Below are 1,153,433 nucleotides of genomic sequence, written 5' to 3' on the forward strand. Positions count from 1 at the left end.
GTGTGTTTGGTTATTGTCACATCACATAGCTCTTGCTGCAATATTGCTTTATTCAGATAAAGCCATGTTAGGTTTTTTTAAAAGATAATCAGTGGATAGAAATGTCCATCTTCTAGGTGTGAGCAATGATATTACCACCAATGAGGTCTGTAAATCTTAGAATTGTCTGGCCTTCCTCAATGATGCAATATGGTTGATTAAAAATACAATTAAAGTCAGACAATAGCTTGTGGGTTAAAAAATGAAACAATCAGAAAAACCATCACCTCGCACTGATTTTTATGGAGCATATTTTCACTTGGGTGTGCTGCTGCCACAGTATTTCAACATTTAAAGAACACTTCAAATTGTTTATTGAGCTGGTATGTGATATGCCATCCAAACCACGAGGGCTAATATCATAAATCACCCAGATGCAATTTGCATAAAGAAGAGCGCCAAATCAGGCATTAACATACCAGAAAAGTTCCAGATGATCAGTGTGTCTCCAGCTATGTCAACATGATCCTAAATTATTATTTTTTAATAATAAGAATGAAGACACTAATTTGTCTGTCTTCAGCTGCTGTTGGTATTTGATTTGCTGAATCTTGTTTAGGAGACCCTGGGTCAAATCCTGCACTTGTGCCTGAAGGCCTGCTTAGCCAGACGCAGTAGAGATGCCATCTGATACAACCAGTTGAAAAGGAATCCTGACAGTGCAGTGGAGAAATCCACATAGCAGGCTGAAGTAGGTGTAGGCTGAAGCTACAATGTGCCCTTTTAACTCCTTTCAGCTGGCCCACATTGTTCAGTGGTAACAATGCTAGTATACATATGTGCTTCTGTAATAGTGTGCACTCAACAGCTTTGGAGCTAACCATGCTCTGTCTAAACTTAATGGGGGAAGATATTTATATATCCATCACCAGGGTATCTCCTTCCACAAGCCACCATTTTATTCCAGCCTCCCAGGCTATGAGAAACATCTCAGCACATGAGCCAGCAATATTGGTTAATGCACTCTTGAGTTCCGTGTCTGCTAAATCCAGAATTTACAGCAATGTTTGTGGAGGTACAAATTACCTTTCCTCTGTTGGGTCCATAGGGCCACCAATGGCAGGAATTAGCCCTGCAGAGAGACAATGAATAAACAAGATGAGAATGGTGAAGATCAGTTCTAAACAATTTCTTTTATTGAAAATATGTAATAAGAGTTAAACATCAAGAAACTGAATTCAGGGCCACATAAGCCAGAATCAGGCTACAGGTGAAAATTACATAAAGAAAATAGGTTAAGGAATTTGAGGTTTTGTACTAATATTGAAATAACTTTTCCTTTAATTGTGCTTATATCCTGGTTGAGCTATGCAGTCGCTTGATCATGTGTACAGTTACTACTATCCTCTGTGCACACTGTGTATTGTGTATTTGTGAGTGTGTGTATTATGTATGTATACTGGGAGTAAAAGTGTCTTTAAACCAACTTTCCACTATGTTCTTCCCTCTCTCTTCCCTCTCCAATTCTGGATCTAGCTAGGGACCAAGCTGACCCTCAGTGAAAATCATCGTACCTACTTCCCCTTCTTTTTCCCCCACTGACAATTGCTGCTGTATTTTGCACTGGCTGGCCCCTTAGGGGCCATTATGCCAGTGAAAATTGTTGAAGCACCACATGTAATAGTGTCAGACACCCTACTACTCATGCATGGCCCCTATGCTGGAAAGGAAGGGTGTAGTGCAGAGCCCACTATGCTGTATCAGTATTACCTGGAGATTCTCCTAGGCCCGGGACAAATCTGGCTGCTTTGCTATGCAAAGGAGCTAGAAACTGCTCCAGCAATCTGGCCCTGTATGTGTGTGTATTAATCCTTGGACTGTATGCTTTTCAGGTCAGGGGCATTGTCCTCCTATAGGTTTATACAAGAGACAAGGTGGGTGAGGTAATAGATTGTACTAGACCATTTTCTGTTGGTGGAAGGAACAAGCTTTCAAGCTTCACAGAGATTTTCAGGTCTGGAGAAAGAAACCAGAGTGTCCAAACTAAATAGAAGGTGGGGCAGATTGTTACACATAACACACATGCTGTAGAGAACACTTAAAATGAAGAAGGCAATTAACACCTCTTCAGTCAGGACAGTGGAAGATTAGTGGGCAACAGGGTGTTATAAAAACTGGGCCATAGAACCAGTGTCTCTAGTAAGTCCATGGTTTTCAGTGTTCAGCAGAGTTATGAATTTAAATTCCCAGGCTTGTCTTTTGAAAGGGTTATGCAGATTTCCTTTAAGGATGTGGACTGAGAGGTTAGATTTTGAGTGATCGCTTTGTGAAAAGTGCTCGCGTATGGGTGATATAGTGTTTTTGTCTTATCATTTTTCTGTGAGTTCATTTGAGAGTTTAGTAATTTATCTGGCTTAACCCAAATAGTCGTCGTCAGAGCATTTGATGCACTGGATGAGGTATGCCACATGTTGTGATAGGCACGTGTAGGACTCATAAATCTTGAAAGGTGTGTTGATCATCATAGCAGTGGACATACAGGTTTTGCATCTGTTATTCTGGCAGGGTCTGGTGCCACTTTGAGTTGGTGTGTCCTGGTCAGTGGAGAGCTTGCTTCTGATGTTGATGTTGAGGGGCGGGATGAGGGGGTTAAAGGCCAGAAGTTAATATTTTGTTTACATATGGCAATAGCCTATCCAGTGTCATCACACCCGTTCCACTCTTACCACTGTTATTCCATCACATCACATCATAGAGTATCTCCCGTGCAACAACCAAGGGTTCCAAAAATCCAAAAGGTTAAGAAAACAGCGTGTGAGTAGATTCAAGGGAAAAAACAGGAAACTTTCTACATAAGGATTGAAACCATTCCTTCCTTGACTCAATATTGCACCATTTTTGGTTTTAATCTATAGGCCGTCATTTGTTATTATTGCCCTCCACTCTAGTCCAATATTGCTATGATGAAAGTACTGTGGCCAGCTGAAATGAATATCTTTTCCATTTTCAAATAACAAATTTGTTCTCGGTGTATAGTAATTTTAAAGGCAATCACTTTGATATGATTTTTGAAGAACACAAAGACTGAATGTTAATGTTTTCATTTCAGAAATAGAAGCACATTCATGAAAACAAAAACCTCTTAGCTGGCAAGCAATGCATGATGCTTTTGAAAACAAGTTGAACATATCAGTGTGGAACAGAAATTATAAAGACTAAAGCAGGAAAGTTTGCTGATAGATTGTAGTTGCAATATGTTGTTGAAATTCTTTTTGGAATTACAGATATGCTGAAGCAATGTATCAAAAATAAAAATAAAGTGACTTTTCTCTAAATATTTTGATAAAAGCACAAACTTTCTATCATATAGAATATTATTTTCCATCATGTTTCTAGGCTTGGAGAGCAAAATATGAAGGTTTAATTCCATTTTATTCCACTGTTTAGTATTCCCACTGAACTATCTGACAAACATTTACCAGATAAATGAACTAGTGGACTTGCTTACTATTTTCTTTAAAGCAAAACTATTTTTCAGTTAAGTAAAAATAACATATTAAACTATGGTGGAAGCATATAAACTTAATCTCATCTTGGAAGGAGGCAGTGGTGAGGAGAGAGGGAAATAATCCCTCTCTTTAAACTTCTAGGATGAAACTCTGGCTCCATGAAGTCAATGGGAATTTTGCCATTGTCTTCACTGGGGCAGGAGTGCATCCTAGAGCAAATCTACTAATAAGAATACAACACCTTCAGGAATTTCACTGGGAAATGATGGAAAGAAATAATGTGTGCTCTCCCTTTCCATATATCTTCTTTTGTGCTGTGAATGCATTTCCCATTTTTCTTATCATTCACGTTATCAGACAAATAATCGCAGAACACATAATGAGTGTGGAACGCTCTGGCCTGCTCTATGCCTTACTATGCTGGCCTAAAGCTTCTACACTGAAGATTCACAGTGATTTTAAAGTACCTTTGATCATGAAGAAACCATTAATAATTTTATAAATGGCTCCCTCCTCTCCGCAAGAGAACAATACGTTCTCTATGTGCTGTAAACATATTTGTTTGCAGTCCTTTTGTATCATCGATTTAAAGGTTAAAAAAGCTATTTTTCTGAAAAGCAGGAAAAAGTGCACTAACAATAAACCTATTTGCTGGCTGCTTATTTTAAGTTAGATACATGGTAGTTTTATATATTCTATTCACAATATAAAAATAGGTTTTATGGGTTCAGTCCTGCAAGCACAATTCCCATTGCAATTTAAAAATGAACAGGAGTTTTGTCTGCACAAGAAATGCAGAATCTGGCCCTTTTTTGGGAACACTATTGCATGAAGTCATTTGTAGCTAACCTTTGATGCGTAATAAGAATTATATGCAAAAAGAAAAGGAGTACTTGTGGCACCTTAGAGACTAACAAGTTTATTAGAGCATAAGCTTTCGTGAGCTACAGCTCACTTCATCGGATCTGTAGCTCACGAAAGCTTATGCTCTAATAAATTTGTTAGTCTCTAAGGTGCCACAAGTACTCCTTTTCTTTTTGCGAATACAGACTAACACGGCTGCTACTCTGAAACCTGTCATTATGCAAGAATTATATGGTAACTATAATGGTTTCTAATGATCTGTAGGTAGCACTGAATAGGTGATATTCTCTTTTGTGTTCTCTCTAGTTGTCAGGTCATAGTACATCTGAAAACTAGTCTTTATCTGCTGGAGTTTCTTAGTTGCAGGGGGTTTTTTCTGCATAGCATTCTATACAAGATACTGAAAAACAAACATTAACTAATTTATCCTGAAATTAGTAAGCTACATGGCAAACTCAAAGCTCAACCATGCTATAATATTGTATCTTTCTTTGAAGCATCTAATACTGGCTGCTTCCAGGGATAAGATACAAGACCACATTAGAACAGTCGTAATATCTGGTATGGCAAGTCCTGTCTGATTCTGATGTCCTTTGGAACTATGCTGTCAGGAAGCAGGGAGATAGGGGTGATTTTTGGGAACAGGTCAGGCCAAGAAGCACTGTACTCATACACATTCCCCTGCCACCTCTGAAACTCCTGATATTCTCCAGGTTTAGGGATAGAACCCACAGCTTATTTCAGGGGGCACAATTCCTAGCTGGCCAATGGAATAATCTAGAAGAAATTCCATGAAGAGAACCTCCAGGAGACTTCCTCTCTTATCCCTTTTTGTAGTGTACAGGAATGGGGTAGTATCTCTTCAAATAGCCTGTAAGCCATCTTATGAGACTCCCTGTCTATTATTGCTGAAGCCACCGGAACTTGACAGAACAGTAGTTTATATGCATAGCTAGGCCTTGTGTGTTCGCATATAGGTAGTAAACATGGTTATTTGGAATCCGACTGTCTATGTGGTGTCTTCATATTCTCAGAATTGTGCAGAAAGCAAAGACAAAACAATTGTTTTAAAGGGATTCTACCCAATTCCTATACACTGTACCTTCAGATGGACTTTACTGCAGGAGAGGGTGATCTGGCCCTTTGTGAGTCTTTATTCATTTATTCATTCATTATTTTTTATTCTTTATTCATTTATCCCTGGCTGTAGTAACTCTTGCAAGTCCCTAACAAGGAGCTTGTTGGAAAGTATTTAACTTCAACCAGACTTTAAGGCAAAGCCCTGTCTACCTATTTTTGGAAGAATTTCAATCCATTCTAAATCTCTGAGATAACATGATGTAACTAATTGCCATAGGTGTGTTTATTTCATCTACAAAACAGCAGCTTAATACAATAGACCTCTGTTAAGGAGGAGACTCTGATTATGGTGCATACTGTAGGCTGCACAGTCATAGTTGGCGTCCCTTGTGAGGGCCAAAATATAAAGATTTTTATGGGCTGATTCAAACAGTAATTCATGATTTTAGGCTAAACATTATATTAATAAGATTTTGCACTTCTAGTATGCCTTTCAGCTGAGGATTTCAAAGTTCTATACAAATACATTGGTCCAAATTCTGTCTCCGGCCAGCACTGAAAGTTGAGAGTATGCTGACATCTGAATACTGTGCTCCAAGAATCTTGCTCCCAGGATGGGATTCCGCCAGGAATCCTAAACAGGAGCAGCTTGCTTCCTTGGACAGCATATGCCACAGATCCAGCTTGTGCACTAGCAGGCTATAGGCTGGACCCCCTCCTTGGCTAGCAGACTACACCTTCTTCAAGTGCATGTATTTGTGTGGTACTCAGATCTCTCCTGACACCTCCTTGAGAATAAGCCCAGAGAGTCTGCCCTGTTATCTGGATGGGGAAGAGGCTTCCCTTCCTTGAACACCAACAGACAGTAATTTAAAATAAAGGTACATTTCATATCCATCCAAGATAGTTCCAAACCTAATGAATCTTTCCAACCCTTATTTCTATTATTATATCCCTGTACTTACCTTGTCAGTGAGAGATAGAAAAGTATCACTTCTCCCGCCAATGAAATTTAGTAGCTTATTAACATCATACAGTAACACTGCATTACAGTTTAGGACAGGGAATGAAGATGTCTGCATCCAGGTGAAACTTCAAGATCTTTAATGACTACAGATACTACCTCTCTCAGCACAGAATTTCTTAATGTAGTGCTGAGTCATTGGTTCAGGACCAACTCTCTGGGCTACCTATTAAATCAAGCCCATCCCATTTTGCAGTACATGCTATTTATTGGTGTTCCATGTAAATCTTCCATCCAAGAACAGATTCAGCTCAACTGTGTATAGATTGAGAGATCTGACAGTATCACAGCATAAGGTGAAATGGCAGCATTTAGATATGGAACACTACTAAGTGGCCTTTAGACCACATTTATATGCTTGCAACATCTTCAATAACATACATGCTTCTGTAGAGACCCAAAAGGTGGTAGTGTACAGCATAGTATTAATTTACAATAAAATGTATAGATAAAACAATATATAGTTTACTTATACCTCCACCCTGGAAGTACTAATACATGTGTTTAAGTTTAATCAGTGAGTTGTCCCATTGATCTCAATGTGTAAAGTTAAATATGTGCATAAGTCATTGCAGGATTAGGGCCCTAGACTGTAAACTATATAGGGCATGGCCTGTCTTCTTATTGTGTGTCCTGGGGTTAGCACAATGGAGCCTCCAATGCCTCCAGATGCTAAAACAATATAAGTAATAATATTTGTACCTACACTTGTACAAGTTCGCATTGCAAGCTGTTATGGCTAAGTGCATTTTACATTACTTATTTTGGATTAACAAGAGAAAGCAGTAGTTCGATATTTGTGATGGCTCAAACATATATACATATTAGACCAACATACCTTAAAATTTCCCTGAATATTCTTCTCCAACAAGCACATCTGTCCTTTCTGCTGCTCCTCACAGTAGGAGAGACATCCTCTCTCCTGTGGGCCATGCAAAATAATAATAATTGATATGTAAAAGTTCCATTTAAAAGGAACTATCAGAATTCATAGGCTACAAAAGCAATTATCCATCCTTCCTTACCTGCTCTACCCTCTTTTCTATTGTTCTGCCCCATGCCATAGACCCAACACTTCAAAACACACCCACTGAAGTAATCTTACTTCCTTGAGTAATTCCATTGAAATCAAATGGCTACTCATGTGAGTAAGGGTTGCAGGATAAGGGCCTTTCAATTGTAATCCCTTTGAGGGGTTCCTGTGATTCTGCTCTCATTAGCAGTGATGTAAATACAGAATGATTTCACTGGAGTTATCCCAAATATGCATCAGTATAACGGAAGCAAAATGTGGCTAATTGTTTCTTTTATGTGGCTGTAAATTAAATAGACAGCTATGGGGTACATAGATAATAAGAATTATGCAAATTATTTGATTAGTCATGCCAATAAATAGCTTACCTCACAAGAACCTATTAATATTGTATGCAGAATAAAGTAGTGGCATTCTCAGTAAAGGTTTTAATGGACCATGGAGACTGAACTCTCTTCTCACCATAGATCAGAAATGAGCCACATTGGTGGGATGGGGTGGCGGAGTGTTCCCTGACATTATCCCTGCTGTACTTGTCCTGGAGACAAGGAAAGGATTTCAGTTTCCAGGACTTTTGTTTTTTTATGAGCACTAAAATGTATAAAGAAAACAAAGAGGATGTGATAAGTGGATCAACTTTGTGGGAAAGATTGTTCTCAGCTTAATTTAAGCCTGACGGAACAACATGTACCTTTAAATGTGGCAGATAGACAGAAAATCAAGGAAAAGCAAGGAGTGCTGAGGGAGAATTCTGCTCTAGGTGGCAATGTATCTTCCATAGAGCCATGCTGTGGGAAGTCAGATTTCCAGAAAATTCTGCTTTGAAACAGGAATTTTTGTTTATTAGTAGCAGGCGGAAGTATAGTACAGTATAACCCAAACGTAGAATCTAGAGAGGAGGAAAGTCAGTACAAGTGGCAAACAAATACATTTTTTACAGATTACCAAGCAGCTTTTGTAACATGGTTTTTGTATATACCTAGCATGATGGGGCCATGATCAGATTTGGAGCCTTGAATACTACTGTAATACAATAAATAATGATAAACATGGTGCCTTAATTTTAAGGATTCTAGTAACAAACTTTCAATACCGAAGCCCCTTTTGAGAAGGACCTATAATATGATTTTTAAACAATTATTTCACACAGTTAAAAATCCTGTTTATTTTTATTGCAAATCACTGCATGATTTTTAAATTTTCCAGCATTACCACTGTAGAAATCAGACCCATATTTCCTAAATGGCAATGAAACTAATTCTTTGTTTGACATGAGAGACTCTAATCCTTATATTCATGCAAAGGTTGGCAGAACAATGTGCTTTTCTCTGTTGGATTTCAGTGTGTATTGGGAACAACTGAGATTTCAAACTTAGATTTATTTATTCCAGACATTTTCTTAAATATAATCATTCAATAGAAAACAAATAAAGATGAGATAAGAAAAAATTCAGTTAAATTCTCTCTGAGAAACATTTCTTTCAGCTATCTGCAATAATTTGTTTACATACAGTCAAGGTGACTTCATGGTATTCATTTAGCTGTGAACACACTTTACTAAGAGCTATATGTTACACTCAGCCTGCTTGCTGATCGTCCATTGATTCGAATGAAAATTTCTTTTATGGTTTGAGAGTAATAAATGGCCGTTAAGTGCTTATTACTAAGATATTTAAACTAATTGTTTTGGTATGCAACCAGGGGGTCCAATACTGCAACTTGCCTGACATCCTGTTCCCGTGGGTACTCCCACTGAAGTCAAAGGGAGGGAGTATTACTCAAGTGAGTTAGGGTTGCAGGATAAGTCCCAAATTTGAATAAAAGAAAATAATCCATTTGTAGTTATGAGAGGACAGTTTGGATGAGAATCTTAACAATTGTGTTTCTAAAGTCTGAGCAAAGTGAAACAAATGTTTTCAACAGGGAGGGAATTCATTGGGGGAGAATACTCCTGCACATGCCATTTCCTTTCTTCTATTGTCTCACTTTGATTTTACAATAGTATTTTTTTCAGAGTGACTGTTTGTCTCTTCTGGTCATCTTATTCATAATATTTCTTCCTCCGGATCCTTTCTGTTTCCTTCATACAAGTATGTGATTTGCAACTGTGCTTTACCAACCTTAGTTGTTTGACCAGTTGTCAAGGTTCCTTCCCCACTCTGAACTCTAGGGTACAGATGTGGGGACCTGCATGAAAACCTCCTAAGATTACTTTTACCAGCTTAGGTTAAAAGTTCCCCAAGGTACAAACTATTTTACCTTTTGACCTTGGACTTTCACTGCCACCACCAAACGTCTAACCGGGTTTTTTATTAGGAAAGAGCCGTTTGGAAATGTCTTTCCCCCAAAAATCCTTACCAAAACCTTACACCCCCCTTCCTGGGGAAGGTTTGGTAAAAAAAACCTCACCAATTTGCATAGGTGACCACAGACCCAAACCCTTGGATCTTAAGAACAATGATAAAACATTCAGTTTCTTAAAAGAAGAATTTTTAATAGAAGAAAAGGTAAAAAGAATCACCTCTGTAAAATCAGGATGGTAAATACCTTTCAGGGTAATTAGATTCAAAACATAGAGAATCCCTCTAGACAAAACCTTAAGTTACAAAAAGACACAAAAACAGAAATATCCATTCTATTCAGCACATCTTATTTTCTCAGCCATTTAAAGGAATCCTAATCTAACGCATATCTAGCTAGATTACTTACTAAATTCTAAGACTCCATTCCTGTTCTGTCCCCGGCAAAAGCCTCACCCAGACAGACCCAGACCCTTTGTTTCTCCCTCCCTCCAGCTTTGAAAGTATCTTGTCTCCTCATTGGTCATTGTGGTCAGGTGCCAGCGAGGTTATCCTAGCTTCTTAACCCTTTACAGGTGAAAGGGTTTTTCCTCTGGCCAGAGGGATTTTAAAGGTGTTTACCCTTCCCTTTATATTTATGACACGCCCCCAAAATCACAGATAGGGTGAAACGCTGGCTGGGATTTCTTCCTGAAGCTCTAGGAAAAAACAGTTAAATATACTACCAAGTATATAAAGACTAATAATATTTTCCACATCTCAAGGACTATTTTAACCAGTTGATTCTGGGAAACTTTCACGGGAGAGTGTATCAGCCACTTTGTTAGAAGCTCCTGAGATGTGTTGGACGTCGAAGTCAAAATCTTGGAGAGCTAAACTCAACCGAATAAGTTTTGTTATTTCCCGTGGCGGTATGAAGACATTGTAGCGCAGCATGGTTGGTTTGCAGGTAGAAATGCCATCCTCAAACATATGGGCATAGCTTTTCCAGAGCGTAGACAATGGCATAACATTCTCTTTCAGTGACTGACCAGTTGCTTTCCCTCTCAGACAGCTTTTTGCTGAGAAACACTATAGGGTGGAATTCTTGATCCGGTCCTTTCTACATTAAAAATGCTCCCACACCACGCTTGGACGCATCTGTGGTTACTAGAAACGGTTTGTCAAAGTCTGGGGCCCTTAGTACAGGGTCAGACATGAGTGTCGCTTTAAGCTGGTTAAAGGCCTTCTGACACTTTCCGGTCCACTGAACGGCATTTGGCTGTTTCTTTTTGGTTAGGTCTGTCAGTGGGGTGGCGATTTGGCTGTATTGCGGTACAAATTATCTGTAATAACCGGCCAAGCCTAAGAAGGATTGAACCTGTTTCTTTGACTTTGGGATAGGCCACTTTTGGATAGCATCCACTTTGGCCTGTAGGGGGTTGATGGTTCCTTGACCCACCTGGTGTCCAAGGTAAGTCACTCTGTTTAGGCCTATTTGACATTTCTTAGCCTTAACAGTTAGTCCTGCCTCCCTTATGCGCTCAAAGACTTTTTGTAGATGTTCCAGGTGTTCTGCCCAGGAATCCGAAAATATGGCCACATCGCCAAGGTAGGCGACTGCATATTCTCCTAATCCCGCTAGGAGACCATCTACAAATCTTTGGAAGGTGGCGGGTGCATTCCACAGCCCGAAAGGGAGTACATTAAATTCATACAGCCCGACATGGGTGGTGAAGGCTGACCTTTCCGTGGCGGATTCATCTAGTGGTACCTGCCAATACCCCTTGGTTAAGTCGAAGGTAGAGATGAACTGGGCCCGTCCCAGTTTCTCTAATAGTTCATCTGTGTGTGGCATTGGATAGTTGTCTGGGCGAGTTACATTTTTGTGTGGACTACCATAAGCTAAATGCTGTATCTCCCCATCTGGTTTGGGAACTAGAACCACTGGAGATGCCCATGCACTGCCAGAGGGGGGATTACATCCATCTGTAACATATCCTGGATCTCCCGTTCTATAGCAGTTTTAGCTTGAGGAGACACCCGGTAAGGTTGGACTTTAATTGGGTGAGCATTACCTGTGTCAACAGAGTGGTATGCCCGTTCAGTCAGTCCTGGGGTGGCTGAGAACGTCGACAAGTAGCTAGGGCACAGCTCCTTGATCTACTGTCACTGCATATGCCCGAGGGTCATGGAGAGGTTCACCTCTTCCACGCCACCAGCACTTTTCCCTTCGTAGTAGACACCTTCAGGCCACTCAGCATCATCTCCTCCCTGGGCTGTAAACTGACAAACCTTTAATTCTCTGGAATAAAAGGGCTTTAGAGAATTAATATGGTATACCTTAGGCTTTCAGTTGGAGGTGGAGAATGTTATGAGATAATTAACATCTCCCAGTCAGTCCTGGCCGTGAATGGCCCTTCCCGCGATGCTTCCATTGTATGGGCCTGGAGCACCTTTAAGACCATAACCTGGTCTCCTACTTTGAAGGAATGCTCTCTGGCATGTTTATCATACCAGGCTTTTTGCTCTTTTTGAGCATCCTATAGGTTTTCTTTAGCAAGGGCTAGAGAGGTTCAGAGGGTGTTTTGTAGGTTGGTTACAAAGTCCAGAATGTTAGTTCCTGGAGAAGGTGTAAATCCCTCCCATTGCTGCTTCACCAACTGTAATGGCCCCTTAACCTCGCGGCCATATACAAGTTCAAATGGTGAAAACCCTAAACTAGGATGTGGTACCGCTCTGTAGGCAAAGAGCAACTGCTGCAGCACTAGGTCCCAATCATTGGAGTGCTCATTTACAAATTTACGTATCTTGGCCCCCAAAGTTCCATTAAATTTCTCCACCATGCCATTTGTTTGATGGTGGTAAGGAGTGGCAACCAAGTGATTTACCCCATGAGCTTCCCAAAGGCTTTCCATAGTTCCTGCCAGGAAATTAGTTCCTGCATCTGTGAGGATGTCAGAGGGCCAACCTACCCTGGCAAAAATATCTGCTAGTGCCTGGCACACGGCTTTTAGCCCTGGTGTTGCTGAGAGCTAATGCTAAGGCCATCGGGTGGCAAAATCCATGAAAGTCAGTATGTACTACTTTCCTCTGGGTTTCTTTTTTGGAAAAGGACCCAGAATATCCACAGCTACTCACTGAAATGGAACTTCAATGATGGGGAGTGGCTGAAGAGGGGCTTTGACCTGGTCTTGGGGTTTTCCCACTCTTTGGCATACCTCACAAGACCAGACATAGGTAGAAACATCCTTGCCCATTCCCTCCCAGTGGAATGACCTCTCCAGTCGGTCTTTGGTCCTTTTCACCCCAGCATGGCCACTAGGATGATCGTGGACTAAGCTCAAGAGCTTGACCCAGGACTTAGTTGGAACTACCAACTGTCTCTGAGGATGCCAGTCTTCCTGGTGTCCACCAGAGTTTCCTTGTATAAAAATCATCTTTCTACAACAAACCTGGATCGATTAGAAGAGCTGAGAGGCGGTGGGTTGCTCTGTGGCACCATCCAAGCTCTCTGGAGGCTTTCATCTACTTCCTGTTCAGGCCGGAACTGTTCCCTTGATGCTGGAGACATCAGTTCCTCATTGGATTGTGGACCTATGCTTGGTCCCTCTGGAAGCAAAGTAGGTGATGGGACTGTTTCCATTGACTGTGAACCGCTCTCCGCTGGTGCACTTTGTTGGAGTTCAGGCTCCGGCTGAGCCTCTTGTGTAGGATATTGGCTGCTGCCGGTTCAGGTTCGGTGGGGCCCTCTGGGGTTGGGGTTGCAAGTACTGGATTCAGTACTGGCCAGGAGGGATTTTAAAGGTGTTTACCCTTCCCTTTATATTTATGACACCAGTGCTTGATTATTTTTTAAAAAACTTTTTGTTTTCATTGCAATGATGTCTCCTGGGGTTTTAAGTTTAATGAGTACCTCTTTTTCCCCTGAGAATTGTCTGGCTGACAAAACTGGTTATTACCTGCATGACCTTCTTCCCAAAAACATGCACTCATGCTTCTGTCTTTAGGCAGAGTTTGGCTGACTTGTTGCATTCACATTAGGGAAGTAACCAGGGAATTCCATCCCACTTTTTCTAAGAATGAAGGGGGACATCACAAGATTGAGTTGACCCTGTATATGTAACACAACATTCCACCACAAAAATGCAGCCTCCAACAGTAGGTAGTGCCCAGAGGAAATAACTTGTTGGTCGACCTGAAAAGATTCATAGGATCATATCAGCTGAAAGGTTTTGTCAGACTCGGAAGTAGAATCACTGGAAGAAAATAAGAAAAGCTGTTGTAACACTATATTTCTAACTGGAATTATTCAGGGGGCTAAGTTGTGACTTGGACTACCTTCTCCTTGTACCCTGGGGCAGCCTGCCTGGATCCTGAGTCCAAAGCTCACCCCAGAGCAGATAGCTGGGAATTGGTTACAGTCATCGCTCTCTGGCTCGCACAGCTTTGGCTATATTGGTGCCAGGGCACAAGGGGTGTGGTCATAATTTGCTGCTGTTATACATCATCCGCAAATTACCACTCACTTCCTTCACCTCCAGAACACACCAACAGAAGTGGAATCATGACTCAGAAGTCTGAGTCGTAGTGTCCCAAGGCTACTCCTGGAGTGATGCAATTTATGCCCCAACCCTTTCAGGGCTGTGCCTAAAGGCTCCATCTAAGCCAGGAAGTACTGGCAGTTTCTAAACTTAAAAGTATTCAGTTAAGTGCAAAGATTTTAGAACTCAAGCAAAATAAGTTATTTAAACTTTTCCTAATCTAAGAAGCTTTGAGTTCAGTTTGATTTGAATTTTGAGCAGAGATTTGCTTATATTGTTTGAACCATTTCAGCATTCTTTCCTGGAAAAACAAACAAACAAAACCTACTTCATAAGAAACAAAGTAACAGGATCCTCCACAAAAAGGCCACATTGCTTTTGCCATCTTCTGAAACTTTTCAGCTGAGAACCATTGGAGATCCTGCCACATCATTGCTTTTGGGGAAAGGATGTCTCAGGATCCAGAGGAAAACTCCCTAGAGTGTAGGGACCCCGTGGAGAGCATACCTCAGGCTCTTCATCTTAGCCCCTCCTCCCTAAGCATCGCTCACCTCAAAATATTGAAGATGTTCATTGGATGCACCTGTCCCTCCATCTGAGCTGCAGGGTGAAAGTTAACATTCAAACCACCAGCACTAAGTCCTAGGGTATTTTCAGGTACGATTTATATGTTGCTGCTAGGGAATGATACTGTTCACCTCTGAGCTCTTTTTCAGCTGGCTTTTCTTCCCCTTCCAAATGACTGATCCTCCCAAATATTCATGGGATTACAATAACATAGCGTTCAGATGGAGGGGCATAAACCTATATTGGAGAAGAGGAGAATGTTGCAGTTTTGGTTCCAATCCCATCATCCTTCCCCAACCTTGCATTCTGTGCCCATTGGCCATATTTGGCCTATATTTGGGTTACTTTCATCTCCTTAACGCCTAAATGTGTGGGTGGGGAGAGAGAGAGGGTCCATGAGAAATGCAACAAGGGTCCATATTAATATTTCATCATCTCTGTCCTACTCTCCCAATCTTTACAGCTCGCCATAAAAAAAAGAACTGCTGCTGAGAAACAGCAATTATTATGACCAGTTACTCTGTGGATCAAAAATCTTGAATGTGATTTTTCCCTAAAGACACATGAATACAAATCAAGAACCTACCTATCTTTACTAATTGTCAGGATATAGAGACATGTGGACATTAATGAATAATGGAATTGCCTGGCAATGCCACAGGTCAAGAAAATAGAAGACATTTATGCCTAATGTTGACTGAACACAGGCATGCCCATTTAATTGAAACTATTGTTCAAATGTTGGCCTATGCCAGATGCATACAACACCATCATAATTCATATATGGTCAAGGCTGAGACATAGAGTACAGTATTTTATTATATACTATATATCTGTAGGTTTAATGAGATGCAAGAGCAAGGATAGCAAAGAAATAGCTTATTGGCCCTCTCTGTTGGCCATTGAGAGAGCAGTAGTTGTATCAGCACTTATTTGCATCTCACGTAATGTGTTCTGATTGGCTAACAGAAAGGGTTGTGATAGTCATACTCCCGGGACATCAAGAATGGCCTTAGGGTAAAGAGACAGTGAAGTTGGGAATTTCCATAAAAGACCTCATGCTAAGAAAAAATACTAGGTTATGCCCTTGACTCTACAGGACGAGAGCGTGTTGACATCCTATGTTTGCTATGTATGCTAATATTTCTATAAATACCACTGGAAATGTTTTCCAAATCTGAGAAAACATGAATTGTGTTAATATGTTTAAAATAAAATAGGAATTGAAATCCATATAGTTTACATGAACAAAAGTCTCGATTTGGAAGAGTGGCTTCAACAATAGTTTAAATGCTGCTAAAGTACAAAAGGAAGGTCTGAGGTATAATGTATGGCCATAGACCATTCAAACTAAAATTCAGTTATGCTTACTATTCTGAACAATATCCCAAAAACAAACTTGATGATGTGCACCAGAGTGCTTTTACCTTTTATGCCAGATAGCAAATTTGACATCACTAATTACATGCAGGTTGGGATTTTAGTTAAATGGCTTGGATTGACCTATCCAATATTAAATTATATTATGACATTCTGATGTAGAAAATGACTGCAAACTTGTTCTAACTAGGATTATATCAATAAAATACTCACATTTCACATGTTTTCTCGTAGTCATAATAAAACAAAATGTTTGGTTCCTTACCTACTACGTTTACATTTGTTCTTTCATATATTGCCAGGCTACTGGTGTGCAAACACAGATGTAAATATATACTGGCAGATGGGTGATTGTTTGAATTCATACAATAGTACTTAGTCATTTGGACAGAGTTCCAGTTCTGATCTTGCATGTATCCTATTGTAGACTCAATGATTTATGTTCCAAAATGCAACCTCATAACAAAGAGGGCTCAATTAATCACTTCCAATTTTCTCTTTATTTAAGTCTTTACTCTTACTTACGTTTTGTTGCACCACTGTATTTTAATATGTTTTAGATTTCTTGGATTACGCCTAGAAAAACACCCATCAGTTCACAAACACACATTTTACAAGTCCTGAAGGTCTATACAGATTCTTTAGCTTAGGAAAGAGGTAATGATCTGCTCCCATATTCCTGGTCACCTCAGAAGTCTCAATGAAGATACTGGGATTTTATCAGGCACAAGAAATTCAGAGTAGTGTTCAATATATGCTGTAAAACCATTTGAACACTACATAGCTAGAGAACGAATGACTCGGCCCTTAGGATTCTGAGAACAGGGATATCACTTTCATATATGTAGGAAGTGTGTGTATAAATATATATTTTTCCTATGTATGTGTGTTCATATGAATCATAAAAATAGTTAATGTTCCATAATATAAAATTGCATTGAGCTTTCCAGTGAAACCCTGATTTGGCCACAGCTCTACATTCTTCAAAAGAAAATCCTTTTGTTTGAACTTCTTGTTCATTAATGATTTGCTAAGGTTTGGGATCTATACCCAGATGCTAAAGAAGAGGTGCACCTCCATTCTAAAGCAGTTTGCGAGCTGGGCATCCAGGTTCTGATGAAATGCTTAAGTTCCAAAGAGATATTATAGTTGTGCCAAGAAACTGAAGAGGTGTGGGAAATGCCCCACAGTTCTAAAGTAGTATGGAGCTGTGCACCAGTATTCTGAAGAAGGTGTCAGAAACACACCCCATTCTAAAGGAGTGTGCGTGCTGAGCATCCAGGTTCCCAAGAAGCACAACAGTTGTGCCAAAGTTCTGAAGAAGTGTGGAAAATGTTCATAGTTTTAAAGTGGCATGAGAGCTGGGTTCGAGATTTCAAAGAAGTATGAATTCCAAAGAATCATAGTCTCTGGATCCCATAGTTCCAAAGAAAAGTGATAGCTGCCCCAGATCTCTGGCAAACACAAAAGTATACCAAGGTGACTTGCACGTCTCCCCTCACATCCTGGGTCAATGCCTTCACTACAGTGGAACAGCTAACTACTACATGTCCTTCTGTGGAACTCATCTAGCCTGCAAGGAATCTGGAAGGTATAATATACACCTTCTAGCCCTGCCTAGCCTTTAAGTGAGTTTTGAAGCCACTAGATTCATTGAGCCTGGAACAAGAACTCTCCTCTGCCCCAATCCTCAAAACACCAGGATAATCATATCATGCAATGAATCTGGACTAATGTAATAAATACAAATGAGCCTTGCAAGGATACCTTAAAGTCTTTAGTAAAACATAATGGATGTTAGGGACACTTTGTCTCCATAGACTTAATGAAGTATGCAGACTTCTTAAAGTCCATAGCAAAACAGCCAGAAAGAAAAGTTTTAAAAAGTCTATAGGTGTCAGTTTGAAGAAATTCTAGTACCATTCTACCATGTAAAACACCATAAATCTAAGTTATAATGTACATTTATATCCTGTAATTAGTCAAAAATATATGTAGATAATTGAGGTACTAGAATTTTTTTCTTGATAACTTTATCAAAACACTAAAGAAATCTCTAGACTAATGACTTTATGCTAGAGTTACATTTTTGGAAGTATCAATAACCTTTTAGGGAAAAAATACACACAAGAACATTGTCGTTTTAACAACCAAACATTAGAAAGGCAGGAACTGTAAATTCAGTTCAGAATTTGATAGTATAAAAACACACAGTTAAGGTACTCCAGACAACCTTATCTCGCTTTTACTAACATCTTGGGGCGGGCGAAGGGTGATTAGAGCAAGGTTAATTTTTAAAATTATTTTATTTTATTAAATAAATATTTGACCTTTTTTGTTACTTTTAAGTTACTGTGCCTTTGGGGAGGTGTTGTTTTTTTTGTTAACCTTTACTCCATCTTAAAGTACTGGTGTGTATGGCAGTACTTATATATACATTTTCTCACTCACACACACAAAATATATTTACAATACAATATGTGCAGAAGAGTTGAAGTTTAAATGCAAGTTTTGTTCAATAAAACATAATATTAGCTAGTTCATATGTTGGATTGTGTTGTAAATGCTATGTGGTATTAGAAGATCAAACTTTTACATAATCCAGCTATACTATTCAGGAAGGCATCTACTGACTGCAGTGTTAATTTGCATGAGTGAGGATTGCAGCCTCAAGCCTTTGTTTACTTTCACTCTTCAGTCCCTCAGTTCTCTGTGAGGTGCTTGTCACTCACGTCTTATGTACCTCAAAATTGCAAGCATTTCCACAGCCCATTGAAGTCAATGGAAATCTTTCTATTGAGTCCAGGAAGCTTTGAATCAGGCCTGAAGCTTCTAGTAGTTCTACTTATAGGAAATCAGAGGTAAATATTGATATTTTAACACTGAGTAGCTTTTATCACAACACTAAAGATGCTTTGACTGATACATATTTTGGGTTTTATGCAGGTTCAATGTGAGTAGATCACATTGGGTTTTGAGGTTTTGTAAAATCTATTGCAGTATATATTTCCATGTTGATATTTATCACAGGCTATAAGGTTCTGTGATGACCTTTATCACAGTATGTGTTTCTGTAGTGCGAGCTGTGATGATAAGTATGTTCAAATTGGTTAAAAGGATATATAGAGGTTTTTAGCCAACCTTTAATTCCACTGTGGAATTCACCTCTACAGAATATTATTGTGGCAAATAATTCCTTACAGCTGAGCCAAATCTGAAATAGTACATTTGAATTTAACTGAAGGTTTGCAATTTCACATTCAGCTAAGAATTCGTGAACTCAAAAAACCCAAAGAACTTCTTTGCCTGTATAACTTGTATTAAAGTTATACAAGGGTCTTTTATCAACCCAGTTAAGTACCAGACTCCCTTTTTGCAGCCCCAATTTGCACCCACAAAATGAATTAATGACACAAGTACTTTGTCATTAACTACCTGACTTGCCCCTTTCTGAAAATGTACCTCACAGTTGAAGTATAGGTTGAATAAATTCAGAGAAGAGGAAAAACGAAATTTGTAATATGTTGCAGAATTTTATTTGCAGTGAAATGTCTCCTCACTCATCCCTATAGTTCACAGTATTGCCAACCTCAAATATTCAAAAATCATGAGGCAGGCTTGCCAAAAATCATAAGATTATGTAAAAATAATAGATTTGGTGTTCTTTTTATTTGCCTTCTGCTTTTTGAGCCTTTAGGCTGCACCGGGATCACATTTTTGAAGCTTTCTCCACAGCCACAAGGGCTAGAAACTTACTTTTTCTTTAAGAATGAAGGCTGAAATTATCACATATCCACTTGACTCCATGAACAGGGGCTTTAATGAAAACAATAATTATCATGAGACCTCATGACAAAATAGTGAGAACTGGCAACACTGCTTTCACTTCTGTTTAAAGGCTAGTTACTTTCCAGAAGGCTCTTAAACACAACACTACAGTGATCGAGTTGCAGTTCTCACAGGAGAAACACCAAAAAAATTTCACATTTTTAAGTTGAGGAAAAAAATGGAGACTTCTGAAGTGTATCAGGGCCATTGCAGGCAGGAAAGGAAAACAAACAGGCACAGGAGCTCTGGGCAGCTCTTCCTCTTGAAAATAGTTGGAGGGTCAAATCTTCCAGTCCTTAAACAGTTAACTCCTACTGTCATCAGTGCCTCAAATCATAGATATTAACATGCTCAGTAACTATAGACTCATAGACTTTAAGGTCAGAAGGGACCATTTAATCATCTAGTCTGACCTCCTGCACAATGAAGGCCACAGAATCTCACCCACCCACTCCTGCAATAAACCTCTCATCTATGTCTGAGCTATTGAAGTCCTCAAATCATGGTTAAAATATAATTAAATCTCTGAGCCATCTTATCCAGGGCTATACATTTTATACACATTGGCTCAGGGATTATGTTTTCTGGCATATTCAGAACAGTGCTGAGCACATAGATGGTGCCTGGTGAATAATACAAATCATGACAATAATCATTGACTTTATGGACTCTATGGATGCAATTTCTGTTCTTTGCTCTGGAATTGGCCTCAGTACAGCTGAAACCCTAAGAAATTGAGACATAAACACATCTGATACTCATACAACACTTTCTCACTCCTGTCTTTACTCAAAGTCCAAAAAAAATTATAAAACAAAATGGTAAAATGTAAAATTTCACAGCACCCATTACTCTACAACCCAGCATAGCACAGGACCTGCCACTCCTTGGAGGTTTAGAGCTTTCCTCTCATCTGACTCTCATTCTCCTTCTTTCTTCATCCTTCCTGAACTCCGTGCTGCTTTTCATGGTGTCAACCATGACATCCTTCCTAACCGCTTTGGGACTATTTGCTGGAGTCTCAGAGAACTGGCCTTCTTGGTTTTGCTCCCATCTATCAGAGTCCTTTTTTTTTTTTTGCAGCAGAGAGAGAGGCTGGTTCCGTGGATAGGGAGCTACCCTAAGAAACTTGGGTTCTACTCCCACCATGGACTTCCTTTATGACCTCAGGCCAGTGCCTTAGGGACAGAGTTTCAAAGGTTTTTAGGCACCCAAAGATGCAGGTAGGCATCTAGTGGGGTTTAAAAAGCACCTAACCTTCTAGGCACTTTTGAAAATCTCACTAGGTGCCTAAACACCTTTGAAAATCTGGTGTTTAGTTTTTCTGTGCCCAGTGCCTAAGCTGTACAATGGGGATAACAACACTGCTCTACCTCACAGAGGGGCTGTGAAGATAAATAGGTTAGACATTGAGGCACTCAGATACTATGGTGATGTGGCCACATAAGTACCACAGGTAGAGTGGGAACTTTATCTATACCACTGCAATCCTTTCCCTTGGTTTTGGCCCCTTCTTTTCACCTATCTCCCTCACAGCTCCCTCTTTTCTGAATGTAACCTGGGCTATATTTCTTCTGAGTCCCCTGTGTTCTGTCTTCAACACCCTCCCCCCCCCCCCCGCCAAAGCGCCTTGCAAAGGGGTTCCTGTGTTATAGGCTCATCTAATGACTTCTAGATCCTTAATTTAATTACCAACTCTTTCTTATCTTAATCACCCTGCCCCTTTTTGTAAACAAAATATGGACTCCCTGCCCCAGGGGCACAAGCTGGGAGCAGCACCTCTCCTCTGCAGAACTCCCATGTCGCACTCGGGCGGTGCTGCAGTTAAGAGCTCTGCCTGGGGCTAGGATGTGCACTGCGAGCAGAGCTCCTGTATGAAACTGCTCCCCCAAAATGGTGACTTCTGAGTTTTAGGCAAAAATATGGAGTCTCTTGAACCAAAATAGAAATAAAAATTCTACTGTGCAAGGGGAAAAGGGCATGCAACCTCCACTCCACTGCTAATGCCATTTTATTTTTAACTAAAATGTATTCAAGTCCCTATGGGGCTGAGACGAGACCATTAGTAAACAAATCTTGAGTTTTAATAAGCACTGTAGAAAGCAATTTAGGTAATTATCCAGAAGGGAGCTGGAAAGAGCGGAGGGCGCAGTCAGGGTAGCAGGAGATAAGGCTGAGAGGGGAGGAACAACAAAGGGTGGGAACAGAGAAGGAAGGCGGGGCAGAGAAAGGCAAGAACTGCTTATGTTTCAGATGGAGTACATTAGGAGGAACTAAGACAGGGATGAAAGAGTTTAGACCAACCTGTTTCTTTTTTTTTTAAGCATTTCATGGGGTGGAATTTCTGCCAGAAGATCTTGGTGAGGCTCTGAATAAGACTGCAATGAGAGTGAATGAGAAATATTCCTCTCTACCTGCTGAGGAGAAGGGGATTCACATTATCAACATCCGAGCTATTGAAGACATCGGATACGTCCAGCACGAAAGTATAGTGAGTAGAGCAGTTATTAGATGGTACTTATCTTCTGGGATTTTGTACCCTGGCTTATCACCCTGGAATCCAAGTGCCTTCATTCTCTGCACCATCACTCCTCTGCAAAAATATATAAATGTTAAAAATATATATTTGGGGATTTGGATAGTGTGAGTTCTGCACTATTCCTTGTCAGATGTGAACAGTTACCAGCAACCACAATACAGGCAACTTTAAAGGGTTTGTGTTGACTCATATATAGGAGGAAGGGAGTGGGAGAGATTGAGGGATCCTAATTTGAGCTAAATCATATAAAGGGCTTAGGGTGACCAGATGTCCTGATTTTATAGGGACAGTTCCAATATCTGGGGCTTTTTCTTACTTAGGCTCCTAATACTTCCCACCCCCGTCCCTGCTATCTGGTCACTTGCTATCTGGTCACCCCAAAAGGGCTGCTTATTCCCAGATTAAACAAACCAGCAAACAAGGCAATAGCAGCTTTTTGAATCTGTGTGCTGTATCAAAGAGAGCCCTTAAATGTCTAAAAATATGCACCCAAAAGCTACACATCTGCTTGCACTGATAACATTACACCAATATCCTACAGTATAGACAACCTTCCTGTTGTCTGAATGGATTTTCACTGTCATTTGTTATGCCTTCATTAAATTTTTTTAATTAAAATGTTTGTACCTTAAATACCTCTTCAGTAATTTCTAAATGTTGTAATGTAGATGCCCAGGTCATTAGGAATCAGTAATGTCACATACATGTAAAAGGTCAGAATGTGTATAGGTGTGTTGATACCATTGCTATCCCTCTGATCAATATTGTCTCATTGTTTCCTTGAACTCCCTTGTCCATCTGTATCCATTTGTTGTCTCTTGTCTTAGATTGTAAACTCTTTATAGCAGGATCTGTCTTTTTTTTTTTCTCCTGTTTGTACAGCATGTAGTACAATCGGGTTGTGGTCCCTGATTGGGGTTCGTAGGCACTATGGTTATACAAATTAATAATAATAGAGGAGGGAATAGAGGTTGAGAAGGACCAAAACACAAATGTTAAATGATCAAGGAAAATGTACGAAAATAGAATATTACCTTCCACAATGGAGAAAGAATATTTAATTGGAATTGACTTGGGAGTGAAGAATAGAGCATGAACAGCCTCTTAAGTGCGGGGATTTAAAACTAAAATGCCCTTTTAGTGGGTTTACCTTTAGATTGAGTAGTTTGATCCTCTTTTGGTGTAAATCAGCATAGCTCTGCTTATTTCAATGTAGCTACTCTGATTTACATCAAATGAGGATATGGCCTACCAATATCTTCTCAACCTTAATCCAAGATTAATGCAGTTATTGGTTTGGGAATTTCCTTAGCATTTTAATGGCATTATAGCAAGAAATTCCTGTTATACTTGCCATGGGGAACTGTGTATTCTCCCCCAAGTACATAAATGATATTATAGATTACAGGAGTGTAGCCGCTTGGTTAATAGAATGGCACCAATATTTCTTCCAAGCTGTACTTGCAAGCTTCTTAAAATGTTTCCGCCTTGCCAGTTCAGATGTGGTCTTCATGATATCCTCATACTTTAGTAATTTTATTGAGGCCAAGTCTAAAGACTCCTTAAAGTCCTTAACCGATCAGGTTTTACCACAGTGTAAGTAGGACTCAGGGATGGGGCAGGGCCAGGGGAGGAGGGAAGAAAGGGAGGGAGAGGAGGACACGTTCTCAGCAGGAATCTGTACAGAGCTGAGAATCCAAATGTCTGTGATATATTAACCCAGAGTTGTTTTTATGAGCTGTGGAGTGGGATGTGTTAGTCTCTGTGTTTCTCTATCCCAGTGATTTTAGCAGTTTCTAAGATCAATTAGATTCTGTGCTGGGCTTAGAAAATGAAATGAGATATGAGCTGCTTAAATACTTGGTTGAATCCTTTCAGTGTTTATAGTCTCTATAGAAGATCATGTGGGAATGAAAGCTGTGCAAATGTGAGTCCATTTGGGACTGAGAGAGGAAGGAGCCATATTTTGTTGTACCCTAGAGCATTGGCACATTTCCCTGCTTTTTTGGATCCTCAGTAGTTCCCATTCTGTTTCTGAATCTTGGTGCTGTTCCCATGCTTGTTTGGAGCACTGGTGCAGTTCTTAAACCTTAGCAAATTACTAGTGAATGACTCCAAAATTAAACCATCTGTACTGTCCAATCCAAACATATGCGCTAGAGCTCACCAAACACTTTGGAATAAAATACATTTTAAGTAAGTTGACCATGCTGCTTGGGGGAAATAACCATACAACATTCTTTTTTTTTTCCAAAAAGTGAACAACATCTGTTTTTATTAAGGTGAAAATTTCCATTAGAATTATTCTCTAAAGAGTGTATGTGTGTGTGTGTGTGTGTGAGTGAAGAGAGAGAGAGAGAGAGCTGGTAGCAACCTTAATTATGGAAAGACTCCAATCTCTCCAGATTTAAAAACAAACATTTGAAATACAAATGGAGTTTGCAAAGGAAGATCCCAATTGAGAAAAGTGCTGCTGGTCCTCATCATCCAGTGGGCCAGATTCTTTAATGCAATCTGTCCCCTTTCTGCTGGCTAAAAGGGACCGGAAAGCAAATAAAGCTTCTATGCCATCCTTTGCCACTTCTATTACAGAAGGTGTTCTGGGGGTAGAGAAAGGTGTGACCATAGTGCACTGCTCTCGGAGGATCTCCAGATGATAGGTGGCCCCTTGGGTGCAGGCCATAAACAACTGGCACACTAGTTCTAATCTGCTGTAGCCATCTGCTTGATCCAATGCAGAACTGGCCACAGAACCTGGGAGGTGAAAATGGCTTCTTTGTGACTTCCACAGTCTAGCCCATTTATTTCAATAAGAATTGAGGACACTCAGCACTTTTCAGAATTGGCCCACTGATAGATACTGAGCACCCCAGAAAGTCCCATTCACTTTGTGGAAATAGTAGGTGCTCATAGGATCAGGCCCTAACTTTTACCTTTTAGACCAGCCTGCAGAAAGAGATGTACTTGGGCCACACTCATCAAGACCAAAGAAGCCCTAAATATGTGGAAGGTGCTTCTGGTGAAGGATCAGAGGAAGAGGGGATGATGCATCTTTAAATCAGCCTATCCATTCCAACAAAAATTGACCTTTTAGCAGAATTTACATATTTTTCAGGCATCCTGAAGGATTTTGTTTTAATCTGGTCCTAAGAACTTAATATTGAGTCTAAAGTAGGCTGCAATGAATTGCACTCTGAATGTTGTTATGAGCATGGTCAAACCTTGTAATACTTTGAATTAAAACCTCACTAATAGGTATGTTCAATTATCATCCTTCAATTAACATAACTTTAAAGATAAGCCCCTCACCTAAGACAAAAGGAATATGTGAACCCACCTAGGAGCTTTTGCTGAGTGTTGTTGTAGGTCCAGTGTGGGTGGAAGGAAGGAGAGAAGGCTGAACAGACAGAAATAGGGAGAGACAGAAGCCTGGTTTACACTTAGTTAGGTCAACATAGCTGAGCGCTGGTAGGTATCCTGACCTAATCCCGGGTGTAGGCACAACTAGGTCAGTGGAAGAATGCTTCCATTGACCTAGCTACTGTGGCTCAAGGTGGTGGACTTTCTACAGCAACAGAGAAACCACTTCTCATCACTGTTGACTCATCTAAACTACAGCAGTATAGTGGCACAGCAATGGTGATGTAGCTATGCAACTGTAGCATCTATAATGTAGAAATGGTCTAACAGACATAGGGAGAGCCAAAAGGAGCGGCTGAAATCCAGGTATCTGACCCTGGAAGAAACCTGAAAGAGGTTTTTCAATCAGGGATGCAGGCTAAAGAGAGTGTTCTTGGTGCTTGTGCTTGATGCTTGCTTGGTCCTGCTATTTGATTCCTTTTGCATTTAGAGAGACAGGTCTTTTGTAAATAAACAAAACTGCATCAAAGAAACATCTGTTACCAATTTCTGCTCCCAACTGGGACATCCCAGGGCCCCAAACTTTGACTAGCCACTCGGGTGATAAATGGTAACAATATGTAGCTCTCTTCATTTGAAGATATCAAACCTGGCCTCTTTGTGAACACAATTGTGTTCCCCCAAATGCTTGCATCCACTGTTTTATGTACCAAGCAAACTGCAGATGCACATATTGCAGTTGGACATTGAACTTTTTGATTTGCAACTGTTGGCCAATTGCTACCATTTGCACCATCAATTTATTACAGGGGAAAGTATTTCTTGCCTTAAAATTCTGCCTGCTAAATTAAAAGCCATAAAATGTACAAGGGCTCTGAACCTTTGTAGTGTCACTGCTGCCATTAATATTTACTGTGGAAACAAGTAAAATCTATTGGCCCATTTCTGCCATTGTTGTTATGTGTGCACATCCAAAGGCAGAATTTGGCATTGTATGAGAAACGCACTATATGAGAGAGCTGTATAAATAGTGTTATGTATTAATATTTTATTAATATTAATCTTTTTGTATTTACCCTGTCAAGTCTAGAATTAATAAAGAAATGATTGATTTAGGGTTCTGGAGTTTCAGTCTCAAAAATGGAGTTTCTAGCATCTCATAACACCAGTGGAAATAGGTTTTAATTTGCAGTGAATTATTCCAGTCTGGAGTACATATCTTTGTTACCATCAAATTGCAATGAGACGTGGGCTGTACACGAGAGAAAAATTAAACTAAGCAAGGACTGAACCCAGTTCTCTGTCTACTATCCACTTGCATTTTTGGCTCTGCTATATAGCCAGCTGGCTCCTGTTAGTCTCTATCTAAGCTGATCTCTTTTTCAGATGATGCAAACTTGTAGCCATAGATAAGAGAAGTGAAAAATGTTTGCACATGAAATTAATCTGTTTATCAGAATTAAAACACAGATGTCTTTGGTGAAGGACAGATGATCTTACTGGTGATTAGCCTACAAAGGGGGAAAATCAAACCCACCAAGTAGCTCACTTATGAACTAGTGTGCTGGCAATTAGATTAAATCCCAGTCATTTTATCTATTAATTTCTGACCAATAAAACTCCAACTGGTCGATCAACAGAATTGCAGGTGTTAACTTGCAAAATCTTTCACTAAGTGGCACAGGAGGCTGTCCTCAAACTCTCATGTGTTTGAAGATAAGACGTTCTCTGCTCTGTACAAGGAGAAACAATGTGAATGTGGGTTGTTTTTTTTTAATGTTTGGTTTGTTTGGTGTCCATGTCTGCAAGTGTACTGATTACTCTTCTTCCTCCCCACATTGTTCACAGTTATTAAATTCGCTGTGTCGGGATCCAGATGCCAACTGCAAACGTGGACTCTATTTTCGAGATGGCAAGAGGAAAGTGGACTACATCTTGGTTTACCATTATAAGAAGTCCTCAGTCAGTAAGACGCTCACTAGGCGAATTCATCACAATGACTCAAGTGCCCGAAGCATCAAACAGGATCATCAGCTTCCTGGGAAGGGCGGGCACCTTGACGTGGGAGAAAGTGAGCCCCACATGGACTATCACGAAGATGACAAGCGATTCCGCAGAGAGGAGTATGAAGGCAATCTCATGGAGGCGGGTCTGGAATTGGAAAGAGATGAAGATGTAAATAAACTTTTGAACTCTTTTACCTTAATAAGATAAGTAAGCGCCAAATACTGAGAAATATCAAGCAGTTCCTGAGAACCTGAAACCCCTGTTGACTCTAGTGGGAGTTACAGATGCTCATGGCCTCCCAGTATTTGGCCCTTATTTTTTGTAGCACCCTCAACTCCCTTTCATACCAGTCATCTCAGCAACTCACTGGGTCTGCCCATAATGTAGTTGATCTCCCAGTATATAAAAGACAGTTTCTGAATTAAGTGTTAACTTTTTCAAATTCATATTTTAATTTCTCAAGAAAAAAACATGTGATGCAGGCTTCTCACGGCATTTTCATCATCCAGGAATTGAAGTACTCTGAGTATTTAGTGAAGAATAAAACTGGAGCATTTTTAGAACTGTCTTATCTGATATTTTCCAGACAGATACCCATATTTCTCTGGAAAATATCTGATACGAGTATACAAGTGTACTATGCTTCTAGAGCTTAACTGCCTGAAGTCTGCACTAAACTAAAATAGGTATCAACAGCCCCAAAGAGCCTGATATGGCAGCTGAGATCAGTAATGAATAAACCCTAGTAGTTGTGAGAAAAGAACATATTACCTCAATTTTTGTCTTAGCATAATAGGATATAAGTTTTCCTTCTTAATAAATATAATATAACACAAACCGATAGCACATTTTGAAACCACTGGGAAAATGTTACTCAATATGCTCAGTAGCAATATTCAGATTCTCTCAGCTATTCATATTCTATATAATGTCCATAGCATTAATCAACTTCATGGCCTAAACAAACAAATATACTGTGAACACATTCAGGACAGTAGCATATTTAGCTTCTCATGGTGTGGAGGAGCTGAAATGAATGGAATCCCCTTGGTTGTTCACACACTCTCCTCTCACTTAGTCCACACAAGGCCCTCCATGCAGACACTACAGGTTCTACGGGTTTGGGTGGGAGGGTGACCAGACAGTGGCATGGAGAAGTTCTTATGTAGCATTGTCCCAAGACAAACCAGTTGAGAAATTCCCATGGAAATGAATTCTGACCCTGTTAATATTAAGCACCACATCCCAGGACCTGTCTCTTATTGTCTATGATACCCCTCCCATCCAGCCCCTGAGAGATAGTGGAGGATGTGAAGGAACAAGGTGGCAGAGAGGCATGGTTCCTGAGAGAGTCCTACTTTTGGGGAAAGGGAGAAGCCAGGGGAGTACCACAGAAGGGCCAGCCATCAGTGAATGCCCTGGACATCTTTGCAGATGGCCAGATGTGTGTAAGTTTTCTCAGCGGATTTCAGGATATCCATATATTTTGGAGAGCCCTTTCTCCTACTCAAGGCCTGCAGACCCTGCCTTCTCTCCCTCAGGAACTCAAACATCTGCAGTATTTCCCTCTAATTATACCCCTCTTATGGGTTTGTCCTGGCCATAGCTTTCTCCCTCCTGTTGGAGCGAAACTGAGGACAAAAGTGGAGTGGAGGAGGAGAGAAGGTATAAAAGAGGTGACCAATGTCAATTCAAGAAGTTAATCATTACAGTATTTAATACATCTCAGAGTTAGACTTCTGCATACTGCGGGCTTTTAAAATAGCAAATACATTAATACAGACATCGGGGGAAAAATTTTGTGGAATTACTAAAAGTGATCTTTAACTCATCTACATAGTACTCTTCATAATTAGCCTCCTTGTTAAAATATGTAGAATTTTTTAAAAATCTGTAATTTAAGAGACTTTTTGAAAGTTCTTAAGATGGATCCACATCAAACCCTGAGATCTGAACATCCCTGAACTTTTTGGACTGTTCAAAATCGAGATGTGAATTTGACGTACCCCATAGATTGAACAACTCTATTGGTGTGTTTAAAATATTGACCTAGATCTGAAGTGTCTCATTTTAGGACTATCTCTTGAAAGTTCATGTTATGGTGTATCCTTTATTATAACAGAAGTTACTGACACTTTAATATTACAGCTAAAACTGATCCTGAAAAAAAACCTCCAGCTTCAAACACCCCTTGAACTTTGGTCAACATCTAAACTGCATCTAAATTCTGTGGGTTTGGCCCACTTGTAATTCCAATCTGTTTTTAAAAAGAGCTATTTACACTGAAATTGTCACATTTCAGTTTAGCGTCCAAAGGAATGAAATCTGTTCATGGGGGCCTTGTGTAAATAGTCTAGATTAAGTGCATGGATTTCAGATGTTATTTCATCCTTCCACTATAATTAGAGATCAGTGATGCTGTACATAACTCCTTTCACCTGCACAGCAAAAACAATGTGTTCTATTAAAAGACTGACTATGTAAAATGATTGGGGGGTGTATGTGATCTGCTGCCAGTGTGATTAGCAGAGATAGCCATGGTCAGATCCATTTCAAAGGAAGCAACTACGTTTTAATTAACTGATCCAGCCAATATGCCTGAAGTTGCAGAGGGAGAAGGTAAACATTTTGTAAATTTTATTTGCAATATCTAAAAGCTGGGTCTTAAATCTGTGATCTGCACATTAAAAATCCTCAATATGTCCATTAAATATTCATGAATGTATAGATAGGACAAACCCTGGAAAAGCGAAATGAGTTTCCATTTCAGGTTCTATATTCCCAAATGTAAGTAACAAGAGCCTTCCATCTAATTTGCAAACTATCATAGTAGATTGGCAGTCATCTTGTGCCAAGTCATGCAGATTAAAATAGTTTACACGGCAGGGTGTCCCTACCTATGACATGTAGTACTACTTTAAATAATGTTGAAGGTCTTTGAGTTCAAACTAGGACATCATGCATAGCCATCCTGAGGGACACTGTCCACTCAATACAAGATCAAAACAGAAAAGAAATGTACAGAGATGAGAGCCACAGGGATCTACATCAACTTTCATGTTCAAAGCTTGAATATAATGCAAAAGGCTTGCAGACACTTGCTTGAGTCTGAAGGGCATTATTGGGAGAGCCATGAAGTTGCACTGCAGATCTTTAATATTAGTAAAAGTGAGCATTTGTTATAGGGAAGGCATATATTAAATTGCTTAAACTCTCTTCCGTGGAGTTAACGCATAAATGTTTTTGAAGCTATGACACATCGGAGGATGGCAACTATTTATGTCCCCAGAGTAATGTATTTCCAGAAAGCAGGTGCAGAATATTACAGGCTGAAACAAGCTTTTATACTTGCATAAGCAAGTATAGCAGCGAGAATGGAAAGATAAAGCCAAAAAGATTGAAGTCTTTTGCTGTTTAAAGCTATACCTCCATTTAAATTGAATAGCCTATTGATCTGATAACTGATGGGAGCCATTCACTCGAATGCTTTGAAATGGTAAGGGGAGAAAACCACTATCACAATATAATGTATATTTAAATACATGTGCATCTGACAAGGGCCTGAAGGATCGTGGATGGCTGTAAGTGCCGGAAAATCTCTACCGCATATGCGTGAGGATGACAAGCACAGGAATCGGACAAGGCGCTCTTCTTTTGCTAGTTGCCCACCTTCCTAGGATTCCCCTTTTAATGGCAGGATGGCATCTAGACAATACTCTATTCTGGGGGCAAGGAGGAGGAAGGCTTTTTTTCTCATGCATATTTCTCCAGCACTTCCACTTCACACAGAACAAAAAGGTCCAGTGCTGTCATCTGTTGTCTTTGTGAGTATATGCTATCGAAAGCATGGAATCACCCCAGGTTCTTCCTTGCTTTCAGTGTTACAAGCGAGGTGGTTATGCTTTTGAAGATTTCTGTTCTTCAGATACAGAACCTGTACTACTGGCTTTAAAATTCTCTGCAGACTTACTTGCCTTTGCACGTAGATAACACAGCAGTTCATATGAAAGCTCCTCAGTTTATGTGCAGGCCAGAGATAAGGCAAGTAGGTACTTCAACTCCATGGCTCTTACATCACACAATACAAAAATATCTGAAGGTCCAAACATTACTTTATAAACTTGGCTGCCAAAGGAAGGCAGAAAATAGATGGAAGCAATTCCTGTGATCTATATGTGTTCGTGAGCTCCATGGCTTCCTCTTAATGCCAACTGCTGATTTTGAAGGCTAGCCTCAAATCAAACGTCGCTAGTCTGCTCTTGTGAAGTGCATTGGCATGCCCTATCTGTTCCTCTTTACAATTACATACTGCACTCAACACATGCAGCTCAGAAGAAGTAAGCATGAACTCTCTCAGCAGCTGCGTCATTACTGGGGGTAGTGAGGAACACACCACCAAGAGCAAATGTGTCTGTTGAAAATAACTTTTATAATAGAAAAGAAGAATGAACCACAATTCTGCACGATTCAGCAGGGACAGTCAACCCCATCCCTGTATGCTAGCTTTTGGAGGGCCGGGGGGGGGGGGGCAGGATTGTCATAGGAACCATTACACCAAATCTCTGCCTCTTCATATAGTCAGCTATGCTGGCTTTAGGACAGCTTCATGTCAGCCATGCACTACAAAGTGGCCCTAATGCAGGGAAGAATCTGGACCAATGTATAAAGAAATTGGATATTTTCCTATAAATCTTTCTGTAGTATTAATGTAAAAGTTTACCATTTAAGCTCAGATGCAGATAAAGTATTTTTGCCTCTTAGACGGCTGTCATTCTGATCCTTAGAGGTTCTGAGCATATGCTGTGAGATGCTGCTGTCTATCCTCAACTCCATTTACATCAATCCATTTAACACCTTTCACAAATCTCAAATCAAAGCTCAAATCTCACAGGTTCAGGCTCTTTTGGGTATGTCTACAACCCTCCCAACCTGAGCCCAAACATCTACATCACAGTTAAACAGTGCCTTAGCCTGAGCCCTGAAAGCCCAAGTCAGCTGACATGGGCCAGCTATGAATTTTTAATTGCAGCGTAGACATACTCTTGTCTAATTCAAAAGTGAGTGACTGGGTATATTTTCCTTGTCCAAAGGAAATACCCTTTATTTTCCAAGCAACTCTTACTTTCTCACTTTAAAATAAGATAATTATTCTACCTTGGGATAATTATTTTGTTGGAGGACAATGGTGTTTCATGTTTGTGGTTTGAGCACCTTGTGGACAGTAAATCAGAAGATTTATTCAATGATAGTATTGTAACTATTCAGAAGCAGTTGTTCCCCAGTTTTGTTCTAAACAGATTAGATTTATAATGTTGTCTGTTGGAAGCTACTTGATTCCTCAATATGTATGAAACTGGAAGAAAAATAGCATCTTATTCTATTTCATCTGAATTATTGTCTCTTTCTTCCTTTTTTAGACTAAAATACATGGGGTTGGATTTGTAAAAATACATGCACCTTGGAATGTTTTGTGCCGGGAGGCAGAATTTCTGAAACTCAAGATGCCCACAAAAAAGGTTCGTGATAATTTTCTTTTTCTCCAAGAGTCACACTTCCACATACACACACAATTTACACACAGTTACATAGGGCTTTTCATCCTCACAGCACTTTACAAGCATTAACTAATCCTTACAACAATTTTGCGAGGGAGATAAGTATTCCTATTTGCCTCTTACACATAAGGAAATTTGAGGAGGAATGCCTAATTAGCTTGCCTAACCCCACAGAAAGAATCATGTTCATAACTGGGAACAGAAATCAAGAATTCCTAGCTCCTGGTCCTATTCTTCACATGATACAAATGAGTTTGTACAGTATTTCATACCTTCAGTACATTTGAAATGATAGATTGCAGCTGATAATGGACTCTTAAATATACATTACAGGGGATGCTTATTTTTTCTTACTCCAGCAAAGCCCCAATCCTGAAAAAACATGTGGGAGTAGCATTTTGCATGCAAATAGTTCCATTGAGCTCAGAGACTAGTCATGTGCATAAAGTTAATCATGCATGTAAGTGTTTGCAGGGTCTGGAACTAAATTAGCTTAGAATAAATTACCCTTCTGAATATTTGGAATATCGTTATAAAAGTGATAGTGTATTTTCTCCAGAGAACAAATTTAAATAATCTTTGATATGTAGCTGTACCTATTCACTGAACATAACTTAGAGGTGGATTAATATTTAATGATATCCTAAGTGCTGGTTCCAGACACTGCAAAGAAAGAAGTCTCTAATGGAACAAGAGACAACCTCAAAGCCCAAAGTAATTTATTGTAAGTAAAACTAAATTTAAACTTTTGGTTTAAATATTGTATTAGTAGCATCCTAGTCCATTTATCGCTTTGTTTACTTTAATTATGTTTCCTCTTTTGTTAAGGCCATTAAGCTCCTTGGAGCAATTGTATTATATAGGAAAGGGCATTTTTGTCAAGAGAGTGAGTGAGAGGTTTCTAAGCTTTCAGGCACAGTCCAGTTATTCCCTGTACCTAGCAGAAATGAGGAATGAATTTTCACTTGGCTACATCTAGAAATGAGCTCAAACCAAACTCCTTCATCTAGACACCTCAAGTAATTTGTATCTAGCTTTAGAGCAGAACTTTGTGGCTCAGGCTGTGACGTTTATTCTTTTCTTTTTTTATCTTTTAATACAATTCCTGTATAACTTTGGCACTTGTTTGGTACCATAGGCCCAAATTGTCCTTACTGCACTGGTGAAAACTAGTTCCACTGTGGTTCCATTACATGGAAGAGGTGGGATGCCAAAAGCCCATGATGCAGGGCATTCACATGCAAGCTTCCTTGTATACCATGGAGGTCAAAAGTGTGCTCCTGATGTGATTACACTCATCAGTTCTTGGGAGAAAGGAATCCATTGCTATGTGGATCTTCCAGTCCTTGGTCTCACCCCACAGAGTGGCTTACAAGGGCCACAGAAGTTACTTCAACCTTTAAGCTGCTATAGTGGCCACAGAGTAGCTCTATGGTTTTAGCTCTGTGAAGCGGTCCAGCCTTATCCTTTGGAATGAATAAGGGGTAGGATTTGACTCTTAGGGAACGATTGGACTCTGAGTTTGCCTCAATTTGCCCCCTTCACGACCCGTCCATCTGTTTCTCAACCTTTTAAAGAAGGTAGAGCAATAGCACACTGTTCCTGCTTAGTGTATTTGAGTGTACTTATTTAAAGATGGTTTTATTCCTTATACTTCAGAATCTTTTATGAATAATTTGAGAGCAATACAGTATTAATTGTTCATTTTCCTTCTTCTCAGGTGTATCAGATAAATCAAGCCCATGGTCTTTTGAAAAAAATTAATTCTGTAATTCAAAAAATAACAGAACCTATCCAGCCAAAAGTAGCAGAACTCAAACCACAGACAGTGAAACGCCTCTCTTACCCCTTTTCCCGGGAGAAACAACACTTGTAAGTGAAAGCTTCATTTAAATTAACTGTTTGCATCAACACTTGAGACACAGGCGTGAATAGGTTAATAGAAAAATGTGCATAACTGATAGCCTCCTTAATAGTATATGGGCAGGTAATACATGTATTGTGTACCATCTACAAGGAGAGGGTCTGATTTTGGTAGTTTTGCCATTGATTTCAATAGGAACAGGTTTGGGCCCATTATAAGATCTCAAGAATAATTTAAATTGTGTATACATGCATATCAGGAAAAATGGAAAAAGCAGAGGCTGGGCACAGCATCTTCACCACACAGACATATATTTTTACCTTTTAGTAAAAATTTTACACAGACGATGAAAGAGTGCTGTGCAGTACAATGGTATCAGGCAGAATATGGTTGCATGTAAATGACATGTTGGCAGAGTATGTCACCTTTGATATGTGCCCAGATTTGTAGAAATTGACCTGATATGTGAATTTATAGTATGAGGAATGTTCATCCAATAAAACAATCAGATGCCCGAGTATCACAAAGGATCAGATTTAGCAACTTGCACTCGGGTTTAGAAGGATCTTACACATGTCTTGTCTCACTTTTTTTCTTTCAATTAAACTACTTTTAGAATAATTATGGAATAAAGGAGGCAAAATATGGCCCAGCGTGATTAACAAAATTACTCTTGGCTAGATTAAAAAAATCACTGGGTAAAATGCTAGGTCAGTGTTATGCATAAAGTCAGAATAGATGATCATAACGGTCCGTTTTGGCCTTAAAATATATGAATCTATAAAACCAATGAAACATGTTGCCAAATCCCCTAAACTGGGGAGTTTGGGATGGGCATTTCTTTTAGAAGGGATATTAGATTAGATTCATTTTATGTTTATTCATTGACAATAACATTCATTACAAGCAGTAAACTTTACTGCTCAGCGGTATCCCCAGGATAAATGAAAAGAGGTCACCAAGTGTAGAAAATTATAGGCAGCTTTTTACCTAATGAGCAATCTTTTTTTCTCCTTTCTAATGTTTTAACAGATTTGATTTGTCTGACAAAGAGTCCTTTTTTGACAGCAAAACTAGAAGCACAATAGTAAGTATTGTATTTTAAAATCATTTACAGCAGGGATATTCCCATCATGATGTGGGTTTCAAGTGCTCCTTTGCTAGTTTTAATCCAAACTCCCAGTACCAAATGCCACTAATTGTCAATGACAGAAATTGTTTAAATAACAAAATTAAGCGTTTCCAGCGCACAGTTCTAGTGTGGCTGCTGAATACTGTTTGGGATTAACAGTATGCCTTCTTTTGCACAGTAACTCAGTTTTGATTCTATTAGGCTTTGTTTACACTTATGGTGGTGTGAAGAGTACAGGCACTATACATGTAGAAACATACCGCTGTGAAAGGCAGGGGGTATCCACACTTCTCACTGCAGTGCGTAGCTACATGTGGCAGTGAAAGACTGTAGCATTGGGGAGGCTTTCCACACAGCTTTCCACCTGCCGGAGCCTTTCACTGCAACTGGGAAAGTCTCTGGCAGCAGGCAGGCAGCAGGACACAACATTGCTAAAAATAGCAGCGTAAACATGGGAGGTGCTGTTTGGGCATGTAGAGAGCAGCGTAGGCTATATTCACTGGGGGTTCAGGCATTTTGGGCACTCTACTCTACTCTGCTCACCTAAGCTGTGCCTCACCGTTTACACTGCTCTTTATACACATGCTCATTTGGCGTGCAGTGTCTGTACTTTACACTCTACCAAATGTGTAGACATACCCTTAGAGTCTCAATAATTCTGGGACACAGCATAGACTTGAACTCAGATCTGGATGCCTTTCCTGGTTCCGCTCACTACAGGTCTGCTCAGTAACATTGGGCAAGTCACTTTCCCTTCCTATGCCTATATTCCCACATTTGTAAAGTGAGGCTCCTGACCTCCTTTGTAAAGTGCTTTGAGATTTACTGATGAAAAACACTATCTAAGAGCTAGATATTACTGGTACTGGTGGATATTTTTAAAGCAGCATTGGGCTATGGAGCAGGATTAACATCTCCTAACTTTTAAAATAATATCTGTATTTAACAACAACAAAAATTACATTAAACCAAGCTTAATAGGAACAGAAGTCACTGAATTTCAATCGGAGTTGTTGTTCGAATGACCATTCCCCCTTATTATGTTAACTTGTGACATTCACTTCTATGGTGCACTTTAGTCAGTGCTAGGGTAGATTGTCAGAACTCTAATAATATTTAGCAGGTGTATAGAATCTTTCATCCACAGAGTTCTTTACAAAGGAAGTCAGTCACCATTTTACAGATGGTGAAACTGAAGCATTTGGGAGTGAAGTGACTTGCCCAAAGGTACACAGTGAGTTGGTTCAGAGCCAGGAATAGAATACAGATTCTGCCTCCACATCTGGTGTTCTATTCACTAGACACACTCCCTCGTATACTGCTTGTACAGTATTTTATAAATTTGCCCTAATTTACACCCCTACAACTCCATTGCAGGACTTAATGCTCTGTGTGTAGGAGAAGTGCCATAGAGAGACAAGGTGAGTGAGGTAATACCATTTATTGGACAAACTTCTATTTGTGAGAAAGACCAGCTTTCAAGCTTACCCAGAGCTTACACAGAGCTCTTCTGAAGAGCTGCTATTATTATTTAATTGTTTTGTGCCACAGATGTGCAATGCAAATAAAGACATAGTCCCTGCCCCCAGAGCATTTACAATCTAAGGACTAGATTGTGCCTTAGGCATGTCAGAGGTGATGAAGTCTAGTGGATAGGGTACTGGATGTGGAGTCAGGAAACCTAGGTTGTATTACAGGCTCTGTTCCTGACCTATGACATCATCATGAGCAGGTAATTTTACCTTTCTGTGTCTGTGTTTCCTCCTGTCTTTTGTCTGTCTTGTCCATTTAGTTTGTAAACTCTTTTGGGCAGGGTGTCTCTTGCCATGTTTTCACAATGGAGTGCTGGTATTCTTTAAGGTCCTTAGGCACTACAATAATACAGATAATAATAATGGGGTCCCAATCTCATCTGAGACCCCTCAGTGCAAATAATAATAGAGGAATGATTCCTCTGGGGCTCCTCTAACTTCATGCCCAATTGTTTCCTTGCTCATCTGCTGTATAGACCCTGAGCATCCCGAGACACTATGGTTCAGGTAGCCCTTACACAGATATATGATGTTGGCTGTGTTGGGGGTGGGGGGTAGTCACAATAAAGCCCTAAATTAAGAAAAGAGCAAAGGGAGGAGATGAGAGGTTTGGGCAGGGAACAAGGAAGAAGACAATATGATCAGGCAGTCCCTTGAGAAGCTAATGCATGTGTCTCAATAAAAGTTATGTTTGTTGACAGAACTATAGTTTACAACATATAATCATTAATAAACATATGAGACAATTGAATTGATTTCTGTAACAACCCTTCAGCTCAACCAAGTTGCCATATGTGAGAACGAGAGCAAGAGCTCAACCAAGTTAAGAAATAGTAATATTTAAGGGAGATAAGGTGGGTGAGGTAATAACTTTCATTGGACCAGCTTCTGTTGGTGAAAGAGACAAGCTTTCAAACTCCATGAACCAAAAAGCTTGTCTGATTCACTAACAGAAGTTGGTCCAATAAAAGTTATTACCTCACCCACATTTTATCTCTTGTATCCTGTGACCAACACTGCAAACAGTAAGATTTAAGGCAGAATGACAGACGGGAAGAAGGTTGGCCTAGTGGATAGGGAACTTGATTGGGCTTAGGCAAGTCACTTAGTCTACTCTGTGTCTCAGTTCTCCATCTGTAAATGAGGATAATATTTTCTTACCTCACTTCAATGTTGCAAGGATAAAATCCATCCACGATTATGAGGCACTCATATTCTGTGGTGATGAGTCATATATGTACCTCATAAGATAAAAGCAAAGACATCCAAAATTAACCCTTTGAATGTTTATATGAATAGGCATATAATTTACAATGCCAGAGTATACTTGGGCATCCTTAGCATGTATATTCTTCACTAAATAGACCTCAAAGATTCTTTTGGCTCCATCAAGGTCTGTGTGGTAGAGTCCTTCATTATTGCACTTCTGAAACTGGTGCACTCTCTCAAAGCAATAATTTATAGATGTGGCTGCATTAGAAAGTTATCAACATTAATTGGCCCTCTAGAATATCTTTAAGAAGAGCAACAGCACCCTTGGTTATCACCAGCCTTGAAAGAAGCGAGGAATGTCCCATATATCCACCTGCCCACTCAGTTCAAGAGGGAAAGGAAATTGCATGATGGTGCCCTAGGCTGGGACAGAGTAGAGGAGATAAAGCAGGCCAGCAACCTGAAGAAACCACTTTGAGACCAGACAGGGCAAAGGGAAGTAGGGTGCTCTCCCTCACAGGGTTCATTTATTATTTCATTCATTTTTAATTATAAAAGAATTTCCCCTAGCCTCCCTCCAGCCCAATATTTGCTTCATTGCACGAGAGCACATCTCTTTACTGAAACTACAGGGGTGATTATTCAGCCACTCAAGCTGACTGGTGGAACATATAAACATGTTCGACAATAAATTAAATAATAAATAAATGCTATTTTTGGCACTGAAGTCATAATGCCTAGGAAATTTTAGTGTCAAGTTATTTTATTATGTAACTCAGTGATTGACAAAATGGTGAGTACTTGGAGCTTTGCCTAGATCTAATGGGCCAGATCCCCAGGTAGTAAAATATTCACAGTTCCATTTTAGTCAATGAAGCTATGTCAATTTCCACCAGCTGAGGATCTAGCGCTATATGCCAGTTTAGCAACATACAAGATGCTTGTAGGAAAAGGTCTTTAATCTGGGATCTATGTGTTTCCTATGGCACCTATGAATAGCATCACTATCGTAGTGAACAGTTAAATCTAACCCACTTCCCCTCAAACAAATAAAAATCGCAAATCTTACTAACTGGCAGTTTAGTCATCAAGCTTTTTTCCCCCTTTCTACAGATACTGTATATGAAAATAATCACATTCTTTAAAACATAATAATATCAAGCTTTTAATAGAGAACATTGATTTACTAGCTGTGATCAACAGTTCAATTGTGCCAATAACTTTTATTTGGGTTGTACTCTGAAAAAGATTTGTTTGCACAGAACATGTTGATATCCACTGGCAGTATCTCAAGTAACTCTTTCTTTTCTTCCATCTTGCAAATATAGGTTTATGAAATATTGAAAAGAACAACATGTACCAAAGCCAAGTACAGCATGGGTAAGGAACTTTACGTAGGTTTGAGATCAGCAAAATTTTCACGTGTCACAAATGTTTGCAAATTGCAACTGAAAGGATGGTTTGTTCTTTTGTTTTGTTTTTATCCTCCATATTTTAATTTAAGTTCATTTAGTTTAGTTATTGTGTTTATGATTTATGTTTAGTCAGGAACATTTTTCATCTGTAAAGATATAGATTCATTGCTGTAAACCAATTTTATGGTCAGATCTTTAAGCAAATTGTAAAGCAAGATTAATATTTTCAGGCACAAAGAGGTCATTCACAAAGGGACTGAATGGCAGTATAAAACACTAAGATACGGCCCAAGAACTAATAATGTGTGCTCATTTCTTGATCACTAGGGGTTCAATTCTATCCACATTAAAGTCAATGAGAGTATTGCCATGGACTTCAGCAGCTTAAGGATCACAGGCTAGATCCAGCCACATAAATCCAGTCTGTTTCAATAGTCACCTAAAATTGTTATCATTTGATATCTCTTTAAGGGCTTGTGTGAAATGGTCTCAGTTGACAAGTCTTCAAAACTCTCCCATAATTGGCACTTATTGGCATTCTTCATTAACTCAGCAGAGAGGCCATGTATGGGAGTGGGCATGGGGACTAGATTAATCCCTCATCACTAGAAGTAGACGTAGTCTCTCCAGTTCAGTGACAAAGTGGAGGACACTACTGCTGCCAATGAATGTGGGATTTTAGCCTTCAGAACTGATCCAACTGTTAAATTCACTAAACAGGAAGAAATAAAAATCAGGTCACCCTAATAAAGACCTGCTGACCTTGTATCCCCTCTTCAGCTGTTTTATGGTCTCTTTAACACTGATTATGATATGCACGGATCCACTAAACTATGGCACTGAAGTGAATAAATAGCTCATAATAAATCAAATCATGTGTGGCAAAAACTAAATTTCCTCTAGTCCAGTCATCTTCACCTGATATCCCATGGAAGACAAAAATCAAATGCAAAAACTGGCAACTGTTAAAACATTCATTTGTCCACAGGTAGTTAAATACAAGTATGGAAACTTGAATTACAGGTAGCTCTGACCAAATATTGACAAAAATGCTGTTAAGAAATCCATCTAATAATGGAGGGATGATTAAGCCAGAAGTGCTTTGTATACACTGATTCTGCAATTTAAGACATAACCTACAGTGTATAGGTGGTGAATCCTTATGTACCTTAAGATTACTTTGGGTGCAACCAGGCACTGTTCCTGTAACGTGGAAAATTCAAATGCAGGAGTGGCCTCTTTTTCTCAAAGCTCCTGTTGTATCGGTTTCACAGCGAAATAACAAACTTGCACAGTGGCAGGGGGAAAGTCCCACAGCTCAATGTGAAATTTTTTCCTAGAGTTGGCTGCTTTCTTGCTTTACTGGTCAGAAACAGGAACCACATTAACAGTTACTTGAATGAGGAAAAAGACGTTATGTTTTTGGATCCCCCTGCTTCTTTCGCCTTCACCACACGTGGGCATGGAAAAACCACACACCGTGCATGATATAAAGAGGTGATTGGGCCACGTAATCAGTGGTTGTAAATCAGTGTGGTTCCACCTTGCATGTTCAGTCATTATATAATCAAAGAAAGTTTTGGCACAGATTTGAACAAATATGAGTAACACTGGGATATTTTGGAAGTGCTTTCCTCTGAACTTTGCTGCCAAGTAGAAATAACAAAGCTGCCCAGTGAACACTCTAGTATTTTGTTGCTTATTAGTGCATACTTGTGAAACTGCGAATTGTAGTCCAAAACTTTTCATGTCCTTATGTAATAGGTAGGGTGCTCAAATCTTCAGCAGTGCAATCACTAGAGCTGCACTTTACCAGCCTGCTACCTATTTCTAACTGAAGTTAGTATGAAACCTGCAGGTAATTCTTACTGCTTGATAACTGTGCAGTCTTGGTAGAATTTTTTTTTTAAAGCATGGCCTTGAAAGGTGCTGAGCACCTCTTGAGGGTTGAGGATACTCAGCAACTCCTCCAGCAGTCACTTAATGCCTTGTAGGATCAGGGCCTCAATGAGCTTGTAAAAATGCCCACAGTACCAAAAAACACACCCTTCATTGGTTCATGCTCTTAGGGTATATCTACATTGAAGAGCTTTCAGAGTAGCAGCCGTGTTAGTCTGTATTCGCAAAAAGAAAAGGAGTACTTGTGGCACCTTAGAGACTAACAAATTTATTAGAGCATAAGCTTTCATGAGCTACAGCTCACTTCATCGGATGAAGTGAGCTGTAGCTCACGAAAGCTTATGCTCTAATAAATTTGTTAGTCTCTAAGGTGCCACAAGTACTCCTTTTCTTTTTACATTGAAGAGCATATCTATGTCCATGGTAAGGGGGTTTGGGCATGTGTCAGAGGCCATGCCCACATGATAGTGTAGACCAGTGGTTCTCAAACTTATTTGATCAGGCCCCCTTCTTTGTGTCTGTAGTTGTTTATTTCCCCCTGCCCCCAAGCAAATATACTACCACCCAGCACTGAAGGCAGAGCAGAGAGTAGTGGCTGCTGGCTGGTCACCCAGCTCTGAAGGCAGCGCTGTGCCAGCAGCAGTACGGAAGAAAGAGAGACCATCTGAAAAATAACATTCATCAATATCACTTTTCACATTGGACTTAGTGCACCATTGCTACCCTTACTTCTGTGCTGCTGCTGCCACCTTGGGGCTGACAGCCAGAGCCCCGCCACCTCCAGGTGATGGATGGCGGTGGGGGAGAAGGAGAGCCGAGCCTATGTGGTATGGCTTCAGCTGTACCCTTTATCCGTGCCTTCCGGGCGTGCACAGTCCTTCTACATGAGTCCCAGCCACCCGGGGCTGACAGCCAAAGCTCTTAAAAAAAAAACACCACAGTTCGTGCCTCCGTTGGCACATTCCCATGCTTTCCTTGGGAGACCTACCCCATTGTTTGAGAACCACTGGTGTAGACATACCCTATATTTCTCTACCTCCAGACCCATGCTGTTATGTCAGTGAGGGATCAATAAACAATTGTCTAGCTAGAACACATAACAATATGTCAGGTTTTTTGTTTTCTCTTTGTAATATTCTTAAACTCTTATTATACACATTAGCCCAGTTTTGATCTGGTGATAATCAACTTAGCTCTGTTACAATCAATGGAACAATGTCAATTTACTCCAACTGAGGATGTGATCTTAAAAGTCATCATTCAAGATTAGGTAGCAGAGTCACCAAACATATCTTCACTGGGTAACGAGATCCATTCAAAGACTTGTAGAAACTCCATATTTGGCAGTTAATGGCATATTAATGCCAACAGCTATAATAAAACTTACAGTATCTTGAAATTATATACCATAGCTGCCAAGGATCTGTGTCCTGCTAAGCAGTCTTTGGAATTCTGTAGCAAGATGAGATTTCTAAGTGTATTCTTCTCCCCATTGCACAATTCTAATCATATGTATAATGTCTCCTGTTACGTCCTCACTTCTCTTAATTAATCCCAAAGTTAAAGAATGAGATCACTCTCCACAAGGCAGAGAATAAACTCCACAGAGCTCCCCCACCCCACACACATTATAGATGCAGCATTAACTGCTTTAAGGCTCATGCATGTAACTAATAGACAAATGTGTAAACAGGGACAGGAGAGGGAAGAAAAATGGAAGCTACACTTTTAAATAAAAGATGGAAATGTGGTAAATATGGTAAGTATTATGCCAAGGCCTTTGCAAAGGCTTTCCCTACAACTTTGCTAATCAATCTGAAAAACTTTGAGTGTATGATGAGTGCCTACGTATTAGGGTTGCCAACTTTGTATTTCAAAAATAAGGGACTGTTTTCTTAGCACCCCTTCCCCGCCCCTCCTCCTCATAGTAGTAGTAGTAATACTAATAATTAGCAGTACTCACCTACATTTGCCTTGGGTATTTCTTGCTGTTTTTTGCAGCACTCAGAAACTCCCGACCTTCTTGTACAAAGATTTAAAAACAAGGGATGTCCCTTGTAATAAGGAACTGTTGGCAACCCTAGTATGTATGTTCCCTTACACAATCAATCCAGCCATATTCTTCTTATGATCCAGCCTTTTGCTTTAAAATCTGCAGCCTTGCTCTTCAAATCAGACTGACTTTTCAGAGAATGTCATTTATTGTTATGATTGGTTTCAAGTCATTGTCTCCTAATTCTTCATTCTCAAACATATGACTTCCTCTTACTCTCTGCAGTTTTCCATTTTTTAAAATGAATCCTGCTTAATGATCTGTATGAATGAAAATGAAACTATATGGAGAGGAATTAGATGACAGAAGATTTATTAGCTAACCAATGAGTGCTATTTTGAGGGAATTCTTCAGAAACGTTGGATGTTAACTTGAGATTGTCCAAATTTAAAATTGTACATTGCTATTATGCCTTTGTCTTTCAAGGAATCACCAGTCTGCTTGCCAATGGAGTTTACAGTGCTGCATATCCTTTGCATGATGTAAGTGATCTTGGAATATATTTTACATTTTTACAATCTGACACCAAAATATCCTTAGTGAGTTATGTATTAATGACATCATCCCAAACATCTTTAGTGGTTCACAAGCTTAATTTCCTGCTCCGCTTTTATAATGAGTTTCCACAACTTGTACAGTCTTAACCTGTCAGCTGTGTTGGCTTTTAATAATACCTGCCAAGTTAGTTCCCTTGGTCATCAAAAATGCTACTTTAATATAAAGTTAGTGGAGTTATTAATGTGTCTTGGCAAATTAAATACTTTTGCTACTTTTTGACCTTCGGCTCCCAAGAACTCTGGCACTATGGTGAGGAAATGTATTAATATCTGTACTCCAAGTGGCTAATTTTCTGGTCTAAATCCCCTGGCATCCCCCTATAGCAAATGTCAGTGATTGTATGTATAATGTATAATGGGTTGCCATTGGGGAAGAGTCCAAATACTTTAATGTACAGTGCCAGTAGAGGCTGGTAGGATCAGACAGTAAGGAAATTTATATGGAGTCTTTTACCACAGGTGTACTGGTGTGGATCTGTATCGGGGTGGTAATGACCCGAAGATTTCATCCTCTGACTTGATGGTCTTATAAAATGAGTTGGGGATCACTATCCATGCCAAAGTGGACTGATGGGTACACCACAGTTAGCATTAATTGACACCCTTACCGAAGAGACTGAGAAGTGGCTGGTGTTCAAACATTTACAGATAGTCCCTTCCTATAGAGGCTTCATGAATGTCTATAAAGCAGTGTTTGATGCCCCTGCTGCACCTGTTCTGTGAGCGTATAAAGGATCGTGATGTAAAGCTGAAGTAACACAGTGGTGGTCATACTCCTCTCACTTGCAGGGGGTTTAAAACTAATGAAACTTCATTGACTTGAATGGGTTTATCACTGGTTTACATTAGTGTGAATGAGATCAGAATCCGGCCTTTTGTCTATCTGGCATTTATCACAAGCATCTGCTATAGAGATACCATTTAGCATTCAAAAAAGATTAAATAAATTCTAGTTCATGTACATGCTAATGCTCTGCTGTGCTTTATTAGACAGGTAGACAGCTACTGATAGCCACTGATATGTATATTTTATTTGTTCCATAATTGTATTCCTTGTCATATTTAGAAATGACCCCAAATCAAAGCCCCAGATTTAATCATCCCTGAGCTTTGGGACAATTTGGATATGGGTCAGCCTTCTAAGCTGGTCTCCTCTTTTTATAATGGATGAACTAAACCCCAAATATCACTCAAATGTGGGCCTATCCCTAATCACGTTCTTCCCTTAACATTTTTAGGTTGCCTTTATTACTTATTCATTCCTTTTTACCCTGTGACCGACTTTATTACTTTTTCTTCATGTGCTCGATGACAGAAGACAAAGTGTGCCATGAGAAATGACCCCATATAATACAGCATTATTTTACAAATTGCCTTTCTGTTTTTGATGCATTACGTGAGTGGGATACATGGTATGTGAGCCGCATAAAAGTTCTGGGTGTGACTTGTTGGATGATGCCATTTTTCTTTCTTTAAAGGGTGACTACGAAGGTGAAAATGTTGAGCTCAATGACAGAAAAGTAAGTTGATATATGCAATTCAGCAAGTTCTCAAGAGTGTTAGCCTCACAAGTCACCTGTCGGGAATTGGACATTTGCCAAGATTTCCCAGAAAATATCGTGGAAAGGCAATCAGTGCCATATAGCGGAAATATTTCTAAATGTTAATTTTACTCCAACATGGATGTGTATAAATTACCCCATGTAATAATGGTGCATTTCACATCATCATAGGAAAAATGTCAGCATTTACATTCTAATGTCTCTTAAGGTTGCTGTGACATTAAGTATAATCTGGACTGATGGACAGCTGTGTCCCCTCAGTTCTCCAACCTGGGGTGCCTTTTACACTGCTTTGCTGTGAGAGCAACCACTCCTGGCCTGCTCAGACATACATATGTAAATCACTCCCAGCTATACTGCATGAGTGCTATGCCCGAGTAAGGGGATCAGAATCTGACCCTGCGGAAAATAATCTCAAAAGTAACCATTTTGATACTTAGAATTTATTGGGCAAAAAAATATTACCTGGTTTCAAACAAGGTTTTGCTGTCATGTAACTAAGTTAAGGGAAAATTTTTATTCTTTAAGTCCCAGCCTATGCTAAGGAGTGCTACAGTTCATCTCCCAAATGGGCCCTACTGGCAGTATTGGATCTCACTTTAGTTCCTGTTTAGCCAAGTTCATGACTTAGAGGATGTTGTTACTCTCCTGATGCAGGGTATTTCAGACTGACTGTGTTTCAAGACACCGTCTTAAGAGATAGATAGATATAATTTCATCAGACCTTTTGTTTTCCATTTTTAAATATATAATATTTGTATAGAAAAAACAAGAAAGTGGGAATGAGGAGGAAGGTTATAAGATAGGTTTAATAAACTATGGGAGGACAATTGCACAAGATAATATTTGGTACATATATAGTGTTCTGTAAGTATAATCAACTTAATTTTCATAATGCTTCCAAGAAGAGGGGTTTGCATTTTGCAGACAGAAAAACTGAGACAAAAAGCTTAAGGCCAAAGTTTTCAAAAGAGGACACAAAGTTTGGGGCCCTCAGTTATTGGGTTTCTAAACTTGAGTCTGCTTGGGGCTGACTTTCAGAACTGGTGCTTACCCACAGCTCCAAATGAAGTCAGTGGGAAGTGCAGACAAAATCAGACAAAAGGCATCTCAGACCGGGCAACCAAAATCAGAGGCCAATGAGGCTTTTGGTTTTATTTATTTAATTGTATTTTTTTTCATGGTAGACTTGTAAGCTGCTGAGATGTCAGGTTTCACCACATCATGATTCAAATAAGCTAATGACTTCAGGAAACATCAGCCTGTTGTTAGCTATTCTTATATGAACAAAATATCTGAAATTGGTTTATCTGCACCTAAGGTTAATTAATTTAGAACTCTTTGTGTCTAAGACATATGAGTTAAAAGCCTTTTATTTAATTAATTATTTAACAGTTAGGCAATGCTAGTTTTTATGATTTAATTATTTTGCTTCTATGAATCAGTTTAAATAAAACTCTAAAGAAAAATATCACACTCTTTGGTTTTGTAAATAGGCCAGTGTTCACATCCCCATTCTCAGCTCCACATCAGCTATTTAATATTCCACTTACTGTTTTTTAATAGTTAATTCAGAGAGAGGGTTTGACTTTAAGCCCAGCTTTAGGTAAAAGTGATGCATACACTGCACCACGCAGGTGGATAGCCATGGCTGGCATTGACACACAGAGGCACACCTCCAAATTAAATCCTGACCAGCTATCCATGTGCTGTAGGTTAGGTTAGTAATTTGCTGTTGGCCTATACCCCCATTCCAGGCAGAAGTAGGGATGATGGGGTACAGGCTATGCCCATAGCCATGCCCAGTCACCTACCACATGCTCTGGTAGTGGGAAATAAGTGAGCATGCAGCTCACTTGCTTGCTTCCTCATGTCTAGAACTAAGGTGCAAGTAACCTGTGATAATAGGTGAAATGCTAAATTGGTTAAAATTAAACTAGAAACAAAGTGAAAAAAGATGCAGTTAGCAGCAACTTTTAAATGAATCCTGTTATTTCAGAATATGAATGTACTTGCTGATTAAATTAATCTGATTCTGATTCTTTGTGCTACATTTGATGTGTTTTGGGTTTTTTCTTACCAAAGATTACAGTTAAAGAAACATATTGATAGCAACCAACTCATGCATTTAAATTTTAGAGGTTTTACCATTGTCAAATGATTGAATGAAGACAGTGGTGACAATTAGAACAAAGAGATCTATTCATTGCTATTGCTTGTATGGATTTATCATTGTTATATTGTTTATATTAATATATCAAACTAAAGAAAAAAACTAAATAGAGAGATTATCATTGTACTGGAATTCGCAGGTAGATCATAGGAATCTAGGGCTTTATTTTTCCTGGTTCTGTGTGAAGAATTTTCACAGAAATCAATGAGATTTTTGTACCAAAACTAATATTCTGTGGCAAGATATAAAATGTGCTGAATGGCAAGAAGGATGTCAAATAGCCAGTTTAATAAGTCCTTGTTCTCTCTTCAGAATGGGACTGGGTCAGGAAGAATCAAATCTCAGAAGTGTAGTCTTGTTTACAATGTAAATTATGTAATAAATTGAGTGCTTTCAGATGAATCTAGTTTTGTGAGTATTTAATTTCATTTTGTGAGCCATTAATGGTGACCTTTATTTTCTTTGGCCCAAATCCTGACTGAAAGTAATGAGTGAAGATCATTGTGTTCTTCTTTAGATCTTAAATGCAGTTTCTTGGACACTTCAGTACATTTCCTCTCTACAGATGCAAAATATTAGTGCAGCAACCGCAAACTAGTTTATTCCAGTTTGGTATCTGTGTGTGTGTGTCTCTCTCTCTCTCTAATAATTCCAAGAACAACCATCCTTCACATCCACATCCATTCTGCTAAAGACTTGACTGATGTATGACTTGCAACAAATCATAAAATCCCCCTTACATCTATCCATTAGTCCTGTTGTTGGAGAGCTTTTAATGCAGTAGAATTCATCATTGTAGCATGCAATGTGCCAAACCATCAAACTTGTTTTTCATACTCAATGCAGATGCATGTATTGGTCGATTGAGGTACGTGCAACCACAAGAAGAGTGACACCAGAGCACAACACGAACTGTGCAGTAATTTGGAACAAAAAGAGAAACAGCTCATTTACGTGATGCCTGATTTTAGCTTTCATTTGTGATTTATTTTATAGCTCCTGTGTGAGGAATGGGCAAGCTATGGAGTCTTTTATAAATACCAGCCAATTGACCTAGTGAGGTAAGGAGAATTCTAAATGTCCTGTTTCCAGGCAGAATTTTAGAAGTTTCATAAAGTTTTATGCAGTGTGATAGAATCATTAGATCTTCATAAACACAGATCCTGGAGCCCTTCCCCTACCTTTCACCAGACTGCCCTCATAAAGTTCACAGATACAGATACAGAGCCTGATTCTCTCCCTGGATTCTACTGGTTTCCCAGACTGGGGATCCCTGGCAGTGGAAAGTCCTCCCTGGGGGATGATAAAGAAAGACACAAACCTTCTATAGGCTTGGAGCCCTTGATGCAGCTCAGAGAGAGAGAGAGGGGGGCAGAACTTGCTAGAGATGGGTCAAGGCCGGGGCACCCAGAATATGTGCTGATTCCCTGGCTAGAATATAAAGCTACCTTCCCTCTTTAGCAGGGGTGGCAGGTTTGCATAATTTTTGGTGGTGCCCAGAACAGGTCCAAGTCCCCACACACACACCTGTCTTGTAAGCCGATATATATATTTAAAAATAATGTAAAAATGTGAGGCCTCTGGCATGGGGCTGGTAAAGAGGGGTTTGGGGTGTGGGAGGGGCTCAGGCAGAGAGTTGGGATGCAGGGGTGAGGGCTGTGGGGTGGGGCTGGGGATGAGGGGTTCACAATGCAGGAGGGGACTCAGGGATGGGGCAGAGGGTTAGGGTGCAGGGAGATGAGGGCTCTGGCTGGGGCTGGGAATGAGGGGTTTGGGGTGTGGGAGGGGCTCAGGGCTAGGGCAGAGGGTTGGGGTGCGGGGCGGTGAGGGCTCTGGGATTGGACAGGGCTGGGGATAAGGAGTTTAGGGTGCAGGCAGGCTGCCCCAGGGCTGGGGCCAGAGAGGAGGACTCCCCACAGCCCTCTCTCTGCCAGCAACAGTGAGCTCCAAGGGAGAGGCCTCCCCTCCCACCAGGCAGCACACTCACCTTGCACCACTGACACTGCTCGTGGTCCTAGGGCCCCTCTCAGGTCCAGGAAGCCCCCTTGCCTGCCCTCCAGTGGGCTGGGAGGGTTGCCATCACATGTGCACCTCCTCCCCTGCTGCTGCCCCTCACTGTAGCCTCACTGGGGGTAGGGAATGGGACAGCCCCTTGCCCAGTGTGGGGCAGGAGCAGTGACTGCAGGCAGGGGGAGCCCCTGTGTTGGTGGAGAGTCCCGCTGGAAAAGGGAAGGGTCCGAAGTGGAAGGGAAGGGCAGGGGCAGAGTCAGCCTTCCCTGGCACTAGCGGATGGGGGCATTAGGACCCTCCAGCAACAGTTGATGCCGGGAACCAGCGGAGCCCAGCACAGCGTGGAGTTGCAGGGGGCAGCCACCCACTTGAGATAGGGACACTCTGGGGCCCGGGGGAGAAACATGGGGGCAGAAAGTGGGGGCCAAGGGACATTCAGGGGAGACACGTGGGGGCAGCAGGCTGGGCTGGGGGAGGGACCTCGCCCCAAATATTGGTGGAGCCAGGCACTGAATATTGCTGGAGTCCGGGCACTCCGGGCCCATATAACTTGCCGCCCCTGCTCCATAGAGGCACTGTGACAGGGCAGGATATTGATAATACCTAGACATTTCTGCTTAGTTATTACAGTGACTATAGACCATTAGACAGACCGACAAAGCTCGAAAACCAGAAAGTAATGGGTCCAGATGAGAAACAGACATTTAGTTTAGTTACATCAGCCCTTTCAAGTGACTTAAACCAGAAGATGCATTTGAGTTTGCAGTTAAGTTTAAATTAAAGTTCCAATGGGAACAGGGATAAGGCTTTCTTTTCCTAAATTCCCACTTCACACTCTTTTGGGTTGACTACGCATTCCCAATACATTCAAAAGCCCTGCTTACCACAATGGGAATTTAAGGTGCACAAAAGAATACAAGATTTTGATCTTTTTTTTCTTTTTACTGAGGATGAGTTTTGTTTGTCATTGTTGAGATTCAGAGTCCATGGAGTAATTTCAATAAAGAAAAGGGAAAAATTCTTGTTTAGGAAGATTTGATCATGGTAAATCTAAATATATCTGTTTAGACACGCAGAAGAGCAAAAGAGTTTGGCTAGTAGGGATAACTGACTTTCTTGGTTCCTCCATCACTGGATTCATTCCAAGGGGCATGCAAAAAGGAATCCTCCTAGGGGAAATGCATTCCAGCTAGTCAAGAGTTTACTTTCCCCTTCAAGCTTAATACTACTGTGATTCATAATTTTAGCCATGGTATATTTTAAGCTATAGTAAACATTTCATTGTTTTTTTTCCCCTCAATGTATTTCAGAAAATACTTTGGAGAGAAGATTGGACTGTATTTTGCCTGGCTGGGAGTTTATACTCAAATGCTCATTCCTGCTTCCATTGTAGGGGTTATTGTGTTTCTATACGGCTGTGCAACGGTGGATGAGAATATACCAAGGTAAAAAAAATATGCAAATGCTCACTTTTATTTCTTTACACATCCAAACAGCATTCAGAATCCAGGCTGTTATATATGTATGACACCAATCGTTTATTCAAGCTTTATGTTGGTGCTGAGTTGTAGGGTTGGAGCAGAGAAATCTTCAATCCTACCTGGGACCAGGCCATGAGTTGGAATATTGGCCACAGCCCTTTTGCATCACTTATGCAGTGTGATAGAATCATGAGATCTTCAAAAACACAGATCCTGGAGCCCTTCCCCTAGCTTCCACCAGACTGCCCTTATAAAGTTCATTCGTATCATTCATGGCATAGAGAGAATTCATACTGAATAGAGTTCAAAAATGTTCCTGAGGCTGGAAAACAAGACTTACAATGTGAGGCTTAAGGAGCTCAATCTATTCAGTTTATCAAAGAGAAGTTTGGGAGGTAACTTGATCATTGTGTACAGGTACTTAGATGTGGAAAAGATATCAGATGGTGGGAATTTTTATTCTTGATGACAAAGATATAACAAGATCCAATGGCTGGAAGTCAACTTTGAAATAAGATGCAATTTCCTAGCAGGGATGATGATTAAACTTTGAACTTCTTACCTGGGTGGTGGTGAACTCACCATCGTTGTTTGGAGTCTTCAAAATGAGATTAAATATCTTTCTAAAAGATATGCTTTAATTCAGCTTCTGGGAAAAATTCTGCGTGTGTGTGCAGGAAGTCACATGGGACATAGGATGGTCATAGTGGTCTCTTCTGGCATGAGAGTCCGTGAATCCTGATGTTTATTTGTTCCCTTCATGGGCCTTGGAGAGAACAGGAAGCTCTACATTACCCTCACCATGCTCAAAACACTTGCAGTTCTGCTTCAAGATAATGATTATGAACAAATATCATGCTTCAGGGATTCAGTCAGTCACCTGCAGGGGTCAGGAAGGATATTTTTCCCCAAAGCACAATTGGCCAGATGTATTTGGGGTGGGAGCAGGGGGCAGTCACCTTCCTCGGAAGAATCAGGCAGTGGCCACAGCTGGAGATAGGACACCAGACAGGGTGGACTAATACTCTGAAACAGCACAGAAAATCCTCTTTCTTAGAAGCTTGTCTGGTATATCTTGTTCACATGCACAAGATACAACTGATCTCCACATTGGGGTTGAAAAGGAATTTCCCTCCAAATCATATTGGCAGAGACCTAGCAGGTTTTCACCTTCCTTTGCAGCATGGAGCACGAATCACCTGCTAGGATCATCTGGGCAAATCTCAGCTAATCAATTCCCTTCCATTTCAGGGGCCTCAAGGTGTTGGTGGCACCTCAGTCTCTCCTGTTTTCTGCTTATGGCACACAACAATTTAAACCCAAGTAACTGGGCTCAGTATAAGATTAATAGGGTGAAATTTACTAGCCTGTGATGTAAAGGGCAGACTAGATGATCTAATAGTCCCATCTGGCCTTAAACTGTGTGAAATCTGTGAAAAGGTGCACAAGGTACATGGATTCACCCTGTGCAGCCAGTCTTTCTCCTTTGCACAATTCCAGCACAAGCCTTACCTCTCTGCATCAGGTTGAATTCCACACTTAGGCTGCAGTCATAAACACACAATGTGACTACTCAGATGTATAAAGTCAATCACATGTGTTTGCAGAATCAAGTGAATACATGTGTTCATATCAGATAATTTGGCAAAGTTTTAACATCAGTAAATTTTCTTATCTGTTGGAGTAAAGATACAATTAATTGTAAAATAGAATGTCCCTGCCAGCAGTTTAAGAATCTAGGCAGCCTGGTTCTGGAACAATTATAATTTAGAACTGCTGCATCGTAAAACTTCCATATGCCTGATCAGAAATAGTTCACATCAATCAGGCCATTGGAGATGAGAAAAGATTAGTTTTCTGGGCATTTGTTTTAGCTTGTCAGGTATATTGGAAATATCAGTGCTGTAGGATATGTAAAATAAATTAAGATAATTACATAATTTTGTATTGAACAACAGTTTTTCCTTCTGGTACTTGGCTGAAGCAACTAAAAATCCAAAATAAAATGCTACATATCTGTGAAAGTATAGTGTCATTAAGGCCTAGAGTTTGGCACACCAGGAAGCTACAACTCCCCATTCCTGGAATCAGCTCTACACCAGACTCTGTCTGATGGACTGCATTAATATATCCTGTCTGGCAATGGGTCCCAAGTGTCTATCTGCCAGCCTGCAATTGCCAGAACACAGTCAGCTTTGGCCACACCTCCTGCACGCCTCATCCATTTGAGCATTTTACATGTGATGGGTACTCTTCCACACCAGGGGAATCTCTGGGAGGGAACATTTGGCCTCCTTCTGTTCCCTTTTAATGCTGGAGCTCTCAAAGGGTTTGAAGCAGGTTTCAGGACTGAGCCCACAATATCCAATACTGGGCAAAAATGTTATGTTATCAGTATTCTACCACCTTAATAATCTAATAGTGAGTTATTATTATTTATTAATACAGTGCCATAGGTGTGCATGACAATGTATAAGTATTCACAGTATTCATTTAAGAGTTTGTTCTCCACAGTAGAAAGATAAAATATGTACAGAGCAAAATACATGTTCTCAGAAAGTAGATTCTGGAAAACAGCCGTGGGTAAAAAACAGATAGCATGTAGACAAAATAGAAGGTCACAGTTAAGCTTATGATGAATCAGCACTTGCTTAAGTTTTGAGTTTATATACACCTAAATCTCCAGAGATGTGACAAAATAATCATGTGGCCTGTTGATGAGGTATGTGCTAAAAATAATTTATTTTAGCTCACTTGTTGACAGCAACTTTTCTGTCCTTTTCATAATTGTAGATCAGATCATTATATAAATTAATCTTAAAAGAACATAAAAAAATTGTGTAACCAGAATACAGATGGCATGTCTGTTATAAAGTAGTGGAAAGCATCTACTATGAACAACAAAGACAACTCAAGAATACGTATGTCTAAACTAGGTAATCTGATCAAAATTATAAAATCCAGGTGCCGGATGTTTTTTAATTGTACTATTTAGTTATTTATTATACACTTTCAAAAAAGGCCTCTAATTTTACATTTCTAGTTTTGCTTCCATAATCTGTTTCATGTGCAAATGATAGAAATTTAGATATCAATCAGGAACAACGATATCTGTGTCCACAAATCATGTAGTTGGATCTCTAGGGCAGATTTTCTGGTCTGATAGGGTTGCTTTGCATCACTCCAACTGTTGACAAGCTTAGCAGCCAGCACAGACACTCCTCTGATATCCCCTTACCAGCCTCTAGCACAGGGTGGGTTTCTGTGTAGACGATGTAGTGGGCTCATCTTCCTGCCCCAGCTGCTAGAGTAATTGCTGGGAATCGTAGGCAGTCTTGCTTAAAGTAGAGCAATCCTCTTCCTGCTGTACTTTATGCTGGGCACTGGCACAGGTTGAAATCAATTTTGCCTTTCACCTCACCAGTCCTATCCCTTGCTTAGCACAGCAGGACTAGAGAATCTAGCCCCGAAACTCTATCACTTTCGCATGCTACTGATTGCACCTGCAATTGATTGTAGATGCAAAATTAGCATTTCAATTGAGGCACCTTAAAACATCTGGTGCTAAGATTCATGAATGTAGTAGTGGTCTAATGACAATTCCGAGATATTCTTTCTCATACCACACAGCAAACTTTAGACCAGACTGCCAGATAGTCTCTTTTCCCCATTAAATGGAGTGCAGGTCAAAGCAAAAAACATTGGATCAATTTCATTTAATGTGCCTCTTCTAACATTGTTGCCTTGATCTGAGGTCACATATTCCCAATAGTGTAGTTCCAGAGACAGAGCTAAGTGAGGAGGTTGTCTTGAGGACAGTAGAGAGGAAAAACAGTTTTGTGATTAAAGCACTGGAGATCGGAGTTCAGTTTCCAGATCTCCCACAGACTCTCTCTCTCTCTCTCTCTCTGCCTCAGTTCCCCATGTATCAAATGGGGTTAATACTTATTTTTCTCCTATCCTTTGTCGCCTTTATTTACACCGTAAGCACTTCAGAACAGGCTCTCTCTCATTTTGTGTTTATACAGTGAATAGCATAGGGCCTGATTCATTTCCTCTCGGTGTCAATGGAGAGACTTCTGTTGACCTGAATGGGAATTGGATCAGGCCTATAGTGGGACCCTGATGTCATTTGGGGCTTCTAGGACTGACCATAATACAAAATAAGTAACAATACTAAGAAGAGGTTGAGAAATGAGAAGAAATATGAAGGGAGCATTTGGCAGCCGAGCAGGTTGAATGTGCATTCAGTGACTGGGAACATATGCAGAGGACAAATGTCTTATCAGAAGAAATGACCTGTGCATGGCAGATGAAATGTATTAATCTTACTCTTTGCATTTACTTGTTGCTTTCCTCACAGTATGGAGATGTGTGATGAGAGAAACAACATCACCATGTGTCCTCTATGTGACAAAACATGCAGTTACTGGAAAATGAGCTCTGCCTGTGCCACTGCTCGAGCGAGTCACCTGTTTGACAACCCAGCAACTGTTTTCTTCTCTGTCTTTATGGCTCTGTGGGGTAAGAAATTGATGGCTTTGACGCGGGGTTTTTAATTCTCTTAAATACAGGAGGAAAACAAACAAACAAACAAAAGCTAAACCAGTATTTTTATGCTTGGGCAGTTAATTATGTCACGTTCCTCGTCACCCAGCCCCCTCCCCACTTTTTCCAATGAAACTGTCATCCCTACATTTATATTCTGGACTGAAGCTTAAAATTCAGGAGGTTGCCCAGATGAATATAAAATGAAATTGTTAAGCATATGGCATAAAACTGCTGCATGGCATGTCTAGATTTAATTAAGGGGATTGCGTAGCTTGCCAACAAAATCTAGTTACAGAGCCAGCTTCCAAATTAGAACATTGCTGAAGAGATGTATAGAGTATGTGGGGCAGAGAAGGGAAAGAGGAGCGTAATGGCCATTTTGTCTCAGAACAAAACATGGCTGAGTTTTGCTGTGCTCATAAGTGCAATTAAGTTTATCAGGGAACAGGCCTGGACTAGTGGTCTGCACAGAGGACCATGAACCTGAAGCTGCTGCGTTCTAATTATTTTTCGAATGCTGACTCCTCCTGAACTCTTGAGCAAGTTTTTCTGCTTCAGTTTCCACTTGTAAAATTGAGTTGTTAATATTAGCTGTCCCAGGGAAGTATTGTGAGAATGAATTAGATAAAGTTTGTAAAGTGGTTAGAAGCATTGTGTAAGTGCTAAACATTATTACTATTGTCTCAGCTAGATTCCCTACTGTGGACAGTAGCCTACATGGTATCAGAAAATCCCTACACAGGAGATTTCTGTTGAAGAGATTCAGTACTGAGGTAGCTCAAGGACTTATTCATTTAGGATAGAGAACTCAGTTAGTTAAGATAATTGCCACTGGTGGGAAGCACAAAGCTTTTAGCTGGTTCGGTGAACAGAGAGAACTCCAATTTCTTGCATTACTAATCTGGGAGGTTTCATGTAAGGCCCTCATGGCTATGGAACTGTCACACTGGCCCTGCGTGAGGGGGACTATCAGTTAAGTGACTAACCACATCCTCTGCAAGTCAGGGGGTTTCCATTAGGAGAGAGAGAGATAGATGGTCTGGAGCCACTTGTGTATAAACCTAATACATAGGAATCCTGCACTAGGGAGCACAGACAAAGGCTAGCTGCCATTCCAGCCCACAGGCTGCATTTGAGCCTAATAGCCTGCCTCCGCTTAGCTGGGGGTGGATTCATTCCTACCATCCACCACATTGAATAGCCACAACGTCACTAGTACGTCACTAAAAGCAGCACAAGGAGATCTTTGCCTATGCGGGCTTTTATGTATGAGTAGTGAGCTCCATTTTTGACACTGTATCTCATTTAGTTCTGGAAATACAACCCTAGTTTTCATTTACTGAGATATATAGGGAACCATTTTTTTTATTAGCAGTAATTTAAGATGAGGTTAGTGTATCCTTCAAAATAAAGTAAGAACTTTGTTTTCGTGGCCAAAATTTATAGAAGGTGCAATACCATCTGCTATGACTGAATATTCTGTTCAATGTAAGGTTGGAAGAGGAGTGGGTTCCTACTATATGATCCTGTTGAGAGTTGGGTTAAAATGCACACAGCAAACAAGTATAATAAGATAATCAGCAGGAAATCTGAAGAAGAGGTGCAGAATCTGTGGTGGTCAGTGATCTGTTATCTTGAACAGCATCTTGTCATGTTACATATATTGAGAAATGTGATACAACCCAGAGCAGCATGCCAACCCATGTCAGAGACTTTAAATAGTTTGATTCTGTCATGTGGGTAATCAAATATCTACTTGCTCTCTCTCTCTCTCTCTCTCTGCATTGACAGGTACTCCAATTGGTCTGCAGCCTACTCAAATGTATCATGACATGGAAGGTTGTCTGGTTCCATTCCTTAGCAGAGTATATTGGTCCCCTCTACCCATTTTTGGTGACTGAAGGGGCAATCTCTATCATTATGCAAAGTCAGAGTAAACAAACAACTTGGGGGTGTATCAGCAAAAAACCTCCCCTACAACTGCTTGTGTATTTGGATACTTGTATATCCTCCATCACCAGAGCATCTGAAAGCCTCACAGACATTTATGAATTTATTCTTTGGGGAAGAAAAGTATTGCTCTTATTTTATAATGAAGAACTGAGATATAAGGCTATCAAGGCCCCTCTTTTAAAAAAGTATTTAAGCATATGCCTAACTTAAATGCTTTGAATTTTTCCATTAACTTTAATAGTTCTACTTACATGCTTAAGTACCTCAAAGCAAGGCCTTAGGCCTGGATACATAAAGGTACGTTGGCACCTCTGTGTCATTTTTAGATGCCACCATGATCCACAAAACTCGTATGTATTTTAGAGTAAGGCTATGTCAACACTACTGCCTATGTCAGCAAAACTTATGTTGCTCAGGGGTATAATATTCCACCCCCCTGAGTGACATAAGTTATACTGACATAGGTTTTCATGTGCACAGCACTATGTCAGCAGGAGAAATTCTCCCACGAACATAGCTACCGCTACTCGCTGGAGTCAGGTTTTTATGCTGACAGGAAAGCTCTTTGTATGCCCGTCGGCATAAAGCGTCTTCACTGCATGCGCTGCAGGGGCACAGCTGTATCGGTTCAAGTGCACTGCTGCAGCATGCATTCTACACCTATGTTTCTGCCTCTGGGCATGCACCTTGCTGCCTCCCTCTAGGCTAGGGTTCCCAGCCATCCTGGATTGTCCTGGAGTCTCCAGGAATTAAAGAGTAATCTTTAATTCAAGATTATGTCCTGTGATGAAACCCCCAGCAATACGTCCAACCAAAATTGGCAACCCTACTCTAGGTACCCAGATGTTTATCTCTTACCCTAAACCCCAGAGCAATCCACACCCAGGGGAAGATAGGCATTCATTCATCTAACTTATGTGCTGGGCCTGATCCAGTCAGTGTGCTCAGAGGCTGCCACATAGCTCCACAGAAAACAAATGGGGGAAGGGTAAATTTCTTATATGCTTTAGCCCAGTGGTGAGGGTACTTACCTAGGAAGTGGGAAACCAAGGGTTCAAGTCCCCCCTCTGCCTGAGGGGAAGAAGGGATTTGACCAGGGATCTGCCACTTCTCTTAGAGTCCCAACCACTGGACTATGGGATACTCTGATGTGGGACTCCTTCACTTTTCTGTTGAAGTTGTTCCACTTTAAATACATAATTGAATAATTAATATTAATTGGGCTGGGGAAAAAGGGAGAATCACTGTGTATCCTAGTGGTAAGAGCACTCAGTGGTGAGGTGACAGATCCATTCTCCTCATCAGGCAGAGGAGAGTGGACTTGAACGTGGGGTCTCCCACACCCCAGGTGAATACCCTCATCACTGGACTCAGTGTTACAAGGGAGCTGTCCCCAACCCCCAGCTGTTTTGTATGGAGTTGGGCAGCCTCTTACCACACCTACTGGATCAGTCCCTGAAGACAAATTTGGCAGAGGAACCCTTATCTTCCCCCAGTTCATGTATCACAAGCAGAAATAGGCACCTCCCTTGGGGTTGGGCCTCAGGATACTCAGGATACAAATACTTTGCCTCAGTCTTTAATAAGGCTAAAGAGGATCTTAGGGATAATGATAGCATGACAAATGGGAATGAGGATATGGAGGTAGATATTACCATATCTAAAGTAGAAGCGAAACTCAAACAGCTTAATGGGACTAAATCGGGGGGCCCAGATAATCTTCATCCAAGAATATTAAAGGAATTGGTACCTGAAATTGCAAGCCCATTAGCAAGAATTTTTAATGAATCTCTAAACTCAGGAGTTGAACCGAATGATTGCAGAATTGCTAATATAGTTCCTATTTTTAAGAAAGGAAAAAAAAGTGATCTGAGTAACTGCAGGCCAGTTAGTTTGACATCTGTAGTATGCAAGGTCCTGGAAAAAATTTTGAAGGAGAAATTAGTTAAGGACATTGAAGTCAATGGTAAATGGGACAAAATACAACATGGTTTTACAAAAGGTAGATCGTGCCAAACCAACCTGATCTCCTTCTTTGAGAAAGTAACAGATTTTTTAGACAAAGGAAACTCAGTGGATCTAATTTACCTAGATTTCAGTAAGGCGTTTGATACCATGCCACATGGGAAATTATTAGTTAAATTGGAAAAGATGGGGATCAATATGAACATCAAAAGGTGGATAAGGAATTGGTTAAAGGGGAGTACAACGGGTCCTACTGAAAGGCGAACTGTCAGGCTGGAGGGAGTTTACCAGTGGAGTTCCTCAGGGATCAGTTTTGGAACCAATCTTATTTAATCTTTTTATTACTGACCTCAGCACAAAAAGTGGGAGTGTGCTAATAAAGTTTGCAGATGATACAAAGCTGGGAGGTATTGCCAATTCAGAGAAAGATCGGAATATTATACAGGAGGATCTGGATGACCTTGTAAACTCAGGACATATCAACTATCCCATTGGCTCCTGGCTAGGTTACTGGCTTTTGTGGATTGCATTCCTGGGCACCTATGTCTCCCCATTCATTGCACAGGAAGCCTAGGCACCTAACTCAGGCCTTGTGGACTGCGGTGTTGTTCCTGTGATTATCTGGGTGCCTGAGACCCTTTGTGGATGTGAACCTAAGTGACTTCCACAAAATCACACGGAAATCTCTGGAAGGGCTGGGAATGGAACTGTGATAACCTGAGCCACAGGATACAACCTTAACTACAAGATCATCCTTCCTCTCTCACTTGGCCAACCTGCCTGGCACCCACACAGTTGTTCCACATCTGCTACTGTTGCTACAACCTAATAACACACTGTGTTTCTCAAACACAGGGTTTTTCCCATACCATAGCCTTATGTTTTAGTGCCTTACTGGTCTTTCTCAGGCCACCTCCAACACACATGCGGTATTGCTATGGAGACAAGAGTTCATTCCTTAGGTATCAGAAAGGTGAAGATTTTGTCACAGTTATTTTTAGTAAAAGTCAGGGACAGGTCATGGGCAATAAACAAAAATTCACGGAAGCCCATGACCTGTCCCTGACTTTTACTAAAAATAACTGTGACAAAATGGGGCTGAGCCCAAGCCCTACTGTGGGAGAGAGCAGGAGGGTCCCTCTGCCGCCCATGGTGGCTGACAGCTTCGGATTTCCCCACCACCTGCAGCAGCTGAGAGCTGCATGGGTGCCTTCAGTGGCTCGAGCTCCAGGTGGCCTCCCCATCACCTGTGGCTGTTGCGAGTTGTAAGAGGCTCTCCATCACCTGCAGCGACTCAGAGATCTGGGGTTCCCCTGCTGCCCATGACAGCTAGGAGCTGCGGGGTCCCCGCTGCCCATGGCTTCTCGGAGCTCTGGGGCCAAGGGGTGAGAGCTCCAGGTCCTCCCCCCCACCTGTGGCGACTGAGAGCCCCTCCGCTGTGACTCAGAGCTCAGAGCTGCAGGGACCCCCTGTCACTGCAATACCTGGGAGCTGCGGATCCCCCCCTCTTAAATAAGCAGTCTGACATTGATTTTCTGTCCCCTAAAAATAAGGCCTGAATTTGTGTGGTATGAAACCTCATCCAGAATCCCTCAAAATCCATCTCAAATAACAATCTAGAAAGCAATCTACCAGAACCTTTGAGCTCAGTTTGTGTTTATGGGCACAGATGAGATTTGAAAATGCATGTCTGTTTGGCAGAAAGACATTCTTTCTTTGCTACTTCTTTGAACCTGCCGCACTCAGTTGGTGCTTCTCATATGAGTTAACAGATGGCTATGTTTCAGATGTAATATTTTCATTTTACATTTTTCTAAGTTGATGCTGTAAAATGATTTCTGGTAGCAGCATGACACAATGTGTCTTTCATTTTCTCACTGTACGTGGAAACTACAGACCACAGTGTAAGAACTCCCACGGACACAGAGAAGGGGCAGGGATTCAAGGATTATATCATAGACTGTTTTAAGATATAATTATGATGTTACCAATTTACAGGAAGCACAAGAATTATAAACGGGTTCAGTTGTAGGCTTTGTACATGAGAATTTCACTTGGAGGACTGATGAATGCTAAAAGCATAGCCTGATTCCAGTCACCCTTTTATCTGTATTAGTCTCTCTCTCTCTCCCCTCTCTGCCTCCAAGGTTTTACTGAATATCATGGTACATCTTGTTGAGCACATCTGTTAGTATTCACTGCAGAAGAATTCTTGTGGGGTTAGCCTTTCTCAATGGACTTGCTGCTTTCATAATTACTTATTTACTGAACTGTGCTGGTTTGTTCCCAGCATTAAAATGTATGTCCTCTGAGAACTTCCTCCACCTCAAAGGCACATACACTGATAAAGAGCAGGGTTATTTGCTACATCTCAAGAGTTGTTTTCATATTGCTCCTTTTTCCTGGGTCTAGCCTGTTAAAAACAAAATGACTGCTGCACAGTGGATCCCCTTACAATGGCCATTAAAAAGCTCCCTATTTGCAACACTTATCAGGTTTGGTCTACAAGCAGTTTTTGTATAACTATTTTGGTTAGGTTTCAGAGTAGCAGCCGTGTTAGTCTGTATTCGCAAAAAGAAAAGGAGTACTTGTAGCACCTTAGAGACTAACAAATATATTGGAGCATAAGCTTTCGTGAGCTACAACTCACTTCATCGGATGCATTTTGGTTAGGTGTGTGATCATTTATTGAAACAGTTATACTAATAAAACCTCTAGTGTGGACATATTTACATCAGTATAAAGGTGCCTTATACAATATAGCTTATTCTCCTTTATTTTACTTCCCTAATGGGAATAACCTATAAGTACCTTTATACCAATATAACTGTGTCCACACTTGGGGATGTGTGTGTGGTCAGGGGGGCGCGGGTCGTACCACTTTAACTATACCAGTATAGTTAGAGATCCGCAACTGTTATGTATGGACAAAACTAATACTGTTCAGCTTGCTAGGCAGCTAAATACAAATGATACCTGCTAATATCATTACAGAGACACAAAATATTAGTTACATTTGATTTGGGTACCTAACTCCCTGAGGTACCTTTGAAAATCCCAGCCTTAATTGTGCACTTAACTATTTATTACCAGGAACAAACAAAGGTTTTGTGGGTATATGAGCATTTCTTTTGGCTCCCAGAGTTAAAAGTTGGCTACCAGAGTTTGGCCTTTAGTATTTACTAAGTACTCCTACTGGAGAACTCAGAATTCTCACTAACATAAATTTCCATTTACAATTTAATTATAAATTATTTTTAAAAACAGCTCCTGAAATTAAACTGCCCTAATAACTAGCCACCTTCTGTCCAAACCTAATGGAAATTTTGGATGTACCAAATATGCAAAACCAGGCCCTTATGCATCATAGTTTTACTTATTAAGATCTTGTAGATATCAGGCCAATTCTGCTTTCAGTTGTTCTCAGTGGAGATCCTCTGGATTTACACCAGGGTAACTGAGAATAAATTTGACCCAACACACCTAAGCAGATACTTTAGACAAATTCTAACCCAGGACAATTTGATTTTGAAGACCTTATAAATGGTCCAAATAACTATGCTCTAACAAACTTTTTTTTTAATTTCCAGCTGCTACTTTTATGGAACACTGGAAGAGAAAACAGATGCGTCTCAACTACAGATGGGATCTGACTGGGTTTGAAGAAGAGGAGGTTAGTTTTTAAGTTGGTTTGGTTTGACTCCATTTCCTGGTTTTGTTTTGTTACATTTTAACTTCAATAGTTACACTGTAAATGGCGCCTTACTCTAAACTGTTAAGACTTTGCTTCATGGAATACTGCAAGATTTTTGCAGTAATTTCTTGGTGCAAAGGAAAATCCTGTATGTGAACTATTTCTGATTATTTATTGTGGGTATTGCTAGCACATCTTGTTAGCATGGAAGCATAATTGTATATCTATAACAACAACCCTCACACACATACACACACACACACACACACACCTTTTTTTAAAAAAGTTATGTTAGGTCATACCTAGTAATGCAGGCACGGAATATATAGCTCATACATAATTCCCTGACTCAAGAAAGGATATTAAAAGCAGAGAGACTTACTCGCCTCTTAGCTACTCTGCTATAAGTCAGGAATGGCTCTATCAAAGTTGATAAAGTTTACACCATAGTAAAGCCAACATGAAGAATCAGGTTCTGAAAATGGCATAATTTTTCCATTCAAGCCAATGGGAAAAGCTCCCATAAACTTTAATGGTGCAGGATCACATTTTAATCAGGAAAATTTTGTGGAAAATACTGCAGGTACATTGGTATGGAGCATTGTGTAAAAACACTAGGACACAAATTTGGAGGTTGTCTTTGCCATGTGTGCCAAAAGACATGTTTGGGATTGGTTAGAGATAGGAAGATCCAAGCAAAAGAGTACTAAATATATAATATATGCAAGAGTGCTAAATATTAATATATTTATGGAATAAAAGGAAAAGAGTCATTTTGAGTATCTGCATTTCAAAGCCCTTGATCCAAAGTCCATTGGAGACAGTTGTAGTTTATCAGTGACTTCAATATGTTTTGGATGAGCCCCTAGCTGCACAATTCATTTGAGCATCTTTGGCATACACAAAAAACCCATAGAAGATAAGGAGGACAGTTTAGATTTATTCCATCTCAGGTGTTTTGGGTTTTTTAGAAACAATATTTGGATTGTAAATTGGAATTGAAGGCAATGGGAGTTCTGAGTGGTAAATATTTTGGGCTTTATTCAGCCCAAAAAACCATTCAAAGCCATTACTCAGTGGCAGCTCCACTAACTTCCATGAGAGCTGGACTGGGCCCTATATCTTTGTAAAGTTCATTTCTTGGGATTTATGCCTGTAGTTCTTTTATTAAAAATATGACTGTCTGTGCAATCTAGATATAGTGATTATATTCACAAAAAATATTATTCAGTTATATGGGAGTGTATTTTAGGACACCTTTTATTAAACAGTGTGTCATGCTATCTGATGGGCCTGATATAATTATTCTACAAAAGCTTTTTTATTTTTAATTGACTTAGAAGAAAGTTTGGTTTCTAAGGTCCCAGTCCTGGTAAGTTTTCCATGCAGGCATATCCTGTGCCAATGCACACTGCAGGATTGGGGCCTGCTATTTTATTGGATGACAATATGAGGATGCTTTTTTCCTAGGTATTGTAAGACGACTATCCCTTTATTTTTGGTATCTAATTGTTAGCATACATGAAAGTGGAAAGGATTAACTGTATCTTTCCAACAGCTATCCCCTTTGTGGGTGGGTTCAGAGTTCTCTGCAGTAAAAACAATGTCTGACCAGAGACAGCAGCTGTTAATAAAGTATATTTTACTCTTCACTTAATATGCTCCCCTCTAGCTAATACAGCCCCTTGTTTAGCAGCACACTTATGCTCCTAACTTCCCATTGACTTCAATGGGACTTAAGCAGATGCTTAAATGCTTACTGAATCAGGATCTTAGATGGCATTCTAAAATACTAAAATATTTAATCTTCTGTAGGGTACATTTATTCAGTAAAATCTTTCATGCAGTAATGTTAGTATATCTTCAATATGAAAACAAGAGCAGACTGATTTTTCCTGGTTGTATCTATCCATCCACTTTATCTATCATGTTGTTGCATGTGATTTAAAAAAAAAAATTCAGTGCAATTTGCAACAGTTCAGTAATCATCTTTTTTGTTTGTTTTTTGTGTTTTGTTTTTTTTCTTTCTTTTCTGGTTTCCTGAAGGAGGCAGTCAAGGTTTGGAATTTTTTTAATTGCTCTACCTTTTTTATTACCTGTCTATCAGTGAAAGGTATCTTTTTGATTTCACCCACTTCTTTTTTCCAGGATCTAATTTCCTTAAAGCTCCCACTACAGTGATTCTTTCTTTCCTTTTTTCCAGTGGTTGGTCTTTTTTTTTTTCAAATCCATTCTATTTTTCCATCCAGTGCATTCTTGTGGGTACTTTTGGGTACTTCAGCTGTCTTGTTCCTTCTATTTCGGGTTATTTTCCTATATCACCTCTTTTCATTGTATGTGGCTAGTTTAATATGCAGTGTCTGTTGCATTGCAAAGATGTACCTTTCTAGGGATGTTGCTGTAGGTATGAATAAATTTAGTATCCAAACTTGGCCCATCTGAGGGCCTCATTGGCAACTTGCCAGTACCCCAAGAGCTGCACATATTTTGCCTAAATTATAGCAGATAACAGCTACCCTTCATGAAGCATGGTTCATAGAGATTATAGTTTGTAGAATGCAATGTTTCATCTTGATCCAAATGGCAATGTCTCACATCAAGATGGAACATCACATGTTGTGATCTGTAGTCTCTGCAAGCTGCGCTGTAAATCACAATGACCCAAGCTTGATCTGCACAGGGTTACACTTGATATATTCTGTAGAGCTTTTTTCTGTTTCCTAAACATGTATTCCAAGGAATAGAATTTAGAATGATATAGTACTTCAAAGATTTTAGCTACAATAGGCTATCAACATTACATTAGTGATATGTATAGTAAATTAGAATTCAGTATGAGAAACTGGAAATTAGTAGGAACTGGACTTGTCATTTGTTCATATATAGATGAACTAGGAAATCAATATAATTTCTTTACTATTAATTGTGACTTATTTCACAGGCTCATCCAAGAGCAGAATATGAAGCTAAAGTATTAGAAAAATCACTGAGGAAAGAATACATACATAAAAAGGTATGGTAAAATATTTATTTATTTAACCACATAAACTTCTTTGGTGAACAAATCCATTTTAAGATGACTTGACCAAGATTTTAGAAACAAAAATAAACATAAAGTTACTGTTGTATATCATGTGTAAGCTTTCAAACATTTCTTTAACCATTAATTATATTTGCAGTAGCACATACATTTCATATATATAAAGCTTGTACAACTCTAGAAATGACTTCAATGTTTGGGTATAAGATATACGTTAATAGAATTCTTCACCTGTCATTTGAATTCTTATTAGGCTATGGATAAAGTTTGAGAAATCTATAACTTAACCTGGTACCTTGCTGTATTATAAGTAACTAGAACTTCTCAGGAGAGATTCTCATGCCTTCCTAGCATCCATCATCATAACAACATGCTAATTGTTTGGATCAACAATTTACTTTTACTTGAGGTCCTTTACTTATTCCAATCAAAGTTTGGCTGAATAAGAATTGAGCAAAAACTGAATGCTGATTCATATCCTACTGCAGATTTTCCTACAGGAGAGGTATCTGGAAGAGGAAAACTCAGTAAGCGTCTCTGATGGATTTTCCTCCCTACTTTTCCATTGGGAAATTAAGATTTGCTTTCTCCTTCTTTGTGGAGGACTATTCACATTGGAATTGGAATCACTGGAATGGACTGTTCACAAATTTCAAAATGCCTCTAAAAGACAAATGTTCAGCCACTGGATTGGAATTTGGCTTTCTGCACTTAGGTCTTGAGATGTTTGGCTTTTAAAAATCCCATGGCATTTAATAAAATAAAATAGTTACTAAAATAATTAATAATAATTAATCAACATCCTGGCTGAATTCCAGCTTGGGCAATAACCTTCCACATTTCTAAATATAATCCCCCTGCCATCTCAGCTGAAAAAGGTATCCTTCACTTCCGGTCCCAACTTCTTTTGTTGTGTTGTGGTTAAACAGTTGCCACGTGTCACCCCAGAGGTGGCTGCATTTCAGTGGTGGATGAAGTGATACCTGTGAGTAGCTTGTACAGCATAGCAGACGTTTGGATTGTAAGACACATTGGGATCCTTCAAGATAGAAGATATTATGTAAATGCAAGCTATTATTATAGCCAGTTATCATATGACAGTTAGGTTACTTAGTGATGGACACTTTAGACAGACTGGACTGGAATTATTTTAAATTTGTCTGTTTTGTTTTTTTACATGCTTACATTTAGGTATAGTTTGGCCAATCTTAAACAATGGCATCAGCTGGTTCGAATATATTTTAGTTAGACTACAGCAAAAAATGTTCAAGCTTAACCTCTTTAATATTAAAAGGTTTTAATTTCAGTGTGGAATACCTTACATGCAGCATTACTTTAAAAAAAAAGAAGCTTTTTTTGTGATGAAGAAAGAAGATCTGATCTCAATATGTTGTTTTTATTTCCCCAGCAAAAGTGGAGGGCTTTCTACTTTTAATACTTTAGAAATACAGGTCTCACTCCTGTAAATTTCAGCCTAAAGTGCCAATGTATTAAAGCTCATAGTAAACATCCCTTCTGAGACCTCTTGGAAGCCAGTCAAACCATGAAAAAACAGATCTGAAATTCCTGATATTTCTCAAACCAAACCTCAAAATGGAAAAAAAAAATTCAGAAGAGAAGTCTTTCAGGCTTTCTTTGTGCATCATAAAGAAGAAGAAAAGAGCCTAATATTTTGTAAATTCTTTGCAAGTCACCTTTAAAAGTGGGATTTCTTCCAGATAGTGGGTGTTGATTTTTTGGTTTTATTTTTATTTTTTTAAATAAACCTGAAGCTGGAACACAAATCATTGAACAAACTAATGAAGTACTTGTTGCTAAATTGTACTGTGTATTTACTCAGCAGAGAGAGTGTGGATTAATTTAGCATTGTTAGTCAATGCTTTGTAACGTTGTATCGCATGGTCCTTTTTTTTCCCCTTTGATTGCCATCAGAAGCGTCGACATTTGCCAGAAGAGACAGCAAACAAATGGAGACAGAGAGTTAAGACAGTCATGGCTGGGGTGAAATTGGTACATTTCATTCAAATTTATGGAGAAACTCAAACTATGAGTAATTATGGAAGACACAAATTGATTGTTTTTCTCAACAACCTTTGGTTGTTGAACCTTTGTTTAATATTCACGTTCAGTTGTTATTTTCTCCTCTCTTCAGCACCCAGAAAGACACTGTGTTTATGTGTAGTGGGGATGACACTGCATGGCTAATCTTTGGGTTACCATATTGAATGGATGTTGCATTTTTGTAATGAAGCATGTGCCACATGTTTGACAGAGTTGCCTGCTGTTCTATTAGACAACATGCATGTAACCTTGAATGAGATATTGTTGTTCAGTACAATGTAGTGTCATCTTCTTTAATGTTACTTACCTTTGACATTTTCTTTCCGCTCTTAAGAAATCACTATCATTCCACAAACTTTACAAATGAAATCAGATCAGAGATGACTTTCTAAATGAGATTGTCATTCCCAGATAGATTGTATGATCAAAATTAATAGAGTGATCAAATATAGTAAGTGTGATCCTGCAGAGATTTTGCATGTGAGTAACTTATCTCATGAATGGTCTCACTGACATCAACATTATTCATGTGTGTAAAAGTTACTCATAGTTAGGTGTTCACAGGATTAAATCCATAGCAAAGCAAAATCAACCCTGGTAACACTGCACTAAGGGCCCAATCCTGAACAGCCTCCCCCATGTGAGCAATCTATATTGCAATGGGACAACCTATAAGATTAAGTATTCCTCATGTAAGTAAGGCTTGCAAGGACAGTCCTAATGGTGCTTTATTGAAAACATATTCTAACAAAAAAAGTTTAAATCTTTTCTGGGAAAGGAAAATAAAATATTTTACACTAGGAGAAATCTAATTTCACAGTGTAATAGTTTACTTAAGTGTGTTTCTCAAAAAAAGCTGTTCAGACTCATTTATACAATGCAAGATTTAGCACCAAATTGAAGCGAAATGTGCTGTAAGAAGTTTACCTGTATAAAATTGTATCTTTAAACACTGTGTCCTTCCACCTTCTAACTGGTTGCGTGTTTGATTGTTTTCCTGTGCCTTGGTGTTTTTGTTACAAGAACAAATAAAAGGGATATTTTTAGATGCTTCATTAAATTACAGGGTGGATTTTTTTTTCATATTTTAGACTGATAAAGAGAAATTGACATGGAAAGATCGTTTTCCAGCATATTTTACTAATTTTGTTGGCATTATCTTCATGGTAAGTATTTCCTAGCAAATATTTAAGATTCACCTTAGTGAGCCATTGTGAAATCCACCTTTTACAATGGGCACATCTTTATCTAGGAGAAAAAACTATTTGATCACTTTAAAGTTTAAATCATTTGAAAATCACTTTACTCAGGTAGAACTTGACTTTTGTTTTGCTTGTATGTCTTTCTTTCATAGTGTCCTTAATGAGGACTGGGAAACAAAAGATATATTTCTCTATAGAACTGTACACTTCCCATGCACTGCTTTGAAAGGGATGGTAATTTACCACACACAGTCTGCTTTGGAGAGTTTTGTCAGTCATGGGTTCTTTTGGATTACAGGTTCCAAACTGAGTATGTCTTCTCTTGCGTCTGAATCAGAGCAATCGAAGTTCACCCATTACATGCAACACAGGGTCTGTAACTCAGAAGATGGGCAGATATTGCTGTAGTTATTATGACTCAGATTGTCCCTTCTCATGGTAATACCTGCAGGACAGGTGGCTGGGGATCCCCATTCCAGAGTTCTTAACTAATTGTTCCGTGAAATTGTCTCCACAGAATGAGCCCTGGGGTCTCCAAATCTGGATACTCTAAGGGAGGCCAAGGGCATTCAAATGGAGACCATGTGCTTCCATGCCAGTTCTGATCCTGGTGGCTACCAACCACTCAGCTCCTTAGCAGCACAGCTCCAGTACAGCCTCGTTATCAGGGATTCCCTCTGGCCTTATCTGTCCTCTGCCTTAGTGTGTGTGTGTATGAGCAAGAGAAAAGTGACACTCTCAGTGGAAAAGATAATATAGGCTCTAGACTATATTATCTCTTCCTGGGAATCTCTGTGAGGATGAGGAAGGACAAAATTGTCCTAGGCCCTAGTCTATACTTGGCCTATCCAGTTGCTGCCCCCTATTCCAGTGTGTAGACCCATAGAATGGCCTCCGAGGGGGCAGAGATGCTACACAGGCAGCTGACCCCCCCACTTCTGCATTGGAGATAAAACAAAGAACTCATGGAGATGTTTGATTCTGGGAACAATGATCTAGGCCTACATGTAGAATAGCCCATAGTTCAGTGATTTAATTCTTTATTCCGAATGGGTGGGCCTGCACCATTTGGGATCAGAGGACAGAAATATGTTCCTGAAGTCCTCCTAAGGCCCAATCCTGAGAGGCTCTGAGTGCCTCCTGTGATTTCAATGGGAGCTAATCACTTCTCAGGAAAGTGCTCAGCATCTTACAGGATCATGTTCTTAATATACTCTTCCATTTAAGCAGGGCTTTTTCCCCAAATCTTTCAGGAGTCAACTATATTTTTCTGAGTTTTATTGTATACTTGAAATAATATGTAGTTGATCTACAGCACCATTACTTTTAGTTTAATCTTTGAACACTCACAAAATTGGAGGTCTCAAAGGGACATTCAGAAGTTTACGCACAAAAAAAAGCTAAGATGTATCACTCTCAGAAATATTCTCCTCTTCATATCTACAGGCCACATTCATTCCTGGATTTTCCTTTATAACAAGCCACTTACCACAAAGCCATTATGTTATGAACATCAATTAAAAGTGAAGTGCATCAATATTAATATAAACTATACCTCTAGCATTTGCATTTAGCTTCCTTTTTATTAAGTGCTAACACCATAATATAAAATTACTGTTATGATCAAAGTGCTAGGAACAGAGGATCTGTGCCAGAGCCAATTGAAGTCAATAAGAGTCCTTTCAGTGATATCAGTGGGATTGGGATTAGGCCCAGGGAGTAAATGGGAGGCATTTCAGAGTTCAGTCTGCTTGCTGATGAGTGACAGTCTGGTGTTTTATAACAGATAATGCCGTCTTTTATTCCCAGGTTGGACTGACATTTGCTATCGTGTTTGGAGTCATTATATACAGAATCTCCACTGCAGCAGCCTTAGCCCTCAGCTCAACTCCCTCTGGCCGGTCTAGTGTTAGGGTAACAGTCACTGCAACTGCAGTTATTATTAATCTGGTGGTGATCATCATCCTGGATGAAGTATATGGCTGCATAGCCAGGTGGCTAACCCAGATTGGTATGTATAAATCATTGTCAGTTCTATTAGATCAGTTATTTTATAAAATAAAAAAACTACTTATTTACATAGCATCATTTTCTAACTTCAGACAAATAAGCAAAAACAGGAAATTCAACCATAAGGCTGCAATTCTATCTCCTTAGCTTAAAGAAAAAACATCAAAGGGCACATGAAATTGGTTTTATTTTTAGCTGCTTTTTGTCTCTGCTGCTATTGCTCCAATTATGAGTGGGCAAAATGGATCCGGATAAATTAAAACTCTTGTGCCCAGTCATAACTTATTTTGAGGATGCAACTTATTTTGGGTCTTTCTAAGGTTTGGTTATATACAGATACTTTTTCTTTTCTTTTCTTTTCTTTTCTTTTCTTTTCTTTTCTTTTCTTTTCTTTTCTTTTCTTTTCTTTTCTTTTTCTACTTCCAATCATTATTTATTTAGCACAGAAAAATATAAAGACATAGAAAAAAGAAGTGCCAAAACACTGTAAAACTAATTTTCTTGTGCTATTTTCAGACAGGACCAGAAGCAGAAGGGCCAGAAATTTTATCCAATCTCATGTTTTATGCTAGATCCATACTAATTTTACAGACACAAGTAGTTTGGATATTCTCATTGCAAGTGAGATTCATGGGAGTTGTTATCAAATTGGGCCTACCGTTTGAGAAATACTGTAAAGTAGGTCACCAAATTACCTTTCTTTTTTCTCTAATCAATTTTCTTATCTTCCCCTGCCATAGCTGTTTGTTTAAATGTGCAGTTCTGCCATCAATACATGCAAGCAACTCCCATGGACTTCACTTGAGGACAGCCCTCCTGTTTTATTATGCTCTTTTGTTGTTGTTTTTTAAAAACCTCACATATATTAAGTAGATCAGAATAAGTTATCTGTGTGGCTTGTTTCTTTTCCCATTAGTCATTGCCTTCAGTGGGATCAGGTTTCTGCACCTCCATTTAAATATGTTCATACATCCTTAAGGGAATAGTTGTTTGGATTACATTAGGGAATTTTCCAAAGTCCCAACTTCATAAACCCTTAACACTTTCCAGTCCAGAAGTTTCCTTTATGTGTGTCTTGTTTACTTCAGAGGTCCCCAAAACAGACAAGAGTTTTGAAGAGCGGCTGATCTTCAAGGCCTTCCTTCTGAAATTTGTCAATGCCTACACTCCCATTTTCTATGTTGCTTTCTTCAAAGGCCGGTGAGTAACCTAGACATATAGTTTAAAATTTCAGCTGTTACTCTGAGATTATTTTTGTAGGGCCATGTTCTGGTTGAATCTCAGTGTGCAGCTAGTACTGGGAGTCTTACATACATCTAAAGATAGTGTGTGATCCATAGAATTTATCTGTCTCTCTCTCTCTCTCTCTCTCTCTCTCTCTCTCTCTCTTCTGGTGTTGTCCCCTTGCTTGACTTCCCACTTCTCTTTCTCATCTCCCCATGTTATCTCATTTTAACTAAAGTTCATTTATTTTTCTTTGTTAGATGTACTTTTAAAATAAGTTTGCAGATATGTGTCTGTAATACTTAGGATGTATCTAGAAAACTTGGTAAAAACTTTATAATTTAACTAATTTACCAATTAAATTTAAAAAATAAAATTAAAATATTCCAAACACAAGTACCTAAAATTGTCCTTTCTGAACTTTACTATGTGATGACAAATTATTAACTGATCCTAAAGTCCTTCTGCATGTGTAACTCTCATTCAAAGAATTAGCTATTTTATATGCAGGACTGCAGGATCAGATGTATAAAGAAGGTAGAATATAATTCTAACCATTGTTTTCAAACTATCCTAGATTTGTTGGACGTCCAGGAGATTATGTCTACATTTTTCATTCTTTCCGAATGGAAGAGGTAATTGCAATTTATCTTGTGCATATTCATCATTGATCAAGAAAATAACAGTGAATTCACGATCAAATGATTTGGCAAAAATGCTGACTTAATCTCCTTTCCTGGCTTTAGTGTGCCCCTGGTGGTTGCTTAATGGAATTGTGCATCCAGCTTAGTATTATCATGTTGGGCAAACAGCTGATTCAGAATAATCTCTTTGAGATTGGTATCCCGTAAGTAATATAGTTACCTTCATTTTATACTATACGTAAAGTACACTGCATATCAGCCTTTTATGATGCAAACATCTGGCTTCTTTTGGTTTATAGTCCTCATGCAAGAAATCTTTACAGCAAGACTATGCTTGCAATATAGCTGTGCCTTTGTACCCCATAGCATTTTCAAACTCCTTATGTATTTTTGTAACATGCAGACTTCTTTGAAAAGTGTTAAAGACTATTGATTTTATACTCTTTAAGCTAAGTTTGATGTTCAGTATTTGGTTCAGTTGTTATTAGATTTGAATATCAGTGAGTGCTGATCCCTAATTGCTTGTCTTTACCTTTGGCTTTTACACAGTTTTTGTACAGATTATGAAAATTGATGATATAAGGCTTTTTTGTGTCTATTAGTGTGAATTTAATTGTCATTCCTGAACCATCCAAACAGAGGGTGCTTTTTAAATGGGAAAAAACCTGCTAAGCTGATCATTTTTTTTTCTTCCAGAAAAATGAAGAAATTAATCAGATATATCAAATTAAAGCAACAACGCTCTTTAGATCATGAGGAGCATATGAAAAAAAAACAACGCTATGAAGTGGACTATAACTTGGAACCTTTTGCTGGGCTTACTCCAGAATACATGGAAATGAGTGAGTGAAGTGGAAAATAATTAAGTTTTAAACTGTAATGCATATAACTGTGGAGATGGTGAGTTGAGTTCTTTGAACTAGCAGATATGATTCATGTTACACTACTTTATAAAAATGTCCTCCGTAGCAGTGACTGAAACCCTGCTGGCTGTTACAGGTGACTAACTGGTTCATGTGGTATGGCATAATGGCCTGTGTTTGTGTATGTATACTACAGTCCTAGAGTGGCTAACCTAGAGAAGATAAAAGAGCCCTATAACAACAGCTGAAGTGGAAAAGGGCTGGCTTCTATCTCCCATACCATACGTTTGTGGTAATAGCTGACAGCCATGGTTCCAGATACCTCGATACAGTACTGAAATACCAGATGTTATCTGTTGATCTTTGTTACAGTTTAACACACAGTTTGAAATATACTATATTTATAGCACCATTTACATTTGGCTCCAAGAGACAAATTTTGCTCTCAGTTGCGCCCCTGTACACCAACGATAACTCCACTGAAGTTAGTAGAGTTAATTCTGGTTTAAGAGAGCATAAAATTTGGTCCTGTTTCCTGAATTCTGGGCTGAATCCTCACAGATACTCCAGCAATCTCACACAGATCACACACAAATTGTTGTTAGTAATTAGGGCTGTCGATTAATCCCAGTTAACTCATGCAATTAACTCAATTGCACTGTTAAATAATAGAATACCCACCAAAATGTATTAAATATTGTGGATGTTTTTCTGCATTTTCATAAATATTGTATTCTGTGTTGTAATTGAAATCAAAGTGTATACTATTTTTGCTTACAAATATTTGCACTGTAAAAATGATAAACAAAAGAAATTGTATTTTTCAGTTCACCTCATACAAGTACCATAATGTAGTCTCTTTGTCCTGAAAGTGTAACTTACAAATGTAGATTTTTTTGTTACATAACTGCAGTCAAAAACAAAACAATGTAAAACTTCAGAGCCTACAAGTCCATTCAGTCTTACTTATTGTTCAACCAATTGCTAAGACAAACAAGTTTGTTTACATTTAATGGAGATAATGCTGCCCTCTTCTTATTTATGTCACCAGAAAGTGAGAACAGGCATTTGCATGGCACTTTTGTAGCTGGCATTGCAAGGTATTTATGTTCCAGATATGCTAAACATTCGTATGCCCCTTCATGCTTCGGGCACCATTCCAGAGGACATGCTTCCATACTGATGATGCTCATTAAAAAAATAAGCATTAATTAAATTTCTGACTGAGCACCTTGGGGGAGAATTGCATGTCCCCTGCTCTGTTTTACCCGCATTCTGCCATATATTTCATGTTTATAGCAGTCTCGGATGATGACCGAACACATGTTGTTCATTTTAAGAACACTTTCACTGCAGATTTCACAAAATGCAAAGAAGGTATCAATGTGAGATTTCTAAAGATAACTACAGCACTTGACCCAAGGTTTAAGAATCTGAAGTGCTTTCCAAAATCTGAAAGGGACGAAGTGTGGAGCATGCTTTCAGAAGTCTTAAAAGAGCAACACTCCAATGAGAAAACTACAGAACCCAAACCATCAAAAAAGAAAATCAACCTTCTGCTGGTGGCATCTGACTCAGATAATGAAAATGAACATGTGTTGGTCCGCACTGCTTTGGATCGTTATCGAGCAGAACCCGTCATCAGCATGGACGCATGTCTTCTGAAATGGAGGTTGAAGCATGAAGGGACATGTGAATCTTTAGAGCATCTGGTACGTAAATCTCTTGCAACGGCGGCTACAACAGTGCCATGAGAACATCTGTTCTCACTTTCAGGTGACATTATAAAGAAGAAGCAGGTTGCATTATCTCTTGCAAATGTGAACAAACTTGATTGGCCGAATAAGAAGTGGGACTGAATAGACCTGCAGGCTCTAAAATTTTACATTGTTTTATTTTTGAAAGCAAGTTTTTTGCTACATAATTCTACATTTGTAAGTTCAACTTTCATGATAAAGAGATTGCACAACAGTATTTGTATTAGGTGAATTGAAAAATACTATTTTTACAGTACAAATACTTGTAATCAAAAATAAATTTTAAGTGAACACTGTACACTTTGTATTTTGTTGTAAATGAAATCAGTATATTTGAAAATGTAGAAAACATCCAAAAATATTTAAATAAATGGTATTCTATCATTGTTTAACAATTGTTTAGCCATTAATTTTTTAATCACTTGCCAGCCCTATTAGTAATTGATGAATTAGTACTTAATTTAAGCATAGAGTGTCAGCTTACTGCTGTTGAGGGAGCAGGGGACAGGTAGCTGTAATCCACCTTTCCATTCCCCTCATCCTGGAGGATGCTAAGGATGCTCTGCGTTATGCTGGTTGCTGCAGTCTCATAAGCACCATTCCAGGACTGATTGAAGTGTGGTACATTCCAGCCCCACTCCCAGCATGACTCCTCTCTGCCTCTGACATGCTTCCTATTCAGATGGGGAGCAGGTGGCCGAAAGCTTTGCACCACTGGCGCACTTTGCACCACTCAGGGGATTTAATTATGTCAAAAGAATTCCCAGCTGCCCCTTTAGGGCATCTTTGTGGTTGGTTTGTGCTGCCTCACCAGCACAAACTATCAGAACAGGGACTTATGGCTCTTTATGCTTGGATGAAGTACCAATTAATCAACTTCATATTGAAATTTATGTGAGGTATAACTAGCAAGTCTCTCTATGTTGATAGGGTTTGTAGAAACATTTAGGGGGGAAGCATTAATTTGTTGTAACACACCAAAGCACAGTTCATAATTACAGAGCACTCTCAGTAAAACATTTTCTCTTTTCAGTTATCCAGTTTGGATTTGTAACCTTGTTTGTTGCATCCTTCCCGCTGGCTCCTTTGTTTGCGTTGTTGAACAACATCATTGAAATACGTTTAGATGCAAAGAAATTTGTCACTGAGCTTAGAAGACCAGTTGCAGTCAGAGCAAAAGATATAGGTAAGTAGATTACCAAATAGCCTAGTCATGAGATAATGTTACTCCTTTTTTATTTATTGATTGATGGCAGGAATTTTTTTATGCTGAGTTGGGTTAATTAACAGGAAGATCTCTATAGTACAATTGAAAACATTAGAGTGTAACTTAGCTGTGAATTGTCATAACTTATCAAAGCTTTACTTTTAAAATATTAAAAGCAGTGTTTTAAATTCAGATTAATATTTTATTAAGTAAGGATAAAACATCTGAGGATCAGGAATGATCAATAAAACAATGAGATACAGTGCATGGTTTTCCACATCAATAGTTCTTCCTGGCCATGCAAGTTTTATTGCGGAAACAAGAGCTTCTGCATTAAAAACTCCAGTTCCTCAGCTGGGCAGGGGAGATACATAGGGGCAAAGGGGATACTGAGTTACTGTTGAAACATGTGGGAGTTATTTCAGCTGCTTCTTTCCTGGCCAGTATGAATTCTGGGACATTGGAGGCTAGAAACAGCAGTGGATCTGGCTGAAACCAGGTCCTACAGTTGCATAGAAGCACAGTACCAGGTCTGCTACCTGAGGGATCTCTTGACGGCAGAGGAGATGAGAGATGGATTTGCACCTGCAAGCTATTATCCCTCATTACCAGTTAATTGGGATACTGGAAATTCACAAACAGAAAACTCAATGAAAAGAATTATTCACATTATAGTATAAGTCAATCTGAGCAAAGAAAATCTACTGTTAATTACCATACAATGTGTTCCACAGTTCTGAGGCATTTCTGAATGCTCCCCATTGTGCCTAGGCATTGAAGGACACATGAAGGGTTGTTTTTGTGGTCTTTTCCCTTCCTTTTGTCAAATTGTTGCCATCACCATCACATCCTTTTTTCTGTAGTTTGTGTGAGTTCCCTGGCTTCTTCAGCAACTGCTGTGTTTTTAAAATGTCTGTTTATTGTAATTCAGTGCTATTGAGATATTTTAGGAGAATTTCAGATTAAAATGAGTTTCTGCCAAGGTTCCACAGGGCCAAAATATCACCTTGTCATGAAGAAAACCACATAAGGCTTGAGACAGGATTCAACAGACAGAAAGGAGGACCATGCATAATGAGAGGGGATGTTCTAGAATCTAGATAACAGAAATCCTATGCAATCACTGGCAGTGACCAGGGGCCTGCTTCTGCTCTCCACAGTCAGCTCTTCACCAAGCACAACTGGTACACAGTCCAAGATTTACCTTTAAACATGAGCAGAAGAAGGCCCTATATCTGATTCTGTTACAACTCTGCTGGAAAAACAGATGCATTTGTCTGCTCCCCTAGTTTTTCTGAAACACGAATTAAGTCACTGTTGCTAAAAAGAGATATACTAACAATGACCAGATTCAAAATAAATGATGAGAAAGATGGAGTTGACCATTTCTTTATTTATAGATGCTAGAACTAGGGGTACTGAGCGTGCTGCTGCACTACCTGACTTTAAGTGGTTTCTATCATATACATGATTTAAAGTTTGATTCAATGCCTCTCAGGAGCCTCGCTATACAATTTGTTCCAGCACCCCGTGCTTATTAGTTGCTCAGGGTTTATCTTAATTACATAGGATTCTCTAGTACTAGTCCCTGGAAACTTTATGTATGGTAAACACGCACCAAACCAGTAGATGTTAGACAAACTCATCTAAGGGCTACAGAAGCTCAAGTCCCAGCTGGAGTGCTGTTTTGTCATGGAACTGTGGCCTTATACATCTAAATACCAGAGTCATTGGCACAGATCAAACCTGGGAGATTCAGCACCAAAAACACAGGCCCCTATTACTAGAGCTAAAGGAGAACTCTTTTAGCTGTGATTAGTAACCAGAAGGTTGTTACAATTCTAGGGGGACAGTTGCTGGTTGGGTGTGTTATCATATACAGAAAGTCAGTGTGTTATACCAAGACACCACAGAATATAGGGAGAGACTGCGCAGTGGGACTGAGTGATCTTTGTGCATCGTCCTCCCAGCAAACCCCCATGATTGATACTAAGTTAATATGCTGTCAGTATATCTTTTGCATGCACAGCCTCCATACTGAAAAAACCATGCTCAGGGGACCTCAGATACGGTGAAGTGAGCAGCAAGGAGAAACCTTACCAGAGTGGCTTCATTAGAACCATGCTGCTGGTGAGGAGGGCAGAGGCAATGCAAAGAAATAAGGCATCCATGTGGAAAGCTGTAGTTTATGACAGATCCCTTAAGACTGGTACTCTCAACAGAGCAATATATTCTGCAAAGAAGGGATCTTCTGTTGAGATTCTAGTTCCCCATGTGTCATTTTTCCTCATTCCTACTGAAAATTATTTGGGCCCATTTGATCAAGCTTCATGATTTTTTTGCTTATATACCTGCTACTCTCTTCCATTTTGCAGTAACCTTGCCTTTCTCTCCCCCCTGCCCCCCTACCCAAAATAGTGGCTGGCTCAGGTCCTTTTAAAAATGAGGCAGGTGTCTAAATATGGATGTATGGAGCCACATTTTAGGCTCCTGTTGGTTTCTGTTGTATGAAATAGGGTTTGTTACAAACTGAAGACAATAAAACCCTAAATAAAGCTGTAGTGATGTGCAATCACGAGACGTGGCAAATACATGATATTTTCAGTTAACAATGATAAGTTTAACAATCTGAAAGCATTTACCACCATGTTTGTCTTTCCCATAGGAATCTGGTATAATATCCTCAGAGGTGTAGGAAAACTTGCTGTAATAATAAATGTAAGTAATTCTTTGTCAGTAAAATTTGAATGCAATGGGCCTGATTCTCCACTCCATTACACTGGTTTTCTTCTAACTAATCTCCACTGAAGTCAGTGGAGTCACGATTTAAAGAAGCTCATCGACTAGAGAATCAGGTCCAAGGTTTAGTTTTACATTGTCACAGTGTATCATATATTATTTATGCATTATTAAAACTTGCAAAATTAAAAGATTCAGTACTAGAGGCTAATTGGCAATAAAAGCCATAGTAAACTTAACCAGTGGTAGCCTTGGCGTCTTTTTCCAGACTATTTTTACTGCATCTGCTGACCTTAAACTAGCCTTGCTTCCTAGTGGTCTAGATATTTTGTAAGTATCTTTCCTTGACCACATTTTTAAACAAATGCTAATTAAAAAAACCTGTTCCCCTCTACACATATTGGGCCGATCTTCACCTGGTGCATGTCAGTTTAGCTTGACTGCATTCAGTTTACACCACCTGGGGATCTGACTCTTAATGATGTGTTCATATTAGGAAGATGTGATATGATCCATGTCTTTCGGACTCTGTGCAGCTATGGAAACTAATAAGAAAGTTTTCATTCACTTCAATGAATGCAGACTAGGCCCTTAGGAAAACATGCAAGACTACTTCAATGTGTCATACAATCAGACTGCTTTGGATCATTCGAGTCTTCAGAAAACGTTTATATTAGGGTTAAAACAGTAGAATAGCTTGACTTTTCTTTACATTTACACATTTTTCTGTGTGTGTGTATGTGTGTATGACATGTGGTACACAAACAAACACTATTTCATCTCACAGTCCCTTCACACCCAGCAAAAATTAGATCTGTGTCAAAGTTACAAACAAGGTGAAAAGAGGGTCTAGAAACAACAAGAGAGGAGACAATGCTGGACATGTGGCTCGTCTTGAATACCATGCATCTGTGGAGTCTCTGGTTTTCTCCCAGCCTTAAGTTCTAAGGATGTGATTTCCCCTTACATTATCTTATAAATAGATCTGGATGAAATCTTTCAACCAAAATTTTTTTCAGGAAAAAATGCAGATTTGGGTCAACTGAAACACTGTGCAAATTTGTATAGATTTTGTTGAATTGCTTTGGTCAAAAAGAAATAGCCTATAAAAAATTCTGAAAAAGTAAAAATGTTTTATTTCAACATTTCAAATTAAACATTTTTATTCAAAATGACTTTTTATTTTGAAAGTACCTTGAATTTCATTTTGTAAAAATTAAAAAAGAAAAAGAATCAAAATCAAAATGGAGCCTCTTGTTTTGAGTAGAACAAAACATTTTGTGTGACCCAAAATGATTTTTTTAACTTTTCTATTCACTAAAAGTTTTGAAAATTTTCATTTTCTGATCAACTCAAAATTATTGTTTTCTTGAATTTTCAGACTTGACAGAAAACTAAACAAATCTATTATTTGCACAGCTCTACTTTTAAGCTCCCTCTCTAGCTCCTGGACAGTTGTCACTGTGGAGTCTTCTTCCAACTGGAAGAAGAAGATGAGAGGCTACTCAGAGGCCTGTCCCACTCTTGAAGTGGTCCTCAGGATAGCAAAGAGCATATAGCCCATCACCCTCCCTCCAAGCAGGTTACCTCCACCATGCACCTCAGTAACTTGGGAAGTGATTTCTCACTGAAGACTGATCCAAAACCCATTGAAATCAATGGAAGGTCTTCCACTGACTTCAGAGGACTTTGGATCAAGCCCTTATTTCCAAGAAGGGAACTCTCAGAGGCAGCACCCAGAATTGTTGGCAGAGCTAGTTCCCAATCAGTCTTATATTTTGGTGTTCTGCCTTTAATTTCGCCTTTCTCATCTTTTCTGCTTCTCCTCTTTGCCTTAGAAAATCTTCCTATTCTCCCACATTCCTCTCTGCAATCTCTCTCTTCAGGCATTACCCACTGCTGTTCTCCTTACCTTAATCTATCTACTCTCTGTTTTCTATCATAGCATAAGTAAAACTTTTTGTACTGCACATACATGAGCTGCACACAAATTACAATCTTTCATGGTAGCAATAAATGAGAAAAGCCAAAGCTATGGAGAACACAACTAAATTGGCTGTCCTTGCATTCTGTATATCATGCTTATTTATAAAACCTGAGGAGAATAAGAAATTTTAGTGACTGTAAAAAGGCCATCTGGCCCAACATGCTTGCTGTTTTATCTTGATCTAGTTAAAAACCTCATTAAAATTAACAGATTTTTGCAAAGCAGAGGGCATTTCAAGAGTTGGTTGCAGCACATAAAAGTACATCCAGAGCAATCAATCAGAGCTTACACAATCCATCTGGGACCAGTTGTAATTAGAGCAGAGGGAAATAGCATGGTGTTTTGCTTTTTAGCAATGTTGCACAAGTTATTTTGTACAGTCATAGACTTAATATAATTAATAAACAACAGAAAAGCACAGTAAAATCTAAGACACCTTTAAGGTTGGAAACATTACTGGTATTTAAAAAGAAAAATACCTGCTATTTATTTATTCTAGTCATTTATCTAAGAATAGCAAAAGACCAAAACAAAAAAACAAACAAAAGTCTGCAAAGTCTAAGAAATCTAGAGTCTGGGTCTGATCATGGTTGATCAAGTTGTAGTGATCTTTAGCAGCTTTTGCTACAAGGAGATCTTGCTCCCTTTTTGTTGTGATCAGCTATTATATGATATGCAGGGCCAGCTGAAGCAAATCTGGGGTCTCTGCAAGGTCATTTGTTTGGAGCCCCCATCTTCAACGCCCAAAGCTCAGACTGCAATCTTCTCTTTCTGTCTACCCTAAACACAGAATGTGAGGGCTTGCGATAGGGGTTGAGAGGAAGCTGAAGTGGGAACAGAAAAAGTAGTGTGTCCAGGACTAGTACATGTGTTTGTGGAATTTGAGGAATAGCAGATAGAGGTTTTGTGCTACGTAAGGGTGATGGGGACCGAGTAATGAAAAAGGGGACAATATCTGGATTCCCCAGGGAGCTCAAGTTATTTACATAGAGATCTCAACCAACATAAAGCTACTTATACTTGACACCATGCAGCTCTGAAACTTGAGCAGCAAACATCACACTGATGAGGTTTCCATATCCTTAGCATCCCATGGGCTGCAGATTTAGACTTATTGTCTGAATCAGCCCACTGTATACCATTTCTTCGATTCATAAGCATTATGTGGGGAAGATGCACTTGAGTATATTATCCACTAAGAATTACCTGAATATTGCATTCATTCTTTACTTTTATGGCTTAGGCATTTGTGATCTCATTCACATCTGACTTCATTCCACGCCTCGTGTACCTGTATATGTACAGTGAGAATGGCACCATGCATGGCTTCGTGAACCATACGCTATCCTCTTTTAATGTCAGCGATTTTCAAGGAGGAACAGCTCCAAATGACCCAATGGAACTTGGCTACGAGGTTCAGATATGCAGGTACTCTCTTAAATGATAGCCATTTTAAGTTATTTTCCCTGTTGAATGGAGGTACTAGCTTCTTCGTGCATCTGGTGGGACTCATAGTTACACAATCACATCCCACCTGATTTAAGTCCTGTTGTAGTCTACTGGCAGCTCAGTCTTCTTTATCCAATAGAGAGAGCAGTTACCATTGAAATCTTTGCATATAGGTAAAGTTACCACAGCACTTGTAGCATATGCATTGCTTAGTTTGAGAAAATGAGTAAACATTAAATACTTGTCAGGGCATTTGCAAAGTGTTTATTGCTGACAAAGTATTTATCAACTATTTGGGTTAGAGGAGGGAACAAAAAAAAACAACCCCAAACTTCCAACATTGTATGGAACTCCCCTATCCAATTTCAGGATCTAGCATGATTGGTGAGTTTAAAAAGTCATAATCTCCTCCACTTTTAAAAAGTCATAACCCCCATCCTTCCTGCTCAGGATAGGGCAACACCACTTCTTAATCACCCAAAGCTGCTGGTGGGTCAGTGCAAGGCACTTCTCTCCTTTGCTTGGCCAAAAAGCCTCTGCATCACTTGAAGTCACTACAGAACTAGAGGGTGATACTGGTAATCATAGGAGGGTCTTCTGCAACATGCTTGTTCCAGGATGGCGCCATTTTACTGAGATGATCTTATGTTTCCATGATTCTATTTTTGAGGCTTGTAAAATATCACCACATCGTAATGTTGTGCTGTGACATGATGTTTTGATGCAGTCACTTCACAGCATACTGATGCTTTGGGGCAAGAAGATTACATTTTGCCAAGATGTCACAATTTTGCATCATGATTAGGCTTGGCAGGAATTGATTTAAATCGATAGATGTCGGTAAACATTGATTTCAACTGACGCACTAAAATAGACGGGGGAAAAAAATCCATCTGTTACAAATGGCTCAAATGCAGCCTCCCCCGTGCACCTTGTGTCTGCAAGGATTGGATGTCTCTGGCCCTGTAGTAGTGCAGAGAGCATCTGCAGCCTTGCTGTCGCAGGAGTGAGGGAATGGGGCCATGACGGAGAAGCTGCAGAGACTTGCTGTGGGGCCACTGATGCTGGATCCCTGCAGCACAAAGTGCAAGGAAGGCTATGGTCCTGGTGGGACAGAGCAGAGACCCCTGGCCAAGCTGCAAGGAGGAGGGCAAGCCTCTGGCCACCAGGAGGCCACCCTGCTGTTGAATGTCTCCTGCCTGGGGATGGAGACATTCACCAGAAAGGTGGCCTTCTCTGCGGCTGGGTGTTCATCTTCATCCTTCTCATTGCAGTCCTGGCCAGGGGTCTCTGCTCTGGCTGCAGCCTTCAGCACTCTATGTGCCTGCAGGAATCTGGTGTCATCGGCCCCACAACTACGCTGCAGCTCCACCATCACGACTCCTCTCTCTCACTCACCAGGCAGGAGTATAGGGGCCATTCCCAGGCAGAACTGTTCAGCAGCAGAGTGATCTTCCCTGCTGCTGGGGGCTCATCCTCCTCCTTGCAGTCCTGGCCAGGGTCTCTGCTTTGCTGGGCCAGCACTTTGCTGGGCCTCCCGTGCATCTTGTTCCCTAATGCCTTGGGCCCTTCTGCGATTGGGTCCTTGCAGCTCAGCTGTCAGTGCTGGGAACTCCCTGAAACATCACTGTCAGCACTTTCCCTAATTCCAATCACAACCTTGTCTTCCTTAGTTTCCCACAACTTTAAAAATAGAAGTTGTTTAAAATAATAATAGCTATTAATCAAAAATGAAAAAAAATAAAAATTGAAGTCTGCCAACCCTAATCATGATGTACGGATGCAATGACACTACTTCAAGATCTACCTATCATACTGTCCAGGTGATCCAGTAGTTCAAGCTGACAATAATGGCAACTTTGTCTACACTGTGGGCCCATTTTGCCATCCCTCCTGGTATAGCATTCCCATTGACTTCAGCACTGACAGAATAAAATCCTTGGTCTTAGACCCATCTAAAATTCTAATATACATGGAACTAGTGTGATCAAAACAAATGTTAAATATTATTTGCATTTTTGAAGGAAAATTCTTGCTGAATATTTCAGCTGGTCAAGAAATCTGGGTCAATGTTGAAATGCATTCTTTGCCTAGGCTAACTTAGATATGCATCAGCTTCAAAATGTTCTCAAAGCCTGCAGTTGGGGATCAAAGCCAAGAGCAGCAATGAGAGCAATTCAAACAGCAAAGATAAGGACAAAGATTGGAGACATTACAGAAAAAAAATACAGGATTTTGGTCTGTTTCTATTGGAAAATGACAGAAATTGACAAGAGAAAAAAGGGTGGATCATTCAGCGTTTTTCTTAATTTATGCTATTTACAACTGTCAACGAAATCAAAAGTTAATCTGTTAAAATGACTATTAAAATTAAAAATCACATTTACTGTGACATGAAAGTGAAAACCAGCTAGAATCAGCAAAGTTATCTACTCTTACCTACCTTTCCTTTCCTCTGTATCCCTGAGGTGATCTCTCTTGGGGGAGGAAATACCAGTTTGACTGAAATGTTTTCAGTGTAGAATTATGACTAGAAGGGAAGAATAGGCTTCATGGCCCAACACACAGCATTGTGTTTTCTTCTCTCCTTTCCCCATAAGTCCCTTTTTAATTCCCATTCCATCTTTTCTCTCACACTCCCTTTCTTCTTGTAAAATCACATTTCATAATATGGAGATATAATTCCTGCATAAATTTATAATACAATGGTGCTAATTTAAATTCTTCCATTTTTTGGTCAGGATACTTTTTAAAAACAAAATAAAATTGCTGTTGATATATCACAGATTCATAGAATATATAAACCAGTGCTATAGTGAAATTCTTCTTTCATATCAACTCAGCAAGAGCTTGACTCCAATCTTCTGTTTTTCCTATATGTGAAAATCTAAAAATTGGAGTTCTGATCCACCATATCAATTTGAGTTCAGTATTTTGCTCTTATAGCTGAACCTGAAACATAAAATACCTCCCAAACTTGGAAGAAGTTGAGATTGTGATTTGAATTTTGCAGCTCAGCCCCTCTTTACTCTGAGTTTATATTGTTCATACTGATCAGAAAGCATAAACATTTAAGAGTTGTCTTCTTCTAATCCACATACAATTTCAAGGCTGTGGCAGGCTGTTAGTTTTGTCTTGTTTGGCTGGATTTTTACACAGCCTTTCTGTAAGAGGGATTTGTATCAAGAAGATCTGAATTACTGTTTAATGCATATTCTGTACTAATCCCTAATTGTGTGAACATTTTAAAACAACATCCTTGATTTACTATGTCTTGTTTTACAGATACAAAGATTACCGAGAACCCCCATGGTCTGAAAACAAATATGAAATTTCAAAGGACTTCTGGGCTGTCCTAGCAGCAAGATTAGCATTTGTGATAGTTTTTCAGGTACTGTTTGATGTAAATTTTTTTCAGACTCCTAACAAGGAAAGAGAGATCACATATACATACATAAAAGTATTCCTTAACTAAATGAGATGAGAGTCCACTGGATATCATTTACCAGTCAGAGTTCCTCCCTGAGGGCACTGATCTTCACAACCTTCTCAAGCATGATGCAAAGCCACAGAACAGCCACAGGATGTATCCCCCACAGGGATGCACTGCTCCTTGCACCACATGCAGTGTATATAGACCAGTAACTTTAATGGGAGGTGAGGCACAAGGCCTGTGCATCACTTAGGTCCCATTTAAATCCTACAAGCAGGGATTAAGAAGGATTTAAGTGCAGACTTGGAATAGCCAATGTGCACTCTGTACACTTGCACAGGGACCCCAAAATACAGGGTGCTCTGCTCACCGGATTTGGATGGGTGGCATTGTGATGGGCCAAACTTGAGTGGCGCTCTGACCCCATGTGCCATGTAGAAATGCCACTCATTCAAATTTGGCCTAGCCACCTGCCCGTCTTGTCCTGTGAGCGGGAGGCAGGCGGTGGGATTGAAGAGAGTCACTGGGCAGCCAGAATCAGGAGGAGCCTCCCTAGCCCGGGACAGCAGCAGAGAGCTGAGCCAGGATGGGAGGAATGGGGGGCCCCAGGAAGATCCCAAAGCAGTGGGTGAGGGACTGGGGGTAAATTGTTGGTGGGCTATTGGGCAAGTGGGAAGAGATTCAGGGCTGTGGGGTGAGGGGTGGAGGCAAGTGGGGAATGTTAAGAAGCAGTGGAGTGAAATGTGCAGGCTGTGGAGGTAATGGGGGGCCAGGATGTGGGGCCTATGGCAACTGGAGCTGTGGTGTTGGGAGCTTCAGTGAGAGGGATGTATGTCAGGGCTGATAGGATACATGGGGTGGCTGTCAGGATAAGTGGGGACTGGGGAAGGGTTTCTGGGGTATATATTGGTTGGGAAGTGCATTCAGGCTTGGTGTGGTAGGTATGTATGGGTTGGATGCACTTGCTGTATGGCCCTCTATTCATGTCGTGCAGCTCTGGCAGAAGCTGGAGCAAAGCTCAAACAGTCACTCAAGCGGTTTGGTCCAGCCTCCCCTCTGTCATGACAGCAGATGAGGTGTGGCAGTCACTGGGCCTAATTTGAATGTAGGTCCCCAATTTCCATAGAGCACAGGGCCTCAAAATCCTCTAAACCAAGCCTGCTTAAGTGATACATAGACTGGTATGCTGGTCCTGAATGGATTTCATCTAGAGTCATTTCTGGAGCAGGCCAAAAAATGAATTTCTAGCAATGAGAAATGCCAAGATTTCAAAATTTGATTTCCTCTGAAACTGGGAGGAAAGTCAAAATCTCTGCATTTTTTGCTAAATGAAAATATTTTACATAATGGATTACATAAACATCAAAATTGAAGTAAACATTTTGACCTTATTGAAATGTTTTGATACTATTTCATCAACATTTTTGACAAAATGGTTATGTTCCCATGAAATGTTCTGTTTTGTCAAATCAGCATTTTGTAACAGTGAACTGTTCCATCAGAAAATTCTCAGCCTACTTAGTCATTTTTCATGCACTGTTAATGTCAAGCATAAACAGCCATATACCAACTACAGTATTTCCCTCTGTCTTCTCATTACTGTATATTTTCTGTATCAGTCAGGGAGACCTATTCCTGCCATTTTCCTCTGTCGCCTAATCTTTATGGGAAGGTGATGGTAAAGCTAAATAGCTGATACATGGAACTTTCAACATGCTTGTGAGGAAGAGAAAGGCCCAGCCTAAAATATTCTCCCTTCTGAACTACAACAAAAATCTAAATATCTATATCTATATCTATTCTTGTTTCATTTGACCTTGCTAACATTTTCTTAAAATCTATTTTTCAGAACTTGGTCATGTTTATGAGTGACTTTGTGGACTGGATTATCCCAGACATTCCCAAGGACATTAGTCAGCAGATTCATAAAGAGAAAGTTCTCATGGTGGAGGTGTTCATGAAAGAAGAACAGGGAAAGCTGCAAATGCTAGAAACCTGGAAAGACAAGGACATGAAAAAAGGTGAAAACTGTAACAATCACAGCCCCAAGCTCTCAAGGAGCCACAGCGGAAGCATGTCCTCCTGCCATTCATATCACATTGATGTATAGAAGAGGAGGGTAGTTTTGTTTTGTTGAGGCATTCCACTGATAAACAAGCCATCACGTAAAGGGCAAGACTTGATTTATGGACAACCAGGTGAATGTTTAAGTATGTGCAACCATTTTGCTCCCATCTTTGTGAGAAATGCACTTCTTACAAATATGGAAGGCCACATTCTATTTCTGATAGGATTTTTTTTTAAGTAATGCAGGGAATTTTTATATTTCATACTTAGATAACACTGTGGATGTTAGTGTGTGTTAACAAAATGTTGGTACTTAGAAATGTTCTCTGAGAATCTGACTTTAGCTTATTAATTAAGAAATAACCAAAGTCAATTTCAAATCATAATAATTTTAAATCTTTTTGGCAGTCCATCCCTGAAAGGCTTTGGGCAGATCTACAAAATATATGCAAAGTCAATTTTACAATGTGCTCTAGCGTTTCACTTAACAGGAGAAGAGAAACAATATAAACTTTATAAGGCATCTTCAGTTTCAAAAGATGCAGCTCAGCTCCCCTGGCAGACATAATCTCGATTTGAACGTGCAGATCCTAGGCAAACAAAATTCTCCTTGTCAGGAGTCTGAAAAGATTTACATCATACAGTATATAACTAGGCTAGATACAGTGAAGCTGGTGCACAGTAAATTACCCATTGGAAGATTTACCCCATCGACAGGGATAGGGTGGGGGAATTGCTTTTTTTTTTTTTTTTTTTTTAAAGCTGAGACTCCACAGGGACCCTGCTAGCAGTCTGCTGTGCACTAGAGTCTTCTATTTGGGCACTTCCCCACTGTGAAAAATAAGAAGATGAAGTCGGTGCAGAACACGTTAACCTTAATCCCAACTCTGTGCACCACTGACAGCTGTTCACTTACCCAAAAAGCTCATCAGGTGAAATATTCATGTTGGTGCAGGTGCTCCAGTGCCCTAGATTGTATTGTGGTCTTGTCATAGTCTACTAAGGGTTCTGAAGCAGTACCAGCACAATTTCACAGGATTTCCCAGCAGACAGAGCACTGTGGAGCATTTTCCAAAGTGTCCTGAATTATGAGCACATGTATAGCTACAGTAATTTACACTGCCCTGCCTAATATCTAGGCATCATTGTTACTGAAAGGATACACTGAATCCACCTTTCCCCACCAGCTCCTTCTCTACAGCCCACTCTCCTTTGCAATGAAGAGGAGGTCACAGCCATTTTGCTTGGCTACAGTCTCCCCAGCGTGGCAGATTTTCTGATACTAATAACATCTACCAGAGACTATGCCAGGAAGAGTAAGGGTAGATTCTGGATGAATATGCATCTTATTGTCTTTAATGGAAGTTTTGCCTACTCTGGAACTACAGGACCAGAATTTCAATTACAGGACTTTTATTTTGTCTTAAAATATGTTATCTTATATATAAACATTTCCTTAAAATAAATCTAAAATCCTTATCTGTAATGCATGTCTAGACCCCATCAGTGCAACTTTTCATGTACAGTAAATTTTTAGTTTAAGGTTTGTCTAGTGATAAACTGCACTTCCTAAGAATATTGGTGCAATGAACCTCATTTCTTTTAACATCTTCTCTTGTCCATTGCACTCATACTGAAAAAGCAAACTAAACAATACACTAAACCAAATAACTAAAATAAAAACAAAAGTTTTTCAGTCTGTCTACTGTATGGTTTGTTACAAAACCAAATGTCAAAAGACTTATAGTTCATGAAAATAAGTGGGGTGGGGATGGGGGGGGTGTCTATTTTTATTTTTATTTTGTTTGTCAAAGTAATGTAAAGATTTAAAATAGAACTTTAAAAATACCACACTTTGTTTTGTAATATTTATTGTTTTTACTATAAAGTATGTGATTACCTTCAGATATTTTTTCTGTAGTCTGTTCAAAAAGACACCAGAAGAGAAATTATGTGGAAAGAAGTGAATTATAATAACCAAATATTGTTAAAACTAATTTAAAATATTGATCCAACCAAAGATTTTTATTAATAAAGGGCTTATATTTTGTTAATGCTTGTTTCTCTAATATTTTGACTTGCAGGAATGTCACTATTTTTTTTAAATTATAATTTGACATGTTTTAGTAAATTAGGGCCAAATCCTGTCTGATTTATTCTCGCACAGAGTATGCCTGGTAGTACCTGTACGCAAAATCAGGCTCACTGACTGCAGCAGAGCCACTAGCATAAGTAGGACGAGCAGAGTTTTGTCCATACTTCTTATAGAAAATATATTCTTTATTTCATTCATTAATAACCTAAAAATTCTAGAAGGAAACCAATAAGTAGACACCTTTTATGAAGATAAATGTTCGGGAACTTCCTCTGAAGGAATTTCAACTGTAAATAATGTATCTAATATTCTTGGCTTAATACTGACATTCCTGTAAATAGCAAACTATACCCAAGTACATATTTGTCATAAATTTTATTATTTGCTGAAATCATAAGAGTAATTAATGGTTATACTTTCTTTTGTACAGTAAATTGTTTGAAATGAGATTTTGTATATAAATACTGTATTACTACTTAGATGACTATATACAAATCCTTTCATGGAAACCATTTTTTAAGAAAAGTAAATGCTTTAATTTTTTTGTTGAACATTTATTCAGAATAAATTGAAATATACAAGAGTTTCTCCTGTGGGACAGATTCCATACCCCCGTCATCGCCACAGACTGTGTGCAAACATGAATATTGTTGGACTTGAGAGATGTGGAAAATGAGTTGAATGCATAAATTGTAGTGATATTGTTACATGCAGTACTCTTTACACCAGTGGTGGGCAACCTGCAGCCCGCGGACCACACGCAGCCCATCAGGGTAATCCGCTGGCAGGCCGCAAGACAGTTTGTTTACATTGACCATCCACAGGCATGGCCACTCGCAGCTCCCTGAGTGGCCGCGGTTCACCGTTCTCGGCCAATGGGAGCAGCGGGCAGGGACATGCTGGCCGCGGTTTCCCACAGCTCCCATTGTCCGGGAATGGCAAGCTGCAGATGGTCGTGCCTGCGGACAGTCAATATAAACAAACTGTCTTGTGGCCCACCAGCAGATTACCCTGAGGGGCCGCAGGTTGCCCACCACTACTTTACACTGTGCTTTGTCTGTGTGAGCATTAGTGACAGGAGCTGAGAAATCTTTCTGCCATTTTATATGAACCTATCTGTTTATAGACGCTATTGTAAGCAGAGCTGGTGCTAGGCATAAGCAGACTAAGCAATTGCTTAGGGCCCTGAGCAGTTCAAGAGGGGCCTCTATTAATTATTAATATGTGTTGGAGGGGCAAAATACTCCTGCTTAGGGCCCCCAATGGACTAGCACTGGCACTGATTGTAAGTCCCTTGTGTGAGATGCTGACTGCCCTCATCTCCCATTGACTTCAGTCAGAGCTGAGGCTGCTCAGCACCTCAGAGTCTTCATTAGCATAGTTTTAATTGGATTCCTGGCAAGGATATGTGTCTGAATAGCAGGCAAAAATGTTATTGTATCAAAAAGTAAAACTAAAGCTGTAACACTGGCTCATTCTCTCAAAATCTCTCTTTGCTTAACCCACTTTAGACTGTGGAAGAGTGGAGAAGATGAAAGGGATAGACTGTGCAGATTATATTCTTATTGCAGTTGTCAGACCTGTTCAACTAACATGGTTAGATTTAAGCAATTTAATTTTTATGTCTGCCAACCTTTGGATTGGAGTTTCCAGTAGAGCAAAAAAGAAAGTTTTTTCACACCAGTCTTCCCTTTCAGCCCCCAAAATCTGCAATTCAGCTAACTTTGATTGGTGCACTTAGAATTTAATTAGAAAGTAGCGTGTCATGTTCTGAGATATTGGATATTGAAAAGTGTTCCTAGACTACACACAGACACTTTACATAGTTTATTCTTAGGAGTTTAATATAACATATAATATAACATTTAATATAACATATAAGGCCCCAATTCAGAGAAGCATTAAAACACACACTTAACTTGAAACATTAGTCAGACTTCTGAAGCCAAAGTGCAGTGTTTTATATTATTGTGCTTGGGCTGGTGTATTCTCCAAACAAAGGTAAGGCCTTAGTTTTGTATTAAAGATGTCTTATCAAGTCGCCTAAGAACAAACCTTAACAATAACCCATGTCAAATACAGTCCCAGTTCATGTTATTCAGGTAATAGATTTGGACCAGAGTGGGCAAATCTTGTAAGAAGCCGATAAGGCATTGATTAACTGGTGGTTGGCTTGACTCTGTCACTTCTGAAAGACTGATGACAAAGTAGGAGGTAGGTGTGCCATAGAGGTGAGAATTCAGTTAGTTATCTGATGTTAATGAAAGTTCTATTTATATTCTTGTTGCAAGTGGAGGCAAGTTTGTTGTTTCACCTTTCAGACAACAGTTTGATGAATTATTATGTTCATAAAAGATTGAACAGAAACACCAGCGAGCATTAATTCACAACCAGAGTGCTGGGAGTGAGGAAGAAATAATAGTACTAATTGCAAAGACCTGAATGTGATTCTCAGCTACAGTGTGGGCAAGAGTCCAGTGTGTGAAGATGGGTAGCACTTGAATCTCCCTCAGCTGGGTACTGCATTAACATGAAGGTGCCCTTGGTGAATCCATGCTGACTGTTTCTGATCACTTTCCTTTACTTTAAGTGCTTCAGAATTGATTCCTTGAGGACCTGCTCCATGATTTTTCCAGGGACTGAGGTGAGGCTGACTGGCCTGTAGTTCCCCGGATCCTCCTCCTTCCCTTTTTTAAAGATTGGCACTACATGAGCCTTTTTTCCAGTCATCCGGGACCTCCCGCGATCGCCATGAGTTTTCAAAGATAATGGCCAATGGCTCGGCAATCACATCCGCCAACTCCTTTAGCACCCTCTGATGCAGTGTATCCAGCTCCATGGACTTGTGCTCATCCAGCTTTTCTAAATAGTCCAGAACCACTTCTTTCTCCACAGAGGGCTGGTCACCTCCTCCCCATACTGTGCTGCCCAGTGCAGTAGTCTGGGAGCTGACCTTGTTCGTGAAGACAGAGGCAAAAAAAGCACTGAGTACATTAGCTTCTTCCACATCCTCTGTTACTACGTTGCCTCGCCCATTCAGTAAGGGGCCCACACTATCCTTGACCTTCTTGTTGCTAACATACCTGAAGAAACCCTTCTTGTTACTATTAACATCCCTTGCTAGCTGCACCTCCAAGTGTGATTTGGCCTTCCTGATTTCACTCCTGCATGCCTGAGCAATATTTTTATACTCCTCCCTGGTCATTTGTCCAATCTTCCACTTCTTGTAAGCTGCTTTTTTGTGTTTAAGATCAGCAAGGATTTCACTGTTAAGCCAAGCTGGTGGCCTGCCATATATACTATTCTTTCGACACATCGGGATGGTTTGTTCCTGCAACCTCAATAAGGATTCTTTAAAATACAGCCAGCTGTATCTGGGATCTGTTCTTAGCTCTACACTATTTTAACATTTTTATCAATGATCTGGAAGAAAACGTCTGATAAAGTTTGCTGATGACCCAAAGACTGGAAGAGTGGTAAGCAATGATAAGTTGGGCTCAAGCAAACAATGTGCATTATTAATATGGCACAAAGTTATACATCTAGGAACAAAGCATTTAGGCACTACTTAAGGATGCAGAACTCTATCCTGGGAAGCAGTGACTCTGAAAAGACATGGGGATCATGGTAGATAATCAGTGGAACATGCGCTCCCAGTGCGATGCTATGGCCAAAAGAAACAATGTGATCCTGGGATGTTTAAACAGAGAACTCTTGAGTAGAAGTAGGGAAGATATTTTACCTGTGTATTTGGCACTGGCATGACCACTACTGAAATACTGTGTTCATTGCTGGCATCCACAATTCAAGAAGGATATTGATAAATTGGAGAGATTTCAGAGAAGAGCTACAAGAACAATTAAAGGATTATAAAATGTGCCTTATAACGATGGACTCAAGAAGCTCAATCTATTTAGCTTAAAAAAGAAGGCTAGGGGATGATTTGATCACAGTCTGTAAGTACCTACCTGGGGAACAAAAAGTTGATAAGTTCTTCAGTCTAGCACACAAAGGTGTAACATGACTCAATGGCTGAAAGTTGAAGTTAGACAAAATCAGACTGAAATAAGGGGCAAATTTTTAACAGTGAGGGTAATTAACCAGAACAACATACACAGGGTTGTGATGGTGGATTCTCCATCATTGGCAATTTTAAAATCAAGACAGGATGGTTTTCTAAAAGATATGCTCTAGTTCAAATGACAATTAATAAAGAGAAGCTCTGTGGCCTCTTGTATAATGATACAAGAGGTCCATCTAGATGATCACAGTGATCCCTTTGGTCTTATCTATGAATTTAGATATCTTTGCATCAGGTCCTTAGCACACAGTTTATTAACTGGTTGGTTCAGGTTGCAACTAAAATCCATTTCCTCTATGTAATAATAATTCCTAAGATGTACTGCTTGTTGCTTGTATGGCCTAGCAGTTGCTCTCAAACTGTGACCCTGGAGTGGGTAGTGAGTGCCTTTTAATGAGGTCACCAGCACTGGTTTTAGATTTGCTGGGACCCAGGGCAGAAAGCTGATCCCTGCCACCCAGCTCTGAAGCCGAAGCCCAAGGGCTTCAGACCCTGGGGCTCAGACTTTAGCTTCAGCCCAAGATGTAGCCTAAGCCCAAGAGCTGCAGCCCCAGGTGGCAGGGTTGTAGAGTAACACAGGGCACTGGGGTCATGTATTAATTTTTGTTGTCAGAAGGGGATCACAGTGCAATGAAATTTGAAACCCTCTAGCTGCTAGCTATTAGCTACAGCCAAAAGGCACTAGTTGCAGCAGAGATGGGGAAGCGGTAAAGGAGTTGTTTTTGACAGTCCAATCCCAGAGCTCGTTCTATATTAGCTTAGTCCACAGCATCGCTTAGAAGTGCCTCAGGGAATCCTCAGGTAGCCAGCTAAGCTGTCTTTCTGTTCCTTTGCATGAAAAAAGCAGGGGTTGAGAATCTGGACCTTCTTCTTCAAAGCACCATTCAAACAAATAAACTCCTACCAATCTCTGGTATTGTGGACCCTATGAGTATCTGAACAGCTCAGACTCTTTAATATACTCTATGAGGTAAAGTAGTAGTATTATTCCCAGTTTACAGATAAAGAACAGAAATACAGAGAGAAGAGGGGATTTGCCCAAGGTTTCATAGGAAGTCTGTAGGAACAGAATGGAATCCAGGCTCATGCCCTATCCCCAGGCTTATGCCATAATAAAGGAAAATATTACTATTCTCACTTTACAGATAAGGAAACTGAGTCACTGAAACATGACTTATCCAAAACCACAGAGGGTTTAGAACTCAGAACCTCCTGCAAATCCAACAAGTCTCTAAACCACAAGTGCTCATGTGATTTATTTTACAGTTGCATATGAGTCCTGAGATGGTGCTTCTAATGTGTCCAATTCAGAAAAATAATCACTTGAAACTTCTGTTGTTGTTACGGAAGGAAGAGAGGGTAGTAAATATAATGAATTGAAAGATTTTTGCAGAGACTTGAAGGGAGAAAAAGATAAATGACATTTTGGATTAACCCCTCTAGAGTAGTCCGTAAAATAAATATATTTTTAAAAAGTCAGTAAGGCTAAAGTCTGGACAAGGAGCTAAAAATGTCATCTTTTTTTAATTGCTTGCACATAACATTTTAGTAGCTTTAAGGGAACTGCTCTGTGGTATTTCTCCCTTTGTGGATGCAGTGCTACAGCGTCAGTGTGAAATTATACTGAATTCAGACATTTCCTACGCACATATAGGACAGGATATAGTACTGCTCATGCTTACTGTAGCCTCCTGTGAAAAGCTAAAAGTGGATATAGAAACTATAAGTAATACAAGTAGTTCAGGTAAAGTGTGTTGCCAAACAGCCAAGTTGTCCTATATAAGTACTGAGTATTTTTGGCCCCAACATACCGGTATACATGTAAACACTAGAAAGATATTGACTGTAAAGCTCTCTGAAGCTTTCCAAACTGTTAAAATCTCGGATTATGAAAAGTGAAAGGCTGCATTTGCCTTGATTTGTTGCTATGGCGAAATGTAGCATCTGCAGGCAAGAACTGCTCTTTTTACCTTGAATCAACATTAAAGCTATGCAAAACCTGGGCCCAAAGAAATCACCAGAGGAAAATAAATTTCAGGCAAGAGAGTGATCTCACTAGCACTGTGAGATTCCTGCTTTGGCCATTCGGTAAACTACTTCCCCATGCAGCCATGGCATTCAATAGGGATGCCATTAGCCTCAACTTTCAAACAAAGGCTAAAGGCAATGCTGGTGGCTATTGCGAGATATGGTTCAACCCTTTCTCATGCAGGCTACTCACTGAAAGGATGCTGAGGTACAAGCCAGCTCACTAATAACTCATGATAAAGGTAGCTTCCAAGAACTCATGCTGAGGCTCACTGGAATGGAAGGACTCCAAAGAGCTCCCTGGAGAAGGTTTTTCTTTTTCTCAGGTCTAAAGAAGGGACAGAGCAATTCCCCTCGGCCTCAGGTATGGATTACCTCAATTACTGCATTCTCACTGGAGATTGTGCTCCTGCCAAAGATTCAGACTTCTAGTCTATTTATAGTAAAATCAAAGCAAGGGACTACTTTACCATTTAAAAACTCTATAGATGTCCAATTGAAATTATCAAGCTGTTCTAAATGCCCAAAAATGATATTGTTCCCAAGAGAAGTCTAAACATTTAGTTGCATAAAATAGTAATCTAGAAGAAAGGAAGCAGGCAATGGGAATGTATCCAAAGTCCTTCTTTGCTACTGAGTACTTGGCAGCCAAGAGTGAATATAAATTTAAAAGCAGGGGGATATAAATTATAGGAAACTAAGTGCCTGTGCAGGACAAATTGGCATGCACTACATTATACTGGTGATCAGGAAAGGAGCAATAGGAATTCTAGCAGTGGATATGAAAGAAAAGTGAAGCAACTACATGTCAGTGATGGTACCCTGTCTCCTCCATGAGATGAAAAAGCAGAAGTAAAGATGGTCCCAAACTGAACTTCTCCTAAGTCCCAGTATGATCAGATGGGAATTGGTTTGGACCCTTATAGGGAAGGGTCACATCTGCAGTCAAATTCTCCCAAATCCACAGGTGTTTAGCTCTGAGCTTTTGGTTCAGGTGCATCTCTAAATAGAGGGATGTAGCTCTAAAGTCAACAAAAGGACCTCTCTGTTGCTGTTTGGTTTAGCCAGGAGTAAGAAATATTAGCCAGTCACTATCAAGTGATTGAGCAGAGATGGACGGAAAGGCCCCTCTGCTCTAAAGGTCCTCCCTCAAAGTTACACAAAAATGGCAAAATAGAGTGAGAATGTGAGTGGGTATAGATGTGTACAAGCGCTCTCAGATTGCAAGCCACATTGCTGTAATTGTATGCATTCTGTATTTAAGGATGACGCTGTATAATTATCACAAAAAAGCATGAAGTGTTTGAACTATGTTGAAGTACAGTTGAGCATACTGGAGGTGTCTTTTAATTGTTATTGTTTGAATAAACTAAAAAATGTATATAAGGTGTATATATAAAAATTGTATAGATTTCATTGTATCCAATTCCCACACCTTCCATGTGGCGCTTGTCTTCCTAGATGATAAGCTTTTGAGTGCAAGGAACTTGTCCTTCATTTGTGTTTGTATGTTGTGACAAAACTCTGATCTTATCTCAGTGGGTCCTGAGCTTCCAAGCGGATTATGCTAGCTTCAGAGGCTCACTGTGACCCTCCACATAGTCCTTCTCTCTCTAGAGGCAAGAGTCACAGCCTACTGAGCCATTTTCATCATAAGCCAGCAAGGGAGGTGGGAAGAATCAACCCTCCCTTGCAAAGTCTCGGTTGTATCACAATCTCTGTGATTACTCGGGGAGACTGGGAGGGGAGGAGCCCGGGCCTGCCCTCTACTCCGGGCTTCAGCTCAGGGACCCTAATAGTAGCAGCTATTGGTAGCTGACTTTTGAAACAGGACAAGTATAATTCCCTGGGCCACTTCCACACAGCCCCCCACTTCCTCTACATCTACTTCACCCTTATCTCAGGGGATCCTTTCTTGTGCCTCACAGGGTTTGTACTGCCCAGTTTCTCCAGCAGCGCAGCTTCCTCCTACAGCTCCTGACACATGCTCCTAACTGACTAACTGGGAGGCTTTTAACTAGTTCCAGCCAGCCCTTGATTGGCTTCAGGTGCCCCAATCAACCTAGCTGTCTCCACTGCTTTCTAGAAGGATCTTAATTGGCCCCAGGTGTCTTAATTGACCTGAAGCAGCTGCCATTTGGTTACCATAGTAACAGGGATTTGTTTAGCCTGTGGCTAATATACCTGTTTCTCACTACTTTCCTATAGCCATCTGGCCTTTTCCTGTCACAATGTGTATTTGAATTCAACACTGCACTACGAACGCATCATGTATTGAATGGTTTGTTTAAAGAATAGAAAAACATACTGTATTTCAGAGGTAGCCTTTACTTTGAATGCCAAGGGTGGGGTTCTGTGACAGTGGATTTATTTTCTTACTCATTATTTCTGAATTCCTATGAGTAACTAGCCTAGTCATATCCTGTATCATTTATTGGCCGCATTGAATTATCCAGAATGTAAAAGGAAATGACTACTTGAAGAACACTGTTTGAGCAGGCAGGGCACCTCCCTTTCTAATCAGATTCCAAAAAATGTGTACCTTCCAACTGACTCGTACAGAAAAGGAAAGGACTGTTTGATTATGTTCTTTAATGGGAAAAGTAAAATGTACTTAGTCACACCTCTAATCAGTGACTATATTTAGATGAAACAATCCCAGATGTCTGCATTGGTACTTGTTCTTTAAGAAATAAATGCACCTTAGTTTGGTATTAAATTATGAGTCATTGTCTGTGCTCAATATTGTGACCACAATAGGCCTGATTCTGCTCTCACGAATATCACTATCAATCAAGAGTAATTCTCCTGAAGTAAATGGAGAAAACATCACTGGTGTAAAACTAGTGTGAGGTCCTATTCAGAATTACTTTCCATTTTCTTAGTGTGAAGCCAGCTTCATTCTTTCTCTTTGTTAAATGGAAGTTTTAGTAACTGATGGAGGGGAGGGGACCAGTTTTTATTTTCTAGTCTATGAGAGTACTGGGAAGTGAGTGCAGAAGCAGAATATTTGGGTGCTGACAGGAAAAAGCATATGTTACTTAACAGCACCCAGTTCAGCCAAATAAAGGCTGTAACATTGAAGGTTCCAAAGGGAACTCTGCTCAGTTGGAAGAGCTCACGGCTGAAATATTCACACTGGGAAAATCTTGTCCTTACTTTTGCAGCCACAGAGGCTTCTTTAGCAGAAGGTCTGCTGCTTTTCTGCTGAGCAAGGTTGGAGCAGGATTCCAGAGGCTGAAATCAGTGGGACTAGTCACAAGCTTGGGCTTGTGCAAAACGTGTTCCCAAGAGTGGGGCCTAAGTTGGTGCAAAAATTGACCCATTCTCTGGAAAATAATTCATGGTGATGCACTTTAAACCTCTTTTTTTATAACTGTCTATAAATTTGTATTTCCAACATAGGAAGAGACAACACACACACACACACAAACACACACACACTTCAGCTCTGTTAAGTATTTCCCTCCCCTGTTTTTATTGGGTTGGAAACTGAAAGGAAGATGGCAGGTAAGTAAGAGAATAAATGTATACAATATTTAGACACTAAGTGATAGCATGTTAGCTTTGGGGACTGGCAGTCAAGACTCCTATAGTATATTGCCAACTCTGCCACTGATTCACTATGTGATTCTAGACAAGTCATTTAGTCTCTCTGTTCCTCAGTTTCCCTCAAATTTATATGTGGCTTAATTAAAAAGTGTGGCTTTAGTGGACAGCAATGTAATGTTAAGCTAATGTGTGGATGTATCATAATAGTTATATGTATTATGCTTGAATAATGTCTGTTAATTACATTGTATGATAAACATTGATTATTTAAGGAAAAATCAAATATAAGAGGTTTTTAGCTAGGGAAAACTAAACAAAAGTTTAAAATTTACCTTTCCCCTAAAGGTAATTTAATTTAATTTAACTGATGCTAGCCTTCTCCTGCCAACAATAACACAACATAAATGTATCTACAGTTGGTTAGATTAACCCTCCCCTTGTTTCAATAGTAAATTCAGCCATTGGTAACAATTGATTTTTTTTTGTTGTTGTTGTTACTTGGCCAAATCTTTTAACTGTTTGCAAAGTATTTATGCCGAACTTCAGTTCCTTGGCTATACTTGTGTTTTTTTCCCCACAGAGAGCTATTTCAGAAGTCTATCTCTAATTTTCTCTCTTTTGAACCATAATAATTTTACATTTCCAAAAGCCCCTTTCATCCTGGACAATTCCCTTTTAGGATCCTGAAGCACTTTACAAACGGTATAGAAACAGCTTCCTCATCAAAATGCAGCCACCTGTGGAGTGGAAGGCAGCCACAACACTGCACACAGCACACTTGTAGAGAAAGGTAAGTTTTGACCAAAGACACAAGGGCAAACCACTTCATTAATTAAAAGTACCAGGGGAGCTTTAATATCCATGCAGAGCATTCATGATCTCACATACAAAAGACCCTCAAGATGGGAGTAGTGTAAGAACCTGGATATATAAGAAATTTCATGGAACTCAGCTTATCTATCTTAGAAGTACAAAGAAATGAGATATTATCCGGCTAAATTACTTTTCTTCTCCTTGTTCTTTTACGTCCCTCTGGATTGTTACTTTATTTCTCCTTAACTGCAATATTCTTCAGTATTTCTGTCTGAGATGCCCATAAGTTCCTTAAAAGAAAATGATACTTGATACCTATTTAGTTGAAAGTCAGATAGGTAACTTATCTCCAGTTTCAGAGTAGCAGCCGTGTTAATCTGTATTCGCAAAAAGAAAAGGAGTACTTGCGCACCTTAGAGACTAACAAATTTATTTGAGCATAAGGTCAAATAAATTTGTTAGTCTCCAAGGTGCCACAAGTACTCCTTTTCTTTTAACTTATCTCCATCATTCAAACCTATTTAAGCCTATTTAAATTGAAGACATCACCTGTAAGTTCCAGCTACCAACTGACTCTCTTGTTCAATTGCCAGTTTCAATTATGTTTTCCTCTTTTTTTCTGACCAGAGAAGTAAGACTGCTTTCTTTCACAGCCCCATTCTGGCTGGGATGTGTTTTGGTGGATCCATTCAGTTCCATAGGAAGAGGATGCCAGCAAAATGATTGATCACACCAGGCTGGAATGCAATGAATTTCAATATCACATCATTTTGGATGCCCCCCTTCTGCTTTCTATTTGCCAAGATAAAAACCACATGGCCCTTGCCAGTTTTCTCACTCTTATAACAGTCAGCCCAGCCATTCTTACAAAAGCCTCTTATCCACCTGTAAAGCAACAGCAGGAGGGAAGCAAGCTTTCTCAAGTCCCATCTGGTTTGAATCCAGCTTCTACCTCTGAAGCTGCCTGTTGACTTTCTCCTCACCCTACAGCTGGGGCACCAATTTTGATCTGGATAGTCAGGTCATATATGTGGTAGCAGCTCTTTTAAAGACATGTTCCTGAGCTCTCCTCTAATCTGTACAATCTCAGTCATGAGCCACTACTGATCCAGTGAGCACCATGCCCTCTTACCTCAGCTATTCAGGTATATGAGGGAGCAGGGCATCATGCTAAAGTATCAAATTGATTTTGACTTTCATCACATCAAAGGCAAGCAAAATAAATATGAACTGACAGACTTGTAGCTCAGAAACAAGGCAAGAGATGAAATATATACAGTGATACTGCAATATGTATTATATACTTCATACTTTGTACCCAGGGATTCCAGTCTTGGGAAGGGAAAGCAATCTCTATTAAAAGAGAGAGAGTGGTCTGATAAAGAAATCAGATCCCTTATTTTCCAAGCCTACCACAGGCACGTCATTGAGGAGAGGGGTGGAAGACATTGTTTATATGAGGCTGTTTGGCCAGTTTACATAGATGCATTGCCCTTAGACCCAGAGGATGCTGCTTGAGAGTAGTAGAGAAAGCACTATAATTACAACTGGATACAGCAGCTCCAATATGATGGCAATGAGCACTGATATCTACATTAGATTAGAGTAAGTAGACCATTGGTCCCACAGGAAGCATTGTGTGAATGTACTAGAATACAGAAAGAAATATATAGGAGACCAGACTATACGTGTCCCAGAATGAGGCAAACCCAGCCAGATGGGCCAAAGCTGGGCCACGCAAAGCACCTTCCAAAAGTGTAACACAAACCCACTTAGCAAAACCATTGTTGCTCAGGGGATTTCAAACACAGAGCTATATACATTACTTAAATATCATTATTGTACAATACACACAACTTGGTATACTGCTTTTAAAGCAACAACAAGGAAACAAATGCTGTACCTCTCAATAGACATCTAAGCTGTACCATCTACACCACGTTTACACACACAAAGTAACTGAAGCCAACTCATAGGGCAGAGAGCAAAATCCTTCACAGAATACATTTTGTATTCTTTAGTGGATGCCTAGATACCTTGGAGACTGGCACCTTATAGAAATCTAGAGAGCTGGAGTTCTTACTAATGCTGTTCTCGAAACTCTGCAGCACAGATCTGTTTAATGTTCTATAAAGCTTTGAGCACCCTCTATCTGTTCTTGTAAGATATTGCCCTTGAAATCTAGATATCATTTAATTATGTGACAGGATCACTCTCAGAGCTATATATCTGGGAAACTGTCACTGAAATCTGAAGTGGTCAAATGCATAGTTTTTGTTAAACTTTATTCTGCACATTGAAAAGGTTAAAATTTGTTGCCTACTGGCAGACATCTCCTTCACTCAACCCTGTGAATTGGCTTTAGAGGCAATAGGCTAAAGGAAAGCAAGCTGCATGGGTTTTTCAACTGTGCATGTATCAGACTAGCCTTAACAGATCAAATTCAGTCTTGGTAAAAATGGGTGCAACTCCATTGTGCCAAATTTCAGAGATGAGTCTAAGGAAATTAAACAGTGTTGATTTACACTATGTGTATAAAGCCCCTCAGTGTGTCAGTGATACCAATTTAGACTCCCTTACGCTCACATTTACATACTGAACTGCAATTACATCACTTCACGTATCAGCTCTGACTCTGGCCCTGAATTTATGGGTATCTAAAATAATTTGAGTTTAAGATGGTTTAATTTACATGCTGAGGGAGCTACCAAAAAGGTGTAAATTACTGTAACTTAGAGTTCCTTTGCATAGATTCAGCTCTGAATTTGACCCACTGACATCACCAAGCCTGAACTGAGTTCTATGTATTTTGTTTCACTAATGCAGTTTGATAGATTCATATTTTATTGCAGAATAAAAATATACACTAAGATGCCACATTCTGTACAATCAGACTTTATATTGTTTGTTACTAGGCCTTATGCCTGATAACTCTTTACATTCTGAACCTGAGTATTTCAAATTGCTGTGCCGTGAGTGGATCTTTCCTGGACCTCACTACACCAGCCCACAGTAACTCTGGTGTCTCATGCCTTTCATGCCTAAAGGCATCATCAGGACACAAGAAAGAAAATACTTAGACCTACTCTGTTCCTTAGAAAACAGGGAACGTAAGTGCCTGAAGTGAGTTCCATCACGTCCCACGTTATCAGTGTTGATAATTCTCTCCAGTATTAGCATATCCTCTCCATATGACACTGCTGCTGGTAATTCTCCCCTGCCTGCACCATTTGGAGCTCCCACAGAACCAGACCTTTAAGCAGGTCTGATATTCCAGCCAGTGGAGGGCAGTGGTGCTGCATATACATTAGCCATCTTATAACACCTGCCTGATAGGAAGTCCACCCATTTCTCCTGGATCAAAAAAGAAGAGAGGAGGCTGGTGAAGACACCAATGTTAACCCTGATTTTTGTGATTAGTTGGAGGTAGGGTCAGAGAAGGTGTCACATGTACCATGGGGATGACAGAATTTAAAGGGACTAATTGTTGGGGGGTGGGTTGTTCTTTTGGGATTTTTTACAATTTTTGCCAGAAAGTTAACTTGTAGAAAATGGCTTTTGGCCTCCTTAAAACTGGAGCATGAGGATGGAGATGTGGGAGACACAGACAATAACCTTTGAGTTTGTGTAGGTGAGACTGAAAATTCTCTGGAGCAGGGACTGTACCCTCTGTGTATGTAAAGTGCCTAGTAAACTGAAGGCTGTGGTGGAAATAATTAATAATGTGTGTGGTCTGGGGAAGAGTGAGAGAGCTCCTCCCCACCCCCAACACACACACACGCCAGAGTACAAGGGAGAACTTCAGGTTGGTTTACAAAGTTATGAGAAAAGTCCAGCGGTTGGTCCCTGTAAAGCCCATAAGTACAAGTTCCCCAGGGCTTAGCAGTGTCAGGGCTGAACTTAGGCTGGGAGCTTTTCTTAAAACTAAAAGCTTTTTCTGTATAAAAACAGGCTTGAAAATATTACTTTATTGCTGGGTTTGAAAATTTGTCCGATTTTCTTAACAATCATGGGGTATTCATAATTCTAGGCTTCACCTTTGAGGTCAGTGAAATTCTCAGGTCCCTCAGCTTTTAGAAGAGCCTGATACCAATTTGTTGCTGTGGATAGCAGTGTAACTCAGACAGCAGCTGCTGCTGCTCCCGCAGACGACCTGCAGCTGAGTTGACTTCTCCATTGAGCAGCCATTTTGACTTTTGGCCACAAGGAGAAGCATCTTAATAGCATGATGGACAAGGAATAAAGGACTCCTATGTTCTGATCCTGGCTGAGACACTGGGTCCCTTCGTGGCCTTTATCAACTCACTTCACCACTTAACTGCTGTGATTCATTCCCCTCTTGTAAAGAGAAAATAATAAATAGGCCTTGCAGAGTTATGTGCTGATTGATAGCTTGTAAAGCACTATGTAAATGCTAAACTTGACCAGAAGCCATAAAATCCTTGAGCAAATGGGGGCCTAGTTATCCCTAGACCCCCTGGCTTATTTAAACACTTACCATTCACAAATGTTTTCAAACTGCAGGAAACTATGCACAGATAACCAGCCAAGCAGCTAGACCTGCTTTTTCCTGCAGCAGGAGGCAGGTGGTGAACTGAATGTTTACGCCAAACACATACATTGTGCATAATTTAATATAAAATAACTCTGTTAACTTTATGTGTTCCTAACTGTGGGGGTAGTTTTCAAATAAGGTTTAATCTGCCCTCATATCTATTCTGAATTTGGTCACCTACTTTTCTGTGTCAGCAATATCCTAAACACTAATCTCTGCAGGAAACTATATGGAATAGGCACAATGTATTTAGCAATGAGCACCCTGACTTACTCCATAATTGCCTCATCCTAATTTATCTACCCCTACACTGAAAAATTCATGTACACTTCCAGGGGTCCAGTTTCAATATGATGTCATAGTTCAATCTCAGTTTAGGTGCTGAGAACTGAGCAAGGTGTGAAAATAGGCTTGTGATTCTCTTATGATTAGGGCTTACTATTGGATTAGTAAAAAGAATATGCTAACTTAATTCTTAATGTAAATCCACTGATTTTAAGGGAATTACACCAGGCATAAATTTGTCCCACTTTTTTAGTGTGAAATAAACCTTTATGCAGCTACCATAATAATTCACAGTAAAACTTCTGAATCCTTTCACGTTCTTTTCTATTTTTTGTATTTTTGAACATCAGTTTTTACTCTTGATACAATTCTTAAGGGGAAGGATTTGATTTTAAATATATACAGAATCCTTAACTGTGATAAGAAAAGGAGTACTTGTGGCACCTTAGAGACTAACAAATTTATTAGAGCATAAGCTTTCGTGAGCTACAGCTCACTTCATCGGATGCATTTGGTGGAAAAAACAGAGGAGAGATTTATATACACACACACAGAGAACATGAAACAATGGGTTTATCATACACACTGTAAGGAGAGTGATCACTCCTTTTCTTTTTGCGAATACAGACTAACACGGCTGCTACTCTGAAACCTGTGCTTAACTGTGATGTTTTACTTAACATATAATTGAATTGCTTTGCTTTTTCATAATAATTTAGAACCATTTTGACAGTTCTTCTGTTGATTTTAAGACTACAGATTTTGATGTATTTATTCAGTATTATGTGTGTACATGGCACTAGTATTCAGGGTATGTGTGTCTATATGGCAGGATAGATAGTTGTATGGTATTGCCACCTACTGTTCAAATGCAAAATAGAGCACTCCCGGAGGCTGAAATGTTTGCATCATTCATTCATGTGATTTCCGGTGACAGGCAGATCTCTGTGTAAAAGGAAAGCTGCCTTCAGCACAGTGAAGTTTTTGTTTATCGCGGCTAGGCTTTCAAGGCAACATAGATTAAACCAGGAAGTAAGTAGCAACTCCTATGAAATGAAGCATATCTTTACATATTGTTCATAACAGCAATTTGATTTCCAAGAGAAAGTATATTGAACTTTGTTCCAAACTTTGGAAAGCATAAGATTTTAATTACTGATAATGACAGTGCGTTGTGAAAGTGAAAGTAAGAAATGTTTGTAGAGAAATAGCTAACGTTAATTGCCTTTCAGGAAAGTAATCATGCCAAAGAGCTTTACTTTTATTTTTAAGAACTTGTATATTTAATAAAAGAAAGTTTTATCTTCAAATGAAAGGTGTTTCCTAGGCAAGCAGAAAGCAAACAACATGTGAGACTTCCTGTATGTTTTCTTACACACACAATATTTTTTTCTTGATATTCTTTCACAGGGCTTACCAAAATGGACCCATTTTTGTCTCTCCTGCATTCATTTTCCATGAGTTTATCTGACAGTGATCTCTCTTCCCTGAAATTTCTGTGCCTGGACAAAATTGGCAAAAGGAAGCTTGAGTCCGTCAAAACTGGTAGTGATCTCTTTCTCATCCTCCTTGAACAGCGGGAGATTGCAAGAGAGAAGGTAGATTTTCTCCAGCTCATGATCAAAACCATTAAAAGAGAAGATCTGATAATCCAACTACAAGAGTTCATAGAAGGTGGACAAGGTGATGTTGTCAACCATCTAGATGAGAAAGAAAAACGTAGGTGGACACATCTTATTTTTATTTTGCAAACTAACACAGTGGGAACCACTGATAAATGGTTTTTGTTTTAAGTAAGGTAGATGTGGAAATCTTTCAATCTAACCCCTAACACTATTGAATAGGAATACTTTGGAGCAGAGGTCTGCCTCGCTCTTTTAAAAAAAAAAGTGAATAATGTTTCAAATAGTTTTGTGGTGAAATTTACTCCTCTTCAAAAGGCCAGTAAATGGACTATGCATTATTTGAGTCTCACTTACTCTTAACAAGGATTTCCAAACTAGCACTATCTCTGGCTCTAGACTGCCACATGGAATTCCACACACTAGCTTCTGCACTGGCCACATGCAGGAGGATGAGGGAGTACATGCTGCAACCAGCTTTTCAGAAAGGGTAGCGCAGCTCCCCTGGCACTTATGGAGAAGTTTTGTCACTGTGTGACGCAAAGCTTCTGGAAACTCCATCAGGTCTGAGGTGTTTCTACATTGTCCTCAGCACATCCAGTGGCTTTCCTGCGACAATATGATCCTTAATATGGACCTATACAGTAAGAATCAATAGAGAAATGCACATTGTAAATTTCTCTTCATAAATCATTCATTTGCCATAAACTGGATTTTTCCATTTTGTTTATTTTTCAGGTCAGCAGAATGTAGCTTTTGAAGTTATATGTGATAACGTTGGGAAGAACTGGAAAATGCTAGTTCGAAGATTAGGAATTTCTGATACAAAAATTGAAAGAATTCTAACAGCCAGTCCTTACAACTTGCAAGAACAATTGATGCAGTCACTTCGAGAGTGGCAGAAAGAGAAGGGAAAGGAAGCTAAGGTTGCTGACTTAATAAAAGCCCTTCGGGATTGCAAAATGAACTTGGTAGCAGACAAAGTCGAACATGAACTTTTACAACGGGAGAACTAAAACTAAATGAAATCAATATAATATATATAAAATGCAACATTAAAACAGAGCTTAAATGAAAAGGGAGAGAATGCTGTCTAACTGTTAGAACAAGAGTCAGGATACTCCACCATTGATTTAGGAGCTTAAATTCACATTTAGAGACATAGACCAAGATTTTCAGAAAACACTTATGATTTTGGGTCCTTAATTTTTGGGTTCTCAATCTGAGACAATTTAAAGGGTTTTGATATTTCAGAAAATGCTGACTGCCTGCCCTTTGAGAATCCTTATTTTTTATCAAGTTAGGCATCCAAAATCATTAGTATCTTATGAAAATTCTGGCCTTAGCATCTGATTTGTAGATACTTAAATCTTGATGCCCACAGTCACATTTAGGCACTCAAGTGTGAAATTTTCTTTGCGTCCCACATCTGCCAAATAGGAATATTACTACGTACTTGTGGTACCTACCTCAAAGGAGTGTTGTGAAGCTTATTCATGTAATGCTTATAAAGAAGTTTATGCTCCTTGGATGAAATGCTTCTTCCTAAGTGTAAAATATAATTCTTAAATTCACAAAACTCAAGAAATTCAAAATTGCAATTCCTTCAGTACCCCTAACTTGGCCCACTATCCATATATGGTATTTTGCATGACTGCAGATGCTTTTAAAATTTGCTTTGAAATATGTACGCAGAGTGATTGATGTGGGAAACTGACTTCTATGCATTTCCAAATTTTTGAGATGGCTAAATAATTTTGTTGGTAATAAAAAAAACCCCAAACAGATACTAGCAATATGCTGCTGCCCTTTCTGCTGGATCTTGAGAGGTAAGGAATATGTTCTGAGTGGTGCTTCAAACGCTTCTTTTCCATGCAAGGGTGTTAAACACCATATAGAATTAGGATTTAAGATTGCAGTGCAAGGGGCCCAGCAGTTCTGGTGGCGTTTCCTCAGCTCAAAAATGCCTGTTTTCAGAATAAACTGCCTGAGACAAAGGGTTTATATTAAGTGGCTACCCTGCCACTGTAAAATACATAGAAAGACCTTGCCCTGTAGTTGTGTAGAAGGCCCTCCTTGTTCCTCCTGCAAAAGATTCTCCTCATTGTAACTGTACATCTGAGGATGCTGCTCACAGCCACCACCACAGCGACTCTGACAGCCGACCCTGTTAGTAGAACCCAAAGCACTGACCCCATTTGGATCATCCGCACAGTTTTCAATGGGGAAAGTAGAATTCAGTTGTCTGTGCTCTTAATAACATCAAATGTTAAGATAAAGAGATACAGAGTGAATAAAGAAAGCTTTTGTTTAGAAATGAAATGAGAAATGAAGTTACTGAAGAAAATATAATCCCATCACCTACCGTTTATCCAACCTGCTATGCAGGTGAGGATCAGTTCTTCACCACACGATGCTCTAACTGAAGGTGGCTCCAGGTCCAATATTCCTTTAATCAGCATTCTTCAGTTTTCCATCACGTCAGCTCCTTCAAACTGGGCCCTTACACTAACCCAAGATTGTGAAAACTGCACCTACTTTAAAACCTGCTTTCAGGCCTTCTCTGTCACCTATGTCTAGTGCCAGCATCTTGCATGAATTCCTCTGAAATCAATATTGATTTGACTTTGACTAGGACAGCTGGTAGCCTCAGAAACATAATGTAAAATTCATACCTAAAGGGAGAGGCTTCACTTCTTTGCTGAACCAGTCTCATTTTGTTTTGTGTAGCTAATAGCATACTGCTCTTTGTCAGGTTCACTGCACTCAGCACTAGTATGAAATTGACAAGAAGCCTGAAATTCAGTAGGAACCACAGCAGGTAGAAACAACACAAAACTGTCATGAGTGTCTCCATATGTTAAATTCAGCTGATATCTGAGCTTCAGAAATTGACAAGTTAACACATGATTACAATTACTAGAAAGGTTGAAGTAATGTGTACCTAGTACCTTCATACAACATTGTCATAAGGGCTTTTCTTTAGAAGCTGAACAATGAAAGATTGGCACACAGATATTTATGATCCTAATAAGCGAGAGACCAGTGTTTGCAAGCGTCTACATAGAAAGGAGTAAAGGGTGGTGCTCTGGCTTCCACATGTCTGCCTTTGTGCATATATAGTTTCAAGTAATTGAACTGTAATAGAACAATTGCTTGCTTTGCCTGTATCTCATACAGACTTCAGAAGAGTTTAGTTCTTAAGAACTAATGAATAAATAAACAAATTCTGAATTCAGTGCTGAATAAAATGCTAATCTTGAGCTGAATGACAAATTCAACAAATTTTACAGTGTTAAAATAATTATGGATTTTTTTTTTCATTATTCTTCCTGCTCTAAAGATAACACTGTTTCAAAATTTTCTGCCTATCATTCTCTATAGTCAGGGTTTTTTTGGTAATGTTGGCTGGATGAGCAGTTATGTTTACAGAAAATGCAAATGTAATTTTGTAGTGAAATAGCAAAACCTCTGCAACAACTGAAAGTTCAATGTCCCAAGCAATTTGTCCTCATTACTTTTTCCCCTTTATTCCCAATATTTAACATAACATATGGTATTTTGGATCACAGCAGATATACACATATATGATACAAAGATTACAAATATGGTACTTCTTTCATGTAATTAGAATATCTTCTTTTGAGAACTAACTGGAAAAGTTTTTACATGTGGCTGAGTCATATTTTTGAAGGAAGAAGCGTCTGACCCATACTATGGTTAAAACCAAATTTGCTCAAGAATTGGAACATAATAATACAAAATTTGTTGACTCTGTGAAATAAGGAAGCAATGGGGGTAGCAGGGGGAGTGGTAGGATGCACCAAATAGATCATGTTTGAATTTCTGCATGTAAGGTTGAAATTGTAAGATTTTATATAAAAAGAAAAGGAATACTTGTGGCACCTTAGAGACTAACAAATTTATTAGACATAAGCTTTCGTGAGCTACAGCTCACTTCATCGGATGCATTCATCGGAAGTGAGCTGTAGCTCACGAAAGCTTATGCTCTAATAAATTTGTTAGTCTCTAAGGTGCCACAAGTACTCCTTTTCTTTTTGCGAATACAGACTAACACGGCTGCTACTCTGAAACCTAAGATTTTATATGTGCATTTTACAAATGTTATTTCTTAAAACATCTTTCCTTTCATGAAAAAATGAATTTGGTATCTGTGTTGATAGGGGAGAAAAAAGTAAAAATGTGCAGTTGTCAATTATATATTTGCCTGATTTGACATAACATGAGAAAAGAAAAAATATGGGCGCTTTCATTCAAAGTTTAATTTTTCTTGAGTTCTCAATATCAAAAAGTTGTGATTAAAAATCCAAAATTCAACTTCTTATAGTCACATAAACTGTGAAGGAAACTGTGTCTAGTGATTACTATGGGGAACTAGAAGACCTCTCTTCTGTTCCAAATTCTGCCACTAGCCTCCTCTAAGCTTGGGGAGGAAAAAAAATTCCTTGGCCTCTAAATGCCTCAATTTCCCCAAATATAGAACAGGAGTAAAAAGAGTTCATTGTAGTTATCAGGAGCTCTGAGAACAAAGTATTGTCATTAATGCTCCCTCACCAACTCACAGATTATGAACATCAAAAGTTTAAATGAAAGACATGCAAAGCTAATCTCTACTTTAAATTCTGTGAATCCCTACATTATGTGGCTTATAAATGAAGGCATATTACAGTCTTTATAACCATTTAATATATAGTTTAAAGGGAGAGCATGAAGTTATATCCTTAAAATAATAAATAGCATGAAAACTCAAAAATGTTAGAAATATTTCCCCATTCTGTGTTTACTTTTTGTATTTCCCTTTTTGTACAATAAAATTAAACTAGATTTTTTTTAATATGCATTGCTAGTCAGTTTTGCTTCCTGGTTCTCATGCGCAATGATGCAATGCTTAGATTACAAAAAATGTCAGTGAATGCTTAAAGCCAAACAAAAGTCTCTTTTCAATTATACTTGTTAAATTGAATTAAAACATTTATATTGAATACTAAACCTTGTTTTTTAAAAGTGGCAATACTAAAACCTTCATTTCGGGTATTGGTTACTAATGTTCATTTTCATAGAATCAAACAATATAACATGTAAGACTTACTACTGTGTCTCTTGGAATTTCTTATAGTTACTACTGGGGCACAATTGCCACAGTATGGAGACGTGAATGTACCACATCATTCTGTAGTAGGCCAGAGTAATCTCAGAAAGGTTGTGCCTCCTCTGGAGAGTCTGAAACCAAATCCCTGCAAAAAGTGTTGCATGGGGAAGAGTTGTGACGTAAAAGAGTGCCCTAAAATTCTCTTTCTTTTTAAATCTGACCATGCAATGTTGAGTAAAGACTCAGGAGGCTTATTTGGCAGAAGAGAAGGCACAACACTTTCTAAAAAAAAAAAAAAAATGCATGAACACAGCTCAATTTGAGTCTGTTCAGGCTTCTGGAAACATCTGGGCATGCTCAGAAATTAAACAGCCCTTAGCATAGTCACTCCAGAACAAATGTTACACGATACCATTTGAAAATATAGATATATTTATATAGTGCATGTATTACTGTGATATGAATACCTGTGATGCCCATTCTGACAACTTCACACCTTATCCTTCCACCACCTTGTGAGGGCCAAATACTTCATGAGAATTACTAAAGCCTTACCTACTCAGACCCATGGTCTGCTAATGAGTTGTTTAAAAAAATATATCAAAATGAGCTACCAGGGCTAAGGATGCTGGGCACCTCTCCCACCTCTGATCTCAGGCAGAGTACTTCTGGGGGGCTCTTTCACCAAGTCACTGGAGAGGGGAGATAGTGGGGCTGTCATCTTCCTTGATCCCCTGTCCTCCCCCGCCCCCCCCTACACACTTGCCTTTGTGTTTTGGGATATGAATCATATATAATGTGTTTAAATGTAAAAACAAATGCATGTACCATTACTTTTTCGTAAATTAATTAAAGAACTTAAGTACTTATGCTATAGGGTCATAATTAAAATTCCTTGTATGCAAAGGGCTTAAGTGCAATGTTTGTTTTGCTTCCACGTTCTCTATCCCTGGAGCACATTTTATCTCATATTTCACTGCCCTGAAATACCAACATGCTAACTGCTGTATATAGTTCCCTCATTAACACAAGCAGCACATTGTGTGTTCACATGCTGAATCTTTCTGAGCTGTACCTTTCACCTCTGTCTTCTTAACTCATACTTTTCATGTCTTGAGTATTTTTAACTTCCATTTTTAAGTCTGGTTCATATTATTCTTTTATATTCTTGCCTTTTCCCTGCAGAGATCTTCTTTTACCCCCTGAAATAGGTTGATAAATTTCCATCATTAGGAGAGATTTTCTGAACTGCTCTCTTTGGTTTATTACTTATTTCCTGTAATAGTGTTTTTACTGCACATTTTAAAAGTACAATTATGAAATCACAGAAATGAATTCACTGCCTCTTCTGTGTACCATAGGAAAGTTAGATTTTTTTTACTGGGGGAAGGTGCTGTTTCCTTCCATGATGTTGAACTACAACTAGTAAAACTATAAGAGCTTTAAAAATGTGTTGCTACTTTCATAACCCCTTCATTGTTGGAGCAATTAGAGCTATATAAGGAGTCTGTATGTTGCAGTGGATTCTGAAAATAGTAGCTTTAAAGGAAAGGAAAGGAAATACATTATATTCTGCCAAGGTTTAGCCAATGAAGCTCAGATTTCTTTAACTTTATAAGGAAACACATATAGACATGCCTAACATGAAGACACACATACCCACTTGTATATAGGAACCTATACAAAGTTGCAGCCACTCTTTAGGCTCTGAAGAGAGTATACTGAAGTAGGCATCTATTTCATCAGCAGAATTATTTCTTTCATACTGGATTTTACCCATTCATCACTAAAATAGCTACAGCTTCACAAAAAAATCACAGTGTGGAGGTTTCTTTTCGCAACGCTCATGGTCATGCACAATTTTATTTTAATCTGTATGTTTAGTTAGTAATTTCAACATTTCCAGTGACATATAAATGACAGAGGCTGAAGTTGTTTAATTTTAGTGTATTTTCAAGCATACCATAGATTTTTTTTACTTTAACTGCAGAAACTCAATTACCATTAATATCATGTCCATTTCCCCCATCTTTCTAACATAAGAACGGCCATAATGGGTCACACCAAAGGTCTATCTAGCCCAGTATCCTGTCTTCTGACAGTGGCCAATGACAGGAGCCCCAGAGGGAATTGACAGAACAGATAATCATCAAGTGATCCATTTCCTGTCGCCCATTCCTGGCTAATAGTCATTGATGGATCTATCCGCCATGAATTTATCTAGATCTTTTTTGAACCCTCTTATAGTCTTGGCCTTCACAACATCCTCTGGCAAGGAGTTCCACAGGTTGACTGTGCAATGTGTGAAAAAATACTTCCTTTTGTTTTTTTTAAACGTGCTGACTATTAATTTCATTTGGTGGCCCCTAGTTCTTGTGTTATGAGAAGGAGTAAATAACACTTCCTTATTTACTTTCTGCATACCAGTCATGATTTTATACACCTCAATTATATCCCCCCTTAGTCATCTCTTTTCCAAGCTGAAAAGTCCCAGTTTTATTAATCTCTCCTCATATGGAAGCCATTCCATACCCCTAATCATTTCTGTTGCCTTTTTCTGAACCTTTTCCAATTCCAATATATCTTTTTTGAGATGGGGCGATGACATCTGCATGCAGTATTCAAGATGTAGGCATACCATGGATTTATATAGAGGCAATATGATATTTTCTGTCTTGTTATTTATCCCTTTCTTAATGATTCCCAACATTCTGTTCACTTTTTTGACTGCTGCTGCACATTGAATGTATGTTTTCAGAGAACTATCCACAATGACTCCAAGATCTCTTTCCTGAGTGGTAACAGCTAATTTAGACTCCATTTTATATGTATAGTTAAGATTATGTTTTCCAATGTGCTTCACTCTGCATTTATCAACATAGTTATAAGTTGGGGATGCATCAATTAGAAGTAACGGAAGAGGAGAAGGACCTTGGAGTATTGGTTGATCATAGGATGACTATGAGCTGCCAATGTGATATGGCTGTGAAAAAAGCTAATGCGGTTTTGGGATGCATCAGGAGAGGTATTTCCAGTAGGGATAAGGAGGTTTTAGTACCGTTATACAAGGCACTGGTGAGACCTCACCTAGAATACTGTGTGCAGTTCTGGTCTCCCATGTTTAAAAAGGATGAATTCAAACTGGAGCAGGTACAGAGACGGGCTTCTAGGATGATCCGAGGAATGGAAAACTTGTCTTATGAAAGGAGACTTAAGGAGCTTGGCTTGTTTAGCCTAACTAAAAGAAGGTTGAGGGGAGATACGATTGCTCTCTATAAGTATATCAGAGGGATAAATATAGGAGAGGGAGAGGAATTATTTAAGCTCAGCACCAATGTGGACACAAAAACAAATGGGTATAAACTGTCCACCAGGAAGTTTAGACTTGAAATCAGATGAAGGTTTTTAACCATCAGAGGAGTGAAGTTTTGGAATAACCTTCCAAGGGAAGCAGGGGGGGTAAAAGATCTATCTGGTTTTAAGATTCTACTCGATAAGTTTATGGAGGAGATGGTATGATGGGATAATGGGATTTTGGTAAGTAATTGATCTTTAAATATTCAGGGTAAATAGGCCAAATCCCCTGAGATGGGATATTAGATGGATGGGATCTGAGTTACTATAGAAAATTCTTTCCTGGGTATCTGGCTGGTGAATCTTGCCCATATGCTCAGGGTTTAGCTGATTGCCATATTTGGGGTCGGGAAGGAAATTTCCTCCAGGGCAGATTGGAGAGGCCCTGGAGGTTTTTCGCCTTCCTCTGTAGCATGGGGCATGGTTGACTTGAGGGAGGCTTCTCTGCTCCTTGAAGTCTTTGAACCATGATTTAAGGACTTCAATAGCTCAGACATGGGTGAGGTTTTTCATAGGAGTGGGTGGGTGAGATTCTGTGGCTTGCGCTGTGCAGGAGGTCAGACTAGATGATCAGAATGGTCCCTTCTGACCTTAGTATCTATGAATCTATGAAACATTGAATTTCATCTGCCATTTTGTTGCCCAGTCACCCAGTTTTGTGAAATCCTTTTGTAGCTCTGCAGTCCGCCTGGGACTTAACTATCTTGAATAGTTTTGTATCATCTGCAAATTTTGCCACCTCACTGTTTATCCCTTTTTCCAGATCATTTATGAGCACATTAAATAGGACTGGGCCCAGTACAGATCCCTGGGGGACACCACTATTTACCTCTCTCCATTCTGAAAACTGATCATTTATTCCTACCCTTTGTTTCCTATCTTTTAACCAGTTACCAATCCATGAGAGGACCTTCCCTCTTATCCCATGACTGCTTACTTTGCTTAAGAGCCTTTGTTGAGGGACCTGGTAAAGGCTTTCTGAAAATCTAAATACACTATATCCACTGGATCCCCTTTGCTGACCCTCTCAAAAAATTCTAGTAAATTGGAGAGACATGATTTCCCTTTACAAAAATCATGTTAACTATTCCACAACAAATTATGTCCATCTATGTGTTCTTTAAAAAGTTTCAAGCAAGCCTTTTCATATTACTTTCATATTACTTGTTTTCATATTACTTTTGTGCTAAGAAATAACCACTGTAAGTGAAAATTCGGTAAAATTGTTTTGCATGCTTTTTGTTGCTTTTTTAAACCCCTTTATTACAACTGAAGTCAATAAGACTAGTCATATGAGCAAAGTTTGCTGGCTATGGTCTCAGTACAACAGGTACTTCATATGTTGAGCTACTTTTTCAAAAGGGCTGTATCCACTGCTCTAGAACTATGGGTGTAATTTTGCACACACATATTTTGACATATAATTATATGTGACAAAGTTTTGTCTGTGTAAAAAGTGACATCTTGTGACAGGGTGCTATGAGCAGCACCCTGATCACTACATTGCTGTAGCCTGGGTGACAATCATTGGGCTAACAAGGTAATTGGGGGGGAGAATATAATGGGAGGAAACAAGGGCAACTCAAGAGGAGCTCAGAGGGTGAGTGTGGGCTGGGGAGGGCTTTAGAAAAGCCTACCTTTCTTGTAAGTCTGTATTACTATGTAAGAGGGAAATAAATACACACCTTGGTGTAAGATAAACAGCCCGGTGTGTGTTTGTGTTTGTGACTGTGAAACCATCTGAACTGGCTAGAAAGTGAGGTTCACAAGGTGGCAACACAGGTGCCCTGTGACATTTGTATACAAAAAAAGCATTTGTATATACAATTTGATAGCTGATTTTGTATACAGATCAAACTGATTTATCTGCAGACATTCAGTGTGGACATCTAAAGTTAGATCAAAAAAGAGTGCATGCAAACACTTGGTCAAAAAAATAATTGTCTCTATGTGTAGCCTCTTTAAGTGGTTTAGAAACTTTTCTTATTTTTGTTGTACGTGGTTCTATTCCAAAACTAAAATCATTTGTCTTATAGAATAATCACTCTGCTATTATTCAGGATCTAATAATTCTATTTGTTAAAGTAGGCACGTGTCTCCACTTTTAAAAAACAACTTCTCTTACCCCTTCCATCTATTAAACTAGACACAGCACTAACTATATCCAAACAATAAAATCAACCCCCTCAGTCACCCTTTTTATCTTCTTTTCTGAACAGTAGACTCATGGGCAAATGCCTTCTGTGGCATTATAGCATATATTGCTCAATTATAGCAACTTATAGAAACACTGGGAATTACAAGTGCTCAGTACCTTTTAGGAGTGGACCATACACACTAGATGATAGATCCTGGTCTCTTTACCCTGCTCCAGTGGCACAAAGTGAGCAGAACCAGTGTGGGGCAATTGTTAGCAGTCATACTCTATTAGCTTAGCTGGCTTCTTAATTACCACTGCATGGCAGCCACCTATGAAGGCGTACCTTGTGGGGGCTGGAGTGTACTGATTTCTGCCCATTCCAACTAGCAGAGCATTCTGTGAGAGCTGTTACAAGTTGGCAGAGTTTATAGCTGCCTTCAGGCTACTCTACACTGGCCAAAAAACAAAAAAAACAAAAACAGTCCTAGGATCAGGAAACTTCAACTGGGTCCTGACAGTCCTTCCTCATTGCTGTATCCAGTGGAGACTGGGCACAGCAGAGGGGTTGGGGCCTAGGAATTAAGAAACTTATTTCCAAGTCTTCTAAAAATGTTCCTAAAATATTGAGGGTGCACCAGTTTTTGCAGTCACATTCACTCATGAAAACTGGGAATTGTGTGTCAAGCTGCATGTTTGTGCATGCAATTACTAATTTATATGCACACAGATTAAAACTAATTAGAGCAAAAACTACGTAGTGTACAGTCTACCTACATTTGCAATGTTGTTATACATCACTTAGTCAATATTTATTTTGTATAATTTAGCTATGTTTTCAAGTAAAAACATCACTTTTAACAATAGAAAGCAAAATAGATTATATTTCCACTCAATAAATACATCTTTTTTAGAGAAAAATGTAAAAATCCCTCTTATCTCATTTTCCTGATAAACCAAAAATAGACAAGCAGTTACATTTACTGAGAAGCTTTGAAAACTTCCTGTGCCCCTGGGATTTATTTCAGTGCTCATAATAGACTTAAATCTAAAACACAATTTTGGTGTAAAGTAGGGCTGTCAAGCGATTAAAAAAATTAATTGCGATTAATCGTACTGTTAAACAACAATAGAATACCATTTTTATTTAAATATTTTTTGGATATTTTCTACATTTTCAAATATATTGATTTCAATTACAACATCAAATACAAAGTGTACAGTGCTCACTTTATATTTATGTTTGATTACAATATTTGCACTGTAAAAAGAAAAACAAATAGTATTTTTCAATTCACCTAATACAAGCACTGTAGTGCAATCTCTTTATCATGAAAGTTGAACTTATAAATGTAGAATTATGTACCAAAAAACCTGTTTTATTTTTGAATGCAATGTAAAATTTTAGAGCCTGCAAGTCTACTCAGTCCTACTTCTTGTTCAGCCAATCGCTCAGACAAACAAGTTTGGTTACACTTGCAGGAGATAATGCTACCTGCTTCTTGTTTACAATGTCACCTGAAAGTGAGAACAGGCGTTCTCATGGCACTATTATAGCCGGCATCCAAGATATTTACGTGCCAGATGCGTTAAAGAGTCATATGTCCCTTTATTGTTCAACCACCGTTCCAGGGGACACGTGTCCATGCTGATGATGGGTTCTGTGCAATAACAATCAAAAGCAGTTTTCTTTTTTGGTGGTTTGGGTTCTGTAGTTTCTGCATCAGAGTTTTGCTCATTTAAGACTTCTGAGAGCATGCTACACACCTCAGGCCTCTCAGATTTTGGAAGGTACTTCAGATTCTTAAACCTTGGGTCGAGTGCTGTCGCTATCTTTAGAAATCTCACATTGGTACCTTCTTTGCCTTTTGTCAAATCTGCTGTGAAAGTGTTCTTAAAATGAACAATATGTACTGGGTCATCATCTGAGATGATTATAACATGAAATATATGGCAGAATAAGGGTATAACAGAGCAGGGGACATACAATTCTCCCCCAAGGAGTTCAATCACAAATTTAATTAATACATTTTTTTTAAATGAGCATCAGCAGCATGAGGCATGTCCTCTGGAATGGTGGCCGAAGCATGAAGGGGTATGTTCATGTTTAACATATCTGGCACATAAATACCTTGCAATCCCAGCTACAAAAGTATCATGCAAATGCCTGTTCTCACTTTCAGGGGACACTGTAAATAAGAAGAGGGCAGCATTATTTCCTGTAAATGTAAACAAACGTGTTTGTCTTAGCGAATCGCTGAACAAGAAGTAGGACTGAGTGGCCTTGTAGGCACTGAAGTTTTACATTGTTTTGTTTTTGAGTCCAGTTATTTAACAAAAAACTCTACATTTGTAAATTGCACTTTCACAACAAAGAGATTGCAGTACAGTACTTGTATGAGGTGAATTGAAAAATACTATTTCTTTTATCATTTTTACAGTGCAAATATTTCGAATAAAAAATAATATACACTTTGATTTCACTTACAACACAGAATACAATATATATGAAAATGTAGAAAAACATCCAAAATATTGAATAAATTTTAATTGGTATTCTATTGTTTAACAGGATTGAGATTAATTGTGATTCATTTTTTAATCACGATTAATTTTTTTGAGTTAATCATGGAAGCTAACTGCAATTAGTCGACTGCCCTAGCGTAAACCCTAGGATATTGTTCTAGCTATATTTGGAGAGTTATCAGGTATATATTGCAACTATTTAAGGAGAAATAGGTCAATGACTGAAGCTGATGAATGTTGCCTTCATTTACAGTTCTATGTTTTGATTGGACAGAAAGTGGCCCTGTCCAGTTTAATGCAAGAGAATGATTTCATAGCCACCAGTTGAATTTAAAACACTCAGTTCTGAATGAAGAGTTCTTTAAAAAAAATAAATGGCAAGATAATCTATTTATAAACTATTTGCTTCTTTGGGGAAAAAGATTGCATTTATTTTCTGGGACCAGTTAAACATTACAGTTCCCAACACTGCAAACATTTACTTGCATGAGAAACCTGTTCTCATTTGACTAGACTATTTGAGTAAGAATTTGACACATCCCTGTATTTTGTTTCAAATTAACACAACATTAATAAACAAGAATGTAAGTCCTTAACTATGTAACCTAGACAGCTGCCAAGAGAGGTATTTTAATGTTTATTGTATGATCAACCCTTCACATATTGGCCATGATTTTCCATTTCTGTATTCTGTGCAGTTATTGTGTGGGGGATGGACAGAGGCGTCTTTAATCCACATTTGTGCTCCCCATATTTTTGGGGAAGCCTGTGGCCTCAACAACCAAAGAGCTGCCCATGATCCCTGTGGATAGCTAGACCACAGCATCCTCTGGCCATTACTCCCTCCCTCTCTCTAGAATCTCTGCAGAATGCCTCCTTTCTTCCCTGGCATCACTTACGAGAGGAGCTGGGAAGGGGGTTAAGTACAGAATCCTCAGGCCAGATGGGGAAATTCTCTGCTCTTGAGATATTCCCTAGGGACCATTTTAATCAGATTTTCAGTGAGTAGTGTAAAAGGGCAGATTGCAATGAAGAATTAAGCATAAGGTATAGATTCTCTTTATATACTTTTCATTATTCATGGGAATTAGTGATCACAAAAGGTCTCCAGGGCTGTCAATCCACAACAACTCTCCCGTAAGAGATTTAGATGGAATATTTATATAAGGTATGTATGTAAAAAATGTATTTTAGTATTAAATGTTCAGTGGTCATCCTTAAAAGACTTGGATTTGCTTTGCAAGTAAATAATATTACCACAGTATTCAGTTTCCCTAAACTTAGTATTCTTACTGTAGCATATGCTTATTATTGGCAATGCTGTAGTCAAGCAAAACTGGAAAGTTTAAATGAGACCACTGTACCTGACAATGACTGATAAAGATGATGCTGCCAAGCCTCCATCCACAAGGAGACTTACCAAAACCGCTCATGATCCAATGCTGCATCATAAGGAGTGTAAGCTGCTTTGTGTGGACTGAGCTCTTAGGCTAATAACTTGAGCTCCTGGGGAATCAAGACATCTTTCTTTCTAATGCAGCCTTGCCTGGGGCACATCACAGGTTTGCCTCTTTGTCCAGCTTAAAAGGAAAGAGGACACACCTTAATTTCCTTCCACAAACACATACCCCCATTTTGGACCCCCATGTCCCTTGTAAGAGCTGAACAACCTTACATCCATCATGCCACAGGATCTTAGGGCACCTCGAACACTGGCATTGCAATGAGGGCTATAGCTTTGCAGAGGGCTGTGAATTTGCTTGGATAAGACCTAATGTGTCAGATGATCAAGCCCTAGTTAAATCTAATGTATTCAAATTAGGCAGATAGCTGAGTTTGCTCACCAATCTTAAGTAGCAAACAGGGCTGCTACTAGAGTTGCCTCAATACCTGTGTGCAGGACAGAGAACATCCTGATTTGGAAATGTTATGCTAAGCACTACAGCAGCAGCAATGTCCTGTTTTTTCTAGTGAGAATAGGTTGGGGAATATTTCTAGTTTGTTTCAACAACATTTTTTGGTATCACAAAAGTGACATCATTGAAGGCTTACAAAACAAAACACAAATCATGCAACTGAAATGAACCACAGGAGCTCAAAAACCTTTCATTCATGCTCTCTATAGAGCTTTCTTCAAGTATTAACAAGTGGCCTTGAATACAGGATTTTTCTCCAGGATCCTGACCATGAACTGATATAGGTAAGATGTACTGTGTGTCTCCGCAGTTCAACTTCTGGGGTCAAGGACTTCTCTGCTGTAGGTTGCCAGCAACAATGCTGTACTTATTACATGTCCTTGTCTTTCCAGAATATGTGGTAAAGCATCCAAACTTTAATGTGGTGGTTTTATACTGCACAGAAAAGCTACTTCATCCCACTTGGCACTATAAAGGAAAGCAATTTCAAAGAATAGAGGACAATTACAGACCAATCCAGCAAAATGCCAAAAATTACTGTGAGGTGCTAAGTGAACTAAATTCCTGCTGATTTTGGCAGGAAGAACTCTGCATATCTCAGACTCAGACCCACAGTTTCTAGATATTAAAATAAAACAAAATTAGTGAAGGGCCTGAATCAACCCCCCAGCCTCATATATCTCTGATCACCAGAGTAGTGTGGAATCTGAATTTGGACTTGATGCAAATTTCACTGCTAACACCTCTCTATATATTGGATTGAATCATCCCTAGAACTAAGCACTTCATAACTTTGGGAACTCCAAAATCCAAATCCAGATTTGAATTTTGCAGTTCACACCTATCTCCAGAAACTACTAAATTGACACCCTAAATTCTGGTAGGTCTGAAAATTGACACGTTCCTTTAGAGAATAACATTGATAATCCAAAATTCCCTGTTGTTTGAAACAGGGTTAGGTCCCCCACATCTACTAGTTACATTGAAAATTCCTTTGATTAGCCCAAAAGTTAACTAGCTGAATTTATTCAAGGTTCCCCTTGGCGTGTGGTTAGTCAAACTTGTATCACACAGCTGATTACTGCTGCAAAAAGCAATGTTTGTACTTTGCTTGGAAGATGATATATATTGGAATCACACTTATGCTACTTATGCTAAAACAGCACAGTTTACTATGAGATTACAATGAAGAGTTTGAGACTAAAGTCAAATACCTCCTCCTGCTCTGATATATTCAAACATTTCTAAATAAAATTATTGTAAAACGATCTGCAAAAGCAAAACAATCCTGTAATGACTATTTATTATGCCAAGTCAATTCTAAGGACTATAGTTTGCCAGTATCTCCATATGGATCTATTTCCTTGTGGCAACCTCCAGGGGGAGCCCTACCTTTTGTTAACCCTCTGCATTCTATTTTTAGATAAACCTTAAGCACATAAGGTATAGCTCTGGGAGAGATTCTGTGCTGCCAAGAGGCTCAGTAGAGAATGTGCAGCCCAAGGGAAAGGGAGTAAAGATGGCTTTATAACTTCTTTACACTCTCCCAGTTCTAGAGCATTATAGGGACCAGCTGGTGTACCATGTAGTGTAAATTAGAGCAACCATAGGCTTCTGATTTACAGCAGCCCCCCAAAGCTTCCTAGGAGCTGTTCCTTAATACGAAGCTGCAAAGACTATCAAGTACTGATATGACCTCTTCTGCCTCCTAGCCCCATGCCCCCTGCAGGATGGCAGCATACGATCATTTATGATTGCTGTACACACTTGAGAAATTTTCATCACTGGCTGCAGGGCTTTTATGACCATTGTATGGCAATGGAGCTGCATGCATGGGCCACAGTGGAAGGGAGGTCATTCTATGTCCATTTTTAGCTCATGTGAATTCAGTGCTCATGAAAGATGTTGGACTGAAAGCTTTGGAAAACGAAGCCCTTTAGTTATTCATAAATAAGTCAACTCAAACAGCAGCAGTACAAATTTCCCCATGCTCTCCTGAATAACACTCTGTAGGTGGTAAAGGACAGGTCATTCTCTCTGCCCTTTTGGTCCTTTACTTCACTGATGAGAGAGCCAACTAGAGTGCTATTTGGTACCAATTTCAATGGTGGCTTTTGTGAGGATGGCATCTAGGTGCTGGTAATTGGATGGAGACCACCAAATTAATCTCACAGCAGTTAAATATTCCAAATATGAAATATACAAAATAGTGTTCTTTGTACATGAAGAAATATGAACCATTAAAAGAAAATGTTACTTCTGTGCACATAATAGAACCTCTTTTTGTCCCTTGAATAATATGCATATTGATTTGGGATGGGCTTTGAACTATATTTTGAATTAAAACAAGCTATATGCATTGCCTAAAGTAGGCAAAGGGGTGAGCATATTGCATTTCTATGTATGAGAATTTAATGGGTTTTTTTCTCTGTTTTGACAGCTTTACTTATGGCCCAACCTAGGAGTCTGTTCATAAGAAAATATTTATGCTGGCTCTTTTATGAGAGAGTAATGATGTCAATAATATGGCACAAGTCAAAATGTTTCATGTGAGCAGAGTTTAGAGGAACATGAATTTTAGCCCAGAAACAAACTGAGGGAAAGAAAATGTTTCCCCTTGCTTATTACTGCATCAGTAACTATAAACTGAGTCCCTTAATGATTCCTGACTGTTCCATCCTGACTGTTCCATCCACCAAACCCATCCTTCTATTCCCTTCATTACACACACACACACACACACACACACACAGGACTATTACTATCCATTTGCTAGGTCTTTACTGCTATCATCACATTATCGTCCAGTAAGATATTAGCTAATGATTAACTAGTTAATGTTTGTACAGTGCTAATTAAGTGTTAAGTATAATTATTATATAGCAGCAAGCAGTGCTGAGCCAGGTATCAGATCTTGTCCCACTCCCTCAAGACAATAGATATTTTGTCAGAAGGTGGGAGAGGGGACAATGTTTCCCATCTTTCTTGTCTCCAGAGATAGCTAGTTTATTAATCTTACAGTCAGCAGATGGATTTTATGTGGCTTTTATATAAGGAAACAAATGTCACCAGCTTTTGCTACACCTCCTTAAAAACTGTGAGATACCATCATATAGAAATGTGACACCTATTTGAAGAGCAAAAGACATGTCCATCAAGCATGAGACATCCATAATAGCAACAATTTTTTAACTCTCTCTGAGTATGACATCCTACAGTCCTTAGATGCCAAATCTGCCAGTGATGTCAACAAGAGCCATGCTTGCTTAAGGATGGCAAAATTGGGTCTAAAGTCCAATATAACAAAGTATACAAATGCAGTTTTATGATATTGTAGCGGGGTGGTCACCCGCTCAGGCCTTAAAAGGTTTAAAAACAGCCCAGGAGAGGGCTGTGGCTGGGAGCAAGCAGTTCCCAGGCTTATTGGGGGAAGCAGGCTCAGTTGTGGCCACGCCCCAGTCAGGCCTCAGCTGGCCCTTATAAGAGGGCAGGGGGCCAGGAGTAGAAAGTCTCTTTTAGCTGTGGAGGGAGATGGGCCTGGCTGCTGGGGAGCATACTAGGGTACCAAATGTGAAGCAGGGTGGAGGAAGGCCAGAGGAGCTGGGAGGCTCCAGACTGGAAAAGCCCCAGGTTGCAGGCCTGGCAGACAGCTTAAGACAGGATACTGGGATTGCAACAGGGGAGCTGATGAGTAGGCAGAAGCAGCAGGTCCAAACCCACCTTGCCTCTGATGATTGGCTTATACACTGCACTCTGCCCAGTGTGTGGGGGCTCAATGGTAACTGGCAGTAGCCAAAGACTGAGGTGAGGTGGGGATAGTGGGTGGGATGTTCCCTGGGGAGGGGAGACCCAGATGCTGTGGGGGTACTGCCAGGGGGCAGCACCCTGGGTAAAAGGGGCACTGCGGTCTGGGAGGGACACGGGGCAAGCAAGACACTGGCCTGCAGAGGGTGCACTGGAGGCTGGGGAGCTAATTCCCTTAGAGACCACCAGCAGGTGGTGCTGCAGAGGTGAGTCCTGCACCATGACAGGTACTCTGGAGAACACACTTCTAATTTGCAAAGAAGATTAACTAAATATAGACAAAACTATCTGACAGTAGAAATGCAGAGAGCTTGTAGTCCAAAATGAGGATGTGCAGTTATTATCCAAACATGCTTTCATTCATTTTGAATGCTAGCTGTTACTTCATAAGTGGATGCGTCCCTAGCAGGAGTTGGGAAGAGGCTATCCTGAAACCAATGACTGAGGAAGGAGTCAATTGGAGGCTTCAGTGAGTTTTTACCTTGGGAATTATTTTCTTAGATATATTACTGGCTTAAAATCAATTAAAAATAGAAATCTAGTTACTTGGCTATCTGGCTTGAAATTCAATTGTGTATTTGAAAGATTGGTGTCAAAAGGTAGGATTTTAGGTTTGTGGGGCACTGGGTAGTCTCTTTGGAATAGATACATTCTAAACAGTCAGATAACGGCTGCACAGAAGGTGCAACTATAGAATGTACCCATGTCAAGGTTCCTTCCCCCACTCAAATTTTAGTCTCTAAGGTGCCACAAGTACTCCTTTTCTTTTTGTGAATACAGACTAACACGGCTGCTACTCTGAAATCTGAACTCTAGGGTACAGATGTGGGGACCTGCATGAAAACCTCCTAAACTTACTTTTACCAGCTTAGGTTAAAACTTCCCCAAGGTGCAAACTATTTTACCCTTTGCCCTTGGACTTCCACTGCCACCACCAAATGTTTGATTGGGTTTACTGGGAAAACGTTGTTTGGAAACTTCTTTCCCCCAAAAATCCTCACCAAAACCTTGCACCCCCTGCCTGGGGAAGGCTTGATAAAAATCCTCACCAATTTGCATAGGTGATCACAGACCCAAACCCTTGGATCTTAAGAACAATGAAAAAAGCATTCAATTTCTTACAAGAAGAATTTTAATATAAGAAAAGGTAAAAAGAATCACCTCTGTAAAATCAGGATGGTAAATACCTTACAGGTAATTAGATTCAAAACATAGAGAAGCCCTCTAGGCAAAACCTTAAGTTTCAAAAGAGACACAAAGACAGGAATATCAATTCTATTCAGCACAGCTTAATTTTCTCAGCCATTTAAAGAAATCCTAATCTAACGCATATCTAGCTAGATTACTTATTAGGTTCTAAGACTCCATTCCTGTTCTGTCCCCAGCAAAAGCATCAGACAGACACAGACCCTTTGTTTCTCCCTCCTTCCAGCTTTGAAAGTATCTTGTCTCCTCATTGGTCATTGTGGTCAGGTGCCAGCAAGGTTATCCTAGCTTCTTAACCCTTTACAGGTGAAAGGGTTTTTCCTCTGGCCAGGAGGGATTTTAAAGGTGTTTACCCTTCCCTTTATTTTTATGACAACCCATAATGGCTGAAAGAATATATACTGGTATCTATCTTCTATGCCTTTGCATAGTTAATGAAATCCAACTTTGTGCCAATGGTCTGCACAAGGCTGTCCTCGTCATTTAAATCCTCCATGTGCATTATGCTGGTGTTGGACACATGGTTGGAGGAGCCATACAGGAGGTCCCTTTATTCCCTGGGTGCTGGGAGGGAGGCTCTGGTCAGGCCAATATAGAGGATGTCACTGATGGCAGGCCACAGGAGGAGCTACTGGATCTACTATTTATTTTTCTTATTTATTTAGACAAATAATAAAAAAATGCCCATGGAAGGCTCTAGGTACCATAATACATAAAATAATATAGTATTATTCCAACAGCATTACAATAATAATTTCAAACCAGAACTCTGCCAAACAGCCACCTGCATTAAAAAAAAATACATGGATCCAGTGGCACTAATCATTCATTCAAGTAGCAAGGGGAAAGGGGCCAGCCAGTATTCCAGCTCCTATGTGGGGGTGTGTGAGACCATTGTGGAGAGGGCTGTCCTGCAAGTCCTCTGGCTCTGGGTTGGGGAGTGATGGATTTTTACCTATTACAGCCCTTGCCGATTTCATCCACATTGTCTACTTATTCAGGTTTCATGAATGCAAAGTGAATTTCACTCACTATGAATAGCCCATTTTAAAATTATAGTACGACAGAGGCAATGTTCAATCAATGTAGTAAAAACATTACATAGAAGACCAAGTTACTGATTTGTAGCTGATACGTCCCCCCGTTTATTAGAGAAGTATATTTAAATTTCAAATTTAATACATGGAACTTCGGGGCATGTTTAATTTATGATGGAGGGTCAGGGCAAGTCCATACAGCAGCCAGCAGAAAAGGAATTTTAAAGAAAAGCTATCGTCAGTGGAAAATAAATGGAAAACATACAAGCAAACATTCAAAATCCCTACAACTTTAACAAACAGTACAGGTATTTTCTGCAAAAGAAAGAAGACATGCTTGCTGTTTCCTTCCCTTTTTTTTTTCCAAATTTATTTTGCATTGACTAGAGAACCATCCCCAAAGGCCTCATTTTGTTTCTCTGATAACAGTAGATCTACCCTTTTTAAAATTTCATTTGTCGTTCCTGAAGATTCTATTTCTGGTTCCAATTCTTTTAAGCTTGTATGTTGCTACTTGCAGCTACTATTTAGATGTTATAACCTCAGTCTTCACTGTTACATGGATGATCTCAAACATATTTATCTGACCTGTCAGATCCTGGAATAGCAGCCTTCTTCATGTCCAAATGCTCAAGGAAAAATTCAGATTTAAATAGTTTGGCTACACCTTAATATAGCCAAGATAGAATTCCTATTGTTTGTTACAAGACAATAGTGTTAGAGGTGAGCTTCCTTTGACAGCAGTTTAATGGGACATAGTTTGGCAGATACTGTAATTTCATTAGGAACTTTGGGATCATCTTGGAAGATGAACGTCATTTTTGGCCAAGTATATTGCTGTCACCACAAGTTGAATTTTTTCCATGCTTTTTAAAATTTTTATCATTACAGTGCTTATGATTTCCTGGCGTAGCTGTGTTCTCCTTGATGGCTTTGAACTATAGTAGCCATTTAATTTCAACAAATCAGAAATGTCCAGCCAAAATTTCTAGGCAAAAATTTTAAATTATGGAAGAAAAAAAGTGTCCACTGCATATGTACATGAATAATGGATTTCCTAGGAACAATTTTTGTAAAGCAGTATTTTCATGTGAACCGAAAACTTTCACCAAAAGGTTCTTTTGTCTGGGCTATATTATAGTGGAATTTAGTAAAAGAATCTACAGGTGTATGTTTCAATCCAATTCAGTTCTATATGATTTTAATAACTGCTGGATATAATTTCACACAAATGATGCTCCTATAATAAAGGGATATTATCAACTTCAAAGCTAGTCCTTTTAACTCCTTTTAAAAAAAAAAAAATAGTTTCAACTACAAAACCTGCCACTATAACAACACTGTCTGGTGTTTGGTGTGTGTGATTTTTTTTTTTTTTTTTTAAAGAAAAAAGTTTTTCTCTTCCCTGCTGTGGTGTGAAGAACCCACAACACATAATGCTGTTTATACAGAAAATGCTATCCAATGCACTTTAAACTAACTTTGCATCAGGTCCTAAGTCAATGGGGGGGGGCCTTCCACTGCAAAAATAGTGATTATTTCCCCTCATCCTCTTTAATTTATAGAAAGCTTAGGTCAGTGGTTCTCAACTCTGGCCCACCACTCGTTCAGGGAAAGCCTCTGGTGGGCTGGGCCGGTTTGTTTACCTGCCGCGTCCGCAGGTTTGGCCCGATCGCTGCTCCCACTGGAGGCAGTTTGCCGCTCCAGGCCTATGGGGGCTGCAGAAAGTGGCGTGGGGCAAGGGATGTGCTGGCCGCCCTTCTCGCAGCTCCCATTGGCCTGGAGCGGCAAACAGTGGCCATTGGGAGATGCGATCGGCCGAACCCGCAGACGCGGCAGGTAAACAAACTGGCCCGGCGTGCCGGGGCTTTCCCTGAACAAGCAGTGGACCAGAGTTGAGAACCACTGGTTTAGGCGTTACAACGGGTAAATAAATTTACAATCGGTCACAGAAATGTAATGTTTAGGTTGCTGGTGTCCTTTGAAGCAAAACCAAAGATGAAAGTAAGCCGGTATGGCGTACCGGCAAGAGGCGGTGCACTGTACCGGGGTGGATCGGCTTCCTCAGGCGCAATTTAAAGGGCCTGGGGCTCCCAGCAGCGGTTGGAGCCCCCAATCCTTTAAATTGCTGCCAGAGCCCTGATGCCGGAGCCCTGGGGTGGTGGCGATTTAAAGGGTCCTGGGCGGTAGCGGCAGCCGAGCCTTGGGCCCTTTAAATCGTCCCCGGAGCCCCGCTGCTGTTTCCCCAGGGCTCCGGGGACTATTTAAAGGGCCCGGAGTGGTAGTGGCAGCTGGAGCCCCGTCCCCAGAGCCTTGCTGTTGGAGCCCTGGGGAAGCGGCAGTGGGACTCTAGGGACAATTTAAAGGGTCCAGGGCTCTGGCTGTCGCTACTGCCCAGGGCCCTTTAAACCACTGCCAGAGCCCCCAGCTGCTGCTATTACCACGAGGAGGGGGAAGGAGGCACTTGCCGGTACAGGGTGGGCCGGGGCTGGCTCTGACCTCCCCCAACCCCGCCCCTTCTGCCCGAGGCCCTGCCCCTTCCGGGGCCCAGAGCCGGCCCCAGCCCAGTCCCATACTGGTAAGTCCCTAGACTTACTTTCACCCCTGAGCAAAACCAACATATGTAGCTTGTCTGAAATTTGTTTAACTACTATGGTTACAACTAATGCCTAAACTCGCTATAAAATGAGACTGATTAGAGAAAAGAAAAGTGTAATGTTGCTGGGCCCTGTTCAACAGCTACTGAGGTGGATACGTTTTGGTGGTGTGTGAAGATTATATGTCAATTTGTGGACTTGATCCTGCAAAATCCTCCAAAGTGATCCACAGTGGTGGAGCCTTATTTCCTCGGAGTCCTACTGAAGTCAACAGAACTCTACACAGGCGTAACATTTCATTTATGCAAATCCTTTTCACTTCAGCATGACTAACATACATGAAGTTAGTCTACATGTATAAGTATTAAAATAATAACTTACATTTCTACAACTCCTTTCATCCCAAAGGATTTTACAGCACTTTACAAATTTGGCCCAAATCTTGCAGTGAGCTCCATACAGGCTGACCCCTGCACCCCCTTGGTGCCTCATTGGTTTGAAGACTGAGTGGGCACAAGGCTTCGCTTCCACAGAGCTCACTTTAAGGTCAGTGCCCAAATCTGTAAAGTGCTTTGGTATCCTTTGAGATGAATGGAGGAATAGAAATACCAGTTTTTTGGGGTTTGATTTTTTTTAATTAATGGATTTTATTAGAGCAAGGGCCTCATCTACACTATTGACATCAGTACGAGTTTTGATTGACTTCAGTGCAGGCTTGCATTTCTCTTCATTCCACTGTTTTGGGCCCAAATCCTGCAAATCCTTACACAGGTTAACTTTAGTCCAATTAAAAGTAATAAATCAAAAATCAGCAATAATGACTGAATCCAAAGCAATAAATTATAGCTTGATAACACAACTGTTTATTTCTGTCTTCTTTCATGTTCATTTTGGTTTACTTCTGCTACTAACACGCTTTGCAATGTCTCCATTTGAGATGTTTTGTTAGTTATTCAAGAATCTTGGAGCTGTTTCTGAAATCCTACCCCTAGTCACTTCTTGTTTTATTATTATTCTCAATTATCATTGCTGTCACATGCTTGTGCATGCATCTGGCCCTTCCAAAATGTAAATTTTAATTAAATGAAGAAAATGCATGTGACAAAGTAAAGAAATGGATCATTCTTCACATCCACTGTACAATCTTACCTCCCTAATTTAAAATTGTTTAAATTTTTTAATTGTTTTTTCAAACTTCATGTTTTCAAAAGCTATTTGATTAACTTTTATTAAAATTAATTTCCTTGCTGATAGTCTAGTACATATTACTGAATTTTGGTGGATGCTTACTTTGAGTTAAATCAAAATTATTTATGTTAAAAATCTTCCCAGTTTGGAGATACCCCTCTCAATTATAAATCACAAAAGTAAATAATAAGACCTCAGTCCTGAACTGAGAATCACACAAGCAAACCCCGAGGCAGAGGGCCCTTTTACGTTCAGCAGGGCTGCACTTGGGACATCTTATACAGTTTTAATTTTAGGAATGGAGACTACGTTTTGAAAATATCGCAGGATTTTTAGCCATGCATGATTTCCCATAAAATAAAGGCTATAAGCTCATCCAATGCCTTTGAAACTTTAGCCACAAATTTCTTTGTTAAATTTTGGGGGAAAAATTGGAAAATAACAACATCTTTCATGCATATTAAGAGATCACCAGAAATCTGGGCTTTTTTTTTTTTTTTGCTCTAGCTAAATCAAATAAAATATATGATATTGATGTGTCCTTTTTTTGTTTTGTTTGTTTTCCCTTGGCTTATACCACATGCATCCAGCTCAAAAATGCAATTATTCTTTAGTGGACCTGATTTTGACTTTATTTATACTAGTGTATATATCAGGAGTAACTCCAGAAAAATCAATGGAGTTACATCAGTGCAGAGCTGATATAAATGAAAGATGAATAAGACCCTAGTTTCTGGAAATCTTGAATTCTATAGCCAAAGGGCTGACATACATTTGAATGCACTTATCTTTATAAATGGACACTACCATTAATTATTTCTGTCCTCTTATCTGTAGGTTACCCTCAGGCTTCTTCTCCTCTTATTCCTTCTCCCTAAACTGTGATCTTTCTACTACCTACCTCGAGATAGATACATCTTGTATAGCAAGGGCAGAGTCTATCAAATCTATCTATTAACAAAAGAATAATCAGTGCTGTTGGCAAAAAACAATCAAACCTATTCTCTCTACCCATTCAATTCAGCAGGCTATGACTTTGAAATGTGTACAAAACACATTTTCCTGATAAGTCAAAGTCATCTATACAAGACAAGGGGTAAATAAGGCACTTTAAGCTCAGCTCAGAGGGGAAAAAGCTATGCATGCAATCTTTGATTTCCCAATGGATGTTTTATGTAAGAGGGTGGCTTTGAGGCACAAAAAGAAAAATCTCAATACAACTGAACCACAATGAACTATGTGTGCAGCATTTGAATTTAAGGCATAGATACCATTATATACTGCCATGAAAGAACAGCCCTTTTTGTCTGTTCAGATTCTGATTGCATGCTCTATATTACAGCTGATGGGTTGGATTAAAACCTTACCTCTGGACTCTTACACTGAAACAGGAGTCTGTTCTCATTGGACAGCTGAACCCAATGACCTTATTGTGTAAAACTAGGTAGGACTATAAGAGGAAGAGGGTGGTAGGAGTTGCTCTTTTGCTGAGCTTGATAAACACTGAGATCTAATTTACCATGTGACTAAGAAAAGAAGGCTTTTTCCTCTTCCCATTTCCCAACTTCTCTTGTTTCAACTTGATTATGTGATTGTCTTGTGGTGAAACAGCTGAACAAGACATTTAACATGTGGGATTCATTGTGCTGATTACTTTATTTTCACTGACATAGAGAATGGCTCTATGTGGACATGACAAAAAGTATAACATCTTATTATTCATTGAGATACACCCAACTACCAAGACAACTTGCTGATCTTGTACAAAGAGAGGTGTAAAACTCCTTTGATTATAGGGAACTAAGGGGCCAAGGCTTTCTTCTCCTCATGCAATGCCTATTCTTTATGCTCTGGTTAAGTTTTTGGTATTTTTCTTGATATACTAGAGAGTGAATATGAACCCTAAATAATCTGTAAAATATACTCTTTGTAAAAACATGAAAATAACTAGGACTTGCATTGTTTTTATATCCAATATACATTATAGGTATTGTGTACAAACTTGATACAAAGGTTTCTAATTTTGGTCTTGATCCTGAAGTCTGCTGCAGGAGCAGATACTTATGCCTATGTGGAGTCCAACTTAGCTCTATGTGGTACAGCATGAGGGGCAGGGCTTCATGTGCATAGGTCTGATTGCAGGATCAGGGCCTAGGGTATTTCTACAGTGCACCTCTAACTGTTGTATTTAAGAGCTGCTGATACAAAAATCATGGCATATATGCTTCCCTCTACTCAATGTGTGAAAGAGAAGCAAATGGGATACCAAGGGCAGATACAACTCAAAAAACAGAAGAAGAAGATAAAGGAGTCAATTCTACATACTCCTCCTTTCCTAGAAGCCACTGCACCCATTAGTATCTGTGGGACAGGGAGAACGATGGAACTGGGGTCATCTGGAATTGCGGGGAAGCTGATAAACAAAGTAGACAGAATGCTCCCTTCCAACATCAATAGACTGCTAGAGAGAGTTAATGTTGCTAGAAGCAGAATTAATTCTCTTTTGCAGCTCTAGCCTTTTCCAACAGGGAAGGTAGTGTGAAGCCACAGAGGAGGAATCGGAGCAGTGTGGTTGACAAGGTGAAGCAGAGAAACTTTCTTGCAACATTTATTAATAAAATAAATTAATATTGGAAATAGAAAAAGGAGGAATTTAAAAGTAATTAATATAAATCAGAACCTAGAAATTGATAAGGAAAGCAAAGGGACGTAAGGAGAAATCTATGGCCTGCAGCATTAAAGACAATAAGGAGTTTAAGTACATTAGGAGCAAAAAAGAATCCTAACAATGATATTGGGACACTACTAGAAGGGAATGGTAAAATTAGAAATATTAAAGCAGAAAAGGCAGAAGTGTTCAGTAAATATTTCTGTTCCATATCTGGGGGAAAAACAGATGATGATGTTCTCTCCATTCAGCTAGCATCGCAAGAGAATGTGCAGCAACTAAAGTTAGACATGTTTAAATCAGAAGGTTTGGATAACTTGTACCCAAGAGTTTTAAAAAGCTGCTGAGGAGCTCGCTGAACCATTAATGCTGATGTTCAATAAGTCTTTGAACACTGTAGAAGTTCCAGTAGACTGGAAGAAAGCCAATGTTGTGCCAATATTTAAAAAGGATGACCTGGATAATTATAGATCTGTCAGTCCAATGTTGATCCTGGGCAAGAAAAGGGAGTGGCTGATATAGGACTCAATTAAAAAAGAATTAAAGGAGGGTAATACAATTAATGCCTATCAAGATGAGTTTATGGAAAATAAATCCTGTGAAACTAACTTAATATTTTTGATGTAATTACAAAGTTGGTTGATAAAGGAAATAGTGTTGATTATACTTGGATTTCTGTAAGATGTTGGAGTTGGAAGTGCAAAACATTTTAATTAAAAAATTAGAATATAAAATTAAGCTGCCACGTATTAAAAGTTGGATAACTAATAGGTCTCAAAGTGTAATTGTAAATGGGAAATCATCATCGAGCAGGTGTCTCTCAGGGATCGGTTCTTGGGCCTATGGGGTTAAACATTTTTATCAATGATGTGGAAGAAAACATCAGATTATCAGATCTGCAGATATTGTTTGCAGATGACACAAAAATTGAAGGAATGGTAAATAATGAAGAGGACACATCACTGATACTGGATTACTTGGTAAGCTGGGTGCAAGCAAACAATATGTTTTAGTATGGCTAAATGTAAATATATACCCTCGGAACAAAGACTGTAGGCCAGACTTACATGATGGGGGACTCTATCCTGGGAAGTAGTGACTCTGAAAAAGATTTTGGGGTTGTGATAGCTGATCAGCTGAACATGAGCTCCCAGTGCAATGCTGTAGCACATTGTGGCTAATGTAATGTAATTGAGGCTAATGTAATCCTTGGATGTGTAAACAGGGGAATCTCAAGTAGGAATAGTGAGTATTTTACCTCTGTATCTGGCACTAGGGTGACCACTGATGGAATGCTGTGTCTGGTTCGAGTCTCCACAATTCAAGAAGGATGTTTATAAATTGGAGAGGGTTCAGAGAACCACCATGACAATGATTAAAGGATTAGAAAACTTTTCTCACTGTGATAGACTCAAGAAGCAAGAGAAGGTGATAATCTATTGGGAACAAATATTTAATAATGTGCTCTTCAGGTTAGCAGAGAAAGGTGTAACAGGATCAGATGCCTGGAAGTGGAAGCTAGACAAATTTAGACAGGAACTAAGGTATACATTTTTTTTTAAACAGTGAGGGTAATTAATCATTGGAACAGGGGTGTGTTGATAGATTCTCCATCACTGGCAATTTTAAAATCAAGATTAGATGTTTTTCTAAAAGATTTAAGAATTATTTGGGAGAAGTTCTATGACCTGTGTGATACAGGAGGTCAGACGAGATGATCACATTGATTCCCTACTGGCCTTGTAATCTGTGGACCACTTCTTGTAGATGCTTGGACTCCAAGGAGGAATGAAATAGTTAACAATGTTGACATTTAAATTATCAGCATCTTCAGGTTTGTCTACCCAGCAACTAGACACCTTTGGCTGGCCTGTGCCAGTCAATGTGGGCTCATGGGGCTTGGGCTGTTGGGCTGTTTCATGGCAGTGTAGACTTCTGGGCTCAGAAAGTTTTGGCTCATGGGGCTTGGGCTGTTTCATGGTGGTGTAGACTTCTGGGCTCAGCCAGAAGCCTGAACTCTGGGATCCTCCCACCTTGTAGAGTCCTACACTAATCCTGAGCCAGGAAGTCTACACAGCAATGTAACAGCCCCACAGCCTGAGGCCTGCAAGTCCAAGTCAGCTGGCCTGGTCCACCACAGCAGGTGTCTAGTTGCTCTGGAGATATATCCTTTGAACCTCAGTCACATGAATTGGGCAGGTCATGCCCAATTGAACTATCGTTCCAGGCAGTCTGCAGTCACCTAGAGAACTCTGTTCATGTTTCTGAGGTTTTCTTCACAACTGTAACAGCTAGAGCCTTTGGGGCTTGTCTACACTAGAGAGTTGTCCCACTTTAACTGTTTTGGTATTGTCAAAGCAGTACACCCCCCACCCCCAGTGTACATGCACTAATGTAGGTATAAAGGTGCTTTATACCAGTATAGCTATTCCCATATAGGAAAGGGAATAAGTGCCATAAGTCACCTTTATATAGCAAGGCACAACTTCATCCACACTAGGGATTTTATTGATGTAACTATATTGATTAAAAATTACCCCCTTAACTGATATAGTGATATTGGTACAACTTTTAAGTGTAGGATGATCCTTATTATTTTAAATAAAAGCTAACAGTTTGGAGAACAAGGAGTAGCTGGGGGGTTGCTGGCGTGGGTTTTGGCAGCCAGGCCTATGTCCAGCAGCGAGCAGTACAGGGGACAGCAAGCGGGCCGTCTCAGGGCAGTGGCTCTAATGCCTAGCACAGGGGCTCTCAAACTAGGGGTTGCAACCCCTTCAAGGGGTTGTGAGGTTATTACATGGGGGGTTGCAAGCTATCACCTCCACCCCAAACCCCGTGTTCCCTCCAGCATTTATAATCTAAAATATATTAAAAGTGGTTTTAATTTATAACGGGGGGGGGGTTGCACTCAGAGGGTTGCTATGCGAAAGGGGCCACCAGTACAAACGTTTGAGAGCCTGCCATGCACGGTGGCTGGAGGGAAGAAATCCGCGTTTGTCCCTGTACTGCACGAACAGGGGACCTTTCCACATGCACAACACACACCTCAGTGTTGTTCACCTTCACTGCCCAGCCCGTCCCGTGGTGACTATGCCACCTCCGCCCTGAGCCCTCCCTACCACTGACTCTCTGGCTGATCAACCCTGCTCCTGCCCCAGCCGCGCAGGGCAGAGACACGTCAGTACTGAGCGCTCCAGGCCGGGCCGGGCTCCGCGAGGTGGGAGGAGGACGAGGAGAGTCTCGAACCGGCAGCTTCGCAGCGTGGCGGAGACCCGGAAAGGGGACAGCGACTCCGTGAGCCCCTGCCGCCGCGCGGTGCATTGTGGGACCCGCACTGATTTGGGCCCGAGCCGCGGAGGGCGCCGGGAAGAGCGGCGGCGGCTGAGGGAGCGCGAGGCAGCGGCGCTACTAGTGGCGGCGGGTGCGGGGCCCGGCCGGCCGGCCGCTCTGAGGGGAGTCTGCCCCCCCCAGGGCTGTGGAGACAGCGTTGGGCCCAGGCCGCCGCCGGGACACGGAGCGGCACCTACCCGGCCTCGGCCAGTCCCGCACCGGCCACCGTGGAGGTGGTGGCGGCGGCGGAGGACGGAGCCGGGCCGGACCGGACCAGGAGAGATCCCAGCGCCGGGACAACCTCTGCCCCAGAGAGCCAGGAGAGAGAACAGTCCCCGGCGGCCGGGCCCCTCTGCAACTCCGGCTCCCACCTCCGGGACCCGGGAAGCCCCAGCCCGACTCCTCGCTAAGGCTCCTGGGAGTCGAGACTACTCCAGCCGCTCAGGGGAGCGAGGCCTCCGGGAAAGGGGCCTTTCCCTAGGCCGGCGCTCCCCTGGGGCCTCCGGCAGGGGAAAAGCCGCCTTTCCGCTCCCTAATCCACCCTCGCAACTCCTGAGGGGTTGGAGCCTCTGGGGAGAGGAGAACAACCCCAACACCGCAGGGACCTCGGCTCCAAACCATCGATCTCTTCCCCCGGTTAGTCTCTGGGTCCTGGGACCCGCCTTCCCCACCTGTGACCCCCGCCTCTGGGATACCCTTTTGTTTAGTTTTAGAGAGGACTTTTTACTGGGCCGGATCAGGACATCTCGGCGCCGGAGCCTCTTCTGAAGAGTCATTGGTGTGAGGGTAAGTGGAGGGAACAATAACCCAAGTACAAATACCCCAACAGCCCCGCCCGATTTTCAAAACAGCATCCAGCAGCACCCACCCCTGGGATTATAAATGTGTGAGAGAAGACCCAGGAACCTGAGGGAAAGAAAGGATCCTACCGTTACTAAGAGAGGGGAAAAAAGAGAGAGCTTTTCCAAATTCCCCACGAGAAAAGCCACCCCCTCTTTTCTTTCTATTTTTACTCTTTTGAATATTGCCATTGTGACCTTAGAGGGATTTCTGAACCATGCACTGTTGAAGCTTGTTGCACCAGCAGGATAGAAGTGGCTTTGCCTTTGCACATGCTTCCCCCACCCGGGCTGTTGCAGGAACTGTGGGCCATCAGTAGACAGAAGGGAAGCTGAGACTGGTTTCTTTGCACCCATTCTTTTTTGCCTTGGGGACTTCACTGGCCGGTTGAAACCATTGCTGCTCCTACTGGACCTATACTTTGATCAGCAAGTATATTTATCCTTTTGTGTGGGGGGTTGTTCAGTAAATGGACATTGTACCCAAGGTGGATGGCTGCTCTACAGTCTGAAAGGTGTCTTGGGATCACACAAAGCTGCTAAAAGAACAGGAAAGATCTGGTGTTGCTGGAATTTTGGGGGCTGTTTTCAAGCCATTTTGTTTCTTCGAACAAGGTAAATAAATTAGTGGTGTTTAAAATAAAGGACCTCTGATGGTTTAACATGATATAATTTTTTTTAAATAGTGAGACAGTATCTCTGAAATGCATTGTAAAATCTTTCTTCCCAAGAATGAGATATCTTTGAATTAATTCTGAAATGTAAAGTTTATTCATCAGATTTGGAGACAAATAAACTTTTACTAATGTAGATCTTCAGATGAAGTATGAAGTCTGTTTTCATTATATAGTATTGAAAGCATGGGGGGAGTGTGTGATGTACTTTTTCAATCCCTATAAGAAAATTGATTGCTTCACTGCTTGTATGTGTTTGCAAATGGATTTTTATTCTTGTAAGCTTGTAAAGAAGGTTAAGGCACTCTCTGTCCCAAGAATTCCTGAAGGTCTTAGTGGCTCAGTGCTAATGCTGAATAACAATGCTTTCTCGTTTCCATTGCATTTAAATTTGAGGAACAGAAGTTTCTCCAAGTTCTGTTTCGAAATCATGATGGCTGAGCATTCAAAATGGGCTGTAGGGTTCTACTTAAATTGATGATTTTCCAAGTTTAAGCTCCTCTTGTAAGGTGGTGTTACTTTTTTCACCATTTATTAAGCATGATAGCACAAAAATACTCTCATATTTTTATTAAATTTCTTCAGTCTGTTTTTCTTTACAGGCATCTTTTACTATTGATATCTACAGTGATAGCCTATAATGTACTGCAGGCACGTGTTGAAGCCTTGTTGGTTTTTGTTTTAATACTATTACCTGAGAGGTTTAATGTCCTTTCACATCCTTAATTTGGTTTTAATTTCCCCTGGGCTAATCTGTCTGATTTTCCAATTGCTGTATCCTGATACAGAAATGTGCTACTGCTAATTTTCTTGCAACAAACTGCTACAGTAGAGATTGTATGGCCAGTATAACAAGCTCAAAGTACTGGCTCTCTGTCATGAATTAATCCAGTTGTCTTGATGTCAGAATAGAGTTTCACGAGTTTGGGGAAATCATATTTTGCTCTTTCCAAATAGCTGAGCAGTACAGTCGAAAATTGATTGGTTTAACTGTGTCATTTTTGTTGGCTGTGTGTGGCTTCAGTACTTTTTGAAGGTACTAGCAACAGTTTAAAAAGAAAAAAACATAAATCTCTTAGAAAATGAGGTCACAAGTAGTACTATAGAAATATAGCTTTGCAAGAAAATCACTAATATTTGTCAAAACTGAGTCTTCAATGAATTGGCTTATTGTACACTGCGCCTCTGTAATATTACATGACATAGCGGTAAACACCTAAGTTATGTAAGCCTCCAGTGTTGGTATCACTGGGGAAGCTAAATTGATGATGTATTGTGGATGCTAATTCTTCTTGGATAGGCAGGGTCCTTGTGCATATTGGTTTACCAACATTTTGTTTGGACTTGTACTCTTTGCACTTTTTGTTTACTATTAATAACTTTACATTGAATCTTTTATTTCAAGATGATGTGTGAGGTGATGCCAACCATCAGCGAGGCAGAGATTCCCTCAGGGGGAAATGGAGGCCATAGTTCAGGCTCTCCTTTACAGCCGGATGCTGATTCCCATTTTGAGCAGTTAATGGTATCCATGTTGGAGGAAAGGGATCGACTTCTGGACACACTACGAGAGACTCAAGAAACACTAGTATTGACCCAGGGCAAGCTACATGAAGTCAGTCATGAAAGAGATTCCTTGCAGAGACAGCTCAATACTGCACTTCCACAGGTATGGATGCTTCGAATGGCGGACATCTTTTAATAATCTTAGTGTTTGTTTTATTTTTTTATACTTTACAATATATGTGAATGAAATAAAATATTCCAGAGAGCACATATAGGTTGGTTGTTGGACGGAAAGTAGGCCTTTCTGGTGGCTTTTATTTAAGACCTAGAAATTCTGTATGTATCTTTTAAAATACATCTAACAAAAAGTTTGAAAGATTAGGTCTGATACTGTGTTAATGCGCACTGTTGTGCCATGGGGGAGCAGCAGTCTCAGAACACTGCAGAATTGACTTAGCTCAATAACTGCATTATGGGGTTGGGTTTGTTTTTTTGCCTTCCACTGAAGTATTAGCTGTTTGCCTCTCTAGGGGAGGCAAAATACCAAAGAATATGTATCATGTGTTGTGATGCATAGGCATTATAGTGTGGTCAGGAATGATGAGCAGTGTTTATGCACCTTGCTGCTTTTTTTTGGAACCCTGCTGCTCGGCTTTAGCTGCAACCCTACAATAACCAGAGTCAGCAGCAGGTCTGGCTCCGGAGGGGGGCACAGGGCTCCGCGTGCTGAGCACCGGCTTTGCACTTCCATTGGCTGGGAACCGGGCAAAGGGAGCTGGGGGGGTGCCTGTGGGTAAGAGCCACACGGGGCTGCTTGCGTGCCTCCGCCTAGGAGCTGGACCTGCTTCTGGCTGCTTCTGGGGTGCAGCGTGGTCCGCGGTGCCAGGACAGCCGCTGACCGGGAGCTGCCCAAGGTAAGCCCGTGCCCCAGTCCTCTGCTCCAGCCCTGATCCCCATCTCCCCCTCCCCCCTGAACCCAGAGCCCCTTCCTGAAACCCAAACCCCTCATCCCCAGCCCAATCCCAGAGCCTGCACCCAGAGCCCTGACTCCCTCCCGCACCCCAACTCTTCCCCCCAGCCCGGAGCCCCTCACAGACCCTGAAACCCTCATTTCCAGCCCCACCCCACAACCCTCATCCCTGCACCCCAACCCTCTGCCCCAGCTCTGAGCCCCTCCCACGCTCCAAATCCCTCATCCCCATTTTCTGCATCAACCATTTTCTTCAACTGGCTCACCAGAAAAAAAAAGTTTGAAAACCACTGCCCTAGTGAACCTATTATTTTTTTTCAGTAGTCCATATGGATACTTCCCCTTTCCATATGTTCAGGTAATATTTGTGTTATACAGTAGAATGAACTGGTGTTTATTTATGAACACTCCAGAGCTGTGTTTGTGTGAAAGAAGAGATGCAAGATTGCTGGGGTAACTGTATTTGTAGCAGTAATGCATTTTGTTGTTCACTAATCAAGGCATTGAATCTGTGATTGCGTCTGCATAGGTTCAGGGGGTCCACTTGTGCAGGTTCAATTGTAGGATCACAGTTCAGTCACTATTTGTCTACTTATATATGGTACTGTTGCTAAATTCATAAAATTGTCTTGTTGTTTGTGCTTTGAACACAGTATTGTTTAAAAAAACACAAACAAATCCTACTTCTCAGACATATACCAGAGATAGCTAATATTCTTCTAGTACAGTAGTCCCATCAGTTACTGAAAGGCCTGTGTTAGCTAATGGAATACTGTGACAAATATGTAGGCTACTAAAATAAAGGAAGAAATATAAAAATGGTTGTTCAGTGCTTTTTTTTTAACTAAGTTTGGATATGTTACCTATAGAACTCACTCTAACTGAAGTAGATTGACTGACTGATACGTAGTCTTGGTCAACTTCACTCTCTGTTGCCCAGAGCAATGCTTCCTTCGTAGGAGAACTGAGCTGCCCTTCCTCTTAACTTAACTGTAGACTGTAACCATCAAATGCATTCTAAACTAATGGGTGCACTTAATGTATGAACAGTGTACGGAAGCTTTTGTAACTTTGCCAACACTACTGGTGGCTCAGGTTAGTGCTATATTAGACTTTAAGTTAGGTGAACACACATTTGCCACAAAAGGGAAAAAATATAACTGGCATGCATAGCAACTTGTGCACAGGTGACAATCGCAGCATATGTTTTTTACACAAATTATAGATGTTGCTAAAACAAACTTCATGCTAAACAATATAGAAACATGATATTTATGGATATCAGCTCTATTATTAAAAGGCATGCTAACACATCCTATTTTTTGACTCAGCATCTTGCATGGTATAAAAACAATAGTGTTATGGCTTGGAATCATTTATCTTCTGTATTCATGGTAGTCTTGTTCAAAATTTCTTTATTCAAAAAATCAAGTTTATGTAAGTCAGGAATAAGAACTGCATTGTGCGTATACATCTTTGAGCTTCTAGTGGAATGCGGAGCCTGAATGACGAGAAAAGCTGCTTATGGTTTTGGTTTGGTTCTAAGTTTTATTATGGTAACAGTATGTAGTATTTTATTTTAATTAAGACCTTGATCCACAGTCTTTTCTGTGCCATTTTGATTTCCACATTTTAGCACTTTTGGGGGTGTAAATATTGATTGTGAATGTTTGCAAATTATATTCAAGTGAGAGTTCAGGTGCAGTTGTGGTAGTAAAAATATTCAGGTAACTATCTATATAAACATCTCTCTCAAACCATATAGTGAACATAAATAATCCATTTTTGGTTTAATCACATTCATTGGGAGAACATGAACAGATATGTCAAATGAGATTTTACAAAACAATGCTGAACATTTAATCTGAAGACAAACTTTTTAAGACCATAATTTACAGTGATTACTTATGTTGAAATGGCCAGGAATCAGTTGTCTCATCTTTTTATAATTATTGACATTTTTAGCAACAGTTGATTTTTTTTGTGTTGTCAAGGAGCATCCTAGATTTAAATAATCTAGAGTTTTGTATAGATTAGAAATAACATCTTTAATTGCTCTCAGATATGATGAACACAAATGTAATGTAGTCTCTGTGGGAAGTACTATTAGTTAAGTGACATGTTTTGCAGCAGCTGAAGTTTCCTAAGGATCTTTGGATATAACCCTATTTAGAGCTTGTGAAAACAATCCAGTCTTGAGGTGGCCCAGGCTGTACCTACTACTGTAGCAAGGTCTGCATTTGATAGCATACCTAATGGCTATCAAATTTAAAAACAAAAGCTTTCGGTCACAGCTGCGAGTTAGTTATCCAGAAGCAACAGGAATCTCATAAGACTTCCCGATTTCTGCAAATGTGTGCCAAAACAAGCAAACTCCCTAAATCAAGGTGGTAAAAATACACTGCTGATTCTTCCAATTGCTTCCCTCCATCAGCTAAACCTCATTGAAACCCAAGTCTCTTAGGCACTGGGTAGATTTGTTTACAGCTTCATTGATTGGGTTGAAGGAGCTGTGGGAATCAGAATACTGTCTGCATATTGAGAATCACTACTGTTCATAGTGCCTCACCAATTTTCCTAATGGTTCCCAGTTTTCCACGTAGAGCAGAAGGGTTGATGGAACATAGCCTTGCAGGACCGTGTTTCAGAGTGTCTTTGGGGGCAGATGAGCAGTTTCAGAACTACCTTCTGGGATCTCCGAGTAGACTTTGAGCTACTCCAGGCTCTGCTTGAGAATGTTCAGGACATCTGTATGTTACTTTAGTCTGTTTAGTTACTTTGGTTTGACTGCTCAGTTACCGTAATTTAAATACATTTGTGAAAATCCTAAAGGGTTTATTTTAGTTGTTTCTAAATGTGTGTGTGAGGGAATGAGAGCCCACTAATTTTAAAATCTTGAAAGATATGGTGATCAGAAACAATCTATTCACTATCTACTAAATACTTCTTTTGTTTAATAAATGTTAGTTTTAAATGCAAAACGTGTTGTGATTTTTGACAAACACATTTTAAGGTAGTTTTTAAACTTAAAATGCTGTATTTGTGCACGTTTAAGTGGACTTGCATTGCATCTGTATTGAGCATGATACAAATTACAATTAAAATATCTAGTAAAAAAGAATACATTATTCACCATTGTCTAATATTACAAAAAAGTAAAAAATAAGAATATGAATAATATATATAATTGCTTAATAGATAAAGTGTAACCTCTTGGTTAGCAAAAAGCAGAAAACTTAGTGTAAAGGCTATATTTAGATGCAAATCAACACATTTTAATTGTTGCCAACCAGTGAAAATCAGCCTTTCTTTCGGAAAGTAACTAAAAGTTACAAATGCAAAATACAATTAAAATCAATTATTTAATTCAGTGTTTCCTTCTTGCTTATTTAAATCATGATTAAAATTGGTGATTTTAAATCAATTCAGCCTGCATTTTTTACCTGGTAAAAGCCAGTAAAGTGAAAAAGCTGATTTTTAGCTAAGGCCATGCAAATACGTACAGTCCTGCTATACTGATACAGCTGCAGCGCATCTGGTGAAGGCGCTCTATGCCAAAGGGAGAGAGCTCTCCTGTCGGCATAAAAACCCCCCCTCTGCGAGCGAGATTATCCCGCTGACGTAGCGCTATGCACATGAGCACTTATGTTGGTGTAATTTACGTTGCTTGGGGGGTGGTTTATTCACACCCCTGAGTGACATAAGTTATGCTGACATAGGCTATAGTGTAGACCAGTGGTTTTCAACCTTTTTGGGGGGGACCCAGTTGAAGAAAATAGATGCCGGCAACCCAACAGAACTGGGGATGAGGGGTTTGGGGTGTGGGAGGGGCTCAGGGCTGGGGCAGAGGGTTGGGGTGCAGGGGTGAGGGCTGGGAATGAGGGGTTCAGGGTGTGGGAGGGGGCTCTGGGCTGGGGAAGGGGTTTGGGGTGCGGGAGGGGGTCAGGGCTCTGGGGTGGGGCCGGGGATGAGTTTGGGGTGCAGGAAGGGGTTCCAGGTTTGAGGGGGGACTCAGGGTTGGGGCGTGGGGTTGGGGCATTGACTTATCTCGGGTGGCTCCCAGTCAGCGGCACAGTCAGGGTGCAGAGGCAGGCTTCCCGCCTGTCCTGGCACCGCGGACCATGCTGCACCCCAGAAGCGGCCAGCAGCAGGTCCAGCTCTTAGGCAGACGCGTGCAAACGGGTCGCACAACTCTCACCTGCAGGCACCCCCAGTTACTATTGGCTGGTTTCCAGGGAGGGGGCAGTGTGCGGAGCCTCTGGCCCCCCCCGCCTAGAAGCCGGACCCGCTGCTGGCTGCTTCTGGGCACAGTGTCATGTCGGAGCAGGTAGACACTAGCCTGCCTTATCTGGGCAGCACTGCTGACAGGACTTCTAATGTCCCGGTCACTGGCGCTGACCGGAGCGACCCAGTCCTGACTCGAAGTTTGAAGAATACTGGTGTGGACAAAGCCTAAGTTCACAGAGAGTACACCTGTATAGCATTGCAGTCTTAATCAGAAAATGTTACGTTTTGGGGTGTGTGGAGATCACTGGTGTTAGTTTTTTAAAAATAAAAAATTCATAAATGCAACATAAAGCTTTTGCAGTTATAAGTTGTCAGGTAGGCAAATATTAATGTTCTTTCAGCAACGTTAATTTTGCTATGCTACACATCCTGAATGTGTTCGGGTGGACTGATTTAAATTACCTTGATTTAAATCATCAAGTGGAAAGCCTCTATTTAAATCTATTTTAATCAACTTTTCCATTTGAACTCCAGTTATTTTCTAAAGAAAGGTGCATTCTCATTAAAACATGTTGATTTGAACAGAGCCGTTACCCTAGATTTGTACATTCCTTTGCTACCTTGGAGGGTAAACTACATGTACACATTTATTCAAGCAATTACGTAGCTTAATATTTTCAGATTTTTATTAATTGTACCTTTTTTGTCAAAGTGGTGAATGATATCTTACTTATTAGATCGTTTACTTTTTGCTCGTGATTTGTGTGAACTTGTATTACGATGGTAATTAGAATTTAATTAAACACACAGAACAGCATATAAAATTTATTTTTATTAAACCAAACAACCTTAAATGTATAAACTTCTCTTCTCAAAGCACGTTTCATATTTCCAGTAAATAATTTAATAAAGGAACAGGGGATTACCTGTGAGTGAAGTAAACTGGTTGTGATGGTTCCAACTATTTTGTGATGATGATTTGTGAAGATCATCATCCAAATAGGTCATTTCAAATAACTCAAAACAGTCAACCACTGAATTCCGTCATTGAGCTTGGGGAGGAATTAGTTGGGATCCTCCTGCTCCCTTCAGTGACTCTCAGAATCATTGAAATGCAAGACTAGAAGGGACCTCGATAGGTCAGTCCCCTGCATTGAGGCGGGACTAAGGATTTGTTTACACTTGAAATGTCCAAATTTCTTGGTCAAAGTATATTCAAGATCCAGCCCCCCCCACCCGAGCCAGCTTCCCAATCACCTGCCAGCTCCCCGCCTGCCCTGTCCAGAGAGTAAGATGATCTTATTTCCCTAAATTGAAAATGGGATGCATGAGGCTGACCTAAGCCTCCTGGCGTGGCTGCTTCCCCTCCTGTCCCCAAACTTTCCTTCGTGCCCCCAGTTAAACCAAGTAGCAAATATGGGGCAGCGGGAGGGAGAGGAATGGGTGTGTGCTGGGATCTGGGCAGCAGAGTAGGGTGTGATTGAGTACTTTTGAGCTCAGAGACTGGAGGTGAAGCCATTGGAACATGATCCAGTTACCCTTTGGGCTCTGGGATAGCAGAGGGGCAGGAAGGAGGCTCTGGGTAGTGGAAAGGACCAAGGAGACTCGAGATAGTAGCCCTGAGATGAGAGGAGGCCAGGATGTGGCAGAAGCTGGTGACTGGAGGTGGACTGGGAATGGAAAGAGGCTGGTTGGGAGGTGGGGGAGAGGCCTGGAGAGGGCTCTGGGGACTGGCCCTGAAGGGGAAGGGGGCTCTGGGGACCATCCAGGGGTAGTGGGCTCTGGGGACTGATCGGGAGTGGGGGGCACAAGACAGGAGGGGTGTGTGTCAGGGGACAGGTTTGGACGGAAGGCTCTGGGGACTGCATGGAGCACAAGCATGGTTGAACATGGATTCAGCCCGTGCATGGAGGTGGCGTGTAGCTGTAGCTAGTCGGGGTGGAGGCACAAATGAAAAATTCTGGGGGGTCACATTCCTCTTCCCCCAATTTTTTTGGGATGTCCAGAAGCGAGGAGGCAGCACTCCTGCTGGCAGTGGCACTCTCCATGACTCTGCTGGGAGGGAGGAAGCAGCAGGGTGACTGACTGAGCTCCTCCTCCCCCAGCTACATGGGGCTGCTTCGCCTTCTCTGTTGCTGGAGTCCCACGCATTGCCTCTCGCTTGTAGATGGTCTGCAGAGTAGTCAGCACCCTACTCCAGCAGAAGGGAAGGCAAAGGGTCCCATGTAGGGGGCTGGGAGGAGTTCAACTAACTGCCATGCTGCTTCCTCAGTCCCTGTGCTATACAGGCACACTGAGAGCGCTGCTGCCAGGAGGAGTGCTGCTTCTTCGCTTCTGGGCATACCATCCAGAGCAATTTTTGGTTCGGGGGGAGACATGACCCGGCATGGCCCGCCCCTGTGTTGCCTCTGCCCCTGTGGTCCATTGAAAAGCGTCTGGCAGTCCATATTTGGACAGCAGTCTGTCTATTGATTACCCCCCTGCTACAGCATCATAGCTGCAGCACTTCAGCGTGGACACTACCTATGCCGACATTAGGGTTCTCCGGTCACCGTAGGTAATGCATCTCCCTGAGAGGAAGAAGCTGTTTAAGGTAAAATATAAAACAGATTTATTAACTGCAGAAAGACAGATTTTAGGTAATTCTAATTAGCAGACATAGAGATCAAAGTTGCTTACATAAGACCTAAAAATAAATTTGTAGTGTAAATTCTATAGACTAAGCAAGATTTGAATCGAGCAGTTTTTCACCCTAAAAGATATTACAGACAGCTCACAACATTTTTTTGTCTCCATTTTCCAAGTAGGCTGTAGGAATTGGGAAAATACTTAGTACTGCTTGGTATAATTTGAGGTCAAATATTTAGACAGCTGCACCCATTTTGTTTGTCTCATAGTAAAAAAGCTCATAAGGTAATAATTTGTAATTAACAATTATAAAGAACATTGTAATTGCTATTGGAATTTCTGATCATGGTGTTAAAGGTGATTGATTCACTTGCAGAAGAGTGACTGTCACACTTTCAGAATGAGCTCTTTGGAGGAGACTTCTAAACTCAAAGCCCTGATTGTCATTTACACTAACGCCTTGTCTGTATATAAAGCTTTTTTATTCAGTATAATCCAGGGGTTCTCAAACTGGGGGTTGGGACCCCTTAAGGGGTCGAGAGGTTATTACATGGAGTTGTGAGCAGTCAGCCTCCACCCCAAACCACGCTTTGCCTCCAGCATTTATAATTGTGTTAAATGTATAAAAAAAAAGTTTTTAATTTATAAGGGAGGGTTGCACTCAGAGGCTTTCTATATGAAAGGGGTCACCCAGTAAAAAAGTTTGAGAACCACTGGTATAATCTAAGGTTTCAAAAGGTTTCCCCTCCCACTCTCCTGCTGGTAATAGCTCATCTTAAGTGATCACTTTTCTTACTGTGTGTATGGTAACACCCATTGTTTCATGTTCTCTGTGTATATAAATCTCCCCACTGTATTTTCCACTGAATGCATCCGATGAAGTGAGCTGTAGCTCACGAAAGCTTATGCTCAAATAAATTTGTTAGTCTCTAAGGTGCCACAAGTACTCCTTTTTCTTTTTGAATTTATTAACGTTGACTTTCATCTGCCATTTTCTTACCCAGTACTCCTTTTCTTTTTGGTATAATCTAAGATATGAATTTAAATCAGTATAGTTATAACAATGGTTGACTTCAAAACTAAACTTTTTTTTTTAGCTTCTATAATAGATATTAAATTCTTAACTATTTTAAAGTAAGTATTAGTAATTTTGGGAGGAGAAGAATGCACTGGGGAAATTCTTGATATCTTTTTCTTAAATTCCTTTATTAGATAACTACCAAAATGTCATATACATATCTGTTGTTAAGATGTTTATCTTCATGTTTAGAACTGTGGCATATAACAAATGAGAAATCAAATTATAGGCTTAAGATGGCTAAGATTCTTTTATATTAGCCAGATTGGTTTAAAGCATATTTTTCAAAATTACTTTTAACAAATTCTTGAACTTCCCAGTGTTTGTTACAGTTCCCATAGCTATTAACCCTAGGGTACACTTACATTATAGATCAACAAAATGAGAGATTTTACTTTACTTTGCTCAGAGTGAATGCCAAGTTCTTAACTGGCAAATAAACTTGGATAACTAATATTACTCCCTGTATATAATATAGCATAAACATAAAATAAAAAATGTAAGCACCCATAATTTTAGTTCTCTCTCAGATGTTGGTAGACTTGTTACAGGTATATGTCCTTATTGAGCACTACCTGCATGAGCAAGTTTGGAATTATAAAACTATGCTGTTCATCACTTGGCAAAAAAATTATATATGAGAGCACTGAGGGCGGGGGAAAATTCTTGTTGACGCTTGCCTAACATGGTTAACCAACAGGCTTAGTTAACCTCCAGTAGATGTTCCCAAAACACTCCCCTTTAACACAGTTTGAAAAATTTACTTTATAACTGTTAGCCATAGCCCTAATTCTGCCAGCCAGAGGCAAAGATGAATGACTGTGTGGGTCAGGACAGTGCCTCAGCTGCTTCTCACAGCTTTCACAAACAGGAACATCATTCCATTGAAACTATTGTGCAGAATGTGTTGTGACCAGCATCTGTTCTTGCAAGAATATCTAGATTTGGTGTCAGTAAAATCTAGGTATTCAATACCCATGTAGTGACTAATTGTCTTTATAAACGTTGAATTGCAGATGCATCTTAACTGTATAGAAAGCCTAAAAATGTATTTAATACTAAAATGCCAGTTGGCAAGAATTCTACCATTATTTATTGATTTTGAATACGAAGTGTTTGGTAATTTACAAACAGAAACATACTTGTAAGTTCCGTTGGGCAAATTGCAATTCAGTAATGTTTGATTTCAGAGTATTTGGTCTTTCAGTACGCTTTGCTTTTGGTCAGTCCTGTAATGTGAGGTCCCAGCAGAAATGCTGAATCCTTATTAAATTTTCACAAATGTAAATATACTGTAACCAGAGCCGGGCTTAGAATTTTAGGGACAGGAACCATACATACCTTTCACCCTTGCCCCTCCACACAGACAGGCTCTCTCTTTTTCTCTATTATATCCCAGCATGTGTGGGATCCTAGAGGATCTCGGCCAGTTTTTTGTGGGGGAGAGGGAAGGAGTGGGGGAACGTTCTTAAGAAAACGTCTCAAAGATGTAATTGAAATTTAGATGGATTTGCCTCATACCTTGTCAAACTGGTGGCACAGGATTTTTCTTTTTTAATTAAACTAAAAGTGTATCCTTTGCCATAATGGTGGTGAGGGATGGGGAAAAAGTAGGTGTGGGAGTTTTTCTTCACTGACATGAGCTCCATAGATAGTTGTAGCTTTAGGCATCTCTGAGAAGTCCTGCAGTGTCAGTTGCCAATCAAAACATGACTGGAGGATGGTGAAGAAGATTCTGAATGTTCTTATTGTGAAATCCTGGAAAGATTCTTTAGTCTCGAAGAGTGTTAGACTTCAATAATTTAAGGTGGTAATAAGAAATGCGCCTGTGTTCATGTGTGACCCAATGCCACTAAAGAGTCAAATGCAGAGCATTATAACATTCCATTCCTATATTAACTACAAATATTCTTAGTTTGTATTTAATCTCCTGCAGTTTTGAGGAAAATTCTGTATTGGCTAAGACACCCACTAATGCTGTTTACCAGGTCACAATACCTGTGTGTAATTCAATTAGAAGTCATACACTGCAAAATCATGATTTATACTTTTTTTAGCAATTAAATTTAGTATTTGCTTTTAAAATAATTTTTTCTTTTTGTTCAGATTCAACAGGATGTTTCATAATAAGTCTTTGTGTGTACATTGGGCACACTTTTAGTGGAAATATGCTGTCCAGCCAAGAGCAGCTAAAGTAAAATATGTTTCATAATACAAGAAGTAACGATAGCAGCCATATGATGGAGGGATGATCGCTACGACCTGTTTATGAATAAATATTCAGGTATCACTTCAAGTTGAGAAGAGTGCTCTTGTTTGCGATATTCTTCTTGTTTGCTAGCTTTTGGCTGTAAGTTGCTACCAGCATTTGAAAGTATTACTTTAAGAAGGCTGTTCATTGAGGGAGAACAATCTGAATAAGCCATTTTCAATCGAGCTTCAAATTTTCATTTGTTCACACAGGATTAATACTGTTAAGAAATATTTATGTTGTACCCAAATATTGGACATAGTTTAACCTTTGATATCTTTTTGGATAAATGAAGCTTCTGCTGTACAGTATTGTCCATTCAGATGAGTATGAGGTCGTTGACCCTTTAGTCTGTCATTCTAGAAGATTTGAATTTGATTTGTTTTATAGGTGTAAAATAATGTAAGTTGTAGTGACTTTAGTGTGTGTATAGCATAGTAACTTAAAAATATTTGTGATTTAGTTGTGTTTGACATTAGAGGAAGTGTATAGAAACTATTTTCAGTCCTTTGCAATGTTTGCTTAAAGACAGAGGCTTGCCTTTTAATAAAAGAGCAGGATGAAAAAAAGCTTGTATCCATCATATGAATGGATGTATCAGTAAAAGAAATTTTAAGAATATTGGCAAGCCAGTATATTCTGTGGGCTTTCCTAGTCACATGAGGAAGGGTCTAGTTCTTCTCCGTCGATTTTTTTTTTTTTTTTTTACACTGCATATTAGAAGCAAGAGAGTTGAGTAATGTCTAGACATCCCCCCCCCATTCCCCTTTAAAGTGTGGGGAGATAGGAGGATTACAGTGAAGTGATTGTATTTATTCTATAACTTCTTTAGACCTATGCTCAAAATATTGTAGTTAAATTGAGCATTTCATAAAGATATACAAGAAGGAAAAACGTGAATTTCTAGAAAAACAAACTGCATCTTATGTGTCTTTATTAAATGCCTAAAAACTTCATTAATGCAGAATTAAGTTTGCCCAGTGATGACTCTCATGTCTGTCTTGAATGTAGAGAGTGGCTAAACATAAAACTCTGAAAACCAGGGAATGAAGCATTAAGGTAGTGCACACTTAAATCTTTGAAAACCAGGAAATAAAAAGTTAAGGCAAATGATGCCCCCCACAGTGCAACTGCAGCAGTGCCCCCTTGAAACTGGCAATAGCTACTGCAAATTGTTTAATAGGGCTAGTATGAAGCTAGCAAAGAAAGTGGTGGATTCTCCATTTCCTCAAGTCATGACTGGATGCCTTTGAGACTTTACTCAAACACAAGTCTCTAAAATCCATTAAAATCCCTTATAGTCTCTAAAATCCATTAATCTACAATAAGTAGATATGAGGAAGTACTAGGCAGGGGCAGGCAAACTTTTTGGCCTGAGGGCCACGTCTGGTTTCCAAAATTGTATGGAGGGCCGGTTAGGGGAGGCTGTGCCTCCTGAAACAGCCAGGCATAGCCCGGCCCTCACCCCCTATCCGACCCCCTTGCTTCTCGCCCCCTCATCCCCTGATGTCCCCCCCGGACCCCTGCCCCATCCCTCCCTCCCTGTCCCTTGACCACCCCGCCCCATGACTGCCTCCCACTGTCCCATCCAACCCCTCCTCTCTTTCCTGACTGCCCACCCCGGGACCCCTGCCCCATTTAACCACCCCTTCTCCCTGACCTCCCCCGGAACTTCTGCCCCTGACTGACCCCCTCTGCCCTATCAAACCCCCCGTTCCCTGCCCCCTGACCACCCTGACCCCTATTCACACCCCCGCCCCCTGACCACTCCCCTGCCCTCTATCCAACCCCCCCTGCTCCCTGCCCCCATACCATGCTGCCTGGAGCACCGGTGGCTGGTGGCCCTACAGCCGCGCCACCCAGAGCACCAGGACAGGCAGCCGTGCCACCCAGCTGGAGCCAGCCATGCCATTGTGCAGCACAGAGCACCGGGCCTAGCAAGGACTCGCAGCCCCACCGCCCAGAGCATTGTGCCAGTGGTGCAGTGAGCTGAGGTTGCAGGGGAGAGGGAATAGCAGGGGAGGGTCCGGGGCTGGCCTCCTGGGCCAGCTGCTCAGGGGCCGGGCAGGAGGGTCCCGTGGGCATGCCAGCTGTCTTCTTTGTTCAGTATAGCTGAGAAGTGATGCAGGGATTAGCTGGAGCAGTCTGGGAGAGCTGTGACTGATATGAAGAGAGGTGCATGTGTTCCTTGAGATTAAGTATGCCTCATTTCAATGATAAATTTTGAAGGATGTGTCAGTAGAGGAGCACAAGGGTATCTTCTTGCCATAAGGACTTTCACAGCCTGGTGGAAAACATGGCAGTGATCTCCAGAGTTTTGTGAATGGTAAGTGAAGGCAGTATCTCAGAAGGAATCCTCAGGGCAAAAGTGAAGAGGCTGTGGGTGGGGTTGTATGATGTAGGCACAGTGTTTAAGTATAGGTAGATCCTGTTTGCCACACCTTGCCTAAAGTTTTGCCTTAACAAAGAGAATATGTTAAACTTCTTTCTACAAATCTCAAGTGCTCTCTTCTCAAAGCGTTCTGTAGCATCTTTAAGAATAAAGCGCTAAGGCTGTGTCTCCCCTAGAGAGCTTACAGTGGCACAGTTATACTGATGCAGCTGCGCTACTGTAAGATCTCTAGTGTAGCCGCGCTATGCTAGTGGGAGAGAGCTCTTCCATCGCTATAATTAATCCATCCCCAACATGCAGTGGTAGCTATGTTGGTGGGAGAAGATCTCTCACCGTCATAGCACTGTCCACACCAGCGCTTATGTCGGTGTAACTTGTGTTGCTCTGGGGTGTTGTTTCACATCTGAGTGATATAAGTTATACTGACATAAGTGGTAGTGTAAACATAGCCTAATATTCATAGCTCAAAGAAAGAAGCGTTAAAGTTACATTGCAGGAGTGTCATTTAGCTTTTTTCTCCATATCTTGGTTTTCAGAGGCTTCAGTTTAGCCACACACTATTTTCTCGAATGTCTCAAGGCAACACTTAACTTTGTGTTAAAGTTTTGGGTAATTTAATTTCCTTGTTTTAAAAAAAAAAAAAAATTGTCAGCACCCAATGTACCACAACCCAGTTCTCCCTCTCTGTTGCTTCTGGCTTTTTGGCAGTGATTACCCAGCCACAGACTGCACTGGCCACATACAAGTCCATTTGCTGTGCCTGCATGATCTGCTTGTGTCCCATCTCTCTGTCTATCCAGCACAGTCTGGTTCTTGCTCTTGATTCAGCCTTCCCCACCATGGAAAAGTAGGCATCAGCACAGGATCTGCAGGTTTAGAAGCTGGGAAGATTGTGTAGGGTAGGGGTGGCCAATCTGTGGCTCCGGAGCCACATACGGCTTATCAGAAGTTAATATGCGGCTCCTTGTATAGGCACTGACTCCGGGGCTGGAGATACAGGTGCCAACTTTCTAATGTGCTGGGGCGGGGGAGGGGTGCTTACTGCTCAACTCCTGGCTCTGCCACAGGCCCTGACCCCACTCCACCCCTTCCCTCCCCTGAGCCTGCCATGCCCTTGCTCTGATCGGCTGCTGGTGGGCGGAAGGCACTGGGAGCTGATGGGGGAGCTGCTGACGTATTACTGTGGCTCTTTGGCAATGAACATTGGTAAATTCTGGCTCCTTCTTAGGCTCAGGTTGGCCACCCTGGTGTAGGGACTAATATAGAGTCAATGGAAATCTTGTGAAGTGGAGACAGACATGAGGGGGACATGTATGTTGGATGATTGAAGAGACAGGTGAAGCTATTCCAATATCCTCTGCTGCATAGCTCTGGCTCAGAATAATTAAAATAGCAATATATTAAAAGGGTTGCATTTTTAAAATGTTTGTAAGTTTCTTAATATTATTAGATCCATTCTCTGAGGATTAAAAATATAATTATTTTGAATGTCAGCTGAAAAATCAAAACTGGTTTGGTTTTTAAAAGATTGACAGTTTTAAAAAACATGTAAGCTGTTATCTAAATAGTTGCGTAAGCCAACAATTTGCTTGATTTTTATTCAGGTGTTCCAAGTTGTATTCAACTTTAGGCTGAGAAGTAAAACTTCAGAAGTTTTTGTGAAAGATAAGTGATGAAGATAGGTATTGGAATGAAAAATAACTTTTGTAATTGTGTTATAGTCCTGTTGGTCCCAAAGGTTAGATAATTTTTCACAATATTTATTTAAATCCTTTTTGTTGTTAAGAATTCTGTTTGAAGCTTTAAGTGGGGTGTATCAACCTCTTGGCTCATGTTAGTGGGTTTGACTGGTTTGTGACACAAGTAATTTACTACAACCTACTTGCTGCATTCCTATGTGCTTAATTATTGACTAATTTATCTTCAGTATTGAGAGATATCAAAACAGATTTTTATTTTAAATGTTTAAGGGAAAAAAACTAGTTTGATATCCGCATTCCATTCTGAACTCTTCTATTCAGCTTTTTTTAAAAAAAAAAATTTATTGTGCACATTTTAAAAATCCCTTGAGATTAAGAAAAAAATTGAAAGTAAACATGTTTCACTGTTTTCAGCTGTAGATAGAACTGCTCACAATGTAAAATTTTAATTTCAAAAAGAAAAAAGAGCCTACTCAGCTAATGATTGAAGTCAGATGTTTCCTTCCTCAAAAATTATCTATTTTGAAATGTATTCTGCCCCCTAGGATAACAGTATGTAGGTTTCTGTAAGTTTTTTTTCTGAGAAACGCACTTTGTTCTAATCACAATAGAAACTCACAAGATGAAATTGAAAAATAATGGCAAAAGTAGAGAGATTTACTGAAGTTCTCCCATCAGCAATAGTGGAAATACTAAATTTTTTCTCTTATAAAACCAGCAACATCATCATATGGAGGGAGTATTGTTTTATACCGGCATTGTAAAATTCTATTGGATAGTGCTAAATAGAGATGTGACTTTTTACACTAAAATGATAGCCTGAACAGCTATTTATGCAAATCTGGCATAAACTGCATTTTATCTTTTACCACTTTGTCATGTGTTTTTGAGTTTAGTCGTGCAGATAGGTATGTTTGTTGCATTACCCATGTTTATTCAGACTATAATCCTAGTATTCTCTTTAATGTGCAAGGTGCAAAAATCAGTTAACCTATATACTCTATTTGCATGTAGCTATACAGGCAGAACCAGACTTGTCAGTCACTGATAAGAGAGGGTGTGGCTAGCTATCCTGAATAGCCTGCCAGTTTTTCATTCTGCCTCCGACTATAAGAAGGTTTGGCAGACCTGTGGCTGCATAATAAAACCAACCAACCAACTTTGGCCACACAAAACAACCAACCAACTTTGGCCATACATTTGCCTTCTGTAGCTGTATTTCTGGTTCTTTCTCAACAATGGGATTTAATGGCCTGTCTGCTGCTTAGACACTATTGGTGCATCCCCCTCCTCTCCCACCCTTGTGGAGTACGGTATGGGGCGGGGGGGGGGGAATAAAAGACAAGAAAATGGGGAAAACACTGTCTGCTCTACCCCACTTGTGGAATACCTAGATGGGGATCTTTGCCTGTTTTGTGATCGGGATACCTGCATTTATCAGCAGTGCTAGACATGGCAGGGCGTATTCATGAAGTTCCTCCCCCAAGCTAGAAGCAACAAATCTGGACCCTGAGCAGTAGGAACCTGGAGCAGGTTTCAGACCCCTCTCCCTGCATGACAGGGGAAAAAGGGATACAAGAGGACTTCTCTATGGAACAGGACAAATCTTCCTAGATGGCAGTTTGCATTAGGGTTACCATCTTTCAAGTTCCGGAAAAGAGGACACTGCTGGAGAGCATGGAGGGAGCTGAAAAGGGGGGGTACAGTTTGTGGGAGTGCTGGAGGGGGTATATTTGCCTCACTCTTGAGGTGGGAGACAGTGTGGTGTGGCTCCCTGTCACAGTGGCAGGGCAGCTGGCCCAGGCCCGGGATGCAACACCAGCTGTCTGTCAGCACCTCTGTGTCTCTTCCCCTTCCCAGAAGCCCTGGGAGCCCAGCCTCCCCGAGCTTCCTGGCTCTGCGAAAGTTTGATACAAAATGCATTTGACTTTCTAAACAAAATTTTTGGAATTCCCATTCTTCAGGAAACTTCAACATTTCATTTATCTTTCTGTTCCAGACTCTCTTTTTTTGGCGGGTGGGCGGAGACTTGGAATTTCCTGTGGAATGAGAATTCCAGTTTCCAGACAACTCTAATAGTTATAACTCAGCTATTTGAAAGCTTCCTTTTTCTTCCCATGTTGTCATTTTAGTAATGGAATGAGGGAATGGTTGTGTGCTTTGTTTGGCTTTGATTTATTAATGAAGAACTTGTAAGGACATGTTTTGCTTTAGTAAGGTCTGCATATTGGCAGCATTAGAAGGTTTTAATTTATGTAGGCAACTTAGAATGAACAACATTTGAAATACATCTGTGTTTTTGATTGTGTATTCAATATCAGGTTTTCATTAAATGTATTAAACTGTCCCAATGAAGTTTTATCATTCTCCTGCTTGAAAATGGCAAAAAGAATTTAATTGTCATGCAACAAGAGTAAAGATGTTTTGCTTTTCCTATTTTGTTAGAGGACTCCTTTTTTTTTTCTCTCAAATGGAGCAGTCTTTTTTGATTGACTTAAAAAATCCATTTGAACTTCACTCTCAGTAGTAATCTGAATTGTTTTTCCACTGAATAGATTTTTGAAAAAAAATTTTTTTTAATTGAGAGGGAGGGTTGGTGATAGTCATGGATTGTATGTCATTGATGACAGTGGTACCACTATTTGTTTTTGTAGTGACTTTCAACAGTCTAATGTGTCAGGAGACCCAAGAGCATATGCCACAGGATTAGGCTACAGAAGTTATTTTTTGTATTTTCTTTCCAATTCCATGTATCTTTTGGATACAGTTTACAGAATGAAGCTTTGTCTACACTGCCAATTGAACGACAAAACTTTTGTCATTCACAGGTGCTTAAAAAAGGCCCTTCCCCACCCTGAAAGACACAAGTTTTGCTGCGGCAAGTGGCAATGTAAACGTTGGCAGTGTAAAAGTGGCAGAAGTGCTCTCCTGTCGACAAAGTGAACCCCGCTCACAAACAGTGTTTACACTGCCGGACGTGTCACTAAAAGGTGTGTTGTGTAGACAAAGCCTTGGGCTCTGAAACTTTTGTACATAAGCTTTGATTCTGTTTTAGTTGCACATGTTAACATTGTAGTAGTGATGTTTTAGGTAGAGCTGAGACATCCTTTCAAAGGAATTTGTTTTCAGGCATGTCTAGCTTAACTTAAAACAGCTTTGTATTAAAGCTTTAGACTTAGGGCTTGGCTACACTTGCAGATGTATAGCTTCGGGAGTTAAACCAGCCCTCGGAGACAGCAGCGGGGAAAGCGCTGCCGTGTGTTCACACTGTAAGCTGCAAGCGCAGTGGCATGACCATATTTGCGGCACTTGCAACGGCATTCGCAGCAGTGCATTGTGGACAGCTATCCCACAAAGCACCTCTTCCCATTCTGTACTGGCGCTGAGGCTTGGGGGAAGGGATCGCGTGGCATCCTGGGTCCTGTCCCAGTGCCCCAGGATGGATCTCTTCCGTATACGTTTGGTGCCATCTTTCAATGTTTTTTGTACTGCGCACTCTGTCTTCCCTTTTGGTCTGCGGGAATGGATCCCAAACTTCTTAAGAATATGCTGATGGGTCTCGCCAGCACATCACAAATTGCATTCAAGTTACTCCTTATGCTACAAAGTGACAGTGAGGAGTCCAACAATGATGTCAACATGCATAACGCATACGACATGAGATTACTTGTGGCATTCACGGACATGCTTACCGCCATAGAACGCCACTTTTGGGCTCGAGAAACAAGCACTAAGTGGTGGGATCACATTGTCCTGCAAGTCTGGGATGATGAGCAGTGGCTGCAGAACTTTCAGATGAGGAAAGCCACTTTTATGTGACTCTGTGCTGAGCTCACCTCCACCCTGTGGCACAAGGACATGAGATTGAGAGCTGCCCTGCTGGTGGAGAAGCATGTGGGGATTGTAATTTGGAAGCTGGCTACTCCAGACAGCTACCGATTGGTTGCTAATCAGTTCGGAGTGGACAAGTCTACTGTTAGAATTGTGTTGATGCAAGAGTGCAGGGCCATTAATCGCATCCTGCTCAGAAGAACTGTGACTCTGGGCAATGTGCGTGACACTGTGGATGGGTTTGCACAAATGGGTTTCCCTAACTGCGGAGGGGCCATAGATGGCACGCATATTCCAATTCTGGCATCAGACCACCTAGCTTCTGAGTACATAAATTGGAAGGGGTATTTCTCGATGGTTCTCCAGGCGCTTCTGGATCACCGTGGGCGTTTCATGGACATTAACGTAGGATGGTCTGGAAAGATGCATGATGCACTCATCCTTCGGAACACAGGCCTGTTCTGGAAGCTGGGACTTCCTTCCCGGACCAGAAGCTCACCGTAGGGGAAGTTGAAAAGCCCATTCTGATCATTTATCATTGTGAAAACGTACACAGGGAGCCTTAACAGCAGCAAGGAGCTGTTCAACAACAGGCAAAGTCAATGCAGAATGACTGTGGAGCATGCTTTTGGCCATTTTTGGCTGCTGGGGGCCCCTATACTCAACCCTGTCCCCATGTTTTCCACAGGATGGGTTCGTCCTGGAAGATATCTCGCTGCTGAGGGTGACCTGGGAAGCAAGGGAGTGTCTTCCGCAACAATGCGACTTCCGCCCTGGCCCTTATGTGGCTTGCCTGTGTGTAGCAATGGTCCCCCTGTCCCTCATGGCACAGTAGCACGGACTTGTTAGCCTTACTGGGACAAGGAGCACAGTAGCTCTGCCAAGGAACCTGCGCAAGTGGATTGCCCAGCTTCTGCATGAGACCTTCCGTGAGATCACTGAGGCCAATTACCACGATGTGAGAGAGCACATCAACGCCCTATTCCACATCTAGGCATGCATGCAGCCCTAACCCTTCTTTCTGTAACCTTCCTCACCCCAACAGCCGACACCCAACAACTCCCTTCTCAAAATAAAAGCCACTTACCGGGCACCTCTTCTGCTGTTGGTTCTTCTCCAAACACTGCGACTGGTTACCTTCCTCCTGGCTTGAAAACAGCTCCTGGCTGCATGCATCTAGGGATACCAGGCCGTTCTCTGTCGGGGACCCCCCCCTCCTCCTCAGCACCCTCGCTCCCACTTTCTGCCTCCTGCCTTGTTGTACTCTGGGCTGCCATGGCCTCAGAAGTGTCCATGGTGCTCTTCGGAGTGGAGGTGGGGTCGGCCCCAAATATCTCATCCAGCTCTTTGTAGAAACGGCAGGTCATGGGAGCAGCATTGGAGCGGCAGTTTGCCTCCTGCGCTTTGTGGTGGGCATTCCGCAGCTCCTTCACTTTAATCCTTCACTGCAGTGCGTCCTGGTCATGGCTTCTTTCTGTCATGGCCCTTGATATCTGCCTGTAGGTATCTTAATTCCTACAGCTGGAGCACAGTTGGGACTGGACAGCTTCCTCCCCCCAAACGCTGATGAGGTCCAGCACCTCACCATTGCTCCATACTGGGGATTGCCTGGTGCGTGAAAGCATGGTCACCTGGAAAGTGCGGCGAGCACTCCACACCTTCCTGAGCAAACAGGAAGGGGACTTTCAAAATTCCCAGAAAATTTAAAGGGCGGGTCTGACGGTTGGTCACTTGAGGGCAGGGCAGTAGAGTTCAAAGTGATGACCAGAGTGGCTAGAACAAGCATTGTAGGACACTTCCTGGAGGCTGATCAGAGAGCATTAATAGACCAGGTGTCCACACTGGCACCGTGGCGCTCCAGCTGGAGCGCGACAAGCTCCATGCTTCTCGTCGAGGTGGATTACCAGGGGTGCTCCAGCCACGGAGTCTGCGCGCTCTACGTACCTTGCCAGTGTGGACACTTCTGGAGTTAGGGCTCTTGGGGCTGATTTAATGCGCTCCAACTTGCAAGTGTAGACAAGGCCTTAGTGTATGTGTAGTCCTCAGTAAACAGTATATTTTGCTAGGCTTGAAAAGTTTTTAAGAAAAAAGGAAATAAAAACACAAATAATTGAAGTGACTTGACTAAGACCACACAAGAGATTATTCACATACTGAGGAGAATCCATGTCTCTTGACTCCCAGTCATGAGCCCTGTTTCCTGGAAAACATCACCCCTCTTCTAGCAGCACCATCCCCTTCCGGGATAAACTTTTTCCTTAGATGTGTTGAATAAAAATAATTGATTACAACTTTACTGAACTAGTTATTGTGGTAATAATTAATATAAATGGGTTGCACACCCTTTACGATACTGTTATTTGTTGTTTGCTTTATTCCAGGAGTTTGCAGCACTTACTAAAGAGCTTAATGTATGCAGGGAACAGCTCCTTGAAAGGGAAGAAGAAATTGCTGAACTGAAAGCAGAAAGAAATAATACAAGGGTTAGTTACTTGTCTGATCTCTGTTGATTATTGCCATCTGTGCCTGGCTTACCACCCAGAGCCGGTCTGTCCCTCTTTTTTGGCAGGCCCTTTAAATTTTTCTGTCTAGCTCCACCTGGAGTGGCTGCAATATTGTTTGTTTTAAAATGAAATTACCTCAAATACAAAACAAGTGTCTCTGCTGGGGTGCTGTCTTCTAGGTCTCACCAACTCAGTACTTGCTCCCCTGGGTTGGGAGGAGAGGTCAGCAAGCAAGAGTCCTTCCTGGATAATAACATCTGCTCTCACAGTGTGAACAGGGAGCTTTCTCTGCTATCCCCTACCTACCTGGGTTTTGTCTTGTTTGGTTCGATGATTGAGTGATTAGGAAACAGTGAGCTACAAATATCTATACTACAAAAGTCTTGGCTTCAGGCCTTTAAATAGTCTCTCCAAGACTGTCTTCCCCTGAGATCATTTCCTCTCTCCCCGTATCTGCCCCACTTCTCCCCAGGATCTTTGGTCTGTTGAGACTCTTGGAATGGGGAGACACTTGACTCTATCCCCCTCCAATTCCTCTTTTACTTAAAGGGACAGTAAACCCTATTAAACCATCATTAAGGAAAATATAATTAATTGGAGAATTGAACTTAATATTGAGATTCTCTTCAGACTGTGTATCATGCTCTTATACACCAACTTGAAACTCAAAGATCAAAATTTGTAAGTTCTTCTTTGAGTATTGTCCATATGGGTTCTCGGTGCTGGTACAATGGTACGTTATATAAGGAAGTGACAGTATAGCAGTGTCTTTTAGGGCTGTGAATGCACCCTGTGTATATTCCACCCAACAGCAGATAAAGGACTGCAGCTCCGACTGCAAGAGGGTTCCTTCATGATAAGGGATTCTGAATTAGCATAAGTCTCTAAAGTAGTGGAGTAGAAGTGCAGATCATGAAGATCCACACAGACAGCTTGCGCAACCATGGTTCGAGCAGTTGCTCCCCAATAACTTCTTATATTTCCTGTGTATAACCCAGTCCTGGTGATTAGAAAGCAGTTCCCAGACTTGAAACAGACAAGGACCTGAGACGTCTTATCTAAGCAAAGATTAAAGTGAGGCTTTCTCAAACCTGGCATCTTGCCTAGAGGCTAGGTCTGGGGATGAATGCTGGGTAAAAGGGTGAACAGTGGTCCATGTTGCATCTCTTCCATTTTATTAACTTTATACAAAGATATCACTGAAATGTTAAAGGCAAACAAATTAATATATTTAACATTGAACTTTGACACCTGGGTTGAAAGTTCTAAATCAAACCTAATATTTTAGAAAGTAAAGTCATTCTAGTCTGATGTTCAAAACAGGTAATAAACATCTTGTTCCTTATTTACTTTTTTGTTTTTATTTCAGCTGCTTTTAGAACATTTGGAATGTCTAGTCTCCAGACATGAGCGGTCCCTTAGAATGACTGTTGTAAAGCGACAGGCTCAGTCTCCAGCAGGAGTTTCTAGTGAAGTTGAAGTTCTCAAAGCACTAAAATCACTATTTGAGCATCACAAAGCCCTTGATGAAAAGGTAAAGAAGTGTGCCAACTAATCTCCTTTCCCCCCCTCCCCCGCCAAAGTGTGGAACTAATAACTTTTGCTCGGGCAGTTTTCAGAAGTTAGGTTCTTTGACTATGCCATATCTGCTTTAAGAAAATGTATACTAGTGTAACTATACTGATGCAGTTACATCAGTACAACCTTCTAATGTAGATGTGCTGTACTAAAGCAAAACCAGTGTAACTTAATATAGTAACATACCAATGTAAGCTGCATTAGTGTAAAAATCCCTGCTTTGTGCTCATGCAACATATCTACATTAGAGGTTTTCACACTTATTTTCTTGTATTACAGTAACACATAAAAGGCATCATTGACAAGGTACTATGCACACAAACTAGAAGACAATGGACAACAGATGGTCACAACAAATAGACAGTGGGAGCACAGAGTAACAATACTGAAGCTTATGCTCAGATAAATTTGTTAGTCTCTAAGGTGCCACAAGTCCTCCTTTTCTTAATGCTGACAGTTGTGGTTAGAGAAATAAGCAGCAGTCGCAGCATACCAGCTGTCTAACCATTGTCAAGTGTTTTGTAGTCGTCATGGCATAGGTGAGTTTTAAGGAGAATAGTTTAGTGTGGCTATGTGGCGTTTTGCAGGATGCTGTTCCCATGAAAAAGAAATGGCATGGGAGAAAACAAACATGTATGCTCTAAAATTTGACACAGGCAATCAAGGCTGGCATCACTGATGGAGAGAAAATAGAGATCAGTCTGATCTGAGGCCACAATGGACATTAAAAATGAAAACAAGTAGTTTGTACTTGATGCTGTGGGAAAGGGAAGCCAGTGAAATAATACAAACAAAATGATGGTGTGGTTGAAGCAACAAACCAGGAAGACCTTTTTTTCTCTTTCTTTTTTCCCCCCAGCAAGAGTTTCAATGAATTTAAGAGGACAGGGACAGGTAAGCTGACATTTATCAGTGTTGGAGGAGGAAATTAGGGATGTGAGAGACAGGAGAAAGGGAGATGTGATGGTTGTGGATGATGGTGACATTTTTTATAAATAGGGTTTGGGTATTCCATTCGGACTGGAGGAAAATGGCGGAAGGGAAGTTGCTGGGGGAGGAACTCAGAGAAGTGGTGATGATAGGGAAGGTTCAGGGAGGAGTTGGAGTCAGACAGAGTTGGGGTGGATGTTACCAGATGCAAACAGAAGAAGGCAAAAGAGGAAGCGGAGGTATGATTTGTGAGAGTAGGAGCGAGGAGGTGGTGGAATGGGACAGGAAGAACAGAAGAGTGAAAAGCTGATGGGAGTAACATAGGGAGAGGGTAGAATGGAAGGGGAGATGAAGTAGGGGGAGGGAGAGAAAAAGGGAGATAAATGCAATGCAGAGAAATGGTAAAGTTAGATGAGGGCAAAAAGTGTAGAGTGGTACCAATAATCAACAGTGCAGTGTGGTTACAAGGAATCTACTGATTCAGACTGTCTCTGTTCCTAATCACTAATACAAAATTGTATAAATAATCAAATGCTCAAGGGACAGTTACTTGCGTATGTAAATAGTTACATGAGAGAAATTAGTAGCAGTGTAGTGAGTGAGTCCGTACTTAAGGTGAACAATTACACCAGGCCTAGACAAGGCAGATCAAAGAAGCAGTTAAGTGAACTAGTGAGTGAGTGGGTCAGGAGGTGATGATGATTACCGGTTCAGTCAGTGCAGTCAACAGGGAAAGCAAAAACGTGTGAAGTTGTTACGCCTTTCTGTATGCTCTACTTGGTTGGAGTTTGAGTGTGCTGTTGCTGCTTGCTTCAAATGCAAGAGCAGCGAAGATAGGATGGTGGCTGTTCTTTGGCTGGGGGAGTCATGCTGCATCTGGGGAAGATTTAAAGAATAAAATCTCCAAGGAGTTTATTTGCACTGGTTTTACGCTTTTGTGTAAATTTTCTTAATGTAGAAAATTCATTCATTCATTCTACCCCTTCGTCTGCACATGCTTTTCATTCTTCATAGCCTCCCTTTCATACTTGCACCCCACTCTTCCTTTCCCTAGTCCACACATCCTTTCCCTTATATTGACAGCATATGTGTGTAATAGAAGAAAATGAAAAAAGAAGGAAGGATGGTGAAGTAGGACTAGAAAGGGAGGGACAGGGAAAATGGTCCTCTCTGCCCCCACCAACCCTGGATTTGTTACACAGGAGGAAGGTGGTTAAAGGGGGAGTCCTGGAGCTCCTCAGTTTACCTGTGCATTGGGCCTGCTACCATAGAGCTCAGCTGTGCAAATGGGCGCAGCTTAAGATAAACCCCACTCCCAACTAGCAGTTTGATTCCTAAATTTTGTGTCTAGTAAAATGCTTATTTTTTATAACTTGCAAATTCTATAAATTGAAATTATTAACTTCTCCTTAGATGATGATAACATTACAGGTGTTTGAGTGGTTCTTACAAGGGGGAGGTATATTTTTAAATACACAGAATTTAGTCTAGTTTTAAAAGGTGGCAGCAAATGGAGTTCATCTGCCCAATGGAGAGGTTCTGTCTTCTTGTTAGGTAAAGTGTCAGTCAAAAGTTTATCTTAAAATCTTAGTCAGTTTTCCAGAAGATCCTTTCTGTGATGCATGTTGAAACTTCAGAATTTGATGGTGTAAGTCATTGACACTGTGGAGCAATTAAATATACTGAAATGGGAAGCCATACCGCTAGACATATAACATTTTTGTCTTGTGTTCACAGTTGCTCAGTGCTAAGATAGCTGTAAGATTGTTATTGATGACTTTATTTTTCAGGTAAGGGAAAGATTACGAGTAGCACTTGAAAGATGTAGTTTATTGGAAGAAGAACTAGGTACTACGCATAAAGAGGTAGGTCCCTATAGTAAAATAAAATTTTGGGGGATGTTTGGGTGGAAGAATTCCATAGCATCAAATCAATATTCTTCCAAATATTAGTACATACAGATGATTCTAAGTTATTTACTAGTAGATTTTTGTTTAGTTAGATCCCAATTGGATGAGTTTGATTTCACCTTAGTTTTTGTTGATAGAAGTCTGTATAGGAACTATACATATGAGTTGATAATTCTGCTGTCTCACAGATAGAATTTTTTCTGGTTTAAGACCAATGGCTATAGCATAGCGGGCATGGAATGGGTTTTTAGCTGCCTGTACTACTACTTTGTCCATGCATACATACATCAGTCTCTTCTTTAAAGCATTAATAATCTTCTAAAGATTAAATCAGTAAAATTCATTACTCCAAGCTTACTCATTTGCTTCAAAGTGAGGTCATTGTATTATGTTAGCTATTGCTTATGTGATAAGTGAAATGCAAAGTGAAATGTGCTAGTTTTTTTACTTTTGTTTTTAGTTAATGATTCTGAAAGAGCAAAACAATCAGAAAAGAACACTAACTGATGGGGTGCTGGATATTAATCATGATCAGGAAAATACTCCAAGCACAAATGGGAAGGTAAGGTTGTTAACACTGATGGATTTTTTTTGTCGTGTATGGGTTGCAATATTTGTCCAGTCTTAAGTATATAATTAAAGCACAAGGTAATTATTACAACTTTATTATTGGATAGACTGCACAAACTAACTTTAATTAGCTTTGTTATATTGAAACAATATAATATATTTCAGAACTCCAAGTAGTGTGGAAACTTAAGGTGGTGTTTTTTTTTTTTAAATGTAATAGAGATCTTCTGATGGTTCTTCAAGCCACGATGAAGACCTTGCTAAAGTTATGGAACTCCAAGAAATTATAGACAAGCAGACCAATGAGCAAGGCCAAATGAAGGAACGTCTCACTGCTCTTTCTAGCAGAGTGACTGAGCTGGAAGAAGATCTTGACACAGCTAGAAAAGATTTAATAAAATCAGAAGAAATGAATACAAAGTTGCAAAGAGATGTACGAGAGGTGAGGAATGAACTGTGAAAGTCTCAGTAGTCCCAGCTAAGCCAGATGCTACGTGGGTGTACTAAGCTCTTTCCCTCTTATGGCGATAGGTGCTTAAGTCTGGGGTTCATGGAGATGCCACCTCATTTTAGCAGTCCATGGAGGGAATCCACCACCTGGATTTAGGTGCCTAAATCCTGGATTTAGGCACTTAAGTGCCTTTTTGGATCTGGCCTAACTGCTTAGCTCATTCCTCAGTGCTAATTTTCTTGACGTTATATTGTTCAATTGTGTATCCTCAAATTTGTGTTTCTATTAATTGTTTGCTAAAGGGATGGTTACTAATTGATTAGTAGAAGTATTGACAATCTTGTAGATGTCCTACGTTCTGCCCTCTGGGCTGGAAGAAATGTATCTTGCTAATTGTCAGCTAGGGTCTAGATTTAGATCAAGGAAAATTTGGTGTTGCATATATGTAGCTACCCCAGGGGGAAAAAAGATGTGGAATTTATCCAGGCTTGCTTCAGAATAGATGTTCTACCGAAAATTCATTAATACACAAATATGATAAACATTGTTTTAGCTGTAATCCTCTAAGAGCAAGCCTACTCTAAGAATAAGAATAAAATTTAAATACCCTAACTTTCGTCCATTCTTTTTTCCTTAAGATAACTATAACAAATTGTTTGAAAAATGCGTAATATCTACAGTATAAAACACTTCGTGTTTTCAAAGTACAGAACATAATCCTCAGTTTCTTTGATTTGTGGAACTCTGTGTAATAAGACCAGACCCACTGTTCTAAAGGTGATTTAAAGTGTACTTAAAAGAAGCTGGGAGATAACATTCAATGCTATTTTTAAAATAAATTTTAGTCTGGAAATGTAAGCAGTGCTGTACACTGTGCAAAAATAGACAATCTGGAAAAGATGTCAAAGCCTAACCCCAAATATTCAAACTTTAGTGTCTAAAGTTAGGCTCTTAAATCCATATCTAGCTACCCAAATAAAGATCCTGATTTTAAAGATACTGAGCTCCTGCAGACATCTGAACTTTAGTCGGATTTAGGAGTACACAAAACCTTTGAAAATAGGACACTTTTTAAAATTTAATGGCTGAATATGAGTTTAAGAGCTGAATTTAAGGCTCCAAGTTAAAAAAAAAAAACAAAAAAAAAAAAACAAACTTAAGTGCGTTAAGTTCAGTCTAACACACTATAAGGAAAACTACTGTAATATTGTAATAATTCTGAGGTAAATAACAATTAAGCATTCTGTAACTCACTACTTGACTCTATGCTAGTCCTTTTTTTATTTTAAAGTGAGTTTGTAATTTAATAACACAATTCTTCTAAGTAAATATTTCAACACCTTATACTTTCTCATTCCTACAGCATAATCAGTAATATGTTTGATAATCTGGGCTAAAACAGTATGATTGTATGAAACTGATTTAGCCCAGATTATTAAATAAATAATTCATAGCTTTTAGTGACTAAATGTAATTTCTTTTATTCTGACAAATGTTTCTCATAACATAGGCCATGGCCCAAAAGGAAGACATGGAAGAGAGAATTACAACTCTTGAAAAACGCTACCTCGCTGCACAGCGTGAAGCTACATCTGTGCATGACCTCAATGATAAACTTGAAAATGAAATTGCTAATAAAGACTCGATGCACCGACAGGTAATAATTTTAATTAAAATAAAATATTAAGAAAATTCTGTTGAATATATTCCTGATGAAGATGGTAATATTTAAACTATAGTAGTACCCAGTGTGTGCTAAGGCACTTACTTTTTATCTGAAGAAGATTATGAGCAGTCATACTTGAAAAATAAGTCTAATGTGCTATGGTTACCTATGAAAATCTGAGGTCAAAGTTAAGGTGGTATTTTAGATTGTTTTTTCTTTGAAGAATTAGAATTCCAATGTTATGTTGGAAATGAAAAGAATTTGTTGTGGAGGTGAGGAGTCTGTGTATCTGGGTATGATTGTTAGTGAAAAGTGTTAGTTAATGTTCACTTGGAGGATGTTGTAATTCTAACTGGAGACTTTCTCTAAATGGTTGTGTTGAAAAGAAATGTAGTTAAGAATTCTTAACTAATATAGTATTTTGTGTGGGAATTCCATGATTTGTTGTTTAGCAACAAATAATTAAACATTTTGACATATAAAGCTTATGGCAGAGAAGGTTGTGCTCTTGACAGATCTTGGGGAGGCACACTGGTGCTGTCCTTCTGCATATTTTTGTATGTGTGTGAATTATAGCTGCGTTGGAATTAGTGGAGTGTATTATGTTAAAACTTTGCCTATGATTTCCCACTTTTATCAATCCCCCTCTAAGCTCCTATACTTGTTAACCTACATCTCTGCCTCTGCTGGTTTTCTGGACTGCCCCATTCTTGATCCCTTTCTATATCTCTTCTTCATGTACTGCAGCTTGCTTCGTGCCCCTGGACTCCATGGCTTGCTGGAGTAACTTTAAGCTCCATTTTTATAAACTGTTTTAAAGTTTAACAGGACAGGAGAATGTGGGGTAGAGGTAAAAGGGAAGAGCTCCACTGCCCATCCCTTCTCAGCCCCACTGTTCAACCCCACTGATTAATCCTAATGCTTAGCTGTTTCCTCCTTTTCCTGTCTCCCCACAATGACTAGTCTGCATCTCTTATTTCTGGTGTAGAGCCGCTATGAATCTTTCATCCTTACTGCCTCTGTGCATGCATGCCTCTAACCCACTGGTCCCCAAACTTTTCACATCGTGCCCCTACTTAGCCCTGCCCTCTTCCTCCTCTCTCTCCCCTCCCCACCCCACTCAGGGAGCTGGGGCTGGAGCCACCGCCGGCTCCAGGGACTGAGCTGGAGGCGGGTCTGGGAGCAGAGCTGAGGCTGGAGCCAGAGGCTGGGAGTGGCGCTGCAGCCAGGCCAGTAGCCGGAGCCCAAAGCTGAGGGCAGACTGGGGCTCGGTGGTGCTTCCTTCCTGTCCCCTGTTGGGGCTGGCCTGGGCCCTGTCATGCCCCCCTGAATGTTTCTCAGTGTCCCCCTAGGGGGGCTCGCCCCACAGTTTGGGGAGCACTGCTCTAACCTAGACTGATCAAACCTATGGGAGGCAATGGATATCATACCAGGACTCCCTTTGAAACCTTAGCAGAGAGACAGCACAATAAGTTGAGCAGCTGGCTGATGGCTCTAGCTAGGGGTCTAGGAAGGGAAGCAGTTAGGTGAGTGGGGCTACCTGGAAGAGAGGACAGAATGAAGGAAAGTGGACTGCCTGGGGATTGAGAAAGTAGGTAGGGATCAGGGGCTTGAATACAGAAGAAGCAGTGAAGTGCCTAAGCTTTGAAGTTTTACTATCTTTGATAGGAACCATTTCTGATTTTGAATAAATTTGATCCATCTCTTTCCTTTGGCTTAGACAGAAACAGTTGCACCAAATAATGCTCATCACTTCCTTTATTTTATTGAAAAAAGAAAACTGATTTATACCTGAGATTTTTGTGTACAACTAAATTTAAATTAAACTTTTAAGGGTTATAAGCCGGTCACTTAGCTAGAGGGAACAGAAGGAAACATTGAGTCATTTTTAACCTTAACTTCTAAAATACTGATCGCATTTACTTTTAACTTTGCCAGAAAACTAAGTGTTAAATTTAGTGCTCATATGTCTAATTTTACTTAAATAGCAAAGGAATTTGATCTCCTCTATAACTACAAACCTCTGCATAACCTTAAAATTGGATCCATTAGCAGTGCCTTCATGATAGTGCGCATGCTGTGGCTGTGCTTATGAAGGAATTCAGTTTTTAGTGCAGTGAAATAGCACTTTTTTATTTGACAAACTTAATTTTAAAAGTTAGTTTGGGAAGCTGCTTTTCTCCTTTTTGTATTTGGAAACTACAATCAATGCTAGAAAATTGTTTTCCATTAGTCTAATAAAGGAAGCTGTACGTCTCTCTACTCCAGTATTTGATAAAAGAAGAGGGAGCTACCATGTTAGTTGTAAATGGTGACTCTTGCATTCTCGATCTTTAGAGTGAAGATAAGAACAGACAGTTGCAAGAACGACTGGAACTGGCTGAGCAAAAGTTGCAGCAGACTTTGAGAAAAGCTGAGACTTTGCCTGAGGTGGAGGCTGAACTGGCACAGAGAGTTGCAGCACTTTCAAAGGTGGGACAGTAAATCACTGCATTGTTAGTGTCTTTTCTGTGGTTGTTCCAACTATAACAATTCTGTTCTGAGTCTTTTTTCACTGATTTTTCCAAACAGAATCAGTAAAATGTTTTCTATGTTCTGTGCTTTCTGTTTATTCATTCTTCTAATTATCTAGAATATGTTCAAAATATTTAAATTCTAATGACTTCCTCTTTCTGTATTTCTATTATTGGGAGTTTGCTGTAGCAACTTTTGTAGCAGCTTTGTGTGTTGCATTGTGAAAAGTGTTTCCTTTCCCTTTGCTGTTTTGAATTACTATTTTTGTTACTTTAGTCCAGAAAGAATGTACGGGGAGTCATTTAATACAATCAGCAACTTATGACTTGGCAAGGAATAAGACAATTTCTTCCTTTTTTAAATTAAGGCCATGTCAGCACTGCTGCTATGCCACATTAGTGCCATCGTGTAAACACTTCCTACAGCAATAGAAGGGATTTTTCCATCGCTGTAGATAATCTAACTCTCTTACCAGCAGCAGGCAAATTAACAGAAGAATTCTTCTGTTGACCTAGCCGCATCGACACTGAAGGTTAGATGGGCATAGCTGTGGTGCTCAAGGGTGTGAATCTGTTGACCTAACTTTTAGGTATAGGCCAGGCCTAAGCAAGGATTGAGTTGAAGATTTTAAGTAATGGGCAGTCAAATTTCAGCTTGCATTATATGTCCTTAAATGGCTGCAGGGAGAATAGCGGCTTATAGTGTGAAGTAATAGTATGTCTAGTAGCTATAAATGGACTTCTTGAGTGTCTTTAAAGTCTGAGGTTTTTTTTAAATCTTTAAATATCCCTTTATTGGCTTTGTAGTCTGACCCTTTGTCTTCTGGGAACTCTGCTGCTAAAGAGGCTAAACTGTTGGAACTTGCCTCCAAGTTTAGGAAGGTAGCATTTGTACACCAGTCCTTGTTTCTGCTTGCCACTTTCTGCTTTTCATGATTACTAACATAGGCAATGGGGAAGAAGGTAGAGAGGAAATCCTGTGACGGGATTTATACATTATTGCATTGTTGGAAATATGAATGTAAATTTTCCTGGTGAGAAGTCATTTGTCAGCAGTGGTTGAACCATGGAATTCTGGTGTCGGAGGATTAATTGATCATCATTTAACCTAATGAGGATTCTTAGGTTCTGGTATTAAGCTGTTTTGCACTTCATATAGACAAAAATGGCAGTTTGCACGCAAAATTATGCTTTCTGCTAGCGCATCAGTTTTCAGTACATTCTTAAAGACTTAAACTAGTTCTAGTTTGTTTTCAAATTGACAGGCTGAGGAGAGACATGGCAACATTGAAGAACGGTTACGACAGATGGAAGCACAATTGGAGGAAAAGAATCAGGAATTGCAAAGGGTATTACAAAAATATTCTTTGGTATAGAAATCAACCTGAAAAGTAAAACTATGATCCCTTGCATGGTAGCCTGTGGTTGAGCTGGGCCTTCCCTTCTTCTATGTCCCACCTCTAATGTGGTGCTAAAAGTTGCAGCGAGGTTGGGGGATTTATGATGATTGCTAGTTGTCGCTCTTAATTAAAGTTAGTGAACTTGATTGTGAGCTTTGTTTCCAGCTGAAATTTGAAATAAAATGTTGAAAAGTACCAGTCTACCACACTTTATTCTAATTAGATCTTCCTTCTCACAAAAAACAAAACAAAACAAAACCCTTCTGTAGACCTACTGAGTCAGCTGGCCTTGGAGTTGGCTCTGCAGGCTTTGAAATCTACTTAGTCACTAGACTGTAAATTCAGACTTGGAAGCCTGTGAATCTAGTACTTCTGATTATCTGAAGGTTTTGGGTATCCCTGAAGGCCTTTGGATAATCAAGGTATCTGGATTAATTCTGAACCTTTGAGGAAAGTGTCTTTCATTGGAGAAAATAAGGAGTTTGGGTGTGGTGAGCCTTACAGTTTTAACAATCTGGAGATCTTTCTAAATGACACTTTTTTTTTTTTTTTTCAAATGTTTCGTAGGACAGATAACGTCAACAGCTTTGAATTAATCATACTTTTAATGCTTCCTAAATAACTTAGGCTAGACACAGAGAGAAGATGAATGAAGAACATAATAAACGTTTATCAGATACTGTTGATAAACTTCTGTCTGAATCCAATGAAAGACTTCAGCTTCATCTCAAGGAAAGGATGGCTGCTCTGGAAGATAAGGTAGAAAATAATTTAATGTGGTGATGAAAGTAGCTTAGAAGTTAATGAAATGTTTAGCAATATGCTTGTTACGCATTTTTACAAGACATATATAATTTAGTCTTGTAACTTTATTTGTTAAATATTGTTATCTTTTCCCATAAATAACTTCCATTTATAGACACTATCAGCATGACTTTTTGAAAATAGCTGATTCTTAGAAAACTAAGTCAGTTTATCAATAGAGTGCTTTCTATGTCCTAAACTTAATTCTTAGGGGATGGGGAGGGGGATTCCTTTAATATTTTTTTTAAAGGATTTTTATGCTTTCTATTGATGATTGGCGTTGTCCGTATAAACATGTTTGCTTTGGGTCATACAAGAAGTTCGTTGCAGAGTCAGGAACAGAACACAGATCTTGAGTCCCATTCTGCTCCTATATCTTTTGCCCCACTCCTCCTTTCCTGTCTAGTCCAACGTTTCCTGGATCATGGTGATGATCCTGTCAGCTAGAAAAATATCCTCTTTCCCTCACAGGAGAATGTCTACTTGACTATAAAAATGGTCACTGGACCAAGTTATCAGTTATTGCATGCTTCAGACCTCTGTCCAAGGTTCTGTTCTTTGCCCTCGTAATTCAGCTCCTCTTCCAGCTTGTGACATCTTGCAGCCTGAATGGACTTTCACTTATTGGCTTACTTTTATCTGTAGTACTTCAGAGATTCCTCTTTGAAGAAATACAGTGATTCCTCCCAGTAAGATGAAAGAATCCTTAAAGGAAAACTATGAAATTCCTTCTGTGGTAGCATTTTCTCCTTTTGTTCAATGATCATTTCAGTTTGCATTCTCCCATAGTGAAGATGTAGATTCGAGTCTTTTGTAATACAGTGCTCACCTGGGAAAACTTTTCAGTAAAAGTTAAATGGCCCTTTCTTTAAAGACTTCAACATGTTGGCATATATTTTATGATCCATCTGAACTTTCAGAGGCACTTGTTTTCGCTGTGACAAGCAAGTGGTCTCTTTCCAGCACCCCAGCTGAGTTTCTGACAATACTATTCCGGGACTCTAGAGGCAGATGACTTCTTTGCTACAATCCCAAGAGAGCTGGGCTTTTGCTTTCCTCTCTACTTTTGTTCTCAAAGGGAACTGAAGAAAATCAGGCATGACTGAATAAAGCTCTGTTGTGGGCCTGTTGGCTAATTTTGGGAGCTAATGAATTAAGTGCTTAAAGTTAGGCTCCCTAAATCTGAAATATTTGGCCTCTGGCTTTAACATAGTGAGGAAGCAAGATTCAAAGCACTGACCTACTTCCACCACCAGCGAATATATTTTATGCGCTGGGTCGTAGTGCCTATCTGCTTGACCTAACCATGATACAAAACCTCTTTCTGGAATAAGACTGTGAACTCTTTAAGTTTGAGATAATATTCATGAAGTAAAAAGAAATTTTTAGATATACTTCACTGTTAGTATTGATGCTCAGAAAGATACTGTTACTTTTCTGTATAAATGAATGATTAATAGGAAACCAACAAAAATAGTTGAATAGAATCTCATTTGTCTCTATCCAGGTCATTAAGCCTTTCTCCCCGGAATGTCCTATATTATAGCTTAGTGTTTCAAAACTGAATTAAGATGCAAACAATTAAAAACAAGAACTTTCAAGATAAGTGTGTAACAGGTTTGGGCAGGGGAGGAGAAAATGAGTCAAAAGGTTATAAACTTCCTAAAACAACTTCCCTTTTGCAGTGACAGTGCCATTTTCATTATTATTGTTTACTACAGTCACATACATAATTGGAGATCTTGTTCTTCAGCTGAAGGAAGCCGGATGCTTTGGCGGTGGTGATCTTTGTAGCTGACAGACAACTTTCGTAGTCTGAGTTGGGGAGTCAGTTTGAGCATGATTGTAGTAGCTAGTTATTGTATAAAATGTATATATTTATAGTACAGATATTGATAAACAGCCATATGATGACTATTGAAATCCCTGCACTCTTGCTAATGAGAACAATAAGAATACCGGAGTTTACAATACTATATAGCTGACAAATTACTGTATGGTGGTAACTGTACCACAATCCTGATTTGATTGTCTGAGAGTCATCTTTTTCATTAAAATTATATTTCTTTTACTTAGAATAACTTTGTCAAAAGGAAACTAGCAAACCGATAAAACCACTGTTTGTTAGTAGAGCCTTGCACAGATACAAAATTTGTATCTGCATCCAATCCTCAATCCACAAAAATGGTCCGCAGATTTGCAGGGCTCTAATTATTAGTAGTAATTGTTTAGTGTTTAGTGTTAACTTTTATCACTAGTAATTTAATCATATAGAGGAGCACAGATCCAGGAATCTGAATCTATTTTAATTATATTAAAAAAAACGAAACAGTGGTAGGCCCAACAAATAGTTTTCTTTAGTTAATTAAGTAGCTATGAGTTAAAAGAGGTACTGCAGTTATGCCTTATGTAATGGACCTTTGTAATAGCTTTTCTTAATCACCCTTCAAAAATTGAAAGATCTACAATGATTAACAGTAACCTAACTTGTGCAATAAATTTTATTTTAGAACTCTCTTCTTCGAGAAGTTGAAAATGCAAAGAAGCAAATAGAGGATCTTCAACATGAAAAGGTATTATACAGATACATTTTGATTTGAGAAACTAACTGTTCCATTGGGGCATAGCTGGAATATGATATAAACTATACTACAAAACTTTCTAGTTATAGCAGGTTGTGTAAAAATATTTAAACTTCCTTGGTTTTTTGCCTTGGTCTTGGTAATTTCTTGTGGCACAATTAGTACTGTTTATTGTAAAAAGTTGGTTGCCTCCTTTGGTTCAGAGGATTATTGTTGTGGCTTTTACAGGTGACTTAAGTTTTTCAGCAGAATTGTCTATTCAGTTTAGTTCAGGTAAGTACAAACTAGGTGAAAACAAGGGGGCTGTATTGATGATTTATCAGGATTCTGAAGGCCCTGTCTAACTTATATTTTTTGCATAGCTTATGCATTGAGCAGTAAAAACACAAATAAAACTTTTCAGTGGCAAGTGCGTTTTAATGTATATTTTATAACAGAGGCATCCAGTGTACATTTTGAGAAGCTTGCTACTGAACAATATTGTAAAACTTGTACACTACGGTTTTAAAAACTACTTCAAAGATTATGGAGTGGGAAAAGCGAAGCACCTATCATACTTGGCTGCTGTGTTGAGCTCTTGTTGGTCGGGGGAGGATTAAGCAGCTCAGAATCATCAGGAGCAGAGCACTTGTCACTAAAGGTGTTGAAGATGTTTTGGAGGAGAGGAGTGGGCTATACTTTCTGGGCATGGGGTCTCAGAATGCACAAAATTCCTTTAATCATCTGGCCATCCCACTTCTTTCTAAATAATGTTGGCACAACCTTTCATTAACTGTTTCCCAAAGTTGTGGTGATTCACATTGTGAGCAGCTATGGGAATGTCTGCTCTGACATCACAATACTTGTATGGCTTATTCAGCAATAGTATGTACTATGTGTCCTAAAATACTTTGCTGTGAAGTGAGTTTCAAGGTTGGCCAAGTTGCACAAGCTTTACATCAGTTACGCAGATTTAAAGAAACTAAGAGCTATAGGTTGTATTAGGATGGGCTTTGAATATCTGTGGCATGGGACAAGAGTTCTCAACCTGGGAATTGCCACTTGTCATTGGCTATATAAGTTCCTGATTTCACTCGTGTCAGTCTTCTGTTGAAGTGACTTATTCAATCATTCAGTTACTACTTACATATAAAATTCTGGGAAGCATGAGGAGATCCTAGTTGCGAGTGGCTGGATTTAAGGTCCTGTTTTGAACAGAGCTTCAGCCATCCTCAGGCTGTCTTTACTAATTCATTTTTCTTGTTTACTCTAATCAATGTTAGCCAGTCATTCACATGTGGATACATCTCTTATTCAGTTGTTTCAATAAAAAAAAAAAAATCGGCACTTACCTAGCATAATTGAATGAGGCATCTTAATTACCACAGTACTTCCAATACTGCTCTCTGGTGTTTGGTAGATCAGTAGTGGTGATTCAGTGATTACCACTGTTAACATGGCAGAAATCTTTGAAGGCCTGCTTCACTGAGGAGTAGTTTTGAAGGCAATCCGTTGCATGGAACGCATAATAGTGCAACTGAACTCTATGGGCCTGGAAGATGTATACTTTTTTTTCTTTTTTTTTTTTGTTAAATGAATGTAATGGCAGAGCTGTTGTATGTTTGTCTCCTGATTTGTTTTTCTTGTTCTATTCTTTGCAGGATCAACTGGTACTAAATATAGAAGCAGTGAGGGCTGAAAATGACCAAATGAGGATCAGAGCCACTTCTCTTCATCATAAGTACAAGCATTTAATGAGAATATTGTTTTGCTAGAGATTAAAATCAGCTTTGTTATATTTTGTTTTTCATTATAATTTTAAATATTTTTACTGAGCGTAGTAATGAATAATATTTCTATGACAAAGTTACAATACTACTTACAGTTTAAAAATTAAAACTGGAGGAGCAAGAATAGTCTTTTCCATACATCTAAGGATTTAATCTATGTTCACGTTTTAGCCGACCACATTTGGGTAGTGTACCAGATTTCAGATATCCGATGACACCATTATCTGTGGCTGACAGTCATACAGATCCCTATAGCACCTCATCGGTGTTAAGACGGCCCCAGAAAGGGCGTTTGGCAGCTCTACGTGATGAACCTTCAAAGGTAATGGTACATTATTACTTTGATAGCAAAATATGCTGGGATTCTTTTGATCTAATAGGCAATTGCAAGTTTGTAGGATAGAACTACATAGTATGTGACTGCTGCATAGTATAGTCTTGTTAAATAATGACACTAGAGTTTTTCGCACTTATAATATTTATTGTTTATCATAGTATTTTCCCAAAGTGAGCTACTTAGAAGTTTAAAAACTCTTCTTTTTTTTCTTTGAGGGATTGACTTTTTTTATTTTGTATACTAAAGTGTAGGTTTTTCTAGATTGTGCTTTTTTTGTATACACTAGATTTCCTGTTTCACAAAAATACATAATTACCCATACTTTTAATGTATGTTTTAATTGTTATTTAATAACTGAAAAAGTAGGGATTTTGATAGTGTTCATTGTTAAAAAGTGATAGAAAATATAATTTTGAAACTGAAATATATCATCTGAAACAACCCAAATCCAGATTTTAATTTGTGTGCACATTCAAAGATGTTGCAATTTCAATTTAATAATCTAGCACGCTATCCATCATTTGGCAAGCAATCTCTCTCTGTACCTTTAAATATTTCAATTTCAACAGGGCTCAGTTCCTAAATGTACTGAATTGTTCCTCAAACGTATGATGGAATTTGTATTAATATTGTTGGCAAACCTTTGCAATATTGCATTAGAGTTGGGTGGGATATGCGTAAGATTTCTGACTTGAACCATTACTATAAGTCTGCAGTTTTCTAAAGAATTGGCTTTGTTTTTACTGTTTTTTCTAAATATTGCTTTCTTGATGGATACCTATAGCATGTAAGTGAGAACTAGTTGACTTTGTTTTTATATCTTTTTAGCTTCTTGAAAGTAATTAAATAGTAAAGGTTTTATATTGTTTTTTCAATTAGATTGGGATTTCTGGTCTTCTTTTTTTTTTTTTTAAATAGGTTCAAACCCTTAATGAACAGGATTGGGAACGTGCACAACAAGCAAGTGTGTTGGCAAATGTAGCACAAGCATTCGAGAGTGATGTTGATGTCTCGGATGGTGAAGACGACAGAGAGACTATTTTCAGTTCAGTTGATCTTTTGTCACCTAGTGGTCAGGCTGATGCTCAGACTTTAGCCATGATGCTTCAAGAGCAATTGGATGCAATTAACAAAGAGATTAGGTATAGTTTATCTGTTAATTACAATTATGATAAAATAAGCTTCTTTCATAGCAGAAATTAAATATCTTTCATTGATTTGTGTGTGGTTATGAGTAAGCCACACAACCTCTGTTTTATTTGGAAAAAAAAATTAAAAAGTGGTTATGCTTGGCCAACTTTGTAAAATGCTTTTGACGCTGTATATATGGATGGACATTACCATATAAATGGCGGTGGCAGAAGCTGTTTCTGCTAATAGCAATTGAGTGCAAGTTCTTAATCATCATTTAAACTGCCATGTGATAAATAACTGGCTATTCTCCCATAAATTTTTCTGTAGTAACTACTACTATTGTAATATTCTACCAAGGGTGTTGGAGTGGATGATCTTCTGTACTGTGCAAGGTAAAATACTTAGGCACAATGGAGTAGCAATAGTAGAAAGGCTGGTTTCAGAGTAGCAGCCGCGTTAGTCTGTATCCGCAAAAACAAAAGGAGTACTTGTGGCACCTTAGAGGCTAACAAATTTATTTGAGCATAAGCTTTTGTGAGAGACAGCTCGCTTCATTGGATGCATCCGATGAAGTGAACTGTAGCTGACGAAAGCATCCGATGAAGTGAGCTGTAGCTCTCGAAAGCTTATGCTCAAATAAATTTATTAGTCTCTAAGGTGCCACAAATACTCAGTTTTTTTTTTTCTTTAAGTAGAAAGGCTGTAACTTCTTTGGATTTCCTTGTTTCTGTTGTTTTTAAATAGTATCTTCAGTTTTCATTTTAATTATAGTGTACTTACTAAATAATAGTTACCACATACTTTGGATATATAACACTTTCATATGAGATTCTTGAAGCATTTTACAAATAAGTTTCACAAAATTCTTGTGAAATAAGGAAGTGTTGACCTTTTTTTATAGATTGGTGTGATAACTTGCCCTTGCTTACAGAGGAAGTCTGGTGCTTTTGCCACAAGGCTAGCCTTCCCCTTAGACTATCTTTCAGTTTCTCAGTCCAAATGATATTTTTACAATATTACAGTATATTAAAACTCGTCCTTCTATACAACTCCCTGTGTTTGGATCCCTCTCCTTAATCTGTGCGTAAACACTCTTTTCAAGCTCTTCCTTTAAAATAAATTCTTCCGAAAGACCTACATATTATTCTGCATTGTGAAGTTTTATGTTCTGTCAAATTAGTAAAACACCTGAACTGCAATACTAACAAAACATCAATCACAGTATCTTTTGTCACCTCATATTTCCTATTCTTTTTATGTTATTGTCTGTCTGAATTGCAGCTATCTTGTCTTTCCTGTCTGTAGAGTTCTAGTTTTCTAGAGTCCTACAAATAATCACACAGAACTTAAAACTATTATTCAGCCAGCCCCATCACTTATCTGTGTAATTGAGTCTTGCATTGCTTTTGCAAATATACTTATTTTACAGTGAATTGCTCAACTTAAAAAAAAAAAATCACCTAGTCTTTAAACTTTTTTTTAGATTGATACAAGAAGAAAAGGAAAATACGGAGCAGCGAGCAGAGGAAATTGAAAGTCGAGTTGGTAGCGGGAGTCTAGATAACAATGGACGATTTCGGTCAATGAACTCCATTCCCCTTCCTTTTATTGGTGGGTCCCTCGCTGGTTCCTCTCCTCCTGGCAGTGGCCGTTCCACACCAAGGCGGATTCCACATAGTCCAGCTCGGGAAGTGGACAGACTAGGTATTATGACACTAGTAAGTATCAGATTTTTTTTTCTCTACAATAGAAAATATCTGCGTTCTAAATAATAACCCCAATAATCTCTGTCCTTTGAATCATTTTTCCTTATCGAATTTTTTTTACTTGTGTCCTTTCACCTCCAACATCAGGTTCAAATTGCTGGTCTTAACTTTCAAAAAGTCTCCAAAAGTTTGATCTCTCTTTGCTCTGCCCACATCCCTTACCTACCTTCTGTCTCCTCATCCTAGTCTTACCCTGTGCTGCTGCCTGTGCCTGGAAGAACTTGGCCTTTTTCTTCCAAATCCTGGTGCAACAGCCATTTACCCTCTTCTTTCTTAAGTCTATTCAAATCATACATGTTTTATTTCTGTATGTTGGTCGTAATCCACATTTCTATTGAATGCTCAACAAATAAATAATTTTATATAAATACGTGAAACCAATAATGTTAAAGGTTAATGATTAAGTGTTTACATTTTAAATGTACAGCTTTGAAGTGAACTGAAATAAATCTATTTGAGCTAGCAATTTATAGAGGAAATGTTTTAGGCAAGTTCTAATCTAAATATTTTCTTTGCAGAAATTGACTCAAAAATGAGTTTCACAGCTGTTTCCATGAAAAAATAGGTCAGAATATTTATTCCCAAGGCTTCCTCTCCCAATGCAGCATGACTTTTTTAAATCTAGTTTTAGTGAGCAAAAATAAGCTGCAAGTCCTGTAGCAGCTAGAAATCGTCATGAATTTTTTTGTTCAATAGTAACTGAAACTGTAATTGATTTAACTTTACAGACCAAATCACATGTGGTAGTATTTAGCTGAGTTATTGGCCTATTCTATAACTGAATAATTTTTTAAAGTATGGTAATATAAAGATCCTAAATGTCTGCCAGAACTACAGTAGTGGAGATACTGGATTTTTATTAATGTATATTGTGAATAATGGATTATTTTTACATTATTTTGTAGTTTCCTGATAAAAATCCACTTTATTTATGAACATCAGCTAACATTAAACCTGTTAGCTTGCATTAAGCCCATGTCATTGTATCAAATGCTGTCATAGAGATAGTACTGCTGCCTTGGTTCCCCCCACCCCTCTCCCAGATTTGTGAATGCAAGCTAGTTTAATCATGGTTTTAAAAATTCAGTGCTGTTACCTTTTTAGTTTCACTTAAAACTAGTGAATTAAAAGCTTGTAGCTGTCTTTAACAAGTACTGGCTGACACTATTTTTTTTTTCATTAGTGTTGATTTCTTGCAGTGGTGTCTTTTACTTTAGCCATCTCAAAATTAACTGGATATTGAGGTCTGGTTTAATCTGATTTTATTCGTTTTTCTCTTCTGTTCACCTGTTCCTATAATGATTAAGATTTTCTTTACAAGGAATGGATGATGTCCTTGGGTGGTATTTAAATAGCACCTTTAGACCCTGAATCCATGTATGTTTAATATTTGATGCACCTTTCAGGGTTATCTAATTTATTTTCTATTGATGGAAGTCTCAAGGGTAAATTGAGTCTATACTGTGATTTGATTAGCTTGTTCTTTGTTATCTGGCATGTTGGGGAGATAGGGGATGCCAGTAAGTCAAAAATTCTGGTTAACTAAGGAGGAGGGAGTTTGGGTGTAGGAGAGGGCTTGGGCCTGGGGGTTGGGGCACAAGAGGGGGTTCAGGCTCTGGGAGGGAGGGAGTTTGGGTGTGGGGTGCGGGAGGAGTTTTGGGGTGCCGGATCTGGGCAGCACTCACCTTAGTCTGCTCTTAGCAGAAGCGTAGCCAGGCAGCTCTGCAGGCTGCCTCCACCCGCAGCTCCATTGGCCACAGTCCTGGTCAATGGGAGCTGCGGAGCCAGCACTCGGGGTGGGGCAGGGGCAGCGCACGGAACCCCCGTGGCCGTTCTTTCATCTAGGAGCAGCAGGAACATGTCACCACTTGTGGGGAGCTACCTGAGATGAGCGCTGTCTGGATCCGGCATTCTACAACCCCTCCCGTGCCCCAACCCTCTGTCCCGAGCCGCCTCCTGCACCCGAAGTCCCTCCCAGAGCCCAAGTCCCATAGCCATTCCTGAAATGTCAGTTTCTAGAGCTTTCCTGTTGGTAAAGTGGCGGATAACACAGCTTTTACTGTAGTAACATTGATAAGTAAAACAGAAATATTTTAGTGAAGGTTGAGCAAATCTTTACACGTTTTCCTTGCTTGCTTACTTTTTGCATATTTTTAATCCAAGTAGATTTGGCAAGCCAGTCAATTGACCAGTCAAGTAATATCAATCGATGACCTTATAATTGACCACGGCCAGTATTCTCAAATATTCCAACAAGAGTACCCTGATGTATGCGGCAGCCTACTATTTTAATTGCATCATGGTGCTATTCTGCATTTTTAGTATTTAATTGAAATGTGTTCTGCGTTTTTTTGAATGAAAATAACTGATGTAATTTGTTTTTTGTAATTAGGCATAAGTATCTCCCCTATGCCTATTGGAGACGATAAAGTTTTACTTTTTTTTTCTTCCTGTTACTGTTCTAATATATTAGTACTCTAAAATATTTGTCAATTTTTGAATAAATTGTTAATATTTGACCGGTCAATTGACCGGTTATTTTTGGACCGAATGCCCAAACCTACCCTATCTTTTTAAACATTCTTTGTTTGTAATACAAAGTGCATTGAATTTTTGATACTCAAATTTTTTTTGAAAAGTCTTTTTTTAAAATACGTAGCCAAGTACAGTGTAAATCTGTTTCCTAAACTATATGAATGTAATTTTTTTACTAGTATCAGTCTGATATGTTTATGCTCTATGTACAACTTAAGTTAATGAACAATCTTTGATCTTTTGCTCTGCACACTGTTAAAGGTTGGGAATGTCTAAGAGGTGAGATTCAACAGATTTTGGTGAGGGTGGGGGAGAAGAAGTAGTGGTGATAGACTGGGCATATTCATTCCAACAACCTAAATGTAAGTTACCTCACAATACTGCTGTCAGAGTTCTGGATTTCATGATTAATACTGTAATGCATCTGCTTATATAAAGTGTAGAAAAGGGAACAAGATTCCAAACTGGTCAGAATGAAGAGTGTTTAAAATTCATAGGATCTAACTTAAACAACATAGAAACCTCAGTTCCTGCCTTGAGTACCTTTTGGTAATGTGATGAAGGGATCTCCATGCATCTGAAGAAGTGGGTTTTTTACCCACGAAAGCTTATGCCCAAATAAATCTGTTAGTCTTTAAGGACTCCTCATTATTTTTGTGAATACAAACTAACACAGCTACCCCCTGATACGTGTGATCAAGGGAAAGTCTTTGCCCAAGTATTCTCCTTGTTTAAAAAAATAAAACAAAATTCAATTTACTGGGTTTCTTGCTCAGAAGGTTTTTTTTTGTTTTCTTTTTTAATTTTGCCTTGTAGATGTGGGTGAAATATTGTTATCCTCTAAAACTACTATTTAAGTATCTACGGTATTTCCATTATAAAACTAGATTTTTCAACTATATGGTGGTCTAAATATTTTGTAGTTTTCTTCCATATATGTTCTTCTATATTGTCTTCTCCCTAATGTGTGTTTGTCTCTGCTAATGCTTTGAGTTTGTGCTACAGAGTTTGCAATAAATCTGGTTTCTCTTAATTTCTTTTCTTTGCATGCATCTGTCAGCCTAGTGATTTAAGGAAACACCGTAGAAAGGTAAACTCTTTAGCCACTTAGTTACGTTCTTTTGCTATGTCATTTACAATAAAGTATTAGTGCAAATGAGATCCGTTGCAAGAGTTGCATATTTGTGAATAATTGCAAATTATTTCATGTTCAGATTTAATCTCTTATTAAAAATAATATTAAATTAATGCTTTTTAATTATGGGAATAAAGCAAATGAAAAGGAAGATGATTTGCTTTAGAAGAAGAAATAGTAATTTAGTTTGAAACACTTTTACCCCAAGTAAAGGGTGTAGTATGTTATCCATTTTCAGTAGCCATTCCTCTGTCTCTGTAAAGGCATACTTGCATTGAATTTTGAAGATTACCAGCACACAATTAAATTACTTAGTTTGAATTTCTGATCCTCATCACACTTGAAGGAACTCCATATGTATTGACATATGAATTCCTGATTTCAAAAAGTTGTGATTAAATCTGGTAATCATCTAAGCCCATGAATCTAGAACACCCTTGTTTAAAACTCCTCATACTTGGAGTTAGAGCTTTACTGAAAGAACTAATAAGGGTCAGCTTTACTGAAAGAACTAATAATTGTAATATTAGCATGCATAGTTTTAGGGAGTTGTTTAAAAAGAATGTATACTTGATCTGAGCCTTACTTGCTGGATAGGGAGGCAATGAATTCTATACAAGATTGCCACGGTCCAATTTCCAGCAGAAATATTAATTCAACAACACTGGTCCTCTACAAAAGTAAGAGGAAGTTCAGAGAGAATGAAAGAGTAGAAATGATGGCCCCAGAATAAAAGAGCTGGGAGAACCTTATCATTGTCAAGTGAAAAAATAATAAATACATTTTCTTTTAATTCTTTGTACAGTATTAATGTAGGATTCATGCTAAAAACTAAACCCTAAAGTTTTCATTCTTTTTTTCCCGTAGTCTCCAGTTTCTGGAGAAGAAGTACGAGATGACAAGACCACAATAAAATGTGAAACATCACCACCATCTTCGCCTCGATCTCTGCATTTGGATAGAGTCCATAAAGGAGCCTTGCATACATTGAGCCACGAAGACATCAGGGACATAAGAAAGTGAGTAAGCAAGATGGCAGAAAATATGAGGGTAATATTCTGATAATGTAGCTAAGGTTCAGATTTTTAAAAAGCTGATTGACTACAAAGTTGTTGTTCAAATCATGCAAATTTTAAGAAATTGATTTTTAAAACTTCTGAAAAGTCAAAGTAAATAGAAAAGTCAGAATAACATGTCTGTTGATTTGCTAAAGTTAATCTGTATAAGCAGTCCCCTTAGCACATTCATTAATGGCAGCTGATTTTCTATGGGGAAGTTTTCAAGTCCTAGCAGTTTGCCTTTCTTTTTATCACTTTATGTAAAATGCATATAATAGAGAAGAAAGATAGATAAAAAGGAAGCTGGATTTTTAATATATTATGCAACTCATTTCCAGATCTGTGGCTTAAATTCAACCTATGATCATCTGAACTTGGTAGGGAATCTGACATCTAGTGGATTGTAATATGCATAACAATAAAAGATATACAAATAACCTGTAGTTGCTTGACATAGGTCAGTCACCCTAATAAGATACCTTAATAAGAAAAGGGGTAAAATGTTAAGATATTGAATGTTGTCCAGTGTTTTTATTTATGCTCCATTTGATCTTTTGATGCATCTTCTTGTGATGCTTTTCACATCTTTTGTAACGAAAAATGTTTAAAAACTGGAAATGAATTTGCTGAGGTAACTTGACAGTCTTAATCAGCTTCTACCAAAACCTCAAATTGCCATAAAAAATGTATTATGCTGAAAGTAGGGATTATTTTGTGTGTATTCTTTTACAAACTAAAAAGTGTTTTCTCTAAAGTTCTACAGGTTCTCAAGATGGGCAAGTAAGCAACCCCAGTAGCAGTAATAGTAGCCAGGATTCCCTTCACAAAGCCCCTAAAAAGAAGGGGATCAAATCTTCCATAGGTCGTTTGTTTGGTAAGAAAGAAAAGGGTCGACCTGGACAAACCAGCAAAGAATCATTGGGACAAGGTTGGTTTATCTTCTAACTTTTTGTGTATTATCAACAGTAGAAAAGGAAGGAAAGACTTAGGCCATATCTACACTTACTGGGGATCGATGCTACTGCGATGGATGCAACGGGGGTTGATTGAGCGTGTCTAGTGAAGACCTGCTAAATTGACCACAGAGCATCTCCCGTTGATGCAGCATGGTGTCATTCACGTAGCTGAAGTAGCGTAACTTAGGTCGACTTGCTGCGGTAGTGTAGACAAGGTCTTAGTCTCATGGTATACATTTTTAATGTGTTTTTCTAAGTAATATTTTAGATTGTTCGTTTTAGATTCTAGGTGCATGACACATGGAGTGCGGAGAGAATAAAGATATTCTGAAATGGTTGTTCATGTCTCGTATTGAAGTACTGTATGCTTTAGTGTCTGTCTGGGGGAAAAAAGGGCTATCTTTTTCAGTTCTTCTCCTTATCACATCTCATTAATAAAATGAGTTACCGATAGAAACATAATTGGACAATTACTGCTGATTAGTACATTAGAAAGTACTAATTACTTTGTTCAGGAATATGATATGCTCGTTTATACCAATAAATTCAAGGTAAAATAAAAAAAAAATGTCACTAATTACTTTTCTTTATTCCTTGTAGTTGGCTTGGCAGAAACGGACAATTCTTCTCAAGATGCCTTAGGACTCAGCAAACTTGGGGGACAGGCAGAAAAAAATAGAAAACTACAGAAAAAGTAAGTTATCAAATATGTAATTTAGGGGAAATGAATAATTTGTGTTTAAAGGAAAAATTCCAAAGATTATGCCTGATGCAGTATCAAACCTCATTAAGTTTTGCAGATTTATTTTTACATACATCTCTAATATACTGTATTTAAAAATGAGTTGTGGTCTTGGCAAACCTGATGTGATGGCATTTAGCACTGAAATCATTACTGTAAAAAATGATAAATGAATTTTGGAAAAGTAAAAATGGACTTATTAAAAAGGTGTCTTAAAACAGAGATGATCATTTTATATTCCTGTTCTTGAGGTTTATTCCTTGTGTAAATCATTGGCAAAAGTCCAACAAGTGTCTTTGGCTGCCAGCTGAGAGCCACACAGTGCAAGCCTCCCTTCTCGGAACATTAGGGATCCCTAGTGTGTCCAGCAGCTAGTTCTTTTTTACAGTTGGCTATGAAGCAGTTTCCTTTTTTTCATTTTGTCTGCTCACTAAATGTATTACTCAAGATTTTTCTGTTTCCTCTTGTCTTTTCTTATGGCTTTTGGCAGTTAGAAACAATTCATTTTTGCAGTTGGTGGCACATTTTGCCCCAGGTTGTTTGTTGTTGTTGTTGTTGTTTGTTTTTTGGTACATTTAGTTTGCTGAACACTTATCTGCTAGTCTTTGGATATATCTACACTTTGAGATCGATGTGTAATTTCCAGGGTAAGGAGACATACCCATGCTAGCTCTGTTTGCATAGCATGCTAAAAATAGAAGGGAGAAGCATGGCTGCCTTGAGTAGGATCTCCTCTGAGATGCTAGGTATGTATTGGGGCAGCTAGCCCATCCCACTGCTCTCGCCATCCTGGCTAAACTTCCGTTTTTAGATAATTTAGAGCTAATATAGATATGTCTCCTTGAGCTGGAGATTGCACATCCAGTTCAAAGTATAGATGTGCTCTTTTAAGTGACATATTTTAAAGAGCAGTAATTTTTTGCCTGTTTTTGGAATCTTTCCAATAAGTATTAAGGTGCAAACAAATTTCTGCTTTGTTTACCATTTAAAGATGTACTGCATCTTGTGTTGCCAAATGAACTGGGCAGCAGAGAGGTAGCAAAGTCCATGAGTGCAGAAGGCAGACGAGATCTTTCAAGGTAGTAATCTGTGACTTCATATTTAACTGGCAGAATAGAATACTATTGAAAACTTGAACAGGTAGGCAGAATTAGGATTTCATTGGGGCCTTCCCACTCACCCTCTTAATAAGATACTAGTTGGCTGTCATTATGTTGTGCATTATAAAAACAAGAACATATATTCTTTATGCATCTATAGTATTACTGTTTTTAATCCACCCAACTATAGTTTTTCTCTGTGTCCGAAACTAACCTAAATTGATTTGAGGTCAATTATGGATGTCTTGCTTCATCTTCAGGAAGATTAGGTAGTGAATGTGCAAGAAGCAAGCACATCAGAGTTTCCCTTTTAAATGACTCCTATAGTGCTGAAAATACGCTCTTAAATTCAGTAGCAAATAAAATAAATGTATGGTAAATTGGCAACATTATTATTCGAAAAACTTCAATATTGGTAATCTATTTTGACTGTAATGACACAATGAACTGTTGCTCCTGAACTTGCTGACACATGGAATCCCACCTTGTGACTAAGTTCTGTTCTAAAGATTTTGATAGTTTATGGAGTTTTCAGATATTACCTCTACTTTCTTGAAACAGAAATGTTAGCCTAGCTATATAACTGCAGCACCTATTACCATAGCTTTTTGTCTTTGCTCTTTTTTTTTTTTTTTTTTCCCCCTCCTGGAAAATGTTCTTGATGATTCTCAATGCCAGCTAAAAAATTCACATTTTGCAAAAATAAGATCCAGCAAAAACATTCACCTTCAATTCTGGCTGGCTTCCACCAACTCAAAAGCTACTTCTTGCAGGTGAAAAATAATGATTTTGCTTTGAAAATTAATATGTACTTGCTTCCTGGACTGCCTTTCAAAATTTTGTTACCATTGCTGGAAACTATATTCAGATTATTGGCTGTTATCCATTTACTGAGTTATTTTGAAAATATTTACCCGCATTTGCAAGTATGTTACAAGCATAATTTAACTAATCCTTTAAACGGCCCCATGATGTTTATCAGGTGTTACATATCCAGTTATAATTTACAAATGACAAATCATAATTGGAAATTGTGGCTTTCCCAAGATCAAAATATAGGATTTCATAATCTCCAATTCCCAGTCCTGTACATGTATGTGCTTACTGATTAATATGATGGGGTGTTAATAGTAAATTTCAAAATGCAAAGAGTATTACCAAAAAGGCACAGGTTGTCATAAAAGCCTTGTTATGCTGGTGGAAATATGTAGCAAAAATGTAAATTTTCTTTAATTTTACTGCCCCACAGGACAGTGTAGGACTCTTCAACCTGTATGAGTTGGGGTCTAACATAGGGTTGCCAGTTGTCCAGTTTTGGACTGGAACGCCTGGTCAAAAAGGGATCCTGGCAGCTCCGGTCAGCAGTGCTGTTAAAAATCTGATCAGCGAGGCTAAGGCAGATCCCTGTCTGCCCTGGCTCCGCGCAGCTTCCGGAAGTGGCCGGCATTTCCCTCCAGCTCGTAGGCGGATCTGTGGCCACGGGGGCTCTGCGCGCTGCCCCCACCCCAGGCGCTGGCTCCGCAGCTCCCATTTGCCGTGGTTGCGGAGCTGCCTGGCTGCATCTCCACTTAGAAGCTGGAGAAAAATGCCAGCTAATTCTGGGAGCCGCCTGAGATAAGTGCCACTCGAAGCCTGCACCCCAGCCTTGAGCTCCTTTCTGCACCCAAACTCCCTCCCAGAACCTACACTCCCTGCTGCACCGCCCCAGCCATGAGCCCCCACCCACACCCAAACTCCCTCCCTGAGCCCACACCCCAACCACCTACCCCAATCCTGAGCCCCTCCTGCACCCAAACTCCCTCCCAGAGCCCGCACCTCCTCCCACACTCTGAACTCCTTGGCCCCAGCCCAGCCCCCCTTTGTACACCCCAAACCCCTCATCCTTGGCCCTGCCCCAGAGCTCACACCTTCAGTTGAAGCTTCCCCTACATCCCAACCCTCAGCCTGGCATCCCCCCTTCACCCTGAACTCCTCATTTCTGGCCCCACCCTGGACCACATTCACCCAGCCCCACTCTCCTACACCCCAACCTCCTGCCCCAGCCCGGAGCCCCCCATATACCCTGCACCCCTTATTTCTGATCCCAACCCAGAGCCCACACCCCTAGCCAGAGCTCTGACCCCTTCCTGCACTCCAACCCTCTGCCCAACCCAGTGAAATTGAGCAAGTGGGGGAGAGCGAGGGAGGGGTGAGATGGAGTGACCGGGACGCTGGGTCTCAGGGAAGGAGCGGGGGGGCAAGGGTGTTCAGTTTTCTGCAGTCAGAAAGTTGGTAACCCTAATCTAGCATTTTTCAAATCACAGTACTATACTTTTATCAGTCCATTCCAAAAACGGAAAGAATTTTCTGTAGTATCTGGCTGGTGAATCTTGCCCATATGCTCAGGGTTTAGGTGATCGCCATATTTGGGGTCGGGAAGGAATTTTCCTCCAGGGCAGACTGGAGAGGCCCTGGAGGTTTTTCGCCTTCCTCTGTAGCATGGGGCAGGGTCACTTGAGGGAGGCTTCTCTGCTCCTTGAAGGCTTTAAACCACGATTTGAGGACTTCAATAGCTCAGACATAGGTGAGGTTTTTCGTAGGAGTGGGTGGGTGAGATTCTGTGGCCTGCGCTTTGCAGGAGGTCGGACTAGATGATCAGAATGGTCCCTTCTGACCTTAGTATCTATGAATCTATAAACTTGCCAAAGTGCACTGAACATAGGAAGCAAAAATATGTTAGAAATAACCAGAGAAGATCCATCGACACCTCAGTGGGAGTAATCATAAACATGAAAAGGATAATGTCAGAGCAAATGCTCAAGGCTAACCGTTCAGTTTCATATACACAGTGAAGAGTATCTGAGTGACTCAGTAAGATTCCATATGCTATATTGAAAATCAATATTCTGATAGCTTTTATAAAAAGGATTAAGAATTTCACACTTCTCTGAAACTTAATGTAAAAAGTAACTGTAGCAGCAGTGACTAAAAAGCTACTTTGTGCTTATTTTATGTATTACTTCATATCTTCTTTGTTTTGTTTTGTCTGTATACACAATCTCAAATGTGTTTGCAACAGGCATTGTTACCTTTTTATTTGAAGTCTCTATTAACAATCTTATGGTTAAAGAACTGAATTACAGTATTACATTATTTCATTCTGTTTGTTTCTATATTTGCATTACGAGTTCAGTTTAATTGTAGTTTTACATTTTTCCTTCATTGTTTTATTTCCTTATTATTTACCATTTGATGTGGTAGTGCAAAATCAGGGTAAGTTTATATTTAATTTATTAGGATTGTTGTGGATATGTGAGAAACTTGTTTGGAAACTTTCTTTGAGTTTAATGATGTATTAAAAGCCCTAATTGTTCAGCAGATTAAATGCATGTTTTTACAAGAGGTGACGTTTCTATATTAGGCAGTGAAATGTTCTGTTGAAGCATTTATAGTGAAAGCCTATTAACAGTATTTGTTAAGGCATTGACAAAAACAAAGCCGTTTATCTTACACTGCATGCTGTGAATGTACATAATGTGCATTTTGGTACTTCATTTAAATGATAAAATTATACAACCTTACTTACTATGATCTAACAATTTTAACTCTGTTTTGGAAAGCTGTTTAATAGTACTAAATTTTTCAGTGTTGCTGTAGCATTGCTGTAATTGTCCACTTGCAAGGTTAACTATTGTGCTTTATTCCATGAGATAACTTCATGCTTTTTCTTGCTTAACCTACATTGTTTTTGATTGTATTGCATGTGTCACCTCTCCATTCTGTGCACGACACCAGTCTTGTTACCCTTTTTAGCATCTTCACCACTACAGTGTTAATGCTTTTTCATACTGTACAAGTAACAAAATGATACAAGATTATTGGAAATTGATTCCTTGCATAGCCAATGGAATTTTGTCATTTCCTGGAATTTTTTATTTTGACCTCGCTCCCTAAAATTTGCAAACATATATGCAAAATTGAGTGTACACAGGTGATGGTACGTGGGTCATGAATTATGTGGGAGTAGGGAACAGGATGTATCCCTTAACTGTTCAATTCCAATTTTTTTTTAAAAAGATATAGAATTTCTTAACAATGTAAGTCGTTTTGGGCTATTAGCTGGACTTCATTAAAACATAATTTTAGCCTTGCCTTTTTTTTTGTTTGTTGGTTTTCTTTGCAAATAATTATTTTAAATAATCCATTTTTAAAACTAGGATTTTATCACAAAATAAGAAAATAACCTGTCAGTTTTAGGTGTTCATTTTCTGGATGAGTACTTGTTTTTTGCTTGCAAGATTATTCTTAACCTTATTGCTATCGTCTAGTTGGGACTTCAGGTTGAGCATTAATTCATTCACCTACAAAAAACTATAGGAGAAACAATAAAATCAATGATCTGTCTGTTGATCACGTACGACTGGCTGATTTCTCATAGTCTTGACACTTAGACATATATGAATAAAATATAAGACTTTTCTGTACCCTGACCGTAATATTACATTGCAGAGCTGTAGTTGTACTAAAGTAATCTTGTGGCTCTAGCATTCTAAGACTTCTGAATTTTGACAATTCCTTAAGCCGAGAATCATTCAATATTATTGGTCTAGAGGTGTGGACATGGTTCACATTTGATGAACACCTATTGACTTAAATGGAAAGAGATCATAAGTATGTAGCCAAGGATACAGTATCTTATTACTGCATATATATTTTTAATAGAATACTGTACCAGAGATAGAGTTGGATTAGTAAAGAAAGTTTTTGGTGACTGTTGTATTTAAAAAAATTGTGGAAATTTATTCATGAGAATAATTGGTCCAAATTTATAAGCTGGATGAACAATGGGGAAGAAGAAAAAGCAAAATTGAAATACGTTACAAAATTCATCAAATTAGCTAGCTCTAACTTTGGCTGTTTAAAAGTATACTGCCAGTGCACAAAATCATGCTGTCAGTCTAAATTTATTTTTTGTTGAATTTTTCACTCTTACGTTTAATTAAATATAACATTCAAATACTGTTCCCATGGTATAAATGCCACATAATGCAAATTCTCAAAAACATTTGCATGTTTACTTGGGTATAATTGTGACAAAAGCAGGTTTTGACCACCTTCTTTGGGACCTCTTCAACGGCCTTTGTAGTGTGTACAATAACTACATGCATACTGTAATGCAAATAGTTGGGATTGTACTGTCCATACTCTAGCCTTAGTCTTTTTTCATTACAAGCAGGCAAGTCCTGGTAGCTTAATGGACAAAACTGAACTTCAAAAGTTCTTGCATAAATTCCATCTGGTGCAGAATGCAGTTGCTTAGGATGTCTGAATTTATTTCCTTATTGTAGGTTTCAACAATATTGATTATAATTTCTTTAATTTAGAAGCCATTAAAGAGTTCCTGCCCAGTAATATTTTTATGCTGTGTATGTGTATTAGAATCCAAAAAGCCAAACATAATGTTAGTCCAAGTTCTTTTTTTCAGATCTATGAGGGAGACTGTATAAGCTTAATTCTCCCTTGGGAGGATGAGGTGGTATAAATAAGTGGGGAAGAGAGAGGTTGGGGAGTATGTCAGATATTTTATAGAAAATCTAGTGAAACTTTTTCAATTAGTGTTTACAGAGGGTTCCTGTGACAAAGCAATATGTTGTAATAGTTGTAAAGTATATTTATTCACTGAATAATAGCAAATTTGCTACATAAACAGTAAGTGGTGTCTGTTTTAACCAGTCTCTCACCAGCATAGATTGATGGTTTTCAACCTTTTCTACCAGATCTCCTTGAAATCCTCCTCCAAATTACATGGGACTCCCCTCTCATTTAGCAACATGGTAAGGGCAGGGTGAACACAACCATTTGGCGCATGTTTGCAACACCTGGCACAAAGCATTTTCTATTTCCAAAAAAGCAAGACTTAGCATTTCTGCTGTACTGAAATTTTACACTGATCATGCCATGCCGCATTTGCTATGGCCCTGTCCTCTTTTCAGGTATCTTAATGTCTATAAGATTGTTAAAAGAGAAAAGCTGGATGAAGGAAACAAAATACCAGTGTTAGATAAATGAAACAAATTAAATTACTATTTCAATATTACTTTCTCTTCATTTAATGACTGTTTCTATAATTTTAGACATGAATTGCTTGAGGAAGCTAGAAGGCAAGGTCTGCCTTTTGCACAATGGGATGGCCCTACAGTGGTGGTGTGGCTAGAAGTAAGTAATCCCATTTTAAAATGTAGGGTACCTATACAGGGGAGACTTGTACCATTTTTAGTAACTTGAAGATCTGAAGCAACATATATTTACATATATTACTGACATATTATTTTCTATTTGCCAGTTATGGGTAGGGATGCCGGCGTGGTATGTGGCTGCTTGCCGAGCAAATGTGAAAAGTGGGGCCATCATGTCTGCCTTGTCTGATACGGAAATACAGCGTGAAATTGGAATCAGTAATCCTCTGCACAGGTTGAAATTGAGGCTTGCCATTCAAGAGATCATGTCACTGACAAGTCCATCTGCCCCTCCTACATCAAGAACGGTAAGAAAAAAATTGGAAGTAACTTAAGCTAGTGAGAGGGATATTACTTCTGAAACAGCATCAAACATTTTTTCTCTGTTCTGTTAAATACAAAAATTTCTTCAGCAGATTCCAGAATTCTAATGTAATAATATTCTGAGTGGGAAATTTGAGTTTTTAAGAGAAATTTTCAGAAATGTACCAAAGTTTAAAAAGAGGAGACTTTTTTAGTTTCCAAAAAACTCGCGTGGAATAACTATCAATTAGCTTATAATAGCTCTTACTTTACTGCCAAAAACATTAATATTGTAAAGCGGACACTGTATGCTATTGAAGAAGTTGAGTGAAGATGTCTACTGATTTTTTTTGTTTAGGGAAAGATTAGCTAATTTTCATTTCAATACGACTGTCTATTTTAAATGATGGAAATATTAAGAATAAGTGTAATTTGCCAGGTATATATTGAATAATTTTTTGATTAAGGAATATAACATACATATATGTAACTGTTGTAAATTAAAGTAAGAGTTCATTTTAGAATTTGTAAAAGATTGATTAAGTTGCTATCAGAGAGAAATTAAGACAGCCGAACGGGTGATAGGAATTCTGAGCAATGGCAGCATCTCAGTATTATTGATCATTAAGGCTGCGAGTCTGTCATGGAGGTCATGAAATCCATGACCCCCTTGACTTCTGCAGTGGCTGGTGCTGGCTTAGGGGCTGCCCAATCCAGAAGCAGCAGTTTGGGTGTGTGGGAGGGGGCTGGGGTAGGAAGGTGTGTGTGTGGGGGAAGTGCACTTACCTTGGGGTGAGGGGCTCCCTGGCTCCCACTGATATTGCCCTATGGCTCCTAGGCAACAGAGGGGCCGGGGGCCTCTGTGCTGCCCAAGCCTGCAGCTCCCATTAGCTTCAGTTCCCAGCCAATGGGAGCTGCAGCAGCCTGCGCTTGTGGTGAGAGCAGCGTGCGGAGCTGGGTAGGGAACCCCTGCCAACCCCCCCTTGGCCCTCCCCTACAGCACCAGCAGGGGTCCCACTCCTGGGCCGCACACCGCCCCCCATTTTAGTCCCAGGTATTTTTAGTGAAAGTTATGAACAGATCATAGGCCGTGAATTTTTGTTTACTGCGCGTGACCTGTCCGTAACTTTTACTAAAAATACCCGTGACTAAAACGTAGCATTATTGATCATGAACTGTGACTATTGCCATGAGAAACTGTCTGTGAATTTTATGGGCTCCATGTGGGCAGAGTGGTCCACCTGCACGCAGTGGACCTCGCGGAACAACCAGTTCTAAAAGGGCTTCTAAATTTAACAACCGGTTCTAGCGAACCGGCTCCAGCTCACCATTGCCTACAGGTAGCCAGTGGCAGTAGTAGAGCTTGTAATTGGCACGTTGCATATACGCTCTGAATTTTGCTGGAAAACTGCCATGGTTTAAAATATTTGAGATACTTTTGCATAATTTAAAGTATTTCTATAATTGCATGAGACATTCCAGTAAAAGGAGAGGGTTGAATTGATATAATTGTATTCTGTCATGTACTATTACTAAGAGGCACTGACTCCTCTTGGAAAATATTAGAAAAAATCCTGGGTAAAGGATATTCTAGTGGTTTATTCTCATTCCTCTTTTTATGTTGCTAGAGATATTGTACAAAAACAAACTTGTTGTGGTTGCTGATTATTTGTTTGTTTAATCTGAAGTCAAAGAATTTTGATCATTATGCCATAATAGGATGAGTTCAGAAAGGAACAAGCAGCAGACAAAATATATTAATGTAAATGTTAGTAACTTAGGAGGAAAAAAAGGGGAAAAATTCTCCAGAAAATAAATCTGTATAGTTAGTTTTAAATATTATGGCTTTTTAAGTACTATATTTTTTCATACCTTTTCCATAATGTTTCGTAAAGTAGAATGTCTTTTCTATTAGTGAATGGGTTCTTTTGGTACTTCCTTACTTAGTGGGTTTATGCAGATGTGGAAAAATTTATTCTAATAATAAATAAAAACCATCTTCGTTTATATAACCAAAATCAGATTCTCAAATTATAATTATGCTAAATCTTACATAGGTCTCATCCTGCATTCATATTGCACCCAATGATCTATTTACTTAAATGGGAGTTGTATGGATCTTTGTCTGCATGATCATTCTGACTACCATGTAGGAAAATATTTCTGGAAATATTTGAGGCTTGAACAGAGATCAAGTGGCTATTGCAGAAACTGCTAATAAGTACTGGTAATCATTTTTAGCAAAATGCATATGACATTTAGTAGATTGGTATCACTCTTCATGAAAATAGCAACTTAAAAAAAATTCAAGAATACTTTCAAGTGTGCAGAATTTCAAAAATGTTTAATAAAATTAAAATTGCAGTTGTGTTAGAATGTTGTCCAGAAGTACATGTAACACACCAAAGGAGATGCCCATGTCAGTGCACCTTTATGCTACATTATCATTTTCAATAAATTTGTACTTCAGACTTTAGAAACCATTGCTTTTGCCCATGCCTGCTCCTTATATGTACCTATTGCTTTTATATTCTGCAACCTTTCCTCTTTGTTACTGCTTTCCTTTCATTGGATGTGATTGGTTCACTGTGGGGTCATATTAGACCACGGGAAATGTCTGGGTAACACATGAAGAAATGGAAAATCTTACAGCCACGCCACAAACGGTTAGTTACAGCACTGCACTTCTGTTCCTTATAGTGCTTTTCCCACTTTTTGATTGCTTGAATCATGTGCCTTTTAGTCTTTCAAAAGAATGAAAGTATTAAAAAAAAGCTCAAGTATTTGGATTATGGCTTCCTTTAGTTACTAACCCTATATGAAACTATAATTCACACCTTACTCTTTTTTTTTCCCCCTTGGGGACAAAAAAAATCAACAGTGATTCTTATTGAAGGCAGACTAACTGTGTTGTGTGTACAGCCAAATTAATTTATTTGCACATAAATTTCTTCTTTACAGAAAACCCAATCAGTACAAGCATTTTCCTATTTCCATTAAATTTTATATTGTTTTTAAATGCATGGTACTATCATTCTTTAGATTTTTAGCATGCCATAAAGATACGCATCTGCTCTACATCTTTAACTTTGCTCTTAATACTAAACTTATAAATACTAATATTTGTGTGTTCTTTTGCTTTTCTAACCACATAACATCAGGAAGATGAGGAGGGAAGCTGGGCTCAGGTTGGAGATTTTATGTAATTTATTATATAGTATATGTAAAGCAACACAATGCAATTAGAGCATGAATGATGATCTTTGTTTTCCTCTGAGAATGTTTTGATAATCTAAATTTGTAGATACTATTACTAACCTTATAAAATGGCAATGTGATTCTCAGACTGTATTTTTTAGTTCACTCAGTTTAAAATTTGCTGGCACATCATGAACAAATTTGAAAAAACACACATTTTGTTTAGAAGTTAAGACTGTCATAATACAGGGCACTGCACAAGGGTCTAAATAAAAAAATTTTTCTTTCCTCTTAATTTCCAAGGCTATTTAACATAACAGGAATATTCAAAAGCCCTGCTTATTGTTTTTTACTTAAACGATTTGTCCTCTGACATTATAACAAGTTAATGTGAAAACTGTTCTCTTAAACTGTGGTCTGTGACTTTTTGGACTGAGCAGCAGAACAGATCAAATGGTTAGAAAATTGGTTTAATACCAAATAACTCCGTATTGCATCTAAAACCTGGAGTGCTATGGAGATGCTGGCTCTGTGTCAGGCCAGTGGTTCAAAGAAAATATCTGCCTTTTATGGAAGACCCTACTGCAATCTCACCATTACCATGATCACTGGCCAACTTCTGTTATAGAGATGCTATGTCCAGGCACAGTGTGTTTTTTGTGTCACCAGTAGAGTCCTGCTTACACATTTGTTCAGCCTTAGAGCTGTAGGAAATCCCATTTGTAGCCTCAACTACTGTGATGGAGTCTGTCCAGATATGTATGTGTGTGTGTGTGTGTGTGTGTGTGTGTGTGAGAGAGAGAGAGAGAGAGAGAGAGAGAGAGAGAGAGAGAGAGAGAGAGTATAATATTATATAGAAAAAAGGATTAAAAAATAAAATAACTGAGGAGAGCTTCTTTAACCCAATATTTTTTGAACTCTACAACTTCGTTTCCTCTCTGGCCTCCAGCACAATCCTGTTATGGAAAGTGTAATTTCTTCTTCAAGTGCTTGCTCATGTCAGTTCCATCCTAGGTGTGCGTGCACACCATGTGCATAGGTGCTGGAGATTTTTCCCTTAGTGGTATCCTTAGGGCTGGCCTTAGTGCCCCCTGGAGCCTCATGCATATGCACTGGTATAAGGGGCACTGCTAGATCTGCACCCTCTCAGTTCCTTCTTCCCGCCAGTGACGGTTGCTTGGAACAGTCTTCTTGCTCTCACAAGGCTTCCCTAACAGAGGTCTGTATCAAGCAGAACATTTTTCTGCCTGTCTTCTTTCTGAAGCCTCACTGCACTGCTCCGGAACAGAGGCTTCACACATTAGACGTCAATGGCCTTCTATATCGAAGGGACTAAACTCTTCCGCAAGACTACACAGCTTTTTGTAGCGGACAAGATGGAAAGACTACCAGTGTCTTCCCAAAGAATCTCATCCTGGATAACCGCCTGCATCTGAGCAGGCGAAGATTCTCCTACAGCTATCATGACAGTTCATTCCACAAGAGCCCAGGCTTCATCAGCAGCGTTCCTCATGCATTTACCAATCTAGGACATCTGCCTGGCCATGATATGGTCGTCGGTTCATACCTTTCCGTCCCACTATGCCATCACCCAACAGGCCTGTCGCGATGCCATTTTCGGGAGAGCAGTGTTGCAGTCGGCATGTCTGTAAACTCCAAGCCCACCTCCAGGGATACTGTTTGTGAGTCACCTAGCATGGAATTGACATAACCAAGCACTCGAAGAAGAAAAAACTATTACTAACCTTCTGTAACTGTTGTTCTTTGAGATCTGTTGTTCATGTTCATTCCATGATCCGCCCACTACTCTGTCAGAGTTACTCTCTTAGTTCCTTCTTGCCAGTATGAAGCCAGTGGCACCCCTTATACTGATGCATGTGCGCAGGGCTCCAAGAGATGCTAGGGGCAGCCCTATGGCTAGCACTGAGGGGAAAAAACTCCAGTAACTGTACTCATGGTATGCGCATCCCTAGCATGGAATGGACATGAGCAACACATTTCGAAGAACAACAGTTATGCAAGGTTAGTAACTGTTTTATTAAAACCCCTTTAAACTACTTTTCCAGCTAGTTCATTGGCAGAGTAATTGTAATTCAAGCTCAAAGCTTAATGGGAATCAGACACCTAACTGCACTTTGAAAATCTCCCCCAGAGCTTGTCATTCAAAGACCAGGAGTCTTCTAAATAGGGAATAGCAGTTACAGCTATGAGCCCAGAAAAAGGTGTTTTTTTTCCACCAGTATCAAATCCCCAAAACTCCTGTTAATATTCAAAAGTGTGCAGTGAATTTGGCTGTCTGAATGGGGAGAGTATAGGAAAATAAAATACATTGCACCACTTCAGAAAAAAATTCAGTTTTTTTCATGAGACACGTGTGTTCAATATCTCATCAAAGTTGTGTTATGATGTATTGAAAGGGTCTGAATTTGAGCAACATGTAAAAAATCATCAAAATTTGATAGAAAAATTAATGGAAATTTTACTTATTCTGAACGTTTTTATATTCCTTTTTTTAAAAAAACCATCCTTTTCCAATGAAAAGATTAAATGTAAAGTGGCAAACTTCAGTTCAACACTTTCATTAGTGTATTTTTTCCAAGTAAAAAGTACCAGTTAAAAAATGGAAGGCAAGGCAACTTTTAAAAATATTTTTTGTTAATGTGAAGTTTAGGGAAAGAAATTGTTTAGTGTTTCTTTGCCTTTTGATATGAGTAAATCGCACTGAATAACTCTTACTTTTTAAAAACAGACTCTAGCATATGGTGATATGAACCACGAGTGGATTGGCAATGAGTGGCTCCCCAGTTTGGGGCTCCCTCAATACCGCAGCTACTTCATGGAATGTCTTGTTGATGCTAGAATGCTAGATCACTTGACTAAGAAAGATCTCCGTGGACAACTTAAAATGGTTGACAGTTTTCACAGGTAAATAAATTTAAAGAAGTCTTCATCATACTCTTGATTAAGTGTTCTAGCTTATCCCTAAATATGTTTTTCTTTTCCCAACAGAAACAGCTTTCAGTGTGGTATTATGTGTTTGCGAAAATTAAATTATGACCGAAAAGAACTGGAAAGAAGAAGAGAAGAAAGCCAGAATGAAATAAAAGGTTATCTATTTCTGTCTTGGCTTCACCTTAGATTTTAAAATCTTCCCAGTAAGATGCCTCAAAATTGCATTACTTTAATATTAAATCAATTACTTTAAATTGGAAAGGATTATTTCATGGTGTCGTAAAAGTGCCACATGGAAGCGACCTATTAGTAGGGTCCTGTGTAGTCTGCAATTCTGTAGCTACAGAATATGCCACAGAATCCACTGTAGAACAATCGCGCTCTGAAATGAGCTTTCATTTAATTTTTTTTAACCCTTATTGTTCTGAAGAAAATTTTCCATGTGTGAACCAAAGAAACTTTTTTATTTAAGAAGCCATCTCTGAGATGACAGTTTCCCCCATTTTTTCAGTAACTCTGAAGCCTACAGTTATCTGATAGTTTGCAAATATTAACCATTTTGTTACTCTGTGGTGTGTTCATGGTTTTTTTTATTAAAAACATCCAGTTAATCTGTGGATACTGAAGAGGGGATGGAGGTAGTGGGGAAGCAGGCGTAGGAATTCAAGTCCGCACCTTACCTCTTGCATTCTCAGGAAAGATCAAGTGCAGTAGTAAACTATAGGGAAAGTCACTGTTTTTAAAGAACTGAAATAACCTATCAAAATATAGAATTGCCCCTGCTCTCCAAGGATAGGAATGTCTAACCATTAAAGGGTTTTGTGGGATGGAAAGAGCTTCTCCACCCACATAAGTGCCAGGCTAAAGGTTCAGTTCATGCAGTCTGAGGAGCACAAGAACTGATCCATCCATACTGTCTCACAGGCAGGGAGGAGGGCAGGCTATATCCCCCACTACTTCACACCCACCCTAAAGCAGGACAGCGTAAACTGCAGTAAATGAAGAGATATGGCAATGAGCACTGTCTCCCTTTGCTCTGTGGAGCACAGGAAGGAATTCTGTGTTGTCAATAAAAACATCTGCTGCATATTGAAAATTTAGAGACCGCATAAAATGAATTGAATATCAAATTAAATAACCCAAATATTTTATACATATGGAAGTGACCTTATTTATATTGATACTTACTTATTTAAAGAGATTTCCTTTTCTGAACTCTGAGACTAGTTGGCTCCATATCACCCCTTGCTGTGTGGCCTGTGCCTAAATGACGCAACTGAGCCCTATGCCAATGCGATATAGAAGAAACAAGACTTGTAGTTATTTGTATAGACATTTTGTTACGCAGTTTTATATAGCATATTTGTTTTTCCTCTTTAGATGTTCTTGTATGGAGCAATGACAGAATGATCCACTGGGTACTGTCAATCGGTCTTAAAGAATATGCAAATAACCTTATAGAAAGTGGAGTTCATGGTGCACTTGTGGCCTTAGAGGAAACTTTTGATTTCAATGCATTCGCTCTATTATTACAAATACCTACTCAGAACACACAGGTAATGACTGTAATAACTTCATGTCTGCTGATTTTTTTCCCTAGCCATTTTAATAAACCATATGGTCATACAATCTAATTTTATGTAAGCAAGTAATTTTTAGTCAACTGTAGAAATTTTAAAAATTAAATGTTATCTATAGTGTGTCTTCTACTATAGACTTGGAAACATATCACAATAAAACTTAAAATTTTCCATAATCTCTACCATGTGTTCTAATTAATGTATTTGTGTTGAAACAGGTTTGTTTTCTCACAGCACATCTTCTCCTATAAATTGGCCTATCCTTTATTATCACTTATTTGTCTCTGGTAATACCCACAGTGTGCTAGGTGCTCTGTAACTACAAAGAAAAGGTGCTGTTTTCACTGTGAAGTCATTAATTTTTGCATCTGATATCATGGATTTTCATGACACAGATATAAGATTGACTGCACTGAAATCCCCCTTTAAATGTGTGATTGCAGCTTTGCAAGTACTAAATTTAATGCTGTATTACTGTGATAATAGAGTTGCCATATATTCATTTTATAATGTGTACATCGGAATATTTTTTTTAAATGTACTATAGATGCTTGTGGCTTGTTAGCCTTTCAAGACTGACTTTAATGTTTTAATTTTTAATTTAGGGTCGTGCTGTTTTGGAGAGGGAATTTAATAACCTTCTTGTTATGGGCACTGACAGGAGATTTGATGAAGTGAGTTTTGATTTATTGGTCTGTTTTAATTTGCATTAAGAAGAAGCCTGATCTCTGATCAACCTATTAAAATGAAGGAATTTGAATTGGATAGTCTCTCTTTAAACTATTATTATACAGAGAATGGTTTTTAAAAAGTGAAAGCCTTAACTTGAATTTTCTTACCTTTTGTGAGTTACCGTATGTATTTTGTGTGTGAGAGGCTCATATTTAGACAGAATTATTCTGAACTTCAAAGTGTGAGGTGCTCAGCAAATTTGTGTTGCCTATAACTTTAACCGTAGTTAGTGCCAGAGATTGCCTTTTTGTCTGAATCCGTGTCTCTTCCTAAAATATAAGAAAGTAACGGACTACTGACACTCACTTAATAAGGCATAGTAATATAGGTGTTGTGTAAGCACGTAGCTCTGCCAACGTACCTAGCCTTAATCTACAGCAATCCTTCTATTCTAATTCTGGTCCTCTTTTGAGCACACTACTAGTAGGCTGTTGGCTTTATAACTTGTAAAATGTAAACTAAAATAAAATTACCAAATTCTCCTATCCTTTGTATCCTTATCCAGCTTATGATCTGAATGCATTATTAAAGCAAGAACATCTTGGTTCTCAAGCAATGTAGGTGCAAATAGTGTGTTTATCATTACTGCTTACTACTCAAGTGGATTAGTAAATCTTACTGTATCATGATGCTGTAGTTATTTGTATTCAGAAGTGATGTTTAGTGTAACACCTGTATTTTCAGGTGCTTATAAAACATGGACATAGAGAAGAAGGTCACAGTTGTTAAATGAAAAGTTAGAAGTGATACTGTAATATTATGGAAGCTGGAAAATAAAATAAAAACAGCGATAAGATGAAAGACAAGTTTTTTTTATTCTTCAAGTGGCACCAGTGGGGGATTAAATATTCAAGAGCATGTGTTGATTTGAACTTCTGTGCTGCTGATGTAGCCAGATGTGCAGTGCAAAGTGCATCGCAGGCAGACTGTAGATTTGTTGCCTGCTGAGGTGAAGAAAGAACAAGTGTACTTTTTTATGATGGAACTTACTGTCCAGTGACAGAACTTATAAAGTGGTCTTATGAACATTTGAAACATCTCGGAGGAAATGGATTTCCGCAGCACATATGTAGCAATGTTTATTTAGCACTTTTTATCAAGAGAAATAGGATGTTGTTCTGATGACTTTCAATGCAGAGATGCATGACAATCACCAGAATGCTCTTCAGAGACCATGCATGACCTTAGAGGTAGGAGGAAAAAGTTACTTGCTCAGTGAGAGAGCTAGTCCCAGGAAAGCTACATCTATTATTGCTCACGTTGGTTTTTGGTATTCTTTTCTAGTGCTGTTTTTAGCAAGTGGGACCCATCTGATTTTCATCTAAATAGTTCAGCATCATTCTGTGTTACAAGAACTGCTTTTATCCAGTGCACAGCACTTTAGGTAGCTTATGACTTGCTATTTTTTTTACTGGAGAGGATAGTGAGAGTGGGTGAAACTGGAACTGCCTTCTTTACAAAGAACAATTTAAAGCAGAACTTCCTTCTTCTGAAGGCTGCACCCCATGCCACTCCTTTTTCACAAGTCCACCCAATCAGCTTTTGTTTTTTCTCCTCTTTTTAGTGCCCAGTTATCCAATCTATATAGATCTTTTTTTCCAAGAAATGTTTTTAAGCTGTTGCCTTTTCAGTTAGCAAGTGCATGTAAGCATGGCTTGCAGCCCATGCTATAAGGCAGTGCTTTTGTGAGATCAATTAAGTAGGATAGTATCTGTTCCATGCTTTGGATATGAAACTAATGGAAAGCTTCCCAAGTGTTGCAGTAGTGGTAATGACAGTTCAATAAGTGGCACTTTGTTTCAGTACTTAACTTATGCCTCCACATAGTGCATGGGGGATTGGTGCTGGAGGTGCCCATTTTCCAGAAGAGAGTTAAGACTTAGTCTTTCCATTTGCAGTTATTAAAGATATATGGTACTTTTTGAATGTAGTGACATTAAACCCTAGTTTCCCAGCCAGATTCCAGCTTGCATAGTAATATATTGTATAGTATTCATGCAGAATTCCCTACCAGAGACAGCTACATGTCACTAATAGCCTAGCGATCCTTTTTTAATCTTTCAGGCAGGCTGAGATCATTCATAATGAAAGCTTCCTGTAAATATTTTTAATGAAAGCTTCATGTAAATATTTTTCTTCCTCCTACTACTTAGAAGACATATTTAAAGTAAATTCCAGAAGACATATTAGGAAATTGAAGAATTCATTTTTTGAGATTTTTGTGGTGCAATTCTAAGGCTTTGTCTACACTGTATACATCTGGCAGCGTCATGCAGTATTCATGTAGCTGCATAGTGCAGCCAAAACCAGGCTGTGTCCATGCTGTGATGTGTAGCTACAAGTCCATGAAAGGCTTTCCCCCTTGCCTCTCCCTTGCTAGAGCCTTTCCCTTTCTTTGTTGTGGGGAAAGGTTCCAGAAATGGGGAGCTGCTGGAGTCTTTTCTGTGGCAAAGAAAGACTTGGCCATTGGAGGCAGCAGGAAAAGGATGAACCTTTCCCAGCTGCCTCCTCCTGCCAGAGCCTTCTCCTGGCTGGGGGAGTCTCTTCCTGCAGAGGGCAAAGGCTCCTGCAGCAGGACACTATAATATTAAAAATAGCAGTGTAGATGGGGAGGGGTGGCTTGGGTGAGTAGAAAGCATGTAGGGTATGTACTCACATACATACCCACACCCTTCAGGCACATCTTTACTCTGGTTGCCTAAGTTATGCCACACCAGATACACTGCTGTTTATACCTGTGCTGGGGGGCTATGCAGATATGTACTCTACATACCATCGAAAGAAGTCTGTAATGTAGATGTACTTAGGAGGTGGAAGAAGTACTTACAGTGGCCATAAGACACCCTTGTGCTCTCTGATCTAGTGCTGATCCAGGGTCCCTACCATAATTTAGACAACACCATAGGCGGACGGGGAATGGGGTGTCTAACTTGCTCCCCAAGCTGCACTGTAGGCTGCAGCACTGCCTAGTTGGAATCTCTGCCTTACTTTGTGTTGTGGCCCCTCCCTGACATGCCCCTTCTACCCTCAGCTTACCCTCTAAACTACGGCGTGCAAGGAGGGTTATTGGAAAGTACCTTTACTGCTATCTTCTATGGTGACTGTACCAGAAAATCTTCCCACAATATGAAAAGGAGCTTTTAGGGCACTTTTTTGCCACTCCAGCCTTTTTATGCAGCACAAGGGCCAGAGCAAATCGTGGGGGTCTTGCTTTAGGAATTGGTATTTGCATCCATTTAATTCTAAATCAAAAAGAAATTGAGCTAAATATTTTTAGATAAAAATAAATGTTCAAAACGTTTAACCAGATCACTTGTAGTGGATTGTGATAATAAATATAAACAATCCATGGATATATATGCACATAAACATACAAAGTTTTTTTTTCTACTGGATATTGTATTTCATGGGCAGGGCACCAGCTGTCTTGGTTAGTAGGTCCAGTGTCACTCTTGTGAATTAAGAAACACAATTTTTTAAGCTGTAGATGCACTACTAGAGAGTAGGGAGGAGGGGAAGAAATAGTTCAGTTTGAGGATGCGCTCTGTTCCACATAGCCCTATTAAAAGGTTCCAAATCACTTAAAAATGAAACAATACATAGGTTGGGAGGTACTGTAGTACAGTATTATTGTGGTTTTGTACTGTTTTTGTTCACTAGTCAATCCTTTCCTCTAATCTTTTGTGCGCTAGTGCTATATTTCAATATAGATATTCCAGCGAAAGTGGAATTTAAGAGGCCAAGGGGATTATTTAAAGTAATTTATACTTGGTCATTGATGTTCCCAAAATATGTGTTCTCTTGTCTTCTCTTATAACCCTACCATTTTCCTCTCACTACTAGATTATATGGCATTTGTGAATTATCTTAAATCCTAAATCACAAATATACCCTAATGTGCAGTTAAGTTAAAGATAGGCAGCCAGATCTTTTTTTCCAAGAAATACTAAGTATCTTGACTTGTATAGATGCTTGGAGTTGTGGGGAAAGGTATTGACCCTGCTATAATTTTAATTTATGGTAAATCCTGTTTTTAGAATTACTAATGATACTAATCAATCTGACAGGATGATGATAAAAGCTTTAGACGAGCACCTTCATGGAGAAAGAAGTTTAGACCAAAGGACATAAGAGGCTTAGCTGCTGGATCTGCAGAGACTCTTCCTGCAAACTTCAGAGTTACCGCCTCAATGTCTTCACCTTCTATGCAGCCAAAGAAGATGCAAATTGATGGTACAAAAACTGCTTTGCTCTTTTTAAGCATGAACTTTTTTGCTTGAGGTTGTAAGTTAATTAAGTAGCCAGAATATTTTAATTTTAATCTGCATAAAAGCATCTGGCTTGTGCATGTTTATATATGTAAAACTTTTTATTTTAAATATAAGTTTATTTTTGTAGTAACTTGTATGAGCTTTCTACCAGATATATGGTTCCTTTTCAGGTTTTTTTTCTCTAGGGAAAGACTATAAGGTCTTTTTATTTAGGAAATACTTTTTCTATATCTCTGACTATGGAAATAAGATGAGATTCCACTAACTATTTTACTGATATTTTCTTACCTTGTAAAAAGGGGACAATAGCTGTACATTTCTAATTAGTATTGAGAAGAGCACAAGTAAAGCTCAGTTGTAAGGCAGTGCAATAATGTCCATTGATAAGAAGTACTGGAAAACAAAAATAAAAGTAGGAAATTTCATCTAAAAAAAATCACAAAAAATCTTTGAGGCTATTTTTATACAGCATAATGTAGTAGTAAAAGGCACCGTTTTGTTTTTGCTTCATAAATCGCTTAATTATTAAATGCATTTGTAAGATAAATTGTTACAATACAGTTTTCCCACGGGTGTGGACTTTATTAAGAGCCATGTGTATGTGCTTGAGAGCAGAAATTGGTGAGATATAAAAAGGTAATCATATCGTCATTACAAATATAATTTTTGGTAGCATATGAGTAAGCTTTCTCTTTGATTTTTGGTTTTACAAAGCACAGATAAAAATCAGTGCTTGCCACATGGAAAGTGTTATTGGTGATGGAATGTACCAGGCAATTACAGTTTGAGAACATCCTTTGATCAAATTTGGACCAAAGGTCATTGGTAGTGTAGCTGTTTTGTTTGAACACTTTAACTAAATACACGAAGTTTAAGAAGAACCCCAATATATTACACAAATATTAAGAATGTTAGTGGGATGCTTAAAATTGTAAATATTACTCTCACTAGTGTAAAATATCCAGTCCAGGAGTTCTCTGCACCATATAATGTTTAACTTGATTTAAATGTAAAATATTAAATGTTCACATTCTAAAAATTCAAGTTTTCTTCTCCATGTGCAATCAGAAGCTGAGAGAAATCTTAGAAGAATATTAATAGTTGTACTTCTAGACATGATTCACTTCTGCCATTTACAGTGCCCTAGCTTGCATGAGTATTTTGGGAATTTTTTGTAAAGCTAAGCACTGAATCTGGAACTAGTAAATAGATGAAGTTAAGGTTATTTTAAATTCTGCTTTTCTAATTTATTTAACCTTAGTTGAGTGTGTACAATAGCTGTAATCACATTGCCGTGTGAATTTTTTTTTTTTTTTTTTTTTTTTGAAGACTAACTGCATGCTGTGTTCTGCATGTCTTCCTTCTATGATTGTTGAAACAGGCAATGTATCAGGAACACAAAGGCTGGATTCCACTACAGTAAGGACTTACTCCTGTTAAAGGCATCTGTTGGTGAGTAAAAAGGATAGGTATAGCAGGAAAATAGGCCACTTTGTAGAATATACATTTTAAAGTTTAAACCAAATCCAAAAACTATTAATATCTAAATTTTTAAAAAAAAAAAAAAAAAAAAAAAGGAAAACCAACCAGTTTAAAATATAAATACTACATTGAGAATTTTAAGGTAGTTCCTTCTAGCTAAGGCTGTCAACCTTTTACATAATATAATCCTAATTTTAAAGTTAATTTGCAAAGGAAAATAATTGGTCTTTTTTTTCTTTTTTGCTCCTTTATGATATATATTTTTAAAAGGCATGAAAGAGTTTTTCTGCAAAAAGTGTTGGATTTTTGGTCATCTTTACATTAGGAATTCAGGCCTTATCTACTTTGATTTTCCTCAAGGACTTCACAGGGTCATCTGGTAGTCCTAGCTGGATTATGACATCTCAAACATCAAGAAAGTGAAACCTAAATTGAGAGGGAGAAGTGAGTAGTTTTCATTCACAGTGGGCAGAGTACTGTTGCTCTAGTTTCAGGGGGAAAAGAGGTAATGGGAAAACTTAAGTAAGTGTATATAGGGGTCCAAAACTAGTGGGATGGGGATAATTGGAGTGGAGGAGCATGAGAGGGTGGAGAGGGAATAGCCAACTAGAGAAGGTTAAGGGAGTTTAGTATGGAGTGTCATGGTTCAAGGTTATCTGCACCTCTTACCCCTTCCTTGGCCTCTCAGTGCACTCCCTCGGGTGTGAAGCCTGTTGCCTTCATCTGTTCTTGGGTGGAATCCCACAATTCACCCACTCTTAGACCTGGCCCAGGACTCTTGTATGAACCAGGATTGCTCAGCAGACCTCACTAGGTTTGGCTACCTGTGGTGGCTCTTCGAGGAGTATCCCTGTTGGAGCTCCACTTTAGGCGATTGTGAGCCACAGTGCTTGTAATCGGAGATTTGTAGGAGCAGTGCCTGGTTGGGTTGCACATGCGCTTTCCCTGTCTTGCGTCGCTTCAGGCAGTTACATAGAACTGTGCGACCAACCCCTCCTCAGTTCCTCCTCTACCACCCTCTGCTTGAGATGGAGCACTTAGCAGTGCCTCTCTGCTTTAGAATAGTTACTGTACTTATTTAGTTAATAGTTTGTTGTTAGCTAGCTTTGTAATTCTCCTTCACTGTTTTTCTTCTTTTCTAAAAACAAAACCAAAACTTTTTTCTCTTATAGGAAATTAAGTTTGTTATTAAATACCCTTTTAGAATAGCTTAGTTACTCCACGTTTTCAAATGCTGGAAACACCCGTTACCTCCCATCCATTCAGAGACCGTCTGACCCCATTCCACCTAGCCTGGCAGATCATCACATCAGACAAATGGGTATTAGAGACTGGCTATTCCATCCCATTTACCTTCATTCCCCATACCCACCCTCCCTCCCAACCCTTTTCAGGGACCCCTCTCACAAACATCTATTGTGACAGGAGGTAAACCATCTCGTATGCCTAGGTGCAATAGAGCCACTACCAACACAACGCAGTGGGAGGGGATTCTACTCACATTTTCTAACCCAGAAAAAATCTGGAGGTTGGAGGTCTGTTCTCGATTTAAGAAGATTCAACAAATTCATGAAGACCCAGCACTTCAGGATGGTCGCGTTAGCAACCATAATTCCAGCACTAGAAAGAAGGGACTGGTTCTCAGCCCTTGACCTCCAGAACACACATTTTCATATAACAGTACATCCCTCACACAGGAGGTTTCTCAGGTTTTTCTAGGAATAAACCATTTTCAGTAGAAAGTACTGCCCTTTGGACTGTCCACTTCCCCACATGTATTTTCAAAAGTTCTCATGGTGGTGGCGGCTCATCTCCACAGACAAAGGGTCATAATATTCCCCTATTTGGATGATTGCTTATTCAAAGCAGTGACTCAACAAGGGGTAGTAAAGCTACTCAAAACACAGTAGCTCTTTTCACATGTATAGGCCTACAAATAAACGCACAGAAATCAATGTTCACACCTGTGCAGAGACTGCAGATAGTACCTCGACTATCCAGAGGCTACAGTTTTGCTACCCTGACACCGATTTACGACTTTACTAAATCTAAGCTCCACAACACTAGACATCTCATGATGCCAACCAAAGTTTAAAAAAAAAAAAAACAAAAAACCCTCTCTACATTTGTGGACCCAACCAAATGACATCTGCACAGAACCCTCCAACAATAATAATCAATACAGATGCTTCCCTACTAGGTTGGGGAGCACACTTGCACAATCATACAGTTCAAGTCCCATTGGAATCCATTCTACATATAAACTTACTGGAGCTGTGGGCAGTTCACAATGCATGTTCCCATTTCCTACCTATGATCAAGAACAGAACTATAAAGATCCTCACAGATAACGTTGCTTGCCTGTTTTATATAAATCGACAAGAAGGGGGAGGCATGGTCACAATCCCTGTGCACAGAAGCCATGCTATTATGGAATTGGTATATCAGTCACAACATCAACATCTCAGCTTCCTGCCTCCCAGGATGCCAAAACATCACAGCAGATGCATTAAGCAGAAGATTTTCCCAGGACCACAAGTGGGAAATGAACCCGGAGTATTACAGAATATATTCAAATGGGGGAGTTCCCAACTATAGACCTTTATTGTGACGATCCAAAATGCCAAGTGCCCGCACTTCTGCTCCAGAACAGGACTGGGATCCCGTTCCCTGGGTGATGCTTTTCTCATCAAATAGTATATACCTTTCCTCCATCCCCTCTTCTATCCTAGGTGATACACAAGATCAGGACACCAGAGTCCTCTTGAAAGCCTCCCTGTGGCTGACAAATTTGGCTTCCTTACCTCCTAAAGATGGCTGTGTGCCCACCCCACACACTTCCTCTTCTGCCTCATGTCCTCTCTCAGGATGCGGGCCAGGCCCTCCACCAAAACCTGGCAAGATTCCACTTCAAGGAAGTAAGGGACATTCTCTTAACAATTTCCATCCCACCATCAACCTCAGCCTGGACCAGGCCACACAAGAGATCCACTTCCTGGACACTGGTGCTAATAAGCGATGGTCTCATAAACACCAACCTATACTGGAAACCTACTGAGGCCTATGCTTACTTACATGCCTCCAGCTTTCATCCAGACCACACCACACAATCCATTGTCTACAGCCAAGCTCTACGATACAACCGCATTTGCTCCAACCCCTCAGACAGACAAACACCTACAGGATTTCTATCAAACATTCCTACAACTACAGTATCCACCTGCTGAAGTGAAGAAACATATTGACAGAGCCAGAAGAGTACCCAGAAGTTACCTACTACAGGACAGGCCCAACAAAGAAAATAACAGAATGCCACTAGCCATCACCTTCAGCCCTCAAAACCTCTCCAACGCATTATCAAGGATCTACAACCTATTCTGAAGGACAATCCATCACTCTCACAGATCTTGGGAGACAGGCCAGTCCTTGCTTACAGACAGTCCCCCAACCTGAAGCAAATACTCACCAGCAACCACAAAACAAAAACACTAACCCAGGAACTTATCCTTGCAACAAAGCCCACTGCCAACTGTGTCCACATATCTATTCAGGGGACGCCATCATAGGGGCTAATCACATCAACACTATCAGAGGCTCGTTCACCTGCGCATCTACCAATGTGATATATGCCATCATGTGCCAGCAATGCCCCTCTGCCACGTACATTGGCCAAACTGGACAGTCTACGTAAAAGAATAAATGGACACATATCAGATGTCAAGAATTATCACATTCAAAAACCAGTTGGAGAACACCTCAGTCTCTTTGGTCACTCGATTACAGACCTAAAAGGTGGCAATTCTTCAACAAAAAAACTTCAAAAACAGACTCCAACGAGAGACTGCTGAATTGGAATTAATTTGCAAAGTGGATACAATTAACTTAGGCTTGAATAGAGACTGGGAGTGGATGTGTCATTACACAAAGTAAAACTATTTCCCCTTGTTTGTTTCCCCTTCTACTGTTCTTGTAAAGTGCTGGAAATGGCCCACTTTGATTATCACGACAAAAGGTTTCCATCTCCCCCCCACCCCCCACCCCCCGCTGGTAATAGCTCACCTTTCCTGATCACTCTTGTTACAGTCTGTATGGTAACACCATTGTTTCAGGTTCTCTGTGTATATTAAATCTCCCCACTATATTTTCCACTGTATGCATCCAATGAAGTGAGCTGTAGCTCACGAAAGCTTATGCTTTAATAAACTTAGTCTCTAAGGTGCCACAAGTACTCCTTTTCTTTTTACGGATACAGACTAACACAGCTGCTACTCTGAAACCTCTCAAACAGTTGTTGTAGACCAACTATACAACATACATACCTGCACAAATAGAGACGATTCAATACATGGTGCCAAAATGGATAAATCATGGTGGTTTCCTCTCTTCTACTACTGGTACTGGACTATATATTGGAACTTAAACAAATCGGCTTCGCCATGAGGTCGATCAGAGTACACCTCACAGCCATCACTGTGTTCCACCACAAGGTGGATGAGTTCTCGATCTTTGCTCACCCAACCACCAAGCGTTTTCTCAAGGGCCTTCATAACATTTACTCAGAAATACAAGTCCCTACTCCTTCATGGGACCTCAATCTGGTGTTACAGGGCCTTACTGGACCCCCATTTGAATCTCTCGTGATCTGTTCACTACTCACCTTTCAATGAAAGTGGCTTTCCTCGTGACCATCACATCTGCCAGGTGAGTAGGGAATTTGGGAGCCCTTATGGCATCTCCTCCCCCATACACAATATTTTTCTTTGAGTGCTTGCTCATCTCAATTCCATTCTGTGTGTGCATGCATGCCTTTGTGCACACTCATCATTTTTGCCTTAGCGGTATCTGTAGGGTTGGCTGTGGCGCTCCGTTGAGTGCCGTGCTCATGTATCGGTATATCAGGTGCTGGCGACCCTATGCCCTCTGAGTTTCTTCTTACCGCCTGTGACGGTTGGTCGGAGTGTCTTGGCTTGCATTCCAAGAGTGTTAGCCATTCTTTCAGCCCATAGTTCTGTCTCCTTTTTAATTAGTTTTTTTAGGTACTTTGTTTGACCATTAAGTTAAGTGTTCGATAGTTTTAGTAGTTAGAGTCCTGGCTGGGACTTCGCTGCAGAGTGGGGCATGCCCCATTCCCCAGGCTTTAAGCCATGTTCATCGTGTACCCGGCCAATGCCCATTAGTGACCCAAACAATAACTGTTTGAAATGTCAGGGAGAATCACATAGAAAACACCAGTGCAAGATCTGCAAGAACTTTCACCCTGAAACTCAAAGGGAGTGGGATAATCACTTGAGGGCCCTCCTTGCGCTTCGTCTTGTTTTGGAGCCCTTCCGGTCAGACTCCATGCCTAGCACGTCAGCGCATAGCGCACTGCCAGCACCGGAACCCACCTGTCACCATGCCCCTTCCCCAGTGCCCAAGAAGCAGCTGAAGCCGAAGGGCCTATTGGTACCGCAGGATAAGGGGGCTTCGGGGAAAGGACCTGTGTTAGGCCACATGCCCACCCTGGAACTACATAGGGGAACTGCTGTGGCCAGATCCAGAGCCCAGCCAGGGATCCTGACCCCTCGTAGGGCTACCGGTGCCCAAGGCAGCCTTAGCGGCCAACAACCAAGTACAGTAACTCCTCACTTAAAGTCGTCTCGGTTAACGTTGTTGTTTCATTATGTTGCTGATCAATTAGAGAACATGCTCGTTTAAAGTTGCGCAATGTTCCCTTATCAGGTTGTTTGGCAGCTGATTGCTTTTTCCACCGCTTGCAGAAAGAGCGGCCCGTTGGAGCTAGCTGGTGGGGGCTTGGAACCAGGGTTGACCGGCAGCCTTTCTGTCAGCTCTCCGCTCCCCTAAGTTCCCTGTGCGGCAGCCGCCCAGCAGGCCATCAATTGCCGGGCAGTTCAGTTGTCCCTCCCCCCACTGCCATGTGCTGCTCCTGTCCTCTGCCTTGGAGCTGCTCCCGGGAACCTCCTGCTTGCTTTGCAGAGGTGGGAGGAAGAGGGGTGCTAATGTCAGGGTGTCCCCCCCCACAACTTTACCCCATTTCCACCGAGCAGTGGGGGGACACGACAGGACTCAGGATGGAGGAAGCTTGTTGGTAGCAGCTGCTGTCTCAACTTGTTAATCTACTGGCTGTAGCCCACGAAAGCTTATGCTCAAATTTGTTAGTCTCTAAGGTTCCACAAGTACTCCTGTTCTTTTTTGCGGATACAAACTAACATGGCTGCTACTCTGAAACCTGTCATTAAAAAGGCAATGTACTTAAAGTGGGGTCAGCGTACTTAAAGGGGCAATGCTCGTCTGTCTGTCTCTCAAACACATTGTGTGTGTGTCTCTCTCTCTCTGCCATGCTGTCTCCCCTCCCTCCATTCATGCTGCCCTGTAGAGTATGAAGCTACATTAACAACCGTGTGTTAACCCTTGAGGGCTCAGCCGAGTGCTAGTTCATTATTTAGCAGTAAGGCATTCACTGGGAAATATTCCACCCTCTGATTTGACCACTTCAACTAAGCTTCACAGTCATCATTCCTGTGTACAGTATTAAATTGTTTGCATAAAATTTATACGGTGTGTGTAATGTCTTTTGTCTGGTGAAAAAAATTTCCCTGGAACCTGGGCTGTCCCAGGAGATGCAGACTACTCTCTAAGATCTCCCATTTGAGGGAGCAGGGCTCTTTTTGGAGCTGACCAATGCATGGCTCCAGGTCCTTAAGACTCCCATGCCACCCTCTGGTCCTTGGGCTTGCACACCCCTCAACAGGCTAGAAAGCAATTCTGGCTGTTGCCTCGCTTATGGGGTGTCACCCAGCCCAGTTTCTACAGAAAGAAGGAGAAAGACAAGGGGTTTAAGCGACGTCACCCTTGGTCTTCCTGCTCCTCTGCCCAGCATGGCCCCTCTCGAGATCAGGGAAGCCAGAAGCAGACGATTTGAGGATGCGCCTGAGGACGGCGCTCCAGCCCCTGCCCAGGATCCACTCCCTGCTTTTTCCTCGACTGTCTACGCCCCTTCCAGTCAGCCTGGTCAAAGCTGACCTTGGACCGTTGGGTGCTCGACACAATTTCTTTGGGCTACACCCTGCAATTCATGGCCGACCCTCCCTCCCGCCCTGCTTCAGGGACCCTTCTCACGAGCAGCTACTGGTGCAAGAGGTACAGAATCTTCTGCACCTGGGGGTGCTGAAGGAGGTCCCTCCAGACAAGAGAGGGAAAGGGTTCTACTGCCGTTATTTCCTAAACCGAAAGCAAAAACCACTGGGGACCTATACACGCTCCACCAGAGCACTGTCTGCTTTGATATCCTTCCTCAACAATGTCCCCACTATGGACATCTGCAAAGCAGCAACCTGGGCGTCAGCCCATATGTTCACACAACATTATGCCATAGAGCAGCATTCATCATCAGATGCTCTATTCAGACTTATGGTTTTATCATCTGCCATGACTGTAATCCAAAGTCCATGCCTTCCACTTAACGGCACTGCTCTACAGTCACCTAAAGTGAAGCACCCACAGGGAGACTCCTCAAAGAAGAAGGTTACCCTGTTCAGTAACTGAGCTTCTTCGAGATGGTTGTCTCTGTGGGTGCTCCTCTACCCTCTCTCTTCTCCTGTACTTCAGAGTTTTCGCACTAGAGACTCTGCGGTAGAGAAGGAACTGGGGTTGGTCGCACGGCACTATGTAATCACCTGAGGTAGCATGAGATGGGGACAGTGCACGTGCGACCCAAACAGGCATTTCTACTACAAATCTTCAATTACAAGCGCAGGGGCACACAATCACCTAAAGTGGAGCAACCATAGGGACATCCATCTCTTAAGAACCTCAGTTACTGCACAGGGTGAGTGACATCTTCTTTCCTTTGGAAGCTGAGATCATGGAGAATACAGTGACCCAATGGAGCATTGTTTAACCTTACAGTAAGTAGGATCACAGGATAAGATAAAAGGATTTTTAACACAATAACAGGTCTGTATATACATCTATCTTACCTAAAGACTTAGGTTGACCTATCTTATTCCAGAGACCCCATCCTCTCAAAACTGGGCTTCAGTCTGCTTCCCAACAGGATCTGCCTACTCCTGTCCTTTTTATCCTTCCAAATAGTTTTGTTCCAGTTTTCCCACTTTGGGGGTTCCCCCCTTTATAAGCATGGACACTCCCCACTCTGTGCCATGCCAGACTGTTGAATTCATCATGGTCTTCAAAGTGAAAGATGCCTTTCATTGTCCTTAAGTTACAGTAAATGGAGCTGCCTGAAGCTATTGTTTCCTTTCCTGCATACATGCAGGTAACCTCATGTAATCCTGTATCAAACACAATAAGAAATAGATGGAATATATAATATTCATAAAGTATTACAGGTAGCATCAAATACTTCACATAGTGTGTGGGAAGATTTGAAGGGGGCACATGAGGGAACCAGAGGGATGGGGCTGTGACATGGGGGAACCTGAAAATGAACCAAATCAGGGTATGGGTGGGTAAAGATGGGGAAGCAGGTGGGGAGAATTTATGTAATAAATACTTATGTAAATGACTTAGTACATTCATATAATATGCAAAATAGGACAGTGCATCATATTTCATATCCTCTGGTTTTCCAAATTCACAGCCTTAATAGGTAGATGGGCAGAAGATGCCCTTTAACTGTACCTCAGAAGATCCTACAACAAAGTGGGAAGGAGCCCCTATATTAGGTTACATCATACACATCTCAAATCGATCTCTGTTACTTCTTAAAGAACAGGCAGAAATTCAGAAGTTGTCTGATTTAAGTCTGTCACTTGCAAGCAAAAATCATGTTTCTGTAGTGGTGCTTAAAATATTTTTGTCTATTTGTAGTTAAATTACTTTCAACGTTTGCTCTATGGGACTTGGTGCTGATAAGCTTTCATAGCAATCGGTCAGTATAGTATCAATTTCCTAGTATAGTTGGAGCTTCAAAGTCTGTTGCCTTTAGTATATAAAAGTATTCTAAAAGAGCTCTGTAGTATAAAATGCTGGGAAAGGAAGTTCCTGCAGGTGAAGGGCAATTTAACTGAGCTGGATCCATCCCTGTATAAATCAAGTAGATACTTTAAAAACATTTCTTTGTGAATGTTAAAGCTCTTAACTCTAATTGCCTTAATATTGTTGTTTTTTTAAATATATATATTACACAGTAAGAATCATCCAGAAAAAAAAAGTTTATCTCTTATTGGGAATTGAAGGTATTTGAGCTCTGGCCCTCAAGCTTCATATTGTAACTGAAACATATATTGGGACCAAATAGATTCATAGATACTAAGGTCAGAAGGGACCATTCTGATCATCTAGTCCGACCTCCTGCACAGCGCAGGCCACAAAACTCACCCACCCACTCCTGCGAAAAACCTCACTTATGTCTGAGCTACTGAAGTCCTCAAATCGTGGTTTAAAGCCTTCAAGGAGCAGAGAAGCCTCCCTCAAGTGACCCTGCCCCATGCTACAGAGGAAGGCGAAAAACCTCCAGGGCCTCTCCAGTCTGCCCTGGAGGAAAATTCCTTCCCGACCCCAAATATGGCGATCACCTAAACCCTGAGCATATGGGCAAGATTCACCAGCCAGATACTACAGAAAATTCTTTCCGTTTTTGGAATGGACTGATAAAAGTATAGTACTGTGATTTGAAGAATGCTAGATTAGGGTTACCAACTTTCTGACTGCAGAAAACTGAACACCCTTGCCCCCCCGCTCCTTCCCTGAGACCCAGCGTCCCGGTCACTCCATCTCACCCCTCCCTCGCTCTCCCCCACTTGCTCAATTTCACTGGGTTGGGCAGAGGGTTGGAGTGCAGGAAGGGGTCAGAGCTCTGGCTAGGGGTGTGGGCTCTGGGTTGGGATCAGAAATAAGGGGTGCAGGGTATATGGGGGGCTCCGGGCTGGGGCAGGAGGTTGGGGTGTAGGAGAGAACTCTATACTTCACAAAAGGGTAGTAATACATTAAATACATACCACAACAATGAGCTGTTTAACTGAGAAACTTGGAATGTAATGTATGTTTGGGTTTTTTTTAATAAATCTTGAGACATTGTATAACAGATTTCTTTTTTATTTTGCAGTTTACCCACACTATTTCTACCGGTGATATGCAGCATTTTGAACTCAAAGACCATATTTTAGAAATCAGTGGAATCTTTAATTTGTTAATACTTGTTAAATGGACACTTTGAGATATTTTATTACAGAGTTTTTAATTAGCAAACAAATTCATGAGTACCATAGAGAAAATATTTTAGAATTAAATGTTTCTTATATTTAAGTAAAGCTATGTGACTTCATTTATATAGTTACTTACCATTTCCATCTGTATTCAGTCTATAAATCAAATCCTTGCTGATTTTATCCTTAATTTTAGTTTTTCCAACTGAATGTACTGTAATGCTTGTAAGTATATGTCCCTATAAGCAATATAGGGCTTTTGTAAATTATGCAGTTATTGTAATTGTCATTGGGTTTTTAATAATGAAATTGAAGGTGAAAAGGATTTTCCTGTCTTTGTAAAAGTATCATGACACCAAGCAGTATATATTTTGTCTTTTGGAAATATTAGCTAGTTCTAAAAATGAAATAAACCAGCCTTTTTCAGATAAGCATTCAGATAAACGTTTTAGTAAGCAGGTCTAATAGATTATTTTTATTTCTGTTGATAGTTGTACCTTTTTTACAAAGAAAATTTTGTCAGATAGGGTGAATTTGTCTTCATTTAATGCTTTAGTACATTTTTAAAACGGGGGAACATTATAACACTATGGAACATGTTTTAGAATTGGTTAACTCCTTCATAACTTCCAGTCTGCTGTATTTGTATAGCATGTCTTTACAATGACTGAACATAAGCCATAAACTGAGAAATGTTTTCTCTCAGCCAAGGAAGAAAGACTTCATAATAGCTCCTGGTAGTAATCCACAGGCCACAAAAAGTGCTTTCCTCCCATATCCTTTTGATTAAAAACATTTGTGGAAAGGCACTGATGCAACTATTCTTAATGGACCAATCATGAAGCACTGCAGTCTAATGTAAAAAAAGAATAGTAAAAGATGAAGGCACAGTATGCTGAAGAATAAAGTAGTGCAACTTCTAATAAAAGCCTTATTTTTCTTAAGTCATCTTTTTGCATTCGTTTGTAAACTTGTTCTAAAAATTGTCCAGATTTTTTAAAATTTTTGATGGTTGTAGCCATTTCAGGCTTTGCGTAGAAAATGTATCATTGAATGGCACACTAAAAAGCCAGTAAGAAATCTGTTCAGATCATGGTGCATTATTTATTATGCAACAATATATATAGCATGTCTTTTTTTTTTTTCTTGTTTGGTTTCTTCTCTTTAGTTTACTTGTACAACTGAAATTCATTGTTACTGTTTTGTGTTTTTTTTCTAATAATCTTTTTTGTGTACTTCTGATTATGGAACGAAGTATGTACAGCCTAAGTACTCTGAACTATTTTTACCACAGTATTATTTATTGCTTTCTTTCAGTAAAGTTCTGAAGCATTTTTCCACTGCCAATAAAATGCTATTGAAAAAACTAAGATGTAATCATATGCAAAAGTGAACCTATTTTTTGTGGTGAATGCTGGAGAGTTGTCAATAAAGCATCTTAACAAATGATTGCTGCTATGTAGATCTCGCTTCAAATGAAGGCATGACTGATTCTTTCAGCAGATAACTGATGTTCACTATGGCTTCAATTAAATTTTGTGATGAGGGTCAAAGTTCACATTTGATCAGTTATATTCAATATAATATGGTGATTTTATTTAGGTCTCGCGATTAACAGCAGTTTTAATTGCACTGTTAAACAATAGAATACCAATTGAAATTAAATATTTTTGGATGTTTTTCTATATTTTCAAATATATTGATTTCAGTTACAACACACAATACAAGGTGTACGGTGTTCACTTTATTTTTATTACAAATATTTGCACTGTAAAAATGATAAAAGAAATCGTATTTTTCAGTTCACCCCATACAAGTACTGTAATGCAATCTCTTTATTGTGAAAGTGTAACTTACAAATGTAGATTTTTTTCTTACATAACTGCACTCAAAAACAAAACAATGTAAAATTTTAGAGCTTACAAGTCGGCCTAGTCCTACTTCTTATTCAGCCAATTTCGAAGACAGACAAGTTTGTTGGCACTATGGGAGATAATGCTGCCCACTTTTTATTTACAATGTCCCCTGAAAGTGAGAACAGGCTTTCACATCGCAGTTTTGTAGCCAGCATTGCAAGGTATTTACGTGCCAGATATGCTAAACATTCGTATGCCCCATCATGCTTCGGCCACCATTCCAGAGGACATGCTTCCATGCTGATGAAACTTGTTTAAAGAAAACGCATTAATTAAATGTTGACTGAACTTCTTGGGGGAGAATAGCATGTCTCGCTCTGTTTTACCTGCATTCTGCCTTGTATTTCATATTATAGCAGTCTCAGATGATGACCCAGCACATGTTCTTCATTTTAAGAACACTTTCACTGCAGATTTGACAAAACACAAAGAAGGTACCAATGTGAGGTTTCTAAAGATAGCTACAGCACTCAACCCAAGATTTAAGAATCTGAAGTGCCTTCCAAAATCTGAGAGGGATGAGATGTGGTGCTTTCAAAAGTCTTAAAAGAGCAGCACTCCAATGCCAAAACTACAGAACCCAAACCATCAAAAAAGAAAATCAACCTTCGGCTGGTGACATCTGACTCAGATGATGAAAGTGAACATGCGTCGGTCTGCACTGCTTTGGATCGTCATCGAGCAGAACCTGTCATCAGCATGGATGAATGTCCTCGGGAATGGTGGTTGAAGATGAAGGGACATATGAATCTTTAGCGTATCTGGCACATAAATATCTTGCGATGCCAACTACAACAGTGCCATGCAAACGTCTGTTCTCACTTTCAGGTAACATAAACAAGAAGCATGCAGCATTATCTCACTTAAATGTAAACTAACTTTTTGTCTGAGTGACTGGCTGAACAAGAAGTAGGACTGAGTGGACTTTTAGGCTCAAAGTTTTACATTGTTTTATTTTTGAATGCAATTTTTTATACATAATTCGACATTTGTAAGTTCAACTTTCGTGATAGAGATTGTACTACAGTACTTGTATGAGATGAAATGAAAAATACTATTTGTTTTTACAGCACAAATATTTGTAATAAAAATAAATATAAAGTGAGCACTGTACACTTTGTATTCTGTCGTGTAACTGAAATCAATATATTTTAAAATGTAGGAAATATCCAAAAATATTTAAATAAATGGTATTATATTTTTAATTGTGCAGTTAATCACAATTTTTTTTAATCGTTTGACAGCTCTAATTTTATTGTTTCAACTGATGTCTGGAAAGTAATTCAATAATGTTTAAGGTATATCCTTCCACTTTACATCTGAGTAAATTAAACACTCAGTGTCTTACTTTGCGTAGAGGAAAAAAAGGTTAATGTTGTTTTCATTAGTTTGAGTAAGTTCAAAGATTTCTGATCATTAGAAAGCAAACTGCCCATATTAATATATTATTCTCATAGTCTGAATTTTGAATATCTGAATGTTTAGAGGAAAATATATATTGCAGTGGTACAAGCATAAGCTAAGCCACTCTGAGACCCACACTTGGACTTGCACCAGTTTAAACCGGTTTTCAAATCAGTGCAGCTTGTGTATAGACAAAGCTTGTCTGTCTTTACCTTTCTGTAGTTCATTTTTCAGTGATGAGATGTTTCAAGTTGTCCTCCAGGTCAACAGCTTCATGTTCAATGTGATATGAGGAATGGAGAAATCTTGTGAGTGATGTTTTAAAATACAATCGCATAACACTTTGCAGTTTGCCTTTACTTGCATAAATGAGCTTCCCTTCAATCATTTTGTAGGTCAGCCTGGATACATTTCTAATTGCAGAGAATAATTTTCTCACTAGCAAGAGATTAAACTTAAAAAATAAAAATAAAAAAAAACCTCTCCCTCTCTCTTTGCCTGGCCTCCAGTTGAAAAGTTTGCTGTCCTAAAGCTGTAAAGATTTTTCAGCACTGAAATGAGGGATGTTGTCCATAGTTAAAAATGTCTATTAGAGCATCTTGGAAGTGGGGAAATACTGGGGAAGTCTCCCATAGAATGTGCTGAGAACATTTTTGAATGGGGTAGTCAAAATGACAAATGCTACTTTATGTAAAATGAGGAACAATTATGAATTGGTAGGGAAATTGAGTAGAAGGCCAAATAGAAAAGTGGTAATGCTACTGATTTTTTTTATTTTATTAACTTTTTAACAAATCTTTAATATAATTTTAATTAAAATTTGACCTTTTCTCTCTACCACCAAAGAAAAACATAACAGCAATATGTCATTCTTAACTTTATGTAGGACCTTCTTGAGTCTTAAAGTAGATAAATCTCAGCCTGAATTTTAAGTAAAATACACAAAACTTTTATTTAAATATATAGTCTATGTCATTATGCAAAGTGCCAAATGTATTCCAGATGCTTGCGCCACAGCAGCTACTGTAAAAATGAAAAGTTTGTGCATATGACCAAGGAGCAAGCACTTCATTAGGTGATTTAAGAAAAATGATGATAGTCAACTGGGAAAACTTTAAAGAAGTAATTTTTTGGAGATTTTAAGAGCAGGAACAGTCTCGCATACAGAAAACACAATTTACCTAGTTCAATCTCCTCTCCCTTCTTACCTTCTCCTATAGTTTATATTTATAAATAAAAACCCCTTTGAAAGAAGGGTGACAAGCATTTTTTACTACTGCTGGGCCTGTATGCTGTATAAATTTATTAGTCTGAAAGGTGTATGATCAGAGATCCCTGTTTAAAACACCTAATGAATTTATATGACAAAATAAACTTGGATTAAACTGAGGATCTCTCAAGGCATCGAGCTAGACTTGTGTAGCGCTGGGGAGGAGCTGGTGGTCGTGGTACATGTAGATACCAATGACATAGAGAAGGGTAGGAGAGACGTCCTTGAGGCCAAATTTAGGCTGCTGGGAAAGAGGCTGAAATCCAGGACCTTTATCGTGACATTCTCAGAAATGCTTCCAGTTTCACATGCAGGGCCAGGTAGGCAAGCAGAGCTTCAGAGTCTCAATGCATGGATGAGACGATGGTGTGGAGAGGAAGGGTTTAGATTTATTAGGAACTGGGGAAACTTTTGGGATAGGGAGAGTCCATACAGGAACCGATGGGCTCCACCTAAACCAAAGTGGATCCAGACTGCTGGCACTTGACATTAAAAAGGTTGCAGAGCAGTTTTTAAACTAAGATGGGGGGAAAGCTGATTGCTGCAGAGGAGCACATGGATTGCCAGCAGATCGAGGGCTGTAATCGTTCCCCTCTATTCAACACTGGTGAGGCCTCATCTGGAGTACTGTGTCCAGTTTTGGGCCCCACGCTACAAGAAGGATGTGGAAAAATTGGAGAGAGTCCAGCAGAGAGCAAAAAAAATGATTGTGTTCCCGTCCCCTGACTTCTAAGGAGAGGCTGAGGGAACTGGAATTGTTTAGTCTGCAGAAGAGAAGAATGAGGGAGGATGTGATAGCTGCTTTCAACTACCTGAAAGGGGGTTCTAAAGAAGATGGATCTAGACTGTTCTCAGTAGTAGCAGATGACAGAACAAGGAGTAATGGTCTCAAGTTGCAGTGGGGGAGGTTTAGGTTGGATATTAGGGAAAACTTTTTCACGAGGGGGGTGGTGAAACACTGGAATGCGTTACCTAGGGAGGTGGTGGAATCTCCTTCCTTAGAAGTTTTTAAGGTCAGGCTTGACAAAGCCCTGGCTAGGATGATTTAGTTGGGGATTGGTCCTGCTTTGAGCAGGGGGTTGGACTAAATGACCTTCTGAAGTCCTTTCCAACCCTGATATTCTATGATTGGACAGAGACTTCTCTTAGAGGAGAGTCTATTGACAGAGATTCTCTAGGTTTTAGTCAGGAGGAGAGGATGGAAGAGGATAAATGGCCAGATCAGATGAGAAACATTCACATAAAGAATCTGACACATCAGAAAAGGGCAGACAAACAGTGACAAGTTTTTAAAGTGCTTGTACAAAAATGCTAGAAGTCTAAATAATAAGATGGGTGAACTAGAGTGCCTCGTGTTAAAGGAGGATATTGATATAATAGGCATCACAGAAACCTGGTGGAGTGAGGACAATCAATGGGACACAATTGTTCCGGAGTACAAAATATATCGGAAGGACAGAACATGTGGTGCGGGAAGTGGAGGGGGAGTAGCACTATCTGTGAAAGAAAATGTAGAATCAAATGAAATAATCTTAAATGAATCCACATGTTCCACAGAATCTCTATGGATATAATTCCATGCTCTAATAAGAATATAACGGTAGGGATCTATTATCGATCACCTGACCAGGACAATGATTGTAATGATGAAATGCTAAGGGAGATTAGAGAGGCTCTGAAAGTAAAGAACTCAATAATAGTGGGGGATTTCAATTATCCCCCTATTGACTGGTACATGTTACCTCAGGACAAAATGCAGAGACAAAATTTCTCGATATTTTCAATGACTGCTTCTTGGAGCAGCTGGTACAGGAACCCACAAGGGGAGAGGCAACTCTCGATTTAGTCCTGAGTGGAGCGCAGGATCTGGTCCAAGAGGTAACTATAACAGGACTGCTTGGGAATAGTGACCATAATATAATAACATTTAACATTCCTGGGGTGGGAAGAACACCTCAACAGCCCAACACTGTGGCATTTAATTTCAAAAAGGGGAACTATGCAAAAATGAGGAGGTTAGTTAAACAGAAATTAAAAGGTACAGTGACTAGAGTGAAATCCCTGCAAGCTGCATGGACACTTTTCAAAGACACCATAATAGAGGCTCAACTTAAATGTATACCCCAAATTAAAAAACACAGTAAAAGAGCTAAAAAAGAATCACCGTGACTTAACAACCAGGTAAAAGAAGCAGTGAGAGATAAAAAGGCATCTTTTAAAAAGTGGAAGTCAAATCCTAGTGAGGTAAATAGAAAGGAGTGTAAACACTGCCAAATGAAGTGTAAAAATGTAATAAGAAAAGCCAAAAAGGAGCTTGAAGAACAGCTAGCCAAAAACTCAAAAGGTAATAAAATGTTTAAGTACATCAGAAGCAGGAAGCCTGCTAAACAACCAGTGGGCCCCCCGGGACAATCGAGATACAAAAGGAGCACTTAAAAGCCGATAAAGTCATCGCAGTGAAGCAAAGAATTCCTTTAGTTTCTGTCTTCACAGCTGAGATGTTAGGGAGAGTCCCAAACCTGAGCCATCTTTTGAAGGTGACAAAGCTGAGGAATTTTCACAGATTGAACAGGTTTCAGAGTAGCAGCGTGTACCTGCTTGTCACCATGGAAGGTTTTCCTCCTTTCCCCCCCCTGCTGTGGGTGATGGCTTATCTTAAGTGATCACTCTCCTTACAGTGTGTATGATAAACCCATTGTTTCATGTTCTCTGTGTGTGTGTATATAAATCTCTCCTCTGTTTTTTCCACCAAATGCATCCGATGAAGTGAGCTGTAGCTCACGAAAGCTTATGCTCTAATAAATTTGTTAGTCTCTAAGGTGCCACAAGTACTCCTTTTCTTTTCACAGATTGAAGTGTCACTACAGGAGGTTTTTGAATTAATTGAGAAACTTAACAGTAACAAGTCACTGGGACCAGATGGCATTCACCCAAGAGTTCTGAAAGAACTCAAATGTGAAATTGTGGAACTATTAACTATGGTTTATAACCTGTCCTTTAAATCAGCTTCTGTACCCAATGACTGGAAGATAGCTAATGTAATGCCAATATTTAAAAAGGGCTCTAGAAGTGATTCCGGCAATTACAGACTGGTAATTCTAACATCAATACTGGGCAAATTAGTTGAAACAATGGTAAAGAATAAAATTGTCAGACACAGAATAACTTTTGTTAGACAAAAGTCAAGATGATTTCTGTAAAGGGAAATCATGTCTTACTAATCGATTAGAGTTCTTTGAAGGGATCAACAAACATGTGGACAAGGGGGATCCAGTGGACATAGTGTACTTAGATTTCCAGAAAGGCTTTGACAAGGTCCCTCACCAAAGGCTCTTACGTAAATTAAGTTGTCATGGGATAAGAGAGACGATCCTTTCATGGTTTTAGAACTGGTTAAAAGACAGGGAACAAAGGGTAGTAATGGTAAATTTTCAGAATGGAAAGGGGAACTAGTGGTGTTCCCCAAGGGTCAGTCCTAGGACCAATCCTATTCAACTTATTCATAAATGATCTGGAGAAAGGGGTAAACCACAAGGTAGCTCAGTTTGCAGATGATACTAAACTGCTCAAGATAGTCAAGACCAAAGCAGACTGTGAGGAATTTCAAAATGATCTCACAAAACTAAATGATTGGGGATGAATGGCAAATGAAATTTAACGTGGATAAATGTAAAGCAATGCACATTGGAAAAATAACCCCAACTATACATACAATATGATGGGGGCTAATTTAGCTACAACTAATCAGGAGAAAGAGCTTGGAATCATTGTGGATAGTTCTCTGAAGATGTCCATGCCGTGTGCAGCGGCAGTCAAAAAAGCAAATGGGATGTTGGGAATCATTAAAAAAGGGATAGAGAATAAGACAGAGAATATCTTCTTGCCCTTATATAAATCTATGGTATGCCCACATCTTGAATACTGCATACAGATGTGGTCACCTCATCTCAAAAAAGATATACTGCATTAGAAAAGGGGCAACTAAAATGATTAGGGGTTTGGAACGGGTCCCCTAGGAGGAGAGATTAAAGAGGCTAGGACTTTTCAGCTTGAAAAAGAGGAGACTAAGGGGGGGATATGATAGAGGTATATAAAATCATGAGTGGTGTGGAGAAAGTGAATAAGGAAAAGTTATTTACTTGTTCCCATTATATAAGAACTAGGGGGCCACCAAATGAAATTAATGGGAAGCAGGTTTAAAACAAAAGGAAGTTCTTCACACAGCGCACAGTCAACCAGTGGGACTCCTTGCCTGAGAAGGTTGTGAAGGTTAGGAATATAACAGGGTTTAAAAGAGAACTGGATAAATTTATGGAAGCTAAGTCCATTAATGGCTGTTAGCCAGGATGGGTAAGGAATGGTGGCCCTAGCCTATGTCACAGGGTGGAGATGGATGGCAGGAGATAAATCATTACCTGTTCGGTTCACTCCCTCTGGGGCACTTGGCATTGGCCACTGTCAGTAGACAGGAATCATAGAATATCAGGGTTGGAAGGGACTTCAGGAGGTCATCTAGTCCAACCCCCTGCTCAAAGCAGGACCAATCCCCAACTAAATCATCCCAGGCAGGGCTTTGTCAAGCCTGACCTTCACCTCCAGGATACTGTGCTGGATGGAAGTCCATGGAAAGCACTTCAAATACCCCCCCCCCTTTTTTTAACCACCCATGTAATTGAAATTCACTTTCAAATATTGTTAGATTCATGTGGCACTCAGATTTGCAAGTCTAGTTCATTTGGAAAGAGAGACTTTTCTCTTTCTTCATTATTATTTGGCAGGGGGGATGTTTTACATTAGAAATTCAGTTCCTGTCTGCCTTCTGTTTTTTTTTCCTCAGACTATGGACTATAGCATGACTACATAATCACATCAAGCAAGTAAAATCACCATATTAATTGAGGTTGAGCAATTTTTGCTCATACTTTAAACCAGCAGCATTTGTTTAATTCAAACGGCCAATTGACCTGTCGGGGAAGGGAGACGGAAGAGGGGATTTTAATTGAAGTGCTTGCTGAATCTTTATTAAAGAGATGAAAAATCATATACACCATATACATCAGAGCTTTCCAACAAGTCCTTCCACCAAATCAGGAAGGACAGGATGTGACGTCTGAAAGTACTAAAAGTACCTACCGTCCTCCCCAAAAACTAACCCACCTTCTCTCCGGGGAAGAAGCAGAGAAAAAAAAAAGTCTATCAATCCGTTATTTTCCAGTACCGGTCCTCTATAAAGCAAGGTTTAAAATGGGAATAAAGTATTTTTAATGAGACATTTAGATTATCCATATTTAATGCCCCTTATTCAAATTAGAACAGCCCTGCCTCAAGGTAACTTTTTGATTTCATTGGGTCATTTGTTCGGTTAAATTCACGCTAACCAACATTGTTGCAATGGGGTGGGGGCCATACTCTGTAGAGCTATCACGTTTTATCCTTTGGCAAAAAAAAAAAAAACGTCCCCACTTTTTGCTTATTTCATTGTATTTTATAGCCGTTTAACAGGCGTCTTGCTGTTAGTGTTTTCTGTAGGTCTTCTGGCCACAGTATGGATCTAAGCGCTGCCCCGGAATTTGCAATCCTTCGAGGCTAGTACTTTCACGTGGCTCATTCAGGTTCTCCCGGTTTGAGAAGCCCGACTTGTTGAAATAAGCAATAAAAATGATGTTGAAAGGAACTCCACAGAGCAGCAGCAGGAAGGCGCAGCACCAGAGAAGTGCTTAGGATGCAGGGCTAATGGGCTCTGGGAAGCTGCCGGAGGGGCCGCGAGAGTGGGAAGCGCAATGGAGGTGGTCGCTTTCCCGGAGCAGCTCCGATCCCAGAAGCAACGATTCTTGCGTCGACGCAGGGACCTGGGAAGCGGCCGGGGAGGAGCCGACAGCGGCACTCGGGTAGCGCTGCTCGGGCCGCCGGCGGAACCCCAGCGAGCGGCCCCGGAGCTCGGCGCAGCCAGACCCCACCTCCTGACGTGCCAGGAAATGGGAGTCGGGGAGAAACGGAAATTGCCACAGCAGCCGAGCGAGGAAGCCGCAGCTGCAGAAGGTTTGCAGCCGGGAAGTGAGCTGGGAACAAAGTAAGTGGCATGGGCGCAATGCCCTGGGCAAAAAGCTGGGGATGAGGAGGAGGCATTTGCTTTCCCGTATTCTCCCCTTTCCCGCCGGGGGCCGCCTTCATCGCTGTGCCAGTCGCTTTGCTCTTCAAAGCGGTGGGTGGCAAAAGGAAGTCAGGCCACCCCCTTTGGGGGACACAACCGACCCGGGATTGGCTCAGCACGTCTCTCCCTTTTAGCCCCAGTAAAGCTAGCGGGAGCTACTCTTGGGCTTGCCTTGGCTTGAGTTGGGGGCCGGGGCTGGACGACTGTGGCTGCTGAAGGTGCTGGGGTTAGAGGAGCCTGCGCCCGAGTTGTACTTTCTCTTACGGGCTAATCCCCCCCCCCCCCGCGCTTTGATGACGGAGCTCCGGCTCTGGGTTGCGGTGTGAGCGGGGGGAGGCTTAGGGCGGGGGCAGGATACTGGCGGCCCCAGAGAGGTGTTAATGATTTGGTCTGCGGCACTCCCCCGTGATACGCACTGTACAGCTACCTGACTAACTTCCTTTGTTTTCTCTCTCCCCTGATCCCGTCCTCCTGAACTGTGGCTGTTTAACCACGGCCTTCAGCTATTCCCCCCCCCCCCCCGGACATGCCAGGGAGGGAGGGAGCGTGTGTGTGGGGGGGGGTGAACTGGGCAGTTTGAGCTTTTCCCTGGGTCTCTCTTTCTGAGATGGGGGAAAAAGAAAAGGAGGACTTGTGGCACCTTAGAGACTAACAAATTTATTAGAGCATAAGCTTTCGTGAGCTACAGCTCGCTTCGTCGGATGCATTTCTGATGAAGTGAGCTGTAGCTCTCAAAAGCTTATGCTCGGATAAATTTGTTAGTCTCTAAGGTGCCACAAGTCCTCCTTTTCTTTTTGCGAATACAGACTAACACGGCTGCTACTCTGAAACCTGAGATGGGGAAGTGGACTTCTCTGGGATACTGGCTGGGTGCAGCAGAGCTCTTCATTCTTTCCCTGGGTTTACCTGCTTGAGATTGGGGGCAAGGTTTCCACTCTGTGCCTGGGAGGCTTTTGGTAGCCATGTCCATGTTACTGTCTAAAAACCAGTCATCCCCTCCTGAATCTGTGATTAAATGCAGATGGGTGTGACTGATTCCAGGGCCTACAGCAGCTGTCTCTGTATAAGACTTCTGGAGAGAATGGGGTGTCTTTCTGTAATCAGACAAATGAGGAACAAAGCATCATTAGGTGCAGCTGATTCCTAAATCATTTTCCTTTTAAAAAAAAAAATCACTGTCATCTGGGAAAAAAAGAAAAGGAGGACTTGTGGCACCTTAGAGACTAACAAATTTATGGCTGCTACTCTGAAACCTGTCGTCTGGGATTAATTTTAAGTCTGTTTTTTAACATGGCTTCTGATGATGAAAGATTCTTCATGTGTCTCACTCATGGGTTATTTCTGTGTGTGTGAATCTCATTCATTCAAACTGTCAAAGCTTGATAGCCCTGCAGGCCTGACAGTCTTTCAGTGTCTATCCGGGGTAGAAAACTGCATCCAATGAAGTGAGCTGTAGCTCACGAAAGCTTATGCTCAAATAAATTTGTTAGTCTCTAAGGTGCCACAAGTATTCCTTTTCTTTTTTGGTTATATCCTGAATGAGACAGTAAATAATTAGTGCAATACGCTTCTTTTTCATTGGCTTTCTTGATGCTTTCCAGTAGGACTTCCACAATTGGGTACTGTGATGGATTTGGAGCTACTCAGTAATATTCATAGGTATTGGATGTTGATCTTGTTATTGGGATGCTTACTGTGTGACTATATTGGGTTAACTCAGTAAAGAGCTGTCTGAGGAAATAGGTAGGTAGAATACTGAATGAAGGTAGGCACTTCTCAGCAAACAGAACTTGTTACGGGACAGTGCCAAAACTGCTAGCTTTGATTATTTTTGTCTTCTCCAACCTACAAAACTGGTTTTGACCAGATGGATTGCGAACACCGATTAGAACAAAGAAGCTCTGACAGGATTGAAAAGGGACCCTTTCTCAAGGGAGGGCCAATAGTTAAACTGTTCTGGGTAACCAGACCAAGACACACAACTGCCCCTGGCTGTGTCTGGAGACTTCATGCCTTTCTAGGTTACCATCAGAGGGTGGTAAGCTGGATGTGCATCAACTGCCATTTTAAAATCCCGTTTTTCTTCTAAAGCTTTGGTCTGTTTTGAAGAAAGCTGTGTCATCACTGGTCAAAACTTCCAAGACACTCACTTGGGCCTGCAGGTTAATAATGGTGGATACACAGGCCTCAGTTCCCAGAGAGGTATGGGAGAATTGCAAAATTCCTCTTGAGATAGGCAAAGGCAGGAGGCCTAACATCTGAATGGGTACACTCAGAGATCACAAAGGGAAAAGAGGTGCAGTTAGCCCTTTCACTGTGACCGGTACCCATCCATTATTTTGACTCCAACAAGCCCCTCTAGATATAGCATTGCTGACAGAGTTAATTGACTTGCCCCTCCCTCTTGTTCAGGGAACCTGTTCTTAGCCCCTTGTGGGAGAATTGAATTCCTCTACCTCCAAATATGCTCTGTGGAAAACTCTGTGGCTGCTGATTCATCAACGTAATAAAGGACAGAAGTGGCCTGATAAATCAAAAGCATATATTTAGCATCTGTGTGTTTTGAACTGCAGTTCCCTTTTTCCAGAAATTTGACCATACGAGTCAGAGACTCCTGGATGCAGTACGGGTCGTTTCTCTGGAGTCTTTCTCTTGGAAAGAAATCTGCCAGAGCAGCAACTACTGAGTAAACCTATTATGGTGGGCTGCAAATTATGCCCAGTAGAAAATGAGAAAACGTACCTGATTTTAATTATTATTGCTATATCTTTATAGTTACCCTAACAGAACTCTGGTTGGGGGACGGAGGGGAGGAGGATGGACATTTGTTATAGTATAGTCTTGGACCAGGATTTTTTAAAATACTGTTTATAAAAAGTCCTTCAGCTTCCAGGTTTTTTTTATTACCACTTTTAACAAGGTTGAGGAGGAAACAAATGCATTCAGAGTTAGGCTTGAATATTGCTAAACTCAGAATTGATTGTAACTTGTAGGCTGCAGTGCAAACACTGAACAGTCATGTGGAGGATCAGTGCTTCAGTGGTGTGTGTTTAGGCTAGGAGAGCAAGAATTGGATCCTTGAAGGGACTTAAGCATTGTAACACTGAGCATCGCAGCACTTAACGTTTAGGTGCCCTGAAAATCCAGGAACAACACTGCGAGCCACAAAGCCAAGTTAGGCGCCTAAGCCCCCGACACAATGAAGGGGGAGAAATAGGCACCTAAAAATGTCATTCACAAAAGCCAGCGCGTTTGTTGGGGAGCTGCCTAAGATAGCCAATGGGAAATGCTGACCAGAGGGGTCAGTACTAAGCCTCACACTTCTCACAGAGATAAGTATCTAAGGCCAGGCTGCAGGGAGGGGCCTACCTGTACATGACAATCCACGAATGGATACCACCACCTGGAGTCAGATGGCTTAGGTGCCTAAGGTGTTTCTTGTGGCGAATGAGTTAGGCACCTGCCTCTCTTCCAGCAAAATGGCTTGAGGAGGAAGTGGTGTGGTGCTGATCTTTGAATGTTTAGCCTAGTGATTAGAGCACTCATCTTGGATGTTGGAGACCCAGGTTCATTTCCTGTTTCCCCCCTTCCCCACAGAGAGGGGGAGAGAATTTGAACTAGGGGCTCCCTCTGTCTCTCCTGTTGAAGCAGTTCCACTGTGGACAAATAATGAAAGAGTGGTTGGAGTATGGAGATTGGATCCAGACTCTCCCACCTCCCAGGTGAGCACCCTAACCACTGGACTACAGTGTTACTTGTATTCTTTCTCTATAGCTCAATGAGAACAATCATCACGAGAGACTGAGGGACCCCTACATCAGAATATCTCATAGTTCAGTGACTACCACATGTTCCTGAGAGGTAGGAGACCCCTGTTCATATACTTTCTCCTGCTCTGATAGCAAAAGCAGAATTGAACCTGGGTCTCCCACATCCCAGGGGAGTGCTCTAACCACTGGACTAAAAGTTATAAGGTCCTACTTAATTTTGAATGGAACCCAATCTGGCAGGCTCCCTCTGGACACACCTGTTGTAGTGGGCCCTTGCATACAACTTAGGTGGCCTGTCTTCCCTGGTTCATGAATTGGCCTAGGGGTTAGGTGGAAGATAGGTGACCAGATGCCTAGAGGTTGTGCACTGCTGCCTGAGGCAGAAATATAGGCATCAAGTAAATTTAGGTACCTATACAGTTCCGTGGGAGTTTTGTGGATTGCATGAACATAGGTGCCTAAAACAGGGACTTAGGTGCTTGAGTCTGGGGTTTAGGCACCAAAATACTTTTGTGGATCCCTCCCTAAGTGACTGACAGAAATGGAAGTATAGTGTAATCGCATGTAAAAGCATATACTTGGAACATTTATGTATATATTAATATATATATATATATAGCTGGCACTGCAGAAGCCCTCCTGTCGACAGCACTGTTTACACTTGGGGTTAGGTCAAGGTAACTACATCACTCGGGTGTAGGAAAATCCAACATAAGTTTGTAGTGTAGACCAAGCCTCAGTCTTTCTAGCAGAACAGAAGCAATTATGTTCCCTGTCCTAAGGCACTTACAATCAAACAACATCAGATAGTGCAGTCCAACACAAACACCAAGTGGAGGTTCAGTGTTAAAATGGTTGAGACTCAAAAATGTGTGTGGCTAAAAAAGTTGTTTTGAATGAAGTCTGGCAGATTTTAGAGGGGAGGGAATTTCTGGTATAAGGGGTGGCATGGAAGAAGGCACAAAGTTGAATGGGAGAATATATTAAAGATAAGGGCATAAATGCAGAAAACCTAGTATTTAAATTAAAAACCTTGAAAATATTGAATTTTAGAGAGTGAGTGGTTTAACTAATGTTTTGTCCTTAATTTTCATAGAAACTGGAGATGGGGAGGTATATAAGGTTATCATGCCTTTTTGTCTTCTCTGTTCCTATTCTTTTTAAGGCCTCCCTAGAGATTACTCCATAGTTTTCTACCTCAGGGCTGGTCTATGTTTACAGTGCTGCAGTGGTTTAGCTGCACCACTGTAGTGCTTAGTGAAGACACTACCTATGCCTAGATACTGAACCTCCCCGAGATGTGGTTGGTAGCTATGTCTAGAGCCCTGCTCGGATACACAAATGTGTATCCACATCCGATCCACAGATATCCACAGATAATTTTTGCGGATATCCGCATCCATGGATTTGCAGAACTCTACACTGGGGGCCGGGCTGAGGCTCCAAGGCGTCCTCCCTACAGGAGTCCGGTTGGGGAGAGCCACTTGGGCAGCTGTGGGGCACCCACACGGAGTCACTGACACTCCACGTGCCCTCGGCCAGGCGGGGACACGGCTGGGGCTGCTCTCATCATGGGCAGGTGAAGGGTCTGCCATAGCTCCCTGGCTGGGCTCTATACTGGCTCGGCAGGGAGGTGGGGGCAGACCTGTGGAGTTGCCCAGGGCAGGTAGCGGCTCCCCACAGCTGCCCGCCCAGCTCTTACCGTGGCCAGGCTGCAGTTCTGAGCCGTTTCCCATCCCTGGCCAGAGCCGAGTTGGGGAGAGCCGCGCGGGCAGCTGTGGGAAGCCACGGCAGACTTAAGGGGATTTTTTCCTTCTGCTTTATACTGAAACATTATGCAAACAGAGCAATAATATGTGTACGTATTTTTAATCAATGAATATCTTTAAAAAGTAGTATGTGTACTATTACTGCATGCAAGTGGACAAATGCCTTCTAAATCAAAATGGTATTGAAACATTTTAAATTGTTCAGATTGTTTTCATAATACTTGATATCTGAATCTCATTAATGTAAAACATGAAAGGAACCTACAGAATATAACATTTAGCAATTGCTGTGCTCATTGTTACTAAAGGCTAGAAAAAATATTGCTTTTAAGACATAAGTACACATATAGTATCTGAGTGTTAGTTTTTTTGTGAAGCAAACTTTAATGAGAAGACCCATTTGAACAGAGCTCATCAATGGTTTATCACGTTACTAATAAATGAAGTAGGCGCACACATGTTGACTCTTACCAGAAGAAACTTCCTCATTGTCTTTGGGTATGTCTGTACTACGAAATTAGGTCGAATTTATAGAAGTTGGTTTTGTAGAAAGCGTTTTTATACAGTCGAGTGTGTGTGTCCCCACACAAACGCTCTAAGTGCATGTAGTCGGCGGACTGCGTCCACAGTACTGAGGCAACTGTCAACTTCCGGAGCTTTGCACTGTGGGTAGCTATCCCACAGTTCCCGCAGTCTTCACCACCCATTTGAATTCTGGGTAGAAATCCCAGTGCCTTATGGGGCTAAAACATTGTCGCGGGTGGTTCTGGGTACATATTGTCAGGCCCCCGTTCCCTCCCTCCCTCCGTAAAAGCAAGGGCAGACAATCGTTTTGCGCCTTTTTTTCTTGAGTTACCTGTGCAGACGCCATACCACGGCAAGCATGGAACCCGCTCAGCTAACCGTCACCGTATGTCTCCTGGGTGCTGGCAGACGTGGTACTGCATTGCTACACAGCAGCAGTTTATTGCCTTTTGACAGCAGACAGTGCAGTATGACTGGTAGCCGTCGTCAACGTAGTCCTGGGTGCTCTTTTAACCGGGCGCCTGGGCAAACATGGGAATGACTCAGCCAGGTCATTTCCCTTGTTTCGTCTCATGGCAATTGAGTCCTATCGGCAGTGCACTGTCTTTTAATCTGCAGCCAGCAGAAGACGATGGCCAGCAGTCATACTGCGCCGTCTTCTGCCGAGCACCCAGGAGGTGACGATGGCTAGTGGTCGTACTGCACAGTCTGCTGCCAGCAAGATGTATAAAGATAGATGAAATGGCTCAAAACAAGAAATAGACCAGATTTGTTTTGTATTCATTTTCTCCTCCCTCCTTCCCTCCCTCCCTCTGTGAAATCAACGGCCTGCTAAACCCAGTTTTGAGTTCTATCCTTGAGGCGACCATTCAGTTTCTCGCAAAGCCACCCCCTTTGTTGATTTTAATTCCCTGTAAGCCATGTCGTCAGTCGCCCCTCCCTCCGTCAGGGCAGCAGCAGACAATCGTTCCATGCCTTTTTTCTGTGCAGACGCCATACCACGGCAAGCATGGAGCCTGCTCAGATCACTTTGGCAATTAGGAGCACATTAAACACCACACACATTATCCAGCAGCATATGCAGCACCAGAATCTGGCAAAGTGAAACCGGGTGAGTAGGCGACGTCAGCGTGGTTACGAGAGTGATGAGGACATGGACACAGACTTCTCTCAAAGCACGTGCCCTGGCAATGTGGTCATCATGGTGCTAATGGGACAGGCTCATGCAGTGGAACGCTGATTCTGGGCCCAGGAAACGAGCACAGACTGGTGGGACCGCATAGTGTTGCAGGTCTGGGACGATTCCCAGTGTCTGTGAAACTTTAGCATGCGTAAGGGCACTTTCATGGAACTTTGTGACTTGCTTTCCCCTGCCCTGAGGCGGAAGAATACCAAGATGAGAGCAGCCCTCACAGTTGAGAAGAGAGTGGCAATAGCCCTGTGGAAGCTTGCAACGCCAGACAGCTACCGGTCAATCGGGAATCAATTTGGAGTGGGGAAATCTACTATGGGGGCTGCTGTGATGCAAATAGCCAACGCAATCAAAGATCTGCTGATATCAAGGGTAGTGACCCTGGGAAACATGCAGGTCATAGTGGATGGCTTTGCTGCAATGGGATTCCTTAACTGTGATGGGGCCATAGACGGAACCCATATCCCTATCTTGACACCAGAACACCAAGCCAGTGAGTACATAAACTGCCAGGGGTACTTTTCAATAGTGCTGCAAGCACTGGTGGATCACAAGGGACGTTTCACCAACATCAACATGGGATGGCTGGGAAAGATACATGACGCTCGCATCTTCAGGAACTCTGGTCTGTTTCAAAAGCTGCAGGAAGGGACTTTCTTCCCAGATCAGAAAATAACAGTTGGGGATGTTGAAATGTCTATAGTTATCCTTGAGGACCCAGCCTACCTCTTAATGCCATGGCTCATGAAGCCATACATAGGCAGCCTGGAGAGTAGTCAGGAGCTGTTCAACTACAGGCTGAGCAAGTGCAGAATGGTGGTAGAATGTGCATTTGGACGTTTAAAAGCGCGCTGGAGCAGTTGCACCTCGGTGAAACCAATATTTCCACTGTTATTACTGCTTGCTGTGCACTCCACAATATCTGTGAGAGTAAGGGGAAGATGTTTATGGCAGGGTGGGAGGTTGAGGCAAATCGCCTGACTGTTGGTTACGCACAGCCAAACACCAGGGCGGTTAGAAAAGCACAGGAGGGTGCGGTGCGCATCAGAGAAGCTTTGAAAACCAGTTTCATGACTGGCCAGGCTATGGTGTGAAAGTTCTGTTTGTTTCTCCTTGATGAAAGCCCCCGCCCCTTGGTTCACTCTACTTCCCTGTAAGCTAACCATCCTCCCCACCTCCCTTCGATCACTGCTTGCAGAGGCAATAAAGTCATTGTTGCTTCACATTCATGAATTCTTCACACAAATTCATTAATTCATCACACAAATAGGGGGATAATTACCAAGGTAGCCCAGGAGGGGTGGTGGAGGAGGGAAGGACAAGGCCACACAGTACTTTAAAACTTATTGAATGCCAGCCTGCTGTTACTTGGGCAATCCTCTGGGGTGGAGTGGTTGGGTGGCTGGAGGCCTCCCCCCACCACGTTCTTGGACATCTGGGTGAGGAGGCTATGGAACTTGGGGAGGAGAGCAGTTGGTTACACAGGGGCTATAGCGGCGGTCTGTGTTCCTGCTGCCTTTCCTGCAGCTCAGCCGTACGCTGGAGCATATTAGTTTGATCCTCCAGCAGCCTCAGCATTGAATCCTGCCTCCTCTCATCATGCTGCCACCACCTTTCAGCTTCAGCCCTCTCTTCAGCCCGCCACCTCTCCTCCCGGTCATTTTGTGCTTTCCTGCACTCTGACATTGTCTGCCTCCATGCATTCTTCTGTGCTCTGTCAGTGTGGGAGGACAGCATGAGCTCAGAGAACATTTCATCGCGAGTGCGTTTTTTTCGCCATCTAATCTTCGCTAGCCTCTGGGAAGGAGAAGATCCTGTGATCCTTGAAACACATGCAGCTGATGGAGGGAAAAAAAAAGGGACAGTGGTATTTAAAAAGACACATTTTATAGAACAATGGGTACACTCTTTCGTGATAAACCTTGCTGTTAACATTACATACATAGCACATGTGCTTTCGTTACAAGGTCGCATTTTGCCTCCCCCCACCGCGTGGCTAACAGTGGGGAACATTTCTGTTCAGCCACAGGCAAACATCCCAGCAGGAACGGGCACCTCTGAATGTCCCCTTAAGAAAAGCACCCTATTTCAACCAAGTGACCATGAATGATATCTCTCTCCTGAGGATAATACAGAGAGATAAAGAACGGATGTTGTTTGAACGCCAGCAAACATACACTGCAATGCTTTGTTCTACAATGATTCCTGAGTACGTGCTGCTGGCCTGGAGTGGTAAAGTGTCCTACCATGGTGGATGGAATAAGGCTGCCCGCCCCAGAAACCTTTTGCAAAGGTTTTGGGAGTATATCCAGGAGAGCCACGAATGCCAGGGCAAATTAATCATTAAACATGCTGGCTTTTAAACCTTGTATAGTATTTTAAAAGGTACACTCACCAGACGTCCCTTCTCTGCCTGGTGGGTCCGGGAGGCAGCCTTGGGTGGATTTGGGGGGTATTGGCTCCAGGTTCAGGGTGAGAAACAGTTCCTGGCTGTCGGGAAAACCGGTTTCTCCACTTGTTTGCTGTGAGCCATCTACAACCTCATCATCATCATCTTCCTCATTCTCAAAACCTGCTTCCGTGTTGCCTCCATCTCCATTGAAGGAGTCAAATAACACGGCTTGGGTAGTGGTGGCTGAACCCCCTAAAATGGCATGCAGCTCATCATAGAAGCGGCATGTTTGGGGCTCTGACCCGGAGCGGCCGTTTGTCTCTCTGGTTTTCTGATAGGCTTGCCTCAGCTCCTTAAGTTTCACGCGGCACTGCTTCGGGTCCCTGTTATGGCCTCTGTCCTTCATGCCCTGGGAGATTTTCACAAATGTTTTGGCATTTCAAAAACTGGAACGTAGTTCTGATAGCACGGATTCTTCTCCCCATACAGCGATCAGATCCCATACCTCCCGTTCGGTCCATGCAGGAGCTCTTTTGCGATTCTGGGACTCCATCATGGTCCCTTCTGCTGATGAGCTCTGCATGGTCACCTGCAGCTTGCCACACTGGCCAAACAGGAAATTGAAATTCAAAAGTTCGTGGGCCTTTTCCTGTTTGCCTGGTCAGTGCATCTGAGATGAGATTGCTGTCCAGAGCGGTCTGGGATAGCTCCCGGAGGCCAATACCATCTAATTGCGCCCACAGCACCCCAAATTCGACCCAGCAAAACCGATTTCAGCGCTAATCCACTTGTCAGGGGTGGAAGTAAGGAAATCAATTTTAACAGCCCTTGAAGTCGAAAAAAGGGCTTCATCATGTGTTCGGGTACAGGGTTACATTGATTTAACGCTGCTAAATTCAACCTCAACGCCTAGTGTAGACCAGGGCTTTGAAAGAATGCCAGTTATTATTTCTGGCCTTTTTTTAAGCTCCCTGTGGTTTTTCTATTGGTGTTATCAGTATGGTTTGCAAATGCAACTGGACATCTGATATTATTAATAACCACATCTGCTGTAACTGCCAATATTACGAACGTTTTAAATAATTTACTTTTCTAATATATTCGGAATATTGGACTAGTCCTTAATCAACCCAGTCATAAAGTGAAATGAATTTAAATGTAACTCCAGTGTGACATTACTTCATTTGATGGTGTTTCAGATGTGGAAGGCTACTGCAGGTCACGCCATTTCAGTCAACCAGAGTGATGGAGCTGATGACTGGGAGACAGATCCTGATTTTGAGGTACAGTAACTCAAACGCTTAACGTTGTAGTTATGTTCCTGAAAAATGCAACTTTAAGCGAAACGATGTTAAGCGAATCCAATTTCCCCATAAGAATTAATGTAAGGGGGGTGGGAGGGTTAAGTTCCAGGGAAAAAATTTTCACCAGATAAAAGACTATATTATATATATGTATACACGGTATAAGTTTTAAACAAACAATTTAATACTGTACACAGCAATGATTGTGACGCTTGGTTAGAGTGACCAGACATCCCGATTTTTAGTTCTTTGTCCCGCGTCCCGTTATAGCGGCTTTGGCCACTCCAGCTGCTTTTTTTTTTTTTGGTTCCCCCGTGTGTTCCGATATTTTGTCCATATCATCTGGTCACCCTAAGCTTGGTTGAGATGGTGAAGTCAGAGGGTGGAAGAGGGTGGGATATTTCTTACAGGGAATGCCTTACTGCTAAATAATGATAGCACTCGGCTGAGCTCTCAAGAGTTAACACGTTGTTAATGTAGCCTCATACTCTACAAGGCAGCACAGATGGAGGGAGGGGAGACAGCATGGCAGAGAGGGAGAGATGCACATTGCCCCTTTAAGTACTCTGACCGCACTCTAAGTTCATTCCCTTTTAAACTAGATCAGGAAGTTGAGACAGCAGCTGCTGCCTACAAGCTCCCTGTCCTGAGCCCTGTCCTGCCCTGCCCTATGGAGATAGGGTAAGCAGGGTGCAGGAGTAGGGGAGGAACATTAGCATGCCCCCCCACCCCACCAGCAAGCAGGAGATTCCAGGGAGCAACTCCAAGGCAGAGGGCAGGAGCAGCACATGGCAGTGGGGGGAGGGACAACTGAACTGCCGGGCAATTGATAGCCTGCTGGGCGGCTGCCGCACAGGGAACTTAGGGGAGTGGGGAGCTGACAGGAAGGCTGCCGATCCACCCTGGTTCCAAGCCCTCACCAGCTAGCTCCAACAGGCTGCTCTTTCTGCAAGCAGTGGACAAAGCAGGCGGCTGCCAAGCAAGTTATAAGGGAGCATTGTGCAACTTTAAACAAGCATGTTCTCTAATTGATCAGCAACAAAACAATGTTAACCAGAACAACTTTAAGTGAGGAGTTATGTATGATTCTCAAACTTTATTATTTAAGCACTGATGATGCTATATGATGGTTCCTGCTCTGAAGAGCTATATCTAAGCAAGATGTGCAGAGTAGATGGAAAATATTTGGCAGCCTGTACGAGAGAATAAGTAGTATCCTTTTGTGTGCGTGTGATTGATTAAATTGCTTTATTTAGCTGGGCATTGAAGGAAAAAGAGAAGGGTTTAAATGAAGACTTTGTAATGATTTTGAACTGGGAGTATGTTCTATGCATTGGTGATGACAGAGAAGACAGGGAGGTGGTTGTAGTAGAAACAGGTGAATGTGGCAATGAGGTTGTTAACTAATCTTTCTTGTTTCAGTGGCATGAGAGAATCTTAAGGCCTTCAAAGTGCTGAAACTCTGAAATCTTGGGTTAAAGTATAATAGTTTTTAACTTATTACATGTCTTTGACAGAATGATGTGAGTGAGAAAGAACAGCGCTGGGGTGCTAAAACTGTGCAAGGATCTGGACATCAAGAACACATCAAGTAAACTAGCTCTTCTTCTTGATTCCTTTGTGACTGTTAATGTAGGCAATTTTTGATAAGTTCAGATCCTTAGTAACTTACATCCTGATGGATAAAATACAAGAGAGTCTATAGAGCATTGGTTACACAAATCCTTTCCAAAGTTGCTAGTCCTTTATGGCTCCCAGGATCTCTAGTTGTAAAATAAGATAAGAATTGATGTTACAGTGTTTTCTTCACTGGAAACATGATTCTTCTTGCCTCCTTTGTGACTGCAGGCACCTAAAAAAGTCTTGCTCTCTGTCTACAGGTTTTACAATTGCTCTTCGTAATATTCACAATTACACACTGATGCTCAGCTGTGAAAAGGTATATCACCATATGACGGACATTTTTGAGGCAGGTAGTACACATAGCTCCATTTCCTGGGGATAGATTTAGGCCCTATATTCCTAGAATTGGCTTAAAAAATTGTCAGCCTAACTTCTAAAAATTCTGGCATGCCAAAATATATTGTAACAATATTTTAGCCTCAATCAGAAAGGAAAATGCATGTGTCACAATGGACCATCAGCTCATGAGCTTGTTTAAATGGTAAGGTGCCTTTACAACCAAATTCTCAATCTCATACTTTTTAACAAGGCATGCTTGAAATTTTAGTCTCAAAACTGACTTCTGCTTTTGAAAGCTAAAGAGTGTTCTAGCTGTTCCTTCTATCATACATATTCATAGGGCACTAGTCACTGTAGTATGTAGGTGCCCATTGTTTGCTGAAGGAGTAAAAGGTCACAATTGCTGAAAATAGGAAATTACTGAAGTATATGACATTTTTAATAGTTAAATGGCCTACTTTGAGCAGAAAACATCTGCTCGATGTGCAGCAGTAGTGAAAAAAGCTAACAGTGTTTGGAGCCATTAGGAAAGGGATAGGTCGTAAGACAGAAAATATCATAACGCCACTATATAAATACATGCTATGCCCACACATTGAATACTGCATACAGTTCTGGTTGCCTCATCTCAGAAAACTGGAATTGGAAAAGGTACAGAGAAGAACAACAAAAGTGGGGTATGGAACAGCTTCCATGTGAGGAGAGAATAAAAAGACTGGGACCATTCATCTTGGCAAAGAGATGACTAAGGAAGGGCAGTATGACAGGGGTCTCTACAATCATGACTGGTGTGGAGAAAGTGAATTAGGAAGTGTTGTTTACCCCTTCACATAACACAAGAATCAGAGGTCACTCAATTAAATTAATAGGCAGCAGGTTTAAGAGAAACAAAAGGAAATACACCTTCATAAAATGCACAGACAGCTTGGGGAACTCATTGCCGGGGATGTTGTGAAGGCCAGAACTATAACTATTAGCTAAGATGATAAGCGATGCAACCTCATGGTCTGGGTGTCCTAAGCCTCTAACTGACTGAAGCTGGGAGTGGACAGCAGGGGGTGGATCACTTGATAATTGTCCTGTTCTGTTCATTCCCTTTGAAGCGTCTGGCACTGGCCACTGTTGGAAGACCAGATACAGGGCTAGATGGACTGTTGGTCTGACCCAGTACAGCCATTCTTGTGTAATTTAGGGATCAGTTTTACTCTCTGGAGTACATTGCTGATATTTACAGGCTAAATATACAGCAATTATGCTTCAGGCAGCTTTAAACTCATCTGAGAAGTGTCAAACACAGATCATTGGTTTTCCCCCTACATCCAGCCTCTTTTCCTATTTCCAGAGAGAGAGAGCTTGGCGGAGGGGAAAGGAAATCAACCTACTTTCAATTCCTCCTTGTTTTATATTAGAATAATGTCCAAAAGCCTCAACTGGAATTAGGACCCCATTGCAGTAGGTATTGTACAAATGCACTGGAAAAGATGGTCCCTGCTTACAGTCTGTTTTTTCCCCTCTCTCCTCCCACAAAAAAACCCCACATTAGGGGAGAACTAACAAGAAAGGGATGAGGAGGGGAAGAGAGAATGCTACAGTGATGAGGGTCATATAAATACCTAGATAGGGTAAACTAACAAAAATCATATTTGGTAATTAGGTAATCAACCGTTCAGGGTTAATATCAAATAGCAAACTACTCTTCCCTGTTCTAGCCCAACTGCAGGATGGTAGATCTTAAAATGAAGGGTTCTGGATTTTTTAGTTTTTAAAAACAGATTTCACAATGAAATGAATGTCAAAGTTTTTAAAACCAGACTTGAAGTGCTTGGTGTACGGAAGGGTTAAAAAAAATAAAATAATGAAATACATATAGTACACTTCCCAGCATTTATCTTCTAATCCTAAAGTTAAGATCAGGTTTTTGGGTGCAATATTAGCATATCAAGTAGAAAGTCTTGTCTCTGAGGAAGTCTTAATGTTAACCATATTTACAAAATTTATTATGTAACTTCCGGATTCTCTGTTTTAAAGCATTCACCAACTGAGAGAGAATGTGTTCCAAGAACACCAGAGCCTCAAGGAGAAAGAGCTTGAAACAGGACCAAAAGCTTCCCGTGGCTATGGAGGGAAGTTTGGTGTGGAACAAGACCGTATGGATAAAGTAAGTGTAAAATGTCTTCTCAGGAGATGTATTGCGGATGGGTCTGGTAATGCAAGCCTTACTCACCTAAGTAAATGCCATTGTAGTCAGTGGGATGGGATTATTTTTGTGAATTAGGTGTGTCTATATAAAAGTTTTGCTGATTTAATTATATCAGTACAGTAAAAGTTGCAAACTCCCTAATATATATGCAGTTATATCTGTATAAAAGTGTTCATACTGCTATAGATTATTCCAGTTTGGGAATCAAAATAACTTATGGCAGTATAAACCATCTTTATAACTGTGTTTGCTCTAGGGCTTTTGCTGATATAACTGTCAGCAAAATTATCACACCACTAACGCTAGTTATACTTGTAAAAACTTTCTGTAGATCTAGGCTCTGTGTGATCAGGTCCTGTGTCTCATTTTACTCAAGGGAGTTAATGAGTCATCTGTGAGTGACAAAGGGAAGCCTTTTTGAGAACTGATGCATTGGTTCTCCACACCTCCTCCTAGTCTTGTGATTTTTAGACCTGGTCTGCTTGCTCATGTCATGTGCTCATTAGTAAGGCTAAGATTTAGTCATGGGTAATTTTAGTAAAAATCATGGACTGGTCACAGGCAATAAACAAAAATTCATAGCCCTGTGGTCTTTCTCCTCCTGTAAATATGTAGGTTTCTAAAGATACTCTTCTAAATTAAGAAAGCACCTAGATACGAATAAATCCATTTTCTATTTCATTTGCTGCATCAATTCTTTGTGTACTTGAGACTGCCTAAGAATGAATAAATATATATATTTATATTTTCTTGAATTAAAAGCTAGCTCTCACTTCAAAAAAGCATGAAAAAATGAGCAGCGAGAAATAACCCAGATACCCAGAAAATGGCTTTGTGTTTTAGGCAGATTGCAACTATCATCTTTGAAATATAAACTATTGAGTCAATGTTTAAAACTGCTGTCAACATCAGTGGAAAGTATAAATACTAATGATCCTTAGGTTTTTTTTAAAATAACTGCATGCTTACTGATGGTATTAACATTAAAAGGTGCTGACCAGAAGTTGTTCTAGTTGCTCATCTGCCCCCATTAGTTATCCAACTTGTAATATTATTGCAGCACAATACTGTACTATAAGAAAATTAGAGCTAAAATATTGAGGCCTAAATAAGATTACATTTTAGTTTCTTGCTTAACTAACTTTGTGGGTACCTAGCAAGATGGCTTCCAAGATACTCGATTACCTGTTAAGCAAATCCAACAGATTTTGGTTTGTTTGTAGGCAGGGCCCTATTGTTTCACAGAAATTTGCTATATAACCCTCTGTACCCTTAAAACAGGCTAACACAAATCAATGGAGAACTGGGGTAAAAGAATTATTGGATTAAGTTATTAAGTGTACCTTGTGAACTCCAAGCTCTCTCATGCTGGCTACTTATACCTCCCCTCATCCATTTAGGATTCTAACTGAATGCATTAAATAAACAAATGCTAAGACTGCTTCTAAGTGGATGGGGTGAGGGGGAACAGAGTTAATAACAAATATTGCAGATACTGCTGTATTTGTAACACTTAACTTTTTGTAAAAGAACAAAATTTTAACTGTCTGGATGTCTGCCCCATCAGTATTCATGATGGTACAAACAGATCTTTAAAATGATACCATACAATACCATACAAATTATTTATCCTTTAAAAGATCAGTCCTTTCCTTTCCAAGAGCATCTACCTAGTTCTTCACTGCAGACGAAATCCTGTTTCCTTTTAACTCAATGGGAGCTTAACCATTGACCTCAGTGGGCCAGGATTTTGCCCTGAAGTCTAAATGTCATAAGTTTGATGTGGACCTAACTGATCACTTGCATAACTGCATGGGTCAGAGCTCCAGGATTAATTAAAATCTACCAGAGTACTGCTTCACCACAGGTTTCCAGGGGAGCCAGGTTTTTTTAAATCAATCTTTTGAATATTTTAAATATACAGAGATACATCTTTGAGTACTTGACACTTGGTATTTATGAAATAGGAAGAGATGCTTTCCATTCTGATGTGGTGCCATGGAAGAAGATAAAACTGATAGTGTACAGATTTAATTAGTTGAATTTGATAAAGCAGGAAGAAAAACATGTAGCTAAACATACAGCTTAAGACTTTCAAAACAGTGCAGTGGGATTTAGCCACCGATCTTCAACAAAGTTATTGAAAGATGTGTGAATAAATTATCTGCACTGCTTTGAACATTTTTTTTCCATCCCCTAAAAAAAACATTAATGTCACTGAAAACTGGCCACCACACGTTATCAACAAGCTACATGAAAGGGACATACTGGGTTGGTCAGAATTATAAAGAAGAGTCTAACCTACATATAAATCAGAGTTGACATGCAGAATTTGGCAACATCTTTATTATACTCAGATTAATACTTTCCACATTTAGTAAGTGGACAATTGCTTCAGAATATTATGTTCAGCAGAGCTTCACCTCTCTATGTTTTGAGAATATAATTCTTTGCAGCTGGAGGTACTTTCAAAACTCACCTTTTTGCTTAGCTAGCCAAGGCTTCTAGTGACCTTGTGCTCATTTAAAAAAGAGTCCAGTTTTTTGTTTTATGCCAGTATTGAACTGCTCATTTCACAAGGATTTCAACTTGGGACACTCCTGTTAGTGGCTCTCTGAATCAGCAGCAAACTTCCCAAAGCAAGGCTGATTGCAAAATGCAGTCTATTGGATTCTGGGATGGGCTGTGCATGTCTCATTTTTGTATTGTATTATCGGTCATCTTGACTCATGGAAGCAGCTTGGGTAAGTGTTAAGAAATGTATATGTGTTTCAATGATAACATGTTCCCGTACAATTTTCAGGCCAGTTGTTCGAACGCTTCTCTGGACTGAGTAGATGGTAGAAGTTTGAGCCCAGGTGACTCATTTTAATAAGATATTCGAGAATTCCAGTATGGAACTCCACCTAATATCTTCCTATTGAATGTCTTTTATCAGGGATGGTCAGTTGGGTTTAAAATTCCAGTGTACTCCATATATGGTTGCCAGAGATATTAAAGCAATACTGTTTTCTACTGAGAAAGATGCTGATTTGGGAATCAAGGTTTTTAGTATTTTTTGCGTATCCCAGTAGGCTGAGAATGAAAAATAAGCATTCCTCAATGGCCAAATGTTCAGTGCAGGTTGTTCTCAAAACCATCAAAAACTCAAGCACAAGTATTATATAGCTGCCAGGGTTCAGGTGATATAAGGATATGTTCACTTGAATCAAAAACAATTGTCTACCTGCCCCCCACTCATCTACAGATCCATGGGTACAGAGGGGCCTGATGCAGCGGAACCATTGCCATTCCACTGCATTGGACAATATGCTGTGAGCCAGAGCTAGAGATCTATGCCGCAAAACTCAGCTTCTCAATCTTTGGCAGAGACATGTGCAGCAGACCTTTCATTTGTGGAGAGGAGCTGTGGAAGGGATGTGGCAGCAGCTCCAGCCATTAGATTGGACTAATAATCACGGAGCCTTCTCGCTCAGCATAGGCACACTTGTTACGTTTTCCAGTGTCTGTCCAAATTATTCAGTTTGGACACGGAGTGCAGGGTTTGGGGGTTATACTAGTACTATATTAGTGCAAATTTGAAGCTTTATCAGTAGCTATAGTAAGATGCACTTTCTAGTGTGTAATTTCATACCATCTTGTCTTATTTGAAGATTGCTCGCGGCTCCTTTGTAATTCAATGTGACATAATTGTACTTTAAGATGTTATGCCTGGCTCATGTTCCAGTGACTGATTGGAACAGAAGGGAGGGGGAAAAAAACATTAAGCCATGAAATGGTCATGAAACGAGGCTTTGGAAAAGCTGTTGACTGATAAGAGATGTAATGTGCTTTGTACTGTCACTTGCCATTTTGTACTGTATAACAGTGATAACTTGAAAAGCAAATGGTGGGGAAGTGGTAAGAGTCATCTCTTTATTCTGATATAGACTTTGGGAAAGAAAGAACGTCTAGCAGCTTCCTGTAGCATACTTAACTAAAATATTCATGTAAATGATAGCCCTAGCCAGAAGTTGTTTATAGCCATAACTCTAGTTTTTTGTACCATAAAACAGAAATGTGCCAATGATCATGGGAACCACTTATATTAGTTTTAATGTTTACTCCAGTAATCAAATACCTTTCAACAATTAGCTGCCTACTTTTCTACTGCAATGGAAATTATTTTGATTTTACTACGGTGATCACCATTAGTCTTTTAGCAGATATCTGTTCTCTGTTTTGAAATTGTCTGCTTGCAAAGACAGGAATTTGTGATAACTGTGTGGTGTTTGTAAATAGAGTCGGATTACTTTCCTCTCTCTCTGGTTTAAAAAATTCCTTGCCAAAGTGTAATGAAGTGATTGTGCAATAAAGTGAAATAAGGATAGCGTTCCTAGAAACATATTTTGTTGTTCAAGTTGCATGGGGCTCAAATAGTAAACTACTGATCTGAGGCAGCTAATGACATTTGACTAGAATTAACATAGTATATGAGAGAGTACATTTTCTATCTGTGTAACTTTTGGATCAATGAATGGTGTTATCTTCCAGAACTGTCATTCCTGTTTTCCTAAATTAATGATTACTTTTTAGGTTATGAGAATTCTTGGTTTTTGTTTTTGTTTGTTTTTGTTTTTTAATTTAATACCACATCATAGCCTATATTAGAATAATTTTCTTGCTATCCAATGATAAATTTAATGTCTGGTGGATGTGAATGCTGCATTAAGTCTAGGCAGCCTTTGATGTTAGCCTTTTGCTTTAAACTTGCAGAATTCTACGAAGTTTCTTTTGTCCAATAAATATCTTGTGTTTAAGTTTGTAGTGATAATTTTCCTAATGTGTATGGTCGAGAGCTGCATACACCATTATCGCTCCTTGTATTTTATTGGAAGTGAGGGCTCCCTTGGATCATGGCAATAGGATTTGATTCAATATCTTTCCTTTTACCACCTCTGTAGTTTATAAATTTAATTTATAAATTCTGAGTAAAAAAACACACACACACCAAGTATACAGTCAGTGCTGTCAGACTCTTTCCTGGGATTTTGATCACTTTCTTTCCTAGGACTATATTGAGAACTTGGTTACACAATCCTACAGATTCTTATTCCTATGAGAAAACTTTACGTGGGTATTTTGTAGAATTGGACCCTTAACATGCATGGCTTTCACTGTGCAACTGCTACTGATGCTGACAAGTTGCATGTCTAAAGAGCCACATAAATTATAAACAGGCCTCTAGGTGGTGTACTCTCAAACCTTTTGTTTTTTGACTTACTAAGTGTAGTGTGTTACCATTTTTGTTAGATGCAGTAATCCATTTTTGGATTTCTAACTTCTTTCAGTCAGCTGTTGGCCATGAATATCAATCTAAGCTTTCTAAACACTGCTCCCAAGTGGACTCAGTAAGAGGTTTTGGAGGCAAGTTTGGAGTACAAATGGATAGAGTTGACCAGGTAAGTAATTTCCTACAGTACTGCAGTTACTTACAGCAGTTGCGTTCATCAGTTTATATAGGGTATTGGTTTTATCACGCTAAAAACTGCTACTGCTAGGTGTAAACATCACCGTCCCTCATTTTTAGCGCTGCACTCTGTGCATATCAGTAAATTGGCTTTGGATATTATGGATATTAATACTTTCTTAAGAAGCAAAAATTCTTCCCCACAATTAAGTTGGAGGATGGCCCGATTTCAAAGAAAAGATTAAAAAACTTGCCAGTTAGCCAGGCTACATATGTTTATGTGAACGGAAAGATGAACACTAGGTAGTGAAGGAATTTAGCATAGTTTGGGGTGCCTAGCAAACTGAACCACTAGGCTGACTATCAAAATGGGGAAACTTTCCAAGACTGGTACAATAACCTCCCTCTGAAAGTGGTGGAAGCTCCATTGTACTGAATCACTAAACCTGGCAAGACCCTAATGTACTTCAGGGAACAATCTGCTTTGGCAGTGGCTGAGAAAGATAGCTTAATGGATCTGTTCCTCTCTAATGTTTTGAGGATTTTGGCCCAGAAATCTAAATGGACACTTATGCTCCAGAACCAAGAGGCTTAGAGCATCACTTAAGCTCTGATTTCTTTTATGCAGAGTATTTTTCTGTTGAAGCAGACTATTGTGCTACTAATGTCGGCCTTTTTTTTAGAAATGCTTATAACTGTATTATTTCTCCTACAGTCTGCTGTGGGTTTTGAATACCAGGGGAAAACAGAGAAACATGCCTCTCAAAAAGGTAGAGTGTTGAGGTGAATGTGTGTGAATGTGACTCTACTATAATAGCTTGTATATGAAACTGTTGAGGAAACACTGTTTGTAAGGTGCCTAGCACAATGGGGCCTCAACCTGCATTGTCAGCTATCCAGTTATTCTGTGACCAAAATGATTACTACTTTCTTTAGTAAGTGGACTCAAAAAATACTCGGTTGGCCTTAACAAAATGAAATACTCTGTTTGTCTTCAAGGGTCTGACTTGTCCTTTGTTCCCCACCCCCAAAATATTTTAGACTGGGTTCCCTGGAGAGGTCACTGCTCCCTAGATTTCAGCCACCTGTCCCTGATGAAGATAAACCCCAAAGGGCAGCTTTAACTTATGGCAGTTCCCACAAGGACTATGTGCTAGTGGAGAATGGGGCATAGCAGAGCCTTGCTGTTCTGTGCCCCTTCCTTCTCCTTGCAGTGATGATCTTCACCCCAAGCCCTCTCCTGCCTACGTGACAGGAAGTGGAGGGGTAAGATCATACTAATCTTTTAAAAAATGCTAGAAATCAAAATAAAAGTATAGGCTTGCATTTAATCTCTTGCTGGTGGGAAGGGGATTTTAATATGGTTAATATTAATGGAATAAATGATTCCTGTGTTTTGGACAACTATCAATGAAAGAGCAGACTAAATCCTAGCGGAACCCATGAATGGTTCCACTAGCTTAATTCAAACACAAAATTACCTTAGGCAGAAGTTTTACAAATAGAGAACACTGACACATACATGTGATATCATGAGCCGTAATACTATGCTAAACTCTGCTTGTTGTGTTTGTACGTTTTATTTTGTGAGCTAGTAGCTATTTTGAAACTGAGATATTATGCTGGATTTCTGCATTGCAACATTGACTATGACACATGGTGAGTTCATTTGTTTGATTGTGCTTTGTTCTCTGGACTCAGATTACTCAAGTGGTTTTGGTGGTAAATATGGAGTGCAGGCCGACAGAGTAGACAAGAGTGCAGTGGGCTTCGATTACCAGGGTAAAACAGAGAAGCATGAATCTCAGAAAGGTTAGTCAACATACATGTTTTTGTTCTATTTTTGATGTGATGCAGGTGCATTTACCAGGAACAGTCTTGTAAAATATTTCATTTTGGTAAATATTGACAGTTTTTTTTGTATCATTATGTATACTAGATAAGTCATAAAGGTTACTGAAAACTTTGTCTTCTTGAAGGAGAACTTTAAACCATATACTTTAGTTTAACTAACACAAAGAGAGGTCAAGTTTCAATTATATTGTAACCAGAGCTGATCAACAACCTTTTTGCAAAAAAAAACTTCGGCAACTTAGAAATTTTTTGACCAATCTAATTTTAAAACCTTAAATGCTCAAGTACAGCTGTGAGGTATTTCTAACAAAATCACCTGATAGTTAAAATATAAATTTTACTAATATGAAGGTAACACTTAGGGATTTCTAGAGTTAATATAGTGTTGTTGTAGCTGGTCAAAAAAAGTTTGTTTGTTTGTTTGTTTGTTTGTTTGTTTGTTTGTTTGTTTGTTTGTTTAAAAAAAAGTTTCGAAATTTTTCAGGAAACAAAGGGACACCTATTTTTCTCAAAATCTTCCCATTTTCTGACCAGTGCTAAATAATGTATTTGCATCACATTATTACGTGAAGTAATAAAAAAGGCAACCATACTGCTCTTGATGTATCCTTAGAATTCCATTGTAATTTTACTGTTTCAATGCCTAGTTATAACTGAACTCTTTGAAAGATTAAAGTTGCTCACATCGTTCAGTGCTTTGGCTAGCTTTTACACTGCTGTTTTTGTTTTCTCCTGCTTAAGGGGAAAATGTTAGGTGATACATTCTGAAGAATTTAAAAATTAATATCGTGGATCTAAATTAGCCAGGGATGTCAGTATTCTTCTAATACATAATTTAAAACAAGTGGCTATGGTTAAAGCAGTCTTGTCTTAATAGTGTCTTATTACTGTACATTTGTAAATAAAACTGTGTTTACTCCTGTCTCAAGATTATTCCAGAGGCTTTGGTGGTAAATATGGAGTTGACAAGGACAAAGTGGACAAAAGTGCAGTTGGCTTTGAATATCAAGGCAAAACGGAGAAACACGAATCACAGAAAGGTTTTTATTAAACTTTATTAAATAAAAGTATGCATGGGTTGAGTCTAACACTCTTAAGTAAGGGTGAGAATTTCAAAGCTGGGAAGTATACTGTTAAAATATCAGCATTCTTGCCAGTGAGACTTTTTTTAAACTAGAAAGTATGTAATTGCAAAATCCATCCCCAATCTTGCAATCTGATACATATGGGAGGACTTTGATACGCATGTGGAGTTTCACAGACATCAATAGGACATGCTGGTCTTCAGATGCAGATCAGATTGCATGACTGGGACCTTTGTAACTAATAAACAGCAATAATAATAATATCTGGATAAAGAACCATATCATAATATGTTTTTTGGTAGTGTAGAGATGGTGTGCTGCATGCATCAGAATTGTCCTTCTCTTACCTGCCATGTAGCTATTCTGTGAACGTTGAGACGCTTACTACAGGGTAAATCAGAGTATAGTGTGGGTGGACTATTCTGCACTTTCTGACTTACATTAGTTTTTCGGATAGCTGTGTTTCCAATTCCCCACTGGGGAGATGACTTGGCAGGGGGAAATGGACCATGAAAATAATTCAGTACCATTAATGAAATACTATGGGATAAAGTCCCATCTATAATATCACTATTTTGTTCAAAATGTTATCTGTAACAATCACACTAATGGCTTGTGGAATTTTATATACATAGATTATGTAAAAGGATTTGGAGGCAAGTTTGGTGTACAGACAGACAGACAGGACAAATGTGCACTTGGCTGGGATCATCAAGAGAAAGTGCAACTGCACGAATCCCAGAAAGGTATATTTGAGTCAAACTTCTTAACTACACTTTTAACATACTTCTGGTTCATGTTATAGTTTATTTTCTCTGCAGCTCTGGTAAAACTGTTTCATAGTAACATTATAGTTGCTTCTCCATGTTTGAATTGTTACTGTGTTGCAGTTGGTGGAATGTCTTTACAACCCTTTAACAAATCATGACTGGTATTGAGAGCCACTGAAAATATTGATTCAGAGTGCCCGGAGATAGCTTGGATTCTTGATTTTTTTTTTCAGTGAAATTCTGGAAGCCAGCCTGTCAGAATTGACTCCTATCTTATGTAAACTGCCAGTTCATATACATGGACAAATCCTGCTCACTGTACTCCAACTATTTTCCTCTTCTTTGCCCTGTCTCCCCTCCCACACCTGCAGGAGGTAGAAACTCAGCATCAGAGATACTGACCTCTTCCTTCTCACCCAGATTTTCATGGCCTCCATGAAGATGGGAAGGTCTGCAGCCATAGTCTTTTCCATAGTGGATCAGTCTGTGCTGCCCCCATGCTGAAAGGGGATCTCATCTTCCCTTTGCCACTTCCTGTGGTATTTCCTGTGAGAAGGGATGATCTGTGCCCTCATCTTAGCACCCTATATCAAAATGGCTGTGCCAGAACAGCTATCAATGAATGGAACAGTTCTGAACACAGATTTTTTTTTCCCCTGCAGAGCAGTAGCAAGAATATTCCTTATTTTTGACGATGCCAAATAGGAGTAACTTTAGGATTTTTTCCTCCTGATCTGTATTCCTTTCGAGGCAGGGCTATAAAGTACAAACGGCGATGGTATCTGTGAAATAAACTTAATTTGCTCCTAAATGTTGTCCTACTCGCATATTTTTCTTTTGAGTACATATGAATACACACACAATCTGATCATGAACATATTTTAATATCCGAGTGCATGTTTACAGTATAAGCAGTTGTGCAGAGAAGTGTTGTCTGCAGTATAGGAAGAGCTGCAAAATATAGCTAAGAACATGGAATTGTCTCTCTGATATTCCTGTTAATATTAAGTGGATCTGGCCTCTTCCTAATCCCAAGTGGAATTGTTCACATTCTGAATATACGCTTAAAAATGAGTGTTCAGATTCTTCTAAAAGTACTCCTGATTCATGAGAATTACTGCTGACGGTTATGTTTTTTTAATGTTTCTAACTAAATTTATCTATTCCTTTTCCCCTCCCTTATTACATGTGGCTTTTTCAGATTATAAGAGTGGTTTTGGAGGGAAATTTGGTGTTCAAACAGAGGCAGGACCCATCTGCTGTGGGGTTTGAATACAAGGAGAAACTAGCGAAGCATGAGTCTCAACAAGGCACAGTGTCCAGTTGTAACTTTCCTAGTGCAGTCACTTCTAACACAGACTTAAATAGTCATGTAAAAAGACTGATGTGTGCCATAAGTAATCTAAAGAAGACATTCTCTTAAATTTCTATCCCCATGTTATCTAGCAACATCAGGCTATTTCCTTAAACATGATCTCATAACAAGCCTATATTAAGAATATGGGTTCATAAAATTCCAAATGCTGCAGCTAATAAAATAGAAACAGATTTCCAATATTTAGTTCATGGCTCTACACCAGCATTCGATCACACCAGCTTAAAAGTCCAAATGTAACCCTTTGCCTTAGTTGAAATACACCTCTACCCTGATATAACACGAATTTGGATATAACGCGGCAAAGCAGCACTCTGGGGAGCAGGGCTGCGCGCTCCAGTGGATCAGCATGTCAGCATGTCTACTGACACACTGCTCTGAGCGGTGGGTTAAGAGTGCCAGGCCGGGGCCAAGGGGTTGGATAAGGGGCAGAGGGTCTCAGGGGGGCAGTCAGGGGACAGGGAGTAGGGGGGGTTGGATGGTTCGGAGGTTCTGGGCTTTGGGGCGGTCAGGGGACGGGGGCGTTGGATAGAGCATAGGAGTCACGGGGGGCCTCTCGGGGTGGGGGTGTGGATAAGGGTCGGGGCAGTCAGGGGACAGGGAGCAGGGGGGGTTGGGTAGGGGGTGGGGTCCGGGGGTGATTAGGGATAGGCGCGTCTCTGGAGGGGGCAGTCGGGACAAGGAGCTGGGGAGCTTCTGTAGATAGATATGTTTATATATATTCTGATTTGCATCAAAAACAAGTTGCATTTTCTTTCGAATTCTGCATGTAGCTGCTTTTTGAAATGGCCATTTGCATTTAACGGACCTTAAAAAAGGGAAAAGATTAAACCTGCTTACTGTGACCTCTTTATTCTGTTTTTAGATTATTCAAAAGGGTTTGGTGGAAAGTATGGAGTACAGAAGGATCGAATGGATAAGGTAAATTGTTTGAAATGATCATGAATTCAGTAGTCTGGCTATTGGTTTAAAATTCCACCATTATTAGTGAGGCTGGATTTGAAGTGCTCTGATCTCTATACTTGTATCCTACTTAGGGAATTCTCCTCTCCAATTCTTTATGTTATATTGTGCCTTTCATCTGAGGATCTCAAAGCATTTTACAAAGGTGATTATTATCCCCATTATATACAGGGAGGAAATTAAAACACAGGACTTAAGTGATAGTGAAATTCCCACTCAGAGAGGAGCAGAATTAAAAAATATAACCCTGAAATCTAGCTGGCCAGTCTTCTCTTCTAACCACCAGACAGTACCTCATCTTACACCTTGTGAATGTCCTCTCAACTAATTAAAAATAGTTGCCTCTGTGTTTACCACATTTGTCCATTTATAATTTAAAGGGATGTTGCTATGTTTCATCATCCTGCTGCAGTAAATAGCACACCAAACTGTTTGAATAGTCATTTACCCACTTCACAAACTAAAAGTAGCTCTGTCTAATACACCCCAGATAGAATTTCATCAGAACCCACAACTCTAACTTTAGTCTTTTATGTAAACTTCCAAAAATATTGCTTTATTTCACAAGTTTAAAAGATGAAGGTCTGTATACAGATTTGCTTACCACACTAAATAAACTATCTGTTAACTTACAGAGGTATCAAAGCTTCAAACTCTTCTACTTTATCAATGTATTGTCTTACCCATGATTCCAAACATCAGGAAATCTTTAACTTAGGGAACTCTTTCATTTATTTAGTTATTTTTATTGCTTGATTTAAACATCTATCTCAAAACTACCTCTCTGTTTAGGGTTTGCTTTTAGTTATTTTTTATGTTTTAGGCTGGATGTTTTATCTTGGTAGAAACCCTTCTGTTATACAGACTGAAAGATTTTGTATTCAGAACAACAAGCATTCAGTAATTTCCCTGTCTCCTACTCTTATGACTCATCAATATATAAATGAGATTAATCAGTAATAAAATTAGTGTTAATAGGAATATAGTGTGACGTGTCTCTGAATGAAGGTTAACCCTAAATAGTTTGGTTTATTGAAAGAATTAATTCCCTTTTTCATGTTTTAGGCCCAAAAATGTAGTGGGCTTTAAAAATAATAATAATAATAAACCTTGGAGGTAGGAGTCCTGATTCAGAATGTTGCAGCAGAAGATCATGCAGGTGTGTGCTGCCTTGTTTACTGAATGAGCATGTGATGAGAGAACTGGTGCTGCTTTGTGTAGTAGTTGATACTTTCTCATTACTGGTAGAATGCATCAACTTTTGAAGATATTGAGAAACTGTCATCAACTTATCAGAAGACCAAGCCAGTAGAAGCTGGTAAGATTATATTCTTGATTACAGAATCCCTTTTTTTATGTTTCTCTCATGGGCTGTAGAAGGTGGGTCACCTTACTCTGGCACCCCTAAGGTTACTTCACCCCCTTTGGTACCAATGAATAAGAATCCAAGCTTTCTTTTTGTGACCTTGGCAGGTCAGTAGCACCCCCATATGCCTTATTTTACTCATTCACCATAGAGTCTCCTCTCTTGAGTGACAGGTAACACTCATTCCCCCACTCAGTATTAACATTTGAGTCCAAATTAGAGTTGCATTTAAACAATACATTGTTTCTTTGTGAGAGAGTAAAAACAGTACCAAGAACTAAAAAGCATCTCCTTGATTCTCTCACAGGCTGAGACTATGCTAAGCTTTTCTAGAATGGGCTAGAGAACTTAGGCTTTGTCTACATGAGAAAATTGTACTGATTAAATTAGTTTAGAAATGGACTTAATTAAATTCAGTGCAACATCTTGTGTAGATATTCTGTTTCAGTTTGAAAGTCATTTATATCAACGTAGGTTATGTTGACTAAGTTTGGTTTCTAAACTGACTTAAACCAGCACAACTTTCTCATCTAGACAGTGCCTTACAAAGATCAAAGGTAAGTAATGTTGATATTGCATGTCATTTCATGTTAGCTAATTGCTTTTCTCCTTCCCCCTCTCCAAATCTTCTGGAAGGCTGTCTAGGAGAGCCTTTCTTTCTCTCTAAAGAACGCACTTTCTTGCATAGAAATATTGGTCTGAATAAATATTGACTGGCTTTACTTAGCAATCTTATTTGCTTTCCACAAACACTGGGTTGAGTTAATTTTAGTTCTCAAAGTGCCACAAATACCATTACTCCTGAAGGAATTCTGCACCAAAAGTTTAAAAATTCGGCATACGATATTTTAAAATTCTACAAAATTCTGCACATTTTATTTGTCAAAATAACACAATATAACCACACCATTTTCAATTATTTGCTGACAAGTATTTTGAAATAAATTACAAAAATAATTGAAAATGATGTGATTATGTTGTTTTATTGTGTTATTTTGACAAATAAAATGTGCAGAATTTTTAATTTTTGGTGCAGAATTCCCTCAAGAGTACCAGGGTTCTATGTGGTGCAATCTGGATGCAGACAGCTTGGTGGGACACGTGTGTGTGTGTGTGTGTGTGTGTGTGTAATCTGGATGCACAGGAGCTTGGGGGGGGGGTCTGGGTGCAGGGGGAATGGGACTCCGCAGGGGAGTCCAGGTGAAAGTGGTTAGGGTACAGCGGGGCAGGGTCTGGGTGTGGGGGAATCAGTGGGAGATCTGGGTGCTGGGAGAGTGGGGATTGGTGGGGTGGGGGTCAAGGTGCAGCTGGTTGGGGCTTAGTGGGGTGAAGGTCTGGGAGTGGGGGGCTCCTGATGCAGGGAGTGAGGCTTGGGGGGATTTGGGGTGGGTTCGGGGGCAGGGGGGACCCTGATGCAAGGGGTGAGGCTGAGGAGCAATGGGGCCAGGAAGTGGCGGAGAAGGTCGCTTTATGGGAAGCCACTACCCCTGTCCACCCAACCCCTGTGCATCTGGACCCGCCAGCACCCAACCCCCCCCCACCCCGCCCATGGCACCTCACCCCTCCGCCCCGCACCCAGAACCTCCACCCCACAGAGCCTCACCCCCTGCACCCAACCCCCTCCTCCCACAGTGCAGAGCTTCCTGCAGTTGAGGGAGGTTTCTGGAGGTTCATTTGATCCAGCCCCAGCTGCTCGGTGAGGGGGCAGGGAGGAACTCAGTCTCCATTTCCCCCCCCCCCCCCCCCCCCCGTAGTGACTTACCTCTCCTGGGCTGCTTCAGGTGCCCAAATAGATGCACCTGCACTGCCAGGGAGGGGTGAATGAGCACTAGTGCAGCCTCGCTTTGCTCCCCCACAGAAACCATTTTTCTGTGGGGGGACACGTTACTGAGCAAGCACAGTGGTGCAGAATTCCCCAGGAATAATTAAATACACTCACACCAGAATTGTTTGCACAGCCACCTTGACAGCACTCCAAGTAGGGAACAAACAGAACATTGTGACTAAAGGGTCCAGTTGCACTAGGCAAAATTCACCCCTGTGCAGTGGGCCAGAACAAAGGCTTTGCACTGCCTGAGTCCTACTAAAGTCCTCAGAAGTCTCTGGGCCTGATCCTGAAAGCCTGTTGTGCACCTGGAACACCCATTAAATGAAAACAGAGGTGGTTTGCGGGACTGAGCCTTATGCTTTGAATGAATCTTGGAACAGGGAATATTTCTTTTCCTTCACATGTTAGGGGAGGGAGAAGAAAGGGCAGAGGAATGTGGTTAAGATGTATTTTGACTATTGGCAATGTAGCTGCTGAGATACCATGTCTGGGCTGTGTCTTCCTCCCTGTCTGTCTGCCAAGACTTTGAAGTATGACAAAAAGCTAAGTGCTGAACCAAGTTGTTGCAGAAGAAGGGCTTGTAGTAACTGAGCTTAAAGAATCTTAAGACCTGATACTTAGATGTAAACAGCTCTCCTAAAAAGCTTTAGTACTGATGCTACTATACTTCCGTGTCAGATCTCTTTAGTGAAATCTGCCTTTTTTTTTTTTTTAATCATTGTTAGCATATGTTTGGGGTGGCAAGGGAACAAATCGCACTTCAGCTCTCAAAAACGCATTGAATTTATACCAAGAGGATGTTGCTACCACAGTGTATGTCTGTTAATTGGCCAAAAGATACGAAGTTCTACACTCAACTCAGTGGCACTTGTTAGTATGTCTGTAATACAGTAACTTTGGAATGCCACATCCCAGGAATCTTAAGTTCCTCCTGCTACTACTTATATCAGGGGAGGGCAAACTACAGTCTGCGAGCCGGATCTGGCCCCTCAGGGCTTTCAGTCCGGCCCATGGGATTGCCAGCCTGTGGCACAGCGGGGCTCAGGCAGGCTGCCTGCCTGCCCTGCGCCACTCCCGGAAGCGGCCGACACCATGTCCCTGCAGCCCCTAGTGTAGTAGGGTGGGGGGCAGCGCGGCAGAGGTCTCCATGCGCTGCCCTCGCCTGCAGGCACTGCCCCCCGTGGCTCCCATTGGCTGGGAATGGGGAACCACAGTCAGTGGGAGCTTCGGGGGTGGTATCCGCAGATGAGGGCAGCATGCGGCAGAGCTGCTTTCCACCCCCAGGAACCGCTGCCGAACATGCTGGTCGCTTCCGGGAGCAGTGCGGGGCCAGGGCAGGCAGGAAGCCTGCCTTAGCCCCGCTGCGTACCGCTGCCACCGCGGAGCCACTCGAGGTAAGCAGCACCGGGCTGCACCCCGCACCCCTTCTGCACCCACTCCCCAACCTCCTACCCTGAGCCCTCTGCTGCACCCCAATCCCTTTCCCTGAGCCCCCTCCCACACCACTTTCTGTAACCCCTGCCCTGAGCCCCAACCCCCTGCCCTGAGCCTCCTGCTGCACCCCACCCCCTTGCCCTGAGCCCCTTCCTGCATACTACATCCCCTCCCACACCCCACACTCCTTCCCAAATCCCTGCCCCAGCCCTACATTCATGGCCCTGCATATAATTTCCCCACCCAGATGTGGCCCTTGGGCCAAAAAGTTTGCCCACCCCTGATCTGCATGTATCAGAGGCAGCAGCTCTACTTGCTGCGTGGGGAGAGTGTAGCCTGGACTCTAACAGAAATAAGAAAAGAGCCTAGCAGAAAGGATTTGGGGACAGGAAGCACAACGGTTCAGAGAAATGGGGCTGCACTGGTGAGGGGAGCAGGGGAGTGACCAGGTGGCAGGAGGAAGCCGTGACCTGGAAAGGACTTAGGGCCAGTGAGGAAGCAGGCACCTGGAGGTAGGAAGTGGAGCAGACTTGTCAATTTGGGGGAGCAGGAACCCACAATGGGATGGAGAGTAGGGGTGATGAGGAAAGCAGGAATTGGGTGGGTTCGCATGGAAGTGGGGACCCAGAGTCAGAGGAAATGGAGATGGGGAAGGAAAAATGGGGCCCTCAGAGAGGGGAATGGGTGAGATGGGGAAATGGGGACCTGACAGGGGTATGGTGGGGGAAATGATGACCTGGCAGGACCCTGAGCCCCTGCCTTGGTGGGTGAGAGAGGAATGGGATCCAATGGTATGAGGGAGTGGAACATGGGGGACACAGAGCCCCTGCCATGAGGTAAGGATAGGGGACTTGCAGGGATTCCCATCAATAGAGATGGATGGCACACGGAGCCCTTATGAAGTGTGTTTTCCCCCACTATGAAATCTGGCTGTAAACTGACTCCAGTATGGAGAGACCTTGCAGAGATTCTGTCCAAGTAGAACACTTTTTTTTTTTTTCTGGTTTTTAATTTTGATCTTAATTTTTTTTTTTAAATATTTGTAATGTTACAGTGAATAATAAAACAAGCAACATCCGAGCTAACTTTGAAAATCTAGCCAAGGAACAGGAACAGGAAGACAGAAGGAAAGCAGAAGCTGAGAGAGCGCAAAGAATGGCCCAGGAGAAACAAGAACAGGAGGAGGCGAGAAGGAAACTAGAAGTCAGTAAGCTTCAGAGCCCTTCTGGGCAAACTCTGGTGGTTTCTGAGTGTGGAGTAGGAGAGGAGAAGGGTATATCCTCTAGAAAACACGCTCCTTTCTTTCTCTTGCTAGACTTGGACATTTAAGTATCCTGGTGCTAGCACTTCATCTGGGAGCCAGGGCCCCTTTCTAGCAAACTGCACCTCCAGACACACAGCTGGACTCCCACAAGAGCTATAAAAGTAACTTCTGAGTAGCGAATGGAATCCTAGAACTGGAAATGGAGATAATGTTGCTTAACCTCGACATGCTTCATAGAACATAGTGATGCTGGAAATGTGAACGGTTTTTAATTTTGAATAACGAAGTTCTACTTAGTAATCATGACTGTCCCCTATTAATGAGACTAGATGGTTTGAGTGTTAGCAATAAATGTTCTTTCACATTGAGGTCACTGGCTGAAATCCAGGCAAGGTTGGTAGGTGCCATTCCTGGAAAATGAGTTGGTGATCTCAGTCTTGTCTCTTAGGGGACAGGGTGCCATGTTACACATATAACGATCCTTGTTAACAATTTCAACAGACACCAAGGATTGAATGGGTTTAGAGAATGAACTACCATCTCATCTCTGTGGGGTATTGTGCGTTAGGCTGAGGGAACCTTGCACAGTTTCCCATAGACTGAGGTCATCTGTCTCCAAGATGGTCAGTCCAGCCCTTCATAGATTTAAAACATCTAAAAATTAGTGTGTTACATTCTGTGTGGAAGAGAGATTTAAAATACCACAAAATAAATTCATTTATTATTACATAACCCAAGCTATGTCTAAACAAAGAAACATACAACTAGTATACATATAGTCAAATACAATAATAGCAGACAGGCTCATTAATTTACAGTTGAACAACTGATTTTTTGCAGCATAGGTTTCATAGGGCATGAATGCGAATTCTCCCACTCCTGTGTCTCCAATCAGAGGGTGATCTCTCCATCTAGACTGCTTCAGCTAATTACCTCACTGCTTTTGTTGGTTACATGAGATTTGTTTTGTTTTCCCTCTCATGCTCCTTTTACTTCTAGTTAGGACGGTGTTCAGGAAACTTTTCTTTAAATGCTGTGTTGAATCAGCCAGTTTCTATCGATTGTTAGTCTCAAATGCTGGAAGTTGCTTTCTCTTCCAAGCTTCATGTAGAGCAATTTATGGTGGCAGAAATCCAGCTCTGGGCTGCTTGGCAAGACCATATTTTAAGCATCTTAAATGTTATATGGAAAAGCAATTACAGTGTTGGCATCTAAACTACAGTCTGAGAAGAACATAGCCATTTTAAAGAACACATAATTCAATCTGTACTTAGATATTTGAGGCTGCTAACTTAAATTGAAGGTATCTAATGCTATCTTTAAACAGAGAATTTCACTTATTTTACACTTGTACCAATTTAATGTAGTATAATGCTTGGCACTTTTCCAGTGCTTTTCATCCAAAGAACATAAAGCCTTTTTCAAAGGTGGATGGATATCAGTGTCTCCACTTCATTTTTAGAGGTAAGGAAACCGAGGCACTCAGTTTAAATAGCTTACCCAAAATCACACGGTCAGTGGCAGAGCTAGGACTGGGAATCTGTGAAACCTTTCTTTTGGGTTACACTGCAAGAAGTCTATCTAATACTACAAAATATTATGTATTAAATAATAATTACAGAACTTAAAGATGAACTGTAAACAATTTTTTTTGCCATTATTTTGCTTCTTAGTAATGCATAAAGAACATCTCTAACTTTTCTCAACTTTTTTTTCTGCTTGCTTGCTTCATCTACACATCATACATTTCAGATCTTGGATTCCCTATTGCTATAGAACTGCCTGAGAAGACTCTCCAAGATACTAAAACCTGAGCAATTGCAAAGAAAGAGGAGACTTATTCACACTGGGACAGATTTTCATAAGAGCGCAGCACCAGTGTATTGAGTTCTTCAATCTGGGCCAATGTTCAAGACTCTTGTCCTTGTGTATTGGTTATACTTGTTTAACTCAGCCTCTTGACAAACAATGAGGAGCAAAGGTTTCTGTGTAAGCCTTTCAGCTGTGGGCTGGGATTTCTACAGAAGGTCTTACAGGGAAGACTGGGCTCGATAGCCCTAATTTTTTCTAAAAAATTGAAAAACACAGTATTTCCCTGTCTTTACCCTTCCTTTTTTTTTAATTGTGAAAAATGTCCTGTTTTTATCAGAAGGGAGCCATAAAAAGAAAAGATATAGGCTGTGTCTCTGCAAAGAGCACATACTTCTATTCTCAGAGTACTGCATACTCCTGAAAATGTCTGTTAAGTTAGTGAGAAGAATTAAACACAAGGCAGACATATTAATTTCTGTTGCTGAATGGCACAGGCAGTTACTCCTGAGTATTGCAGATAAAGAGACAAATACTAACTAGCTGGCAATGCCTAACTTTTTAAAATCATGCTAATGTTAACCTTTCTGTATTTTAATATCCTACCTCGGTCGAAAATTAACCCAAAAGATTCATGCATCCTTTTGCCTGAAGATTGCACCTGAATCCCGGACAATATAACATGCAGTGGACTGTGTGGATCTCCAAATTGTCGTATCCTGTGTAGCAGAATGCTGTGGTAGTGTTACTTTTATTTACACCATGTGGAAACCTTATGGAAGTTCAGGCCACGGCATTGTAGCAAATTTAATTCTGTCCTAGCTATTCAAAGCCTGTTGCCTTTGGTTAACTGGTTAACATGCCAGGAAAAGCTTAAAAGTTTGTTTCTCACCAAATTGACATGTCAATTTTATAACTAGAACATGTGGTATCAAGATCCCTACACTTGAATTAAAAATTAATTTGAAGCCTGGTTCATGGATTTTAAAATACTAATACAGATAACCTACAGATCCTATGCAAATATTCCAAAGAGCAGAATCAGGTGCTCACTTTACATTCTACACATAACCTACATAAATTACTCTTTTTCTTCTAATTCGCCCTATTTATTCATACACCTTATGGCCAGTCTAAACAAAACACACAGGTTTAATTATGCAATTAGTTAGATGCTGTGTTTTCAAGTAAAAAAAAACATCCTTTGTCACCAGTCCTTCTAGAGTTAAAGAGCATGCTGATCATTGCACCCACACTGCTGTTGCTTCACTATCCTGGAGTCACTGTTCAAAGTTATCCTGAATTTAATCACTTTTCTTTTTGATAAAGGAACAAGCGAAAGCCAAAAAACAAACTCCACCGCCATCTCCCACCCCACAGCCAGCTGATGAGAAGCTGCCCTCAAGCCCAGTTTATGAGGTTAGTTAAAATCACAATTAGTAGCTTGTCCTAAACACATCTCAGTAGTGAATAGGCTTTATATTTGTGGGTAACTTTTATGGCTTTGCTATAAAGTTACGATGTCCAGTAAAATGGTTAGCTGCCTTCTTGTAGGAAGTTCTATTTAATGGGTCATGGCGTTTTGGGGTTTTAAAGCTAGATGTGTCAATGTAGGGAGATGTATAGGTAGCCTTGTATCCATGAGATTTTTCTCTCCTGCTGAAATATTAATAAGGGGTTAATGTGGGAAATGGAGTTCTTACAACAATTAATGTTAGAGTTCAGCCTTAAAGGGTGAAATTGTAATAAAGTGAGAGATGTTTATTCTTCCTAGTATTAAAATGTGATTGTTTTTGTTGTAAATAAGAAAAATATAAATGCAACAAGCAAAAAAGTATCTAATTTTGAGAAATAGACTTGTCTTGTATCATAAACCACCATTTGTTAGCAATATAACAATATTTACACAATGGACTTGTTGACATTACAGACGCGCGTGTCTGCTTAGTTGTAATGCACTTGTTGTATTGGTATCTAGAGATTTAAAGGTATCGTGTCACTAGTTCCTGGAATCATAACAGTGATGGCAGACTAACTTGATATCTGTAGAATAGCTGAGCTGTTCTGTTGGATTCTAATCATTCTTAGGGTGACCTCAAGACAATCCTGCACAGGTACATATATTATTGAATATTGCCATTTTCAAAGGAAATGTTCTCTCTAGTTTGAATTCTAGTGCTGAATGCAGTACCTGGGAACTTCTCTCCTGCACTATTGACGTCATGCTTGAGGGGCTGCTTATGTGACCATGACAAGTTTCACCTTTGTTTTTCTAGGATGCAGCTTCATATGAGTCAGATGCAACCTACAAGAATTCCACTACAATATATTCAACTGTACATGAGCCGGAATCCAGCTACAAAGCTGAAGAGTCAGTCTACCAAGAAGCAGTCAGTCAGCGGGAGTCAGAATATGACCCAGAGACAGTCTATGAAGTGGCAGGGGCAGGAGACCTCTATCAAGCAGGTAGAGTGTTCTTATTTCTGAGCTGGTACCTTCAAATGGCAGGTAGTGAGTCAGTGAATAATTGTGCTAATATGTCCCTGACACTGGTTTGGGCAGCAACATAATCTAAGTTGTTAACATTTTAATTTTTAATTTAAATGTGCTGATATCAAATTAAAGGGGCAATATGGCAAAGAAGAACATTGACCTGCCTTTATAATGAGTGGGCCTTATTTCCAATGCTGAAAATAAATAAGATTCATGATTTAATGCTGAACTAACTATAATGCAAACTAATGACTGCTTTTAGCTGAAGTTTAGAGAGAGCCATCCTCTTGCTTCTACATATGTCATGTAACACAAATTGGCTTTGGAAAAAAATACAAAGTAAATAAATGTAAATAAATACATTTATTTATACCAATAAAATAAAAACCAGTAGGATCTTATTAAAGGGGAAAAGGCAAAATGCCACATTTATTGTGAATACAGAAAGAATCATAGTAAGCAGTTAGTTATAGCTCTAACATTCCATTCAATTTCATATTTACACACACACACACACACACACACACACACACACACACACACACACACACACACACACACACACACACACACACACACACACACACAGGTTCTGCAAGGTTGTTATAGTTACCAGCCTTACAGTTGCTCATGCCAAGCCACTGGCCAGGTGGCTTGGACATGAGGAGGGAGCAAGGCCTTGTCAGATGCTCATCTGATGCTCCTGGAAGTTGGTTTGCAGAATCAAAGTTCTCACTTTCTAGAGTCCATTTTTATAGGAATTTCTTCCTGTGCCAGTCTGTGGGAATTGCTTCATCATGCTGTTGCTGAATCAATCAGTAGATGGCACATTCCTTATGGCTCCATGCTGCCAGATGTTATCTTGTTCTTTGGTTCTCCCATCCTTGAGGCTGTTGGGTGGATTCCAGTCTGCCCTCCGGGGGTCCTCTGGTTATTTCCACTTGACGCTTTCTTCAGCCAATGGACACTGGATTCTTAGGCTGGAACCTCCCTGATCATTCAGTTATTATCCACACCAAGCATCCATCCACATACATCCTCTATCTCTATTTTAATCACATGAAGTGAGCTGTAGCTCACGAAAGCTTATGCTCTAATAAATTTGTTAGTCTCTAAGGTGCCACAAATACTCCTTTTCTTTTTATTTTAATCACAATTGTTAACGAAGCGAGATGAATACAACAAAAGGGCGGGGAGCCTCTGGGTGCTGTTTCTGTTGTTACAGAGTATTTCTTTGAGTCTCTCTCTGTGCGAGTAGTTGTTGTTACAAAGAATTGCTTTGAGAACAGACTCTGTCTTAGAATGTAGTAACACAATTAGCAGCTTGCAAGTTTCACACACAGAGGGAGAGAAACAGTACCAAAAACCAAGAGACTTCTTAATTAGTAATGTCCTGGAATTTAAAATATGGGGAATAAAACTCATTTGTGATTTTAATAAAGAACTACTTTAATATGATCCAGCATGAGCTTCAAATAAAGGCTTATTTTAGCCAGTGCTGGCCAGCCATCTTGAAAATCCTACTAACAAATAATTGCCTTTAGAATTAAACAACAGATGCATCTTTTAACCTTTGCAGTCTGGGACATTAAGCCTAGAAAGTTAAATCTGCTGGTCGGAAGAATAGAGATTGGAAGGGTGTGTTCCTGTTTAATCATGTAACTTTGGGGGGTGATATAAGGTGTGCAGGATGGTATTTTTTTCATCTTGTAAATGTATTTTTGTTTTTCTTAAAATTTCTTCATAAACTAATTCAAAGCTGCCTGTCTCTTACCCTCTCACCAAGGCCATGCGAGAATAAAATTTCTCTTCAAAGTTTGTCCCTGGATCTAGTCACATTTTATAGACCTTTTCCTGAACTAAAGCCATGGGGCTTCATTTCTACTCTCTCATGCTCCTTTCTATAATAGCCTCCCCATCCATCTCAATTTTTAATTTGTTATAAAAATATCAAGGAAACCAATCAAAACCTATGCCAATATTACCAAAATTGTGCCTCTTCTGGGTGCACACTCACACAGTTGGCTAGTTTTGTTTCCTTACTTCAGTCTGTGGTCCAAATTACAATGGAGATGTGGAAGATGGGTACCAGATTACACTTTTATAAATGAGGGCTCTATCTATACATAGTGTGGTTTTAGTTCTCTAATGTGTCTGTCTTTTCTAACACTCTTTAGAAGAAAATACTTATGATGAATATGAAAATGAACTTGGAATTACAGCCATTGCCCTTTACGATTATCAGGCTGGTAAGCACAGGTCTTGTTCTCTTTAATTTTGTAACCTATGAATAACTTTCTGTCTAGTGTAATATTAGCATAATGCATATCCTCCACCTCCAGAATACATTAAGCCCAGCTCTAGCAGTTAGATATTAAGTGACTGCCAGGCCTGAAGAGTAACATGAATATTATGGTTATAGAAAGTTTTCCTTGGTGTGATAGGTAGCAGTCACTATACAAGCATACCCAACTTATAATAGATAAGAATTGAATGTTCTCCTTTTAGGGTGAAAGCTGACACTATAAAACAAGTAAGAGGGAGTCTGTTGCTCAGAGAAATCTTTTGATTATCACATTTTCTATCCTGTTTTTAAATGTCCTTGTTTGGCACATTGGAGAGAGGAAGGTAGTTAACATTACTAAGGCTCCTCTGAGAATAACTCCCTTTTAAATCACTTAATGCTACTAAAAATACCATTACGTAGGAAAAAGCTGACCACAGTAGAACTTCATGTGAGAGTACTGAACTCATTGCCTCTTCCACTCTTTTCTCAGCGGGCGATGATGAGATTTCCTTCGATCCAGATGACATCATCACGAACATAGAAATGATTGATGACGGCTGGTGGAGGGGAGTGTGCAAAGGCAGATATGGGCTTTTCCCAGCCAATTATGTTGAGCTGAGGCAATAAAGAATATTGTCAACCAATTATGCCTTAATGCCATAGTCATTAAACCTGATTTAATACACTACAAATCATGATGCTTTTTTGAGGATGGAGGGGTATATACATATTGCTTTTATATTTAATACTTTGCTCATGCTTTTTAAAATGTTTATGCCACAGAATTTGCTAATATATTGTAACTCTTATGTTCCCTACCAAGGTCCCTGGTAACGGTTTTTATGTATTTTGAAATATTTTTCCTTATTTTTTGCCAAATTGGTGATTGTCATTAAATGCCATTTCAAGAACTATTAGCTGCCTGTCATAAGAATGCATGTTTCACTCATACCTGTAAGTGAACAGAATTACCTAGTGATTAAGTCTAGTTAGTCTTCTACTAAATGTTGTCAGCTAAAGATCATGGCTATGCAGGTAATTTGCATTTCCACTTAAGTAGGGGTACACCTGTATTTCCATATATAGTGTATGGATAAGGGAAGAGAAGGACTTGAGAGTTTACAGTTAATGACAACTATCTAACTTTGAATATTGGCCAATGGTTAGAAATGTATTGATGCTATGAAGGAAACAGTCCAGTTATTCATTATTTCATTTTAAAGTGAGGTCTCTTGGCTCTAACATGGACTTTCTCATGCTACTACTTTTGTCTTTTCCCGTATGGACATCTTAGCACTAGCTCTTGCTAATCGCTTCGTTCTCTCCCCCCTCCCAGAAAACCCTTTTAAAGTTGCTACAGAAGTGCTTGCAAAATTCCAGTGTGGACTCCTCCAGGGACATGCTTGGTCTTTTCAAGGAACCCCAAACCGGCATCCAAACCAGTACCCCCCTACCTACAGTAACAGTCTCACTGCTTTAAAGATTAAAAGGCAGTATAATGTTGCTATATTGCATTGTGTGTACAAATATATTTTTGCTCATACAATGAAACAGGCAGGCTTGCAGTTCAGTAAGACGGTTATAACCATATTTCAGTCAAGAAATGTTAATACAAATAGTATAAAACCATACCAGATAGTCTCCACTTCTGATCCACACAAAGACAACTGTCCTCTTTATATTTCAGCAGAAACTGCCAGTAACATTTGTCCCTAATGATGGAGTTAATCCTGTTTTTTGCCAAAATAGAAATTGAAGTTCTTGTCACTTTTAAAAATTGGTTTACTTCACCACAAGTTGGTGTCCCTACCAAAGATAGTAAGTTCCAGCTAATAATGCATATGTTAAATGTGTATATTGTCTGTATCCACCTTCTGATAAAAATGAGAATGGCAGGGTGGAACTGGCACATTTGGACCAATGGAGTACAGAAAATTTTTGTATAAAATGGCACAGTGTATCTAGGAAGAAGGTATCATGTGGAAACCAAGTCTTGGGACAATCTTTAATGAATGTCATGTATGTCATATGACTATATTTTTTTCTCTCCCATGGTTTCATTTCTTTGTCATATTGCATTAATAGATTGGGTTGGGTTTTATACGCAGTTTATTTTATCCAATTTTGCATAGAACACCACATAGGAGATATGATTTTTTGTAAATTAAATATTCAAATAAACTTTTTGAACCATTTTCATGGGATACTTTTGTATTTTAAAGCTGATGTTTCAAGAATGTTGAGGTTTCAGTTCAGAGATTCTCTTTGTTCACTCATCTGGTCACCTTCACCATATCTGCTTCCATGTCAATCAGACCCTTAACACCATGAATAATGAGCATTTCCTGTGGACACTGCTATGTAGTGCCCAGTTATTGCAGTGATAGGTACCTTTCTGAATGAGTGTCCGAGCAGCCCTCTGTTGAACTTTCTGAACACTTCCCTAACACGCAGATCCACTGGCTAGCCTCCTGTTCCTGCCCCCATGTGGAAACATTTAGATTTTAAAAAAGGGGGTTATGGGCCAGAGTTTCAAAAAGAGCTTAGCTCTCATTTAGGCACTTCAGTGAAGTGAGCTGATTCCCCCTGCCCAAAACAAACACATGCAGTATGCCACAGCTCCCACAGAAAATGAGAGGTGCAGAGAACAATGGGAGCTACAGGATACTACGGTCTTTGAAAATTTGACTCCTAACTGTATTTTGTGGGGGAGAAAAAAGCTGTACATAACTGGCTCCTAAGAAAACCAGCTGCTGCGTGGGTCATAAAACTTTACCTTCATAGCCCTGCTATTCAAGGTCCTGAAGCATTAGCTTCTCCACTATTTTTTTGATACAAAGCTAAAGCAAGTTGCATATCTGTGTTGTAGAAACTACCTTGGAAGAAGCTGGATGGGAGTAGGTTGTAGCTGTCCAAGGAGACAGCCAGGCCTTCTGGCATCTGGGTGGAAATTGTAGATGGCTTGGGATTTTGTGTCCAAAGAGGTAGCTGAGCCTTCTGGTACTGGGGAAGAAGATATGTGTTCTCCTTTTTTTCCCCCCTCCCTCATGTGGACAGGGTCATAGGTGACATAAAATTCTGGGGGTCAACTTGAATTGCAAGTTCCCCACCCCACTAACCCTTCACTAGCTAGTAACTAGGTACCCCCACTGCTCTTCCCTTCACTGTGAGACCTGGATCACCTGAAAATGAATAAGTATGCTAGGTGCATGTTGTTGAAAAAATGATCATAACTGGAAAGAGATCCTTGTTAACTGCTACTAGGGTTTGGCACTAATATCCACTTGAAATGAATGAGGCTGATACATATCTCAGAGCTTGTGGCTCTCTGCAGAAGCAGGAAGGTAACACTGCATTGCTTTACATTTAGTTCATACTTTGAAGGTTTTCTTTGTAACTCAAAGAAAAAATAAGTTCCTAACCCTTTAACTTAAATTCTGTTGCACATTTAGGGGAGGGGGCAATGGGACTCTGCAGCTAGGAACTTGCCCAATATAGGAGTCTCTGCATATAGCAGATATATTAATTTAAGCATTCTTGCTTTTAAAATAATTTGGACAGACACATAAGCAGCATTAAAGAATAAATATATATGACAATTACTTCAGACATTCAATAAGAGCTGATGCCTGGTGTGGAAATCTAGGCTTGCAGTGTCAAGGGTTACTTTTTATACCAGTGAAAGTATAATAGTTTAAGGGGGTTAGAGCTGAGATGCACCCGTGCGAGAGAAGCTTGCCTCCACAGATGGAGGAAATGAATTCACTGTGGGGAGGGAATGCAGTGGCTAAGAGCTGGCCTGCTTGGAAAAACAGGAGCAGTCTGTGGTTCTCAGCGAGCGAAGAATCAAACGGAGGGACTACAAGCAAAGAAGCCCTGTAAGTCGGCATTCTTGAATGTGTAGGAGTGTAGCTAGGAGTACAGGAAGAGGCCCTGGAAAGGCTACAGGGATTGAAAGCCCAGGCCAGTTGTGTAGGGTTCACAAAGCTGGGAATCCATAGAAGAGAATGGATGTGGGGTCCCCTTATGGTGCCACCCTGTAAGGGGGTGCAGTGACTCCTAGCCATTAAGGAGAGGACTGAGCGCTTATTTTCAACCAAGCAAGATGAGGCAGTGACCCATGCCAAGAAGGGGAGGATGAAGAGACTGAGCAGAGCCCAGGAGGGGCTAGAGCTTCACCCAGAGGCAGGGCAGAGGTAGAAAAGGAGACAGACCCTCAGAAAACATGGCTGTGCCCAGCTTAAGGCTGGGACAGAAGACTGGACTTTGGTACTCTGGAAGAGTCTGAATTGGCTGGAGGGCTGAGTTACCTCACCAACTGAACTGTGCTGAACGTGAGAAGAAACTGAGACCGCAGTTGGGCCTCGAGCCACACGAGGTAGGCTCCAGTTATGTGTAGAACAGAAACGGTGTCTGCAAGCTTTAGTCAGTGTTGGTTCTAAAAGCCCCTTTATGCATGATGGCAGTCATAGTGTGCCGCTGTGTGGGTAGGTGCCCCTGCAGCAGAGGACTCTCATGCTAACTGATCGACACTCTCTCAACAGTGGTAGAATTGATAAAGTGGGACGTAAAAATACATAAAGAAGAAAGCCCAAGTGTTTGGCTTACGTCCTCAGAAGTGACACATTGTTAGTCAAAAGGGAGGTAAAGAAGGATCCATCTAGCAGGAAATTGGGGAGATTATGTTACCGGGATGCTATCAATTTAAATCGTGCCTCAGCTTGATTTTGTGTTTTTTCAATCTGAATGTTAAAAGACAACTAAGATCATTGTAATTGAAAATTTAGGGAATATTTTTTTCTTGTTTTGTTTCATGCATTTGACAGCACTTTTCAGTGGTTAGTTCTAGGGCTTTCCCTGTGCAGTCAGTTTTCCCTTTTGTGTAAATTTTTCACAATCTACTCAGGAATTATTTTTTTTTAAACTAAAAATATAAATTTAAAATTTTAAAAACTGTCTGAGAGACTTCGGAACAAACATAGCATCTGAAACTACCATACTTCTAACTTTGGTAAGGAAACTTTGACTAAACTGCCAGTTGGCTGATATCTTCCGAGACTTCTAAAAAGGGTAGTAATTTGCATGAAGTAATTGGCCCCTTATTTACTTCCATTTAAAGGGGAAAACTATGGAGGGAAAAGCCCTGAAGGCAAAAATTAAATTATCCTCTGCAGAAACTTAATCTTACAGTTTTATATGCAATGTGTATATAACCTCAGTTTTAGGCATTTGACTATAAAAATAACTACTGCAATGCTGCTCTGTCTCCTGATCTAGAGAATGGAACTCACTCATGTAACTCCCTCTATAGTAAAAAGAAAAGGAGTACTTGTGGCACCTTAGAGACTAACAAATTTTATTTGAGCATAAGCTTTCGTGAGCTACAGCTCACTTTAAACCCACGTATTTCAAGCCACAAATATAAAATCTCCTGGGAGACTTTAACCTATCAGAATAACAGCAAGAAGGTGGGAGTGTGGAAAACATCAAACAATATGACTGGCAGTGAAATCATGAAAAAAAGGACTAATGACAAAGCTTTTTTTCCTATAAAATGTACTAGACATAATTGTAAATCTGACCACAGCAACTGTCATATGCTGGATCATCTAGAGCATGCAGAGCAAAGGAGAGGGTCATTAACACATGACCAATGAGTCATTTCACTATGATAGAGAGCTCAGGGTACATTTCATTTCATATAGTTAGCATTTACCCTTTTACTTAGAGACTAATGAGCATCATACAACTTTCAGACAAAAGTATAAATAATTTGAGTATAGTAAAATATGTACTAAGTAAAGGATATTTGAAGGATTATCCTTATCTGCAGTCTTATTTTATACTGAGAAGAAAAGTTTATTAAATTTAGGGGAGGATTTTGTGTGGGTGTGTGTATACATGTGTATAATCATGCATTATTAATGGTACTATTGGCCTCTCACATTATGTCACATTGGGCAAAATGTTTGTAGGATGGTTTACAAACAACAGTCATGACATTGCTTCTTGTCTTAGAGATTGAGGCAGTGATGGGCGAATGTTTTGTTGTTGCCATATAAGGAGGAAAACCCCCAAAGTCAGTCTAGGAAAGGAAAGGAGTAGTATCCTGAAAGTCTCCCAAATGCAGAATTCAAATTGATGACAATGTGGTCTATTGAGGGCCTTCTGAAGGAAAAGGGATGGTATTGCCTTGTATACTAAATATAGTATAATCATATTCAGCAAATCATAACTTTTCTATAGACGTTTTACATGACATGCTTTGTACAAGATTTGTTGCAGTTATATATATAACAAACAGTGGTAACAACAATGAGCTCCATGGTCATATTTTAATCAGATAATGTCATGCTAGTACTAAAATGTAATTGATGCACTTTGTCAACAGAAGTAGCACCATAATATGGCAAAGAGGAGGTAAAGACAGAGAGTAGTCAGATGCAGATAATGGGACTTTAGTCTTTAAACAATGGTTTCATGTGAGGGGAAGTGGAGAGGTTGTCTCAACTGTCCATACTCTTCTAGTATGGTTTCAGATAGAGGTATTGCTGTCCTGGGGATTTTGTATGTGTTCTGATGTATGAATTAAGACATTTTCCCCAAGAATTTGAATAGCTTTTTCCATACCACCCCGACTCAAACTATGCAATTGCTACTCAGTTGTGGAATGAAAACATTATCTGGACACCACCATGCCCTCAGCTAGGAGGCTGCTGCAAGATAGACTTTCCTTCTGCTCTAATGCTTCTCTACCACTGTAGGACTGGGAATTTCCAAGCCCAGTGCAAGTTCCAAGTTCAGTATTGTACCAATTTGTGCAACTTTACATAGATAAGTTGTCCCACTGGCATCAGTGGGATTATTCACCCATATAAAATTATCCATGTGTAAGTGACTTCATTGCTTTACTCTTGTCCCTATTCCACAGGTAATGGTTCTTTACTGTTGAACTCAGTGGCAGGTTCAAAATGAGAATTCTTTAGGGCTCACTTGGGTTCTAAGTTCATTTATTTTGCATTTTGAATAAATAACTTTCCTCAGAACATCTACTGTATATTCTTCACAATGTACTCCTAGCCTAACCTGGCCTTCCTGGGGTCAGAATGTGCAATGTGGGCCAAATTCAGAGCATGTGGCTCATGGTCATTAGTCTGAAAGCCATAATTGCAGGAGACTGGGGGCAACAATATGGCTGTTTCTTGCATGTTACCACTTATTAAATAAGAATACTTCTTAAATGGGTTGCAAGTATAAGAGATTAATTAAAAATTAAGCTATTTGGAGAATTAATGTTAAAGCCTAAAGCTGACAGAATGATATTGTCCTGCAAGAGTCTATGATAATACTGTAGATCTGTAAAACGAGTTATTAGAGTTCCCCAGGCTCAGCATAAATTGGTACATGAACAGTTTGTTAAGGTAGGCTACATTGTAAATGACTGTTTACTACTGAGTGAGATTGGGGACACTGTACTTATTAATGTGTGGGACTGTGCTGTCATCTGATTAGGTTCAAAGCTGCATTACACAAATCGGTGGTTACATTCATTTAACTTATTCACGATGAGTATGGTTGGCAGTGACTAGTATTGATTGAAAAATAAATTCTATTACTAAAGCCTTACTTTCAGATGGTGATAGCTTTGAGAAACATTAATCTTTTGGACTGAAATATTCCTGTAAGATTTATCCCAGGTGTAACATTGCAAGAAGCAGGGCCACAAAGTGCATCTAAACTAATATTTTTCTCAGAGAAGCTAAGATGAAACTGAGTGAACTGTCATCTGGTTTCCCTCTTATGCATGTTTTAGTTCAGACATGGTCCCCAAACTGCAGGGCGTGGAGACTGTTCAGGGAGGCACAGCGGGTAGGAAGGGGGTGACACCCAGTCCCACTCTTGGCCTCGGCCCTGCGCCCAGCCTGGGCTCCACTCCTCACTCTGGCCCCAGACGCGGCCCCAGTTGTGGCCCCATTATCCTGTCCACATCCCCTCTATCTCCTGAGTGCGGTCCCGGTCCTGGTTCCAAGGGGGAGGAAACACAGGGACTGGGATAAGGGCGTGCAACCCTGAAAAGTTTAGGGACCACTGTTTTAGTTTATGTAAACCTGCTAGATGAATGCCATTCTATCTAATATGGGAAAACTACTTGCTAGTCATTCAGCTTGTCAGAGACATCCTCTTTTCCCGCTCTGTGGTGAACTCTAGACTACCAGAAAAAAGAGAAACAAAGACTAGTAAAAGGACCAGTTATAAGGACAAACTCTTCCACACTCTTCTCAGTAAGTTTTAAAACCATCAACTCCCAACCCAAATAGGACCCGTGAGGATACAGAATGGGAAAAAAGGAACAAACCCACCCAAATTGCTAGTGAGTCATTTCCCTTATCATTTATTTATCCCCTGTTGTCTCCCATCCCGTGAAAAAATTCCAGACTACAGGCATAGGTAACAAGGTACTCATTCCTAAGCAGCAGCTTGGAAAACTTAAGGAGTTAAGTTTCCCTCTGCTGTCTTTGTCCACCTGGAAAATTGTAGCTCACGAAAGCTTATGCTCAAATAAATTTGTTAGTATGTAAGGTGCCACAAGTACTCCTTTTCTTATAGCTCCGAAGGAAGCAATGTTACAAGCAGATTATGAGAATCTTGCACAGATAGAAAGTAGGCAGTATTGCAGGGCAAGGGAGTATGCAGCATTAAGAGAAGGGGACAAAAAAGTTGGAAGGAAAACTAGCACTGAAGAGGGGAGTCAGATGCTACCTGACGACAAAGATATGACAAGTTTTTTTTAATTGAGCTGCATAGGGTCTAGCACTCATTATTTGGTGAGGGCAGTTGAAGTCCCAAGGTCCAGCAATTTCTTTTCTGGAGAGGTGGGAGAGATGCTGTCTGAGCCTATGACAGCAGTTTCTGGGAAGCTGAATTCATGTAATATAGACTGTCTTTCAGGGAGCTTACTGGGCTAAACCAGAAGGTCCAACGCTCATGTGAGAGTCACAAACCAGGGAGCCACGTTCACAATTGCTGGGACATGACAGAAAGCAAATAAAATAAGATCTAGCAGCAAGTGTGCCCTGTTAAAGGTTAGCAGCAGCAGCAGCTTCTGCTAACCAGAGCCACGTGCAGTAGAACCTCCCAGCCAGGAGCACGATGAAGGAGCCTAAAAGCCTGCACAGAGGCTAGTGGTACCTGTCAGCCAGTGTGCTTTCCCCTGGAACTCAGTGTTGGGGAGGGAGATCCTTTCTTTTTTCTGTCCTCTACTACTCAGGAAAGCAAAGCAGTAATTTTGGGTTCAGATGTTAAAATGAGCAGCAGTGCTATAGTTAATACTTGCTATTTACACTGATACATTTTATGTTTGAGTTAATGCCCCAATAACCCTCCACAGGTATTGTTTCAGGCACAATATCAGTGCATCAGTTTACCTTGATTTGAGGTTTTCAAGATTTTCTTCACAACCACAAGCAAAAACCTTTTGTTAAATGAAATCTTGGATGCTGAAGCATAGTTCTTCAGCCAAGGGTGGATTCTAGGGCAAACTGTACAGCTGTGAAATCTCAAACTAATGCCCTTGACCCATAACTGCTAGGGTCTTACCTCAAACTCGATGGCTTAGATCCATCCTGGGGTTCCTGTTCCACAGAGGTTTATTTTGAATTCTGGGTTCAGCTTGTGCATGAAAGTGTTCTTTGCTGTGTTCTGTTCTGTGGAATGTGCTATGGCCTCCTCAAACAAGAGAGGAAGTCACCACTAGGGTGCTCAAGGGGCGCACTTGGGGCAGGGGGAACACTCAAAAGTGCATCTTCTGAATGCAACATTAGCCTATGAAGATAAAGTACTAACAAACTCGCTCTTCATCTGGATAAACTACAGCTGCATCTGTTTTAGGCATTGAGAGCTATCTCCATAAAGGGCCCATAGGACTCAGTATTTTAACACCTAATCTTTAGGCAACCTACTGCCTAATTGAATCCACAGCCCTGAGTTAGGAGCCAAGATCCCTGTACTACACAAGGGGAGAGGATGGGATCTACAACAGCCAAAAAGCTGAGTGGGGAACCACCTAAAGTAGCCAGTAGGAAATGGTGAGGGGTGAGGCCCTAAATCCTACCCTTGAAAGGAGTTTGGTGCCTAACTCTGGGCTGGATAGAGGCACCTCCCCCTCCTCAGGATTCAAAGCCATGAACCCACTCCCTTTCAGCCTTCCTTTTTTTAAAAAAAAAAAAAAAAAAAGGTAGCAGTGCCACTTGGGGCTTTGAACTTGAATTTTGCACATCCTCAGGGAGTGCTCTAACCACTGGCTGAGCAGATAAGAAGGGCAGCAAACCACCCTCCTCGGTTTTGCATAAGGGCCATTCTGATAGATGTGGTTAAGGCAGCCTCAAGGTGTGTCTACTAGAGCAGGGCCTACAGGCAAGATAGGTAAGGAAAACCATACCGTGAATAGGTTTCATAGTAGCAGCCGTGTTAGTCTGTATTCGCAAAAAGAAAAGGAGTACTTGTGGCACCTTAGAGACTAACAAATTTATTAGAGCATAAGCTTTCTTGAGCTACAGCTCACTTCAGCAGATGCATTCAGCGGAGAATACCGTGGGGAGATTTATATAAACAGAGAACATGAAATAATAGGTGTTACACACTGTAACAAGAGAGTGATCACTTAAGGTGAGCTATTACCAGCAGGAGAGAGAGAGGGGAAAAAAAATAAACCTTTTGTAGTGATAATCAAGGCGGGCAATTTCCAGCAGTTGACAAGAACGAATCCCCTCACTGTTTCTCAGATGTTCTTGTCAACTGCTAGAAATGGCCCCCCTTGATTATCACTACAAAAGGTTTTTTTTTTTTTTTTTCTCTCTTTCCTGCTGGTAATAGTTCACCTTAAGTGATCACTCTGGTTACAGTGTGTATGGTTACACCCATTGTTTCATGTTCTCTGTGTATATAAATCTCCCCACTGTATTTTCTACTGAATGCATCCGATGAAGTGAGCTGTAGCTCACAAAAGATTATGCTCAAATAAATTTGTTAGTCTCTAAGGTGCCACAATTACTCCTTTTCTTCATACTGTGAATAGCACCAGAGCTGAGGCATCACATAAGGTGCTGGGTTCTCAGTGGTGCATGTCCACAGCAGAAATTCAAGCACTTTACCAGTACGAATGTAAGCATCAACAATGTCAGCAGGCAGCAGCTGAGCAGGGGTTTCTGTGATGAGTGGTAGCTAAATGGTGTAGTTAGGTACCTAAAGGTTCAGTTAAGCACCTAAATTCCCCTAATAACTCCAGCCCTTATTTGCTAAAGAAATACTAGATATATTCTTCAGCAAACACCACAAAAGACAGAGAGAGAAATAATAATAAAAAAATCCTGGATTTAGATTTTCCTCATCTAATTTAGTGACTAAGGGAACAAATAACACTTTTGCTTTTTTGAAGTCATGGGTATACTTATGCATCTAGGTCATCAGGCTACCAGACAGCACATAAATTGCTATTCTATTTCTAATATTACAACTTACTTATGTTTTGGCAGTTGTCTCTTCACTTTGAAGTTGTAAAAAGTTTATGGCAAAACTATTTTACAGATGGTCTTGATGACACTTTAAAGATTTCCTAATTCCTCTCCATAATAGTGTAGCAAATGTAAGAAACTATCTAAATCCAGAGATGATGGACTAGAAAGGTCATCATCCATGTGTCTAGCTCTGAACGTGCATTGCTCATCATCATAAAATCACAGGATTGGAAGGGACCTTGAGAGGTCATCTATTCCAGTCCCTGCACTTATGGCAGGACTAAGTATTACCTAGATCATCCCTGACTGGTGTTTGCTGAACCTGCTCTTAAAAGTCTACAACTTCTCTAGGCAATTTATGCTAGTGCTTGCCATCCTGACAGGAAGTTTTTCCTAATGTCCAAGCTAAACTGCCCTTGCTGCAATTTAAGCCCATTGCTTCTTGTCCTAGTTGCAGAGGTTAACAAGAACTATTTTTCTCGCTCCTCCTTGAAACAAACTTCTATGTACTTGAAAATTAGTGTGTCCTGTGACTGGATCCCTGGCAAGCAAGTAAGCAAGCGGAGAGCAGGGTACTGCTGTGTCCCATTAACTCTCCAGCCTGGGCTGTCTCTTACAATGCTTTGATAGTGACAAGCATCAAACTCTTCCAGACATGGTTATCACCCAGCCCAGTAGCATATGGAGTCCTCCCTCAACACATCTGGATTGCATGAGTGCTCCCTGAGCCACTCATGAATCGCACAGAAAGGCACCAGACAATTCCCCCCAGTTCCCGAGCCTTGCATCACATAACTGTAATGTCTTGCCCTGGTCAGAAGCCTGACCAGTGGCTGTATAAGTTTACCACCTTTCCACCCCTCCCTGTGTTGAGGATACACATGCTTATAAACTGAGCTGAGATTTTCCAAGCACTTCAACCAAAACATTGTTTTAAGTGAAATTAAATCTTTCTGTAATTGATAAATCTGTTTTAAAGTGATTATAAACAGTAGGCACGAAAAGTCAGAGATAGTTACCAAAAAAAAAAAAAGGTAAGCATACAGTCTAAATCTTAAACCTTTAAACAGTAGGCAGTATTGGGATCAAGCAGTTTTCTCACCTCACCGAATGTTACAGTTCTTAATACACAGGCTTACCCTTTTAAACCTGGGACCAGTCTCCTCAGTTGAAGTTTTTATCTTCCCAGTGTTCATATTGCTTCCAGCATAGATGGGAGAGGAGAAAGGCAAAAGCATGATGCCACTGTCTATCTTATATCCTCAATCAATGTGCCTGGAAAACATTAGTCCAGACATGTTCTGGTCGGCTTTTCTGAGTCACAGGGTTGAGCAATCCCTCATTATGTGCTGCATGTCTTACAGAATTGTAAATCCCTTGCTAACAACTCCTCAGCTGAATAATGGGTGTGGAGCACCACCCTTGTTGTTACTGGGGAACTAGCAGTTGAGCCTCTCAAACTTCCAACATATTTCAGTAACAACCATGCAGCAAAATCTCAACTTCATGCATACTAATGATATACATATTTGAATGGAACAATGGGTTGCAGTAGATCATGACTTTTCATATGATATCTTGCATGGCATGCTTTGTATGACATGTAATTAAACAGGGATGAATATGGGGATTTGCTTTAAGGTTCAGAGTACCACCTGTTCCCTCTGTCTTCCACACTAAACAAACCCATTTTTTTCAGTCTTCCCTCATATATCATGTTTTCTAGACCTTTAATCATTTTTTGTTGCTTTTCTCTGAACTTTCTCCACATCTTTCCTGAAATGTGGTGACCAGAACTGGACACAATACTCCAGTTGGGGCCTAATCAGCAAGGAATAGAGTGGAAGAATTACTTCTCATATCTTGCTTACAACACTCCTGGTAATACAGCCCAGGATGAGCTGGGTGTTGCAATAGTGTTGACTCATATTTAGCTTGTGATCCCACAGATCTCTTTCTGCAGTACTCCTTCCTAGGCAGCCATTTCCCATTTTGTATGTGTGCAGCTCATTGTTCCTTCCCAAGTGAAGTACTTTGTATTTTTCCCTATGGAATTTTATCCTATTTACTTTAGACCATTAGTCCAGCTCATTTTGAATTTTAATCCTATTCTCTAAAGCATTTGTACCCTCCACCCCCTCAGCTTGGTATCATCCGCAAACTTTATAAGTGTATTCTCTATGCCATTATCTAAATCACCGATGAAGATATTTAAGAGAACCAGCCCCAGAATAATGCCATCTGAGACATCATTCCCAGAAATTAAACTCCTGTGCTCATTGCAGAGTACTGAGCAAAACACTTCACCTTTCTGTGCTTCAATCTCTGCACCTGCAGCGAACACTTGCCAACATTTCTAGAGTGGTTAGATCTTCTCAGAGGAAAGGTGCCAAGTATTATTGTGTTGGTAAAGTATTACATTTGAATGAAAGAGAACAGGCAATATTTTTGGAATGTTGCTTATACACAGTGATTCCACCCCCTCCCTGCATAGAGGAAAGGTAGTTGATTACATTGTAAGAAGTCTGTTGTAACAAAACGGATAGTGGATAGGAGATGTGGCCTTACCAGAGTAATGGTAAGAAAGTATTATTTTAGCAAGATGCATTTAAATATATACCTCTAGTTTGTCTATTTAGAAATCTGACAAATTATTTTGAGGTGTGTTCTGATAAACTGGCAACAGCAAATAAGCACTATTTCTAATTCTATACTAGTCTCCTTTGCATCTGGAAGTCAACTCCCCTCACCCAGCTCATGTGAGAGAAGAAGTTAATCAGTTCTCTAACCTTCTGGTGATGGATCTGAGACTACTACTTTGACTTGTCATGAATTTATTTACATCAATATTAATTTAGAAATAGCCATGATGCGGTCACACCAAGTCTATAATTTTCTTCAGGCTCATCCTTAAAAGAGAACATCTCAGTGAAGAAAAAAAAAAGTTTTCAGAAGTTTGTTCAAGGGGAAGAGAATTAACTGAAGCCTGAGATCTGGCAGATATCCAATTTCTCACCTCAGTTCTTATATAAGGAAGTTTAAAATAGACACAATTTTAAGGTTATGGAAAGGCATGGTGGAAAAACTAGTTCTTTAAAATACTAATGTTATTAAGTACAGCTTGAGATTTCTCTACAGTGGCTGTTGTAGAATCTCTGAGGGTAAAAGGAGTATAGTAGGCTGCAGCATTTATGCCTGTACATTTTAATAAATATAGTGCTGTTCTCCAACTCGCAGATTAATTTCTAAACCTAACCAGGAAACTTCAAGTTAGAAATCCATGCTCACGCTTTTTAGAGTTTGGCTTGCATACACTGTGGGTTAAAAAAAATCCAACCACAGTTCTGTATCTACATTTTGGGAAATGACCACCAGCCATTACGATCTACTGAACTAGCTCCCCCACTCAAAACACCCTGAACTTTAGGGTATTTGCAATCTGGATTTGAAAATTCTGGCTTATCTTTAACATTTTAATGAAACTTTTTTAGAGGTCCAAGATTTTCAGTGTGGTAGGCAAAATCTATTTTCATCTTTTGTCACCCTAACAAAAACATGTCTACTGAAGTTGAAGGGGCAGTATAGAGATGCAATCTGAAAAAACATGTTGCAATTCCTTAAACACTGCTTATTTTCTGAAAAACTGTGACAATAATTCAGCCTTATTCTTTGACTTGTATAGTTGGCCCAACATGCAGTTGTCAAATTCACTTTGATGAATTTCTGTTGAAAAAACGCATATATTAATTATATTTTAAATCAAAATAAAGGTTTTAAAACATTCTGTGCCTATATAAAAATACAGCTGAAACCATGGCCCTCAAAGACCACTAGATGTCAGCATAAAACATTAACATAATTAAAAGCAAAAGCATATTTGTTCTAGTTATTGTATCTGTTACCTTGCAATCAAAATACAGTACACTTAACTAAATAATTACATTTTAAGTGTATGTTATAGTAATACATTTGTTAATGGAAATTAAACAATCTGATTTCAATTTTCTTTATTTTATTTAGTTTAACTTAAATGATTGTGATTCAGTCATATAGTCTCATGATCAAGAGAAGAATATCATCTAGATCTTAACATTTCAGTTTTTTTAACCATTTTTAGTTGTGCATTGATAGGGACTTCTCCGTTCAGAAAACAAGGCACTAACTATTTTATCAGCTACGACAATACATGGATGATAAAAATGTTCCTTTCCTCCAAGTACATCATTTGAATACAACATGGTTTATGCAGATCAGATTCAAAACATCCATGGCACACACTTTTTTTCCTTTGTGTGTTTTGAAGCATCATTGAGTTAGGATTTACGATAACCATACTGTTCCAGATTAGTCGCACTGGACAGTATTTTGTTGTGGTCTTGGACATAAAACTGTGAAGACTGTAAAATGCAGAAACATGTTACAGGAACAAGAGAAAAAAACACCAATATAATTTGGATAATAATATAAATTATTAGATATTCTGCTCTCAGAAAACTGGTTGTATAACCACCTTGATTCCCACATAGAATTAGCAGTTCCACAGCATGCTATAGTTGTGCATTACACAACTATTTTTTATGATTAATTTGATCATGTACTGACATGTATACTGACAAATACAAAGATACTCTGTATAATTGAATTATTAAAATACCTGAAATAAAACAAAGCTGTTGATATTAGAATAATATGTAGGAAAACAGGAAATAAATCCAAAAAAAGAAGAAGAAATAGATCATCATCCCAGGAAAAAAAGGAAGTATTAGATATGAAACAGAATGACTGCAGTTAAAATATTTATTTCAATCTCTAAAAAAAATTCTTCAAGTTACAATTAAAGATAGAAGAAGAATGTGGAGCCCAACTTATCCAAAGTAATATGAAGTCTGGCGGTAGTGTCTATCACAAGAGGTCTGAACTCTGGATAAGGACTGCTGCTGCTTTTTCTTCACTCTTTGTAATGCGGTTCTCTCCTACAAAAACCCTGTTAGAATTTCACCAGATTGCTAGGTAGGCCAACAATTTAACTGTCTTGCATGATCAGCTACACTTATTTGATAACACCAAAATAAAGACTGACCTCAAGTACAGAAAAATGATCAGCTGAAATCACTTCCAAGTCAAAAAAAAAAAAAAAGTTCCATCACTTAACAAAATTCTTTACTTTTCAAATCTTATATGTGAATCTGAAATTCAAAACCTATTTGGTTTCAGCATTAAAAACCTTTAACTAAAAGATAAACCAAAGCAAACTCCACCCCCCCTAATATTTGATAAACCTATTTTCTCTCTAGCTATATGCAGTTAAAGCATTTTATGCTGTTTCAATAACGTTACATTACATTGCAAGTTTGGCAACGTTTTAACAAAAATTCAGACAGCTTTCACTGTTTGCAATCAGAACCACAACCTTAGTGCAATATTATATTTATTTCTTACAGGAATTTTGGTTGCCATACAAGAGTATTAAGGATTGGGGAAAGTGCAAGTTACAGGAGCTTGATTTTTAATCAATTTGAAATAAGAGGAATTATAGCACAAAAATTACAGCAACATAGATAACGTGAACACAAATTGTTACACAAACTATATTGAGAAACATTAATATCTAGAAAAAAAAGAAAAAATGTAATGGAAAAATTATCAATATTTGTGGCTTACACACAATCATTGCCAGATCAACTGGGTAATGCTTGTTTAAGAACTCAGAAAATCACTATTTTTATTAACTTAAGTACCACAAATAATTAGCTTTTGTGATATGTAAATTCTGTAAATCAACAGTCACATCTAGTCATTTTATAATATATGAATTAAACTTAAAATGTTCCCAGACATTCAGGGAAAGGAGTCTGCAGTTATACACAATTTACATCTTGTGTGATTTTGGTATTGTATACACAAATATTACAGAAACTAGGCATGTAAATGCAATTTATTTAAATTACAGTATATAAACAAAAGTTGATCCTAAAACTTGGAATATCATAACATGTTTCATAGATCTCTAACATTTTCTTCTCCACTATCATAGTAGCGTGAAATAATAGGGCCATTCCCCCACCCCCACATTTCCAAAACTAATGAAAATACTAGGAGTTATATCTGTTACTATTGCTTTCTGTAGCAAAGTCATCGAACAGAGCTAGAGACCAATTCATCTTGGCAGAGGTGTATTTTATTGGTAAAAGTAGGTCCTTTCAGGCCCTGTTACCCTTTAGATCATAAGACACAATGTAAAAATAAACTATTTCATTAGCTCTTTAGTGTTTTTAATCTCTGTTCTACTAATTATACTGTACCTATTCTTTAAGTACCTGAAAAGATACATAAGCAAGAAACAACACTTGTTTAAGAAAGGGATTACCATCAGCTGTAATTTACTTGTGTATGTCAACACTCATTAAACCTAAATTCAACAATAAGATTGTGATTAAAAAGCAGCTTAAAAGTCATCTTCTACATTTTCTTTTACTACTGTATTATCTAATGCATTTTCTGGCACATATTATAGAGGTAATACCAACTGTAGTCAAAGAAACAAAAAGGAGCATGGCATTAGTGGTTTATTTACTGAATTCTGTAATATCACCAAATGGAAGACAATGATGGCTGAATTACCATTTTTACACTTTTTAAAGTATTTGATGGCCTTAAGGTGCCATTATTGAATATCTGAATGAAAATGTCATTCTCTGCAACAATAGCCATGTAACTATGGAAAAACTCAGTACTCTTGAAAGTAAAATGCCTCAATATTTGATTTTTATTACAAGGTTACTTGGAACTTTCAAATACAAATATAGACCTGCAAAGGTGTAATAACAGATGTTAAGTCAAAAGATTTGTTCCATAAAGGGGCAGGAGGTTGAATAGTTGCTTTGCTAATTGTGTAATCACTTTTGAAGAAGTATTCATCCTCCTTTGAAGAAGTTCTAGGAAAAATAGAAAATATAACACAGCTCTGCTGGTTCAGATGCATCCAAATGAGGTTGATTTAAAAAGGTCAAGACTTATTATTCCACAGAAATAGTATTAAACCACAAAAGTGTTTTTTTTTGTATTTTTTTTTTGTATTTTTTTTTTTTTTTAATAGTTTTTAACATTCTAGCACTGAAGTGGCACAAAGGCTGCCCAGTAGACCAGCCACTTATTTTCTTAAAATATTGTGCTTATAAACTATCTGTACAACTATTTAAACTTTCAGTAAAGAAAGGTATTTAAATTGCTAAACTTTATGTACTTGTTCTAGGGCTGTTGCAGACCTAATTAGACACTTGATTGTGAGAAGAAAAAAAAATTATAATTAGAGATAGGCTGGACCATAGCAAGGAAAAAAAAAATCAGGAACCTTCCAAAAGATGGGAGAACCTGATGGTATGGTAGGTTGAGAGTCTGGCTGTCCATACATGATGTGCCTACCTTGAACAGGTTGAATGTTCAGAAAGTAAGACCCACAAACTCCTACAGAAATTAACAGAGGTGTTAATTATAAAAGGGGTCAGATAGAGAAAATTGTTAACTTAAAAAAAAAAAAAATCAAATCTGCCAAAACTGTGTATCCCCAGGATACACAGAGAGTGCAGAATCAGTCAACGATCAACCCCAAAGTGCGCCAATTGTCTATAATGCTGATCAGGGCTTGATGGATCACTCTCTGGACCCTGCTACTAATAATTTCTGATTACAGTAAAGAAGTCACTAGAGAGTGATGGGAAGCTTTTTGCTCCTGCTTAGGCATTGACTATGCTTCTTCCACCAACAGCCCAACCCTGGCTAGCCAGGAAATGGAAGTGAGGAACCAAGTCCATAAATCTGGACCTCTCTGTTTTCCTGGCCCTTTGGAACACTTGCATTCTAGGACACCACATGTCCCCTCCCTTGTTAACATTTATCCTTTGAATATTTTTTAAACTGTAGATGATCACCTGCTGAAACATTTTTATTTCTACTAATAGGCCCTAATCCTGCTCCCAGTTAAGTCAGTGGCAACACTCTCACAAACTTCCATGGAAGCAATATCCTGTCTTCTATCCCAGTTTTTCAGAGTTGTTGAGCACTTGCAACTCAATGAATTAAGCAGGATCTGTGGGGGCTCAGCATGTTTGAAAAATCTGACTATAAAAGTCTAAAAGATGCACATGGACACAGTATAGCTAACACTCTTCACAACCGCATTTTAATCTGCTCAGATAGTCAATGTTAGGCCTCATTAGCAGTTTTCTGGCTGCCGAATGGGGGTGTCTGGTTCAAACTAGCCTCATTTCTTTGCATCTCAGAGAATTCTCTTCCAGTCTTTACATAGTTTCCACATTCTACTTATCAGGTCAGTACACCATGTTTAAAATCTGTTCCGCTACCTTGGAATTGTGCTAAATATAAACGCAGAAATAAAGAAATACCTAAGTAAAGCTGAACAGTTACCTTTGAACAAGAGAGTCTCCAACAGCACTATCAGCTTCACTGCCAACAAACCAAAGATCTACACTGGATCAAAATGACATTGTGAAAGAGGGGGTGAAATAATGCATCTGCTATTTATTGATTAAAAACCAGTAAAAAAAAAAAAAAGGTCAAGCATGTGAGGATCTATTTAAAAAAAGCCAAAAAGGGAAAAAAAAGTTGAGATTCCATGACAAGAGTGTCAAGAACAGATTACCCTGGATGGCAGGGGAAAGGTGTATATAAAATAAGGTATTTTCTGCTCAAAAATGAAATGCTTGTGGTTTTAAACCAAAAGAAAACTTACATGTTCTGGGTCCAGCTGAAGGGCATCATAAATGTATAGGTAATATTTCAAAGTTAACAATTATCTTTTGTCTCTACCTCCACCCCACACCTCCCCACCCCCACCTTTGAAATAAAATAGCCCCATTAATTTCATTTACTTGGGTTTAAGCTTGGGCACTAAACATACAGTCTGCATTACTGAGTACGAGCAGCTAAATTAAACCTTTTCTTCTTTTGCTAGCACTCACAGACAGCCAAGACATTTTGCGTATTTCAGTACCAGCCCATCTCTATTTATAACAGAAGTCTGAGAGGCAAGAGTAGCCATTTTTATCTGTCCAGTAGCTGTTTCAAAGCTCTTTCTATATTCATTCTGTGCCCAACTCTAGTCACTCCAAGGTCTATCAAGTCTTCCTTCTGAAGGTTTGGTAAATGGGTGCCATCTATTTCATTGTCCATGAAGGTCTCTTTATGTTCACCTAAGTTTAGACTTTCCAACCAATCTGCCACATCTGGTTTAGTCCACAGGTGGACAGGCTTAGTTGTAAAAGGCTTATTTGAGATTGGCTGTTGCAATATTGAGGGAGAAGGAGACCTGCTGCGACCTGTGTTCAAGCCAAATAAGTCCCCAGAAGGAGGCTGGCTGGGTAGGCTAAATACATCAGAGAGAGTTGGAGAAGGAGATGAAGCTGAAGCTGCAGGTGTCAGAGGAGCAGGCATGATGTCTTTGTTAATCTCTGTTGGTGAAACCACAGGGCTTGGAGCATGTCTCAGTCCTGATGTCCTACTATCATAGTCTGGGGACCTGCTCTGCAATGTGATGGGCTGGCTGGGTCCAGGCCGGACTGTAAAAGTGATGGTTGTACTTCGTGTACCTGAGACAGTACTCATTACTTCTGTGCTCCTGAAATTAAAAACAGAAAACATCCAGAAATGTCAGCAACTCAATGAAGGATTTTCCTTACCAACAAGAGAAAAAAGTGGCTTTGGAGTAACAAAAATGTAGTGGTTTTTTTTTTTTTTTTTGGACAGCTCTCACACATGAATGTACTTTTTGTAACAAGGTCAAGTTAAGGCACAAGCACCAAGAAGTTATCACAGTTCTTTCCAACAAAACAAACCCAACTATCTATGATCAATGGTAAGCCATATCATCATTATAAATTAAAATCTTGCCTATGAGACGTTTAAAAAAATCCAGAGAACATGATAAATTTACATTTTCTTCCCTTTCCACGGTCTCTATAAATTAATACAAAATTAAATGAGAAACTTTAATGTTACAAACACAAGGACTCTTCGGGTACGAGTTCTAGATATGTAACTAGGGCATGAAGTTCAGCTCTGAATATGAAATAGCCCTCAAATACTAGGAGTGGTTGGTTTTGGTTTGGTCCCCTCTTTAACTAAGTCAGTATTTAAATCTCACACAGTGAAATAGGGTAGCTAAAAAAATGCAGAGCTTAAACATGAATTTGAAACTTACTTGAAGCATTTTATTTACTTTGGCTTTGAACTTAAAAATATCAAATGGCGAGTTAATTTTAGTGCCTATTTTGATTCCTATTCATCTATATAAAAAGCTCCCTGAATCTCTTCAAATGATTCCTGCAGAGACCACCTCTTGGAGAGAAAGTTTAAGTGTTCACTAAAGCCTTTGCTGACATTGCCTAGTGAAGGTGCCAATAATTTATATGGATATGGATACAGGGGATTGGCATCACCAATCTTTTCGTGGAGATTATGACCTTTGTTTACATTTATGAAAACTACTGACCTGGGCAGCATTTGAACTACCTACCTACCTACCGGTAAAAAGCTCTTTATCCCTTTACAAATACCTTGGGCCATCCAGTCACTGTTTTTTGGAAAATTTGCTTCCAATATTTTTTGTCAACAAACAGGCAATCTATCGTAAGTGTGACAAGAGTACCAACCAACCAACAGCAAACCCAATTTATGTTTTAATAGTCAGTTCTTCTTTCCTCCAAGAATGTTGCCACTTTCGGTTTCCCTAATCAGATTTTTTTTCCCCCATGGCAAATGACTATCTGTTCCTCATGACGACAAACTTTCCAGTTATAATTAGATGATCAAAGTGGACATTTCGGGCCTTAAAAATCTATGAATTTATTTTCCTTTTTGTTAAAATGACAAATAAAATAGGTTTTCAGTTTTAATTTATTTGGCACAGCTCCAGTTACTGTGGGTCAAATTTTGTAAGATGCTGGGTGCCTTCAACTCCCTTTGACTAGAAGGAGAATTGAGGGTGCTCAGAGTTTTGACAGCTCAGTCACTTGAACAGCAAGCGTCTCATAAAAATATGGCCTGCCTATTTTTTTTTTTTTGTGAACGCAGAGATGTCCATTTGTGCCCTGGAAAATGATTTAAATGACATGTTAAGTAATGCAGTTCCAAATTTATACAATCTGTCTACCATTGAAATGGTTAAATTTCATCTGACTGTTTCATCAACTGGTATTCTACAGGCGTATTAATTTTGAGCCAATAGTTCATATAGATGTTCAAATACAAAACACCTGTACTAGCAGTATACACTATTTCAATTATATTCACTGTGATGACAGCTAAAGGTCAGATAAATCAGATTTATCTGAAAAGCTCAGAGTAACACAACATATCAATTCTTAGCAGGGCCTGATCCCACAAAGCCTTACCTTTTTTGAGTAATTTGTATGCACACAAGCAGTACTAGTTTCACACAAACCATTTCACAGGTTCAAAGGGAACAGGCAAAATCTATTAAGGCTTGCAGGGTCAGTCCTTTAGTTACTCCAAAAGTATAGTAGGAGCAATAGTTTCAGAATTTAGCTATTATTGCACAGTATTGTAATTTGACCAAGAAAGATAAAAATCTGCAAGGTTTTCAGTACCTTCTTATGAGTTTCTTGGATCCTAATGGCTCTCAGCACCTTGCAGCACTGGGCCCAAACAAACAGCACTAGCAGATTGTAAGATGTATATAGTAGGAAATAAATCAGTGAACCAAGAGAAGTAATTAACTTTACTAATTTTAACTTAGAACTAAGTGGCCACTCTCAAATTCCTCAATAAGGCTAGAAACCATTTGAAGACCATGGCAGTTTTGCTCTGAAAAAGAAGGATTGTATTCTATGGCCATGATTTACACAAACGGCCTAATCCACTAGCGTGTGAAAACCTCTCCATATGCCTCCACCTACTGTGTGTCTTTGATTTAACTTTCCTATACTATTATAAAAAAAACCAACACATTTTGATTATTAATCCATGTGCATCACAGTGGTGCCAAGGGACCAACTAAGAATGGGTCCCCATTGTGCTAGGCACCGATATTTTCCTGTTGCATAGCAGTGATATAACTGACAACATTGGGTTCCATCTCCATCTTCCACTTCAAAATGTATGGTCACTGCACATAAATTACTGCTGTAATGGACTCCAAGTATATATTTGTTCAGAAAATCATTATTACTGTACCTTTTACATGGAAACTGCATTATGCAGTATGCTCGTCATAAATATTTACACTATTTCTATGGCACAGTCTGATAGATGGGACAAATTTATTTTAGTTGATTAATGCAAGACATTAGCAGCTCTATCGCAAACAAACATACTGTAATTATAACATTTACACTTTTATAGCACCTTCATTCCAAGAAACCCAGAACACTGCGCTAACATTAATGAATTTAACTTTACAATTGCAAGCCTCCTCTGAGGTAGCTGTTAACATCATTGTACAGATGGGACAATAGATACAGGAGTTCTGTGACTCAACCAAGGTCACATAAGAAGTCTGTGGCACATCCAGAAATAGAACTCTCCTCCTTTCCTCATTCCTAGTCTTGTGCCTTAAATCACACAACCCTCCTTTGGCTGTCCTTACATGCCATGCCAATCATTGCATTAAAACATATGCTCTACAGAAATCTATATAGCTTCTTCAGCATACTCAGTGTCATAACATGATACCATCGTACATTTGTGTAAGGAACAAATTGAGTAACTCCCATTCTGCCTATGTTTTGTTATTCCTTTTCTATGGCAACTATTTTATTCTAGACTCTTTGAATCCATTTTCTTTCCTTTCATTTCTGTTTTTTAAAAAGTTATATATGAAAGACTACATATCAGTTCTCTACTGTTGTGTGGCTCATTGTTAAGACAGGGAGATCAGCAAAACAGTAGCCAATGGATTTATATATTCTAGCTGGTGAATATAAAGATGTGGGTGTTTGATCATATTACAGTAGTGATATGAATATTCTCCTGCCTAAAACCAAATTTCTTTATAAATTACAGACTGAACTCTCTCCCTCCCTTACTTGCATACTTGAAAAGGTAAAGAAATGATGATTATTTTTAATAAATCTATCCCTATTAAGAATCAGCAAATGATAATATTTTGGTATAGACATTCACTTGTGTGTGATTGCACTGGTTGCAACGCATATTACACTGTCTCATAAGTACTGTGTCACAATGGTGTATTTCCCAAGTGAAAAAGCAGTCCATGTGGCCTGCAAACAAGAAATCTTACTAGCTAATTCTGAATCATATTTGCATAATTTAAAATTAAAAATATAATGGTGTATTTAACAGATTCAGTGGCCGACTGCATGCTGCAGTGTATTCTAGATGGCTCCCTTGCGGGAAGGGGGAGAGGGGGAAAACAACAAAACTCTGCATTATGCACTCATCAGAGCTATTTTTATATAGTGACTTGCCTAAAGGCCTGCTGTCTATGACAAAGCTCTTCCACCGTCTTTTAGAAAAAAAAAGCCTTAGCGAAAGAAAGAGCCAATAATATATAAATAGCAATACAGTACAAAATAAGGTTATTCAAGCCCTAACTTGTGGAAACAAAAGTTTTCTTTAATCACAAATGTTTGTATTTTACTTCAGTTCAGCACAATAGACAAACCGAAAAGCTATTTGCCAGAATCTGTTTGCTAGAGCGATCAGAAGAGGCCCTTGGGTCCCATTGTGAGGTGGTTTATGAGAGGAAGGAAGTGAGGCAGGATCACGAATCCTGGTCCGGGGGCTGGTGAAGGTAAGGGACAGTGTGCGGGTTGGTAGGGCACAGAGTATTTTGTTGAGTAGTTAGTTTAGTGTTAGCTAGGAAGGATTGGGAAATGGTCTGTGAAGGGAAGTCTCTGTTCAGGGGATATGGTTTCAGTGGGAGCAAGCAGCGATTATTAGAGATTTGTGGATTTCTCAGAGTAAAAGTTTCAGTGGTAATGGAGAAAGCTCAGGAAGTCTCTGCAGTGGAGGAATGCTCTTTGTGGCTAGGGAAAGGGATTCAGATAGAAGGAAGAGTGGCTGCTTCAGCAGGAGTGGGCAGTTTTCACATGACTAACAGAAGATGGAAAAGTGGGAGCAGACTAGAAGTACGAAGGGGGAAAGGAATCACAGCTACAAGGGTAGAGGATGTAGTGGAGTTTGGGGAGCCTGGCTGTACCTCATGCATAAGTTATAAAATAGAAATTGATCATCTTTTATGTGGTTGTGATGTGTCTTTGCTTTAAACAAAATCAGATGCAACTTCATATTGTCAAAGTATGAACAAAACTGATCTGTGGCCAAATAACTAATTTATCACTGGGGTTTATTCAGTTGGTTCAATAATGAAGCAGACTCATGTGAAAATGGTAAAGCAAAGCACGAGGATACTATAAGGCTATGTGGCTGCGTGTGAAAAAGCTTCATCATCTGGGATCAACGTAGTGAGTGGGTTTTGCTGTTGGACTGTCCTGCGCTGTCCCAGGTGAATGATTGCTTTGGAGAAACTCTGTATGATCTGACAAATTTTGTGAATTAAAATATTGCAGCAACATTGGTAGTTAACTCATTTTGCAAACATAAAGAAGTCACCCACTAGTGAAGGGGGGGGGAAAAAGCTTTATCCAATAGAATAATAGTATGTAAATAACACACAAAACCCCCACAAACACACCAGCAAAGCTCTGAGCACACCACATATTTGAAAATCAGGCCACTTATTTAGGCACCTAAATATGGATTTAGGAACCCGTTTAAGAAACTTTGCTGAAATCTTTCTCCATGAAAAAGGTGGCTTTAATCTCAGTTTGAAATCAGATCCAGGTCTGTAAATCAGTGGTTTTAGAATGGCTACCATTTCTGGATTAGGATAAACTAATCCCAACTGCAGTTAGGAACAAAGTTAACACTAATAATGTGATAGCAATGAGTGAAAATTAAAGAAAATAGAAGGCACAACATAGAATACTCTATGCTTTTTGTCCTCACTTACTTTCACAGCACTTCAGCATGACCCTCTTCTGTTAACAGCAGTCATGGGAGCAAATAAAAATGACAAAATGGAATGACTAAAACATGCAAAACAACATACAAAAGTAAGAGATCCTGTGAAACTGGCTGAAAGACAATTAATGAGATGAACTGAAACTAATGGACACAATAGTAACCGAAAAAAATTCAATGGTTGTTTGTAAGTTTAGAATAGTCACAAGAAGATGATGGTGTTGAGTTAAAGCTGCAGTCACCTTATAAGCAAATGCACTGAAATTTACTATGCATAACTCGCTACTGAATTTAACTCTGCCTTACCTGGCTGCGATATAATTATGTCACTTTTCTAGGTAAATATTATAAAAAATTGAGACAGGTAAGAAAACATTTATAATAGCAAGTTCATTTACAAAAAATCATACCAACACTCTACCGTTTTTTTCTCCCTTCAGGGCTCAGTCCTGCAAGCTGCCTAAGCACATTTGACTCCCATTGTTTTCAATGCGAGTTGAAGGCACTTAGCACCACCACACAGAATCAGGCCCACTGCTAACATAAACAAACATCAAAACATTTAATGAAACAGAACCATATAAGAATTACATCCTGAATAAATAACCATTTCTGTCTAAAGCACTGTGATTTGGTAACAGTGGTGATAGTAAACTACAATAACTATCATTACTATTTATTCCTTATTAGCATGTTGAATCAGACTGGAGCAATTAAGGAAACTCATGGTGAATGATGCCCTTTTCACCTTCAGTTGTTCTGTTGCTTTTTTCTTTCGTTTCGGAGCCACTTGGTTTATTTGGTGTTAATCACACTGACATTATTCACTGGATCCTCCAGGTTGGATCATTATGTTGCTAAGCAACTACAGAGTACACAGTAATCTGTTAAAGTGGTTAAAAACCCCTGATTTATTCTCCTATTTTGCTTTATCAGATCCATATAGAAACCTGTAGGTTTTAAAATGAATTTATAGAACTGCTAACATTAGCTCCCAACATTATGGAAAAAATATAACTACTTCACTGCTACAGTGAAGATTTATTTTCCAAATAACTGCTAAGTTTTTTTTAATAGATGAACCTAAATCAAAATCCTGAGGCTGAATATATCCAGCTACTATTAAAACCTCTTTTTATATTGGGCTCAAATAGAACCCCCATGAATGACAAAGCCTAACCTTTTTGGGGAGAGCAAGGTGGAGAGGGGGAGGATGAAAAGGGAGGCAGTGAGAATCAGATATCCAGACTTGGGGTGTAAGAACTTAGGTAATGTAAGAAGATACATTAGACAGACTCTATATAACATTTTGCAATTAGGATTGGTCTCCAAAATTGCCTGAACTAGATGGTTGGCAGGAACTAGGGGTGGGGCTACAGGCCAGATTCAAACACAGATCAAATCCCCTCTCTAGTTAGTTATCTTTTCTTCTTTTTGCAGTGTAATTTAATCAAGTGCATCCTTTGGATTTCTCCTCATCTCTTTCTTCCTGCCTTTGCGCACAAATTAGGTAATTCAGTTGAGACACAAGTAGACTTTCTAGCTAAATGATTCTAAATATTAACATGTGTTCAGTGTCCCAGGGCCATCACAACAACACACAAGAATTATTAGCATAGCAAGGTATGAAGAAAAATGTCTTGGCTCTTTCTACTTGCTTAATAATTGAGGGTGAAATTCTGCTCATTACTGTACAACAACATCTCTGCAGTCCTCATTTACCAGAAAACACACAGAGGTCATATTTCATTATTCTCTTTGACTAACGCTCACAAATTATCTATAATTTAATGCATCTATGATACCTTAAAATTTTAATCAGCACCATGAAATGATACAATCACCATGACTGAGCTACAGTTATGACAGCTACAAAGCATCATATAATTGGAAGTAAGCCTTACAGTTCAAGCATCTGTTGCTCACTGTGCAGAAATCATTTTAGTAATGTTTAGGAATGCTACATAGGCTGTAATTTTGTACATTTCACATGAACAATGTATGTTTTAATTTCATCAGGCGTCTGGTGCCGAGTGTTGTGAACGTAACCCACGCTAACCTGTGAACAATGTTTGTATGTGTATCACTGCTTCTCTTTGGATAGGCCTACTAAAATGTTTATCAGTTTCCTTTGGCAGAGCTAATTGAGCTGTTCCTTTAATTCAATACAATTTCTGCATTTCTGAGGTAAGTTTCTTAGTTTTCTTTCTAATACTACTTTGCAGAGAGAAAGGCAGTAACCCCTCTATTTAGCTTGCCCAATGCTTTTGTATATTAAAAAGAATTCTAATGCCTTGAGGGCTTGAAAATTTGGCAGGAGGATAGTTCAAAGTATGTTGGAACTAAGCAAACAATTCTGTTTATCATGCACAAATAGAAAAAACAATCTTGAACTTATTCAGTCATAGTTGGGACAGAACTAAAAGCAGTGAAAAAATGTATTTCTGTCACTGAAGTCAGCATGTTTGACCGAATACACACAGGGTGAAACAGATCTGCTGAGTAAGGCAGTGATGCTTTTACACAGGCAGTTTCTGGAAAAGAACTACAAATTTAAAGTGGACAATTCTAGACATTAACACGCATACTAGGGCCAATTTCACGTTAATGCCAGGATGGAGAACTAGGCACTCTGTCCACTCCCATGAGTTTGCCATTAGCATCTCACGCCCTCTTCTCTTCCTCCTCTCCACCCCATCCAGGAATTTGTCATCCATTCTTGCCCCTAGGCAGAGCACAGAGGAACTTAAGCAGAAAAAAAGACGTAAAGGGTCCAATCCCTCCACTGCAGACATTGGCAAAGTTCTCAGACCTCACTGGGAGCAGATCAGGCCTGAAATGCAGAGTCCTGTGCATATTAAGCAGCAGAAAGCTTTCCTGATATTTCACTTTCATTTCTATTTCATCTTATTACTTCAGTTATATACTCTCCTGCTTCCCCCTTGTAAACACACTAAAGAATTCCTTTCACCATTGATTTTTACATCCTTTAAATAGTTGTAGACCATCTCTTGCCCCCATTTCCTCAATCTCTGCTTAGCTAATAAATAATTATTTAGCTCTTTTAAGTCTTTTCTCATACATCAATCATCCAGCTCCTCAACTCCCTTTTTTCTGCTTATCTTTAAATACTTCATGTGTGTGTACACCTTTCTGATACTGAATTAAACAAACAAAATCTTTTCCCTCCCCAAATATTCAAGAGGTATTCTACTAGAATTATAGAAAGAGTGAAATCCCTGTTTGGTGAGGTGATGCATCTTTATATACAAACCAACACTTTATAGGCCTTTTTTTTTTTTAAACTGTCATGTCACTTGTAAACACATGTCCGATTTGCTGTCTGCTATACAACCTAGGTCTTCCAGCATTACTCCTTCCCTGCATTCTCTATCTCAAATGTGTGTTTGGGATTATTTTTCCACAGAATAATTAGCTTGCTGTCAATTTGAATTAAATTTATTTCTGATTTTTAAAGGTATCCTTTGAATCAGGTCTCTGTACTCACTGGTGATCACAACTTAAAATTTCATTTGGTATGTGTGGTAAGAATTAGTGCAGGAGAGGAAAAGACCAAAGCTTTGAGGAAATAATATAATGTAACTGCTTCCCTCAGGGTTCCTGGTAGGCAAATATTTCTAGAGGTCTACCATCTATGAATACCCCTTTTTCTGCATGATGATTTTTTTTTAAAAAATATAATACTTTAGCAGCTCTTCAAAAACAGTTTGAAAGCTTCCCAGTCAATCTAATTTTGTCTTTCCCCAGAAAGAAATCTGTCCATTTATTTCTACATTTCATTCCAGCCCTCCCCCCCCCCCAGTAAATGCAACGCTTAATTTTGACTCATTAAAGAATTCAGTGAAATTAAGAGTTCTGATTATTTCAGAATAGGAAGGAATGGCAAAGCATATGCTAGTTATTTGTCACATAATATTTGGAAATAAACAGGAATGTTCAGTTCCACTGTAACCTGGAAAAGAACTCGTAAATATAACAGAATTAAATAAGATTAGGCATATAAAGCCAGGTATACTAGCTGTTTAATGTGACTTTAGACAAAGAAAAGCAAGAACTGCACACATTTTAAAAACAACCACCCTGTAGTCATGAAGGTAACAGAAAGAGACTATACAGTCTGGCATTGTCATCTGTGATTTGGCAACTTTCTGTTTTACGGGATTACCGAAGGCATCCTCAATTCAGTTTCTGCTCTACCTTTGGCAAAAGACCATCTACTTAAGCAACCAAGATACGTTGGTCAATTTGTACAAATTTCATTGAAATGGTCTTTTTTGTATTAAGGCCTCTCAAGTACATTAGACAACCCACCTTATGTTCTCTGTTTATGTCAAACACAACTGAAAGGCATTCCACTCCCCTGGAATTTTTTACCCATATCTTCAGCATAGGAATGCTGTATGATCCTTCATACCTTCCTTTATGGCCACCAGTTCAACAGCTTATATCCGGTGGGAAAGAACAAACTTTAACTACTATCCTCTGAAGCTTGAGATAATACTGAGAGATCATTTGGTATTAAAAAAAAAAAGCAGCCACTCTTTCTATAATGCCAAACATCTCCCTGATGTACCCAAAGAATGGGAGCCATGTTGTGTTTCTTCTTTTGGGGCTACTGCCTACTCAGCACAGTAATTCTTGGGGGGAACAATTTGGATAGTAACTTTAATATATAGTAGCATTACATTTTTGCACATATGCTCAAACAATAATGGATTTCCACATGGCAGATCATATCAAGCAATTAACAACACTGCAGACAAAGATGGGCTTGCAGGTCAGCAGCCACTCCTAAACTCTGCATAATGCCAAACCTCTCCATACCACAAAGAGGATACCATATTTTCTTAAAATATACAGATCAAGCCCAATTATTCAAATCTCTTGTAGGACAGTGGTAACATTCAGAAAATTGGAGTTAAAGATAAACAATTTTTTAACCCAAATCTAGGATTTAGAGGAATATATCCACTTTTCACATATGTGTGGCTTACCTATAGTTACTTTAGCAAAATATAAACACTTTTCCATTTACCTGCAGGCCTCTGCACATGCCTGTCATCAAGAGTTATTGTACCTCTATTCTTCCAGCTCATTTTTAATGACAATTTTTGTGTTCAGTGTAATGCAATAGAAATTTAAATGTGCAAGGATACAAGATATCCTGTGGGATCTCTTCAAAGGACTTTTGTATGTATTCTTTGGAAACCAATTCCATAAAAAATGCATGAGCTAGGCTGCAAAAGGAGGAGTGCTGATCTAGAAACTTTTCTAGCTCCCTGAAATTTTCTTTCACAGATTGTTCAGCAGACAAATATGTGCAATTGAAATATAAATAAAAAAACTGAAAATAGTAAATATACCAGGTGATTTACAAGGATATTGCATACAGGGCTTACTTAAATCAACAATTTAGTGGTAACAATATGATTTCAATAAAAAGCTTCATGAAATTGCTTTGTGGTTCATGTCTTGTCATACTGTAAGGATTAAGTTTAATATTGCTGATTAACTGAGTTATCTAACTAAATCAAATAATATGTTGAGTGTGTGAAAAAAGACAAATGAAAACTCAAATTTTATCAACCTCAATCAGTTATGGAATGGAATAAAATTTCAATATAATCATAATTGTTGAGTAAAACTGCAAGAACTCTGTTGTATAAATAGTATTGTAAAAGAAAAACCACACCAGTTCTTAAACATAAACCTAAATAATTCACATCAAAATAATGGATACTCTGTCTCTCAAAGGGATAGCAATTGAGAGAACTCTTGTCCAGTTGTAGGCAACCATCCTCGCTTCAGATCAGCTTCTCACATTAATTTTAGGTTTGCTCAGTTTCAACTGGCCATATATTTTATGAGGAGTTTTCTTTTAAAAACAAACAATACAATATATCCAATATTTTGACTACAGTCTCCATACAGTAGGTATCATACTCAACTTCAGTATTCATTTTGGGCATTCTCCTGCTCTCCTCTCTCAGTCAAAAATCGGTTTCAAGTCAATATGAATATGCATGTAGGAATGCAGATAGGGTAGTCTTGGTGCTTGTTTATACAGTGGGGCAATGCAAGCATTACTGGGTGTGATTTTTAAACAGTGTTAATGTGTTGTACATTAATTCAACTATGTAGACCCTAGTGGTACAGACTAAAAATTCCCTACTGTACCTTAACGTAGTACTGTTTTGAGCAGCACTAAATTAAAGGACTTAGGGATTAGGGAACTTTTAATGTGCATCTACAGAAGCTATGACCAATTAACGTGCAACTCATTAGTGCCTATTGCTGCTCCATGTACACAAGCCCTTGAAGTTAGTGTCCACAAAATGGAAACAACTAATTATAAACTTCCCGCTGGTTTCTGCTTCTTGCTTTTGCTGTTTACTGAGCCTTCCTCGAAAGGAACTTCCACAGAGACCTAAAATTTGTGTGTTAAAGGAGTGGCATTCTAGCAAAGGGATTTACAATGGAGCTAACTGTAGCTGGTAGCTAGGGGCAGCCTTACTGGCCAATGTGGTGGGTTTTTTTTAGAAGCCTCAGAAAGTGGGCTCATTTTTCCAATGAAAATGTACATTACTTTCATAAGTACTTATTATTTTATACTAGAAGTTAGCAGAATAAGCAGGGGGAAAATTGTCAATTATAAAGTATATTTATACCTTAGAGTGATCTTTAATGTTATCAAAATTCCTATGGTGGAGCCTGCTTATGTAAATTCTCAAAAGCATACCCTTGTTTAAGAAACAGAGTAATTACATCTTGAAAGAAATATAGACCTTTTTTAATTCTTTTAGTTTCATTTACCTTGTACTGAGACTTGCAGTTTTTGTTCCAGTAGGCGACTCCAACCCTTCCCCTGGCTTTAAGGATTTCTCTCTGTTCATTTGTTGTAATATTGAGTTCAATTCACTAATAACGTTAGCCTTTGGGCCTGAGAGAATTGGGCTTTTTACCTCAGTTACATCACCCCATAGCTTGGAGGTCCTTTGCTGTAAAACTTTAGCTGTACTGGGCTGTGCACTGATAGGAGGTGGGGGTGGAGCAGGTGGAGGGATAACAAAGCTATCTACAGTTTCTTCAATTAGAGCATCTTTGTAAAGTGCATTGCTTTTGTTGATTATGGGCTTCATTTTTGGCTTAGGAGGTACTGGGGGTTTGTCCACCAGAAACGTTTGCCCATCTGCATAGACTGTACAGGTATCCAAGTTCTCACCACCTTCAGAGGATAAAGTAGAGATGCTGGACACTGTTGAGATAGTGCTGGTTGTCTCTAAGTGATGGTCACTACTAGATCGACTGTCTACCTCCTCAATCCCAGAGTCAGTGACATGATCGAAACTTTCAGGGGGTGGCAGAAATGAGGCAGGCAAACAGTTTGAAAGACCCACTTGTTTTTTACTGTTTAAAGAATTCGTGGATTGGTTGGGGTTAAATGAAGCAGATGTAGGTGTTCCATTTTTTCTTTGCTTAAGTAAGTCCGTTAGAGCAGAACCTGGAGCTGAATGGTCATCGGGGATATCAAAACTGTTAGCAAATTCTAAGGGAGGAGGTAATGGCTCAGTAAAAATAAATTCTTCATCAATATCAATAGATGCTAAAGGGGGTGGAGGGATGCGAAATGGCAAAATAACAGGGTCATCAACAGAGCTAGCTGCTACAATAGTTTTGCAGGGAGATGCAGGTGGCTCAGGTGTAGCAGATACACTCAACCCACTTTCTGCTTCTTCACCTTCGTCTGGCATCTCCGATGGAGAATTGTCTGGATTCATTTCCATTTCAACTCTCTTCTCATCATCTTCAAGGGTGTCATCAGACTTTACTGCATCCACAGTATGAACCATTAGTAAACCAGCTGACTTCTGCTGTGAAGTATCCATAATATTTATCAGCATGTTTTTCTTTTCTTCAGGCTTCTTCTCTTTCCCCATATCTGTTTCATATTTGTTTTCAGTCTCCTGCCTTCTCAGTGGGCCACGTGTATTTTGCCTGGTAACAGCAGCAGTCACAGGAAATGTTGATTCAATATTAGATCTCAGCTTTGTATCAATATAAAGTGGTTTATTAAGGTCTGCTTTACCAGTTTCTCCTTTGGCTGGAGTTTGTTGCGTTTGTTCTTTCATGGCTCTATCTCTTGCAGAGAGCGCGAGTGCTAGAGGTGAGTTTGGATCTAATAGCTTTCCTGTGAGTGGGTGAACATAATTATCCGAACTGGACACATTAATGGTCTGAGTTGCAACCATATCGTTTTCAGTAACTTTTTTTATGGATGAAGAGTTTAATGTCCTTTCATCACTTTCATTGCTAGGTTCACTGCTATTAAAAAGATTTTCAGATTCTCTAGGTGCAGGAATGGGAGAAGGTGACATAAGTTGCCTAAAACTATCTTCATTACTAAACATGTCCTCATCAGTAAATTTAGATTGCCTCATACGAGGTATTGGGGGCATCAGGCCAACATCCTCATCTCCCAAATCTGTAGAAAGGAAGGCTGGAGAATTACGCCTAGCTTCTAATCTCTTTTCCCTGTCCCTCACTGCTCCAGCAATGGCCGCTGCAAATGGACTACTGACATTTAAATTATCATCAGGTCTGAGTTGTCCAGGCTGCTCTGAAGACTGAGGGTCAATCTCCATACTGCTTCCTTGGCTACTTTTCCCACTACTGCTGGTAGATGGTTCTTTCACAATAATTGTTGGAATTGGAATAGAACAGGTCTTTTCTGGACTATCCTCAACATTAGACTGTTTCACTAGCATTCCCTTCCGCCTTGCTGGTTTGGCTGGCACGTAAACTGCTTTGCTTGCTATTTTCCCAACTTCAGAATATGGGTTTTCTGGCATCTGACCCCTCTTGTTTCTGAAGTTTGCCTGCAACGCAGCATTCCTACTATACAAGTCCTCAGAATCTAGAGAATAACGGTCCAATTCTCTTCTGTAATACATCCCTTTGTCCCTCATTATTGTTCCCATATGTTCAGATCTACCTGAAGAAACTTTTGAACCTGAATTCTGATTAAATGCAGGTTTAATTGTTCCATAGCTTCTTGATGTTGGAGATTTGGGAGAGTTATAAAGGGAGAGAGAAGGAGGTGGTGGCGAAGGGGGTAGAGACTGTGGTGGAGGGGGGATATCTTCAGAAGTGTCTGGCATGGATAGACTTCTGGTAAATTTCAACATAGGAGGAGCCAAAAATTGACGTTCTTCTTCTGTTATTCCTAAGAAAATGAATAAGGGGAAAACTTTAAAAATTTGCAATGTACTTAAATCCAATGTTATATTATTTCCACTAAAGCTATGACCCTAAGGAAATGTCTACACAGCCCGCAGGAGCGAGCCTCCCAGCCCAGGTCAACAGGGCTAGCAGGGCTCATGCCATTGCACTAAAAATAGATGTGTAGACAGCATTTTGAAATTGTGGCTTGGGGTGGAGCGCAGGCTCTGAAGCCCACCCTTTCCCACCCTCTGTAAGCTTCAGAGTTAGAGCAACAACTTCAAAGCACTGTTTACACAGCTATTTTTTAAGAGTACTAGGATGAGCCCTGCTAGCCCAAGTTTGATGACCTGAGTAGGTAGGCTTGCTTCTGTGGGATGTATAGACATACCCGAAGATGCTACAGCATTTTTGCATGGCATGGAGCAGATCTGAAACAATAACACATGGCTGGCTTATTGATTCCTGCTCATGAAAAGTTCTCTAATTGTTGATTTTCCATAAAGCCACATGCTAGTATTAAAGAGGAGTGAAACAGCAACAAAACTGAACGGTTTCAGAGTAGCAGCCATGTTAGTCTGTATCCGCAAAACGAAAAGGAGTACTTATGGCACCTTAGAGTCTCTAAGGTGCAAAAAGTACTCCTTTTCTTAAACTGAACTGATTACTGAATGTAGGTAAATGCTTTTGTCTGATGTACCTTCGGAGCCAATATATTACTCTTCAAAAGAAAGTGAAAAGTATGAAAGAGACACAAAACTACTCAAAGCAACATTAAAGATTCTGTATGAGTGTGAGGTAATTGCATAGAAGGGAATTTTCTCTTAAATATATCAAGAAGGGAAGGAATTCTTATATAGAGAAACTGTGTTTCTGGCTATAGCAATCCAGAAACACACAAAGTAATGCTATGCTTACACAGCAAGTACAATATTAAAGCATTTCTGGGAATTTTGCCTGTATTGTTTTAGTAAAAGGAATATAGAAAACCATCAATATTACATAAAATGTGACATTTTAATTGTGGATAACATTTTTCAAATGCAATTAAGTGATATAGGAGCCTAAGTCCCCTTTTCAAAAGTGTTTTAGGCACTTAGGAACCTCCTAAGTCCCTTAGATGTTTTTAGAGAATGTTACCCTCTGTATCAGTGGTTCTTAACCTATTTACTATTGTGGGCCGCATATGCAGCTCTCTCTGTTATATGGGCCACATCCACACAGAATATACACTACCCTGACGGTGTCATATGTGCCACAGCTGTGTGCTGATTGAGCCATATGCAGCCCAGAGGTTCAGAACCACAGCTCTATGTAATAAAAGTAATTTATGATTTTACTCAAAGAGGATGGCATTTTGTATAAAAGGTGGCTATGCCATAAGACAATATCCGGAAACGTGTGTATTTTGCTGAACAGCTTTACACAAGCACAATGCTTATAATTTTTTCAGAAATACCATGAGTAAAGTAGATCAATTTTAACAGCAAACGCACCAAAAACTAAGTTTCTCCCCTCCCCCCAGTAAAGAAAAAGGATCATTTTGAATTTAAAAAGTGAGCTTATTTTATACATTTGACCAGTAGGATGCATATCACACCTTGCATAGCACATGATGGTATTTTCATGTCAATAAAAACATCTGGATGACTCTTAGCTATAGTTGATTTATGTCAATAGATCTTCCTCTATTCTTTTGCTTTGCACTTTCAAAATTCTGGTCTTCCTTGTTAAAGGCAACTTTCCATAGCCATTACAACCCCACAACACTTGTCGAAAGTGATCAAAGCAAAACATGGAAGTTGTACTAGTTTTCATGCAAACTGATTTGGTTTTTGAGCTTTGAATCAGAGCTAACTAATGACTCAATTAAGTTGAAGAAAAATGGAGTCAAAATGTTTTAAGCAAGAACAGAAGTTAACAAAAGGTGCCAAATGAATGCATGTGTAGAATTTACATGAGAAAAATTTTACCTATAGATTTTTGTCTTCTCATTGTACCCCGAGGTATACCTAGAAAAAGACCTTGAGGAGTCCCAGGTACAGTAGGTGGCATCACAGCAATACCCTGTCTATCGTACATAGACTACGAAACAAAACAAAAACGTTATGTACAAAAGGGCAATGTTAGAGAGAGACACCATGAGAAAAATAATTCATCTCCTGTTCCACGTACTACTTTGTTGTTCATCTTAAATAGTCAGTGGTCAAATAAAATTATCTATTCTTCTAGCACATTTTAACGGTAAATTTGAAGGTATCACAAGCAATCACATTTCTGTTTATTTCCCTCCTAAAAACATTGCCACAAACTCCACCGCTGTTCAAGTCACCCTGCACCTACATCTGTGTTCCAATATTTTGACATAGAAGAGAGACCTTAAATTTTCTAGATTTAGTGTGTTAAATACTCAGAGTTCTAAATCTGCTCATACAACGCAGACGAGTAGCCCCACTGATTTCAAATGAAATTATTTGTGACAGTCAGAATTTGGCCCTAAATTTATATTTTGATTTTATGAAGTTGAAGAGTTTTGACTAGGAAATTATGGTTGAATAGCATGGTTTAGCATGATCATCAGAAACAACAGAATAGGATCTCAGCACTTCAGAAACATTGTTTTTCTGGAAAGATCTAGTCTTCTTCAAGTGGTCTCACCACTGAATCAGAAATATTCAAGATCAAATAGACAGAATTAGTGACAGCAGTTTCCTGCCTAGGCTTATTCTGGGCCTAGATGCTTGTAGGGTATTCATTATAAGCAGAGTTGCCAATAGTTAAGGCTACCTGTTTATAACTGCCAACTTTAACCATTTGAGATGAACTTTCCTATGCTAGCTGTCTGACTCGTTCAGAAATTTTATTTTCTTTTTTTTAAAAGGAAGTTTCAGCTACTATGGTTCAGTTATTTTCAAGAACAAGGATAAGGGAAAATACATTGTTTTGCCCATGTTAAAAAAATGTTCAACTATATAATTAGAAATCTCCAGGTCCTCCATGCTTTGCAGAAGGGACTTGAAGTTTGGCAGGGGGACACCCTGGTGTCAGTGATGCACCTTTCTCTGTCTCTCTGAAACTCCACACAAATTTGGCCAAGTTCTCCAAACACTGTAGTCTGCAGATGCTCAGTAGAGACTTGTTAGAGCTTGGCAGTTACTGAACAGTCTCCCATATTTCGTGTGCACTGCCATGCTCCAGTCCAGGGGCTGAGAAGGACTTTCCCTGCAATTGCTTCTTACTGCTGCCTGGGCCCCACTGTGGTGCTGAATATGGAAAGTGGGAGCAGGAAAACTGTCCTGCATTCTTAACATTCCCCCTGCTTGCAGGCAGGCAAGTGATGAGAAGGAAGAAGCTGCTTGACTGGAATGCAGAGGGAGAGGAATGGGGAAGTGGTGTTACAGGAGCAAGGAGAGGAGGAGCCATGGGACTCCGGTGGGAGGGGGCAGGAGCAGGATGAGTTGGGTGAGTAGGACAAAGCAGGAAGGGGCAAGAAAGAGAGGTTAGGATTTTAAAAATATAATTATGCAATAAATTGACAATTAAAATGAGGAGGGAGCTGGGACAATTAAAAAAATAGAGATACATCAGGTGGCTGTTATCAAACAGTTGAAGGAGAGACAGAAAGCCATCTTATTTTCCCATCAGCATGAAATAAATGCAGATCAACAGAAGAAATTACTCCTTGTAAAATAGATTGTGGGCACATCTCAGAACATGGAATAATCAGTAGTCTTCCCCTTTTTCATTAGTGTTTAGCCCACTTCTAGGACATCCTTGATCCTCAAGGGGTAAAGCCCCTTAATTCTTCCCTCCTCTCTCAATGGGCCTGGGTTCTTTGCACTTGGTGCCTTCATCTGGCCTCCAGCCCGGTGCAAAACTAACAGACATTTGGCATTACAATGTATAGTTACAGGGAATCTAGGACCAAACAGACTATAAGGATACACAACATGTTATTCCTAGAAAAGATGGGGTAAATTGGGAATGGCCTCAAGTCCCAGCTGTCTCCAAGTGCAGGGAAGGCCTACTGGACTCAGCTGGCAGCTAGCCCTCCCAGGTGCAGCGGAGTCTTTGGGCTCATTCTCTTCTTTGTGGAGCTGGGTTCTCCAGATCAACCCCCCTAGTTTTAAGACATACAAAATGGCATATCCCTCTGCTGCAGAGAACAACTCCAGTACTGCTTGCCCTTTGGCGACTGTAACCTGACTCCTTTAAACTGGCTCTGGTAATCTGGGGAGATTTGGGGGACCACTTGTGGTCACCAAGCCCTTGAGGAGGAAGGATAAGGGGGTCTATTATTTTTGGGATCAGGACTGGGGCTATGTTAGCATGGCAGCCGAACACCTTCCCAAAAAATGATTGTCTGCAACTCACTAAAAGACACTGCTGCTTATCCTCAATCTGTACCCCCCGATCTTTCTAATAATGTACAGGTTGTCATCCAAGTGCCTCATAATGATTTGTGATTTTTATCGTCACAACACACTTTTGAGGTAGGGAAGTACTATTATCCCTATTTTACAGATGAGGAACTTAAGGAGAGAGATACTAGGGCTCAGATCCACAAAGATATTTCAGCACCTAACTCTCCTTGAGAATCTAGTCCTAAGTGACTTGCCTGAGGTCACATAAGAAGTCTTCGGCTGAGTCAGGAACTGAACCATGGTCTCTTAAGTCCCAGTCCAGTGCCCCATCCTTGCTACTTGTAGACGTCACAAACCTATTTATTTTCTACAATACTGCGGATATAATTCAGAACACCTGGGATTTCTTCCTTTGCAGCTGACAAGAGCGAAGCGTATGAATAAGGATTGGTGCTACTTCAGTGGGAAATAAATGTAGCTAGACAGTAAGGAAAAAAATATTTTTTCCTCATAAGACTTTACAACCAGTGGAAGCAAACTCAGATCTGAGGGTGTCTACATTTGGAACTGGAAGTGTAATTCCGAGATAAAGGAGAAGCTAACCCAAGCTAGCTCTGATCAAGCTAGTGCTCTAAAAATTGAGTGTGGCCACAGCTGAACAAGCATCCAGAAGCGCTAGCTGCCCCAAGTGTGTGCCTACCATCTCCGATGGGTATGTACTTGGGGCAGCTAGCACTCTATTTTTAGGGCATTAACTCAATCAGCGCTAGTGTAGGTGTCTTTTCTTGAGCTAATAATTACACGCACTAACTAGTTTTCCAGGATATAGCATTTCAGTCGTTAGTGCTTTTTATAGCATTGCTGCTGTCTCCTCCCCTTATAAATTACTCAACTTTATCTAGTCAAAACCAAAACAATCAATGTTGTTGGGAGTAAATAAACCCAGTAATGAGACAAGGGTTCATGTTAGGATTATTGTCAATGACGAAGCTTAGAATGGTGATAAAGAATAACCATAATGATTAACTACATTTATAAACCTCCCATTGCTGGTGTATACAAAACAGCATGGCAACTAGTGTGTATAAAAAGACTGGACTTACTAAAGCAGTACTAACTAGAACCACAGCTTCATAAGTGAAAGCAAGAATTTAGGAGTCACCACATACATTCATATCTGTAGCTGAAGAAAAGCATCTACTGGAAGGCCGCGGTTTAATCGTTGCCACTCTTGAGTCCACAGTTACATTGTCTGTAATTCTTGATGGCTTGGAAACTGGTACAATTTCATCCACTTTATCTGTAACATAAAAGTATTCACTAAAATAAATATAATTTGTCCAAAGACTGAAAATCTAAATATTGCAAGGTCAAAGGAAGAGTTTTACTTTTCAAAAAAATGCAAAGAAAAAGGGTGGCTTTTTTTTTTGGCATTTTAACAAGGCAATGCTTGAGCATCAAAAGTCGTGCAAGCCGAGCACTTATTTATTGCTGCTGCGTAACATGCATGCTTTAGTTTTAAGCCTGCATGCATTTAATGTTTACTTAGTGTGACTCGAAAAACAATCCTCTTCTTCAAACCTTCAAAATGTGAAGGGAGAATATCTATATAGAAACGGAAAGAAGACCTTTAGAGATAATGAACCCATAGAGCACTGTTTCATATAGCGATAAGCAGACAGTACTTAGTCACCAGAATTTCAGTGATATTTTGGACAACAACAAGTACTTCAAAAGTGCTCTTTATGTCTATTTTTCTTCTCTAGTAACTACTTTCTAATCTATTCATCATGTTAGTCTATTAGACAATATAACTTAGCTTTATTGGAAACTGCTCCATGTCTCTCTGTTTAATTAAACTTTAAATGTGCTTCATATTAGTTTTGGTTAAAACTATCATATATTTGTGGTCAGAAATGGGCCCAATAGGCAAAGTTCCAGTCTGGATCAATACTTTCCCAACGCTGGGGAACAGTGGTTCAGAACTGGGATTTTGATTTAGCATGCTATATAGTGATAGGAACCATCTGTGAACATGTGAGATCTCTCGAAGTTCAGGAATGTTTGTACCCAGGCCCATCTCCAGTTGGACTATAAATCAAATGCTACAGTAATACTATTTAATATATTTAACACTAATATAATGCCTTAAGTCCAAGGATCTCAAATCACTATGCAATCAACCATAGTCTTACAACTCCCTTATTATAGGTTAGGAAATTGAGGCACAGAGTAATTAAGTTACTTGCCTAAGGCCACTGAATGATTCAATCTCTGAACTTGGACTAGAATCCAAAACTTATACTCTAACCAATAGCCTTCCGCACTGCCCCTTTCACCCTATCTTTTGTTCCTGTGAACTCACAGACTGCAAACTGGCACTATATGTACTACTCCCAGGCTGGTAGTCATGCTAAGCTAGGATGGCATTTTTCTTTCTAATTTCTCTAAAGCAATAGGGCACCAGTCACACAACCTATATGTATTCTCAGAAATAATGTACTAGAACCAACTAGAAGTGATTCCTTAGCCTGGTAGCTCCTCTTGTCTTAGGCTTCCACAACTTAAAAATTTTTTTTTACAAGTATTAGTCAAGCCACACCTTACTTTTCAGGAGTTAAGTATGGTATGTCTTTGTATGGTATGGTAAGGTTTGATAATTTAGTGTAGGAGAAAATAAAACTAGTGCATTAGGTTATTACTGACTTAACAGCTAGAAGTTAGAAGTGGCACCACGGTGCAAAGTATCAGATTTGAGCTTGATCCCTCACTGGAAAAACAGCTACGCTCAGACTCTAGGAATGTGGTAAGGGACAGGAAGTAGGCAAGAGGAAGATAGATTTGTCTCTCCCTAACCAACAGCTCCAGCTGGTGCAGAAATGGAAGAATTACATTCAGCCTTCTCTGGTTGGGAAAACTGTTGTTTTGGGGGAGGAGACTTTTGGAGCACTGGGTGACAGGGAGACAGCAGGAGAGAAACAGCTGCTAGAATTATTAAGTTGAACATTGTAGGTGGTTGGCTTACTTGGAAGTGTTACTGTCTGCTTTCCACTGGAGTTAGTGTTACATTTTTTGTTTGCTTTATTTATTTTCATATAATAGACCATCCAGGGGGAGGAGAGAAAAAAAACGCTTAAAACCTTCACAAGCAAATAAAATAAACATTCCAAAAAATCACATTCCATATGGTCTTAACATAACTCAAACTGTGCACTTTTCAGAAGAAAATACCTGTAACCTTCTGATGGGCAAAAGGTATCAGAAAGCCATGGATTTAGCCTTAAGCATTTGAGCTACACAGAAAAAAATATGGCTAGATTGCAGAATCAAGTTTAGGGGTATCTACCATTGATTGCAACAAGGGCATGGGAATTTCATGTTACATCTCTCCAGCCCTTTATATGATCCCAGAAGACCTTGGACTTGGGAACACTAGTTCTTGGGATCCAGAAAGATGGGTGTTTTGGGGACTAAAGCCCTAGACACCCAAAATCTGTAAATAACAAATATACCATATAAAAACGTATTCCCTTTATTTTGAACAGACACATAACCATACACCTATTCAGACAACAAAAAAACTACAGGGAAAGAATGATGACGCTATGACAGACACTTGAAAAACATGGAAATATTCATTTAGGGGATGAAACATACATACTCTCCAACTGTACTGATTTTGCAAGACAATACTGGAAGTCAGATCTTAGTATTTGACCTGACCACAATATCAGTTTGTACAGATTTCCTAACAAAATCTGATATTGCTACCACATCAGCTTGTGGGGAACTTTATTCTTTGTGATTTTACAGCTTTAATGTTGTCAGCTCCTCAGTCCTTCTCACCCTATAGCTGCTCCCATTCAGATTGTATTTGGTTCCTTTCCAGGCATAGCTGAGAACAGCAGAAGCAAGTTGGAGTGGGGAGGAAGAAGTTGATATGATTAAATTGTTTTGCAAAAAAAGTCTTTTTAGGGGCATCTTGCACCTAGCAGTGGTTCTAACTGCAATACAGGCAGTGTTGCTAATGCTGCCCAACTTGTCCTTTTGCACTGCTGTCTTTGATCAGAGCACAAATGTAGAACAGTAAGATGACATTTTAAAACTAGAACAAAAATTTTGAAGCTTCCAAAGCAGCTAGGGTGTATGTGGGATGAAGTAAAAGTAAACCAAAATGGCAGCAGCTACATGGCGGGTCCTGCAGAATATACCAGAATCTTTATATATGGCCCCCACATTCCACCACACTTTTAAAGTGAGAGCACTATGTAAATAAATACATTTTCATTATAATATTAGATATGTGCTACCTAAACTGGCCTTTTCTTGACTTCTATGTAATTCCATTATAAACTCATCCAAAAGAAATAAAAAGTAGATATTTAGGACAAATTTTTCAAAGGGCTGTGCCCTTAAAATAGGTTGTTCATGTCCGCAGTAGTAGTGTGCAAACCATGTTTGTGCCAGTAATGCATTTTCAAAAGGCAGCACACTGGAACACTTTTTGTCAACTTTGCTAGTGGACTTCTCCTCCCCCATCTCCTTTTTTGTGTTTTGACATATTTTTGTAATATGTATTCTTGCACCACTAAGAGCGGCTCTCACATGATATTACTGGAAATGTATTTATTTATGAGGCTACCTATATAAACAATTTTAACAAAACAAAATTTAGAAGAGGCACAGATGGGGTGCAAATGAAATGCAGGTGCAAGAATTTACACCTGGCATGAGTGGTGTGTTGGCGGCATGGCCAAGAAAGTGGACCAAAATGGAATTCTTAAAGGGTGAGCGCCTGCATGCAGTTGGTCATAGGAGAAATATTTTGAACTAGAAAAATGTATCTGCAACATGCCTACACCAGGAGTCAGTCCACAACAGTGGCATTTCATCATTAACCCAGTCATTTAGCATTTAGCAGCCACAAGCAAAACAAACTGTTATGAGGAGCAGTTTGTGGCTAGTTTGTACAGTTGTAAAATGTTTCCTGCTCACATTTTGACCAACTTCAGTCTCAGAGAAGGGGAAAGGGAAGAGGAGTATCCACTGGCTCAGCAGCCCAAATGCATCCATAGGACAGGATTTTTAGGCCAAAGATTAACGTCCAACATTTGTCAGAGGAGAAATTCAGTATGCTTGACAATCAAACTCTCCTGAATTTTAATGAAAACTTACATGGGGATCTGGAGAGTCAAACACAGGTGCCATGCTACACCTGTGATAGTTACAGACACCACTGCTCAAGGGGCTCTTGATAACTGGAACCTTTCAGAGGACCACAGAGATATCACAAGTATAAGCCAGTCTGATGCCTCTGCATGCATGCAGCAATTTCTGAGTGCCACTGTATTAAATTTCCCCGAGAGAGGCAGCACCAACAGTCATAAAATAATTGTCTTCCAAAGTGCATTTTCTGTATGTCCTGCGTGCTACTGATCGCACCTATATTCTGCTCAGGGCACCCTCCCCTCAGGAAATTAGATGGCTTAGCAGGACGAGGAGGAGTTCCATTCTATCAGTGTGCAGGTCATTTGTGATGCAAAAGTTTAATCACAGAGGTAGTAGCACAGTTCCCAACAGCATGTCATGACTCTTACATTCTCAGGAGGTCTGGCTGCTGGTAAGTAGCATTGTTATGTTTAAATTAATATCTTTGATATTACTAGGGATGGTCTCCCCTCAATAATATATTTATTTGTTGAAGAAAATGGTACTTATCCCATAAAGACATGGCAAATGACTCCTGTTCCAAATTCCCTGACTCTCTCAGAGGAAAATTATAATGCTGCCCACCCATCAAGCCACCAGATGCATCGAAGAAGGAACTCTGAAAATGAGAGTCAGGTGCCTAGTGGCACATTACTGTACAGGCCCCACAATATACCATATAATCCTGGCAAGACTGCATATTACACAACATAGCCAAGAGATGTGGATTAGCTCCACCTGAAGGGCTAGAGATTGACCTTGTCAGACCCACAGAGGATAAGAATGATCAGGATCCAAAAAGGCACTTCCAGGCTAACCCCAACACCTCAGGCCAGCATGCCAGAAACACCAGGCAAAGACTGATTGAACACAGTTTCCGAGGCTAGTATTGCCAAGACCTGTATACTTACCACCAAGTCCATAATGCTTGCTCAGAGGGGATGGAGGTAATGGAGAAAAAAAACTCAAAAAACAGCTGCCTCAAGAAATGACTTGTATTTGTAAGAAAAGCAATGAATGCCTGGCACAGTGTAAAAAAATGCTCTCATGAGGCTAAAGTGAAAGAACAGAGGCAAATGTTCTTCAAATACCAGCAGCACACATTGTTAACAATGCAAATATAAACTACAAAACGTTAGACTAATCTAGTCAGCCAGAATACAATGTTAGCCAAAATGTAGAAATGGTTGAGTTCTGCCACTCATGGCCTTATGGCTAAGAATTAAAAGGACAGGCACATAAAAAATCCCTAAAAATCCTATTGTTATTGTGATTATTTTTTCTTCCCTCCCCCTTTTGCCTGGCGTGTAGGCATGGGCAACGAGGCCCTCTCAGTTATGGCTCTCTGCAGCCGGCCACTGCGACGAGGCACAGTGGCCTGTGGTTCTCGAGAGACACTTGTTCCTTGATCCCCTGGTAAATATACAGTGGAGGCTGCCACTGCATCCTCACCAGTCCATGTTGAGGCACTGGTTAACTCAACATGGGGGGTGGCTCTTTGGGAGATACGCGTTTCAAGGACCTGCGTCCTTGGCTGTTTGAGGAAAGCTAAAATCTCAGACAGGTAGTTATGGATGGCTCTTGTGGATGTAGCCACAATGCCTAGCTGCAGCTCCATGCGGCCCATGGACTGTGACATGAGACCCATGGACTGTGCATGCTCCCTCTTGATATTTTCCAGCAGCTGCACAATCCTACTGTTGGTTTCCATCAACAGCCTTTCCCCCTCTGTTAGGTGGGGCTGCCCTCTCCAACCCTGATCCCTAGGGACAGGCTGAACACCATGGTGCTCTTCATTCATTTCATCATTCCCCTCCTCCTCCTCAGGAGAGTCACTTTCAAACTGAGGAGTCCTACTGAGTGACTGATCCCCAGGAGACTGTATGTCCATTGTACACTCTGGAGTCCGCTCTGGTGTTTGAAATCCCTCAAAATCTTCCCCAACGTTGCTGTGCGTTTCAGATGACGACAATGGCCACTGCCAACTCTCTGTAGTTCTGGCTGGTGAATCTTCATCGGAAGCAGGCTCTGAAGATTCCTGTTCTTGTTCAGGCGTGGAGGGTGAGCTCGCTCTCTGACGTCTGGGTTGCCCCGAGCATCCAGGAACCTCCCCATCTTGTTCCCCAGTGACATCTGGCAATCAAATAGAGGAGCAACAACCACTGTATCTGAGGCCAGGAAGATGGAGGAATCTACATGCATTGGACAACACATAGAAAGAAGCCAATTGGGAAAACCACAGTGTTTGTGTTTGGGCAAACAGAAGGGCAGACTAAAGTTTAGTGGCTGAACTGGGTATGTGGCAGTTGAAGTTACTAACCACTTTATATACGTGCACATTGTCCTGCACCCATAACACACACAACTGTGCTGGATCCCACGGCATAACTACCAATACACCTCATTGTGATTGTGACAGAAAGCGTCAGTGAACCTCTCAAAAAGCTCACCTATGAATTGCAGTGGTGTCACAGTCAGAAATCCCTGAGATGAGCTCATGGTCAATTGTCCAATTGAGTCTCCTGTGGTGTCAGATGTGCTCCACCACTGGCCTGTGTGGTAGCCCTTTGCTGTTCTGAAGCACTGCTGGCTATCTTCTCTTTTGTCCGACGTTTCATATCACCCCTCCACCCCCAGTGTTTTGGGTCCTCCCCCCCGCAACCAATCATAGCTGTAGAGCAACTGTGGTTGCCAACAACATTTATCCTGTGAGCAATGGCCTCCCAAGCCTTATCTTTTCTGTATGCATTATTTTCTCAGTGCTTTCTCCAAACAGTATGTGACCCTATTTGAGAACATTGCTCACCAGGATTTTTTTTTGCCCCATGTAAGATAACCTTCATTTTGCTCTCTCCTGGCTGTGTCTTCCCTTGCCTGAGGACATTTGGTGGAAATGTGCAAGGGCTTCCCTGTGCACAATTTAATATGGAAGGAGGAGTGGTTAATTACGCTATTGAAGAGGACATTGCAAATGTGCTTAATATAAATCCACCCATATATAAAAATATACTCCCACCAACTGAAAATGACTAGACTTTTTGCCCGCACATCAATCAGCTCTCACTACAGTATGATCTAGTCAGCACCATTTCTGAATTGTTGACATTTGTGGCTGGAACCCTTTTTATGCTTGAAACAAATAAATAATGAGTATCACATGTTTTGGGGAGACAATTTAACTGTAAGAAATCTATGTGGGGCGGTTCAGCTAATACAATACAATAATTTAGCCCAAAGAGCCTGCATTTTTCACTCAGGCATGTGGAAGGACCACTGTAAAACTACCACATCTAAGTAACAACAGCTGCTGATCATCACTGACTAACTGGTTGCTCTGTAGTGTTGGTGCTAGGATGTGAGGAATGGTGATTCCATGTCAGATCTATGCCCTGGCACTTCAATCTAGGAAAATGTTGCTCTTTAAGGACTACATTCTGCTCTTTGATACACACCATGTGCTGCTCTTAAGAACTTCAGCTGGAGTTGTGCATTTGTGTCTGATGGGTGCTTTTGAGGTCAGGTTAATCATTTTTGTTAATGGGCTTATTGTTTGTTCAGGAGTTCCTGGGATGATTTTTATGTATATTTTTGTTCTTGGTTTTTAGGACCCCTTCTCAGAGACCCAAGGATCTATCCCTCTATCAGCATATTTATACACTGATCCCTGTCTGTCTAGATCATCATTAGGGTCCACATCACTCACTATCTGAATGCCTTGAGTAATATATTTATGTCAAGGGCTACTTATAGTTAATGATTTAATATAATTATTTAATGTGATTAATTTTTATGCTGGATTTAATTATTTGTGCATTTAATATATTCACTACTTTAAAGTATTCACATTCAAAGTATTCACATTTGGTCTGTGTCTGATTGGACTGTCCAGTTGCATGTTTTATGGAAAGTGAGGATGAGATCGTATTTGTAAAAAGGTATGAGCTCCTTATGGAAATGAATATTAGGGACAAGTTGTCATGCAATCATTGGCTGTTCCACTGCATGAAAATTTTGAAAGGGACTTTGACATTATCCCTCTGTAATACCTGCTGCCTTTGCAATTCTATTTTCCCTAAGACAGCCACAGCTGTTACCTTTGTTGCCAAGTATCTTTTAGCAGCTACAGTGTAGGAGCATGAAATTAATTCTCAACAATTCTCTAATAGAGTACACATACAAAAACAGGGGACTTCTTTTTACCACACAAAGCAAACACACATTCCAGCTAATTTGTATGGAATCAGAGAGATAAAGGGAATATATATTCCAGTTGTGCCATTGGTCATACAAAATGTGTCATTCTTTTGATACATCAGAAATTTCCCCATATTTGAATACTCCATTCTCCTGACAAGCACTTTGAACAGAGCCCTCCTAACGATGGTAAATAATAGAATGAGTCAAATATTTTTTTTTAAAAAAAAGAGCAAAAACTGAAAAAACTAATTTGTGAATATTTTTGTCAATATCACTTAATTTAGTTTGATGGGGGGCATTATTTTTGTTGTTTGCACATATTTGGGCGCCTGTCAGATATTTATGAAAGTGTCCGTGACCCTGGAAAGTTTCACAAATATTAGCACAAGTGGTTATTTCTCTAAAAACAGAATTATGAAAGTTTACAATTTGTCATTCTCCTACTTAAATATTTTCTGTCTTCAAGTCAGGGAGCTGAAACGGTATCATCTGGCATATCATCATCACACAAATGACAAACATCCTAAGCAAACAGTTTGTGAATAACTAATGGGCTGATGGATAGTTATTGAAACTATTGGCGAATACTTATGAATAATGAATACATTCACAGATATTGGGATAGGTTTACTAACTAGCCACTAATGAAAAAGGGACTAAATTCATAACTTATATTATTCATAACAAAGAATTCAACCAACTCAAATAACTATGTTTTTGTAAGCTTTATTAAATATTGGCATGGGTGCATCACAGGCATAGCCTTATACATACTTTCATTCACTGCAGGGCAATCATGGAAACTTTAGCTCAGGGTCAAGAGCTCACACCACAGTGTCGAAGGTATCAGTTTCTGCCCAAGAAATCCTTTCCTTGATGACTAAAGGTTGCCCTGATAAATTCAGACTGGAACTCGTTAATATAATGGCACCAGCTGCTATATTGGAACTGTGAAAGTGGTTGTGTCAGCTACCATAGTGGAAATGGAAAATTTGGTTTGCCTAGAAACTGTACTGCTCAGCTGGAGGAATGGATGGCCAAGTGGCTCACTGCCCTGACAACTGGTGACAGGAGGATTAAAACCAAAGTTAAACTGTTACCTAAACTAACTGCCTCAACCCTACCTTCTGGCAATGGGCTGACTCTTCACAAGCAACAGTAAATATGCCAGGTCATTGGTGCAACAGAGACCATAAATGTCTAACAAAATGTGAATCAACAAACCGATTCTGTTCTTAATTGGTTTAAACAACATTTCTCTCTTTTTAAAACAAGTTTTAAACATAGTGGGCACAAGCACCATGTTGTGGCTGCTCATGATGCAATGCCAATGGCAAAGGGAAATGTGAGGAACTGTCCAGACTCCTCCTGACCTCAATGATAATTTGCATCTAATCAAACAATTCCTGTACCCACATAAGCCAGCTTGGCAGCCTGCTTGTTCACAGCGGTACATAAGACTGCACAGATGAACACCTGGCTTACACTTCTTACAAAGTCATTTTATTTCCTGGCAGCATACAAATACCTTAAGGGGTGAAGCAACAAGTTTTGATGGTCTCATGAATTGTGGACTCATTCCACGTCCCTGATCCCACCTTGCCCTGACACAATGGTATTTTAACCACAGCCCAATTTGTCCAGTAGGCAAGTAAGAAAGGTGTGCGCACCTGATGAGTGGGGAAGATAAGGATCTGGGAGTTTAGGGTCCATTGCCCTTTTAAGTTTAAAGTTTGGTCACACAGTATGCACCTGTTTTCCAAAATCAAAATGGCCTTTTCAGATCTCTGGGGGATAGTTTCTGCTTCAGCCTACTGATGCTATTGCATTTATCAACAGACGTGACTATTTTTTTAAGCTGGCCTGTGCATAGTGACTAATGAGCCAGTATTAGAGGCCTCCCTCTCCTCTGTGTTGTCAAATGAGTCCTCTGTTTCTCTGGCGAAAGACAGATGTGGTAGCTTATGCAATGTTGTAACTTCTTCTGAGGGTCAGAGTGACACGTTTGTCATGTGTCTGTTCATGATTTTGTGTTTTCTCATTTCCTGCTCTGTATATAGCAAACTACATATTCTGGCTGCTGCAGGCAGGATATCTGCTAAATAGTGCCAAGAGGCAGGACTACACCAGGTTTCTGGAGGCATGGATAAGGTCATGGTGTTGGAGTACTGCTTTGTCACACTTGCATGGTATCAGTCCTTCCAGTTTGCCAGTAAACATATTTAGAACGCTGGAGATTGTTTACATTGTGTTTTCTGGTTTGTATTCCAAAGAGAACTGAAAGGCCTACCCAGCTGTAGGGATAGCAGGCCAAGAACAGAGCACAGGCTACACTGGGAATTGAACAGCAGACATACTCTAGGGACAGCAGAAATATTTAATTAATTTTTGTTCATCTGAGATAATTTGAGAGAGACTTAAGCCTGTGTTGTGCCTTACCTGCCACTTGGACTAGCAGTGGATCCCTCCCCTGAAGTGTGCTGCTCTTTAAGAATCCCTCCTTTTCAAATCCCACAATTTCTTTTTCACCTCTGCTACTGGATCGTTGCCATTTCCATTATCTTTAGTTTTCCCCACAAATGGAGTTGTTGGACTTGAGTTGTGGGGCAGCGTCTTCCTGCTGACAGGTAGGTGGAGATGTTCCTTGGGCACAACAAGTGTAGCCAGGAGCTCAACAACAGCTGTAAACAGTTGAGGAGCCTTCCTGGGACCTGCCACTGCTGCTCTGGACCTGGGCCTCTGCCTGTATCTGCATCATGCCTCCTGTTGCAGGTGCATTTTTCAAACTGCTTAGGTACCAAGGTGATAGGTGCCTTGTAAATACCTAAGATAGATACAGACAGAAACTGTGCCAGGCACAATCAATTATACAAAACTTAATGCAATGCCAATTGCATCTTCATAGTGTGGTTTCACCCACCTTTTCTAGCATCCACATTCAAAGATTTTGCATGTACATTTTTCTTTTGAAAACTGATGGCCATCCAGTGCACCCATCCCTCCCGCACTTTCACGCTTTTGAAAGCTTAGTCCTTTATTTATTATATTATAAGGCACACAAATTCTTGATTCACTGCCTGATCTAAATGCAAAATTGCAAATTTCATCTCATTTTCACTACTTTTACTAGCACAAACAATATATGCTTCCTTTTTTCTTGTCATGAATCTGCAAAAAGCACTTATTTATCTTTGTCAAATGGCAACGGGACAAATGTACCTTATTATCTACCTCCTCCCTTGGAACAACTAGATAGTACTGGAACCAAAGGTATACTCAGTTATGCACAGGTATTGGAATGCATGTGTATTTTTAAAATCTGTTTGTCAACTGTGTGCATTTATTTTTTGTCAAAAATTTAACAGCGTTTGTGCAGTTATTTTTGGTTTATGTAGAATTTTCATTGATTTTAGCATAGAGATCAGAATCAGAAGTGAGTACAAATTAGATAAGCGAACTACAGGGGGTCTAGGCCAACATTTACAAGCTTGCAAGCTTAAAATTAGGCATCTAATTAAGTAGATGGCTGGACCATGATGGGCTGAATACCTGCAATCTCATTGTATGCCCTGTAGATGTTCATCACCTCTGAAAAAGAAGGCCATTCACTTATGCAGGTGTCTAAAGATAGAGTTACATGACTAACTTTAGGCAGTCATGCTGGAAATTGTTAGCTTTCGTTATCTGTACAAGTATGACTGGGTGAACAAAAAATTAGCTCAAAAGAAGAACATTTAGCAAGGAAGACTGAAGACTGACAGCTCTTTAGTCCATGGGGTGATAACATAGAGATGGCCTCAACCAAAACCCTGGTTCTGAAATGCCACTCTGAAGGGTAAAATCCAGATCCAAATTTTCAATTTGGGATTCTCGCTTGTGATAAGAAAACAATATAAACAATCAAAATCTGCCAAATAAATGCTTTTTAAATAGAAGAATAAAATAATGCAAAGGTTTTAAAACACTGAATAGGTTAAGTGACTAGTCTATGTTAGATTCAAATGGCCTCTACAGTTTCCTTTTTAAAAAGATATCTGTGACAAAAAAATTATATATAATAAAATATTTGCAGTTTTCCATTCAAAGTTAGGCCAATGTTTATAGATAACATAATAATTTTAAATTGCTCCATGGTGGAGAATTTGCCACAGTGGACATATACATTTATCAGGAGCAAATATGGACCACCGACTTGCAAGATGCTCCACGTGGCCACAGGGCTCCACTCAAACAGCAGTTTGCAGGATCACACCCTAGTTATAATACCAGATTCAAACAAACATTTACCATGGTGAAAATACGATGAAGAAAATTTAACTTCAGTGGCTAGTAAAAGGAAAAAGTAATGCGGGCTTTTACAACATAGTTCCAAATAAGCTACAGTTTCTGAACAGCATGAAAGCAAAGACCAACCATTTAGAAAAAGTTTCCTTTTAAGAAAATTGGACAGAAGTACAACATGTTTGTTTTGAGATACCTCCATTATACTGGAAGACCAAGAAAAAAGATAAAATATCTAATAATAAATATTGAAACATAAAAACTGTTTGCTTGTAACAACAGATTAACTAAACATATAAATCATTCACCTTAATATCTATAAACATCAAAACATGATACATAAGAGTGTTTGGCATATATCTATTCACAATTAAGAGGAATCTAGGCTATTTTTCCAAGCAGGCTTTATATGTACTTTTATGACTCAGTATTTTCACCCCAGTGCATATAGATCATGTTTGCATATTATGAACATATCATACCCTTAAAAGATAATTCTAAGAGAGGCAGACACAGTCAAGCGCTATTTTTGGTATCTTAAATTTCTTATTATAGGCCCAATTTTCAAGCACCATCTCTTTAACAGTATGTCCAATATCCGAGAAGCACAAAGGCATTTAAAATGTGCCTAAAGCCTTAAAATTCAACCTACCTTACAAGGAGTTTCCTACCTTGCAAGAGGAATGGTCATTCTGTATCACTGGGTCCCTGTATTCAAAATAAAAACAAGAACAGAAAATAAAAACAAAAGACCATTCCCCATCCTGCAAGCCAGGTGGGATTTTAAGGACTGAGAACAGAAAACGGCATTTGAATGTCCTGTTTAAGAGACAGCATTTGAAAACTGGGCTCAATCGGGTAAAAAAAGAAAAAAAAATAAGACAGATAGAAAGAAAAGAAATTAAGTCATTTTTGCAATCTTTTATCCCGTGAGACATGTACTTTTCACACCAAGGAAAGAAAATCAAACCACCACGAGTTATCCAAAACATTTATTTTAAGCTTTATAAGAAGTTAATGAACATAGAATAGTGAACAATTGAAGAAAAAAGGGAAATGGCAAGAAAAAAAAGCTTTTTGGGTGAGATGCAGGAGATTGTTGTGCATCTCCCTGGTTCCTGAAAGAGAGAGAGAACATATTAAAAAAAATTGAAAACTTTTATATTTATGCAATTGTATCACACTGGAAACATTCCTACCTTTTTTTTTTTTTTTTACTACTCATAAAGAACCCATTGCTTTGAATGCAGTACTACATATTTAGCTGATGATGACTCATAAGAATTCTCTTCTCACAAATGCCAGAGCATTCCCATTCACATGGCCCCAAATACCACAAAAACATGTTTCCTTTGAACACTTACAATTTCTTTTCCAGCTTTTCCCGCACTGTTGTCTTATTTGGATGGTTATTTGAACTTCTTCAATTGCTGTTCTGTGGCAAAGAAAAACAACTAAGTACCTGTTATGAAAGGGCTTCATGTTTAGGAATAATCAGATTAATGCAGTTTAAAGTAATAAATAATAATAATAATAAATAATAATAATAATTAATAATACTGATTGCAACTGACAGCTGTATGTTTATGTGGAGACCTAAAAAACCTCATTTCTATTCACTACAGTCAACGTTTTCAAGAGTGACAATTTTACGTGCCCAACTTTAGACACAGACCCTGACTTTCAGAAGCGTCCTGCAATCACTGTTTATCTACTGACTTCAGATGAAATTGCCAAAGTTTGTTTCTGAAAAGTCAGACTCAAAGCATTTGGAGCTGGGCACCCAAAATTATGGCTATTTGAAAATGTAAGCTAAAGTCTTTTCTTTCCCCAATACTCTAACTCCAAATACTTTTCTATTTAATATTTTAAAATATCATAGCTATGGCAAATATGTGGGCCAGATTCTATTCTCTGCTACACTGGTGTGAATCCACAGTAAATTATCTGAAGTCTAAATAATCACTTTTAGCTACATCAGTATATATGAGAGCAGAATATCTATAATCACAAAAATAACAGAGGCATACAAGTTCTAAAATCTGTCCTCAAAAATCATTACTGCATATCCTTATAATGGTAATTCAAAAGATTTGTTATCATTACTTGTGACTACAATATCAATTAACACTTCCAATAAGTAACAAAAATATATTACTTACAAGAACATTTTACAGGTACTCTTCATTAAACCTGGAGCTGCAGTGCCATTTTTTTCTTATCTTTCCATGTAGTGTCTGGTGAAGGTCTGGAAAACCTTTTTCCTATTTACAATCAATGTTGGTAGTGGAAGTTATCAAGGGAGTTGCAGAAGGGGTGTTATTTCCATTTTATTTCTGCAGACAAATCTCGATCAGATATATTCCACCATATTGAAATTAAAAATGGTTTCTGAATCCAGGGCCTTCTGTGCATGATTTCTTCAAACAGGGTAACTTTTTTGTTTCAACCTTAATATAGCATTCACAAATTTATTTGCTCTGTGATTTCATTGTTTCAGATGCCATTAAGGTGTGCCACCTTTGAAACAACAGACAACAGTAATGGAATGGAGTATGAATGTTTGTTGGAGGACAGAGCCAATAATATTCATTTTGAATGCTATTAACTAATTTTTTCTCATAAATAAATACTATTACTTGATGCCAGATACCCGACAGACTTCTGTGCTGATGATTAATATACCTGCAAGATTGTACCAGCATGTAATCTGGCCAAAAGTAGGGAGAGTCCTACATCTACATTTATACTTTAAGCCCAATAAACAAAAATAGATGTTTTCTTTTTGAATTGGATACTAAAAGGATACCATCTAAAGCTTTCCAGCCATCACTAACCCAGTATTTTGTAATCCAAATTTATTTTCCTCTCATCTAATCCATACTTCGTTGTATTACTGTCTTTGGTAGGCTCAGCAAAAATGAATTATATCTGCGTTATCTCCATTTCTTAGTTTCTCTCTTGGCCTTTTAAATTTCTCTACTCCAGCTAAAACAGCTAATCCTTGCTTTTCTCTGCAGAGGCCCTAAAAAATCTGAAGTTGCTTGATAAATTCCTTGATAGAAAATCATGAGATCTTTGGACCTTTTTGGATGTAGAGCATGCATCATAATCAAAAACTTAACTAAAATTAAATAGTCAAAATACTAATTGAAGATAAATTAAAAGCAGCTTTTCACAAGACACATGAGTTCCACCTATTTATTTTTTAATGAATAGAGTTCAAGATTCTCAATTCCTTTAAATATAAATTTCAAATTTCCAACATTATTTGTATGACTACTGAAATAAATTATGGTGTGGAAAAACATATCACTTAGAGTTCAATGTCATTTGATTAGTGACTTGGAAAGATGACATTTTAGCTAATATTTTATTAATTTTTGTCATGAGGGCAATAAATGAAGTGCAATATTATGAAGATTTTCTTCTCCAAATAGCCAATTAAACAATTTTATTTACAAACATACCATAAGTTAAATAAATTCACTTTTACTTTAATTTGTTTCTCCTCTTTACTTATTTTTAATTTACTGCATGAAATTTTTATTTGATCTTCCCCAAGACTGATGGGGGCACCTGCACACACCCTAACTGTGGCTTTATAACATGATGCTGCAACATAAAAAGATTTGTTAGGTTACAGACTGCTATGTCTCACTCATTCACTAATTCTTTACCTACAAGCAACAAAAGAAAAAACGGAAAGGATTCTTACTTTAAAAAAAGTGTGTTTTGAAATCTGATGCTGTCCCTTTGTAGTGGGCAATTGTGTTGCGCAGAAAAACGTCAATGCAGCAGACTTAGTATTGTTGAAGTTTCAGTAGTCTGTGATATGATAACTCAAGTAGAAGCTAGAATAATGCCTAGGTAATTTTTTTTCTTTGAGGTTATATGATGAAGTTTTTATTACCTAACTGGAACTTTTATGTATGGATGTTAAATGGTATCCCCAATCTGAAGAGAAGTACCAACAGCCTATACCCTTCACCTCAACCAAACCGAAAACAAGCACACTCACAAAAAAGTCTCCTCCCGTCACCTATAACTAGAAAACATTAATTTTATCGAGTTATCCTACAAAAATGAATGTAAAAATTCTTGATAGCCATATAATGAAAATATATCTGTTGCTATAAAAATCTTATGTCAGAAAACCAATAACTGTTTATTCCTTTATATTCTGAAGAGACAGTTTCTAAGCAATCTTGCCTTGAGCAATAAATGTACCAGCAGTTGATCTTGCTAGCAGCAGAAAAGAGTTCCAACATAAGGAGAGATCAGGAAAGATTAAAAAAAGCAAAAAATGAAGAAAAAGAAAACAACTAATTTACTCTGTATTATCCTAACAAGATATAGAAGAAATAGTTCACTACTGAAGAGGCATGCTACCTACAAATAATCTTCTCTATCAGCAATCTTAACTTTCCTTCCACTGATTATAACTATACTGTAGTATCACACAGAGGCTCAGTCAGGATTGAGGCCCTCCCTTAGGCAAGGTGCTACGCAGACACGTAAAGACACAGTCCCTGCCCAAAAGAGCTTACAGTCTATGAAAGTAAGTGATATACAAAGGATGAGGAAAGGAGGATACAGCTAAACACAAATAAACTTGTATAAAGATATGTATATTTACATTTTGGTAAAATATTAAAGGTCAGTCTATCTGTCCCTCCACCTTTAAGTGGCCATCATTAAGTGGATGACTGCTGTATAGAAATCCCAGCAAATGTGGTCTCAAGGAGAGATTTAAATGAGAAGAGGATAGTGGCCTTATGGATCCATTCAGGGAGGGCATTCCATGCATACGGGACAGTGTGGAAGATGTTATATTAAAAACTGAAATTGTGCAGAGCAGCATTTCTCCAGGTCAGAGTTTAAGCTGTGTGTGAAGTCCCTATTTCCTGAGACAGTGTGGTTATGTGAGTAACATTTGGCCATTAGGAGGGCAAGTGAAATCACTCATGTAGGACTACACTGATATCATGTTACTTGCCACTGTTTCTCAGTGATTGCCAGTTAGCACAGTAACTCTGAGGAGAGGATATGGAAGGGTTTGGGAAAAAATCCGAGACAGAAGAAAAATGGGGGTAGATGGAGAAGAGAACACAAAGGAAGAAACGAGGGAAATATTTTCAAATGTGTTCTGCTGACTGAAAGTTAGTTCTTTATGTGTTTGCAAGTTATTAGCTAAACAACTAAAAACATATACAATATTTAATGTATGTTTGACACCATAAAATAAACTGGACCATATGCCAACATTTATAGTTATGCTATTATCTTTCACTATGGAAAGGTGAAAAACAGATTAAACAAGAGACAAAAATGCTTCCCCTTACCCTTCTTCTTCCGTACTGAAGCTTGGAAACAGAAAGGGAATGAATTGTAAATCAATTCTGAAGGTAAGCCCATTTTAAATGCTAAATTCTTGACTGATTTTTGAACAAAAACATTTTTCTGCTATTCTTAAGAGGTCAATCTCTCCCTGCTAACTGTGGATTGTGCATGTATTTTTCAAACCACTTTAAACAAACATCTTGGCATAGCCCAGTTTATCAGGGTTTATACTTTGACTATATAGAAAATTATTGAGTTATAAAACTTAGATACCTCGGCTATGCAGTGTGAGATTTATTTTTTAAAATTAAAAATAATCAATTTGGGCACTTTATGATATATAAATGGGCTATGAAAATAGGGCATCTAACATCATTGCAGTTCGGAAGTGGAATGAATTGTAGACACATTTTATATGCCATTAGTTAATACTTTGGATTAATTTCTTTATAGGGTAACAGCAACTGCCATTGGTTAGCAGTAGATGGGACACCCATGCACTATTATGGAGAACAGAGTAAAATATGTCAATACAAGCAGAAATAGAAGGGGTTTGGAGACAGGCAACAAAAGTGGCTCCACTTCCATATGGAGAGGTTGAAAAGATTAGGACTATTTAGTTTGGAGAGGAGACTAGAGAGGGGACAGGATAGAGATATACAGTATAATGAAAGATATAAAAGGAAGGGAATTCCTTTTTACCCTTTCTTGCTATACAATAACAAGGGAACATTCAATGAAATTAAAAGGCAACACATTTAAAACTGATAAAAGAAAATACATTTTTACATAGCATATAAGTAGTGGGAACTCTGCTACAAGACATCATTGAGACTGAGTTTACTAGATTTAGATGAACGGTGGATGTTGTCATTATTCACATATATAAATCTGTATAAATACATACACTCTCTCACATACTTCAGGACATAAACCAACCTCTGTTCAATTGGGATTAATAAGAACTTTTCTGTATGAGCATCTTATTTCATTATTGTCCACTATAAGGTTTTGTGTACCTCCTGTTTATAGCCACAGCTAGTGACAGTACATTAAACAAGGCAGACCACTGATTTTATCTAGAATGGCAGCCCCAATGTTCCTTGAACATTAATATCATGGAGATGATGACTGTAATCTTGTAGGCACAGAAGAATTTATGCAGTGCTATGCAGCCATTTAGGGGATAATGAACCTCCGGACTGAGTTTAAACAGTATTCTTTGGACCAAGAAAGTAGGTTGAAAATGGAACGTTTGTTTAGCCCCATCAGGATGGAAGTGTAGGGAAAGACATGCTTTAAAAAAAAGAAAGTGCAGGTAGCTTACTGATTCTCAAAATAGTTTCTGACTGGGATGCCAATAGCCATAAAGCCTCTACTGTATGGAGCTAATGAATACCGCTTGGGATAAGTAGGGCTAGGACTGAAGGATGCTCCACCTTTGGGTAGAGAACACCTCCAGCTACACAACAACATTTTGAGCCAGTTAGCACTGTTCTTTCCTGAAGTCGTTCCAGTCCTCCTTTGCTAGAAGGATAGTACGATTCCCCTGCTCACATACACATACTTGGGATTGCTGTCACTGAGCAAGTGCGACTATAAACAGCAGCGTATTGTAGTGGCAGTGGAGACACAGCTTAGCTGTGCTGAGTATGTACCTACAGGATTCAGGAGGGTTTGTACTTTGCACAGTTAAACCGTGGCTTCACTGCGGCTACCTGTGCTACCGCAGCAAATATTGCTATTTATACTTGTGCTTGCTTGAGAAGAGCTAGCACAAGCACATGTATGAGAACAGGGGAACTCACACCCCTATCTCATAGTGTAGACGTAGCCTACAATATGACAGAAGAACTGTAAAGAGGGAGAATTACAGGAATCTCCTCAGGCTTCGTAGTGACATGGAAGACTTTGGCAGTGGGTGGGTAGGAGAGCTGCTTAAAAAATATTTTGCTTATGGCAGATTTGCATGATAAACCAGAATGATTTAAAATTAAACAAAATTTTAACACTCTATGAAGAAAAAAGTCTCACATTTTAAGACCTGGAGGAAAAATATTGATAATTAACCGGTAATAAAAACTTACATTCAAAAAGGTTATGACAAAAAATAATCAAAGCTATGAAAATCTGAGATTTGTACCATCACCACACTAGCCTAAATTAATAGATGTTTTTGCTTGGTTGTAATGTGACCCACAATAGTTAGGGCCCTATTCAGTACCCCTTTCTTGGTCAGAACTTCCACTTAAAAACAGAGGGAGTTTTCATCTCTTAAGGGATGGATAGTGTCCTTCCTTCCACATAAGGTTAGTGCTTTCAAACGTATCACCTTTATTTTATTAATGTAGTTAATTATCTACAAGACTTGACTCCTTTCATCTGAATGAATGTTAATTAATGCCTAAAGTAAAATGATTATGAAACCTGTATTGTTAAACTCATGCAGGATCATAGTAAGGAAAGAAGAGACCTAAGAGATGATCAAGTCTATTACTCTGTAAGTGAGTGATATAGTTCCTTTATATAATATACATCAGATATTTATCCTAGCCAGATAGCTGTATTTAAACATACATTTATTTTGGTCTCTTGCAAATACTGTCAGATCATAACATATTTGATAGTCTAGGCTGCTGAAGTACCTCTTTTCTCCTGACCCAATAGGAAAAAAAATTCCTTTCTTCCTGTCAGAAATCCCAAGCAGTTATACAAATCTACAATATACACCCTATTGCTGGGACACCTACATTTACATCACTTAGAATTAGTGAGTCAAAGACTAAATGCTCATCACTTTTCATTGCTAAAAGTTAACGGAATATTCTATTAAGTTTGTGTTCAAACAGAAGAGTCAAAGTGATAATAATATATACACATTTTCAGATTAGAGAGTCTAAGTTGCAGTTGCAGGTGTACTGCTTTAACAACTGTCAACTTTTCAACAATGGCTGTCAACTTACCTTTATCCACTAATGAGAGGCCACAGAAATTTAAAATAAAACAATATTAGATGAACTGAAAGATTAAAAAGCAAGCTAATAAAATGTGATACAGCATTACTGTGCCAATCTTTGATGATGCATAAAAAAAGTATCAACATTCTCTTGCAGAGCAGTAAAGGCACACATTTAAAAAAAAAATCACCCATGCACATCATGCATATTTTGATCTCTCCAGAGATGCAGCATTCCTGAAACTTTTCTATATCACGTACTATACAGGGTGCAGTTTCTTTAAAATAATTTTAGGTTTTCTTTACATCTCCATTATCTCAGCATGCTTATTAAAAACACTTTCTTACCAAGCTCTTCAAGCTCTGAGGTCATTGACTTAGACCGCAAGGTCAACGCAGTGGTTGGAGCTCGCTTTGGAGGTGGTGGGGCTTTGCATTAAATAGAAGGATATACAGTATAAGTAAATATACATCTCCAAAGCATTGTATATTCACATATACACTTTTTTAGAGTCAGCCAAAGATCATCACATGGAATATACATTTTTATTAGATTTTAAAAATCTCTCTCCAATATATTCGTTATAGGAATATCAAATACATGTACACAGTAATTTCTTTGGGGGCAGGAAACAAAACATTCAGTATGCTTTGTGAAGGGCCAGGAGCTTTTCAGGAATTGCATTTTTAACCATTTCTGGCTTTCCTACTGGTTAGTCAAAAAAATCAGCAGGCTTATAATGATATACAGTAGAAATCTTTAAGCTAAATATTTATACACCTGTATTTTTTAAATGTACCTAACACATTGTGTATGGACACACACAAAAATAACTTTAAAAAGAGTCTACCTCACAATCATTTATGTCATCCTTTCAGGCAGTAGCCCAGGGACACAGATATACTTTACACTATGTCCTGAAGGTCAGCTCAGGCTCTGAGGAAAATGAATTCCAGCTTTCAGTAACCTCCACTGAAGATACATAAATCAGAGTGCACAAGCTAATCTCAGTGGTCATGATAAGAGAAGAGGTGGTTCCTCAGGTAGCTAGGAGCCAAGTCATGTAGGTCTTTAAAGATTAATGCAAATATCTGGTTTGTACATATATGCCAGTGCACAGTCTTTGGAACAGTGATGTAAAGTTAACACTGCTAGAGAAATAGTAGAGCATTAGATTTTTTGCACCATGTGTAGCTTCCAAGTGCTTTTCAAGGAGTGCTGCACTGTAGAACAAATTAAAATAACCCTCTCTGGAAGTCATAAAAGAGAGTCATATGTCAGAGAAACGGTCTTCCATCATGACAAATGTAGATAGGAAAACTGGGGACTTCTGGGGACACCAGGAGCAATCAAGGATCCTGAAGTATCCCAAACTATGAAGCACCTTAACAAAGAGTAGCAAACAAATCAGGGAGACAGACAAAATTCATGCCATACTCTCTAGGTACCCAAGCATCCCTCCATCCTATCTGAATTAAGGCTCATTCACTTTGCTGTTATCCAAGCTTCTGTCAGTTGAGACACTGGGAAAGTAAAGACATAGCATTGTCCAGACTCCATGATAAATATGCAGCTGTGTCATGAATATACTAATTGTACAACAGGCCAAACTGCCTCACAGTCTCCCACAGTGGCCTTGCAGATACACTGAACAAGAGGAATGAAAACAAATCTGTTGAGAAGTCTGTACAAGAGAGATGTTTAATCATCACCTGACCCTTTGTCCACCACCAGGAGGAGATCTTCAGTTACAGAGACCTGGATAGTCTCTGTACAATTCCCAAATCAAGACCATGGTTGATAGGGATCAAAGAAATCTGTGATCTCCAAGTGATTCGAGTGTTGCCTTGTCATCACTTTCTAAATAACCTTGCCCCCCCAAAAAGGGGATTATAAAGACGTTAATTTGTAAAAAGTCAACATCAAGAGAAAGTTCATTGAGTAGAGGACTACTGACTGCTTGGCTTGAGAAAAGCTAGCAACCTGTCCTTCCGTAGGGAAGTGTCAACATTCACAAATTTACAAGTTCCCCTTATTTATGGGAAGAAAACATAACCTATGTCAGTATAAAGAAATGCTAGGTATGTCTGGAACATGTAGCAGTAAGATAAAACAATTCTATCAATACCATTGTTAAAAATAAATGAAGAAAGTAGTTGGGTAAGGTTTATTTGGGCTCAGTATATCTTCTTTTTAGGTATTCTAATTTTTAAAAATCTAAATTCCCAGTGGATTATTAAAAAGCAAGGTAAACAGAGTGCAGTTCTTCAAAAGGCATGTCTTTGAACAGAAATGCATGTAGTAGGATTGGTATTCATTTGTTCAATCCCTCCCATTCAAAAGACTAGCATAGGCATGACTAAAGTCTGGCCCACAGAATTCAACAGTGTTGATGAAGTATGGGGGGAGAGCGATCTTTTATACATAGGATTACCTCAGGGAGACCTCGCTGTCAGGTCACGCTGATGAGTATGGAACATCCATATTAGGAACAAAGAAGTTTGTTTGTGTGTGTGTGTGTGTGTGTGTGTGTGTGTGTGTGTGTGTGTGTGTGTGTGTGTGTTGTATTGACGAGGAGGTCAGCAGCAATATTCTTTGATTAATACAAATTATTTGCATCCAGTGGCTCCTAACAAGTTGCTACTGCAGTTCCTGGTTGAACAAACTTTGGGTACACTTAACCAAGTGCAATTACAAAGTTATTTGGGGAGATTCAATACCAAAAAAATTAAGAATACAAAGAACTGTCACATTTCTTATGGGTATAGTCTAATTTCAGTGCATGGGTTGCCGCACATCAATCCCCATTAAAACTAAAGAGTTAAAATAAATTCATGATTTGTGTTAACTCTTTAGCTTTAATGGGAATAAATGGGGTGCTTTTAGGTGAAAAAGCTCCTATTTGGTACCAAGATACTACATTCTGAAAGTAATTTTGCTATGTTTGAAGTTACAAGTCATCCTAAAATATCTGCTCTCTTACTGAAGCAGAAGCTTCTCCCTTTTCCAGAGGTGGTAAGGGAGGTGAGCACAACACCCTTTCCTCTGCTATAAGCGGAGGGAGAGATACCCTTCTTCTTGGCTCGAATGGTGATAGCTCCCCATCCAGTTTCAATTTATTTTAACCAGTGGGCATCTTGAAATGTATTGCTTTCTTATTAACATGTCAAGCTAAATATTTTAATGCTTCATTTTCACAGATGCAGTATTTTCAAACACACTCAACATTAAAAATTCTCATGGGACTTTAATAGGAGCAGAATTAGATTCGGGCCCAAGCCCAAGCATGATTTAAAATCCCAGCCTTTTTGCCTATAGCTTTGAGTAAGGGACAGACACTTTTTTCATCTCCCCCAAATACTCTAACATGTTGAAAAGTCTTAATATAAATTCTTAAAAGCACATTGCAGAATGATCTAGGAAGCTGGACTTCAACAATGAACATGACAATAATGAACTATATCTTGTTCTGCACAGATATACCTATAAATGAAGTCTGGCTTTTTCTTCAGCAAATGTAAATAGCTTGTAGATTACACAGTAGACTGCTGTTGCATATTTAAGAAGAGGAATATATAATATATCAGTAACTAAAGTAATGTAAATAGTCTCCAGCCTACATCTTGTTTTCCTTAAGAGCAGTACCAGAAAAAATTCAGGCAGTAAAGAAAAAAAATGTACCTTTCTTTCTAGCTGTATCATCTGGATCAAGATTTCTGGTTACTGTGACAACCTTAAGAACTAGATGATTACCCCCTTGTCGAATCATATTCACCACCTGCCTGTGGCCAACTTTCACTACATTTTCATTGTTAACCTACAAGGGGAAAAAAAAAAAAAAAAAAAAAAAAAAAAAAAAAAAAGACAGACAGACCTTATTTTAGATAAGAATTAGGAAAAAAAATTCCCCGCATTTTAAAAATGGGGGGAGCAGCACAGGAAATTACAGAATTTCTATATTTTTAAATAAGGAAAACCCATTACAAAAATGGAAGTCAACTGACATTGCAATAGGAAAAATATAAACTAGATCTTAAAATATATGCATGATTCCTTTATTTCCACTGTTATCCATGAAATCAGAAGGAAGAGATTTGGGTTAGTTCAGAGTTAAATGTCACGTCACTTTTTTTTTTCCTCTACAAAGTACAAGGGGCAAAAATATTGATTTTCTTAAGTTGACTATACTTCTACATTACCTGCAAATATTTATGTCTACTGTTTTTTCTTTCATATGCCCAACAGGATATTTAAAGGGTTTTAATTTCTGTTCAGTCCAAGAAATAATTCAATTTCACCCTTTTGAAGAATTCTGATACTTAACATTTTATGCTCTTCTCTATTTGCTTTTCAGTGCTCTGCCCTTTCCCCAGCTCTGCGTGAGCCCAAAGTAACAAAAGCAATGACAGCAGGGCTAGCACAATCCAAAAGCATTCTCACAGAAAGGGAGAGAACAGTAAATTAGCAATTGTATAACCCTAACCCATTACAACAGCACATAGTCTGTGGACATGAGCTATAGTTCAGGCTCTGCCACTGTGTATGCGACCTTGGACAAGTCATTTTGCCTACTCTGTGCCTCAGTTTCTCTACTTGTAAAATAGAGGATATAGAATACTTATCTTTGGAAAGAACTTTGAGATCTTTGGATGAGAAGTGCAATATTAGTGTAAAATTATTATATTGTAAAACTATTGGTTCTCTGATATTGGAATAAACCTTTAAGATTTATATTTAAGTCACCGTGTTCTATGGCTAGCTGACTATACTGAGTGCCATTGATTGAGCCTGGAACTGTCATTAATGAAACTGTTCAAAAATTATTCAGAATGTCAAATGGCACAATAAATATTTTCACTGAGCTTAATAATTAATGAAGCAAGACATTTTACTTAACATCTTTTACGAAATCACCACCACAAAATACAATATACTACTGAACTACCACTCATGTGGCATCCAAGATGTTACGCATGGAGTCATGCATCAACATTGTAAATATTTTAACTGCAGAAAGTTGCTCTCCATCTGATATCCTTTAGTAACTTTGACCAATGTGATAGAACGTCTCAAACAATGGCACAACTTGAGTTCACTTCTACATATGGCCAAATGGTAATATGCTCTAGACACTATTTTCTTTTACTGTTGTCCATATCCACTGATTTCCCCCACCCCTTAAACTTGCCTAATACCAGATAGCAATTTTTATACTCCAAGACAAGATGCAATTGGAGTACTACACTATTTAAGTTAGTTCAGCTTGCTCATTAACTTGAAGGTGAGCAGTTGAACTCTTATTACTACTTACGTCAAGCAAGATAGGAAGAAACTACATGTTGCATAGGTGTTGGAAAGTATGTGTACTGAGAGCCCTTTCTGCCTCCTTTACCCTGCTGTTTGAGCAGTATTTAGATGATGAACTCAGTAAGGACCTACAAATCATTCAGGACATCACAAACATAGGAACTGCCTGACTGGATCAGATTTCAAGTCCTTCTAGTCCACTATCATCTCGTCAATAATGGCAAGCACCAGATGCTTTGAAAAAAGGGCAAGAACCCCACAGGTGGCAGATGTGCCTCCACCATTAGATATCATCTTTACTAGTTAGAGATCGATCTAAGATATGCGTACACCCTCTAAAATGTTATCGTTAAATATTCTATCCACCATGTTATCCACTTGAATTTTGCCAAGTTCTTGGACTCAATGACTTCTTGTGGCAATATGTTCACAAGCTAATTATGAATTTATCACCTTTTAATATAACTGAATAGCCCGTTGTTCTTGTGTTGTGAGACTGGAAAAATAGAAGTTTCTGATCTACCTCCTCTATACTATGCATCATTTTATGTACTTTTAACATGTCACCTCTTACTCGCCTCCTTTCTAAACTAACAATCCCAAACTTTTCAATGTCTTTTTCTTATGAGAGTGTTTTCATGCCCCTAAATTCTCTCACATTTCTCTGAATCTTCTCTAAGTCTGCAATATCTTTTTGGAGATGTGACCACCAGTTCTGCACACGGTATTCCAGATGAGGCTGCATCCCTAATTTATTTAGCTGGGTAGAAAAATAGGATCATCTTCCCTGGGTTCACCAAACAAGAACAAAACGCTGTTTTTTCCCACCATTTTGATTTATTTCTGTAGTACATAGTCCTGGAGTCTCCATATTGTCATTCTGTGTGGTTTTGTGCAACGTAAACAGTCTAGCTTGACTCATCTTAAAAATTAATGGCACCATCTTTAGTTTACATTAGCATTAGAAAAATGATGATGTTGACTTGAATCTCATGTGATCTCTTAATTGTTTCTAAGTTATAATGTTGACATAAAGCACCAAGATTATTTTTCCTGCTAATGGCAATTTCAGGCTGAGAAGATAGCCAGTAAGAGATCCTTAAAACAGAAACAGTTTACAGTATTCATCAGCAGATGGAGACAGGCAGATGTGGTAAATGAGGCAAAATTGCAGACTCCTCTATGCATGTACATTTTGTAATTATCATAAACAGATCGATATTCAAGTCCTAGTAGAATTTATACAGAAACAAATGCCAATTCTTAAATACACAAATCAGGATGGATAAAAATTGATAGTTTAAAAAAATCGGATTTATTAATTGCAGTTAAATACAGGCTTATTAAAACATTTAAAATTATATTTGAAATTGACAACCTATGTTAAGATTTAAGCTCGTTATAAAATATTAAAATACAAAATACAAAAATATTAAGCAGTATGTGTTTGCTGCCAAGTCCACAGGATTATGTTAATGCGAACTAGACACTTTTCAGTTCATGCTAGCAGGGTGTACACAGGGCAGTTAAAATCTAACACTTAAGTGCGTCTTGCAACTCAGACTCCTGTAATCTGCACTACAGAGCTGTGTAGACAAGCCCCAAATCCACCAAAGTTGAACCACATAATATAGAGTTGACATCCCTTGTGGAAGTATCATACCAAAATTTAGTCTTGTAACACTAAACTTTAGGAAGGATGATTTTAACAATGGCAATTAAGAACTCAGAACAACATACTTTTCAGAATTTGACAATGAACTAGACGCTAATTCAGGATCGACCACGTATTTACTAAGCCGGTCCTCTCTCTAGTGACCTCTGTATAAAACCTTTATATGATTTCATTACTTTATGTTTAAAACCCATCTTCCTTATATTAAATCATTAGAAATAACCAAAAGTTATGGTATTAAATGGGAAATCATGAATTTTGGGAACCTTGAAATTTTACTGGTGTGGGTAACAGTAACTTCATTACACTCCGAATAACTAATTAAATACCCATATGTGCAGAATTTCAACTCTACATAAAAATGAAAATTACATTAAACAATGCATTCAAAGAGAAGTTGGGACAAACCTGCATGTCAGTTGGGAATTAGGTTCTCACTTTTTATCCAGAATATAGATTCACAGAGTTTAAGGCCAGAAGGGATCATCAGATCATCTAATCAAGGGGTCGGCAACCTCTCAGAAGCGGTGTACTGAGTCTTCATTTATTCAATCTAATTTAAGGTTTCGCGTGCCAGTAATTCATTTTAACATTTTTAGAAGGTCTCTTTCTATAAGTCTATAATATATAACTAAATTATTGTTGTATGTAAAGTAAATAAGGCTTTTAAAATGTTTAAGAAGCTTCATTTAAAATTAAATTAAAATGCAGAGCCCCCCGGACCAGTGGCTAGGACCCGGGCAGTCTGAGTGCCACTGAAAATCAGCTCGCGTGCCGCCTTTGGCACGTGTGCCATAGGTTGCCTACCCCGATCTAATCTGACCTCCTGTATAACACAGGCTATTAACTTTCACCCAGTTACCCTTGTATTGAGCCCAGGATATTGTGTGTGACTAAAGCATAAGCTTTTAATGCCCCAAATGGGGCAATCTATGCCTTGCCACCTTCTTATCCCATTATAGACTTGCCTTGCTCTCCCTGATCAGTTTTTGATATCAACAGTGTCAAGATAATGGACTGCTCACCCTGTTTTAGTTCTCTAAGATCCAAGGCCCTATCTCAAGTTTCTAATCCAGGCATCACTAACTTTAAATGTGTGAAAAAAATGCCACCAAGAATGTAGCCTTACCAAGGATGCCTCCTGGCTGCATCAGCAACCCTGGTAAAGATTTGTAACAGATTCCTAAGAATCTGAATAGTGATGGGCCATTGGGGATCTTCCCTACAGCCTTTGGCTCAAGATCAGCTCTCTAACCACCTCATAATTAAAAGTGGGCCACAAGAAAGTGGGTAACCTTTTCTCCTTCTATAAGATGTCATGTCTGACAAAAGAACATAAATGGTCAATGATGCCAGCCTGAGATGTGCCAGTGACACCATTTAACACACACAAATATCAAACAAGCTTTAAAAAAAATTATTAAAGGAAAATATCTGACTTCATTTATACACAGGTGTTAAGAAGCATCCAAAAAAAATCTCATTTTTCCAAGCAAACTAAAAGATGAATAAACTCTCTGAAAGACTGAGCATCCATCACTACTAATCACAGGAAAGTTTAGCGCAAAATTCCCCATTCAAAGTTATTGTGATTTGGAAGACAAATAAAAAGGAGGCCCATTCCACATTGTCAAAAAACCCAAACCAACCAAAATAAAAAACCCCAAACCAAAACAGAAATACACTCCTGAATTTTTCAGACATTAAATGAAGTAAGATGCACGCCCTTTGATGAAAATATATTTCTTTTTGGTAAGAGGCCAGTCAGGGAACCATTGTATCAAAAGTTCCAAAGCAGTGGTCAACTTGGGTGCCCCTAATACTGTGTGTGCTCATACAGATGTCTTTTCACTTTACATGAGCAAAGGTAGGTGTAAATACACACACTGAAAATCCAGTCCTATAACATGGTGACTGGTGGGGTTCCCTCATTTTGGTGGTGGAGGGACAAGAGGGTCAAAACTGAATAGCTGTAATTGAGATGCTGGCTGCAGGTGGTTGTGTTTTTTTTTTTTTTTTTAAAGAGATGACTGAAGGAACATGACAAAAGCTGCTATAAAATTCCTTACAACTTCCTATCATCTGGTATTGGCTGATATAGATTCATAGATTCCAAGGTCAGAAGGGACCATTCTGATCATCTAGTCCGACCTCCTGCACAGCGCAGGCCACAGAATCTCACCCACCCACTCCTATGAAAAACCTCACCTATATCTGAGCTATTGAAGTCCATAAATCGTGGTTTAAAGACTTCAAGGAACAGAGAAGCCTCCCTCAAGTGACCCGTACTCCATGCTACAGAGGAAGGCGAAAAACCACCAGGGCCTCTCCAATCTGCCCTGGAGGAAAATTCCTTCCCGACCCCAAATATGGCAATCAGCTAAACCCTGAGCATATGGGCAAGATTCACCAGCCAGATACTACAGAAAATTCTTTCCTGGGTAACTCAGATCCCATCCATCTAATATCCCATCTCAGGGGATTAGGCCTATTTACCATGAATATTTAAAGATCAATTACTTACCAAAATCCCATTATCCCATCATACCATCTCCTCCATAAACTTATCGAGTAGAATCTTAAAGCCAGATAGATCTTTTGCCGCCACTGCTTCCCTTGGAAGGCTATTCCAAAACTTCACTCCTCTGATGGTTAAAAACCTTCGTCTGATTTCAAGTCTAAACTTCCTGGTGGCCAGTTTATACCCATTTGTTCTTGTGTCCACATTGGTGCTGAGCTGAAATAATTCCTCTCCCTCTCCTGTATTTATCCCTCTGATATATTTATAGAGAGCAATCATATCTCCCCTCAACCTTCTTTTAGTTAGGCTAAACAAGCCAAGCTCCTTAAGTCTCCTTTCATAAGACAAGTTTTCCATTCCTCGGATCATCCTAGTAGCCCTTCTCTGTACCTGCTCCAGTTTGAATTCATCCTTTTTGAACATGGGAGACCAGAACTGCACACAGTATTCTAGGTGAGGTCTCACCAGTGCCTTGTATAATGGTACTAAAACCTCCTTATTCCTATTGGAAATGCCTCTCCTGATGTATCCTAAAACCGCATTAGCTTTTTTCACAGCCATATCACATTGGCAGCTCATAGTCATCCTATGATCAACCAATACTCCAAGGTCCTTCTCCTCTTCTGTTACTTCTAAGTGATGCGTCCCCAACTTATAACTAAAATTCTTGTTATTAATCCCTAAATGCATAACCTTACACTTCTCACTATTAAATTTCATCCTATTACTATTACTCCAGTTTACAAGGTCATCCAGATCCTCCTGTATAATATCCCGATCCTTCTCCGAATTGGCAATACCTCCCAGCTTTGTATCATCTGCAAACTTTATTAGCACACTCCCACTTTTTGTGCCAAGGTCAGTAATAAAAAGATTAAATAAGGTTGGTCCCAAAACCGATCCCTGAGGAGCTCCACTGGTAACCTCCCTCCAGCCTGACAGTTCGCCTTTCAGTAGGACCCGTTGCAGTCTCCCCTTTAACCAATTCCTTATCCACCTTTTGATATTCATATTGATCTCCATCTTCTCCAATTTAACTAATAATTCCCCATGTGGCACGGTATCAAATGCCTTACTGAAATCTAGGTAAATTAGATCCACTGCATTTCCTTTATCTAAAAAATCTGTTACTTTTTCAAAAAGGAGATTAGGTTGGTTTGGCACGATCTACCTTTTGTAAAACCATGTTGTATTTTGTTCCATTTACCATTGACTTCAATGTCCTTAACTAATTTCTCCTTCAAAATTTTTTCCAGGACCTTGCATAGTACAGATGTCAAACTAACTGGCCTGTAGTTACCCGGATCACTTTTTTTCCCTTTCTTAAAAATAGGAACTATATTATCAATTCTCCAATCATTCGGTACTACTCCTGAGTTTACAGATTCATTAAAAATTCTTGCGAATGGGCTTGCAATTTCAGGTGCCAATTCCTTTAATATTCTTGGATGAAGATTATCTGGGTCCCCCGATTTAGTCCCATTAAGCTGTTTCAGTTTCGCTTCTACCTCCATATCCTCATTCCCTTTCGTCATGCTACCATAATCCCTAAGATCCTCTTTAGCCTTATTAAAGACTGAGGCAAAGTATTTGTTTAGATATTGGGCCATGCCTAGATTATCTTTAACCTCCACTCCATCCTCAGTGTTTAGTGGCCCCACTTCTTTAATAGTTTTCTTCTTATTTATATGGCTATAGAACCTTTTACTATTGGTTTTAATTTCCTTTGCAAGGTCCAACTCTTCTTGACTTTTAGCCTGTCTCACTTTATCCTTCCATGTTCTGACCTCAATAAGGTAGCTTTCCTTGCTGATCCCTCCCATCTTCCACTCCCTGTATGCTTTCTGCTTTCTGAGACATATTAATTTAGGGTATTAATTTAGCTACACCACTGGCATCTGGTGGGTTAACTCCTGAGTTCCTAAATATATTTTATGAAACAAAATGAATGTTTTACTTCCTAAGAAGCTCCCATTATTAAACAATTCAACAAGACAATTCCTCCATTACAGAACACAAGTATTTCTAATTAGAATCTATATGTTGCGTTTACTTTTTTTTTTAAAATGTGGAGTTATTTCTTTAAAAAAAGTCAAAGTCAGTACTGATTAGAATAACCCCCCTCAAATGTTTTCAGAAAAAAGTCAGAGTTACAATAAATCAACAGAATATTAATCAAACATATGCACACTTTACTATAAAAAGTGATAAATGGCACCATCTGTTGGCATATCATTATGTTCAATGATGTTATTTAACATTTGGAGCAGGAACACATTTATACAAGGCATATTTTTCCAAAAACTGTCTCAGATTCAATTTATAATTGAATGTGTACAATGGGTTTGTTAAAGAGGCACAGATACATGACATTAAAAAGCTGTAATAAAAATCTTGTTTCAACAAGAATAAAGATGTTGAAAGGAGGTATGAGGGTACTTTGCTTCTAGAAAGCGATGGAAGCATATTGTGTGGTTAAACCATAGGAGAACCAACCAACTGGTGTCTCACATCCATTAGCACCATCACCACCCTACTGGGGAGACCTTGTAGATTTTGGATTATAAAGAAAGGATAATTAATGACAAAACTCCATTGACTTCTGCAGGTACAAGTAATTTGGTGATGGTGCTTCTTTGCTTCTATATTAAAGCCTTTGCAATGAATAATCCCAGATGACTACTGCATCCCTCCAACTTGTTCTTTAAAATCTGACTGAATGTAATGGTTATAATCAATGAAGTACTTGAATATATATTTCACCTGTGCCAATTCCTTTAATGGCATAGATACTCTAGAAGAGTGGATTCAAATATGGATCTTGGTATTAAATGTAATTATATTATCTGAAATGTAACAAACATGTTTTTCTCTTGAAGTTTCACTTGTTTAAAAAAATCCTATATAAAAATGATTGTTTTCAAACTCAGTGTATTTGTTGGCTGTGGATTTTGTACAAAAAATTAAGCAACAGTCATGAGGCAAAGTACTTTTGGGTTTATTAAAGACAAACATTATTTTGAATTTGTATATATTAGTATCGATTTCAAATTTGCACAATCAACATGTGGGTTCTCCAGAGGAGAAGATGACGATTGGATATGAAAGCTTTGGCTATTAACAATGACTGACTACAATAATTGAAGAAGATGCAGATGATAGTTTGATGGAGTGCTGTAAAACACTGTTCAACAACAGCTGTAAAACCAGACATATACATTGCAACAAATTAACTTCACTAACAGAAAAGTAAAACCATGCATTTCCATAGGAATGTAATATGTATATGGCCATGTATCACCTACCATTAAGGCATCCATCCTACTGTATCATTTTGGGCATACCTCTGCTCTCAAGTACACAGTGAAAACTCAACCTAAACTTAAAATTTAGAAAAGAAAGGGATATGTACAGTGGTGCCTCTTACATTTGTAATTAGCTTTAGATAAGTAAAGTACTGGAGGGGAAATGGCGGATCAAAACACAAGATGGTGCTATGGAATAGCCACTCTATGATGGGTATGCTGATAGGTGAGTGCCTTAACCACTAGGCTATCCGATGTTCCCAGGTGGGTCTTTCTCAATCTTTCCTGTTGAAGCTGGTCCACTTTGTAGAACATTCTTGCGTAGTCACCGAGAGAGAGAGAGAAAATGACTTTAGAGTCTGGTGGTTCAGGCACTCACCTGGGAGATGGGAGAACCCAGGTGATATCCCCCAGCTACATGAATAATTCCTTTTATAAAGCAGAACACTTCAACAGGAAAGAGAATTCCAACCTATTGCCTGGTGGTTAGTGCACTCACTGGGGGGGGGGGAGATGTAGATTCAAGTCCCCCTCCAGAGAGAGGATTCAAACATGCATCTCCCACATCCCAGCCGAATGCCTTAACTACTGGGTATAAGTGGGCAACACCATCATTGCATTTTGTGAATATAGCGCTTCCTTTCCTTTCCTTTTTTAAAAATACCCAAAATGAAGTGTTCCATTCAACAGAAATAAATTTTTTCAGTTTGCCAAAATTTTTTTATTTTGGTTCAACTCAAACCAAATTAAAAAAAAAAATTATTCAGAACTGCTAGCTAACTGAAAAATCAGTAATTTGCACCGCTCTAGTAAGGACAACATTATGTAGGGCCTCCTAAGGGACAGCAGCCTGAATATGTGGCAATAAAAGGGGGAACCAATGGTCAGATTTTAGCCATGGCAGTGAGGCAGATTCTAATGACAACCACAAAAAGAATGAGCCAGTTATTTAATTTATAACCATCAGATGGAACAACTGCACACAACACCGAAAATTACCGCAATGCCTAAAAGCTGAATCTACTTCAGAAAGGAGGTCAAATATGGAATTGTCCCAGAGAATTCTATACAATCAATTTTTGTGGATTTAATATTAAACAACACACACACACGTTTTCCTTGCCCCAAATGTGGCTTTTTCATGCTATGTACTCTTTATGCTAAATGGGGAGATTTGATTATCGCTAAATATACATCATCCCACACAATATTATAGCATTAGAGCACCATTATTTTCCCCTTTCCAACAAGATTAGGTTATAAACAGACTTGCCAAGATCTGAATAGTGCTACTGGATTTACATGCGTATGTAGAGTTGGGAAGGAGAAAAAGTACAATGATAAAAAGATGTGGGCTTTTCATAAAACCATGTTTTAATGGATCTCCTGTAGGTGCGGATGTGGATTTTCTTGACACGGCCAGTAGGAATTCATTCCAAGGGGTATTGCTGCGATATAGGGAATTATTAAATGGGCTAGTAAAAAAATTCTTTATAAATTTATGTCAGCAGATGTATTAAATGGAAACATTCACCGTAGCAGCCTTCCTGTAGGAATGTGCAAAAGGAAAGACACCAGCAGAGAGATGGTTAAGGATTTCTTCACTTAAAAAAAAAATTCATTTAAGTTAATTCCCTCCATGCATCACAACAACAGCCTCATCTGCCAACAGATATATACACTTGCCTTCACCAGAAATTGATCCTTAACTTTTTCTGCTGAGAGAATGGCCAGAAAAAGAGATCAGCCATTTGCAAAAGCACTGATGTTAGCAGAGCTCAATCCTCCCTCTTATGGTGTTATCTGGCTACTACTGCCTAGAGTCAGACGTAAATGTAAACCTGCTGCAGTTCCCATATTTCCCAGCCCAAAATCATCAACCTATCTGAAACAGTGAAAAATAAAATTGTGGATTCACATAGGTCCACAAATACCTCCCTACACACTTTAAAATATTTTAGCACTTATGCACATACTTAAAACAGACTAAACACAAATATTACAATTTGAATCAGCAAAACAAATATCCCAACAATTACAATTGAGTTTGTAAGTGCAAACACTAACACTTGCGCATTCACGAAGACTACATGACCATGTACAGTTTCATGTATCTGTATGAAGGCTGGCTTCTGAAAATTCAACCTTATAAATGTAGAATGAGTACACTGCAAAATTCCATTGATTTTAATAGAGCTCTAAGTAACAACACATTAGTCTTATATGTACTTTTACAATGCAACAGCATTATTATAATATTCATGTCAAACAGAACATCTCAATCACTTATTGAGCAACTATTTGCTGTGATGGGGTCTGTTAGGAATATGCACTGCACAGTAGCTCCCAAGGGAAAGCGTGCAGCATTTCTGTTACACAAAATCACAGCCAGTTCTACCTCATGCTGAACCTCATACCAATGGGCTAGAAAATGTATGATGTCACTTGTGATAATGTTTTCATCAAGTGGTTATTTTCTCCATCTGTTTTTATAACTAAAAAATGGAAACTATATATAAAAGTCCACGTGGAAAGCCCTATCTGGTTATCTCTGACATCTGCCGACATAAAATGGGCAAATTAAGTGACTTGTCCAAGGTCACACAGGAAATCTATGGGAAGCTTCAAATTATCTTCGAGTCCCAGTCCAGTACTTTAATCACAAAACCATTTAAAAAGCAGAGATTGATTCTGGAGCCTAAGTTTAGAACTGGGTCAAATCTCTTTATGACGGGCAGAAGCAATACCTGACAAACTTTGAGGGGGTTCAAAATGTGGACTCAGATACATATTTGGTGGCTCAGACCCCTCCTCTGTGTTTAAAATATGACAATAAATCATGGAACTTTAATTAACAAAACATTCTGTTGTCAATATTGCAACTGTCTCTCTCAGTCAGAAGCCCCATGAAAGCACGCATACTGCAACAACAAGAGTAGAATCCATGGTTCTACAGCTCCTGTGTAGAGCAGATCCTAGCAGGCTCATGAATACTATGGCAAATAGACTAAAAATAAAATATTGATGTGGAGCTTTTTCTTTGGGGTAGGGAGGGGAATAGAAGGGGAAAGGCAAAGATTCCAAATCATATTAATGATTTAGATTTTTTTTTTGAAGTGTGTCACTTACCATCCATCCCAAGCCACTGTAAAAATTACCCCCTACAGTTTCCACTTAAGGAAAATTCTTTATGCCTTAGTTTAAATTCAGAATTTATACACTGCATACAAATCATTCAGGATCACACATACTAAAAGTCATGATTAGCAGTTCCATACATGCTGTTTACTTGAAATGACATTGTCAAGTATTTTTCAATTTATAAACAAACACTGGTGAGACATACAACTTGACATCTGAAAACTCAAACCTGAAATTTGTTTTCTCAGTATATTCCACAACATCTGGGAAAATAATACATTCAAAAATTCCAGGGAACACTATGAAGTCCATGGTTGGACTTATATACAAAGGTCAATGCAGAATGAATGTGGACATTGTGTTACCTATGTTGACCCTAACAGGCCTCCAGCAGCATCCCATAATTCCCAACACAAACTGCTCTGGTCACAACTGTGAACTCTACGCCCAAGGGTCATATAGACAAGCAGCCCCCCCCCTTGCCCTTTAAAACCCTGTGAATTTTTGAAATGCCTTTTCCTGCTCATTCAACTTGGTGAGCACATCTCTATCTGCTCTCCATTGCTGTGTGCAAATGCCCAGCTGACCATGCTGGCTACATACTCCAGACATGATCCTGCTTAGAATAGACAGGAGATATTGGATCTCCTGGGCCTGTGGGGAGAAGAGGCTATGCAGGCACAACTCTGAGCCAGTCAGTGTTTCTATGGCATCTACAAGCAGATTGATTGGGGGATGCAGGAGGAGTAGGACAGGGATCCGCAGCAGTGCCAGGGGAAAGCCAAGGAACTGCAGCAGGCATACCAGAAGGTGAATGCCGAGCCACAGACCTGCTGCTTTCATAAAGACTTACATGACACACTTCACTCCGCACACCACCCTCAATACCTTTCTGAGGAGCCAGAGTCACAAGCCTTTGCTGTGAACAAAGACGATGAAGTGGTGTAGGAGGAAGAGTATGGTGGATAGGTGACTGTGGGGGTCCATCTGTGCAGTGAGCCAGGACCTATTTTTGAGTCCAACCAGTTCCTGCAGTTGAGCACCGGTGAGCCTGAAGCCAGAGAAGTAACCTTGGGTAAGTGTGTAAACAAAATTTCCCATTACAGTGATGGTGACCCCAACTTATCAGGACACAGCTGTCGAATTTTCATTAATTTACTCATATCGGAAGAGGTAGCAGTACAACAGAGAAAGACAGCATTTCTGTCTGCATTTCACTACCCCTCTAGAGCTAGGCAAGGGGCCCATGTGGAGCAGTTCCTTTATGTACACTTGAACCCTTTGAATCCTCCTGAGAGATCTCAATGCAACTTCCACTGAGGTAAACTGCAATCCTCTGCCAAAGGTTTCGAAGGATGCCTGCCTTATTTCTTCCTCCATGGTAGGATAGAACACTTTCCCACCCCATTTGACAATGACTTTGTTAGGCACAAGCTATCAGCCTACAGGTGTGGGCGACTTTGGGATGCCAGCAGTAGCTGTGCTCTCTCTCTGCCTTTGTTATCCTCAGGAGTGAGATACCAGCTAAAACCGCCAACTGTCAAAATGGAGCCAGTATTCAATGCCAGTGTCCTATACTCAGTTTAATGCAACTGAGCAATTCCTTTCTCATGTCCCTCCTCGCTAGCAGGTCACACTCATCATGTCTTGAGTCAAGATTGGCACTGGGTATCAGGAACTCCAGAGTAGAAGTGCTAATAAGTATGTCTTGTTTAACATTTTAGGGAGAAAAGAGAAGTTGGGGGGGAGTTCTGAATCTTAAGTTTTCATTCCTATCATATGACAATACCATCTGTGTGTGTTATTTGTACCTGTGGCTGTCGTGGCCTCAACTCCAGTGGAATGACTAAGCCAAATAAGGAAGAGAAAAAAAAAAAAGAGGACACAGGAGGTCATATTCTGTGAGATCCTTCAAGCCAGTGCTGCAGCAGACTTTGAACAGAGTGCCTGGAAGATGAATATTGCAGACTTATGGAGAAGGATAGGAAAAGTTTCCACAATGTGATCGCCACTTGCTTCTCCACTATCAGTGCAGCTCTCGGTTTGGTGTTCCTGTGTTGGATGGCTAAGCCAAGCTTGGCAGAGAGTGGCCTTTCACATCCGAAAGGTCTGCAGCCACTGCTCATCATCCCAAACCTGCATTATGATGCACTCCCACCAGTCAGTGCTCATTTCTCGGGCCCCTAAATTGTCCTCCACCACCTTCAGCTGCTCAATGATTGCCACCAAAAACCTTGAATTGGTTCTCACTATATCCCACTGCAAACTGACCACCAGGAAATCATCATGTTCCCCATGGTTGTTCTTACAGCTCTGCAAATATCAGAGAATCATGTGTCCTGTGTTTGCAACTCTCATGACAATAGTGCAGAGCTGTCCAGGCTCCATGCCTCTGTCAGAGATGGCAGACAACAAGAAGTCTCACAAGTGGGTTTGTAGGAAATGAAAAAGGTGAAAAAATTATGGGATGGGGAATGCTGCACTATGGGAAGTTGACTTTTTGCTCCCAATCAACCCTGAAAGACTTATCTCAGCCCCACCATGCATTGTCAAAACTTTCCAATGATAGTATGCTTGATGGTGATGTGCTGCACACTGGGATACTTACCGATGGCGCACTGTACATTGACACAAGCACTCCTGGGGATTACACACAGTACTGATGCAAGGAGCTAAGTACACACGTGCACAAGCGCTATGCTAATTATGGTGCCTGTATGCTGACACAACTTGTGTCAGCAAAACTTTGTAGTGTAGACCTGACCTTATTTTGTTAGTTATTTTCATGCAGCCCTTAGGAAAGATTGATAAAGTGAATAAACTAGTGAATAAGTTAGATATTTTCCACTTGATGGAACATTTTATTTAAACATGTATGTATGTTGCATACATACACATACATTCATGTGTGTTGGAGTGAGATATATAATGGCCACTTTTTTAAAAAAAGAATCCTGTTCTTTGCGGTATGGATATTAGAATCTATCCTAATGAATATTAGGATTCACTTTGTGGTCTTTTATTCAGATCATTCTTGAGACCACTACCCACCCTTTTGGCACATGTAAATTTATAACAGCAGCACCAGATCCTGTTGAAATACTGAAAAAGGTTTAAGACACAAATGTATTTGAGGAGAGCCGAGAGGGATAAAGGGAGTTAGTTTCTACGTGTAACAGGGATCTTCTTTTGAAATTTCCTGGCTGGATTGCATAATTTTCCAAAGATCTCAGGATACATATTGAAAAGTGTATCAACCCTAATGGAAGAATGCAATAGAAAATGATACATTTTCTGTAATCTTCTTTTCACCATCCTTTAGAATGCAGTAGAGATTTTTCTTGATGCATAATTCTATGGGACAGTTGTACAAAACTTCAGAAAGCACCGTAAGGTCTCCAAATTGTTAGAGAAATGTCATCCCTATTAAATTCTCAATCCTAATTCCATAAGGAACCCAACAAAAATAGATAAATCAGTGTCTTAAGAATTACACTTGTGTGTACACTTGGAGATAGAATAATTTAGAAAATCCAGTATTGGACCTAGTTCCATCTTCAGTTTTTTCTGATTATCAGCACAAATCAGTAAGGGAGGAAACATACACAGACTAATACATTTTAGAAATCTCATCTTATTCAACGGTTGCTCTTAAATGATGTTAAAAGCAGCTTCTTCTCTGTGTTCAGTTTAGGAGAAAATGGGATCAATATTTTAGGACACATGGGCAATCAGAACAATAAAGTACCTCCTTGTCCAACATTTTCTTTAGGACTAAAGTTCTCTAAAGAATTTAGATTTTCTGTGTATTCAAATGAAAAAACGGTATTCCTTAGAAATCCATCTTTAGAGAACATGTAGTGGAAATACACCTAAGTCAACAGACTACTCTGCTTCCTGATTCCCCAGTGGGTTATTTTTTTGTCTCATAAAAAAAAGAATTCCCACGTAACACAAAACACCATTTTAATAGTATTGCTGTTGTGCAGCCAGGAGCAGAACCTGTTGTGTTACATTACTGGCCTGCCAAGTTGGAAGAAGGTACTTGTATGAACTATGACAGAGATGGAGGTTGCTGCCTGTCTACTGCTTGTGCCAGGGGCAGCTGCAAGACTCTTGGCATTTATTTTAGCCAGAGAGTAATTGGAAGCTGTGGTAAGTAAAGAAAACTATCATGAGATAGACACACTGAAGACCTAAGCTCCACTCAGTAACCTGGAGACATCCCCATTAAACTGAATTACTGTCTCCATTAAGTAGTACTCATTGCTATTATGAATCACTGGATTTAAGTCATGCTTCCTAGGATATGTCACAATTAAGCACATCTCAGGGTATGTCTACATTACGAAATTAGGTCGATTTTATAGAAGTTGATTTTTAGAAACCAATTTTTCCAGTCGATTGCTTATGTCCACACCAAGTGCATTAAATCGGCGGAATGCATCCTCACTACCATGGCTAGCATCAACTTACAGAGCGGTGCACTGTGGGTAGCTATCCCACAGTCTCTGCTGCCCATTGGAATACTGGGTTAAGTTCCCAATGCCTGATGGGGCAAAAACATCGTCGTGGGTGATTTTGGATACGTCGTCAGGTCCCCCTTCCTCCCTCCGTGAAAGCAACGGCAGACAATTGTTTCGTGCCTTTTTTCCTGGGTTACCCATGCAGGCGCTATACCACGGCAAGCATGGAGCCTGCTCAGCTCACCGTCACCGTATGTCTCCTGGGTGCTGCTGGCAGACGCGGTACTACATTGCTACACAGCAGCAGCTCCTTGCCTTCGCAGCAGATGGTGCAGTAGGACTGATCGGTTGTACGTCTCCAAGGTGCTCCTGGCAGACCTCGGTGAGGTCGATCGGGACACCTGGACAGACATGGCTATCCTCCTCTTAGAGCACCAAATGGGAGCCAGAGACTCCAGGTCATTCTCTTCTTTAAGTTTCATCTCATGGAGATTCAGTCCTGCCTGGAATATCATACGAGCTGGAGGCTTCTGCCTCAGGCTGCTCTCCCAGCCGGCAGCACTGCACGGTCGAGCCTACCCCTTGCTCCCATGGCTCATGAAGCCAGGACAGTAGTAAGGATTTCAACTATAGGCTGAGCAAGTGCAGAATGATGGTAGAATGTGCCTTTGGACGTTTAAAAACCTCTCTGGCTCTGTTTACTGACTAGGTCAGACCTCAGCGCAACCAACATTCTCATTCCCCCCGCGTTCTTGGGCATCTGGGTGAGGAGGCTATGGAACATGGGGAGGAGGATAGGTGGTTATACAGTGGATGCAGCGGGGGTCTGTGCTCGTTAGCTTTCCTGTAGCTCCAACAGACACCTCATCATGTCAGTTTGCTCCCCCATTAGTCTCAGCATCACCTCCTGCCTCCGCAATTCGCGCTCCCTTAATTCTTTCCTGGCCTCTGCCACTGAATGCCTCCATGCATTTTTTTTTGCCTTCTAATCTGCGATAACCTCAGGGACAGAGATGATAGGGGGAGCATAGAAACATAGAAACATTCTATGCTCTACGATTCTGGGGGGACTGCATGGTCACCTGTGCTGCTGAGTTTGCCACGCTGAACAAACAGGAAATGAAATTCAAAAGTTCCTGGGGGTTTTCCTGTGTACCTGGCTAGTGCATCAGAGTTCAAAGTGCTGTCCAGAGTGGTCACAATGGAGCACTCTGGGATAGCTCCCGGAGGCCAATACTGTCAACTTGCATCCGCACTACCCCAAATTCGACCCAGCAAGGTCGATTTTCGCGCTACTCCCCTTGTCATAGAGGAGTACAGAAGTCGATTTTAAGAGCCCTTTTGGTCGATGGAACGGGATTGGTTGTGTGGATGCAGTCATTTTTAAATCAACCTAACGCGGCTAAATTTGACCTAACCCTATAGTGTAGACCAGGCCTCAGTGGAATATACTATTATCAATGGAATTGTACCTTGGATGAATTTGGCCAATCATTTTCACATGGTAACTTGAGAGAAAGATTCCATATTTTTGTAAGATGTGAGAAAAAAATTCTATTGCTGTATAATCCATTACAGTATTTCATGGAAAATGACCAACAACCCCCTCCCCCAAAAAACCCAAAAGCCTCCAAAACACAACAGAACAAAACCCACCACCAGACATCAAATAGCTTTTTATTCCTGTGAACACTTCAAAATGGTACGGTGACTGATTGGTACAGTAAGAGCTGTGTTATGTGGCACTTTACAAACTGGAAAGCTCTAGAAACCAGCATTTTTGATAGGTTTGCCAGGTATCCAGATCCAGGCAGCAGTCACCTTGGTCGGCTCCCCGTAAGCGGCGACATGACCCTGCTGTTCTTAGGCAGAGGTGCAGCCAGGCAGCTCTGCGTGCTGTCCCCATCCCACCCAGAGCACTGGCTCAGCAGCTCCCATTGGCCAGGAACCGCAGCCAATGGGAGCTGCGGGGGCAGCGCCTGCAGACAGAGGCAGTCCGAAGAGCTGCCTGGCCACGCCTCCACCTAGGAGCAGCAGGGACATGTTCCTACTTGCGGGGAGCCACCCGAGGTGAGCGCTGCCCAGATCTGGCACCCCAAAACCCCTCCCTAACCCCAACCCCCTGCCTCAAGTCCCCTCCCGCACCCAAACTCTCTCCCTCCATTGGTAAGTATAACTCTTAGTTAACCGGAATATTTGATTAGCCAGCACCTCCTGTTCCCCCAACATGCCGGATAACAAAACTTTTACTGTATATGCCTGTACAAATCCGGATCAAAATTGTGAATTTTACTTGATACCGTAACCACTGTGTTGAAGTAGGTGTCTTATATTCTGAGCATGTAATCGACTGCAGAGAGCTGTCAAAAAGAGACCACGGCAGTTTATTGTGTACCTTCATGAATAGACAAACTCAAGAGTCATCAATGGCAACTGTCTTCCCAATTGAAGGGAACCCCACTGTCACAATGGTGTTGTTACAAAGAGTGGCCAGGCTGAAGGAAACTGGTTTTCCCTGTTTGGAGTCCAGGAGGGCAGCGATTTTCCAGCTAAATACCAGATTGGGACTCTAAAGCTGGTCGATCTCATGACAAAGTGGGCAAGATCAGCTCCAAGCTCTCTCGCTGTCACCAGCTGAACACTGTCAGGCAACAGAAGGATTGCAGGAGACGGAGGGGCATACTGACCTGACACATGGTCTGGGCATAAGGACTTACGAGAAGGGATGAGCATAGACTCAGGGGAGAAAGTATACCGGTTATTGCTGTTTTAAATCTGCACCTCTTGAATGCTGAGAGAGGAAGGACTTGTCTACATGTGAAAGTTATTCTGGAATAAAGCAGGTGTGAATTTAAAGTGGAATAGCTATTCCAGAATAATTCCATGTAAACAAGTCTTAAAAGTTACCTACCCCTCTGATGATTAAACGTTATTGTGGTTTTAGTAATTACCCTGCAATGCCGCTATTCCTTACTTTAACTCTAGCACCAAGTGACAGGTAAAGTATAAACCAGAGTATCCATAGAATCACACCATCTCAGAAATGTAGGGCTGGAAGAAACCCCCAGAGGTCATCTGGGCCAGCCCCTTTGCTGTGGCAGGATACCATATTCCTAGACTACTCTTAACAGGTGTTTGTCCAACCTGCTTTTAAATTATGAGGATTCTGCAACCTCCTAAGGAAGCCTATTCCAGATCCTAACTACCCTTTTTCCCCCCCTAATATCTAAGCTAAATCTCCCTTACTGCACATTAAGCCCATTATCTGTTGTCTTGAAAGCACATGGATTCCAAAGGCTGGGTCAGATTACAAGAGACAGGTAACTGTCCACTAGCAGGACAGCCAGGTCTGTAATATGCACATGTTAGGAAAAAAATTAGCACCTTATATCAATAAAACACACATTAAATGGCTTAACTGCCAAATGACAGATCTCAAGAAGTAGTAACCAACGTGGAATCCTCACTGAATTGGGGGTATTTCTGTTGGTGTACTGCAGTGATTAGTACTAGGCCCAATGCTATTCAACATTTTCAGCAATGATCTGGAACTATGTATAAAATTACTGCTGATGAACTTTGCAGATGACAACAGTTTGATAGAATGGTAAATAATTATGAGGACCACGCAGTCATACATAGTGATCTGGCTTGTTTGGTAAGATGGAGCCATTCAAATATCTAGGAATGAGGAATGCAAGCCATACCTACAGAATTCTGCATTCTGGAAAGCAGTGACTCTGAAAAGAATCTAAAGGTCACAGTGGACAAGTACTGAGAATTATCTCCCAGTGTGATGCAGTGGCAAAATGGGCAAATGTGATCCTTGAATGTGTAAATAGAGAAGTGGTGAGTACAAGTAGGGATGCGATATTCTTTCCAGAGCATTAGTGAGACGGATACTGTGTCCAGTGTCCAGGTATGGTGTCCACATTTTGAAACAGATGTTGGAAAAATTGAAGAGAATGCAAGAAAGAGCCACAAAAATAATTCAAGGACTGGAGAAAATGGCTTACAGTGAGATCTTAAAGAGCTCAATATGTTTAGTTTATCAAAAGGAAGACATAAGTGACTTGATTGCAGTGTACAAGTATCTTCAGGAAGAAAACGCACTGGATATTAAAGAGCTCTATTCCCACAGAGAAAGGCATAATAAGAATCCATGGCTGGAAGCTGAAGCCAGACAAATTCAAATTGTAAATAAGGCACAATTTTTTAACAGCGATTAACCATGATTAACAAAGTCCTAAGGGGAGGGGTGGATTTTTCATCTCTTGAGGTCTTCAAATCAGCATTCCAATCCAGAAAGATGTATCCTTTTGCTAAACACAAGTTATTGATACCTAATACAGGGGTAACTAGTTGAAATTTAAGGACCCGTGATATAGGTGGTCAGACAGTAGAAGATCTTATGGTTCTTTCTGACCTTAACATCTATGGGGTTTAAGAAGGCTATTATGAGAGTTCTCACCTGGCTACTGTTGTCAAGAAACCCATTTTGTTGGTATGCTCACTATAACACCATGTTTGCAGATTTATAAATTCTGTTGCTATTTTCAATTGTATCTAGAGACAAATGGCTTAAATCAGGTTAGCTCTTGAGTGGCTGAACAACATATTTTAGCTTATTTTGTTGTAGTACTTGATTGCTTTACTTGATATGTACTTGCTTGATGTATTTGAGCTGAGTTTTTACCTCAGGGAAGATCAGCCTTCTGTTAAGTTTGCTTTTGGTTTATGCAAAAATAATTATACAAAAAACACAGGAAAAATAATTAAATATTTTGGTATATTCAGATGCTCTTTTTTGGTAAATGCTCCAAATTTTTATTAAAATTTGAAGATGAGCACAGCAGAGAATCTGTATCTTAATGTTTACATTATAAATACAAAGCCTACAATTAAACTGTGCCTAGATTCTATGATGAAACACTATAAATACCAAACCTATACAGAAATATAAATAGCTATTTAGAGCTCACCTGTCTATGATAGCTAGAAGAATGCACGTTAATTTGTTACTGCTTAATCTCTGCCTTGATCTTTTTAGGGTCAGCGCATAGTCTAAGGTGTGTGGAAGAGTTGCTGATGTTGAGATGATTTGTTGGGAAGTACACTAAAATCTGGACCATTTTTGTAGGTAATAAGTTGTGTCGAAGACTTTCTGCTATGTAATAATACCTCTTGCACCTCCGTCGAATATGTTTGACCCAAGAAGGAGCCATGCTTTCAGGCGGAGAATAGCCGGGTCAGGATGTAGGATATGTCCTCTGTTCTAATAGAGGAGGTATGGAGAGACTGGAAGAGAGATTGGCAGGTACATCACGAGCTGTAGCAGGTAAGGGTACCATGTCTGTCTCTACCACGTAGGAGCGATCATAATGACATGTGGTCCATATCTTTTTATTTTCAGCAAGACTTTCGATAGTAGGAGAAAAGGAGGAAAGGCATAAAGAAGGTCTCTGTCCCAGAGAGGAGAAAAGCATTGCTTAGGGAGTGTTGTCTTATCCCTGCTCTGGAACAGTAGCATGGACATTTCTTGCTCATGTAAGTGGCGAACAAATCTGTGGTCAGCATTCCCCACTGACTGAATAGCTTGTGAAGTACTACTGGGTCTAGTTCCCACTCCATTCCACTTATTGGGAATTTGCGACAGAGACTGTCCACCATTGAGTTTTGTGTGCCTGAGAGGTAGGCTGCTGACAGTGTGATGTTGTAGGAGATACACCAGTTCCATAGTCTCATTGCGTCTGCACGGGGGTGGGGGGATGACCAAGCTCCCCCTTGTCAATTTATGTAGAACATGCAGGCTACATTATCCGTTAGGACTCTGTGTGATCGTTGGAACAGCAGGAGGAAGTGGCTGAAGGCATTCCTGGCTACCCTTAGCTTGAGGAGGTTCTTGTGAAGGGATCTCCATAGATGACATTTGCCTTGTGTCATAAGGCCATTTAGATGTGCACCCCACCCCATGAGTGATACGTCGGTGGTGAGAAGTAATGACAGGGGGTTTTGTGAGATGGCGATCCCTTTGCAAATGTTGGTTGGGTCTCTCCACCAGTCTAGGGAGATTTTGACCCTGGTGGGTAGTCACAGGGGTTTGTCTAGTCTGTCCCTGTTTGGTCTGTAAACTGATTTGAGTCACATCTGAAGGCACTGCATTTAAAACCTGGCATGTGGTTTTACCGCTGTAGCTGCTGCCATGTGCCCCAAGAGTTGTAGGCAGTGTCTGGCTGATACTTGTGGGCTCTTTTGAATGGTCTCTGTGAGCGTGGCCAGAAAGAGGAATCTGTGGTGAGGTAGGAGAGCTCTGGTCTTTAAAGAGTCAAGGTCAGTGCCTATGTATACCAGGCACTATACTGGAGTGAGCGTAGATTTCTGGACACTGATCAGTAGGCCCAGTTCTGTAAACAAATGAATTGCAGCTCTGGAGACTCAGTAAGCCTCTTGGAGAGGCCGGGTCTGAGGAGGCAATCGTCCAGATAAGGGTAAATCATGACCTCTTGGGAGCGTAAGAGAGTGGCCACCACTGAGAGAACCTTGGAAAATATTCTCAGGACCAGTGATAGCCCAAAGGGGAGCACCCGGTACTGATAGTGGTCTTGTCCCAGAGTAAATCTGTGAAATCATCTGAGTTGGTAAGACTGAGATATGAAAATAGGCATCCTGAAGGTCGAGGTGTGACAAAGTCAGACTGCTCTTAATGTTTCCTCTGAATACTGTAGGGGTGCCTCAGTTTCCCCTATGCATTTCATAAGTCTCTAGGTGGTGGAATAAGGGGGTGTAATTGTTGCAGAGCAAAGGGCCAGTGTACATAAATGGCCGACACTCTGTCTCCTGGTAACTGATGGCCTGGGCCCTTCCCCCTTGCAAGGTGATAGCTAAAAGGTTGGAAAACAAAGGAATCAGGTGACCTCCTGGCCCAGGAAAGGGGCAAAGCCCAGAGGAGGAGGGGCTGGAGAGTGAGTCAGTTTGGGGCTGGCTGGGGACATGGAGTGAAGTGCAGACATGGTTGTCTTGCTCACTGGCCCCCAAAATGGACCCGGCTGAGGGGTCCTATTCTCTCTACCTACAAGCTCTGTTTTAGACCAATGTTCCTGTCGTCTAATAAACCTCTGTTTTACTGGCTGACAGAGTCACGTCTGATTACGAAGTTGGGGTGCAGGACCCTCTGGCTTCCCCAGGAGCCCCGCCTGGGCGGACTCGCTGCGGGAAGCACACAGAGGAGCAGAGGATGCTGAATGCTTCGAGGTCAGACCCAGGAAGGTGGAAGCTGTGTGAGCTTCTTGCCCTGAAGACAGTCTGCTCACAGAGAGGAGAATTCACCAGAGTCCTGACTGGCTTCGTAGGGAGCAGTTCTAGAGCATTGCCGGGGACTCCATGACACGAGGGCTCAAAACCAGTCTCCCTGTTCCAATGCTGGAATGATCATTGCTAAATTGACCATCTTGAATTTTTGAGCCTTGACAAACTTGTTGAGAGCACTGAGGTCTAGTATGGATCTCCAACCTCCCTTCCTCTTGGGTATTAGGAAATAATGAGCAGAACCCTTTGCCTTATAGATGTTGAGGTACTGGTTCTATGGCTCCTAACTAGAGGAGACGAACTACTTGCTGTCATAGTAAACTCTCATGAGAAGGGTCTCTGAAGAGGGATGGGGAAGAGTGTTGTTGAGGGGGCAGGGAGGTAAAATGGAGAGAGTACCATTGTGAATTATCTGAGACCCATTAGCTCTGAGGTTATGTGCTTCCAGGTGCTGTGGAATGCTGCCAATCGGGAACCAAATGGGTGGGTGGCGGTGGTTAGTTGTAGCAGTTGTGGGGAGTGGTCTATCAGTACCTCAACTAACATGTCAAAATTGGTGTTTGGACATGGATGTCTGGGGTGAGGAAGATTGCGGACCAGATGGTTTATGTCTTGAAAATTTAGTTTGTATAAAGCCTGGTTAAGTGCTAAGTATTATTAAGAATTGGTATAAATCATGCCATACACAGATAGGTCTTTGCTCAGTCTGGATCTTGTTTTTAAAATATTTTCTTGACCCTCCGCTATGTTATAAAGTTTTGTATCCAAGTGAAAATTGTATCCAAGTGAAAATTGGTAGAATAATGACAAAATGATATGGGACTGAGACTCAGCAGAACTGTACGTTAAGCCCAGCTCTGACCTTTACTCACTGTGTGGCTTTGTGCAGATCATTTCAGCTCTGTGTTTCAGTTTATCCATCTTTAAAATAGGGAAAATATTGGTAACTCGCAGTGGTTTAGTTTGGCTCAATCTATAAATATATCAAAGTCGTTCACATTCAAACAGAAGTCACTGTATATTATAAAAGATCCAATTGCAGACAAAATTCTGATATCTTTACTTATCTTACTCCACAAGCAGAGCCACTGATTTGCATGGGTGTATTCATGGAATAAACACCTATTCAGTGTGGATTAGGATATCAGAATCTGGCTGGGACCTTGTTAATCTACACTCCTAAAAAACACAGAAAACTGGACTCTTTCCCCAAAGATTAAACAGTGGAAGCTCTAGTGAGCTCCCTCATATATTAACATTTCATTTTTACACAATGCTGTATACTAGTATATATAACTTAATGCAATATACTAGCAAATGCAATAAAATATCAATGGAAACAAACAATTGACAATATAAAGAACAAACCTTTTGGAACTTTTTTTAGTTGTTTTTGTTTGCTCTATTGTTAATTCACAAAATCTAATAATTCACAATGGGTCTTCTAGTCATTATTTCAAATTGACAAAGTTCTGTTGTACTTAATATTCATGCAGAATGGCCCTTTATCATCTCAAGTAACAGTACAGATGCTAGAGAATGAATTATTTTGGGTTACTAAACAACAGTATTAAAAGTATGAAGGAAACAATCCCCAAAACATGCGTGTCATAATGGGTAATGTTCACACCAAACTTTCCATTAGGTTGGATTTTATTTATAAATAATTAAATGTGGAATTTTAGTCTTGTGTGATGTGATGACTCATAGAACATGAGTGCTGGCCTTTAAAGTGGCCACAGCTACCCTATGACTTAATGCTTGTCCTGGGGCAACATCCTTGCAAGCAAAAATAAAATATACAGTCAAGCAACGTGTTTGCTTTATACATTGCTTCAAGTCTGTATGCTTGCAACACCTCACTTTCAAATATGGGTCTTAGGAGAGTTTCAAAATTTTACCCAAAATGCTCAGAATCCTCTGTGCTCCACTGTTTGCCAATGTCACAACTTGTCTTAATTTCTTATCATGGGAGAAGGGACAGTGGAATGTTGGGTCCTTGACCAAAAGAATATGGACACTATCCGAGGCATTTTTATTTGGAAAAAAAAGAAAGCCAAAGTTCTCTGTGTTCTGCCATACACACATCACACACCCCACAGATGGTCCTGCTTTATTAATCCCCTTACACTTATGAAGACACCATGACAAACAGTAGACTGACAGCAGTCTTTTTGTTGTGTGTTTGTATAGAGCCTAGCAAAATGAGGTTCTGGTCTCTGACTGGGATCCCTAGGCACTACTTCAATATAAATACATAATCATAATTTGGGATTTTCCAAATATACAGTCCCATTCCTGACTGCAAATAAATCAAGTAATTGGTATTTGTAGAGATCATTCCTTCCAATGCAATTCTACCAATAAGAATGTATTCCTTATAAAACAGATACAATTTTGTCCAGAGAAATAGAGGCAAATGCAGGCAAAAGGTCCAACTGAAACTAGGTGACCTACCCACTGGGCAAAACTGTAAATATCCAGGAGCAACAATTTTTGAACAATAGGCTTACAAAGAAAAACCTCAATCAGGTCATATATACCACCTCACATTCTGTCCAAAAGGCCAGATTTAAATATCGCCAAAACTTTGAAAAATTTCTAATCTCTACTAGAAAAACACCTTTTCTAAATCTATAAAGAGAATCTGGAGGAAAAAAAAAAGACACCCACGTAGGCTCAGCCTAACCTATTAGCTTCCAAGCCAGGAAAAGCTGTTGTACACCAAATCAAGCATCTTATCAAGCACAATCATAGACCAAGTGAGGTGGAAAAGGTTCAAGAGTAGTTTTGGCTTCATCAGTTCCTAAGCCATTGAAAAAACTCAGTGTTAAAGAGCAAGGATCACTAAAAGATATTACAAAAAGGATGAAAAATGAGATGTCCTGCTTGGGTTAAAGGGGGGGAGGAAGGGGGGGGGAGTTTGAAGAGATGGTCTTTCAATTAAAGGATGACTTCTGCTTCCCAAAGAAAGGCAGCTAAATCATCATGATGTCCATAGGAGGGGAGAAGATGTGGTTCCAGAATTCAGGGAGATGCGATGAGGGAGTATCTTGAATTCATATGAAAGCAGAAACTTGCAATTAAAGGGAGTGCCAGAGAGAGAGAGAGAGAGAGAGAGAGAGAGAGAGAGAACACACGGCTAGCAGTCCATCAAATCTTCTACATTAAACGACAATCATAGCACTTGAATCAAGGAGCACTATGTAAGAGCTTTTGTCCATTCTGACAGCTGTCAGTTGCAAGGATGACAAAGCTGGGCCATACCTTGACTTTCTCCAGATACGAGCACTGCTTCCACAGCTGTGTGCACCAGAAGGCGCTCTGACCTCACAATCCATGAGTACTTCGCTAAAACAAGTAATTGCCTTCTACCATTCTTTTTATGCAAATTAACAGTACTTCAACACGTCTGTGGGACATTATAAAGCTATTCTTTCCATACAGAGAATAAATAACTAGATGTTCTGAGAGAACTAGTCTGCTGATTTCAGTTCCCTCCCTCCCTCTCCTTACACTAACCACTAGGTTAACCACTAACTGTCACACACTTTGTTGCTTCTGTAGGCTAAACTCACTGCACATACAAGAGGCTCCTTGCATTCCTTTATTCCTACCCCCTCAAGCTTCCTATGTGCTCATCTCACCTCCTCCCCATTTCAAGGACTTCCTGCAACCCCATCCTCTGTACTGCCCAATCTGCTCAGGCAGTGTCCCTCATTCTCCCCCACCATATCACAGGCTCTGTGGGTCCCCTCATTCCCTCCTCCGCCATGTGCCAGAAGCTCCAGGTGTCCCCCCCACAATCGTTTCCTCCTATCCCTCCCCCAACACCAGGGGCTGTTATGCTGGGAGGTGTTAATGGTTACCCTCAACCAGTTCTTTGATATAAAAAATTACAGACCTGACGGAAGCTGACGGGTCTGCTATCCAGATGTCAGGGGCCCCGAGCGTTCCTGTAGTGGGATGGCTGCCCCACTCCATGTGGAAAAGGGCTAGAACAGGCCAGAGAGGCTGCACAGACCACCAGCCAATCAGCAAGGGCCTGTGGAGAGCCAATCAGGACAAAGGGAAAGGAAGCCAATCAGGACCGGGCTGGTGATGGGTGAGACACCATGTGCAGAGGGCGCTCCGCAGCTGACAAGAACTAATTCCCAGAGCAGCCAGCAGGAGGCACCAGCAGTGGTGAGTCCTGACCCCGTCACAGTCCCCCATTTCACCCTTCGGAGTTTTCTGACTTTCACCAAAAACTGATAGGGTTCGTCCATTAATGCTTGGAAAATTCCCTGACTGTTTGGAATTGATTGGATACAGCATTCAAAAGTTATTGTGTTACAGACCATCAACAGAGAAATGCCATCAAGTTGAGTGTAAGGCCTAGCTTCACTCAGCCACTTACCTCACACAACTTAATTTGTAGAGGGATAGGTTACTCCTGGCTCTTCCAGTTTAGAGAGATACATTTATAGTGTTTCTGTTCTGAAGATGCCAAAGCTCCAAAGAGCCTTTGCACTGCCTCCCATTGCCTAACTATGACACTGACAACTCTTCCCTTACTCTTTATGAGGAGTTCAGGTCCGCTACCCTTCCTTACACTTCCTCTTCCACATATCCATTTCCCCAGCAACAGATCTTTCTCCCGCTCGCCAAAGATATCAGGAAGCCTGAAAGTTTAAGTTTTCATAGTTGCTGAGTACGTGATGTGTCTCATTCACTATTCTTGCAATTTGTATTTAAAAAATAAACTAATTATGATTAGGGGATTTGGGACTGAAATTAATGTTGTCACAGGGAGACATTCTGGACAGATTTGTATTTAATTGAACATGCATATGCCACTTGTGTTCTGACATGCAAGCAGCTATCACATGTAATATATACACAGCTGCATAGTCATTCTGCTTGCTGCTGTAATAAGTATTAGTAATAAGCTGAAAATGAACTAGAACCCAGTGATTCAGTATTTAGCAGTATTTTTTTTTCTTTTTTAGCATAAAGTGATACCTTTCTCCTAAAAAAGTTCACATAATTCTCCCTTAAATTCTGATTGTCATGTCATCTATTGTTCTATCCATAGAGGACTTGATTCTGCAATTTTTACCCACATTAAATAGTACCTTAGTTCCACAAGTACCTTAGCTCACTGATTGCAGTGGATTCATGCTTGGGTAAGGATGGCAGAATCAGATCGGTGAAGTGTACACTCAGTTTCCCACATAAGAATAGGAAATTCCTTTTTAAAATATCAGTCTTATTTTATGGATTCACCTTTTACTGTAACAAAAATACAGGAATTTCAATTCATACCTTAAAATAACCCAAAGTTTATTTTGAACATGGCAACTTTATGAAAGAAAAACACAGCCATCCAGAACTGTGATGGATGAAGTCTCCTTTGTTTGATAGCAATAAGCAGTAAGACTCTTAGATCACTGCCTGGGACAATTATGGATGTCTGTGCAACCTATAAATTGAAATTGAAATAACAGATTTTGCTGAGTTACGTATTCATAAAATGTACTTGTGTATCCAGCAGTGAACAAGAAATAAAAGGCTACTGTGCATGATAGGAGCATCTAACAGAAATCTTCTCTCCTGGTTAATTTTGTTTCTATCCTGGTTAACTTTGTTTTCAGAGTGATCAAATCTAACCCAATGGAACTGAGGATAGTACACATTACTATCAAGAAATTATTTTTATTTTTATAGAATAGAGAAAAAAACAGCAAAACACACTTGCCCTGCCTATGGAGTAAACAAGAGTGAAAGCTTCCCAAATGTAAGATTTTGACATGTAGGTATCTATGAAATGTGTTTCAGAGTGGTAGCTTTGGTAGTCTATATCAGCAAAAACAATGAGGAGTACTTGTGGCACCTTAGAGATTAACAAATTTATTTGGGCATAAGCTTTTGTGGGCTAAACCCACTTCATATTCCTCGGGTTTTTTTAATGAAATGTGTGTTCAAGGAAGAAAACTATAATATACTGTACTATATAAAATATACTATTTTACTGGCTATGACCAATGACTTAGGAAATTTTATCCAGTCTCCTCCAATCTGATGTCAAATTTATCTTCTAACTTGTTGGAAACATTTTATATCTAAACATTCCTTAGAAGTAAATCAATTCTAGAAAAGTGGAGTAGTGCCACCTTGCTAGGTGTTTACTACACATCTCTCTCCCACAACAGAGATAACTATATTAAATTCTTTTAAAAATTAAGTATATTGGCACTTACTGTGCATCAAACTCAGTCTGAAATTGGAGTTGCACCATTTTGTGATTGCATATGCCACTTAAGATAGTGTTTCCCAGAGGGCTGCAGGAAGGGTCTAGTTGGGTCATGCATGCCCTGGCTGTATTTACCACCACCCCCACTTTCACTTCTCCTGGACAGTAGCATGGGGAGTGGGATCTAGGCAGCAATGCGAAGGAAGCGCCTTCAGGGCGCACACAGTTGGGACCAGCTGCTGATCATATCTGGGGAGCATGGAGGAAGCAGCCAGAGCCAGCAAGGGGATGGGCAGCAGGCTGGGGCTGCAGGAGGGGGCAGGGCTTGAAGAATTAGAGCAAGGAGACTGGGGGGGGGACAGCGCGCAAGCAGGTGCTTTGCAGACCAGGCTGGGCAAGGGAGGGGGCAGCAGGGGGCTGGAGGATTGAGATAGGGAGGAGGCAGGGGCCAGGGGACCCACCCACTTTAAATAGCACTCTGCAGCCCTGTATGACAGCTTCTAGAAAGTAAGCAACAGTATACAAGTAATGGTTGGTCCCCCCACCCCAAAAAAACAAAATGCAGTTTATAGGTCACCTTAGCAAAATGCTTGGGAACCAGAACTTAAGATGTTAAAAACCACTGAATGCAGTTAGTGGAAATATTTTGGCTATAATGTTTAAAACATGTGGGAAAACCTCTTGCCTCAAAGAAGTTGAAGGAGAAACTATCCCACTGACATAATGCTGTCTATGTGAGGCGTTAGGTTGGTATAACTACGTCGCTCATAGGTGTAGATTGTTAAAAAAAAAAAAAAAAAAAAAAAAAAAAACAATCATGAGCAACATAGTTCTACCAATATAGGTTGGTAGTGTTGATCTGGTCTCAGTGGCTGATATAGGAGCATAACTGACTGGCTCATAAAAGAATCATTACCCTTCTTAGCTAGAAAGGTAATGTCCTCAAGAACATATTGGGTCAGACCAATGGTCCATCTAGCCCAGTATCTTGTCTTCTGACAGTGGCCAATGCCAGGTGCTTCAGACGGAATGAACAGAACAGGCAATCATCAATGATCCATCTTGCCGCCCATTCCCAGCTTCTGGCAAACAGAAGCTAAGGACATTTCAGAGCATGATTTTGCATCCCTGCCCATCCTGGCTAATAGCCATTGATGGACCTAACCTCCATGAACTTATCTAGTTCTTTTTTGAACTCTATTATAGTCTTGGCCTTCACAACATCCTCTGGCAAAGAGATCTACAGGTTGACTGTGCAAAAAGAAATACTTCCTTTTGTTTGTTCTAAATCGGCTGCCTATTAATTTAATTTGGTGACCACTGGGTTATGTGAAGGATTAAACATTTCCTTATTCACTTTCTCCACACCAGTCATGATTTTATAGACCACTACCATATCCTCCCCAGTCATCTCTTTTCCAAGCTGAAAAGTCCCAGTTTTATTAATCTCTCCTCATATGGAAGCTATTCCATAAACCTAATCATTTTTGTTGCCCTTTTCTGTACATTTTCCAATTCCAACATATCTTTTTTGACATGGGGCAACCAGATCTGCACACAGTATTCAAGATGTGGGTGTACCATAGATTTATATATAGGCAAATATTTTCTGTCTTATTATCTATCCCTTTCCTAATGATTCCCAACATTCTGTTCGCTTTTTTGACTGCCGCTGCACACTGAGCAGATGTTTTCAGAGAACCATCCACAATGATTAAGATCTCTTTCTTGAGTTGTAACAGCTAATTTAGACGCCATCATTTCACATGTATAGTTGGGATTATGTTTTCAAATGTGCATTACTTTGCATTTATCAACAGTGAATTTCATCTGCCTTTTTGCTGCCCAGTCACCCAATTTAGTGAGATCCCTTTGTAACTTTTCACAGTCTGCTTTGAACTTAAATATCTTTAGTAGTTGAATGAATGTGAAACAGAAAATTGGAAGGATTGTTCAGGTTGCAAACAGAGACATGGATTAACCCTCTCCCTCTTGAAAACAGGATCTAGGTGCATTAACATTTCACTTCAATGCAGCATTGGGAAACTATCATGTATTTTACTTTCCTTGCTTGCATGCTTCCAAAACTGAATTACGTATGCCTGATTTTTTTAACATATATTATCACAGGATCATAGAAATAGAGGGCTAGAAGAGACTTCAAGAGGTCAAATAGTTCATTCTTGTGCACTGACACAGGACCAAATATATCTAGACCATCCCTGACAAGTGTTTGGCTAATCTACTCTTAAAAATCTGCAATGATGGGGATTCCACAACCTCCCTTAGAAACATATTCCAATACTTAACTATTCTTATAGTTAAATAGTTTTTCCTAATGTTTAACCAAAATATTCCTTGCTGCAGATTAAGTCAATTACTTCTCCTCCTACCTTCAGCTGACATGAAGAACAATTGATCACCATGCTCTTTAAATGAGCCTCTAAGATATCTGAAGAATGTTATAAGGTCCCCCCTTCGGTCGTCTTGTCTCATGACTAAACGTGCCCAAGCTTTTTAACCTGTCCTCATAAGTCAGGTTTTCTAAACCTTTTTTCATTTTTGTTGCTCTTCTCTGGACTCTCTCCAATGTGAGCCCACAAAGAGAGGACACAAATGAAACTGCTAAATTGCCAGGTAAGCAAACAGACTCAACCATACTCTGCTGTTTGGTCAAAAATGCAATTTGAGGAGTTCAAAAATAAAAAAACTACTGGCTTTTTGCTCTGGGTGGTAAATTTGGGAGCCCAGTATGTCATGACATTTCCGATTTGAAGCTGCATTCTGAAAGAGGGGTTAACATCTCTAAGTTCGACCGCTTGTCAAATATCCTCATATAGAAAGAATAAAGGGACAGAGCTGTCCTCCCTTCACAAAAAAATAAATGAACACAAGAAATCTGCAGCTCACATGGAGACTGAAAAAATTCAAGCAATGGCTAAAAAAGAAACTCTTCTTAATCTGAATGCCAAAAGTGAGAAGCAGCATTTGAAACTACTGCTCATGTATTCCAAACAGCCTACTACATTGCCAAAACAAACCAACCACTCAGTGACCACAAGAGCCTCATTGACCTATAGCAAATCAGCAGAATTGAAATGGGGCATTTGTTGCATAGAAGAACAGTTTGTGTAGACAATTAATCATATCTACTGAAATGAAAAAGAAAATGGTCAACAAAATCATCAACAATAAGTAAAAAATTACGGTACTTGTCATTAATCAACTACTCTTGCTGGAAACTTGACTCATCATTTTTTTGAAAGCCAGTATAGATGGAAATATGAGGCCACTTATGTTTCCTCTGGACTTGATTGAGCTGCAAAGTGCAAAAGCAGTAGCCATTAAAGGGGAAAGTTTAAAATGCTTGCTGGATCATGGGTTCATTAAAGAACTATTATTCAAAATGTTGATCTGTTTTTGTAGTGATGGCGCAAATGTGACATTATGAGTCAAAGCTGGTATTGGAAAACTACTACAAATGGATTTTCCTAACATGATATTATGGCATTGCCTCAACCATAGACTGGACTTGCTGTTGATGAAGCTTTAGAAGTCACCGGAGGTACAAATGACTAAGGCTTTTTTGGATGCATTATATTTGTTGTACAGTCAATCACCAAAAAACTCTCATGAACTGAGTGCTCATACCAATGAATTACATATTGTCCTAAAAAAAAAAAAGGCAAAGTGTTCAATTTAAGGTAGATGGTGTCAACTTGGAAAGCAGTCAGTGCAGTCTGGCAAACATACTCTGCTTTGGCAAAACACTTTGAGGAGGCCTCACAACTGGTTGAGAGTTGGAAGTGAACGTCTTAAATTTCAAGGACTACACTCAAAGCCGTGTTCTGTAAATTTTATTAGAAACCTTTCTTTAATGCTGGATGTGCTGAAAGAACTGAAGAACTTGTCTGAGATGTTACAAGAAAGAGAAATAACCATTCCAAAAGCAGACAACTTAATGAAAATATACATCAAGAGAATCAAAAGTCTAAAAAACAGACCCAGAAGTTCACTTTGAACAAGCCCAGAAGGCTGAACAATCCATGACGTTCAAAAACAACAAACTTAATGGTGCTGGAAAAAGCCCCAGAATCAACTCATCTCAATTAATTCAAGCAGTTGTTGACCACATGAGGAGGAAAAAACTATTCACAACTGCCTCAAACAAAGCTGATCAAAGCACATGAAGAAAGGGCTTCTGATTATTAGAAGTTAACAATTTGTTGGTTTTGAATCCAGAAAAATGGCAAGAGAATCCAGAGAATCCCCACTTTGGAGAAAAGGAAATAAGAGCATTGGCTGATCAACTGAGAATCAATCAACAGGAAACACACTTGGGATTTGTGGAATTCAAGCCTTCTGAAGGAAAACACATACCTGGAATGTTTAAAAAACTCGCCCTTGCAGTGGACACCCTTGCTGCAAGCAACACTGACTGCAAAAGAGGATTCAGTGTGATGAACAATATCATTACAGTGAAACGGACTGCACTTACCACTTTCCATGTAGTGGACTTGCTATTCATTTCACATATGGGACCTCCTTATACTCAGTGGAATCCGATGCCATGTGTGAAATCGTGGCTTGGAAAGGGCCGACCTGCAGCACATTCACCTCAAATCATGGCATTATGAGAACAGGGACAGCAGCGAGATCAGCTGTACAGGCCAATGCAGGAGTTTCTATAAGGTTAGTTCAGGCTTTTATTCCAATATTGAAATTTTATTCTAGAGTATTGGTAGCAGCTTTAAGGGTATGTCTACACAGCCAACGTTAAAGCCCTGCCATGGCACAGCCATTGTCAATACTGTCAAGCTACTATCAATACTCTAAAATAAAACTAGTAGACAGCTATGTATCGAAGTCATGCAAAGGGATCCATTAAGTTAAGTGTGTAGGAGTGGAGGTGGGAAGGGGGGTTGCGACATGACCGTACCCGTAAGAAATTTAAATTACTTTCACTCCTGAATTTCTTACATACAACACTCCTTTTAATACATCTCAGAATGATGTTAGCCTTTTTAGCAACTGCTTCAATTTAAGAAAAGGAGTACTTGTGGCACCTTAGAGACTAACAAATTTATTTGAGCATAAGCTTTCGTGAGCTACAGCTCACTTCATCGGATGCAAGGAAGTGAGCTGTAGCTCACGAAAGCTTATGCTCAAATAAATTTGTTAGTCTCTAAGGTGCACAAGTACTCCTTTTGTTTTTGCGAATACAGATTAACACGGCTGCTACTCTGAAACCTGTCATTATGCTTCACTTTGTGGACTCATATTCACTTTGTGTCCACTCTAACCCAGAGATCCTTTTCAGCAGTACAACAACTTAACCAGTCACTGCTCTCCATTCGGTACTTGTACATTTGATTTTTTTCTTCCGAAGTGAAATACTTAGCACTTGTCTTTATTGAATTTCATCTTGTTGATTTCCCAATTCTCCAATTTCTCAAAGTCGTTCTGAATTCTAATCCTGTCCTCCAAAGTGCTTGCAACCCTTCCCAGCTTGGCACCATCTGAAAATTTTATAAGCATAGATTCCACTCCATTATCCAAGTCACTAATGAAAACACTGAATAGCAGCGGGCCCAAGACAGACCCTCCCCAGTGGTCCCACTGTATTACGTTCCACATCCTCTTTAACAAACCATTGATAACTACTCCGAGTATGGTTTTTCAACTAGTTGTCCAGCCATCTTAGAGTAACTTTATCTAGAAAACATTTTTCTAGCTTGCTTATGAGGATGTCATTTTGGACTCTGTCAAAAGCCTTACTAAAATGCAGATATCACTTCTAAAGCTTTCCCCCATCCAGTAGGTCAGTAACCCTGTCAAAGAAGGAAATTCGGTTGGTTTGATGTGATTTGGTCTTGACAAATCCATGTTTGCTATTACTTATAACCCTATTATACTCGAGGTGCTTACTCACTGATTGTTTAATAATATGTTCCATTATATTTCCAGTTATCAAAGTTAGGCTGACTGATCTATAATTCCCTACTTCCTCTTTGCTCCTCTTATTAAAGATAGATACTATGTTTGCCCTTCTCCAGTTGTCTGGGACCTCACCGTCCTCTAGGAGTTCTCAAAGATAATTGCTAATGGCTCTAAGATTATTTTAGGTAGTTCCTTAAGTGTCCTAGGGGGAATTTCATCAGGCCCTGCTAACTTGAAGTCATCTAACTGTATAAATATTCTTTAACCTGTTCTATCCCTATTTTGGCTTGTGTTCCTTTTTGTTCTTAATATTAATTGTGTTAAGTATCTGGACACAATTTTTTTTTTGTGAAGTCTGAAGCAAAATAGGCATTAAACACCTCAGCCTTCTTGATGCCATCTGTTATTAGCTCTCTTTCTCCACTTAGTAGAGGACCTACACTTTTCTTAGTTTTTATGTTCTTCAGAGTCTCAGTTTAAATATCATCATGTTTGATTCATGCTCATGATCAAGAGATCACAAACTCCAGTATGAACGGGTCATCTACGAAGCCTTCTGACTTAAACAGTGTTACTCAATGTGGGCTGCGGAAAACATGCCAACTATTTTTTTTTTTTACTTTTGCTCTTCATACTACCATTATTTTTTAAACCAAGCATCACTTCTTTAAAAAGGCGCATTAGTTACTCTCACTTATGTTAGGCAGCCTGCCACTGAAGCAGCTTTGAGCTACCTCACTGCCCAGCATTCATATTGCTGGCCCCTAGGTTAGCAGAGCACCTAACCCGAAACACACAAAATTGGATTTAGGTATTTTCGTCTCACCCCAGGGTTATCATTTAATTTAACAAGAAAAGAAGATGAATTTTATTTGACGTAACTGCAGCCCATCTGGAGGCTTGCAGGAGATCTAACATGGCCCAGGGCTAGGATTTAAAACTGTATGACGACAACTACTAAAAAAAAAAAAATCCTCACTGAGCCGCATATAGTTTTAGAAATATTTCTCTTGTAGATGCCATTTACTGGCTAAACAATCTCCTGGTATTATAATCACCACATCTGTAAACTATAGTTACCCATTTTTACCTTTCCACTATCATAACAAGAAATATGTCTGAAAGAGACAAATAATAATCTAACTAACTGAGACAGGCATTTTGAGGAATTTCACTTATTTTTATTAGTGGCCAAAGCGAGTAAAACTGCTCTGCCTTTGTCTGGTCTTTTATATGTGAAAAAGGATGATTCATGCAAGTCTAAAATAAACAAACCATTTTAGAATGTGCCTTGACAATGGTAATTGTGTTATCTTTATAGTCCTATCACATTTGAAATTACTCTATTTCTAACATAGTAACATGCACCTATACAACATTCATAGTTGACAAACTGTTCTCTTTAGATTTTATCTTTAGTGGGTCATTTCTAATTTAACATTTACAATTCGATTTTTTTAAAATGAAGATAATCCATACTAGTCATATAAGGGGTCAACAATTTTAAAGATGCCAAATGGGTCAGATCATGCATCCATTCTGTATGACACCTCTGGGTAATGAAAAAATACTGGAAGAGCTTGGTTTTCCAATATGCCACTAACTGAAAAAATTGGTTGAGTGTTCACAAACAGAATGAAATGCAATTGAATGAAGCTGAACCAAGTAACCTCTCACTGTTATTCAGAAGAACCATTGCTATGGGATAAAGGAAGATAAAGAACATTTTTAGTAAATGAAAAGAAGATATAGTATGTGCTGTAGACTAATAGATCCAGCAGTTCATATTGAGCTAAATAAGGTCCCTGGTCTGTAAATATACACAACAAAATTCTATACCAAATTCCTCACCTCTCACACTGGACTAGTTCATAACCTGATCACAATTTCTGGACTGGTCCCTAACTTTAAATGGACTGAACCAACCATGGGCAAAGATGACGTTTTAAAAAGTGATATATGATCTTGGTATGTGAAACATTACTTGTACGTGGATTGTTTCGATATAAAAAGGAGACATTTGCATATTCTTATGAATCAAAATATATGATTGTTAGTTAAAAGCCAAAATATATATATTATACACACACTTACTTTACATATGAATTTTCTATGGTTTTACTACACTGGGAAAATCATCGATACAATACCTGTCCTTGCTCACTCCTATAATCTGGAAAAAGTTCACAACCAAATCTAAACATTTTAGTTTGGGCTCGATCTGTAGTTTTCACATTTTGGGCCCAAAATTCACATTTTAAATACTGCTAAGGCACCAAATATTAAGTTCTCACAGCTTGGTAGAAGGTGACAAAGTAAACAAAGTAAAAAAGAAAAAAATCCGTGAGTTAATGGGCCATGAATGGTGGACAGCAAAATGTTTCCTCTCCATGGAGGTACACTTGTCTCCTCAATCTGCAATCATCAACTTGAAAAGAAAGCTACAACTGAGAAGATGACTAGTCAGTCTGAGAATTCATTTTAGAGAACAGATATTGAGTAACTGGGTCCTACTGGCCTGAGGTATTTCCAGGTGCTCTGTAGGGGAAGTGTGTTCACTGATGATATCAATCTGACCAAGGGCTGGCTAAAAGCGAGTTGACTAAAAAAAAATTGGATGTCCCTGATGTTAATGTCAGCCACAAGAAGTTTTAAAAGTTTCAACTTAAATTTAAATGTTTCCACTAATAAAACCCCTTCTAGTGGCTGGGAAAGGAAAATTATTAGAAGTAGTCATTTAGAAGTAAAAAAAATAGCCACATAAAAAGGAAGCATGGCCACAAACCAAAGTTCTGGGGAAAAAAAGGGGGGGTGGGTCAGGAACATGAAGCCCCGCTATCCTTTAAAGCATTTTGAAGGTATGAGGGACCTCTGAATACAAAGTAAGCTAGCTGGGTGAGGAGGACTAAATGTCCTCAAACTTTTTTTTAAAAAAATGTATTTAAACCATAGAAAAGTTCAGGCAGGAGTTTTCAGACAATGCCAGCAAATCCCAGACTTCAAATTTTCAGTATGGCCAAAAAGGCATGGTTTTTAGAGCTAAATAAGACTTTCCATTTTTTTCATGTGGCTTTGATTCAAATTTAATTTGTATGTTGAACTAAATATTAAGTAAGTATGATAGTAAGGGCTTTTCTTATTTAGACAATACAGTGCCACACAGCTGTTTGGCTTAAAAACTGCTACATAGTCCACATCAGCATCCAGATTTTTTTTAAACCATTTATTTATTTATAACAGTGGCAGAATGGGGCAGAGAAGAGTTAGTGGAAGAAAAGGAAAATTGTCTACATGCTCAGCACTTATATGACATTTACTTACAAACCTCCTACAGGACAGTTACCATGCCCCTTTTTCCTCCCCGACACAGATTCACTGTTACTTCCCCGAATAGGTGGTTGGGATTAGATAGACACAGCTAGTGTGGGGTTCTCAACATCTTCCTCTAACACTTGCATGCCTCTTGGGCTATGTCTGCACTACCTGCCAGATAGGCGGGCAGCGATCGATCCAGCAGGGGTTGATTTATCGCGTCTAGTCTAAATCAACCCCCGAGTGCTCTCCTGTTGACTCCTGTACTCCAGCGCCGCGAGAGGTGTAGGCAGAGTCAACAGAGGAGCGGCAGTGGTCAGTTCACCGTAATGAAGACACCAGGGTGAGTAGTCTAAGTACATCGACTTCAGTTAAGTTGCGTAACTTAGATCAATTCTCCCCCACCCAGTGTAGACCAGGGCTTGGTGGTTCTTTCGCCTTACAAAAGTCTATTACTTTTTCCTGTTTCCATGGGAAAAAGTATGAACACATTCTTCTGGAGAATCCCATCAGTATGTGCCAAACACCAAGTCATCTTGCCTTTCTTGAGGGACAGTGCTTTACTCATTACTAAGGTGATGTGAGTCATAGCAGTAGCAATAGTTTATTATCATGCCTCTTTAACTCAGTCTTGGTTCACAGAAGCGGAGAGATTAAATAGTGTCAGTAACTCTCTCTTCTGTGCCTTTATCTATTATATTAAGTTCAAGAGGTTTGCTCCAGAATAGTCATCCATACGATGGATTGGGAAAAGGAGACTAAGAAGAAAAGGAGGACTTGTGACACCTTAGACTAACAAATTTATTTGAACATAAGCTTTCGTGAGCTACAGCCAGAATAAATGGACACAAATCAGAGGTCAAGAATTATAACATTTAAAAACCAGTAGGAGAACACTTCAATCTCTGGTCAGAAAACAAAAAGCTTGTTTATTTTAATTTAATTAAGAATAAAAAGTAGGATGACCATACAGGTTACCTATAGGGTGACCATACGGCCCATTTTGTCTGGGACAGTCTTTTTTAAGCCCTGTCCTGGCAGTCCTGACTTTTCTGGCAAAAGTGGGCATTTGTCCTGTTTGCTCTTGCTGAGTTGATCAGTTTGCAAGAACAAATGGGACAATTTTTCAGTTTCGACAAAAAAGTGAGGTTTGGAAGAACGTGTGTCAGGGGGCAAATGACGATGCCAGTCCCGTGTGGGAGGTAGGCAGGGCTCAGGTAGGGACAGGCAGGGTTTGGGTGAGCAGTGATGCCAGCCTCAGCCTTGCGCAGGGTGCAAGCAGGGCTTGGGCGACACAGAGATGCCAGCCCTAGCCCCATGCTGGGGGATGGGCCTTGGGTGAGCAACTCAGGCCAGTACCGTGCAGTGCACCATTTTTCCTTTGTGAAATATGGTCACCCTAACTTCCTACTCCCTCAAGAGTATACCATGTCCCCATATGGATAGGGCCTTGGCTATACTCCCCTATGCCTCAGCCAACAAACCATCCAGGTAGCCAGCTACATCACATGAAGGTGTGCACAGAAAGAAGGAGGCAGAACTTCCTCATGACTACTTTAATACTGACTAAACACTTCCCAATGTCTTGTCTCAGAGTCCCAGAGGTATGCTGAAAGGGCTGATTAATTCAGTTTTCCTCTGCTCCAGAAAATGGAGGGCAATGATTTTTTGAGTCCCGTATAGCTAACACAGGGGCCCCAAAATGAGTGTGCATGTGGGGTGGGGGGGGGGGGAAGAGAAGAAGGAAATAAAGGGCAATTTATTTTAGAAGATGCAGGGGAAAGGGGTAATTTAGTTGTGCGAGTAGGATATTAAGATACAGCATGAATCAGCAAAAGCTGCTACACTGTTTTCCTTTCAAACAAATCTTTTTGACAGAGGCTGCACAGCACATTTATGCACAACAGAAATGCTAACTATCTGGAGGCATCAGTTTAGTGGAAATAATATTAAGTCAGGTAGTAAGAAAAAGGTCCAGGATAAATAAATATCTAGAGAAATACATATGCATTTTTGCTCAAATTCAATGTGGTGAACTCTGCTTAAAACCCCTCCTTCCAATCAATAGCTTTATTAAGAGAGACAGATGAAACAGGGTGCACAGTATTTGACCTCCACAGCACAGTTACCGAGGTTCTCAGTACATAGAGATGTTTAACTGGCTCTATATGCTACTGTCAGGAGGACCCCAGTAATGAACCCTGGTCCACAGAGCCTTAGATGGCGACTCTAGCCTCCACACAATGATGGTACACTGATACATTACTCCTGACCACCCGTCTTAATGCTTAAGGTCAGCACCCCCTCAGCAGCAACGCCCCAGATCCTCAATTAGCTGGACAGACCGCATTCTCATTAGCTACCTGAACGATATAAAGATTCCCAACAGGAGAAGGAAGCTGTCTGAACAACAGATCATTGCCTGCTGGTAGCCTTGCCTTGTTACTTTCGCATAATCTTACCTTGCCACCCTACTGTCTTGTTTGACCCTGACCTTCTTCCTTGCCTGACCCTACTTCACTTTGCCCTGCCTTACCACCCTGCTGCCTCACCCAACCCTTATCTCCCTAACCCACTGATCGAGCCCCTTGGATTTTATCTCCCAGCTACTGATCCCTGCAACTAGTTCAACCATTGCTCTGGATTGCTTCTGATACCGTTTGACCTCCTGGGTACTAGGCATACGTGGCCACTGCTCTGGACTGCCTCTAGCCTGCTCCAGCCATCAGGAGTTACAGCTACATATAAAATATCAGCTTTTTATTTCAGCTGAATTAAACATTTTTACACAATTTATAGTTTAGGTAGAATGGCTTCTCTGTAGTGACCACATGCATCTTAGAATGTCTACATAGGAAAAAGTTACTAAGAATGATAAACAATATGATTGTTTCAATAAGAATGATCTGGATCACCCCAGCTACTAGAGTGGATAGCAACCCATAAACATTTAGGGAAGAAGAACAATATTTACTCACCCCAATTGGCCACAATTATCTTCATAAAAATATTCATGATGTTAATGACCAGCTTAATATATCAGTGCCTCTTTTGTCTCTAGCTTTCTGCTTTATTCTTCTTCTTCTCTGTCACTTTGCTTTTTGAGTCTCCTTTCCATTGCTCCAAGGAAGAGGTGTCAGAGAGCACTGAGCATTGCACGCTTTTAACATGCCCATGAATACAGTAGTATGATGCCTATTATCATAGGTATCGTGATAATGGGTGTTGTGTGGCTGTTTAAAGCTACTCTCTTCACCTTCATTATTTCAGAAATCCAATGAAATAGATTACTCCCAGGTCACAAGTATACCTGGAAATTGGCATCAATGGCAGCCCAGTCATGCTGCCACTGCCCATCGTACTGAAGTGCTAGGTTTTCCATTTTCAAGTGCAAACAGTTCTCAACACAAATGATTTATTTTAAATAAAAGAAAACAGTAAACCAAAAAGAAAAAAAAGTTGGAACTCCCTGAGAAAAGATATTCTCATACCTATTGTGCTACTTGTTGCTGCAATGTTGAGAATAAAATGGCTGACAGTGGCAAAGTTCTTAGGAATTTAGAAGTATAATACACAGAAGAGGGCAATACATTTCACTGCTACAGATGGGCTACAACTCAATCAACACGCAGTGCAAGGATAATGGGTCACAAAATAGTTCCTTATTGTTTCAATGCATCGTGCACTGGGAAGTGTTTGAAATGAAGCAAAATGTAACAATTCAATTTTTGAACCAAACTGTAGTTTATTCTGACTACAAGTTACACACACAGTTTTGCCTAGTGCAGTCCCGAGAGCCCAACCAGAACCAGTCTATAGCCTGAGCTGTTCCCTTCTTCCTTTGCCCAGGAACTCATATTAAAAGGAGAAAATCCTGTATCTCAGGGATCAGCAACCTTTGGCAGGCCGCCCGCCAGGGAAATCTGCTGGCGGGCTGGGACGGTTTGTTTACCTGCAGCGTCCGCAGGTTCAGCCAATTGCAGCTCCCATTGACTGCGGTTCGCCGCTCCAGGCCAGTGAGGGCTGTGGGAAGCAACGTGGGCCGAGGGATGTGCTGGCCACTCCCAGGTTGCCAATCTCTGCTAATTTTAAAACTCCCTATTTTGATACAGTTATGGACTCTGTGTGTGATACAGTAACACACCCAAGTTCTAAGTTACTAATAGGGTACAGAAGTTATTTTCATTCAAATCATTTGTTAAGTGGATGTTGCCTGCTGTGACCAAGGAATAGCTAAATCTTTTCACAGTTTGCCATCACTCACTGGGGCTGAACAGCAACAATATTATGAGATGTCTTACTCAAGTTTTTTTTTTTTTTTTAAACAGATTTTGAAAGAACACCCTCATTTTTCCTTGCTCCTAACAAGTACAATTTGCCACTGAATAGTTTATAGTAATAGAGTTTTTCATTCACCCAAGAAAGTGAACTTCCATTTTGAGGCAGTTGAATCACACCATCTAATAAACAGTCAAATCCTAAGATTTTTCTTCCAAATACCTCACACCTACCGGTAATAATTCACATCTCTTAGAATACGGGGTCTTTGCTAGAATACTTTCATACCAAATAGGTTCTGACTTATACAGCCCTAGAATCTGCACATGTATGCTAAGTTTAAACTGTTCAATTGGCACAGTCTACTCACGGGGATGTGGTCATTTGGGAAGTAGGTTGACATGTAAAAACTCTACCACTCCGATTGCTATGCCAGCTGTGATACTAAATAAAAGTGACAGGTTTCATAGTACTGATTTAGCCATATAGAGTGGAAATCTGTCAACTTCATGAAAAAAACTCAGATACAGACAGACATCTTCCTCTCCAAATGCAAACAGATGGACATCATACCGAAAGGACTGAAGGTAAAAAATCCATTACAATCTACATACCACACAGACTATGCTGACAGCTTGTGCCACACACTCTCAAAGAAACTGCAGAACCACCTGATCAACAACCTCTACAGCAAACAGGGAAAGATTAAGAATGAGCTCTCAAAACTGGATACTCTCATAAAGAACCAACCTTTCACACAAACTTCCTCGTGGCTGGACTATACAAAAACTAGACAAGCCATTTACAAAACACACGTTGCTTCTCTACAAAAGAAAAAGGACACTAAGCTATCTAAATTACTACATGCCACAAGGGGCCACAACAATGGTTCCCGTAACCCACCCAGCAATATTGTTAATCTATCCAACTATACTCTTAGCCCAGCAGAAGAATCTGTCCTATCTCGGGGCCTCTCCTTTTGCCCCTCCACCCCCACGAACATGATACAGTTCTGTGGTGACCTAGAATCCTATTTTCGACGTCTCCGACTCAAGGAATATTTCCAACAAACCTCTGACCAACATATTAACCCACAGAGACCTTCCTACCAACACTACAAAAAGAAGGATTCTGGGTGGACTCCTCCTGAAGGTCGAAACAGCAGCCTGGACTTCTACATAGAGTGCTTCCGCCGACGTGCACGAGCTGAAATTGTGGAAAAGCAGCATCGCTTACCCCATAACCTCAGCCATGCAGAACACAGTGCCATACACAGCCTCAGAAACAACTCTGACATCATAATCAAAAAGGCTGACAAAGGAGGTGCTGTCGTCATCATGAATAGGTCGGAGGATGAACAAGAGGCTACTAGGCAGCTCTCCAAAACCACTTTCTATAAGCCATTACCCTCTGATCCCACTGAGAGTTACCAAAAGAAACTACACCATTTGCTCAAGAAACTCCCTGAAAAAGCACAACAAATCCGCACAGACACACCCCTAGAACCCCGACCTGGGGTATTCTATCTGCTACCCAAGATCCGTCGGGAACAGTATCCCCGATAATGTCACGGCTAACCTGGTGGCTGAACTTTGTGACTTTGTCCTCACCCATAACTATTTCACATTTGGGGACAATGTATACCTTCAAATCAGCGGCACTGCGATGGGTACCCGCATGGCCCCACAGTATGCCAACATTTTTATGGCTGACTTAGAACAACGCTTCCTCAGCTCTCCTAATGCTGCTACTCTACTTGCGCTACATTGATGACATCTTCATCATCTGGACCCATGGAAAAGAAGCCCTTGAGGAATTCCACCATGATTTCAACAATTTCCATCCCACCATCAACCTCAGCCTGGACCAGTCCACACAAGAGATCCACTTCCTGGACACTACGGTGCTAATAAGCGATGGTCACATAACCACCACCCTATATCGGAAACCTACTGACCGCTATTCCTACCTACATGCCTCTAGCTTTCATCCAGATCATACCACTCGATCCATTGTCTACAGCCAAGCTCTATGATATAACCGCATTTGCTCCAACCCCTCAGACAGAGACAAACACCTACAAGATCTCTATCATGCATTCCTACAACTACAATACCCACCGGCTAAAGTGAAGAAACAGATTGACAGAGCCAGACGAGTACCCTGAAGTCACCTACTACAGGACAGGCCCAACAAAGAAAATAACAGAACGCCACTAGCCATCACCTTCAGCCCCCAACTAAAACCTCTCCAACGCATCATCAAGGATCTACAACCTATCCTGAAGGACGACCCATCACTCTCACAGATCTTGGGAGACAGGCCAGTCCTTGCTTACAGACAGCCCCCCAATCTGAAGCAAATACTCACCAGCAACCACGCAACAGAACCACTAACCCAGGAACCTATCCTTGCAACAAAGCCCGTTGCCAACTCTGTCCACATATCTATTCAGGGGATACCATCATAGGGCCTAATCACATCAGCCACACTATCAGAGGCTCGTTCACCTGCTCATCTACCAATGTGATATATGCCATCGTGTGCCAGCAATGCCCCTCTGCCATGTACATTGGCCAAACTGGACAGTCTCTACGTAAAAGAATGAATGGACACAAATCAGACGTCAAGAATTATAACATTCAAAAACCAGTTGGAGAACACTTCAATCTCTCTGGTCACTCGATTACAGACCTAAGTGTGGCTATCCTTCAACAAAAAAGCTTCAAAACCAGACTCCAACGAGAGACTGCTGAATTGGAATTACTTTGCAAACTGGATACAATTAACTTAGGCTTGAATAGAGACTGGGAATGGATGAGTCATTACACAAAGTAAAACTACTTCCCCATGTTATTTCTCCCCCCACCCCACCCCCCACTGTTCCTCAGATATTCTTGTTAGCTGCTGGAATTAGCCTACCTTGCTTGTCACCATGAAAGGTTTTCCTCCTTTCCCCCCCCTTCTGCTGGTGATGGCTTATCTTAAGTGATCACTCTCCTTATAGTGTGTGTGATAAAACCCATTGTTTCATGTTCTCTGTGTGTGTATATAAATCTCCCCTCTGTTTTTTCCAACAAATGCATCCGATGAAGTGAGCTGTAGCTCATGAAAGCTTATGCTCTAATAAATTTGTTAGTCTCTAAGGTGCCACAAGTACTCCTTTTCTTTTTAAATAAAAGTGATGACTCTTCAGGGGAGTAGAAGCAATGTTTAGCCTTTACTCAAATCTACATTATTCAGGATGATACATTGACAAAATGCATCAAATTTCATCCTCAAGTATTCCAAGCTTTAAATTTCTATAGTGAGCGGGGAGATTTGGGAAAGGTTCTAAGCAAATAGAAATTTCTTTCCTACCAAATTGCAAGCCCTAGCTCTGGCCAGCTGCTTTAACCAAGGAAACTGCTAGTAGTCAATGGTGGGACTCTTTAAAAGGGATTCTGTAAATAAAAAGGGACTCACTTATTTAAACATGCAAGACAGATGTGATCTGTACTCTTGATAGGATAAGCGCAAGAACAAAACTATTGCTTTGGCCTGGGAAGCACAGCATAGGCATTGGGGTTATTTATGAATCCCACACTAAATTATATTGCCATGGTATCAAGGTGGATAGAAAAGATTTGAAATTGAGGAAAAGAGAAACAAGTGAACATAATGCACAAGATATTAATCTCAAGTCTTTCTCCACAATGGGTAAAATTCACCCTAGCACTGGGAAACTGCACAAGTCCCTGTACTCCACATAAGCCCTTAAGGTAAAGTTTAGGTGGTACATATAGCCTCATGAAGTCCCTCTGTGCTGGAATAAATTCACTCAAGGTGCACATACAGTTCTCATTACTACTTTCAGCATGGATGGATACTGAAACAGGAAAAGGAGCAGCAAAGTTTGGATTTCACACAACTCCAGAAAATAGATGGGTTCAACCCTTCAGCCAGCCACCAATTTCTCACACAGAAACCATCCCAACTGCTGTTGTCTCTGTGTGTCTTAGTGCTTGCCCAAACATATGAAGAACCTCTGGTCAAGAGCTTTTGCTTGGACTGTGACTCAAGTGACCAATATATGGCCTTGGTTGTTTAGCAAAACAAAAGACCCTGCCTGAATTCAAGTGTCCACCACTCTCCCTAAAAAATAGTCCCAAGTTCTCAATTTTATTCCTCAAGTTTAATGCCATACATGAGCAATGACAGAGTGGGGTAGATGTTGTATATGTGTGGGGGAAGCAGAATGACACCGACGTTCACACCTTTAAATTTTAGTCCTGTACTGGGGGAAGTACAAGACAAGTGGCCCAGTGCTATGTCTTGAAGCGCTCTCTCTGCTCCCTCCCCCTTCACCTCTTAGAGCTACTCAACTGCTGAGCTGCAAAGCAGAGTGTCAGTTCAGCAGACTGCTGGCCAGGAAAGGAGATGCAGAGAAAAGGTTGCTTCCTTCCAGCATGTCAAGTAGGAAACTTCCAGCACATGAGAAAGAGGAACGAGAGGATCCCTAAGCCCCTCCCAAATCTCAAAGGAGAAGAGAAAGACAGTAGGGGGAGGGGTGTGTGCACACAAGGAACGTTCTCCCTTCTCTGTCCTCCCCACTTGGCTCCGTGCTTCAGGATCAAAATTTCTCCACTGAAAACAAGTATTGTCCTCAACAATTACCCCATTTTGGAACCAAGCAGTGAATCGTGCAGTGGCTGTTCCTGCCGCAGGGAGTCTTTTCTTCTTAAATATAACTTTACACATCAACAATAAATGTATGTTTCTTACCTTTACATTTTCCACTAAAAATATTTTAACGTTTTAAGAAGTTGCCTGGAAAGAGGCTGAGAGTGGCAGTGAGCTGTGCTGGTGAGGGAGTTATAAGAGTGCGCTCTCTCTCTCTCTCTCTCTCCATTTTCCCATACGCTGTAATCATATACAAATCATCACTAACACTGGAGAAGGCATTTATTCTGTAGAGGAAGGGTTCATGTGAATACTTCTTTTGAAATAAAAATATTGCCTATAGACTACCATATAAACTTAAACGACTTTCACACAAATGAATTCCAGGGTGCTGTGTCACATACACTAAAGCCGTATCATTCATATATTCTTTTGAACATAGGCAAAAAGATGACAGAAAAACTCAGGGGAAGCTGAAGTATAGAAAGATTTCTGCCTCTATATTCAAGTGTCTGTTCAGACTATGAGTTTCTGCCATTCTGTCCTCTTTCCAGCTGCTCCGGTGCTCCTCAGAGATTGGATACATGAGCAGCAAAGTGAATTAGATACAATGGAGCAGTAAAATCCCATGGGTCTCAGAAAAGGTTGTGGTTTCACCCCACAGCAGGATTTTTTTTTCACAGAAAGTTCTCTCCCCAGCCTATGACTTGTTAAATTGTGGAAGGAGACCACCACCAACTTTCATACTTCTCACTTCACTAATTGGTAGGGTAACCATATTTCCCAAAGGGAAAAAGGGACATCACGTAGGGCTGGCCCAAGCCCTCCCCACCTCCTGCAGGGCTGGCCCGAGCCACTCACCCAAGCCCCCCTCCCTGCGTGGGGGGCAGGCAGGGCTCGGTGAGCAGCAATGCACATACTAGATAGGGTGACCATATTTCCCACAGGCTGGGGCTGGTGTTGCTGCTCACCCGAGCCCTGCCCCCCCGCACAGGGCTGGCTGTTGCTGCTTGCCCTAGCCTTGCTTCCCCTCCCTGTGTGGGGCTGGCATCACTGCTTGCTCCCCACACATGTTCCTCCACACCCCACTTTTTTTTGACAAAAGTGGGCACTTGTCCGGTTTGCTCTTGCTAACTGATAAAGTTGGCAAGAGCAAATGGGACAAATGCCCACTTTTGCCAAAAAAGGAAGGACAGCCAGGACAGGTCTTAAAAAAGGGGCTGTACCGGCCAATAACCCCTGTCCCCTGCATTCCAACTCCAAACTCCTTTTCAAAATGTTTTCTGTAACTTTACCTCCCTCTATGCCCAGATGGGTAAAATTGTGCAACTGAAAACATTACGAAACTCTGTTTGGTGTTGAACAAATATGAGGTGATGAGCATTCTAATAAGTGCTCATCTAAACCTAAAAGGAAGGGAAGAGGTTGGAGTGAAAAGTTCTGACTGTTTTAAAGCAGCTTTTGATCTTTACAACATGATCTTTACTGATTGGCCTGTGGTGTCTATTGCTGTAGCATCTAGGTACTTAGGTTACGAGATAAAAAAAGCTCACTGAAAACTATCCACAATGGGCAACACTAAGGAAAATGTTGTGGCTACAGAAATCTTGGCAGAAATACAATTTGTGATTAATAAAAAGAAGTTTGTTAAACTCTGGCTCCGAAGGACCACCAATGAAGAAAAAACCCTCAGTTTCAGAAGCTGTCTCTCACTTTACCTTTAACTATCTGGCCCTACACACACAACCTGTCCTGGCATAGAAAACCCAACTGTCAGTCCTGGACAACTCAGCACAGGGAGCTATCAGCTAGAGCCTCCCAGCTGACATTTAATAATGTGACAGGGTGCAGGATGACTGGTGGTGTCTCAGATACAAGAATAAAAGATATTCAAAGCTTGGGAAGATCCCACACACTTTGAATACCACCGGCAAAGAAGAGGAAACCAGTGTTGAGACTGGCACACGTGTTTTGTTGAAAGTGGCTCGTCTCGTTGGGGAAAGAAGCAGCCCTGTTATGTGTAATGGCTGGATAGACTTCATAAGGCAGCCCTAAGCAGTTACATTAGTCTGTTCTGGAGGTGACAAAAGACTGGATGACTGCTGTGAGGTCCCAAATGAAGAGGAGTAGTTGCAATTTTCTGAGTAAGCACGGATGATGAAAGGCCCAACACGCTCTGCCACTCTCTGAGACTGCAGAATAGGATATGGATCCAATGGCATGCACTAGCTTTTGCATCTGAAGACCTGGATTGAAATCCTAGGTGAAACAGTATGCTCTCATTATAGCCTTCTGTGATCCAATTTCCTTGTGTGTTCCCCTCCACATCAGTAATCCAAGTTTTGATACATCTACTGAGTAATCATGTGATATTGTCACTCGTGTTTCTTCTCCCCTCACCCCCCAATACTCCCTCCTGTCTGTTTTTAACCCTTACTTGCAGTGTTAAATCAAATCAAGACTGATCTTTCTTCTGGACATGGCCCATTTTCTTTGTGAAAAGCCTAACACATATTTGGGGGCTGCGTAGCGGGGTGTGTTGAAAGAGTCCCTTAGGGCCAGTTGGGCGTCTACAAAGTTTTAAAAATCCCACTAGGTGCCTATCTGCATCTTTAGGTACCCTGAATACCTTTAAAAATCTGGCCCTGAACACATACAACCTGTTATGACTTGTGAACTAGTGAGTTGTGCTCGACAGGAAGGGGTCTGGAACAGCAAAGGTGCAGCAAGCTGCAGATAAAGGGGATATGGCAGAGCAGTGTAGAGGAAGCATGCAAAGCATGTCTGCATCATCATGCCTTCCTCAAAACCCCCAGTCAAATTCAGTTAGAAATTAAAATAATAATGAAAGGAAGTATAGCAATTTCTGTGCTTAGCAAAAGCAATTCTGCAGAGAAACAGTTTATCAAATAGTTTTCAAGAGACAAAATATCTGTGCTTGGCTCCTATGGTGCCAAGGGATGTGAAGAAAAAATAATGTTTCTTTTTTTTGGTTTATGTAAAAGTCTCAGAGCAAGTGATATTGTTGCAAAGGATGTGTGTGGGAGTTGCTGCCAGGATCTTTTTGTTTGGGATCAATTGGGTGCTTGCTGCTCTATAATATACAGAACTCAAACACTGCAGAAGCAAGTAAGCAAACTGTACCCAAAATATGGTAAATTTATTTATATTCCTATTTATTAACTAATGTTACAGTTGGGTATTTATTTCCCACTATATAGCAGAACATGCACAAGGAAGAAAAGGGGATTTAAAATGTGTTTTTTAAAAAGCTGTTCTCAACTCATGGTAGCTTTGGGGAAAAAAAGCTTCAAACATTCTGCTGTGATGCAGTTCAGGGCCATGAATGCATATTTTTTTTCTACTAAACCACTCTTTGCAGGCCATGGAGTAACAATGGATACTTTGGATAAAGGAACCTCATCGATTTTGTATGGTCTTGTAGCTGTCACACTATGTGAATGGGGTGCTGGTTTTAACAGCTGTATTATTTTCAGTCTCTTGAAGTCTTTTTGGGATTAATCATGAGGTAATTTTTATGCTAAAAATTACAACACCCAGACTTTTGTTTCCTCCTCTTTCGTGTTATAACTTAATCTGCTACATAGGGAATTCTCCATTTAACAAGTACAGGAGCTTCAAGGTCAGCGCTTAAGATCAACATTTTAAATCCAGGGTGCCTAGATGCAAGGAGCCCGATTTCCAAAGGCACTGAACAACCAGGGTCCCACTAAAGTCCAAAGGAGCAGCAAGTGCTTTGAAAAATCACGACACTTCTAATTTTACTAATTTGACTAGTTTTAGGCATTAAAGTTTGCAAATGTTGGCCCCAGCCATCATATTTGATTTAGTTTAGTGACAAAAGGTTTGAGATCAAAGTAAATTAGTAATAACCTGTTTACCATGTTCATTATTTTAAGAAAGGAAGCACCAGTCTAAAGAGAAATATAGGACAGAAGTTAATATTGCAAACAGCTATTGGAAACTTCCACAGTACTGAATATTTACCATTTTATAGTGGTGTTCTAGCCATGTTGATGCCAGGATCTGGAGACACACAAGGTGGGTGAGGCAATACCTTTTACTGAACCAACTTCTGTTGATGAAAGAGACAAGCTTTCGAGCTCCACAGACTTGTACCTGTGATGGCTGGTGTTTGATGGAAATGTTGCCCAGTGGTTAGAGGGTCGATTACCCTTTAATGCAGAAGGGAGTTGGTAGGGGGAGTCCAGGCCCTCCCACTCCACTAGCTCCTGGCCTGTGGCCCAGTGAGGGTTACCAAAGGCAAGGCACCCAAGAGTGCCTTACAGCTACCCTCCCAACCCCCACTCTATAGTCCAAGCTTTGCAGTCTGTAGCAAAGGTACTGAAAAAAAGGTATTAACAGAACCTTTAGTCTGGGCCTAGCAGATAGGCTCCTCTTTCCCCAGAGGAGCTGGCACAGTATCCCTTCTAAGGAGCTACCAGGGCCGGTCCTTCTCCCTGGCTTGTCAGTCCCTTTCTGAGCTGTCTGGCTTCCTTTTAAGTTCCACCTCCATCCGGGGCAAGCTCTGAAGGTGTGACTGGGCAGGGTCATCTGGGCCCAGAGTTGCTCTGTAACCCCCTCAGTCCTAGTGCAGAGTTTATAAAATCCCATCACAGTGCCCCTCAATAGGTATTGTACTCACCTTCCTGTTTGACATGCTGTACACTGCTCCTTTTTCAGCATGGTCTGACATACCTGCTAGCATATTTTGAAACTGTATTCTACTATACCACCTAAACTTCTGCCAGGAACAATGTCACTTCCGTACATAAACACTTGCGTGACCTCACTGATGAGAAAGTTCATTCACTCAGTGAGATCTACTCTAGTTCTGGTCAGCTAATCAATACAGAAGCAGAATACATGGCATACTGGAATGAAAAATACACCCTGCTGCTAAATGTACCCACAATTTCTTTTGGCCTTGACATTAATACTACTGCTAAGTTGCCCCATTCTGCATCAAATGATCCTGGTGAATTCACTATGGATGAAATCCACTGAACTGTAAAGTAGTTTAAGGAAAACAAGGCATCAGGAATCTGTGGCAGGAAGCTGTTAAAAAGCACTGGATCACCTATTGTTTTGTGGCTGCAGATGCTGTTCAATATCATCTGGAGAACAGAGCTGGTCCCATCTGATTGGCAAAAAGGCATTATTTTATGGCTTTGAAAATGTAAAGGCAGCAAGTGAGACTGTTGTAACTATTGCAGCATTACTCTTCTATTCATTCTGGGGAAAGTTTTTGCTTCTGTCATGCTAACCTGAGCCATGGATATCTTAAGGATCAAGAGAAGACTGCAACAAGCTGTCTTCATTCCTGGAGCAAATCTTCACCATATGCCCTTATCAAGAAGATTTCAAGCACCCCATTCACATTGCATTTGTGGATATCAAAGCTGCATTTGACTATGTTGATGGGGATTTGCTTTGGCCGATCTTGAAACTTGCAGGTCTTCCTGACAAGCTCTGTAAAATGCTCTGTCTCTTATATGATGACTTCTCAAGTTGTATTCTTGTAAATGGGAAAAGAACCACATTCTTCTGAATTAGGCCGGGTGTTCAACAATGATATGTTAACAAATTTATTTGAACATAAGCTTTCGTGAGCTGTAGCTCACGAAAGCTTATGCTCAAATAAATTTGTTGGTCTCTAAGGTGCCACAAGTACTCCTTTTCTTTTTGCAAATACAGACTAACACGGCTGCTACTCTGAAACGATATGTTGCTGCTCGAAAAATGTTCAGTGCTGTCATAGATGACATGCTTGATCAGACGCTACATAAATGCATTTTTAGGCATATGCCTTGATCAGAACCTTACCAATATAAATTTTGCTGATGACAAAGCGAATTGTTGAATCAATGGACAAGCTGGTGATGGCACTTAAAGCCCTGGAAAGCTCAGTCGCAAGAGTTGGTCTGAAAATTATTTGGAGTAAAATCAAAATTCTTCCAAGTTGGTGATTTTGAACACGTTACAAGCTCTAGCATCTTAGTGGACGACCACTCAGTCAAGACAGTCAGTGATTTCACTGACCTAAGCTTGAAGCCCGCACAGCAAAAATGTTGTCAGTAATGGGGTGCCTCCCCAAGAATGTCTTTTGCAAACTGAACACCCTGATAATTAGAAAGATGGAGATGAGACTACATAATAGTTTGGCGGTCAGTATTTTGATCTATGGGACTGAAAAATGGCTCCTTTCTATCAGATTGAAAAGTTTTTGTACAGCAGTCAGATGAACATCTTTGAATGTTTGAAAACATCACATGGTACAAATTCATACTGAACGAAGAATTCTGCTTCCTAACTAAACAGGTCTCACTCACTCAAACGGTCACTCAATGCTCTTTAAGTTGGGATGGTCATCTACTCCAAATGCCTACCAATTTCCCTGCAAGAATAATCTCTAACTTTGACCCAATGAAAGGATGATAATTTGAAGAGACCCTCCAGAAGACCTAAAACATGATGGTGGAATGGTGTGCCTGTACCTCACAGGCATCATACCCCATAGCACATCAGATTTGATTCAGGACAGAATATCATGAAGGTGCATAACATGTACAGATTTCTCTACAGTCCAAGTGACAGCATGAGAACAAATGCCCACGTCCCATTCTCCTGTTAGCTTTTTATTTTGCTTTGCCCTTTTACCACTTCTCCTTTATTTCCACTTTTGATTTTGTAGATCTTGACATATTACAATTTTTATATAGTAATATATGCGGGCAGCAATACCTATTAATTGTCCTTCTGTTAATCTTGTTCAAAACTTCAATTAAACAACAAATTGTGCAACTGAAAACATTACACAGCACTAATGAGAACTGGATCACAACAGCAGCTGGCAAAATAATCCTCTACAATCAAAACTTTCCGTTTAGCTTTCTGTTTGAAGTTAAAGCAAATATAACCATTTTGCTTTATTTTAACTTCAAACTGAAATTACCTGAGTTTGCATGACAGCTAAGAAAAGATTAAGCAGCATACAGTATCTGTGATTTGATTTAGTGGGTTTCTGAGAGTTATGTCAACTTTAGATAATCTGTAACCCATCAAATCAGAAACACAGATTCCCACTATATTCTCTCTCTTTTAATTCAAAAGGAACCATGTTGGTGCCAGTAAATTTTCCAAGAAATATGTATGACACGGGGGGGGGGGAAGGTATGTCCCAATATAGAAGTGTATTCTCAAAGAGGGGTGCAGCCTTTTGACAACATAGTTAATGAATTTTTTTTTAAACCACAGACTTAGAGCTAAAAGTTACAAATTCAAGTTAAATACTGTACAATTTGTAAAAAAGTGACACAAACCGGTTTCTGATGCAATGTACCAATTCCTTGTTCTGAAAGATCCATTGAATGGATGGAATGACATTACAATCATTCAATTATTTAAAGAATGAAAGCAGATTGCATGGTGTTCCAGGGATATAGGGACCAAAAATGTAGGGACTGATCCTGTACCACTGAAGTCAACTGGATTATGCCACTGTCTTCAACAGGAGCTATTACTCTTTAAAAATTACTCTTTGCATATCTTAGTGTTTATGGGATCAAAATACATTTTGAAGCAACAGTACCTGTTCCCCAAGGAGCATACAATCTGGTATAAACAGAACTATTGAGACACACAGTACAATGAGATGAATCTTAGGTGGTAGTAAAATCATGCAGAATAAATTTGTAAACATCTTTGTGGAAGAAATGGACTTGAAAGAGCAATGGGAGGTCATCTGGCGCATGAGACTAGGTCAGCATGGATGACGAAACAGATAACTGGAAGAGAATATGAGAGAGAGTAGCAGAAGGGAAAACTTGGGGGAGAGAGAACGAAGTGAGAGCCTTCAGGTACAGAACCTCCAAGGTATGCCAAGACACTTGACCTCTACAGGGAAGACAAGGTGAAGTCAACAAAGGGTTCTGAATAGTAGAGTAATATAGTATGAATTGCAGAAGAAAAGTGTGATTTTGGACACAGCATTTTCATAGAAAGATATTTGTGGGAAGAATATAAGGGAAATGAGGTTTTACAGATGTAAAGCAAGAACCAACAAGAGTAGGAGACAGTCAGGACTGCAAAAGAAAGAGCAGCTGAATAAGATATTGAGGTTGCAAGTGAATGTAATGGGAAGGACACCAAAATTTACAAAGGTGATGAAGAAAGGAAGGTATGGAAAGATATGGAGTTCACCTAGGTGAGAGAGGACAGAAAGATAAAAAAGGTAAAAACTTGACCAGAGGAATAGAGTTGTTTAGAGGAAAAGAAGCTAGGCATACCGTCAAGATTCCGCAGCTCAAAGCAATCTCTCTCTCTCTCTCACAGCAGATGTAGCGCATTGCAATACAAAATTTGTTTTCAAAGGATGTGACCCATAGGACGCAGGCTAAACTACATGATTCTTTGTAATTGCACCATACATATTTTAGATATCATTTAGAAAAATATAAAACCTAGCTGAATCACAACACTGTCAGAATAAAAAGTGTTTTTAATTGGAAGGCGATTCAACCACTAAAAATCTCTTTCTTGAAAATGACTCTTCAGCAAATGTTATAAACTAATTCTGACTGCCACCATAAACATTGATCTTTCTTTATACTCTAAACAAAGAAGCCAGAAAGGAACTGTGAAATGAGGCATAGCTGGATTGACAGTTCCCTAAAGTCCACTACTGTGCATGAAAGACAATACAAGCTGCATTAGTTTGTTAAATTGATTAAACAATGTTCTTATAGATTCATAGATACTAAGATCAGAAGGGACCATTCTGATCATCTAGTCCAACCTCCTGCACAGAGCAGGCCACAGAATCTCACCCACCCACTCCTACGAAAAACCTCACCTATGTCTGAGATACTGAAGTCCTCAAATTGTGGTTTAAAGACTTCAAGGAGCAGAGAAGCCTCCCTCAAGTGACCTGTACCCCATGCTACAGAGGAAGGTGAAAAACCTCCAGGGCCTCTCCAATCTGCCCTGGAGGAAAATTCCTTCCCGACCCCAAATATGGCGATCAGCTAAACCCTGAGCATATGGGCAAGATTCACCAGCCAGATACTTCAGAAAATTCTTTCCTGGGTAACTCAGATCCCATCCATCTAATATCCCATCTCAGGGGATTAGACCTATTTACCCTGAATATTTGAAGATCAATTACTTACCAAAATCCCATTATCCCATCATACCATCTCCTCCATAAACTTATCGAGTAGAATCTTAAAGCCAGATAGATCTTTTGCCGCCACTGCTTCCCTTGGAAGGCTATTCCAAAACTTCACTCCTCTGATGGTTAGAAACCTTCATCTGATTTCAAGTCTAAACTTCCTGGTGGCCAGTTTATACCCATTTGTTCTTGTGTCCACATTGGTGCTGAGCTGAAATAATTCCTCTCCCTCTCCTGTATTTATCCCTCTGATATATTTATAGAGAGCAATCATATCTCCCCTCAACCTTCTTTTAGTTAGGCTAAACAAGCCAAGCTCCTTAAGTCTCCTTTCATAAGACAAGTTTTCCATTCCTCGGATCATCCTAGTAGCCCTTCTCTGTACCTGCTCCAGTTTGAATTCATCCTTTTTGAACATGGGAGACCAGAACTGCACACAGTATTCTAGGTGAGGTCTCACCAGTGCCTTGTATAAAATGGTACTAAAACCTCCTTATCCCTACTGGAAATGCCTCTCCTGATGCATCCCAAAACCGCATTAGCTTTTTTCGCAGCCATATCACATTGGCAGCTCATAGTCATCCTATGATCAACCAATACTCCAAGGTCCTTCTCCTCTTCCGTTACTTCTAATTGATGCGTCCCCATCTTTATAACTAAAATTCTTGTTATTAATCCCTAAATGCATAACCTTACACTTCTCACTGTTAAATTTCATCCTATTACTATTACTCCAGTTTACAAGATCATCCAGATCCTCCTGTATAATATCCCGATCCTTCTCGGAATTGGCAATACCTCCCAGCTTTGTATCATCTGCAAAATTTATTAGCACACTCCCACTTTTTGTGCCAAGGTCAGTAATAAAAAGATTAAATAAGATTGGTCCCAAAACCGATCCCTGAGGAACTCCACTGGTAACCTCCCTCCAGCCTGACAGTTCGCCTTTCGGTAGGACCCGTTGCAGTCTCCCCTTTAACCAATTCCTTATCCACCTTTTGATGTTCATATTGATCCCCATCTTTTCCAATTTAACTAATAATTCCCCATGTGGCACGGTATAAAAAATGCCTTACTGAAATCTAGGTAAATTAGATCCACTGCATTTCCTTTATCTAAAAAATCTGTTACTTTTTCAAAAAAGGAGATTAGGTTGGTTTGGCACGATCTACCTTTTGTAAAACCATGTTGTATTTTGTCCCATTTACCATTGACTTCAATGTCCTTAACTAATTTCTCCTTCAAAATTTTTTCCAGGACCTTGCATAGTACAGATGTCAAACTAACTGGCCTGTAGTTACCCGGATCACTTTTTTTCCCTTTCTTAAAAATAGGAACTATGTTAGCAATTCTCCAATCATTCAGTACTACTCCTGAGTTTACAGATTCATTAAAAATTCTTGCTAATGGGCTTGCAATTTCAGGTGCCAATTCCTTTAATATTCTTGGATGAAGATTATCTGGGCCCCCCCGATTTAGTCCCATTAAGCTGTTTGAGTTTCGCTTCTACCTCAGATATGGTAATATCTACCTCCATATCCTCATTCCCATTTGTCATGCTACCATTATCCCTAAGTTCCTCTTTAGCTGTATTAAAGACTGAGGCAAAGTATTTGTTTAGATATTGGGCCATGCCTAGATTATCTTTAACCTCCACTCCATCCTCAGCGTTTAGCGGCCCCACTTCTTTCTTAGTTTTCTTCTTATTTATATGGCTATAGAACCTTTTAGTATTGGTTTTAATTCCCTTTGCAAGGTCCAACTCTACTCGACTTTTAGCCTGTCTCACTTTATCCCTACATGTTCTGACCTCAATAAGGTAGCTTTCCTTGCTGATCCCTCCCATCTTCCACTCCCTGTATGCTTTCTGCTTCTTCTTAATCACCTCTCTAAGATGCTTGCTCATCCAGCTTGGTCTACAACTCCTGCCTATGAATTTTTTCACCTTTTTTTGGGATACAGGCATCTGATAGCTTCTGCAGCTTTGATTTAAAGTAATCCCAGGCCTCCTCTACCTTTAGACCCATAAGTTCTTCAGTCCAATCCACTTCCCTAACTAATTTCCTTAATTTTTGAAAGTCAGCCCTTTTGAAATCAAAAACCTCTAGTTGCAGATTTATTTTTGTTAATCCTTCCATTCAGTTTGAACTGAATTAGCTCATGATCACTTGAGCCAAGATTATCCCCTACAACCATTTCTTCTATGAGGTCCTCGCTACTCACCAAAATTAAATCTATAATGGCATCCCCTCTAGTTGGTTCAGCAATTACTTGATGAAGGAATCCATCAGCTATCGCATCTAGGAAAATCTGAGCCCTATTATTATTACTAGCACTGGTCCTCCAGTCTATATCTGGGAAGTTAAAGTCTCCCATGATCACGCAGTTTCCATTAATATTTACTTTATTAAAAACATTAAAAAGGGCTCTATCCATATCCAAATTAGATAGGTCTATAGCACACCCCAAGCACTATCGTAGGAGAGGCTCTACTGGTTATCTTCCCCAATGTAATTTTTTCCCAGACGGACTCTGTCTTATCCATTGCATTGCTTCTTATTTCTTTACATTCTACCTCATCATTGATATACAATGCTACTCCACCACCTTTACCTTTATTTCTGTCTTTCCTAAACAGCACATACCCTTCAATACCTGTAGTCCAGTCATGACTACTATTCCACCATGTTTCTGTTATCCCTATAATATCTGGTTTCACTTCCTGCACCAGTAGCTCTAGTTCCTCCATTTTGTTACCTAGGCTCCTCGCATTGGTGTACAAACATCTTAATTTTTGCTGTTTGGCCTCGCTCACATTTTGTACTCTATTAGGCACAGTCATTCTACAGCCAGTATAACCTATTAGACTAGTATCCACACCGCCCTCGCTCCTTATATACATTCTCCTACCCACGGCTGTATCCTTTCTTACTTCGTCTTCTTCCCTCTCAATGCTAAAATCTGGCGTGGAGATTACCTGGATATCTCCCAACCATCTCCCCCAAATTCCTAGTTTACAAGCTGCATTAGTTTGTTAAATTGATTAAACAATGTTCTTGACTCAATATATTTAATTTAAAATTCCTCCTGAATCAGTGGTAACTTTTTTTTTTAAAATTAGTTTTAAAACTGGAACTCAATATTCCCCAACTAAATTCACTATGCAGAGCAATAAATCTCTTGCAGGACTATTGGAATTTTCAATATCATAATTGTCTGTTCATTTAATTTATTAATGTATGAACATTTTTGTTTTAATATACTACACAAGCTGCAATATATTGTAATGTCAAAAATGTTATCTTATCAAGTTCCAATATACAAAGCACAAGTATTAACAGCAAGTTAATCCATATATTAAAAAAAAAACAGATTTCCTAATCATGAGAGATGAAAAGGACTACTTTATAACTAGACTCTGAGACCATATCCATTTCCCTGGTGTCTGAGTACCTTCCAAACTTAAAAATAAAGACGACTAGCTTTGGCTAGGCAATTTTTTTTCTTCCTCAGCCAAGTTATAGGTGTTCTTTATTTTTTATTAGCATAAATAAAACTAAACATGTTATGGTGTTGTCATGTGGGATAGCAAGACCTAAGTAGTCAATTCTGCAAGTAGGAAGTAGTCTCTTTCTTTCAAGCACAGAACTTTAAAAATGTCTGCAACACACAGTGCTGTCACTTCATAGAGTGGTAAGTGCACACACTCTGGTGCCACTTGCTCCATTAGAGCTGCCTAGTCACGCCACACAATTTGTCATCATTCACGATTCTTTTAGACCTTAAGAGAAAATCGTATGTGGGTTTTGTTTGTTTGTTTTTAGTTAAAAGATAGCAATGAAATTGGCATCGGCTGAATGTCAGAATGTCAGTAAATATTTTAAATCTGCTTCAGTCTCAGAACACAATCACAAAGCATCTTATAAATCTTCATTTTCCCATGAAAGAGTATTTCAGCATCACTTCAAGTGCATCTTCTAAAAGTACCTGTAGGTGCTGGCTGAAAATGGCAGCTGCAAGCAACTGTGTATGACCATTTTTTGAATTTTAAAAGCATTTTTTCATCTGAAAAAGAAAACATCACTTTTGAACATGGGTCACATTTTAAGGTATTTAAATTTTAATTTTTATCAGGAAGGGGGAAAAGAAAAAAAAAGGCTTCCAAGCTTCAAAGGCTGCCAGCCATAGAGACTCCAGTCAGAGAAGATATTCCAAAATAGAAGATAAAATTTTCAGTTTCTGAAATCTGCAAAACCCTGCAGTTTGTCCCATATTGAGGAGTTATTTTCTAGCAATAGTGAACAAGTAGTGGTCCTCTCTGCCACCAAAATGAGAGTTCCAGCAGTTTTTGATAAAAACCCATCTCTCCAAAAATTTAAGCTATGTGTTTAGGGCTGCCAACTTTCTACTCTCACAAAACCAAACACCCTTGCCCTGCCTCTTCTCCGAGGCCCCATCCGCTCCTCACTCCATCCCCCTTCCCTCTGCTGCCTGCTCTCCCCACCCTCACTGACTTGGTCATTTTCACTGGGCTGGCTCAGGAGGTTGGGGTATGGGAGGGGGTAAGGGCTCCAACTGGGGGTGCAGGCTCTTGTGTGAGGCAGGGAATTTGGGGTGCAGGAGAGGGCTCCAGGGCTGGGGCTGAGGGGCTCAGAGTGTGAGAGGGGGCTTTGGGCCAAGGCGGGGGGTGAGGTGCAGGGGGGTGCTCCAGGCTGGGACCAAGGGAGGGCGGGAGGGAGATCAGGGCTGGGGCAAGGGGTTGGGGCGTGTGAGGGTGAGAGGTGCAGGCTCCGGGTGGCACTTACCTCAAGCAGCTCCCGGAACGTCCCCCTTCTGGCTCCTACATGTGGTTCCTGTCCAGTGGGAATTGCGGAGCCAGTGCTTGGGGCCAGGGCAGAGTGTATAGGGGCCAGAGGGGGGACAGGCAGCTGCTTCTGGGAGCTGCATGGAGCCACAGCAGGCAGGGAACTGCCTTAGCCCCACTGCGCCACCAACCTGACTTTTGATGGCCTGGTCAGTGGTGCTGACCGGAGCCGCCAGGGTCCCTTTTCAACTAGGCATTCTGGTCAAAAACCGGACACCTGGGAACCCTATATGTGCTGTTTATTATATACAGACTGCTGAAAAGTCTCAGAAGAACTTACATTTCCCTCCCAAAAATCCATAAAATTTCCACACAATGGGTTATAACAAGCTGAGTGACTTTTCTCAGAAATCAGACATTAGAAGGGCCACTAGCAGGTCGTGCAAGCCAGACCACACAGATATTCTGTGGCTAGTAGCTGTCTCTCCTCTGCTCCTTTCTGTCTGAAGGTAGGCTTCGGAATTCTTCAAAGCACCGACTCCCCATATTCCTTCTATAGGAGTATAATATAATATCCTTTTATTATATTCTCCTTATTCAAGCTCCTGACATTACAGTGGGGTACTTAAAATACTTCTCCCAATTTCAAAGTTTGAGATGTTTCCTATACATATAATGGGGATACAGGTAGAACTAATAAAAATGTTCAAGTAGTTAGAAACTTAGGGCATGCCAGTTTTATTGCTAACATTTCTAAATCTTGATATGAAATACGTATTAGTGTGTCATACTGTGATGTCCAAAGCAATGACAAGTGCTTCACTATCTTATCTGGCCCTGCTGGAAGTTTTCAACAAGTCCACTTTAGTTCAGCTTGTAAGACTTCGAAGGAAAAACCTTTGAGAAGGGCAGTCAATCATCTACTCACTGGTATTTTGTGTCAAAGACTAGTGCTTTGGCAGAGGATCAGACAGGCCTAAGAATTAGGGGAACCTGCTGAATATTTTTGCCATCAATCAGAAGGATTTTTTGGAAAAACAGTTACTGGATGTAGGTAAAAAGAAAAGGAGTACTTGTGGCAACTTAGAGACTAACAAATTTATTAGATGTATTTATTTATTTATTTATTGGATGTAGGTAATTTGCACAGGCTGGATTGTACCTCTTGAGCTAACATAACGCCTGCCAGCAAAAATATATTTAAAGTACATTACATCTTATCTGTTAGGTACTTGCAATCCACCTAATGCTATTATTAGATTTATACAAAAATCTTTTAGAGCTATATGTATTCAAAGAACAAGTATATTTGTACATGAGCTGCCAGTAATGATGTAATGACCTAGAGAAATCATCCAACTAATATCTAGTTTTAGTCACCATTTAAATAGAGGTTTGATTTTTAAAAAAAAGTATATAAAAATATAAATGACGTTCCCATCTCCCTTTCCTGCCTATGCCACAAAGGGGAAGCCTTCTTTGAGCGATAGCTCTTTGAGGCAGACTATGTCTCTCTATTTGTATAGCAACTATCACATAGGGCCCAGATTCTGACTGGGAGTCTTGAGAGCAGCAATATGGAGAAAAATTCTCTGGGGGACAGACTTTGTTGTTGTTGTTGGACTAGGCATCCTGCTCCATCAGTTTACACGTCCAAAAATAATCTTGTGTCTTCACTCAAATTCTTCTTCAAAAACCCTACACCTGACCAAAGTTGCAAAACACACAAACAGAATAATAATTCTGTTACTTTACAAATATGGCAAAAAGAGAAATTGTTGTATGCTGAGCTAAGATCAATGGTTGAGACTCTGAAAGCTGCACAAAGAATAATTTTCTCTGTCAAGACCCTTCTTCCCAGCTTGGTATCTTTAACTGCAAACTTTATAAGCGTACTCTCTCTGTCATTATCAATTCACTGTATGTTGGGTTTAGTTTTAAATGAAACTAAAAGCCTTAATCCCTTTTAGGTTTCAAATTGCCATCAGCTGTAAAATATTTTGCTGAATTTTTGCATTGCCAGCAGGATTTCTCTCAGGCTTAGGGCACTACGTTCTGGTCAAATGGCTCAACTACTCACCTATACAGAAAAAATGAACATTTTGCCACTTGGCTTACTCAGGTGTCTAATCCACACCACCAACCTGGAAAATGGGAAAGCAGTTTATGTCTCACATTTAAGAAATAAATATAATCATTCCCTTGGAATAGGAAGCTTCAGAATGGATTTCCAACATAAAACAAGCAACTTGTTTGAATTTCTGATAGACTGATTCTGAAAAGGATTCAGATTAAGTGAAAATTTCATGTCTTATAAACACCACAATTTGTCCATTTACTTCAAGCTTGTGTTGGAAAAAAGTAACATTTAATCTGAAAATTCACAGAGTTCTGAAGCATCTTTGGAAACAGAAGGTTTTAATCTTAAAAAGAAAAGGCAATGTTTATTGATCCTAAGTACACTCCTCCGCCCCCCCCATCCCCCAAAAATAAAGTTATGACTAAAATTGACACAAGTAGCTATAAAAAATCATTAAGGTCATCTGAAGATCCGAAATAAGAGAGAAACTTTGAATTCCTTTGTTGAGTGCCACAACATAAGGCTTCTTCCTGAGTGAGCGAATATATTCCAGGTAGGTGCAAAATAGCAGCTGTGATGTTACCTACATTGCCCTCAGTTAAATGGATGCATCTCTCACTGAAGTCGGTGGATAAATTGCCCTAAAAATGAGACTTAAGTCTGCACTGAATAGAAAACTACAGTGTGGCCTATTTCTTCGAATAAACCAGATTGTCTCGCTGAAGGTTATTTACTTTTTAATTTTTAATGGTGAATAATTGCTAACAACTTAGTACTGCGAATGAATGACACAAATTTACTATGATTATGTCAGCTAATTAAATAGACAGTTTATTTTATTGCTCCACACAGCTATGAGGTTCACACAGACATATCTGGGCTCAGGTCCCAGAGAGAATCTTGTGACTTAATAGAGGAAGGATGGTTTTGTGATTAGGATAGAGGAGAAATACTCAACAGACATGGATTCTATTACCAGCACCTCTTGGGAGATTTTTGACCAAGTCACTAAACGTTAGATTGTCGTCACCATTGTAGTACCGTATACCTCAAATAATCTCACTAGGTTAAGTATGACTACTTGAAAAATAAGGGTCTACTCAACATGAGTAAGTATGGCAGAATTTGGCCCTTATTCTCTCCGTGCCTCAGTTCCTGGTGACAGTACTTTCCTTCCTGGCAATAGTGTTTTTTTTTAAACTAAATCAATTTAAACTAGTAAGGTACTCCGATATTACTTGATGAGTGCAGAAGGAAAGCCTATATTTAAGTGAATTTATATAATTTATATTTATAACATTTTCATTTATATAAAATTATTTAGAGACTGGAAAAATGGAAGAGCTATTAAAGAAAAAGAACCACTTATTTTCCGACAGCTGGTGCACCCCCAGTCTGCCACCAAGTCTGCTTTGAAGGCCATTCACCATACCAAGCCTTATTAAAATTAATGATGTTACTGAATGCTGCATTCTTATAGATGATTCTGCAGATAATCTACTCTAAGAAAAGGAGGGCCAACTAGTCATAAGGAACATAGACATCAATTTACCATTTATCCATATTTAAACAAATATCTGCCAATGTGTCACCCATCAGAGAGAAGAGAGACAATAGCTGAGAAACACTTTTCAGTGCTCCTTTAATTTCAGTTATCGTCACGGCTCATTAAGTCAAGAGAACATCAGTTCATTTGCTTTTTATTTTACAGAACTAGGACATATACTACACTTTCCATATCAAGTGCACACAAATATTTTTCCACCATTCTAGTATTCTAGCATTCATGTATTCTAGTCAGAGAGAGTTAAAAGAAAATAATTTCTTAACATTTTAATAAAATGTTACTTTAGGCAAGTAGATCAGTACTGATCTTTATTATACAAGAAACAAGGAGAGCTAGTGGTGCCCAATGTCAAGAAATTCTAAGGATGAAACTGCTTCTACAAAAAGGATATTTGAAAGCTTGATAAAGTGTGATCATGGGACAAAAAAATTTACCAGTAACGCACAATTCTTGTCATGCATGCAACCAATTCAGTTCCTTACTGTGATGAATTTCCAATAATAGATTGGGTCAAATGCCTAACGTTAGGTCAACAAAGTGCAATGTGGTATAGTGAATATGTTAATGAACTATACTTAATTTTCTAAAGTAGGAGGGAAAAAAAGCCAGTATGAAAAGAACAGGAAAAGAATCAAGTCCCATGGAATAGAGAGAGGTAACTAAACATGGGAATTCACTCATTACATCATGTAATATGTACAAAATAGAATTAGGGTGAAATCCTGGCTCAGACTTCAATGGAGGTAGAATTCCAATCTTAACTTTTTCAAATGCAGCAAACAAATACTTTTATAAGCTCAGTAGGGCACAAATGTTATTCAACTACAGCACTATTAAAATTATGAGGAACTAAGATCATTTGGCCAAGGAAAGATGCTTTGTTTCATCACATACAACTGTGTATTCAGTGATGGGTTAATATTTTAAACACAGGATCCCACAAAAGTTCCCCTTTCAACCGGTGATAAACCCCATGCCACAGAGATGTATTCATTCAGACAGAAGGGAGAGAAGGAGGAACTGGGAAATAATTTTTCTGAAGATTTAACAAAGGACTTCCAGGACCTCTGCCCTTCTGAGCACCTTTAAGCACATCAATGGGCATGTTACACTTTTTCATGGGTATTAGATCTATGGTTTATATAGAAAAGGCTCATATAAAAAAAGGAGGGATACAGCTACAGGCATGAATGCAAAATGTGTGAGGAAGTGGGAACAGGTTCGTGTTCTCATTAACTGCAGTACAACAACCAAAAATAGTAAAATGGAAAAGATAATTGGGACAAAAAGCAGCAGCATTCAGCAAACAGGCTAAACTTCAATTAATTGGGAGCATTTATGGAAATTACTAGGACATTTTGCCGATGAGGATAAAGCAGCACGTGCACTAGTGGGATTTACTACATGCTTTTTAAGATGCCTTTAGAGGCCTGCAAATAGTTATTTTTTCAGCAATTTGAAATCTGTTCAACGAGATGCCAGGAATCCTGGCAGAAAATATTTCAAAAGGAGGCTAAGTAGGATATTCTGAGAGAGGGTTGGTTGTATATCTTCATTCAGGAATTGGCTGGGCACAGTATCTAAAAAAACCCCAACCCTTAATAGCTATTAGTAAACCCTTATTTGTCAGGATAATGCTTATTTCCTTATTTGTCAGGATAATGCTATGTTAAATTATTTAAAAGACTCATCACTATTTACCATGGATTACTTGTACATACAATATTCAAGTGCAATAATAACCTGACATGCAATTACTACGGCCTAAGTGCCTGATACAAAGCCCAATGATGTCAGTGGGAATGTTGAAAGCTAATTTCCGAAGGACAGTGACAAAATAGTGTCTCTACAATGAAAATGATAAGACTGTTCATGTGGTAGACACCCTTGTGACATTTGGGGGCTGAAGGAAAACAGAAGAACTTTCTACCGTCATTGTCTCCTTAAGCTTGGCTAAGGTATTGTTTTAGTATGGAAATGGTTAGCAAAAAAGGTAAGTTAAGGATCTTTCCCTAAAGTACCTGAATATGAACTCATGTCCCTCCTGATTATTGCTGTAGAAGTTGCAGGATTGTGCTGTGATATTCAGTATAAAATATGTGCCCAAGGGAAGGTTTCAAAAGGTCTAGAAATTCTTGAATAAAAGGTTCTTAAAAAGATATCCTGCAAGACATTGGGGTGAAATCTTGGCACTATTGAAGTCAGTGGCAAAACTCCCATCGACTTTAATGGGGCCAGGATTTCCCTCCAGGAGTATATTCTGTGCCAGATGCATTTCATTACAGAGTGGAAAACAAGTAGCCAGGGTCATGAATTACTACATAGTAGGAGGGAAGAGGAAACAGGCTAAATTTTAAAGCACAACAACTACACAAGTCACCTGATCCATTGAGGATTGCTACAAAAAAGATCTACATCATTAATAGAAGCATCTAGGCATTTTAACCTTATTCTGTATTCATTCAGGATCTTGTAGAATACTAGTCCCGGTAACACTATTCTTAAAATAGTTAACCACATGTCATTTACATGGAGAAGAGAAAGAAACAGAAGACTAACTCCTACCCGACTCACTTTCTTAACTCCCTACTCATTATGGATGAGCACAAGTTTCAGATCTCATCTCAGAGCAGAGACCAAAGGGTGGTTAAAGAATAACCAATACTTGTTTTGGGACTGGATTTAGGAATCCTTGGGTATTAAGGCAGGGTAGGATCATCAATTCCTTAGTTAGTGCAAGTAGTCCTCAGTATTAAAGAAGGGCTACCTTCTCTTCAACCCTGGGAGGCAAAACAAATAGAAGAGTTAGACTTCTCTTGAAGTTCCACAGCTACAGGGTGATTTAACTCCTGAAAAGCAGACACACATCTGGGGGAGAAGAAACATTGGTAGACATGACATACCACAGGCAGTGGCTGGACACACTGGAGCAGAATATTTTTTCAACTCTGAGTCTGTTAGGAGATCCTGTAAGAGAAAAGGAGAATACTCAGTTGAATCCTTGGGCAGTGTCAGTAAATACCCCCCTAGCAGGTTCAAACTGAAGTGGGAAGAAAGGGAATCTTCCTTTCACATGTATGTGTCTGAGAAACAGCTGCCGTGGAGAATATAACTAGCTGAGATAGACAGGCTCATAAGCTAAGACCAGCCTGGTTGGGATCTGTGCATGGTCGGACTTGACCACAATGTGCCAAGACGGACAAAATCCTTGGGGGTAGATGTTACACAGATGATGCTGAATGAGCAGGGGGATCAGGTACCAAATGATTTTATAAATACAACTCTTAAGATGATGAATTCTTACTGGAGCTGGTTGAAACAGTTATTGCAAAACAATTCATTACTTGGATATTACCCTTTTCCCTGTTCATCAATTGTTAGCGATGTGAACAAGTTCTTGCATAATTTTTCCCTTTTGCTTGCCCAGCTTTAATTCTCATCCTTTTTGGTGGCTTAGAGCAGAAGGAAGCCATAATTTAGGACTTTGCATTCTTTGCATAAGAAGTGGAATCACACCTCATCCTAATTACCACGTCCACCAGTGGAGCTGTTGGAGCAGAGTATCATTTCTGTGAAGATGAAGAAGATCCTTATGGCACAAGGAAGAAAATTTAATAGGGTACAGGGTCACTACCTGGTCCTCAATAAATCAATGAGTTAACTTGAGCTCCAGTTTTCCTCTCCTTGCACTGGTGCTCAGGGGAATGGCTATTTGTTAGCTGCTAAGGAGTGAGTGGGGGAGAATGCTATACAGAAGGTCTGAGTTTTCCATTTCCTTTTCTGTTTATATTAACTTATTTTCCTTTCTTGCCATATTCTCCCTTGATGAAAGAGTCTTGTTGATCCCTTCATATCATCTGCTTGGTCATTCTACAATCTTATTGGAACGAAGGAGAAGTATGCACAACAGCATGACCAGAAGGATTTAATGAAGGGAGATTGTCTGTACAAAGCAGCAGATGGGGCTGAAAACTTGAGTTTTCATTGTCTGGTAAACGGGGGAGAAACATCCTGAAATTCCCATTTAGATAGGATTGATTCAAGGGACGTCCCAGTCTGCAAATCTTTCTCCCGAAAATACAAAGGACAGTGGTGCTGAAAATAGCCTGGACCAAATCAAGTCTCAGAGTTAGCGTAACAAGGCAGTATCTTGAGGCAACCAGAAATGAGAAAGCAACTCGGGCCACAAGCCATGGAAGAATGCCTTGAAATCAGACTGCGAAATATTCCTCAAACACAACACAACTAGGGGAAGGTTTTACAAACACATCACAGAATCCATGAACACTGTATAAGCCTAATACTAGGAGTACAACCCTGATTAACAGAAACCCGTTTAACCAAAACGTTTTGTTGTGCGCCCCAGGGTTGTGCTGAGCTTTCCTGCCAAGCCCCTACTTGATAGCTTCATTGTGCTTAGGACATCCAGCAAATCCTTAATGCTCTCCTGGCCAACCAAACCTGGAACATTCACCTATCCAGAAAGCCAACTAGCATTCAAAAGTTTGCCAACAGCAAACTATCCACTGAGCAACAAGCTCAGAGGACCCAGGCTACACTAGAGCCAGCTGGATAGGGGTTAGCCATTTGGCATGGTCTAAAATCAGAGGCCTGAGCCCCAGGCTTAAAGTCAATGCTCCAGAGTTAACAGACAGCTTCAGTTTCCAATGGCTTAGCTTTTCTGAGCCCTCAGTTATCTGAAAAATTTGGTTACCCCAAGACCTTTGATAATTGAGCTACCTAAATCTGAAAGGGTAACAGCCTGGTAAGAAAACAGTTGTTCCAAAGAGAAGGACCCTCAGTTGACCCCCTCCCCCATCACCTAACCAACAAACAAGAACTGAGGGGACGGGCCCATTGTGCCCCATATTCACAAAGCTTCATTCTCTCACTTACACCATACACAGTCTCTGCACTGTGCTTCTTAGGTCTGGGTCCATGTAGCCCAGCATGGATCAACAAAAAAGGGGAAGCAATTGTTAATACTTCTATACAATACTGGAGATGAATCTTTACACAAATATAAAGACATGGTTCCTGCCCTTGGGAGCATATTATCCAAGTTAATTACTACGTGACAAGATGCTCTGCCTTTTGTCTTCCATCTTCCCTGCAAGAGGGAACTATATTCATGACAAGATGAAAATGCCTGTTCTTACAAGGGCAGTATCTTGTTAGTGCATTAGGTTGGTTGGTAGAGTAGATTTCTGGGTGTATAGAATTAGACAAGACATGACAGGGCTAAGGGAAATAATAGGAAAAATGCTCAGATGTGTTTGTTGAAGAAGAATTCTAACAGGATGACAGGAAGTGGAATTAGAACACATGGCCCAAACAGTGGAGCAGAGATGTATAGAACTTTGAAGGTGAAGTCAAGGAGATTGAACATGATGGCTAGGAGGGTAATATGCTTAGGAGAGAAAGAGGCATAATTAAGAGAAATTTAGGATAGGTTGTTGAAATGCTTGGATCACATCTCTCAAATGTCCCTGATCCCAAGGGATGTCACTGATTTTTGTTCTGAAGTTATTCAAGTCCCACAAGAAATTTGGTGTCTCCTGGTTTTTGTTGAAAGTTATTTATCAGAAATAAAGAATCATTAAACTATGGTGCCATTTATAAATGGTTTATAAACTTGTTAATAAGTATTATTATTTTGGTAAAGACATCACTAGCATAAGTCAGAAAGGGTTATAAGACTAGCAGAAGATGTTATAGATGTTTATAAGCAACCTGTTGGACTAACAATTGAACAAACCATGTACTAAAACCTCTACTAACCATTTATTAACACTTTATAAATGGATGCTTTCTTCTTCCACTCATTTGGGTGTTTGGCATACGTTGTGTACTACATTTGGATTTTTGCAGGTTGAAAGGTTGGATAGCAGAGTTAAATGTCCAGAGAGAAGGTGGATTATTATTCGTTTAGCACTGACAAATGTGCTTAGCAATGTACACTACAAAAATCCCTACCCAAAAGAGCTTACAATGAAGTGGTTTCTGTTTCATGAAGGAGAAATCTTGTCAGCAAAGAAGCCAGTCTCTTTCTGAAAAACCTTTTTATAAAAAATGCTTTATTACAAATGAAGTCTTGAAAGCAATTTTTTACTTTTTTAAAAAATATTTATTTTTGTTGCAATAAGCCGTGTAGGAATAACCCACATGCACAGACTTGTTGCACTTTAAGATAATTTTGTCATTGTAGTCCTAATCGGAGGAATAACTATGAAACATTAAAGGTAACTTTCCAAAAAAGAGGATTTGAGGCAGGTGTCCCTTCTAATAGAAAGAAAAAATAAGAGCCTGATACAGTATTAGCCTTTCAAGAGACAGAGAAAGAAATGGGATCTTGTTTTCCAACATAAAATGTATATATATTTTAACAGCTGATCTGTTGGACACAGTGCAATCTGCACTACAATCAAGTTGATTAAGAAGAGGTACACAGATTTTAATTTATTCTAGTCATCTCAGACAAAACTTTGTTATAAGCCACTTAAAATAACCAAGTCTACCACCACAAAACTGTAGTAGCTTACCGAAGGAGATTAAATAAGGTACTGTCAAGGTTCCTTCCCCAGTGTACAGATGTGGGGACCTGCATGAAAGACCCCCTAAGTTTATTCTTACCAGTTTAGGTTAAAAACTTCGCCAAGATACAAACTTTGCCTTGTCCTTGAACCGTATGCTGCCACCACCAAGCATTTTAAACAAAGAACAAGGAAAGAGACCACTTGTAGACTTCTTTCCCCCAAATATCCTCCACAAGCCCTACACCCCTTTTTTGGAGAAGGCTTGATAAGAATCCTCACCAATTGGTACAGGTGAACACAGACCCAAACCCTTGGATCTTAACAATGAAAAATCAATCAGGTTCTTAAAAGAAGAATTTTAATTAAAGAAAAGGTAAAAATCACCTCTGTAAAATCAGGAAGGTAAATACCTTACAGGGTAATCAGATTCAAAACATAGAGAATCCCTCTAGGCAAAAACCTTAAGTTACAAAAAGACACAAAAACAGGAATATACGTTCCATCAAGCACAGCTTATTTTACCAGCCATTAAACAAAAGGAAATTAACACATTTCTAGCTAGATTACTTACTAATTTAACAGGAGTTGTAAGGCTGAATTCCTGATCTGTTCCCAGCAAAAGCATCAGATAGTCAGACAGACAACCCTTTGTTCCGCCCCCCCCTCCAGATTTGAAAGCATCTTGTCCCCTCATTGGTCATTTTGGGTCAAGTGCCAGCGAGGTTACTCTAGCTTCTTAACCCTGTATACAGAAAGGTGGTTACCCTTCCCTTTATATTTATGACAGGTACAAAACAAGTTTTTCAACACTATAATGGCATATTGTTATTGTGCTCTGAACAGATGCAGTTATTTGATGCATCCCCTGGCAAGGATATACAAAATACTGCGATAAACTACTATAAGGTCACCTCATTATTAATACTTAGCATTTTGATTTATTTAGACTTAAAATAAAAAACATAAAAAAGTCTATCCAAGGCATTAAGAATCCTAAGAAATAATTAACAATTCAATACAATAAAATCCTAGCAACATTAAATTAATCATTTCAGCAGCAACTTAGCCAGACACCTACAGAAACTTCTTTCCAACCCTTTATTGTTAGAGGAAACACACACTCAGTCCTCTTCAAAAGCCCTGTCAACAGCTTTAAATCTTCAAAGTGCTGAGCAGACCACACATCCATGTGAAGTAGTGATATAGATGGAAAAAGACAGATGTTACATGATTTGTCCAAGCTATCACTACAGTGAGGCAGTGGCAGGACCAGTATTACAACTCAGGAGCTCCTGACATCTATGCGCTTGCTTAATCCACTACACCAGTCTGCAAGTGGGGCTGACAAGAAACAACCGTTCTAAAATTTGTCCTAGAACATTTGGTTTTAGGTTTAGTAAGTAAGAGAATTTGGAAGCTAGAAGGAAATTAAGAAGTAAAATAAAGAGAAGCAAGGCCACTCGTCAGGTCACTTGAAAGTCTAGAACAGACAGAAATCAGGTATCTTTCCAAAGTTACATTAATAATATTTAGCAAATGAAATTTCTGAATTTAAATGCAATAGCAAGGCTATGAAAGGATACCACTGACTTAAGAATTTTATTTTAAGAGAACAGATTTTTTTCCCCATTTACTAGTGAACTCTTTGGCTATTAAAACAAAAAGCATTTTTAAAATCCAATTTAACTTAAACTCTTTATGCTGCGTCCTTACTCTTGATTTCCCTCAGCTTGTGCAATGCAAAAAAATCAGTCTGGTCCTCCTTTTCTTACAGTTAATTCCACTTTCAGGTGCTGAAATGAAAGGAACCCACAACTGCTGCTGAATGTATGGTTTTTTTAACCCACAAAAACATTGTGCATTGTGGATTTTTTTTTAAAATAGTGGAAAAAATGTCCTAGCTTGACACATCAAAAAGGCAGTGCGTGTGTGGGGTGGTGGGGAGATGGCAACCACAATTTGGCAGCTGAGATTTGTGCATGGATTTAGATAAGTGGTGCTGGCACTATTTTCAGTGAAGGGACCTTGACATTAGAATTTACTTTAACAGAGCCCAAGTCTGCTGACCTTCAGTGCACTCTGCAATGATGAACTGGTTTTCCTAGACATTTGAGAAAGTGGTGGGTACTAAGAGCTCCATGTAAAAAGGGCTACATAAAGTTTTATTGGTCCTTCAGAACCCAGGATCTATGCTAAATGTTTTTGCATGGCATCTACTAGCACCTTAACTACACACACACACACCACTCCTGTAATAATGGGACTGAATGGGGTTTAATAGGAGTAGGAAATTATTAATCCTGAAGAGTTTGTGGGTAGAAGAGTCTACTGTTATTGTCTAGTCTAATTTTAAGTATAATCTTTTTATAATACATTGTTTTGTATGTATATCTGGAGAGCGTAGTGTTGGACCGTTGAAAAAAGTGCTTTTATTGAATTGTTAGCTCTCTGGAGCACATGAAGATAATGGGAAAAACATCATAATCAAAAAGGCTGACAAAGGAGGTGCTGTCGTCATCATGAATAGGTCGGAGTATGAACAAGAGGCTACTAGGCAGCTCTCCAACACCACTTTCTACAAGCCATTACCCTCTGATCCCACTGAGAGTTACCAAAAGAAACTACAGCATTTGCTCAAGAAACTCCCTGAAAAAGCACAAGAACAAATCCGCACAGACACACCCCTGGAGCCCCGACCTGGGGTATTCTATCTGCTACCCAAGATCCATAAACCTGGAAATCCTGGACGCCCCATCATCTCAGGCATTGGCACCCTGACAGCAGGATTGTCTGGCTATGTAGACTCCCTCCTCAGGCCCTTCGTTACCAGCACTCCCAGCTATCTTCGAGACACCACTGATTTCCTGAGGAAACTACAGTCCATTGGTGATCTTCCTAAAAACACCATCCTAGCCACTATGGATGTAGAAGCCCTCTACACCAACATTCCACACAAAGATGGACTACAAGCCGTCAGGAACAGTATCCCCGATACTGTCACGGCTAACCTGGTGGCTGAACTTTGTGACTTTGTCCTGACCCATAACTATTTCACATTTGGTGACAATGTATACCTTCAAATCAGCGGCACTGCGATGGGTACCCGCATGGCCCCACAGTATGCCAACATTTTTATGGCTGACTTAGAACAACGCTTCCTCAGCTCTCGTCCCCTAATGCCCCTACTCTACTTGCGCTACATTGATGACATCTTCATCATCTGGACCCATGGAAAAGAAGCTCTTGAGGAATTCCACCATGATTTCAACAATTTCCATCCCACCATCAACCTCAGCCTGGACCAGTCCACACAAGAGATCCACTTCCTGGACACTACGGTGCTAATAAGCGATGGTCACATAACCACCACCCTATATCGGAAACCTACTGACCACTATTCCTACCTACATGCCTCTAGCTTTCATCCAGATCATACCACTCGATCCATTGTCTACAGCCAAGCGCTACGATATAACCGCATTTGCTCCAACCCCTCAGACAGAGACAAAAACCTACAAGATCTCTATCATGCATTCCTACAACTACAATACCCACCTGCTGAAGTGAAGAAACAGATTGACAGAGCCAGAAGAGTACCCAGAAGTCACCTACTACAGGACAGGCCCAACAAAGAAAATAACAGAACGCCACTAGCCATCACCTTCAGCCCCCAACTAAAACCTCTCCAAGGCATCATCAAGGATCTACAACCTATCCTGAAGGACGACCCATCACTCTCACAGATCTTGGGAGACAGACCAGTCCTTGCTTACAGACAGCCCCCCAATCTGAAGCAAATACTCACCAGCAACCACACACCACACAACAGAACCACTAACCCAGGAACCTATCCTTGCAACAAAGCCCGTTGCCAACTCTGTCCACATATCTATTCAGGGGATACCATCATAGGGCCTAATCACATCAGCCACACTATCAGAGGCTCGTTCACCTGCGCATCTACCAATGTGATATATGCCATCATGTGCCAGCAATGCCCCTCTGCCATGTACATTGGCCAAACTGGACAGTCTCTACGTAAAAGAATGAATGGACACAAATCAGACGTCAAGAATTATAACATTCAAAAACCAGTTGGAGAACACTTCAATCTCTCTGGTCACTCGATCACAGACCTAAGAGTGGCTATACTTCAACAAAAAAGCTTCAAAAACAGACTCCACGAGAGACTGCTGAATTGGAATTAATTTGCAAACTGGATACAATTAACTTAGGCTTGAATAGAGACTGGGAATGGATGAGTCATTACACAAAGTAAAACTATTTCCCCATGGTATTTCTCCCTCCCACCCCACCCCCCACTGTTCCTCTGATATTCTTGTTAACTGCTGGAATTAGCCTACCTTGCTTGATACTCTGAAACCTACCTTGCTTGTCACCATGAAAGGTTTTCCTCCTTTCCCCCCCCTGCTGCTGGTGATGGCTTATCTTAAGTGATCACTCTCCTTACAGTGTGTATGATAAACCCATTGTTTCATGTTCTCTGTGTGTGTGTGTATATAAATCTCTCCTCTGTTTTTTCCACCAAATGCATCCGATGAAGTGAGCTGTAGCTCACGAAAGCTTATTCTCTAATAAATTTGTTAGTCTCTAAGGTGCCACCGGTACTCCTTTTCTTTTTGCGAATACAGACTAACATGTCTGCTACTCTGAAACCTGGGAAAAACAGGGTGACTGAGCGATGTAAAACCAATATGAGGGAGCACACTAGAGAAGCAGCAACAAGGGAGAAGAGTGTTATCTGGGGGTTCACATCAAAAGGTACATTTCAAAGGTATACTGGACTATAAAAGGAAGGACAATACACCCCTTTTTTATTCTTCACCGAGGAAGCAAAAAGGACTTTTTTTTTGTATTCATGAAAGCTGGAATCTGGCCCTATAGGCTAGTGATACTGGGAGCTTGTATTAGCTAAGAACTCACTTTAGATCAGGATTTTAGCTTGTTATAATTAAATTTAGACTCTAAGAAGCATTTACAACTTTTGTTATACAAGTAACTTCTTGTTCTTATTACCCTTGTTCATGATCTCTTAAATCTTTGCCTTTGTTAATAAACTTAGATTTGCTTTCACTATAACTCAAAGTGCTGTGTTGTTACATTGGAGATGATACTCAACTGAATCAAACAAGCTGGTGTGTGTATTCTAATCCATCAGAAGTAGTGAACCTGGTAATTACTGTGTCTAGTGACAGGAGCTGGACACTACAGGCTGACGCTTCAGAGGAGTTTGGGGACTGAGGTACACCAAATGTTTACCTGCAAGGCAAAGTAGGAATAGCAGAGCTCAGAGGAGAGTGCTTGAGTGGCTGACGGGCTGGCAGTGTCAGGGAGCTGATACCGAGCTACCACAAAGTGTGTGTGGGGGGTGTCACTGAGGTGTGCGTGTGTGTGTGGGGGGATGTAACACAGTGACTTGCAGTCCTGGAGAGCCTGAGAAAGTGTCAATTGTCTTAAAGTGGCACCTTTATTTTCCAAAATAGTGCATATGTGACTTTTATACAAGTAGCACTTCTTGGGCCGATGACCTTGCTGAGTTCAACTCAGAATTTGTTTTTCATTTAGAAACTATAAACAATGAACCTAAAGACGAATCAATTAGGATGATATATTGGCACCTGCCTTCTGAACACTACATTCTGATTTTCATGTGCAAGTGAGTTAGGGTAAAAGGCTTAGGTATGGACAATGTTATACAATATATTAAGTAACAAAAATTTCTGCATGATATACAATTGTACCGAGGCCAAATTATGTTCTATGAATTTTCTAATGTGAATGAGAGATGTATAAAATCAGTCTCCCATGATTGTTTCTCTGATAAATATGCACTGCATCTGAAAAACTTGCATTACCACCTTTCTTTAATACAAAGCCAAAAACATAGGTTATAAGCACAGAGGTCACCATAAAAAGATGGTAGCAGCATTTTATATTTCTAAGTTTAGTTAGAGTATTTTATACATTATTCAACATCAAAATAATATATAATGACATGATGCACTTTTATCCTGTAATGTATTTAGAATATTGAAACCTCAAGTGAATTAAAGTACCATGATTTAAATTAGCAAAAAAAAAGGGAAGAAAGGAACTAAGGTCATAATAAACATATCGGCAATCTCTATTGCACAGTTCAGCACGGGTTGTATGGTAGATAGTACACAATTAGTACCTCTTTGAAGTTTATGAAGACAAAGTTTATGCAAATGTACACATATAGGGAATAAAGCAGGCCAAGAAAAAAAACAATTCTCTGCCTCACTCATTTCTCTTTTAACAAAGGTTATCTGCTTTAAGTAGATAGGACAGTATTATTAAATAAGCGTGTTCGAACTATAAAAAAACAGATCTAGGGAAGACTAGACTATCCTTTAGCTAGTGATGATATAAGATCTCAAATCTGTCAGTTACAAAATATGTGAATGGAGGGGTAGGGGTGGGGGAGAAATGAAGCTGATGATATTAAAGGCCCTGATTCTGCAACTGGATCCACTGGTATGCTGAACAGGCCTCTGCATGGGACCAGGCTGTCTATGGTAGGTGACTTCATTTTGGGATAGAATCATAGAATTGTAGGACTGGAAGGGATCTCAAGAGTTCATCTAATCCAGTCCCCTGAACTCAGTGCAGGACTCAGTATTATCTAGACCACCCCTGGCAGGTGTTTGTCTAACCTGCTTTTAAAAACCTCCAATGAAGGAGATTCCACAACCTCCCTAGGCAATTTGTTCCAGGGCTTACCCACCCTGACAGGAAGTTTTTCCTAATGTCCAACCTAAACTGCTCTTGCTTCAATTTAAGCCCATTGCCTCTTGTCCTATCCTCAGTGGTTAACTAGAACAATTTTTTCTCCCTCCTTCTTGTAATAATCTTTTATGTACTTGAAAACTGTTATTGCCCCTTTAAGTCATCTCTTCTCCAGACCAAACAAACCCAATTTTTTAAAGATCTTCCTTCATAGGTCATGTTTTCTAGATCTTTAATCATTATTGATTTTCATTTTATTTACTTCAGACCACTTCTCCAGATTGTCCAGATCATTTTGAATTGTAATCCTATCCTGAAAAGCACTTGCAACCTGTCCCAGGTTTGTATCTGCAAACTTTATGCATGAATACACTTTTACTTATAATTATACAATGTATATGCATTCCTGTGTGTTCAGAGGGATTTTTTTTGCAATCCACCAATTTTTAAAATAAAAATACTCATGAAGCACAAATTCAGTTAGATTAGGTCTGGTTTAATAGCATGCAATAAATAGTACACTTGCCAACCCCCCCCCCACCCTATCCCATCCCACCATAAATGGAGTTTGCCATATCAGCAAAGCTTTTTTTTGGGGGGGGGGGGGCAGTTTCCATGCACATTTGGGAACCAAAATAATTAAGTATGTTTCTATTTAGGACCTGGTCTTCCAGTTCTCAGACAGAACTCTCACTGCATTTAGTGGGCCTTTTGCCTGGGAAGATGCATCATTCCTTTCCACATCAAGACTTGTCAGCAGAGTTTGGACCTGGCTCTTTAGAATGAAGAGCACAGGCCTTGCCAATGAGCTAAAGTACCTCCATTACTGGGTAGCTGTAGTAGGGTCTTATACTCTGTGGACTAGCCACAAAAGGGAGACACAGCACACTTAGCTAGCATGTCACACGAAGACTGTAGGACTGTGCCTCTAAGGCAAGTTCCTGCATTTATGAGGTAGTCTTAATAAGTACTGCCAGTCCTATGACTAGAAACTCAAAACTAAAAAAAAACCCAAAGCAAAACAAAACAAAAAAACATAGTCAAGAGTTGCCCCCTAATGACTTATTTAAAACAATTAAGTTTTTAACCCAGTCTAGTGAAGAAATAAGAAATGTTAAAATGGGTAAGATTAACTGCTTTTTTATATATTCAGCATCTCATTTACTTAAGAAGCAAAACAACATGAATGTATCATGCAATTTAAAATAATTCTAGCTCTTGCAATATTTTTTATATTCAGGCTATCTTAACACTGGGCTGTTTGATATTACAGCAAGTCACAAATCAGAATGAACCAGTATGATTTTGTAATACTTTTACATGCAGTGCATTTTGTTGCATGTATGAACTGAGATTAGGCTGAAGCACTAGCCACACTGAAGTTTGTTTTAACTTACACTTTATTGTACAATGCAGAACATGACTGTTTCCACCCCCTCCACAACAGGTAATAATTAACATTATTTTGTCCCTTTAAATAGTACATTAGAATTTGCATTAATGAAAATACATTTCAGATTTTTTTTTTACATGTTGGTATTTATTTAGCATCAAGACCAATTCAGGCATATCAGGACCCTGGCAGACTCTCCTGATAGAAGCTACCCTATATAATAATTACTTCTCCTATGAGCCACTTATTCAAACTGTAGGGACAGAGTGAGGTACTTACCAGTTGCCTGGGAGAAATCGGAAATTTCTAGTTTGGAGAGTGGGTGTTGGGCCTTAAAGAAGCAAATGAGTACATATAGCCTATCCTTCCATGCAAATATCCCCTTCTCCCATGGTTGGCCTTACCATTAGCCAAACTCAGGCGGCTGCCTCAGGTGCCACACTGGGAGGGGGGGGGAGGGGAGAGCGCCACTAGGACCCAGAATATAGAAAATTGTGTCTGCTGCTGGTATTGTATTCTCTCTGCTCTAGATGCACAGAAATGGTGGAGTGCTGTGCTCAAGGAAGGAAGGCACAAGAGACATAACAGGCAGGCAGGAGAAAAGGTGAGAGGGAATAACAGAAAGCAGCAGGAGCTGCAGGGAGAGAGACGAGGAGCCGCCTCTTATGTATCTCTCTAGCACCCCCAGGAGCTTAGATTGATTAACACCAGCTTCTCAGGGAGCTTCCTGATTTCTGCTGCTTTCCTGAACCCACTTGAGGAGAACAGGCAGTCAACTGAAATAGGAGGAGCCAGTTAGGCCTTTAAGAGGCTGATATCTTCCCTCCCTCAGGCCTTGCTACCAGTCTGCTTATTTGTCCCCTTCAATTGAGTGTTGAGAGCCATTATAGCTTGCACAGAACAGCAGTCATGAGTGAAAAAAGAAAACACCTCTCTGGGGCAAAATTCAGAAAAAGAAAGAAAGCAAAGGAAGCTTTTCTATCTAAGCAGGAAGGAGCTCTCTTGAGATATATAGGACACAAATGTTCACAGTGAGCCTTCCAGCCCCAGTGAGGATGAGAGTGGTGAGGAGATGCCTGATCTTCCAGTTAGTCAGAGTGCAGGTGACCTGGCAGCTACTGCAGCATCCATATCTCCATCTCAAATGGATGTAACCATGCACATTCCTGAAGAAAAGTTTAGATCAGAGAAGAGTGTGGTGGAGCGCAAGAAGCAGCTGCTGCTGAGTTTAGTTCCACAAGTCTAGATGATCCAGGACTGTGGACCCACTTGAGCAGTAGCCTGAGGGACTTCCTTGTACTGCACGGGCCACAGCAAGTGGAAAACTTCATGTTCCCCAAAGACAGACAATGAAAATAGAAGTTTCCATCCAACACATTGCTGGCGTGAAATCCCCAATGGTGACAAAGTGGAGAGGCCATGGCTTATGTACTCAAAACCCCAAAATGCTGCATACTGTTTTTGTTGCAAACTCTTCCAGTCTAATGTTGCAGCCATGTTGGGTTCTACAGGAACAAAGGACTGGAAAAATCTGGCTAGAAATCTGGCATGCCATGAGAAGGCAGCAAATCACCAGAGAGCATTCCATAGGTGGAAAGAGCTTGGGATGAGACTAAGGTTAAAGGCCACCATAAATGATCAGCATCAAGAGAAGACTGCCTCAGTCTCTTTACTGGCAAAATGTTATGAAAAGGCTCATTGTCATTGTGAGAACGCTTGCTACCCAAAACCTAGCACTGCCTGGCACTTCAGATCAGCTGTATGTGCCAAACAATGGAAACTTCCTTAAAATTGTGGAGCTGATGGCTGAGTCTGATGCTGTACTCCAGGAGCATCTAAGAAGAGTAACCACCCAAGAAATGTACACACACCTGTACCTTGGAATCACAGTTACTGGCAACAGAAGTCAAACAGACGATTGTGGCAGATCTGAAGTCAGCAAGTTATTATTCCGTTATTCTGGACTGCACACCTGACATCAGCCACACGGAACAAATGACTTTAATGGTGCATTTTGTAACAGAACCTAGTGAAAATGTCCCTGCAATGGTGACTGTCAGAGAGCATTTTCTAAAATTTATTGTCATTGATGATACTACAGGAGTTGGTATGACAAATGTGCTTCTTAGAAAACTGGAAGATACGGGAATTGCGGTAGCTGACACGAGAGGTCAGGGCTACGATAATGGTGCCAACATGAGAGGAAAGAACAGACGAGTGCAGACACAGATCTGAGAGTTAAACCCTAGAGCTTTTCTTGTTCCAGCAGTTCTCATTCACTGAAGTTGGTGGTCAGTGAGGCTGCTAAATTTTTTAATGTATTCAAAGCAATATATATTTTCCTCTGCATCAACGGCCAATTTTAAAGCTACATCTGGGAACATCCTCTCTGACACTGAAACCACTGAGTGCCACATGATGGGAAAGTCGAGTGGAGGCGATACAGCCTATCAAACATGAAACTGGGAAGATAGATGATGCCATAGTTGCCATTATGGAGGATAATGCTATGACAGGAACTGTTCGTGGGAGAACAGTGGCAGAGGGAAATGGAATCACCAGAAACATACATAACTTCAAATTTCTGTGTGGCTTAGTGTTGTGGCACAACATACTGTTTTGAAATAAATGTTGTAAGCAAGAGACTCCAAGTTGTTAACCATGATATATGTGGAGCAATGGAACAACTGGACAAAGCAAAGTCATACCTACAGTCTTACCGGTCAGAGAACGGATTTCAAAACATTTTGAAGAGCGCACAGAAGTTGGCAGAGGAACTTCACACTGAAACTATTTTCCCCACCCATTCAAGAATACAAGAGTCACTGAAGAAAATGACATTTTGATTACGAGACATGGGATAATCCCATAAGAGACCCCAAACAATTCAAAGCTGAATTCTTTATTTATTTATTCTCAAGGAATACAGCAGTATATTTGGGATGTTGTATAACATTCCCAAACTCCTCACTGTACCTGAAGACCTACACCAGCAATGCAGGGCACTAGCGACTGACACATGATGACATGCACGATATTGATGTGAATGATTTAGGTGATAAACAGAAAGCTCTTTCAAGATACATTTCAGCAGGATCAACTCCAAAGGCTGTTCTGGAATAATGTGCACAACTAAGAGGACCACCCTTTTTCCAAATGCTCTTATTGCTCTGCGCATACTTCTAACACTTCCTGTAACAGTTGCCAGTGAAAAACGTAGCTTCTCCAAGCTGAAGTTAATAAAAACTTATCTATGCTCCACAGTGACACAGGAGAGGCTGGTCTGCCTTGCAACTATCTCAGTTGAGCATGAGCTGGCTCAGACTGTGGAACTTCAGCAGGAAGCAGTTCAAATCTTTGCAAGCAAGAAGGCACAGAAAGCACCACTTTGATTATTCAAACAGATAAAAATGCCAGTGTTTACTATGCAGACAAGAAAAGTTAACTTTCAAATGCCTGAACAGCAAAATGTAAGTGTTACTTAAAATTTTTCAACAAGGCATTTTAAGTTGTTAGTTCTCCTTTATTGGGGTAGATAGCAGAGCAGTACCATGAGAGAAGTAGAACAGGAAGAAGGCAGAATTAAGACCTTTTGAAGTTTTGGCCCAAGCGAGGGGAGATGCGGGCGTCATTTGAGCTCCTTGCCTCAGGTGCCAAATTGTTGTGGGCCGGCCCTGCCTTCTCCTCATGTCTCACTGTGCGTCATTCATGACACTGAAGTCCTGCACACACTTTATCAGACCTAGAGGACTTCATTCAATTCTGCAAGGCTCAGCAGAACAGTCTAAACCAGATAGCAAGGAGTTGAGCAGGCATAGAACAGTGTGTCTCATCCTGTTAAGGTCCCTCCCAACCTGGTGCCTCTATAACCTTTTGAAACTAGCCCTTAAACATGTTAGAAAAAAACAATTTGATTAAGTTATATGCTTAAAATAAAAGTAAATTGTTGTCAATAGATTCCTCTTCAGCCAGAACACACACATTCCTCTATCTGCTTCATCTTTTGATTAATGCTGATCTGTTCCATCAGGGAAATTGATTGATGATGACTCTCTCCTCTTACAGTCTATCCTTAAATATAATTTTCTCTCTACAAAACCCCCTCACAGTTCATTATGAAGTAGGAGAAGACAAACATTCAAAACTCATTGCAAAAAATGAAACTTCTGTGGTGGAAAAAAATATCATGCTTTGGCTGCCAACCAGAGACCCCTAAGCCCTTTATGTGGACTTGCGCAGACGATCAGAGGAGAGTAGTAATTGAAAAGCTGTTCCCCCCCAGCACTGCTGCTGCTGCCACTTCCTAGCCTTCCTTGGGCTGACCAGAGGAGAGAGGAAGGAAGGAGAACATTTTAAGCATTTACATTTATTTACTTAGAATGAAGTCACTGATCCTTGGTGGTATTTTGTTTTGAAAAATTTGGCTTTGCATATCAGATACTGTCTGTAAGGTTGCTAAAAATCCTCCCTCAAATGCCATGGTGATGGGCACAGTATAAACATACTGAACAGTTTATTGTTTAGTGGGATGAGTAACTATTTTTTCTGCCCCACGTTTATAGGTTTCAGAGTGGCAGCAGTGTTAGTCTGTATTTGCAAAAAGAAAAAGGAGTACTTTTGGCACCTTAGAGACTAACAAATTTATTGGAGCATAAGCTTTCATGAGCTACAGCTAACTTCATCGGATGCATTCAGTGGAAAATACAGTGGGAAGATTTATATACACATACAGACAACATGAATCAATGGGTTTTATCATACACTGTAAGGAGAGTGAGCACTTAAGATGAGCTATTACCAGCAGGAAGTGGGGGGGGGGGGAGGAGGAAAACCTTTTGTGGGGATAATCTAGGTGGGCCATTTCCAACAGCTGAGAAGAACATCTGAGGAACAGTGGGGGATGGGGGAGGGTTGGGGGATAAACATGGGGAAATAGTTTTACTGTGTGTAATGACCCATCCACTCCCAGTCTCTATTCAAGCCTAAGTTAATTGTATCCACTTTGCAAATTAATTCCAATTCAGCAGTCTCTCGTTGGAGTCTGTTTTTGAAGTATTTTGTTGAAGGATAGCCACTCTCAGGTTTGTAATCGAGTGACCGGAGAGATTGAAGTGATCTCCGACTGGTTTTTGAATGTTAGAATTCTTGACGTCTGATTTGTGTCCATTTATACTTTTACGTAGAGACTGTCCAGTTTGACCAATGTACATGGCAGAGCAGCATTGCTGGCACATATCACATTGGTAGATGCGCAGGTGATTGAGCCTCTGGTAGCGTGGCTGATGTGATTAGGCCCTATGATGGTGTCTCCTGAATAGATATGTGGACAGAGTTGGCAACGGGCTTTGTTGCAAGGATAGGTTCCTGGGTTAGTGGTTCTGTTGTGTGGCATGTGGTTGCTGGTGAGGATTTGCTTCAGGTTGGGGGGCTGTCTGTAAGCAAGGACTGGCCTGACTCCCAAGATCTGTGAGAGTGATGGGTCATCCTTCAGGATAGGTTGTAGATCCTTGATGATGCCTTGGAGAGGTTTTAGTTGGGGGCTGAAGGTGATGGCTAGTGGTCTTCTGTTATTTTCTTTGTTGGGCCTGTCCTGTAGTAGGTAACTTCTGGGTACTCTTCTGGCTCTGTCAATCTGTTTCTTCACTTCAGCAGGTGGGTATTGTAGTTGCAAGAATGCATGATAGAGATCTTGTAGGTGTTTGTATCTGTCTGAGGGGTTGGAGCAAATGGGGTTATATCGTAGAGCTTGGCTGTAGACAATGGATCATGTGGTGTGATCTGGATGAAAGCTGGAAGTATGTAGGTAGGAATAGCGGTCAGTAGGTTTCCGGTATAGGGTGGTGTTTATGTGACCTTCGCTTATTAGCACTGTAGTGTCCAGGAAGTGGATCTCTTGTGTGGACTGGTCCAGGCTGCGGTTGATGGTGGGATGGAAATTGTTGAAATCCTGGTGGAATTCCTCAATGGCTTCTTTTCCATGGATCCAGATGATGAAGATGTCATCAATGTAGAGCAAGTAGAGTAAGGGCATTAGGGGACGAGAGCTGAGGAAGCGTTGTTCTAAGTCAGCCATAAAAATGTTGGCATACTATGGGGCCATGTGGGTACCCATCGCAGTGCCACTGATTTGAAGGTATACATTGTCCCTAAATGTGAAATAGTTATGGGTGAAGACAGTCACAAAGTTCAGCCAGCAGGTTAGCCGTGACGTTATCGGGGATACTGTTCCTGACGGCTTGTAGTCCATCTTTGTGTGGAATGTTGGTGTAGAGGGCTTCTACATCTATAGTGGCTAGGATGGTGTTTTTAGGAAGATCACCGATGGACTGTAGTTTCCTCAGGAAGTCAGTGTTGTCTTGAAGATAGCTGGGAGTGCTGGTAGCGTAGGGCCTGAGGAGGGAGTCTACATAGCCAGACAATCCTACTGTCAGGGTGCCAATGCCTGAGATGATGGGGTGGCCAGGCTTTCCAGGTTTATGGATCTTGGGTAGCAGATAGAATACCCCAGGTCGGGGTTCCAGGGGTGTGTCTGTGTGGATTTGTTCTTGTGCTTTTTCAGGGAGTTTCTTAAGCAAATGGTGTAGTTTCTTTTGGTAACCCTCAGTGGGATCAGAGAGTAATGGCTTGCAGAAAGTGGTGCTGGAGAGCTGCCTACTAGCCTCTTGTTCATACTCTGACCTATTCATGATGACGACAGCACCTCCTTTGTCAGCCTTTTTGATTATGATGTCAGAGTTGTTTCTGAGGCTGTGGATGGCATTGTGTTCTGCACGGCTGAGGGTATGGGGCAAGTGATGCTGCTTTTCCACAATTTCAGCTCGTGCACGTCGGCGGAAGCAGTCTATGTAGAAATCCAGGCTGCTGTTTCGACCTTCAGGAGGAGTCCACCCAGAATCCTTCTTTTTGTAGTGTTGGTAGGAAGGTCTCTGTGGGTTAGTATGTTGTTCAGAGGTGTGTTGGAAATATTCCTTGAATTGGAGACGTTGAAAATAGGATTCTAGGTCACCACAGAACTGTATCATGTTCGTGGGGGTGGAGGGGCAGAAGGAGAGGCCCCGAGATAGGACAGATTCTTCTGCTGGGCTTAGAGTATAGTTGGATAGATTAACAATATTGCTGGGTGGGTTAAGGGAACCACTGTTGTGGCCCCTTGTGGCATGTAGTACTTTAGATAGTTTAGTGTCCTTTTTCTTTTGTAGAGAAGCAAAGTGTGTGTTGTAAATGGCTTGTCTAGTTTTTGTAAAGTCCAGCCACGAGGAAGTTTGTGTGGAAGGTTGGTTCTTTATGAGAGTATCCAGTTTGAGATCTCATTCTTAATCTTTCCCTGTTTGCTGTGGAGGACGTTGATCAGGTGGTTCCGCAATTTCTTTGACAGTGTGTGGCACAAGCTGTCAGCATAGTCTGTGTGGTATGTAGATTGTAATGGATGTTTTACCTTCAGTTCTTTTGGTATGATGTCCATCTGTTTGCATTTGGAGAGGAAGATGATGTCTGTCTGTATCTGTACAAGTTTTTTCATGAAGTTGATAGATTTCCACTCCATACGGCTAAATTCTGTGCCTTGTACAACAACAGGTTGATCACCACCACAAAAGGTTTTCCTCCCCTCCCCCCGCCGGTAATAGCTCATCTTAAGTGCTCACTCTCCTTACAGCGTGCATGATAAAACCCATTGTTTCATGTTCTCTGTATATAAATCTCCCCACTGTATTTTCCACTGAATGCATTCGATGAAGTGAGTTGTAGCTCACAAAAGCTTATGCTCAAATAAATTTGTTAGTCTCTGAGGTGCCACAAGTACTCCTTTTCTTATTGTTAACATAGGATACGAAGATTTTCTTCTGTGAATGCAATTGTTATTCTTTTTCAGCAGGAACAGCCTCTTGGGGCAACTGAATGCTCCAAACTATGCCAACGGCCTCTAGACTTTTCTAATTTGAATGAGGAGACAGGTCCAGCACTGAATTAGCTAGGGATCAGGAAGTGAGCAAAAGAGGTACAAGACCCAGGCTGGGTCTTAGAACATCTCAGCCAAAAAAGAAAATCTAGATCCAGGTGTTTTAGATTGTGTACAGTCTGAATACTACTGATAATACTTATCTGATTAATACAACACAATCCCAATGACTTGTGTCATCTTTTTAGTCACAAAGGTGGGCAACGGGCCACAAATTGAATACTTCCTCTCCTTCCCTTTTCTAGATCCAAACAAGCTTTTGAAAAGAGATACTAAAGTCTATATCTTACTTCAATACAAGACTAAGCCTATAATAAGTCCTTTTACAAAGAGCCTATAAATTAAACAAGAAATCTTCTTAGATTGAGTATATTTAAATTTAAATTAAGAAAATGTGGAAAGACTTCAGTGTGAGTATTCTGCCCTGCGGTCCTTCCTAAATAAAACACAAAGGGACTTTTAGCTTTAAAAGTTTGACTCACTTCAACTGCTGCAGAGAGGAGAAAGGCAGTGTCTCTGAGGTAACCAGGATTCAACACGTTTATCTTAAATTACACCTGGAAATGAACGAGTGCCACTCAGAAACATCTGAGAAACCACAGAATAACCCAAATTTATTACACCAACAGTGATACCCTGGTGTAGTATGCTGACTTTCACATGATAAACTCTGAATATTGCCATATAAAGGAATTAGTTTATTGCTAACGACACTGGGGGTCTTCACTAAGTATGAATAGAGGATATCTAACATCCCCTGTGTGCATGGGTGTGATAGGCAATGAAGGTGGATTCTTTCTTTGTGACCATGTCCAAAAAAGCTGAAAATAGCTGTACCATAAACTTTAAAGACAAACACCACAACAAAAGCCAAATAACCTTCAACCATATAGCATTCCAACCAATACAAATTTCAGTGTTAAGTAGAATTACATTCAAAATATCTAGTAATGGTTTTTTACAGGTCAATAGCTTCTTTTTGTGGAAAGTTCTTTAAAGTTATACTTGGTGAGCCAAGTATTTAACATACTGTAACTGAAAAGTTTTAAGTATACTGTTGTTGATGTAACAGTGTAATGGACTGTTGCCAAGAATGGAAGCTGTATTCAATTAGCTTACAAACATATGTCTCAATGTGTTTAGAAGTGTGCGGGTGCCATTAAATCTGCTAAAATTGTTTTGCAGATGGAATCTGATTAGCGTGCATCTCTGTCACATAATTATGTCCAACAGTGGTAGAAACTATCCTTTTGGGTAAAAGAGAACTTAATTGAGATGGGCTGGATAGGGTGGATCACATGATGATTACCTGTTCCATTCATTCCCTCTGAAGCATCTGGCATTAGCCATTGTTGGCAGACAGGATACTGGGCTAGATGGACCATTGGTTTGATCCAGTATGGCCATTCTTATGTTCATGTTTGTACATACTTTTACAGTTCATTTCACAATTTAGAGTAAATTTGTAGGCTCTATTATAAACAGATGCAAAGTTGATAAAAAGTAGACTTGAACTCATGGTATAAATTTATATAAACTTTGCTTCTCACCTGTAATGTACAGTGGAGCACACTAACAGTACTATAGCAACAAGTCACCAGTTCCCTGATGGTATTGATCTAAGAGTTTAAAAAAAACACAACAACTTAAGAATAGAATGATTAAATTGCCAAAAAATATGTGCACATTAAAATTTGGTAGTATGCCTGAGCACCTGAGGGTATCAGATGTGGTACCTAGCTTTAAAAGTTCAAGAGGTGATCCTAGGCATTACAGCCCAGTATAACTTCAATAGCAGGAAAACTTGTTAAAACAATTAAAAATACATGTATAAAAGATATAAGTATATATGATATGATCAAGTAAACCAGCATGGCTGTAAAGGAAAATAATGAAACAAATAATTGGAGATAATTGTATTAAATGAGAATCACTTGACATAACATATTTGGACTCCCAAAAACCTTACGACAAATCCCTCATGAGGGGCTATGAAGGAAAGTTACAGGGCAAGAGGTAAAGTACTGTCATGGATTAGATACTATCTAAGACTCAAAACAAAAAGAAAGAGTAAGTTATCCATCTTCAGTATAGTAAAAAGTTTAACATTGTGGTGCTCCAAGGTTCCATAATGGGATTGGTGATGTTTAATATATTTATAGTGACCTGGAAAAGGGAATGAATAGCAAAGTAGCAAAATCCACAGATGACAAAAGATTATTAGTTAGTTAGTCAAGTAATGAAGGCTGTGGAATTTCAAACTGGACCTAAGCAAGGAAAGTGAATGGGCAGTCCTCTAGTAGATGAAATTCAATATGGACAACAGATGAAATTTTCAGAAGTGCGTAAGTGAGTGAGGAGTACAAGTTCCATTGAAAGTCAACTGATTTGTGCTCCCAAGTCAAGAAGGTATTTTTGAAAATCCCTGCAGGTCTTGCCTCGTATTTGTAAATTATAGCATGAACTATTTATACATATTACTGAATTCAAAATTCTAAATTCATTGGGAGCCACTTTGGGAAAGAGACTTGCTCATCATTACGCCCAACTCAAGACAAGCTTTTCTTAGAGTGCAGCGGTAGTCAAAAAGCCAAACAAAATGTTGGAATTAGAGTAGGTTTAATAAAAAGGCAAAACAATGTTATGCTTAGTATAATATGTAAAGGTAGTAAATTTATATGGTTGTTCAGAAGATCTAGATCGGGGTGGCCAAGCTTTTTTGGCCTGAGGGCAACATCTGGGAATAGAAATTGTATGGCGGGCCACGAATACTCTCAAAATTGGGGTTGGGGTGCAGGAGGGGATGAGGGCTCTGGCTGGGGGTCTGTGCTTCAGGGTGAGGCCAGAAATGAGTTCAGGGTATGGGAGGGGGCTTCAGGCTGAGGGGAGTAGGGTGGGGGGGGGAAATGAGGGCTCCAGCTGGGGTGGGGCTGGTGATGAGGAGTTTGGGGTGTAAGAGGGTACTCCAGGCTGGGACCGAGAGGTTCAGAGGACTGGAGGGGGATCAGGGCTGCGGCAGGAGGTTGGAGACTCTGGGCTTTGCTTACCTCAAGTGGCTCCAGGAAGCAGTGGAGTCCCCACTCCAGCTCCTACGTGGAGTCACAGCCAAGCAGCTCTGCACGCTGCCCCGTTTGCAGGCGCCACACCTTCAGCTCCCATTGGTTGCAGTTCTTGGCCAATGGGAGCTGCGGGGGGCGGCGCTTGGGGCGGGGGCAGCGTGCAGAGTGGAGCCCCCTGGCTTTCCGTACACATAGGAGCCAGAGTGGGGCCATACTGCTGCTTCCGCAAGCAGTGTGGATCGGGCCCCGACCCTGCTCCTCATCTGGAGCAGCAGAGTGGGGCCATGCTGCTGCTTCTGGGAGCCATGTGGAGCAGCCCCTGACCCTGCTCTCTGGCTGGAGTGGGGCGAGCCCCAGACCCCGCTCCCTGGCAGAAGCGGGAGGGCCAGCTTAAAACAGCTGGATCCAGCCTACAGGCTGTAGTTTGCCCACCCAGATCTAGATTATATATATAGATCTAGATCTGATTGCACATGTGCGTGTACACACACGCATGCGCGAAATATACATCTCATGCTTAATTATACAAGTCAATCATTGACATGTGTTAGGAACAAATTTCCACTGAATGCAATGGAGTTTATGGCATTTCCTCTGATACATTACATACTAGCTACTACTGGACACTGGCCAATAGTGAGACATCAAATCATGTTATGGATGGAAAAGCAGCGCTGCAAAATATATTAAAATAAAGATTTTTTTTGACAGTATTACTTTACACAAAATTAGGCCCTGATCCAATGCTCATTGAATAACATTTTTTTCCACCAACTTCAATGTATGTTAACTCAGACCTGTAGTGCTTGTATATTAAACAAAAACATTATTTCCAAAAAAAAGAGATAAGAAAAAGCTGAATCATATTGATTGGTTTTGTAATTACAATAGATACACATTTTCATGTCCAATTGGGACCCTAAATTATGTTTTGCAAAATCAAGAATTTACAAATTACATTAGAAACATCTTTAAAATTAAAATAATATATACTACTGTTCTACAGTACCTTTCTACTGAAATCTTGATTTTTTATTACTTTTATATCAAAAAGCTTTGTTAAAATGTATAGTATTAAGGATGCAAAGTCAAGCACACAAAAGTTAGGAAATGCCAGAATTAAGATTGCCTTTGTGCATCTGCATTATGACACAGTCTTTAACTATATGATCACATACTATTTTTTCCACAGGATCCCTGCCTTTTTCAGTGCAGAGTATTACCCTGCTTGGAGGATGAAGTAGGTAGTAAAGGTAGTTTGTGTAGCAAAGGAGGTTGTTGTCTGTAGGACCCCTGTTTATTTGTTATTGAAGTTGGAAAATGACAGGTTTTAGAGTAGCAGTCGTGTTAGTCTGTATTCGCAAAAAAAAAAGAAAAAAGGAGTACTTGTGGCACCTTAGAGACTAACAAATTTATTTGAGCATAAGCTTTCGTGAGCTACAGCTCACTTCATTGGTTGCATCCGATGAAGTGAGCTGTAGCTCACGAAAGCTTATGCTCAGATAAATTTGTTAGTCTGTAAGGTGCCACAAGTACTCCTTTTCTTTTTGCGAAGTTGGAAAGTGTGTAGTAAATCACAGAATCATAGGACCAAAAGGGACCTCGAGAGGTCATCTAGTCCTGTCCGCTGCACTCATGGCAGCACTAAGCATCATCTAGACCATCCCCGATAGGTATTTGTCTAACCTGCTCATAAATATCTCCAATGATGGAGATTCCACAATCTCCCTAGGCAATTTATTCCAGTGCTTAACCACTCTGACAGTTAGGCAGTTTTTCCTAATGTCCAACCTAAACCTCCCTTGCTGCAATCTTAGCTCATTCCTTCTTGTCCTATCCTCAGAAGTTAAGAAAAACAATTCTTCTCCCTCCTCCTTGTAACAACCTTTGAGGCAGGAGACTGCAGGAAGAGAAAAGAAACAGTTAAGGCAGTTGAATGCTGCCCCACAGAACTGGAATTCTGTCCCTGCCTCTGCCACAGGGCTCCTGTGTGATCATGGGCAAATCAATTAAAACCAGACTTATCAGTAAAAAGAAAAGGAATACTTGTGGCACCTTAGAGACTAACAAATTTATTAGACTTATCAGTGTCACTTACTGTGTGTTCCTCATTTTCTGGATGTCTGACTTGCGACTCTGGGGTCTGATTTGTAGAACAGCTGAGCACTCACAGCTGCAACTGAAGTCAATAGGAGTTGTGAACGTATAAAGTACTATATAATGCTAGGACTCTGAAAAATCAGCTCTTACACACCTAAAAGAGGGCACCCAAAATCAGTGTATACTTTTGACTTTAATCTCTGGTTCCTTAGTTCCCCATCTGTGAAATGGGTAAAATACCACCCCACCACCACATCACAGAGGTCTTGAAGATATATTAATGTCAGTGAAGCATTCAAATGAGTGCCATAAAAAGCCCATAAATTAGTAATTTCATCTTCACTGCAGGGTTTGAAAAGTGTGCAGTAAAGAAAGTATGGTGCTGCTCATTGAACAATGAGGGAAAAACAAAATATTGAATAGCTGCACATTAAATGAGTACTGTCCTTCCCATGCACTGAATGAGACACTGTTCCTGTGGAAAAAATTGTATTGTTCATGTAATTAAAGACTATCACAATTAAGGCGATGTTTTTGTCATGAATATTTTTAGTAAAAAAAAGTCAGGGACAGGTCACGGGCAAGAAACAAAAAATCATGGAAGCCATGACCTGTCCCTGACTTTTACTAACAACATCCCTGACAAAACAGGGAGGGAGGAGGGTCTAGTACCTTGCCCCTCCCCCGCCTGCAGCAGCTGGGAACTGCAGGGTCCCCTGCCACTGCTGGTTGGGGAGCTGTGGGGGCCCCCTTCCAGCAGCCGCTGAGGAGCTCTGGGGTCCCTCTACCATAGCCAGAGGCAGCTAGGAGCTGGGGAGGGAGGAGGGCCCCTCATGGTGACTGAGCAGCTGCAGGGGCCCGTCAGCAGCATTGGCTGGGGAGCTGTGGGGGCCCCCCACGGCTGCTGAGCAGCTCCAGTGTCCCTCTGCTGCCGGCAGCTGGGCAGCTCAGGGATCCTCGGCGGTGCCGGCAGCTGGTCAGTTGCAGAGGTCCCCCACAACCCGAGGAGGCTGGGCTGCTGCAGAGGTCCCCTGCTGCTGGCTTCTGCAGGTGTTACTGAGCATGTTCAGTTCATGTAAGCATGATCAGTACACCCTGAGTAGCACATTCAGATAGTTTTTCACAGTACAGGGCGGCTGGTCAGCTGTGGGGGCCCCCAATGTCACGGAGGTTGCTGGAAATCACAGATTCCGTGACAATCGTAACCTTAATCATAACGTGGTCACACAACGGGGCTGCATTAAGGTTACAAATGCAAGCGTAATTCTGACATTTCTCAACTTTTGAATGCTTGACTTCGCAAGCTTAACAATGGTCTTGGTGAGTCGCTATCTACGGGGAGATGGCACATGCACAGTCCAATCACAAATAGGAGCTGTGAGGGGATGGAGCATGCTCAGTCAGAATAGAGAGTTGACTTGGCAGATATTTAACTGATGAAATTAAAGAAGTCTCCACTAAACATGTATGAACTGTGATTTTTCAAAGGCTTATAACAGTCAAATTTGGGTAGATTTTCATTGGCATGGCAAGAAGCACCATGCTGACATAAAGGCCACCCCCTTGCCAAATTTCTAGTCTCTGCTCCCAAGCTTAGGGTTGGTAGATCTTTCTAAGAAAAGATTACCAGAATTTTTTAATATGGACAAAACATCATATTATTTCCTAGACTTATTCTTAGAAATGAGTGAATAGTTTAGCTGAAATCTTTCAAAAGCAATCAGCCTGAAGCAGACACATGGTACTAAAAAAAGTTCAGCCCAAATAGTTAGATTCTGGCAAACTTATAAGTGTCTAAAATCAGGGTCTTATAATATGATGTGTAGGCAAGCTTAACAATAGATAGTGATAATATCTTATTTTTTTAAAAGAAACATTCTAGTGCAGAGATGGTTACCCAACATTGTACCAATGCATTAGTGCATGAAAACGTCACTGTGAAATTTACTAGGAACCGTTTTCCTCATCCAAGCTGCACAAATGGCTTAAAAAGGGAGAGAGAGTTAGACAATTACATTCTTAATTAAATTACAAGTAGAATGCAACTACATTTATAGCAATCAAAAGTGTGTTTTTAGTGCCAAAGGTAAATAAAATATCTTTTAGGAACAAATGTAACTTGACTGAGTTTAAGGCCTCTCCTTCATCCACATACAAAGTAATAAATAGCACAACACCTTTTCAGAGTATATGTAGCATCTTGAATGGACACAGAACTTTACATGTTTGGTGTTTTCATTTTATCCCCATTTATGTAGCACTTATTACTCTATCATGGTTTAATTTGGAAAGATAACTGCATGGCTGCTCAAGCAGTAAATTTAAGAGTAAATGGATTCTTGGCTGCTGATGGCCCAGTTTCTGCTTGTTTCCATAGAAACCTGCGTAGGAATGGTAAAAATAACAACTTTTGAAATGCTACTTTAAAAATAAAGGAACCTTTCCCCTTAACTTCTTTACACTTGCTGAACCTCTGTTTCCATGCAAATGGGATCTGAGTGGCCCCCAGTTTAAAGTTGTTTCCTCCCTTTCTGATTCTGTTTCAACAAAAATACTGAACGGAGAATTCCCACTTAAAAGATGGTAGTTGCTGGCTAAAAGCTACACGTGCTGAATTACAAAGAGTTTGGGAACCCATTGCATCTGCAATACTTGGGGAAAACGGTAGTAGAAAAATGCCATATGGATTTTTTTTTTTTAACACCCTCCCCTCAATCACCCAGTGAGGGGCATAATGATCTCCAAGAGGACAAGCTAGCTAATGAATTTGGACATGTGCCAAATTGTACCTCTCATTCTTATCACTGTAAAGCACTAGGAGTACCTACACTAGAACATAATTGCCACTTAGAAACACTTAAGATGACAGGCCCTGAGGGTCTCAGGTTCACCACTGATTTTCCAGGTTCTCTGGTCCAACATCCCCCCCCCCCCCAGCTGAACACATACAGGACCCAACTTGGGGCTTAGATAGAAGTGTAGGAGGCACAGAAACTATTCCCAGGCTTTAACTTACCATGCTACAGACCCCTAGGTCTGGTGAGTCTCCAAAACATCATAATCATGATGTTCAGCTAATTCACCTTAAAGACCAGTGCGGGTTCATTGGAGCATATGAAGTTGTTTTCATTCATTCCTCCTCAACAGCTCCCCCTTCATGGTCATTTTCGTATCTCAAAATGTTTTATTCCTGTCCTCTGCTATTTAATGCATGTATGAGGACACAAGAGAAGATGGACTTCCAGTACCAGCAAAAAGCTTAGGACACCCAACTCCTCCGTTCTTGCACATGGACAGTCATTCAGCTGTCTGAGCATCAGGCAGATATAACCACCTATCTGAGAAGGCCTGGAGGAACAAGTATGAAGTACAAGGAGGGCAACAAGTATGCAACTCCACAGAAAAACCATGAGAATTGAACAAAACACCCTGAAGAGAAGGTTTAGGAAAAAATTGCATTTGTGAATTGAATATCAAGTAAATGCTGATTGCAATCACTGGGGAACCACAAGATGAGGCTTCTTTCATGAATTTACATGCCTCTGACTTTTCTGCCTCTATAAACAAATTAGATCTAGAAACACATTTTCCAGTAATTAAGTTTATAAAGTGGCTTGCATGAAAGATGCAATCAAATTGGCTGAAGGAGAATCCTGAACCGATTAAACTACCTCCCAATGAATGCTACCTTTGGGACTATAGTGCCTCTGAGACCAGATTACAAGACTAATACGCAGAATATGTTGGGTTTTTTTTTTTTAAAAGTCAATTCTCTATAGAATTTACCTAAAACAGAATGAATAAAAGCTTGAAAATTGCAACTAAAAGTATTAAAAAAGTTGGTTCTGCAGTTTTTCTTTTGTTTAATATTGAAGTTAATGTGAGCAGGTGAAAAAAAAATAATCAAAAACTACTCCCTGGAGTGTATTTTAGCCAATATGCTACCTGCAACTCTGGTCTGTTGAGAGACGGTATAATTTGCAACAACTTGTGTTTCAGCATACCAGGCGTGTACATATTGAGAAGTACATGCACACCTCGCATCTTAATTAAGGGGAAAAGAATTTGTAGAGAGCCGCCTTTGGGTATTTTTTGATTTACATAATGCCTTAGGTACCTTGCATTTAAAATGTATAAAGACAAAGGAATGAAGAGACATCAAAGGTTAAGGGGATAAGGTATAGGGAAAGAGAATAGTTAAGTGACAAAAACATAAGGACTAGATGACTTCCTGAGGTCCCTTCCAACCCTGATATTGTATGATTCTAAGGAAAGAAGTTAAAGCTGGAGGTGTCTTACAAATGAATTGATATGCTTCCATACAACCAAACTTGTACAATATTTTGTACTAAACAAAAACAGAAGTGTATATACTTATGAAGATACTCCCTGAGAAAGGTCATTAGAGTGACACTGTGTACTAGGGAAGGAAGAATCAAATAGAACTGGAGAATAGCACAAGGGCACTTACAAGGGAGAATACAGTCTTCATAGTCTGAAAGTATCTGGAGGCTGGTTATTTACTTTGCCCATTTGGTGTTTAGTGGAGAGAAGGTCCACAACTTATTTCTTGGGCCCCAGAAGGGAAGAGAAATGAAAATCTCCTATTCCCCCCCTCCGGCTGTGCAATTCTCGGTGTTGACCTCCCCAAGACCATGAGGAGAGAGGGAGAACAACTCTTTTGATGGCTTCCTCCCAAGAGGCTGGGAACAAAAGGCAGACAATTGGCCTGGGTAGGAAAGAGGAGGAGATTTTCTTCTGTTCTGGGGTGTTGGTGAGTATTATGCAAAGATGATGTCTGGATATTTCCTCCAAATATGATTCTCTCTCAATCTGAGACACCTAGGATATCTTCTACCAGAAACTCATATTCAGCCAATAATTCCACAAGAATCCAGAGAACCATGGAATAAATAGATAATATTAATTTTAAGGAAACAAACTAATAAGATCAGTACATCCAACGCATAAATTTATTAAAAGGTTGCTGTCTCTGGGCTGAAATGCAAACAAACTCCTAGCAGAAAATCTGCCTTTTCCATACAACTACCTATATTTAATATATAAAACTGAAAACAGTTGAGACAGATAAAAATACCCAATTAAAAAGTAAATATATAAATCTGTATAGTAATCTCCAGATTATACAAGGGAATGAATGTTTAGCACTAAGTTACAGATTGAACAGCAATTCTGTTTTCCAAAAATTTAGAATATTCTTTATTACACTGTATATAAAATGTACAAATAGCTAATTTATTCTGAATTCAGCATTTTGTTACAAAAAAATTAAAAGAATATACAATGACAATTGCTCAGAAATCCATACCATGTTTTTGTTCAGTGCTACTATGGAAAGGTTCTGATTAATTCATTAAAATATTAAATTAACAAGCAGAATGGAAGTCAAAATGGAAGATGTCTCGATTAATATAGCAAGTCAAAGGACATAAAACCTAGTATTGTATGTATTACTAAACAGGTCTGTGTGTAAATACCCATGTCACTGAAAAGTGATCCTAAGCAAATATTCATGGTGAAAAGTAGTGTGAATGGAAATGGTCTTTAACAAAACTTAAATCACTTTAGAATATATTCAGAATGCCCCTCAAATATGCAGGGTAAGGGGGAGAGGGCAAATCAACATGCACACTACCCAAGTGAAGTGGGACATTCATTTCACACCAAACCAATCTCCACACTAGCCAGTTATTTCAGCGCATCACTGCCAGATATTGGTTTAAGCTGGAAATTTCAGAGCTGAATCTAGACTTTGCCATCTATTGACATGGGAGGCTCAGATCCAGAGTTTTGATTCAGGTCCTTCCCTGGTTTGAAACTCATCTTGGCATTTTCAGTTTATTTTAAATCCTGCAACATATAGCTTCTCTATGAATTGTCACCTCACACTGTAAGGAAAGCCCCAACATGCACTGGGTTAATGATGTATATCAACAACAGAACTTGACTGGATCATGGAACTGGCCTGTTGGAGTTAAAATACAAGCCATTTTTTACAGGACTGTATAATCGGCATTGCTCACCTAATGAGGCGAGCAAAGACAGCTGTATAGAAATGACTTGGCAGATTTAGAAAGGCACACTATAAAAGGAGCAAAAACTTGGAAAAAAAGGGATTTGTGAGAAAAAAAAACTCTGCCTCTGGAAACAGGCAAAAGAAACCCAATTGGCAGGAGAAGACTCCAAGTCAAGAGTCTGGAAGAAGCATATTTAACATGAAAAGTTCTCTCTCTCTCTCACAGGCAGTGCTGCTTTCTGCTCTTTAAAGTTGTAGCGGAACCCAGTAACAATAATAAAATCAATCATTCTGTAACAAGTATTTTGAAAGCACTATTATAAACACTAATAATTATTCTTAACAGCCTCTACTGTGAAGTGGGTAAATATTTTTATTTTCTATTTTACAGATATTGGTAACAGAGACAGATTAAATGTCCACTTGGGATGGGGACAGACCTCCTAATACTTTAGGAACACAACTGATTCAGGAATACTGGGTTCTGACCCTCATTTTGTCATGGACTTTGTGTATCCTTGCACATAATAATGAACTTCTAAGTCTCAATTTTACAAGTTAGGGCAATAATAGTTGTGAGGCGCCACTAGACAATGTTTGTGTATTGCTACTGTGGAAGACTGGAACACCATCTGTCCCAGAACCACATTTAAGGTCACTTTGAAATATTGATAAATTGCAAATATGGACAAAGTATGGTCAGCACATCCTTTTACAATGGCGTGAAAACAGCAGAGAGTTTTAGTTCTTCCAAAGAAAGAGATAAACCTCTCCTTCTGAGGATGGTTAACTAACAAGCTAATAATCCATTCACCTTAATGCTTTAGTTTAATACAAGCATGGATAAGATCAAAGAAACATTATTCTAATCAATGCATAAGCAAAGATAGATTAGGCAGTGTCAACGTGTGAGGCCTGAAAAGTGTCTGGGTGGAGTTTGAAGATCTGATATTGTTACAGTTTTACTTTTTAGAATCTTGACAATAGCTGCATGAAATTTTTGTCTAGATCTCCTGCATGCTTGTTCACCTGTGCGATAATTAGAGGACAAATGGACATTCCCATCACAACCAGGGGGGAACCACAGTTGCTCTACTTCATGATGTGGAACCTTCCCTGAGGAGGAAATGGCAGGTTGAGGAGAGTTGAGGTTTGTGTGATTGCCTCACTGCTAGGGAGTGGAAAGAGAAAGAAAGGGGCCATGGAGCTGAGCCAGAGGCACAGGACCCGATCCATCTATGCAGATCTACAGCCTACAAAGTCCAGAGCCACCTGATTTCTCCTTCTGTTTGACAAAGGGGAGATCTCCATACAGAGAGTCCATAACACAGAAACCCAGGATACATGATGAAGACCAAATCTTGGGAAGATGTTAAAAAAGTAAAATTCTACCCTGGACCAAGAACATGCATGTGAAATTTCAGGTTTAGTTTTGACGGAGAACTCTAGCTCATTCAATAAATTTGGGCTTTATAATGGAAAATTAACTTCCACCTTGATTATAGAAAAGCTAGGCTCTGTAGTTGATAAGCACCCTCTTTAAAAAAGAAAATGAAAACTTAAAAAAAAATACACCAGTTCCAAAAAACAAATCAACAAACAAGTCAAAACACCACCTTCCAAAATGCCAGCCATAGACTATACTTATATTTTCCCTTTTGCTCTCGCATGAGGAGGAAAAAGGGAATTGAAGATTGCAAATGCCATTCTTCCATTCATGACACCATTCCTGCGCAATTCAAGATTACATGTGTGTCAATATGCCATAACCTAAACCATCTGAGAATATTTTTGCAGCCTTTCCTGATCAACCATACTCTTTGGTTATATTTTCAATTTCTTTAAACAGAAAGGTGTTGGGTTTTTTTTTAAAGCAACCCTCAGCAGCTATTTAAAGCTGCAGACATCAGCTCCAAACCAAGAGAAAATGTCAGCTTTTATTGTAGTTTGAGTCTGCACAAAATACACGTTACAAGGCTGTAATATACTTCACAGGAATGCAAAGCTGAATGTTCCATAAAGGTACACTACCAAAAAGTAAAACAAACAAAAACAAACAAAGACCAAAAATATTTACCTTCTATAGAGAGGCAAAAGAGGACGCTACCTGCTTTTTTCCACCTCATTTACAAACATGCTGTTGAAGCCTTTTGCATGTACTAGATTACATTATGGAGTTACTCTAAAATTTTGGAAAACAGGCCAGAACTTGCAAGGAATGACAGCTTAACATTCTTAGTAACTCCCCATAGCCAAATGCACAAATAAGTTCTTTAAAGATGCCTGGTCACCAGGGCCGGCCCACAACATTTTAGCACCTGAGGCAGGGAGCTCAAATGACACCCTCATTTCCCCTCACTTGAGCCAAAACATTGAAAGGTCTCAATTCTGCCTTCTTCCTGTTCTACTCCTCTCATGGTACTGCTCTGCTACCTACCCCAACAAAGGGGAACTAACAACTTAAAATGCCTTGTTCAAAAATTGTAAGTAACACTTAACTTTCAAATGCCTGAACAACAAATGGTTTCAGAGTAGCAGCCATGTTAGTCTGTATTCGCAAAAAGAAAAAGGAAAGTCCTCTTTTTTTTTTTTTTGAACAAACGTAACTTTTCTTGTCTGCATAGTAAACACTGGCATTTTTATCTGTTTGAATAATCAAAGTGGTGCTTTCTGTGCCTTCTTGCTTGCAAAGATTTGAACTGCTTCCTGCTGAAGTTCCACAGTCTGGGCCAGCTCATGCTCTACTGAGATGGTTGCAAGGCAGACCAGCCTCTCCTGTGTCATTGTGGAGCGTAGATGTGTTATTAACTTCAGCTTAGAGAAGCTGCGTTCTCCACTGGCAACTGTTACAGGAAGCGTTAGAAGTATACACAGAGCAACAAAAGAATTTGGAAAGAGGGTGGTCCTCTTAGTTGTGCACATATATTCCAGAACAGCCTTTGGAATTCATCCTGCTGAAATGTATCTTGAAAGGGCTTTCAGTTCATCACCTAAATCATTCACATCAATATTGAGCATGTCATCATGTGTCAGTCGTTAGTGCCCTGCATTGCTGGTGTAGGTCTTCTTCAGGTACAGTGAGGAGTTTGGGAATATTATACAACATCCCAAATATACTGCTGTATTCCTTGAGCTACATGAAACATTCTTCAACTGACTGTATTGCACAGTCTAGCACCTGGTTAAAGAATTCAGCTTTGAATTGTTTGGGGTCTCTTATGGGATTATCCCATGTCTCGTAATCAAAATGTCTTCTTTGGTCACTCTTGTATTCTTGAATGGGTGGGGAAAATAGCTTCCGTTGAAGTTCCTCGGCCAACAACGAAGCCACACAGAAATTTGAAGTTATGTATGTTTCTGGTGATTCCATTTCCCTCTGCCACTGTTCTCCCACGAACAGTTCCTGTCATAGCATTATCCTCCATAATGGCAACTATGGCAACATCTATCGTCCCAGTTTCATGTTTGATAGGCTGTATCGCCTCCACTCGACTTTCCCATCGTGTAGCACTCAGTAGTTTCAGTGTCAGAGAGGATGTTCCCAGATGTAGCTTCAAAATTTGTCATTGATGAGTTGATGCAGAGGAAAATACATATGTGCTTTGAATACATTAAAAAATTCAGCAGCCTCACTAGAAGCTGATGCTGCATCACTGACCACCAACTTCAGTGAATGAGAACTGCTGGAACAAGAAAAGCTCTAGGGTTTAACTCTCAGATCCATGTCTGCACTCGTCTGTTCTTTCCTCTCATGTTGGCACCATTATCATAGCCCTGACCTCTCATGTCAGCTACCACAATTCCCGTATCTTCCAGTTTTTTTAAGCAGCACATTTATCATACCAGCTCCTGTAGTATCATCAATGACAATAAATTCTAGAAAATGCTCTCTGACAGTCACCATTGCAGGGACATTTTCACTAGTTCTGATGTTGTTACAAAACGCACCACTAAAGTCATTTGTTCCATGTGGCTGATGTCAGGTGTGCAATCCAGAATAACATCTTGCTGACTTCAGATCTGCCACAATCTTCCATTTGACTTCTGTTGCCAGTAACAAGGTACAGGTGTGTGTACATTTCTTGGGTGGTGACTTAGATGCTCCTGGAATACAGCATCAGACTCAGCCATCAGCTCCACAATTTTAAGGAAGTTTCCATTGTTTGGCACATACAGCTGATCTGAAGTGCCAGGCAGTGTTAGGTTTTGGGTAGCAAGCATTCTCACAATGACAATGAGTCTTTTCAGAACATTTTGCCGGTAAAGCGACTCTGAGGCAGTCTTCTCCTGATGCTGATCATTTATGGTGGTTTTTAACTTTAGTCTCATCTCAAGCTCTTTCCACCTATGATTTGCTGCCTTCTCATGGCATGCCAGATTTCTAGCCAGATTTTTCCAGTCCTTTGTTCCTGTAGAACCCAACATGGCTGCAACATTAGACTGGAAGAGTTTGCAACAAAAACAGTATGCAGCATTTTGGGGTTTTGAGTACATAAGCCATGGCCTCTCCACTTTGTCACCATTGGGGATTTCACGCCAGCAATGTGTTGGATGGAAACTTCTATTTTCATTGTCTGTCTTTGGGGAACATGAAGTTTTCCACTTGCTGTGGCCCGTGCAGTACAAGGAAGTCCCTCAGGCTACTGCTCAAGTGGGTCCACAGTCCTGGATCATCTAGACTTATGGAACTAAACTCAGCAGCAACTGTTCCTTGCGCTCCACCACACTCTTCTCTGATCTAAACTTTTCTTCAGGAATGTGCATGGTTACATCCATTTGAGATGGAGATATGGATGCTGCAGTAGCTGCCAGGTCACCTGCACTCTGACTAACTGGAAGATCAGGCATCTCCTCACCACTCTCATCCTCACTGGGGCTGGAAGGCTCACTGTGAACATTTGTGTCCTATATATCTCAAGAGAGCTCCTTCCTGCTTAGATAGAAAAGCTTCCTTTGCTTTCTTTCTTTTTCTGAATTCTGCCCCAGAGAGGTGTTTTCTTCTTTCACTCATGACTGCTGTTCTGTGCAAGCTATAATGGCTCTCAACACTCAATTGAAGGGGACAAATAAGCAGACTGGTAGCAAGGCCTGAGGGAGGGAAGATATCAGCCTCTTAAGGGCCTAACTGGCTCCTCCTATTTCAGCTGACTGCCTGTTCTCAAGTGGGTTCAGGAAAGCAGCAGAAAACAGGAAGCTCCCTGAGAAGCTGGTGCTAATCAGTCTAGGCTCCTGGGGGTGCTAGAGAGGTACATAAGAGGCTCCTCCTCCTCTGTTTCCCTGCAGCTTCTGCTGCTTTCTGTTATTCCCTCTCACCTTTTCTCCTGCCTGCCTGTTATGTCTCTTGTGCCCTCCTTCCTCCAGCACAGCCCTCCACCATCTCTGTGCATCTAGAGCAGAGAGAATACATATGCACCAGCAGATGACAATTTTCTACACTCTGGGTCCCAGTGGCGTGCCCCCACCCAGTCTGGCACCTGATGTGGCTGCCTCAGTTCACCTCATGGTAAGGCCAGCCCTGCAGGTCACAAATGAACCAACTGTGGTCTACTCCAGTGTCTAAACATTGTCAATATTTCCCACTTTTAAGTTATATTTTTTAAAATATGAAAAAGAAGCTGTTTTAAAAATGCTTTTTGTTTCAATGACTTTCAGCCAGGCAAATATTTATAAAATATGTATTTGTTATCAAATTGAAACAGGGTGTACCAGCCTTAATATTTAGGAAGGAAAGCCTCCCGGGCCAGTGCTAACCCATTCTAGGCTTTCCTGGAACAATAGCTATAGAAAGTTCACTGAGGAAAAGGAATTGTTTTGGAAAAGCAGTCTGACATTTGTCAACAACTCAAGCTGCTGACTGGTTTTAGGCCACCAACCTGGAGTTCTCTACTTGGAGCAGGCCAGAACATTCCCTCACCCCAAGCAGTGAATACCAAGACTGGCTCTGGGTAGTTCTCAACTAGTTTTTCGGTCTGAGGACTTGTCTACATGGGAAAATTATTGGTGTAACTATACTACTATACTTATAGTGCTGTAATTATACTGGTTTAACTCCCCATGTTATAGGGGACCCATTTCCAGAATAATTGAGTGTCCACACAGAGAGTATATGCTGATCTATTTTCCCCACACAGACAGGCCCCAAGTTCCAAGGGAGCAGAGTTGCTAAGAAATATAATCTTTGTTGGCATGTTGTAAACCAAATCTAACCTAAGGCAAGGCATGTACCCAAATAAGGAAAGCCATATGGTTAGACTTGTTTTTAAGAATATCTAGGAGACTGGATTTTTATTTTTCACATGTACACATATTCATAAGCACTACTGCAGGTCAGGTTGGAAGAAAAATATTTTGAATCTGTCCTTATGGTCAGATTTCGTGGCCTTTATTTTCCATATGTGGAACCCAACAGATTTATTCTTTCAATTAATTAATTGTGCATATTTTATATAGTAGATGATTCTGTATGTAGGTATAGTAACTGATGTATGATTTAAGAGTTCATAAGTATGTTCTGTGGACCAGAGTTAAGGTTGTTTTAGGAATGTATAAAAAAAATAATTTTATACGTCATTCATATGATCATGTAACAACAATGGCATGGGTAATTACCTAATTGAATTACCTTAACTCAATTTTCACACTTTAATAACTGGAGGGTTTTAGATTATAACATTTTATGTTCTTTACAAGTGTTGTTTACTGTAGCAACCTTAACTGTAAATTAGGAACTTATGAGGGGATATTCATGTCTCATTTATGTTAAACGATTTAATAAGGGTCCCCAATATTTCATTTGGTGCAGTAACAGTGTTTTTCCAGGATATACAGAGTATATTTTAAAAAAAAAAGTATTTAAAAGGAGACGAAACACTGTTGCCATAGCTATAATTTCTGCAGTCTGCAACCACCTCCACTCCCCATCCTCCTACTCCTTCAAACTACTAGTATTCCCAACCTCTTGCTCTTTAGAAAGCCATATATTCAAATCCACCTGCACAACTGATTATGCATGTTCATAGGAGTTGAGCCAAAAGGGACTAATACTAAATACTTAGTATTAAAAAGACATGGCATACATTGGATCTCTTCACATTTAATAAGTCCAAAAATTTGAACTTGTTTATTTTGACTAAGAATTCCTTCAAAACCACCAGAGCCTGTTTTTGTTAAATATACAGTGCCATCTGCAAATAATAATTAATGTATTTAAAATACAACTGAAGATGTGTGTGGGGCAGTTTTTGTTTGTTTTAAAAGACCTATATGTAAAACCCAAGAATAAGTCATCTGGTGATCTGTGTGTATGGAATGCTACAAACTATTGGTAATGTTAGAAACAAACCATGGGCACTTTCTTCTACGGTTAAAAAGAACACACAAGAGCATGTTTTTATAGAAATATGTATTTCATAGCATGCTTCTTCAAAACCAACTACGGTTATCTATAGATGGTAGATGTTCAATAAGGTTGAATGAAAAAGATAAACTTCTGAATAATAAAATTAATTTAACTATCTCAAATAGTGGATTTGTGTGTGTTTATTCCCCCTTGATAACCAGAACCCAAACTGATTACAGTAAGAGGGGTGTATAGTCTACATGCTATTAATCAAAAAAGACAACACCCCAAAGTGGAACACACAACCTCTTATGCTAAAGGAGCTGATGCTGCCACTTCCAGAGTCCGTAAAGCTACTACCTTCCTGTCTGCTCTTCATGTCACTATAGATGACTGAGCAATGAGGTAAGGAGGTGCACATACTCTAGGTCTTCGTATGCCACATTGAGGAAAAAACAAACCTTGATCCGTAAAAGGAGAAAATTTTGATAAAGGTGATAGTAAATGCTACAGCTTAGTTTATAGTAGCATAGTCCTAAAAAGGAAACCCTACCCAACTCCTCTTCCCCCCTGACAAAAAAAGCAGCGTACATTTTGTACTGCCTAAATGCTATTTTACTCTGAAGAAAAAACAAGTCAATGAAACAGATAAAAGATCAATTTTTCTGCAAATAGCACTTTTGTATTTGATTTAAAAAGAAAAATATGAAGACAAAAGACTTGCAAACACATTTTTAATGTCTCATACTCTGAAGAATTTCTATATCTATATATCTTATCCCAACATTGTCAAGGCAGGGCCTACCAGTAAAATGAAAGGTACTAGTTACAGCTGATTTTTTTTAAACTTATTTTTTATTTGTGATATGCTACACGAGGCTCTTTTGTGCCACATCCCCACTTCTCTCAATTTCTCAGTATGTGAAATGTATCCAATAGTTATGGTGAGTAATCCATTTTGCTGCTTACTGATTTTGGGGACTATGTGGGAGAGTCACACTGCATGTGTAAATTACATTAAACAAATACTCATGTCAGAACAAGTCACTTGAAAGCAAGCAAGATCCTTAAAGATAGACTTCTCCTCTTGGCATAGACATGCAGCTCACAATAATATGAATGCAAGTTACTTACATGTAATATAAGGAAAACTCCCTTAAACGCCTACTTAACTATGCATGCAAGTATTCCCATTGAAGTCAATGGAACTACTGATGTGCATAAAATTAAGCAGGTACCTAAGTGTTTTCAGGATTGGGGCCTTACCATGTTTAAGCTCAGTCTTTTTCTGTGCAGTAGTATGCAGTCTGTAACCTTTTTCTTTGTGGTATAATAGTTTTATTTTTAAAATAATTAGAAGTTACAGATTCACAATTACTGGAATTTATACCAGAGACCGTGTGTCACTTGGAAAGGAAATATTTAAAATAATATATCTACACATTTTTTTAGTGAATGGCAATAACACCATAAAAAGTACTGAAAATCTCTCAGATGTGCTCTTTTTAGACATTAATACTTTAGAGACCCTGAGCTAACTCACTACAAAATTCACCAAAAGGCCTAATTCAACAACAAAAGATATATCCAGTTTCATGTCTACATATGTTAATAGAATAAATAAATAAAAACGCTTCTCAAAACCATTTACAAAAGAAAGAAAATATCTCCATTTCGTAGATGGGGAAACTAAGGCACAGTGAGATTAAGTGACTTGCCCAAGGACATATAGCAAGGCAGTACCAGAGACAGGGAGAACGAACATAGGTCTCTTGACTCCCAATCCTTTGCTTTAATGACTAAGTCATGACGACATATAAAATAAAAAAGCATGTTTAAAATGTTATGCATATTTTCAAACCTAAAAATGATATCAGTTCATATTAGAGGGGAAGTTCAATCCTTTTATTCCTATTAATCAGAGTTAATTTTTCTTAAATTTTCTTAGGCATTTTTGAAAATCCATCCATAAAGTATATGTAAAGTCATAAGCACATAGAATCTGATCTATAAAACACAGGAATTAATAGACACACAACTGTAAAGATAATATGTTCTCATCCCATTTAGAGCAAAGTGGAATTAAACCTCCAGACATGGTTTTCAGCACCAAAACAACAGTCAAGAGCGGCCCATATGATATACAGCTGGGTTTATGCAGAATTAAAAGGCACTGGCATAGGAAAGAAAACCATGGGCTGAGCTCAGCTGACATCTTTATATCAGGATCTAAAGTACTCCACAGGGGTCTGTTGTGGGTCCTGTACTCGTGTTATTTTCATTCACAACTTGGGTGATGGAGTAGATAGCATATTTATAAAATTTGCAGATGACACCAAGCAAGGAGGAATTGCAATCACTTAGGAGGACAGGATTAGAATTCAAAATGATCTTGAATAATTGGAGAATTGGTCTGAAATCGATAAGATGAAATTCAACAGAGACAAGCACGAAGTTCTACACTAGCACTTTTATCAGTCAGGGTGTGAACACAAGTTTCACAGACAAACACTGGTGTGGATAGTACTGTGTTGGTGGGAGACACTCTCCCACTGACATAGCTACCACTGCTTGCTGGGGTGGTTTAATTATGCTGGTGGAAGAGCTCTCTCCCGTTGGCATAGAGCAGCTACATGGGAGACTTTACAGTGGCTCAGTTGCAGTGGTACAGGTCGGTAGGGTAGACATTGCCTTAGAAAAGAAAAATCAAGTGCACAAATAAAAAATAGGGAATACCTTGCTAGGCAGCAGCACTACAGAAAAAGGATCTGGGGATTATAATGGATCACAAATTGAATATGAATCAACAATATGATACTGCTGCAAAAAAGCAAATATTCTGGGATGTATTAAAGTGTCATATATAAGACACAGGAGATAATTGTTCTGCTCTCCTTAGTACCGGTTGGGTGTCAGCTGGAGTGGTGTTTCTAGTTTTGGGCACCGCACTGTGAGAAAGATGTAGACAAACTGGAAAGCGTCCAGAGGAGAGCAACAAAAATGATAAAGGTTTAGAAAACATGACTTGTGTGAGTAAAAGCTGAAAGAATTAGACATGTTTAATCTAGAGAAGGTGGGACATAAGACTCTTCAAATATATAAAAGGTAGTTATAAAGAGGATGGTGATCAATTCTTCTCCATGCCCACAGAGTGTAGGACAAGTAGTAATATGTTTAGATTGCAGCAAGGGAGATTTAGGGTGCATCTGAGGAAAAAGTTTGTAACTATAAGGATAGTAACATATTGGAACAGAAAAGGAGTATTGAATGCATCCGATGAAGTTAGCTGTAGCTCACGAAAGTTTGCGCTCAAATAAATTGGTTAGTCTCTAAGGTGCCACAAGTACTCCTTTTCTTTTTGCGGATACAGACTAACACGGCTGCTACTCTGAAACCTGTCATATTGGAATAGGTTTCTTAGGAAGGGAGTGGAATCCTAATCACTGGAGGTTCTTAAGAACAGACTAGACAAACAGCTTTTGGGAATAGTCTAGAACAATATACTTAATTCTGCCTTAATGCAAGGGGATGGACTAGATCAGCGTTTCTCAAATGCGGCCACTGTGACCACATGCAGACACCAGAGACTTTTCTTGTGGTCAGCCTCCTGGGCTGGGGTGAGGGGAACAGCGACCACTCTCTGTTGCTCCTGGATGCCCCACCTTGGTATTGGTTGCTGGGGCCACCAGCAGGGGTTGGGCCCTGCCCCTCTCTGGAAGCACCTAAGGCACAATGCTGGATGAGCAGACACCCAGCGAGTTCTCCACCTTCTCAGGGCGGTGGCACTCAGGCTTTGAGTTCAGCCTAGGGGATGGCAGGCTCTGACCGTGGAGCTTTGGGCTCCATCTGTGCGGCAGCAGGCCCCAGGCTCTGGTGGCAGGGCTTCAAGCTCTAGCTCCCCACTGCCTCCATTGGCCCCCCCGTCATCCAGGGCTTAATTTGTCCCCAGGCTTGCCAGGGCTGAGTAAGACTGTGAAAAGTGATTAACAAACATACAAGTATCACTTTTCACTGCAGACTTAATAGCTAGCAATAAATAAATTACAGTGATTTGGACATGCATATTTATTTGTTTTTCCTAAAGCTAATTAAGTATTTTAGGAAAAAACTAAGAGCGCAGCCACCAGCAAGAGTTGGTGGCCGCACTCTGAGTCCACCAAAAATTTGACCTCTTCAGGTTCCTTTCAGCACTTCATATGATTCTATGATTCCAAGAATGAAACTATTATAATAGACTGAAAATAGTACAGTAAAACACCATTGTACCACTATCTGGGCAGGTTTTGGATTTATTCATAACTTAGATATTTGGTCATTATAATGAAATAATGGACAATTTTTTTCGTCAGCTGTTGTCAGGCTATTGTCATTTTTTAGTTGTCTTAAAATAGCTTGTCATTCACCCCCAGGATATTGCTACATTCAAATTAAAATAATGTGCTCAATATAGTATAAGCATCTTGCAAATTCTTTGATTGCTAAGGGCCTTCAATGACTTTATTTTTAGCAATTTCCACTCGAATTTGTGTTCACTGAGAGATTTAAAATATTTTAGTTGAAATCAACTTTTCTAAATGCGTTTACATAAAGAAAAGCTTTCAAAATATACAAACAAAATCACTGGGAGTTTTGCACCTACAGATGCTCAAATATAAAAAGCAGCTTCTTTCAAGTAACTTATCTCTTTTGTCCTTTAAAGATAAAGAAAGCTGTTCAAAAGATAAAATACAAAAATACTGATTTTTTAAAAATCAATGAGATTAAATAAAACAGTTAAATTCTTATTGTACTGAAATTGTATTCATGAGGCAGTTATAATATCACATTTATGTATTAACCTTTAGCATGTGCTTTCTCTCTGTTAAGCATAAAAGGGCGAAAAACACAAAGAAAGAAAAAAGTTGAATTTAAAGGGTTTTTTTGTTCACTACTCTTGGATGGCAGAATGAAAGGCCACCATATAAAATGTTTTTCCTCTACATACAGACCCTGATTCAACAACTTGCCATGTGCCTTTTGTGGATATTAAGCACCTCTTTGTTCTCTTAGAGATCAAGGTTTCCTCCACCTTGCACCTCTATTCTTTGTTTCAAGGAAAGGGCCTGAATTTGCAAGCCATTACAACCAAGCTCATCTTTACTATCAGGTATATGTATGGTTGTAGGGCTCATTCTGCAAGTGCTTACTCAACTGAATAGGCCCACTGAATTCAGTAAGTAAGGACTGCTCATGGGTAAGGATGTGTGCGATTGTGCTCTCCTGTCAAAATGTAAAATACTCTTATTTCAAAAAAGAGTATTCCAATAGCTTCATTATTCCAGTGCATTATTATTTTCCAGGCCAAATATTACCAACCCCCCCCCCCCCCCAAAAAAAGGTTGCTTTAGAAATAAATCACTTTTTAAATTTTTTTTTTAAACTTGTGCTTCGTTGGAAAACATATTTAGATATCCTGAGAAATATATTTCTATTATATTATTTCTAATATATTTATATTTCTTGCTTGAAAAGTTCCAACAGTGAGTATCAGCTGCGTTCTCACAATTATCCTATAAGATAACACCATGCTGTGGGTGTCCTTAAACCTCTGACTGCTAAATGCTGAGCCAAGAGGACAGGGGATAGATCATTAAATACATTGTCCAGTTTTGTTAATTCCCTCTGAAGCATCTGGCACCAGTCACTGTTGGAAGACAGGATACTGGGCTAGATGGACTGTTGGTCTGACTCAGTATAGTCATTCTTATGACAGAATATAGTCTTCTTTAATACAAGTACATATATTAAAAATTTAAAAATTTTGCCTCTTTATAGTCCTACTGAAGTCAATGGGAATGGTTGTATAGAGCGTAAGGCCGAGATCAAAACCCAAGGCCTAGGAGCCTAATTCTGTAACCCTTAGACCTGTAGGTAAATTGCATGATCTATCTTGGACTTATACATATGCTTATATTTATTGCACAGTGAGCAGATCTAACTGCAGTAGGCTCAGCTGAAATAATAGGACTCTTGCTTCAAGTTAAGCACATACTTAAGTGGTTTGCAGAATCAGGAACTCAGACTTAAATTTTGGGTATATAATGAAATGAAAAAAAAATCAGACTTATTTAAAACCACCATAATATGAAGCATTTCCATATTATATCAGGTTACTAATCATTACTCATATAAACTGACAAATATAGCTATACATTCATTGGTGGTAATATATCTTGCTAAATTGAGAAGACTCGAATACACTTTGATTCGCACCACTCCGTAATTTTGCTGTTGTACCCAAGTAAAAAAGTTACAATGGGTAAAAAGTGATGCATGTTTTCACTGCTCGGAAATAGTTGTAGGACTTCATGTGTTGCAACTAGAGGAACAGGCAGCAAATATTCTGATTTAGTGATGCAAGCATCAAAAACAAAATAAGACCAGCTATTTTTATTTTAATGTAATTGTGTTTTCTATATTGATTATACAAGTACAAGATGACTTTATAATCTGTTTATCTTACAATTGATGCTTTTACCAAGCTGATGTGGCTTTCAAATTAGGGAAATTAGGTTTGTATAAAGCAGTGTAAACATTTTTATTTTAATTTAGAGAAGTAAGTGGTTTGAGAAAAGCTGAAATAAGTGAATTTTGTTCTTTCTTTCAAAGGAGTGCACAGAAAAAAAAGTTATACATCTTTGGGCACAAAGGGAGTGGTTAATAGAAAATAAAAATGTTATTTCAATTATTTTAAATAGGGATACAGTTTGGGCTTCTCCAACCAACACTAGCTATTTTAATAAAAATAAATTTGTACTGACAATAAATGTTAGAGCCAGAAATCTGCTCTGTTTTAATTCACAGACTGATAATCTTCATCTATATTTGAAAACAAAATGAATGGAAATAATGGTGAGTCTTGTACTCATTTCATTTCTAAAAAGCTACCACTACTGAATTTATTTAGTGGGCCAAGTTCAGCTCCTACTTGCACCTTGTGGAAACCCATTGACTTTAATACATTTACATGGGGCATAAGCCAGCACAGAAGTTGGCTCAGCAAGTCTTTTTCTCCAAAGCTCTAGAATTATCTTTTTCTACTTTAGGTCATGGGCCAGTCAATAGTGGACTAGTTAGTTGTTCATAGTCAAAAGTTATTGAAAAGGTAAGAAAGGGAGAGTGCAAAATTATTGTCAGTCACATAAGACAGAGGGAGAATATTACACAAGATCGACGAAGACTGCATTTGCTCTCACTTAACACCTTGTAGCTTCCCATGATGCATACAGACATGAATTTCTACCTCGTTTGGATTCTTGCTACCTCCACTCTCCTAGTGTGCCATCAGGGAAGAAGCAGAGATCAGCTGTGGCATGATCAAGCTAACAGTCCCTTCAATTTAATCATCAGTGGAGGGCCCTCAGGTCTAGAACGCACTTCCCTCACTAGTCTACCAGAACCCAGCCAGTTGGTTATTCAGATACAGAATGGGGCTTTCCTCTTTCACACAGGCTTTTGCCGAACAGATTGTCTCCAGGGAGTGGCAAAATGTAATAGTAAAATGGTATTCCAGATTCTGAATCTAGTTGTTGGGTGCTTTTATAAATTACTTACATAAATAAAACAAAAAATATACTTGACTTAGCTAAGTCATGCAACTCAGTTCAAGCAGATAATAGAATACATGTGGACACAAGTTTGGACTCGTGAGGAAAAAATTCTCTTGAATGTTTATGGTATTAATGGGTGGATAATACTATTTCTCTCAGTATTTGTTGTGGTTTTACAGGTTTCTCTCTTCTTCTAAAGTAAAGCAGAATCCAACCAGTAAATTGATTTGGAACAGGAATTGGGTGCTTCCACTATTAACTCAGTAGTGATAAAGTTTCAAATTAATCAGTCTGATCTTTATTCAATAGCAACTTTGTAATAGTTTGACTACCTGGATATAATTGAAACTGTAATACATGATTAATATAATCCAAGACAGTTATTCTGAATTTCTGCAGTTTTTTTCACCTGGCTTTAGTATACATGATGTACACAACATATTAATACAGTAGGCAAAATGCTAGGATGGGATCTGAAGAGTGACATTAAAAAAAGCCCTAAAACACGGCATGCCACACAGGTACCAAGTCTTCAGCTATTACAGTTAGGCTTTAGACTTCAAAGGTCTAAACATTAGTCCTACACTGTTAAAGCCAACTAGAGTTTTGCCACTGAATTTAATGGTGTAGGATAGCACCCCATGATATATTTATATTTTTTATAAGAGCAATGTAACTTTTTAAAAACATCAGCACAAAGCAATATTCTCCTAAAAAGTTTTATCTGAAATTACTCTATGACATAGATCATATTAAGTACTGAAATAACCAAATATGCTTTATAAAGATTATCTATGCAGTTCACATTTTAACTGACATTGCATATCACAAAAAATGTGCCCTTTCAGAATCATATGCTCTTCAGTTTCCTGTGTCTTCATTTAATGCAACACCAAATTAACAATTTAAGTGAAAGCTGAATTTGGCAATCACTGCTAACACTGTAATTAAAGCCATGGCAGCAACCAGTAAAGGATTTTTTTTTTTTAAAATAGAAGGGTAATTTATTTCTAGAATTTTTTTTTTAATTTAAAAAAAACTAGTATATGCCTCTAGAGCTCATAGATAAACCAGCGACCTTAGAGATTATTTTAGGCACTACTGCACTGTCTTTAAACTTCGTTAAAAATGAAAGTTAGCTTTATAAGAGATGGAAAGAACTTTAGGTACACTGCAGGGGGAAGGGGGAGGGAATTCAATTTAAAAAAAAGGAAAAACCTTAGGTCCTCTGAGCAGCATATCATCTTACATTACTAATTAGTCTTAAGCAGTTTGTGTAATAAAACAAGGTAATCTAGATTTAACTACATTACATACAGCTCCAGTAAATAAAACGAACCTATGAGACGATTATGTAATGGTGAATTTTTTATTCAAGTGTGTTCTCCATTAAATCATTAATATATTGTGAATGTTGGTATCTTACAATTGCCTTGTCTACACAGGGACATCCAGGAAAATTAATCCGAATGAACTAAAATTGTGAATTTAAAGTGATTAGTTAAACCACATTAAATCTCTGGGTGGATGTTCTAATTCAGAATGAAAGTGGGCTTAATTCGCTTTAGCTTAATTCACTTTGGAAGTAAATTAAACTAAACTGAATTAAGGCCACTAATTCCAAATGAGGGTATTCGTGACATATGGTATCTCTAGTTGATTCCGATAAATTTTCCAGGATGTCTCCATGTAGCCAAAACACATAAGATATATTTATTATTATTAATAGGGAAATAAGAAGCTGCAGTGTGAGGTAATTAAACCTGTGTGAAACATTTTTAGGGAAAAAATTATATCAGCCTAGAATTGCCACAAAGGTTTTAGAACCTAGGCTACATTTCAGGGATTTGCATAGCAGCAAGCTCTCTCTGCCATTGTCCTCACAGCTGCCGTCCTCTTCTCTTCCCTTCTCCATCCTGTCCAGGTCCTCCCAGAGGAATGCAAGGATGTGCAACCTCCTCCGCTTGTCTTCAGTCAATCTTCTGTCCTCTTTACAGGATCTTCAGGTTGCACACAGTGACTGTTAATGGAGGGGCCGGAGGAGGCATAGGCTGCTTGCAACTTTTACATCCATTTCACTAGGGACCAGCAGGACAAGAAAACTATATTCGATACCTCAAACTGTACTGGTACTACCCTGTACCATGAGCCTGGCAACTAAGGTGCCCCATAAAGCATTCAGTTATACCCTGACGTTTCCCAAGCAACGTTGGGACATCTCGGGCCTCAAATTTCCTCTGCTGTTAGCAACAGATTGTAGACTCCAGTTCACCCAGACCATTTTCTAGGATTTTAGGGAAAAGCAGGTGCAGATGGCAACTATATCAAATAATCCTCCATCTCTCTTCATGGAAACAGAAAGCTATTGGAGTCACTTCTCACCTCTACCGATCCTGAGAAAGATCGATCACCTCTTCCATGAAGCGGAAAGCGGTGTGTATTGTGATGGGGCAAGGCCAGATGGCTATAGAAAAGTAGTGGGAGATAGATATATTAGCCCCAGGCTAAATAAATCCCTGATACCAGGATAAGTAAATGGCAGTTGCTCCAGGTCAATTAAGACACCTGGGGCCAATTAAGATCTTTCCAGAAGGCAGGGAAGATAGCTAGGTTGATTGGGACGCCTGAAGCCAATTAAGGGCTGGCTGAAACTAGTTAAAAGCCTCCCAGTTAGTCAGTTGGGTGCATGTCAGGAGCTGTAGGAGAAAGCTGTGCTGTTGGAGGAACTGAGCTGTACAAACCATTTCAGGTGCAAGGAAGGAGGCCCTCAGATAATGGTGAAGTTGCTGTGGGGAAGTGGCCCAGGGAATTCATAGATACAAAGGTCAGAAGGGACCATTCTGATCATCTAGTCCGATCTCCTGCACAACGCAGTCCACAGAATCTCACCCACCCACTCCTACAAAAAACCTCACCTATGTCTGAGCTATTGAAGTCCTCAAATTGTGGTTTAAAGACTTCAAGGAGCAAAGAAGCTTCCCTCAAGTGATCCATGCTCCATGCTACAGAGGAAGGTGAAAAACCTCCAGGGCCTCTTCCAATCTGCCCTGGAGGAAAATTCCTTCCCGACCCCAAATATGGCGATCAGCTAAACCCTGAGCATATGGACAAGATTCACCAGCCAGATACTTCAGAAAATTCTTTCCTGGGTAACTCAGATCCCATCCATCTAATATTCCATCTCAAGGGATTAGGCCTATTTACCATGAATATTTAAAGATCAATTAATTACCAAAATCCCATTATCCCATCATACCATCTCCTCCATAAACTTATCGAGTAGAATCTTAAAGCCAGATAGATCTTTTGCCCCCACTGCTTCCCTTGGAAGGCTATTCCAAAACTTCACTCCTCTGATGGTTAGAAACCGTCGTCTGATTTCAAGTCTAAACTTCCTGGTGGCCAGTTTATACCCATTTGTTCTTGTGTCCACATTGGTGCTGAGCTGAAATAATTCCTCTCCCTCTCCTGTATTTATCCCTCTGATATATTTATAGAGAGCAATCATATCTCCCCTCAACCTTCTTTTAGTTAGGCTAAACAAGCCAAGCTCCTTACATCTCCTTTCATAAGACAAGTTTTCCATTCCTCGGATCATCCTAGTAGCCCTTCTCTGTACCTGCTCCAGTTTGAATTCATCCTTTTTAAACATGGGAGACCAGAATTGCACACAGTATTCCAGGTGAGGTCTCACTAGTGCCTTGTATAACGGTACTAAAACCTCCTTATCCCTACTGGAAATACCTCTCCTGATGCATCCCAAAACCGCATTAGCTTTTTTCACAGCCATATCACATTGGCAGCTCATAGTCATCCTATGATCAACCAATACTCCAAGGTCCTTCTCCTCTTCCGTTGCTTCTAATTGATGCGTCCCCAGCTTATAACTAAAATTCTTGTTATTAATCCCTAAATGCATGACCTTACACGTCTCACTATTAAATTTCATCCTATTACTATTACTCCAGTTTACAAGGTCATCCAGATCCTCCTGTATGATATCCCGGTCCTTCTCTGAATTGGCAATACCTCCCAGCTTTGTATCATCTGCAAACTTTATTAGCACGCTCCCACTTTTTGTCTGAGGTCAATAATAAAAAGATTAAATAAGATTGGTCCCAAAACCGATCCCTGAGGAACTCCACTCCAGCCTAACAGTTCTCTTTTCAGTAGGACCCGTTGTAGTCTTCCCTTTAACCAATTCCTTATCCACCTTTTGATGTTCATATTGATCCCCATCTTTTCCAATTTAACTAACAATTCCCCATGTGGCACGGTATCAAATGCCTTACTGAAATCGAGGTAAATTAGTTCCACTGAGTTTCCTTTGTCTAAAAAATCTGTTACTTTCTCAAAGAAGGAGATCAGGTTGGTTTGGCACGATCTACCTTTTGTAAAACCATGTTGTATTTTGTCCCATTTACCATTGACTTCAATGTCCTTAACTAATTTCTTCTTCAAAATTTTTTCCAGGACCGTGCATACTACAGATGTCAAACTAATGGCCATATGTATTGTATGCATCCTATTTCCAAAAAGTCAGCTACCATAGCTGCTACTATTAGGGTCCATTAGCTGGAGCCCGGAGTTGAGGGTGGGCCCAGGCTCCTCCCTCCCCTCCCCGATTAACCACCGAGACTGGGAGACAACAGAGACTGTGCAAGGGAAGGTTGCTTCTCCTCACCTCCCTTGCTGGCTTATGATGAAAATGGCTCAGTAGGCTGCGGCCTGTAGAAAGAGAGGGCTACATGGAGAGTCACAGTGAGCCTCTGAGGCTAGCAAAATCTGCCAGGAAGCACGGGACCCACTGGAGACAAGGACAGAGCTTTGTCACAGTATGCTACAACTATCAAACAGTCCTCCAGAAAGACTTGAATGTATGGTGAGGGAGCCCCTGGGACCTATTGGGAAAAGTGTCACTTGTATTTTCAAAGTTTGTGGGAAACCAAAACCCCAAGCAAACTTTAAAACATTTTCAAAGGCTGTTAGCTATCACCCCTTTTTGGGTCTGCAAGGCCCATAGGAATTGCAATTGGCATATTTTGTTTATCTCATGGCAACTGTTCAGCAGAAAGGAGGCTGAACTTGATACTGTCTCAAGAATGGGTTAGCTCTAATGGACTGAGCTCAACAAGCGATGCTTAGGTCCCAGCTACTAATATAGTCAAAGGGCCAGTGTGCTTAGAGATGCAACTCTTTCAAAGCAAAGCAGAACAAGTTAGGGAGGTCAGTCCCAAGCAGATTCAACAGATCCTCCCCAACCCCCTTTCCCCTCAATTGTTGTTCCTGCTTTATCCTCATGTAGTAGCTTTTACTCCAGCTATAAGAAAGTGGGGCAAGCAGACGTGCAGCTATGCAGTTTTCAGCTTGCCAACCGGCTCACTACCTGGCTCCCAAACTTCTACTCCTATCTGATCGCTCCTCTGGCGAGCGGAGCAGGAGCCGTATTTTCTTAAATCCACTCCTGCTAAAAACTGTAAATACAGTATCTAAATCAGTTATCTAAATCTCAAATACAGACATTGTAGAGCTTTTTTTTTTTTTTTTTAAACATGGCACATTATGTCACCTAGAAGCTGGAACATGCACCTTTTACTTTCTCCTTTATAATTACAGTTAGAGAAGTCATTTAATTTATGACAAAAATGTTTCAGCAGGTTACTTAGATTGAGCTATTAAGAGCAGTAAAATGGTACTGTTGAAATAAATAATGGATCATCCATAAAACGAGCCATTTAGGTATTGGCTAATGGTGCAACTCAAATGGTCTTTTACTGTGGATTCTATATTTTAGCTTGGAACTTTGTTGGCACAAGACGAAATAGGGTGCATCTTGGCTAGTGGGGCTGGGAACATCAGAAACAAGAAAGGCAAATCTTATCCTTTCAGCACCCTCGCTGTCATCACCCAATGACCACCCACCTAACCAAGGTGAAAGAAGGAGGTAAGCAATTTAACTCAAAAGAAAGCAAATCTTTCCTGACTTCTCCCCCTCACCATACAACCCCAAGGCCTTGCCTATACATGGAGTTTTAGCACCTGTGGAAAGGTTTTGATATCACCGATTCAGAAGTACCAACAGTAAAACCAGTCAAAGCCACAGTGTAGACATGGCTCCGGTGCTCCCTCTCATGCACCAGTAGAACAATGTGATAAAATCTTTAGTGTAGGTATGGCCCAAGAGGAAACAGTACTAGTAAAAGAACAGTGCTCTCCCTCCTGGGAAAAGTCCCCTTATTTTCCTCTTTAAAATCACCTCACCTAGCCTCTGATTAGTTGGTGCCTTAGCCTGCTAAGGCTTTGCATATCTTGAGCTGCTTCCAATCCTCCTGCTACATAACAGGATTTAATTTTCCCAAATTTTAACTGTGAATTTTGGTCAATGCAAAGCTCATTATAAGATCATATGTGAAACAAATACAGGTCTGCCATCTACTTATAAAAGTCCACAAATTGACAATCATAACATATGGTTTAAATCAGGGGTTCTCAAACTGGGGGTTGTGACCCTTCAGAGGGTCACAAGGTTATCATGTGTGGGTGTGGGGGGTGTTGCAAGCCATCAGCCTCCATCCCCAAACCCTGCTTCTCCTCCAGCATTTATAATAGCGTTTAATATAAAAAATGTGGTTTTAGTTTATAAGGGGGGGCACATTCAGAGGCTTGCTGTGTTAAAGGGGCCACCAATGCAAAAGTTTGAGAACCACTGGTTTAAATGAAAGTATTAGATAATTTATTCCACAAAAGGGAAATTCAACTAAGTTGTTAGCTTTTATTTCTATAACATAATGTGTTTGGCAGTTTACAATTCCCTGGAATTTACAGTATAATGTCCCATTAAAGTCAACTGAAAGATTCCTTTGGCTTCAATAAGAGTTGGACTGGGTTCTAAAAGAAGCATAACATAGTGAGTGATAGCAAAGCACTGGATCTGGTGTATGGGAAGGACAAGAGCTACAACACTTAGATACGAGAGATACTTTTTTCATACATATCTTGTTAGCTCTTTTGTTTAGACTTCAAGGACTGCCTTTTCCTATACAGTTGGAGAGCGCCTACCACCTACTGGGTGCTACTGGAGTACAAAAAGTAAAATGATTTATGAATACAGCTTATATTTACTTTTGTATTTTTAAACAATACATTTAATGATTTGTAAGTATGACCAGAGAAGTGCTCAGCTAGGCCAAGTCAACACGGGAAGACAGTTTTTGTTTTAAAGAAAAAAACAAAAAAAAAACTACAAGAAGGGGAGTGAAACTCCTTGGCAGGCAGAATGAAAGAGGATATTCCAGCCATAAGAGTGGCATAAAAAATGGCATGGCATTGTTTGTAAGAGAAACAAGGGGAATGATGAGGCATGCTGACTGACAGATATTGCAGCCACATACAGTATCTCTGGTGACCATATTGTCTTAAGTTTATGTATCCCTCTGGGCCAGGGATTGTACACAATACCAGGAGGGACGGTTATCTCAGCTCCTCCAAAAACAGTGGGTGGTGGTGATGGTGAATCATTTAGGTTGTAAACACCCTCCAGAGAGGTACCATCCCCTGCATACACTGGTTCAAACTGGATTTTCCAGAGACCAATGGACAAATAAAAGGATTCTGGCACAAAAAGGTTATGTTTAAACTGACTTGGGGGCCTTCTTTCTGATCTAACAAACAGACAGGACCCTTTGTCCAAGGGCCCCAACCCTTGCACTATTAGGGCTCCAAAAACTGCTGGTGACCTCTGGTAAGCTTTTAGCAGGTGTAAAGGAAGTTTTATTGTTTTTATAGGTTTTATCTCTAATGTTTTAACCTTAAGAATAAATGTGCTTGCTTAGAAGGATGTGTGGGGTAACTTGTAACTGCTGGCAATACACTGTTCCTAGCTTTCAGAGAGAAAGCAAAGCACAGGTGCTGGCCTTTAGGCAGACTGGGTTGTTGGAGATATCCGTGAGTATGGCACAGGGCTGTGCAGTTTTAAACACACCAGTCAGGAGGGAGAGAGATGTGTGTCTGTGCCCCAGAGAGGTGATGCCTGCTATACAGAAACCTTGAGGGGGAACCCAAGTGCAGTTACCTTGAAACTGTGACACTGCATTTGCAGTGCAAGTGGGGAGAAGTGGAAGAGACTGGTGTCTTTTGGTCCATTTTGTACAGTGAATGAGTATCTATTTTCATGAATTACATTAAAATTTGCACCTGTGAGACCTGCAGTTGGGTTTCCAAGCACAGCAGTTTATTTGGAAATTTCAGCTAGCACTTACTTGCACTTAAAAGAATTTTCTCAATTAGCAATTTTTCCACAAATGAGGTATCTGCGTGGATGCTGACATAATGAGATATGGAAGTATGGATTCCAGCAATAGTTTTGCTCATCTACCAATTGTCCTAATGAAACAATCTGTAACTTTTTCACCTGAAGAAGGAATTAGCCAAAACTGAGTTTGTTGTAATAAGCGATTTTGAATTCTGTGGGAGACCTTGGGCTCTGTTTTCAGAACATAGAGATAATCTGAAAACTCAACAGCTAGCATTAAAAGCTGTAACAGCTGTCTCATTCTTTTTTTCCTCCTAAAGTCTTACATACTTGCTAGTGACACAGTGCAATGGTTGTTGCTAGGAGGCTGTTGCTCTGAGTTACAACTCAACTAGCAATGTAAAATAGCATTATGAGCACAGAATATTGGTTATATCTCTATTAAGGTGACTTACTTGTTGGCCAATGAATATATTTCCCCACACTTGCAGTTTAAATGATTTATTTATTTAGTGACATATTTTACACAGTATTTTATTCTTACCGATATATTTTCATGCATCATATTTAGTACGAAAGTTAGATTTAGATACACATTGTGATACTACACAGATAATTATCTGTACTGAATTTTACTCGGAATATATTTTACTATCATTTTTAAAGCACTTTATATTTTATGTACCACATTGCAAACTTCTATGACATACTGTCAGAAAGGAAAATATTCAATTTCCTCTTGCTTACATAATATCAAAACGATTTATAAGTAGCTATATCTTGTCCATATCAAGACTGCAACACAAAATAGTTTTGCTTCTTTCATACACTCTGCATGTCCTTTACACCAGGTAAAACATTTAAAAGGTTTAAATTGGTGGCACTCATACCCTACTTCAAAAAGTTAAATATTTCCAGATATGCCTCCTTGACGTTTTTGAAGCTTTCACACACACATCACAGAGATTATCAGTTCAAAGTCAGGCCTTGCAGTACAGCCATAGGAACATAAGAAGGGTCATACTAGGCCAGATCAATGGTCCATCTAACCCAGTATCCTGTCTTCCGATAGTGGCCAAATGCCAGGTACTTTGGAGGGAATGAATAGAGCAGGCAATCATCAAGTGATCCACCCAGTCATCCACTCCCAACTTCTGGTAATCAGAAGCTGGGGATACCTAGACTATGGGGTTGCATCCTGAACATCTTGGCTAAAAGCCATTGATGGGCATATCCTCCATGAACTTATCTAATTTTTTTGAACCCCACTACAGTTTTAGCCTTCTCAACATCCCAACAACAAGTTTTACAGATTGACTGGGTGTTGTGTGAAGTAGTACTTCCTTTTGTTTTAAATCTGTTGCTTATTAGTTTCATTGGGTGACCCCTGGTTCTTGCATTACGTGAAAGAGTAAGTAACACTTCCTTATTCACTTTCTCCACACCATTCACAAATTTTATAGACCTCTATCATATCCCCTCATTAGTTGTCTCTTCTCCAAGCTGAGAAGTCCCAGTCTTTTTAATCTCTCCTCATATAGAAGCTGCTCCATACCCTTAATCATTTTTGTTGCCCTTCTCTATACCTTTTCCAATTCTAATAAATCTTTTTTGAGAGGGGGTGACCAGAACTGCACACAGTATTCAAGGTGCGGGTGTACCATGGATTTATACAGATTTATATGGATTTATATATAAATTTATATATTTCTGTATTATCTATCCCTTTCCTAATGGTTCCTAACTTAGTTAGCTTTTTTCACTGCCATTGCACACTGAGCAGATGTTTTCAGAGACCTAATTACAATGACACCACAATCTCCTTCTTCAGTGGTAAAAGTGAACTTAGACCCGATCATTTTTTATTTATATTTTGGATTATGTTTTCCAATGTGCAATACTATGCATTTACCAACATTGAATTTCATCTGCTCTGTTTTGCGAGATCCCTTTGTTAATCTTCCCAGTCTGCTTTAGACTTAACTATGTTAAGTAATTTTGTATCATCTGCAAATTATGCCACCTCACTGTTTATCCCTTTTTCCAGATCATTATGAATATGTTGAACAGCACTGGTCCGAGTAACAGATTCTTGAGGGACACACACTGCTATTTACCTTTCTCCATGCTAAAAAGTGACCATTTGTTTCCGGTCTTTTAACCAGTTACTGATCCATGAGAGGAACTCCTTCTTATCCCATCGCTGCTTACTTTGCTTAAGAGCCTTTGGTAAGGGACCTAGTCAAAGGCTTTCTGAGAGTCCAAGTACACAATATGCATGGGATCACCCTTGTCCATATTTGTCGACACCCTCAAAGAATTCTAATAGATTGGTGAGCATGTTTCCCCTTTGTTGATTCTTTCCCAAGAAATCATGTTCATCTGTGTGTCTGATCATTCTGTTCTTTACTCCAGTTTCAACCAATTTACCTGGTATTGAAGTTGGGCTTACCAGCCTGTCATTGCCAGGATTGCCTATGAAGATTTTTTTATAATTTGGTATCTCATCAGTCATCCTCCAGTCATCTGCAGATCACAGATGCAGATTTAAATGATATGTTAAATACCAGAGGAGTTAGCGCTGCAATTTCATAAATGAGTTCCTTCAGAACATTTAGGTGGTAAGAAGGAACCAAGTGGCAGTTTCAGTATGACAGGTTAAGGGTTAAAAACCTGATGATGCATGATGAAGGGGGAATTGCTAGGGTTGCCAGCTTTCTACCCGCACAAAACCAAACACCCTTGCCCCATCCCTCCTCCGAAGCCCCACTTCTCGCTTACTCTATTTGCCCTACCTTCGCTTGTTCTCCCCACCCTCACTCAGTCGCTCATTTTCATGAGGCTGGCTCAGGGGGTTTGGGGTGCGGGAGGGAGTGAGGGCTTTGTCTGGGGGTGCAGGCTCTGGGATAAGATTAGAAATGAGGGTTCAAAGTGTAGGAGAGGGCTCCAGGCTGAGGCAGTGGTTTGGGATGCGAGAGGGGGTGAGGGCTCTGGCTGAGGATGTCAGGTTTGGGGTGCAGGAGGGGGCACTGGGCTGGGGGCTGGGATGCAGAAGGGGGTGAGGGCTCTGTCTGGGTGCAGACTCTGGGGTGGGGCTGGGGAGGAGGGGTTTGGAGGGCAAGAGGGGGCTCTGGGCTGGGGTGTGAGGGCTCTGGCTGGTGGTGCGGACTTTGGGGTGCAGGAGGGTACTCTGTGCTGGGTTTGAGGGGTTCAGACAGTGGGGGGGATCAGGGCTGGGGCTGAGGGTGGGGCATGGGGGGGAGGGTGTCGGGGTGCAAGCTCTGGCTGGCGCTTACCTCAAGAAGCTCCTGGAAGCAACGGCATATTCCCCCCTCCGGCTTCTACGCAGAGGTGTGGCCAGACGGCTCGGCATGCTGCCCTGTCTGCAGATGCCACCCCCACAGCTTCCACTGGCCATAGTTCCCAGCCAATGGGAGCTGCTGAGCCAGTGCTTGGGCAGGGGCAGCATGCAGAGCCCCCTGGTGCCCCTACACACTGGAGCCAGATGGGGGACATGCCGCTGCTTCTGGGAGCCACACAGAGCCACAGCAGGCAGAGAGCCTGCCTTAGCCCCGCTGATTGGACTTTTAACAGCTCGGTCAGCAGTGTGGACTGGAGCTGCCAGGGTCCCTTTTCGACCGGGCAAACCAGACACCTGGCAACCCTAGGCATTGCTACAGTTAAACAACAGAATTTGGTTTTACTTTCTTAATTAAAAAAAGAAACCTAAAACATTACTTACAAAAGTGTGTTATTCAGGTACCAAAGTCAAGCACTTCAGAGAAAAATTGCTAGAATTAAGACTGCCTTAATAAATACAGCATTTTAGAAACTTCATTTTCATAATTATAGTTTAAACAAGGCATCCCATGAAAGCTTATGCTCCAATATGTCTGTTAGTCTATAAGGTGCCACAGGACTCTTTGCTGCTTTTACAGATCCAGACTAATACTGCTACCCCCGATAGTTTAAACAGACAATATATTCTTCCATTTCAGGTTCTGAATATCCAACTTACAAAAACATTTGATAATTCTAAAAAATCATATTGAACAACTCTCCCATGAAGAATAAAGTGTTTAAACTACTATGGATTAATTTTTTTTTAACTGGGCATCTGAATACTGAATTTTTCCATTAAGCATCGGGAACACTTCTAAAACAGCAGCACAAATATGCTACATACTCAGTAGCTGAATCAGAAGATCTTAAGACAGATAAGCAAGGAAAAAAAGCATCCATCAGCTCTAATGCAAGTTCTTTTGCAGGATCTCCTCTCTCTCTCTCTCCCTCCCCTTTCAATTTTTTTTAAATATTTTGGAGCATAACCTAGGATTTTAACTTTGTGGACAGAGCAAAAATGATCTGTGACTCTAGTACACTTCTTTATTCGCTTTTTAGGTCATGCCTCAAACCTGTTTTAATTCTGGTAGTAATAACCAATGTTCTTTGCAGTTGCCACTACTTTGACAGCTGTTGAGTGAGTTGAGCGCCTCTCTAATCCATTGCTCAAATGGATATTTCTCAAAAAATAGAACAAATTACTATTAAGATTTTTGTTTTAATAATAAAAGCATTACATGGACATTTCCTCGGCCATCCTATTGATATTACAGTAGCATCTAGAAGCCCCAACTGAGACTAAGCCGCCCTGGTTTTTAGAAAGACATAGGTTTGTCTAGACTAGGAAAACTCTATAATAATGTAATCTAGTTGTTCGCTAAACCTGACCTAACCTTGATGACTTCTCATTTAAACAAATTCGTAAGAGACAGACAGTTCCCAACCGGAAAACCTTAAATTCTAAACAGACAAGATTGCAAAGGGTGGGAGAAAGGAAGTCTCATTATCCTCATTTTATGAATGGGGAACCTAAACACAGAGACTTCTTGTATGACCTTGGGCAAGTCATTAATCTATGGTAGAGTTGGGAGTTGAACCCAAATCTTCCAAGTCCCTTAACATCCTTTCTCTCTCTCAAAGTAGTCCTAGCCAGAGAATAACCATGGGAATAGGGGAATTGTAACAGAGATCATCCGATTGCAACTTTTCTTTTTCCACTCACTCAATTTGCACATAACAGCCTTTGCAGTACCCAATCTGTACCTTCAGATTATATATTTAAAATGCAATTTTAAAAGCAAACTCCTTCATTACAAGACAGTTTCTAGTGAACACAGGGAAAAGCAACAACAAAACCGAAACTAAACCTAATTCAAAAAAGCTATTGCATTCAAAGACACCATCACAGAACAATAACTGCAGATACCATGTAAACATATCAAACTTTATTGAACACCCTTGCTGTACTTCATTAAGAACCTATATGTATTGGAAGTCAAAACCAAAGCAGAAAGCATTCTTGATCTACATTAAAAAAGGAAACTTGCATATTAGGAGAAAAAAATACACCAAAGGGTGGCCGACTAGAAGGTCTTGTGAGGATAGGCACTTCAAACAATTGTCAAACACCTTATGAAATCAAACACTCCAACCATGGAGCCAGCTAGTAAGAGAAACAGACTGACAGAATCAGGGACAGTGAATAAAAAGAACAGGGTATCTAAGAAGCTACTTCCCAGTGCTAACTCAAATTACAGTAGAGTACAGTACTGGACTAAGTTCTAAGTACTATTTGTATCAACAGTATTTCCACTCCCCAAGTGTTCAAAAATCACGAGTCAAGAAAAAAAGAAAAAGATTTAAAAAAATGTTTTGAGTTCATTTATTTGCCTCCTGGCTTTTGGAGCTTTAGAGTTCACATTTTCAAACTTTGCTCTGCAACCATAAAGGCTATAATTTTTTTTTTTAAAATAAAAGCCAAGGTTCTTATATGGTAACAACTGCAGGACTTAGAGCAACAAATATTATGAGACTTGTGATAAATAGCAAGAGCTAGGGGTGACGCTGGCAGACCAGGCCATGCTAGAGTGTATTCAGGTCAACTCGCTTGTGTATTAGTATAAATCAAAGAAATGGTTAGATGAACAAGTGTGCATTGGGTGTTTAAATTTCATGAAAACTAATGGGACGTTATTTGCATTGTTTTCACTTATTTGTTCCTGTTATAATGTAATAGAAAACATTTACATTATGTATACCCCTGTAACTAAATCATCCATCAGAGAAATCTTGTGAAATGCTAATGAAGGACTTACGGACTTTAACAGAAAATGCTAATTTCAAAGCAAGTGGTCATTATGTATGATGGTTGGAGGTTAAAAAACTAAGTGCATTCCTCACTTACCGTCATCAAAGGAAAAGCCCAGTGGATAGAGACACTGTCAGCTGGCTTTCTGTGTTAAACTATAAATATGGATTTAAAGAAAGATCCATTATCTCTGGACTGTTGGGATCTTATGGGGAAGTGTACCAGATGCAAAATGGAGATCCTCAGAGACGATCTGGGTATCCTGAAAGACTTTTGGAAAACTGGCAATTACATGACTGCTACCTCTTGGAATTACAAACTCTGACTCACCTGTTAAAATATTTTACTTGCTTTAACTTCTCAATAGCTCACATTCCTTTTCTTATCTAATAAGCCTGTAGTTACTTTACTATAGAATTGGCTGCCAGTGTTGGTCTTAGGTGTAAGACCTGGAGTGGGGTGGGGTAAGTAACCAGTCTCTTGGGACTGGGATCAACCTGATGTGGTGTGATTTTTGGTTTAAGTCAGCATTATCATTACATTCAGTTTGTATTGGTGACAAGATAGGCTGGAGAGTCTAAGGGGACTATCTAACTCCATGATAAGACTGGTACAGTAATCTAGGAGTTCACATTTGTTACTGGCTTGGCAAAATGTAAATTATAGAACACACCACTAGCTTGGGGTGTCTGCCCGGTTTTCTGACAGTCTGCACTGGAGGTGTGCACTCACAGCGGTGAGCCACTCCAGACAGTGGGCAGTCATGACAGGATTCATATGCCACAGGTCAATAGGGCTTAAAGATCATAACCTGATAGTATTAAAAGTTTTAATTTGTTATTGAGAGTGTTAAGGGTTAAAGATTAGTTACAGTGAATCAGTCATATGAGGGTCTTGACACAAACGACCTTGAAAAATTACATAAAGAAAGGGGGTTATCCTTTAAGAAAGCCTCAGATCAGAAACTGCGAACTTTGCTCATAAACTTTGACCAAAGAGTGGGGCCCGAGCATTGCGATGCCCCAGATGCTGCAGCAGCAGAACTGGTTCAACTGAGGCTTCTGGAAGCCGAGAAAGAACAACAACATGAGCATGAAGTAAGGCTAGGGTACTCTGGGTCAAGGAGAAGAAAGAAACTGATGAAACTGAGGAGAGAGCCACTTGAGACAGTGCAACATTGGGAATGCTGGGAGTGACTAGCAGATGCATGGCAGCCCACTGTGCTAGTTATTTTAGATCAAGCATTTACCAAAGGTTTGAAAATGTTACTATGTTAAAAAAACTGAATTCCGATTTTCTTCAAAAGGAGCAAATGTAGTAGTTAATTTGGCTGTTTTCCTTCCCTTCACAACACACTACACTCTGTAAATCAAAGAACCCCCCCCACACACACTTTTTTGGGGGGATGGGGTAATAAAAGCAATGAATCAGAGGTGTGATGGCAAAAACAAACTAACTTTACGTGCAATATCTATATACTTTTTTTTTTTTTTTTAAAAAAGATAAATTATTTGAACATTTGCCATTACCAAGTCTCAGACTGTTTACGAGACATAAAACAAACAAAAACCCAGATTAGATATTCATCTGAACTGACATTATTCCAAGCATACCTGTTTTATTCATGATGTGGTTTTTGGATATCAAACCCATTTTTCTGCAATTATGTGAAAGAATACACCCCCTTCCCCTGTGTTTATAACTTGTACACTATTCTGCTGGACAGTATGTAATTAAAGTCATCCAACATTTTAGGAAGTTTAAATATAGAAAATAAAACACTATAATGTATGGTTTTCGGATCTATTCTATGGTTATAGATATTCACAAGACCAAAAAAAACCAAACCACTGAAGTCACTATATTCAGGAGCAACAGCTGTAAACTATCACAGATATGAGCACCTTAGCAGGTATATACAGCTGCAATTGAAGGGATCATTATGATCATCTAGTCTGATCTCCTGCACAATGCAGGCCACAGAATCTCACTCACGCCGTCCTGCGATTAAACTCGATAAGTTTATGAAGGAGATGGTATGATGGAATAACATGATTTTGGCAATTAATTGATCTTTAAATATTCATGGTAAATAGGCCCCATGGCCTTTGATGGGATGTTAGATGGGTTGGGATCCGAGTTACTACAGAGAATTCTTTCCTGGGTATCTGGCTGGTGAATCTTGCCCCTATGCTCAGAGTTCAGCTGATCACCATATTTGAGGTCAGGAAGGAATTTTCCTCCAGGGCAGATTGGAAGAAACCCTGGGGGTTTTTCACCTTCCTCTGTAGCATGGGGCACGGGTCACTTGCTGGAGGATTATCTGCACCCTGAAGTCTTTAAACCATGATTTGAGGACTTCAATAGCTCAGACATAGGTGAGAGGTTTATCGTAGGAGTGGGTGGGTGAGATTCTGTGACCTGCATTGTGCAGGAGGTCAGACTAGATGATCAGAATGGTCCCTTCTGACCTTAATATCTATGATATTCCAAGCCAGGAATTCTTTCCCCTGCTTCCCCTCCCACCCTACATGGACTGATGAAAAATAATCCCATACCATCCCTCTGTCACCTTATTTAGTGCATTTGTATATGTACAGGAAACAGCACAAATTTGTTTCCTCTGCCCAGCTCTCCTGTTCTCTTTTCAAGGAGTCTCATTCAAGGAGTTCCTGGTTGGTGGCTCATGAGTTTTTTTTTCCCCTGCTGGTGGCTTTGGACTCTTCCACCCATTTATTCTTCAACAAAACAATTTGTTTCTACATGTGTAGAAGCAGCAGCAGCAGCAGAGGAGAAGCCAGTACTAGGTGAAATAAAGCTCTCCCTGAACAACTTTCATGTGGTTGATAGGCCATACTTGGGCCTGCAAAAGCTCTTCTCTTATCTATCTTGTTGAACCCCTCTGGTAAGCCTCCATGGTCTCCCTCATACTCCAAGGGGCACATATGTCTACAATGAAATTTTGCCTGCTACATTAAGGGTTAGGGCATGCACAACTGAATGGAAGACAAGTGAGCATCAGATGGTACGGCTGAGATTTTTGTCTCCTGAAATGATACAATTGCCTTCCAAGCTTGGGAACAACTGTGCGCTTTTAACTAATGCCACAGATGTACTTCTCACATTAATACTAAAAAGATCTTCATACTAAACAAGGCATTTGTGATGTTACACCCCATATTCTTCATAGAAATATGGTCACGATGATATGAATATAGTACAAGATGTACGTTATGCAAGATGGGTCTTGCAAGATATCATTGGAAAGGTTATAATTTACTGAATATGTTTATCCAATGTGTATGCATGTATCATTTTTGTATTTGAAAGCTGAGAATATTGACCACGTCTCTGTATTTCAAATGTGCTACATTGGATGAAGCCAAACAATGTTAGTGACTTACTGAAGAAAGGCACACAAGCATAAGGATTACCCCAGGAACTGTGTGCAACAGAAACCTCTCAGAGATAGAGCTACACAATGGGAACTGTTTAACCCAGATCACAGCAAAAAAGCTTTCCAGCAATTGGGGCAGTGGGGGTGGATGGAGGAAGAGAGATAAAAGAGGAACAATGACAACATGTGGGGTTCTCACTCTCCCTACAACCACACACCTGAAAACAACTGAGGAACAAAGACTGAACTGTGGGAAGTGATGTTCCCAGGCTGAAAGGATTTTTAGCCTGTGTAAGAAAACCTGGGAAAGCCAAGGCAACTTCAGATACCTTCAGATACCAGCCTGTTTATCACTCAGGGTGAGAATTTGCTAATTTGTATCCTACCTATCTAGTGTGTTGAGCTTAGTTTACCTTAGTAAATAAACAAAAGCTGCAATTTGCTTTGTTCTGTTTGCTATCCCGTTAACCACTTAAAATCTACCTTTTGTAGTTAATAATTTTATTTTGTGGGATTATTAAACCCAGTTTGTGTAATTTCTAACTGGAGGGGGCAAGAAATCTGTACATCTCTTCACATTGAGGAAGAGGGCAGATTTTTATGAGCTTGCACTGTGCAGATTTGTCTATACAGTGCAAGACAGTATTATTTTGGGTTTATCTCCCAAAAGGGGTGTGCACGTGAGTACTGGGGAAGTCCTCTCACACAGAGCTGATTTTAGTCTGTGGCTGCAGCTGGGTGTGGCCCTACCTGCGCGCACTGCAAGAGGCCGGAGAGTGTAATTCAGCAAAACAAGTAGTAGGAACCCAGGCTGGTGGAGCAGCAGTGAAATCCCAGAAGGAGGATCCAACCCATCACACCATTATTCCAGTATTTTTGGATCTAAGTGTGGATTAAACATAAGCATATTAAAAAGCAGCAGAGGAGCTAGGTGCAAGTCAAATCCGCAACCAGACAAGGGCTGCTCACTAAGCTGCACTGACTCATCCCCCAGGCATGTTGCAGCAGCCTATCCTAGGGTAGACACCGGTCACATGACCCCAAGGCACAGGTATTGCACCCTCACTGCCAGAGCTGCGAGTAAGTCTGTGCAACAGCACCACTCAGCTAGGAACCTTTTGCTGCCTTGCAGCATTACAGACTTCCTTAATCCTTCCCCAGCCCTGTTCCTGACCTACCCCATCACTGCACCCACTTCCTGATCCCCAGACCCTTGGACTGATTCCAGCCCAGCTCTGACCTTTGTCCTCATCCTGACTCCAACTAAGATTCTGATTTGGCTTGTGTATGGACTCTAACCCTGGTTTTGACCTGTCCCCAGAATTGACTGTCAGCGCCGCTCTCAGCCCAGTCCCAACTATGTACAGCTTCAACCCAAGGCACTGGTTCCCAACCACTGCTTCAACCACCAGGCCTGACCACTTAGAGCCCAGACCCTGACTGCTTGCACGCACGCACACACAGCCCAGAACCTCAGGGCCCAGACAGAGCACTGGGATCTTGTGCCACAGGAGATTGCATCCCTACTCCAGAACCAGGTTGCCCAGCTGTAGTTGGAGAATGCCTCTCTCCAGATCCTTGGGCTCTTCCCATAGCAGCACCCCTGGAGTGTGGTCTGAAAACCCCCCTGCCAGAGAGGTTCAATGGCAACCACTACAAGTTTCAAGGGATTTATTAACTAGTGCTGCTTGCTGTTCTTGATGCAGCCATCCTTGCACTCAAACAATGAGGTGAAGGTGGCACTGATAACCAGTCTATTGTCTGGAGAAGCTCTAGAAGACTGTTTTGCCCCTCTTGGAAGGGCCCCACCCTTTGCCCAGTTCTGGATCAGAATCCTCCAGGATACAACTCTCAGACCACAGAGTAGAGGTACCAAAATGTCCTCTACCTACACTGCAGAAAAGATGGCCACTTCACCTTAAAGTTTCTCATAGATACTAAGGTCAGAAGGGACCATTCTGATCATCTAGTCTGACCTCCTGCACAGTGCAGGCCACAGAATCTCACCCACCCACTCCTATGAAAAACCTCACCCATGTCTGAGCTATTGAAGTCCTTAAATCATGGTTTAAAGACTTCAAGGAGCAGAGAAGCCTCCCTCAAGTCAACCATGCCCCATGCTACAGAGGAAGGCGAAAAACCTCCAGGGCCTCTCCAATCTGCCCTGGAGGAAAATTCCTTCCCGACCCCAAATATGGCAATCAGCTAAACCCTGAGCATATGGGCAAGATTCACCAGCCAGATACTTCAGAAAATTCTTTCCTGGGTTACTCAGATCCCATCCATCTAATATCCCATCTCAGGGGATTAGGCCTATTTACCCTGAATATTTAAAGATCAATTACTTACCAAAATCCCATTATCCCATCATACCATCTCCTCCATAAACTTATGAAGTAGAATCTTAAAACCAGATAGATCTTTTGCCCCCACTGCTTCCCTTGGAAGGCTATTCCAAAACTTCACTCCTCTGATGGTTAAAAACCTTCGTCTGATTTCAAGTCTAAACTTCCTGGTGGCCAGTTTATACCCATTTGTTCTTGTGTCCACATTGGTGCTGAGCTGAAATAATTCCTCTCCCTCTCCTGTATTTATCCCTCTGATATATTTATAGAGAGCAATCATATCTCCCCTCAACCTTCTTTTAGTTAGGCTAAACAAGCCAAGCTCCTTACGTCTCCTTTCATAAGACAAGTATTCCATTCCTCGGATCATCCTAGTAGCCCTTCTCTGTACCTGCTCCAGTTTGAATTCATCCTTTTTAAACATGGGAAACCAGAACTGCACACAGTATTCTAGGTGAGGTCTCACCAGTGCCTTGTATAATGGTACTAAAACCTCCTTATCCCTACTGGAAATACCTCTCCTGATGCATCCCAAAACCGCATTAGCTTTTTTCACAGCCATATCACATTGGCAGCTCATAGTCATCCTATGATCGACCAATACTCCAAGGTCCTTCTCCTCTTCCGTTACTTCTAATTGATGCGTCCCCATCTTTATAACTAAAATTCTTGTTATTAATCCCTAAATGCATAACCTTACACTTCTCACTATTAAATTTCATCCTATTACTATTACTCCAGTTTACAAGATCATCAAGATCCTCCTGTATAATATCCCGATCCTTCTCTGAATTGGCAATACCTCCCAGCTTTGTATCATCTGCAAACTTTATTAGCACACTCCCACTTTTTGTGCCAAGGTCAGTAATAAAAAGATTAAATAAGATTGGTCCCAAAACCGATCCCTGAGGAACTCCACTGGTAACCTCCCTCCAGCCTGACAGTTCGCCTTTCAGTAGGACCCGTTGCAGTCTCCCCTTTAACCAATTCCTTATCCACCTTTTGATGTTCATATTGATCCCCATCTTGTCCAATTTAACTAATAATTCCCCATGTGGCACGGTATCAAATGCCTTACTGAAATCTAGGTAAATTAGATCCACTGCATTTCCTTTATCTAAAAAATCTGTTACTTTTTCAAAAAAGGAGATTAGGTTGGTTTGGCACGATCTACCTTTTTTAAAACCATGTTGTATTTTGTCCCATTTACCATTGATTTCAATGTCCTTAACCAATTTCTCCTTCAAAATTTTTTCCAGGACCTTGCATACTACCGATGTACAAACTCCACAAAAACTCACTATGGTGCCAGGAAAACCACCCTATCCAGTCGTAGTAGAAGGATCACAACTGGACATAACCAGGAGAGCAAGTTCCCCAAACAGATTCCCTCTGAAGTCCATATGTACCTCTGCACTGGCGGAGCCCTCCCAACCACATCTGCAGATTCTCCTCCACCTCCAGGCCCCAGCAACACCCAAAGTAACCTGAATCTCACTAGTACTGATCAACTCCAGGGTGTCCAGCACCTTTATAGATTTGGCCTTTGCTCATGCCAGCCATTTGCCAATCTGGAGAAAGCTTGTCCCAGAGCAGGTAGAAACTATTGACACAGTATATTGTCCTCTGGGCCTGTTTCCTATGAGACAGCCCCTCTCCACCTCAAGATCTGGGACAACCAGCAAATTATGCAATTCAACTTGATCCTTTTGCTGCATTTTTGAATCATATTGGGCATTTCCTGGGTGGCATGGGAGGTATGGCTAAACTCCTGGTTCTGCCAGCTGTGGTGCCTAGTAAGGTCAAATGGGGGTGGGGGGGAAGAGACTAAATTGGCCCCTGGGAAAGCATCCTCCCTGCTTCGTACTATATCAGCATCAGGAGAGATGGGTTCTTTGTTTCTGACCAAGTATATGTCTGGCCAAATTACCACAAGGATATGTCTGATAAAAAGAATGCAAGATGTCCTACCCCCACATCAACCCTACATCTGCCCTATAGGCCTCCAGCAAGAGGCAAAGATCCCTGTTGTGCATATTTATCCTTTATCAGAACCCAAACTCAAAGCCCTAAAATTATTTGGATTAGAATCTGGCTAAGAACTTCCTCCAGCCCTCCAAGTCCCCAATTGGAGCCCCCATCCTGTTAGTTAAAAAAAGGACAGTGTACCTCTGTGTTGATCATCAGGCCTTCAGCAGTATTACTGTCAAGAACAAATACCCTCTCCTGCCGGTTAAAGAGCTTCTAGAATGGGATGGCATAGCAAAGGTCTTTACCAAGCTCAACTTGCACAGCACATACAATTTGGTCTGCATCTGAGAGGGCAATGAGTGGAAGACAGCCTTCCACACCACGTTTGGCCACCATGAGTACCTGGTTATGCCCTTGGGCCACTCCAGTGCCCTGGCTACATTCCAACATTTCATTAACAATATTTTCAAAGATGTCCTAGACCAGTTCATTGTGAAATACTTAAAGAACATCCTCATCTTTTCAGAGCACCAGAATCTGTATGACCAGCACATCCAAAAACTGCCGGAAAAAATGGCTAGTACACCAAACCGGAAAAACATGATTTCAATTGCACCACTGTCAATTCCTTGATTGTGTCATCTCACCTGATGGCATCAGTATGGATCCACAGAAAGTTTCCACCATTGTGAACTACACCTTACCAAAGGTCACCCATGATATGCAGTGCGTCCAGGGATTTGTGAATTTTTATTGGAGTTTCATCATGGTATTCTCCTGAGTAGTTGCCCAAATTATCCAACTCCTCTGTAAGAATTCCATGTAATGGGCTTTTGAGCAACTAAAGAAGGCCTTTGTCGCTGCACCTATATTGAGGTACCCAGACCTGTCCAAGCCTTTCGTTGTTAAGGGAGATGCTTCCAATTATGCAATTGAAGAGATATTGTCAGAGGTACAGGTGTCACTGAGCATTTTCCATCCACGTGCATTTTACTCCAGAAACCTAACTTCCATCGAATGCAACTATGAAATCTATGACGGAGCAGCTAGTCACCAAGGCTGCCTTTGAGGAGTGGCATCACTACTTGGAAGGCATGTTTTCTCCCATCTAGGTATTCATTGACCATAAAAACTGATCCTGCAATCCATGAAGGCCCACAACCACTCCCAGATCCAATGATCCCTGCTCTTCTCTCTTTTAGAGATCTCACTACGTTATTGGCCCAGAGGCTGCAATGGGAAGCCTGATGTGCTCTCCCAGAGTACCTTAATGGCAAAGAAGGATGATCAGCCCCCACCACCTTTCTGAAGCCCCGCCATTTCACCCATGTGCAAGAGAACACAGACCTGTTAGCCCTCGTGAAATCCTCTCTACCAAGTTACCAATTTGTAACTAAACAGATGTCGCCCAGTGCTAAGTCCAACTCAGGTATCTGTTAGAAATGATGTACTTCTGTTCAATGACCACATGTGCGCCCGAAGGCCAATCCTGCCTGGCAATTCTTTGACTGTTGCCATGACCCATCTCAGGCCAATCATTTTGGATGATATTTCTGGTTGCTCAGATTGCACACCTCCACGAGATATTACATCAAGTGACGTGAGGTATGTTGCCATACGAAGGTTCCCCACCCTAAGTCCCCTACCTACTCCTTCCTGACCCTCGGAATACATATCAATGGATTTTATTGTGGAGCTCCCTAACTCCCAGAACACTATATTCACAGTCAATGACCTCCTATCCAAGATCCCCACCACAGAAGTGACAGCCCTTTGCTTGGAACATGTTTTGAAGCTTCATGGGTTGCCCTCCAACATCACGTCAAATCACAGACCACAGTTTGACTCCCACTTTTCAGAGGAGCACTTTCACCCCTTAGACTTGAACTACATCTCTCCACAGCCTTTCATCCCCAAATGAATGGGCAGTCAGAATAGGCGAATCAAATTTTAGAACAGTAATGAAAAACTAAAATGTTTGTTTGCAAGCTATCAGCTTCTGACTTAAGTTTTGTCATAAGATTATGTGAAGTCCTGATCTCATCTAAAGTATTAAAAACCTCAACCTGAATTCATAGTGGATGGATTGCCTGTACCCTGGCTGACCATCTTGTCATGTCCAACTTTGACATTTTAATGTAATGCTACTAAGCTTTTTCAACACATCCTAATGACTAGTAGGAACAGAAAATGGTATAGAATCTTTGAACAATTCTGAAAAATAGAACTGGGAGTATAACCATTGCAGCAGCTTCGCCATCAAGTTTCAGTGAGTGGGCAATACACTGGACAAAAAAGATGCATACTAATTTACCTACTGAATTTGATTTTGAACACCTTTATATGCTGCAACTTTGCTAGCTTATTGTCATAGCTTTGCCCCCTGCAATCAGCCATATTTAAAAAAAACCAGACTTTTTTCAGCTTCTCTAAAATCTCCATAACACATCCCTCCTATTTTGGTACACACATCAATGAAATTACAAAGCTCTCAACAACCACTCTTTCTGTACAACATATCTTCTTACCTGAAGAGAACAAATGCCTCAGATGTTGTGTGGAGTGCAATCAAACATAAGAGATGTATTTAGCTTTTCTAATCCTGTCAAAAATAGCCTGCCATACTTTTTTGCAATCCTATTGCTAAATTTATTTTGAATTCAGTTTCATAAGTTTATCTTCATGGTACCATCCTTATTCGCTTCTGCATGATCTCACAACACATTTACTTGAATTGCTTGCAAGATATGTTAATCCATTACCCTTATGAGGACTGAACCTCTCAAAGCTAAACAACTTTGACCTAAGTACAGCAAAATATCCAAGAGATAACACAAAATATTGTGCCATATATCCTGCATCTGATAGCAGGTTTGAAAACCTTTGTTAATTGTCCAAACCATTTCCAACTATTGTGTAAGTTCCATCCAGTGAATGATTGCCTCCATGTGTTCCTTGTAACGTTCATGTTAGCTACTTACTCACTAAAGTGGAAAAAGTTTGTGAATCCAATTTTACAAAGGAAGATGAGGAATTTGGAAAAGTAAACAAGAGAAACAGAACAAGGAGGCAAGAGTTGACCTGTACATCAATCAAATTTCTGGCATAATTCCCCATTAAGAGTTTTGACAAAGAGCTGCAATTTTAATACCCGCTTCCCTTCACATTTGGAAGTAGCAGAACCATCCATAGATTGTTCACCAAGAAGATGGTTGAACTTTGGAGAGTTCAAGAAACTGTAAACCACTCACATGTTTCTTCTTTTCCACAGGCCTGCTGCAGCTTGCGCTTTTGAGCACTATTCTTGTGCTTCTTGGTATTCACGTTGGAAATCACAGTTGACTAAAAATTCACCTACCAAGCTCTTCACGAATGAATTGCTAGGTTTGGAATGACTGCAGTAGCAGATGAAAGATCTAACTAATGTCTCCATGAAACTCAGAGAAATCAAGTGAAAAATCATAATATCTCAAAATCAGAGCTATATCAGGGGAAACTAATAAGCCAGAGCTCAGGAATGCAGATGAGGTCAAGTGAAGGCGGCAGTTACAGAAAAGGCTAGGACCCCAGGGTAGGAGAAAAGAGCAAGAAGTAAACAGGGCCCTTTATGGGCTTCCGAGTGGACTGAGCCTGGTTCCTCTGGAACCATTTGAGCCCCCCTTTGCACAGCCTTGACCAGGCTGCAAAGCTCCAATTTAGATAAAAAGTAACCATTAGGTTTAAGATAAATATTATTACACATTTAAAATAAAGGTACTATCAAAACATAATAAAAACAGAAGCATTCAGGGTTTCCTGAATGCCAATTTAAGAGTAGTTTTTAAGCAGGATTTCAGGGAAGCCCATCTCTGCACAAAATGAAAATGATAAATTTGAGGATGGGTGGGGAGAGAATGACATCTTATTAATGTAAGCTAATATTGTGCAAATGGAATAGTACTCTGGCCAACTATTTTCCATCAGTTTCTTCTGGTAATTTCCTCCCCCTTTTGATATTTGAGGCACTTTTTATAGCAGTGTGATGATTGGTTTCATCTGATTTATGATTAGATGGTCACTTTAATTTTGGTATCATCCTGTATATGGCTATTGCCCCTATTTTTAGGTATTTAATTTGTCGTATATTAATTGAGCTCTCCAAGTTGATGGATTTGCACCATTCTGACAATCTGAAAGTCAGCTCATGTTTAAGAGGGGACAACAAATAAATTTGCCATGTACAGCTATCTGAACATTGACCTCAAGCTACTTTGAACAACCAGCAATTGTGCTGAACTGTACTAAATTCTCTTTACTGAAGATTGCCAACAGAGCATTGTGACCGTTTTGTTTATACCCGATTTGAACTCAAATCAATTACTCAATAATCAATTAGAATTTAAGAGACTTCCATCCTCCACTGTATAACAAGCCTAGTAATAAACTGTTAAGGAATATTTTAAATAGGATTAGTAAAGTCTGTTGACACAGTCATTAAAGTTCGAAACGGAAGCTGGCCTAAACACAGCTTTTATATATAACTCCCTAGAAGGCAAGTTAAGTTATAAATAGTGATTTGTTTAGCGGTTAAATTATAAACAGGATTACCATGCGAATTAACATGCAACTGTGATGATTAATTACTGACTGCAGAGAAAAGAGCAATTTAAAAAGTACTATTCCTGATTACAATATATTGTGCCAGTTGTCATACATAATCTATAAAATGTCATACTTTTCATATTCCCAGTTATTAAACACACAAAATTCATACATCCTGGAAGATTTAGGAGAATTTATGAGACATGAAAACGTATAGATAAGTTATTGGTTCAAATCTGGCCAAGATCGGTAGTGACGAGTACCATACAGTAGCCTATCTGAAATACACTTTTCCACCAAATGCATCCGATGAAGTGAGCTGTAGCTCACGAAAGCTTATGCTCTAATAAATTTGTTAGTCTCCAAGATGCCACAAGTACTCCTTTTCTTTTTGCGAATACAGACTAACGCGGCTGCTACTCTGAAACCTGAAATACACTGGTAACCTCAATCTAATTCCCAATGAACAATATCTGCCTTTTTTAAAAAAAAAAAATAAAAAAAACGAACAATTGGCACTCTTACTCAGTAGAAAAAATAAAAGTACAAAAACTGAAGACTGTGGCCTAGTGGACAGAGCACTGGACTGGGATACAGGAGATCTAGGTTCCAGCTCTGCCACTAGGGTGCAGGTGACCATGGGCAAGTCATTTCACCTCTGTGCCTCAGCTTTCCAATCTGTAAAATGGTACCTCCTTTGTAAAGCACTATGAAATCTACTGATAAAAAAGTGCTATTAGATATTATTAATGTACATAGTCACTGAACTACTTTTTGCCCAGAGATGGTCCTTTCCAAACAGTTTAGATACATTGGCAAGATCAATGCTTACATCACTGCAGCTTGTGTCACAACCCTTCTGTGAATAGGTAAAGTGCTTTAGGTTGGGATTTTCAGTGCTGTTGAAGTGTTTAGACATCTTTCATTAGTTATAAGAAAAAATTAAAATTAATGGAAAATGCATCTGATCCCCCTAGACAGGTTTGAAAATTCCAACCAGAGTCTTCTTGCCTCACATTTGGGCCAAACAAGAAAAGAAGATTAAATAAATGAAAATAACTTCTGGAGACAGGCTAAAATTCACCATGTCAGAAAAAAAGGGTTTAAGGAGACATTTCATGCTATATTAAAGACAACACCATGTATATCTACGAATGTGCTGGTTTAAGGACAGTGTTTCAGTTGTATTTGAATTGCCTAGTATTTGCCAATTTATAGAAGATCTTTAATTTTATATTTGACATTTTTGGAGGGTAAATGCACATAAGTGATTGCCTGACTCATTATCTTAAAAGGTGCTGACTTTAATTGATGTGGACATGGAAACAATAAGACATGCACACGACATTATACAGAAGTGTGGAGGCTGCAGATTTATTTAACAAATACCTAACTGAGGCAAATTACCCCAAACTACTCAGCAGGGCTATTTCCGTGCAGATCTCAAATAGGCACCAATGACCCCTGTTGCATGATTAACCAGATGAGGGTGAAGGCAGTTGCCCTAAGGCCTGCCAAAGGAGTCTGTCAAGATACCATAGTCCTGACCTCTCCTCACCAGAGGTAGAGGAGTCACAAGATGTGCCAAACATTGAGGTATGCCACCTCACCATGCCATGCAAGTGCCCAGGATAAATGCTAGAACAACCCACTGGGATTTAGAACTCCCAAATGAACCTTACTAAATTGGCAAACAACACTGGAACCTGAAGTTGCGACAATCGTAATTTAACTAACAACTTCTCTCCCTCCCCACAACTAGATCTCTTGGATGCAGTGGTCCCACACAACAGCTCGCTAATTTTGTCACTGAGAAAAAGCCTTTCTAGACCTATAACTGGTGATCAGCCATTCCTGTCAACCCAGGATGTCCAGGATACCAGATATAAAGATGGGAAGAGGGGGTTGAATCAATGCATCAGCAATGGCTCCCCATACCCTGGAAAATTTCCCATACTTTCCTTTCACCCTCCCAAAGAAGTCTGTAACACAGACCTGCATCACCTCCACTTCCTTCTGGCAGTAGTGGTGGGTGGGAGACGCCCAAGTACCCAGACATGCCACAAGTCACTCCCTATCCACACAATGAGGAAGGAGCAGGAAAAAGGGGGAAAACCAGTAATTCTCAACAGGGGAAGAGGAGGAAGGTGGAAAAAGGAATAATGCTTCCAGGACAATACTATTGCCTCCCCCTGAACAAAGAGGTCTACACAACTTCCAGTCTCACCAAAGCCCAAACTCTGATAGCAGAATGAGCATTTCTTAACATATTAAGCTATTTGAGGGATAGTTCTCAATTAATAGTGGGTTATAAGACTAAAACACCCGCTTAGAGACAGAGTCTAACTTGGATTTAAGGACACATTTCTATCTCCGACTAATATTTCTAGGACGTAGACCCATTACTCAGATGCTTTTTGTGAGTGATTCTATATAGAGAACATCCAAAAATATTTAGAACTCTCATAATAAACTTTCAGAAATACTTGCAACAAATATTTTGTACTCATTTAAAGAGCTGTTCTTGCATCTAGTAACTGAAATAAAGTCATAATGATCCACCTTTTAGTTAAAACTAAATGATCTGTTAAACTAACAGAGTTTTAAAAAGAAAAGGAGTACTTGTGGCACCTTAGAGAATAAGTTGTCATTTTGTCCTGTCACAACCATTACAGAAATAAGGAAGATGAGTGTAAATTTAAGACCCAGGACTGAATAACTTACTTTGTTAGAGGAATAGAACATGTTATAGAATAAATTAACTGAAGAAAGAGATTATGAGTGAGGCTTCACTTTCGTCAACAGTACAGACTTTAATTTCTGGAGAAATTAGGTATTACATTCCTATGTATTCATTAAAAAGCTTCCTGTGATCTTTTAGAATCTTATGCTACACAACTGCTTTAAAATAAGCTTATGACATGGGGATATAATAAGGACAATAGGTAATAAATCTCTAGGATGCTATTCCAGAACTTCAGATATTATGCCTTTTATGAATTTATGCTTCTGGGGCAAAACAGAGCTTGAACTTCACCTGTGTCTTGACATATACTCAAGATGTTAGCCTAAATCAATAATACATGAGAATTAGCTATGTGGTCTCTGATATGAATCAGTACTAGTCTCACTAATTGCAGCTCTAGGGGAAATATATATATATATATATATGCACATTTCTGAGCACTCTGATACCAGCTACTTTCCATGAGCCAAATGATATTGCAAATGCATGCTCCATATTAAGTTCTCTTATTGAGTTATTCTATCTATAATTGTCATACTACTTTGACTGAGAGTTCCTTGTTTCAGCAACCAGCTGTGATACTGGATTAAGAACTGACACTTTATCATTCAGAGCAGCCCATATCAGACTGTGTGTGTAGAAGCACATCCACCTTCCATGTCTCCAACCCCTGGTGCCTGTGGGCTACCACATTTGAGTCTAAGATCTAGCCACAAAAATCTAGCAAAGAAAGATGCATTTAGCTACCTGATCTTTTTCTGTTAGGCTTTTGTTTGATGGAATTTTTCAAGAACAAAACCTTAGACCTATGATAGACCTACGATCGCAATTACTTGCCAGATTCCTCTGCACAGGCTAGTCAGCCCTTACAGACCTTGGGTTCCAAATCAGCTCCAGCATCAAGAGAAAAGGGAACCTGCTAAAGGTTTGTCATAAAGGCTGTCTAGGAGTTCCAATTATCTCAAGGACACAAGGAGAAAGAAACAGCTATGAGACTGGATTGAGAACGTTAACAGGCAAAAAGAAGCAACTGACTATATAAGGGAAACATGGCAGCTGACATCATGAATTTGCTGTCAAAAACAAAACTGAAAAATGAGAGAAAATACTGTCTTCTGTAGTCTTTTTCATTTACAATAATCTTTGGTGTTACTTTAAGACTTGTAGGGAAAAACTTTTCAGACAGTAGGGTGGGATCTAAGCTCATGACCTTTAGTTTATTTTGCAGAATTTTCTTGATACATCTGTGGTTCTGGAAAGTAAAAAAAGGCAGAATCCCACATTCAGAGGGACAAAAGTTTTGGACATTTTCAGAAAAAAATGCACAGGTTGTTCACTGAGGAAGATGAATAGCATTTGTAATCCCTGTGAAAACAGTTTTTTCTTACCATAAACCTTGTCCTTCCAACAGTTATAACTCTGTCTCAACACCAGGAAAGAATGGTAAGTCATCAAGACTGATGAGCCAGATATTTTCTTTAAAACAATCTTGGATCAGGCCATCCAGTACTGGAATTAGGTCTTTAAAAGCTAAGAGGAGAAGAAGCTTCTCACGTATGATTTGAAAAAAAGAATTTGGTTCTACACTACAGTGGCAGGGTTTAAGCACTTCCATGGTCTAGTGTGGAAGCTAGATCCTTCCATTGACATACAACTGCTACGTAAGTGCCCTTATTCAGACTGAAATGATGAAGGTAGGAGAGAAGAAAGACTGCAACACAAGTTTGCTGTTGGTTCTGAATTGCATATGTACAATAGCATGGAAAATGACCTTTTCCTGTGAATCAATTTATTTATTGAGAACACATTAGAAATTAAATGCAAAAGAATCAGTAGTTAAATTAAAGCAGTATTTTGTCCGCAATATTGAACTCAAAAGTAAAAAGACTCCAAAAAGAGATGGTTGCTCCTACAACTTGTCCCCTGCAATTCTCCCTGTATCTGTTGTATTTTCTATCCCTCTTTCTCTTAAGAGTAATATTAATTAATGTTTATCAGCACACACAAGAGAGTAGATAGACTGTACAATGTGCATAGCAGGAAAATCTCAACGGTGCAAATTTCCTGACTTGAGTGACTACAGTCTTAACGTTACATTAATTCTAAGATTTTTATTCATTGAACACACTAGCATATTAACAAGCACTTTTCAGTAATAGGGAACTTACTAACCAAACTAGAAAGGAGAAATTAAAAATGTCTAGACCATGTTAATATATGTGAGCTAACTGCAAAGGTGCTTCAATATTTGGATATTGATTTCACAGATATTTGGAAGGTGATCATATTCCTTGCAAAATAACTTAATTTTTGGATCAAGACTCCTGTACGGCATGTTTTTCCAGATACCAAAGAACTTCATTTCTAAATTCTAGACAGTCTTTAAGCTTGCAAAAAGAGATAACTATGCATTCAATGCTTCACTACTGGAAGGCTTAGAATCCTTACATAGCCACAAAATCAATTGCCATTTTCAGAATAAGCAACATCACTGAGAAGACAGCTTACTAAACATAAAACATACTGCCAGCTGCATTATTCCCCAAGTATGGCGACAAGAGAAAGTCTTAACATAAAATCAGGTTTCAGAGTAGCAGCCGTGTTAGTCTGTGTTCGCAAAAAGAAAAGGAGTACTTGTGGCACTTTAGAGATTAACAAATTTATTAGAGCATAAGCTTTCGTGAGCTACAGCTCACTTCATCGAATGCATCCGATGAAGTGAGCTGTAGCTCACGAAAGCTTATGCTCTAATAAATTTGTTAGTCTCTAAGGTGCCACAAGTACTCCTTTTCTTTTAACATATAATGTTACCACCACCTGGGGGAAGGAGAAGAAACAACAACCCCCAAACCACATATTAATTACAGTTGTGCTTCATCAGTGATAGAATGTTGGCCAATGTGAGTTTTGTTCATTTACTACACCTTTGATTGATATAGCTTCACTGGCTTCCTTCCCCTACAATTCCGCAACTTTGCAGCGCCACCTCTTATCTATAGCATTTCTACGTACATCATATTTTAGAAAAAAATATAAAATGAGTGCTATTTTTTATTTCTCAACCCATAAAGCTAGGCTTCCATAGTACCATGAGACCAAAGGTACAGGACTCAAGGAAATTTTACAAAATATATTTTATAAACTTCTGAAGTTTACTTAAAATAGTTTTCCTATACATAGTAAGGTCACTATTTTAAGGTCTAGTCTCAGAACTTAACAACTTAAGCATTAAGTCATTTAAAAGAGGGGATTCATAGATTTCTAAAGTAACAGACTATTCATAGCTGTGACTTACAGTGATATATCCACATTTAAACTTCAAACACTGACTATCCATCCTACAATTTGATTTTTGAAAGGAAAATGTGACTAAAGGGCAAGAGAAATGGTTATTTATACACACAGAAATCTACAGTATAAGATAAAGATCTCAAACATACAAAAATCAATACCATAAATTGGTCAATGGATTTTGAAATTCTTGTCAGAATCTTATGCAGTTATACTTTTGGTTCTGTATGTATGCATGCATATAGGCTGGTTCTCCTAGGGCAAGGCCACTAGTACTACTTACTCCAGAAGCTGATTAAAATGTGCTTTTGGCTTGGTTGTACTTCCTGCATATCCTTGGGAGACTAAAGCAACATTAGTGACATTGGTGCATAGTGATTCTTTATTGGCAACTTTCATGGTGCTTGTGACTAATTATTCTTCTGGCACGGGTACAATATTTATAGGAGGACTAGATTGTAGTATCCTTATTCATAAAGAATAAATCCATAAAGAGCAACTCCTAGTGGTTTCAACTACTCTTAGAGTAAGGCAGTATTTAACTTGCGTAATATCACATCACAATCTGGCCCTTAAATTGCAAACACTCCAGGACAGGGGCCATCTCTTAAACTGTGTTAGCACAGTGCCCAACAGAACCAGGTGCAATCTTGACTGAAGCCTTTGGATGTTATAATAATTACTGACATTCGTTCAATCCCTTCTCTTCCCCAAGGAAGTACGTTTCCATATTTTACTTTATCATCAAGCAGGTATCTGTGATATCTCAGGTATTTCAAGTAAATACGAGTAATGTCTGAGGTACTTTGGGACTATCCAACTCCACAATACAGCAGAGTCTTTGCAGGATAAAGACAGTTACCATTGGTAATATATATATATCGATTTCCTGCATATCCTTGGGAGACCTTATTTAACTAAGTTTAAGTATCTTTGGGAGTCTGTTGTAGTAAATGCAAAATGCATGCATTTTTGTGGGCTGAAATTTCATGCAACCTCTCTAGGGAAAGATATGATGTGAAGCCTCGGAGTTCACAAGACTATACTGAAAGTGTGTCAGACAAGAACAGGCTTTTGGGAGTAAATCTGAAGTGGATTTTCGGGGAATACATAGGGAGAGGTTAATGCATATTCCCCCCACTTTCCCCAACAAGCCTTTTGAAGCTATGCCCTGAAAAGTGCATCACTATCTACCGATTACCTGTTCCCAGAGACTAGATCAAAGGCCCCAGCTACATAAAGAAACAGATGAACTGCCCAGCCTGCAGTATGGTTCAGATTCGGAGAAAGTTATGAACTTTAACTATGAAGAAAAGCCAGCTGTGGGTTTTGAAGGACTCACACCAACCAGAGCTTGAGGTGAGGTTGGGGTGACATTTGGTAAGCTTTTTAGCACATGTGTAGGATCTTTTATTGTTTTTAAATGTTTTCTCTGTAATGCTTTCACCTCAAGAATAAACGTGCTTGCTTCACAAAAGTTGTGCGGTAACTTGTGTTTGTGGGCAATTACACTGTTCATAGCCTCTAGAGAGAAAGCAAAGATGCTGGCCTGTTTAGGCAGTCTGGCTTGCTGAGAATATCAGAGTCAGCAGGGAACTTTGCAGCCTGAAAAAATCCTGGTCCCAAGGTCACCGAAGAGAGGTGATGGCTGGGAGCCAACAGCTTAAACTGGGTGCCCTGGTTGGGCCATGGAGGAGGAATACTTGCCCTGAACCTGTGATACCAGGTTCTAGCTATCATCTGTTCTGAAGCACACTGGTTGCTTGGATGTCATTCTGGGCAATGGTTTTTATGTTGGACAACAGCCAAATGATTTTGTCTGCCTTTCAGTTGTATTTTTAAGAGAGTTATTTGCTTAGGTTTGAATAACCGACCTTGTGGGAAGTCAAGTCCTTGTTCATCTACCCATTTGCACCTATGGTGAGGAAGCTAGTTCTTTTATTAATGTATTTTTAGGATCCAACAAAACTAGTGACTGATCTTTAGGGTCATAGTCAGTGAGCCTGAGTAGCTTTCTCATCTATCATGTTACTCTGTGGGTATTCTGTTGAGAATGTGAGATGTTCATACTAGTAAATCTAGACATGCAATGTGGAGTAGTGTCATTGCCTGCAGGTAAAGTGCTTTGTTTGCAGTACTTAGAGAAGGGTCTTAATCAGGTGACACTTTTCTGCAAGGTTTCCTTGCAAATCCAGTGGACTCTTATGAACAATAATTTCAACATTGGGTTTCATGCATCTTCTAACACCATATAATGTTTAATAAGCTCTGAGGTGTCAAGTTTGTCAGGGAAGAAGGCAAAAGCCTTCTCATTAACTGCAAAAACGCTCAGCATGGTCTGAGTCTGTTCAGGTTTGTAAAAGCCAAGATAAACAGTGGGTATTCCCAAAGGCTAACACCAACAAACAATCACTCCTATTTTATTCCTACAGTCACACCAATACCTGCTTGATACCAAAACCTACATGATTTAAAAGCAAGAGAGGCGTAAACGCAAAATTTTCACAGAAAGTTTCTTATGGATTGTGATCAAAGGGAAGGGGTGTAGAAATTTTTATTCCATCTAGCATCAGGAATGTTGTACTCACAAAGTGTGCTACTGAGGCACCAGAGTCGGAGAGAATGGTGTGACTAATTCGTAATCAGGGATTGCCTAAAACCTTCAACTGCTGGTCAAACTAGAACCCATTTCAGTTTTCTTTGAGCACAGACCTAGGAGACATTAGTGTCCGATCTATATGTTTGGGAAATTAAACTATTGCTACAAAATACTGCATACACAGAGGTTCTTGCTAGCCTTCCAGTACCAGATTACTTTTTCAGTGCGATATACTATGCATCCAGATAAGTCTCAAGACCATAAGAGGACATCCCTTTTTAGAAAATTTTCTAAGGGTTATCCTTTAAAAAAAAAAAAAAAAACAGGAGTACTTGTGGTACCTTAGAGACTAACAATTTTATTAAAGCATAAGCTTTTGTGGGCTACAGCCCACTTCATCAGATGCATAGAATGGAACATTATAGTAAGACTATATATATATATATATATATATATATATATATATATATATATACACACATATACACATATATATATATACACACACACACACATACATACATATACACACACACACGGTGGAAGTTGCTATACAAACTGTAAGAGGCTAATTAATTAGGATGAGCTATTATCAGCATGAGAAAAAAACTTTTGTAGTGATAATCAAGATGGCCCAATTAGACCGTTGACAAGAAGGTGTGAGGATACTTAATTTAGGGAAATAGATTCAATATGTGTAATGATCCAACTATTACACATTAGAAGTTATTCTTCTAATTTACCAGTTCAGGTAAGGATTACAGTACAGTAGATTGGTTTGTCCTGGTGAGCTACATACAAAGACTACACTGTCCAGGAATAGAACCCAGAATGCTCTACAATATGCACTGCCATTCTCTCAATATTCAAATGAAGGAGATCGCATCATAAAAAAAAGAAAGGCAGCGAAGTTGGCAATGACAGAACTTACTGCAAAGTATTGTTTTAGGGTGGACATTAGCCAGTCAGCTTTGAGTCTTTTAGTGGAACAAAGACAATGACAATGCAGAAATTTAACACAAGCCAGTATTAACCTTTTGCTTTACAAATTTTTTCATTTAAAACTTTTTTCTGGCTTACACACTTCCTATTTTCCAGTGTTAACCAGAGCACAAGTCAAGAAAATATTAAAGAAGGAATGCATTATACATCCTATAAAATAGCACACAATAATTCTACAGAATTCTCTTATTTTCTCCATTGCCCAAGCCATTTGAATTTGGCTATGTAAACAACATCTGTGCAAATAGAGATTAACTTTACAAGAAAAAAGGACAATGGATGTCCTGATAGAGGAGAGAAAAAAAAGTCTAAACACCACAAATTTCAGATACATCAAAAGTGTAAACTTTTGTGGTTAGAATTCTGAATGCAGGAACTCATAATATTTAGTAGAAAAGAAAAGACTGAATCAATCATCAGAATCTCTGATGCAAGGTTTATTTTAAAAATAGCCTTGAGCTACAACCCATAGACCACCTCTTTGTCTAAATCAAAGTCTCACACAGGGCACTGTAACCTGTCTTACTTTTACAGGAGCTCATTAATTAAAGATGCTGCCATACATGCTACCCTGAGTACTCTACTGTGGCTGCCACTAAATGCTTTGACGTGGCTGTTCAATGAAACTCTGATGTTTCTTTGGGGTCCTCTCAAAATGTAATCTTTGCGACAGGGCTAAAAAGAAGCTGCCCCACGTGCACCCTTCATGTGAAAAAAGAGCAACACTGTAAATATCACAGCTGTGAACGGTGCATAGAATTGGAGTGAAGGCACCTTCATTGACAACTTCATTCTCTCATTTTTCTGAGCAAAGACTCAAGTACACAAATGATATAACTGCTACTAATAACCCCATTTTCAGAGACTAAAAAACGAATGCAACAGAGAAAGTCAACAATAAAAATGGAAGGATAAACAGACTGAGGCCTATAATGAGCCACTTTATGTAAATCCTTCAGCATTTATGAAGCTATGCATTTCTTTTGGCTTTTTTGTGCAACAGGATAAAAAGTCATATCCAACTTCATACAGGGCTGAGATTATATACACTAAATTTGGGGTAATTCTATAATAGACCTCAATCTGACAGTTAAAGATCCATTGATCTAAAAACAGGGGTTTCCTAGATTATGATCACTTGTACTTAATTATAATTACTACATGTAAGTAGTCTATAATCCTAGCCAGTAATATTATGTACGTACACACACACACAGGGTGCTTTAAAAAGCCCATTTCCCAAAGTTGAAAATGATTAACAAAATTGACAAGAAGGAAATATATAAAACAGCATGAATGATTATTGGGAGCTGTTTAAAAATGTTCTACTAGATACTCAAGCCATTTCCACTATCAAAAAAGGCATCTTCTATTAAACTATCCTGGTTAAAAATGGAAATGAAAGGAACATCTCAAACAGGAAAAGGGGGAAGTTGATATCAATGACTATAAATTAACCATAATAATTACAAATAATTGATAAGAAAATGCAAACAACTCTATGGCCAGCATGATTAAGAACGAAAAGAAGGGATTTATAAAGAAAATAAATCTAGAAATAGAATAGGTCCGTTATTAGACAGCGATGAACTAAATGTTAGTACTAATGCAGAAAAACAGCAGTAGTGTTGTACAGTATAAAAATTTCTGTTCTGCATTTTGGAAAGAAGCTGGATAATGTAGTCACTACTCATTATCATAATAAAATACTTGCTATTCCAACAATAACTAGGCAGGATGTTAAACAGCAACAGCTAAGTTAAACATATTTAGATCTGAAGTACCAGACAACTTGCCCTCAAGAATTTTGTTTGTTTTTAAAGTTGATCAAGATGCTCTGTGAGCCACTAAGGTTGATTATTTAAGTAATCTTGGAATACTGGGAAAGTTCTGGAGGAATGGAAAGAAGCTAATATTGTGCCAATTTTTAAACTGTGTAAATGGAAGTTACAGGTAGTTATCAATTAGTTTGACTGACTCCAGGCAAAAATGACGGAAGGGCTGATACAGGATTCAATCAAAACATTGAAGGCTGCAGCATAATTAATGCCAGTCAACAAAGTCTTATGGAAAATAGATCTTGTTAAACTCGATATCGTTTGACAAGAAAGCGTTTGGTTGATAAAAGCAACTGCATTAATATGGTTAGACTTCTCTAAGCCATTTTTCTTAGTGCCATGTGACATGACTTTCTGAACATAAAATAAGCACTATTAAAAATATCTAAACAATGTAGCACATATTAAATAGACTAAACTGGCTGATTTAAAGATTTAAAAAAACAATTGTAAACATGGAATGATCATCACTGGAATATTTTTAGTGGTCCCTCACAGGGGTCTGCTCTTCGCCCAATCCTAATCAATATTTTTATCAATGATATGCAAGTAAAGCTGGCAGATGACACAGAAGTTGTTGGAGAGATAAATTATAAGGATAGGTTCATTCCATACAATGATCTAGATCACTTAAACAACCTATGGTTTAATACAGCAAAATGCAATGTATTTTCACAGAATGATTGACTGTATTTTAGAGGGGACTGTTACTGAGAGAGACTTAGGGTTCATGGTGGACAGCTAGCTGAACATGATCTTCCAATGCAGCATGATGGCTAAGAAAGCCAGCGTGATCCTTGGATGTATATGCAGGGGAATATAGAATAAGAGTAGGGAGAAATTATTACTACAGAATACAATACTAGAGAGACTGTTACTGGAATACTATGTCCAGTTCTCTTGTTCACACCTAAGAGGATACTGACAAATTGAAAAGGGTTCGGGGGGAAAAAAACATCTAAGAATGATTTAAGGTCTAATCTCTCTTACAGGGCGATACTAAAGAAATTCTATTTATGCTAGAGAAGGTGAAGAAGTGATTTGATCATGATCTGTAAGTACCTACATGGGCAAAGATCTTTGATAGTAGAAAGCTCTTTAATTTTGCAAACAAAGTCATAACAAGAGCCAATGGCTGAAAAGAGACAGACAAATTCAGACTAGAAGAGACAAAATTTTAACAAGGAAGATAATTAACCATTGGCACAGCCTACCTAGGGATGTGAAGGATTCTCTGTCACTTAGCTGCCTGACTCTTACTGATTTGAATGGAAGCTTGACACTTAACTTCCTTTGAGGATCTGGGCTCGAGTCTTTAAATTAACATTAGATTTTTTTAAGTAATGCCATAGGTCAGCCAGAAGTTTTGTGGACTTGAAATAGATGAAATTCTATGGCCAAAATGTTATATCGAATGTCAAGGTAGATGATTGTAATGGTCCCTGCTGCTTTAAAATCTAAAACTAAATGTTATGAAGTTTTTTGGGTGTGAACATAGGGCCTGAACCTACAAAAAGTCGCTCCTTCAAGTCGCTTCCTCCCACACATGAATGAATCCCCCTCAGTGCAGAGGGACAGCATAAGGCTTTCCCACCTCTTACATTCTCAAAATAAGGATTAAGTGGGATTTAAGACATTGTGTGGGCCCCTTGAACAAGGGTGAATTTCAACCATATCTGTGGAAGAAAGCTAGTCATACTAGTACCTTTTCAGGATTAGGTTTGTAAACAGTTCTTAAAGTACACACAGCAGTAAGTACTACCTGCATGCACACAAAATATTTAATTACTATTTTTCCTAATTTACACAAATCTGATATTCCAATGCAGATATTAAAAATGAAGCTTCACTATACTTTTCAGAAAATGAAGATATAAATTACACTCTCTAGGTTACAACAGTAAAAGCTTGCTAGTCAAATCAGTTTAATATTGCATTATTCTTGTATGCAGTTCTTATCTACCAAAGCTTAAACTGTAACATTAAAAAAAACAAAAGAACTTCTATTGCTAAACCTGTGATTCTAAAATCAACTCTGATTATACAGCTTTTAAAATTTGACCAAAATGATTACTACTTCTCTTTGTATCTACACTCAAAAGAATGGATATTCTGATCTAATGTAAATATTAAATGAAGCCATATACAATAAAAATAAAATGATTTGCTTCCATTTCATCCATACTTAAATCACTAATTTATACCAAATAAATCTTCAATTAACAACTGAAGAAAAAGGCAAGAATGTGCTACAGACTCTTAAGTACCAATTAGATTATTAAAAGGAGAAAGGATTCCTATTACGATCTCTTGGTCTAGAAACCACTGTTCCGTAAATCTAATATGGATTCCTTTCTGATGCATCAATTCAGAATTGTTGTTTTTTTTCCATATAGTTACCCACTGAAATATTCACTTAATTTTAAATCTTTCAATCAAACCTTGAATTTTGCTTTTTTCTTTTTATAACAATAAAACACTAGATTGTTAATTACCAACTTGGAATTCCAGTTAGGACTATAAACAATCAGTACTCCAATAACAACATTTCAATCTGCCTGAAAATACAAGTTTTTAACATCACTTAAAGAGGAACGAATAAAATCATTTTAGTAAAACATTCCAGACAGTTTCATTTTTATAGTAGGTATACTTTAGTTTGACGACATTGCCACTACCATGATGATGCAATATTAGATATATGTCACACACATGCACATACCCACACTAGTTCAAATATTAATTGTTTTGGGGAAGTTTAGTGGCTTGCACTAAAGTCAAACTAGGAAAAAAAAGTCAAACAGGAAGTCAAACTAGAGGACCACAGTGATTCATACTGGCCTTAAAAATCTATACTTCTATGCCAAACCTTTGCAAAGTTGGCAATGTAATTATGCATCGCTAAACTAGTTTTTAATAATACCCTAATTAAGAGTTCATGGGTTACATTTAAAAAAAAACATATGAGAGGCTATACCATAGATGTATTGATAAAGAACTATACCTTATAGAAATGAAAGGATCTATTTCTATTTGAAAATGAAGTTACTAAAACAACAATTGCCACACATTTTCCTAAAAGTTTCCAGTAGCAAAAATAAGCCTATAAATTCAGTATCCGAGAATCTTTGGATTAAGTATCAGTCAATAAAATAAGAAGCTGTTTCAAATGTAAAGGAAAATTCTTGATGTTAATTTTGCTAAAATAGGAGAGACTAACAGCCGTAAAAAAGAACTATTACACAAGCCAGATATGGGAATAAGGAAATAGCTTCCTAATGGTATCAGCATGAGTGAATTACACTAGATACTATATTCTGTGTTTCTATAGCATCTTCCATTAAGTATCTCAGAGCACTATACATTAAGAAAATTAAATCGTGAAACCCTCCTATGAAGCAGATATGGTGTGACCTATATTTTACACAGGGGAAACAAAGGTGGAGAGGTCAGGGTTAGGGGTCTTGGTCACCCAGCAAGTCAGTGAAAGGGTGAACAGAGAAATACCTTGTTCTGACTCTTTCTTGCAAACATATTGATTTACAATCCTCCAACATATATTATGAAAAAATTACTTTTATGTAGGTCTATAAATATTTATACAATTTAATCAATGTATAAGTGCTGTAAAAATCCAATTGCTCAATATAATGACACTCATCAAGTCAGCTTGATCACTGAGGTGGTTTACTTGTGGAACTATGACTTAGCTGTAAGTGCCATGGAAAATTATCCAGACATCATCTGGTGCCCTCATACATTAGTAATTTGCTCTATTCTTATTCATTTTTTCCACTTGGGCATGTACTACAGTGCAATAATGCATACAGATATCAAAAATGTAAGAATAATTGAAAGGACAAGTTACACAGTATTCCTCTAATTATAAAAGCCAAATGGGAAACAAATTCCCTATCTGATGGATTATCAATGCTAACAAGAGTTATGTGAAATCTAGAATACCCAAGTGCTTATTAATATGTATATTATAACCTCCAGCTCTTGCCTGTTCTCAATCTGAAAGGTCATTCTTGCGTTTTTCCATCAATTTTATTTGTGCTGTATCAGAAGAGGAAGCATGTATTCTTTTCATACCACTACATCGGTCAGAACAGGCTACAAACCAACTTCACTGCACTGAAGTATGGATTAAGGCACTCTCCCCCTTCAGGCAGTATTTAAAGGCATGCTTTAAGTGCTTTACTGAACTAGGGTCTAGAAGTTGATTTAACCCATTATGAAGCTTGTTAAGAAACAAAGTTATAGTTTTGTACAGTATTAATTATCCTACAGTTATTACACGTCTTCAAAATCTCCAAAGCAATTCTTTTAAGTCATTTTGTCAACCTGTTATCTCCCTTTTAGGAAGTTAACCATTGTTCACGATCAATCAAAGCTGCCTGTGAATAGCCCCTGTGAAAATTGACCACTTAGACAGAAAATTTAGTGCTGACACTTTTACAGATCTTCAAAAAACAAACAAACAAAAAAACCTCTAAATAGCAGGTTATCCTCCAAATGTTTAGCACTACCAGAATAAAAATCTTAAAAACAAACTAGCTAAAGACCCATCACACCAGTAATTCCCATTTTAAAGTATCTTTGCATGTTTAAGCATATAAATTGATATGTACTTACTACTGTAAATTAGATGTCAATGATCTGCTAGGTATCATAGTAGTTACATACCTCAAGTAAATACACAGTATATAAAATGTACTCAAAGCTCAGAGGGGCAGATACATTTATTGTATACACTGAAAAATCTATTCAGTCTATTCTTTCATGGATACATAGGAAGTTCTTGTGCATACATTTTAATTGCATGACCATGGGAGTTACAAACTTAAAATGTAAAAAGAAAAGGAGTACTTGTGGCACCTTAGAGACTAACAAAAATGTATTTATTTGTTAGTCTCTAAGGTGCCACAAGTACTCCTTTTCTTTTTGCGAATACAGACTAACACGGCTGCTACTCCGAAACTTAAATTGTCTTTACATTCAAGATAGAATAGAACTCTATATGTTTCATTTCATCTATGCAGAATTTGTTTTGCATTCCAACTTAAAATTCTGACAAATACAAATGCACCTCTGAGAGGGGAAAAATAGATAAATCAGCACAGAAACACTAAACATCAGAAGGAAAATCTGAACACTAACACACATATGTATATACTGTGTGAACAGTATTGTTTTTAGCTTGTAGATTCATGTTGCAAAACATCTCTGGAAACATAGCATGAACTGTGATGACAATATAGTAAGTTATGTTCTATTTGAAACAAAAGTTGTTACAGAAGCATCCTCCAAACTATCATGGTCTGTGTCACAGCAATAAATCAGTCAAAAAACAAAAACAAACCAAACCAACCAACCAACCACTCAGTACTACTTGCTACTGGTCTTTAACAATCCTCTGCTATCTGGCCGTATCTACCAAATATAAAATCTGGCATGGAGACTTTTTTGTGGATGCAATGAAAGGACATAATGTAGTTTACTTTTTGTATAAAATTAATTCAGACATCAATAAAATCTCTTTACTGTCTAGAAATTAATTTGAATTTAGAATATGTTGTCACCAATAATTTATACTGTGCTATTGAAGTATTTTCATTTATTCCCCACTGTTACCTGACACAAGATTGCAAAAATATAATATAAATGCTTAATATAAATGCCATAAAAATTAAGTTTAGCGACCCTTCAAAATATATTTTTTTAAAGTTACAGAATTAGTAGTCTATGCAAATTAGTAGTCTACCCCAAATCAGAAGTAGAATCAGCCACCAGGAGTTTCCCGCATGGCATATTTTCAAACTAAAACCAAAGCTCCACCCGAAACATTTAAATATCTGTGTTATTACTTTCCTAAAATGATGCATGAAACCAAAATACTATGGTTAATATAAAATATATTAGCAGCATCCTCTGCACTATTGGTCATAAGCATAATTTACAATTCAAGGTAAGTTTTTCAAAATAAAACATGGTATTCTCCCCCCCCATCAGAATTCACAATCAAATTCCATGTTTTCCTACCTCAATCAGGAAGTCTCCAGTTCTCAAGCCAGCTTGCCATGCTACTCCCCCTTCGTCCACAGATTCCAGGTACTGCAAAGCAGGAAATGCTGGAGTTGGGGTGAACTCTTCAATAGGTGTATCAGCTTTGAAAATAAATGTCATATTACAAATAAACACCACAATATTTGCAAGTAGAATTTTACTGAAAAAAAGACTATTTATCATTATGGATTTATGTAAAAAAGTACCAGGTGCTGAAAGTAAACTAGGCCTCTGCCGCACAAATACTCTAAATACAGGCAATCCCTTGGCCTTGGTACTCTACAGTTCCCCATTTTTGAGAAGAATATTCCCTTTTATTGCCACAAAGGGATCAAAATGTGCAATAATAGTTCAAATTTTGATAGTGAATGTCAAGGCCTTTTGGAAATGTAGTATATGTTAAAATGCCCATCTCATGCTCTGAAAGAGCTGACTACCATGGTTTATGATCTATAGCTGTAAGGAAAAGTCTTACCAACATTAAATGAAAATGTAAAAATCAAGCTAAGTTATTCTTTATATTTATATGTATCTCAAAACATGAACAGAAGAGATATCAGTTTCTATAGTAAGAGAAGGCACAGCACCCCTGGTAGCAGCCCTGTATCAGAAAAGATTTAGGATTAGTAAGGACACTGGATCTTTTACCTGAGGAACTCAGACTCTCAGAGAGAGCATGAGAGTGACTGAGAAATACTTGGGCTTCCACAAAGGGTGTAACCTCTGTTTGCTGCATAGACAACTCATGCCAGTTAATCAACAAACTGATAAAGACATTGGCTTTCCTGGGGGTCCCCACACACATGCATTTAACTAGGACGACAGAATAAATCCTTTTACTGGTATTAAAACAAAGAGATGGTTTTAATAATTTTAGTGAGGGAAGATAAAAAATGGTGTCCCCAGAATGAGGGTGTGTGGAATATCCTTCATGACCACATGTGGGCAAGCCTTGGAGCCAGGCAGGGCAAGGGAGAATCCACAGAAAAACTGAGGGGGAGCAAGAGATGGGACATACCATCAATATATTTTTTAAAACATAAAAGGAGTAAAATTTACTGTCATTGAATTTACTGAAGTTAAAAAGCAGAGCACTAAATGTAAGGCTTTAGTCTTAAGAATCCTCTTAAGGTAGATTGTACTCTAAGAAAAAGGTTAACATTTTAACATAGGAAGAAAAGCAATTTTTAGAACACACTACAGGCCATGCAACATATGTGCAGCTTCTGAAGATATAAAAAAAGGATCATATTTTCATACTAAAACTGTACCAATGTCACCTTGCACAAGGTCCACACCTATTTTAAGTAAAACCCTAACCTGCCTTTTCTATTTGCTATTCATAGACATAATTTTAATAGACTGACATTTGAAATACAGAAGGTAAGATTTTTTTTTCCCCATCAGAAGCAAGACACCTGTAGTTTAGCTTAGATAACAGAATAGGTATATGGCAAAATGTTGCAACCACCCTGGAAATAAAAATAAAACTAAAACTTTCTTCTCCAAGGAAGATTATAAATGAGACAGCTCTGTACAAAATCCAAACTGCTCAAACAGAAACCACTAAAATCCATCTGAGTGGCACAGCATACAGCAAACACTGTTGTCTAGCAACCAAGTGCACCAAGAATAATTCCTGTTTATTTAGAGGTGTGTATATATATATATATATAAATATATTTTTACACATGCACACAGACACACAGAAAAATACATACCTTTTGCCCCTCTGAGCACAAATCCAAATCCTTCATTGTCTTTTTTCTGCAGGATCACTGCCTTTTCTTCTATAATGCAGTCACTGTAGAGAGAATTCCGAGGATAGCGACCATTATTACATCCCTTCATCACCACTGTAGTAGCTGCTCCTCCAGTGTGCAGGTTCATCATCATCACAGCCAGTTAATCAAATAATATTGCAGTAACCAAACATGGGGGGGGAACAAACCAAACGAACAGCAAACAATGTGAGGAAAAGACAAAAGACAAAGCTTAATGGTAAAAGAGAACATGACAATGCAACTTAAAGGGAATGAAAAGGCAAAGAGAGGAGAGAAAGAGGAAGAAATCATGCATGGTGGTTTGTGTTCTATATGAATGACTGAATGAATGTGTGATCATGTCATCTGTGGGTTAATTAGGATTCTAAAAGAAAAGAAAGTAAGTGAGCTGAATGACAATATCATTAATAAACTCCTCAATCATGGATGTACCAGATGCATCTTCTGGTGAAGCCAAAATGAAACCAACCAGAAGAAAAATGAGGCAGCATTTTAAAATTTAAATTAGATCTGTTTTCTGTATTAGTGAGCTAAAAAGGCACAAATATAGTCAGAAAGCTATGCCTTGCATCAAAAGCCCTTTTTCAATCCTATTGAATGTTGCATGCTGCAAGAATCCCACATGATCATCTGACAACCTACAATGCTAACAACGTGCAGCTGCCTTGGCGTCATCAAGCACAAATCTCCACAGCATCAAGAATCTGCATAACTGAAATAGTAACAAGGCAAGTGCAATCATGAAAACAAATTTTAAAAAATATTTCCTATTCCTTGCAAAACAGATAAATGCTATAAAACAGGGAGATAGTGAAAAGGACTCCGTGCAGACAGTATTCACTTAAAGAAAATGTAGCTTTAAGATTCTTCATCACATTGTCAAAGAAAAAAGTAGACACTGGATGAAGAAAATGCAGATTTGCAAAATAAGCAAATAAAAACAGGCTTAGCTTGGATATTTTTTAAAATGTACAAGCCTAGCTACAAAGATTTAAGTGGCCTGAACTTTTTTCCTTCACCTTTCTTTCATCAGTACAAGGTAGTTAGACTTGGGTTAATAAGAAGTGAATACAAGGTAAGAAAACCAAACAATTTTAAGCACAGCTATCAAATACAGATACTACTGCCCATTAAAACCTGTATGGCACTTTCTAAATAAGGACAAGGTTAGAGGTTAAATAACTAACCACAAACAAAATGTACTACGAAACATAATGCTGCAGGGCTTAAAACTACACTATTAGTAAAGATGGAAGTAAATATGAACTAGGAGTGAATTTTAATTCTCACTGTTCCATACATGCAGATCAACTTCAAAAAGGAGATGCTTGAGAGAGAGACTTGAAACAGCACAATTGGCTGTTATTGCTCACCTATAGAATCCAGTCACTAAGGCTTCTTTTTCAGAGGAGAAGGAAGCATTCACTATTGCAAGAGAGTCAAACTGTTTTAATACTATTATAAAAAGAACCCAGAGAGGGATGAACTCTGATAAAGAAAAAATGGTTGGAACTGCATATTTAAAGCTCTGAACAGATATGTACGATTGCATCACGACACTTAGAGGGTAGGTCTACACCACCTGCCGGATCAGCGGGTAGTGATCGATATATCGGGGGTTGATTTATCACGTCTAGTCTAGACGTGATAATCAATCCCGGAGCGCTCTCCCATCGACTCCGGAACTCCAGCGCCACGAGAAGCACAAGCAGAGTTGACGGGGGAGCGACAGCAGTCAACTCACCGCCGTGAAGACATCACGGTAAGTCGATCTAGGTACGTCAACTTCAGCTACACTATTCTCATAGCTGAAGTTGCGTACCTTACATCGACTCCCCCCCAGTGCAGACCAGGGCTAAAATATCCAAAACTAACACCAATGGACACCTTTCAAACTCTAGCACATTCATATATTACAGACAGTTTCTTATAGCTCAGCTTCACTTTAGAAAAATCCATTTAACAAGCACTTCAGGTAGAATGATGATGAAGGTAAGTATCAGACGTGACATTTAGAACCCACCCTCTCTCCATTTTGGATTCCACCATCAATATTCCAGTGTCAAAGCAACTAGCTGAATTTCCCCAGTAGTAATGTTCTTTGCACTGTGGATATAGCTGTGTTGGTCCCAGGATATTAGAAATACAAGGTAGATGAAGTTAATTTCTTATTTGACCAACTTCTATTGGTGAAAGAGACAAACTTCTGAGATGCACTTCGGCTCTAGGAAAGTACTCAGAGTGTCATAGCTAAATACAAGGTGGAACAGGTTGTTTAGCATAAGTAGTTTACACATATTCTAAAGAGACCATTCAAGGCTAAGTAGCCTGTTAATACCTCTGCAGCCAGACAGCAAAAAAGTTGGGTTAATGAGTTACAGATTGTTGTAATAACCCATATTAAAGACACTGCATTATGGCTATTTACAATGATGTAAATCATGCTGTTACATTTTAAGAATACCCAAACAACAAGAAAGCAATGAAAAGATTTGCGAAAATGAATCCTGTACCCTGCAGGAAGGAGGGACTTGCCTTGACCTTATGGCTGTCAACTAGTGTCTCAGAATAGAAGTTAAAAGTGGGACAGTAGGCATAAATTGATGTTTTCACTGCTGCAGAGCCAGGAATCCAATAGTAGGCAGAATGAGCAAGGGAAGCTATCAATAGGGCAACAAGCTCATTTTTTCATTCCCCAAAACGACAAAATGTCTAAGCACAAATTGTTTCTAATATAGTTTCCTTAGTTTATTTTGTTCCAAAAGGATTCTTTTATCTAATATTATGCTGGGTGTATTCAATTTATACAGATCAAGACAAGCTAGAAGCCTGTTTGCAGTTTACATGGGTCTAGCAGACTAAATGGTGCCGATCCCATAACTAGGTCAAATTATCATGGATCAAGCCACCTTGGTAGCACTCCCTCAATCCTGAAGGTGGTGTGAATACTTATCTACAGGGTATTCGTATAAGGCCTTAACTACCAATGACGAGTAAGACACACACAGGGCTGGTCTCCAACAGATAAAAGGAACATTTTCCACAGGCTGTTTGAGTAGAAAATATGGCTCCACATGAGACCGAGTGGTCCCGGCTATGAGGAGGAGGAGGAGGAGGAGGAGGAGGATGACGACGACTATACAACAAACTCCAGAAGGTAAAAAATGTGAATTTAGGTTTGTCCTGTTTTGAATTGAAATTAAGGAACAGGCATTTAACAGAGGAGTTCACAGGGCAATGTTAGTTTTTCCACTATTAGATTATGGCTGTCAGGTTAGTAGTACTAAATCGATACGGGGTATTAGTTACCTTACCATTAGACTGGTTAAACCTGACATACAAGATGAAATGTAATTAGACCATATGTTATAGAGTGCCGGCCACTGCTTTATATAACATTTTTCCCCAAATGGGTGGTTTAACCTAGGCCCCTTTACTCCCCCATAACTGTTTGTCAGCCCCTAACTTTGAACTATTATCTGGCAGAAAGAAAAAAAAAAAAGGTTCCTAATTCTAAATCTGTTGGTGTTTGCTGGATTAGCAAAATGGACCACCACACCCCTGAAGGAAAAGTTATTATATAAAAACAAACATACTCCTTTACATGTACGTAATGCCTTTTAAACCTGAACCATTTTGTGAGGTACGCAAAAATTAGGGTCTCTTACAGACTGGGACACTGAGGAAGGGAGGTGAGATGTTTTGCCCAAAGCAACAGAGAGAAATGCAAGTGGCTGCTTTGTACACATTTAATCTCTCCCAGGGTAGAGAAAAGCTAGCTTTTATCCATTCTAGAGGAGCTCTCAGTGTAGGTTCCCAGTTTCCATTCTTTTTAATGGTCCATGTAGGCAGCTACATTTGAATTCTAATACTGCTTGAGTAATTCAAGGAATCCCAACTTGCAGCTCATTGATATGACTGAGATTCGAGGCAATTCCTACAGTATATTTTATTGCAAGATACAATGAAATTCCAGTGAAGTACAGGTTCTGCCACTGCCAGGATGGGTCAATCTGACTTACTATTTATAGGTATCTCCCTTACTGTAATGAGCTCAGGAATGAGAGGCTGATTCTAGTAATTAAGAACGTCAAGATTAATGAAGAGACAACATTTGATTGCTTGAATTTCCCTGGCCATTGATCATCCAGCTGTGCAATTCACTGTAGCAAAACGTAGAGATAGAATAATTCGTTGAGCGGCTATTAATTATTTTCAAGAGGCAAGAGTGCATTTGGCACTATACAGAGTAAGTGGGAAGATACACAAATGGTCCCTGTCCCAAAATGCTTACAATCCAAATAGAACCAGCATGATATTGTGTTACACTCAAACTTTTAGTAGTCTCTCTGCAGTACTTCCCATTCAGGGATCTCTGATTGTGCTGATGCTTACTTAAAAGTACATGCTGATACTAAATTCTGGTTATTTATTTTGAAAAATAATTATACGATAGGCATGAGAATGACAGAAGCTTGGGAAATAGAATCTCGGGTTGCAATTTATTCTTTAACCTCTCTACTGTGTAGTCTTTATATGTATACTGCCCTCCTGACCTTAAGTATTGGATATGTTTTAGCATTATTATTTTTATTTCTATGAAGCATGTTTTTATCATTTTGCAGAATATATGTATGGATGTTTTATGTATTTTTATTTCTTCTAGTACTACTTGCTTTTGCAAGGCAATTTCCATAAACCAAATAAAATCCAGCAAAAGCAAATTTTATTAAAATATAAAAGCATGACTAAGGTTTGTCTCCCCCCATGTACCAAACACTTCACACATGGTTTCAACAGAATAAAAGTCTACTCTTGCTAAAACCATTTCAGTTTGTCATTTCTGCAAGGAAGAAAGGGGGAGACAAATTCTAATTTATATTGAAGTCTTCCTTTCACGTAGGATAGCAGAAATCCTTTTGGTTGTTAAGAGCAAGATTTTTTTAGGTGGCATTAAGAAAATCTAACTTAAGGATCTTTAACAGTGATCAATTTTCTGTATGGACAGTTGCAAATATTACTTTTCAAGACATGATTCTACTGAAGGAAAACGTAACCTTTTATCAGGATAAAAATATTGGGACACATTCAAGAAACTGGACTGAAAACCCTCCTCAGACACCAGAATAAACATCCCTACCACCATTTACAGGAGTACTAGACAGTATAAGAAGTTGATAGTACACTAGTTGGACTGTCGGAGAACCATGGGATGAAGGGAAGAGACTTTTTTTTAAAAGCTGTCCTTTGGTCTCTGCAATGACTGTAGTTGTGGAATTCATGGATTTGCAAAATAGAAACAAAAGGAGAATATCAGCTTTCATCTAAAAAGTTTCTCTTTTTCCTTGCACAGATTAGTGATACTCGTGAAAAAACCAAAACCAATCATCTGTGTTCAGATTCTGCAATTGGTGATTGGGTGATGACCTAAACATTCCTCCACATACATGCAGTTTTTATGTAAAATGAGTCAATTTAAGTTGGGGGTGCCTCACAAAGAACCCTCTTGTGAATCCTCTCCAAAAAGTCTCAGGGCTTGCTTTGTGTTTACTGTGGAAACTTGACGGAGAAGAATCTGTTTTATTTGAGGATGGTAAAAATTAGTTTGAAGACCCCTCCCACAAGAGCTAAGGGAGACTTCATAAACTCATTTTCCAATAGCAACTATTTTCATTGGGTGATGAGTAAGGACTATCATCAAGAATGTAGTAGATAATCTGGCCTGGGAATTCTAAAGCTATCCCAACAAAATAATATATAGAAAACATGGAAAAAACACTGACAGTGGTCTCGACTTAAGAGTGATAAATACAGCTAGAAAGAGACTTTAATGTTAAAAGAAAGGATAACGGAGATGTGTGTATAGCCAGCCATTGGGTTTGATCCTGCCAGGTGCTTGTAGAGAACCTGCAACTTCCAGTGACCTTGTAAACTGGAGTAATAGAAACGGGATGAAATTTAAAGTGCAAAGTCATTCATCTGGGGACTAAGAATTTTTGCTATCAGCTGAAAACTTGCCACTTGGAAGTGATAGAGGAGGAGAAAGACCTGGGTGGATTGGGTGATCACAGGATGACTATAAGCCATCAATATGATGCGGGTGTGAAAAAGGCTAATGCAGGCCTAGGAGACAGCAGGTGAGGTATTTTCAGTAGAGACAGGGAAGTGTTAGTACAATTATACAAGGCACTGGTGAGACCTCATCTGGAATATTGTGAGCAATTCTGTTCTCCCATGTTTAAAAAAAGATGAATTCAAACTGGAACAGGTACAGAGAAGGGCTACTAGGGTGATATGAGGAATGGAAAACTTACCTTATGGGAAGACACTCGAAGTTTGAGAGGAAATATGATTGCTCTCTATAAATGCATCAAAGGATAAAGACTATGGAGGGAGAGGAGTTAAAGTTAAGCACTAATGTGGACACAAGAAAAAATGGCTATAAACTGGCCATCAACAAGTTTAGTCTCGAAATTACATTAAGGTTTCTAACCATCAGAGGAGTGAAGTTCCAGAACTGCCTTCCAAGGCGAGCAGCAAGGGGAAAAACCACTTAACTGGCTTCAGACTGAGCTTGGGGTCAGGAAAGAATTTCCCCCTGGATCAGATTGGCAGAGACCTTGGGGGGTTGGGGGAAGGCGGGTGGTTCACCTTCCTCTGCAGCATGGGGCACGGGTCATTTCCAGGTTTAAACTAATGTAAAGGATGAATTCTCTGTAACTTGAAGCCTTTAAACCATGATTTGAGGACTTCAGTAACTCAGCCAGAGGTTAGGGGTCTATTTCAGGAGTGGGCGACGTTCTGTGGCCTGCAACGTGTAGGAGGTCAGACTAGATCACCACAACGGTCTCTTCTGACCTTAAAGTCTATGAGTGATGCACCCCCATACCAGTGCCCCTTGTGTGATGTCCTGGCTAGCACTCTTTCAGCAGACACGCTTTCAGTAGATTTTTTTCTTAATTTTATTGAAAAAAAAAAAAAAAAAACTAACACCCAACTATTTCCCCCTTTCTGACCTCTTGGTTTACTGCACCTTTCCCCCCCCCCCCCCCGCTCCCACTTTTTTTTTTTTTTTTTAAAACTGCACCTTCCCTGATGACTTCCTTTCCCATGCCCCCAAAACGCCTTATGTTGATTAGAATAGAAAGGATGTCAATAGATATACAGAAACCACTTGTGTTTCTGTAACTGAGCTGTTTCCTGAACTAGTCAGCTGTAGAAGTAGTGTGTATGTTAGAGATAAGTAAGGTAGTAGTGAGAAACAGCAGAATGCTTTCAGATTGCTGCTCAGCGCTTTACCTATAGCAACATGCCCATCTTCTAGCCCTTTTGCCCCAAAAGTGTTTAATATTGCTGCTACCGTTAGTATATATTCACAGCTAGTCACCACAGCTTCTGAAAACTGTACAGATTAAGTACTACAATAAGATGTCCAAGGAATGTCTCCTCTTCTTCCATATAGGTATATACACCAAACTTTTGGACAAGTAGAGGAACCAAGAGGGATTAGCTGAAGATTTTGGATATTTGTCAAAAAAAAAAAAAAAAAAAAAAAAAAAAAACACACACACCCAAAACTTGCATTTTACTATAAATTACTAAATAGAACACACACATTAACAGCTTTTAAAAAACATTTGATGAACGTTGGTCAACAGGGGAGGTTGCGCTATTGTTTCCAACCTTATGGATTAGTAAATTTGCAAGAAAAATAAGATTAACCGTAGTGGTAAAAAGTGATCCTGTCTTTAAAGACTACATACTTTTACTAATTCATCTTTTAAAATACTGCAGGACAGCTCTCTCACTATAAAAGTTTTCTAAAGAGAAACTTAGACTCTCATTCATCTTTATGTCCCTCAAAGTCTAAAATATAAATTACACTGCTTTCCATAGAGACAAAGTAAATAAAATAAATATGCATCTCTTTCATTCTTGTAGTCATCTGTGTCATAAACTAAAGATTTATGTAATCCAGTTTGGGAGGGAGGACAGAGGAGGAGTTAATCAAATCTTTGTCACAAGAATAAATTACCAGAATTGTAATACCTTAACAACAACAACAACAAACCACCACCACCACCACCACCTGGAGTTGGTACATTCACATCTACTGAAGCCAGCCACCTACAAGAATTTGTTCAACTGTTCTTGCAGCCGAAATGGCTAACAGTTTGTGCCAGCCACTGAGGAAAATGATCAATGAAACCTTGTGACAAGGTCACCCTGGTATCCAACATGTTTGTGGCAAATGCAAAATTGGTGCCTGGAACATTCAAACACTGTCTGCCAGCGTACTTCAGATATGGTGCAGCTATTGAAGCTCAGGTTCTTCAGCTGCTTAGCAAAGGACAACTTTAGCCATTTCAAAGAAGCAGTGAAAATGAAGTTGAGGACTTTATTTCTTTTCTCAGATTGCCACAATGGGTTGCTCCAGTAAAAGCTGACTATTGTACTTTCACTTATTGTTCAGTGGGCACTGGAGAGTTGGCAGGTGAGTAATGAGCAACTCAGCAATGTCCAATTCTGTACTGGCTGTGGGCATCTTGCCATCATCACTGTGTATGGTCCCACCTACACCATGGCTAACAATGAAACTGAAGGTTTTACCAGCAACTGCAGGTAGTCTTTAATGAAAAGCTCAAGAAGATGAGACATCATGACCCAGGGCAATTTTAATGTACAAGTAAGAAAGTACAGTGGAGAACTTTGGTGCTGAGCAAAAGAACAAGGAATAGTGATTGCTGAAATTTGAAGCTATCAATGACATGGTGATCATGGGCTCGCTCTTCCTTTATCTGAAAATTCACAAGCAGATTTGCTATAGTCAAGTTGTTTTCACTAGACCTATGATCATGTTCTTGTCAGTAAGAGTAGGCAGACACCAGTCATTGATGTAGGAGTTTGCATATTTGCAGAACCTGACACGGACTCGTGGCTCCTGCTGACAAAAAGTGCACCTCTGACTTCAATGATAGCCAGTTAATGAGCTGAAGCTCTTATTAGAAATGAACTATCAAATGGCTTTCCATTCTGAACTTCTCAAAGTCACTGAAGAATTAGAGACTGCAGTCTCACTTCCTCGGTCATCGGTTGAGGAGTGGCATTATTTCAATACCTCAGTGCTGATAACTCCCAGCGTGGTACTGAACCCTTAGCCCTTCAAATATCAAACCATTGATCACACCAGTTTGAGCACATTTGTCAAGAGCAAAAGGAATAGCTGAATGAATTCAACATTGAAATGTTGTCTAGTCCCTAAACAAGCAAGAAAGAATTCTGGTGGTCAACATAGATAGCCATGTTAGTACAGGCAGCTGCCAGGCACAATTTCAGCAGCCTCCATTCAACTTTTCACTGATTGTGGAGAAAGGTGGCACCATTTTGCCCAGTAAAGAATTGGGATGGTGGCATTAGCCAGCCTGCAAGATCACTAGCATCAAAGGGAAGATCATTTTTAGATATTTCTCAATTGTCTGGTGCCTACTTTCCCTCTTCCCACTCTAGTATAAGTGTGAGTTCCGATAAAGCCACCTTCCTTCAAGCAACAAGAGATCTGGTTTGCCATCCATAAGTTGAAGTCTGGGAAGGCACCAGGAGTTTGTAATGATACCCCCAAATTGCTAAAGACAGTGACTACTATTTTTCCATAGTTGCATAGGCTGTGCTAGACCATCTGGCACACTAATATCATACCTGATGACTGGAGGGGCATTATTCTGTCTTTGTTCAAAATGGGCCACAAGGTCAAATGTAGCAACTATAAATGCATCACGTTGTCGTCACTCACAGGGGAAAAAAATCTTTTCAAGAATGCATCACTGATTCAAGATATTACCATGGAAGCAAAGGCCAGTCTAGTCAGTGCAGCTTTAGAACTTGGCCATTCCACTATTGACCAGATTTTTACCTCGAGACAGCTTTTCTGAGAAGATGGCGAATTTAATAAGCTGTGCATAGTACTTTTAAAATAGGTTTTCATCAGGCCTTTGGTTCAGTGTATCAAACAAACTTGTGGGATCATCTGATCAGGTGACTTGGCATCCCTGGGAAGATAGCGTTATTAATAGAAGAGCTCTCTCTACTGGGGAACAGAAAGTGGTGTTTGAATTAATGGTAGATATCCAGCACATTTTCCTATTTCCACAGGAGTTCAGCAAGGCTGTGTCACCACCATTGTTGCTCAGTATCAGCACTGACTGACTGACAAGCTTGAAGAGGCAGTTGCTGGTGGCATTGAGTTAAACACCATTTTACTTGGAAACCTCAAAATATACCAGTGACATTGCCTCAGTTTGGTAAATTACTGCAGTTGATGACTGATCTTACCAGGCAAAAGTTAGCATGTATTGATTTGGTTATCAATTCAGAAAAAGAAAAAAAAAAACCAACCAAACAAAAACTATTCCCTCCCCTCCCCCAGCCATTACCATTAAGCAGCCTCTATCTCTAGATTAGAACTACCACAATACAGTAGTGACCGGCCCAGATACAACATCAAGCAGGTGGCAATTCTCAGATACTTGGTGCTGACATATTTGAATGGAAGACAAATGCATCTTGTAATTTATTGTTCAGAGACTGTGCTTGAGTATGTTCAAAAGATATGGACACTTTCATAGCAGCTGCCATAATGTTATGGGTCCTTCAGTGGTGTCTCAGGAGAAGTCATTACGTCAAGCTTCCTACGCAGCTGTGAATCTAAAGAACCATGGTTATATCAATGTTATTGTATCACAGTGAAACGTGGGCACTGCAAAACACTAAACAATGGATGATTGACATTTTTGATTCTCATGGGCTTTGTCAACTGTTCTTGTCCTGCCACTTCATAAAGATCAGAAATGAGGATATTCTTAGACAACCCCAGCAACTGCCTCCATCAGCTCTGGTCCAGTTTCAGCAGTTTTTCTTATACAAGGAATTACAAAGTGCATTTACCAAAAGACAGCTGCTATACAGCTGACAATCAGATGGTTGCCAAAAGCTTTTGTGGCATAAGAAGAACACCAATGACAGATACAAACTGAACATCCAGCCAGACCATCTGAAAGATTAAGCTAGTGTCAATACTGGTGGCGCTCAATATGGAGAGGGGCAATATCTTTGTGATTTGCCTTGTTGATAAAGGAAGAATATCAGCTGAATTGGACATTACTAATTTTGGTTTCTCCTCTCCTCCCCCCAATTACCATTGTTTATAAACCTCACTAACCTATGGTAAAGCAATGCAATGTCCTCCAAAATAGAAAGGAAAGAAAAGTATGACAAAGTATTCTGATCTATCAACTTCCAAAAGATTTATTGCACATTAAAATTCCATTTTTATTTTTGTGACAAATATTCAACACAGGGCAAATTGAAGAAAATAATGTTGAAATTGTAATCCTATAGATATTCCCGATGTGAAAATTTATGCATATACTTAAAAATATATATATGGAAAAGGAGAAACCAGGACACAAATTTCCCTCTTCTTTCCACTGAAGAGTTGCTTCATTACATACAGTATCATTATTCATAGGGCTCTAGTATCAATTCCTCTGAGTTTGGAGTTTGAACTGAAATATTTCTATTAAATGCTATCAACATCAGTTTTGTGCCATACCTGAAGCACAGCTATGAACTAAGGATGCAGTATACAGGATGCCTATAGTACCTAATGTGATTGTTTTATTATACAGATCCTGATCCAGTGAAGAGTAGACGGAATCCATCACTTACTTACACACTTACCTGATCTACTTTTGATATTCGTATTTTTCCTACCTGAAAACAGCTGCCTTCATAACCACTATTGCTCTTGCCATTAAGCCATGAGGAAAGGGGAAGTTCTACTGAATCATCTTAACATACTAAAATAAGGATGATTATTAATATCTAGCTCTCATAGCATCAATAGATCTCAAAGCACTTTTACAAAGGAGGGCATTATCATTATTGCCATTTTATAGATAGTGTAACTGAGGCCCAGGAAAAAAACTACTTCCTCAAAGTTGCAGAGCAGAGCCAGGAATTGAACACGGATCTCCTGAGTCCCAGTCCAGTGTCCTATTCACTAGGTTAACTGGCATCAAAATTTTAATTTTTAAGAGATCACATTTTTATATTTTATGTATAAACACACAGTACAAAAGAGGTTAATCCATTATGCTTGAGCGGCCACAAAGAAAACTAAATCAAGGGGATTGTAACAGATAACTAAAAACCACCACATTGGGGTTGGTTTGGATTCTTATTAAACCCTTGTATCAGGAAACTTGGGGTGGAAAACTTCTAGGAACACATTCACACAATAAAAAGAAAAACGGGAAAACTCTGGTCTGGCATTGATGGAAAGCATGTGGATCTAACAGAAAAAATTATTCAAGCACTATATGAAAATATTGCTCCTGTAAGAATGATAAATGACAAATCAGTGTCACCTTGGGTTGTCTGTTGAGCCTGCTGTATAAGTTAGATATGCCAGGGATATAGTCTAATTTGCACTCCCCATTCATTAGACATTCTAGACAAGTTTCCACATTTTCGTTTCCTACATCATTATTTTGGTTTGCTTTCCTTATGGAGATTCCCACTTTTCTGTCCATGCCTAACCCCTACTCTATCCTTTATTTATAATTCAAATCTCCAAACACAGTGTGTGCATTTACTCATGGCGATCGCTTACCATGTGCGTCACCTACAGTTTTCATGTGTAACTTACAGCATTATAGCTAGCATGGGGTCTATTACAAACAAGCCCTTGAAGTGGTTTGCCTGACCAGTTTACTCCCAGAAATTTGTTAATGCCACACATAGCTGAACGATAAAGAACTTAAAAATGTAGTTGCTATTTCTTATTCCTAGTGAAAGGGATGCCAGCCCAGCAAAACAAAAAAAAAAAAAAAAAAGTTAAGATTGTTACCTTATTTAGACTAAAACATACATGCTTTGTATAATGTTTGCTGTTGAAATGTATTAGGTTTCACATTAAGAAAAATACACAAAGGAAACAGACACAGAGACCAATGCCAAAAATGTCAGCTAATTTTGGGTGCTTGGATTCATTGTATAGCCTCAAGTCTGATTGTAATTTCATTCTTTAATAGTCTCCAGTATGCCCCTCTGTACATTTATACTACAGATGTAGGGAAAAAAAAAAGATGCTGCCTGCAAATCACAGACTGGTCTTTTTACTTCCTATTTCAGCAGTTTCTCTGGATGCTCTCTACAATCATAAATGTAAAAAGCTCAGCCACAGTAGCATGTATGACAGTGTAAGCGGTACTGTGCTTTAGCAGCTGCAGACGTTGTTTATTAGAAAGCAAAAACATTTTCATTATTAACCAAAAAGTTTTATTTTCAAGTATTATACATACTGCATCTAGGGTGACCACCTTTTCAAAATGTGAAAACAAGACACATGCAGAAGCCCCATCCCGCTCTGTGGCCCCGACTCCTGCTTCTCTTCTTCCCCCAAGGCCCTTCCCCTTGGCCAGGCCAGAAGGCGGGGCCAGGCAGTGGTAAGAGCTGCCCAGGGAGCCCAGGCCACTGGGGGGAGCTCTGGACTCTCCATCTGCCCTGGGTTGGGTGCTGGGATACGCAAAAGCAGCCTCCAACTCGTGTCCCTGCCCCCGGGGGCACGCCGCCCACATCAGGTAGAGGGTCCACAGCTCCCGACAGTGGCTCAGACTCTCTGGGTGGCTCTTACTACAGTACTACTCTGGCTTCTGGCCTGGCCGGGGCAGGGCATTGGAGGGAAGAGGAGAACAGGAGGCAGGGCCTCATGCGGGGGGGGGCACCTCCCCCTTTCCCCGCCACTCTACCAGGAAGAGGCTGGCATTGCCCCTGAGCCTCAGGCATGCGCAGAGCGGCACTGCAGGGAATCTGGGACAAATGCTATCCCAGAGTCATTCCCCATCTTTTCTCTGCCAGTCAACCATGGCTGGCATCTGCAGAGTCAATGTGGCATCATGCTCCAAACTGATGCACTTTGCTCATGGCATGTGTGGAGACTGAAATTGATTAAGATCACACCAAGGGCACATAGTCCCATAAGAACCAAGTTGGGTCGCTGGGCTCAGTGGTCTTTCCTCTCTGTTGCACATCAAAAAGCAGCAGCTGGGATGAACATTCACAGTCCCCTGACATTTATTCAGTTCTGAAACTTTGCCTCTGTATTCCCCCATTTACTATGTTGCTATTGTTTGTTCGTTCAACATTGTCTCACCTCCCCACAACTCATACAAGTGCTACCTTTGAGTTGCCTACCTTCACTCTCCCTGTTCATTATAATTCTCACCCATCTTTCACGCCCCCTCATTTACCAACTCCCTTCTTACACACAGAATCCTTTCAACTCTCTAAACTTAACTCTGGGCGTCTTCCCACCAAAATAACCCAGAGCTTTTATAATAATAAAAGAAAGAAAAATAAAACAATTAAAGACAAGGAACTAACAGAATATATGCCTTATAACATTCTCTTCACTATGTTTGTATGCTTTGCCCCACCCATACACTGATTTGTCACTTTTTTATATTGTAAGCTTTCCCAAGTAAGGACTTTGTCTTTATAAGCATTGTGCTAGGCCCTGTACAAATGGTACTCCAATCTCCAAAGGGGCCTTGGAGTCCAGATTAAGTTATATTACAACCATAGAAGCAAGGGAGTAAAGCACTTCAGTTCAGAGATTTGTCATCTGGAGCAGCAGAGTAGAGATAATGTAAGACTGAAAAAGGAAAGACCTGGAAAGGGAAGCATGTATGAGAGTATCAGGTGATGTCTGGGGTGGGTTGGCTCTGCTTCCCAACAAATAGCTGGACATGAAGCAACTGGGAAAGCTAAAGTGGTGGTTATTATATATTTTTTTTTATTATTTTAACTGCTTAGCCATCTGGAAAAAGGTTCTTAGTTTAAAAAAAAGATTTGGAATGATTTTATTTTCTTATTTATCTAGAAATGTGTTTCATCTCTTGCTGAGAAAGTGATTGAGAAACCAATTTGGCTATTAAAAGCACTTGGTCTTTTTCAAAGGCAATTACTATTGAAACCACCATGATACATTATTTCATTTCACCAGAGAGTGCTGCCTCTCCTACTAGTACTATATCCTCCTTGCTCAGCTAGAGGGACAGATATGGCAAATGACTGGAGCACACAAGCTTTTATTTCCTGCTTCCTCAATGATACACAAAGTCTGCAGCAAGCAGGCCAGGTACCTTCTTAGCACAAGAAGAATGCCAAAAACAACGTTGTGAAGGACTACATAAAGTTACCTATATAAAACAAGTTGATAGCTATAAACCATCTTTCCTATGGTTATCATTATTGCTACAGAATAGAGGAAAACTTCACAAGTAGTCATCACAGATCTTAAATCTCGGCTACAATGGATAACATGAGAAAAAAAATGGCAAATTATCTTCTTACGATAAGCTAGTTAACAAATAGCACTGGATACTGCAAGTTGGGATTGATGCCCATTAGCAAAGTTGTAACTTACACAGGCTACCTACATTAAATCCAAATGTTATCAGTTGTAGAAGTCAGTTCTAGGAACTCAAATTTACCTCAAAATATTTAAAATAACCAAATAATGTAAAGTAATACGACTATATCAAGTTTCTACAGAATCACTAAATCAAAATATTAATTATCCTGTCATAAATTAAAGAATTTTATTTAGAAGTTTAGACCTTTCAGAGCCATTTTAAAAATTCAAGCTGTCTGAAGAGTTCCAGTTCTTTTAAATAATTTTATTACACAACTGTGTAAAAGCCACTTTAAGTAGTACTGAATGAAGATAAGATACACACATAAGCTTCAAGACATGAATAGTGACTTTGCAGCTCATGTTGAGGTCCCCAAAAGCGTGCTTCTAATCCCATGGAAAGGAATGGCAAAACTCCATTGGCTTCATTGGGAACAGCAATAGTCCTGAAAATGTTTAGACTATCTGAATCACCCAAGTCTGCAAGATTTAGATGGAAAGACCTTCCATAGGAATTCAGAGATCCCAAAATAATTGTTACCCTCTTAGCATAGGGACTCTGAAGTTCAAAGACCCATGGGTCGGTATAAGCAATTTTTGGATATTTATCTGATCCAAACCCAAATGCCAAAACTTTTGGATGTACACCCTTCGAACTAAGACAGTTTTCAGACAGCTTTAACATATGCTGTGAGCCCTGGACCAAATCATGATCTAGTCCTAGCCTCAAAATCACTGTGAGAATACAATGTACACAATATGTGAAACACCATATTTTTAGAACTAAATTTACATCTTTGAATTGATCAAATATGATATCTTCATATTATAGTTCAAATTATGGCATCTAATAATCCAAGAAATCACATTGTGACACACAGTTCCAAATAAAAATCACTAATTGTAGCCCACAAAATGCAGACCAAGGCATAATCCATCTTAATTCTACAGAAGCAAGGGAGAATCACTCAAGAACCCCCAAAGAGCTAATTCAGTAACATGACTGAAATGCCACCATTCTCTTACATTCAATGAAGGATGAGTGACAAATCACGTGACGCCTCTACCAACTTTTCAACCATCTGTGGAATGTATCGGTAATCTTCAGACAGGAGGATATTCTACAATGCAAAAGCATCTAAGGCTGCATTACTTGTAATCTAAACGTAAAGATAACTTTCCCTTTAAAAAAAAAAGACTAGTGTACTACAAATGAGCGAAACAATTCAGAACAAGCAGCCACACCTAACTAAACATTGAAGAACTGTCCCCTACCCCATGGCATTTTACATGCTCTAACATTTTTTCCTCCTCATTATAACTGCTGCTAACTACTTATTGTCCATGCTTTAGATGTACGTGTATGCATAATGGCTAAGTCTATCTTAATCATTACATTTCAGCACTAGCACACCAAAGGAAATTTTCTTCTGTATGAATAAATTCACATACACAAACTACAATCACAAGCAGCCTTGATGATAAAAAGTGCCTAACATCTGCCAAACCAAATTCAACTGAAAGAAGGTGGAAGAAATCCCCAACTATATCATGATCGTGAGATAACCCATCTCTCCCCACCAAGGAGACAACAGAATGTCTCAAACCCAATGCCTGCAACCAAGAATCGTTTTAAAAATACCTTCCAAAATATGCAACAAAAATATAAAATTGTCCCAGAAACAGAACAGATACACCTGAACTCAATTGTACTGCTTATATAGGTTACACTTAACATGAAAAATTCATAAAGAGGAATAGACATCATCTGACTGACAGATGTGACTAAAGATATTCCCAGAAAAGCATACTGCTGGCTAATTACGCTGCCAGCCTCTGCTTCACTATGCTCTAGACCTGGGGAACCCAGATGAGAGTGCAAAACCTCTAAGATACTGACAGTGCCAATGCAATCCTGCAAATCTTATTAATAACCACTGACTATATTGCCAGAGATAGGTGTACATACTAAGGATATGTCTACACTACTAAATTAGGTTGATTTTATAGAAGTCAATTTTTAGAAATCGATTTTATACAGTCAATTGTGTACATCCCCACTAAGTGCATCAAGTCAGCGGAGTGTGTCCTCAATACCGTGGCTAGCATAGACTCACGGAGGGGTGCACTGTGAGTAGCTATCCTACAGTTCCCGCAGTCTCCACTGCCCATTGGAATTCTGGGTTAAGCTCCCAATGCCTGATGGGGCAAAAACATTGTCGAGGGTGGTTTTGGGTATGTCATCAGTTGCCCCTCCCTCCCCCCATGAAAGCAATGGCAGACGATTGTTTTGCACCTTTTTTCCTGGGTTATCCGTGCAGATGCCATACCATGGCAAGCATGGAGCCCGCTCAGCTCACTGCTGCTGTTGTGAGCATTGTAAACACCTCACGCATTATCCTGGAGTATCTGCAGAACTGGGCTAAGAGAAGCCAGCATGAGGATGATTGCGATGAGGACATGGACACAGATGTTCCTGAAAGCATGGGCTGTGGTAATTGGGACATCATGGCGGCAGTGGGGCTGGTTGATACAGTGGAATGCCAATTCTGGGCCCGGCAAACAAGCACAGACTGGTGGGACCACATAGTGTTGCGGATATGGGATGATTCACAGTGGCTGCGAAACTTTCACATGCATAAGGCCACTTTCCTTGAACTTTGAGAGTTACTTTTCCCTGCCCTGAAGCGCAGGAATACCAAGATGTCAGGGCAGCTCTCAGTTCAGAAGCAAATGGCAATAGCCCTGTGGAAGCTTGCAATGCCTGACTGCTACTGGTCAGTCGGGAATCAATTTGGAGAGGGCAAGTCTACTGTGGGGACTGCTGTGATCCAAGTAGCCAATGCAATCACTGATGTTCCGTTATCAAGGGCAGTGATTCTGGGAAGTGTGCAGGTCAGACTGGATGGCTTTGCTGCAATGGGGTTCCTTAATTGTGGTGGGGCGATAGACAGTACGCATATCCCCATCTTGGCACTGTACCACCTTTCCAACCAGTACGTAAACCATAAGGAATACTTCTCAATGGTGCTGCAAGCACTGGTGGATCACATGGGATGTTTCACCAACATCAATGTGGGATGGCCGGAAAAGGTTCATGACGCTCGCTTCTTTAGGAACTCAGGGCTGTTCAAGCAGTTGCAAGAAGGGACTTACTTCCCATACCAGAAAATTACCATTGAGGATGTTGAAATGCCAATAGTTATCCAGCCTACCCCTTGCTCCCATGGCTCATGAAGCCATACACAGACGGCCTGGACAGAAGTAAGGAGCAGTTCAACTATAGGCTGAGCAAGTGCAGAATGGTGGTAGAATGTGGCTTTGGACTTTAAAAGCTTGCTGGCACTGTTTGCTGACTAGGTTAGACCTCCTCGCAACCAACATTCCCATTGTTATCGCAGCTGGCTTCATACTATCTGAGTGAGGGGGAGACATTTATGGTGGGGTGGGAGGTTGAGGCAAATTGCCTGGTGGCTGATTTTGAGCAGCCAGACACCAGGCAATTAGAAGAGCACAGCTAGGCCTGCTGCACATCAGAGGCTTTGAAAAACAGTTTCATGACTGGTCAGGCTACAGTGTGACAGCTGTTGTTTTTCTCCTTGCTGCAAACCCACCCCCTTTGTTGATTTTAATTCCCTGTAAGCCAACCACCCTCCCCTCTTTGATAACAGCTGGCAAAGGAAATAAAGTAACTATTGTTTCGAAACCATGCATTCTTTCTTTATTAATTAAAAAAAGGGAGATAACTGACAAGGTAGCCCAGGTGGGGTGGGGTGCGGGAGGAGGGAAGGACAAGGCCACATTGCTTATTGTAGCCATGCTACAAATCAAAAACTGTTTTAATCACAGCCTTCTGTTGCTTGGGCCATCCTCTGGAGTGGAGTGCCTGGAGTCTCCCCCCATGCGTTCTTGGGCATCTGGGTGAGGAGGAGGGCAGGTGGTTATACAATGGATGCAGCGGGGGTCTGTGCTCCTGTTGGCTTTCCTGCAGCTCTAACAGACGCTTCATCATGTCCGTTTGCTCTCCCATTAGCCTCAGCATCACCTCCTGTCTCTGCTCTTCACACTCACTAAATGCTTTCCTGGCCTCTGCCACTGAATGCCTCCATGCATTAACCTGTGCCCTATCAGTGTGGGAGGACTGCATGAGCTCGGAAAACATGTCATCGCGAGTGCATTTTTTTCACCTTCTAATCTGCGATAACCTCAGGGATGGAGGTGATAGGGGGAGCATAGAAACTTTTGCACCTGTGGGGAGATAAGAAGGTAGAGTAAAATTTAAGATGATACATGTCTGAGAACAAAAGGGAGACTCTTTCACAGTGAATCAAACAATTCACAGCAGACAGCACATGTACTTTAGGTACAAGGTCACATTTTGCCTTTTATATTGAGTACATGCCAGTATGTTGACACATCTCACACAGTTAGGCAACAGAATTCTGTTTCCAGGCAGCCATGGTAAGCCTTTTGGTACACGGGGTTGGCTTTTTATGCCTTCATAAGATGTTGGAATGGTTTCAAACTGCAGCGCCATCCTTTCCCATAGCAAGCAATGCTGGTTGGGTTTCACATTTAAAAGGAGGGGCTGCGGTTTTCAGGTGGATGTGCAGCACACACCTACCCACATCCCGCCACATGGCTATGATCCCTTCACCACTCCCCACGCCGCATGGCTATTGTCTGGGATGATCCCTTTTAGCCAAGTGCAAACAATCCAGCATGAACGGGATCCTTTTACTGTTCACTTACATAAAATCCCCTATTTCAACCAGGTAACCATGAATGATTTCATGAATGAGGCTAACACAGAAAGATAAAGACTGAATTTTGCTTGAATGCGACCAAAACCCAGGACCATTCGCTGACATGCTTTGTGCTGCAATGATTCCTGACTACTTGCTACTGGCTTGGCGTGGTAAAGTGTCCTACAGTGGAGGACGAAATAAGGCAGCCCTCCCCAGGAACCTTCTGTAAAGGCTTTCAGAGTACCTCCAGGAGAGCTTCATGGAGATATCCCTGGAGGATTCCCGCTCCATCCCCAGATTCGTTAACTGTACTGGCTGCAAATGTATCCCAATTCTTCAGGGCAAATCAAACATTAAACACTATTGCTTTTAAACCCTGTACTGTAGTTGCAAATGTGCACTCACCAGAGCTGCCTTCTCTGCCTTCAGGGTCCGGGATCCCGCCTTGGGAGGGTATCGGCTCCAGGGTGATGAAAAGGTCCTGGCTGCCAAAGGGAAAGGATTCACCGCCTGCCTGCTGCGCATTCTCCTCTTCATCCACAAAATCCTCCTCCCTGTTGCGCGAGACTCCCCCCTTGCAGGTGTCCACGGACAGTGGTGGGGTAGTGGTAAGGTTCCCCCCCCCTAGAATGCCATGCAGCTGATCATAGAAGCAGCATGTCTGGGGCTCTGACCCGGAGCGACCATTTGCCTCCTTTGTCTTTTGGTAGGCTTGCCTGAGCTCCTTGACTTTCATGCAGCACTGCTGTGTGTCCCTGTTGTAGCCTCTCTCCACCATGTCCAGTGCGATTTTGGCATAAATATTAGCATTTCTTCTTTTTGAAGAGAGTTTGGCCTGCACAGATTCTTCTCCCCATACAGATCCAGTGTCCCCCTTTTGGTCTATGCTGGAGCTCATTTGCAATTCTGGGGGGACTGTGTGGTCACTTGTGCTGCTGAGCTCACCATGCTGACCAAACAGGAAATGAAATTCTAAATTTCCCAGGGCTTTTACTGTGTACCTGGCTAGTGCATTGGAGTTCAAAGTGCTGTCCAGAGTGGTCACATTGGAGCACTCTGGGATAGCTCCTGGAGGCCCAAAAATTGCATCTGCACTACCCCAAATTCGACCTAGCAAGGTCAATTTTAGCGCTACTCCCCTCGCCAGGGAGAAATAGATTTTAAGAGCCCTTCAGGTCGACGGAAGAGGGTTGGTTGCGTAGACTCATTCATTTTAAAAATTGACCTAATGCGACTAAATTCGACCTAACCCCATAGTGTAGACCAGGACTAAGTGAACTTCTGACACAAGTTCCTCTTTAGGGCCATGCATGGAGGGATGCTGGATTCACCACATAAATGAAATTAAAATGCACGGTTGCCACACTGCAATCAAGGAGAATGCCCTTTCCAACTCCCTGTCCAGCATCAGTTATAGCCAGACCTCCCCCAAAGGCATCCATCCAGTTTAAGTATAATACAGATGGACAAGGACATGACAGAGTTGTGAAGCACCTGAGACAAGGCTACAGGGCTATATCTACCCTGTAATTAAACATCTGTGGTTGGCCCATGTCAGCTGACTCCGACTCATGGGACTCGGGCTAAGGGATTGTTTGATTGCAGAGTAGATGTTTTGGCTCTGGCTGCAGCAGGAGCTCTGGGACCCCGTGAGGGGGAAAGATCCCAGAGGCTGGGCTCCAGCCTGAGCCCAAGTATCTACACAGCAATTAAACAGCACCTTTGCCCGTGCCAGCTGACAGGGGCCATCTGTGGGTGTTTAACTGCAGCATAGACATACAAAATCAGCTTTGTCTCTTAGGGTAAATTGTTTTTCTTGTAGCACACACTTAAAGTATAAAGGATTACCCCATGTGTAGTCACTGAAAAGTCAGAGCTCAAGATCACTGAAAGAGATCCCTCAATCACTGTGGGATGTAATACAACATTAAAATAATCCCATAAGCATGGTAATCCAAGCTTCTGTATCATTTAAGAAACCTAAAATGCCAAGTGCTATGTATCATACATACAGAGTAAGGCACAGATGGTAGCATAACACTTCTGTTAGCCATCACTACAGCAGAGTGTGTGGGGTACACCTGCTTAACCTCACATGAAAAATCACTTGTTACATTTTACAAATCATTTAGATAGATTTGGATTGGTAAACATGGTGACATTATTCAGCATATATCCCCCTCCTCTTACAAACTATGAATCTGTAAGTGCATAATGGATACCTGACCTCTTCTTCACAGTTGAAAAGAGGTTTAATGAATCACAAAAATGTTTGCTTTACTAAAATTCACCTGTCTAAAATGAAAAATGTCACAGTCAGGATGTTTGGTTCAAATACATCAGCCTATTAATATGAATGTTTAAATCATGTACTAACTTTTGCTCAGTGTTTTTTGCTCTGGTTAAAAAAAGAGGAGGTGGGACTTCTTCAGTAGAGTATTCAGAAACTGAAAGGGACACATGTGAGAACAAAGTCACCTTTGAAAAAGAACGGAATTGGGAGAACAGAATACCACTAGTCCCACTACCTTTTCAGCAGCACATGCCTGCTGAGGGAGAGTAGGATAGGATCTTGGTGAATGAAAGTCTTAAAAAACCAACAAAAAAACACCTCCCCATCAGTCACTTAACTAGCTTCATTAGGAATTGCAAAATTATCCACTAACCTTCAGGACAGGGATTCTAAGAAAGTTGTGTGTCATCATATGTTGCTAGCAAATATTTTTAAAATACTTGCATGAAATTGTGTCTTCATTAAATTACAGCATTTCAGAATTTATGAACACACTGGTTTAGGCAGTACATATTTCTTGAAAAAAGTAATCCTAATTAGATAGTCAGGACAGGAGAGTGGAGAGCCCTCACACCAGGGGGAAAAAAAAAAAAAACATTTTCAATATGCCACCATTATTATCCCAATGCTATGGTAAAAGATAAGATTGAGTTTCTGTGCTGCAAGATCACCCGCCCTGCCAGAAGTTGGTCATGCTCATGGTGCGTGTGGGAGGGGAAACCCTGTTTAAAAACAAAACAAAAAAACAAACAAACAAACAAGATACTCAGCAGAAACAGCAAGTAAAAAAAAATCCCACAATTTACAGTTAAATTGATTTCTACTCAATGTTGCTTCAGATGGAAAATCACCCCTTAAAACTACTAAATATGAGAACCTATCGCATGACCCTCTTACCAGGGTCTGTGGTCCTGTAACCAGATAGTGTTCCATTTACACTGCAAAGATCATCATCAAATGCTCAATGCTGCAAAGCACCAAATCTTGAACTCTTACAGATTTCAGTGGCAGTTGGGAACACTTATAAAATAGGGCCTTAATTCTCCCTCTTTAGAGAGAGACTGCAACACTAAAGTAGATTCAGTTGCTCTGGCTGAGTTTTGAAGACCCAATTTCTACCTGAATAATATGTTAATATAATCCTATATTTACAAAAGATGTAAAGAGATTAATTTTTTTAAGCATAAAACAAACTTCTGTAATCCAAATATTGCTAGCGAAAAAGGAAGACCATCTTACCTTAAAGTATCAAAGCTGTCATATGATCCAACTGTGTAGTGTCTAAACAATTTCTTTGTTCTATCCGTTCGAGTTTCTGCATAAAGATGGAAGATACAAAAAACTTTAATACTTCTATAGTTACAGAAAGAAAAATAATCTAGTGCTCTTTTTATTTGTAATTTGAAAACAGATATTTTCTCTGTTTTATATTAATACAAATCACTAGAAGTACCTCAAAGTATGGTCTCAAGTGCTTCAGGTGAGAAAAATGTTAATTTTGCAAATGATAAAAATAGATATTACACATCACATACACACCCAGAGTACAAAATTAGCAGTAATTTTTCTTAGAGTGCATCACTAACAACAAATTCTCCTTACTCAGAAAGATCAGATGTTGCAAGTTATTTGACAAAGCTGTCCACATCATCACCTGGAAGCTCCTGAGAACCAATCAATCAATCTGATTTTCCCCCTAGATTGGGCTAAAAATATCAACCCCCTTTTTAGTTAGTTAGTTAGTAAGTAAAGAAAGCAAAATAGTAATTTTGGACCACAATCAGAACCATTTGAATAATTCATAACTAGCAGTAAGAAAATGGGGGCACAGGAAGAGATGCGTGTGCTCTCATCCATCATTGCCAAGCAAATCACACAAGACAACAACCACCACCACCAACATCGGTTTACATCTATACAAGGGATAACACTGTTGGAATACAAAAAGGTCTCAAAAAGGGATGAAGTATAGCAATATACCTGCCAAAAAGCCATTTGAAAAAGAAGTCAGCCATGTTACTGCTTGGGAGACACTTTTGTGAAAAATATATAAACCCTACAGACAGGAATGGCAGCATCAAGACCACAAACTCTTTTTTCAAATAAATCCCCCTTCCACTTTTCCAGACCCTATCATCATATTAACATTGGTTTAATGTTGATAAAAGTTTAAGTAAAGTTTTAAATTTAGCATCACATACAAAATAATGTGTAGTTGTTCTCTGAAGATGTGCAGCAACACCTATCAATAAAAAGGAGTTTTTAAAAAGTATATCAGGAACATCCTAACAATGGTATTGGTCCATTACTAGATGGAAATAGTAGAATCACCAATAATAATGCAGAAAAGATAAGTGTTCATTAAATATTTCTGTTCTCTATTTGGGAAAAAGATGAAACAGTCATATCTTATGATACCACTTTCTCAGGGGGATACTATACAGCAGCTCCTAAAGTCAGACATTTAAAAAAAAAAATCAGCAGGTCTGGATATCTTGCACTCCAGGGTTCTTAAAGAGCTGGCTTAGAAACTTGCTGGACCATTAATGTTGATGTTCAAAAAGTCTTGGGGCACTGCAGACGTTCCAAAAGACTAGGGAAAAAAAAAAAAAAGCTAATATTGTGTCAATATTTAAAAAGAGAGTAAATGGGATGACCAAGGTAATTATAGGCCTGTCATCGATCCTGGGCAAGATAATGGAGTGACTCAGACTCAACTCATAAAGACAGAAAGAAGGGTAATAATAATTAATGGCAATCAACATGGGTTTATGTCAGCCTAATTTGATACGTTTATGATATTACAAGTTTGATAGAAGTAATAGTGTTGATGTAATATAGTTAAACTTCTTACGGCATTTGACTTGGTACCACACAACATTTTGATTAAAAAAATTGAATATAAAATTAGCATTGCACACATTAAATGGATTAAAAACTGGCTGAATTATAGCTCTTCAAATATAATTGCAAATGGAGAATCAAGTGGGTGTGTTTGTAGTGGGGCCCTGGAGGGATCAATTCTTGGCTATTTAACACTATCATCTATGACCTGGAAGAAAACAAAATCACTAATAAAGTTTGCAGATGACACAAAAATTGAGGGAGTGGCACAAATAAAGAGAACAGGTCACTGACATAGAGGGATCTGGATCACTTGGTAAGCTGGACTCAAGCAAATATGCATTTTCATATGGCTAAATGAAAATGTACACACCAAGGAACAAAGAACATAGGCCATACTTACAGGATGGGGGACTCCATCCTGGGAAGCAGCGACTCTCAAAAAGGTTTGGGGATTGTCAAGGTTCCTTCCCACTCTGCACTCTAGGGTACAGATGTGGGGAGCCTACATGAAAGACCCCCTAAGCTTATTTTTACCAGCTTAGGTTAAAAACTTCCAAGGTACAAACTTTGCCTTGTCCTTGAACCGCATGCTGTCACCACCAAGCGTGTTAAACAAAGAACAGGAAAAGAATCCACTTGGAGACGTCTTCCCCCAAAATATCCCCCCCACTCCCTTTCCTGGAGAAGGCTTGATAAAAATCCTCACCAATTTGTACAGGTGAACACAGACCCAAACCCTTGGATCTTAAGAACAATGAAAAATCAATCAGGTTCCTAAAAGAAAAATTTTAAATTAAAGAAAAGGTAAAAATCACCTCTGTAAAATCAGGAAGGTAAATACCTTACAGGGTAATCAGATTCAAAACAGAGAATCCCTCTAAGCAAAACCTTAAGTTACAAAAAGACACAAAAACAGGAATATACATTCCATCCAGCACAGCTTATTTTACCAGCCATTAAACAAAAGGAAATCTAATGCATTTCTAGCTAGATTACTTACTAACAGGAGTTGTAAGGCTGCATTCCTGATCTGTTCCCAGCAAAAGCATCACACAGAGAGACAGACCCTTTGTTTCCCCCCTCTCCCGATTTGAAAGCATCTTGTCTCCTCATTGGTCAGGTGCCAGCGAGGTTAGCTTCTTAACCCTTTACAGGTGAAAGGTTTTGCCTCTGGCCAGGAGGGATTTTATAGCACTGTATACAGAAAGGTGGTTACCTTTCCCTTTATATTTATGACAGGGATTGTGGTGGACGATCAGCTGAACATGAGCTCCTAGGTTGACACTGTGGCTAAAAGTGCTAATGCCATCCTTGCATGCGTAAACAGGGGAATCTTGAGTAGGAGTAGAGAGATCATTTTATTTCTGTGTTTGGGACTGGTGTGACTGCTGTTTGAATACTGTGTCCAAAAGAGCGCCACAAGAATGATTAAGGGATTAAAAAACACGCCTTACAGAGATAAATCAAATAGATTGAGCTCTTTGAGTCTAACAAAGATGGTCAAGGAATGGATTTAATTACATCTATAAGTACCTGTGTGGGAAACAAATATTTAGTAATAAGTTCTTCAATCTAGCAGAGAAAGGTATACCATGATCCAGTGGCTAGAAGTTGAAGCTTGACAAATTCAAACTGGAAATAAAGCATACATTTTTAACAGAGAGGTTAATTTACCATTGGAATAATTTACCAAGGGTTGTGACCGATTCTACATCACTGACAATTTTTAAACAATCAAGATAAGATGTTTTTCTAAAGAGATATGACATAGCAATCATTTTCTGCAAGATCTCTGGCCTATGTTATACAGGACATGAAACTAGAGAATCAAAATGATCCCTTCTGGTCTTGGAATCTATGAATCGATCACCATTTTGGGATCTGAAATCACATGTGATCCAAAAGGAAATCTCATAGCTCAACGTTCTAAGTCAGGGATCCTGCAAAAGTATCAACAAGCCACACCTGCAGAAGAACTGCAGCAATCCCTAGTGCCTCCACAGTTAGTTTCTTTCTAACTGAATGCAAGTCATAAAATATTCAAAAACTACCAAAATATGTAATTAAGAAGTTAGGAGACTCATCTTTGTGGAGAGGTATTGGGTAAATGTTTATCTGTTGCCATATTTATTTTCAGAAAGAACAAAAATATCTGTATGTAGTTAATTTTTTTTTCCAAAATATTCACAACTCTTGGAAACTATATAACTTCCTAGGAGGTCTCCAAAATAAAACAAAATTTTAAATGATATAGAGAATGGGCAGCCTATTCTCCAGTCTCATGCAGAACAATGGTAGCTGTTTTTTAAACAATGAGAGATTTTTTTTTTAAAATGCGCTCAACTCAAGAGGGCTGGGTCATTTATTCCTGGATGCAAGGGCCACTGTGATCGTCCACAGCCAACCAGCATAACCTACCAAAAATCATGTCATGGAATGATTGTCAGGAAGACATTTTGAGATATCAGATTACAGAACAACTTTACAGTATTCAGCATGGTTGTTATCCCCAGAATACATTGGGGTAGTTGCCAATTCCAAATAAGCCAAATATCTTGGACATGAAACACTTTTGGGTGATTTCCAGTCACTACAGTTTGGTTTGGGAAAAACCCTCAGGTTTCCCTAAAGTTGTCCCTAAAACTACCACCAGATTAAAGTGATTTGATAATCTGTCACCCAAATTCAATACAAGACTTTCTGTATAACTTGAGACCACCAAGTCCTCAGTGCTCACTAAGGTTGCTTCATACAGCCCATAGTCCTGCAAGTTGACAACTAGATTATGTTTCCTTTTTAGGAAAGATTGTCCTTGATATTTGTGATCATTTATTGTACTTAGACTTGAGAAAACACTCTTTAGTCAGGTTTTATTTCTGTACCATATTAAAAATAGTCAAGGGCTAAACTTTGACCAAGCACCGTCAGCACTAATGCAGAAACTCCAATTCCTGGGAGCACTTACTAGGTGGATTAAGCTTTGATTTAAAAAAAAGCTTTTCAAATTCAAAAACTATCCTAAAAGCTAAACAAGTAAACCTATACACAGCTACCTCTGCATTTTGAAATGTAGCACACTTTTAAAAACAGAAAAAGGAATGAAATAGATTCTGTACACCGGTAGACCAGCTCACAAGTTATGTATGAAAAGTTGGCCATAAAGAGATATGAAAAGTTTCATATAAACAGATGGCCAGATTGTCCCCTTCCTGTGGAACGGTGACAGAGGAGAAAAACTCCATGGCTCTACAGTTCCAACAAATTGTTTTGTTGGGCCTCCCATGTCAACAGGAGTTGGTGGTTCATCAGATAACTCATAGATCTTACCAAAGCTATATGCATCACCCTCATCCCAACAGTCCTTTTACCTGCCTCTGAAACTGGAACCGACAGTGTAAAGACGACCTCACTGAAGAGACCTATATTCACTTTTCAGTGGGATTCACCACTGGTTTCTGTGCGAGAGTGGAGGATGCAAGTAATACACGTCAGGCTCAACCATGGCCCAAAAAGGTTAGCTGCATGGTCTGGGGATGGAGGTAGGGAGGAGAAGCCTTAAGGAAGACGCATTCCCCTTTCACAGAGGAAAAGCTGTGAGAGTAGCCTACAAAATAAACTGCCCAAAGCTATAAGGCTGGATTTGAAATAGCTACACAATATTCGAGTGTATTGGTAATAAGCTACAGGTGTGTACCATCTGAACAAGAGAAGACACTATTGTAAGGGATGTGTGATGTATATGTATTATGCATTTGTCCCCAAGTGTACTTGTTAGCTTATATAGTTGATGACTTGCAGTGACCTTCAAGACTTCCCCAAAGAACAACTTTGAAGTGACCCACCTATAACATGGCCTATGAGCAGATTTCTTTTGGAAATTGTACTGAACATCACAGAAAAAACACTAATTATATCAAAAGATAGTGAGACTTCACATGAAATCTACCCTTAGATCCCATTTACAATGGGTTACGAGCCTGTTTCAGAAACCAATTTGAGAGAATAAAAATCAGAAAACAGGACAAAAACAGAAAATTTCAGTGCTCTCAATACTGTTAGTTGAGTCTATTAAGGAGCCAGATGCTGCTGCTGCAGGAAACCGTTTTCTACAGCATGATATTGCAGTTCTATCAACATATCCAAAGCAGATGGGAGGAAATACGAAATGCAGTAAAACAGATTACATTGTTTAGCTACTCCAGTATGTGCAAACCAGCAGTCTATTGTTTTCATTTTTGTGCCTTCCAATAATGGATTCACAAGGAATACTGGATTTCTAGGGGAAACATTTAAATTTATTAGTCTCCCATCCCCGAGTCCAGGCACATGTTATGGACAAGGTGAACTCAATTTCCTGGGTGGATAAGTCAGCCCTGAAGTTCTGTGGCATCGTCCCCCCCTTACATATATCCCTGTTCACAATCCCGTCTACCCTATTAGCCAGCATCAACAAAACAACAGACCACAAAAGAGAGAAGGGTCAGGAAGCAGTCACCACAATAAATTGGAGGGCCCAAAAAACAGCTTCCTCTCCCTTCCCTACATTAATGAAAGGGATACAAAAAGCCTATAAATAGTTGAACAACAAACAATTGTTCTGGATTCAGGCCAGAATTTGGGGCAGAAATAGATTTAGTGGCACTGATGGATTACCCCATGCTGTCAATGGATGGAAGGCAGACATCCATTCTCATCCTCATGTACATCTCTGAAGCATTAAACACCACCAATCATGAGATAGTGCTGTCCACCTGAGAGGTGTTGCAGGAGTCCAGTGAACATGCTAAAATGATTCAAATCCTTCCTGGAGGGATTAGTCAAAAGGGAAGGGAAGAGATGGGATAGGAAACTAGACCCTTCAGTTGTAGAATCCCACAAGGATCAGTTCTCACCAATCCTACTTAACTATATGCAGGTGTAACCCACATACCTTCTGGGTGTGATGTTCTGTCCCATCTAGTGGCACTGAGACCATTTAGAGTAACGAGTCTGCTCTACAGCCTTAGCTAACGGCCATATGACTTTTAGCTCATGCAGTAGAGGCTCATGCACTAAACCTCCAGAAATCCCAGGTTCAATCCTTCCTGCCAATGACCAGGGTCTGTAGGTGTTACACAGGTATTAAGAGAACCACTAAGATGACGTGGAGTCAAGAGAGCACTATCCAGATGACATACTGTTCTACTTATCCTTCACCACATAAGAATACACTACTATAACCAAGATAGACCTTTGCTCCGAGGTGATCAGCTCATGGATGAACAGCAGCTGGTCCAAGCGGAATCTCAGCAATACAGAAATTATGTTTGTAGACAGAGGAAAGTTAAAAGGTTGTCTAAAGCTCCAGGATAAGGACAGTGGTCGACAACCTCATTCTTCAGGCACGTTAGAAACGTCCACTGCAAGAGTAAAAGCTCATCTGTGCAGGACGCAGAGCTTTCTTGGGGATTGGTCCCCGTCTGTGGAGCAAACTTCCACAAGAACAAAGAACCATCTAAAGCCTCCTCACCGTCCAGTGCAAGGTGCACTTCATCGATTGTTCCTTTCTCTAATACAAGTACTCAGAAGCATATACATATAAACAATAGAAACCTACCAAACCACAACACTGCACACATTCTTCACCTTGGGAAGGACATGAGAGGAAAAAAAACAAAAACAAAACCACGACAGATGTTATTCATGCCTTCTAATGCACTTCTGGAAGGCTCTCAGATAGTATGGTGATAAGGGAAGTGTAATAGCCTGTATGGAATAAAATAACATGACAAATTTATGCCTAGTCCATTGAAGCCCATAGAATTGTACCAAGAATCAGATCCTCATAATACAGGATTGATGTGGTACAAACTTAGATTAATTTAGCCCATATTTAGTAAAGGGGAGACTTTACTGCTCAAGAGAGATACCCCAGGTATGCTGCAGTATAAAGTCAAATAGTGTGATGTCACTATCATACAGGTTGAAAGAAATGAAGGTATTGTGACTATGTGTGGACTGAGAATTTTTTGGCCCACTTCCCACCCAATGAAAGGCAGTCCTTCAGCTGGGGATATATGAATGTGGTTTCCACATGGATCTCCCACTATGCTAGCCTGATCACTGGGCCAGAAGATTTGCTCCATAGATGCCCCACCTCCATACCAAGAAGATGCAGTCCTATTACTCACAGCAATGTTTGCCTAGGGAGCAAAGAATGATCTTATCCCTTAACTGGGATGTCCCTATGACACAGAGAGCAGCCAATGTCAGCCAAACTGGTCCTATTACACTAATTATATTTTAATAGATTTCTACATTTTAAATGGTTTTGGAGTATAAAAAAATAGTGAAAAACAACCATGCAGCAATTCCCTTTCTTTTCTTCCTCCTTCTCCTGTTAGCAGTGCATTTCAACAGCTGTGTGTTGGTTACCTAGGAAACTGCTGTGGGTTGATCATTGATTGGATATGTTGTCAGACTGCTTGCCAGAGTTGTGGGCAGAGTTTAGAGTGGCAGACATGTGCATGTGATGCATAAAGAAAGTAAATACTAGACAACTTCATTTCTTTCTTGTGATATTAGAGACAACCCAAAACATTAGATGCTTTATCCCCATTAATCAATGCGAGTTATTTGTAAAGTCAGGTTATATTACTAAACTATTTCATTTACGATTATAAGTGTCACCATGCTAGAGAGATTTTTAGGACTTTGGATTGTATGCTAACGAGCTAATTTATAGTAGGGGGAAATAGCTCTGCATGCTGTATGGAAGTGTTTCCCAAAAAACAAGCTAACACAGACATTTCAAATCGCCACTCATGGAGTTATAATCCTTCTTTGTTGGATTAGCTGGCCACAATAAATTCAATAGTTTAGTGCCGCCCCACTAAGCACATTTTCGCCCCTCATATGGGTATCTGGGATTTTTTTTTTTTTAAAAAAAAGGTATGATATGTAACCACAGACTTTCCATACTTTGGGCCAGGTTCTGGCCAGGTGCTGTGCATAGGTTTGTCAGAAATCAAGTATCTGGCAGAGATAGGGAGCAAAAGATATCCACCACGCACTCTCTGTTCCCACTGCCGGAATAAAACTTTTTTTGTGGAAAATCCATATACCATCCCAAAAGGAAGGACGGTAGAGGGTGGTTCTTCAAAGTCAGAGGATGTGGACTGCATTGTTGTTGTTTCTAGTCCAACAATGGACCCTGAACAACATGCAGGGGGCAGGAACAATCTATGCAGGGAGCACAGGATCTGTTCAGATATCAGCCATAATATGGATATTGATTTTGCAGCATGTACACGTTTATTTTGGGAACCTTGCCTACTTAAACCAAAATTTACCCTAGAGGCATATCACTCTTCATGGCACAACACAGTATTTTTTTTAATTTCCCACAAAATATGGACACATGCCTATCATTTTTCCCCCCTGCAGTAAGCATAAGAAACCCTCTTAGACCGAAAGAAAAAATGTTACCAATATAGGTATAATTCTGACAAACAGTGTTGCTCCTGCTACAGTGAACCTGAGAAGTAAAGATGGCTAGCAGATTTGATAAAGGCCAGAAGTCATGCCTCAGTTCTCTACCCAGTTGTAGCTTTTAAAGCTTTCGGCCAGGCTTACAGTGGAAACTTTTGCCAATGTAGCAATGTTGGTTAGGGGAGTGATTTTTGCAACATTTCTAAACTGACAAAAACCCCACTGTAGACATCCCATCATAAAAGTGTTTTTGCCTGCATAGCTTATTTTGCTTGGGGAACCAATACAAGCAAATGCATTTTTATGTCAATATAAGCTGTGGTTACACTAAGAGGATTATGCCAGTAAAACTATACCAGTAAAACTTTTAAGTGTAGGCTAAGCCTTAGAGGTTCACACCCAAGGCCTGAATTTGACCATCAATGCCGAATGGTCTGATCATGCATCTCTTCCACAATATCTTCAAAGCAACTAATCACGTAAGCATTGCAGGATGATGCCCTTCCAATATGTGGTCTTCAGAAGCAGGTCCAGAACTTCCCTTTGTCCTACACAGTATTCGGTGCAGTTTTGAAGCTAAAAAACAAACAAATTAGTTCTATAGGCAACTTTCATTGTGAGCAGAACCTGTCTAAGGTACAGAGACTAAGATGTACCCCCAAGTTATGCTATTTAGGAACCAAAACCTGCAGATAGGTACAATGCAAGGTGATGGCTAATATCAGAAGAAACAAGGATTATCTTGAGTACTTTTTTGTGCAAAGTTGAAGAAATAGCATTATGACCTCTTCTGGGGGGTAAGATTCACTATGATTAAAAAAATTTTGTTCCTGAGCTCTCACTATCTCTCGTTCGTATTCTTACCATCTCCTATTAGTAAACAAAATTAAAAGGTGGTCTTTGTTGACCACTGCAAAATCCTTTTAAGGATGAGAGAGAGAGAGAGAGAGAGAGAGAGAGAGAGAGAGAGAGAGAGAGAAAAAGACTTGCTTAATTCTAAATGGATTTTAAATTTTATTAAAATTTTAGAGTTCACCTCTCTTGGGCTCTCACAGCCTAAGACCAGTTCTTCTTTAGACAGAAAAAGAGGTGTTTTTTTTTGAAATAGGCACAAAATGCTTGAAATAAAAACTACTTCCTTGCAGTAGTGATTCCCTGGTTCTTCTGGAATTATGGATTTTAAATAAAAGACCGTTGGTAGTACAATTTTGCAGCCTAGATGGTGATTATTAGGACAAAGATTACTAGGATTATGAATTGGTTTAGTCACAGAAGATACTGAAAGGGATGATCAAATTTAGTGAATCATGGAGTTTGTTTGCAAAGGAAATCTTACACATACCATCTTATTACAAGGTAACATAAATTAGAGTTATGATAAGGGCATCATCAGCCTAGAACGATGGTAGAGAACAGTGGTTCAAAGTCTCTAGCCCATGGACCACCGGTGGTCTGCTGATCCCATAGTGTTAACTGAAAAAACTATCAGTGCACTTAACTTTCCTGCAAGTAGAGCTGGACGTGAACAAAATTTTCCTATCACATGAAGATTCCGTATTTCAAAAATTCCTCATTAGGACAAAAGCTTTCAAATTTTAGGTGTAAAACCAGAGACCACTCTCTCCCACATCCTCCCTAGAATAATCTGGAGGTTAAGAGATTCGCCTCATTTCTAGAGAGCGCGCCGAGACGGAGACTAACACATGGAATAGTCTGTTGGTTCACACTCTCACCTGGGATGTAGGAGACTCAGATTCAAGTCCCTGCTCTGAATTAGTGAGGGCCTAAACCACCAGGCTATTCTGTGGCTCAGTCTTGGTCTTTCCACAAAAATTCCATCCTGGACCTGAGCAACCTTCCCAATGAAAGCTTTGTCAAAACTGATAGGTTTCCATGAAAAGTTTTGTTTTTGACCAATTGATATTATCGACAAAAAACAGTTTACAAAATTTGCTCTAATTGGAAGAAAGCCAGAAGTAAATACTTGCTATAACAATTGCTTATATGGAAAAAATTAGGCATTAGCTTTTCTTCCAATAATGTTTTATGTTTTAAAAGAAAGATTACATAGTGAGACCATCAAATTAATGCTGTATGTAACAAGATTGACACCATGTTAACTCTGTTTCCACAGGTTTTGTTTTTTTCTGTGTTTTTGTTTTTATTGTTTTTTGGTTTTTTATTTAACGTCACCTGCATGCATTTACTTATGAAGAAATAAAAGCAAGTATGCAAACGTCAAAGATGGAACAAGTCTCTGGGATGGATGGTATTTCCTCACAAGGCCTTTCCCATTTTAGGCAAACTAGTATTGACTCATTTGCAAGCCACAAAAGGGACAGAAGGATTTGCTTTTGGGTGGCTCTGAACCATCTTATTTTGCTGAGCACTCACAGAGAGTGGCTGTTGGCAATTGCTCCTCTTTCCTGAGGGCTCCCTCCTGTGGGTTTCTGTATTCTGCCTTGTTAAGAGGGGCGATACATGCATGGAGGTCATTGGTTAGGCAGGAAGCATATGTTGTAGTATCCCCAGCAGGCTGGAGCCTCCACTGAGTCAGCTGGAAGAATCTATTATATTATCCATGTAAGGAGAGATTCAGACATGAATGAGCCCTAGCTGGCTTTAATTCAGCCTAGATAAGACTGAGGTGATGTTGGTTGGTTGTTTGGAGGAAGAAACTAGAAACATGACAAGGGTAATTTTGCTTCCTTTGACTGAAGATGTATTATAATCTTTTAGCCTTCAGGGTATGTTGCAGGCTCTCTTGTTCGTGAATGAATGCATTTTGGGTAGTGATTTATCTGGGATTCTAGGGATTATGTGGGGAGTTGATTCATTGGTATTATATCTATGTCATTGATGAGTAATTTAATTTGATCTAGAGGAAGTTATCAAGTCTGATTACTAATTTGGTATATTTTTAAAATGATGCTTGAAGGTGCCAAGAGCATTGGATGGGTGCTTTTATTATAGTTTGTAAAAATCAAAAGTAAATTTCAATAGCGAAACATCTCCCTGTTGAGTTCAAATCCTAAAGAAAGAGCCTTGAATCTCATCCTAATCCATAATCATGAGTTATTGTAATTTTATCAGACTTCCCATTATATCAACCAGTTCCAAAAGGGAAAAAAAACCAAAACAGGTCAAGTAGAAACAAAAATTATTCTCTCAAACATATCAAGAGCCTAATTCTGAGATTATCAGCACTCAACTCCCATCCTATTTACATGATCAGGCCCAAAATTAAAACATAATCCCAAATACATTTTGCTAAAGCTTTTTAAAAATTATGACAGTTGGATGAGCAATTTGAAACAATTTCAATTAGTTTTCACTCTCTGTTCTGAGCTGTCTGTCAATATATTGCAACATCCTCAAATGTATTCATTTTTCTAAGTTATGCAGTGAAGATGCATCTTGAACCCGGGAAGTCCCAAAGTAGGCTGCCAGTACTTTCACTGTGCTCTAGCAATTTCCACATGGGACATTACTACCAGAGAACCTGGTGTAATACAGATTTGCAGCATAGTTTGCTATGCAGTAACTTGCTGTGTAGACATGGAGTTAGAATATGTTGTTATTGTTAGAGTACCCACTGGTACGATGATTTGCTAGAACATCTGTAGACTGCAACACAATAAAGTGCAGACACAGTCAAGCAAAACTGATTTAAGAATAAATCCAAATAGTCACAAGATTTGTCATTACTTATAAGTTGGTTTTATTCCCTACAGTGAAATGCTGACTAAGGCTCTGAGCCTGCAAAATGCTTACACACGCCTAACTTCACTCACAAGTAGTTTTAGGACTACAATGGGATTTGCATGCTTAAATTAAGCACATGCATGTTTTCACAAGTGACTCCTTGAAGCCCCATTCCAGAATGTGAACAACTGGAGTAAAATGGAACTACTGATGAGAGTCAAGTTACTCACTTGGTCAAGTCTTTGCAGGATTCAAACTAGAACAACTTCCAGCATGTATTTATATTCTTATTCATTACACCCAACATCAGTCTCATTCAGTTAACTGAATGCTGTTTTTCTAATTGTTACTTCCAGTCTCAAAACTGGCTGCAGATGTTTTTTGTTTGTTTTTTTTTCCTCCAAGACACCAAAGCACAGCAGTGGGGATTCAGGCACCATGCCAGTTTAAGCCACATGAAATAAATAGAGTTAATATATTCCATCTCTGGAAAAGAGGAAGATGCCAGCTGCATCACTAAAACATTCCCAGCAAGTATGTTTAGGGAATGACACAGATGAGCACCACTTGCCCTATTCCAGCGAAAGATGTGAGGAGGAGGAGGAGAAGATTAAAGATAGATAAGAATGCTAGCAACAAACAATCCATCCTTCAAATACTGACCAGATATAATCATTCCAGCATCTGCTTATACATTTACTCCCTCCCTAACCAACACTTTAGTGGTACCATTTTTATAAAGACTGTTTACCAGAGGATATAATTCAGACATAAAAACCTGGCATGGAGTCTCGCTATAGGATTTTAAAAAAATATGACTATTGTACTTACAGTACCAGATACCAATTTTAGTTACACTGTTAATTCAGAGTAACGCCATTTGCTATTTATTTTGGGGATCTACAACATGTATGCTGAATTCTCACGTATCTATAACAGTATTTTTATTTAAAGTTTTTAAATATTTTTAATATAAAAGGATGACACCATCTATTGGGTATGAATGAGCATGGGATGATGCAAGGTTCCTCCTGGTCCTTTCACCTCACCCATCCTCCACCTGCCTCAAACAATACTTAGCAGAAAAATGGAACCTTACAAAAGCTTGGCAGCTGTGTCCACAGCAACTGATCAGTTCTAACTTTGAATTGCCCTGCTATTTCCCCACCAGATATGCCCTGGAATACATTGAGCATCAGATTGAGAAACCTTGAGAATATCTTAAATGATATGCTGGGTCAGCCGAGCAGAGAACTCATAGGTCCAGTGCTGAAGTGTACTGAAAAAGAAGAGAAGCTGGAGGTATGGAAAGTCTGTGTGGTACGAGAAGGAAGGAAGGAGATTAAGGTCACTTTAGAACCTAAAGCTTAATATCTCTTAAGGACAAGAATGTTTCTAAATTTGGATCACAAGCATCACTTTTATAGCCAGTACACCAAAATGCATTTTAGGATACCCTTAAAACAAAACAAAAAACCAAACTAACCAAGAAAAATGTCTATTTGAAAATGCTTATCAATACATTTAAAAATGGAAAGCTTAAACAACAGGATCTATATTTAAATAGAAAATTACAGGATACTGTCAAACAATGAAATTCAATTAACTCAAACTTAACCCAGTCTCGTGTCACCCTACATTTTTGTGCTCGTGTACTTTAAAAGTCCAAATTTCACTTTTGATGGTACTGTATATATCCATGTGCAACAATATTATAGGGAGATGAGTTCAGAGAGATTACAGACTGCAACAGAAAGCTGTACGACATTTTATTGCCATTTTCCCAGGATAACTTGTAATTTACATGGGGATTTTAATGTCAAGGTAATTAATTAATCTGAGATGCTATTTCATTTTAAACAGAATATCATTGTGCAAACTTGTATGAAATCAAAGACGTCTTATGGAAGAAATTCTGTTTCTTAAAGCAATCCATTCACCAATATAGTACAAAACCTACTGTCTACTGCACCTGTGATACTCTGCAAACTACACAAGGTACTGAGATGACCTACTTTATTTTGATGGGGGCAATTTATCCTAAAACATGTACAAATATGTATTACATGCTCTTGTACAGATAAATGAACACAAAGCCTGACTAACACTGAAATGTAAACTGATTTATGAGATTGTAGTGATCAGTTTAGAAAACTGGACTGGTATCAAGTTCAATGGAGAGATGCAACTGAGTTTGAAAGAAGTGACTAATTGAATAGATTTCTAAATTAACAAAGGTAGATAATTGCCTTCACATCCCTAAATTAGAACAACATTCATTATAAGGACAAGTTCCTTTTAAAATTCTATGACCAGTTATCCCAAATATAAAAAAAATTTAAAAAATGAAATTAAGCTTTCCATATATTTCCAAATCCTAGAGTAACGTATCTGGAATTGTACCTTTTCTTCTCAAACTATTTTCTAATTTCTCAATTATTCTTTAAAATGTGCTATAAATTGCAATATATTTTAGGTTTAAGAAATAGACTATAGGCTAGGCACTAATAAGAATGTATGAAATTATGAGCACAAATACAATACACCACATTATAGTTTAAAATAGAATCCATATTTTCCAAGCACTACTCCATATTGTAGTCTCATCTTTACATTTAAAAGCCACACAACGAGTTATTCATTTAAGTTACACAATACCTCCAAAATGAACTTTCTTCTTGAATCTTGAGTTCTCAGTCATAGTTTCTAACCTAGGTGTAACCATCTCACTAGAATGTGTTGTTCTTTTGCATCCCCATGACGAAACAATCCAGATAGTTACATTTCAAAATTTACTATTTCAGCTGTACACAAAAAGTTGCTCCAAAGTGCAAGATTAAAAGAGACAGAAAGAAACAGGAAGCTTCTAAATTTTTAATCCATAATGATGTTCACAGTAATTCTTACTCTTGTAAACAAGATTAATCAAAAAATCCAGCAGCAAGTAAAGAATCTGTTATTTTATACAAGTTGTAGGCTCAGAATCACAGCCCATATCCTCCTAATTCCACACTGTACCAACAGATTTTTTTTTTTCCTGGTGCAGGTTTCCATGGAAATGCATCAGTCACTAATCTAAATAAGTGCGGGTGAAGGACGCCTGAAAAGCTAGAGCAATTACGCATGCCATTAGAGAGGGAAAGAATATGATTCAACCCAGCTATTAGTAACATGGTACAGTTATCACGTCTATATTTTTGTTGTACTGCTCCAAAGAAAACTGTTTTACTGTTGCTGAAAGCCCACTCTTCTCTACTGCCTCTTCAAAAAAATCCATATTAAAAATACCTCAGGTAGTGAGTGTATGCTAAATTCAGACCATTTCAGACGCAAAACACAACAATAGTTAATTAGCATGCATTTGTTTTACCATGATTATTTAAGCATGAATCCTTCCCTCCATAACTAAAGCATATCATCTTTGACCAGCTATTCCTATAAGAAATGGGAAGTTGATGGTCTTTGTTCGCAAACTAAGAACCCATTTAAATATAAAAATCTGGGTTGCATAATGTGTTTCTACTGGATAGTTAATTATCACAATCAACAATGGGCAAGGGATTGTATCCTTGAACATAAAATCCACGCAATTCAGTACCCAGCATATTTATGTGGGAGAGACGCAGAGAACTCTTAGCCACAATGACCTTCTACAATCACTTCCTTAAGGCTCACTTCTGCTGTCATGCAGAAGCCAAATGACAATGGATGGACAGTTGGCATGCTGAGACCACTACATAGTACACAACCGTAATTTCTGTTGTCTTGTTCACTTCCTTCCATCCCCATTTGTTTCTCTTCCAGCTATTGCTTCCTGTCATATCCTAAGAAAGCTAGCAATTTGGGGCATGGGCTGCATTTTGTAGCACAATGTAGCCCTGGATAACAATGGGCTTCACCAGATGCTACTGCATGACAAAGTACAGTCAATTGCTTTGTCAGGAGGAGGAAACTATTAAAAAAAATATATAGATGGTAGCACCCCCTTATTAAGGTTGTCTGACTTTTCCCATTATAAGATCCAGTTTTCAGTTGCAAATAACTTTGTCAAACATTAAACCATTTGGGCTGAAATTTTCCAAGCTGGAGGTCTGCCTCAGACTAAATATATTTTTTTTTTGAAAGTTTCAGCCCCAGCTGTTCAGCCATTTCCGAGACCAAGGATAGGGGAAAAAAATTATTTTGCCCACGTTAACTTCTGGTGACCTTTTCTTTGAAAAGTTGCTATTCAATGTGCCCAGTAGAAATTTTAGATTTTAGCAGCTAAAACCTCTGAAGAGTCTATCCTCATTGAGCATGCACACCCTCTCACTCAGCTCATAACTCACAGTGCTGACCAGACTGCACATGCTCCATCTCCAAAAAACAACTTAGTATGCTTCACTCTAGCCCACGCTAGAGTTGCGAAACCTGACTTTCCCTGGAATCGCTGCTCCCATCACATGAAACCTTAATTCTGACATTTTAAACTTCCCCCCCCAAACTTGAGACCATTGTTAAATGTAGTTGTGTGCGTAATTATATTATATTGTGCTAACAGTGTTAGATGCTGTTCAGACAAGAATATAGTGGTTACAGAACAGGACTGGAAGTCAGAATGTGTGGGTTTTGTCCTGATTACATCACTAGCTTGATATGCGATTGTGGGGAAGTCACAACCATTGTGTGTCTGTTGCATTCACCTCACCATAAAAAAACAAACAAACAAAAAAAACCACCCCATACACCAAACACATCCAGTAAAATGTGATAATTCTTTTGTAAACACTTTGGATAAAGACCACTGTAAATGGGAGAGAAGTAAGATGTAAACTAACTCCTGCTCCCAAAAGCTTACAATCCATACAAATAATGGGGTAGATAGCAAAAAGTGAAGACTGAGTAAAGCTTAGCATGTCTTGCCAAAGTCGTGCATTTCCAGAGCCAGTTTTGATTAATTGTTGGATTTTTGTGCTGGTCCTTTCAGGGCTAATGGAGAGTATATTAAAAGTTTGAAGGCAACAATGTTTGCTTTCACTCCTTGTGCAAATACCAATTTTCAATCTGCCATTCCTTCAAAATTTTGCAATCCCAGGTCTTTCTGTATAGTCATATTTACCATTTTTGTGAACCACAATCACAACTACTAAGGGAAGAAGTATATTGAGAACACAGTAGATTCATGGAATAACTGCCTACAGTCAGATCATAGGTGACATTCAACATTTTTCTTTTCTCTGGACTATGCATGTGTTGGCATTGACTTCACGGGGTACAAGATCAGACCCAATTCCCTCTAATTCAGGTCTCCACAAAGCTTGATGTTTCTGTAACTCCCTTATTATTGATAATCCAATTGCCTTCCATAAGGATTCATTTTTTTTCAATTGTGTTAAATTATTTTGCCTCCATTCCCTAATTTTCCTAAATTTTAAAGTATGTGTCCTTATTGGAAGTCTCTTCCTGCTCCTCTCACCAATAAACCATGTCTAGTCACTCAAACTATGAGATAGTCTGATTGAATAAACTAAATAGCATCAGGGCAGGGCAGTCTTTGGACTGGAGATCGCCATGGAAAACCCTAGTGGTACAGTAGGTTGTTTTGTTGATTCACTAAGAAATATGTTGAAATAAATTATTAAATCTTAAGGATGATCCAGTTTATTGTTACCAGTACACCTGGATTAAATGCAACACAAAATGAACCTGACTGCTTTTGATCAATAAAGATACCACTGAACCTTCTGCAAGATTAGAGATGTATCAGTTTTGTATCCTGGCCAGATTACAAAAAATCAGTCCATATTTCAAGAGGATAATTTGCTTTTTTCTATCAAACTGCTGTGCACCATTAAACAACTGTCTCATTTCATCCAAAAAGCATAAGAAATGGTGAATGAATTGATCCAATAAAAATGGAAAAATCTGGAAAAAAGTAGAACAATTCCAGTTTATCTAATTTGGTACAGGGACAGTTGATGGATTCACCAGAAAAATACAGGTCACTGTGCAATGTGGTCTGTGCATCTGTGAGCATCTACTGGTTTTACATGTTGTCCAGTTTATGCCCTGAAAAAAGTAACATCTGAAAACCTTTGCAATTAAATTCAGCTAGTATATCTACAAAATGTACAAGATAGACCGTCTCATTTGCAAAGTATACCGAGGTCATCTGGCTGAAAGACAAAACAGGAAATGTACCCTCATCAGCTTCAGAATTTTGGAAGACTGCAAGTCAACTGGACTTCACTATTCAGATAAAAGTTAACATAAGCCCTTGACAATTTCTAAGTTCTCCTGGTTTTTTTGCGGACAGAGACTAACATGGCTGCTAATCTGAAACCTCTTATAAAGTTGATTTTTCCCCCCAAGCCCATTACTTTACACTACATTTTCCAAAGCAGCATCAATACTGGACATAGTCATAGAACTCCATACACTATTTCAGAGTCCAATGCTACAAAAGGGATTTTCAAAGGAAGATACTTATGACTCCTTAGAGCTCTAGCTCTTCCAGGATCATTGTTTTGTACAGTTACAGTAAAATCTGCTTCATGTCTCTCTCAGCAACCTGATCTAATACCTTGTTTCCTCTTCTCACTAACCATCCAACTCAGTGAAGATCAGTAAATTATTTTTCCCACAACAGTCAAATCCTCTTTGTAATCAACATACTTGTTCCCAGAATAAAGTTGCTCTTAAAATAGAATTTTCCATTTGCTAGCTCAGGCACTCAACAATCCAATATTTTTACATCTGCTAATTAAGTGCTAGCTATGCAAGAATATTTCATTTAACTCATTAGTAATATAAGGTCTAAAAATAATAGTGCTTATTGCAATAACAGTGAACAATTACAAGATTTGAGATTATAAAGTAAATTGAATCACAAGTTAGAGAACGTAACGTTTTCCACATCCATGGAGAGCCACCATTTTAGTCCAGTCAGAACGTTTATTTTAGATTAAACAAAAACCAAATAAGTACAAAAGTAAAGCCTCTAGGAGAAAGGATAGGGTATCTGTATGTGTGCATACGCCTGCCCTCTACTATTGTGTGTCCATTTAAATGCAGACTTAGTTTTCTGCGGACTTTTTAGAGATGAATATCACAGGACACACAATCACAACAGTTACATACATCACAGAGAACATACCAGAATGCTGGAAAACCCAAAGTTATATTTGTTATGACTCAATTAACTAATCACATTAATCAATCTTACAGTGTTTAGGAAGAACAATTAAGAGGCATAAGCCAAAGACTTCCTCCTATTCTCCGGAGGCATTATTGTGCCAAAGATTCCTGACTCACCTCCCTGGTAGAACATGGCATCGCCTCCTCCTTTAAATATCCAACTAAATATAGCTCTTCTAGCCCTCATTCATTTTTCCCCTCACATTTGATCCTACTCCATCCTCTCTTCCCACTTCATTTCTCTCTCTCCCCCTCCTTTTATCATTTCTCTATGCTATCCTATTGTCTGCTCACTATGTCTGTACCCCTTTACTTGTGGGCCATTCCTTCTATCCTCAGGCCAGTGCTAATTTCTCTATGCTTGGGAACTGGAAGATAGTGTCAAGAATCGATCCTAGCGTGCAAGTTATTCTTCCTGCCAGAACCCATCAGCTGCCTGAGCCAGGGCTGGGGTGCTGGGAGAAGAGAAGAATGAAGACCCCAAAAAAACACAGGGCAGATCCTCAGGTGGTGTAAGTTGTGATAGCACCTTACACTATTCATGGCTGCTCTAGGACCTCTCTTGCTTCTCCACTAAGTTTGAGTTAGGAGGACAGTAGAGATCGTTCCAAAGGCGTTACAGCAAGGCAGTGTGTCATTTTGGGTTGGACGGTCATTCTTCTATAGCACTTTTGTCTTGTATTGACATAGATCTCTGTTCTTAGAGCTGTGTAAGTCACACCGATATAACTAATGTGCGCTGAAGCCTTTTACTGCTAGTGTAAGTTACATACATAAAACATGGGTTGTACCTGTCATTGTGAACAGGTTACAGTATGAGTGTTTTGTTTGATATGTTGGAGTGTCATTCAGATTGCGAGCTTCACCAGTGAAGGTTCAGTTAGGGCTCTCATTTAGAGTCTATTGACCAAAACTAAGACTAGACTAAAGAATTCCTATGGCTAAATAGTTGGCCATGAATTATTTACAAATAGGAACATTTTACAGAATGCTTAGAGAGTTTAAGTGTTTAAGCTGTCTAATCAAATACTCGGGTGAACAAAGCTGACCTTGCTTATTTCCTTTGTGGTACATTAAAAAGTAATGTCTCCAAACATCCCAAAGTCATCATTCCTCAGATCAAGTTACCATTGTTTCATAGCTTTGCATATAGGAAATGCTTTTGTTGGTTGTTACCAGAGAAATCTTGCTAAAATCCTGAAATAAGTGTTAAAAGTCTCGTTCATCACATCCACATTCTTGTACAACTGACCACTAGGCAGTGAAATACTGAACTAACAGACAGACAATCTGAGATATCCATTCCCTACAATATCTAATCCTCACTTGTGAGAAATTGAAAAGCAATTAAATTTTCAGTTCATTTAATTAAGCTAAGAGCTTTTTTGCACTCTTAGTAAAAGAATAGTAAAGAAAATATTCTACGTAGCCTTAACACCAACAAAATTCCAATCACCATTAGATATCGCACCCACGTGTTTCAATGCTATCCCGAGTTAGGCAAGGATACCATCAGCAGCCTGAGCATCCTGGCCCAGCCTATCTGATAAATGGCTTCCGACACTGTACTTGGACCTGATCTGAGCTACCAGTAGCCATTTCATTGTTATATTAGTCTTTGGAGGTTTTTCTAGCTAAGTCATAGGGCTTTTGTTACATCTGTATGAAAACCCATTTTAGGTAAAACAGTTTGTAACTCGGTATACCATTCTGTTAGTCATGCCCAAGGAAAACGGCTCCCTCTGCCATAAGCCTGTAGAGCCAACATACTATCAGACATTGAGAAATAAAAGCTTGTGTGTCACTAAAATGAGTGATTTTAATTTTGAATAAAACATAGGAAGTGTATCAGTGGGGTAAAGACGGTCACAGGAGTAGAATGGCACTAAATCACCTTCAATACCATTTATCTGTCACAACAGCCACTAATTTGTTAGTTACATCATCCAAAAACGTTAAATGACTTCTCTTTAACTAATGAAGCCTTCAAAAGCCAGAAGAACCACCAGCATCAAAAACAAAATACATCTCAAATGCTGGAGGGAAATTATCTATGGCATTAGGCCATCTCTCGCTAGTGCTAGACTGTCTATAAATTTAAAGGTTTCAGAGTAGCAGCCGTGTTAGTCTGTATTCGCAAAAAGAAAAGGAGTACTTGTGGCACCTTAGACTAACAAATGTATTTGAGCATAAGCTTTTGTGAGCTACAGCTCACTTCATCGGATGCATCATTGGATGAAGTGAGCTGTAGCTCACGAAAGCTTATGCTCAAATACATTTGTTAGTCTCTCAGGTGCCACAAGTACTCCTTTTCTTTTTATAAATTTAAAGTTTCTAATGCTTTGTCAAAAATAGTTTTAACATTTCTAAAAATAAAAGGAAAAGGCCTTCCCAAAGTAAAGATTGTTTATATGGAATCTGAAATCTTTATAGTACATGATGCCCCTGGGTGCATCACTGGCAGATTGTATAGCTATACCATTAACTGTTACTCACGTCAATATGGGTCACGCAAACAATGTTTTATGGTACAAAAATGTGCTTTGCATTTTCAAATATGACAACTATAGGAATGCATGTAATAGATACTATTCAAATAGTACCCATGATAACATCTGTACCATTCTATTTGTGACATTCCATATATTTAGGATGAAGAATTGCCTGAAGTCACAAAAGTCAAGGTTTTACACAGTGATCATCATACATGAAGTCACTACTACCATTAGGAGGAATAAGAGGCAATTCAGATTAAAATAAATAAATAAAATTAACCTACCTTAGTGTGACCCAGGAACCTCTTAGCGCCAACTAGGCAAGGGGCACAGAGTGGATGCATAGGGGCTACAGGGATTTCCTGGGTCCTACATGTACATTCTAGTTCATCAGAAGAATGTCATGTGAGGTCTCAAGTAAGAGCCAGTGTCACAATAGTCATCAATATTGCAAAATGAACGTATGCATGTTGTGCAAGCAATTTTTTAAAAAAAAATTATGTTCTTAAATCTGTCTAGGAATAGATTACTACCAAAGCTGAAAAACATGTTCTCTGTCAGACAAAACATTTATCTGGCCGTTTACATGTAAATTAAGTACTCTATGTGATTCCTGAGGCAGAGAGTCCAGCCTTCCAGGTACGGCTTGGAAGGAGAGGAAGATACTGCACCTGGATTAAATGTTGGCTTCTCCCAAGCAGTAAAGGCAGTACTGGGGCTTGTCACTGACCCAGAACGAACACAGGCAGGAGGCACAGATCTTGGTCCCCGGCAACTTCAGCATAATCCAATACCGAGGTGTGGATGCTGGGGTGGAAAACCAGTGAAAACGGAGTCTCCAGAGTCTCTTAATTCCTAAAACTGCTACTAACACTAAAAACTACAACAAACAAAAAAAAGACTATGTACAATTCTAAAAAGTGTCCTGTCGTATCTCGCTGAGGCAAACAGCTCCAAATCGGATCATGCAGCAGTGAGAAGGAACTGAGGGTGTGGATAGGGCAGACCGACCTTGATTACTTCAGATGAAACCATGAGATGGAGCAAGGGCACATATGTGGACCAACAGACACTACTCCTTTCAAAATTCTCTGGCTCCAGATTCATGGCTTATCATAGTACCCTCAGTGGAATACTATAGGGACTATCACTCGAAGAATTCAGAATTAACTCTGAAATCTGATCCTTTAAAAATAAAAAGCATAATATTTTAGCTTGCATAAAAACATTTCATTTGATTGCTCTCTATGCATTGGAATAAGATTAAAGAGAATGAACCATTAACAGTTCTTAAATTGTGTAAATCTTTAGAATTCTTCTTTTGACCTTCAAAAGTGATCTAACTGGATGAACAACAATGTTTAAGTATGCATTGTAGGACCTGCAATGTAATGGATCATCACTCAAAATACCTTTTACGGGAATGTACTAGACAAATCTTTGACCAAGGTATGAAGACCTAAGATATGGAAGAGAAAACGCATGTAACTATTTTTAAGTGTGCCATTCTGATGTATCCTGAAGTTAGTTTTATAAGTGACAAGTTAACACAGAGTAAAACAAGACTTTAAAAACTGCCTTATGGTATGCGTGTCATATCTGAGATAGATGGTAGGGATGAGAGGAGTCGAGCTGGACTCACTATTCATACTGAATAGTTTAGACACAAATTCAACAATTCGACTCTGTATGCAGAGCTGGAGAAAAACGGATTTTGTGGTTCACTGGCAGTTCTGAAAAAAAAATTGTCCATCTCCAACTGAATCCAAAAACTGTGAAATAGATCTTGGTGAATTAAAAAAGTTTGGGTTGAATGATGTGTTTTGTTTGACCCAGAACATTCTGTTTCAGGTATTTTTAAAAGGCTACCTTCACAAAACAGCTGGGGGAGAAGGTGGTGGTTGTCTCTTTATAACTTTTAGCCCAGCTCTTAGGGTGCTCACCTGGGATGTATGTTATTCATAGCTGCAATCCATAGTCATTCATAATGACAATGAAGAGTCACTTGGCCAGGAAGAGAGAGAGTGAGGAAAAGAATGAAAATGACTATAGTCTCGTGATGAGACTTATTCAGGATGAGACAACCATTTTATATAAATAGTCATTGGACTTGAACTTGGAACAGCTTCAAAACAAGAGAAAGTTTGAGATCAGAATATCCCATAGCTCAGTGTTCTGGGCACCCTTCTGCAGTGTGCAAGACCCAAGTTCAAATCCTTTCTCCACATCAGACAAAGGGGAGCTAGGAATTAAAACTGGGTCTCTCGCATGCCAAGGGAGTGACTCAACTGCTTGAATAGAGGCTGTAAGGAGGGCACCCAAACGTCTCCCATTATGAGCATGGCATCTAACTCTTCTGCTCCCAAAAATTTGGCCAAAACTATGTGCGTCAAAATTGTAAATGGTTTCAAGTCAACCCAAAGTGCACTTTTCAGTCAATCAGCTATTCAACTGAAAAGTTTTGCCCAGCCCCACTTTTTTGTTCAGGAGTTTCTATTTGCAATTGCTCTAGAACTTTGCGACACCTTATTGCAGGTTTCGGCTCTATGTACTCCACAGAGAGCCGGACCCAAGTTTCATGGCAAGGTCCCTGGATTCTGTGGAACACAGTTGAAAATTCTGCAGCAGATTCAAAAAAACAAACAAAACAAAAAACCCAATGAAGTTTATATTGAATTTACAGATGAAAATATAATCACACAGAACATCCCTACAGTTATTTATACTGATATTAAACAATATTGTTGCAGGTGCTACAATTTCAGTTTTAATAGGCTACATTTTTCTTTCTGACCATGCCTAAACTGTCACATTGGCAGTTAAATCCAAAACTAACTAGTATGAAGAGACAATTCAAACCATTCAAGAGCTACAGTTTCAGTCTGTATGCTCACTCAGGAAGACAGCATCACATTTACACTCTGTTTTCAAGGTTCTGTCTGCAACATGAAAGATAAAAATGTAGTTTTTGTTCATTTGTTTTAGTTTTTTGTTCTAATGAAAAGATTGCCATACAATTTTGCTTCAGGATCAAATTCCACCACTCTGAAACGCATAGGGCCCTGCATACAAGTTGTATTTAGAACTATTCCCTGCCCATGTGCACAGTTGACTTATGTCAGATTCACAGATTCACAGTAAGGCCAGGAGGGACCACTGTGATCTTCTAATCTGACATCCTGTATAAAAATGCCACAGAGCTTCTACGAAACAATTCCTCGAGTAAGTGTTAGAAAAAACATCCAATCTTGATTTTTAAATTGCCAGTAGAGACTGCACTACAATCCTTGGTAAAAAGTGTTCCAATGGTTAATTACCTTAAGTGTTAAAAAGTTACACCCCATTTCCAAACTGAATTTGTCTAACTTCAGCTTCTAGCCATTAGATTGTGTCATCTCTTTCTCTGGTAGACTGAAGAGCCCATTATTAAATATATGTTTCCCATATACATACTTCTAGACTAATCAAGTCATCCCCTTAACCTTCTCTTTGTTAAAACTAAAATAAATTGGATTTCACCAATTTATCAACATGACTTTCTGCTTCCTGTTTGGAGGACTCCCCCCCATAAGTAGCTGAGGAGAAAGCAAATATTAATGACTGCCAGATTCACACGTGACATAGAATCATAAAGGTTAGAAGGGAGCACAAAGGAAAATCAACTCTAGCCCCCTGCCAAGATGCAGGATTTATTGGGTCAAACATCCAAGACCATCCAGCCTCCTTTTGAAAACTTCCAGTGAAGGAGCTTCCATGACCTCTCTAGGCAGTCTGTTCCATTGTCCTACTGTTCTTACATTTCGGAAGTTTTATGAACCTTTATATTGGCATGCATAAAGCTCACACTTTCTGCAACTATTCTTGTACCAAAAAAAACCCCCCAACCAACCAACCCACCCACCTACAAGTGTTTCGGGGGGGGGGAGAAAGGAGTGAAAAGTAATTCAAATAGAATGACTTTCATTCTAATGCATGTTGGCAAATACTTTGACAGTATTAGCCAAGCTCTAATGAAGATGCTTGGGACTGATCAGGAAGATAAAGGCAATTGTCTTCATGTTCATTAGCTTTCTCCTATACTTAAAAAGTGAAATCATTTTTATAGTTTGTGGGTTGTTTTTTTTTTTTTTTTTTTTTTTTTTTTTTTTTTTTTTAAAGAGAGACATAAGGCTATACCTTTATTGTAGGGCCAACTCACATTATCTACATTCAAGTTTATTCCTCGCAGGTTAGCCTAGCTCAGGTGCTAGTTGCCACACTACAAAATGAATGCTAGAAGTGCACAGAATGATTGGGTTAGTTGCTAACGATCACCCTGTGCTGTTAACTCAAATTTAAGCTTATACCCCCCGACAGGCCAGCAAACTTGAGTTAACTCCAGCGTGGTGGTGCTTTTAAGCATTTCAGTGCACTGAATAAGGGGCAACACTCAAATTAGCAGCGCAGTGAATTCAAGCCTAAAGAGATTTTAAAATGAGGTCTGATGAAACATAACTAATATTTCCTTAAGGTTGCTGGTCTAATCAGTCAGACTTCTATTCATATTCATTTTCAACGTTTGATTTGGTAGGAAAGTCTGGCCCAAAGATGTCCTCAAGGAACATGCAAAATATGCAACTGTTTGACATCAGCTGGATGTTGTACCACATTTATAATATCATATAGGCTATGCTGATAGGATTCCACTGTTTTAGTTGAACCTTGCAAGAATGGTAGTAGTCAAAATATGCCATGGTATTCTGCCACATCATTACAGCTTTCACCAGTGGGTGGTGTTGGAGAACTGTTTAAATTAATGGAGAATGAGTAATCTGTGTCAGCAAAAAAAAACATGCCAAAAAAAAGTGACCTGTATAAAATGCTTATTAAATGTTCTTGTGAGACAGACACATTAATTGCCATCATCTTGACATATGAAAGTTCACTCACTATCCTATTTGCAGTCTTCTCTGTATGGCAGTGAAACCGCAATGGGAACTTCGTTAAACAGAAATATGGCATAACATGCTATTTGGTGTTATGTGTAAGAATATTTTGAGACATCTAAGAGACTGTTTTTACAAAGTATGGTTTTCACCCTGGACACCATGTATTGAAAAAACAACAATAATTTGAGTAGAAGAGCACCTCTAACACTTTTTCTTTCATTGTGGAGCTGTGTATGTAGTTACCACACTTCCACTTGTGCAATAAAAGAGATCTGAATTCATAATCACTAAACAGCACTGACAAATGATGGGACAGTTCAACCTTCTTTATACAGTTCCCCCATAATGACCTTTTGGTCTTTTTAATAGGAATTCTTGATTAAGGAGCATCATTTTATGCTGCTATTTAGAGAACTCATTAAGCTTCTAGACATTCCCATGACTCTGTAGACACTATCCACTTTGGGATTCAGATACAGTCTGCTGCCTATCCAGATACTACAGGCCCATTGCCCAGAGTAAACAAAAAGTCTGAGTAAAATGTTCAGTCCTTCTGTAGCTGCAATATGCAGAAAAGTATCTACTTTATCCCTCAAAAATCATATTAACAGGGGATTCTTATTTCTTCCATTCTTTTCTTAAGATAGTACAGTATGATGTGTTTAACTAGCATTTTAGGGTTTTCCAGTTTGTGGTAGCTTTTAGTATTTCAAAAAAAAAAAAAAAAGTGTGCTTTCCTGAAATCCAATACCCTTAATACTGTTATATGCCACAAACTCATTCTTTGTTACTGTGCACTGAATTCTGGCAATTCATGGTCACTGGTTCTAAGGATCCTTCTTATCCTGAGACAGTCGCTCCCTAAATAGAGAATCAAGACACAGGAGCACACACATTGTATTTCGGGCGGTCCATCACTCTGAATAGCCACAAAAACCCTTATGGACTCAGAGCACCTGACAAATCCAAAAGAAAGGGCAGCCTGAATTTTGCTAGGATGAGAAAGAAATGGAGGTAGTTCAGGGCTCCATGGAGAAAGCAAAATTTACCAATTAGAGAAACAGCTATTCAGCAACATGAATTAGCATATATTGTAGGGGGTTTCAGAACATGTGCACACAGTATTTAAACTGCTTTGCTTTCCCTAATTTTGTTTTGCTATCCCTTTTTCAAGTGGATCTGGGGAGTCTGCGTGCTTCAGCTGAAGGGAGTGAGATGCCAAATCCAAATCTTTGTTGCTGGCTAGCATCTTGAAAATGCCGATTAAAAAGGAGTCCATCAGTAACAAATTTACATAATCTGGCACTATGAGAATTTCTGACATCTTCTCAACCCAATTGCCTAAAACAAAGTGGTGGGGGGTAGCAGTAGTAGCGCAAATATAGAACCAGAACTAAATTCTTCTATTGTCTCCCAAGCAGGGCAAAGAGAATATTTAGAGAAGACAATGATGAGAATAGTGGAGATGGTCATAAACCAGAAGCTTGTGGATTTATGGATCTCAAGTTTCATGAGCTGCAGCTGAAACCATCAGTGGTAGATAGGGCAAAGCACATGGGTAAGATGAGAAACATCAAATTTCAATGTAATACCTTATGGCTGATCCATATTTAACCCCATCCTGGTTCAGAAAAGTGTATATAATGAGCAATGAAAAATAATTTACTTTACATTGACAAACTGATAAATTTGAAACTGATATCTAGTAATTGAACCAAGACTGGCGATGCAAAGATTCTTGCAATGAGAACTGAAGCATTAATCCCTGTTAACCATCAAGCAACTGATTACTTACAAGCACCTTTCATTAAAGTCTATTTTATCCTCAGCCTCTTGGCTCAGTAAGTACTTTCCTAGTTACCAAAGCTGCTTTTTCCAGCTAGTTGCAGAGATCAGCTTTGCATAAGACGCATTTCTTCTAGTTCATCATAATGATGAAGGATGTTTTTCTTGGGGTTTTTTTGGGGGGTGGGGGGCCAAAAATAGAAGGGGAATTAATTCCATGTTGCCATTTTGGGTAGTCACCAACTGTAGATATACAATTTTCCTTTGAATCCTCTCTTTTATTAGGGAAAGAAGTGACAATCGTATGAGAATAATGAGTGATTAAGGGAGATGCAATTTATTATAATGTGATTTGCAGATAAATCTTGTGGATAGATCTAAGACAAAACAATAGAAGGCAAAAATGCTCATGCAGAGGATGATGAGTGAGTAGAAGGCATATCTGAACACATCTGGGAATAAGATTTAACCAAGAGAAATGTAAGGACTGAGCTCTTCAAAAAACAAAAAGCACCTATTTAAATGCCATTTTAAAAGAATCATCTGTCAAACACGCTAGTCAATGTAATCCTATAAAACATAACACTGCAAACAAATTGTAAGAGGAGAGAAAGATTAAAATGTTAAGAGGAGAAAAGGAAGGGAAAAGCAAAAACAGTTTGACAGCATAGAGGAAGACATGGTAAAAGGGAAAAACAAAAGAAAGAGGCAAGTAGAAAAGATTTAAACTGGAAAAGCCTCCATATTTTATAGCTTAACAGAAACTTGCCTAACACTCTCTAAGGAAGCTTTCATTTTGCAAGAAGGTTTTCCCTCACTACAAGGTCATTGAAGATTTTACATATAAATCAGGAAAACGCCAATTCTGTAATGGCTTTAATGTTTATCCTTCCTCCCCTTCCTCTCCCTCACACACTCAGTTTTGTGGTTAAATCAGTGTTAAGGTATTTGCTTTAGTTACCATTTCCTTTTCACATCACTAGTGTTAGCTTAACATTCAATGAAATCATACTTCTGTAACTTATTTTGTAATTTCAAAAGACCTCTGCTTTATTCTTTAGGACAGAGAAAAAGCCACACAGTTTTCTCCAAGAAAAGAGCTATAATGAGCATTTCTTAGCCAAAAAAGAACTAGCAGTTTCATGAATGCATAATTAGAGAGCTCATGAAATGGACTTCCCTACCCAGAAAGGCAGAGGAGTTAAATTAGTGGGAGGAGAGAAAAGGGCTCTTTTCAGTAATTTGTACTTTCCACTAAGCTGAAGAAGGTAGGAAAAAAACCAATATACCCTTCTTGGAGATTTTATAAATCAAGTCAATTTTTAAATTTATGCTTGCTTTGGATATCAGGAATGTCTGGATACTTTCAAGTGATTCAGGAAGACAGCCATCTTTCTGACCCATCCACTATCACTGCAATCAAATGAAATTCTAAAACAGAAAATCATACAATTTCTGTACTTGCTTGCTTTCTGGAAGCGTGTTTGTTACTATGTCTGGTTTGGAGAGGAACAGAGGTTAACAAAGCCTCCTTCCACCTCCATGTCAAAATTCTACATGGAATTCTTACAGTATGAGAGAGAGATTCATTTACATTACCACTACAATTCCAGCCACACACTCTCCTCATTCAAAGAGACAAGGTGCATGTGGAAATGAAAAACAGCAACTACTAGACTAAAGATTTTCTGCAAAGCTATCATTATCTTGGTCATTGCTGACACCCAGAAGTTGGAAGAGCCCATTTGAAAGAAATAAAGAAAGTAAACTAACATTTATATGGTATCCATAAACTATGAAATGCCTTTAATTACTACATTCATAATTAAAGACTCCCTGATTTTGCTGTCCAGACTGCAGAATAGAATAAGGTATCTTTATGGATACCATTCCAATTTCTTAAAAAAGATGCTGCAAACTTAAGCCTTCGTTTTTTTATATTTAATATCAGTTTTCAGGGAATATGGATGACTGAAGCAGATAATCAGAATGGCAATATCTGTATTCAGACTAAGGAGATGTCTCCATACAGGTGCAGAGGACTGAACATGGCCACTCCTGATAAGTAATCAGACATTCATGAAATAGAATTTGTACATCATACATTTTCATCTAGGTGCTGCAATGGCTAGGCAAGCAAGTAGCTAGCTTGACATAAAATTCTAGTTTTGTTTATATTGTAAATATTAATATTTGAAAGCTGCTAATTGCTTATAGGAATAATTGGCTCTGTCCTCTCCTTTGCTTCAGGGGTGTGTGTTTATTTATTTATTTTTTACACCTCCTCTGTTTGCAGCTTTTCTTAATTCAGATTGTAAAATCAGAGGCAGGAACGGTCTCTTACCGCAGCCCTAATCCTGCAGTCTGATCCATGCTGGTAGACCTCAATGGCTGTGCAATATCCCAATAAAGTCAATGGGACTCTGCCTGGGATCTGGGCCCCACACATAAATCAGCTGCATGTGGGGCCCTCGGGTGATGCAGAAGCCCATTGGCTTTATTAGGATACTGCACAGGCATTAACTTTCTACTTACCAGTGTGGATCAGTTTATGGGACTAGGGCCTGTGTGAGAACAGCACTCAGCCCAATGGGGGACTCAATCTGACTGGCAACCCAAGACAGATACTGTAATATTATTGTTGGTTATTAATAGATGCAATTGAAATTTTGGATTTTATTCTTGTGAAGAAAAAAAAATGTTTCTAATCTAGCTGTTCCCTTGATGCTCAAGTACTGTGCAAGCAGAATATGTCATACAATTATCATTCATGTGAAGTGTCTGAAGCACAGTCTTCAGTGACAAGTCTCCATAGAACAAAGCTGTAAGTGACATTGACACCGTTTAGGACACTTAAGCAATTAGGATAAAAATGTTAATCCTGTCTTCTACTGAATAAACATAGCAAAACAGAAAAGGTTTCATTTTAAAAAATTCAATACAGCAGTCAGGTAAAACTGTACATTTCCCATTACAAATACAGTAATAAGAACAATGTTAATACCACTTTTTGCATTTTTTTCTTTAAAAGGTACACACAGAACAGACAACAGTAAATACAAAGGGAGTTCAACTAGCCTGCAGGAAAAAAAGGAAGCAACCGTGGTACTTTGAATGGACAAAACCTGTTGAGTTTCAAAATGAATTTTAGTGCTATTGTGAAAGCTAGAAAGTTTAATCAATTTTTAGAAGTTAACACCTTTTAAAGGAGGATTCTCCTAAAGTTAATTGGCAAGTAATCTTGATTCTGAGCTAGATTCTTCACAACACTTCACTTAGTCCTACACCTGACAGATTGAATCTCCCTTGAACAAGAAAATCTTTAGGTGGTGTAATACCACAACAGTGGCTTCTATTTTCACTCTCTTCACAGCTGCCAGCTTGGGTGGCAAAGACTAGGGGCCAGGGTTCCCCCAATGCCCTAATAATCCCTGGTCATCTCAATGACTCCTTGGGGCTCTTGCAGCCTATGACAGGTTACTGCACTCCCCTAGACATCACACTAGCGCAGAGCAGCCCCAGCCTCTTGTGAGTGTGAAGAGAAACTTTTACAAGTGCTTCTCAGCCACAGCTAAAGGTGCTGGACCACTGTTTTATTTCAAAATTAGAATTCCCCAAAACGTAACACCTCATCCAGTAACATTAAAAATGTATCACTGTGGCTTTAAGTTATGTTTAACATTATGCAGAATGAGTTCTTCCATCCCTACTTGCCCCAACCATATACCCCAACCTGTGCTCCACTAATTGTGTGTGTATTAACTTGAATATTTAGAAATTTAGACTTTGTATACAGTTTGACCAAGGTTGTATAAAGTGGAGTCAGTATTTTTTTCCTATTGTATGCAGCATTGATAGTAGTTGAGATATTTTCACAACTAAAATATCTCATGAATGAAAACACATCTAATGTTTTCTCCTGGTCTTGAAACTGAAGGCATGATGGAGATTACATGTCCCCATCCTTACTTTATTGGCAGTACCTTAGATGAATAGTTAGTACAAATCAAATTCCATCATTTTCCTTGGAGGATCCATCATGTTATTTTGTATAAGCAGCACAGGAATGGACTCCATGGGTGCTTGTGGGCTCAAGTACCCACAGAAAAAAATATGGGGGTGTTCGGAACCCACCAGCCATAGTTTTGTACCTGAGGTCTGCTCACAGGGCATTCTCTAGCCCCAGACAAAGCTTGATAAGTTCTGTACAGCTAACAGCTTCTGCCCTTGGGGCAGGGAATTTGTTTATAAACAAACAGAGGCAGGGTGATTAAAACAAAAAAAGGCTTGTCATTAAATTAAGGGATTGTTAGATGATCCTGAAAGTATTGCCAGGCACTCCAGTTAAAATATAGGAAACAAAGGGTAGGAATAAATGGTCCATTTTCAGAATGAAGAGAAGTAAAAGGTGGTGTCCCCCACAGGTCTGTACTTGGACCAGTGCTGTTCAACGTAGTCATAAATGATCTGGAAAAAGGGGGCAAACAGTGAGGTGGCAGAATTTACATATACAAAGTTACTCAAGATAGTTAAGCCCAAAGCTGACTGCAAACTGTTACAAAGGGAATCTCACAAAAATGGGTGACTTGGCAACAAAATGGCAGATGAAATTCAATGTTAAATCAAAGTAATGCACATGGCAAAAGATAATCTCAATTATACATACAAAATGATGAGGGTCTTAATTAACCGTTACCCATCAAGAAAGAGATCTTGGAGTCATTTGCAGTACTCTGGAAACATGTATTGTAAATTTGTAAGAATCCTTGTCACTGTGCCTGAATCATCCTGAATTGTGGAACGCTCATTCTCCAGCTTCATAGAATCATAGGACTAGAAGGGAGTTCGAGAGGTCATCTAGTCCAGTCCCCTGCACTTATGGCAGGATTAAGTATTATCTAGATCATCCCTGACAGGTGTTTGTCTAACCTACTCGTAAAAATCTCCAATGATGGAGATTCCACAACCTCCCTAGGCAATTTCAATGCTTAGCCACCCTGACAGTTAGGAATTTTTTCCTAACGTCCAACCTAAACCTCCCTTGCTGCAATTTAAGCCCATTGCTTCTTGTCCTATCCTCAGAGGTTAAGAATAATAATTTTTCTCCCTTCTCCTTGTAACAGCCTTATATACTTGAAAACTGTTATGTCCCCTCTCAGTCGTCTCTTCTCCAGACTAAACAAATCAAATTTTTTTTCCCCAATCTTCCTTCATAGGTCATGTTTTCTAAACCTTTAATTGTTTTTGGTCACTTCTCTGGACTTTCTCCAAATTTGTCCTCATCTTTCCTGAAATGGGGCACCCAGAACTGGACACAATACTCCAGTTGAGGCCTAATCAGCGCAGAATAGAATGGAAGAATTACTTCTCACATCTTGCTTACAACACTCCTGCTAATACATCCCAGAATGATTTTTTTTTGTGAGAGCATTACACTCGACTCATTTAGCTTGTGGTCCACAATGACCCCCCCAGATCCCTTTCCATAATACTCCTTCCTAGGCAGTCATTTCCCATTTTGTATGTGTGCAACTGATCGTTCCTTCCTAAGTGGAGTACTTTACATTTGTCCTTACTGAATTTCATCTTACGTACACTTCAGACCATTTCTCCAGTTTATCCAGCTATTTTGAATTTTAATCCTATCCTCCAAAGTACTTGCAATACCTCCCAGTGTGCAAACTTTATAAGTGTACTCTCTATGCCATTATCTAAATCATTGATGAAGATATTGAACAGAACTGGACCCAGAACTAATCCCTGCAGGACCCCACTCATTATACCATTCCAGCACGATTGTTAACCCTGATAACTACTCTCTGGGAATGGTTTTCCAACCAGTTATGCACCCACCTTATAGTAGCTCCCTCTAGGTTGCATTTCCCTAGTTTTTTTTAATCAGAAGGTCATGTGATACAGTAGTAAAGCTTTTAATAAAAATCAAGCTATACCACATCTACCACTTCCCCTCCATCCACAAGTCTTGTTACCCTGTCAAAGAAAGCCATCAGGTTGGTTTGACAAGATTTGTTCTTGACAAATCCATGCTAACTGTACTTATCACTATTATCTTATAGATGTTTGCAAATTGATTGCTTAATTATTTGCTCCATTATCTTTCCATGTACAGAAGTTAAGCTGACAATTCTAATTCCCCGGGGTTGTCCTTATTTCCCTTTTTATAGACTGGAAAAAGGGCAAATATAGTACCAGTGTTCTGGAACCTCTCCTGCCCTACATGACTTTTCAAAGATAATTGCTAATGGCTCAGATATCTCCTCAGTCAGCTCCTTGAGTATTCTAGGATGTGTTTCATCAGGCTCTGGTGACTTGAAGACATCTAACTTGTCTAAGTAATTTTTAACTTCTTTTCTTATTTTAGCCTCAGATCCTACCTCATTTTTCACTGGCATTCACTATGTTAGATGTCCAATTGCTACTAACCTTTTTGGTGAAAGCCAAAACAAAGAAGTTATTAAGCACCTCTGTTTCCATATTTCTTGTTTCCCTCTCCCCCATTGAGTAGGCAAAAATTCTCTCCAGTCATCAATGGGATAGACTCAACTGAATAATGTAGCTGTCCTTTACATGCATCAAGACCATACCAGGGAACTAGATGTAAAGAAGATTGCTGACAGTTATCCAGAAAGCTACAATGAGACAAAATGTCTAAACTGGGATCTTAGTGAAGACTGCTTGTAGATGATTGCAATTATTTTAATATACTGTAGATCATGATAATGGAATTATGTAGTTCATAACAATTTAATGTTACTAAAATAGTAAAGATACCAATGATAGACACATTCAATAACTAGAATATGAAAAAGTTTACATAAATATGCTAAATAGCCCCCTCCAAACAAAAAACACCCCTCTTCAAAAGTGAGCACCTATGATAAGAAGTGAACAGAATATCTATTCATCTTTATTTTCTTTATGCGATTTAGGGGAGATTACTCAAATCAAGGGCCAAAGTTCTCCTTGCAGCTATTGTACAAGGGCTCAGACCTCATCATTAATTTTCATGTGACTATTTGAAAGGAGAATATGGCCCAAAGACTTAGATCAGCCATCTCACAGAATGCCAGGACAACTGAAGAAAGTAGAACAAAAAAACCCTATAGTAGAATCTCAGAGTTATGAACACCAGAGTTACGAACTGACTGGTCAACCCCACACCTTATTTGGAACCAGAAGTATGCAATCAGGCAGCAGAAGCGGGGGAAAAAAGCAACTTTATTAAGTCAGTGTTCAGTTGCAAACATTTTAACAAACCACCATAATGTTTTGTTCAGAGTTACAGACAACCTCCATTCCTGAAGTGTTTGTAACTCTAAGGTTCTACTGTATAAAAGGGAGACCTTGAAGAAGACTAGGCTGTTGATTACTGGGAATTTTACAAAAATAAAAAGGAGTACTTATGGCACCTTAGAGACTAACAAATTTATTTGAGCATAAGCTTTCGTGAGCTACAGCTCACTTCATCGGATGCATTTGGTGGAAGATACAGAGGGGAGATTGTGTGTGTGTGTGTGTGTGTGTGTGTGTGTGTGTGTGTGTGTGTGTCACACACAGAACATGAAACAATGGGTTTTATCATACACACTGCAAGGAGTGATCACTTAAGATAAGCCATCACCAGCAGCAGGGGGGTGGGGGGGGGAGAAGGAGGAAAACCTTTCATGGTGACAAGCAAGGTCGGCTATTTCCAGCAGTTAAGAACATCTGAGGAACAGTGGGGGGTGGGGTGGGGGGGAGAAATACCATGGGGAAATAGTTTTACTTTGTGTAATGACTCATCCACTCCCAGTCTCTATTCAAGCCTAAGTTAATTGTATCCAGTTTGCAAATGAATTCCAATTCAGCAGTCTCTCGTTGGAGTCTGTTTTTGAAGTTTTGTTGAAGGATAGCCACCCTCAGGTCTGTAATCGAGTGACCGGAGAGATTGAAGTGTTCTCAGACTGGTTTTTGAATGTTAGAATTCTTGACATCTGATTTGTGTCGATCCATTCTTTTACGTAGAGACTGTCCAGTTTGACCAATGTACATGGCAGAGGGGCATTGCTGGCACATATCCCATTGGTAGATGCACAGGTGAACGAGTCTCTGATAGCGTGGCTGATGTGATTAGGCCCTATGCTGGTGTCCCCTGCATAGATATGTGGACACAGTTGGCAACGGGCTTTGTTGCAAGGATAGGTTCCTGGGTTAGTGGTTCTGTCGTGTGGTTGCTGGTGCGGATTTGCTTCAGATTGGGGGGCTGTCTGTAAGCAAGGACTGGCCTGTCTCCCAAGATCTGTGAGAGTGATGGGTTGTCCTTCAGGATAGGTTGTAGATCCTTGATGCCCTGGAGAGGTTTTAGTTGGGGGCTGAAGGTGATGGCTAGTGGTCTTCTGTTAATTTTCTTTGTTGGGCCTGCCCTGTAGTAGGTGATTTCTGGGTACTCTTCTGGCTCTGTCAATCTGTTTCTTCACTTCAGCAGGTGGGTATTGTAGTTGTAGGAATGCATGATAGAGATCTTGTAGGCGTTTGTCTGAGGGGTTGGAGCAAATGTAATTATATCGTAGAGCTTGGCTGTAGACAATGGATCGTGTGGTATGATCTGGATGAAAGCTAGAGGTATGTAGGTAGGAATAGCGGTCAGTAGGTTTCCGATATAGGGTGGTGTTTATGTGACCATCGCTTATTAGCACCATAGTGTCCAGGAAGCGGATCTCTTGTGTGGACTGGTTCAGGCTCTCCGGTCACTCGATTACAGACCTGAGGGTGGCTATCCTTCGACAAAAAAGCTTCAAAAACAGACTCCAACGAGAGAGTGCTGAATTGGAATTAATTTGCAAACTGGATACAATTAATTTAGGCTTGAATAGAGACTAGGAATGGATGAGTCATTACACAAAGTAAAACTATTTCCCCATGGTATTTCTCCCCCCCACCCCACCCCCCACTGTTTCTCAGATGTTCTTATTAACTGCTGGAAATAGCCTACCTTGCTTGTCACCATGAAAGGTTTTCCTCCCCTCCCCCCCCCGCTGCTGGTGATGGCTTATCTTAAGTGATCACTCTCCTTACAGTGTGTATGATAAAACCCATTGTTTCATGTTCTCTCTGTGTGCGCACACACACACACACACACCTATATCAATCTCCCCTCTGTATTTTCCACCAAATGCATCCGATGAAGTGAGCTGTAGCTCACGGAAACTTATGCTCAAATAAATTTGTAAGTCTCTAAGGTGCCACAAGTACTCCTTTTCTTTTTGTGAATACAGACCTACATGGCTGCTACTCTGAAACCTGGGAATTTTAGCTACTTAAGCAGACATTGCTGAATGTACAGAAGCTAACAAGAATACAAAATTGCATTCTGAAGCAGTTTAGCAGCCTATACAAGCACAGATTGTTCTGGATTCAATGCTAGAAAATGAGTCAAGAATTAAATAAATAGGACACAAGAATACATTTAAAAGAAAAAATGTTGGCCCAAACCATCCCAACCAGTGGTAAATCCCTGAAAAGCTGTGCTGCTAATGACCAATCATGCTATAGATCAGGGGTGGGCAAACTTTTCGAAAAGAGGGCCACACCTGAGTGGGGAAATTGCATGCCTGGCCATGAATGTAGGGCTGGGGCAGGGGGTTGGTGTGGGAGAGGTGCAAGATGCAGCAGGGGGCTCAAGGCAGGGGATTGGGCTGTAGGAGGAGTTTGGGCTGTGGGCTCCGGCCCAGTGCCATTTACCTTATGGATGTTTCTAGAGATATATTTCCCCATGGAAATCTCTAGGTCCCAGGAGAATGAGCCATATGGAGCAGCTTCTCCACTTACATGCCCCAGATCTCAAGCTAATCCCATTTCAAAACAAAGGCCAAAACAAGCCAATCCCTAAAAGCCCCAACATTCTATATGACGAGATCCCCTGGACATGCAGTCTGGGACTGTGGTGGGCCTGCTGTGCACCCCCAACTCCCCCCACTTATGTCTTGCCCCTGCTTTCCCCCAACTTGCCAGGAGCCAATTTAAAAACAAAACAGTGACAAGATACAAGCCAAAAAACTAGCCAACAAGCAACTCACAAGCCAATTAAGCCAAAAACAAACCCAATATTTTTTTCTCCCTCTGTGTGTGTGTGTGTGTGTGTGTGTGTGTGTGTGTTTCATATCTCTGGTTTCATCCCAACAACAACAGCAGTTGCCAAAAACCGAACCAATGCTAATGGAGGCCATTTTTGGGTTTGGTTATGAATCGCCCGATTTCTGATCTCACCTTACCACTTAAAGCAGCTCAAAAGATGCTGATAATTGAAAACATCCATCCAAAACTTGTCAACCTTCCTCAGTCCATATTTCACTGCCATACAGTAGAGTTCATAAAACTATGGGTCTATAAAGCCACAGCCTCATAGTAAGGTTGATGTCCCAAAGTCTCCACAGCAGCAATTGAAGGGCTCAGAATGCAGCAGATAGATGAGGATCCACATCTTTCAGACATCCTCCAGCAATATCTAGGACACTAACTATTTGGCAATTGCCATGTACTCGTTATCCAACTGAGCAGATTAACATTGAGCTGGTTGTAATCTAGAGTTGAAGGCTGCTTAATAATGGCCCTGAATGATAAAACCAATATGTGCTGTTCCTTGCTCAACCAAATCAGCCATCAGCTGCAGCAATCCACCCAACTGAGCCAGCAAGGCAATGCTATTTGTGTATGGCAGTTTTCAAAAGCAAAACAGTATTAATGTCAGTGCCATGGACAGCTGCCTCTTGAAGCTTATCCATCAATCAATTATTGAACAATACTGGTGAGAGGATGCAGCCTTGCCAAATTCCCATGGAAACTGGAAATCCTGCCATACATCTACTATTAACTGGAACACAATTTCTCTTTCATTATAGTGGTCTGTAACACGGTCTTCCCAGGAACTCAGACTTGCCTCATCAGATCCCACAAGTTTGCTTGATGCACTGAATCAAAGGCCCAAGTGGCTTATTTAAAATTCAGCCATCTTCTAAAATAGCTGTGTGAAGGTAAAGATCTGATTGATAATGGAATGACCAGGTCTAAAGCTGCATTGAGTATCCTGGCCTTTGCTGTGAAGTACATCATTGATTAAAGACAAACATGGAAATGAAGATTTTGCCTGGGACAAAGGAATACACCTATAGTTGCTACATTCAAACTTACTGCCCTTTTTGAATGAAAGCAGACTAACACCCTTCTTCCAGTCATCGAGGATGCTATTACTGTGCCGAATGGGCTGAAAGAGCCTATGCAGCTGCAGTAAAACCAATACTCTCACCCATCTTCAGCAACTGAGAGATGATGTTACTAACCCCGATGCCTTCTCAGACTTCAGCGTATGGACCCTTTCGTGTTTGAAGGAAGGTGACACTACAGAACTTCCCATCTCACTTCAAGGTGAAGAGACACAGTACACAGTGGAAAACAGGGGAGCATCTTAAAAATAATCTTCCCATCGATACAATTGATCTTGCAGACTCTGCCATCCTGATTCTTTACTGGACAAACTGGTGCTACCTTCTGAGACACACCCAAATTCACAAAATTTAATAGAGGCTGTTACATTGTCTGGCTCACAACCATGAGTACCTACCTCAGGGCACTTTCTCAAAAGCTGGGCAGACACCCCAAACTGGTTGAATGTTCTATAATTAGATTTCACCAACCCAGGACAAAATGTGAAATCCCAAAGTACTACAATAGTCTTTTAATGAAGTCACAGACAGTCCCACTAGACACTGGACTATGTGATAAATGGTCATTTTTATACACACACATGGTTACATCCACTCCCAAGAGACCAGTCACTCACCCAGGTCAATTTACATCCTAGATCTCACACCGAAGAGAACGGTAGTAGCCAACTAAAGACTTATTAGCTAAGAAAAAGGAATGAGAAAATTACTGAGAGGGTTAAGCAAATAAAAATATATATACAGGTGAGTCACAGTCTATACTTTCAAATGGTAGCAGAGATGTAGTAATCTGCCAGTTTCCCAAAAAGTCTTTTAGGGCTACCCAGAATAACTCTGAGGATCTCCATCTCATTTGGTTATTCTGCCTTGTTGGAATCCAAGTAAAAATTCTTCATCTCTGGACTGCTTGTGTCCACACATATAGCTCATCACCACAGAAAAACAAGTTGACAGTTCAGCTACCCCTGTGCTTCTTTGATGACAGAGAGAGAGAGAAGCATAGTTAGGGGCTTTGCTCTCAGATCATCACACACAATGACCACTTGCTTTGAAATGCAAAAGAATTAGTATTTTCCTCTTAAAGGTTTCAGAGTAGCAGCCGTGTTAGTCTGTATTCGCAAAAAGAAAAGGAGTACTTGTGGCACCTTAGAGACTAACCAATTTATTAGAGCATAAGCTTTCGTGATGAGCTGTAGCTCACGAAAGCTTATGCTCTAATAAATTTGTTAGTCTCTAAGGTGCCACAAGTACTCCTTTTCTTTTTCCTCTTAAAGTTATTCATTTGGATTACAAGAGGCTTCTTTCTTGTTTGATGGGTTATTTAATTACAGTGGTGTATACAACATGTCTATGCACAAGTTCATGGGGCTCGATCTAATGCATTGGAGGGTGCTAAGAGAGTTGGCTGATGGGATTGTAGAGCCATGGCCATTATCTTTGAAAACTCGTGGCATCGGGGGAGTACCAGACGATTGAAAGAAAGAAAAAAAAAAAAAAAAAAAAAAAAGAGACAAATATAGTGCCCATCTTCCCTTTTTTAAAGAAGGAGAATCTAGGGAACTACGGACTGGTCAGCCTTACCTCAAGCAGTTTGTTTTGAAGCACTTGAGGAGAGGAAGAAGATTAGGAATAGTCAACATGGATTCACCAAGGGCAAGTCATGCTTGACCAACCTGATTGCCTTCTATGATGAGATAATTGGCTCTGTGGATATGGGGAAAGTGCTGGATGGGATTTATCTTGACTTAGCAAAGCTTTTGATACGACCTCCTATGATATTCTTGCCAGAATTTTTTTTTTTAAAGCATGGATTGGATGAATGGACTACAAGGTGGATAGAAAGCTAGCTAGACCATTGGGCTCAAGGGGCAGTGATCAACGGCTCGATGTCTAGTTGGCATCCGGTATAAAATGGAGTGCCCCAGGGGTCTGTCCTGAGGCTGGTTTTGTTCAACATCTTCATGAATTATCTGGACGATGGGATGGATTGCACCCTCAGCAAGTTTGCGGATGACATTAAATTGGCGGGAGAAGTAGATATGCTGGAGGGTAGGGATAGGGTACAGAGTAACCGAGATAAAATGGAGGATTGAGCTAAAAGAAATCTGATGAGGTTCAACAAGGACTAGTGCAGAGTCCTGTACTTAGGATGGAAGAATCCCATGCACTGCTACAGGCTGGGGACCAAGAACTGGTTAAGCGGCAGTTCTGCAGAAAAGGACCTGGGGATTACAGTGGATGAGAAGCTGGATATGAGTCAGTGTGCCCTTGTTGCCAAGAAGGCTAACGGCATATTGAGCTGCATTAGTAGGAGCATTGCCAGCAGATCAAGGGAAGTGGTTATTCCCCTCTCTTAAACACTGGTGAGGCCATATCTGGAGTATTGCATCCAAATTTTGGGCCCCCCCAATCACAGAAAGGATGTGGACAAATTGGAGAGAGTCCACCAGAGGACAATGGAAATGATGAGGAGAGGCTGAGGGACCTGGGCTTTAGTCTGCAGAAGAGAAGTGGGGGGGGGGGATTCGATAGCAGCCTTCAGCTACCTGAAGTGGAGTTCCAAAGAAGATGGAGCTAGGTTGTTCTCAGCGGTGGCAGATGACAGAACAAGGAGCAATGGTCTCAAGTTGCAGTGGGAGAGATCTAGGTTGGATATTAGGAAAAACTTTCACTAGGAGGGTGGTGAAGCACTGGAATGGGTTACCTAGGGAGGTGGTGGAATCTCCATCTTTAGATGTTTTAAGGTCCGACTTGACAAAGCCCTGGCTGGGATGATTTAGTTAGGGTTGTTCCTGCTTTGAACAGGTGGTTGGACAAGATGACCTGCTGAGGTCCCTTCCAACCCTAATCTTCTATGATTCTACAATTATTTGCTATTACATTATAACAGAGTACAGATAAAGTAAAAAACAGCTTGTGCAGCATCCCATTAGTTTTCATGAAGTTTAGACACCAAATACATTTAACATTCACTTGTGTATTAGACTAGATCAGTGTGAATTGACCTGGCTTCCATCTGTGAGTTTGTCAGTTCTCAACTGATGCTTATAGTTTGGCCAGAGTTGGTGTTTGGTTTACCAGCATCACAGAGGCTATGGAAAACATGCTTGCTGGGTGACTGTTCTGAAATGGGTACCTGAATTGACCCCCAAGTTCTTTATTTTGCTTAAAAATGACTTAACATCCCAAAGTCAAACCCATTCAGCCTTTTCTTTCCTCTTGAGAAATGTATCACTGAAGACCTGAATTGTAACCTCACTTTTTTCTTAGCTCCAACTACTGTAGTCTCATTTTTCTTATCGTTGTCAGTCTCTTCACTGATCCCTGGCTGACACTTGAAGGGCTGAGGCCACAGCAGAGGCGATCAGCAATCAGCCCCTTTTCTTCAGCTCCTGCAGGAAGCAGTACTGTGTAGCCAGCTCTATAACCTCAAAGGAGCACTGGTCCTGTTGAGTTCTGTACAGATAGGATGGCAGATAGAAAAAAACTGAGTGATGAAAAAAAAAAAAAAAAAAAAGAGTTCAGAGGTAGAGATTTTATTGAGTAAGTCAGTAAATGCAGCCTTCACAATGTAACTCAGTGTTTCTGCTTAACTATCCACCTCATCTCCACACTTGTCTTCAACTCACCACACATCGAGCACAGTTTCCTTCATAACATTTCTAAGATTCAACTTCTCTCTGCCCACAAAGTAAGAAACCTGGTTCAGATCTCAATCCTTGCCTCAATTACAATAAGTCACCTGTATCTGTCTAACCTCTACAACACACCTATTGCTTCCCAGTCTTTAAAGGCCATTATGGAAACACAGGCACCAATGTTTTGTTCCTTACCTATTTTCCCGTTTTAGTCCCTCCACTGGCTCCCCCTTGTCATCAAGTTCAAATTTCTTGCCATTTACTTCAGGGCATAGCAAACTTCACCCCCCTTACCTATTTGCCTTCATCTCTTATTGCATAACACCTCAACCCTGCTCCCTTTACTCCACCAGTAATGCCAGCCTAAAGGCCCCATTATTTCGCATCTCTGTGCTTTTTTCCACCTTATGGCTGGAACACTTTCCTGAGCTGGTCCACAAAGACACGGACCTCTCCTTGTTTAAATACCTCAAAAGACCCACACTTTGAGATGTTTACAACAAACTAAATCAACTATTAACTATCATTTCACCTATCTTATCAGTGAACTGCTCTGAAGGAAAAGGTTGATTGTGTCTTACATTAAGAAGTGAGGAAGAAAGCCAGAGGACTCAACGAATAATGACAAGTTAGAAATTGTTTTAAAAATAAGTGCATCTCTTATTAGTAATATATATTAACTTGAATACCTATCATTAAGGTGAAGATTGTGTCAGGTTTTTTTTTTTTTATTTTTTAAACTAAAAATGAGTCAGGTACAGGTCACGGGCAATAAAAAAAACAAAAAAAAAACCCAAACAAGTCATAGAAGCTTGTAACCTGTCCCTGACTTTTACTAAAAACAGCAAAATAGGGAGCAGGGGGTCCAGTATCTGCCACGGCTCGAAGGTGCAGGGGGCCCCCCCATCCCTTGCAGCATCCGAGAGCTCTGGAGCCCCCTGGGGCTGAAGCAGAAAATGTCACGTCTCTGGAAGTCATGGATTCCATGACTTTGTGATATAATCATAATCGATCTGATGACTGTTCTTTGGAGCAAGTGTGATGGGTTGGACCCCTTGGGAAGACACCTGATGGGCTGAGATACCACTGAATCTACTTGTACTACCAACATGAGCCCCCTTTAACGAGTCTTGTTGAGCCAGGCTCTTAAAACCTACACACTCACACCTGCAGATCAGCTCTGGGAAGACTCAGTTTAAGGGACTTGCTTGAGCACTCAGATGTCCATCTCCCTTGGAGTACAGACCCAAACACTATATTCGCCTCTTCTCTCAATGTGGAGGAGGGTATGCACGATTTCTCACTCCTCCCCCCCCCCCCAGTTAAAAATCACCCAAACTGGGTTCTATTATAAACCAAAAATAAATGTATCAACTATAACAGGTGTACTTCAAGTAGTTAAGGAGGTAGGAGACAGAAGAAGGCAGATTACTAAGGCTAAATCTACACCGCCAATTGAATGACAAAGCTTGTCATTCACAGGTGCTTAAAAAAAGCCCACTCGGAAGACAATGTTTTGCTGCAACAAGTAGCAGCGTACATGGCTCATTGGTAGGAGCGCTCTCCTGTCGACAACACGAACACCTCTTCCGGGGGTGGAAGTATTTTGTCAGCAAAAAGTGCTGACCAAACAGCATTTACACTGCCCGACTTTTAACGACACGGCCATGTTGCTAAAAGCTGTGTAATGTAGACAAAGCTTTAGAAAAATAAAAACAGAGCACGCAAACTAAGCTTAATACACTAAAGAAACTGTTTACATGCGAGTTCCTAAACGTGGTTCTAATAATCTTCTTCACAGGCCAGACATGCTTCCAGCCTGGACCCAGTTGTTTCCCTCTGTTCAGTCTTAGGGCTAGTCTACACTGGCAATGCTAAAGCACTGCCATGGCAGCGCTTTAATGTGCCTTGTGTGGTCACGGCGCAGTGCTGGAGGGGGTGGGGGGAAGGAGAGAGAGAGCGCGAGTGTGTGTGTGCACGCACTCTCCCAGTGCTTTTAAACACTCCCAGCCCCCCAAAAAAGCCACAAGCCACCACCTCAACAAAGGACTTAACGTCCAGTGCCAGGGCACTGTCTACACTGGCACTTTACAGTGCTGCAACTTGCTGTTCTCGAGGGGTGGGGGGGTGTCACACCCCTGAGCAATGAAGTTGCAGCACTGTTAATTGCCAGTGTAGACAAGCCCTTAGTTGTTTCCAGCAGTCATCCTGGGTGGGGTAGCAGGTAAGAACTGATGATGACCTGGATTGCCTCACTCCACACCCTTAAATAGGATTTGCATAAGGTGGGAGTCCTTTGTTTTCCTAATTTGACCCCCTGCCCTTACAGTGGAAAGTTACAAGAAGTCCCAGGTAATGTTTAAGTATCAGGTGACAAGACCACCTGACTCTGTAGGGCTCTTGTAGCCATTCTTCACAGGCTAAACCTGTGGGTCATAGGAAGACTAAGCTCTTTTACAGTCCATTGTCCTTGTTAATAGGCCATCCGCCCTGTCTGGCTTTTCCATTGTTGTACCTGAAGCGCTAGCAGTGGGCATCACCCAATAGCATAGTTGAAATACAGATACATAGTCAATATTCCTAATTTCAGACACAGAAATGATACATGCATGCAAATAGGATAATCGTATTCAGTAAATCGTAACCTTTCCAATGATCTCACATGAGCCATCTTGCATAAAGTACATCTCAGTTATGTCATTCATATCATAAGCACATTTTCATAAAGAATATGGAATGACATCACAGCAAGGACGAGTCTTGTGTTTGAAAAACTACTGACATTTTGAGCGCTACCACAGATAAACACAAGTTGTTAGAAGACTGTGCAGTGAATTGTGTTAGTCAAATAAATACACTAAATAATTTTAGAGAAACGATTACACAGTATTCTAAGAAAATAAATGAATTTTTGCTTTTTATGTGCATCTCTGCTGATTCAGCATTTTCAGAATTTAGCTGAAAATTCTGGGGATTTGTGATTATGTAAGCCATGACACTGGTTTGTGTGATTTATCTGTACAATCCTTGGCCTTGCAAATAGTAAGGTGAAGCAGAGCGTCCTGAGGGAAATTGTTAGTTTCAGGTAAGAAACTGGATGGAACCAGGGGGATTGACAGCAAAAGAAAAAAAAATAAATCGATGACAGAAGTAGACAGATAAAAGCAAATTTTAGCAGGATAAATACAAAATGTATTAGTTTAGGTTGGTTATTGTGATTTGTGCATGAGAATGTACCTATCCTATACTCCTAATTAAAAACACAGATAACTTGGTAACTTCATGCAGACTCCGTTTACAGAACAAGGGATAAAAGATAGGTGATTGGAGAAGACACGGGGAAGAAGAGTCAAATATAGCAGAAACAAGAGATTTGAAGAGTCACCCGTTTCAGAATGGTTTACCACTCTGGATAGTTAGCTCCTTAGGAAGGATTTGGTAGTTTCAATGAAGTGTGATAGGAAGGTTGTCCTCATCTGTAATTCAGCCTCAGCATGGATTCCTTATTCTGGTGCCTCTGCTTAGTCAGTCACAGTAATCTCTACCCTCCTCCCGCCCAACTGGATGCCCAGTCTCAGTTTCTCTTTCTTCCACCCCCAAATTTCTGCCAGCTTCCAGTCCCAGTCTACTGTCCCCATCCCACCTGGTTCAACTCTTGTCCCCTCTGCTTCCCCCTCCAGGCTAGGGCCCACTAGGGTGTCATTGAGAGTACAAGATGGACAGATTTCAATTGCAGGAAAAGTCCAGAGCTGCAATTGCAAGAAAAGTCCTGTTCTGCTCTTGGCTGGAGGTGCCCAGTATGGATGTAATCTTCAGTAAATTTATCTACAAAGCTCTAGCAAGTCTCTACTGAGAGTGTATGAACTGTGACTTCACATAGTCTTGTAAAATGGCCAACGTTTTGGTGTGGATTTTCACAAGCACAGGTAAGACAGACCACGTCATATGAAATCTCAATTCCTTCTCCAAGGTGTAGGGGCATTAGAACACTACAAAGGAAAGATCACTGAAAGAATTTAATGTGGGGGAAAAACTGCATTTCCCCCTCAGCCTCATTCTCTGAAATGACTGAACCATTTTAGCTGAACTTCCAAAATAATTCAGCCCGAGATAGACACCGAACACGGAGAATTTCAACCCAAACAGTTCTAGTTTGTCAAAGCAACTTAAAACAGGGTTTTATAATGGGACGTATTGGGCAACTTTAATACATGTGTATCTATAATACAAATGTGGTAGCCCCACCTATAATTTCATAGATTTCTTGTTCCATTCTGGAGAAGAGTTCAGGTAGCCGTTCACATTTATTTATTTCATTTTTCAGATGAAAGACTAATCTAACCAGGTGTAGACACCATAAAGTTTTACCAAGCAGGTGACTACAGTATATTGTTGCCCTAACTTTGTGTAGAAACCCCCCAGTGTAGAAGTATGGCTGGGGTTAATTAGGGTAATGGGCCCTAATTGAAAGGTATCCAAATGAAGAGTAAATGTGGCTGAGCTAAGCTGGAAACAAATTGCTTCATCATCCTGAGCATGTCACGTCAGAGAGAAATCATATAAATAGCTATGCTTTGTAAGCAGGAGCTTAAGTTTCCAGCTGTGAAAAGAGCAACTTGTGCATAATTACTGTTTAAAAAAAAACAAACCCTACTTTCTTTTCTGCTCTGATAAGAAAAGGACACTTAAAATCCCAGACACTGCACATTTTTTTTTCTCCCCTGTGAGGCAATGCAGAGCTGACCAACTGAAAGCTCTCTCAATGACAGACTATTTGGGGCAGCTTTAAAGACATGAAGCTAGTTTTAGAGTTCTGCCACTTGGCAAAACAGCATGAAATAAACCTTTTAGGAATATCATTACAGAATTATCACTTTGCAGTGCACAAATATCTGGTCTATGATGGTTCTAGGTTAGATCTAAATCTTGATGCTTTCTCTCTTCTGGGATGTACTCTGAATTCTCTTGGGATTTAAAAGATTGTGTGTTATGGGTCCCCCCCACCCAGCAGAAATTATAGTAGCTTTGCCAGGTGTAAAAACTACACAGTGCATTCAGTCTTAGGGTGGTATTATAAGTCCATGGAAGCGGCTGCTTAGCTGCACTTGTTTAGTATGTCTGCCATCCTAAATAGTGTATTTAAGGGTGCGGGTCTTGTATACTTCGGAAATTCTGTAATGTATTCTTAGTATTTTTTTTATTTAGCCTTGCAAATGTCTTTATGGCACTTTGTAAAATCCAGAGAGAGATGGTACTTGATGTTGAGAAACTTATAACTGAACTCAGATTAATGAGATAGGAAGAATGACTGCCACTATTTAAGGGAGACTGTGCAAATAACTGATCTCTTTTCCCCGCAACTCCCCGATTTTCTGGCACGTCTGGAAAAAAAAATTGTTTTTGATCAAGCAAAAACATATTGTTGGGCCTAAAGTGTTTCATTTTGATTTGAAGTGGGTTTTAACATATTAACATAACGTTTTAAAATAAAATTGAAGAAAATTTTAAAATGAGAATTTGGGATGTTTGTCATTGCCTGAGAGTTCATGATGCGGTTTATTCTGTAGTTTCTTTTTTGACAAGTTGTTTTCTGAAGGCCTCAATTTAGATCTGCTTTGATTTAGTCCTCCTTTATTTTTTGGTTTGCAGAAGAATGTGATTAGGATGCTGTAATTTGAGTATGTGGACCTTGTTTCATTTCTGTCCATTTAGGATTAAACTGTTCGAGTGATGTTCCTGTGGATGCTCCACATCTGGTGTTGGTGCATTCCTGCACCTTTGATCAGAGAATTTCATCAGCAGCGTTCATCCAGGTCGTGCATGCATAGTCCCCATCTCGCGGTGCCGTTGGCGCGTCAAGCGTGCACACAGCCCGACCTCAGTTCCTTTTCAACGATCCTTGACCTGAGACAGAGTTCTCCGCAGTGTCACAGAGTTAGCTTGTTTAGTGTTGAAATAGTTTTGAGTAGTTTAGTTCCTTAGTAGGTACTTACCCTCTCTTCCCCATTACTCTATCCCTTACATTTCCTGCCCTTATATTAGTTAGGGCTTACCCTTATGGTGAACCATAGTTATCCCTGTTATGCCTGGCTCACCCAGATTTAGGTACAACCTTTCATGTCAGGATGCCATGCCGGTGTCAAATGGCTGCTTTCACTGCATCTGCTGTCTGGGCGAGTCTCACATCGCTCAGAAATGTGCCCACTGCAGCAACCTAAAGACTTGCACTAGAAGCAACAGACTTATGTCTCAAGCTCATTCTCAAGGAAAGTTCCTGCGTCCAGCTTCAGACCCCAGCCAGCAGATTTCCTCTGGACAAGGGTGCCCAAAGAGCTCACCGTCATCACAGAGGAAGGCTCCTTCCTCAGAAGAGTCAATGAGGAAAAGAGCAGCGACTTTGCCTCAGACAGAGCCGACCAAAAAGAAATAGCTCTGACTCCGGTCTCTTTCCTCTGTACCAACCACACTGCTGCGTCCACCGACCACTTTAAGAAGTCTTGGAGGCCCAACTTAAATGGTTGGATATCCCCCAAACTGCCTCGGCTTCCAAAATAGCGCTCTCAATCAATAATGCGCTAATGGAGCCAGCCAAAACAGGTTGGCAGACTGACTGCCTGCCACCCACCTGTAAGAGGGCTGACAAAAGTTACATATCCTCAAAGTGTAGACTTCCTATTTTCCACCTGGCTCCAAATTCTCTTGTAGTTGACACCGTCAACGAGTTTGGTAGACAACAACAATACAGGTCGACACCTAATGACAAAGACTGCAAACAGCTAAACCTTTTAGGCTATCAAGTCTATTCCTCAGCAGCCCAGCAGTTCCTGGTTGCCAATTACATGGCCCTCTTAGCAAAATATGACCACAGCAACTATTCAAAATGTCAGGTTTCAGAGTAGCAGCCGTGTTAGTCTGTATTCGCAAAAAGGAAAGGAGTACTTGTGGCACCTTAGAGACCAACAAATTTGAGCATAAGCTTTCGTGAGCTACAGCCATTTACATTTAACTAGACAAGCCATTTACAAACAGATGAAGTGAGCTGTAGGTCACGAAAGCTTATGCTCAAATTTGTTAGCCTCTAAGGTGCCACAAGTACTCCTTTTTCTTTATTCAAAATATATGGACTTTATTAACGCTATCCCAGGACTTCATTAACTATGATAAAAGGGACCATTTAAATCCCTCATATCCTTAGATGTGGCTGATGCAGCAGCAATCTCTACGGCCACTGTGGTGGTCATGCGCCAGGCACCATGGCTCTCTTCTTTAGACTTCCGCAGGGAGAATCAGTCTTCTGTGGAGGACCTCCCATTCGACAGGCAGAAAACATTTGCCACGAAGACGGACTAAGTCCTCCATACCATGAAAGATTCCCGAGCGACACTCCATACACTGGGTATTTACAAGCCTGCAAACAGGAGAAGGCAAACCAGATATCGGCCTCACTAATGCAACAGATCTGCCCCATATGCCCCACATCAGCGCCAGTATGAGACAAAGGCCCAGAGATGCCGACCTCCTCAGCCACAATCATCCTCCAGGAAGCAGCAGTTCTTCAAGTGCTTGTTCACATTGATTCCAATCAGGTAGGGGTGTGTGTGCACGCACGCACGCGCACGCACGCACGCACAGTTGCCTGAAATTTTCCCCCCCCAGCAGCTCCCAATGGGTCAGCTGTAGAGTCCCCTGGAGTGGCGCCTTCATGGTGCTCAATACATGCCACCCCAGCCCCTCCTCAGTTCCTTCTTACCACCTGCGACTGTTGTCGGAACTGCGAGTGGCTTGCTTACAAGTTCTTCTCGCTTCCCTAGCTTTCTAGTGTAGTTTACCTTAGTAGTTCTAGTTTTATTAGTTACTAGTAGTTCTGTTAGGAGTGAAGGGTTTCCCCTCCATCCCAACCTTTCTTCTTGGGGACTTTGGGACATGCCTTGATCCCTTGGGCTCAAGCCCTGCAAGTCCTGTAATAAGCCCATACCAACAGGTATGGCTCACCAAGCCAATAGGTGCAGGATTTGCAAGGGTTTTTGACCAAGGACCAAAAAGGAGCGGGATTTCAGGTTGAAACCGCTCCTCATGGAGATGGCTCTTAAACCACGGCCTGCCTTGGCACAGCAGGAGTATGCCAGTATTGGTTACAGAATCAGCACTATGGAAAATCTCCGAGCACGGAGACTTGCGGCACTGCTGATTTCCCCCATGCCTAAGGCTGTGGGAACTGTGTGGCACCGGTCCTACGCTCTGGCACCACAAAAGAAGCACGCCAAGCAGGGAAGAGGTGGATCTCCTGTAAGACCCCCACCGTGTGGTCTCGGCAAATGGGGCACATCCCAGAGAGGAACACCCAGCCCCAAGACTCTTGGAGTCGTCTCCAGGAACTTCAGACACTCAAGGAGTACCATTGAGCCCAGAACCATTGGACTACACAGTCCACATGGTGGAGGAGGTGGGTCTGCCGTCCACTCCAGACACCTTTGAGGCCACGCGGGACCTCATTACAATGATGGCACCGAGGTCTCAGACTCTCTCTGACCAGTAAACGGCAATAACGAGGGCACTACCATCTCACGGCAAGCCAACAGTGATGTGCCAGCCTGTATTGCCAGGTCACCGATCCCTGGCACCAGAAAGGGGGTCGCTGCACTCAGACCCATTCTAGACCTGCGCAGGCTCAACAGGTTCATGGTGAAGCTGAAGTTCCACATGGTCTCCCTGAGCATTATTATTATTCCTTCCCTGGATCCAGGAGGCTGGTATGCTGCCCTTGACATGGCTATTCAGCTCACGCACAGATTTCTGCAGTTTGTAGCTAGCCACAAATGCTATCGGTTCACGGTCCTTCCCTTCGGTCTGTCAACAGCCCCTCCCCCCCGGCCCCCCAAGTGTATGTCAATCATAGCAGCCTTCCACCACAGGAGACAGGTGCATCCCTACCTTAATGATTGGTTACTTGTGGCACGCCAGGGAGCAGGTGGAGTCTCAAGTCCAACTAGTCGGAGCGACTTTCAAGAGGCTGGGTCTCCTGCTCATTGTGGACAAGTCAACCTTGTCACCAACTCAAAGAATAGAATTCATCAGTGCAGTGCTGGACTCTGTGCAGGAAAGGGCACTCCTGCCAGAGACCCGATTTCAGACCATGACAGACCTTATCCAAAGCCTCAGGTGGTAACCGACCACTACCGCGGGAGGATGCTGGAGTCTCCTCAGCCACATGGCAGCCTGTGCTTACCTGGTCTGGCGTGCCAGACTGAGGTTCAGACCACTTCAAGCATGGCTTGTGTCTGTATACCGCCCAGGGCGCAACAGCCTGGGATCTGTGGTCACAGTGCCAGACCAAGTACTAGAGTCCGTCCAGTGGTGGCTTGACCTCACACAGCCTGCAAGGGAGTCCCCTTAAACAGCTCCCAACCCACATTGTCCCTAGTAATGGACGTGTCAACTCTGGGTTGGGGGGGGCGCATCTGGGAGAGCTCCAGACATACCAATATCAGAGCTCAGAGCAGTATCGCTAGCAAGCTTCAAGGCTAGTGTGTGTAGGTAATGATGGACACCACAGCCATGTTTTACATCAACAAGCAAGGTGGAGACCACTCTCCCCTTCCCGCCCCCGGTGTGAGGAGGCTCTTCAGCTATGGGAGTTCTGCATAGCCCACTCAGAATGCCTCCTAGTGAACAATCTCCTAGGTGTGCTGAACAAACTAGCAGACCAAATCAGATGGTTTCACAATCATGAGTGGGCCAGCCATCTGAATGTCATGTATTCAATCTTCCAAAAGTGGGGGTTTCCCCAGGTTGATCTGTTTGGGCACCTCCTGTTGCTCCAGGTGGCAATGTTCTGTTCCTTTTCAGAAACACAGCCAGGGTTTGATCTTGGATGCATTCTGCTCCCCTGGGGAGACTGTGTCTCATGCCTCTCCACCATTCCCACTCGTACACAAAGTACTGCTGAAAATCCAGAGCTGTAGTAATTCTGCTGGCCCCGGTGTGGCCCCACCAGCATTGGTACACCACACTTCTGGAACTGTCAGTGGACCCTCCCATTGTGTTACCTCTCTACCCCAATCCGATTACGCAGGACCCCAGTCACCTTCACCACCCGGACCTCCAGTCCCTCTATCTGATGGCTTGGAATGTTAACGGCTAAACCCAATGGAGCTCCTGTACTCGGAACCAGTAAGAAAGGTCCTGCTCGTCAGCAGAAAACCATCCACCAGGGCCACTTATCTGGCCAAGTGTAAAAGGTTCACTTTCTGGTGTGTCCAACATCAAACTCCAGGCATCTATACCACTCAACCTAGAGTGCCTTCTTCACCCAACCAACAAGTCCTGGCAGCGTCATCCATCAAGTTACACCTTGCAGATATCTCAGCCTTCTATCTGGCCACGTCTGTATTCTCCATATTTGCTAACTCCGTGGTACGACGTTTCCTTAAGGGCTTGGAATGGCTATATCCTCAGGCTAGACAGCCTATTCCGACATAGGATCTTAACCTGGTCCTCTCCAGATTAATGGTGACTTATTCCCTTCTCTACCCGTCATGGAAGGTAGCCTTCCTGATCACCATCACGTCAGCCAGGAAGGCGTTGGAGTTAAAGGCCCTTACCTCTGACCCACCCTACACAGTCTTCCACAGGACAAAGTACAACTCTGACCTTACTTGGCCTTTCTCCTTAAGGTAGTTTCACAATTCCATACTAGCAAAGACATTTTTCTACGCGTCTTCTATCTCAAGCCACACAACAGTACCCAAGAGCAAAGGCAGCACTCATTGGATGTACGGGTGTTAGCATTCTACATTGAGCACACAAAGCCATTTAGGAGGTCGAATCAGCTGTTTGTGGCAGTGGCAGATCGCATGAAAGGACTCCGGGTCTCATCTCAAAGAATATCTTCCTGGGTCATGGCCTCTATCAGCACATGTTATGAGCTGGCCAAGGTCCCAGCCCCACTTCTTAAGGCTAGTTCCACAAGAGCACAGGCTGCATCAGCTGCATTTCTGGCCTAGGTCCTGATGCAGGAAATCTGCAGGGCTGCTACTTGGTCCTCAGGGCATATGTTCACCTCTCGTTATGCCATCACACAGCATGCTAGAGACGATACAGCTTTCAGCAGAGCGGCACTCCAATCAGCAATTCCTTGACTCCGACCCCACCTCCAGGGTAGAGCTTGGGAGTCACCTGATTGGAATAGACTTGAAGAACAAGCACTCGAAGAAAATATGGTTACAAGAAGGTGAGTAACTGGGAGATGTCATCTTTGAGATGTGGTGTTCATGTCCTTTCCAATACCCATCCTCCTTCTTACCCTTCTGTCAGAGTAGCTGGCAAGAAGGAACTGAGGAGGGGACAGGTCGGAAGGGTCCTATATTGGGTGTCATGAAGGCTCCACAGCTGACCTGAGGGGAGCTGCAGGGGGAAAAATTTGCAGCAACTGTGACCAACTTCATCTCTTTAGTAATGAACAGTCCACATATATTGGCATGCATCTATCTCCAGCTTTTTGGGCCACATGTCTGCAACCACCTTCTTGGTACGATATGCACATCTCCACATGCACTGGCTCAGAACCGTATACACATCACATAAACATGGCCTAAAAAGACATCTTATGATGCCACCCAGAGAGTCAGACTCTCTACATTGGTGGACACAACCCAACAATGTGTGCATGGGGATTCCTTTCACTCAGAATCCACCCTCCATGATACTCACAATTGATGCCTCCTTGTTAGGTTGGGGTGCCCATCTCCAACATTATACAATTCAGGGCAGGCGGGCTCCCTCATGTGATTGCACATAAACCTATTAAAATGCACATTGCGAACTGCACCTCCACTTCCTGCCATTGAACAAGAACATTTAAAGTAATGACCAACATTGCTTGCATGTTCTACATAAATCAACAGGGAGGAGCCTGATCCCTAGGCACTGAAGCCATGAAATTGTGGAATTGGTGCATCAGACAAAATATCTACATCTCAGCTTCTTACCTTCCAGGCTGTCAGAGTACTACAGTAGACACTCTGAGCAAGGATTTTTATTGTAATCATGAATGGGAACTAAACAATGTGGTCTTGCAGAACATATTCCAACAATGGTTCCATCCACCTCTCTGCAACATCGCAGAACTGCAAATAGTCGACAGTTTTGCTCAAGAGCAGGTCTGGGATCCCAGTCGTTAGGGGATGACTTCCATCCTAAAATGGGAAGTACCACTTCTATATACATTCCCACCAATACCTCTATCAAGGGTGATGCACAAAATACGTATTGAGAAGACGAAACTCTTGATAGCCCCAACATGGCCCAAACAGGGGTGCTGGAACAATTTTTATAGTGGGGGTACTGCGAGTCATTGAACCAAACTGTAAATTCTGTATATAATAAAAACCACTTCAAGTCAAGGAATGCTGCAGCACCCCTAGATTCAGCACCTATGGAGACAGATTTGGCACTCTTACCTGATGTGGATGTTGGTATGTGCACAATGCACTCCCCACTCTAGCTGGACTTTCTCTCATGGGACACCACACAGGTTCACCATCCGAACCTGAGGAGACTTCATCTGAAAGTGAAGCTCCTACGTGGTTCCATCATGACTAACAGTTGAAACACATATTACTAAACAATAGAAAAATAATCATGCGCAATACTTGCCTTCAAAAAAATGGAAGAGATTCTCCATATGGTGCCAAGGCAAACAAGTTCCCACAGTTTCTGCACTTCTGCCCTTGATAATGGACCACATCTTGGAATTAAAACAGTCTGGACTATCCATTAGTTTGATCAAAGTACATCTAGCAGTCTACTACTGTCTTCCACCACAAGATCAACAGGACATTGCTGTTTGTGCGCCCAATTACCAAACATTTCCTTATGGGCATTCAGAAAGTTTACCCCGAAGTACACGGATGCATGCCATCGTGGGACCTGACCAGGCCCCCATTTAAACCCTTAGCAACATGCTCTGACACATCTGTCAATGAAGGTGGCAATCTATTACATCGGCCCACCATGTGGGTAAGCTAGGAACTCTCATGGGCCACCCACCTTATGCCGTTTTCTTCAAGGGCAAGGTTACTCTAAGATCACATCCAAAATTTGTATCTAAAATATCTTCATCCTTCCACCAAAAATCAAGTAATCTATCTCCCAGCATTCTTTCCTAAACCTCATGGCAGTGCAGAGGACTACATACCCCGGACGTCAGACACGTATTAGCATTTTACCTCGACAGAACTAACCCTTTCAGAAAATCACCAAGGCTTTACATTTCCACCATGGAATATTCCAAAGGCTCCGTGGTCTGCACACAGGGACTATCAAAATGGATCTCAGGGTGCATTCACCTCTGCTACCAACAAAAAACCTGCAACCCCCATCTGGGATCTGCTATCAATCTTGCAGAATGAGTTCTATGTCAGTAGCCTTCCTAAACAATGTTCCAATCATAGATAGATATATGTAAAGCTGCCACCTGGGCATCTGAACACATTCTTAAACACTATGCGATTTCCCAGAACTCGGGCTCCAATGCACTGCTTGGACTAAGTGTTTATCCTCACTTACTTCTGCAACTCCAAAGCCCCTTCCATCCAACTTTAGGGACTGCTTTTCAGTCACCTAAAATGTAGCACCCACAAGGACATCACTTGAAGAGAAGGTTAGTCACCCTATGAAGTAATTGATTTTTCTTGGAAATGTGTGTTCCACTACCCACCCTCCTCCCCTCTACTTCAGAGTTCAAATCTGGATTACTACAGTAGAGAAGGAACTGAGGGGGTTCGATCATGCGTGCACTAGATGAGGTGCCATTGGCACCTCGAGATGGGGACTGCGCATGCACGACCTGGACAGACACTGCAGATGAAATTCTATCAAAGGCACAGGGATGCACCAACTCCAAAAGTGGAACCCCCCGAAGGGGACACATCTCAAAGAACCCCAGTTACTGCACAAGGTGAGTAACCTTTCTTTTTATCCCTTATTTTGGTATGATGTAAGACAATGCTATTATCACCTACGAATTACATATGCATGAAAAAAACAGAAGGCCAGAAAGGGACATTGGGTGATGCAAATTGCTCATGATGATTTCACGAGCCAAGAAGGGCATGAGCCAAATTCACAAGTTTTGGATTGAGACTCCCTTAGAACTTTGGGAATACAGGTAAGCTGTTAGTTGGTGACTATAGGCAGTATATGTGCCATTTTGAGAAGGTTTCCCAAAAGGGAGTGATCTTCTCATTGAAGTAGGTCAATAGTTCATTGTCACTGCTGGTGCTTGATACTGATGCAGGCTGTAGGCACTTGGGATTGATGAAATGGTTTACCACTTTCAAAAAGAAAATGGTTGCAGACTTCATAAAGCACACTGTCTGGGCCCTGGTCACCTTAAATGTATTCTACTATACAGCACTGTAGGTAACATCAGGGTCATTCAAAAATTTAAGTTAAGCATTGATATGCTGCACTGGTCATTAAGTGGAACTTAATACTGGCATAATGTGCTCTGTGTGATGTACCCTAAGCCAGTTTATTTCAGGATGGATCTTAAGTTCTTGTTTTTGACCTAACAAGCACTATGGTATAGTTTGGGACCTAGCTACTTCAGCAACTGCCTCTCCCCATTTGATAATGCCACAGCTGTGATCATTTGAGGAGCTTGAGATAAACACCAGTTTGATTACCAAAACGGGGACTAGTGGCAAAGCATTTCCAAGGAGATGTGTTAATATTTTTCCCCCCACGCCTTTCCCTTCCCTGACCACAGAGAGGAGGGCAAGTGAACATGTTTATTGACCTCCTGAGCAGAGTTTTCTTGGAACTTTGCCAAGTGAGTGGGCTGAAGGAGGTTTCATGTTAGTTGGTCTCAGTTTTGTTGCCTTGGAAGGCCTCGTCATTTTATCTGGAATGTTTATCATTATGCTTTTATATTTGTGCAGATACCTAGAGCTGTGCGGTCAACACATGTAAAGAAACATGAAAATAAAGCATTTACACAGGCACATCTACATTAACCTATAAGCCAACGATATCATCCCTACACAGAAAAGAGTATTAATGAACTCTAAAATATAGCTGATTATGTCCAAGTCTGACTGCAAGAACATGAATGTGCAATACTTCAAACAGTCTTTACTCCTCATATGTGCAATTAAGTTCAGGTAATTAAAACACTGCCTCCCCTACCCGAGAAGGGTAATCCCACAGAGGATAAGTTAATCAATCATGTTGCAATTCCTCTCCAGCCAACATTTTAGAAATACAATTACTGATTTTATTAAAAATGCAGTATGTAGAATTTTACTTTGAAATTTTTTAATTTCAATTTAATTCTTATACTTACACATGAAGACAGTGAACTGAAATGCTGTGGAATCGGTAGACTTTAGACATTACTGATTTTTTCCTTAAACTTCCGCTCCCAAACAATGTCATCTAGTGACCATCTACTGAACAGAACTGCATCACTGATTTTAACTGTTATAAAAGATGTTATAATATACAATACTTACTAGATTCTCCAAATCTTTATTTTTACATAGACAGGATACAAGTCTTTTGATTAACCTGTAGACTGGGACCAAGACCATCTGGTCTGAGTAGCTGTAGCTCTGTCACCAACTTCCTACGTGAACTTGTGTTAATCACTGTCTCTCTCTCAGATCCCCTAGCCACAAAAAGGAGATAATACTTCCCAAATATCTTATGAGATAGGAGCACAAATCCATAAAGACTTAAGGCTATTACAGGTATCTAGAGATGGAAGTTCTGTTTGCATTCCCAGCGTTGCAGGTATGGACCAGATCCCAAGATGTTCATATGGAGAATTTTGGTTACTGACAAATAGACAGCATTATTTTAAATATTATACAGAGCTATATGTATGATGCCTCTAGGCATGTGCACAGTATTTCACATAAAAACAGTAGGAACTTAAAGATTCTAAACCAAGAGATTTTTCACACAGACCCAACTTCGACACAGGCAAAAGTTAGAAAAAAGAACAAACAAACAAACAACCACGCAACCTTGCACCGTGTCCTAAAGAACCTAACAAATTTTATTTCTGTTAGTACTGTGGATTGGGTCAATTTCTAATTTAAGTGAATATATTAGCATCTCAGCAGCTGATCTTTCAACAAGATGCCCAAGCCCAATTCCATGAAGGACTTAAACACATACTGGAGCTTTGTTCTTGTAATCTTTAATGATTAGAATACTTGCCTTAGTTTTGAGAGACTCCACTTCAATTGCTGCCTTTGCATGATGAATACTTAGGTGCCTAAGTTCTTTATATAATATTAAAATCAAAACAAAACATATTGATCAACCCAATCTGAAGGTGTGGGGTTTTAAAAAGTTATTATTGCTTCATAGAAGATTTTAAATTTGATTTTTCATTCTGTTTTGGGATGGAAACATTTTTTAAAGCCTCAAAAACTTTCATGGGATGGTAAAACCATTCCCCACTCAGTTCTATGTAAAAATGTACATATAGGAGAGACCAGGGACAAGTTGAGTTTTCACAAGTATCAGAATTTCCTTTTGCCCCTATAAACAGCATAAGCATATTCAGCCATATAGAGAGGAAATGAATAGATCAAGGGAACATATATGTTTATGGTGCACTAGCATCTGCCCATGGAACTTTGAATTCCAGGCCACATGCAGTTTGCTTCATCATTTAAAAATACACAGAAGTGCTTTTTTCAAAAGAGAGAGAAAGGGGAAAAAAACCCCTCTAAGGTACAGATAAATGGCTTTACTGGTCTGCATTCAGCCAGTGATGTGCCATTATACTATCTTCCAAATACACTACAACGTATTTAAATAAAATAAAAGTCACTAGGCTAAATACTTCCCTTCCCTGTACTCCAACGCCTTTTTACAATAAAGCTTCTCTACTAGGCTGCATTTAAATTTAAAGTCTTCACTGTTTTATCAGACACTTACAGCAATATTTTTACTTTAAAAATGCTCCCAGTGACTGGTGTCAATCATGGTTTGCTGTTCTAACAGCACATTTGACTTGAATCTTTAAAAGTGAGTGTCTTTAAGTGTGTAAATAGCAACTAATTCACGTGTATGCATGTGAATCAAAACTAAATCCTCATATTTAAGTAAAAAATTAAATGAATATGTTTTCCCCATCAGATCTTCATAAATAATATCCCCACCACTGTTCTTAGTTTGATAATTTGTGCATTTAGGCTAAATTTGGCCCAATATACAACCCTGACCAGGTAATCCTTAAAATGCTAATAATACTGCTAGCATATGAAGACACTGGATTTTAAAGAAGAGTGATTATTCTTTAAAGAGGGTTTAATTCACAATCCCTTAAGGTTAGTAACCTTCATTAAAAAAGGTAATTAGCTGTTTAATAGGTCTGTTGAGTATGATATTTTGTGCACTTTAAAATACAGTTATTTAAAAATCAAACAAACCTGCAAACTTACAAACCTGCAATTCAAAATCAAAAACCCTCCACATTTTGCACTGTACTGCATCCAATTCCAAGAAGGATCAATTTTGGATAGGGACTGTTAAATATATCAACTGCAAAGGATAGGGAAGAAATGATGGGCTTGTCATTAATGCTTCCTATTAGGAGACCAGAATCTTTTTCCCAAATCTGTCACAAACTCATTATATGACTTCAGGCAAGTTATTTCGTCTCTCCATGCTGTACTCTCTCTTGCTATAAAATGGGGACCATATTTGCCTAATCCACAAGGGGGCAGGACCTGTTGAATTCCTTAATGAATTAAGAGTGTCATATGCAATGTGCTACACAAATACAGACTGTGCTATAAAAAAATTATTGTAACAGCAGGTTCTTATACTCTGCTATCTTCAAAGATTAAAAACAGTGTAAGAAATTGGTCCAAAGCAAAACTGGCCAGGCAAGATTCCAGCACAAGAGATTATATTTTTCTTTATTAACAATAAAAAAAACTTAATGAATTGGTTGACTAGGTCAACAGTAAGTATAGGGTGAGCATGGAGTTTCAGAAAGATAATATTTACTATTTTGGGGCACTTTGAACAGGTGCCTAGATACTATGTGACAAGGGCCACAAAATACCTAAATTGACATTGTCTTGAAGGTGAGAAAAGGAAAAAAAAAATCTATGCAACTATTCATACACTGCAGATATGATCTATAAAACTCAATTATTTAAGCACACTTTAGAAAATTAATGCTTTCATTTAAAGTGATCTAGAACATAACTAAATATCCACCCTGCTTTACACCTATGCTTCACAATTGACAGGAGAGCTTTTAGGTTTCTGGATTTCCAATAAAAGTAACTGAAGCAGGGCATCAGATGAAATAGTAGTCCAATTCAAGCTAAGGTATCTCAGTTCTAAGAGTTTAAAGGTCTTCTAAAAAACTACTACTCAGCAGTATTTATTTTCTTAGACTAAATGACAAGAGCCCCCATGCTGACATGTTACAGAATGATTCTATGATTTTACTAATTGTCAAGATCATTCAGTCATTCCATATATATCAGCCATCAGATGTCATTTTCTTTTCTGGTGAAGGAAAGGAATGGAATCTGTGGAGCTTGACGGAGTTAATATCCATTTAAAGTCATTAGAGTACATATTAAATCAGAAATATATTTTAATTGACATGCTCTTATAACTTTGTAGCAGTGACTTGCATTCTTGCTAAAGACTTTGCCATAAAAATAATAGAACTGAGTCTCATTCTGGAATAATAATTAGTATTCCAAGGTTTGTTTTTTTTAAAAAAAGTTTTGGAAGTAAGCTAGGATATTGCTCCTCTCTCTGTGAATTTAAACAACAAAAACCCCACAACTTCTTAGAAACAATAACCTGCATATGCAACTTCCAATAATACAAGAGTAAGAACAACTTATTTGGTCCTCAAATAAAAGCAACTCAGAGTTGTTTGTATTTGATGATTACCCCATTATACTTCCAAAACCACTAGAAAGTGGATCTGGTTTGTTAGCTTGAGCATAAAGTCAAACTTGAAAATCTGAAGATCCATGACCTTGGTGGGCTGTATACTGTACCTCAGTCTCATTCTGAGTTGCATATTGCAGTTACATATTGTGCTTAGATATGATTTTGTTCTAGTCTCATTTCTGAGAATTTTAAATTCCCATGTCTCAGTGAAGACAGGAATACAGGCAGGCTGTATTCGTATAACAGGTCCACTCCTGCATTTGAAAACAATTAAAGTTTTCCTGTGGGGAGCAGGATCAGACCCTTATTTATTAAATTTAAAATACAAAAGGAACATACATCATCTCCACAACATACTATAGGGAAGAGGCATAAATTCATTAAAATGCAGTATTTATCTTGTTTCCCCTTCCCATCCCAGAGTTATCCATGAGGTATATAAAATTTTACTTTCAAGAAACCTACATCTCTCAACTGTATATTTGGTAGTGTTGAATGGCTTTTGGTAAAAAGCCATGTCTAGTGACTGATAGATAAAGCCTTGATATAAGAATACTTATGCCTGATGCCACTCATTCCCTCTACTCAAAATGAATATCCTTTCCAAAATGACTTCCATCCACACCGACATCTGAAACAGAGAAAGCTATACTATTACACTTCAGAGCTTAAAAAAAAAAAGTAAAAAGACACGTTTGAAGTTCATACTATGAAGGGTGGGGAAGTGTAGTGGAATAAAATGTACCTGGCTAAAGCTAATCTCAAGGTTCAAACACACAATAGGTTGATTCTCCTTCTCTTGCTGGTAGCACCACCCATTATTATTGTTGCCCAGCTCATCCTATTGTAACATCCTGTTTTAAGTTGCTTATAGAAAAACTTTAAATTGTTTGGGCTTCAATTTTCCGCACTAGATGCATCTGCCTCAGGCTGAATTATTCTGGAAAATTTCAGTCAAAGTTGATCAGCCATTTCTGAGAACGAGGCTAGGGAAAAAATAATTCCCCCCATGTTAAGTTCTTGAAACATTTCCTTTGGAAAGCTTTAGCGACCCCTAAGGTTTGGGGAAGGGATTTGAAATTTGACAGGGAGTGGGATCTTTATGCCAAGGGTGTGCTTTTGCCATTCCCATGAAAATCCATCCATATTTGGCCAAGTTATAAGCCTTTGAAAAGAGTCACAGTTCATACTTGCTCAGTACAGACTTTAGCCGATAAAACCTCCAAAGATCCCATCCTAACTGAGCATGCTCCCTCCCCTTACTGTTTCTGCAAGCAACAGGACAGCTCATGACCAATCCCCACACAATGACTGAGCATGCTCTGTTACAGACGCAAAGCCGAAGTTTCCCTGTAATGGCTAATCCAGGGCCAGGATAGAACCCAACTCCTGAAATGAGAGCATGGAATTGTCTCTTCAGTGCTCTGAATGAAATAGCATGGATGAGGAAATAGTCTGATTCAAATTCAAAGTGGACAAAAAGCCAAACTAGAGGGGGCCTAATGAGAATGGGACTGTGAGGGCAGGTGGGAAAAGCAGAACTTAAATTTCTGCAGGACACCTGCCTCAAAGTATTATGTGATTATGGGTATGCATTATGACAATTTTTAAATGGGGCTGAATTAAGGTTGCATAGGCTACCTTGATTAAGTTTGGAGTGCTTGACTTTGCAACCATAACGGTGTTCTTTTAATGTGATTATATGTGTAATTTTATTTGTATTACGGTAACACATGGGTGTCCCAACAGAGGAAGACCTTCAGAGTTAAACTGGCAAAACAAAGGAAACATCATCATTCATTTAATAAACTTTGAAGTCCATTCTCAAATCAACTATTACAGAAGATCAGCTTCCCCCCCCCCCAACACCTTACTTACAAGTATGAAAGCTAAATGCCCTCCATTTTTATAAAAAACTTAAAAAAACCACACTCCAACACCTACCTGTAATGTATTAACATGAAGAGTAAACTGAAAGGCCTACATTTTTCAAGGGTGATTTGTGATTCTGAGTGCCTCACATTTTTGAGTGACCAAGCTGAGACACCTTAAAGGGACCCAATTTTGAGAGGGCAGGTGTCAATAACAATTTCTTGTAAAAAACTGAATCTCCCAGCAGCCTCCAGAACAGTTTGAACATTGCAATGTAAATAATATAAGAGAGCATGGTCTCTCTAATGAACTAACTTTAATTAGTATCAATAGAACTCAGGCGGGGAATACACTACTTAGCTTTGATGAATGACTAAGAAACATACAGACAAGACTCCCTGAATGTAAATCTATCCTTATAGAGTAGAAATCAAGATAGCTAACAGACACTTTTGTATTCAGCACGATGCTGATTTGTATCTCATATAAATAAGCAGCAGGGTAACTTGAAGACTATTCATCTTTAATAATGTACTTAACCAGTATTCATGAGATATGTATGCTTAATGATTCATCTTAAAGGCTTCTATAGTATTTGCATATTATTTTGTACGATGACAAACTAAGTAACCAAAAACAACTTAAAGATATAGAAGACTTTAAATACTACTGACCAATAGATTTTAACTATCAGTTTGGAACTAAAGGGTACTTGGTTTTGCCTTTTATGTCAATCAATCATACAGACCAGTCTGGAGTGACTGATAATCAGCTCTTTACTGGGTCTTTTTGTTGAAGTAATTCAAATTTAAGCAGATCACAGCAAAAAACTACCAAACCACCAAAATAACTCCAGCCCACACACACACTCTCCCCTCCCCCCAAAAAAAGCTGAACAAATTGAGGTCAGTCGCTGGTAAATGATATGATGTTCCTGTGTTTGTTTACAGTTCCTTTTGCAGTTTTTGTTTTAATTGCATCCCTTTAAGGCACTGTATTTCATGAAAATTAATGGTATAAGAAGAATCCGCACTGTCCAAATCAATGCAGCTGTATTCTTAACGGAATCACAACAGTTGTGCAACTAATGGCAGCATCTATTTCAAGATCAATTTAATCTGAAAAATTGAAGAATTTTGTGTTCCAAAGCAATTTCCCATGTTTAGTTTTTACGCACAATCCCAACGTTTACTTTAATTGTATTTTCTTGTAAAAAAAACAAAAAACAAAAAACAAATACCATATAGTCTAACAACACAATGATGCAGCTTTACTATTTAAAATAGTTTCTCTCTCTCTGCACAGGCGGACCCCTTCACAGAGCTCCAATGACCTATGCAGATCTAGTTACATGATTCAGGTCTAATATTCATATTAATTAATTCTCCAAACCAAAATTCGGGGGTGGGGGGAAGAGAATAGTGTAGTACGCCTCTAAAGTTACTATTTTTCTACTTCAGTGCGACAAGAGCTGTATGTTTAGACAATGGCAATTATATTCCAAAAAGACTACACAAAATGTTATCAGATATTTAACATATTTAACTACTAGCTTCCAAGACTTGTTCTAGGTTCTGAGTTATAGAAAAGCTAAGTAACTTTAAGCACAATTATATTGTCACTATAAATTAGCATTTGCACTTATTCATATTTCTCTCTAAGAATGATTTAGAGATAAACTTACCATTTTGAAAGAATCAGTGGAGTGTTTTGCATATAGAGCTACCTAGGTATTTAGTAGGATATATTTATTTTTTTAAGTTAACTACAATTACAAAACCTAAAATTTAAGCATATACATACAGAACAAGGGCAGTCACAGATATGCCTTTGTATACAAAGGCATAGGACTCAGAACATAGACAACCACCCTGGTTACTCTGTTTCTAAGATGTATCCCTTTTCTCACAATCATCATCATGGGTTGATTATTTTTCTCTTTTTAAGATTAGCTTCTTGGGACAGGAACGGTGTCTGGCTATACTGATATTGGTACAGCAGTTAGCAGTACTGAAATATAAATGAAGACAACAAAAACTTCTAAATAAGAACTTTTTGAAGTTTTAGTCTTCTTTCAGCGGAACATATGTGCACCAGTAACCTTCACAACACTAGGTGCACCAGTAATCTCCACCCCCCCACAGACAGCCCTCTCAGGACTGATCTGCATTAGAAACCCCAACAGTACCACTCCACTTTTTTAGAGAGACTCATACAGATTACTTGGGAAAATTAATACAGCCTGGGGAGAACCTGTATTCTAGGGTTTATACAGAGCCTCTGTTGAAATATCTCCACACCCCAACAGAGCTTCATGGTTTAAGGGTGGGCTGGATGGCTCAGTCTGAAAGGTTCAATCCCCACTCCCCCCCAAACCCACAAAAATCAGAGAGAAAACATAGAAAAGGAGCTTTAAGTTTTACTCCATCAGCTAGATGGAAAAAGGTGACCCACTTCTAGGTTTGCAACACATTTCTTAGGCCCTAGTCATTCACTTCCAGACAAAGTCATTCTTTTTATCATAAGGGGAAAATGAATCATTACACCACCAATTGAACATTTTCCCCACTGCAGTTTAAAATACAAGCTAAGCCCCTTAACTTGCTCTCTGTAAATGAAGCAAAAAATGAGATAAGAAATAAAAAAAAAAGTTTACCTGTTTGGTCCATCTTTCTTACTAGCAGAAAGCAGTTCTCTTACTCAAATCTTCTTTCAGACACCATGCCCTATGCAAAGGCTACTTATTCTCAGACTCTGCTAGTTTTCTAAATTGTTATAACTGTTTGACCTTTAAAGTGGTGAGTGAGGAATAAGAGTAATATATCTCTTCAGCATCCTTGTTTCACATTTTGTGGAAACCAGTTGTTCAAAATAAGGAAACAAAGACAAGGATGTTACTTTGCATACTAGCTTCTCTACTAATACTGGCTAGCTGTTTTATGGCTAACTGAAAACAGGTGAATAATTTAAAGCTTGGGTCTTATTAAGCATTAGGTGCCATTTTAAAACTGAATTAGAAGACAGTTCTCAACCAATTTAGTTTTAGTATTGACCAGAGAAGAGTGAGGTTCAGTGGAAGAGCTTGGAAAAAGCTGAAAAGCGTTAGAATAGATTGATTAATGGCAACAGAGTGATTAATGACTAGAACTGGCCCATATTTATTTGACATTAATTCATTTTGCTTTTTATTGTTAGATTTTTATTTCATAGCTATGGATCAGATCCATAAAGGTATTTAGGCTACTAACTTTCATAATGGGCTTATATGCCATTAAACTATGTTGCTGGGAAATCATGTAACTCTTGACATTAAATAAGTGTTTCAGACAAGTCTCAAGACCTTCAGGAACCAGCTAAATCCCTCTCCTACCAACCATAAGTTCCTTGTCTTAACAGGCTTTCTTTCTACACATTGCATTCTCATGCTAGCTTTTCTCCCAACCTGACCCCCATCCACAAAGGAACCTAGGTACCTAAACTCCAGATTTAGACATCTATTTCCCAGTTTTAGGCACCACTGGGACCCACAAAACCCCCACTCAGCTGCTGCATGCTAACCCTGTAGGTGGTTAAACTCAGATAGTGCCTAAATTTTTGCTGTAAAAGTTCCCTAGGCACCTGAATATCTGCCTCTGGGCATATGTACAACACTTCACTCTAGGCCTAAAGCACCAGCATGATCCTCAAATCAGGTGGTGGTACTGCCCCTCACTCATAACTTTTAGCCAAGCAGTTAGGGCATTGAGCTTGTATGTGGGTGAGCACCCTAACCACTGGGGTAAAATGTATAAGGTAGGCACTATCACTTTGACATTTCTTGCAAGAATGGCTTAGTCACCTAGCCCATCTGACTCCAAGAAAGGGATTCCAACCTGTGGGTCACAACCAGAGATGGGGGAGGGGAATTAGGACATACTCCTCTCATTGGCATCTCCCATTGGTTAGTTTAAGCAGATCCTCCAATAGCACACTGGCTTTTGTGGATCCCACTCTTAGGCACCTATCTTGCCCCATGCATTTTACTGGGAGCCTAGGCACCTAATTCAGCATTTTTGGATCCCATTGTTGTGCCACTGATTTTCTAGGCACCTAAAAGTTGGGTGTTAAAATGCCTAAGTCTCTTTGTGGATCTGAGCCCCGATCACATCAACAATTAACTAGAGCTGATCTCTGACATCTGAGAACACATTGTTTATATGTTTCAATCAGTAGGAAATTTTCAAATGCTGGCATCTCTATTCTTATTGTCTCTATCCAAACTTTTCTCGTTACAGCTTCCATCTTTATGCTTATTCACAATTTGCACCTTCTCTTTGGAGCAGCCACTTCACAGCAAGCCCTGTCTTCACAATCACATATGAAATCATTCCCTAAATCCGAGTGGTTCTTATGAAAAATAACTCCTAGCAACACTGTATCTCATGGCCATTTTATTCACTAGAAAGTAGTCATTCATGCCTTAGGCTACAGACTCTTCAGAGTGGTTTTCATTGAATCTTCCCTGCTGTAAAGTGCCTTGGCAGGAGATTTTATATATATATATATATATATATATATATATATATATAAATGAAAAGTACTGTTTTATCCAAAGGTCTCCAGGAGTATCACCCCTGTGCAGAGGGTCAGCACAATCCCTTACTTAATTTAGAGGGCTTAAATAGGATTTATGTATAGGCTTTGTGCTGGCCCTCTGAACAAGCATGCATTTCATGTATAGGGTTTTACACCTAAGAGTCAGAATGTATTTATTGGGTTAATAAATGATTGTCAAGTGCTAGATGGCCTGATGGCATTGAGATGCCAGGGGGGGAAAAGTTCTTTCTTGGGCTCTAACTGATTAGCCCAGGAGGGAAAGTTTTTCAGATTGAAAACAGAAGTTGATGTTTCATGTACCTTTCCTTTTTTTGTTTTGTTTTTGTTTTAATACTTTAATACATAAACACCAGGTCATATACAAAGTTATATCACAACAGTAGTATTTAATAGTGAAGCCAAACAAAGTAACAATAGAGAACAGAGAAAAGCATCATAAGGGTTGGCAAGACCCTTACAGTGATATAGTTAAGATTCCAAGCCTTATGTCTGCTTTATTATTTTGATTTTCATTAACAATTAAGTAGCTGAGGACTTGGCCCTGATCTGGCAAATACTCATGCCCATAAGTTTATGACCATAAGTTGAATGTTTGAAGCATTGGAACCTTACAATCTAATAAATAAAATAAAATATTTTAAACAAGTTATGTTGTTGCCAATAGCTGGCTGAGATTTAAGCTCTCATAAGGAGGATATAGCAATTGGCATTTTCACATTTTGTGCCAGCTGCTCACCAGGTTGCATCATCCTTATGTTTCCTGTCTTTGTAGGATGAGTTTTCTATTTTAGAGCAACAGGTGGTGGGTTTTTTTTAATGATAAACTGTTAATTTAGCTTTTCTTCTGGTATCTTTTCCTCTTCAGGTCCCAGTTCAGAACAATACTTAAGCATGTGCTAAGTCCCATTGACTTGAGGTTAGGGTTGTCCTTAGGGTTTAGAAATGTGTTTCAGTGCTTTGCTGAATTAGGGCTTCGGAGAGGACACATAATATTAAAGCACAGGGAGTTAGAAAATCTGAGTTTTATTTTTGGCCCTACTACTTCATCAGTGTGCGACTTTGAGCCTGGCTCTGCTACATGCTCAGCTCCATGCCTCAGTTTCTCCAGTTGTAACAATAACTTTTGCAAAGACCTCTGAGAAAATTGAGATGGAAGTTAAATACAAGATAAAAATACAAAATATTATCGTTACTAAAGAGCAGGCCTAGCAGATAAACATCACAAAAATATATCTGATATATATTTTCTGTCAAACTTAGAGAAAGACTTGGGAGCTGAGATAGGAATCTCCTTAAACAAATATATGCAGATAGAAATATCAGCTGCAACATAGTTCAGGGACTTGTCTTGCTGAAGGCCCAATTCCTCTTCAGGGTGAAGGAGACGTGTAGGTACTAACTGAATTACTTCTGGAAAAATAGTTCAGGAGTCTGGCTGGGATTTGGGACCCTGCTAAATCAGGATATGGATATGTGGGGGCCCCAAAGAGGGCTTAAAAAAGACAGTCATCCTTGTCATGTATTTGTTAAATGTGTACTGCTCATATAAGTTGCAGCCCCTTACCCCTTTCAATGTTAAATATCTAGCATGATTTCTCTATAACTACATTCCCATCATTCACAGTGACATGTGAGTCATTGGCATTCATTATGATGACACATTGAGTTGACTGTGACTATAAACAGCAAGACCAGAAATTGTAAAATATATTTTCATGATCAGTAAGACTAAATTCTAAATCAGCTTCTGAATGCATCTATTTATCCACCACTCAGGGAACAAGTTCGCTATGCAAATAGTCTGCAGATTATGTATTTACTCTATCTAGTGTGTATCATTTGCAACATTTATTAAAACACCTATTCTTCCTCTTAAATGAATCCTTGGTATGGGGGGAACTAATGTCAAAACCAAGGCTACGAAGTACCATGTTCAAGTTCTGTGTACTACATTATCAGACACACAAATGTGTCCAATAGCATAACAGTAAATTTATACACTGGTCATGTATTTTACATAACATCATAAAAATGAGCAGTTATATGACTGTATAATGCAACATTCAACTAGTTGGTACGCGAAAGAGAATAAAGTTCTACCTCTAGGGGTTTTCTGTTAATCTTTACTCCACAAACTGTAGATCTGTTTGTTTGTGTTTGTTTTTTAAATTACTACTTCACTCATTTTTACAAGAAATTATGTAAATATAATACAGAGGGAAGAATACACTATATTATGTTTGATAAACTGTTATTGTATTGAATAGGAAATTACCACTACTCCTTTTATTATTGCCAGGAGTTATATCAATAATTTCTAACCTAAAACACTGAAAATCTCTTAAATCTCCTCCTCTTTTTGGTTCCCTTGTTCTGCATAACATTTGATTAATGGGAGCTACAAGCATGAGCCGAGGTTGAATGGATTCAGTTATCTTTCCTGTAACTGATCTAATTATTTGTTGCAAATGAATGACCAGACAAATGTAACTCTGTTTTCTGTTGGTAAATTGTTCACAAAATCATTGTGATTTCTACAACCATATCTGGTATTTCCTGCATAGTTTATGTGTTGGCAAATTATACCCTTTGCATATTTGCCGTATATGATTCCATTCTCTGACAGGATTACTCTCTGGATTATTCTTTCTAAATAGGAGAAAAATGAATGACAAATATACTTGTTCATGTACAAATTCCCTTGTTCACACATACCAATAAGGCTAATCCTATTGTTCCTGATTCAAAGCCCAAGAAAGTCAATGGGAGTTGTTCAAATAACTTCAGTTTAATATGGATCAGACCCATAAACACAGCCAATTCCCCAAACTTCTGTGCAAACAAAATGCTGTTTATGTGAATGGTTATGGTCAAACTCAACAGCTTACTGAAATTCAAACAAATGTTCATGAATACCGTTTTGGAAATTTTCACTAAGCTCTAGTTTTTACTGAAGCACAAATAAGAACTTGTCCACAGCTTGAAAAATAAGACTATCAATTTTGATTTGATATTATTTTTGACTATTTAAGAATATATTCAAGCATACCATTTTAATAATTCTAGAAAACTAAATTTCAGAGGTAAAATTAGGCCTCAATCCTATAATGAAGTCCATGGAGCTCAGAGGGCAGAGCTCTACCTATATGACTTTCAGTTCAGAATGAGAGCCTTAACTGGTGTGTAAACAAATACCAAACATAATCTAAGTTTTTTTCATGACCCAAAATAAATTTGCTCATTTTCATAATATTGTTATTGTAACGCTGACAGACCCCGGTCGTCAGCGGGCAGGATTGAACAGGGGATCTCTGGCGCTTAGTGCATGAGCCTCTACCACTTGAGTTAAAAGCCAACTGGCTGTTAGCTAAGGCTGTAAAGCAAATTCATTTTATCTCTCTCTCTAAGTGGTCTCAGTGTCACTAGATGGGACACACCACCACACCCAAGAGGTGTGTGGGTTACACTATAATCAGTCATTGTCAACTAAAATATTCTCAACTAGTTCTCCTGACATTGATAGATCACTTACCCAGAAGGCAGAGCAAATATATTTTCTGCTGTCTTTGATTATAGGCAGTGTTGATGCAAAGGCCAAGGACAGATTCTCAAATCATTTTAAGATCTGAGGCTGCAGTCAAAAACCAGCAGAGTAGGAATGTCCAATCACTGCTATCCAGGCCCATTTTCTTATACCACTCTTTTAACTCTGCTGCTTCTGTGAGCAGATGCCCTAACACTTCTTTAAATTCACAAAGATTATGTCTCACAGAATTAGTCAGTATTTTGAAAGTGTTTTCTTTTAAATGCAGCCTCTACTGTTATCAAGCCTTTTATTTTGGATGACTCAGATGGCTGAAAGAACATAAAGAGACAAATGTTTTGCCTAGAATTAGAAAAACTCAGAAGAGAATGAGGCACAGATTTATGAACATGTCAAAGTAATCATCACTCTGGGATTTGTCCTGCTATACTCTAATAATGTATTCTACTAACCTTGTCCACTGAACTAACTAATTGCCTAAGAAGTGTTAGGCTACATAGCTTCAAGACACAGGATACCTAGTTCTTATAATTTAGTTAACAGTGGTTTATAAATAGAACGGTTTTAATAGAAGTTCTATTCCCATATAAATACCATATGAATAGGCATGTATATGAAAGTGAAATATGGTTAAGTAAATCATAAAAGGACAAATTCTGGAGCTTTTTCAAGATTAAAAACCACTACTAAGGCCAAATACTACTATAATTTTAAATAAAGGGTTCATGTAAAGACCGGTTAAGATCCAATTACAATGTCTTGTGAGAGATCTGTATTCATGAAAAAAGGAATTATTAGACTAGACAAATTTGAGAGATTGATATCAAAATAAATGTTCATCATCCTTTCCTAAATACTCCAAAATCTGAGAAGAGTGTCTGGCTATTATAGATGATGGAGTAAGTCAAATAATTAAAAAAAGAATACAGGCTAAAATTAGCATTTTTAAGTACTGAAGTGATATGGAGTAAAATTCCTGGTCTTACTGGGATCCAGGAAGTGGGCGGGCGAAGCCCGTCCACCACTAAAGGATCCCCCCCCAGCCTAAAAGGGGGATCCACAGGACCTAGATACGCAAAAAATTCCGGAGGACAACTAATAAAATAACAGGGACAGGAGTGCGGTCAAAGGGTCAAATGAAGGGAACCGGATGGGGACACTGAGCAGAGAACCCCGGACAACGCCCACTGCTCCTCAAAGGCGTCAAGGGAGTCAGAGGATGCCGCCCAGAGGAACTCTGCCCAGATACGTGAACGGACCGAGGATCGGAAATAGGTCCCACAGTCACAGGAAACTCCATCAGTCAACCTCCTCACTCTGGTTTTGTAGATGGCCATTTTAGCTATGGCCAGGAGGAGGTTGACCAGGAGATCCCGTGACTTTGTGGGGCCACGGATAGGGAGTGCATAAATGAGAAGGTGAGGGGAGAAGTGCAACCAAAAACGTAATAAAATATTGGTGAGGAGCCGGAATAGGGGCTGCAGCCTGGCACACTCCAGGTAGACATGTGCCAGGGTATCCATCATGCCGCAAAAGGGGCAGGTGTCTGGGATTGAAGTGAACCGCGCCAAGTACACACCCGTGCTCACGGCTCTGTGCAGGAGCCGCCAACTGACATCCCCGGCGGACCTTGGGACTAAGGTGGAATATAGGCTGGCCCACCAGGGCTCCTCACCCTCCAAAGGTGGCAGGAGTTCCTGCCATTTTGTATCGGGGCGGGACATGAGGGTGCGGGCGTGAAGGGTGTGGAGCACGAGCGTGTAGAGATGTTTTCTTGGCGCGGTTTGAAAACAGACCGGCTGCATCTCGTGCAGCCGGCTTCTAGTGAAGGGGTGAAGGGGGTCGGTTGGGTCCACGGGACAGGGGTCCAATTAAAAGGTCCGGCGGGCCTGGGGTAACGGGTGGGCGGGGCGTGCCCTCGTGCAGGACCCGGTCGAGATGAACCCGAGCAGCAGGCGGCAAAGCGGCCTTCACCTCCTGAAGTATGCGCCGGGGAGTACAAGGTCTGGAAAGCCCCATGCGCTGAGCGAGCGTCAGGGGATCCAGCAGGTCTCCCCAGTAATAGTCCAGGAGGTCTCCGACTCTTGTGACCTCTGCCAGGATCAACCTCTGGCGCACCGAGCGGGACTCTGCCACCTGCACACGGAGCTGGGGGTTGTGTAGCAGGGGCTCCGCGAGGAGATCTGCCTCCTCGGTGGCCGCCACGGACCTGCTTGTTGTAAAGAGTTTCCAGGTCCGGAGGAGGTCCTGGTAGAAGACCGGCAGCCCAGAGAGGTCTCGCAGAAGACCTCTCGGATGGAGATAAAGGAGCTGCCGGTCATATCGGAGCCCTCGGAAGCGGCGCAGAAAGGCGTGCGCCAGTATGCTCCACGCCGGACTACCTGCACCATAAAGGAGCCTCTGCAGGGCCTGGAGGCGGAAGGCATGGACCTGAGTAAGCAGACATTTCAGGCCCTGCCCTCCCTCCTCCAGTGGTAGATGGAGAACCCCTCCAGGGACCCAGTGCAGTCCTGACCAAAAGAACTCCAGAATTGATGTCCGGAGGTTGGCCAGGAAACCCAGGGCCGGCACCATGGTGTTGAGCCGGTACCAGAGCATGGACAGGACTAGTTGATTAAGCATTAGCGCTCTCCCTCGAAGGGAGAGGCACCGGAGTAGTCCTGTCCATTTCTGGAGCCGCTCTATCACCCCGCCCTCTAAATTCTGCCAGTTCTCTGGCGGAGAGGGATGCGTGGCGGAAAGGTAAATGCCCAGATAAAGCAGTGGACCCATGCTCCACCGGATGGCCTGAAGCCGCCAGTCCCCTACCACCAAGCCAGAGCTCTTGACCAAGTTGACCTGCACGGAGGAGGCTGCCGAATAGATGGCCTGGCAAGCCTCCACCCGCGCCAAGTCGCCCGGGTCCTGGACCACGAGGAGCACGTCATCAGTGTACGCCGACAGGACCAGCCGCAGCTCCGGCTCCCGCAGCACCAACCCTGTCAACCTTCTTCGGAGGAGACAGAGGAAGGGCTCGATCGCCAGAGCGTACAGCTGGCCTGAGAGGGGGCACCCTTCCGTACTCCTCGCCCAAAGCTGACCAGTTCGGTCAGGGTCCAGTTGAGCCTGATCAAACACTCTGTGGAGGCGTACAGTACCTCGAGAAAATTCACAAACCTGGGTCCGAAGCCAAACGCTTGCAGAATGCTCAGGAGATACCCGTGATCCACCCTGTCGAACGCCTTCTCCTGATCTAAGGACAGGAGGGCGAACGACAGACCATCCCTAACCATCCCGGTTACAATAGGTCCCGGAACAGTTAGAGGTTGTCGAAGATGCTACGGCCCGGGACGGTGTAGGTCTGGTCTGGGTGGACCACATCCGCCAGCACGGACCCTAGCCGCAGCGAGATGGCTTTTGCCACGACTTTGTAGTCTGTGCTGAGGAGCGAGACGGGACGCCAATTTCGTAAATCGCGGAGGTCCCCCTTCTTCGGCAATAAGGCCAGCACGGCTCGCCTGCACGAAAGATGGAGGACCCCGCTCTGCAAAGACTCGGCCCAGACGGTGACTAGGTCTGGGCCCAGGACGTCCCAGAACACGCGGTAGAACTCCACGGTCAGCCTGTCCATGCCCAGAGATTTATTGGTGGGCATGCGACGGAAGGCTTCCGAGAACTCGGCCAGATTGAGAGGCAGCTCTAGCCGTTCTCGGTCGCTCACGCTGACCGTCGGGAGCTCCTCCCAAAGCACTCTGCAAGCGTTAGGATCGGTCGGATCCAGGGAGAAAAGGCTTGCGTAGAAGGCTCTCGCCCTCCCGTACATCTCCACTGGATCCGTGAGGGTGGTGCCATCTTCTGCCAGTAGGCAGATGATATGTTTCTTAGCCCCCTCTTTTTCTCCAGGGCGTAGAAGAAGCGGGAGCCGCGATCCATCTCCTGAAGGAGACGGATGTGGGGTTGAACAAAGGCACCCCGGGCCCGATGGTCCTCAAGGGTCCGGAGCTCCTCCCGCTTCTCCCGGCATGCTCCGCAGAGGGGTGGATCCTCGGGGCTGGCGGCCAGACGCCTCTCCAGCTCTAAGACCTCCCGTTCCAACTGCTCTATCGCTGCATCCCTCCGTCGGCTGGCGCCCCGGGTGTAGTCACGGCAGAAGAGCCCGCGCGCACCTTCCCTAGGTCCCACCACCGCCACGCCGAGGGAAAGGCACGCCGCTGCCCTCGCCAGGCCAGCCAGAACTCCCGGAAGGACGCCACGAAGCCCGCATCCTCCAGCAAGCTGTTGTTAAAATGCCAATAGGCCAGCCCCGGCCTCTCCGCGCAGAGGAGGCTGTCACGGTGGCTATATGATGGTCAGAAAATGGGGCCGGCCGGATGCTGGAGGAGTGGGCTCGTGAAAGATGAAAGCGTGATAAATAAATGCGGTCCAACCGGGAGTGGCGCGACCGATGGGCCTCCACCCGGACAAAGGTGAACGTGGAAGTGTCATCCGGGTGGTGGTCGCGCCAGACGTCCACCAGGGAGTGGTGTTCGACTATCTCCTGGAGAACGGTGACGGTGGCCAGGCTCTGCTCGGTCCCCGAGCGGTCCCGCTCCTCAAGGGTGATGTTAAAGTTCCCTCCCAGGACCAGGCACTCCTGAGGATCCAAGGTGCCGAGGATGGCGGATGCCTGCTGATAGAATTGCAGCCGCTCCGGGCTCGCTGCTGGGGCATAGATGTTGACGAGGTTGACTACGAGCCCCCCCATGTGGACCGGGAGGTGCAGCAGGCGGCCCGGCACAGCCTCGGCGACCCCCAGCACCTCGGGCCGTAGTTCGGGGGAGAACAGGGTCGCCACTCGACCCGTACGAACTGTGAGATGGCTAAAGTAGACCCTGTCCCCCCAATCCAGCCGCCAGCTGTCTTCAGCGGTCGGATCTGTATGGGTCTCCTGCAGGAAAACCACAGAGTACCTCCCCTCCTGAAGGAAGGAGAGCACCTGGGACCTGCGGAGACCCATCCTACAGCCGTGGGTGTTCAATGTTGCAATGATAAAGGGTGCCATGAGGAGGGCTGGGGGGGATCCTCGCCGGCAGGGACGCTCGTGGCTCCTGGCGGGCCGCTCAGCAGTCCGTGACCCACCCCATAGGTGAGTAAGGAGTCACGAAAGAGGCGGACCCGCTGGTAGGCCAGGGCGCCCTGCCTCCCGGTCCTTTTACCCTCCCCCATGAGGGCCCTTGTGGCCCGGAGGATTTGATTAAAGTCCCCCCATCGCTGGAGGGCAAGCTGGACTTTGTTGCGGGAGCCACGGACGTCTTCTAGAAACTCCCGCAACTCCTCTCGCACTGCATGGGGGGCTGGGGTTATGGTCTGGTTACTACCCGACGGGGCCCTTGGTACAGCCCCGTGGACCACCAAGACGGGCAGACAGGGTGCGGACCCCCGACGGGGCTCCTGATGTGTTGACCTGAATGCTGGGGCGATAGGGGGTGGCAGAGGGAGGATAGCAGCCCCTGGTGGGTCGGGACGGGTAAACACAAAGGCCACTCCCTGGGAGTCATCTGTTGGAAAGGGGAAGGAGACAGTCCCAGGGGCGGCAATAACATCTCGGGAGGTGGACGGGATAAGGGCAGGGGCAGGGGTAGAGGTGAGAGTCTGAGCGGGGAGAGGGTTCTCACTGATGCCGGGCACAAGCTCTCTGGTGGATTTGGCAGCCACAGCATCAGGAGGTGGACTCTCTTCTGTAGGGCCTTCTCCCGGGAAGGAGGTCGAACGCTCCTCACCAGCAAGGGGTGCCCCTGGTGGCTCAGGTTCCAGCCATGTGGCACTGGCCGTTGCCTCAACAGGCTCGACGGCTCTCAGCGGGGTGCCCTCTGCAGCCGGTTTGATGGAGGAGTCCAGGGGCTCTTCGGAGGTGGGAGCAGAAGCAACGGTTAGGTGGAGGGAACATGGGGAAAGGGGGCTGGAGTGAAGTCGCCCAGATCGAGGCCCGCTGGCATAGGATCATCCTCCCCCTGGGTGACCGGGGTCAGACCCAGGACCTCGATCTCCTCATATATAGACAGGAAATTGTTTTGCACTACCCCGGGATTCTCCCCGCCGGCACCTGACGCGACGATTGCTTCGGGGCACACTGGGGTTTCAGATGGTGCCTTGGAGGTCTTGGAGGGGAGGTACTCCCGTGGAGGGGAGATACCGCCTTCCAGTGCTGTCATGTCTTCCCCAGCTGGCTCTGGTGGATGGAACACACCCGTGGGTAGAGCGGAAGGCTCGGCATCAGTGCCCCCCTTCCTGGTCTTCCGGGGGGCCTCCACGTCACATGGGAGGAGCGGAGCTCGAGCCTTCCGCTTGCCCTACTTCCCCTGGACTAGGGCCCAGCCCTCCATGGCATCATCTGGGGGCTGGCTAGCAGGGGTTGTGTCAGGGGGCAGAAGCGATGGCTGAGGGACTCGAGCGGGTAACGGTGGAGCAGCAAAAGGGAGGGAAGATTCCCCTTGGGGCAGGCCCTGTCCCATGCCCGGCAGTGTCCCTGCCGCACCCTCCTCCACAGGCCTCGCCAGATTGCAAGCAGCAGGGGCGGGGCTCTCCCACTCCTCTGGGCATAGTTGGGAAGGTGCCCCTTGGGCCCGAGCGGGAGCAATGGTGGACTGGGAAGGAGGAGGGGTGGTTTCAGGCGCCGGGCAGCCAGGGGCACCGGCGATGACGGGGCCGGTACCCTGTCAGGGCTCGGGGATCCCGGATGCCCCTCCTTGCTGGGCCAAGGGGCAGTCCCTCTGGACGTGCCCCATCGCCCGGCAGAGGTAGCACCGGGCCTCCCCCGTAGAATAATGCACCCGGTAATGGGCCCCATGGTAGGGGACGAGGAAGGACCCCTCCAGCGCCTCTCCATCACGCGCCGTCGGCGGCAGTTGAAGCTGCACTTGCCGGCGGAACGAGAGGACGTGACGGAGGGCGGGGTCTTTGCAGCCCAACGGGAGAGGGCTGATGACAGAGATAGGCTTCCCCAAGGTAGAAAGGGCGGGTAACAGGGCGGCACTGGGGAGAAAGGGAGGCACAGAGGTCAGGACCAGGTGGACGCCCAGGTCCTCTAGTAGCTCAAAGGGGACGAATACGCCCCCACCTACCAGGCCCGTCTCCACCGCCTCCTGGGCGGTGGCCTCCGATGTTAAGAAGAAGACGACATTGCCATACATTTTGGAGGCCGCCACAATGGCCGTGGGCCCCACCACCCTCGCCAACGCCCGCACATAGGTCTCCACGTGGGGCGAGGCGGGCACCAGGAGACAACGGACGCCATGCTTCCTGGTCATGGTGGGAAAGGGGCCCCGGCCGCTATAGATGGTAGTGGAGGCGGTGGGCAGGAGAGATGACGTAGCGGGAGGCGGGGGGGCTGCCGCCACCTGGGCGTATGCTCTGGGGGTCGGGGGAGGGACACCCGCAGAGGTGGTGGAGGGAACAGCAGGGAGGGACGCCCCAGCCGGCGGTGGGGCCGGGGCATTGGGGGCAGCCCCTGCCATGGAGGGCCTGGTCTTCTTAGCAGGGCCCTTCCCTTTCTTCTTCTCCTGGCCCTTCCCGCCGGCTGGGGGGGCTCCCAATCTGAGGGGGTTAGAGACGTGGCAGCAGCGGAGGTCACCCCGGTGCCCGTCGCTGCTGGTGCCCCAGGGGGGCGGTGGCAGATGGTTCGGTCACGAAGATAGAGGCTTGGGGGGGTAACAGAGGGGCAGGTGGGGGAGGAGTAGCTGGGGCTGCTGGAGGAGCCCCACCCATCTCATCCCCCTTCATCATGAGCAGGGAGGGAAGGAGAGACACCAAAAGGAGGAGGGGAGGGGGAAGCAGGTCGACCACTCCTCCCCGCTAGGCTGCAGGCAGGGGAGGAGGGCGCCAAAAGGGGTGGGCTGGACGGGGAGCAATCAGGGGTTAGGGGTCAGTCACCAACACAAGGTGGAATTCTGGTTCCTCTTAGTGCACTAGGGTAGGGGGGGATACAACATCATTCGGGGTGCAGTGAAAGGGGTTGAAACTAAAATGGGGAGTTGCACGAGCGCATGGGAGGGGGCATGGGCACACAGAGCAAGGGGCTAAGCGATCTGGAGGTAGAACAGGGAAACCAAGGGGCTAGCTTTAGAGGCTGGGGCGGGGAAACAAACAAAGGCTGCAGAAGGAAATGGGTGGGGCAGGCAAAGAAACTGAAGCTAGTAAGGAGGGCTGGGGCAAAAGAAGGGGCAAAGCTACAAGTGGCAAATAGGGCAGGTACTAAAGGGCAAAGCTGGGGGGTAGGCAGTCCGGGGGGGGGGCGCATGTGCCCACATGCACTTGCACAAATCTTTTTTAAGCTGGCTGCTGCTTCTGGCCCAAAGGGTGGAAATAGGGCGTGGCAAGCCAAGCAAGCAGCTGAGTCCAGAGGCAGGAGCGGAGGCAGATGGTATACAGTCAGTGGGAATGTTGGAGGGGGCAGCGGTGGTGGTAATAGTGGTAGGGGTTGGGGGGGACACACAGATGGATCGGGGGGCAGCTCCACGCCACACCCCCTGTGTCCCTACAAACACAGTCAAAACCCTCACCACAAGAGCACAGTTTGAAAATTACTCAGTCTTAGGGCCCCCCTCCACGGTGGTCTGCAAAGTCTCTAGGTGCTGCCCCACCGGCAGATGGTCCTCTTCTTCTCCTCCTCAGGGCTTCAGCAGCTCCAGGCAACAAACTCCACAGCAGCAGCAGCTCCAGGAACTCCAGGTGGTGGTCCAGGCAGGCAGGCAGAAAGGACCCCTCTCAGGTGGTGTGATGGTGGTGAGGGGCAGGGGAAGAGGTGAGAGTCTGGGTCGGGAGAGGGCTCTCACTGATGCCGGGCGTAAGCTCTCTGGTGGATTTGGCAGCCACGGCATCAGGAGGTGGACTTTCTTCCGTAGGGTCCTCTCCCGGAAAGGAGGTCGAATGCTCCTCACCAGCAAGGGGTGCCCCTGGTGGTTCAGGTTCCAGCCGCGTGGCACTGGCCGTCGCCACAACAGGCTCGGCGGCTCTCAGAGGGGTGCCTTCTGCAGCCGGATTGATGAAGGAGTCCAGGGGCTCCTCGAAGGTGGGAGCAGAAGCAACGGTTAGGCGGAGGGAATATGGGGAAAGGCGGGCTGGAGTGAAGTTGCCCAGATCGAGGCCCGCTGGCATAGGATCGTCCTCCCCCTGGGTGACCGGGGTCAGACCCAGGGCCTCGATCTCCTCATATATAGACGGGAAAGTGTTTTCCGCTATCCCGGGATTCTCCCCGCCGGCACCTGACGCGACGGTTACTTCGGGGCACACTGGGGTTTCAGATGGTGCCTTGGAGGTCTTGGAGGGGAGGTACTCCCGTGGAGGGGAGATACCGCCTTCCAGTGCTGTCATGTCTTCCCCAGCTGGCTCTGGTGGATGGAACACACCCGTGGGTAGAGCGGAAGGCTCGGCATCAGTGCCCCCCTTCCTGGTCTTCCGGGGGGCCTCCACGTCACATGGGAGGAGCGGAGCTCGAGCCTTCCGCTTGCCCTACTTCCCCTGGACTAGGGCCCAGCCCTCCATGGCATCATCTGGGGGCTGGCTAGCAGGGGTTGTGTCAGGGGGCAGAAGCGATGGCTGAGGGACTCGAGCGGGTAACGGTGGAGCAGCAAAAGGGAGGGAAGATTCCCCTTGGGGCAGGCCCTGTCCCATGCCCGGCAGTATCCCTGCCGCACCCTCCTCCACAGGCCTCGCCAGATTGCAAGCAGCAGGGGCGGGGCTCTCCCACTCCTCTGGGCATAGTTGGGAAGGTGCCCCTTGGGCCCGAGCGGGAGCAATGGTGGACTGGGAAGGAGGAGGGGTGGTTTCAGGCGCCGGGCAGCCAGGGGCACCGGCGATGACGGGGCCGGTACCCTGTCAGGGCTCGGGGATCCCGGATGCCCCTCCTTGCTGGGCCAAGGGGCAGTCCCTCTGGACGTGCCCCATCGCCCGGCAGAGGTAGCACCGGGCCTCCCCCGTAGAATAATGCACCCGGTAATGGGCCCCATGGTAGGGGACGAGGAAGGACCCCTCCAGCGCCTCTCCATCACGCGCCGTCGGCGGCAGTTGAAGCTGCACTTGCCGGCGGAACGAGAGGACGTGACGGAGGGCGGGGTCTTTGCAGCCCAACGGGAGAGGGCTGATGACAGAGATAGGCTTCCCCAAGGTAGAAAGGGCGGGTAACAGGGCGGCACTGGGGAGAAAGGGAGGCACAGAGGTCAGGACCAGGTGGACGCCCAGGTCCTCTAGTAGCTCAAAGGGGACGAATACGCCCCCACCTACCAGGCCCGTCTCCACCGCCTCCTGGGCGGTGGCCTCCGATGTTAAGAAGAAGACGACATTGCCATACATTTTGGAGGCCGCCACAATGGCCGTGGGCCCCACCACCCTCGCCAACGCCCGCACATAGGTCTCCACGTGGGGCGAGGCGGGCACCAGGAGACAACGGACGCCATGCTTCCTGGTCATGGTGGGAAAGGGGCCCCGGCCGCTATAGATGGTAGTGGAGGCGGTGGGCAGGAGAGATGACGTAGCGGGAGGCGGGGGGGCTGCCGCCACCTGGGCGTATGCTCTGGGGGTCGGGGGAGGGACACCCGCAGAGGTGGTGGAGGGAACAGCAGGGAGGGACGCCCCAGCCGGCGGTGGGGCCGGGGCATTGGGGGCAGCCCCTGCCATGGAGGGCCTGGTCTTCTTAGCAGGGCCCTTCCCTTTCTTCTTCTCCTGGCCCTTCCCGCCGGCTGGGGGGGCTCCCAATCTGAGGGGGTTAGAGACGTGGCAGCAGCGGAGGTCACCCCGGTGCCCGTCGCTGCTGGTGCCCCAGGGGGGCGGTGGCAGATGGTTCGGTCACGAAGATAGAGGCTTGGGGGGGTAACAGAGGGGCAGGTGGGGGAGGAGTAGCTGGGGCTGCTGGAGGAGCCCCACCCATCTCATCCCCCTTCATCATGAGCAGGGAGGGAAGGAGAGACACCAAAAGGAGGAGGGGAGGGGGAAGCAGGTCGACCACTCCTCCCCGCTAGGCTGCAGGCAGGGGAGGAGGGCGCCAAAAGGGGTGGGCTGGACGGGGAGCAATCAGGGGTTAGGGGTCAGTCACCAACACAAGGTGGAATTCTGGTTCCTCTTAGTGCACTAGGGTAGGGGGGATACAACATCATTCGGGGTGCAGTGAAAGGGGTTGAAACTAAAATGGGGAGTTGCACGAGCGCATGGGAGGGGGCATGGGCACACAGAGCAAGGGGCTAAGCGATCTGGAGGTAGAACAGGGAAACCAAGGGGCTAGCTTTAGAGGCTGGGGCGGGGAAACAAACAAAGGCTGCAGAAGGAAATGGGTGGGGCAGGCAAAGAAACTGAAGCTAGTAAGGAGGGCTGGGGCAAAAGAAGGGGCAAAGCTACAAGTGGCAAATAGGGCAGGTACTAAAGGGCAAAGCTGGGGGGTAGGCAGTCCGGGGGGGGGGGCGCATGTGCCCACATGCACTTGCACAAATCTTTTTTAAGCTGGCTGCTGCTTCTGGCCCAAAGGGTGGAAATAGGGCGTGGCAAGCCAAGCAAGCAGCTGAGTCCAGAGGCAGGAGCGGAGGCAGATGGTATACAGTCAGTGGGAATGTTGGAGGGGGCAGCGGTGGTGGTAATAGTGGTAGGGGTTGGGGGGGACACACAGATGGATCGGGGGGCAGCTCCACGCCACACCCCCTGTGTCCCTACAAACACAGTCAAAACCCTCACCACAAGAGCACAGTTTGAAAATTACTCAGTCTTAGGGCCCCCCTCCACGGTGGTCTGCAAAGTCTCTAGGTGCTGCCCCACCGGCAGATGGTCCTCTTCTTCTCCTCCTCAGGGCTTCAGCAGCTCCAGGCAACAAACTCCACAGCAGCAGCAGCTCCAGGAACTCCAGGTGGTGGTCCAGGCAGGCAGGCAGAAAGGACCCCTCTCAGGTGGTGTGATGGTGGTGAGGGGCAGGGGAAGAGGTGAGAGTCTGGGTCGGGAGAGGGCTCTCACTGATGCCGGGCGTAAGCTCTCTGGTGGATTTGGCAGCCACGGCATCAGGAGGTGGACTTTCTTCCGTAGGGTCCTCTCCCGGAAAGGAGGTCGAATGCTCCTCACCAGCAAGGGGTGCCCCTGGTGGTTCAGGTTCCAGCCGCGTGGCACTGGCCGTCGCCACAACAGGCTCGGCGGCTCTCAGAGGGGTGCCTTCTGCAGCCGGATTGATGAAGGAGTCCAGGGGCTCCTCGAAGGTGGGAGCAGAAGCAACGGTTAGGCGGAGGGAATATGGGGAAAGGCGGGCTGGAGTGAAGTTGCCCAGATCGAGGCCCGCTGGCATAGGATCGTCCTCCCCCTGGGTGACCGGGGTCAGACCCAGGGCCTCGATCTCCTCATATATAGACGGGAAAGTGTTTTCCGCTATCCCGGGATTCTCCCCGCCGGCACCTGACGCGACGGTTACTTCGGGGCACACTGGGGTTTCAGATGGTGCCTCGGGGGTCTTGGAGGGGAGGGACTCCCGTGGAGGGGAGATACCGCCTTCCAGTGCTGCCACATCTTCCCCAGCCGGCTCTGGTGGATGGAACACACCCGTGGGTAGAGTGGAAGGCTTGGCATCCGTGCCCCGCTTCCTGGTCTTCCGGGGGGCCTCCGCGTCACATGGGAGGAGCGGAGCTCGAGCCTTCTGCTTGCCCCACTTCCCCTGGACTAGGGCCCAGCCATCCATGGCATCATCCAGGGCCTGGCTAGCAGGGGTTGTGTCAGGGGGTAGAGGTGATGGCTCAGGGACTCGAGGGGGTAACGGTGGGGCAGCAAAAGGGAGGGAAGATTCCCCTTGGGGCGGGCCCTTCTCCCATGCTTGGCGGTGTCCCTGCTGCACCCTCCTCCACAGGCCCCGTTATATTGCAAACAGCGGGGGTGGGGTTCTCCCGCTCGTCTGGGCATAGTGGGGGAGGTGCCCCTTGGGCCTGAGCAGGAGCAATGGTGGACTGGGAAGGAGGAGGGGCGGTTTCGGGCGCCGGGCAGTCAGGGGCGTCAGCGATGACGGGGCCGGTGCCTTGCCGGGGCTTCGGGGGTCCTAGATGCCCCTCCTTCCCGGGCCAGGGGGCAGTCCCTCCGGACATTCCCCATCGCCCGGCAAAGGTAGCCTTCCCCGTGGAATAATGCACCCTGTAATGGGTCCCCTGGTAGGGGAGTAGGAAGGACCCCTCGAGTGCCTCTCCGTCGTGCGCCACCGGCGGCAGTTGAAGCTGCACTTGCCGGCGGAACGAGAGGACATGACGGAGGGCGGGGTCTTTGCAGCCCAACGGGAGAGGGCTGATGACAGAGATGGGCTTTCCCAAGGTAGATAGGGCAGGTAACAGGATGGCATTGGGGAGAAAGGGAGGGACAGAGGTCAGGACGAGGCGGACGCCCAGGTCCTCTAGCGGCTCTAAGGGGACGAACACACCCCCCACCGCCAGGCCCTTCTCCACCGCCTCCTGGGTGGCGGCCTCCGATGTTAAGAAGAAGACGACATTGCCATACATTTTGGAGGCCGCCACAATGGCCGTGGGCCCCATCACCCTCGCCAATGCCCGCATATAGGTCTCCACGTGGAGTGAGGTGGGCACCAGGAGGCAACGGACGCCGTGCTTCCTGGTCATGGTAGGAAAGGGTCCCGGCCACTAGAGATGGTAGCGGAGGCGGTGGGCTGGAGAAATGATGTAGCGGCAGGCGCGGGGGCTGCCGCCACCTGGGCGTATGCTCTGGGGGCCGGGGGAGGGACACCTGCAGAGCTGGTGGAGGGAACAGCGGAGAGGGGCGCCCCAGCTGGAGATGGGCCCGGGGCATTGGGGGCAGCCCCTGCCATGGAGGGCCTGGTCTTTTTAGCGGGGCCCTTCCCCTTCTTCTTCCCCTGGCCCTTCCCGCCGGCTGAGGGGACTCCCCCCAAATCTGAGGGGGTGATAGACGTGGCAGCATTGGAGGTCACCCCGGTGCCCGTCGCTCCTGGTGCCCCAGCGGGGGCGATGGCAGATGGTTCGGCAGCAGAGGTAGAAGCTTGGGGGGGGTGACAAAGGGGTAGGCGGGGGAAGGAGAGCTCGGGCTGCTGTAGGGATCCCACCCATCTCATCCCCCGCCATCATGAGCAAGGAGGAAAGGGGGACACCAAAAGGAGGAGGGGAGAGGGGAAGCAGGTCGACCACTCCTCCCCGCTAGGCTGCAGCCAGGGGAGGAGGGTGCCAAAAGGGGTGGGCTGGATGGGGGGGCAATCAGGGGTTAGGGGTCAGTCACCGACACAAGGTGGAATTCCGGCTCCTCTTGGTGCACTATGGGAGGGGGGGATACAACAACATTGGGGGTGCAGTGAAGAGGGTTGTAACTGAAATGGGGAATTGCACAAGCGCATGGGAGGGGGCATGGGCACACGGAGCGAGGGGCTAAGCGGTCTGGGGGTAGAACAGGGAAACCAGGGGCCTAGCTTTAGCGGCTGGGGCGGGGCAAACAAACAAAGGCTGCAGAAGGAAATGGGCGGGGCAGGCAAAGAAACTGAAGCTAGTAAGGGGGGCTGGGGCAAAAGAGGAGGCAAAGCAAGTGGCAAATGGGGCAGGTACTAAAGGGCAAAGCTGGGGGTAGGCAGTCCAGGGGGGGCACATGTGCCCACGTGCACTTGCACAAGTCTTTTTTCGCTGGCTGCTGCTTCTGGCCTAAAGGGTGGAAATAGGGCGTGGCAAGCCAAGCAAGGAGCTGAGTCCAGAGGCAGGAGCTGAGGCAGATGGTATACAGCCAGTGGGGGTGTTGGAGGGGGCAGCGGTCTTGGTAATAGTGGTAGGGGTTGGGGGGGGGACACACAAATGGATCGGGGAGCAGCTCCACGCCACACCCCGTGTCCCTACAAACACAGTCAAAACCCCCACCACAAGAGCACAGTTTGAAAATTACTCAGTCTTAGGGCCCCCTCCACGGTGGTCTGCAAAGTCTCTAGGTGCTGCCCCACCGGCAGATGGTCCTCTTCTTCTCCTCCTCAGGGCTTCAGCAGCTCCAGGCAACAAACTCCACAGCAGCAGCAGCTCCAGGAACTCCAGGTGGTGGTCCAGGCAGGCAGAAAGGACCCCTCTCAGGTGGTGGTGACGGTGGTGGTGTCCACAACAGCAGTGGTTGGGGTCCCCTCTCAGGTGGTGGTGACGGTGGTGGTGTCCACAACAGCAGTGGTTGGGGTCCCTCACTCCTCCTCTCTGGGGAGGGGGCTAGCAGCCCCCCCCCCGGGCTGCAGTTGGAGCAGTAGCAGCACCCGAGAGTGGGGGGTCCAGCAACCAGGTAGCAGAGAATGGGGTGGGGGGTGTCTGGCCCAGCCAGGGGAGCAGCTGGAGCAGCAGGGAGAGCTTAGGGCCTAGTAGCAGCAGGAGTAGCAGTTTCCCATCTCCCTCCAAGCTAGAAGGCTATGGGAGAGCAGAGAGAGAGAGATTTGCTCCAGGCTAAACAAATCCCTGGTACCAGGTTAAGTGAAATGAAAGCTGCCCCAGGTCATTTAAGACACCTGGGGCCAATTAAGAACTTTCCAGAAGGCAGGGAGAATGCTATGTTGATTGGGACACCTGAAGCCAATCAGGGGCTGGCTGAAACTAGTTAAAAGCCTCCCAGTCAGTCAGATGGGTGTGCATGTCAGGAGCTGTGAGAGGAAGTTGTGCTGTTGGAGAGGCTGAGTAGTACACACCATCTCAGGCACAAGGAAGGAGGCCCTGAGGTACGGATGAAGTGGAGCTTGAGGAAGTGAGGGCTGCTGTGGGGGAAGTAGCCCAGGGAATTGTACATGTTGTGTCTCTAAAAGGTCAGCTACCATAGCTGATATTATTAGGGTCCCTGGGCTGGAGCCTGGAGTAGAGGGTGGGCCTGGGCTCCAGCCCCCATCTTTGCCCCCTGATTAATCACTGAGACTTGGAGACAACAGAGAGTGTGCAAGGAAGGATAACTTCTCCTCCCCTCCCTCGCTGGCTTATTATGAAAATGGCTCAGTAGACTGTGACCCTTGTCTCTAGAGAAAGAAGGGTTACGTGGAGGGTCACAGTAAGCCTCTGAGGCTAGCGAAATCCACCAGGAAACGTGGGACCTATGAAGGCAAGGACAGAGCTTTGTCCCAGTGTGTATATTCACACACACACACACACACTCTTGTGTGGTGATGTATGATTAAAATATGACTGTCTATCATTGTTGCTACCACTACCACATAATTGCAACAAATTTTATATGAAGTATGTATGTAAGGTAGCAATGGAAAATTTACAATCAAATATGATTATCCTGTTTGTATGCATGTATCATCTTTGTATCTAAAGTTATGAATATTGACTGAGTATCAATATTTCAAATGTGTTTGCTCCTGAAGTAACACACAGAAGGTAATTTTCATTCAAAATGGCCAACACATTGTGAATGGAGTATTCAAGTTGATAGCCCATTAAAGGGGACACAGCTTTTAAAACAGACCATAGAAGAAGCCTGTCCTCACCCGATGGGCCTTCCTGTGGATGTTTTAAACAGAATATGAGTAATGGCTGCTCCTATGACTTATCAAAGCATGCAAGGGCATGTGACTTGATCTGGACTCCATCTTGTGTCTGTAATTTTCCACAGACTAAGACTGAGAGCATCCCTCCACATGAAAGAAGATTATAAAAAAACCCTAAAAGCATCTCCATTTTGCCTCTTTCCTTCTCTCATCTCTGGACTATGGACTTGCACTAAAAAGAGCATTCCAATCAATGGGCTGAGGACATTCTAAACTTTTGGAAGTTACCAAAGACTTTACAAGCCAGCAGTTTATGCTGTCACTGCTTCAAAGCTGATATAAGAACTCTGCAGTTGTTGTATGTATTTGGTTCCTTTAATCATTTTAACTTTCCTCTTACTTTTCTCTTATAAATAAACCTTTAGATATAAAGGATTGACAATAGTGTGATTATTGGGTAAGATCTGAGTTGTATATTGACCTGGCTATGTGATTGGTCTTTGAGGATTAGAAGAACCCTTTGTTTGATTAAACTGGTTTTAAATAACCACTCGGCATTAAGTCTAGTGTGTGGGTGGTGAAACAAGGGCTTGGATACCTATGGAGACTGCATTTCTAACTTCTTGTTAACCAGCATGGTGAGAAGTTTACTTTTGTTACTGGATTGGTATATCGTATGGAAGAATAACCAGGAGTCTGGGGTGGTTCTGGGCCGTTTATCCTGAATCTGGTATTCTCAGCTGTGACCCACTGAGGCACTATGACATTCTGTCACCCTCATACCTTCTTCGTTGTTCTAAGCAGCAGCTCAGAAGGCAGTTTTACAAATTTTATATGTATGCTTGCTATCTGCATTTTTGCTGCCATGACCAGATGATCCCACACTTTAAAGATTACTTTTGCAAATTAGATAAAATGGGAAGATTAATGGAAAATGCCAAAGCCCAGGATTAATATGAGCATGAAAATAGCACAACTGCACTTGGATTTTCTGAGACACTGAAGAGTTTGTACTCTTCTGTACAGAAGCTTGCTGGACATAGAGGAAAAGGGGCAGAAAGAATCATGGAAGGGAAGACGCATGCTTACATGACTGACTCACCACTGCAAAAATCCCAACTCTATTTGAAGAGTATAATGTCCAAAGAGTAGCCTATTCTTTGATTTTTGTTTTTATATTTCTCCTTAGTTCATATTTATTTTTAGTTTATTTCAGTTCTTTAGGGAATTGTACTGCCCCTTTTCAGCTGTTTAGAGACATTCCTAAGTGGCTCTTAGCAACTGAAAATCAGAGCGAAAAGGGTGAAGTGCATGTCAGCTGAGAAGTAGGGACAGCCAAAAAATTATACAAATAAAAATGTACAGAGTTAAAAGATATAATATTAAAATTCAGATGTATGCTTAAAAACAAAATTTGCAGGCCTAAATTTTGCTTCTCAGAAGCCACAGGCTTAGGTTCGTTTGGGTTTTTTTTTCCTTCTAAATAAGACTTAATCATCACATAATTCTAGGATGTTCAGGGGAATTGGATGGATTAGGAGATTATTCAGGGAAAACAGAATCTTCAAACTTCTAGGTTACGCCTATGAACTTAACTCAGGTCATTAGTGAAAGAAAACCAGTGTACTTTGAGGCATGTTAAGTAAACTGTGGAAAACAGGTTGGCGGTCTTAATTCATCTTGCAGTGGACACGTTTTACCTCACAAATATTACCATTATAACAGACACTTTTGTTAAATCTCACTAGAAAGATAGTGACTGAATAAATGTGGATACCTTTCTCACTTGTACAGACTCACTCGATCAGAGATGATTACATTGGCAGGGTTGAGTGGGACGCATACACTGTTCAATGTTTTATCTGGTGGGTAAGTAAACTGAGGCTTTGTATTACCTATACTGTCAACCCAGTTCACAAGCTGCTCTTTATTATCATAGAGAAAACAACTGCTTTGTCGAGCTAGCCTAAAATGCAAAAAACTTACTGTTGTAGGTTCATTCATTTAAACTCCCATTACTTGAGGCAAAGCTGGAGTTGATACTGCAGTCTCGGCTACAGAGGGTTGTCAGAACTGCTTGCACTTAGTGCACTGAGCTGCTCAGTCAGCTGCTTTTTTGTTGACTAGCTTGCCAACACACCTCCAATCTCATCCCCTTACCCACATCACTGCTCTTAGTCTACCCAGATATGAAAGATTTTTTTCATGTTCTAATGTAGGACAGTTCTAAGTTAACACCAATAGTTTATGTAAATGTGGTTTAAATCATATTCCTAAGCTTTTTTTTTTCCAAATCACAAGACTGGTGTACAGTATCCTTGCATAAGACTGTGTATAGTGCTTGACATCCACATATAGTATTGCAAGTGCACATTTTGCTTCTGGTACTATTTAATATCCTTATGTAGATATATATACAGATAAAATTGGTTTCAGGACCTTTATAGAAAAAACTCACCACTATTTAATAAACTACCAAAGGTCATATAATACAAATTAATTTATATACCAAAGAGTCATATACTTTATTGCTTCTGTTGGCCAGGGTCATTGCTCCACTTGTTCTACCCTCCCATCCCCCTCTATTTCAGGGGTTCCCTTCAAACCCCACCCCCTTCCCTCATGACAGGGGCTCTTGGTGCCCCCATCTCCTCCTATCCCCATACCAGGACCTCCATTCAACCTCCATGCCAGGAGCTCAGTGTTCCCCCTTCCTCGCATGCCAGGAGCTCTGAGTCTGTCCCCACCCCCCCGAGCTCTCCCAATTTCTCCTTTTCCCCCATCCCAAGGTCCCCCAATCCTCCCTGCCAGGGGTTGTGTGCCCCCCTCATTCCAGAAGCACTGTGTGCCCCCCAGTTTCCCCTTTCCCCTCAGTCTTATTTCTTTTCTTTCCATCTAGGCCTATTTGATCCTCAAGTACGTGATGGATGTACAAAGGGGATCCATCTAGTAAACTAAAAGGGCCTCTGCCCCCCCCCCCCACATTCAGAGGGGAAGGACCAGAAAAAAAGATCAACTGATTCCTGGGACAACACATGAAAAAATAGGGATGGGAGTGAAGGTCATAGATTTACACTCAGGGTACCAGAGGGGGACACCAAACAGACCCACGGGGGACATCATCCACTCCTAGAAAGAGCCCAGAGCGTTAGTGGATGGCACCCAGAGGAACTCCGCCTGGACACATGAATGGACAAGACAACAGTCCCAGTTGCATGAACCTACCCCTAATCTAACCCCTTCCTCCTTAATTGATACATGGCCAATTTGGCCAGTACCAGGAGAAGGTTGATGAGGAGGTCCCGTGACTTTATGTGGCTATGGATATGGAGTATACGAGATAAATCTTCAGCATGTCAACATTTTATATTGTATTGGGGACTAAGGGCAGAGCTGAGCTGTGGGGTGTTTTTATGATGGAAAATATTAATGGCTCACATCAATCATTTCTTTGATCTTTAGACAATTACAGAGATGGTTGAAGCTCATGTAGTGTCTGCTAACTAGAGGCAAGGGGGGTTTTGTCTCCCCATTTCCAGTTTACAACAGAATTAATAGGGTTCTTCTCACTGATGCCTAGAACATCGGTCAGGCAGTGGCACAGACAGCTGCAGCGGCACAGGAGCTAGCAAACAGAGTGGTAAACAGGGGAGTTTGAGTGGGAGTTTGAAAGGGGAGTTTGTATTGTGTGCTTGTTTAGGGTTTGTTTTTGCTCTGGGGGGTGGCCTTTTTGGTGTGGCTTGTGTTTCCCAGATTAACAAGATTTTGGTGGGAAGGTTATGATGGATACGGAGGCAGCTGTGGGAGTGACCCATGTAGTGGAAGATACAATGAGGATGACTGGATGTGGAAGCTGTGATATGTACATGATCCTGGAGGGGGGACCTGGTAAGAGTTTTTTCTGCATGAAATGCCGTCTGATAGAGCTGGTGGAGGAAAAGATCCGAGGTCTGGAGATACAGGTGGAAAGTCTGGTTGAGTTTAGGAAGAGGTTTGAGCAGATGATGGAGCAAAGACATGAGATATCTGAAGGGAAAAGCTCAGACTTACAGATGGAAGCAGGGCTGGGGAATTTTGAGGGGAGACTGGGTTAGGAAAGCGGTCAGTGGAAGCATGTGACTAAAAGAACCAGGCAGAGGAAAAGACGGGCTAGTGAAGGAGAAATACAGTTTAGGAACAGGTTTGCAGAGTTGGAAAAAGAAGAAGAAGGGCCTCAGCAGGTAGTCACTGAAGGTAGAAGGGCAAGGAAGAAGAGAAGAGAGTCTAGTCCTATAGGAAAAGGGGAAGAGTCAAGGGAGACTACACCAAATATGAGCCCCAGAAGGATACAGGATGGGTTGAAGAAGATTATAAGGGAAAATAGGAACGGAAAGAACTTGCAGCCAGAGAGAACAGGGGAGAGACTGGAGAATAGCACTGTCACCAGGAAAAGGCAGGTCTATGTGATCGGGGACTCTTTATTGAGAAGAATAGACAGGCCTGTAACTAGAGTTGATCCAGAGAATAGAAGGGTGTGCTGTCTTCCAGGTGCTAAGATATGGGATGTAGACCTGAGGTTGAAAAGGATCCTAAAGGGAGCGGGAAAGAATCCCCTAATTATCCTTCATGTGGGAACAAATGATACGGCTAGATTCTCGCTGGAAAGTATTAAGGGAGACTATGCTAGGCTGGGGAAGACGCTTAAGGAAATCGAGGCTCAGGTGATCTTTAGTGGGATCCTGCCTGTTCCTAGAGAAGGGCAACAAAGGTGTGACAAGATTACGACTGTCAACAGATGGCTTAGGCAGTGGTGCTATAAGGAGGGCTGTGGGATGTATGGCCACTGGGAGGCATTCATGGACAGAGGACAGTTCTCTCAGGATGGACTTCATCTGAGTAGGGAAGGAAATAGACTTCTAGGATGGAGACTGGCACAACTGATAAAGAGAGCTTTAAACTAGGAATTTGGGGGAGATGGTTGGGAGATGTCCAGGTAATCTCCACGCCAGGTTTTAGCATTGAGAGGGAAGAAGGTGAAGTAAGAAAGGATACAGCCGTGGGTAGGACAATGTATATAAGGAGCGAGGGCAGTGTGGATACCAGTCTAATAGGTTCTACTGGCTGTAGAATGACTGTGCCTAATAGGGTATAAAATGTGAGCGAGGCCAAACAGCAAAAATTAAGATTTGTACACCAATGCGAGGAGCCTAGGTAACAAAATGGAGGAACTAGAGCTACTGGTGCAGGAAGTGAAACCAGATATTATAGGGATAACAGAAACATGGTGGAATAGTAGTCATGACTGGACTACAGGTATTGAAGGGTATGTGCTGTTTAGGAAAGACAGAAGTAAAGGTGGTGGAGTAGCATTGTACATCAATGATGAGGTAGAATGTAAAGAAATAAGAAGCGATGCAATGGATAAGACAGAGTCCGTCTGGGCAAAAATTACATTGGGGAAGATAACCAGTAGAGCCTCTCCTACGATAGTGCTTGGGGTGTGCTATAGACGTCCGGGATCTAATTTGGATATGGATAGAGCCCTTTTTAATGTTTTTAATAAAGTAAATACTAATGGAAACTGCATGATCATGGGAGACTTTAACTTCCCAGATATAGACTTGAGGACCAGTGCTAGTAATAATAATAGGGCTCAGATTTTCCTAGATGCGATAGCTGATGGATTCCTTCATCAAGTAGTTGCTGAACCGACTAGAGGGGATGCCATTTTAGATTTAATTTTGGTGAGTAGCGAGGACCTCATAGAAGAAATGGTTGTAGGGGACAATCTTGGCTCAAGTGATCATGAGCTAATTCAGTTCAAACTAAATGGAAGGATTAACAAAAATAAATCTGCAACTAGAGGTTTTTGATTTCAAAAGGGCTGACTTTCAAAAATTAAGGAAATTAGTTAGGGAAGTGGATTGGACTGAAGAACTTATGGATCTAAAGGTAGAGGAGGCCTGGGATTACTTTAAATCAAAGCTGCAGAAGCTATCGGAAGCCTGTATCCCAAAAAAGGGGAAAAAATTCATAGGCAGGAGTTGTAGACCAAGCTGGATGAGCAAGCATCTTAGAGAGGTGATTAAGAAGAAGCAGAAAGCATACAGGGAGTGGAAGTTGGGACGGATCAGCAAGGAAAGCTACCTTATTGAGGTCAGAACATGTAGGGATAAAGTGAGACAGGCTAAAAGTCGAGTAGAGTTGGACCTTGCAAAGGAAATTAAAATCAATAGTAAAAGGTTCTATAGCCATATAAATAAGAAGAAAACTAAGAAAGAAGTGGGGCCACTAAACACTGAGGATGGAGTGGAGGTTAAAGATAATCTAGGCATGGCCCAATATCTAAACAAATACTTTGCCTCAGTTTTTAATAAGGCTAAAGAGGATCTTAGGGATAATGGTAACATGACAAATGGGAATGAGGATATGGAGGTAGATATTGCCATATCTGAGGTAGAAGTGAAACTCAAACAGCTTAATGGGACTAAATCGGGGGGCCCACATAATCTTCATCCAAGAATATGAAAGGAATTGGCACCTGAAATTGCAAGCCCATTAGCAAGAATTTTTAATGAATCTGTAAACTCAGGGGTTGTACCGAATGATTGAAGAATTGCTAATATAGTTCCTATTTTTAAGAAAGGAAAAAAAAGTGATCCGGGTAACTACAGGCCAGTTAGTTTGACATCTGTAGTATGCAAGGTCCTGGAAAAAATTTTGAAGGAGAAATTAGTTAAGGACATTGAAGTCAATGGTAAATGGGACAAAATACAACCTGGTTTTACAAAAGGTAGATCGTGCCAAACCAACCTGATCTCCTTCTTTGAGAAAGTAACAGATTTTTTAGACAAAGGAAACTCAGTGGATCTAATTTACCTCGATTTCAGTAAGGCATTTGATACCGTGCCACATGGGGAATTATTAGTTAAATTGGAAAAGATGGGGATCAATATGAACATCAAAAGGTGGATAAGGAATTGGTTAAAGGGGAGACTACAACGAGTCCTACTGAAAGGCGAACTGTCAGGCTGGAGGGAGGTTACCAGTGGAGTTCCTCAGGGATCAGTTTTGGGACCAATCTTATTTAATCTTTTTATTACTGACCTCGGCACAAAAAGTGGGAGTGTGCTAATAAAGTCTGCAGATGATACAAAGCTGGGGGGTACTGCCAATTCAGAGAAGGACTGCGATATTATACAGGAGGATCTGGATGATCTTGTAAACTGGAGTAATAGTAATAGGATGAAATTTAATAGTGAGAAGTGTAAGGTTATGCATTTAGGGATTAATAACAAGAATTTTAGTTATAAAGATGGGGACGCATCAATTAGAAGTAACGGAAGAGGAGAAGGACCTTGGAGTATTGGTTGATCATAGGATGACTATGAGCTGCCAATGTGATATGGCTGTGAAAAAAGCTAATGCGGTTTTGGGATGCATCAGGAGAGGCATTTCCAGTAGGGATAAGGAGGTTTTAATACCATTATACAAGGCACTGGTGAGACCTCACCTGGAATACTGTGTGGAGTTCTGGTCTCCCATGTTTAAAAAGGATGAATTCAAACTGGAGCAGGTACAGAGAAGGGCTACTAGGATGATCCGAGAAATGGAATACTTGTCTTATGAAAGACTTAAGGATCTTGGCTTCTTTAGCCTAATTAAAAGAAGGTTGAGGGGAGATATGATTGCTCTCTATAAACATATCAGAGGGATAAATACAGGAGAGGGAGAGGAATTATTTAAGCTCAGTACCAATGTGGACACAAGAACAAATGGGTATAAACCGGCCACCAGGAAGTTTAGACTTGAAATTAGATGAAGGTTTCTAACTATCAGAGGAGTTTTGGAATAGCCTTCCAAGGGAAGCAGTGGGGGCAAAAGATCTATCTGGCTTTAAGTTTCTACTCGATAAGTTTATGGAGGAGATGGTATCATGGGATAATGTGATTTTGGTAATTAATTGATTTTTAAATATTCAGGGTAAATAGGCCTAATCCCCTGAGATGGGATATTAGATGGATGGGATCTGAGTTACCCAGGAAAGAATTTTCTGTAGTATCTGGCTGGTGAATCTTGCCCATATGCTCAGGGTTTAGCTGATCATCATATTTGGGGTCGGGAAGGAATTTTCCTTCAGGACAGATTGGAAGAGACCCTGGAGGTTTTTCACCTTCCTCTGTGGCATGGGTCACTTGAGGGAGGATTCTCTGCTCCTTGAAGTCTTAAACCACGATTTGAGGACTTCAATGGCTCAGACATAGGTGAGGTTTTTCGTAGGAGTGGGTGGGTGAGATTCTGTGGCCTGCGTTGTGCAGGAGGTCAGACTAGATGATCAGAATGGTCCCTTCTGACCTTAGTATCTGTGAACATTCTCTGAATGTTTGGAATTGATCAAATGTGCCATCATTAGTTATGCAACCAGAGAAATGCTTTGAAGTTGAATGTAGGACCCTGGTATGCTTGATAAACAATTGCTACAGGAATAGAAGGATATTAATTTTATTGTTTTTCTCTGAGAAATGAACTCCCAACTGACCTTATTCAAAAAAGTGGTTCTGGACAGAAGACTGGTTGCCAGAAACTCATCATTTTTAATCCCAGATCCAACATTGCCTCCTATATGTCCTTCAGCATGTCATGACAAACATGACACAACTGCAGTGAAATCTGATTCTTCAGAGGTGCTCAGCGATTGCAGTTTCAACTGAAATCATTGCCGGGCTATTAGGCCTGTGTATAGGGGCTTTAGGTCCAGGAATCATGAGATGAAGAACAAATCTGAATTTTCATTTTAAAAACATTTTCCAGGTCTCATGATAATGAAGAACCATTTAAAAACATGACTCAAATGTAACCAATGCAGTGACATCTGCCTAAGTGTGCAGATAGTCTGAACTGATAGCTCTATGAGGGATGAACTGCCTCATGCACATCAATGGGGCGTAAGACCCACTGTTCTAGGGACCATCACCAAAACCATGGGCCATAGCGCAGGGAGGGAATAACTGGGAAGAACTATGTCATGGTGTGCACAGAACCTCAGATTGTGTTAATCTGGGCAAGAGTCATTGAGGACAGTTCTTGCACTGGGGCAGACCTCCAGCTATGGTACATGAGAGAGGGGAAAAAAAAGTCACAGGCAGCACTGGTGGTTTCACAATGCTAAGTCCATTCCTATGGAAGGGTCTCAATAGTAATATGGCTGCCCAAGGTGTGAACATGTTGTCTATAGGAGGGAGATTTTATATCAGCATGGTAAGGATGATCTGCCCATACCATTTTATTGAGAATGTAATGTTTAATTGCAGTTTGTTTTTCCACAAATCAGCTCTCTTTCACTCATTTGTGGCATGCCAGTGCCAAGCTATTATTAAACATTATCTAAATTTAATGGAGAAGGCAGGTTGTTGGGATATTTTAAGGTTAAGTATAACAATAAACCGCTGGTGTGTTGGCATGGTATCAGGGAGTAGGCAGCGGCACGCACTATTCCTTCACTTAATAAATAAAGTGTTACCCCTTTCTCTTCCCTTCTCCTTGTTAAGAATTAATAAGTGTTGCAGCTGCATAAAAAATGTGGGGATCTAAAAGATAAGGAAGGGTAAAGAAGTGTTATCTCTTCCTCCCTTCCTTTCCCAGCTACATAAGCGAGTCCTGGGTCATGGCCCCTTCCTCCCGCCCCGAGAACTGCAAATTAAGGGAGATTTATGGCAACAAATTGTTGCAAAGAAATGTATTTTCAAGGTAAAAATGTATGACATGTATAATGCTTCAAACAATGGAAAGGGGTGGACATACTAACAGTATAGGTATTCCTATTACTTAAGGGTTTTTGGGGTGTTGTAATGTATGTAGGCATTACATATTAACTTAAATAAAAAGAGTATGATGTAATTAATCCACTGCTTACTGGACAATTGGGTCCAGGGGAACAAGTACCGCAATAATGAAGCTCATCTACTCAAATCCACCTCTGGGTCAGCCTGTTCCTTCTTCTAACACAGGTTACTTGAAGAAATGTTCGAGATCCCATTTATAGAAAATGCTTTGAAAAAAATCAGTTACTGTGCTAGTGGATGGAAAAAAAGAGTGCTGAATTCTGCAGTGCAATATGGGACACTGAGAATCTTTTTTTCCTAAAGAACTGACATGAAATCTGTTACTTTGCACAGTCTATGGTGTGAGTTCTCACAACTTGTGCAGGTTTGTGACACTTCATAGCTGATGTCCTTTAAACAGTCCCAGAAAACAGAATTAATGTAATCCTTTCACCAAGTAATCCTCTCACCATACTTATTAACTTTTTTCTTATCTGATTTTTGCATTTTTACTTTGAGTACTGATTGATTTCTGCCTGTAAAGCAGTCAGCTTACACTGCATTTGTTTCATGTGAGAAAGGAAATGAAATAACTGCATATGATAATTAAGTCATCAACTGCTTTCAATACTTACCATACACTACCATATTTCAGGTTTCAGAGTAGCAGCCGTGTTAGTCTGTATTCGCAAAAAGAAAAGCAGTACTTGTGGCATCTTAGAGACTAACGTGCCACAAGTACTGCTTTTCTTTTTACCATACTTCAGTAATCATACTGTTCTAACATATAACATTTTTCTGATGCATCACTGATGGCCCCTTATGTCCTTACTGATTCAATACCAAGAATAATTCCAACATATAGTGTTTTACACAATGAAGTATTACACAGTGAAGTATTTGTTTATTCAGACTGCAAGAGGGTGAGTTTGTTTTCAAAATTACCTACAAAACACACATGTGAATGCACAACTTCATAGGGAATTATAGAAAATTTGTCCATTATGTTTATCAAATTTTTCCATTCCCAAAGAGAACAGTGTATATTTAAAGATTATTTATTGCCAAAAATACTGCAAACAGTTCTGGTCATTCATGTTCAAGAAACATGAATTCAAACTGGAACAGGTGCAAAGAAGGTCTACTGGAATGATCAGGAGAACGGAGAGCCTAAAAGAACTTGGATTGTTTAGCTTTGCAAAACAAAGGCTGACGGGATATGATTGCGCTCGATAAACACATCAGGAGGTAAATATAAGGAAGGGAGAAGAGCTAGTTAAGCTAAAGGACAATGTTGGCACAAGAATAAATGGGTATAAAGAGGCTATGAACAAATTTAGGGTGGAAATCAGAAGAAGGTTTTTAATCATCAAAGGAGTGAGGTTCTGAAACACCCTCCCAATAGGAATAATGGAGGCAAACCACCTAACTAATTTTAAGATGGCACTTAAATATATTAACAGGATTAATATAACTGTGATAATAGTATTGGATTCAATGACCCAGGAGGTTCCTTCCAGTCTTATGTCCTATGTCTTACTATCAGTGCAATAGATACACCAAGACGATGTATCTGCCCTGAAAGAACTTACAATCAAAAAGAGAGAGAAAACAGGATGAACCAGGAAGTGTAAAGATGGGGACAGCATAGGCACCAATACTTCAACTGCATACTCACAGATGGACTCCTGAACCCACATGGGGTGACTTCAGCAGGTTCTGCAAGGTCATAGAGGTCCACCCCCATAGATCCAGTTGCAAGACTAGAACCTTAGGGCTAGATCCACAAAGGGGACTTAAATAAGCAGCATTTCAATGCTGAACCTAGATGCTCTTCTGCCTAGTAGAATCCACAGCCCCAAGTTAGACTCCTAGGCTCGCTATACAATGCACGGGGAGAGTTAGGCACCTAACAATGGGATTCATAAAAGCCGGCAGGCTGAACAGGAAGCCACCTAAACTAGCCAGCAGAAAATGCAAAGGAGAGGGGTAACAGGGCCGTAAGCAACCAGACCTAGTAGTTAGAGTGAGAGTCTACAGTCATGAGACAGGAGTTAAGATTCTGCTGGGTCAGGATACCAGGAGGCCAGAAGCAGCAGACAAACTGGACATCAAAATCACAAGTCAGATGCCTGGAAATCAGGGTGGGGGCACAGGCAGGCAGAGTAGAGCCCAGTTGTTTGAACAGCTTCCTGTTCCTGCTGCTGGCTTAAGTAGGGCCAGTGGGCCAATCACCCACTCTGAAACTTCACCTGTTGGACTTCAGGGACGGACCCTCACATTGGGTCCTAGGTAAACAATTGCCAGCGGGCTGCCAGATGGAGGATTGGAATGTGGCCTCTCACATAAATCCTGTGGGCCTGAGTTTGAGACCTGTGGATCATTACAAGAGGTTGTCCCTCAAAGGGAGTTAGGCATCCTAAATCTGGGCTGGAGAGAGGCACCTATCTTTGCTCACGATTCACAGCTATGAGCCCTCTCTTGGAGTTAGGTGCCTAAATCAGGTCAATCCTTTCTCAAGAGAAGTGGTGGTGATGGTATTACCACTGCCCTTATACCCTATAGATAAGGATAAGATTTTGTCATGAAAATCACAGATTCCATGACTTTCAGAGACTTCTATGGCAGCTTCAGGCCTGGTAGTGGCAGGACTGGAGATATCAGCCAGCAGGGACCCCAAGCCACCGGACACCACCAGCCCTGGGGTCCCCGCAGCTCCCAGACTATGGCAGCAGCGGATGCTGAAGCACTTCGCCCTCCACAGTGGGGCTTGGGCTCTCATTCTCTCCCCCAGGCCACCCTACCCTACCCTACCCGTGGGTCTTGGACTTCAGTTCTATCCCTATCAGTCCCACACACACACACATTATTTTTAGTAAAAGTCAGACAGGTTGTGGGCTTCTGTAAATTTTTGTTTATTGCCCACAACCTGTCAGTTATTTTTACTAAAAATAACCAAGACAAAATTTTAACCTTACTTATAGCTCCATGGCTAGAGCAGTCACCCTAGATGTGAGAGACCCAGGTTCAAATCCCCACTCTGCCTAATTTGGAGCAAAGATTAGAACCCAGATTACTTATCTCCCCAGTGACTACCCTAGGCAATAGGATATTCAGGCATCAATCTTTCCTGTTCAATCTGTTGCATTTTGTACAAAATATTTAAATATTAATTGGAGCAGGAACTAGAACCTGGAAGCCACTGTGCTTTAAAGTCATTCCCACTCACACTCACTCTCTGGCTCAATGAATATTTAAGTATTCGCACTGAAACCTTCGGAGGAGGGTGGGCTTCGGAGCCTATTTTGAAGTGCTGTCTACACAACTATTTTTAGAGTGCTAGTACAAGCCTGCTTGCCCAACTCGATCAGGGCCGCCCGGGGGAGGGCAAGTGGGGCAATTTGCCCCAGGCCCCGGGCCCCACAGGGGCCCCCACGAGAGTTTTCAGCGGCCCCCACGAGAGTTTTCGGCAGCACTTTGGCGGCGGGTCCTTCAGTGCCGCTGAATACACGCAGAGTGAAGGACCCACCACCACTTCTTCCGCTCCGGGCCTTCAGCGGCAATTCGGCGGCAGGGGTCCTTCCGCTCCATGTCTTCAGCGAAGTGCCCCGAAGACCCGGAGCGGAAGGACCCCCGCCGCCGAAGACCCCAGGCCCCCTGAATCCCCTGGGCAACCCTGAACTCTATCACCCTGGGCTGGGAGCTTCACTGCTGCAGGCTGTGTAGACATACCCTAATTCCTATCCCCGATTCCTCATCCCACCACTTCCTTTACATAGTAAAATAATCAAATCCTACAACACCCGCAGTTTTTCAGCATTCATTAATTCTTTAACAGTCTGGCTCAGCGTTTCCTTCTCAAGCCTATTCTGTCTACACAAAGGTCATACTTGAACACAAATTATGCATGGGCAGACTATAATCATCTGCGAAATACTGATACTTTTTGCATGAACGCCAGTACAAAAATTATATTATAATGTCTTTAAATCCTCAAGAAGTTCTTAATTCACATATCAATCATCTAACTCACCTTAATAGCTCATTTAGACCATTCTACTGTATCCAGTCCATACTTCTAGATATCACTAATATACTCTGGAAGTTGTTATAGTTCACAGTGAGTTCTCAATCTGAATATATGACCATGTCCACATTCCCTTAAAAATAGGGAAAGTAGCCATGGTGCGTTAGGTGCATTATTCTTTAAATAAATATTGTAGCCAATTTATTTTTGATTCATGAATGCTGTAATACCTGGAACCATAAACTGTGGTTAAATGAAATTGTCTTTGCTTTTTTTATGGCATAGCCACATAGTAATGGAGAACTCAGTTCTCTGTGCCATGGTTAATAGCATTACAGCAACACTTTTAAGTGGCCTTTGTGCTATGTACGTGGAGTATACCTTAGAGGCATTCAAAAGAGTATCATTTTTCAAAAGCTGCAGTTGAACACAATAACAAATGTATTACAGTTCTCATCCTGCACTGAGATTACCACTCTGCCCATGCAAAGCTCATTGCAGAATCTGCACCTAAATCCGTTCGTTTCTTGCCAAACATCATTGCATAGAATAATACTGGTTTTAATTTTCAAAAACATTATCCAGTATTTGAAACCTGCAAACTACTAATTTTTTTTTAGATTACTGTATTTAAAAAAATACAGCACTCACTCCCCACTTTCGAATAAACTTATCCCTAGATTTTTTTAGTTCTATCACTAACTCTTTACAAACTAGGGTTTATGAAGAAGATCTTTAGACCCTTAATTATAACTGCATCCTCAAAAATTCATGAAAGGCTCAAAGTAGTGAACAGATTTTTTTTATTATTATAATAAATGGCAGTTTAACACATATTTTGTCACTATCCCAATTTGGGAGGCCAACAGTCAAATTTCCTTCAAGTGCTTAATCAACTAGTGAGATACTTTTCACGCACTATTAGAAAATAAAATTACAACATAGTGCCTTAAAAAATGTCTATAGTCATTTTCTCCCTGAGAGCTATACCAGTACTTTACAGTAGAGTGCTTTCTGAAAAAGATTGTTTGGCTTGAACAAAGACCAGGAAAGTTTGATCAATAAATACATCTTCACTGATCTTTATTTTTTTCAATCCAGTGCTCAGCCTTATTTAATACTTCAATTTCCAGTGTTGCACAATAAGGCCATGTAATATATTCTAATTTAGGCCACCTCAGTGCTCAATTAGACACATTTCATTTGTTACTGTGCAAATTATTGTTGAATTGTATCCACTTACCTGGTTTGCTTTCGTTTGGTTTACACTGCACTTCCTCAACACAGTCTGCGGGAAACCATCCAACAATTCCTCGGGTGCTGCCTTCCCAGAATCCACCTTCACCAATGCTTAAAACTAAATACAAAAGAGAAAGACAAATGGAACATTAGCTTTTTCACCACTTTTCCTCTGGAATAAACTTAAATTCTAAGATTATTTAGACAATGGCACACCAATGAAAATGAACACAGCACAATAAGCCAAATTCTGCTTCCCAAAACATCTGCACAGAATCCCCTGCATAGGTGATTCTCAGGTATTACTACTGGGGATGGAAGCAGGGAGCCTACTGTTGAAACAGAACTCAAGGTACACTTATGACTCCCAAGGCCCCACCTCGATCCTTTAAATATACTACTGTATTTCTGCAATACTGATGTTATAAATCATAAATCTCAACAACAGGAAAGAATGAGAACTGAAGATGCTAAACCAATGACAGGCTCAGATTCTTGGTAAACTGGGTCTCAAAATTTATTTTTTTAATTACTCATAAATGTTATACTTCCTAAGGAAAAAGAAGATAGTATTTACATTATAATTAGTAATGAGTTCTTTAAGATGCATAGTCTCTATGGATGCACCACGTCAGGATGGTCTCTTGATTGGAGATTTTTGTCAACAGTGTCCACAGGTCCACACCTGTGCCCTACACATCCCTGAGCTCCAGTGTGAGGGTAAATAGGGAAGGGCAAACTTGCCGCTACTCCAGTTCCTTCTGAACCTTAAAGTCCAGAGTCAAACATCCCAAAGCAAAGGGGAAGGAGAGCGGGTAGTGGAGCACCCTTAAGGACAACACACCTCAAAGAATGCCACTTACTGTACAAGGAAAGTAAACTCTCCTTCTTTGAGTAATTGTCCCTATGGGTGCTCCACGTTAGGAGATTTCCGAGCAGTACCTCAAATACAGACGAGAGTGTTGAGCAGATTAATTCAGTGCAGCCTTGCCAATGTTCAAGATAGGTACATTCTTGGATAAAACAATGGAGGTAAGTGAAGTGGTGAAGTGGCCATTTGTACTAGGTGGGTGACAACTGACCAAAGGTCTCATAACATGCCAGGATGCATCCTGACACCCATTTTGATACACTTTTGGAGGACACTGGATGCCTTTTCATTCTTTCCACAAAATAATTAGTCTGGGAGAAGCCCTAAGGGGTTTAGTCCTATCAAGGTAGAAACAGAGTATGGAGACTGGCTTCCCCTCCTGACAAGTTTGGGGTAAAAAATTGGTAGTTGAATGTCCTGACTGATTTGGAAATCTGATAAGACCTTAGGTAGGAAGTGAGAATGAGGATGTAAAGTCACCTTAACCCAATAGAACACCATGTATGGTAAATCAGCCATTAGCATTCCTAGTTCTCCTACCCATCTGGCCGAAGTGATGGTTATGCGGAATGAGATCTTGAAGCACAAATGAAGAAAGTAACAGGTCCCCAGAAGTTCCTTGAGGCACTGATGACCAAGCTGAGGTCCCCAAGTGGAGTAGGTTCTTTGAGATGTGGAAACAGGTTGAATAGAATGAATCTTGCAGCAGTAGGGTGAGTGACAACTCATGCTCAATCGGATAGTGGAACACTGTAATGGCAGCTAAGTGAACCTTAACTGAGGTCAGTGATAGAGCCATGATTTTTAAATTTAGTATGTAATTGAAAATATGTGTGAGGAGAGATTCAAGAGGAGATTATGGATCATTGGACAAATCAGCCTCAGAAACTATTACACTTCTCTAGGTGAGTTTTTCTTGTGGCAGGTTTTCAGCTTTCCAGCAGCATTATTTGGACCTCTAGACACAAATCTCTTTCTATGTCAGAGTGTTGTCAAGGAGCCAGCCCTTTAGGTAGAGAGACAAGATGTTGGGGTGAGTTTTGGTGCTGGATTCCTGGGTCAGGAGGTCTACTGTCAAAGGAAGGCAAAGAGCCCATTGCAGGAATTGTGTTGGCCAAACCTATGTTGGCCATGACAGTGTTCTAAGGATGGACTCTCATCTCTCATTTCAGCTTGTTCAGGAATTTAAGGAGCAATGGCACTAGGGACTAAGCATACAGCCAGACACAAGGCCAAGAGGAGCATCTCCCAGTGAGTTAGAAGCATGCCCTCCCCTCAAGCAGAAGTGCTGGCACTTTCTATTGAACAGTATCAAGAGATCTATCTTTGAGGAGCCCCTGGTGAGACAAATTTCCTGAAATACTGTGTTGTTCAGATGCCAGATGTGGTCTTCAAGGAAAACCCTGCTCAGGAAATCAGCTGCAGTGTTCTGTAACCTCAGTAGGTGAACCTTTGAGATTTCTATGTGAGATATGCACTAATTCCCCTAAGGCAAGGTGGGCATAGGGGGTGTGTGTACTGCTGGGAAGGGAGACCCAGAGTGTGGGGCTACTGCTGGGGGAAGAACCAGAGCTAAGGGGCACTGGGGTACAGAAGAGACATGGGCCTGAGACAGGTAAGATACCGGCCAGCAGAGGGCTCTCTGAGAGCTGGAATTGAGCTAATTCCCAAGGCAACCAGCAGGACGTGCCGCGCTGGTGAGTGTTGAGCTGCTACATGTGCAAATGAAGGTGGACATCATAGAAAACCTGTCCGTAGGCAAGTACTTTCTGGCAAGTGTGGAATCCAGAGTGGCTCCAACAGATTCTATTCATTGTACAGGTGTGAAAGGAGATTGCTCTGTGCTGAGTTGGAGGCCCAGAGTGTGGAACAGAGATAGGGCCTTATTGGTTGTGAACTATACCTTGAGAAAGGAGCAAGATCCAGTTGCTGAGACAGGGGAAGACAATTATTCCCATCTGATGAAGATGGAGTGCAATGGCTGACAGGACTTTTGTCAAGATCCTCAGGTCAGTTGACAGGGCAAAAGTCAGGACATGGATAGTGGTCTTTGCCAATGATGAATCATGGGATGTATCTGTAGAAAGACTGCATAGCTATATGAAACTATGCATCCTGGAGGTCAAGGGCAATGAACGAGTCCCCTAGATCCCAAAATGGAATTATAGCTGCCAAGGTTACCTTCCTGAACCACTGACTGTGGAAAAGATGTTTAAAATCCTGAGATCCAGAATCGGGTCTCCATCCTCCTTTTCTCTTGGGAACCATAAAGTAGAACCCTTTTCCAATGAAGTACAGGAGAGAATGCAACTCCTGATGTAAGAGACCCTTGTGAGAAGAGTCCCAGAAGAGGAGTGTGGAAGGGGTATAAGAGGGAGGGATGAAGCTGAACTGGATGGAATTGAAACTACCTCTAGGTTTCATCTGTCAGAGGTGATGAGCTCCCAGGAAGGAGAAAATGGGAGAAGCAGACTTCATAATGTTGATGAAGGATGGGTTGGTGCATCAAAGGATCCGGGTTGGTGTGACCCTCAATCAATGCATCAAAAATGGTCACTTAGAAGAAGCCACTGACAGATGTCACTCTGGAGGTTGGTCCCTTCTTAGGAAATCTGACCTGTTTCTGGGTGGTTCAGTCTATTTCATGGAGGTTTGGTAGTGGACAGAGGGAGACCGTTGAGCTGTTTGTGACTGACTGTATTTTCTCTTTGTTGCAGGTATATAGATGCCAAGAGATTGCAAAATTGCCCTGTCTTTGAGAGAGTGGAGGGATCGATCTGTGACAACACTGAAGAGCTTAACCTTTCAAACAGAAGATCCTCCATGGTATTCTGTACTTCCCTAGGCAGGCCAGAGAATTGCAGCCATGACACAACACAGTACATGACTACAGCAGTTGCCATAGAACTCAAAACTCTGTCTTCTGCATCAAGTGAAGCCTGAAAGAAAGTCTAAGTGATCATCTGGCCTTCTCATCTGGTGATGAGAGCTTGAAATATCTCCCTCCAGTCTTGAGACAAATGATCAATAAAATGAGACGATTTCAAGTAATTTGTGAAGTCATATTTCGCCATCAAGGCCTGATAGTTAATAACTGGGAATTGTAGAGTGGCAGAAGAATAATTCTTACAACTGAGAAAGTCCAGGTGCCTAAGCTCCTTGTTGGAGAGGGTTGATCTAGAACAATACTGTCCATTTCTTTTATTGACAGAATTGATGACCAAAGAGTTAAGGTTAGCCTATTTGGAAATAGGTGGGATGGTCGCTGGTGTTTGCCACATCATGTTGGCTAGTGACAATAAGGCATCATTGGTAGATAATGCAATTGTGACCTGAGGAGTGATCTGGAGGATGTCCAGCAACGAATGTTGAGGTTCTTGCATTTCCTCCAAGGGAATCTGCAATTCTCAATGGCTTTGAAGTCATCTGTGCAGGATGGCAAGGGGCGCATACCTGTCTTATCTGGTGAGAAGGTGGATTTATTGGATGGTAGTGACTCCTCTTCACCTCGCTCTTGCTCTTCTGGAGGTTCCTCCTGAGGAAGAGGGCCAAGAACCATCAGTGGCTATTGGTCTTGAAGGTCCTCTTACACAGCAGTACCATTTAGAACTGTTTGCCATAGGGGACCCAAGGATTCCAGAAAGCCCATTGCGATGGGGCAGAACCAAAAGGGATGAGACCCAAGGGTGCTCCTGCCAGGGCAGATGAATCAGATGTATATTGCAGGGGGTCCCTTTCTCAGGATGTACCTCAAGGGAGGGAGGCTGGAAGAGGAAGGTGAGGGAATCTTGGACGGATGCAGAGGAAACATACTTTCCTATGTCTAGTGAAGGAGCTACAGATGTCAGTACCAGAGGCTGAGGAGAGAGTGGTAACCACTTTGGTACTGGGGGCTGAGTCTTCATGAGATGGTGTGGTAGCACCAGAGGATAGGCTGGCTCCAAAGTGAATGTTGGTACCTACAGGAAAACTTTCAGCAGAGGGAATTCATATTTTTCCAGGATATGAAGATCTGCATGGGAGAGGAACCTGAATGATGCTGGTGACTCTGGGTACTGTTTCTTGGGAGTAAGCATGTTGAGCAATACTGAGGATGGTAGTGATGAGCGATCTGTGCACTCCTTGCCGTGACACTATGAGGACAGTACAGAGGATGATTCAAGTCCTTGTTTTTCAATGAGTCCATGCATTTTGAAGAATCCAATTCCAGTACCAACACTGGTGACACCCAGGGTTGCTTGCTGGGAGATTTCTTGGAACTGGAAGTCTTTTTGGGTGATATCAAAGTATCAATACCATAGGAGGTAGGAGTCTCAGCATTACCCACACTGAGATATGCAACCTCCTTGTTCCCTGGCTTTCCCCTCTTCTGGGCTCCCTCTCTAGGAAATAGGGCCTCTTCATATTAGAGGATTTCAAAAACTCCGAAGGCTTTCCATATGTTCTTTGCTTACCAGAGCCAAGATTGACACAGTCACCAGAGCATTCTGAGCTGTTGATGCCAATGTCTCAGACCCTGCCAGTCTCAGGGAACACTCCATAAGTAGCAGTTTCTATCTGTTCTCCCTCAACTTTCTGGATCTGCTTTTGAAGCCAGATCAGATTTTGTACTTAGAGGGGATGTGAGACTCTCCAAAGCAGAGAAGGCAGGTGAATGTCTGTCACTGAAGGGGAAGGACATGTGGCAGGTCTGGCTGGGTGTGAAAGCCAGGATCTTTGGCACAATCCAGTAAAGTCCACAGACAGAGACCAAAGTAGGCCCCGACTGAAAATAAAGTGGGGGACACCCCCAAAAGGACAAACTGTGTACTAAAACTAAACAAAGCACACTAAAATAACAAGAGAAATACAAATGAGATAAGATAAGGGATGAATGTGCTACGTAGTGGACACTGACATTCCAGCTCAACCTGTAGGTGGCTGAGAAGAAAGTGGAGTGGCTGTAAGTCTGCCTCTCCCTATGTAACCTGGTACTAAAACACGAAGTGCAGGGCACAGGTGCATACGCACAGACATGAATGACAAAAATCTCCAATTGAGAGTGCATTGGTATATGCACATACCTTATACAGAGCACCCGTGGGGACAATAATTTGAAGAGCACAATACTTTATTTAACAGTTAACTCCAGAGACCTGGAATCTGGGTCAAGTAATATGAATTTCATGGTGTGAGCATATAATGAATACTCACATATCCCAAAGCTAATATACACAATGGGGGTACCTTTTGAAACACTCTGCTGATTTTCACAGTGGAAGAAAATGACAATGGGGAATGAATGACCTTCTTCTAAGAGGAGGAAAAGATTTACTTTGCATAGGTGATCATCTTGAAATTGCTCTTATCTCTTAGCAAGGATTGTGACAAAGGACTTCAGAACAACAGTGTAAATACAGTACCATTATCAAACATTTAGAGTAAATGAATTACAATAATTAAAATAACTAAAATATATTTTTCCAACTCTGATGTTTAAAGAAGCTCAGATAAATCACTGTACATTTAGTACCTTTCTAAAATAAGAAGCCTGAGGTATTCCAAAGAAAAAATTAATACAAGGTTGTGTAGACATTTTAAACAAAAATAGGAAAACCAATGCCAAATACTTAAAATAGACAATTAATTTGATCTCCCTCTCACACACACACAACTCCTTGTGAAAAACAATGAAACTTTAAAACTACAGTGCTGTTTCTGCCTGCAACTGCATTTTGCAAAAGTGCAGCTCTACTGAGTTCAGAGGAGTTGAATTTCAACTTGATTTACACTAATGTAAGTGACGTGAATAATCAAGCCCATGCATGGCAGGAAATGTAGTACTTTCTTTTATACTAACAAGAAGTCTAGTTGTCACACCCAAGAAGGCCTGTATAAAATTATATATAATATTAATGTTTACCTAGATTTAAGGCAGTAATGCAATAATAGCTATTTCTGATACTACCTGTTAATGTCTATTAAAATAAAAATACTTGACAGGAAAATGTTCCTCATCTGTCAATTCTATTTCTTTTGAAGTTTAGATATATAGACCTTACAGAATGAACATTTCAAATGTCATGCTAAAAAGTAAAATGTACAAACTTAAGCCCACAATCCAGCAACTGGATCCCCAAGCACAGACCCCCGAATCTATATAGATGAAGGGTGGGCAAACTTTTTGGCCCAAGGGCCACGTTGGAATACGAAAATGTATGGAGGATTGAATAGGGAAGGCTGGGCCCCCCAAACAGCTTGGCCCCAGCTCCCTATCCACTCCCTGACTGCCCCCCTCAGAACCCCCAACCCATCCAACCCGCCCTGCTCCTTGTCCCCTGACCACTCCCTCCCAGAACCCCCCACCCCAAACTGTCCCCTATCAACTCCCCCTGTTCCCTGACCCCTGACTGCCCTGAACCTCCATCCAACCGCTCCCTGTCCCCTGACTGCCCTCCGGGACTCCTCTATCCAATGTGTTTGCCACCGCTGCCCCCTTACCAGGCCACTCAGAGCGGCAGGCGCTTGCAGCCCTGCTGCCCGCGCTACAGGTAAGGAGGAACAGCACGGGAGGGGCCAGGGGCGAGCCTCCCTGGCCAAGAGCTCAAGGTCCGGGCAGGATGGTCCCACAGGCCAGATGTGGCCCACGGGCCATAGTTTGCCCACCTCTGATATAGCATCCTAAAGGAAACAATTAAGCATCTGTACGACTTTATATACATGAGTAGTCCTACATATACTTAAGTATTTGCAGGATCTGGGTTTAGGGCCCTCATCTGACTGAGCACCCTCAGCTCCCACTGAAGACAATGAATATGTATGAACTTTTGCTCAGGCTATATACAATATACAGTTAGAGACTGACTAAATTTCAATGCATTTTTTTAATCTTCCTAAAAGCCAGAGATATTTTGTGTGCATAAACAATCCCAGGTCTGTGTTTAAAAGGAAGGGAAAATGACAAAACCATACTCGTGTTTTAAAGATATTAACAGAAGTAACTCAGTATCACTGTGTGGACCATTTATAAAGAAAAAAACAGAACAATTTATGCTGATATATCCCACTTGCTCTTGGAAATAGTTACAACATGTACATATAACACATAAAAGTCTGAGGAATCTCTTCCCAGCTGTATAAAATATATTTACAATTCCTATAATAAAAAATATTCAATATTATGTGACTAGCTCAACAGACAAGAGGCAGAGATCTCCACCTGAGCTAGTACCTCTCATCTGATAAAACACCGGGGGAGATTCTGCTCTTAGCTACACTGATGAAAATCCAGAACAGTAAAGAGAACTGAGGAAATCTCCATATATATGTCAGTGTAACAAAGCAGAATCTGATTCATGGTCTTTAATCTTCATATAAGAACAGTGTGTATGTCTTTACATGTGAAGGGACAGATGAAACTTTATTAATAAGAGATACAGATATTATTGTATTTATTTTATGATTGAGTACAAGTTACTATTGTAGATCAATTTAATTTTATTTTTTTCCAAAAACGGTGGAAGCTAGCCTGAGATTCCAGTCAGATGAAAGAGATAATGAAATGTATGACAATGCAGGACTCTTGTTGCAAATAATTATTTTTTGTATAGATAGTTCTGAGCATTTAATCTCAAACTGATTTCATTTTACTAACTGACAGGAAGGAGAATGTAGACTGCCAAGCAATTGAGAAAGACTGCCTCCTTCCCCTAGCTAGTATTTTATTAACGTAAGTCAGCATAATGCCCCCATATTCTTCATAGAGATATTGTTATGATATGATTATGGCATAACTATGATGTATTTTATGCAAGATTAAGCATGTGAGAAATCATTGGAAAGGTTATTTACTGAATATAATTATCCTATTTGTATGCATGTATGATTTCTGTATCTGAAGTTAGAAATATGCATCTATTACAAATGTGTTTACACCTGGGGAACGCCCACTAGACAGAATGCAATCAGCCCAGATGGCCGGTTGGGAAGGGTCATTAAGGAAAACAATAGGTCTTTGAAGTTGCTAATCTCGTACCTTCCAGGGAAGCCTTCTTGGGGATGCTGCAAACAGCGTCTGAGTTATGGCTGCAGGGCCATGTGACCGAGTCACCTGGTACTAGACTCCATGATGATATGAGTGTTTTTCCACTAACCCGGGGTGGGAATCACACTGGGAGACAAAGGATTCCCGCCATATGCAAAAGCTATTTAAGAAAGGGGAGTGACATCATCATGGCTCGTTCATCATTGGCTCACCACCCAAGAAAGAAGATGCTGGAAACACCTGAAAACAAAAAGACTGGACTAGGGGAGAAGGGCTGAGCCCAGACAAGAGGGTTGTCTGGCCTGTGAAAGAAATATCTGCAGTTTTAAGCTGCAAGCAAATGCAGCGTGCCTTCAAGAATCTCTGCAATCTGCCTAAAACAACATTTAGGGTGAGAATTTGCAACTTATAACCAGTTTATTTAGTATATTAAGCTTAGATTGCATGTTTGTTTTATTTGCTGGGTAATCTGCTTTGATCTGTTTCCTATCCCTTATAATTACTTAAAATCTATCGTCTGTAGTTAATAAACTTGTTTTGTTTGGTCTAACACCAGTGTGTGTGTGGAAATCATAACTTGGAGCAGAAAGCTGTGTATATCTCTCTCCACATTGAGGGAGGGTGCAAATTTCATGAGCTTACACTGTACAGTTCTCTGGGCAGCGCAAGATCGTACAATTTTGGGTAAGTTTTCTGCTTATTATTATGCCCCCATGCAGGTTTCTGGGCAGCTGAGCAGCCAGTAAATGCTACTCAGCTTCCTGGGTTCATCAGTAATCTCCCTCCAGGGAGAACCCAGGAAGCTGAGTAGCACATACTGCCTCCTCAGCCGCCTTGGAACCTGCATGGAGCATATAAAAAGCTCAGCTTCTTCCTAAGGAGACGAGCTTTTACCCTTGGGGCCTCAGGAGGGAAGGTGCAGCTGGCCCATGGCTCCTCCAGCTGCGGGTGTGTGTGTGTGTGTGTGTGTGGAGGTCTTGTGGCTCCTGCCATGGGGGGGCTTGGGAAGAAGGGATGGGGGGGTCTAGCCTCCCCAAAGGGGGGCTCCACCTGCTGCCCATGCACCTGAATGAGGAAATAGCCTTGCCATCTAAGACCCCAGAGCAGAAGAAACTCCTTTTTGCCAGTTCCTAACTCACACAAACAACTCATTAGGTTATAATGGCAACTTCCTACTCTCGTAAGCAGACCCAAAATTCAAAGCATGAAGGAACAATGAGAACGTTCAATCTATTTTTGAATACAACTAAGTAAATAGAATGAGGCTATTAACAAGTGTTTTGGAGCATGACATTTCTCTTCATCTGAAGTTGATCCTGAGTCATAGATCTTATCTACTACATAATTAAGGTCAACGCAAGTAGTTTGACTTTGTTCTAGTTTTTCAAGTCCCTTTTTCTAATTTTAGATTGTATTTTGCTCCCATCCAATCCTCTCCCTTTCCTACTTGTTACTGTCAGAAACCCTCCCTCCCTGTTGCTGATGTTGAAGAGGATATGCCATGTAAGCAGATCCTTTTGACTATACAAAGCAGCATCAAAAAGATGTTATGGTGTCATTAGAGAGCAGTGGAACAAAACAGGAGTGCCTGCCTGCAGGCGGGCAAGGAGCAAGTATCTTCAGCCCTGCAGACATTCAGGGGAGTTGGGAAGAAGCAAACCCAGTCTCCTCAAAGATTGCTAGGTCCCTGAGACTGCAAGACAAGGAGTAGGAATGTTTCTGGGTGGAGGTGAGCGAATAATTGATCATTCAGTGGCCAAACCGGAGGGGGGGGAAGGTTCATTTAGAACAGAAATTGATTTTTTTCATTTTTGCACAGAAAAAAACAAAGTTTTGTTCACTGAAATTTTTTTGCCCAGCTCTAATCCTGAGGAAATCTGCAAGTACTTTCACTGTTATATCAGCCTGCCTGAGTTCTCCTGAGCTCTTATTACTGAATAGTAGTTTTTCCCTATCTGCCATCAGGAGGGGACGACTCTTAATGGCCCCACTTTATACTAGAGACTGGGGAGGTAGATCCACTTTTATGAATTATAGAAGAGTTGCATGGTGCCTGGCAAGACAGATTCTGACAACACAACCAAGGGCCAGTGTGGAAAAGATAAGGCAGTGAGGGAGTTCAATGGAATCGGGGAGCTCAGGAATTCTAAATTGGCCAGCTTTTTGTGAACTCTCTCCCCAGGATCACTCTCATGGTGCTACTGTTTGCTTTGAGCCTCCACAGGAAAGTCAGATGAGGGTTACAGTTGCCTATGACTGTGTCTAGGCTCTGTCTACAGTATATTGTAGCACAGTGATTTACACCTTGTAACCACGTACTACTGCCTTGGCCGTTCAACTGCACCAGATCACTAGATTCATACCATATATTCTGATTATAATCTTTCTGCTGAAGTGGGTAGTATGAAGCCATCTGTTAAAAAATAAAAAAACAGTAGCTCCAATTTTAAGTATATTGCCAGAGGTTGTCCCTCGGCTGGGGCACCCTCCTGCGGCATGATAGGTGTACCCCCCTCAGTTTCCTCATGAAAGGAACAGTCTCAGAAACATAGTCTTTGGCTACAATTTATTTGTGTACACTAGTGCAGTAGTTGCCTCAAAACCCTTGTAATAAAACTACTCTCAACAAACCCTCAGTAAACATAAACATTACTGTTTATGTAATTCCACTCCACTCTGTTGGAACAAATGCCTCCAGGTCAAGAGTCAATAGACCCACTCTGTTCCCACTTCTATTTGCTCCTACTCTCCAGGCCATCCATGAGAGACTAGTCTCATGACTCTTACCATGACCCCAGCTCAGGTCTCTAGTAAAAGAGACCTCCCCACAGTTCTACCCCTGGTCACAGAATGAGTCTCCAGGAACTTCTTCTAGGAACACAGATTAAAAAAACCTACTCCTCCACCTTCAGGATCCTGCCTTCTTTCTGAACTCATTGGATACTATTCACATTTGTTGCCTACACTCCCCCAAGCCTCCTTCCTAAATACTCCCAGCCATCTTACTGACCCTGAACACCGCAAAGATGAAAGAAAGGTGGTTTAAATAGCCAACTGGTGATTCCCTTGGCATAAGGGAATGCTTGGGTGGTACAACTTGGATGATTTTACACCACTATCTTAGTTCACACAGCTCAGTGGGTGCTTCAAAGGTCTCGGTGGGAGGGAGCTGTTAATATTAGTACAAATTAAAGCACTCACCCCCACCCCACCCCGCAGTAGCCATGTGTTGTTACAACTACAGCTGGGAAAATATCCGATTTTTTTGTTTACTGGCAGTTTCACAAAATGTGTTTGTGTGTGTGTGGGGGGGGCTGAATAAAAAAATGACAATAATTTTCAGCCAATAGAAAAAAAATCAGTTTTGGGTCAAACGAATGGATCCAGAACAGAGGTTTCCCACTGGCAGCCTCCTTTATAATTTTAAGGCAAGCTGCCAAGGACACAGAAGACCTTTGCTCACTTCTTCCCTCTCCCTGCTACAGAGAAGGGATTTGAACTTGAATCATCTCCTACATTGTGACCTAACCACTGGACTATGGGATAGTCTGGGACAGGTCTCCCTCAAAGGCTTCTGCTGAAGCTGTTCCAATTATTATAAATAATTAAATAATTGAAGCACAACTTGAACATGGGTCTTCCACACCACCCCAGGTCAGGTCCCTAAACACCAGGTTATAGAGTTATTCTCATTCTCTGATCCAATGACTATTTTTACTGTCATTCATAGTAGTAATTCATAGTCATTCATAAAGTGCCAAATCCACAAATAGTTTTGGATCAACCAAAACTGAATTTTTCCTATGAATAAACTATTCCTCTATTTCACCCAGCTCTAGTTTCAATATTCTGAGATATTAGTTAGCAAGGGCACAACTTTCTCTATCATTTTCTAGTATAGTTGACTTGTGAATGAGTAAGTTAGTTTGTAACAAGTCACAATTATTCTTATCAGGGATTTCAGTTAAAGTAAATATACAATGATACACCACACAGTACAGTAGAACCTCAGAGTTACGAACACCTCAGTAATAGAGGTTGTTCATAACTCTGAAATGTTCATAACTCTGAACAAAACGTTATTGTTGTTCTTTCAAAAGTTTACAACTGAACATTGAGTTAATACACCTTTGAAACTTTACTAAGGGGAGAAGAAAAATGTTGCTTTCCTTTTATTTTTTTAGTAGTTTACATTTAACACAGTACTATATGGTATTTGCCTTGTTGTGTGTGTGTGTGTGTGTGTCTGCTGCTGCCTGATTGTGTACTTCCAGTTCCAGATGAGGTGTGTGGTTGACTGGTCAATTCATAACTTTGGCGTTCGTAACTCTGAGGTTCTACTGTATTCTACTCTTAAGGTTTGCTTGTCCAATAGTTTAACACTCTGATTACTGAATTTACTCATGCAGAGTAGGAAAATTACTGTTGAAAAACAAAACAGCATTTCTGTAGTTCTTCTCTTGTCAATATTTTATTTACTATTCTAATTTGTGCAAAAGCCCAGGACCCCAACTTTCTTTTTGTCTAGAGTTATTGTCTGTCAGTAATTTCTTCAAACCCAGTAGGGGTTCAATAATCTTTTTCTTCTCAAGCCGAGTTATAAGATGGATTTCACTATAGATGAATATGTTTGTTACATGCTTGGGTTGCCCAGTTGGCTGAGGTCACACTGAACCAAAAGTAGTTAAGCACTGATCAGAATTTCTAGTGCTAAAAACTATTGACATTCTAGTTATCATATGGACCTGAATCACCACCATCACAGTACCCAAAGACTCCAAGTGAGATCAAAGCCTTATTATGCTAGGTGCTGTATAAACACAGCTGGAGACAGTCCCTGTCCAGAAGAACTTACAATCTATATCAGAGGAGACAACAAAAAACAAAACAAGTGCTGGAGCATATTTGAGCTATTTAAGGGCATTCCATGCCCGGGGCCTGACTGCAAGGTGCTGAACACTGTGAACCCCAGCTGAAGCCAATGGGAGCTCAGAGTACTCAGCACCTTGCAGGATTAGAAAAGAATGTACGGCCCATACACTTTTGCTGATTTTTAAAATGTAGCTGTGTCATAAACATACAGCTAAGGGTAGCATAAAATCCCTCCTTTACCTGTAAGGGGTTAAGAAACTCAAATAACCTGGTTGGCACCTGACGAAAAGGACCAGTAAGGGAAGAAGATCCTTTCAAATCTGTGGGGGGAAGTTTTGTTTGTGTGGTCTTTTGTTGTTCTCTCTGGGACAGAGAAAGACCAGGGCAGAAAAAAAAAGCCTATCCTAAAACCCTACCTGAAATAAGCATCTAGATTACAAAAATTGTAAGTAAAGCAAAGAAATGCATTAGATTATCTTTTGTTTTAGCTTGTGAATTTTCCCTATGCTAAGAGGGAGGTTTATTCCTGTTTTTTGTAACTTTAAAGTTTTGCCTAGAGGGGAATCCGGGGTATTTTAAATCTTATTACTCTGTAAAATTACCTTCCATCCGGATTTTACAGAGGTGCTTCTTTTACTTTTTTCTTTATAATAAAGTTCTGTTTTTAAGAATCTGATTGGTTTTTAGTGTTCTAAAAACCCAAGGGTCTGCTCTGTGCTCACCTTGTTTCCCCATTTGGTTGGTATATGATTCTCAAGCCTCCCTAGGAAAGGGGGTAAAGGGGCTTGGGGGGATATTTTGGGGGAAATAGGAACTCCAAGTGGTCCTTTTCCTGAATCTTTGTCTAGCTCACTTGGTGTTGGCAGAAGTACCATCCAAGGACAAGAAAGGATTTGTGCTTTGGGGAAGTTTTTAACCTAAACTGGTAGAAATAAGCTTAGGGGGTCTTTTATGCAGGTCCCCACATCTGTACCCCAGAGTTCAGAATGGGGAGAGAACCCTGACAGGCTGCATAGTAGCTTTTCAATTTTGATTAGTAGGGAAGGGAAGGTGAAATATTCTTTTCTTTTAAAATGACTTAAAAAGAAACCACCACTGTTTGTAATTTATCAGCTTCCTCTTTTTTTAATCTAGTCCTGGCTACTTGTAAAGAAGTCATGGAGGGATCCTGCTGCAGCAGCAAAATAGAAAATGGCAAAATTCTGCCTACTGTAGCTGCTGCTGCTTCCCTCCCAAAGAGGTCTAAGATGATCCATCACCACCAATTTCAACAGCTGAGATGGAACATGCCAGGACTCAGTACAATCAGGGAACCTCTGCAATGACCACTGTAAAAAGAATTTACATGGCAGCCCCTATTAGTGATCTTCAATGTGCCACCACAGACTCTTTCCTCCAGGTGAAAAAGAGGAGATGATGCTGCTTGAATTGCCACTGGAATTAGGAAAGGGAGGATAAAATATACAACTGGGGCGGGGGCCATGCATCAGGCCGAAGTGGAACTGGTCTGGAAGCTGAGAATGGAATGGAAACCATGTGGCAGGTGTTGAAAGGGTAAGAATAATAATAGCAGAAGTAATTACTGGGAACAGATGAGAATACAAAGGTGTCCAGACTCTTGTAACAGGCATTTGAGAGACAGTGTGTAGCGCCCCCTCTCCACCCGGTTACCTTCTTTAATGCCAATCTGCTTACAGGTTTTGATGGACAGGTCTGGGTTCTTTTGGATCCCGCCACCCACTCAGCAGGGTGTATCTTCTTTATTTTTTCCTATGAATTTATTTGGCAGTGCCTCCACCCCCCTCACTCCTTCCTGGCAGGGTTACTAGGGCAGCTTGGGAGAAAAATTCTAACCACAGGGTAGTCCCCACTTACTTGCCAGATAGTTGGAGACTTCCAAAAAATAACACAAACACATACAATATATTCAACACAATAATTATATTAAACAGGAGACAAATATAACATAACAGGGTAAAACACTATTTTTAGGTTCACCACGTTAATACCTGTGACTTTCCCCAGCCACGTGACTTAATGTAGCAAATGTAAGGTTAGTGTCCCGTTGGTATGTGTACTTTGCTGGGGCCCTTGATGACCTATGACCACAAAATTCTTCTCTGCAGTGGTTTAGCAGTGTGGCTGACTGAGTTCAGTACAGCCCAAAGGACTCACAAGTGAGAGAAGGTGGTAAATCCCTCCACAGGTTTAATATGCAGCAGGTTATAAAATCCCCAAACCCTTACTCTCTGGCTTGAGGACACAGATCAGGAAGTAGGGGGTCCCCAAAACAAATTTCCTGACTGACTAACTAAAACATGGTGCACTCAGAAACTCTATGAATGATCCTCAGGTTCAGAGATCTCTCTGGACTCCTCAGTCACTTCAGAGGGGCTGATCTCTGCTGGCAGAGATCCTCTTGACGCAGGAATCAGGCTGCTTCAGGCCCAGGATTTCCTCTCACCACAAAGGGGTGCAAGACTCAAGGTACAGATTACACAACTGTACTAAAATCCAAACTGTAGTCTCCTAGCCCAGCGTCCAGACACACACACACACACACACACACAGCAGGAAGCAGCCCTGAACTAGCAGCCAGAGCAGAGTTGACCATGTGGTGACTGGTCTCACCTAGGGAGCTGGAGGGCTAACTCAGCCTGGCTGGGGAAGTTTCCCAGCAGAACTCTACAAACTGGGGAAGTTTCCCAGCAAAACTCTACAGTGGAGAAGGAAAAGCCCAGCTGAGGGATCTTGCTTTCAGGTCCCTAGAGGCCAGTTCTCAGGGGGAACCCTGCATGCAGGCCTAGGACTTACCAGCTCCCCACACAGCCAATCCTGCCCTGGCAGATTCTGAGTTTGACTTGGCTCCCCCTCCCTACTAGGGGCAGTGTGCCTCTGCCTGAGCTGCCAGCAGACAGAGCCCCAGGAATCTAGGTAATCTCCTTGGGGGTTACAAGTGGTTCGATAAATCCTATGTGAAGCAGATCCATAAGTAGCTAAGCAAGGTCACTGGCAAAAGACAATTCACACTCCCCACAGTTTCATAGCCTGTTTAAGATCATGTGCTTTCATAAAGAATTTTTGTTTAGTGTATTATTCAGTCACCAGAAATGGTCTGTCTCTCTATCATGCAGAGTGCTACCCACCACTAGTATCTATTACCATTTAGAAACAAAATATAATAGCATAGACTTCAGTCACTGGTAGCCCTGTGCAGGATACCCATATTTTTGTGATACAGAAAACTACAAGTTCTTCACTAACAAAGGACAAGGAGCATTGGGAGACATCAATCTCTCTCTGAGATTCATGGTACTGTGAATAGATGCTGCTGAATTTTGAAGTATTTTTAATATATAAAAAATACAGTGGTGGTAATAGTAATTAATGTATTTTGCATCGGCTATATTATCTAGGTTAGATATAAACATATGGGTGATTTACAAATATACTGTGATGGATTTTTAAACAAACTGAAGAAAACAATAGAAAATACTAAAGGAAATAATTCTCCATTGCAGAAGGCAATAGATATTTTCCATATCAAATCTCTATGATATTACCTGGCCAAAGAGAAATATCAGGTTTATTTTTATAAGTTAGACATAGCCCTTTTTGTATCATGAGTGGCAGACACACAAATGATGTCAGTGTGTATGACTAATGGGTAAAAAATAAAGCGGATATTTTTATCTAGGCTTTGCAACGTCCTATTAATACACCACGCTGTATTTAGTTTAAGTTTCCACTCGAACCTGGCCCAGACACAGCTTTCTCTGAACACTTCCAGTCCCAGACACTTTGATCTATTGTCATTCATGCATTTCTTAGCAAAAGAAAATGATACCTCACTGCTAGGTGCTTTATGATAAAGTAACTGGATATATAATAAACAGACTTTGCACTTACATAGGTTTCACAATCTGAAGATCACAAAGTTCTTTGCAAAGGTCAGTAAATAAGCAGTATAGTGCCATTTTATAGAAAGAGAAACTGAGGTACAGAGCAGTAAAGAGATTTCCTCAAGGCCACACAGTGGCAGGATCAGGAATAGAATCCAGGTCTTCTATTTTCCAGTCACATGCTCCAATAAAAATCCATGCTGCCACCCTATCAAATTATTCAGAAAGGACAAACCAACTTTGGGAAAAAACACCTGACTCAAAAATTACCAGTTATTCTTACTGAAGACCTTTCAGTTCAGAAATATACCCCCTCTCTCTCCAGCTTTTCCAACTGTTCTCTTCTTATTCTTTAAATTAATCTATACGAGTTATTCCCAGCCAATCCCACTACTCTGCATGTTCTCTCTCTGTCCCTGAGTTAATTGTCGTTGCTCCAACTTTCATTGTATTTCTTAACATGGGATGTTAGGGTTTCATGCAAGTCTGAAAAATGTATCCTGCAGCACAGAGGCACACAGTGCATTCTGAAGACACTTTGATTACTGGAAATCCCAAGGAATCCTAAAGTAAATATTCTAATGTCAATATTTTACACCGAACACACACCACAAAATCATAAAGTTATAGATTATGTTTTTCTCTGTTTATATGTTATTTATCTTGATTTCAGATACATAAAAAGCACATACCTTGTTTTATATGCCTCATGCAAAAATAAAAAGTCACACAAAAGATCATACATCCTAAATTTATTTGCAAAGAAGTGTCAATGAACCGTTACTGTGTGTGCTGAGTGACAGCTCTGTACTGCAGAAATTGCATTTAATTTTAGTTTTATTTAAATTTTAATTAAGTTTTATGAGTAAAATGTTATGCCATTGGCTGAGAATATGGCCTACTATTTTGTACACTGTCTGAAGCAGCTGGTTACTTTTTCAACTCAATAACAATAGTGTGGGGGGGCCTTCACTTATAGGAAAAAACTATGTATGTTCTTTTGTTGTCTGAGCCTGTGAAGGCCTTACAGCCAGCTTGATATTTGTTTTTACGTATGCATGCATGCAGATCACATGTTAACTTTTGAACACCACATTGGATCAATTCCAAAATGTCAGGGAATGTTCTAGGCATCAAAGGACATAATCATTTTGATTTTGGGAGAATTTGGAAAACTGAAAGGGGAAAAACAGGGGACAAATAGAGCACCTTCTATCTGACTGGCACAGCCACATCTTCAAGTAATTCCTCCAAGCACCTTTGCAATAGTCTATAGATCAAATAACTGGTTGATGACACCCACTAACATCTTCCAGCATAGGGGCACCCCTCAGCTCATCTCTGCTCATCCTCCACTTCACCTTAAATGGTCTCTTAGAAAATGTGTTAACTACTTATGCTAAACCATCTTGTGGCTTGTAGCTGTGACATTCTGAATACCTTTCCCAGACTCTGAAGAAGAGCTCAAAAACTTGTCTCTTTCACCAATGGAAGTTGGTCCAGTAAAAGATATTACAGAGACAAGGTGGGTGAGGTAATCAATTTCCCAATAGTTTATCATGCATAGGCCTGGCTGGACATGAGCAATTTAAAATGGAGGAGGCATCATTTCTTGGAAAACATAATTAGGGAGGTAACTAGGCTGAAAATGAAATGTTGATGCTAAGATAAATAAATGGGTCGGTAAGCCAAAAGAAGATATCTGAGCAAGGTAATATAAGAGGGGGATCACCCAGGTAACCATTTACTTAAGATCAAGATAAGGTAAGTTGGGAAGGTAAAGAGCAAATCATACATGGACCAGAGCATGCTGTATAGGAACTGGTTCCTACAAAGTAACCAAGCCAACCAAAAAAAACACATGATGCAGTGTATAGTAAAGGCAATGTAATGGAAATGGAGGGATGCAAGGAGCCCCTGGTGTGTGCAATAATCTTGGCCTACACAAGTGTGCAAACTCCTAATGTTGTTCTGTCATTTTTCTTGCAACTTCATCACCTTGTAGTGAGGGATTGAGAGAGAGGGTCTGGAATCTGTTGATGTACATTTCATAGCAAGGGAAAATAGGTAACGAGAATTTATATTGAGGAAAATCCATTATGCTTGAAAGGCAGAGGCCCTGATACAAACTGGAAACAGGAATCCTGAAAGCACAATATATCATCCATTGCCAAAACAATGGACATGCAAATAAAAGTTCACTCACCTTGGCTGGCGAGTATGGTTAAGGCAAATTGCAAACTGATCTTTTAAATGCTCAACTTAGAGCCAGAAGAAAGTATTATCAGAGTGAGTGGGAAAAATAATCACTGCATGGGAATCCAAGTCTTTCGTTTTCTCCAGACAGTACAGCTGATCAATCACTTAACACTGTGGAAAGGAACACTAACACCTCAGAGCTGCCCTGGATCATGGGACTTGATAAGGACATGCAGAGGAGACAAGAGGAGGATTTCAGGTGATCAGCACATATCCAGAGAGAGAAAAAAATACCTAAGGCTTTGTCTACACTGGCAAGTGAAAGACAAAACTTTTGTCATTCAGAGGTGTTAAAAAACCTCCCACAGAAAGACAAAAGTTCTCTCGATGACAAGTGCCGGTGTGAACAGCGTTTCGACAATGCTAATGCCGCTTGTTGGGGTTGGAAGTTTTTTGCCTGCAGGAGAGCTCTCTCCTGCCGACAAACAGTGGCTACACTGCATGTCTTTTAGTGGCACAACTGTAGCGGCACAGCCATGTCGCTAAAAGCTGGGTAGTGTAGTCATAACCTAAGAGATATAAGATTTCCTCTATTTTATTGTAACTAAAGAAAGCCTGATCTAGTACACTTCTCACAAGCTAAACTGCCAGATATTCAGTCAAATTGTTGCTCCACCATCATTTAATCTCAGTTTTTAACAAGGTCTTGCTTTGACATGATTATTTGATTGATAGAATGTAAATTGGGTAATTTTATGCATACAGCCCTGAAGAGACAAGAACCCCTTGACCTTCAAGCAGAGGCAGTGATGGTAAGGAGTTTCTGGAGCCCAAATCAAAGTCTTAGCCAAATTGGCATATACAGAAGGCATATCATTTAGAGCTGTGGTCAGGTTCACATAAGGGGAGAAGGCTAAAGATTAAGGAAGAGGAGAAAACTAAAGATTAAGGAGGAGAGCCAAATTGTTAGGCCACAGGTAGCAGAAATGTCTGTCTAAACTCACAGGGTCATGTGTCCCTTAGCCAATAGTAAAGCTCCAATAGTGTTACTGACAGCCATCTTGATGAAAATTTTCTAAAATGTTAAGTTCTAACCACTGCCACTTTAAATTTTTGTTTCTGTTGAAAATATTTAAACTTTTTAATTGTGCTGTTTCCCATGCATTTATGCTAAATCCTAATTTATGCTCTCCAGTATTTCCATCATGTTTAATAATCAGAACAAGAAGGAAATGCTACAGTAATGACTTTATTAAGATCAAATATTCATAATCACTCAGGGGTGCGGGTGTGGTGCACCCTAAATGTCCTGAGGTTTCTCTATTTTAAACCACAAAGGATCATAAAACCATGTTAAAAAGGGCTGTTTAGCAGATGGGGATAGCTGGAGTGCATTGTCCTCATGTACTCCTCACACCCCACATAGACATCTTAAAATGTCCTTTCCTAATATGCCCCTTGTGCTGTTGGCCATTGGGAACTCCCCCACGCCGGAGTATCTCTAGTCAGAGATTTGGAGGCCATATCCACTCCCTTTGCCCTAAAATGAAAGGGAGTACAGTAGAGCCTCAGAGTTACAGATACCTGGGGAATGGAGGATGTCTGTAACTCTGAAATGTTCTGTAACTCTGAAGAAGAGATTACGGACTTCAGCCATGGGGGCAGAGCAGGGGATTGGGGCAGAAGCCGCAGGGAGGGGCAGGGTTCCGAGTTGGGGTGGGGGGGCTGAGGCACCCACAGGAAAAAATAGTGGGTGGGCACCACTGGCAGACCCACCGATCAGCTCCTCCCTCTGCCCCCAGTGCTTCCCGCCTGCCAGTGGGCCTTGCCAATCAGCTCCTCCCCCGCACTCCCAGTGTCTGCTGCAATCAGCTGTTCAGCGGCAAACAGGAGGTGCTGAGGGAAAGGGGGAGGAGCGGGGACAGGAAGAGGTGGGGAGGGGCAGAATGTGGGTGGGAAGGGTCAGGGTGGGGGCTTGGGGCAAAGAGGGGATCCAGTATCCCCAGGGAAATCCCAAATTCGGCGCCTCCATCCATAACTCTGGTGTTCTTATCTTTGAGGTTCTATTGTAGAATGATACAGAGAATCTGCCCCTATGTCTTAATGATTAATGGTTAATAATCTGAGAGGTGGGGGAATCAAACATAGATCAGCTAAAATGATCATGTAGATAAGTACTACTGACAGCCTACACAGTGATGCAAGTTTTCATCTGTGGGCCAGATGGGAAAGGTGTATGTGTGTTTCCTGCCTTTCTACCCACATTTTAACCTCTACCAACTTCACCAATCTGGCACTATACTACTATCCAGTAGGGCAAGAACAATGGCTTCTTTCAATCTGCCGTCAATGCAGCCCTTCATCTCCACAAACTGTGCATGTCACATCTGGGATGCATCTGCTGTCTTGAAAAGTAGCACTAAGAGTATGTCTACACTGCCCTGCAGTTCAGACTACAAACAGCAAATCTCCCTACAAACAGCAATGCACACCAAAGGGCTGTGCTGTAGCTTCCCTGTGTGGACACTGCAGGTGCAAACTGAAGGTTTACTATTCTCATTAACACAGTCCTCTTCTAGGAACCTTTCAGTTTGTGCCCACGGATTCCACACAGGCTACTGACAGCACAGCACTTTGGTGTGCACAGCTGTTCACAGCCCTGCAGTTTGAACTGCAGGGCAGTGTAGACATAAGTTAGATGCTGACTTGGATCATGTTCTTGGCTTTCAAGCAAACTAGTAGCCATTAATTTCCCTTTTACCTTAAAAGGTATTTCCCCCCCAGCACTATTTAAAGTGTCCCCCCACTCGTGTCATGGTAGAACAGCCAGGAAAAATTTAAGTGTCACATGACCTAGAGACTCAGAGAGAGAGTCTTCTTCCAGAGACTCAGAGAGAGAGACAAAGGAAAAAGCTTCTGGGAACTGCAGTCCATGCTGCGCAAGGGAATTGCTTTGTTTTCATGTTACAAGTTTTTTGTTTAAACCAATAAATTGTGCCCTGAGGTAAGGTCTGAATCAGACTCAGGCACTGCATTCCTTCCTTCCTGGGTTGATGAGATAGCCCACCATCTTACAACATCCTTAAAACGCAACATTTGCTCCACTGCAATAACTGAAGTTCTGTGCCTCCTACTCTAAGTATAGGAAGATACCATTGTTACTGCAGGTACTTTTGAATTTCAATGGCATCCACTGCATAAATTGTTTACAACAAAAATGGTAGTTGAATACATTTTGGTTACAAAATATAACTAAGTCCACGAATTATTAGCAAAATCTGGTGTAAAGAAATATTGGAGTGAAAATAATAGATCTATTAACATATGAGCTAAAATAAATTATTCTATTATAGATGAGAAAATGTAGGGCTTTAAAAACAAGATCTGTGTATAATCAGAAAAAAATGCTATGGTTACTCAGGAACTAATGGAGAAATGGCTAACCTTTTATCCTGTCCCCTTTGTGCAGATGAATCTCTCCTTCTCCTTGAGGTTGATATGGCTTGACAACAATAAAAAGTCTTCCAGGTACAGCACTGTAAAGTTTGCGTTTTGGACCCTGATAATCCAAGGCAGCGATAGCATCCTTGTTGGCACTGGGATTATAACTGGCACTGGGGATTGCAATGAAACAGCATTAGTTTATAATTTAAAATAGACATTAATATTGTTCTGTTCTCATGACACAACAGAACATATTTAGCGGGGAGAATATGCAATAAGTATGCAGTTTGCAATAAGGTAGCTATTACTGGAAAAACAAAACTAGTTTGTTAATCTAGACCAGTGGTTCCCAAACTTGTTCCACCACTTGTGCAGGGAAAGCCCTGGCGGGCTGGGCCAGTTTGTTTACCAGCCACGTCCACAGGTTCAGTCGATCACTGCTCCCAGTGGCTGCGGTTTGCTGTGCCTGGCCAATGGGAGCTGCTTGCCCACACCGCTTCCAGCAGCTCCCAGTGGCCTGAAGCAGTGAACCGCGGACACTGGGAACAGCGATCGGCTGAACCTGCGGACACGGCAGGTAAACAAACCGTCCCGGCCCGCCAGGGGCTTTCCCTGCACAAGCGGCGGAACAAGTTTGGGAACCACTCATCTAGACACAGTATTTTTTTAGATAATCTTTGAAGTGGAAAAGGTCAACTAATGACAGTTTTGTTAAAACAAAAATGTGAAAAGACAATAACTGAGACAAACCATGCAGTTTTCCAGCCCTTCAGCTAATTTAATTTACACACTTTATAGATTATATATATATATATATATAAACACACACACACACACACACACACATCATAATGCTGCAAAAGAAATAAGTAGAACACTTTAGACCACTAAAATCTACAATTACTGCTGTGATTGGGTGTGTTCACACTAGTTCTATAGGAATACTCATCATTCATGGGCCTGAACCAAAACCACAACTCTGAATTTGCCCAAAGATGCATCATGTCTTTTGTGTTTGATACAGTATAATTTCAGAGGAAGTTTCTCATCAATGATCAAAATATGAACACCTATCTACTTGTTTTGAATAAGGAAGAATTCATTGATAAAGGGTGGAAAATAGAGAAGCTTGGTGCTAGATCACATCACCACAAAGGCATTTCTTTTAGGAAATCAAATATTACAATAATTAAGAAACAATGTCTGGAGCCAGGGAGGAAATGGTAAAATTCAAGTGTGGGTAGAAGAATCTTAAAAGGCATCATAAAAAAGGTGCAACATGCTACAGTTCCACTGCTAAGGATAAATGCAAGGAACAAGAAGCCTTACATGGAAATGCTGAAAATAGAACATATGCAAAGGAAACAAGAATACACAGAAATAATCAGTGTTTTCAGGGAAAAGATAAGGGCAGGGGGAAAAACAGAATGAGTTAATACTTGCGTAATTGCTTGGGATGAGAAGGATGGGTTTTTTATTTGGCTTAGTGAGTAAGATATCCTTTTAAACAAAAAAATACCACTCTGGCAAGGAAGAGCAAGCAGGATTTTTGCCTGAGCTAGTATATATTGATAATTCAGAAAACTTCACTGGCTAGCTCAGCCTAAGGGGAACAAAGTGAGCTTTCACAAATATATTTTTGGTGTAAAGAAGACAAAGTGAAAGTAGGCATTCTAATGTATGAGGGAAACAAATATCAATGATGATTAACAGTCTTTAACAAACGGGGAGGGGAGAGAATAATCCACTAGGAAAGAATGAAGACTGTGTCAACAAAGCTGTTGATAAAAAGTAAATAAGGGAAATTTGGAAGAAGTTTAACCTAATGGAACTTCTGAATAAGGAAGGGTTGGTCCCACACACCCAAATCAATTTCACTGCAGTAACCCACACATTATCAGGAGCCTTTGATCTCAGACTTGATCATTTTCTAGATTTATTTTTCTTTCTTTTCTTTTAGTGCCAAGGACTGATGCCAATAAAGACAGACTCCACTTAATGTTTCAAGTGGCTGTGCAGGCTGGAGGTCTGTTGGCGAAAGCTCACTAGGCTGTGGCAGCTGCTTAAAGTGAAAGATGTAGTGGTAACCCTAGGTCTCACTAGCCATCTCCTTCTATTCATCTCCACTAATCTCTAGGTTTATATAACGAGTGTCCTAGGCCTAACCAGCACCTCCTAATTCCCTGGACTAAGCAGGTTTGCCACCCTGTCCTGACCAGATCAGCCATCCTGTGCAAGTTACAGCCCTGCAATATACACAAATCAGGTATTCTTATACACTCAACCCCCATTGGCATGGGATGGTATAGAGGATATCTAATCTGGTAGAGTATAAATCCTCCAAACCTTATGAGTTAGGATATGAACCATCATCACTTCTTTGATTTAAGAGTCCCCTTTCCTACTGAGAGAGTGGATCTCCCTTAACCCTATTGCTAGGACCAAGTACTACAGATGCTGCTTCCTTTAATCTTAGCTGGCATCTTCCATTCCAATAAATCCCAGTTTAATCGTGAAGGCTGGTTAGTATTTCAAGAAAAATACCAGATGGATGAAACAGGTCAGGACAATTGTACATAAGGTCACATCCTAGCCTCTTATGTCATACCTATCAAAAGATTCAACCTCCCTTCTTTGGGGAGACGGGGGGGGAGGGAGTAAGGCTTTTCTATTTTTTTTCTTCGTTTTCATAGACTGATTTTCTTGTGAATATTTCCCATTTCAATCACTATCACAGGCATCCTCCCCTCACTGATGGGATATATAAACCCCTTGCATCCAGAGGGAGAGGAAGGTGTTAATGTAGATCCAAGAAGAGGAAGAAAGTGGAGCAGCTGGGTTTAATCACAACTGTAAACAGACATGGCTTTCAGATAATAGGGAGATGAAAGCTGTTCCTGAGAAAAGGAAGAACTCTTCAAAAAGCTCACTCAGGAGCAGGAGGTGCTCACCATGGAGCCACAGAGAGATTGATTTATGGAAAATGTATGTTTATTGGGAGACTGGCTGGAGCAAGCTACTCACTTTCATTCCTTTTTGCTTTCTTTGATTTAGGTTGCAGAAAGCCACAAAAAACTTTTGTTGAATTCACTGGGGCTTTTTGGACTAAAGTGAGGGACAGTTTTATGTGAACCACTAGCAAATCGCAAGGGGAGAGAACAAAGATTACCCTTCAAGCTCAAAGTAAAGGCTTGGTGATACTTCAAGGAAGACAATTGGTGGAGGGAGTCCTATGCTTGCCCCCATTCATAACTGTACAACATCTCTGTGGTAACTACAGCAATGGTTGTGTAACCCACACACCTTCTGGGTGTGGTGTTCTGTCCCATTTAGTGGCACCGAGACCACTGTGAGACAGAGAGAGAGCGCGCAATTAATGAGTCTGCTCTACAACTTTAGCTAAGCGCCAGTTGGCTTTTAGCTCATGCACTAAATTCCAGAGATCCCCAGTTCAATCCCGCCCGCCGACAACCAGGGTCTGTTGGTGTTACAGTGGCACAGAACATTAGGAAAGTGTTTCAGTGGTCTTCAACAAATTTAGAAGCTGGAAATAAGAGCTAGCACCATGTGACCAACCAGCTTTCTGTGGACCATCAGCAGATGCACTGGAGACACCTGGGATGTATATTCATAGGTTATATCACATGGCACTGTTTCTACTCTATGTTTGGATGAGTGTGCAAATAGTTTCAGTACAAATACTTGCACATGGAGGACTTAGCGTTTGGTTTCCACAAATTTTCTGGCATGAAATTGGCTTCCATTAACATTTGTGCTGGTGTAACTCACTCAAGCATTCACAGACAGTGAGAACAGAAGAGGGATGAGAGCAGCCAAAGCAATTTCATTTAAAAAAATTAATTAATATTCACAGAAAGTTTTTGCATTATTTGCCCAGCTCCATAAATCAACAAATTATGTTCCAGGAACCTAGAGATATTATTCTAGTAACATTGTATATTCTAATTAGAAGCCATGTTTTTAAATAGCTTTTAGCTAGACTGTCCTTTGGAGAAAGCAAAACACATTCCCTCTAACTGGAAGGAACAAATAGGAGGGTCCCTGGTCTGCAAAGACAATTTAACAGGTGGACCCCTGCATCTATGCAGAATCCTACTGTAGTCTCCAGATAGATACAAGGATCTGTCCACGTGGTTCTCTATGCAGGAGTGAGGCCTAAGGTAATAATTGAATGATTTTGCACAGTTACTACAATATACAACATTGGAACGCTTTGCTATATTGGATTAGACCACTGGCCTATGAAGTTCAGAATCCTATCTCATGCAGTGGTCAATGCCGAATATGATTTAAACAAAACTGTTGTGAATTTTCTAGACTGCAACATTAGACAGCTCTGGTGATCTTGCTAATACCACCAGCAGAAAACATGTGTTAGCTAGGTGCCCATAACTGAAGAGGGGGAGAAGGAAAAAAAGGAGCAAAGTAAGGGAAGAAAGTTATAGGAAAATAGCTTCAGTCAAATTCTCTTTTGCTCTAATGACTACAAATTTAGATATAAATTTATTATACGTAATATCAAAGTGACACCCAACAGTAGCCAACACTGCTACTTGACAATATTAATTTTCTTTTTTCATATTGAGATCAGGAACTATGACAGAGAAAGCCCATTATTTTGAATGACAATAGAATTAAATTTATTGGATCAATGTATTTAAATTCTATTTAAGTCTCTCACTCTCCCCCTAACTTAAACTGTAATTATCCCTTTATAGGGCAGCATTTTGGTGTGAACTGACATTCTTTAAAAGATAAAGCATTCACACCTAATCTATCAATTTTGTTCTATTAAAATGTATGCCAGCATCCACCTTTCTCCAATAAAACAAGACTTCTCATCCAGTGGGCATGGCCCATAAGTAGTCATCCACTTGGTCACACTCACTAGTCAAAAGGGAAAAAATAAAGCAGCAAAATCCTCAAGTGTTAGGGCCCTGCAGAAAGTAGGAACGGGAGAAGATGCTTGCTCCTTACCACCACCGCCTCCAGCTGCTGCACCTCCCCAGCTCTTCCCCCACCAACCCCGCTAACCAGCCACACAGGAATTCCTCAGACCTCCACTTTTTCTTCCTTCTTGCATACTGCTCAGCTCCAGATCAGGGGAAATGGGACTTCAAGAGGCTGTGGAGTTGAGTATGTTGCCTCTAACTGGCCTTGAATGCTGTCTGGGAAGGGGGTTAGAAGAAAGCAATTGACTCAGGTTCCATCAACAACCTGATGGACAACAGTCCATACAAGACTCTCAAGCTACTTGCATCTAGAGCTCTGTGAATAAATGATTTTTCAATTCATTCACTGAACCAAAATATAGAAAACAAAAAATTGTTTTGAGTCAACGGGAAACAGAAATTTTAAATTTCAAACTTTTTGGAAAATCGAAAAAGTAAAACAATGTTTGTTCTGGATGAAATGTTTCATTTTGTTTTTGAGTTTAACCTTTTAAAAACAAAATCAAAATTCAAAACAAAAGATCATTCGGAATTGAAAAAAATCAGAATGTTACATTTTGAAAGTGTCTGAAAAACTGTCTCCTTGAAACTGCTTGAAACACAAGGGGAGTGATAGAGGACACCAAAGCATGATTTGGTAAGCTTCAGATCATACTGCTAGATTTACCTATTTACGCAGACTTTGTGAGGAAATGGATGGAGTGGATAAGAGTATCTGCAAGCAATGGTTAGAGGTGTTGACAAGTTCAGCTTTTGGACATTGCTCCAATGCATATGATTTTATTCAAATGTTCACATCTACCCTGGCCCCGACATTTATAATATATCTGTACTAATGAATATCATGTTCAGTGTGTCAATAAAATGGTATATTTCGTGCTGTAGGAATATTGAAAAAGATCACCTGATGTGCCTGTGTTGCTGTCTTTTTGCATCCTCTCCTACCCTGTTTAATGATGGTGACCGACTCCGAGAGGATGGGGTATAACTCCCAACAGCTTTTACAGTTCCATTAGGATTATTCTGCATCTGTTGAAGTAGGTGAGGTGAAAGGCTGCGGTGTGAAGAAGCAGAAGATGAAGCTGAACAGCCAGGAATGTTGTTGATGTTCAGATTGTTATCGCTGTTGGAACGAAGTAAGACACGAGGTGCTGCCAAGGTGCTTTGGGGCCGCCGCCTCCTGTTTGAATAGGTAGGGGCCTCTCTAAATGGCACTGTATTAAAAAGGGGAGGGGAAAAACAATTATGGTAATCACATCTGATTTTATCATTTATGCATATTTATCACTCCTTAAAAAGATTCAACAACATATGGCACCTTTTTCGGGTGCTTAGAGTAAAAGAGAAAAACTATCTTCACTGATTATCTAATCAAGCTAAATAACAGAATTATATTTAAAATGTAATTAAAACTGAAAACCACTTTCATATGCAACATACTTTGACTTACTGGTTGTAATATGTAGTTAAGCCCCACAATACTGGAAACATCAATCAGTAGTAATGGCAAACATCTATTTTTTGCCAAGCTTTCATCAACATTATTTGCTCTCTCTCTCAAGCTTTCTTTGAAGCCTAACACAAGTTCATGGACTTGAACTGATTCACAGAAACTTCTTCTTTCATGCTGTATCTTTTGGGTTCCTTTTTCCTATAGAGATCTAAACTGAGAGAGAGAATTTGGTTCCATTGTCAGTTCAGGAGTAGCCTGAAAATCTTTAATGTTAGCGGTCACCTTATCTCCATCTGCTAGGTTAAAAATTCAGGACAGATTCTTCTTCTCTTAGAACTCTTACACTGACATAATCCCTAGGTGTCTGCTTTTCTAATCTAGGCATTTCTATTGCACCTATTATTCTATATAGAGCAGAGAGTGCAGTATCCTGAGGTAATATGCTCACTTCAGCTCCCACAAGCATCCACTGGAGAATATAACAAGACGTACCTAAACATAGCAATAAATCATTTAACTATTTTTTTTTAGTAGAAAAATATACAAATCAGGAACCTGATCCTGCAAATGCTACTAGAAAAGCACTGCAATTATGGGACAATTTATATTAGTAAACACTATGCCCCAAGAATCTCAATTTCTCAAAGTAATGGGTTCTTTAGCCTCAAATACAGTTTAAAGAGACTTTTCTAATAAAAGGCCTAGATCTGATCATTCTTCCTACTAATTTCATTAACTAATAGAGCTTCAACCCTGAAAACCCTTATTTATTTTAGTTCTTATTTATGAAAAATAAGCCCATTAACTTCAGTGGGACTCAGAGGGTTTGTAGGATTCATAGATACTAAGGTCAGAAGGGACCATTCTGATCATCTAGTCTGACCTCCTGCACAATGCAGGACACAGAATCTCACCCACCCACTCCTACGAAAAACCTCACCTATGTCTGAGCTATTGAAGTCCTCAAATCGTGATTTAAAGACTTCAAGGAGCAGAGAATCCTCCCTCAAGTGACCCGTACCCCATGCTACAGAGGAAGGCAAAAAACCTCCAGGGCCTCTTCCAATCTGCCCTGGAGGAAAATTCATTCCCGACCCCAAATATGGCAATCAGCTATGGGCATATGGGCAAGTTTCACCAGCCAGATACTACAGAAAATTCTTTCCTGGGTAACTCAGGTCCCATCCATCTAATATCCCATCTCAGGGGATTAGGCCTATTTACCCTGAATATTTAAAGATCAATTAATTACCAAAATCACATTATCCCATCATACCATCTCCTCCATAAACTTATCGAGTTTAATCTTAAAGCCAGATAGATCTTTTGCCCCCCACTGCTTCCCTTGGAAGGCTATTCCAAAACTTCACTCCTCTGATGGTTAGAAACCTTCAACTAATTTCAAGTCTAAACTTCCTGGTGGCCAGTTTATACCCATTTGTTCTTGTGTCCACATTGGTACTGAGCTTAAATAATTCCTCTCCCTCTCCGGTATTTATCCCTCTGATATATTTATAGAGAGCAATCATATCCAGAGTTCACAAATCTAAATCTGCAAAGTAATAATAATGATATCACTAATAAAAGGCAGCCTGTAATAATTCAGAAGACTATGCAGACTGTAATTTTCAAAAATTATATAATATTTCAGTTAGGAAAGAAACCCCAGATAATATTTTGCGTGTATACAATGTCATTCATCTTGAAGGATAACTAAGTACTCAATCAAAACTTTAAAAGCATAAGCTTATATAAAATAGAACAAATATGTCATACTATACAAACACACACATATTAATATAGATATTCGCATACATAGAAATCACTTCATCCTCCCCTAATATACAGCCATCCCTGGGGTGAAGCACAACAAGTGCTTAAGATAACAGAGCAATGTTTCACACAATTTTAGGATAGGAAATGAAGAATATTTTAACCAATTGTAACTGCAGCTTAAAGAATGAAGTTCCTCAAAAAAAATTTCACCAGAATTCTTGACTGACAAGTGATTCTGAAGAGAATCATAAAATGACACAGTATAGCAAACAGTCAAAATTCCAGGTAGTTGAAATTCTCATTTAGGTTAAACTTTCTCTTATAAATATTAACAAAAAAGGTACAGAGAACAGGATTTGAAATTGATATTAAATTCTACTGTATTTTATTTGAAGCAAAAATTAAATAATAGTGATCTTTACCAACAAGGCTGTTAAGAAGGATGAGACTTAAGAGAGTGCTAAGTTTATGATGGAAATGACAAAAATCTAGAGAACCGATGAAAGAGGAGGATTTTTCAAGTATATCATAATGCCCACTTATAAAAAAAATGCAATTAGAAGAAAGTCAATGGAACTTGTGTTCCTAACTCCACTTAGGTGCTTTTCAATGTATGACACAATGCTTCTAAAAGATTCAGCTCAAGGCCAACCCAAACGTCTTAAAAAAAATTAACAACACAATCTTCCATAGCGAGTGTGTCTGAATCCTCTGCAGAAAGGTACAATTTCTTTTTCATTTTTTATTCATTGCCATTTAGAATACTTTCTGGGAAATGGAATACTTTCTGTTGTCTTGCCATGCTACATGTAGTGTGTGATATGGATGTACAGTTTGTATATAGCTATGCTTGGGACATTTAGCATACTTCTTACTAACAATGCCACTGAAGAGAGGCAGATTGTGTATAAGATCTTATGGGTTAAAATAAGGTAAAATATTTTATTTTAATAAAGATTACCCAAAATAATGTGGATACAATAGGTACAGGCTTGCCTATTTATATCCAATTGAAGTCAATGGGAGTTTTGCATTTGGCTTCAAACAGGACCAAGATGTGGCCCCTAGAATTATTTGTTAGTTCACAAAATGGACAGGATGAAGACCCCACACTAAGATTTGGAATGCTCATAGTTAAGCTCATGAAAAATTAGAATCTATCTACTGAGGTTTTATTGTAAAAAAAGTTGAAAGGTTTGGGGGGAGGAGGTTTAATAGTTCTGAATATTGAAGAGATATCAGAGGACTAATTGACTGAATGGGATGAGTATTTCTGAGCACATTTACATTGATAAGTTTGAGAAGAATGAAAAATGTTCATACCACTCCAAATAAAAAACATTTATATATTTCCCAGGTTTCATGTAAAATTATCTTTGCCCACTGAATACAAAAAAAGAATTTTAATAATCATTTTGGAATTAACATTTCGTTTGATACCAATTTTATATTCTTATAGAAATAGCTGCAAGTAAAATTAGTCTTTACTTTTTGAATTAAAGACTAACATTTTCTTTGTGACGGTAATAAAGGGAAAATTATCAAAGCCACAATTAGGATTTTTTTAGGCACATATCTATGCAGAAAGAGTTAAAAAATGCATCCGTGAAATGAGCTGTAGCTCACGAAAGCTTATGCTCTAATAAATTTGTTAGTCTCTAAGGTGCCACAAGTACTCCTTTTCTTTTTGCGAATACAGACTAACACGGCTGCTACTCTGAAACTTAAAAAATAACCTCTTTCATGCCCAAAATGATTAATATTCCAACCAACTGTTTTTTCCCCGGCAATCTGCAAACTGTAAGTGGGTGGATATTTTCTTAGCTGCTTCTTACATGGCAATATTTATATTATTTTCACAATAAAAAATAACTACACCACAAAATAATGAAACAAATGTGCATGCTTTAAACTCTGTTGGACTAATTTTTATTGTTAGTTAATTATTTTACAGATCTTATAGATTCTTATTGCAAAGGTTATTTGGAGAAATTAGTAATATAAAATGACAGGAAAACATCTCAACAAATTCCATGCTTTTAAGTTTCAAATCAATTAATTATTGTACCTTTATATCAAACCTAAAAATTAAACAATACTTTCCTTCTAGCTCTCAGAATTTTATATCTAACAATCCATACTTATAAGGGGGCAATTAAGGAGCTTACAGTGATAATATTCACCTAGGAAATCCTCATTCATCTTCAGATGGATTTCTTAGAAAACAGAACATTTTCTATATCTACCTAAGTTTAAGAAAAAACTAATATGAATAAGTCAGGTACCAACTAGATCTAATAATTAGTTGCCTAAATGAATGCTCTGAGACACAAGAATTTTGAAAAAAGAAATGGCAAGAACTGATTAATTATACAATAAGTAAGCAGATCATATTAAATGTACACAAGAAAATATCAGTTCTCAAACATCAGATGTTCTGAGTTCATTGCTTACCTTCTTTCTTTGTTAAGGCATTTAACAAAGACTTCATTTTCTCTTACTTTAGCAGCAATCCCCTCATTACATAACCTTTTCTAGGAAGAAAGAGGGAAAAAAACTACCCAGTTTCTATGTGTTTAAACTGCCTGTACCCTGACATAAGCAGCAGGTTTCTGGGCACCGTGTAATTGCAAGCATAGCTGGGCATGCAGTACCCAGCGTTCTGGTGACAAAGCCCACCCCACATTCTGTCTGTCAGCTGGGAACCAACTGTGCGTAGACTGGAGCTGCTCAAAAAAAAAATCTTGCTATCTTTCACAGTATTAGTCATGTGAACACCACCACCATAGTTTTTCAGACGTTACTCTGCTTTTGTAATCATTACATTTATGAACAAGCAAACACAGGACTGAAGGAAGGAGAAGCAGTGCAGACTAAGAGGGGACAAAATTTATATTTGGAAAGGGAGGAGGGGAATCATTCATGGAAAGATGCTTCATTTCAGCATTTCAACAGCCAGAACTTGTGAAGGGAAAATCCTGAAAGAAATGGGAGCTACTAAATAAGCGTGCTTAGCTTTTAAACTTGCATAGCTGAATCTCAATGTTCAGATACATTCTATGCTTTTTGATATTTGTTTGCTTGTCTTTTGCAATGCTGTCCAGAGTCAGAGTCAATTTGAGAGTGTATGTGCATCTAACAATAAGCAAGCTTCACACCGTGCCTACATTAAAAATTTAGACAAACTGCCACTAAACGGCATATCTGAACATGACCCATATTCCAGTTTGAAAAGGATGAGAAGCAAGCACCAATTATTTTCCACTCCCCCTCCATTATGATAATTGCACTGAAATAAAATACATTTTTTGTACAAGGGGAAAACACATTAAAAGGCAACCCCAACTACTTTATCGAATGCTATGCAGATGACAATAAACGAATTCTTTAACCATTGCAACTTTTCAAAGGTTTTATTTATGGAAAATGTCTATGGATACCAGTGAAAGTCAGTGCAAACATCCTGAGGAAGAACAAACAACCGGAAAGTTGAAGATTACCTTTTTGAAAACACTACAAATAGGAAGTGGGACTTAGGCATTCACAATCAAATGAATGCTTAGCTGTTGCACAATTCCATTTTGGATATATTTATAAATATTTCAGCAATGCAATATACAGCTTCTAAGGAGTAAGATTTACAAAGACTAACCCAAACTTAAACAGCATACAGCATAAACCTAAACAGCGTACTAATAACTACTCCATTGCAGCAGTCTCCGCTGATTATTAGGATAAGATCCGCAGTTAAACGCTAGATCTTTGTGTTGCTAAGAACACTGCTCCATCAACTAAAAGAGGGAGAGGGATCACATGGATTACTTAGTTGGATTTTACTTCCATATGCCTGATACACCATCTATAAAATAACTCACAATGTAAAGAAAAGTACTTATTTATGCTTGATAATTAACAGTTTAGAATTCATTTAACATTTCAATGTTCATGTAGCTATAATTGTTAATGAAAAAATACTCTAACAAAGTGGTATGTGAAGATAAAAATTCAGCTCACTAATTTAAAACAAAATACTCAATAGGTGGAAAATATACAAAGGAAACTGGGACAAGAGTATATATCAAGTTAAATGAATGGATTTGACACTGGTTCACAGATTTGCATAGAAAATCTATGGGCACAGGAATGGTCTTTTTGACAATCTAAACCATGCATAGCTTTCTGTAGAATAAGCTTGGACTCTTATTCATAAACTTGTAAATATATGCATTTTATTACGCCCTCATGGTGAGAATAAAAACAGCGTCCAGAATAAGAACTGCCACATCAGAATTTGACATTGCCACTAATACGAATGCATCAGCGTCTGCACATTAGAAAGATATTCCTGCTATTTCAACTTAATCTCACTGATTACCTTTTAGAGTTGGGATTTGGAAAGAGACTACTATTATCAATTCTACTTTGAATTTCTATAATGTCTTCCAACCAAGGCTAGCCAATAGCTTCCAAAGCATTAATAAATTTAGCAACAATAAATCTGTGTATTATCCCCATTTTACAGATGAGCAAAAGGAGACAGAATCTGATCCTGTGCTGCACTTGCTGAGATGGACAGTGAAGAAGGTGTAGTCAAAGGAAGACATTTGTGACATCTGGATTCTGGGCTACTGTAGGGACCAAGATGGCCCCTAGCATAAATTAGATCAGCTCCAAGAGCATCTCTAACATATAGCAGCTTCCTCAGAGCTTCTTATTGGCTGTCCCACAGCCAAGAATCCCTGTAGCATTGAGCAGTAAGGGTATGCTTCTAGACCAGTGGTCTCCAAAGTGGGGTGCACGCACTTCAGGGGGTGCGCAAGAGATCTCTAGGGGTGAGCGGCAGGAGGAGCGCTGTCGGCATGCCTGTGGCAGCTTTTCTACATAACAGCTCTTCCCTTTTTTTTTCTTCGGCGGCACGCCTTTTTCTTTTTTCCTGAGGGTGTGCAATCAAAAAAGCTTGGAGACCACTACTCTAGATCAGGGGCTGTGAGGGAGAGTATTTTGTCAATCCTACATTGCTCCTGGGCTGGGGAAATGCTTCCCAGGCTTGTTGTGGCTACTTTATGCAGCATATAAAGCCTAGGCCCAGAATGAGCTTCAGATAGCTTAAGAGAACTGCCCAAAGTCACACAGGAAATGAATGGAACAAGGCCCCCCACTGTCCAGTGCCGTGCCTTAATCACAACACCAGCTAAAGAAAAAAATGTAAAGGCTAAACAGCCTGGATTTACCAATACCATGGATTCTCAGACTTGCTCATCGGACCCTAAGAAGGGCAAGGTAATAGACCGAAAAAAAAAACAAGTAGTACCCTTCAGAAACTCTGAATTCCAAATTCCTATTGTGCATGTCTAATATGGGGGTTAGCTACAAAACTTGGGGACCCATTTGCAGGATGAGGACCTTAACTGCCCTCTGTTCAATCCAGCCTTAGTCCATCACTGCTCAAGAGATCCTTTCAGATTTAGAGCCAAATTTTGATACTTTAAAACTGAACTACCAATGCACTTTAGGCTTGAGATCATCTTTTTGCAACTTGGTGATTATAGTGCCTACCATATTGGGGTCTACATCTCTGACTGGGCCTCTAGTTACTACTACAACACACATAAAAATAAATAAAGTGTGCTATCAAGAATGCAAAGTATAGCACAATTATGTAACTGAAATTAGTTGATAGAGTGAAATGCTACAGGTGTAAACCACACAAAAATGAAAGATACATTCTCATGTTTCTCAGATACAAAAATTAACAATTTTAAAGAAAAACTTCCTCCAATTCAAATAAAAGTCATTGATCCCTGCTACACAGGATTGCTAGGCATCCAGTTTTCAAACAGAACACCGGGTCAAAAAGGAATCCTGGTGGCTCTAGTCAGCACTGCTGACCGGACTGCTAAAAATCCGGTTGGCGGGGCTAAGGCAGACTCCCTGCTTCCGCGCGGCTCCCAGAAGTCGCCCCTCTGGCTCCTAGGCTCAGGAGCAGCCAGGGAGCTCCATGTGCTGCCCCCGCCCTGAGCTCTGGCTCCCCAGCTCCCATTGTTTGGGAACCACGGCCAATGGGAGCTGCAGTGGTGGTGCCTGTGGACGGGACAGCACGCGGAGCTGCCTGGCCATGCCGCCACCTAGGAACTGGAGGGGAATGATGGCCACTTCCAGGAGCTGCCTGAGGTAAGCACCACCCAGAACCTGCAACCCTCTGCCCCAGCTCTGAGCCCTCTCCCACACCCTAACTCCCTCCCAGAGCCCGCACTCCACACCCGTTGCTGCAGCCCAACCCCCTACCCCAGCCCTGAGCCCCCTCCCACACTCCAACCCCCTCGGTCCCAGCCCACGGCCCCCTCTGCATCCAAAACCCCTGCCCCAAACCAGAGGTCCCTCCTACACTCAGAACCCCTAATTTCTGGCCCCACCCTGGAGCCATCACTCCCTCCTACACTCTAACCTCCTGCTCCAGCCCAGTGAAAATGAGCGAGTGAGCGAGGGTGGGGGAGAGTGAGTGGCGGGGCCTCTGAGAATAGGCAGGGCAGGGGCCTCAGGAAAGGGGTGGTGCAAGAGTGTTCAGTTTTCTGCAATCAGAAAGTTGGCCACTCTACTATCACACTAAGAAGATAGCAAAAGCTACGGAATATCCTGCATGTCATCTGGATAATATATCTAAAATAGCCACAATAGTGAAGAAGTTACTCACCTTGTGCAGTAACGATGGTTCTTCAAGATGTGTCCCCCTATGGGTGCTCCACTGTAGGTGTGCTTGCATCTTGGCACTGCTGATCAGAGATGGTAGAGTGTCCATTAGGCCTGCACATGTGCTGTCTCTCCTCCTACCTTGCCACAAGGAGAACCAGTGCATATGGGATAACCTTCCTCAGTTCCTTCTCTACCACAGAGCCATAAACAAGAACTCCAAAGGGGGAGGTTGGGTTGTGGAGCATCCATAGGGACACACATCTCAAACTATTGTTACTGCACAAGGTGAGTAACTTCTTCTTTGCATAATGTCCCTATGGGCGCTCCACTGTAGGTGACTCCGAAGCAGTAACCACACAGGAGGGCTGGGGCTTCAGAGTCAGGTCAGTTACAGATGACAATACTGTGGAGCCAAAGATGGCATCAGAGGTGGAGCCCCCAGTAATCGCATAATGTTCTGCAAAGGTGTCGACTGACACTCAAGTTGTTGCTCTACAGATTTCTGAAATAGGGACATTCTTGAGGAAGGTGACAGATGAGGAGATTGACCTCATGGAGTGCATGCAAATACCATCTGGAGGTGTCATGTTGCAAACCTGAAAATGTTGTTTAATGCAGTTCGAGACCCATCTGGAGCGTCTCTGGGCTGATATTGCTGAGCCCTTAGATCTCTCCGCAGTAGATAGGAAAAATGTAGGAGATCTCCTAAAAGCTGCTACCATCAGCACGGAGACACTCAAAGTCTGGTACCCATGGCTCACAAAGATCTGGAGAGGCAGGTACCATTGACGTGCCTAAGGACTTGATGGGCACAGGCACCAAGCAAACAATACCGATGGAAAAAGATAGGAACAGAGAGCACTCCAGTAAGAAGATGCTGCTGGTATGCACTGTACCTTTGGCACTGTCATCAGTGCCCCATCCAGCACTGGAGTGTTCAGTGCAGGCAAGATCCCTGACTTCCTTTGTGCTGCCAATGGCATCAGGTCAGTTGTCACCGCCAGAATTACAGCACTCAAGAGCACTCAAAGTATCTCTTATATCAGTCTCTCCTATTTGGCACCGGGACTTGGGTACCTAGTGTGCTCCAAGAGCAGGAATCTTCTCTGGTACTCTGCCGTGCACCTCCATTTTCTAGTGGAGAATCAGATAGCGAGCCAGAGTAGTTCATTTCCCACTCCTCCTCCGATGCTCCCTACGATGCCTACTATCGAGAGGATCCTCAGGTATACCTTCAACCTGCCCATCCACCACCATGGTAAGGCCAGCTATAGCAGGGCAAGAGAGAAGAATCAGAGCCATTACCGTACCGACCATGTAGGACCATGAGTTGGTTTAAGGCAACAAGTCAGAGGGGGCAGAACAAAAACAAATACTTGCCTGAAAGAAAGTGAGAAAGCCCTCTTTCAGGCACCGCTCCCACCCTTTCATCTCTCTGATCCTAGTGTTCTCCACTGCCATTCTCCAGTGCCACTCCACTTTCCCTTCCTGACTGCAGCACACGTCTCTCTGCTGTCACCTCCAGTAGATTTTGTCTTAAATAGCTGTTTAAAATTTAGCTCCCTCTAAGCAGACTAGTTATTAACTCAAGTCAATACATTCAGCCCTGGTCTACACCGGGGGGGTGGGATTTAAGTAACACAATTTCATCTATGTGAATAATGTAGCTGAAGTTGACGAACTTTGACGAACTTTGACCTACTCACCGCGGTGTCTTCACTACGGTGAGTTGAGTCCGGTGATGCTCCCCCGTCGACTCCACCTGCGCCTCTTGTGCCAGTGGAGTACAGGAGTTGACGGGAGAGCACTCGCGGGTCGATTTATCGCATCTAGAATAGATGCGATAAATCGACCCCTGCTTATCGATCACTGCCCGCCAATCTGGTGGGTAGTGTAGACATACCCTCAGTCACCCAGCCTAGAGATCTAGTATCTCAATTTTGTTTTCCAGTGGATGAGATAGGTTACCCCATCTCCCTGAAGTCTTCTCACTGACTTATGTGGACTAAGGGAGAAAAGCAAAGCTCTTAAAGAAAACACACTAGCTCTTTCTTCAAATTGGTTGAAAGCAGGAGCAGTGAAGGGAAAACAAGAAAAAAAAAACAACAAGCCATGAGTGGATGGCTCATGAATGGAGGATTAATTAGTGGCTCTGGGTATCTGCAGTGAACTGACCATGGGTGGATGAAAGGGGAAACATGAGAACAAGTAATATAGTCTCTGAGGGGAAGGAAAACTAGGGTCAAACTAACAGGGGGAAATATATTGGTGGCATGAAGGATGAATGAGAAAAGACAGAAGGGGAAAATTGATGGGGGATTGTGGAAAAGGGAAGAAAAGACTGAGGGGAACTCAAACACAGAAAAATGAAAAAAGGAGGGAGAACAATTCAGACATCTGACTGGCATATAACAAGTCAGCCATCTCCTGAGTTCCTCTTATGGCCTGAGCTCATTTTGTAGGACCCCTGCTTCAGTTTCCCCACTTTTCAGGAACCTCTGATTATCAAAAAAACCAAACTCTTCTCAAATTAAGCAATCCCCCTCCTTGAGGATGGATTCATTTACATAACAAAATATACAGAACAAAAAATTCTCAAATCCCCTCAAGTCTATGCTCCCAGTCTTCCTGCTGGGAGTCTCTCAGGCCTTCTCTTCCTAAAGCCCTTTCCCCTGAAAACTCAGGATTCCCTGCTACAGCTACTCACCCTCAGCAGACTCCACAAACAAAGTGTTTATCTCCCCCTTCTCATCCCTGCTGCTCTTTACAGGAGAACCAGCTCCTCTTTACCCAGCTGGTTCTACTAATTAAACCCCATACCTCATCCCAGCTGTGGCAGGCAGGGCTAATTGTACAAGGCTGGCCAGCTCCAGTCCTCCAGCCTTTAAAGGGGCAAATCACCCTTTCACAAAACCCTTCAGGAGAAAAGTTTGAAGGGAAAAGGAAAAAAACTAAACCGGCATGTACAGTCCAAAGAATATAAAAGGAACGAAAGGAAATTAAAAGTGCACTAGGGAGTGCACAATGGACATTTTAAAAGCTAAGCGTTACACTAAATCAGTAATGAAAGTAAATGGGATAGACTGGGCAGAGAAGCGGGAGGAAGGGAGCACATGCTGCAGCTCACCTAGGGCAGAAAAATGCCTCGGTCTGCGACTGTCTCACACACACACACACACACACACTTTTCTAACAATGGTCAAACAAGCTAACGGACTTCCATAAAGAGAAGTTTCACTGTAAAATGTGGAAGGAAACAAAACAAGTGCCTTCTATTCTGGCTCATCCATCAACACAACTGTGAACTAAATTTAAAGAGAAGGATTAAATTCTCAGTTACACCTCTGCAGTCTTTCTGAAGACAATGTGTGTGTAACTACTGGAGACAGAATTTAAAAAAAGTAGGGTTACAGAGGTGTAACAGGGAGTATTCTTGGCTCACAGAATCCCTTACTGGTAAGGCTGCATCAGGCGGAAAGACTCCAACAGGATTCTCTGATCCCAGCCTGTGTTAGCAGGGATAGTAGACAGAAAAAACAATTATTTGAATTGCATACTAAACATTCTCCTTCACTGCCAGATGACCACCCCCAGTACCAGGAGCTGTTACAAAAAGTTGCCATTGCCCTACAGATCCCATTAGAGGAGATCCAGGATCCTCATCACCAGCTTCTGGCATCTTTCAGCCTCAGGGACTGAGTAAGGTGACCCTGCCAATCAATGAGGCCATACTAGATCTGGCTGGCATGGCATGGCATGCTTTGGCATCCTGTGCCCCTACACCAAAAAGGGCCGAGAGACAATATATTATTCCTACTAAAGGGGCTGAATTCCTATTCTCCATCCTTCCCCTGACTTGCTGTTGGTTTAGGCAGCTGCATACTAAACATCTTTGATATGAAGTCACTGACAGGCATAAGCATGTAATCCCACCATGTCATTTGTACACTTCAGTACACGTGCTCCTTAAGAATGGATGATTAAGTGAATCAATAATTCTTATCCCTTCTTTCCCAAAGTAACCAGCTAAGGCCTGATTTTCAAACCCTACATAAGTATACATTTTGCATATGCAATCACATGGACCCACTTTCTAATGTATTAACATATGTAAACCCCTGATAGAGAGAAACAAAGTATCTATCCCTTTCAAATCTCTTATGGATGTCTGTCTGCCTAGGAGTATATGCAAATGAGCTGTTTGCATGAGAACTTCCAGTGGTGAGCGTGCAGAATAGGCACAAATGAATGACTACTTAGGGCTGAAAAATCAAGCCCTATAATTAAAGTTGATAAAAAAATGTTGGAATAATTTTCCAACAAAACCACCCTTTTTGAAAAACCTCCTGTGTGATGGGTGAATGTCCACATGGACATACGTATTCTTCCTGTTGAGAGCTGCAAACTACATACCTCCCTCAAGGGAAGGTATTATAGATGTTGGGGTAACCATCGAGAACTTCAGCTTTCAAATAAAGATGCTGAGTTGCAGAAGGTCCGGGGTGGGTCTCCACCCTCCATCTTTTTTGGGAATTACAAAAGACGAGGAGCAGAACCCCCTTCCATGATACTGAGTCTGGCATGCTCTATAGCCCACTGGTGTAAAAGGAATTCTGCTTCCCATTGAAGAATTATTGCGTGAGAGTTGTCCCCAAAGTGGTGTTTGTGAGGTGGCAAGGAGAGAAACTCTACGGAGTATCCCTGGTGGATAATCTCCAGAACCCAGCTGTCCATAGTGAACTTGTTCCAACTGTGGGCAAAGAGTGTAAAATGATGATAGGGGACGGAGTGGTTGGCCTCAGTGGTGGTTCGCGGGTCCTGACCAATATGTCAAAAGTGGCTCTTAGTTAAGGGAGAGTAGAGGCTGTGGCAGTAGAGTAGGTTAAGAAGCAAGGCCTCTGATCTTTTGGTGTTTGCAAGGAGGCTCAACAGTGAGCTGATAAATAAGATGCATAAAGACAGGGTGCCCTCTGTCTATATGATTGCCTCTGGTGTTTCCTCCTGGGCACCAGAGTACAAATCACAGAGTAATGCAGAGTTGATCTCAACTCCTTTAATGAGTGCAAAGACTCATGCATTTTATCATTGAAGAAATTCAACTCACCAAAAGGGAGGTCCTGCATGGTGTTCTGGATCTCCCTTAGAAACCCTGATGATTGCAGCCAGGAATCCCTCCTCATGACCAGACCAGTGGCCAAACTTCTGGAAGCCATGTCTGTCACACCAGTTGTAGGTGAATGAGTGATCGCCTCATCTGGGGATGAAGCAGAAGTGCCCGTCAGAACCATTGGCACCTGCAGATCTACTTCCACCTCCTCCTCCTCGTACACCAAAGGAACCGGCAGGTGAGAAAGGAGCAAGTACGACTCTTGAAGGGTTAAGACGACTGCCATAAGGATTTCACAGATCCCAATAAGGGTAGAAAGAAGGATCAGTTGGTTGCAGAGGACCCAAGGAAATTGGTAACAGCTGTCCCGGGAGGGGAGGGGGATCATACCCAGCAGAATGTAACCTCTCAACTGGCTATTGGGGCTCAACTGCCTGCACAGAGATACTGGTGTGGCCATCTCTTCTAATTCATCTGACTCGGAGTTCTGTTCCTTTGGTAGTGGTGGTGCCATCAGTACCAGGGCACTCCTGCGAGATGGTTGGAAGTGAAACAGCTCTTGGGACAGTGCTGTAGACTATTTCTCCAGAGAAAGGACATCTCTCAGGAGGGCCAGGCCAGAAAGAAGTAGTGACTGTGGATAAGGTAGCAATATATCCTCCCATGTTATATAATATTTGGTACACGCCAGGGTCCGAGGGGTTCTTGCAGTTAAGTCTGATGGATCCTGTGCATGTGCAGTGACCAGCTGGTCTTCAGATAGACAAGACAGTACTGATGATGGGTCCAGACCAGCACTCGCAGACAGAACCAGTGAATATCTATGCTTACACTTCAATACAAGGTGACTGATGGAACCAGCCACTCATCCTTTTTACTCATCTTGCCCTCCATTCTGGGGGTCTTTATTGGAGCTGGTCCCTTAGGTTCTATACACGATGTCTCATCTGATCTGGACAGGTTTGAGGAAGAAGTGCATTTCTTATGGATAGTCCTCAAGAGGGATCTGTCCTTGCGCCCATGAAAGCACCCTCCACTCTCATGGGAAGCCCTGGAAGCACAGTCCTTGGGCTTAGATATCAAGGGCTCCACTCCAAGGCACATGCTTGGAAGGACACTGCTGGTCAGTTGAGGCCGATGTATAGGGTGGTTGTCCTGGACCAGATTGGAGAGGGGCCTCACCCTTCTCCATCAGGTTTCCATAGGCAAAGCTCCTGGGCTTCTTGAATCCTAGATGGAAAGGAACGACACTTCACAGAGATATGTGCCCCAACCAGGTAGTACAGGCAGTGTTGATGTTCGTCACTGACGAAGAAGGATCAAGGGCAGGAGATGCAATACTTGAATCCAGGAATCTGGGCATTTTCCCAGAGCTGGGGAGGGGTTCCCCAAATGGGAAGAAGAAACACTCTATACTATACTATACTAAATACGTTAACTACTAACTACAAATTTACTAATATAGCTACTTACAAACGTTTTCTTCATAAATTATGGAACCATGGTGGGTAGAGCCCCTCCGCCTGGAGGAGCCCCAAGCCTCTCCTGCACACCCTGTGGGCTGGAGCCCTGAGCCCCCCGCATCCAGAGGAGCCTCCCCGTACCCCATGTCCTGGAGGAGCCCCCTGCTCTCTTCCCCCACTGCAGAGGAGCCCCGAGATGGCCGGAGCTGCCCCAGCCACACCATGCCTCTCTCCTGAGCCCCCAAGTCACCCTGCGGGAAAAGCTCTTGTCTCTTCCCAAAGAACCTGAGCTTTGGATATGTGCCATGCAGATTCCGGGGAGGCTGAGGAGGTAGCATGTGCTGGAGTTCAGGTAGATTCCTGATGAACCTAGGAAGCTGAGTAGCACATACCATCTCCTCAGCTGCCCCGGAGCCTGCATGAAGCATAATAATAAGCAAAAACTTCCCCATTCAAACCACCAAAACCTGCAACTGGGAGTCCGGTGGCAGCAGCTTAGCCTCCCCGTGACTATTATACCTGCCCCCTGTGTAAGGAACAAAAAAGTGAAGGAGAACACAATTCTGACTCAGGCCATGTGGCAGCAAGAAGGAACTGGAGAGGCATCTACCAGCACTGCCTCTTATACCCTTGGTTGGGAACACAAGGAGAGCCACTGTGAATGTATGGGCCAACGGACACTGCTTTGAAGAATTTCTGGACTCGGGTACATGGTGTACATGCATACCCATACGTGGAATACACAAAGGGACCATCACTTGAAGAAGAATCTGCTGTTCCCTCCTAGTTTTCATCCAAGAGAAAGGAAACTCAAAGGGCACATGAGCAAGCATGATTTTTTTTTAAAGCAATAGGTAAGGCTCCTAAGTGCCTCACCATTCTTCCTGCTATTAAAAAGAACCTGAGATTTTGCTGTCTTTGTTATTGCTTAAAATAGCAGCATTTTAAATTACATTAATAGGCTACATTTCTCCATCTCAAAAATAACTGTTAATGATTCATACTTTTATAAATAACGGGATTAAAAAAGGAATCTTGCAGTGTTAATATGGGGTTATCTTTGTACAAATATGTAGGTGTTTGTAGTATCTGTAATATTCTCGGCAGTCAATTCCATTGAGAGAGGGGAAGGCTTGCTCACTAAGATTTGTACGGTAGATTAATAATTGAAGCAATATTAGCAATACTATGCCTAGCTCTAGTAAAAGGCATTGTAATTTGCATTTCACCATGTTCCAGAATGTTCCCCTTGCTATCAGACAGAGTGCTGAGTAGATACAAAAAAGGATTTTTTTTAAGTTACCCTGCCTTTCATTTTGGCCTGCCAAACCTCTGGTTGGAGATGTTGCATTTACAACAGCATATAGGGGATTATTTTATGATAAGAACATGAAAAAAGATTCTGATGTTTACATCATTTTAGTAAGTAAGAGTAGGTAAAAGATTAATTAGCAACTACTAGAATAAACTAGAACTATGCATAAAACCCATTAACAATAACTGATTTTGTATACACAACATTTTGGAAGTATTACCACCTACTTTATTCTTACATTTTCCTAGCAGTGATGGAGGCATTTAGCCACATGATTTCCATTAATTCAATAGAAAATATATTGCTAAATTCAATGCACTACTGTGAAAATGGAAGTGTTAGAAATCTTATTTGCCAGTCACACCCCAAAACATCAAGGATTCTGGAATAAAAAATTGAACTTCTGTGTTCTAATTGCAAAAAATCTGTTCATCAGACTAAGTCTTGTGCATACAGGACTACACTGAAGCTCAGAGATTAGAAAATGCATGTCCAAGTAAAAGAAGCGGAGATCACATAAAGAAGAGAAATTGCATTAATGAGTAAGTTGCACATTCTTCCCTACTAAGCCATCTTATTTCTTTTCTTCTAAGAAAAATCTAGATGTACATGTTCTAGATATTTTGGGATAGCAGTATATCGTGCAATTGGATTGGTAATCACATACTAATGCTAGTAGCCTTTATTCACACAATCCCATTGTAGTAAGAACGATTTACATGACTTGAGATTTGGCACTATACATCTATGACCCATTTACAGGCACAACTCCAAGTGAAGTCAGTGAGTTGTGCCTGTCTATTTAAGGGCAGAACTGGGATCCCCAGAGGTAATAGAGCCATAAGCAATAAACAGCACAGCTTTATAAACACCACAGTTTGTTAGACAAATTATTGCTCTTTTAATGAAGTTACAAAACGAGTCAATATAGATAAAACAGATAAGATATCATGAAATCTGTATTTCAGATTATGTATTGCATTTGAAAATTTCAACTGCAAACTGAATTCCAACTGGTTTTACTATTCATTTAGATTTGTATAGAAAAGTAAAGCGAAAGAGAGGACTCAGTCCTCTGCTGTACCCAATAGCCACTGAGGGCAGTTTAGTGGGAAAATCACAAGATCCATTTGTGGATCCCCAATCCTGAGCTGGTCAGTGGCTGATTTAGCCTTCAGCACACGTTAGAGTAGCGAGAGAGCTGCTCTAAACGCAACTGTCCATAGCCCGCAAAGCACTTTCTACCTAACAGCGACTGCTGGAGCTCAATGGTGTGTTGGCCACATGTACTCTCCTCAAAACACCTGTGGCATGTCTCCACCAGGGACCAGGAAGGGGATTGCATAAGAGTTAGTTATGCTGCTGTGGGGCCAAGGGATGGAGCATAGTTTAGAATTTATCCCCCAGTGGACCAAAAACTGGCTGCAGTGTTGTAAAACAGAGAATGTATACACAGCAATGCACTGAGTTGTGGAAGTCTTGTTTAATGAAGTATTAAGGAGATTGGTCTTCTGTCATGACTGATTTAACAGCCTCATTCTTGTCTGAAAGAGGGAGCGAACAGCACAGTAATGAAATTTACAGATGCCCCTAAATCACACAAACATCTGCAGCAGGGACCATGCAAGCACCTAGCATATCATGGGAGCTACCCAAAGCAAATAATAAAATAGAGGATACACAAACACCAGCGAGGACTGAGAAATAATACCAAGGGCAATACTAGGATTAGAGGTATGGGCATAAAATACAGAGAAATTAAGGGTGAACAAACGCAAGTTAATAAATCTGGGAACTATCTAAAACACTGATATGCTAAGGAGACCACTGTCGTAGAATATTGCTAAAAGATATTCAGGCATGACAGTGGCCAGCATATTGGAGATACAAGTTTGCAGTGCAACATGCAGCCAAGAAAGCAATGTAACTTGGTTTGCATACACATCATATTCAGAAATAAAGTGGTAACAGGCAGCTTGGTTCCAGGCACTTAATTACCAGAAGATATTGTCAAATCAGAGTGTTCAAAAAGAAAAGATAAATAATTAAGGCGACGAAGGACTAATTTAAGATACTAGGAAAGTTTTAAGAGTAAACACTGTAGGCGCTATCCAAATGTCATTGAAGTTCACAGAATTTTGCCAGTGACTTAATTGGATCTTATTGCAGTTTTCCTAAGTGATGGCTAAGGAGGGAAAGACACATGGGTGAAATCCTGGCCTCATTGAAGTCACTGAGAGTTTTGTCACTGAGTTAAGTGGAACCAGAATTTCACCCAGTAAATCTGGAAATATTTGAAGAACACAAAAACCAAGGGAAAAAATGGATTATTTAAAGAGATATAAAGAGGCATGACTACGAATAACTGGATGAATTGCAAGCACAGATTGTGCACAAACAGGGAAAGCAAAACTAGTTTCTCCTCCTCCTCCCACGCCCCCCAAACCTCTCACACAGTTATAGTACTCATGTCCTCCTGAGTGCATAAACCACTCTCTGACCCTGGCATGCAAGCCACTTCTAAAATGTCATGAAGGAGAAAGGGCTACTCCACAACAGTCACCACAGAATAAAGATAGCTATCTAAAGATAGTGTCACCGGTAGAGTCTCTCTGCAACCCCATGAAGTTCAGAAGGCACTGTGCCATCTAGAACTCTGCCTGGGTGGTGCAGTTTCTCATTACCACCAATGCTGGATTGTGCCTTAATAGTATTACCTAGCCTTATGAAATAATACTCAGGAAAATTGCTTTGATAGTGAGATCTATTAAGAATGTGGAATAATCTCTCAGTGGAAAGTGGTGGAAGGCTCTGTGCTTGGGACATTTAAATCAAGAACAGACAAAACTCTAAAACATGCTGTATGGAATAATCCTGCACTAGCCGGGGCAAGGACAGGGTGTCAGGGACCACAGGTGTCAAACCCAAGGCTCTTAGGTGCCAGTAAATTCTGAACTGTCACCCACTAACAATTACCAGAACTAGAAGCTGAACTCTGACAGAGGAGTCCAGTCTTGGGATCTTATTGTCCTGACTGGCTCCCTGCTTGTCTTTAAACTGAGCACAGGAACAGGAAGTTGTCCCTGCAACTCGGTTTCCCGTGCTTAGGACAGCTTCCCTTGCACTACCTGCTGCTACTGCCTGACTCTGACCTCCAGGTAACCTGCCCCTGCCTGTCCCCTGACACCTATCTGTTTGCCCTCTGCCATATCTCAGATTCCGAACTCCTAATATCTGACCTGGTCTGACTCCCAACTCCCCCTTTGACCACTAGGTCAGACCACCTACATCCCAGTTATGACTACAGGATGACCTAATTGTCTTTCCATCTAATTCTACAAGTACTGCATTATTAATATTTTAAATCCACCCTGTGTGGGGGCTCAGAATTTTAGTTAAATGCTGGTATTTGACCACTGTCCTACTCTCTCACTGTTTAAAGTACCTGGGCAGGATACTCAGTTGCACCAAATATGGTAAACTGAAGGCTAAAGAGTACAGAAGAACAGGACTTTAGTATTTAAATTTAAAGTATTTAAAGTATTTTAGTATTTAAAGTTTTTTTCAAACCTATTTGTATGAGATTGTGATCATTAATGGTACAAAAATGTATAGCCTTTTCCCAAAGTATCCTATATATTGTTAATGGTAAATAACATCGAAGACTAAGCACTGATGATCTCTGCATCATCTTGTTATTCAGTTTGAATGCAGATTTTATTTTAGGAACTGATTAATTAAGCCCTAGCATCTGATTTTAACCTTCATCTGTTTTTTTTACAGGGCTGAGCTGGCAGTACCATTATTGTTATGCGCTCTTCCGGCATCAGTAAAAGAGGTAGCAAGGCCTGAAATTTGAACTGAAGTCAAACCTTAAATGTTAGTAACCTCTCTGATCACCCCTTTTGAAGCACTCGTTTCCTCTTGTTTCCTAGACATGTGTTATGGAATCTAGGAGACTTGAGGCAACATTATTGCCTCTTACAACCTAATTACTTTTCATTTATTGATATATTTAATTTTCAATCCCTACTTATTTGTGGGGGGCCCACCAGTGACACACATAGGGTAGATCTACACAATGCACAACTGAAAGTCTCGGAGCCCAGGTCAATCCACCCGGGCTCATGCTACAGGGCTAAAAATAGCAGTGTAGATGGGTTCCAGCCTGAGCGGGAACATTTACAGTGCAATGTTTAGCTCAATAGCATGACCCCTGTGAGCCGCAGTCAGTTGACCTGGACTCAGACTTATTGCTTCAGGGCAGCAGTTCTCAAACTTTAGCAACCTAAGGACCCCCATTTTGATTTAAATTTTTTCAGGGACCACCCCATTCAGCCATTGCCCTGCACCCTTCTGCAGGTGGGGGTGTAGGGTGCAGGCTCCGGGAGGGGACTTGGGATGTGGGCTCTGGGAGGGAGTTTTGTGTGCAGGATGGGATGTGGGGTGTGTGCTCTGGGAGGGAGTTTGGATGTGGGAGGGGGTCAGGGGTGCAGGCTCTGGGCTAGAGCAGTGCGTTGGGGTGTGACTGACACATCCCTCTGGCAGAGGCTCCTAGGCGGGGGGACCAGGGGATCTCCATGTGCTGCCCCTTCCCGCAGGCACTGCCCCCCACAGCTCCCACTGGCTGCAGTTCCTGGCCAATGGAAGCTGTGGAGTCAGCACTCGGGCCGGGAGCAGCGTGCAGAGACCCCCTGCCACCCCGCACCAGGGGCCGCAGGAACGCGCTTCTGGGAGCAGCATGGAGCCAGGGCAGGTAGGAAGCCTGTATTAGCCCCACTGCGCTGCTGGACTTTTAGCATGCAGGATGTGCTAGGAGGGAGGGAGGAGTTGAGGAAGGGAGGAGGAGGAGTTGATCAGCGGGGCTGGGGACCCCCAGGGATCTGTGGACCCCAGTTAGAGAAACATTGCTGGGGAGGGCTGCCTGTTTTTGCAATGCAGATGTACCCTTAGAACCCTGTCCTTTCTTTTTGACTGTTTTTATTACAGCAGGAAAGATCATTTCTCTAGTAGTGATGTAATTCAGTATGGAGGCAATATGTATTGTCCTGAATCCATTACAAGAACTACTCTTTGTTTCAGAAAGAGGAGGAAGTAACCAGGGGAACAGCCTTTTTGGACTTGGTTCTGACCAACAGGGAGGAGTTGGTTGTGAATCTGAAGATGGAAGGCAATTTGGGTGAAAGTGATCATGAAATGATTTCATTTCATTATTCTTAGAAATGATCAAGTGAGAGTAGCAGAGTAAGGACAACGGACTTCAAAAAAGCAGACTCTAGAAATTGGAACTGGTAGGTAAGGTCCCATGGGAACAAAATCTAACAGATAGGACTTCAAGAGAGATGCCAGTTTCAAATTGGGCCAATATTAAAGGCACAAACTATCCCAGTGCAAAAGAAACATAGGAAAACATAGGTGGAATAGTAGTCATGACTGGACTACAGGTATTGAAGGGTATGTGCTGTTTAGGAAAGACAGAAACAAAGGTAAAGGTGGTGGAGTAGCATTGTACATCAATGATGAGGTACAATGTAAAGAAATAAGAAGCGATGCAATGGATAAGACAGAGTCCTTCTGGGCAAAAATTACATTGGGGAAGATAACCAGTAGAGCCTCTCCTACGATAGTGCTTGGGGTGTGCTATAGACGTCCGGGATCTAATTTGGATATGGATAGAGCCCTTTTTAATGTTATTAATAAAGTAAATACTAATGGAAACTGCGTGATCATGGGAGACTTTAACTTCCCAGGTTTCAGAGTAGCAGCCGTGTTAGTCTGTATTCGCAAAAAGAAAAGGAGTACTTGTGGCACCTTAGAGACTAACAAATTTATTAGAGCATAACCTTTCGTGAGCTACAGCTCACTTCATCGGATGCATTTGGTGGAAAAAACAGAGGAGAGATTTATATACACACACACAGAGAACATGAAACAATGGGTTTATCATACACACTGTAAGGAGAGTGATCACTTAAGATAAGCCATCACCAGCAGCAGGGGGGGAAAGGAGGAAAACCTTTCATGGTGACAAGCAAGGTAGGCTAATTCCAGCAGTTAACAAGAATATCAGAGGAACAGTGGGGGGTGGGGTGGGGGGGGAGAAATACCATGGGGAAATAGTTTTACTTTGTGTAATGACTCATCCATTCCCAGTCTCTATTCAAGCCTAAGTTAATTGTATCCAGTTTGCAAATGAATTCCAATTCAGCAGTCTCTCGTTGGAGTCTGTTTTTGAAGCTTTTTTGTTGAAGTATAGCCACTCTTAGGTCTGTGATCGAGTGACCAGAGAGATTGAAGTGTTCTCCAACTGGTTTTGAATGTTATAATTCTTGACGTCTGATTTGTGTCCATTCATTCTTTTACGTAGAGACTGTCCAGTTTGGCCAATGTACATGGCAGAGGGGCATTGCTGGCACATGATGGCATATATCACATTGGTAGATGCGCAGGTGAACGAGCCTCTGATAGTGTGGCTGATGTGATTAGGCCCTATGATGGTATCCCCTGAATAGATATGTGGACAGAGTTGGCAACGGGCTTTGTTGCAAGGATAGGTTCCTGCGTTAGTGGTTCTGTTGTGTGGTGTGTGGTTGCTGGTGAGTATTTGCTTCAGATTGGGGGGCTGTCTGTAAGCAAGGACTGGTCTGTCTCCCAAGATCTGTGAGAGTGATGGGTCGTCCTTCAGGATAGGTTGTAGATCCTTGATGATGCCTTGGAGAGGTTTTAGTTGGGGGCTGAAGGTGATGGCTAGTGGCGTTCTGTTGTTTTCTTTGTTGGGCCTGTCCTGTAGTAGGTGACTTCTGGGTACTCTTCTGGCTCTGTCAATCTGTTTCTTCACTTCAGCAGATGGGTATTGTAGTTGTAGGAATGCATGATAGAGATCTTGTAAGTGTTTGTCTCTGTCTGAGGGGTTGGAGCAAATACGGTTATATCGTAGCGCTTGGCTGTAGACAATGGATCGAGTGGTATGATCTGGATGAAAGCTAGAGGCATGTAGGTAGGAATAGCGGTCAGTAGGTTTCCAATATAGGGTGGTGTTTATGTGACCATCGCTTATTAGCACCGTAGTGTCCAGGAACTGGATCTCTTGTGTGGACTGGTCCAGGCTGAGGTTGATGGTGGGATGGAAATTGTTGAAATCCTGGTGGAATTCCTCAAGAGCTTCTTTTCCATGGGTCCAGATGATGAAGATGTCATCAATGTAGCGCAAGTAGAGTAGGGGCAGTAGGGGACGAGAGCTGAGGAAGCGTTGTTCTAAGTCAGCCATAAAAATGTTGGCATACTGTGGGGCCCCATGCGGGTACCCATCGCAGTGCCGCTGATTTGAAGGTATACATTGTCACCAAATGTGAAATAGTTATGGGTCAGGACAAAGTCACAAAGTTCAGCCACCAGGTTAGCCGTGACAGTATCGGGGATACTGTTCCTGACGGCTTGTAGTCCATCTTTGTGTGGAATGTTGGTGTAGAGGGCTTCTACATCCATAGTGGCTAGGATGGTGTTTTTAGGAAGATCACCAATGGACTGTAGTTTCCTCAGGAAGTCAGTGGTGTCTCGAAGATAGCTGGGAGTGCTGGTAACGAAGGGCCTGAGGAGGGAGTCTACATAGCCAGACAATCCTGCTGTCAGGGTGCCAATGCCTGAGATGATGGGGCGTCCAGGATTTCCAGGTTTATGGATCTTGGGTAGCAGATAGAATACCCCAGGTCGGGGCTCCAGGGGTGTGTCTGTGCGGATTTGTTCTTGGGCTTTTCCAGGGAGTTTCTTGAGCAAATGCTGTAGTTTCTTTTGGTAACTCTCAGTGGGATCAGAGGGTAATGGCTGGTAGAAAGTGGTGTTGGAGAGCTGCCTAGTAGCCTCCTGTTCATACTCCGACCTATTCATGATGACGACAGCACCTCCTTTGTCAGCCTTTTGATTATGATGTCAGAGTTGTTTCTGAGGCTGTGGATGGCACTGTGTTCTGCATGGCTGAGGTTATGGGGTAAGCGATGCTGCTTTTCCACAATTTCAGCTCGTGCACGTCGGCGGAAGCAGTCTATGTAGAAATCCAGGCTGCTGTTTCGACCTTCAGGAGGAGTCCACCCAGAATCCTTCTTTTTGTAGTGTTGGCAGGAAGGTCTCTGTGGGTTAATATGTTGGTCAGAGGTGTGTTGGAAATATTCCTTGAGTCTGAGACGTCGAAAATAGGATTCTAGGTCACCACAGAACTGTATCATGTTCGTGGGGGTGGAGGGGCAAAAGGAGAGGCCCCGAGATAGGACAGATTCTTCTGCTGGGTTAAGAGTATAGTTGGATAGATTAACAATATTGCTGGGTGGGTTACGGGAACCATTATTGTGGCCCCTTGTGGCATATAGTAGTTTAGATAGCTTAGTGTCCTTTTTCTTTTGTAGAGAAGCAAAGTGTGTTTTGTAAATGGCTTGGTCCTCAGCCTGGACCAGTCCACACAAGAGATCCAGTTCCTGGACACTACGGTGCTAATAAGCGATGGTCACATAAATACCACCCTATATCGGAAACCTACTGACCGCTATTCCTACCTACATGCCTCTAGCTTTCATCCAGATCATACCACTCGATCCATTGTCTACAGCCAAGCGCTACGATATAACCACATTTGCTCCAACCCCTCAGACAGAGACAAACACCTACAAGGTCTCTATCATGCATTCCTACAACTACAATACCCACCTGCTGAAGTGAAGAAACAGATTGACAGAGCCAGAAGAGTACCCAGAAGTCACCTACTACAGGACAGGCCCAACATAGAAAACAACAGAACGCCACTAGCCATCACCTTCAGCCCCCAACTAAAACCTCTCCAATGCATCATCAAGAATCTACAACCTATCCTGAAGGACGACCCATCACTCTCACAGATCTTGGGAGACAGACCAGTCCTTGCTTACAGACAGCCCCCCAATCTGAAGCAAATACTCACCAGCAACCACACACCACACAACAGAACCACTAACCCAGGAACCTATCCTTGCAACAAAGCCCGTTGCCAACTCTGTCCACATATCTATTCAGGGGATACCATCATAGGGCCTAATCACATCAGCCACACTATCAGAGGCTCGTTCACCTGCGCATCTACCGATGTGATATATGCCATCATGTGCCAGCAATGCCCCTCTGCCATGTACATTGGCCAAACTGGACAGTCTCTACGTAAAAGAATGGACACAAATCAGACGTCAAGAATTATAACATTCAAAACCAGTTGGAGAACACTTCAATCTCTCTGGTCACTCGATCACAGACCTAAGAGTGGCTATACTTCAACAAAAAAGCTTCAAAAACAGACTCCAATGAGAGACTGCTGAATTGGAATTCATTTGCAAACTGGATACAATTAACTTAGGCTTGAATAGAGACTGGGAATGGATGAGTCATTACACAAAGTAAAACTATTTCCCCATGGTATTTCTCCCCCCCCACCTCACCCCCCACTGTTCCTCTGATATTCTTGTTAACTGCTGGAATTAGCCTACCTTGCTTGTCACCATGAAAGGTTTTCCTCCTTTCCCCCCCTGCTGCTGGTGATGGCTTATCTTAAGTGATCACTCTCCTTACAGTGTGTATGATAAACCCATTGTTTCATGTTCTCTGTGTGTGTGTATATAAATCTCTCCTCTGTTTTTTCCACCAAATGCATCCGATGAAGTGAGCTGTAGCTCACAAAAGCTTATGCTCTAATAAATTTGTTAGTCTCTAAGGTGCCACAAGTACTCCTTTTCTTTTAACTTCCCAGATATTGATTGGAGGACCAGTGCTAGTAATAATAATAGGGCTCAGATTTTCCTAGATGCGATAGCTGATGGATTCCTTCATCAAGTAGTTGCTGAACCGACTAGAGGGGATGCCATTTTAGATTTAATTTTGGTGAGTAATGAGGACCTCATAGAAGAAATGGTTGTAGGGGACAATCTTGGCTCAAGTGATCATGAGCTAATTCAGTTCAAACTAAATGGAAGGATTAACAAAAATAAATCTGCAACCAGAGTTTTTGATTTCAAAAGGGCTGACTTTCAAAAATTAAGGAAATTAGTTAGGGAAGTGGATTGGACTGAAGAACTTATGGATCTAAAGGTAGAGGAGGCCTGGGATTACTTTCAATCAAAGCTGCAGAAGCTATCGGAAGCCTGTATCCCAAGAAAGGGGAAAAAATTCATAGGAAGGAGTTGTAGACCAAGCTGGATGAGCAAGCATCTTAGAGAGGTGATTAAGAAGAAGCAGAAAGCATACAGGGAGTGGAAGATGGGAGAGATCAGCAAGGAAAACTTCCTAATTGAGGTCAGAACATGTAGGGATAAAGTGAGACAGGCTAAAAGTCGAGTAGAGTTGGACTTTGCAAAGGGAATTAAAACCAATACGACAAGGTTCTATAGCCATATAAATAAGAAGAAAACAAAGAAAGAAGTGGGACCGCTAAACACTGAGGATGGAGTGGAGGTTAAGGATAATCTAGGCATGGCCCAATATCTAAACAAATACTTTGCCTCAGTCTTTAATAAGGCTAAAGAGGATCTTAGGGATAATGATAGCATGACAAATGGGAATGAGGATATGGAGGTACATACTACCATATCTGAGGTAGAAGCGAAACTCAAACAGCTTAATGGGACTAAATCGGGGGGCCCACATAATCTTCATCCAAGAATATTAAAGGAATTGGCACCTGAAATTGCAAGCCCATTAGCAAGAATTTTTAATGAATCTGTAAACTCAGGAGTAGTACCGAATGATTGGAGAATTGCTAATATAGTTCCTATTTTTAAGAAAGGTAAAAAAAGTGATCCAGGTAACTACAGGCCAGTTAGTTTGACATCTGTAATATGCAAGGTCCTGGAAAAAATTTTGAAGGAGAAATTAGTTAAGGACATTGAAGTCAATGGTAAATGGGACAAAATACAACATGGTTTTACAAAAGGTAGATTGTGCCAAACCAACCTAATCTCCTTTTTTGAAAAAGTAACAGATTTTTTAGATAAAGGAAATGCAGTGGATCTAATTTACCTAGATTTCAGTGAGGCATTTGATACCGTGCCACATGGGGAATTATTAGTTAAATTGGACAAGATGGGGATCAATATGAACATCAAAAGGTGAATAAGGAATTGGTTAAAGGGGAGACTGCAATGGGTCCTACTGAAAGGAGAACTGTCAGGTTGGAGGGAGGTTACCAATGGAGTTCCTCAGGGATCGGTTTTGGGATCAATCTTATTTAATCTTTTTATTACTGACCTTGGCACAAAAAGTGGGAGTGTACTAATAAAGTTTGCAGATGATACAAAACTGGGAGGTATTGCCAATTCAGAGAAGGATCGGGATATCATACAGGAGGATCTGGATGACCTTGTAAACTGGAGTAATAGTAATAGGATGAAATTTAATAGTGAGAAGTGTAAGGTTATGCATTTAGGGATTAATAACAAGAATTTTAGTTATAAGTTGGGGATGCATCAATTAGAAGTAACGGAAGAGGAGAAGGACCTTGGAGTATTGGTTGATCATAGGATGACTATGAGCTGCCAATGTGATATGGCTGTGAAAAAAGCTAATGCTGTTTTGGGATGCATCAGGAGACACATTTCCAGTAGGGATAAGGAGGTTTTAGTACCATTATACAAGGCACTGGTGAGTCCTCATCTAGAATACTGTGTGCAGTTCTGGTCTCCCATGTTTAAAAAGGATGAATTCAAACTGGAGCAGGTACAGAGAAGGGCTACTAGGATGATCCGAGGAATGGAAAACTTGTCTTATGAAAGACTTAAGGAGCTTGGCTTGATTAGCCTAACTAAAAGAAGGTTGAGGGGAGATATGATTGCTCTCTATAAATATATTAGAGGGATAAATACAGGAGAGGGAGAGGAATTATTTCAGCTCAGCACAAATGTGGACACAAGAACAAATGGGTATAAACTGGCCACCAGGAAGTTTAGACTTGAAATTAGACGAAGGTTTCTAACCATCAGAGGAGCGAAGTTTTGGAATAGCCTTCCAAGGGAAGCAGGGGGGGCAAAAGATCTATCTGGTTTTAAGATTCTACTCAATAAGTTTATGGAGGAGATGGTATGATGGGATAATGGGATTTTGAAAAGTAATTGATCTTTAAATATTCAGGGTAAATAGGACTAATCCCCTGAGATGGGATATTAGATGGATGGGATCTGAGTTACTACAGAAAATTCTTTCCTGGGTATCTGGCTGGTGAATCTTGCCCATATGCTCAGGGTTTAGCTGATCACCATATTTGGGATAGGGAAGGAATTTTCCTCCAGGGCAGATTGGAGAGGCCCTGGAGGTTTTTTGCCTTCCTCTGTAGCATGGGGCATGGGTGACTTGAGGGAGGCTTCTCTGCTCCTTGAAGTCTTTAAACCATGATTTAAGGACTTCAATAGCTCAGACATAGGTGAGGTTTTTTGTAGGAGTGGGTGGGAGAGATTCTGTGGCCTGCGCTGTGCAGGAGTTCGGACTAGATGATCAGAATGGTCCCTTCTGACCTTAGTATCTATGAATCTATGAAAAATAGAGGAAGAAGAAAAAGATAGGAAGAAGAGAGCAAAATAGCTCCATCCATTCTTTAATGACCTGAAAATCTGAAAGGAATCCTACAAAAAGTGAAAACATGGAAAAATTGCTAAGAAGGAGTACAAATGAGCAGTAAAGCACCTGAGGACAAAATCAGAAAGGCTAAGGCACAAAATGAGTTACAACAAGCAAGATACATGAAAGGCAATAAGAAGAGGTTCTTGAAATATGCTAGGAGCAAGATAAAGATGAAGAAAAGTGTAGTCCTCTCCTTACTGGGGAAGGAGAGTTAATAACATCAAAAATGCTGAAATGTTTTGTGCCTATTTTGTTTCAGTCTTCACAGAAAAGACTAATGTCTTTTCAACACAGTTAACATTACCAGCAAGGGGGAAGGAATGCAAACCAAAATGGGCGGGGTGTGGAAACACATTAAAGAATATTTAGATACGGTAGATGTGTTCAAGTCAGCAGCCAGCAGGGAATCCACCCTAGGGTACTTACATAACTAACTGAAGCAATCTCAGAACTATTAGCAATTATCTTCAAAAACTCATGGAGGACAGGTGAGGAGAATGGCAAACATACCTATCTTCAAAAAGGGGAACAAAGAGGACCCTGGAAATTAGACACCAGTCAGCCTAACTTCACTACCTGGAAAGAAACTGGAACAAATTATTAAACAATCAATTTGTAAGCACCCAGAGCAGTGATTCTCAACCGGGGTACATGTACCCCTGGGGGTACTTAGAAGTCTTCCAGGGGCTACAACAACTCATCTAGATATTTGCCTAATTTTACAACAGGCTACATAAAAAGCACTAGCAAAGTCATTACAAACTAAAATTTCATACAGAAAATGACTTGTTTATACTGCTCTATATACTATACATTGAAATGTAAGTACGATATTTATATTCCAATTGATTTATTTTATAACTATATTGTAAAAATGAGAACATAAGTAATTTTATTAGTAGTAGTAGGCTGTGACATTTTTGTTATTTTATGTCTGATTTTGTAAGCAAGTAGCTTTTAAGTGACATGAAACTTGGAGGTACGCAAGAAAAATCAGACTCCTGAAAGGGATAGTCTGCAAAGGTTGAGAACCATTGACCTAGAGGATAATAGGTCTAAGGAATAGCCAATATGGATTTGTCAAGAACAAATCATGCCAAACCAACCTAACTTTCTTTTGACCGGGTTATTTGCCTAGTGGATGGGGGAGGCAATATCTTAATTGTAATAAAGCTTTTGATACAGTCCCATATGACAGTCTCATAAGCAAACTAGGGATATGTGATCTAGATAAAATTACTATCAGGTGTGTGCACAAATGGTTGAAAGACGGTACTCAAAGAGTAGCTATTGATGGTTCACTGTCAAAATGGGAGAGCATATCTAATGAGGTTCTGCAGGGGGCAGTACTTGGTCCAGTACTATTCCACATTTTCATTAATAACTTGGATAATGGAATGGAGAGTATGCTTTACAAAATTAGTGGATGACACCAAGTTGTGAGGGTTGCAAGCACTTTGGAGGACCGGATTAGAATTCAAAATGACCTTGACTAATTAGAGAACTGGTCTGAAATCAACAAGATGAAGTTCAATAAAGACAAGGGAGGAAAAAATCAAATGCACAAATACAAAACACAAATAACTGGCTAGGTGGTACTATTGCTGGAAAGGATCTGGTGGATATAGTGGGTCACAAACTCACTATGAGTCAACAATGTGATACTGTTGCAAAAGAGGCTAATATCACTTTGGGGTATATTAATAGGAGTGTGGTATTTAAGACATGGGAGGTAACTGTCCCATTCTATTTGGCACTGGTAAGGTCTCAGCTGGAATATTGTGTCCAATTCTGGGTTCCATACTTTAGGAGAGATGTGGACAAGTTGGAGGGAGTCCAGAGGAGACCAACAAAAATAATAAAAGGTTTAGAAAACCTGGCCTATGAGAAAAGCTTAAAAAAACTGGGCATGTTTAGTCTTGCAAAAAGACTGAGGGGGAATGTCATAACAGTCTTCAAATATGTTAAGGTCTGTTATACAGAGGATAGTCATCAATTGTTCTCCCTGTCCACTGAGGTAGGAAAAGTAGTAATGGGCTTTATCTGCAGGAAGGGAGATTTAGAAAGTTCTTCCTAATAGCTAATCTATCTATAAGGGTAGTGAAGCTGTGGAATAGGCTTCCAAGGGAATTTGTGGAATTCCCATCTTTGGAGGTTTTTAAGAACAGGTCAGGCAAACACCTGTCAGGGATGGTCTAGGTTTGCTTGGTTCTGGCTCAGTGCAGAGGGCTGGACTTTGATGACCTCTCAAGATACCTTGGAGCCCTGCATTTCCCTGATTCTATCTAGTGTAACAGATTGCTTTGACATTACAGAACCAAAATCTGTTAGAATAACCTAATTTTAATATCTAACAATCATATAGTACTTTTCATCCCAGAGGATCTCAAAGCATTTTAAATTTAAACTGATAATTAAAACTTTGGAGGGATCATTTTGTCTGCCAGAGAAAATCATAACATTTGGAGTAATGCTGGAAAGCTGTATAACACAGTACAGCAATTCTACACAACAGATGAGTATGGAAACTGAATTATAATATTTCAGCCAATTGAAACAATGTCTCAAATGTATTGAATCACAACATTTGAGTTTGGGTTTGGATAAGACCCTGGGTTAACATGGCATCTTCGGGTGGGAATTTTCAAGACTCAGACTCTGTGGTTAGGATCTTGATTTGACATCTCACCCAAAGACCACAACACAATGGCTCCTGACACCATGCTGGGGTATTGAATGAGTAGTTACTATTGAATTGGAAGGAAAGGTACCATCTAGTGAACTCCCAATAGCACTTCCAACAGTAATTCGACGTTTTTTGAACATCTTCCATCTGAGTATTCTTCCAATCTGATCCTGCTTAATTTGAGATTTGATGTTGAATTTAACATATGATGATATCTGATAGACTACAGTCTATCAGAAACCTCAGAAGGACTTTATGAAAGGAACATTCTCAGAGGAAATATGTTTGTTTTCTATCTTCTTTAAAGGGGGATTTATCCCTCTGGTTAGTTTGGTGTGTTTGGTTTTGATTGCATTCTTAGTTTGAGAGGAAATGTTCTTTGTAATCTTGGCATTTTTGTAATCTCACCCTCTTGAGGGAGGGCTCCAGCTGGAAGTGCTCCAGGATGGGGCCAGAAAAGAGGGGTTCAGGGTGTGGGAGGGGGCTCCAGGCTGGGGCAGGAGGTTGGGATGCAGGAGGGGGTGAGGGCTCTGGGATGAGGCCAGAAATGAGGGGTTCAGGGTATGGGAGGAGGCTCCGGGTTGAGGCAGGGGGTTGGAATGCAGGATGGGTGAGGGCTCGGGGATGGGAGCTCTGGGGAGGGGATGTGGATGAGGTGGTTGAGGTACAGAAGGGGGCTCCAGGCTGGGCCAAGAGGTTCAGGGTATGGATGGGGCTCCAGGTTGGGGCAAGGGATTGAAGTGAGGGGTGTGAGGGCTCTGGCTGGGGGCTGGGGATGAGGAGTTTGGGGTTCAGAAGGGGGCTCCGGGCTGGGGCCAAGGGGTTCTGAGTATGGGAGTGGGTTCTGAGCTGGGGTAGGGGGTTGGGGCTTAGGAGGGGGTCTGGGTGTGGGAGGGGGTTCATGCCTGGGACAGAAGGTTGGGGTGCGGGAGGGGGGTCAGGGTACGGGCTCCAGGCGGTGCTTACTTCGGACAGCTCCCCAGAAACAGCGACATGTCCCTCAGCTCCGAGGCAAAGGCACGGCCAGATGCCTCTGTGCGGTGCGCACTGTCTCTACCCGCAGGCACTGCCCCTCACAGCTGCGGAACTGGTGCTTGGGGCGGGGGCAGTGCATGGAGCCCCTTGCCACACCTCCGTCTACAAACTGAGGGACATGTCGCTGCTTCCAGGGAGCTGCGTGGATCAAGGTAAGGAGCCTGCCTTAGCCCCTTTTAACAGACTTTTAATGGCCTGGTCAGCACCACAGGGTCCCTTTTCGACCGGGTGTTCCGGTTGAAAACTGGACACCTGGCAACCCTATTAGAAAAGTAAAATTGAAGATAATCCCATGATCTGAGTAGTGCTGGTTTCAGTACTTGTTGGCTGAAGCCATGCAGAGGAGAAAACAAGTAATATCTAGAGTCTATTTAGTTATATAGCACTTTTGATCGCAAGCTTCAGGGAAAGGTGACAGAAAGGTAATCTCCCAGAGAGAAATAAGAATTGCTTGGTATGAAGGGTGGGCTCTAAGTATAATAGAGACAGATAAACCACAACAAAAAACTAGCAAACAATGGTTGGTCCCAAGAGAGAACAAATAATTGCACTAACAAGAAGCATTAAAAGAAGAGTAGTACTTGTGGCACCTTAGAGACTAACTAATTTATTTGAGCATACTCCTTTTCTTTTTACAGATACAGACTAACACGGCTGCTACTCTGAAACCTGTCATTAAAAGAAGAGACATCCAACCATTAGAAGCAGGATCAAGAGGAGGGAAATAGTGATCTGGAGACAGGCTTTACTGTGACAAATAGACTCAAAAGAACAGAAAAGTGAGAAAAGAGAGTTCCAAAGGATTGGCAAAGAGAGAAAAAGTATATTTCTTAGAAATACCTATAGAAAAACAAATCATGATAAGAAAATTGTGAGAAGAGGAATGACAGAATCAAACAGGAAGTTAGCAACTAATATGAGAAGAGATAGAGATAGGACTAGTTCAGGCAATATCATTCAGTGTTTGAGAATTTTTAAGTGAGTGGAGATAAGAGAAGGGAGATGTAAGTGTGTAGTGACATAAAGCAAATATTAGGTGTCACTGGGCATTTATGAACTGGATGAAGACAGATCATCATAGATAGCACTGAAGAAGTTGAGGCATGAGCATGTAGTTTGAGTTGTGTCTTTGAGCCACTTGGCATGATCTGCTGACCTAGAGAGCCTACTCTCCACACTAGTATATTCAAAAAGGGTTTTAAATAGTACAATCAGGGCTTTATCCGGCATGGTTTTGAGTGTCCTCAACTCTCTAATCATTTGGTCAGCACGTTGCAGGACCAAGTCCGTAGAAAGATAACCATAACAAGAGGAGGATGACCCAGAGTGTATAAAATAAAAGATGCAGAGGCAGATGGAAGCTTGGTTACAGAAGAGGACAGAAAAGAAAGAAAATTAACTCAGAAAGGATAACAAAACATGCATTGAAAGTATCAACCTAGCTCTCAGTTCTTTGAGAGACTGAAGATGACAAGATAATGGGCAACATTATTAGAATGAAATGGATGGACTGAGAGAATGGACAAAGAAGGGTTTCATACCACTAAGAAAGATAAATGGAATATAAAGGAGATTGAAACCAATGAAGAAAAAGGCATATATCGTCAATAACAATATGGTCTGAACACTGAAAATACACAGAATCTGCAATAATGTTGGATCCTCTGTCTTTAACAGTAGTATAAAAAAGTGAAAAATGCAGTGATGCATATAACCGATGCTGCTCTAAGAATATTGAATAATTTCTAGCCACCCTAATAAACCAAACTGTAGAAATAAGGAAACAATGGATTTTAATTGTTCAATATATGAGAAATATATATATGTTTTAGAAAAATTAATTAAGACTGGACCTACTTGCTGTAGGAAAAAGCTCTTAAGGGAAGAGAACAGACATCACAAACCTATTTGATCTTGTGTTTTATTCAAGAACTTTTTTTTCCTAATTCAAAGAATGATTAAGTATTAGTAAAGGGTTTGCATATAATTTTATTCACAGTAAAATAAGAATTAGTTGATGTTCACAGTAAATACTAAGAACATTTATTAGCTTTTAAAAAAAACACCATAGGAGCAATCAACACAAAATATTGTGGTGGGCCACTGCTAAGTAAGTGATGGTGAATTTTCTAGTTACAGCATATTTTCTAGTTTCATCCTGTATAGTACCTAAAAGGTCTTTGGGCCACATTTATATCATTAAGAGTTACGTGCCTACATGTTTTTGAAAATCTCACTATCTGCATCTTTAGGCACCCAAAATGCCTTTTAAAATCTGTCCCTTGGTTTACAGATTTACTCAGATGGCCTTGCAGTAGTGAGGATAGGGCCAGTAAATAGTCTCACCTATCCTTGTATGAGCTATATTTTGTGTGGCCAGAATTGCAGCCGCTGTGCTCAACGTAATGGCAAGAGCAGCTACCGAGTTGCTTCCCCCAGGACCAACTCACTGGAAAGGGAGTAGTCAAAGCCATGGCTCAGACCCACAATTGATTTTCCACGCCACACAACCAAGGAGCTCTCAGAGGCCACAACTCAACTTTATATTCATATCACCAACTCTGAATAGTTAATGGCAGTAGTGTTAAAAGAAGTTACTATGCACAGTTCTAAAAATTGACAATAGTTTTCAAAATCAAATATTTTCCCTGGTTTTAAAAGATAATTTAACTGAATTATTCTGAAGTCCCTGGAACAAACTGGATGTACCCCTTTCGCATTTTTTAAATCAATGCTAACAATCCACAATATTGCATACTATGTGCTTCCTTAAAAATTACCGGCCTTCAGTTTATTTCAAAGGGACTGCACTTTTTCTTCATCTGTATTTAAAAGCAGCTGCACATAAGCTTTCCTGGCTAAACAAATATGTCTAATTTGTGTAGTATTCTAGGACAATTGGAAAGAAAAGCACAATTAAATTGCAGTAATGGAAAATATCCATGTCATCATATACTTGCATTTTTATTTTTAAAAAAATAACTTATGAATAGAAATTTATCAACATTTATCCTGCAAATTAACATTTTCTGTCCAAAAGATGCTGCTTTATCCTTGGTTTGAAAATCTTAACTTAATCTATCTTGAAGTCAATTCTGAAAAGTCATCGTCATAGAATTTTGTGAACCATAGCAACTACTTGGTTTTCCCAAGGAATCACAATACTTTGATATTGTTAGACAACATCTTTCCCTGTCTGGCTTCTTAATGCATTAAATGAAACCATTTGAAAACCAAAGCTAATATCAAAGTTTAAACTGCATTCCACTGAGGTCTATAGTTATATCTGAGGCAAACAAAGTGCCAGCCTTAGGATTTTCTAAAAAAAAAAAAAAAATTTTACTTCATAACAAAGCCTTAATCTGCTAACAAAATAACATTTAAAAGGTTAACTTTAAAATGACAGATTCAAGTTATTATAGATAAATTTATACAGTTATATTTATACATCTGGTGATAAATCCAGGACACTTGCATGCCTAATGAGGGAAAAAACTGGAAAGCTATAATGCTCAAAGAGACCTAATGGAGAAATTAGATATGAATTTACAATGCATTAAGATATAAACAAAAAATCACATGACTGAGCGTGGAAGTTATGTTATCCTATTATACAGTTCTAGAAAGACAATAACTGGAATACTTCAACTCATTTCTTGACATCTCACTACCAGCTGGATGTTGATAAACTGGTTATGTTTCAAGAAAAGTTATATCAATCCTTTCATCCCTCTAATAATTTTTCTACAAAGTCTGTCTAAGCCACTGGTTGTCAAACTGTGGTCCTCAGTGCAGTTGGTGATGGTTTCTGTGTAGCTGAATGTTCACAGGGTGCTGGTTTTTCTACCGATTTCCAGCTCCTAAATCGCCTTTAAGAAACTAGAACTACATTAAACAAATTTACTAAAGTTATTTTTCCATGCAAGCAATTGCTGTAGATTCCACAGGGATGCTATGTGACTGTAAATGGGAGGAAAGAGCAGTGATAGACTTACACTAAGCAGTAAACTGCCACCAAATTAAAAAAAAAGGGACCATGACAAATGATCACAAGATAAACCAAGGATAAAATCCTGGATCCACTGAAGTCAATAAAAGTTTTGCCATTGATGTTAGTCGGACCAGGATTTCACCCCAAGTATTTTGTAAAGACCTAACATGCATGAGGACTTTTAAATATATTTTTAAGTTTGGCATGGCAACATATATGTGTTGCCAATAAAATATTATTGAATTGAACCATGACAGTGAGAGAGATTATAATGTGGAATAATCTCCCAAGGCAAATGGTGGAAGCCCAACTGTTGAGATATTGAAAAGTAATCTGGACAAATCACAAAGAAATATACTGTAGGGAACAATGCTAGGCTGACAAAAGGTGATCATACAAACTATTGTACTGCCTCAGCCCTTTTGCCAACTCTAATTTCTATGACTATTTTTATTTAACAAAAGATGGAGGAAGTTACACAAAGGCAAAGCCTTGAGTCTTTATGAATGATTAGGAAAGCTGATAGCAAGTAAATTTCAGCTACTACAATTTAACTTTCTCAAATTACGCTCTTTTTGAGACAGCATATAGGAAAAGGAGTAGGAATCTACTTGTTCTCATGTGCAATTGCAATAAATCTGTTGCTTAGCTTTTATAGAAGGAAAAACCCCACAGTTGGAACAGTGTTTATTTCAGTGATGATGCAATGTGATGGGTACATTGTGTAATGTCAGATAACATCAAATGACGTGTCCTGATCTAACCCTTCTATACAAAATGAGAGGCCCCTGCAAATACAAATTTCTGTTTCAAAGTTCTTAGCTGGGTTATTTTAAAATTGTCATTTGCCTTCAATAACTAAGATTTTCAATTAGCTAACCTTAGTATGGGCAGCTGTTTAGATCATTTGCAATAAAGTCGTATCCTACAAAAAAAAGTCACCTTCCCTTAGTTCCTGAGAGGATCATCATTTCTTATTTAATTTAAGTACATCTGTCCACTTACTAAGCTGTATTCTGGAGGGGTGCAAAGGTGACTTTAAGCCATGTTTGTGCAAATCAATCCTGTGATTGCCCTAAAATTTGTGCAGATTTCCCCCAAGGAGCTGTTCCAGCAGTCGGGGGATCACCACAGTATGGGGATACTGGCCCGTAGCCATGCCTCCTGTGGTCTGAAGCATTGGCCTAGGAGTCACTACAGGGAGAGCTCCCTGGGCCAGTAAGCCACTTTTTGAATAGCACAAAGCAATTGGAGATGAGAAGCCTGAATTACCTGGAGCATCAAGGATCCAGCTCATTATATTTTTCATCACTCTCTGTTTTCACTATTCAAAAGCTTACCCCCAAAAGTGCATTGTGTAATTTTCTCTTTTGTTGAAGGCAGGTTTATAAGAATGAACTCAGTTCTCAGCACCATTTTTACAGAATGGAATACGATATTCTCTACTGTGTGTTTATGAACACTTTATCAGACAAAGATAAAATAGGATTAGGGATCCATGGGGTTTTAAAATTTCTCATTAAGCAATTGTCATGACAGATTCTGACAAGAGCAGAAAATGTCACAAAACTAATCAGTTCTCAAGACAATCCCCAGATTCTAATAAAAACAGAACATGGTACATCTATACATTTTCATTACAAAGACTGTAATAAGGATAGAAAATGCTGCACAATTGAAATCCTGACAATCTATAATCCCAGTTACTCCACAGGTTGACAAAAACATCTATGAAACACTACAGCATAACTTTTAAATTGAGACTAACTAATAAAACACCAAAAATATGTTGGCAAAGTTCTTACGTTATGGGTAAAACAAGCAAAAGCCATGACATTTAAAGTTAAAAACAACAATTTAATGTGGGAAGGAAAACACAAACTGGGGGCATGAATTAAGATAGAAAGACTGGCCCAGATCCTTGGCTGCAGTCAATAAGTGCAAAGTACAGCCAGGAGAAGGGGTTACAAAGGTGGCTTAAAGTCTCTTTGGTACTCCCCTGATCCTGGGCTAGCTGTGTGCCTGTCAACTCTCCAGGCATAAATTGAGGGGCTGTCTACATGAAAAAGTTGACTAGAATAGCTATTGAGGAATAAACTACTCTGCAATAGCTATTTCCGAATAGCTCCCTGTGTGGACACTTTTTCTACTCTGTAATAAAGATAACTGTATTCTGGAATAAATTAGCACACTTCCAAAGAGAAGTAGTTATTCTGGAATAAAATCATTTTTACTTTTATTCCAGAATAGAGTGTTCACCCAGGGATAGCTATTCCAGTCAATTTCCCCATGTAGGCAAGCCTTAAAACAGCTTAAAAGATGCTTTCAATTATACCATCTGGTGTATATCTAGGGTTAAGTAGAAACCACAACTACTTTCTCACAGACCACACGTCCTTCATTGGCAGCAGTGCTAGAGAGGTTGCATATTAACTGTCATCCCACTGGGGTGTCTCCTTAAACTGTGATGATCCTCTCAGGGCTGGATATGCTGCATAAAATACTCTTTGCAATGCCTATATGGTTCAAGTTTCAGAGTAGCAGCCGAGTTAGTCTGTATTCGCAAAAAAGAAAAGGAGTACTTGTGGCACCTTAGAGACTAACACATTTATTTGAGCATAAGCTTTCGTGAGCTACAGCTCACTTCATCGGATGCATTTCGTGGAAAATATAGTGGGGAGATTTATATACACACACGCAGAAAACATGAAACAATGGGTTTTATCATACACACTGTAAGGAGACGTTTCAGAGTAGCAGCCATGTTAGTCTGTATTCGCAAAAAGAAAAGGAGTACTTGTGGCACCTTAGAGACTAACAAATTTATTAGAGCATAAGCTTTCGTGAGCTACAGCTCACTTCATCTGAAGTGAGCTGTAGCTCACGAAAGCTTATGCTCTAATAAATTTGTTAGTCTCTAAGGTGCCACAAGTACTCCTTTTCTTTTTACTGTAAGGAGAGTGATCACCTAAGATAAGCCATCATCAGCGGGGGGGGGAGGAGGAAAACCTTTCATGGTGACAAGCAAGGTGGGCCATTTCCAGCAGTTAACAAGAACATCTGAGGAACAGTGGAGGGTGTGGTAGGGGGGGAAATAACATGGAGAAATAGTTTTACTTTGTGTAATGACTCATCCACTCCCAGTCTTTATTCAAGCCTAAGTTAATTGTATCCAGTTTGCAAATTAATTCCAATTCAGCAGTCTCTCGTTGGAGTCTGTTTTTGAAGTTTTTTTTTGTTGAAGGATAGCCACTCTCAGGTCTATAATCGAGTGACCGGAGAGATTGAAGTGTTCTCCAACTGGTTTTTGAATGTTATAATTCTTGACGTCTGATTTGTGTCCATTTATTCTTTTACATAGAGACTGTCCAGTTTGGCCAATGTACATGGCAGAGGGGCATTGCTGGCACATGATGGCATATATCACATCGGTAGATGCGCAGGTGAACGAGCCTCTGATAGTGTGGCTGATGTGATTAGGCCCTATGATGGTGTCCTCTGTATAGATATGTGGACAGAGTTGGCAATGGGCTTTGTTGCAAGGATAGGTTCCTGGGTTAGTGGTTCTGTTGTGTGGTGTGTGGTTGCTGGTGAGTATCTGCTTCAGGCTGGGGGGAACTGTCTGTAAGCAAGGACTGGCCTGTCTCTCAAGATCTGTGAGAGTGATGGGTCATCCTTCAGGATAGGTTGTAGATCCTTGATGATGCCTTGGAGAGGTTTTAGTTGGGGGCTGAAGGTGATGGCTAGTGGCGTTCTGTTATTTTCTTTGTTGAGCCTGTCCTGTAGTAGGTGATTTCTGGGTACTCTTTTGGCTCTGTCAATCTGTTTCTTCACTTTAGCCGGTGGGTATTGTAGTTGTAAGAATGCATGATAGAGATCTTGTAGGTGTTTGTCTCTGTCTGAGGGGTTGGAGCAAATGCGGTTATATCGTAGCGCTTGGCTGTAGACAATGGATCGTGTGGTGTGATCTGGATGAAAGCTAGAGGCATGTAGGTAGGAATAGTGGTCAGTAGGTTTCCGATATAGGGTGGTGTTTATGTGACCATCGCTTATTAGCACCATAGCATCCAGGAACTGGATCTCTTGTGTGGACTGGTCCAGGCTGAGGTTGATGGTGGGATGGAAATTGTTGAAATCTTGGTGGAATTCCTCAAGGACTTCTTTTCTATGGGTCCAGATGATGAAGATGTCATCAATGTAGCGCAAGTAGAGTAGGGGCAGTAGGGGACGAGAGCTGAGGAAGGTTGTTCTAAGTCAGCCATAAAAATGTTGGCATACTGTGGGGCCATGAGGGTACCCATCGCAGTGCCACTGATTTGAAGGTATACATTGTCCCCAAATGTAAAATAGTCATGGGTGAGGACAAAGTCATAAAGTTCAGCCACCAGGTTTGCCGTGACATTATCGGCGATACTGTTCCTGATGGCTTGTAGTCCATCTTTGTGTGGAATGTTGGTGTAGAGGGCTTCTACATCCATAGTGGCTAGGATGGTGTTTTTAGGAAGATCACCGATGGACTGTAGTTTCCTCAGGAAGTCAGTGGTGTCTCGAAGATAGCTGGGAGCGCTGCTAGTATAGGGCCTGAGGAGGGAGTCTACCTAGCCAGACAATCCTGCTGTCAGGGTGCCAGTGCCTGACATGATGGGGCAGCCAGCATTTCCAGGTTTATGGATCTTGGGTAGCAGATAGAATACCCCAGGTCGGGGTTCCAGGGGAGTGTCTGTGCGGATTAGTTCTTGTGCTTTTTCAGGGAGTTTCTTGAACAAATGCTGTAGTTTCTTTTGGTAACACTCAGTGGGATTAGAGGGTAATGGCTTGTAGAAAGTGGTGTTGGAGAGCTGCCTAGTAGCCTCTTGTTCATATTCTGACCTATTCATGATGACGACAGCACCTCCTTTGTCAGCCTTTTTGATTATGATGTCAGAGTTGTTTCTGAGGCTGTGGATGGCATTGTGTTCTGCACGGCTGAGGTTATGGGGCAAGTGATGCTGCTTTTCCACAATTTCAGCCAGTGCACGTCGGCAGAAGCATTCTATGTAGAAGTCCAGTCTGTTATTACGACCTTCAGGAGGAGTCCACCCAGAATCCTTCTTTTTGTAGTGTTGGTAGGAAGGTTCCTGTGGGTTAATACGTTGGTTAGAGATGTGCTGAAAATATTCTTTGAGTCGGAGACGTCGAAAATAGGATACTAGGTCACCACAGAACTGTATCATGTTCGTGGGGGTGGAGGAGCAAAAGGAGAGGCCCCGAGATAGGACAGATTCTTCTGCTGGGCTAAGAGTATAGTTGGACAGATTAACAATATTGCTGGGTGGGTTAAGGGAACCACTGTTGTGTCCCCTTGTGGCATGTAGTAGTTTCGAGAGTTTAGTGTCCTTTTTCTTTTGTAGAGAAGCAAAGTGTGTATTGTAGATGGCTTGTCGGTACACAAATCAGACATTAAGAATTATAACATTCAAAAACCAGTTGGAGAACACTTCAATCTCTCCGGTCACACGATTACAGACCTGAGAGTGGCTATCCTTCAACAAAAAAGCTTCAGAAACAGACTCCAACGAGAGACTGCTGAATTGGAATTCATTTGCAAACTGGATACAATTAATTTAGGCTTGAATAGAGACTGGGAGTGGATGAGTCATTACACAAAGTAAAACTATTTCCCCATGGTATTTCTCCCCCCACCCCACACCCCACTGTTCCTCAGATGTTCTTGTTAACTGCTGGAAATGGCCCACCTTGCTTGTCACCATGAAAGGTTTTCCTCCTCCTCCCCCCCCACTGCTGATGGCTCATCTTAAGTGATCACTCTCCTTACAGTGTGTATGATAAAACCCATTGTTTCATGTTCTCTGTGTGTGTATATAAATCTCCCCACTGTATTTTCCACCAAATGCATCCGATGAAGTGAGCTGTAGCTCACGAAAGCTTATGCTCAAATAAATGTGTTAGTCTCTAAGGTGCCACAAGTACTCCTTTTCTTTTTTATATGGTACAAGGAGGTCCTAGTGAAGCGAAGAATGTGTTCGGCATCATATATAGTTTTACAGCTTCTGATTTTGGCTGATTTAAACCATATTTATTATCTTATTCAATGCACACACACAAAAAATACTGTTAATGAGACATTATGGTTGCACAGCTAAGCTCTGAATCATTATATGCCAGATTTAAGGATGAATGCACTCTACCTGCTTGTGAATACCCATTACAACACAGGGCCTGATTTTGATCTCACTTACACCCAGTGTGAATCAGTACTAATTTCATGGTAGTCATCTCCCCACCTTCCATTACCACAACTTGAGTGTAGCCAGCTGTAAGTGCAAAGCCACAAACAAAAAAGGACACTCCTATGGTTATGAAAGAACTCCTGAGTGAAATCTAATAGGTTGTCAACTGAGTACACATTGAAGTCATTAAGTACTATCAGCCTAGGCAAATCAAATGCTACCACAGTGAGGAAATGAGTCACTCCCGAGTGTTTTTCAGCACCGATGTCCTATACATAAAGTAGGATAAGTGTTTACTCTCAGAGGTTACTCAGAGATACACCAACAGTAATTGATTATTTTAATATTTATTTTAATAGCCTGTAGAATCATAGAAATGTAGGCCCAGAAGGGACCTCAACAGGTCATAAAGTCCAGTCTTCTGCATTGAGTCAGGAACAAGTACCCCCGGACTATCTCTGACAGGTATTTGTCTAACTTGTTCTTAAAAACCTTCAGTGACAAGGATTCCACAATCTCCCTTAGAAGCATTTTCCAGTAGTTAACTATCCTTATAATTAGAAAGTTTTTCCCAATATCTGACCTAAATCTCCATTGCTGCAGATTAAACAGTTACATCTCGTCCTTCAGTGTACACAGAAAACAACTGATGACTGTTCTCTTTATATGAGTCCTTACCATACTTGAAGACTGTTATCAGGTCCCCCTTCAGTCTTATTTTTAGAAGACTAAAGATGTCCAATTTTTCTTTTAAGCTTTCTTCATAGGTCATGTTTTTTAAACCATGTCTCTTTGCTCTCTTCTGGGCTCTCTCCAATATATCCCCATCTTTCCTAAAATGTGGCACCCAGAACGGGACACAGTACTCCAGCTGAAGCCTCACCAGTGCCAAGAAGAGTGGGACAATTATCTCCCATGTATAACATACAATACTCCTGTTAACACACTCCAGAATTACATTAGCTTTTTTCGCAACTGCATCACACTGTTAGCTCATATTCAATTTGTGATTCACTATACCCCTCAGATCCTTTTTAGCAGTACTGCTGCCTAACCAGTTATTCCCCATTTTGTAGCTGTACATTTGATTTTTCCTCCATAAGTGTAGTACTTCTTGCTTGTCTCTACTGAATTTTATCTTGTTGATTTCAGACCAATTCTCAAATTTGTTCAGGTCATTTTAAATTTAATATTATTAAAATATATTATTTTTTGTATTACTATGTCTCTCATATAGATATGTACCTTGGTCCTGCCTTAGCTCAGGAGCAGGACTTCATGAACTCTTGAGGTCCTTTCCAGTCCTACATTTCTATGATTATTCATACCAACAACACAAATAATCCCAACAAGGCCAACTGAAGAACCTACTATATTCCAAGAAATTCAGGATGATGATTACTGATTTGTGGAAGTTACTTTGTACAAATTTTCCATAAAAACTGAATGAACTGCATTAAGTTGTATCTCCAGAATAATCTAGCTCATGATTTTGGATTTGTCATCTACCATGCATCCTCCATAGGCTGACAAAATCCATGCATTATATGGTTTACATAGCTCAATTGTTTTTTCTGTGTAATTTAAGTGCACTAGTTATGCAATTTGTATAAAGAAGAAAGTAAAGCTTTATATTTTTTTCCCATAGCTCACTCAAAGTAAGTGAAAACATCTGAATAAAATATTACTGGATTATTCAATGGCATGGAAACTAGTGTTTTGGTTTGCAGATAAGAAGCAGTAACGTTTAGGTGAAGCAGTAACGTTTAGGTTTACTTTTAAAATAGATGCCTCAAATTTCATGCCAGCATTTTATTGATGACAATTGGTTCAAACCAAAAGTCCTATTTACTTCCCTAGGTACTTCCCATGAGATTATAAAATGCCAAATTATAGTGGAAACATTCCTGTGAAATGAAGAAATGCCAAATCATGATATGTGGCAATCAATCTCTGATATGTAAGATACGCCTTGTCACCCTCACAGACCAGTTTTCTGACAAATAGAAAGGAATTTCAGAACAAAACTCTAAATAGCAAATACAATATATCAGTTACAGGGAGAAAAATAGGATGGTGACAAATAACGAAAGCAGTCTGGCATCAATAACGCACAATTAGAGTTAAAGATGGAATAGTAGTTCAGAAAAAAATAAGACATGGCTCATATCGCTGGCCAAATATGAGCTCCTTTGAATAGCTGAAACCACCTCCGCCTCACAATTATCACCACTCCAACTGCTCATTTTCTCCCAATACACCACATCCCCTTTCACTGATCTCGTCACTCATTGCAGAATTTTTCCAGGCATGGAGTCTCTACTGAAATCTCTGAATACGGAACTATAGTAGATACAGAGCACCACTGAAATAGAGCCATTTCAGAATGGACAATAGCAGCCAACTGGCACAGAGCATTCCAATGAGAAAAATGAGAGCTTGTAGCAAAATCGATTAGGGGTAAATCTTTATGATATGCAAAGCATCAGGGGATTTTTTTTAATGTCCACAAAATCTAGATTGGAGCTCTCCTTTTAAGATCTCTTCTGGAAGGAAACTGTTATTTATCCAAGAAGGACCACATGATTGACTTGACCGTACAAGGATTTGAACCTTTGATTTCCTGAGGGTCTTTGTATTTTAAATATGTTTTCACCACTAAGCTAATCCGCCTTGTATCTGCTTTATTTGTATGCATCTCTTGGTATTTATATGCACCAGAAAAATAACTGACTTTGTAAGATTTTAAGACCACAAACAGACATGTTGGATCCCCAATGGATTTCAAATATTACTTTCACATAGGGCTGTCGATTAATTGCAGTTAACTCACGTGATTAACTAAAAAAAATGAATCACACTAAAAAAATTAATCGCGATTAATCGCAGTTTTAATCTCATTCTTAAACCATACCAATACTAATTGAAATTTATTAAATATTTTGAATGTTTTTCTATATTTTTAAATATACAGATAGCTAAACATTCATATGCCCCTTTCTACCATTCCAGAGGACATGCTTCCATGCTGATGATGCTTTTTTAAAAAAAATGTGTTAATAAAATTTGTGACTGAACTCCTTGCAGGCAGTGGGGAGCGGGAAGCAGAATTGTATGTCTCCTGCTCTATTTTACCTGCATCCGGCCATATATTTCATGTTATACACGAAATACAACAACAAAGACAGGATGATGACCCAGCATGTTGTTCGTTTTAAGAACCCTTTCACTGCAGATTTGACAAAACATAAAGAAGGTACCAATGTGAAATTTCGAAAGATAGCTACAACATTCGACCCAAAGTTTAAAAATCTGAAGTGCCTTCCAAAATCTGAGAAGGATAGGGTGTGGAGCTTGCTTTCAGAAGTTTTAAAAGAGCAACACCCCAATACGGAAACTACAAAACCTGAACCACCAAAAAAGAAAATCAACCTTCTTCTGGTGAAATCTGATTCAGATGATGAAAATGAACATGCATCTGTTCGCTCTGCTTTGGATCTTTATTGAACAGAACCTGTCATCAGCATGGATGCATGTCCTCTGGAATGGTGGTTGAAGCATGAAGGGACAAATGAATCTTTAGCGCATCTGGCACGTAAATATCTTGCGACATGGACTACAACAGTGCCATGCAAACACCTATTCTAATTTTCAGGTGACATCGTAAACAAGCCAGCAGCATTGTCTCCTGCAAATGTAAACAGACTTGTTTGTCTGAGTGATTGGCTTAACAAGAAGTAGGACTGAGTGGACTTGTAGGCTTCAAAGTTTTACATTGTTTTATTTTTGAATGCAGTTTTTTGTTAATACAAAATTCTACATTTGTAAGATCAACTTTCACAATAAAGAGATTGCACTACAGTACTTGTATTAGGTGAATTGAAAAATACTATTTCTTTTGTTTTTTACAGTGTAAATATTTGTAACGAACAATAAATAATAAGAGAGCACTGTTCACTTTGTATTCTGTGTTGTTATTGAAATCAATATATTTGAAAATATAGAAAACATCCAAAAATATTTAAATAAATGGTATTCCATTATTAACAGTGCGATTAATCACACGATTAATCGTGATTTTTTTAATTGCTTGACAGCCCTATTTCACATAATAATTTTAGCATCACTACCATGTTACACATATCTCATCAGCATTTGTTAAGGCAATTAATTATCCATCTAAGTTGAGTACCTGCAGAGTACTGACTCGAGCAGTCAGGAGGGCATTACAGTAATAACAAAGAGGAGGGTGGAAAGAGGAAATAAATGATGCTTCAGTTAGCACAAAATCATGATGCTGGGAACAAAATTAATCAAGACAACAAAGAACACAAAAAGAAAAAATTATTCAATTGCCTATACACCAATGCTAGAAGCCTGTATAACAAACAAGAGGAAATGGAATTTCTCATTTATGCTCAATATTGCTGAAATCTAGTGGGATGAGTCTCATGACTGGAATGTTAAAATCAATGGTTATACCCAAATTGGAAATGGGAAGTGACAATCTATGTCAAAAATACCAGACAATGATCTGGAATGTTTATAGATAGATAAAGATAAAGCACAAGATGGGATACCGACCACCTACCACACTAGAGAACAGAATGAGTATCTCCTTAAGTGGCTATCTATAGAGCCCTGTAAATCTGCGGATATCCACTTTATAATCACAGACCATATTTGTGGATCGGATGCAGATAAAAATTTTGTATCCGCGCAGGGCTCTACCTATCTCTAATGTATGGGGGGGGAAAGGCTATGTGATCATGGGGGACTTCAGTCTGAGTGACACATGCTGGAGGTCTCATGCTGCCTAAAACATCCTCGGAATTTCTTAATATTAAAGATGACAATTTCCCACCTCAGAAAACATTGCAACCAACATGGGAAAATTCTATATTAGACTTCTATATTAGACCCAAGGAGCTCACTCTATTCACCTTAAAAGAAGGCAGCTCAGGGGAGACTTGATCACAGTTTATAAGTAATTACATAAGGAAGAAGAATTTGATAATTCGTTCTTCACTCTAGAACAGACAAAGATAGAGCAAGATCCAAAGCTAGAAGTTCAGGCTAGAACAAATTCAGACTGGAAATGAGGCACAATTTTTAAAAACAGTGAGAGTAATTAACTGTTGGAACAACGTACCAAGAATTGTGATAGAATTCCATCACTGGCAAACTTTAAATCAAGATTGGATGTTTTTCTAAAAGGTTTGCTCTAGTTCAAAGAGGAATTAATTCAGGGAAGACTTATGGCCTGTGTTATACAGGAGGTCAGACTACATGATCCAATGGACTCTTCTGACTTTATAATCTATGATTTTATAGTTTTTGCAGCTCATACCAAGATACCTGGTAGTCATGTTTCAGAAAAATCATTATTAAATAAATTTTTATACATTTCTTCAAATAAATTCAGAATTTGCTGTCTGTCTCTCAATGTATATTCTCAATAAAACTGTAATTATCTTAAACCAAACCTACATATGATATTCAAAAAGAAAATCTTCAATACTATTAAACATAGAGGTTCTCATTCTGATTTCACTTAAGCTCATTTCAGAGCAGTGTAACTCCATTGAATTCAGTGAAGTTATTTGTGATTTACATCGCAGACAGAACAGAGTAAGATATGCAGGCTCTTCATCAGAATATGACTCATCCATTCATGTATTCAGCTGTGCACAAATAAGGCATCTCCTGCTTTGGGACTGATCTGGTTAAGTTAGTCTGGTTTTTACACATATCTATTCATTTCCAGCCACATGATAGGCAAGCAACCTGCTGAGTGTTCTTTAATACTGTTTTTGTGTATCTTGCTTGAACAGGACATTGGCTGAAGCTTACAAGCAAATTATATGAACGCAGCACCTATGTTATTAGTTGAAAAAGGCTGATGTGTTTGTATACTGTTCTTTTGAGTAGCCTCATTAACTAAAACAACTTATTAAAACATTGATTTTTGATGGGTCTACTCAGGTGAATGAGAAGTATAAATGTGATTGATGGTTTGCAGGAGTGGGCCTTATGTCTGCATTGATAGTTAAGGGCCAGATCTTTGGCACTGCTCCAGCAGCCCTATAGCCTGCTCAGTCAGCCCTTAGAGGACTCTCCCTGCCCAGCAAAATCCTCAGGTGGCAAGAGTCAGCTTGGTGGTTCCTACATCATTCCCTATCTCAGTTATCAGCGTATGGGGTGTGCATCTGGGGAAAAGAGAGTGTGGCCAAGGCAACCAATTTGGGGCTCTGAGTATGCTCTAGCTTATGTGAGGAACTTGGGCCACCTTTCCCGAGCCTTTTGTCTTATGCCAAGGACTGTTCAACTAGAATAGGGACTCAGGCCCTCTGTGGTTTACATATGTGTTTTGATGGCTCTTACTGTTTTCATCTCTCTCTAAGTTTCCCATAGTAAAATATGAAGCTTAATGAATCTAAAGACTATTTTATAGAATATTTTAAAACAGAAAAAGAAAAAACTCATCTAACAAAAGAATAGCACTGAACCATATTCTTAAATTTAACTGAAAATTTAGCTGTATTCATTAACTGTCATTATGAAGCAAGAGTCAATATGTGTAACATGTCTGTTGTACTGGAGGTGTTTATAAAGTGCCCTGCTGTAATCTATTAGAACTAGTCTCAAGGCTAACTTCACTGTGACTTGTTGTTTCAACAGAACTTGCAGCAGAACTATCTTGGCATCCAAAAACCAGTGCCAACCAGAAAAAGAGATTTTTTAAAAATAATTTTAAATTTCAGATTTGGCCAAATACCTTTGGGAGATATGTTTGTGTTTTAAGTGCATATTATAGGTACAGCTGGTTACTCTAAAATAAACCCCTCATGCAAATTTTTTACTCTCAACTCATTCCAATTCATTTTCACTGTCTTACTAGGAAGATTTAATTCATAAAAGAACTTTTGATATTAATTGTCTGAAAACATAATGGTTTAATTTTTGCTTGGTTTACCTATGCTTTGAATATAAGAAGTATTTCTTAGTCAGATTACATAAAGTACAGACCATCAGTTGGTAGGAATAAATTTATTGCATTTTGTCCCTTTTCTTTTGCTCAAATGGAAAAACATCCCTCTTTGGGTCAGAAAGCAGTTTCAGTTATATCAACATAATCCACATTAATTTCATGGAGTTCAATAGGTTTAGTCCAGATTTACACTAATGAAACTGAACTCAGTTTGGCCCTGTGTTACTATGTTTAGAAGCCAAAAAAGGTGCTTAATCAACTGAATAAGGATGAGCCGTGTCTCGTAGGTACAATACATTGCCTCCTCTTGACCCTCACCAGACTACAGTGATGAAATCCAGCTGCTGAATCTCCAGGTATTTTAAGCCCCTAGAGTCTGAACAGAGTCTAGGCATTTTAGGACCTGTTTTAGGGCCTCTTGGAACACTCTTGGGGAGCAGATCTTGCATCTCATCCTGAGAGTTGCAACCAAATGGCCTCCTGCCCAGCACCTAGAACGCCTTAATCTCACCCTATATCTTAAACACTCCCTCCCTCAGAACTCCAGCCTTGAGGTGTTCTGGGTCTACAGTTTACCTCTTCAGGATGCAGGTGGTAGGTGTAGGTTATAAAACATACAGACACTTTGTGCAGAATTCTAAGATGATCACTGCTTTTTCTTTAATCACATGAGATATACACACCTCTATATATAAATAATAAACCCTACACACATCTTCCTGCCTCAGTTTTTTCACCACTCCAGAGTACTCTTGGGCTGGGACAGAGTCATCTGGAGCATCCAGAGACCTTCCACTGCAGCATATGGCTTGTGTTCTGTAACATGGAGCTTTCTCTAGCCCAGCTAACCTTTTTTGACCTTGGCCAGTCCATCCCCCCGATCCTTTCTCCTTCCCCTACACTTCCTGTGTGTCTCTGTATCTCTACTTCATATGTCCCACCACACCTCTGGCTCTTAGTGCTGGTGACTTTCCACTCTCACCACTTTCCTCCTTCTTCAGACATATAGGAGGAAGTATCTTCTCCCAAGGTTCAACAAAATGATTGTCATTCAGGTGCTACAACCTGAAGAAGCTACCGTTGAATTTTAACAATCCACCATTGTACCTGTTCTGGCAGGGATACTGAACAGCCCTGCCAACAATGGTGGAATACACATAAATGCAGATAGAGGCATTCATAATACAACAACAACTTCACAATTTTGACCACATTTCATAAATTATATAGACAGATTTCCCAAATCATCACACTGTGGTTGAGAGATTAAATTATACTTAGTTCAGGGTAAGGGGGGGAAATATTCACTATCTTGAAAAAGGGAAAGCATGCAGGGTCTATCAATCCCTTGATACCTATAATACACAGACTGGTCATTTGCAGCATATGGATATTATTCTACAGTGTTCAAAACAAAGAGCTATCACCATAACAACCACTGCATCACATAACACACAGATACTGTTCTTAGAAACATCACTCAACATTGTTGATTTTAAAATAAAATTTGTATCATTCTTTTTACTTTGGTTTTTATAATTATTTCGGCCAAGGAAGAGATGTAAACTTCAAAAAGCAATATTCAGTGACACTCTTCTAGGTGATGATTCCATGATATTTTCATCAAGAAAAATATGAAAATGAAAACAACACAAGAAAAAACAATCCTATTATGCTTTTGTATGGTCAAAAAGCTGTCATGATGTATCCTTCCATCAGATACAAACACCTGGATATTAACATTACCAGCTCTTCAGATGGCACTTCTACAATATGCACATTCTCTACTAAAACACACCTGCTAAGATCATACAGAAACTACGAGACATAGAATCATAGAATATCAGGCTTGGAAGGGACCTCAGGAGGTCATCTATTCCAACCCCCTGCTCAAAGCAGGACCAATCCCCAACTAAATCATCCCTGCCAGGGCTTTGTCAAGCCGGATCTTAAAAACCACAAAGGAAGGAGATTCCACCACCTCCCTAGGTAACGCATTCCAGTGCTTCATTACCCTCAAAGTGAAAAAGTTTTTCCTAATATCCAACCTAAACCTCTCCCACTGCAACTTGAGACCATTACTCCTTGATCGGTCATCTGATACCACTGAGAACAGTCTAGATCCATCCTCTTTGGAACCCCCTTTCAGGTAGTTGAAAGCAGTTGAAATCCCACCTCATTCTTCTCTTCCACAGACTAAACAATCCCAGTTCCCTCAGCCTCTCCTCATAAGTCATGTGTTTCAGTCCCCTAATCATTTCTGTTGCCCTCCGCTGAACGCTTTCCAATTTTTTCACATCCTTCTTGTAGTGTGCGGCCCAAAACTGGATGCAGTACTCCAGATGAGGCCTCACCAATGTCGAATAGAGGAGAACGATCATGTTCCTCGATCTGCTGGCAATGCCCCTACTTATACAGCCCAAAATGCCATTGGCCTTTTTGGCAACAAGGGCACACTGTTGACTCATATCCAGCTTCTCGTCCACTGTAACCCCAGGTCCTTTTCTGCAGGACTGCTGCCTAGCCATTTGGTCCCTAGTCTCTAGCGGTGCATGGGATTCTTCCATCCTAAGTGCAGGATTCTGCATTTGTCCTTGCTGAATCTCATCAGATTTCTTTTGGCCCAAGCCTCTAATTTGTCTAGGTCCCTCTGTATCCTATCCCTAGCCTCCAGCGTATCTACCTCTCCTCCCAGTTTTGTGTCATCTGCAAACTTGCTGAGGGTGCAGTCCACGCCATCCTCCAGATCATTAATGAAGATATTGAACAAAACCGGCCCCAGGACAGACCCTTGGGGCACTCCAATTGATACCGGCTGCCAACTAGACATTGAGCCATTGATCACTACCCATTCAGTCTGACGATCTAGCCAGCTTTCTATCCACCTTATAGTCCATTCATCCAACCCATACTTCTTTAACTTGCTGGCAAGAATACTGTGGGAGACCGTATCAAAAGCTTTGCTAAAATCAAGGAATAACACGTCCACTGCTTTCCCCTCATGCACAGAGCCAGTTATCTCATCATAGAAGACAATTAGGTTAGTCAGGCATGACTTGCCCTTGATGGATCCATGCTGACTGTTCCTGATCACTTTCCTCTCCTCTAAGTGCTTCAGAATTGATTCCTTGAGGACCTGCTCCATGATTTTTCCAGGTACTGAGGTAAGGCTGACTGGCCTGTAGTTCCCCAGATCCTCCTTCTTCCCTTTTTTAAAGATGGTCACTACATTAGCCTTTTTCCAGTCATCTGGGATCTCCCCCAATCGCCATGAGTTTTCAAAGATAATGGCCAATGGCTCTGCAATCACATCCGCCAACTCCTTTAGCACTATCGGATGCAGCGCATCTGGCCCCATGGACTTGTGTTAGTCCAGCTTTTCTAAATAGTCTCAAACCACTTCTTTATATAGACGTATATAGTTAAGAATCTGCCCTACCCCTGTGCTCTGGAGGAGGGTAAGTGTTGCTATTCTGCAGCTGCAGTTGACAGTAGGAATTCTGATGCAACCATTAGGGGTGCATTAGGGGAAACTCTGCCACCTGTGGAGATGGAGCATTTTGCTTTCCACTCTGCATCTAGCTATATCTACTGGTACAGAAAGTGATGGGTGAGCCCTGGCTTTGTCCTTCCCTCCCCTCCCTAACAATGTAACTTGTACATCTGGGGCCTGATCCATTAACGCTAATACAAAGACTCATTGGATTTCAGTGGGCTTTGGATTAAGTCCATGCACATAAGCTAGCCAGAATCTGATGCCATTTTATTAAACACAGCCCCAGTGAAGTCAATGGAGCTGACTTCAATAGTGAGCTAACCCCTTAACTTTTGTCAAGGAAGAGATTCCTTTTCCCCAAATATTTTTCTTGCTTTTCGAGGTTCTCATTCTCAGGTAAAGAAAAATATATAGTTTTCTTAGCGGCTGAATATCATCTCTATATGTTTTTGTTGCTATTCGTGAGTAATGGATACTATTAGAATAATATTGCTATCACTGTAGAAATTTCATACAGGCTACACTACACACCACTTTCAGTGGCATGTGTAGCTACATGCTACAGTGAAAAGCAAGCTGCATCTACACTGCAGTGTGTAGCTACATGGGTCAGTGGAAAGCTCTGGCAGGGGGGAGGCAGTGGGGAAAGGTTTCTGCAGCCCCCTATTGCCAGAGCCTTTCCCCACGGCTGGAGTCTTTCCCTGAGGCAAGAAAGGTCTCTTGAAGCAGGGAACTCGCAGACCCTTTCCCTGCTGCCAGAGTCTTTACCTCCAGTGAGGAAAAACTCTATAGCAGCAGGGAACTGGCAGAGCCTTTTCCCACTGCCAGAGCTTTTCCCCACTGCCTCCCCACTGCCACAGCCTTTCCTCACTGCCAGAGTCTTGTCCTGAGGCAGGGGAAGGCTCCAGCAGCTGGAAGGGAGCAGGACGCCACCCAGCAGTGTAGATGAGGAGGCAGGTCTTGGGTGACTTGAGAGTCATGTAGCGCTACTCAAGTATATAATCACATCCTTCAGTCATGTCTGTATTATCTGCACCTAGGGTGTGCCTCACAATCTACGCTGCTACTTAAACCCATGCTATGGGGCTACCTGAGTACATACTCTATAAGCTGCAGTGTAGCAGGGCGGTCAACCTGCTCTGGTCCTGAAAGGGTTAAAGCCCACCCTGGGAGAGGGCTGGGGCTACGAGAAAAGGCTAGGCTGATTGGGAAGGCGGCCACAGCTGGGGCCACACCCCAATCAGGCCACAGCTGGCCGAAAAAAGGGCTGTGAGCCAGGAGCTCAGACAGAGATTCTCTTTCTCGCTTTTGAGAGAGAGGGACTGGCTGCCTGGGAGAAAAGGGTATCTGGGGTGAGGCAGGACTGGGGGAAGGTCAAAAGGAGCCGGGGAGCTCCAGCCTGGTAAACCCCCAGGCTGCAGGCCTCGGTAAAGGCCCAGAAAGGTACTTGGGCTGCAGAGGGGCAGCCTGGGAATAAGTGGAGGCAGCTGGTCCTAACCCCTTGCCAATGATGAGTGGCCATTACTGCAGTCTGTCCCAGTGAGCAGATGATGACCGGCAGTAGCCACTGAGGCAAGGTGGGTTTAGAGGATTGGGGGTTCCCCTGAGAGAGGAGACCCAGAGTGTGGGGGTACTGCTGGGGCAGAACCCCAGGGTAAAGGGCACTGGGGTCCAGGAGGGACAGGGGGCCAGCGGCAGGTGAGACACCAGTCTGCAGAGGGCGCTCCGTAAGCTGGAGAAGAGCTAATTCCCAGATGACCAGCAGGAGGCTCCGTGCCAGTGAGTCATCACTTCGCTACATGCAGAAAGCAGCATGCAGTGTCGCTGTAGCCACAGCAGCCTATAATTTAAACCAGGGCATGACTTTTTTGGTTCAAACATTAGTTACATTATATTATGACACACATGAGGGGACATACAGAGAAAAGCTAACATTACTGAATATTCACAGGTTTCAGAGTAGCAGCCGTGTTAGTCTGTATTCGCAAAAAGAAAAGGAGTACTTGTGGCACCTTAGAGACTAACAAATTTATTAGAGCATAAGCTTTCGGGAGCTACAGCTCACTTCATCGCATGCATGCGATGAAGTGAGCTGTAGCTCACGAAAGCTTATGCTCTAATAAATTTGTTAGTCTCTAAGGTGCCACAAGTACTCCTTTTCTTTTTGCGATTACTGAATATTATGTGCCATCATGGAGGAGTGGACAGTGATGTTTTATAGAGTTCAAAGCCCTCGCCTAGTCTCCTTACATAACAAAGCACATGCTGTACTAGAAACCAGCTAATACCAATTCACTTTCATGTAATCAGAATAAAAAATGTTAGCTTCATTTCTTAGATTTCTGCCCAACTTTTCTGATTAACATCACGACAATGATATTGTAGAACCATTGCATCACTATGATTTTTTTAATAAACTTGGTGAACAGAACTGTGGGGGTAAAACAAACAAACAACTTTATCTTAAATGTATACAAAAGAACATGACTAGTACTGCCACAAACTATAGGGGTTTGACTGAACTCTTGGAACTTATGAACAACAATCATTTTTAGCTATTTTTAATTCCTGGGCCCTAAAAGAATAGTCTGAGAATGCTTGAAATTCAGCAGTCAGTAGCTCCAACATAAAACCAATAGCACTTACTGGAATTGCTGGTAATTCATTACTTCTCCTAATGTAACTTTGATTTGGACTCAGGTTAAACTGTTACCCATTGTTTGCATCCCACTACCATTTTTTGTTATAAAACAGAGGTCACATCATCTGCTAACAGTTACAACATAAAGAAAAGGAGTACTTGTGGCACCTTAGAGACTAACAAATTTATTAGAGCATAAGCTTTCGTGAGCTACAGCTCACTTCATCGGATGCATTTGGTGGAAAATACAGTGGGGAGATTTATATATACACACACAGAGAACATGAAACAATGATTTTATCATACACACTGTAAGGAGAGTGATCACTTAAGATGAGCCAACACCAGCAGCGGGGGGGAGGGGGGGAAGGAGGAAAACCTTTCATGGTGACAAGCAAGGTAGGCTATTTCCAGCAGTTAACAGGAACATCTGAGGAACAGTGGAGGGTGGGGTGGGGGGGAGAAATAACATGGAGAAATAGTTTTACTTTGTGTAATGACTCATCCATTTCCAGTCTCTATTCAAGCCTAAGTTAATTGTATCCAGTTTGCAAATTAATTCCAATTCAGCAGTCTCTCGCTGGAGTCTGTTTTTGAAGTTTTTTTGTTGAAGGATAGCCACCCTCAGGTCTGTAATCGAGTGACCGGAGAGATTGAAGTGTTCTCCCACTCGTTTTTGAATGTTATAATTCTTGACATCTGATTTGTGTCCATTTATTCTTTTATGTAGAGACTGTCCATCCGATGAAGTGAGCTGTAGCTCACGAAAGCTTATGCTCAAATAAATTTGTTAGTCTCTAAGGTGCCACAAGTACTCCTTTTCTTTTTGCGAATACAGACTAACACGGCTGCTACTCTGAAACATGCTATACCATTATGCTTAAAATAATGCCAATGCATCTCAGATACTGATGTATGATAACCATTTGCAAATTATGACATTTTAAAGCTACAATTGTATATGCGATACCACCACAAACTCTGGTGTATTGAGAGCTGCATTAGAATTGCAAACTGTCTCTTTAAGATTAAATAAAAGGATAGCTCTAGAAGAGGAGTAAAGAGAGCTCTGAACTAATGCAGTCTGGAAAAGAGCCTTCACCATAGGGGTCAGATCCTCAGCTGGCATAAAATGTCATAACTCTATTGACCTCAGTAGATTGATTTATGCAAGCTGAGGATCTGGGCCCAGAAGTCTGGGACAAGTCAGAGTGCTATCCAGGTAAGAAAAAGCGTCAGGTTTTCTGCCTGAAATGCAAAGATAACAAGTTGAGAGAAGGCTGCATGGCATCTGACACAACACTGAGCTGATAATTGAAGGAAAACGTAACCTAACTAGCTGAGTGGGCATGGCTAGCTGAAAGGTAGGAGAGGAGAAGGAGATGAGCAGAGTCTTCAGAGAAGTGGTGAGGAGACCAGTGGGAAATGCACTCTGAGCATGCCTGAGGTGTTGTCCATTGGTGGTCTGATCAGAGGTTCAGGGTGACTGGGGAGAGAACAGATTGGGCCTGGGTTTATCAAATACAGTCAGTTAACTCAAAGGCAATTCTTTTTGCTAGAAAGGCAAGCAACTGTTTAATTTTCCACCCAAACCAGTGTAGACTGTAAACCAGAGTAGACTGTAAACCAGAGAGCTGACAGTCCTGACCCCCATTAAATTAAATCAGCCCCCCGCATTTTTAATTTATAAGGGGAGGTTACTCTCAAAGGCTTGCTATGTGAAAGAGCTCACCAATACAAAAAGTTTGAAAAGCACTGCAGTGTAAATTGATTTTCAGAGCCTGGCACACTGAGCAGCAGCAAGCAGAGGATGAGGATGCAGGACACAGTTTGACTTGATCAGAAGAGGGAGAATACAGCAGGCAAGGAAATAGAAAGGAGAGTTCTGTGGAAAATTTTTATTATTTGCTGCTGGTGCAAAGCACAGTTTGATTTGATTTTAGGAAGATGGTCTCTCTCTTGTATTTTGCTACAGAATTTAATGGCTACAGCCAGTAACAAGCAGTTTAATTTGCCAAATAATCCTTGATTTACACACAAGCTAACTATTTTAACATGTTTTTATAGAAGCTATATACATACACACATATTGGGTTGATTTTTTTTAAATGAAGAATTTCTGCAATACATCAGGCCATCTTCTTTGGATTTTTGGTTACAAAAATGCAGCCAGCATAAGCAGAGACCTATATACCTTGGGCCAAAGAAGTGTAAAACACATAGGACTGAAGAGACTGCTAAAATATGAGAAATGTATCAACAAATTTCAGCATTAATGGAAATCTAAATATCCCCATGTTTCAGTTCATAAAGAAGAACTGGTTTGTGTAATTAATGTTCAGAAAACATGGGAAACTTTCTGATGAGGCCAGTCCTTTTGTTAGTGAATGAATTTAGAAATTATCTAAATTTAAAAGCAAATAGACATTATCCATAATATTATTTAAGTATTAGGGGTCAGCTTCATAACTGGTGTAAGCTGATATAGTGCTATTGAAGTCAATGGAGCGACACCAATTTGAACCAACCAAGGAGTTGTCTCTAGAACTTTTACTTGATTTTTCAATTAATTATTACATAGCCTCAGTGCAGATTCATTGTCAGTCCTGTGGTTGCAAAGAGATTTTAGGTTGGGTTTTCAACAGTGCTCAGTATTGCCCTTTCTTTTATTGAATCTGACAGAACTTTTAACATTTACTTCAAATGGGAGCAGACCAGCACACTGAGTGTTTGTTAAAAATCCGAACCTTAATTTTATAGCAAAGTGAGGACACAACTAAACCTAGGAGACCAACTGAGAGACAAACACATTGAAAACACAAGAAAAAAAATGAGAAACCCTAGCAAAATAATCAAAAACAGAACAAGCCAAATCTGTAAGAATGCCTTTAGACAATCACAGCAGTAACTGTGTTTCATTTTAATTTACTTGAGAGATTGAGTCCACAAACGAAGTATCAGAACCACCATATTTTCTTATTGACTACCAAATTTGAAGTCTTAGCTGTCTGTGGAAATTTATTTTCCCTCGTCTGACTAATAAAGGTCTTTGGATTGCCTGTTTTCTTACTTATAAGTGTCAAGTAATACTGAAGGGCTGATCATTTTCCTGAAAATTATGTAAATTTTTCAAAGAGGAAAATATTTCCATGAGACCCAGGAAACAACAGGTTGGAATGAAGCATGAGGTAAGGGCTAAGGGTGTCTATTTGCTGCCAAGAAGACCTTCACAATTTGGATGGAAAAAAATAAAAGGGAGAAAATCCCTGTCAAGAGACTTATGTATCTCTTTTGCACTATTCAGAGTCATTATGGGGAGACTGATGACATTGTATGCCTGCCAAGTCTGAAGAACCCAAACACATCCCTTTTCAGGCAATAGAAACCAAAGGAAGTGAGTTCCATTTTTCATGCTTATCTGGCTTGTCAAACAGTCTAGCTACCTTTATGCTGCTGGGACCAACGGAGCAAATATTTTTTATCTAAAAGCTGGGGTTCTTTGTCTTCATTCCTATCAATGAAGAGGCAGGGCAGGGCTCTCTTATTTCCCTAACTGCTTTTTATTTTTTAGGTTAAATAAGTCTTTGGCCCAATGGGCTTATTACCTTCCTCTCACTGTCTGACTGAATTAAAACAACCACTAAGCACAATACATTTGAGGTCTCAGCACCTTTAAAAATCTTTTCAGATCAGTCATGGTGAGATTTGGGGATGATTCCACCCCTGCAGTTGGAAATCAAACTTCTTGAGGGTATAAGCTGCTCCACCTCAGCATGCCCAAAGACTGGCAAATATGTAATGTACAGTGGTCATGCTAGACAAGGCAAAAGGCCTGATGAGTGGCTGATGAATACATAATGTTGCACTCTATGGTCATCTTAAAACTGAACTGGACAAAGCAATTGAGAACTGTACAGAAAAATCCTGCCCTGATAGGGAAATGGACTAGAAACCTTGCCACTCTCTACAGCTGCAAAGCCCAGAACACTTTGTGAAATTCCACTGGCCACAAGCTCAAAGGCCCCTTTTGGATGAATCAGTTCCATAGTGTGTTTGAGCTGGTATTATGATAAACAACTTCCTAATAGGTAGCTTTATAATATGATAATATACATATGTATAGGAGAATGTCTAGGAACTTGGAAGAACTCTATTTTCAGGAAGTGCTTAATGAGAGAGGACAAAAGAAATGGAAAAAGGAATAAAGCCTAAATGTTGAACTGTCTTGGCTCTCTCTGTTCTTGTGTTTGAACACTAAACATAGTGGAAGAAGTGAATCAGCTCCTTCATGTATGTGAAATCAGAAACGAAGAACACTGCAAAGAAAAAACAAACAAACAAAATGAAGAGAAAATAATAATCATGGCAGCATACTAGATTCCTATCCACTAGCAGATGAACATGTATTTAGCAAATGGATATTCTTTAAATCACAACAGAAAAGCTTGAAATAGCAACAGGATTGCTGGATAAAAAGGGAAACAAAATATGAACAGCCATAGCTGTAAGTAGGGTTGGGTGTCCGGTTTTCGACCGGAACACCCAGTCAAAAAGGGATCCTGGCAGCTCTGGTCAGCTCCGCTGATGGGGCCATTAAAAGTCTGATTGGCAGTGCAGTGGGGTTAAGGCAGGCTCCCTGCCTGCCATGGCTCTGCGCGGCTCCTGGAAGCAGTGGCATGTCCCCCCTCCAGCTCCTAAGCATAGAGAAAGTCGGGGGCTCCGAAAGCTGCCCCCACCCCAAGCACTGACTCTGCAGCTCCCATTGGATGCCTGCCCCAGCCCTGATCCCCCTCCTGCCTTCTGAACCCCTTGGCCCCAGCCCTGATCCCCCTCCTGCACCCCAAACCCCTCAGCCCCAGTCTCACCCCAGAGCTCGCATTTCCAGCCAGAGCCCTCACTGCCCCCTCCCCCCGCATTCCAACCCTGATCCTCCTCCCACCCTCCAAACCCCTCGGTTCCAGCCCGGAGTATGCTCCTACACCCCAACCCCTCATTCCCAGCCCCACTCCGGAGCTTGCACCCCCAGCCAAAGCCCTCACCTCCCCTGCACCCCAATACCCTGCCCCATCCTGGAGCCCTCTCATGCACCCTGAACCCCTCATTTCTGGCCCTGCCCCATCCCATTCTCTGAATTCACTCGCTCCACCCCCCAGCCTGGAGCTCCCTCCTGCACTCCAAGCCCTTCATCCCTGGCCCCAAACCAGAGCCTGCACCCCTAGCCAGAGCCCTCATCCCCTCCTGCATCCCAACCCACTGCATCAGCCCAGAGCCTCCTCCCACGCCCTGAACTCCTAATTGCTGGCCCTACCTCAGAGTGTGCACCCCCAGCCAGAGCCTTCACCCCCTCTTGCACCTCAAACCCCTGAGCCAGCCCAGTGAAAATGAGTGAGTGAGTGAGGGGGGGATGGAGTGAGCAGGGGCGTGGCCTCAGAGAAGGGGTGGCGCAGGGGTGGGGCCTTGGAGGAGGGGCGTGGCAAGATGCATGGCAAGGGTGTTCAGTTTTGTGTGACTAGAAAGTTGACAACCTTAGCTGTAAGGTGTAAAGGCTGCGACATGCCCCAACAGCAGCAGGAGGACCGATGTAAAATCCTAGAAGCACTACAAAAGCATTTTCAATCCATAATAAGCATTATATACAAAAGATATTTTTCAGTATTGCCAAAATTGTTGACCCATGCAATTATCAAATCTTAAAAGATGAACTCATTCATGATAGATTAATAATAGGGACAAAAGTTGTAGGAGCTCAAATAATAAAGCTCAGAGAGTGCACATTGACTCTTTCAAGAGCTATAGACATGTACAAAAGCTACTAGTGAAGAAGCTCACATCTAAATGCAGAGCACATGTGAATTAGACACAGATATAATTCACCAAGTAGAGCAGGGAAACAAGGAAAAATACACCAAAATTTGTGCAAAGGCAAATGCACAAATAAAAAGCAAAGGAGATAAGTAAAATGCAAAGGAAGACCTGTAGGGACTGTGGAGAAAAACATGATAATGGAAGATGCCCTGCATATGGAGCCATATGTAATAACTGTGGCAAGAGAAATCATTATGCCAAATGTCTGCAGACAATAAAAACAAACAAACAAACCAAAATGAACAATACTGAGGAAATAAACAGTGACTCAGGATGAAAATTTGCACATACTGTACGAGACATTAATGCAGTGTACAACTATAAAAAATAAATGCTTTGTAAAACTCAAACTCACACCATATCCAAAGACAAGGCAGAAGTACACAAACAAAAAGGAAACTGAATGCCAAACTGAAAGTGGGGCATCAGTGAATATGCTAGGCTACAAAGACTTCCTCAGCATTATACAAGAGAAGAATGTGAAATTGCAGCCAAGCAAAGCTAAATTATTATTATATGATGGCAAAACTCACAATACTACTAGGACAATTTAAATGTAAAAGAAAACACCAAATGAAAGCATAGAGGCTGACATTTCAGGTAAAACAGAAGCCACTGCTACCAGTAACAAAGTGAATGCACGACTCTAATGACACAAAACCTAGGACAAATGATTCATACAACCTATCTCACCAAGCTCATCATCAGAAGCAAACTCTCCACAGATTAGGACACACCAACTCAAATCAGCACCGGATCCTGCCAAACAAGAGATGTGGACATATCTCCGCTGTTATGATGATCTACACCTTCACAACACACCTTTCAAGATCCATTCGTCCTACACATACGTAACACAACATGTAGTGTACCCAATCTAGTGCATCAAATGCTCCCAACAACACCTATCTGGGTGAAATGAGACAATCACTATGCTCTTGAATGTACTCACCACATGGAACAATGATAATAGACAAAAAACCCTTATCGCCCATGGGTGAACACTTTTAACAAAGTTAAGGTGACCATATTTCCCTATGCTGAATACGGGACACCTGGGAAAATTAATCGTATTCAAGCGAGTTCAATGACAATCAATGAGAACTATGCAGTACAAACATTCAAATTAACATCAAGTTGACTGAGCCTCTGTTAAAAAGAAATACTGCGTAGTTAGATTCTTTTTTCTACCTTCTTATTTTAAGGCTTTAGGGTTCACATGGGAAGAGGTGACACACACACTCCCGTACTCCTCTCTCACATGCGGGAATGACTGACCAATCCAACCCTCCCTGCCCGAAGCTCTCCGCGCTCCACGCCTGGCTGGGCCCCCGGGATGGACTTGCCTCTCCTGATACCTGGCACCATGTCTTCCCGAGGCAACATGTGGGGAGGGATGCAGGGTCACATGACCCCCTCCCCAGATTCTGGCAGGGTTCACATCAGAATGTAGCCAGCCACAGTCTTTCAGCACTGTGCGGGAGGGGAGGAAAGGGGAGAGGCGGAAAGGCATGGGAGCTACTTCTAGCTGCGGGGTGCAGGGAAGGAATACCTGGCCCATGTCTTTGCAGCACTTATCTCTTCTCTCCCCACTCTCCCCACCATGTGGCTGGAAGCAGTTTGTCCCTTCCCGCCCACACAGTGTTGAAAGACAGCTAACACCTCCAGTCTGCTGCTGGCCACCAACATAACCCAGCACGGGCAGGAACGGGTTAAGCCCTAAGGATGCATTGTGCACCAGGGCCCAGGGAAGAGGGTGCTAAGCCTCTACCCCATGGCTGCTGTGGAGCCTGCATGGTTGGGGTGGGAACAGGCTGGAAATCGCTTCCTCCCCGCCACTCCAGAACTTAGCTGAGGTGCAGAGAGGCTTCCCCGTGCCAGTGTTGTGTGGGGCTTTAGCATATGCATGGTGTGGCTCCTCCTGGCCAGCGGCCCAGGCTGGAGGGTGTTGGGCTTTCCCGGGGCACCAACTCAGCCAGAGGCAATGGAGGAAGGAAGGCACCTGTCAGACAGGCTGTTGGTGAGCTGAGCACACCGACCAGGGGCTGGTTCTCCACAAGGCGGGGGGGGGGGGGGGGGGAATGTGCCCTGCCAGGGGCAATATGAAGGAGCAGCAGGGCTAGGGGAGGGGCAAAGGAGCAAAGCAGGGAGAGGACAGTGAGAGGTGGAGAACATAAAGGGCTGATGGGTGGGCAGCAGAGGTGACAGATAACCGGCCACTGCCTGATGCCTGCCTTCACTCACCAGACACCGCAGATTGCAGTGCGCAGCCTGCGCCGGTCGGAAATGAGACTGTGCTGACGGACCAGCAGGGGGAGTGGGTGACCCTGCGCACCGCATCTTTGGCCCACCAATAGCCTTGCATACCCACCCCCATTGTTGGTCACTTGACCTCCCTCACTCACCACTGGTGGGTAGGCGGCTGGCAAGCAGGGATTGGGCCAGCAGCAGAATCCGCCACTACTGATGATGGGGAGAAAGAAAATACAGGACAATTTGCCCTTTTTTTAAGAAAAAGTCGGGATACCTGCAGGAGGGCTTAAATACGGGACTATCCCTTTAAAACAGGACGTCTGGTCACCCTACACAAAGCAATCACTCCTTATCTGATCTCTCAGTCCTCATCTGTAAAGGAAATCTGCACAACACATTCAAAAGACAAGCCTGGTATATACATAACTCTGCTGGACACTAAAAACCATGGACTTCACAAACATACTTATTGTATGGCTCATTACAACAATTTGTAACACATCCTACTGCCTGTTAACCCTTAGTTGCTCACTTCATATTAAGTGGTCTTCTACAGCACGTGAACTTATGCTTAACAATCTGTTCCGCCTTATATTTATCTTGGACATATTGGTTACCTTCTCCAGACCTGAGAAAGAGTTTTATGAAGTTCAAACGCTTGTTCGTTCCACCAACAGAAGTTGGACCAATAAAAAATAATAATACACCTATCTTGTCTCTCTGATTCATACAGTAGGCAGACAAGGAAAACAAAAAGCATAAGAGAAGACAATTCACTGTGGCATCTGCTAAAAGACTGCTATGATGTTTTGGAAGGACAGGGTTGTCTTCCAGGCATGTTATACCTGAAAATTGATAAAATGATTCAGCCAGTACCTTGTTTGCAGACTATCCACTGCATTCAGAAAAAAAAATGGAAGCAATAAAGCAAATGAAAAAAGAAGTAATCATTGTTAAATCATAGCATTCACAAGCTGGATAAGCAGAATCGTAACCTCTGCGAAGCCTGGTAAGCTGTGCATTTTAATAGACCCAAAAAATTTAAACAAATTAAAAAGAGTTCACTACCAAATGACTAGAACTGAATATTTTTACTTTACTTGAGAATACGTTAGTAATATTACTTGACTTGCCAAAAGGAAAAATATTCTCAGTACTTGATGTTATGAGGGATAAAGGTATTAATTTAAGGCCAGAATCAAAGGGCTCTGAAACTTTAACAAATGATCTTTAGCCCCAGATGAGGGTACTTTTCCCTTGTTGCTATTTTTAAAAGAAAAAACAGCTTTATAATTTTATGGGCTTTATTACAAATTAATAAAAGTAAACTTAAAAGTAAGTAAACTTCAAACCAAAATTACTTATTACAACTCTTACCAGACTAAGAATTAAGCAGCACAATTACGTAATCATATTTATAATTGGAATTGCATTAATAAATCAACAATTTGACAATAACATGGAATGGAATCAACACCAAATTATTAGGTGAGCACAACCAATACTTAAATGATGAAGTTAATGTAACATATGAATAATTCTTATTTAACTCTGGAAACTTAAGAAGATGAAGTTTTCTTCTTAGCCCTATGAAGCAATAACCAGAGTCCATCAAAGTTACTTCTTGACTCCTACAGTGAGCTCTTTTCCCACCTAATCTATATTTCTATGAGGCAAACCATAATTTCCCTTTTGAGGACGAAGGGGAAATTACTCACCTTGCAGGAACTGAAATTCTTCGAGATATGTACCCCTGCGAGTGCTCCACTCTAGGTGTCAGTGCGTCCCAGCACCATTGATCGGAGATTTTCGTAGCAGTACCTGGTCGGGATGCAGGCGCTCAGTTGGTATCTCCTGTCTCATTGGAATCTTCCTGAGCACCTGCGTCCCGCACCCCCCTCAGCTCCTTCTCTACCGTGGAGCAATTATACTAGCACTCCAAAGTAGAGGGGAGGAGGGTGGGGAATGGAGCACCCCCAGGGACACACATTTCGAACAACTTCATTTACTGCAAGGTGAGTAACTTCCCCTTCTTCTTCTTCGAGTGCTGTCCCTGGGGGTGCTCCACTCTAGGTGAATGTGTAGCAGTACCCACTATGGTTGGTGGGACTTTGGAGATGCGGCAGTGAGTACTGTAGAGAGTACTGTATAGCCTACTATGGTGTCTGCCGTGGTATCTTGCGTGATAGCATAGTGTTTGGCAAACGTGTGTTCAGATGACCATGTCGCCACTCTACAGATGTCAGAAACGGGTACGTTATGTAGGAAGGCAACGGATGTTGACATAGCTCGAGTGGAATGAGTTCTAATGCCTTCGGGCAGTTGAATATTTTGAATACGGTAAGAGGATCTGATGCAGTCAGAGATCCACTTGGACAGACATTGTTTAGAGATAGACGTACCTTTCGATCTTTCGATGACGGAGACAAAGAATCGTGGAGATTTACAAAATGGCTTAGTCCCGTCTAAGTAAAAGGCGATTGCTCGCCGGACATCGAGAGTATGTAGGGATGCTTTGTGTGGAGTCTTGTGAGGTCTGGGATAAAAAGTAGGCAAGTATATCAGTTGGTTAAGGTGAAAGGTGGATACCACATTAGGGAGAAATTTAGGATGTGGTCTCAGAGTGACTTTGACTTTGGAGAAGATTGTGTAGGGAGGATGGGCCATCAGGGCGCTTATTTCACCTACTCTCCTTGCTGATGTTATTATAACTAAGAAAGCTACCTTCATGGACATATGGAGAAGAGAGGAGGTAGCCAAAGGCTCGAATGGAGGTTTCATGAGAGCGTGAAGAAGGAGGTTAAGATTCCATGTAGCTGCCATTGGGTAAATTTTAGGGTAGAGATTTTGCAGGCCTGTGAGAAACGTTTTATGGTGGGGTGGGTAAAGAGTGAATAACCTTCGAACAGGTCATGGAAGGTGGTAAGCGCCACCAGGTGTACTTTGATGGAGCTGAGCGAAAGTCCGTCCTGTTTTAGTCTCAGGAGGTAGTCTAGAATGTTAAGGACGGTCACCGTATTGGGCGTTAAGTGATTACCAGAGGACGAATCGCTTCTCCAGGTAAGTTTTACGAGTGGAGTCTTTTCTACTGTGCAGAAGGATATACAAGACTTGCTCGGAACAGGCTAGTTCATGGATTTGGAACCATGAAGGAACCAGGCTGTCAGGTGGAGCTTTTGGAGCTGGGGGTGAAGAACCCGTCCGTTGTCCTGGGAAAGGAGATCTGGCCTGTTGGGGAGAGCCTGTGGATGATGGGAGGACATGTGGACTATGTAAGGATACCATGTCTGTCTCAGCCAAGCCGGGGCAATAAGGATGACCCGGGCCTTGTCGTCTACAATCTTCCAAAGAACCCTGTGTAGCAGAGGAATTGGTGGAAAGGCGTAGAGGAGAGAGTTGTTCCATGGGATGAGAAACGTGTCTCCTAGGGATGCAGTCCTGAGTCCCGCTCTGGAGCAAAACAGCGGACATGTGGAATGCAGTTCCCATTCATGTTCTGTTGAGAAGTGTCTGCTGAGTGTGTCGGCAGTAGTGTAGTGGCAGCCTGGTAGGTAGGAAGTGATGATTTGTATTTGATGTTGCGTGCACCAATTCCATAGTCGGATGGCTTCCATGCAAAGGGAATGTGATCAGGCTCCCCCTTGTCTGTTGATGTAGTACATGCATGCTATATTGTCTGTTCAGACCCGAATAGATTTGTTCTTTATGAGGGGAAGAAAGTGAAGGCATGCTCGCCTCACTGCTCTGAGCTCTAAGAGATTTATGGGTAGGTGCATCTCTGATGCGGACCACTGGCCTTGTGCCCCCCTAGATGCACTCCCCAGCTGATTAGGGAAGCGTCCATGGTGAGCATGAGCATTGGGGATTGCTGCTGGAAGGAAACCCCTGTGCAGAGGTCTTGTCCACCAATGTAGGGAAGCTAGAACATTGGGAGCAGGAGTTAGCAGCATCCCTAAGGTGTGTCTGTTGGGTTGAAATTGGAATTAAGCCAGCCCTGAAGACATCTCATGTGTAGCCTGGCATACTGGACCACGAAGGTGGTGTCTGCCATGGGACCAAGGAGCTGTAGACAGATTCTTGCCTGTGTCCTGGGACAAATAGAGAGGGTGCATATGAGCTGCGTGATAGCAAGGCATCTGTGCTATGGGAGCGAGGCCCTGCTCTGGATTGAGTCGAGATGAGCTCCAATGAACTCGATCTGTTGTGTAGGTGTCAGGGTGGATTTTTGGATGTTTATTTGGAGGCCTAGGCTGTGAAAGAGGGAGATGGTGAAACAGGTAGCTTGAAGTGTCTCGCCATAGGAGTTGCCTTTGATGAGGCAATCGTCCAGGTAGGGGAAAAGCATGATCCCATGTTTGTGGAGGTGAGCCACAACCATGGCTAGAGTTTTGGAAAAGACTCTCGGCGCTGTGGAGAGGCCAAAAGGAACAACTCTGTATTGAAAATGGTCATGACCAATTGAGAATCGTAGGAAGCATCTGTGAGCTGGATGAATTGATATATGAAAATAAGCATCCTATAGGTCAAGGGCTGTGAACCAGCCCCCTTGATCCAGTGCAGGAATTATTGTGCCCAGTGTGACCATCTTGAATTTTTGTATCCTCACGAATTTGTTCAGTCGGCGTAGGTTTAGTATAGACCTCCATCCCCCATTCTTTTTCTGGGTCAGGAAGTAATGGGAGTAGAATCCTTTCCCTCAATGTTGCGTCGGCACAGGTTCCACTGCACCTAGTTGGAGAAGGTGAGCCACTTCTACGCAAAGTAGGTGCTCATGAGAGGGATCCCTGAAGAGGGACGGGGAAGGGGGAAGGATAGGAGCATAGGATATGAATGGGATAGAGTAACCGGACTTAACTATTTAGAGGACCCTGCGATCCTGTGTGATACACTGCCAGGCATGTTGGAAACACTGGATGGCCAAATGGGCAAGTAGGCTGTGGAATCAAGAGGTGGTCGTGCAGACCCTTGATCAATGTTTCAAAATTGTTGTTTATTCCCATATAAGTGGGAGGTGGTTGCTTGAGCTGGATTTGTCTGCGCTTAGGGGGTCTAGAGTGATTCCTATTTATGTCATATGGTTTGGGTTGAGGCCGATAATATTGTTGTGTGCGTGGTCTTTGGTAAGGTTGGGTATTGTTGTCTTCTGGGAAGAGATGGGTGAATACCCAGGGTGTGCAATGTCGCTCTAGAATCTTTCATAGTGTGAAGTACTTCATCAGTTTTTTTCGGAAAACTGTCTTTATCCAAGGGGAGGACCTCCACTTTGGTCTGCAGATCTTTAGGGATGCCAGAGGCAGAAAGCCATGAAGATCTTCACATAACCACAGCAGTTGCAGTAGTACGGGCTGCTGTGTCTGCCATGTCTAAAGAGGCTTCTAGGGCCGTTCTGCAAATTAATTGGCCCTCGCTCAGAATTGATTTAAAGTCTGCTCTCCTATCCTCTGGAATGTAGGAGGCAAATTCAAAAAGTTTACTGTAGTTATCTAAGTCGTAGCTGGCGAGGAGTGCAGAGTAGCTGCAATCCTGAACTGAAGAGTGGAGGACGTGTAAACCTTGCGTCTGAAGACGTCAAGGTGTTTAAGGTCCTTGTCTTGCGGGGTGGGCCTGTTGTGGCTGTTTTGTCCTTTGTGCGACTGCATCCATGATGAGAGAGTTCAGTTGTGGGTGATCCTTAGCACGAACATAGTGTTTACGTTCAGCCTTTCTGCAGGTAGGTAATAAAGAAGCTGGAGTTTGCCAGAGAGTGTCAGCTGGTTCCAGGAGAGCTTCATTTATAGGTGTGATCTTTGAGGGTGCAGAGGGTTGAAGGATTCTGAGAAGTTTGTGTTGTGTCTCCTGAACCTCTTCTAGGGGGATGTCTTGTCTGAGTGCCACTTTCTTGAAAAGCTCTTGAAATTGTTTACAGTCGTCCACGTTCTGTGGAGGCAGGGGGAGAGGGCTCTGTCTGGAGCAGATGGAGAATTAGGGTAGTCAGAAAATGGTTCGTAACTCACATTCTCAGGAGGGGGTTCAGGTACTCTAGAAGTGGACGGAGCTGGAGCTCGAGGCACAGAAGCAAGTAGTGGTTTCGTGGAAGAGGTCTGAGGATGAGTGGTAGGAGGATGTGGCCAAGGGTAGCACTGGGGCCAAGGATTAGGGTAGGAGAACCCACGTGCCGTCCATGGGGGGGGCAAAGTAGAGAAACTGAGGCTGGTGGCTGAGGCCCGTAGCCTGAGGCGGAAGAGGGTCCGGTGGAGGAGGAGAGGCAGGTGGGGAGAACTCCGCCTCCTGCTGTAGATCGGGTTCGCTGTCAGTGAAGGTAGCCAGCTCGGGTGGTGAGAGCGGCTGTTCCAAGAGTGAGCCCTGGGTACCCAGGAGCGGAGAGTTAAGCTCAGGTGACACTGATAGGTCACATTCAGTGAGGAACTGCTGCTCCTGCTCCCCGGGCTGCGCTGAGCCTGGACTGTGCTCTAGCGCATTAGCATTGGAAAGAGAAAGTGACAGCGGTGCCGCGGCTCCGTTAGAAGCGCCGTGCAGGGGGTCCGCTGCTGGTGCCGGGCCAGGAGGCAGGCTTGGAGCCGACATTCTTCCCAGCACCGGGGAAGAGCGCGCAGCCGGTGCAGCGGAGACCTTCCCGGTGCGGGAGGTCAGATTCCTGCCTCTGCGGTCTGTGGGAGCCGTGGCTGAGGCTTTAGAAAGGGCTGAGGAGCCTGCCTGTGGCTCCCCAGAGGGTAAGGATCTGGCGGGAGACCCTCGTTGGAGTCTCTCCTATGAGACTGCTGTGCTTCTTGCCTCGGCTCCAGAGAGGGTGAAGCAGCACTTCCCACTGGTTCGGATCTGGCCGGGGAGCACGTAGGAGCAGGTTGAACTTTCCCCGTCTCCGAAAGGGGCTGCAGGGATTTTTCCATCAGATGCATTTTAAGTCGCAGGTCCCTGTCACGCCGAGCCCTTGACTTGAGGCTCGTACGGTGGAGGCACTTTGCGGGGATGTGCGTTTCCCCGAGGCAGTTCACACAATGCGAGTGCCCTTCGGACCATGGCATGGAGACCTGACAGGAAACACACTTTTTGAATCCCGAAGCCCCTGGCATTGTGAACTAGAAATGACAGCGGAGAGTGTCTCAGCAGGAGATAAGCCTGAAGCGAAAAGATTTTTTTGTTGTGTTTTTTTTTTGTAACTAAGTAATTAACTATGTAACTACACTAAAAGAAGGGAAACAACTGGGATGTAACCAATAACTATTTCTATATTCTTTGATACTTTTTTCCTACAGAGACCAGGGAAGAGAAGTAGCACTGCCAGGGATGGCTGAGAAGGAACTGAGTGGGGTGCAGGACACAGGCGCTCAGGAAGATTCCAACGAGATGGGAGATGCCAACTGGGCACCTGCGTCCCGGCTAGGCACTGCTACCAAAAATCTCTGATCAACAGCGCCAGGATGCACCGACACCTAGAGTGGAGCACCCACAGGAATAGCACTCGAAGAAGAAATAGTATTATGCAGACACTCTTCTACAACCCAGAGTGACACGAAGCAATTAAGGTAGGATTTACTTTAAATTAGGATAAGTGCATGCTGTTTGACATGCACATACATATGCATTCTCTCTCATTTACATGGTTAAAGGTGTTAAAGAAAATTCAATAACACAGATGGTAAGAATCCATGCCAGGTATACTATAAAAAGATGAACAAAAATGAAAAAGATTACTTAGAGCAGAGGTTCCCAAACTTTTTTTCATGGACTCACTTCCTACATTGGAGTTGCATTACAAGCCCCACCCTCAACCCCAACTCCTGTCCATCCAGGGCAGAAAGTGAATCACTAAAGGGAACAGCCAGCTCATACCCAGGGCACAAGCAGGACCCAGCTGGCTCTGTCCCTGGAGGAATACATGGCAGCGTGATGCAGAGTAGAACCAAGCTCCCCACCCTCCATCCCCCTTGCTCAGAGCTTCTTGCTCTGAAAGGCTCCAGAGGGTTTAAAATATGTGGGGCTCCAGCTTGCCAGGTGTGAGGGCCAGGGCAGGGCAGCTGTGGTGAGAGTGCACAGGGAGTCTCTCAGCACTCAGGGAGGAGAAGAGAGCAGCAGGCTGTTGCCAGGGTGGGGCTGGGCTACGGGTGACAGGGTTGTGCTCCTCACTTCCCTCCAACCACTAGGGACTCCCTGCACACTCTCCCCACTGTCTCACTGCCCTATCAGTGATTCAGATCACTGATAATGCCATTTGGGGTCATACCTGCAATGGAACAATATCAACACTGCCAATAAGACATACTAACAAAACTCTCAAGGATCAGCATGGCTGATGACATTCAGGTATCTGGACATGAGACAATATGGCAGAAGTTATGGCAAATCATGACCACAATCCCAGCTAGTTCCTAGAAGACTCAGGGAAGTAAATCTAAAACTAAGTAAAAATAATATGAAATTGCAATTGACTGTAGTATCATACATGAGAAACTTGTATTCCAAGAGTTAGGATCAGACTCCAAAAACAAAAACAATACAGCCGATGCCCATACCTAAAGACATTAAATTAGTTTAGAGACTGTCAGGATTTGTTTCTTACACAACTTTTTCCAAGGCTCTCAGATGTGTGGAAATTCCTAGGGTGACTACCAAACAAAGATACACTATGGGCAATATGATGGCTACATCACACATATCAAGGAGCTGGTGACCAACTACCCCATCCTGAAATACCACTGTGTGACCAAAGAGGCAACCATATAACGTGATGCCTGTGAGACAGGGCTTGAGGCATCATTCCTATAAAAGGGACTGCCAGTAGTCAAGGGTACTTAAGTGACTGCTTTAGATGCCATTTGAATCTAATTTAGCTATAAGGAAAATATTTGTTTTTCTGCCTGACACAAAATACATTATTTTATGTGGTAGGGAAGCCATATCATGAAATGGTATCAATTTTTAAAACCACATCCATTTAAAGGCCTGCTCTAAATTTCATAAAACAACAAGCGACTTTCCATTGGCCTGAATGGGAGTTGGATTGGACACTAAATAATTCCAGTAACATGAATATTAAAGGCCAGAGAAAGACTCATTGGTACATCAGAGCCTGTCCCTGATAAATTCATGGGTTAAAAGCCTAGACCCTGACTCTACAAAGATATGCTATAAGTAGACCCTGTGAGTTCAATGGGATTACTCAGAGTGCATAAATTTAAGCATGTGAACAAGTTTTAATATTCTTCACCCCAATAATACTGAATTAATATATTTTTCCTTTTATCTTGCTCTATGTTTACTTCTCTTCCTGACTTTGGTAATTTCTTTCATTTTCCTTCCAACTTCTTTATCAAGAAATTTGTCCTGATTGTCTTTTATTTCAGTGTCCTTATTCAACTTCTCTCACCTCTTGTTCCCATTGTAAATGGGAGATTAAAGCCCTGGAACCTGCACACAACTTTTCATCTCTGGAAATTTTTAAATCAAGATTGGATTTTTTCTAAAACATATACTTTAGTTCAGAGGTGGGCAAACTATGGCCCATGGGCCGGATTCGGCCCACCAGCTGTTTTAAGCCGGCCCTCAAGCTCCCTCTGGGGAGCAGGGTCTGGGACTTGTTCCGTTCCAGCGCTCCAGCTAGGGAGCAGGGTCAAGGGCAACTTCATGTGGCTCCCAGAAGCAGCAGCATGGCCCCCCTCCGTCTCCTACATGTTTCAATGGCCCCACTCCAATGGCCCCCTCCGGCACTCCAATGGGAGCTGCAGAGGCAGTGCCTGAAGATGGGGCAGCGTGCAGAACCACCTGGCCGCACCTGTGTACAGGAGCCAGAGAAGGGACATGCTGCTGTTTCCGGGAGCCGCTTGAGGCAAGCGCTGCCTGCAGCCTGTATCTCTGAGCCTCTCCCCACACCCCAACCCCCTGCCCCAGCCCTGTTCCCCCTCCAACCCTCCTTAATCCCTCATCCCCAGCCGCAACCCAGAGCCCACACTCCCAGCCAGTGCCTGCACCCCAAGCCCCTGCCCAGCCCTGATCCCCCTCCTGCCCTCCAAACCACTTAGTCCCCGCCCAGAGCACCATTCTACGCCCCAAACTCCTCATCTCCAGCCCCACCCCAGAGCCCGCACTGCACTCCTCCACCCCAGCTCAGAGCCCCCTGCCGCACTCTGAACTCCGAATTGCTTGCCCCACCCCGAAGCCCGCAACCCCAACCAGAGCCCTCATCCCCTCCCACACCCCAACCACAATTTTGTGAGCATTCATGGCCCATTATACAATTTATATCCCCATGTGGACCTCAGTCCCAAAAGTTTTCCCACCCCTGCTTTAGTTCAAACAGAAATTAATTCAAGGAATTCCTATGCCCTGTGTTATGTAGAAGATCAGATTAGATGATCACACTGATCCCTCCCGCATTTATAATCTATGAAGCTGCATTAAAGGCCATTGCATTCCTACTGGTAGTTAGTGAAACCTCTCTCCATCCACTAATTTTCTTCCACAGCATTCCCCCCCCCCCCACATACACACTTTTCTTTGTTTGTTTTGTTGTGGGAAACTTCAAGTTTAAATAATCTTGAACAGATTTCAGGTCCTAAATTAATGTAAAACAAACACAAACCTACCTTCTTTTACACCATCTCAATTTAAACTACTCAGCCCAATTCAAATGTTCTCTATGAAAATAACTGGGTTTACACTTGTTTCTCGATTTCATGTGAGATTTTCAATCTCACAGGAAATCATTACATTTGTAACAGTACAAAATAATCCACATCTAGAAAAGTCATATCCTGCCACATGTCTATCATAATCCTGAATTTCCCTGCTACTAACCTTGGGTTTTTTCTTGTACACAGTAAAGTCAATGTAGCTTCAATGGAGAAGGATCAGGCACCTTATTCTGAGGGCCTGAGTATGCAAGGTACTGAATTCCTCTAGAGATGTGTGGACTGCCTTCAATTCCCATTGATTTAAATAGGAGTTTAGGGTACTTGGCACCTCACAGGATTAGGCATTAGGTTGAAATTCACTCAAGTACTTCTTCAGCTGTAAAAATAGAAGTTTACTAATGCAGAGGCTTTGTGATGATCCTTGGAATTTCACCCCTCACTGAGCAGCCTAAAATCTTCACCAAACATGTTTCAACTTACCTTAATAGTACTTTCAAAATTCTGGTCCTGGTCATCTTCTAATAGTTTAATTCTAATTATCTGTTTAGTTGCAATGGCAGAGTCACTTTAAGCATTTCATTGCCACCTTTAGAGGATAATGTATCCCAACCACCTATCTTCTTTTTTTGTGAAACAAGAACTTAATCTATGTCTTTAATAATATCAGTTTCACATATGACTTACTATGTTTTCCATTTTTGTCTCTCAGTGGTTATTACCAATTTCTTCTCATATGTTGGCTTGATATATACTTAAATCATATCTTTTCCTTTATTATACTTATGCTTAATTTTTTTATTCATATTCCATGTGTTACTAAATTGCAACATAGATCTTTGTATATTCAAAAACTTTGTATTTAGTAGCTTATATTTGTTGTATGTATTGACCCCAGAAGTCAGCCCACTGTACCTTACGCTGTAGGTCCTGATTCTGTAATCAGGTCCATGCAGGAGAATCATTGCACCAGTTGAAGTCAATGGGAACAGGAGTCTGGTCAAAAAGATGAGATTGCAAGACCAGACCATAATGTTCTGAATTCTATTGCATTTATTCAGAGTTCAATATTTTATCATTTCCTTTCTTACTTTCATTTTAGATTTGAGAATAAGCCTAGCATTCTTAATCATAAGCAATAATTATGTACTATGTAATTTGGGACACACTGTACTCCAATTTCACATTAGATCAGTTCGAAGGATAAAAAAATCTTAACTATAATTAATCTATTATCAATATGCAACTTTATATATTTTAATATGCACAAGAACTAAACTACATTTAAAACAAAGATCAGCCAGAAATATACAGTTTCTGAAAATAATGTTTACGTTTCAAAATTAATGTAAATTGTATATCTAGTGCATGTCTACGTGCTAGAATACACAGAGAAAAACCTTACTTAAGATCAAAGGGACAAGGAAACTAGTCTATCTTATTCAAAGTCTGATTCTAGTAGGTAAGACAGATACACTAACTGATAACAAACAACCAGTTTTCCAATTTGATCACTTATATACAGTCTGACAAAACATGTCAAATGAATTGCTCTATTCCTTGGTATCATTTGATAATATCTGATAAGTGTTGGCAACAATCAATTTATTTCCTATTTTAATCAACAGCTTATTTTGATGAGAACCAAATTTAGACAATATTAATGTGAAGTTTTCCTATGGTTATTAGCAATGAATATTCATTATGGTAGACTACAACTAGAAAAGGTTACAAAAGATGAGGAGTATCTACAGTACAATATATAGCATATATTTAAAATGGTGAATGATAAAGATCTCAATGTTGTTGCCTTTATATTTATTTTAATAACATTGTGCTTTTCCATGAGAAAATATCTATAGCATATGAAACAGGTTAAGATTAATCATACATCTGAAATACCAAATGAACATGGTTATATCACTCACTTGCATCTTTTCTGGTTCTATTAAATAACATGATTTTTGTGTCTTTTGATATACTGTCCCTTTTTTTTTATTTTATTGGCTTAAATGTGTTTTTTTTTTCATAACTGGCTTAGACAATATGCTGCAGGAATCTGATCTGTAAAAATTAAACTGCTAAATGGCTCTTAAAAATAAACGAACAGAATATGTATTGGACCTGATAGTACTTAATTTAAATATTTGCAACTGAAGAGCCAGCAATATTGACCTCAATTACTCTGATCTAATTAAAGAAAATAGATTAGAAAAGCAAGTTTATCATGAATAAACAATATCATTGCTATTTAAAAACAGTTATTCTGTTTATTTCACAACAAAATGCATGTTTCATCTTAAAAAGTGTATTTACTGCCACAATGCTAATAAAAACAAATTATTTTTCTTAGGGATAACAAGTGTTGTTGTTTTAATTCTAAAGCAATTGTCCTATACTAAATACGTATATTTTAAAGAATAAGCTTAATATATTAGCAGACTTTTGGCATTCACAAAAATTATTAAATTATAAAAAAAATCTGTTTTAAAAAACCCACAAACCATCACACATACACATCTCTGCATAATTATAGAGGAATATAGGAACTCAGACTTGAAGCCTAGCAACAGTATCCAAGTATTAGTTAGTCTGCTAATCAACTACCAAAAACCTCACACACCAGCTCAATGGGTTTCATATTAAAAAGCAAACAAACAAACAAACAAACAAAAACCACAAAAAATCCTCTTGCTTCTATCATCAGACCTGCCGGAGGACAAGATGTACGGTATAAACAAACCTTGTTCACTTGAAGAAGAACAACCCATGTCATTTAATCCATTTGATAATTCATCTCATCACAAAGAGCCAAGGCAAAAAAAGAGAGAGATTTAAAAATAGGTTATCCGAGTCAAAGGATTATCAGTTTGCAACATATTAATATCTGCATAACTGTATCTAATGAGAGCTTCAGGACTTCTATATATATTATTGTTGTTTTTTTGTATCTCCATCCTATAGAAGCCATAGTAAATGCTGTGTAGCAAATGCTTTCTAAACCTCCTGTGCTCATTTACTTGCAGACAGCTGTAAGCTGGATGAAAACAATCAGGGATTAACTTTTTTATTCATCACATCTTTTAATCCATTACTTTCCCTTAGCTGGGAAAATAAAATAAATAAATAAATAGAATAAGATGGTACAACTAATTAAAGGACGAATGAAAATGGGTGCAAATCTGTAACGTACAACTGCTGTGCAGTTCATGAAGATTGTATAGTACAACAGATATAATGTCTCTTTCAAAATAGAGAAAAAAGATGGAACTGTATAAGCGCTGAGCTGCAAGATATTTCTGGATTCCAAGGAGTTTCAAAATATATAATCATTAAAATAAGGTGTTTTAATATGTTTATCATCCCTGGAAAAGCTCATTAGGGAGCACCTTAGATTAGAGTAAATTGAGTGATGTACTGAGCGTTATGAGGCTTTTACCTCATAACAACAACTTTTCTTGCCTTACAAAAATACTTTTAACTTGTTTCAAACACAGTTACTTCAGAAGAATAATTGACATAAGAATTTTTATTTACCCTTTGGACATCTGTAAAATGAAAAAAAAAGAGTCTGCTGTTTAGAACCTTGTTTAACAAGAAATACAATGATATGAGAATTTACTTTTAATCCCTCAGTGTTAACCTTTTCCCCCTCCCCTCTGAATTTTCTATGTCTTACACAGGATTAGGTTTTCCAAAGTGGCACCCACTCTTGTTAGAAGTAAGACTGCTCTGAAGATCCCTTTTTAATACCAGTGAGTTTCTTATGGTACAAGAGTTATTTTCAAGAGTCTTTTTTGTGTCTGAAAACTGGTAGGGTCCAACCTAAGAAATATGTAGCAGCTTTTGATCTGGTAGGTAATTGTTCTCCTGTTGGTAACTGCCACAGAAAAGTCATCAAGTTACAGCATATACTAACGGGGATGCAGAGTTACTTAAGCTTAATTGACAATAGGTGGTAGGAAAAGCAGCAAGGTATCTCCATTAAGCAAAAGAAAAATCTAATGATCTGAGCAGCAAAGGCCTGGGTGAACGAGTCCACACAACTGTTCAGACTTTTTAATGGGATGGCATAGCTAAGGGGTTTTATATAGGAAGGTCTAGGGATCCTACAAAGGGGCTCCATGGAACTCCAACTGTCACATGTAGGGACATCATTGTTTTCACACAACATATACACACAACATGGAAACTGAGGCAGAATTTGGTCTTCTGACTCCTTCTCATCCCTGGATTACCAATAATAGCTATAAGTAGAGGGTCTGATATTGCAACCTTCACTTAAGCTAAACTGCCCTGGAAATGAAGTGGAATTTTGCTTGAATAAGGGCTGTAGTGCTGGACCCACAGAATGAAAGCTGATGCCATCTTTGTAGGAAAAGAAAAAAAGAAATCCAGCTTCACATTATCATTTTCTACTGGATTGGAAAATGCCTATAAACTCCATCAGTAACAACAGGGCATTTTCTTAGCATTGCTCATTGGGACTGGTCCAGACCCATGAAGAGCCCTTTGCAAAGCCATTAATTGGGCTCTACCTCTTGACTGATAAGAATAATAACAAGAATCTTAGTTATAAATTGGGGACGCATCAATTAGAAGTAACGGAAGAGGAGAAGGACCTTGGAGTATTGGTTGATCATAGGATGACTATGAGCTGCCAATGTGATATGGCTGTGAAAAAAGCTAATGCGGTTTCGGGATGCATCAGGAGAGGCATTTCCAGTAGGGATAAGGAGGTTTTAGTACCGTTATATAAGGCACTGGTGAGACCTCACCTAGAATACTGTGTGCAGTTCTGGTCTCCCATGTTTAAAAAGGATGAATTCAAACTGGAGCAGGTACAGAGAAGGGCTACTAAGATGATCCGAGGAATGGAAAACTTGTCTTATGAAAGGAGACTTAAGGAGCTTGGCTTGTTTAGCCTAACTAAAAGAAGGTTGAGGGGAGATATGATTGCTCTCTATAAATATATCAGAGGGATAAATACAGGAGAGGGAGAGGAATTATTTCAGCTCAGCACCAATGTGGACACAAGAACAAATGGGTATAAACTGGCCACCAGGAAGTTTAGACTTGAAATCAGACGAAGGTTTTTAACCATCAGAGGAGTGAAGTTTTGGAATAGCCTTCCAAGGGAAGCAGTGGGGGCAAAAGATCTATCTGGTTTTAAGATTCTACTTGATAAGTTTATGGAGGAGATGGTATGATGGGATAATGGGATTTTGGTAAGTAATTGATCTTTAAATATTCAGGGTAAATAGGCCTAATCCCTTGAGATGGAATATTAGATGGATGGGATCTGAGTTACCCAGGAAAGAATTTTCTGAAGTATCTGGCTGGTGAATCTTGTCCATATGCTCAGGGTTTAGCTGATTGCCATATTTGGGGTCGGGAAGGAATTTTCCTCCAGGGCAGATTGGAGAGGCCCTGGAGGTTTTTCGCCTTCCTCTGTAGCATGGGGCATGGTTGACTTGAGGGAGACTTCTCTGCTCCTTGAAGTCTTTAAACCATGATTTAAGGACTTCAATAGCTCAGACATGGGTGAGGTTTTTCATAGGAGTGGGTGGGTGAGATTCTGTGGCCTGCACTGTGCAGGAGGTCAGACTAGATGATCAGAATGGTCCCTTCTGACCTTAGTATCTATGAATCTATGACTGAAAGGTACAAGGTTTGGTGTGTCACTTCCTACCCTACCCCACTCTAAATGTCTATGAAATGTTAGATGGTGGGAAGGGAATAGGATAGGGGAACAGGTAACATACCCAGAAGTAAGGTGTTTGTGTTTGCTTTTGTAGGGCATTAGGAGAATAGTGGACTGAGATTTCCTTTTTAATAGGAGGAGAGATCTGCAATGTGTGCCAACTCATACTACTATAAAAGCAGCAATATGACTTTCTAGCTGACCCAAGTTATAATCACTGCTACTGAACAAAGCAGCTCATTCTTTACAACATGTTATACAGGACAATGAATGGTAAACATCACACTATGGGTGCAAGGTCTCCATGATTGCAAATTTGGCAGCATTACCTGACACAGCCCCGTGACTATTACTGATATAGTGCAAGACTACCACTTAATGACTTCTGTGTGGAATGTACATGTGTTTTCCAATTCCTATTACAATAGCCTGGGGCAGCAAAATGGTCTAAGAGGAAAATTAATTAGTAAATGTAAAAACAGAAGATGGACCCATTGACTGGGCCCTTCTCCAAAGATTACAGGTCACAAGCGATTAATAATTTTGCACATTTGAAATGCCTCAGTTTTAGAAATACAAAAACTTGTTTCTGTCAGGATAAAAGAAAACCTGCTCATGAAGTTATTGAAATCAGGTCCAATCTGCCATTTCCTGTCATGAGTAAATAATTAAAATAGACCATCCCTAAAATGGCACACCTGAGAAAGAGAAGGGTGGACTTTTTTAGACAAATCTTGACTGCCATTAGCATTAGCTAGATGCCTATTAAGTTTTGATTTAAGGAAGTATCAATAGCCACACAGAGTCTATCAAGACTACCAAAAGTTAGACGATTGTTGGCTTTGTTCTTCAAAAAAATAAAGGCTTGGATTTGTTCCAGTGCCTATTTTGTAGTTGGAGAATCCTGTCATATATTCTGTGGAGCCAGTGTTCAATTTCCATCTCTCACTTGCCACCTGCAGAGAAAAGTTCTGAAATACATGAAGTTTAAATCCTGTATCCATAAATACTGAAGTCTCTTTCTTCTTATAAGCAGACATGATTTGTTGTTTCTCTGTTTTGTTTTGTCATCTTAAGCGCACATACATTTTTCACAGGCTTCAAAACTAAAGGCTCATTCCACATTAATGGTTCCTTTCCTTTCCCTTTTTTTTTTTAACAGCAAAACAAAAATGCGTGGGATTGGTAATAATTCGGATGTGTTGGTAAGTTAAGTACTTTTGTCTGCTTCCTATAACCACTGAACTCCATATCCTCCAACCATTGAAAAATCTTCCATTGGGCAAGAACATAACATAAGAATGGCCATACTGGGTCAGACCAATGGTCCATCTAGCCCAGTATCCTGTCTTCCAAGGGACCTGAAGCCAGGTGCTTCAGAGGGAATGAACAGAACAGGTAATCATCAAATGATCCACCCCATCGCCCATTCCCATCTTAGAATCTTAGAATCATAGAATATCAGGGTTGGAAGGGACCTCAGGAGGTCATCTAGTCCAACCCCCTACTCAAAGCAGGACCAATCCCCAACTAAATCATCCCTGCCAGGACTTTGTCAAGCCTGATCTTAAAAACCTCAAAGGAAGGAGATTCCACCACCTCCCTAGGTAACGCATTCCAGTGCTTCACCACTCTCAAAGTGAAAAAGTTTTTCCTAATATCCAACCTAAACCTCTCCCACTGCAACTTGAGACCATTACTCCTTGTTCTATCATTTGCTACCACTGAGAACAGTCTAGATCCATCCTCTTTGGAGCCCCCTTTCAGGTAGTTGAAAGCAGCTATCAAATCCCCCCTCATTCTTCTCTTCCGCAGACTAAACAATCCCAGTTCCCTCAGCCTCTCCTCATAAGTCATGTGTTCCAGTCCCCTAATCATTTTTGTTGCCCTCTGCTGGACTCTTTCCAGTTTTTCCACATCCTTCTTGTAGCGTGGGTCCCAAAACTGGATGCAGTACTCCAGATGAGGCCTCACCAATATCGAATAGAGGGGAACGATCATGTTCCTCGATCTGCTGGCAATGCCCCTACTTATACAGCCCAAAATGCCATTGGCCTTCTTGGCAACAAGGGCACACTGTTGACTCATATCCAGCTTCTCGTCCACTAGGTCTCCTAACCCCTAGGTCCTTTTCTGCAGGACTGCTGCCTAGCCATTTGGTCCCTAGTCTCTAGCGGTGCATGGGATTCTTCTGTCCTAAGTGCAGGACTCTGCACTTGTCCTTGTTGAACCTCATCAGATTTCTTTTGGCCCAAGCCTCTAGTTTGCCTAGGTCCCTCTGCATCCTATCCCTACCCTCCAGCGTATCTACCTCTCCTCCCAGTTTAGTATCATCTGCAAACTTGCTGAGGGTGCAGTCCACGCTATCCTCCAGATCATTAATGAAGATATTGAACAAAACCGGCCCCAGGACAGACCCTTGGGGCACTCCAATTGATACCGGCTGCCAACTAGACATGGAGCCATTGATCACTACCCGTTGAGCCCGACGATCTAGCCAGCTTTCAATCCACCTTATAGTCCATTCATCCAGCCCATACTTCTTTAACTTGCTGGCAAGAATACTGTGGGAGACCGTATCAAAAGCTTTGCTAAAATCAAGGAATAATATGTCCATTGCTTTCCCCTCATCCACAGAGCCAGTTATCTCATCATAGAAGGCAATTAGATTAGTCAGGCATGACTTGCTCTTGGTGGATCCATGCTGACTGTTCCTGATCACTTTCCTCTCCTCTAAGTGCTTCAGGATTGATTCCTTGAGGACCTGCTCCATGAGGTCAGGCTGACTGGCCTGTAGTTCCCCGGATCCTCCTTCTTACCTTTTTTAAAGCTTCTGGCAAACAGAGGCTAGGGATACCATCCCTGCCCATCCTGGCTAATAGCCATTGATGGATCTATCCTCCATGAATCCTCCATGTCCAACGGACACTCACTGCAAGGTTGCTTAGATTCCTAAATATTTCCCAAGTTTGGATGATAGGCATCCACCTTAATGAAGAATTATTGTTAAATAGGTATAAAATGTGTTTTAATAATCTTCCTCAATTTCAGGAACTTCTCTAAAACAAAGGACATTTTTCTAGAGATGTCAGATAATAAACTTCCTTAAAAGACCTCCTAATCTAAATCATCCCTCTTATCTTCATCAGGACTTTGGACTGAAACTTATTCTTACAACCAATCCTCAGCTATCTGATGGTCATTTTTTCCATCATGAAGCCTCCTGATTTTAAAAAGGAGCATTACTCATATGGAAATATGTCTGACCTCAGCCAAAAGATAGATGAAGATAATGGGTAATAACACACCCAGTATAAACAAAGGTCAAGTTAGTGAAGTTTAAACACCAGCATTGCTCCATATCACAAAAGCTCCATTCTCATTTCTTATTTCAGTTTTTTCACTCAGTATCCTGCTTTGTCCACATTGTGGAACTATTCCAGAAATATACATTTTTGTGACTTCATTATTAAAAAATTATGTTAAAAATGATAAAGGAAAAGTACCTCCATTAAATCAAAGTTAATGTGAAGAAATTCAAATAAGTAATGCTTACTCTTTATCACAACCACCACCATCATACCTATCCATCTACAGCCAGCACTGTAGTACCAAGATGTCTCACAAGCATTGATGAATTTATCTTCACAACACCCATGTGAGAAAATGAAGCATCACTATCTCCATTTTACAGAAGAGGAATAAAGGCATTGAGGGAGGTTAAGAGCGACTTTCCCAAGGTCACAGAGAAAGTCTGTGCCACAGCCAGGAATTATGCTCAGATCTCCTGAATCCTGCTCAAGTGCCTAAGCCACAAGGCGATCCTTCCTTCCCTGGACTAAGTCTCATCCAGCTATTTTTCAACTACATTCCATTTTCCCTCATATACTCAGACAACTGGGTAACAACACTGTCCATGCTTGATGAGAAAATAATGTGGAGCTGAGCATTAATCATATATTGAGGACATTGCAACAATGGAGTCATGAGCTGCGTGTAAGTGGATCACTTTTCAGTAATGGGGCCTTTGCCCAGTAATTAATAATTTATACTCTGCTTTTTCTTGATTTCTTTCTTGCACTGTGTACAATTTTTTTAAAACAAAAGAATAAACTATGTGCAGAAAAATGTAATAATTCTTTGTGTACAGAAGAATTGGACAAAACCACAATATTAAAAAAGCAACACTGTAGGAATAAATTGGAACATTTGAATTACCCCTATTGACTGCTTTCATTTTAACATCTACAAAGTTGTAGAACCATCAAAAACCAGTTGTAAGCACAGGGTAATAAGATGACATGCTCATTAGGGACTGGCAATTGGTTCATTTTCAGCAACTGCTTGACCTCATAAGCTTGACATTTTCAAACCAGCACTGGTTGTAAATGCAGAAAGAAGAAAAAGAAACTAACTAAAGGGAACTGTTTTCCGTATACTAACATGTTATAAGGCTACTTAGCCCTGGTGTACACCAGGCGTTGAGGTTGAATTTAGCAGCGTTAAATCAATGTAACCCTGTACCCGTCTACATGACAAAGCCCTTTTTTTCCTATTTAAAAGGCTCTTAAAATCTATTTCCTTACTCCACCCCAGACAAGAGGATTAGCACTGAAAGCGGTTTTGCTGGGTCGAATTTGGGGTACTGTGGACGCAATTAGATGGTATTGGCCTCCGGGAGCTATCCCAGAGTGCTCCATTGTGACTGCTCTGGACAGCACTCTCAACTCAGATGCACTGACCAGGTAGACAGGAAAAGGCCCACGAACTTTTGAATTTCAATTTCCTGTTTGGCCAGTGTGGCAAGCTGCAGGTGACCATGCAGAGCTCATCAGCAGAAGTGACCATGCAGAGCTCATCAGCAGAAGTGACCATGATGGAGTCCCAGAATCGGAAAAGAGCTCCAGCATGGACCAAACGGGTGGTACGGAGGATCTGATCCCTGTATGGGGAGAGGAATCCGTGCTATCAGAACTACGTTCCAGTTTTCGAAATGCCAAAACATTTATGAAAATCTCCCAGGGCATGAAGGACAGAGGCCATAACAAGGACCCAAACCAGTGTCGCGTGAAACTTAAGGAGCTGAGGCAAGCCTACCAGAAAACCAGAGAGGCGAATGGCCGCTCCGGGTCAGAGCCCCAAACATGCCGCTTCTATTATGAGCTGCATGCCATTTTAGGGTGTTCAGCCACCACTACCCCAGCCGTGTTGTTTGACTCTTTCAATGGAGATGGAAGCAACACGGAAGCAGGTTTTGGGGACGAGGAAGACGATGAGGAGGAGGTTGTAGATAGCTCACTGCAAACAAGTGGAGAAACCGGTTTTCCCGACAGCCAGGAACTGTTTCTCACCCTGGACCTGGAGCCAGTACCCCCCAAACCCACCCAAGGCTGCATCCCAGACCCACCAGGCAGAGAAGGGACCTCTGGTGAGTGTACCTTTTAAAATATTATACGAGGTGTAAAAGCCAGCATGTTTAATGATTAATTTGCCCTGGCATTCATGGCTCTCCTGGATATACTCCCAAAGCCTTTGCAAAAGGTTTCTGGGGAGGGCAGCCTTATTCCATCCACCTTGGTAGGACACTTTACCACTCCAGGCCAGTAGCACGTACTTGGGAATCATTGTAGAACAAAGCATTGCAGTGTATGTTTGCTGGCATTCAAACAACATCCGTTCTTTAGCTCTCTGTAATATCCTCAGGAGAGTGATATCATTCATGGTCACCTGGTTGAAATAGGGTGCTTTTCTTAAGGGGACATTCAGAGGTGCCCGTTCCTGCTGAGCTGTTTGCCTATGGCTGAACAGAAATGTTCCCCGCTGTTAGCCACGCGGTAGGGGGAGGCAAAATGCGACCTTGTAATGAAAGCACATGTGCTATGTATGTAATGTTAACAGCAAGGTTTACCATGAAAGAGTGTACCCATTGTTCTATAAAATGTGTCTTTTCAAATACCACTGTCCCTTTTCTTTCTCCACCAGCTGCATGTGTTTCAAGGATCACAGGATCTTCTCCTTCCCAGAGGCGAGCGAAGATTAGAAGGCAAAAAAAATGCACTCGTGATGAAATGTTCTCTGAGCTCATGCTGTCCTCCCACACTGACAGAGCACAGACGAATGCATGGAGCAGACAATGTCAGAGTGCAGGAAAGCATAAAATGACCGGGAGGAGAGATGCCGGGCTGAAGAGAGTAAGTGGCGGGCTGAAGAGAGGGCTGAAGCTGAAAGGTGGCGGCAGCATGATGAGAGGAGGCAGGATTCAATGCTGAGGCTGCTGGAGTATCAGACTAATATGCTCCAGTGTATGGTTGAGCTGCAGGAAAGGCAGAAGAAGCACAGACCGCCGCTACAGCCCCTGTGTAACCAACCGCCCTCCTCCCCAAGTTCCATAGCCTCCTCACCCAGACGCCCAAGAACGCGGTGGGGGGGCCTCCAGCCACTCAGCCACTCCACCCCAGAGGATTGCCCAAGTAACAGAAGGCTGGCATTCAATAAGTTTTAAAGTGCTGTGTGGCCTTGTCTTTCCCTCCTCCACCACCCCTCCTGGGCTACCTTGGTAATTATCCCCCTATTTGTGTGATGAATTAATAAAGAATGCATAAATGTGAAACAACAATGACTTTATTGCCTCTGCAAGCGGTGATCAAAGGGAGGTGGGGAGGGTGGTTAGCTTACAGGGAAGTAGAGTGAACCAAGGGGCGGGGGGTTTCATCAAAAGAGAAACAAACAGAACTTTCACGCCGTAGCCTGGCCAGTCATGAAACTGGTTTTCAAAGCTTCTCTGATGCGCACCGCACCCTCCTTTGTTCTTCTAACCATCCTGGTGTCTGGCTGTGCATAACCAGCAGCCAGGCAATTTGCCTCAACCTCCCACCCGCCATAAATGTCTCTCCCTTACTCTCACAGATATTGTGGAGTGCACAGCAAGCAGTAATAACAGTGGGAATATTCGCAAAAAGAAAAGGAGTACTTGTGGCACCTTAGAGACTAACAAATTTATTCGAGCATAAGCTTTCGTGAGCTACAGCTCACTTCATCGGATGCATTTGGTGGAAAAAACAGAGGAGAGATTTATATACACACACACAGAGAACATGAAACAATGGGTTTATCATACACACTGTAAGGAGAGTGATCACTTAAGATAAGCCATCACCAACAGCAGGGGGGGGAAAGGAGGAAAACCTTTCATGGTGACAAGCAGGTAGGCTAATTCCAGCAGTTAACAAGAATATCAGAGGAACAGTGGGGGGGTGGGGTGGGAGGGAGAAATATCATGGGGAAATAGTTTTACTTTGTGTAATGAGGACTAGATGATCTCCTGAGGTCCCTTCCAACCCTGATATTCTATGACTCATCCATTCCCAGTCTCTATTCAAGCCTAAGTTAATTGTATCCAGTTTGCAAATTAATTCCAATTCAGCAGTCTCTCGTTGGAGTCTGTTTTTGAAGCTTTTTTGTTGAAGTATAGCCACTCTTAGGTCTGTGATCGAGTGACCAGAGAGATTGAAGTGTTCTCCAACTGGTTTTTGAATGTTATAATTCTTGACATCTGATTTGTGTCCATTCATTCTTTTACGTAGAGACTGTCCAGTTTGGCCAATGTACATGGCAGAGGGGCATTGCTGGCACATGATGGCATATATCACATTGGTAGATGCGCAGGTGAACGAGCCTCTGATAGTGTGGCTGATGTGATTAGGCCCTATGATGGTATCCCCTGAATAGATATGTGGACAGAGTTGGCAACGGTCTTTGTTGCAAGGATAGGTTCCTGGGTTAGTGGTTCTGTTGTGTGGTGTGTGGTTGCTGGTGAGTATTTGCTTCAGATTGGGGGGCTGTCTGTAAGCAAGGACTGGTCTGTCTCCCAAGATCTGAGAGAGCGATGGCTCGTCCTTCAGGATAGGTTGTAGATCCTTGATGATGCGTTGGAGAGGTTTTAGTTGGGGGCTGAAGGTGATGGCTAGTGGCGTTCTGTTGTTTTCTTTGTTGGGCCTGTCCTGTAGTAGGTGACTTCTGGGTACTCTTCTGGCTCTGTCAATCTGTTTCTTCACTTCAGCAGGTGGGTATTGTAGTTGTAGGAATGCATGATAGAGATCTTGTAGGTGTTTGTCTCTGTCTGAGGGGTTGGAGCAAATGCGGTTATATCGTAGCGCTTGGCTGTAGACAAGATAGCTTAGTGTCCTTTTTCTTTTGTAGAGAATCAAAGTGTGTTTTGTAAATGGCTTGTCTAGTTTTTGTAAAGTCCAGCCACGAGGAAGTTTGTGTGGAAGGTTGGTTCTTTATGAGAGTATCCAGTTTTGAGAGCTCATTCTTAATCTTTCCCTGTTTGCTGTAGAGGATGCTGATCAGGTGGTTCCGCAGTTTCTCGCACAGATACAGACAGACATCATCTTCCTCTCCAAATGCAAACAGATGGACATCATACCGAAAGGACTGAAGGTAAAAAATCCATTACAATCTACATACCACACAGACTATGCTGACAGCTTGTGCCACACACTCTCAAGGAAACTGCGGAACCACCTGATCAGCATCCTGATCTTTCCCTGTTTGCTGTAGAGGATGCTCTTTGATTCTCTTTGATTTTGTAGACTTTGATTCTACAAAATAGTATAATAGTATAAAGAAAAAGATTCTAGAAAAAGGACACTAAGCTATCTCAACTACTATATGCCACAAGGGGCCACAACAATGGTTCCCGTAACCCACCCAGCAATATTGTTAATCTATCCAACTATACTCTTAGCCCAGCGGAAGAATCTGTCCTATCTCGGGGCCTCTCCTTTTGCCCCTCCACCCCCACGAACATGATACAGTTCTGTGGTGACCTAGAATCCTATTTTCGATGTCTCAGACTCAAGGAATATTTCCAACACACCTCTGACCAACATATTAACCCACAGACACCTTCCTGCCAACACTACAAAAAGAAGGATTCTGGGTGGACTCCTCCTGAAGGTCGAAACAGCAGCCTGGATTTCTACATAGACTGCTTCCGCCGACGTGCACGAGCTGAAATTGTGGAAAAGCAACATCGCTTACTCCATAACCTCAGCCATGCAGAACACAGTGCCATCCACAGCCTCAGAAACAACTCTGACATCATAATCAAAAAGGCTGACAAAGGAGGTGCTGTCGTCATCATGAATAGGTCGGAGTATGAACAAGAGGCTACTAGGCAGCTCTCCAACACCACTTTCTACAATCCATTACCCTCTGATCCCACTGAGAGTTACCAAAAGAAACTACAGCATTTGCTCAAGAAACTCCCTGAAAAAGCACAAGAACAAATCCGCACAGACACACCCCTGGAGCCCCAATCTGGGGTATTCTATCTGCTACCCAAGATCCATAAACCTGGAAATCCTGGACACCCCATCATCTCAGGCATTGGCACCCTGACAGCAGGATTGTCTGGCTATGTAGACTCCCTCCTCAGGCCCTTCGTTACCAGCACTCCCAGCTATCTTCGAGACACCACCGATTTCCTGAGGAAACTACAGTCCATTGGTGATCTTCCTAAAAACACGATCCTAGCCACTATGGATGTAGAAGCCCTCTACACCAACATTCCACACAAAGATGGACTACAAGCCGTCAGGAACAGTATCCCCGATACTGTCACGGCTAACCTGGTGGCAGAACTTTGTGACTTTGTCCTGACCCATAACTATTTCACATTTGGTGACAATGTATACCTTCAAATCAGCGGCACTGCGATGGGTACCCGCATGGCCCCACAGTATGCCAACATTTTTATGGCTGACTTAGAACAACGCTTCCTCAGCTCTCGTCCCCTAATGCCCCTACTCTACTTGCGCTACATTGATGACATCTTCATCATCTGGACCCATGGAAAAGAAGCTCTTGAGGAATTCCACCATGATTTCAACAATTTCCATCCCACCATCAACCTCAGCCTGGACCAGTCCACACAAGAGATCCACTTCCTGGACACTACGGTGCTAATAAGCGATGGTCACATAAACACCACCCTATATCGGAAACCTACTGACCGCTATTCCTACCTACATGAAAGCCTCTAGCTTTCATCCAGAACATACCACTCGATCCATTGTCTACAGCCAAGCGCTACGATATAACCGCATTTGCTCCAACCCCTCAGACAGAGACAAACACCTACAAGGTCTCTATCATGCATTCCTACAACTACAATACCCACCTGCTGAAGTGAAGAAACAGATTGACAGAGCCAGAAGAGTACCCAGAAGTCACCTACTACAGGACAGGCCCAACAAAGAAAACAACAGAACGCCACTAGCCATCACCTTCAGCCCCCAACTAAAACCTCTCCAACGCATCATCAAGGATCTACAACCTATCCTGAAGGACGAGCCATCGCTCTCTCAGATCTTGGGAGACAGACCAGTCCTTGCTTACAGACAGCCCCCCAATCTGAAGCAAATACTCACCAGCAACCACACACCACACAACAGAACCACTAACCTAGGAACCTATCCTTGCAACAAAGCCCGTTGCCAACTCTGTCCACATATCTATTCAGGGGATACCATCATAGGGCCTAATCACATCAGCCACACTATCAGAGGCTCGTTCACCTGCGCATCTACCAATGTGATATATGCCATCATGTGCCAGCAATGCCCCTCTGCCATGTACATTGGCCAAACTGGACAGTCTCTACGTAAAAGAATGAATGGACACAAATCAGATGTCAAGAATTATAACATTCAAAAACCAGTTGGAGAACACTTCAATCTCTCTGGTCACTCGATCACAGACCTAAGAGTGGCTATACTTCAACAAAAAAGCTTCAAAAACAGACTCCAACGAGAGACTGCTGAATTGGAATTAATTTGCAAACTGGATACAATTAACTTAGGCTTGAATAGAGACTGGGAATGGATGAGTCATTACACAAAGTAAAACTATTTCCCCATGGTCTTTCTCCCTCCCACCCCACCCCCCACTGTTCCTCTGATATTCTTGTTAACTGCTGGAATTAGCCTACCTGCTTGTCACCATGAAAGGTTTTCCTCCTTTCCCCCCCCTGCTGTTGGTGATGGCTTATCTTAAGTGATCACTCTCCTTACAGTGTGTATGATAAACCCATTGTTTCATGTTCTCTGTGTGTGTGTATATAAATCTCTCCTCTGTTTTTTCCACCAAATGCATCCGATGAAGTGAGCTGTAGCTCACGAAAGCTTATGCTCTAATAAATTTGTTAGTCTCTAAGGTGCCACAAGTACTCCTTTTCTTTTTGCGAATACAGACTAACACGGCTGCTACTGTGAAACCAGTGGGAATATTGGTTTCTCTGAGGTCTAACCGAGTCAATAAACTGCACCAGCACGCTTTTAAATGCCCAAATGCACATTCTACCACCATTCTGCACTTGCTCAGCCTGTAGTTGAACAACTCCTGACTACTCTCCTGGCTGCCTATGTATGGCTTCATGAGCCATGGCATTAAGGGGTAGGCTGGGTCACCAAGGATAACTATAGGCATTTCAGCATCCCCAACTGTTATTTTCTGGTCTGGGAAGAAAGTCCCTTTCTGCAGCTTTTGAAACAGACCAGAGTTCCTGAAGATGTGAGTGTCATGTACCTTTCCCGGCCATCCCATGTTGATGTTGGTGAAATGTTCCTTGTGATCCACCAGTGCTTGCAGCACTATTAAAAAGTACCCCTTGCGGTTTATGTACTCGCTGACTTGGTGCTCCGGTGTCAAGATAGGGATATGGGTTCCATCTATGACCCCACCACAGTTAGGGAATCCCATTGCAGCAAAGCCATCCACTATGACTTGCACATTTCCCGGGGTCACTATCCTTGATATCAGCAGATCTTTGATTGTGTTGGCTACTTGCATCACAGCAGCCCCCATAGTAGATTTGCCCACTCCAAATTGATTCCTGACTGACTGGTAGCTGTCTGGCATTGCAAGCTTCCACAGGGCTATTGCCACTCGCTTCTCAACTGTGAGGGCTGCTCTCATCTTGGTATTCTTGCACCTCAGGGCAGGGGAAAGCAAATCACAAATCTCCATGAAAGTGCCCTTATGCATGCGAAAGTTTCGCAGCCACTGGGAATCGTCCCAGATCTGCAACACTATGCGGTCCCACCAGTCTGTGCTTGTTTCCCGAGCCCAGAATCAGCGTTCCACCGCATGAACTTGCCCCATTAGCACCATGATGCCCACATTGGCAGGGCCCGTGCTTTGAGAGAAGTCTATGTCCAGGTCCTCATCACTCTCGTCACCGCGCTGACGTTGCCTACTCGCCCAGTTTCGCTTTGCCAGGTTCTGGTGCTGCATATACTGCTGGATAATGCGTGTGGTGTTTAATGTGCTCCTAATTGCCAAAGTGATCTGAGCAGGCTCCATGCTTGCCGTGGTATGGCGCCTGCACAGAAAAAAAGGCGTGGAACGATTGTCTGCTGTTGCCCTGATGGAGGGAGGGGCGACTGATGACATGGCTTACAGGGTTGGCTTACAGGGAATTAAAATCAACAAAGGGGGCGGCTTTGCGAGAAACTGAATGGCCGCCTCAAGGATAGAACTCAAAACTTCAAGGATAGAATTCAAAACTGGGTTTAGCAGGCCGTTGATTTCGCAGAGGGAGGGAGGGAGGGAGGGAGGCAGGAGAAAATGAATACAAAACAAATCTGGTCTATCTCTTGTTTTGAGCCACTTCATCTATCTTTATACATCATGCTGGCAGAAGACTGTGCAGTACGACCGCTAGCCATCGTCACCTCCTGGGTGCTCGGCAGAAGACGGTGCAGTATGACTTCTGGCCATCGTCTTCTGCTAGCTGCAGATTAAAAGACAGTGCACCGCTGGTAGGACTCAATCGCCATGAGACAAAACAAGGGAAATGACCTGGCTGAGTCACTCCCATGTTTGCCCAGGTGCCCGGTTAAAAGAGCACCCAGGACTACGTCAACGACGGTTACCAGTCATACTGCACTGTCTGCTGCCAAAAGGCAATAAACTGCTGCTGCGTAGCAATGCAGTACAACATCAGCCAGCACCCAGGAGACATACGGTGACGGTTAGCTGAGCGGGTTCCATGCTTGCCGTGGTATGGCGTCTGCACAGGTCACTCAAGAAAAAAGGAGCAAAACGATTGTCTGCCCTTGCTTTTACGGAGGGAGGGAGGGAATGGGAGCCTGACGATATGTACCCAGAACCACCCGCGACAATGTTTTAGCCTCATCAGGCACTGGGATTTCTACCCAGAATTCAAATGGGCGGTGGAGACTGCGGGAACTGTGGGATAGCTACCCACAGTGCAAAGCTCCGGAAGTCAATGGTTGCCTCGGTACTATGGACACAGTCCACCAACTACATGCACTTAGAGCATTTGTGTGGACACACACACTCGACTGTATAAAAACGCTTTCTACAAAACGGACTTCTATAAATTCGACCTAATTTCGTAGTTTAGACATACCCTTAGAAGGCTTAAATTTTTTGCAAGTATCTTCAGTTTTGTCCAATAACCACACATCTTGGAAAAAATAAACAAAGAATATCACATCAGATTAAAACTCAAGATATCTGATCTAATGTTCAACTGCAAGCAATGAGCACAGAGAGTCACTCAGAAAGGGGGTTGTAAAGATGGCTTTAATCCACATTTGTATTCCGCAATCCTCAGCGGGATAGAGCTGTGCCAGTGCCCCAGCATAAATGAGGCTTTGTCAACACACAGTCTTGCACTAGTTAGTTAAACCAGTGCAAATGATTGTGTGGACACTCTTATTTCAGTATGAGTGGCTTTTTTGCTTTAGCTTGAACCTGTTTCTGACTAATGAACTAAACTGAAATAAAACTGGTGTAAACTGAAATAAGAGTCTCCAAACAGAGTCTTCAAACTCCTTTGAATCAGTTTATCTAAGTCAGATGTTCTCAAACTGGGGGTTGGGACCCCTCAGGGGGTCGCGAGGTTTTTACCTGGGGGGTCACGAGCTGTAAGCCTCCACCCCAAACCACACTTTGCCTCCAGCATTTATAATGCTGTTAAATATATTTAAAAGTTTTTTTAATTTATAAGGGGGGGTCGCACTCAGAGGCTTGCTATGTGAAAAGAGTCACCGGTTCAAAAGTTTGAGAACCACTGATCTAAGTAAGCTTAAAATCCCATTTTAAATTAAATGCATGCAACTTTATATGTAGGCAATCTCTTCAAGCAGCTTTAAGGCTGTTCTAAAGCAGCGTTTTTCAAAGTTTGGGTCGTGACCCAGTATTGGATCACAGCATGTAAGGCACTGGATCGCTCTAGTCAGCACCACCGACCAGGATGTTAAAAGTCCCGTCGGCGGTGCTGCCCAGCTAAGGCAGGCTAGTGCCTACCTGTTCTGACACTGCACCTTGGAAGAAGCCAGCAGGCTGCTAGGCTCTAGGCGTCTAGGCTCCCATTGGTCAGTGCCTGAGCCCCAGCCCAGAGCCCACCCCAAAGCCTGCACCCCCAGCCCAGAGCCCTGACCCCCCCATAGCCCAACCCCTTGCCCCAGCCCTAAGCCCGACCCAGACCTGAAGCCCTGCATTCCCAGCCCCACCCGATAGCCCTCACCCCCATACTCCAACCCTCTGCCCTAGCCCTGAGCCCGCCCCCCACAAACCCCAAACCCCTCATCCCCAGCTCCGTTGGGTCACAGGCATCAACAATTTTCTTCAACTGCGTCCCCAGAAATTTTTTTGAAAACCACTGATCTAAAGTATAAAGAAAAAGATTGGTGGGATGGAAATTGTTGAAATCCTGGTGGAATTCCTCAAGGGCTTCTTTTCCATGGGTCCAGATGATGAAGATGTCATCAATGTAGTGCAAGTTCTCAGATGTTCTATCCTTGCAACAAAACCCGTTGCCAACTGTGTCCACATAGCTATTCAGGGGACACCATCATAGGGCCTAATCACATCAGCCACACTATCAGAGGCTCGTTCACCTGTGCATCTACCAATGTGATATATGCCATCATGTGCCATCAATGCCCCTTTGCTATGTACATTGGTCAAACTGGACAGTCTCTGTGTAAAAGAATGAATGGACACAAATCAGATGTCAAGAATTCTAACATTCAAAAACCAGTCGGAGAACACTTCAATCTCTCCGGACACTCGATTACAGACCTGAGGGTGGCTATCCTGCAACAAAAAAATTTCAAAAACTGACTCCAACGAGAGACTGCTGAATTGGAATTAATTTGCAAACTGGATACAATTAACTTAGGCTTGAATAGAAACTGGGAATGGATGAGTCATTACACAAAGTAAAACTATTTCCCCATGTTATTTCTCCCCCACTCCCCCACACTGTTCCTCAGATGTTCTTGTTAACTGCTGGAAATAGCCTACCTTGCTTGTCACCATGAAAGGTTTTCCTCCTCCCCCTCCCCCCCGCTGCTGGTGATGGCTCATCTTAAGTGATCACTCTCCTTACAGTGTGTATGATAAAACCCATTGTTTCATGTTCTCTGTGTGTGTATGTAAATCTCCCCACAGTATTTTCCACCCAGTGCATCCGATGAAGTGAGCTGTAGCTCACGAAAGCTTATGCTCAAATAAATGTGTTAGTCTCTAAGGTGTCACAAGTACTCCTTTTCTTTTTGTGAATACAGACTAACATGGCTGCTACTCTGAAACCTGATCTAAAGTATGTATACCCCAAGGGGCTTTCACAGGGGATTGACCAACACATCCTCTTTTTTTCAGCCACCCTCTACTTGCTGCAGTTAGGGGGCATGGCATATGGGAGGAAGTGCCATGTACGTCCTACCCAGTGGAGGATCTCTGTGTTGAGGTGATCCTCCTGTGATCAGTTACACCAGCTGTAGCACTGCTTTGCACTAGTGACACAGCAGCCTTGATGAAGGGGAGAATTTTGCCCTCTGTGGCTTGTGTGTGTGTGTGTGTTTGTGTGTGTGCTGTGTGTTTAATCTCTCCAAAACAAATCACACCTACTCAGAACACATCTGTGATCCAGTAGGGGTATTTATATCCAATTTTCTAAAACAAAGTACTGTCTGAAAAACAATTTGGCCTTTTTCCTATTTCTTCACCTTTTAGAAAATGGAAGAAAAACTTAGAATATTTCTCTGTATCAACCGTACAGTCAGCCTTCTGATTATGTTTCACATAAAACCAGATTTAACTGTTCTTTATAGGATTTAAATCTGGATTTAAAGATTTCCAATCAACATTTCATAAAGCTTTTCATTGTCACTATTTTGTAAATATTTTACTTACCAATATCTGTTTCCTTGTGATTTTTGATATATTCAGCCAGCTCAAAATTTCCTGCTATTATGGCCACCTAAAAGATTGTAAAATATTTCAAATTAATATGTGCTGAAAGTCATACACCATGCAAATATATATGTTATATTACACAGAGATAGATATTGGTACACACAACATAAATTTATTGTTCCATATAACAAAATGGGATAAAGTGCATTTACTTTGAAACTCTGACCCTCTCTCCTCCATGCACATATTATTATATTTATGTTAATTTGCTGAAACATAATACAAAGAAACAGGAATCGTGTATCACAGACACAGACAAAGCAGGGTCTGCCGCAATGGGAGCAGAGGAAAAAATGGAGCCCAGACAGAAAATGGAGCCCAGAGAAAATGGAGCCCATTTCAACCCAGAACTGTGAAAGGGAGGCCCATCATTATGGGGGTACTAGGACCCAGGTGATGTCTCTCCTCCCCTTCCATTTGGGTTGGGAGAAAGCTGCAAAGAGGAGCCAGACAGTCACTACAGCCAACAGGAGCAGAAGCAGCCAAAGCATGGACCTTTCGTCCTTTGAAGAACTTCCTCCAGTTTTGAGTGGACTTTCTCTGCCCTGTGCTGATTGGCTGTTTGCTCCAACCGTCTCCATCTCCCTCTACCTCACACTCTCTTCATCTCAGCATCATTCCTCTTCCCCACTTACCTGCCCCCTAGACCACCTTCCCTTCAATGTCCCCTCTCCCTTCCCTTTAGCTGATCCCTTTTATTAAACCCACCCAAAAAACAAAAATAAATAAAACATTATGTAACTAACATGACGTTTGCCATCATCACATTGGTGTCTCTGGTTGTGTGTTATAATCCCTTCCCACACCATGTATCTATCTTCTCTATTTAGATTGCAAGATATTCAGGGCAAGGACATCTCTTTTGTTTTCTCTTTGTACAGTGCCTAGCATAATGTGGTCATGGACCATGACTAGTACACCTAGGCACTATTGTACTACAAATAATAAATAATCTTAATAACAACAACAATAAACCATCTCATTAAACCATATTCACTTTACATATTTAAAAAAACCTTCTGAGGGGGCTTACGAGGTTTATAAACGGATAGGGACCCTTTCATGTCTAGTGCCAGTTCCAGTTATTTCACATGCAGATGAATTTTTCATTGCTGAGATGAGGAGTATCTGTGGAATTCTGAACCCAGAAATTTAAGATTATTGTTCCTATCTCCCTTCCCTGAGAAGAGAAGCAGGAATTGCAACGGGAAAATGAGAGAGGGCCATAGAAGCAGTATTACCAATTACCAATCAAATATCATGAATCAGACACCAAACCATTAGATTGCATTAAAATCATGATATTTTAAAATATGTATATATTTTAATAAACACAATAACTCCTTGCTTAACATTCTAGTTATGTTCCTGAATAATGCTACTTTAAGTGAAACGATGTTAAGCGAATCCAATTTCCCCATAAGAATTAATGTAAATAGGGGGGTTAGGTTCCAGGGAAATTTTTTCCCCAGACAAAAGACTATATTTTTATCTATATATTCACAGTATAAGTTTTAAACAAACCATTTAATAGCATACACAGCAATTATGATCGTGACGCTTGGTTGAGGTGGTGAAGTCAGAGGGTGGAAGAGGGTGGGATATTTCCCAGGGAATGCCTTACTGCTAAATGATGAACTAGCTCTCCGCTGAGCCCTCAAGGGTTAACACGTTGTTGTTAATGTAGCCTCACACTCTACAAGGCAGCAAGAAGGGAGGGAGGGAAGACATCATGGTAGAGAGAGACAGAGGCACACACAATGTGCGTGAAAGAGAGAGAGACAGACAAGCATTGCCCCTTTAAGTAGGCTGACCCCACTTTAAGTACATTGCCTTTTTAAGTAGATCAGCAAGTTGAGACAGGTTTCAGAGTAGCAGCCGTGTTAGTCTGTATTCACAAAAAGAAAAGGAGTACTTGTGGCACCTTAGAGACTAACAAATTTATTTGAGCATAAGCTTTCGTGAGCTACAGCTCACTTCATCGGATGCATTTGGTGGAAAAAACAGAGGAGAGATTTATATACACACACACAGAGAACATGAAACAATGGGTTTTATCATACACACTGTAAGGAGAGTGATCACTTAAGATGAGCCATCACCAGCAGGAGGGGGGGGAGGAGGAAAACCTTTCATGGTGTCAAGCAAGGTGGGCCATTTCCAGCAGTTAACAAGAACGTCTGAGGAACAGTGCGGGGTGGGGGGGGGAGAAATAACATGGGGAAATAGTTTTACTTTGTGTAATGACGCAGCAATGTCCCTCTGCCATGTACGTTGGTCAAACTGGACAGTCTCTACGTAAAAGAATAAATGGACACAAATCAGACGTCAAGAATTCTAACATTCAAAAACCAGTTGGAGAACACTTCAATCTCTCCGGTCACTCAATTACAGACCTGAGAGTGGCTATCCTTCAACAAAAAAACTTCAAAAACAGACTCCAGCGTGCTGAATTGGAGTGCTGAATTGGAATTAATTTGCAAACTGGATACAATTAACTTAGGCTTGAATAGAGACTGGGAGTGGATGCGTCATTACACAAAGTAAAACTATTTCCCCATGATATTTCTCCCCCCCCACCCCACCCCCCACTGTTCCTCAGACGTTCTTGTTAACTGCTGGAAATGGCCCACCTTGCTTGTCACCATGAAAGGTTTTCCTCCTCCCTCCCTTCTGCTGGTGATGGCTCATCTTAAGTGATCACTCTCCTTACAGTGTGTATGATAAAACCCATTGTTTCATGTTCTCTGTGTGTGTATATAAATCTCCCCACTGTATTTTCCACCGAATGCATCCGAAGCAGTGAGCTGTAGCTCACGAAAGCTTATGCTCAGATAAATTTGTTAGTCTCTAAGGTGCCACAAGTACTCCTTTTCAAGTTGAGACAGCAGCCGCTGCCAGCAAGCTCCCCCGTCCTGAGCCCTGTCCTGTTGTGTGTTCCCCCCCACCCCCGCTCTGTGGAGATGGGGTAAAGGAGTGGGGGGGTAGGGGATACCTTGACATTAGCAGCCCTTGTTTCCCTCTCCCCTGCCCCCATTTGCACAAAAAGCAGGAGGCTCCCAGGAGCAGCTCCAAGGCAAAGGGCAGGAGCAGCACACCGCAGTTGGGAGAGGGATGGCTGAACTGCCTGGCAAGCTGCACAGGGAACTCAGGAAAGCTGATAGTGGGCTGCTGGTTCACCCTGCTTCCAAGCCCCACCAGCTAGCTCCAATGGGCTGCTCTTTCTGCAAGCAATGGACAAAGCAGGCAGCTGCCAAACAACATTATAAAGGAGCATTGTGCAACTTTAAACAAGCATGTTCTCTAACTGATCTGCAATGAAACAACTTTAACCAGGACAACTTTAAGTGAGGAGTTACTGTATATGAAAATAATAAATAATTTGTTTTTTTTACCTGCCTTCCAACTGTTAAGCTTTTTGGGGACACCACCCACTCTAAATTCAACCTTAAGGGTATTTCTATGCTGCAATTGAAAAACAGCTGACTCAGGCTCGGGGGGGCTTGGGCTAAGGGTCTGTTTAACTGTGTTGCAGAAATTCTGGGGCCCTACCACCTCAAAAAGCACTAGAGCCAAGGCTCCAGCCCAAGCCCAAATGTCTATATTGCAATTAAAACAGACCCTTAGCCCAAGTCCACCAAATGCACTGACTAAATAATGCAAGTATCTCCCATTGTCTATGTGCAGAGGTACTCACTCACACTTTTGTTAACCTTTTTCCCTTTCCCCACTCTTGCCCCCAATATTTTTTCACCTTCCAGGGTTCTTTATATCAGTAAGAACCATCCTTTTTCCAGACAGCAGCCTGGCTTCTCACCTATTGGGAACAATGGGAGGTAGTGGCCATCTTTCTTAAGAGTAGTAAAAACTGCCACATGTATTGGTTGTAAAGAAAAGATGGGGAAACCTGTGGCCTCAGGCCTATTACAACAATGAGAACAGGTGGCCATTTTGAAACAGGAGAACACTTTGGAAATGTACTGCTAAGGGAGAAGAGTTTATTCAGTAGCTCTGCTAGCTCATAAAATGTTAGGTGATGAAGTAAATACATGTTTTTTAAAAAAACTATCTGAGATGTTCTCAGAGTGTGAGATGTATAAAGTTTGGAGTTTGTGTAGGCAGTGATTGTTTTAGGTATTGTACCAAAAAAAGGTGAGACTCAACAGAACAAATTTTATAAAGAGCCCACTTTTAAAAATTACACTCACACTAATTAACAATTTATTTAAAACCCCTCAGAAAAGTTACTCACAGATTATGTCTGTGAAATTTGAAGAAGATACTCTGCATTGTGTATAGAAAACAGTTTGAATTCCTACTGTAAATTAAAAACTCACTGTAACCTAATCAACACCTCCATATACATAAATGTAAAATAATTGCATCTATTTTCTATAATTTTAGATCAGCTCAAATTATTTGTACAGTAGTCATCATTCTGCTATTAGTGCAGTCTCAAACTTCTGCACCATACGTTTGGGCCTGAAGGTGAATGTGCAACCATGTATCCTACTTTAACTTTGGAAAAAATCTCATTAATACTTATGAATATGATTGTTTCCAGCAAAGATGGGTGAACTGTTTCAGAAAAAAATAAAAAGTGGTTGCCTCCTTTTCCTCAGCTCTCCTCAACTCCCAACATATATAGCCATGGCTACTTTGCCGAGACATTCCTGAAGGCCTGAAATTACCTTTCCATTACTATCCTCCCTCCCAACTTGAAACACATAAATCTCTGTGAAGATTCAGTTATGAGACCAGAAGTTTGATTATCTTTGTGGTGGTCCCAGCATAAAAACATTATGCAATAATTACCTTTTTATCACAGGCACTGATTTCTCTTTTTTGCTGGTGAGTGCTCCAACCCCACTGTATCCCAAGGCTCCGCTCCTGCTCGGCCTCTTCCCCCGAGGCCCTGCCCCTAGTCCACCTCTATCCCTGCTCTGCCTCTTCCCAAGACCCCCCCCACCTGCTGCTTCCTCCTCTCTGGCCCTTCCCTGAGCCCCCCACTCCTTTCCCCTGCCCTCTCCATCCCCTTCGCCCACTGCTCACTTCTCTCCACTCCCACCCGCCGTTTGCTTCTCTCGGCCCTCTCCCCCAAGGAAGCCCCTGCCCACTGTTCTCCTCTGCTCCTCCCGAAACCCCCCACATGCCCACCTGATGCTCGCTCCTCTCTGCCCCCTCCTCCGAGTACCTCTCTCCCGATTCTCTCTCCTTTCTGCTTCCCCCGCCTTAAGGGTGAATGACGGGAAGAGGAGGTGGAGAGGAGTGAGCGGCAGGGGCCTCAGGGGAAGATGACTAGTGGGGACGAGACCTCAGGGTAGAGTGCAGGTGGGGCTACAGTCTGTGTGTGCTGAACACCCCCCTTTTTTTTTCGTGAGTGCATGAGCCCCGGAGCACTTACAGACTTGGCACCAGTGCTTTTTATCATTTATCATGGTTTAAGAGAGTTCAGTCTATGCAGTTTGGGGTCTAACCTCCACTCCTCCTAGCTGGTCATTAATTGACAACTGAAATCCTCTGAACAAGCCACTATTGCTTAAATATCTCACAATAACAAATACATTTCCAATATACCCCTTTTACTAGAGCACCAAATAAAGCCCAAAAGGGAAAAGGTTGTACATGCTGCCTGCCATGTTCACATCATAAACATTTCAAATGTTTTCTTCTATTTAGTCTCCACTTTCCTCTGTAAATTATTTCATAGTCACTTAAAAGTATATTGTCCACTGTAAAAGCTTGATGTAATAATTATTTCTTACAGGAAACACATTTCTTACTTAGATTTTAAACTCTTTTGGGCAGGTACCATCTTTTTGTTCTGTATTTATATTATGCCTAGCACAATCCAGTTCTGGGCCATGACTAGGGCTCCTAGGCACTATGGTAACACAAATAATAATTAATAACTTTTCAGAATATTATTAAGCCAGAAGATATTGAGGATGTTTAAATAAGTGAACAGCAGCCACGCATAAAAGCAAACCGCAAATGCTCTAAGTGAAATTAGACAAAAATATGTATGTTAACTATATATACATATATTTACAAACACACCACAGCTCTACAGATGTATTTTAAAACTGATCATTAGCAAACAGTGCAACATATACATTTTTCCCACTAAAATAACTCTGCCCACAATGTAAAATAGTACAATGCAAAACATTTATTGGGAATAAATGTGTAATTATTTTTCTTTTCACAATTTCAATATTAGGGAAACTCTGCACCTTGATACTTCCAGGTTGTGATACTTCAAAGTTGATGAATTACTAAGAGTAGAATTTATTGCTATGAGTCATTAACAATGGGTCAGACCAGTTCCCATTACTATCGGATTGCAGTCCAAGGAGTACAGAAGAAGAACTGCATCATAACCTTCCATGACCCCTATCAGTTTCTGTGAGGAATCTGTTCTGGAAGAAGGTGTTAGGGGTTGGGAGTGGTATGTGTGCCGTGTATTGTCATCCAGAAACCAGCAGGGAATCTGCTGAAAACTTAACACTCTCTAAAGCTGTGTCAACTTTTTTGCACTCCCTTTCTATGGTTTTAGGAACGTTTTCAGGAGAGGACATCCTGTCAGGAGAAGGAAGCCTTTTGATACAACAGGTGTTGGGGTGGAAGAAAGCTACAGTCAGCCAGGAGACAGTGCAGAGACACAGGGCCTCAAGGCAGACAGTGCTGGCCTCCAGTATATCTCACAAGATTCACATTGCTCTTGTGAGATCTCCATGTTTTTGAGATACACACCCCCTATTTAGTCCACGGTACAATGGGCTGAGATGGCCACTGCAAATCCCACCCCCCTTTTCCCAACAGAACAGTCTGGGGGTCAGGTTTTCCTCCCTGTGTGCATATTTCCCTGTAAAGGAACAATGTGGACCAAAAGCAATACTTCAGAAAAGATTAATGGCCCTTTTTGCTAGACTCAAAAGGATTTAACTCTTCCATAAAGGTAGGGAGCATTTACATGCTTTATTCCCTCTGGATAAAACTCACTATCGTCGAAGGGCCTGAATCAGACCCTCCATTCTGCAGAACCCTATAATAAGTTCATACAAGGGGACTCAGTTCTCCCTACAAGCTGAAGAAAGTAGGTGTCTACTTTGCAGGGGAAGGTTTTTTTAATCTAAATTACCCAACGTAAGACAGGAGTACCTAGTTTTCCAGTGCCCTTCCCCTTGTGTTGTCATTTACAACAATGCCCAAGTGGGTGCCGGTGCTACCAAACAGGTGCAGAGCAACAGAGAATCAGGTCCACTATGTCCTCATTGCAATTTCTACTGAGGGCCTGAGGACTTTCAGACAATTAGCCATTATATCTAGCTTTAAAAAAAATCCCATTTTCCTACATCTCTTGATTGAACTGCATATGGATTGAAAATCTGAACTTTATGAATGCCTAGAAGAATACTGTGCAATTACCTCTGCAACTGCATTTATGATTGGTACTGGTTGGAGGGCACAAGTATGTCTGTATTCTGAACTAGAACTAAAAGAAACTAAATTGATCTTTTGCATAAAAAAGGAAGCTTAAATCAACTGGAGCAACTGCATTCTTTATAACCTTCCATGTGTCCAAGGTGTTTCTAAGACACTTATCACTTTGCTATATAAAATAACTTAGCCATGCTGCAGGACATTAATGGAGATTCATTATTATTTTTCATTTTTATTGTCAATGCATTGTCCCCTATAGGCTTATTCTTAAAATACCCTAAATACACAAATCATATTAGTTCCTTAGTTTCAGCAGCCAAGTTTTCCTGCCAAGTTATGTGCTCAAATAGAATGCATTGGACATGGCAACAGGTTGAGGTGACTCCAGCTGGTTAACTCCCAGACGAGAAGTTTAGCTTCATTACATACTGCTCACATCAGAGAAACTACCGTGGGCAAACTATTCTTACTGGGTATTCTAAGGATGGAGCAGCTTTGACTAAAGTGAGCAATAATTATTATGGAAAAGAGCTGGCTGAAGAATTTCATAAAATTCAAAATGTACATGAAAAATGGGGGGGGGGGAAATCCACAGATTTTTTTCACTGTTTTTCAACCAACTCTATAATGCAGTACTATAAAAGCATACTCATTGTCATTGCCTGTGGTATATGGACTGTTCTCTGTATGAAGGTGATGGGCACTATAGAAACCTTAACATGCTAAATAGAGAGATAGTAAACCATATCACTGTTAAAAGGTAAACTCTGCTTGTTTTCTTTTTGTAATAGTTTAGGACAAGATTTGGATACCCGTACTCAGCGGGCTTGTGGTGCAAGCTGCTGCTCAAGATGAGTAAGGGTATCAGAATCTGGCCCTTATCAATGAATATCCCATTATTTTGAAGTGCAGCCCATGAGTACTAAGGTGCTGTAGATTCTATGAGCCTAACAGTAAAGCTGTGCAACTACAGCAGAACCTGAGAGTTATGAACACCAGAGTTCAAACTGACCGGTAAACCATACACCTCATTTTTGAACCAGAAGTACACAATCAGGCAGCAGCAGAGACGCCCCGTCCAAAAAAGGCAAATATAGTGTTAAATGTAAACTATTTAAAAAAAAGGGAAAGTTTAAAAAAAAGATTTGACAATATAAAGAAACTGTTTCGTTTAAATTAAGATGGTTAAAAGTAGCATTTTCTTTCTGCATAGTAAAGTTTCAAAAGTTTCATGTTCAGTTGCAAACTTTTGGAAGAACCACCATAACATTTTGTTCAGAGTTATAAACATTTCAGAGTTATGAAGAACCTCCATTCCCGAGATAGTTGTAACTATAAGGCTCTATTGTACCATATATTTTAGTTCGCACTATACTGGCAGGATTGATTCATATGGGTTCATGCCTTATGGCGTGCTTAGAGTTTGGGGAGTTTCTTTATGTTATAAGCCAGCGACAAGATTTTTATTCAACACCACGACGTATTAACGTGCTCAATTCAAATGGGGAATTCAGAAGAAAAATGCAACTGTATTAATGAGCAGACATGTTACTGAAATGACAGAATCTTTGATCCACAGCAGTAAATCTCAAAATGTACATGCAAATATGTTGTTTGACTGGTAAACGTGTTTTATTACTCAAATGAGAGATATTTATATTAAATAGCTAAAAGACAAACAATAGCTGAGGGAATTATTTCTGTGTTTGCTGTTGAACCCATCATTCATCCTACTTTAATATCCTTCAAGGTGACTACAGCACTATATCAAATACTAACAGCAAAAAATTAAGAAAAATGTATCAATTTTTTAAAAGAGCATGTGAAAGTAAATAAAGTACAAGATATTGCATAGCACAACATCATTGTACTTTATTGCATTGAACTTAGTGGGTGAGGTGGAGCGGGCGGGACGAAAGAAAGGTAAATTTAAAAAATCCAATGGTGCAAAATTATGTTGGTTAAATTTTTAAAATTCTAAGCCAGCTAAGGACAATAACACAGAGTGTTTTCTCCAACAACCTTATTCTTGAACCAAGAATTGTATGTATTCTGAGCAGCATTCATGTAATGAAGAAAGGTTGTAAGGGACTACAGCAAAGTACATTATTAAGCTTTTATGATGCATCAATGTATTGCAAGCTATCAAAGGAAGAAGACCCTATATGGTCAATTTTAAAACAAAGCTCCTATTTAAAACAAATTTATGTTGATGGAAAGACTCCCAGTGATTTAAATAGCCCCTAATGTATATATAATTACATTTAATTCTATTTCTTTACATTTTAGGAAAACTCATTGATTAGGATTTTCCTGGAAAGCAGTGGAGTTTGATTAATTTACATTTTAAACAGATTGATAACTGAGTTCCTATGGGATGGAATTTCTAAGAATACCGCTACTTGAGAGCAAGGCAGAGTGTAAGATTTTTAATTTAGAGTTGTTTTTTAAAAACATACCAAAGGAGAGCATTTCTCTACAATGAAAAAATGTTGCATTTCTAACATAAAACTGAAAAGAGACTAATTTGCAGAGGTGTTGTTTCTTGGCCAAAGGTGGAAGTTTCTTCATAATGTTAGGAAATTAGTGTATGTCCTAATGCATATGGACACCAAAAGTATCACATGAACTTTCCTTGATGTGAGATGGTACTGTGAGCTTGTTGGCACTTCCAAGATGAGATTTTTTGCTCCAGATTCTGTCATGCTGAGTCATGTACTGTAGCTGTTTTATACTGCATATACAGTGATCCCATTAAAATTCAGGTTCTTTTTCATTGTGAGTGAATATCTTTTTGTTTAGTACTTTTGTACACAAGTAAGGTGTCTCAAGTCACATCCTTAAAGTCCTTACATCAATTTATTCTATTAAACTTGTGTCACTTCATTTATAATTGCTTGTTCATTAAAAAAAAATTCTCTGTCATTTCAACTAAAAGTTCTGTTTCTTTGCCGACATAGTAGAGCAAACTATCAAAAGTCAAGTAACTCTTAGGTTATGTCTACATTTGACCTAGGTGGTGTGATTTCCAGCTCTCCTAGACATACCTGTGTTAGCTCTACTTGAGCTAGTGCACTAAAAAGAGTAGTGTGGCAGAGGTAGCACAAGTGGTTGCTCAGGCTAGACACTGAAGTATGCACCCAGAGGGTCTGGGTTAGTTTGTACTCTAAGCTGCGGCTGTGCTACCCTGATCACATTGCTATTTTTAGGTGCTCATTCGAGCAGAGCTATAGTGGGTATGTCTACGTGGACAGGAAATCACACCATCCAGGTCAAATGTAGGTGTAGCCTTAGATTCTATGGACTCTTTCCATTGGAGGTCTATCTGATACAGTGTATCTCTAGGTTTTTATAGTGGCACTAGTCAGTGTAATATTTGAGCAGCGTAGTATCCAAAGTGAATTATTTTTCCTCCATTCCACCAGAGTGTACTGTACATTCACACCCTGTCTTGCCTTGCACAAAGTCCCCATGCAGGCAAACCCTCACTTTTTAAAAAATGTCAGCAATAAACATAATAAAAATACAGGCCACAATCTTGTAAAGATCTATGTGTGTGCTTAATTTTGCATTCTAACTTCAGTGGGATTACTCACAGTGGGACTGCCAACAGTGAAGGAGGGGGGTCTTAAACCATAAAAAGAATGAGGGGTTAATCCACACATATGGAGGCTTCTATTTCTGTGATGCTCTGTCCATAAACCTTTTCCCTAAAAAGAGTGTTAAAAGTATGGAGTCATTGAATTAGATATTTGAGATACATGCTGCAAGCCCCTGGTGGCATCCTGATGCACCAAGCCTTTGGGTTAATGATTCTTTGCTTAAGGCATCTCAGTGGAGAATTAGCTAATTATAACTGTCAGAGTATTGTGACGGGTCGACCAGATGGCTATAGGAGAGTAATAGAAGGCAGATATATTAGCCCCAGGTTAAGTAGGTCCCTTTTCCCTGGGTAAGGTAACAGGGAAGGTTCCAGAACAATCAGGAACCTTCTGGACACAATTAAGACAGACAGGCTGATTAGAACACCTGCAGCCAATCAAGAAGCTGCTAGAATCAATTAAGGCAGGCTAATCAGGGCACCTGGGTTTTAAAAAGGAGCTCACTTCAGTTTGTCGTGTGTGTGTGAGGAGCTGGGAGCAAGAGGCACTAGGAGCTGAGAGTGAGAACGCGGACTGTTGGAGGACTGAGGTGTACAAGCATTATCAGACACCAGGAGGAAGGTCCTATGGTGAGGATAAAGAAGGTGTTGGGAAGAGGCCATCGGAAAGTAGCCCAGGGAGTTGTAGCTGTCGCACAGCTGTTCCAGGAGGCACTCTAGACTGCTGCATTCCACAGGGCCCTGGGCTGGAAGCCGGAGTAGAGGGCGGGCCCGGGTTCCCCCCAGAATCCTCCCAACTCCTGGTCAGACACAGGAGGAGTCAACCTGGACTGTGAATTCAGAAAAATGGCCAAGCTGAGGGCTGCTGTGAAGCTCCAAGACGAGCAAATCTGCCAATAAGCGCAAGACCCACCAAGGCAGAGCAGGAACTTTGTCACAGTATATAAAGCAAGAGTGTTATCAGAATGGATTCTTGATGTGCTTTGTTAGAAATAAAACTTGTTACAGTGACCCTGTTGTCTCACTTACTGTCTAAGAGGCAGGTCCCTTTCAAATACAACTGTTTAAAATGTCTTACTATTTCTAATGCCAAGCAATCCCAGCTGGATTTTCACCAGTTTTGGGAGGAAGGGAATGATTTTAACTGACACTTGGCTAGTTGATGTGGATGGTAACTAAATGATAACTCAGCACATGACTTTAAAAGGTTTTGATTAGTCTGGGAAAGGTTAAGACACAGAGAGTCTTAGAATTTGAAAGGAGTGTCCAGGAAGAAGCAACAAATTCAAAAATGTTGCTCCTGGGTTTGAATACAGAGCTGTTTTGCTGATGTTGCTGCTTCTACTGTTTGTAACCACCCTTATTCAATGCAATAGCCCAGGGGTGGGCAAACTGTGGCTCATGATCCACATTCAGCTCTTTTACCATTAAAGTATGGCTCAGGTTCCAAGCCCCCCCATTCGCCACCTACGACTTGAGGGGGAGCTTGGAACCTCTGCCTTGCAGCGGGTGGTGGGTAGGGGCTTCTGCCCATGGCGGGGTGGGGTCCTCGGGCTTCAGTCCAGTGGGGAGGGAGGTCTCGGGCTTCTGCCCTTTGGGGAGCACCAGCTGGGGCTCGGGGTTTCAGCTGGAGCAGGGCTGAAGCCCCAAGCCCTGTCAGGAGCCTTCCACAAGGCTGAAGCCCTGAGTCCTGTCAGATGCCTAACACAGGGCTGAAGCCCCCACAGGTATGCCCCGGCTCTTGAACTTCTGAATATTGTCATATGGGGCTCAGAGTGTCAATAAGTTTGGCCATCCCTACAGTAGCCTCATCGTGTCCTTGAGAACCATACACAGAGGGACTCTCTGCACACTGAGATTTTTCCTACTGCAAGGAGCTGCTTCCATAATACCATTTCCTGCTCTGAATCCCACAAAGGCTTCTTTGTAAATCTGGAGCTCATACTGATAGAAGTTGATGGAGACTGGCTAGGAAGAGGAAGAAATAGGTAGAGCCCATTTGGATGCACATCATCCTCCTTCCCAAGCCCCATGGAGAAACCGTGGAGAAGATAATAATACAGCCAAAGTATGTTATCTTTTCCAATATATTTTTTGCTAGGCGTCCCATGAGCTATCATGGAGGGGGAAGGGCCAGACTCTATTAGCACAGCTCCAATGGAACCACACTGCCAGGGATTTTTTTTTGGGGGGGGGGGGGAAGGGGTGGCGGTGCCAAGAGGCCAGAGTCAGTAAAAAGACACAAAGACACTCATGTAGATGGGATTTGGCCTCCTAGGAATCACATCCACCCCGAGGATCCACCACATTACAACCCACAGAAGACTAGACTATTATGTGCCACAGGCAGAGAATAGGAGGAACCAAGGTGCACCAGTGTCTGAGCCTCTTGCAAAGACAGGGAAATGATAAACTGAGATATACCCAGATAATCTTGGCAATTGACCTGTATGTACACATTGCAAAGAAAGGTGAAAAACACGCAAGGTCACTGACAATCTGACCTGGAGAAAAATTCCTTCTCAACCCTACATAAGATGATCAGTTAGACCCTGAGCACATGAGCAAGAACCAGCCAGCCAAGCATCAAAGAGAGATTATGCTTGATCCCACCTCAGAGCCCTGGCCAGCCCCATCCAATGTCTCCAGCTGTGGCCAACCATGATGCTTCGGAAGAAGATCAAACTTCCCTCACAACTTCAGACAAAACCAAGAGTAAGAGATGGCAGAAGCCTGAGACTTAAAGATACTGTGACCACAAGATACTTTGAGAAACTGCCTTCTTCAATAAGCAATCTTTGGGCCTAAGCCTCCTGGCTAAGGCAGGCAGTAAACACAGTCTAGGCTCTGACTCCCTGGATGGGGCAGAGCAACAAGCAGTCTTTCACCTGAGCCTTCTGGCTAAGGCAGGCAGTCAACACAGTCATGGAGATTGCAGCCTTCTGGTTGGGACAAGCCACAAATAAGGCACAGACCTTCAGGCCCAGAGTGAGTAGCATACCATCTCATGGTTCAGTTTGTCCTATTGGGATCCGGGAAGTGGGTGGGCGAAGCCCGTCCACTGCTAAAGGATCCCCCGCAGCCTAAAAGGGGGATCCACAGGACCTGGACACCAAATAAATCGGGGGGACAACTAATGAAATAACAGGGACAGTAGTGTGATCAAAGGGTCAAACGAAAGGAACCAGACGGGGACACCGATCAGAGAACCCCGGACAGCGCCCACTGCTCCTCAAAGGCATCAAGGGAGTCAGTGGACGCCGCCCAGAGGAACTCTTCCTGGATACATGAATGGACCGAGGATCAGAAATAGGCCCCACAGTCACAGGAGACTCCATCGGCCAACCACCTCACTCTGGTTTTATAGATGGCCATTTTAGCTTGGGCCAGGAGGAGGTTGACCAGGAGATCCCGTGACTTTGTGGGGCCATGGATAGGGAGTGCATAAATAAGAAGGTGAGGGGAAAAGTGCAACCAAAAACGTAATAAAATATTAGTGAGGAGCCGGAATAGGGGCTGCAGCCTGACACACTCCAGATATGTGTGTGCCAGGGTTTCCCTCACGCCGCAGAAGGGCAGTTGTCTAGGATAGAGGTGAACCACGCCAAGAACATGCCCCTGCTCATAGCTCCGTGAAGAAGCCACCAACTGATATCCCCGGCAGGCCTCGGGACCAAGGTAGAATAAAGGCTGGCCCACCGGGGCTCCTCACCCTCCAAAGATGGCAGGAGGTCCCGCCATTTTGTATCGGGGCGGGACATGAGGGTGAGGGTGTGAAGGGTGTGGAGCACGAGCGTGTATAGATGTTTCCTTGGCGCGGTTTGGAAGCAGACCGGCTGCAGCACAGTGAAGGGGTGAAGAGGTTGGTTGGGTCCACGGGGCAGAGGCCCAATTAAAAGGTCCGGTGGGCCTGGGGTGGAGGGTGTGTGGGGCGCGCCCTCGTGCAGGACCCAGTCGAGCTAAACCCGAGCAGCAGGCGGCAAAGCGGCCTTCACCTCCTGAAATACGCGCCAGGGAGTACGAGGTCTGGAGAGCCCCATGCGCTGAGCGAGCGTCAGGGGATCCAGCCAGTCTCCCCAGTCATAGTCCAGGAGGTCTCCAACTCTTGTGACTTCTGGCATGACCAACTTCTGGTTCGGTTGGTGGCAGGGAGGTAGGGGGACCTAGGGCCACCCTACTTCACCAGATCCCAGCGCAGGGTCCCAACAATAGTGGGGGATCATGCCGAAACACGCTGACTCATATTGCAACAGCTCAACCCCTTGGCTACTTCCTACTACAATATATTGGTGTGGCTCCATAGTCTGCAGATCCTCAGTCTCCACGGGGTATGTGACAGATGGCAGTCCCAGCAACTCTTCCCCACTCTTGGTCTCCTCTCAGGGCAGGGTGCCGCATGGCTCAGGTTCTGGTCCAGAGTCCTGCAGTGGGCTAGAGACATTTGCTTCCTTCACCGGCTCTGGCCCAACTGAGCTAAAGGGCCAGCCTCATATACTTCTTGTCACTCCCCTTTGCTTCCTGCATGGGATGGGGCGGAGTTAGTTTGGTTCCACCCACCAGAGAGAGTGTAGTGGTTTCTCTGTCTCAGGCTTGGAGGGAGGCCACTCTGTGTCACTACACAGGCAAATCCTGAACAGAAACTCAATTCACCAGAAAAGCTGGATTTCCAGACAAAGAAACTTGCACAAGCATGAAAGCAAAAACTGAGTCTGTATACAGAGTTGATATGGAGGATGAAGATAAGAAAATAAAGCTAGAGCTTTTTTACTATCTTATTGAGGGGGAAAGGATGAGAAGTGAGTGAGACACTGTTGCCAGAAATAATTTCTGAAACACTGGAACAGCTGCTAAAGGTGTTCAATGAATTCTGTGACTCCAGACAGAATGAGACTGTAAAGAGTCTGGATTTTGACCTGAAACCAAGAAGCAGAAAGGAAAGGAAAGTCACCTATTGTGTACAATAACAGGACTTTGAAATATGTTGTCCATATGCACATTCCCCTGATGGTATGCATGCACCTCAAGTGATAGAGATCGAAGTCTTTTTGGCCAGCAGTACCCATAGAGTGCCCATGCACTCTTCAGTCCTCATACTCTGCTGTGAGGATATAAAAGAGCAAGCCATGCCTGCAGCCATTCAGTTCCTTCTCACCACAGAACCCTTTAGAGAAGAACTCTGAGGCAATGAGGATGGAAGGGCAAATTGGTGGAATATGCATATGGACAATACATCTTGAAGAAGTACACTTACTGTAATGGTAAGTAACCTTCCTTTCTCCTTTAAGTGAGTGTCTATACGCTCATTCCACTGAAGATGACTCACAAGCATTTATCATATCAAGGAGGGGGAAGCTCGGAGTAATTAATGAAATAATGATTGAAGGGCAGCTTTGCTGAATACAGCATCAGATCTACAGGCTTAGGGCATAATGTCGAGCAAAACATGTGGATTGATGCCTTACGAATGTCTGATATTGTTAAGTTGCTGAGAGTTTGTCTACACTGAAAAGTTATGACGGCATAGCACAGGAAAAATCCACACCCCTGAGGGACGTAGTTAAGCCAACCTAACCCCATAGTAGACAGCACTAGGTCGATGGAAGAATTCTACTACCTCTCAGGGAGGTAGAATACCTGCAACAATGGAAGAACCCCTTTTGTCACTGTAGTAACTGTCTACACTGAAGCACCACAGTGGCACAGCTGCAGTGCTGCTGCTGTAGCATTTTAAATGTAGACATAGCCTGAGTGTTGATGCTGATGTCGCTTGCACTCTGGTATAGTGTATCCTAATCCTTTGCCACCTCATAACATGTTTTAATGCAGTCAGAAATCTAATTGGATAATCTTTGTACTGAAACAGCAGAGGCTTTCATTCTTTCTGCACTAGAGGCAAAGAACCTCAGCAATGTTCTGAAAGGTGTTGTTCTATTCTGGTAGGCCAAGGCTCTCTTTACATCCAAAGTATGTAACATTGCCTCAGATTTGGATGTATGATGTTTTGGAAAAAAAACTGGTAGATGTATTAGTTGATTAAGATGAAATTCTATGACTGCCTTTGGAAGGAACTTACGATGTGTTCTCATTGGTACCTTATATATGGTTGTTCAGCCATTATTAGTGATTGATCTCTAATGTTCTTCTGGCCAAAGTCATAGCTACCAAAATCACCATTTTCACTGACAGGTGCAATAGGGAAGAGGAGGCCATGGGCTCAAAGGGTGGCCCCATAAGGGTTGTGAGCACTAGGTTCAAGCCCATGGGGGACTCTGTTCTGTGATGGAGGGATTTTTCAAGAATCTATTCACCATTCACCATTAGGTAAGCAAAGACCATATAATCCTTCACTGGCAAGTCCTGAGCTGAGATCACTGCCAGGTGCACTTTGACCTGACAAGCTGACAGATGGATTCTGAGTTCTAGTGAGTTGCCAAGAATCTGTGGGATTGAAGAGAAAAGAGGGATCGATTACTTCCATTGGCACCAATAAGAGAATCTCATCCATTTTGATAGGTAAGTTTGTCTTGCTGAGTCTTCCCTACTGTTTAGCAGATCCTTCCTGTGATGGGGTATACAAACCTCACACAGGAAAACAATGGGTCAGGGAGGTGCTCTGGGCTCAACCAGACCCATCCCACCACACGTTTAAGAGATGCACAGACTGGAGGAGGAGTTAAAAGGGAGGAGACCAGCTCAATTGTGGGCAGAGCAGTGAAGGGAAAGGACCTCTACCTTGCAGCTACTGAAAAAAGGGCTGAGGGGAGGCATGATATCTCCCTCAACAGCTGCATAAGGTCCCTCCTTGAGGTAGGGAGCATGTGCTTCTGTTATACTCAGAGTAGGAGGTATTTCCCCCTCTCATGTACTACCCAGTTTATTTGTGTTGATTCCCTGGATTACGGACTACTCCAGAAGGGGAGAGATTTGAAACCGACCTGGCCAGAGGACCAAGGCATGAGAGGAGGCAGCTGCTGCCCCAAGATGGAAGGAGCTTCCATGCCATGCCTGGCTGTGAAGAGGTGCCAAATGGTGAGCTGACCAGCTTCACAGCCTCCTGTGGTAGGCTGAAAATTTTAGACAATAGTAGGGTGGTAGAATGTAGCCCACAGAGGGCAACCTTATAGTGCTCCTGGATGTCAGACCTTTGTGTCACCCTCAGAGAGCTCTGGGCCCGAGTCTACAGGAGAGGTAGGGCCCAGGCTCCCCTACCAAAGCCCCACTCTGCATGTCGAAGGGCCTAAGCCCTGACTACTAAGCAACACTCCCCATGAGCCACACTTCCTAATTGGGGAAAAGTAGGGCTGCTCTACTGATGACATCCATTCAACCTCCATGCAGTGAAGTTCAGGAACGTCAGATTTGGGCATAGGATTAGTCCTTCGTTCTGAGACAGTAGCTCTGGAAGCAGAGGTAGTGTCCTGGGCTGAGATACTGACAGATTCAACAGATCTGTGAATCAGAACTGTCTGGGCATGCTGCAGCTACAAGGATTAGTTTGGCTGAGTCTTAGAATCATAGAATATCAGGGTTGGAAGGGACCCCAGAAGGTCATCTAGTCCAACCCCCTGCTCAAAGCAGGACCAAGTCCCAGTTAAATCATCCTAGCCAGGGCTTTGTCAAGCCTGACCTTAAAAACCTCTAAGGAAGGAGATTCTACCACCTCCCTAGGTAACGCATTCCAGTGTTTCACCACCCTCTTAGTGAAAAAGTTTTTCCTAATATCCAATCTAAACCTCCCCCATTTTTTCCCCAGTCTTGTTTAAGTTTGTGGAACACTCTTGGAATTAATGGGGCTGTAAGCTAAATTTACATCAGACTTCCTGACCACAGAGCCAGAAATGCATCCACTATGGACTGCAGACTCATCCGTCCTCTTGAGTAGAATCTCTGATATTCGTGGTTGATATCCCACTCATGGTTTGGGAGAAAGTGCCTGCTGAGATTGTCTGCTCGTCCAGTCCAGTCCATATAGGTGTATTGGCACTAGGTATATTTGATGGTTGACATACTAATTCCAGAGTCTGACAGTCTCATGGCAGAGTGGAGAGGAATTGGTCCTACCCTACTTGTTGATGTAGAATATCTAGTTGTGTTGTCAATCATGATTTGGATATACTGTCCTGATATTAAATAAAAGGACTTGTAAAATTGTAGAATATTTTCCTGCTGTAAGATGCAGGGACTTCCTCTATTACTCTGAGGAAGCATGAGGACTTCTTGTCATTATAGAGCCTCATAAAGAGGAATGGGGAAAAGGAGTTGGGAATAAACATTGCAGAAAATTGGATGGAATAATCATGTGTAATCATATCCATGGTCTATAGGTTGATGATGATAAGGGACCATGCATGCCTGAAATGAGCTAAGCAATTCCCAAATGGTACGTTGTTGATTTCCAGAGTCACTGGATATAGGACATATATTTCAACTATCCCATCAAAATTCACTGGGACAGTGAAGACTTGGAGGTTTGAGGTGGAAAGGTAGGCTATCTTCTGTTGTGGAAATGCTGTCATTTTCTGGGTCGTTCTGAAGACTTCTGGTGGTAAATATATGGCTGAATGAAGGGGTATTGCTGTTTCATTTGCTTCCTCTTAGGAACTGGTGTGTAGAGTCTGAGGGAATGCAAGGTGGCTCGTGAGTCCTTCAGCTTGTGGAGGTCCTTGTCAGTTTTAGAGCTGAATAATTCAACTCCTTCAAAGGGCAGATCTTCTGCCGTGGTTTGTATTTCTCTGGGGAAACCCAATCTCTGAAGCCATGAGGCCCAGCACATAACATTAGCCATTGCTACTGATCTGGCAGCTATATCCAGCACGTCCAAAGCCATTTGGAGACTTGTCCTGGCTCACCCTCAGTAACCAGTGGTGTAAAGTTCTTCCAAGTGTCACTGAGAAACTGCTGGCCTTTGCTGACAGTCTTCCCATGTATGGAATAGTCATATCTGGCCAATATGGCCTGATAATTGGCTACATGGAACTGTAGGCTTGCGGAGGAACAGGTTTTTCAGCCAAATAAATATAGTCTCTTTGACTCATTGTCAGTCAGTGTGGACCTATACTGTCTTTTCTGTCATTCACCACCATAACTACAAGGGATGATGGGGTCATGGTGCATATAAAAGAATTTTGCTCCCTTAGAAGGCACTTGCTCTTTTTTATCTGTCCTGAGAGATGTAGGCGATGTCAAGGCAGGTGTCTGCCATGTGGTTATGGTCTGATTCCATGATGTCCTCGTTAAAAGGGAGGATACAGGAGCATGCAGCACAGACATAGGAATATGTTATGAACTGCTAAGTGATATCCTTTATCTGATCTCCTCTTATGTGAAAAAAGAGACCTTAAAACTGATTTCAGTGGTACAGATACGCTATTATTTGGAATAATGGGAAACAGTCTTCCTTCCTAATTTCTCTTCAGTTGATGAAAGGGAAAAAAAAAGGACTTACAAGGTATTACTGGACTCTCATGCAACTTCAGAAACCTTTTATGATAATGTGTGTTTAATTATTCAATGAAAACATAAATAGATCTGGGGCTCAATTCCTTTAGGAAATATATTCTTTTGTAACATCTTAGTGAAATATGACAATTTGACAGCTACTATACTAGGCACAAAAGCACAAATTGCACTTAGGATTTTTCAATTAAGCTTAAGGACATAGAAATAAATAAGAGGGAAAGCTTAAATCTCTTTCTAAATCAGTGAATGAAAATATTATAGCTATAGAGCTTAAAAATATATACTAGGGAACTTCTAGATTCAGTATATTACTATTCACTTTCAGAAATCAAAGGGTGTAATCAAAAGGTATAGCATTTTGTAAATGTACTTATTGCACTTGTGACTTGGCTTTTAGCTACAACATTGTAAAATACAGATTCAGGATGCAAATTGCTAAAGTAAAGTGGTGTAACAGAATACACTGAAATGTTTAGTTTTCTAGTGCCTCTGTTACATATTCTCACAGCATAGTTCATTGGCATTGTTATAAGATACATATGATTCAAATAGACTTACATATGTTTTCTTTGAAAATGTATGCATGGAAACCAACTCCAAGACTTTCTATACAAAGTAATCAATTGTTGAGTCAAGGGCTAACACATCTAAAATAAGGGCAAAGGGAAACCTGTAGCTTTATAATATTTTGTATACATAATTTATGCATTACCCTTTTGTGGTTCATGTTGAAAATCTAGGTTTCATGGTCTAGGATGTCAGAATCCCAATGAGGGTTTTTTTTTCTAAAATATATTATTGATTTAAAAGAAATTGAGGTTTTTGCAAATTATTTCAGGTACGCCACCATTTGTAAGTTTTAACAAAACTCATCCGAACAAGAAGTATCTAGAGTTTCACTACTTTGCCATTCCATTTTTCTCTTCTATACAGCAGTTGATAGATATTTACATTAAGTACAGCAATAATCCTAATGTATGTTTAATTTCTGCACCAGAACATTAAAGAGCTGACAGTTTTTGCAGAACCACTTCACCAGTAATGTTAAAGAGCATAACTAGAAAATTCTACTTAGCATTTTCAGTATCAAACAGCTTGTATTATTGGGAAAAAGTCTAATTATATAAAGTAATACAAACAAAATATATATTTGAAAAGCATTTAACTTTATACTAATATTCCTATCATCCAGCAGATGGCAAATTATGAATGACCATTGTCCCCCTTTTGATCTCTTCTAGAAGCATACTTTAAAAAAAAAAAACACCTAAGCTCTATCTTTTTTTTACTTCTACTTTTCTATCTCTGTTCTCTGCTGCACCTTGCTCCACTGGATTGTGGGGTTACATTTACCTTTTGGATGCTATCTGCTTAGATCAAAATTTCATCTTCATTTCTTGGTAATAGAGGGCATAATAATGATATCTTCCTTTAAATAGTCCTTTGAAGATAATTTCTTCACCACTGAAAATTTCTTCTCAAAAAGCATACTGCTGCTATTCCCAAATTTGCCAGCACATGTTAGCATACTGTGTACAAAAATTTCTTAGCAACCATACCTTAGTGTCTAACATTTCCCTTCTTCCAGCTATGATTCATGGTGCCATCTGTAGCCAGATATTGACAGGCAGTAATCCTAAAATAGCCATTATACATGTGTTCAACAACTAGTTTTAGCATCTGCAAGTATAAATTATGGGAAGGGACCAATATTTCTTTGAGATTCTTCACCATTCTCTTGATTATTATAATATTGTTTAAATAAAGGTCACTTTGCATTTCAATGAAGATCAGTGTACTTATATTTGTTTATAGTAGCACCCAAAAGCCCATTATGCTACTTGCTATCCAAACACATAAGACATTGAGTTTAATGTATAAGAATCTAATTCTGGTTCCTTTACCCATGCTCAGCAGCGATTTGCTCTGTAAGCTGTCTCAGAAATCAATTTTTAAAAAGTGCAACACACTTGAAATAATAAAAACGTAGGACCAAGCCCTACTGAAGTCCCCTACAGGGGACTATTTGCATGAGTAAGAAAAAAGAGAATTTAGCCCTAAAGTTGAATTATGTACACAATACCGACACACATCATTATGTTTGCAGAAAGTATCTCAGTTTGCTCTGCTCTAGGTAGGGTAAGCAGGGTTCAGTCCTTAGTAGTATGTAACTTTAGTGCCATCATGGCCAAGATGGCGTTTGCAAAAAGCGTGTGAAAAATTCTTTATGAACCTGCAGTAATAGCCACAGAATCCCAGAAATGACTGTAATTCTTTGAGAGTCGTGTCCTCGGCCAGGTGGTTACCACCTTCACCTTCTCTGGGTTCGTAGCTATACCATCTGCAGAGACTATGCGTCCCACATACCGCATAGATGTCTGGCAGAAGATGCGCTTGTCTAAGGATAACTTGAGGCCAGCCTCTTCCAAATGATCCAGGACTTTGCACAGCTGAGTCTCATTTTCTTCTAAAGTGAGCTCAAACACCACTATATCATCCAGATACACCAGACACTCTAACAGGTACATGTCCCCTACCATCCTCTCCATGAGTCGCTGAAACATGGCTGGTGCCCCAGACACTCCCTGGGGCATGTGATTAAATTGGTAAAACCCCAAGGGGCAGATGAACACTGTCTTCTCCCATTCCTCTGGGACCTGATAGTATCCACTGCGGAGATCAAGGACAGAGCTGCCATTCAAGCTACCCAAGGTATCATCCACCCAGGGCATTGTGCATTGGTCGGGGATTGTCTGCAGGTTCAGAGTGCGATAGTTGACCCACATGCACCTTGCCACTTCTCTTTTGTACTACAATGATCGGTGATGCGTAGGGCCTCCTGGATTCCTCAATGATACCTACATGAGCCAGTTCTTGAAGGTGCTGCCTCACATCTTTGATATCAGCGGGGGGTTAATTGTCTTGACCTCTCTCAAAAAGGCCGACCATCCTACATTCGGATATGGTGCTGCACATCGTGAGCACACCCAACATCCCACTTGTGCATAGAGAAAACAGCCTTCCTTTTCACTAACTTCTCACAGAGGCGATCCTTGCACTCGTCAGGAATGGGGAAATCCCCAAAATGGAAACTATCCCTCCAATAAAGTCTAGCCTTGATCTCTTGAGGTGGGGGGCCCCTCACTCACTGGTATGCAGCTTTACATAAACAGTGCATTGGCAGCTCCTGCAGATAGTTGTTCCTGACCATCTCACGGCTCTTCCATGACAATCTCTGGAACAGGTTTGTATTTGTCCCTAGGATTAAAGGTGCATATTCTCTTCCCTCTGGATCTGGGCAGACCAGCACCAATGTTTCTATTTCTTGGATTATCCCTGCAACGTCCTTTGAAACTGGACATTCAACAGGATAGATCTGCAATAAGGGCAGAAGTCAGAGCATGGGAGGCGGGTGGAGCTCCCCTTTGGGTAGGCTACCTCCCGACTCTGCACACCACCACCACTCATGCCCTCCCCACGGACGGAGCCTGACACCACCTCCTGCCCCCGTGGCCAGAACCACAAGCACCACCACAAGGACCCTGATCCTTCCTCCCCTCCCCCGCCCCCATCTGGAGGAGCCCCAGGCTGGCTGAAGCCCCAAGCCTCCCTCCCCCATCCAGAGGAGCCCCAGGTTAGCCAAAGCCCCAAGTGCCCTCCCCCGCGCCAGGAGGAGCCCCAGGCCAGCTGCAGCCATGCCGTGCCTCCCCTCCCTGAATCCAACCAGCCCAGGGGAAAACATTTGTTAGAAGACACTTTTGATATGCCCCTATGCAGGTTCTGGGGCAGCTAAAGAGGCAGTATGTGCCCCCTCAGCTGCTCCGGAACCTGAATGAGGCATAATAAAGCAAAAACTTAACCGCCAAACCCTGAACTGGGGGTCCAGCGGCCGCAGCAGCACTTGGGGAGGCAGAGCCTATTATAGCCGCCGCCATGAGTCACATCCAATTCCCCAAACTGTCAGGCCGGACAGGGGATGCAAGGGTAAATGCTGCAGGTGTTCTCCATAGTATGATTCATAAAGTTGTGACCTGTGAGCTGCTGTCCAGCAATGCCTCACACAATTGTCCTTCTATTCAAACGGGTATTACAGCCTGTGGTCCTACCAGCCCATCTGGGTAACTTCTGCTTGTGGTTCTTGCTGGGGAGCCTTGAAATTTCTAGGTCTTGGGTTGGTCCTTCCCCAAGCCCCCCTTGGCGTTTTCCTGAAGTTCCCTAATGGTTTGCTGCAATCTCTGAGATACCCTTGCATGGTCTGTTTTCTTTTGGCAGTCAACGGCATAGTGCCCATCTCTCCAACAGTTGTAACAGAAACCTCATAGGATCACCCCTCCTGCTACTTTCCCCTCTTGCAGAGGGCACAGTATGTCCCTGAGCCTTCACCATGGCCATTCTCAGGTCAAATCTCTCAGCACCACTACCACTGATGGGGCCTCTTCTGTCTCTCCGAGCACTGTGGTGGTGTAACTCCCTGCCTTCTTCAGCTGCAACACTGTGTTAACTTGCAAAAATTGCTCCTCTTCTTCCTGTAATTTTTGAATGAGATTGTGGAATGGGGGTGGGGTTTGGGCCCGCCCTTTCAGCTGCAGTTGCCACAACATCAACCCATCTTGTCAAGTGCCCCCAAGAATCTGGTCCAACCTAGTGGAATCAATGCACTTGGTGGTGATTCCTTCCTTCTGCATTACCTGCTGTAGCAAATCCTCTAGTCTCTTGATGAAATCTGACAACCGTTCGTGGGGCTCCTGATAGGTATGGTGGAAATGATAATACAGGTCTTCACAGCTATCAGTAGCATCATAGACACTCTCACGAGTGGCTAAATAGTTTTGCACCATTGCAGCTGGTTGGGAGACTTTCAGGGCTCGGACAATTTGCATGGCAGCTCCCCTCAGACTCTCGAGCACACGTTTCCCCTTCTCAGCATCAGAGCATTCCCACTTTTAGACAAGGGGCATCGCAAAATCCCTCCAGGTCTCAAAATCATCCTCTTGAGAGGATATGGATGACACCCCCGAGAAAGAACATAACTGCTTGTATGGTGTATTTTCATATGCCAGATTCAATGCATCTTTGAGGGTGTTCCCCAGGTCTTTGGCCCACTCCACCAGGCTGGGTGCTGCATGTGTTGAAGCCCCTCCTAATGCCAAAATTAATTCCTCTTGTGTCCGCTTCTCATCCACCATCAGAGCTTGTAGTTTCTGTGCTAATTAATCCACTTCAAGTGACACAGGCACACGAGTAGGTGACCACTCTCACCCCAGAATTGTCCAGAAGTTGCCTCCTACTTGCACCTCTTTGGGAACTTATCAAGATCTGCTTTCTTGGAGTGAGTACATAGTGCCACCATGCCCTTCACTTCGCAGCTGTCACTCAGGGTGTGCAAAATAGGTGTGCATGTGTGTACTGCTACTGCAAGTCCCCATACAGGTCACCAAGAGTAACTTTAGCACCATCGTGGCCAAGATGGAGTCTGCTCTGCAGGCAGCTCCGGCCAAGAGAAGGTGAGTGCAGGAATGCAGCAGGGAAAGTCCCTTCCACCCCAGGGGCACCTGTTCCAAACTCCCCAGAGTGCACACACACACACACACACACCAGAAGCGTACAATGAATATAGAAAAGGGAAGTATTTATTTACAGAGGGATGAATAGAGAAAAACAACAGAGGAAATATAAGGGGAGCAGTAAAACAAGGTTGCATTCAACACAAGGCACAAAAAACCAAGTGGTTGGGCCGACATGGAGCAATGTGAACTCTACACACAGAGTTCAGGAGTCCTGGGCAAAGTTCCAGTCCAGTGGTGAGTCTTGGGTGCTCCTGGTCATCTTTGGCGCCAGTAAACTTTCCCCAACAAACCCCTCCAGTGCCCTCTTCTGCTGCTCTCTGCAAAGCCACGCAGAGCAACAACCTCCCCACTTAACTAGCTAATAGCCTCGCTCCTTATTCCCAATGCAAAGTCACGGCCCCATACAACCCAGTACTCACGGCCTCATACAACTCCGGGCAGATGTGATACTGGGTCCATCTCTGGTATGTCATTCTTGGGTGATTCCTCCCTTGCACAGTGCTCCTTTCCTGTCCTGGGGTACCCCCGGTCAGCTGCACAGTCTCTCCGGGCAGAGTTCGGGCAGGTTCTCGGCTGCTTCACTCTGTAAGAGCCTGCTTGCTGCAGCCCTTCTGTCTGCAGCTCCAGACACACACACCCTGTCACTCTCCCCCCTCTCTCTCTCTCCCTCCTCCCAACAGCACTTCCTCCTTCTGGAACAATTGGCACTTCCCCCATCATGAAAGAGATTTAAGGGGGCCAAGCTTTCTGAATCCCAAGGGGTTATAAGTACAAAATACAACTAACTAATAAAAGTATCTCTAAAATTTACCTTACAGAGTTAAATAATAAAAAGCAGCAATATATGGCATGAATTACATACTTAAAGCAGCAAATCAACATTATGGGCCTGATCCAAAGCTCATTGATGTCAATGACAATCGTTCATTGACTACAATGAACTTTGGATCAGACACTGTGTGGTGAATTCATTACAGCGTTCTAAGATAGATAACAGATGGAGAAATTAAGAGGCATAGTCTAGGGGAGAAATTGGGTAATTCACTGGATGAGAAGTGCAGGAGTCAGAGGTCATAAAATGCATAAAAGTGTGTTTTATTTTCATCAGTAAAATAACTTGTGGAAAATAGGATGGTAATAAGTCACAGGTATGGGAGTGTATGGAACACAGGGGCAAAACAACATCAGTAAGAGGGCAAGCATGTTGGCCTACCCAGCTTGTAGAGATAAGAAAGCAGTTTCCACATACAGCACGATCACAGGGAGCCTAACCCAGCAGAGAGCAGAAAGAGAACACAAAATCCACAGTTGAAATAATGGTCTTGGAGGGGCTGCAGAGACATCCTGCATTCTACCCATGAATTGGGGGATAAATTATATCCATCTCACCCCCAGCGACATCTCTGCACAAAACCCATTTACTGAGTTTTAGGCAGAAGAAAAGGAGATCTCTTCTACAGTAAAAATATATCATATCTATAGCCAAAAACATTATTAAACATTACATAGAGAATCTGCTTCCTAATTTTCAATGCTATAGTGTCAAAATAGATTAATATTAATTAGGGCTGTCATCCAATTTAAAAAAATTAACCACAATTAATCGCATGATTAAAAAAATTCATTGTGCTGTTAAACAATAATAGAATACCACTTATTTAAATATTTTTGGAAGTTTTCTTCATTTTCAAATATATTGATTTCAATTACAACACAGAATACACAATATACAGTGCTCACTTTATATTTATTTTTATTACAAATATTTGCACTGTAAAAAACAAAGTAATTTTTTTTTCAATTCACCTAATACAAGTACTGTAGTGCAATCTCTTTATCATGAAAGTTGAACTTACAAATGTAGAATTATGTACAAAAAATAACTGCATTCAAAAACAAAACAATGTAAAACTAGAGCCTACAAGTCCACTCAGTCCTACTTCAGCTAATCGCTCAGACAAACAAGTTTGGTTACTATTTGCAGGAGATAATGCTGCCGGCTTCTTGTTTACAATGTCACCTAAAAGTGAGAATAGTTTGCATGTCACTGTTGTAGCTGACGTCACAAGATATTTATGTGCCACATGCGCTAAAGATTCAGATGTCCCTTCATGCTTCAACCACCATTCCAGAGGATATGCATTCATGCTGATGACAGGTGTTGCTCGATAACGATCCAATGCAGTGTGGACCGACACATGTTCATTTTCATCATCTGAGTCAGATGCCATCAGCAGAAGGATGATTTTCTTTTCTGGTGATTCGGATACTGTAGTTTCCGCATCAGAGTGTTGCTCTTTTAAAACTTCTGAAAGCATGCTCCACACCTTGTCCCTCTCAGATTTTGGACAACACTTCAGATTTGTAAACCTTGGGTCAAGTGCTGTAGCTATCTTTAGAAATCTCACATTGGTACCTTCTTTGAGTTTTGTGAAATCTGCTGTGAAAGCGTTCCTAAAACGAACATAAATCATAGAAGTGTAGGACTGGAAGGGACCTCAGTAGGTCATCTAATCCAAACCCCTGCACTCAAGGCAGAACTAACTAATAACAAGACCATTCCTGACAGGTGTTTGTCTAACCAGTTCTTAAAAACCTCCAATGATGGAGATTCTACAACCTCCCTCTTGTCTCCAAACTAAACAAACCCATTTTTTTTTCAATCTTTCCCAATAGGTCATGTTTTCTAAATCTTTAATAATTTTTGTTGCTCTCTTCTGGACTTTCTCCAATTTGTCCATCTATTTCCTGATGTGTGAGCACCCAGAATTGGACACAGTATTCCAGTTGAGGCCTAATCAGTGTGGAGTAAAGTGGAAGAATTACTTTTCATGTCTTGCTTACAACACTCCTGCTGATATATCCCAGAATATTTGCTTTTTTTTGCAACAGTGTTACACTATTGACTCAAAGTTAGTGTAACCAACTATAATCCCCAGATCCTTTTCTCCAGTACTCCTTCTTAGGCAGTCATATCCCATTGTATATATGTGCAATTGATTGTTCCTTCCTAAGTGGAGTACTTTGTATTTTCCCTTATTGAATTTCATCCAATTTACAACAGACCATTTCTCCAGTTTGTCTACGTCATTCTGAATTTTAATCTTATCCTCAAAAGCACTTGCAACCACTGTTCCCTCTAAGATGTGCATGCATGCGTGTGCACACAGATTCTAAACCCTGTGCACATGGGGAAACACCGCGCACACATTTGTCTTGCATCTTGACCACACCTTGGTCGGGACACCTGCTCATTATCACCAAAGTCCCAGAGCTGGCGTGGCAGCGCTTACTGGGGCAGCTCCCGGTAGCCTGCCTGCCCACCGGCAGGAGCCTGCTGTGCGGGCAGCTCTCTCCTGCCCAATAAGAGCTGCAGGGGCAGGGCTTGCAGGTGCCCTCCCCCCGACTCGACCAGATCCAACCTTAAGAGCCAGAAGGACCTGCTGACTCTTAGGGTCTCTGTGTGCTGCCGGCGCCTGCAAGCCCCGCTCCGCAGCTCCGGCAGCTCCCATTGGTGCTTTTCCCGGCCAATGGGAGCCACGGAGCTCATGCTTGTGGCAGGCACAGCACATGGAGAGTGGAGACCCCTACCCCTCGCTGCTCTGACCCTAGGAACCAGAGACCTCCCAGCAGAGCTGGTGAGTACGGCCAGGGAAGGGGGCAGGGTGTGGTGGAGTGAGTGTCTAGGATGTGTGGGGGGGATGCTGGGCTGTGAGGGTGTGGAGGGCGCTGGGCAGTGGGGGAGGTTTGTGTGTTTTGGTGGTGCTGGGCAGTGGGGGAGATATGGGGGTCTGTGTGGGGCATTGTTTAGTTATGGTGGTGGGGCTGTGGGGGCACCGGGAGGAAGGAGAAATCTGTGTGTATTGGGAAACTAGCGAGTGGGGGGTTCTGTGTGGGGTGCTGCGCAGCTGTGGTGGGGCAGTGGGCGTGGGGGGGGCGCTGGGCAGGGATGTGGTGTGCACAGCACTGTGCATTTGTGTCAAATGTGGGAGGTAGTGGGGGGGCTCTGGGCATAGTGGGTTCAGGGGGTGCAGAGCAGGGGAGCTCTCTTCTCCTCCCCTCCACTGCCCACTCATCCAATGTGTCCTGATATTTCACTCTTGCGATCTGGTCACCCTATTTACAGGCAACTTTTGACATTGTTCACCTGCTATCTATCAACACAGCCAGATTCTACTAGCTGGCAAGGGGGGGGGGGGGAAGGGAAAGGAGGGCAATGAACCGTACCCCTCCCCGCCAGCATTTCGAACATGGAACGTTGATCACATCTGGACGGTCGGGACAGTCGGGACCCACACATCTCCTTGTAGTCTGTTCATTTGGCTGTGTACAAACTCAAGTACATGCGAATAAGTCAAAATGCCTGGCCGTAGTTGCTAAGGAACTGCAAAGATTTCCCAGAAATGAACAAAGGTAAGTATTATTTTCATGACTGAAATCTTTCAAAGGCATTGGATTTCATCCGTTTACTCATGATGTTTTACCATTTTCCCGTGGTTTTTTTGCCACAGATACATGGATGTGATCGGAGCTATGCACAAACTTCCAGTATCCTGATCTGAAAGATCTCCCATTTGCCCTTTTGTTGAATCATGCTGTTAAGCACATTGAAATAGTAGCCATCTAAAAAAAGTATTAATTTTAAATAAACCAATCTGGTAAAAAATCAATCCCAAAATGTCACTGTCTAGAGGTCTAAAGCATAAAAGAACAGCGACTTCATTTAATCTGGATGGCTGGATGAGACTATAGAGACGGTTACACTGAAGTCACATAGTGTAATGCCTGTTAAACTTTGTGAAATATTCACATATGATGAGGGCAACAGAGTGGTTTGTGTATTGTCAAGATGCCGGAGCTCTGGAAGAATTTTCTACAGGAAGAATGTGGAACGATATATGAAGTTGGATTTCTTAAAGTGTCATCTGTCAAATAAATCTAATATAGATGGTGTAACAAATCTTAGAAACAAAAGCCCTTCCTTACGGAGCAGGTTGCTTCGCATGATTCTTGAAAGTCCAGCTGAAAAGCAAAGGAGGCAAATTAATCTTGAACCAAAGCGCTCAAACCCAGAAGAAATCAAGATATTTATTGACAATGTGTTGTTGGTTATTAAAATGAACAGCTCTGTGCTTTCTGTTCAGGATATGAATTACCATATGGAAAAGTATGTGCGCATACCAGTGAGCTGGAGAAGTAAAAATTATACTTTTGAATTTCTTGAAATTATCAACTGCATTGTCCAAAATGACCTCATGCATGAAAAAGCATCGGCAATGTTTCATACTCTAGCTGTTGATGAAAGCACTGATATATCCATTAACAGATACTTGATACTCTACTTTAAATATAGATCCATAAATTCTGCAGACTATAAAACTTTGTTTGGTGGACTATTACGATTGCAAGAATGTGATGCTGTTTCAATAGTGTCTGCAATCAAAGAATTTTATAAAATACTCCAACTTGATCTAATGAAAATGGTGATGTTTGCATCTGATGGTGCCTCCACGACGTTGGGCAAACTCAATGGCGTGGCAACTCAGCTGAAACATGATATTCCACACTTAGTCCAGCAACATTGTGTTGCACACCAGGAAGACTAGGGGATTTCTGATGCATGGAAAGAGGTCAAGCTGATAAGAGACATCGAAACCTTAATGAGAACTGTCTACACAGTGTTCTGCCATCCAGGAGAAAATGCAAATTTCAGGAAATAGTGGATGCTTGTGAATGCGAGTCAATGGCTTTCAGGCCACTCAATGAAGTGCGCTGGTTATCTAGGCACTTTGCACTTCCAGCAATTATTCGCAACTATAATCCTCTTCTGGAATATTTTGAGCAAGACAAAGATACTGATCCAGTTTCTAAATACTGCCACAAAAAGCTGAATACCATGGAATACCGAATAACATTAGAAGTTTTGAATGAGGCTGGCTTCACTATCCACGATGCTCCAGAAACGGGGCCTTACACCTCTTGAAGCATTTCACCTTGCCCACGGTAAACTGAACAAGATCAGAAGATGGTACCTTGGAGATTCAGTCTTATGGAATGACAAAGTTAAGGCTCTCTTAGATATGAGCTCTCAAGAAAATAAGGAAATTGATACCAGTTCCATAATAACTTTCTTAAACATCTTGTGTGCACATTTGGCAGACAGGTTTCCAGAGGATAAAGTTCAGGAGTGGTCCACTTTTGATTGTGCAGCAATAGTTAAGTGTGACTTCAATTTTGGAATTCATCAGGTCAAATTCCTATGTTCAAAATACAAAGACTTTCTTGCCGAAGAGATTGTTATAGTCAGTCAGTACAATGACTTCAAGTTTGCAGTAGCCGAAAGAATCAAAAGCCAGTTGGTTTTAAGTTTCCTGGATATAGTAACATTTGCTCACCAGAAAGAACAGTTTTGGGATCTTGCAAAGTTGATGGATATTGGAGGTACATTCCTAGCAGCAAGTGCAGACTATGAGTGTGGCTTTAGCTTAATGAACACTCTAAAAAACAAACTACGGAATTGTTTACAAGTAGATCATTTGGACATGCTGATGTGCATTAAGAGTTACCAGTTGGATGGAGGACTGATAGATCTGAGTTTATATTGAATGGGCAAATGAAAAAGATCGCAGGGAAAAACAGTAAGGTTAGTTTAGCAGTCTTTGACATTTTGACCAATAAGGAAATTAAAATGCATTTGTAATTACATATCCTATTCTTGGCTGATAATCATTTATTGATATTTTTTAGGAAAATTTTAAATTTAAAACACAAACTTTTGTTTTTCTTATTTTACTTATGATGTGTCTATCTGAAAACCCATATAAATTGACACAAATTGCAAATTAAAACTTTTTAAATGTATAAGCATTTTACTCACTTGGGCGCATTTGCCTCATGGAGCACAAACTTGAACTCTGCTTCAAGAATTTGCACAGAAGAAATTTTTTGCACACACAGCCTGTCAAAAATGCTTGCAACCTCTCCCAGCTTGGTCATGTGCTGGGTCATCATCCAAGACTGCCTTAACATAAAATATATGGCAGAATCTGGGTAAAACAGAACAGGAGATATACAATTCTCCCCTAAGGAGTTCAGTCACAAATTTAATTAATGCATTTTTTTTTAATGAGTGTCATCAGCATCCAAGCATGTCCTCTGGAATGGTGGCTGAAGCATGAAAGGGCATATAAATGTTTAGCATATCTGGCACTTAAATACCTTGCAATGCTGGCTACAAAAGTGCCAGACCAACGCCTGTTCTCACTTTCAGGTGACATTGTAAGTAAGAAGTAGGCAGCAGTATATTCTGTAAATGTAAACAAACCTATTTGTCTTAGTGATTGGCTGAACAAGAAGTAGGACTGAGTGGACCTGTAGGTTCTAAAGTTTTACATTGTTTTGTTTTTTAGTGCAGTTATGTAACAAAAAAAATCTACATTTGTAAATTGCACTTTCACAATAAAGAGATTGCACTACAGTACTTGTATGAGGTGAACTGAAAAATAAGATTTCTTTTGTTTATCATTTTTATAGTGCAAATATTTGTAATCAATAATAATAATATAAAGCAAGCACTTTACACTTTGTATTCTGTGTTACACTAAAAATCAATATATTTGAAAATATAGAAAAACATCCAAAAATATTTACTAAATTTCAATTGGTATTCTCTTGTTTAACAGTGCAATTACTCACAATTAATTTTTTTAATCATGATTAATTTTTTGAGTTAATTGAATGAGTTAACTGAGTTTAATGGACAGCCTTAATATTAATAAATATATTTAAATAAAATAAATTAGAATATATAAAGAGCTAGAAGGTAATCGGAGCATTATAACTCAAAACACATAAAGAAAAGGAGTACTTGTGGCACCTTAGAGACTAACAAATTTATTAGAGCATAAGCTTTCGTGAGCTACAGCTCACTTCATCGGATGCATTTGGTGGAAAAAACAGAGGAGAGATTTATATACACACACACAGAGAACATGAAACAATGGGTTTATCATACACACTGTAAGGAGAGTGATCACTTAAGATAAGCCATCACCAACAGCAGGGGGGGGAAGGAGGAAAACCTTTCATGGTAGATGCGCAGGTGAACGAGCCTCTGATAGTGTGGCTGATGTGATTAGGCCCTATGATGGTATCCCCTGAATAGATATGTGGACAGAGTTGGCAACGGGCTTTGTTGCAAGGATACCAATGTGATATATGCCATCATGTGCCAGCAATGCCCCTCTGCCATGTACATTGGCCAAACTGGACAGTCTCTACGTAAAAGAATGAATGGACACAAATCAGACGTCAAGAATTATAACATTCAAAAACCAGTTGGAGAACACTTCAATCTCTCTGGTCACTCGATCACAGATCTAAGAGTGGCTATACTTCAACAAAAAAGCTTCAAAAACAGACTCCAACGAGAGACTGCTGAATTGGAATTAATTTGCAAACTGGATACAATTAACTTAGGCTTGAATAGAGACTGGGAATGGATGAGTCATTACACAAAGTAAAACTATTTCCCCATGGTATTTCTCCCTCCCACCCCACCCCCCACTGTTCCTCTGATATTCTTGTTAACTGCTGGAATTAGCCTACCTGCTTGTCACCATGAAAGGTTTTCCTCCTTCCCCACCCTGCTGTTGGTGATGGCTTATCTTAAGTGATCACTCTCCTTACAGTGTGTATGATAAACCCATTGTTTCATGTTCTCTGTGTGTGTATATAAATCTCTCCTCTGTTTTTTCCACCAAATGCATCCGATGAAGTGAGCTGTAGCTCACGAAAGCTTATGCTCTAATAAATTTGTTAGTCTCTAAGGTGCCACAAGTACTCCTTTTCTTTTTGCGAATACAGACTAACATGGCTGCTACTCTGAAACCTCAAAACACATAGTAACATAAGATATGATAGAGCAATTCTGGCCCCAGTGAAGTCAATGAGAATTTTACCATTGATATCACTGGAACTAGAACTTTACCCTGAATAGTATTTTTGCCACATATTTTACAGAATATATCGCTATTAAAGTTTGATTCCTATATATTCAGCATGCCACACATTTAAGATATATTAACAAATAGTGCAGGCCAAGCATAATACACCATTTTATGTATTTTCATTGCTGAAATGCAGTTTGTATTGACAACAGATTTTCCTGCAACCGTGGAAATCTGTGAAGGGCTCTCGGTATCCAAGCAGTGGTACTGGGATTGACTAGCATAATGCATGTAAGTGACAGTTAGGAGAAGGCTACTGTATTATACGACCAGATTTTATTTGTTTGTTAGGTGTTTGTACCCTGCAGTGTTTTCTTAGTGGGGCTTTGCTCTGATGTGATTGCCTTTTTGGGCAGCCACACCCATTTTGCAGAGGCCTTAATGTTTAAAAAGAAGAATTTGTTGTATTTTACACTATTCCTTCATGAAAACCCACAACTTATGTTCTGAAAACGTATTTAAATATTTTATTAAAGCTAATGTTAAAAAATTATATAATATATAGGTTGAGAAACCAGTGTTGGTACATTTGGGTATAGTGCTTAGATTATCCACAAATACAAAGTTTGTTTTTAAAGTCATAAGATACATATAGTGCATAATCAGCAGTAACCAAAATTTAGGTGAGTAACTTTAAGGATACAGTTTAGATATTAGCATCCGAGTATTCGGATACATCACTCATGAAAAGTTATAAAGGGAGTTATTTGTAGAAAGCAAATATAAGAATGAGTATAGATTGTCCCTCAGTAATTGAGCATTTAGGGTAGATTTCCAAATGAACAAATACAATTCATGAGGAAAGTATTTCAGTTACTTTCCCCACTTCACTTCTACTACTCTCATAAATAAGCCATGACTGAATATTGTCTCAAGATTAAACTGAGCCTGCATGGAAGAATATAAAAAATGTAAGCCTTAAATAAATTATTTCTAAATCATCTCACTCACTGGGCTCTAAAATACAAACTTCCCTCAGATGACAAGAGGACCTGCTGTGATGTAAGAAGCATCTTGCCAGCAATTATTAAACTAAAAACATGGACAAATAGATTAAAGTCATCATGAAACAAGAAAGGAGGCCAAAAAAAAAAAAAAAAAAGGTCATTAGGGACAACAAACCAAATTCATCCCTGGCAGAACTCCACTGATTTATATAGAGTAGTTTTTAGTTGAGAAGTAGGATTTCTTGTTAGGCTTACCTACTTTATATCAAATTATATTTAAGCCTCTTTCTTCCCTCACTCCAAGCATGTGAAAACCTAATGTTTTTCACTTGTTAAAGACAGGAATTTGCACTTCTGTGCTTTTTTGCTGGCTTACAAATGCCACCTAGCGAGGAATTCACAAGCCAGATGCATTTCTGAAATTCCTTAGTTTTGTTTTAATAATTAATATGAAAAAGGAAGAGCAAATTCTGTAATGTGTACATTTAGAATTACAGTCTCATTCCACAGCAACATCCAGTACAAACTGGAAAGATCTATCAACAGCTAGTTATTACATAATCCTTATTACCGTTGGATGGTTGAGCAGTAATTTTAAGGGAGGATTAATTGAAACTAGCTAATGCCTGGTTGCAACATCAGATGAAACACATAAGAGACAGAGCCAATAATAAAATAGATTTGACTTAATTTTCCTATTTTTCCCTTCCTGTGAATGCTATGCTAAATCAGAACACCATCTAATGCAATTTGATTCAGCAGAATTGTTGTAGAAAAATGTAAGAATGATACAGAATTTCTGCTACATTACACTTACTCTGAAATTATTTAACTGTGGAGCAATCACAGCCAAGCAAACCTGGGAGGCTGCAGTAGGGATAATGCACAAGACTTTTGCCCCTAAACCCGAGTTTAAACTCCAGAAAGGTCAGAAGTGGTTATATTTTCACAAATAGGCCCTTTTGCCAACGTTTTTTGGACCAAATGCTTACAATTGCTATTAACTCAGCAGTTTTCAACCAGGGGTCCGTGGCCACCTGGGGATCCATTAGCAGGTTTCAGCGGGTCTGCCAAGCAGGGCTGGTGTTAGTCTTTATGGGGCCCAGGGCAGAAAACCCAAGCCTGAGCCCAAGCCCTACTGCGCTAGGATGAAGCCAAAGCCTGAGCAACTTAGCTTTACAGGGCATCCTGTGGAGTGGGGCTCTGGGCAACTGCCCCACTTGCTACCCCTTAATAGTGGCCCAAACTTTTATATGCCAAAAAACAGTTGTTGTGGCACAGGTGGGCCATGATATTTTTATAGCATATTTGTGGGGGCCTCAGAAAGAAAAAAGGTTGAAAACCTCTGCTCTATCTCAGAAGTACTGTGTGTTCAAGGGATCCTGATTCTGCAGACACTTACTGCAGAATGTAGTTTTTGTACACTGTGTAGTCACATAGTTTGAAAAGTTCTTTGAGATTCCTTGGAATTAAATGCACCATACTAACAAGATACTTACTATTATTATTATATAAATTTAGTGGATTCATCCCAATCTACATTTATTACATTGCCAGAGTTTAACCATTTAGTGGAGAAAATTGTATATGATCATGTAATTAAAGATTGTATCATAATGGATATGCACAAGGGAATCAAATTAAAATTGTACAGGCACACTTAATTCTGGCATTTCCTAACTTTTGAGTGCCTTACTTTACAACCTTAATGTTCTTTTCACATAGTGTTTGGTTTGGTTTGTTTTTGTATGTAATTTTACTAAATACATAAACAGATTGGCTTCTGGCTTCCTCAATGTCAGTCTGTCTCCCATGCAATAGTGCTGTATTTTGGAACACCTGAGGCACTCGGGGTTTAATGGGGAGAGGGTGAGTTAGAGAGAAAGTTCTCCAAGAGTTTTCATAGCATAGACATAGGTTGAGAGAGAGTCTTACAGACACCTCTTCACCCATTTATAATCCCATAACATGTAACCAGGGCAACTGTTTCCTTAGAAAAACATTATTAGGACAGCTTTGAATGTATTTTAGCTGTCTTTAATGTGAAAAATGTTTTGTCTTTTCAAGCTAAATCAAACTATTTACTTTTATTCTTCATTTTACCCGCTCATCTGTCTGCTTCTCTCAAATGGAAACAAGGTCAGCACCATGGGACAACTCCCCACAGACAACCATTGGCTCAAATTGCTTTAATAATTTCAACTCCATATGATTTTCAAATGTACAGTAGGAAAGTGGGTCCCACTTAGTTTTATTAACAAAGTGAAATAAAGGATGGGACCAAATCAAAACTCTGGATCTGAAACCATCCCCCTGGCCTATGGGGCTGTTCAAAACCCAACAATCACAAACGGCTCCTTTACTTACTACAAGCCAAGCCACTAACCTGGATCTGCACACCTCCAAACTCTGGGGTGTTGTAATTCTGATCCACATTTGCCGGCTTGAGCCACCATCTGGTGAAATATTTGGTAAGGTCTTATGGAATTATATGGTCTGTTGGCATCCTCATGAACTGAGCTCTATGCCACCCCACAGGCCATCCTCTACACCTATTTTTAAATCTTTTACTAACACAGCATATACTTCACTATGCTATAGCCATATATCCTCTGTAATCAATTTCTGCCCCTCTCCCCCAAAGCTGTACTTACTGACTTACTGGCTTTGCTTTCTTATCATCTTTAGGGGCCAATACTTTTAAGTTAAAATATTCACATCTCTCTCTTGTCTAGGTGTTACTTCTTAATTCCATTCCTTCTTAATCCAAGTGTAACTATTAATAACAAATTCTGCACATACACATCAATTCTGTTGTACAGGTGAGTGGTTGCAGTGGACAGGGAAAGAATATGGGATTCCATGAGGAAGGTCTGCACCCCCTGTGCACCAGGAAGCTGTCCTATACTGGGATTCTCTGCACCCTAACAAACTGTGGAGTGTTTTGAGGTATTTTGGAACAGGTGAGGGAGGGAAGTGGCAGGGCCAGTGAATCAAAAGACTATGCAAATCCCCAAAAAGGAGGAAGAACTAGAACCATTGGGGATACAACCCCTGAATGTGTAGTAGTAGCTGCACAGTATCAATGCTGCTGCTCCATGACCTCAGTGGGAAAGGTTACTTCCTGTATTCTCTCCAATACATCCAGCTGTACATTACATTAAGATTTGATCCTTGATAATGATACTTTATGCTTATGTAATGAGAAACAGTTAACTATTTTTCTGTCAACACTGCAAATTCAAGCATGGCAGGGAACCTGCTTACAACACAGTTGTCCCCTAACTCAGTTACCAACATTGTTCCAGTTTCTAGTGTCAAATGGACCTCAGTGTTTCGTATGTGGCTTTTTGTATGTGGCTCTTCTATATTCTGAGATATAATTGCATTTGTCAAGATGTTTTCCCCTCTATAATAGGCTCCACTTGGGCTCTTCAAAGATAAATGTGTCAAAATGGCATGTTCTCTGCTTCAAACTTTTTTACCAGAAAAAAGCATGTGTCCCCTATATAAATAGCACTGCTAAATTGTTGCATAAAATACAACAATTTTAGTGATGAGAAAAAATGTCAGTTATTCCTCATTCTTATTTGAGTATATCATCATCACACTTAATTTCATATTTCTTTCATAAGAAAACAATGGTAGATGTTCATATATTTGGGTTGTGTGTGTGTGTGTGTGTGTGTGTGTGTAAGATAAATCAATATTCTGATCTGGTTTGACTTGTAAGTAGTTACAAATGGGACAGAAAATTCCTTTTGATGCCTCCATGTAAGGGTTTTAATAGGATCATCTCTAGAAATTCTTCTTACCATCTCCATTGCTATTTTTCTTTCTACTTAATTGCGTCTTCTGACGGAACAATCTCACCAACTCTGCATTTGAGTTTCATGTATTCCTTCCTCCATCTCTATCCATTCAGACTCTTTGAAAATGATTTATGGGAATCTGCCCTCCGTTTTGGCACAGTAGGCTGAAAACTTGAAAAGAATGTTATTCCAGTCTGTGGATTTTCTGCATAGCTGGGTAATCAGTGGAGACTCTTTGTCAAGTAATTAATACATACAAGAAACAATGTTTTGTTTTAATATGACATGTCAAATTTCAAATATTAGTGGGCTACTTTGTATTAAAGTAAGTCTGTCATAGGTTTAGGGCCTGATCCAAAGCCCATTCAAATTTTTCCTTTAATTCCAATGAATTTTGGATCAGGTTTCCCCAGGCTATGTCCTGTGCCATGTTATTTGGCTGGGTGAAGAGGAAGAGGTGTAGAAGGCAAATCCTTGAATCATTTATCTACTCTCAAAGCTATAACAGCACACACAGAAAATCTGATGGTAAGAAGGTATAATGTGTCCCCATAGAAACTCCAAAGCAAGCAAAATTAATTCAATTCTTCCATCTTTAAAACTCCTGTAATTGTACTTAGTTCTTTGAAATATCTGAAATAGGTCTGATGTTACATACACATACACTAGAGAGTCAATTCCTGAGGGCAATATTCTTCTTAACTGTGGACTTTTTTGAATTTGTAACTAATTTTAAATCAGATTATTAGTATTACTTCATCAGTGTTAATATCTTATTTTCTCAGTAGAAAAACCCAGTCAAACATTCCAGTACAAATGCATGACAGTCACAATCTGCCCTATGTTTACAAAGTAGAATGCTGAACTGCCAAAACTTATTTTCTCAAATCACAAATTGTGGTTTAAACTAATTCAAGATACAATTCTTACACCTTTATTCTCATGTAAATGCATAATATAAACTCTCCATATTTCATGCAACTTTTTTAAGCCTCAATACCTTGACAACTTGGCTTGTTTGTGGGCATAAAATGTCAGAATCAGACTGCAAATATAGAACAGAGGTACACTGGATTGTAAACTCTTCTGGTCAGGAACTGTATCCTATCCTCCATTTCAACAGTGAAAAATCACTCTGAGGCTCTTACCCTCATTGCGACCTATTAGCATTAGGATAGTACTAAATTTTAAAAAATGAACCAAAAATGTATAGAACAAATGTTATAGTTTTACACAAACCAGGGCAAAAGCAGGATCTTTTTGATAGGTTAACTCAGGACAGCATGCATCATGGCAAGACATCTGTAAATATTGTCATGGATACGCTGGAATGTGCGGGGACAAATTTTCCACACAGGCATTTTAGGAAAAGAGTTACACCTCAGGGATGGGAATGTCAAAAACTTAGCTAGATCACATTCCCTTGGCAAGTTAATTAACATGCTCCATTAGTATTGCAATTACATAATCTACATAGAGAGGAAGCACTTTTATTTTACATGTGTAAAGGTATATCTTAAGGGAATGGACAGATGTTCATAATTTAAAATTGGCCTTATATTTTCATGCTTTCAAAAATAAATCAGAGAAAGAAGACTGCCTGTGGGTCAGACTCACTACCCACCTTCTTTAAAAAAAAAAACCTACTATCACTCAACGAGACAATTTACAAAATTCAAAATGTCCAAAAAAACTTAGCAAAAAAAAGTTAGGCTTAGGGAAGCCTTTACAGCAAACTGTCGATGTTGGATAATCAGAGAGCATATACATAAGTTTAAAGTTATATCCTCACTTTAATGCAGTTTCAAACTCCCATTAATGCTAATGGGGGTTAGGCATGTCCAGTCCAACTCAAAGGGGAGTTGTATAGATAATTCAGGTTTCAGAGTAGCAGCCGTGTTAGTCTGTATTCGCAAAAAGAAAAGGAGGACTTGTTGCACCTTAGAGATTAACAAATTTATTTGAGCATAAGCTTTCGTAGGTGAGCTGTAGCTCACGAAAGCTTATGCTCAAATAAATTTCTTAGTCTCTAAAGTGCCACAAGTACTCCTTTTCTTTATAGATATTTCATTTATTTTTGTGATGCACTTGGATACTATAATGATAAGCACCATAGAAAAGCTCATGAGGAAATTAATAATTGTGTCTTCACGTCAGTATTTGAATGAGCATTGGCCTGCTAAACCCAGGATAGTGAGTTCAGTCCTTGAGGGGGGCCATTTAGGAATCTGGGGCAAAAATTGGGGATTGGTCCTGCTTTGAGCAGGGGGTTGGACTAGATGACCTCCTGAGGTCCCTTCCAACCCAGATATTCTATGATTCTAAGGGGGACAGTAAATAAGGCCTGGGACCACACACTGAGCCACACAGAGAAAACAAAATATTAAATATGTGCTCACTATGGGAGTAATGTCCATCCTGCCTTCTGAATTCCTCCTCCATGATGTCTGGGCTCTAGTAGGGAAGTTGAAAGCACAGGAGAGACAGCTTCCCTGCTCTCAGTTCTGGTACCTGAACCCTTCTGAGCACAGAGAAGCTAGGAGCAGAAATTGCAGAAAGTCCAGCTTTGCCCCTATAGCCCTCGACTGAGGCATGCACCGTTATGATATGGGGATGGTGCATGCACACTCTGATCAGCGATGATGGAATTTTGTGAGATTTTAGAAGCTAAAATCAAAAATGTCTCTACTGAGACATGTGCAAACTGCTTTTTCCCCCCCAAAGGCCTACATAACTTTCCCAAATTATGAAAATTTTCATAATGATGGGAAAAGGCACATACCTGCCACAAAGGCCACCCCTCTGCTAAACTTCAAGTCCCTGCTCCAGGGCATGGGAGCACTGGAGCATTTTGACGTGGGCAAAACATATTTTTCCCTAGATCCATGTTCTGAAATGACTCAACCATTTTGGTTGAAGGTTTCCAAAAACAATTAATCATGAGGCAGAAATCTAGCATGGAAAAAAATTCAGTACAAACAGTTGAATTTTGGCAAAGTTGTAAATAATTAAAAATAGGGTCCGTATAATGACACGTATCAGGCAACTTTAATAATAGGCAGTGTTATCAGCCACTACTATTTCTGCTGAAGTTTGTACAGTACAAGCAAATTAAGTACTCATGTTGACTCACGTTGCACCCTCAAAGACAGCTCTTCCCTTTGTATAGGACCTAGAATGTATCCCCAAGATAGTTCTTACGTATATTTAAATAGTGGGATTTTAAGCATACTGGCAAGTTATAAAGTTCTGCATGTTCTTACCCTTATGGATGTTTTTCCATTTAATACTGCACTGGATTTGCTTGTGTAATACAACCCATCGGAAAACATATGCAATATTTGTATGGGGTTATTGTCCATTTTAAAAAACTAAAATTGTTGCCTGACAAGATGCACATCTGCCAACTTCAAATTGCACCACAAAACTTCAGTAGCTCACATATACTGCAAAACACTGATGCTCCTGAACTATTTATATTGTAATATGTGGAAGAGATAAATCTAAAATGGGGCGGGGGGAGATCAGGTGTGTGGTCGATGATTGATCAGGATACCGTAGATTCTCTAAAACAGTGGTTCTCAAAGATGGTCCACCGCTTGTTCAGGGAAAGCCCCTGGCATGCTGGACCGGTTTCTTTACCTGTCATATCCGCAGGTTCGGCTGATCGTGGCTCCCACTGGCCGGTTTGCCGCTCCGGGCCATTGGGGGCTGCGGGAAGCGGCATGGGCCAAGGGATATGCTGGCCGCCCTTTATGTAGCCCCCATTGGCCCGGAGCGGCGAACCGCGGCCAGTGGGAGCTGGAATTGGCCGAACCTGCAGACGCGGCAGGTAAACAAACTGGTCCAGCACACCAGGAGCTTTCCCTGAACAAGTGGCGAATCGGCTTTGAGAACCACAGCTCTAAAAGATCTTACATAAAATGATGGAAATAACAGATTGATCTCATAACACAGAAAGAAGGATGCTGCAATATTCAAAGATTCACTCTAAGGGTTCTCCCTCATGCTCACATGGGAGCAGCACTGCAGCTGCTTATGAGGCCTTCCTACAGTCCCATGATCCCCCTCATCCCTCCTGATTCTAGCCACAACTGAAGACAACACCACTTATCTCCTCTTCCATTCAGTCACTGGAGCAGGAAGACCACCCCAACCTCTTCTTTTCTCCACAAATCAGGCAGAAGAGAGATGATTCTACCTCTTTTTATCTACAACCACCAAGAGAGAACGTAATCCTAAAACAGCAATTATGTTAGATAACAGAAAGGCAACTAAGGATCTAGTCCTGCAAATTCTTACTCAGATTAACAAAGCAGCTTCCATGAGTAAAGTTTACTTCCAGGAGTAAGGTTTTGCAGGATCAAGTCCCCAAAAACTGTGGAATGTTTCTTTTGTTTCCCGTTTATTATTTTAATGTGAAGCTAAAGTCGTAGCCCAGACTGGAATGAAATCACATCATGACACTCTTATAGGTGGCACACAAGCTGGCACCCAAAATACAATTTTGTTTCTCAATTTTTATTAAAAAATAAATAAATGAAGTTTAGACAGACTTTTAAAACCAACCACAAAATTCAGGAAGTGTTTAGATACTTTAAGAAAAAGGTCAGTCTTCATATTGGACATTTGAAGGTAGTTATTCCTCGAGAAAGACTAATTCCTTTTGACTTTAAGAAAATATAAATAAGCTATAACTGAGATGACATGGTTGAAAATCGCTAACGAGCATGTGCAGTAGCTATCGTGCACATCATTATGGACATACAAGAAGTTTCAGTGTTCAGTTCTGCTGATTACATAAATAAACATTGTTATTATGCAAAATCCTATTAACTCAAGGGGATTTAGCATAATTTTGTAACAGTTCCATTTGTGCTGTCTGATCGACTGGGTCAACAAAATAAAGACAGATGGTAGTGTATTAATTCTAATGCTTCTTTATTGCAATGCTGCCATTACAGTTTCCTCTGCTTCATTCACAGCAACTAGAGCTTCCCCAGTTTAACATTCTCCACAACTAAAAATGATACACCACCTAGTGAAATACATGAATATCTACACTGGACATAGGACCATGACACTGTATTCATTTAGGGTATGTCTATACTCCAATTAAACACCCGCAGCTGTTCCATGTCAAATGACTCAGACTCAGGCTAGGTGGCTGTTTAATTATGGAGTAGGCGTTTGGGCTCAGGCTGGAGCCCGAGCTCTGGGACCCTCCCCCCCTCACAGGGGAAAGGGGCGAGCCTGAACACCCTCACCACAACTAAACAGCCCCTTAACTTGAGCCCTGGAAGCCCAAGTCAGCTGACATGGGCCAGCTGTATGTTTTTAATTGCAGTGCAGACATACCCATACAGAACCAGCAGCTTTATGAAGAATAAAGTGCTCCAGTAGAGTAAAATGAATTAAAAGCATTAGTCCTCATCGCCTTAGGAAAAGGGACCCCCCAAAAAAATAAAAAATCCAATCCACACAAATAATATAAGTGCCCGCCTACCATACATAGGGATTGTTGTCTCACAATAATAGGGTATGAGTCACGAGCCAACTATGCAGCAGCACTTCTCCTGAGGTTTCCAGCTCCCACTTACTAACCTGCTGTGCCTGTGCTTCCAGCATGGTTTGGCTTATCTGACCCTTCCAATCATTCGGAGCCTGACAACCACCAACAGTGGATTTTACACAGATGTATACATTTGCCTATTTGTCCTTTTCCTAGTTTTCTGAGAAGGACACAAAGAGACAGACTACTGCTGTGATTAACAGAAAAGGAGAAAAAACAAACAAAGGATGTCTGACCTTTCACGTCTCGTTTATATGATGTTTACTCACACCACAAGAAAATTCAGAACAAGAAAGAAAACCGATTCTCAAAGGAAATAAAGCAATCAAAAAATCTAATATCTCTTACAGAGACAGACCACACTGGCACGTACCCGGCCCCTTAAGAGAGAATGGATGTTTCCAATTTTGTTACTTCCATCAGTTTTTTTAATCCATCTCTGGATAGGAAGCCTGAATCGTTATGTTGGCCTTCCACCCTGTCTTACTTGAAACCATTAAGTTGTAGTGCTTAACAGCACCTAGTAACTTGTGCATTTGTCTCACATTTCATTATGCCATGTCATATTGGGTGGTGATCTATTACAAGTGTGAACCTGGTATCTAAGAGATAATACCGTCATGCACTATTTCCCAAAGCATGGGACATGTTCCCAAGTTTGAGCAATGAACTGGCCAGACTTGCATCGTTGCATGTTCTCCAGAGTCCAAGCTTTCATGTTAAAAAAAATAGTTAGTCTCAAGCTGTTATGGTGGTTTGGAAAACCTTCAGTGTGAAGCAAGTGTAACCAATGCAGGAGGCATCTGCCTGAGTTTTCAGAGAACCTTTAATGTTAGCTCAGACTGGTTCCATTCATGTTCATTGGAGCTAACTCAGATGCCAATTATGATACATTTAAACATCAACATTACTTTACTCCACTATTCAAAGCATGTAAGAAAGGACAAGAAGTACTATATTATTAGCTCTATTCCAGTGTTATCTGAAGTGGCCTGAGGGTATGGTATAAAAGATATATGAATTAAAATAAGGAAGCCTTTAATACCACATAGCAGAGTTGAAAAGGGGTGCAATTGCTTTCATTTTCCTGAAAGGGGGCTCATTTTGGGAAATACTACCTTAACGCTTTCAGTGCCCACTTCACAATAAGACATTTTTCTATCTTACTGTACCATTACTTTCCATACAACTTTCTACTTATAGAATTTGAATGTTCTTCTCTTTCACTCTCTTGGTACAAGACAGCTCTCAATCCTGTCTCTGACACATCAGTTTGCATTATGAATGGTTTATTAAAGTCCAGACTAATTAACACAGATTCTGAAAAAGGGTCTTCTTCAGGGTATCTAAAGGTCCCTGACATTCCCTTGGCCAGATTACTTTTTTTCCTTTCAGGTTTCTTAATTGAGCCTGTCAAAGGTGCTGTAATATGAGAAAACTGTGGAATGAACTTCTGGCAAATCTTGGCTAATTCCATGAAAGATTTCACTTTCTTGTTGGTGGTAGAGATGGCAGCCTCTGCTTTTACCATTGATACTTCAACTTTTACTTCCGCATTCCTAGTATCCTTGATTTCTGGCTTCAGAACTGCCTAGTACATGTTGCTGGGGATTAATAATCAACCCCGGGTTAGATATGCCACACACTGACATGACTCTCCAAAGGGAAAATAAAAGCAAAAAATCCAAACAATCTCTTAAAGGGGCATATGACACTATCACATATCAATAGTTTTTGGACCCAACACATTGCTAATGGAAATTGTTTAAACTGTGTCTGCCACTTGGCACTAGAATACCAGATACTACAGTCATGGGGGGCCAGATTGATAGAGGAGATTTAGCAAATTAGCAGCATCCCCTCCAGATGCAGTGACTGGACTTGCTGTTTGTGTACATCTTTCATGGTACAGCATCCAAGACTCAAACCTAGACCCTGTAGTTTATAGGCAGCAACTCTATCAGACCACAAAAAAAGCTTGTCTCTGGCTATGTCAGTAGAAATACAGCACAGCTTGTCTCAGCTGGGCATCGCTTGTTGCATGTCTTATACACCATACCTGAGATCATCACTAAACAAGGCATTAACAACACTAGTACATCAGCTGTTTTGAGTTCTGTATTCAATAGTTTGTACAACTGCTACCCTTCTGCTACCCTAGTCCCACTAGAGGAGCCATTCTGATATTCGGACTACAAACTGACTCTAATTGTGAGCTCAACTGTAAGAGGTGAGTGAAAGTTCATAAAATGTCACAACAACCTATAACAATAAATCTTGTGGGGAAAAAGTGTGGAAAGGAAACAGTCTGAATTATTCCCACAAAAAAGGCCTACTGATATAATTCAAGGACTCTGTTAAGATTATGCCTAGTAAACAAAAACAGTGTGAGACCAGAAATCAATAAACCAAAATTGATGGGTCAGAAATTTGGCCTAACTGGTGAACAAAAAAATGAGGGGACAGGCTATTCCACCCATCACTCCCTTTGGGGGTTCTCATTCCCATTACTCCTTTGGGAGGGAAAGCTGGCTACCACGATGCTGACTGACTGAAAGATGAGAGAAGGGGAAGGAGACAGCTTCACTTTCATGGATGCCACCCCCACCTCTCTTAGGGCCTCAGATCTTTTTATCTTTATGTCCTGACATGGCCAGACCAAAGAGAGGGAGTTAGATTACATCACCAGCAACTCTGGCTAAATTCCAAATAACATTTGGGATGTGAAACTGTCATCCCTCCTCTCACACACATATACTTTCTGTGTTCTTTTCCTTCCCCACCTTATTTCTTTTTCTTTTCTATCCATCCTCTTTTATCGTCTGTCCAATAAGATTATTTTGCAACACTGCTGTAAGCCTATGACCAGAAAGAGGCAGCTAAATTCAATGCCCCAAACAGCCCAATGCTTGTACAATTTTGCCAAGTCTCAGAGTGTCTGATAAGACAAGACCTATATATAAGACCTGTATAATGCCTATGTTTCTCCAGCCGTGAGGCTGCAAATGAGAATCAACATCAAAGACAGAAGATGGCTATTCTCTCTTAGCTATTTTTTCTCTCCTTCTTTTGTGTATGTTTCTCTTGTTTTCTTCTAGGAAACAGGATCGGACTTTAATAGCAACAACAGCAGCTCCAGCCTGTCTTAACTAATTTCTTCTCCTTTCCACAAAAAATACAAGTTATTACCATCTAAGACACTGTCAAAATGGAGGTTTTCCTTCTAAAAACTCTCTCTCTCCAGTTAAAGAGACCAAGGAATGTTGTTAAAGTGAAAGCCTTGCTTAATAATTTACATTTCAAACTCTTTAACTGTCTCCCCCCCACACTCCGTTTCTTTAATAAACGGTTAAAAGGATTTTTAATAATGTGTTTGCCATGGTACTACGCAGGCTGAGGTCTCTGTATCCCAAACCCTGAGCGTTGTTTAAAACTGTCTGATGTTGGACCGTGACTGGGTTATGTTAACACCTTTAACTCATCGGGCACATATATTCCATCTGAATTAATACAACAGGGCTAAGACTAAATTTTTCAGCCTCCTTAAAATGATTCATTCCTGAACTGGGATGAAGCTCGTTGGTAAGGTGGTGAGGGGAAGGTTTAATCACCTGTACTGTATCTGTTCCATTATGAAAATGGTGGTTGATATGTTTTTAAAGTACTAGGTACATATTAAAATGATGGTCCAAAGCCATAAAGTTTGCATCTGAATCTGAATGTCCTGAAGCTTCAGAGTGTTTGCATCAGGAATTTCTTTTCCAGACCCACTTAAAATATCATGGTCTCAAATTTTACTGCAGCAATAACTGGGTTATTCGTCTGTTTCCATCTTAGAATGAAATCCCCACTGGTATCCCATGCAGAAGGCCAGCACAAGTTCAATACGCCATATAAGTCAACACAGGGTTTAAGAATACATAGGCCTTTTGCAGATCCTCTGCACAACGGCAAATTTCATCCTTATAGTCTTTTTTTTTTTTTTTACCTGAAATGAAGATTGGCTGTTATAATTCTTTAACTCCTTGTTGGCTCCTCGGAACAACAGAACTCTTGCACAGCTGTCCTGCAAATTGGAGAAGGAGGAACTCATTATTTATAATCTTTAATCACTAAAAACAGGCTTTAAATTATAAGATTTGGTGGTTATTTGGCATATGTTTTTGAACATAAACAATAAGTCAACAGTCCAAGAAATACGAAACTCTGTTCCAATCAGAGGATTTAGTTGATTAAAATAATTTTAATTTTCAATACAGTTGGAAAATTCTTAAATACCGTAGTTATGGGCAAGGTTCAACTTTTCAATGTACTGGAAACAGCATAAGAATGGCCATACTGGGTCAGACCAAAGGTCCATCTATCCCAGCATCCTGTCTTCTGACAGTGGCTCATGCCAGGTACTTCAGAGGGAATGAACAGAACAGGTAATCATCAAGTTATCCATGCCTGTCACCCCTTCCCAGCTTCTGGCAAAGAGAGGCTAGGGACACCATCCTAGCCCTGCAAGCAAGTGTAAGTAACAACTAAGGGGACTGCAGTAGTTATTGAGATTTAAATACCTTGTTAACAATTCAGAAAAACATATTGCAAAAATTACATCAAGTTATTAAACAAACCAGATTTTACAGTAACATTAGTGTTTTCAAATTAAACTTTGTACATTAAAGGTCTTTGCTCATGTTGATACCTTCCAGCCAGTGGGGATTGTTCAAGGAATAAATTATTGTGTTATATGATCAAGGGTACCACAACCTGGACCTAAATAATTAATATAGACATCCTCTAATCAGAGAGGACAGATTATTACCCCAATTTTACTTTGATTTTTCAGCATATATCTCAAACTAAGCAGTTAGCAGTTTTTAATGCAAACAGTATATTTAATACAAGTTTTTTTCAAAGAAACTTTTTTGAGCTGCTCATACAATAGCAAAGCCAGTACTCCATACACAAATAACAATATCACAACACAAAACTAATATACCCTGACCTCCTCCCCAAATGATGAGGACCAGATTACATGAGATCAGGTTCTGGTACAGAGTATGTAGTTGAAATCCTATCAGTATATTTTTTAAGTTGAATACACTGTATTGCAGTAAGACACTAGTCTGTACTGTTGTAAAATATTACTGATAATAACCTCATAGAAATTTTTCTATAGATCTGACATTTTTCGGCGCACTTGACTTTTTCTTGACCCATATATAGTATTCTATTTCCACAGGTCGTTTTTAATGTTCATCTCGGGACCCGTGCTTAACCAGTCCACAATTCAGAATTTTTTATGTTTTCTTGTCAGGTATGATTCTATTAGCTCAGCTGTGTGTTTTGGATTTGTTGTCATGTTACATTAGAAAGTTCCAGTCAACAAGATAGTTCAATGTGCTATCTTCTACTTACAAATATAATAGTAAGTGTGCAGTTACAGATAACAGAGCACATAATTTACTGTTTTTGTGACAAGCTTATAAATCAAATCATGATTCACAGACAGGTGTACATTCAGAAATTGCCCTTAAAAGTAATTTTCCTATTTCTGCTTTCCGATATACTGAGCCAGATCCTTGGTCCTGGTAAATCCCTTGTACTGCCCCCTTCAGCACAAAGAGGACTTATAGTTGCCCTAAATGGCCCCTGGGTGCCCCCGGGATCAGGGTTCCATAAAGATAGATAACATAAAGCCCCTTTTGCCCACTACTCCCTGTTCTGCTTGACAAGGTAAATCAAGCAGGTTGGCTTTGCATTTCTAGTCAGGATTCTAGCACCTGTCACAGAGAGGTAATTTAATATTTTTAAAAGGGATAAGATGCTAAACAAGATAATTATATATAGGGCCCTATCAAATTCATGGGCCATGTTGGTCAATTTCATAGTCATAGGATTTTAAAAATCATAAATTTCATGATTTCAAGGTTATTGTAGGGGGGGGTTGCGGTACTGCTACTCTTACTTCTGCGCTGCTGCTGGCGGCGGCGCTGCCTTCAGAGTTGGGTGGCCAGAGAGGGGTGGCTGTTGGTCAGGATCCCAGCTCTGAAGGCAAAGCCACCACTTGCAGCAGTGCTGAAGTAAGGATGGCACGGTATGGTATTGCCATTCTTACTTCTGTGCTGCTGCTGGTGGGGTGCTACCTTCAGAGATGGACACCTAGCCAATAGCCACCCCTTCTGGCCACCCAGCTCTGAACGCAGCACAGAAGTAAGGGTGGCAATACCATGAACCCCCTAAAACAACCTTGCGACCCCCCTGCAACTCCATTTTGGGTTGGGACCCCCAATTTGAGAAACACTGGTCTCCCCCATGAAATCTGTATAGTATAGGGTAAAAGAACACAAGAAACCAGATTTCACAGTCCATGACGCGTTTTTCATGGCTGTGAATTTTGGTAGGGCCCTAGTTATATAGCAGGGGTGGCTAACTTGAGCCTGAGAAGGAGCCAGAATTTATCAATATACATTGCTAAAGAGCCACAGTAATACGTCAGCAGCCCCCCCGCATCAGCTCCTCCCCACCCCCACCCCGTTCCAGCGTCTCCTATCCACTGGCAGCCTCGCAGATCAGCCCTTCCCCCTCCGTCCCCGCACCTCCTGATCAGCTGCTTCATGGCGTGCAGGAGGCTCTGGGGGGGAGGTGGAGGAGAGAGGGCATGGCAGGCTCAGGAGTGGGAAGGGGTGGAGTGGGGGCGGGGCCTGTGGCAGAGCCAGGGGTCGAGCATTGAGCACCCCCCGGCATATTGGAAAGTTGGCACCTGTAGCGCCAGCCCCAGAGACGGTGCCTATACAAGGAGCCGCATATTAACTTCTGAAGAGCCACAGGTTAGCTACCTCTGTTATATAATATTTCCTACCTGTGCTAAGAACTGCATCAAACCAACAGCTCAGGAGAGCACTTTACAGTGCTAAACAGGGACAGGCAAGGAAGAGAGTCTGTCCGTCTGTATCTATCTATCTATAATTAATTCATGGGACCATAATGTTTTTCCAAAGATTTTACATATTAATAATCAGCCAAGGGAAAATTCACGTGCTATAGCCTAAAGAAAGATCTAAAGATTTAAATAATGTTGATAGGGCTTTTGTTCTAGCACACCAATAAGTGACCCCTATTTCAAATTCATACCAGATAATCCTAGGCTGGCGCACTGTATGTATCAGTCATGTAATATTCACTATTCCCATATGTTCTACCAAGAAAAAATGTGAAGGGTGGATTGCAAGCTTGTATATTAAAGTTCCAGATTTCCTGACTCAGTCTACAATTTGATCATTAAGGTATTGTGTGCTCTGAAACTTATAGTATTCATAAACTGATCATAATTTAATTTTTAGAGTACCTAAATTTACGTTTATTTTATAATTTATTTGTCTTTCATAAAACACAGCATAGTTCTGAAAATACATTTCCCCTTCCCCCATCCCTCTCTTTTTGCAGTTTCTATCCAACAGTTCAACTATTCTAGTTTGTTTCAGGATTTTGTAAATCTAGTTTGGGCAATAAATTTAGTTTGGGTACTAAGCTTCAGCTCACAAGGAGTTTTATAACAACAAAATATTGAGATTTAGGGTGTTTTATATAATGTGAGAGACTCTGCCAATGGTATAATGTGCAGGACAGAACTGCAACACTTTACAGGCCTTTTTTGCTTAAATTTCAGTTAATATATTGGCTACATTTTGCAATTAAATACATTGGGATTCTACAATAGTTATTTCATTCCTTTTAAAATTTTGTATGTGATTTACAAATGTAATACAACTGTTGTGTTTTCTGCAACACCACAATATAATTGTATTCTTAGTGCCTTATTAATAGAGCTAATCAAAAAATTTCCATCAAGATGTCCTATGAAAATGATATTTTTCCCTGAAATGAAATTTTCACAGAATATGTTTGTTATGGTAGAATTTTTTTTCCAGTTTGCCCCCTTTATCTTCCTTTCCCCCCTCTTTTTATTTTTTCCCATTCAGTGAAAAGAGAGATAAAAATGAAGGGGATGGGGAAGGATTAGAAAACATTTCTTATAGCAAAGAGCTGAATGTATTTAGCTAATACAGAGAAGGTTAAAAGGTGATTTGATTAGCCTATAAGTATCTACAAGGGGAACAAATATTTAATGACGAGCTCTTCAATCTAGCAGAGAAAAGTATATCCAACTGCTGGAAGTTGAAGCTAGGTTAAATTCACACTGTATATAGGGTGAAAATGTTAATGTTGAGCTTAATAAATCACTGGAACAAGAGTCATGGTAGATTCTCCATCACTAGCAATTTATAAATCAAGATTGGATGTTTTTCTAAAAGATATTCTCTAAGAATTTTTTTGGAGAAGTTCTATGGCCAGTGTTTTAGAGGAGGTCAGCTTAGATGTTCACAGTGATCCCTTTTGGCCTTGGAAATCTATGAAGAACTGAAAACCCAAAACATTTTCAGATTTTAGGGTTTTTTTAAATATTCATGGGACAATTCCCATTAAAAACTATTTGAATTTTTCCATCAGCTCAGTTTATCAGTTCAAAAAAAGTCTACATCACATATTTTGGAAATTAAGATTCTTCCTACCAATGTTACAATTCTTGTTTTTTACAAAGTGCAGTATTGACAGTTTAATAAACTTTGATACTTACCATGTAATGCAGTTTACTTATGGTACATAAAATAAACATGAAGCAGCTTTTTAGCCTTCAGGGGTTTAAGTGAATTTTATAAAGATGTGTGGGCTGTCAGCAGATTAGATTTAATTTGTTGCCTAAAATCAAATATCTATTAGTTGATTACATAGTAGCACAGTAAGTAAAACAAATTCAATAGGTTGTATTTTAAAGGAATGTACATATCATACTTGCATAATTTATAAAATATAGACTAATAATTTCTATTTTTTTCTCTTGCTAGAATTTTATTGAGAGACCAGTAGCTGTAAAGTGACTTTAAAACAAAATCATATTTAGGTCGTCATTTAATTGGCTTCCAGGAAGGGGAAATTACTGACTGATGAGAGTATTTCCGAACAACTCAAATTGGGTTTAAAACAAAATCAAATGGGTAATGACTCCACCTACTGGAATTATAGGGTAAAAAGGACACTGTCACCCATCCTATCCTCTCCATCCACCTCCCTCCCCTTTGCCACAAGATAAGGCATCCTTTAACAGAAGGAACAAAGGAATGGATTAGTAGAGATCTGTAACAATTACTTACTGGTTATAACAACAACACTGCCAGTAAATAATTATTCATTTTCACACATCCCTGATCAGCCAGCCCAGGAAACAGGGAACATGTGGGATATAACAGTGAAATCACAAAATAAATTTGTTAGTCTCTAAGGTGCCACAAGTACTCCTTTTCTTTTTGCGAATACAGACTAACACAGCTGCTACTCTGAAAAGTGAAATCACAGGATGCAAAGGGGCCAGTAAAAGTTCCAGAAGGAGAACGTCTTGGCTCAAAAATGTCCACTAACGCTACTATATGCAAGGATTGCAATGTGTGGTAAAGGTTTGTGAACTATAGAATGTGAAGTTTCAATATAAGTTTTTTGTCCTCTTTAATGTTCCACAAAAGTCCATCTGGTGTCAATGGGCCTTCCTTGTTAGCCACGACATAACACCTTTTGTTGGAGAGCAGCACTTTACACTAGTTAATGTCTCTCTCCTCTCTGGTGATTTACAGAGGCTTACAATACAAATGCTTAAATATTACCTTGCAACATGACACAGATGCTATAAGTGAGATGAATGCATGCAGCAACCCACGAGCATTCAAAGTCTAAACACTAAACACATTCTTATGTTAAATTATTCCAAAAATCGTCTCTTGAAAAAATCAAGATTTTTAGAAATAATAAAGGAAGTGAGGAAATCTGCTCTGACAAGTTTTTTTCAATCAAGATGGAAATTAATTAAGAAGCAGATGCTTTAACAGATGTTTTACTAGTTACAATCATGCCTCATTACTTGTGTTTTTCTAATGCAATGTAGCATTCCATGCACAGTATCCTAACATGGTTTTAATACATACAGTGCTGGAATGGTATAAAATGACCCAGTGTGAAAGTAAAAGCACAAAGCCCTGTTTGCCTTATACTTAGGAGTAGTCCCATTGACCTCTCAAAGTTACTCACTTCAATAAAGCAAGGTTTTGCCTTTGAATTTGCATATCCAAATATGCAAAACAATAGGCTGTAAGGGGGGAAGCATATCTACCAGTAGCAGCTCATTGCTATGACTGCAACTCAAACTTAATGCAACCAAACTTCACACCCAATGGAGGACTAGATTGAGAGTTTACTCTCAGTCCTGAGAAAGTGTGATGCTCCAGTAGCAGCTCTGGAAAGAATCAAAGAAGACTTCCGAGGTCTCTTCCAAGAACTTCAGCTTGGACATCCCTCTGACTTCCAACCCCTCTCAAGATCTTGGCAAAATAGGCTACATCATTACCATTACCAAAAGCACCAAACTTGTCCCCACATCCAGTTAGCTCTGCTTGCTGGTGCATGGAGGGCTCTGCCAACTCCCCACTTCTCCCTATGCCCTTGCATGCAAGGCAAGAGAATCAGACACTCAACTTCTGCTCTCTGCCTAATGTCTGGATTCAAGTCTAGAGTAGGCCCTGTACAGCCAACTCAGAGTGATGGATGGCATCTTAAACCCCTTTACTCCCATGCATAGCCACTCACCGTAGTCTGAGCCATAATTATTAAAAGAAGATTTGTCCAAAATAATTGCAGATATAGAGAGCTATATTTTAAGAGCTACAGCTCTGTGGTCCTTGCATCCTTTTATTTAGTTTATCTGCTCAGGGTCAAATTCTATCATCTACAACTCATGCAGTCCTTTTTCCAGATGTAAGTGAGGTCAAAGTTGGGTGGATAAAAATTAATGATTTTTAAAAAAAAAAATTAAAAAAATCAATGTTTTTAATTTAAATCGAATTTTTTTTGATAAAATGCTTTTTGAGGGAAAAACCTATCTATCTTAATTAATTAGTCTCTCACAGTTTGTATGGCAACTTCCACCTTCACTGTATGTATATATATATCTTCTTACTATACGTTCCATTCTAGGCATCCAATGAAGTGGGCTGTAGCCCACGAAAGCTTATGCTCTAATAAATTTGTTAGTCTCTAAGGTGCCACAAGTACTCCTGTTCTTTTTGCGGATACAGACTAACAAGGCTGCTACTCTGAAACCTATTTAAAGATAGTTTTAATTAAGATATATTATAGCTCAAAGATATCTCATCATGGAATAGGAATTATAAATTCTGATTTTATAGTATGGGACAATATATTCATGTAATATTTAAGAAAAGTTTTGTAAATGAGTTCCAGTCGTTCATTAAGGACCCAATCTTATGGGGCTCCAGGGGTTTCTGTATAGATTATTTAGGTTAATCTTTCTATCTACGCAATGGGACTCAGTGCTCAGTCTAGAAGATACCATCAGAGATGCTTAGTTTTGCTGTTCTCAAACTGTGGATTTGTGTCTCCAGAGAGAACAATGCTTGTTAACAGCAAAAATGTTAAGGAGGTGAGAAATGACAGATCTCAACCCTAATGTACGTCTGCAAATTTGTGTACACAGAGTCAATCCCTTACCTCTCTCTAAAAGTGCAAAGTTTCAAAAAGTTCAATGAGTAGAAGATTGCTGGGGCGGAAAAGATCTGGACAAGGAGAAGAAGTCTGGAGCAAATGTGAGAAGAGAGGACAAGCAGTATAAACAAAAGTGAAACTGTTTGAGCAGTATAGTCCAGAAGTCCTGAGGACTTTCTGAGTATAGCCTTCATTGATTTGAGATATACCGTACCATTCTCTCACTAGAAGGGAAAACCTATAATGGCAGCAGGCCATAAAAGAGACCCAGTTTGAGAACATTTTAATGAAGTTCCTCTATCTGTGGGTAAGACAGGCATGCGTGCAAAATGCAAACCGTGCAACAAAGAAATGCAAGGCCTGGTTGACGGAATGAAACAACATCAAGAGAAGTGTTCCTTCTCAGGAGGAAGCTGCGTTGAAGATGATGAAAAGAACATGTCTGAACATGCAGGATCTTCAGGTTGCTAAACTTTTTTATTTCATACTTCTTTCTTGCCTGTCTTCCTTCTGGATTATTCTTGAATTCTCATGTTTGAGCAAAAAATATAGTTGTTACTCTATGGTACTATCATTTTAGATGCAGTTGTGATAAAAAAATAAATAGCTGAAACAGGCAGATCTTCCTTTTACAATTTCACCTTTAAAGTAGTACCGAGTGTCAGTGAATGCAATGAGTAATACTAAATAAGCAGTAATACTAAATAAGCTTGGTTGACGTGGTGGAATCAGAGGGTGGATTGTCCAGCTGCTCCTCTTCGCTGAACTTTCTGAACTCAAACAAAACACATCTAGAGATTGTTGTTTTGCTTTCCTTTTTTTTTTTTCTTGGTAAATTTCTTTATAGCACGTCATTAGATGACCAACTCCCCTAATCACTTTGGAGCCGTGTTCCCTGTCAGGATCGTCATCACTCAGGATTTGTAAGCCAGCTTCAATCATTTGGAAAGCTTCAGAAAGCTTAGGAGGTCTTCCATGAGGGTCCCCACATCTGTACCCCAGAGTTCAGAGTGGGGAAGGAACCCTGACATGGTGGCAGAACGGTGGGATCATTTTGGACCAAAAGCACAATAGGATTTTAAGAGGACATTTTTTTTTCCTTTTGGCTGCTTGGAAAGCAGGAAGGGGTTTTTTTTTAAACTGTGAGGAGCTGGAGTTTGTTTTTTTTCTCTGCCTTAGGGCAGGGTAGTTAACTTCCTGCAGGGGAATTCACAAGTGGCAGTCAAATTTCAATGGGTTGGTTCTTCTACTTCTTGGCCCTCTTCTTCCATTGCTTTTGTCACCTCTAGTTGAATCAGATCTTCATTGGTTAGCTCTTCTCCATGTGATTACAGAAGTTGTGTAACATCAGCTTCTTCCAGCTCATCAAAACCTGCTTTCTTGGCCAAGCAGAGAATATCTTTCTTCATAGCAGGGACAACACCTTTAAATCCTATTAAGTCACTGGAGACAATGAGGCAGGCAAGGAGGCTGAAGATGCTGTAGGCTAGGAGAAGCATGTTGCGCAGCAGCAGCTTCCCCTACTCAGCAAGCACCAGAGGCGGGGGGCTCAACCCTCAGCCCGCCCACTCCACCCCTTCCCTCAAGCCTCCACCCTTAACCTGCCTGTTCTCCCCCCCACATCTCATCCTCCTTTACTTCGTAGGCTGCTTCCTCGCTCCTCCTTCCTCCCCCTCCCTCCTGAACACTGCAAACCAGCTGATTGCCATGGGCAGGAGGCAGGGGAAGGCGGGGGAGCCTGCTCACCAAGTCCTCGATCCTACCCCGTCCTTCTTGCCTCCTAAACGCGGCAAGCCAGCTTATTACCGCGGGCAGGAGGTGGGGGGTGCGAGCGTAGGGAGGCTGCCTGCTGTGGAGAAAGCAGGCAGCCAAATAACACAAGAGTGGAGCATTGCTCAACTTGAAACGAGCATGTTCCCTAATTGATCAGCAACGTAACAACAAAACAATGTTAACCAGGATGAGTTTAAGCAAGGAGTTCCTGTATATGTTTGCTGATGATGTTTTAAAGAAAGTCATACCAGTGAACTGGTGGAAGTCAAATTTCAGTTCCAGTTCTACTCTACTTCGTACATTTCATGAAAGATTTTTTTTAAAAAACTCCCAAAAAAGACACAGATATACAAAGCTATAGAAGAATGATAACTAACCTGGTTATAAAGGGCACAAATATGCAATGCTGTATTTCCTGAGGCATTCTGTGCTCCCATATCTGCTCCATAAAAAAGTAAGTGTTCTAAATGCTGGACATGTCCATATCGGCAAGCCTATAAAGACATAAATTTAACATTTTGATTACTATATAGTCTTACTGTATCGGATAAATATCCCAATTACACATTTCTTCATACAAGAATATGCTACATCCTTATGGCCTAATTCTCAGTTATTCTGTATGATTCTAGAGTACCGGTAGGAACACCGAGAGACACCACCTCCATCATTCCCCTCCTTTATTTCTCCCTCCTAAGGTCCACCTTGTAATAACCCTCCTTTCAGTACAGCAGCATTTGGTACAGTTCTGGCCCTCCCAAGAGAGTGCTTCTATATCTGATGAAGCCAGTCATTACCAAGTGACACTTTTCCTTGGTAGAAAGGGTTCAGGACTCACACTCGGATACGGTGCACAGCAGCTTGCACTAAGTGCCTGGGTTGGCTCCAAAAAAAACACTTTAAAATGGAAGTAAGATTTTAAATGAAAATAATATTTGATATAGTAAATATGAAATTGAGCAAGTTAAGGGTCAGATCCACCTACCATTGAAGTCAATGGAAAAAACTCCCACTAGCTTCAATAGAGGCCTAATTGGGGCATAAGGCCCAGATCTTGTAAAAAACATATACATGTGCTCGAGTTTGCACATTAAAGTGGAAATCAATGGGAGTCCTTATGTGCATAAAGTTAAACGTGTGCTTAAGAATTTGGAGGATAACAGCCTAAGTTACAATGAGATAAATAGTTCCAAATTATGTACCTACCAACATGTGCTTGTTACTCCTATTAATGCAGTGGGAACTATATACAACAGAACCAAGACAAAATATTCATTTACCTGCAAAAACTATGATTAAAAACACTGAGCCCATAAATTAACATGCTGCATATTTGACTGAAAAACATTTATTTTCTGTTTATAGGCATCTGAGTAGAAAATCAAGCTTTCTTGGAAAGGTGACACTAGATTGCACTGCAGACGATCTGATTTCTGAACACTGCTTTTAAAGAGTGAAGATATATTGGGGAATTAGATTAGCCAAAGTATTGTAAGTCAATAATTTTTCACAACATTGTTTCCTTCTGAGTATCTTCCTCTAATCTGTGAGCACAAGAGCTACAAGAGTGTACTTCAGAAATATGTATTATATCTATGGGTCTGACTTTGATCCAAAGAGAGAAAACCTGTGAATTATCTGGCCAGACACACTGCCCAAATTTCAAATACTAAATAGGTGGAATTAATTGTTCACTGAATGAGACCATGAATTATTCACAGAAGTTATCGGTGAATAATTTTCATTAATGAATAAATCTGAGGGGAAAAAATCACAGTATTTCTGTCTATCAATCTTAGTGACTTATCTGGCTCCCACTACCACAGTACATGAATGTCTCAGAATCTTTAAGGTACTGATTCTCTTCCCTGCAAGGTAGGGAAGTGCTATTATCTCCATTTTACAGATGGGGAACTGAGGCTAATTAACCTGTCCCACATCATTCAGTTATCCTATGGCAGAGCAGGAAGTGAAACCAGGTTTTCCAAGTCCCAGGCTAGTGCCCTAACTAGTGAACCATTATTCTTGTCTATGGTCACAGACCATTCACAAGCAGAAAGACGGGGTGGGGGAACAATATTTGTTAAATAGTTTACTCATTATGAATAATTTGCCCAAGTAGAGGGGGAAAAAAACAGATTCAATGAAAACAGAACAGGAAAGATTTATTCTAAAAGCCATCAGAAAGATATTATTCATCAAGGAGCAAATGGAACAGCCATATAGGATGCCCAAATCTATCACTGCAAAATGATAATGTATATTTGTGTTCACAAGTACAGTCTAGATTAGGATAGACAGATACTGAGTTCCAGAATTCAGATGCCTATATCTCCAATAGTCAGCCAGCTAGTCAGTGCAGGCATGCAAAGGACTAAAATGTTGGAATCTCACGTTTCTAATACCAATTTTTCTATTGATTCACTATATGATCTTGGGCAAATCACTCCATCTCTGGGCTAAAATCAGCCCTGAATCAAGGGGACAGCTCCCATTTAAGCAACCAGGAAATATGACTGTTCACGCTAGAGCTGCAACTAGGGTTTTTGATTTCAAAGGGCTGACTTTCAAAAATTAAGGAAATTAGTTTGGGAAGTGGATTGGACTGAAGAACTTATGGATCTAAAGGTAGAGGATGCCTGGGATTACTTTAAATCAAAGCTGCAGAAGCTATCGGAAGCCTGCATCCCAAGAGAGGGGAAAAAATTCATAGGCAGGAGTTGTAGACTAAGCTGGATGAGCAAGCATCTCAGAGAGGTGATTAAGAAAAAGCAGAAAGTATACAGAGAGTGGAAGATGGGAGGGATCAGCAAGGAAAGCTATCTTACTGAGGTCAGAACATATAGGGATAAAGTGAGACAGGCTAAAAGTGAAGTAGAGTTGGACCTTGCAAAGGGAATTAAAACCAATACTAAAAGGTTCTATAGCCATATAAATAAGAAGAAAACAAAGAAAGAAGAAGTGGGACCGCTAAACACTGAGGATGGAGTGGAGATTAAGGATAATCTAGGCATGGCCCAATATCTAAACAAATACTTTGCCTCAGTCTTTAATAAGGCTAAAGAGGATCTTAGGGATAATGGTAGCACGACAAATGGGAATGAGGATATGGAGGTAAATATTACCATATCTGAGGTAGAAGTGAAACTCAAACAGCTTAATGGGACTAAATCGGGGGGCCCACATAATCTTCATTCAAGAATATTAAAGGAATTGACACCCGAAATTGCAAGCCCATTAGCAAGAATTTTTAATGAATCTGTAAACTCAGGGGTTGTACCGTATGATTGGAGAATTGCTAACACAGTTCCTATTTTTAAGAAAGGGGAAAAAAGTGATCTGGGTAACTATAGACCTGTTAGTTTGACATCTGTAGTGTGCAAGGTCTTGGAAAAAATTTTAAAGGAGAAAGTAGTCAAGGACATTGAAATCAATGGTAAATGGGACAAAATACAACATGGTTTTACAAAAGGTAGATCGTGCCAAACCAAACTGATCTCCTTCTTTGAGAAGGTAACAGAGTTTTTAGACAAAGGAAACGCAGTGGATCTAATTTACCTAGATTTCAGTAAGGCGTTTGATACCATGCCACATGGGGAATTATTAGTTAAATTGGAAAAGATGGGGATCAATATGAAAATTGAAAGATGGATAAGGAATTGGTTAAAGGGGAGACTACAAAGGGTCCTACTGAAAGGTGAACTGTCAGGCTGGAGGGAGGTTACCAGTGGAATTCCTCAAGGATCAGTTTTGGGACCAATCTTATTTAATCTTTTTATTACTGACCTCGGCACAAAAAGTGGGAGTGTGCTAATAAAGTTTGCAGATGATACAAAACTGGGAGGTATTGCCAATTTAGAGAAGGACCAGGATATCATACAGGAGGATCTGGATGACCTTGTAGACTGGAGTAATAGTAATAGGATGAAATTTAATAGTGAGAAGTGTAAGGTTATGTATTTAGGGATTAATAACAAGAATTTTAGTTATAAGTTGGGGATGCATCGATTAGAAGTAACAGAGGAAGAGAAGGACCTTGGAGTATTGGTTGATCATAGGATGACTATGAGCTCCCAATGTGATATGGCTGTGAAAAAAGCTAATGCGGTCTTGGGATGCATCAGGAGAGGCATTTCCAGTAGGGATAAGGAGGTTTTAGTACCATTATACAAGGCACTGGTGAGACCTCACCTGGAATACTGTGTGCAGATCTGGTCTCCCATGTTTAAAAAGGATGAATTCAAACTGGAAAAGGTACAAAGACGGGCTTCTAGGATGATCTGAGGAATGGAAAACTTGTCTTATGCAAGGAGACTCGAGGAGCTTGGCTTGTTTAGCCTAACTAAAAGAAGGTTGAGAGGAGATATGATTGCTCTCTATAAATATATCAGAGGGATAAATACCGGAGAGGGAGAGGAATTATTTCAGCTCAGTACCAATGTGGACACAAGAAAAAATGGATATAAACTGGCCACCAGGAAATTTAGACTTGAAATTAGATGAAGGTTTCTAACCATCAGAAGAGTGAAGTTTTGGTATAGCCTTCCAAGAGAAGCAGTGGGGACAAAAGATCTATCTGGCTTTAAGATTAAACTCGATAAGTTTATGGAGGAGATGGTATGATGGGATAACATGATTTTGGTAATTAAATATTCATGGTAAATAGGCCTAATGGCCTGTGATGGGATGTTAGATGGGGTGGGATCTAAGTTACCCAGTAAAGAATTTTCTGTAATATCTGGCAGGTGAATCTTGCCCATATGCTCAGGGTTTAGCTGATTGCCATATTTGGGGTCGGGAAGGAATTTTCCTCCAGGGTAGATTGGAAGAGGCCCTGGAGGTTTTCCGCCTTCCTCTGTAGCATGGGGCACGGGTCACTTGCTGGAGGATTCTCTGCTCCTTGAAGTCTTTAAATCATGATTTGAGGACTTCAATAGCTCAGACTTGGATGAGAGGTTTTTTGCAGGAGTGGGTGGGTGAAATTCTGTGGCATGCGTTGTGCAGGAGGTCAGACTAGATGATCATAATGGTCCCTTCTGACCTTAGTATCTATGAATCTATGAATTTAGCCCTCTGTGTCTGTCGGCTAATCAGTAAAATGAGGCTAATAATGCTACCCTACCTGTAAGTGTTTCCACAGACTGCTGTGGCTCCCTCTGATGTCACGTAATGGTGTGCAGGAGTCTTTGCCTCTAGCACCCCATGTTGATCTGCTGTTTGGCACTGTGATTTGCCTGTTCTGTCCACAGTTTATCCTTCCAGCTAAATTGTGTCTAATCCAGACCTCTTCTGAAGTAATAAAAGTCCAACTAAGTACATCATCTCATCTAGCTATTTGCCTAGTTTTACAACAGGGCTACATAAAAAGCACTAACGAAGTCAGTACAAACTAAAATTTCATACAGACAATAACTTGGTAATATTGCTCTATATACTATACACTGAAAGGTAAATCTAAAAGTCTAATGTCCTAGTGAAGAGATCCTTTCACCCTTCTCAGGCTACTCCTCAACATGTCCTCTGGTGTCAGTGCTCAGTCCCTCCCCACCTCAGCTCAACAGTCCTTGTGCTGGGAAGAGGGTTATGCCCCTCCTTAGGGTTAGTAGAGGAAACCCAGCCTCACCCTCTGGTCTGGTTGCCGACCCAGAGACCCCACGTTAAGCAGCTAAGTCTGTTCTTTTAGATGTGCTGCTGTTTCCCTGGGCTACTTGCTATCTCCAAATCCCTTGTGCTGTTTTCCAGGAGCCTGTGGTTAATACAGCCTCTCCTCTGGTTCCCAGACCTCTCAGGCTTCTCCCTAGGTCCTCCCAGCTCCTTGTTCCTCCCCTGGAACACCGACCCACAGTGCTGCCTCCCTGGGCCTTTCCCCCTTTCCAGGAGCCAAAACAGGGACTAACTCCATCCTTGGGGTCCTCTTCAAATTGCCTTCAGCAGGCTCTACCCAGAGAGAGTGGGAACTCTATCTCCGGTCTCGTGGGTTTCCTTTCTCCTGAGTTCTCTCCTCTCTCTATGTAGTCTTCCCTGACCCTTTCACAGCTGGGGTTTCTAAGGATAATTAAGCTGCCAGATCAGGATCAAATGATGGATAGTCACTATATCACAAGCAGGGCTTAGCCCATCTCCCCTTAAAAGGCCACCCAGCCTAGGACACTACCTCTACGGGGTTCTGTGAAAATTAATCACTAGGGCCCAGATCCACAAAAGTATTGGGGGTTACAATGTTCATCATTGTGACGCCTAACTTTTAGGCACCTAAGAAATCCTTGGAACTAAAATGGGAGCCACAAAGCCTGAATTAGATGCCTAGGTTCCCTATACAATGTATGCAGAGAGATAGGCACCTAAGAATGTGATCCACAAAAGCCAGCATGCTAGGCAGAGAGTAGCCTTAACTAGCCAAAGGGAGATGCTCATGAGAGAGATGTGCTAAACCCTGCCGTTCTCACAGAGTTAGGTGCTTAAGTCTAGGCTTCAGGAGACACCTATCTCTGCTTGCAATCCACAGCTGGGAACCCCTCTCCTGGATGTGAGTGGTTTAGCTGTCTATGCTGTTTCTTGCAAGATGAGTTAGGAACCTTCTTAACTCCACACAAAAGAGAAGGAGGAAATGCCACCTCTCTTATAACTTTTAGATCAGTGGTTAGAGCACCCAGCCAGGATGTGAGAGACCCAGGTTCAGTTTCCACCCTCTGCCTGATGGGGAGAAAAGATTTGAAAGGGGTCTCCCTCCCACCCCCCAACAGAGTGATCTAACACTGGGCTATCAGCTATTCGGATGTAGGTCTGCCTCAAGTTCTCCTATTCCATTTCCCATAAATAATTAATTAGTCATTGGAGCAAGAGGACTGGACCTTTCTCTCTCTCTCTGGATAAATACTAAAATAGTAATTGTGAGCCAAAGTGGAACAGCTTCAACAGGAGAGACTACAGCAGTCCCACAACAGAATATCTCATAGTCCAGTGGTTAGGGCAGTCACCTGACAGGGGGCGACCCCAGTGCAAATCCTTTCTCCCCACCAGGCAGAGAAGGGAATTGAACTTAGGTTTCCCACATCGCAGATGAGTGTTCTAACCACTAAAAGATATAAGGGAGCCAGCAGCAAATCAGTTTTTGATGGGGTCTGATCCAGTGGGTGCACTCAGTGAGGGTGAGGTGAGATAAGCATTCCCCCCTATCATCCCATGGTTGTGGATCCTGCTGGAGCTTAGGCAGGAGATAGGTATCCCAATGACTAGAGGGAGGCAGTAGTGCCCATGCAAGGAGGCAGAAACATTGGTGCCTAGGGAACTTTTACAGTGAACATTTACGCACCAAGTGAATTTAGGATTTGATGGCAGCTGAGCAGTTTTGTGGATTGCAGTGGCTACTGGAATTGGGACTTAGGTGCCCAAATTAGGTACTTAATACCTTTGTGAATCTGGACCTAAATGACTTTTCTAGTAAATGAGTAGAAACCACGCTGTGATTAATGACTTCTTTACTATCCTAAGTCACTTCACATCTCTCAGAAATGATAATAGATGGGATAGCTTTATACTGCCATCTTTCACACATCAGAGAGGGGTACTGACACTGACATTGTTGCTTTCTGAGCATGGATTGCTCAATTAACCCATAATCCAGATTTAAACTTCCTTGATTTATCTAGGATTAAAACCAAGAAGATGGTTGTGGAAAACATAGCCCCCTTTCAATGAGAGAAATAATTACTGTAAATGTATTAATTTGGGTTTTCATACAGAGAGGATTCTTCTTTGTACTTCCAGAGATTGCAGGTGAGACCATTCTTTGAAAGAAAAGTTCCTCCCCATCACTGTCACCTAGACTTCTGAGGGAATCAAAAGAAACGCTTACCTACCTCCAATTCACACACACCCCGCCAACCAACTATAATGGTGGTTAAATCCCTTTTACTTACTTCCTAATAGAAATGGACCCAAATAAATAACCAAGATTCGAACACCCTAGACCACTGAAAAAGCTCTGATCCAAGTCCAAACGTTGTAACTCATACCCACCTCCTACTAAGAAAAGAATTGTGTACTAAGAAAACTATGATGAAGGAAAAGCAGGCATCCTTCTTAGGTCAGAAAACCTGATTTGACATCCTAGGATATTTGTCCATGAACACACATAGGCAGATATACCAGACCAATTCATTTTAGCAGTAACCAAGAAACTAATCCATACAGAAGACAGACTGAGAAAATAATTGTACCAAACATGGGAAACTGCTGGAATTTTCAAATACACTAGTGTACTGAGCTGCTTCCGATGTATATCAGAAGAGGCTTCTATAGTATCTCTGATACATTTCCATAGAAATCTTACTGCCCTTTTTTTTTTTTTAAACTTTAATTCTCTCCAAAACATTATCCCCAGGCCACTGGTAATTCTGCATCTAAACCTTCCAAGGGTCCAAACTGGCAAGGTGGTGAGTGCCATCAGATCCAATTAATCTCAGTGCGAGGTAGATATGCTCAATAACTCAGAGAATCAGGTATCAAGTGTGAAATTCAGCCCTGTGGAGAGGTTCAGCAAAAGGCCTATGTACCGTTTACAGCACTTCATCCAAGTTCCAGAGCATACTGAGAAAAGAAATTTTTTGCTATAGTTTTTGCGCGTGCACACATGCGCCCACACACATAGAGCTTCCTTCGTTTCTTGTCTCACGACTTTAATGATACAAAATGACCCAATATCTGATGCCATAACACAATCTGTGTGCAGCAATCCTTCCAATCCTTTTGCCTAGAGCAGTGGTTCTCAAACTGGGGATCAGGACACCAAAGTGGGTCATGACCCCATCTTAATGGGGTCGTCGGGGCTGATGTTAGACTTCCTGGGGTCCAGGGTCCAAGCTGGAGGCCCACCGCCCGGGGCCCAAGACCAAGGTCCACTATCTAGGGCCTGAGACCGAGGGCTTCAGCCCTGGGTGGCAGGGCTCAGGTTACAGCTTCTCTCCCTCCCCCCCCCCGCCTGGGGCTGAAGCCCTTGGGTTTGGGCTTCGGACCCCCCACCCATGGTCAGGGGATTTAGGAAGGCTCAGTCTTCGGTCCACCCTCCTGGGGTCATGTAGTAATTTTTGTTGTCAGAAGAGAGCCATGGTGCAATGAAGTTTGAGAGCCACTGGCCTAGAGACTAGACCCTCCTACAGAGAAACACCAGCAATGCCAGATGTTATTGGTTTTATGCTGATTTCCTCTAAGCTACATATCTCCTTCTCTTAATACAGAGACTGCACTTAGAATGTCACAACCCACTGCTTCATTTCATGTACATTAAGCACACTGTTGATAAATCCCTTATTTGAAGGTCTGAGAGGAAATTCCAATCTATTAGGAGAACACATAGGAGAAGAGGCCTAAGAAAAAACAAGTCTCAGACAAAAAGCATCTTACCGAATCATATGGATTTCTATGAAGAAAGAGATACATAGGCTTCTGGAATACAGAGACAGGATGCCTATCATTTCCCAGAGAAAGATTCCTGGTTGTTGTTGCAAAGCTGAACAAGCTATACCTGAAAAATAATCATGGTACACCATTGTCTAGCTCAAGAGATCACCAGAACCCTAGGTTCTGAGATTAAACAAGGCCCTAAATCACTCTCTTATGTGGACCAGGTGACAGCAAATGTATCTGCCTACCAAATATTGAACACTACTTGAGCAGAGCAGTCAGGGAGACCCAGTTATGGAGAAAGGGGAAATGTCACTTGAAACTTTTTTCTAGAAGAAAGGAAGCAAAACTCAAATTCTGAACTGGTTAGGGCGAACCAGTGAGAAACATCCTGTACAGCACACTAAAGGATTCCAAAATCAGGACTTGTGTCCACATATTCATTATATTACCACCAATAACTAAGGTCAAGATATTTCTGGTATAAAGGAACAACTAGCATGACCAAGAAAATAGAAAGTGGCATCTGAAAAATAAAGATCTGTGAATATTTTTGCAATGGGGCATTCCTAACAGAATGCTACAATGCAGACTTCCAAGAGTCCACTAAAGGGATGTGCAATACCAGCCAGCTGGAGCAGTAATTTGTGCAACTATGTCCATAGAAACTGTGAAGCTTGACTGCTGCAAAACTCTAGTTGACAGGATATTCACTTCACTAACAGCAAATTCCATGGTACTAAACAAAACAAAAGAAAGAAATCCCTGCATATATAAATTAAATACCTTCCAATAAAAGATTTTACAGAGTCCCACACAATATGCAAAATCTTGAAAAACAATCTGTTGAGCAGGCATATTTCCTGACCTCACAGTCCCGCAGCTATAAATATAAAATCTAATGAAGAGTAATCTTTCATACCTGATGAATCTCTTGCCATCCATTTTCGTCTTTGCAGCTGACTGTAGCATGTTCATGAAGTAAAAGTTCACAACAATAAGGGTCTCCTCCTACTACCGCGGTGTGGTATAGTGGTGTCAATCCACAGCTGTCCTTGTAGTTAGGAGATGCTCCAAGCTCTAAAAGGGTCTATAAGTAAGTATAAATGGTGAACATGTCTGAGCAAATAACCAAAGGACTCTCTGTATATTTATACCTTTCCAAAGTGTTGTTTAGTAGGTGGCATTTTTTGTTACTGTTATACAAGCTGGCTGAATGGGCTGCAGTACAGACAGCCTCAGAAGAGATGTGGCACAGTGCCAAAGGTCCATGGTAATTCAGGCAATTGGTGCACTATGTGAAGTCCTAGAGTTGGTACTCAGGGGATCTGCAGGTGACAGACTGAGTAGCAAAGACTGCCACTACCCATCCTGTTATCGAGTTGAAAAATTGGGTGTTTTAATAAAGTTGTGGCTTTTGGCCACTCTTCAATGGCAGTATGCCTTACCAAAAACATTGTGTAATTTGAAATCATGTCCAGAAGGAAGTAATGGAATTTCATAAACACAAGATTTAATCTAGAATGTCAAAATAATCAACAAAACCAGTGAGAGCAGGAAGAAAAAACAAAGAGGCCAGTATTAAAAAGATAAAATGTATAATCCATGCTATTGGCATTTACTTTCAAAGACAGATAAACAGCAATAACAATACTCCCATTTCCTGCAGACAGATCTTACACTATTTATCAGTGCACAAAGTTAAGGCCATGTCTACACTACCACTTATGTCAGCAAAATTTATATCACTCAGGGTGAAAAAAACACACCCCTCAGAGACACAAGTTTCACCAGCATAAGTGATAGTGTGCACAGTGCTATGTCAGCGGGAGAGCTTCTCCTGCCACGTAGTTACCAACGCTCATTGAGGGTGTTAAATTACGTCGACCGGAGAGCTCTCTCCCATCAGCATAGAGCAGTTACATGAGGGATCTTACAGTGGCGCAACTGCATTGATACAGATGTGCCACTATAAGGTCTCTAGTGTAAACATAAATTATGTTTCAGAAGTGATGGTGAAACAGACGCTTCTGAAATGAAAGGACCTTTTGTTGAATGCAAATCCTGAAAGTCAAAAGCCTAGAGTAAATACTTAAGCAAACACAAATTAAAAGATCTATTAAGGACAATATGATAATTAACTCCAAAGCATTTTCCTTTATATATTGTTCTGTATAAAATAATGCATAATGTGGCTCTGAGAGAATTTACCTTGAGGGTTACTTGGTTCTTGGCTCTAGCTGCTTTGTGCAGAGCTGTCATTCCATCTTTGGCTCTGAAATCTAAATGTGCCCCTCCATTTTTCAGAGCTTTGATCACTTCTACAGTATTATCATGCTGAGCTGCCAAAGTTATAGGAGTTTCTAAAGACAAAAAGAATATCATGTGTGAGAAAAATACGAGCAACTTTAACAAAAAAAGTCTTTACAAATATTTCAAAAATATTTTAATTATTAGATTTTAAGTATAAAACAGATGAAACACTGCCTTAGGAATATCATAAACTATCAACTTACCTCCTTCATATATTGGAACTATAGGTTTTGTTAAGACCGAGCCTTTAAAAGGCAATAGATTCAGCGGGTAGAATTTGGTTTTGTTTATACAGTAAAACCAGAATGCGTACCACTTTATGCATTGATTTCATTAATCTCTTACCTCCACTCTCTAGGTCATGGTAGTTGGGGTCCAGTCCCCGATCCAACATCTTTGTGATTTTTTCCACTGAGAGATGGTGAACATGATCCATAAATTTTCTCAAATTAGCCTGAAAGAAATAGTGACGACTGAAAAGTCCTCAGATCATACGAAGAATATTCCAGTTACGACTAAGATCTTCAGCTGGTATAATCACCATAGCTCCATTGACCTTAATAGAATAGTGCCAATTTACACTAGTTGAGGATCTCTGGCACTAAAATGGTACTCAATCAGAGCATAGATTCTATGGAATGCAATGGTCAAAATTAAAAACAAGAATATGCTGCTTACAACATTCAGGAAAAAAATTACTAGAAGTCCTATTCATAAAGAAATCAGACTGATAAGATGGAGATCATAATTAATCCGACCTGTAAGGGTCTCTGAAGATATGCATGTCAGTATTTATAAAACTGGTGATGTACTGAAAACTTGCTGGGTTTATATAAAGTTCATATAAAATTACTTGTAAATGTATGGCAAAGTCAAACATATGAAATATACTGACAGGTTTCAGAGTAGCAGCCGTGTTAGTCTGTATTCGCAAAAAGAAAAGGAGTACTTGTGGCACCTTAGAGACTAACAAATTTATTAGAGCATAAGCTTTCGTGAGCTACAGCTCACTTCATCGGATGCATTACATGCATGAAATATACTGTTAGAAAAATTCTCAAATTGTAGTCGCTGGACCACCTGCCACCCATGGACGTTTACTAGTGGTCTGCAGACTGCTCAGCTGGTCACCCGAAGCAAATCTCCCCCTAATTTTCCAGTGCTAAAATACATACTTTTCTAAATATTACTTTTCCACTTAAGCAATTGCCTTAGTTGTTGCAAAGATGCTTCACATTCTCCAGTCAGTTGTGGAAGGGGAGGCATCTACAAGACAACTTCTGTTTAGATGTGGTCTACATGAAAAAGTCTGAGAATCCCTGGTGTATTGAATATAAAATCCAAGTCCTGCAGGCTTTACTCACATAAGCAGTTCATTGACTTCAGTGGGACTATTCACATGAACAGAGATCTGCAAGATCAATGCTAGAACTATCCAGGCTGCACTCTGTATGTATTTTTTAGACTGTCATTAGAATCAAAGGATTCTAATCAGAGGGTCATTGTGCATCTGATGTTAGTACTTTTCCTGCCAGATACTATCTTTCAGAAAATGGATGATCTCTCTTATCACCAGTAAATTGGACATACCTTTGTATGAAGCTTGGCCAGCTGTTTTTCATCAAGATTTAATTGTTTATACACTCTCTTCTTGTACCGAAACTGATAGGGAAACAAATAGATTAAGTCAAAATTTCGTATTTTATTTAGTAGTGAAAAAGATCAGAAATTATCAGAATGTGGCATCTGTTAACAGTCAGGTAGATTTGGGCAAACTTCAAAAAAGGGCTTGGGAGTACAGTTTAAATAAACCCCAAAATGTTAGAATGCTTGGAACCATACTATTGAAATTCTACAATCCTTATAAGCCAAGTTGATACTTGGTATAAATATCCAGAAGTCAATGAAATTACATGAGGAATGAGTTTGGCCCCTTGAATCTACACAAATAAACTGGAAATACCATGTGAAGAGCTTTCCCTAAAGACATTTCAGCACTTTCACTTCCAGCCGCAGACAGAAAAAGGAATTGCAGAGGTATGTGAAAATTTAAAACATGCATTTAAAAAAAAAAAAAATCAGCAGAACGTTTCTGAATCCTTACTCATAGGAGTAGTTCTGTGGATGTTAATGACACATCTGCTGTGAGTAAGGATCACTCATGTGCATAAGGGTTACAGGACTGGCTTTGGTCCAGCTGAGGCCAGTTCTTATTCTGTTCTGACCAGTTTGCCTATTGCTAGAGCAGACAGATCAGCTGAAAATTCATGGGGTCACCATTACACCATGATATATATTTACCACAGATCTAGCACACCACAATTTATAGTTCATTAGAATGCTAAATGCCTCATCTGTGATTTTGTGTAAAATGTATTTTTAACCATAGATTTCACGCCCACCTCTCTTCTCACAAGGCTAGATGGTGGTATTTCTGATACCTCCCTGTAAAGGGGCAGTGTGGAGCTGCAGTGCCCCGGACGAGTGCTGGGGAGATTGTGCTCCTTGACCATTGTGGTGCATAATCTATTCCATCCTAATGAATGAAGTAGATTGTTTGCTCTGGTCTCCTGGCCCCACCCTGTACACCAGTGCAGGAGAGTCACGCCATGACCCAAGCAGTGTGAGTGCCCCAGAACAATAAGCTTTTGCATGACTGTGCAATGTTGAGGAAGCGTCTTGTGTGCCACTACACAAGGTCCCTTCACTATCTGGTCCATAACCTTTTTTGACTATGTCTGAAGTTCAAAGCCCCGTCTCTCTTTTTTTTTTTTTTTTAAATATAAGCTTTTCATGGTATTTCTGTCTCTTTGTGTTCATTAAGATTCTACTGTAACTACTGTTCATGCTCTCAGCATGCTACAATTTTCTCTGAACTGGTAATTACATGTTGTGAATAGAGACAAAAATAGATCTTTATTTACTAGGTAGAATTCAAAGAGTGCCATGTATTTTTTGGATAGGGCCTGAATATCAGCTTTTCGGACAGAACACTTTCATCCCCTACATGCCATGTACTTGAATACTGCAGAGAAAAAGGATCCTTTCCCCATTTATTGCACATAGAGGAATTCTGCAGACAAGTCCTCTACTGTTAAAACAGTACTGTAACAAGTGCACTGGGGAAAACAGTAGATTTAAATATAGTGATTATTTACTTTGTTCAGGATTATAGCACAAACATCAGTGACTGACCCTCAGAATTCAACTGGTAGAGTAAGTAGGACTCTGAACTCTCACTTCCATTAGTTTTACACCAGTGTAAATCTATTGATATCAGACCTGCAAATTTCACTTATTTTTCCTGTCTACTATAGTTTTTTGGCCTTTCCTAAAGCGAAAGTTGAGCAATTACTGACTCAATGTAGGAAGTATTACATATAAAATCAGAGAGTAATTTATGTGAGTTAGGGAATAGCTTAAATATAAAAACATTTCAAGATAATCTCCTGTTTCCCTAATTTTACTCAAAATTTAAATTACTCATACTAAGGGCTTGTCTGAGCAGTGAGGTAATGCACAGTACTGGCAGGGATGGGAGCGTGATTTCTAAAACACACTGATGTGTAGTGGGATAACTGGTCCATGTAGAGCCTGCTAGTGTCCACTCAAGATTCCCTAGGGCAATGTTTTCGAAATGGTGGGTCCCGCTCTGGGAATTGTGATGCACTCAGGTTTGTCCCATATGCCAGGTTGCAATACCCACAACCTGGGAGTCAAGCCAGCACCACAGGACAGGAGCTGTCATTGTAGGATAAGTGTAGGGCGTCCTTGCTCTCCAATCCCCCGTCCCCAAGTTCTCCCCTCCACATTAGGCCCATGATCCTCTAGAACTTTCCTACAATCCTCTGGTGGATCGTGACCCACCATATAGGAAACATTGCACTAGGGAATTTTTAATGTGCACCAGCAGGATCTACATGGACCAATTAATTCTGGATTTCACATGGCCCTTGCTATATGGTGTGCTACACAGTCATTTTTTCAACTAAAAATCCCAATGTATCAATAATGAGCAAAATAGGTCAAGCAACAGGTTACTTGTTCTTTCATCTGGGAGAAACCATCAGCCCTTCCAGTCCTCTCACTCATCAGAGGGTGCCAGGATTTATATAGTCCCTTTTCCCAGCATGTCTTGCTTTATCTCAAGAGTACACCTGGCTGTCCAGGAATGACATTTCCCAGCAGCCCATCGTTGCTAAGGGGAAAAAAAGTTCCAGCATGCCCTACAACTGGAACTGCAGTCTGGTCCTTAAAGCATAGTTTAGCATCTTAGATTTCTCCACCAAATCATAAAAAGTGTTACCCTGAAATATCTTTCTGTCAATCAGTGATCATGTCTCCTGTTCTACTGGTATGCCTCCTGAGGAAAATCCTGGAACAGAGTAGTGCCAGCCCCACACTTTCCTAGCATTAAAGGACTGGTACATCCCACCACAGAAAGTCATTGAGCCTGATCCTTAACTTTTATGTGAGTAATGCATAAAATACACCCGCTGAAACAAACAGCATTACTTGTGTGAGCAAGGCTTCAAGGTCAGCCCTTTGAACACTACTTCTTGAGCGCAATTCACATCCATTTAGAAACCTCAAATAAGACTTACTATATATACATATACCATAAATAAAAATGTTTCAGATAGTAAAGCTTTAAAATTATTACAGTTGTATTAAAATACCTCTAAGGAGGGAACACCTTTATTCACTGGTTGTGGATATTCCCTAAGGAGTCGTTCCTCATCCAAAAATTTCCCATCTCTCCCGTTGCTGGCAGGCTGAAACAGCCCATAATTCAGGACATCTTTCAAACTCTGATTCAAAGTGCATAAAATTTGTTGTTTTGCTACCCACACCGAAGCTTCAGGATTAAATCTAATGCATTTCTGTAAAGCCAAATAAAATAACATGTTACAAAACTTATAATAGATTTATAAAGATCATTCTAAAGTAACAAAAAGCCACTTAAGTAATATTGTGAGAGCCTGCAAAGAGTGCACAGATATTAAATACAAATGCAATATAATATACACTTGCATATAAAGCAGAAAATTTTGCTCAGCCACAAGGCAAAATATTCCACAATACTTGGTATCTTTCATTTTCAGGCACATGTTCACAATACCTTATCCAACTTTTTCTAGACAAAGAGGAAGAGAAGAAAGCATATAACTTGAGCTCAAAATGAATGAGATCAGCTATAACAAATTAAATGAATAAACTGGTACTTGTCTGCATTTCCCTGCAAAAGAAGCTGAAAATCTACATTTAATTAAATTCTAAGACAAAGAACTGCATTAACAAGGAGATTAGATTTCAAACATCTGTTCCTTAACAACATCAAACACAGAGGTGCTATAAAAACATAGTGCATCCTGAGTTCTTTCTCAGACTTTAGAAATCATATCTTCTTTCACAGATCATGTGTGAGTACGCAGCATCTCTTGGTACAACCCAGGGAAGGCAGGCTAATGGGACTTCAAGCACCCTTTTGATTTTTATTTTGTTTGGCGACCTGTGTAGCCTCCCGCATAATTTACATTTAAATTACAGCAGCCTGTCCTCAGCTACCTTTGTGTGGCAGCAGTGATATGTGCAGTGGGCCCATCCTCTCACCTTGATATGCCCCTCCCTCCTCCTACACTGGGGTTGCAAAAAGCATGGCATAGGGCTGCTATGTAAGTCTCTCTCCTGGACAGTTACAGACTGTTCTGGTCCCCTTATGTTTCCCCAGCAGCATACAGGGGCTGTTCTGGGGGTCAAAAGAAGTACCCCCAACCCAATAATATTTCAAATACAAGAAAAAAATCAAAATACACATAGCAGCCTTAACTATGACCACAACAATATGAACTCAGCTTTTCAATATGTCATTAATTTCTGTTTAAGTCATTTCTGAAGATCTCTATGTTCTTAACAATTATATTCTTCAAAACTTGCATTTCTATATGTAGATAGTAAGAACGGAACAGTACAGAAAAATACAAATTGACACCTTACAGGAAAAGGAAATGCTTTTTTTAATCTGATGTATCAACTTAATTTACAGCTTTCTATAGTACACATCTTTGCAGCATCTGTAGGTTACATATTTTGTAAATTCTCTAGAGATAAATCACTCATATGTAAAAAACTAATCACTATGGATTTATTAATGATAAACACGTCAGTACTTGACAAGATACCATGCAATTCTGAAAGTGTGAAGCTCTGATTTCCTACATTTAACCAAATTATTCAAATGGCTAAATCAAGTGCAAAATTTACCACTTTATGGGTTTATATGGCAATGTGTTTTTTCTATATCAGTTTCTCCATTTGGGGGAAATAGTCCCATAAGTGAAAAACATTCTTGGATCCTGAGAGGTATGAAGGACTTTCAATTCTCTATTAATTTCACTGGACATTGCAGGTGCTCAGCTGGTCATCATCATATCTCAAGATTTTGCCCTATAGAAATAGGAGTTACTAGCAGTATCTGGCCCTTTATATTATTTGTGTGGCAAGCTGACCTGCTAACAAATTCCAATTTAGGGGATTGCAATCAATGTTTGGCTCTGATTCTGCCAATTATTCCTCAAATTAAAGATCAGTTGACACTGATAATTAGGTATCCCCTATTCATCCTTGTTGCCTGGCAAGAAATGTTCTGGCTAAGCAGCCACGATAGCATCACACAATCACCCATTTGCTGAAGGAATATGGTAGGCTTATGAATACTAGTTTAAATCCAGATCTACAATGCTTTTTTTCATGAGTGGATCATTGGGGATCACATCTCAATTTATTTCTCTTTGCGACTGATACGAACTGCAGTTTTTTGAGACGTGCTTCAAATACTTACCCGGGCTACTGTTAGGATACACAAGGAAATTATAGGGGTCAGGGAATGTGGGGGGCAAGGAGAGAGAATGTTGTGCCCAGGAAAATAGTGGGAGGGGAGAAGGAGAAGAATGGACATGGTTACTAGGTTAACTATACTGTTGTCCCTTTTGGGGGGTCACTAAGTGCATCCAACACAGGTGTCAGACCTCAGGCCTTTACTTCTCCTGGAGTGGAATTCCACATTTTGCCCACTCTCAGCTCAGGACCTTGGTTAAAACAGAAGCCTGCATCCATATTCCCTTACCTAAACTCTATCTCAATCCATAGCTCAGGCAGGTCTGGCTTCTTCCCCATTTCTGAGTTGGGAGGAACACCCCACCCTGTTTACAGCCTTCTCCCTCTGTCTCTGAGTGTCTCAGTTAGACTGACACATTTCTCAGCTCATCCCCCAAAAACCATCTTTTTCTAGGGTCTTTTAGGGCTTACATCCTCTTTTGAACTCAGGTTTATCCTAGATGGAGCTAGCTAGATGAATTCTCCCACCAACTCATAGACTCATAGATATTAAGGTCAGAAGGGACCATTATGATCATCTAGTCTGACCTCCTGCACAATGCAGGCCACAGAATCTTACCCACCCACTCCTGCAATAAACCTCTCACCTTTGTCTGAGCTACTGAAGTCCTAAAATCATGGTTTGAGCCCAGTCACTGTTATCTTAACTCTTTTGAAGCTACTTATGTGAGGGTGAGTTATCTCTGTCATTGTGTCACCCTTCCTACTTGGTACTGTAACAACCTCCTTATATGTTCCTTTGATTTAGCTCTATACATTCAATCAGGCAGCATACAAAATTGAACAGAGAAACTGAGTCACACACAATATTCATAAAAGATATTACAGACATTTTTCCAGATTGTAACGGGGTCCTGGAAGGCAGACTCCAGGATACAGGCTGCTCTCTCTCTAATCTTTATGTTGGTGAGTTCCTCCTCTCCGACCATCACCTTATTTCTTTTAGCATCATTCATCAGCCCCCCCCACCCCCAAACCCTGTCACTCAGCTTTTCCTGACCACCAGTCCATCAGCATTGATGGCTAATCATTACTCTCAGCCCTCTTCTCTCTGCCCTCTCTTCCCTTTCTTTCATCAATATAATTGTTGATTCTCTCCATGCTTGACTTTTTTGTCCATCTCAAGGTCCCCCCATCAACCCGCAGACCTGTCTCCTCCTCCAACAATCACTTCCTCAGCTCCTGCTCTCACATGACAGAGCATCTCTGGAAGAAATCACATGAACAGTCCAACTTCCTCCACTACAAATTCATTCTCTCCACATTCTTTTCTACCATTTTCCTTGCTGAACAACTCTTACTTCTCCTACAGAAACCCATATCTGCAATCCCAGTCACCTATATGCCATATATCCGACTCACTTCTCAACCCTCCGCTCCTCCTAACTCTACTGCTCTCTCTGCACAGGATCTCACAGATTTCTTCCAAGAGAAAATTGACAAAATACATCTCCCTTCCCTCTTGGCTTGCCTTCCCTTCCTTGTTCCCCTCCTATAACTCTCTCCTCCTTCTTCCCGTCACAAACACAGAAATTTATCAACTTCTCTTTTTCTCTAACCCCTTCATATGCCCTGGTAACCCCATCCCATCCCATTCCTTGCACTCAGCCACATTCCCTGTTATTCTTCTCCTTAACCTCTCACTCTTCTCTGGCTTTTCCCTTTCACAATACAAGCATGCTTTTGTCTTTTCCATCTTAAAAAAAAACCACCATTATTTAGCCTACTTTCCTCTCCAACTACTGCCCTCATCTCTCTTCTCCCCCTCATCTCTCAAATCATTGAACATTCTGTTTATAATTGTCTGGAGTTCTTTTCCTCCCATTCCATCCTACACCCTGTCCAATTGAGCTTCTGCCCCTTGTTCCCCACTGAATCCACTTTGCCTAAGTCTCTAATGACCTCTTACTTCTGTGCTTTCTCTGATGCTGCTCTTCATATTTGGGAACATCTACAAAGCTATCTCATTATCCTCCTTCAAACTTTCCTCTGCTACGATGCCTACAAAAACTTGACAATGGTTAGGCCACTGGTGTGCTGAAACCACTGCCTATCATGCTGACCAATATTGTCTCCTTGCTTCCTTGTACTCCCTTATCTGTCTGTTTGTATTCATCTGTTGTTTCGTCTTATACTTAAATTGTAAGCTCTTTGGGTAAGGGACCATCTTTTTGTCCTCTGTTTGTACAGCACCTGACACAGTGGAGTCCTGGTCTGTGACTCGGTGTCCTATGCACTATGGTAAATACAAATAATAAATAATAACAAGAACATGACTAAGAGGAAATGGAGACAGAAAGTGGTTGGCGGGTGAGATGATAAAAAGACAAGGAGAGGAAAGTGGGGTCAGTTGAAGGTGAAAGAGGCAGGACTGATAAAAAAGGAAGATGGGGAGGGCAGAAAATAGCATCTCCCACAATATATAAGTTGGGCGAGGGTAAGTGGACCCCACACCTGAGAAGCCAGTGGGGAGACACATTTATCCATGTCCATTTAAGGTTGCATTTTCAACCCAAAATGATCATACAGAAATGGAGGGAAGTTGAATTTCCCCCAAACATAGACTGTGACATTGGTAGACCTGCCTGCTCTTGCCAAGGCTGTAGGGGTGAGCTGAGCACTGATAAATTCATTTCTGGAAACCAGTCCAGGTCACCTACATGTTAGTATTGTTTAAGATAGGTGTTAGACTTGTAAGGATGTGTTTAGTCTCTATGAAGTGACTGTAAGTTGCTCTATGTATTAATCTCACATGTAATGTCTGTAACCCATGCCATAAGGTAACATGTAAGCTTTGCTTTATAACTATACAAATGCCTGATCTGAATTTGTGAACCCAGGCAGGAGGAATAGTTCTCCCACTCATCAAGAAAGACTAACAAAACTAAGTGGCCATTGTTAAACATCACAATATCAAGACTAAGGGTATGTCTACACTGACAAGTTTCTGCACCACAAATTGTACCACTTTTATTAAAATGCCGGAATTAAACCACTGTTGCGTGTCCACACTGTGTTCCTTGTGAAACTGTAGTGCATCCACATTAGCAGCTCTTGCAACGGCAAGACAGCAGTGCATTGTGGTAGTTACCCCACTGTGCAACTGGCCACAGGGTGCTTTGGGAAGGGTTTGCAGTGCCTCATGGGACAGGCACAGTGTCACATGATGCAGGTTTCCCAATCCCATAGTTTCATGGGCATCCTACTACATTGCCAACTGCTTTTCAACTGAAGCGGGCAGGGAGTGCATGACAGGGAGTGTGTGTGTGTATGGAGGGGGGAAGGAGAGACGGTGTGTTTTGGGGGACAGAGAGTGTGTCAACATGCTGTCTTGTAAGTTCAGACAGCGGCAGGAAGCAACCAGTCCTGAGGCAGGGGGATAACCCAACATCAGCCCCCGCCTCCCTTCCTGGGCTCTCTGCACAGCACTCTCTCTCTCTCACACACACACACACACACACACCTGCCTCTGTGTTCAACAGCATGAGCATTCCATATTAATGGTTTGCTTTGTGTCTTGGAGCAGATCAGCACAGCACTCAAGAGCTGTCAGAAACGGTGCTCTGAAAGGGGAGGGGCGCATGTCTCCAGGGCAGCCGAACTCAAAACAATGAGCAGAGCAGTCACTTGAGGCATTATGGCACAACTCCGGAGGCCAATTACAGCACAGAAAGCAATCAAGTGGTCACACTGGTAATAGAGCGCTGGAGCCTCTGCACAAATAGCCTTACAACTCTTGTCAAGGTAGGTTTTTTGCAGCGCTGCAACTGAGGAGTTTCTGCGTGCAAAGTGGCTTGGCAGTGCAGACACACATCTGCAGTTTGAGTGCAAAAAGCTGCTTTACTGTGCAGAAACTTGCCAGTATAGACAAGCCCTGGGTTAATGGCCCTCTCACACCTATGAAGGTGCTATGTACAAGGAAGCTCATGCCATGAGCTTGAATTCTGGAAGAAGGAAATAAAGATAGCTGACAGGAAAATTCTTCATCTCTGCTGTATGGTCTCTCACAGGACTGGAGCTAGGAAACAAAAGCACAGATCCCTCGTAATTCAGATTACTACAACTCTGCCACTTTTGGAACTATATACTGTATATACTGTAATTCATTTGCATTCAATTTCATATATATGTTGCCTTTTTTAACCTGTAAATAACGCTCTAATTTCTTTTTCCTAGTTAATAAATCCTTAGTTAATAATCCTTAGTTAATGGTTATTAGCATGGTCTTCAGTGTGAGATTTGAGGTACAAATTGATCTGGGGTAAATGACTGGTCTCTTGGGACTAGAAAGAACCTGAATCTTTTGTGATCATTTGTGTATGTTAACCACTATCATTAAGTCCAGCTTGCATGGGTGGCAAGATAGATTGGAGTGCTCAAGAGGACCATCTGTGACTCCATGGTAAGACAGTTATAGTGCTTTAGGAGTTCACATTTGTATCCTGAGTTGGTGAATTCTAATTATAGGACTTACAATCAGTTTGTGGAGTCTGCCCTGGTTTTTGATAGTTTGCTCTGAGGTTGGCACTCACAGTTGTGGGCCACTGCAGACAATGTGACACAGACCAAGAAAAAACTGATATATTATTTCATCATAATTTTTAAGTCAATATCAAGATTATAGTTTTTGGATGGGAATGTCTCGTCATTTTGAATTATTGGGACTTGTAATACTGAGACTGAACAATGCCAACTTTGAGTCGACAGAGCAGATCCATGTGTAACCCTTATTCCATGAAGGTAGCTAGATGATGTCTATGAAAAGCCTTGGTGGTATTGATCTGGTTTTTAGTGTCATCTATTTACTAGTAACTGGATCTGATATAACCAATTAGTGCTTCCAGTTCTCAGCGAGGTTGTGAATACAACCAGCACCACTCTGAATCTAAGAACAATTCCAGGATGGCATACAGCTTATACCAAAAAAGAAAAAAGAGTAAGATTACCCCTCAATATTTCAGACATCCTACAACACTCATTCCCCCAGCTCCCTGAGGCCTTAGAATGTGCCCTTGACATTCCTACTAGAACATGCATGCTTCAACTATTATTTTTGACAGTTCTACATTCAAATGGATCCAGGTTGGCAGACAGGTTTAGCTAGAAGGTTCAATGAAACAGGAAACAATTTTAAATAGAAGCAGTGGTTAAAACTCTATGGGTACAGCAAACTGAGGCCTGGTCTACACTACAAGTTTATGTGGGATTTACCAGCATTAAATCAAATTAACCCTGCACCCATCCACACAACTAAGCCATTTTTTTTTTACATAAAGGGCTCTTAAAACCGATTTCTGTACTCCTCCCCAACGAGGGGATTAGCGCTGAAAGCGACATCGCCGTTTTGAATTAGGGTTAGTGTGAACGCAATTCGAACATATTGGCCTCTGGGAGCTATCCCACAGTGTACCATTGTGACCGCTCTGGACAGCGCTCTGAACTCAGATGCACAGGCCAGGTGTGCAGAAAAAGCCCCAGGAACTTTTGAATCTCATTTGCTGTTTCGCCAGGCGAGCTCATCAGCACAGGTGACCATGCAGTCCCAGAATGGAAAAAGAGCTCCAGCATGGACCGAACGGGAGGTATTGGATCTGATCACTGTATGGGGAGAGGAATCCGTGCTATCAGAACTACGTTCCAAAAGACGAAATGCCACAACATTTCAAAAAATCTCCGAGACCATGAGGGACAGAGGCTACAGCAGGGATGCAACACAGTGCTGCATGAAACTTAAGGAGCTCAGACAAGTGTACCAAAAAACCAAAGAATCAAACAAACGCTACGGGACAAAGCCCAGACATGCCGCTTCTACTCTGAGCTGCATGCAATTCTAGGGGGGGCCGCCACCACTACCCCACCCCTGTCCGTGGACTCCGATGACAGGGTACTCTCCGCCATGGCTGAGGATTTTGCGGACAGGGAAGATGAGGAGGACGAGGGGAGAGCTTGAGGAGAGCACACAGCACACCGTTCTCCCCAACAGCCAGGATCTTTTTATCACCCTGACTAAAATACCCTCCCAACCCAGCGAAGCCGGAGAAGGGACTTCTGGTGAATAATATAATACATGTTATAAAAGCAAGCATTTTTTAATGATTAAGTAGCCCTGAGGACTTGGGATGCATTCGTGGCCAATACAGCTACTGGAAAAGTCTGTTAACGTGTCTGGGGATGGAGCGGAAATCCTCCAGGGACATCTCCATGAAGCTCTCCTGGAGGTACTCTAAAAGCCTTTGCAGAAGGTTTCTGGGGAGAGCAGCCTTATTCTGTCCTCCATGGTAGAACACTTTACCACGCCATGCTAGTGGCAAGTAATCTGGTATCATTGCATGACAAAGCCTGGCAGCATATGGTCCCAGTATTTGCTGGCGTTCAAGCAGCATCCGTTCTTTATCTCTCTGTGTTATCCTCAGGAGAGTGATATCATTCATGGTAATTGAAATAGGGGAATTTAATTAAGGGGACATTCAGAGGTGGCTGTTCCTACTGGGCTGTTTGCCTGTGGTTGAAAAGAAATCCTCCCTGCTGTTAGCCACACTGTGGGGGCGGGACAGGGGGCATTGGCACTGAGCTGTTTGCGTTTGGCTAGCAGGGATATTCCCTGATATCAGCCACACGGTGCGGAGAGGGGTAAAGCGATCATCCCAGAGAATTGGATGGGGGGGATAGTTTGGCTTCTGCTGCTGCATGTTAACAGGAAAACCGCAGCACTAAATGGCCAACTCAATGTACTTTGCTTGGTATGGAAGAGGAGGGTGCTGCTGTTATGAAGATTGCAGAAGCCGAAAGACTATGGCTTATCATGGTCGCCTGCAAGCCGAATTCTGTTGCCCGGCACTGCGTGTGTGATCTCTAAAACCAAAGCTGCAGGCACTCAATATAAGATGCAAAATTCGACCTTGTACCAAAATCACATGTGCTATATAATGTGAATAGTGTTGTTCACTATGAAAGAGTATAGCCATTGTTCTGTAAAATGTACCTTTTAAAACACTTCACTCCCTTTTTTTCCTCCAGCAGCTGCAAGTGTTTCAAGCCTCCCTCCTTTGTCCCGAAGGCCATCTCAGATAAGGCAGCGAAAAAAACGCACGTGCGATGAAATATTCTCTGAGCTCATGCAGTCGTCCGGCACTGACAGAGCTCAGCAGAATGTGTGGAGGGACACAATAGCAGAGTACAGGAAAGTGGCCGATGAACATGAGGAGAGGTGGCGGCAGGAAGATCAGGGGAGGCATGAGGCAAAGCTGGGGCTACTGTGGGATCAAATGGACATACTCCGACGTCTGGTGGAGTCATGAACGGCAGCAGGATTACAGCAGCCCCTGTTTAACTGCCCTCCCTCCTCCCCAAGTTCCATAGCCTCCTCACCCAGACGCCCAAGAACGCAGGGTGGGGGGGAAGCTCTGGGCACCCAACCACTCCACCCCAGTGGACAGCCCAAGCAACAGAAGGCTGTCATTCAAGAAGTTTTAAAATGGCCTTTTCCTTTCCTCCTCCCACACCCCACCCGGGTTACCTTGTGAGTTAACTCCCTATTTTTATAATCAATTAATAAAGAATATACGTTTTTAAAATGATAGTGACTATTTCCTTTGCAAGCAAGCTGTGATTGAAGGGTGTGGGCAGGTGGCTTACAGGGAATTTAGAGGCAACCAAGGGGATGGGTTTTCATCAAGGGAAACAAACAGAAGTGTCACACAATACCCTGGCCAGTCATGAAACTGGTTTTCAAAGCTTCTCTGATGTGCAGCGCTTCCTGCTGTGCTCTTCTAACTGTCCTGGTGTCTGGCTGTGCGTATTCAGCGGCCATGCAATTTGCATCAATCTCCCACCCCGCCATAAACATCTCCCCCTTACTCTCACAGAGACTGTGGAGCACACAGCAAGCAGCAATAACAATGGGAATATTGGTTTTGTTGAGGTCTGAGCGAGTCAGTAAACTGCGCCAGCAACCCTTTAAACGTCCAAATGCACACTCTACCACCATTCTGCACTTGCTCAGCCTATAGCTGAACAGCTCCTGATTACTGTCCAGGTTGCCTGTGTACGGCTTCGTGAGCCAGGGCATTAAGGGGTAGGCTGAGTCCCCAGGGATAACTATAGGCATTTCAACATCCTCAACAGTTATTTTCTGGTCTGGGAAGTAAATCCCTTCCTGCAACCATTTAAACAGACCAGAGTTCCTGAAGACGCGGGCATCATGAACCTTTCCCAGCCATCCCACGTTGATGTTGGTGAAACATCCCTTGTGATCCACCTGTGCTTGCAGCAACATTGAAAAGTACCCCTTGCGGTTTATGTACTGGCTGCCCTGGTGGTCCGGTCCCAAGATAGGGATATGTGTTCCGTCTATAGCCCTACCAAAGTTAGGGAATCCCATTACAGCAAAGCCATCCACTATGGCCTGCACATTTCTCATAGTCACTACCTTTGATAGCAGCAGCTCAATGATTGCATTGGCTACTTGCATCACAACAACCCCCACAGTAGATTTGCCCACTCCAAATTGATTACCGACTGACTGGTAGCTATCTGGCGTTGCAAGCTTCCACAGGGCTACTGCCACTCGCTTGTGAACTGTGAGGGCTGCTCTCATCTTGGTTTTCTTGCGCTTTAGGGCAGGGGAAAGCAAGTCACAAAGTTCCATGAAAATGCCCTTACACATGCAAAAGTTTTGGACCCACTGGGAATCATCCCAAACCTGCAAGACTATGCGATCCCACCACTCTGTGCTTGTTTCCCAGGCCCAGAATCGGGGTTCCACGGCATGAGCCTGCTCCAGTAACACCATGATCTCCAAATTGCTAGGGACCCCGGTTTTAGAGAAATCTGTGTTCAAGTCCTCATCACCGCGCTTCTGTCACCTCCTCGCCTGGTTTTTCAGGTGCTGGTTCTGCATAAACTGCTCGATAATGCGCGAGGTGTTTACAATGGTCATAACTGCTACAGTGAGCTGAACGGGCTCCATGCTTGCTGAGCTATGGCATCTGCTCAGGCAACCCAGGGAAAAGGGCATGAAATGATTGTCTGCTATTGCTTTCATGGAGGGAGGGAGGGTTGACCGACAACATTTACCCATAACCACCCGCAACAAATTTTTGGCCCCATCAGGCATTGGGAGATCAGCCCAGAATTCCAATGGGCAGTGGGGACACTGGGAACTGTGTGTGACAAAGCTCCTCTTCTGCCTTTGTGGGTCCTGTGCTTATTGGTGGATTTGCTCGCCTCAGAGGTTCACAGCAGCCCTCAGTTTGGCCACTTTCGTGGCTCAAATCTGCCGTTCACTCAGTTAGCCTCGTCACTGCCCAGCATGGGGAAAAAGAAGAATAACAATCCCCGCAGTCTCTGCTGATCCACCTAGTGGATCAGGGAACAGACCAGAGAATTTCCCCTTTGGTGGAACCCACAGTCCAGGTCAACTCCTCCGGTATCTAGTAGGGAGTTGGAGGAATGGGGGGAACCCGGGCCTGCCCTCTACTCCGGGTTCCAGCCTAGGACCCTGTGGATTGCAGCTGTTTACAATGGCTCCTGTAACAGCTGAGTGACAGCTACAACTCCCTGGGCTACTTCCCCATGGCCTCCTCTCAACACCTTCTTTATTCTCACCACAGGACCTTCCTCCTGATGTCTGTTAATGCTTGTACTTCTCAATCTTCCAGTAGTACGCCTTCTCACTCTCAGCTCCTCGCACCTCTTGCTCTCAGCTCCTCGCACGCACACCACAAACTGAAGTGAGCTCCTTTTTAAACCCAGGTGCCTTGATTAGCCTGCCTTAATTGATTCTAGCAGCTTCTTGATTGACTGCAGGTGTTCTAATCAGCCTGTCTGCCTTAATTGTTTCTAGAAAGTTCCTCATTGTTCTGGAACCTTCCCTGTTACCTTACTCAGGGAAAAGGGACCTACTTAACCTGGGGCTAATATATCTGCCTTCTATCACTCTCCTGTAGCCATCCGGCCTGACCCTGTCACATGTGGGATAGCTACCTACAGTGCGCTGCTCGGAATGTCGACAATTGTCATGGTACTGTGGATGCACACCACCAAATTAATGTGCTTAGTGTGGACGCATGCACTTGACTTTATACAATCTGTTCCCAAAAATTGACTTCTGTAAAATCGGAGTACTTTCGTAGTGTAGACATGGCCTGAGTGTTTCTTATAAAATACAGTCTAACACAAATATCCCAAGCTGAAGTTTCAGGTCATATGAGATCTGCATAAAGCAACTGCAGCCCCAAAGCTTCTCTAAATCTAAACAAAGGGATGTCTCAGGAGCAGGAACACGCTCATTCCACCAAAGGCAACTCACTTCAACTCCTCATAGGTGCTAACAGAATTCACTGTCCTAGTTGACCTTTCTCTTCAACGGGCCAGACAAAGCTTCTTTGACTGGATCAGAACAAGGAACACCAGACATCTTATGCTATGGAACCTTTCACAAACCTTTTCTTTCACTTCCAGGGGAGTATGTATTGGGTGGAAGGGCCAGCAGGATCAATGCAAAAGATTGCAAAGAGCTCTTTGAGCACTACCAGACTCTGTTCCCTTACCTTCCACAAAACTGTTCTGCTACCTTGCTCAGCTCCCACCCCACTTCCCACTCAATATTGCTTTGCTTCAGGAAAGGGCAGGGACAGTAGGTTATGAGAGCAAGTTTCCATTTTCAGTGAATACTTTGTACTGGAGCAGAGAACTTTGCGGTTTAGGTAAATACTTTACAGTGTTTTTCACACTTCAATGCAGGGCACACGTGAAAGAGGCAAAGAGTGGATTTCAAATATAACACATTATAGGATATATCATTATTCACACAGAAATCTGTAGCCATCCCATGGGAAACTGGTGTTATTTCACTGCTTTAACACTGGCACCAGAAATTATAAAATGATTAAACTAAGAACATATGAACTTAAGTTCGACCATACTGGGTCAGACCATGTTCCATCTAGCCCAATATCCTGTCTTCCAAAAGTGGCCAATGCCAGGTGCTTCAGAGGGAAAGAACAGGCAATCACTGAGTAATCTATCCCCGTCATCCATTCCCAGCTTTTGGTAAACAGAAGCTAGGGACAATCAGAGCATGTTGTTGCATCCCTCACCATCCTGGCTAATAGCCATTAATGGACCTATCCTCCATGAACTAATCAATGTTATGGAAAACCCAAGGCGTGCGGAAGAAATTGACTATACACCAGTTCGAGCTTCTTGCTTTTATTTATTGTTGTCTCTCTCATTTTGGGTCTTAATCTCACATCTTAAAAGGTTGTTTCACACATCTGGGTTTTGAAAGTGTAACAGCTGTTTGTACAGAGGGCTTTTGTTCATGGCATTATTATAGAACAAATAGCATTTGATCTTATATGCACAATCACTTGTTTAGTGGTAGTATCGTCTAGTAAGGCTATCTCAGGGAACTGAGAATAATATAGTCTAGGACCCAAGTGCATATTTTTTTCCCAGCCAACAAAAGGAAATTTTTGCTGAGACACCAACATGAGCTCTTTCACTTGACTTGGCCTGTATTATTGGCATATATGACAAGCCTTAACAACTTCTTCAATGCCTGTTCATTTTAGGCCAGCATAAAATGTCTCTTGCCCTGCTTTTGAATCCCTTTCATATCTATTCTGTACTCTTTTGAGAGCATCCCTATCCCATGGAAGATTTCCTTAAACTCTTCCTCAATTATTGTAGTCCCCTGCCCTTTTAAAGAGTGCACCCTTTTGATGAGACCACGGGCTTGACTTGGTTATAACCCAATAATGGGATCTCTTTTCCTGGGTACTATTATGAAGTGTAACTATAATATGGGGCTTTTGTCTGTTAGTGCATCCTTTGTGGAGAGATGGGGAACTACACCAAGCTGGGTTCATCCCCCTCATGCCATCATACCTAATTCTGCATTTGTTAAGTCCTTGTCATGACCCAAAAACGTAGCTTTTTCCCAGGGTCACACTGTGTTCACAGGCTACTGCTTGGCATTCATATATACTCTCTCTCTCTCTCTCTCTCACTCAAACTTTTTTCTTTTCTGCCTTCCTGCACACAATTTCAGATCCAAAATGTTACTCTGCCAAAAGCTCCGAGGCAGGTTCACACACTCCTTTTGTCTTAAATGTGGACTTATGCTTACAGTTCTGTTAACGAAGGGTGAGTTCATATCTAGACATCTCAATGAGGTTTTAACTTTTCCCCAGTTCGCTGCAGGACAGTGAGCTCTCTGACAGTGGCAGAGTAACTGGATGAGCTCTTCAGTTCTAATCATCTTAGGCCTGGTCTCCACTAAGAATTTAGGGCAGGTCTACACTACAAACTTGCATCTGGTGAAGATGCTCTAAGCTGATGGGAGAGAATTCTCCCATCAGCTTAACAACTCCACCTCCATGAGAGACAGTAGCTACATCAGTGGAAAGCCCTGCAGGGGATCAAGATCGGTATAACTACATTGCTCAGAGGTGTGGATTTTTCATACCGAAGTAAGTGTGTAGACCTGGCCCTCCATCAGTATAGCGATGTCTCTCAGAGATGTGAAAAATACATACCCCTGAGAGATGTAGCGATACCAACCTAACCCCGGGTATAGACAGCATGAGGTTGATGGAGGTGGATTACCTGCACTAACAGGAGAATCCCTCCTGTCAGTGTAGGTAGTGTCTACACTGTAGCGTTTTAAGTGTAGACGTTCCATTAGGTCACATCTAAACTATAGCACCTCATTGGGAGGTTGATTAACTAAGCTGACAAGAAGAGCCACTGTAGCGCAGTATGTGAAGACAAACCCAGAGAGACTGAAATAGTGCTGCAAATGTTGTGAGAGGTTGGACAACAAAGAGATTAAGGCCTTGTCTACACTACAAAGTTTTCTTGGCAAAAGCTGCATTTTGCTGACAAAACAGGGGAGATGTCCACACTACAAAGCTACTTTTGGCGTTGTCTGCAAGAGAAGCTCTCGGACTGACATAAGCACTGTCTATACACAGGGTTATATCGCTGTAACTACATCGCTCAGGGGTGTGGATTTTTCACACTCCTGAGCAAGATAGTTTATCAATATAGGTATGTAGGGTAGACCTGGCCTATAACTAAATGCCTACAAATGCCAAATTCTTCTGGCACCTTCTTCTCCAAGTTCTTATTGCTATTTTCAGCCTCTCACATTAGACTACCCCATAGGAGCCAAATTCTGCCCTCAGTGCATCTTTGCAGCCCCATTCAGAATCTTTAGTTCATAGTTTAATTGACAAAAATGTTCTTTTAAAGACATTTTTAAGAAGAATCAAAGAACAACAAAAATATTAAGGGCACAATGGTACAGACAAATATTTGGCTTGATGTGTAACCATTTACTATTATTTATTTAGCATTTACAAAGTGCTCAGCACTGGGTACGCTGCATAGGAATAACCATTCCTGTTCCAAGGAGGCCACAATCTTTCAGATCCTAACAATCTTACAATCACAACCTGATCCGAATGTCCATTTTTAAGCACACGTAAATAATAAGCAAGCTACTTAGAGAAAGGATCATCTCATGAAGAGGCTGCTGATCTTTCTGACGTGAAAAATTGAGGTTTACAAAGCTAGTAAAATTAGATGAGAGAACTTTTAGATCACAAGAGAGCAGTATCTGTAGCTCCTATACCATAAAAAAAACAAAACAGATTTCCAACAGTAAGAAAAAGAAAGCAGGGGTTTGCTCTAAATTTTACATAGTGTGTAATAAAAACATAAGCAAGAAGCACCTAAGAAGCATAACTGGTGCTGAACCTTCCAATGGCATTTTAGTATATGCAAGTGGGTAATGAATACGATTCATGAAAAACACACTGAACAAATGCTTAACCATGCACTTAAGGGTAAAACTAGTTGCTTCCTCTAGGGAAGTTCTGCAGGCATTAATAATGGAGGGGATGTAGAAGGGAAGACAAAGCATGAGGGGACAGAATGTAGTTAGGTCCAAGGTGGAAACGTGTCAGAGGAGAATCTTCTATGCAGATCTTCCTGTTCCCCACTCCCCACGTAGGGATGGTTCTGCAGCAGAGGCCACAGAGGTTCCATATCTTAGACCGAGGAGTATTCTTCTCTTTTACATCCTCTAAAACATCTGCCCAGCACTTGGCTGGGCACTGTGCTCTGCATTCGTCCCCATGCACATGAAAGTTACATACAAGTGATTTAAATGGCACATGACTAATAGACTATCTAGAATTATTAAGTGAATTAATTCAACTTAGAATCTAGTTTCTGCTTGAGAAAATGAAAGGCAGTTCTGAGGGCAGACTGAAGACTCTACCTTCCAATCACTACACTGAAACACTTACTGCCACTTCTAAGAGTTTGAGGAAAGAGAGCAAACTGCAGTTCAGAGATACAGAATATAGCTTCAAGTAGTGAAAAGCTCGATGATTTTTTTAAGACAGCAAGTTTGAAAGAGAGGCAAACTTAAGAAGCTGAGGAACAAAGTTTGATTTTCATTATAAAAATAAGTCAAGTTTGACAGGTGTCTTGAATGGTCTCTATAGACCTCATGCTCATTCTCAGGCCAATACTCTGTTGCCAGCCCATTTGATGTAAGGTTATATTTGAACACGCTTGCAATTACCCTTTCCCCCAACCCCATCAGCTGTTCCATGGAATGGTCTTGGAGGTAATAACCTTTTTGGTAGAGGTAAAGGATAACGACTCCTTAAATTTAGGAGATGATCAAGGGACAATAGGTCAATACGTGATACAAAGAAGGATGCCCCAAGATGCCCTAGACCTTTCACCATTAAAACCAGAAAATAAGAGTGATTTAACTCCAAAAGAGTCATCAGGAAAAATATGTATGCAAATAAGTATACATTTACATCTTTATATCACAATGGTTGTGCAGTCACAACAGTTATAACTGAGAAATTGCAATACAATGTGTATTGTAATTCCCTGATTTCACACACAGATCCACAACTTTCAAAGATTTTTGAAAAGTTTAAGAGAAATCTTATTAAGTTGTTTTTGAGTTATGGGGTAGTGAATAAGCTAAAACAGTTAAAAGAAAATTTTTCACTGGTTTTTTTTTTTTTTTTGGTAAAACCATGGCTAATGAAAGAGGTGAAATTTGAAACTTGACATTCACAAAAACTCATTAGAGTTAGTTTTTGTGTGTTTTGAAATCTATCTATCCATTATTTAACCAAAACATACCCTTCTGAAAACTATATACTGAAAGTGCACCATAGAAAAATGACCTTAAGACCAAGATTTTTTTTTTTTTTTTAAGAGGAGGGTGGGGGTTCCTAAACTAAACTTAGGTTCCTAAATCCATAGTTAGGCACCTATACATATGGGCTGATTTTTCAAAAGTGCAAAGCACATAGTGAAATTAGTGCTCAACACTTTTGAAAACTAGGTCACTTGTTTAAATGCCTTAATATGGATTTAAAATTCTGGCCTACTTCTACTCATGTTTACTTAAGAATGTACTGTGCATGCAAGCACAGCTAGTTAAGCACCACTTGTGGATTCAGTGAACTTATAAGTGACTTTTATAAGTACTGCAGTTTGAGTAACTTGGATGTTTTTTAAAATTATTTACTGTTCTCCTTAAAATACAAAGGAAATTAAATGTAAAAATCGGTGTGAGAGCAACTTTAAAGGCACACTTAAAAATCACAAATTGTCAGGAAACACAAAAACAAAGGAGCTCATAAAATATTAATTTGACCACACTCATTATGTATACTATTGTCTAGTCACCTCTTTCATGTTAAATACGTCTCTTACGGCCATTTTAAACACAGCTCTAAGTAAAGTCACATGGCTGCACCATGAGTCAGGCAAGGACACAATGTCAGCTGCTGTCCCTTCACTTAAGAGGGTGCAAACTCTTTCCTGGGAAAAGAGCCTTGATCCTACTTGCTTCCCATTCTTTAAGGGTGACCTGCACCCCAGGACACTAGCAGGAAATACTCCCCATAGTCTAGAAAATGCAAAGACTGCAATTATTATTATTATTTATTTCTAATGCAATAATATGAGAGGTCTTGAGCAGGTTGGAGACCTCATTGCGCTAAACACTGCACAGGCACATAGTAAATGACAGTCCCTGCCTCAAAGAGATTACAACTGTGCTCTGCTTCTACACAAAGGGCTTAAGGGCAACCAGGGAGATTCTTCACAGCTTTCCTTCCACTATACACTCACTCAAAGGCCAAATACAGTTTGGCCTCTTGCATTACACTATTTTTCTCATAAAATATCTACTCTAAAATATACAGGAAGTACAACATGGCTGAGTTAATGTGGCTCTTGGACTCATATTTTGCATTCCTGGCTTCTTCTTACTCTGTCTGTGCAATCAAAATAAAACAGCCTTTTGTAATAATTGTGCTGTTTATGTGTAAACTGTGTTGAAGCAGTCTGTGCCCTCCATTTCCTTGGTACTAGAAATGATTTCAGAAATTTTATATACTTAGTTTAATGCCTTTTCTTGGTGTGAACACAATCTCCACTTGCTGTAATGTGTGCTACACATATGCAGTAAGGATAAGATATTCCTCAAATAACAGAGACAATGAACAGAGACAACAAGAAATGACTATATTACAATAAATAGACAAATAAAGAACTAATGCAGCCATTGATAAATAGAACTACTTATAAGCTTCAGTGACTTTGCTGAAGCCTTTTCAAGGCTTACAATATTTATGCTGCTGCAGCTGACAAAACATGTTAGAGTTCCAGGTCAGAATAAAAGCATAGAAAGGTAAATTTCACAGAGCTGGTGAAAATGTACAGGTTTTTGTACAGTAAGACATCTTTCCCTATGATGTTCAATGTTTGATCTAACATGCACAATGAAATAAAAGTGATGAACACACAGTCACTGTAGAAGGAGGAAAAGTCTTTGTTAAAAATAGAAAATCAGCCATTTACTCAAAATACAGAAATTAGCTTTTTTTAAAAAACTGATTTAGTCTGAACTTTGATTCTGAAATGATAGTCAAGAACCAAAACACAAAAGTAATTTGATACAACTTTGTTCTCCTTTGATTAAGCAGTATAATTTTAAACATCTTTTCTAGAGTAATTGTAATTATATAGGGAGTGGGGGAAAATATTGTGTTTGGCTTGTAGCTAAAATACAGAACTGGAGATTTGAAATCTATTCCTGGCTCTGCCACAGCCTTTAAGTGTAACCTAGGGCACTTCACTTAACCTTTCTAAGTCTCAGTTCCTGGCCAGTAAAATGGAAACAATAATGCAGTCCTACCATCACAGTGGTATTGAATATATTGGGCTTACTTTTAATCTCACTGCCAGTGTACATCTGGAGTTACAGTTGTTTGGAAAATTGGATTTATTTTTATGTACATTTTTGATGAAAAGGAGAAAAAAATTCATTTGTGTTGGAAAAACAAAAACCCAAACCCAGAACATTTTGAGGAAAGCAGATACTTTCTGCTGAAATTATTGTTTAATTGACAACCCACTCTTCTCTTGAAAAAAAAAAGGTTTTGACGGACATTTTTCAACCAGCCCGAATCTGGAGTAATTGAATTTTTATTAATGTTTGTAAAGTGTTTTGAGATGGGTAGGACTAGAATTAGAAAGTGTTGTCAAATAGTTTTATTATTGTTACATATCAAAAATAATTCATGAACTGAGAGTTCTTCAACTCAGCTAGTATCTTTCTAGAACTCTTTAAGAGCAAAGGAGCATTGATAAATGGAATTCAAATTCTTTAGTAATACTACAGTTGTCTATTGAGAACTGAAATGTGTGGGAGATGGATACGTCATGGACAAAATAAAAAAGCTAAATTAAATCTATGACAACAAAGTAACAGCAAAGCAAAGCAGTTGCACCTCATCAACACCTTGATATAAGCCTTTGAAATGTCACTGCTAAGTAAAGCACAATAGTCAGTTTCCACTATTCACATGAAGAGGATTTTGTGTTGTAACAAAGCTATTAGCCGGCAATGCAGTTCTATGAAGCCATCAAAATGGCCCATATTCACAAAATCCATTTTCAGTCCAGAGTTAACAAAATGTAAACATTTTTAAGTGAGCAGGACAGTGGGGCTATGCTCAGGTGTAGGAATCTACCTGCTCAGATCAGATCAAAGTTCTGGGGCCTAAGTCATTAAACAATAAAAATCTAGAACCATGCTGCAAAGCACCAATACAATTAAGGTGTAACAATAATTAAGCATAAAACTGACTTGAGGTAGCCATTTTAATCAAAAGATGGGCTGGTCGAAGCAGGAATGGAGTTCTAGTCATGCCAAGGTAGACTCTAAAAACTACAGTGGAGGACTTTATTGCAAGCCATAACAGTAAATATTTTTACATATGATCCATTTAAGTGTCAAACACAACAGCACTTCCTTCTGCCAAATCCACAACAAAAGTCTGCAAGCTCAATGGAACCAAGTACCAGAGTAAACAGCAAAAACCACCCTGACTCTCCTCAACTCCTGCTCTTTCTTAGAAAGCCTCCTTTTCTTACTCAAGACCCAACACCCCACAGCACTTCCACTTCTTAGAACCAATCATTAACAGTATACAACCTAATCCTGTACCATACAAGTCAATGGGAGCTCTGCCACTGACTTCAGTGGGATCAGGAGCAAGGGATGGTTGCATGTTTAAAGCAGTGTTCTAGAAAGCCAGAGGATTTGGACGCAGTTCTCAGCTCCACCACAGATTTGTGTGACCTTGGGCTGAAATTTTAAAAAGAGCTCAGGGTCCATCATTAGGGCCAGACTTTCAGAATAACCTGGCCACAAATGTCACAGGAGGAATGGCTGGGTGCTGAACACTTCCAAAAATCTGGCCTTTATTTAGGTACCTAAAGTGGTTTGGCAGTGATGAGGTGCATATAAGTACTTAGATTAGAGCTGAGTGAAATTTTTGGACAAAACTATTTTTCCAAAAAAATGCACACTCAGGTGGTGACCTATTTTTTCAAATTTTATTTCCATTTTATTTTTTAAAAAAGTAAAAAAAACTCAAATAAAATGAAATGTTTCATTTCAGTTTGAACAAGTTTGACACAAAGCAACATTTTTTTGACTTTTTCATTTTGCTGAAAAATTTTAGTTTCAGGTTGTCCGGAAGCAAATAATTTTTTTTTCCAATTTTTTTCATTGGGTACATACTACAACTTCAGTTAGTGTAAGTTATGTCGCTCAGGGGTGTGAAAGAGTTACATTGACCCTAAGCGCTGGTGTGGACAATGCTATGTCAGTGGCAGAGCTTCTCCTGCCGACATAGCTACTGCCACTCACGGAGGCTGAAGTGATTAAGTCAACGTGAGAGCTCTCGCCCATCGGTTTAGAGCGTTTGCACTAGAAGCACTACAGCAGCACAGCTGCATCGGTGCAGCTGTGCCAGTGTAAGCTCTCTAGTGCAGTCATAGCCCAAGCGCCTTCCTCTATCAAGGAGAGTAAACCCCTTCCTGTCAGCTTCCAGATTAGGATGGCCAAGTGCCCAGTTTCAACTGGAAAGTCCGGTAGAAAAGGGCACCTCATCCTGACTGGACAACAAAAATCTCGTTACTATAGGTAGTGAAGGTGCCGGGTCATGACTCTCACCAGCCCCTTCTCAGCCAGGACCATCTCCTAGCTGTGTCGGCCAGCTGCAGCTCCCAGCCGCATCTCCACAGGTGAGTCCCTTCCGAACTGGGTGGGAGGAGGAAAGAGAAGAAGAGCAGCAAGTGATGTGGGGGAGAAGTAAGAGGAGCAAACAGGGGGCAGGGCCTGAACCTCAGGTGGAAGAGATGGGCAAGGGAGGTTCTGGCACTCCTGCTGGAATGTCCAGATTTTAAATATTAAACAAAGTTGGCAACCCTAGTCCAGATAAGACTTCTATATTCTACTGCTTAATTTAAAAAAAAAAAAAAAAAAAAAAAAAAAAAAAAAAAAAAAAGAAGAAATAGTTTCAGCTTTTAACATGTATATACCATAAATGGCAGCATGAAATGGCATAGCATGTCTACAGAACAGAATTTATCTATATAATCATCATTGAAAATAAAAATAAATTTTAAAAAAAAGTGTGATTCCTACTGTCAATTATCAAAATGCTAATTTTGGAAACAGTACTTAAGAAGGCCCAAGATTATCCAGGGAATTAATCATAAACTAGGACAGCTCACAGTCCCAGGTAAAGTCAATCATTAATTCCCAGGAAATTCTCCAAGATGAGATCATTATAGCTATTGTAACAGTTGGGGAGCAGGGAAGGGTGGGTATTTATGAAACCACAATGATCACAACCCTCCTAGGGGGCCACGTTTTATGTTTTCCCTGCAGGTCACCTTTAAATAGCATGTGTACCCAAATGGGCAGCAGGAATGTGGGGTCCAGTCAGCCACTTCCCCAAGCTGAATGTGCTGGTGCAGGCATGATGGGAAGGATGGCAACAGCAGGCGGAGTCTATCCCTACCTGTTTCCTTCTCTCTCTCTTTTTCTGGTAAGGTGGGGTGTAGGGTGGGGAAGAGATTTTGATGAGCTTCTCGCCCTCACCTCAGAGTCCACAAGCTAACAAACAGTACTCTACAGTGTCATGGGAAGAGAAAATGTAAAAGATGCTGAGGTGCCAGGCAGCTTTAGAGATGGCGTCTGAATTCTGTTTTCAATCTGTGTTCCACTGTTCTCTAGCTCTCTAGCTAGTTCTCTAGCTCTTCTTGTTGTCAGCCATTCACAAACCTTCTGAAACTTCCCTGGTCTGACCCTTCTTAAAAACATTTTAGACATAAGGTCACAGCTTTCAACAAGTACATATGTGAGACTGACTGTATTGGCTGGGCTACCTGTCAGTATAATCTCTTTATGACAAACACCCATTCTGGTGTCTCACTTGGGTTGTAACTGTGGATGTCAAAACCAAATAGGACATCAGTCTTAGACACTATGAACATTTTAGCATAAGCCAGATCTCCAGGTGATAGAAATTGAAATACTCTATTGACTTCAATTTACCCACAACTGAGTATCTGGCCAAACATTTAAAAACCTTATAATGCAATTCCCCTTACCGTTTGCTGTAGGTCAGGTATTATAATTCGTATCACTAGTGTGTTGCTCCTACTGTCTTCCATTCTGCTGCTTGGTTTCTCTGATGTAGCCCTGATAGTATCATAAATAGTTTCTTCTTTGGAGCTGTCTGATTCAGATTCAGCAGAATAATCTGAAAAGCTTTGTGCCATCTCATCTTCACTTGATGTTGGACTGCGAGGCATGTTCAGTTTCTCTTACTTCATATGGCTATCAACACAAAACACAAGGCAAAGGCAAATTATAGGTAAAGTTTCAAACATGGTTCAGATTGAGGTTTTCGTGTATTTTTTAAGCTAATGTACACTTAATGAAGTTATCTGTTTTCTCTTACCTCTTTTCCCCTCCCCCCATTTGTAGGAGTTGGCAGAGTGCAATGGGAATAAATGTGGTTAGCAGTTCACTAAAGAAAGAGGGGCGGGGGGAAAGCGAGATGACCTTTCTTCCATGTCACACCCAATCTTCGAAAGGATTCAGAATAGATGACAAGAGTACCAGGCTTGATCCTAAATGGTAATGTTGTAAACTACATTTGGATTAAGTCTGTCTCGAGGGAGTAGTTTTCCCAGTACAAACAGTACTTTCAATAGAATAATGTAGATATAAAAAGAGCTTCCAAATTAAATGTAATGCTAACGAATGGTTGGTGTATTGTGAGTCTTATTTGTACAAAAATGTATGGATATGACTTCAAAAAAGCTACATTATTAAAAGAACAGAATGGTCTGACAGGCACAAACTATTCGAAATACAGGCAGTCCTTGACTTTACAATGTTCGACTTATGACGAACAGCACTTACAACGTTTCTGAATTGACACCCTGATTTGACTTATGACAATTGGTTTCAACTTTATCATGCTCAGTCCCGCAATGGAGTATGTTGCGGTTCTGAGTTACGACATTTTGACTTACGACGCAATTGTCAGGAACCAATTGTGTCGTAAGTCCAAGGACTGCCTGTACATTTCACTGATGAATGGTGGGGAGGTAGCAGGAAAATTGTCCAAAGAAAGGCTTTTTGGGTGAGACCCATCAGTATGGATATGATACAAATATGCAGACTATTTCATGGAAGTGAAGGACTGATAATACTGCATGAAGCCAGACTTAGTGCATGCAGATATAGTGGATGCCTTGCCCCAGGCCTGTCAATGTCAATTGACACCAACACTATTGCAATCCTGGCTACAGCAAACCTCCAGTCATGCTAAACTCAATACAGATTTTTGTGATGTTGGCAAACATCTAGTATGGAGTAGGCTAAAACCAAACACATTTTCACTTGTAAACTAAGTAGCTTTGACCTGTGGACTTCAATGGATGCCCTGACTATGTAATGACCTCACTATTGGGCCCCAGTGTGTTTGGTGAATGGGTAGAGAAATACTAGAAGAACATTTTACTATGGTGTTTCAGGATCCAGTTTGAGCCAAATATATTCAACAGTGCTGATTCTCCATTGCCCAGTCAATTACACCAGTGCAATTTGAATGCAAAGGGGGTATAAAAGGCTACCATTCTGATTTAACATTTTATGCTCACTTTACAATGGAGCAAATGACTACACAAGGGACAGGGCAATGCAAAGTCAGGCCCAATGCTTCCAATTTCATGGGAGATTAATGGCAAACATTGCAAAAGCACACCAAATAGTCTAACGTCACGTCATCTTGTTATTGCTGGTCAAGGACAACTCCATTTGGTATCCAACCTTGGGTACCCAGTGTTACTACTCTCAGCTATAAACCTATAATTAATAATGAAGACTAAAACAGTAAATTCAAATATTTGAAAGCAAGCCAGTTTACAACAGTTTAATGCAAGACTATTTACAAAAGAAAATTCTTGGGGGAATATTTTACTGCTTCAGTGAGCTATAGATTAATGCGGCTTTCCAAAGTATCTTTCCAAAGTCAATAGAAAGAATAAACATTTCAATGGATTTCTTATTCATCCACTGATGCTAAGTCATATGAAGCCAAAATATATTAGGTCAATACGTAGCAGAGCAAAACAGATTAGCTGGTGACAGCTAGGAAAACACATTTTAAAAAAATATCACATTTTTTCATCTCTCCCTAAAAACCATTTCTGAGGGCAATATATGAAGAGGATTATTCACCTTGTGCAGTAACTGGAGTTCTTTGAGATGTGTCCCCCTCTGGGTATTCCACCTTAGGCGTGCATGTGCCTCCGTGCCTTTGATCAGAGATTTTTGGTAGCAGTGCTCATTCAGCCTGCACCCCACACATTCTTGTGCTCATGCCAAGGCTATATGGAGCTAGATGGGTGAACCACCCTCAGTTTTTCACAACTGCAAAGTCCCCCAAGGGAGATTCCAGAGCATAGGGGATGGAGGGCAGGTATGGATCACCCACAGGGACACACACCTACAAGAACTCCAGTCACTACGTAAAGTGAGTAATTTCTTCCAGTAGTACTTCTGTGGGTGCTCCACTTCAGGTGACTCCTGAGCAGTACTTCCCTAAAGAGGCAGGAGATTCAGTGCAGAGTCCAATACAGAAAAGAGAACTGCATTGCGTACAGCAGCATCTGATCTTACCGGAGGCACCAAGGCATAGTGATTAGGAAAAGTATGAACAGACGACGAAGTTGCTGTACAGACGTACAGACGTCTGAAATTGGTACATCCTTACGTAAGGCTATAGATGTAGATAGTGATCTTGTGGAATGTGCTATCACCCTCAAAAGGGATTGAACATGAGTTCTTTTGTAACAGATGTTAGTGCATCTGGAGATCCACTTTGATAAGTTCTGTTTCAAAATTACCGAATCCTTGTTTCTGTACACAATGGATACAAGTGAACTAGGAGATCTTCTAAACAATTTGGTTCTATCTAGGTAAAAGGCTAATGACCTTCTGATATTTAGAGTATGGAATATGGCTTCTTGACTACTTTGATGTGGTTTTTGGGTGGGAAATGGGAGAGGAATGGTTTGATTAATATGAAATTCTCAGGACACCTTAGGTAAAAATCTTTGAACAGCCCATAGTGACATTTTTCCTGATATGATAAATGGGAGGTCTGGGTAGAAGTGATTGCTACCAAGAAGGCTGTCTTCATGGATAAATCAAATAGAGAAAATGCAGCTCTGATCCTGTATTCAGACCCTACACACTATTGTAATAATTATTTATAAAATATGCCTTGTGATGTATCATTTGAAAACTAATAACTCATGGATCATTAATAGTCTTGTGTGATGCAAGTACACAGTGTGTATTAAGATTACCTGGTGATTATATGAATTATGGCTAAGAATTATGGCTATATGCTGAAATTAAGAATTTGAAGTGTGTTTAAACAAAGGGAGCTGGTAAACAGGTATCCCCTATACAAAGGAATATGTTTGCTTCTCTGACCACCCCAGTCAATGAAGGTATACATATCAGGTAAAGCTATCAAGCCAAGAGCATGCTCCAGCAGGAGAAAAAGTTGGCCTAGGTTTCACTTTTCAGAGACTACATTGCAAAGGTTTACTTATCTATAAAGACAGGGGAGCTCGGTGTAGCCACGAGGATGTGTGGGGCACGTGAGCGGGCCAAATGAGCACCTCTCTCAAAAATCTCCAATCAAAGGCACAGGTACATCTGAAGTGGAGCACCCAAAGGGACACCACTCAAGGAAGAATGCAGGAGAGTGGATTTAAGCTATCTCGTAGAGGGATGATAAATTACATCTAAACAGCACACAAAGGAAGAGCTGATCTGTTCAAACTTCCCAAGTTTTGCTGCATAAGTATTTTCACATAAAAACTACCTGCTAAAGAGCCATTGCTAGAACTGTAGAGTAGAATAACCACTTGAATCTCTGGCTCCCAGGAATCAAGCAATTAGGTTTAATAAAAAGTGAAGCCACAGCAAGAGTTCTTTGGACTGTCAAAAGGGCAAATGGAAAGGAAGCACCTGACTGTTGGGTTCGGGGTGTAGAGAAATGAACCAGAAGCAGGGAAAGGGGAGAGTGAGAAGTAGTGTCTACACTGGCAAAAAAAAAAAAAAAAAAATGAGAACTATAATTCCCCATTACTGCAGCTCCTGTGGTGGTAGCAAAGGGAAAAACAACATATTGTTTTTGATATTTAAGTATCGGGGGCTAGCCATGTTAGTCTCTATCCACAAAAACAACGAGGAGTCCGACGACACCTTAAAGACTAACAGATTTATTTGGGCATAAAACTTTCATGGTTAAAAAACCACGGGTTTTTTACCCATGAAAGCTTATGCCCAAATAAATCTGTTAGTCTTTAAGGTGTTGTCGGACTCCTCATTGTTTTTATGATATTTAATGGGATCTGAACACCTCTGATACAAACACATCTTGGGATGTGTATCATACTCACGTAATCAGGTATAGACATATATAATATAAATAGAATAGAATAGAATATACACACAAATATACCAAAGATACATCATACAAAGGAAATTCAAAAAACTTCAAACCATGGCAATATTATAGAGAAGTTCAGATCAAAAAGAAACTGATATATGAGTGGTAGGGTACAGTCTTGCTCCAATAGTATAATTGTGCCAATAACCATATGCAGGTTATTATTAACAAAGTCTGATGGTGACTAAGGGCCTTATACAAAGCTCACTAAAGTCAATGGAAATAATCCCATTACACCAGTTTTATGCTGGTATATCTTCATTCAAGTTACACTGACATAAAATTGGTATGACAAAGTGGAGAAGAATCAGGTTCCAAATGTTCAACAAACAGCACCTAAACAGCGAGAAGAAGAGTAAAGAAATTTAAAAGTCAAATTTGTACACAGACATACACTAAATCATTATTATATTATTGCTGGTATAAAAGAGAGATAAAAGGAGAACATGTACAATCTAGGATTTGCAATCAAGTGGACGGGAAATAAATCAATTTACATATCATAATTTTGTAATTTACCAACTAATAAGAAGGCTACAGAAACCGCAAAGTATGAGCGCATAAAACAAGATAATTCTAGATCCCAAAGCAAATTTGGAAAGGTTCTTAATACTAGTAATTCAGAAGCTAACTCCTCTAGTAGTCTTTCCTCTTCAGTGGGATCTGATTCGTATAGTCTCAAAACCACAATCCATTCAAGATCTCATTCTTGAGGATAAAATATCTGAGGCAGCAAAAGTCTTTCTACTTTGATGGATAAAGGCATGATGGATACAAATTGATAATTTTTTTGAGAAAAAAATTCAGATTTTTTATTTAAATTGGATTTTTTGATTTTGCTGTTTAAATAATAATAAGTTTTCTTTTTTAAAATAAACCTGTTTAAGATGAAATCTGAAAATACAAAATATGTTAAGACTTAAATTTATTATAATCTCCTAAAACATTTAAGTAAAATATAAATATGCTGAATCCATGAGACTATAAAAAAATTGAGTTAAAAGATGCTTTTCTCTACAAACAAATACATTTTTCCCTGATTCTAATTTTTCAGGTCAAGCTTTATAAATAGGACACAACAGGTCATGTACAATATTAAGGGCTCATTTTGTTTAATAAAAAAATTGTATGGTGTTTTGTGTGTTTAATTAAATTCCAGTTACTAGCCTAATACAGCTTGACACAAAGCATGAGCAAAAAGTTAATTATCTAGTAAGTATGCAGAATATCATTCACCATTTTCTAGCATACTAAAAATATACAGGTTTCAGAGTAGCAGCCGTGTTAGTCTGTATTCGCAAAAAGAAAAGGAGTACTTGTGGCACCTTAGACACTAACAAATTTGTTACTTGTGCCACAAGTACTCCTTTCTTTTTTAAAATATACAGTTAACAAGAATCTGAAAATACTGAGCTGTATAATTGCTTGCTTAAATGTAGATAGTTATAATTTACCCTTATAGGTAGCAAAAAGATGCGCCAAAGCTAGTGATGTTTTAATGGTTATATCAGCCAATGAGAATGCCCCTTTCTTTAGAAAATAACTGAAGTACAAACAGAAAAGTTTATTAAAATTTATTATTTAAATCAAGGCTTTCCACTTGGTGATTTTATTCATGATTTAAATAGCTGGTTTAAAGCGCCTTGACTGAAATCAAGGCACCCTGGATAAAGGCTTAGAAGACTGCAGCGAAACCAAGTAAAAAAAGGTGTGTTCTTATCTTGTGTTAGATAATACATGGTAACTGGCATGTGGTAAAATCCTAGTGAAAACAAGGCAGTTTGTAGCCTTCATGGGTGATAGTGGTCAAGTTAAAAGACATGAGGTAAGTCTAAGTTTTACCTTGACCTTCTAAAGAGTTAATAGAACTACTTTGTAACTCAAAATAAGAACATATCTTCATAGGAAAAAGGTAAGGCTGAAGAAGGTTAGAGTGGACCTCCACTTAGAAGCAGAAAATATTTTTGTAAGGCAGCTATTAACATAACTAGTTCCCAAAGCTAAGTATGGAAAAGAGGCCAAGTTCCAATATAACAGTGGCCAAGTCCAAGATCTGAGTTATGTTAAAAGTCAAATTTGTACACAGATGTTGTCAAGGTTCCTTCCCCACTCTGAACTCTAGGGTACAGATGAGGGGACCTGAATGAAAAACCCCCCTAAGCTTATTTTTACCAGCGTAGGTTAAAACTTCCCCAAGGTACAGACTATTTTACCTTTTGTCCCTGGACTTTATTGCTGCCACCACCAAGCGTCTAACAAATATAACCAGGAAAGAGCCCACTTGGAAACGTCTTTCCCCCAAAAATCCCCCTTTTCCCCCCTACACCTCCTTTCCTGGGGAAGGCTTCATAAAAATCCTCACCAATTTGCATAAGTGAATACAGACCCAAACACCTGGATCTTAAGAACAATGAAAAAGCAATCAGGTTCTTAAAAGAAGAATTTTAATTGAAGAAAAAGTAAAAGAATCACCTCTGTAAAATCAGGATGGTAAATACCTTACAGGGTAATCAGATTCAAAACAGAGAATCCCTCTAGGCAAAACCTTAAATTACAAAAGTTACAAAAAGACACAAAAACAGGAATATACATTCAATTCAGCACAACTTATTTTATCAGCCATTTAAACAAAACAGAATCTAATGCATATCAAACTAGATTGCTTATTAACCCTTTACAGGAGTTCTGACCTGCATTCCTGCTCTGGTCCCACCAAAAGCAACACACAGACAGAGAGAACTCTTTGTCCCCCTCCCCACCCCATCCAGCTTTGAAAGTATCTTGTCTCTTCATTGCTCATTTTGGTCAGGTGCCAGCGAGGTTATCTTTAGCTTCTTAACCCTTTACAGGTTAAAGGGTTTTTCCTTTGGCCGGGAAGGATTTAAAGGTGGTTAGCCTTCCCTTTATATTTATGACAAACATACACTAAATCACCTTAAAACATCAGTTAATCAAAAACAATTTTTTTAAAAAAATCTTCAAAGGTTATTATTTTGGAACTTAGAAATATATCTCACTTTAAACTTATAGCGCTGTTAACTTACCTGATAACATTTTACTTACAATCAACTAGCAAGTAGCAGAATATTAACTCAATTGTCTTTGGAAAAATCCTCTTAATCATTCTTTGCACACACACAAAGTTTACTTTACGTCAACCTCTCACAGAAAGTCTACTGTTAGCAAAGATTTAAAATATTAGCGGGGTGCTGGGGGTGCAGCAGCACTCCCTGGCTTGAAGTGGTTTCCATCACATACAGGGTTTAAAGTTTTGTTAGATGGCTTTCAGCAGCCCCACCATACAAATTGTTTCAATGCCACTGAATGTTGCAACATTTCATTCATTTGCAGAATCTGATTAATAGCTTTTTTCTCTTTTTTTTTTCACCTCTTGAATTACTTTTCTGTAGTTACAGTTTAAATGATCTGTGCTTTTCAATTTATATTATGAGTTTGCATTTACATAGAAACAAGCAGTGTGAAACTAAGGGCATGGCTACACTGGAAACTTCAAAGTACTGTCGCGGGAACACTCCTGCAGCAGAGCTTTGAAGTGCAAGTGTGGTCATGGTCCTCACGAGGAAATTAGCTCCCAGCGCTTGGAGCCTGGCTACACTAGCGCTTTAAACAGCTCAGACTTGCTGCGCTCAGGGGGGTGATTTTTCACACCCCTGAGCCAGCAAGTTAGAGCGCTATAAACTGTAAGTGTAGACAAGCCCTAAGTGTACAACCAAGTTTGGAGGTGGTTTTAAGAATATGGCCGTTTTTCCAGGAGGCATTTTGCCTTTGAGGCTAGAGAAATTCTACTCTGATAAACAGCACATCTTGTGTTTCTTGCTTAGAAACTCAGGGTACTACTTTCAACATTTCACTCAATGAAACTAACTGTACCCCATCTTTTCACAAAGAATTGAAATAATCTTAAAACATCAGAGTTAATCAAAAAAAAGCTTCAGATAAGGATAAAACCAAATAAAATCAATGACCATAAAACAATTTGTGAATGCTCTGTGCCCTCATGCAGTCTCAATACAAAAATTGTCTCAGTTTATTTATCTTGTAATTTTTATTCATATTATCTAGGATACGCTTCAGCCTGGAATATTTGAAGTCCTTCAGTTTTGGCCTTCCTTCCCTAAACATTACTGATGATTTCCAATAATCATTTCAAGATTCTTTAATGACAGGTTTCAGAGTAGCAGCCGTGTTAGTCTGTATCCGCAAAAAGAACAGGAGTATTTGTGGCACCTTAGAGACTAACAAATTTATTAGAGCATAAGCTTTCATGGGCTACAGCCCACTTCATCGGATGCATAGAATGAAACATATAGTAAGAAGATTATATATATAAATATATATATACACATACATACACACACACACTGTGAAAGTTCCTCAAATCTTACTGGCGGATTTGCTCACCTTGGAACTTCACGGCAGCCTCACTTTGGCCATTTTCGTGAACCCACAGTCCAGGTCAACTCCTCCTGTGTCTGACCAGCAGCTGGGAGGTTTGGGGAAACCCGGGCCTGCCCTCTACTCCAGGTTCCAGCCCAGGGCCCTGTGGATTGCAGCTGTCTAGAGCGCCTCCCGGAACAGCTGTGCGACAGCTACAACTCCCTGGGCTACTTACCCATGGCCTCCTCCCAACACCTTCTTTATCCTCACCATAGGACCTTCCTCCTGGTGTCTGATAATGCTTGTACTCCTCAGGCCTCCAACAGTCCGCATTGTCATTCTCAGCTCCTAGTGCCTCTTGCTCCCAGCTCCTTACACATGCACCACAAACTGAAGTGAGCTCCTTTTTAAACCTAGGTGCCCTGATTAGCCAGCCTTAATTGATTCTAGCAGCTTCTTGATTGACTGCAGGTGTTCTAATCAGCCTGGCTGTCTTAATTGTGTCCAGAAGGTTCCTGATTGTTCTGGAACCTTCCCTGTTACCTTACCCAGGGAAAAGGGACCTACTTAACCTGGGGCCAATATATCTGCCTTCTATTACTCTCCTGTAGCCATCTGGTCCAACCCTGTCACAATACAGAGAAGGTGAAAGTTGCCATACAAACTGTAAAAGGCTAATTAATTAAGATGAGCTATTATCAGCAGGAGAAGAAAACTTTTGTAGTGATAATCAAGATAGCACATTTAGACAGGTGACAAGAAGGTGTGAGGATACTTAACATGGGGAAATAGATTCAATATGTGTAATGACCTAGCCACTCCCAGTCTCTATTCAAACACAAGTTAATGCTATCTACTTTAATATTAATTCAAGCTCAGCAGTTTCTCATTGGAGTCTGTTTTGAAGTTTCTGTTGCAAAATTGCCACCCTTAAGTCTTTTACTGAGTGGCCAGAGAGGTTGAAATGTTCTCATCCTGGTTTTTGAATGTTATGATTCCTGATGTCAGATTTGTGTCCATTTATTCTTTTGCATAGAGACTGTCTGGTTTGGTCAATGTACATGGCAGAGGGGCATTGCTGGCACATGATGGCATATATCACATTCTTTAAGACATCCAGAAATTTGCCAGACTATTTTAGAAGGTTTTACTTAAGTATTTTGTTGACATACTGTGGTTTGTATAAGACATTACACTTTGTCATATTAAAGACCTGATCCTGCAAGCATTTTGCACAGGGAATTTCCACTGAAGTCAATTTTGGGCTTTGACTTACTGAAAAAAAAAACAAAATCTTCTATGTATCAAGGCTATGAGAAGGCTGATAGGCTTCTTCACAAGACTGCTTCTTGAGATAGTCAGTTTTGCAACTGTTCTGGTGCATGACCTTGGGAGGTCATATCATCAACCTGTAAAATGGCAATACTACTTGCTTGATGAGTGAAAAGTACTACAAATGGTAGACATTATTATTAATTTATTATAAAACAATGCTTTTTGTGCTCACCCAGAACTACTTGTATTTATGTACTTAACCACTAGTATTATGCCATAGTTTGCTATCCGAACTCCCACAAATCTGCATTTATTGCTCCAGTGTCCATTCCGTTCTTTCCTTCTAACCTGCTGACTGTTCTCATTGGTTGCTAATGCTTTTTACCTCTGTGTTACGTAACCAAACAATCTAAATAAATATTTTAAAAGGAGAGGTGTGTGCTGAGGCACAGGGAATAACATCCTTCCACACCAAGTAGAATCCTTCTTTACCTTCTTCTTTGAGAGGACATAACCTAATATCTTCCACTATAATAATATTTTTTTGTATTTTTACAGTGCCTCTCATCCATAGATCTCAAAGCACTTTACAAACATCTAATTAAGCTTCAACACGTGGGCTATGTATATTTGCCCAGTTCCTCACTCACAGGCTCCAAGAAATGTTTTACAGACAAACAGATACAATACAGGCCAGAGCAACAGAATGCTCTTCCTACTGCCCCATCAATAGGCCCCACCTGGAGGGAACAGATTCTTTACTTTCCTGACTCATTCAGTCCTTAGCTTTTCTGCTGTGATGATCAATAAAGGTGACAATAGGGGCAACTTGTCCACTAGAAACTGGATTGGGGCAACCAACTTATTTTACTAGGCCACAAAACAACCATTTGGTTTTTGTTTTGTGTTTTAAATATGAAAAAGAACAGTATGAAAGGAATTTTGAACCTCCATTTATTCACAAGCTACTGTTATGTATTTGGCTGGTTCCTTTATGATTCTCACCCATTAGATGATAACAGAATTATGACCTGATCCAGCAAGGTGCTGCATGTCCTCCATTCCATTTGTCTTCAATGGGAGCTGAGGAGCTCTGTACCTTGCAGTGCTGGGTTCTGAAACATCCAGTTACCGAACTTTTAAAGTTCACTTACAGTAACAATGAATATGATAGAGAGGAGGAATCATGATGTTTTTATGCTTGAAAAGCAACGAGTTCACTGTCAGTAATCAATAAATAATTACAGTAGTAATATCCCTAGTCCCTCCCTTAGCTATACTCACAATTACCATATGTAGCACATGTAAGATAATGAATAGATATACTTTAATGGAAAACATGACCATTGATTCTGCAAAGTGGTCATGTACCCAACACATTGTTCTAAAGCTTTGAAACAAATATACGGTTTATTTATCAAAAGTAAATAATGAAAGTCGGGGCTTACTCTCATTAATAGTTCTCTCAAACAAACAGCCCACTGAAGCCAAAGGGACTACTTATATCAGTAAAGCTTAGAGAATTGGACCCACAGTAAACAACAGTTAAATGCATGGTACCACGTATGGACTGTTAATTCTATGTCTAAACAATAAAGGTCATGTCAGATGGGTCTGTAGAAAGAGAATTAATCTACTATTCTAAATTTTAACTTTAGAATAAAACTTTGAGCTGTTTTCATAAGCTCAAGTAAATTTTCAAAAAATGCCTGTGACTTAGGTGCCTAAGATCTATTTTGAAAAGTGCCTTAAGCACCTAGGCTCCTACATCTCATTAATTTTCAATTAGACTCGAGGGACCTAAGTTGCTTTATTAAAATGGAACCTGGGCTCCTAAGTCACTTGGGTATGTCTACACTGCAGCTGGGAGATATGATTCCCAGCACGGAGACACAGACTCAGGCTAGCTCAGCTCAAGAAAGTATGCTAAAAATGGATGTTGCAGCACTATTGGTGGCTACAGCTAGCTTCCCAAGTCCACCCAATCCCCTTGATCTGAGCACAGGTGGCAAGCTCAAGATGCTGCCCATGCTGCAATGTCCACACTGCCATACTACCTTGAGTTGAGCAAACAGGAGTCTACCTACCTGCAATGGAAATCACACCTCCCAGCTGTAGTGTAGACATGCCCTTTAGTGCTTTTGAAAATGTTACCCTGAATCTTTATGTTTACTAAATAATAGGTGATGAGTCCATTTAGACTTTTTATTTTATAAACCTCTAGAGTACTAATGGTGACCAATCACATCTAATAACCAACAATATCCTTATAATATAGCTATAGAACCTACATCAATAGGCCAGACAGATAGCAGAGCTAGAAAAAATTACCTAGACCGGTTCCTATCAAGTATCTTATCCCTTTATTCTGGCTAGAGATATGCACAAACTACTGTCCCAATCATGAAATCCTAGTATATTCAAAATTCCCCATTGATTTCAGTGAAAGTTGTTTGCCCATAAGGATTAGGTACTAGCTTCCCATTCCCATTCTGTATTTAGAGTCTGTAGTCAAGAGATACAGATTTGCTTTCATGATTTTTAATGTAACTTGATTTCTAGGCGAGTTAAATTTTTTATTAGTTATTCTTTCTGGCTCCATAAACCTAGGGCCTTCAAGTTATAGTACTTCTTACAGATACTATTTATGGAATGCTAGCAGTATGCTTGGCACTCTAAAGAACACAGAGGAAAATCAATGCACTCATAGTCACAAGGAGCTTACATACAGTCTAAGGCTACGTCTACACTACACTACAATGTCGTTCAGGGGTGTGAATAAACCACCTCCTGAATGACATAAGTTACACCGACATAAGCGCTTGTGTGCACAGCACTATGTTGGCAGGAAAGATTCTCCTGTCAACACAACTTCTGCCACTTGCAGAGGTGTTTTTTTTATGCTGACATGGTTTTTTTATGCTCTCTCTCATTAGCATTGAGCGTCTTTCCCAGACACGCTGCAGTAGCACAGTTGCACTGTATGTGTAGACATACCCTAAGATGACCAGAAATTCAAATTTAAAAAAAAAATCCATTTGGTGACCAGAAGACAGATTTCTACTCAGTGCAGAGTTTGGTTTCATTTGATTTTGTTTCAAAATTCAGGGGAGCATTTTAGCACGTGCTTAACTTTAAGCATGTGCACAAAGTTAAGCACGTGCTTAATTGTTCTTCTGAACAGTAATGAACTTAAGTGTGTAATTTTGTGTTTTCATGCATCAGAATCCAGAGGAGGGAGACTATTCAATGTACAAAGGTATAAAGACAAGTCTGGGAGAAGGATACAGAGGCAGGTGGCTTGTTTCATGCAAAGGAGCAAAGAGGGTGGAGGAGAAGATGAAATCAAATCTGTACATGGCAGCAGAGTTATCCAAGGCCTTAAAGACAGTGGAACTTGAAGCTGAAGGCAAGATGGAACCAATGTAAAGATACAGCATAGAGAGTGATATAATCAAGGTAGTGGAAAAAATGACATTTTGCTTCTTTTGGCTTATACTATTTCTCTCTTTAAATCAAAATTCCTCTTTAGATAAACTATACTAAGTATTTATAAAGAGTAATTATAGTGAATCTTGTACTAAAGGCCACCTCCCTCTGGAAGCCCAATGTCTTAAGTGCCTTCTTTTAAGTAAACATGCTTTCCAGCACATTTTGTTTGACCTTTAGTTAAAGGCCACCTGTTTTACACAATCAACTTTGGCTGGTCCCTGGGTGGCCTCAAAGCAGGTTTCACCATGGTAGTTCGAGGTCTGTGTTCATTTCCATGGCAGTTTAATTAGGGTCTCTGATTTTCAGCCTCTATTTTCCAATAAATAAACAAAACAAAGAGATATTCATAAGTAAATTACTTTGAATGAGTCTAGCTCATCTTCCAGGGATCTTAAACATGTTTCTGTGCTATGCTCTAGAAATGTAACAGTGTTAACCAATTAGATGATATATGAAAATTACTGCATTTTGACTGATTGCATGAATTCCAATAAAGCTATTATTCATACACCCAAAGATAAAAGTGTAATTGTTTTTTTTCCCCTGGACCTCCTAATGTATCTACCTTCTATAATGTTAGCTTAAAAAAATTGCACTTCTGAAATTAATGTCCACAACACAAAACTTTTCATATGTTTCTGCATTGAATTATATATTTAGTGACTTTAGTACATTTGCAAATGCATTAACCTTCAACTCAAACAATATACACCTCTCTATTCAATACATTTTGATGTTTTAATCAATCCCCTTAATTCTTCAAAATTCTTCAAAAGTTTAAAAAGACAAAGAATATAACACTTCTCAATTTATATACAGCCACCAATGTTTTATTCTGTTCATGAAAAGATCCCTAAAACAATGGATGCTATAGTTTATCTACAAAACCCTGGACTGAAGATCTTAAAAGGTGCATAGTTATCAACATACAAAAGAGTTTGTGTTTTATTAACTCAATATGATTTTTCCTCAGCTATTTAAAAGGAGAATCTTACTGTATGAATAGTTAGCTATTCACAGTTCTCTGTAAGTGAAGTTGAAGTAATACACTACTTTGATTTTAAAAGTGCCTTTTCCCTTCTTATTTATACAGTGATAGACAAAGTATAATTCTCTTTCTGGAAAAAGTTCATTTTCCCTTCATTACCTGAATAATGTAAGCATTTTCGGAAAGCAATATTATCTTCCAGCCTCTGTCTGTACTTGGCTACGTAAATATCAAAAAGACTTTAATATGTGGAAGGCAAAGGACACAAGAGAATTAAAAAAAGATTTACAACAGGAGAGGAAAAAACCCAGAGCTTATTGAAGATATTCACCTCGAGTCCAGCTCCCTGGCGTGCAGAATAGCTCAGCTGCTTACCAATTTACTGTTTGTGCTTACTGTATCTGTTTTTTTCCCCCATCATTGTCCACAAAGAAAACATTTTTTGTGATACTTCAAATACGAAGGTAATTAAATTTTATTAGAGAAATGCTGTTTCTGCCTTGTTACATAGATTAGATCAAGGCACTTAACACAGAAGATTCTCTTTTTTCCAGCATATGGGTAAGATGATTCCATCATTTGTGGCTTGTTATATAAAAAAGTTTTACCTGAACTGACTTCTTTGTGTTTTTGATTAGGTTCTTCTTTTATTTATTTGCTGCTTAGCCAAAAACATTGTTATTTCTTATCATTTAAAATGTTTTGGTCCGAACAAGACTTTCCCATTTAGGACAAAGGAAACTTCAAAATGATGCTCTATTTTTGCTTTGTAGGATTACAGATATCTTATGTATTAACTGGAACTAACCAGTAAAATTCAGATGAAAGATTTTTTTGTTGAAATTTGCTGTTTCATTGAAATCTAACATTTTTTCAGAGACACATGAATTTTAATAAAGTTTTTCTGAAATTCAGGTAGAGTTCCATTGGAAACCTGTCTGGTTTCTTGCCAGCTTTCCTACTTTGCTCCTTGGTACCCTGGAACCATGACCTCATGACCAGGAACCCCAGGGCTTCCAAGATCTGCAGCAACCTGCATGCAGACTGCCCCTAAGCCAGGGCTCTATTTCCTTTTCTGGATAATTTTGAATTTTTTTGTTTTCTTTCTGAGTTGGAACCGATCCAAATTTTGAAATATAGAACTCCTCCACTCAGGCCCATCTATGTTAGTTAATAATAGAGATGTGTGGAGAAAGATAATTCTCATGCCAATTTCAAACCCAACCACGGCACCACTCAAAATATGGGTTAATTTGGATCATTATTATTAGGTGTATTGTAGTATTGCTTAGATGCCTCTACTGAGATCAAGACTATTGTCTATACACTGTACAAGGCTATGGCTAGAATATGACCCTTCCAGATTGCTCATGCAGGGGAGTAAATTGACATCCTGGGTGGCAGTGCATAAACTGCTGAGTCACTAATCCCCTTTCTACACAGTAAGGTGGACAAGAGTGAGGAGCCAGCCCTTTTCCCCCAACACATTGGTGAGCACTCCTGAACCAGCATGGAGGGGAAAATAGCTGTGCTATGAAAAAAGGCTGGCAGAGCTTACTTCCCCCGTGAAACAAGGGGAAAGCCACAACTAAACTGCAGCTCAGGGTACATCTACAGTGGAAAAAAAAAACAACACACGAGCCCAAGTCAGATGACCCGGGCTCTGAGACTCGCTGCTGTGGATTTTATTTATTTTTTTGTAGCGTAGATGTGCAATTAGAGCCATAATTCAGTATTTGCTCTGCCCCTTACTTAAAGCAGATTGTGAGATTACAATCTAGCTCATAGTAAGGGACAGCACCTGTCCCTAAGGATTTACACTCTAAATATACAAGACAGACAAAGGTGAGAAAGAGTCAGAATTACTATCCCATTTCACAGATGGCGACTAAGGCACAACAAGATTAAATGAGTTGCCCAAGGAAGTCTGTGGCAGCACTGGCCATTGAAATCAGATCTCCAGGATTTTGATTCAGGGCATAGAAAGATAACACTCCCATCTTTAAATTCTACCGAGCCAGGCAAGTTCCAACGCTGGTCCAAAAACACTGGTGAAATTAACAGAGTATATCTCTAGCTACCTAGATTTGCTTACTATCTTCAATAACCAGACTAAGCAATGTTCACTTTTTAGTAGAGAAAAGTAGTGAATGAGGTTTATGTATATAGCTGGTATGCAGACAAAATAGAGACCTAGAAAATAAAATAAAATGATACAAGTATTTACAAACAAAGAATGATTTGCAACGAACTCTTTAAGCCTTCACTGGCTTAACTGCCAGATGTAGTTTTGCATTTAACGTTAACAATAAATAACAGACCAGCTTGCACAATGATATTCCTTAGCATTCCTTTAAGGATAATTCTCTCCTCTGCATTAGACAGAAAACACATGAACATGCCCAACCTAAGAACTGCAGAACTATCAGATCGGAGCACCAGATCTTTTCAGTGAATTATAATAGCTTTGGTTCAGGGATTTAGATTATTCTGAACCATTCCTCCTCCATTGTAGCACGTGGCAAAAAAATGGTAAATCTGTCCTATACTGCTGTCAGCCTACCATAAAGGTTCTAGGTTTTGTCAACATGGTCAAGGTTTAGGTGACCGAACAGAAAACAAAAGCTGAAATTCTGCATGTGACAAAAGGTTTCAATGCAATTTAACTATGAAAGAAGGTATGTGGTTTAAGAGAGTCATTTTTCTTCCCTGCCAATCACATAACACAAGAGTTAAACAAACAATAAAAACAATACTTAGCTCTTTATTTAGTACTTTACATCAGGAGTGCTTTTCAGAGGAAAAGAAATATAATCATCCCCATTTTACACATGGGGAAACTGACAGAGAGGTGAAGTAATTCACCTGAAGTCGCACAACAGGATGTTGGCACAACCAGGAATAAATACCAGCTTCCTTTGAACATAGTAGGCTGGATTCATAGCTGTGCCTCCAGGAGGTATAGCACGTAAGATATAGCCCAGTGAAGTGGCAGGGACAAGAGTAGCTTATGTGCCATCCTAATTTTGGGCTGCTCCAGGGGCCAAAATATCCTTGAGGTAAGTTACAACTATTCCAGGAAGCCCATTTCAGGTTATACTGCAGCCCAGAATCCCTATAGCACTAGGGTTGCCAACTTTCTAATCCCACAAAACCAAACACCCTAGCCCCACTCCTTCCCCAAGGCAACACTCCATACTCCCCCCTTCCCAAGGCCCTGTCCTGCCGCTCACAACATTCCCCCTCCCTCTGTGACTCGCTCTCCCCCACCCTCACCATTTTCACAGGGCTGGAGTAGGGGTTGGGGTCCAGAAGGGGTGAGGGCTCCATGGTGGGCCAGGGATAAGGGATTGGGGGCGCAGTCAGTGGCACAGCAGGGGTGCTAAGGCAGGCTTCCTGCTTGTCCTGGCAGCGCGGACCGCGCTGTGTTCCGGAAGCAGCCAGCAGGTCCGGCACCTAGGCAGAGGCGTGGCAGGCTGCTCTGCAAGCTGCTCTCGCCCGCAGGCACCACCCCCACCGCTCCCATTGGCCGCGGTTCCCAGCCAATGGGAGTGCGGAGCTGGTGCTTAGGATGGGGGCAGCGCACGGAGCCCCATGCCCTCCCCCACACCTAGGAGCCGGACCTGCTGGATGCTTCTGGGGCATAGCACTGTGCCAGGACAAGTAGCCTGCCTTAGACCCGCAACACCATCGACCGGACTTTTAACAGTCAGTGGTGCTGACTGGAGCCACCAGAGTCTCTTTTCGACCAGGCGTTTCGGTTAACAAATGTACACCCGGTCACTCTATATGGCACACTTCAACACTTCCTGACACCTCCCCTAGCAGTCACCAAGGCCAGGCTTTGCAAGGGGGCAGCAGTACCACTGTGCCTTCATTAATAGCAGTCTCTGGAAGTGTGTTTATGGACTCTATATGCCACCAAAATTATGCATAAGGCCAGACTAGGAGGCAATCTCTCCCAAGAATAAGAAATGAAGTAATAGTTTATTACACTAAGATCCTTCACATGCTTTCTTCAGAACTACCCACTGTGACCGAAAAAGGCAGGGGCGGCAGGGTAGTGTTCTTGTGCTTCCTGTCACAGTTCAGGGCAACGGCATCTGTATTTCCCCCTTGTGGCCCAACAAGGGCACCCACTCTGAGGCTTCCAGCTCCCCAGCTGTTTCCTCTCTTGAATCTCTCTCCCTTCTGACCGTGGTATTTCCAGGCTGCGCACTTCCCTGCCTACTCTGTTATTCCCACCACAGACAGGTAGCCCAAGGACACTTGCTTGACTTATCTTCAGAGACGGTTAACTGGTGTAATTGCTACATTTACAAGGTACTGCACAGAACTTCCCATGCAAGTCTACTTCATTCTTAAGACAAAATGCATTACAGAGGAAACATATTAAAGACAATAAAAGAACCTACATGCATGCTAATAAACTTACCAGAGTTCACCCTAACATGGATTCTGGCAGGAGCAATCCTTCAGCACCCCACCCAAGGGGACTCCTTGTGGTTTCAAGTTCATCATGGCTTCAGCTCAGAACAACACAGTCTTATGAGGCCTCGGTAGACACAGTCTTTCCAACCCTACCCTAAGGACTGAGGCCCTCCATGGACCAGGGGTCCGGTCCATTTGCTGGATCAGGAAGAAGCCCTGAGTCAGTTTAATAACAAGCTATTTAAAAAAAAAAAACCACACACAACAACAACAACTTTGCTGGTCTGTGGAGAATCCAGTTAGCACTAGTATAGGTGCATCTTTCCACAGGGGTGGCTTCTCTGGAGATGTCATAACCTGCATGAAATTGCCTAATCACCCCTGGTGGTATTCTCTTTATTTCTTTCAGTGAAAATACATACAATTACACAATAACACCTACACAGTGACATTTTAATACAATGGATCTCAAAGATATTAACAATTCAAAAAGGTGTAACTTAATTCAATAAAATTTATCTTAATTCCATAAAGTTTGATCAGGTTATTACAGAAAATTGTCAGTCTGTCACACTCTCTCTTCAAGAAAGAAAGAAGAGACTGAAATAAAATTATCAGGTTAATTTGCTTGTCCTGGATTTCATGTACACAGATTCCCACTAGCAGTAGTGTTCATGTCTTAGAGAATTAATTTCTGCCCTCAAAATATATACACATATTAAACATATGTTTACACACTAAACACAGATCAGATTTTGCAATCCTGACTCATGCAAAACATCAGTTGAGGTTTGCTCAAGTAAGGACTACCGAGTTTGGCCATTCTATATCAGGCGTTCCCCAAATGTTTGGAGCATGGACCACATCTTAATGGAGAGATTGGTTTTTGACCACCTTTCCACCCATTCACAATCACACAGACCACTTCCTTCCCATTTGCAATCCCATAACTTTCCTGTAGCAACTACAGCAATTGCTTAGATGTGAAAATTAATATTAGGAAAGTAATCTAGCACCGCCCATGATTTTTAGCTGCAGTATGACGATAGGAAGGTGGCCACTGTCAGCATGGGCAACAACATTATACTGCCCTGTGACAGGATTCAATCGGTCCACCAAGCCTCTAGGGGGCGATGGAGAGCTACTGTCCCACTGGCAGGCCTTAGTCACACCTTTCAGGCACTGGGGAATTAGCGGAGAAGGTGTGCCAGCCCGAGTCTGCAGCGCGCCCCTCAGGCAGGGGACCGCCAGTACACGATTCTGCTACCCAAGGCAGGTTGGCCAGGGTAGGGGAACACAGGCCCACCCGACTGCACTGTGTTCCAGCCCAGGGCCCTGACAACGGTGGGAGGCGAGGGTCCCGCAGCTGGGTCAGCGAAGAGCCTCCCGCGTCCCGCTGACCAAATACACCCACGACACTGTGCAGTTCTGCCCCGGGCTACTTCCTATCCGGTCTCTCAGGCGGGCCTCTCCGGTCCCTCCAGCTCATCTGGGTATTCAGCTGCTGGCTGCTCCAGCTCCCCCTCTGTGTCGGGCTCACGCTGGCCCGGGTTACAGCCTGGCCCCTCCAGGTCCTCCGGGTACTCGGCGGCTGGCAGCCCTGGTCAGCTCAGTCCTTCCTCCAGGTCAGGTTCCTCCTGGCCCAGGGCCTCCCCGGGGTCGGCAGCAGGGTCTGGAGGGAACAGCCAGCGGCCTGTGTCTGTCTCCCTCCCTGGTGCTGCTCCCACTGGGCAAAGGGCCCCGCCCTTTGTACTTCCCGTTCCATCCTCCCCTTCCGGGGATTGGTGTAAGCTTGGTCTGGCACCACCCACTCAGGCTGAAAGGATGGCTCTTTACCCTCTGGTTCGGGGGGAAGCCACCCTGGCTTCCTATATGCCCCTTTCTGGGAGTTTCTGGCCTGATCCTACCACTCTTGCATCTACTTGCAAAAGGCAGGCAGAATCAGGAGTTACACTTGCAAAATGTTTTGGAAACAATTCTGGATATAAGTGCAATTTAGAGGTCTTGCTCCCATTTAAGTCAATGGCAAATTGACATGCAACACTTGCATTTTGTATTCTGTATTTAAAATGTGCTAAAAGAGTTAGTCTACAATAAAAGATTAACCTACCACTAGGCTTAGTCCAATGACTCATGAAAAGTAAGCTTTCCTGGAAACGTCTAACCAACAGTAGATTTTGCAGTTGGTGAAATCCTAGATATCTACATGCCTCAAAACAAATTCTCACTTACAAAGTTCTCTCACCCTTGCTGCAGAATGTTGGCTATAAATTGCAGTGATCCACAGCACATTCCTTTCTTGATCTTGTTAAAGGGATGCTGTCAAATTTAAATATACATTTGTCTGAGTATTTTCCCTGTTATTGTTACAAGCAACATCTATAATTAGTATAACTGAAAGAGACTGGGGGAAAAAATGTTTCCTAGTTTATTCACTTAGTCACTGTTAATGTTTCTCTTGTATCATCACTTTCCCCTGTTGCTTGTGTGGACCTTTAACTCAGCAACAGAGGAGACAAACAGGAGAACTCAAGGGACAGGTGTAGGACAAGAAATATTTTTTACTCATATATTTATTTGTAACTGACTAGATTTCATGTTGATGGTACCCCTTTAAAGTCTGATTAGACGAATTTATTATCATTTATGATTTCATGAAAGAACACTTAGGAAATTCAAACAAGTGAAATTATAACAGCCTAATCAAGGAATGCAAAGGGAATATAAAAGCCCTTGAAAAACCTTGATTGAATCATGATTTAAAATATTCCTAACAACGGGTCACACAAATTAAGCAAAATCAGACTTCAGGACTACAAATGTAAGCCTTTACCAGCACAAACCTAATAACAGTTACAGAGATCTTTCTAAATCATATGTAAGTGATGAACATAGCTGATCATACAGGACCTTACACGCAGAAGCCTCTGTTATAACAGCTGTCATAAGAGTAAGTTGCATTAAGAAGAGATGCACTGACCAAGCGGTGATGCCTATGGATATTGTGCTTTTGAAGGGCATGGTTCCTTTAAGGTGCTCAGGGAACCCAGAGATGGGCACCACACATCAGAACAATCAGGAGGAAATTCAGTGCACTGAAATACATGGCATTTCCTTTCCCCTAGATAGATTTCTTTCATGAAGGTGCAAATCTAGCCTATGATTTTTAACCTGATTCTGTCCCTTTTGTAAAAAAGAAAAGGAGTACTTGTGGCACCTTAGAGACTAACAAATTTATTTGAGCATAAGCTTTCGTGAGCTACAGCTCACGTGCATCCGATGAAGTGAGCTGTAGCTCACAAAAGCTTATGCTCACATAAATTTGTTAGTCTCTAAGGTGCCACAAGTACTCCTTTTCTTTTTTGTGAATACAGACTAACACAGCTGCTACTCTGAAACCTGTCCCTTTATAGTGTCTCTTGTAATAGAGAATAAACCTGGTTCAAATGATGATTCTGGTTACAGATAGGCCCAGTAATTCTTCTCCCTGGCTGTCAAAACTTCAAGATTGACCAACACAAGCCTGAGCTACCTAGTGGCTCTGCACTCTAGATGAAATCCTGAACCACTGAAGGCGAAAAGGTTTGCCATCAGGGTTATCTAAGAATGTATTTCGTGCACTGGTAGAAGTTTTACACATACCTATGATTCATTATAGATCAAATATCCTTATTTTACACTGGGTATATTTTTTACACAGTAAGGGCTATGGGGAAATAAAGACAGAATCTATGTCAAAGCCAGAGACTAAAATAACACATTAAGCCAAAACCTCAAGATGCCTTAACTAAAAGTGATCTGAAAGTAATTTTTCACTTTTTCTGTAATATTCAATAAAAGGAGAATACAGTTGTTCAGTTTTCCCTCTTCAATAAAAAAAAAATGAAACAACTGTGACAAAGTTCCTCCTCTGCCTTGGTAGGTCCTGTGTTTTCTGGCGGATTTGCTTCAGAGATTCACGGCAGCCTTCAGTTTGGCCACTTTTGCTACAGGCTCAAACCTGCCATTCACACAGCTAACCTCATCACTGGCCAGCACTGGGGGAAAGGAGAACAATCTCTTGTCCCACCTAGTGGGTCAGGGACAGGCCAGATCCCTTTCCAAATTAGACCTTCTCCTCTTGTGTCTCACAGACTAGGTCAACTCCTCTGTGTCAGATAGGGAGTCAGGGAAATGGGGGGAACACGGGCCCACGCTCTACACCAGGTTCCAGCACAGGGCCCTGTGGATAGCAGCTGTTCACAACGTCTCCTGTATCATCTGCATGACAGCTACAATTCCCTGTGCTACTTCCCCATGGCCTCCCTCCAGCACCTTGTTTATCCTCACCGCAGGGCCTTCCTCTAAAGTCTGAGAACACTTGTACTCCTCTGTCTTCCAGCAGCACGCCTTCTCACTCCCTTCTCCTTGAACACCCCCCACTAACTGATGGGAGATTCTTTTTAAACCAGGTGTCCTGATTAGCCTGCCTGCCATAATTGATTCTACTAAGTTAATTGGCTCCAGGTGTCTTAATTAGCTTGCCTGACTTAGTTGGTTCTAGCAGGTTCCTGATTGCTCTAGGGCAATCCCTGCTCTGGTCACTCAGTGAACAGAAAACTATTCATCCAGTGGTCAGTATATTTTTATACTGCTACCAGACTCCTGCACCCAACTGCTCTGGGTCTGCCACACAACCTAAACTGGAAACACTACCTCAAATGCTCAAATTGTCCCCCACTACACCACCCCCACTACAGCATTTGAAGACTCTGTGCTTCCCTCACACACAGGCCCCACCACTCCAGACTCCAGCCTGCCCAGAATCTTATAGCCTGTCTTCTCACACAACCACAAAGAGCAACCTCATCACTCCCATCCTGAAACAAATCCACTCCCACCACATCCAGGGCAGAAGATAGTTTTAGTGTAACTCCAATGGAGCCAGAGAAGTTTCCCTAGCAAAGGATTTTGCTCCTGGTTTTTAAAACCTTAGGTGGACTTGCTCCAGCCTACCTTAAAGACCAGAGGCCTGTTCTGGCACTGCCACTGATTTTAAGTTGTGTTTTTCTGTTTCCTTCCTCTGCTTCTTTAGTGACATCCTCTTACCTACCCCTTCCCACATATGAACCAATGTCAGTGTGCAAACCTCCTTCCTCTGCAGCCCTCAACATCTGCAACAGTCTCCTTCTAACTCCTCATTGACTTGCCATCAATTTTCAAAACTAATGTGAAAAACATAGCTTTCCTCCCTTACGTGTGCCTCCTTCTGCAAATGATTTTTCATTTTATTGTCTTTGTATTATTTGACTCCATAAAGAATATTGATATAGAAAGCTTGATCCTGAACTATTGTAGTCAAAAGGAAAACTTATCACAGCGATTCCAATAATTCATGTGAAATACCCTGTACAAAATAAAGTTATATTGTATTAAATACCCCAACTATGTTTAAACAAAAGTAAATTATGACATACGCCAATGATCCAGAAGACAACACCACGTAAGAGATGCAAAGAGTCGATTTTGGACTCTAATTCCTCTAGCTATTCAAAGCTTAGAGCAACACAGCACTTAAGGAGAAGATTATAGCCTATACCACAGTACCTGTACCTCTCCATTGTTCTCATTATAAAGCAGCCGGCATGCTCATGGACTGTCTGCTTTCCATTTGCAGTGATCATGAGTGCTATGAATGGTGAATGGAGAGGAATGAGAAAAGGCACTCCAGAATTAGAAAGTAAGCAAAAGCCTTACACCATACATCAGTAAACTTCAAACTGTGCTGCTGTCTATTTTGCTGCATTATACCATCCAAATTACTTCAGAGTAACCTGTACTTTGTGCCTCAGGCTTGATGGTTCAGCCATACACTGCTGAAGTCTTTCCATTCCCAGAATATTTAGCACAGCCTGAAACAATAATTAATAATGAATTGAATTCATAATAAAAAAAGGAGTACTTGTGGCACCTTAGAGACTAACAAATTTATTTGAGCATAAGCTTTCGTGACCTACAGTTCACTTCATCGGATGCATTTGGTGGAAAAATGCTTTTTTTCCACCAAATGCATCTGATGAAGTGAGCTGTAGCTCACGAAAGCTTATGCTCAAATAAATTTGTTAGTCTCTAAGGTGCCACAAGTACTCCTTTTCTTTTTGCGAATACAGACTAACACGGCTGCTACTCTGAAATGAATTATAATGAAATATTTCTTATTTTTCTCATTATGTTTGGAATTAGGCTGATTATTTCTGCTCACCCATCATGAGGTTTTCAAATCCATGCATATTGAAGATATATATACACCATATAGGTGGAGGTAGTATCCATGTGATACAGTAAATTATTTAGTCTTGTGATAAATTGTGCATGTAAAACATATCACATACTAGTGGCCACATCACTGTCACACTAAGTTCATTTCCTAGGGCTTGTATACACAATTTAGAAATTCACTTTCCATGAACATTTTTGCAGCCAAATTTAATGATTCACATATTCACAGAAATAAATATGAGAAAGGCATGAAATTTGCCAAAGAGAATTAATTTTAAAATGTAAACAAATTTGCAAAAACGATTTTGCATTATTACCACCTCTACTAATTTGTAGTCATATCTATCTTGGTATTTATAGGCACCAAAACTGCAGTGTGTAGGCACCAATGCAATCAGCCAATACACCTATAAATAAGTAATGATTACTACAGAAAATTTTTCAAAGAATAATTCTAAATCCTACCAGTTGTCAGCCTACAGTGCAACAACAACATACCAGAAATAGGGCTATCGCAATATATCCACTCTTTCAAATGATCCTCTAGAAAGAGTTGTGAGTAGCACAATGCAAACAAGAAAATATATTATACTAAATGTATCCAGGTTCAAGAAAATGAGACGGAAGAGAGTTAGAACAAAGACATTGAAAGAGGGATCTGTGGTAGATAACACCTCATAGATACTGTACAGAAAACTTGATTTAGAAACACAGAGAAATTAGCATTAGAGTCCAGCAGACTAAATTCTGCTCTCAAATATATCGTGAAATGATGTTGCATGCTTTAACTTGTCTGTCAGCTTTCTGAAGCAACTCATCATCTAGTATCTGGGACCTGATTGTCAAAGTGCACAATTTACATTATTTTCAACAGGAGCAAAGCAGTGCTACATGCTGTGTAAGGCAATTAAGGCAGAATTTGTCCTAATGTGAGTAGTCCATACAATTAAAATGTTAAGAGTTAAATGTTGATGTAATTATCTAAAAATTACAAAAGTCCATAACATGCAAAAGTTCTTTAAAACTACGAAAAGAAAAGAAAAGAAAAGAAAAGAAAAAGAAAAAGAAAAGAAAAGAAAAGAAAAGAAAGAAAAGAAAAAAGAAAAAAAAGAAAAGAAAAGAAAATGACTGACATCTTATGGTAGGTATAAATGGAGTTTATTTTAAAGATTTAATTATTGTCAGTACCATATTTTAGACACTGCATTTGGAAAAGTTTACATGTACCCATTAGTTCTTACTAATTAAAAGCCTTGCTAATCAGAATTTCCCACTTAGCAGGCTTTTGAGGTACTGTCTTCCCTGCTCTGTTTCTCCTCTTTCTGCAAGTCTCCAACCTTTCCTCCAAATTTTAAATCATTTAGTGTCACATTACACATCATACTATGCCCCTCTCCAGCATCTGTCTAATGCTAAACTATGTTTGAGAACATGGCAGATGTTCCTCCAGTGCTGTGGGGCCTTTATCATGTGTTCCCAAGTGGCATTAATTGGCACAGGCTCCAGCAACATGAGAGCAGTAAAAGTCCCATCCTATAGGACTTGGTTCCTCTGACTGTCCAAATTAAATCTAATTTAAATTGTCTTGTTTTGTTCTTACTTTTTGATTTCTGAGTTAAAACTGAAGTTAGTTTGTTCTGTGATGGCTGCACTATAAGTTAGTGAAATACATATATTTATAATATATAACAGATGAAATAGTCATAGGTAGGCACGGGAGGCATAGCTGCAAAGATCCCTTAACTGTTTTAAAATATGTTCTCATTTAGAGAAGAGAGACAAATATGTATAGAAACAAGAGGGGAACAAAGACAAACATAGGAAAGAGGAACATGGAAGAGAGACACAAAGAAGAAAGGTAAATGGGCAGGCTGAGAAGGCAGGCTGAATAGAAGATATCGAGGAGGATGGAATATGTATAGGAAAAGGGGATCCAGGGAACTTTCACGGGTAAAGTCAGTGGGGGCTCTGCACTGGCGCAGTGGTCCACCCATACACACGTGGCAAGACTGGGGCGTAAATGATCAATCACATTCAAATACAGAAGCCACTCAAGTTCTTTACTAACTTCAACTTCAGCAGTGTACAATCAGTGTATGATTAACTCAGAAAAAAGACTAATTAGTTAAAAAATTTCAGTCATTTCCAAATAGTGGATAGCCCTTAAGCCCAGCTAGTAGGGAAGTTTAATATTAGTTTACTCTTGTACTCTGTAATGTATACTTTAAAAGGTTGTGGTGGAAAGAGGGGAATTATATTGAAGATATATTAAAGCTTTTTTTCTTTTAGAGTTAACCTGAGAATTGTTCTGCTATTTGACCAAATTTTGTGTGGATAACAAAACTAAGCAGGTGGAAACAAAGAGTACATTTCCACTAGGGTTTTATTTTTGTCAGAGGGATACTCCCAATCCAGTTTTATTAACTCTGCTGCTGCTGCATGCCTTGAAATCAATGCTGAGAACCTTAGTGTATAATAGAGGAAAGAAAACCACAGGCATGAATAAACACCAATGATTTGTCTGAAATAGCAGCTGATTGACAAACTTACCGTTTAGCACAGACATGGAGAGCAGCTACATCGAGTTCATCAGAATCTAAATCTCTTTCATTTCAGCTTTCTGTAAAAGGTACAGAGAGGCACAAAGAATGACACAGAGAGAAAAAAATTCAGCAGCCAAAAGGCCACTCTGACTTTCTAAGATCTGTTTATAAAACAGGATGATTCACAGCACAAGAGAGCTAATGGCGTGTTATACTGTAAAACACTGAGACAACTGTATAGCACACCACTCATCTCAAAAAAATCATATCGAGTCCTAACATTTAAATATTACACACAAACTCTTAAGGGAGGGCCCTATCTTCATTTTGTGTCTGGTACAGCATGGAGTACTTTTTTGCATATATTACAAAGTAACAACAGGTAGGTCGAGGAATTTGTATTCAGAAGTGGATTGAGATTAGATTGAGGTTTTGGTTCTAGACTGAGTCAAACTAGCAAACTCAGAATTGACAATGCTAAATTCTTGTGAGCTGTACTTGTGATACATGTGCCAAGATTTCAGGCCATTGTCATAGGTCCCGGAACTAGAAGTGCTGAGGGTGCTGCCACACACCCTCTCCCTTGAAGTGGCTTCCATCCATATAGGGTTTACGGTTTGGTTCAATGGCTCTCAGCATCACCACTATAAAAATTGTTCCAGCATTCCTGCCCACTGGAACCAGGAAATAGGCTGCTTCTGATTTTGGACCTGGTCCTGCTCTCAGTTGCACCAATGTGTATCCAGAATAACTACACTGACCTCAGAGGAGGTTTGATACTGTAAAATCAGTGTGAAAGCAGAAACAGGCTATATATCTTTACACTGAGAAGAGATTTTCTGCCTTAGTGACAAATTGTTTCTTTAAAGCAACTTTTCTTCTACTGTAAATTGATCAATCCTTTCTGTGAATTCACAAAATCACTTTTTTTTTAAGATGCAGAAAGCATGAAGCAGCCTTTTACTTTTTCAGAAGATTTACAATTAAAAAAAAACAAAAACCCAAATGCTAAACAGTGAATTGCTATAGTCCCATTGATTTCAGTGGGACTACCTGCAAAATAAGGTGTGACTCAACATGATTAAGAGTGGTAGAATCTGGCCCTTAACAACTCCCCACTCCCCAGTGGTCAATTGCCTTAGATAACTACATAAGAAAAAAGAAAAGGAGTACTTGTGGCACCTTAGAGACTAACAAAGTTAATTTAGATAACCTCAGTTTATGCAGTACTTTAAGGCATTTCCTACAGTAAGTATAGTTAATACTACAGATAATGAGGCAACTTTCTCTGATTACTGCAGGTAAAATTAGGTGGCTTTTTAGGAACAACACTGTAGTATATGAGATTCTAGTTTTATTATTATCTTTCTTTGCCCTAATGTAATACTAGTGGGTTATAATCCACAGATATGAGACCTGTTAAACATTCATGAAAAAAAAATCTTATTACTCAGTGTGACGGTAATTCGGGGTGCAATACAGACCACTGTAGAATTATGTTGCCGCCTACTTTGTAATCCTAAGTGTCTCACAATGCGTTACTGCTATAGCTCCCAACCTGGGTCACTCACAACCAGCCTACCAGCATGCAGATCACACCCTCAGTGTCTGTGTGCTAGACAGCCTGGTTCAGCAACTCTGACTGCAGCAGCCTGTCTACAGCCCTATTCTGGCTTCCACCAGCCTTGGTTACTACTTGCAGGGTGAGCCTAACACACTTCCGATCCTGAATATTCCCAATATTGTGCATTCTTCAATGCCCAGCCCTCTCCTGGACAGTTCAGAGAAATAATATAGTTTATTTTTTCCTCTAAAGACCAAAAACAAATCACAGCTTATTAACTTAACTAGGGTAAATACACCCTTTCTTTTAAACATAGCCCTGAGTTGGTTTACAGTAAAAATAAAACAAATTTATTAACTAAGACATAGATTAAGTGATGTCTAATTAAAGGAATAAAAATAGAAAGGGTTACAAGCAAATAAAAGTGAAAACATACATCTAAAGGTCTAAAACTTAATCGAGCAAGATACAGGCTTTGTTCACGATGGTTTCTCACCTATATTCAGTTCCTAATCCCCCCCTTGGCTAAAGGACATCTTTCACAGCTTGCAGGAGCTCGACTCCCTTATGTCTATCTAGTGATGGATGCCAAAGATGGCTTCTCTCCTTGATTATATCTTCCAAAGTTTCAAAGGTTTATAACTTCCAAAGGTTTATAACCTGATACCATGGGCAACACCCGTCCCTGCCCTTCTCCCAAATTTCAAGTCCCTTCTCCAAAGCATGGAAAGGTTAGAGCTTCTCAATGAAATGGTTGTAAGAATTTTTTTTTCAAACATTGGCAAGACAATGTATTTTCCCTTAACTTTATTCTGAGAAATGGCTAAAGCATTTTAGCTGGAAATTTTAAAAAAAAATCAGCTTGAGGCAGGCACTCTCCATGGAAAATTTCAGCCTGAATAGTTAAAAGTCTGGCAAAATAATAAGTAAACAGGGTCTTATAATGAAAAATGTTAATCAACCTTAATTATAGGTGCCTCTAACAGTTCTGCCTATAATAAATGCTAGTACATGGCTAACTTAGATTTCTAGGCACTACTATACCACAAATAATACATAAGGCTACCACTAGTTTTGTGTCATATTTGGCAAGTCTTTTAATCACTCTGCTTCATTTTCACCTATCTGTATAAATGGGATACTATTATTTAACCACCTAATGCAGACATTTTGAGGATTATTGATACACACTGTAAATATAAGAAGAGCTATATAAAGACCAAGTCTTGCTACTTTTTCATGTTCAGCTGCTATTGTACTTACACAAATAAAAGATGAAGGCAACTTTCAGCTTTTGTCCATGTGCAGGAAACTCCTTCACTTCATACTGGAGGAGGCAAGAATGCAGGGATTTCATTATCTTACAAAGTTCAAACTCTTTTATTTACAAATTCACAGTGAGTCAACAGCAGGACTCTACTACATTTATTTTGGCTGTAAAGTTGCTCTGCATAGTTGAACTTCGCATCAGCCCTATGCTGGCATTCAGAATGCCAGAAGATAATGGAATCCTTTGTACTCTGTAGAAAAACATTCAGAGTGAAATTCGCCTCTCTGCTGTGGGTCAGTACAAGCTCTATACACAACTTTACGCCTCAAAACAGAGGTTAAGTTGGACCCACCAAAGAAAATCATCAAGAACTCCTCAATAAATCAGAACCATTTGTATATCTATTATATATACACACATATTGGTAAACTACAGGAGTTACAGTCAAAGTTTCTCAAATTGGGCAAGTTTTTAAAGTTAGGTTTATGCAAATATGTGCACAATCCTAACTAGTGTGTGCAAATCCTAAATCCTTATGTGCAAATTGGTGTATTTTCAAATGCACGTGACCAGTCATTCATTCAATTGGCCGTATGCATATGCAAATCTCTCTTTTGTGGGCCCACATGAGAAGTAAAGTAGCCTCAGTTTGCTTTAGCTTAACTAAGGCCACTTTACTTCTCAATGAGAGTGTTCACACAAGGGATTAATGCACTTTAGTTAATACTAATACAAGCTAATACTTGATACCTTTGCTTAACACATATTAACTTTCCTGAGTGTCCCCAAGTAGACAAACACTTAGGATTCTCTACAGCAGTGGTTCTCAAAGCCGGTCCGCTGCTTGTTCAGGGAAAGCCCCTGGCACGCCAGCATGTCCCTTGGCCCGCCCCGCTTCCCACGGCCCCCATTACCTTGCAGCAGCGAACTGCGGCCAGCGGTAGTCGCGATCGGCCAAACCTGCGGACGCAGCAGGTAAACAAACCAGCCTGGCGTTCCAGGGGCTTTCCCTGAACAAATGGCGGACCAGCTTTGAGAACAACTGCTCTACAGTATCCATCACCATAGTACAGTATCTCCTCACTTAACATTGTAGTTATGTCCCTGAAAAATGTGACTAAGTGAAACGATGCTAAGTGAATCCAATTTCTGCATAAGAATTAATGAAAATGGGGGGGTTAGGTTCCAGGGAAAAATCTCTCTCTCTCTCTCTCTCTCTCCATATATATATATATACACACACACACGCACAGATGGAGAGTATAAGTTTTAAACAAACAATTTAATACTGTACACAGCGATGATGATTGTGAAGCTTGATTGAGGTGATGAAGTCAGAGGGTGGAAGAGGGTGGGATATTTCCCAAGGAATGCTTTATTGTAAATGATGAACTAGCTTTTGGCTGAGCCTTCAAGGGTTAACCCATTGTTGTTAATGTAGCCTCACACTCTACAAGGCAGCACGAAAGGAGGGAGGGGAGACAGCATGGCAGACAGAGACAGAAACCCACACCCTGTATGAGAGAGAGAGATGGGCACTGCCCCTTTAAGTACACTGACCCCACTCTAAGTAAACTGTTTTTTTAAGTAGATCAGCAAGTTGAGATAGCAGCTGCTGCTGCCTGGAAGCTCCCTCTGTCCTGAACCCTGTCGTGTGTGTCCCCCGCCCCCATGGAGATGGGGTAAGTGGGGTGCAGGAGCAGGGGGAGGGGGACACCCTGACTTTAGCCCCCATCTCTCCCCTCCCCCCACCTGCACAGCAAGCAGGAGGCTCTGGGGAGCAGCTCCAAGGCAGAGGGCAGGAACAGCACATGGCAGTGGGGGGATGGACAGCTGAACTGCCGGCAATTGACAGCCTGCTGGGTGGCTGCTGCACAGGGAACTTAGGGGAGCGGGGAGCTGCTATGGGGGCTGTCGATCCTCCCTGGTTCCAAGCCCCCACCAGCTAGCTCCAATGGGCTGCTCTTCCTGCAAGCAGTGGACAAAGCAGGTGGCTGCCAGACATTATAAGGGAGCATTGCACAACTTTAAACGAGGATGTTCCCTTATTATCAGCAACATAACAATGAAACAACGTTAACCGGCACAACTTTAAGTGAGGAGTTACTGTATCTAATGGCTGGTCTACACCCCAAAGATAGTTCAATTCAAGTCACTTTGTATTGACCTAGTTGTGCATGTTTCTACATTCAAATACGTATCTGGGCAACATAAGCACCCTGTTACAGCAACACAGTAATACCACTTCCCCAAACAGCATTGAGCCATAGCTGACCTATGGAGGTCGATGCTGTAATGGACCAGTGCATAGGCAGTCTGGCCTACTGGTCAGAGCTGGGCTGAGGTCTGCCTATCAGGGATGGTAGTCACTGGGCAGGAGCTGGATCAATCGTTAGGGCCAGATTCCATAAGCAAGAGTTAGGATCAGAGTCTGACCAGGGTCAGAGATCTAAGACCAGAAATAGTGTCACGCTGGAATCAGGAGGCAAGAGTCAGGGACAGATTCAGGCTGGGTTCAGAGACTGGAGATCAGACCCAGTATCAGGTTAGAATCAAGAGGCAGGAATCAGGGTTGGAGTCAGGCTGGTGTCGGAGGCCAGAGATCAAGCAAGGTCTGGCGCTGTAGCAGGCTGAAGTCTGTGAGGTTGCTCAGTTAACTTCCTGGGGAAACCCCTGCTGTTAAAGAGGCCTGTCAGAGGGCCACGGGGGGCCTGTCACTCTGGGTCTCTTGGGTGGCACCTCCTAGAGGCACCTAGTCTCTATAGTGCTCTTGGCTGTGCCTCTGTGTGGTTTCACCCTTTAAAATCTCTGTATAATTTTGAAATGTCTTTTTCTGGTTTCCCAACTTGGCCAGCAAACTCAGCAGCTCTCCATTATTGTGTGCAACTGCCCAACCAACCGGGCCAGCTCCACACACTAGAAGCACTCCTCCCTGGAGTAGATTGGAAGTATTGGATCTCTTGGGCCTGTAAGGAGAAGATGATGTGCAGGCACAGCTAGAGAGCAGTCGTAGAAACATGGACATCTACCAAGAGATTGCGCAGAGAATGCAAGAGGAGGGGTATGACAGGGAACAGCAGCAGTGCCATATGAGAGCAAACGAACTGCGGCAGGCATATCCCAGGACCAGAGAGAGGCCAACAGTTGATCCAGTGCAGAGCTGCAGACCTACCGCTTTCACAAAGATCTGTATGCCATATTGGCAGAAATCCCACCAGCACACTGCAGAGCACCATGGATACGTCCAAGGAACTAAAGACACAGACCCCTGCCATGAACAGCGAGAAGGATGGGGAACATCTGATGAGGTATGGGGTCCAGCTATGGTGCAAGCCAGGACCTGTTTGAAACTGCACCGCAGTCTAGCCAGTTCCACCAGCTGAGCCCGATGCAGGGGAAGGAACCTCGGCCAATGCATAAATTCAGTTTCCATTACAATGTTTAAATGTCCAGATGGCATCCAACCCCAACTTAGAAGGGCACAGGTATCAACTTTTCATTCATTTACTCAGACTAGAAGAGGTAGCGGTACAACAGAGTTAGAGTTGCTATCTGATTTTCATTCCCCTCATAGAGTATCAGGGTTGGAAGGGACCTCAGGAGGTCATCTAGTCCAACCCCCTGCTCAAAGCAGGACCAATCCCCAACTAAATCATCCCAGCCAGGGCTTTGTCAAGCCTGACCTTAAAAACCTCTAAGGAAGGAGAATCCACCTCCTCCCTACAGTACAGTTAGGCAAAGGGTTGGCAAGTGGAGCAGTTTGTTTATGTGCACAGGGATGTCCCTTGAATCCTCCTGAGAGATCTTGATTAAGCTTTCTTGGCGGTACTCTGCAATTCTCTCCCGAAGGTCTCTAGAGATGGCAGCCTTATTTCTTCCTCTGTGGCACTTTCCCAACCAGTCTGCAATGACTTCAGCAAGCACCATTGCAGTAAACAGACTATTGGCCTATGGGCTCTAGCAGCTTCAGGACACCAGCAGCAGCTGTGCTCTCTGTGCCTTTATTACCCTGAAGAACAACATATCAGCTAAAATCACCACTGCCTGTGGAAAATAGTGCCAATGCTCAGTGACATTTTCCTGCATTCATATCCATGGAAATGGGCTGAAATTTTATGGTTTCATGTAACTGCACAATTCCGTCCTCATTTTCTACCCTCTCCCCCATCCTCCCTGCTCCTGATGAGCCATGGGGCTGGAGGGGATAGTGTGTAGAGATACTCCACAGCTGAAGTGTCAATAGGCATGTCTTGTTTAAAACTTTACTGGGCAATCATTTTGGAGTTAGAAAACCCATGGGGCAAGGGGCACTGTCGTGCAGGTGTGCAGGGCCATTAATCATCTGCTGGTATACAAGACTGTGACTCTTGACAATATGTAGGTCAGACTTGATGGATTTACAACAATAGAGTTTTAAAACTGCAGAAGGATGTTAGATGGCACGCATATCCCTATTCTGGTACTAGCCAATCTTGCCACAGAATACACCAACAGAAAGGGATACTTTTCTATGATTATGCAAAGATTGTTGGATTATCGAGTACACTACACTGACATCAGTGTTGGTTGGTCAGGGAAGGTAGCAATCCAGTTTTGCAAGTTTCCACGGTGAGATCGGCCCTCGCTTCTCAATTGCCAGAGAAGTTCTCGTTCTGGTTTGCTGACAGTGGGAGGGCTAGGGCAAGATTGGCACACAAATCCAGGAATGCGGTCTTTCACATAACCTGAATTACAATGCAATCTCACCAGTCAGTGCTGATTTCTCAAGACCAGAAGTGGCATTCCACCGTTTGCAGCTGCTCCGTGAATGCCACCAACAACCTTGAATTAGTTTTCACTATGTCCCACAGCAAACTGTCCTCCAATAAATCATCACTGTGACATCCTGCAGGGTGCAAACTGACCACTGAACTGCTGTGTCACCTTAATTCTCCAGCCCTGAATCTCTCTTACTCTGTTCTGCTACTAAAAGCAGCCTCTCCAAGCACTGTTCACATGATTATTAGCATGTAAAAGCAATACATGCAAATGCCTCAGTTTCAGCCTTGCAACCTAGAAACATGCATCTTAAAAATAGTTCAAGGCCCACCTTGGACAGTGTAAGCTCATTGTAAGTCCTTCATTTCATCAAAGGGTAATGAATAGGCAACAGCCTTTTTTAAACTGAGTAGAGATTCTCCAGATACTTCAACCAAAAGCACATTAGTTTAGAAAAAACAATTAAACAAGTGTATTAACTAGAGAAAAATAGATTATAAGTGATAAAGGCATACAAGTCAGATATGGTTATGAAAGAAATAAAAAATAAACACACAAGCTATTTCCAAAACTTTACCAAGACTATTAGTTCTAAAAGCAAAACAGGTTGTCTCACCATAACCTGCAATACATTTCACAGACTGTCTGCTTCCAGCCTGGGACACTCCTCCCACTGTTCAATGATGCTTCTCTTTGTCTTCAAACCATCTAACATCCATGTGTCAAGGTAGCTGTGGAGAAGTGACTAGAGGCCTTTTTTCCTGCTTCTTATACCCCAATCCCTTGTGCTGGAAAAATCCTTGCTGGGTCATAGGGATAGGCAGACCCATTGCCTGTGTGCTCTGCAAACTGTCCTTCAGCTGAATTGTAAATTCTTGTTTCCACCTTCTGAGTACATGCTGTTAGCTCTGAGGCAACATGTAAATCCTTTGTTTAGAGTTGGCGGTTAATAGTTTCCTAACACCTGTGGTCAGTCCTTTGTGTCTCTGAAGGGCTAGTCGGTGGATGTTTCCCAGATTTACAAATATGTTTCAGTAACAAACATATAGCAAAATCTCCTAACTCCATGCACAATGTTAATACAAAAAGAAAAGGAGTACTTGTGGCACCTTAGAGACTAACAAATTTATTAGAGCATAAGCTTTCGTGAGCTACAGCTCACTTCATCGGATGCATTTGGTGGAAAAAACAGAGGGGAGATTGATATACACACACAGAGAACATGAAACAATGGGTTTATCATACACACTGTAAGGAGAGTGATCACTTAAGATAAGCTATCACCAGCGGGGGGGGGGGGGGGGAAGGAGGTGTTGTAAACCCATTGTTTCATGTTCTCTGTGTGTGTATATCAATCTCCCCTCTGTTTTTTCCACCAAATGCATCCGATGAAGTGAGCTGTAGCTCACGAAAGCTTATGCTCTAATAAATTTGTTAGTCTCTAAGGTGCCACAAGTACTCCTTTTCTTTTTGCGAATACAGACTAACATGGCTGCTACTCTGAAACCTGTCAATGTTAATACACACATTTTAACAGGACAATGATGTACAGTAGAACATGAGTTTTCAAATGATACCTCACAAGGCATGCTTTGTACAAAATATACCATAACCATACAAAAGTGGCGAACCTGGAGTACAGCTGGGGAACAGTGTGTCACAGTCACATCCCCCATTTCTGCAGTTCTTCCTGTAGCTCTGCAAATACTGCAGTATTGTTCCTCCTGTGTTTGCAACACTCATGAAAATAGTGTGGGCTCCATGCTTCTGTCAGAGATGGCTGACAGCGAAAAGTGCCAAATAGGTTTGTGGGATTTTTTAAAATGGTGCAAAAATTATGGGATATGGATGGCACTATGGGATGGAGAAAATTGCAGGATGGGAACTTGCCATAGGCTCCCAGTATCCCCTCCGAGACTTTTTCTACCCCACCATGCATTGCCAAAATTTCCTAAAAAATAGTGTGTTGCATAATGGCAAGTTGCACACTAGGATAACTACTCCTGATGAATACACATAGCGCTGACGCAAGGAGACAAGCATGCATACGAGTGATATACTAACTGCAGCAGCTTTATACTGACATAACTTGCATTGACCAAAGTTTGTAGTGTAGACATGGCCTAACTGTTTCTCCTCCTCCTATTTTCATTCACCAGTTATGTGCACAGAGATAGCTTCCTTTTCCTAAATTTGAAGTCTGTGCATTATTTCCATATAAAATAGATGTTCAACTCACCTGGCTGTAAAAGAAAATTGTTACAGAATTATTCCACTAAATCTTAATGTAGGTCTGTATAATACAGGGTGCCAGAGATCAACTGGACTAAAAGAAAAGGAGGACTTGTGGCACCTTAGAGACTAACAAATTTATTTGATCATAAGCTTTCGTGAGCTACAGCTCACTTCATCGGATGCATGCAGTGGAAAATACAGTGGGGAGATTTTATATACACAGAGAACATGAAATAATGGGTTTTACCATATACACTGTAACGATGAAGTGAGCTGTAGCTCATGAAAGCTTACACTCAAATAAATTTGTTAGTCTCTAAGGTGCCACAAATCCTCCTTTTCCTTTTGTGGATACAGACTAACATGGCTGCTGCTCTGAAAACTGGACTAAAGTAATTCACACTTTTGGTTTCACAGGAGTTATTAAAATATCCATGTATTAGGGTAGTAGCACTGACTGCTATTATAACAGGTTTCAGAGTAGCAGCCGTGTTAGTCTGTATTCGCAAAAAGAAAAGGGAGTACTTGTGGCACCTTAGAGACTAACAAATTCTTAGAGCATAAGCTCCTAGCTCACGAAAGCTTATGCTCTAATAAATTTGTTAGTCTCTAAGGTGCCACAAGTACTCCTTTTCTTTTTGCTATTATAACAGTATGCCAATGTATGCTTGCTAGGGGGTTAAGGCACTTTGCACCTTTCAGGATTAGGTTGTAAACCACCCATTATATTAGCCTGATTGCCAGTATCACAGGTGTTCCTTGCACAGCCAGCTCCCACTCATGTACGTGTTTGTGTTCCACAACTTCCTGACCCCCAATGTAAGATTTTGAGTAACACAACAGTAGAATGGTACCAGGGTTTAGAGTGTTGCTAGTGTGATTCCGCATATTGTGGGTTCAATTACTACTTGGAAGAGATTTTTTTTAAATGGTTCATTTTAGTTTGTTTGGTTTTAGAGCAACATTATCAAGAGAATGAGGATCTTGAGATTTAATTAGGAAGAATCTTGAGATTTTGGTGAGAGAAGTGTCTGTGGTGCATAGAGGGGGAGTCAGATTGGAGAGGATCCAGGAGTTCATTTGAGGTGAGGAAGTTAATACAACAGTTGCAGATAGTCTACTTACTGAGCTTAGACGTGAAGGGAAGTAGGAAAACGGAAACAAGTAGACATAAGGATAGGTATTTACTTAGGAAAGGGGAAACTTGGGTACATTTTACTCAGAAGGGATAGAACTTCTGGCAGAGCTTTCTCAGTGTTAAATGTTAAAGCCATGGCTACAGTGAAGTCACGTATTAAAAGGAACCTTTGGTTCTTGTCATGCTCTGTGATATTTTAGTCTTTTTTCTCTGCAATCTTAAAAAAAATCATCGAAAATACAATAGAGAGATCCTTCATAGTGTGGCTAAAAATGTGGAACATTTGGTCACAGAGAATGGTCTTCAAAATGTCTGATGCTTTGCTTCTGTAGCTTTCTCATTGGCTATGGCATCCAAATTCATTTTCAGGCATGCAGGATAAGGCTTTAATTCAGCCCAAACACAGGCTGTACAAATACTTGCAGTTATTTCATTTACAGTTAAGGCATGTGGAAAAAGTGCACCCTCATGTATCTAATCTAATTGATCTGACTGAAGACACTTAACAGGTACAGGAAAAGGGTCAGCTCCAAAAATATAGCAGAAAGAGCCAAGTTACAGTACGGGCTAACCATTCAAATGGCCAATTTGGAGTCAGACTATGAAGGTCCCTCATATGACAAGGAAAAGTAGGAGTGCACAAAGGGACTCACCCACACCCTGCTCCTCTCCCTCTTCATTCACCCCAAGGGCACACAGTCCCAAAATGGAGGAGAAGATGTAGTGCCAACGCTGCACCAGGAAACTTTGAGTCAGACATGACCTTTTCTCTGAGCTTCCCATGCAGCAGGGTTGTTCCTTGTCACTTGCAAAGCAGGCAGTGCACAATCTACACTGTAGAGAGGACAAAATAAGGGACTTATTTTCCTCTCATAGAATTTGTTTGTGAGAGTTTCAGGCCATCAGTTGGAGGTTCTTTAAACTTGGTCCTTGATTTTAATGGCCCTTTCTCAACCTGCTTTTTTCCCTCCAAAATACTTTGCATGTTGTGTTTTTGATACCTCTCACTGTACAGCTGATCAGTTTACAAACAAATGAATGTTCAGAATGTATTAATTCCATATTATGCAGAGTGCAAAACCTTTGAGGGTGGTGTTTATAACAAATTCACTACCCTTGCTTGAAATAATCTGAGTTTTTGAGACTACCAGCCCAACTTGATTTAACTGGCTGTCCAGATCTCTCTCACACACTGCCTGAGCCTAGGTAGGACATAGCAAGCTTTGTCTATTAGGTTGCTGAGGGCCTTGAGAAATCAAGAGGTACCGTACTGGAGCTATGCCATCAGCCATCATATGTTAAATTGCCGCTGTGCAGTAATCTTGTTCAAGTAGCCCTGTGTAACTCCTAATATGAAGTGTCATTGCACTGCTTGACACCAGCGAGTTCCAAATTATGGGAAATACAATGGGACCCTTAGGGCAATAGCTTTCTACATTTTTACTTTATAAATTAGGACATGTATTCACGAAGCTCACTCATCACTGTACTGTAAAGGACTATGTTTTTTGTAGCATAACCTTCATTAAAAAAGGTCCCTTTAGGGAAATGTTGAGAGAATTGGGATCAGGGGACCTGTAAGATATTTAAGTCACTAAGCAGAAGTCATTAGAGATGTGAACAATTGAATTGACAAATGATTGCATGAAGCAGAACATTATATGACCCACATAATAGGGATTCCGGAGAACTCTGAATTTTCTTTCTTGATATGATCAAAATAAGAAGAGACTGCATGAAGCACTATAATCTATAAATGAAAACTAGAAAATAATCTGTATCCAGGTTTCAGAGTAGCAGCCGTGTTAGTCTGTATTCACAAAAAGAAAAGGAGGACTTGTGGCACCTTAGAGACGAACAAATTTATTTGAGCATAAGCTTTCGTAAGCTACAACTCACTTCATTGGATACATTCAGTGGAAAATACAGTGGGGAGATTTATATACACAGAGAACATGAAACAATGGGTATTACCATACACACTGTAACCAGAGTGATCACTTAAGGTGAGCTATTACCAGCAGGAGAGCGGGGGAGGGGTGGGGGGGCAAAATATTTTGTAGTGATAATCAAGGTGGGCCATTTCCAGCAGTTGACAAGAATGTCTGAGAAACAGTGGGGGGAGGGGGGAATAAACATGGGGAAATAGTTTTACTTTGTGTAATGACCCATCCACTCCCAGTCTCTATTCAAGCCTAAGTTAATTGTATCCAGTTGCAAATTAATTCCAATTCAGCAGTCTCTCGTTGGAGTCTGTTTTTGAAGTTTTTTTGTTGAAGAATTGCCACTTTTAGGTCTGTAATCAAGTGACCAGAGAGAATGAAATGTTCTCCAACTGGTTTTTGAATGTTATAATTCTTGATGTCTGATTTGTGTCCATTTATTCTTTTACGTAGAAACTGTCCAGTTTGATCAACGTACATGGCAGAGGGGCATTGCTGGCACATGATGGCATATATCACATTGGTAGATGAGCAGTGAATGAGCTTCTGATGGTGTGGCTGATGTGATTAGGCCCTATGATGGTGTCCCCTGAATAGATATGTGGACACAGTTGGCAACGGGCTTTGTTGCAAGGATAGGTTCCTGGGTTAGTGGTTCTGAAATAACTGCAATAAACCAAGCTGCAGAAAAAATATGAAGATATTTCACCTGGGACATTTATAATTTAAATCACAAATCCATTTTAAGTAGGCTAAAGTTCTTCCTAGATTCCAAGGCCAGAAAAGACCATTGTGATTATCTGCACTGACCATAGCATAGGCCATAGAAGCTCCCCAAAATAATTCCTAGAGCAGATCTTTTAGAAAAACATTGCATCTTGATTTTAAAATTGCTAGTGATGGTGAATCCACCATGACGCTAAGCAAATTGTTCCAATGGTTAATTACTCTCACCATTAAAACTTTACACCTTATTTCCAGTCTGAATTTGTCTAGCTTCAGCTTCCAGCCATCGGATCATGTTATAAAACTTCTCTCGCTAGTTTGAAGAGACCATTATTAAATATTTGTTCCCCATGTAGATATTTATAGAATGTAATCAACTAACCCCTTACGTGATAGTTTGGGATTCACTCAGGCCAGTAACAGGTTCAGTCAACACCTGCCTTGGAACTCGGGGTGCCTTAAAAGCTATGGGGCTGTGTCTCAGAGCCTTGGCACCAGCAGCCAAGTTACTCTTGGCAGGGGGACCTCAGCAACCAATCCAGCCCTGAATCCTCCCCAAAAGTGTTCCTCTTCGGTGCTCAGCCCCCCTTGCTGTAGCACTCACAAAACCTCAAATTTGCTGCTCCTTTAAAGAGACTGTACAGAGCAGCCTGATAGCTTAACTGGGGTTAACACACCCTCTTCTTCAAGTATATAGCACTGATTGGGTTTATAGCAAGTCTAAGAAACAACATGCCTTTGCCTAAGACTGGCTAGGCTTCCGCACTGTCTGCCAAACACATTTGAGGAACATAATTCCAGCACATCTGTACAGTTTTTTGTATGTTGACCACATATACATCACACAAGAATATTAATGATCAGTGAGTTAATAGTTTTCCAGTGATATATTACAAGACACCCTTTAAAATCAATATCAAGACAACAGTACATGGGGTGCACAGAGTTGGTCAGGCCAGCTGAGACTCATTGCTACAAACCCAGGAGCCCCTTGCCCTCTGCCACTGGGTTACACCTGAGAGGAGGGTCAGAATCTGGTGGGGAGCATGGGCCATAATAGCAGGGATAAGGGGGAGACAAGAGAGAACAGAGGGGGAAAATCAAATCCATTTCTTAGATGTCTGTATACTAATGTGAGAAGTATGGGGAATAAGCAAGAAGAACTTGAAATGCTAGTAAATAAACACCACTATGACATAGTTGTTATTGCAGAGACTTGGTGGGATAATACACATGACTGGAATATTGGTATAGAAGAGCACAGCTTGATCAGGAAGGACAGGCAGGGAAAGGGGGGCAAGTTTTGCCTTATATATTAAAAATGTATACACTTGGACTGAGATTGAGAGGGGAATAGAGACAGACTTGCAGAAAGTCTCTGGGTAAGGATAAAAGGTATAAAAACAAGAATGATATCATTGTAGGAGTCTACTACAGACCACCTATCCAGGTAAGAAGAGATAAGGCTTTTTTTAAACAACTAACAAAATCATCCAAATCACACAACTTGGTGGTGATTGGGAACTTCAATTACCCAGACATCTGTTGGGAAAAAATACACCAGGGCACAGATTATCCAACATGTTCTTGGAATGTATTGAGACATTTTTTTTATTTCAGAAGGTGGAGAAAACTCCTAGGGGAGAGGCCATTCTAGAACTGATTTTGACAAATAGGGAGAAATTGGTTGAGAATTTGAAAGTGGAAGGTAGCTTCGGTGAAAGTGATCATGAAATGGTAGAATTCATGATTCTAAGCAATGGTAGGAGCAAAAACAGCATAATAAAGATAACGGATTTCAAGAAGGCAAAGTTTAGCAAACTCAAGGAGTTCGTAGGTAAGATCCCCTGGGAAGCAAGTCTAAGGGGAAAAACATTTCAAGAGAGTTGGCAGGTTTTCATAGAGACATTATTAATGGCACAAGACTATCCAACTGCATCAGAAAGATAAGAAATGGGGCAAGAGAATGCCCTGGTTTAACAAGGAGATCTTCAATTATTTGAAACTCAAAAAGAGAGTCCTACAAAAAAGGGGAAATAGGTCAAATTACAAAGGATGAATATAAACAAATAACACTAATATGTAGGGACAAAATTAGGAAGGCCAAGGCACAAAACAAGAGTAAACTAGCTAGACATAAAGGGGTAACAAGAAAAAATTCTACACCATTAGAAGCAAGAGGAAGACCAAGGACAGGGTAGACCCATTATTCAATGAAGCAGGGGACAGGACAATAACAGAAAATGTGGAAATGGCAGAAGTGCTAAATGACTTTTTTGTTTCAGTTTTTGAAAGCTCAGGGCCCAGTGGATTTGATCTATTTCTTTAAGTCAATATGAACAATAAAATTAAATTAAATTAAATTAAATTAAATTTTAAAAAACACCCTTTTAGGAGTTTTCCCTCCAATAAACATGTCCAGATCCCCTGCTTTTCTATAAATTTTATACCTGGCATTGACAGTAGCATAGGTGGAATCCACAGGTTCAATAAAGTTCCATGTTTCTAAAATGAGTCACTCTTACTCTCCAAAATGTAGTTTTGCAGGTTTCAATACTGAGTATTCTGAGCTCAAATACATTACTGAATATGAGGAATAATTCCATTCAATCCAGCTGCAGTACTCTTAGGCCATGTCTACACTAGTGATCTTACAATGGCACAGCTGTACCGATGCAGCTGCACTGCTGTAAAATCATTCATATAGCCACTCTGTGTCGGCACAAGAGAGCTCTCCCATCGACATAATAAAACCACCTCCCCAAACAGCAGTAGCTATGTAGCAGTAGCAGAAGCTCTCCCGCCAACATAGTGCTGTCTACACCAGCACTTCTGTCGGTGTAATTTACATTATGCAGGAGTGGGGAAGGGTGTTTTTCACACCCCTGAATGACATAGGTTATACCGACAAAAGTGGTAGTGTAGACATGGCCCTAATTTACACCAGTGACACTCAGATCAGAATCTGACCCTGTATTTTCTTCTTCCTGATCCTAAAAACTGGCTCAGTGATGGAAAGTAAAATTCTTCATTCCTGGCTTTACCCAAACATAAAATGGCAACATAATCACAGTAATAAGTATTAGTAAAAATTATGAGTCATCAGTGAGGAAAGAAAATTCTGTCATCCTCAGTTCATGCCTTATGATTATTTCATTCACTGCATAATGAAAAAATCATGTTAACTAATAAATATTAGATGATTTAAAAGAGGAAGCCCACCTTAGACGCTTGTGTTAATAGAGACATACACAGACCAATTCACCATAATTATTTTTCTAAGATGAAGTAAATGCTAAATTTTCTATTGCAAAATCTCCACCCCTTTGTTTTACCAGAAATATTTTATTTACTATATGAAGGGCCCAATCTTGCTTCCATTGAGTTTCATCATTGACTTCAATGCCCTTGGATGCATGCAGGGAACTTCCATTGATTTAAATGGGGACTATGGCCTAGATCAGGGGTCTCAAACACGTGGCCTGTGGAGTTATTTGCTGCGGCCCACCAAGCTCCCCGTGCCCCCACCCCCATGCCCCAGAGTTATTTCCTGCGGCCGCCAAGCTCCCCTCCCCCATCCCCCCAGTGCACCGCATCCCCGCTCCTCTGCCTACCTCCAGGCGCTTCCCAGGAGGGAGGAGGGAGGAGCAGGGAGCCGCGTGCTCAGAGGAGGAGGCAGAGAAAAGGAGTGGCAGGGGTGGGGATTTGGGGAAGGAATTGGAATAAGGTCAGGAGGAGCAGAGTTGGGGTGGGGACTTTAGGAAAGGGGGTTGAATGGGGGCAGGGGTGGAACCTCATGGAAGGGGTTTAGTGGGAGCGGGGCCGGCGGCAGCAGGGGGGGGAGGATGTCAGTGTTGCGGCCCTCGGGCCAATGTACTAGTCCTCATTTGGCCCTTGTGGTGAGTTGAGTTTGAGATCCCTGGCCTAGATTCACAAAGGGACATTATGCAATGCTCAGCATTACAATGTCCATCTCCTATTTGCCCTGCCACCCAGTGAAATTCAAAGCCCCAAGTTCAACACCCAGGCTCCCCAAGCATTGTATGGGGAGAGTTAGGTGCCTAAGAAAAGGAATCACAGAAGCCAAAAAAAGCTGAGCAGGGTACTAGCCAGAAGTGAAATGCAGAGGAAAGGGGAGAGGCTTGGGGCCCAGATCCTAAAAAGTACTTAGATACCTAATTCCCACTGATATGGGGCCTTAGGCATCTGACTTAGACACATAGGATAAATAATTAAATATTCACTGGGCAAGAGAATAAGTGAGAAAATGACTCTATAGCCCAGTGGTTAGGGCATTCACCTGGTACACAGAAAACCTGAGTTCAAGTCTTTGCTCCACATCAGGCAAAGCAGATATCAGAAAACAGGTCTCCCAGGTGAGTGCTATTCTGGGGATACAGGCACACTCACCTGCCAAATTCCCAGCTGCCTTTTGTCCAGAGGTAAGGCATGCTCTGAGCATGCCTACCAGATTGGGCCCCACAGGTGAGATATGCAAGTGACTTGTTTGAGAATCCCACCACGCTAAGACAGGGGTGAGGGTTGTGAGCTATGAGGCAGCGTCAGGACATGCCTATTGATGGAAACTTAAGCACCTGGTGAATTTTAGGTGCCTACACAATTAGGCAGCAGCTGAGCAGTGGTTTTAAGAATGTCAGTGATGCCTAAATGTTGAATTTAAACACCTCACTAGGTGCCTAACTGCCTTTGTGAGTCTATGTCTATATATCTGAAGCTAGATTGGACTCTATGCTTCCAGGAAAATTCACCATATAAGTCAAAAATAAATGCTCAATGGCCAGGTATAAACTGGATGTTTTGTATTCTGACAAGAAATGGACCTAATTTTTTAACTATCTGCAGATTTTTTTTAAAAAAATGTCAGTTTATTAATAATTAACTCCACAAAAAGAGACTCTGCACATCATGAAATTAAGCAGGCCTGATTACTTTCTGGAGATCATGCAGCATTCTTTAGCCTTTGTAGTACTGAAGTACTCTTGATAATTTACTTGATAAATTTCAAGAACAAAATTTTACATTTTTTAATGAATTCAGATTTTTTCTTTGTAATATGCATTAGTAAATTTATGTTACAATAATAATTTAAATCAGCAACAGTTATAGCCCTCAGTACACCCTAACGTTGATTAAATTACTTGAAATATACCATTTATTTTATCTGGTGTTTCATTAAAACATTAGGTTAACAAGATAAAAATTAGTTATATTTGGCTACATTTAAAATATTAAGAGGTCATTGTAAAAATGTACTACAGTGTCCAGGGCCTCTGGTCTCTGTTACATTGGCCTAAGTCTGGAGTAACTTAATGGATATTCAACAGATTATGGACCCAACCTGCACAACTATCATGGCCTCTCTGCCATGTACATTGGCCAAACCAGACAGTCTCTATGCAAAAGAATAAATGCACACAAATCAGACATCAAGAATTATAACATTCAAAAACCAGTCAGAGAACACTTCAACCTCCCTGGACACTCAATAATAGACTTAAAAGTGGCAATTCTTCAACAAAAAGACTTCAAAAACAAACTCTAATGAGAAACTGCTGAACTGGAATTAATTTGCAAACTGGACACCATCAAATTAGGCCTAAATAAAGACTGGGAGTAGATGTGTCACCACAAAAACAAAAAACTAATTTCCCCATGCTAATTTCTCCCTACTGTTACTCACACCTTCTTGTCAACTGTTTGAAATTGGCCACTGATTACCACTACAAAAGTGATTTTTTCCTCCTGTTGTTAACAGCTCACTTTAATTGAATTATCTCATTAGAACTGACCCCCACTTGGTAAGGCAACTCCCATCTTTTCATGTACTATGTATATATATCTTCCTACTGTATTTTCAACTCCATGCATCTGATGAAGTAGGTTTAGCCCATGAAAGCTTATGCCCAAAGAAATCTGTTAGTCTCTAAAGTGCCACAAGTACTCCTAATTGTTTTTGCTGATACAGACTAATATGGCTACCACTCTGAAACCTGAAAGATGTTGTGGAGAACAAAGCTCAGCCCTCTAGATAACAGTAGGAAACAAAGATATGTTGTAACAAATCTATGGCTATCTACTACTTATTATTTTACATTGTTGCATGCACAATCAGAAATTCATAGCAGGAGCAGGATTAGATTTTATCTTTTCCTTTTCCAAAAACCCAGCCTCTTACACTTGTACTAAAGAATACTTTCTTGCAGCAGTTACCAGTATAGGTTGTGTTATATACAGTTGAGCCATTCTAATTCTATCCCGTAGAAAGCAGTGTTGAATAATACACACTAACCAGATCATTACAGCATTAATGGAACAATATTTAAACTCCACTGCCAATTCCTATATTTCTCAACCTGTTGTTTCCCAAATCTAGGAAGAAAACCAGAAAGGAGGGACACAAGCCAATTACTACACTACGTACAGTACTAACACATTTGCTGATGCCTTTAATTACCCAAATGCTAAACTTGATAGGCACAAGAAGGGCATGTGGTGGCTGAAAATTGATCCTAATGTTTTTATTCTGAGGACTCAAAATACACTAAGGCCTGAATCATCAGCTAGTTAATGTGTGTACAGCACTTTGAAACTATAAATTCAAATATTTCTAGAGTTCCAATCACAATAGTATCTAAAGCCCTAATTCAGCAATGTAGTCAAGCATATGCACAACTTTAGGTACGTTAACTTCAATGGGAGTATTCACATGCTTACAGTTAAGCAAGTGCTAAAGTGCTTTTCTGGATCAGAGACTAACTGCAATAGTTAAGATTTCCAAATCATTGTCCAAAGGGCATCTGAGAGGATTCTGTTCCTCAGCCAACTTCTAGAAAGTTATGCTTGTTTTAATTTGTGGGATTGCAGGTGTTAGTTGCATGTGCCCAGAAGTACACATCAGTATATTATCATTATCATGTAATCATTCTGCCTATATTACTATCACCAAAGTTTTGCCCATTAAGGCCATGTCTACACTACACAGTTTTGTTGACAAAAGTCAGCTTTCGTCAACAAAACAGTGGAGGCATACACCAGTAGTGGACAATCTGCAGCCCGCGGGCCGCATGTGGCCCATCAGGGTAATCCACTGGCAGGTCACAAGACGGTATTTACATTAACCACCTGCAGGCATGGCCACCCACAGCTTCCGTCGTTCACCGTTCCCGGCCAATGGGAGCTGCGGGAAGTGGTGGCCAGCACATCCCTGCAGTAGGAATGAATCATACAGCTGCTCAAAGACCTTGTCCTCAGCAGGTGTAAATCACTATAGCTCCACTGATGTCCACAAAGCTATTCTGATTTACACCTGTAAGGCTCTGGCTTAGTATGTTTTACTTATCTACAGGTACCAAGTCTGCAGACTTAGGTTATGTCTACACTACAAATTTAAGTCGACTTAAGTTACATCAACAATCAACCGCTTTGCAAGTCCACACAACTCTTCTTTGATGGCGGAGCATGTCCACAGTTGGTGCTCTTACATCGACAGAGAGAGCAGTGCACCATGGGTAGCTATCCCACTGTGCAACTCGCGACCATCTGCCTCAGAGTGCTCTGGGAAGTGATTGCAGTACTTCATAGGGGTGGGCTCACCATCCCATGATGCAGTTTATGGGATCATTCTATGGGCTTCCAGCTATGTTTCATGACACTTTTCAACAGCCCCTGCAAACTGTGTGCCTCCCATCTCTATCTGAAAGCATGGATCCTTCACTGCTCTCCAGTCTTGTGATGAGCGTTATGAACACAACGCAGCTGATCCTGCAGTCTTTCATGACCTGCAAATCTGATAATGATACTGTGGTATCTGCCCTGCTGTATGCCATGGAAAGAAACAATTCAGGATTCCCTAACTGTGGCAGGGCAATCGACAGCATGCATATCCCCATTTTGGCCCCAGGCTACCTTGAGACAGATTACATCAACAGAAAGGGCTTCTTTTCTATAATATTGAAAGCACTGTGGATCATTGGGGTCATTTCTCCAACATCAACGCGGGGTGGTCAGGTAAGGTGCATGACACACACATCTTCGGGAACACTGGCCTATATAGAAAGCTGCAAACAGGGACTCTCTTTCCAGACTAGAAGATTCCAACTGAGGATGTGGAAATGCTAATTGTGATTCTGGGAGACCCAGCCTATCCCTTTCTTCCGTGGCTAATGAAGCCTTACACCAAAAACCTTGACTGCAGCAAGGAACACTTCAATAATAAGCTCAGCAGGTGCAGAATGACCACTGAATGTGCCTTTGGCAGATTAAATGTTGCTGGTGCTGCCTTTTTGGCAGGCTAGACCTCAATTAAGAAAATATTTCCATGGTCATAGCAGCCTGCTGTGCTCTGAATAACATTTGTGAAGTTAAGGGGGAAAAGTTTCCGCAGGAGTGGAGTGTTGAGTTGGATCCGCTGGCAGCTGCTTTTGAGCAGCCAGGTACCAGAGCTGTTAGAAGGGCTCAACAGAGTGCTATTTGAATCAGGGAGACTTTGAAGGAGCATTTGTTGACAATGAGCCCCAGTAATCTGTCTTTCTATAATGCACTGAGCCAAGCATTGCTTTCTTGCACTGTAGTATAACCCTTGTAATGATTGCTGTGTGTGCATTAATTTTACTCTGCGAATGCAGCAATTGCCAATGTGCATGAATTTCAGCAGCAACAACCATGTGTAAGAGACAAATATTCATTTTCTTTCTATAAGTACATTTTTGTTCAACAGCTATACAAACATTTCTATTTTCTACAAGAGACATAACAGTGAAGAGCACTTTTTGAAATGAGACTCTCACAGCTTGGTGTATGCCTAACTGTCATTGTGAAACATGTCCCTAGGTTATTATGAAAGATATCTCTAGGGTGGAGGGCAAGGGGTACTGCAACAGCTTGCGAACATGTGAGGAATATGTGGAGGGAGTTTGGGGATGGCATGGAAGGCAGTTCTGTATGGATTGCAAGGGGAGGCAAGCAAGGATGGATTCTGCCTGCAGCGCAATCAGGGACACTAGATTGTCCAGCTGAGGATCTAGTCCAGAGGTGGGCAAACTATGTCCTGTGGGACCTTCCTGCCCGGACCCTGAGCTCCCGGCCGGGGAAGCTAGCCCCTGGCCCCTCCCCTGCTGTCCTCCCTCCCCCGTTGTCATGGCACTGCGCGGGCAGTATGGTTTGTGCCCACCCACCTCCCAGGCTTTCCAATAAGCCTGTCCTGCCACTCTGAGCGGCATGGTAAACAGACAGGGAAGGGGGGTGTTAGACAAGGGGCAGGAGGTCCCAGGGAGCAGTCAGGGGACAAGGACCAGTTAGGGGCAGAGGTTCGGGGGAGTCAAGAGACAGGGAGCGGGGGGGGTTGATGGGGGTGGGGTCCTGGGGGGTTCCCGGGATGGGGGTGGACAGGGAGCAGGGGGGGTTGGATAGGGGGTGGGGTCCCGAGGGGCAGTTGTGGCGGGGGGGTCCCAGGAGGGGGTGGTCAGGGGACAAGGAGAAGGTGAGGGTTGGATGGTTCAGGGGTTCTAAGTGGGGCAGTCGGGGGTGGGAAGTGGTAGGGGGTGGATAGAGGGCAGGGGCCAGGCTGTTTGTGGAGGCACTGCCTTCCCTACCCAGCCCTCCATACCGTTTCGCAACCCTGATGTGGACCTCAGTCCAAAACGTTTGCCCATCCCTGATCTAGTCCATTGGGATCAAATTTATTCCCAGTATAACCCAACTGAGTCAATGGCATCACACCAGGGATGAATTTGGTCTTGATTTATTTGGCTTTCCCAGAAAGGATAGCTGACCTTCTGATGTGTAGTATTTCTTTAGCAGAGACATGCTACCAGAGAATTCTCTCATGGAATAGTTTGGCTATAAATTAGAAACTAGAATATTTACATTCCATATGTTATGAAATCCAGATTATTTAATAAAGTTTGATTATTAGATAAAATTGCTGGGAAAACCATATGCACTGTTTTCCTAACTTTCAAATATGGGTCACATTGTCTTCTGTCATCTGTTTATTCCATTTACAATCTCAGCTTGTTCTCTTGCCCTCTGGCTACATCTTTTAAATGAGAGCGAGAGAGCACCTAATCTTTCAAAAATGTATTAAATAAAATAGTTCAAATGTGTAAAAATTAGGTACCTATCCACTTTAATATAACACACACAATCCTATTAAATTTAGACAAAATCCAAATGCTATCTTAAAATAATTAGGTACCTATTTTTATATCCTTACAGAAGGAATCCAACTACTGTAGATCACTGAACTGGCAGGACAGGGCTTACACTGCTGTAGGAAAAAGCACCCTTCCATGAAGAAATAGCATATTTTAATGTGCCCTGAAGCAATATGTGAGCATGCAGCCTCAGTTAAGTGAATATCCATCTGCACAAAAAATTTATGCTCTATTTATAAGACCTTTATTCAGAGAAGTAAGCTATTTGGATACAAAATGTGACTTCATGACAAAATTCACTGGGTTCTTCTGTTTTTTTTAATTTTAAACAAAACTAACACACTGCACACAGTAATTCTGGCATAGTATAAACTATTCAGGGGTGCACCAGAAAAAAAAGTAACTGTCAACAAAAAATTACTTGAAAAAGATCTCTGTGTGGCTCAAAAACTTGTCTCTCACCAACAGAAGTTGGTCCAATAAAAGATATTACCTCACCCACCTTGTCTCGCCCAAAAATGAGGCATTTATTACTTCAGATGGCAAGTTATACATCTACAACAAATGGAAATATATTGTTATGCCAGAAGGTGTTAGTTACTGCCACGAAAGGAGTCTTTGCACTACAGACAATTACAAACCTGGCTAACACTCTTGCAGGTGCTAGGCACTCATCTTTCATGCAAAATGGAAGGGGCAATTAACTGCCCTTTACATAATGGGATCATTACAAACAACAGAAGTTAGTGCATAAGGCAGTGGGAGAGTGAGAGGTTTCCGTGGGTCTGGTTCCTAAGGCAGGGTCTAGGTCAGAGATCCCCAAACTGTGGGGCGCAATCCCCTAGTGGGGCATGGAGGAAAGTTCGGGGAAGCACAGCTGGGGCCCAGGCCAGCCCCCATGGGGGACGGGAAGGGAGCATCACCCAGCCCTGCACCCCGGGTCCCCAGCTGCCGGCCTCAGCCCCGCCCCCAGCTGTTGCCCCAGCCTCGTCCCCGCCCCCAGCTGTTGCCCCGGCCTAGTCCCCCTACCCCAGTCGTTGCCCCGGCCTAGTCCCCCTATCCCAGTCCGCATCTCCTCCCCCTCCCCCATCCCAAGCTGCAACCCACTCCCCACCCTGGCTCCGGTGTGGGGCACAGACAGGGGTAAGGGAGGGCGCAAAGTAAAACGTTTGGGGACCACTGGTCTAGGAGATTGTTTGGCAAGCTGTGTGCATTTGTGTGGCAGAAAACCAGCACATAGGAAGATAAGCAGTTGTGAGAGTGTGGCCCCAAGGGAGAGCAGAGACAAAGTTCTTTGGGCACAGACTTGACTGGAGGGACAGGCTTGGAAACTGCCTGCTTTTCTTTGTTCCTACTGTGTTGAGGGAAGCTGTACTTGTGTACATTTTCTGTAAATACACAGGATTGCACCAAAGAACACCTGACTCAGATAATCAATTTCTCCTCCAAAGGGAAACAACCCTGCAAAGCCCTGAGTATGGGCTAACCATTCAGATGAAAAGAGGCAAGAATATAATAGGCAGCATGAAAAGCAAAACACCAATCTCCTTAATAATTGTGTTATTTTTGAAAGATCTACAACATAAAGCACTGGAAGTATATAGCAGGAGAACTTTATTTCATCCTAGATTTCACTATCTTCACTAGCTGATTACATCACAGACATCAGTTCCCTGTTCCATTGTTTGTATCATTTCATAACTCATCTTTCTTTCAGTAGTTTACGATTTGGCTGATAATCTTTATTGTGGGCTGAAACATACCAAGATCTCAGCTGAGAGGCAAATTATTTTGTAAAGCTCCCAATGAGAGTGAGGAATGTGAGGAGGAAGAAAAAGGAGAGAAGTAGTTTTTAAAGGGATTAGGGGAAAGGACAACATGATCATCACTGGCAGCAGAGACAGGTCAGGTTAGCAGCAAGGTTTTTGATAGACTGGAAGGGGATGCAGACAACTTAGAGAGGGGGAATGCACAAATCAAGGCAAGAGATGACCAAGGCGTGAGAAGAAAGATGTGGGGAAAGGAAAGAATGGATTTTAGAGTTTTTATGGAGAAAGAAACAACACAGATTGAAAAGAGCCTGGATGTAGTGAGGAGAAGAAGAGAAGGTAGAAGACAAAGAGGACACACAGAGTGCAAGACTGGTCATAGGGAAAAGGGTTTTGGGGAAAGACAATAAGCTCCATGTGTGCATTCATAATATTTGGTCTAAGCCAGTGGTTCTCAACGCGTGCCCCAATTAGCACACAGCTCTGTATTCTGGTCTGGCAGGGGGAGGGGCTGGCTGAGGGAGAGATAGTGTCTTGCAACCTGCACCAGCACTCCTACCAGCAGGGGGCTGGTGAGTGCCGCAGTAGGGCGGGGGCAGGAGAGTAGGTGGGTGGGGTGGGGGGCTCTGGGAACTTGGGGTTTGCTCCCGGTTTTAGGTGGGGCTGCTCCTGGCCCGCCTTCTTGGGTGCTGGCTGCTGGCCAGCTGGGTGCTCCGCTCCTGGCCCAGTGCTGGGGGTCCAGCTGCTGCCTGGCCCCACGTGGTGGCAGGGTCCAGATGTGGGTCCCTGCATCTGGGTCCCCGCTGCACAGTTCTGCGCTGCTGGTTCCCATTGTGCTGGCTGGCCCTACAGAGCAGCGGCCGAGTCCGGGTCCCCGCTGCGCTTTCCAGCCCCACATGGCAGGATTTGGGGGTTTTGTTCTTGAGAGAAAAATTGTAAGCAAGGCCAAATTCCACTTTTAGTTACACATTTGTCAGTCCTGAGTAACTCTTGAATTTAATGGAGTTTCTTAGTTAAAATACCTAGATGGATAGTAAGTGATAGCAGAATTTGGCCCAGGCCCGACCTCCACTCCTGACTCTGCTCTGGGTGGGGATGCTGGTCATAGGGGACTGTGGGTGGTTTTAGGGTGGGGAGGCACTGTGGTTCTCAACCTGTGGTCCACGTAACACACTATGAACCACATGTGGTTGACAACCACTGGTCTAAGCACTTACAGCATATAGATCACATGAATATCTCTCATGGCATATTAGTACCAATAAATGCAAACAATAATATTAAACCCCAATTGTATTAGCAAATCATGATAATGCTCAGATGTTAATATTACTTAAGAATGAAACAGTTGTTTATTTGTGCTCATTTTCTATTGAATGGAAACATGATTTTATGTTGCTTTTAGCTACTCTCCTGTGATTTAAGTCCTTTCTGAAATGCAAATGTTTCTGAGTAATAGAGTCTTAAGTCAATATGATATCAATAATGCATTGAGGTTTTGAAAGAAGTATTTTAGCAGAGGATGAAATTCCTATTCTGACACTTGAAAACACAAAGTTATTGATATTTTGTAGATCCAACCAACACGTTCTTCAATAGAATGTCTTTGATTCAGCTTCCACTGAAGTCAATGGAAAGACTTCCAATTATTCCAATAGAGGCTATATTGCACACCATAAGCAGATCAGATGGAGTAATTTTTTGACCAATATTTGCCTGTCTTCTTTTCTGGAAAGAATCAAGATCTTCGAAGTTCACATCTGGAGCCAAACATTCCCAAAATTCAAGTACTGTATGTTAAGATTTGAGGTTTTGATTTGGGCACAAGTCTAGTAAACAGACTTAGAAGATACAGAAAATTACAAAAAGTGCACTTTTAAGTAGTCATATTTTTGTTGTAATTATAGAAACCTTCTACCAAAATAAAATATTTGATAGATTAAAAATAATTAATATTTCAGCTAAATCACAAGTGGGTAATTGCAGTGACCATAACAGAGTCAAAACACTTTTTTAAATTCTAATACTATATAACATTTCAATTATTTTTATCAGACAATATCATATAGAGTCAGAGTTTAACACCAGAAGGGACCACCAGAAAATCTAGTCTGATCTCCTGCACATTGCAGGCCATTAAATACAACCAGTTAACCCTGCATCAAGAACAAGAACCTGGATTAGACTAAAGTGTTACAGATCTCTGGAGATTAAACTACTGTGTGACACAGACAGAGAATAGAAGTGATGGAAGTGAACCAATGCCTGAGGCCCCAGCAATAGAAGAGAATTGATTTGGTGAAATATGCCCTGATCATCCTGGCAAGTAACTCAGGCCTCCATGCTGCAAGGTCTCTGCCAATCTGAGCTGGGGGAAAATTATGCCCCCAAAATTATGATCAGCTAGACCAGTGGTGGGCAGCCCACGGACCACACGCAGCCAGTCAGGGCAAGCCCCTGGCGGCCCCCCAGCAGATTACCATGTCGGGCCACAGGTTGCCCACCACTGAGCTAAACCCTGAGCATGTGAGCAAGACCCACCAGGAAGTATCTGAGAAAGAGAATATTGTGTACCCCCTCGCATCACCAACCACCATACCTAGTGTCTCAGCTCCAGCCAGGGCCAACTCTAATGCTTCAGAGGAAGGCGTTAAAAAAAATTTAAGGGGAAAAAAATTTCTTCCAGAGCACCATCTGAAGCCCCAAAGCATGAGAGTGAGGATATAGGGCAGGAAGGAACCCATTGGGCCACTGAGTCCAGCCCTCCACCATTGCAGGCAATCATGGCATAAAATCCCACTGAGAAGTTGCTTCATTATATCTTAAAACTAATTAGGTTCTTTACCTTTCACAACTACTAGAGACTATTCCAAGTGAAGTATAAAAACAATGCATCACACTACACGAAACCCAACAAAAGAAGTCCTAGTAGATAAATGCCACTATCACATGCTGCTAACTCAGTGGCTCTGCCATCCCTTGAATAAGTCACCTCTTCTAATGAACCTTAGCAGAAGATGAATATGTATTTATGATGATTATTTAATTGGTGTTTTGCAAGTGACTATTTAATAGGCACATAAATATTAAAAATACTTTAAAATATACAGTTTTAATATCCAGTACATCCACTGTCATTTGTGGTTATATATTAGTTGTTCATAACTGTTCAGACTACCATCATTCTATTAGTGAATACATTTATGAATGATGAACCTTTCAAGAATTTCAGCCTGAATGACTATTCAAGTGAAAATTCAAACAAGAGGTTTATTAGTCAGTTGTTTTCCTCCTTTTCCAGAAGTTTAAATAAGCCAGTGTATCATGTGCCTTAAGAACCAATCACATACGCCAACTAGCATGGAGACAAAGTAAGCAGTTTATGAAAAATCCATAGGAAGATATTAGTTCACAAGCTACCAGGTGAATAATTAAGAATAATAAATAAATATTTATGTAGAAGTCAGGACAGGTTCACAACCAGGAAGACAAACAAAATACCTGGGGTAAATTGTTTGTAACAAAAAATTCAACTGGCTAGGTATATTACTTTGATATATACACACATGAACGCAGAACTGGCAAAGGAGCTGGATTGACAGTGAAGACCTCTTCAATACACAACTACAACATGGGCAGAGCACTACATCCTCCCACACACACAACCATGTGTTTGATATATATCTCAGCCCTGATCTGGCATGACCACAAAACTGGGCAAGAGCATAGTTCAGTCTTCACTCATTCTTTTTCCTCTCTATTGAGACCAATTGAGATGATAGCATTTGTGAAGTGGACATATGTCCCCCTACAAACAGGATAATCAACGTAGTCCAGACTGAAAAAGTGTTCTTTCAAAAGATCCGCTCTCTACAGCTAGTATTTATTTAATGAGAGATTTGCAAAATTATTATGATTTCAATAAAGCAACTGTAAAAGCAATGGCTGCTAAGAGGTAATGCAATGATGGTGTTTGCACAGAAAAAATAGTCTGTTCTTTAAATCTCCAATGTGTATCATATTGCAGTAAGTGATGATATGCAATCACATACCCCATGACACAGTGAAATGCACACATTTGGGAATGAAATAAATACCCTTTTCATCTACATTTCCCTAGACAAGAAATTTTGACAGACCGTGTGAGGGAAAAAGTGTCTTGAATATTACCAGAGGGGAATTTCAGATAGTAAGGTGAAAACAGTGAAACTGACCACACACAAAGTATGTCAAAAGTACAAAGTTGCAAAAATAGAGAAATGTATATATTTTCACTCATCTCATTTATTTTGGTATCTTAGTTGTCATTTGTTATACAGCAGGAATATTTTCAAATAGGAATCATGTGTTGTCCATCTCTACTGAGTCAACAATTAAGTGAACGAATGAAACAAACTGAAATGAACAATAAACTAAAAGAAAAGGAGTACTTGTGGCACCTTAGAGACTAACAAATTTATTAGAGCATAAGCTTTCGTGAGCTACAGCTCACTTCATCGGATGCATTTGGTGGAAAAAACAGAGGAGAGATTTATATACACACACACAGAGAACATGAAACAATGGGTTTATCATACACACTGTAAGGAGAGTGATCACTTAAGATAAGCCATCACCAGCAGCAGGGGGGGGGGGAAGGAGGAAAACCTTTCATGGTGACAAGCAAGGTAGGCTAATTCCAGCAGTTAACAAGAATATCAGAGGAACAGTGGGGGATGGGGTGGGAGGGAGAAATACCATGGGGAAATAGTTTTACTTTGTGTAATGACTCATCCATTCCCAGTCTCTATTCAAGCCTAAGTTAATTGTATCCAGTTTGCAAATTAATTCCAATTCAGCAGTCTCTCATTGGAGTCTGTTTTTGAAGCTTTTTGTTGAAGTATAGCCACTCTTAGGTCTGTGATCGAGTGACCAGAGAGATTGAAGTGTTCTCCAACTGGTTTTTGAATGTTATAATTCTTGACGTCTGATTTGTGTCCATTCATTCTTTTACGTAGAGACTGTCCAGTTTGGCCAATGTACATGGCAGAGGGGCATTGCTGGCACATGATGGCATATATCACATTGGTAGATGCGCAGGTGAACAAGCCTCTGATAGTGTGGCTGATGTGATTAGGCCCTATGATGGTATCCCCTGAATAGATATGTGGACAGAGTTGGCAACGGGCTTTGTTGCAAGGATAGGTTCCTGGGTTTGTGGTTCTGTTGTGTGATGTGTGGTTGCTGGTGAGTATTTACTTCAGGTTGGGGGGCTGTCTGTAAGCAAGGACTGGCCTGTCTCCCAAGATCTGTGAGAGTGATGGGTCGTCCTTCAGGATAGGTTGTAGATCCTTGATGATGCGTTGGAGAGGTTTTAGTTGGGGGCTGAAGGTGATGGCTAGTGGCGTTCTGTTGTTTTCTTTGTTGGGCCTGTCCTGTAGTAGGTGACTTCTGGGTACTCTTCTGGCTCTGTCAATCTGTATGATAAACCCATTGTTTCATGTTCTCTGTGTGTGTGTATATAAATCTCTCCTCTGTTTTTTCCACCAAATGCATCCGATGAAGTGAGCTGTAGCTCACGAAAGCTTATGCTCTAATAAATTTGTTAGTCTCTAAGGTGCCACAAGTACTCCTTTTCTTTTTGCGAATATAGACTAACACGGCTGCTACTCTGAAACCTGTCAAATAAACTAAAAGTTATCCATGGCAATTGGTGGGTGGGCAGATGTGGGTTTGTGTTTTTATTTTAATTTTTCTAGTATTTCTCAATAATGATCAAAAGCATCCTCAAATTCTAATCACAAAGGCCTCAATTCAACAAATGCTTAAGCATGTGCTTAACTTTAAATACAATTTGAACTCGTAGTTTTGCCCTCCTGGGGGAATGTCTGGCCCTGTATCTGGAAATAAACAAGTTTCATTATAATCCTTTAAACTTTAGTCCATTACAATGGACAGGAGAGGAAGTAATGCCAAACAATCAAATTATTGTGACAATAAATAAACTATACCAGGTAACTTATTGTGTCAGTTTTTTTAAAGGTTAAACTAAAACTTTTTTTCTCCTCCCAAATCCCACCTCAAAACAAAATATACAAGAAGTTTTACTTCAGGAATTGATTTTAAAAAAGGTTTCTGCCTGATAAAAGAAAAAATAGCCACCTGACATATGATTAGTAATGTATATTGTTATTTGGATTCAAGAATATAATCACAATGCCTTGATCCAGTAGAAACCAAAGACATGCCCTGAAAAGTACAATTTTTTTCTGCAGGGTGTAGGCTACCACATTCCCATGACATAGTCATGTGGAAGTTAAAGCTAACACAGTCTCATTTGAAGGTATCTGAAGGACAAGGTGATACCAGGACAACATGAGAATGGGGAAAAGGATAGAGGAGGAAAAAGGAGAAAATAAGTAATAGTAGAAGACGTATGATTTTTATCTGACTGAATCTGTAGAGCTATAAAACAGCTCAAAGGCTTACCCATATCTTATAACCATATATACCCAACTGGAAGGAGAGAAATCTGCCACCTCGGGTATTTGAGACAGTCTATTCCAAATAGCATTTTAAAAACACTTCAGAGTGCCTCCTCTTGGCATAAATCAGTATCATTCTGTGAGCCAAATACACACCTGGTGTAAATCATTGACATCAGTGGAGCTACACCAGCTTATATCAGCTGAGAATCTGGTTCTCATAGTCTAAGGAACTACTTTCATATTTTAGCAAATCCCTTTCACTGGTTTTGAAGTCTAAAATTTTCTTCTCGCTTTATTCTGGGCATTCATTTTACAGATGACTGACAAGTTGAATGGCATTCATGCTGATACCAAAAATTATGCCATTTTCAAAACTTGAAAACATGATTGTAGAAGAGCAAAGGCCAGAATAGATAGCAGAATTTATCAAAAGCTAAATCTTTCTGTGATAACATTTTTAAATATTTGTTTGGTGATAATGTTTACTATCAGAGTAAACATTTAGTGATGGCAATATGCTTGCTGATTCACTCACTAAGCATATTTTTCTACTGAAATGTTTTTCCACTGGAAGGAGAAATGTTTCATTCAGACTTGTTTTGCAGATAGTATTCCCAGCACTTTTAGAGATGTAGACTGGATAACAACTTCCCCACTGGTTGGGAAGTTGGCAGATATCCAGATAAGGTTCTAATGGGCATTGGAAAGAAGCCTATGACCATGATACATGCTGGTTACCAATAACATAGGGAGGATTAGCAGTAGTTCTGGAAATTAAATTTACATTATATGGGGAAAGGATCATCTCTAGCACCTCTGTAGTAACTTCCTCTGAAAAATTTCTGATTCCATAAATAGGTCCAACTACATGGATGAGAGCAGTGGGAGGGAGAAATTTCAGAGTTACAACGCATGGAAAAGAAAATTGGTGTAAAGATAAAGGGCCTAAGTTCATTAGGGAATTTTGGGAGGAAGGACTAGCTTATGCAGAAGGGATAGGCTCGACCTTACCCAAAATGAAACCAGATGCTGGCATCAAAAATTAACAACACGTGGCAGGATTATTTAAAATAGCAGCTAGGGGAGAGCCAACAAGAGCTGTTACTCTTTTCAGGTAATAAAGATAAGTTGTGTCAGAGATAGGTATCAAAACACTTGGTGCTGAAACCAACCAATAACTTAGTCAGCAAAAAGTCACCAGGACATAGATGTCATATAAACCAAGAGTTCTGAAATAACTTGAGAATGCAGTGGCTGAGTTAACAAATATATGCAGTCTCTCATTAAAATCAGCTAATCAGAATACTGAACAGTAGCAATTTTTGTACCTTGTATTTTAAAAAGGCATTAGAAGTTATCCTAGAAAGTACACATCAGTAAGTCTTATTCAAAAAAGTTATTAAGGAAAAAGTAATAGGGTGAGAGGCAAAATACTTCCATGGATCAGAAATTGGCTAAGAGATTGAAAACAATAATAAATGTTTAATTTTTAACATGGCAAAAGGTTGGCAGTAGCCTCCGCCTATGGTTCTATACTCGGACCAATGTTGCTTAACAGATTTATTGGTGATCTGAAATAGGGAAAGAAAAAAGATGTCACAAAATCTGCTGGTGACACAAAATTGATACCGAGGGACTTCAGAGAGACCTATTAGAGTAGTAGTGGGCAACCTGCAGCCCGCAGGCCACAGGCGACCCATCAGGGTAATCCACTAGCAGGCTGCCAGACAGTTTGTTTACATTTGCACGGCCGCCCGCAGCTGCCAGTGGCTGTGGTTTGCCATTCCTGGCCAATGGGAGCTACAGGAAGCAGCAGCCAGCAGATCCCTGCAGTCCGTGCTGCTTCCTGCAACTCCCATTGGCCGGGAATGGTTAACCGTGGCCGTGGCAAATGTAAACAAACTGTCTGGTGGCCTGCTAGCGGATTACCCTGACGGGCTATGTGCAGTCCACAGGCTGCTGACCACTGTATTAGAGCCATTGGAGGTAAATGGGTAGCATAGTGGTACATGAAATTCAGAGTTGACAATTGCAAGGTAATGCACCTTGGAAGGAATAATTTTAACTGCTTATACATATTCCCAAATTCTAAATTAGGTAATTACTCAATGGGGGGAAAAATCTGGGCATCACTGTGGACACTTCAATCAAAACCTCAGCTCAATGAGCTCAACAGTGGTCAAAACAGTGAAAAAAATGTTAGTATATATATATAGAATAAGACAGAAAATAATGTTACAATATACAGCTTATAATTCAAAGTGTTACACTGTAATGCAATGCCAATCTGGCAATTTTTTAAAAATTCAGCAGTCAGTCTTGTTAAAACAGGCAGATATTATTAAATGTAAATGATTGGTGACAACTAAGTTAGTGCATTTGTAAATAATGGCAGATACCCATGTCAGGTAGTTTAGTTTTAGCCATATTCATCTCGGTGCAAGAGGCATGTACATTTCTATTTGGTGGTTAAAGATGAACGTTTTCTGTTGTATTGATCATACACCGTTGAGTATTGTAGCTGATTCATCATAATAGAATACTAATTAAAGCTTAAAAATACACAATATGGGCTCCTCTTGGAAGACCTGGTAACTTCAGGTAAATTGAAACCAACATGCAGGTCAATATTTATTGATTTTTATTAAATCATAATTCATCTTGAAAAGTAATTAAGTCCAATACCCTACATGCAACAACTCATCGCTTTTAAAAATTAAAAGAGCATACTGTACTGTGAGTTGTAATGGGCTCCCAAGTTGTTTTCAGATGAATTAATTCTAGCATTCTAGATTAGATTTCCCCAGAGACAGTTTTGGTAAATTGTGACATAAAAACAATCAAATTTAAAACCTTGCTCTATTTCTTCTAATCAGCATCTTACACAAATAATAATGTTTTCCTGCCCAGAGGATAATGTACATCTAACTTCCTTTGTTAAAATTTAAAATATGAGCCATCCAGCTCAGAATACTGAATTCAGGAATCCAGGAAACTGATTCACACTTCATTAAAGTGTGTTAATGTAACAAACTATACACTGTACATAAACTATATCTATAATTAGAGCATTAACTGATTTCTTCATTAAATGAATGCAATTTTAAAGCACTAATCAAAAAGCCACGAGTATAAATATTCTTACTTCAATTGGTTGCAAATGTGTCATGTAACTTTTGAGATCTAGAAAGCAGGATTGTTGTGTAGTATCCGAAGAGTGCCAGAATACTGATCCGCTTCAGGTCCTAAAGTAATTTTCCCCAAATAAACTTAATTCTTTAAAATAAACCTGCCAGCCAAAGTGGCTGTAATCTGAGGTGTCATCGTAATTTCTAATGTGGATAAAATTCTCCTGCCATATTCCCACATGTGCCTGTCCCACTCCTCCAAACACTGCCACCCCCCATCAAGTCCAAGATAAGGGAGCTGCCATTTCAGCTTAAGCTCTTCAGTCCATTTCCCTAATGCTCCTCCTGGACCCATACACAGCCCCCACACAACCCACCTAAACTCCCAATCCCATATTTCCCCCAGTCTCTTCTCCCCAACCCCATCCATGCCCATGTCATAGACTGTAACAGCATAGCTGAGAGTCAGTAACGGAACATTTTATAAAGGTTTAATAATTTTAAGTATTGTTCTCATACATGTGTAAAAGCCACTCTGGTATAGCATAACTACAGGTAACAGTAAATGGGGGAAAACAAGGGTGGAGTTGACAGACAGCAGTGGAGAGACAGAATACACATCTTGTCATTTTAAAGGTATTTCTGAAGAGTCAGTTCTCTGAGCAAGTGTGTGGGAAGTCAGAGGTGGCTGGGAGGAGTTGGGGCAGCAGAGGTACTGGGGTGGAGTTAAGCTTGAAGGAAAAAGAGCAAAATTTCAAACCATAAATAGTTTACTTCAGCTGGGTGGGAAAAAAAAAACAAAAACAGTCTTTAATTTAAAGTCTCCTTAAAGCAGGTAGCCAACTCTGCAGCTCCTTCTTACTCTCTGACCCTGCCTCTTTTCTGGACTGGGCAGAACAGGAACACAGAGAACAGCCTCTTCCTATCAAGGGTCATCTCTAGCCTTCCACTTCCTCCTCTTTATAACCCTGTTCTAATTAGCCCCTAGTTAATCACTTCCTTGCTTACCTTGGGGTGAAGTATATACACATCGTTATAAGCTCTTTATATTATATATAGTCCTTGTAATTCCTCTCTAAGCACCTCTGCACCAAAACAAAAAAGCAAGTAAAACAAAAACTACCACACTGAAAATTAACCTCTCCTCAGCAAGGCCAAACAGCAAAAAAAGTGGAAATTCTTGATCAAGCCATTTTGGAGATACAGGGAATCAAATAATGTGAGTAAATGCTTCAAAAAGTCAGTAATGGTAATTTTTAAACACTGTGGGAAGATCCTCAGCCAGATCTTCTGGCATTTAACTGTAAATGTCCACTTGATTTTTTCCCCCCAGATTTCACAGAATTCTACCCTGTGATGACATGTGACAACTGAAATTTCAGGAGATTGGATTCTTTTTCGTGAGAAAGTCTGTATAATAGGAAACCAGCTTCAATTATAATAATTGTTGCTCCATAATAAAGATTAGAACTTTTTCAGGTTCTCCTCTTCTAATAGCTTCCCACTAAAGCATTCATTCAAGAATCAAAGTCAATCCACCAAATGACAAAAAGAAAAATGAATCTAAACAGAATAACTGTATATAGTGAGAGATGAAGAACTGTTGAGCTGAATTAAAATATCTGTATTAACATCCTTTGATGTTCCATAACCAGTATTAATATGCTGCTATAGGACACTGTCACAATTCTGAATCCTTGGAAGTACCTTAATATGTAGAGCTTCTTAGTAACAGTTGCTATACAAAATATCAAAAGATAAAATTAAAAATATTAATTATGACCATTAGCCATACCTCCTAAGACCTTATATAATAATGGTCAACAAAAATATTTATAAAGATCTAGGAACTTTGATTAACACATTCCCAGTTTTTGCAGAATGCATGCAGGATACAAATAGCCAGAACATTGCCTGCTATCTAGATGTTCTTCATTAAAAATACCATCTGGGTAAAATTTAGAATGATCATCAATAATCCTATTGTGCAAAGAGTTGGATATTCTCAGCAACAAAACAAGCCATCAACAATATACAGACAACTACACTTTATAAGTATGTTGTTAATTGTAATGGAGTGAGGACCTTTGCCTATGTTTTGCAGGTTAACATTAAACTACATTTCACAATATACTGGTCAATCTTGGTGTTTCTGATAGGTACTGGAGAAGGGGGGGAGGGATAGCTCAGTGGTTTGAGCATTGGCCTGCTAAACCCAGGGTTGCAAGTTCAATCCTTGAGGGAGCCATTTAGGGATCTGGGGCAAAAAAAAAATTGGGGATTGGTCCTGCTTTGAGCAGGGGGTTGGACTAGATGATCTCCTGAGGTCCCTTCCAACTCTGATATTCTATGATTCTAGCATAACATGTTCAGGAATCAAGGCAGAAATTATTCAGGTACTACAGGAATGATAGTATTGTTGCATGTTCAGAAGTACCCCCACCTCCTCAGCATACTTAGGGAATGTCTAATAATAAAGCTGTTATGTTTTCCCTGAACTACAACCATACTCTTCTTGTAACAAAATCTTGCAGATGTATTAGACGGATATTATGGGATGTGTGTTATGTGTTTACTATACATATGTGACTAGTCACAAACACACAAAGACAGTTATTTATTATCAGAATTCAACACATGACGGTATAGGTTACAGATATTTATACACACTAAGTTAAATTCATTGGGCCAAATTCTTCAGTCTGCCACATCAACTTCATGCTGGAAATTAACTGGACAGAAGTGGCTAGTAGAAAATTCCCACTGCTCAAGGGAGCTATCATAAAGGTAACCCTAATTCCCTGTGTTGAGAGTGCGTTGGTGTACACTGGGGTGACTTGGGAGCAAGTTGGTGGCCGGAGGGAGTCAGGGAAGTTGGGTCATACTCAATCTTCCACTGGTGTAAGGTGTACTAGAGACTTTATGTCAGTGATGTAAATTAGAGTTCCTCTACAGCAGCTCTAAAGTATGTTGGGGCAACATGGGAACCGGGAGCAGCAACGGCCTGCCTGATGGCCTCCTCCTTTCACTATATCTGAGTGGAGCATGGACACAGATGAGAATCCAGTCCATTAATTTAAATGGAATTACACCGGAAATGAAGTCAGCTGACTCGGACTGAATGAAAAATTTCCAAGCATTACAATGGTCAACAAAATAGTCAAAAATAACAATAAAAACCTCGGGACACCAAATTTAATGAAGAAGTGGGAAATGAAGCTGCTTTAAGAACTTTCTATGAAGAGGTCTAGCATCAAAAATTAACAATTTACTGTGTATCACAATTGCTAAAATTAGGCCCCATCTTAAAATAAGGTTGACAAGAGCTGAGCACAATCCTGTCATTACAAAGGCATTTCTCTACTATCAATACCAGACAAAATATTAACCTGAATTCTTCTAAACTCACCAGAGTCTTTAATCATAGGTTACATTGTACCTGGAAGTTAGTGTGGAATCAGGGTATGATGCAGTGCCACTTCCACACTGAACACAACATGACAAATTCAAAGGAAAACTTTAAAAGTCTGGTTTGTATTTCTGACTTAACAAAAAGTCTTTAAAGGAAAGGAATGTCTCCTAAGAGGATGCAAGTAGTCACCTATTTATTATGCCTAACTCAGCATGCCATGTCTCTAGCTTCAGCACTGTGTAAGTTGATTTTTGAGACCTTCCATAATGTTAGCAAAGAAACTAAACACATTATCAAATGGTAGCACAATTCAAATTGGAATTGAGGAGAGCTAATCAAAAAAGCATAACAGATGTAGCTGAATCTTTAAATCTCCCACAGAGTGATGAGGAGCATGGGGATTGAGTTTTCATTGGAAAGAGCTCCTTCCTCTAGGAATTTTAAGTGTATCGCATTTGAAAGCATTTTAAGTCATACTTTCCTTCCCCTTTACTTTGGTCCTTTTTTATTTATTTTTCTTTTAAATATCCTACCTTATTTCAGGTGATTCAGGCATCCCTCAATACTCTAAGACTCTTCCTGAAATCTGAATTTGCTGTCCTGGAAGATGTATGCCTGGCTGGGACTGACATGAGGCAATATTTCTCCTGAGATAGATTTTTCTGTCCTTTTTCTCCCCTTTATCTTTTCCTCTCTCCTTCTCTAATATCTTCCTCCTTTTCCCTCTCTTAATTCATCCTATTTTCCTTCACTTCTCCTTTCCCTCTCAACTGAGCTCTTCTTACCCATCTTCACCATAAAAAGAAAAGGAGTACTTGTGGCACCTTAGAGACTAACAAATTTATTTGAGCATAAGCTTTCGTGAGCTACAGCTGTAGCTCACAAAAGCTTATGCTCAAATAAATTTGTTAGTCTCTAAGGTGCCACAAGTACTCCTTTTCTTTTGCGAATACAGACTAACATGGCTGCTACTCTGAAATCTTCACCATACAATCTCTTCCATTCTCTCCATTATTCCCTCCTGAGAAACACTCTGGCAATTATTCTGGGCTGCATTCCTGCCCCTTTAATGCCAATCCTATAGCATAAAAGAACCAGAAAGCAAATCTGATCATGTGGGAATTCCCACAGTGCAGGGGGAGTTCAAGAGTCATAGAGTCAACACAACAAATCCTACATGGCATCTGCTCACGGCACCCAGAAAAAAAGACCTAGGGCAAGAGTGCACATTTTGGGGCATGAAGTGGGGGTCAGAGTGCACTGTAATCCAGCTATTCTGCACTGTAGGCTGGTCCTTTGCGCAACTTTGCATTTAAGTGTAAGATCAGACTTTGTGGCTACTCTGCCTTAGTACAGGGTCCAAACTAGTCCTGCCAATCCTAGAATTGCAGAGGGGTTGTAAAGGTAAAATATCATTTCGCAAACCCCCTAATTAAATAGGTTGGTTAATATCACACAAAGAACGAATTTGACAATAATTGCCAAGTAAATTTCATTTCAACCCTAATTTCAGATTGTGTACATTTTCAGAGCTCCATTGACCTCAAGTTGAGGATTTGCACCCTAGTATCCAAAAGGTGCAAACATAAAAGAGGGAGATATAATATTTAGTGGTTGAGGGGGGTTAAATAAAAGTAATGGGTACCATCCATATGGTTCATTGCCAGCCCTTAATAAATCAAATTACAATAAGGATTAAATTAATTTAAGGACATATGCTTAAGAGTGAGTTGTATTAATTACACGGAATAGTGTCCCAGTGGAAGTGCCATTGCTTAAATCTATTTCTGTTATTTTACTTGAAATGATAATTATTTTCTCATTCTCTGAACAGTCAATAAAGATTTAGGTTCAGTATAACATAGATGAATAGTGGTTCTTTTTATAATCAGGAGAAGGACAATGAGGATGATTCTCTATTGTACTCTGGTCCTGTCCAGCTCTCCATGTGTCATTTTTATTAATCGTTTTCAATTTTTTTAAATAGTTTGATATACCTGAGTGTTGAACATTAAAAAAAAATCACCATTTAACTACAGTGTTTCCAAGGGTTCTCTTTCAAAATAAATCCAGTTAGAGTAAATATCCCTTGTGTGTAATCAGAAGGACTTTATTCCCAAAAACAAACTGTTGCAATGCCTGCCGTGCTGATGTACAATAAGGATCTTTCAGCATTTCCATTTCAAATCTGAAACTGTGGGAAGCACTACCTAAACCAGAGGTGGGCAAACTACGGCCTGCGGGCCACATCCGGCCTGCGGGACCATCCTGCCCGGCCCCTGAGCTCCCGGCCAGGGAGGCTAGCCCCCAGCCCCTCCCCCACAGCCACGCCACCATGCAGGCAATGCGGCTTGCGCCCGCCCACCTCCCAGGCTTTCCAGTAAGCCTGTCCTGCTGCTCTGAGTGGCCTGGTAAGGGGACGGGGGGAGGGGAGGAGTTGGATAAGAGGAGGTCCTGGGGAGCAGTCAGGGGACAGGGGGTGGTTGGATGGAGTGGAGGTTCGGGGGGGTCAGGAGTCAGAGAGCAGGAGGGTTGGATAGGGAGTGGGGTCCTGGGGGGTCCTGGGAGGGGGGAGACAGGGAGCAGGGGGGTTGGGGTCCTGGAGGGGCAGTTAGGGATGGGGGTCCCAGGAGGGGGCAGTCAGGGGTAAAGGAGTGGGGGGATTGGATGGGTTGGGGGTCCCGGGGGTCCTGTCAGGGGCGGAGATGTGGATAGGGGTCAGGGCAGTCAGGGGACTGGGGGGTTGGATAGAGGGTGGGATCCCGGGGGGTGGTTAGGGGCAGGGGGTCCCGGGATGGGGTGGTCAGGGGACAAGGAGCAGGGGGGTTGGATGGGTCAGGGGTTCTGAGGGGGACAGTAAGGGGGCGGGAAGTGGGAGGGGGTGGATATGGGGTGGGCACCAGGCTGTTTGCAGAGGCACAACCTTCCCTACCTGACCCTCCATACCATTTCGCAACCCCGACGTGGCCCATGCAAGTGTGAAAAAGAAGGCTATGAGAGAACAATGCATTTTTACTCACAATCCACTAAGATGAAAAAAAAAAAGCTGAGGAGAAACAGGTAATTTAGTCTGGTGTGCAGGTATATCACTGTGTCCAATATACAGCATGAGACAGTGAGTAACTGGCCCTGATCTCAGTCTCTACCAAGCACTGTTCTGAAGCATGCTTGTGTGAGCCCCTGCACCTAGTACTTGAAGTAACTGAAAACCCTACATACGGCAGCTACGTACATCATTTGTACATACTGGATTGCATTTATTCCCTGTACACATCTTCATGCTTGACCACGCACATCTCATTATAGGCACAGAGGTGTGCTCACATTGCTGAGCATAATGCACATCTCCATACTCTGTGAAAGCCTCTCTGCACAGGAGCTGAGCAAATGCTGAAGAGTGACCATTAGCGTGTTATTTCTCCCCCCACCCCACCCCCCACTTTTCCTCAGACGTTCTTGTTAACTGCTGGAAATGGCCCACCTTGATTATCACCACGAAAGGTTTTCCTCCTTCCCCCCACCCCTTCCTGCTGGTAATAGCTCATCTTAAGTGATCACTCTCCTTACAATACTCCGTGTTGATTAGAATCACAGAGTATCAGGGTTGGAAGGGACCTCAGGAGATCATCTAGTCCAACCCCCTGCTCAAAGCAGGACCAATCCCCAATTTTTGCCCCAAATCCCTAAATGGCCCCCTCAAGGATTGAACTCACAACCCTGGGTTTAGCAAGCCAATGCTCAAACCACTGAGCTATCCCTCTCCTTACAGTGTGTATGATAAAACCCATTGTTTCATGTTCTCTGTGTGTGTATATAAATCTCCCCACTGTATTTTCCACTGAATGCATCCAATGAAGTGAGCTGTAGTTCACAAAAGCTTATGCTCTAATAAATTTGTTAGTCTCTAAGGTGCCACAAGTACTCTTTTTCCATTAGCATATGGGCTCTCTGCACTTCTTTCAACAGCAACATTTTTTATTTAATGTAGAAAAATAGAAGGTAACAAGTGTGGGATATTTTTGGTGCATTAATTTTAAAAAGCTTTTATTTTTAAATGAAATTTTACAGACTATTTATTCATAATTTGGATGTTACATTCAGAATGGGATATACTTGCCATATCTCAGATACCACTGTGGCCACCTTTTATTCAGTTATATTTTAATGTCAACCTGTGTAGCCCTTTTGGTACTTTTTAAATTGAAAAGGTAAAAAATGTGAAAATATCTTAATTTTTAAAATAGTTACACATCACTATTCATATATTCATATTGTAATAATACTGTCATAGTCTTACATCAAGAGGCTTTTTAAAGGTTCTATTAGAGTGACTATGTCTTCCATGATTAAAAATCTATTTTTACATTCTATTGGGAAAATATGTATTATTTTTAAAATGACATCATAATGATTTTTCATGTTACCATAAAACACACGTACACACACACACACACAAACACACAAACTAGTGAGCCACTGTTATCGACATGATTAACATAAGCAAACAAACCCTAGGAAATTTACAGCCAACGCTGAGACTTTGTTCTAAACTGTTCAGCCTAGACCCTACAAACCTATTCAAATAATGGTGAAACAACACACATTCCAAATGCTGCACAGCAGCAAAATTTCAAATGGTGTTTCAAACTTAACTTTGATCTTAAATCTGACCCATAAGATCACTAGTGTTTTATCTCTGAATGTTTGAATTGACTTCATATTAAAATAGTTCTTTTACGCTCCCTCCCCCGAAAAGGAAGACATATTTCTAACCTACTATATAAAAAGTCTACCTAACAAATGACATTTTCATTGCTACTCAGAAACACACAGCATTAATTATTAATCACTGGTGCTCCAAGCTCAACAATGCGTAAGTTTTATGTTTTTATTTACAGTACAATTCACACCTTGTTTTCAAAGACTATGAGCACTTCAGTCCTTCTACTTTATGTCCCTAATCCTATAATTGATTCTGAATAGGTAGATCCCTCAGACTGCACAGAGACCCACTAACTTGATATATTCACAGCCTAGTACAATGGGGCCATAATCCTGTTTGTGCCTCTATGTAATTATAGGTGATGCTGGTAAACATCAGAGGCTAGAATCTGGCCCCAGGTATCTAATATGATTGACGTCTCCTCCCCTTAGTGATGCTACTGTTCAAAATGAGTGGGCCAAACATATGTACTTAAATATGTTGCCACTAATCAACAGACAATACTCCCTTCCAGAGCTACGACTAGAACCCAAGATTCTTGACTCCCAATGTTTCTCTTCCATCTGGCAAATAATTGTGTAACCCAGTGGTTCTCAACCAGCAGTCTGGGGCCCCCTGGCAAGCCATGAGCAGGTTTCAGGGGGTGGGGGGGAGTCCGCCAAGCCCGGCCAGCATTAGACTCACTAGGGTCCAGGGCAGAAAGCCAAAGTCCAGTCGCATGGGACTGCAGCACGGGCATCAAGCCCCACCACCCGGGGTTGAAGCCAAAGACTGAGCAACTTAGCTTCGTGGTGCCCCCTGTTGTATGGGGCCTCAGGCAATTGCCCTGTTTGCTATCCCCTAACGCTGGTCCTGGATTTTATATGCAGAAAAACAATTGTTTTGCCACAGCTGGGCCATGGAGTTTTTATAGCATGGTCAGGGAGCCTCAGAAAGAAAAAGAACCCTGGGTAACTCACTAGCAAAGTATGTGTCACATCCATACAGTGGCTAGTCCATATAAAGTATAACAGCTTACTTCTGCTGACAGTTATTCTTTGAGCTCAAGTAATAAAGATCTGTGCTGTGGATCCAAAGGCCTTGGGTTCCAACTCTGCTGCTAACCAGCTGCCAGGGGCTCTATGTGCCCCCTATTTCTCCCTTCCAATTTTTGCAAAAATCAATAGGGCTGTGTCCACTGATGACCAGAACTTAACCTGAAATTTTGGAATTGATCAGATCTGGCATTCAAAAGTTATCCCATTACATCAAAATGTTGAAATGCCATCAAGTTGAACATAAGGTCTTGCAAGCTCAGGCAATAATCTGTATGCACAAAGAAGATGAAAGATGGTTACACAGGCAACAATAACTCTCACATTTCCTGATTTTTGAGGGCTTGATTTTGCAACCTTAATGTTCTTTTAATATAGCTCTTTGTATGAAATACATATACTAATAATAAATAAATAATAAAAGCCATTGAAAACAACATTTGAAAGTGTTATAGAAAAGAAAATCAGACTGGCAGATACCCTATTTGAAAGAGGTCAGATTTGTTTTATTTTGTTCATTTGTTTGTTTTGTAAAAAACAAAGACCACTTGTATTGTTTTCATGCACTATTTTTAAATTCAATGGAAATCATTTATTTAAAAACAACCATTCCTCTGCTGTATTTGCAATATAAGTAATGCAGCGTTATGCTGAAATATAAGAACCTGGAAGAGATATTGATTCTAAAATGACTGTACACACATTTGAAACTGTTTCCATTGTCTAAACTGAAAAATGCACTAAGTAAACAGCATAGAGTCTAGAAAGTAAATTAGATGTTTAAAGTTCTTTTGGCTTTATGTATTTCAGGTGCTCTTTGGAAGACAGGCAGGGAAATTAGTTTCTTTTAAAAAAGATTTTTAATATGACAGTGTTCTTTCTAAAGTTAATGAAATGCAAATTATTATGCATTTATTTACATTTTTATTAGGACAAGATTGATAAGCTAGAGAAAGCACAACAGTCTCGGTACACTTTTTAGCACTCACATTTCAGGTCTGTTAGAGATTTGAACAACCTAATGTGGGAAACTTGCAAAAGTCAGAAATAAATACTAGATGCCACTCACCGCTCCTATCCTTGTCAAGGATTCAACACTAGCTAGGTTGCAAATGTTATTAGTTTTTGTAAAAACTTTAGTTTGATAGGAAATGCATATAATTATACTGTATCTCTGACTAAGGAATTACATTTACAGGAGGAGGGGACTTGCGAAACACTCATCATTAGACACTCCAGTGTCATTCTGTCCCATCCGCAAAAGCAATGAAAGCAAAATCTGCCATTGAAACTGAAGCAGGAAACTTGATATGGCACCATCACATTGGAATGTCTTACATAATTCACTTGCCCCGCTTCAGAATGCTCTTCACCTGTCTGAAAAGGTGACATAACTTCCTCCTCCCACCTCTACCCCTTGCAACTCCTTTGTGCAGAGAAACTGCCATGAACACACCTTACCTGGGATACATCTTAAATCCTCAGGGTAGTAGTTCACAGGAGTCAGTGCAAAGAGGCAAAAAGGGATTTATGAAAAGCAAAGTACTCAGGGAGTATAGTGTGACGTCCTGTTGCACAGCGAGAGAGAGCAATAAGCCTGAGCCAGGATCTCAGCCAGCCAGACCAGACTCCTCCCCCAACTAAGCTCACACAGCACAGCCAAGTAAAAGATAAGAGGGAGATGGAGGGATGAAGCCAAGAGGGGAGTGGAACTATTTCTGAAGTTGGAGCAGGGAGGATACTGCCTCTGGGAAAGGAGACGAGGAGGAAACAGAAGGGTGAGGGTCATAAGCTGGAAGGAGAGAGAATAAGGAAGGATAATGCTGGAGGAACAGAAGTTGGGGCAGAAGGAGAGAAGGTGGGAAAACCTCTACCTAGAGAAGTGGTGGGCAAACTACAGCCCATAGGCCGGATCCAACCCATGAGCCATTTTAAGCCGGCCCATGAGCTCCCGCTGGGGAGCGGGGTCTAGAGCTTGCCCTGCTCTGGCGCTCCAGCTGGGGCACATGGCCAGGGGCCACTCCATGCAGCTCCCAGAAACTGCAGCATGGCCCTGCTCAGGCTCCTACATACTCCAATGGCCCCCTGCAGTGCTCCAATATGAGCTGCGGGGAGGTGCCTGCAGACGGGGCAGCATGCAGAGCCGCCTGGCTGTATATCTGTGTAGGAGCCAGAGAAGGGACATGCCACTGCTTCTGGGAGCCACTTGAGGTAAGTGCTGCTTGGAGCTTGCACCCCTGAGCCTCTCCCCACACCCCAACTCCTGCCCCAGTCCTGATCCCCCTCCTGCCCTCCAAACCCCTCGATCCCAGCCTGGATCACCCTCCTGCACCCCAAACCTCTCATCCTGAGCCCCATCTGGCCCGCAACCCCAGCCGGAACTTGCACCCCTTCCCACAGCCCAACCCCCTGCCCCAGCCTGTAGTCCCCCTCCCGCACCTTGAACTCCTCATTTATGGCCCCACCCTGGAGCCTGCACCCCCAACCAGAACCCTAACCCCAATTTTGTGAGTATTCATGGCTCACCATACAATTTCAATTCCCAGATATGGCCCTCTGGCCAAATAGTTTGCCCACCCCTGACCTAGAGGAAAGGAAGAAGAGAAGACAGGGCTTCAATTAGCCTTTTCTGGGCCCGAGGGAAGCAAGATTGTTATGCGATAGTCAAAGGGGCCTGATCGGAGGAGCTGTCCCAGATAGATAGAATAGAGCAAATAATTTGTCAGATGCTTCTGATACCTCCCCATATGCTTTTAGCTCTAGCACATGGGGAAGGTGCACAGGACAAACCCTAGATGTCTACCCACAATTAAAATTGGCCTGCTTTTCAAAGGTGCTATGCACCTATAGCGTCCATTAGCTTCCTTCCTCAGCAGCACCTATGAAAATCAGGCGAATTTTATGGAGGTGTCAATGTGGATCCGATGAAGTGAGCTGTAGCTCACGAAAGCTTATGCTCTAATAAATTTGTTAGTCTCTAAGGTGCCACCGGTACTCCTTTTCTTTTTGCGAATACAGACTAACACGGCTGCTACTCTGAAAAATGTGGATCTAGACGGCTAATTTTAGGCACTCAGATTTGAAAATTGTGGGCATCATAATTTAAACAGAGCTGTAGTCCAAGCATATTATAAACCAGTTTTGTGTTGCCTCTATGGGTAGAAAAAAAAATATTTCTATTACAGTGTTGCTTAAATGTCCCAACAAATATCAGGGCCCTATTGTTCATTGGCCACACAAACACACTGTAAGAGAGTTTCTGCCCTGAAATATTTTGACTCTAAATAGACAAAGCAGATAAAGGGTAGAGGAAACATATTATACCGATTTGATAGATGGGGGAACTGAACTACAAAAAAGTATTGCAAAACCAAATTAGGGAGGAGCCCACATACTTCACTGCTGAACTAGGTTTCAGCCTAGATATCTATCAAGGGTTTAGAATTATTTTTGTGTTTCTTTGTTTTTAATAGAAATCAAGAGGAGCCATACTATTACACAGCTAGATCACAATCACGACTCACAACTGTGTTTAAATAGTTTTTTTTTTTTTTAAAGCACTGACAAGGATGTTTGACTGTGGGAGGAGAACTAAATAGATACAAGAAACATAGGCAAAAGAGAAGGAAAGAAAAACCCAGAAAATAATGGAAGCAAGAACTTTTACAGGAAAAGTTATCTGAGATATGGTTCTTGTGTGTTTATATATTTACTATTAGAGATATTGTTGTTGCTGCTGCTGCTTTACAGAGTAGGGCCCTGAGCCTGCAAACACTTATTCATTTGTTTAAACTTACGCATGTGTGTAGCCCAGCTGAAGTCTGCTTCTGTTCTTCAAGTTAAGGGCATGCCTAAGGGCCTTAGGGAAGAAATGTTTTTTTGGACAATCCATGTCCAATTCCTTCTTTCTTCTCATTCTCTTTTTTCTCCCATTGATTTCACTTCTGTCTTCTTACCTCCTTCTTTACAAGTGACTGAGATGTGGTTCATTAATATTTTCCTCTCCGCCTTGCACTCACTCCTGTCCCTAAAGCTCTACCAGACCCACCTCACACAAACTCCAGCTCAGCTCTTGAACCCCAATCACTACCCACTCTGACTTCACCTACCCCCACACTGCTCAGTCCATAAGTTTTCCCAGCCTACACTCTTCACTGTCCTTGAACTTCACAAGCCCTCAAAATGTGTCTTCCACCATCCCCTTCAACTCACAATCCCTAAATTTTACCTAATACTGCTCGTGTCCCACAAACACAGACAAATCTGTCACCACTTATTTCAGAATAGCAGCCGTGTTAGTCTGTATTCGCAAAAAAGAAAAGGAGGACTTGTGGCACCTTAGAGATTAACAAATTTATTTAAGCATAAGCTTTCGTGAGCTACAACTCACTTCCGATGAAGTGAGCTGTAGCTCACGAAAGCTTATGCTCAAATAAATTTGTTAATCTCTAAGGTGCCACAAGTACTCTCTTATTTGCCACAGAGGGTAGGAATGTGTTTTCAAGCCAAATTCCAGCACCTTCCCCTGCTAGCCAAATTCCTGATCTCATTCTGGATCCCTTGACTGTGGAGCCAAATTCTGCTCTCACTCCCTACCCATCTAGGTATTTTAACTAAGTAACTCCATTAAATTCAAGAGTTACTCAGGACTGACAACTGTGTAACTAAAAGTGGAATTTGGGCCTGCTTATAATTTTTTTTTCTCTCAAGAACAAAAACCCAGCTGCGAGCTTACTTTTCTAATGTTACTGCCAGTGGACCTCACAAAGCGGATGCTTTTTCAGCAGGCGACGAAAGAGGGGTGTGAAAGCTTTGCCCCCTTTACCTGCGGGCTGTAGCAGTGACTAGCAGAGCTTCAGCACACCGAGCAGGTTGTGCTGATTTAGAGCAGGGAATGAATCCCCGCTACAATGAGTTCATTCGCTCGTACATTTTACAAAAGGCAAAGGCCCCACCCATGTCTTACTTTGTATCAGTTCCAAGGGCGCTCGCTGCCGCCCCTCCCACGGAAACAGATCAATGGCTGACCCAGACCGTGCGAAGCAATTCACCGGACAGACGCTTATCGTAAAGAGAGAGAGGTGCCGCTTGAAGTTTCACAGCGGGCAAAGGGCTGCGCAAATACCAAGGCACGGGAGCTAGAGGGCTTGGATTCCCCTTCCAGCCCCCACAAGTGTTTGCTCAGCCCTGGGCACAGAGACCCCAGCCCGCCGTTTCCTGCTGCCCGGGGGGTAGTTAGCACGCGCTTACCTGTGGTCCGCACGCCCGGGCTCCGCTCACCACCCCGGCGGGCGGGTGGGTTTGCTCCCTTCTCGGCGGGGTTTGTAATCCGGCATGTCGGTCACGGGGGAGACGCTAAGGTTGTGGGGGAAGGAAGGCGCGTCCCCGGCTGGCGCAGCGCGTCCCAACTTCCAGGGAGCATCTGGGGGCGGGCAGCGGGGGCTGGACACACACACACAGACACGCTCACACACACGCTCTGCAAATGGATGTAATGTGACAAGCGAGGAGCGGCTTCCGTCCCCGTGCCCCCTGGAGGGCAGAGAGCTCTGCTCCCGCCTCACCTCCCGCAGCTAACCCCAGGCACGGGGAGAGCCTGGGAACAGCCGCCCTTCCCCTCAGGCCCGCGGCGCAGAGCGACTCACTTCCCCCCAGACCCCGCCTGACCCCGGACAGCGCGTCCCTGGGGGCGCTGGGTTGTCAGCGCAGGGAGCTCGCTGGCAGGGAGAGGTGGGCGAGCCCGTGTCATGGCCCCCGGCCGGCCGGGCTTCCCGGAGCCTGCAGCTCGGCAGGCACAGGTTGGGGGTAGGAGGAAGCCTCCCTCCCTAGGAGGTGGGGTCTGGCAGAATGTACAGTGTCCCTCCCCACCCCCCCAGTTCGGGCTGGAAGTTAATATTCCAGCAGGTTTTGTGGCAGAGCAAGAATTTTGCCTCACTAGGTAAAAACACAAACTACATGGACAGCTGCAGAAACACAGCCCTAGAGGGCAACCTGGCCCTTAAGTAGGGGGGAATTGAGTTAGGGGGCAGTGCCTATGCCTGTTGGCCCATCTAGGGATGGGGCAGGGGTTGTGGTTACACCAGGACCATCTTCTCAGCCTAACTCTCCATCAGGGGGGTCTTCTGTGATACCAGGAGGCCTAGGGGAGAGGAGAGTCTTTGCTGTCCTGTGCCTTTCCTAGTTGGAGGGCAGCCTGTGGCCCTTGTGTTTGTGATCTCAGGAGCCAGCAGCGCCCCATGGACTCCCCCTTAGCAGCACCCGGCTGCTGGTCACACCAAGCAGAGTACCAAGAGTCTGGACCCCCTAATCTGGCAGGTGCCCTGGGAGAGGCTCTGCATTTGGTAAGCAGGGACAGTGCACTGTATCACAATAAAAGCGTAGAGTTAAGATTGCAGGGGTGGCCTCTGATGTATCTTATTCTTAACTCTTCCTTTCCTGGGTTTCAGAGGTTAAAGTTTAACCACTTTCTGGAAGGACTGGGAAATTTCTCACTGTGTCATCAAAGTTTGGGAGCATTTAATTTCCTTGTTATGTTTTCTATAAACAATTTCTCAGCATCCCTATGCACCACGGCCCAGCTCTCCACCTGCACTGACTCTGGTTCCTTGGCAGTGATTACCCAGCCACAGAATGCACTGGCCACATGTTAGTCCCTTCAGTGCCTCTGCATGATCTCCTTGTATCTCATCTCTCTGCCTGTCCAACACAGCCTGGTTCTTCCTCTTCAGCTCTCCCTGCTATGGAGAGGCAAGCACTGGCACAGGCCCCACAGCTTGAGGAGCTGGGGAAAGAATGCAGGGGCTGGCATGGCCACAGAGGGCACGTTTTTGAAGGGGAGGCAGCATGGATTTGGGCGTATCAGGGGGGCACAGAGATAAAGCCACCCCAGAATCCCTCACTGCACAGTTCTGACTACCTCCTTTTCATTGCACTCTTCAGTGCACTCTTCCAACACTGCCATCTCCCTCATCATCGCTCTGACACCGGTATTCCTTCCATCTGCTCAGAGACTCTAACACTGCTCCAGCTCCTCTATCATTCCTGCCATCATGTCTACTGTCCTGACCACCCTGCTGCTCCAAGACCCCCACCTTCTGCATGCGCGCGCGCACACACACACACACACCCTGCAGCGCCACCCTCCCACTTACTACTCTATGCCCCTTTTAAAGTTGGAGGCTCTATGGGGACAGGGGAAAGTAATGGGATTGTGAAGAATGTATGCACCAGCTGGAGGCAAAAAAGGGAAAGACAGTAGAGATGCAGAGTTCCTGTTCTAAATCTAGGCCTAGTTTGTGGCTCTACACATCCATTTGCGGTGCAGAAAGCTTCAAGAGATGTTGTGACAATCTGTACCTTTATGTTCACCCCTTTTTATAGGATTATGATAAATCTTGTACAAAGTATGCCTTGTGAAAAACTCATAATTTGTTGATCATTATTGTCCTGGTAAAATATGTGTGGCAATACTGTATGTAAAGTTATAAGATTCTACTGTATGATATTACTAAAAGCAGCCACAAACCAGATCCTCAGAGACAAAAGGCTAGTCAACACCTCAGCCAAAGGTCAACGAAATCAAATGGAACATCACTCGGTTAAGTGGCCATTCTTTGGCAGGAAAAAGGGTGTGAGAAAGACATTTACATCTTGGCAAAGAAACAGCTGGAAGTTCCCATCCCCAAAACTCCTCCACTCCCTCTGCCATTCACCCCCATGTCCCCCTCTCAGCCTCCCACCCACCATTGCCCTCCCTCAAATCCCCTAGCTCAACCCCCTCCAATCCCTCACCCTCAAATCCCCTGGCCCAAATCACCATAATTCCTCATCCTCTTCTTATTCCTCTCCCTTATCACTATGATAATCAGGGTCCAGACATCCCAAGAAGAGAACAGGGGGTATGATCCCCTCAAAATAAGCAATTGAATCAACTGGTTGCATACAATGTTATTGGTTTCAGAGTAGCAGCCGTGTTAGTCTGTATTCGCAAAAAGAAAAGGAGTACTTGTGGCACCTTAGAGACTAACAAATTTATTAGAGCATAAGCTTTCGTGAGCTACAGCTCACTTCATCGGATGCATTGTGCTTAAAATATGTCAAGTAAGGTCTTTAATGAAAGCTTGTAATGTTCTGAATTTGGTGGTCATTATGAGATATGTATACAGACTGTGATTATGAAATTATGTATTTGTGTAGACACAAAAATGTGCTCATAAATTTGTGCTGTAACATTTAGTTCCACCTCACAACAAGAAGGTGGTCAGATTGGCAGGACAGGGCAGAGCTGCCTCCCCACCCAGAGGAGACTAGCTTCAAGCACTTAGCATTGTATAAACCCAAGAAAAGACAAATGATGGACCATTAAAGTTAATGGAAAGACACTGAAACTGAAAAAACAAATCCCAGTCTTAGGAAGAAGTTTTCCCCACTCTGAAAACCCATGAGTCACCATACCAGGTGAAAAAGGGATGGGGGAAGCCTTATAAAAGCATGTTTGTGACTGAGGGCCAACATTGAGGCAGAGTGCTGTCCATGAAAGGCTGAGTCCCCTCTATGATAGGGAGCACACTGGGAAACTGTTCAAAGAAAATAGGTAACTTGTACTAGAAAGGGAAATTTAGCTAATATAGAAGTGCAAAGCATCTTTATGTTTATTTTCTGTGTAACTTGTATGTGTTTGCTTCCCTGGCTAGTTCATCTCTGATGAATCACCTGTGATTTTTCTACTAAATACACCTTTTGTTTATTTTTATCCCCATCAGGTCTCTATTATGCAAACTGTGTAGAGCATATGTGCCAAAATGAACTGATAACTTGGTGCAAGTTTCACTCCTTCAGAAAGTGAGAAGCCACAGGGGAAAGACCATGTGTCTGGAAGTTAAGAACTCAGTAGATTGATTTGGGGAGACTTGTGCCTGGAAAGTCTTAGAGTCACCCTGCAAAGAATAACTAGGGTGAGACTTTTATGCTTTTAGGCTGGGTAGTGGTGTCAGGATTCTGAGCCATAGGAGCTTAGCATTAAGGCACCCTAAAGTTACAAAGCAGGCAGTGACAGAACCCCTTACCCAGAACCCTGGGTGACCCCAAAACATCACAACCACCCATCCCCATTTATCCCCCTCCACTCCCTGCACCATTCCAACACATTATCCCTCACTACTTTAATTCCCCATATTCCCTCACTCTGAATAAAAAAAAGTTATAAAAATCTGAACATGAACAGCTCATGTTAGAGAGGCTGTGTATCAGGAATCCCTGGACCAAATGACCTAAAACTTGATTTCCTTTGATTACACTCTGTTCCACTGTTCAGAAACAGGATTACATTAGCCTTTCATTTCCCCTCCATTCAATCAATGCTAATTTCCTTGACAATACTTCTACAGTAAAATCAGGGTCAGCATGTGAATTTTAGAGCACTTTAAATATCATTCAAACCAGAAATTTTGGTCTTGGGGCAAAACTCACACAATGCAGATAGAGAGAAAGGAACAGCCACATGACATGTTTTCTACAAACTGCTAAAGGAAGAACTTGAATTTATAGTACCTGGGTTCAACTCAAGTTTGAGGACCACAGCACATCACTTTGAGCCACTCAAGTACTGTGACAACAGCCTGCCTGGAAACGCTCTTGTTTCAGTCAAGCCCTAGTCTTGACTTCAATCTGTTTGGCTCATCAATTTGGCACAAGCCAATTTCTAGATACAAACTCTAAGTAACTTTTTCAGCAGTGCTTCCCCATGCCTTACACTAGCGGAATTGCCAAATACTGAGATCAGTTGGGGGATGATTAGAGCTATTGTTTCAGGTGTGTGCAAAAAGAAGTTAGAAGAATGAACATTTTGTAATATGCTATTTTAGGGGGGGCTGTATATCTCAGGAACCCCTTGCTGAGACGACCCCATGTGTGGAACTGTGACACTGCCCAGCATTTCAACGAAGCACATCAAATTTCAAGATGATTTGAGTAAGCATGCAGGTTTTAGAATAGTCCATCTTTAAACAAAAAATGATGCTCAACCAAAAAGATAGCACAGCTGGTGCTCTGGCATATTATGGCTCCACTAAGCCATTGTATGAAATGTAAGTGGAATAAACTATATGTAAATTGCCTTAAATATTCATTTCTATAATATTTTAGAAGTTTACAAAACCACTTTGTACAATTTTTAAAATATTTACTGTTATAGAATTCAAATATTTTTAAACAAGGAATTTCAATTTTTGAAATAAGGAATATTTTGCACCACACTAAGAGTGAAGATACATCAAATCCATTAATATTTATGAATATGGGGCTGTATGCACTGAAAATGGATTTCGTGCACAAAGTGTTATGTGCAAATTTCACAAAGAAATTTCTATCCACTGGTCACGATCCTTGGAGTTGTGTAGAAGAGTCTTCATTCTGCATACATCCTAAGGGGGTGGTGGAGTTATGCTTGACCCTCTCAATCGCCTTTTGAAAATGAGATGGTGCTTGAAAAGTTATCAGGACGTTCCTAAATAAGCAAACAGAAAAAGGTGAATCTGGTTCGGATGGGAGGTTCTTACTTAATCCTAATTGGTCCCTAGTTTGTGCTCTTTAAATTTTAAAGCATCTGAACATTTGTTCTTCCTGTTGATAAGAAACTGCCTTGCTGATTTGCTCATTTCATAACCCTAGGGATAGTACTGAAAGTAGGGCAGTTATGTTCATGGAGTAAAATTCCATGAATCCCATCTTTTTCAAATAAAACCCTGCAAACTATGGGTTTAAAAAAAAAAGGCAACTCAAGAGTATTTCAGTTCTTTTTATGGTGAAAATTTTGAACAAAAAATATAAAGAGAAACTGTTTATATCAGTGGTAAAAGCAGATAAATAAGGGCTCAGGGAGTGACCTCAAATGCTTTTATATCAATAATATCAACAGATCAGCACAGCCAATCCATGCATTTGGGAAGTTATTTTGCTTTCACTCTGCTCAGATAACAGTTAAGGGTTTTGCATTAGAGTGAAAGTGTGTTGAAGCTGGTGTACGTATTGCTTTTGGGTAGATGTTCGAGACAAAAACAAAAGGTTTATGAAGTGTTGGCAAGCATTGTGAAGGTGGAAAGAAATGCACAAGTCTTTCTCCTTAACTTCTTATTTCCATGCTTTTAAGGTTTTTGGATGGAGTCTGTCCACAAGCTTAACTGTCACTAAATGTAGTTTTTGTTTGCTAGTTTCTAGAGAGTGGGGGTTTTATACCGCTTTGGCACACCTCAGTGATTAGCTTTTCATAGTCAGGGAGAAAGGGAGCAGCACCTGCCAGAAAACTGTAGGGAGAAACTAAGGTGCTCCTGACTAGGTCACAACTTCTCATAATTTTCAGTAGGTTGCACATGTTTCAGTAAATTTTGTCTAGAATATTTTATCCCCATTAAAAGTTATTTAATGTAAGAGCAACCCTCCATGTTTAGCAGTAATGACACAACCTCTTAGCTGGAGGGAACTGCCATTAAGGAGTTTCTGTAGCCACTTACTGAAACACTTCATAGCCTCTCATGGACTTCTGAAAGTGGGAAACAGGAGCAATACAGCAGCATGGTGTGTGTGCCATCATTCCACCAACAGATCTTCCTATTGCATTCCCCTTTCCCTGCCAATAGGAAGAATACCACTCAATCAGCAATCATGACAATGTGGAGCATCAACAAGAATGATGGCCTACAACAGGGACTGAATTAATGACCTCCACAGTTAAAAAATTATGCATCTTTTGATCTTGTGCTAAAGAGCCAGGCTCACTAGCTCACATTTGTCACAGACTCACATCCCTTTGTGGATTGGGCACAGCAGGGGACACAACACAGACAAAAGTTATAACAAAAAAAATGGGTGACAAATGATTGAAATATGAATTGTGAATTTTTGGGGATTCACACTATAATTTACATATTATCATAGCAAAGCATAAAACACTGTTTTAAAGAGGTCATCTCACTGTGCCAGTCCCATGCAATCATACTATCCCACTCCATAGATCATCCACAGGGGTTTGAATGCCTTGACCTTCAGATCCATAGGCCCTTACTCTCTGAGCTACAACAGTAACTGCAAATAGCTTTCTAGACCAGCTGTTGAACAACTTGTGTAACCCACTAAAAAAGTTTGTGTCAACTGTTAACTAATCAAGCATAGAATATAGGTGATCAGGACGCTTGAAAAAGAGTAAAGGTTTCAGGCTAGGGACCCAGGAAACCATGTGTTCCAGTGGACACAGCACAAGATTGGGAGTCAGCAAACCTGCATTCTATTCCTGATTTTTTTAGGATCCTGTTGGGTAAACTTGAGCAAATCACTTCATCTATTTTTGACAATTTCTGTAAAATAGAGATGATATTTACTTTCTTTTAGTAAGTAACTGAGATTTATGGATAATGGCTGGGATTTATACAGGAGTTTATGGGAGCTGAGCACTGAAATCCTAACTCCTACATGCTTATGCTCCTTTGAAAATCCCTGCTAAAAAGAATTATAACCAAGTTTTACTATTATTATATGATATTTTCCTGCTTCCATCTCTTGTGACTCTCCAAAATTTTCCAAGTCAAAGTTTCTTGTTTGGCTGGATGCTTGGACCCCTTTGGGTATGTCTACACAGGGATAAAAAACCCATGGCTGGCCTAAATCAGCTGACTCAGGCTCGTGTGATGTGGGGGCTGAAAAATCATTGTGTAGACATTTGGGCTCAGTCCAGACCCCGAGCTCTTGGATCCTGTGAGAGTGGAGGGTTCCAACCCTAGCCCAAATGTCTACACAGCGATTTTTAGCCCCACAGCTTGAGCCCAGCGAGCCTGAGTCAGCTGACCCAGGCCAGCCGCAGCCGTGCTGTGGGTCTTGTATCTCTATGTGGATGTATCCCTTTTGATCCCATCTTTTCAGGACTCTGTGTACATCTTTCCAGGGCTGCATCTTGTTTTCTCTATTCACAGCAGTGTCCTATTGGCCAGCTTTAAGGTAAACCTGGTAAAGTGGAACAAATGCTGGAATATTTGCTGTGATTGTGAAAGACCTTCTCCAGCAGTACAGTAAAACCTTGAAAGCTAATGAAAGCCATTAAAAGCATCAGTTACTCAAAGATCTGTAAGTGCTGTAAAATGTTTCAGTACTTCCTGATAGAATATAATAAGATTATTGTGCTCTTTGAAAGAATATGCCATTTAAAACTACTCTGCAACAATATTTATTAAGGATCTATGGAGTCTATGATTAAAAAAAAATCCTAAATTAACAGCTGACAAGGAAATAAACCTGTTCCGTTTCCACTCTAGTTGAATTATTATAGAGCCATTCAGAAGAACAAAAACAAATCCCCTCTTCTCTTAGCCTTCCCCAGTCATGTTTAAGGAGATTAATTCTACATACAAAAGGTAATACAAAAGTCAAAAGAAAACATCAAACTGTACATGAACTGACTTTCCTCACCCTGGAGTTTGAAGTATCTTTTCCCCTTTCCCTTAAAAAACTCTGTAATATATCATTTGCCTGTTCCGGTTTAATGGTTAACCCATCCTATCTTCAAGCTACATGAATAAAAATACAATTATACAATATTTTTATGTCAAAACTCCCAGTGCAAGATCTCATCTTTCCCCTTTTCTCTCCCCTTCCCCCCGATCTGGCTCCTTTACACCTAATAAAAAGGCTGGAGTGGCATAAAGGGGCTTAAAAGCCCTGGATCCAGCCAGTGGAGAATTCCCCGGGTTTAGGAAACAAGGGGGAGAATGGTTAAGTTGTCTTCTGAGGACACTCCCACCAGCCCTTGCACAGAGTGCATGCTGTGCAGATCTCAGGGCAGAAAGAGCATGTGGGGGTAAGGCTGCAACACAAAGTGCTGGGGAGATTCCAGGCAGTGCTGTAACCAATACACAGCCAGGGACAGGCTGCCATACCTTAGGTCAGTGGTTTTCAAACAGTAGGTCGCAACCCAATACTGGGTTGCAGAATGTAAGGCACTGAGTTGTGGCGGCTCTGTTCAGCACCGCCAAGCAGGCCATTAAAAGTCCCATCGCCGGTGCTGCCTGGCTAAGGCAGGATAATTCCTATCTGTTCTGACACTGCACTGTGCCCCAGAAGTGGCCAGCAGCAGGTCCGGATCCTAGGTGGAGGGGCCATGGGGCTCCATGCGCTGCCCCTGCCCTAAGCACCAGCTCCGCAATCCAGCTGGGGGGACGGTGCCTGGGGGCAAGAGCCATGTGGAGCCTTTTGCATGCCTTCACCTAGGAGCTGGACCTGCTGCTGCCACTTGTAGGGCACAGAGCAGTCCGCGGTGCCAGGACAGGCAGGAAGCTTCCCTTAGCACCCCAACCGCACCTCCGACTGGGAGCCGCCCGAGGTAAGCTCACATCCCAACCCAACACCCCAATCCCCTGCCCCAGCCCTGAGCCCCCCCAAACCCAGAGCACCTTCCTTCACCCCAAACCCCTCATCCCCAGCTCCATTCCAGAGCCTTCACCCCCCAGAGTCCTGACCCCCTCCCGCACCCAAACCCCTTCCCCCAGCCCAGAGCCCCTCCCATACCCTGAACCCCTCATTCCCAGCCCCACCCTGCAGCCCCCAACCTTCTGCCCCAGCCCTGAGCCCCTCCCAAACCCCTCAGCTCCAGCGGGTTGCAGCATCAACAATTTTCTTCAACTGGGTAGCCAGAAACAAGATTTGAAAACCACTGCCTTGGGTTCTCTAACTTAGGGTCTGTCAGTGTTACACCATGGAGCAGTCCAAGATCAGGAGAGTGCAAAGGTGGTTTGAACTATGATAGTCCTCTGCCCTGGGCTGAGAGTTCTGTGATCTCTCTCTAAGGAGCACAGCACAGCCTCTCACTCTTTAGGTATGTCTACATTGCAATTAGACACCCATGGCTGGCCTGTGTCAGCTGACACAGGCTCATGGGTCTTGGGTTATGGGGCTGTAAAATTGCAGTGTAGACATTGGTGCTCAGGTTGGAGCCTGGGCTCTGGTACCCTCCACCCTCAGCTCAGTCTCCAGCCCAAACCCAAATGTCTACACCACAGTTTTACATCCCCATAGTCCAAGCCTAAGTCAGCAGATATGGGCCAGCCACACGTTTAGTTGCAGTATAGACATAACCCTTTGTGATTTCAATGGAAACAGGATGGGCACTTTAGTAGTGACTTGTGTTATCTTCCCCGCCAGTACAATGTGAAGTTTGTTATGTTAACAATGTCATTTTTTTCCTCAGATGAAAAATGATAATCCTGGCAGTGCCATGAGAATACACTTGTGTAATTCATGTTATATCCATGCCATCTGGGAAGACAACATGTGTCACTACAAAATAACATCCTCCATCATGGGCCAAAGTGTTTAAATGGTTATAGGTGAATATACTGCACGCCTATATAATTATGTTGTATTGGCTGCCAGGCTGCAAAGTTGGGATCTCTACCAGAATTGAGGTAGGGAGAAACCTTTCACCAAGGCCTCATAGCAACATCAGAACAACTCAGTGTGTGTCAGGTTTCAGAGTGGTAGCCGTGTTAGTCTGTATCAGCAAAAATAACGAGGAGTCCTTGTGGCACCTCAGAAACTAACAAATTTATTTGGGCATAAACTCTCGTGGGTTAGAACCCACTTCATCAGATGCATGGGTGAAAATACAGGAGCAGGTATAAATACATGAAAGGATGTCATGTGTGTGTCATTGACCAATCCTCCTCCTCCTGGAGAAGGAGGAGGCTATAATCTATTCAAATGGCCTCCACTCCTCTTGTATCCTCACTCATCCTCACACCTCCTCCTGCATCCTGGGGCATAGGGAGTCCCCCAAATATGCACAGAGGCCCTGATCAAGCAAAACAGTTAAACTTGTGCTTAAGTCCATTCCTAACCAGAAAAGCAATTAAGCACGTCCATAACTTTAAGAACATGCTTAACTGGACCCAGGTGCAGAATTGCTTGGGTTCCCCACATTCTGTCCCCTTGCTTTTTCAGTAATCTTCTAGGTCATGGTCATGCGTGGCCACAGATGATGTGGCTGGATTTGGTCCTTTATACATGCAATATATACAATGTAATGAAAGTTGTTTATATTTAACTATTTTGAAAATGGATTTCTCTCTGCAGACAATACCCTCGTGGAGAACTGAGTGTAGTGACAGCCATGATTTCCAGGTCAGCTCATTGATGCTCTAAAAATCAAACTTCACTTTTCATTTAAAAAAAAAGCAAGTTGTAAATCAGAGGTTTGCAGCCAATTGTAGGGGACTAATAGAGGAAAAGCAACAATCTTCAGCTAGTAGTTTAACTAGAATTGTCATTATTGAAATGATTAGTATTTGGTAAATCTAGGGGGAATGTACCCCAAAAAATAAACATCAAATATATTTATCTTTAAAAATCCTTCATTTCTGGCCAATCTGCAGTAGGAAAGACTATCATGACATGCACGCTGATGAAAACCACTTTCTGAGTTATTAAAAGCACTGATTTTACTTTGGGGCACAGCTATCTTTACCACTTGGTTAGACTGTATTGCACTTGGCTTGTATAAACTGAAGCAATACCTAAAAAGCATAATCTGCGCTAATTTTGATGTCTGATCATAAATTAGTTTTTAATTTATTTTTAACTATGGAATAGGCAAAGGCTAATTATGTTGGCGTCAAAATTATTCCACCTTTATTCCAAACTTAATTGTAGGATATTTTAGATTCAAAGACATTTGAAGGTCCAACTCTCTCCTAAATCAGAGATGTATAAGATAAAAGCAAGCTATAAATACTCTTAGGATATGATCCCACAACTCATGTTAACTTAGCAACTATCAGGATCAGGCCCATAGCATGGAAATGAAAGAATATTAATTCTGGATAAGATAAGACTGCCTGTAAAACCTCTGAACTATCCATGGAGAATAATTAATCCCCATAGGGGTGCCTGGGGTAGGCCTATTAAAAGGCATGAACCACGTCCATGACCCCCAGATCATACCTTGGGATTCTATCTCTAAGGATATGATTGTAGAACACCTGAAAAGGGTGAACTTTACAGGTTTTAGGGAATGGCAAGAATGCTGATTCCACCAACTCCCGAATGATACCCTTCTTAGCAGCAGCTTTTTGGACAAGTGTCTATATGTAGCTCAAGGCCTGAATTTCCCTCTGTGTGATAAAGTAAAATATGGTCAGATAAATTATTCATATAAAACAAAGACTACTTATGGCCAGCGGCTAGCACCTATCAAATTGCAGTCTTTTCAATTCTCACAAATTAAGCAGGACTGGATCAGATTACTACTGGAATGGGAGGTCTCTAGGAAAAATATCAATGGTGCAGGAAATTGCATTAGTAAGTCAGCAGACAGGTCTCCTCCCCTTAACTAAGTATGCAACCAATGCCACAACACTGTGTTATAGGTACCTTGCTGCAGAAGGTGCCATCTTTTAGATGGGCCATAAATTAAGAATCTGATTGTTTTTTATCATAAAAGTTTCCTTTGCACCTGTTGTAAGAGTACTTGTGAAATAAGCAAATAATTCATAACATTAATATCATATCTCCTTCTGTTCATGATCAAATTACAAAATCCTCAAATTGTGTTTCAACATTATTCACAAATTATTTTCCAATTTTTGAATGTGAAACATACCATCTGAAAAAAAGTACATTGCCATAATGGTGTATGTAATCAAATGTTAGGCAATGGTTTGGTTAGTATTCTCAATCACATCTTGGGTACATGGAATTTCTAACTCTCAGGTAACCATTTATCCTTGTTTTGTCTTTTTTTTTAAATCTTTCCTTTTTGAAATGTCTCAGACTATTTACTCATTCTGTATATGCATTTATGTAGTGTATAAAAATGACACTACCAGGGATAAAACTAGAGCTATTGACTTTATATGGTCAAAATATAAACTTGAAAGTATGGAATTAAATGGGCAAATGTGACACAGTTCCCTCATTGCTCATGGCATCACCTTCTGGCCTTCCTGGGGATTAGCTCCGCTAGGTGCTGCGCCCTCCTCAATAGTCTCTCTACCTGTCTTCTTTTCATAGTCTGCAGCTTCTCTTGCTCTTGATGCTGAAGCTTCTGGTCCATGGCTTGGCCCTATGGCCAGGTTACTAGTTCCTCCCCTTCCAGGGAAATCATAGTCCATCTAGACAACATCTCTAATGCCCTGGGCCACTACCCAGTGGCTGGTAGGGGAAACCAGGCCTGTCCTCCACACCGGGTTCTGGCCCAGGGACCCTGTAACATGCAGCCAAGACCAGTACCATCTTAGCCCTTGCTGCTGTTTCCCTGAGCATCTTCCTACACACCAAGCTCCCCACTTCCTGCCCTCAGAGAATAACTACAACCTACCTTCTGCACTCAGCACCTGGGCTTTATACAGGCCCCTCCTGGTCCTGCTCAGCTGAGCTTGCTTCTAATTGGTGGCCACCTTGTAGCCTACATCTCTCCCCTACTTGCTGCTTAATTGGTTAATTAGGCCTGCCTGGCCTAATTTACCCCCTCAGGGACAGTGTGAGGAATATATCACAGCAAGTCTATGTAAAAGAAGCCTTTGTGTAAACCCTGATTCATAGGTCTATTTCTATACTTTAAAAAAACAAAACAAAACACATAAGCATGTGCTTAAATCTATTGACTTTATATGTACTTAAGCACATGCTTCAAATCAAGCACTTGCTTAAGCACCTTCCTAAACAGGGATGGACTTCAGTATGTGCTTAAATGCTTTGCTGAATTCAGGCCATACTATGGTCATGAGACTAAGCATTGTGTACTTCTGGATGTGTTCTGATCAAATAGGTAAACAGGCACTATGACAATTTCCCAAGATACCCAGGAAAGGAATTTTTTAACATCAAAACTGTTTTTTTATACTTTCAAAATTATACCCTTGAAACTAGAGAGATACTTCTATTGAATGCAGTCTTATTTTCTTATGAGGACACAGCTAATCAGCTGTAGGCTGTCCTGCTGCTAACTCAGGCAACAAGCCACTTGTGACTTTAGCAGATGTTCTCCTTTTTATGCCAATGGGAACCTTTCCTGACTATTTTTGCTGTTATGATTTTATATACAAAAACTCAATGCCAAGATCAGGAATAAAATGTTTTTAACTATTTAATAGTGTTGGAAATGTCCTTATGAAAAAAAATATTATGGTAGCCTGAGGTATTTGCTGTTTAAACAATGACATCATTGTAAGGCAAATTAATCCCCAATTTAATCAGTTAAACTGGGGATAAATCTGAACTCATGTCTTCAAAGAAAATAAGAACTTCAGTGGAATTTGTTGCTAAAGATAGAGTTAATGGTAACAGTGAAAGCAATGGGTCTCTCTTGCTCTCAATCCTAATGGGTGATTCATGATGGATGGAGGCTTTTTATCCTTGTCACTGTCCAGGTCTGCCATCATCACAGATTATGTTACTCCATCAAAGGAAGGTGAGCTTATGGATAAAATAGCCTCCTACTATGCAAGAATTTAAATGTTCATTAGTGGCCAAGCAAGGCACCTCATTAACTAAGCTTCATGATACCTGTCAAGTAGGATCATTTTCCATATGAATATATTAGGGTACAGAGAGGTTAAGTGACTTGTCCAAAGTCATGAGTCAATAACTGAGGGGAGAAATTCAACCCTGGAGTCCTGATTCCCATTCCCCTGCACTAGCCCCTAGACTATGCTCCCTTCTTAACCTAGTCTTATGTTTATGAAATTGGGTAAAAAACACCATATATTAAGAAACCCTAGATTTTATTCCCATTCTACTTTTTGTAAAATGTACACTATGTTTAAAAATTTGTGAAAAACCTGTGAATGCTATGTCATTAGTTTTACTGAGGCAAACAAACATTCAATCCTATCTCTAACTTTCTGCTGTGTTTCATAATTGGCTAGGTGTATTATGGCTTGTTTTCTTCCTCTGAAGAATCTGTATAGACCAGGAGGTTACAAATGATGGGAATAAGTACCCCTTTATCTATCAAAGGTGCTCCTATGAGTCAATTACCATAATATCTGAGCACCTCACAATCTTTAATGTGTTTATCTTCCCCAACACATTGGTGAAGTATATAAGAACTATTATCTCTATTTTATAGATGGAGAACTGAGGTAGTGAGAGATTAAGTGACTTGCCCAAAGTCTCACAGAAAGTTTGTTGTCGAGCAGGGACTGGAACTCCAGTCTTCTCAAGTCCTAAGCTATTGCCTAACTGCTGGACTATCCTTCCTCTCCTGATTGGTTTTAGTCTGTTAGTTCATAGTTTTCTGAATTTCAGATTTGGCATTTCTTTTATAAAAACTTCATTAAAACTTTAAAAGTCTTCTCCCCCACCACCCGCAAATGTCTTTTTTGGGAGGGAGGGGTGCGGGAGAGGGGAGAGAAAGAACACTCATATATATCAATGAATTTTAAAATGTAGCTACTACTGCAATAAAAAGCATACAATAACCTTTATCTATGTTGTTTACTCTTTAAAAAACAGCACCAGTTCTGATAGCTGACCCTAAACCTAATGCATGCTCCATTTGTATAATGTAAAATATATTATACAGTTTTAGAACCTATTCTAGTCTCATCTCAACATTTAGTGTTAATTATCTCACTTTCAAATCTAGTTGATAAAATAAAGAATTTCCCCAAAAGTGTATATTTCAGCAAATTATTCCATAATAAAGTGATATTGAAAAGAAATCATCTTTCTGCACAGTCTGAAATACAATGCAAATAAAAACATAGACATCTTGTGAACAGGTTTGCAAACAGCTTGTCACAGTGAAAAATTATAATCACTTTGACATGAACATTTTAGTTTGGTTTATTATTGAACCATAATTCTACCAAAGGGAGTTCATTCGTGTGAATTATAAAACTCATATCGGCTGTTCTCTTCTTATAATTTACCCTTGAGGTTTGCATACAGTTTTATTTTAAAGAAGAAATGCAAAACATTTCTGCATCTAACCAGTTTTGGATAAAAACATTCCTCCTTAGTTTTAAAAGCACTTTAAAGTGGTAAATGTTGTTACAAGCAAAAATATTATCTGACAATGATATAATAGGCTATTATTCAGCTAGCTCCAGTATGTATGTATGTGTATAAATCTTACTGAAGTCAATGGGAGTTTTAATTAAAATATCAGGCGTTATGACCAAATTTTCAGAGATGGTAAACACGCAAAATCCACTTTGGCTACAACAACAGTTACTGATGTTCATCACCTCTGATATTCAAGCTAATAATTTTTAAAACATTCCAGTATTGAAGAGTATTTTTATAGGCCCATGAGAGCAAGTTCCTGTAACTATTAATTTATAGCCATTTTTTTACATGTTGGGTGAACATGTGACAGTCAGGTCACTTTCGCTGTTGAAGATGAAAATCATACCTTGAAAGATCAATTGAACTGCAGAATTGCTGGCCCAAGCCCTTCATGCCTTGATGGTTCTCTCTCCACGCTCAGAAAGACCATCAGGTAATGGATTTAACCTTTATGTCAATGAAAAATTACAGATCAGCTTGTCAAAGATAAGTTACAATAAAGTCATGTGTGTCCTCTTTCCCCTTCACTTATTTTCATAAGTATTACATCTAATTTCCTTGACCACAGTCTCACTTCGCAAAATGGGAAAAAGAGTTATTCAGCCAAGTAAAAGGCATTTAAAGGGAACGAAGTTATGACTGTTCACAAAGCAAAGTAGTCATTCTGAAATTCAGGTCCTGCTCCCAAAATGCCCATTGACTTCTATTACTTGAGATATTGTTCTACCTTCAATCTCTTCTACTTCTTGATACTAACAACAGGTTGAGACAGCTGAAGCAGTAAAAAATTCTTCACCTTGCAATCAGTATATTTCAAGATGCTGAGTAATCAGAGAAAAAGTCAAGTCATCTCAGGGTGCATTTACCCTGACGCTGGGAGGTGTGATTTCCAGTGCAGGTAGACAAACTTAGGCTAGCAATGCGGGAGCTAGCATGCTAAAAATAGCAGTGTGGATGTTGCATTACAGCACAGGCAACAGGTCAAGCTAGCCACCTAAACTCGGATCCAGGGGATCAGGTGCGCTTGGACTCTGGCACCTAGCTCGAGCTGCTGACAGTGCTGAAACATCTACACTGCTATTTTTATCTTGCTAACTCCAGCACAGCTAGCACAATCTGTCTAGCTGCGCTGGGAATCAAGCTAACATCCAGTTGAAGTGTAGACATACCTCCCATTTATTTGTAGACTTGTTTCATGCAGCTATGACACAGTGTTTCACAGGCAATTCAAACATCTCCTGCAAATACAAATATGTATAGATCACATTACCAGATTCTACAGAAGCTCTTTGTAGACACGATAGGATTGAAATTGAACCCTGGATCTGGATTCCCAAACTTTGGGAACAAGTGGATTGAGATCTAAAGTTTGCAGCTTGGGCCTCATCTCCGGATGTAGGGCTGGGAGGACTGAATTCTGGGCAGAATGTAAAGCAGTGGAAAACGGAACATCTCAGGAATTCCGGGGCTCAAAATAAGAAGCCATTATGGACTTCCCCTGCCCCCATGCTCATAAAGGCCTCTATATTGGCCAAAGATTTTTTTAAAAGGAAATTCTTAAATTAAACCCAAGGCTATCATCTCAGTTCTCTTTATCAATTATTTCTACGGATTGAGTAGCAAACCCATATCTTCAGAAAAAGAATTTCTGAAGTTACCATGATGTGGTTTTATCTATCACATGTAGGAAAAACTACTTTGTTTCAAATAGTAAGAAACTGAGTTCAAACAGTAATTTTCAGACCCAAAGAAAGTGTGCATTTTCCCTGCTGATTCTGAAAATGTCACCTGTGTTTCTGAACTATTAATTTATAAAACCAGATATCACAAGCTCCAGCTTCTATATGTGAATGTGATAAATCTAACCTCTCTTGTAGTTTAACAATAGTTGAAAGCAATCATTCAGAGTGGTTAAAGATGTGATACAATGCCCGACTGCAGAATGCAAGACTACTGTAAGGTTCAACAACTTCTCTACAGATTCAGATTATTTTTACATTCATACTCTCATTATTTTTCTTTGTCTTAAAGGTTTTTACAAGGGGACAATTTCTCGTATATCAGACGTTAAATCTGATCCCTTTATACCTTTCCCGTGTGTGTGTGTGCGCGCGCACTAAATGTTGAAAATATTTGCTTTAAGCCAGTATTCCTGTTTGAGCCCAATAGCAATAGCAATAGCAAGCTTAGCAGGATGTGGCAGAAGAGTCGTTAGCAATACAGTAGGTGGTACTCTTCCTGGCAAGTGTGCTAAGAAGAATATATGAAATGAGAAGTAAAACACAAAATACCATGTAGAATCCCATAACACTTTTTCAAACATGGGAATATTTTGGCCAATCTCCAATTTTAGTAATTACATTTTGACTCCTAAAATTCCCCATAGGTTCAGTTGGATACAATTGTCTTCATGTCCTGTCCTAAACTTTTGGGCTACAGACAAAAAGTGCTTAACTGATACTTATGTACACAAACTATCACAAAACACTCTGAAATTCTTTCAAAGGAAAGATGGCATTGTTTATATATTTAAAAAAAAACCCTAAGATGATTATTAAAGATGAGCCCAAGACACAAACTAGATCTGGCTCTGAACTCTTCTGAAGCCAGAGTTGCACAGATCTATGGTTTGTGGCCATGTAAACAGGGCCAGGTTTGAAGTTTGGATACAGAGTTTTTAGTCAAGCCTACCTGCAATTATTATTGTAACAACATGGAACTGGACACTCCCTTCATTTATATGATGCCAGTTTGCAAAGTGATCAGCACAGAATTCTGACTTCATACTTCAACAAGAGAAGATGGGCTGACAAAACATAAATGAATATCTGAAACAACAGTAAATAGAATTGCTTTTTTTCTTAGTTGTTTCTCTGTCAAATTCCATTTCAAAACTGTTTTGTGCAGGATATTTTCCTACACAATAAAAAGAATGTATTAAGATGATGAGGTTTAATAGCAAATAAAGTTTAAGATTATTGCAAGTTTCTCTTTAGAAAAATATGTTTACACTTATGTATCATTTGCTTCTATTACAAGGGAACTTTAGCTGCATATTCAGCTCAGATATTGTTGGCCTCTGAAAGACAGGATTTGTGTACATGGTAATCATGGGGTATGATTGCAGCTCAAGTAGCCATACCTGAGCTATCTTCAATCTAGCTATCTTGGGTAGTGAAACTTGCACTTCAGTATGGGCCAGCTGCCCAAATAAATAGCCACGATCCTGGGTGGGCCTGTACAGCCTATACTGAATTGTGTGCTGCCACAGCTTCATTGGTCCAATACCCCAAACTAGCTAGATTAGAGTTAGCTCAGGTTTGTGTACACAAACTGCAATCACACCCTCTGACAGTAATATAGGCATACCTATAGAAGACAAGGCTGGCCCATTCCAAATTATTTAAAGGAATTCCTAATTCTTTTACATTATACATACCTTTTTGTAAATGATTGTGTCAGCCTTACTCAGGGTGAACAGGACTTTACTAAGGTAGTCCCATTGAAATCAGTGTGTATATAGTAAGGTACTATTCATTGTGTGTAAGGGTGGCACAGTTGGGCTCTTTAGGAGGCAACACTGAAGTTTGGGTGGGCAGTGAAATCAAGTGATCTGACAGTGAGTGATGAAGGCTCTGCAAAATGAGTGTGGATTCCATAACAGCTCATTTTCAGACCATCTAATGACTGAATTTTTAAAAAGGGTGTCGATTTTTGGAAAGAATATCTAATATTTTGGGATGCTATCTGGGTTCCATTAAAACACATTTCAATTTTAACTCTAACAAATTCATTTATTCATGATTTCCCCTATTTTGTTGGGGGCAGGGGACGGTTGTAACAAGTACCTGAAGTTCAAATTGGTTGGTGTGTGAAGTCTGGAGGAGGAACAGCTCTATTTTAACAGATTTTATAAGGCAGAGAGTTATACTTGGGAGGAAAGAGAAGACAGTGGCTGCTGAAAATGAATAGAGCAGATGGGGAGACTTTTGTATACAAGGAAAGCTTTAAATATGTATCACTAGGATACAACCTATATCCTCATGGTTTGCTGTGCGTCTCCATTCCTTCTCTCCTGCCTCCTTTCCATGCTTCCTCTATGTTCCTGGGACTCCACTGCCCCAACCTTCTCCCCTCAGTTCTGAGGCCAGGGAACAGATCATCTTCCACATGCTCCCAAGTCCCTTGCACCCAGTCCATGTTTCCCCGGGCATTTGCTCCCCCTCTATTCCACTTCCCAGACTTCTGTCCTGCCAGACTTCCCTGCTCTCCCCATTCCTCCCACAACCCATACCACTCAGGCTCAGCCCAACAGCTGGAATCAGGCAATCAATGTATGCATGCTGTATTAACTTTTATAACATAAACAGAGAGCTCTATACACAAACTCACTGAGTGAAATCCTGGGTTCCTTGATGTCAATGGGAGTTTTGCCATTGATTTCACTGGAGCCAGGATTTCACGCTTTACATCTTTTAAAATTCCTTCAGATACTATTACAAAAAACACTAAAAGTTACTTCTTCTCAGTAAGGCCAACAAAAATCAAACAAAATGTGTAGTTTCTAGAATTTAAAGATACCATGAGACAAACAAGCATTAATCTTTTTTCAAAAAGTAAATTGCAGCTACATTTTCAAAATAGCATAACTTTAGAATTCTGATTTTTACTATGTTTCCCAGAAAAACTTTAACATGGCATGCAAAATATCAGAAAGATTGGTTTCTTTTCAGAAATATTGGGGGAGGAAAATTGAGCTTACGATAGGGAGCTAGCTTCAGCTTTAACTATGGAGTCCTTGTTATTTCTTCATAATACAGTAAAGTAAAAGAGCTGTATCAAAAATGGATAAAAAGAAAAGGAGTACTTGTGGCACCTTAGAGACTAACAAATTTATTAGAGCATAAGCTTTCGTGAGCTACAGCTCACTTCATCGGATGCAGCTCACGAAAGCTTATGCTCTAATAAATTTGTTAGTCTCTAAGGTGCCACAAGTACTCCTTTTCTTTTTGCGAATACAGACTAACACGGCTGCTACTCTGAAACCTGCAAAAATGGATAGCAGGGCAAAATATAAATGCAATGGGCTCTTAATCTTAATTTTAGTATTATGCACTTTGATCTACCATTACAGTTAAATCACTTTATAAAAATACAATGCCTATATTTAACCTTTTCAGAGATGCCAGATATAGCAATTATTTGTTGACATATACCATTCCAGCGTAGTCCAGTATGTTTTAGCAATCTTTTCATCGGACTGGTTTGACTGGCTGTTCTATTTAAAACAGAGGCACATGCACAAAGTCCAGTAGCAATGGAGGGCTCAATTAGTTCCTCTAACATATAAAATAGTACAGAATAAACCCATTTAGCTTTCCATGTTGACAAGGGACAAATTCGCTCTGGTGTAACCTCATCAACTCTGTGGGATTACACCAAGGATGAATTTGATCCAATATCCTAAGACCTAATAACCCTTTCCTTAGTAGGATTAAGATCAACTTGAACACTGAAAAAAAATTCCTACATTACTTACAAGTAATAATACTTTACCTTTTTGTAGTATCTTTCTACTGAAACACTCAAGGCACTTTCCAACTAGTAATTAAGCCTATCCCACCCTGCGAACTACATAAGCATCATACCCATTTCAGAGAGTGATAAACTATAGACAGCCAAATTTCCATTTGCTAGCTGCTAGATTAAGAACTGGAAAATTTGACCTGGAGAGGTTAATGACCTAATTTTCATCCACAGATCCCATTGGCTTGAATGGGAACTGTGAGTATTCAGCACCTCTAAAAAAAAAATCAGTCTATTTTAGTGACTAACTGATGGTCTCAGAATAAGTTAGTGACTAAGCAGGAAATGAAAGAATTCTGTAAATCTGATTTTACAGCCTCCTGTCATTAGACCATGTCATTTGAACTGCTGCCTTTACTTGAATCCTATCCAATGGAATATGCCAGGTTTGTGGGGACTCTTGTCTTTTATAGCATATTTCCACCTTGGCTTGATAAGAATGAATTAGCTGTGGGTTCCTGAATGCCAATAGAATTACTGGGAGGTGTGGGGAAAAAGGGCAGGGTCTCTTCACATTAGTGAGTGTGATGCCTGGCTAGAAAGGGTTAAACATCCTGCTAAATAAATAACCCTCAAAAGACTTGTGGGACGATAACGTTTGTGTTTTTGTGTATTTACATATATATGAGTAGGGTCGACAATGTAATCAACAGTCCCTGTCCATGTTGTATTCTGTTAATTCAGAGATCAAAAGAACATCCTGGCATTTAAATGAATTGTAAACAGGGGATATCTCTGTATTTCCTCTCTCTTTGAAATGTAGAGCAAATCATCTGTGAATTGTGGAGGAACAAGCAAATTGCCTTATGTTAATTCATATAGCTAAGTACCGGTGATAGACCTCCTTCAAAGTCACCCTAATTACCTTTTGTTCCCCAGAGGAACTCCCAACTTGTCAAAGAGGACATGACATTGTATAAAAGATCCTTGGGTCCTGTTTCTGTCATTCAGATCTGCTTAAGCTTCATCGGGGGAAGTTTGAGTCACAAGTGTGAGGTCCCAGTTATGCTGGTACGCCTTGAATATGATATTTGGACATTGGACTATAACCTACTAACTGAATTCTAAAGGAACTCTTTGCAACTACAAAGCTCACCATCTCTGCTATGAATCTGAACCTCAATGGATTGAGCTCATGTCTGGATGTATATTGATCTTTTAACCATACTCTCTTTTGTTTTTTAATAAAGTTTAATTTAGTTAATAAGAATTGGCTAGAGCATGTATTTCAGTAAGATCTGAAACATTCATTAACCTAAGAGGTAATGTGTCCGATCCTTTGGGATTGGTACAACCTTTTCTTTTATATGATGAAATAAGATTTTCAGAAATCATCATATTTGACTTAGGTACCTGGATGGAGGCCTGAGACTTGATCACTTTAAGGGAACTGTGTTGTTTGGACTTCTGAGTAACCAGTAAGGTAATAAAGAAGCTGTTTTATGCTGGTTTGGTATATCTAAGTATTGGAATATCCACCTGCTTTTTGGGGATTGTCTGCCCATTCTTTGCAGTTCACCCTAATTGAGTGACCTCAGCTGGCACCCTCTAGGACCCTGGTCACAGTGAGAGACTACAGGTGAAAAGTCATTTATTTTCCAACTACAGTCTAAAAATCAGGTTGTGTATCATATCAAACAAAATGGCTGCTAAGGACCTGATGACCCACTGCAAACCTAATCTGAGAAAATTATCTATAAAACAAGAACCCCAATACATATTTACACACACACACACACACAGTATCAAGCAAGGTCTTACTGTAACTGCCCAGCAAAGTAATGTGCAGCTGTATGTGGCTTGTCTGAGTTTCAATAATCTCCTTAATCAAGAGACCCATAAAGGTGTAATATAAGCACAGAACTGAATAATGAGAGTGAACAGAAATAGAAAGAAACAAAATACTAAACTCTGTTTATGGGCTAATTTAAAGTACTAAACTGTCCCTTTAGAAAGGTTTCAGAATGCTACAGGGAAGCATTTGTCTTTTTTTGTTTACATTTAAAACAAGATCCCAGTTAGACCAACCTGTTACACAGCAAGACTTTTTCATTTTCACCCTGTCAGTCAGTCATAATGAGCCACACTCTGGGCTCCGTCATGGTCTTCTAAGTACACACTCCATATAATCGTGCTCACCAGCTTACTTCAGGCATACAGTAGTTATATAAGTACATGCACAGTCAATAACACTTTGAAATAATGGACCATATTTGTCAATGAAGCCAGTGAAGTTACCCTGGAATAGCATTTGGGTCATTAACTCAAAGACATTGGAAGCTTCTTTACTAAGTAAACACTTTAAACCCAGAATATTTTGATTCATATACTCCTCTCAGGACACATATATAGCTCTCATTAACATTAAGTTGACTTGCACCATTGTAAAATTTACATCAGATAGAGAATATTTCCCTTAATATTTAATGCCGTGCATGCTGGCTCCAAAAAGGCCAGTTTATCTATAGATTAGATCGTGTGACTGGAAGTCACATGCCACTGACTCTGCATGTCCCAGGCAAGTTACTGCTTCTCTCTTGCATCCAATGAAGTGAGCTATAGCTCACGAAAGCTTATGCTCAAATAAATTTGTTAATCTCTAAGATGCCACAAGTACTCCTTTTCTTTTTGCCAATACAGACTAACACGGCTGCTACTCTGAAACCTGCTTCTCTCTGTATCAGTTTCCCTATCTGTAAAATTGAGATAATAATGCTTCTGACTATCTCCCCTGACTGTTATGAATAAAGATGCTCTGAAACTGCAAAGTGTAGCTCCAGATCTGAACTTCCCCAAAGTTTGTGGTATGTTAGCCCTGGAGTTTGAACACCTCTCTAGCTCTCTTGATTTGATGCTTAATTCATACGGACCCCAGTTCAGCAGTCTATAAAGTCTTTAAGCACATGATTAGATTCTTTGATGAATAGGGATGGATTTTAGGATGTTTTTAAGTAAGTTACTAAATCAGGGCCTTGTGCTTATAGTTTGAAATCCTGAAATGAAACAGAACTAGACACTATTTCACAAGTATTATTTTTATAATACACACATCCAGTCTTCTAATTAGAGAAGGTAAAAAATCTTATTTCAAAATTTTTTTTCTGACAGAAAATGGTCTTTTTCCTAAATAAAAAATTTCGTGGGAAATTTTCATTTCATTCAAAATGTTCTTGTTGGTTGATGCAAAAAACCAAAACCTCAAATTTGTATTTCAAAATTGAATATTTTTCAAGCAAAAGCTGAATTTCTTTTGTTTCCAATATTGTTTTTTTAATTTTTAGTTTAAAAAAAAAATCACAGAAAATGTTGAAAAATTTGAATTAAAAAAATCCTGAAAAGTCAAGTGGCATTTTTCAACCAGTTCCAATTCTAGCTTTTGGCAAGTGTATCCAGCTACCATGGAAGGGCATTCAGGATGCAGAAGGAGTGAGAGAGTCTATTTATGCTACAGAAGGTAGTCAAAAATCCTTTCTACCCAAGTAGCTTCTTCTCTTAATTTAAATTCATTTTACAGTGAGAGCATTCTATATTAATATATTATAATCTACTCATGTTTAGTTTACTTTTAACTGCCTAGGAACAAAAAAGTTGAAACTGCATCAGCAAATATGCAGAATCCCAAGAAAAAACAGAAAATTATGTTAAGAATATTTGGACCACAAGCATTCTTTGGGAATGACAAATAAAGGAAAAGTGTTTGACTAGGTTGATTATAAACTGAGTCCCTAAACAGAGTCTAATAAAAGTATTGGGGAATAATGAGAATAAAAAACTGTGTTGCAACTACTGGAATGTAAGGGAAGAGGTAATGATTGTGTTGGTTTCAATGAAAGGATAGGATTCTTGGGCTCAAGTCTCAACTGTACCACAGCAGCGCTTAGTGCAGCTCGGGAGAGGCATTTAGTTAAATCCTAAGGCTGACTGTGGCCACAGTGACCTTCAGTTCAAGTCAGAGCAGCCTAAAGTTTACAGCCTAATTCTGATCTGATTTACACCTTTGTAACTCAGGAGTTCCTGCCAATACAATGTTGCCAACTCTCACACTGTTATCATAGCCTTGTGATATTTTGTGGGAAGGTGGTTTGTCTTTTAGGGCTGCTTTAAATTTCACATGATCTTGTGAGTCCTGGCTTCCAACTTGTGAATTTTCCATTATTCAGAACGCTTATCCCCTCTCATTACTTTCAAAGGGGCTAAAAAGTCAAGCTGATTTCAGTGAAGGTGCCTGCCATTCCTTACAGCCTGTGTGTGTAGAAGTGAGACTGTCCTAATAAAGATAGCCCACACCCATTGTTTCCCATAGTACTGAAGCCAGGCTGCCCTAGAGGATGATAGCTGCCAGAGGACTGAGGAGAGTGCAAGGGAATGTGGGATGGCAGGAGGAAACGTAAAGGTGTGTAGGGGGATGGTGGGAGTAGATGATGATTGAGGAAAGATGGGAATGAGGAGTGCAGAAAAATGTGCATTGCAGAGTGGGACCCTAAGTGAGTTGCAGGAATATGTTGGGTGGCAGAGGAAAAATGTGAACTGTACAGTTCTGTAAAAGGGAAAATGAGGGGAAGCATGAAGTGAGAATGGGATTGTGGGAAGAGACATGATGGGCTACAGAGGGAGGCATGGAAAGGAGAGAGACAGGTTAGTGATGGGGAAAAATGGCAACTCTCCGATCCTAGGGAATAGGAGAGGGAAAGTGGAGTCTCTTCCCTGAGCAGCCAGTGGGAAGGTTAGCGTTTTTGCATGTACAGTCCAGATGGAATTTTGAATCACAAAAACACTTCAGTGGTGGGTGGCTACTTCTAATATTTTCCAGAAGGCAAAAAATACATTTTTTTTAAAATGTCCATCTCATTTATTGGAATCTGATGCTTGGGATTTAGAGCCAGACCTTCAGCTGATGTAAACTGGTGTACCTCCATTAAAGTTGTCATCTGAGGATGTGGCACATAGTATTTTAAGAGCACAATAAGCCTGATTCACCATTGTTACTTTAATTTTATAATGGTGGAACTCCATTGCACAGTTATGGAACAGGAGTAATGCAGTGGTGAAAGAGGCCCAATGGATTGGCCTTTTGACTTGTTTTGGGGATGAGAATGTGAAATGTATTACACTAGGGTACACACTCTCACATTTGGAAATGTACAGTTTGATTTATAACATTTAAAGCCATTTTCATAAATACATAATCTTAAAGCTAATTTATTTCAATGTGACATTAGCTTTAAAGTACAATGCCACTGTTTGACCCCATATACACAGTGCACTTAGGCTGGATAGTAAGCATGTCAGAGTAAAAGTGTAATTCTACTTTAATGTTCCTTTTATAAAATAGTCATAAGCACTTTCTAACTCATTCAGTTTTTATTAGCTTGAGAACATTTATACAATTAAACATAGGAATCTACAATTTACCATACCAGGTCAGGCCAATGGACCATGTAATCTGATTTTCCATCTCCAGTTGTAGCTAGTACCTTGATGAAAAATCCACATATTGCACTTGGCCAACTAAACAACACTGAGAGTCTCCCCAGACTCACGCATGTCCTTATTGTATACCCTGATGCATGAGACTTATTACCCTAAGTATCTTTGATAGAATGTGGTAGCTGTGTTAGTGGACCTGAAGTTGTAGAATCCTTTTAAGAATCCAGTTCCTGTATTTGACTCTATGGTCTGCTGTGAAATTTCACAGGTTGATTACGTATTATGCAAAGTAATATTTCATCTTACTTCCTCTGTTTCCCTAATAGCCCAATGACCTGTGCAGTGCCTAGGGGCTTGTCTACACTGGCAATTTACAGCACTGCAACTTTCTGGTTCAGGGGTGTGAAAAAACTTTGTTATGGCACAATGAGTATTACTTCTCTGAGCATGATTGAAAGTTGTCTATTCTTTACAATACGAATGTAGCGTATCTGTTCTAGGAGGAATAGTCCACCTCTGCCAAGAGCATTATAGACACATTGGGCCTGATTATCAGTTAAGCTAAGGCTCCTTTTATTCCATTCTGGCTGCATAAAGGGGCATTAATGAGGCCAGAAGTGAGTCTGAGGCAGCACAGACCTTGCATAATAATTTTATTCCAGCTTCTTTTCAATCCCACCCACTCAGGTAAATCTGTCCTTTTAAAGTTCATCACTGTGTTATCCCATATTAAACTGTACCATGATCACTACTTCTGCTGTTGCTTCCTATATATTTAATAATACAGTCATGTCCTCCCTCGTAAGTGCCATCACAAGGTGCCCTGTAAAGCAGTGGGGTTAAGGTACCAGTACAATCACTTTGCAAAGCAGCTTTCCAGCCAAGTGGTTCATAGTGGCATATATCTATATCTATTTTAAAGCACCACATTTTTATTATTAGAACTGGGTGCATAATGCAGAAAGGTCTTTCATGAATATTCATTCCCATTTTCAAATTAATGCATGCTCATGCCTCTGGCATGTTTGTTTTGTGCAAAGAGCTGGGCAATCAAATTTTCATGGCAAAAAATGTCATGGAAGAAGAGTTTTGAAATCACATGCATGAATATTCATGAAAACCAAACTGAAAAATTTGTACAGGCAAATATTTGCACCATAAGTGCTTGCACCCTCCCTTCATCCAAGAAACAGAAATTTCACATGATTTATCTGGCCAATGACATCTAAATAGCAACTCACATTTTGAAAATTCATAGAGTTTTAAAAGCTATTAATTAACACATTCAAAAAACAAAGAAAACTGAGGGAATCACAATCTCCTCACAGAGTTTCCATAAATGGAAGAGGGGAGTAAATTCACTAAAGAATTTTATCCTGCTCTAACTATTATGTTGTCAGAATGTGCAACTTCTTTAATCTTTTAACATATGGTTCTCAGTTCTTTAACATGACTCTACTCTGGGATTCTGCAATGTATTTCTATAATTATGTTGCATTTCCTCTTTCCTAAAATTTATGATCAAGTAGATTCCCTCCAATCACTGATTATCCCTCCAATTAACACTGCTAAATTGCACCATCCTTTAAAAATCACAAGAGATTGCTTGAAATCCAGCACAAGTTAATCTGTCTTCAGTTTTCCATTACAAAATTGTGGACCTAGTTCTAATACCTGTCTCTTTCTATATCAAATTCAATCTCCTCACCCTCATTTTTACGGTTTTGCAGTGTCCCACCTCTGTCTGCATTGTATTACTTGGAATTATGAGAAAATATTACCTCTGTCTCTTTAAAGGCAGACAATGAGCACTGGGCAGGATTGAAATCGATACCTCCAGGCAGGACAATTAATATGCAAAAAGAATTTTTGTTAGGCTAGAACAAAGAGCAGTTGGACCTTTGGAATGGGGATGTTAATATAGGAAATAAAATATGAAAAGGTGGGGCTCAGGAACATTTTAAGTTGCAAAAAAAGAGGACATGAAAAACATGAACCATCTTATATTAACCAGAGCACTGAATACGAAGAAGGGATCTGGGAAACATACAATGGACATTTCACAGGCTTTTCAGGGAATACATTGGTCTGTGTATAGCAATCAGGTCGCAGAGGACAGAACAAAAGTAGCCTGGAAAACTTTAATTGAGAAATCCCAGGGAGAAAAGAGGAGATAACAGCTACCTGGAAACTAGGGATTGTCTCTCTGACAGGTAGCCCAGCCAAATGGTCAGAGGAGAGAAAGGGAAAAGTTGGAACAGAGAAGATAATTTTCTAGAAATAGAAGATTTTGCTTGATCAATTAACCCAAAGGGTCCCTACCTATCAAGATGAGCTTTTGCAGAGTTTCAGACTAGATAGATTAAATCAAAATAAATACGATATTGAATTGATTCTCTCTGTTCGTAATTGCTCTTGTTTTACTATCATTCTTTCAGGTGGTTTTTAGACTGCTTGAGAATTTGATATCTTCTCTATAACCATGGTGGGGTCCACTACTGACTTTTCAAAATGCGTGGCGGTTTCAGGCATGATAGTTTTTATTTTATTCGAAATTTCATTCAGGTTGTTCTCCTCTGTCACCTTAGGCAATGCCTCAGTCCCATTCTGAACAGAAATCAAGTAATTTTTTTAATTCTGGACAAGTCTAGACATAGTGGATCTGCCGAACATCTTATATTTTTAAGTTTTATGTTTATAATTTGAGGCTAAAGTTGATGGTCTGACCCACTTTGAAAAGTCTTTTTGTCCATTGAACGCTTAATCTTCCATGTCCCTATATCATTACCTAGGGAATGTGGTTCTGTGTTACACTGTCAGGAGGCCTTCATGTATATCAATATCTAGGGTGCTGGGTGAAGATGGTGTTTGTAGTGACCAGATGATTAAAGCAGCAGAATTTGACTAAATGCTTTACTCTCTCATTTTATAAACCAAGACATTGTTTCCCATTACTTCTTTATGATAGCTTCAATTCCAACATTTCCATACAGTTCTCCAATTACAAGGGTAATGTCTTTCCTTGTTTTTAATAAGTGTCTCTTCAAACTGGTCATAGAACTCAATCATGGTGGCATCAGCTGCTGTTGTAAGGGCATAAACCTGTATGATTAACGTATTAATTATCTTCACTCAAAAGCAAATATGAATGATTCTATCATTGATTGGATTGCATCCAAGCACACGCTTTGAAGTTTCCTTAGATAAGATAAATGCAACCCTGTTTTCTCCCATTTTGTTGGATTCTGAGTAGTACACAACCTACCCATCCACCATTCTACTGAAAGGACCTACCATTCTACTGAAGCTCTAAGATTCCACAGCTTCCCTTCATAGATACTCCTCACATTACATGTTCCTACTTTGATGATTCATGTATATAGGTTCAGGTCATTCTTTTCCTTGGTGTAAACATCAGGCACTATACTTCCTGAAGGATTTTGTACAGCACTTTCATAATCATTACTGGTACTCTTAATAGCCAGAACCTCCTCCCCAGTATAATTTTGTCACGCCTTCTGGCCGGGGGGGGGGGGGGGTGGAATATCACCTTTGTTCTGAGAAGGTGTTTAAGCTGATGCAGAGTGAAAGTGGTGTGGAGACAAGGAATTGAGCAGATGGAGTCAAAGGCAGGCTAGATATGACATGAGTGAACACAAGGGCAAATTACGAGAAACTTGAGAATTCTAAAGGAAGTAATAATACAAAAGATATGTTCACAGTGGTCAGACTTCTTACTAAAAAGGTTTCCCCAAGACCAAGCATAATAAACGATCATGATGGCAGAGTTCTTACTGAAGGTGATGATATCAATTGCAGACTCTGCCTGTCTGTGTGCCTCATCAGAGCCACTTACAATACAGAAAAACAGAAAAGAGTATGGAACTGGAGCCATCAATCCTGTGAGAGGAAGTGGTGTTGATGCCATTATGAAAATGAAGCCCGGGAAAGCGCTGAGGTAGATAATATACCAGCAGAATTGCTAGAAGTGATTGATGATGGTGGTGTTGATCTCATGTGGAAAATGTGCAATGAATGACTAGAAATGTGCAGTGAATGACTAGAAATTGGCTAGGTGATTGGACAAAGAGAATCTTGCTGATCTTACCAAGGAAAGGTAACTGAGTGTGGTAACTATCTTACCCTCACCCTGATATTGCACACCTATAAAGTGCTGCTCAGGATCGCATGAAGTGAATGATAGAAGCGGAAGTAGCGCCATAACAAGTTTGTTTCAGAAAGAGACGAGGCACGTAAGCATATCACCAATCATGAAAAATGTAGGGAGTATAATCACCCATCGATTATGTGTTTCATTGACTACTTCCAACTTAGATGCAAATAGCAGCAGTCATAGCACATGGTTTTCCATTTGGATGGATGTGAGACAAGGATGCATTCTGTCCCCAAATGTTTTCAGCAGGTATGCACAATTTGTTATGAGACAAGCCCTGGAAGTGACAAAGTAGAAGCAGTTGGGATTTCCATTGATGAACACCTCGTAACTGACCTCAGATACAATGCTCTTTTCTGCAACCGTTGATTTGCAACGAATGTTGGAGTCTGTAAAAACAGTTAGTGAGGAATATGGACTATCTCAAAATATGGTGAAAATGAAATGCATGTATGTTGACACGCCCAACAACAAGATGCAAATGGCCATTACAATTAATGGTCAAGCTGTAGAGGGAGTAGAGGAATTTAATTATGTGGGATTGAATATAGCCAACCAAGGAGACTGCGCCAAAGAAATCAGAAGATGATTAGGGATGCTCACTCAGCCACGGCCTTTCTTACGAAAGCATGGAAAAACATGACATCTCAAAATGTATGTAAGTTCGAATGGTGAAAAGCTTAATTTTTTCCATAGCACCTTATGGCTGTGAATCCTGGGAAACTAATGGTGCTGACAAGAACAAGACTGAAACCTTTGAGATGTGGTGATGGCAAAGACTGCGATGTATCACTGTGATGCAATACACCCCTGTATTCACACCCTACACCCTATTGTAATCTTTGAACTAGTTATGCCTTGTAAGGTATAATTTGAAAACTCATAATTTGCTCGTCAGTATTGTCTTGATCAAATATGTGTGTCAACATTGTATGTGATGTGATAAGATTTCCCTCTATGGTGTTAACAACACATAGTCCAAACCCCACAGCTCTTTTCTTTCTCAATACCTGCCTCTCTTGTTCTTTATATGTGATACTTTAAGACCTCATCTTCTTGCATTTGTCTATAAAGCACAATGCACACCCATGGTGTTATAGATCAGATAATAATATATGTACTGTTAAAGACTCTGCCTCAAACCTGCAAAAACTAAGAAATTCATATAGTAAGTTGGAGCTATGTTAAGCTCCTCTCATACTGTGCAGCTCTGAAGCTATTTAATAGCAAGCCCTCCATTCATTTTCTTCTAAGTATTCAACTTGCTTTGCTTTTAGATTGTTGCCTTTCATTATAAGATAACAATCCCTTCACCATCATTTTGCTCTCTTGAAATTATGTCCAGACAAATATGTCCAGAGGGGTCTAAATTCAGTAGACATAATTTCATTGTAGCCAGTGAAGTTGCTTATAGACAGCGCTCTTTAAAGTGTCTATTTTTTATCTGCATCAGCTTGTCTATCTGAGATATGGTAACACACCCAGTTGCTGTGCTGTGTATCACACATCCCTGGCTAATTCTAGCCTATTTAATTGAGCATTTCTGAATGTTCTCCCCTGTCTTTCCGTGTCTTGTTATGAATTATGTTGGTCACATCATTAAAACCTATTTTGTCCAAAGGTGGCAGATATAGACATAGAAACAAAACAATAAATTAACAGGATTTATGGGGCTGGAAGTACTGAAATTTTAAAAAGAAAAGGAGATCCTGCTGTCAGGGTGCCAATGCCTGAGATGATGGGGCATCCAGAATTTCCAGGTTTATGGATCTTGGGTAGCAGATAGAATACCCCAGGTCGGGGTTCCAGGGGTGTGTCTGTGCAGATTTGTTCTTGTGCTTTTTCAGAGAGTTTCTTGAGCAAATGGTGTAGTTTCTTTTGGTAACCCTAAGTGGGATCAGAGGGTAATGGCTTGTAGAAAGTAGTGTTGGAGAGTTGCCTAGTAGCCTCTTGTTCATATTCTGACCTATTCATGATGACGACAGTGCCTCCTTTGTCAGCCTTTTTGATTATGATGTCAGAGTTGTTTCTGAGGCTGTGGATGGCATTGTGTTCTGCACGGCTGAGGCTATGGGGCAAGTGATGCTGCTTTTCCACAATTTCAGTCCGTGCACATCGGCAGAAGCACTCTATGTAGAAGTCCAGGCTGCTGTTTCAACCTTCAGGAGGAGTCCACCCAGAATCCTTCTTTTTGTAGTGTTGGCAGGAAGGTCTCTGTGGGTTAGTATGTTGTTCAGCGGTGTGTTGGAAATATTCCTTGAGTCGGAGATATCGAAAATAGGATTCTAGGTCACCACAGAACTGTATCATGTTAATGGGGGTGGAGGGGAAGAAGGAGAGGCCCCGAGATAGGACAGATTCTTCTGCTGGGCTTACAGTATAATTGGATAGATTAACTATATTGCTGGGTGGGTTAAGGGAACCACTGTTGCATGTAGTAGTTTAGATAGTTTAGTGTCCTTTTTCTTTTGTAGAGAAGCAAAGTGTGTGTTGTAAATGGCTTGTCTAGTTTTCTGGGTGGACTCCTCCTGAAGGTTGAAACAACAAACTGGACTTCTACATAGAGTGCTTCCGCCAAGGTGCATGGGCTGAAATTGTGGAAAAGCAGCATCACTTGCCCCATAACCTCAGCCGTGCAGAACACAATGCCATCCACAGCCTCAGAAACAACTCTGACATCATAATCAAAAAGGCTGACAAAGGAGGTGTTGTCATCATGAATAGGTCGGAATATGAACAAGAGGCTGCTAGGCAACTCTCCAACACCACTTTCTACAAGCCATTACCCTCAGATCCCACTGAGGGTACCAAAAGAAACTCCACCATTTGCCCAAGAAACTCCCTGAAAAAGTACAAGAACAAATCCGCACAGACACACCCCTGGGACCCCGACCTGGGGTATTCTATCTGCTACCCAAGATCCATAAACCTGAAAATCCTGGATGCCCCATCATCTCAGACGTTGGCACCCTGACAGCAGGATTGTCTGGCTATATAGACCACCTCCTCAGGCCCTATACTACCAGCACTCCCAGCTATCTTCGAGACACCACTGACTTCCTGAGGAAACTACAATCCTTCAGTGATCTTCCTGAAAACACCATCCTGGCCACTATGGATGTAAAAGTCCTCTACACCAACATTCCACACACAGATGGACTACAAGCCGTCAGGAACAGTATCCCCGATAACGTCACGGCAAACCTGGTGGCTGAACTTTGTGATTTTGTCCTCACCCATAACTATAGCACATTTGGGGACAATGTATACCTTCAAATCAGCAGCACTGCTATGGGTACCCGCATGGCCCCACAGTATGCCAACATTTTTATGGCTGACTTAGAACAACGCTTCCTCCGCTCTCGTCCCCTAATGCCCCTGCTCTATTTGCGCTACATTGATGACATCTTCATCATCTGGACCCATGGAAAAGAAGCCCTTGAGGAATTCCACCAGGATTTCAACAATTTCCATTCCACCATCAACCTCAGCCTGGACCAGTCTACACAAGAGATCCACTTCCTGGACACTACGGTGCTAATAAGCGACGGTCACATAAACACCACCCTATACCGGAAACCTGCTGATCGCTACTCCTACCTACATGCCTCCAGCTTTCATCCAGACCACACCACACGATCCATTGTCTACAGCCAAGCTCTACAATACAACCGTATTTGCTCCAACCCCTCAGACAGAGACAAACACCTACAAGCTCTCTATCATGCATTCTTACAACTACAATACCCACCTGCTGAAATGAAGAAACAGATTGACAGAGCCAGAAGAGTACCCAGAAGTCACCTACTACAGGACAGGCCCAACAAAGAAAATAACAGAACGCCACTAGCCATCACCTTCAGCCCCAAACTAAAACCTCTCCAAGGCATCACCAAGGATCTACAACCTATCCTGAAGGACGACCCATCACTCTCACAGATCTTGGGAGACAGGCCAGTCCTTGCTTACAGACAGCCCCCCAACCTGAAGCAAATACTCACCAGCAACCACACATCACACAACAGAACCACAAACCCAGGAACCTATCCTTGCAACAAAGCCTGTTGCCAGCTGCGTCCACATATCTATTCAGGGGACACCATCATAGGGTCTAATCACATCAGCCACACTATCAGAGGCTTGTTCACCTGCACATCTACCAATGTGATATATGCCATCATGTGCCAGCAATGCCCCTCTGCCATGTACATTGGTCAAACTGGACAATCTCTACATAAAAGAATGAATGGACACAAATCAGACGTCAAGAATTATAACATTCAAAAACCAGTTGGAGAACACTTCAATCTCTTTGGTCACTCGATTATAGACCTAAAAGTGGCAATTCTTCAACAAAAAAAACTTCAAAAACAGACTCCAACAAGAGACTGCTGAATTGGAATTAATTTGCAAACTGAATACAATTAACTTAGGCTTGAATAGAGACTGGGAATGGATGAGTCATTACACAAAGTAAACTATTTCCCCATGTTTATCCCCCCCTCCTACCCGCTACTGTTCCTTAGACGTTCTTGTCAACTGCTGGAAATGGCCCACCTTGATTATCACTACAAAAGGTCCCCCTCGCCCCACTCTCCTGCTGGTATTAGCTCACCTTAAGTGATCACTCTCATTACAGTGTGTATGGTAACACCCATTGTTTCATGTTCTCTGTGTATATAAATCTCCCCACTGTATTTTCCACTGAATGCATCCGATGAAGTGAGCTCACAAAAGCTTATGCTCAAATAAATTTGTTAGTCTCTAAGGTGCCACAAGTACTCCTTTTCTTTTTGTGAATACAGACTAACACAGCTGCTACTCTGAAACCTGAAATTTTAAAGTCACAGTACAATATGTCTTTATTATCTCAGTCCTGTATTGAAAGATTGATATATTAAGTGTCTCTGTGGAGGTCTTTCCACAAAATCCTGGCTTAAAAAGGCACAATAGCTTCATGGCAAGAAAAATAAATGCAATAGAACTGAGTTATTTGCAGTGTAGTGCATAATATATTGGACAATGTGCATGTCATTCATTTACTGAATGTTTGTATAACTACTGAGTTGAACAGAGAAATTGAATTTGAATAGCAAATGAAAGGGGATTTTTGTTTGACTGCCACAAAATTTAAGAGAAAACAAGGATTGACATTAAAATCCACAGGGTTAGACTGTGATTAGCCCAAACTTGTTTGTGCAAGGTTTCCTCCTACCTTGAACTTCCTGTGCCAGCCATATTAGTGCTACCTGTATCTGGGCCAAGGTGCTTTGCAGAGCTTAGGGGCTATGCTCCACCAGAGAGCAAGTGGGTGGGAAGTGGGTGAAGAGAATAATGGCTCCATCCCATATAGGCTGATGAGCTAGACAAATAGGGGAAATAATCTGCAGTCTTAAAGGAGCAGAGAAATAACAATGTGATGCAGTTTATGCACTATCGCTCACACAAAGCTGAGCCTAAGGAATCAAACTAACCCATGAACTTTCTTTGGTGTTCAGTGTTACAGAGTTTTCATATTTCTTGCCCTAAACCTCTCAAAGGGGTTGACACTCCCCTGGCTTTATCATCTAGCTCAAAATCTACCAAAACAAAACAAAAAAGGCCTTGTTTAGCTGGGGTATATATCTGAAATTTTGTTTTTATCTACTGGATCTTTGTAACCCTAGTGTACCATTCTCCACTTATGGGTATTATAACAGGAGCTAAGATACTGTGACCTAGTGGTTAGGGCACTGAACGGAGACTCAGGAGACATGGCTTCAGTCTGCAGCTCCGCCATTGGTTTGCTATGTGAACTGGGCAAGTCACTTCCCCACTTTGTCCCTTAATTTCCCCATTTGTAAAGGATAGTTGATCTCTTTGTGAAGTGCTATATAAGAGCTAGGTATTATTGTTATTTCTAAGTGGTAGATTTTTAAACATCCATTTTAAACAGATTTAATTCAATATGGTACATTGTTGTCTACATACCATCACTGAGGATTTACTGTAGGTTACATTTAATATCAGGAAATTAACAGAGTAGTAGAAAGATATAAAATGAAATATTTCACACAGATTATTGCTTGTGCTTTCATAATTTAATGTTTGTTTTACGATTACTCATTTCTAAATGGAGCATCCCATGTCATTACATAATTAGGTTAAATTACATTTTGCTTGTTTTTAAAATCAGCTAAGAGTAAAACCTAACAGTATTTATTTCAAGTTTTACAGTTATGCTTGTGAGTGTTGGAAATGCCTGTTTTTTGCACTATCATTAAAATAGATAATAAAATCCTATTTACCCTGGGGTACAATTCAACACCTTTAAGTAGCTGCTACTTCCAAATCTACTATAAATTGCAAATAATATCTATTGTTGCAGTAATTTATACTGATATAGGAAAAAGCTACTGATTATCTGGGTTCACCTCTGTGAGACTCAAAACACAAAAAAAGACTGCTTTGCTTTTTCTTTAATCATTACACTTACTATTATATACTTCTATAAATGGCATGTTGTCTTTTTAAAAAAGCACAACTAAAGGTTTACATTATTTTCAGTTTGCAATCAACTTTTTACTAAACTGTTTTGTTGAAAATTTTAAGGCACTCACTCAGGCTGCTCTAATTCTTATGTGACATTCTTCAAAATATCAAAATGATGTGATGTGCCTGGTTGTCCCTGATTGTCATCCCCCATTATGGATCATTTTAAGGTAATCTTAAAATATAGGCCTATATCCTGCCCTCATTTATACCCATGCAAGCTCACTGATGTCAGTTGAGTCACATGGGTGTAACTCAGGGTAGAATATGGCTCCTGTAACTATGCAAAGGCTATATCTACACTGTGAGGGTGCCCCCCATAAAGCTTTATGGAAATATGCTTATGAATGTATATATATGACATAACTGGAATATGTTTTATGCTACATATTCCAGGTAGCATATCTCTGTAGAGGTTAAGAGCTACTGAATCTATTAATCCTATTTGTATGCATGTATCATTTTTCTATTCAAAGTTATGAATATTGGCTGTATACTTATCTGATTCTAAGTAGGTTTCAGTGAAGCAGCTGGTCAGTTTCCTGAGAAAAGACTATTCTCAGTAAGTGCCCAATCAAGAAGCCCTTAAGCCAACTTGGAGATGCCAATCCACATTGAGCTTTCCCAGGAATGTGGCTTGGCTGGTAAGGAACTCAATCATGCATGGTCATGTGTCTTGCCCAGGTGACTCCAAACCTTCATTTTGTAGCTGGACTTTCCATAGGAGAGAGGAGGGGGTCTCCACCCACAAGAGAAAGTCTATTTGAGACCCTTCCATTTTGTCTTCAGCTGGCTAAAGAGAAAGCCTCTCCACCCGCAAGGATACCTGAAAGAAACTGGAACAAAGGACAGTAACTACAGTTACATTTTACAGTAAAATAAAAGACTTGCATGTTTTATTTTATTTTGCTTGGTAATTCACTTTGTTCTGTCTGTTACTATTCGGAACCACTTAAATCCTACTTTACGTATTTAATAAAATCACTTTTTACTTATTAATTAACCCAGAGTATGTATTAATACTTTGGGGGCAAACAGCTGTGCATCTCTCTATTAGTGTTATAGAGTGCAAACAATTTATGAGTTTACTCTGTATAAGCTTTATACAGGGTAAAACAGATTTATTTAGGGTTTGGACCCCATTGGGAGTTGGGCATCTGAGTGTTAAAGGCAGGAATACTTCTTAAATTGCTTTCAATTAAGCCTACAACTATTAGGGGATGTGGTTCAGACCTGAGTATGGGCTTGCAGCAGGCTAGCGGGTCTGGCTCAAACCAGGCAGGGCACTGAAATCCTAAGCTGACAGGGCAGGAAAGCAGGAGCAGAAGTAGTCTTGGCACATCAGGTGGCAGTCCCAAGGGGGTTTCTATGATCCAGCCCATCACATACACAACAAGCTAGAGGTGTGATTTCCCCAGATAATGTACACAGTGCATTATCACAGTAGCTTGATGAGAGCTGGCATGAGTATAAATAGTAGCATAGCTGTGATAACACAAGCAGTGGCATCAGCAGCCAGGCTTGCACTTGGCATGGCTAAACACTCCTGAAAATGGTGACTACATACTTGGGACAGCTAAGAGGTGCCTCCACTGCCCATGCTACTGCAGTGACACTACTAACTATACTCACACTAGCTCCATCGAGCAACCACGAGTACTGGAGCAGGGGAATCACACCCCTAGCTCTTAGCGTAAATAGAGCCAGAGATGTGTATAATACCTGCTACAGCTTCTGAAATTACTAAAGCCTTTAACAGTGCTAAAAATTAGCAGTCAGCCATGAGGCCAGAGTGAATTTATGTGAACTGGCATAGATGACCCCAGAATGGCTGTAGCATATTGGATTACCTTAGACTCTGACAACAGATAAACCCCATTTTATAGTACATCATCATATTACTTGCGTTTGAGCATTCACTGTACTTAGCAATCCTGTCCATTTTGCATTACAATCTTAAAACAGAATGTGGACTTTTCCATATTTCATGTGTGTGTTTGCTATGTACCGGAACACGCAGTTTCCAGTAGTTCTTAATTACTTAAATGTTTTATAAGTTTCTCTTGCAAAAGGTCCTCCTCCTTCATGCCTAAAGAGTGCTTCCATAGGCTGCCATAGCTCAATTATACATCTTTCATCTGTCCTTTGGAAAAATCTTTTGCACATTAATATGAAATCAAAGAGCGTTGGGTTTCATGTTCATAATGATTAAGATGTCTCATGTTATTTTAAATTAATAAGAATTTGTTGCTTAGAAAACAAAAGAAATCCTCCATCCACCCAACAGCTGACAGTTGATGCAGGCACTCAAGTGTAACTGTGACAGCTGGTAAATGAAAATAAGCAGGTGCTTGAGTATTCTTTGTCTCTGCATCTTGGCTCAGGGAGATCTACTGGAAGGCAAAGTCCAACTTTTAAAACAATTACCATGAAGATCATTAAGAAATTCTTTTTGCAGTGCAGAGAGACAATATTTATGACCATGATTCAGATTATGCAGATGTGCACCAGCTGAGTCATGATTAAGAACTCCACCACAGTCTTCCCTATAATCTTTTTCACAACAAACAGCAAAGTCTTTATGCTTTTCTAGCTTCTTACAACATTAAATAATTAAGGAGCTCAACTTCCCCATCCCCCATAAAACAGATTATGTATAGCTATCACTTCATGCACACCACTTCTCTGGTGTGATGCAAAGTAGTTATTCAGCAGGCCAAAACAGTGTTCCCCAACACATTGGACAAGTGAAGAATAATATGGAAACTAATTGAAAATTCAGGCAAACCTGGGTAGATAGAATGCAGTTACACCAATTATGATTTAGGAAGAATGTCAAGGCGGACACCCCTGTTGTTACAAAAGATGTCATGAGATTTTTAATGACCACAAGTGGTCAAAACTTCAGTATGAGGTCTTGTCCAAAAGATAAGGGCATTAGCAACAGCACAATGCACTGGCTTGATTTAAAGAAAGCGTACCACCATCATTTCCCACAGCACCTTGGATACGTCTTCTATCCAGATGCTGACCTTGCACTACAGTGATACATTTGTGAGACCTGAAAGCATCACAAGATAGGGTTGTGTTCCTCCTATTTACTTAAAGTCAGTTTAAATACTAAACTAAAAAAGTGGTGTCTAAAATATCTTTCTTCTTTTAAGGGATGACTCAATGCCTATTGACGTCAATGGGCATTTGATCAGGCACTCCCTCTCCCTCTCTTAAGCTTGCAAACTCTCCAGATAAAAGCCAATTATATTGAAAATCTGTATACAATTCTCTCTTAGCTCAAAAGAGATTTTTAACCAAGATATTTTCAGGAGTTTATAAAGTTGTCTCAAGGTAAAAGCTATCAAATCCTTAATTATGGCTGTACCACCTAACACAACTAGGTTAAGCAGATGTCTCATATGGACAGATGGTCTTGTGATTAAGGCACTGGACCTCGAATCTGGAGACCAATTCCCAGCTCTTTCAAAAATTTCTGTGTGACCTTGGGTAAATTACTTAGTCAGTCTGATCCGACTCTGCAAACACACACATGCAGAACTTTACTACTGTAAGTAGCCCTCTTGATTTCAGTGGAAGTAATCATGGTAATAAAGTTAAGCATGTAACTGTTTGTAGGCTCAGAGCCCCTGTGTTTCAGTTCGCCATCAATAAAATGGGAATAACACTTTCCCACTTCAAGGGGTGTTAAGGATAAATTCATTAATGATTGTAAGATGCTCAGATACCATGATAAAGACCATCTAGGTACCATAGATTTATTCTCAATCACTATTAACAGGTCAGGTAAATAGTTAATTCACTGGAGATATTCTCACACAGAAGGGGAAATGGAAATTATTTACTATTGGTAGCTCCAGACCAAAAATGGAACTGAACATCTTAATGGGAAACATATCATTTCAGAAAGGATCACTGAATGGCTACCAGAGGGAGCAGGGGAAGAAAACAAGAAAGTGATGAAATAATTATAATATACGAGTGCATTATTGCTTTGATCTGACTGATATAACTCAGCATTTCTAAATCATTTAGATGTTAAGTGGCATATGTGCATGCCTGCTGCTTACTAGAGAAAGCCTGACTGCTTTTTGTGAATTTAGCTTTGGGAGGAAAAGTGTCCCAATTTCATTCTGCATTCAGGGACAGGTAGCGCAGACCAATTAATCACAATAGCTCTCTTGAACAGTCTCACCTTCTTTTGTCTTTGAAGAGTGACACAAAATAAAAATGGGTCATCACTGCATTGGCAGAAAAATAAGTTAGGTATCATATCCTTGAAAAGCTGTTATACTTACAAAGCAGACATAAGGGGAGACACAAAGAAAAGGGGTCAGAGGTCTGGGAAGGATCATTGCAATAATGACAATGAATTTCGTTCTTTGTAAGCACCATTAAAATGCTTCAGTGACAAGGGCACTGATACATTTCAACTATGCAGATTTTGGAAGAATGATGGAATTTCTAGGTAAAATGAAAAAGAAAAGATGGACAAGTGCTCTGAGATAGATTAACACACTGTGCACCCAAGACCTATAATTATCATCCGCAATACAAAAAAAATGGTTGCTCACCTTTTGTAACTGTTGTTCTTCAAGATGTGTTGCTCATATCTATTCCAGTTAGGAGTGTGCACACACCGCATGCACAGCTGTCGGACACTTTTCCCTAGCAGCTACCTGTCGGGCCAGCTGTAGAGCCCCCTGGAGTAGCGCTGGTATGATGCTTTATATACGACCCTACCAGCCTGACCCCCCCTTCATTTTCTTCTTGCCGGCTACTCCGACTGAGGGGAAGGTGGGGGGGAATGGAATAGATATGATTAACACATCTCCAAGAACAACAATTACAAAAGGGGAGTAACCGTTTTTTCTTCTTCGAGCACTTGCTCATATCAGTTCCAGTTAGGTGACTTCCAAGCCTTATGTCGGAGGTGAGGTCAGAGTCAAGGTATTGCTGACTGAAGTACTGCACTGCCGAAGGCCACATTGTTCCTAGATTGGTGGATGATGGCGTAATGCAACGTGAAAGTATGTACAGAAGGCCACGTCGCAGCCCTGCAGATTTCCTGGAGAGGTACTTGGGCTAGAAAGGCTGCCAACGGGGCCTGTGCCCTCATGGAGTGAGCTATGATGTCAGGCAGAGGAACCTTTGCCAAGTCATAACAAGTGCGGATACAAGCTGTGATCCAGGAGGAGATCCGCTGGGAAGAGACTGGCAATCCCTTCATCTGCTCTGCTATAGCAAGGAACTTCCCCCACATGCAGCTGTGGTAAGTCCAGAAGAGGGGCTTCCTGAAGAGACAGGGACCCATGGTGGCTGTGCGCAGCCCGAGGGTCTGCCGGCCAGAGGCCTGTCCCCTGCACCGTCCCCTTCCAGGGGTGCAGTAGCCGTAGCAACCCGCTGGAGGATCTCCCTTTGGCATGTTTCTTGTGGGCAGCAGGGGGAGGAGAGAGGTGCCAGGGAGAATGCTTTTGGGTCTGGGGGACCAGCAGCTCCTAGGCTGGCATGCCAACTCCTTTCTCGGTATCACAGATGGCACCGCAGGAGGAGCACTCCGCACCAACGCGCTCAAGGCCGGGTCCTGCTGCAGACAGAGGGCTGACTCCATGAGGAGTTGCTTTAGGCGTATGTCCCTCTCCTTCCTGGTGCAAAGCTTGAAAGCCTTGCAGATCTTATACTTGTCCGATTGATGGGCTTCTCCCAAACACTGGAGACAGGATTCATGGGGGTCACCCATGGGCATAGGCTTAGCACAGGAACTACAGGGTTTGAAGCACTGAGATGGCATGCCCCGAGGCCCTGCGGGCTGTATATTGGAGGGCAAGCTCCCCCAACCCGCTAAGTAGTAAACAACAATTAACAACTAACTAAGAACTATTAACTAACAATGGGTAACTATATATAGAGATTAAGGGAAGAGCTAGGGATTAGTGGGACACTTGCAAGCAAGAAACCACTGTTCCAACAACCATTACTGGAGGTAAGAAGGAACTGAAAGGGGGTCAGGGCAGCAGGGTTGTATATAGAGCACCATACCGGCACCACTCCAGGGGGTTCCACAGCTGGACTGACGGGAAGCTGCTAGGAAAAAGTTTCTGACAGCCATTCACGCGGCACGCACACACACCTAACTGGAATAGATCTGAGCAAGCACTCGAAGAAGAATGAGGAATAAAAGGAGGATGGCACTGATGAAGAGTGGGTCAAAATTATGAGACTTCAAAGATATACACAAGGCAGGACCAACTAATTAAAGAGGAGAAAATATTTACAGAAAAATATTAAGTGTAGAACAATTGGTACAAAAAAAGCAAAGGTAGGGAATGGAAGAAATACTTTATAAGAGGATCAAGTTTTACTTTAAATCAGGGGTGGCCAACCTGAGCCTGAGAAGGAGCCAGAATTTACCAATGTACATTGCCAAAGAGCCACAGTAATATGTCAACAACCCCGCATCAGCTCTCCCCAGCTCCCAGCGCCTCCTGCCCAGCTGCAGCCCTGCCGATCAGCGCTTCCCCCTCCCTCCCCGCACCTCCCGATCAGCTGTTATGTGGCGTGCTGGAGGCTCTGGGCAGGGGACAGAGGCTCAGTGCAGGGTGTGAGAAGGGGTGGAGTGGGGGTAGGGCCTGTGGCAGAGCCAGGGGTTGAGCAATGAGCACCGCCAGCACATTGAAAAGTTGGCACCTGTAGCTCTAGCCCCGGAGTCGGTGCCTATACAAGGAGCCCCATATTAACTTTTGAAGAGTTGTATGTGGCTCCGGAGCCACAGTTTGGCCACCCCTGGTTTAAATGAATCCTTTATCTGAGAATAGAGGATGTGAGGATAGATGCCACACAAACACAAACTTCTTTAGGGGATAAAAGGAAAATACTGAAAGAAGGAACACATAAAAGATGGGCAAGAAATGACAATGACTGACAATTAGAAACTCCTGTTTCAGAGTAGCAGCCGTGTTAGTCTGTATTCGCAAAAAGAAAAGGAGTACTTGTGGCACCTTAGAGACTAACAAATTTATTAAAGCATAAGCTTTCGTGAGCTACAGCTCACTTCATCGGATGCATTTGATGAAGTGAGCTGTAGCTCACGAAAGCTTATGCTCTAATAAATTTGTTAGTCTCTAAGGTGCCACAAGTACTCCTTTTCTTTTTTTAGAAACTCCTGTGATGTATGGAAGCCATAAGCAAAGTGCTTCAGGGTAAGGATGGGTGAAATTTTTCAGATGAATAGTTTATTCACCAAGAAATGCAGTTCCCATTGACCCAAAATATACACAAATTTGACAGGAAAAGTTTCTGACATTCAAAAATGGTTGGAAGAGAAAGAGGTGTTGATGGTGGGGCCTCTGCCTCTTTCCCAAATCCAAATAACCTTTAGCCCAGTGGTTAGGGCACTTACCTGAACTGTGAGAGAATCAGGAACAAATCCCAATAGCAGCAATGTAGGAAACAGTGCAGGGAAACAGTGACAAGAAGTGAGATAGTGCAGACTTTATCTGCTGGTTGTAGGGTCCCTGGGTTTCCCTACCAGCCTCTGGGAAGTAGCACCATTGAGAGGCAGCAAATCAGAAGACTGCTTGGGATGGTTGGTAAACAAAACCCCCAGAAGGGGAAACTACAGTGACCTGGCCAGAAGGCAAAGCCATGAAGCAGGAACAGTCAAGTCCTGACAGACCAAGAGAGAGACATGGAGAGAGCACTTGCAGAAACGGGTGTCAGACTGACAGAGCTAATCCTCAGCTGTGGCCACAAGAAGGCGTGCCACAGTGGTGCGTAGAGCACCCTGTAACAGGGTCCCAGAGGAAATTCAGAAAACCAAGGATCTGCAAGCATAATTTCAATAATAAGAACCTAATACAGAATAGACATTGGTGGCGACTGCCTAGAAAATTATAGCAACGGGCAGAGACTGAGCATGGATTTACCCACAGAGGTCATGTCTGATAGCACTTTATGGAAGAAGAAACAGACTAGATTTCACACAGAAAAACTGTGGATATAATTTTCCTACACTACAGGAAACTTTTTTGATACAGTAAGAAGCCAGAAGTTAATCATGACCGGGGACCACCACAGAGGGATATAATTCAGTCTACAAGATGGAGAAGGCATAAGATGTAAGAGATCTTGCATTACAGTGTACTAAGAGAGAAGGATCTGGTACCACTGGATGATATAATTAAACATTACCAAATACTGGGAAACATGAAAAAAACAAAGAAAATTCTGAGATGCATATAAAGTTACATTGGATTTAGACAGTCCAAGGCCACTGTGGTCACTTAGTCTGACCTCCCGTATAACACAGGCCATAGAACTTCCCCAAAGTAATTCCTAGAGCAGATCTTTTAGAAAAACATCCAGTACCAAATTTAAAAATTGCCAGTGATGGAGAATCCACCATGACTTTGGTAAAGTCTTCCAATGATTAATTACCCCCACTGTAAAAAATGTATGCCTGATTTCCAGTTTGAATTTATCTAGCTTCAATTTCAAGTCACTCAATCACATTAGATCTTTCTCTAGAATAGACTGATGAATCCATTGTCAAATATTTGTTCCCCATTTACAGACTGTAATCAAGTCACTCCTTAACCTTCTCTTTGTTAAGCTAAATAGATTCAGTTCTTAAGGCACTCTTAAGGCAGGTTTTCTAATCCTTTAATCATTTTTGTTGCTCTTCTCAGAGTAACACAATTGGATACTGTGTCCAATTTATCATATTCTTTATGAAGCATGGACACCAGAACCGGACACAATCTACTAGTAGTGGCCTTTTTCTAATCTGCACAGAGGGAGAGTTCCTAGAAGTTTCCTTTCACACACAAAATTAAAGCATCACAGTTTCATAGCTTATAACAGTATTCTACATGGGAGCAGCAAGTTATGTTTGAGATTCTGGGCCAGCTTCTGTTTTCTGGTTTCCAATGGAGCTACTTCTAATTCAGTTACCCCTGATTCACACTGCAGTAACTCAAATCTGAATCAGAGCCAACATTCCAAGTTCTGGTTACGCGAAAAAAAGGAAAACCTACAGGCAAAAGGGGTTCACAGGAGGATAACTGAAATAACAGGCCTTAATAATCCTAAATCATGAAAGACAGTTAAACATGCTGTGGAAAAGAGGCAAGTAAGAGAGAACCTCACTGAGATATGTGAAGTTCTTAAGGGAATAGAAATGATAAATGCTAGAAGAATAGCAATTTAATAAAGGGATAAGCCGGCATAATTAATTGATTAATGTCTATATTAGTTAATGAAGGTGAAAAGTTTTACGTATTAAGCAGTGTTACTATAATAAACAAAGGAAAGACAGCAAACATATTTATACATTTTTGTTTCCAATACAGACATTAATCTCTGACAAAATTACCAAGAGGAAAATGGACAACTAATTTATATACTGTTGAGAGTAGACAAATATTTGGAGGAGAAAATTAAAATGGGGCACAACATCTGACGAGGGGATAAGACAGACCCAGGTCTGACACAAGCCTGTTACTGATTTCAGACCAAATGAAGTCTTGGCAGCAATATGGTCTGGGAAAGGAGGAGACGGATATAAAAAGCTCAGAAAAAGGATGTGTTGTCAGATTTTTTCAGGCAAAGGGCCAGCAAGGAGCTTTGGAAGAGACTGCAGAAGGTGTCTCTCAACCAACTGACAGACCCCAAACAGAGGAAGCAAGAGTAACTCGTGGGTCCTTCTGCACCTATCAAGTCCTAGAAACCTGCTCAGCCTCTCCAAGAAAAGCTGGAGAAAGGGGCAAGAGGGGGAAGATTTACACAAGCCTGCAGTAGAGAGCTGGTGACCTTTCACTCCAGGGGACAGTGGGGAAAGGATCTGCTTTTATGTGTTTTTTTTATGAAGTTGCTAGAGGACCTGGGACACAGAGTAGGGACTGAGCATACCAGTCCCCTTGAAGGCAGAGCATGGATGAACTGCCCAGCCCAGTCTTGTGGGCTGAGCTTTCATTTACCTTAGAAGGGAAGGAGTTATTTAGTATGAGAAATGTATTTATTTATTATTGGGGTTACATGGGGAAATCAAAATCAGCCTTATAATGGGTCTGACTGGGATTGTCAAAGAACCCAGGCACCCAAGTCTCACTGAAATACATTGGGACCTAATTCCTGTAGGATCCTTTAAAAATTCAAGCCATTGCACCTCTCAAGACACTATCATCTCTCTATCATAAACCACTTACACAGCCTTGGATCTTAGCTCCAGAAACACAGGCCACTGACTCTGGAGTGAAAGAAAGATCTTGTTTTCAGCTATAGAAATACCCTTAATCATTCTTAAGAACAGTCAGCCAAATCAAAAGCAGTATGTTCACACAAACAGATAGTGCCCACTTTCACTGTCACTAAAGTCAATGGCAAACTCCCATTGACATCCATGTATGCAGGATTGGGCCCCAAACTATCCAACACAGTAACTGTTGTTAATTTTGCTTAATTATAACCTATTTTCTTCAGATTAACCAGTGCACTATTCTTGGAGACTCACTTGTTTGGAAGGTTTGAAGACTGAGTAACAAGCTGCTTTGGAGGTAGAGGGGGACAAAGAAATGCCAGGCAAAAGTCAGCATCTCAAATTTTAAAATAATTTGTAACTCAAGAACTGTTTAATTTTATTCAAACTTTGCAGAAATATTTTCCTTTGCCTTCAAAATAAATGTGCCAATTTTCAGGCCAAATCAGCTTTCCTGACTCACAGTGATAGGGATTTTGCTTTGTTTTTTAAATAATGGAAGTTATTTGTAATGGTGGAGAAACTATTGCCCTCACTGTAGTTAATACTAATGAGAGCACTGGCATCTTTCAGCAAAAAGACCTCTCAAATGTGAAATAGTTAAAGACCAAATCCCTAAAACAAGGAAGGTAGAGAAAAGCAAATTTTATATTTTCCTAATGAGATTCACACATTTGAGTTCATAGGGAGTTTTATTGAATCAAGACAACTGTCACGAAAATTATTAAAGTGGATGTACTTTAAAAGCTTTAGAGCTAAAGTATATTACTTAATTACAAGAAATAGATTTATTTAAAGAGACCACTAGCTTAATCTGGAAAAGTGAAGAAAAAATATGTTTTCATGAATCTCAGTTTTAAAAGTTATCTGGAGCTTACTTTTCTCTCTCCATGAGAAATTCTGATTGCAAAAAACAATTTTGGAGAGTAATTTTTCCTCCCTGGTCATTGAAATTCAGAATATTACTTATAACAATGTCATTTTTGCTAACAACTTTGCTCAGCAAGACTAGAATAATTTTCTCCGCCTAATAATAATTGTACTTAAGTCTGCTGTGATATGTCTCTTGGGTATAAATACACCGGTAATTGACTTCAGACAATTATACTTTGTGGAGTTTATTTTGATGAGGTTTTTTTAAGTGCTAATAACAATTAATCTTGACAAATTAAAGCAGTTCTTTAAATGTGTACATCTGTATGCAAGGAACACACATTCAAAGCAAACAGTCTGGGATTTAAAGGTGAATGGCACTGCAAAGAAAATGAAGTGCTGTTTTATTCTTTTGTGCTCTTTACAAAGATATGATGTGGCTTCAAACATTCTCTTTCCCCCAAAATAAAAGCTGTTTCTTGGAATTTAGCAGCTAAAATTTCAGCTGTGATATCAGACTTCTGGCTCTTCAAAAACTGTTAGAATTCTCTAGGAGGAAGAGGGAAGTCATGACCTTTGATTTCTATTGTACAAATAGATAAAAATTATTTGGGGGGCACAGAGGAGGGGGAATGAAAGTTTGAGGCCCTCTTTATAAGACAAAAAGGAATAGTGAAAGAAAAATTCCTCCCCTTTAACTGTCAAATTCCCTCGGTTGCTGAAGTGTGAACCTTCATGACACAGTTCAGATTGACAGTACAGAGAAAAATCTTTTCTAATCTACAGAGCAATAGCATTGAGTGACATCCTTCACCAAGTGCTAAAAGGCAGCGTCTAGAGCTACAGTGAGCTGGGTTCCGATTGCAGGGCTTCATTCATCATTTTGAAGAGTGTACATTATGGGTTGTTGGGCATTCCAGGCAGATTGGCACAGGTTTGGATGACATCAGGGAAAAGAACATAGGAATAAGAGGGACCTCCTGAGTCATCAAGTCCAGTCCCCTGAAACTGCAGGCAACCCCATTATATAATCCCATCCATAAATTTAACAAGCTTTATCTTAAAGATAATTAGGTTGTTTGACCCCATTACTCCTAGTGGAAGGCTGTTCTGGTACTGCATTCTGCTGATGGTTAGAAATCATCTTCTAATTCCCAGCCTAAATTTATTCATGGCCAATTTATATCCATTTGTTCTTATGCCCACATTGTCCTTTATCTTAAATAGTTCATTTTCCTCCTTGGTGTTTAATCCCTGTTGTATTTATTGAAAGCAGCCATATTCCCTCTCAGACTTCATTTTGCTAGGCTAAACAAGCCAAGCTCTTTTAGTCTCCTCTCATAAAATAGGTTTCAGAGTAGCAGCCGTGTTAGTCTGTATTCGCAAAAAGAAAAGGAGTACTTGTGGCACCTTAGAGACTAACAAATTTATTTGAGCATAAGCTTTCGTGAGCTACAACTCACTTCATCAGATGCATTCAGTGGAAAATACAGTGGGGAGATTTATATAGAGAGAGAACATGAAACAATGGGTGTTACCATACACACTGTAACAAGAGTCAGGTTTCAGAGTAGCAGCCGTGTTAGTCTGTATTCGCAAAAAGAAAAGGAGTACTTGTGGCACCTTAGAGACTAACAATTTATTAGAGCATAAGATTTCGTGAGCTTATGCTCTAATAAATTTGTTAGTCTCTAAGGTGCCACAAGTACTCCTTTTCTTTTTGTAACAAGAGTGATCACTTAGGGTGAGCTATTACCAGCAGGAGAGCAGGGGGTGGGGATCTGGGGGGCCTTTTGTAGTGATAATCAAGGTGGGCCATTTCCAGCAGTTGACAAGAACATCTGAGGAACAGTGTGGGGTAGGGGGAATAAATATGGGGAAATAGTTTTACTTTGTGTAATGACCCATCCACTCCCAGTCTCTATTCAAGCCTAAGTTAATTGTATCCAGTTTGCAAATTAATTCCAATTCAGCAGTCTCTCATTGGAGTCTGTTTTTGAAGTTTTTTTGTTGAAGAATTGCAACTTTTACGTCTGTAATTGAGGTCTCTAATTTAGATCTGTAATCTGTAATCAAAGAGATTGAAGTGTTCTCCAACTGGTTTTTTTATGTTATAATTCTTGACGTCTGATTTGTGTCCATTTATTCTTTTACGTAGAGACTGTCCAGTTTGACCAACGTACATGGCAGAGAGGCACTGCTGGCACATGATGGCATATATCACATTGGTAGATGCGCAGGTGAACAAGCCTCTGATAGTGTGGCTGATGTGATTAGACCCTATGATGGTGTCCCCTGAATAGATATATGGACACAGTTGCAAAGATAGGTTCCTGGGTTAGTGGTTCTGTTGTGTGGTTGCTGGTGAGTATTTGCTTCAGGTTGCGGGGCTGTCTGTAAGCAAGGACTGGCCTGTCTCCCAAGATCTGTGAGAGTGATGGGTCGTCCTTCAGGATAGGTTGTAGATCCTTGATGATGCCTTGGAGAGGTTTTAGTTGGAGACTGAAGGTGATGGCTAGTGGTGTTCTGTTAGTTTCTTTGTGGGGCCTGTCCTGTAGTAGGTGACTTCCGGTTACTCTTCTGGCTCTGTCAATCTGTTCCTTCATTTCAGCAGGTGGGTATTGTAGTTGTAAGAATGCATGATAGAGATCTTGTAGGTGTTTGTCTCTGTCTGAAGGGTTGGAGCAAATACGGCTGTATCGTAGAGCTTGGCTGTAGACAATGGATCATGTGGTGTGGTCTGGATGAAAGCTGGAGGCATGTAGATAGGAATAACGGTCAGTAGGTTTCCGATATAGGGTGGTGTTTATGTGACCGTCGCTTATTAGCACCATAGTGTCCAGGAAGTGGATCTCTTGTGTAGACTGGTCCAGGCTGAGGTTGATGGTGGGATGGAAATCATTGAAATCATGGTGGAATTCCTCAAGAGCTTCTTTTCCATGGGTCCAGATGATGAAGATGTCATCAAGTAGAGTAGGGGCATTAGGGGACGAGAGCTGAGAAAGCGTTGTTCTAAGTCAGCCATAAAAATGTTGGCATACTGTGGGGCCATGCGGGTACCCATAGCAGTGCCGCTGATTTGAAGGTATACATTGTCCCCAAATGTGAAATAGTTATGGGCGAGGACAAAGTTCAGCCATCAGGTTTGCCGTGACATTATCGGGAATACTGTTCCTGACGGCTTGTAGTCCATCTTTGTGTGGAATGTTCATGTAGTTCTTTTAGTCTCCTCTCATAAAATAGGCTGTCCATTCCCTGATCATCCTAGTAGTTCTTCTGTGCACCTGTGCCAGTATGAATTCATCTTCGTTGAACGAGTGACCAGAATTGTACACATTATTCTGGATGAAACCTTATCAGTGCCTTGTACCGTGGCATTAACATTTGTCTTTCTCTACTCACATGATACACCCCGGATCATATTTGCCTCCCTCCCTCCGCCATATTGCATTGGTGGCTCATAGTCATCCTGCGTTGACTAATATACCCCAGACTTTTTCCTACTGTCATTTTTAACTGAAGGCACCCTTCCCCTCCCCCCCCCCCCGTTTATAGCAGACATTCTTGTTATTAGTGTGAGAGTATGACCTGACCCTTCATAGTATTAAATTTCATCCTATTTCTATTACTCCCTTCCTGAAGGTCATCTAATTCTTCTTGAATAATACTCCCAGCCTCCTCAATTTTTTGTCATCAGCAAATTTCAATTAATATACTCCCTCATCTTGTGCCATGGTCATTAATGAAAATATTAATGAGATCAAACCCAAGCCAGATCCTTGAGGAACTCTCCTAGAAACCAACCTACAGTCAGATAGGGCTCCTTTCAACTCGTCATCTCCTCGTTAGCCAGTTCTTTACCGAACTTACAATTTTTGTACTAATGCCCACTTTCTCCAGTTTCCTATGTAGTACCATGTCAAACACTTTATGAAGTCCAGACAGATTAGCTCGATTTCTATCCATGAACTAAGAAATCAGTTATCTTATGAAAGACAGATACTAGGTTATTCTGGCACAATGTATCTTTGTTGGTAAACCCGTGTTGCTTTTTATCTCATTTTCCATTTACCTCCACGTCTTTAATTATTCTCTCTTTCAAAATTTGTTCTAAAGCTTCTCATACTACGGAGATCAGGCTAACAGGGCTATAGTTTCCCAGACCACTCCCCCCCTCCTCCTTAACTGTAGGTACTATATTAGCTATTCTCCAATCATATAGTACCACTCCTGATTTACTAAAAACCTTTGCTACTGCACTTGCAATATCAAGTGCCAGTTCTTTTACCATTCTGGGATCGAGATTATGCAGGCCCCTTGACCTCAGTGCTTCATCCATCCTGCCTTTGTCCCCAGGTTCTAAATTATCATCCTAACTGACTGAGGCAGAGTATTCATTTAATTTTGGGTCATACCTAGATTATTCTTAATCTCTAACCCATCCTCAGTGCTTAGCAGCCTCACTACATTTCTGTTATTTTAGGGTTGCTCCTGAGAGTTGCTGAGCACCCTCTACTCCCATTGAAGTCAGCTCTCTGGATCGGGTCATCAGTGAACAGAAACTGTCAGATCCAAAACAAACACCCAGAAACAAAATGTGATAGTGTCAAGGAACGATGTGATAAGGGATGAAAGATCTGAACTGTGGTGGGTCAGAGGAACGTCTCTCTCATTGTACACAGAAAGACTACTGTAAGCCACGATGTGCATGTGCCAATATCTGTGAGAACACAGGAAACCTAGAGGAACAAGGGAATTCTTATATTACTTAAATAAATCTTGTGGTTTTGACAGTAGCCAGAAAAAAACCAACTATTCAGCTAAATCCAATAAAGAGTTATCAGGAAGATTTTTAAGTGACACATCCTGAATAAGCAATGAATGAGCATTTGTTATTTATTTGAGAAATGTTTAACCACAGTAACTGACGTACACTAAAGAGTATTATATACCAGCTCTCCGGATCTCTGTACTCCCTCACTCACCTAGTGCATCATCCAAAGACCATTGACTTTAATAGGCTTTGGAATAAGCCCAGAGTGCAATAAAATAAGTGGATTGGGCCAGACCATAAGCAGTTTCTTATCTCACCCAAATGGACAATGTGAACATGCTCTAATAATAGCCTACATTTTTATAGCACTATTCATTGCTGACCTACAAACAGTACTCTATTCCTCGCTTTCTCAGTTTATCTAATACCTGACCTTCTCTCTCTCTCTCTCCACTCACTCAGTCTCATTGATGTGGGTGCAATAGCCTTCTTCTCTCAGCTTCTGCTACTTGGAGTGGTTACATAACATTTATTGGCATAACGTTTGTACTTCACATGAGTATTACTCCTCCAGTCACTGAAATATCTCAATATCTTTCATGCTGACACTGAAGATAGACATTTCTGCAAAATGACATAGGGCATGTCTACACTTATCTCCAGAGCAATCAATCCAGCGGGGGTTGATTTATCGCCTCTTGACACGATAAATTGACTGCCGAGCGCTCTTTTGTCGACTCCAGTACCCCACTGGAGTGAGAAGTGTACACGGAGTCGATGGGGGAGCATCAGCAGTCGACCTACCACAGTGAGAACACCACAGTAAGTAGCTCTAAGTACATCAACTTCAGCTATGCTATTTTCGTAGCTGAAGTTGCGTAACTTAGACCAATTTAGCTCGCCCCCAACCCGAGACCAGGCCTTATTAATGACAGAATGTTCAAGTGATTTCCTATGGAAAGTCAGTGAGGTTCCTCAGAGGAGGCAAGGTAATAGTCATCTACATCATACATGGGACAGACTTAGACAACATAATAGTAAAGACCCCATTAGGGGTCCCATCATTGATACTACTGGTGTAGTTGTTTACTAATGGGAAATTTTAGAAAGTTAGTTTAGATGAGTCTTTCGGTGTGTCTATACTGGGAAAGTGTATAAACATTTTTCAGTACCAATGCAGCTCTACAGATGCTATCAGGAGTGGAAGTTGTAGTGTAGACAGGCCTTGAATGTTTTTACTGCTTGTTTTGACTAATTGCAGTTTCAGATAGGCTTGTCTGCACGAGGACAGAGATTTACCTCCTAACTGGGTCTGTAAATGCTAAGATCTCCTTGCAGGTACTCTATTCTACTGTTGTTAAGCCTATTTCTACTACTGTAAAATGTTATTTCTTCTATCGCCTTACATAATAAGTCTATTTTAATGTTTACGAGAAATTTGAGCCTATACCTGGAACATTATGAGGTACAAAGTAGTAGCCACCAACTGTAGTTTCATGCCTAGTTCTTGCACGGGGAATGCTTTCACATAGACTTATATTACCAGGGGTCCACTGAGTTAACTTCACTGACTTAACACTGGGGCTATAAATCAGTGCAGAATTCAGCCCAGAGTGTTCAGCAAATAGCCCTAAAGCAGAGGTCCACTCAGGCCAAGGAAAATCACTCTCACTAATTTGTTTTCAAAACTTTACCTTCTCTTACTCTATTCATGTCCTGTATTTCATCCAGATTCTCTCTCAGCTCCTTGTTTACAGGAAGTTCTTGAGTTTCCCAGTTGGGGTCAGCCTAGTAGCTCCTAACTGAGGTGTTCTAGCATGAATCCATTTCTTTCAATCAAGTGCCTTAACTGGAGACATTACTGTCCACTCAGGTGTAAGAAGGAGGATCGGTTAGCATAGCAGGGAATTAAGTGCTTGAATGCTGGCTTTGGTGCAAGTCTGCTGTCCCCTGAGAAGCAATGAAGCACATAGTTTTTGTTTGATTATTGTTGTTTTTATCTCCTCTGTCTGGCTGCCATGCTGCATGAGGCTTAAACCCAGTGTCAGTTTGTCATCCAAATGCAAACTATGCCAATGAATCATGACTATTGGGTGGAGGTTTGGGAGATGGGTGAGAAGAGAAGCTGCCATGAAGTAACATAGGAAGAGGGATGTTTTCTATAGAAGTCAAACTTCAGAAAAACTAGGGATCCTTCCATTCTGCTTCCAATCACTTCCACCACAGGCAAGAGTCCTCCAGGTTTCAAAGTTACTGCTTGGAAAAAGCTTGTATATGTAACCACTTTCTCTTCATCTGGCACACGTAACATAAACCATTCCCTTCTCCACATTAACAATCATGTAAGAGACGATGTCAGCTGCCCATCCCTGTAGAGAGCAACACAGTAGTGTTGTGGGGATTGCGGGCAGTACAATGTTGCAAGCAGACACGCACAGGTGACTTGGAAAGGACTTCTGAAAAATTGAGCTTGTGACTTTTTTTTCCTTCTTTATGACCTATAAGGAGAGCCTGAGAGAAGTGTTGTCCAAAATCCCTTTCTCCTTCCCCTCCCAGATTTTCTTTTACCTTGCAAACATCAGGAACGGCAAATCTGCTCTTCCCTGGCTTTGCTAGAGGGGCTGTACGCTGTGATCTCTTATACCTTAATTGACGGGTGAAAGGTGGCTGAATCATTATCAACTACATGCTTTGTTCAGAACACTCAGTGTCAGATAGCTAAAAGAAAAGGAGTACTTGTGGCACCTTAGAGACTAACAAATTTATTAGAGCATAATCTTTCATGAGCTACAGCTCACTTCATCGGATGCATTTGGTGGAAAAAACAGAGGGGAAGATTGATATACACACACAGAGAACATGAAACAATGGGTTTATCATACACACTGTAAGGAGAGTGATCACTTAAGATAAGCCATCACCAGCAGCGGGGGGGGGGGGGGAAGGAGGAAAACCTTTCATGGTGACAAGCAAGGTAGGCTATTTCCAGCAGTTAACAAGAATATCTGAGGAACAGTGGGGGGTGGGGTGGGGTGGGGTGGGGGGGAGAAATAACATGGGGAAATAGTTTTACTTTGTGTAATGACTCATCCATTTCCAGTCTCTATTCAAGCCTAAGTTAATTGTATCCAGTTTGCAAATTAATTCCAATTCAGCAGTCTCTCGTTGGAGTCTGTTTTTGAAGCTTTTTTGTTGAAGGATAGCCACTCTTAGGTCTGTAATCGAGTGACCAGAGAGATTGAAGTGTTCTCCAACTGGTTTTTGAATGTTATAATTCTTGACGTCTGATTTGTGTCCATTCATTCTTTTACGTAGGGACTGTCCAGTTTGACCAATGTACATGGCAGAGGGACATTGCTGGCACATGATGGCATATATCACATTGGTAGATGCGCAGGTGAACGAGCCTCTGATAGTGTGGCTGATGTGATTAGGCCCTATGATGGTGTCCCCTGAATAGATATGTGCACAGAGTTGGCAACGGGCTTTGTTGCAAGGATAGGTTCCTGGGTTGGTGGTTCTGTCGTGTGGTGTGTGGTTGCTGGTGAGTATTTGCTTCAGATTGGGGGGCTGTCTGTAAGCAAGGACTGGTCTGTCTCCCAAGATCTGTGAGAGTGATGGGTCGTCCTTCAGGATAGGTTGTAGATCCTTGATGATGCGTTGGAGAGGTTTTAGTTGGGGGCTGAAGGTGATGGCTAGTGGCGTTCTGTTATTTTCTTTGTTGGGCCTGTCCTGTAGTAGGTGACTTCTGGGTACTCTTCTGGCTCTGTCAATCTGTTTCTTCACTTCAGCAGGTGGGTATTATAGTTGTAGGAATGCATGATAGAGATCTTGTAGGTGTTTGTCTCTGTCTGAGGGGTTGGAGCAAATAGGGTTATATCGTAGAGCTTGGCTGTAGACAATGGATCGTGTGGTATGATCTGGATGAAAGCTAGAGGCATGTAGGTAGGAATAGCGGTCAGTAGGTTTCCGATATAGGGTGGTGTTTATGTGACCATCTCTTATTAGCACTGTAGTGTCCAGGAAGTGGATCTCTTGTGTGGACTGGTCCAGGCTGAGGTTGATGGTGGGATGGAAATTGTTGAAATCATGGTGGAATTCCTCAAGGGCTTCTTTTCCATGGGTCCAGATGATGAAGATGTCATCAATGTAGCGCAAGTAGAGTAAGGGCATTAGGAGACGAGAGCTGAGGAAGCGTTGTTCTAAGTCAGCCATAAAAATGTTGGCATACTGTGGGGCCATGCGGGTACCCACCGCAGTGCCGCTGACTTGAAGGTATACATTGTCCCCAAATGTGAAATAGTTATGGGTGAGGACAAAGTCACAAAGTTCAGCCACCAGGTTAGCCGTGACATTATCGGGGATACTGTTCCTGAGGGCTTGTAGTCCATCTTTGTGTGGAATGTTGGTGTAGAGGGCTTCTACATCCATAGTGGCTAGGATGGTGTTTTTAGGAAGATCACCAATGGACTGTAGTTTCCTCAGGAAGTAGTGGTGTCTCGAAGATAGCTGGGAGTGCTGGTAACATAGGGCCTGAGGAGGGAGTCTACATAGCCAGACAATCCTGCTGTCAGGGTGCCAATTCCTGAGATGATGGGGCATCCAGGATTTCCAGGTTTATGGATCTTGGGTAGCAGATAGAATATCCCAGGTCGGGGTTCTAGGAGTGTGTCTGTGCGGATTTGTTCTTGTACTTTTTCAGGGAGTTTCTTGAGCAAATGCTGTAGTTTCTTTTGGTAACTCTCAGTGGGATCAGAGGGTAATGGCTTGTAGAAAGTGGTGTTGGAGAGCTGCCTAGTAGCTGTAGTAGTAGTAGAGCTGTCAGATAGCTGTGGATGAAAATCAACTCAAAGCAAAGCTTTAAAAAGTCAGTCTCAAACTCCCCCTCCCCATCTTGTGAGCCCAGTATTCACTAGTTTTCCAGTTGCCATAGGCCTTCCCTATACTACTAATTTGGGGGAAATTTCCCACTGGTGCATTACAATTGGTGCCTCTCCACCTGTGCTAGCAAATGTGGGAACACTAGTGTAGAGAGGGCACTGCTGTGTTTACTACTGTGTCAGTAATTTTACTGCAGGTTTGTAAAAGCCTACAGCGGTGAAGAGAGACTTCACACATCTTCTCAAATCATAATAATTAATAATAGTGAATTTATTTAGTGCACAGCTGAGTATGCTGTGCAACAGAATAAAATAAAGTAGTAGAATAAAAAAAAACCAGTAGAATGCCATCCAAATAAACCCCAATAAAAAACAACACACACAAAGGAAAGGGCCCAAACAAGCAAAGGGAATGAGTAAGGATACAATTTAGTCATGGAGGTCATGGATTCTGTGACTTTACTGGACCTCCATGATTTCAGCTTCTGCTGTCAGTGGTGGGGGCGGAACTGGGGTTGTGTGCCCCCAACCCACGGCTTCAGGCAGAACTGGGGCTGTGCATCCCACCCCTGCTACTCCCTGTCACTTCAGACTGAACTGGGGCTATGTGCCTCGCACGCTGCTCTCTGCGGCTTCATCCAGGGCTGTGCGCTCCTCTTGCAGCTGTGGCAGGAGCCTGGGCAATGTGCCCCACCCCCACAGATGCAGCCAAGGCTGGAGCCGAGGCTGTGCACCCCCGGCTGCAGCCGGAGCTGGTGTTGTGTGCCCCCAGCCCATGGCTTCAGCCAGGGCTGGAGCCAGAGCTCTGCATCCCTGACCCGCAGCTTTGGCCAGGGCCAAGGCTGTGCACCTCTGACCTGTGGCTTCAGCCAGGGCTGGAGACAGGGCTGTGCACCCACCAAGTGGCAACGGAGCTAGGGCTGTCATTCAGGGCTGTCACCACCACCACCACCACTCCATCGGGCTCCAGTTGTCATTCTTCCCCGGTTACTTTTAATAAAAGTCAGGACAGGTCATGGCTCCAATGAATTTTTGTTTGTTGCCTGCAACCTGTCCATGACTTTTACTAAAAATAACTGTGACAAAATCTTAACCTTAGGAATGAGTGATTAAAAGGTGATAAGCATAGGGCCACTATAAAACACCATTAGGGTGCACGTGAAATGAGACAGATTTCAAAGGTGAGTGAGTTTTCTGTCATGACCACTTAACTCATTGAAAGCACCCATAGAAACAGTAGCCTTAGCCATGAGATATGGGAATGAAGTGTGTCACTCCAGAGCTTCAACTTTCGTTAGTCAGTGATAGCTCTGCATTGGTATAACTCTGTGATATTGCATAAATATAGATCCTCAGGCTTCTGAGAAGGAAAATCTGTCAATGGATGAGTCATCTCATTTATTGTAACTCACCTAAACTATTTTAACTGTTGTATTTTTAGAACCAATTGAAGCTCCTGATATCCTTTATGGCTTTCCCTGGAATAATCTTCATTATTCCTTTCCCTTTGTACAGCCCGGTGTTACCAGCACAAAGATGACAGTAACATCATCTTTTGTACACCTAGTAATGGGAATCAAAGTCTCAGGTGACCCCTATGTCACCTGTGTGAATCCATTCCAGGATGATAGAATATGAAAGCTTTTCACCATCTGACAACCAGTTGTTGGACAAATTGAAATGCTACTTTTCAGTTTTGTAGCACCTTCCATCAAGTACTGTTCAGTGCTTTACAATCCCTAATTTTAGCCTTAAATATCTATCTCACAGGGGTATCATCACCACTTTACAGAGTAGGAAACTGAGAGAGTAGGTAATTTGAGCAAGGTCATATTGCCAGTCAATGGCTTTGAGAAGAATAGAATATACGTCCCCGACTCCTAGTCTTGTGCTTTAAGAGCAATGATTTACTTCTTGAGTTGGTGAATCAATGCCACAGATCTCCATGTTACAAATACCACCATCAGCATGTGCACCAAAGTTAAGGGAGTCTATTGACTGAATGGCCCTCTAGAAGTAATCCCTCCAGGTTAGCAGGGAGGCACATTGGTGAGGTGAGTGCCTATCCCTCCTATTTAAACAAAGCCTTCTGCTTCCAGAATCATCAGTCTGGCATCTTTCACCAACACAACATTCACTTTTGAAATCTTGCTAAGGAAATGAGTAGGAGGAAGGCAAATATTATCATGGAATAAGTGTGATCATTCATTTCCTTAGCAGTTACAGCTACTATGAAGTATTCCACGTAGGGACAAATTGAACTTCAATTACTGCAGAACCCCAGCTTCCAGTCACTGCCGTTACCCTGCATTCCTTCCTTCCAAGGTTTATATACAATTCCCTATTTGACTAGCAGGATGAAGAAGATTTTTGCAATTCAGCCACCAAGCTGATAAAACAGCTTGCCTAACATCTCATTGTGAGTGATCATGTAATCAGGACAGCAGATTCCCACCCCTCAAGCAGGAGGACAGCTCAGCTGTGCAGCCCTATATAAACTAACATCTTTCTTATGCGAAACTCTCAGAGGTCTTTAAAAAAATAAAGAACTGTTCCCAGTTTATATCTGTCCTATTGCCAAATCAGGAAGCTCTAAGGCAGCAAGCCACACTCCCTTGCACTTTCCTATTATGTGCTCAATTGTTTCTTCTATTACTATGTTATCCAGAACAGGCTATGGAATAGACACTCTGTATGATGGCACCAGACAGCACAGGGTGTGTTATTCATTCTGGATATGCCTGCATCCAGTGGCCTGAATAAAAAATCCCCGCTATATTAATCACACCAAGTCTGACTCTTCTCTACCATGGGGTACATTTATACGTCTGGGTGGATAGTGAGCCTTGTGGTTTGGCACCACATTAGAGATACAAAACCCACATGTGGAGGCATAGTCCCCGTAGTTCAGTGTTCCTCTCTGCCATGTAGGAACCCTGAAAACCCTGGTTTGCAAATGTCACCAGGGGAGAGCTATGGCCAAAAGACACTAAAAGGGACAAATAAAAGTTTGTCTTGTAAATCTTGCACAACCAGGTTTGTGACAACACACTCCACAGTATTTGCTTTTTAAATTTCAAGTCCTTCTATTTTCCACCAGGGATGCATGCCGGGGCCACACTGAGATCCCAGAGAAGAGATGCTTATACCACAAAGACTATTGCTGATTAAAGTAAATATATTGGCTAAGTTCAATAACAGATTTCACTTTGTAGAAACAAATTTACTGAGAAGGTTGGAAAGAAACTTCTATGAGTGAGTAATTCCATAACTGTCCACTGTGGGATTTCTCACATCTTTCCCTAAAGTGTCTGATACTAGCTGCTGTCAGAGACAGCATTGCCAACTCTGTCCACATATCTGTTCAGGGGACACCATTATAGGACCTAATCACATCAGCCACACAGGCTCGTTCACCTGCGCATCTACCAATGTGATATATGCCATCATGTGCCAGCAATGCCCCTCTGCCATGTACATTGGTCAAACTGGACAGTCTCTACGTAACAGAATAAATGGACACAAATCAGACGTCAAGAATTATAACATTCAAAAACCAGTTAGAGAACACTTCAATCTCTCCGGTCACACGATTACAGACCTGAGAGTGGCTATCCTTCAACAAAAAATCTTCAAAAACAGACTCCAGTGAGAGACTGCTGAATTGGAATTAATTTGCAAACTGGATACAATTAACTTAGGCTTGAATAGAGACTGGGAGTGGATGAGTCATTACATAAAGTAAAACTATTTCCCCCACCCCACCCCCTACTGTTCCTCAGACGTTCTTGTTAACTGCTGGAAATGGCCCACCTTGATTATCACCACACAAGCTTTTTCTCCTTTCCCCACCTCCTTCCTGCTGGTAATAGCTCATCTTAAGTGATCACTCAAGTTGTATGATAAAACCCATTGTTTCATGTTTTCTGCGTGTGTGTATATAAATCTCCCCACTGTATTTTCCACCGAATGCATCTGATGAAGTGAGCTGTAGCTCACGAAAGCTTATGCTCAAATAAATTTGTTAGTCTCTAAGGTGCCACAAGTACTCCTTTTCTTTTTTGCGAATACAGACTAACACGGCTGCTACTCTGAAACCTGTCAGAGACAAGATGCTAGACTAGATAGACCATTAATCTGATCAACAATTATGTTCCTATGCTAAGAAATCTTAAACTGCAATTCTACTCTGAAAAATGACTGTACTGTCTGAGGGTTGAATCCTGCTGTCCTTACCAAACTAAAGTCTCACTGAAGTCACTGGACATTTTTCCTCAAGTAAGAAATGAGAAAGATTTTGTCCTTGGAGCATTTATAATGGGAGATATAGAAAGTCAGTTTGTCTGTTATGCCAATATTGTGTTAGTGTGACACCTACTGGTAGGCAGTGAAGATTAAAACGTATCAAACAATTCAGTGCATTGCAATGGTCTAGGACTGTACATTTACATAACCGCTTGCCCATGCATTCAGCAATTATTACACTTTACAAAAGCATCAGAAGATATTGCAACAAACCTTAGCTAAAGAACTTTGCTCCATGCTAACCTTATAGGGTCAGAAAGCTGACATTCCAAATCTGTGACAGATTCTTTCATCAGAAACAAAACTATTCATTGAAAAATAGAATTTAAAATAATAGTGATCCCCTGTCCCTTTAAGTGTTCAGCTGGCTCTGTATTTCTCTCCTGCCTAGTGCAAAGCCTCACTTTCATGTTAGTCGCAATTTTGCAGCCAGAACAATAAAGCCACCACAGAAGACAGCTGGGTTTCCATCAGCTCCCTCTGCATCTGTCTCTCTCCTCTTCTGCTGGCTCCAGAAATATAACAAATGGATGTCTCATAAATATTTCCATTTCTATTTCTTTCACAATTTCCTGAAGCCACTAAAATATTTAAATTTCATATTAGCAATTTCATCTATAGCTAAGGCAGTTAGGGTAACTTACTTATATCTTTTAACAGAGTAGAAGTGGCATGATGACTTGTTATATAACATTGCACTTGTGGCATAATGGTTTGCCACTTGGCTACTATAGGATCTGATTGTGCAAGAATCTATGCACTAGTTCAAACAGGAATTATTTGGGGGAAAATATTATGGCCTGAGTTATGCAGGTCAGACTAGATGATCACAGTGGTCTCTTTCGGCCTTAGAATCTATGAAAGATTCTAATGGGGAAAATGAGGCAAAGCAAAAGGCAGCCATGGGAGAAATGGTCTTGTGTTTAGAGAATGGGCCTAGTCACATGATGTGGGGTTCTAGTCCCAGCTTTGCCACAGATTTCCTGTCTAACCTTAGACAAATAACAGAACCTTTCTGTCCCTCAGTTATAAAATGGGGATTAATAATACTACACTGAAAGAGTGTTACGAAGATTAATTTATTAATATTTGGAAAAGGGCTATGAGATCCTCACATGAAAGATATTATTGACATGCAAAGTACTTGCCTAAGGTCACAGAGAGAGTTAGTGCTGGATTGGGGAGTACAACCCAAGAGATCCTAGCTCCCAATGCAGTACTCAGTCTACATCTGTTTGAACAGTACACACCTGGAATTCTAAAAGGTAATCCTCTGGTGTTGGGGGAAGTCAAGTCTAGCCAATTTTTTGGGACCTAGCATAACAATTTTCCTATTATCACTTTCAAAGAGCCATAATTGAAAAACTTTAAGTCTTTCACACTTTTACCAATGCATAAAGATTGGTATCCTATTCCTAATACATAGCATAGTTGTCAACAATAAACTGCTTGCCTAGACACAAGCCAGCTTCAGGAGTTGATGTATAGTACTGTTCTGCTATCTGTCATGAATGACCTTTAGCTATTAACCAAAGGTCTGCATCATTCTTCATATTGTTAGTGTCCCTCAACTCTTTTGATGCTATTTCAGATGACATTTTCTTATTCTGTGCAGTCACATATGCCAGACTCTGAAGTAAAATTTTAATTGGATGTGATCAAATGTAAGCTGTCATTCATGTTGGTCTCGTGAGGATAAATTGTTGTTCTTGCTTGTTTTCTTCTGAAAATAATTTATGGAAGGACTTTGTCTTTTAAAGTAGTATTTTCTAGGTTCAGTTTTCAACATTTCTGTGTTCATTACCTCCCTACATTGTCTGCTTCCCCAGGAATAGTCACATCGACATTCATGCAGGCAAATCCTCTCACAAACAGGTTTTGTTCCTTTTTCATACTCATACAGCAACCATATGCAGAATGACTTTTATTTTAGACTAAGAAAGAACCAGTGGAAAAGTTCCATGGGAAAGCAAAGTGTGTGCATCTCCTTTTTAACATGCTGTGTCAACTCTGCCTTAAAAAAATGGCTGTTGCCCCTGCAGACAGCAGATTCCTTAAAAATTTAAAGACAGACACAGAAAACAAAAATCACAAGCTAGTGAACAGAAGCAGCAAACAGGGGAGGTTTGCGAGGGAGTTCTCCAGGTGAAGGAAGAGCAACTAGGGGTCAGTTTGTCGTCTGTTTGTTTGTTCTGTGTGCCTGCTTGTTTGAAGTTTATAGTATGGTCTGTATGGGGGTCTGTGTGCTGAACCTAGCAACCTGGTAGGCAAGAGTTAGAGCTTCCTAGTCTGCCATCCTTTAGTCCCTAATACCTTTAGAATCGCTTGGCAATGAGATGGAGCTAGCTCAGGGAGAACGGGGGTTTAAAAAGCAAGCTTGTAAGCGATCAGAGGATCTAGCAACTGGGGATTTTTTGCAGGGGAGTTTAGAGAAGGAGCGTGAGAACCAGATACATCTAATAAACATTCTCTAAACTTCGTCCAATAACTCACCCCTTGCTCCTGCAAAAAACACACATGCAAAGAACAAACAAAAAAAACCCTGCAAGAGTACAAATAATGCAGACAGAAGTCGAGCAGTAGAGTGGGGGCTCTCCAGTTTATTGCACTGAATGCAACATGTATGATTACCTGCCTTGTGGGCAGGTAGCATGTGTGTGCATTCAGTACAAGCAACACATGGCCCTCAGAGACTAAGGATGGGTTCTTGGGACCAGAGTGGCTGAACTGGAGGAGCTAAGCAAGACAATGAGGTACACCAAGGAAACTTTCAGGGACACAATACGGTGGCTCCATTCCAAGTCTGACAGCTTCAGTGGTGCTGAGGAAGATGAAAGCCTTGAAAAGGGGAACATCAAGCTGGAGGTGGAGAGAAATGACCCCATAGTTGACACCCTTCTTCCAGATGTCATGGTACCCTTTTGCACTGAGTATACCTCTCTGCGGGAGGGGACCCCTGTTATTTGAAAGAGACAGGCAATAGTAATGGGGGGTTCAATTGTTAGAAATATAGATAGTTGGGTTTATCATGACTGGGAGAGCCACATGGTGAATTGCCTGCTGGGTGCAAAGGTTACAGACCTGCTGACACATCTAGAGAGGCTTATGTGCAGTGCTGGGGAGGCGTCGATTGTTGTGGTACATATAAGTTCCAATGACACAGGGAAAGATAGGAGAGAGGTCCTGGAGACAAAATTTAGGCTGCTAGTTAAGAGATAAAAGACCAGAATCTCCATGGAAGCATTCTTGGAAATGCTTACTCTTCCAGTTTGACAGGAAGAACTTCAGGGTGTCAATTCATGGACAAGACAATGGTGTTGGAAGAGGAATTTAGGTTTATTAGGAACTGGGGAACCTTTTTGGAAAGGAGGAGCCTAGACAGAAAGGATGGGTTCCACCTTAACTAAACTGGAACCAGATTGCTGGCATGTAAAATTTAAAAGGTCATACATGAGTTTTTAAACTAAGGGCTGGGAGAAACCTTATAGGTGTGGAGAGCATATGGTTTAGACAGACATATCCCTTAGAGAAGGATTTATTAAAGGGGACTAGTAAAGAGGAGAGGATAGAAGTTGATAAAGTACAGGTAGGAACTGAAGAGAAACAGTCAAATGAAAAAGACTCCCATTCAAGCACATTACGTAAAGGCAGACAACTAAACATCGGTAAATTGTATACAAATGCAAGTAGTCTAAATACGAAGACAGATGAACTTGAGTGCCTGGTATTAAATGAAGATATTGAAAGGCATCACAGAAACTTGCTGGAATGAAGATAATCAATGGACATGGTAATACCAGGGTACAAAATACAAAGGAATGACAGAGTGGCTTGCGCTGGTGGTGGAGTGGTACTGTATGTGAGAAAAAGCATAGAGTCAAATATAGTACTAATCTTAAATGAATCAAACAGTACCATAGAATCTCTGTGGATAGAAATTCCATGCATGTATAATAAGCATATAGCAGTAGGAATATACTACAAACCACCTGACCAGGATGGTGATGGTGATTGTGATGCTTAGGGAGATTAGAGATGCTACAAAAACTGAAACCCAATAATAATGGGGGATTTCAAGCATCCCCATATTGACTGGAAACACGTTACCTCAGGATGGAATGTAGAGATAAAATTTCTAGACACCATTAATGACTGCTTCTTGGAGCAGCTAGTCCTGGAACTTACAAGGGGAGAGGCAGTTCTTGAATTAGTTCGAAATGGCACACATGATCAGGTCCGAAGAGGTGAATACAGCTGAACCACTTGGTAACTGCAACTGTAATGTAATAAAATTTATCATCATTGTAGGGGTGAAAATATCAAAGAAACTCACTATAATAGCATTTAACTTCAAAAGGGGAACTACACAAAAATGAGGAGGTTAAACAGAAATTAAAAGGAAAAGAAACAAGAGTGAAATACCTGCAAGGTGCATTGACATTTTTTAAAAAACACCATAATAGAGATTCAAACTGTATGAATACCCCAAATTCAGAACAAAACAAAAAACAGTAAGTAGTCCAAAAACTTCAACCATGGCTAAACAGAGTAAAAGAGGTGGTTAGAGACAAAAAGACATCTTTTAAAAAATCAAAGTCAAATCCTACTGAGGAAAACAGAAAAGAATATAAACTCTGACAAGTCAAGTGTAAAAGTATAATCAAGCAGGTCAAAAAATAATTTGAAGACCAATTAGAAAAAAAAGACAAAAATAAACAACTAGAAAAAAAATATAACAGAAACAGGAAACCTTCCAAAAAATCAGTGGAGTCACTGGTTAACAAGGTGCTAAAGGAGCACTCCAAGAAAACAAACCCTTTGCAGAGAAGCTAAAGGAGTTCTTTGCATGGGTCTTCACTGCAGGGGATGTGAGGGAGATTCCTACACCTGAGCTGTTCTTTTTAGGTGACAAATCTGAGGAACTGCCTCATATTGAGGCATCAGTAAAGTAGGGTTTGGAATAAATTGATAAATTAAACAGTAATAAATCACCAGGGCCAGATGGTATTCATCCAAGAGTTTTGAAGGAACTCAGATATGAAATTGCAGAACTATTAACTGTGGTATGTAACCTATTACTTAAATCAGCTCTCTACCAGATTACTGAAAGATAGCTAATATAACACCAGTTTTTAAAAAAGGCTCCAGAGATGATCCTGGCAATTATAGGCTGGTAAGCCTAACTTCAGTACCAGGCAAATTGGTTAAAACTATAATAAAGAATTGAATGATCAGAACCATGGATGAACACCATATGTTGGGAAAGAGCCAACATGGCTTTTGTAAAGGAAAACCATGCTTCACCAATCTATTAGAATTCTCTGAGGGAGGTTAACAAACATGTGGACAAGGGTGATACAGTGGATATAGTGTACTTGGACTTTCAGAAAGCCTTTGACAAGGCCCCACACCAAAGGCTCATAAACAGGCATGGGATAAGAGGAAAGGTCCTCTCATGGATCATAACTGCTTAAAAGATAGGAAACAAAGGGTAGGAATAAATGGTCATATTCACCATTTATTCACCGTGGAAAGTGGTAAATAGTGCGGTCCCCCAAGGATCTGTACTGGGTCCAGTGCTGTACAACATATTCATAAATAATCTGGAAAAGAGGGTAAATAGTGAGGTGGTAAAGGTTGTAGATGATACAAAATTACTGAGCATAGTTAACTCCAAAGCTGACTGCAAAGTGTTACAAAGGGATCTCATGTGACTGGGCAACAAAATGGCAGATGAAATTCAGTCTGGTTAAATACAAAGTAATGCACAATGGAAAACATAATCCCAACTATACATACAAAATGGTGGGGTCTAATTTAGCTGTTACCATTCCAGAAAGAGATCTTGAAATCATCATGGAGAATTCTCTGAAAATATCTGCTCAATACGCAGCAGCAGTCAAAAACAAAAACAAAAACAAAACAGAAAAAGCCAGCAGAACGTTAGGAGCCATTAGGAAAGGGATAGATAAGAAGACAGAAAATATTATATTACCACTATATAACTCCATGGTATGCCTACACCTTGAATACTGTATGCAGATCTGGTCACTCCATCTCAAAAAAGATATATTAGAATTGGAAAAAGTACAGAGGGGCAACAAAAATGATTGGTAGTATAGAACAGCTTCCATATGAGGAGAGATTAAAAACACTGGGACCTTTCAGCTTGGAAAAAAGATCACTAAAGGGGGACATGATAGAGGTCTATGAAATCATGACTGGTGTGAAAAAAGTGAAGAAGGAAGTGTTATTTACCCCTTCACATAACACATGAACAAGGGGTCATTCAATAGCCAGAAGGTTTAAAACAAACATAAGGAAGTACTTCTTCACACAATGCACAGTTGCTGAAACTCATTGCCAGGGGATGTTGTGAAGGTCAAAAGTATAACTGGGTTTAAAAAAAGAATTAGGCAAGTTCGTGGACGATGGATCCATCAATGACTATTAGCCAAGTTGGCCAGGGATGCAACCCCATGCTCCAGGTGTCCCTAAACCGATAACTGCCAGAAACTGGGATTAGATGACAGGGGATGGATCACTTGATAATTTGCCCTGTTCTGTTCATTCCCTCTGAAGCACCTGGCACTGGCCACTGTTAGAAGACAGGATACTGGGCTAGGTGGTTCATTGGTGTGACCCAGTATGGCCATTCTTATGTTCTCATAAACTTGCATACATTGAACTTGCTAGGAATCATTCTGAATGCCCATCAAAGCAAACCATGTTACCAACTCTTTTTAAATGAAGGAACCATATACCCCATGAGAGAAGAGCAAAATGTCATGAGACAAAATACATTTAGACAAAGATAAGACCAAACTTTGAAATTACATCTTAAGTCAACACAGTAATTTACTTGATTTAATACATGAATGCACTTTAGGACTAGACCGAAGTGCCTCTCTAGGATTGTTTGGGCTGGCTAAACCAACACAACACTAAAACAATGCATTAGCAAACATAAGAGCCCTATTAGGAGAGATTCAGATTATCCCCTAGCAATACATTTTCCTTCCAACATGAAGCATCTTGCTGACTATTTAATAATACTAGATGGGATAAGATTTGTCTACATTACAAAGAATAATTGGCAAGAAACCACCTGAAGCCCTTTCAATCTTCACTGTACGATATTCTAGGCAGAAATTGAAAGCATTAAACTGAAGATGTGTTCAGAGAACACATTATTTGTTTAATAGACCTGGGCACAAATCTATAACACAAATCTGCAAAATGCAGTTCCTGAAACAGATCAGACAGACAGAGAGCATTTAAACTCATTTAAGTACATACTAGCAAGACTTGCCTTTTCATAGGCCAAATCCTGTTCCTATGGAAGTCAAAGGGACATTGATTTTAACAGCAGCAATATCTGACCCAATGTGTAAATCCATAATATTGTAATTAAGAGGAGGGCCCAAGCCATAAAAAACAATTCCAAACTCCAATTCAGATGCATGGTTTTGGTTTGGCCAGTTGGAGGGCTGTCTGTGCAGTTTGGATCCAGACATGGCTCTGAATTTCCCCAGAGCATCCTCATCTGTCTAACCATGGTTCTGTTTTATATAGACACCCCAAGGAACATTCAGATGCTATTCACTTGGATACACTTTGATACTATGGGCCTGGATTTTATGACCAGGGCCCCTGTTCAGTGCTGCTTGCACAGACTCCTGTCCCTAGTAGGTATGATAAGTTACACAATAGGTGTGACTTGATAACTCTGTCCCAAAGGGACTTCTGAAGGCTTACAAGAGGAAATTCAGAGCACAGTATAACAGTTGTGCCTTATTTATCCACTTCTTTTCCTGTGCACACATAAAGATGACCTGGATTTTGTCTATATTTACACTAATTCCTTCAGATAACTGGCCTTGTACATTATATTTACATTAGTTCCATCATATAATTTTTTGGGGAAGAGACTGGTTGTTCTGTTTTGGTACAGCACTTAACACCATGAAGTCCTAGTCCATGACTAGGACTCTTAGGTGCTTTAGTAATAATAATAACTACTACTACTAATAATATTAAGTAATAACAACAACCAGTTCAGGACATACAATATTGGTCTGAGCTTGTTCCCGTTGAAATCAATGGCAAAACTAAATCAGGTCCTATAAATTTTGGAAAATCATATCAGTGACTAGAAAGATTAACCATGTGTCACTTGCTCAGAATTTCCTCTCTTTTTAAAAACAGGATATATATTATGGTGCACTAATGGCACTAAAACCAGGGGTGGCGCATGTCGTAGGCTACGGGAAGCTATGCCTCCTTAAATAACCCAGGGTGACATCACCCACGTTCTGCACGGAAGGCCCGCTTCCTGCTTGCTCTTTTCCCTTGGCCCCAGCCCAGGTAGGCTGGTTGCTCCTCTTCAGGGAAGTTTGCTGGGGCTGAGGCTAGGGTGGCCGTGGCCAGCCTGTGGCTGGGACTTGGAGTGCCTGGGGCCGCCCAATGCTGGGGGCCCCCCGGGTGCTGGGGCTGTGCTGCTCGGCACTCAGGGGAGGCTGGGGGTGCTGGGGATGGGGGGGGCAGCCTCCTGAGCATGACTAAAACCACATGACTAAAACCAAACTCAAATCCACAAAACCAAGAAATACAGAATAAAACCACGTATCTACATATATCACTTTCCCTCAAATATATGCTTCTCAAAATAAATAAACCAATCAATCCTATTGAATCATAATCACCAAGAGCATCCCAAAGAACCTTAACTCTGCCCAGTACAGAATAGCATTTAAAAATTAATTAATGCAAATATCTGGAACAAGAAACAATACAAAATAATGCATAAGAGATCAACCTACCCTCACTGCTACAATGCATCACTGATCTCTGTCTCAAAACAATTCACCAAAAATATGGTACATTACAAATGTGGAATCACAATGCATGGGCATACACTATCTGGTCCTTTACAAATAGAATGTCCCAGTACATCACTGAATGCAAACATGACCATTTCTGCAATTATCACAAAAAGTGCGGAGCTCATAAAAAGGCCAAAATATAAAATCTTTACCATAAATAATATACTGCACTGAAAAATCAAAACGACAGGCAGTCCACATTCATGAGCTGAAGATCTAGATCTTTAACAGTGACATTTCAAAATACTATAATATTCACAGTTAACCTGTTTCCACATACATTATACACAGATTTTTCATTTGACACACATGCAAATTAAATGTCTCTTTAAAAAATAAGGAGTATATAGTATATCCATCAGAAAATAATTACTAATGACAACGTATTCCAGTTCACAGTTCTAACATTTCAAACACACCTTTGTAATAACTGGTTAAGGTTATTAAGGAGACATAATGCTAGACCCCAAATCATAAACAGGAGGAAATAAACATTGACACAGGAATGCTGGCATCAGAGGGATGAGTTAAGGTTATGTGGGTGTGATTTTGATAACCAAGGCTGAGCTGGATGGGGAAAGGATGGTGTATATGTGAGCATTTATGAGTACATACATGTGGGGAGGTGACATATGTAGGCATGTGCTTTATACTGTATTTCCTGGCACATGCAGTTTTGAAATTGTCATTATTGCTTCCTAGCACCCTTAACTGATGTCCATGAAGAGGTTTTTTTTAAAAAAATTGATGAATTTTACATTGTAAAGCAAAATTCAATGTTTCTATTCAGACCTGCTCCCAAACGGATTCCTGTATTTTATAAACTCTTTTCAGTCTCTATGCCTTGCTTCACTTACACAGCAGCACTGGTGGTTGTCTAGGAAACCCATCTTGTCTTTTTCCCTGCATCAGGCCTCTGGTAATGAAAGAAATCCCTTTGCATTCTTGGGTCATGTCATGCTAATTCAGCTCTCTCTTTATGTGTGAGCCAGGCAGCTGATTTAGTGCGTGATTTGCAATGGAAAATGCTCTTTATGAGACTACCAGGATGAAAAAACTGCCGTAAGGGGAACATTCCTCGCAGACTGTTACAGTGGCTAGCGACACAGGAAAGTGTGGGATCTGTATTCAGAGAGTACTGCTCCTTCCTACTTCCACTGAAGTCAATGTCAAAACACTTCATGTTAATGGAAGCTCGAGCCAGCCCAGGTAGTACTAGTCTCTGTTAAGCAAGATGAAATCTGCAGAACCTTCTCCCACCAACTTCAACAGGATTAGCCAGGATGAAGATTGCAAGAGAGGGCCCCGGTCTCATTTACTACACAAGAAAAATGTAATCTCTACTGAAGATACTTACCTAGCATTTATAAAGGGCTCTTTATCCTGAAAGCCCTCTAAAAACATTAACCAATTAATCCTCCCACTCCCCTTGTGAGCTAGGTGAGTATTATCCCCATTGTACAGATGGCAGAAAGATTAAGTAACTCACTCAAGGCAACAGAGGGAGGCACAGCATTAGAGTCAGGATTAGAAAATGTTAACTTAATGTAGCCTGGCTAAACTGCCTATCATCACTTATTTATTATTCTAGATACAGAAAAGAAATGGCAATTCAATACTTTACCCCTAACGCTAATCCACAGACAAGTCGTCTTTTCTGGGGAAGGTTTCGCTCATGAGTCTTGCCAATCAATCAAAATCTAGCCAATTAGTGACTTTTGTTTCAAAACCCAGCACCAATGTCCTGTTTAAGGAATATTTAAGGAATATTCTCTATTGCTTTGTAGCAGTATATGAATACACCATTGCTGAAATGAATTAATATCCAAAGTGATGCATTTAATTACGTGCATACCCTTTATTTTTGCACATCCACTACCAAGCATTAGAGTAGTGACTTTCAGCCAGTGTTTCCTCTAATTTTCCCATACATGTGCGGAATGAATTTTGTTATATGCACCAATATGGAGGTGATGTGTGATATGTGATGTGTTCACGTAACAATATTCATGTGGTGGGGGTGGGGCCAAGGTGTTCAGAGTGTGGGAGGAGGTTCAGGTTTGGGGCAGAGGGTTGGAGTGCAGGGGTGTGAGGGTGTGGGCTCTGGGGTGGGGCCAGGGATGAGGGGCTCAGGGTTGGGGTGGGAGGATGAGGGCTCCGGCTGGGAGTGGGGGTGCAGGCTGCCCTGGGGCTATGGCAAGGAGAGAGGACTTCCTCCAGCTCTCTCTCCCTGCAGCAGCACCAGGGCTCGGGAGGAAGAGGCACCTCTCCCCGCCATGGCAGCTCCAAGGCTGGGGCCACAGGATAGGCGCTATCCTCCAGCCGTGGCAGGTCCAGGCCGGATCTGGGTTTGGGTTGGGGGAGGGGCACCTGTCCCCTGTCTGTGGCAGCTTGGGGGCTGGGCTAGGTTCGGGCCCAGGGAGGGGTGCCTGTCCCCTGGCCACAGCAGATCGGGGGTCGGGCTAGGTTCGGGCTGGGGGAGGGGCGCCTCTCCTCTGGCGTGGCAGGTCCAGGCCAGGACTGGGTTTGGGTCTAAGAAGGGGCGCCCCTCCCATGGCTGCGGCAGGTCTGCTGGGGCTGAGCGCCTGCATGGCGCTTAATAGGCCGCTGCATGGCCACACGGCTGCACAGCTTACAGGGAATTTAGCTCTCAACCTTTCCATACTATTATAGCCCTTTCTGATTTGTCTTGTGTAACCCCAAGTTTCACCTCCCTTAAAAGCTACTTGCTTACAAAATCATAAAAAGACAAAAGTGTTATAGCACACTATTACTGAAAAATTGCTTACATTCTCATTTTTACCTTATGCAGGCAGTCCTTGACTTAACAACGTTCGACTTACAATGAAAGGCACTTATGACGCTTCCGAATTGACACCCTGATTTGACTTACGACATTTGTTTTTTTGACTTTACGACGCTCGGTCCCGCAGTGGAATGGATTGCAGTTCTGAGTTACAGCATTTTGACTTACGACCCAATTTTCAAGAACAAATTGTGTCATAAGCCCGAGGACTGCCTGTAATTATAAAATAAATCAATTGGAATATAAATATTGTACTGACAGCTTGCAGTATAAACAAGTCGTTGTCTGTATGAAATTTTAGTTTCTACTGACTTTGCTAGTGCATTTTATGTAGCCCATTGTAAAATGAGGCAAATAACCAGATGAGTTGATGAAAAACCTGTGTGTACTCCCAGAGGTACACATATCCCTGGTTGAGAACCACTGCATTAGGGCATTGATATTTACATTAAGCCATTGTAACAACTTCATCCTTTCCCCTTCAGGACGGTTCAGAAGTGCTGGTTTGCCTCTTTTATAAACTTCACACGGGCAGTAAGTATTGCCAGCTCCAAGCCTTCAAAAGTCTGGGCCAAAAAAGCATGAGAGTGGCTTAAAAATACTACATTTGGGGCTTCTCTGTTCTGAGCCTTGAGATTGCACTCAGGTCACCTGTTCATATATTCCCCTACAACCATGAGGGGCAAAAATTTACTTTTTTTAGAAAAAAGCTGAAGGGGCTTGACGAAAACCACCAAATACCATGAGAGAGTTGGTAATACTGCACTAGGATCATGGCCAGGAAGAACATGAAGGCAAAGGCTGGGCTTAAGTAGCTTGTGTGGCAAAGAAATTAAATGACTGAAAACACAGGGTACAAGTACACAGCCTGCAGCACAAGTCTCCCAGCCTGGGTTGTCAGATTTGGGCTACTGCATTAAAAATAGCTGTGTAGACAGAGATTTGAAGTTGTGGCTCAGGCTAGCGATTAGGCTCTAAAGCCTACCCCCTGCCTCAATTCCAGAGCCCAAGCTCTAACCTGAGCCACAATGTCTACTCAGCTATTTTTGGTGCGCTAACATGAGCCCTACAAGCCCATCTGTTTACCCATGCTGGGAGGCTTGCTGCCATGGGCTGTGTACACATACTCATACAGCACTTTAGTGATTAGGCTGGAGTGTACCACTGGCCTCTATCATGTAGAGTCAGAACTTCTCAGCTGTGTGCCATACATACTGATAGCTAAGGCTGCGAGTCTGTCACAGAGGTCATGGATTCTATGATTTTCTGGGACCTCCGTGACTTCTGCAGCGGCCAGTGTGACTGACCCCCAGGTTGCCAGAGCAACTCTGGTGGCCCCCAGGCCAGTCGCACCAGCCGCTGCTGGGGCAATCTTGGGCCACTGTGCCCTCCCCTGAGCTGTGTGCCACCCGCTCAAGCACCAGCAATGGTCCTGGGCCACACGGCCCCTTCCCTCCAAGCACCAGCGGTGGTCCTGGGCCATGTGCCACTTCCCCCTCCCCAGCACCTGTGGTGCCCCCGGGTCACCCCCTGCCTAAGAGCACCCATGGCACCCCTGAAGGCCCCCCCCAAGCATCCAAGATTTAGTCAGGGGTATGTAGTACAAGTCGTAGACAGGTCACGGGCCGTGAATTTTTGTTTACTGCCTGTGAGCTGTCCATGATTTTAACTAAAAATACCCATGACTAAATCTTGGCCTTACTGATAGCTAAAGGAAACTTTCAAGTGACTTTGGGGCAGGAGTATGCCTAGGTTTTATCCCCATTGTCACCACATGTGAAGTTGCTGTGATGTGCAACATAATGTCAATAATTATATAGTAGCTGATAATGGATTAGTTTGTTGTGGGGTGTATCAAAACTCACTGTCTTGGAGCGCTCCCTCATATCACAGTGGGGTGTTGACATAGATGTGTCTCAGGTTCCCTGCCATTTTCCATGACTTTGCCCAGCCACCAATGCCTTCCAGGCTGCTTCAGTGACTTAGCCCTCCAGGTAAGCCACGTTTAGTCTCACTTCCTTCTAGAGTACCCAAGTTCATAGCAAACGAAACAAAGTCCCAATTTCAAACTGGGCCCAACTCCTTTCCAAGGGATCTGATTGAATTAGAGGAGAGAAGGCACTCTTCTGCACACCATCTAGACTCAGCTTTCACCCATCCCGGACTTCTTTCTGTCTCTCTCTCTTCATCCTCTCCTGAGCTCTTTTGGGTTGCTTCCCACTCCTTGCATAGCAACCACTCCCAGGCCTTCCTAGCTGTAGTCTTCCTATAGGCCTCTGCCTGCCTTAGTGCTCTCCTCTGGCTCCTTGCAGCCTTCTGCTCTATTCTGCTCTCCAGCCAGCCTCCACCGCTGGGCTTCTTTCCTCTGACATCTAGCACCCAGCACAGGTGTAGCAAGACAGGGCTAATTGAATAGGGCTGACTGGACCAAGGTCTCTGGCTCTTAAAGGAGCAGACCAACCTGTTACAGAGGGTTTTCCTCCCCTAACCAGTGGTGGTTCCCGTGTGTGATTTGTCTGCGTTAGGACTGGTTGAAATTCATCTCCTGTGCAACTGAGGAAAGGTAAAGCCCTATGACAAGCTGTATGACAAATCAGGGCCCCTCCCCCAGAGTCTAACAGCTGCTTCCTTTGTCTTTTCAGGTGCAGCGAATGAAATAGGCAGGAAGAGAGATTAGGGTGTTTGTCCCTTCTTTTTGTAGTTTTAGTCCCCCTCTTGAAAAACATTTCTAACTGAGACCCAGGAGACAAAAACTCTATATGAAAAGCTATTGCTGCTGGCTTTTCCACCTGTTTCAACTTCCTTTGTCTTTCCTTCCTGCTTGATGACTCTGTTACTGCTTACATGAAAATTAAACAGAGCACACAATCCTTTGTTTAGGACAGACCTGTTTGCCAACTTCTAATTAGGCAGAGCTGTGGTGTTTGGAACACGTGTTAATAACACCATACAGGGGAATCCTTTTACTTCATATTTTTACAGTGTTGCCCCACACCTATTTTACCAGGACAATGCTGACCAGCAAATTAGGATGACACCTAATTTTAAATGACACCTCACAAGGCATACTTTGTAGAAACATTATTACAATGGTGTGTAGAGTGAACACTGGGGTATATTCTGTCTCAATATGAATGAGGAATTACAACCCCAGGTAATAAGCCTTTGCTGGCAAAACGCACAGCCTCACTCCTCCCATAAAGTTCTTATCATTGCCTCACGCTCTCTCTATCTTTGAAGGAAAGGTTCACCAAATCCCTTCCATGATAAATCATAAAAACATAAAGGACCAATTCATCCCCAGTATAAGGCCATTGATTTCAAGGACTTCCTCCAGGAATGATTTGGTTCCATAATCTTTATACATTTCTGTCTCTTCCCTCTTATTTCTGTGTACACAGTACACCGCAAATGCAATTTTCTTTTTGACTGGCACATCTATAATCTCGTGTGTACCATCTATGAAGGTGATCAATAATCATTTAAACCTAAAGGTCGTTATTGCTCCAATATTTTCTATTTCTCCTTTATCTATTTTTCCATGTAATTTGGTGTTCCCCATGTGCTCATGTTTTTATTTTTATAAAATGATGGGGCCAAAGTCAGTTGTTACCATTTAAGAAAGATCTTGGAATCATAATGGAGAGTTTTCTGAAAACATCTGCTCAATGTGCAGGGGCAGTCAAAAAAGTGAACAGAATGTTAGAACCATTAGGAAAGGGATATATAACAAGACAGAAAATATCATAATGTCAGTATATAAATCCATGTTACACCCACACCTTTAATACCATGTGCAGTTCTGGTCGCTCCAGCTTAAAAAAAAAATCGTATTTGGAAAAAGTACAAAAAAGAGCAACAAAAATGATTGGGGGTATGGAACAGCTTCCATATGAGGAGAGATTAAAAAGACAGGGACCACTGAGTTTGGAAAAGAGATGACTACTGAGGGTACATGATAGAGGTCTATAAAATCATAAACAGTATGGCAAAATAAGGAATAAGGAAGTGTAATTTACTTCTTCACATAACACACAAACCATGGGTCACTCAATGAAATTAATAGGCAGGATGTTTAAAACAAACATAAGGAAGTACTTCTTCATACAATGTACAGTCAACCTGTGGAACTCATTGCCAGGAGACGTTGTGAAGGCCAGAACTATAACTGGGTTCAATACATAATTAGATAAGTTAATGGAGGATAGGTCTATCAATGGTCAGGAATGCAACCTCATGCTCTGGATGTCCCTAAACTGCCAGAAGCTGGGACTGGATGACGTGGGATGGATCACTCGATAGTTGCCCTGATTTGTTAATTCCCTCTGAAGCCTCTGGTACTGACCACTGTCAGAAAACAGTATACTGGCTAGATCTACCATTAATCTGGCCCAATAAGGTCATGCTTATGCTCTTATTTCTATTACTTTAAAAAAATCATCTTCTCTTCTCTTTTGTCTCTCTGGTTCCTTGAATTCTCTAACTTCACTGCCTTTACAATTTGAAGGGGCCCAGGTGTCAGCAAAGCTCTAGTGCTGGGTTCACCAGTTTCTTAACTTATGGTTCCAAAAAGATGATACTTTGCCAAAAATACAGCCTAATTAATTTGGGAGTGGAGTCAGGGAAAGCCCAGGCAGTTAAAATAATTGAAAAATGTTATCTGTACTTTTTAAGAGAGCATGAAAAGTCAGTGACAACAAATAATTCACTCTGGATCACAAATCATTTTAATGGAGACAGGAAAGTACTGTTGAGCTGAAACACAAATTTTAAGGGCAGAGCTACAGGTGACAGGTTTAATAAATTACTATTTTGAAAGAAAGGCATTAATGTTTAAATATTACAGGTATAACAGGCATAGTCCACTGAAGGCACTGGAGCTACACTGATTTATACCAGTTGAGGATCCGGCCCTATATATTAATAAAGATTTCCCCCTGCATATTACTGTCACAGAAAGAAACATGAGCCCCTTAAGGAGAAATGTCTATTTTAAAATATTGTGATTTGCTGGGCAGACTTTCTGCTTTTAGATGAAAACAAACCAACCATAACTGGTTATTAGAATCTTGCTGGGGGGGGGGGGAGAGGGGCATGTTGTTTGTTTTGTTTTTGTTTTATTTAAATGTCACATTATTTAACATGTTTCCAGGAAAGAAACTTCAAGAATGTTGATGAATGCTTATTCTATGATATGGCTATTAAAATTTGTACTTGCTTTGGAGAGACAGTTGGAGCCGTGAGATCCAGGAACTTGACAAACATCAATGTTCATGAAATACAACTCCTTGTAGAATCAGAAAAGTAAGAGCAATTTGCTAGGTCCATGAAAAATTGGTCCCTACCTAGCTAAAATAGAATTAAAACTGGTTTCCTTGTATTTGTATCATCATAGTTCAGTTTCTTTGTCACACCTGGGAAACCAGCCTTCAGTTTATTAACATTAAATCTCCTCCTCCTCCTCCTCCTCATTTCCAGCTAATACATTTCACTAAAAGACAGCTAACAATATATTAAATACTTTCCTAATTAATTTTCCATGTAAGAAACTGCTGTAGTTAGGACAGGAAGAAAGGCTAACCACTGGGAGAGGTGGGTTCAAGTCCCTGCTGCCTGTGTGCCCTTGGACAAGTCACTTAACTTCTCTGTGCCTCAGTTCATTATCTGTAAAATGGAAGTAATCGTACTTTCCTCATTCACAGGGGTTTGTTGAGAGGACAAACTGCATTAAAGACTATGAAGCACTCAGATGCTAATGTAAAGGGGCCATAATAGGTCTTAAGATAGAGAGAGATGGTGTATTATCATGAATGGCAGGAGAGATGGTCTACGTGCTCAAAAATGGGAAGGGGGGCTGTCTTTGAGACAAGCACTCTCTTAAAATGTGTTCTGCAGCCCTCTACATTTAAAAGAATCACACATTACCTCTAGTCTGTGAGGAACAAGTAGACAAATAGCTAACATGCTGTATAAATTCCCTGCTCTTTACATTTAAAATAATCTCACTTCACCTCTGGGACACAGGAAGCAAGCAGACAAATGGCTGCCTAGAATGCTGTACAGCTAGGGTGGGTAGGAACGTGAACTGCTGGCCAGGAACTCTGGGTCAAACCCTACTCGTCAGTAGTGCCTTGGAACCTTTACAGCAGGGGTTGGCAATCTTTCAGAAGTGGTGTGCCAAGTCTTCATTTATTCACTCTAATTTAAGGTTTCACGTGTCAGTAATACATTTTAATGTTTTTTAGAAGGTCTCTTTCTATAAGTCTATAATAAATAAACAAACTATTGTTGTATGTAAAGTAAATAAGGTTTTTAAAATGTTTAAGAAGCTTCATTTAAAATTAAAATGCAGAGCCCCCCAGACTGGTAGCCAGGACCTGGGCAGTGCGAGTGCCACTGAAAACCAGCTTGCATGTGCTGATCTATGTAGAGCAGAGAAAACCTGAGTTCTTAAGGTCTCCTCCAAAAGAGTTCACACCAGCTAAGTCACCCTCTGTAACAGCTTCAACAAATCTTTAGAATCTGTGCAACAGCATGGGATGGGGCCAGGGAGAGGGTCAGTCTGAAGGGAAATTACAAGCAAAGGGATCAGGGCACTAGGGCTAGGAAGCATGGAAAGGGCAGTTACAAACGAGCATACTCTCCTCTGTGTGACACTGTGTTGTTGTTTCCTGAAGGCCATTGTACACACCTGCAGAGGCGTCCTGGCAGTCCTTGGACTCACGACACAATTGGGTCCTGAAAATTGTGTTGTAAGTCAAAATGCCATAACTTGGAACTGCAATCCACTCCATTGCGGGACCAAGCATTGTGAAGTCAAAACCGATTGTCATAAGTTGAAGCAGCGTGTCAATTCAGAAACGTTGTAAGTGCCATTCGTCGTAGGTCAAATGTCGTAAAGTCCAGGCCTGCCTGTATATAGTATATTGACTGAACACTGTGTAGTATCCATATAAGAAGATTCCAGAATTGTTGCCTTTCTGTATGGCACTCTGAAGCCTAAAATGTGTGTTTAGACAGTCTGAAGCAATGGAAACATCTACAAGCATCTTTGAGGGCTCTTTTTGTCCAGACTATCACCAGGTTCAATCATCTCAGGGTTTCACAGTCTGTTACCATCGAATTTTTAAGTTCTCAGTCATTTTTGGCTTTTTTTAAAATACATGACTTTATGAATTACACCTGTGAGACAGCATGGGCTTTCAGCTACTATTACAGCAATAGGAAGTAACTGCCATGAGTGAAGGTTGAAAATACCTCCTCAATACCTAGTCATGTAAATGATACGACTTTGAGAGAAGCCGTGCCTTCTTCCCTTGCATTGCTCTGTCAGCACAAAGACATGGTTAGCTGGTCAGGGAACGTAATTTTGTTGCAGAGCATCTATTTTACTCCTTAAAATCCAGAACAATAGGGATGATGATCACTTACCACCACCAGCACAACAGCAAAGTCTGCCATTGGACTCTACAACCGGAACAGCCACAAACCCTCTTCCAAAGGTGATCCACTTCCTCCATGTCACATCAGTCCTCATTCAGGTGGGGAAGTCTGACATAGCCTCTATAATGCAGGTATCTCACTATGTTTTTACTCTAATGTCTCCCCCAAGTAGGTAAGCTTGGTGTATAGGCCTTCATAGACACTGTGAGTCATCCATAGCCAATTAACAAAAGTATTTATTTTACTGAAATCTAGAAGAACAAGATTAAGTTGCACAACAACAAAAGAATGAATAAAACAGAGTGCCCACAGCTGATTATATAAGACTATTTCTACCCTGTGGTCCTGTCTTATATTTCTTCAAAAGATTATGCTCCATCTTTGGAGCCTCCAGTGGGTTTGCAAGCTGATGTTATATTTTAGAAACAATAGGGCCAATTAAAAATGCAAATGACCTTTGCCAATATCCCCTTTTGTAGAGCACAGTGATTTTTACTATGTCATCAAGGTCCTATCCTATTAATCAGGCTATTACCAATCTGATTTCTGCACTACACTCTACCTACCATGTGAAACCCCTTTGATGGTGTTGCAGCCTCACAGTTTTACCATGAATCTCATAATATTTGATGTTTTTCTTAAAGTTTCAACTCCTGGTGTAGTAAAAATCTCAGCTAACATTCTTTTTTCCTTTTAAGGAGAGGCTTACAGTGTTCATGGTTGAAAAAAAAAAAAAAGAAGAAAACATGACCAGAGTGATACAGCAGATAAATTAAAAATATCAAACGTTTTGTTTTATTAAAAATATAATTATTTTTAACCCATTGGTATGATTTTTGAGAACTGACTCATGATCTCTGAAAGCTTGGGGTTGGTAATACTGTTGACATCAGGAACCCAAATAGTGTAGCAATTGAGATTGCTGCATGGGATTTGCACAGGTATAGCTGAGGACGGATTTCAGAGCTTACATGGGTATAAAGACACTGTTGGAGTAAAAAGATACATGAGGTGTATTGTGGAAGAGTTTTTGCAGCCAGGGCTGAGTCACCCTCTTAGGGGTTGGGAAATCCCCACCTGCTGCATTCTGATGTCCACAAGCCCCTGTGGAGAGCTAAAGCAAGGCTTAAATGGGGCTGAAAGCAATTTCATCCCAAGGGTTTGCCAAAATGGTTTTATTTTTTATCAGCATTTGCTCATTGCACATCATTAATTCTCTTTTAAAAATGCATCTGAATTTTGAATAAGATTGCACACGTGGATTGTTAGGAATGTATTCAGAACATAATTGAGCGCCTTCCAATTGAAAATAGAATCAGCTGCAGGATGTAGATTCCTATTCTGAGCATCGAGAACTCAAGCATTAGCCTCAGCTGGCCAGATGAATATGCCAGACAAGGATTTTGAATAGAATTTTGTTTGGCAGATGAAAGAAAGAAAAGAAAACCCAAAGGAGTGTTCCGATTATCTGCACAATAACTGCAATTGCATTCACTGCTGTACTTCAAGAAATTGCTATCTACATTTAAAAACAAAAAATACAGTATACACATGAATTTTCTTTTTAAAATATTTTTGCATAGTTGTGCTCATTAAAGGACACTCAGCCTGCCTCAGGCTAGACAGTGGAAAGAAGTTTGAGTAGTGTCATTTGGAAAAGATTTCTGGAGCTCTAACCCAATTGTTAATACTATAAGATCAACCCTGAAAACATGGAGTAACTTTTCATACAAATTAATGACACAGAAGCACCAGCACAAATATTGATATCCTTCATGGGTTGGAACCTAACTACCTGAGAGGCCACTCATCTCTGTGGGACAGTCAAGATAACAAGCCTCAGATTTAAATACTAGTGGCATTCTCAATAATGGGCTCTCAGCTCTCCTGTTTCAGGTGTACAACAGAACCAGAATCAGTTGATCTTTATGGTTCAGGACAAGAGTCCATATATTTTTTTCAATGATTTGACTGAGGGGAAGGCAGGGCACGAGGGAATTTTTAATCTGGGGAAAATATAACTGGGATGAAGCATGTCAGAAGGCTTTTAATAAACAAAAAATTAAATATAGGCAATTTCCAAAAGTATATCTGCTTATATGAGACAAATGTGTATCAAATACATGCATTTTTCTAAGTAGCTCTAAAAGCAAAATTTTCAGATTAAAAAAAAAATAAAATACACTAAATCAAGTTCTTTTTGTCTCATTTTCAATGGTTAAATTCCATTAAATAGCACACTGTCTCTGGTAAAAACCATATACTTACCTTGTTAAATAGCACTAACAGAGTACCAAAACAGAGTGTTTTTAAAAATTGACAGGTTTCAGAGTAGCAGCCATGTTAGTTTGTATCCGCAAAAAGAAAAGGAGTACTTGTGGCACCTTAGAGACTAACAAATTTATTTGAGCATAAGCTTTCGTGAGCTACAGCTCATCATCATGCATCCGAAGAAGTGAGCTGTAGCTCACGAAAACTTATGCTCAAATAAATTTGTTAGTCTCTAAGGTGCCACAAATACTCCTTTTTTAAAAATTGAGAGGCCGTTGGTTTCCTTTTTGGATCGCTTAGATGAAGAATATATAGAAGTCAGTTTCACTTTTATTTCTAGTCAATTCCACCTTCAGGTTCTAGCACAGTGGCACAATGCTTTAATGTTTGTGTTGCAAATCGGGCAAGGGAATGAACCAAAAAAACTACTTCCACTGGACTATACACAAATATATATGGAAACACTTCTACTGATTTTAGATTGAATAACAGGTTATCTTTACAAAACCAAATTTTTTTGCTAATTTTGACCAGACAGTGTCCCTTTGCTGACTGTTTCTTCTATTTAAGTTTCATTTTAGTCAGTCATTTTCAGAAACCTTATTATGAGGCAGTGTAGTATGCTCAATCATTTTTCATCAGTCACACACATCATGCTAAAATAACAATGTAACTTGACTGGTACATCCTGACGTGTTTTGTGGCAACACCACATTAGCCAGGATACTTGACCCCTTTACTGCTCTGGGGCTCTCAGAGTATGACTTGTAAAAATGAGTTTGTGGAATTTTTACCCAGATTAATGGGATGTGAGTACGCATAGAAGGAAGATGTACAAGGAGTTGGGGAAGATTTTTTTAAAAGCATGAACAGTTAAGGAAACCCTTAAAAACATCAAAACCAGAGTAAATGTGGCATTTTTATTAACAAACCTGATTATATTCTATTTCACAATTACAAGGATTTGTAAAAATAAATACACACCACTAATCTGAGAACCTAAGGATATCCCCACAAACATCACTCGCTGCAAGACGTACAGGTTAAAGATTATTCTGTATTGCCTAGAGAGATAAGATCAAGAGCTGTTATGTAAGAAGGCTGCTATTCTTAATCCACATTATATCAGTTTGTCAGCATCTTGAGTAAGTGGTGATATAAACCTAGACCAAGCCATTAAGTTTATGGTAAAATTTATTTTGAAGATTCTCAGTGATTCTTACAAATATTTATATTTGTTTGGAAAATACAGTTACTGACAATTAGAATTTATGCTGCCATTCAAAACTAGGAACAAGACAAGGATTAATATTTTTGCCTGCTACTGACTCAGTGGTCTTTTAGCTCCCATTCTCAGAGAGCAGTATTTGGGTGAAGAAGTGAGTTTGCATAGGGCTAGAATTAGCAGCTAACAGAATTAGATAACTTCTTTAAAACATTCATAAAGTTCTTTTTCAAAAGGCTGTGGATGTTCTTACTATCAATGATAATGAACTAACATGAAGTTCTACATACATTTTGTTTGTCTCTGAAAAATACTTTAAGGGAACAGAATCACATTATCTGATATCAGGATTAGTTAATGATACTTTCCTAGAACACTAGTTGTGTTATGAAATAAGCCCCATGCAACAGAAACTTTTTCTCTATCAGAAACATGAACATAAATACAGATTTAAATTCATGGAACAAAGGCAAACACCTGGCATTTTGCATTAATTAGTAATCAGTCCCTCAAGAGTATTAGTCATCACCTTTTAATTTCTTGCCCAGATGTACAGAGGAGCTGGAAATAGCATGGACAAACACACAGCATGCAGATGGATGATCAAATGTCAACCAAAAATGCTGGTTCCATTCAATGGGCAAACAGTTGACTGGCAGTACCCAAGAGGCTACCTGAAAAACAAATGGGGCAGCAGCAGCACTTGATAAGAACTGCTGAGCTTGACATCAGTTAATCACTTCTTGCTTACATGCTGTGGTCCAGGGCAATGTCTGTTATGTTAGCTCTGAAGGGAATGGGAATTATTTATATCATCCTTTATTTTTTTCATACTTTAAAAATGTTGTCTTGAAATAAACCTTTGGTCATTTTACCTAGAAGAAAAAACCTGGCTTCTATAAAAGCTAGCCATTAAAAAAAATACTCTTTCCCCAGAGCACAGGCCACATAAACTGAGGCTGTGAACTGAGGAAGTATGCACTGAATCCATTTCCCTGGCCATGGAAAATCAACACACTACACAGTTGATATGTTTTTCCCCTCCTTGAAAGAGAGTAGCTATCTTTGCTGACAAGTCTTCTTTCCAGCTGTGAATGAAGGATTTAGGAAGTATCAGTGCAGAGTGCAGTGAGAGAGAGATCATTGTCAGTTGTTAGATCATTCGACTGGGTATCAAGAATCCTGGATTATATTCCCGACTCTGCCCTTGGAAGATCTTGTCCAATCACTCTTCCTCTCTGTGCCACACTTTCTCAATCTAGGAACAGGAATAATACTTACCTAGCATATCTCATAGTGAGTGAACTCGGAAGGCCTGGTATTAAAGTCATGAAGTCAAAGGGAGGCTTTCCCAAGGAGTGCAGAATCAGATCCATATGTCAAATAAGTTTGTTTAGCACTTGAAACATAGCAAGGAGGGTACAAACGCTGTCATCAGTTTCAAGGTCAGCGCATTACAGTTATCTGAACCATTTAGAAGTACAGGCAAATGTTTTTTATAGAAATTGTGAAACTTTTGTTAGTTTAATTTTAAAATTGCTTGTCTTGAATACTTAGTTGGAATTTAACAAACCAATTTTCATGACCTAATTAAATTAAAATAGACTGTTATGACTACTTATTAATATATGTTTAATAGATAAACTGGTTACTATATAATTAATGTAAATCACTTTAGCATGGATAATTACACTTTTATTGATCCATTAAACCAGAAGAGTTTGATAACACATTTGAAAGGCTTGTTATTTACTTAGTATTAATTTCTTTGGCATAAAAAAGACAGTGATAGCAAGTTAATTAAAATCAATTAACTGAATAAAAAAAGACATTTAAGCAGAACAATGTGCGACAGGTAAATTAATCTGGTACATGTAATTACAGCACCAAAGCACTACAGTTTGTTGACACTTGTGGCTGATAGCATGGGTTCCTGCCAAACAATCATGGGAAGCAAAGGAAAAGATTATATGCAACTTCTGCACAAAGGACTTTGTGCTTTAGGACCCATCTAAATTTGCTGTGTCTACCACTTTCTCACTATGGTAAAATTCATCCCTATTCAGAGGGACAGCAAAAAAGCTATGCACCACATAATACTCAAAATTAGGGTTTACAAGGTTTAGACTTTGTGATGGGTCTCTGCACAAGAGGAGAATTTCAACCTATATGAGGTTGGAGAAATCATTTAATTTTTGTGAAGTTCAGATTCTCCATCATTAAAAGAGGGTAATGCTACTGCTCATTCAAAAACAAGACAAACAATATACTAATCAGCATGATAACCATTTATTGTATTTTAATAAGCAGTGGAAGGAAGCTTAAAGCATGTACTGCCCACAAGGGGGGATGTAGTGTAGAGAACCACCGTTACTTATCATTGATGGCACATCATGAGTGTACTCAAAAGCATTTGCGATGGACAATGGAAGGACCAGCTTCCTCATATTCATCTTTGCTGATCCACATTTGCTGGAAGGTAGACAGAGAAGCCAAGATCGAGCCCCCAATCCAGACGGAGTACTTACGTTCTGGTGGTGCGATCATCTAGAAGACGAGAGAAGTGTAACATTTTATGAGCAGAGAAATGAGTAGCTCACACAATAACATCTCTTGTCTGTGCAAATTTAGGTCAAAGCCAGTTCTCCATTACAACAGTGCAATGCCATTGAAATAAAACATCCCACAGCTAAAAAGGCAGTCATCTCTTCTGCCTTGCAGCTGCAGTCAGAATTATATCAATGTAACAATTTGGCTCCTGACTATATGGGCCAGATCCTGAGAGGAAGCCAGTGGAGTGGCAAATACTCAGCACTATTCTGAATCAGACCTGAAGATGGTAATGAAAAACGGGCAAGGACCAAAACAGTCAGCTATCTGCAGATTGCCAGGGGGTTTTAGTAACTTGATCCACATTGAAGCCAAGAAAGTGCTCATCAGCTGTTTATTACATGTTATCTAGATGAAAAACAACCACTTGCTACACACGTACCTGGGTGTCCCAACTAAAATCCCTAGATGGCCTTTTCATTAAGGTGTGTTGTAGTGCATTAATGTTCTTTGGATGCATGTGGGCCAATATACTTAACTAACTGACTTTCTCTCAAGTAAGTTGAGACTGTACAGAACCTCACAGGATTGGGTCCCATATACTTTTAGACCAAGATTTTCAAAAACGATTGTGTTTGGGTGCCCAATTTGAGACACTTTAAAGGGGTCTCAGAGGGCAGGTGCTCAGCACTTTTGGAAAATCACGCCATAATAAGGTGTCTCTAGTCGGGCCCCCCCAAATCACTAGTAACTTTTGAAAATCTTGGCCCTAGTTGTTTATTAAGATTTAAATGAGATGCTTATTTAATTAGATTAAGGCTAAAGAGTTGTGCTGCTACTTGTAATTATTCCTATTTCATGAGAAAGTTACCAGAAAAGTTTGATGTAATGAGTGTTTGATTTTGGCAGCATCTTGTGGGGGGTTTTGTTGCTGTTTAACAAACCCAGAGTTGGTTCTCAGAGCTTTAATATCTGAGAATAATTTTGGCACCCTCACCCAAGTCAAAGTTAATTGCACATCTCTTCTCAGTGTGATCTAGTGAACAAGGACCTGGACTTACTGCTCGACCCGGATTCAATTCACAGCTCAGCCCCTGAGCTGCTGTGTTACCATGGGCAAGTTTCTTCACTTCTATGTGCCCCTATTTCCCCTCCCACCAGTTATCTGTCTTGTCTATTTAGATTGTACATTCTTTGGGGCACGCAGCGGAAAAGTCTGATGACAGCTGGCCTAGTGGCCTCATTGGTTCTGCCAATCTGGTCATCCCAGAGGGAGCTCAGACTGCGGCCTCAATCACCCCTCATGCTCCAATTGCTCCTCCAGAGATGGGTCACTACAAAGGAGTGGGTGGAGGGGTGGGGAACAGTGCACCTGGAGAGGAACCTGGGCCTACCTATGCCATCAAGTCCTGACCCAGGGCCCTAGTGGTTTATTAAAGTGTCCAGCCCTGTTACTGAGCTACCTCAAATTATGTTTTCCCCTGGGTCATTTCCTTCTAGTCTGGAGTTCCTCAGTTGAAGGCACAGTCACTGGCTTAGCAGACTCTCTTTGGTCTCTTAGCATATGTCTACGCAGCAATTAGACACCCACAGCTGGCCCATGTCAGCTGACTTAGTCTCATAGGGCTTGTGCTAAGGGGCTGTTTAATTGTGGTGCAGACATTCAGGCTCGGGCTGCAGCCCGAGCTCTGGGAGCCTCCCACCTCATACAGTCCTAGACCCCGTCCTCCTTTGGTTTTTGCAGCTCCATCCTCTCCTGGTTCTCCTTCTACCTCTTTGGTTGTTTATTCACAGTCTCTCTTTTGATGGGTTCTCTCTTCTCCTATTTCAATTTCCGTTAGAGTCACAGAGGGCTCTGTTGTGGGCTCCCTCTTTACACTGTCTTTAGGAGACCTCATTCACTCACAGTTTCAATTACCATTTTTATGCCAATATCTGACAAATCTGTCTCTGAATCCTGAGTGACTGATAAAATAAGGAAGAGAGGTTAGATGACTTGCCCAAGGTCACAAAAATCTGTGGCACAGCCAGGAACAGAATCCAGCTGCAGTAGCTTCCAGTCTTCTGTTCTAAGCACTAAACACTTGTTCTCTTGTGATCTGATTTCTTAACAAAAGAAACTTGAAAAAAAATCTGCATAAAGTGCTAGGATTACCTTAATCTTCATAGTACTTGGAGCCAAAGCTGTGATCTCTTTCTGCATGCGATCACCAATACCAGGGTACATTGTTGTTCCCCCAGAGAGCACATTATTAGCATAAAGATCCTTACGGATGTCAATATCACATTTCATAATGCTGTTATAAGTGGTTTCATGAACACCTGCAGATTCCATTCCTGTTTGAAAATAATATTTCAATACATTACATGCATATGTTTAGGAATCCATTTCACCTACTTCTTTACTACTGTCAACATGGAAGGATGACTCATACAGATCAGGGTCAATGGTCCCTAAACAAACTGTATTTGCTGACATAGCTCCCTTTAGAAAATTCCAGGAACAAGCTATGAGATGCTGGAGAGAGAGGGGGGAAGATAAAGATACGTGCAATTTTTTACCTTCCCTGTCAACTCCAGGTGGGAACAGGATTACAAATGGCAGACATAAAATAGACTTGAAAAGAAGAAAGATTCTCTCCTACTGTGTTCTAATGCTTGGGATTTAGATTGCCTCAAGTATAAATTGATGCCATTATTTAGCAAACAAAAAAAAGGGTAGTTTGAGCTGTTCCCACAATAGTCTGCTGTTCCTGCAGTCAAGTATATTAGTATTAGCAAGAAGTAAGACCTACTCCCAACTCCAGCTGGATAAAACGATTCTTATAAGCCAGTTTGAATAACTGGGTAACATGAAAATACAGTAAAGGCCACTTATGGTAGTGCTATTTTTCCCCCAGAAGAGATACAAGGAGTTTCCCTGTGACAGAGTACAATTTACACAGAGTCATGCTTTCAAATAATTCAGAACTCTCACTCTGGCACGGACTTGTGTGCCCAAGAACTGCTAGGCACCAGTGGTGGTTCTGCTACTGTGTATCCTCAAATTCCTTAACCTTTCCACATCCCAGTTTCCCCATCTGTAAAACAGAATTTCCACAAAGGCCTGCTCCTGCTCCTGGACAGGGGCTCAGATACCGAGATGGGGGGCTATACAGTGCTTCAATGGACAGACTTGTAGATAGAAATCAGTGAGAGTTTTACCACTTCCATGGGCCAGTCCTGCCGTCATTACTCAGTCCTCGTTGCTGAAGTCAATGGGAGGAAGGCTTGAACTACCGTACACTGAAGGTGGCTTTTGACTCTACAAAGGATTGTAGATAAACTACTGGAAAATAATAATACATGGGTTTTATACTCTATAGCTTGCTGAGCTGAAGACTAGGGAACTGATTGTGGAGCAGAGGCAGCATCTGGATGAGAAATATTTTTTCTTACATTCTCAGATATTTATCTCACTTAGCACTAATGTATAGGTGTACTGATATCAATCAGTCTGAACTGGAAGCAGTATCTTCTCATGGTACTGAAGTACTGGCTGGTAGGCTTTGGTCTTAGTCTGGTGAACTGATACAGGTATTTGACACAAACATGAAAAATCACTGTCTTAGAACCCTGGTACTTTCTAGCCTGATAGGCAAATTAATATATAGCAAAACCACCAGATCTGTCTACATTTTCCAAAGAGCAACTTCCCCATATATCAGAGGGGCTGAGCAAACCCAACTCCTGATGGAGTCAATAGAAGCTACAGAGTCTCAGGACATAAAAATATCTATATTTTAATATTTCCCTTACAGTTAAACACAACCTTATTTTTCAATTCAGACAAACACCGCCCAGGCCCACCTATGAATGAAGGTTGGAAGAGAGTTTCTGGGCATCGGAATCTTTCATTCCCAATGGTGATGACTTGCCCATCAGGAAGTTCATAACTCTTCTCGAGAGAAGAGGAAGAAGCGGCTGTTGCCATTTCATTCTCAAAATCCAAAGCCACATAGCAAAGCTTCTCCTTTATGTCCCGCACAATCTCACGCTCCGCTACAAAAACCCAACAAAAAGAAGAAAGAAATGTTATTTTAAAAAAAGGATCACATTAATTATATATTCTATCAACATACAATATGGCAGCCAGAAGACACACTCGGGACAGATTCCATCACACACATGTGTGTGCGCGTGCAAGCGTGCAGGGATGTAGTATAGTCTAGTGGATTAATCACAGACTTGTGACATAGGGACTCTTGGGCTCTAGTTGTAGTTCTGACATTGACCAATGTGTGGCCTCCAGGAAGTTGCTTAACATTTCCATGACCCAGTTTCCCCATTTGTAAAATCATGGTGATTGTGTCATACTTCCTTCTAGGGGTATTGTGCAGATTAATTCATGTTTGTGCCACCAAACATCACTAGCCAGAACACAATGGTAAAAATATAGCCATATACTAGTTCCCCTTGGGAGCAAAATGGCTGTGATAATACATGGACAAATAAAACAAAACAACTTATTTATGTTGTACATTTCCTGCTCAGCCTGCAGAGCACCAGCATCCTGGACCTTAGAGATGGAAGAAGCCCACTAGCTCACACTGTCTATCTCTCTGGCCTATCGAGGGTTATACCTTGCAATGCAGCTTTGGTGCAGCAAATCACATACACACTTGCAGTCCAATATGACACCAAAAAGAGTTAGTGTGCCATGTAAATTGCATATGGAAGGCATCTTATTACCAGTGGTGACGAAAGAATAGCCTCTTTCTGTGAGAATTTTCATGAGATAATCGGTGAGGTCTCTCCCTGCCAGGTCCAGCCTCATGATGGCATGGGGCAAAGCATAACCCTCATAGATGGGTACATTGTGTGTGACACCATCCCCAGAGTCCAGAACAATTCCTGGGAAAGAAAAGGAAAAGCTTGGCATTCTCAGCCAACATAGAACCCACAACTTCTGCACATTCTAAAGAGAAAGCTGAAACAATAATAAAAGGACTTGTTAGGAGATGTTCATATGATAACCCCTTTTGTCTTCATTATAAGTGGAGCTCTGCTTGCGTGTGGTGGAAATCGTTAGCATGCACAAAGAAGCAACTGCCTTTGGCAAAAGCATGAAGCATTCTGCAATTGTACTGTATTGTTCTCTCTCAACTGATGCTAATGATAATGATCTTACATTTATACAGAGCTCTTCATCTCAAAAGATTCAAAGCACTATATGAACTAAAAACGATGTAAAACTGCACACAGAGATCATCTCATCAACAATTAAAATACAGCCTCCTCAGGGTTGAACACAGCAACTGTTTAACAGTGCAGTGCACTGTACTGTGTAGTGTTGCTGCACTTTAGGGCAGGAAGTGAAGAACATCTTTTCCATTGAAAAGTGGATGAAAGTTTTCAATATTAAATACGCCACAGAATGGAGCCTTTTAAAGGAATCAACAATTTGCCACAAAGGTTGATCTCTTTTCACAAACTAGACATGGGATGGGCAAACTTTTTGGCCCAAGGGCCACATCTGGGAAATTGTATGGCGGGCCATAAATGCTCACAACATTGGGGTTGAAATGCAGGAGGGGGTGAGGGCTCTGGTTTGGGTATGGGCTCCGGGGTGGAGCCAGAAATGAGGAGTTCGGGGTGTGGGAGGGGGCTCCGAGCTGGTGAGTGGGTTGCGGGATCCGGGGTGGGGCTGGGGATGAGTAGTTTGGGGTGCAGGAGGGTGGTCCAGACTGGGATCAAGGGATTCAGAGGGTGGGAGGGGGATCAGGTCTGGGGCAGGGGGTTAGGGCGTGAGGAGGGTCTCGGGGTGCAGGTTCTGGGCGGCGCTTACTTCAAGCAGCTCCCAGAAGCAGCATCATATCCCTTCCCCGGCTCCTATTTGGAGGCATGGCCAGGTGGCTCTGCACTCTGCTCTATCTGCAGGCACTGCCCTGCAGCTCCCATTGGCTATGGTTCCCAGCCAATGGGAGCTGTGGGGTCAGTGCTTGGAGTGGGGGCAACATGCAGAGCAGAGCCCCCTGGCTGTCCCTAGGCGTAGGAGCTGGAGGGGGGCCAGGCCGCTGCTTCTCCAGCTGGAGCGCCGGAGCAGGGCAAGCCCCAGACCCCATTTTCCTGTGGGAGCTCAAGGGCCGAATTTAAATGACTGATGGGCGGGATCCGGCCCACAGGCTGTAGTTTACCCACCCCTGAACTAGACTGAGGCACCAGGTTGTAAAGCCAGAAGGTATTTTCAATTTTTTTCAAAATGTACCAAGGCCTCAGTGTTCCTGAAATATAATTTATGGCCTTAATACTTGATCAGGTATTAAATGGTTGTCATGAGGGATCTCTCTGCTAATGCTAATTATCTCTTCACAGCAGACTCTGAGTTAGATAATTGACAAGTATAATGTTTAAACAGGATATTTTCTTATAATGATTCAATAGTATTCTTTTGTCAGGAACATGTTTAATGGTAAAGATAACATGGAAATAAAAAAAGTGGGGATTTGGAACATGAGTTGGTTAAGTGTTTGCTTCTTTTATCTGATGTGGAGTCTCAAATTATATCGTCTTTCTCTAATATAAACATAGGTTATATGCTCCTTACAGAAATTCTCCTATACATGAACAGGTAGAGTTCTAGTACTTTTGGAACAGAAAGAGAAGGTTCTATTCCTGTAATGCCCAGGGCCATGATATGCTTGTACAGTATAGGGCAAGCATGCAGTTCCTAGATGGCTATAGATTCTTGACAGAACATATATAGTGTGTCTATATCAGCATACATGAGAGAGACAGACGGTAAGACTGACACCCACAGAAACTCACCAGTGGTTCGACCAGATGCATATAGAGATAGAACTGCCTGAATTGCTACATACATAGCAGGTACATTGAATGTCTCAAACATGATCTGCAATTAAGAGTTTAGGAATCTTTAGGTATACAATCAGGAGCATTTGAAGAGACAATAACTCTTTCCTTAACTTATAGATCACTTGCTAGTGCAGGTTTATACCCACATGACTCATCTCCCCAACAACCTACTAAAATTAATTTCATCCATGCACTGCTGTGTAAACAAAATTCTGTGTCAACTCAAAGGAAAAAAATAACCGTAACATGTATATTTTATCCCTTTAAAATATATTCAGATTATAAATTAGATTTAGAACACAATGTAAATAATACGTGTTTGAATTTAAAAGTTAATTATTGTTGTGTCAAGCATTTTCAGCTGGAAAGAAATATTATTTAATCATATTCTTTTCCCAGTAATATTACTCTTCACATAAATAAGATACATCTTGTTGGTAAGGTTAACCCACTAGTCTAAAACAAAAAGAAAAATAAATTACATACATTTTATATTGTTTCTCTTGCATTTTAATGTTACTTTTGTATTTAAAAGTCTGGGTTTGGGATTTTTTTTTAAACCATTAAACTTATGCATCTACCCTCATCCTGGTGTCAAAGTACCATTAAGATATCACAAATTTCCTTTGCTTTCCACACTTGTTTCTCAAGAACTTGCAATAGCAAAGAGTTATAAACAATATACACTTCTACGGCCCACTTCCTCTGATGATTTCAAAGCTCTATTAAGCTGCACATAATCCCAGTAAAGTGGGTGTTGTTATATACAAGTTACAGATAGGGAAACTAAGGCAAAGAATGGGGAACTAACTTTCCCAAACTCACAAATGTAATTGTAGCCATGTTGGTCCCAGGATATTAAAGAAACAAGGTGGGTGAGGTAATATCTTTTAGTGGACCAACTTCTGTTGATAAGAGAGACAAGCTCTGTGGATCTCGAAAGCTTGTCTTTCTCACCAACAGACGTTGGTCCATTAAAAGATATTATCTCACCCACCTTGTCTCTCCAAACTGACAAAGGAAGTTAGGGGCATAATGGGAATGGAAGCCAGGAGTCCTGACTCCTAGTCCCTGCTCTAATCACTAAACAAGAATGACTCACTGTCTACCTCCCCACTCTGATAAAACCTTCCCAGCTGCCACCACCTCCCCTGAGGTATTAGACCCTGAGGCCCCCAAAACAAATGATACCATTTCTTCAAACACTGGCAAAGAATGTCCCTAAAGCAATGCAGTCACCATCCCTTTCCTACAAACTGAGAGCACCTCCTCCTTTATTAGCTACATTTGCAGAGTTCTTGAGTTCTCTCCTGATCCAGTTTTCCCGCGGGGGGGGGGGCAGCACACTACTTGCTTAGGGTTTGATCCAAAGTTCAATTAAATCCAACTGATCTCACTAGGATTTGGCTTAGGCCCATATTGGGCCATATTCAGTGTAGCAGGCACACGGAGATATAAACTACACTTCCATCTCTGCAGTAACTTAGCCCCTTGTCCTGGAGGAGGATTAGAGGGAAACACAGGTGACGGTCTCCTATAAGTACCTATAGCAGACATACCCATTGCTATAGTATCTGAGAACCTTCTATGTTACAGGGCAGATCTTCAAAGGCATAAATGACACTTAGGTACCTAATGTGCCATTTGCATCTTAGAAACTATGCGTCTATGTACATACCACAGGTTCTCCCTCAGGTTTGCACCAGGTGGAGCAGCTTTAGTTTCCAACTCACCTCGCTAGGATCTCTGCTAGTGAAAGCTGTTTAGGGCAAGCACTGATAACATGGGTGCATCCCTTTCCCAGTCAGTACTTCCCATGCTCCTGAGAGCAATTTGTCCCCCCTAGTGGAGGGAATGTTATGGCCACTTCCCATCATTACAACTTCCCTCCCGAACCTGCGTCTACACCAGTGGGAGCCAATGAAGACAGATGGGTTAAATTTAGACTCTTGATTTCATATGTTAGCATCTCTGCAAAGAGACTATGGTTTAAGAAAAAGGATTTGTTCCTTTCAGTGACAAACTATATTTTAATTACTGGCATTTCCTTTCCAATTAATGACTTAATGTAATAAGTGATAAATAATCATTTTTTTAATTTTAAAATTGAATTTATTATCACTGCATAATGGCAGAGACACACTACCAGGCATGTCTTGCTGTGAAAGCAACAATTGTCTGGTTGTTGAAAGCAGCTATTTTCATCATGTGTTTTGCAATACCCCTTATGTTGTATTACCTCCCAATAAGGGGCTGTCTCAGTTCTCATTGCTTAATTAACTCATTTACATTGTTATTACACACATAAGGGTCATATTAAATGCATACCAAAAATGTGCATGAAGGGAAATGCAAATTCATGTCTATTTTTTCTTGGGGCGGAGCGTGTATATATCCATATTTGTGTTTACTATTGGTGACTCCGCACTCCAATTTTTGAGGGAAACAGTATGGCCTTCTGGATGGAGTGGTGCTCTAGAAGACACAGACTCCCGAGTTCTAGATCAGGCTCTGACACCAATCTGCTAGATGGCCTGGGGGGCATGTCGTACAACAGAAAAATTTTCAGAAGTGCCATCTAAGTTTGGATGCCTCTAGACGTATTAAATCCACAAACTGGCAGGGAGATTCCCATGTTTGAAGACTCTATCCCTGGTTCCTGAGATGCTGTTTCAGCTGATAGCACTGCAGAGTTGTGGGCAAGATACCCTAGGCTGTGTGTTAATGCTTAGAGCCTAGTCCTCAGCACCCACATTTATCATATGGCTGGAGTAATGCCTCACCCAATATGTAGGGTATCCCTCCAGCCACATGGCAGTGGGCAGACAGGTTGGGAATCATGCAGGGGGCAGGATTAGACGGGGTAGAGGGAGAATTTGAAGCGAGAGCTAGAGAAAAAGTAGAGAAAATCATGGTTTGATGTGGAGCCAAGGAATGGATTTGTTGGAAAGGAATTAATGCAAATAACGTACTACATATTCAAATATGAATATTAACTCATTACATCATGTGGATGTGTGTGTGATGACTGCCGTCTTGGCCAACACCGGGGATTGAACTGGAGACCTCCAGCAGAGTTAAAGGTTTAAGTCTCTACAGCCCCAGCTACAGAGTCTGGCTCTTTAACTCCAGTTGAAGCAGACTCACATCATCTGTGGAGATGGGGAAACACAAAACATGCACTAAGCAGTGAATTACATATTTCCTCTGGATGGAGAAAGCTCAACATGAGTGTATAAGGCCTATAGCAATTTGAATCCTAGACAAGTCCCTACTTACATGACAGCTGCATCTTTTCTGATACATTGGGGTTTGATCCGAGTCTCTACAGCTGGAGCTAAAGAGCCAAACTCTATAGAGGGATCAATAACAAACTCACATCCTCTGTGACTTGGACGCAGAATGACACATAACACACCAACCAGCTGATTACACAAATTCTCCAGATGTCCAGTCCTATATCCTTAACAAGTTCATGCTTCAGTTTCTACGTGCCCAAAAACAGACACTTAAAGGCCTGAGTTTCAGAAGTGCTGAGCACTCATAACTCCTGCTGAAGGCAACGAGAGGTTCGACATCCCAGCCCTGCTGAATATCAGACTAGAGTTGTCCAGAGCCAGGCATCTAAAATGGGAGACTATTTTGAGAATGTGGGGCCTAACCTCCTTGCCTCACATTCCCCAGGAGAAAAATGGGACAAAGCAACAAACCACCCTTGTGAGGGAAGATTACTTAGGGTTTGTAAGGCACTTGAGAAATATGAATCACTTCCAAATGTAATAACTAAACATTTTCTTCTTATCCACAGAACAGGAAAAGCATAGGCAGCAGAAAAACAAGCTTTTCCACATGTCCCAACCAATGGCCATTGATCCTATCATGGAGGCACTCCCTACAGGAAGAAGGGGGGAGTAGTGTATCTAGGGCCATTTAACTTTTGGCTCCTATGCTGAAACAACCCGTACAGCACAGCAGTAACACAACAATATCCAAATTGTTACCTGAGTCATTTTTTCCCTGTTAGCCTTAGGATTTAAGGGGGCCTCAGTCAGCAGCACAGGATGCTCCTCTGGGGCAACACGAAGTTCATTATAGAAAGAATGATGCCAAATCTAAAATGAAAAGACAATTTAGGGCAACATTTTGCTGACTGCTTCCTTTCTTGGTGGGTCAAAGTTGTGTTGAAAGAGGCATTTGTCATTTTAAATATACTTGCACAAAAACATATGCAGAACAGGACAAATTTTGCTGTTGTTTTGAGCTGAAATCAATGGGTTTGCAGGAGTATAACAGAGTAGATCTGGAGCCAAATTCTATACCATAGAATCTTTTTACTTGGGTACCACAGATAGGCAGCCAATCATCCTTATTAAGTGGCTGTGTCCATTAAAATCCAGAAGCAGCAGCCGACCTAAGAAATTGGACAGTTATGTGAGAGAAGGAATTCTTCATTCCAGACTGCGAAGCTGCTCCATGGCTTCTATGGTAGCCTGAGTGTCCCCATCCATGGGGATCACAAGTCCTAGCTCATGTAGGCTTTATAAATGAAGTTCAATGATTTCCACCATCTTTGAAAATCAGACGACTAAACCTGGACCTGAACTCAGCGTTGAATTGTCATTAATTCTACAGTAACTGAGTTTATTTGCCACATAATCTGTAAAGCACTTTGAGATCCCTCATGGTGGACGGTGCTATCTATATTTAGCAATGCAAGCGTTGACAGTCCTTCAAGGCTTTGGTGACCCTTGTCTCTCCAATGTGTTCTCCAGCAGCACAGCTCAATATATGTGACCACTTTCGGACCTTCCTTTAATGGATACTCCATGGAAGAGTTATAAAGTCCATTAGATCAATGCCAGGAAAATCTTTCTTGATAGGAAATAAAGCAGCATTATCACCTTGGGATATTTATGGCTAAACTAGAGTCCTCAACAGAAAAACGTTCTATAGGGAATAAACCTGTGCTCAGAGGCCCGTGTGGAATTTAAGGACAATTTCCATCTTTTCTCCTCTAATATTTGGAATTCCCCAATACATTTTGCCTACATCATCCGAAGCACTGAGAGAGCAACATATAAATATAAGGCTAAGACATCCTTTCATGTTTTCTTGCCTGTGAGGCCAGGAGAAAGGATTGGTCCTTTCTGTCTTCCATTTTTGTGTTTCTAGGTTAAGGAAGAATGTTTTAAGGTTTCTTCATTGGGATTCTGGGGATCCCAATCTAAAACTTTTACTCTGACCAAATTCCAATAGATGTAAAAAAGCAGCTTTGTCTAAGTTAGGACTTCAAAACTGGTCCCAGCACTCTGTAAATGCAGCAGATAAAGTCAGTGTATTTCTAGATCACACTATCCAAGCTGAGGAATAATTTTATATGCACTACTTGGAAAAATTAAAAAGCCTCAGCAACCTATGACCGCCTTATTATTGCCAAGACAAGACCAATTACCACCTTGACTGTTCCACTAATGTATTGTACAACCTTCCCCATAAGTTCTTTGTGTCTGTTCTTTTATGGAAGCAGGGATTGTGCCTTCTTTCTGCCACACATTGTGGGTGCTACCCAAACAAATTAATAATGACTCAGACAAAATGAAATAAAGAAAAACACTCACCTTTTCCATGTCATCCCAGTTAGTGATGATCCCATGCTCAATGGGGTACTTCAGTGTCAGGATCCCTCTTTTACTCTGGGCTTCATCCCCAACATAACTGTCTTTTTGACCCATTCCTACCATAACACCCTGGAAAATGCAATTGTCAAAAATTAGTGTTGTATTGTGTATTTTAAAGGGACACATCTTGAAAAAAAAATCACATTTTTGTCTGAAAATGTTGTACCTACTCTAGTTATCATCCTTAGTTATTGTGAAAAGCTATAACTGAAAAGTTAAAGAGGAAAGAATATTTCTCTATTTTCCACTTTTTCTGTGTGCATTTGGCAGTGCTTTGTGAACAGTCAGTTTCACCATTACCCATTTCTCTCTTGTTGAAAAGGCCCTTATCCACACACCAAGATAGATGAAAAACATTTATACAACTTATTTAAAAGGAAGTTTTTAAAAATACTTTCAGACATATTATTTACATGGGGCTGTATCCAACCCTGGATTGTCTTTTTGAATTTGTCTTGATTGTAATAGCCACTGTATCTTGTTTGCCTAAGGTAATGTGAACAGCATATTTGGGACAATATTATTCAATTGCCATCAAAATCTATTCATTAATTTCATGATTTAGGAGATGTAGCCATTGAGCTGCATGCATTTGTGTAACTTAAAACTACATGCTAACTCTAATGATTAATAAAACTCAATGTGCAAGACAAATAGCTAAATAATATATCATGTTTTGTGCATACAGTATTGCAGGTTTTCAGTCATCATGTTTTATTTATAGCTACCAAGACACATTTTAGTTTTCAGGAATCTAACATCCTGACCTTGAATTCCATGCATTCTTTTACTGAAATAAGTAAACCACTTTTGACAAATAGAAGAATATATTCTACATTTTGTGGCAAGCACTCAATTTTGAAAATTATTAAATAGTTGAAAATACAGATATTTTCTTTTTAAATATATATATAGGACATTTAAGCAGTTAAAAGAAGCTGCTAGCCACAAAATTACGTTCATCAGCCCTGCTTGGATTGATAAAGGGATGTTATTAAGGACTTTAATTGGAAACTTAATTGTCTCTACCAGTGCTTAATGTAATGATAAATGGACCTTATCTCTACTATAAATTTGGTTGCTAGTAGTACTTATGGTCTCCCAGCAATATATTTTATTTATGCTAATAGTCCTCTATCAGCTAAGGATCATTAGTCATTTACCCTCATAGAAGGTTCACTAGCCTAGGATTTAAGGTCCCAGGGTTCAGACAGTTTTATAATGGGAGGCAAAAAAAGGACTATCAATGTCATGTTAAATACAATGGCAAATCGTGAGACTAGATGGATCTTTCATTTACTGACTGGCAGGTATGCAGTTTTATAAAGCTGAAAATATTTACAATGAAATTTTTAAGAGATCACTGCTACACCCACTCTTCATGTTATTGAAGCACCAGTTGCAGTTTCACTCGTGCACATGAATACCATTGAAAGGGCTATCAGAATTCTCCTGAACATCAATAATTGACTTTACAGCCCAACAATATCTTTTCCAGAGAACTGGCAAAAACATTCCAACAAGGGCAAGATAGCTTAGTCCCATAAAACCATCCAACCCAAATCTTCAGTTTCTAAATGCACCAGTGTCCCATGGAAACTTGTGAAAGTTTGGCCTCCATTAGAACTGGATCATTGGAGAAGAGGGATCTCAGACAAGTTTGAAAAAATTTGGTCTAACTTTTTAGAAAACTTTGACTAATTCCTAGTGGATGAAAACCAAGATATGTCTTTCCTTTTCCTTCCCTGCCCCCTTGCCTTCCTTTCCTTTCCTATTCCATAAGTTCTTGTCCTTTTGTCTTTTTTTCTGTTCTCCCTGATTTTGAGGGGAAAAAAATGAATACAAAAGAACTACAGGCTCAGACCTACATTATGCTTATATCATACCTAACACAGTTTTCAAGGGCGGTATAAGAGAAATAAAACCATACAGCTTTGTCCTTTTGGAACAAACTGACCTGGTGTCGAGGACGTCCAACGATCGATGGAAAAACAGCCCTTGGCGCATCATCCCCTGCAAATCCAGCTTTGCAAAGCCCAGAGCCATTATCACATACAAGAGCAGTGGTTTCATCTTCATCACACATTGTATCTCACAGTTCTAGGCTGTAGCAACAGCAACTTTCTGCAGGTGGCTGGGGGCAGAAGCAGCTCTTGATCATTTAGAAATTACATTGCTTTAAAAGAGAGTCTTGAGAAATAACCCTAAACAGTGAAGACTACCCTAAGATCCCAATCTAGCAAAGCACTTAAGCATATGCTTAATTTTCAGCAAGAGTAGGTCCAATTGAAGCTAATGGAACTACTCATGCTTAAAGTTAAACATATATTGAAGAAGTTTGCTAGACCTTTGTCCCCACATCCAAAAGGCAAACCTTTATCTCACATGACCTCTAAAGCAAGAATCCAGAGACATCTTGGTGTTATTGAATGACCATTAGCCACATTCAGTCAAGGCAGAAATGTTCATCTATCCCCATTAACAGAAATGTTAATCTCTCCCCGGCTATGCCAGGGCTGAATTAGCTATTCTAGATGATCCACTTTTCCTGGTACTTGGATAGTTAAGACTGAATTCATTTTTTTCATATTTATATATATATATATATATATATATATATATATATATATATAATCAACAGAGAGGAAAAATCTCTTTCAAATGCTAGTACTTCAGATCAGCATGGCTCTGTGGAAACCATAGAGGGGGGTTGTTTGTAACAGATAATAACTGCATTTAAACAGATTACGCTGAGATGCTGTTTTGGGAGATTTTTTAGCACTAAATTGCGAGTGACAGTGTCCAAGTAACATGATCAATTGTACTAAACACCATTTATGTGGTCTACAAACATATCCCAAATTCCCCTTCTCCTCCAGCATGTAAGAGCCAATTTGAGAAATGAATGACTAAAAATAATCTTTCCACAAAGTCACAGGAAAGCGTTTGCTGTGTGTTTTTAAATGGCAGCTGCTCTGTTATGTTAAGTGCTTGCTACAGGAACTATTCTATATTTGTAAATGGTGAATTCCTTATCAACGGGGCTATTATAAGAAGTGGCGTGGGACATAACTGGCTCACCTAGCCAAAAACAGCTTGACTCCAGCAGCTCACCAACACATCGGGTGAAATCCTGGTCCCATTAAAATCGATGGCACAACTCCCACTGATTTCACTGGCGCCTCGATTTCATCTATAGACTTCTGTTTGGGAATCTCTCAAGTTTACTTTTCAGACCAGGCATTCCCCTCCATTTACCACAGGCAGAAATAGACTAGAAAGAACATGCTTCTCCCTCCATGGCAACTCACAGAAGCCCTATACCTCCACTCAGGTTAGAGTAGTGGAGATTCAAGAAATAACACTACTCTGGCTCTCTACTAACAGTCGGGCAAAAATAAATGCTGCTCAGAATGACTAACTCCCAAGCTACATCTGCACCCTCTCTGACATGGTGGATCTTTGGCAGGCATGGACAGCGAAGCCAATACCAGCATGACCTCTCGGGGAACCATGGTGCCATGGAGCAGCCCCTCTATGGAGCAGAAGCATCCTTTCCCCAAAATTTCTGCAGCCCCAGGGGTTGGCTGGCCATGCACCATGCCCTTTCCATGGCCCTCAAACCTGTCCACCAGAAGGGAATGTTTCTTTTAAAGTTTGAATTCCATGAGTTTCCTGGGCTCTCCATCCCTTCCTGCTGTGTTTTATGAAACAGGGATGCAATCAATAAATTAATTAATACATTGGAGGCCAATCAGAAAACAGTTAGATTTCTGAGAAATGGGGATGCTAAAATTGAATAAATTACTCAAACCATGAAAATTTAACAGGGTTTCCCTACAGCTTACATAGAAATAGATCAGTACATTAAATTTCTTGATTTTTTTTCTTCACAAGTCGTCGTATCAGCACCAGCACAAAATTCACTACCCAACCTTTTCTGTGATGACTGATGAGAATGTAAAGAACTAATAAGATTTTACTTGCTTGTTTCCTTTCTCCCACTTCCCCCACCCCAAAATACACCCTTGTCAGCAAATAAAATTTTGAAAGGGTGATATTGATAAAGCTAAATATAAGACTGGTCAAAAAACATTTGCAAGAAATGGGATCATGATGCAAAGATATGAATTTTAAAATGTCATAAAAGAAAAATCGTTTTAACTTTTATTGGCTTATCTGTATCCAAAAATTCCTTTCCTCTGTTCATTAGTGAATGGGATAATTTGATCACTTGATTGTTAACTGTACTAAATACATTCACTTAGGAATGTATTTAATTACTACTCCTAGAATTGTCTTCTCTTTCTGAACAGCCAATTACAGACATTGATTGTTGCTTACTGTCTTCTGAAACCATCAGGACAGTATTTGATAGTACGTATTGAAAAACTCATTCATTGACATGACTCCAACAATATAAAGATTGGTCCAGATTTTGATGTTTCCTACATGGGTGTAAATCTGGAGTCAGAACAAGTGACATTTTAAAGCACACAGCAATGGAATTACCTTAGGCTTGCACTGGTGGATATGTGATAAGTTGTGATTCTCAAAGCCTAAAACTGGGGAAACCCTTTCACAAGTCCAGCTCTCCCAAAAGGCTCTGCAAGCCCATGCTGCTTTAGGCAGAGATGCAGAGGACATACTGCTGGATTTGCTGTGCAATATCTTAGTAGTGAAACATACATGGCTCCTATTCATAGATATGCTATTTATCTTTTGTCCATAAAACTGTCAGATTAAGTGCATTAATATTTAAAAACTAGATAAGCCAGTGTGTTCAAATAGCATCACAGAAAAATCTCAAGACAACTCTGAGTTACTCTTGTAAATACTGACTGTGGATCAAATTATATCCTCAGTTACTAATGCTCAGCTCCCAAGTAACTGGGGTTACTGTGTAAATATAACTGATGGCAGAATTTGGCCCTTTATCTTCAGTGAGAAAGCTATGCTTTGCTTATTATTTCAGGATTATAAGGCCCCAAATGCTAAAGCATTGAACACTTAGGGCACATCTGTCCAGCCTCCAGTGGAGAGCCTCTCAGCCTGGGTTAACCCCAGACTTGGGCAAGCGGGGCTTGAGCTAGCACTCCAAAAAATAGCTGCACAAACAGTGCTTTGAAGCTACAACTCAGGTTCTGAAACACCCCCCATTCCCTACTTCAGTAGGCTTACAGTGCGTCACTTTCAGAATACTTCCAAGATGGAGTCATGCCTGCATCTTTCTTTTTGCTGAACCTACAGAAGCATTAACAATTAGCTCCTTTCCACAATAGCAGCTCTTTGGATATCTGCTGAAGGTATTCAGAACAGGAAGGAGAATTTCCAAAAATTAGCTGGATTGCAATTTTATTTCCAAACTTAACGCATTTACAAAAAATGCTACTAACGTTGTCCACTAAAATACTGGGATAATTTAGGAGGAAATTGGTTTAATGGTCTTCTGAGAAAGTTATGAAAAGACAGTGTGCTGATTACAACTTAGGGATCCCAAAGTTTTATTCTTACTGTTTTTACCTTTTTCATCCAATGGTAAAAAAAGATTTTAAACATGGCTGCTGCTTAAGCCAATACTTTTCTTGTAAACGTTTGCTTCAGGAGTTTTATATTTAGACCATAAAAACAATTTAGCTCAGGGCTCAAATGTTGCAAGAAATATTTGAGGTTTGAGAGGATGTGGTTTTTTTGTTTTTTTTTTAAATAAAACAAACAAAGGAACAAAAACAGGAAGATTTGCCTTGCCTTGCCATGAATTTTCTGGCTCTTGCGTCTCACTTTTATTTTTGTTTTGTTTTATTCTGCATTGAGTATTTCACTTGCTATTCTTTACTCATCATTCATAAAACAGGGGGTAAGTCTTCTAAACACTATTAAATATTTCAATACTTTACTTGATATAATTTGAAACTAAGTAACAAATTCTGACCAACATTTTTAACCAGTTATACGACTGGTATTTTGTACCTGCACAGTAACATAAAAAAGGGACGGGGATTTTTGACTGCCTTAAAGTTAACTTAGCAGGTGAAGGATGGAGTTTTTGCTCTCTTCCCACAATGTGATACTGAAAAATCCACTGCAAGTTAGTTAACAGTTTCAGCACTATTTTGTAATGTTTGCTCAATGTATATGAGCATTAAGAGACAGAGCATTAAGTGCCTTTATTCCTGAACCAAATCCCATTAAAATACAATGAAAAACTTTGCATTGATTCCTTTGATTCCAATGTGGTCCTTATCCAGCCAGAAAACACTAGTAAGGTTCTAAATCTACTGCAGTTCAGTCCTGCATTTTATAGCCAAGAGTACTTAGCCCTTCCTAAATAAATCTTTCTGGAAGGTGTTTGCAGTTTCACCATCCATACAAATGGACTCCCATATGCATTAGGAGTACATAATTCCATTCATATCTAATTCAAATCTTTAATATTAAAAATGTATATGACATTAAAGTCTTGTTAGTATACACACACAAAAACCTGCTCATCTCTCTCAAACTTGCAAAATTAAATTAAGTACTGAAAAGGTCTTGTATTACTAAGACATTATTACTTTTACAAAATATGCAGCACATTTACAGTTGTACTATGAAATGTCAAATAACTGCAAGCAACAGAATACATAAAGTTCATTTTGTGCTCTGTTATCCTTGCTTTTTTTATTTTGGTTGCTCACTAACTGGCAGCTCAGTTTATAGGCACCAGTTCTCCCAAGTCACAAAGGAAGTGAAGTTCTATGACACTCTACTTTTTAATAATTCTGAGGCTCAGCACATTATAACTATGGGGTTACATCTTGATCACTTAAGGAATAGCCCTTTTGGGATTACTTTCATGACTGAGACAAGCAAGATCTAGCCCATAGTTTACAAAGGAGCAAGAGCTTCAGGTATTTTTGAGATCTTAGACCTGTAGCGTTAAATCATCAAATACAATGTGAAATTATCTCAGGGCAATACTTACCCAAGAGAACAGGAGATGGTGAGGATTTGTAAAAGCTCCTTTGTAAAAGTGAAATGATCTCACCTTCTATTACATTTATATCAGCTTGAGGAATGGAGTTCGCAGAATACCTACATCTGTCAAGCCATTTTTGGAAACATTTGTTTTCAGCTTGTGCTTATCAAAGTGTCAGTTTAAAGGACGGGATAAATTAGGGCAGAATTTCTGACAACCCTGGATTCTTTCCCACTAAGTTGTTCACTACATTATGGTTAATAGTAAACCATATTTTTCCCCCACTAAAATACAAAAAAAGAACCTCTCACACAAGGGTTGAATAAAGCTGAAATAATCCGTACATCCATTGCTGTCATTGAAAAGCTTTTTGCTTCATTACACCACAAATAACTAAAAATAGCCTACTATCATTCTCTTACCAGCCACCTAGAAGCTGCCACTGGTTAAAGGAAAAGTTCTTACCATGTACAGTACTGGTGTTTCAACTGTACACGTTATCTGTTTTTGTAGTACAGAGACAGAAAATAGCCAGCTTATCTTGGTGCTTGGATGACTCTGTACCTGAAAATGGGGGTTGAATCAGCAACAAGTCACCCAACTGAGTGATAACTATTTTACATCTAAAGAGGGTTATTATATACAGTGTGTCTATCACAAAAGGGCTGTGACGTTCTTGAACTTTTATAAGATCATGAAATGGTGAATCCAAATAGAAAATAAACAGTCTTGGTCAAAATCCAAGAAATAAAGACCCATTAAAGGGAATAAGCAACAGCTTTGTTGGCTAACGCACTTACAATAGTTGCTATTAAGGAGTCAACACTTACCTACAGTAGTAATTCTGCATTATTTCCCTATTCTCCAAAAAGGAAATAACTAAAGCAGCATCTCAGACACTACTGTGGATGAATGTTGACTTTGTAAATATCAAGATCTGTACAACTGTCCTACTCCACCCTGAATGTAGCGATGTGACTATGTAGCAGAATTCAAGTACAAGATTCCTTCAACCCACAGTTGATGATTCACTTCAGTTCATGTGACATATGTTCCAACAATCAGCTTTGTATCTGCCACATCCTTGTAGCCATTAAACTCTTTCCATTTCAAAACTCACCAGATGTTCAATTTTCTTCTGTCTAGAAGTGCCTCTCTAGAAGAGGAAGAAAGGCTATTCACATGTGTTCGTATGTATCCCTTTGCCTGATTATGTAAACTTTCTTGATCTCTGAATAGCTGTCACTGTTGCAGTCAGACTGACTTCTAAACTGTTCATCCGTCATTCCCTTTTTCTTTCACGGACAGATGAACAGCAGTCATTTTCAAACTTCCAGATAACATTCTGCCACTTATACAGATCCTTTTCTACAAAAGGATCACAGCATTTTGCAAACATCTAGTTTTATGTCCTCCCTCTATTTTGTGTCAGTCATTAAGTATTTCATTTTACAAATAGAGAAAGCTGAAACAGACAGTACAAGCAATTATTATGCAAGGTCACAGAAGAAGTGGCAGAGCGAAGAAGTGAATTCATGTGTCCTGAATCTCCGTCTCAAGTTCCAAACAAGATCCTTATTTGTTTTAACATACGAAATAGGAAACCATATAGCGAACGACACAATACCCACCCAACTATCTCCTCCTTCCTTCCTTGTCTTCAAAACAATGGGCACAATTCTGTAACCATTTACACTGGTATAAATCAGGAGCTATTCCATCGAACGCAGTAAAGCTACAGTAAAGTAAAAACTGGTAAAATGAATCAGAATCAGGCCCACTATTTGACACCATTTGAATCCTAACACCACATTTTACAAACACTTCTGAATAGATAATCGGTCAAATTCTCAGTTGTTGTAGTGGAGCTATGGCCTTTTATATGGTGAAAGCCTAAACTGAACAGTACCCAAGCACTATCAAGGAGTGTGGTGTGGAACAGCCTCAGGTCCAACAATAATTTCATGAATGCTGTGCAATCACAACATACTGCATTTCTGAAGACGATTAGGAAAGCTGCTCAGTTCAGTAATGTCACCATAAACCTGGACATTTCTGCTTGTCTACAAAGTATTGCTAAATCAAAAGTAATTTAGACAAGTGGTTTTAGATGAGGATTCCCACAGCAAAAAGCTGAAAGCAAGTTGAAGACCAGAGCATTACAGCTACACAGGCCAAATTTGACTGTGAATCCTGGGTATTACAAAGTCCACACTAGTTGAGAGATTTTTATGAAATCTTGCATACATGCAGATCTTTTATCCACTAGGTGATGCATTTTCTTGTGTTGGCGTCTACAAAAATGGGTTAGCCATTTAATGACAAAGTTTAAACAACAACACACAATTAAGTACAACCTGGCCTTTTTCCTAGGATTTCTAAACCCACATATGCATGGGAGTGTCAAACTTGGAAAGGAGGATCAAGTGAGTCCTAAATGTATCTCAAGTCAACTTGACCATTTAACAGGCTTCAGAGTAGCAGGTGTGTTAGTCTGTATTCACAAAAAGAAAAGGAGTACTTGAAGTGAGCTGTAGCTCACAAAAGCTTATGCTCAAATAAATTTGTTAGTCTCTAAGATGCCACAGTAATCTTTTTCTTTCGACCATTTAAGTATCACTGTGTCACAGAGGCTCATTTGTAACTCACTACTCTGGTCAGTAACTCGTCAGGCCTGACACACTCATTATAGGTAGCTAAAAGATGTCATGTCATTGAAAAACTAAACTCACTGATCATTAATATTCTTGCATGACGTATGTACGCGATGGGTATTACGAGTTATGGATATATGGCAGAACTGTGACTAAAATGTGTTTAAACCAGGCATATCAGGGGGAGCTAGTAAACATGTCTGCCCTAGACAAAGGAGTAAGTCTGCTTCTCTGACCAGTCCGGTCATCAGGCAGAGACAATGAAGGTCTATTTACACATTAGGTAAACAAAGCTATTAGATTAGCACATGTGGGAGGAGACAGCTTGGCATCTACATTCAGCAGGAGAGAGAAGCCTGCGGTCTCCATTTTACTTTTCAAAATATACATTGGCCTATAAAGACAGAGGGCTGAACCTCAAAGTGATAAACAATAGAATCAACTGACTTATACAATATTATTGTATTATAAAAGTGCACTGATCCTTTATGAAAGCTTATGACACACTACTGATTAATAATGTGAACTGTATGTACTAACTACATAAGGGATGAATACTTATTAATATTATGCTTTACAGTCTTTTACCCAAAAGGAGAAACTGGTCTCTCAAGAGACAGGAGGGAATGTCACGTCATCTGATGCATGGAGTGGGTTTAGCCCACAAAAACTTATGCCCAAATAAATTTGCTAGTCTCTAAAGTGCCACAAGGACTCTTTGTTGTTTTTGCTGATACAGACTAACACGGCTACTACCCTGAAACCTGTCACGTCATCTGTCTCCAAAGAAATTAAGCAAGTTGTGGTCAAAAGAGTGGAAGCCCAATTTACATATAAATTAGCAGGGGTATGGGAAGACCACAAGGGAAGAAGAGCATGAGGTTATCCTCCCTCTTGAAGCAAGGTCAATGAACTTTGAGAGATATGCTTTTCAAAGGTTTACTGAACTATACCAGGAGGGGCAGAGAACCCCCAAGTTTATCTATCACTAGACCAACATAAGACAACAGAGCTCTTGCAAGCTGAGGAAGATGGGTCCTTTAATGGGGGTAGGAGGAGTTTTAAATCTCTGGAAATGGAATATAGGTAAGAAACCTATACCGATACTTCATTTAGTAAGACAAGGGAAGCCAGCACCTTGAATTTCTGTGGAAGATCCTAACCGAGGGAAAGCTGGGGTGGGAAGAAGGAAGATTGGTGTGAGAGAGAGAGAGAAACCATCTTAAAAAAACCCTGTACCTTGCTGGTTTAAGCTTTAGACTTTTAGATGTGCTTTTTCACTTTTACTTGCTTGTAACCTTCTCTACTTCTATTTCTTGGCATCACTTAACCTATGTCCTAGTGTTAATAAATTTGTTTTATTTTTACTATGCAGTGGAGTGTTTACAAGGAAGGGTGCATCTGACCCAGTTGTAAGTTAGAAAGCTATAATGTGCTTTTGTCTCTTTAAAGGAATAAGCAAACTATTATTTCTCTGAGCTGTCCAGGAGAGGGCTGCACACCGCAGAGCCCATGATTTTGGGAACACTGGGAATTGGGAGTGTGTTGGGGTCACTGCTATTATTAATCAATCTGATAAGACATGAGCGTGTTTGTGATAACTGCTGGCAGACTGTTGGATTCAAAGCGTTGAGTCAGGTGTACAGTATACAGAACATGAAGTGCATGCTGGTTATGTCCCCCCCCCCACAGGCAGGGAGCAGCAGTATTTTGGGGCGCTCATGGTTGTAATACAAACAGTGACACAATCTCTCACTGGTCTGAATTGCACCCCAGAATGTGACAAATCACACAATTAGAGCTTACTTAGACAGCCTTCCCCAACTGCAAGCACTCCTCTGTGATCCTTAGGAGGAAAGTTAAGGTGACCACAATTTACTCCTTTGGAACAACGTCATTTGATCAGCTAACCTTTTTCTAACGTGGCTCTTTTAATGGGTATCACGTCTTTAACACAGCTCTTCTGGATCAGATAAATATTTGTGTATGGCAAAAAGCATGGCCTCAGCTAATTAGTTTTCTGGCTTTCACTGAAACTTTAACCTGTATTGCTATTCTGAAACCTGTATTGTGTGTCACATGTAATTAGAGTGCATGCAAACACAAATACAATTGCTATCACTATGAAGCTGACTGAAAGTGCACCAATATCCTATTCTGGCTCTAATTAAAAATGATTCTATAAATAATGTATGGTGCAAGCAACATAATGTATCTGATGAAAAGATTAGAACATTTAATGAACTGAAGAAAAACGGCTAAAAAGGTAGCAGGACAGCAGCCTTTGGTGGTAAAACTTGAAGAAAAAAATATCATATTTCCTAAAAAAAGAAATTAATCTGATTTTGATGGGTAACCTGGTGTTTAAAAAAACTACATCTCCAAGACTTTAACATCCAGCATGGAATACTACATTAAAGGACTTTTGTGATCCCAGCTAAAGCCTCAACTGATATTAATGTCCCATTTACATTTCTCATACACAGTAACCTGTTCTTTGTTAAAAACAGGTTCAGAAAGTGAACTACTCTGCTACAGATAATGTGCTACAGCTGAAATGACTGGTAAAATAATGCAAAACTCCTTTACATAGTAATCATCAGGTCACAGCATTAGCAGCAGTCTCTCTTCTTCACAAAAAAAAATAATTATTTTTGGACTCAAAATTTCACTCAACTTCAGTGTATATTATAACAAAGCATTCATATTTTTATACGAGATGCTTCATTATGCTCATACAGAAAACAGCTGAAAGTATGTCTCCTCACCACTCACTTGAAAATGTATTATGTGCTTCTCACTTATCTGAATTAGAAGAAATATTCTGAAATGTGTGCATGAACACAACTTATTTATCGAAAGGTTTAAGAGAACATAAGTAAACTTCAAAAGCCAGGAGTCCAGAGCCCTACAGGGATGTGACTCCTAAGTGTGCAGTGGAGCCTGATCCTGACTGGGGGTGCCAGAAGCTAGTATAACAAGCAAAAAATAACAGTAATTCATCTAACTGAGATAGGTTACAGCAACTGCTATTTGAAGTGATGTGATCTGGCTAAAAGCAAAGAAGGAATGTCTTAATTTTGATTCTATATTCAAACTCCTTATGTCAAAGTTCTCCTTGTTGTTAGCTTTCAGCCTTTTCTCATTAACATAATTACAAAATTGTGCATCCTGTTAGCAATAACACAGACAATTACAAGTATTTATTCTTCACACACTCACAGAGCAGAGTTCAGTTCTTAAAGTTTTATTTCCAGTAGAGAAACCCACAATGAATCCAGCTTTTTTCTTTTATTGCACTCTGTAAAGCTTCTTCATATTATCAAGAAGCTAATAAACAGTAATAGTTGATATTCCTTTAAAATTTATAGTGTAATTTTCTTAAAATAAAATTTATATAGAAAAGATACCATTTACAACCCAATTCAATAGTATTCAATTATTATATATTCCCAAACAATATAATGCAGCAGTTTATTTATAGGTTGCACTGAAGGGGAATATCTTCTCTTTAGCAAATATAATATTTCATTGTTAAGGAGCAATTCAAGTCAACTTTGGAGTAACCGTGATATACAGAAACTTCTTACAAGAAGCTCAAAATGCACATATTGTAATGAGGATATATACAACTGTGTCCAGTGCATAGTTTAACAACAGCATGTGAAAAGTCCACTATCTTGAGTTGGCACACCATTATCTAAAAGAAAATAATTTACTCAGCAATTGCAGTGCATTTAGAGAATGCCAGTGAGGCACAGAAAAACAACAACATGTAGTGTCACCAAGTATGTGAGGAATAAATAGCGGGATTTTGCTCTGGAGGTCAGCAGCTTGGAGCAGTAAAGGCTTCGCCCTCGAAGCCATCTTTTGAAAGAAAGGGCTCCTCCTTTCATCTGTAGGAAACAAATAACTTCAAATAAATAATCATCAGAAAAGATGCAAGAGCAGCTCTCATTATACTCTAGATTTGTGAAGTACTGTAATCCTTTCAACTGAGTCTACAGAAGTGGGTGTCTGCGCACATGACATTAAAATAAGGGATTCGTGGGGAAAAGAATGGAGCAGTTACAAAAGGTAAGGGGGGGAGGGGAAAGAGGCTACAGGATGAGTGTAATATTTAATTCCATGCACACAGAGCCAAGATATAGACAAAATTATATGCATACACACAATTTATATAATACATGTAAATATCCAATATACACCCAAAATATACATAAACGGTATCTATTTTATTTAATTGACGTTTGCATGAAAGTACAGGTTACCATCCATAATACAGCATAACACTGAAAGGTAAAGTCAAACATACTGTTTTATTTTCAATATTTTACTGACATTTTGAATGTACACATATGCATCTCTCCAGGGTATGCCCATCACCATGATCTCTGGGCAATATAAAAGATGTATCTTAGATGTTTGATTTTTAGTTCAGAGAGAGATGCTGGCCGATTTCAGGTGTTTGATTCAAAAATATTAGTATCAGTAAATTCATTACATTCCCACAAATCTGTAATATTTCTCTTCTAGTTCATCCCTTGAAAAGACTACCTCCAGATATACATATTTACAACAGCAATCTCTCACCTGGGAATGTTTACACATACAATGGGCAGATCCTCAGCTAGAATAAATTAAGCCAAAGGAGCTATGATGATTTGTACCAGCTCAGGATCTGCCCCAATGTGTTTAGTTGTTCGCAGTTTTACTCTTTTATTATTTATTTCAGCACACATGTAGTTTACTGCTCCATTCTTTTGGGTTATTTATTAAAAATATGATTTAATTAAAATAATTTGAAGAGAAAAGACTTCCCCGTTCTCTCAGCCATTTGCGACTGGAGGTGTACAATGTGAGCACCCATTTTTAGGCAATTTACGATTCAGAATTTCTTCAAGGTTACACATTTCCTTACCTTACGTACAACAATATGTTCGCTAGGATTGATGATCAAAGCCTCTCTTTCCTCATCGGACTCCATCTGAACAGTGTATTCTCTAGGTACAGACCTGTAACTACTCATTTCAAGTCTAGAGAAAAGGAATTGAAAAGGCAAGAGGAAACATTACTGAGTTATCAACTCTTTAGAAATACCATTATCAATTATCTACCTATGGAAACATTCTTTTGTACAGCTCAACTATGCTTACTGCTTTTGGTAAAGAAAACAAAAGAAAACTATTTGTTGTGTCTTTTTCAGCTTCTCTTTTTGATTCTGGATGTTTTACTTATTCATACTAACCCTAACTTTTTTTTCCTCTCTCTAGCTGATTATTTAGTACTTCTCAAATTAGGATGGTGATTTTATTTATTTGGATGTAATTAATATATGGCTATATCTCTCTAAGTGTATGTATAAAATCTGTTATACGTGGAATACTCTGCTAATTCAAGGGGGGAAAACAGTACTGACTAGTGAGTTCAGCTAGGAAATTGGTAGACATTTTTTAATTTAGATCAGCACAAAGACCCTGCAATTTGCGGCAGAAGTTTTCATTGCTGTCAAACTGGTTCTGTGCTTAGCCATGAAAATCCAACATTTTTCATCACTAACATCACTAAAAAAACAGTGGCAAACAACAAATAAAAACTTCAAGCTAAAATTTTTAGACACACTAGACACTCAATATTTTAACATCAGCCACAGTAACTCAGAAGGAAAATTCTTACATTCTTCCAAGAGGAAAAAACCTGCAATTGGTCGTTTAGGCGCTGATGCTACAATTAGATCCATAGGAATGGATCTCTGCGCCCATGTGGAGCTCCCCCGCCTGCTAATTTCAAAGACATTCCCTGTGAACATAAGGATTTGCTGCATGGCTCCAATTGTATGGTCAGCTCATATGGTCTGAAAAGGGAAAAATATTGTGCAAGTATCTCCAACCTTTTACATTGTTCCTCAGTGAGTCTTAAGGCATCTTCTGCAGCTTCTCTCCTACTCCTTTCTTCTGACAGCGTTTCTGTCAGTTGCAACAGGGCCTGTTGCATTGAATCATACTGCTGCTGTGTCTCTGCAAGCCTATGGCAAATGCAAATACTAAATCAATTTAAAGCACAGAAAGGAAGATTAAATTTCCTGATCATCTTTTTATGTAATTTACTTGTCTCTATTACAGCGGTTCAGGTATGCTAACTAGAGATTGCATTTTTCAGTAAAAATATTTCACCAGTCTCGGCTCACCCAAAACTAATCACAAATTCAAGTTGAGTTTGCTGAATAGTTTCAAGCAAACCAAAACACACAAAATGTTTCTGTAATGCTAAAATTATTTTGTTCTGATCAAACTCAAAATTTCTCTTTCTGATTTCACGTATTTTGACAAAAGCAAAGGAGGACTAGAGTCACAAAGTGGCTGGGAAGCGGTTCTTTCATAAGGCAATTCAGTCACTGGGCCAGGGAAAAAGAGTGGGAATGACTGTATAGCACAGTGGTTAGGGCACTCTCTTAAGAAGTGGGAGAGCCAGGTTCATGTCCCTGCTCCAATGACTAATTATTTATAAACAGTGGAACAACTTCTACAGGAGAGACTGAGAAAGACTCATACTAGAATATCCCATAGTCCAGTGGCTAAGCACTCTCCTGCAATATGGGTGAGCCAACTGCAAATCCCTTGTCCACATCAGGCAAAGGGAGGAATCAAACCTGGGTTTTTCTCTTACATCCCAAGAAAGATTCCTAACCACTGGCCTAAAGATTACAAGGGAGGACTCCTCCTCCTACTCATCTCCCTAGCCTTTCTGTGAATCTAGTTCTCCTTAGCTCTTGTCAAAATCCCCAAAATTGAAACAAAATGCTCAGTTTTGACCCGATTAAAAAAAAAATTTCCTTTTTGATTTCCCAGAAATTCAAAAATTTCCTTTTCAGTTTGACCTTTAAAAAAAAACAACAAAAAAAAAACCCAACCCAAAACATTTTGTACATTTTTTGGAATTACCAACTAACTGAAAAAGCCATTATTGCCCAGCTGTAATACTGACTCGGAGTCAAAATCAAGTCACTCATAACATGAGTACAACAGGTCTGGTTTTAAAAATAAAATACCACCAAATATACCTCAATTTTTCTTCACATTTAAGACTGTTAATTCAATTACACTCTTAATAATTCCTATTTCTTATATACGCTTATCAGTAGATCTCAGAGCGCTTATAACTCAAAATGATCTAGACAAACTGGAGAAATGGTCTGAATAAACAGGATAAAATTCAATTAGGACAAATGCAAAGTACTCCACTTAGGAAAGAGCAATCAGTTGCACACATACAAAATGGGAAATGACTGCCTAGGAAGGAGTACTGAGGAAAGGGATCTGGGGGTCACAGTGGACCACAAGCTAAATATGAGTCAACAGTGTAATGCTGTTGCAAAAAAAGCAATCATTCTGGGATGTATTAGTATGAGTATTGTAAGCAAGACACACGAAGAAATTCTTCCACTCTATTCCACGCTGATTAGGCCTCAAGTAGAGTAGTGTGTCCAGTTTTGGGCACTGCATTTCAGGAAAGATGTGGACAAACTGGAGAAAGTCCAGAGAAGAGCAACAAAAATGATTAAACACGTAGAAAACATGACCTATGAGGGAAGATTGAAAAAATTGGGTTTGTTTAGTCTGGAAAAGAGTAGACTGAGAAGGGACATGGTAACAAGCTTTTCAAGTACATAAAGGTTATTACAAGGAGGAGGGAGAAGAATTGTTCTTCTTAACCTGAGGATCAGACAAGAAGCAATGGGCTTAAATTGCAGCAAGAGAGGCTTAGGTTGGACATTAGGAAAAATTTGGTGGTTAAGCACTGGAATAAATTGCCTATAGAGATTGTGGAATCTCCATCATTGAAGGTTTTTAAGAGCAGGTTAGACAAACACCTGTTTGGGATGGTCTAGATAATAATGAGACCTGAGGACTGGACTAGATGACCTCTCCAGGTCTCTCTAGTCCTACGATTCACAATCTTTTTAATGTATTTATCCTAAACATCCCTGTGACATATGGAATCATCATTATTCCCATTTTTCAGATGGAGAACAAGGCACAGAGGTGGCAAGGTCACACAGGAAGTCTGTAGCGGAGAAGCAAATTGAATCTGGGTCTCCCATATCCTAGGTCAGCACCCTAACCACTGGATCATCCTTCCTCTCTGATAAATTCACTGTAAACATTCCCTTTCTTAAACATCAATTTTACCTTCCAAAAACAGCCTTGCACAGAAACAGGAATGTGAAGCAGTAGAGCAGAAGTAGCATTGGCATAAACGAGAAAAAAAACCCCATCATAAATTGATGTCATCAATCCTGACCTTTTTCTGAGTTCATTTAGTTCCATATTGTCTATTTCAACAATAACCGCAGCTCTCTCTTGCGGAGCTCCTGGGGGAACTTCTGCTCTAGTTTCACCCTAGAAAATATAAAATATTAAAATAATACTTTTAAAAAATAAGAATCTGATGGCCGTGTTTCCAGTTACAAAATCTGTTCTGCCAGTTGAAAAAAATTAGTTCCACAACTTAGTAGTGTTTGTATCTGATATTCTGCCATTTAATCCTCAAATTCTGGGGTTACAACTTCCCAAATGTACACACAAACCGAGTCTTTTCTTTGCTGCCAGGAGGACATTTCCTATGCAAGCCTCAAAGATTCCATGACTTCCATTTGCACATTTATTGTTTGGCCTCCGGGGATTTCTGCGTGTGAATAAATAAATGGAGTGAGTGAGCAGGCTGAACACTTCTCAAAAATGAGAGAGAAAGTCTTAAAACAACCCCCAAAGAAAGGCTTCAGTGAGCAGGGGATTAGCAGCACACTGCAGACACACAAAAAGACAGACATGGTGGGTTTACACTAAGGGATCTCTACCAATAAACCAGCAAGGTAGTGCAGGATGACTAGCTCAAAAATAAATAAATAAATAAATAAATAAACAAACAAACAAACAAACAAATGAATAAATAAATAAATAAATAAATAAATAGAGAGAGATGGTGGTAAGGCACCCTTCAAAGCTTTAAGGCAATGTTTGTTAAGAACAAGAAAGCAGGAGAACTGAAACATCGTAAGTGTGAAAGAGGCCTAAGGGTACAGCTGGCAAAGTGTTCACTGTTCTATAACAGCAACTCCTACCAGGTCTGACAATCTCACTACACCTAGCACACTGCTTTCATAGCAGTTGTCTATAAAGAATATCATTTGAGATCTTAAATAAAGCCAGGATCACAATGGTCATTAATATCAGTGTGAGATTCATGTACAAATACATGTAAGAAGTTATATGTGCACGTGGACATCTACAGACACACACAAGAGAAAATATGCTTCTAAATCACACACACACACAAAATATGCGTTTTCCACCAAATGCATCTGATGAAGTGAACTGTAGCTCATGAAAGCTTATGCTCTAATAAATTTGTTAGTCTCTAAGGTGCCACAAGTACTCCTTTTCTTTTTGCGAATACAGACTAACACGGCTGCTACTCTGAAACACACAAAATAGGTTTGTAAAAATGTGTGAATCAAGGAAAAGTTTACAAAACAGGTTTCTTCCAGACAAAACATGTATATTCACCTGCCTGCCTCAGTTCACAAGTAAATTAAGCATTGTAGGTCAATACAAAGGAAGCCCCATTTGCATAGAATGTCAACATGACGACATGAAACCAACATGAAGTCAGCAAACTAGAGAATGAACCACAGGGGATCGTCCTTACCATGGGGGACAAAAGCAATGGACTTTGGGGGATATAAGGAGAAGGACAAAGGATACCATTTGCTTCTTCACTGAGAAAACAAAAAGAACAGAGCTTTTTTGCGTTCATGAAAGAAGGGTCCCAGCCACATTGGTTGGAAACACTGGGAGACTGCTTTAGGTGAGAACAGACTTCTTTAGACAGACAGTTAACCTGTTAAAGTTAAGTTTAGTCTCTAGAAAGCATATATTGATTTGTTTTATATGTAACCTGTTTCCGTTATTATCCTTACTCGCGCTCTCTAAATCTTAGCTTTTGATAATAAACTTATGATTGTTTTCATTATAAATATATCTCACCGCTGTGATGTTCATGAGCTGATCCTCAGTTGACAAACAAGCCACTGTGTACTCTAGCTCCTTGAGATAGCAACCTGGTAATTTCTGTGAGTGTCCAGGGTTAAGGGCTGGATACTGCAGGGAATGCTCTGAGCACCGGAGGTTGGTGTGTGCCTATCACTAGCCAGCACAGAGACAGCAAGGTCTGTGGAGACCTGGAAGTCAGTGCTTGTGTTGCCAAAGAATGTTAGTTTCAAGGAGCTGAGATACAGCAGGCACAGACAAGACCACTTCGTACTAAAGGCTGGTAGTGGGGAGTTGCCTCAGAATCGTGGGTACCTTTGAATGTCCCAATATTATATATATATATATATATATATATGCAAAAGATGACAAAGGGTACCAACATGTTTATCAAAAAAGAAATTTAAAAGGCTGGCTCTGCAAACATCCTTCAGTTAGCATAAAACAGATCTGACTTTTCATAATTTCCATAAGCATTACCCTTAACATCTTACAAAATTCACTGTGACAAAGCTAGAGCCCCAGACATCATTATCCAATTATCTACATTTGTCACACCCCAATGCAAAATGAAGGCCTCTTCAGAATGCCAAAGGGATCAGAAATGGCATGTCACACTGCTCAAAAACACATTAGCACGTTCATAGGTAAGTTTAACCTAAGTTGGCTATGATAGTGCTCATTCTAAGATCAATCTTAGATGATCCATGATATGATACAAGTGCAATAGAGGCTAAGTGTATCTGACTCCTTCAACATTGCTTTTATCAACATCACCTCCACCACTTTCCCACACAGGTCACCTATTTGGCAGCTAGCTTTTCAGGGGACTTGCTGCAGCCTGCTCTTTAAATGAGATAAAAATCATAGGATCCATTCCTTTAAACTCTCCGGAGACAGAACTTGCATTGGTTTAAAAAAAAAAAAAAAACACCCCCAAAAAACCCCCCAAAAAAACCAAACTGTCTGTAGCATGGAAACAGTTTACAATTACAAAGACAAGTAAATCTGTGAACCCTAATAAGAGAAATCAAGTTCCAGTGACAGTAAGTAAAGCTGCATATCGCTACAGAAACAAGAGAGCTATTTTTCTTACCTCATAACTGAAACATGAGCCAGCAAAAATACCAATACCATATGAGCTGTTTACATCATATTAAGCACTACAGCAGGCGTGGGCAAACTTTTTGGCCCAAGGGCTGCATCGGATTTTGGAAATTATATGGAAGGCTGGTTGGGGAGGGGGTCGTGGCCCAGCCCCCACCTCCTATCCACCATCCCCCCCCGGGACTCCTGCCCCATCCAACCTCCCCTGTTCCCCTGACCGCACCCAGACCCCCGTCCCATCCAACCCCTCTTCTCATTCCTGACTGCCCTCCCAGAACCCCTGACCCATCCGCCCCCCTGCTCCCTGACCACCCCATCCAACCCGTCCTCTCATTCCTGACTGCCCCCCCGGGACCGCTGTTCTATCCAACCACCCCTTATCCCTGTCCCCTGACTGCCCTCTGCTGCCCCATCCAACCCTCACTCCTTCCTGACTGCCCCCCTGGGACCCCTCCCCCCACCCCGACCCATATCCACACCCCTGCCCTCTGACCATCACCCCGAACTCCCCTGCCCTCTATCCAACCCCTCTACACCCTGCTCCCTTCCCCCTACCGTGCTGCCTGGAGCATCAGTGGCTGGCGGCACTACAGCCACACCGCCCGGCTGGAGCCGGGCCACACCACTGCCACCACCACGCAGCACAGAGCACTGGGGCAGGCCGGGCTCTGCAGCTGCACTGCCCCAGGAGCTCATAGCCCTGCCACCCAAAGCGTTGCACTGATGGCGGAGCGAGGTGAGGCTGTGGGGGAGGGGGAACAGCAGGGGAGGGGCCAGGGGACAGCCTCCCGGGGCAGGAGCTCAGGGGCCAGGCAGGAGGGTCCCGCAGGCCATGTGGCCGCGGGCCGTAGTTTACCCACCTCTGCACTAGAGGAAAACTAGGAAAGATCACAACCCTTTAAAATCAGGAGTTGGGTCATGAGACTAAAAAGACAGCAGAGAGAAAAAAACCTTACTATGTTCACTTTACCTGAGCAGTATCTTGGAAGGAACTAACTTGCACTGTCTGGTATTCCCTCTCAAGTCTGAGATAACGATTTTGCAGATCAGTGTAACGCAGTTGATTCTCTCTTAGAGTCTGAGATACTGCCTTCAATTGGGCAGACAATACAGCATTCTCTTCTACTGAATGTATCACCTGAAACAAATCAGCCTTTCAAAACAAGAGCTAACAATTCTCTCTCTAAAGAGATATACTGTAGAGATGAGATTTATAGTTAAGAGCAATTGTATATAGGCTGAAAAAGTGCATCAACGGACAGTGTGATGGCAAAGACACAGGTTGACAATTTTCAAAAGAAAACAAAGGAAAGATTTTAAAGGTATCCTTTTCCAAAGGTCATCTATAAACATACAAGTACAAATAGAGTTTTGCTCTCAAAATGGTGCAAGATAGAAAACTTCACACACAACTGCTTGTGCATACATGTTTGCCTGATTTATAATTGCAAATGGATTTACTTGCTGACTTTATGGATGCATTTTTAAGGTACTTGAAAATTTGACACAATATGGCTCAAATACCGTACTAAGTGTGGAGGAATTTCCACTGATCCCGTCTTAACTGTAGTCTTTTTTGCTTTGAATGTGATATAGTTTTTTTGCTGCAACTTCTGCATTGTAAACTGTGGGGTCAAGTGGACCTGTCTCAGTCAAACAACAGCTATAGTTCAAAGATATTTTAGATTTTTAGCTTGTCAGTTCCACTCTGAGCCAATTATGTTGTGTGATCTAATGTTGTAGTATTATATATATACAGTACACAAAATTAAACATGTCTTCTTCCCAGATTCAGGTAGATGAAAATATTTCTATATTAACATTAGCTAAGCTCCACATTTATCCAGAGGAGTCACAGCTATCTCCTTCCCTACCTTTGAGTTCATCTGCTGGAAACGCAGCTCCCTCTGGTGCATCTCCTGAAGACAGCGTTGCAGTTCATTCTGAAACTGGCTCCTTTCAGCTAAAAGATGTTTCATTTGCTCAGGATTGTTCGTACCTCCGACCAGAGTGGCTGTTTCTAATGGCTTAAACACCACCCAAAAATTCAAAGTTAAATCTACAGAAATTGATAATGATATATAATCCATTGTTTTAACACACATTTTAAATCAGTGATGTCTACAGTCCCATTATTATTTCCCTTTCACAAGCCTGTCCCAAGTTTCCAATGAAAACTGTTTTTATTTACATAAACCAGTGGTCCTCAAACAGTGGGGCATCCCCCCCCCCCCACAAAGGGGGCCCAGGCCAACCCCACGGGGGGTTGGGAGGGGTGGGAATGGATGGAGTGCCACCCAGCCCCGCTCTGCCCCCCAACTCCATTCTGGCCCCATCCCCAGTGACAGCTCCAGTACCAGCTCTGCTCCTGGCCCCAGCCAGAGCTCCAACCACAGCCCCAGCTGTGGCCTTCAGCCCCGACTCCTGACCACAGCCCCAGTTCTTACCATGGCTCTGCTCTCGGGTGTGGCGCAGAGAGGTTCTATTACGTGTAAGGAGGGGTTCCACACAAAAATGTTTGGGGAACACTGACCTAAACTAATATCTCACTTGTGTTTCCAATCCACCCATTGCGACACTGAGAACATGAAGAGAAAATGACTCTAAACAAATGAGACTAACTTCACTGATTTTAAGTGTCTAAGTGAAGCAAAACGCAGAATATGAATGAAAGCATTTTTAAAGTTCTATCCATTTTTAGTAACACTGATAAAGAAAGGTGGTTATTTTGCAAGTATGCACTTAAAGCAGATAGTATCCCTTTACAAAAATACACTATCACTCATTACACTGTATCATAGAAGTTGAGCCATGTCCATCTCTATTTGGCCTGCTATTGTACAATCCTATCCAACTCCAACAATGAAGGGCAGTGTCCTACCTATCATTTCTAGTACCAGTTTTACATATATAATCATACAATAGGCCTTCTACGACTTCCTTCAAGATACTATTCCAGACTCCAGCAATCATCACTGTTAGAAAGTTTTTCATATTACTCATGATTTGATGATCGGAAATGGTTAGCGTACAATAGTCTTAATCTTGGCTATTAACTCTTATTGTCATTAGCCAAATTAGAAGGTTAAACTATTCCAACTTTCCTTTGGGTCAGAAACATCAAAGATGACATTAGGTTAAAATCACACTTTTCCTTAGATCGTTATTGTTCATACACAAGATCTGAGGAACAGAAGAATTACCAGACTAGATGAGATCTGTGGTCCATCTAGTTCTGTAGTCTGTCTGCAACAGCAGTCACTACCAGATACTTCAGAGGAGGGTGTAAAACTTTGCATTGGACACATGTGGGATAGTTTTCCCTTCACATCTGGTCTCTGCCTAATTTCCAACAATTAGAGATTGGCTTACACCCTGAAACATGAGGTTTAATATCCCTTCCAACATTTGTTAATATTTATAGCTCTAGATGTTCTTGTAATCCATATAAATGACCAATCTCTTTTGGAATTTTGCTAAGTATTTTGGCCTCAATAACAGAGTGTAGCAATGAGTTTCTCAACTTAACTAAATTTTGTGTGAAACAGAATTTGCCACCTTTTAATTTCACTGGATGTCCCCTTGTTCTTGGGGCATGAGAAGGGAGAACAGAAGCCCCTGATTTACTTCTGCATACCATTCATTATTTTATATACTTTTATCATGTCCCCTCCTATTTGTTTCTTTTCTTATGCAAACAAACAATCTCATTCTTTTCAATCTCTCTTCCTAAGAGCAAGGCCTTTGATCATTACTATCACCCTCTTTAATTCTGCAACATCCTTTCTGAGATGGGGTGACCAGTACTGCGCATGATATTCCAGATGAGGCCACACGACACTGATTTATGTAAAGATATGGTAATATTTTCACTATCATTCTCTGTCTCCTTATGCATCCTAGCATCTTGTTAGTTTTTCTGTCCTCAACAGCCCAATGAGCAGAGCTCTTAATTGAGCTGTTCACAGTGACAACCAGGTCATTCTTGATTTGATACAGTTAATTCAGAATCCTGTAAGGTGGAAAACTAGTTTCATATTTTCTCTCCAATGTGCATTATTTTGCATTTATCAGAACAGAACTTCATCTGCCATTGTGTCGCCCATTCTCCTAGTTTGGTTAGCTCCCTCTGAAGTTTCTCTCTGGACTGGACTGGTCTAAATAACCTTCGTATAATCTGCAAATTCTGCTACCTTCCCGCCTCACTCCCCTTACTATATCGTTAATAAAAACATTAAGTAACACTGGACCTCACACAGAACTTTGAACCACCCCACTGTTAATGTTTGACCAATATAAAAATTATCCGTTTATTACTAACTCTTTGTTTTCTGTTTCTTCGCCAGTTTTTGATCCATGACAATACTTTGCTTCTTACCACATGACTATTTATTATTTATATTATTGTAGCACTTAGGAGCCTAGTCATGGACCAAGACCCCATTGTGCTAGGTGTGTATAAACACTTAGTTTTTTTAGTAGACTTTTGTGAGATACCCTGTCAAAGACTTTTTGACAGTCTAATTTTGTCAATTAGTTTTCCTTTATCCACTGCTTTACTGAGACATTCAAAGAACGCTTACAAATTAACAAGATATTGATTTTCCTTTGCTTAAACCATGAAACCCAATATATCATGATCTCCAGACATTTTACTATTCTATTTTTAATGATTGATTCAACCAGGTACAGATGTTAGGCTTATTGATCTCTAAATCCCTGAATCACGCCTTGAGCTTTATTTAAATATACATACAATATTTGCTATCTTCCAATGCTCTGACTTCATAGTTTGTCAGTTCTCTTTCTAGAAACAGCTTTCAAGATTAAAAATATTAATTGACCAAGTGCTTTTGCTTGTTTGATTTTTTAAAAAATTTGGTTTGGTTTACCTTGATTGGGTAATGGCTACCAATGGATACAGATTCCTTAACAATCATGTCATGCTGTAATTTCTGTAATTCTGCAATCTGCCGGTCCTTGTCTGCAACAGCCACCTCGTACTGATTTCGTAGTGCTTGGGACTCTGTCAGCAGGAGGTTTTTTTCCATTCTGAACACAAAATATTAAACGAGCTGTTAATTATTACATACTGAATAAAAGTTAATATGAAGAATGAAGCTGGCCTGATTTTGAAAAACTCCATGTTGTGCACACACTCATAGATCAGTAGCTGAAAATACACATCCATACTCCATCTCTTCAAAGACTTCTGCTGTTAGAAAGCCTAGAGAACAAGGCAAGGAAAAACATACTGCACATACTTTGCTGACAAGTTTCAGAGTAGCAGCCATGTTAGTCTGTATTCGCAAAAAGAAAAGGAGTACTTGTGGCACCTTAGAGACTAACAAATTTATTAGAGCATAAGCTTTTGTGAGCTACAGCTCACTTCATCGGATGCATTTGGTGGAAAAAACAGAGGGGAGATTGATATACACACACAGAGAACATGAAACAATGGGTTTATCATACACACTGTAAGGAGAGTGATCACTTAAGATGAGCCATCAGCAGTGGGGGGGGAGGAGGAGGAAAACCTTTCATGGTGACAAGCAAGGTGGGCCATTTCCAGCAGTTAACAAGAATATCTGAGGAACAGTGGGGGGCGGGGTGGGGGGGAGAAATAACATGGGGAAATAGTTTTACTTTGTGTAATGACTCATCCATTCCCAGTCTCTATTCAAGCCTAAGTTAATTGTATCCAGTTTGCAAATTAATTCCAATTCAGAAGTCTCTCATTGGAGTCTGTTTTTGAAGCTTTTTTCTTGAAGGATAGCCACTCTTAGGTCTGTAATCGTGTGACCAGAGAGACTGAAGTGTTCTCCAACTGGTTTTTGAATGTTGTAATTCTTGACGTCCGATTTGTGTCCATTCATTCTTTTACGTAGAGACTGTCCAGTTTGGCCAATGTACATGGCAGAGGGACATTGCTGGCACATGATGGCATATTTCACATTGGTAGATGCGCAGGTGAACGAGCCTCTGATAGTGTGGCTGATGTGATTAGGCCCTATGATGGTATCCCCTGAATAGATATGTGGAAAGAGTTGGCAATGGGCTTTGTTGCAAGGATAGGTTCCTGGGTTAGTGGTTCTGTTGTGTGGTTTGTGGTTGCTGGTGAGTATTTGCTTCAGATTGGGGGGCTGTCTGTAAGCAAGGACTGGCCTGTCTCCCAAGATCTGTGAGAGTGATGGGTCGTCCTTCAGGATAGGTTGTAGATCCTTGATGATGCGTTGGAGAGGTTTAGTTGGGGGCTGAAGGTGATGGCTAGTGGCGTTCTGTTATTTTCTTTGTTGGGCCTGTCCTGTAGTAGGTGACTTCTGGGTACTCTTCTGGCTCTGTCAATCTGTTTCTTCACTTCAGCAGGTGGGTATTGTAGTTGTAGGAATGCATGATAGAGATCTTGTAGGTGTTTGTCTCTGTCTGAGGGGTTGGAGCAAATGCGGTTATATCGCAGAGCTTGGCTGTAGACAATGGATCGAGTGGTATGATCTGGATGAAAGCTAGAGGAATGTAGGTAGGAATAGCGGTCAGTAGGTTTCCGATATAGGGTGGTGTTTATGTGACCATCGCTTATTAGCACCGTAGTGTCCAGGAAGTGGATCTCTTGTGTGGACTGGTCCAGGCTGAGGTTGATGGTGGGATGGAAATTGTTGAAATCATGGTGGAATTCCTCAAGGGCTTCTTTTCCATGGGTCCAGATGATGAAGATGTCATCAATGTAGCGCAAGTAGAGTAGGGGCATTAGGGGACGAGAGCTGAGGAAGCGTTGTTCTAAGTCAGCCATAAAAATGTTGGCATACTTTGGGGCCATGCGGGTACCCATCGCAGTGCCGCTGATTTGAAGGTATACATTGTCCCCAAATGTGAATAGTTATGGGTGAGGACAAAGTCACAAAGTTCAACCACCAGGTTAGCCATGACAGTATCGGGGATACTGTTCCTGATGTAGCCCATCTTTTTGTGGAATGTTGGTGTAGAGGGCTTCTACATCCATAGTGGCTAGGATGATGTTTTTAGGAAGATCACCAATGGACTGTAGTTTCCTCAGGAAGTCAGTGGTGTCTCGAAGATAACTGGGAGTGCTGGTAACGAAGGGCCTGAGGAGGGTGTCTACATAGCCAGACAGTCCTGCTGTCAGGGTGCCAATGCCTGAGATGATGGGGCGTCCAGGATTTCCAGGTTTATGGATCTTGAGTAGCAGATAGAATACCCCTGGTCGGGGTCCAGGGGAGTGTCTGTGCGGATTTGTTCTTGTGCTTTTTCAGGGAGTTTCTTGAGCAAATGCTGTAGTTTCTTTTGGTAACTCTCAGTGGGATCAGAGGGTAATGGCTTGTAGAAAGTGGTGTTGGAGAGCTGCACTGCGATGGGTACCCGCATGGCCCCACAGTATGCCAACATTTTTATGGCTGACTTGGAACAACGCTTCCTCAGCTCTCGTCCCCTAATGCCCCTACTCTACTTGCGCTACATTGATGACATCTTCATCATCTGGACCCATGGAAAAAAAGCCCTTGAGGAATTCCACCATGATTTCAACAATTTCCATCCCACCATCAACCTCAGCCTGGACCAGTCCACACAAGAGATCCACTTCCTGGACACTACGGTGCTAATAAGCGATGGTCACATAAACACCACCCTATATCGGAAACCTACTGACCGCTATTCCTACCTACATTCCTCTAGCTTTCATCCAGATCATACCACTCGATCCATTGTCTACAGCCAAGCTCTGCGATATAACCGCATTTGCTCCAACCCCTCAGACAGAGACAAACACCTACAAGATCTCTATCATGCATTCCTACAACTACAATACCCACCTGCTGAAGTGAAGAAACAGATTGACAGAGCCAGAAGAGTACCCAGAAGTCACCTACTACAGGACAGGCCCAACAAAGAAATTAACAGAATGCCACTAGCCATCACCTTCAGCCCCCAACTAAAACCTCTCCAACGCATCATCAAGGATCTACAACCTATCCTGAAGGACAATCCATCACTCTCAGATCTTGGGAGACAGGCCAGTCCTTGCTTACAGACAGCCCCCCAATCTGAAGCAAATACTCACCAGCAACCACAAACCACACAACAGAACCACTAACCCAGGAACCTATCCTTGCAACAAAGACCGTTGCCAACTCTGTCCACATATCTATTCAGGGGACACCATCATAGGGCCTAATCACATCAGCCACACTATCAGAGGCTCGTTCACCTGCGCACCTACCAATGTGATATATGCCATCATGTGCCAGCAATGCCCCTCTGCCATGTACATTGGCCAAACTGGACAGTCTCTACTTAAAAGAATGAATGGACACAAATCAGACGTCAAGAACTATAACATTCAAAAACCAGTTGGAGAACACTTCAGTCTCTCTGGTCACTCGATTACAGACCTAAGAGTGGCTATCCTTCAAGAAAAAAGCTTCAAAAACAGACTCCAACGAGAGACTGCTGAATTGGAATTAATTTGCAAACTGGATACAATTAACTTAGGCTTAAATAGAGACTGGGAATGGATGAGTCATTACACAAAGTAAAACTATTTCCCCATGGTATTTCTCCCCCCCACCTCACCCCCCACTGTTCCTCAGATATTCTTAGAAAGAAATTGCTGGGTGGGTTACGGGAACCATTGTTGTGGCCCCTTGTGGCATATAGTAGTTTAGATAGCTTAGTGTCCTTTTTCTTTTGTAGAGAAGCAAAGTGTGCGTTGTAAATGGCTTGTCTAGTTTTTGTAAAGTCCAGCCACGAGGAAGTTTGTGTGGAAGGTTGATTCTTTATGAGAGTATCCAGTTTTGAGAGCTCATTCTTAATCTTTCCCTGTTTGCTGGTTGTTCATCAGGTGGTTCCGCAGTTTCTTTGAGAGTGTGTGGCACAAGCTGTCAGCATAGCCTGTGTGTTATGTAGATTGTAATGGATTTTTTACCTTCAGTCCTTTCGGTATGATGTCCATCTGTTTGCATTTGGAGAGGAAGATGATGTCTGTCTGTATCTGTACGAGTTTCTTCATGAAGTTGACAGATTTCCACTCTATACGGCTAAATTCAGTGCCTTGCATAATGACAGGTTTCAGAGTAACACGGCTGCTACTCTGAAACCTGTCAGATATTCTTGTTAACTGCTGGAATTAGCCTACCTTGCTTGTCACCATGAAAGGTTTTCCTCCTTTCCCCCTCCTGCTGCTGGTGATGGCTTATCTTAAGTGATCACTCTCCTTACAGTGTGTATGATAAACCCATTGTTTCATGTTCTCCGTGTGTGTATATCAATCTCCCCTCTGTTTTTTCCACCAAATGCATCCGATGAAGTGAGCTGTAGCTCACAAAAGCTTATGCTCTAATAAATTTGTTAGTCTCTAAGGTGCCACAAGTACTCCTTTTCTTTTTGCTGAGAAGGTGAGAGATAGTGATGCCTGCAGACCAGGTGTCAGCTCAAGCCATGGCCCCAGGCCTCACTGAACACTTAGAAATGCACAGCTGGAAACCAGTCTTGGGTGTTAGCACTATCAAAATAGATATTAAATGCTAAGGTGATAAGCAGATGTTTAGACTTTATAAAATGATTGCAGGATGCTGCATATACTGATCTCACTTATAACTTCTCTAGCCTATGGTGTAGTTATACTGAGTATTTGCACTGTAATCCTCTGTAATTGTATAATGTTCTAAACAGGAAAAGAATAATTAATTAAGGTAAATTGCATCTTGCATACTACATGACCCAATAAAGCCAAATGAGGTATTGTGTAGCATCAAAGGAGAGAAAGGCCCTGTTCGTTGCATTCCTAATTACTTCCAGGAATGAGAGACTTACACATGAACTCATTCCATCAGTTTAGACTCTGGAGTGGAGGGGATAAAAATCCCTGACAAGGAGAAACTGAATCTTTTATGCTGTCTGGGGCAAAGATTCCTAAAAATAAGCAAAGAGTCCCATGCTGCTTGGCATGGGTTAGCCTTGAAAGACATTCTAAATTGACAAATTACTACAACTTTACCACGTTTTGAATCATAGACAAACTCATTTCTGTATAGACGCTTGCTTGCACCTGTAACTAACTCTTTCATTTCTTTTTCCTAGTTAATAAACCTTTAGTTAATTTATCACAAGACTGGCTACAAGCATCATCTTTGGTGTGAGATCTAAGGTACAGATTTACCTGGAGTAAGTGACTGGTCTCTAGGAACAAACTAAGTATTTTGTGATCTTTGGTGTAAATGACCATTTATCACACTGTCCAGCCTGCCTGGGTGGCAAGATGGACTGGAGTGTCCAAAGGGATTGTTTATGACTCCATTATAAGACTATTGCTGTACTTTGGGAGTTCATGTTTATTACTGGGTTGGTGAAATCTAATTATCGAACATACAACCAGTTTGGGGCATCTACCCTGCTTTTTGACAGTCTTCCCTAAGATTGGCACTTTTGGTCATGAACCACTCCATACAGTACGACAGACATACTGAGGGCGTCTACTAAACTTTAATGTACTGAAATCCTGATGACTTGGATAACTTTCATGCAGACTCAAATCACTTTACTAAGGACACAAATTGTATCTCTGGGCAACACTGCTATGCAAGACAGTGTCATGGACAACATCAGGGGAGTGCAAACCCTTCCCACTTAAGATTGAAAGTCATTTGTGAGCTATGAAAGGGAACTGGTGGGCAGGTTACTGTGGAATGCTCTTCACTCATATCACCCAGTTATTAAATCTCATTGCTAGAATTAGGTTTGATGGATTCATGTCTGTTGGCAAATATTTACTAGTACCAAAGTGGGGTTGGGCCTCAGCTTGTCAGCAACAGGAGAACTCCAATTTCAAGGAAAGAAACTATTTCTTATAAAAACACTGAGATCCTTTATTTGAACCAAAATATCATTAAGGTGAGATGGCTTCCAATAACCACTGGGAAATGCACTAGGTCACTGCATACCAGTCTCAGATACACAGAGTGCAAATGGCTTCTGCTGAAATGAACCATCCCAATCCATTTCTCGCATCCAATTGTATGGACGAGTCTTAGCCAGTTAGAGACAGAAAAAAACCCTGTGAATTTCAATGTGTCCTTTCCCACAGGCTTGAACTAGAAATACACCCTGACCGGCATCCTAACAAACATTCAGATCCAGTGGGGTGCCTCCTAAGGGGTGCTAACCATTTAAAAAATTCCCACTGGTTTCTATCCAGGTGAAGGGCACTCAGTTCCCAAAGGATCAGGCCCAAAGTTTACATATACCCATGTAGCGCCAAAAAGTTTTCCAAAAGTTTGAGATGTGAACAAAATTCAAGCGAACCCCTGCTGGATTCAGCTCAAACCTGAACCTGGGCTGACTTTCAGTATTACTATGACTTGAGCTGAGCAGTTTGCACAGCTTACAAACCTTCCAACATCTCAAGCAGTCTTACAAGAGCAGCTACTGTTTGTAGGAAATGCATCTTTTGCATAGAAATGATTAATGGTTAATCTTCTAGGGAGAAATATACCTAGTAAAGACATTAATTACAGAGACCCAAACTAAAATTTTACATATCAAAGCCACCAAACAAGACAGAAAATTCAGCTCCCAAGTAGGCCCATTAGAGAGTCTTTTATGTTGAGCAAGATTTCACTATAAAAAGGAACGAAGTTAACGAGGAGCAAAAGAAAATGGCGCAGAAATAGAATGTCACATGTAACGGAAACCATTCTATAGCAATTTTTTGGTGAACTGTAAACCTTTTTTGTTTCTTTGTCAGGTAATTGTATAAGGCTGTTTCATTTTGTCTACTGTATCCCACTAAAGATTATTTTATGTAAGCAATGTATATTTTTTGTTCAATCCAATATTTGTACCTTAATCCAGCTAGTTCATTCTGGTATGATGATATCTGTATCTCAGTTTCCTCTTGGAAGGCTTTCGTCTGATGCAAGGCTCTCTCGAGGTCATCTACCTTGGTCTTTAGTTTCGCTATCTCAACAGATGCAAGGCTAGCTCCTTCTTTAGCCTACATGAAAAACAGGTTTGGTAAACAAGAATAAAAACTTAATGATAGAAAAATCCCTGTTAGTACCAAAACTGTATTTGTAAAAGCATGGCTTCCTCTCATTCCTCTCTTGTTCGTACTCATCCCTGTAGTCTAAGATACCAGTCTGATTCTAATTGTACTTTCCTTGTTCAACCTGCATTTTTCTTAGTATTTTGCTAAATTAGTAAATTAAAACTTTACAAGTCTCCAAAAGAGAGACTAACTCCTTGCATTTTGATTTGAACTTTACATCACACATGTAATCAAAGTTTACCAGTCACTCCCTAGTCATCTGAAGTATTTCCAAATTGCTCTTAAGATAATTTATCTCACTGATGCTGTCAGAGGCAATGGGAAATGAAGTCATGCCGTTTAGCTTCATGAACTACCTTTGACTTGCTGAGCTCCTGCAGCAATCTGTCTCTGTCATCCTGAAGACTAGCCATGGACTTGGAAAAGGCATCAATCTGTTGAACATAATTCCTACACTCTGAAGAGAGTCTGGTAATCTCAAGGTCTTGGGTGGTTAATGTCTTGCACAAATTTTCTATTTCATCAGTGAACTGATCAAGAGTGATCTTATTTTCAGCACCAATAAGCACTGGGTTCAAAAAATCATGTTTTTTGAGTACACTGAAGAGATTTGATTTAAAATAATTCAGGTCAGCTTCAAGTTCATCTGCTCTTTTTTTTTCAGACTTAAGTTCAGATGTGTATTTACTCTGAAGTACCTTGAAATCTTCTATTAATCTGTCTCTATCATCTTGCAAAGCAGTCATAGCTTTTCCAAAGGACTCATTTTGGGATTTCAATTTTTTATTCTGAAATTGTGCTTCTAATAGCCTCTTCTCTGAAGATGCATCAGCTTCCTTCCAAAGGAAGTTAGCATCGTGTTCAAATGCTGTTATACTGTACTTATCTTCTATATCTTTTGTATTTTTGCCTACTACATTCTGGACTTCTTGAAACTTGTCCTGAAGTTTTTCACAAGGTTGTACACTAGCCTTGAAATCTTTATTCTGATTATGTTGCCCGCTCCCCCTTGTTTGTGGTTTCTCTCCAGATTCAGAAACTAGCTTCTCTTTGTTTATTGATGCAATTAGAAACTCTAAGTCTTTAACTTTGGAAGTTAATTTTTGATTTTCATGTTCTAAAGATTCTGTACTCTCCTTTTGCAATTTATTAATCAGCTGCATTTCTTTGATTTGTTTTTGAAGATCCATTTTTTCCTGTTCAAGGTTCTTAATGCTATCCAGTTGCTGTTTAAGCAACTCTTTCAACTGATGATCTTTCAATGACAAAACTTGGTTAAGATCTTCCCTGTACTTTATTAGTTGTGCACTTTGCATTGCATTTTCAGAATGAAGATCATCTATCCGATTCAAAAGTTTTCTTAATTGTTGTTTCAGGGCACCGTTCTCACTAGCACCGTTCACTAACAGACTGTCTTTCTGACTTAAAACATTTTGGTGATGATGCTCCAGATCTTTGTATTTAGAAAAGAGATCATCTCTGTCATACTGGAGAGATGACATTGATTTTTTAAAGGCATCAATTTCACTGGCAATCTCAGCCTTATCTTGAATTGCTTTGTCTGCTTTCATCTGGAGATTTTTCAATTCATTTTCCATCCTCTGACAGGCTTCATTAGATTGTTCTCTCTCCTTTTGCAGAGACCTTATCTGCTGTTCATACTCATTAGTCTGTTTTCTGTGCTGAGTCTGTATCTGAGTTAGATATCCAGAAATCTCCCCACCCTTAGAAGATATCAGTAGAGAAATTTCTGTATCTTTGTTGTTCAGCATTACCTTCATTTGCTGAGAAATGGCAATCTGTTTTTCCAACTCTGCATGGGTCTTCTCCTTTTCAAATAGAAGTTGTTGTAATTCCTGTTCTTTTCTAGCAAAATTACTTTCCAATGCTTTTATCTCTCTTCCTGCATCACTACTATTCTCTATAAAACGATTAAGAGAATTATTTTCTTTAAGCAGTGCTTGCAAAGTTTCTTCTTTTGACTGAAGAGCAATCTCCAATTCTTGTTGTCTGTTGATAAGAGTCACATTTTCTTCCTTTATTCTACCCAGCTCGCTGTAGTGTTGTGTATGTACAGATTTTTGCCGCAAGTGCATTTCATTCTTGGAGTCTTCTAACATGGAATACTTAATCTTCAATTCCTGTATCTGAGCCACTTTGTCCTTCATTTCTTCTTGTAAGGACATTATTTTCTTACTACTGTCATCCATCTGTTTCTCTTTATTTTGAATAACCTCTTTGAACTGTATTTCCCAGGTTTTCATTTCACCAATTACCCTGTCCCGGTCATTTTGGAGAGAGGACATACATTTTGTAAAAGCTGCTAATCTGGCCAAAGTTGCATTCAAATCAGCTTGAAGTTTCTTGTTTTGAGAGTCCTTAATGTTGATTTCCTCTTGCAACTGATGAAGCTCACTAACAGCCCTGTCTTTCTCCCTCTGAAGAACATTACGTCTTTCCTCAAGGTTCAACCATTCTCTTTTGTGAACTGTTTTCAGTTGCTCCAGGCCAAGCTCTAATTCTTTCTCAAATTCTCTCCTTTGAATTTGTAGCTGGTCTTCTTTCTTCTTAAGTTCTCTTTTCCCACTTAAGTTTTCAGCTGTAAGCCTCTCCAGTTCACTCTTTGAATCATCCAGTAAAGCTTTTTGGGAAGAAAGCTTTTTGTTCAGATTGTGTATTTCTTCATTTGACTTGGCAAGCTTTTCTGGGATATTATTTAAGTCTTTTTCAAATTTTTCACTCTTTGACTGTGATAATTTCACAGATCTTTGCAAGTCCAGAATCAGTTCCTGGAATTTAATAGAATCTTTTTGCAACTGGTTAATTTCTTGCTGCTTTTCCTTTAAGAGTTCTTGCAATTCTTTGGTTTTGTTTTTTGTACCACTATTGTCCCTCTGGGCACATTTCACTTTCTCCTCAAATACTTTTACAAGATGCAACTGTTGTTCCTCTTTTTCCCTAATCACACTGCATTTCTCTGCCTTTAAATCTTCCAACTGTTGAATCAGCAAACTGTTTTGTAACTGTGCAGATTTCAGCCTGTCTGTCAGCTGATCCACGTTTTTTATATGGTTGAGCAACTCTGTCTCCAGAAATTCTCTCTCATTTTTTACTTTGTAAGAAGTTTCTTGCACATTTTCAAGTTCTTCCTGTAGAAGACGCTTGTCATCTTCTAAAATCTTAACTCTCTCATTTAAGCTAACAATTTCTTGTTTAAGACTTCTAGATTCATTTTCTAACTTTGATAGACAGTTGTTTTTCTGGTCCAAAAATTCTTCAGTTTCTTTAATTCTTTCTAAAATCAATTCTCTCTCCTGCTCTAGGATACGCATATTTCTCTCTTTTACTGAAATATCATCATTTAACAAAGCAATCTGCTTTAATAATGATTCTCTTTCATTTAATACATCACTGATTTTAGACTGCATATCAGTCTGGGACACTTCCATTTGAACTTGCAGGTTTTCCAAAGCTAATTTAGTTACATTCATGTCATTATGAAGGACCTCATTTTCATTCTCAGTTTTCTCTAAAGCCTGCTTTAAGTTTTCAGAAGTATGTTTCAATTGCTCATTTTCCTCCATTAGCTGCTTGCTCTGCAGAGCAGCTTCATGAAGACGATGCCGGTGTTCTTCCATCCTTGATGCATGTTTACGTGTCTGCCTTTCTGCTTCACTTCGTAGTTCATCAATTTCCAATTGTTTGGATTCAGCAAATTGTTTCAATTGGTTCTTTATATCTTTGTTTTCATTAATGACTTCTTGAAGCTGTTTCTCAAGCTCATATTTTTCAGATTCCCTTTCACTGAATCTGTGAATAGCTTCTTGCTTTTCTTTTCTAGTGACATCAATAACCTGCCTCATTTCTGCTACTTTGCTACTGATATTCTCATAGGCTTGCAGAAGTGACTCATATTCCTGCTTTAATTCATTATGTTTAACTTTCCATCCTGTTAATTCAACTGTCTGAGAATCTTTTAACGTATTGAGTTGGAAAGAAAAAGCCTCTTTCTCCTGAACTATAGTCTCCATGGTAGATTTCAGACTTTCACATGCAGCAGTTAGGTTTTCATTTTCAGTTAACAGTCTAGCATTTTCAGAAACAAGGGTCTCATCACACAATGAAGAAATAGTATCTGAGTTTTGTTTTTCTCTGCCAAGTTCAGATAACAAGCATTCCAGGGTATATGCTTTATTGGTCAGTTTTTCTTTTTCTAACATTATTCTGTCAATTTGATCTTTCAAAAACTTGTTTTCTTTCAGGGCTTCCTTGCGTGATATTAAGGCTGCTTGGAGCTTTCTTTGGAGACGTTCTCTGGACTTTTCATCAACAGCATTCTTTTGCTCTTGTGGTTGAAACTCATCCACATTTATATTTTTCTCCATCTGCTCTGGAGTTGTTTTTGTTTGTTTCTGGATTTGATATTTTGTTCCTTCTATTAGCTTAGCTCTCCCAGAATGATCATGTTCCAGTGACTGAGTACAGATGTCTCTGTCTTGTAATCTCCCTTGGAGCAAATTAATTTCTGAATGTGACTGTACTAGTTCCTTGTCAGTGGCATTTTCATCTTTAACTTTCTTGCATAATACCATAGTATTGCTAACCTCAGAAGCTTCTACAGCCTTCTCACGTAGCATACTTAACTCCATCAACAGTTCTTTGTTTTCTTTGCTGAAATATTTTAATTCCTTTTTCATATTGAGTAATTCTTCATTGGATTTCTCCAAACTGTTGATGAACTCCTCTCTCTCTCTCTTCATGTCTTCAAAGGCCATTTTAAAATGTTTGGCTTCTTCCTGGCTTTCCTGTAAACTGAGCTGTAACTGCACAGCTTCTTTCCGTATTTCCTTTTCCTGATCAAACCTATCTTTGAAATCCATTAGAGTACAATGCAGGTCCTTAATTTCCTCATTCCTTTCCGCAACTTGTATATTGGCTTGTTGAAGATCAACCTTCAATTTTTCAGATCCCTTCTGGATAGTCTTGCAATCCTCTACCCTCTTTTTAATTACAGTTTCCTTCTCATTATTCATGCTTTCAATCATAGTTTTAAGGTCCATTACCTCAGTCTCAGATTTTTCCAACTTTTCTCGCAGTTGACCTATCTCTACGTACAGACTGTCTTTGTGTTGCTCATAGTGCTGTTCCAGCTGACTCATACAATTCTTCAAGTCTACCGTTTCTTGTGTTTTCTTACCAAGTTCAACTGATGTCTCTCTCAACTCATCCTTTAATTTTTTTGTTTCTTCACAAAGTTTTGCATAGTCATTACTTAGTTTCTCTAACTCACTGTCTTTCATTGTCATTTTAAACACTGCCTGTTCTGATTCTCCTAACACATCTTGAACCTCATATTTTTGTTCATCTGATTCCAACTTGTTTTGGACAATAGTTTTTTGTTCTTGAAGTGCTGCTACATGAGACTCCAACTCTTTCTGTAGAGAGTATATTAGCAACCGATTACAATCAAATTCTTTACACTTTCTTAGATGAACTTTCTGGAGTGCTCTGTGTTCTCTTTTGAGGAGTTCAAAGTCTTTAGTTTGTTCATCAAATTCTGCTACAAGTTTAGCGCATTCTTTCTTTTCTCTCTGTAATTTCTTAATATTTTCTTTCCAGGTTAAAAGTGATGCCTGAAGTTTCTTTTGAAGGATTTCTTTATCTCCTTCTAATTGATCTGGCTGAGTAACTTTGTTATTGAAATCCACAGAATTATTACCAATGTCCCCAGCATAAGATTCTACCAAATTAGTATCTTTCAATAATTCCTCCTCATCTACAATTTCAGCCTTGAGATTTTCAAGAGTTGCAAGAAGTTGAGAACGTTCCTCTCCATATTCTCTCTCTTTCTCACTAAGTACAGACTGCATGTGAGCAAGCATAGAGTCCTTTTCCTGCATGGACTTTAGATTTTGCTCAGATACTTTTTCTTTTTCAGCAAGGATATCTTTTAACTTTGCAACAATGTCCTCAAGCTGCTCCAAACTGGTTACTTTGGCAGAAAAACTTTCATTCACGTTATTTATCTTGGAATCTTTCTCAAACAGCTGTTGCTTCAGAGTTTCAAGATGGGACTCAAGATCTTTATTTTGTGTTTCAACAAGTTTCAACTGATGTGTTAATGCATCAACCCTCTTCAATAATTCCTCTGTTTTTTTATGCTCTTTTTCTGTTTCTTCCTGTCCAATCCTTTCAAGTTTTCCAATTTTTTGCATTAGATCTTTTCTTATTATCAATGCAGCTTGAAGCTTCTTTTTCAGAATCTCTTTTTCCTTAACTAGTTTCTCAAGATTAAACTGCAGCTGCTCTTTTTCACTCATTAAGTCTTTAAATGCAGTTTCTTTGTTGCTTAATTTAACCTGATTATGTTGCAGTTCTGTCTTACAATCTTCAAGTTGCTGGGATACTCTATCAATATTTTCTACTGAACTACTCTGAACAGCTTCCAGATGCTGTAGTTTGGTGTTTAATATACTTCGCTCTTCAGAAAACTTCATCATTTCATTAGACATGGATTCCATGATTTGAGCAACAAAACAATCCTTTTCTTTCAGCTGCTGATTTAGAGCAGAAATTATATCGTTCTGCTGGTCAGTCTGTGAAGTTAAATTTTCTACCCGGAGGTCTTTTTTCTCCATTTCTTCTAGGAGACTCACTATTTTTTTACCTTCCATGTTCAACTTCTCATGACTGATTTTGAGTTCTTTTTCTGATTTATGTAGCTTCTCTTGAAGCAAATTAACTTCCTTGTTCATTTCTGCTAATAATTTTTCTCTTTCTTCCACAAGAGACTGTTGTTTATACAATGTGTCTTTGACAGTGGCCATTTCTTCTGACAGACATTCAATTTCATAATGACAGGTATTCTTCACCTTTTCAAGATCATTCTGCAACAGCTCCTTTTCTTTCTCTATCGAATGCATACTTTTTAACTTATCTTTTATAATATCCATTTCTTTCTCCTTTTCTAAAAAAAGCAGTTGAAATTCCTGTCCTTCCGTTTCTTTGCTCAGAATAGTGGATACCATGGCAGAGAATTTTTCCAGTTTAGTTTTACTACTAACTTGCTGACCAACATCTGAAGTCTCTGCATCCTTTTCTTTGAAGAAGTGTCTACTACTAAGTAATGCAGATAGGCTTTCAGTTAGCTCTTCTTTTATAACATCCAGTTCTTGCTGTAAAGACTGGATTTTACTATCCTTTGGTTTCATTTCACTTTCTAAACTGCTCAGCTTCTCTTTAAGAACAGAATTTTGCTGTGTTGCCCTATCAAATTCTGTTACCCACTTGTTTTCTGACTCAATTAAACTTTGTTCTAACTTTTCAATTTTAAGCTTTAATTCAGAGACTTCTTCACCCTTCACACTAACCTGCATCTGTAACTGCTCTTTTTCATTCTTCATCTTCAGTTTGACAGCATCTATCTGCATTCTTGAGTAATTCTCAGTGACTTCTAGTTTTTCATGGATTTCTTCTGTTTTTTGCTGTAACTGATTTTGGTATGTAATAAGGTCTTTGTTTTCTACAATCAACTTATCAATAGTCTCTTGTAAGAGAATTTTCTCCTTTGCTAAAGAATCCACCTGTTGCTGCAATCTCTCTATTAAAAGAGCGCTGTCACGGCAGTCTTGAGAGGATTTGGAATGTACATTGTTCAGCTCAGACTTTAAATGTTCAATATTTTTAGCCTGTTCAGTGCATTGCATATAGAGCGTCTGTAAAGTTAATTCTTTTTGCTGTGTATCTTGTTTCCATATATTTATTTGGTCCTGTGCTTTCTGGTGTTCACGTTTTACAGAGTCCAGTTCAACTGTCAGAGAATCAAATTTCTTCTGGTTAATAGCAAAATTGTCATCTTTTTCCTGCAAAACACTAGTAAGGCTTTTCACGGCTGCAGCACTTTTCTCTAGTTCCTCTCTAAGCATCTCTATCTCATTAGTAAGAGCACAAATGTTGCTCTCTGCCAGCTGTATACTGACATCTTTTTCATTTAACGAATTAAGTAGCCCAGCTATAACTTCCTCCTTCTTACTAAGTGATACATTAAGTGCGTTTCTTTGCTCGTACTGAGCTGCAATTTTTTCCTGCAGAGATAAGAAAGCATTTTCTTTTTCCTGTTCCAGTTCTTTGGACTTTTGTATTTCTTGTGTCAGTTCATGCATCTGACTCTGAAGCTGAGAAACTAACTGTATCTTGTCTTCATCTTCACTAGCTTTGTCACTTAGCTTTTTGAGAAGGCTTGTTTTTTCTACAAGAGAAGATTCTTTTTCTAGCATGGACTGGCTAATATCATTTATTACTTTCTTCTGATCATTTATCTCTTTTTCTAGTTTTAGTGTGGCTTCTTCCAGATCTGTAACCTGGTTCTTTAAGACCTCACATTCTCTCTCTTTGTCATGAAGATCTGTCTTCAATTTATCATTGACTAATATGGCATTATTGACAGCCAATTCCTTCTCTAGAACAATTGTTTTTAACCGTTCTACTTCAGAGGTCAAAGACTCAAACTGTTTTTGCTGCATACAGGAAGACTCCTGTATTTCAGAAATGTGTGCTTTCAAATTAACATATTCATCTATCTTTTGCTTTAAAGACTCATCTTTCTGTATAACTGACTGATTCAATTCTGCTGTTTTTTCCATCATATTTTTAAGCTGACACTGAAGGTCAGAAATTATCTCCATATTCTCAGACAGTTGAAATCTAAGCAAATCAGATTCCTCAGATTTATCTTTAAACAACTTTAAATCTTGGGCTTGCTTCTTAAATTCATTTTCTTTTTCTTGTGCTGCCTGTCTAAGCTGACTGGTTTCAGAGCTCAAAGCTTGTACCTGGTTTTGCAAATCTGAAATTATTTTCAAATGCTGCCCTTCTCCTGCCACTTTATTTTCTTTCATTTGCTGAATCAAAGCTTCCTTCTCAGAAAGGAGAGCTTCTTTTTCCTCAACACCAATTTTTAATTTTTCATTTTCAATGGTTAGGCTATCAGTTTGGTGCTTCAAAGCTAAAATATTATAATCTTGCTGAGACATGTGTGAAGTCAAGGCAGTTATTTCATCTGACTTTTTCATTACTGTAGCATTAACTGTTTCAACATCTACTTTCAATTTTTCATTTTCTAGGTTTAGTATGTGTGCTTGGTGCTTAACTGACACAATTTCTGACTGGTGCTGAGTCAACTGAGACTGAAGATCAGCACATTCACTTGACTTTTTGCTGCATATAACTGAAATGTCTTTCTTTTCATGTTTTAGAACATCCCCTTCTTTCCTTAGTAATTCTACTTGTTTATTTAACATTGCACTTTTTTCAGTTTTCTCAGCAACCTGCTTATGTAGATTCTCAAGCTCTACATCTTGATTTTTTATAATAAGAGCTCTCTCTTCCAGCGACTGAGATAACTTTATATTTGCCTCCTTAAGCTTTTGAACTTCATTCTGTAACTTTTCCATATCAACTTTATTTTCCTCTACTTGCTTACGTAAGGAAACATTATGAAGGATTTGTTCTTCTTTAGCTTGAAAATCCACAGTTATGTCTTGAATTTGTTTCTGTAATAATAATATTTTTTCCTCACTCTGGCTGAGCTGTTGGAGTAGTGTGTTACATTCAGTCAGCTTATTATTTAGCATTTCTTCTTTTTCTACTTCTCTGTCTTCAGCATTCTTCAACTGAATGATGAATGATTGTATTTGTTCATTTAACTGTTGTGTCAACTCCCTGCTTTCAGATTGCTGATTGGTTAGCACATTGCATTCCTTTGTTTTCTCTAGCAGCTGCTCTGTAACTGAATTTTCTTTTTGCTCTACAAGTGTTGAAAGTTGCTCAACCTTTTTCATTAACACTTCTTTATCATAATTTAGCTCTGAAAGTGTTTTTTGGTACTCTATTTCACTGACAGATATCTTATTCTCCATCTCTGCTACAGCCTTGTTTCTCTTCAACAGCTCACGCTCCTTCATGTCCAACAAACTCTCATTTTCACTGACTAATTGTTGCTTTTCTTTTTGCATAGCATCTATGATATTTCTCAGATCTTCATTTCCTTTTATTTGCTCTGACAAATCTTTTTCTTTCCCCTCAAGAGCTGCTTGCAACTGCTTATTAATTAAAATAATTGTTTGTGTGTCTGCTTCCATCTTACTAACTATTTCTTGTCTTTCAGTTACGTGGTTCTTAAGTTCTTCAAATTGCATCTCTTTGGCTTTCAGGTCTCCAATTAATTTATGTTTAGTCTCTTCACTTTGCTGCTTAACAATCTGAAGTTTTTGCTCTAACGAAGTAATCGTCTCTAGTTTCTCTTGTAAAACTTTTTTAACTGTTTCTTGATGTTCAATATGTTCTGCAAGCTGTGTGGATAACTTAGCCAATTCTTCATCTTTATTTGCAGCTTCCAAAACTAGTTTGTTGTATAAATCTTTAAATGATTTTAACTCCTTCTCAAAACTCTGTTCTTTGTTCTCCTTCTCTTTAAGCAAACTCTTAAGTTTTTCCTTTATAGAGTTGTTTTCATCAAGCTGCAATTTCAAATATTTAGTTTCTTCCCTGTGTTTTGCCTCAGTTTCTTGTAGTTTTTCCAAAGTTTTATTAATTTGTTCTTTCAGTAAAGTAATCTGTGACTCACACTCCATGAGCTTGTTATGATATGTAACCTTGTTGGACTTGATTTCAGAACGTAGATCCTTAATTGTTATGCTGTTCTCACTGATTTGCCTTATCAACTCCTCGTTTTCTTTTGTTATAGCTTCAGTCTGGCTTTTAGATTTCTCCAGTTCCAAGCCCATTATATTAATCTGCTCAGAAAGTACAGAAATCTTCATGCTTGTATCTCTTATATCAGCTGTTTGAACTTCTTTGAGTAAGTGGGTTTCCCTTTCAGCCTTTGTCAATGCTTCTTCCATCTCTCGTATTTCTTCTTCTTTACACTGGATCTGGTGTTTTAGAATGACAATCTGTTCAGAATACTCAGTCATATTGGAAGAGAGGGCAGATATTTCTTTGTCTTTTTCCACTAGTACTTCCTTGAGATTGTCAATTTCTCTTTCACGTCGCTGGAGGTCTTGAATTAGTTGAGATCTCTCCTCTAAATGGTTTGTGTTCAATCTGTCAAGTTCTTCATTTGTCTGGTCAAGTTCAAGTTGCATCAATTCTACCATGGCATCTTGTTTCAGGGTCTAAACATCAAGAAAACTATGTTACAAAATATGCTACAACTTTCACTTAAAGCATTTTAGAGGAAACTGCTCTCCTGCTTATGAGACCAGTATCCAAAGCTAAATAATCAGTCTCATTTAACAATGCTTGAACTAAAAACCTGTATAATGATATAGTAACAAATTAACTAAGGGTTATTTTATGATGACTTTCATATTCAAAAAAGTTTAAAGGGCGAGTACTTTTAATTCTTATATATTCTGCTAGACAATTATAATGGATCAAGCCAAACTAAGCACATGTAAAAAAATTTCCACATCACTTTAATGAGTTACCTTTTCTTTAAATGTGGCAACTTTTTCTGTTAGATCATTGATAGCTATTTTCTGTTCAGTGCACTCTACTTCATATGCATTGTACTTCTTCAAGACTTCATCCAGCTTAACATAAAAGAAAATTTTTACTGAGATATGTAATTACACAAAAGAAATAATGCCTACATGTCTGTAAATTACAATCCTGAATTTAAGTTTACATAATTCTGATTTATAAAGAAACTGATATACAGTCTACACACAAGGACCTTTTATAATTGACCAATGAGACACAGATTTGTATGGATAAAGCATAGCAACTGTATAATGAGTCACCGCAACATCAGACAACAGATCAGCACAAGTAAGTAAGTAATACCACATTCAACTGAAAGTGCAGAAGCTTCTAAATAGGAAAAATGACAATAGTATTATTGGAATATGACCAGGAAGCCAAGGTAAACACCCCAAAATTTTGGTCATTTACATCTCATCCAAAAGACATCAAAACAAAATTTATTCACAAGAACACAAATTATTATTCAAAAGAAAAGGAGTACTTGTGGCACCTTAGAGACTAACAAATTTATTAGAGCATAAGCTTTCGTGAGCTACATGCATCCGAATGCATCCGATGAAGTGAGCTGTAGCTCACGAAAGCTTATGCTCTAATAAATTTGTTAGTCTCTAAGGTGCCACAAGTACTCCTTTTCTCTTTGCGAATACAGACTAACACGGCTGCTACTCTGAAACCTGTTATTATTCAAAAGGAATGTAAAATGGGATAGGGTTAGATGGGTCAGGGAATCAGTAACGAGATATTGAGCCCATCACCTCCAGGTCACCAGTTTCAAGCTGGCTGAGGTAATTCGAAGTTACTACCATCTGTGAAAGGGCACACCCTCACACAGAGAGGGGACTAAAAAGCTTCACTCGGCCTGTTCAACACCAACAAGGAGCACCTGCAGTGCTTCTTCTGCTGGATGGAGTGGGGAGGATGGGTAGCTTAAAAGGGAAAACCTGCCAGGAAGGGGCAGTGAACAGAGAGAAGGCTGCCCCACCTCAACAACCAAGATAGGCCCACTGAGAGGGAGACAGCCTCACTGCTCCCAAAGCTACAGGACAGAGACTCAGAGCAGCACGTACCACGAAGAGGGGGACCCTGGGTAGACTAAGCTCAAGGGGCTGACCCGGGAAGACTGCCTGAGTTCCAGTTCATCCTTGCTTCTTTTCAATTTCCCATGGCCTCCCCTCTCCCATACGGGCAGAAAGAGGGCAAAGGACTTTTCTTTTCTGTTTGCTGCAGGAACACCTTGGGCATTGCCATGGGGGGAGAGAAAAACAGTCCAAGGACCTGAAGAGGAGTCTGGAGGGGAACCCTGTCCCTTCACCATCCAACAGATATTCAGTGGCCTTTCTGAAATGAGCTGACAAGTCTCAGTCCAGCTCCAAGTATGCCAAAAATCACAACTAGCATCCTTGTTAGCAGCCTCAACTAAGAAACCAAAGTTGAACAGGCAGGGAGATTTAATTATTGTAGTTCCCCCATATGAAGGGGGAGCTTCGGAAGAGATGGAGTGCATTGAGATGGCAGTGTTAGGAAGACTGCCATATCACTTCCCAGAATGTATGCATCCAATATATCATTAATAAAAGGGTTCGGGTTGCTAGAGTTCTCACTCCAGTACCTTTTCCAGATATTGACATTTACTTCAAATTGTAAAACATATTTTAAAAAAAGGCTTAAAACTTGCATTCAGTTAGGAAATTGTTACCCAATATAACAGGATTATATTTTCTTTCATTATATCTATTAATTCTTTGCAAGACTTTTACAAAAAACATTAGATTCCAAAGCAAAAGAAGGCTGCCTGAATTTAAATTCAACATTGTTCCAAAAGTAATTACGTTCAGTGCCTCATCATGTGTTCAATTTACCTTCTGTTCAGTTTGCACAAGCTTTTCACCAAGTTCCTTGTTCAGAAGATCTTTTTCTTGAAGTAACTTCCTCAAATTTTCAATCTGTTCCAGCTTTTCTGTTGTACTCAACAGCTTTTGTTCCTTCTCCGCAAGTGAAGTTTCAAGGAAGCTTTTTCTATCACTTAATCTAGCAAGAAAATATTTATTTAGAACTCTAATACTCAATGTTCATTTAATTAAGTAGTATTTGAAAACAGAGCATGTTATTTTCCAGTCTTAACTTTCTAAAGCCAATGTATAATTTTTAAGGCTATCAAGAGATTAAAAAAATTAATCGAGCTGTTAAACAATAGAATACCATTTATTTAAATATTTTTAGATGTTTTCTACATTGTCAAGTATATTTATTTCAATTACAACACAATACAAAGTGTACAGTAATCACTTTATATTTATTTTTTATTAAAAATATTTGCATTGTAAAAAACAAAAGAAATCGTATTTTTCAATTCCATTAAAAGTACTGTAGTGTAATCTCTTTATCATGAAAATTGAATATACAAATGTAGAATTATGTACAAAAAAACTGCATTCAAACATAAAACACTGCTATAACATGAAATACATGGCAGAATGTGGGTAAAATAGAGCAGGAGACATACAATTCTCCCCCAAGGAGTTCAGTCACAAATTTAATTAACGTATTTTTTTTTTAATGAGCGTCATCAGCATGGAAGCATGTCCCCTGGAACAGTGGCCAAAGCATGAAGAGGCATATGAATCTTTAGTGCATCTGGCACATAAATATCTTGCAACACCAGCTACAACAGTTCCATGCAAACACCTGATTCTCATTTCAGGTGACATTGTTATTAAGAAGTGTGCAGCATTATCTCCCATAAATGTAAACAAATTTGTTTATCTTAGTGATTGGCTGAACAAGAAGTAGGACTGAATGGACTTGTAGGTGGTAAACTTTTACATTGTTTTGTTTTTGAGTGCAGTTATGTAACAAAAAAAGCCTACATTTTTAAGTTGCACTTTCATGATAAGGAAATTGCACTATAGTACTTGTATGAGATGAACTGAAATATACTATTTCTTTTATCATTTTTATAGTGCGAATATTTGTAATCAAAAATATAAAGTGAGCACTTTACAGTTTGTATTCTGTGTTGTAACTGAAATTGATATATTTGAAAATATTGAAAAACATCAATATTTAATAAATTGGTAGACTATTGTTTAACAGTGCAATTAATCGCGATTCATTTTTTAATCATGGTTAATTTTTTTGAGTTAATCACGTGAGTTAATTGTGATTAATCAACAGCCCTAAAAATTTTCTAACTACAATTTATATTACTATGAATTCACTATATGTACACTTACAGTAAAAATAACCAAGTCCAGAAATAATCTGATTTTACTATTGTAGTGGAAATCAGGACTTATTTTCAAGCTTTCTGAAAGTATTATATTCTTTATGTTTCACTGCAAATGTAAATGTAAAGCTGCAAAGAGACATGTATAATTGCAACTGGTCCTGTACTGAATGTTTTTAAAAAATTGTTTTACCCTTTAAGCTGTTCATTCAAACTAGAAACAAGCACTTGGTGCTTTTCTGCATCTCGCATTTGTTGGGTACGCAGTTGACTGAGCTGGGTCTGCAAACGTTCATTTTCACTCTACAACAAACCAATGGTGAACATGATTACAGCTCACAAATATCCAGAATGGCAATAAAATAGACATCTTGAAAATCTGCCCCATAGCGTTTCACATTCTACACACTGTAAAGACTACTGTTCTAGCATATTAGTGATTACCAATTCAGGTCTGAAATATTATTGGTTCAAACAGTAGATGTTACTCACCTTTGAGAGGTTTCTCTCTTAGTTATTCCATCGTAACATGAAACTCAAGAGACTCTAAACACTTTACACAAAAAAAAGAACAAAACACACATACTCATACTGTGTGAAAGCAGCTTATTTTTCTGTGCTTGCCTTCACTGCATTGTTAGCTTGAGGTATAACTCACGTTTTGCCCCTGATTCCTGTCCACACCCAAAATCTCTAGATTGAATAAAGTGGTGCTTTAAGTGGTGAGTTAGTTGACCCATAAGGGGGTTGGTTGGTTGAAGCTTGAGTGCTGATGATGCTAGTAATAAATCAGGAATTCAGCAGCTGGAGTTACTACTCATCAGCTGCTAATTAATGATTTTGTGGTGCCTGTCAAGTCACTCTGGGTAGCTGGAGTGTTGTTTCAGAGTGGCTGCTCTCATTCCATTCTCACTCAAGGCTGACTAACTTGAATGGAGTAACTCTAATGTATTTACTCAAGCTAACTGTTGCAGTGAAGACTAGTCTAAAAGGAGAACACCAGAGACGGCTCATTGTTTGAAAACATTTTCCATGTTGGTTTGAACACAGTAATGAATTCCAACTGCTTCTCTGCAGATCTTTTTAAATTTTTGTTGTTGCTCTGATCAAAGGCAACCAGCAATCTGCAGTAGATTGCAAAATAATCTGTGGAAGGAGGTGAAAATAAAAATAAAGCAAGCTCCATTGACACAGTTTATAACACAGTATAACTCCGTTACTCTAGCCAACTTCACTGCACAAGTTCATCAGTAAAACTGCAAAACAAAAACAAACAGAAAAAAAAACAAGCCAGCAACCACAACCAAAAGGAACACACACAAATCCAAATCACCAACAAGAGTTGGTAGGACAAACAATATGGCAAACCTGTCAACTCTAGGGAAAATATGCTATCACTTTGGAGTGGGCAAAACACACCTGTACAACCCTCAATGGCTGCCCTTCTTCCTCTACACCAAATGTTACCTGTATTGAAAGGCTTTGTTACAAGATTCTCAAATATTAACATACGGTTGTCTGCCTCTTAATATAAACAACTTAATTGTGGGAAAAAAAACAAAACAGTAATTGAATATATGCATTTTACTATGTAAAGGAACAATTAGATATATACTACAACTGTGGAGTTTTAGGGAAAAGTTAGTCATTTTGAAACAAAATAATTTATGGATCAGGAAACTTTTAAAACATCTGTTTGGATTGAAAGTTTTTAATTTATTATTTCATTTGGTATCTTCATGGATTGATTTTGGGAGGTTTCTAGAAACAGTCATTAATAAGTGAAACAATGATTGTGATTTAAAAAAAACAGTAAGCAGTTACCGTAACAACCCAAATACCATATCATATTAAAAAAGGGTAATAGAGACATTAGCTGCTAAGAAACTCCCTCTATACTTTGAAGGTGTAATTTATTGTGATTTCAATCTTCAATCTTTTTGGGGTGAAATCCTGACATCACTGAAGTCCATGCAACTTTTGCCAGTGAATTAAATGGGCCAGGATCTCTCTGCAGGCTGGTAGCTAAACATCAGAAGTATACTCACACCCATGTTTTAAACTACGTGAAGGGATGACTACACCCTTTTGTGGAGTAGATAAATTAAAAATAAAATCCTTACACAGCAAAGTTATCGGTTTTTTAAAATGTAACAGATACTACCAACTATTTTACCAAGGCAGGGAATAAAACAGATCAACTACTCTGTACAGGACATAGTAACAGGTTTCAGTGTAGCAGCCATGTTAGTCTGTATTCGCAAAAAGAAAAGGAGTACTTGTGGCACCTTAGAGACTAACACATTTATTTTATAAATAATAAATAAATGTGTTAGTCTCTAAGGTGTCATAAGTACTCCTTTTCCTTTTTAGGACATAGTAAGTTACTCAAGTGTCAAAAGTGAATGTTCAAATTATTCTCCATAGTGTCCTCCTACTTCTTTAGATTTCCATGTGTATTCACTTCACACCCTATTTGCCTGCTATCTGCTATATCATCTTGGTTTACATGCGTCTTCTGCTTGCAACTCTCATAAATATGGGGGTTGCTCTACCATTTTTGCAGCTTCCATCTATCTAGAAGAACTCTCTCCTCCCTTTACCTATAGGCCCTTCCCTTATTAAATCTGACTTCAATAATTTCATTTTCTTATTAGCCTTTAACTTCTCCGACTATGAAGTGTTATGCAACCTCCTTTAGACTATGAGAAAATGATGTACTGTTGATATTAGAAGTGATATTAAAGATAAGTAGTTATTAGGGCTTGATTCCTCACACACCAGAATAAGCCGGAAGTAACTACTAAAATGCAGATGTAGAGTAAGTGAAAGTAAGTGTTCGTGACAAAAGAATCAAGTTCTTGACCTCTGAAAAAGGCCTATACTGTTGATGACAAAAATAATATTGAATTTCAACATGTTGCTGCCAGTAGTTACAGGCTTCTAAACATTTTTTTTTATTGAATAATTATTTTCAAAGCTATTTTTCAGTTTTTGCTGGGTAAGAAATGTGTGTGACTTTTCCTTGCAGTGAGCAAAATGGGTGCAGTTTTCCACTGTTCAATACCACACAATATAGTAGGAGTACATCGTACTGTAATTACCCACACAATATTTTTGAAATACAAAAATATACTGTAGAATCTTTTCCTAATCTTCATTTTTGCTTTACTAGAGACTATTTTCATCCAAATATGAAGAGAACACTAAATGATTCTCCCTATATCAGTTTCGTCTCCTAACACAAATATAAAAGATTACCTGAAGGGATTCCATTCTGCCTTGCAGCTGTAATCTGTCTTCCAAGTCCTGACAACGTTCCTCCAGGAATAGAATTTGTTCCTGTAGTTGATTTCTTTCCAATTCCAACTCTTCAACTACTGTCCGCAAACCTACATAGTTTCAAAGGAAAAATATCTATTTCAAGAACGGTTCCAAACAACGTTTCACATACAGATAATTGTCAGATAACATAAGTCTAGCAACTACCCACACCATTATTGGTTTAACTTTCACAGGTGTGGAGCACCTGCAGGTCCTGGATTTCAGTGGGAATTATGGATGCTCAGCACCTCTGAAAAACAGGTCATCATATTTATAAAGGCTTTAATGATCAAATATTCCCTGAACTTTTCAAGTAATGGGATTAAGTTCACAGTTCAAGATCCTCTATAAAAACTAGCAAAGTTATCTTGCTTTGGACAAACAAAGGGCCAAATCCTGTGAATGTTTGTGAATTGAATAATTGTACTCAAATGAGTAAAGTTGTTTGTTTGCAGGATCCAGCTCTAAGCACCATTAACTTATACCAAGTGAAATGGACTATCAAAAGCTGGGAGCTCATCTGTTCAACAGAATATAGCAATTTTATTTTAAAGCAGATCTGACAAAGGAATATTCACTGGGTACACTGACTCTGCAAAGACTAAAATTAGCAATCCTGTACAATGACAATGCTCATATTTGTTATATATAGTGTAGTTGCAGTTGTGTCAGTCCCAGGATGTTAGCGAGACAAGGTGGGTGAGGCAATATCTTTTATTTTCGGTCCAATAAAAGATATAACCTCACCACCTTGTCTCTGGAATTCTCACATTTGGAAGTTTTGCCTTATAGAGAGTGGGGTGGGAATGATGAGTGGCTGAATCAATCCATGCTAGACAGGAAAACACAGTAAACAATAATTGACATGTGGCGTCTTAACCATTGCACAGTGCTCTAGGATGAGTGAGACTGCAGCCCTTGTGCACCAGTATATTATTATCCAGACAAAGTCCTGTGATGGTTTAAGAAATGCTTTGGGAGTTCAGAACGCAACACCTTCCAGATAGGACTGGCATCAACATAGGTCAATTTTACAGACTAACATGCTGTAATAAAAATTTTTTTTTTTTAATATTTGAAAAAAATCTGACTTGTTTCTATTTTTGTATTTAAATTAAGTATAGGGGTATTTTTAAAGTAAACCTATTTAAAATTAAATGTGAAATTGACAATTAAAATCATTCAAATTAAATACAAAAATAATATTAAGCAGTTCATGGTTTGCTGCCAACCGTTAAAGTCAAACCACTGAACTGCTGGAAGTCCTTGAATAAGCATCTGGAATCACAGTTTGCGGAAGTATTAAACCAACTTTTACAGCAGCCACTCTTCATTTCAATTTATTCAACTGGTTCAGTTCAATGACTAGTTCATTCAGAGTTAAGAAACCAGAACAATAAGTTCAATTCACTAACTACAGATAAGACTTCCTTTGTTTACTAAATCAGTTAGTGTTAAATGTAAAACATGTTCTGATAAACTTTTTTCTGATCAATAAATTTATGTATCTAGCATTTGAGATAGTCCTATTTAATTAAAAAGTTTTAAATGCTGTTTTTGTGCATTTTAAATCAAATTTGAATTTCCATTCAAATAGATCAACTCACATCACAAGTAAAAAATTAATCATCTTCTAACATAAAAATGTAAAAATTAAGAATTTGTATAAATGTAAGGTAAACTATATAACTGCTTAAATAAATATGTATAAATATAGTATATCCTCCTGATTCGCAAAAACACCGAATTTAATGTACAGGCTATATTTAGCTGCAAATCACTATGTTTTAATGGTTATCAACTAACGAGATTCAACCTTTCTATAGGAAAATAAGGTACACATGTAAAGCACAATTAAATCAATTATTTGAATCAAGGTTTCCTGATGCTGATTTTAATAGCCATTAAATTGGTGATTAAATCACTGATTTAAATCAATGCATTCTCCAGCCAAACTAAGAGACTGGGCCAAAATCATTTCCAGTCTTACACCAATGAAGTAAAACTGTCACTCAAACTATATTTCTTTCCATTTCTATCACATTTCTTCAGGTCAAGTTTCATTCTAGTCGAGAAGCATCAGGGTTTCACATCTGCATATTCCTTATGCAATTCTTGTTCAATAATCTCCTCGATAAACACAAAGCAGCCAGTTCTGATGGCATAGATTATTAGCTTCTTCAAAAAAGTTTTACCGAAGAGTGCCATATGAAAAAAATAGATGCTTTTTAAATGGATCAATCAGCTAACAAAACAAAACTCTGGATTTTGATGGTTAACTACAAACAGGTCAGGATTCAGAATTAAAGATAATAATCATGTAATTAAGAGATATTAGGCAAATAAAGATGGATCTTTCACTATTACACTGTATCTACATAATATTTTTAAATGATAAAGAGGGCATATATGGCTCCAAAGCCACCAGCTAGGATTATGACAATGGACATTTCACAGTACAATTGAATTATCTGCTCAACATTTGTGTGTTGCAGTAGTTAATACACACATTTGTACTCATAACTTCTGATCTAAACCAGTATCTGCTGTAAAAGCCTGATTTTAAATCAGGGATATTTAAAACTGTAAGTATCTGTCCCAAACACTAAAAAGGCCTTAATTTTCCTACCACGTTTCCAGTTCCCTACCCAGCAACCTTGCAAACGTCTACTCGGAATGCCAAAGCAAAAATCAGCTGACTTGCAAAAACACCACACAAAAATGGCTGCAATTTTCTTCAATAGTTGAGATTTTCAATTAAAACTTTATCTGTCAAATTAAAAAAAAAATCCTATATTTCAAAAAATTTCAAAACCCAAGATAGTCTGTGTGTGTAAATGTTTGAAAACTATTGCTTTTACGCTGAATATTCCATTACTTATGATAGCTATAAATTTATTTTGATACGAGATTACTTTTCACCTAATCTAAATTATTATTTTGAGAAAGATGTAGATGAAAGGGTGAATGTAATGTTTCTAACAAACGTGTCCTGGGACTATACATTTACTTTGTAGTAGACCTTTGCAAAACAGCAATAAGAAACGCCAGCAACAGTTCTTGATTTTTTAGCATAACTAAAGAAACACTTGGAACACATGGACTTGACGGATAAATTGCCAAGATAAAACTACTATCTTTCACAGATATAAAAATAGAGGAAGAAATAATGCACATACATATACACATCATCATTTAATCTTAAAACTAAAATGACACAGAATTGGAATAGAATGGTTTGGTTGGAAAACAAGATTATATAAAGTGGAACCACTTCAACAAGAACAAGACTAATAACTTAAAAATATATATATAATCTTACCATACAGGACAATACATTTGATGGGGACAAGGACTGGGAGAGTTCCAGATGTTAAACCATGACTGTGTTCTAGTTCTGAACCAAAACTAGACAGTTCATCCAGCACGCACATGCTTCAAAATGAAATGGAAAAAAATGCAAGCCAAAAAAAAATTCAACAAAGATTAGAATACACCACAAAATGGGTGGTTAGTTAAATTTGAAAAACAAAAACAAACACAAAATACAGATGCTGTGCATGCTTTAATAAACGGTCTAGCGGTTATCACACCTGCATTAGGAGAAGCATACTCTGGCCACCAACCTCCCATGTTCTCTCCTTCAGCTGAATCAGTGCTATCCAAAGTGACATTCAGCTCTTGAAAGCATTCTTTTCTATCAAAGTTGTATTCCTCCTACACACAGGATGTGAAAGCAGAGATCAATAAAAAAGACATGTACTTAAGATACACACACAGTTGTCAAAAGGGACAGTTGCAATTAAAATTATATGACTGACTTCTGTATTAAGGTCAAACTTTGCTAATGAATCTAGTTTGAGATATCAGAGGTAATTAAATATAGAATTTTTTTCTGTAAATGTGAGCATGATATTGATGTCTCCTAACCCAACATACACATTAATAGATAAAGATCACAAACATCTATAAGAAACAACATCAATGAGTACCCCAAGGCACACCAGAATTAATTGATGCTCTTTAGAGATCATCCCACTGACAAGAAAAATAAGTAAAAGTTGTTCTTATGCTGAAAACAGCCCTGATTCACTAAGGTATTTAAATGCTGGCTTAACTTGCAGCATATGTGTTGTTCCATGGAAATTTCTTAATGACTTTAGAACACCACACATGTAAATTTCATAACCTAAAGAGAAACCTATGATGCTACTAGAATTTACCTGCATCCTTATGGCTATATACACCTTTGTTTTGCTTACCTCGGTAAACCCTTCTTTGCCTCCTCTGTCCTTCAGTTATATTTTTGTAACTGTATCTTACTTTCAGCTGTAAAGCACCACGTATATTTATGGGTGCCATATAAATAACAGAATTACTAATGTCTCTGATTAACATATAGGTAAAATGTGTTTCTTATTTCTACCAACCTACCTGATGTTTCCCGCTGGCCTGGTTGCTCTTCCTTCTTGCCTGCTGCAGCCTGCCAGTTCTTTGAACTGCAGTCAGTTCCTCCTCCAGTTCCTGCTGCCCTGAGACTATGGCTGGATCAGAGCAGCCAGGAAAGAACCAGTCATCCTCAATCAGTTTTGTGCCACAGGAAAGCAATTACATTTACACATGACACACATACTAAATACAAAGAGATCAGTGACAGACTGAAGTCCCTATGAATGAATGACAGGAATAAGATTATCGGAGCAATCCATAGCATTCACCTTGTGATTTCCCCCAACAATGTTACACAGAATGTAAGAATAATTTTCATATAATTCTTTCAGAAGTCTATTGAAGTATGATTTTACTTCTTCAGAAGCATTTTAGAAAGACTGACAAATCAAAAAGAGGGGTTTATATTTTGACACTACAACAAAAATGCAGCCAATTAAATTGCCAAATTACAGTTCAATCTGCCAGGTTAAAATACAACTAATTTGTACGATAAAGACATCAGCTGAAATTGCTGTATTTTTGTATAGTTGAACAATCACATGCATTTTTATGGAAATGAAATGCTTCTTGCTTGTATCTTTAATTTTAGTGTGAGCTACAATGCCAGATAATTTGAGGAAGTCACAAGCATGTGTTACATTGCAAACTGGCATCAAATCATCTTATCAGACATTAATAATATGATTCTTGGTAAAACAAATATAGAATCACTTGTAAATAACACACCCTGAAAAATTCAGAATATGAAAGCTTAAATATGCAACCTGTCCAGTGTTAGAAATGATTTTTCCATTTTAAGTACATTCCCATCTGTTTTGTGATATGACAAAACGTTTGATAGGTTGGGGAATAGATGTTTCATGCAAAGCAGACAAAACAGCATGAAGAAATAAAGATAAAGGTGGCTCCATACTTTAATCACTGCAGAGGCCCGATCTACTCTCAAATTCAGCACTCAACAAATTAATGCAATTCAAAGTCAACTCTCCCCAGAGTCCATGATGTTCATAGAAAAATGTACATCCATGCATTAATGAAGTATGAAATGGATCAAATTCATTCCTAGTGTAACACTGGGCCAGACGGATTCCCACTGGAATGCCCCTGACTTAACCCAAGTTACAGTACCAATACCCATAACATTTATTTTTGTCACATTTATCTGTTTATCTGTTTTTTTCCCCCAATGATAGAATTAATGGGAAACTACAAGGTAATAAGAGATCCAATTATTGCAACTCTACAATACTAGGTAGAATTAAATTACTTTTTTAAAAAAAGTATTTTGTATGGGAAACTACTGAGTTAAAATTCACATATTTTTACAATTTTCCTTACCTACGTTACTACCACCACTTTAAACTAATCAACTTTTCAGTTGGTATACTATTGTTTAACACTGTTATTAAAATTGCAATTAATCACGCTTAATTTTTTTTATCACAATTAAGTTTTTTTTAGTTAACCACGCAAGTTAACTGCGATTAATAGACAGCCCTACTTATCACTTAAGAAATGATATCAATAGCAAAATTACTAATGACTTTCCCCATTACAAAGCACCAGAAATTGGAGGATCTTAGAGTTATCCGGTAAACTGTATAATTTTATTATAACATTTCTGGTTAATTTAACAACTATGTTAACAATTGTTTTTAATAGTTTTCTAAACTCAGATCATGTCACAACATCGAAAATCTAATCTGCAATTACTTCTAAAATAAAAGCTGATCATTTCAGCCTCATGATTTGATCTTGCAAACATTTATATACAAATTTCCTCTCACAGACACACTGTCATTAACAGAACTATGAATAATATGAGTATAGTTACTTGCATATGTGTTCAGCCTGCCTCAGTATTCTAATACTAAGTATCATAATGATCTCAAATCTGCAACTGGATCCAACAGCATGGAGCTCTATACTCATGCAGCTCCCCATTGCACCCAATACAGGAGTTCATGCTAGTACACCCTATTACAAGATAGGGGCCTAAAATGGCAACCTCCAGTGAAAGCCACCATAGTCCCTTTCTCTGGAGTTACCAATGCAGTGACAAGGATCACTGCAAAGGGCTTTGAAAGATACTATTCAAATATATAGTCATATTTAGTAAACATTTATTCCAAGTTTTATCCTTTGGTGGAGGGAATATTCAAGGTGTGGGGTGTTTTTTGTTTGTTTTACATAAAACAAAAAACAAAAAAACCCACCAACCTATTTCCATTAGAATTTTTTTATGTAATTTCTACAAAAAAGAGAGGTCAGAATTTGATTCTTAGCTATTTATTTATGAAAATTAATCACTGCAAGTTGTGCAGTTTTTCTTTAAACTAGGTTACCAAGTAAATATGGAGTCAGCTATTAATACAAAGGAGAATGAAGAAAGACGATTCTGTTAATATAAACAAAGAAATAGGCATTGCAAGAGGAAAATAAGTTTAAAAACCAGCATTTGTTACATGTATTATTAAAAACCACATACCACCAACAGCAGCTGTTATAAGGTACTGTTGGCGATTTCCTCCAAAGAAAGGTCTACAGAGGAAAACGGCAACAGAACCTTACATGTTGTCATGGCTGGAACCTGCATGCACAAAACTGATGGGAAACTACGTTCTCAGTGGCTGACCAAATCGCAGTGTAGGGTAGGAGTGGAGGGGGAAGGGACGTTGAGGGCTCATCAGGTGTAACGGCAGGAAAAAAGAAACAGAAAGGTCATGCATATCCCAAGGGGAAAAAACTGCAAAATTAAACACTGACTGGACACGGATGAAGTTTTACAACTGTTAATATTATTGCATAATGACCTATTGACAACACTCATGAGTAGTACTTAAAATTAAGAGGGTTTATTCTCTTCTCAATGCCCAACGAGTTACGTGTATAAATTTCTCACAGAGAAGAGAAATGGCTCTTAAAGATTTTGGGACTTACAGAATCAACTTTTTTGAAATCCATCAGCTGAGTCTCAAAAACATTCAAGCTACAGATTAACAAAAGCCTATGCAAATTAACTGGATTTATTTTATTTATAGATGGTGCACATTAACCTTTGTGCCTTCAATCCGCATTCTGATACCAAAGAGGAAAGAAGTTAAGGTAAACTGCCATGGGGGGGGGAGGGAGAGGGAAATAAAAATTAGTCTGAAATCTAATACGTAGACTTTTTCATAAGTTTGATTTTTCAAATAGAAAAGACTTTTTAAACATTTTTTTTACCATCATTGGTGACCATAAAATCTCAGATCACCTGTAATGGTGGTTTTGATATATTTAACATTTTAAACTAGCAATCTGTTGCCAGTTCTCTCCATTTGTCTGGTCAGTATCAATGGCATATTTATTAGTACATCTCAAAATCTTGCTGGTTATTGACATTTACAGAGAAGCTCTGAATTTCATGTATATTTTGCCAAAGCGTAACTTTCTATCCCATCACCTAATTTTAAACAATGCTACAACTCCTCACATCTTCTCCTCTAATTTGAGGCAAGCAGCCGCCATTTTCATCGATAACTCAAATGCAGACATTAAGCTTCTGAAACAAATCCAATAAATGACCCCAAAGATAAGCAGCTCAGATTGCAAAAGCTAACAGAATAAAACATCCACCAGTAAACATGATGCAAAGTGATGAGTGTATGAAACAGATAGAGTCAAGAAAACAATCCAACATACAAACAATTACAGTAACCATAAAATTCTGCTAACTTCACTAGCTGCATAGATCTCACTTGACTACAGAAGTGAGACATGGAGGAAAGATTTCAATTTTGTCTGAACTGCACAAACATAGCAGATTTGTAATACCTGCTATGCTGGCATAATGATCTAGTTTCATCTTAAATACTTCAATTCACCTTCTCTTTCTTCTTCAATCTGTGCCATCCTCAGGGCTATGGCAGATTTCTCCTCTCTGACTTGGTCATGCACCTCCTCTGATTCTGGTACAATCTCCTGCCATTCCAAAAGCTGACTCTGAAACTCATCCACACTGCCCGATTCGCTGGCCTACAAGAGAAGGTGGACATGAAAATAACATTTACCAAAATAAACGTAAGAGTTAGATTGTAAACTATTCAGGAACAGAAGTTTCACCTCTGTGCTTTGTATACGGCTTTACATAAACAACAAATACAATTAAGACCAACAAATAAAATAGATAATTTTCTTTAACATTAAAGACGATGTTAACGGAAGACCTTGCAAGTTGATCGTTTAAAAAAAAAAAAAAAAAAAAAAAGCCAAAGCTGCTTGTCCATGGTGATCAAAGGTTGTTTTCTTGTTTTTGTTTTTTTTAAACTGAAAAGCTTTTTCAACAAAAATGGCTTATTGACCAAAAATGGCTTATTTTCATTTCCATTGAAAAACTTCATTGTGGTCAAAATTGTTCACTTTTTGAAATTAAACATTTTCTTTTCTTTTTTTTTTAAACAGGAAAAATACACACACCTTTTTCCCCCCTAAATCACACAGTAAAAAAGTGAAGGTTTTTTGTTCCCCCACCAAAATAAAGTTTATGGGGGAAAAAATTAAAAATAGTTTCAAAATTTTGCCATTAGAATTTTAGAACAAAAAAATTAATTTCCTTTGAATTTTTTGCAAAATACAGTTATGTTTTTCAGCCTGCTCTGCTGGTTGTACAGATACCAGGATTAACAAACAAGATCCATCATTCTCAGGGGCTATTTAGCAGACATGTCTAAAGTACCCCCTCCCTCTCACTTTTATGTCTGAATCTATAAATTTGTGATGGAAAGAAGTTGTTAGTTGATTATATCAATTGTTTTTTACATTAAATAGCATCATTCTGACATCTCTTGAGTTATCTGTAATTAGATGAACACTAAACTGTTGAAAATTACATGGATTTTCTACATATGCAGGAACTCAACAGCACTTTCAAAACAATTTAAAACCTAGAGGCTTTTTAGCTGAATGAATCACAACTGAGGTCTCAATTCTGTATGCTAGTAAATTTAATTTTAACTCAAATTCAAGTTTCCAATAATACTGTTACGAAGGCTACAGTTAGCACTGTGAAGCTAATCAACAATTCACATGAATCAACTTTGAATAGAAAACCTGTGAAGTTGCCCTCTTTGTAACTTGTTCGAGATCAGCCTGCAATTTTCGCTGCTGCTCTTCGTAGACTTCCAGCTTGGCCAGCAGTTCTTCTGCAAAAACAAATGAATTGGCTTCATTATTTGATGCCAAAATAACATGGTAAACCAGCAAATACCTAAAGAAAGAGTAGAAGCCCAAACTGAGACCATAGAATCATTTGGCTTAGAAGATATCAATGATGAGCTTTGCAGTCCATCTCCCTACAAAATTAACTCAGATTATTATTAATACTGTCAATATTTTAAATCTACATCAATGACACCCAAAATTACAAAGGGAAGTACTATTATCCCCATTTTATAGCTGGGGAACTGAGGCACAGAAATATAAAGTGAATTGCCCAATGTCAAACTGGACCAGAGTTGGAATCTAAACTCAGATCTCCTGAATCCAGTGTCTTGTCTACATTACAGAAAACCACAGCACAGTTTGCATCAGTGATACTTTCTGCTCAGAGAGGCCAACTCCAAAAGTGTGTGTGTGTGTGTGTGTGTGTGTGTCTCAAGGACTCAGGTATAATACACAGGCGGTACTTAGGGGGGAAGCTTACACAGTAAGTATCTGAAATACATGTCGCTGTATCCCTTGCTGCTGTTCTGAATTTCATTAAGAAAATTTAACTTTGTAATCTCTGTAGAATAAAGCAGAATAAATAAACAAACTGCCATTATGCAGTGTATTTCAATTTTAAAGCTGCCAAGTTGTCTTCCTTTGAAACGTTACCATAACAAAGACAAGAAAACTCCTTTGTCTTTATTTTATTACAAGTCATCAGTTCAAAATCCAAGATGATAGAGTAAAACAAAAAAAAAACAGCACTATCACTTCATTAATTATTTACCATTTTGAGTTCTGAGTTCAGAAAATGCTTTCAGTTTTGACTGTAGTTCTTTCTTTTCAATTTCTAATTCTGAGATACAGTTGTTTAAGGCAGATATGTCATCATTCTTTGATGATAACTATAAAGAGAAACATTGTTAATTTCCTTCAAATGTACTGAAATGCCAAGATCAAGATAAAAAACAAAGCTAATACAATAATTTCTTTAACTTTTTTTTAAAAATAAGATTTTGAGTAACAATGTTTCTAAAATAGTCAAGTGCAATAGATTACTGTAAACTGGCAGACCTTTTCCTTTGTGTTTAAGTTACAGACTATTACACTACTTATTAGAACATTCCCTTGTATAAACGTTTTGAATTCAGGAACGTCAATCCTTTTCTATTCATATTTTAGATATTTTCTAGAACCCCACTTTAGTGGACCTTTTACACTGCATTTTAGTTTTTTAATCAAATCTACAATCACAACCCATTGTAAAACAGACATATAATGTTAAATTAAAAATGTTACACATACACTTTTCAGTTCATCCTCCAGCTGTTTGATTTTTGATTTGGACCAAGCCTTCATTTTAAGGAATTTAGCTTCAGATTTGCTGGCCTCTTCTGTTTTCAACTTAACTTGAGCTAGCAAACAAACACAACAATCATCATTAAGAATTCTAGTAAAAGTATCAATGTAATTACAAAACATATTTCAGGATTTGGCATGTTCTGTTTACTCAGCTACACCTGCAAAAATGTCTATGCTGTAGTCATATCTAGTAGGGAAAAGAGATTGCTTAAAAAAAAGTTTAATTCTAGGCTCCTCTTCTCCATACCATCTAAGCATCTCCCAAGTAATTAAAAAGTACCTACAACAACTCCTCCACTAAAGTCAGTGAAGCTGTACCCAGTTTATACTAGGTCTGAATTTGGCACACAGTATACAGTGGAGTGACAAGGAAGCTTTTCAATATAAAAGCTTTGATGCAATACCTTCTAGCTGTTCCATCTTTTGTTTAGTTACAGTATCTACATCTATTGCTTGTTCTGAGTTACTCTGTCCATTATTTCTTAATTCTGCCACTTGTTTCTGAAGCTGCAGCAGGGCTTGGTCCTTCTCCTGCAGCTCAGTTTCATGCTTCTCTTGAATCTCATGCACTTCAGCATTATGTTTCTCCTGGACTTTCATCATTTCAAGTTCATGTTTCTCCATCATGTCTCTTAGCTGGGCTCTCATTACATGTTTCTCAGCATCCAGTTTAGATTGGAGGTTCTCCTTCTCTGATTGAAGACGTTTCAAGTTTTCATTAATTTCCTGTATTAAAAAAGAAAATGGTTTCAGATTTTCTAGATATACCCCTATCTGCTCCTCTGCACATGCAACACACTTTAAAAAGATCACTCTCAGGGCTGGTCAACTGGCAGCATAAGGCTCTGTCACATATCTCTAGGTCTGAACTCCCTAGCAGTAGTCTGAAGATACAATGGAGGGTCTGCACTGCTCTAGTGCTAACTACATCCTGACTGGTTCTGTAGGAGGAAATGTCCCTTTATAAATAAGAAAGGGAATAAAAAGGGAAAAGGTCCTCTGGAAAAACCACATATCATACGCTGCTGAGTTCTGAAGACCAAAAATAAAAAAAGTTGAAAATCTCTGGCTACAGTCCCCTTCTAAAGTTCTTACTCAGGAAAACAGAGATGGAAAAAGTCTAAGCGTACGTTTTCATGACCTGCCGGATCGGCGGGTAGCGAGCGATCTATTGGGGATCGATTTATCACATCTCGTATAGAAGTGATAAATCAATCCCCGAATCGATGCTGGTACTCCATCTCGGCAGGAGGAGTAAGCGGAGTTGACGGGGGAGCCACCACGGTCAATTCGCCACCGTGAGGACAGCCAGGTAACTCGAACTAAGATGCTTCGACTTCAGCTACGCGAATAGCGTAGCAGAAGTTGCGTATCTTAGTTCGAACCCTGCCCTGTGTAGCCCAGGCCTAAGTCATTTATAACCCATCCTTCTGGTCTTTCCCTTACATTATCTAGTCCAGGGGTTATCAAACTTCATTGCACTGCGACTCCCTCCTGACAACAAATATTACTACATGACCCTAGGAGGGGGGGCCTACGCCCACCCAAGTCCAGGAAGGGGAGGGGGGGCACTTGTAACCCGAGCCCCGCTGCCCAGGGTGGTGGAGCTTGGGTCCTGGGCTCCAGCAAGTCTAAAGCCAGCCCTGGCAACCCCATTAAAACAGAGTAGAATGTTTGGAACAGGAAACTAACAGCCCATTGTCTATATCTGAAAATTAGGAAAGTGAATAGGATAGCATGAATGGAGAGCAAGATGGAAAAGTTAACTTGATTAAAATGAAATAATCGCTGGTGGAAACCTTCACATGTGCCCAACTCTTCCCCCCCCCCCCCCCCACCAGTAATTATTCCATCTTAAACAGCTGAAATTTTCCATCAGAGATATAGTAGACAACTCAGTCAATGTGTATCAAAATCACAAGGGAGATCCTGACATGCATACTCAATGACCATTCTGATTACCAGAGTATAAACTGATACAAAAAATATCTTTCTTGGATAGTAATAGTTCATCAAGTGTTCTTGGTGCATACAGATTCAATGAAGGATGTCAGGTTTCAGAGTAGCAGCCGTGTTAGTCTGTATTCGCAAAAAGAAAAGGAGTACTTGTGGCACCTTAGAGACTAACAAATTTATTAGAGCATAAGAAGTGAGCTGTAGCTCACGAAAACTTATGCTCTAATAAATTTATTAGTCTCTAAGGTGCCACAAGTACTCCTTTTCTTTTTTTAACGAAGGATGTGTATCTGTGTTCATGACTCTGGAAAGTCCTTAATGGATGATGTTCCAATAATTATGCAGTTGGTAACAAAAGTATAAAGCATGCGAAAGATTGACAGCTTGCTGCCTGCATCAAAAGCATTCATTTTAGTCTGTTAAAGAACACTTTAAATAAATGTTCTGCAGTTCCCAGCAAGATATATAAGTATTTTAATCTGGAAAATTTTCAGATGTAAGTAGGTAAGTGGTGTTTTCCCAGCTCTCTTCTTGTGTATGCAAATATTTTCCCCAGGTTTCTTTAAAGGCCATGAGATTATACTGGTATTGCCAAAAAGCTTTACAGTGATTTGTTAAACAGAACTGCTGCACACCGACTCCATAAAATATTATCAGCCTTTTTTAAAAAAATTATCTTAAAACTAAAAAATACTCCATGAAGTATTACATAAGGTGAAAACTTCAAAATGGATACAATGACAAAGGGTTAGTCAGTTTCCGTTCCTGTTCCACAAATCTTGAAATTGCAATAAGGAGTAATTTTATTTGATTAATTGTATAGCAGCAGTAATCAAGCCACTTTTTTTCAAATCTACACCTGGCCAATTCTGACCTTGCTATGATGATCCATATTTGTGTCACCTCAGGATCAATGTACTGCAACACATTCTATATCCTCAAAACCATTGAAACTGATGGAAAGTGTGGCAGCCCACCTAATTAAGTGAAATTTCCTGGAAAAAGCACTTAGCCCAGTGCTCCAGGACTTGCACTAGCTGCCTCCTATTGGTTTCCGGATAGAATTTAAGATGTTGGTTTTGGCCTGCGATAATCTTATCTAACCTCCCTGTCCCCACCCCATGATGTTTGTTTCTATTGCAGTAGCACTCAACGGCCCCAATCAGAGTCTGGGTTCCTTTCTACAAGGAGGCACTGTATATACAAAAAGGAAGACAAAGTATCTTTTCCTTGGAAAGCCTACAATCTAGTTTGCTATTATAGTTGCAAACAAGAGAAACGCTCAAGATGGAGTCCTTTCCCTTTAAAAGAGGGCTGCTAACTGGGCATTCTGATGGAGAGGCCCTCAGTTTTGCAATTCACTCTTCCCTATTTGACTTGAAATAACCCCAATCTGTTGACTTTAAGGGCATACTGTAAAACCCTCCTCTTATTCCAGGCTTCTGAGGGGATAGGGGCAAGCTAAGGGCTAGTGTTTGTGAGTGGGATGGAGTATTTGGGAGAGGGAAGGTGAAGGAAAGGCTGATTTTTTATTTTATTTTCAGCTTATTTTCTGGTTTGTATTTATACTTGTTGGTACAAATGATTATTGTGTTTTTAACAAATGGCACTTACATAAAGTGTGTCTACTCGGTGCTGCATGTATAAATCAGAATAAATAAAATCAAAGAACTTGGTTTTTAATTCACTAATTGACTAGACTATGAACACTCCATGTACAGTTTCTTACTTTCAGCAGCTGGTCCTTGCCATCCAGTTCTTTCTGTAGCATGACTATCACCTGTGTCCTACCCAGCATGACTTCCTCCTTTTCATGTAGCTTCTGTTTCAATGCCTTTAGTAACTAGCCAGGGAAATAAAGGAATTACATTTTACAGGAAAGAAAAATATATATAAAGAGAGACATTTCTTCCATCTTCCCAAAATATCACCTGAGCTGTTCCTCACAGAAGTGCATTACCTATAACCTGCATTTTCTTCCTTGCCTATACTCCTGCAGAGCTGCCCAAATCAAAGCAAGTCAGTGAGTTCCCATTGCCAACATACCTGTTCTAGATCAGCACTGGCATCAGATTTAGCAATTAATTTAAAGAGCTCTTGCTCATGTTTCTGGGCTTGTCCAACCAGTTCCTTTTCCTTTTCCTGGATAATATTCTGAAACATGCGTATCTGAAAACAAATGATAAAAACTAAGTTTGAAACAACGTCTAAAGTACACATACATGCATGAAAGTATCATTAAAAAAATGCTACCAATTAAATGTACTAGTATTGACCATTCCAAGGACCAGATTCCATTCTCAGTTACAGGAGTGTAAATCTAGCATTAGTAAGGTAGAATTTTGCCCCGAGGGTATCACAGTGTAGTGAATGACCATTACAAATATAATGAAAGTATCTGCTTTTGTTTGGCCTCACACATCTTGACCCTCTTGCCTTGGTTGTTTCCCTTACGATTCTTCAACCTTTCACCTCTACACATGCCTGACCTTTAGCCACTTCTATCCTGGCTCTCCCAATCCTTCCCAAATTGAAGCCATGTAGGACAGCTACCTCCCCCTTAACTACTTGTTTTACATTTCCAAATTTGTCTTTCCTGGTCACCTCACAAGTTTCGTCAGGAACAGATATAAAACCACAGCGGCCTGACCATGAATGAATATGAAAAAAAAAATTTCTTTATGAGATGAACAGTCATGTTACCTCCAGTGTCTCAGCTAGATTTTTATTTGAATAATTACATTCTGCATCTTCAAAATAGCTTCTGTAATTTCACCTGGATATATTATTTTTATTTCCTGTCCCAAAATGATTAGCTGTACTGCAGGCCATTAAACAGCTGCAGTGACCTCTGCGGTAAAAATCAGCATTTCTGATGTGGATAACATAATATATAAATATAGTCTGTAAAGCGCTTTGGGAGTATTGGGATGGAAAATACTTTATCAATATAAGGGCTTAATCTTGAAGGTGCTCAGCAAACTCATCTCCCACTGAAATCACTGAGCTGATCTCAGTGGGAGTTGAAGGTATTCAGCACCATACAGGAATGGACACAATTGTTACTACTACTTGTATAATGATTTGCTCTTTCACTTCCACATCTTTAAGGCACTTCAAGACTCTCTTGCCCATTCTCCCCTTAGTTAATCAGCTGTCTCAGTTCTAGCTAAGTTCTTTTATAACTCTATACAGCTCCTTTAGCAGCTGAACAAGAAAGCTGCTTTGATCAAATGAAGCAGGAAAAAAAGCACTAGTTTTATTTAATTGTGCTCAAAAGTGTACCAAGGTACTTCACAGAACAAATAAAAAGGGGAGTTCCTGCTCTGAATTGCTAGTTTTATACATGCTTTTAGGCTAGGGTCTAAACAACTAGGAGAAGGGATGACAAAGAGGACAAGGGTTACAGTAATAGGATGACACTATTTGTCATGGCATGTACACATTTTGGTGATGAATTCTGGGAGGGCAGGCAAAGAGGGACAAGTAGCTTTTCGATTTTAGCTCAGTTCAACTCATATCATCATCATCGTTATCCATTAGATTTCCTCTACCCACCCCGTTTAAATCCCCATTCATTTCAGTGACACAAGCGACCCACAGAACACTAAAAACTGCTTCCTAATTCACTGTTACATAAGCTCTAATTACCATCTAGATCACTGTTGAAGGGATCTTCAAAAAAATCAAGAACTGCAGATGTAAATTAACTGTTGAGATATAGTGGTAACTGGCACATCCACTGTATCAACTCTGGACACCAAAGAATTTACAATTTGTTCACCTACATTTTCTATATACATGGCTTCTCTTTCCTGGAAGTGATCTCTCTCTTTGCTCTGAAGGTTTTTAAGACTCTCAATCTGTTCCTGGAGTAGGCTACATCTTTCTTCGCTATCTCCAACCTTCTTGGTAAGGCTCTGAACTAGAATCTGCATGCTCTGCAGTGAAGACTCTTTCATGGACAGCTGATTCTTTGGAGTGCAAGATATAAGATAATTAGAGAAATGTAACCTGGGCTAAAAATAAATGACAGCATCGTGAATTCATTAGCCTCTACAAAGCTAAAGCTAGCTTAGATTCAGATTTCAACTTTTGTTTTAAGTTGTCAGTGAAATTTGTCAGCTCATTCCAAAATATTACTAAGAATTATTTCAAGTTGTTTTTGCAAGTTAGACTCGAAAAAAGTTATGCACAAATAAAAATTCATCAGTTTAACTGGAACTCATCAGAATAGGACTTTTATTCATATAAGCAATGGGGCAAGACATAGGGGTATGCTCCCTAGTATAATGGAGCAGGATCCTTTGACTCTCGCATCTGGGGGGTGGGGGAAAACCCATATAGGTCTATGCAGATTCGCCACTTCAGATGCCATTAACATAAACATATACTAATGGCATACCTTTAATTCTTCACTAGGGGTAAGTGTTTCTTTGGCAACGTTGCTTGAGTCACATGCTAGCTGCAAATCAATGATATAGGCTTCTTTTTCAGCTAGTTTCTTTTCCTTCTCCGCAAGCATGGCATCCATTTCAGCCCCTCGCTGACGCTGGGCCTCCAATTCAGCAATCTGGGAATGAAAAGAAAGCTATACTTGTAATTTACATGTCTATCACCCACCCTCTTCCAGGTTACTGAGACCATGAAAGTCAAGTTTCTGACATGATCAAATTTTGACTGCAATGGTATAAGTATTGAGCCTGGTATTGGCCCTATTAGCCATGCAATTTCTGCACAGTCAGCATTCCTGCAGCTCTCCATAGCCAACAGAAATGTTCACAGACGAGGCCTCTGTACAGCACAGCTACAGCCTCGGGAAAGCCGTCACTTGTTTACATTTACTACCGTTGTTGCCAAAAAAAAAAAATAATGGGCCACAAACAAAACAGATGTCAGGCAACATTTTGAGCCAAAATCGGAGAGTTGGCAAGCTACCATTATCCCCATCACAGTGCTCCCAATTCCAACTACTTCTAAACCACAGCAACAACAAATTTAAGGCCTAACTCCTCACCAATAAAATGAATGGCAAAACTTCCATTTCCTTCAATGGGTCAGGATCTGGCATTTAGCCTCTACTGATATCTCTACAGGCTATTTTCACAACACATCTGTTCAGTCTTTAAAAGTAATTCTACACTGAGTAGATGAAAACCCCTTGTTAACATCACATAATATCCTACCTTTTTTTGTAGTTCTTCATTTTTGTGTGCGTTCTGGAATTCTAGTTCTTCAACCCTCCGTCTAAGTACTAATAATTTCCCACGGTTAGCTGCAGCATTTTCCTGGTCACCATCTCTAGATACCTATAGAGAAAGAGAGAGATTTTAGCCACTAAAGGCAAAATAAAAGATTTCCACAACTCCACTAATTCAGACAATACTGGAAGGCAAACTGTCATTCTACTTATGAAATACTACCGCACATTTCAGAGTTCCTCTCAGAACCCCCGTATTTTTAACGTCCCAACAAGATACTAAACAAAGAAGCCACAGTATTTATGTCAAGTCTGTGCAAAACCTTCAAAATTTAAGTATATCATGCTGACCACATATGCTGGATGGACATGCATTATCCTGTTAAAAAAAAAAAAAGTCCACACATTTCTCCTGGCAAACACAACCCACATAGCCAGAAAAGAACAGAAAAGGAAAGGGATGGAGAGAAGTGGAAAAGGGTTATTTTTTTTAGAGGATATATCAAACTATCCTGAATGAAACATTACTATCTGAAATTCTGGTAAAAAAATGGACTAGATAACTAATTTGTAGAAATTATTTATAATTTACAAGTCACAAAACATGCATCTACAAATCTGACAAGCTAATTATATGCTTTCCAAGCAAGGACCAGTGATCTTCATCACAGATCACAACTATATTAGTAGGTTAACTGTTAAATTACCAACCACCATATGCTTTGGAAGACATGCATAAAATCTATTAGCCCTTTAAAGTTATGTCCAATTTCAGCATAGTTTTCTAAAACAAAAAAAAAAAATCTATAAAGTATTAATAGAATTGTTTTACAAGCTGCATGTACAATTGTACTAATGTGTCAAACGTCATGCTGTTTTAAAGAAATACTGATATTTTTAAAACATTTTTAAACCCGTTTATGATAAAACTTCAATGACTGAAATGAAAGATTCTTATCTAATTTAATTTGCCATTTGTGTATTTTTCACATTTGGCCTTGGATAATAAAAGCTGACTAGTCCCCTTCACTTTTGCAAGTAGTTATTTTTAGGGCTGTCGATTAATTACAGTTAACTCACACGATTAACTCAAAAAATGAATCACAATTAATTGCACTGTTAAACAATAAAATACCAATTTAAATTTATTAAATATTTGAGGTTTTCCACATTTTCACATATTAGTTTCAATAACATAGAATACAGAGTGTACAACGCTTACTTTATTACTATATTATTTTTATTACAAATATTTGCACTGTAAAAACAACAAAATAGTATTTTTCAATTCACCTCATATAAGTACTGTAGTGCAATCTGTTTATCCTGAAAGTGTAACTTACAAATGTAGATTTTTATTTTTTTTTTTTTGCTATGTAACTGCACTCAAAAACAAAACAATGTAAAACTTTAGAGCAGTAGTTCTCAAACTTCGTTGCACCATGACCCCCTTCTGACAACAAAAATTACTACACAACCCCAGGAGGGGGGGACCAAAGCCTGAACCTGCCCGAGCCCAGCCACCCCAGGTGGGAGGGCCAAAGCCCAAGCGTCACTGCTCCAGGCGGGGGGCCCAAAGCCCCAGCAAGTGTAATGCCAGCCCTGGCAACCCCATTAAAATGGGGTCGTTATCATTTCTGGGATTCCAACCCACAGTTTGAGACCCGCAGCTTTAAAGCCTACAAGTCCACTCAGCCCTACTTCCTGTTCAGCCAATCGCTAAGACAAACAAGTTAGTTTACATTTATAGGAAATATTGCTGCCTGCTTCTTATTTACAATGCCACCTGAAAGTGAGAATAGGCATTTGCATGGCACTTTTGTAGCTAGTGTTGTAACGTATTTAAATGCCAGATATGCTAAACATTTGTATGTCCCTTCATGCTTCGACCACCATGTTTCCATGCTGATGATGTTCGTTAAAAAAACAGTGTGTTAATTAAATTTGAGACTGAACTCCTTGGGGGAGAATAGTATGTCTCCTGCTCTGTTTTATCCGCATTCTGCCATATATTTCATGTTACAGCAGTCTCGGAGGCTGACCCACCACATGTTCGTTTTAAGAACACTTTCACAGCAGCTTTGACAAAACGCAAAGAAGGTAGTAATGTGAGATTTCTAAAAATAGCTACAGCACTCGACCCAAGATTTAAGAATCTGAAGTGCCTTCCAAAATCTGAGAGGGACGAGGTGCGGAGCATGCTTTCAGAAGTCTTAAAAGAGCAACACTCCAATGCGAAAACTACAGAACCCGAACTACCAAAACAGAAAATCAATCTTCTGCTGGTGGCATCTGACTCAGATGATAAAAATGAACATGTCAGTCCCCTCTGCTTTGGATCTTTATTGAGCAGAACCCATCATCAGCATGGACGCAAGTCCTCTGGAATGGTGGTTGAAGCATGAAGGGACATAGGAATCTTTAACGCATCTGGCATATAAATATCGTGCGACGCCAGCTACAACAGTGCCATGTGAATGCCTGTTCTCACTTTCAGGTGACACTATAAACAAGACGCGGACAACATCATCTCCTGCAAATTGTAACCAAACTTGTTTGTCTAAGCGATTGGGTTGAATGGACTTGTAGGCTCTAAAATTTTACATTGTTTTGTTTTTGAATGCAGGGGGTTTTCTGTACATATTTGTAAATTCAACTTTCATGATAGAGAGATTGCATTACAGTACTTGTATTAGGTGAATTGAAAAATTATTTCTTTCGTTTTTTACAGTACAAATATTTCTAATAAAAATAAATGTAAAGTGAGCACTGTACACTTTGTATTCTATGTTGTAACTGAATATATTTAAAAATGTGAATAATATTGAAATAAATGGTATTCTATTATTAACAGCGTGATTAATCACAATTAATGTTTTTAATTGCACGATTAATCGCGATTAATTTTTTTAAACACTTGACAGCTCTAGTTACTTTCTAACCAGTTTCCTTTTCTAGTTCTCATATGTAAGCAAGATGGAGGAAAATGTGGGGTGCAAACTTTCAAAGGGAATCATTATTCCTTTAAAAAGTTTCCATTACATTTTGAATGGAATGTCTATGCAAACTCTTCTTAACTTTTGTAAAAAGCTATAAAAAAAAAGTGGATGGGTGGATGAATATACAAGATGGATGGAAAACACACACACACAGCGCCTTAATTTGACCTAACTAGTTCATCTCAGATCCTGGATTTTAAAATCAGGTCCACCCATGCAGATCTGATTACAGGATCGTGGTAAACTGAAGTCTAACTTTAAAAGTGGAAGGACAAACTCACTCTCTTTGTTTGCTCTGCTTTTTTCTCCTGTCCTTCTGATCCTGATAATTGCTTCTTAAGTTCTTCCAGTTGTGAGGTTAGTGATGTTACCTTGGCTTTGTTCTGCAGCTTTATTTTTGAAAACTTGGCTTCAGAAGCTTCTTTTTCTTCCTACCAACATCAGAGTATATATATAAAATCATAAATCTAAAACAGTTACCAAGAACTCCTACCTCCACAAGGACATTTTAACTTCTTGTTCAGAAGCCCTGCAACTATAAAGCAGTCGGATAAAATTCCTTTCATTACAGCGAAGTGTCTGCACTGGGCTATATGATACTCACAGGTATTGAAACTTAAGGGGCAGCGTCACACTAAAAATTATATATTAAAGAAATTTTCCTTTCCTTTCTTAGTAATACTACTTCAAGGCCTAAACCTTCAAAAGTACAGTGATTTGGAGAACCTTAATTTTCAGATGCCCCACTGCAGACACCTAAAGGGCCCTAATTTTTGTAAGGCAGGTGACTCAGCTTACACTATCTCAGCTTTTTACTCAGCTGGGACAATGTAACTGGGATGAGGTGCTCCACTTCCTTGATGACAAACTAAATACTACACTGATATTATGAATGCTGTTCACTTGATTATTTGTGCCTCTGGTCAGCTACATTTAGATTCACAACACTGCAGTGGAACGTTTAATTAAAAATAGTTTGGTTTGATTTGTTTTAACAAAAAATATTTGTTCAATATTAGGTTTTGTAAAAGGCCATCTCTTGAAACTTATTTTTAGACTAACATGAAAATGTCCCATTAAAACAGAAGGGTGAAAACATATCTTTCAAGAACTCACTACAAATATAAGCTCTAATCGAAGAAATTAATGGTGAAAATCCCTCAACAGTCTATAGGGCATCTAGTATTAATTCCTTCCATTTACTGTGGCCATAAATCAAGGGTGACATGCAGTACTATAAGGAATACAGAAATTATGATTGAAGGAAATTTGGAGGAAAAAGTAATTTTTTTTATCTAAAGCAGCTCAGTCTGGGATAAGTCTGCATCCTAACCAAATGCGAAACAATATTTTGGACAATATTAGCCTAAAAGGAGGAAAAAGTCCCTGTCCAGCTTTGCACAACCTTCAATTTGAAACTGATAATAGTCCCCCACATTTATCAAGAGCATCTGTTCTTTCTTGGTGATTGCCTATGTAATACCCGAAGCTGGTTAAAATTCTGGAGACCGGAGGTAAATTGGTAGGAAGCTGTAACGTATCCCCATGGACCTGCAAACTGTGATCACTGCTTCCTTAGTCCCTAATATTGATATAACTGACTCTTAAGCCTGTTTTTAGGAAAACAGCTTATTCACCCAAGAAAACATAACTGCAGTTCATTTTCTTCTGTAGCTGAACAGTCAGTCACATTGATGTGTACACACAGTACCTTTAACTGATTATCTCTATTCCGAAGTTCATTATCCTTCTCTCTGATAAGTTCTTTGAGCTGCGTTACCAGCTGTTCAGTACGTGTCAGCTGTTCAGTCAAATCAGCCACCGACATGTTTGCTGCATCTTGCGAGCCATGAGCCTACAGACATTAAGTATACTTTTGAACAGACAAAATGGTGCAGACAGTGCTAGCTGTGCACAAATCACAGTCATCAGCTTTTCAGCCAACCCAATCAAATTTAGGCAGAGGGTAGTATTTTTAAAACTTAAACATATTGACTAGACAGCTTCAGGATAATTTGTCAAATATGAGCCACAGAAGCAGCACTGAAATGAAACCCTCGTAACTGAAATCTCTGTAACACAGATTGTTCCCTTCAGTGCAAACTAAACTGTACTACAATATAGTGGGGACACTATGCTGTTATAACCTGACATGGTAAAGCAACCCGTTTGTTTTTCCCCTTCCATTACTCTCTCTGTCTTTACATTCTGAATTCCTTGGAACAGAGACTGTCCCTTTTTGTCTGCCCGGAAAGCAGCTAGCACATTGTAGGTGCCACCATAAACAATAAAAATCTCTCATTTCCAGTCAATTCCACTGCAAAATTAGAAGCCACCTCAACTGAAGTGTGATCACTTGCCAAAAGAAGGCTTGACAGCAGAAATCTAGGCTGTGGGTGGAACGCATGCACCTGTCAGGACAAGGCTCAAGGGAGAGTTCTTGAAAATATCCAAGGAATCCACACCACCCTACCTTTTTAAAACAACAGAACCAGCTGAATAACTAAAAAAAGTAAGGGGAGAAAAGAGTCATTTCTCCTCCCTATCACCACAAAAAATTGTTTAAAAAAAAAGTTGGCACAAAATTACAGCACTAATTACTTTACAAATCCATTTGTGTTGCTTTTAGAAACTTTTCTTGTATAGAAGCATGAGAAGTGATACACAGAGATTTTTACCCATTACTAGAAGAGATTAATAGTTTCACTGAACGTTGCCTAATTTTAGATACCTGACAGTACTTTCAGCAGAAGAGAGAAAAACTCTTCCCATTACAAGCTATAAGATTCATATCATTATATATAATAATCTTGAAAATGGCAAAAATAATCCAAAGCCTCAAGTGTCATACATTTTAAAGCTAATACTGATGGTTAAATAGACAGTATGATTTTAATTCTTGAGGTTCTCTGCTGGTGTTAATGCAACTAATGATATGTACAGCCAAGTGCTAGCCTGCAAAAAGGGATTAATTTAATGTTTACATGGCTTCTGCTGATCTTTTCTTAACTCAAGATAAACACATTGAAAGTGAGTAGTGTAGTTGTGGCTAGACTCTGAGGATTAAAGCTAATTGGACTGGGAGCATAAAGCCACCATTACCTTTAGTGACTACCTTAGAAGAATAGGTTAAGCAAGTTAAACAACAGCCCTTGCAAAAAAGCAAATTATTATTATTACTACCACATCTTGAATTGAAATTTTTAAAATTCACAAGTTTTTTAAAAAAATCAGCACTTAACAACGTTTTTGTTTTGTTTTTTAAAATACTTACTACTGCTTTAGGGGATGAATCATCTCCAGTGCCCCATTTCCACATAGTTTCAAGATGGCTGTGAGAAGAATAAGGAAATATAATGATATTGCAATGAATATCAGTACCACTTAGACTTGTTTTCTGGTATTTTTTTCTCCAGACCTTTCAGTTCAAGATTATTCCCATTTGCTGAAACCTGATAGGAACTTTGACACCCAAGTTACATCACGAGTTGCTATTGATTATTAAGAAAGTACTGTTTAATTCTTTTGTTCATTATGTTACTTCTGCAGACAGGGAAGCCGCCGTAAAGTACCAATGTTATCATTCCAAATATTTTTGGAAATTAAACAGCAAAAGACAATCTTAAAAATGTAAGTGCCTTAAAGTACTTTTTGGCACTAGTGCTATTTCCACCTATAAATAAAAGATACAGACTGTACTCAGGTTTCAGAGTAGCAGCCGTGTTAGTCTGTATTCGCAAAAAGAAAAGGAGTATTTGTGGCACCTTAGAGACTAACAAATTTATTTGAGCATAAGCTTTCGTAAGATACAGCTCACTTCATCGGATGCATTCAGTGGAAAATACAGTGGGAAGACTTATATACATAGAGAACATGAAACAATGGGTGTTACCATACACACTGTAACCAGAGCGATCACTTAAGGTGGGCTATTACCAGCAGTAGAGCGGGGGGGGGGGGGACTTTTGTAGTGATAATCAAGGTGGGCCATTTCCAGCAGCTGACAAGACCATCTGAAGAACGGGAGGGGGTGAGGGTCTGAGGAACAGTGGGGGGTGGGGGGGGGAGAAATAACATGGGGAAATAGTTTTACTTCGTGTAACGACCCATCCACTCCCAGTCTCTATTCAAGCCTAAGTTAATTGTATCCAGTTTGCAAATTAATTCCAGTTAAATTCCAATTAAGGCTTGAATAGAGACTGGGAGTGGATGGGTCATTACTCAAAGTAAAACTATTTCCCCATGTTTATTCCCCCCCCACTCCCCACTGTTCCTCAGACCCCCACCCACCCCCTGTTCCTGAGACGTTCTTGTCAACTGTTGGAAATGGCCCACCTTGATCATCACTACAAAGGGTTTTTTTCCCCTCCCGCTCTTCTGCAGGTAATAGCTCACCTTAAGTGATCACTCTGGAAACAATGGGTGTTACCATACACACTGTAACATGTTCTCTATGTATATAAATCTCCCCACTGTATTTTCCACTGAATGCATCCGATGAAATGAGCTGTATCTCACGAAAGCTTATGCTCAAATAAATTTGTTAGTCTCTAAGGTGCCACAAGTACTCCTAGACTGTACTCAGTTTGCCATCATATAACCTGACCTTAGACTCATGCTGTATTTGCCTCTGCAGTATGATAAATATTATTCCAATTCATATTTCTACAGAATGAACAGATTGCTGTGCACAAAAAATAAAGACATTGTGACTTTCTGTGACCTCCGTGACTTCTACAGGGGCCAATGTGGCTGACCCCAGGGCTGGCCACTCAGCTGGCTCGGGGACCAGTTGTTCAGGTGGACCCTGGGGACAGCCACAGCAGCCGCAGCCCCAGGCAGCGGTCCCCGGCCAGCCAGAACAGCTGCAGTCCACGGCTAACCAGCCGGCACAGCCACTGTCTGCAGCCCCCAACAGGTCACGATCCGTGAATTTTTGTTTTTTGCACGTGACCTGTCCATGACTTTTACTAAAAATACCCATGACTACATCGTAGCCTTGACTATGGCATATCACACTGTACAACAACTGAGCATCTCCCACTCATATGCCTAAGGGCCTAAATCTTGGGAAGGGCACTAACTAGGAACTGCAGGTGCTCAGCACCTCTCTGGTTCAGACCTAAACACAAGCTTTCAAAGAGCCCGATACCTAAATTATAAGTAATTTTTAAATTTAGTAGCCAACTTGATACTATGCAGCTTTGGGGGCTCCTCTATTTCAAACATTTCAAGGCCCTTGAAATGTTTCTCCCCTTGATGCAGGAGTTACTCACACTAGTGGCTCTGCCACACATTGCAAGTTCAGGCCTTCCTGAATTTTATCACATCTTTCTAAAGCAAGTTTCCTATCAGATCCATTTTGTCAGCATGTACATGAAAGCTAATCCCACAGTACAGGCAGCTCAAATGTAAACGTATATGTACCGCAGCACTAAGAACATCTGGCTCGTCTGACAGAATTCAGTTAACTCTTCAAGAGAGGCCTGTGCTATAATTTATCACATTTGGTTTGATGGCCTGCATTAAGAATACTACACACATCTTGCTGTACTTCTGACTTTGGACAGTCTTCAAGTTGCAACAACAAATGAGAAACCAAACAGCATCTGTTCAGTCACCTGTCCCACAAGCAACGCTTTTCAATGGAATGTAATTTGCCTTTTCAAAACTGCATGCACAGGTTTCAGTAAAAGCACAGCAGAACAGCTGTGCTTCTGAATTCAGCAGATCAGTTCATTAAAAATGCTGGCACATACTTTATCTGAAAGGAAATGACGAATGAGAGCACAGATTGTTATTAAAGCTGAGAATTTACCACTGCTGAGCTAGAAGCAGGGACCAGAGTGTTATGCAGGAATCATAACAGTCTCTTCTGGCTTTAAAAACCTATGAATCAAAGAGGGACCTGGATGTGGATATCATTACTTTTTTTTTTTTTTTTTTTTTAAACTCTCTTCCTGCATCCCTCTTGAGTCACAAGACCCAATTTTGCCCTCAATAATACCTATGCATTCCTAGTAAAATGAAAGGTTATAATGAAGGCAGAATCTGGCTCAGTGTAGCTTGGGACTGGGTGTAAATTTCTTATACTTGTAAATGCTTTAGAACCCAACAAGCATTAGCTGATGCAGCAAGTTTAGTTCACTACATACCACATCCCCTTGGATACCCTGACCAATACTTTTGACATGTTATTTACATTACGGATGTTAATTAAGGAGCTTTCAGGAAGGGCAAGTGTACCAAAAACAAGTTGGGCAGCACACCTGCATTGGACTCTCTTTACCTATCAAGTCCAATTGGGAGATACTGATGGGGGTTGTTTTTCTTAAATCAGCCAGAAGAAATGATTTTTAGGAGTATAAGCATCAAGTTTATAAGAACTGAACCCTTAGGAATCAAATCCTGGCTGACAACTCAATTCTTTCTCCTTCCAAAGTAGTTAAATGGAGCTCCACTTAGTTTACCATTTACCATGCATTTTTCAGATGTGACCTTAACCAGAAAATGCCTGTCTGCTATATAGAACATTAATTATCTATAGGCCCCAATGTTCTTAGTGACCATTCCTGAAGTTATAGAAGTTCTGATTTCCGCTGTCTTTCCATATCAATTCCAAACTCCTCACACTCATTTTCAAATCTCTGCACAGCCCCAGTACAGCGTCCATCTGAATCCTTATTAACTCAACTCATGCACTCTGCTTTGACAACATCTTTGATTTAACTGGACTATACACCACTTTCCACTTTTTGCCAGGAAAACCTCTTCTCCACCATGGAAAATTGGGGAAAGCCCACAAAATCTTAACAGATCTTGGGGCCTCAGCAGTTTCTCCCGTGCCTCCATACAGCCTCTGGGACATCACATTGGTCTCCACTGAACCATGGAAGCAGTACGGCCTGAATTGAGTGGTTACTGTAATACACCACGAGAGGAAGGAGCAAAAATGATTGCTAACGAGGGTCCCACTCCTACAAACACTCACATGTGCTGTACGCATGTGGAAGTGTCACTTATGTATTTGTAAAATTGCCCCAACCCTAAATATCACTTACAGAAATAGCTTTATATGCATGAGTAATCATTTAATTGTCCTCAAGGGGCTGTCAGGGAATTATGTGCTTCTCTCTGACCCTCTTCCATAAGTATGGGGATGGCAAAGAAGGATGCCCTAAAAGGTACTCCTTTCTACCCCAACTCTAGATGTGAATGGTAGTTCTCCCCATTCACCAGTGAGGGCAAAAAAGCACACTATGTACAATGGTGGAATTTGTAAGTAAGATCCTCCTAAGTGTTTTTAATGTAAAATATCCTTTATTTTGTACTTGATATGTGTAAATTTATGGGGGAAATATACACTTTTAATAGTTTGTTCATTGCCATAGCATTATCTTGCTTCCATTCTCTTCACATTCAGTGAATCCTAAATTTGATGGTGCCTGCTTGGGCAGTTATTCCTCCACTTTGTGTCTGATGCCAAAAAACTATTTTAAAAGACAACATTGTGGTTGAGAATATGAATGAAGTCAGCAAACTCAAGATTATGAAACCTACAGCAAAAGGTAACTCAGATATTTGTGTGTATGGTGCATTCTACATTACTGAGTACCTTCTTTTATTTCTTACATTAACACACATGGAGTAATTAAGCACATGTATTTGAGCGTGTAGGGCACCAGAAACACAGCATGTTTCCATACATCTGGAGCTCCATCCTTAAATATGCTCAGTTAATGGAAAGCTGTACTGTTATGTTTGTTATCAAACAAATGTTATCTGTAAATCAAGATTTCTCCACAAATGCCAAAAGGCTTTTGTCCTCATTGAGAATGGTCATGGAAAATCAGACGCTCAAAAAAATCTGGACACTATATTAAAAACATTACAAAATTGTCTTTAATGTATTAAAACTAATACCTAATATTAAAACTAATAGGGTGTCAGACTGAACAGTTCAACCTTAGGCTAAGAACAAACAAAAGTAGTCAACCTAAGGGTATTTAAGTTTTCAGCCCCAGAACACAGGCTTATGAAGAGAAACAGTGATGTTTTAATCTAAAGTTATTTTTGATTGTTTTGTATATCTTTTACTATTCTGAACGAAGGGTCATAAGTTAGGAATGACAAGTAGGCTGACTAGTTGTAAATAGGGGAGATAATTATTCAAAATGGTCCTCTTGGCCTACACATGTTTATCTGACTTCAAGCCTACTACAAGTTGCAAGTACACCCGAAATTAATACATCTGAAAAATTAGAAAACACTTTGTTCACAGTATGAAGTTTATAGCACTTGGTAGTTAGTTTCATTATTTCTCTTCTATAGTAACTTCACTTTCATTGTCCACACAAGGTTTTCACAAAGCAGCAGGGAAGAAAGACCTTTTTCAAAAAATAAGAAAATACAACTGTAAAGCTACAGTGGAATTCAGGTGGGTGTGTAGTGCCTGGAATTACATGCAACTTTTACTTTCTTGTCTTTTAAATCCTTGGCAAAGTTCCATGTTGAAGTGTCCCTTTAATTAAAAATAGAAACATACTGAGTGGACACCAGAGCATGTGAATAGATATACATTTTTCTAACTTCTCCCATTTTCACCCTGGCTTCCCCTTAAGTTTTCCATGACAAAGATGTAGCCTTAATTATACTTCTGGAATGTGTGTATGGTATGAGAGAACAAAATCCTCAAACAGGCACCACTCCACTCTATAATCTGCAAGCCAAGTATCTCCACTCATCTATAAATCCTTCTTCTATAGATCCTCAGCTTTCACTGGAAAGAATATAGATTTGGTGTTTTTTCTGCTTTCTCCAATTTCTTTTTGTGTGACTAACAAATTACACTTGTAAAGACTTGAATTTAGTCCAATTTCTGCACTGTTTATAGCCATTACCGGACAGACTCTAAGACTCTCCAACATACACAGCTTTATAATTTACTTAATAATTTAACAGAAGTGCCGTCACCGTTCCCTCAATATCTCCAATGCTTCCTTCACCCATGCTACACTGGGCATGCCCTTTTTTGTGAGATGCCCCAGGAATTCAGATGCAATGGATTACACATCTCCTGAATATTTCCTGTTCAATCATGACTATACCACAGTCCTAGGAGCCCACTGCAGCTCTAGCCTGAGCCTATAACCAAGGCAACAGATACACTACAGTGGGCACCCTTTCCTAACCGGGTTTCCAGGGCACATGCCATGTTTGGGGGCGGAAGGGCGGTGTGAACCCAGGCCGTACTGAAGCCGCGTGTCCCAGCACCGGCCAGTCCCTTCCCAGCCAGGGCGCCACGGAGCAACGCAACAAGAGCGTCCCGAGTTATCATCAGGAGACTAGAGGGCACCGCCGAGTGCTGCCGCCGGCCCAGCCACTAGGTCCTTGGGGGCGGACGGGGCCTGGCTGCAGACCATGGGAGCCCGATCTCCGCCCCTCCCCCCAGGCCGGACCGGACCGGACCCGGCTGAGGAGGAGTCACCCTTCCCCAGCTGCGCCCAGGCCGGTCCGGGACCCGATGCCGCTCACCTGCGGGGGGGGGGGGGGGCGGGGAAATCCGGGCCCCGCTCACCTGCGAGCCGCGGGGGGGGGGGGGCGGGGAAATCCGGGCCCCGCTCACCTGCGAGCCGCACCGGAGAAGGGGGGAGCGGGGCCGGGCCGCGAGGGTATCCGGGGAGGGGGAGCGCGCCCTAAGGGCGGCGGTGCCGGCTGCAGCAGCGGGGGCTCCGGCTCCTCCTCTTCGGCCCGGCCCAGGTGCTGCAGGGACAACAACTCACCACCATCCCGGCGTCAGCAGCACCACGGCCGGGCATACGTCAGCGCGTCGTCGCCTCCCAGAGCGCAGCCAATGGCGAGACGCCCCCCGCTCCCAGTCGCGTCATCGCCCCCTGGAGTGCGCGCGGGGGAGGGCAGCTGCTGGGGGTGGAGCCTCCGCCAGGCGGGCGGGGCTTGCACAAAGGGCCGGGGGAGCTGTCAAGGGGCGAAGGGAAGTAGGTGGGGGTGTGAAGGGAGGGGAAAGTCAAGCGTCGTTTCCTCTGGGGGGCTCAGGGGTTGGCATCCCTGACCCCATATCCAGGGCATGGCATGGGGCAGGCAGGGGTCGCGCTTGTCCTTGCTGAGCAGATGTTCCTCACACAGACTCTGGTCCCAGCACTGTGTCACCATAAGTGCCTGTGCCACCTTCTGTGCCTCAGTTTCCCCATCAATCAAACAGGGATAACAATCCCTTTACAAGATCCTGGAGGCCCTCCTCACCGGCAAGGCTGGCTGTGTCTCAGCACCTTGTGGGCCTGTGTATCTGGACCATCTTTTTATTTATATAACAGCACTTACATATGCGCCATGTGCAATCAGTACAAAGCTGACAGGATCCCTGATCATTTAGTTCAGCCACCCAAACTCCTTTTCACAGAAACGTAGGCATATGGGCCTAGTGCTGACTTCATTCCCATTGACTTTAACAGGAGTGGTCAGTGGTCAGAACTTCTGAACAATGGGCCCTATATATTTTAACTGTAGGCAAAACACCTGGCTGGATTTGGATCTATGCTTCCAGGGAGATTAGTTTACTGATGCTTAGTTCTTTTAAATTAAACCCTCAGGCAAAACAAACAAACGGACACCTAAAGGAAGGAGCTGTTGCACAATCAAAGTGAAACATTTCCTCTCTGAAAAAGGAAAATACAGATTAAAAAAAGCAACAATGTTAGGAGAAATGGTCACAAGAGCAGTAAAGATGATTTATGCTAGTTTAACAGTTTAAACAAGGCAAAAGCTCCATCTTCTGGCATATAAATGTATTTAATCCTCTGCATGCATCCAATGAAGTGGGTTTTAGCCCATGAAAGCTTATGCCCAAATACATTTTTTAATCTTTTCTCCTATGTCAGGTTTTCTAAACCTTTTATCATTTTTGTTGCTCTCCTCTGGGCCCTCTCCAATCTGCCCACAGTTTTCGTAAAATGTGGTGTCCAAAAGTGAATACAATACTTCTGCTCAGGTCTCTCCAGTGCTGAGTAGAGTAGGACAATTACCTCCTTTATTTAACAAAAGACTGTCCTGTTAATACACCCTCATCTGCCTTTTTCTCAACTGCATCACATTGACTCATATTCAATTTGTGACCCACTAGAACTCCCAGATCCTTTTCAGCAGTCCAAGCACCTAGCCATTATTCCCCATTTTGTAGTTGTGCTTTTGATTTTTCCTTTCTAATTGTAGTATTTTGCAATTGCTGTTATTGAATTTCAACTTGTTGATTTCAGACCAATTCTTCAATTTATCACGGTCATTTAGAATTCTAATCCTTCCTCCAAAATGCTTGCAACCCTTCCCAGTTTGGTGTCATCCACAAATTTTATAAGCATACTCTCCACTCCATTATCTAAGTTATTAATGAAAATATTGACTAGTACCAGACCCAGGAAAGACCCCCTGCAGAATCTCACTAGATACAGTGAATCATTGATAACTATGCTTTGAGTACAGTCTTTCAACCAGTTATTCACCCACCTTATAGTAATTTCATATAGACCATATTTCCCTAGATTGCTTACGAGAATTCATGTGGGAAAGTGTCAAAAGACCAGTCCTTGCTTACAGACAGCCCCCCAACCTGAAGAAAATATTCTCCAGCAACCACACATCACACAACAAAAACACTAACCCAGGAACCTATCCTTGCAACAAAGCCCGATGCCAACTCTGTCCACATATTTATTCAAGTGACACCATCATAGGATCTAATCACATTAGCCACACCATCAGGGGCTCGTTCACCTGCACATCTACCAATGTGATATATGCCATCATGTGCCAGCAATGCCCCTCTGCCATGTACATTGGCCAAACTGGACGGTCTCTACGCAAAAGAATAAATGGACACAAATCTGACATCAGGAATCATAACATTCAAAAACCGGTAGGAGAACACTTCAACCGCTCTGACCACTCAGTAAAAGATTTAAGGGTGGAAATTTTGCAACAGAAACGCTTCAAAAACAGACTCCAGTGAGAAACTGCTGAGCTTGAATTAAAATGCAAACTAGATACCATTAATTGGGTTTGAATAGATACTGGGAGTGGCTGCATCATTACACATATTGAATCTATTTCCCTATGGTAAGTATCCTCACACCTTCTTGTCAACTGTCTAAATGGGCCATCTTGATTATCACTACAAAAGTTTTTTTCTCCTGCTGAAAATAGCTCATCTTAATTAATTAGCCTCTTACAGTTTGTATAGCAACTTCCACCTTCTCTGTATGTGTATATATATATATATATCTTCTTACTATATGTTCCATGCTATGCATCCGATGAAGTGGGCTGTAGCCCATGAAAGCTTATGCTCTAATAAATTTGTTAGCCTCTAAGGTGCCACAAGTACTCCTGTTCTTTTTTGAAGATAAATCATATTTATTTGTTTCCCCTTATCTATTAGACTAATAACTCTGTCAAAGAGTGAAAGTAGATTGGTTTGGCATTATTTGTTCTTGACAAATATCTGCTAGCTATTCTTTATAACCCTACTAACCTTTAGGTGATTACAAATTGATTGTTTAATAATTTGTTTCAGTATCTTCCCAGGCATTGAAATTAGATTGATTGGTCTCTAATTCCCTAGGTCCTCTTTGTTCTCCATTTTAAAGATATGAACTATGTTTGCCCGTCTTCAGTCCTCTGGGACCTCACTCTTACTCCATGAGTTCTCAAAGATAATCTCTAATCATTCAGAGATTGTTTCATATAGCTTCTTAAGTACCCTAGGGTGATCATCAGGCCCTGCTAACTTGAATATATCTAACTTATCTAAATATTCTTTAGCCTTTTCTTCTCCTGTTCTGGCTTATGTTTCTTCCCTCTTATTGTTAATATTAATTGTGTTAAGCATCATGTCACAATTAACTTTTTCAGAGGAGACTGAAGGAAAATAGGCATTAAACACCAGAGACTTTTTGATGTCATCTTTCCCTGCTAAATAGTGGACCTATGCTTTTGTTTCATTTGGTCATAATGTATTTTATAGAATCTCTTCTTATTACCTTTTATGTCCCTTGCTAAATGTAATTCATTTTGTGCCTTAGCCTTTCTGATTTTGTCCCTTCAAGTTTGTCCTATTCTTTTGTATTCATCCTTAACAATTTGTCCATGTTTCCACTTTTGTTAGGATTTCTTTCTGATTTTCAAGTCACTGTGTCCTGAAGGAGCCATATTGGCTTCTTACTATTATTCCTTTCTTTCCTTTAATTGGGATAGTTTGCTCTTGTGCCTTTAATATTATCTGTCTGAAAAATTGCTGGCTCCTCTGAACTCCTTTTCCTCTTCGATTTTCCTCCCAAGGGACCTTATCTATTAGTTGTTTGAGTCTGGTAAAGTCGGCTTTTTAAAAGTCCATTGTCCTTAATTTGCTGCTCTCACTCTTTCCTTTCCTTAGAACCATGGAGCCTATTATTTTATGAATGCTTTCACCCAACTTGCCTTCAACTTTCAGATTTACAACAAATTCCTCCCTGTTAGTCAGAATCAAGTCTAAAATGGCTTCTCCTGGTTATTTTCTCCACCAGCTGAAACAAGAAGTTGTCCCCAACACATTCCAAGAATTTATGGGAGATTTTGTGTTTTGCTGTATTACTTTTCCAACAGATATCTGGGTATTTAAAGTCCCTCATTACTATCAGGTCTTGTGTTTTGGATATTTCTATTATTTGTGCTAGAAATGCCTAATTCACTTTTTCCTCCTGATTTAGTGAGGTACTGTAGCCCCTACCATGACATTGCCTCCCTTTTTTGTTTGTTTTTCCTTTTTTGTCTTCATCCAGAGACAGAGTATACATAGAGTTTCCCTACAGCTGTGTTCAGTACAGGCATGTTCCATGGTATTTATACTTTCACATATGCATCTGCTGGAAAAACTGATTTTTATAAACTGAAGCTGGATTTCCTGCTTCTAGAAATTGCTTAGTACCTTCAGGTTTCTGTCTATCTGGTCTCACAAAACTTTCTCCAATTTCCCCTGGTTTATGCCTTAACTTTTCTTTTCCTGGAATGTATATAACATTTAGTTCTAAGTGCATGTGTTCTGGTGATTGTGCCTATGAAAGGCAAGGAGGATAATTTACAATTTAAACAGTTTGCTGGAATTTCACTAATTTTGGGTGCAGAAGAAAAATAAAAGATAAGGGAAATGAGACAGATGTAGCAAATACTTTTTCATAAGGAAAACCAGCCATTCAAAAAAAATGGCAGGCAATCAACTTGGAGAAACACAAATATATAGAAACACAAAAAGATTCAAAGTGAAGCAAGAGCTTGGATATGTTAGTGATAATTGGTGGCTTCCTGGCATATTTATAATTTCCATATTGTTTGTTTCAATATCTGACTTCAGTGGGAGAATTAAGGGCACAAAAAGGTAGGGTTGGGCTCCAAGTGAGTAATTTTTTTTTAGATCACTAATGGATAAAGTCCTGTATATTTTGAAATTGAGATAAAACTGTTTCTCCATCTTTCATTTAAGATAAAGAAAAAGCAGACTGTGAGATATTCTATTTAAGAATCCATTGTGCTTTATTTTACTGTTCTCCAAACAAACATATTCAACTTCCTATTAAGAATTCTGGGTACCAATTTCTTGTATGAAGAAATGTTATAATTAGAGCTATCGTTGGAGGGTATTCAAAACACAATGTACATATTTTACTACATTACCCAAAAGATATCCTTAATTATCCAAAACCTGAATGTATTCAATTTACATGCTCAGATACTACAAGGATGAGGGCAATACAAGTAGGTAAGTAGATAGAATAACCTCTATATGCAACTCTTTGAATATTCTCTTTATTTATATTGAGGTTACCTAATATGTCAGCTCAGCAATGGGGTGGGGAGGAAACATGTCCTAACACTGGCCATCAATGAACAAAAATAAATAAATATAAGAAAAAGCCATGACATCCCTTTCCCACACATGACTTTCCAACAATTCTCATGTTTGTTGAGGTCACAGGAGGGAATGGGATGGAGCCTTGTGCCTCCCTCCCATCTTTTCAATCCCACATATTGATAAATTATATACTGTACCAAATACTGCAACATGACATGAAAATGGTTTCATCCTTTGTTTCTGAGTGAATAAAAGCTTTGCAGTGCAAGGACTATTTGTTCCCTAATGTGTAAAATTATAACAGGCTTCCTCTCTGGCTTGTCAAGGTAAATCACATATACTATCAGGTTTCAGAGTAGCAGCCGTGTTAGTCTGTATTCACAAAAAGAAAAGGAGTACTTGTGGCACCTTAGAGACTAACAAATTTATTAGAGCATAAGCTTTCGTGAGCTTGGAAAAATGCATCCGATGAAGTGAGCTGTAGCTCATGAAAGCTTATGCTCTAATAAATTTGTTAGTCTCTAAGGTGCCACAAGTACTCCTTTTCTTTTCACATATACTATGTATACTGGAGTTGATGTTCTGATATCTTTTTTGTTTTTATTTTTGTTCTTTTGCAATTGCATCAAAGATCACCTCGCTTTTCTTCTGTTGTCTAGTTGCAGTATTTTCAGCACCCAGTTATCTTTTTGTGCTCCTTCAATAAACTCATTCAGTGAAAGCTTTCTTGTACAAATAAAGAAAATTGACATATGGATAGTTTGATCAAATTGATTTAAGCTTCTGTGCAGAGATCTAAATTACACCTTATATTAAAACACTATGTTTACATGTTTTCCTTGGAGTCTGGGGACTAATGGGGCTCTTACATCAATGTAAAGCAGGAGTAACTCCATCAAAATCAATGGAGTTACATCAGAGTAAAACTGGCATAAGATCAGATCAAGCCCTGTGTTTTTATTGATTGTCATAATTTTATATACTTTCTCCAAAATAATTCCCAGAGGCTGTCATTCTAGCAAATCCATAGGACTGCTCCTGTGTGCCAAGGTTGCAGAATAAGATCCTAAAATTGTATTGAATATTATGCAGCACAGTTAAAATCTTTTGCTTTTTATTTTCCCCCAAGCTCAGAGTGAATTTAGACAGCATTGAGGTAAAAACTGGCAATAAACACCTGTACCCTGATTACACAAGCATTCCTGCTATTGCTACTTCTGAGTGGTAGTAAAACAATTGGCAATTTTTCTATAAAAGTCTACTGCAACAAGGCCACAATGTCTTTCGTATTGCTGAAAGCAGCGGCATTATTGGTGAATAATTGGTGAATATTGGTGAAGAGTATGAACAAGAGGCTACTAGGCAGCTCTCCAACACCACTTTCTACAAGCCATTACCCTCTGATCCCACTGAGAGTTACCAAAAAAAACTACAGCATTTGCTCAAGAAACTCCCTGAAAAAGCACAAGAACAAATCCGCACAGACACACCCCTGGAGCCAGGACCTGGGGTATTCTATCTGCTACCCAAGATCCATAAACCTGGAAATCCTGGACGCCCCATCATCTCAGGCATTGGCACCCTGACAGCAGGATTGTCTGGCTATGTAGACTCCCTCCTCAGGCCCTTCGTTACCAGCACTCCCAGCTATCTTCGAGACACCACCGATTTCCTGAGGAAACTACAGTCCATTGGTGATCTTCCTAAAAACACCATCCTAGCCACTATGGATGTAGAAGCCCTCTACACCAACATTCCACACAAAGATGGACTACAAGCCGTCAGGAACAGTATCCCCGATACTGTCACGGCTAACCTGGTGGCAGAACTTTGTGACTTTGTCCTGACCCATAACTATTTCACATTTGGTGACAATGTATACCTTCAAATCAGCGGCACTGCGATGGGTACCCGCATGGCCCCACAGTATGCCAACATTTTTATGGCTGACTTAGAACAACGCTTCCTCAGCTCTCGTTCCCTAATGCCCCTACTCTACTTGCGCTACATTGATGACATCTTCATCATCCGGACCCATGGAAAAGAAGCTCTTGAGGAATTCCACCATGATTTCAACAATTTCCATCCCACCATCAACCTCAGCCTGGACCAATCCACACAAGAGATCCACTTCCTGGACACTACGGTGCTAATAAGCGATGGTCACATAAACACCACCCTATATCGGAAACCTACTGACCGCTATTCCTATCTACATGCCTCTAGCTTTCATCCAGATCATACCACTCGATCCATTGTCTACAGCCAAGCGCTACGATATAACCGCATTTGCTCCAACCCCTCAGACAGAGACAAACACCTACAAGATCTCTATCATGCATTCCTACAACTACAGTACCCACCTGCTGAAGTGAAGAAACAGATTGACAGAGCCAGAAGAGTACCCAGAAGTCACCTACTACAGGACAGGCCCAACAAAGAAAACAACAGAACGCCACTAGCCATCACCTTCAGCCCCCAACTAAAACCCCTCCAACGCATCATCAAGGATCTACAACCTATCCTGAAGGACGAGCCATCGCTCTCTCAGATCTTGGGAGACAGACCAGTCCTTGCTTACAGACAGCCCCCCAATCTGAAGCAAATACTCACCAGCAACCACACACCACACAACAGAACCACTAACCCAGGAACCTATCCTTGCAACAAAGCCCGTTGCCAACTCTGTCCACATATCTATTCAGGGGATACCATCATAGGGCCTAATCACATCAGCCACACTATCAGAGGCTCGTTCACCTGCGCATCTACCAATGTGATATATGCCATCATGTGCCAGCAATGCCCCTCTGCCATGTACATTGGCCAAACTGGACAGTCTCTACGTAAAAGAATGAATGGACACAAATCAGACGTCAAGAATTATAACATTCAAAAACCAGTTGGAGAACACTTCAATCTCTCTGGTCACTCGATCACAGACCTAAGAGTGGCTATACTTCAACAAAAAAGCTTCAAAAACAGACTCCAACGAGAGACTGCTGAATTGGAATTAATTTGCAAACTGGATACAATTAACTTAGGCTTGAATAGAGACTGGGAATGGATGAGTCATTACACAAAGTAAAACTATTTCCCCATGGTATTTCTCCCTCCCACCCCACCCCCCACTGTTCCTCTGATATTCTTGTTAACTGCTGGAATTAGCCTACCTGCTTGTCACCATGAAAGGTTTTCCTCCTTCCCCCCCCTGCTGTTGGTGATGGCTTATCTTAAGTGATCACTCTCCTTACAGTGTGTATGATAAACCCATTGTTTCATGTTCTCTGTGTGTGTGTATATAAATCTCTCCTCTGTTTTTTCCACCAAATGCATCCGATGAAGTGAGCTGTAGCTCACGAAAGCTTATGCTCTAATAAATTTGTTAGTCTCTAAGGTGCCACAAGTACTCCTTTTCTTTTTTTTTATTATTGGTGAAGTTTCCTACGCACAAGCCATCCTTACCTAAATGGCACTAAATAATTAATGTTTGATTTTCAAAGCACTGAGTAAATTGAAAAGTGGTTGCACAGTCACAGTCTGTGTTGAGTTAGGGTCTTACAGCTAATAAATCACTTTCTCCATGGGAAAGTGTGGGGAGAAGAAATATTTTCCACTTCTTAGGCACAACAATCTTGTTGGTCCCATGATTTTCAGGTTGCTGTTCAATGGTCTGCATTTTGAATGCAAATTCAGACTAAGCATAAGACGATACAATCCCCATGGAAGCTTTTAGGCCAAATGCTGAAATGGTGAAAATAATAGTGAAATTGCACATTGAGTCTAAATTCTGCTTCCATTCACACTGGCCAGTGGAGTCACTTTGGACTGATGCCAGCATAACAGAGCAGAATTTGGCTCCAAGTATAAGTAAACTGGGAAACAGATGTAAGTGGTAAAGTAGTGCAGTTTGGAGCAGTTTGGTATCTTAGCCCTCATCCTTCACACGCTTTTGCAAATACTTAATTTTACTACTGTGACTAGTCCCACTGAAGTCATTGGGACTATTCAAGGTAGTAAAGTTAAGCACATATATAAGTTTTTCAGGGGGGGGGGTCTTAATTGGTGCGTAAAATGAGTGTAAAGGCAAAGTGAAAAGAGACTGCAGGGAAAGAGCAACTGTCTGAGACATGTAGTAAAATAGAAGGGCTGAATCCTGAGAGCCCTGGCTACACAACCTGTATTCTAGCCATTTAATACTTTTCTATGTTGCAAGTGAGAAGCATATATTGTTGCTATGTTTAAAAAAAAAATCCCATGCAATCAAGTTATGCCAGTGTTATACATTTAACAAACACTGGTCTATATGAACTTTTAGTTGTTGTTACAAATGTATAAGGAATAACCATGACAAATATTTGTCTGCATTGTCCTCTTAACTACTAAAATAATTTATCTGAAATGTTGTAATCTATAATCTGCTAGTTGCTCTGTTCAATGCTGATTTAGTAGCTTCTGGGGCCAGCATGCAAGTTGTACCATCTTTTCAGACCAAACAAGGTTGGTCAAGCTGCCCCAAAATATCAGTTGATTGTCTAAAATCCCACATTACTGTATATTATCAATAGAGTATATTACTCCAGGGACAACACAACACGCATGTGTGTGTGTCTGTACATGCATGAAGCTGTGTTACAACACCTTGGGAGATCCCCAGGGGAAAAAAAAATATTTACCATCTCCATTTTCACTCATTAGTTGAAATACACTTCATTGGGGTTAAAAGCTGGATATCCATATTCCTTGTCCATCTTTGTCTGACATTGTAAATGCTTTGACAAGAAGACAGGTCTGCTATTTTTTTAAAGTATTTATGACAGGGATTAATGCCTTTAGAGCGATTGTGGGAAGGACAATATATTGGCGCTACACCTACTAGAACTCAAACAACTCGCTCTTTTTCAGTGTATTCCCTGACGTCCAATACAGGATGAATACAACACACATCAGGATGTGTTTCAGGAAACAAACATTTACTTCCATGCAGTTCTGTGAAGAGTGTATTACCTGACCTTGGTTTATATAATTAACCTCCATAAATTAGCAAAAGAAATAACTTCTGTACAGCGTCTTATGATGCATACTTGCCACAGTTCTTTATCCATAAAAGGGGAATAAAAGCACTTGGGTACATACCTCACAATAGTTTTGTGAGGATAAATACATTAAAAGATTCTGAAACACTCATTTCATAGGTTTCAGAGTAGCAGCCGTGTTAGTCTGTATTCGCAAAAAGAAAAGGAGTACCGGTGGCACCTTAGAGACTAACAAATTTATTAGAGCATAAGCTTTCGTGAGCTACAGCTCACTTCATCGGATGCATTTGGTGGAAAAAACAGAGGAGAGATTTATATACACACACACAGAGAACATGAAACAATGGGTTTATCATACACACTGTAAGGAGAGTGATCACTTAAGATAAGCCATCACCAGCAGCAGGGGGGGGAAAGGAGGAAAACCTTTCATGGTGACAAGCAAGGTAGGCTAATTCCAGCAGTTAACAAGAATATCAGAGGAACAGTGGGGGGTGGGGTGGGAGGGAGAAATACCAGGGGGAAATAGTTTTACTTTGTGTAATGACTCATCCATTCCCAGTCTCTATTCAAGCCTAAGTTAATTGTATCCAGTTTGCAAATTAATTCCAATTCAGCAGTCTCTCGTTGGAGTCTGTTTTTGAAGCTTTTTTGTTGAAGTATAGCCACTCTTAGGTCTGTGATCGAGTGACCAGAGAGATTGAAGTGTTCTCCAACTGGTTTTTGAATGTTATAATTCTTGACGTCTGATTTGTGTCCATTCATTCTTTTGCGTAGAGACTGTCCAGTTTGGCCAATGTACATGGCAGAGGGGCATTGCTGGCACATGATGGCATATATCACATTGGTAGATGCACAGGTGAACGAGCCTCTGATAGTGTGGTACATTGGCCAAACTGGACAGTCTCTACGTAAAAGAATGAATGGACATAAATCAGACGTCAAGAATTATAACATTCAAAAACCAGTTGGAGAACACTTCAATCTCTCTGGTCACTCGATCACAGATCTTAGAGTGGCTATGCTTCAACAAAAAAGCTTCAAAAACAGACTCCAAAGAGAGACTGCTGAATTGGAATTAATTTGCAAACTGGATACAATTAACTTAGGCTTGAATAGAGACTGGGAATGGATGAGTCATTACACAAAGTAAAACTATTTCCCCCTGGTATTTCTCCCTCCCACCCCACCCCCCACTGTTCCTCTGATATTCTTGTTAACTGCTGGAATTAGCCTACCTTGCTTGTCACCATGAAAGGTTTTCCTCCTTTCCCCCCCCTGCTGCTGGTGATGGCTTATCTTAAGTGATCACTCTCCTTACAGTGTGTATGATAAACCCATTGTTTCATGTTCTGTGTGTGTGTGTGTATATAAATCTCTCCTCTGTTTTTTCCACCAAATGCATCCGATGAAGTGAGCTGTAGCTCACGAAAGCTTATGCTCTAATAAATTTGTTAGTCTCTAAGGTGCCACCGGTACTCCTTTTCTTTTTGTGAAACACTCATATATCACATGGATGGGGGCTATACATGTACCCCTAATAGTGGTAATGTAGCAAGCAGTTAAAACGTTGAAGAGCACTGAAATGGGAAATAATTAAGGGACTAATACTCCACTCCCAAAAAGCTCTATTAATTTCAGTGGAGTTTTGTACACACAACAACTGTAGGATTGGGCCTACAATTACAAAGGAACAGCTGGAGATGCAGGTCCTTTCAGGATCATGCCTTTGCTCCTATGTCAATTAGCTTTGAAGAAGGCCAGACAGCTCATGAGAAACATGGCACAAATTCAGAACTGGTTCTCTGTTCTTCCAATTTAAGAAGCGTGGGCCAAATTCTGCTTTCATTTGCACCCGTGCAACAGAACTTCCTTAAGTAGAGCTGGTCAGTTTGTTTATCATTGAAAAAAAAATTAAAAACCTAACATTTCGTTTTTTTCAAAACTGCTCTTTTTTCCATTTCTCTCTCTTTTTAAACTTTCACATTGGAAAAGTGAAGAAAGTAGAGAGAGAAAGTGTTCCAATTCTTTCATATTTTTAAGGTTTATTTAAACTTTTCACACTGCCAGTGGAAAAGGGGGAGTTCTGGGTTGTGTGGGGTTTTTTGGTTTTGTTTTGTTTTGTTTTTTAAGGAGATGGGTTTTTTCCTCCATTTTCTCTCACTTCTTTTTTCCTTTTCACCACCAACTTTTTCAAGTAGGAAAAAGTAGAACGATGAGTATGGGTTTTTTTTCCTCATTTTCTCTAACTTTATTTTAATCTTGGTTTCCTTTGAAAAAAGGGTAGACAAGTTAAAATTGAGAAAAGTAGGCATCTTCCCACTATTTCAAAACAAAAGTCTTCCTAATTATCAATAAGATTTTTTTTTTCAAAAACCATTAATTTATTACTAAAAATGTTTGTGATGAAACCCCATTTTCAGGTAAAAAAAAATTCAACCAGTCTTAACTGTAAAGAAGTACAAGACATGGCTCTAAATATGGTTGCTTAATATATAAAAATGGAGGCTAAATGTTTTGGAAAGAAGGCTTGAGAGCATTATACAGCAATAAACTACAACCTAGTCTTTAGGATAGGATGTTTTTAATGGAAATTACTTATTCACTTTACATCAAAAATGTTTACAGTGATTCTTCTGTGTCCAACTGATTCTTACTTCTATAATTTTCCTTATTTCTTCCTTATGAAGATAGCCATTCCACTGTGTCATATACTTTGAACGACCACTTCAGTTTGTGCTCAAACTTGTCCCTTAATGGTATAGTTAAGACTTCTACCTACTCCAAAAAGTTGATTATATTATCCTGAAAACAAAGAAAGAAAACCATATTTTTGCTATTCCTGTTGTGAAACCTTTTAAAATATTTAGTAGAACAGCTTTCAGGTAATGCAGCAAGGTTCTTTCATATCCATGTAGTCTAATCTATGAATTTTATATATGCAGTTTTGCTGTAGCCATGTCAATCCCAGGATATCAGAGAGACAAGGTGGATGATGTAAAATTTTTTATTGGACCAACTTCTGTTGGTGAAAGACTAAGAGACAAGCTTTTGATCTTACACAAAGTTCACCAATTTGTCTCTTTCACCAACAGATACTATTCCAATAAAAGATATTACATCACTCATCTTGTCTTTCTAGGTATTTCTAAGGCACCTGTTGTTATAGTATTGAAACTCCATACATAATTCCAAACAGAATGTTCATTGTAAGAGAAATTCATCCCATTTCTGTCAAAGTACTGAAATACATGTCTGCAAGTACTGTCTGCGTATTCAGCTGCTTCATTTTGGCCAGGGTTTCCAAAGAATTGCTTGAATTTATGTAAACAGAGACCCTTGCTGGGATATTTCAAAACAAGTTTCCTGTGCATTTCCTTTAACTTTACCAAATCAATTCCTTTCATGTTACAGGTTTAATACTGCCATTACTTGGAAGGAGTGGAGAAATTGATCTTCTTCTTTTGCCATGATGAATTGTGTTCCTTTGCTTTTACCTGGAGAAATAGGTAGATGCTTATAGTAAAAATAATTCAACAAACCAGCCAGGATTTTTCTTAGTGAATTGCAGAGCTTTATACCTGCACTATTAGAGACTATGCATTTCACTGTCAGTTTTCTAATCCAATCATAACAGTTTTCTTGTTGTGTAAAACTGAGTAAGAACCTGTTTCCTGCTCTGAACAATAGATTGCATTATGAAAATGTGTTTTATTGAAGTCTAAGAATTACACTCAGTATGAGCTAGCGAATAGGGGATCCCAAACAGAGAAGTTTGAGAGGGGGAGAAGGAGATCCCCCTCCTGAATGAACAAGGTGTGAATACTAACCTTGGGGTGAATGAGTTTGTTTGGCTGTTTGTATTTTTCTCTCTCTTTCAGGTTATTTTAGTTATTTCAGTTATAGGGTCGGTTGGGATTGTGTGTCTGGGGACTGGTTTGAGCCTTTGTTTTCTGGATCATCCTTGATCAGCCTCAATCAGCCTTGTGATCACCCTCCCCCGTGTGATTAATGAGGGCGTAGGGCTGACCTAGGAGAGAAGGCCTTAAAAGCCAGAGGCTAAGCAATCAAGAGACCGCAGACAGGGTAGTTTGTGGGAGGAAGATGGTAACATAGTTAGGAAGGGGAATATTGCCAGTGCCTACACTGCTCCAGTCTCCTCCATCTGTGCCTGTATCCAGACAGATAACCTAACCCTGGCTGCCTCTACCCAGATCCTGGTGTGGATTTGCAGAGACTGTGGCCTGAATTTCCCATTCTCAGAAAGCTAGGCTGGGGTGACCATCCAATGTGAAAAGTGCATGCTGGTGGAATCTCTCAGGAAGCAGGTGAGAGAGCTACAGGAGGAAGTGGCTAGGCTGAGGAGCATTTGTGCCCACAAGAAATTCCTCGAGAATATTCACATGGAGACATCCAAGGCTGAGGAAACTATCCAGCTACAGAGGATTGCTGTCACACCACCGGGGGAGGAGTATATGTCTCTGTCACAGGGAGGACACTGGCTGATGGTTATTTCTGGCAGCAGGCAGTGTTCTACCCATACTCCCAACGCACCCACCATGGTGATTGTAAACCCGATATGCTGCCCTGGCAACAAGTGATGAGGAATAACCCCCAAAGACAGAGGAGGAGAAGCCATGTACCCACAAGGCTGGGAGGATTGCAGCCACCACTCCCAGGAGGAAACATAGGGTAGTGGTGGTTGGTGACTCTTCTGATGGGGACAGACGCACCCATCTGTCGCCCTGATGTGGCATCCCGAGCGGTATGCTGCCTGCCAGGGGCCCATATCAGAGATGTTATGGAGGGGTTGTCGAGGATCATTCGGCCCTCCAACTACTACTCCATGCTATTCATCCATGTGGGCACTAATGATGCTGCAAGGTGACCCTCAGCAGATCAGAAGTGACTACAGGGCTCTGGGAGTAAGGGTGAAGGAGTTGGGAGTGCAGTTGGTGTTCTTTTTGATCCTTCCAGTCAAGGAGAGGGGCCCAGGCAGAGACAGATGCATCCTGGAGGTGAATGCCTGACTGCAAAGGTGGTGGCACCAGGAGGGCTTTGACTTCCTTGACCACAGGATGCTGTTCCAAGAAGAAGGACTGCTATGCAGAGATGGGGTCCACCTATTGAGGAATGAGAAGAGCATGTTTGGATACAGACTGGCTAACCTAATGAAGAGGGCTTTAAACTAGGTTTGAAGGGGGTAGGTGACCAAAGCCCACAGGTAAGTCAAAAACATGGAGACCTGGGAGAAGGATCGGAATATGGGGGTGTGGAAGCATGGGCTATTATAGCAGGGATGGGGAATCAAATCAGTATCTTAGATGTCTGTATACTAAAGCAAGAAGTATGGGGAATAAGAAGGAAGAACTCAAAATGCTAGTAAATAAACACAACTGTGACATTGTTGTCCTCACAGAGACTTGGTGGGATAATATGCATGACTTGAATATTGGTATAGAAGGGTACAGCTTGCTCAGGAAGAACAGGCAGACAAAAAAGGGAGGAGGTGTTTCCCTATATATTAAAAATGTATACACTTGGACTGAAGTTGAGATGGAAATAGGAAACAGGCTCGTTGAAAATCTCTGGGTAAGGATAAAAGGGATAATAAAAACAAAGGTGATGTCATGGTAGGGGGTCTACTACAGACCACCAAACCAGGAAGAAGAGGTAGATGAGGCTTTTTTTAAACAACTAACAAAATCATCCAAAGCACAGGACTTGGTGGTGATGGGGGACTTCAACTACTCAGACATCTGTTGGGAAAACAACACAGCAGGACACAGATTATCCAACAAATTCTTGGAATGTATTGGAGACCATTTTTTATTTTAGAAGGTGAAGAAAGCTACTAGGGTGTTAGTTTGTTAGTTTTTATTATTTCAGGACCCTACTTCCAAAAGACTGCGGGGAGCTAACAGAAGTCTCCCAAGATTCCCTCAGTATAGCCCACCTATCAGAACTTATCCAAACTAATCACAAAGACCACAACTTAAACAATCGATTCTTGATTAACCAAGTAATTAGGAATAGGATAGGCAAGAAGGGAATGGGGAGGGAGGATTAATAATACTGAACAGATTTTATAACCCTGCACTCTTTCACATAGAGATTACAAAAGGGTATATGATGGCTGCTCTATACCGTGTCCAGATGCTGCTGCTGCTGAGACCAGGATTTGACGGATGACTCACCAGACTACGATCAAGTCTGGAACAGGACATCACTACCGTACTGGAGAATGACAATGAGGAATCAGGTAAAAGGCCTAACTAACTTCCCACCCTAACCCCTTTTGCAATGTCCTGTCTGTGAGTAAGAGCCCTAGCCACTCGAAGTAGAAACCCTGTGGATGGAGGTATGCTTCCCTTAAAACAAAACAATAAACCAGATCATTTCCCACACAATTAGAGTTGAGCTGTTATCTATGCAGATAACTGGTGTCAGATCTCTTTCCAAGCCACAACTCTGGAGAGAACCTCCTCCCTTCTCTCTAAGGTAAAAGCAGAGGAAGAACCCTTTCCCGCTCTTTCCCACCCTATATGATCCCTCCCGATGCCTAGTAAGAAGCTACTAGATTTCCCACCTTTTCTCGTCTAAGGGAACAAGAAGGCTGTCTAACATGGTGGACTACTTGTCCTTTACAAGCCAAAATGGCGGACAATAAACAAAACCACATTAAACACCATTACCAAGTATCATGTCATAATTTGATTGGGGTGGAACTCACAAGGAGAAAGGCTGTCCTAGATTTGATTTTGACAAATAGGGAGGAACTGGTTGAGAATTTGAAAGTGGAAGGCAGCTTGGGTGAAAGTGGTCATGAAATGGTAGAATTCATGATTCTAAGTAGTGGTAGGAGGGAGTAAAGCACAATAAAGACAATGGATTTCAAGAAGGCAGACTTTAGCAAACTCAGGGAGTTGGTAGATCCCATGGGAAGCAAATCTATGAGAAAAACCAATTGAAGACAGTTGGCAGTTTTTCAGAGACATTATTAAGGGCACGAGAGCAAAACTATCCCACTGCATAGGGAAGATAGGAAGTATGGCAAGAGGCCACCCTAGCTTAACCAGGACATCTTCAGTTATCTTAAAAAAAAAAAAAAAAAGTCCTACAAAAAAGTGAAAACTAGGTCAAATTGCAAAGGATGAATATAAACAAACAACAAGTATGTAGGGACAGAATTAGAAAGGCCAAGGCACAAAACAAAATCAAACAAGCTAGAGACATAAAGGGTAACAAGAAAACATTCTACAAATACATTAGAAGCAAGAGGAAGACCAAGGACAGGGTAGATCCGTTACTCAATGGGGGTGTGGGGGGGAACAATAACAGAAAATGTGGAAGTGGCAGAAGTGCTAGATGACTTTTTTGTTTCCGTTTTGACCAAAAAGGTTAGTAGCGAATGGACGTCTAACAGTGAATGCCAGTGAAAATGTGGTAGGAGCAGAAGCTAAAATAGGGAAAGAACAAGTTAAAAATTACTTTGACAAATTACATGACTCTAAGCCACCAGGGCCTGATGAAATGCATCCTAGAATACTCAAGGAGCTGACTGAGGAGATATCTGAGCCATTAGCGACTATCTTTGAAAAGTCATGGAAGACGGGAAGATTCCAGAAGACTGGAAAAGGGCAAATATTGTACCAATCTATAAAAAGGGAAATAAGGACAACCCAAGAAATTACAAACCTGTCACCTTAACTTCTGTACCTGGAAAGATAATGGCGCAAATAATTAAGCAATCAATTTGCAAACATCTAGAAGATATTAAGGTGATAAGTAACAGTCAGCATGGATTTGTCAAGAACAAATCGTGTCAAACCAATCTGATAGCTTTCTTTGACAGGGTAACAAGCCTGGTAGCTAGGGGGACGTGGTAGACATGGTATATCTTGACTTTAGTAAAGCTTTTGATCCTGTCTCGTATGACCATCTCCTAAACTAGGGAAATGAAACCTAGATGGAGCTACTATAAGGTGGGTGCAAAACTGGTTGGAAAACCATTCCCAGAGAGTAGTTATCAGTGGTTCACAGTCATGCTGGAAGGGCATAACAAGTGGGGTCCCACATAAGTGGGGTCTGTTCTGTGTCTAGTTCTGTTCAATATCTTCATCAATGATTTAGATAATGGCATAGAGAGTACACTTATAAAGTTTGAGGACGATACTAAGCTGGGAGGGGTGCAAGTGTTTTGGAGAACAGGATTAAAATTCAAAATGATCTGGACAAACTGGAGAAATGGTCTGAAGTAAACAGGATGAAACTCAATCAGGACAAATGCAAAGTACTCCATTTAGGAAGGCACAATCGGGTGCACACATACAAAATGGGAAAAGACTGCCTAGGAAGGAGTTCTGCTGAAAGGGATCTGGGGGTCAGAGTGGACCACAAACTAAATATGCATCAACAGTGTAACACCATTACAAAAGAAAAAAAAATGAATGTCATTCTGGGATGTATTAGCAGGAGTGTTGTAAGCAAGACATGAGAAGTAATTCTTCCACTCTACTATGTACTGATTAGGCCTTAATGGGAGTATTGTGTCTAGTTCTGGATGCTACCTTTCAGGAAAGATGTGGACAAATTGGAGAAAGTCCAGAGAAGAGCAACAAAAGTGATAAAAGGTCTAGAAAACATAACCTATCAGAGATGATTGAAAATATTGGGTTTGTTGTTTAATCTGGAAAAGAGAAGACAGAGAGGGGACATGATAACAGTTTTCAGGTACGTAAAAGATTGTTACAAGGAGGAGGGAGAAGAATTGTTCTTCTTAACCTCTGAGGCTAGGACAAGAAGAAATGGGCTTAAATTGCACCAAGGAGGTTTAGGTTGGACATAGAAAAAACTTCCTAACTGTCAGGGTGGTTAAGTACTGGACTACATTGGTTAGGGAGGTCATGGAATTTCCATCATTGGAGATTTTTAAGAGCAGGTTAGACAAACACCTGTCAGGGATGGTCCAGATAATTCTTAGTTCTGCCATGAGTGCAGGGGACTGGACTAGATGATCTCTCGAGGTCCCTTCCAGTCCTATGATGGTTACATAAAACTTAGCTAACTGCTAGGATTTAAATGGGAACTCTTGTCAAATTATCAGTTGTTTGGAGGTCCATGAAATTGTATAGGTTGAGCTAAGGGCAGAATTTAGACCAATGTAAAATAAAATCAGACACTGGTTTATTATATTTATTTTTTACCTTCCCTTTCTAGAACTACATGCCAAATTTAATTTCATACTTTATTTACTGACATTTTGCATATTCATCATTGTTCCCTGTAGCACATTGATGTTTTCCTGGAAAGTAAAGACCCAGTCTGACCCTGGCTAATTTAAGAGTTCCTTCAAGATCATAATTCAAGATAGTATACTGCGGTTCACAATTCCTTACTCTCAGCATAGAATATAACAGCAGAGTGACCAGAATTTTATTTTTACTCTAAAGAATTAAGTTATTGCCAATAAAGCAACTCTGGATGTTTTGGAGAGAGAAAAGTTGATGCTTGTGAGTTATATCATTCACTGCTCCATTTCACAAAATAACAGTGAGTTTAGCATCTAACCATTAAAGGACTGACTCATTCCTCTCTTGCTCTCAATTCCCCAGAATTTAAACTCACTTGCAACCATAACAATTTATAGTCGACACATAATGCCAAGAAATAGGAAGTTAAAACAGACTGATGAAACTGCCAAGATCATCATGATTCAGTTTTTATAGGAGATGAATAGGAGTAGTATAAGGTCCTACCATCAATCAACCCCCTAACCCTGCCCCTTGACCCCTTAAACCCTGCCCACCTGTCACCGGAAGTTCTGCCCCATGGGGGTATTACTTCCGTGGTCAAGGTGGACACATGACCAGAAGCAAGATATGTCATGTGACCCTCTAAGAACTCCTCCCACTGCCCTCTACCAATCAGGATGGGTTTCACCCCTGTAGGACTGCCCCAAGAGGAGATTTGACCAATTAGGGGGAGTTCCGGGGTGGGGTGATCCATCCAGAAGTGGTTCGTGTGACCCCTCTAAGAACTCCTCCCACCACCCTCCACCAATTGCGATGGGTTTCAGCTGCATAGGACTGTTCTGAGAGCAGATTTGACCAAAATAGGGCAGGTTCTGGGACAGTGTGAACCGCCCAGAAGAGGGCCGTGTGATCCCTCTAAGAACTCCTCCCAGCACCCTCTGCCAATCACAGCACAGCACCATCACCCCATTAGTCCCAGCACTGGGAAGAAGAGTCCATCTTTTACCAAGAACACATGTTTTAGAAATTGTGGAAACATGGACTCCTTCACCACCCGCATGAGAACTTCAGACTTTGTTTTAGCCCCGAGCACCTGTGGACTTATGTGGAGAAAGTGCTACATCAGTGACAGTGATGAGGGTCCTTTGACTCAATCGTTGATGGATACGCAGGAACCTGACCCCAAAACCCAAACCCTCATGAGGCACCCCAATGAGTGTGACGGCCTCTCGTTGTCCACCCCCTGGAGGTGAAAGGCGATCGTGGCTTGCAGGAGTCATCAGGAGACAAGATGAATGGAAAAGACATCACTGAGGTAAATGAATGATTAAGAAGTGATGGTTGAGGATGGGGTGTAATGGGATTAGGAACCAACCCGGGATTGCTTAAATCTAAAAACAAGCAGTGGGGTGCTTACACTGTTTCTTTTCTGAAAATCTTTCAACAGCTTGACGATGCCTTTCTAGAGGCCTTTGCGAACTTACACATCGGTAGCCCTGTAGTAGTAAATATCGTGCAGCAGCTGTTTTTGCTCATGTCTGAGACATAGATCTCAAGAGGAAAAGCTGGAAAAGGACAAAAGGGAAGAATGAACCAGCTCAGACTCCCTTATGGTAGGGGTCATGGTGTCCATTTTTACAGGCAGCTGTAAAAGGTTGTGTTAAACCAGGCGATTAATAAAACTTATTTAAATGTGTCAATATGAATGTGTCCCCCTCCATATTCATGTTAGTAAAAGACGGTACCAGTAACAGTCATGTCTACACAGACGGCTCTGTTTAAGAAAATATATTATACCCCCAGGGAAGTTGGGAGCTTCAGCGGGGTGAACCCTCTTTTTCAAGTGGCCAAAAAGCATAGTAAATTTTAAATTGAAGACAGGTAACAGCTTGGCTTTCAGACCAGGATGCTTACACTTTACACAAACCTGCTCAAATACATTTTAAAAGAAACAAGACCATTGTTTCAGATATGAATGCACAATGGCAGGCAGATTTGGTGGATATGCACTGGTTCTCCAAACACAACAGCGGTTTTAAGTACATCTTAACAGTGCTAGACATTCTATCCAAATATGCCTGGGCCTTAGGCCTAAAAGACAAGATGAGTGGTGAGATATCCAAGGCCTTTAAAGCTATTTTCAGTGAAGGTCATCTGCCTCAAAAATTACAAACCGATCAGGGGAAAGAATTTTTAAACAAACCTTTAAGCAGATTGTTAAAGCGGCATGGAGTCCACCATTTTTTTTTTTACTAATAATGAAGTCAAAGCAGGGGTTGTGGAGTGATTTAACAGAACTTTAAACACTTGGATGTGGAGATATTTTTCATCCCAGAACGACTTTCGCTACATCGACATGTTACCTGACTTTATAAAGAGTTACAATCAGAGCTTTCACAGAACCATACCTACCAGACCCGCTGATGTTAATCCTTCAAATTCTTTGAAGATACGGAAAATGGTTAACGGAGATGGTTTTAAAATAAAACCAGTTGTTGCCCCTTTTAGAAAAGGTGGCCACGGGAGACTAGCTAAAACCAAAGGAGCTTTTGAAAAAGGTTATGAACAGACGTTTACTGATGAGATATTCATAGTGGATGAAGCCTTAACCAGGGGCCAGAGACCTGTATACCAATTAAAAGTTTACGGGATGATACAGTTACTGGATCTTTTTACCCTGAAGAATTACAAAAAATAAACCCCAAACGAGACAGGATTTACAGGAGAATGAAAAATGAGCGATGGCGGGTTTTACATTACTTTGCCCATCAATGCCAGCTCTGCAGTTTTTCCCCAAAACACCAGCTCCAACTTTACATTATGGCTAATTAAGCCCTTGGATCTCCCGGGTGCCTAGGAGGTGGGATTAGTGGAAATACAATACCCGCACAGCTGGAACACTATCAACGAAGACATCTCTTTCGAAATCACCTTTGGAGATATGACATGGAATTTCATCGTACGACGAAGTTATTCCTAGACCATACCCGAATTATTGGATCATATGAACAGCACAGTGTCTCGTTATCCCAGACCGCCTGAGGTGGTCATGAACTACGACCCTATGGGTAGAAAAGCTGCTGATTTTACATATATGTTTTCTACCGGCGGGGAGCTAGCTAACATTCTGGGTTTGGGCCCCAAGCGCAGCATCCAAAAATTCCCCTTCTCGGCAGACATCACAGGAGGTTTCAACTCCTTGTATCTGTACATGGATATCTAGAACACCAGTTTGTGGGGGACTTTTTTGTTCCCATGTTACACTGTGTCCCTGTCAGAGGAAGGAACAACAAGTTTGTCACCATCACCTATGATAAACCTCATTACGTCCCTGTCAGTAAACACCACATTGACACCATCACCATTGAAATAAAGACAGATAGGAACAGAAGCATCTCATTTTGATTCAACGAGGTGATTGTCAAGCTGCACCTGCGTCCGCGGAGAGAGCGAGGTTTCTAAAAAGCAAAATACTATTATGGCGATCCTAAAAAATTACAGCGACCCCACCATCTAGAGGAACTATTACAAAGCCCAGGCTGGATACGCCCTTCCTGGATATCCTGGGGCCCCCATGATGTATGGGGCTGGTGTGGGTGGAATATTTCATAGCCTCTTTCAAAAAAGCCATACCGCTTTTGAGGAGGGGGCTAGAGATTATTAAACCCCACGTAAAAACTGCAGCTCAAAACATAGCTAAAGACATGGTAGGTCATGTCTCCCGCGCTGTTTTGGAGAAGGTGGGGAATACAGCTTCACAGGAGGGATTGGAGCTGATGTACATTAAAAGGAGGAAGAGAAAGAGAAATGCGTCATACCTGCAACGCACAGGTCCCCTGAAACCCTTTAAAAGAAGGGCTTTGACACACAGGGCCAGCCATAAGCAAAAGTCCAAGAGGAAACCTGGGTGAAAGAGGAGATGCTCTCTGCCTGGTAAAAGATATATTTTAATCAACATGGCTTTTGTTCACTGTGGGTCTGACAAGTGTACCAAATCCGAACTAGACTTGTTCCAAATAGCCCCTACGCAGACCAGCATCGAGAAAAGCATCTACATCGAGGTGCCACCTCTATCGGCCGTTACGGAGTCTGCCCCATTGACTTTTTTATAGCAGGGAATGGCATAGACTATATGGATTTAAACAACACGCTGCTGTACCTTTGTTGCAAGATTGTAAAAGGAGATGGAACTGAACTCACTGGGGATGCTGAGGTGGGCCTGGTGAATTACCCTTGGCCTCTATTTTCAGTTAGTTGGATGTCACACTGGGAGACCACCTCATAAGCCAAAGCAACAACTGTTACAGGGCCTTTATAAAATCGGTGCTCAATTACAGCAACAACACCCTTGCCATGCAATTTTCCACTGGCCTGTTTTACAAAGACAACACGAAGAAATGGAGTTGGATGGAGGAAATCTAGGGTTTGTGAGGTGTGCAAAGCAGATGGCCCAGAGCAGGATGGTAGAGCTGCTGGGTCATCTACACAGCGACCTGTTTTTTCAAGAAAAACTTTTGTTGAATGGAGTAGATGTGAAAATTAAACTGACACGCAGTAAAGATGCCTTCTGTTTAATGGGCAGCGTGGCCGAAGGCTTTAAACTGCGTATTGTATCAGCGTTCCTTTTTGTGAAGAAAGTACGGGGTGTTCCTGAGTGTCTATCTGGGGTACGCAGAGGCCCTGCTTACCGTTAATGCTAAATACCCCATGCACCATGTGGGAATGAAAGTGTTTAGCATCCCCACAGGCAGCAGGGTCAATAACCAGGAGAACCTGTTCTTGGGACAGTTACCCAAAATGCTTGTCCTACAGTTTGTGGATAATGAGGCCTTTTGCGGAAGTTACACTAAAAATCCCTTTCATTTTAAACATTACGATATTAATTTTGTGGCCTTTTATGTGGCTAGTGAACAGATACCAACCAAGCCTCTGCAACCAGACTTCGAGGCAGGTCGAGGCCTTCAGGCATTCCAAAAGATCTCTGTTAGCTGCGTTGCCTATGAGAGAAAATGGTATGTTCAATGCCGCCATGGCATTCATAAACACATCCCATCCTTTAGGTACATGTCTGCTAGGAACAGAGCATGTCTGGGTGACAGCCCTGATTAAGCTGAGCATGTTAGAACCATTAACCACAGAGCCTTTGTACACAAAGCCCCTTTATTTTTCCATGAAGAGATATTTTTATCCTGGCCCAGCTTATTTAGCAATACTAATGCATTTTTCTTATAACGCTTATTCACATTATCCATCATCTCCTGAGCAACAGAGTCTGAGGTCTTTGGTGTTTCTGGGGGTTTGGCAGTCACACTCTGTTACTATTCCGATAGAAACAGACTTATTTTCCCTTTATCGCTCTGCTTCACGTACGTTAGGTACCTTTGAAGGACGGCGTTGTAAAGTTTAGCCTTTTCCTGTTCAGCCAAGTCAGTTCTTTGAAGAACAGACTTCATTTCAGCATCCAGTAAGCGAGTTGCAGTTGTTCTGATATTTTCCTCTGCCATAGGGGGAGCCCTTAATTGCTCCAATTGGCAGCTGGGCACCAGATGCATTTTTTCTGCATACTCCATTATTGATAAGTCAAAAGGCCCATTATCAAAGGGATAGCAAAACTTAACAGAGGTCCGATAAACCCCCCAGACTGCTTCACCAGATGCTTCTTTCTTTTAAGTGAAACCTTTTTATTACACAAAGTTTTTATAAGTGTGCATCTCTTTTTCAGCACGCACACTTGATTCTGTATAAAAGGTACGTTTCCTTTTAAAGTATTGAGCGCTATTTCTGAGATGGCCTCTATTAAATCATCAGAGGCCGAACACAATATAGCCCTCCTTTGCTGCGGGGATGATTTGCTAAGTCATTTTAAAAGGACCAGGTTTCTCTTCAAGCAGCTACACATGTTTTCGGTCAGCAACCCCTGCTGTTAAAAAGGGGCCTGCCAATAATTCATCTGTTTTTATACCCAGTTGTTCTTTTCAAAGTATAAACTGAAAATTCTTTTCAAAGTATAAACTGCCAGCCAGTCTGGAGGGAAAAGACCAGTTCTTAGTCTGTAAGCTTCTGTGTGGAAGCATTTAAATCCACCACCAGGTAGCCATAAGGTCTTTTGGTAGCATCCTCAAAAGCTTCTAGAAAGAATTGAGCTTTGCCGGGATACATTTGCTGAGCAAGCTTAGCGATTTGTAATTTATTCCTGGGGGTTTTGGAAGAACCATGTACTTTGTGTTTAGGTTAATTATGTGACTCTTTTTTCCCTGACAAAATACATTTTGAACTATATACACAATGCTCAGGTTTCGGTGATACAAATACTTGGTAAAGGCTTTCTCGATTTCATCGCTTTCACAAGCGGAGTTCATCAGATCGTCTATGATAATCATATCTACTTTACTGGTAGGAAGCAAATGGTCATCGGCAAAAGCATCAGGCGGCCCCTCCACAAAATTGATAAAGGGATATTTACAGAGCAGTTTCTTATACAAAGGTTGCCAACAACTGTAACACCATACAATATTCTCAGGCATAACAGACAATGTTTGTTTGGCATTATCCAACACATTTTTTATAAAGTAACTTTTCCCATAGTTTCTAGGCCCCGCGAGAATTGCAGAAAAGGGGTGTTTCCACCTTGTATCCATTTTTAAAAGCCGTAGGGCAGGGTTTTAAACTCTTCTCCTAGGACCCTCTTGTTGTAAATGACTTTCTGTGTTTTCTTAAGGGTTTTTGTCTCTATGTGCCACTGATTTTTGTTCCTTATGATAGAGGGCTGCTGCACCTCCAACTTTTTTTGAGGTGTTTTCTTGCAGGCCCATGCAATAGTCCAGAACTAGATCTTTCAAACTGTTAAAGTTGATCTTTTCACAGTTTAGTACGTTCAGGGTAATACCCTTGACTTTCATACAGGCCTTTCCTCCAGACAGCTTATACCCATGTTTCAGGCCTGCCAACACAAATTCAGTGATGTGTTGATCTGGCGGATCTCTCTCCTGAGGTCCCCTAAATAATCCTCCAGAGGGGGATTCCAGCCACTCCCTTTTCACAAACATCACCGAGTCAGTGTTGTGGTACAGGCACCACTCTTGCAACATGTCTAGGAGGTTGTATAGTTCTAAGCAGGAATAAGCGGTGGTGAAACAGGCTATGAAGACTTTGGTATTGCCAGAGACAGAGTACCAGTCTTTTGCATGCTTCAAAGATGCACATGCTGTTTCTTCGTCGATAAACTCACAGGATGAAACCTTGTAATTTGGGGAAAACAGGTACTGAAAGAGTTCATCAGGGTCTCTCACGATGCTGGTGTTGGGTAGGTTTGTTCTTTGGCTGAATTTACCCCACAGAGAATTTTAGCGATTTGGCGTTTAGTGGGGTTCGACCTGATCTCGTGTTGGCATAAACGCATGCCTTCTTTCTGGTAGAAATCATTAACGTACTTATTCCGTTTTTCTTTGTCTGTGCACCAGCTGGGATATCCTGAAGCCTCTTGTTTCTGGTGGAGGTGTAATTTTATGTACTCTGAAAAGAGATCATCAGATTTTCCATTAAAATGCCAGATTTCAGAGATTTTAGCTACCGTGTACACCTTCGTTATGGCAGCGTTCAATTCCACCATGCACCAAGTCCCCAGGATGGCCCTCTCCATCAGTATGGGTGCATGTCTCCCGCTGCTTGGTTTCTGCACAGGTTCGGCATAGTGGGAACATAAGCTTGCCAATCACTCTGACACTTAACAATTGGGGGAAAAAAAGAGGCCTTGTGGGGGGTACACTTTAACTTTTGCAATTCCAAAATAATTTGCAAGGGGTCCAAATTTGTCAAACTATATCGGGGTGTCCGATAGGGTATTCTTTGGTTTTGTTTATGAAAGGGTACAGGCTGGTAAAATCATAAGAGTGGATTTCTTCCCCAGGGTTAGGTTTGTAATACAGGCGGATAGCATTTGTCCTCCCCCGAAAAAGAGCATACCTAGGTATAAGAGGCTGGGCAACTGGGCTGGGTTTAAAAAAATCTGCAAGCTCCCTGTCTGTTTCTTTTGTCACCTCCCACTCATGCTCCCAGAGAATCCTCACTACAAAACCAAGTCTTTTCAGATAGTCAGTCTTGAGCTGCATCTTGTAATAAGGAAACCCAAAAGTTGTCCCCGTCATAGGATTGTGCTTTTTCACAGTAACAGGTGACACAGCCATGGAAAACTGTTAAACTCAAAGGCCAAGCGTACCCAGTCAACATTGGCATAACCGTCTAAAAAGTAGGGGCCTACCTGTAGTTCCCCATCCTGTAAAGCATGCCGTATCTGTATATTTTCTTTGTGAGAGGTATACAACAGCCACTGAATAGATGGGGTCAAACATCTCTTTTTCTGCCTGTGATAGTTGTCTGGAGGGAGAAGAGCTACCATGTTAGCTACCAAAAACATAAACCTATGCATAGCCATGCAGACAGATGCCAGCGTTATGTACTGGAATGGATCGATACACAGTTTTATCTCAGTGAATTTACCAGGTTTTCTCTACTATATCCCCCATCTCCGTCATTCTCATAATCTCTTTTCTGTATAGGATACAAGCCTGTCTCAAAATTTTGACATCCTGCTAACAATAATACACAAGCTCTTTCTGCAAGTCAAACATCTCATATCTGTGGTCCCGATACCAGTTGAGAAACTCTGCTTTCTCTCTGGGCATCATGATTTCTACACCATAGTGCTCCACACCAGGCATAGGCCCCACGTAATTTTGATTTTCTAAAGTGTTAAAAAAAATGTGGAAAATATCCTTTGCACCCTTCAAATCCCATTGCTTGTGAGAGCTTGCTAAGCTTCATGGGCAAGAAGTTTAAAGAGTCTATAAAACGAATGCCCAAGGCCTTAACATCAACACACATTAGTTTACTACCCTGAGTGATCAGTTCTATGCACATCTTTTCCTTCAGTAACTGTTTAACGATGAAGTATGCATCATATAACCTTTGGAATTGTGCACTAGGAATGTGTAGTCCCGGAACTCTTTGCCAATAAAGGTCTTAAACATAGAAAGACACTCATCACCCTTAAATTCCCAGGATTTTTCCAGCTTTAGGGACATAGCAAAAATGTAATTGGACATGTGCAACCCAGTCTCCTGCATGCATTCAAAATCATAAATATATATATACACACACACACTTTTCTGATGATTCGAGCTTTCTAATGCTGTCCATAAAACAGAGGTGGCTGTCTACATCACCAGCGATCAAACCCTGACACAGCTTACAGCGCCTCCCTTTACGCTTGTGCCGCTTGTCCACATAAGACTGACACATATCACACAAAGTTTTAGACAGGCATTCGACTTGTTTTTTCGATGCACAGTTGTCATAAGTATAAAGGGAATGGTAAACACCTTTAAAATCCCTCCTTTTTCTTCTATTAAAATTCTTCTTTTAAGAATCTGATTGCTTAAGATCCAAGGATTTGGGTCTGTGTTCACCTATGCAAATTGGTGAGGATTTTTATCAAGCCTTCCCCAGGAAAGGGGGTGTAAGGGTTGGAAGGATTTGGCGGGGAAAGACGTTTTCAAACGGGCTCTTTCCCAATTATATACTTGTTAGACATTTGGTGGTGGCAGCAATAAAGTCCAAGGGCAAAAGGTAAAATAGTTTGTACCTTGGGGAAGTTTTAGTCTAAGCTGGTAAAAGTAAGCTTAGGAGGTTTTCATGCAGGTCCTCACATCTGTACCCTAAAGTTCAGAGTGGGGAAGGAACCTTGACAACAGTAGACGTGCCAGTCTAAACACTCTTTGGACCAACAATACAGTCTACAGCTAGGACACTTCAGCTGCACGCCCACACTGTCTGAGCATATTATGCTCAAACAGAGGCGGCAACGATATCTGCAAGAGTGGTCGTGACTTCACATCATGTGGCAAAACTCACAATAACTTTTTGCACCTAACAACTTTTTCACATCCAGAACTCCATAGTAATGCTCATCATGCAACAGGATGAAAAAAGTCTTGGGGTACACTAGGCCCCCATTTTTAAAAAGCCCCATCCACCTTTTGCCGCATACAGCTCCACCTGTATGTTGACTCCTAAATGCTGTTCAAACGTTGCTATGACACTGAACGGAACCTTTTTTTGATCTGACCACCGCAATTTCTCATGCAACTTTCTCGCCCCTGCTAACAATTCCGCGTCCATAGGTTTACAGTCGAACGCGACGGCCAAGAGCCCCCTGTAAAACTGATTGGTACTGGTGTAAGTCAGGTCTACTACACCCCGTCTCTTTTTATGGATGCTTTGACTACTGAGGATAGAATTTAAAACTCTACGAGCACTCCCATCCCTGTTTTTTACAAATGTCACAACAAGGCACAATGTCCCATCGACGTGCAACTCTCTATTGCTCTGTCGCAGCTTTGAGGTCTGATTTAAGAAAGCCTCAGCAGACAGCTCATCCCTAGTTCTTCTGACTGAAAACAAAGGGTTTCTTAAATTTCAGCTCTCTAAACATAACTGAACATAATCATCAGGGCCTACCCTGCCAACAACATCGAGAACTAACTGTATCCCCCTAGGTATGGCTTCAACAACCTGCTGAGCTGAATTTATTTGCTCAAGATTGATAAAATGAACTGACTCCCCCCCCCAAATCTAGGTAATTCCTGTTGCCAGCTTCTCACTCTCTCCATATAGACCTCTGCATTTTCAGGGTTACTTGGGGATTCCTCTACGGGACCATCAGCAGCATCTTTGAGAGTCAGATTACGAGGGGCCTCCGTGAGAGTCATCAGGAGTAGACGGGGACCTGTCTAGAGAGCCCTCTGGGGAATTTGCTAACAGACTCTGCGTGAGAGTCGGGTTCCGCCTCCGCATTTTCAGACAAGCCAGTTTGAGAGCCTCTAGGAGGGGGCATCTCTTTTTGTTTGTTTTTTTTCTTCGTTGCCTCTAGCCTTTTTTAAAATTTTTACAGCGACTCTGGCCTGGAACTTTTTGGTAGCCATCTGTTTATCCCCCAAGTGCTGTCCCCCCTTTTGTTTACACCTGAGCTGATGTGTACCCTTGAGGTTGCCCTATTTACCCAGGCCCCTTTCCACGGCTAGTCACGCCTGCTCAGAGCCACCTTTTGGAAAAATTGAAGTATTTTTCAAAAAAAGTCACCCGCCAGAGCTTTTGCATCTTTGATGTGGTTTCCAGCCCTCCTTTCTTTTAGACCCCTGAGGATACAGCAGCCACCAGTATTCTGAAGGAAGCATCATATTTTCCCCAAATCTTTTTAGAATACCATTCTTTTAGAACTCCCTAGGATACAGCGTCCATCAGTTTTCTGAATTAAGCATCATACTTTTCCTAAATACTAGAATATGGGGGAGCTGTGATGAGCTTATGGTGTTGGGAGAATGGTTTGTCAATCCTTGGTTTTTTATTCACAACCCTAGAGCGTGTGCTCTGGATTTGTGAATGTGGGCATTTTCGCTCAGAGTTTTCTCAGGGCTTGGGGTGGTGGTGGCTGCTGAGGAACTGGAGTTGTGTTTGTGTGGTTGTTTTTTACCAGAGTCTTTTGTTTTGTCCTTGGGTTTGACGTATATGAGGTTTGGACTGCCCTGATGCTTCATCTGCACTCTTGTGCTGCTTTGCATTAGCGTTGTTAAAGGTCTCAATGCAGATTCCTGGTTCTGGTGGAGGTGTCCTTGTAGTTCTGACTACAGCATTGTCAGGAAGGCTGCCCATACCTATGGGGGGGGGCCGACGACATTTTACAAAACTGAACTTTACCATCTTTCTCACCCACACCTATGTATTTACATAAAAAACAAAGCCTCATAAAACAACCAAACCAATAAGCAAAATATATTTACTGGGCTTCATCCATCCATCAGTCACTGATGCTGGTGAATTTTCCTTTTCAGCTGTCTTTCCTTTTTCTTTTGAGCTTGTTTACCCTCTGGTCTAAGGATCTCTCATGTTTTGACTGTACTGTGGAGCAAACAACATTATTATAAAACACATGAAACTGTCTTGTAAACTTAAAAAATAAAATATTCATTAGGGTGTTTTTCTATTTAAGAAGTCACAGCTTTAAAACAAAATAATCCATTTCAGGCTGTACAACAAACATAGGTTTTGAGTTTATTTCTACCACTTAGAAAAACAAAACAAAACAAAAAAACCCACAAACATTTTTTAAAAATACATCTCATTTTGCAAAATAAAAACCAAACTGCTTTGAAAATCCATTTTAAAACACATTTTGTACAGAAACCCTTGTTAGTTTGAAACACACCATTACCATCAGTTTTCAGCCATATACTTTAAAAAAACAACAACCCAGCAATGTTCGTTGAAACACACATAACAGCAGTTTAAAACACCAACAGTTTGCAACCAAATACTTTTCAATAAACCCACATGTATTTAAAAGACACATGGTTGTTCTGTTCCCTCCCCCCGCTCCCGCCGTATGTTTGGGCCTTCAGGTTAAAGAACAAACAAAAATGTTAGTTAGTATTACCCCCAAATGCATCAAACCCCTATAAACAAACAACCCATTTTAAAAACACAGCACATTTGCACAGTAAAAAATCCTATTAGTTTAAAACAAATAGTTTGCAACCAAATACTTTTTAAAACCTCACACCTATCTCTCTCTCTCTCTCTCTCTCTCTCTCTCTCTCACACACACACAAACACATCAGTTTTATAAACACACCAAACCAAGTTTGCAACCAAATACTTTGCCAAAACCAAGTTTGCAACCAAACCCACCTATGTTTTACACAAACTCAGACACACATACACATACATACCAGCAGTTTAAAGCACCAACAGTTTTCAACCAAATACTTTTCAGTAAACCCACATGCATTTAAAAGGCACGTGGTTGTTCTGTCCCCCCCAATGTGTGTTTGGCCCTTAAGGCTAAACAACAAGCAAAAATGTTAGTTAGTATAAGCCCCAAATCCCTATACAACCTGTATAATACCTGAAGGTTTGTTTGTTTGTTTTTGTTTTTAAATTTAACAGTATTAAGCACAACTATAGTTAAAAATGGTTTTTACCTTGGCCTGGTGGTGAAATGCAGCTTAAAGTTACTGGTTCCATGCTAAACAGATCACACTACAATAAAGATAGGCACCATTATTTACTAAAACAGCATGGCCAAAGAGTGGCATTATATAATATATATTTTCAAAGTTAAAAACAGGGAGCATACTTCTTCTTGCAGTCCAGCAGCAATTCAAGAGAGTTTCTGTTGAAAAAGACAGTCACTAAAATATCTGAGGTTTTTATACCATCCTAACCCTTTGTTTCAGACAGACTTCAAAATAGCAGTTAGCAGGTTGATTCAATCACCACAGCTCTGAAATAATAGGTACTTAAGGACTTTAGGCACCCCTCCCCTAGCATTCCCTTTTGTGATCTGGGGTGGGGGAATCAAGTTGTCTGCACAACTGGGCTGCTTTTTTTTTTCTTTTAGTTAAAATATATTTTTCTGTAGGGCCTTCTTACAGTATTAAACAGTACCCATTTCCAAGGGGGGGGGGGGGCCCTTTGCAGATATCAATGAATGTCTTGGGGCTTGTTTTTTTTAAACATGGTTCTTTCATGCTTAAAGTTTGGGATGGGGTGTTTTCTAGAAAGAGTGACCCATAGCATTCAACGAACTCCTGGGTCATATTTAAACTGTCCAGTAGCATTCTACCAACTCCTGGGGTCATATTTAAACTGTCCAATAGCATCTGTGAATTCCTAAGGTTTTATCTCATTTCATATTAATCAGAACTCACCATCCTCACCCAACTACCTCCCTTACTGTGGATGCACAACCATCGAATTTAACCCTATGGCAACAAGGGTGAGTAATCATAGTCACCCTGGCTATTCAGTGGGGGTGTGGTTAAAACCATTCAGTTCAACTGGATAAGTCAGTTCTATTGTACTCAAACACATGTCTGAACCATGTTTGTTTTTTTTGTTTGTTTATGTTTTATTGTAAATACATTTTTAGAATTTTTTTCCATCCCACAACATTCATTTCAGCTTTTTGCTGTAAATGGGTCTCTTTTACACAAAAACACGAGCTAGGTTCTCACAAACAATTTATTTTTTATTTAAAAGACATACAGCTCCTTGAAAACAAACCAAGATGCTTCATTAAAACATTTAGCTCACTTAAGGGCCAGAGACCTTCTAACAGAAACACAGATAGTCACAAGGCCCTTTTCAATAGTTTTTTTTATTTATTTATTTACAGCTACCAAGTTTTATATTGCATGTTTGTCCCCTCACCATTTTCTAACTTAATCCTTTTAGATTTCTTACAAATAGTCTTTTTCTTAAGCAGGATTCTGTAACTTTTTTGTGCGGACTAAATAGTCAATATAACGCTGTAAGCAGGCATCTTCCTGTTTGGTCATTTTCTTTAGAACACGGTCAGGGTCTCCACTGAATTGCACAGCATTTATCACCCCTTGCACTAAATGTTCTTGGGTTAGGCATAGACATTGCATAGCATAACCTATGGCAATAATAGTGTTTAGATTCATAGATTCATAGATACTAAGGTCAGAAGGGACCATTCTGATCATCTAGTCCAACCTCCTGCACAGCGCAGGCCACAGAATCTCACCCACCCACTCCTATGAAAAACCTCACCCATGTCTGAGCTATTGAAGTCCTTAAATCATGGTTCAAAGACTTCAAGGAGCAGAGAAGCCTCCCTCAAGTCAACCATGCCCCATGCTACAGAGGAAGGCGAAAAACCTCCAGGGCCTCTCCAATCTGCCCTGGAGGAAAATTCCTTCCCGACCCCAAATATGGCAATCAGCTAAACCCTGAGCATATGGGCAAGATTCACCAGCCAGATACCCAGGAAGGAATTTTCTATAGTAACTCAGATCCCATCCATCTAATATCCCATCTCAGGGGTTTTGGCCTATTTACCCTGAATATTTAAAGATCAATTATTTACCAAAATCCCATTATCCCATCATACCATCTCCTCCATAAACTTATCGAGTAGAATCTTAAAGCCAGATAGATCTTTTGCCCCCACTGCTTCTCTTGGAAGGCTATTCCAAAACTTCACTCCTCTGATGGTTAAAAACCTTCGTCTGATTTCAAGTCTAAACTTCCTGGTGGCCAGTTTATACCCATTTGTTCTTGTGTCCACATTGGTGCTGAGCTGAAATAATTCCTCTCCCTCTCCTGTATTTATCCCTCTGATATATTTATAGAGAGCAATCGTATCTCCCCTCAACCTTCTTTTAGTTAGGCTAAACAAGCCAAGCTCTTTAAGTCTCCTTTCATAAGACAAGTTTTCCATTCCTCGGATCATCCTAGTAGCCCTTCTCTGTACCTGCTCCAGTTTGAATTCATCCTTTTTAAACATGGGAGACCAGAACTGCACACAGTATTCTAGGTGAGGTCTCACCAGTGCCTTGTATAACAGTACTAACACCTCCTTATCCCTACTGGAAATGCCTCTCCTGATGCATCCCAAAACCGCATTAGCTTTTTTCACAGCCATATCACATTGGCAGCTCATAGTCATCCTATGATCAACCAATACTCCAAGGTCCTTCTCCTCTTCCGTTACTTCTAATTGATGCGTCCCCAATTTATAGCTAAAATTCTTGTTATTAATCCCTAAATGCATAACCTTACACTTCTCACTATTAAATTTCATCCTATTACTATTACTCCAGTTTACAAGGTAATCCAGATCCTCCTGTATAATATCCCGATCCTTCTCCGAATTAGCGATACCTCCCAGCTTTGTATCATCTGCAAACTTTATTAGCACACTCCCACTTTTTGTGCCAAGGTCAGTAATAAAAAGATTAAATAAGATTGGTCCCAAAACCGATCCCTGAGGAACTCCACTGGTAACCTCCCTCCAACCTGACAGTTCGCCTTTCAGTAGGACCCGTTGCAGTCTCCCCTTTAACCAATTCCTTATCCACCTTTTGATGTTCATATTGATCCCCATCTTCTCCAATTTAACTAATAATTCCCCATGTGGCACGGTATCAAACGCCTTACTGAAATCTAGGTAAATCAGATCCACTGCATTTCCTTTATCTAAAAAATCTGTTACTTTTTCAAAAAAGGAGATTAGGTTGGTTTGGCACGATCTACCTTTTGTAAAACCATGTTGTATTTTGTCCCATTTACCATTGACTTCAATGTCCTTAACTAATTTCTCCTTCAAAATTTTTTCCAGGACCTTGCATACTACAGATGTCAAACTAACTGGCCTTTAGTTACCCGGATCACTTTTTTTTCCTTTCTTAAAAATAGGAACTATATTAGCAATTCTCCAATCATTCGGTACTATTCCTGAGTTTACAGATACATTAAAAATTCTTGCTAATGGGCTTGCAATTTCAGGTGTCAATTCCTTTAATATTCTTGGATGAAGATTATCTGGACCCCCTGATTTAATCCCATTAAGCTGTTTCAGTTTCGCTTCTACCTCTGATATGGTAATATCTACCTCTATATCCTCCTTCCCATTTGTCATGCTACCATTATCCCCAAGATCCTCTTTAGCCTTATTAAAGACTGAGGCAAAGTATTTGTTTAGATATTGGGCCATGCCTAGATTATCTTTAACCTCCACTCCATCCTCAGTGTTAAGCGGCCCCACTTCTTCCTTTTTTCTTTTTCCTTTTTCTTCCTTTCCTTTCTTCTTATTTATATGGCTATAGAACCTTTTACTATTGGTTTTAATTCCCTTTGCAAGGTCCAACTCTACTCAACTTTTAGCCTGTCTCACTTGATCCCTACATGTTCTGACCTCAATTAGGTAGCTTTCCTTGCTGATCCCTCCCATCTTCCACTCCCTGTATGCTTTCTGCTTCTTCTTAATCACCTCTCTAAGATGCTTGCTCATCCAGCTTTAATAAGCTTTCCAAACACAGCTCAGCACACAGGCCCCAGAGCTTGCAGTTTATATCCACTGAAATCCAAGTCACACAGTCATGGTGCCACTGGGCTGGCACATCTATGACACAGCCCTCACAATCTTCAAAAAGCTTTTCCCTAAGGCAGTGATTAAGGACAGCATAAACAGCAACACGTACAATAGTCCTCATGGCTTTTTTACGCTTATGACGTGGCACTGGCTCAGTTAGTTCCATGCTAAGCCTCTTCCTAAACTCCTCATAGCTGTCATCCTCAGAGTCCTCTTCAACAATTTGTATTGGCATTGAGCAAAACCAAGGTGGGACTGGTTCATCTTCGCTGCTTGATGCAATGCTGTCTAGGGCCTCCGGGTCCTCTAGAAAGGCATCATCGAGCTGTCGAGAGATATTCAGACAAGAAAGAAGTGTAAGTTCCCAACTCTTGTTTTTAAGATTTACACAACCCCCAATTCCTAACCCCATTACACCCCATCATCGTCCGTCACTTCTTAATCATTAATTTACCTGAGCGATGTCTTTTCCATTAACCTTGTCCAGCGGTGACTCCCCCTAGCTGCATTCGCCTTCCTCCTCCAGGGGGGTGGACGACAAGAGGCCACCATGCCATCGGGGTGTCTCACAAGTAGTTGGGTTTGGGTTCAGGTTCTGGTGGATCCACCAATGGCTGGGCCAAAGGGCTGCCCTCAGTCACTCCCTCCTCCTCCTCGGAATTGTCGCTGATGTAGTGCTTTCTCCATGTATGGTCAAAGACCCTCTGGGCTAAAACAAAGTCCGAAGTTCTCATGGGAGTGGTAAAGGAGTCCATGTTTCCATGATTTCTAAAACACATGTTCTTGGTAAAAGATGGCCTCTTCTGCCTGGTGCTGGGACTTATGGGGTGACGGTGCTGTGCTCTGATTGGCAGAGGACACTGGGAGGAGTTCTTGGAATCACACGATCCTCTTCTGGGCGGTTCACCCCATCCCAGAACCTGCCCTATTTTGGTCAAATCTGCCCTTGGGGTGGTCCTATGTGGCTGAAACCCATCGCAATTTGTACAGGGTGGTGGGAGGAGTTGTTAGAGGGGTCACATGAACCACTTCCGGATGGGTCAAATCTGATTGGTCAAATCTCCTCTCAGGGCAGTCCTACGGGTGCGAAACCAATCCTGATTCATAGAGGGCAGTGGGAGGAGTTCTTAGGGGGGTCACATGTCACACCTTGCTTCCAGTCACGCATGCAGAGAGATTGCTGCTGAAATACACACCCTATAGGACACACACCAATGGAAATGTGATTCATACCAATGACCATCCTGTGTCCCTGCTTGCTTGGGAAATATCCCTGAAGGCTATGTGGTTGCAATTCACAGACAGTCACACACATTCTCTCTCACTTTCCTGTACTCTCACAGCCCCTCTCCCCTACATTCCCCCCAGCAAGCAGGAGCCAGAGAAGGTTTGTGAGAGAGAGCCCAGCCAGGCCAGATCCCCAAGCTGCCTGGCCAGGGACATGTGACAGATTTATGTTACAATCTGCCTGGGGCATCAGGTGATCCGGCTGAGGCTGCAGGATTTTTAGGGGGGAAATGATGGAGCACACCACATACCTGAGTTTTAAGGCTTTATTGATAAAATAATAAAGTAACAGTGGAGAGTGCGGGGGGGGGGGTCTCCACATCACTGAGAGGAAGTGGGTTAGGGTGCCCCGAGCCCTAACCCACTTTCATACTTACACACGCACTACCCGAGGCTGGCCAGGCCTGGGTGTAATGTAAAAAGAGAGGGGGAGGGGTGGACGGGAGTTCTGTCCTATGTGCCACAGGCTGTCCAGGGTCCACTGTAGAATTCCGATTTGCCTCGGCTGTCAGAAGGGTTTTTAAGTCCTGGGTTCTTTTGGGGGCGTTTCGTTCAGTGACCTCTGTTCCCCGTGTTCTTTGTACCAGTCCAAACTGGGTCTTCATGGCCTTCTCAGCTTTTCCAAAACACATCAGCTCCAGGGACACAAAACTTTGTTTTCCCACACCACTTGTACCAGTCTTCACCATCTTGTTTGTTTTTGCAATCTCTGCAGTCCTGCTCAGCTTAGTTCTTCTTTTCTTATGGCTGGCTGGGGTTGACTAAGATATGAATACAGCTGCAAACTTCTCGTCGGGCTCCGTGACCTTAGACTGGGGCCAGCATCTTATCTTCAGACTGAGCTAGCTGAAGTATTGAGTTAACCCATTCTCTGCTCTCTTCCTCCCTCCCCCTTTGTCCTCTCGCAGCCTGCAAAGGAATCTTCCACTCCTTACTCACACCTTTGACCCTCCCCAACATGCTTTGCGATGCTTGCAATAGCGTTAGCAACATCAAGTACTGATCTGCCTTCCCAGGGAACTCCCTGAGGTGGGGGCCATGGGGGCGTGACATTCCCCCCCTTGACCCCGAATCAACATTTTGTTGTGAGGGGTCACCACTTAGGTTTCCACCCTCCCTCTGACATGGTGGCTGTGGTTACTGTTGATCTTCTACATAAACAGCAATATAGCACAGAGAAAACGGGGAGGGCAGCAACAATTGCATACATTAGCCAGTAGTGGCTTTTGGCTTTATTAGTAACATAGCATAGCACGTTCCCCTGTTGGCATAGATGCCCCACCCGGATAGCTGTAGCAAAGGCAGCTTTCTCCAGATTAAACGTGTGCTGCAGCACAGTAAAGGAGGAGGCATCTGTCTGGAATACGGTCAGTTGTTCCCGGGTGTGCGTCAAGGGCAGGAAAACATTGGGTGTAATCCATGAAAAGTTAAACACAACATAGTTAGAGATATTGACCATGCTTTGCATAACTGCGGGCCAATGCCCCAAAAAATGTTGTGCCTGAGAGTGTAACAGCAAATTAAGAGGCACCCTGAGGTAGGTGGTTCTTCAAAAACACGCAGAGGTATTGGTAAACACATGGACCTTAGTGGGGGCATATTCCAATGCCTCCCCTTCCCAGCAGATGTGTTGTCCCATCTCATAAAAGCGGCCTAGCATTGCCTTTTTTTTTTTTTAAAACACATAATTTGAGGGGGCTTCGTAGGCCACAGCTGCCAAGTGTTGCCCTTTGCAATTCATGTGCTGATAGTCGGAAGATGTAGTCAGCACATATCACTTAGCCATGTTATTGGGTGGAGCCACTTCGCACACATCGCGATGGACCACCCAATCCCCAATAATACGTGATACCACATTTTTAGGATGCTAAGTCACGATTACGCCCACCCCCGCCAATGAATAATTGACTTTTTTTTTTTAACCACAGTCAATTTTGAACAGTGGTAAAATTAACAAAGGAGGACAAAAGCATTGGACACCTGAGGATTTTTAAAGATATCTGCCACCATACATACATTGTATTACACTAACAAATTTTGCAGGCCGGAAGCAGCAAGAGCAGTTCCACCACTTCTGTTTGGGGTGTCCCTGGGCTTTTGCTATTACTGCCTTGTCCTCTTAACAAAGTAAGAGGGAAAGAAAGAGAACACCACAAATGCGCCTATTGGGGAAACTGATGAGGCACGGATGAAAAACTTTCTAAATTATTAGTTGTTCTGCTACAGCCCTCCCTGGCTTTCGTCATGGATGTTGTTTGCCTGATTTAGGAGGTTACAACAACAATATTACATTTTGAGATTAGTAATTGCTATTGCTTGCCAAAGGGCTTTTTATTTTACTTTTACTTTAGGCCACCACAGGAGGAACAGGGTTTGTTCCCATGGGATCGAGGGAGGTTCGGGGCCATCCACCAGATATTTTGCTATGGCCCTGCTGTGTCTGTTCGGACAATGCACTGTCTTTAAGGCGCCTCCCCTTCCACCTTTCGCCACACTTGGTAAACACAATACTTACATTACATTTACATTTGTTTACTAACGGGTTGCTAACACTTTTATTTTTTTAAAAAGAAAAGGAGTACTTGTGGCACCTTAGAGACTAACAAATTTATTAGAGCATAAGCTTTCGTGAGCTACAGCTCACTTCATCGGAAGCTGTAGCTCACGAAAGCTTATGCTCTAATAAATTTGTTAGTCTCTAAGGTGCCACAAGTACTCCTTTTCTTTTTGCGAATACAGACTAACACGGCTGCTACTCTGAAACCTGTCATTATTTTTTTAAAACACCTTTTTTTAGGAATTAACACATACACGTTGCCCATTATACAGTACTTTGGTTTTATTATTTAATTTATTTTACATACATTCTAGTAAAATGTTTTTACTACAGGGCTTTGGAGCAACAGGCAAGGACAAGCACATCCACTTTTGAGGAGTCCTCTCGGTTCAGCCCCTGGTGTGCAATAGCTTTTCTCCCTCCCCAGCCCACTGGCTCGAGGTCTGGGGTAGCCGGAAGGATTCCATGTGCCATATGAGGAGTAGGTTAACTTTTTATATTTTTGCTTCCAGAGCTTGTTGGGGGTGCGTTTTTAACAACAATTTTCCCAATTGAAAGGTTTGGCCTTATTATGCCAGAAACATACTGCATTTATTCGTATTGATAAGTATTAAACAGTGATTTTTTGCTTTGCTTTAGCAAGTGTATTAACACCTTAGTGTTTTTGATATTACCCAAAACATTTTGTGTTTTAAGGTGGACAAAGCAAGTATTTGCATTTCAGTACATCCCATGTGCAATAACAGTATGATTTTTTATTTTTATTTGTTTTTGTATTAGGCTGTTCTGTAGCTGCAACAGAGAGCGTAATTTATTTTTAATTACCTTCAGGTTTACAGTATTTATAATTTCTGCTTTAAAATCAATTTTTTTAATATGATGTTTGCTACCTGAGGAGGTTTTTCTGCAGCATTTGGTACACGACAGTGCTAGCAACAAGACAAACACCACAAGACAAAGCATAGAACACAAAACACAATTTTTATTGTGACAGTAGATTTATGATATTTTGGGTTGCTTTTTAGCTGGTATTAGCTTTTGCTGTTGTTTTAAAAGACAAAAAAAAACCCATATTTCTACCCCGTTGGGGGTGGCAGGTTATTGCTTAAAAATATATGTATATTTTTTTACAAATACCCTTGTTGGTTGCAGGCAAAACAGAAGAATTACCCCCATATTTTCCTGTGTTTGTTTTATAGGCAGGCTAGGTTTTAATGGCTTTTCCCTTTTTTAGTTAGCTAAGTTAAAAAGAAAAACATAGGGTGTCTCGCTCTGCCCGGGAAGGGTTTT

The 1,153,433-nt window shown here is 40.7% G+C and overlaps 7 protein-coding genes and 1 long non-coding RNA gene across 42 annotated transcripts; 4 read left to right on the forward strand and 4 right to left on the reverse strand.

Annotated features, from left to right (window-relative positions):
- Positions 1-22,152: 22,152 nt before the first annotated feature.
- Positions 22,153-90,808, forward strand: ANO1 (anoctamin 1). 4 transcript variants are annotated; one of them, XM_038405638.2, is made up of 27 exons: positions 22,153-22,578; positions 27,835-28,161; positions 33,411-33,509; positions 35,269-35,420; positions 36,445-36,499; positions 40,617-40,668; positions 44,296-44,361; positions 45,082-45,137; positions 46,691-46,732; positions 49,944-50,008; positions 52,268-52,402; positions 56,802-56,962; positions 64,498-64,580; positions 66,648-66,659; positions 67,543-67,614; positions 69,574-69,651; positions 70,794-70,868; positions 72,714-72,915; positions 74,003-74,114; positions 74,716-74,773; positions 74,885-74,985; positions 75,479-75,624; positions 78,436-78,588; positions 81,275-81,327; positions 84,579-84,763; positions 88,070-88,175; positions 90,067-90,808. In XM_038405638.2, the coding sequence occupies exons 1-27, from the start codon at positions 22,471-22,473 to the stop codon at positions 90,325-90,327; spliced, it is 3,015 nt and encodes a 1,004-aa protein (XP_038261566.2). In that variant the 5' UTR covers positions 22,153-22,470; the 3' UTR covers positions 90,328-90,808. The 4 variants fall into 4 exon arrangements, with proteins under 4 accessions (XP_038261566.2, XP_038261569.2, XP_038261567.2 ...); XM_038405641.2 differs by lacking the exon at positions 69,574-69,651 and having other exon boundaries at positions 22,155-22,578; XM_038405639.2 differs by lacking the exon at positions 44,296-44,361 and having other exon boundaries at positions 22,155-22,578.
- A 15,379-nt stretch (positions 90,809-106,187) lies between these two features.
- FADD (Fas associated via death domain) lies at positions 106,188-112,670 on the forward strand. 2 transcript variants are annotated; one of them, XM_038405756.2, is made up of 3 exons: positions 106,188-106,279; positions 109,104-109,412; positions 110,054-112,670. In XM_038405756.2, the coding sequence occupies exons 2-3, from the start codon at positions 109,115-109,117 to the stop codon at positions 110,329-110,331; spliced, it is 576 nt and encodes a 191-aa protein (XP_038261684.1). In that variant the 5' UTR covers positions 106,188-106,279; positions 109,104-109,114; the 3' UTR covers positions 110,332-112,670. The 2 variants fall into 2 exon arrangements, with proteins under 2 accessions (XP_038261684.1, XP_038261683.1); XM_038405755.2 differs by lacking the exon at positions 106,188-106,279 and adding an exon at positions 108,587-108,725.
- Positions 112,671-140,355: 27,685 nt separating this feature from the next.
- Positions 140,356-223,996, forward strand: PPFIA1 (PTPRF interacting protein alpha 1). 14 transcript variants are annotated; one of them, XM_043516095.1, is made up of 32 exons: positions 140,356-141,642; positions 143,107-143,370; positions 164,666-164,767; positions 166,158-166,322; positions 169,087-169,161; positions 169,667-169,768; positions 169,997-170,218; positions 171,738-171,884; positions 174,231-174,365; positions 175,214-175,288; positions 175,672-175,755; positions 176,434-176,565; positions 179,121-179,183; positions 180,833-180,912; positions 181,133-181,283; positions 182,217-182,440; positions 183,916-184,150; positions 187,794-187,823; positions 188,736-188,887; positions 189,682-189,854; positions 190,483-190,576; positions 197,838-197,919; positions 198,047-198,247; positions 200,846-200,908; positions 201,404-201,430; positions 204,190-204,365; positions 204,450-204,547; positions 205,773-205,948; positions 206,578-206,646; positions 210,772-210,937; positions 212,357-212,427; positions 222,527-223,996. In XM_043516095.1, the coding sequence occupies exons 2-31, from the start codon at positions 143,107-143,109 to the stop codon at positions 212,413-212,415; spliced, it is 3,822 nt and encodes a 1,273-aa protein (XP_043372030.1). In that variant the 5' UTR covers positions 140,356-141,642; the 3' UTR covers positions 212,416-212,427; positions 222,527-223,996. The 14 variants fall into 14 exon arrangements, 11 of the variants coding, with proteins under 11 accessions (XP_043372030.1, XP_043372026.1, XP_043372027.1 ...); XM_043516091.1 differs by lacking the exons at positions 175,214-175,288; positions 201,404-201,430 and adding an exon at positions 194,965-194,976; XM_043516092.1 differs by lacking the exons at positions 175,214-175,288; positions 200,846-200,908 and adding an exon at positions 194,965-194,976.
- A 9,150-nt stretch (positions 223,997-233,146) lies between these two features.
- Positions 233,147-274,653, forward strand: CTTN (cortactin). Of its 5 annotated transcripts, none has more exons than XM_038406280.2 (16): positions 233,147-233,286; positions 244,215-244,298; positions 245,837-245,910; positions 248,310-248,439; positions 253,812-253,922; positions 254,646-254,700; positions 255,632-255,742; positions 256,714-256,824; positions 257,505-257,615; positions 259,880-259,935; positions 261,226-261,295; positions 265,660-265,808; positions 269,008-269,097; positions 269,955-270,144; positions 272,349-272,420; positions 272,949-274,653. In XM_038406280.2, the coding sequence occupies exons 2-16, from the start codon at positions 244,215-244,217 to the stop codon at positions 273,083-273,085; spliced, it is 1,551 nt and encodes a 516-aa protein (XP_038262208.1). In that variant the 5' UTR covers positions 233,147-233,286; the 3' UTR covers positions 273,086-274,653. The 5 variants fall into 5 exon arrangements, 4 of the variants coding, with proteins under 4 accessions (XP_038262208.1, XP_043371655.1, XP_038262209.1 ...); XM_038406281.2 differs by having other exon boundaries at positions 233,265-233,418; XR_006281838.1 differs by lacking the exon at positions 272,949-274,653 and having other exon boundaries at positions 233,152-233,286; positions 269,955-270,510; positions 271,635-272,368.
- Positions 274,654-290,719: 16,066 nt separating this feature from the next.
- Positions 290,720-930,124, reverse strand: SHANK2 (SH3 and multiple ankyrin repeat domains 2). Its single transcript, XM_038407205.2, has 27 exons — positions 929,753-930,124; positions 882,988-883,051; positions 880,168-880,237; positions 876,946-877,027; positions 852,343-852,571; positions 829,098-829,301; positions 826,009-826,080; positions 824,764-824,872; positions 824,317-824,468; positions 823,028-823,195; positions 813,081-813,197; positions 803,324-803,401; positions 753,861-753,927; positions 656,590-656,899; positions 650,713-650,882; positions 627,406-627,519; positions 522,935-523,010; positions 499,117-499,199; positions 497,372-497,496; positions 338,264-338,399; positions 334,930-335,010; positions 334,589-334,597; positions 331,628-331,648; positions 313,766-313,896; positions 310,206-310,317; positions 305,827-308,236; positions 290,720-293,605 (listed from the first exon to the last, which is right to left on the reverse strand). Exons 5-27 carry the CDS (start codon positions 852,544-852,546, stop codon positions 293,032-293,034), a joined length of 5,523 nt encoding a protein of 1,840 aa, XP_038263133.1. The 5' UTR covers positions 852,547-852,571; positions 876,946-877,027; positions 880,168-880,237; positions 882,988-883,051; positions 929,753-930,124; the 3' UTR covers positions 290,720-293,031.
- An 87,143-nt stretch (positions 930,125-1,017,267) lies between these two features.
- LOC119857048 (actin, aortic smooth muscle-like) lies at positions 1,017,268-1,037,161 on the reverse strand. 3 transcript variants are annotated; one of them, XM_043517563.1, is made up of 9 exons: positions 1,037,048-1,037,161; positions 1,032,038-1,032,256; positions 1,030,021-1,030,149; positions 1,028,404-1,028,514; positions 1,024,355-1,024,439; positions 1,022,279-1,022,440; positions 1,021,397-1,021,588; positions 1,019,703-1,019,884; positions 1,017,268-1,017,544 (listed from the first exon to the last, which is right to left on the reverse strand). In XM_043517563.1, the coding sequence occupies exons 2-9, from the start codon at positions 1,032,164-1,032,166 to the stop codon at positions 1,017,401-1,017,403; spliced, it is 1,134 nt and encodes a 377-aa protein (XP_043373498.1). In that variant the 5' UTR covers positions 1,032,167-1,032,256; positions 1,037,048-1,037,161; the 3' UTR covers positions 1,017,268-1,017,400. The 3 variants fall into 3 exon arrangements, with proteins under 3 accessions (XP_043373498.1, XP_038261288.1, XP_043373499.1); XM_038405360.2 differs by having other exon boundaries at positions 1,032,038-1,032,214; positions 1,037,048-1,037,119; XM_043517564.1 differs by lacking the exon at positions 1,017,268-1,017,544 and having other exon boundaries at positions 1,019,640-1,019,884; positions 1,032,038-1,032,214; positions 1,037,048-1,037,119.
- Positions 1,037,162-1,042,926: 5,765 nt separating this feature from the next.
- LOC119856943 (golgin subfamily B member 1-like) lies at positions 1,042,927-1,112,046 on the reverse strand. 12 transcript variants are annotated; one of them, XM_043517575.1, is made up of 29 exons: positions 1,111,788-1,112,046; positions 1,105,437-1,105,494; positions 1,103,874-1,104,017; positions 1,102,444-1,102,593; positions 1,099,150-1,099,272; positions 1,098,369-1,098,536; positions 1,097,752-1,097,937; positions 1,096,010-1,096,132; positions 1,095,693-1,095,806; positions 1,092,412-1,092,733; positions 1,091,951-1,092,060; positions 1,091,433-1,091,550; positions 1,090,550-1,090,641; positions 1,089,325-1,089,475; positions 1,085,441-1,085,550; positions 1,084,633-1,084,723; positions 1,080,944-1,081,074; positions 1,077,876-1,077,985; positions 1,076,316-1,076,484; positions 1,074,399-1,074,503; positions 1,063,266-1,074,083; positions 1,062,704-1,062,855; positions 1,055,744-1,055,903; positions 1,052,726-1,052,878; positions 1,051,822-1,051,989; positions 1,047,997-1,048,094; positions 1,045,586-1,045,720; positions 1,044,617-1,044,731; positions 1,042,927-1,043,591 (listed from the first exon to the last, which is right to left on the reverse strand). In XM_043517575.1, exons 2-29 carry the CDS (start codon positions 1,105,479-1,105,481, stop codon positions 1,043,433-1,043,435), a joined length of 14,520 nt encoding a protein of 4,839 aa, XP_043373510.1. In that variant the 5' UTR covers positions 1,105,482-1,105,494; positions 1,111,788-1,112,046; the 3' UTR covers positions 1,042,927-1,043,432. The 12 variants fall into 12 exon arrangements, with proteins under 12 accessions (XP_043373510.1, XP_043373511.1, XP_043373507.1 ...); XM_043517576.1 differs by having other exon boundaries at positions 1,111,740-1,112,020; XM_043517572.1 differs by having other exon boundaries at positions 1,084,600-1,084,723; positions 1,111,788-1,111,985.
- A 30,987-nt stretch (positions 1,112,047-1,143,033) lies between these two features.
- LOC122460601 lies at positions 1,143,034-1,144,581 on the reverse strand. The gene is made up of 3 exons (XR_006282018.1): positions 1,144,535-1,144,581; positions 1,144,380-1,144,437; positions 1,143,034-1,143,297 (listed from the first exon to the last, which is right to left on the reverse strand). It is a non-coding gene; the product is annotated as an uncharacterized LOC122460601 (long non-coding RNA).
- Positions 1,144,582-1,153,433: the final 8,852 nt, after the last annotated feature.

The sequence above is a fragment of the Dermochelys coriacea genome, chromosome 6 (genome assembly GCF_009764565.3).
Source record: "Dermochelys coriacea isolate rDerCor1 chromosome 6, rDerCor1.pri.v4, whole genome shotgun sequence".
NCBI classification, from domain to species: domain Eukaryota; kingdom Metazoa; phylum Chordata; order Testudines; family Dermochelyidae; genus Dermochelys; species Dermochelys coriacea.

What these genes read in the sequence shown, in the direction of transcription:
- ANO1 (XM_038405638.2), top strand. Translation starts at nt 22,471, where the DNA reads ATGAGAGTGAATGAGAAATATTCCTCTCTACCTGCTGAGGAGAAGGGG. An exon ending in ATGGAAATGTGGTAAATATG is followed by an intron (nt 44,362 to 45,081) that starts GTAAGTATTATG and finishes TTGTCTTTCAAG; the next exon opens with GAATCACCAGTCTGCTTGCC. An exon ending in TCCAGAATACATGGAAATGA is followed by an intron (nt 75,625 to 78,435) that starts GTGAGTGAAGTG and finishes TTCTCTTTTCAG; the next exon opens with TTATCCAGTTTGGATTTGTA.
- FADD (XM_038405756.2), top strand. Translation starts at nt 109,115, where the DNA reads ATGGACCCATTTTTGTCTCTCCTGCATTCATTTTCCATGAGTTTATCT. An exon ending in TCTAGATGAGAAAGAAAAAC is followed by an intron (nt 109,413 to 110,053) that starts GTAGGTGGACAC and finishes TTTATTTTTCAG; the next exon opens with GTCAGCAGAATGTAGCTTTT.
- LOC119856943 (XM_043517565.1), bottom strand. Translation starts at nt 1,105,481, where the DNA reads ATGTGGAAATGGGGCACTGGAGATGATTCATCCCCTAAAGCAGTA. An exon ending in AGCCATTGAGGGTTGTACAG is followed by an intron (nt 1,077,986 to 1,079,101) that starts GTGTGTTTTGCC and finishes GGTTTGTTGTAG; the next exon opens with AGTGAAAATGAACGTTTGCA. An exon ending in TCCAGCAGATGAACTCAAAG is followed by an intron (nt 1,051,990 to 1,052,725) that starts GTAGGGAAGGAG and finishes GATTTGTTTCAG; the next exon opens with GTGATACATTCAGTAGAAGA.
- CTTN (XM_038406278.1), top strand. Translation starts at nt 244,203, where the DNA reads ATGGTGTTTCAGATGTGGAAGGCTACTGCAGGTCACGCCATTTCAGTC. An exon ending in AACAAGACCGTATGGATAAA is followed by an intron (nt 248,440 to 253,811) that starts GTAAGTGTAAAA and finishes AACTTCTTTCAG; the next exon opens with TCAGCTGTTGGCCATGAATA. An exon ending in AAATGGATAGAGTTGACCAG is followed by an intron (nt 253,923 to 254,645) that starts GTAAGTAATTTC and finishes TTTCTCCTACAG; the next exon opens with TCTGCTGTGGGTTTTGAATA.
- LOC119857048 (XM_043517563.1), bottom strand. Translation starts at nt 1,032,166, where the DNA reads ATGTGTGATGAAGATGAAACCACTGCTCTTGTATGTGATAATGGCTCT. An exon ending in ACTGGGATGACATGGAAAAG is followed by an intron (nt 1,028,515 to 1,030,020) that starts GTGAGTGTTTTT and finishes TTTTCATTTTAG; the next exon opens with ATTTGGCATCATTCTTTCTA. An exon ending in CTTCCAACCTTCATTCATAG is followed by an intron (nt 1,019,885 to 1,021,396) that starts GTGGGCCTGGGC and finishes ATTTTCAAACAG; the next exon opens with GAATGGAATCTGCAGGTGTT.
- SHANK2 (XM_038407205.2), bottom strand. Translation starts at nt 852,546, where the DNA reads ATGCCTCGCAGTCCAACATCAAGTGAAGATGAGATGGCACAAAGCTTT. An exon ending in CCATGACCTAGAGAGTGGAG is followed by an intron (nt 824,469 to 824,763) that starts GTAAGAGATTAA and finishes TTTTGTCTTTAG; the next exon opens with AAACTCCTATAACTTTGGCA. An exon ending in TGATACAGCTAGAAAGAAAG is followed by an intron (nt 335,011 to 338,263) that starts GTACATTTTTTT and finishes TTTAATGCAAAG; the next exon opens with CCCCACCACCTCCAAAGCGA.
- PPFIA1 (XM_043516095.1), top strand. Translation starts at nt 143,107, where the DNA reads ATGATGTGTGAGGTGATGCCAACCATCAGCGAGGCAGAGATTCCCTCA. An exon ending in TAGGTACTACGCATAAAGAG is followed by an intron (nt 169,162 to 169,666) that starts GTAGGTCCCTAT and finishes TTTTGTTTTTAG; the next exon opens with TTAATGATTCTGAAAGAGCA. An exon ending in GACATCAGGGACATAAGAAA is followed by an intron (nt 188,888 to 189,681) that starts GTGAGTAAGCAA and finishes TTTTCTCTAAAG; the next exon opens with TTCTACAGGTTCTCAAGATG.